We start from the raw sequence: 1,153,433 nt of genomic DNA, 5'->3' as shown, positions 1-1,153,433 counted from the left end.
CTTGTGAACATTTTCGTCTAATGATCTATGACCACTTTCAACATGTATTATCAACACAATAATGCATTGATCAACTTACCTTGACTTTTGATGAAGAAGTCACTGTGAAATATTAGTATAACGTATTTAATTATGAATACAAATCGCTCACGCAGAAAAGTCGTAAATTAGATTATTCAAATTATGCCAGTTCAGTTGGGATTAATCTATAAAATGAGCAAATCGTTCCCGCGTAACTATTGTCAATTACTGGAGTCATATCTTTTCGGAAGAAAATGTAGAGTCTCGCATGAGATGGGGTTCTCGTCATTTAAAACTATTTCGGCTGGAGTTTCACAAGATAGTGTCTTAGGACCTCTCCTGTATCTGCTCTACACTGCTGAGATACAACAAAAGAAACACTATTTGGAACGTTTGCTGACGATACAATTATGGCAAACGACATATCTGTGTCAATTTTGCATTGCGGCAAAATAGTAAAAACTTAATTATATCACTCAATAGATGCTGGATACCTCAAGCAGAATCAGCTAAATACCTCGGCATGCATGTTGACGGTAGATCAAACTGGAAACATCATGTTAGATAAAAAGCAAAACACATTAGAAGCAAAATAAAACAACCATTCTAGATAGTCGGAAGATCAACTTGATCTAAAATCAAAAACATCGATTTATCGGACAATCATAAAGCCAATTTGGACTTGCATGGGATGCAAATATGGAGTTGCACTAAACATTCAAATCAAGTAGTCATCCAACACTGTCAAAACAAAATTCTTCGATTAATTACCAATGCCTAGAGCTACGTAACCAACTAAGAACAGCTACTGGACCACGCGCAGGATCAGCATCAGAAGATTGAAGCGAACGAGACCATACGAACTTGTATAAAGTGTATACCTTTAGTATAAACTATAGCTTAAGTTATTACAATTTCATAACTGAAGAATACATATTGATGCATTTTATATCGCATTCGTCTTGCTTGTGAATTAATCCAAGTACAAATGAAATGTAGTTATAAATTAATTTATAATTCAGTATTGTAGATTGATAGATGTTATCAAAAAAATGCCAGAAAGATTGACATTGTGCGAGAAATGATACTGCAGATCACTATGCGACTTACCGTCAGATTAAGTCATTAGTATGACGAGCCTCAATAAATGTAATATACATAAAGATTTACTTGTAATATACCTTTGTTCACCCATAATTTGGAAAAAGCTTAAAATAATGCTCTTGTCTATTGGTAGAATGAAGCGGTCAAGAAATACAATCGTAGTGAATCAAAATTTTGGATCTAGGCATATGAGCTTCAAAGAAAAGATCAATCAAAGACAATTAACTTAACATCTCTTAACAACTCTTAAACATCGCCTGCAACAACTACCTCTTAGTGGCCTCTTTACCCGCCTGTTAAGACCTCCGACAGTCCTGATTTGGCACCAAATGACTTTTTTTTAATTACCGCATATCAGGGATAATGGAGAATCATCATAGATAATACTTCAAAAAACAATAAAGTCATTTTCTTTGATATATACGTTCCACACCTGTTAGTACATGTGTCCGAATGATGTTTTCTCATTGAGATATTTATAATATCAGTACTATTGAAGGATCTCTAATTTTCTATATAATTTTGTTCATTGTTGTTTCAAGTTGGAGTCATTTTATTTTCTCTATCGTCACCAGGTGTCGAGTACCTAGTACTATTTCGTATTTTTTCGTCACTTTTATACTGTTGTTTACGTACTAAGAAACATCACCTATAAAGAAATATCTCCTATAATTTATGATGACAACTAATTAATTTTGACCGACTTTTTTTTTCTAAATTCAAGGTTTCGTTGTGAAAAATTAGGTACATTATTATTTTTCAGAGCATTATGCTGTTAGTCAAGACTTTTTCTGGCAACCTTTCAATTCAACGACGGAAAAACGACACGTGTTTTGAAGTTATTCAATTGTTAAAACTATTTGATAAATTTCAATATATCAAAGCCTCCTAAGATACCACCACAATACCTTTATAGGGGTGTATAATGACGCTGCTTCTTCCTGTCCAAGTTATTGATTGTTGTTTCATTGCTATAAAAGGGGTAATGTTGATATCAGTAAAAAATCCACAGAAAAAGGCGTCAATAATTTGAGAATAAACTCCAAACTTATGAATCAATAGTCGGATAATGTTTGCATAATATTTTTGGACTGAAGAGCTGTACTAGTTAGTCGAAAAATACAATTTGATTCAAAAAGATTGCTTTAACCATAAAACCAATTTGGACTTATTGGTGCATATATGGGGTTGCACTAAGACATCAAACCAACTAGTAATCCAACGCACCCAAAACAATGTTCTACGATTAATTATCAATTCTTATCGCTACATAACTACATAATCCCTTAAAATATGACATAAGGTTGCTATATCACAGAAACATGGAAGCAATAGAGTTACTGAACAACAGGCAGGATATCAGAAGAATGAAGCGAATCAAACCACACAAACTGGTATAGGTTATAAGTTTATTACTAACTTTAGCATAACTAGTTTCTTCTGTTCGAGTCTTCAAATTCGAATAAAAAATCTAAACTACCATTATAAACAAATACGACGATCATCCAGAAGACTATCATCTACAGAATTAATTAAAGATGTCTTCTGAGTGAGCACGCATAATAGAATATTCTTTAAAAAGTTACTAACCTCATCTGGGCGTTTGCAGATGCATGAGGAATAAACAACTTCCTCAAAATTGATATAAATATCACACATTCTTTACGAAAATGAAACACCGAACTATTGTCATTTGTCTGGAGACATTAAATGATGAATTCATAGAATGAATATTACAGTAGCTTAATAAAATATCAAAAAATTGCTTTCATGCTTTTGAATAAAGCTAGTTTATTATAAGTTAAATTGCGTTATCCCATAAAGATACATGAATAATGAATAATATATTCATAAGCTTGACTATGCCATTCATCATGAAAATGCTATCTGAAGGATAAGATTGAAACAATAAATCTAGCCTAATAGCGAAAAAATACCACAATGGATATTTGTTATCAAAATATTTTATCTTGAAGGGATCGATCATATTACCTGCAATAATTACCAAAGCCAATTAGGCCGGTAATAGGTACAAACCCGCAAAGCACCAGGATATGACACCGTGCGGTGGACATCACATCTGAAACAATTTAACAATACATCGCAATTTACAATGGACGTTAACCTGACGTCAGTGTTGGCTCATCAGGAGAATCAATCTTAGAGGTGTGTTACATTGGGATATATATATAGGGTGCATTTTAGAGTTAGGAAAATTGGTTTATTGTAGCACTTTTTTAGTGTATGTGCTAATATGTCTAACTTAATTTGTTAAAATTGTTCCTAAAGTTCTTACTTACTTCTTATTCGTTAACTCTCGTATATTCTCTATTGCCATTATCTACACTTTTGTGATGAGATATATATAGGGTGCATTTTAGAGTTTGGATTAACTAGAATTGACTCTATAAACTGTGTAGATGTATTTCCAAAATTGGTTTATTTGTAGCACTTTTTTGGTGTATGTGCTAATATATCTAACTTAATTTGTTCATATTGTTCCTAAAGTTCTTACTTATCTACACTTTTCAGATTTTTACCGTTTGTTCTTTTTTCTGTTTTTCTTCCATCTCACCTTGTTGAATTTATTGTCTTTCCTCTTTTGTTTTCTCCTCTCTTCTACTCTATATTTTGTCAGTATCACTTTCCTATCCTCCCCCTATCTATGCCCATCCCATCTACTTCGATGTTCTATATTGATTCCATGTATTTTTTTCTCTGTTCCTTGTGATTTTTAAAAGACTTAAAGTTGGTTTTATCAACAATCCACTCAATGAAACAACAATTAAAACAACTATTTTTTATTGAACACAAAATGTATAAGACAACATATGTTATTATATTATTAATTTAATTTTCCTCTTTCAAGGAGCTTTTATAAATTGTATTACAATTAGTGATTTTTTAATGATCGATAATTTAACACTGTTTTTAAGATATATGAATAGTCCATCATTATTAATCTTATTCGAATCTACGAATATATGTTGAATATATGATTTTAATTATTATGTTATGTAAATTAACTAGCATCAGTTAAGCCATTATAGATAAGCCAAGGTAATTCATCAAGAATTAGTTGGAATCTAAGCATTTGATCTGGCCAATTCTCGCCAAAACGTAAAAACCTATAATTCTATATATTCATTATTATTAGCTACCATTTATTGCAACCAAGAACTATGGACCCCATCTTAAGTTATTAAAGTAATGACAAAATGTATGAGAATTTGACTGATGTAAAATTATCTTTTTGGTTATAGTAAATTATATTATAGTTAATTATTATTATTATTTAAATAAGATAAATAACATACTACCTATTGGCAGTACATGCTAATATATATCGAATTACTCGTCAGATAAACCATTATTACGTAAGACCAATATTTATTGTTGATAGACATTATATGTACCAATTATTGTATTTATTTCAATTCACATATGCTTTCTTTCATCTATATCTTAATGTACCATATTTTTAGTAATATTACGAGGTTATATCTCAATATACATGATTTATTTTTACAAACTGTGTCTGTCTAGTCATCAGTTAAAATATCAAACTAAATTTAACCCATTATATACAATAAATATGACATATGTGTGTCAGTTCTTCTGTGATTCATATAACGTATAGTTAGAGATGCAACAAACAACTCTATAAATTTAGAAATTATGAAAAATGAAAAGCTTTTCAAGATATTTCGGTATTAGATCTTTTATCATGATTTTGTTAATGATATATGGGACTAATTATTTCGAATTATTCTAATGTTTCCTGTAGAAGGCCAATATAATTGATGTTGGTGATTATTTCCTGCAATTGGAATAATGGTTTCCATTGAATTAGGGCCCATTGAGTTAAAAGCATACGATAAAAGATAACTTATGGTCATACGAACAGTTCTGGACATATGTTACTAGTGCATCCTAATGTGTATACACAGGTTAATTGTATTATTTAATGGAATATAATTGATGAATTGATTGATTTCTTATTTTATATTATATTACGGCTACAAACGACTTCTATGCTGCAACTTTTTTTAGATTGTTACTTAGTCTCTAATTGGTTCATTTGAGTCTGCGTTCTAGTTCAGTGTTATCCAAGAGTTGCACTTTGGCCTGAACAGTGGAGTCTTTCCTCATGTTTTGCTGCGAATCAGTTTTGTTGTTGTTGCAGTTTTATAATTGGTTCTTAGCTATTATTTTCAATAGTAAGTATAGCAGTGTTATCAGTAGTCATAGTAAGATTCGATATACTTGGTGAATTATTGATCAAATATTTTGAATTATAGAATCATTCCATACAGCAACAACGCTAAATATCTCGGAATGAATCTTGAGGTAAAATCTCACTAGGAGGAACATATAAAGAAGAAAATAAAAAGAAGTGGAATTGAAATATAAGAAAATGTACTGGCTAATTGGAAGAAAATCACAATTTTCAGTACATAATAAATTACTATTATATAAGCAAATATTAAAACATATATGCACATAGGGAGTTCAATTATGGGGATGTTCTGCAAAGAGTTAAATAAATAAAATACAAATTTTTCAGAACAAAGTCCTGAGAGGTATTGTGGGCGTACCCAAATACTATAGGACTGATCACCTACATCGAGACCTTCAGATACCTACAGTCAGTCAAGAAATCAGGAGAATTGCAAGGGGGTATGAGGAAAGTCTCCATTCTCAAGAGAATATTGAAGTATTGCAGCTTTTGGATACCACCAGATACAAACAGACACAGACTCAAGAGAGTCAAACCATCTGATCTTGTGTAGTGTTGTGTATTAAGGTGCATGTAATAAAAAATACAGCAGTGACATGTATAAACGTTATTTTATCAGAGACTAAGATAGGGCCGATGGGTACTTCTGCTTATATACCTAGATTTAAGTTATGAAGACAAATTGTACGTTAGTCGAAACGTCTAGTAACAATGTAATAATTAAGTAATAAAAAAAATACGTAAAATAGAAACTAGCAAAAAATAACGGTATATAGGTATTTTCTTTTGCTTATATTAAAAATATTGTACTGAAACACGTATCCTAGATCACTTTCGTATATCGAAAAGATATATTTGTATTTTCTCAACACTATTTCTATTATTCTTATACATGGCGTGTCGTAGATCCTTTCAGATTTCTTTACTTCCTTTTCCTTCATCATCCGAGGTTATCTGAAATTTTATTCGCATACACCGAATGATTGTTGTCTCGCTCTATCTCGGACCCCTTCCCCGATAAGAAATCCCGATCGAGGAGGGTTATTTCATTTCCCGAAACCCTGCAAGCTGCAAGATATTTACTTTCACTTTTAAGGAAGGTCCCTAAAGAAACATAGAAATTGTGTGTATATCCCAGGACCATTTTTTGTAAACGGTACTTTTTATACGTTAGAGAAATACAGTTTTGGCTTCTTTGGTACGTATACCTTCTGTTAGGTGCTTATACAGTAAAATGTACGTGAAGCCAACATGACTTTGTTTACCCAGAAATCATGTTTGCGAGTTTAATGGAATTTCTGTCGTCTGTTTCTAATATAAGAATGGCATTGTTGGTAATGTGGGTAAGTGGATAGAGCATTTTCCTAGTACGTTTAGTATGGGAAAATGAACATTTATAAGATTTAAAGTTATTGTATAATGTATACTTAACACTGACATATTCTCTGTGGAGAGTATCTATTGTTAATTCTTACTAATTACGAACACTTATGTTCACTCAATGGTGGTAATATTTAAGATATCCCTTTAAAATTAATTCATTTATTTTCTTTATAAAAAAATACCATTTCACTTTATTTAATTTTAAATTGAAACGAAAAATAACAACTTTATATAGCAACATGCTTCCAAAAAATGTGAAAAAAGTAACATCGAAATGGATGATATGAAAGCCAACAAATATGTTTTTAGTTTAGATTTGTTTTTGACGATACAAAAAAATCCGAAAGAACATACAAAGTTTTGTTGTTGTGTATAATTTGTTTTGCTTGTTCTGTATTTGAACAGTGGCTTTTTTGTGCAAGAATAAAACTCGAATATATTCGTTTATGTAATATGTAACAAAGAATGTAATAAATGTTTTACCAAACATTGAGATACATAAAAAACGGGCTCTGTACGAAGGACCCGATAAATATCCAGACAAGGAGAATGAGAAATGATGTTCGACACTAACCTTTCGGTGTTTTTTCTACTTTTTGACACTGCAAAGCAGAAAAATATTTCTTCACTTAATTGTAACAATTTTGGGTCAGAAAAAATGGCGAAATGTTGAAAAAATAATTGGTCAAAATATACTAAAAGAAAAATATGTGTAGATAAGTTTTATTTTTATTTCCTATTTTCGATCACCAAGACGCAGAAGCATTTCTTGAATATCTAGAAAAAGCTTTCAAACCAAACGAAACTAATATGGAATATAATTTGCCGGACATAGAAGTTGAAAATTCGATGATTGAATTAGTCACGCCGAAAGAGCTAACCAAGTTTATTAAAACTGACATTAATCCCAGGAAATCACCAGGCTATGATTTAATAACAGGAGAATTACTACAAAAACTAGCAAGAAAGGGAATTGTAAAACTCATCAACTTGGTCAATACCGCATTTAGATAAATTAAATGATGAAATTATAATGATCCCAAAACCTGGAAAGTTACCAAACGAAATAAAAGTCTATAGACCTATATCACTGCAGCCAGTAATATCTTAGGTTTTTGAAAAACTCCTGTTGAAAAGAATAAAAACAAACATAGAGCGAAAAAACCTAATACCAACACATCAGTTTGGGTTTATTAACAAGCAGTCAGCAATTGACCAGGTCCACAGAATAACAGATGTTATTGAAAAAGCCGACGAAAGTAAAAAAGTATGCTTAGCTATATTCTTAGATGTAGCACAAGCTTTTGATAAGGTTTGGCATGAAGGCCTTGTTCATAAACTACAGAAAATGTTATCAAAACAACACACCGAACTACTAAAATCGTACATTACAGCCAGAATCTCTAGAGTTAAACAAGAAGAAGTTTACTCTACAATAAAAAAAGCTAAAGCAGGTGTACCACAAGGAAGTGTACTGGGGCCAATGCTTTATCTACTCTACACTTGTGATATACCGCAAATGGAGAATATTACGATAGCTACATTTGCTGATGATATTGCGATTATAGCTGTCGGAGACAACAGTGAAGAGGCCACACGATAATTACAATAGGCAAGTGACAATATAAATAATTGGACACAAGCTTGAAAAATAAAAATTAACGAAAGTAAATTCATTTGTGTTTTTTTTTCATTAATGTTATTAAGTTACAAAGAAAGCTTTTTCAAGTATGTCGAAGTACGAATGCAGAAAACATATTTTTTCAATTTGTATTTTCGTTTTGACCTTTTCTGAACATCGGAACATATTTTAGATCTAAAAACGTTTCCTGCTAGTATAACTACTGATCCGGACGATCGATAAATATCCAGAACAGTGATGATAAACGATGTCGGACGCTGACCTTTGAGTAGTCTTTTTGCTTGTCTGTCACATTAATTTTTGTGCTGTGGTGTTTGGAACTCATAATAAGTTTTTTTATGGACGCTATGTTTAATATAGCTGGGGATATTGAGTTTTTACTGTAAGGGCCGATGTCGATCACGGCAATATCATAATCATTATATGAAAACTTATTTATTTATTACTTTACCCTGCTCCAAATGGTTTACATATAAAAGATCTTTTTTTGAAGTTTGAATTTATTGGGAATAAAACTCGGATATATTAATTTTACAACCTTTTTGTGAATTCGCTAGCTAGCATTATATATGTGATTTTCATAGCATTACAATATTTTCCAAGTATGTGGCATTTATTATTTCATCAATAACCAACAGATTACAACAGAGAACTGAAATTAAGAGTTGTTAAATCACAGCAACGTAGAAGTAAGACAGCTACTGGACAACACGCAGGAAATCAGAAGATAAAAGCGAACTAAACCATATTATATTGTATAGGGTACAAGTGTTTAATGCTTACTTTAGCTTATGTAGTCTAATTTTATTTTAATTTAAGAAAATATATAGTGATTCGACGGTTCGACTGTTATTTTTTACATTCGTGGTGTCAGACGAAGATCTATGAATTCTTGTCTATATAAAATGTGAGATAGGAAAGGACGGAATAAATGGTTGGAGCAGTTAATTTTAAATGTCTTTATATTCTCCAATGGTAGTATAAGCGAGACAGAGATGTATATATATTCATTCACGTGATAAATTTAAAAAAGAAAAGGAAAAAAATTACTAATTTCTATTATCTTGTAATAAATAATATAGTTTTAAAATAAGTAGGATTACTTTTATACTGAATGTTCTGTGGATGTGTAAAAACGAATGGAATAATAACACCACAAATGTTTTATCGTGTTTTAATATATTAATTGTTATTTTTAAATAACATAGCATAATAAATATAAATAGTACAATACAACTTAAATAAAACCTAAAACTAAATATTTTCAATAACCATAACTACTAAATAAAATGTAATCCATGATGAACCTAAAAATGATCGTACAATAACTACCAAACCCTTTTTAAATAAAAGTTTTATTTATTTTTGAACGGAAATATTTTTAAATTACTGTAAATATTATCATGTTCAACGTTTTTCTCGCGATTTCTTCGACCCTTAATTATTTGCCCAGATTTTGAAAAAACTCGTTCCCAGGGGATATACGTTGCGGGTATAGACGAATATTTTACGTGTAACTGATATAATTCAGGTAGTTTCATTTTATGGGTTTGCCAAAAATCCAATGGGTTTTCTAAACGACCAATAAATGAAATTTCGAAATACCGCTAAATCTGTAAATTTGCTGCAGTACTTGGAGTAATTAGTTCTTTCATTCTAGTCATTTTTTTATCAAAATAATTCCAGATGTCAATACATTCTTGGTCCGTAGTTTTGTCTTGAATTTCGAGTTGTGGAGCTATATTTATATTTTTTGAAGTTAGAATGAAAGATACCTCTTTTGTGATAACATTTTGTATCGCCTCAGCATTATTTGCAATACCATATCCTGCTTTTTTAAATTTAAGATCTAAAAATGTGGATTTGCTGCATATCGCATTCATTTCTAAAATTGCTAGTCCTTTATTGATGACATCTAATAGACAATATTGTCATTTTTTCTCCATTCACTTGTTAAAATCCTGGATTTGATGGAATGTTGCGGTCATCTTATTAACCGTATAATTAAAGACATCGTTGGGATATCTTTCATCAGATAACTCGGTGGTCATTATTTCAATGGGCTTTAAAAGTTGAACACACTCTGTTAAGATAGTCCCTTCGTTAACAAATAAAAACTGTGGTGCTTTTCTTAATAGCCAACAAAATAAATTATTGAATATTAAAGTAGAGTTTTCCTATCAGAAAATGTATTTATTAGAAATATTCAATATACTTTATTCACCTCTTTGCGGTTAATATTTAAATAAAAATTACAACTGCTTCTGTAAAAATTCTTCAAATCTTTTGGATTTATGGAATTTCTGAAATCTTTGGAACCTAATTTTAGTTTTCAAGATTTTAGGAAAAAAGGTTCGACAAACAAGACGCTTGGGCAAAAATCGCGAAAGTTTATCAAAAAAGTATTACCTATTATGCCAGTCAAAAGTATCTTACTATTTATCATTTACTGTTTAATTTTTTTGTCCTCGAAAACTAATGTTCCTAAATGCTGCTATATTAGTTTACAATATGTAGTTATGCACAAGCAAACTACAAAAAAAAACATAAAACCACATATATTACATATAAATCTATATAAGCATAAATTCGGCATATTACTTTCAAGATCACGCCTACGACGACACAGCCACATTGTTAAAAATCAGTCGAATGAACTAGTAGAACCGAAAATAGTAACTAAAAGTTATCGACTGAAACAGTTGATAGTAAATAGTAATAAAATCATTCGGACCGAAAATAGTTAATTACTGAAAAGTCGATAGTCGCTTTTCCCAATTGTTCCCAACACTAATATACATATGATCCCACATTTGTACTGCTTATATATTGATACAAATACAACAGAGCAAATTCGTTACAAATTAGTTAATTAAGCATAATATAATACGTAATTAATTGAACAAAATTGAGTATGATTGGAAATAACTTAATATGAATTCAAATACTTACAAAATTACCTAAAATAAGCAACATATTACCTAAATATAAAATTCATTGTCAAATAGAAATCATATTTTACGACCAGGTGAACAATATCCAATAAATTCTCCAATAAAACACGTAAAGATCTATTCCGAAGATAATTTACTTGTTACTCTAAAATGAAATGCCCTTTTTACGTTCACGTAAGTTATTTTCTTGTCGGCATCTACTGCAAGAAGTTTAAGATGCAATTTGTCACGTCCTTGGATACGTCTAGGACGTATAGAGTATCAAACTTACGTAACTCTTTACCTTTTTCGTTCTTTCGAAAAAACTAATTCGTTCTTTCTTTGTTTCGTATAACCATACTTGGCAAATTTATTTTCCCGTGGGAAGAAATAAATGTAAATCTATAATATTTAGAGATTTATGACTTATTACGACTTTATTGTCATGTAATATTCTCCATAAAATTGTTTATTTTAGAGTAAGAAATCCAGATTTATATGCCTTGAAAGTTAAGAGCATGAATAATTTATTAATAAGGGTTCTCTATGGATGCGATGACAAAAAAATGCGCCAAGGAAAACAATAAATCTGCTACGAAAATATGAGAGGAAAAACTAATAAATATTAAAACACACAAAGCTATTTTCTTCATCGCTTGACTGCGAATGCTTGTATATAGATAAATATCCCTAATAAGACAAATGATAAATGGGTTCATGCTAACCTTTCAGTTGACTTTACAATTTTTTGCAGCATTATAATGTTTGTAATTTAATAGCATAAAAATACATGTTTGGGTCGTTGAAATTGGCGAATTTATCTAGTTTTCAGTTTGTTGTAAATTATCTTAGGTTAGGCAAAACTTCTCATATCATCTTTAATGCAATTACATCAGTATTTATTCTCGAATCAATCTAAGTCAACACTAGCACTTGTTCACCGCTTTGTCTAGTAGTTATATATATATATATATATATATATATATATATATATATATATATATATATATATATATATATATATATATATATATATATATATATTATATTTTAAAGCCTTTTTTACCTACTATGGATTTATCTGAACTGGACCTAAAGTTTAACGTGAGCTCCGAACCACGGTTCTCAGCATTAACCCTACCTCCTGGCGAGTGACCAACTTTAGAAATCATCCTAGAAGACATCCGGTTCTACCCAGCCTGGTTACTGGCGTGACTGAGATCATTTTCCTTGTCGGACTTTACACTCTTGCCTAGAACAGTCACAAACATAAATTTACGACCATACCCCAGCAGGATTCGAACCCGCAGTTATCGCAGCAGTAGGAGGACCGTCTTATCGCCTTTAGCACTGCGCCACCAAGCCGGCTTGTCTAGTAGTTGTAATACTTCCACGTTGCTATGATGCTTTCATGTTTTATCTTGGACAACTTCCATTTTATTTCGAGGTTATTCCACAATTTTTCGCTGATTGCGTAACCATAAGCATTATTAATTAATCGAAAAGCTTTATTTTTGCAGCTTTAGATAACCATTTGCTTTGATGTTTTAGTGCAATCCCATTTTTGGGCCACATAAGTCCAAATAAGCTTTACTAATTATTGACTGATAGAATATCTTTGGTATTAAATATACTGGTCAGTTTTTTCTCTAACACGATTCCAGCCATCGAGATGAATGTTACTGTATTTAGGTCATTCTGCAATAATCAAAGATGGCAAGTGCTCAACAAACCTCACAAAAGACTATTATTGTTCCATCGTCTCTTTAGATTATTCTACAGTCAGGTCAGTTATTGTTCCACTCCATAATTGTAAATTTAAAAAAAAATCTCTTTCGACATCATGCAACACTAATTTAGCCATTTGATTAAGTGTAAGTATCTGTATAGATCTGTAACCTTTTTGTACTAACATATTTTTGCTTGAATCTTTTTAAACTTGGTGTTACTGCAAGGATGACAAAGAAAATTGCATTTGTATAAAACATATTTACCAGGAAATACAAAAAATAAATAATTCTACAACTTCGGTCAAGTGATATTACTGTTACTAATAGATATTTATAAGGGTAGAGGGATCCAAAGGTAGGAATATGAGAAAGGTTGAACTATAAATCTTGACTAACATATGGAAAACTCTAATAAATATTAAAATACACAGAGCTTTTTGTTTCACCGTTTTCCTGCGAATGGCTCAATAAATATCCCGCCGAAAGTAAAAATGATAAATACCTATCTTTATGTAATATTTTTCAATTTTACTACAATTTTTGAATATCTATTTATAATTTTTAGACATTTTAGATTTTCAATGTAGTTACAGGCTTTAAGCTTACATATATAAAACAGAAGTCTCAGTTGTCCAGTCTCAGTTGGCAGGATGGCGACCGAAATGACACGTATATCATTGATTAGTGTTTGAAATTTATATGAATTCATTTTCTTGAAACCGAAATAACTTTTTCCCCAACCTTTTATGTTTATGTATTACTGGGGATGCTGTAAATTCAATAAAAGCATCGGCGTTTCTTGAAAAAAGTGAGAGTGCACCCCTTTCCCAAGATCCCATATCTTTCGAAACCCATTAAATTGACAATATAAACCCCCCCCTTCCATAAATAGCCTTCTTTTGATGTTGTCGAACAGGTCATTTATCAATCTTCGGAAACTTTTCTTGTATGACGCCCTTGTAATTAAATAAGTTCCAAAGAATATTGATCTTTTTATGTTTAATTAATACGGTAAACTTAATTTTTTTCTTTTATTGGATAAATATGTTTTCCTGCTGGGATATGCATAATTTTATTGTAACACTTTACTAATGTAAAATGGTATGGTATTTTGTGGTTTGGCAATAGTCCATTATATTTGTTTTTGTTATTGGTATACAGAACTGGGCAGAATACATGATTAGCTTTAATTAAAATACAATTTACAAAATGCTATCTCGCATACTTTTAAATACATATAAAATACAATTTTTTTTATTATTTAATTAATACATTGTTACTAGTCGTTTCCGTCTAACCTACAGTTTGTCTTTGTGCTAACTTAAATCTAGGTAAATAACTAGGAGGACCCATCGGCCCTAACTCAGTCTCTGGTGAAATAATATTTATACATGTCACTGCTGAATTTTTTAATATATGCACCTCACTACACAACACTACACAAGACCAGATGGATTGATTCTTTTGAGTCTGTGTCCTGCTCTGGTGGTATCCAAAAGCTGCAATATTTCAATATTTTCATGAGAATGGAGTCTTTCCTCATACCCCTTGCAATTCTCTTGATTTCTTGACTGACTGTGGGTATCTGAAGGCCAAAATAGAAAATAAACAATATTTTTAATTAAAATATAAATTAAAAAATATGGTCAGGCGTTAGGTTATGTAAATAGAATAGATTTAATCAAGTAAATGAATGAAACTTGAAAAAGGATACAATATTTCTGAAGTCCTGACCAGCATATAATTGTATTATATTGTATGAACACATTTTTTATATTTGGATATTATAATTGTTTATGTATATAGTTAATCACTGTCCCTGTTTGAAGGAACATCATTATTAGTTTTTACTCCCAGGTATTACTTCGATTTTTTTGTAATTTGCCTCTAAGGTATACATTGCAAGATTTTGCTTCTCATCTGTTGCTCTACTTCCTGGCAAATAATACATTTTTTTACTAAGGCTAGGGCAATAGGGCTCCTTTTATTTTATGCGACAGTTTAGAAAAAATATCAAACTTTCATTCTAAGCTCTCTCTTAGTTGTGATGCAATAACAATAAAATGTCTGAAATTGCAAACTTGCAGTCGATCAAGTCTCGTTCTTATTAGAGACATTTACCATACTTAATGAATACACAGAACTTTCTTGAAAAGAATCGTTTGAAAATACCACTAATACCAAATACCACTGCGTCAGATAATTGAAATACCAATTAAAATGTATACTCTTAAGAATTAACTGAATTACTGAAAAATAATTTGAGTTTCAATTACATTATTGGACAGTATCTTAATTACAAGTACTTCAAATACTGTCCAACGTTGATGGTGTATGGCTTACAATTTTTTTCTTTTGGTTTGTTACATATTATAAATATTTTGTCCTGTTTTTCAGTGTCTACGCTAAATTTTATATCCTTTCACACAATTCTTTCATTGCACTTGAATGAATGAAATCGGGGAAATACGGCGTCTTTTTTGATTTTTAGGCTTTTCGTTTGCTTATCTATAATTATTTTCGATAACTGAGCATTCACGACATCTTTCAGCTATTTTTTCCAAAAAAATAAACTGTAGATAAGTAGTAGTAACTCAGTATAATGGGCATGAACCCACTTTTCGGAAGACAATACGAATACCTTGAAATTCTAAAAAATTCGCAAGTTTAATTGAGACAAAACAAAATGATTTTAAAGTAGGTTTTCACCATTTCTAAGTTATATTGTAGCCTCAATCCTTCTGGTACTCCATCACTGATATCTTGATGACGAAAATGTCAAATTTTTTGCGGAAATAACCGAGCCAAAAAAGAGACTGACGATATCATAGTCTATTCTCGATTGTTGCAGAAGCATATTTTCTAGAAAAAATTACGGTAATATTCTAATGTAAAAATAAGATATAGGATTCGATACAGCGTAAAGAAGTGTCACTTCGTTCGTTGAAAAACGGTCTCCAGAGGGAATCGGGACGCGGCAGGGATTTTTATCGAGTTGAGTTGCCGGCGGCATTATAATATCGGATGAAAGGAGCCTTCGTACATCCAGTTTAGCCCGACATAAAGCGTTTTGTCGCGATAAGAGCGGGATCATATGGGAAAATTCTGAATGCAGCGGAATCTCATTCGAGGTTTTAGTCCCGAATTTTTGTTTTAAATGGCTCTGTTTTATTTTAGTACCTTAATCTGGTAACGTATTTTGATTACCATCTAGCTCCGAATTCATCTTTCTTTAGCTATCGTTAAAATCGCAGGTTTTTTTTAAATAAAATTAAAAAACTTTGTACTTTTTATTTGTCTTTGCTTTTTCAAATTACGCTTGACCTTTGGCAATCCTTTTGTAGAAATTAGTTCTAATCTAGAGCATCTATAGGGATATAAAGAATTTGTATGTTTGGTGTATAACAAAAGTATTTATAACAAAAATAGAAATACAAAAATACTAAGATTTAACAGGAGTACCCCTCTTTCGAGAACGATCATTCTTCCTAGATGTTAATTAGAAAAAAAAGACAATAACGGTGCCGTATTTCCCCGATTTAGCATCATGCAACATTTTTTGTTTAAACTGAAATGAATACCCAATGAAGTTGAGGACCATATAACAACCAGCCTAAGAAATGAATGGAGTTTAACAGTTCACAAACCTTTTAATTAATATTTTTCTAGCTCACACACTTTCGGCTTCTTCTCTTCAACCTTTAAGAAGAAGAAAAGGTCTATGTTAATCCATTTGAGTGTAATCATAGAGTTGTGCGAATGATCTGAATGAAAGAGAATAATCTAGTGTAAACACTGATAAATATAACAGTATATTTTTAAATATTATGATTACAATGTGACCTATAAAAAGAGAAAAAATATTGTAAGCTATACACCAACAGCTATAGGCAGTATTTCAATTACTTGTAATTAATATAGGTAATTGAAATATATTTTTTAGTATTTGTAATTCAATTACTTATAAAATGTAGTTTGTAATTGGTATTTAAAATATCTGATGCCGATTTGTCATAATTTCAGAAATTATGATTCACGTTTTATACTTGATTTGCATCTCCCGTTAAAATAACGCTTTAAAAGTAACATAGCGGATTAGTTAGTCGTATATTCTTGCTGTACATAATCATTTTCACTGTGTTTTATCACGTTGTATTTATATTTCATAATGTTTGTGTTGAGATACACTTTTTATTTTCTTTAAACCAATCATTATTATAATTACAACTTGATAGTCATAATTTCAGAAATTATGATGGAGTTCATCTTTTTATATATAGTTCATTTAGGTGCGCATAAAAATAATATTTCAAAAGCAAGAATAGGAAGAAGCTTCCTGCAATTTTAATTGTTTAAAAAAAATAAAATTGTAATTACCTTTTTGTAAATGAAAACATTTCATTGAAAGCGAAATAGTTATTTAGGAAATTATACCAGAAATATTTAAATTAGTGTGTTGGCGCAATGTTATTCATTCTTAATTACCCCGAGCTGAAAACGGAATTCGGTTTAGAAGGGTTGGATGGATGATAATGGCGGAAAAAAGTTGCCTTTGTCCAGTCGTTAATTTTACCGTTTCAAAAATCCCTTTTTCCCACTGAGTAAATAGAAGTTTGTTATCTTTGGGAAACATTTTTAAAAAATATTTATAACGTAAAAATATTTGACTTTTCGGTTAATTTAATTATGTAGCTCAACAAAAAGGTTAATGTTTTTTTTTTATCTTAATTGTAATATATTGTTCTGTAATGCATTCTGTTATACAATCTACATCACTATATATATATATATGTATATATATATATATATATATATATATATATAAATATAAATATGTACGTCTGTATGTAGGTATACGATATATTTTAAGGACCTTACCGAATTAACCCCGAAAATGTCCGACTAATGTCTAATTCTCAAGATTAATCACCGAATGAACGAAAAAAATACCCCAGGGTATCACAGAACTGTTGTCTAACGTCCTTTTTTATTACCCATTCGACGTGAAAACATTGAACAAATTACCTCCCATACCCTGTAAAAGATTCTTAAATATCTACCAATTCGACAACATTCTCCGAACTGAATAGGAAAAAACCAAAAAAAAGAACGGCGGTCTTGCTAGGTCGGAGGCTTTTGTTTTATTTTATTTTATTTTTATTCGATTCTAATGCTCCAGATATTGCTAATGCCGTTCTATCAAAAGATCTTCATTCAACCATTGTGTAATTAGCGTTTGTATTGTTATATAATATCAGGTTTGGCATTGCCGATAACAAAAAAAACTACATAAATATTATATTTTTAGCAATGGGCCACAAGAAAATTAATAGCTCCAAAAGAAACTAAACAAAAGTTCGAATCGCAATTAAAACGACATTAAATGTACGAAAGTTAGCCGAAGTAACTACTCTAATTGGTCGAAGATTAATCTATCCTGCATAAAATACAAACAATGTATTTACTGCTTTAAAATACTGTTATTTTCAAGCTGGTTCCAAGATAAGTTCTATGAGTCATTAGTTCATTCCATTTTTATATTTATTTCCGTTATCAGAGAACTACCAGGATTTGATCAATAAAATATTGTTATTATTGATCCAAATTATCCAACAAACAATTGCTAGTTTTAAATGTATTTTCCGAAACAGATTTTTACTAATACTTTAACTGAATAGGTGAAAGAAAGAAGTCAACCTGAGCCATGTCAGGTAAATACGGCGGTTATTCGATGGTGTTTGTTGATTTCCTGTCCTAATTTTCTGCCTTGTGAACTACTAACTACAAATGAAGAAATTCTACAAATAAAATAACAGAGTCTTGGTCTTGAGGACTAAAGAAGTTTGATTCCAAGACTTATTGGACGATGATGAATCCAAATGGGGGAATTATTTAATTGTTTTCCATTGCGTATTGTGACTGGCGATTAAAACTATATTTCCTATAACAGTTTCAACTACAAACGTTACGGGATAGTCCAGGAGAGTCATCCAAATCGATATCGAAGCAACTAAAACCGATTAAACCTGCTACTGAAAACATTTACTGACATAAATTTAACACATTGAATCTCCTACTGGCGCAAGAAGATTTATAATAACAAAAAGAGGAAGAAGTTAGTACTACCCAAGTAACAGACACAAAATCATTCTATTTCAGATCTCGCAATGTATCGTCATATTGCCAGAATGATGGGATGAAGAAGATTTGTAAAAAATGATGAAAAACATTATGATTACTATATATTGTACCCATTCTTCCGAATACATGCAAATAGCTAATATATTTTTCTATTTTGTTTCAGGTAAGTTCAATGTTTAAGCTATTCTATCGGATAGTAAGTATGCTTATTAATAAGTAATAATTCCAACGTCTCAACAAACTTTATTAATCATTAAACATACTAGTTTCTTTATAAATAAGTTACATAACCCATATATATATATATATATATATATATATATATATATATATATGTATATATATATATATATATATATATATATATATATATATATATATATCACATAAACCTCTATAAATTATATTTTTTTAAATGTTATTAATAAATTTTGAATGAAATCTGGTTAATATTTTTACAATGGTTTATTTTTATTACTGAAAATAGCGATTTTGTCAAATATAAATTACATTTCATATCTTCCAAACAATATTATTCTTTAATATCAGCCAGAGGCTTTTCTCGAGTGTACTTAGCCGGAATTAAATTAGATGCATATATAAGAAGCGATATAATATTATTGGGAACGATCTTTTTTCCTGGTCGTTTATCGGAAATATTGACGTAATAAAGATAGCATATTGCACGAAGAATATCATGAAATAATATGAAGCCAGGGTTTAAATATTATTTAAAATTATGCTTGTTATTCAGATCAACAATTTGGTTCATTGTCAGATGGTTGTTTTTTGATCGTCTTAATTATCTTTATTTAATCTTAATAATATATTTTAAAATGGCATGCAATGAAATATTACAATGAAACTGTGGTCAAACAAGTTCATCTTCATCGCCAAAGTTTGTAAATGAATTAAAACAGGAAAATGTCATGAAAGAAGAGGCTGGTTTAATTTAGATTGTACTAATCAAAGAAATTATATTAGAATAAAAATTTATAATATCCCTTAACGATACGATGGTATTTTTCCAATATAATTGATCAGTATATTTTTCCATAGCTGCGAAACACCATCCTACAACCGATAAAACCCGATATTGTGCGGGATTAAGGGGAAATTTAAAAAGATTTATTACGAAAATGTATTAAAGATATCAACGATAATTTTTAATTAAAACCGTGAACCCCATCAGCAACAAATTACCATACTAACGACCCCCTTCTATCGGATAAATACCGTAGGAGATATTAAAACCCAAAATTTCCACGTTACTGTTATATTAGAGTTAATAATAATGCCCCCGATACCCGAATTCGAGCTTTGAATAACGCCCAAGTCCCGTTCCGATATATGCGGATTAATTAAACAATCTAATTAATTCCGGGATCTGTGCCAAACTTGCCATTAGTAGGGAATACCCGCTTAGATCGACTCGCGTCTTCCGCAGATACGTATTTGCTAACGGTAGAGCGACTAAGAAGAAAAAGTCGGCATATATATTGAAGTCAATTAGATGGCTTTACATATTCCAATGTAGAGTTGTCAGAAATCATCTTATAATCTCTCCAGTTAACCGACATAAAATTACTATTAGTGATCATCCAATGGTTGAAATTTGATCACAATTTCTCATGTTAATCATATCTCTCACATAATAGAGTAAAGCGAATAATTTTAAAATGATATATTATGGTACTAAAACTTGTTTTGACAATATTTTCCTCATAAGATCAGAAATATATTTAATATATAATTTTAATTGTAGTAATAACAGGTGGGGCAAAGGTATCGCTACCATTTTGATTGCGGGCCATGTTGGTTATGTGATGTTTAGCTCAGTTTCGCTTTAACCATTGTGTTGTGTCGATATCCAAATTTTATTATGGACCATATAATATACGCTCCAAGAACGAGCAGAAATAATGACAATATGTATTGAAAATAATCGTTCCACTATTGGCACTCAGCGGAAATTGCGTCAATGGTAGCGGGACTTTTAATTTCTTCTATGTGTCTTATGTATATGCAATTTATGTAAATTTTGTAGTCATTTTCATTTTAACTCCTGCATATATTCATCATTTATGTATTTACATAATCTTTCTTCACCTAAAATATATATTGAAACCCAATAAATACACAAGGCTAATTAAAATATTTCAATTAATAACTCTAAATAGCCGGTTTGGTAGCGCAGTGGTAAAGGCGATAGGACGGTTCTCCTACTGTTGCGATAGCCGCGGGTTCGAATCCTGCTGGGGCATGGTCGTAAATTTATGTTTGTCATTGACGCGTGATTGTCCTAGGCAAGAGTGTAAAATCCGACAAGGAAAATTATCCCAGTCACGCCAGTAACCATGCTGGGATGACCGGACGTCTTCTGGGATGATTTCTAAAGTCGGTCACTTGCCGGTCGGTAGGCTTAATGCTGAGGACCGTGCTTCCCACGTTAAAATGTAGGTCCAGTCCAGATAAACCCATAAAAAAAGGAAAAAGAGTTGGTAAAAGGAAATATATAGACAAAATAATTTTAAATACATCACTTTGATATAATTTCTGTAGTGTAAAAAGTAAAATGCCTAATTGTGTTCGTTATTGTCTTAATTAATATACAAATATATATTAGTTTATTTAATATTCTATGTTTATGATTATAACATAAAAGTAAATAAAAATCATATAGATGGTTATAATATTCAATGATGTAGTAATTTAAGCTTGTTACTACTTTGTTGAATATTAAGACTTAAAGAAAATTCGATTTAATTTTTTTACTATTAATCTCCTAGAACTTTAACAATCTGTCCGTGGGAATAAGTATTATATGATTTCAGTTATATAATATAACTATCCTGACATCACTTCAGTAAGTGATCTACTGTACAACTTATAATCTAAATTTTGTTCTAGATGCCATTCTAACTTATTGTAAAGTCTATTCTAACTTATTCTAAAAACTATTCTATATTATTCTTGAGATTATTAAATCTCACTCTATGTGTCTATTAATCAGTTCGTATCGCAGTTTGCGTTTTAGCCTACGCACTTCACAGTCATAACTGTTTGGCGAGTGGGATGCACTAATAATCTTTCAGAGTACTTCGCACTAACACTCCTAATGACACTCGGTATGGCTTCTATGGGGATATCACGCTGAATTAGTTTGTTGGACACGTAATATGGGGCATCCACGATAACTCACAACGCTTTATTTAATACCATCGGTCCAAAAGGGCTTAAGTATTGACTTATACAACAAAACCTTATTATCTCATGATAATTTAGATTTACGCTTTATCAGCCAATACATTTGGTTTAGTTTAAGCCCAAGCTCTTTGCATTTTGTAACTATATGTTTTTTCCATGTCAAACGGTGATCGAAATGCATTGTTAGATGCATTAACATTGTCTGCTTGCGGAAGTTCATGATTATTCAATTTTACTGAGGGACATGTTCTTCTACGAAGGGTGAATATCACATGGGTAGATTTTGTCTCATTTGCTTTGATACTCCACATGTTCAACCACAATTCGACTTTGTTAATTATACTTAATTAATTGCTAATTAAAAAAAGTTAGTGAGTGTTAGTTCTCTAGATAGTTTGCATGTTTTTTTTAATATAGAGGCATTTGTTACTGAAATTAATGTTATATGTCAAATATATTTCTAATCTTAAAGATATTGTCAAATAAAGTTGTAATAATATTGGCATATTGGTTTGAAGTTATTCTCTTTTCTCACTTATGAGAAAAATTATTAATTTAATAAATTGTGGTCGAATTTTGACCACAGGGCCATTAAGATTTCATATTATGTAGTCTATCCACTATAGTTTTTGAATGGATCAAATTTAAAATTTGACTAATTGGAATTAGAATTGGATTTTATTTATAGCGTAATAACGCAATTCACACGATTACATAAAACAGTCGTAGCACGGATTTAGTATTAGTAAAAACGTGCCTTTGTATATTTCACGGGTATAAACGTTAAAGTGTTTTATATTTTCTATTTGCTGATATTTCCAACGAGAGGGTTTTTATTGCTCGTAAAGTCTTAATTAGAGTTATAATCACTAGTATTCTTATATGTGCCTATAGTGAGAGAACGATTTTACATCTATATTATGTTTTAACGTTACGATGTTTTACCGAGTGTTTTTTTTTGCTCTACATTGTTACGGAACGATGATAATGGTATAATGCTGGTGTCATTTAACGCATTTACTGTTGTGTTATAACAATTTTAACGTTTACTTTAGTTTAATATATCATAGCCCTATCGTAAATTTATTTCTCCAAGTGTAATTTTCTCCTTTGTTTTATTGTCAAGTATGACAGATATTAGAGCCTTCATAATCTTCAGTTGAGTATGATATGTTTTATAATCTTATCTTATAATGAGTTGGGGAAGGGATATATCCTTTTTTATGTTCTTCTATACATTACAAGCATTCTATACATATCAATCAATGATGATAATCAATATGAGCCGTTTTGATCTATAATATTTTGTCATACATGAGTGCTACAACCACTTGAAAATCGTGGACTTATTTTAGAGGTTGAAGAGACAAAAACACTTATACAAACACAAATACTAATTAATTTTGATCTTAACTAAGATATTGATTATAAGTACTATATAAAGGAATAGTTAATAAAAAACAATATATTCAGAAGTCTCTCTCTATGAAAGCTTTACACAATTTGAAGCCACCACAGTATATCTTTAGTGTGATCCAATGTTCTTGTGATGAAAGAAAAAAAGAAAGAATAGGAAAGACAACGCCTTTCCAGATGAATTCTGAATGTTTTTTTTTCATTTCTTGTTTCAATCCCAGTAGTTGATTGTGGGGAATCGAATAAGTAATTACGATAGGCTTAATTAAGTCACAATGAACAATTCAGTCGCACCAAAAGCTTTGCAATGCCTTCTTGGGCATTAATATGGGCTTTACATCTGTCTGTGATGGTATTCCCGGTTTGGACCACGACCTTTTTGACCTATTACAGTCGTATGTGACCCATACTTCATCGTTGGTAATAACTTGTATCAAAAATGACTGATTGTTACTAGCCGCTTCTGACTAACTCACAATTTGTGTTTACAGTGAGTTAATAATTTCAATTCTTGATAGCTTAGTGGCACATATCTAGCTAGACCCATTGGCCTTGACTTGGTCTCTAATAAAATAAAGTTTAATAGCACTTTTCAGCGTTTTTAGCATATAGTACACTTTACTACAAGATTTCACAAGATTACATGGTTTGGCTCTCTTGATTGTGGAGTCTTTCCTTATATATTGTTGCGAATCTCTTTATTTTATTCTATGAAAGTTGGAATTCAAAGGTATCAGTATATGTAATTATTCCTATGGTACAACGTGGGGCAAAAGTCCCGTTACCATTTTGATTACCTATAAGTTTGCTAAAGGAAAGATAAGTAAGTTTGGTTTTCATAAAAGTTTACTTGGTTTTCTTTTGGAAACTAGACTTCGTGGAAAAGCGTCATTCAATAATTGATTTGTTGAACGAGCTGTGTGTGCTGTGGCTCCATCTTGCTGAAACCACATGTCCTTTAGTCCTTGTTCTTCCATTTTAGGTACAAAAAAATTTCGAATCATGTCTTGGTACCGTTCAGCAGTAACAGTAATTGCAACACCTTGGTTATTTTCAAAAAATAGGGACCGATGATGTTTGCAGAGTGAATACCACACCATACAGTTGATTTTAGTGGATGGAATGATGTTTCATGAATTAATTGAGGAGAGATTCTGTGTTCCCCTAAGCCGACTGTTCACACTATTGACGTAGCCACTGAAAATAAAATGGGCTTCATCGCTCATTATCAATTTAGACGAAAAGTCTTCAATTTCACCAAACAGCACTAGCATTACTGCAATATTTGGAGTAATTGAATTTTCAAATTAGTTTTTTCAACTGCGTGCGGAAATGTGTAACTGGGAACCATGTCTCCGAATTGATGTTTCTGAAGAACTCTGTAACCCTATCGCGCACCAGAGCCACATTTTCAGCATTATGATACATCCCTTGTCTTCCAGATCGAGGCTTATCTGCTATCGTACCGTACTGTTGAAAATTCGCATGTAAACGATAAATTGTGGTTTTGTGAGGCGTTGGACGTTTAGGATATTTTTGACGCAATTTCCACTGAGTTGCAATAATGGAACGATTATTTTCAATAAATATTGTCTTTATTTCTGCTCGTTCTTATGGCATATATTTATCAATAAAGAAATTTGGACATCTACACAACACAGTGGTTAAAGCAAGACTGAACTAAACGTCACATAGCTAAGATGGCGCGCAATCAAAATGGTAGCGGGACTTTTGCCCCATCTGTTATTTGGACGCATCCACAATACTTCTCAGGACGTATAGTGTTGATATTACTTCCCGAAAAATATCCCCATAATTGAATTCCATAGATCACTTTTTTCGTTTTCCTGTATTTGCTTGTACATCAGCAACTTATTATGTAGGGATAATTTAGATTTTCTTACAAATAACCAGAACGGTTTTTTTTGTATTCTAATTCTTGTTCTCTTCGTTTTGGTATGCTGCAAATTAAAATGATTTAAAAAACGGTATAAATTGCTTCTAACGATAAAATCAACAATTCAGAACGAGAAGCAACAAAATTATCGTATGACTCTATCTAGAATATACCTGATTTAAATTAAGACAAACTTAAATTAGATAAAATTTACGAAGATGTGCTTTTTAATGGTTAATTAAATTTTCACGCGGAGTTGTTGGGGGGCTATCGCAAATTATTCGAAGGGAAATGACAAAGTCATTTCGGTAGCTCTCCCCCGCCATTAGGGTTTTCATTTTCGGCAGAGTTACAGTTAGAAAATGAGAATTGGAAGTTGTCCGGAACGGGAAAGGTTTTTCCACGAAAATCTCCGACTCGTTGTTCATATTTCCGGCGAGGGTTTAGTTTTGGAGCCGAGACGCGTCATTAACTTTAATACATTTGCACAATAATAGGAGGGCTATTTTCGCCACCTTTTTTAAGCGTATTTTAGGTATGATATTATGTGTCGGTTGAAAAAAGAGCTCGTGGCTTCCCGTTATAAATAAGGAAGTATTATTTATTTGGATTTAAATTTTATTTTATGTTCAGTTGAGAATAGAGGTTATATTAAAGGCCGATAATTATTGCACTTTATGAAATGGGTACTGCTCATACTTGTTATCTTCAGTGCATATCAAAGATTGTTCTTCTACCCAAGCCAGTGGAAAATAGCCCAAGTAATAACAATAATGAAACCAGGCAAATTAATTCAAGATGTGGGATCATACAGACCCATAAATCTCCTTCCGGTAGTTTTCCAACTCAAAGGTCATACTAAATAGAACGTGACACCATCTAACAGATATAACAGCAACTCAGCAGTTTAGCTTTAGAAAGAGACAGGGTACCACCAAGCAAATGCGTCGCTTTGTTGACGTTGTTGGTAGAGTCGAATCATTAAAATTAGCACAACATTCAACAAGGTCGGGCATAACAGGCTACTCTATAAAATTAGAAAAACATTACCATAGTCCTTCTTCCCATTATTAATGCCTTATCTTGAAAAAAAGATGTAAAAAAGACACATCTCAAATGTACGAAATTAAGTCCGGTGTACCGCAAGGCAGTATTCGGCCATCGTATACTGAATTGCAGTGTGTGAGCAGTTTAAAATAGGTCAATTGAAAAGTCCCCGACCTGACACATAGATGGCGCTACTAGAATTAAATCCATATGTTTTTTAGTTGGCCCTAACCCTCAAAAGATGCGTGTATAGATTTGACAGCTCTCTGATCATTAATTTGTGAATTATAGCATTTTGAGTGAAGCAACTTTTGTTATTGTGAAAAAAATGGATAAAAAGGAATTTCGCGTGTTGATAAAATATTGCTTTTTGAAGGGTCAAATACAGTTGAAGCAAAAACTTGGCTTGATGCCGAATTTCCGGACACTGTCCCAAGAAAATCAACCTTCAAGGATTGGTATGCTAAGTTTAGACGTGGTGAAATAAGCACCGAAGACGGTGAATGCAGTGGATGCCCAAAAGACTTTGTTAACGACGAAAACATTTTAAAAAACCGCAAAATGATATTGAATGGCTGTAAATTGAAATTGAATGAGCTAACAAACTCTCTAAAGATATCAACTGAACGTGTACATCAAATCATTCACGAATATTTGAGTATGAGAAAGCTCTGTGTAAAGTGGGTGCCGCGCGAGCTCATTTTTGACAAAAAACAACGACGAGTTGATGATTCGGAGCAGTGTTTAAAGATGATCAAGCGTAACAAATCCGAGTTTTTGAGTCGATATGTGACAATAGATGAAACATGGCTCCATCATTTCACTCCAAAGTCAAGTTGACAGTCCGAGTGGACTGCACATGATGAACCCGCTCCAAAGTGTGGGAAAACGCAACAGTCGGCTGGCTATGTTCAGTTGGTTAGTTCAGTTTGGCTTTGACGTACAACAAAATTCTGATCTAAATAAAATAATTGAACAAAAATGTTATCAAATATAATTTATTTTAACACTATAGTATTTCTTAAAACTACAGTTAATTATACAGTCACAATAGTTTATAGGTTAGAGTTATAACCTCTTATCACTATTGCTTTTAAGAATTTTGCATACGTCTGACAACCGGACAACTTTGACAGGCTCATTCGTTTATATGTTCGAACTAATCAGACAGTATTGGGTCTCTTTTTAACTAGAGTAAAATGAGAGGTAAGTTATTGTCTGGTATTAAAACGAATTTACAAATTGCGGCAGGCAATACATTAAACATCTTGATGACGTATGTACAAAAAACCTTTGAATAGACCATATAATAAATTCACTAAGGAAAATCCTTCAAAAATTGATTATATTTTTGAGGAGAACGCAATTGATTGATTGCCTTCCGATTTGGTTATAGTTTATCTTGGCAAATCGAAACGGACAATTTCCCAGACCTCATTTCCTCAAAGACTTTGAATTTTATTTGTGCACTTTACGAGGATGCATTTAAAATTCATTCGCGTCTTTCTGAGACTCGATCGTAAAGCGCCAATTAAATTGCGCGGCGGATAGAAAATTAATTACTTTTGTCGTTAAACTGTGGGCGGTACAGATTTGTCAAGCCATTTCAATAGGAATTAAAATCGTTTTACACTATCTGTTAATAAATACCGACTAATGGAATTAAAGAGCAAAAACTTAACAACATGTGTGCAATCAGAATTAGGATCATTTTCAGAGTTTAAATTACTACATGACAAAATTGTATAACAAAAGGATCATGAGTAGGTCTATTTTCAGCACTGCAATAACTTCAGAGCACCTACATGATTTTTATTTACTTTTATGTTATAATTATAAACATGGAATATTAACTAATTTAACACATATTTATATATTAAATGAGACAATAACGAATACAATTAGGCACTTTGTTTTTCTATTTGATGAGGATATTCATTTCCTTATCTTCGTTTTCAGCATACTAACATTTTGTTACAAACTGTATTATTTTTCTTTTAATTAAAGATAATTATGGCTGTTGAAATATTTGTTCAGTTTTAATGAAACACAAAAAGGTTGTAGCTCTTATGAAGTTCTAACATCCCTTGGACAGATTATGGTATGTTTCATCTGGAAATAACTCTCGGTGAAAAAGTATCAACAATTTTGGCTCTGTTGCCAAATAACAAGAAGCCGCATTCCCGCTTACTTCACTTCATATTATCATTGAAATCTTTTTACTAAACCTAAGCGACCCAAACGCCAAAAAATACCTCGAAATGATTTTTCACTTCATTAAATGCTACATGTCTTTGTTGCGGTTTAAGAGAATTATCCGAGTTTAGAGCATGCGTACATACAGCTTTATTTACAGAAAATAGGTTCAGGAAATAAATAAAAATGGTAAAATTTTGGAAATAACACATTTTATTTAAAAAAAAATTGATTAAAACGAAATAATAACAATATAATTAATATATGTCCAACGATTCTATTTTTATAATGATGTCGTGTTATAAATTTGTAAGCTAACATTCGCAATATAAATAAAATAGATGCTATTTGAATTTTATAACTTTGATGAACTTAACCTTACATTCTGCACTTACCCTCGTTCTTCCATATTTTAGAACCAATGTATGTTAAACCACAAAAAATAACACAACAATTTAATTATTACTACTATAGAATTATTAATGTATTCTGTCTTCGTTGGTCGTCGTCAAACCGTTCAAATAGTATTAAAAATGTTTCAACAAACCCATTCGTTGTCTTTCGTTGGCTCGGTCTACGCAGGCTTAACTAAGGCTTAACTAAATGATAACATTATATCTACAAAAGTCTATTAATAGCATCAACAAAAACTAAATAGATATCCCACGTTATAGAGAAAAAACGGTTTATAAATTCCGCAACTGTTAATTGGAAGAAAAAAAACTGAAATCTGAATGTGAGACGGTCAAGAGAACGTATCAAAATAATAATGGCATCTCGTATATCAATAAATTAGTTAACCATAGAATGGGAGCTAACAGAAAAAAAACACAGATACTAAACAGCTATTTACGATATCCGACTGATGTCACTTCCTGTTTATCGATAATACATCAACAAATCTACTACTCGGACCACCGTTTAGCGATGGTTGTAATTAATTTGCAATCAGCCGCGCGGTATAATTGCCACTTTACCGCCGATTTTGATCGAAACGCAAGCGGATTCTAAATAGATCGACGTAAAATGATAAAATAAATCCCGAAAATGGACAAAACGCAATCAATCACGGCGGATCAGTTTGCTGTTGGAATTTGAAAGGAAAATATTCATCGAGAACGATGAAATCGAGATGTGGATTTCATTTTTAATAGAACAAAATTCACTGAGATAACTATCTTCCTTATAAGTACCAGGACATTTTGTTTTCATTAAAATACAGTAAAGAGAAGAAATATAATAAAAAAACAATAAGCATTAATGTCAATTATTGTTCTCTATTGCTGGAACACTACAAGAGATTGACACTACAAATAAAAAATTCCAGGAAACACAAAACAATTAAAATTTCGAAACACAATATAATATACAAAGTGTTTTGTAGAAAAAAATTAGCGATTGGTCGTCATCGAAATAAACACACTTTAATTATTTTGACCTTTACCAAGCATCTTATCGAAATAGTTAAAGTGTATTCGTGTTGGTGTATCCAGAAAATTTAGAATATTTAGAGATGAATGATGTACGTCCTAAATTTTTAATATTATACGTTTTGGTTCTAGGTAGGCGGTCGAGGACCCGTTATTCAATTATTTTTAATACGATATTTTGTTCTACAACACACTCGATCATTTTTATTTTCCTATCCTCCTAAAGAATATGCTTGTATCTCTAAAAAACTTGCGCCTTGCATACAGACAAACATCACCAAATAACTTCACTTACTTGAAAGAATCTCTTCAGTAAATTTGCGATTTTCTATCGATAAGTTCAAATCCGTTATATCTAAAATAGATATTCCGTTGTAAATAGTCACTGTGGAGTCAACTATATTTGCATTGGGTCTATACATTTCTTCTGAATCATAACAAGGAATAATAATGAGAAGAAATATAATCAAGAACGACATAACAAACAAACAACAGGAGTCGAACTCGCGACTATCGCAACAGTATAAAACATGACCTGAATAAATTCAAAATCCTAATATATTACCAACATATTATTTACAAACTTCCTTAAAGGAATCTATAGTAAAGACTGATGAGTCAGCAGGTGATTAAACTTTTTTTAATAGTTAGAGTGTACAATATAAAACGAAATAACAGACGGTTTAGTCTTATGATACCATGAAAAATATACCGATACGTTGTATGTTTTTTTTATATATATATAAGCAACCATAAGCTTTATATGCCTATTAAAATAATATAAAATATTTACTGGCCCGATATCAAGATATTTTTATGTTATCGTAAATTACTATGGAACGTTTTAGTCGCGAACATTCAAACGCAATTAAACAACCTCCGAGCAAATAAACAATTTGCCGAGAATCCCGTCCGAATAAAAACAAAAACCCGACAAAAATGGCACAACAAATGCATTTTGAAAAATAAATGGGAAGGACGGGAGCGAAGCAAGCCACCAAGGACGGTTTTATTTATAAGTCCCGAATGTTATATATTTTATTCATGACCCTTGCGGAGGCTTTTAACCATTTGGGGGAAATGTATTTGAACTGGTAGACAATGACACAATTTATATTTTATGTTTGGTACGGAACGGATCATATTATTTTTCTATGATGACAGTGTCCGTTCTCGCGTGACTATTATTAACACTATTTGGTTGGATTTTGTTTCGAATCTTTCGAAATTTGTATTTTGTTTAAGTTTTTTTAAATTTTGTTCAAATACAAATATTTCTTGCTTTTATGGTTTTCCTTATGGAAAGGTTGTCTTTTATATTTCGGGATTTGAATTCAAAATTCAAAAATAAAATTTATAATTCTAAAATATTTGTAATAGAAAAGCCTGCGTTTATTTTTCTCCTTATACAGGGGTTGTCTCTTATATTTCGGGATTTGCTGGAATAGAAAATGTAATTGCTTATTAAAATTTGTAATTTTACGGTCTTGTACTTTAAGAAGCTTCGTTTATGTTTTTACTTATTCAATGGTTGCCTTTTATATTTCGGGATTTGATAAAATCAGAGATGAAATTGCTTATCAAGATCTATAATTTTAAGAGCGTTGTAATTTAAAAATTTGCATTTATGTTTTTCCTTATTCAAGGATTGTCTTTTATATTTCGGGATTTGATTAGATCAAAAATTAAAGTGCTGATCAATATTTGTAATTTTAAAGTAACTGTAGTTTCAGAAACTGCGTTTATATTTTTCTTCATATAAGGGTTGTCTTTTATATTTTGGTATTTGATGAGATGAAAGATTAAAACGCTTATCAAAATTTGTAATTTTAAAATAGCTCTAGTTTAAGAAGCCGTTTTTATGGTTTTCTTCATATATAGAGTTGTCTTTTATATTTCGGGATTTGATAAAATCAACAAGGAAATTGCTTATCAAATTTTGGATTTTAAAATAGTTGGAATTTAAGAACCTGCGTTGGTTTTTTTTCTATACAAGGGTTGTCTTCTATATATCGGGATTTGAACTCAATAATGAAATTGCTTATTAAAATTAATTTTTTATCATATTTTGTATTCTTATATGCGTTCTTACTTAAAATAAACCATTTCAATTTTGAAAGCCACCAGTTCTGAGAATACTTCACTTTTAATTATTTATTTAACTTTGAATGTTCAACGGAAGATAGCAAAAACGATAAACCACAAGTAATGAAACAGAGCGAAAAAAAGACGTCCGTATCGCATCTCATCTAACGAATTAAAAGCCGACAATGAGCCTGCATTTTACAATGATAGAAAGCAGATTACAGTTTATATCTACAAAAAAAAGGCTATAGTGGAAGTTTCGAATGGTGACTTTTTATAAATCTTTTATTACTTTGTTTTTTTTCCTTCGATGCCTTTGTTGGAAATTTGATCCGTATGTAGTCCACATTATATTCTTAACAATAAATATTATATGGTACTTAACGAGAGCAACCTGATTTTAAAAATTATCACATTTCAAATTTTATCAAATAACAGGTTAATTGAAAAGTCCCCGGTCTGACACATAGGTGGCGCTACTAGAATTAAATCCATATGTTTTTTAGTTAGCCCTAACCCTCAAAAGATGCGTGTATAAATTTGACAGCCGTCGGATCATTAGTTTGTGAATTATAGCCATTTAAGTGAAGCAACTTTTGTTATTGTGAAAAAAAGGGATAAAAAGGAATTTCGCGTGTTGATAAAATATTACATTTTGAAGGGAAAAAATACAATTGAAGCAAAAGCTTGGCTTGATTCCGAGTTTCCGGACACTGCCCCAGGAAAATCCACCATCAAGTATTGGTATGCTAAGTTTAGACGTGGTGAAATGAGCAGCAAAGACGGTGAACACAGTAGACGCCCAACAGAGGTTGTTACCGACGAAAACATTTTAAAAAAATCCACAAAATGATTTTGAATGACCGTAAATTGAAACTATATGAAATATCAGGCACTCTAAAGATATTAACTGAACGTGTACATCATATCATTCACGAATATTTGGGTATGAGAATGCTCTATGGAAAGTAGGTTCACTTTTGACCAAAAGCAACGACGAGTTGATGATTTGGAGCAGTAGTTGAAGGTGATCAAGTCTAATAAACCCGAGTTTTTGCGTTGATATGTGACAATGGATGGAACATGGCTCCATCATTTCACTCCGAAGTCCAATCGACGGTCATTCGAGTGGACAGCAGCCGATGAACCCGCTCCAAAACGTGGGAAAACGCAGCAGTCTACTGGCAAGGTTATGACCTCTGTATTTTGGGATACGCACGGAATAATTTCCATTGACTACCTCGAAAAAGGAAGTACCATCAACAGCGACTATTGCATGGCGTCATAGGATCGTTTGAAGGACGAAATAGCCGAAAAACGGCCGCATTTCAAGAAAAAGAAGAAGCTGCTTCACTAAGACAATGCACCGTGTTAAAAATAAGAATTGCATTGGGCTTCGAGTTGCTTCCTCATCCACCGTATTCTCCAGATCTGACCCCCAGCGACTGTGTGGAATCGAACAAAAATGGTATTGAAAAGTTGACTCTTGAAGGGAATTATGTTGAATAAAAAAAACTAATTTTGTCAAAAGAATGTCTTTTACTATGGTAGGCCGGGGACTTTTCAATTGACCTATTATTAATATTAATTTCTAATGCAGAATTAATATCAATTTTTCGTATTTAAATTTTTTGAAGACTCGTTGGATTGGTAAATGTGCTTTTTATATACATATTTATTCTATTTAGAAAATAATATATTATAGTCTTTCAATAGCAATGTATTAAAATTATTATTTGCAATATTTTAAACATTATTAGTTTACTAGTATATCACAAGACTAATCCTACATTATTTAATATTTGTGTATTATCGTATAATGTTTTGCATGTTTTATGTTAGTTTATGAAAGTGTTGGATATCTTACTTCCTAATTAGTGATAATTTAAATATGGATATATATATATATATATATATATATATATATATATATATATATATATATATATATATGTATGGTATATCCGACACTTTCTACCTGTATTAATGTCAATTATTGTACTCTATTTCTAGCACACTACAAGAGATTGACACTACAACTAAAAAATTCCAGGAAACACAAAACAATTTAAATTTCTAGACACAATATAATATACAAAGTGTTTTGTAGAACAAAATTAGCGATTGGTCGTCATCGAAATAGTATACTTTAATTATTTTGACCTTTACCCAGCATATCATCGAAATAGTTAAAGTGTATTCGTGTTGGTGTATCCACAAAATTTAGAATATTTAGAGATGAATGATGTACGTTCTAAATTTTTAATACTATACGTTTTGGTTCTAGGTAGGCGGTCGAGGGACCCGTTATTCAATTGTTTTTAATACGATATTTTGTTCTACAACACACTCGATCAATTTTATTTCCTATCCTCCCCCCTAAAAAAATATGCTTATATCTCTAAAAAAACTTGCGCCTTGCATACAGACAAACATCACCAAAAAACATCACTTACTTGAAAAAACCTCTTCAGTAAATTTGCGATTTTATTTCGATAAATTCAATTTATTTCGATTACATCTAAAATAGACATTACGTTGTAAATAGTCACTGTGAAGTCATGATCAATTTAAAAAAATACCGCTTGATCGTTGAAAATCTCATTCGTTATTTGAAAGTGATGAAGGGTGTTTTTGTCTGTGTGTAGGTGCACGCAGAGACGTGGGATAGATGACGCGGTGTGCGGTGATACCGTTTATTGGAAGGCCCCGTTGGAGAAAAATGGGTGATTTAGCTGCATTTTTGGTAAGCTTCTTTTAATATATTGCACATGTATTTGTCAAAAATCCGCTAAAACAAATAAGTTTACTTCTACGTATAGTTGCTTGATAAAATTATAATTGATAGCGTAGGAGTAAAAATATTTTGTTTTTATTATCTAATTAAGATAAATAATAAATAGTGAGAATTTGAAATTCAAGAACCTGACGTTATGTTTTTCTTTATATAATGATTGTCTTTTATATTTCGGAATTTGATGAAATCAAAAAAGAATTTGCTTATCAAAATTTGTACTTTTAAAAGGTTTGTGATTTAAGAACCTGTCGTTATGTTTTTCCTTATACCAAGGTTGTTTTTTATATTTCGGGATTTGAAATCAAAAAATAATTTACTTATTAAAATTTGTAATTTTAAAAGGTTTGTGACTTAAGAACCTGTCGTTCTGTTTTTCCTTATACCAAGGTTGTTTTTTATATTTCGGGATTTGAGATCAAAAAATAATTTGCTTATCAAAATTTGTACTTTTAAAAGGTTTGTGATTTAAGAACCTGTCGTTATGTTTTTCCTTATACCAAGGTTGTTTTTTATATTTCGGGATTTGAGATCAAAAAATAATTTGCTTATCAAAATTTGTACTTTTAAAAGGTTTGTGATTTAAGAACCTGTCGTTATGTTTTTCCTTATACCAAGGTTGTTTTTTATATTTCGGGATTTGAAATCAAAAAATAATTTACTTATTAAAATTTGTAATTTTAAAAGGTTTGTGACTTAAGAACCTGTCGTTATGTTTTTCCTTATACCAAGGTTGTTTTTTATATTTCGGGATTTGAAATCAAAAATTATTTGCTTATAAAATTTTTAATTTTAAAAGGTTTGTGATTTAAGAACCTGTCGTTATGTTTTTCCATATACCAAGGTTGTTTTTTATATTTCGGGATTTGAAATCAAAAAATAATTTACTTATTAAAATTTGTAATTTTAAAAGGTTTGTGACTTAAGAACCTGTCGTTATGTTTTTCCTTATACCAAGGTTGTTTTTTATATTTCGGGATTTGAAATCAAAAATTATTTGCTTATCAAAATTTGTAATTTTAAAAGGTTTGTGATTTAAGAACCTGTCGTTATGTTTTTCGTTACACCAAGGTTGTTTTTTATATTTCGGGATTTGAATTCAAAAATAATTTGCTTATCAAAATTTGTAATTTTAAAAGGTTTGTGATTTAAAAACCTGTCGTTATGTTTTTCCTCATAGCAATTTTTTTTATATTTCGGGATTTGAAATAAAAAAATAATTTGCTTACCAAAATTTGTACTTTTAAAAGGTTTGTGATTTAATAACCTGTCGTTATGTTTTTCCTTATACCAAGGTTGTTTTTTATATTCCGGGATTTGAAATTAAAAAGTAATTTGCTTATCAAAATTTGTAATTTTAAAATATTTGTGATTTAAAAACCTGTCGTTATGTTTTTCTTTATATAAGGATATTTCGAGATTTTATTTAATCAAAAATTAAATTGCTTATCATTTTTTTTACTTAGTGAAGATTAGTAAACTTGTAGTTTTGAGTGTGAGGCTATTTTTAAAGTATTCTTTTAAATTCATTAATTTCTCTTTTAAAAGTCGAAAGATAGTCACCTTGTGTAGAGTCATTATTGTATGGCTAATGCCCTTTAAAGAGGGTGTTTTAAGTGATCATTTGTATGTCTTATCGTGCGAAGAGCACTGTATGTCTTTAATGACCAACTATTTGAACAGTGTCGAATTTATGCTGGTTTTATTGTTACCTAAGGATAGATGACATGATAATATAAATTGGTACATTTCTGTTGATATTTTATATTGATCTGTCAGTCATTTCAGTAATAAATTACGTTTGAATCCAGCTAAATATTTCGTATCTTATGGTAGTTTTTCATAATTTTTTCCTGTTATCATATATTCGTGTTTATTATTACATTTTGTTATTCTAAAGAAGTATTTTGTATATTTATCAAAGTGTTAATATGAAAATCGGCGCAATTTGCCACTAAAAATTATATAGAAACCGTAAACAAGCTCCTGACCTCATCACGTTCTCTCTTAATAAATATCTCAATTTGTTGAAAGTCTTTTAGCCAATGAAAAACAAACATTGCAACTTCAACGGCTTTTTTTATTTTGTACGATAACATAATCGAAAACTGTTTATTTTAGTAGGCGGGTCAGTATTTATTTCTAAATCCGATTTCTAATATAATAAAAGCGAGTTTAATATACACAATGATTTTTCAAAATCACCATGAAGTGTCAGATATATGAATTTTTATATACTACATCTGTGAATTAATTTTAAAGAATTCGAACGTACACTTTTATCATTTCGAAAGAAAATTTATAGTCTCACATGAATTCCCAACACTTATGTCTTGGGACCATTTCTGTATCTGTTCTATACTGCTGATATTTCAACACCAAAAGAAACAGTAGTTGGAACATTTGTTGATGACACAGTTATAATGGAAAAAGATGTGTATCTATCTAAGGCTGTAGAACAAGTACAAATAGCGGTCAACAAGATCTACAAATGGACTCGAGACTGGAAAATGCATCTTAATAGCTCCTAATCTGTCCATGTTAATTTTACGTTGCGGCGAATTGACGAAAACTTAATTATTTCACTTGACGGACGCTCGATTTCTCAAGCAGAATACCTCGGAATACGTCTCGATGGCAAGTTAAACTGGAAACATCATGTCAGACAAAAGCAGAGCAAATTAGACTCAAAGTCAAGCAACTGTACTGGTTGGTCGCTCTCAACTTGATGTAAACTGAAAGGGATTGGTTTATCAGTCAATCATAAAGCCTATTTGGACCTATAGACAACGCACACAAAAAAAAGAGCACCAAACACTTATCGCTGCGTAACCAACGCAGAGCTGCACCATGATGTAGGAACCAATGATTTGGAAGAATAGTGGAAGTGGAAGCAATAGAGCCACTTGACAAAACGATATAAATCAGAAGTTTGAAGCGAACCAAACCACACGAAGTAGTTTAGTGTATTTTTAACTTTCGCTTAAGTAGATTAGTTTTATTCTAATTTGGAAAATGCATACTGATGTACTAATCCCGTACACGTCTTGCTTGGATCTAATGCAAGTACAACAGAACAGTGGTAATAAATTAATTCGTTAATTAAGATTGTACTAAGCATATTCAAGCAATGTAAATAATAAAATGGATATAGAAAATGGTTATAGTTGGTTATATATAATTATATCTATGACAACTAATGTTTTCAATTTACCAGATAATCCAGAATGTCTATAAATGTATTAACATTAATGGGTAGAGTAAAATTGCTATTGAGTATATTTCTCACGCGTTAGTAATCTCAACGCAATATTAGCGGAAAATATATCTAACCATAATGTACAAACATGGTGTGTGATTTCAATTTCTATAACGGTCATTAGTAAAGGGAAAATTAGTTAATTTAAAGGCACATAATATACCCATATATGGTTTTATTATACTTTCATTACGATTTTGTAGTTTGAAAGTAGTTTGTAGTGTTTTGTAGTCACAAAATACAGTTTGTTGCAATTTTTCTTTTGCATTTAAGACCTTGAGTGAACATGCTAGAGGTAGAGTAGAGTAGTAGAACATTAGTTAATTATAAGTCTCGTTTGTATACATATCATTTAATCTTTCTATGGTTCGTTTTTATTATTTTGATCACCGTTGGTTGCGCTGCTCGTTACAGAATCTTTCCAACAATGGCTACAAAAATCAAGCACCAAAATAACTTTCTTGTCAACAAGTCAGTAATGCATTTATTAGACGAAGGTTATATATTTCATTATAAATAATATGGTTGTTCAGAAAATAAATGATTTTTATTTCAGAATGTCATTGTCAGGTGCCCTTCGAATCATTCTGCCGTTTTTCTGAATGAAGATTGAATATCATTTTTCTTCATGCGATTTCAATCAAGCATATCTAACATTTAACCGGTTAAACATAATTATCTAAATATAGTACCCCTTGCCATTGTCGATGATGTTTTTCGTTATACAAGGGTTGCCTTTTATATTTCGGGATTTGAATTTAAATATGAAATTGCCTATCAAAATTTATAATTTTAAGAGTTGTATTTTAAGAACCCACCTTATATTTTCTCCTTATACAAGGTTTGTTTTTTATATTTCGGGATTTGAAATCAAAAGCTAATTTGCTTATCGAAATTTGTGATTCGAAAAAAATTTGTAATTTAAGAACCTACACTTGTGGTTTTCTTTATGTAAGAGTTGTCTTTTTTATTTCGGGATTTGATGAAATCAAAAATGAAAATGCTTATCAAAATTTGTCATTTCAAAGTAGTTGTAATTTAAAAATCTACTTTTATGTTTTTCCTTATTCGAGTGTTGTCTTTTATATTTCGGGATTTGATGAAAACAGAAATGAAATTGCTTATGAAAATTCGTAATTATAAAATAATTGTAATTTAAAAACCGACTTTTACGTATTTCCTTATTCGAGGATTGTCTTTTATAATTCGGGATTTGAACGGTAGTGGACGGTGTACTAGTTACCTATTAGTCACCAGAATGTTTATTAAACGCTGCTAATTCTATTAACAGGAAATAATTCACTATTACATCTAATATTTACGATTAAAATTCTTAGATTTTTCTATTTTATCTTTAGTAGTAACCATTCACAATAGCGTAACTAAACAGTAGTAATGCCATCTATTCGAAATTCGTCATAATTAAGTACCGCACCGTATATTTACGATTTAGAGCAGCAGAGCCTACAACTTATTCGCTAATAACCCTCAGTGAAGGCTTAAAGTATTTTATCGACGTAATTATACCAACAGTGATAGATAGTTCAGAATCAGTCAATCTTTCCTAATAACGTTACATAATAGGGCGCTTTACCGAACGCTATTTGATTTATTAGTCTATTTGTTCAGTTAAAGATTCCCCCCTTCTGTACTGAAACTTCCCGTCTCCATATTCTATTTAAAGTGATCAAACAAAGGAACGGAATCGGAGTTTCCGAAGTTTTCTGTATGAACGCTACAAACAAATCGAGTTTACATAAACTATTTTAAGACTATGTCGAGATTTAAATCCCGTACGAATTGTCGTATAAAGATGTGTAAGGGTTCATTTTAGGAAGGTATTTAAGGAAAGTTCGTTACCTGTTCGAGTGATGGGGTCACGAAATTAACAAGAAATTTTATTCATTTAATTTCTTTTAAAGCAATGCTTAAGGTGTGAAGAAAATGTACTTAAAAATAATTAGTCTGTTCATGTAATCTAAGGACACTCTCTAAGGAGATACGATGAAGATGTACTGCTGGAAGATAACTAATGAAGACCGAAATGATCTGCTCTACTGGCCTGCATTGAAAATACTGAGATCCCATGAGAATGTACATGTTGAAAGATAATTAATAAATACTTCAAAACTTGTTCATAAAATCAACAGACGCTTTACTTGCGTCTTACAAAAAACATTAGGATACCACGACGATGTCCTGTAAATAATTAGGTAATGAAACTACATTATATATGTTTAGTACAATCTTAATTTACAATTTAATTTATTACTACTGTTCTGTTGTAGTTGCATTTATACACAAGCAAGACTAGTACGGGATTAATACATCAGTATATATTTCCAAAATTCGAATAAAACTAAACTACTTAAACTAAGTTAAGAATAAACTTATACAGTAAACAACTTCGTGTGGTCTGGTTCGCTTCAATCATCTGATTTCCTGCGTTTGTCCAGCAGCTGAATTGCTTCCACGTCGCTGGGATTTAGCAACCTTATTTCATGTTATAACGCGAAATCTTGGATCACTTCGTATATCCATTTGATTTCGAGGTCATTGTGCTGCTTTTTGTTGGTTACGTAGTTTTTGGTGCGTTGGATTATTAGTTGGTTTGATGTTTTAGTGCAACCCCATATTTGCACTCTATAGGTCCATATTGTCTTTATGACTGACTGATAAACCAATCTCTTTGATTTTAGGCCAAGTTGCGGGCATCATCCTGTTTGATGTCTATATACATTTACTGCCATGATAAAACTGTATCGTCAGAAAATATTCCAAGCACTGTTCTATACAGGACCGGTCTCAAGACAATATTCTTCATGTGAGATTCTAAGTTTTCTGTCGAAAAGATATGATTCCAGTAGTTGACAGTCCAGCGGTCAGTAGCTTGTGAGAGGTCGAGGAATATTGCAGGGCAAAACATAATTAATGAAGACTAAATTTCTTGAGGTACTATAAAGATATACTGTTCAAATCGGAAGCATTGAAACTGATAAGTTTAGATAGTGTTAAGGATGAAATTTCAGTTTCTTTTCGGATTAGTATTCACCACAATATTTCTAAATATTGGTGGAAAATTCCTGACATATATATGACCCATAAAACATACTGTATTGAATTCGTTTGAAATCCGAATTCGATTTCTAAAGTATTCGACGATTTCGAATACAATGACACTTTCTATAGAAAAGTACAATATTTGGCGTGGCTAAAATTTATTTGAAAACTTCTAAGAGAGTCTCTTCCTTAAAAGTTCCAATCCAAGCCTTTAGCTAATAAAAATTGTTTCCAGAATGATGCGAAATGTGATTTTTCCAACTCCGTTAAGAAATTATACAATATATATTCGACAGTTCGGTTTCTTACGTAATCTTTATCTTACGTATAAAGTTTGTAGCGAGTAAATAACTTTAAAAATTGTCTTCCTTATAGTTTCGTTAAGGCAGAGACAGGATGATACATGGCCTGGTTCGTGTCATATTGCTTCCAGACAGAAGAATAATGAAGTCGGTCGGGCGCTCAGCTTTCTCCGAATGTATATTGTTCTATTTCTTATAATTCCGGGCACAATTAATAATTTCCTCTGGGATGTACGTAGTTGTTTTGTTTCTAATAAGGTATTTGAAACGCTCTTTTTGCTTTAGAGAAACCATTATAAGTTTTAGATGATTAATAGTTGACAATAGCAAGTTGTACGACAATTCTGGATATAACGTGAAAAGCACGAACAAGTAAGAAGTCATTTTGTACGCTTAGTTTTCAGATAATTACGTCGCAATTCATGAAACTGGATATTCTCATACTGTAGACCGAAGGAAACGCAAATTCGGTTTTTCTTAATAGATAGTTTTAAGTCACATATCTCAGAGGTTCTACAATGGCGAAATTATGGATTTACCAGTAAACTGGTAAAAGGCTATAGGTTATATGATATTTTGATACAGCTCCTGAAATTCCTTATCATGTTCTTTTTTAAATAAAGTCCTTAAAACTATTTGAAACAGTATACACTCGCGTGTGCAAAACTGCGAATTATACCCATATTATTGCTAAACTACGAACAAGTTTTGTAGCATGATATTTTATTCACATGAAATCGCAACTGTTTCCCCTACAATTTACTGAAAATAAGTATATAATCAACTATTATTAGCTTTAATTGAAGAAATGTTACGTATAGTATATCAAAATCTCCTCTGCTGACTGATAATCAAATGTAAGAAACAGATTTTGCATTTTCCGGCTTAACTTCGTTATTTAAACTATGATTTTTGTTTATTTTTGTATTGCTTTCGATTATCCATTGTCAAGATAAACTTGCGTCCTCTGAAAATTCGGAGATACCGTGAAGATGTAGTGTTGAAATGTAACAGGTCAATTAAGTCCCTTGCCTACCGTAGTAAAACGCATTTTTTGGCAAAATTATTTTTTTTTATTCAACATGATTCCCATCAAGGGTGATATATTGACTATAGCGACCCTCCAACTTTTCAATACCATTTTTGTAGTACGATATGTCCTTTGCTTCAAAATAGGGCTCAGTTTCGGTGATCACCTCTTCATTCGATGAATATTTATTCCCAACGAGCATTCTTTTGAGATAATTTCGAAGTATTTTCTTTTTCTTCAAATGCGACCGTCTTTCGGCGATTTCGTGCTTCAAACGGTCCAATAACGCTATGTAATAGTCGCTGTTGTTGGTCCTTCCTTTTTCAAGGTAATCAATGAAAATCATTTCATGCGCATCCCAAAATACAGACGTTATAACCTTGCCAGCCTACTGTCGCGTTTTCCCATGCTTTGGAGCGGGTTCATCGTGTGCAGTCCAGTCGGATTGTCGATTGCACTTCGGAGTGAAATGATGGAGCCATGTTTCATCTATTGTCACATATCGACGCAAAAACACGGGTTTATTACGTTTGATCATCTTCAAACACTGCTCCGAAACATCGTCGTTGTTTTTGGTCAAAAGTGAGCCCGCACGGCACCCACTTTACACTGAGCTTTCTCATACCCTATATAGAGCTCTAATATTCGTGAATGATATGATGTACACGTTCAGTTTATATCTTCAGAGTGTCTGCTATTTCATTCAATTTCAATTTACGGTTATTCAAAATCATTTTGTGGATTTTTGAAAATATTTTCGACGGTAACAACCTCTCTTGGACGTCCACTGCGTTCACCGTCTTCGGTGCTCATTTCACCACGTCTAAACTTAGCGTACCAATCCTTGATGGTTGATTTTCCTGGATCAATGTCCGGAAACTCGACATCAAATCAAGTTTTTGCTTCAACTGTATTTTTCCCTTCAAAAAGCAATACTTTACCAACACGCGAAATTCTTTTTTATCCATTTTTTCACAATAACAAAAATTGCTTCACTCAAAATGCTATAATTCATAAACTAATGATCCGACAGCTGTAAAATTTATGCACGCATCTTTTGAGTGTTAGGGCTAACTAAAAAACATATGGAATTAATTCTAGTAGCGCCATCTATGTGTCAGGCCGGGGACTTTTCAATTGACTTGTTAATTAATGAAGCCTGCGACGATCTGTTCGTAAAACGTGAATATATAAATAGTTTTACAGAAAAAAAAATGGACCCGGAATTCTATTATAATTTGTTTATGTCAACAAATTTAAAACTGTTTCAAATTAAGGGAGAAAATAATAAATTGGTAATATTTATTCATAGAAGCTCTACAAGCTGGACTATATCGAAGCAAAATACTCCATATGAAATATCAATTTCATAAATCTTCTAAATTAACGTTTTACCACTGGTTTAGAGTTGCGGTCTGTCCCGATCGAAGTTATTAAATATTTTCAGCATGTACGGACTTCGAGGGAACAGATTTGGCCCTTCAAAACTCGAAGGCCGACAAGAGTCTCTTTCGTTGACGTGGAAAACAAATTTCGCCTGTTAATTTAGCGTGTCGGAATTTTTATCCTGTCGTCCACATATGCCCACGCGACCTGCCTGGGTCTGATTCGAAAGGACTTGGTCGAGACAATGGCGACCGTGTGTGAAAGACATCCCCTTTATTTAACAGAAAATTAGACATATATTTATGTGATATATAAGTTTTGATTTGTATAGGGATGAAAACACCTTTTCAGTTTACCGAAACAATCAAAAGTTGCACAAATACTTTAAATTTAAGTACTAATTTAGCACTAATTTTTATTCAAAGGTTTTCTAAATGGTTTAATAGATATATTTAATTTTTTTTTCGAGTTTACTGATATTTTAGAACGGCTATTAAAATTTGTCATTTATGAGATATTAATTAATCATTTGAGTTATGAATTCTCTGGATAAAAATCCTTTTTCTTGAAAACAACGAAAACTACTGGGGTTACATTACTGTTACATGTTACATTATTGTTTATTGGGCAAAATGGACACAAAATATCTATTAATAATCTATAATTAATCATTTTAATCAAATCCAAGTAAGGAAAAAATTGTGATACGAGATTAAAGTTAAAAAATTATTTTTTTATTCTGTATATTCATTATAAGTTTCCAACGACAACTGCTGATTATTCTTTTGAAAACAATTAAGAATAATGGTAAAACTTCCTACAGAGTTCATTTTGTTGGCTTATAATTTGATATAAGCTAAAGAAAAACACATAATATATTATATACGAGTATATTATAATATTGTATATTCGATATAAGTTTCTAAAAAAAGTTACTGACCTTTCTTTTAATATCAATTAAAAATAATAATAAAGCTTCCTACAGATGGCATTTTGTTCGCTTATAATTTGACATAAACCAAAGGAAAACATATAACATATTACATACGAGTATATTGTAACATAGTATATTCATTATAAGATTCCAACAGGAATTGCTGAGTCTTATTTTAAAAGTAATTAAATTAAAAATAAAAGTAAAACTTCCTACAGGTTAGAACTTCGTTGACTTATAATTTGATATAAGCTAAAGAAAAACACATAATATATTATATACGAGTATATTGTAATATTGTATATTCAATATAAGTTTCTAAAAAAAGTTACTGAGCTTTCATTTAATATGAATTAAAAGTAATAATAAAGCTTCCTACAGATGGCATTTTGTTGGCTTATAATTTGACATAAACCAAAGGAAAACATATAACATATTATATACGAGTATATTGTAACATAGTATATTCATTATAAGTTTCCAACAGCAGTTGCTGAGTTTCATTTTAAAAGCTATTAAATTAAAAATACAAGAAAAGCTTCCTACAGAGAGCATTTCGTTGGCTGATTTGATGTAAGCTAAAGAAAAACACATAACATATTATATAAAAGTATATTGTAACATAGTGTATTCATTATAAGTTTCCAGTAGCAATTGCTGACTTTTCTTTTAAAAGCAATTAAAAGTAAAAGTAAAACTTCCTACATGTATAATTTTGTTGACTTATAATTTGACACCAGCCAAAGAACAAAAGAACAATACATAACATATTATTATAAAGATTACTGTTCAGGAAACAATACAACTACGATCATTGCAGCTGAGATTTGGCTATAAATATTGAACCAAACGATGAATCGAACAAGTAACAATGAAAAGTACACAGAGTTTTTCCAACTTTCGTAGGAATAAAGTTGCTACAGCACCAAACAACGTATTTGTTTGTCTCTCACTAGACAAATCCGTCCCGAAGCCCCGAAATGCCCTTTTTTCTTTACTGAATAAACTCGGTAACAAGACAAAGAAACGAGGCAAAGTTATGTTAATCCGCCATTATCTTTCTGTTCTGTCGGTTCTTGTTTCCTCGAGATGAAAGGGTCGCTGAAATAGACTATAACATCATTTGAAAAAGTAACGGCTTCCGGATCGTCGATTATAAAACACAGCTTCATAGTTTTGTTTGGAATAATATCGACCCAAAATTAAAAGGCATTGTTATTACTTATAGTTGTGTTTTAGATGTTTCAGATGTTTTATTTTTGTTTGTTCTTTATAGTCGGGTGTTTCGGAATAAGAAATAATCATTTGGGGAAAAGTATTTTCGGATTTTACTAGTTATTTTACTAGTTAATAATTTTAGAGTCACATATATCTAATAATACATATTCAGTGAAGTAATTATAACAGGTCAATGAAAAATCCCCGGCCTACAATAGTAAAACACATTTTTTTGGCAAAACTTGTTCTTTTTATTCAACATAATTCCCTTCAAGGGTGATACACGGATTATAGCAACCCTCCAACTTTTAGGTACCATTTTGTAGTACGATTTGTCCTTTGCTTCAAAATAAGCTTCAGTTTCGGCGATCAACTCTTCATTCGACGAAAATTTCATCCCAGCGAGCATTCTTTTGAGATCTGAGAATAGAAAATAGTCGCTGGGGGCCAGATCTGGAGAACAAGATGGTTGAGGAAACAATTCGAACCCACAGTTGTCAAATTTATACATATATTTTGATGGTAGGGCTGACTAAAAAACATGGCTTTAGTTCTGGTAGCGCCATCTATATTAATTTGGAAAGTTGCTGAGATGTTTTGATGCTCCTTACTACTATTTTTGTCCACTCTGAGAAATAGGAATTTTGCAAAACTCTCCTATTGGTATAAGGCTGGCTTCAAAAGAAGCTTGTAAAAATATCTTGATTAATTTGGTGGCACAAAAATCTCAGAAACTCTACAGTCACAGATTCATGGTTTCCTTTAATGTTTTAACAAGAATGGCAAAGTGTTATCGATAAAACCGTTACTTATACCATACATTTCTGTAACTATTATTACTAATATTGTTATTAATTATCTTCTATTTTTGTATTAGAAATTGTGGTTTGGTACCAATCGTTGAGCTAGTACCGTTTGATTGCGTAGGACTTCAGTAAAAAAGATGTATGAACATTTTCGTCCGATTTCTATGTATTTTTGTATTCAGAAAACGATAATAATGTGGCAATTTTGTCAGGATTTTTTGCAGAATGTAAAATTATTACAGAAATAAGTGATTTTTATTTTTTTAATTACTATAGAAAATGGTGAATTTTATATCAAACTAACTTTAACTTTAACGAAATTATCTTGTTTTTACCTATGGAAGCAGCAGCAATAGTTGATGAAAATAACGTAAGAAAGTGTAGAAGGTTGATAAAGCAATTTGTAAAATCACTTCCCAAAGATGGGTATTGCTCTACATACAATTTTCCAGGCGTCTCTGGAGCAAGGATGAAGGAAGCCATTTTGGACAGATCAGCAGTTTTCAGAGGTCGGAAATATTTAGGCAAACATAAAGGCCCTTATTATAACCAATCGTCAAAAGAATGCTAAAAGCAATTCAAACTTTTGGTTACCTAATGATTTTCCTTATTAATTACTTATTTTCTTCATTTCCATCTCAGTTATTTTCCGGAAAATTTAGGGGATGTGAACAAAAAGACAAATAGACAATTTCACCAGGACATTAAATATATGGAGACAAAATGCCAAGGAAAATGGAGTGTCTCAATGATATCACAGTACTATTGGACGCTTCAGAGATACCTTCAAGGTTCTTCACACAAGCGAAAATGTATAAAGAGGAGACACTCATTAGGAGAAATACAAGGTTTATTGTATATTAGTGAACGTACATTAGATAAAATAATAAGCATCGCTAATGGCTTATAAATAAAATAATACTTTTCAAGAAACTTTTTAAATAATTATCAAGAAACGTGTCGTCTATGTCGAAAAGGAAGTCATTTCCAAATTCAACAAGCCCAAAAGCATAGAGATAATACCATAAAGCCTAAACAGCTCTTAGAATATTTGTTGCAGGCCTGTATTATGGTTTATCATTAGAACATTTTGAATTTTCATAGACATTTGTAGGGTAAATGATGTGGCTCGGTGAATGGAGGTAAAACGAAATGAAATATTTATTGGCAATATAAAATATGTAGAAAACACAAAGTAGATAAAACGGCTGGCAACAGTGTTACCTGGTGACGAGGCTTGGGCAGTCGATGGGTGCACGTCTAAACCAAACGAGGGTTGAGCACTGAATGAATCGCAATACCCTTCAATAACATCCCAGATAAACGTCTCGGGGTTGCCGCCAGCTATTCGTTAACGGGTTCTAGTTGGCGCTGCTGGCACCCCGCCCGTGTTCAACATCCGGGATTATATTTCTGGGTATTTTGTAGACCGTTATTCCACTATATAAAATTGGACATGCCTGAAGGTCGCATTCATACACACATTCATTATTTATTTGCAAACATAATAAAAATTACAAGAGCATCTGTCTGTTTTGATCAAAATAAATGTTATTGTTTTCGTTATAAAATTAATAAGCCCTTGTTTAAACAACATTTTCGTGCCAACTTATCGTTTGGTATAATTTTATGGCGACTTAGACGAAATCAGCTTCCCAAATGAATTATAATTCAAGTGAGAAAACAGAAACCGAAGCTGGTTAAAGCGCTGGGGATATTTGTTATCACTGTAAGCAAGCAGCAGCGTAAAATGTTCAATTTATCATGATTTTAAAACAGTTTTCCGACACGAAATTCGCCTAAATGTGCTTGAAAGTATCGCTGTTAGCGTATTTTAGGCGGCTCAAATTTTAACGGTATGTTGGTTTGGTTTGTATGCAAAATATGTCAGCCAGAATGTGTATTTAGTTCTGATATCTGTAGTTAGAACGAAATTTTCTTAGATTTTGTACATTTTACAAAATTATCGCCCACTTAATTCAGTGACTTCCGCTGGCCGTAATTTAAATGTTTCGAAATTTAAAGGTGATCTGTATTAAAAAATTTTGATATTATTTAAGCTCAAGTGGCATTTTATACGCCATTATTAATGTCACAAACGCTCATAAGATATTAACACGTCAATTGAAAAATTCCCGGCCTGACACATAGATGGCGCTACTAGAATTAAATCCATATGTTTTTAGTTAGCCCTAACCCTTAAAAGATGCGTGTGTAAATTTGGCAGCTATCGGATCATTAGCTTGTGAATTGTAGCATTTTGAGTGAAGCAACTTTTGTTATTTTTTAAAAGATGGATAAAAAGGAATTTCGCGTGTTGATAAAAGATTGCTTTTTGAAGGGAAAAAATACAGTTGAAGCAAAAACTTGGCTTGATGCCGAGTTTTCGGACACTGCCCCAAGAAAATCAATCATCAAGGATTTGTATGCTAAATTTAGACGTGGTGAAATGAACACCGAAGACGGTCAACGCGGTGGACGCCCAAAAAAAGGTTGTTACCGACGAAAACATTAAAAAAATCCACTAAATGATTTTGAATGGCCGTAAATTGAAATTGAATGAAATAGTAGACACTCTAAAGATATCAACGGAACGTGTATATCATATCATTCACGAATATTTGGGTAGGAGAAAGCTCTGTGCAAAGTGGGTTCTGCGCGAGCTCACTTTTGACCAAAAGCAATGACGAGTTGATGATTCGGAGCAGTAGTTGAAGATGATCAGCGTAATAAACCCGAGATTTTTCGCCGATATGTGATCATAGATGAAACATAGCTCCATCATTTCACTCCGAAGTCCAATCGACAGTCATCCGAGTCGACTGCACACGATGAACCTGCTCCAAAACGTAGGAAAACGCAACAGTCGGCTGGCAAGGTTGTGAAAAGGAAATACCATCAACAGCGACTATTACATAGTGTTATTAGACCGTCTGAAGGACGAAATTGCCTAAAACGACCGCATTTGAGGAAAAAGGAAGTGCTGCTTCACCAAGACAATGCACTGTGTTACAAGTCAGTGAAAACGATGGCAAAAATCCATACGTCCACTGTGTTCTCCAGATTTGGCCCCCAGCGACTATTTCTTTTTCTCAGATCTCAAAAGAATGAGAAGAAAAGAATGGGAAGAAATTTTCGTCAAATGAAGACTTGATCTCCTAAATTTAGTCCTGTTTTGAAAAAAAGGACAAATCGTACTACAAAAATGGTTTCGAAAAGTTGGAGGGTCGCTATAATCAGTGTATCACCCTTGAAGGGAATTCTGTTAAAAATAATTTTGCCAAAAAATGTGTTTTACTATAGTAGGTCGGGGATTTTTCAATTAACCTGTTAAAAGTCAAAAGAGGAGAAAATTAATTTGATACTATTTCATTGTAAGTTTAAGAGTTATGATGGGTCTATTTAATCAAACATTTATGTTACAATAATGCTCCATATTACAGAACAATAATGGTGAGCAAATTTTAAACCAGAATCACACCAGTTCTAATCGGAAAGTCATGATATTCACCAGATTTCGCTTTGTGTGACTATTTCCTCGTTGCGGGTCGATGGAATCTACAACAATTACTCTGACTCTGACTCTTTGATGTATGTCTATTGTATCAAATGGGACCTACTTGAAAGGCGACGAACACATATGTAATTTAATACCATTATTATTGAGTTATAATAACGTAATAAACTACGAAGTTGTCTAAGTATGTTGTTATAATAGATGAGTTAACTATGTGTCATTTTCATTCTAATTATGTATTATTTTCCAAGGCAAGTTTTGTCTATAGAACTTATAGTGTCTTTTACATGCGACTTTCCCAAATTCTACTGTTCAAAAAACATTGTTAGGTTTTTATTTTGATAACTTGTTAATTATGTAGCTTGTATCTAAAAAACCACTCTAAACTATTGTAGAAGTTTTCTCTAATTGGAATTCAACATATTTTTGCAATATTTTACCGTTTTATTTCGTCAAATAAATTATTAATCTGGCTGTATATATGACATTTAAAAAAAATATATATTGATTCTATTTCATTAGATACAATTATGATTATGTATATTAACCAATTCATGTCAGAAATAGTAAAATAAATTACCAAAAAAAGATTACTCTCGCATTTTTCAACGTATTTTTTAATGAAATAAAGACAATGAAACATGAAATAAATTACTAAACGATTGGACCAATTTTAATGTAAAATTGTGGCGAAGCAATAGGGTTCCAGGATTTTATTTATTTCTTCAACATTTTTTAAGTATATTAATATATCAGAGCAAAATCATTAACTAGATTTTATTCATTTCGTATTATTTGTTTTATTGTCGAAATAAACTACTCTATCCAAACAAAAACTATATAATAATATAATAATACGACTTTGAAATGGCTACAGCATCAGTTTTATTATTCTGTACCCGTAGTTCATATGTCAGTCCATCCGTAACATCATTAACTTAGCATTCTTTCTTTAGATGTCTTTAAATGGTAATACCCTGACGTACCAAAAAAAAAAGAAAAACCCTTTATCGCAAAAAGTTTTCACGTTTATTCTGTCGAATTCCTGAAGAGCATTTCAACCGGGAACTATTGATCGCGACTTTTAAGTAATGTAATACGTTACCGAACGGGAACCACTAAACTTTAACCCATAAAAATTCGAAACTGTTAAAGAACTGCGAAGGATCTTTCTGAAGAAGGAAATAACCCAGTTCGTCGTTTCGAAATACCCTATTTTGTTATATGCTCGATTTTTTTTTGCAGTTTAATATTATAATTATATTGGGAGTTATTTTCTTTTCCAGCGGTTGGTGTTATGTGTATTTTATTTAAATGTGAACGTTATTTTTAATATATTTTGTTTTTTTTGCAGGTGAGTACTCACAACGCATATATGGTGTGGAGAATTTGAGTAAGACTGTTTTAAATACTATTATGTCATTTCTCATTAGGATAAGAAATAGTTTGTGATATTGATTGTCCACAGACAGTAGCTTGTCATCAATGTCAAAACGTCGCAATGTAGCTCCGCATTAACTTTGATTTCTAGTTTATTCAGGCAAAGTTCTAATGTATATAAAATAATGAAACAAAAATGTTATGTATTGTATTTTATATTAACATTATGACACATCTAATGCATATGTTATCGAAGAACTTAAGATACAATTAATTATACAGCCACAATATTTTATGGAGTAGGGTTAGTTTATTATATTTACATTTAGCTCTTTTCCACATCACCTATGAAGTAGGTTTTAGGCGTATTTATATAGTGACCTGTTTGTAAAAAAAGATAATTTATGTATAATATAGATATTTAATTTATTTTTACGGGGTTTGAAAATGTTTTCGCTCAAAGAGCTGTATATTCCTGTATTGTCGAGAATACTTCTTGAAATGATTGTGTTAAATTATTGATCGATTGATTATTGAGAACATAATATAGAAAAAAATCTTAGTTTTTTTTCATACATTTCGTATATTTGATTCCTACTGGAATCGACGTTGCCCGCTTTCTCTTTAATGAGTCTAACATTTTATTGTTCGTGACTTTTTGAGATATTTTTATGACAGTGTATGTAGTGTATATCTGTAATTAAATACACCAATCACAAATATTAAGCAGGAGTTTTAAATTTATCAAGAAAAGCAATGTGCCGCAAAAATAACCTCTGTTGTCAGTAATAATTTGAAGAATTTTACAGACATTTGACAACCAGGCGAATTTTATAGGCTAATTCCGTTGTATTTTCGGATGCATTAGACAGTATTGTATTTCTTTTTAACTAGAGTAAAATGAGAAAGAAAGATACAGTCTTGTAAAGCAAATTTACAAATTACAATAAGCAATAAATTCGACGACGTTTTGATATGAGTTCAGTGCTATTTTGGGCGGACTATATATGAATATATATATATATATATATATATATATATATATATATATATATATATATATTTATATATACATATATATTTTAACTTATATGATTATAGGCAATAGTTCAAACAATTAACGTGTTATGGAAATATTTCTTTTTAGAATTTCAAATGACGTGTTTTGAAATTGGAAACATATTAGAACATTATAGTACATCTGATGTATATTTTATCGAAGAATTTAGAACTACAATTAATTATACAGCCACAATCATTTAAGTTAGATATGTTTTATATTATATATACATTGAACTTTTTCCACACTAGTATATTTAGGGTTCTGGACGAGTTTTTTATGTAGTTTTTATGTAGTTTTCCCCACCAGTGTACTATATATATGGTAGATATGGTGCATTATAAGTAACAATAACTGCTGGTTCCCCCAAGTTCTTTAACAGCCGATTTTCAAACTACTGCAAGAACAAGTTATGGTTCATTTCTTCATGGTAATCACCCTTGGACTTAGAGAAACACTAAGCCTGCATCAGGAATAAAACCATTCCTGTTTCCAGAATGAAGAACTATATGTCTGCAATGAATTATTAATAAATGTTATAAATAACAGAACCTAATCGATAGTTATTGTAACGTTTACCTTTTTTTGTTGTCTTTACACTGTATTTATTGTCATCTTGCCATGAGCGACCGAATGTACCATTGTGAAATATTTATGTCTCATTTAAATATATAAATTAATATAATACTTTTCTTGATTTTCTTATATGTTTTTAAAAATTGTATTATTTTAAGAGCATTCTCTGGAAGTTCCCCCTTCGTGGATTATCTTTACACGATTTAAATCCTACATTACCCAACAGTCTATGAAGGGATGTTCTACGTCATCCTCCAAGTAGCTGTATATGTTTTGGTTTTTTATGGATACTTTCCAGACTAACAATTTTCTCTGAAATAATTGTATTAAATTATGTTTCTATTGAAAAAACTGCTTACTGTTTTTTACATTTCGTATATTTGATGTCTGATACAGCTAACAAGCTGATCTTGATTCGTCACCTGTTTCGCATAAACACGGTTCCTTTTTGATGAATTTATTTGTAATATAATATTTTGAAGAATTTGGCAAACGTTTGACAAACGGGCAACTTTTGCAGGCTCTTTCATTTACATGATGGAACTTCTCTAACAGCATTCTATCTCTTTTTAAATAGAATAAAATGAGAGGGATAATGGTGTCTGACTGCTAGGGATAATGTTGTAAAACTAATTTGCAACTTTAGAAAGACACATATTGACACACGTGTCACTACTATTTTGAATTGACTATATACAGCAAAAAGTTATTTTTAAATTTAATATATTATATGCGTTAAAAATGTATTAAATTATTAATTAATTTTGTGAACGGTTAATTTTTGTTTATTCAATTATAAATCCGTGGAATATTTATTGTACGCCGAGTGGTGCTATAAGGGTCTTAAGGTGGTTAAGACCGTGTTATATCTCTAACTCTATTTGTTGTTTCTTGAGAGAATGCATTAAGTAAATTCTGCCCGGGTTTAATCTAAACGTAAATAAACTATGGCGGCAGGTAATTCGGCTTGGCAAATTTTCCTCCGTCACATGTAACGGGAAGTTTGCGAGATAATTATTTAATTTGAAAGTTGGAGAAACTCCTTATCCACTAGATAATCTTCTCTCCTTCATTCCTTCCTTCACGCCTCCTCTCTATGGTCACTTGTCCTAATCAAGGAATATAATTATATCAAAGTGTATGTATATAGAGCGAACCTATAACTATTATTTTTTAATTAATATATTATTACTAGTCATTACTGACTAACAGTTTGTTTTTACAATGGTTTAAAGTTAGGTCTTTCTCCCAGTTTAGTATTATCCAAAAAATTAACATGGGAATGGAGTTACGATCTTCTGTTTTTGTTGTCTTTATGAATATTCTTAAGACTTTATCCTGAAATATTTGTGCAACGTGGGGCAAAAGTTCCCATACCATTTTGATTGCCTATAACTTTGTTCAAAGAAAAGATAAGTAAGTTTCGTTTTCATAAAAAGTTTATATGGTCTCTACATTTCTTTTCCTTTTGATTGGCAAATTATATCGGCTAAATGGTGACCGTAATTCGCTATGCAACTTTCGGCTCTTTTTAAGGTATTTTTCACGACATCCTGCATCATTTGACGCTGAATTTCTTCAATTTCGTGACGAATATTGTCTTTAATATGTTGAATCGTTTGGGGCTTATTCACATAAACCTTTGATTTAAAAAAAAAACTCATAAGAAAAAGTCTGTTGCTGTTAAATCTGGAGATCTGACTGGCCATGCTACATCGCCACTTCGCGAAATTAGTCTTCGTGGAAAAACGTCATTCAATAATTGAATTGTTGACCGAGCTGTGTGTGCTGTGGCTCCATCTTGCTGAAACCACATGTCTTCTAGTGCTCGTCTTCCATTTCAGGCACAAGATAAAAAAAAGGAACCAATGATGTTTCCAGCATGAATGGTTTTATTGGATGAAATAATGTGTCATGAATTAATTGAGGATACAAGAATATAGCTGAGTAGACTTTTTCCTCTTCGTAGGTTTTCTACATAATGTCTGTCATTCTATGTACCTGGCTGATTGTTGAATGTTTGTTCATAAAACTGACGTTTAGGTATTACATTTGTTCTATCTATGATCATTTAAAAATCTTTTTAACAGGAGTTTTTCAAATACTACGTATATTACTAGTATTGATTGGTCAACAAGATTTCACTGCATTTGGTGGCTTTCCAAGTTTCAGAGTCATCATAACTGTTTTAATCAAAATGTTTATGCATTAATCAAGTTGGTAAATCTTATAATTTCATTGGTCTATAGTGATTTACTATTTTTATTATTAACATTGCTGCGCTTTATATAGTGGTAGAGAACCATTGTCTACTGAATGAGACCTATGTTAGACTTTTTCGATTTGAACTAACTTTGGTTTGACCTCTTGTCATAGGACTTCTGGAAATAATCCGTACTTCATGCATACAGCAGTTGTTATTATAATATATTAATGATCTATTAGCTCCATGGTTAATGTCTGTATAAAATGGTATGAGGGTGCTTGATGTTGAAGTGTTTCATGGGTTTAAAAAGGAACTGTGCATCTTGAACTCCTCAAACATAACCAAATCACTAGTTTCACTTTCTACTATTCTACTACTACTACTACTGTTGTTAAAAGAGACGGTGAGAAGTCGATCTAAAAAAGCACACATATCTCTAGTATCATGGAAAAATTTAAAAACATTGGCTGGGATGGTGATGAAAATGCTATACGGTAGCAGCAATATAGTATATATAACATAATGTCAGCTGTTTCAGTGGTAGAAGTTATACAGCGATTAAATAATAGTCTTACCATGAAAGTGGCTAAATGTCACTTGTCAAAAGGGCTCATTGATTGGTATTGGAATGTATATGACTAAATTGGCTTTGAAAAAAATACTTGAAAAAGCCGGAATCACATTTTCCCGACGAACCGTTACATTTAGGTCTAATATTTTTACACAGATACCATTTACAATAATTCTCCGGTAATATTAAGTATAAAAACCCACCAAAACGACGGTAATATATAAACTGGAATGAAATATCTTTTTCCGGTATCTAAACTGCTGGAGGTGTTAAGCCATAATATATGGTGCCATGTAATTACTGCAGTTTAGCGAGCGGCAGAAAGTTTACGGGTACAGGATGTCTATGTGTGTTTATTTGTAAAACGTTGTCGAGTGATTTTCGTTGGTAATAGAGTGCGGAAACTTTTCTGTCATAATGGGTTTAGAATGTCGTGGCTGTCGTGGCAAGGCATGTTAAAAATTAAATTGCGGTGACGCGTATTTTCCATAAAATAATTCGGCATGAAATAACCACGAGACAACTGCGGAAACAGAATTTTTTTTTTATTTACAAGAAAATATTATTTCAATCATCTTATTAGCCTTTGTTTTCTATATGGGGGTTGCTATTTATATTTTGAACCTCATAACGAAAGGACGCAGTAATTTGTTAGCAAAAATTGCTGATCAATGCACTTTTGCATGTATTTTAATCAATCTTGAATGTTTCACAGGATTCTAAAAACCTTTTCATGAAATTTGTTCTGGATATGTGGGAATAAACAATAGCATTTAATGCTAAATCAGGGCTATATGGGAGATGATTCATCAATTCAAACTTTTGATTAGTTAAATCGGTAGTGGTTTCAGCTGATGTGTGGGAGCTTCCATTATTATTGCTGCTTTTTTTCTCGTCTGACTTTTTTTAACAAAAGAAAAGGACTGGAATTGAAACATAGGAAAATGTATTGAAGGTATTGAAATATATATATATATATATATATATATATATTCCGCGAAAGGTAATTTTAAAACAATACAAGTTTTCTAGAACAACATCTTGAGGTGTATTGTAGATATCCTAGATACTACAGGACTCATTACTTACGTCAGGATATTCAGATACCGGCTGTCACTCAGGAAATCAAAAGAGTTGCTTGGAGACATGAGAACAGACTTTTGATAACACCTGAAACAGGATACAGACAGAGCGTCAGTGTTTTCTGACAAAACAGCGTATTTTGAACGACATGACAAAACATGCGGTAATGATTATAAATACGAAACTTAGTATTGTCGTACTTAGAAACTTAGTAAAACTTATTATATATATCGTATATATTCAATGAGTCATTGCAGAACTTAATAAGTGTCGGACTGAACCTAATATAGTAATCCAAACCTTCAAACTATGTTTTTAATTTTAAAACTTATGGTTATCTTCAATATTCTGGATTAAAAATAATTTTGCTTAAACTGAATGAAGTGAAATTTCAATTGCTTTGCTATCCATCGTCTCTCCAGATCTAGCTCCCTACTGGCTGACTACTGGCTAGTGACTACTGGCCATTTTGTTGGCAGTGCGCCAGAGAAAAGAAGTTGGATCAAAGGATGAAGTGGTTGATTGAAACTAAATTCAAATATGAATAGTTCTACTAAAAAGTATTCAAAAATCACAGAGTTTTAATCTTTCTGTATTAGTTTTTGAATTCCATTTTGGAGAAACTATACGCGTTATGAAAAGTAATTAAAGTAAAAGAATCAAAAGTAATTTTCGCATGTTTCCTTGTGTCGATCGAATCCAAGAAGGGATAAATGGTGGTGGATATGATTTGTAAAATGGGAAATAAATGTTCATCACTAAAATCATAAATTAATTTAATGACGGTTGCAGATTCGTAAATATACGTTTTAAATATGTTGTTCTTCTAAAAATACGTACAATGTCTAGTATAAATACAGCTTTTCTTAATTCGTTCTAGAATTGCCCGTATAATTCGCAGCTACCAAAAAAAAAAAGAACGCAATCAACATTTCATGGAAAATAATTTTTCGCAGCTTTGCTTACTTTTCAACCTAATTAAAGTGTCAAAACGCATTTCGTTCCCTGAATATTCAATTATATAATTTAATTCGCCATTTCTCTTAAATATTCTAATCAGAGCCGTCCACTTTTGCGTGCACGCTAACAGACGAATTTGTATACAAAATTAATTTTCGAAAAATTGAGAAATGTTTCGCCCGATTACGTTCCTCATTACCTATTCCATTATCTCGGTTCTTTTTCTGTTTGTGCCGTTCTGGCTTTCAACACATCACTTTTCATTCAAACAATTAAATGGTATTCGGTATACAAATATAATTTCGTGTTTTGTTTGTATACTTATGTATGAAATATATGCTTATATCTTTTACTTTTTATTTAGATTTTTTGTCGTGTCTTTGACAATTGATATATACTCTTTAAGAACATCCATTATTTTAGTCTCTCCAGATGTGTACATTATATCATATTTTATATTCTTCATCGTCTTTGTCGATTAACCAAGGCGTTATGTTTCAGTTATTCCATAATCACCAGCTCTAACATCTAAGGTCACCAATATTCACGCATCTTCATCAATTTTAATAGAAGACTTTCATATTACTATATTCATATCATCATATTGAAAAAAAATCGAAAAAAATTGATATACTAAAAGTAAATTAGTAAGTTTAGTGACTTGTAGTCACACCATACCTCCTTGAGCATCCATTTTTCATAACCTTTGAACTGTTTGATAGAAAATATTTCAGACTTCAAAAAATAAAACTCTCTAAAAACTAAAAAATGACCAAACTTAGATTTTTAACGCAAAAAAAACATTTTAAAATAAAATATTTACATAATAAGCGTTGTAATAACTAAGTAAAAATAATCAGAAACCTTATTTAACCTATCTACTACACGTATATTATATTCTACTATATACACTTTACAATTTAGCTTAACTATTATATTTAGCTACCAAGTAACCACTTTTAAGTAGGTGCCAAGTAGGACAGGGCAAGTAAAAGTGCAACCGGTATGAGGACAAATTGGAACAATGAAACAACAATTGAAAATAAGGAGCATTTCAGACCCCGGAGTCCTCTACCTAGTTTATATTTGACAAATGTTCTATTTAAACAAAAACAAAAAGTTATTGTCTCCGTCGGGAATCGAACACGCGACCTACGTTTGGGAGCTAAACGCTTTAACCATTGCACCATAGAAGCAGTTGTCTACAGTATTTCTACGAGGTCTTATATGCTATGGTTAGTGTTTAAAAAGCAAACTGAATGGCTTTTGCACTGAACGACTTCCAGTTTTTCGTCACATCAGTTCAGCAATAACATTACACCCAAATTATTTTACATAAAAAATACGTGAAAACTTTGTACGTGCCGAGTTTCCCTCGATTTCCCTCCGTCTCCCAACAGATAGTGATTTGATTCTAATGGGTTCACCTCGGAAGTGCTCATTCGAATAAAAAAATTATTTTGAAAATCGGCCCACAATTGACGGAGAAACCAGCGAACATACATTAAAAAAAAACAGAATATCGATATGAATAAGAAATTGTGTGTAGAAGTAATGTCTACAAATTTCCATCTAGGTTTTTACTTTTTTTAACCACTAAAATCACTTGATTACAGTTTGGTCTTATTTTTCCGAAAATTGTTACTTTCTAGTTTAGTTTATTTTAGAAATATTCCATACAGAAGAAAATTGAATCATTTTATTTAAAACTACAATTTTGCTTCTATTCCCTATGGTTTCCATGTTATCTGTTTAGCACGCTCTCTAAGGGTTCCTTCACGTATTCAGGAGACGCTTTCATTTGGCAGCTTTCCAGCGTTCAATTAACCAAGGTTTAATATGTATTTTCCTTATTTCGTACGCCTACCTGTTACTATTGTTGTTTATGCTATATTCTTTATTTAATAATATTCTATTATAATGTAACCTTTACAAACTTTAACGGTGACTGTTGGCTGATTGTTTACGCCAAAATAATGCTCCAGTTCGAAAGGTCTCCAAAAAGACTAATCTTGGAATCAAATAAAATTGTCTGATCTATCAACAGCACAACCTACAAAAAATAGTATTACTCGAGCAAAAAATAAAGTGTGCATCATACATTATTAAGTTATGAAGACGAATTAGTATAATAATATGATGCTAAATTTAAAAAGTATATGGAAACGACTTCATAAAAACGTATTTTATGAGCTGTTAAAGTCTAGTGAAACTAGTATAGCAAATCGATATTGCATTACAAATATGAACGATCGGCTACATGTACCAGCACTTTCAGTCTTTTGAAGAAGCCAAGCAATGGCCGATGTTTGTGTTTGTGAATTGTATTTAGAGATGTCGATGAAAGGTTCTAGAGGATTATAAAATCGACAGACTAAATTATACATCATAATATAAGGACTGTGAATAAGTTTTAAAGGTTTTTAAAAATTGGTTTCAATTGGTTATTGGTTCATTATGGAGAGATGTGTATCATGTGTCTTCCTGTCTTCATCAGTGAAGCATTTTCTCCGTATGTTTTCAGCAACATTAAATTCTAACTAAAGGCTCACAATTATTGTAGAACTTAAATAATACATTATTTACATTTATAGTGACGATGTAAAGAATTCGCAGTCATAAATATCTATAACTGATGTAACAGTAATATCCAGTCCAAATATTTGGTAAAATGGACACTAAAATATATATTATAGCAAAAAAGTAGTTAGGCATTAATTGTTATTAAATTAATTCGAATTTTAGTACTATGATAGTTTTCATTCCCATTCAACTATAACCTAATTTTATTAATATGTGAGAAACGAATACATTTTTCCTACTCTAACTTTAATAAATGGTATCGAAATATTCAAATAAGACGAATTCATCTTGCGTATAGTGTGACAACCGAAACAGAATACAAAATTAGCTTTTAATAACGCAAAAACGTGTTTCCAATTATATGAAATTTATTTATTCCATTATCCCGTTCCTTTTCCCGTCTTGTTCTATTTTTTCCCGGTTTCTTTTTACCGTCATTCGGACAGTTTCATCATCTCTTTTTTATATTTTATTTCGAATTCGGCGGAAAAAATGTAGATTTTAAGGAGTTCTGGCGTGTGGCTTTTTTTCTCTCGAATTTAAATGTTGGCATCGGAATTTTAAATAGTAAGGCATACGATCAGTAATACTATGTTACTAGTCATCGTCCCGTGATCGAAATTCAACCAAAATTCATTATGTTAATCATGTTTGTCTTAGAACAGTGCAAAGGCAATAATTTAAAAATAGTATATTGCTAAAAGTTCTTTTCATAATATCTTACAACACAACAATAAATTAATAAGTGCCTGTTTATTAAAACATATTAAAATATATGGAAACTATATCAAGAACTAACACTCATTAATATTTTTTAAATGGCATTTAATTAAATCTAATTTTCATTAAGTTCCAATAATCAACAAAGTATCATAAGTATGACTATTTTCAGAACTGTAACAATCTCAGACCATCAAGTACAAGTATACGTGATATTTCTGTAATTTTATGTTATAAACATAAATATGGAGTAATAAACGTAATAATACATGCTTGCATATTGAAAAAGAGAATATAAGGATCAAACAATTTAGAAATTGACATTTGACTTTAGCATGTATATTAAAACAATAATAAATACAATTAAGTAATTTATTTTTTACAATTTATGTTTCTCTTAAAATTTTCACAAAAGATATAAAACAATAAATACACCAGGCTGTTAAAAAGAATAATTTACCTACATTTTTAAATAAAATTGCGTCGTTCGTTGTTTATTTATTCCATTCTTCTATTGGTTTCGTTTGTAAAATTTCTTTTTACTAAAATTTACAAAATTTATTTAAAATTTCCTACAGTTGGTCCCTTCAATAAATCCATTGGGTCAATTAGTTTCCAAAATGAAAAAATTATGTTATACAACACATATTTATGAGAAAAAGTTTATGTATACTTTCAAGATATTACACGCATTTGAACATCTCCATAATTATATTCCATATGTCCATATAGGTTTCAGTATTTTCTTGTTTAAAAGCTATATATTGTGGACTGATAATTCTTATTTTCTTCGTATTAACCAATACATTTTCCTATATTTGATCCCCAGTTTTTTCCTTCTTTTACATGTTTACTTCCAGCGAAGTTTTCTACCAAGATTGATTCCAAAATTCTTAGCGTTGTTGCTATATGAAATCTTAGAATTAGTTATTGTTATCGGTACTTATGCGATCTGGTTATAGGTAAACTGCACATGCACAGGTTTACTTTCACTAATTTTCATTTTCCAGGTTTAATTCCCTATAATTGTCTGTATATTCTCCGTATATTGTCACTTGCCATGTTGCAATTTTCGTGTGTCTTCTTCGCTATTGTCTCCTACAGCAAGAATCGCTATATCAATAGAAAATGTAGCCATTACCTATTTTCAATTTATAGGACATCAGATGTGTCCAGTAGGCCAAGAATTGGCTCCAATACATATGCTTGTGGTACACCTGCTTTAGCTTCTTTTATTGTAGAGTAAGCTTCCTCTTGTTTGACTCTAAACGTTTTGGCTATATTGAAAAATTTTAATAGTTCAATATGTTGCTTCGGTAACATTTTCTGTAACTTATGAAGTATTGATGACAATAATAGTGACACTTTGTGTATTTGTGACAAAAATACAAAATTGTATTTCTACTATTTACCTTGCAAATATTCAATATTCTCTCACAATTATAAACCTTCTCTTGACAGCTACAAATATTTCGGAACCAAAATTATCTAAATCGGCCCATCCATTCATTATTTTATGTATATAGGGGAAGATTTAGTAGTATTTTATTGAAAATCGGAAAGGCAACGTGACTTATACACTTTAAAATGTATTAAACAATTACCAGCTACAAAATCGATGTTATTTCTTTACTAACAGTGTTTGTGAAGAAGTTATTATCATACCTTTAGCGTTAATCTCTAGGGGTTTCAACGCGTGGTCCCTGTCGTACATGCGGTTTCATTTGGCTGACGTCCAATGTTTGGTTAAGCAGCCGGTAACTCGATATTTTCCGTCTAGTATGTTTATGTTACAGCGCTGTCTAATTGTCCCCTCGATATATGTTTTCTAGATAAAACTACGACGTGGAATCGTTATTTGAATCCAGAGAAAATATAGATCCAGGTTTATTTTAATGTTAATCCTTTTTAAGCGACTTCAAAAGAGAAGGAGGTTCTATGTTCGGCTAGATATATATATTTTTAATGTATGTTCGCCGATTTCTCCGTCAATTATGGACCTATTTTCAAAATCTTTTTTTATTCGAAATAGTACCCTTCCGATGGTCCCATTGTAAGCGTGTTAGGATCAGATAGGAAAAGGAGGGGAAATCGTGGGAAAATCTCAAATTTCAAAGGCATGTGTTGCTGAACTGATCTAACGAAAAATTGGAAGTAGTTCAGTGTTTCTTGATATTTTTTCTTCATCTCTTTTATGTCCTGGTGAAATGTTTACCTTGCTCTTCTGGAAAATAGTCGAAGTGGTAATGAAGAAAATATACCTTCAGACCCATCATTCAACATAAAACTTGAAATGCTTTTAGTATTCTTTTAACGGTTTGTTTAGAGTTAGGGGTCTTTATAATTGCCTAGAAACATCTCTATTGCCTTCCAAGCAATCCACTCTTCTTTTGGAGGATCCCGATCATGATCATGACGAATTGTGAGTCTGTCATAAGCCGTATAATGTCTGGTGCAACTAAAACACCTTACTTCACCGTTTGGATTCTTGGAAGCTTTCAAACTATATATTTGAAGTAATCTCCATATTTAGGAAGTGATTTTACTCAATATATCAATATATGTCAAGTCAGCACTGCATTGGTACATAATTTTCTCTTAATTTTATTTCAGTTTCGATGTTTTTTCCTTCTCTGTAGACATAATTACGATTTCATCATTACCTTTGTTATTTGATCCGAACTAAAAAAACATTACCTTTTAAGCAAAGTGGTTTTCTAATTTAAAATTTCGTATCCCAGTTCGAAGTAATAAGGCAGTTGGTTTATGAAATATTCATCAAACTTTTAAAAGGAACAGCAAGAGTGCTTTTGGTGAGATTTCAAAATTGCCACGAAATTAATTTAATTTTTGTTTCTTTTGTTGAATAAATAACATCCTTGGCACAGTGGCATATATTTTTATATAATAATAACTTAATTTAATAAAAGTCTGAAATCACTGTGTTTTTTTATTAATATTGTGAATTTTAACGGACAGTTATAAGTATATCAATTTATTTATTAATAGGCATATCAATTGTATCTATTTCAGATAAAATTATATCAATTTTAGAACTAGAAATTAAAAAAATCAATATCCTATTTCGCTAATTCAAACCTTTGAACTAAAATTACTGAAATAAATGGAAAAATACCTCCCGGTGTATTTTATTAGCCTTTACCCTCATATGGGTTTCTTTTTCCCCTTTTATCTATGGCCCACATAAACGTCGCCATCAATAAACAGTCTAGCCCACTCAATATTCGATCTTGGTGCTCTTTACCTTATCAGTTGACTAACTGCCTTTCTATCGTCCTATTGGCCGTCAGCCCCTAAGCCTGGATCGAATGCTAAAGCGGTCTCTTTAAACGAAACAATAAAGATAGAAACCATCGCCGTGCTCCATAATAATAGTTTCGATAATATTTCTTCAAATTTAGTTGTAGATCTTGTGGTTAGATTTTGTTCAGAATTGAAAACGTTTCGATTTTTAAAATTTTATCCCTTACTTCAGCTGTTTTGAAGTTCTAGTGAAGTGATATTGATCAGTGGATCAAAATACAAAGCGGTATTGAATAGAGCAAAGTGTTTTACAAATTTTATAGCGGAAATACTTCATTATAAACAACACAACACAGTTTATATGCCTTAATTTTTTTTGCGGTGAAATGACAAAGCATATTGGACTCAATGTTAAACAACTGTATTGGTTAGTCGGAAGATACTCCCGACTTGACCTAAAATCAAAGAGATTGATTTATCAGTCAATTACACCAAGCCAATTTGGACCTATGTGGTGAAAATGTGGGATCGAACTAAATCATCAAATCAACTAGTAATCCAACGCACCCAAAACAAAGTTCTACGGCTATAGCGTATAGAGCAATTAAATGGATATAAGAAGTCATCCAGGATTTGCCGTTAAAACGCGAAATAAGTTGGTAAATCACAGCGACGGGGAAGCAATACAGGTACTACATAACACGCAAAAAATCAGAAGATTGATTCGAACCAAGCTACACGAGCTTGTTTAGTGTATAAGTGTATTCAATTCATCAAGGTATTGCATAACGCAGTGGACGTACCTAGGTATGTATGCAATGAAGATTTGCATCGTTACCTGGAAATTCCTACAATCAAGGAGGACATTAAAAAGTTCACGAGGATACACGAAGCCAGGCTGTACCTCTTTTTATGTAATCCTTTTTCCTTATTAGTTTACATCGTGGAATAACGGTCAACAAAGTACCCAGAAATATAATCCCACATGTTGAACACTGCCGGGGTGTCAGCAGAGACAACTAGAACACGATAACGAATAGCTGGCAACCCCGAGACGTTTATCTGGGATGTTATTGAAGGGTATTTCGATGATTCAGTAACCGACGTGCCACCATCGACTGTCCAAGCCTCGTCTCCAGGTAACACCGCTGCCAGCCTTTTTTTACCTATTAAATTTTTATATTACTTCAATAAATAACGGTAATATAATGTAAACACCACTGTTTCATTTCGTTTTAAAACATTAATAATATTATTAAATAGCATTTCAGAATCTTGCTATATTAATAAGCAATACATTGTTATTTACAAGCAAACTACTAAAAAATCATAAAACTATAAATATTACATACAAATCTATGTAAGCCTGAATTCGGCACATTGCTGTCAAGTTTGCGGCTAGGACGACAGAGCCAGAACTTTAAAAATCAGTCGAATGAAACTAGTAGAACCGAAAATAGTAACTAAAAGTAGACGACCGAAACAGTCGATAGTAAATAATAATAAAATCAGTCGAACCGAAAATAGCGACCGAAACAGTCGATACTAAAAAGTGGTCAATTACTAAATAGTCGATAGTCAATTTCAGTCGAAAGTTCCCAACGCTACCTAATATATAATAGTGGCAACGACTTGCAGAGTGTTGCTACAATGTCGGTATCTCTTAGATCCCGGAAGACAAAACAATTGGAGCTAATAGATTATTTAAAACAATCCGAAAAAATGTTCCTAAAAAAGTATCCCCCTGGCTGAATATGTTATTTCCCTAAAGGAATATATTTGCACATTTATTTTGAATATTTTTATCCAGAGATTGGTGCAAGGAAAATGTTGGAAGACAGATCCAAAAGAAATATTAATATTTCATGAGAGTCTTTTTGTTATTCATTTATACTTATTGAGAAAAAAAATGTGGTTACTTTTTCCTAAAGCGGTAAAAATGTATAATATTTAATAAGAAATTAATTCAAACTATAATAATTCTGGTGTACCCATCTACGAGGGTCACTATTTATATTTCGGGAATAAAAAAAAACAAATAGTTAAGCTGCGAATATATTTTTATTGTTTTACAATGTCGCCACGATGATCGATACACTTTTGCATATGCTTAAACCAATTTTCAAAGCATTTATTCCATTCCGAATGAGGTGTCTTCAAAACATGATTTTTGAACGCTTCAGTAGCTCCTTCGGGCGATGAAAATCGTTGACCACGCAATTTATTCTTCACGGATGGGAACAAAAAGAAGTCATTGGGTGCCAAATCAGGGCTGTACGGCGGATGACCCATCAATTCGATGTTTTGAGTGCTCAAATAGTCTCTTGTTTGAGCCGATGTGTGAGAGCTCTCTTTTTCATGATTAAGAACAATCCGGCATCTCTTGTTTGTTTTCCTTGTTTCACCGAAGACTTCTGGCAAACAAATGGTTGTGTACCGATCAGAATTTACTGGTCTATGATCCTCTAGAGGCACTGATGCAATACGACCAGTTTTCCCGCAGAAACAGGCCACCATTTTCTTTAAAGTGCTTTGTGGCCAACAATCTTTGTTGGATTTGGTTCATCTTGGAACACCCATACAGTCGACTGCTGCTTACTTTCGGGCTCATACTAATATATCCATGATTCGTCACCTATCACGATTGCATTTCTTTAACATTTCGTTGCACCAATCGACACGAATCTTTTTTTGAGTGATTGTCAAATTGTGTGGGATCCAACATAACATAACTTTCGCACAACTTTATATAAAATCGCATATATCTCATCTTAGGCATATCTCATCTTATCGCATCTTAGGGATGCCTCAACCGCACAATAGGTGACATGACGATCTTGCTTAATCATTTCGCATACAGCATCGATGTTTTCTGGCACAAAAGCCGATTTTGGATGAACTTCACGAAATTCGTCGGACAGCGAACTACGACCACGAAGTGTTCTGAGTACGTATATCGTCAAAAATGTCAAACTTTACGATGGAACCGTCAGATGGACTCACATGACAACAGTGTTGACCCTCGTATTTAGGAGACTTCCTGAAACTCCAGTATTTTGACCTGGATTAAAGGGCACAAACCAGGAGTTACCTCAATAATTAGACTTGAGACGGCAAATTATAGTCACGTCCCGCTAAAATGTAAATCAATTGGTTAAGTTGGAATAGAGGGTTGAATAAATACTAACAGGTAGTTAGAAGTTTTATTCAATTAAATATAGTATTTTTATATAATTTTAGAGTGTTTTTTTAATTTTCAATGGTATTCCCTTTAATGTGTATGAATGTTCGTACATTACAAAATAACTGTTGAGAATTAATATAAAAATAGCTTTATTATTAGAGCACATGTCTCGGTGATTCTTCAGACTTCGTAATAATCTCTAGGTGATGTACATGGAGAATATGGTGTATTTATAACGTTGGTAATGACGGAACTACACATATGGGCTATTCAAAGTTTTTTTAGTAATGCGTCATGTATATTTGTAACATCGAAAGATTGCAATGTTGCCAGATCAACTCTGCATCTAGAGCCATCTATTAAACGAAACCCAAAGAGAATTTTTCCTCCAACCTTATATTTATAAAAAACAACTTTCCAAAACTAGCCACATCATATCAGACACGGACCCAATACTTATAACACAGCCCCAGTAAAATACTCAAAGAAAATGTAATATCCTTTGTCGTATTTGTGCTACACTCGGGCGACGTATTTAATGTCACTTAAACGAGAAATTAAAGTAGACAAAGGTTGGAAGAAAGCCAGTTAAGTAACTTTGTACACCGTGATTGCTCCCTTGTAGGGTCCAAATTAAAGGCTTTTGTGTTCGTTCAGGAAAAAGCGACTCTAGCCTCGGTATCGCTTGTGTTCGATACGCTTGTCGTACAACACAAATATAAAATACAATCTGAGAAATAAATCGTCAGATGAAACGCCTCAATATATTGTTAACGTCAAAAATTAGGAATGGTATTGGCAGTTCTTTTTTGTTAGTGATAAAATGTTTCTCTTTCGCCATAGCACACTCGACCGATAAAATAAAATCAACATGATGTTGCTTGCATTTTGGCGATACCGTTTCCCTATAAATAAGGTCATACATAATATATCATATTCTAAAGGCTTCATTAAAATCATCGTGGTCCGGTAGATTGACAATACTGTGCTGGCGCGCGCGTCCCCGGTGTTAGAAATATTTGAATATTCTCAGTATTACTTGGGACGTCATGAGAAAGGCTGTGTCAAATCTATAACCAAACTTCTGTGACTTTTAAAAAAAAGTAAGAACATGACATTAATTTACGAAACATTTAGAGGAGGTAAAAAGAAAAATACAGCATAATACTAGATTTTTATAGTATATTCATTTATGTATTTTAAAATTTAATATTAATTTTAAATTATAAATTAGAGGATATAAAACAATGAACCTTAACTATGCCATAAACTATTTATTAAATTACCACATATTTGAATATACAATACTACGGATGTATTATATATAAATAAAATTTTATAACAACTTTCTTGTAGATAGAGTCCACTATATTTCTCACACTAATTACTAATTAATTACAATACAATAAAAGTTGCAATAGAAAATTTACAAATAAATATATATATATATATATATATATATATATATATATATATATATATATATATATATGTATATATACTTTTCATCTATTTTCTTTTATTTCTGCTTAGGTCTGCTTTTCTCTTCTTTGATATTTTGGCAGATTACTTTTCCTTATCAACAAATCATACCGCTGTAGCAAGTACAATCCTTTTCTAAATAGCTACCTTTTCAGAATTAATGGTATGCAATATTTTCCTGCACTCCTGCAAAGCCTATAAACTGGACGGTTAATTGAAATTATTTAAATATATAATTCCCTATTACCTTGTCAAAATTCAATTGTCGAATGCTATTCTGGAATTCATATTGGCTACTTGCATTTGCTTCAATATTGAGTCTTATAACATTCTTAACAAAAAAACTGATATAGACTGACTCAAATAATTTTTTTGCCTGTAACCCTTCTTGACTTATCGTACCCTACCTAAAATTTATTCGTAAGATAATAATCATATCAATAATTTTATGGAAAATACTACCTTCATGATAACTTCTTATACAGTGATATATAAGCTTCTTGACTTCTTGTTTTCTAAGAAATTCTTTAAGCAATATTTTTTTCTTTATCGTCCTGTGGCTTCCACCTTTCAAAACCTTACAAATTCTTAAAATATAGATTAGATTGTTTAACATCTATATTATGGATCCGACAAAGATGCTGCCGAAATTCATATGTCATATCAAATTCAAATTCATTCGTATGTATGGATATTAAAGTCAGTAAATTGGAGAGTCAGAGAAGGCAGATGATTATCGTTCTTGTTATCGGCTTTAGTTGGGCAGCAAGCTCATGGTGAAATCTTTCTTTCTCTAGCTACTAAGTATGTCATATTACAAACTTAAAATGTTAATTTACTTTCACTGCAAAATTTAAGTTATTTAATTAATTTATCCTATTTGTAACAACTGAAACTAAACCTACCTTTGACTCTCCATATTTCTCCATATTGGTAATCCTGTTAAAACGCTGAAATGTTATACTAAAAGGTCTTCTTTTTAAGTAAAAAGGAACATCACGATATAACTTTAAAATAAACGATATAACTCTATAAAGCAAATAGCCTTGCTGTACATTTGGCAACATTGACTTTTAGCCTTTCGGCTTGCGGCGAATAGATTGCGCCGACAAATGTACGAATAGTTCCGAAAGCAGCCGAATCTCCAGACCCCGATGATTTTTAATGTATACTATATTTCTAAGATGTTGCGCATAACAGTACATATTTGAGCGCTTCAGTACTTACGTTAATAGTTGGCCATGACATTCATAATTTAAAAATTAGTGGGAAACTAAACAATTGGTGGAAAATTAGTGGTAACTAAATAATTAGCGATTAAAATTGAATTTGTCTGTGTCCATGTATGCTTAAATGAAAATTAATGAATTTAACACTGCTTTGCTTTTATTGGGTTTCTGAAGGGAGTTTTTCCAGGAAACTCGTGAAAATATTTAAAAAAATCAAATGTGTAGACCAAAATGCCTACACTAACACTAAACTTGCATGTTGGGTCTTCCAAATATAAAGTAACGACTTCCTCAATGGACAATAACATTCATTTGTCAGTGATAACAGGAAATTTTTTAAGCCTTTTGTTATTTTTTATCATCAGCCATGTTTTAGTATGCATTAAGTTCGTTTGTAATGCAACGGGCTTCATGTATATTCAGAGCGGCCCTTTATCAAATATTAATTCTTATTTTGCTTTAAAAGTGGCTTTTTTTCTCTGCAATTTCGCTTGGGTCTATCATTTAAACAGGGAGAAAGGGGTCTTTTGGGAAATGCAAATCCTGTTTATATGGACTGCATTCATTTTTAACATATATTTTCCATTTTGCGTTTGCGGGTCATCGTTTTTTTTTGTTCTTCTTTTGTGACATTTGTTCCGTGTAATTTGTGCAAATTTATTTATTTTTTTTATTCTAACACTAAAAGGAAATAAATCTTCATCCTAAAAACGTATATAGGTTTGACTGAATTAAACTAAAAACTTCAGGGAATAGTTTTTAATTAGATTGCTGTAGATACAAGTATTAATTATGTATAATCCTTCCGAAATAACATTGACTTTTAGTTTTTAAGGTAAATTAGATGGCTCGGTGAATGGAGGTAAAACGAAATGAAACAGTGGTGTTTACACTATGTGACCGTTATTTATTGGCAAAATAAAAATGTAGAAAATACAAAATAGATAAAATGGATGGCTGGCAGCGGTGTTACCTGTGGACGAGGCTTGGGCGGTCGATGGTGGCACGTCTAAATCAAACGATGGTCGGTTACTGAATGATTGAAAATACCCTTCAATAACATCCCAGATAAACGTCTCGGGGTTACCAGCTATTCGTTATCGTGTTCTAGTTGACGCTGCTGGCACCCCACCCGTGCTCATCATCTCGGATTATATTTCTAGGCACTTTGTAGACCGTTATTACACTATGTAAAATTCGACATGCCGCAAGATCGCTACAGTTTATTTTGACTTTGATATATAACAAAATTATCATCATGTAAATAAAATAATGGAAACAAAAAATGTTATCAAATATAATTTATTTTAATATTATAGTACATCTAATGCATATATTAACGAAGGACTTAAAATGCAGGTAATTATACATTCAGAGGTTCGTAGGTTAGGGTTGTTTTATTATATTTACATTGAACTCTTTTCCACACCACCTATGAAGTAGAGTTCTAGTCGCGTTTTTTGTGTAGTGGTATTCCCTGGAGGCCTAATCCATTTAATGAACAATTTTATACTCAGATGTATTTTATTTTCATTCGAAATCATATTTGCCTCTACATTTAATTCTTGTTTCTATCTGACATTTCCTTGTCAAATCATTTTGACACCTGTACTAATAATATTTACAATAAAATCTTCAGCAACTTAATATTTCATACTACAATACTTATCTCTCTGAGGTATTATTCTGACAAGAGGCATATTAGGACGGATCAAACATCATTATATCGTTTATTAATTAGACTAAAATGAGAAGGATAATATTGTCGGAAAACGAATTTACAACTTTCGACAGGCACATATTGTTGATGTGAGTTCACTGCTATATTGAATAGACTATATATAACTTCCCTCCATAATGTGTACTATTTACTATTTGCCGTCGACTTCGATGGCATCAATGATATAATTATTAATGTGTAACTTTTCTCCATAATGTTTTTATTCAAAGTTTTAGCCACTAGTGAAGTGTTGGTGACGGTATATCCCGTCAACTTATTATGAGCAAAACCAACGTTAGGACCTATCGACTGGATACAGTCGAAATAGTCGATAGTTGTAAAACAGTCGAAATAGCCAATAGTCAAAAAACTAGCGACTAAAAATAGTAATTACTATTTTCAGTCAAATACACGGTTCAACTGTTTTGTTTAATTCATGATGTCAGATGAAGATGTACGAACCCATTCCTGTAAAAATTATGAGCGAGGAAAGGACGGAGATAATTGCTTGAAGCTGTTAAATTTATATATAGACGGAGATGTACATATTCCTTCAGGTACTAACTTTAACTGGAAAAGGAAAAAAATAATTACTGAATCCTATTAACATACAATAAATAATGACGTTTTAAACGAAGTAGGATTACTTTTATATTTGAATGTTTTGTGGATGTGTAAAATGGAATGGAATTTTTCTATGGATTGGATTCAAATAATATACTATAATAAATATAGACAATACAATAGAACTTAAAAAAAAACCTAAAAACTAAAGATGTACAATAACGATAGATACTAAATAAAAATTAAACATATACCTAATCATAGAAAAAAAACTAGTCCATAACATAATTAAAAATGATCTGAATGAAATAATATAAATGCTCTATTTATTATTGAACGGAAATATTTTTTAACAAAAATCGAGAGAGTAATCGAAATATTACCTATTATTGCCATAAAAGCAATCAAAATCTTTTACTATTTATCATTCCCAATTTTTATCTTTTTACCCTATTACATTAACTATCTTGAAAAATATCGTACCAAAATGCTATAATATTAATATACAATGTATTGTTAATTACAAGCAAACTACCAAAAAAATCATAAAACTACATATATTACATAAAAACCTATGTAACCATAAATTGGATACATTTTTGTCAAGGTCGCGACTAGGACGACAAAGCCAGAACGTTAAAAATCAGTCGAATGAAACAAGTAGAACCACAGATAGTAACTATGAGTACGACTGAAACAGTCGATAGAAAATAGTCACGAAATGAGTCTTACCAAGAAAAAGACTGAAAATAGTAGACTGAAAATAGTTGACTGAAACAGTCACTGGTAGAAAGTAGTCAAATCAGTAGAACCAAAAATAGTTACTGAAACAGTCGATATTAAAAATTAGTCAATTACTAAACAGTCGATAGTCAATTTCAGTCGATAGTTCCCAACACTAAGCAAAATAATAAACCACCACTATTAATTTCTTTTTAACCACAATCTGCTTCTTACTCTACTTATCGTTTTTACCATTTTCTATTAGAATTATCACAAGTATTAATCAGTTGTTTGATATGTATCAAAAGAAGCAACGTTTGTCGGTTTATAATCCCTAATTATTATCATTAATATTGACAACCAAGCGAATTTTATTGGCTGATTCAGTTACATATTAGGCTATAATAGAACGAAAAAGGAAAATACGGCCTTAGATTTAAAAAAGAATTTACTAACAGAATTTGGCAATAAATTGACGTCACTGTTAGATATCGTCGAACCAATTAAAATGATTATGATTTTAAGGATATTCTAATTAGTCTGAGAGCGCACTCCTGTTGAAGCCAAATGACAAAGTGCAATTTGTGGATTGCATGCGGTAAGAATGAGCGTGTAAAGAACAAAATTATAAAGTTATATGGCATGTATTTAACACGAAGCACTCGCGAGCCATCGATTCGGCAGGAAAAGGCGAACACGATCTAGATTGCAACTACATTATTCAGTTACCCGTCACGTATATTCATATACAGATCTCGGCTTGACATTCGAATATAAGCAGTGATGCTGATGATATTTCTTTTTAATACGAATGTAGAATTTAAATTGCACTTGTTTTAAAAGTTAGTGCAACTTATTATAATTTTTTATGTTCAAGTCTAATTTGTTACATCGTTGATTTAGTTTTTATAACTAATTTAAAATAATTTTACCGTTTTCAACAGTTTCCTAATGGTAATAATTCTTATTCTGTCTTGAATTGAGTATCCGGTACATTTGTAACCAACTTCATGTCGAAGCCTCACGATATAGCCAGTGAAAATATACTTGGAAACATTAAAATGGGGACCTCGGCAGCCGTATTCTCCAGACCTTGTTCCTTCTTATTACTACTTGTCTCAACATATGAGTTGTCTTGCCTGAGCACTGCACGATTCGCCTTAAGAGATACATAGTTCTTTCGAGACGGTATCCGTAAATTGCCCTAAATATTACAGAAAAAGTAGCGGCTTTCGATGAAAAATTCATTGACTAAAATGAATGGTACCGATAATTTAATATTATTTACAAGAAGTAACACTTAATGTTAAATTTAAAGCCAGTGTAGAGCTAATATTAAGCCCAGAGCATTATATATAATTATATAGTTGAATATTTAAAATAAATAAACAAATTAACAAATGAACAGTACTGTTACCAGTTCACTCACTTCTCCAGCGCCAGCTATGATTGACGTGCAATGCGACAAGGGAGAAAGCTAAAAACCACACGCTAGATACGCTGCCATCAAGAGCTAGTAGAAACCACTTTCAGTGGCATTTATGTATGCTTCAAATTATCCATACATCATAACTACACATCAGAAACTTTGGCATTAGCCTCTGGTTTATAAGATAGCTACAATTTATATTTACAGTTGCAACCATAAAACTATTATCTTTGATTTATAGTGATTATGAGTTATAATAATTAAATAAATAAATAGCGGAGAATATTCAGAATAAATTGATAACTGAATAGATAAATGAATAGATAACTGAACAGATACATGAATAGATAAATAAATAGTTAAATGAATAGAATTAAAGTAAAAAGAAAACTGGAATAATCTGTGAAAAACTCACCGTTCTGAAGAACTCGGGTTGTGCAGCATAAAACACTGTATGATTGAAAAACGTAGTTACTTTGACGGTCGCGGCTACATAAATGAGCTTTCATAGAGCTCGAAAGGCTCTTGGACATGTTAAGATATCACATTTGGCAACTGCAGTTCGAGGAGGGGGCTAAACATGTTACCAATTATGGCAATTGTTCTTGGTGCTAGGTGTCTGTAAGGGTGGCAGATCCCAATCGAGCAGAAGTGACAACCCCGCTCTTTTAGTTTCTTTATCGTTATCTCAATTTTCCCAGAAACATAAACGCGCCAATAAAATATCAAATTACCATTAAAATATTCTGGATTTCCAACTCCTCGAACCACAAGTGTTTCTTTTTTGTTCGCTTTTTAGAGATGAATTAAAAAAATTATATTAAAAAATAATTCGCTTTTACAGTATATATAAAAAAAGTTACAAACTAAGTACATAAAAACTAATTAGAAACTAATCAGAACAATTAAACAACAAATGATAATGTAAGTTTCGAAATACGTCGCGACCTTACAATTCGCACATAATAAGACAATATTGCGACCTTATAATTTCTGAAACGCTTTAGTCGAGTTACAACAGGTGTGCGAATGAAAGTCAGTCGAGGGGACATTGAAGTATTAGAACAAAAACAGCTGGCAGCGGTGGTTCGTTCGTTCAGCCGAACTGGGACAAATTCTCGACAATAACTAAATAATAAACCGGCTTGCCGCGTTTTTTGCTGCATTCGACGAATGTGGCAGGCGCCAACACAGTGGTTTAACGCACTACAATTGATAAACGTATTGTATAATATGCGGAAATTGACGCGCCATTCGAAATTGTCAACAAAGCGGAATAATTCCGTTAGTTTACGCCTGTGTATGTTATGTGTGTGTTTGTATATGTTCACGGACGACAATTTCAATATGTTTGTTTAATTAAACAAAATGGGCATGGACATTTTTTTCGCATGTCACGTCCACTAATGGAATTGCTCATTACTATCAACGAATTTCAGCTAGATGGAATTAAGCGAGAGTTATTAATGAAATACATGTTTTAGATATGACGTTTTGTGCAGAACTGATGCATCATTGTTTTATTTTTGTTTAATTAAATCATATTATTCTTCTAATCACTAATGCCGTTGTAGGATGTTGTGTTATATAATACGATGCCAGGAACTTTTAACCCTTTGCCGATTATTTTTAAATGAAGATCCTATGCACCCACCACATTGTTGGTTTAGTCATTTAGTAGTGATGGTTTATTATTTCGCCAATAATAAGTTGACGCCAAATACCGTCATCGGCACCTGACTAATGGTTAATCATTACATAAAAACATTGTGGAAGAATGTTATACATTAATAATTAACGTACCACAATACATGACCTATGAACAATGACCGATCGTCGTAGGAAACGCCAAATACCGTCATCGACACCTGACTAATGGTTCATAATTCATAAAAACATTGTGAAAGAATGTTATACATTAATAATTAACGTACCACAATACATGACCTATGAACAATGACCGATCGTCGTAGGAAACGATAAGACCATAGTTCCCGACATTTGTTTAATTAAAAAAAATACATATACATTTTTTCCCTTGCATCGTCCACTAGATGGAATTAGGCGAGAGTTATTAATGAAATACGTGTTTTATGATCCATCATTTTTTTATGATTCTTTTAGTTGCATAATTTAATCATTCCAATCAATAATTAAAATAATAATGAGAAAAAAATTAGCTTAAAAATATATCATTGGAAATAATTAGAGTATGCTGAAATATATGTTGTGTTCATTATTGTGAGCACCAGGTTTTTATTAAAAAAAAACAGATTTTTTATCTTTAAATTTCATAACATGCAGAGAATGACATAGAAGACAGTCAACAAAACGTTGACAGGTTGACGTTTTCTTAAAATTGGCTTAAATAAAAATAGCAACTAAAATTACAACTAATATACAAAAAAGGGAGATTTACAAGTTCAGTTAGGAATAAGCAATTAAAACAAGCTTTCTGAGAATATTAATAAAGTCGCACTGAAGAACTTAGAGAAGCTGCTACAAGATAAACCCTAAAGGGTCATCATGAAGTACATAGATAAACTCTTAGGAAATCCAAAGAAAATCATCATGAACTACATAGAAAAGTTATTGACTGTTCAGATGATAAAATTGTAAGTAATTGATTCGTCCTGTATTTGGTGTCATGAAACTTTAGAAATATGCTGTAGTGGAGGTCAAGCTCATATGCTGTCAGGATCTGCTCTCAGAATATTTTCTATGTAGGATTCTCTTCGAGTGACATCTCTCGAAACAAAAAAAGGAAGTACTTTAAATGCTAAGGAATCCTGGAGTACTGGACTTGTCTCTAATTTCTTTCTAAAAACTCTCTAAACACACTTACATCTTGATATAGCTTGATCTTGACAGTTTTGATTATGATGGTACTAGAATGTATACAGATACCCATTGGGTTTAATATATGTCCATAAACAGAATAGAGCTATTGCTATATTTTTTCATTTCCTCTATTAGCAATAAAAAACAAGTGTTTTGGCTAAATGTCAATAAATATTCTATGTCTATATACCAACGTTACTTTGCTTTGTACGAATTTTAGCAATTTCTGTTTTATGTAGTTTAAGTTTTATCTGCGTTTGTCTAAGACACCACACAACACACGAAAAAAATGCTCAGATATTCTGATAATCACACCGAGACCGTTAGGAGGGGAAGAATCCTCTAGAGAATCAGCAAAAAAAAAAAACAGAAACAGACCGAATCCTATTTCAACACTTAATAGCATCAATGTTTACTTTATTACCGGAATAACGTTGAGGTCAAATAAACAAAACAAGTTAATTCCGGTAATTTACAGCGGTGGTAAATTTAAAATGAGGAAATTCATTAAATTTTATTGGCTGTTATGGACTGCAAAGCTGTAGGCTGCAGGGTATCGTATTAGGGAAATGGAACGCAACAATAATTTATTGGCCTTTATACCACAGGAGGTAATACCTATAGATTTAAAAAAGAGATATATTTCGATATTAAATTCGGTCGAATAAATACCGAGGGAAATCTACGTGATTAATAAGTAATAAAGTACAGTATTTGTGTCAAGTATATAAGAACTCCAAATGATTTAAATGAAAAAACTGATCTCAAACAATGATCGACGAATTTTAACCATTTTTTGGAAATGTATATTTTCTGTTTCTTGTTTTCTGGTTATACTAGTGCTGGTGCTGGCTCCATTCTTTCTTCCCATATTCTTTTTACCTGTCTTGTATCCCCCATAGCCCCGCCAACTGACAATTCAGTTGTACAATGTGTAATTCAGACATCTCTATGTACTACATCTACTCTATGTATGTTGTGTAATTCAGACATCTCTATGTACTATTTTGATTGTGATTCAGTATTAGTCTTTTCTTGTTGATTTACTTCTCATCCTGTCCATCTTTGTTACACTTATTCTTCTGTGCTATTTCTGGTCTTACTTTTATCTCTCTTTCATAATAATAAAGTAAATTACTTTGTACAGATTTCATTCGACAAGTGGACACAGTGCCTTTTCAAGCGAACAATTTGATAAGCAACACTGAAAATATTAATGTTAAAGATTAAAAACTTCATTTAATACGAAAATAATTTACTGAAGTTGTTATGTGACAACAGAGATAGTAAATACGAGAATACTAAAATTAACCTACTGAAACATTCGATTGTGTACAGAACAACAACTAATTAAGCGGTATTAGCTCGGTTCTGATAAAAGAAAATCGTTTTGAATTTTTCGCAGTTGCTCGATAGGTAGTTGAGGGTGTATTTAATTATTTTTTGGCTGTAAGGAGTTTTCCCGAACAAAAGCACAAAAGGCGTGTTTGTTCGTTAGTCCTGATCTTTTTCAATGGCCACAAGGCTAAAGTATAATAATATTCAGCTAGAAAGATATTAAAAGTTTTATGAGAACAATGCCGTTGTAGGCTATTGTCTTATATAATACGACGCCAGGAACTTTTAACCGTTTGCCGATTACTTTTAAGAATGTTTGAGATAGGCTATTTTGGTTTTTTTTAATCTAGATGGGATTTCCGTATAAATTCTTGACAAGAACAAGTGAAGATCCTATGTTCTCAACATGTTGTTAGTTTAGTAATTTAGTAATTTAGTAGACTAATGTTTAAACATTGATTGCAAACATTATGGAGGAAAGTTACACATTAATAGTTATATAATTGACGGCATTGTAGTTGATGATAAATTCGGTTACCGGCACCTGACTGATGCTTAAAATGTTGGGTCAACACCTGGAAGAAAATTATATTATGACGGTTTTGTAATTGGCGGTAAATACCGTCACCGGCACCTGACTGATGCTTCAAACATTGAATGAGAACATTATGGAGGAGTATTATACATTAATAATTATATCATTAACGGCATTGAAGTTGTAACGGCAAATACCGCCACTGACACCTTACTTATGTCTAAGCATTGAATGAAACCATTGCCTCCACCAATTATATCATATAGATTGATAGTTAATGAAATTAAGCGGAATATTTAAAATGTTAATTGATGGAAATATTTCCTAATAGTTTAAAGATATTGCTTATTCCATATTTTCATATAAATTATATTTGATAAATAAATTATATTTGATGACATTTTCGTTCAATTATTTTTTTTAGATTAGCATTTTTAGTATGTCAAAGCCAAACTGAACTAAAACTCAGAGTTGATGCGGCAACATCGCGTTGTTTCGACGTCACAAATATCCATGACGCATTACTAAAAAAACTTTGGATAGAATATATGACTAAAAACGTGGATTATGTAATCTAAATATAAATTGCCCCTTTTATGTCAGACAATTACTGTGACAAAATCCGATTTTTTACCAATTTTCCAGTCTGGAGATGAAACAGAGCATAAAGACAAAAGGTTTCAAGTAAATTGACTTCTTTTTACCCCACTGTTACACGTTCCTACAACTTGGCTTTTAGTTTTTGCCAAAAGCAATGTCAGCCACCATAACTTTTGATACTATTAATGTTAAACGTCGCCATGAACATGGTGTATTTCAACCGAACTTAACGATTGGAGAACTTTGTTAAAGTCACTTACAACTTTTCGTAGTATAAGAACTAGCACGTAACTATATTTCCACACATTTTCGGTGAATGGAATTTTAATGATTAAAAATATTTGTGTACACTAAACTAGTAGCAACACAACATAAAATTTAATAATTAATTTGGAATTGTTTATGATTTTCTTACATATATAGGCATCGTTGAAATTACGAAACTAAACCAGTATGGCGAAAGGTAGACTGTAATTAGTATTGCTAGTAACAGGAAATATTTATATTAACTATTCGGTTTACTATCGGTGAATTGGAAACTTATCCCGAAGTTTCAAAACGGTAAAACGATTTAGTCGAATACCTGAGAATGCTAGAGAAAGTTTAATTAGTAAGGTCTAGAAGGGTTTTGCCAACCGGCATAGTAATACTGCTCAAGTAGGTTTTGTTGTAAAATGGAAATTGCTTCGACAACTCGAATGTTACTCGAAAGGATTTATAAAGACATTGAAAAGGGTACTAATATATTATTTTTGTTATAACTATGGTTGAAGTAACATATGGTTGTTCAAGATATCCCAAAAGATCTGAGAGGCAAGATGAATATATTAATCGAACTTTAGAAAATAATCTATTAAGGTCTTATATTACAATAAATTGATTTCAATATCCGTCTCTTTTTTCTTTCGAAATTAGAGAGAAAAAATACAAAAATCTCTTTATTGCCTTCATAATTTACATATAAATAAAAAAATTACAGGTAAATTAAAATCCCTTTCATCTAATGGCGTAACACCATCGAACTATCCAAGATAAGCTTGGCAAATCTCCTAATAATCATTATTATTAATAGTTGTTTCAGTTTATATAAAATCAACGTAACATAACATTTTACGCGTATTATCTAATTAGCAGTAAAATCCATTAAGACGTGTTTTATCTTCTTCTTATCCTGTAACTATGAACTGAAAAGAACGAGACTGTGCATATATAAAAGTTACTAAAAAGTTATCTATTAAATAATCCAGATAAAAAGGACCGCTTCCTTCCAGTTTCAGTCATCCCTCAAGATTAATATTAAAAAACTTTTCACTGCTGGTGATTAATGATATCCCTTTATTATTTTGTCTAGTGGATTTATGTATAGAGAGTTAATTCGTATTATATTACATTTGGAAAGCATCAAAAGAGATGACTTTGAACTCAGACAATTTAAAAATAAAAACGATTTTACTATTTAATTTCAATAATGGGGAAATCTAGACCCCTTTATTTCATTTCAAATTTCAAATAATATATTTTGTTTGCATACATTTTTTTATTTAGAAACGCATGACACAGATATTGTTTCTACACTCCAGATCTAAGACCTAAGTTTAGTTAACCTTTGATGGATCTACTCCCACTGGTATACTAGACATACTTTTAAAATACAGCATAGTTTTCACACCTAACTATACCAATTTAAAGGATTTTGGTCTCTTTAACCTACGGATAACTCCACAGTTATCGAGCAGTTTTACTACTTAACTTCTTCGCTAACCCTTAGGTGTTTGTGGATCTCTTCATTTAATATACTATGGGATGTTAATAATACTGCGATGATCTTTGTGTTGTTAAGTTCGAGATAGTTCATGTTTATATTAGATTTCTTTGGATTTTCCTAGGTCCATTCTGGACTCACGATTTGCTTGTATAACAATAGTTTATTGTTGTGTTAATTCGGATTGTTGTCCAAGCAATCACCACATATTGTTGATGCCTCATATAAATTCGGCTCGTTTTTTTTAACTTGTTCATAACTACATGCAATGAATGCAGTATTCAGAGAGGTCAGTTGTGTGTAAGTGATGAAATAAACAAACAAGATCAATACAAACTACAAATCGTACTATAAAAATGGTATCGATTATCGATAAAGTTGGAGAGTGGCTATAATCAGTGTATCACCTTTGAAGGCAATTATGTTGAATAAAAAAAAACTAATTTTGCTAAAAAAAATGTGTTTTACTATGGTATACCGGGGACTTCAATTGACCTGTTACATTAATTATATTGTTCACGCATTTATATCAAAAAAAAAAATAAAAATCTAAAAAATATATACCATATAAAAAGTAAGAAAATACGACTAATAGAGAAACCAAAACTTTGATTGAATATTTAATATGAACCTATTAGAATCACACAATGTGCTGACCTTTTACGTACGAAATACGAATTGAAAGTCAAAGTAAGAACGTTACCGAAACTCTTTATGTCGTTCATAAAATCATTGAATGCGTCCCCTCTTTCTTTCAGGCTTAACATTTAGCTCATGTTCGATTCCCCGGCTCTCTCCCGTTTTTAAATTTGAATTGAGATGCGCATTCGGTGGAATGAATCGAGAGAATTGCAAAATTGGATTTCAATAAAATGTGTTATACCCGAATGCGAATATATTATGGGTCGGGACCACTTGTAACCCAACTTACTTTTTTACGTAAAAATATTCCTATAGGAGACCTGTGGAAAATTTCATGTTAAAAGATATATTTTATGTTATATTTGTCTAAGAGTATTTCAGTTTTTCGGTCATCAATTTTTTTTTTCAATAAATTATCTCCATTATTTTTACAATACGCTGGTTGGCAACATTCTTGTCACCATCTACTTATTTAGAGAATTCATCTGTCTTAATAATTTACCTTCAAAATTTCATACTATGGTCTATTCAATGATTTTTTGTATATACGTCATCAATATGTTTAATGTATTTGTCGCAATTTGTAAATTAGTTTTACAGTCAGACAATATTTTCTTTCTCATTTTATTCTAATTAAAAAGCGATAGAATTCTGTTTAATACCTTCGAACGTGAATCCGATCTAGCCTGTCAAAGTCGACCGGTTATCAAACGTACGCGAAATTACTCAAAATGTTATAATTACGGATTATAAACCGGCAAACGTTGCTTAAGGCTTTATGTAAATATAACTTTAGATGCACCAAAAAGAAACCGTAGAAACCTATTCGAAACGGGTGATGAATCAAGATCAGCTTGATGTTAGCTGTATCAGAATTCAAATATACGAAATGTATAAAAACAGTAAGTAGTTTTGTTAATGAAAACATAATTTAATACAATTATTTCCGAGAAAATTGCTAGTCTTGAATGTTTCCATAAAAAGCTGAAAGATACGCAGCTATTTGAGGAATGTTGAACATCCCTTCATACACTGTTGGATAATATAGGATTCAAGTGGTGTAAAGATAAAACACAAATGGGTTTAATGGAACTTGCAGACGTTGCTTTTAAAAGAATACAATTTCCAAAAATATAACAAGATTCAATGAATAATTATTATATCAATTTGTATATTTAGATGAGACGTGGATATTTCAGAATGATACATTGGCAATATGATAATAACTATAGCGTAAATGCACAAAAGTTGATGGAAAAAAGTAACCGTGGCTATAACTATCGATTAGGTTTTGTAAAGTACATAAAAAAAGTTTTGAAGAACCCAGGTTAGAGAATGAACTATTTCAAAATATTTTATTTAAAGGTACACAACCAAAAACATAAAGAGTATGTCACAAAACATTATTTTACAGACATGTGTAAGCAATGCCACTTAAAAAGACCAATCTTTTCCAAAGATCTGCTTACGAGTTTTAAATTCACCAACGAATTTATTCATACCCTATTATATCATTTTTGGTAGATAACGCTCCTCTCAACGTTCTGCTAAAGTGCTATGGGTTTATTAAACTTTTAACTTCCGAATGGTAACAATATTTTATGGAGGCACATACTGAAAAGTTTCGTTATAATTGAGCAATAAAACTTCACAATTATTTATGGACCAAAACGTATTTCCTTGATATTATTATTTTGCCGGCTAAGTATCCGGGGTTCTTCTTCCAATAACACTTTATATTCCCTAAAACATTTTAAGTTTACAGCATTCAGTTAGTCTGGGATGCTTCACCGAATCAACCCTATTAAGAATGTTGTACAAAACCATAAAATTGGGTAATAAAAATGTGCGTATTTCGGTACTTACAAAAGGTAATTCATTTTACGCCCGTACAAAGGAAATAAATTATATATAACAGGTCAATTAAAAAGTCTCCGGGCTGACACATAGATGGCGCAACTAGAATTAAATTCATATGTTTTTTTAGTTAGCTCTAACCCTCAAAAGATGCGTGTATAAATTTGACAGCCGTCGGATCATTAGTTTGTGAATTATTGCATTTTGAGTAAAGCAACTTTTGTTATTGTGAAAAATAATGGATAAAAAGGAATTTCGCGTTTTGATAAAATATTGCTTTTTGAAGGGAAACAATTCAGTTGAAGCAAAAATTTGGCTTGACGCCGAGTTTCCGGACACTGCCCCAGGAAAATCAACCATCAAGGATTGGTATGCTAAGTTTAGACGTGCTGAAATGAGCACCGAAAACGGTGAACGCAGTGAACGCCCAAAAGAGGTTGTTACCGACGAAAACATTAAAACAATCCATAAAATGATTTTGAATGACCGTAAATTGAAATTGAATGAAATAGCAGGCACTCTAAAGATATCAACTGAACGTGTCCATCATATCATTCACGAATATTTAGTTTGAAGATAATGAAGCGTAATAAATCCGAGTTTTTGCGTCGATACGTGACAATGAATGAAACATGGCTCCATCATTTCACTCCGAAGTCCATTTGGCTGTCATCCGAGTGGATTGCACACGATGAACCCGCTCCAAAGCGTGGGAAAATGCAACAGTTGATTGGCAAGGTTATGGCATCTGTATTTTGGGATACGCGTGAAATAATTTTCATTGACTACCTTGAAAAAGGAAGGACGATCAATACCGACTATTACATAATGTTATTGGACCGTTTGAAGGACGAAATCGCTGAAAAATGGCCGCATTTGAAGAAAAAGAAAGTGCTGATTCACTCAAGACAATGCATCGTGTAGCAAGTCAGTGAAAACGATGGCAAAATTCCATCCATCCACCGCATTCTCCATATATGGCCCCCAGCGACTATTTACTGTTCTCAGATCTCAAAAGAATGCTCGCTGGGAAGAAGTTTTCGTCGAATGAAGAGGTCATCGCCGAAACTGATGCCTATTTTGAAGCAGAGAACAAATCGTACTACAAAAATGGTATCGAAAAGTTGGAGAGTCGCTATAATTAGTGTATCACCCTTAAAGGGAATTATGTTGAATTAAAAAAAATTGTTTTGCCAAAGAAATGTGTTTTGCTATGGTAGGCCGTGGACTTTTCAATTGACCTGTTATGTCAATAACACTGTTGTAACTTTAGAAAATCTATGAAAAAAAAATTAAATCTTCATTTAGAACCATAGGATTTGAGAGAGCACAATAAGAGCCTGAAGTTATACGCAAAAGAAAAAAGAAAAGCTTCAATAATGCTTTTAATAAAAAATTAAAATAAAACTGTGAAGCAAATTGTTATCTTGTAGCCACGCCTTATGTCATAAAATATATATAATAATTAATAACATGAGTATAATCTTGATTATTAAGTTAGTATTTAATTAATATTAACTCAATTAATTTAATAAGTTAACGTAATTAATATACCGTTTTTTATTTTCGTTGATGTCGTGTCTCCTTTATGGTTTTATAAAGTAATTACGATTCGAAAAAGGAGGTTTATCAAAGTTGAGCGACAAAATTTCGATCTAATTGAAGTGTAAAATGCTTTCAGCGCCGTGACGAATTTACAAAGCAATCCTACTTTTCTTTCGCGTTTTTTTTTCCTTAATTGGTTTTAAATTAGATTACCTTTTCACAATCTGTCTTGGGTCCCGGGGGATGTCGACAGTCACTTTTTTATAGATTCCGAAGGTATCGAATAAAGTTATACAGAAAAACAGCTGGAAAATAAATCGGTAATGCAGTATAAACCTTTTTATGTTAATTGTTCGTTTTTGTTAGTTATAATTGGTATGAACTGCTTGTGGTGATAATGTTGATAATGGGCGAAATTCATTTAATAAATTGTCAAACACCATTTCTGGAAACAGGAGAGTGGAGATTTGTAATTATAAAGCCTTAATTAATTTATACTGGTTTTTAGCTCATTAGTCTCACGTTCGAATAATTATATTAACAGCGCAAATAAAAATACCAGTTTTTTTTTCATAATATAGTTCTTTTTTTTCTGAGTCGCCGTTGGATTCTTGAGAATTAAGACCAGATTATTATTTTTCCGCCAATTTTGACTTATGAACTGCAGATTTTGTTCAAATTCACATAGTAAATGCTTTTCGGCATGCTGATTACGAAAATGTTCACCAAAGTAAATTATCTCTTTTAGTTTGTGAGTTATAGTTATAGACAAAATCGAAAATTGGTGTTATGATTTACGGATTTCGTTCTAATTGACACACTAAATACTCTTCTGCATGCTGATCACGAAAACGTTCACGAAATTGAATTATCTCTTTTAACTTCCGAGTTATAGACTATCAAACATTTGCACATTTCAACTGCCCGCTGCATTTTTCCTTATTCGTCAAAATCGAAAATTTTTCTCATGAACTACGGATTTTGTTCTAATTTATGAGATTTATCAGCTCTTAGAGCATTTATGAGATGAGCCCAGCATATGACGCCCCATATCAGGATGATATCTTTATTCCATGAACTTCTGACATTTCTGGGTTAGTAACTAAACCAAATATAAAACCAGCTTTATACAATTTGGACAGTTTTGTGATTAGACTGAAATAAATGGTATTCTGGTGGAGTAAGCCCTAGTACTGATATTCTCCCTTGTAAATGGTGGAATTATTAATACAAACAGTTTTCCAAGTTTAGAGATAAATAATTTAAAGCTTAGTAAATAATAGATGAGAGAAATGCTGTATTTTAAAAGCCTTGATAGCTCATATGTTTTCCAGGTTTTTGTTTTCAATTTCTAACAGAAAGTATTGCTTCTTTCTTAAAAATTTGTCCATATTTATGTGAAAATATATTTAACATATGTATAGTGCTCAAGTCCAAAATCGCCTTGGTTGGTTGGCATAATGGTCAAGGCAATAGGACGGTCCCCCTACTGTTGCGATACTCACTGGTTTGAATCCTGCTGGGACATGGTGGTAAATTTATGTTTGTGATCATCCAAAAGGCAAGAGTGTAAAATCCTATAAGGAAAATTGATCCGAATAATGCTAGTAACCAAGTTGGGGGGTAACACCGGATGTCTGGGATGATTTCTAAGTTGGTTATGGGCCAATCGTTAGGCTTAACGCCGAGGACCGTGATTCGAAGCCCACGTTAAACAGTAGGTCCAGTCCAGATGAACTATAGTTGGTAACAATTAAACTCTAAAATATAACAAACAAATATAAAAACATGTATAGATAATAAACAATAATTAATTTTTCTATACTGCATTTAAATTAGTGCTTCCTGTTTGAACCAAATCTTACCGATCCTTATATTTTAATTGTATATTTGTCCATTCAAAACCTTACAGTACCACAATCGTTAAAAATAGAATAATTTGATGAATTAAGCCTTATTTGTATTAAATGTTGTCTTCCCAATTTAGGACTTATTTCTGTGTATTTACTTATCACACAAAGCTAATAACAGTAACATTTTTCTAAACGCGTAAGGTAGAAAATGCTAGCTATTATTAGTATAGTTGGTCACCTTGTCATAATTAACTAGAATGGGTTGATGAGGCATTAATTTTAAGAATACCGTTCGGAAGGTTAGAAAAGGAAAAGCTTAATGATCAGTTTTTATTATTCTCCTACTTTCTAAATAAGGACTGTGAATTAACTTTGATGCACTTTTTTATGAAATCAATACTAAATTTTGAAATGAAATGAAGTGGAAATAAAAATGAAATTTGGTACTTAATTTCCATTAAAATGTTACTACTTTTTAAAGTATTTAGAAAAAATATATTTTTTAGGCTAGTAATTCACTCTTTTTATTTTTTCTTAAAAATATCTTAAAAGCGATATATCAAATTTTTTTTGCGGTTACAACATTGCTACTTTATACTATACCAAAGATATTATTTCTTACTATATGTAATACATTTTTTGTACTTTAATTCGTGTTTTTTTATTTTTTTTTTGATATGTCTTCTTTTCAAAAAAGCTTTGCAAGATTGCAAAAAGCTTCAAGATTCTTCCTAAGGTACTTGTTACTGTATGGGATAATAGAATTCTTCATATTTATTGTTATAATTTTGTTATAGGTGTTTTTTTAATCTTCACTGATTTACGTTTATTGACTTTTATTCTCCATATCTAGGACCACTTATTTATATTATTACTTGCGTACTGCACTATTCCAGTTGCTTTTTCGCTACTAGTTATCTCTAGTAGCATTTTTTTTTTTCAACTTTTTAGCTTTATCTTCCTATTCGGTATTTGGTATATCGATATTTTTTGCAATATATATTAATATATTTAATAACCTTCAATAATTGTATACCAAACCAAACCACTAACATTAAGTATCAAAATTTTATTTTTGATTTTTAAATGGTTTTGTTAAATATTGTTTTATAATGTTTATGAAATATATTTATAAACATCAAGGAAAAAAGTTTTTTCTTTTAATGTTCGAACTCAGAGTAACTGAATTTTAATTAATTCATTTTTCATATTTTATTTTTAATTGCTGTTGCTGTAAAAACAAGCAAATAATAAACGTCAGATATTTTATATAAATATTAACTCGTCAAGATACTTAAAGATTGACTGACAATTATAATTTAATCCTTTTGACGAATTTATAGCGAACAAAAAGCGGGCTGAATTTTCGGTTTGCGTTTCCACGTAAATCTATTTATTTTTAATTAAAAGTTTCGTCTAAGTTTAATTCGGTATATTACGTGGCAACTGAGTTTGAATCATTAAGGAGTTTTCTGCATAATTAATTACAAAAGTTGATACTTAGTCAAATACGTTGTATTATGCATGTTTAATACAATGTCTTTAGAAACTCCTCTAAAGTTTCCACTTTGGCGTGTTGTTAATTTAGTTAGTGATAATACAGTGCACAATAACGTCATCGTCTCTTCTTTGATCCAGTGAAATGACACATTCGATGCATCTCATGCGAAATAATTTCATAGAGGTTTTTGTTTTTCAAATTTAGCCTGTGCGGTTCTAGATAATGCTAAAAATATTAGTTTAGTTTAGCGGAAAACGAGACAAAACAGAAAGAATCACAAAAATGTTGATATCTAGTGACATAGGATAGGCAGAAACAAAAACAATATATTTATTTTCAAATTACAAGTGCGATTATCAAGATTTTAGTGTAATCATAAGAAACAAACAGCAATCAGAAGCTTTACGAAACAGTGACGTCATTTAACGTTTCCTAGCGATCATTTCCATATGTCAAGTTTAAGTAAGCAAAATTTATATCGATACATAACATTACGAAACCTCATAGAAATACGACTGCTCCAACGATAAAAGTGAATTCACGTTAAGCATCTCTTTGATATTACTTTTAGCTTTTAACCACATTATTAATATCAAAAATAAATAAATTCCCGTCTTATTTACTTAAAAAAAGAGATTACACTTTTTAAAGTCAACGTTTTTCTGTCTTAAATGGCAAATAAAAACGACAATTTAAAAGAATAACCACCCGAAAAAAGCATAACCGATTTATGAATAATGCAAAAGAAACCAAACGCTATATTATCCAGTATTTAATCCGTAACGCTGGAACAAGGTCGATTAAATTTGTTCCAGGATTTTAATAGAGGCCTGGAAACGTAAGAATAAACCGGAACTCGCAGGAGACCAATATTAAAATCTAATGGCGGTTATTTAAATTTTTGAACACACTTTAGTTGAGAGCCAATAAGGTCGTTAGAATTTCATATTTTTTTAATAAAGTTTTTTTCGGTAGTACTGAAGGATTTTATGAGAATTCTTGAAACCGTTTTAATTTTGTTTTTAATATCACATAGATTCGTTGGTGTTTGAACGTAATTTAATGATTTTTTATACAAATATTTTCAGTTGTGAAACTGCTGCTATTACTATAATTGTCGCGGGTTCAAATCCTGCCGGGGCATGGTCGTAAATTGATGTTTGTTATTGTTTATAATATTATAACTACCCATAAGGCAAGAGTGTAAAATCTGACAAAGAATATCATCCCAATCACGCCAGTAACCAAGTTAGGTAAGGCTGGATGTCTTCGGGAATGATCTCTAAGTTGGTTACTAGTAGATGGTTAGGCTTACGAGGGCACGTTAAACGGTAGATCCAGTCCCGATAAATCCTAGTTAGTAATAAGAAGACCTTAAAGTACAACAAACTCAGGTTGTAGCTACATGTAAATGATCATTGATGTATTACAAAAACATTTTTTGAGCGTCTCTTCTTGTTTAATAATCATTTTTTCTCAATGTTGAGCTCAAACACATCACTTGTAACTGAGGTTTATGCCTTATAATGATTTAATCAGATTTAGTCTTCTATTTGCACATATTCGAGACTGTTCTGTAGATGCTTAAATCATTTCATCAGTCATATCCCAGTGATACTAAATAAGTTTTTGTTATGCTTGTTTTATCAAATGTTGTTTTATTAACTTGTAATTAAGCATTTTTGATAAATGATATGATTTATAATCTGTTGAAAGTTTATTTGTATATACGTCATCGAAACTTGTGACGTCAAAACCTGGCAGTGTTGCCGCATCAACTCTGAGTTTTGGTTCAGTTTGGCTTTGGCATTCTAATCTAAATAAAATAATTGGACAAAAATGTTATCAAATATAATTTATTTTAACATTATAGTAAATATAAAAACTACAGTTAATTATACAGTCATAATAGTCAAATATGTTCAAGTTATAACCTCGTATCACTATTGCTTTCAAGGATTTTACATACGTCTGACAACTGGATGATTTTGATAGGCTCGTTCGTTTATGCGTTCGAACTAATCAGACAACATTGTGTCTCTTTTTAACTAGAATAAAATGAGAAGGAATATATTATCTGAATCTAAAACGAATTTACAAATTGTGACAAGCGATATATTAAACATCTTGATGACTCATATACAAATAAACTTTGAATCGACTATATGCTGTTTATTACAGCAATAAAAAGACATAGAAGTGTTAGATTTGATATAACACGTACTGTACAATTTCTTATTGGTATTGTTAGCTTACATTGTTATATGATTGGTGCTGGTTACATTTTTAACCTTCAGGACGTTACGTTTTGAGCTAGAGTACCGATTTCCTGGAAAATACTTGGGTGGTTCAAGGGTATTTTAAATGAATATAAGACCTGCTCAAATGATGAACAATTTCATATATAATTACTCTTGTATTAATTACAATTCTTTCGAGAAAACTTTTAAAAACTCTTTCGAAAAGTTTTTTAATCTTTCTTTTTCAAACTCTCTTAAAAATATTCATAAGTCATCAAACACTATAAATTATATGGCCCTTATTTTAAAGAAATACTGATATCTAATCGACGAGATTCAATTCATTTCAGGAAAGTTTCATTCTTTCCAAATCACCATCCAAATATTTGGCTGTTTACGGCGAATCAGGAACCTTCCGACTAATTTCGAAAGAATAAATATTTTCCCAGAAAATCATTTCTATACAATACGGTTTTGCAAAAAAGGGAAAAATCAAAAGCATTCCCAGAATCTTCCTAAGGCGAAACTCTTTGATTAATTGATACTAAAATATTTACAGGGCATGTTTGGTAACTTTTCCCCTCTGGAAGGGATTCCCAAAATTCAATTAAAAACATAACGCTTTGGTATATTTCATAATGTATAGCCAGATAACGGAACCTTTTTGATTAGATTGTTTGAGAATTCTGTAAAACAGAATTAGAAGCAATTAAAATCAAAATAAATTGGATTAAGGAATTGAAAGAATATATCTGAAGTAGTATATCATCTTGTTTTATTGCAAAGTGTGTGTCTGGGTCAGAGGAGTGAGAAGCTTCTTTAGTCCATTTTTTTTTGCCATAATATCTGATAAATATATTCTAACAAGATGAAATTCATATATTAAAATAATAGAAGGATTTACCATCGTTTATTTAAAATATATTGGCCGAACGAAAATCAGATTTATATCACCAATATAATTTCGTCAAATAATTTCCCTTTATAAAATGCAAAACAAGAAATTTTATCGATTATACGACGATTGAATGAATATTAATTTTTAATTGCGCTAATTAGACCTCCATTTAAAATTCACGGCAATTAAACAGGACAGCGGCCATTTATTATTTAGGATTTAAAAATTAAGTTTATTGTCGTGAACTTTCGCTAATTGATTTTACATTATCGATAGTTGATTTAGTAAATTAATTGATAATTTTCTTGATTATTAAAGTTTCTTTCTTTAGTACTGTTGATTTTATTCGCCAATGCTAATTCAAGATCTTTAAAATTGAAACACTATTCGTGTTTTCAAAATAAACTTGTTTGATTTTTATTGTTTAGTTTGTATTGTTTAGTAGTGATCGCTCAGCGGTCGAAATTCGATCACGATTAATTGGTTTAATTATGTTATGCTACTAGACTTGGTTTAACAATATTTTCAACGTAGGATCAGGAATATGTTTGGTATATAATCTTAATTAAAATATATGTCTATATATCAAAACATATAATAATATATGGAAACTATCTCAATAATTAACAGTCATTAACCTTTTTCAATTTGCATAGAATACAATCTAATTTCCATTATGTTTTAATAATCAACAAAATATCGATATGTTTAAATTATTAAAAATTAAAAATAATTAAACTACACCACTGAACATTATTAACAAAAGTATCATAAGATTATTTTCAGAACTCTAACAATTTCATAGTATCAAATGTACCTCACTACACAAAATCAGATGGTTTGATTCCTTTCATTCTGTGTCCTTACTTCAATACTCTCATGAGAATGGCGCCTTTTCTCATGCCCCCTTGCAATTCTCTTGATTTATTGACTGACTGTGGGTATCTGAAGGTCTCGATGTAGGTAATCAGGCCTATAGTATTTGGGTGCGCCCACAATACCTCTCAGGACATTGTTCTGAAAAATGTGTATTTTGTTTGTTACTCTTTGCAGAGCATCCCCATAATTGAACTCCGTATGTTCATATAGGTTTCAGTATTTGCTTATATAATAGCAATTTATTATGTACTTATAATTGTGATTTTCTAGCAATTATCCGATACATTTTCCTATATTTCAATTCCAGTTCTTTTCTTTTCTTCTTTATATGTTCCCTCCAGCGAAGTTTTCATCGAGATTCATTTCTAGATATTTAGCGTTGCTGCTATATGGAATGATAGTATTATTTAATGTTATTGGTGCTTGTACGGTCTGTATATGCACATGTGTAACTGCACATGTACAGATTTACTTTCGTTAATTCTTATTTTCCAAGCTTGTGTCCAATTATTTATATTGTCACTTGCCTGTTGTAATTTTCATGAGGTTTCTTCGCTATTGTCTCCGACAGCTATAATCGCAGTATCATCAGTAAATGTAGGCATCGTAATATTCTCCACTTATGGTATATCATAAGTGTAGAGTAGATAAAGCATTTGCCACAGCACACTTCCTTGTATTACACCTGCTTTGGCTTCTTTTATTGTAAAGTAAGCTTCTTTTTATTTGACTCTAAACATTCTGGTTGTAATGTATGATTTTAATAGTTCGGTGTGTTGTTTTGGTAGCATTTTCTGTAGTTTATGAACAAGGCGTTCATGCTAAACCTTATCATAACCGAAAGTAACACAAAATCTTAATCATACTGCTGCTAAAATTAAACGATCTCTTTTAATAATGTATTAACATAACCATTTTCCTGTAAGTATAAAATTTAGAGATTTGTCTACGGATTTAAAATTGCCTGCCGTGAATCTGCGATACAACGTTGCCAGATTTAGATTTAAAAAAAATTACGCATCCGTAATTGATATACGTATAATAGAAATTTTAGGCTGAAAAAATTTTCCTCGATATAAGCTTTAACCGCGTCAAATCTCACACCTCCAGTGTCCCCGTTTCCTTAAAAAAGGGAGTCAAAATTTTCGCTAAATCGATTAATATATTGATTTTTTAAAATGTTAAATATATTGCGGAGTAAAGTTAAAAGAGGAAACACGAAGATAAAACTACTTGATTACATGACTGGCTGCTCCAAAGTTGATGAGGTTTGCTTTTTATTAAGTAAATCAAATTAAATTTTAATGATTTTTTGGAAATAATAAATCTCCATTCACTGTCGTTAAATTATTTGCTTGCCAGGCGCCATTTCAGCATCAAGTATTGAACTCTAAACTTACCGTTATAAAACGAACATCATAAAAATGAATATTACTAAATTAGTCGGTCATTTCGGCGGCCGATGGTTTATTAAGAGGAATGGTTCGTGATTGTGCTTTTTTCTAACGGCGAGTTTATATGAAATTAATTCAGATATTGCAAACGTGGCGGCACAGATAAGAAAACTGAAAACGAAAATGACGTTATAACGTAAAAAGGATACTCATTGGAGCGCAAATTGGCTTAACTGAATAAATTGCCGGAGATATTGGAGTATAAAAAAGATTGCGTGAGCTTCGTCATTCGTTCGTTTCTCCTTAAACGGTTGTCTCGACGTTCGACTTAAAATAGCAAAAGTTCTCCTTTTTTCCTGTCATTTGCACCACCATAACAATTTACTTTTGATGGGGAAAAATATATAATTTACAGTATATCTACGACCATTAAAACCGGCTGCTTACGAAAGTATAAAAGTATGCTCAGCCATATTTTTAAATGTACCATAAGCCTTCGATAAGGTTTGGCATGAAGGCCTTGTTCATAAACTACAGAAAATATTACCGAAACAACACACCCAACTATTAAAATCGTACATTACAGCCAGAATGTTTAGAGTTAACCAAGAAGAAGCTTACTCTACAATAAAAGAAGCTAAAGCAGGTGTACCACAAGGAAGTGTAATGCTTTATCTACTCCACATTTGTGACATACCACAAATGGAGAATATTACGATGGCTACACTTGCTGATGATACTGCGATTATAGCTGTCGGAGACAATACTAAAGAAGCCACACGAAAATTACAACAGGCAAGTGACAATATAAATAATTGGACAGAAGCTTGGAAAATAAAAAATTAACTAAAGTAAATCTGTGCATGTGCAGTTCACCTACAATCAGACCGTCCAAGCACCAATAACATCAAATAATACTATCATTCTATATAGCAACAACGCTAAATATCTCAGAATGAATCTTGATGCAAAACTTCGTTGGAGGCGAACATATAAAGAAGAAAAGAAAAGAATCAGAATTGAAATGTAGGAAAATGTATTGGCTAATTGGAGGAAAATCATAATTATCAGTATATAATAAATAGCTATTATATAAGCAAATACTGAAACCTATATGGACATATGGAGTTAAATTATGGGGATATTCTGCAAAGAGTAACATAAACGAAATACAAAAATTTCAGAACAAAGTCCTGAGAAGTATTATGGGTGCACCCAAATATTACAGGACTGACTACCTACATCGAGACCTTGAGATACACAGAGTCAGCCAAGATATCAAGAGAATTGCAAGGGGGCATGAGTAAAGACTCCATTCTCATGAGGATGTTGAAGTATTGCAACTTTTGGATATCACCAGAGCAGGACTTAGGCTCAAAAGTATCAAACCATCTGATATTGGGTAGTATTGTGTAGTGAGGCGCATATAATAAAAAAATACAGCAGTGACATGTATAAATATTATTTCACCAAATACTGAGATAGGGCCGATGGGTCCTCCTAGTTATATACCTAGATTTAAGTTATCATGAAGACAAATTGTAGGTTAGTCGGAAGCGACTAGTAATAATTAAATATTGTTAGTATTAGTAGAATAAAATGTCATATATGTCAAATCATAACATTGCATACTTAAGGCTAGCCACATCTGATAGAAAAATCGGTAATGATTTTCCGGTACATCTGGTAAGTTCCTAAGTGGTAAGTTCTAAAATATTGTAATTGTAGTGGCATTGTGATGAATTTTTGTTCAAAGTAAAACAGTATCTTTAATTACACTGACTTCTCAAGGAAATTCGGGCATGTAAACAACAAAAACATCAAATATAACCAAATAAAACGAAATGTTATTCATTTTATTTAACTGCGCCTGCACTCAACTAGCCATCAATATACTACATATGGTTCACTTCCCTGTAGCATAATTTACTTATCCATGATTAGCCGTTCTTATCCGATTATTAAAATACATAATGCCGTTTAAAACGAGTCCCATAATAATCATTAAATAGATAAAGATACGAAATGTTTAATAGTATTACACCGATCTGTACGTCGCTTTCGAAATCATTATCATTACCCGATAAACATAGACGTTAGCCGCGACATCTTACAGACATTTATCCGCTAATGCGTGAACCGGCGAGGAAATTATGGAGCAAAGATGGTTTTACGACCCACATCAACTGACAGAATTCCTCGAAAAGCCAAAATATACGAACTTTATCGAGTAACGATCATCGCTCGGAGGCATTTAATCCTCGTACACATCGGCCCCCGATAGCTTCCGAGGTTTCGCCATAATCTGACGTCACGTTGCTCAGGGCGGCCGATGTCTAATCTTTATGGGTTGATAATTCTGCTACTTTGAGGCCTATGACAGCTCCGAGATGGGATGAAGGGGTCGTTTTTCGTTTGTTATTGCGATGATTAGTTTATTGATTTTGATTAATTTGGTTGGCGATGTTTTTCTGTGGATATTGTATTGTTCTATAGTCTATCACTGCTGAACTCACGTCATCTCAATGTATGCCATCAAAACTGTGCAATGTTACCGCATTTAACTTTGACATTTTACGACATTGAACGTTTTAGTTTATTTTACCTTCGATATATGACAAAATTCTAATATAAATATAATTTTTTTATTTAATTATTACATACAGACTAGTAACAGTCGTTTCCAACTAACCAACAATTTGTCTTTAGGATAACTTAGTTATCATATCTTATCACTTCTATAGTATTTGGGTGCGCCCACAATACTTCTCAGGACTTTGTTCTGAAAAATTTGTATTTTGTGTATATTACTCTTTGCCGAACATCTCCATAATTGAACACCGTATTTCTTGCAATAGCCAATACATTTTCTATATTTCAATTCCTGTTCTTTTCTTGTCTTCTTTATATGTTCCTTCCAGCGAAGTTTTGCATCGAAATTTATTCCGAGATATTTAGCGTTGTTGCTATATAGAATGATAGTATTATTTAATCTTATTGGTGCTTGTACGGTCTGATTGTAGGTGAACTGCGCATGCAAAGATTTACTTTCGTTAATTTTTATTTTCCAAGCTTGTGTCCAACTATTTATATTTTCACTTGCCTGTTGTAATTTTCGTATGGCTTCTTCACTATTTTCTCCGACAGCTATAATCACAATACCATCAGGAATTGTAGCCATGGTAATATTATCCATTTGTGGTATATCGCAGACGTAGAGTAGATAAAGCATTGGCCCCAGTACACTTCCTTGTGGTACACATGCTCTAGCTTCTTTTATTGTAGAGTAAGCTTCTTCTTGTTTAACTCTAAACATTCTGGCTGTAATGTACGATTTTAGTAGTTTGGTATGTTATTTTGGTAACATTTTCTGTATTTTATGAACAATGCCTTCATGCCAAACTTTATCGAAGGCTTGTGCTCTATCTACTAATATAGCTGAGCATACTTTTTTACTTTCGTAGGCTTTTTCAATAACTATATGGATTTGTTTTTAATTTCCAGTATTTACTTTTTCAGTCTTTGAGTATATAAATACAATAATGTTAAAATATATTTTATTTTAACATTATACTACATCAAATACATTTATTATCGATGGACTTAAACTACAATCAATTAAACAGTCATAATAGTTTATAGGTTAAAGTTATTTTATTATATTTATACTGAATTCTTTTTCAAACCACCTATGGTACCCCTGGATGCTTAATCCACTGAACTAATAGTTATACATCCAAGTAATGTATTTTATTTTCATCAGAGAACAGATTTGCATTTTTATGCTTGCATCTTTCACACTCTGCACTATTTTCTACAGTTATCATATATTAATTATATACTCATCTTTAGTTGTTTCCACTCTCATCACCCTGTCGTGGTATTGTCAGCATTGAATCATAATCCCACACCCAGAAAGTTTCATTTACTCACCGTAACATTCTGCCCAATATTCAAGTCAATAACTAAGCTATTCATTTCCAATTTAAGACGAGTACACATTTCCGCAGTTTGCCATTTTCTTCATGTGTGTTATTTATTATTCATTCTTTTAAAAGTGTCTGAAAGTTGCATTGGACCTTTTCGTGGATTATCTATTTAAATCCAATGTTTTAATTGAATTTTGCAGATATTGCAGATTTTGACGTTTTTGGGTATACTGAATCCGAAAATGACTTCCTTTATTGTCATAAGACGAGACGTTTTTGTACAATTTAGGTAAATGTTCTACGAATTATTACGTTACGATACAAGAGAGTAGACTTATAATTTATTGTAACAATATTTGCTTGTGAAACTTTTTTGTCAAAATATTTTCTCACTATCTACCAATAATTTAGTATGAAATTATATCTTATTTATACTTTTTATTTTGTTTTCGGGTAAGCGCATTTGGCAATATGTTATATATCAATATTGGTAACTAGGTTCGTAAGTATGTACCCAGAACTTAATTTAGTAATAAATAATTGCGTTGAGTAATTAGTATATTACGATTGTTAATAAAAATGTTATAAAAATAAATTGTAATTAGTATATTACGATTAAGTTGTTTTTATGCATTTAGAGTATTTAGAGCAACAGCACTGGATAAGCAACATCAAAATACTATTTATATGGAGAATAGAATATACTTATAAAAATATGATGAAGCCAAGAACATCTGCTTTTTGTTATATCTCTTATTGACTAACAACAATTAACATATCATTTTGGAACATTCATTTGAGGTCTGCAAACAATCAGTAGTCACCAATGCCTAGATCTGGACTACAAACCAAGTAGCAAAGCAATTTTAACATATTTTTTATTACATTTTTTTTCTTCACTCAACTGGAACAACTTCTGGCATCAGAACCATTTGTATCTGCGCGAATATGTTTAAAGTTAGCATACCACCTCTTAACTGTTGTTATTGATGGAACAAATAATAGCAAACCAAATAGCACTTATCAAGGCATTGTTTTGTTTGCATGGTAGTTTTTCTATTAAAAATAAATATTCACTGTCAATACAATTTATTTATACAATTTATTTTTTATTCAATGTTTTGACAGTAATAAAAGAGGTTTTATTAAAACTTTGTCTAAAATATAGATATAAGTATTGTCTAAGAAGTGGGATGAATAGATGTCACTTAAAGAAGGTATAGCTATGTTTTTGGGCACTATGAAAATCACTAAATATACACTACAGTAGCTAGTCTCATATACAAGTTTTGAAGTTCTTTGTAAATTAATTTTGTACCTCCGTTCGCCAGTTTTCCTTTGAAGATCTTCGAGATTCAAAGATTTCGAAAAAGAAAGAAATTCGAACGAATGCGAGAATTATAGATTAGGAAATGGTATAGAAGACAAAATTAACCTACTTTAAAAAATGTTTTATCCAAAAAAAGAAGAGGGGACTTGCTGAGCGGCCTTACAATGCGACACTGGGGGGTTTTTATCTATTAGAAAACAGATCTCATTCATTTACAATTCAGCCAATCCTCGAGAGAATTGTGTTTGTCGGATTTAGATAAATTATCTTTAAAAGGTTTTACAAATAAGTTTGGTTGGCCTGTATGTGTCCTTTATTATCTAGTAAATCTGAATTCAGTTCAATATCGGGGAAGATAAAGCCGATAGCGTTCGATTTGATATCACTAAAAGTCGCAGATAACACCTAGTATCAATTTTTTGACCATTTAATTCAATCACCGAACTAAATCCTCGAAAATGATCGTAAAAGCCGTCCTTCACACTTTATGGGGTATCTCCGAGTCGTTGTCTCGTAATCATCGTATTAGGCGGTAGTTACGTCGCGAAGGCACCGAGTACAATCAGTACTTGCAGCGTTTTATCTTTACGGCTTGTTCCGAGTTAACAAGGAGCGCATTAGAACGATATTTCGGTCATTTGTCGTTCGGCGCGGTCGGATTATATCACATATTAGGGGAGGGTCGCCTTCGCCTACGCGATAGAACCCAGATATAAGCGAAAAAGTTAATGCCGACTGAAGTTTGCTTTTATGTTCGTAGTTCGGGTCATTAAATGGAATGAAATTAAAATTAAGAAGTAAAATTGGAGGATAGGAGGAGGTGTCGCCGCCAGTAATAGGGTTTTTGTTCGTGACGCTACAATGAAATCTTTCCCAAAACGCACTATATATCAATTACTTTTTTTAATTACGATTTTAAGCTCTCCAGTGTGCTCATAGAGCCAGTGATGATTACCGCCGAGATCATATCTGGACTGTCTTGATATAGCCTACAATTCTGCAGTAAAAACACTCGTCAAAGAGGACGGTCTGTAATGTTCTTCCTTCAATATTGATGTATATGCAGCTCCTGTATATTCATTGCTCTTAGATCCGTCTGTGTAAATCTGATGGTGTTTACAGTATGTTTCATAAATCAATTGTTTGAAAAGGCAGCGTGCACTATAAGCGTTAAGAGCATCCTTAGGAAGATCTCATTGAAAGATCAATGGCATGTTCTGCCAGGAATCTACCAGCTAAAGATGACAAGAAAATTATTTTTCACACTACAAAAACGAACTGAATTTTCCCGTTAAAACATGAACGTTTAAACGAGCAAATCAAATATGGAAACCCATGGAAAATAGGGATAAACGCGACAAGACTGATATTTAATTTTTAAATTTCAAATTAACTAGATCGTATTTTTTCAAACGTGGAATATCGATGGGAATAAATATGAATTTTAACGATTTCACAAATTAAAAATACATACAAAGTGATTAGTTAGCCAATGAATAAAAGAAACAGACATAAAATAGACTTTATTTTATTTCGCTAACATGCATATATATAGCCGACAAATGCATAATATAATGTGGAAAAATTAATATACAAACTAATTTAAAAACGTATCCATTAAATATAAAATATTTAATACAATTTTATGGTTTTTTTCATGGTGTGAAAGGATACATTATTTTTATGAAGGTTTGTAATTCTGTTTAAACTATTTTTGGTATTACAAATCTCTATGTCTCAATGTTAACGTATAATACATTTATTAATAGTTTCATATAGTTTCACCACTCATAACAGGTAACATCAATTTGATCTTTAAGCACTCATTTTATATCCATTAACCGTTGGTTAAACTTTTTGGAAAATACTGTTGGACATATTATTAAAAAAAATTGGATATTAAGTAATCGGAGCTTAAATTTACAGCGTTGCGAAATTAACAAGAAGTTTTAACTGTACCCACCAGCTTTTCAACAGTATCCCATAATCTCATAGTCCCAATGATATCTGTTTTAATGTGTGCGGTGTTAATGCCGCGTAGGCCCATAAAGATAAAACAGTTGTTTTTAATGGAGTTCTTAAGTAATTTGGATATTTCTACAAGCCTGCTGGTGCCTAATTTTTAGTCTTTTAGTTGCATCAGTAATTCCAAAAGTTTTGAGTATTTACTTTAAGAATATTTAAAAAAGTTTTCATTTCTTAAATTCAGCAAAGATAATAGTGGCATTATATATTTTAATGTCGCAAATTGCTATGACAGTTTTTAAATATTAAGAGCGAGTAATATAGTTTGACACTAATGGTAAGAAATACGTTTACTGTTGAAACAATATGTCATCCTTTCTGTATATAGTATAAAAAGATAATAAGATCTAACACAGTGATCAAAATATAGTAAAACCTTTGATACGAATTGTATTTTTTTAAATATATTTGTTTATGTTGAGCTATAATATCTGAAAGGGTTTTTTAAAAAAAAAAAACCTTTAATATTATTTTATTTAACGGAAAGAAGAGGCGATACAAAGCGACACTGGGGGTCCTTATCTAGTAGAAAATAGACCCTTTTTAAGGCATTTGAATTGACTCTGTTTACCGAAATTTGCATGATATTCTATAGAATGGTTTTTCAGCTTTGGTGAATCCAGATTCCAATAGTCTAAGAAACTGAGCCTCTGCGGTACGTATTTGGTGGCCCTTCACTCTAGACTGTGAGCTTCTGTTGACATTCCAGTAAACTATGTTAATTCGCAGAACCTTGAACTGTGATGTATGGGCCGAGAATCCATGGACTAGGGAGGGTTTCCAAAGCTTGAATAGTTCATAGCTAGGAATCGTTCAATCCATCATTTGTGCCCTTACAGCTCCAGCTGCGATACTTTTGCCTGAAGTCCACTTGACTACGGACTACGCACTACCAAGGAACGCTTCGAATAATTGGAATAGTTTATCGCTAAGTGTCGTCGAACACACCTTACAGTTTACGATACTTTTGGCGATACTGAGGGGCACAAACTGCCGAACGATTGCCAATCCAACGTCAACCTGTCTTCCTTTCATGATATTTATTATCATGATATTTAATTCTGATTAATTCAAGGAATTCAAAAGAGAACGGCCTTATAATATGTCTACACTAGTAAAAAAATGTGAAGGGATAGTTAAACAAAAAATTTATTAATGTACTTGAATATATATATATATATATATATATATATATATATATATATATTCTTATTTAGCAAAGTATATTTGGAAAATAATAAAGAGGCATTGTCTCTGTTAATTGTTTAAATTAGATTGACTCTACCGATTTCCCGGAAAAGACCTCATGTCCGTAACACGTTTTCCATTTCGCGCTCCAACCCAAGCCTCCCGAATTCGTAGGATTGATAATTTAAGTTTACGCTTGGTTTGGATTTTCCCCCCTTTAACAGGGACCCTCTTGAATGGAATTATGTTGGTATTTAAAACAGCACATCTCCTATATAATTTTCCATTCAAATGATTATTTTTCAGTTGCAAATAATGAAGCAAATATATATATATATATATATATATATATATATATATATATATATATATATATATATATATATATATATATATATATATATATATATATATGCGTTGGGAACTATCGATTGAAATCAGTCAAAACAGTCGATATCATTATTTACAAGCAAAAAAATCATAAAACTATATAAATTTATATATGTATAAATGTATAAATAGCAAGAACGTTCAAAATCAGTCGAATGAAACTAGTAGAACCAAAAATAGTAACTAAAAGTACACGACTGAAACAGTCGATAGTAAAAAGTAATCAATTACTATTCAGTTCTTACTTATTATTATTGCTATTATTGCTATTCTATCAATTACTATATATATATATATATATATATATATATATATATATATATATATATATATATATATATTGAGTTTCATCTAAATTGTTTTCAAAATGCAGACTAAGCAGTTTATAGCGGCTTAAAGGATTTTCTGAAAAACGAAGAAAGGGGACACTGAAAGGAAAATGCTGTTTATTCGGCTCCAGCTGACATCTAACCGGAAAGCTTTCTTATTATCGGCTATAAATAATGAACAAAAAGAACTATCGACAATTTGGCAATCCTTCAAATTTATATTGTAAATGTAATTGGGTGTTATCCTAGGAGGAGTTTGATACATTTGTATTCAAAACTGCACAATTTTCGCAGTTTATGATTAATGGCGTTATAGAAGAAAATTGGTAATGAAAATATAATACAACATGTGTAGAGATGAAAACTTATCTAAAACAGATATCTATGAAATAGTCTCACATTCTTTATGTACAGGGGATAGACAAAATAATATGAACACTATGCAATATTTACATTTGGTTACATTTTAACAACACTGGTTCCGTATAAATAATACCACGCGTATATATTGCTCAGTTTACAGTAAGTCTTGTAGGTTAAAATAAGCAATCAATGGGTTGTGTAGACCCAATGTTAACTGACAGAAGCCGATGAGCATTAAACACGATTGTGTCTAGACAATATAAAACTCCCGCAGAAAAATTGACGGCAGTCTTGGTTGCAGTTATATTGGTTTCCTGGGTGACACTGTGTGTCTGAAGGTATCGGTGAAAATAATCCCCATAATTGAATTCCGTATGTTCTTGCTTGCTTGTATAACAGCTATTTATTATGTACTGATAATCGCGATTTTGTTTGTTTTTCACTGTTAACTCCGGTTCTTTCTTTTATACGTGTTCCTTCCAACGAATTTTTTCATTATGGAATGATATTTATTGTTATTGGTGCTTGTGCGGTCTGGTTACACGTGAACTGCACATGTACAGATTTACTTTCGGTAATTTGTGTTTTCCTGGTTTGGGTCCAATTATTTAAGTTGTCACTTGCCTGTTGGAATTTTCTTTGCTATTGCCTCCGACAGCAAGAATCGCAGCGTCATCAGCAAATGCGAGCCATTGTGATATGTTCCTTTTATGGGATATCACATGTGTAGAATAGGTAAATCCTTGGCCTCTATGGACTTCATGGTACACCTAATTTAGTTTCTTTTATTGTATAGTATTACAAGGCTTCCTCTTGTTTGACTCTAAACATTATGACTGTAATGTAAGATATTAATAATTCAGTTTGTTGTTTCGGTAACATTTTCTGTAGCTTATGAATAATGCTATCATGTCACACCGAAGGCTTGTGCCTGTATATAAGAATATCGCTGAACATACCTTTTTGCCTTCATAAGCTATTTTAATTTCATCTATTATTCTGTGAACCAGGTCAATTGTTGAAGGTTTTTAATAAACCCAACCAGGTATCATATTTATCAAAACACAGACTAAGCTAAATTTGGAGAATAAGCTGTATGTTGAAATACTTCGTACATTAATTTATTGACTTTATGTGAGCATCACTAAACTTATTTTGCAACCTAGTATGCCAGAAGAAAGCCAATATAAACTTCAGAACCGTTATGAAATTCCTAGGAAATATTTTTCGTTATCCGGCCGGTCATATATACGTCCGCAAATGAAAGAAGGACTTGAACTTTGCGGTCTTGCGCGAGTGGAATTTCGCCCGAGGCAAGAGCTGAATAAACACTAATTTCCTTTCAGAGGTCCGAATTCGCGGTTTTTCGGAAAATTCTCTTATCCAGAATAAACTGCTTTGTTTGCGTTTCAAAATCGATTTCGACTGCCGGTCTTGGAGACCACGCGGTGTCGCAATCCCCCCGAGAAATTTCCATTATTTGTTCAGGAAAGTGGAAAACATCTTTGCCGAGAGTGAAAAGGATGGGGAGGTCTATTAGAATACGCCTCCGACATAATCACCAATAAGAATAGTGGGATAGGCATTGTTATCTGTTTTGTTTTTTTCGACTAACTAAACTCATGTCAAGCTTCATTGAGGTGTTCTACAGTTTGCAGTAGACGTGATGATAGAGCTCTACGTCAAAGTGTTATAAAATAAAACCTACAGAAATGTGAAATATGATACTAAGAGTATATGGAATCATATTGAATAACAGCCAAAGAAGAAGAACCAAAGTAGTAACAAATATCCAAACTGAGAAAGCAAAAATAGAACAAATACATGTATTAAAATACCTGGACATAGAAATCGAAAGTGATGGAAGCAAGAAGATGGAAATTAATCTTAGAATTAGAAAACTCATGAGTTCGTACTTAAACATAACAAGCAAATGCCTCATAAGAGTCAGACATGTAACAAAAATGGAGACGATGAGAAGTAGAGAAATAAGAAAAGACCACGATAATGAAACAGTGTAAGGATACATAGAAAGGGAACTTGCAACACATGTCTTATACACAACAGGCAAAGAGAAGAAAGAGAATGAACGAAATCAATAAACGTATCAGACAAATTCTTCAGATCATCAGATAAAAAATGCAATGAATTTATATCTAGAGTAAAAGAGAATAAACACTAAACGTAACAAAACTACACTACTATGTGGTATAAAAGTTGGTAACTCAAAATCAAACACGAATTATTAAATTTTGGAAAACGATAACAATATATTAGCGAATATTATGAGATGTTTTTGATAACTTACCTTTCAACATGATCAATTAATTTCCATTAAACATTTTATGCATATTTCATATCATAGACTATTTTCACAGAACCTTTAGCTAAACACTAATAATCTATTAACATAGAAATTAACTAAAATACTAGTTTACCGTTCTGAACTAGTAGCATTTGCTTTATTTATTCAAACATTAAACCTATATTTAATTACGAAAGGATCCAAATGGTTTAGAGTATTTAAATATATCAAATGGTCCTAGGTTTCGCTGGATTTATTAATTGAGTTTAAAACTGAAATAATGGCAAAGTTTGTAGAATTCATAGCATGGTAAAGTTTCTTGTTTGTATCAAGTTTACTCACAAATTCGAACCTTTCAAACTTATATTTAAAGGTAATTATTTATAATGAAGCACAATTAGTTACATTTTGAGGATATTCATAGAGGCTAATGAGTGTTTCTTTGTGTTTTTTGACGGACTTTATGACATGTGATGAGGTGAAAGATCTACAAGTAAGGTTTAATATGCGATGATTCAGTCCGAAAGTTGCATTAATGATGATAGATTAATAAGGCACTTGTTTTTCAATAATCACTGAACTGTTGTAGTGTTATCCAAGGGCTCTGATACTTCAATATTGACGTAAGAGTAGAGTCTTCCCTCATGTCTCCTCGAGATTCTCTTAATTTCCTGAGTGACAGGCTATCTGAAGGTGTGGATCTGAATTCCATATGTCCATATAATATGAATAATTGTGATTTTGTTTCAAGTAATCAATACAGTTTTCTATATTGGAACTCCAGTTCTTTCTTTTTCTTTTTTACCTCTTCCTTCCAACGAAGTTTTGCATCAATATTCATTGCGAGATACTTAGTGTTGTTACTAGATGGAATGACATAGTATTATTTATTGTTATTGGTTCTTGTGCGGTCTGATTATACGTTAACTCCATATGCCCAAATTTATTTTTGTTAATCTGTATTTTCCAGGATTTGATACAATTATTTATATCGTCACTTGCTTGTTGTGTTGTAATTTTCGTGTGGCTTCTTCGCTATTGTATCCGACAGCAAGAATTGCAATATTATCAGTAAATGTAGCCATCGTTATATTTTCCATTTCTGGAGTATCATATATATAGAGTAGGGAAGGAATGGGCCCACTTCATTGTGTCTGTTTTAGCTTCTTTTATTGTAGAGTAGTCTTGTTTAACTCTAAACTCTCAAAAATTTTAATAGTTCAATGTGTTGTTTCGGTAACATTTTCTGTAGCTTATGAACAAAGTCATCATGCCATACATTATCGAAGGCTTTTGTTACATTTAAGAATATAGCTGAACATACCTTTTTACCTTTGTAAGTTTAACGTAACACCCCTTAAAAATAGTATGAAATAAACCCTACAAATTTCCAGAAAAATTGTTTCAAAACGCATTGTATCTTAAATAATAATGTTTAATAATGGTAATGGTCAAATTCCTTTTTTTCTAGTGGTAGAAAGAAAAACGAAAGAAATTAATGGATAATTGCGGATGAGCGAAAAAATAAACAGCTTACTTGGTCACGATACAAGTTTCAGGAGTCTGGTTTATTTTTCAAACCACTTCAATCAATTACGAACGAAAATCCTTTGCAAGGCTGCACGTCACTTTTGACACGATACTTCATCAGACTCTGTTTTGTTCGCTGATGTTTCGTTCAATATTAGCCGAAATAATGTGTATAATTAGTTACTTTAGATTTTAAGTATAAAACATTATTTACTTAAAACGAGTAAATATAATATATAGACTTTCAATGTGTTTAGCAATAGGAATAAATGAGTTATTAAACAAGAACTATGCAGATATATACAATAACATAACACTGGTCACTAGAATATGGTATTTAGTTTAAAAATTACAGCGATTATAGTGAAACAACTTTTGTTATTTTTAAATTAATGTATCATTTCGGAAATCGTTGAGAATGATGGTTAAGTTGAACGATTTCTGCTTAAAATTGCTTTGCCACCCACCGTATAACCCAGATCTAGCTCACATTTGTGACTATTGACTGTTTACAGTTTAGGGTAAATGAAGTGGCTCGGTGAATATAGGTAAAACGAAATGAAACAGTGGTGTTTACATTATGTGACCATTATTTATTGAAGTAATATATAAATGTAAAAATACAAATGAGAAAACGAATGGCAGCGGTGTTACCTGGTGACGAGGCTTGGGCAGTCGATGGTGGCACGTCTGAAACAAACGATAGTCGAGTACTGAATGAATGGAAATACCCTTCAATAACAACCTAGATAAACGTCTCTTATTTGAAAACATATCCAGATAATATTGAATAAGAATTTATGTAACGATAATTGTGGTACGGTAACAGTAACCAACATCTCCCATCTTGTTTTCTTTTATTTGAAATCATAAAGAGCAGATTTCAACATTTTAAATATATTATGTGGCGAACAGTCAGTAATTCTATTATTTTTTGATTGAGTAACACAAAGGGTCTGAAAAGAAAGTTTATTTTTGGTATCTTGTTTAAAAAAAGCAAACCTTCTTTTGCGAAGTGTTATTTATTAAAAACATCGTCCAAATATAAATTTATTTTCAAGAAATATGTTCCTTGATTTACTAAATTATGTTTTTTTTTGTTATCGACTGTGCTGTAGTTTTGTTCCGATGTTCGAGCAGTTACTCTATTGCTATATATATGGCTATTGCCAACAATAACTACATCTCTGTAATTTTTACATGGATTATAAAATCTAAAAGTTATACATTTATTTTTTATACAAGTTAAAATGAAAAATGTGTATTGTGCTAAAGTTTTGTCGGGCTATGTAAATATGTACAATCCGATAATGTAACAGGTCTATTAATTATCCAGCCTTCAAGATTGATTCGAGGTCAAGAACAATAGCATTTTTTTTTAAATCAAGGGCGGTGGTATTATAGTCAACATATTATCAAACAAATAATAAAAATAACGATATCTTGTATACCAATCGTTATAATTTTGCTACTATTAGGTCAAAGAAATAAGATAACGCGAAACAGATTGCTAGATACATTTAATCTCCACTCTAAACTCAACGTTGTCTCGTTATTCACATGAAACTCCGGCCGCCGTCTTTGCAATAAATAAATACACAGACCGCGAGAGGATGATGATAAGGTCTGACTCCCAAGATCATCCGAAATCGATTCCGGGATGCAAAGAGAGACGGAAAGGTTCCGTCCGGCTTAGGAAATCCTCGGAAAAACCGCGAATTCGGAACTGCTAAGAGAAAATACTATTTATCGAACTCGGTCTGACAGTTATACCGACTCCCATAAAACCGTAGATTTTCAACGTCCCTTTGTAGCCGAGTATGGGGCTTTTTTCTGGTGGAGATTATTCAGTGCAACAAAATAAGAAATGAGTATCAAAATACGTCGTCTAATCTCTGATTGATTATGTTCTATTGTTTTTATTATTCGATATTTCATTAATATAGTTGGTAAGAGTAGGATATTGTTATTGTTACATACTGTTTTCATCTAATTCCAGATTAAGAACAATTCGAAAAAAAAGAAAAAAAATAATTTCGCGTGTTGATAAAATATTGCTTTTTGAAGGGAAAAAATATAGTTGAAGCAACAACTTGGCTTGATGCCGAGTTTCCGGACACTGCCCTAGGAAAATCAACTATCAAGGGTTGAAATGCTAATTTTCGATGTGGCAAAATGAGCACCGAAAACGGTGAACGTAGTGGACGCCCAAAAAAGGTTATTACCGACGATAATATTTAAAAAATCCATAAAATGATTTTGAATGACCGTAAATTGAAATTGAATGAAATATCAGACACTCTAAGTATATCAACTGAATGTGTACATCATATCATTCATGAATATTTGGGTGTGAGAAAGCTCTGTGCAAAGTGAGTGCAGCGCTCACTTTTGACCAAAAACAACGACGAGTTGATGATTCGGAGCAGTGTTTGAAGATGATCAAGCGTAATAAACCCGAGTTTTTGCGCCGATATGTGACAACGAATGAAACATGGCTCCATTATTTCATTCCAAAGTCCAATTGACAGTTATCCGAGTAGACTGCACACGATGAACCCAAAGCGTGGGAAAACGCAATAGTCGGCTGGCAAGGTTATGGCCTCTCTATTTTGGGATGCGCATGGAATAATTTTTATTGACTACCTTGAAAAAAGACATAGCGTAGCGTTAGTGGACCGTTTGGAGGACGACATCGCCGAAAAACGGCCGCATTTGTAGAAAAAGAAAGTGAAAAGTGTGTCACCAAGACAATGTACCGTGTCAGAAGTCACTTAAAACAATGGCAAAAATCCATGAAATGGGCTTCAAATTGCTTCCTCATCCACCATATTCTCCAGATCTGGTCCCCAGCGACTATTTCCTGTTCTGAGATCTCAAAAGAATGCTCGCGTGGAAGAAATTTTTGTCGAATGAAGAGGTGATCGCCGAAACTGAGGCCTATTTTGAAGCAAAGGACAAATAATACTACAAAAATGGTTGTTGGAGTTGGAAGATCGCTATAATCAGTGTATCACCCTTGAAGGGAATTATGTTGAATAAAAAAAAACTAATTTTGTTAAGAAAATGTGTTTTACTCTAGTAAACCGGGGTCTTTTCAATTGACGTGTTAAAGAACTGGCCCAGAATAATCCATAATAAATTTTCTTGAATAAAATACCTTCAAATTCTCAGCAAAATGGTTGATTTTTTGACATGAGCTCAATTAACATCTCCAGTCAGGTGAATTGAGTCAGAACTTGAATTCAGTTGTATTTTTGATACCAAAATGACAACTGATGAATGCTCACATGATCTACTGAAAACAAACACTATTTTCTCACCACCATATACATTTAGCTCAGGATATGTTAAATTTAAACAAACAAAAAAGCATACTTTATATTCTGGAAACGTTGGCGGTTTTTTTTTATAGGGATGGTAACGTAAAACAATTGCCGCCAGAAGCGGGAGTCTCTTTTCTGCAACTCGCTGATAGCCCACTTGGAACACACAACATGTATATTCATAAAGCAATCGCTTTGTAATTCGGACCGCGCAAAATTAAGTCACGAAAAGCAGTCCACGAAATTTAGGGAAATTAAAGACCGTTTAGGGAACTGTCGGAAAGCTCGTAACTACTTTTTTTTTTAAATTGTAATAATAGAACAAAATGTACAACACCAATATTGCTTAATAGTTTTATATAATCGTTAGGAATTAAACCATAGGGCCTTACTTTTCATATGAAATTATATTGGTTTCTTAAAGTTCTACTAGGTTTAATAAATTATACGACAAAACTCTATATGCATCTAACAGAAATGATAATCTACCATACAAAAGTTACATCTGGCAACACTGAGTTTGGCAACACAACGCATTTATAGTCTATTCGAAGTTTATTTGTATATGCGTCATCAATATGTTGAATGTATTGCCTACCTCAATATGTAAATTCGTTTTAGAATCAGACAATATTTTCCTTCTCATTTTATTCTTGTAAAGGAAATACAATGCTGTCTGATTAGTTCGAACGCGTAAACGAATGGGCCTGTCAAAGTCGTCCAGTTGTCAGACGTATGCAAAATTCTTCAAAGCAATAGTAAATATTAAAACTCTAACCTATAAACTATTGTGGCTGTATAATTAACTGTAGTTTTTAGATGTATTATGATAGTACAATGAATTATATTTGATAAGATTTTTGTTCAATTATTTCATTTAGATTAGAATTTTGTTGTATATCAAAGGCCAACTGAACTAAAACTCAGAGTTTATACTACACACACTGCCACAAATTTAAATGACGTACGTACCAAATAACTTTGAACAGACTATAGTTGTAAATCGGGTTCGGAGGTATTGGTGGTTGCCTATCTATGGGTCCCTTTGTTTTATTTAATTTTACGTACTCGTAAGTCCAGGAAGAAGGTTATTCTTATTTCGTTTTCTCCGTTTTATCGAAACATTTTATAATTCGATCCGGAATCAAATGTGACATGATGGTGTTAGATCAGGCCGACGACGAACATCGAAATAAAAGAAAATTGTTCCAAACTGTTCGTCTCGCCCGGGACAGTTCCGAAGCGTCGCAATGATGATATGAGGAAATCCGATTATCCGACGTTGCCGCTTTTTCTAACGACGTTTCATTTTTTAGATTCCCGAGATATAACTTCTAGTTACCGAGTTCCTAGCTACTGAGCCGGATGGCACTAAATAAATAATTAGGTTCTGAAGTGGGCTAAGGGTGAGGCGAACTTACGAGGGAAAGAAAACTACCCTCATGAAATACTAATGATCTTTTCGTTATTAGGGAACAATGCCGGTTTATTTAATATCGGGAAGAAGGGGTTCGGAATGTTGTGTTTTCTTTCTTTACTCACACGTACATTTTTCATACACTTCTTGGCAGTGTTACTTACCCTTTATATAGGGCGTTATTTTACATTATTAACATAGAAAGGGAGAGTATTATTGAAAATATAGTCTATTTTAATAAACATATTTTTTAAAAGGCAATACAATTTGTTGTTGTCTAAATGTTTATTGATTTTACACTAAAAATTAGCGTTGGGAACTTTCGACTGAAGTTGACAATCGACTGTTTAGTAGTCGACTACTTTTTACTGTCGACTGTTTCAATCGTGTACTTTTACAGTAGTTACTATTTTTGGTTGTACTAGTTCTACTAGTTGAAGAAAAATGTTTATATCCACTGGGTAAAATATGAACATATGCTTAATCCAGATGATGAAAATGCTGAACGTACTCTTCTCTATATCATGCACGGAGAAAATGTCACTCAAAACTGGCAAATTTATCTACAACTCGTAAAACTTTGGGCGGTTCTTCAACAGGAGCCACTCATGGTAATTTTTTAGCTGTGTAATTAATATATTTAATTATATCTAACAGTTAATATTCAATTTTTCCTCTGTAATACCACCGATGCTGTACAAAGCCTTTAGAGGGGACAACATTTATAAATAAATATAATTGTCAGATATAGGCAAATAATATTGATCGCTTTTCAAAGAAAATATTTCATTGGCAAAAATATATTTTTAAACGACGGTATTATTTTAGAGGCGTCAGTACGTGAATATAGGTTAGTACTGATACACATATCAATCTTTCTGAAGTTTCTATGTCACGTTATTTTGACAAATGAAATGGAAATGTTTTCCCGTTCATTTGTATTAATTAGTGCGTTTCTTACAATTTTTATGTATAAAATAGACGTCGTATGTGAATATAGGCTTATTTAAAGTTAATAAGCTTTTAACGAGATCAATTTGGTTTAAAAATCGATAATCAATTACAATTTTAGAATGAGAGGTATTTAACTCCTAGTGTATTTTTGAGCCATTGGTTTTGTTTTATATATTAACTAATTTCATGTGATTCACATCCATATTCGTGATACATATATCAATCTTTTTGAAGTTTTTACGTCAAGCTATCTTGATTAATGGAATGAAAATATTTTCCCGTTCAGTTTTGTTAATTAGTGTGTTTAAAATAGGATTTTAAATATATAACATTGTTCTTCAATGATTTTGGAGATGGAAATCTACTTCTCACTATCTGCTCTAAAGGTCACCATAATGGTTATGTTCAGTTATGTTGATGTCTGTCGATTTTACTGACCAGGGATTATGTTTGATAATATTCTGATTCTTGGACTATGACAGTATTTGGAGGCAATATGCTAGTTATAGTAAGAGTTTCATCATTGAAAACGTCGAGATATTAATTCGCAGTAATCCGACCAGTGATGCCAATGACAGGACGAGCTAAATACCACGATATTGCTGCCCAAATTATAGCGGAACCTCCTTCTTCAGTGCAGGAAGTAGGTTCTTTTGGGGTTATTCACGTATAAATCCAGTCATTCGTAGGAAGTGCTGCTGCACTGCACCACATTCTTCCTATCGTCAACTATCCTGGTTTTATGATCATTGCACCAATTCTTTCGCAGCTTTGACTTCCTTTGCAATGTTGCCAACATAGTATAAAATGTACTAGATTGCATGGTGTTCATGTTATTTTAACTATATTTTGTATATAGATAATGTTTTATTTTAATCTGACCAAGGTCAAGGTTCAATTTTTGCTTTTTTTTCTATTTAGTGTTAGATATTTACTCAGTGAATTACGCAGTTATTTGATTTAATATTAAAATGGGTAGGTCAAGTAAAGGTGCCAAAGGCCCATATGAGGAAGAATAGGAATAAAGGAACAGTGATTAGAAGTAAGGACCGTTTCAGGCCTCATGGTCGTCTACCCAGCCTAGGTGATTTGACAAATGTTCTAACTAAACAACAAAAAGTTATTGCTCCCGTCGGGAATCAAACCCGCGACCTCCGATTGGGATATCAGCGGTTTAACCATTACACCATAGGAGCAGTTGTCTATAATAGGTCTACGACGTCTTATTTGCTATAATTAGTGCTTAAAAAGCAAACTGAATGGCTTTTGTATTGAAATTTTCCGTCACGTCAGCTCAGCAATAACATTATACCCAAATATCTGATTATTTTGGATAAAAATATGTGAAAACTTTGTACGTGTCTTTGAAATGTTGAGCATTTTCCTCGATTTCCCCCCTTTTCCCAACATAATCCTGGTTTGGTTCCAATGGGATCGCCTCGGAAGTGCACACTTTCAAATAAAATAATCTGAAAAGAATTTTGAAAATCGGCCCACAATTGTTGGAGAAATCGGCCAACATACATTAAAAGTATATGTACAGCCGAATATAAAACTTCCTCCTTTTGCGAAGTCGGTTACTAAAATAATTCAAATGTGTTTATCATGTCAGTGGTTACATGTAAAAACTCTTATTAGAGCAAAATATTTAATTAATAGCATTTTAACTCGTTAAAGAGCTCTATAAATTTTAGATTAGTCTCGACCACTTCACAATACCGCATTCCCAATAATCAAAACGCAATTAAAAGCCACTTTTCCAATTTGGTTCGGCCATCTTTCATCGGATAATTCCGAAAACCAATTTTGTTTGATATTACACTTTCAATTTGCATCCGCAAACTACAGTAGCCGTTATAGCGTCTAACTATAAAACCTTTTCCTTGTCCTCCCCATTTCTCCCGTCTTCGTTTAATTTAAATGCAGGATCGGCGCTTGCTTGTTGCAGGAATGGAGAAATATTCAAAAATTAGGATGAGAGGATTAAATGGAATTTATTTCTCGCGTAAATTCTTCGTTTTAAAGGATATTACTCAGTTATTTCGTTTAATGATGGTTTCAGGATAGCTTAATAATAATTAATTATTATATTGGGTTGAAAAAAGTATATTCCTTTGTTTTAGTATTTGGCAAAACCAATTTAATCATATAACACACTGTGCATTGTCACTGTAGGACTTCTGGGATTTCTGAGAATAGAAATATATTTCTTCTTAAGGTTGATAAATAGAAATTAAACAATTATGTTTTAAGAAAGATTTTTATTCAAGTTCTCGCAAGATTAATACGGTACTAGTAACTGATGTACTGTAAATAAAATATTTTCAACAAAAAAATTGAACCGATTTCCAAAAATAAATAAGAAACTCACAAATAATTAAAAAATAATGAAACTTAGATTTTTAAGACAAAAAAACATTTTAAAACAAAATATGTACATAATAATCGGTATAATAACTAAATAAAAATAAACAAAAACCTTATTTAACCTCTCTACTACACGTATTTTATATTCTACTATATACACACAATTTAGCTTAATACCTACCTAAACCTATTTATCTATTTACAATATTATTTTAATTGAACTTGTTGGAGATAAAGAATAAAAGAAAATGCTGGAGCCGGTTTAACACTTTTAATTAATTTAATGACCTGTTTGTAAATTATTTTAATATTATTGGATGGTAAAATGACGCACGGTAAAAATATAGATTATTAGTTAATTATATAATAATGCAATATAACTCTCAAAATAAATTTTACTTTAGTTTCACTTAGTAATTATAGTGAATGTTGACATTTCAGCATTTTTAGTTACAAAATAAACCTTTTATAATATTCTTTCTGATATTTTATCCAATTTAAATTTAAAACAATAATATTGAGATTAAAAATAATAGGTCTCGTTTCTTTCATAAAATCCAATTTTTCATACTTGTCTATCTACCATCGTCAATATCCTTATTAAATCAGTTTTCGATGCTTTCCAATAACAACAATCCACTCCAAACCGAAATTGACTTGCGTTCGTCTACAATTTGAATAACATACTTTTATAGAATGTCGTCTTTTATGAAGGAAATTGGTACAAACATTTATTAGTTTTTGCCTCGAAATACTCTAACCGGATTTATTTTCTGTTTCAGTAAAAGAAAACACAAATGGCAGACCACAGCCGTTGTTACAGGAACCACATTTCGGTTCCAGACCACAACCATATAGTAAGTAAATCAATTTTGTTAACTGTTTGTCTTTCGTAGAAAATAGTTTCAACTTATTTAACCTTTTCTGGCCTATGCATATGAAAAATCGATTTGTAAAGCTTAAACGTTTAAAATTTTTTTAAATTCATATTATCACGCGTTTTTCTCTATCAGAAAACTATCTGAAGTTCTATAAAACCGATTTAATTGAAATTTGTTGTGAGTCTTCTGTTCTTCTATCGTATCAAGGTAAAAAATGTAGGAGTAAGAAATAGAAGAGATAGATTTTTCAAATTCCTAGACTAGTATGCCCCCTTAAATAATGTTCAAATATATAACAGGTCAATTGAAAAGTCCCTGGCCTACCACTGTAAAACACATTTTTTTGGCAAATTTAGTTGTTTTATTCAACATAATTAAGGGTAATACTCTGATTATAGCGACCCTCCAACTTTTCGATACCACTTTTGTAGTACGATTTTCCTTTGCTTCAAAATAGGCCCCACTTTCGGCGATCACCTCTTCATTCGACGAAAATTTCTTCCCAGCGAGCATTCTTTTGAGATCTGAGAACAGGAAATAGTCGCCGAGGGCCAGATCTGGAGAATATGGTGGATGAGGAAGCAATTCGAAGCCCAATTCATAGATTTTTGCCATCGTTTTCACCGAGTTGTGACACGGTGCATTGTCTTGCTGAAGCATCACTTTCTTTTTCTTCAAATTCGGCCGTTTTTCGACGATTTCTTCGTGCTTCAAACGGTCTAATAACGATATGTAATAGTCGTTGTTGATGGTCCTTCCTTTTTCAAGTTAGTCAATGAAAATTATTCCATGCGCATCCCAAAATACAGACGCCATAACCTTGCCAGCGAACTGCTGTGTTTTTTCACGCTTTGGAGCGGGTTCACCATATGCAGTCCACTCGGATGACTGTCGATTGGACTTCGGAGTGAAATGATGGAGCCGTGTTTCATCCGTTGTCACATATCGACGCAAAAACTCGGGTTTATTAAGCTCGATTATCTTCAAACGCTGCTCCAAATCATCAACTCGTCGTTATTTTTGTGAAAGTGAAGTGAGCTCGCGCTGCACCCACTTTGCACGGAGCTTTCTCATACCCAAATATTCGTATGTTCCATTCAAAATCATTTTGTGGATTTTTTTAATGTTTTATAATAACCGTCGATAACCTCTTTTGGGCGTCCACTGCGTTCACCGTCTTCGGTGCTCATTTCACCACGTCTAAACTTGGCATACCAATACTTGATGGTTGAATTTCCTGGGCTAGTATCCGGAAACTCGTCATCAAGCCAAGTTTCTGCTTCAACTATATTTTTTCCCTTCAAAAAGCAATATTTTATCAACAGGCGAAATTCCTTTTTATCCATTTTTATTCATAATAGCAAAGGTTGCTCCACTGAACATGCTATAATTCACAAACTAACGATCCGACAACTGTCAAATTTATACACGCTTTTTTTGAGGGTTAGGGCTAACTAAACAACATATGGATTTAATTCTAGTAGCGCCACCTATGTGTCAGGCCGCAAACTTTTCAGTTAACCTGTTAAATAATGTTGTTCAAATATATAACATTGTTTTTTCACGATATCATAACTATCGATGTTTACATATTAATTACGACTTAGAATAATGAAACAGACTAATGAGTATGACGCGTTTGACCTACTATTATCGAATATGAAACAATAAAGTCGTATTAATAGCGTTGGCAGAATTACTCACCGGGGTGCAACAAAACTTAATATAGCGCCCGTAACGGTGCCAAATTAATTAAACTTAATATCATTCAGCGACGGCCGATGATAACACAAAAAAGTTGTAAAGTATTTAAATATAATAAATTTGTTCGTTTCACAACAACCGTCCCGAGGTCGTGTATATTTAATGACAATAAAAATAGTTAAATTCAGTCTGTACGCTGTGCGCTCCAGAAATTGCCAACGTGACATGGTTTCATGTATACGATGGTGTATACAGTGGTGGAGAATTATTTAGAAATGAAACGTAATGTTCAAATACCGGCTTTTGCAAAAAAAAATTAAAAATAATTATTGAGGAATTGAGTTTTGAGAAACTTCTTGCGATTGTTTCATTGGTTGGATTAATGAGGTTACGTTTGGTGACATTTATTTATTTATATATGATAAACCCATCATCCTCAGTTAAAGTCTACAGTGCTATTACAAGTATAGAATGCAAAGAGCCATATAAATACATGGTCGGAATATAAGGTCTAGAGTTAAAAGAGTAGGATAAAGAGTACATATTGCAAGATACAAGTAAAATATGTAAAAGCATACAGATGCATGAATATATTAATGAACACAAGTGAATATGAACAAGATACAAAAAATGTAAATGAACATGCATTATATTACACACATATGATGGATACTATGATATTTCTAGTAGCAGTCCTGTTACGGTTAAAAAATTAATTAGCTTGTCCAGATTCTCCAGGTTAAGACACTGGTCCATCGTCTCCCTCAGGTTGAACAACGGGTTGTATTTTCGGCATCCTATTAGTATGTGTTTGATAGACAGTGAGGAACCACATTCGACGCACACTGGTGGACTTTTTTCTTTAATGACAAACTCATGGGGCAGTTTACAGTGATCAATTCTGAGATACGAGAATAAGCTTCAGTTGCGTTTGCTGATGTTAGTGGTGGTAAGTCCTTGATAATACTCTTTTTTCACCTCCCAAGGCTTATAGTTTTCTGTTAGATCTCATCTGAATTGGTCTAGATGCCTAAAGATTCTATTAGAGTGTTGCTTCATATCTTTACTCCAGAAGATGAAATTGTGAGAGAGAAGGGAGCCACATAAAGGTGATAAAAAGGAGCTCCTTTCCAATTTAGAGGTTAGTTCAGGGATAAGCACACCAGCATGTGTAGAGGTAACATATATGTGGTTGGAAGCACTTGAAGGAGCTTAGGATCATTTGGCTTGCATATCATGCATTGAGACCAAGCCTCTATAATTGGCAAGCAACCATCAATACACTCGATGAAACGGGGAGCCTGAAGTGTGCTTCCGACATCACCGATGTAAATGCTGTCCACTCGTAATCATTGCTCTTGGAACCGTCCGAGAATATGAAAAGGTGTTCAGAGTTTAGTGATAAATAACATACATGACAAATATGGGCGAATTGTCACTCGGTAGTTGCTGTTTTGGAGGATGGTTAAGTATATTATCTAACCGTGACAAAGTCTTTAATGAATGGTTTTGTTCTAGTAAAAAATCGTGTACTTACATATTACATTCATATGAACAAACGGACGGACAAAGCGCTTGTGAAAAATTATAGGAAATTACTGCTTGCCTTCCAAGCGGTTTTTGAACAAACTTAATCGCTAGGTATATTACAATTTTTAAATGATCGTGGTTTTTTTGTTTTTTCTATTTTCATTGGATTTAAAGCTATCGACGAGTGTGAAATAACTTTTTAAATTGAGGACCTGAGATACTTGACATCGATTGATAATGCGATAAGATTCTCTAAGATGGTGCTTGTGGAAAAGAGGAAGTGTTACAATCAAGAGACTTTCGAAAAGTTATCTTGTCAACCCTTCCGTAATGAAAACTAATTTTACTTGATAATAGTGCAGGGCAAATTTAAACCCAGGGTGTAATATAAAAATCATATTTAAATAAAACATTATAAAACAATTTAATATCATAGACAAATAAAAGTAGAGAACAAAATAAATGGTATTAAAAAATTAATTTTAAAGATACCTAACAACAGTTTTCACTAACAATATAGATTAAATATAACAGGGATCGGTTAGGATTATCATAATATCATAAATAAGCAATTATCTCTTGCTATTGTGCACTCATTTCTCCTAACTCTGGTTATGATTAACGTGCAATGCGCACAAGGGAAAAAGCCAAGGACCACACGTTAGATACGCTGCCGTCAAGAGCCAGTAGAAATCACTTTCAGTGGTGTTTATGTACTCCTCAAATGATCAATAGATCATAGCTACATATCAGGTAGTTACTGTGGCTGCATTGGTGTTTTTTATTTATATTTTACGGTTATAATCATTATCTTTAACTATATTAATAATTATGGGAAAGTTATGAAGATATGACAATATAGCGACAAATATAACAATTAAAAAGAAGCGGAAATCCCGCCTAGTTCACTTTACATTATCGTTCAAACCTTTAAAAACAAAAGATGAAAAAAAAAGTATGATTCCCATGAATAGTACATGTTACAACGTACAAAATACAAAAAAAAATTTTACTAATCAATGATCACTTTTCAGACAAGCATCTATCATTTGCGGTCATGTGAACAGTTTTTCTCTTGCGGACAGACATTTAATCAGTCGAGCTTTCCAGTTAATTCTCTCTAACCATCACAGAATTGAAACGTATACATAAAGGAGAACACTGTGCAATGAATTGGGCCATTTTTAATTAATCAATTCTCTCCCATTCTCGCTGTCGGTTTCGGAAATTTAAAATTAAATTTGGTATAACTGATATTTCGGTAACAGGTTTCGTAGACGTCAGCAGAAGTTTTGTTTTATTACCGGTTATTTTATATGTGCCAACGTAGGTCGAAGTTTCAGTCTCGGAATTAGGGTGGGACGCGCTTCAAATTTAACGGAATAAAAATTCGGAATTAAACGATATTCTCCGTTTATTTCAGGTGGTATCAGAGAGTTATTTGTTTATTTTTAGTCGCCGAATTGCTGAAGTCGCCCGATAATATCGTTAATTTTGAATATCGTTAAAGAAGACTTTTGAAATTGGAGGAGAATAATAAATTATGTAGGTACCAGTTGTACTGGTTAAGCATGTGCTGACGATACAGCGGTTTTATCATCACACGAGGATCCAATATCAGCCACAAGAAGCCAAGAACTTCATCTTAACAAGGTCGAATTGTGGTTGAAAACATGGCGTAACAAAGCAAATAAGAAAAAAATCTATCCATGTGACATTCGCCCTTTGTAGAAGAACATGTCCTTCAGTATAATTGAATGAACTTATGCAAGCACACAAAGTTAAATATCTGGGAATGCACCTTAATCGACGTTTGACATGGAAAATACATATAGTGACAAAAGGCCAACAGCTTGAGCTTAAACTAAACCAAATGTATTGGCTAATAGGGTGTAAATCTAAATTATCATTAGACTAGCGACCCGCCCCGGCTTCGCACGGGCGCAATGCTGAGACTAAATTAAATACACTACAGAAAAAATATAAACGTTGTATATAAAAACATAGCGGCCCGCTCCGTCACTCAATGAAAACATGATTAAAATCGATCCAGTATTTTTGGTTCATTCATTACTGCCCTTGGCCTGCACGCATTAAATTTGGAGTAAAACAATTCCTCTTCCCCTATACTTACTATGAAGATTTCCTGCTATCTTTGGAATATCTAAATTCATACAATTTTTATTACATTACACATTTTTAAACGCAAATTTTAAATTTGTAATATCTCCGAAAATATTTGTTTAATTTACATGCTGTAAGGAAACATATTGATCTCTATTAATTGCACACTGTATTTAAGGTACTTAATTCGATAAGGATTAATGCCGTATTGTTTAAAATAGATTCGTAAATAAGCCATTTTCTCACGTAAAAAGTAAACAATAAAAATGGTTAATGTGGGTTATCCCTAAAAGATAAACATATACCATCTCGGACTTTTTTGTAGACCTTTTTATGGTGTACAATACTGTAGTACATTAATTTGATCTAACTCGTAGGGTTAGGCAGCGTTTTTGCTAATTGCTAAATAAGCCTAAAAAAATAGGTTAATTTACGACATCACGTTAGAAACCTCTAAAATTAGCAATGTTGCCTTAGTATATTATGCATGTATTATACATATAAACCTTCCTCTTGAATCACTCTATCTATTGAAAAAAACCGCATCAAAATCCGTTGCGTAGTTTTAAAGATTTAAGCGCACATAGGGATATAGGGACAGAAAAGGCGACTTTGTTTTATACTATGTAGTGATAACAAGGTTCTGCTGTATAAGTCAATACTTAACGTCCATTTGGACCTTGGTATTGAACTGTGGGGTACTACTAGCAAATCTAACATAGACTTTCCAGAAGTTCCAGAATAAAGTGTTGCGAGTCATCGCCGCTACCCCATATTAACATGTCCAACAAACTGATTCAACGCGATATCCCCTTAGAACCCATAACGAGTGTGATTCGGAGTGTTAATGCGAAATATTCTGAAAGACTATTAGTGCATCCCATTGAACTCACCAAACACTTAAATGTGCGCGATGACAATGTAGTGCATAGACTCAAACGCAAACTACCATACGAACTGATTATCAGACACATAGAGTGAGATTTAACAATATCTAGGATAAGATAAGATTTAGATTATAAATTGTACAGCAGATCATTTACTGAAGTGATGTCCTACATGGTTATATGGATGTAGGTTATAGGATGGTTATATTATATAACGGAAATCATATAATAATACTTATTGTCGGCGAGCAGATTGTTGAAGTTCTAATAGATTGTAAATGATAAAGTTAGATGGAGATCCAATACATAAGTTTCCATCAGATAGAAGCTGAAGTGACTGCACATGTACCTGTAAGTTGATTTCGTGTATTCGGAAATTATAACTGAACCATTCTGAAAAAATAGCTTCGTTTTTTTTTAACTGGAATGTCTTTAAAGTCACATATATATTTAAAGTCATATATAGTATTCATATATTAGACAAATATGTTATATCGCGCGACTAAGACGGCCCGTGGCGAGGAAGACTGTCTATTCGAGCAAACGACCGTGTGTTTATGTTTTACTTAATAGGATAGACTTTAAAATAAGTTGGAATAGTATCTAGAATAAGATTTAGATTATAAGTGGTACAGTGGATCTTTTACTGAAGTGATCTTCAACATATCAGGATAGTTATATCATATAACTGAAATCATATAATAATACTTATTGCCCACGGACAAATTGTTGGCGTTAATAAAAATTTACGATTAATAAAAAATAACTTAGCTAGGCTTAAGCATGAAATGTCATGATTTGACATATATGTCATTTTATTCAATTGGCATTAAGCTTTAAAGCTATACACGTTGTATTTTGCGAAAGTAACACTGTCGTAGATTTATACCTCTTGAAAAATGTTGTGGTGTATTATGAACTGTTAAAACTTGCTAAAACGGTTAATAGTAATCGCACGAACTTGCAAAGCAGTACTTTTTCCCCAATTTCGAAGAAGTTAAAAAATGTCTCTATGAATGGTTCTGTTCAAAAGACGAACAGTTTTTTTTAATAATAAAATGCACTTGATATGTATTTATTGATAACGTGTTGATAAGTGATCATTTGTTTTTAAAACAGTAACTATTATTCGCAGGATAGATATTCCCTGTAATTCTGTTCACCTGCAAAAATACATTACTTTTTACACTTCAAAATTACATTTTTCCCCGCCATTACCGCACTTTAATTGTTGTTATTATAAAAGATAACTGCAAGCAAAAAATGATCTATATATAATTTAGAGTAATAGCACCATTAATTTTTTATCCAATCTAATCTAATGAAACTTAACAGTAATGGTCTACGTGATAGAATGTAATCAATATGAAGCCAAATAGCTTATAAAATAGGACATCTAGGGAAGCTCTATTTTTATTCTCTACGTTATCTCTATTATTTGATATAATTTTTCAGTAGCTAATTTAGAACACTAAAGAAGTATGGAGCTGATAGTTATATCATGAATTTGTTATTATCATGAAATACGTTTTTAAATTATAAATTGAAATTGTTTTATTTTCTAAAGTACACGCACACATACAGACATAGCTTTGTTTTTACTATTATTGTTTTTGTTGTTTGTTTATTAAAAATTGCATATAACCAGAGAGCATCCACAAGCATCTACGTAACAGTATAGTTAATCGCTGAATTTCTATATTAAAGGATGTATCATGTTATTATAAATTATGTAAAAAATCTATTTCATTTTAAAGCTTTTATGGTAGTTGCTTCATTTTCCTTTTCGGAGTATTTTGGAGTATATTACGTTAATTTTTAATGGATTATCTCACATTCGATAAGGAATAGTTCCAAGTTTTGACCCAATTGTTTACTATTCTTTAATGTCATTCATTTTATAACCAGAGTTGCCAATGGAAATCTTATCTCCCAATAATCTTGAAAAATAGAGTTCCAAAATACTGCATGAAACCATATATATTACATATAAATCTATGTAAGCATATATTCCGCACGTTATTTTCAAGGTCTTAGCAAGGACCAGTCAGAGCATAAAAAACTCGTCGAATGGAACTAATCGGAGCGAACATAGCGACTGGAAGTAATACTAAAAGTAGTCAATTGCTATACAGTGGTTAGGTTCCATGGTTTTTTGAATTACCGCCTTTATGTATTAGAGGTGTCTCATATTATTATGAATTATGCTGATCAATTTCTTGTTAAATATCATCTAGTAGTAATAGTATCGTTTTTCTTTTTCAAATACGTTGAAATGATGCACAAATTCTTCTATAATTTTGAATTCCAAATAAGCTTGGAGGAGACTATATAATTAACAGAGGTTTTGAACCAAATTTTTGATTATCCTTAAATGTCATGTATTTTATAATGTTACTAAGAAATCCTTCATGACTCTTCACGTAGTCTAAAGACAAGTCCAGATAGTGAGTATATTTTGTCTTACTAACCTTGATACGCCATGTTTTTAGTTACAAAGGAATTTTGTTGAGATGAAATTAGATGTTTCTTGTAGCTGATATTGGATTTTCGTGAGATAATAAAATCGCCGTATCCTCAGCATATTTTGCCGCCGTAGTGATGTTTGAAGGTATTTTATATTTAAAGATTGAATATGTATAATATTATTTTTACAGATCTAATGTTATAATGGTTTTCTTTATGCGCTTGCATTTTTTCGAATCTAAACAAACTTTGCATTTAGCATTCGGTCCGAATTCGAACAAATCTTTAGAAATGAAAATAACTGTGGCGACCGTTGTGAGGGTGACTTTTTGAATGATATAGAAACTTTTCCCGGAAGACCCGGGAACTTTTTAATTTTGTACGAGTTGGGTTTTCGCAACTTTTTAATAAAGTTAAATATTCATTCCGGGTATAATGTCCGGCACAATTTCGCAGTCACATAAAGCTGCAGACGACTTTGCTCGTTGTGTAACCCTCGTTTTTTTTATAAATATAATTTTTATCATCAAAAAGAGATATTTGCGATTTGATTTTTTTAAGTGTCACGTTTTTTTTGTTACATTATATGTTACGAATTTTAGTTTATTTGATACTGTGCAATAGTTTTAATTATGTTTTATTACAACAGTTTATTGTAAAAAATTGATAACGGAAGTTTATAATTCCCTTTCTTGGTAGTTTTTGCAGTAATTATCCTGTAATTAAATCATAGCCTGGCGATTTCCTAGGATTAATGTCAGTTTTAATAACTTTGCTTAACTCTTTCGGCATGACTAATTCAATCATCGAATTTTCAGCTTCTATTTCCCGCAAATTATATTCAATATTACTTTCGTTTAGTTTGAAAGTTTTTTCTAAATATTCAGCAAATGCATCTGATTTTTGGTGATTGTCACATGCCCAATTCTCACATAGGTTTCTTATAGACGGGCTGTATAGACATGAGCGCTTTAGATATTTCGTGGCTTTCTAGAGAGAGTAATCAGTTTCGTTATCATCTGTTAATTTTCTCAGATAGCTATTTATTTTAATTTCCAGCGTTTTTTTTTAATTTCCAGTATTTCCCGTTTCAGTATTTGGGTTATATTGTTTAAAGTATTTTTATTTTCAGGTGTTCTGTTTTGTTGCCATTTTTTTCGTAATTTTCGTTTTCCAGCTACCAGTTCCTTCACTTCTTAGGATAATTAGTTCCTTTAATTGTACTCTAAATTTCTGGTTGTTATTCCGAGCAGCTTATTGATTATATACTACGAATTTTTCTGCTTCAAAATTTAATTGTTCAATTGTCTTGAGGGTTACACTTAGTTGAATTCGTTTGTTCCATTCTTCAGCAGAACCTTCGCAGTGTGCTCTCTTGTTTGTTAACGTAGGTTTTCTTATTATATTTTCGCTCGACGTCAGAATCACTGGCGTGTATCTGAACTTAACTCAAAATTTTCATCGTCTTTTGTATAGTTAGGTCTGGGTATTCTCTTGATCAGTCAAGTTTTGTTGACAATTTAGATACCTATGTTAAAACATATATTATAACACGTTAAAGTACAAGGTAACAGATTTGAAAATTCTTATTTTGTTTACACGCTAGTTTTTTTCCATTTTGTATTTTTTTCTATTTTATTTACCTTTGTATCTTTTCAATGTCATGGCAAAATAGTTGATCTTGCTCGTTACTCACGTCATTTAATATTTCCGGAATGTAGTCGAGATGGAAATGAAGAATGTGTACTTTTATACTCATTACTGATGATTTCTTTATAACTATGGTCTTTATGGAAACAAAAATAGAATACCACACTCAAAACTATTATAAACTATAAGTTAACACTGCGAGTGACATGAAGTCAGTCCTTTCTGAAAATCGTATAGGTCTGTCAATAGTGATGCCATCAATAATTTAGAAGAAAACCCTGTTATTACCTGTCCAAAATAGACGGCACTATATCACCTTCGCTTTCCCATCACGTAAAACCAATCCATAACACTAGTTCAATGCAGGAGCCCGTAATAAGTTCAGTTCGAAATCCATTGCTATTCAACCGCCAACTTCAATCATTCTAAATTTGGTCAGCTCCACGTATTTTTCACAGACTTTTCGCCGGTGCGTTAGCGGAATGTCAATAATTTTGCTCCTGTGTTTCAGCTGAATTCACTTAAACATTTTCCGCTGAGTCAACAAGAACGACCCCGGCCCATTTGCATTTCAAAGTTTGACTCTCTCCTCTAATGACTTCAGGAGGGTGTATGCATATGCAATGGCCTCGGCTCTTCCATTTCTTTTCCGAATGTTTTTTTGTCGTAAATGGATCGAAAGTGTTTTGATCGAGTTACGAGAATGTTAAAATATCGTTCTTTATTTTGTTTTACATTATATCTGTAATAACCGTACATCTTATTAATAATAAAGTGTAGTAAAATAAATATTTTTAAAAAATTTAACATCCGTAACAAACTTACTAAAAGTAAAAAATAATCAAACTTAGATTTTTAATACAAAAAAAAACCTTTTAAAATAAAATATGCATATTATAATCGTTGTAATTACTAAATAAAAATAAACAAAATCCTTATTTAGCGTAGACACATACACATTTTATTTTCTACTATATACACACAATTTAGCTTAATACCTACCTAAGCCGATTTATCTATTTACAATATTATTTTAGCTACCATCAAGAGATCACTTTGAAGTTTGTGTCATATACACAAAATTAAATTACCAACAAGACAAATCTAATTAGATATAACAGTTTGTATTCTACACCGACTCCAAAGTGATCACTTGGTAGTAGTTGGTAGTAGTTAAATTAATATTGTAAATAAGATAAGTTTTTATCAGTGTTGAGTACCTTGGGTACTGATCTTATATGCCAACTCAACAATTTTTCTGGCAGAGACCTATCTGTGGCGACCGCCACGACCCTTTAGGCCACCACCAATTCACCATCAACAACTACAAAGGTTGGCAACGCCGGTGGATTGGTACCATGCAGTTCCAGGGTATAAAAGACCATCAGGACGACGTCTCGCTCTCTTTTCTTATCACCGTCCCCCTGTAACAGTACCACTTCCACAGCGCTACCGTACTTCCTTCACCTTAACCTAATATCCTGTCCATTCTCCCATCGACCACATGTATCAATCGTAAGTTAGAATAAACAACTTTGATTATTCCTTCCAAAAATAGTAGTGAGTGTTCTGACAAATAATCGCAGCGGCAGCCACACATTTCGACCGACCGACCGACCCGACGAACCTTCCTACATATCTAATTCGATTTCCTTGTCTCGATAATATATGCATAAGTAGTCTGATATGCCCCTTTTCCAGGGGTCTCCAATGTCCACAAATTAGATGTCTCAACTAAAATTAGAAAACTAAGCTTTTGTACCTCTTAGTTTCCAGCCTGCCATGTATTTTTCATCTATTGAACAAATAGTTTTTACACGAATATGCATTTGTTTGTAGTATATTTGCTGTTCCAATTAATATAACACGCTTCTTTTTCAACAACTAGTCACTCATTCATGCATAAATAATACACCTAACATAAATAAACTTCAAATTAGGTGCCTAAGCTATTTTGTACCTTCAGGAAAAACCGAACTTACTTTTTCCCCGGCATTAATGATCTTTAAAAAATAAACTGGCAGTATTAAGCGATTTTATGTACCTACATTGACGCATAAAAAGAAATAAATGAAACGTATGGGATTCGTGATCTCAAGCCAATTAGACCAACCGCTATTTCGCAGCTATTTTTGCGTGTCGAAACATTCGTTAGTATCGGTAATTAGACTTTGGGCGTGCTGCAATTTAAACTGACTGCTATACATAATTCTGTCTTCAGGTCTAGCCTGTTTACAAACATAAATATAGCTGAGATTCCTTGCTTCATATTTTGTTTATGAAATAGTATCTATAGGAATGAGAATGACTGAATAAATGAAGCTGATGCTTTGCTGTCGCTTACCTTAGTCCTCCTTCTGCTATTCCGATCCTAATTCATCCTTATTTTTTATTTCTTTTATGCTAATCGTGTCAACTCCAATATAGTTACTCATATAATTCTTCCTGTTAATTTTAATGTGTCTTTATAATTTATAATAATATTTTTTTAATTATTTTATTCCGTGGGCAATAAGTATTATTGTTTGATTTCCGTTGTATAATATAACCATTCTGACATGTCGAAGATCACTTCAGTAAGTGATTTATAATTATAGCATGATAACAATGATTTATAACAATTTATATTCTAAATCTTATTCTAGATACTATTCTAACTTATTTTAAAGTCTATCCTAACTTATTCTAATGGCTATTCTAACTTATTCTAGACATTATTAAATTTCATTCTATGTATGTATTAACCAGTTCGTATGGTAGTTTGCGTTGGAGTCTACACAATTCACTGTCATCGCGCACATTTAACTGTTTGGCGAGTGCATTAGGATGCACTAATAGATTATCAGTTTGTTGGACACATAATGTGGGGCATCAACGATGACTCGCAACACTTTATTCTGGACCCTCTGAAGGATATCTATGTTAGATTTGCTATTAGTACCCCACAGTTCAATACCATAGCTCCAGATGGGCCTAAGTATTGACTTATACAACAAGACCTTGTTAGTTAATGATAATTTAGATTTACGCCGTATCAGCCAATACAATGTTTAGTTTAAGCCCAAGCTGTTTGCGTTTTGTCACTATATGTTTTTTCCAAGTCGGACGTCGATAAAAATGCATTCCCAGATATTTAACGCTGTGATATTTAATATTCTTCTACAAAGGATGAATGTCATATGGGTAGATTTAGAACCCAAATTATAGTTTGTAGGTTTCAGTTTATAGAACATTTTAGATATAAAAGTAGGGTCATGCATTTGTTCAGTTTGTCTGTTTAAGATTTTCTGTAGGTGTTTCGTTGCATTAACTGTTATTATTACATATACACTATATGTAGTCCTTTTTTGTCTATTTAACATTTCTCTTTACTATATCATCGATTATTGCCGCTTGTTGTAATAATGGCATTGACGTTTATTCTGTATATTTTGTAACTTATTCTTATAATTTTATTACTTACACCTGTTTATTCTATTATAACCCACAGTGTTTATCTTCTAAATCTATAAAATGCCTTTTTGAAATTAATAAATGCTAGATATATCTATCTTCTATCCCTTTGTATATCTATTACTAATTTTAGACTGTCTGTATAATTTTCTCTTGTACCTTTGCAATTTATAATCACTTTAAATAGCTAAAATATGAAATAAATAGAAATAAACCTCCATGAATGCAAACCAATCTTCAAAGCTTGTGTTAAATAATTCCCAATTCTTATTCCCGTCAATTCTTAAGCTGATCCTTAAAGAATTTAAGATGAAAGTACATAAAACCGGCAGAGAAAACGGAATACAGTATCTGCTTCCAGCGCCCGTATTCTTTAAAATAGGGTGAAAATAAAATACGACCAAAGCATCTCAACCATTTAAGATTTGGCACAAGATATCGTTCTCTTTCGCGGGTTAAAAGTCATCGATAACGAACCGGTTCATTTCAATTCAAGACAATATTTTTGGATCAAAGTTTCTTTATGTGGTCATCAATATTGTTATTATAGCAATAATGTTAGCACTTCGTATAGATATTAGCGGAAGTGCTATTAAAACTTCGTTATTATGGAAACTACAATATCCGTTCCGTAGTTAGTTCAAGCGAGACTCTAGAGAAATAAGCAAAGTGCACTTCTAGTTCAATATAGGAATTAATATATTATATAAGCACAAATACATATAATAAATAGCAGTAAGTTTGTTTATTTCGTATATTATGTAGACTAATCCTACATATTCTCCCATATTGCCAAGACAACTATTCGTTCCAGTATCTACAAAACACTCTTGCTGTCGCAAAGCTGACTAAAAACAGCATAGTAAATATCACGAGGTTTAAATTTTCGACCAGAAATCTTAATTATCCAGAGGTATAGTTATAATTTTCCAGAAAAAGAAAGGATCGTGACGCAATACCATATGTATTTATTAACTACAATTATCTAGTAATTTTTTCTTCATATTATTCTTAAAGTCCGGGTCTAAGATTTCAGATCTAAACCTATAGCCCTTCCAATAAAACAGCCAATGCGCGTTATCAATAATTATAATGCAACGTTGTCGCATCAAATTTAAATTTAAGTAGGTTTATTTTGATTTAAACAAAAAGAATGTTAGCAAATATAATTTATTTTAACATTGTGGTATCTCTAATGCACATATTTACGAAGGACTTAAACTACAGTTAATTAAGCCACGATAGTTTGTCGGTTTTTATATTTGGTTGATTATATTTACATTGAACTATTTTTCCACACCACCTGTGAAATAGCGTTTTAGGCACATTTTTTTATGTAGTAGTATCTTCTGGAGGCCTTAACAATTGTTTATCCAAGTAATGTATTTCAGTTTCATTAGAGGGTTTATATGTGTGATTCTAACATTTACCTTTTCCATCAAATTTCGATGACTTTACAGACATTTTTTGTTAAATATTTGTTCGCCGATTTCTCCGCCGGATATGGACGAATTTTCAAAATTCTTTTTTTATTCGAAAGAGTGCACATCCGAGGTGGTCCCATTGAAAGCAAGTCAGGATCTGAAGGGGGAAGGGAGGAAATCGAGGGAAACACTAATTTCAAAGGCACGTGCAAAGTTTTCACATATTTTTTATCTAAAATTATCAGATATTTGTGTAATATGTTATTGCTGAACTAATGTGACGAAAAATCGGATGTAGTAAGATATAAGCTATATATTATAATAAGATGTAAAGGCTGAACTCTATTTACAGTTCTCTCAGCAATGTTAATTGTAGCGAACAGTCAATAGTGTCATTATCAAATGTGGCTATTGTTGCTTCTTCACATTTAGGGATGTCACTAGTACAGAATTAATACAATTTTAATCCGAGGACACTACCTTGTGTTCTTCTTTCTTCCATCTTTCTAAACTTACAATTGTAAAAGTATTTAAACTATTTCTCAAGAAAGTTATATCAACTTTTTGGAAAGAATTATTTGTACACTTACAATATATTCTCTGTCGTCTGTTACCGTCTACTGGCCGAATATTACCAGCATACATTTCACAGTGTTCACAGTTAAACTTATAAACTTAACATTTATAACAGGCGAACCGGGTTTGTTATAAATTGTTTTCCTTAATTTCCATTCATTATTTTAATAGCAATTCTATCGTCGAACTTCCACCAGCAGCAGATGTAGTATTCGGAATCCAATTAACTCACGTGGCGTGACAAATAACCAGTTAATGTCTCCTCCTTCGATGCAGTTGCATCTTAGTTCGGGACGGACGCTGGAATCCGAATCAAATCTCCTAGACAGAAATAAATAGAGATTAAATTTAATTCTTCGCATGCCAAAAATTTAATTGCCGTCACTAACTGGGTTTTTTTCCAAATAAAAATAACCGCTGAAAGGTCACACTCTGGACGCTGTTGCGCAGCGTATTCAATAAAATAGTGAACCAAATATCCTGAATTATCATCGAATAAATCAATAAATAAGAGCTAACGAATATGAATAGTTATATTTTTAAAATTTATTAACATTTGCCATAATTGCTTGGTATATTTAGCGTGTGTCTAGAAGTTCTTACTATTTTTTATCGGATAAATTAGATATACAACAATCAAGAGTATTTCTTGGTTCTCCCAACAATATTTCAAAGGCTGTTTGAAGAAGTATTGTCACAAAAAGTTATTGTATTTTTGTAAAAGTTTATGGTAGACATGCTCTATCTACGTGAGTACCAAGAAACATTTGGGCACGCAATATAGATGTAAAGACGACTTAGAGGCGTTACTAGATGAACGATGTTGTGAATCGAAAACGAATTGTTAATATTTGGTACGCAATTAATTGAAGACCAGAATAAAAGAAGATATAAATATTAAGACCAGAAAATGAACAAGATTTTCTTCTACAATTCTAAGATTTCTTTCTTGGTTAATGCTCTTAATAGCTCTTTCGATCATTTAGAATTCGTCGCCATTCTTTTTAATATGCTCTTTTCTTTCTTACTTTGTTCCTTATTAGTTTGACATTTGGGTTTATATTAATGTATTTTACTTTAACATATGCAAGTAGCAAGTACATTTCATTAAAATCAAGAAGCGTGAATACGTTGTTAAGTCTCAACTCCTTCAATGTTCTGATTGACTCTCTCTCAAATAAAATCACCAAATTGAACAAAATCAAGCCATTCAAGAATACCTAGAAAACTTGACTATTCGTTGTGAAAAGCAACCAAAAAGCTTAGGAGATCCCAGCAGCATAACCCACCTATTAAAACAAACGAAAATAATTGGGCGAGAAGCAATAAAGAGAAGGCCGACATTTTCTCAAAATACTCAAAGAATGTTTTTAAACCTTTCCAGTCTCAGCTACATAAAGATGAGGAAAATAAAATTACTAGCTTTCTAGATTCGCCATTTCAAATGGATTTACCACACTAGAAATTAACGGTCAAAAAAGTTAAACATACAATAATGAGAGAGATTAATATTAAAAAAGCTCCTGGTTATGACTTAATTACTGGCAAAATTTAAAAAAAAAACTATCAGAAAAGGGTATAAAACTATTAACATTTATATTTAATGCTATACTACGAATTAATTACTTCCCTAGTATCTGGAAAATAGCTAAAATATTAATGATTCTTAAACCAGGAAAAATACCAGAAGATGTGACCTCTTCAATCAAATATACTTAGAACTCTTCTGTATACATAAACTCTTTCACGTATATTAGAGATAACCAGAATTTGTAAATCGTCTCGGAAAACGGATCTCTGATTTAATTTACCAATCTCGCTTCATAATAAATGAACCAATTGGATTTAAAGATTTATTTTTGAAAAACGTTAAAACATTCCCGGAGGAACATTCGATATCTGATTCGTGTTTCTAATCATCTATTGATTATATTAAGAGTAATTTGATCTCTGGGGTTATTCCATTTAAACAAAATCGAATCTCATTAACCTAGCAAACGTGACAAATCTCCAGTAAAACTCTTTGGTTTCCCATTGCATTTATGCAACGTTTTAGTTCTAAATCAATGTCCAATTCAGGTCTAATTAGTAGATATACGGTAATTTTCAACTCTAACACGTCAGTAGTATAATTCGCAGAGCAATTAGAGATATATCGTATATAAATGTAGTATTTAAATTGCAATGAGGCAACTAAAATGCTACAGACATGTTTTTTTTACATTATATTGAAAATAATGTTTCTTAACAAGCAATTAATGTGGATAATTCTACCTACTAGATTATATTTCAGCAAGATTTTTTTATATTATACTTTTTTATTTTATTTCGAAACTGGGGACATATTTATTGTGTCCTGCTATTTATTTGCTATTGTTTATACGTATCATTTTTTTTTTGTTGGGTTGGAAAAAAGCAATCATACAACCGAATAGAACGTGAAGTGTTTTTCAAAAGCTATATATTTGGAAAATATCGAAAATGGTCAGCTTGAATTTCAGTTCGATGTATTGCATCTGAACGGAACAAAAACACAGACCTCGTGATTTGGCATGTCCAGTTAGAGCGAATGTCAATAGTTGGAGAAAAGATTGTTAAAATAAAAATGTTTCTGATAGGGTGAAGTTGATAAATGAATTGTTTTAATTTATTTTTCGTCAATAACAATTTCCAATAGAACGTTTTTTATAAACAAAATGTTTTGCAATACACAAAAAGGCATATGTTTTATTCAGTTCTATTTGGAGTTATGGGTACAAATATAGGGTTGCACATAAAACATCAAACTAACTAGAAGTCCAATGGAGCCAAAATTAAAATATTTGATAAATTATCAATGTTTATCGCCATGTAACCAACGAAGAACTGCACGATGACCTATCAAAGATGGAAAATGGACTAAATCACATGAACTTGTATAGTGTATTAGTGTTTACTCTTAACTTAAGCTTAAGTAGTTCAATTTTATTTTAATTTGAAAGAAATATATATGATATGATTTTTAAAAACCTTTGAATAATTAAAATTTATATTTTGTCCAAACATCTTCGGACCCTTAATTTATTGAAAAGGATAATTTTTAGAATTGCTATACCTTTCTTGATATTTCTTATCTTGATTTTAGATTAACAAAATTGGTAGAGAAATGGCTATAAAAGATTTGATAAACGTTGAATAATAGGTACTGCTCTATACTATTTACTATTTTATAATTTAATAGGTAATAAGGTTTAATAGGTACGCTGTTAACTAGATGTAGCTAGTTTTCTATTAGTTACTATTTTTTAATATTTATTTGGTCATATTTTTGATATTTTGTCATATATTTTGGTCTCAATCCTTTTCCTCTCCTCCTCCTTTTCTCCTCCTTTTCTCATCCTTATATATATATATATATATATATATATATATATATATATATATATATAAATATATATATATATATATATATATACTTTGATGCAAGTCATTTTGTTGACGCACTCAGCATTCTTTGATGCATTCTAAAGATGTTATTCCTGTTAAACCTCATATTTCTGTAAAGAGATTATTTTAGATCTGGTTTTATTTTTTGCGTTCGTAATTAATGATATTTTTTGATGTTCCGTAACACCCACCAAAACCTATCCTGTACCAACACTATGACTCACATGATGAATATCGAGTGTTAAACCATAACAAATTTAATGCTTACCACTTGTAACTCATAATTTTTTACTCGATAGAGTTATTTTGAGTACAATCAATGTCGGTGATGCCAAAAATAATATAATTAGTCTTTGTAAAGGAATCCTTTCGTTGAAATGTATTTATATATTTTATAAATCATGTTTATTTTCAGTTATATTATATATACATCAAAGATTCTTCATATGTTATGACCTACTTTATATAGAATTCTAATTCATAATTGACATAAACATAGACATATTGTTCATTCATAAACAACACACCGAACTACTAAAATCATTACTGCAACCTATATGGACATATGGAGTTCAATTATGGGGATGTTCTGCCAAGAGTAACACAAACAAAATACAAATTTTTTATATTTTTCATTTTCAATTTTTCAAATACGTTTATAATTTCACATAGAAATACCATCCATTTCTGAGAAAATTAATAATCTGTACTATTATTTATAAATAATTATTCTAAGAACAGTTAGTTAAATATGGAACAAAAATTGCCGGTCACAATTATTTTTTTGCTTCTCTTGATACTGTGTAACTCATTTAAGACAATTTTTGAGAACATAGTATTCGAATTTTCTAAAAATTTATTTTTTAGTCAGTGAGTTAAAATGAAAAATCTGTAGTGCTAAAGTTTTGTCGCGTGGTGTACTTTTATTCTTTTAAAAATAATGGAGTGTCACAAGTCGATGAAGGAGAGTTAAATTCAACACAGCTTGAGTTTTGACACCCATTTTACAGACCAGATTTAAGTTCCAGTGCGTATTCCCAGTTTGCAGACTTCCTAAAAATGTTCCAATAGGTGTTAGGTGATAGGTGTTTTTAAATGGTTTTTCATCGCGTAAGAATATTAAATTGTTTTGGAACCTTTTTAATTAACTGGTGATTTTATTATTTTTATTGACATGAACATTATCATTTATATATCATTAAAGCTAAATTATACCGTTGGGATATGATGAAATAGTGTTTAAAACGAGCAAATTTAAAGCAAAATATTTAGGTAATAAATATTGGCAGAGCGATTTTGTCTAATCCCTCTTCTGTATATACAGACAATAAAAGTATAACAAAATATTGCTAGTGTAGTGTAAAATATTATTGAAGAGTTTTTAAATGTAAAACTTGAAATGTAGATTATATTTAAGGCCCCACTATAAGAAAATTGTATCAATTATGGAATATAAAACAATATAATGTTGAAGCCTCGAAATTGTTTTCTGTCATAGGTTATTAATATTTTATATATGAAACTAATGTGTTGATGACCACTAGCATCACCAGAGACAACTTAAGCTTATTCTCGCGTCTTAGAATTGGTCACTGCGAACTGACCCATAAGTTTCTCAGTAATGGAATAAGTCCGCCACTGTTCGTCGAATTTGGTTCCTCACTGTCTACCAAACATATACTAATCGAATGTTGAAGATATAACTCGCAGAGACGGTTGGTCGACCTGACCAACCAATGAGAGACAATGACCAGTGTCTTAGGGTGGAGAACCTGGACAAGCTGATTCATTTTATAACCGTAACAGGGCTACTACTAGAAATATAATATGTTAGTGTGCATCTACGTAATATTATGTACGAGCGACCCGCCCCGGCTTCGCACGGGTGCAATGCTGATACTAAATTAAATACACTACAGAAAAAATATGAACGTTGTATATAAAAACATAGCGGCCCGCTCCGACTTTGCACGGGCATAAAATATATATGCCTATGTCACTCAATGAAAACATGATTAAAATCGATCCAGTATTTTTGGTTCATTCATTACTGCCCTTGGCCTGCACGCATTAAATTTGGAGTAAAACAATTCCTCTTCCCCTATACTTACTATGAAGATTTCCTGCTATCTTTGGAATATCTAAATTCATACAATTTTTATTACATTACACATTTTTAAACGCAAATTTTAAATTTGTAATATCTCCGAAAATATTTGTTTAATTTACATGCTGTAAGGAACCATATTGATCTATATTAATTGCACACTGTATTTAAGGTACTTAATTCGATAAGGATTAATGCCGTATTGCTTAAAATAGCTTCGTAAATAAGCCATTTTCTCACGTAAAAAGTAAACAATAAAAATGGTTAATGTGGGTTATCCCTAAAAGATAAACATATACCATCGCGGACTTTTTTGTAGACCTTTTTATGGTGTACAATACTGTAGTACATTAATTTGATCTAACTCGTAGGTTAACGCGTAGCGTTTTTGCTAATTGCTAAATAAGCCTAAAAAAATAGGTTAATTTACGACATCACGTTAGAAACCTGTTGTTGTTGTTAGCAATGTTGCCTTAGTATATTATGCATGTGTTATACATATAAACCTTCCTCTTGAATCACTCTATCTATTGAAAAAAACCGCATCAAAATCCGTTGCGTAGTTTTAAAGATTTAAGCGCACATAGGGATATAGGGACAGAAAAGGCGACTTTGTTTTATACTATGTAGTGATGTTCGTTTAGATTTCTTGTATCTTGTCTCCTTATCATTGTCAAGGGTTGTGCGACCATTTTACTGTAGCATTCATATATTCGTGCATCTGTATGCTTTTACATATTTTACTTGTCATCTTACAATATGTACTCTTTATCATATATCTATTTATTATTATTTATATTCCAACAATGTATCTACATTGTTCTTTGCATTCTATACTTGTAACAACATTGTATACTCTAACTGATGTGTATGTGTTGCATATTATATATCTGTAAACAGACCCTAAATAGTCCAAGAGGCTGATGGGTCGATAATACATAAATAAATAAATAAATAATGTGTTGATGACAAAAAATAATTCCTTTTTTTTGATAATACATTTTTTTAAGTTAAATATAAATTTCAGTTTTGCATTAATAAATGAGTCGTAATAATTTTTATTTAAACACAAATATCTTCAATCGTCAAACGTTAAGGGATCGATTAATGGCAAACCATCAATACTAAATTGATAGGAAAGAAGCGTTGATACAAATTTCTGATAGCCACTTTCGTGTGACATTCTTTCTATATATTTTCACCCCCATTATTATTTCGAAATCGATAAATCCATTATCTTAATGGGTTATGCCGTGCCGAATAAACTGACGCGTTTGAATTTCGTCCTAGTTTCCAGTTCGGTTATATATAAAAGGATTGTTTTCGTTTTTTCGCTGTTGTTGTTTTGGAGTAGTCGGTCTCGACAATAAACCGAGTCCTTTTTAGCGAAACAGCCTCTTTACTAATGTATTTATTCTTTCGGTCCGTTAATTCGTCGTTTCCCGATATTTCGGAGCGAATAGTCTCGCTCTGTTGACCTTTTCAACATCGAGTTCCGCTAATTGTTCATTCAAAATGGCATAAGACGATTTACGAGCTTGCAAATGCAGAGTAATGGAAAAATGGAAGTTTTCACTTGATAAAGAATCGACTATTAATGGATTCGATGTATAATTAGCTGTTGATTATTAATTTATATTGATGGACAGTATTGTTTCCAGAGAATGTCAAGAAAGGGGGAGATGTTTGACAGAATTGGAATGAATTGGTAAAAATTAAGAGTGATTGACGTAGAAGTTTTGATGCATTCACCGTATGATCCAGACCTTACTACATCCGACTACCATTTACTCTGGTCTTGTGAAGGTTCAATTTTTCGCCCAGAAATATCAGTAACAAACCTACGGATTTTTTTTATTAGTGCAGTATTACTAGTCGTTTACAGTAATATAAATATCAGTATATCTAGGAGAACCCATTGGTACTTACATTTCCTCCTAGTTTCTGCAGTAAGAATGTTCATGTAGTATTTAATGCAGCTGGTTTTTTTCTGTTAAATCTAGTTCATTTAATTACAAGATTAAATGGATTAATTCTTTTGCCTTTGTCTTGCTTGAATGTTATCCAAAAGTTGCTCATGACTCTTTACAAGTCTTTTAATCCTTTGAGTGTATATATACATACATACATAACATACATATATACTTAACAGGTCAATTGAAAAGTCCCCGGACTACCATAGTAAAACACATATTTTTGGCACAATTAGTTTTTTTATTCAACATAATTTCCTTCAAGGGTGATACACTGATTATAGCGACTCTCCAACTTTTCGATGCCGTTTTTGTAGTACGATTTGTCCTTTGTTTCAAAATAGGCCTCAGTTTCGTCGATCACCTCTTCATTCGACGAAAATTTCTTCCCAGCGAGCATTCTTTTGTGATCTGAGAACAGGAGATAGTCACTGGGGGCCAGATCTGGAGAATACGGTGGATGAGGAAGCAATTCGAAGTCTAATTCATGGATTATTGAAGCAGTACTTTCTTTTTCTTCAAATGCGGCCGTTTTAGTCAAGGTAGTCAATGAAAATTATTCCGCCATAACCTTGCCAGCCGACTGTCGCGTTTTCCCACGCTTTAGAGCGGGTTCATCGTGTGCAGTCCACTCGGATGACTGTCGATTGGACTTCGGAGTGAAATGATGGAGCCATGTTTCATTTCATTCATTCATTGTTACATATCGACGCCAAAAATTCGAGTTTATTACGCTTGTTCATCTTCAAATACTGTTTCGAATCATCAACTTGTCGTTGTTTTTGGTCAAAAACGAGCTCGCACGGTACCCATTTTGCACAGAGCTTTTTCATACCGAAATATTCGTGAATGATATGATGTACACGTTCAGTTGATATCTTTAGCGTGTCTGCTATTTCATTCAATTTCAATTTATGGCCATTCAAAATCATTTTGTGGATTTTTTTAAATGTTTTCGTCGGTAACAACCTCTTTCGGGCGTCCACTGCATGTTTTATTATCCTGGGGCAGTATCCGGAAACTCAGAATCAAGCCAAGTTCTTCCTTCAACTGTGTTTTTTCCCTTTAAATAGCAATATTTTCTCAACACGCGAAATTCCTTTATCCATTTTTTTCACAATAACAAAAGTTGCTTCACTCAAAATGCTATAACTCACAAATTAATGATCCGATAGCTGTCAAACGTATACACGCATCGTTTGAGACTTAGTTCTAATAGCGCCATCTATGTCAGGCTGGGGACTTTTCAATTTACCTGTTATTAGGTACAGATAATTGGGATTTTTCTTCCAATTAACCAGTACATTTTTAATATTTTAGTTCCAGTTCTTTTATTTTCCTTTAAATCTGCTCTACCAAGAGTTTAAAAGTATATATAATAAACTAAAATGACTAACCTTAATTTAATGTACAGAAGATTGAAAATATAATTAAACAAAAATAGAAATATTGTTAGACCATAAAAAGAGACAGCAGCAATTTCTTGTAAGCATATACGAATGGATATTTTGAATATTAACTATTCAAATAATGCCAAAATACTTCATGAATCCAACAATAACTAACGATTGATTGTTCGAGAAAAACTGAATACTATTATATATGATGTAGTTTTGATAGTTTTAGTTTTTGTTTCATCTAAAATGGATATATAATAATCATAAGGTGTCTTTGTTTCTAATTACTTACTTTATAGCACCAATGTACCATTTATTCATTATTCTCAAAAAATATACGAAACTCATCTAATAAGTTTATATTATCAATCTATACAGATAAAAATTAATCTCCGAAATGTGTGATACTTACATGATTTCAAAACCACTGCACCAAATCGGATAATTCTTTTTTTTTTTTGGTTGCCTTCGTTATAGTCTAGACAAGGTTTATGCAAAAAAAATTAAAATAAACTAATTCAAAATATAATTAAAGTCACAGTAAAAAGACCTAGAGAAGGTACTAGATTATATACCCTTTAAAGTCATCGTGAAGTATATAGAGAAGGTCTTAGAAAGTACATTTACAGTCATCCTGAACTACATAAAACAAATTATCGACTATTCATGTGATAAAATTGTAGCTATAGAATATCGGTTGCATTTGGTATAGTGATTTAAAATTGAAAGACGAACAATTAGAAATATGAGTGGTACCCTGAGTGTACCTTTGAAATATCTCCTTATCGATCAGGATCTGCCGTCAGAATAGCTTCTTAGGATTACGATTTATATACGTACGATTCGTAAACGTATCTGGAAATATGTTTTACCTGAATATTTCCATTTTATTTCATTCGTTAGATATTATTTATTGTTGTTCCTTGATTCGATATTTTCCATTCTTTCAGTAACTCTTTTTTCGATAGTAATATCAATCATATTAATTATTATATTTTTCAAAAGCCAAACCATCAGAAATTAAAATATACATATTTAATTATTTTATGTATTATAATTCCTGGAACCTAAACCTACCGACTCGCCATTATCCATTGTGTTCAAGAACGTAAATTAAAATAATCAATGTCCATGGAAAGATTCAAGCTTCTAAAGGCTAGCAAGCCTGCTTAATTGTTTTTAAAATTATGTTAATGTTACATAATATTAAAAAATACTTGTCTTTGCTAAATTATTTGAATGTACATACAAAATTTTTCCTATAACTGTATTAATATATAACATAAAGATCATTGAGTAATTTTTTAAATAACAGTCAATATTCTCATGAGAATGGAGTCTTTCCTCATGCCCCCTTGCAGTTCTCTTGGTTTCTTAACTGACTCTGGGTATCTGAAGTCAGTCCTGTAATATGGGTGCGCCCATAATACTTTTCAGGGCTTTGTTCTGAAAAATTTGTATTTTGTTTATGTTATATTTAATTATTTTATGTATTATAATTCCTGGAAACTAAACCTACCTACTCGCCATTATCCATTCTGTTCAAGAACATAAATTAAAATAATCAATGGCCATGGAAAGATTCAAGCTTCCAAAGGCTAGCAAGCCTGCTTAATTGTTTTTAAAATTATGTTAATGTTACATAATATTAAAAAATACTTGTCTTTGCTAAATTATTTGAATGTACATACAAAATTTTTCCTATAACTGTATTAATATATAACATAAAGATCATTGAGTTTTTTTTTAAATAACAGTCAATATTCTCATGAGAATGGAGTCTTTCCTCATGCCCCCTTGCAGTTCTCTTGATTTCTTAACTGACTGTGGGTATCTGAAGTCAGTCCTGTAATATGGGTGCGCCCACAATAGTTTTCAGGGCTTTGTTCTGAAAAATTTGTATTTTGTTTATGTTATATTTAATTATTTTATGTATTATAATTCCTGGAAACTAAACCTACCTACTCGCCATTATCCATTCTGTTCAAGAACATAAATTAAAATAATCAATGTCCATGGAAAGATTCAAGCTTCCAAAGGCTAGCAAGCCTGCTTAATTGTTTTTAAAATTATGTTAATGTTACATAATATTAAAAAATACTTGTCTTTGCTAAATTATTTGAATGTACATACAAAATTTTTCCTATAACTGTATTAATATATAACATAAAGATCATTGAGTAATTTTTTAAATAACAGTCAATATTCTCATGAGAATGGAGTCTTTCCTCATGCCCCCTTGCAGTTCTCTTGGTTTCTTAACTGACTCTGGGTATCTGAAGTCAGTCCTGTAATATGGGTGCGCCCATAATACTTTTCAGGGCTTTGTTCTGAAAAATTTGTATTTTGTTTATGTTATATTTAATTATTTTATGTATTATAATTCCTGGAAACTAAACCTACCGACTCGCCATTATCCATTCTGTTCAAGAACATAAATTAAAATAATCAATGTCCATGGAAAGATTCAAGCTTCCAAAGGCTAGCAAGCCTGCTTAATTGTTTTTAAAATTATGTTAATGTTACATAATATAATACTTGTCTTTGTTAAATTATTTGAATATTCTTACAATTTTTTTCCAATAACTGTATTAATATATAACATAAAGATCATTGAGTAATTTTTTAAATAACAGTGCAATAGGTCTTTGTATTGCCATATTCTCATGTAATGAATATTGCGTTACAGAGAAAGTGTCTTATACTTTGTATACATCGCTGATGCAACGGTAATCCTAGCGACAACCTCAAGAGGATCTTCTGCTACATGAGTGGTGTAGTTGAATATGTATGATTTCCCTAAATATTTGACAAGGTCGGTTGGATTACATTTCGGAGACGTATAACTCTGTAGCGCTCTCGAAATGCTGACCTTTCTAATATATTGTAATATTTTAGTCCTTCGTGATATCTTTTATTGTTTAAAAGTTGTTAAAGTCCAATTCCTGTAGGAAGTATAAAACTAAAAATATATTCTCTTCTTTTTGTCAGCGCAATGTAAAAAAAGACTAATGATCATCGTCGTTTCCGACAAGTTAAGAAGTCGAAATTGATTGCCTCGCAAAGTTTCTTCTTGATATTTGAATTTAAAATATATATTCCTAAGTGTTATTAATCCCACTTGATTAATAATGCATAAAGTTTCCGTGCTTGCCGTTTTTTAGGGGCAGTTTTAAAGTTGCGTAATTAATAATGAACTTGGGCGTGTTAACACAGGATGTGTTCCGCACAGCTAGAGGATTTCTGCGGACGATGCTATCGATCGTTACTGCGTTTGCCACCCCCAGTGTTTTGGGAATCATTTTTTTCCTATAGTTTTATTGAATCTGGGGTTAATTATGTCACCAAATGTACCGTTAATTTTTTTTTATTGTTTAATTATTACGTTGTTACTAGTCGTTTCCGACTGACCTACAATTTGTCTTTACGATAACTTAAATCTAGGTATATAACTAGGAGGACCCATCGGCCTTATCTCAGTCTCTGATGATATAATGTTTATACATGTCACTGCTGTATTTTTATTACATGCACCTCACTACACAACACTACACAAGATCAGATGGTTTGATTCTTTTGAGTCTGTGGCCTGTTCTGGTGGTATCCAATAGTTGCAACACTTCAATATTCATGTGAGAATGGAGTCTTTCCTCATGCCCCCTTGCAGTTATCTTGATTTCTTAACTGACTGTGAGTATCTGAAGTCAGTCCTGTAATATGGGTGCGCCCACAATACTTTTCAAGGCTTTGTTCTGAAAAATTTGTATTTTGTTTATGTTATTCTTTACAGAACATCCCCATAGTTGAACTCCGTATGTCCATATAGGTTTCAGTATATCCTTATAAAATGGCAATTTATTATGACTCATAATACATTTTCCTATATTTCAATTCCAGTTCTTTTCTTTTCTTCTTTATATGCGAAGTTTCGCATCAACATTCATTCCGAGATATTTAACGTTGTTGCTTGCTGTTGAATATTATTTAATATTATTGGTGCTTGTATGGTCTGATTGTAGGTGAACTGCACATGCACAGATTTACTTTCGTTGCACCGTTAATGAAGCTGTATTTTATGGGATACACCTACTTTTTTGTTTTTTTTTTCCGAAGTCCAATCGACAGTCATTCGGGTCGACTGCACACGATGAACCCGCTCCAAAGCGTGGGAAAACGCAACAGTCGACTGGTAAGGTTATCGCGTATGTATTTTGGGATGCTCATGGAATAATTTTCACTGACTACCTTGAAAAAGGAAGGATATATTACACAGCATTATTGGACCGTTTCAAGGACGAAATCGCCGAAAATCGGATTTGAAGAAAAAGAAAGTGCTGCTTAACCAAGACAATGCCCCGTGTCACAAGTCAGTGAAAACAATGGCAAAAATCCATGTATTGGGCTTCGAATTGCTTCCTCATCCACCGTAATCTCCTGATCTGGCCCCCAGCGGCTTTTTCCTGTTCTCAGATCTCAAAAGAATGCTCGCTGGGAAGAAACTTTCGTCGAATGAAGAGGTGATCGCCGAAACTACAAAAATGATATCGAAAAGTCGGAGAGTCGCTATAATTAGTGCATCACCCTTAAAGGGAATTTTATTGAATAAAAAAACTAATTTTGCCATAAAAATGTGTTTTAATATGATAGGCCGGGAACTTTTCAATTCACCTGTTACACTACTTTAGTTGAAGTTAAAATTAAAAACTTGTACACTATACAAGTTCATGTGGTTTGGTTCACTTTAATCTTCTGATTTCCTGCGTGTTGTTCATTAACTGTATTGTTTCTACTTTTCTGTGGTTTAGTAACCGTATTTTATCTTTGAAAAATTTTGGATCACATGGTAAATTCATTCGATTTCAAGGTCATTATATACTCAGTTCTTTGTTGGTTACGTAAGTAATTATACGAAGAACTTTGTACAGATATCGTTGGGTTATTAATTCATTTGGTGTTTTAGTGTAACCCCATATTTGCACCCCATAGGTCCAAATAGGCTTTATAATTAATTGATAAACCAATATCTTTGATTTTATGTCAATTTGGGCTATCGAGATGGATGTCAAGGAATTTCGTTGATTCTGCTTGAGGAACCGGGCATTTTCAAATGGTATCGTTAGATTGATTGGTGTGGTTGATTTGGAGCGCTATTAAGCTATATTTTTCAGTCTCTAGTGTCTTTGTGGCCATGTTGACTGCCAATTGTACTTCTACTGTCCTAGGCAAAGATATGCCTTTTACCATAATGAGTATGTCGTTAACAAGTGATCCAAGGACTGTTTTTTTATTATTATTGAGATATCAGCATTGTAGAGCAGTTACAGAAATGGCTCAAAGAAGATACCCTGCGGTACTCCAAGCGAAATAGGCTTAAATGTTGAGAATAGATAAGAATTTCAACATTTAACAATAGTTGCGCGGTCAAAAGCTTGTGGAACGTCAATGAATATTGCAGTATTCTTTTTCATCAAGCACCTTTTCAGTAACAGCTGTTATTGGTATTTTTATGACTGATATACACCTTTTAATGGTAGTTTAATAGTTCGTCAGCTTTCTAGTTATCATAAGACATACTTCTTACTCACTGGATAGATTGTGATTAGTGATTTACTAAGGGTATTAAAAAATGGCTTATATCTAAGTTTTTCGTTAGATATTAGTCATCAATATAAAACATTTTATTAATTATAAAGCAACACCTCGTTTATAACATACAAATTGTTTCTAAATGACCGAATAAAATCAACTCTGCATGATGATATTCACTAAAATTCTATGTAATCTATTTTTACGAGACAGTTTCATCTCGTAATAATCTGTGCAACGATTTTAAATATTATTTTTACGAGCTCCTTTGAAGTGTTTATTTCGTTTCATATTTTATAGTCTATAAAAACATCCTCGCAAAGAACCCCACTTGTTGACGGCTAAATTTACACGGATTAAAATTTCGCCTTTATCCGCGGCACCAACTAACTCCAACTATACGGACGCATCGTCTTGAGCGAATGTGGAGCGAAAATTTTACCTTAACGACGATGAGGGAATGAGCAGAAACGAGACGTAAATTGATGCAACTCGAAAATTATGTTTATTCGTCGGCGAAACGTTTTCTGCACGAACGCAACCACTCCACTTGAGCCGGGAAAGCTTTCATCTGCAGATTTTCCTTATTTTCGCCGTGTCGGTCACCGCTTTTCCGAAACGTTTATGGCGAAAGTAAAAATAACATTTTAACCGTGGAGCAGTAGGTTAATTGAGTCGGATAGGTTTTCGTGAAAACTCGATTTACAAAGACTTTGTTGAATGTTGAATGTGAATTAATTTTGAGGGGTCGACCCGAATATATTAATAAATTAAAACATATTAAGGCAATTAGGACAAAGCTTTTATAATATAAAATTGTTTACCTTCAAAAAGGGCGCCTATCATCAGCAATCAATTCTTAGCTCTCTATCAAATGTTATGATAAGCTGGCTTGGTTGGCGCAGTGGTAAAGGCGGCAGAGCTGTTGTAATACTGTTTCGATAGTCTTGGGTTCGAATCCTACTGGAGCGTGGTCGTAAATTTATATTTGTTATTGTCAAAATGCGACAGGGAAAATGATCCCAGTCAGGCCAGTAACCAGGCTGGGTAAGGCCGGATGTCTTCTGGGATGATTTTCCGAGGACCGTCGTTCAGTTTTGTGAACATGCAATCAGATGTCTTATACTGCATGGTGTTCATATTATTTTGTCTATCCGCTATAAGTAACAGGATATATAAGAATATATCACAATAAATGAGTAAAATGAATAAATAACCGAAAGTATTACGAACTAGTGATCGCCCTGTAGTCAAAATTCTACTACAATTTACAAACTCATTATTTCATAACAGAGTAAAGGAAATAAGTAAATGATTAAAAGAAAGAAAAATTGTTTTCGCAGTATTTTCGATATAAAATCAGAAATATATTTGAAAGCTAATAAAGAAATAAACAACTAATATATATAATACATGTTTTAATTTTAAAACAGAGAATATGTTGAATAAAACAATTTTAAAATTGATATTTGACTTTTGCATGTATATTAAAACAATTACGAACACACAATGTCTTTGCAATCGTTAAATTAATTATTTATTTTTCAAAACTTTAACTTTTAGTCTATAAAGTAAATAATCAAAATACATGCCTTAAATTCTCCATCTATGCTTTAAAAATGTTTACAAATTTACCGTTAATAATTCATGATTTCGTCTATTTGCCGATTTGTTTGCTATCTATGCAAACTATGTAGTTAATTTTAACTTCTACATATTTTTATTACTTCGTACAAGTAAGTTTGGCTTTTCCTATTATATAACTTTACAGTGGCATATACTATTATATAGTCTATTCAAAATTTTTTTGTACATACGTCATCAAGATGTTTAATGTATTCCCTGCCAAAATTTGTAAATTCGTTTTAGAATCAGACAATATGTTCCTTCTTATTTTATTCTAGTTAAAATGAGACACAGTTCTGTCTGATTAGTTTTTTTTTGGCCTGGAACCGGGTCGGGGTATCCTGTTACGGATACCTGGTCGGGAAGACCCGCAGGAATAAGCGAGTTGGACTGGTTATGTGGAGACTGCCTCTGGGCTATCCACTAAACCCCACCCTATCAGCTGATCCAATGACCCTAACTGATACTTCTTACTGTTAGTAAGGAGGGTGCCGGCATCCGGTAACACCGTTAAGAGGCACAAGGGCCGGGCAAGGACGTGGCGTCGTTATCACACCACGCAGCTTGCGGTACATGAGTTAATCGCTCGCCGGAGAAGGTCGAGACAATTTGGAGTTAGAGCACGCCGGGGTAGTGTCGTCTGTGATCGAATAAGGCTACGAAGAGCCAAATGAGTTATTGGCCTAAAATATAGGCCAGCTCGGTAATACATCTATTGTCCGAGAGACGAAGTTTGGAGAAATATCTCGAGTAAACCTCGGATATAAAATCGTGAACTTGGCGGACGTCTGTTTCTCTATGAATTTGATTATTCCTGGCGAACTAGGAGGCATTGATTCCTGAGAATTTTGTTTTGAAAGACTTGGAAACGTTCCACCTAGCTAGGTCAGACGTATTCTAGATAGACACTGGAACCGTATAGAACGACTGATCAAACCAACATCTTGGACAGGAGAAATTTTATAGAGAGAGGAAGCCTGCTGGCCCGGTTGATAAGCGGGAACAGCAAATTAACAATACCTGGACCTTTATGCAGGGACTTGGAATGTGGGGATTCCACCTAAATTTGCGATCGAAGACAAGACCGATATAGGTGGCTTCTTCTGACCATATGATTTCGGCGTTCTCGATTTTAAGACGCGAAATGCTCCATGCAAAGCGCTTCTTGTGGAAGAAGATGGCCTGGGTTTTCTGTGGGTTGACCTGCAACCTCCAGAAATGTAACCACTGGACCGTCTCATCGAGTTGTTGTTGGAGTTTGCTTCGGATGTGCGGTGCTACTCTTGAGAAAGCAAAGTAAGCAGTGTCAACTCAACTTGTGATCTCCTAGGGATATCTGAGTACGCTGGGTACGCTGTCTGATTAGTTCGAACGCATAAACGAATGAGCCTGTCAAAGTCGTCCGGTTGTCAGACGTATGCAAAATTCTTGAAAGCAATAGTGATAAAAGGTTAGAACTCTAACCTATAAAGCATTGTGGCTGTATTATTAACTGTAGTTTTTAGATGTACTATAATGTTAAAATAAACTGTATTTGATAACATTTTCGTTCAATTATTTTATTTAGATCATAATTTTGTTGTATGTCAATGCCAAACTGAACTAAAACTCAGAGTTGATGCGGCAATATTGCAACATTTTGACGTCACAAATTTAGGTGACGTATGTATAAAATAACTTTGTATAGACTATATATACTATTCGACTATAATCATTTGACAGTGTATGTTATTTTATTATTATGGCGTTTAAGTTATGGTCCATTTAATGGAACATATATGCATGTTCCTGTCTTCAAAAGGTTTCTGTACGCCATTCGGCTTCATTCGTATGTTTTATCGTTTCAAAAAAAGTATTTTGCTTTACAAAAAAATAAATCAAAGCTTTACCCCATCAAAGACAAACTTATCCAAAGTGTCTTAGAAGAAGAATGAAAAAATTCATCAATGTAATTATAATTACATTAACACAAGAGAAAAGTGAAAAATATCTAAATATGTCACCAATTTGCCCTCTTCTATTAATCGTGAAGAAATTTATATTTACGACTACACATAAAATATATAACCCGGCCTTGCTAAAGCACTACTACAACCCAAGAAACACCTAACTTCGGGCCATTAAAAGTCTACTTTAATTTCCTTCAGCCTGTTAGGTTGTTGGCCACTATAACAGTAGAAAATTAATTTTGTGTTTCGTAATGAAAGCTGTGTAAATCTCTACGTGGCAGTCCCTTCTCCGTCCGCCCTTGTAAAACACAAAGTTGGAAGGATCCCTTTGTTCGCTGCAACCTATCCGGACTGAAATCCAATCAAATAACTGATTCGCCATTGCAATATCATTTTATTTATGTTAATAACAGGTCGATTGAAAATTCCCCGGCCTACCATAGTAAAACACATTTTTTGGCAAAATTAGTTTCTTTTATTCAACATAACTCCCTTCGAGGGTGATACACTGATTATAGCGACCCTCCAACTTTTCGATACCATTTTTGTAGTACGATTTGTCCTTTGCATCAAAATAGGCCTCAGTTTCGGCGATCACGTCTTCATTCGACGAAAATTTCTTCCCAGCGAGCATTCTTTTGAGATCTGAGAACAGGAAGTAGTCGCTGGGGGCTAGATCAGGAGAATACGGTGGATGAGGAAGGAACTCAAAGCACAATTCATGGATTTTTGCCATCGTTTTCGCTGACTTGTGACACGGAGCTTTGTATTCGCGAAGCACTTTCTTTTTCTTCAAATGCGGCCGTTTTTCCGCGATTTCGTCCTTCAAACAAATATAAACAGGTATAGCTGTTCAATTAATTAATTAATTCCTTTGATAATATATGAATAAGATGTACTGTAATGCTAAATTAGTTATAGTTGGTAACAGTATTTTCAGTTTTTTGTTTAATTAACAGGTCAATTGAAAAGTCTCCAACCTGACACATAGATGGCACTTCTAGAATTAAATCCATATGTTTTTTAGTTAGCCCTAACTCTCAAAAGATGCGTGTATAATGCGTATATTTCACAGCTGTCGGATGATCAGTTTGTGAAGTATATCATTTTGAGTGAAGCAACTTTTGTTATTATGAAAAAAATTGATAAAAAGACGCGTGTTGATAAAATATTGCTCTGTGAAGGAAAAAATAGAGTTGAAGCAAAACCTTGGCTTGATGGCGAGTTTCTGGATACTTCTGCAGGAAAATCAACCATTAAGGATTGGTATGCCAAGTTTAGACGTGGTAAAAATTGAGGAAATTGATGAGGAAACAGAAACAATTGCAAAAATCCATGAATTGGGCTTCGAATTGCTTCCTCATCCACCGTATTCTCCAGATCTGGCCGCAGCGACTACTTCCTGTTCTCAGATCTCAAAAGAATGCTCGCTAGGAAGAAATTTTCGTCGAATGAAGAGCTGATCGCCGAAACTGAGATCTATTTTGAAGTAAAGGACAAATCGTAGTACAAAATGGTATCGAAAAGTTGGAAGATCGCTATAAACAGTGTATCACCTTTGAAGGGAATTATGTTATTAATTATGTAAAAAAAACTAATTGTGCTAAAAAATGTGTTTTACTATGGTAGGCCGGGGACTTTATAATTCACCTGTTAAGTCTTCCTTGATTTTATTATATGGTTTTGAAAATTGTGTTATTTTAAAGGTAATGTCTGGAAGTTCCATTCGATCTCTTCGTAGGTGTATCTAACAGTCTATGAAAGGGTGCTCTGCATCTGTCAAAGAGCATATCTCTAAGCTTTCTATGGATACTTTTCAGATTAACAGTTGCTTACGAAATAATTACATTTATTAAATAGTTTTCTGTTATCATAGATTATCTTTTATTTTCTTTATCTTTTGTTGTAATAAAACTGTTAAACCCTAGTTAATAAAACACCACAAACAAACAAACTTTTAAATTAAATTTGATCTATATTAGTCATGAAATTTAAGCCCAATCAGTATCTGTTATATATTTAAGTACGTTACACGCTGCCTCTATAAATGGATCCCTTTAAATAGGCTGCTCTCACATTGAGAAGGTGATCGCAAGCGTTGCCGTTCAATTATCCCATTAGATTTTAAACGGGTGGCATTGATGAAAGGGATGCTTCTGGTTCTCGACTCCGTGTTCAACACGGATGGCAGTGGGAGGGGGGAAACGCTAGGGTGAAATTTACACCGCCTCCATTACATAGTACGAAATTAGTTTTCAAATGGACCGCAATCCAACTACACGTCAAGCGAAATTATACTTGCTCTCGGTTGCTATGTGTATATAAAGTATGATATTTAATTGCATAAATTCGATACTCTATTATGAAAATATTTACATATTATATTTTAAACCATTCTTCCTCTTTGGGCACTTCCTTGTTCGTCTTTGAATTAAATTGTGAAGATGCTGCTTTCACTGAGGTTTGTCAGTTTGTTTGTTTGTGTTGAAAAAAGCATATTCAAGCTTAGTTCAAAGCACTAACACCAAGTTGTAAACTATATATTAATCTTGAAATCTTATCATCAATCCATAACCGGCGTTCAGAGAACCAACTAATACCATACCATACCATATACTATAACCTTCTAGGGCATTCTTCTATCATAAAATAATAGTCAATGTCATCAAATGTTAATCCATATTGTTTAGAGGGCATTCTATGATCTTGATGGATGTCTTTTTTGAGGCTCCTCAAGCAGCATCTTCCATCTAAAAATATTTCACTACAGCATTCATTCATCTGTCATTCGACATACGTGGTCAGATTATTAACAGTTTTCGTTCTGGATTTGTTCTACTATTGGTAGCTATGGCCTGGGTAACCAATTAAAACTGACGATACAAATTAGATTATCTTAATTGTTATGATATAGTATAATAAAAAAGGGGACATATGTAACAAAGATATATAAAGAGGTAGGAGATTATTTTACTCTTCTTAATCTTCTTGCCAATCCATCATTATCTAGGAGCGGTTCTCCAACATTAATTTGCTGATGAATTAACCCTGATGGTCTTTATCGACAGTTTCTACCTTGAGATCCTTATGCAGATTATGGTTACGTATGTACCATGCAGCATCAACAATATCTTGGAGTACCTTTGTTTTGGAATACCTTTGTTTACCAAGTTCCGAGTGTAAAGCAGATAATGGACTACTCCCAGCACACTTCCCCGTGGTTCCTTGTTTCATTATAAAGTATCGATCAGTTATATATGAAATTTTTGAATATTGATCAAGGAGAATCATTTTATTCTTATGCTTTAAACTCACATGCGGCCGGCTTCGTTGGCGCAGTGGTCAAGGCGACAGGACGGTCCACCTACTGTTGCGATAGTCGCGGTTCGAAAATGTATGTTTGTGATTGTTTAATATCTGTGATTGTCCTAAGCAAGAGTGCAAAATTCGTCCAGAAAAATGATCCCAGTCACGCCAGTAACCAGGCTGGGTAAAACCGAATGTCTTCTGGTGTGATCGGCTTAATGCCGAGGGCCGTGGTTCGGACCCCGCGTTAAACTGTAGGTCCAGTCCAAATAAACATTCGATGGTAAAAACGAGGCTTTAAAATATATTTTAAAAAAGAATAGACCGAAAATGTTTCAGTTGTTGGGCAATTTAATGCAATCTGACATCATGAGCACCATCTTCATCAGCAGTTTCTAACGATGTTACATTTTTAATCCTTTTCTCTTAATCCTCCCTCTTTACATAAGATCTTTAGAGCCCCAAGGCAAAAAGTTGAGGGCAAATTATTGAGATCTTTATTATCCCCCTTTCCATCAAAACAATGCACAGCGTCTGTTATGATCACTTCAGGCACGAATGAAAAATAATTTAAAGTTTAAAAGAATTATTGACAAAATCTCGATACATATACGTTTTTGTTATACCGCAAAAATACTACAATAAATTCCAATTAGGATAAAGAAATGTGTAGCAGTCGGACAATAAATAACCGGTCAGAAAAACCACAATTCCTCGACAAAAGAAAATTTATATAGCCGTTGCCGACGAACTTCTGAAAAAGCGTGTTCGGCTGGAAGTAATGTCATCGTAAAGAAGGACTACGATTCGATGAAAATTATTACACAAGGAAGGAGCATCAGATAAAAATAAATGACACGGGCCAATAACAAAAAGGTTTGTATAAACTTTGAAGAAAATTACCTAAATCTTATGTATTTTTGGTGCTGAAATTGCATTTGATATTAGTTCTTATCACCTACAATTATTTGATAATAATGACATCGTTAAAGACATGGCGCGCTTAAACCTTTCAGATCTGCGTGTGACGTAGTTATTTTGGTCATACCGCACTATTTATGGATACAGGTCCCTTTTACACATTATTTTAATAATGTTGTGTTATATTTAGACATTATAGTGCGTATTGGTGGTGTAAGGGTCCCTAATATAATTATATATTGGTAAAAAAAGTTATGTATTTTCGATCCAATGCAGAAAAATGTTAGGAAAATGTGATTAATTCTTGTAATACGTGAACTAGCCGATATGTCTTGAATATTGGTAATTTATTAACAACAATAAAACGATTTTTATGTAAGTATTTACTATTTTAAGTTCATCCAATTATGTATAAAGTGTAATATCGACAAATAAGACGGTTGATAACATTTGAGGTTAGGCATCATTTGTTTTTTGTATTATATATGAGTCCCTAATAATTCTGTTCCATTTTCAGTTACCAAATAACATGGAAAATTATATTTAATATAATGTGATGAGTTTAGTCGTACAAGTGTACATAAAGTCACCATACGTGTCTACAAGATTGGAATGCCGACTAGACAGAAGAAAATGAGCGTCTAACTAACTGATAAGCTCAAAACACAAAGGAAAATATTAAATTCAAGCCTTCAGCAAGTGTCAATTAATCAATCCCATCATGATTAGATTGCAAAAAGCCAATATTGTTATCTGGTTTCTTGTACAGGAAATAGTTCGATGGGCTATATAAAGACGGTGGTTAAAATATTAACCACTATTTTATGATTGAGAATTCATAAGTGAACTTAATATATTAAAGCATATTTTAACACAAATTTTTGAAGTACTTAATGAAATACTGCGGTTGCGCGTTCTTACAAGTTCATAAAGCTATTATTAAAATTTCAAAATTACAATTTGTGCATTTTATTTACCCGAATACGAAGGTAGTTCAAATATGATCGAGACAGATACCCTCACACGTTTATTTACTATTGAAAAAAAAACCAAAATGTACAGATTTTCTAGGTATCTTCCTTCACTAGTTACGCATCTTGTCCGTCTTCCGGAAGTTTTTTGATGCCGGTATCGAAGAATTCCTTGGGCAACTCGGACAGCCATATACGCACGAACTCTTCTACCTCGTCGTTGGTGTTGAATCTTTGACCTCCGAGAACTCCTTTCAGTGGTCCAAACATGTGGTAGTGGCAGGGTGATAAATCCGGACGGTAGGGGAGGTGTTCCAGTACCTCCCACCCTAATTCCGATATTGCATCGAGCGTGAGATGCCCGGTACGCGCGTGCTGAAATACTCCTCCGTTTCCAACGATAAGCGGATTTCACGTGTGTTTTCAGAAGGTAGTACGTAGCATTAATGGTAGGTTTTGCTCGAAGTTTAACAGTTTAGGAACCCATCACGCCGTTATTTTGCGATATTGAAGGTGTTCGTGGATGATAGACTACACTACCAATTCTGATGCCGAGTTCAGCCGAAATATCTCTAACGTTCATCTTACGATTCTCCAAAATAAGTTGTTCTACGCGTCGAATATTGTCTGTTGTGATACTGGTTCGCGGTCGACGATCATGCCGCTCATTCTCGACGATTTCACGACCATCCTTGAATGCTTTGGTCCATTTAAACACGGCAGCCCTACTCAGACACTCACTATCGAACTGATTTCGCAAACACAGAAAAATGTCCGTCTTTTTAACGCCTTCCCGCACTAAAAAACGAATGACAATACGTTGCGTTGGGGCAGTCGGCACTTCACATTCACTCATGGTCGTAGCACGCGCGTGAAACATGCGCTCCCCCAAAAACTATGCCACACTATTCATAAAGGATCCAACTGTCATAAACTCAAGCCACGACCTTCAAAACATATATGCGCGCCATCTACAGCGTTTGTCTTCATCGTATTTGAACCACCCTCGTATTAAAGATTATTTGATATATTTCAACAATTCATTCTACACAGCTTAAGGTTAAAACATTTAAAAAAATCAAAGATCCATCATTACCAATGTATATAATTTAGACCTCTTTTTTTGCTACAGTTACTATTAACTATGTAAAATGAATATGGTAGCCCTGTCAAATAGATTTGCATCTGTATCTTGCATCGATACAATTTTTATATGCCTTAGCAAATATGGGGCATGGTTGGTGTGTCTGGAATACTCACTCACTTCTACAAAAATTATTATTTCAGTTATATGTTAAGCACACAGTACAGTCACTATTGACGAATCGCTATGTGCTAATTTAGTTTACTTACCTTAATGAATCCCAGGCTAATTGTTTCGTGTGTCTTTACTTCCTATTGGTAGCAAAAAGTCGCTTTTCTTATGTGTGAAATTATAAAATAAATAATCCAAATAAAATCGAATCGCTCTAAAATGTTCAGACGTTGATAATGCGGAAGTGATTATTATTGGGAAACCTTAAATGCCGTCAGTGTTTCGTAGCGTTTTTGATTTATGTCAGATGTTAATATTATTTAGACCATACCTTGTATCACTGATGAAATGCAGAAGTTATAGTCGACACATATTGAGCGAATAACAAAATTAGCGTTGGGAACTATCGACTGAAAACAATCGAAACAGTCGATAGTCAAAAAATTAGTGACTGAAAATAATCAAATGCACGGTTCGATTGTTTCTTTCATTTCGTGATGTCAGACGATAATGTACGAATCCTTTCCTGTATAAATTGTGAGAGAGGAAAGGACGGACATAATTGCTTGGGGCAGTTAATTTTATATGTGCTTATATTTTCCAACGGTAGTACAACCGTAACGGAGATGTATAAATTCCTTACAAACTATACAAAATACCCCACAAATGTTTTATCGTATGTTTAATGTGTTAATTGCTATTTTTAAATAATATACTATAATAAATATAGACAATACAATAAAACTTAAATAAAACCTAAAAACTAAAGATGTACAATAACCATAAATAATATATAAAAATTATACATATACCTAATCAGAAGAAAAAAGGTCAACCAAGACATAATTAAAAATGATCTGAATAAAATTAGGTAAATGCTTTATTTATTACTAGCGACCCGCCCCGGCTTCGCACGGGTGCAATGCTGATACTAAATTAAATACACTACAGAAAAAACATGAACGTTGTATATAAAAACATAGCGGCCCGCTCCGACTTTGCACGGGCATAAAATATATATGCCTATGTCACTCAATGAAAACATGATTAAAATCGATCCAGTATTTTTGGTTCATTCATTACTGCCCTTGGCCTGCACGCATTAAATTTGGAGTAAAACAATTCCTCTTCCCCTATACTTACTATGAAGATTTCCTGCTATCTTTGGAATATCTAAATTCATACAATTTTTATTACATTACACATTTTTAAACGCAAATTTTAAATTTGTAATATCTCCGAAAATATTTGTTTAATTTACATGCTGTAAGGAACCATATTGATCTATATTAATTGCACACTGTATTTAAGGTACTTAATTCGATAAGGATTAATGCCGTATTCCTTAAAATAGCTTCGTAAATAAGCCATTTTCTCACGTAAAAAGTAAACAATAAAAATGGTTAATGTGGGTTATCCCTAAAAGATAAACATATACCATCGCGGACTTTTTTGTAAACCTTTTTATGGTGTACAATACTGTAGTACATTAATTTGATCTAACTCGTAGGGTTAGGCAGCGTTTTTGCTAATTACTAAATAAGCCTAAAAAATAGGTTAATTTACGACATCACGTTAGAAACCTCTAAAATTAGCAATGTTGCCTTAGTATATTATGCATGTATTATACATATAAACCTTCCTCTTGAATCACTCTATCTATTGAAAAAAACCGCATCAAAATCCGTTGCGTAGTTTTAAAGATTTAAGCGCACATAGGGATATAGGGACAGAAAAGGCGACTTTGTTTTATACTATGTAGTAATTGAACGGAAATATTTTTTTAACAAAAATCGAGAGAATAATCGAAATATTACCTATTATTGCCATAAAAAGAGTCAAAATATTTTACTATTTATCATTCCCAATTTTAATCTTTTTACCCTGTTACATTAACTATATTGAAAAATATTGTAACAAAATGCTATAATATTAATATACAATGTATTGTTATTTACAAGCAAACTACCAAAAAAAAAACGTAAAACTATACATATTACATATAAATCTATGTAAGCATAAATTGGGTACATTTTTGTCAAGGTCGCGGCTAAGACGACAGAGTCAGACATTAAAAATCAGACAAATGAAACAAGTGGAACCAAAAATAGTAACTAAAAGTACACGACTGAAATAGTAACAAAATCAGTCGGACCGAAAATAGCGACTGAAAACAGTCGACTGAAACAGTCACTGGTAATAGTAAAAAAGTCGAACCAAAAATAGTTGTCAACTACTTAATAGTCGATAGCCAGTTTGAATCGATTGTTCCCAACACTAAACAAAATTATTTTTGTCCATATATATTGATGTTGTAGGTACCTCAATAAATAATATTATTTTTCTTATGGTAACGGAATTTAAAACATAAAAAATTAAAACGCTACATCGAGTTACTTTCCCTTTTCGACACAAGTAACTTTCGGCAACAACATCAATAATTTATCAAATTTCGTCTTGCCGCTTCTCTCTCTTTTTTTCTAATTCTCTTTGAAGTTCGGTATTTCTTTATAAGGAATTCATTTATGTTCTACACGACGATTTTCCTTGAAACTCCTCGACCGCCACCGCCGTCTAATATTATTTCTTTTTTTCGAACGTTCTCAGCTTTAAAAGCTTTTATTTACTAGAAAAATGTTCAAGATATTTCGGTCGAGTTTCTTTCTTCGACAAATAATAAAACGATTTCATGTTTCTATTTTCACTTAAATTGTACCTAGAAAATAATATATATAAAAACATTTTTTTCTGAAATATTTTTTGCGAACTAATTGATAACGAACATACTGTGACATATTTTTATATAGACACGGAATAGACAAGATAATATGAACACATTGCTATATTATACATCTTGTTCCATATTGTTCAAGCTTTCGATAATTTTTTTGACGACCTAGAGTTTAACGTGGGCTCCGAACCGCGGTCCTCGGCATTCAGCCTACCAACTGGCGATTGGCCAGCTTAGAACCCATCCCAGAAGACATCCGATTTTATCTAGCCTGGTTACTGGCGTGACTGGGATCATTTTCCTTGTCGGATTTTGCACTCTTGTCTAGTATAATCACAAATAGTAATCAATCGCAAACATAAATTTACGACCATAGCCCAGCAGGATTCAAGCGCGCCACTATCGCAACAGTAGGAGGACCGTCCTGTCGCCGTTACCACTGCGCCAACCAAGCCGGCTAAGACAACAACTTACAATAAAAAGTATTTACATAAATTCATAATGCGAATTGAACACGTTACCCTATCCATTATAAATCTCCTAAAATGTATTCAAAATCCACAATTTTGTATTTATTATGAGGCATTAACGCTTTTTTAGTCTATCTAATATTTAATCAAATAATTTCTTCATCAATCACATATCTGACAGATATTATCCGGGATTATGCGCCAGAAGTTTATTCACTTTGTTACTTCCACTCCAGAACTCTTGACTGAATCGAAATAAGGCTTAATAATGTATCAAAGGCTAACAAAAGTTCGTCTGTTTGACTTTAGGTAATTCCCTTTGACGCTACCACAATATCTTTAAGAAAAACAGATGAGATTAGCTTTTATAAACCCTCTAATATGAATTAATTTAATCAATGAAATATGCGTATTTTTAATAGGAAAACATACTTTTTTCTGGCACACACTGATTATAGCAACTCTCCAACTTTTCGATAACATTTTTTTACGTACAATTTACCCTTTGCTTTAAAATAGGCCTCAGTTTCAGCGATCACCTCTTCATTCCACGAAAGTTTCTTCCCAGCGAGCATTCTTTTGAAATCGGAGAACAGGATCTAGTCGTTGCGGACCAGATCTGGAGAATACGGTGAATGAGGAAGCAATTTGAATCCCAATTCATGGATTTTTGCCATCGTTTTCACTGAGTTGTGACACGGTGCATTGTCTTGGTAAAACAGCACTTTCTTTTTCTTTAAATGCGGCCGTTTTTTCGGTGATTTCGTCCTTCATACCCAAATATTCGTGAATGATATGATGTACACGTTCAATTGATATCTTTAGAGTGTCTGCTATTTCATTCAGTTTCAATTTAAACCAATCCTTGATGGTTGATTTTCCTGGGGCGGTGTCCGGAAACTCGGCATCAAGCCAAGTTTTTGCTTCAATTGTATATTTTCCCTTCAAAAAGCAATGTTTTATCAACACGCGAAATTCCTTTTTATCCATTTTTTTCACAAAATAATGATCCGACAGCTGTCAAATTTATACACGCATCTTTTGCTAGGTTAGAGCTAACTAAAAAACATATGGATTTAATTCTAGTAGCGCCATCTATGTGTCAGGTCAGGTACTTTTCAGTTGACCTGTTATATCGATCGGGTGAATAAATAGCCAGAACTAGACCACAATGCCTGGAATCGTAAGAGAATTTATATGGCTATTGCTGATGGATTTTAGAAAAATCGTGTTTCCAGGAGAATCGACCAGAAATAATGCTGTCATAATGCACCAGCGGGTTTCGAGTATAACTATGAACTTGAAAAATGGACTTGAATAATAGATGAAATGTGAATCTCGAGTTTTTTTCTTTCAATTATTAATCGACTAGTGTTCAGAATGTAATTTCCTTTTTCTGTTTTTTTGGAATGAACTCTATTTTTTTAAATAGTGTGGAATCTAATTTATTATTTCGTCCATCAGTATCTCAGCCCTATTTTCCCCTATATTTCATGTGGCATATTCAAGGTCAACACCAAGTTTTGTTCCAATATTAATATTTAGTTTTTTTTAATTACTCGCGATAAACTATGATAAAAACGTATATAGTCTATTCAAAGTTATTTTGTACACAGGTCATCTAAATTTGTGACGTAAAAACGTCGCAATGTTGCCGTATCAACTCAAATTTTTAGTTCAGTTTAGCTTTGATATACAACAATATTATAATCTAAATAAAATAATTGATCAAACTTGTTATCAATTATAATTTATTTTAACATTATAGTACATCTAAAGACTACACTTAATTATACAGCCGCAATAGTTTATAGATTAGAATTATATCATTTTATCACTATTGCTTTCACGAATTTTGCATACGTCTGACAACTGGACAACTTTGACAGGCCCATTCGTTTATGCGTTTGAACTAATCAGACAGAATTATGTCTCGTTTAAACTAAAATAAAATGAGAAGGAAAATATTGTCTGATTCTGAAACTAATTTACAAATTGCGGTAGGCAATACATTAAACATCTTGATGACGTATATACAAAAAAACTGTGAATAAACTATACTTATCAATGGTCTAACCAACAAAAAACTATTAAAACTTATGAAACAAACTTACCTAAATCCTACGTATTTTTATAGTTAAAGTTTAATATCGTTTTTAATATCCACAGTTCTTTCACAATATAACAATAATAGGAGAGAAAACTTTTGTTATTTAGAAATTAATATCAGTTTTCTAATTAAGCAATACTTTTTACTAGCAACAATTAACTTTTGATTAAGTATTACATTAATTGTATACCATTAAGATATTCCATCGATCTTGGTAACTAAATTTTCAAAAAATCAAGAAGATTGTGTAATATTATTATCAGAAAGAGAAAGATAATTGGTGAACTAATTAACTAAGAGGTTATGATTGCTTATCTACTATTTCAGTTAGAATAAGTTTATAGTTAGAGGTCTTTCATACCATCTTTAGCCTTTAAAAATTGTTTTATTAAGCCATTTATATACAATAATGATAAAACAATATGTTTGAAATATACTAAAATTTTTGCAAATATTCTTCTCGCTGGGTATTTATTATATTATCTATTCTGCTGTCCCACTTCTATAAAAGCATGACACCTACGAAAACAAATTTGCTCCTTTTTTTTTTCAAAATAATGAATCAAAAGCAATTTCTTGTTTTAATTTTACACTGCTTCTTGATGGGAAACATACCGTTCATGCGAAGCAATGGCTTGAAACGTATTATAGGGACTCCGCTCGATCAGAAACAATAATACAATGTTGGTTTGCTGACTTCAAACGTGGTTGTAGAGACACGGATAATGCAGAACGCAGTGGACGTCCAAATGAGGTGCTAACGCCAGAAAACAACAAAAAAATTCACAAAGTCGTTTGAATGATCGAAAAGTGAAATTGTGTGAATTAGCTGACATCGTTGAGATATCGAAATAACGTGTTGGATTTATATTGCATGAGCTCTGTTCAAAAAGGGTGCCGCGTTTGCTTACTTTTGGCCAAAAATAAAAACGTGTTGATGATTCTGACCAATGTCTGGCTATGATAAAACGTAACCAATCGAAATTTTTGCGTCGATATGTCACAGTGGGCGAAATCACTTCACTCCGGTATCAAAACGATTATCATCTGAGTGGACAGCAACTGGTGACAGGTCTATTTTGAAGGAAAAGATAAGTCATTCTACCAAGGTGCTTTGCAAATGTTACTGCTGCGCTGAAATGATTGTGTGGCTCTTGATGGAGATTACGTTGATGAATAAATCTAATTTTGAACAAAAAAAAACACGTTTTCTTTGTTACGCTCCGAACTTTTCAGCCGATGTGTCACAATGGGATAACATTAACATGAGCATTCCTTACAAGTATATGACCTTGATAGTAGTTTTGTCTAAGTCAGGAAAAGTAACTTTTTAAAGTTTAATAATTATATATAACTGCTTGATGGAATTAAACGAAAAATGCAGTTGGACCATCTCCATGTTGAACCTGTCTGTACAGCAGTAAATGAAAATCTAACGAACGAGACGCGTTTAAACTAACCGAACGTTAATCATAGTAGCGCTCATTTTAAACGTGAGCTTAAGTACGATGTAAAAGTCTACGATTACTGTTTTGTAGATAGAGTTATTCCGATGCCAAGTGGGCCGATAAATGAATGGGATTGTATTATGTTCGTTATTGTCAAAATAATAAACTACTGACCGTTTACTCGTTTTACGACCCGGGCTTGATATTTTGGTGGGCGACTATTCGCATTTTATATTTAGATCCGTTCAATATGACTCAAATAGTTTTTTTTATTATTTAATTAATATATTGTTACTAGTCGTTTCCGTCTAACCTACAATTTGTCTTTATGCTAACTTAAATCTAGGTATATAACTAGGGGGACCCATCGTCCCTAACTCAGTCTCTGGTGAAATAATGTTTATACATGTCACTGCTGAATATTTTATTATATGCACCTCACTACACAACACTACACAAGATCAGATGGTTTGATTCTTTTGAGTCTGTGTCCTATTCTGGTGGCAATGTTTCAATATTAGTATGAGAATGGAGTCTTTCCTCATGCCCCCTTGCAATTCTCTTGATTTCTTGACTGACTGTGGGTATCTGAAGGTCTCGATGTAGGTAATCAGTCCTATAGTATTTGTATCTAATAATAATAGTATCTGATAATGAATTCTTTACAATAGAAATACTTTGGTCTTTCAACTTTACAATTCAAAATACTGTTAACGTATAAACTGAGTGTGCATGATCTCCAACCGTCCTCTCAGTCCGGTTTGGTATTCCGGGTTCAACATACGAGCGCGAATGTCTGAGAATCAGTTGATAGGGACGAGTATGTATTTCTTTGGATTGGGATTGTCCTGTACTGCAGCTTGCCATATATGCTAGTCAACATCTAAACATTAATAACTCTCAATAACCCAAAGTCGTTTGATTGATGATTTTTAATGTTCCCACATGGTGGAGGGTGTTCTAAGTATTCCTCCAGTTCAGCCTTGCTAGGAGTGAAAAGGTTGCCGAATCGGTGGCTGGTATTTTCCTACTAGTTCCAGTAACTCCTTTCTCAGAAACACAGATTTTTACGTAAATAATCTTAAATATATTACTGCATACTCCTTAACACTATCAGGTCAATTGAAAAGTCTCCGGCCTGGTACATATATGGCGCTACTAGAATTAAATCCATATGTTTTTTAGTTGGCCCTAGCCCTCAAAAGAAACGTGTATAAATTTGACATCTGTCGGATCACTAGTTTGTGAATTATAGCATTTTGAGTGAAGCAACTTTTGTTATTGTGAAAAAAAATGGATAAAAAAAAATTCGCTTGTTGATAAAATATTGCTTTTTGAAGGGAAAAATACAGTTGAAGCAAAAACTTGGCTTAATGCCGAATACCCGGCCACTGCCCCAGGAAAATCAACCACCAAGGATTGGTATGCTAAGTTTAGACGTGGTGAAATGAGCACCGAAGACGGTGAAAACAGTGGACGTCCAAAAGAGGTTGTTACCCACGAAAACATCCAACGAAAAAAATCCACAAAATGATTTTAAATGACAGTACTTTCAAAATAGAATGAACAGATACTCTAAAAATATCAGCTGAACGTGTACATCATACCATTTACAAATATTTGGGTATAATAAAGTTCTGTGCAAACTGAGTGCAGTGTGAGCACACTTTGAACCAGAAACAACGACGAGTTGATGATTCGGAGCAGTATCTGAAGATGATCAAGCGTAATAAATCCGAGTTTTTGCGTCGATATGTGACAATGGATTAAACATGGCTCCATTTCACTCCGAAGTCCAATCGATAGTCATCCGAGTGGACTGCACACCATGAACCCGCTCCAAAGCGTGGGAAAACGCAACAGTCGGCTGGCAAGGTTATGGCGTCTGTATTCTGGGATGCGCATAGAATAATTTTCATTGACTTCCTTGAAAAAGGAAGGACCCTCAAAAGCGACTATTACATAGCGTTATTGGACTGTTTGAAGGACGAAATTGCCGAAAAAAGCCGCATTTGAAGAAAAAGAAGATGCTGCTTCACCAAGACAATGCACCGTGTCACCAGTCAGTGAAAACGATGGCAAAAATCCATGAATTGGGCTTCTAATTGCTTCCTCGTCCATCGTTTTCTCCAGATCTGGCCTCTAGCGACTATTTCCTGTTCTCAGATCTCAAATGAATGCTCGCTGGGGAGAAATGTTCGTCGAATGAAGAGGTGATCGCCGAAACTGAGACTTATTTTGAAGCAAAAGACAAATCGTACTACAAAAATTGTATCGAAAAGTTGGAAGGTCGCTATAATTAGTGTATCACCCTTGAAGGGAATTATGTTGAATAAAAAAAAATGTTTGCCAAAAAAATGTATTTTACTATGGTAGGCCGGGTACTTTTCAATTCACCCGTTATAAAATAGTTTCATCTATAAATTGTCTATTTCATACTGTCAATAGCGAATAATCTCAATTCCGAACTATCGCCAATGCGAATAATTTAAATTTTAATGAAAACCATAGTAAAGCTCTTCGAAATTGAAATCATGTCGTAATATTTTACGAGAATATTACATTCAAACATCAGTTGTGCAATATGAAAATATGAAAGCCCCTAGTTTTATACGAAATTGCCGTTATAGTTTTCCGCCGTCCTAATGGGTGTATTAAAATTTAAATTAATTTTTATTAAATATTTATGTTTATAGAGGATAAGGTCGTAAAGCTACAGATAAATTAATTTTTCAAATAATCTATTATATGGTAATGGTTTCCGTGTTAAAACAGCGACATAAAAAAATTCTTGACAAAAAATTTAACAATTTTTGAAAATCTATGAATTGATTTCATTACCTAATATAAATAACTTCATCGTTGCGATTCTTAACAACTCATAAACCTTGTTCAGTATAGCCATATATAACCGTTCTGCAATTATCTTTTCTGCAATTTAAAAGATAAATTCGAATTTTGACTTTTATTTGGTCATTTTAGTTTATAACTCCATTATTCTAACCAATCTTTTTTACTTAGTCTGGAACATCGGAAAAATTAAAGACATTTCTCAACCTCTCAATTTTTCAGATGAGAAATTTAATTTCGCTGACTTGACACTGAATTATTAAGCCCTAAACTTTATATTAGACCCATTAGTTACTATTTTAATGCTGAGGGTGTCGCAAGCGAAATTTTACAGTTCAAAATGTAACGAAAATGTTGACAAATGCTCGAGGAAGAGCGGATAGAGACAGAACGGAAAGTTTGGATACATCTGTTTCCCGGTTTCAAATTTAAAAATGTGTAAAATGTTAAATTAAAATTCATTAATTTTGAAATAGTTTTTCTGTGTTTAGCGTGTAAAGTCTATATGCTTTTATGGTGGAACAAAAATAAGTTTCCATCAGAGTAAATCGGATTAAAAATAACGTACAGAAATCGTATTTGTACTAACGATGCTAGCGAACATTTCATTTTCTAAATCCCAAAAAGCATTTTCCTCTAATACCGTAAAACTAAAGTAATTGAAGCGTTTTTTTTTTCGAACTGTCGAAAGTATTATGTGCTTACGTGAAAATTTGCGTTTTTATCTTTATTTTTTGGCACTATTACTCCATACGGTAACAACGTTTAGTTGGAATGAATCTTGATCCAAATCTTGGATAAGCATATCAAAAAGAAAAGATCGTTTTTTGAAAGTAAATCTAAATTTTCCTTATATAATAAGTTGTTGCTGTGCAAGAAAATACTACAACGTGGTCAATACCACAAGTCCCGCTACCATTTTGATTGCCTATAATTTTGCTTAAAGGAAAGATAAATAAGTTTGGTTTTCACAAGAAATTTATCTGTTCTTTATATTGTTTTCCATTATAATTGAAATATTATATCAACTAAATGGTAACCGCGATTCGCTTGAACATTTGAGGCAGAATTTCTTTAATTTCCTTATGAATATTATCTTTAAGATGTTGAATCGTTTGGAGTTTATTCACGTAAACTTTTTAAAATTTTAAAAAATCCCATAAGAAAAAGCCTGATGCTGTTAAATCCGGAGATCTGGCGGTCCATGCTAAATCGTCGAATTCGAAATTAGCCTTCGTGGAAAAAAGTTATTCAATAATTAAATTGGTAAACGAGCTGTATGTGCTGTGGCCCCATCTTGCTGAAACCACATGTTCTCTAATCCTTCCTCTTCCATTTCAGGCACAAGAAAATTTCGAATCATGTCTTGGTACGGTTCAGCAGTAACAGTAGCTGCAACACCTTGGTCATTTTCAAAACATACATTACCATACCATACAGTTATTATAAGTGGATGCAATGATGTTTCATGAATTAATTGAGGATTATGCGTTCCCCTGACTGTTCTGTTTATTGACGTGGCCACTGAGAAGAAAATGGACTTCATTATCAATTTAGACGAAAAGTCTTCACTTTCACCAGACGGTCTTAGAATTGCATTAGTGTGCTCAACTCTTTGATCAAGATCTCTCGATAGCAAATTTTGAAATCAGGAAAATGTTCAAATAAATTTTCAATATTCGCCTTAAACTGCGTGCAGACATGTGTAACTGGGAAGCACGTCTTCGAACTGATGTTTCTGGATACTCTCCAACACTATCGCGTACCAGAGCCATATTTTCAGCGTTACGAGTTGTCTGTTGTCTTCCAGAACGAGGCCTATCTGCTGTCGTAATTATGTGGTAATACCTTCAAAAGCTCGTTTCAAGAACACAATTGTATCACAGTTTGATTTCGAACTGATATTTTTTATGTTTAGCTGGTTAGTTTATTGCCAAAAAGTTGGAGTACCTTTTTAGTGGCCTTTTAAATATCAGAACAAATGAGTTTCCATTTTTGTTACTAACTAAAGCTTTTCATAAATTTGTCTTAATTAAATTACTTTATTCCGGCTTCGCACGGGTGCAATGCTGATACTAAATTAAATACACTACAGAAAAAATATGAACGTTGTATATAAAAACATAGCGGCCCGCTCCGACTTTGCGCGGCCATAAAATATATATGCCTATGTCACTCAATGAAAACATGATTAAAATCGATCCAGTATTTTTGGTTCATTCATTACTGCCCTTGGCCTGCATGCATTAAATTTGGAGTAAAACAATTCCTATTCCCCTATACTTACTATGAAGATTTCCTGCTATCATTGGAATATCTAAATTCATACAATTTTTATTACATTACACATTTTTAAACGCAAATTTTAAATTTGTAATATCTCCGAAAATATTTTTTTAATTTACATGCTGTAAGGAACCATATTGATCTATATTAATTGCACACTGTATTTAAGGTACTTAATTCGATAAGGATTAATGCCGTATTGCTTAAAATAGCTTCGTAAATAAGCCATTTTCTCACGTAAAAAGTAAACAATAAAAATGGTTAATGTGGGTTATCCCTAAAAGATAAACCTATACCATCGGGGACTTTTTTCTAGACCTTTTTATGGTGTACAATACTGTAGTACATTAATTTGATCTAACTCGTAGGGTTAGGCAGCGTTTTTGCTAATTGCTAAATAAGCCTAAAAAAATAGGTTAATTTACGACATCACGTTAGAAACCTCTAAAATTAGCAATGTTGCCTTAGTATATTATGCATGTATTATACATATAAACCTTCCTCTTGAATCGCTCTATCTATTGAACCGCATCAAAATCCGTTGCGTAGTTTTAAAGATTTAAGCGCACATAGGGATATAGGGACAGAAAAGGCGACTTTGTTTTATACTATGTAGTGATTTCTTCAAAATTACATTATCCTATACAGCCTGAACTAAAATCCTTCATAAAACGTTCCAATAATATACATATAACATACAATTTTTAAACTGATAGCTATATGCACACTGCTAGGATATAGAACGTTATTTATTTATTATCAAGTTTCTATTTTACTAATTCAGAGACTAGAAAATAACAAAAAGGATGTTATTCTTTCATTAACGAAGCGCTCGTATTATACAGATAATTATTTAATTCAGCTTCTAGAGTTTTATTAGGGCAAAAACATTATAATCTAACTAAACCACGAAAGGGTGTAACTAAAGGAACTTAATAGGGACCCGCGAATTAATTATTCGTTTGTTTTTCGGTAATTTAATGTAATCCTAATTCGAGAACAGACTTGGTTTGATTTATGTTTTTATTAGAATTATCTAACGTAATATTCAAACTTTGTTAAATATTATAAATTGTTATAATATACACATATAATTTAGTATTTGTAGGTTAAAAGTCCTGAAGGACGTTCATCATATATTATTTAATTATAATATATTTTTCCACAAAATAATCCTTTAATATCTTGCTAAATTTTTAAAACTGATAAAAAATTCTATGACGATGAAAATTGTTAGAATAGAATTTTTCTACTAAAAAATCAGAAAAGAGGATAGAAATAAACACTGAAAATTGTTTAATCTTTATTTTTATTGATATCTCAAAATAATTAGTTATACGTCAAAACTGATGATTCTATCATTTTTCTCACCCCGATATTGTTAAAATGTGAAGTTTTCAATCCAATTGACGACCTAAAGATTTTTTGCAATTTTTCCATATATATACTCAGGAAAAATCCTAATAGATCAAGATAGATTACCAAGATAAAGAAAGACCAAGATAGATTACTCAAAATATAGATATTTATGTAAAATTGGATGACAAACAAGGTGCTGTAGTTATTTTCGAGCTAGTTGACGAGGTTTAAAAGTTATCCACATTTAGTGTTTTTTGATGAAAATTGTTTAATCTTTATTTTTATTGATATCTCAAAAACAATTAGCTATACGTCAAAACTGATGATTCTATCATTTTTCTCACCCCGATATTGCTAAAATATGAAGTTTTCAGTCCATTTGACGACCTAAAGATTTTTTGTAATTTTTCCATATATATACTCAGGAAAAATCCCGATTTTTGGCCATATTCAGACTTTTCTCTATAACTTAGATTTAAACCATAATAGATTACTGAAAATATAGATATTTATGTAAAATTGGATGACAAACAAGGTGCTGTAGTTATTTTCGAGCTAGTTGACGAGCTTTAAAAGTTATCCACATTTAGTGTTTTTTTTATGAAAATTGTTTAATCTTTATTTTTATTGATATCTCAAAAACAATTAGTTATACGTCAAAACTCATGATTCTATCATTTTTCTCACCCCGATATTGTTAAAATGTGAAGTTTTCAGTCCAATTGACGACCTAAAGATTTTTTGCAATTTTTCCATATATATACTCAGGAAAAATCCCGATTTTTGGCCATATTTAGACTTTTCTCTATTACTTAGATTTAAACCAAGATAGATTACTCAAAATATAGATATTTATGTAAAATTGGATGACAAACAAGCTGCTGTAGTTATTTTTGAGCTAGTTGATGAGGTTTAAAACTATAGGCATTTAGTGTTTTTTGATGAAAATTGTTTAATCTTTATTTTTATTGATATCTCAAGATGTTATCTGAAGATGTATGATGTAGTATTTCAATATATTGCCTCCTCCTTTTACTACCAAAATAATAAAGACGAAATGAAACTTTACCTGAATTGATCTCGATTGTTTAACGTTTCCTGTTTTATCGACAGGATGACGGGTCCTAGGTCCTCGTCGTTAGTGAAGTAGTTCCAGTGTTCCCTACCGTAGAAATATTTGTCATAGGTCTCTTATTCCACACTGACACTGCATAGAAAAATGTATGGACTACATGATAGTTCCCTTACAAATTTGTCGTGCTACTCATTTTTTTAGATGTTCTAGCTGTCTGGAATTATCATAATGAGTTCGTTCTTCACTGCATATTATAATTTCATCAACAGAGAGTCAGTTAGATGACCAAAGAAAGCACAGTTATAAAACGTACTACTTCCTTTTTTTTATTGATGTAGTACTCATTTGCATGGAATACATCTTTTACTCTTTTTAGTCTTTCATTATCACTTTACGATCAAGTAATCCAAGATAGCTTTACTGACAGGCACACTTTTATTTTCGCCAAATACTTTTAAATTTTATTAATACTAAGATAGTACAATAAATTAAAGCCCTGTATAATATTGTGTATAATCCTGAATATATTCAGTGACGTTGCTATAAATAAGATTAAATAATACCAATTTATAGCAAGTCGATTCTAATTATTCCGAAGATCCCTCTTAATTAATTGTATATATTAAAGCATTCGCGATGGTGGAGATAATGAGCTGGTTATGTGAATACATTTCTAGTTAATTAATGAATGGATTTAGCCTGAGTCGCATTTAGGTTACGCCGATGACAGAGCCGGCTTCGATAATATTAAACGTTCCTCACCAGGTGAAGTTTATCGATAACAGTAACTTTATTTAATATAAGTGAAAGATAAAACTGTTTGTTATAGTAACAATACATCAATATAAAAATATTAATCAGAACAAGAAAAAAGTTAATCGCCCAACGTGGGGCTCGAACCCACGACCCTGAGATTAAGAGTCTCATGCTCTACCGACTGAGCTAGCCGGGCGTGTGGAAAGTTGTAGATTCACAGACTTTCATATTAGAGTTGTTTTATTATATATACATTGAACTTTTTTTCAGACTAGTATAGGTAGAATTCTAGGCAATATATATATATATATATATATATATATATATATATATATACCTCTTTTAACATCCCTTTCTAAGTATTTTCTTTCTGATTAAATGCTATATAAATGTTAAAAGGTACATTGATATATTTCGATAAGTTCTGATCGCCTTTGGGAAAAGACGAAAATGAGCCTAAAGGTCGACACCAAAAAAAAAAAAGATCGAGAGCATTCACGTACATCCGAAAAGATTCACCGGGGAATATTTCCATTGCGGGCCAAATTGTTGATTTTTCGGTTGAAATTGAAACGTCCCTCTTGCCGATAATTTAATTTCGTTCAGTAACAAGAAAAAGTGCTATTTATTTCTTTCATTTGTGATGACGAACGCACTCCTTATCAAATTCTTCGTCCCCCTAAAAACTAATTTTAAACGTTTCTTTCGTTCGCGATGACAGGCCGTGAAGCTCGCCGTGACATAATTATAAAGTAAAGCATAAGTGATGTTTTTAATATAACCTCAATAAAATACGAAGTTGCAAGAGGTCACAGAAGGGTAAAGAAATCATATTAGCTTTTTTTAATGTAATAAATTAATCGTTCTATTGATGTTTCTATACATATACAAGACACGTTCAAAAAGTAATGGTAATTTTGACATTCAAAGTTATTTGGTATATACTTCATCTAAATTAGTGACGTCAAAACGTCGCAATGTTGTCCCATCAACTCTGAGTTTTATTTCAGTTTGGCTTTGACATACAAAAACAAAATTCTAAACTAAATAAATTAATTGAACAAAAATGTTATCAAATATAATTTATTTTAACATTATAGTACATCTACAAAACTACTGTTAATTATACAGCCACAATAGAATATAGGTTAGAGGTGTAACCTCTTATCACTACTGCCTTCAAGGATTTTGCTTACGTCTGATAACCGGAGGACTTTGACAGGCCCATTCGTTTACGCATTCGAACTAATCAGAGAGCATTATGCCTCTTTTTAACTAGAATAAAATGAGAAGGAAAATATTGTCTGATTCTGAAAGGAATTTACAAATTGTGGCAAGCAATGTATTAAACATCTTGATGACGTATGTACAAAAAAACTTTGAATATACTATATGCATTTTCGTATCATTATGATATTAATAGTTTAGTTGTTTAGTTTTAGTTCTTGTCAGTTGTTGAAAGAATAGGATGTGTTTTGGTACTATTTTTTGTACAATGAATTATAAACATATCATAGCAATACAACAGTAAAAGTTTGTGGAATATTAAACTACTTAATAAAACTAGAAAGAATGACAGAGAATATTGAAAAGTTCACGATAATACATCTGCTTATATTGCTTTTTTTTTAACTACATACTTTAACATGCTGATTTTTGTATACTGGATTGTGTTTGAGTCTTTTGTTGGTGAAATAAATATGCATTGATTTATATCGATGAGCTATTGTATTTGGGCAATAGATGTTTGTAACTTTTCGGTTCATCCAGTGCTATGGATCACTGTTCAATGTCAATGGCTAGAATTGAGTGTCATCTGCAAGCGTAGCTACATATTTATTGTATAAATTTTTTATTGTAGCAGATAAAGAACTGGTCCCAGTACACTTCCCTCTGTCACGTCAAGTCAAAATAGACGTCTTCTTATTTGATCTTGAAGTATCGATCAGTTATATATGAGTCTTCAAACTCTATGCTTTAAACTTCCATGCCAAACTTTATCGAAAGCTTGAGTGACATTCAGTGACTGGTGGTTCTGTGCACCTGATTAATCGAGGAATGTTGTTTCCTGAAACTACATTCAAGGCTTTTGCTACCAATCTATCTTCTCCTGATAATTAATCAGCTAAAACTTGTTGATTCTTTAAAGTAAGTACAGTAAGTTAAAGTACTTCGAGGCTAGAATTGAAGGTTGATATTTATGTTTGAATCTTGATATGATGTACAACTTTTGTGAGTCCAGTTTATGATATGGGGCTGTTTCTAATCACACTATTTATACTCGCCAGTCGTTATAACTCGCCACGTTAAGCAGTAGGACCAGTCCAAATAAACTCTAATTGGTAAAAAGGAGACTGTAGTTAAAAGTCATTGGCGTAACAAATAAAACGTGTTTTTTTCTTCGAAATTAGCTTCATTCATGAACGTCGTCTCCAGCAAGAGCCACACAATCATTCCAGCACAGCTGTAACATTTCAGTACCACTTTTGTATGGGCGCTATCTACTGCTATCTACTCAGATGACGATTGTTTTGATTCTGGAGTGAAGTGATAGATCCATTGTTTCATCCATTGTCACATATTGACGCAAAAATTCCGGTCTGTAACTAAATATGGCCAAACACTACTCAGAGTCATTAACATTTTCTTGTTTTTGGTCAACTGTCAGCAAACGCTACACCCACTTTGAACAGAGCTTTCTCATAATCAAATGCTCATGCAATATAAAACCAACACGTTTTTTTGATGTCTTTACGATGTTAGCTAACTCACGCAACTTCACTTTTCCATCATTAAAAACAATTTTGTCGATTTTTTGTGGTGTGTTCTGGTGTTACCACCTCATTTGGACGTCCACTGCGTTCTGCAATATTGCTGTCTCTTCGACCACGTTTAAAGTCAGCAAACCAACATTTTATTGTTGTTTCTGATCGAACGGAGCCTTATAACACTTTTCAAGCCATTGCTTCGCTTGAACGGTATTTTTACCATCAAGAAGCAGTTTAAAATTAAAAACGAAATAGTTTTTGATCCGTTGCTTTGAATATAACAAAACTAGTATCACTCTTAGCACGATAACTCACAAACGTATGACTAGAATATCATAACATTTTAACAGCTTACTTCTGAAGGTTAGTACTAACTGAAAAAGCGGCGAATTCAATAAAACTGGCGCCATCTATATGTTAGACCCGGTGCTTTTCAGCCAATATGCTACATATAAATTGCTGATTCAAGTCGAATTCGATGGAAAGAGCAGTAACATTTCGCCACTACAAATTCCCTCATTACATTTAGTCAGATATCTCAAGGTGGTTGTGGAAACAAAAGCAAAACTAATTAACACTAGACCATCATTCTTCCACCTTCCTCCCTCTCTCCTTAATCTACATAAATTTATTCTAAAATTCCGCCGTCCTGACAACGTCGGAAATCCTGGCCAGATAATTTAGGAGCAACACATGAGACTAACGAAGCCTTTCGAATCCGCGACGCCTTGTATGGGAGAAACGACAAAGAAACTTAAAATATGTTACACTCTCTCATCAGCGGACCTAAAAGTGGCAAGTTGAAATTTTGGCCGGGCATTTTAAGGGAAATTTACGCGCGATAAGAATTTAATTTATAATTTATTTCCGCCCAAACACAACAGACTACTGAAATGGGTAAAACGTACCTTGTACGGATATTCGGGCGAATTTATTTTCGTTTTTAAAATAGGGAGACTGTGCCGTGTTCTAATGAGATTCAGTCTCGATGTAGTGAACGTTAATCTGTCGGGCGTTCATGACAAGCGGCGTAGAAAATTATTGGAAGAGTCAGATGACAGCACTGATAAAAACTAGAGGATGTACAAGGTTTGACGATTTTTTTGTAACTTTGAAAATTACTCAAAAGAAATTGTGACTGTACATCAGAATCGTTTACATTAGCGAACGTGATTTAAGTGATTTAGATTGTTTAACATTTTATTGAAAGGATTGATTAATATAGTCCATTCAAAGTTATTTTGTATATACGTCATCTAAATTTGTGACATCAAAACGTCGCAATGTTGCCGCATCAACTCTGAGTTTTAGTTTAGTTTGGCTTTGATTTACAACAAAAATTATAAACTAAATAAAATAATTAAACAAAAATACTGTTATCAAATATGATTTATTTTAACGTTATAGTACATCTCATACATATATTAACGAAGGACTTAAAACTACAATTCAGAACACAGGTATAATAGTTTGTAGGTTAGATTTGTTTTGTTTACATTGAACTCTTTTCCACACCACCTGGAGGCATAATTCACTTAATTAACAATTGTATATCTGAGAAACGTATTTTATTTTCATTCGAGAGCATTTAGATGTAGATCCAGAGCTTCGATGTAGTGTTTACTTGTGAAGTCATCTGGATATCACTGTATTTTTTATTTCTTCTGCTACTGTCTGTGTATACCATTCTTGATAAAATTAATCACTGAATTCTGCCTAATGCATTTATCATATCTACAAAACAGTTAGTATTCATTCTCTCGTCATACATTCTAACGTAATGCACATGTTTAATTCTAAACAATTACAATCACATTTGTGCACACAAATCTTTCACGCCCTACAATACCATTTTCTACAGTTATATCCAGTTAATTATGTGCATAGCTTTAGTTGTTTCTACTCTCATCACTCTGTCTCAGGAATTTTCAGCATGGCACACTATTATCACATATCCTAAAAGTTTCCTTTAGCCACTTTCACTATCCGAGTCACTGTCCAAATCAATTACTGAACTGTTAATTTCCAATCTGTCTAAAACATGTTCAAATTTTACGATTTATCAATTACTCCCTCTGTATGTCTTATTAAGTTCATCCACACCGAAGATATTATGGCCGACAATGCTTCCTTCCACATATCCAAACAGTTCTTGATGGAATATCCTTCTTGACCAACATGTCTATTATAATAGGTCTTTGCTGCCCTCCATATCAACTCGATTGGATTGAATATACAGTGATAGGGGGGAAGTCGTAATACTATGTGACCATATTGTTTAACCATCTGATCTACTGTATATCTTCTTTCGAGCTTTTTTCCAAAAAAAGGAAATTAGAAAAAATATAATGAAACATTTCTTTTATATTTACCTTACAACAATTTGAAATAGTTCATTCTTTAACACGGTTTCTTCAAAATTTATTTTATGTACTTTAAGCCATTCCTTATTGCAGCCTTTGTTAATTCACTTGTTGTGATCTTCCCCACCAGTGTACTATGATATGGTGAATTGTCCATAAAAATAACTTTTTACAAGTTTTTATTTAGTTATTACAACGATTATTATGTACATAATTTATTCTAAAACGTTCTTTTTGTGTTAAATATCGAAGTTTGATTATTTTTTAATTTTTAGTGAGTTTTTTTTTTGAAGTAGGTTCAATTCTTTATAACAATATTTTATATCTATCACCTGTATATGAAAATCAAAACATACTACAAGTGATATTTTCTTCTCCTCTCTTTTGACATCTTATATTTTAGTAACAAACCAAACCAAGGGACTTAAAATAAACCAGCGCTTAATAATCGCTAGCATACCTGTTCGTATTATTAATCGCTATCGGGAATTTGAAATGTACCCTCTAAGGCTCCGATAATAATCGAACAATTTAATAAAACGTTATGACCACTTGCACCGCGCTCAAGAACTTTCCTCATTTTCGAAAGTCAATCGCTATTAGAAGCGGAAAATAGGCCATTATCCGCGAAGATGTTCAATACTCCAAAATTGAAACATAAATCCTCGGAAAGTCCTTAGCTGTCGCCGGTGGTTTGGTGTTTGCACTAAGTTTTTGAAGAGGGATAATAGATTTCGGGACGGGAGACAGATGATAAAGATAAAAATCGGGCAAGGCTGGAAAATCTAACTTTAACAATCTGACATTCCGTATGGTTAAACCTGACTTTTTTATTTATTGGCTTCATTTTGCACTGCGGTTCATAATAGATGTTTCTTGGATTCTTCGAAGGTTTTAATGTTTATATAAAAAAACTGCTTACTTGTTGTCAAATAAACAACTTTTCGCTGTTTCAAAAGATAATGTTATGAGAACTTGGAAGATTCTCTTCGCCGTTTAAACGAGTTTACTTTCAGAAAGTGACCTGGAAAATATTAGTGTTATTTTCTCATGATCCAAAAGGAAATATATAGTCAATTCAAAACAGCAGTGAACTCTCAACTCACTCACTCAACAAAATTCTAATCTAAATAAAATACTGAAACAAAAATGTTATGTATTATAATTTATTTCAATATTAGGGTACATCTAATGCATATATTATCGAAGAAATTAAAACTACAATTAATTATACAGCCACAATAATTTACAGGTAAGAGTTGTTTTATTATATAAACATTGAACTTTTTTTCACACTAGTATAGGTAGGGTTCTAGGTGCGTTTTTTATGTAGTGGTTTCCTCCGAAGGCCTAATGCACCTTATTAAATATTTTATATGTATTTTACTTTCTTTAGAGAGCATATTTGCTTGAGCAACTTGCTTGCACTTGTTGGGATCTTCTCAACCAGGTTACTATGATATAGTGTATTGTCTGTAACAATAATTGATGGTTCCTCCAAGTTCTTTAAAAGCTGATTTTCATACCATTGCAAAACCAAGTTATGGTTAATTTCTCCAATGTAGTCATTGTTGGACTTAGAGGAAAACACTAATTCTGCACAAGGAATTAAACCATTCTTGTTTCCAACATGAAGAACTATATGTGTCTGCAATGAATTATTAATAAATGTTGTGAACAACAAAACCTAACCAATAATTATTCCCAAATTTACCTTTTTCCATCAACTGTTGTTACCTTTACGCTATATTTATAATCACGTGTTGTTCAAGTGACCCAATATACCTTTCCTAAATATCCACGTCTCATTTAAATATACAATTAGATATAATAATTCTTCCTTGATTTCCTTATATTTTTAGAAATTGTATTCTTTTAAAAATAATGTCTGCAAATTCCATTAAACCCCTTCGTGACTTATCTTTACACCGCTTAAATCTAATATTACCCAATAATGTATGAATGGATGATAAACATCCTCATCCAACATCAACAGATAATAAATATGATAGGAGAGGGTGTGGTATTTGAAAGCCTTCCAAGAAACTATACTTTGTGGCACATACTATTATATACATTGGGCCAATTAGTTTTGCAGATAGGTCTCATAGCTTCTATTTAACACACAGTCATCATTTCATTTGAAATCATCATTCATATCCATACCTACAATATTATATCAAGGCTATAAATCTTAAAGCATCTACGACAGATTGCAGGTCAGGGCTTCACGTTTCATTATTTGCCATTTAGTCGAACTGTGAACAAAAACTGTTTTCACTGAAAATCTGAAAGATGCGAAAAAGTAGCGATTATCGACTAAAAAATCCTTTAGAACTAATTTATAGGTCAATAGTTAAAATTTATTTTAATAAAAGTCTTTTTGCTGTATGCCTTTCTTGGTAATAATTGAATCGAATATTCCTTATTATCTTATTAATAATATTAAAAATACAAGTAACAAAATCTACAGATATATATTTTTATTAAGGGATGTATCTAAAGTAAAAGCTTCCTTGCTAAGTAGATTTGTACTGTATTTTTATATTAACCGAAAGTGGATGGACCATTTATTTACTCAGGATGTGACTGGAAACGTAAATTTGACCACCATATCCATTAAAGAGCAGGTGTCCTAAACAAACACCGTAAATTTGATTTTAAAGAATCCAGAAAATATGCGGAACAAAGACATTTAGGGCTCTCTTTTGTAAGTGTGTCATAGGACCGTTATATGTGTTCTTTTATGATGCGTTAAAAGCTTCCTGAAATTCTTTAAAAATGTCTCGGTATATCTTATGTATTATGACATAACTTTTCGTAGTTTTATTTAACTTCATTGAAGAACTACATGTCTCAGTGAACTTCTACATCTATCTTTTTCATCTAAATGTATTAATAATAGTTAACAATCAATGAACATGTCGATCATCTGTGATGGTGATGGTTTTTACTATTTTCATCATCATTATTCCATATTTTCTCGCTGGGCCTTTCCTGGGCTTCCACAAATATTTTGATACCAAAATTAGACAAATCTGTTCAGCCGTTGTTGTCAGAGTTTTAACGAGACTAACAGCAATTAATTTTCATACATTCAGATTAACGTTAAAACAAAATGATAAAATTAAAGCCTGATAAATTAAAGCATTTATTTTAATAATGTATTTACAATATCTTATTCTAATTTGAAATATTCATATTTAGAGAAAAATAGAATCAGAATAGATCGGGGAATAGATATACCAGCTTTGATTGTTTGAATCAAAGAAACTGCTTTTACCCAGCAGATTTGTAGGCCAGTTGGGGCTTTTAAAATTCAAAGCCTATTCAAATAGGACCGTTCTTATCGGGATCCATCTTCTTGTCGGAAATATTAAAGGCCTTTTTAGGGGGAATATTGCGTGTATTTATAGAACATCCGAAGGAGATATGACAAATGCTCGTATTTCTCCGATTTTAATATAGTTTCTGAATGAATTTTGTATTTAGAACTGTATATAGGTTGACCTTTTAAATTATATTAATTTATTGTTACGATAACCATATTATTGTTGTAGAAATACTAAATAATAAAAAAAGTTTAACAAGATAGTATACGAAGGTTGGTTTTTGACCAGTGAAATAATAGTTATTCGTTATTTATTTCTGCAAATAAACAAATATTATCAATATTATTTAAATACAATCAAAGTCAAAAGTTATCACACAATAAATGAACAATTTCATATATCTAAACATTTTCATGGGACAATATTTTTAACCGACTTCAAAAAAGGAGGAGGAAGGTTCGAACATTCGTTCATATTTAAAGTATATTCGTCGATTCCTCCGTCAAATATGGAACTATTTTCAAAATTCTTTTTTTATCCGAAAGAATGCACTTCCTAGGTGTCCCATTGAAACCAAATCAGGATCTGCTTGGGGGAAGGAGGTGAAATTGAGGGAAAACCACCAATTTCATAGACACGTACAATGTTTTCATCTTCTTTTAACTAAAATAATCAGATATTTGGGTATATTGTTATTGCAGAACTGATATGACGAAAAATCGGAAGTAGTTCGGTGTAAAAGCCATTCAGTTTGCTTTTTAAGTACTAACCATATCATATGAGAGGTCGTAGAAATATTGTTGGCAACTGTTTCTATGGTGTAATGATTAGAACGCTAAACTCACACGCGGAGGTTGCGGGTTCGATTCCCAACAGGACAGCAGCTTTTTTGTTCTAGTTTGATTGGAACATTTGTCAAACAACCTAAACTAAGTAACAGACCCCAGGGCCTGAAACGTTCCTTATTTTCAATCATTGTTTCTTTATTCCTATTTGTCTTCATATGGGCTGTACTTTTACTTGGGCTATCCACTGCAATACTTAATAAAATAACTACATAATTTATTGAGTAATTATCTAATAGTAAAAAAAATTTATTTATTAAGATTATTTTTTACTTTTTAGAAGTCGGTTCAATTTTTTTGTTAAAAATATTTTATATTCTTTATAGTAAAAATTTGTATAGAGCATATTACACTTCACAATATCTCACATGGTATCAAGTCACGAACAATATCAGCTTGCCATAACTAACACGTGTTACCTCCTAAATCCAGCTAGTTTTCACTAGCAATGAGTATTCAACGCAGTACAAATGATCGTTGATATCACAGGCAACAAATTTCATGCGATTCGCGTAAGCACATGCAATTTTTTCTCTTATAAATTGCGATTTTATTTCCATTTTTGTATTAAAGAGCCTTATAATGAATATTAATTAAAAGAACTTTGAATAGTAGTGAATATATTTTCAATTTAAACGTTTATATTATAATTTATTTCGAATTATCCTTATTACCATATTATGTAGATCAGATAAATATTTTTTTATATATTTATACCAACATTTATTCACCGTAAATATTTTATTGCTACTTTTTAGATATTTTTAAGATAGTAATGCTAAACAAAATCGATATTGTATTAATAAAATAGATTACTTTTGGAAAGGATCGATAATAGTATATTCCGTACTAGGTCGAGTTTTTTTTTCTTTTAGAGATTTTCTTTCCTAGAAAATATTTATTTCTGAGAAATTATTTTAATTGAATCGAGCTATATTCAAAAGGATTTTTCAGTGTTAGTAAAAATCATTTTTATGGCTTTTTATAATTTGTTTGAGATAAATATATAGAATATATAGTTTATAGTTAGAAATATAGTTTTTATGGACTGTGTTGAAGTCTATTTATAATTTAAGGGTATATTACATGTTTACTTAGCTTCTCTAACTATCCAGTCTTTTTTGGTATTTGTAAATAGCCAGTAGGTAATGGGGATCGGATCTGTAGTATATAATGGATGCCAATACTATTCAAGGCGCAATTCTTTCATTTTGATATTGTTGAATTAATAAAGTCGTGGTCAAGAACATACATTTTCTTGGTTATACTCTCGTGGTATTTATATATTTAATAATTTATATAATTGTTCAAATAAAATGTTGAGTTTTTTATTATATATATATATATATATATATATATATATATATATATATGTATACGGTCCTAGGCATTAAACCTACCGACTGGCGTGTGACCAACCTAGAAATCATCCCAGAAGACATCCGGTCTTATCGGGATTTTACACTCCTGCCTAGACAAACATAAATTTACGACCATGTCTCAGCAGGATTCGAACCCGCGACCATCGCAACAGTAGGTGGGCAGTCTTGTCGCCTTTACCACTGCGCCAACCAAGACGGCTGTTCTAGTTTAATTCACGCTTCTCATGTGTTCTTGCAAATGTAATTTAAAATAAACTTTTCCAGAAAAATGCTTAAAGTCGTATTATTCTGACGAAATGTTATTTCGCGATTCAAATGAAGCGTATATAAAAGGAAAAACAAAAAATATTCTATGGACAATTACTTAAAATGGCCGTCATATATAGCGCGTTACCCCAGCAATAATCGTTATGGCATCTGGCCACCAGTTCAAAGTCTAATTTGAATGACATTTATTTTAGCCCAACCGCCATTTTACTGGAACATTATATCGTAAAACTTTGGGTTTACGTATGCCATCACTCTGCAAAGCTTACACCGCATTGTATAGGTATTTTGCTCCTCTGACGTGTATTTATTTATTGCCAATTCGACATAAAATGTTCGAATGTCCATCTAGTGTGTCTTAAATATTCTTAGTTGGCCTTGGTTTAGGTTTAATAAGAAATGTAGCCTTATTTTGCTATTTATGAGTACTAGAGACCTTTTATCAAATATGTAATAATCATTCTGTAGATTTCATTTTATTTTATTATTTTACGTTAACATTTGTTTTGTTTCTAAATTTTATTTTAAAGCCATTAACTCGATATTATTCGATATTTTTTCAAAAAATTAAATATATTCCTTAAACTTTATAAAAAATAACAATTAATTATTTTTAATAAACCTTTTTTATATATTTTAAAGTCTCCTTTTGCCAACTGGGCTTATCTGGACTGGGCCTAAAGTTTAACGTGGGCTCCGAACCACGGTCCTCAGCATTAAGCCTACCGACTGGCGAGTGACCAACTTTAGAAATCATCCCAGAAGACATCCGGTCTTACCCAGCCTGGTTACTGGCGTGACTGGTATCATTTTCCTTGTCGGACTTTACACTATTGTCTAGAACATTCACAAAATTTAAACAATCACAAACATAAAATTACGACCATTCCTCAGCAGGATTCGAACCCGCGGCTATCGCAACAATGGGAGGACAGTCCCATCGCCTTTACCACTGCGCCACCAAGCCGGCAATAAACCTTTTAAATTGCTACTTAATTGTTACGGTTTATTAAAAATATCAATATATATTGCAAAAAAATGTCCATTTTTTTTCTCCGATATATCGATATTTTTTTAGAAATATCGAAATCGATATATCGATATTTTTTATTATACCGATATTTTTCTAGGTGGCCGACACCCCTAGCCTATAGTCTATCTACAATAATGTATTGCCTATTGCACAGCTATAGAGAGGCAATTAATAATTAGTCCTGCGCATGCACATTCCGCTAATAAACATCTGGTTATGTTTTTTTTTAATATTTTTGTTAAGTTTTAAAAATGTTTGGTTATTTCTTATTTATTTCTTGATGTCGGTTCAATTTTTTTATATTTTATTTTTCTCTTTTTAGTGTTAGATATTTACTCAATAAATTACACAGTTATTTTATTAAGTATTACAATGGGTAGGCCCAGTAAAGGTGCAGCCGGTATGAGGAAAAAAAGGATTAAAGAAACAATGATTGAAAATAAGGAACGCTTCAGAGAGGTAGGTTGGAGAAACGTTTTAACCAAACTAGAACAACAACAAAAAGTTGTTGTCCCCGCCGGGAATTGAACCCACGACCTTCGTGTGTGAACTGAACGATCTCATCATAACACCGTGGAAACAGTTGCCTACAGCATTTCTTGGACTTCTCATATGATATGGTTAGTGCTTAGAAAGCAAAAAATGGCTTTTGCACTGAACGATTTCCGATTTTCCATCACATCAGCTCAGCAATAACATTATACACAAATATCTGATTATTTTAGATCTAAACCTATGTGAAAACTTTATACGTGCCTTTGAAATCTGAAGGTTTCCCTCGATTCAACGAATATAAATAAAATTTTGAAAATCGGTCCATAATTAACGGCGAATTTGGTGATCATAGATCCTCCTGCTTTTTTGAAGTCGCTTAAAAAATAAGCAAAACAATTCTGATACTGGTATTGGATGAGTACTCATCATCATAAACACCGAACAATATTTGATGAGCCCCAATCTTATATCCTAACGCTGCCAAACTAATCTTAAACAAAACGGAATAAATAATTACGTGTTCCATACATTCCTGACTTGAGTCGTATTAAAAAAAGTTCGCGTCGTCAAGAACTATTAACCAAATAAATAATTTCTCGTATTTTTAACTTGTTTTAACGACTATAATTTAACTGCCTACCGTTTTCCGTCTATTTACGATATTAGATTCCGTCTTTAATGAATTTACTGCAGCTGTATTTAATTTAACTAACAAATTATTTTACGCGCATCAAAATGTGTCGTAGCCGGCAATATAATTGAATTTACCGTTCGGTTTGATGCCGCCGTATGCAACGTGAAAAATGGTAAAGCCTTGGCAAATGAATCATATTCTGGCACCAGTTCAGGTGGAATTCTGTTATTGTAAATAAACGTTGGGCTATAATTGTACTGCGCTAAAGTCCCTTTACGCCGCGTTCTGTTTTCGTTCGATTCGACCAAATATTTTCCGTTCCCGTTAAGAATAATTTATTTAATATTTTGCACGTCACAATTTTGCGTCATCGAGTCGCATGTTCTTTAAATATAATCCGATATTTGTAATCGTTGCCCTTTGGATCTCACGTGGTCTTTCTCAATAATGATTTCATAAAGTTTTTCATAAACGTAGGGGATGGATGGACATTCTAACATAACTTATATACATACCTGTTATTTACTTTCCCTTTTTCTTCTGGAATGTTGATATGGTTGTTGCAAAATCTTCTGCCAAAAATTATTTTATATATATATTTATATTTCTTCCAATAAAACAGCCAGTGCACGTCACCAAAATGTATAATACAACGTTGCGGCATCAAATTTAATAATTTAACAAATCAATAAAATATTATGTATGTTAACACTATCGTACTATAGTAGTATTTATTGAAGGACTGAAACTACCCTTAATTAAACAGTCACTATAGTGTAGGTTAGAGTTGTTTTATTATATGTATATTGTCATAACAGGTTTATTGAAAAGTACCCAGCCTACCATAGAAAAACACTTTTTTTGGTAATTTTTTTTTATTCAACATAATTCCATTCAAGGGTGATATACTGTGATTATAGAGACCCTCCAACTTTTCGATACCTTTTTTGTAGTACGATTTGTCCTTTGGTTCAAAATAGGCCTCAGTTTCGTCGATCACTTGTTCATTCGACGAAAATTTCTTCCCAGCGAGCATTCTTTTGAGATCTGAGAACAGGGAATGGGGGCTGGGGGCCAGATCTGGAGAATCGATGGATGAGAAAGCAATTCGAAGCACAATTCATGGATTTTTGACACGGTGCATTGTCTTGGTGAAGTAGCATTTTCTTTTTCTTCAAATGCAGCCGTTTTTCGGCTATTTCGTCCATTCAAACGGTTCAATAACACTATGTAATAGTCGCTGTTGATGGTCCTTCCTTTTTCAAGGTAGTCAATGAAAATTATTCCATGCGCATCCCAAAATACAGACGCCATAATCTTGTCAGCCGACTGAGCGGGTTCATCGTGTGCAGTCTACTCGGATGACTGTCGATTGGACTTCGGAGTGAAATGATGGAGCCATGTTTCATCCTTTGTCACATATCGACGCAAAAACTGGGATTTATTACGCCTGGTCATCTTCAAACACTGTTCCGAATCATCAAATCGTTGTTGTTTTTTGTCAAAAGTGAGCTCGCGCGGCACCCACCTTGCACATAGCTTTCTCATATCCAAATATTCGTGAATGATATGATGTACACGTTCAGTTGATATCTTTAGAGTGTCTGCTATTTCATTCAGTTTCAATTTACGGTCATTCAAAATCATTTTGTGGATTTTTTAAATGTTTTCGTCGGTAACAACCTCTTTTGGGTGTCCACTGCGTTCACCGTCTTCGATGCTCATTTCACCACGTCTAAACTTAGCATACCAATCCTTGATGGTTGATTTTCCTGGGACAGTGTCCGGAAACTCGGCATCAGGCCAAGTTTTTGCTTCAACTGTATTTTTCCCTTCAAAATGCAATATTTTATCAACACGCGAAATTCCTTTTTATCAATTTTTTTCACAATAACAAAAGTTGCTTCACTCAAAATGCTATAATTCAGAAACTAATGATCCGACAGCTGTCAAATTTATACACGCGTCTTTTTCGAACAACATATATTGAATAATAGAATTGAATCACAATCGAATAGTTCGGACGCATCATACTTAATCATCATTACTTAAACAGTCTCTTTTTAACTCGAGTAATGCTTAACAATTATGAAGCAAATTACACAAACTTAATCTTTCAACTAATTTTCACTGTTTAGTAGGTTTGAACTTTAATGATGATTATGATCGCAAAAAAACAAAGTCAACATCACTTTTACAGTTCTCACTTCTTTTTATAGAGGCTTTATTGTAAATTCAGTTATCAGGCAAAATATATCACTAACTTTGAGGTATGTACCTGTCAAGACTTTGTTGTGCTTCATCTTTTTCATGTTAACTTTTTTACTCAAACATAAACAACATATTTAGAACTTCAGTGATTATGATGTATTCAGACCTATCATGTAATAGCCTCAAACAATCATCGATATCTCAAACGAAATCGAATATTCTTCACAATCTCGCATTCTTTTGCTAGTTTCATTCGACCGATTTTTAACATTCTGACTCTGTCGTCCTAGCCGCGACCTCGACAAAAATGTACCCAATTTATACTTGCATAGATTATATTACATATAAATATATATAGTTTTATGATTTTTTTGGCAGTTTGCACGTAAATACCAATATATTGTATATTAATATAGCAGCATCTTGGAACGATATTTTTAAAGATTGTTAATGTAATAGGGTAAAAGGATTAAAATTGTGAATCATAAATAGTAAAATACTTTTGACTGTTTTTGTGACAATAATAGGTAATATTTGGATTAGTCTCTCGATTTTTGTTAAAAATATTTCCGTTCAATAATAAATAAAGCATTTACTTTATTTAAAAAAGCTCTAGTAGTTATTGTGCTATCATTTTTTGTCATGAATTAGTTTTTTTTTCTATGATCAAGTATATGTTTAATTTTTATTTAGTATTGATGGTTATTGTACATCTTTAGTTTTTAGGTTTGTTTAATTAAATTAACTGTCCCAAACAATTATCTCCGTCCTTTCTTCTCTCGCAATTTATACAGGAAAGAGTTCGTACATCTTCGTCTGACATCACGAACTGATAAAAACAGTCGAACTGTGCATTTGACTGCAAATTGTAATTACTATGTTCAGTCGCTAGTTTTTTGACTATCGACTGTTTGGACTGTTTTCAGTTGATAGTTTCCAACGCTGATAAAAATATATTTTATATTGCGCAGGTTATCGAACCTAACGTATTAGTTGGTATTTTTTTAAGTATCGGTTTTTAGTTAAAAAGAATAAAATGGTGAAAAAATATTGTAGTGACATAATCATAGCTTTTGTTTTGCCTAACTAATATAGTCTTTCGACAATAATTTCTCAATTATAATGCAAAAATTGAGATCAAATAAAAGAAAAAAACTGGTAGATTAATCATATATTGTAGGAAAAAAAATGACTAATATATGTGCTATTTCCAAACGGTCTTAACCCGGTTCCTTGGCGTTCTACCAACAATACTCTTAGACGTGTAAACAAACAGTGCACGACGTATTTACACGACACGCTCATTTTTCATTCCACCGTTCAGATTGCAGCCAGCCGCATTCCGCAAGGTCGACGATATATTTCTATTTTTTCCGATTAAACTAGTTTAGTGTTGCCGCTTTTTCAGCCTTCCCTATTCCGATAAAGATTTCCCGCGAGTATTTCGGCCACAACGAGGGTCAAAGAACGTGTCTCTGACCGATAAAAGACCATTTGTATTTCTTTGTGGGCCCGCTTTGTATTTCGTCGCCTTTTCATCGGAAGGGATAGTTGAGAAAATTGTTTTTTGATTAGTTTAGGATGAAGAAACTATACGATGGTTTTTGTAGTCGTAAAATTCTATATGCATGGTTGCCAAGCTGTAGTTTTTACACAAAATTTTGAGAATTTAGAAGGATATCTTAAATGGTCGCATGCGATACAGTGTTTTAGTTTGTTCATTTACGGCTAGGTGGCTGGAGGTATAAATTTGGTAGCAAAGCTGAAATTTGCCACTTGTGTGTGTTTATATTTGGTGGAAATAATCAAAAAGTTACTGGATATTTTACACTTTTTCGGTAATTCTATACTTCCTATAGAAACAATTTGATTTATATACAAAGAATTTCGGTTTTTTTTTCGACAAAGCTTTTGTTGAAAGCGTCTCTTTCGAATTTGAGCATTTTAACTGATAAAGCTATCTTAAAAAACTTATAAACTTACCTGTTAAATATTCTTATTTTGTTAACTGTGTTTTTATGGTTCTTTTTTAGTTAAAATGATTTGTTTAAATCTTAAGGCATCTCAGATGTTGCGTCCCTGGATGTAGTACTATTTCTAATAGAATACTCAGTTTTCCTAGGGATTCTGCTCTATGTCAGAATTGCAATAAATAATGAAAAACTGATGGGAATCTCTTGTAAGGTCTTAAATTAGAGCAAAAGGGTTTGTAATGTACATTTTACACGGGTTAACTACAAACCGAAATATAGAAGTGCATTGCTTAACAGGGATACGGTTTCCAGTTGTTATTTAAATTGTTGGTCTTTATAATATTAATTATATATAATGATCTGTAAAATATAACAAGCCCCCATTTTAGCTGTGGCATAGAAAAAAGTGAACATTGATCCAAATATGTTAGGAAATGCGAGTTGAACAGTGTTAAGAAAGTTATTAAAGCTCGGCAGTATGATAGATTGACCGAGTTATATTTAAGATAATATAAAATGAAATAATCAATTATAAAAATAAAGTTTAACGTGGGCTCCGAACCACGGTCCTCAGCATTAAACCTACCGACTGGCGAGTGACCAACTTTAGAAATCATCCCAGAAGACATCCGGTCTTACCCAGCCTGGTTACTGGCGTGACTGGGATCATTTTCCTTGTCGAATTTTATACTCTTACCTCGAAAAATCACAAATTTTTAAACAGTCACAAACATAAATTTACGACCATTTCCCATCAGGATTCGAAGCCGCGGCTATCGCAGCAGTAGGAGGACCGTCCTATCGCCTTTACCACTGCGCCACCACGTCGGCGAAATATTTGCGATGCCAAATTTACGTCCTAACGTAAAATTGTCTGTAGTCGATTTACATACAACACAAACGGCGAATAATCTACTGTACTGGAAATGGAGCTGACAGCGGGCAGCGGGTCGGCCGGGTCCAATGAAATTAGAGCCTAAATATGTCTTTATATCATTGTGTGTTAAGGATGTGATGGTTATTCTTGGTTGCTTGATTTAGGCGTATTTCGTTTTATTAGAATTTACTTATCTATAGGGAATATTGGACAAACATTTTAACAAACATTTGATGCCGATTTATATATAGATCTCCAGTATAAGTTACGGTCTATACTGTACACCATTTCTTTTTGAGCAAGCCCACAATTACTCTTATATTGAGCGACGAAATTCAAAACCGTATTAATGAAATATAGCCAGATTTATGTAAAATCGTCGTGGAATATTTCGATAAAAGAGCGAGTATGTGCCAGCAAAACTGTGAAGGATATTTACCCGATGTGCCATTCCATACATAACCCTATCCTATGAACTTTATAATTAGATTTTCCAATTAATTAAGATCTTGCGTAAATTCTACAGCCGCAGCAGTGAAATAAATAATATTTTGTTTTAATTTGTAATTATGTAACTTTTGATTATTCACTTCAACTTTGTGGTGTTGTTTACATTATAACTAGCGACCCGCCCCGGCTTCGCACGGGTGTAATGCTGATACTAAATTAAATACACTACAGAAAAAATATGAACGTTGTATATAAAAAACATAGCGGCCCGCTCCGACTTTGCACGGGCATAAAATATATATGCCTATGTCACTCAATGAAAACATGATTAAAATCGATCCAGTATTTTTGGTTCATTCATTACTGCCCTTGGCCTGCACGCATTAAATTTGGAGTAAAACAATTCCTCTTCCCCTATACTTACTATGAAGATTTCCTGCTATCTTTGGAATATCTAAATTCATACAATTTTTATTACATTACACATTTTTAAACGCAAATTTTAAATTTGTAATATCTCCGAAAATATTTGTTTAATTTACATGCTGTAAGGAACCATATTGATCTATATTAATTGCACACTGTATTTAAGGTACTTAATTCGATAAGGATTAATGCCGTATTGCTTAAAATAGCTTCGTAAATAAGCCATTTTCTCACGTAAAAAGTAAACAATAAAAATGGTTAATGTGGGTTATCCCTAAAAGATAAACATATACCATCGCGGACTTTTTTGTAGACCTTTTTATGGTGTACAATACTGTAGTACATTAATTTGATCTAACTCGTAGGGTTAGGCAGCGTTTTTGCTAATTGCTAAATAAGCCTACAAAAATAGGTTAATTTACGACATCACGTTAGAAACCTCTAAAATTAGCAATGTTGCCTTAGTATATTATGCATGTATTATACATATAAACCTTCCTCTTGAATCACTCTATCTATTGAAAAAAACCGCATCAAAATCCGTTGTGTAGTTTTAAAGATTTAAGCGCACATAGGGACATAGGGACAGAAAAGGCGACTTTGGTTTATACTATGTAGTGATTTGGGCTGCCTCTGTTTGACATTTAGTCCCAGTAAATCCATCGACAGTTACAGAATACCACAGAAAAGGTCCGCAATTTGGTGTAGTGCTAATTAAAATTAGGACTACATAAAATTCACCACTTTATCTGGTCACATATCTCTTCTTCGTGTTAATTATAAATGAAACATTTTATCTTCATCTTTATTGTCCGATTACAATTCGGCCGCCCTCATAAAACTAAGACAACGGAAATTCCTTTTTTAATTAGTTTTTTTTTCTCTCCAAGAAGTTTGGATTAAAAGGGTGGTAGAGCTTTGTGACGAAGACACGATCATCAGGGTCACCGTTTTTTTTTTAATATATTTAAATATAAAGGGATGTTTTTCATTCTTTTGTGGAACGATGTCCGTGTCAGAACTGGTTGTTAATTTATTCATTTGTTTTGGTTTTTTCATAATGGCGCGAATATTTTTTTTCGTCCAAGTTTTTTTTTAATTTTCCAGTTAATGAGCTCATAGCTTTTGGAAGTTTGGGGATTCTTGCGAGTTAAGGGCTTATTAATACAGGCGGGTATATTAAGTGAGGCGTAAAATTGAGAAAAGTTTGGTTTTGTTGTTTTGGATGTTGTTGAGAATGTTGAAAGTGTGGTACGTAATAACAAATGATTTCTAATAAATAAAAGTTGAATAATCCCGCAACTATACTCATCATTTTTCTCCAAAATTATTTATACTCTAACCAATCAAAACAGTTTGCAGAAAAAGTGAGACTTCAAGTTGGTTAAAAGTAAGTATACCCGATTGCGATTTCATAAACAATAACACCATCTGTTGTAAATCCCCCCAAATTAATTTATCTGTCCATATATCGAAATCATGAGAATCACTGAGATTGATTCGGAATAAAGGAAGACTCTCAGTTATATTTTCGCTATGTAAAGTTTCTTGGGAAGTTTAAAGATATTAGTAAGTACAAAAGTCTAATTCTGGAGAATCATAGTGTGCGTACAAGAATTTTAATTTGCGACATTGTCAATTTTTACAAATTATATATATATTTGAAGAATATAATATAAATAAAATAAATTATCTTGAATTTACAATTCATTATTTTTATTTCAGATCCATACCCATCGGATCCACACCGCTACGAAGATATTTGCAACACGGGAACCGGTCCAGGCGGGTACCCTCACGACGCACCACCCTTCGGCCCTGGTGCCGTGGCGGCGGCGGCGGCCGACGTGTTTCGAAAAAGTGGAACCGCGCCTCAGTCTACTGCTCCGGACTTTCGTACAGCGACAGAGGCTCGCGCTCTACCCTTTCAGCAACCTGGGGCCGTTCTGATGGTGTACGGCCTGGACCCTCTCAGGACCAACGCGGACAAGTTGTTCAACTTGATGTGTTTATATGGCAATGTTGCCAGGGTAAGTATATGTCAAAAAATATCTTTTGTTTGTAATAGTTGTTCGTTAGTCTCGCCAAAACCTGAAAACGATTGGACCGATTAGGATAATTTCGGTGTTGCAATAACGGGTCAATTGAAAAATCCCCGGCCTGACCCTCAAAAGATGCGTGTATAAATTTGACAGCTGTCGGATCGTTAGTTTGTGAATTATAGCATTTTGAGTGAAGCAACTTTTGTTATTGCGAAAAAAATGGATAAAAAGGAATTTCGCGTGTTGATAAAATATTGCTTTTTGAAGGGAAAAATACAAAAACTTGGCTTGATGCGGGGTTTCCGAACATTGCCCCAAGAAAATCATCATCAAATATCATCAAGCTAAGTTTAGACGTGGTGAAATGGGTAGTGGTGAACGCAGTAGACGTCCAAAAGAGGTTGTTACCGAGGAAAACATTAAAAAAACCACAAAATTATTTTGAATGACCGTAAATTGAAAATGAATGAAATAGCAGACCCTCTAAAGATATCAACTGAACGTGTACATCATATCATTCACGAATATTTGGGTATGAAAAGGCTCTGTGCAAAGTGGGCACAGAGCTTTCTCATACACGAGCTCACTTTTGACCAAAAACAACGTCGAGTTGATGATTCGGATCAGTGTTTCGCATAAACACGATTTCTTTTTAGTGAATTTAAGATTATATTTTTTTTAATTTTTTGATATATTTTAGTTCCTGTACTAATACCCGTAATTATAATATTTTGAAGAATTTTGCAGACGTTTGACAAACGGACAGCACTTGCAGGCTCTTTCGGTTACATGTTCGAACTTCTCTAACAGCATTCTATCTCTTTTTAAATAGAATAAAATGAGAGGGAAAATATTGTCTGCTATTAAAACGAATTTACAACTTTCGACAGACACATATTGATCACGCGTGTCACGACTGTATTGAATAGACTATATAATGAAATTGGTATAGAATTTAATCCAATTTGAAATATTGAATAAATGTAATTTCCTCATATGTCTCTTCACGTCAGAACAGCTACAAAATATTTTTGGCTATATTCACAAATCTATGATTCATCTATTACTGTTTACTATTTAAAGACAAAATTTGAACGGCACAACAACAAATAAATTAAAAACAAATAGAAACAATCAAAAGCTACTAGAGCATTTAATTCTACCTCCCAATAGCTTGTAAATGGCAACGTCGCACAATCAGGCGGAAACTGCCGAAGTTCCCACAACTCTATATCAGGTTCTAACACAAATAGACGTTCTTTCGAGGTTCCAGGCCTTTCTCCAAGTAAAATACAACATAAAAGATAAAATCCTAATAAGATATAGATTAATTGTCGCTCCCGCATCGTAAGGCGACAAAAATTGGACACCAAAGGCATTCTAAGCCTTTGCGTGTGGGAAATTGTCGTTTAGTTTATCGCCAAAAAAGAGAACCAAACGACGACAGTAAAATAAAACTTATTTATGAGGATTGTGTCATATATTTATGAGATAGTTTCGTGCAGACTAAAAAGTTTCCCGTTGCCTGAAATTCGGTATTATTATGGAAATTAAACTATATTTAATTATGTTTTTCCGTAACCGCCACCAAGAGCATTACAGTAGGTGCGTCAAAAAATAATCCGCGTGCTTTTTATTGTGTTGCTCAAGAGTGTAGAGCAAGCGTAGGAGTTCAAATACTCGAGACCAATAAAAAGGGAGAAGAAAGTGACATAAAATAACATGTATATCTTTCTTGTAATTATTCTAGGGTTATTTTTATTCCCAGGACGTAAAATGTTTTCATTTTATTGAATAAAAGAATATAACATAACGAAAACGATTATCCATGGTGAAAAATCCATGAATTGGGCTTCGAATTGCTTCCTCATCCACCGTATTATCCAGATCTGCCCCCAGCGACTATTTCCTTTTCTCAAATCTCAAAAGAGTGCCCGCTGGGAAGAATTTTTTCTCGAATGAAACGGAGGCCTATTTTGAAGCAAAGGACAAATCATACTGCAAAAATAGTATCGAAAAGTTGGAGGGTCGCTATAATCAGTGTATCACCCTTGAAAGGAATTATGTTGAATAAAAAAACGAATTTTGCCCAAAAAATGTGTTTTACTATGGTAGGCCGGGGACTTTTCAATTGACTTGCTACACGATATTTATGCGACAGAAGATATATTTTTTCCAAACCACTGATTCTCATCGGTGTCACATCATATCATAACATCATTATTATCAAATTTTTTCATTTTGTAATTTTCTTTTACATTTTATTGGTGATTCCAAATACTTAAAAAAATAAAGCACAGCCAATATATTTTGTTTTCTAACCGTTACCGACCGAATTATAAATCAGTATGATGCAATTCGTTCGAAATCAAAGTAGTCGCGGACTTTTTCATGTGTCCGATCTAATGAAAGTTATATTATCCGTTTCAGATAAAGTTTCTGAAATCAAAAGAAGGAACGGCCATGGTGCAGATGGGCGACAGCGTAGCCGTGGAGAGATGCGTACAGAATCTGAATAATGTCACAGTCGGTCTCACAGGTGCGGCGCCACTAGTCAATCGTCAGAATGGATCCAATCAGGACCAAATGGACACGGACGGCGATGGAAGGGTAATGTTTGGAATCAATTTATGTTTTCGCGTATTTATTTTCACTTATCATCTACGAGATTCTCGCAGTAGGCATCACAATGACACAAGCGAATGTTTCAAGTAAAATTAAAAGAACAAACAATATTTTTGCTATCCATTTTTTTTAATAAGATATTCGTAATTGTAGAATATATAAAAGAAAACAAATCCGAAAAGTTACAGGCTGGGGAAGTAACGGGCCTCAAAAAAATGGTGCGTCCTACTTGAGACGATTACAACATTCCTAGTAATCTGAAATGAAAAAAAATCTTAACCTAGAGAAGTGCTGCTCTTGTACAAACTGTACGAACACATTTTTTTGCCAAATTAATGCTGTTCGAAAAACGAGATTTATTTCTACCTATATTTTGAAATTTTTTATGATTTAAAAAATAATAAAAACAACTTTACACTTAACACATGGATAGTGCTAGTTTTATTACATTTGCCGATTTTTCAGTTAGTACTAACCTCCAAAAGAAAGCTATTAAAATTTCATGATATTCCACTCATATGTTTGTGAGCTGTTGTCCTAAGAGTGACACTACTTTTGTTATTTTCAAAACAATAGATCAAAAACAATTTCGTTTTTAATTTTACACTGCTTCTTGATGGGAAAAAATACCGTTCAGAAGCAACCATAAAACGTTGGTTTGCTGACTTCAGACGTGGTCGTAGAGGCACCGATGATGCAAAACGCAGTGGATTTCCAAAGAGGTGGTAGCACCAGAAAACATAAAAAATGCACAAAATCGTTTTGAATGATCAAAAATTGAAGTTGTGTGAGTTAGCTAACATGGTAAAGATATCAAAAGAACGTGTTGGTTGTATATTGCACGAGCATTTAACTATGAAAAAGCTCTGTTCAAAGTAGGTTTCGCGTTTGCTCAGGGTTGACGATTCTGAGCAGCGTTTCGTCATGTTTAAACGTTACAAACAGGAATTTTTGCGTCCAGAGGTGACAATGGATCCATCACTTCACTCCGGAATCAAAACAATCATCTGAGTGGACAGCAATTGGTGACAGGCCTATTTTGAGACAAAAGATAAATCGTTCTACAAAAGTGGTATGGGAATGTTAGAGCCGCGCTGGAATAATTGTATGGCTCTTGATGGAGATCACGTCGATGAATAAAGCTAATTTTTAACAAAAAAATACTTATTTTCTTTGTTTCGTCCGGGACTTTTCATGTAGAGAAGACTCATCCCAATTTTTAAATTTTCAAACTAGAATATCCCCTTAAAATGAACTGAAATAAATAGCAATAAGATTTTCTATGGGGAACCTTTAATTCAGTAAAACGATAAACTTATGTTAGAGAAAAGTAACTAAATATGGGCTACCATTTTGTTTTTGGGTCAAAAGTAAAATACACAAACATTTTATTAACGTAATATTCATCAGTCATATATTTCTAGATAACACAGTAACAATTTTATATTTTTCTTGATAAACTATATTATCAAAATTGACCATTAAACAAAATTCCGAAATAGATGCTAAATGTGGAACAGTTACTCAAATATGAGCTATAAATGTGAACTTAAGTATCTTCTAAGAAAATAACATTCATATAATAGTTATATAGTAAGATATCAAATAACTTTGGTAATTGTGGGAAATTCATTATTTTACTTGGAAAAATAGCATATCCAAGTGCTATATTCTGGCCCTGCACAGTCGTTATGTGCCCAAAGCCAATTTAACCCAGAGTCCTCCTCTTGTGTTTCCTGAAAAAAGTTGCGGGCAGAACAAACATTTTTGCATCTATAGAGTCAGGGGCCCCCTTTTCCTATTATGACATCTGGCTCAGTGTCTGAATCAAATTCCTCTTCACCTTCACTGCCTATCACTTCATTGTAGTTTTTTGTTTCCTTACTTCTAGACTTTTTTCTGTCCTTTCGTTTTAGTTTTCTCGTACATCTCGTTATTGCAAATGACGTTCCTATAAACTTTCTAAGTGACATGTTTACTTAGTCTTAAACATGTTTTACCACCTGTGCCAGATTCACGGAGTGAGTTTTGTAACGCTCTGCCAACATGTACACCATCCTGCGAAGATCAATCCTTGGCAATCCAAGGACTGGTTTCAACTGTGTGCCTAACACTGTTATTCTGCCTAATATTGTGGCAGTCGCTGTTGCTGGAATAAGCTCAGTTTTCAAACTTAAACATGGGAAAATCGAAGCATTGCCCATTTTCTTCTAGCGAACCATTTTCATTGCTTTAACCATTTGTTCTACATCCCAATTTTTTTCCTTGATTCTTTTGATTTTGTCGGTGCCTTTCTGAAAAAATAAAATAAAACAACAGTACTAACGGATGTCTAGCAACCTAAATACTAATGCCTGAATATGGACTAGCCCATATTTAGGACTATAGTTGGAAAACACGAAATTAACTTATATCCTATAAATAAAATATATTATTACACTGTTTATCACCAATTTTGCTTAAGAAAAAAATAATATTTTACGTACCTTGCGAATTTTTTTAACAGCGACTAGATGACGTCTTAGTCTGACGAGGTAGAACAATTGCGATGTTACGACGAATGAATGCAACAGAAGATAGCCCATACTAAGTTACTTTCGTTTATTGTTGTAACATTTTGTAAAAAATCTCAGATTTACCATACTTAGTTCGTCTGAGTTTTGGCTTTTTTTATCTGTTAATAAATCCTTCTATAAAGAACAATTTTAAATGGTAAAAGAGTCTTCAAAAAAAGGAACTTGTGTTGCAGATACTGTTATGAAACGACAAAACTTATTAAACGAGGTCAAATCAAACCAAAGTTGCATTATTAGCTTTTTTGCTGCACTAGATTTTCTCGATTGTTTCACTGCTAATGCTGCTTTGCTCATTAAAAATGTCTGTCTGCGTTTGTTTATAATTGTGGCCATTACACCAGATATTCTGGCATCGTGCCAGCGTGGATTTTATATATTACCGCACCGGTTTAACTGTCCCGAACAATTCTCGTCCCATACATAATTTTAGAACGTTTCTTGAGATTTTTATGTCGTAATAGACGCGGAAATGCCTGGATATTCGATCGACTTTCTAATATCCATAAGTAAAAACATTTATAACTCGTTGTGTTGCAGATGAAAGAGCACAAATTGCAGTTGGCATTCAGTAAGCAACCCTATTTGAGCGAAGTGACTAACCCTTATCCGTTACCCGACAAATCACCATCATACAAGGAGTACCTGAACAATAAGAATAACCGTTTCATGAATCCGGCAATGGCAAGCAAAAATAGGATTCAACCACCTAGCAAGGTATGTATCTACCCAGTCTGTATTATACAACTTTTTCAAAAATATAAAACATTGATTGTGAACTATTCCCATCTTCCGTGAATGTTGTGAAAGGCCTTGTACATTCTGTCAAAATGTAATCTTCCATGTAAAAAGTTGTGGCCAAGCCATTTGTATGAAACATTTTCAAAATACATACAAGAAACATCTAATAACTAGTTATTGATTTAAATATTATAAACCAAAAAAATAATAATAACAAAAAAATAATTTATCCAAAATATACTTACAAAATACAAGATTTAAATTTAGTAAACATAAGAATTACATATTGGAATTTTGTTTAAATCTTTCTGTAATAATTCTCGCTTGCAATATTGCCACATATATTCTTTGATCTTAGTATTTTTCATGTTATACTATCTGGTTCTTATCTGCATGAAGTTAAATTCATCTGTTTCAAAATGATCTTTCGAAAAACACATGATATAATTTTCAGTTTTCAAACTTCTCAATTTACTTCATACGAAAACATATTATATTTGTACTGTATTGATATATAACTTGTCATATTTTTCCTTTTCGTTAGGTTAAAGCAAATTGTCTATAAATATACACATATGTATTTCAATAAAATTATTACAGTTAGGAATTGCATCTTGGTTAGACAATGTTCTTCCACATTTGGGTCCACGATTATTTTGTCTGTAATGCAAAGAACAAACCTTCCTATCTGTAAGCTTGATGTAGTAATGCTCATAAGAAATTCCCTTAAATTTATCATTGTTTACCTTCAAAAACAAATTTCTGCACTAGAACAGAATTCTTTGGAAAATAATTTATTCCATTTGCCATAACAACATATTTCCTTAAAATTATACACATAACGTCCAGTGCACCTCATCAAAACGTATAATGCAACCTTGCCGCACTAAAGTTATCGTTTATTTTGACTCAAAATACTAAAGTTAATAAAATATTGAAACCAAAATAGCGTTATAAAATATAATTTGTTTTAACATTATTGTACATCGAACGCGTATTTATTGAAGGACTACAGGTAATTAAACAGCCACATTAACTTGTAGGTTAGAATTGTTTTATTATATTTACATTGACATATGACAACGGTGTCGACCAGTAACAACACAAATCGAATTTTATACATCGATTTGGTTATATATATTATTTGATTCGACATGCCAGACTTCATTATGTCTCTTTTTAACTAGAGTAATGCTAATTAGTAAAATGATAAAGAAAAATGCGCCAGGTTTAAAAGGGATTTTTTTTATAACTGACATTTTTATAAACTGAATTTGATCGACGTTCTGTCGTTCGGTGGTGTTGTTGACGGGCATTGGCTGGTTTATTGGAAGGACTATTTTGCCACGTTGCCGGTACTTATAAATTGTCTGTATGTTTGGCATTTTGAGCTAGTGATATGTATCTTTTTAATCCATTAGGAAAAATGGAAATTATGTTTCTCCAATCTATTAAAACCCGTAAATACGAGCTAATTTTAATAAAACCGTATCGAGTTTCTGCTCCAATGTTGCTGCATTTATTTAAAATAAAACGTACCGCGCTAGGTCTAGTTCGATGTAGCTATACATGTTTTTTTTTTCATTTCCGCATAACCGACTCGACAATATAATTACCTGATAAATGAAAACCGTTATGTAACAGCCGGCCATTCCCTGTTAGATTCAAATTGGTCACGGGTTTTCTCGGTAATACAATTCTAGTCTTTTTTCCCTCCCCTCCCGGGGTGTATTGTGACCCGTCGGGGGAGTTTCGACATTTGACGTTCTACTTTTACTGATGTCATGATTTATTTACGTCGGGCATCTAGACGCAAGCTGAATAAAATATGATCCCCGCTTGTGGAGCCGGATTTTTTTTTGCATAAAGGGAAATATGTTGAGAAGAAGATTGGATTACTTGTCATCGGGAATAGCCAGGAGACGCGGGAAAAATGTCGTAAAAGAAATATATGAACCTTTCCGAAGTATTTAAATACAAGAGTCTAATTCCGGAGAATCGTGGCGTTCATACAGGGATTTCAATTTGCACTGTTGCCAGTTATTTAAAATTATACGTACATTTGAAGAATATGGTATAAATAGATAAAATTATCTGGAATTCACAAATTATTAGATTAATTTCCGTTGGGATTGAATTTATTGGTACATGAGAAATGTAATATAAAGAACCTTTTGTGAAAAAAAAATAAAACGATATATAATGATTTGTCAGTATATAAATCTTACAATATTAAACCAAAGTTGTATTTCTTGCAAATTATTCGAACATTTGAAGAGTATAATATATACTTACTAAGAGTATTAAGAGTATAATATACGACTTAACTCCATTAAATTATTTACTGATCTGTAATGAAGTATAAATATGTTAACTATACTGACTATACTGACTTGAAAAATGTGCTTATTTTTAGATACTCCATTTTTTCAATACGCCACCTCAGGTGACAGAGGCAGAACTGATTCAAGTGTTCAAAGACTACGACGTAGTTCCTCCTAAAGCCGTCAAATTGTTCCCGATGAAATCGGAACGCAGCAGCTCGGGACTTCTGGAATTCGAAACGACCACGGAAGCTGTGGCAGCGGTTATGGCCTGCAATCATGCCGCCATAGAAAGTCCGGGTAAGGTTTTCGTTATTATTTTGGTGGTAAACATTATAAGTAGTCAAATTTCACGATTTGCAATCCAGAGGGTAAACATGACTTTGCTTAAGGAGTAGCTTTTCAAAAATTCAGATCTCCTGTAGTGCATATTCTCCTTCAGTTGTTTTAGTAATATTCCTTATTTGCTGTTTGGTTTGGTGGAAGTGATGGAAAATTTGATTTTGGTTCAATTTTATCAAGGGTTTTTCTTCTCGTGTCACTAGTAATGATGCTTTTGATAATACTTTAGTCATGGCCTCTCTATTTTAACTTGTTTCATGTCTTAAAGATCTTGCATGATAATCTTAACTGGATCAATGTCCAAGATTATATAAAAAACACTATTATAACAGGTCAATTGAAAAGTCCTCGGTCTGACACATAGTTGGCGCTACTAAGAAATTATCCTATTCAATCTTTACTGTTTTCCAACAGTCAATGTAATAAAAATTATTTTATTAGTCTGTTATTACTTTATTTATATATCAATGGAAAGGCGCATTGCCTATATAATTAATAATATCGTATCATAGCTGGCCATTTACTATCGTTAGCCTCTCAAGCAATGCACAAGCTGCGCAAGTAACAGTAATTTAGATTAATTTCCGGGTACATTTCATTCATAGCGTAGATATTTTAATTCCTTAGCCGTTAGTATTTTTATTTTTATTATTTAATATTTAGTTTTTATTATTATTTAACTTTTCTAATTATTGTAAACATTTTATATAGAAAGAAGGATAAGAGGAATAATGGGCCTAATTTTTAAGCGAAATTCATTTATTCATCAATATTCTTTCCTTCAAGGGTAATACATTCAATCCAACACTCACCTGAATTTTTGCACTACCTTTTTTACAGGAAATTATATTTCCTTTCAAAATAGTCTGCACTTCAGGAGTCACTTCACCATTTGAATCATACATTTTCTTCTAAATAGTCACCGGGGACTAGATCTGAGCCCTAGGGTGGGTGCTAAAACAATTCAAATTACAATTCATTAAAGAAAAATTATCAATTGTTTAGAGAATAACAGTCATTTCACTAAAATCACATTAACATTTAAACTAAACGTGAGATTGTGATTGTGATATTTTGACGTATGTCATTTAAAGGTTAGGATTATTATGTTTGGTTTGAGGAGTTATTAAGTAATTATTTTAACAGTTAAATAATTAATTTTGTCCTATTGTCTATGCAGATATAGAGATCTAGTTTGTGAATAGATCTAAACAGCATAATTCTAAACACCATTGCTAAACTGTGTTGATCTTTATTGCAAAATTATGTATTACAAATTAATGTAATCAATAATTAAAGAATATTTGAAAAGGCTGCTATCAAATTCGTTCATTTCGTTCTTTTGTTTTCAAGGAACGAAATTCCCCTTCATAATGAAGCTGTGTTTCTCCTCGTCCAGAAGTATGACCATAAAGAATGGAGACAACGCCAACGGATCAACGACTGCCAAAGACGACGGAAAAGGTCCAAACTGAACGATTCACAATTACCCCGAACGGGGGCCTGCGGACAATGTCCCCACCACCACATTTGGTATATGAGAATAAACTTATTTGTTATTAATTTTAATGTCACATATCCTTTCCAATATTTACTATTAATACTTTAATTGTGGTTATTTATTGACTTTTAACGAGAGTGTATCCGAAACGGTCGAAGAAGAATATGATAGAATCAATCCCGACGACATTTTCGGTACATTCTTCTTGTTGTGTTTGTTGTGCATGAAGAAAGAACGTCGGTAAAAAAATAGTCTTAGTAATTGTACTTACTAATGGTGTCAAAACTTCGTTTTTTTTTTATTTCAAACACAGATTTTTTTCGCCCCTCTAACATTTTTTATGTTGCAAAAAGATAACTAAATATACAGACCAAAAGGTAAGTTTTACACAGTGGACCAAAGAGATTTAAAAAAGTTGAATTTCTTTTCGTAGATTGGCAATTTGAGAATAACTTTTGTTTCGTTTAAAAAATTTTAGAGGGAGTCCCGATATTATACGTGCTAAAACTACAATAGCGTAAATGACTGCGACATTTTTTAAAAGGCTCGTTCCTCGTCGCCTAAAAAGGTATGCGTCGAGTAATGAGGCGAAAAACAGCGGTTTTAATATTAACTAATCATAAATATACAAAAAAAAACAAAACGAGAAACGCACCTTTTTAAGCGAGAGGACGCAGATTACAAAAAGAAAAAACGATTTTTTAGATAACTAGTTTTAAATTCTAGTAATTTTATATCAAAATAAAAGTTAAATTTAGCTACATATCGTAATTTTTAACTACCTATTAGCGCAAAAAATTAATTAACTGCAACGATGTAATTTTAGTGTTATTATCTAGCCTATTTAGACCTAACTATTTTAGATATGTTTGTCTGTCGGTATAGAAGAATGATTCTGATATTGGTGAAATGGTGTAACGTTGTTGTTTTCAATCTTAACGTTTAGCAACATTGCAATACACTTAAAACTTCCATTCCTGCATTAACAGTATTACAGATATATCGTGAGTAATCCTTATTTTATTTGTCAAGTGTTTTTTATTAAACACATTTTAATTAATTTACATACATATATATCCAGATTAAAAACAGCACAAAAATTAAAATAATGATATCAAAGATATATAAAACAATTTCATTGTTTCTCTAAAATACCTAATATGTCCTAAGAAAAAACACAATATCATTTTTTTTCATTGTTTTTCCATAAAGACTTCCAGCAACTGAAATTAATTAGTTTCTGTTTTCAATCAATAACGTTTGATTATTTTTTATTCTGAGCTTCTAAAATATTGTTTTTCTTAAAGGTAGACTTTTCAAGCCTGCTTGATTACTAAAAGCCAAAAGTTATAAGAAACCTTTACAATATTTTATAGTTTCATTTTGGTTCGGTACTCAGAAATAACTATATATCATACAACTTATCACTATATGTTCATCTTAAAAGTATTTAAAACAAATGAAGCAACAACAATTAACCAGCACTAATAAATAATGAACCATACAGCCTTTTCTGTTCATCGTCATTAATTCTTTAATAATCATCCATGAAATTAGACTTAGATTCTTCTCTGTGTTGATTGTGTTTAATAGTTTCGAACCTATTTGCTCTATTTGTTTTAAAGTTATCATCCCTATCATTAATCTATCATAGCAACTAATCCTTTCACTGATTACTAGACTTGTGGTTTGGCAGTATCGTTTATCACAATCTATTTCAAAATAACTATATTGCACAAATACAAGAAATACTGCGATTAATTAATTTCCATATTTTATTTAAACACAATTTTTGAAAATGCATCTTTCATTTGTTACTTGATTTATTTATTACCTAGATGACTAAGTATTTCAGGAAAAACATATTTAGAATTCAGAATTCCTGAATAAGATTATGAAAATATAATTCCGGTAGTTTTTTCTCCGACAGTTATTTGATATGTTATATCGGTTTATATTTATCTAATACCTAAGAATTTCTTTTCATGTTTCTTCCTCATTGATTTTCAAAAACAACCAGCAGCATTATCAAGAAGCTTGTGCTTGTGCTTTTGCTTTCCTCTGTGAATTATGTATCTTATCTGTCAAAATCTTATTTATTGTGATGTTTCAGCAGATATATAATTTTCGAGAGCAAAACTAATTATATATTAATAAGGGATTTTTTTAATAAATATTTGAAGAATAGTGAAAAATTAAATTATGTGAGTACTGAAAACATTGCATGCAAAAAATCATCTCCATTAAGTAATGTATTTATTTATTTTCACGTAATTTTTTATACTTGACATATCAAAGCTATGAAACCAATACATATCCAAAATAAATTTTTTTTTTCTTGTAACTAACAGATATATACAATTTAATCCACATTTTAATTCATTTTGACAAATTGGACATCTACTGACACAAAAACCAATTGTCATAATTGCAATGTTGCTAATATTCTTGCGGTTTATATTGCCTAATCAGACAGTTTTATTGTTTTAAGTTTTTAGTCGTTACTTATAGAATTTTTGTGATTAATTTCAACGAATTAAATGTAACAACATTCTCGTTTCGTTGGTCCGTTATCCGGAAGCTGGGTTTGTTCTCGACATAACTCTTATCTTAAGGTAAACAGAAGTCAATATTCATATCACCTACTAATTTTTACGTCGCGACGGAGAAGAGGAAACATTTTAAGCAAATAAAAATGGAACACTTACATATTTTAGGGACATATCAATCACCTATTTTTTATGCGATTTTAAGGGCGCGCGAGAGAGGGGAGGGGCTTCGTTGACGATTATTTATACATTTCAGAGTGAGTTCGATTGAGTCTCGATGCTTACGATTAAGTAACCAAAACGTTACGTCCTGTAGAATATAAACTTCTGCTACTTTAGTTGCATGTCTTCCTTATTCGAGGGGATTCTGACCAAAAAAGAAATACACCGATACACACACACAGGCCTAAATGTTCGTAGCTTTTTTTTTCATTTAAACCCGTCTTGTCTAGTCGAGATGTATTGAGCTCTCTCTTATCTGCATAGTCCTCAGTCTAATAAGAAGAGGCTACGTCTTGGAAAAGTTAGTTCGAGATGAAGTGCTGTTAATTTTATTAAGAAGTTTTTTACTAAGTTTATTTTTCTTGAAACAGGTAAGATCCTTGATCAGTTTGTAATATACGTCAGAGAAATCATAAATATCACTTTTATCATTCATTTTATTTATATAATTGTTATTCTGTTATGTTTCTGTTGTTGTTTATGAAATTTTAATAATGTTTTTACCTTAATCACAATGATGGTTAACAAAAAAGTACTTATGCAGTTATATAAAATACTAAAGTTTAGTCTCTTATCAAAGTCTTTCTTATCATAGCAGCCTTGGGAGCATACCAAGCTAATACTATTTCTAATAACATTTCTCTACTGTTTCTGTGTTTTTATAAAATCAGATAAGATAGTTTCAACTATTGGCAACTATATATTTCGAACTATTAATGAACCAAACTTATTTAAAACTTTAGATACGTAATATTTTTTGTATTTTCATTTATTTATACCATTATTTAGATGCATTTCATCCCAAATTCCCTTTACTAAGACCTGATTTGCCCTCGTAACAAAGAAATGTAAGTGGACGATATGGAACAGATATAAATCTAGTCAATAAAAGGGATATATTTTTGTATAAGTAATTTTTTCCAGATGTAGCCTAATTTTTATTGTGTTCTACTTAATGTTCGGACGCAATTTTTTGGACAGAAGCCCTCGACCTGTAAAAAAATACATGTCAATAATTATAGTGATTAATTAAACTGGCATATATAGGATGAAGTGCAATATTGGTTGTACTGTGGCAACTAATTTTTCCGAACCTTTGTACGGTGTTTTTTTTTGTTTCGAATTTCGGTCGCAAAGGTCCGGAAATTTTCCTGCATAAAAGACAAATAGTTAATGTAAACGTAGTATTAAAACAAAGGAAACTATTAAATTTAATAGAGTTTAGTTATTTTAAATTTGGCAGCGATTTTTAGACTTCGCAATTGTTAATTTTCTTTGTTAACGACAGTTCTCTTAGTTGGTACAAAAAAACAAACAAAATAATAACGAAATTGCTGCCAAGCCTCCTAGATGTAGTTACTGTTTTAGACACTGTATACCTATTAATGGTGATTATTAGATAATTTTCCGATATATGGCACCTTGGAAAGGATCATTTTCAATCAAATTGTACCCGAAACACAACATTCACATTATCGCGTAGCTTAATACCGATGATAGTGTACCTGATTCACTTAAATAAAAACAATTAGTCGAGGAACAATTCGATCTGCCAAATATCGGACAAAATTTTCTCGCAGATTCCTGTATGTTATTTATTTTGTAGTATCCTATCTCTCTTCATGGAATTTGCATCATGCAATATATGTGTCGTATATATATATATAAATATTTATATATATATAGTATATATAAAAATACATAAAAAAATTAGTTTGAGTCAATTACTTGTGCCTCTAGCATAATGTGGTAGTCTTACTCTGTCTATCACACTCTAAACTCCATTATAAACGTTATACCTGTCTCTCTCTGTTCGCTCTTTTCTTTTGGATTCACACACACGTACACCAACCAAACACGGCATTTCGCTCTTTGGTTTTCCCATGTCCTTGTTAAGCCTTTAAGCGAGTGAATAAATTGTATAAAATATTTAAAGAATAGTATTGAAGTAATTAATATAAATATCGCTCTCTGTCTCTCTAAACTAAATGTGTCGAGAGGATACATTTTATGCTGTGATAAAGGCTATTATAAAGTCCAAATAAGATTTCTAATGTCTCGTATGTAATTGTTTTTGTTTGATTCGTGTTTTTTTTTGACACTGTGATACTATCCTAACGATATTATTCACATATTGACGTTTGTGTCTTAAGTTCGACTATTATAGCCATTCTGTGCCAAAGTTCTTCCAATCTTCTCGATTATTTTTTTGTATTTTCTCAATAAACAGGATGGTATATGAATACATCGTTGTGTCGGAATACTTTGCTCCAGTGCTGTTTAATTATTTCTTACAGTTGCATTTCACTTATTAATTTTACTTCACTGTTACAAAATATTTTCAGAAAGTTAAATTAAAAATGTTTCATGGCATTCTTGAAATATTAAATCTGAATAATTAACCTGAAATTGATTCAATTGTTTTCAATATTGAAATGATTTTTGTGTAATATAGGGTAGATATTTCTCATGTTATAATAATAATGTTACTATGTCTAAAATAAGATTTCAAATATTTTTAAAATTTGTTAAAGGACACTAATTACCTTCAGATATATGTTACTTATTGTATTACTTATTCTATTAAATAATATACAACTATATTTACATAAACAGAATTCAGATATAAAGAAATTGTACTAGAAATATAGCTATAAATATTTTTCTTGTTATTTTTTTTTTAATATAAATTATTTATTTAATTTATATTTTATACATAAATAAGTTATTATGTTATTCGTATATCTATATCTATTCTATGATATTCTGCCATTTTACAGAAAACAGATTTACAGATATTTACTGTATTTCTTCTTTTTCATATCAATCATGACATGACATGTTTAAATATTATTAATGTGACTTGAGTTATATCTAATATTTAAAAAAAATCTCTCTATGTTGGTATTATAAAATTATAAAATGCTACTTATATGGTAGTTCAACATATCATTTAAAGTTGGAAATACAAAATTCTGTCTGCAAAATGTTAGACAGGTAAATGTATAAAAATGAAGTAACAAAATTATTTTATTTTATTGATGATATAATGAAGATCTTCATAAAAACCATCCTGTTTTATATTTGCAAAGTGTATGATTTATCTACAAATAAAAGATTGGTATTTTACGAGGTAACTCTTTATTTTAAGATGTAAAATGTAAAAAAATTTGTACATATATGTCTAAAGAGATAAATATTAAAAAGCGCAAGGTAACATGGAGAGAGACTAAGGTATTTACACATAAAAATCCACCCAAAATACAGAAAGCTTACACGTTCAAAAACATACACATACAAAAATAAATACATTCAAATACATCTTTCGAAAAATAAAATAAAATAAAAAGGCAAAATGAACATTCAGCGGAAATATGCTAGTCAGAGTGTTGAAATAATTCCTTAAATTTAGTACTGATATTTTTTCGTTTAGTAATTTAGTACTGATCCTACTTTGTGATTTTTGTACATATTTCATCGCTAATATTAAGATAGGATTGTATTGTTTAGTTTGTTTTTGTAGATGGTTCTCTCACAGTTCTTAATATTACCTTCCATCACCATTAGTTTCAGCTTCATTGAGATTACATGAATATATATCAAGATACAGGCTCTTTATTTACATCTAACCGATACTCATTTTAATGATATACACACCTCATACATCATCATGTACATATGTATATTTTATGGTACCAGTACTTTAATAATAATCAATCAATAATACTAAAATTGCCATTATGATCGTTTAATGTGTAACGAGACGTTCAAATATGAAATTTATTTCTGTTTTGAAAAGACTGACTTATTTCATATTTTGACTAGCACACCATGAAACACACAAAAAATATTAAGTTTAGGTAAATGTTATTGATGTATTTTCAGAGCTGTGTATAAAAATATATATATAACTAAGAGTATTATAATATTAATACGTTCTACAAAAGTATGCCAAATATCTTTGCTTTGGCAAATTTCTTCTCTGATTGTTGAAGTGTATATGTATGTTGTTGGTTTTAGTTGTCGACGCACGTTATTTGAAATTGATTTAAGTGTACCTGCCTACGTTATTCGATATATATCATTGAGACGAAATTGTTACTCATTGAAGAAATCGGTACCAAAGCAATGTATTCTTTTATTTATGAATATTTTTTTCAAAACATGTAAATATATATACGTGGCTAAAAAGTAAATTCTTAAAAATTCAAGTGTGTTTTTGAACTTGTAAGATGTCCTGTTCGTTCCTCACTTCCCTTGTCCTGGTTACAATATGGGCGGTTTTTTTAAACAGTTGTCTGACTCTTCGTTGGTGTGATTGAAGGTAAGTAAAGTTTAATTTACGTTATAATTTTTGAATAGTGGTTTTTGTTTGATTACCATTTTAGAAAAGTTTAATTTTACAAAAGTAATTTCATTTATTTTCTCTGTGTTAATACAGTGGTATCTTTATTCAGTTTTACCAGCTAGAAGTAACTTTTTCATCACTGATGAAGAACAATGAAGTTCCATGGTAATTCAGTCAGTTTGTGTAGTGGTCATTAGGGATGCCGAAAAAATTTAGTTATTTTTCGTTTATAATTTTTTACCTGATGTATCAATATTTTTTTTCAAAAAAGTATCGATAGTTGTACATGAGACAAAATCAAAATTTTAATTTCAAACTAAAATATCGATATTAAAAGCTTGAGGTTTTTCGAAGAAGAGTATCGAACTTGTGTTTTGGGATATCTCCTCTCCAGGCATCTAGTGAATTTTGTCCAGTTTGGTATCGACATTTTTTGTTCACCGATATATTGATAGTTTTTAAAGTGTGTATAGTCATAATTACAAAAATCTATATATTGAGCTATGACCTGCGCTTTAACTGTTTTACCTGTTCGAGGAGTTCTTTGTTGTTAACATCACACAGGCAAAGTAGTGAAGAGAATATTAAGACGCTAACAAGGATGGGTAAAATATTGCTGATCTTTATAGATCTTATACGTGCCAATTTTCCTAAAAAATCTAATTATTATACTTTTAATGATAACTTATATATCTATTTTATTAGAATGTGAATTTTTCAAGTTCTTAGAATTTCTAAGTGATGGACAATAGCTTTTTAGGTAAATAATTTCAAAAATGGTTGTGCATCCATAAAAAAATGAATGTTGTTCTTGATACGCATTGAAAATGACCACTTGACATATCATGTCAGAGTGGTTTCTTGTTGTCTTGATATATTGCATCGCTTCTTGATTATTCAATGGCATTATATCAACATTTTCAATAAAAAAGAAGTCTCATCCTAGTCATAATTATTGAGTATAATCCATAATACTTCAATGAAGCCATACTATGGATACAATCATCTCTCTTAAAATATGCCATGTTTTTAGGATTCTTGTAGTTCTTATGGTGTTATTGAGGTAAGTATGTAATTTGAGTACAATCTGTCACCTGCTGTTTTTGTAAAATATGTGCCAAATTAATAAAAATAAAAAGAGTTAGATTAAAACCTTTATTCAAAATAACCAAACTATATAATATATAGATAATTCCAATAATACATTCAATGCAGAAATGGCCAAACGTTATACCATCAAATTCCATTAATAAACAATAAGCATATAAACGAAATTTAAACCGTTGGTATATCCATCTCTGAACACATTGAAGATACCTTGCAATAAGTTTTTGTGAAGCACCAGATATTAAAATTGATTACTCGCATGTTGTATAAAACCTATAAAATATCTTAGTACGGATTAACAGGTAACATCTTAACGTTACGGGTTTTAGAATCTGACGCTTGATGTCTCTTATAAAAATAGAAAACGCAAATTCCATAAATTCAACTCTATAACGTGTGATTCTACTTAGAAATATAACAAATGTTTGTAACTAACAGCAACGAAAAACTGATTTTTATTAAACGTATATACATTTTTTTTATATTTAGTCAAAATACAAAAGATATAGATTTTGAATTTCATATACACGTATAATAATTATAGTTAAATTAAAGAATGGTTATTGATATGTCAATTTTGGCATGATAAGTTAAAGATAGTAAGTACTTCAATTAATTTAACATATAGATTATACAGGGACATCTACATATCACAATTGATAAACATCTATTCCAAAAACTGGCATGTCCAGTAAAAATAGTTTCTTATTAATGTTACTTTCAACACAATCATGACCATCGTCTTCTTTGAATCTCCTGCAACTTGTTATTTTAGCTTGTGTTATTGACCTCTGACTGATAACCTTACGAAGGTCTTTATTTTTTGGGTTTCGGTTTCAACATCTTCATCATCTGAGGGTATATTGTTTTTCCTTAATTTCTCATTTGTTAAAATCAGAAAGATCTCAAACAATCAGGAAATTCTAGTGATATATGGATCAAACTTTAATCACAGAAAATCGTTTCAATCACTAGCCCACCATGTTAAAAATATTCTAAAATTCCTTCTGATATAATATGGTCATCTTCAATAAACTTTTGTTCGTTAATAATAGTTTTTTAAACTATAAACATTTGAAACAAAACAATAAAATTAATTACTTTCAAATGCTTATTTTGTTAATAATTAGATAGAAAGATGTGATGCTTAAGTCAAATGGTGCTTCTGCTCCTTTTTTTGCATTATTCCAGTTATTTTGTCATTTTCACTGTAAGTTCATTACGTACATCTGTTTTTTATCTTTTAACTCATCTTACTGATATATAACAGGGTTATTTTTCAATATTGTTCCAATATGATTCTTCAAAATTGTTGTACCCTTTCTGAGACTGTTGCTTATTCTAACACCCCTCTAAATAATGATGGGTTTATAGAAGAAGTCTTGCACCAATTTTCAAGGAAATCCGTTCGGTAGATCTTGAGATATCTATCAACTGATATTAGCAAATTATTTAAATTTTGAAAAATATTCTTCAGGGCATATTCTCGAATGATTAAGCTTTAAAAATATGTTGTTATTTGTAGCTTTCCTCATTTCATTGTCTGATTTAATATTTTGTTTCTACGCCTTTTAAAACTGAAGTTGATCCAACCAAAATATGTCAAGCAGCTTCATTTTTTCCCGTGTTAAACTCCGTTCTAGTTCTACCTAGTTCTAGTTATTCTGATAGTATTTCGTTTAAAGTTTGTGTGTATATTTCGATCAAAAATAACCTTATTTCAACGTCACGAAAGCATTAAAGAAGATTGTTATGAATGTCGTTATGAAACATTGTTTTTTTTAAGTGATGATAATTATCTCTGGACATATATCTATATGAATAGACCTTTACCAATTGTTACTATATAAATAAAATATTAAATTATATATTAAAGTATGTTAAATCAAATTATTAAATAAAATAATACAAACAATTTTCTTGTAATTTCAATAAACGAAAAATTAGACCTCTGCCAATAGAGAGCCTAGTCTATACATTGATATGTTTAAATAGTTTTTCTTTTTTCTACATCTAAATAGGTACAAAAGTATGATTATAATTCGACCAGCGAATTTTTGTGCGAATATCATTCGACTATTTTATAGTTCACGTAGTAAAATATCTCACTTTATATCATTTTAAAATAAAATTTGTTGGGTTCTTTTTTTTGCCCATCGGAAACAAAAAGTATTTACATGTCTAATGGTCTTTATGTCTTTCCTCTTTCGATGTCTCTTCTTCGATCGCCGGGAAGTTGAGCGGGACGGGTCGTTTGTTCTTCAAAATGTTCCAGTTGTTTCAGTTTGCGATGTTTCTCTGCAGATAAAATCATTGTTTGAAGATTTGTTTTTATATAAAATTATTATAACTACAAAAAACGCCTTGTAATATTAACTATTAATGGTTTTGCCTTTCTCATGGTAGCCAACGAACGAAATATGGAATTTTTGTTCATATTTCGGTAATAGCAATATACAAGGATGCGGTAATTTTAGTAATTGTATTAATAGTACAATTACTTGATAAGTAATTCCGATCTAGTTTAGTGAATGCTTTAGTGTTTTTTGATTTATTAGGAGGTTGGGGAGGGGGTTGGGTTATTTAAACGGTGTGGTTAGAAACAACAGTAAAACGACTTGTCAATAAATGTTGATTGTTTGTTCTAATCTATCCCGGTAGACTTCACAGCTATAGTCTATTCAAAGTTTTTTTTAGTAATGCGTAAAGACAACAAAAATTGATGGAAAAAGGTAAAAGTTACAATAGCATTCGATTAGGTTTTGATGGTAATTATATTCATTAATAATTAATTGCATATATTGCTGGTCGAGAAGGACATTCCATCAAAAACTCTTCGGATATGTGGAAGAAAGCATTGTCAACCTAATACCTTCGGTTTGGATGAACTCGATAAGACATACAGAGGAAGTAATTGATAAATGGTGGAATCGTGAACATGTTTTAGACATATTAGAAATTAACAGTTTAGTGATTGAATTGGACAGTGAGCCGGAAAGTGAAAGTAACTGAAGGAAACTTTCAGGATATATGATAAAGCTGTGCAATTCTGGAAATTCTTGAAACAGAGTGAGGAAAGTGGAAACAACTAAAGGTGTGCGCATAATTAATTGAATATAACTGTAGAAAATTGTATTGTAGAGCGTGAAAGATTTGTGCGCAGAAATATGATTGTAATTGTTCAAAATTAAACATGAGCACTAGGTTAGAAGGTATGAGGAAAGAATGAATAACTGTTTTGTAGATATGGTACAAGTATTAGACAGAATTCAGTGTTATACAGATATTAGCAGAAGAAATAAAATATACAGTGATACCAAGATGTCTTGACAAGTAAACACACCATCGAAGGAACCAAGAACTAAACGTAAAGAGGTAAATATGCTCTCGAATGAAAGTAAAATACCTTTTTCAGATATTCAATTGTTAATTAGGTGGATTAGGCCTTCAGGGGGATAACACTACATAAAAAACGCGATTAGAAACTGTACCTCATGGGTGGTGTGGAAAAGAGTTCAATGTAAACAAAACAAATCTAACCTACAAATTATTATACCTGTGTTCTTAATTTCAGTTTTAAGTCCTTCGATAATATATGTATTAGATGTACAATAATGTTAAAATAAATTATATTTGATAATATTTTTGTTCAATTATTTTATTTACATCAGAATTTTTTTTGTATGTCAAAGCCAAACTGAACTAAAACTCAAAGTTGATGCGGCAACATTGTAACGTTTCGACGTCACAAAAATCCATGACGCATTACTAAAAAAACTTTGAATAGACTATATCCATCCTTTTCTGTACGCCTTGTTGTTTACGAAAGTTGTAATTAGAAGTCATTTTTGGTTAATTTTATATTTAAATTTTGTTGAGGTAATATAATTACTTATTATTTCATAGAAAAAATTTGCGGCAGATATTGCGAAAATAAGTGTATAAGGTAGGAATTATCAGTAAAATATTATCATTTCATAGCACTAATTTTGTAGATCGCTATGGAACAAAGAATATTTTTAATGTTAAATAATATGGAAACCAAACTTATTTGAAGATTATAATAAAGGAATGAAAAATGCTCATATTTGTATACGTTTTTTTTATTTGTTATTTTACTTATATCTTTATTATTTTACAGATATTTCAAAAGACGATTAAAGCCAAATGTTTTAATGAAGTGTTATGAATTTTCAGGATACTGTCGTGAATATAAGATATACCTAATAGTAAGTATGCTTGGTGATTTATTATTTCTTTAGGTTTAGATAACTCCTCGGAGCAGATAATTCATGCAGAAATATTCATATAACAAACTTCATTGCAATAATTGGTAAATAAAATAAATCATAAAATATTAAAACAAAGAATAGGTTTAGTTAGTATAGAATAAATTTTTTGTAAAAGGAAGAACTATACCTAAGGAGACAGCGGGTTGTTTGTTTATATACTTCCTTATTATATTTAGAATAAACTCTTCTCCACACCACCTATGTGGTAGAGTTCCAGGCGTATATATACGACAAGCACATCCTCATTCAAAATTGTGAAAAAACTCTTAATAGTGTAAAGCTGGTAGTCAAAGGAGTCTCGTGAAAATCACTTGCTTCAGTTTATCGTCAAGAAGTCACAGTTCCACAGCGACTGAATTATGGTTTTTGCAGAATAGTTACAAACTGATTAGAATAAATTGAGTTGAAAATAACAAAAAGAAATTATTTTATTAAGTTATTATATTTTGTTTTCCAATACTATTTATATCACAGAAAAACGGAGGTAAAGACAATTAAATTTCAAGTGTTAGTAAATAAAATTAGCCAAGATAGTAGCACCCTTTTATAGCATCTTGGATTTTGCAAGTGCAAATGAAGCAAGTATCTCATTAAACCTACACACCAAAAAATGTATTTTCACCACTTGGTCGAGTTATCAAAGCTTCTTTTTATATTTAATATCAAGAATCTAATAGTGATATTAATCATTCTACTTACTTGCAACTTTCACCATAATTACACCCCACCAAATCGACCAACCCCAACCCACCAAACAAAACAAGACTGTGAAGAACTGACTGAAACCGATGATGACGTCAATAATAAATGCTCCAATCCTAGGTTTTGGACCATCTTTTTGCGAAAATCTCGGTTTGCCAATGCATAAGCAAAACAGTCCGCTTAAGATCGTTCCTGAAAACAAAGACAAAATAGAAATTGCCAATAAGAAGTATCCGTAGACTTACCTGTACCAGGTCCAATACAATTCATTATACAACAGAACCAAGCCAAACACACAGGCAAAACAGGAATAGCCCCTTTCATGTGTGAGGTGTGTTCCACCAAGCTGTTGTCGATTTTTGGTTTGGTATCCTAACAATAAATTTAAATATTAATGAGTTATTACTGACCGAAGAAATAAATGATTACTTCTGGAGGTGGTAAAGTGGTAGGAGTTAAACTCTTCTTCTTGCCACTAACCAAGGACTCTTTTCTTGTATCAGGTGGTATGATTTCTTCCTTCTTTTTACAGCAACAACAGAATATTTTTCGGAAGAAATTTTTACATCCGTCTTTGGAACAGCATTTTGCTCTAAAAAAGTGAATCAAAGTATAAAGAAGTGCATGTATTATACTGGTGAATATGTGAAGTAACAATGTACACAACATAACCTCTCTGTTAAATTTTATGATGGTGGAACTTTCCTATATAAACGAACAGTTTTCTATTTAGTATTTAGTGAAGAAATTTTGCTGCTGGAGCCCATCGGCTATTTTTACAAACTTATGTTGAAGTTACACGGCTGCTGTTAGATACTTATATGAATAAATTCAGTTTGAAAACTATTAGTTAATTTTCTATGCAAACTAAAATAATATTTACTTGTTCTGTTCGTCTGATTCTATTATACTCTCTGTCCTTCTCTCTGCCCAACTCTCTTTCCTCTTCCCTATGGGGAAGCAACTCTGATTATCGCCAACCTTGTTCTTCTTACAACACTTAATCTTCTCCCAGCACGTCGGTTTCTTCTCCACGCCATTTTCATCTTCGATGTTGATTCGGATTTGCTCTCCCTGGGTTTTCTTGGACTTCTTAAGGCACTTAAAACAACCTATAATATGTTCGTCACGTTCAATCAATGATTTGTGAGGTAATAACTAAATGTTTACCGGATGATTGGGGTTCTTCCTGTACTTCCTCGACTTTAGGAGCTCTCTTACAGCAGCTGCATCGGTTACATGTCAGAACCTTGGTGCAGGATTTTAATATCCTCTTGCATTTATTGGGCGGAACATCCTGCTTCTCTGGTTCATGGGGTGGAGGAGTATTCGGTTGTGCCGGTGGTAACCTACAGGAAAATGATATAGCAATTAATATTCTGGTAGATGTAGCATATTTTTAGATAATGTGAAACTAAAACCTGACCATCGGTCATAAAAATGCGTTAGTGTGTGGTGTTAATAGGAAAAAAGACCCTAATGTCGATTAACTAAAACAACAAGGTTGTTTAAATCACCAGAAGGTGCAAGAATTATTTTACATTGTTAAAGAACACAAAAATGATCAAGCGCTAGACCAATCCTCGATATATTTTTTCAGTTAGTTCAATTAATTTATTATTATAAGAAGAAGCATCCATTTTATTCGCCTTATTTTGCTCCTTTGCACTATTCCTGTATCTCAAAAGATAAAACGTAGAGATGCATCGAAAAACACATGACAGTTATTCAGATTATTGAAACAAGTTTATCACATTTCAGGAAAATTATATTTAATGATATAATGCTTATTAGCTATGAGGTCATGAAGCATGAAGGGCAAGGTGATCTAAGGTAATCCCTTTATAACCTTTACGATATCTTTTTATACCTTTAACACAAGCTAGAGAGTAAAAGTTAGTTGGAATTGTTTGTTTACGAAGACCGTGTCGCTTAAAAAATCTCTTTTTCGATCTTGCAGTCAGATTTATAAATGACCTTTGATAAAACTACTTCAGCCAAGAACCGTTTTACTATATGACATCGTAGCTAAAGAAATATAAAAACTACAAATGGCGTGTTGCTGCTATTGATTTGGTCAGTTGCCATTTTCATATAATTCCCCTTTTTTGCAGCATAACAAATTTTCCAAGAACCCGTAGTTTATTAATAAGAAAATATCGAATCGTTCATACACCACAATGTCTAAAATTAAATATCCAGTGAATGATACGCAATAATAATTAAACGACATTCAAAAATGGAATGTAGAATAACCAATATTATAGAAAACATAAAATATGTTGCAATAAGTTTCAATAGGATTTTTAAAATTGCCAGAATGTATTTTATTTATTAGTAATATAAACTGATCTAAAGTAATTAGGAAATAATTATAGCTGGATATTATTGAATTAGTTTGATAATAATATTAATTATTCTCAGTGTTTGGTTGTTATATGTAAAGAAAACTTTTTGGGTTACTAGAATCGGAGACATAGGTGCATGAAAATATCTTTAAAAAAGTACGAAACTACTACTAGATACTATAAGAACAATTATACTTAACAATAGATGGTTTTAAAATATCCACAATAATGGAAACAAAATTTAGTAACTAAATTAATTAACTGATCATTAAAAATAAACCACTGGAACAATAAAATATGAGATTAAATTAGTTTTATACTAAAAATGGGAGTATTACCGAATAACTACCACTGACACTGAATAAACAAATAGAAGAATGAGATATTAGGCTAGTAGTGGTAGTAATTAAGCCACAAGATAATGAAACTTATACATTGAAAATATAAAAAGTTAGGCTAGAACTCTAGGCATTCTAAATTTGTATTAAAAATCGAAAGTTTTACCACCAGATATAGCTTGAAATAAACAAGTATAAGTGTAAAGTATTAGGCTATTAATTAGTAATTTAAATTTCTATAAAAAATCGAATATTTTGCTACTAGATCGAGACTAGGCTAATAGTAGTAATTAAGTTATATACATCTGTACAAAAAATACCATCAGGTAATAACGTAAAACTACAAGTGGAAATACAAAGAGCTAGGCTAGTATTCTAAGCAATCTAAGATTGTTGTAACAATTGAAAGTTTTACCACTAGATGGTTAAAAATAAACAAATGAGAGAGTAAAGTATTGAGCCAGTAATAGTTTCTAAAAAAAAATGAAAGTTATACTACAAAATGGTTTAAAATAAACAACTAGAAGAATAAAATAGGAGTTTGGTAGTTGTAATTAAGTTATATACATTTTATTATATACATATATCAAGCAATCTAAGTTTTCATTAAAAATTGGAAGCACTACCACTAGATGGTTGAAAATAAACAAATGAGAGAGTAAAGTATTGAGCCAGTAATAATTTCTAAAAAAAATGAAAGTTATACTACAAAATGGTTTAAAATAAACAACTAGAAGAATAAAATAGGAGTTTGGTAGTTGTAATTAAGTTATATACATTTTATTATATACATATATCAAGCAATCTAAGTTTTCCTTAAAAATTGGAAGCACTACCACTAGATGGTTGAAAATAAACAAATGAGAGAGTAAAGTATTGAGCCAGTAATAGTTTCTAAAAAAAATGAAAGTTATACTACAAAATGGTTTAAAATAAACAACTAGAAGAATAAAATAGGAGTTTGGTAGTTGTAATTAAGTTATATACATTTTATTATATACATATATCAAGCAATCTAAGTTTTTATTAAAAATTGGAAGCACTACCACTAGATGGTTGAAAATAAAAACATAGAAGGATAAAGTATTGGGATAGTAGTCAAAGCTATCTAGATTTGTACAAAAAAAATAAAAAATTTTACCCTGCGCGTCCATTTAGACCATTCTCAACATAACCGTAGCCGTTGTAATCTTCATGCAAGGGGGTAACAAAGATGAATGTCATTTCTTAACCGAATTTATGTCATCTGTGACGATTGCGTGTGCAAATCGGACTATTGGTTCATTTAAAAACCAGCAATCAACGAACTAACGTTCGGAGTCATGCGCACGACATCATGGTCATACTCTATTCAAAAATATTAAAAACAAAAGAGCTACATACACGTGCAACGTACAATAACTTCTAGACAAACCTAAATGCACAACATCACTTTTTCTAAGAAAGAAAAACCAACAGAAACAAAAATAATGAAATCACATAATGTACCATTTATATTTGTCGATTACATTTACTCGCAGTAAGGTCATTTTTTGTAAAATCGAAAGAAAATTGTCCATACAAAGTGATCGACGGATTAAGCAACAAACTAGTGTTGGCAGGAATGTTCACGACACTACTTTTTCTGCCTGGAAAGTATGATTTTCACTGGATATACTTTTATGGGATAACATAAAATAACTTTCTGGCGGAGGGGTTGGAAATTTATAATGTGGTCGATGAACGACTGGCTCAATGCGGTCTTGCCACAGTCTTGGGGTTAGCCAAGAGCTGGCCATTGGCCAAACACCTCCTTGAGTGGACAGTGGCGTTGCTTCGGGGGTGTGTTATTGGTCATTATTAATTGTTATGTAACTAATTTATTTTTTTTTTCTTACTTATTAAAATGAAAACGTCTTAATTTTAATTTTATTACATTTATTAAACTTATTATGCATTTATCAATACTAGTGATCTGCTAGAATGGGCGTTATGACAGTAAAAATGCTTTTTTCAAGTTTGTAAAGCGATGACCCTTTAAGAATATATTTATGTTATTTCTCAATTCTTTTTTCAAAATTAAAATTATTTTCGGAGATAGAGTAAAAAAATTAAACAACATTTAAAAAGTATTCCATCAAATTACGGCTGTTCTGGAAAAACGACATTTTTTACACCTTTTTGCCATTGCCCAATTTTTAAAAAATATTAAAAATCCAAATTCTCTTTTTTATTACATATATATATATATATATATATATATATATATATATATATATATATATATGTATTTTAAAGTCTCCTTTTACCAACCAAGGGTTTATCTGGACTAGACCTACTGTTTAACGTGGGCTCCGAACCACGGTCTTCGACATTAAGCCTACCGACTGGCGAGTGACCAACTTAGAGATCATCCCGTAAAACATCCAGTCTTACTCAGCCTGGTTACTGGCGTGACTGGGATCATTTTCCTTGCCGGATTTTGCACTTTTGCAAGTACAATCATAAATGTTAAACAATCACAAACATAAATTTACGACCATACCCCAGCAGGACTCGAACCCGCGACGATCGCAACAGCGGGAAGACCGTCCTGTTACCTTGACAACAGCACCAACCAAGCCATCAAGCTTTTGTGGAACAGAGTTTAATATAGGTTTACTAGTAATTAAAAAACACTGATGTTTAAAGTTTAACATCCGTAATATTAATTTTTAAAAGCATTTATTCTTAGATTCATTCCAGAAGTTCATTAGCTATGGCAGATGCCTATATTTTGATCTCTTTGATTAAGGCCTCCAGGTCATGTGAGGGGCATGATGCTGTTCACCTGAGACGTGATGTGAAAATTAGTCCAAATAGTGATGTTAATAGTGGACGACTACAATTAACAATGTAGTGTATAAAGCAGTGAAATAACTATAATGTCCATGATTTCGTTGTTTTGTAAGGAGACTACAAACCTGGGGAGGCAAACTACTCACAGCTAAAATATACTTCTTTAAAATAATTATTTAATGGTCATCGGGTATTTAACCACACTTTTTTTAGTAAACATTCATTGTTGTTATTACTATATTATTACAACACGCCTTTTCATGTGTGTAATAGAATACTTATGTTATTATAGATATTCTGCGGTGTTAAACTAAATAATCCTGCAGTTTACTAAAGCATAGGAAATACTAATAAAATAGCAATAACAATGAAAAAATTAACATAAAAAAAGCTTTGATACAAATAACAACGATCAATAATAACGTAAACAACGATCTTCATATAATTTTTGCTCATATATCCACCTATTTTATTTATGTTAGTATATATATTTTATGAGTAAATAAATTACTTTAAACATTTCTCTAATTCATTTTTTAACAAAATTATTTTTTCTCTATTAAATCACAGTGAATATTTAGCATTCTATGTGTCTATGTATATAGACTATAAAATTATATGAGCCGCTGTAATGTAATATTATAGAAAGTCGGAGTGATCATCTACCCGATATCTTCTTATCTTATTTTTTCAATTATCTAATTACTGTGAACGTCAATGAGTTAGAATCTTCCTATTATTAATGGTAATCTAATGGCTTAGTAATTATCGAAAGAAGCAATATCCTGTATGCTTGCAATTTCCTACATGACCGACAGTTTTGGATGGCATAAAGTATGAAGAATCGCCACTTTTTTTAGACTTTAATCATATTTGTATTACGTTGGTATTATGTCTTGATAACGGTTCCACTAGATAATATTTAAGTAAATTTTCATTTGCTTTATTTGATGGTAACAAAAATAATTAACTACGTCCAGTAGTCAAGCACTGTTAATTTTTACACCACTTTCTACTTTGGTTTATTGCCTTTTCGAAGATTTGCACGTTTCATTGTCCATTTAAATACGATATTTATATTATATTAATATACACTACCGTTCAAAAGTTTGGAAACAATAAGGCAATTTAAAAAACGACTATAAAACAGATAAGTTATGTTATTTATTATCTTCAAATATCAATCAAACCTCAGACTAACATTTAGTTAAAATAAATATTGTGTTCTTCAAATTCTAAATTGCTTGTTTGTTGTATTTTTTCTATGAGAGTGCTTCTATCTGTGGGTTCAGCTACTATTCATCTGCATGAATCTGTTGCTAAGATTGGGGATGTCACACCTGTTCAAATATGTCAATTTTGTTGCTTCTTGTTATGTCCCATAGTTGAATGCTGTTTGTCGAGACAGGCTTGGTGATAGCTTTGTATATACCATCATTTTGCTTTTATTGTGTAAGTATGAATGGCAAGTTGTTCATTACAGATCAATGTACATTACAGAGCTTGCTGGCGAGTTGTTTACGCTTGGTCCAGATGTTCTTCTGTTAAGTTTACATATGATCCAAGTAAAAGTCTAAGTATTTTGCATGCTCTTCTTGTGAAATGCTTTCGTTATATAATTTTACTAACGAATGGGATTCTCTTCTCATTATGTAAGTCACACGGGTGGACTTGGTTTGGTTTGTCTTTATTGGTTAAAATATTTCTTTCTGTTATTTAGAGCATGTTTTTATGGAGCAGTTTTTAGGTTAGAATGCACTGACAGCCCAGGTCATAGTCATTAGTCCCTCATTAGTTAGAAAATTCGCAGTTCAGAATAGTCATTACAGTTAATCATGCAGTTATGTCAGACCATGTCAGCTTCCAGACATCTACTGATGTACCGTGGTAGAAACAAGCATTGAACTCATTCATTGGACTAATAGTTATAGAAATTGTGAACTTATATTTAAAATATTAGATCATCAATATAAAAGCATGACTAACACCATCAATTGATGAAATCAATAATTGGAAAAAGAGACAGAATTCATAAGAAGTTATAAACACTCTCGTAAATATCATAAAATCCAAAACCAACATACTTATTTAAATATTTGATGCAGTATTACTTTATTCTATTTTAAGTAAAATCAGGGTGTGCCGGCTTGGTTGGCGCAGTCGTAAAGGCGACAGGACGGTCCACCTACTGTTGCGATAGTCACGGGTTCGAATCCTGCTGGGGCATGGTCGAATATTTATGTTTGTAGTTGCTTAATATTTGTGATTTTTCTACGTAAGAGTGTAAAATCCGACAAGGAAAATGATCCCAGTCACGCCAGTAACCAGGCTGAGTAAGACCGGATGTCTTCTGGAATGATTTCTAAGTTAATAACTCGCTAGTCGGTAGGCTTAATACCGAGGACCGTGGTTGGGTGCCCACGTTAAACTGTAGGTCCAGTTCAGATAAATATTTGAGCTGCATCAGGGCAGTAAACTTTTATGTTTTACTATAAGGGTGATAAATATAATGTATATAGAGTTTTATTAATGATGTATATACCGTCATGTTACTATTGATTTCAACGATTTAGAAGAAACAGTTTCGATTCTTTTGCTAAAATAATATTACGGTGGAAGAATCAAGTTGCAGGGACATTTTTATAGGAGATTGATCGTTGATTGATGGAAGTGATCCAACCATCTAACAATTCTTTAAGCCATATTCCATACTAGAAAGCCGAAATATTGTCTATTCAAAATAGTAGTGAACATTGTACTATAATATTAAAATAAATTATACTTTATAACATTTTTATTTTTTATATTCTTGCATTAGAATGTTGCATTGTAATATATAAGAGCTAAAATAAAATAAGTTCAATTCGGCAACATCGTGAGGTATTGATGTCTCAAAATGAGATGACTTGAATTCGCTACTATTTTAAATAGACTATATATAATAGGCCAATTGAAAAGTCCCCAGACTGACACATAGATGGCGCTACTAGAATTAAATCCATAAATTTTTAATATATAAATTAATATTTCAAAAAATCCACAAAATGATTTTGAATGACCGTAAATTAAAATTGAATCAAATAGAAGACCCTCTAAAGATGTCACGAATATTTGGGTATGACAAAGCTCTATGCAAAGTGGGTACCGCGCGAGATCACTTTCAACTAAAAGCAACGACGAGTTGATGATTCGGAACAGTGTTTGAAGATGATCAAGCCTAATAAATCCAAGCTTTTGTCTTTAGCGTCAATATGTGACAATGTATGAAACTTGGCTCCATCACTTCACTCCGAAGTCCAATCGACAGCCATCCCAGTGGACTGCATACGATGAACGCGCTCCAAAGCGTGGGAAGACGCAACGGTCGGCCGGCAAGGTTATGGCGTCTGTGCTTTGGGATGCGCCTGGAATAAATTTCATTGACTATCTTTAAAAAGGAAGGACCATCAACAGCGACTTTTACATAGCATTATTAGACCATTTGAAGGACGAAATCGCCGAAAAACGGCCGCATTTGAGGAAAAAGAAAGTGTTACTTTACCAAGATAATGGACCGTGTCGCATGTCAGTGAAAACTATGGCAAAAATCCATGAATTGGGCTTCGAATTGCTTCCTCATCCACCGTATTCTCCAGGTCTGGCTCGCAGCGACTGTTTCCTGTTCCCAGATCTCAAAAGAATGGTCGCTGGGAAGAAATTTTCGTTAAATGAAGAGGTGATCGCCGAAACTGAGGCCTATTTTGAAGCAAAGGACAAATCGTACTACAAAAATGGTATCGAAAAGTTGGAGGATCGCTATAATTAGTGTATCGCCGTTGAAGGGGATTATATTGAATAAAAAACTAATTTTGCCAAAAAAATGTGTTTTACGGTAGGGCGGTGATTTTTCAATTGACCTGTTATATATCTTGTCAACATAGTTTACAAAAACATGTTTATATTACTACGGCATATTTATTTTTATATCGAAAACAAAAGAAATGAGCAAGAAGTCATTGAATCGGAACGAACAAACCGCGTGGGAGCCCCCAGACATACTTGTTACGCCGCTGTGGGATCTGGTCATTCAAGCACACGCCATTTTCTACTTTTCAGTATTTCCAGCCACTTGAATCTGGAATCACGCAAAATGGTAATACTTAGAAAAAACGCCTGTTACCTGCCTTCGACCCCCTAGTCCCCCCCCCCACACCTATCGAGCGGTTAATCACTACTTGGACTAAACGGCGAAGTGCGGAATTTAGATGTGTGTCAAGGGCGGAAAATTGGTACAAAAGATTTTGGGAATTTTTTCGAAAGTAAGGTTACGGGACCGTTTGATTAGGGTCAACAACGGGCTGGAATAATTAAATTAAGAGCTGGGTGGTTATTGGTCGAGATAATCTGGGACAAGTTACAGTAGGTGGCTAAATTATTAGGGACGGTACTCGTATTTATCTAATTTATGGTATATTATATTTGTTTGAATAAATGAGATTGTTTTCAAAGGGTTATTATATCTTAAATAGGTACTGGTATCATTATTATTGTTTTTGTGAAGTGACAATACAGTATACTCGCATCATTTGTCAATTGTGTGACGTTTCTTTTCATTCAGCCATTGCCCTTTAAAACTCGCACTTTGTAGTATTGTTGTATTGTCTAGATATTCTAATTTCACTACTTTCTAATCCCCAGCCTGACACATACGTGGCGCTACTAGAATTAAATCCATATGTTTTTTAATTACCCCTAACCCTCAAAAGATGCATGTATAAATTTGACAGCTGTCGGATCATTACTTTGGTAATTATAGAATTTGTGTGAAGCAACTTTTGTTATTGTGAAAAAAAATGGATAAAAAATAATTTCGTATGTTGGAAAAATATTACTTTTTGAAGGGAAAAATACAGTTGAAGCAAAAACGTAGCTTGATGCCAAGTTTCCGGACACTGCCCCTGGAAAATCAACCATCAAGGATTGGTATGCTAAGTTTAGACGTAGTGAAATGAGCACCGAAAAAGGTGAACGCAGTGGACGAATAAAAGAGGTTGTTACCGATGAAAACATTAAAAAATTCACAAAATAATTTTGAATGAACCTAAATTGAAATTGAATAAAATAGCAGACACTCCAAAGATATCAACTGAACGTGTACATTATATCGTTCACCAATATTTGGGTATGAGAAAGCTCTGTGCAAAGTTGTTGTCGCGCGAGCTCACTTTTGACCAAAAACAACGAGTTGATGATTCGGAGCAGTGTTTGAAGATTATCAAGCGTAGTAAACCCGAGTTTTTGCATCGATATGTGACAACGGATGAAACATGGCTCCCTCATTTCACTCCGAAGTCCAATCGACAGTCATCTGAGTGGACTGCACACGATGAACCCGCTCCAAAGCGTGGGAAAACGCAACAGTCGGCTGGAAAGGTTATGGCGTCTGTATATTGGGATGCGCATGGAATAATATTCATTGATTACCTTGAAAAAGGAAGGGCCATCAACAGCGACTATTACATGGTGTTATTGGACCGTTTGAAGGACGAAATCGCCGAAAAAAGACCTCATTTAAAGAAAAAGAAAGTGCTGCTTCACCAAGACAATGCATCGTGTCACAAGTCAGTGAAAACGATGGCAAAAATCTATGAATTGGGCTTCGAATTGCTTCCTCATCCACCGTATTCTCCAGATCTGGCCCCCGATCTCCTGCTTTCAGATCTCAAAAGAATGCTCGCTGGAAAAAAAATTTCGTCGAAAGAAGAGGTGATCGACGAAGGTGAGGCCTATTTTGAAGCAAAGGACAAATCGTACTACAAAAATGGCATCGAAAAGTTGGAGGGTCGCTATTATCAGTGTATCCCCTTGAAGGGAATTATGTTGAATAAAATAAACTAATTTGGCCAAAATTTGTTTTAGTATGTTAGACCGGGGACTTTTCAATTGAATGTTATGTATATAATATCATTATCATAAATATTTAATAGGTTTTTTAATAATATACAGGGTGTTCTCAATATTGCATGAATGTTTAATTTTTCCTAACACGAAGGTATTGTACCGTAATACACTAATTTTGTTTCATCGGATTCTTCATGTCTTTATGTACCATTGTGTTAAGTTTCGACTCTATTCTAACTTATGCTGTCCTGTTTTTAGGACGTTAAACAAACCTAGTGCCATTTTGGAACTGTTTCGCCAAGGAATACGCCAATGTGTCGTTTGCATAACAACCAAAATAAAAGGAGCTAGTCTGGTGAGGCTGCCGGCAAGTCGGCCATCGTCGAACACTGGCAAAATCCACAGGAATTTGCATCAGTAGAAGACCTCCCTCGTTTTTGTCGATGAAGGAGTCCAAATCAATCAAAAAATGTACCATCGAGAAAGAGACCGACTGTCACCAGAAGACCTGTGACCCATTGCCGCAAATTTCAAGTCACGTTTAAACACGTATATCGCCGTGGGAGAAGGTCATTTTAAGACCGGTTGAGTACATTACTGCTAAAGGTCCATGTTATTGCTATTTATTGTTGTTTTTCTAAATTTAACTGATTTAGTAAAATTACCATTTGTGATTCAGGCGGTTTTTCTTGGAACATCCTGTATATATTTCTAATCTCATCTTCTTTCTTTCAACATTTCCGGTACATAAACCTTAAGACAAGTTAAACAATTAATAAACGTACACAACTTAAACAATGGTAAGTTAACAAGAATGGCTTTTGTTTGCATTTACCTTGTGACAATAATTCGAAATGTTATGGTATATGGATAGAAAATGAAATAAACGCCAACAATAAGACAGGAAGGAAATGCTATATTGTACGTCGTTAAGTATAATTAAATCAAAGATGTCCTATTTCCTTCCACGAAGTAGAAAACCTTATTGTGGATTTCGTTCGGTTGGGATAAAAATAAACCCAACAAGGCGGTCAGGAAATAATTGCTAGGAATCTGACCCTTTTATTCATGAAAGAGTTTGAAATATGCAAAGTGTACGATGTCGGAGGAACTTAAACCGATTGTGAAGAAACCAATGATAAGGTGGGTAAATATAGTTGGACCTATTCTTATGCTTGTTAGGATTACTAACACAGTTAGGGCGTAACATATAGTATATAGAGTAGTCACAGCGTTTAACTTTTGTTATTTTCAAAGATAATTCACTATGTCATAAATTGAAAGATACAATGAACAATATTTGGTGGAATTGTGTGTCGAATAGCTTTACTCAGTGATTGCTGACCTCAAGAGAATGTTCCAGAGAAAGATCTTTTAAAGTCTATTTTGAGAACAAAGTGAATGGGTATAAATATTAAAAGGACGCTAATCTATATATATGCATCACTCTAAATGGAAAGTATTTTCATATATTTTGAGAATAATGTTCTATATATATGTATATATATATATATATATATATATATATATATATATATATATATATATATATATATATATATATATATATATATATATATATATATATATATCATTCTTAATTGAAAGTATTTTCATGAATAAAATTGATTTTTTCCCAAAAATTGTTATTTTACTTGATAGACCTGGAACTTAATGACAATATTTTTATTTGTTTATTGATGTAGCTACAGATATAATTGAAAAGTCTCTAAGTAAAGAGTGTAGATTTCTATATAAAATAATATCCCTAAGTTTATCTAACTGCTTTCAAAATATTATTTGATTTATCGACACTTTTGTGTTAACTGATATCAAACTGATAAGTACTGGCGTGCTACAGGAAGTGTCTTGGGGCCAGTGGTCTATCTTCTTAACATCAGTGATGTCCCCACAACATTATATAGCTATCATTACTGTTGATAGATCAATATTAGCAGCTGCAGAGACTGTGAAGATTTCAACCCGAAAGTTGCAATGTGTGGTTCTCACCAAAGAAGATACCAAAAATACATTTAAATGTAAGTGTTCAGACTTCCAAAGTTTTATAATATAATTAGACGCCTCAAATGAAAAGAAAGCCATCTGATATCACTAATGCCTGAACACTGAAGTAAATCAGTGGAAAATATCTGAGTTGTAGTTATTTGTTATTATATTATCATAGAGAAAAATGAATCCTTGTGCACTAATTTAAATAAATTAATTAATATTTGAATAAAATATAATAAAGAAACCATATAACGTCACCCATATCATAAAAATAGAAAGATGGAGTGAAAGTATGGTATAATTACATACTGTACAATATGCCAAATGACTAAATATACAAAGAGAGTACAGCACAATACAAACAATATCGCCCAGTATCATTAAGATCTGCAGATAAAAAAATGGACCTTGAAAGCGTTCAGTCTGTGAAAGACTAGAATGCTTGGATTTCTTTTTATTAATGAACTATTATTTTTAGAATCTCGTTTCAATTTACATGCATTTATTATTAAAAAATCATTCATTAATAAGATACATACATATTTTTGTAAATATTTACTTTAAAACTTAATATAAAAAACGAATTATCAAAGATTAACAAAGATTAAACCAGTTTCCAACGAGAAACACCTGTTATCATCTTTCGATTCTTGTAATATTTTGAAATTGAAGATATGATCAGATCATATCCATGCATGTAATGATTTTCGTATTTGATAAATGATTTCGGTGATGTGGATATGTCTTTTATGTTTTTAAAGTTCAACAATAATACTTTGATCTACTTGTCACTGCCTTTTCCCGATTGTTTTGGTTCTCCTTTGGAATCATGGGTACATTACTTGTAATAAGTGTATAGTACCAGGTGTACCGAAAAGTCATTACAGGTTTTTCTAACAGGTGTCTCTAGGGTTTAGCAAGCAATGATATGATTCGATACATGCCATTTTATCCTAATGACATCAAGCTTCAAATTTATATATGTTATATTTTGGGAAAGTTACACTGTTATAGATTTACACCACCTTGAAAATGTCCAAATTCGTGACTGGAAAACGTGCGTTTGCGGCACGCATTACTTTTATTATATAAACTATGTGAAGCGTGGTACTGACACTCATGTGGCGAAGACATGAACCATGCATTGATCGAAAAACGCCCAGAATGGGCCCGACGATACAGAAAAGTGATTTTACAGCACGATGACGCGCCCTATCATAAAGCAAAACCGGTCAAGAAAACGTTATAAGCACTTGGATGGGTCTTATCATCGAACCCGCCGTACTCTCCAGACTTTGCCCCGCCCGATTATTAACTTTTCGCATCAATGGGACATGCGCTTGCAGAGTAGGACTTGAATAAATCGAAGAACTGAGATAGTGACTCGATAAATGGCTTTTCTCGAAGGACAAACAGTTTTTTTCGGATGGCGTCCATAAATTGCGTGAAAGATCGGCAAGATGTATAGAATCAAATGGCCAGTAATTCGAATAAATAGATTCTTCCATTTTCTTGAAGATTATGCATTTTTTCCGAAAACTGCGGTAATAACTTTCCGGTACACCTGCTAAATAGTAAAAATTCCATTTAATGCCTTTGTTAATAACTAATTATCTACAGTATATACAATATTTTCACGCTCTTTTAAAGCCTACTAATAAAACTACTCTAAATTATTTAAACAGTCTCTCCATATATTAATCGAAATTCTAGTTTTCTAACAGATCTAATTATTCTCTCACTACATCCTACCTGTTAAGAATTCCACGAAAAAAATGAACAACCGGTGTAACGATGGCGTTCAACAAACTGTTGGAAAAAAATCAACATTACCATAAATCCATAATAATTAACAAGAATATAATCTAAAACAATTAAACCGTCATCGATATATGTTTACAGTTGTTCGAGAAAAGTCACGGATTATTACCCAAATTAAAAAGCAAAAATAACTGACTTTCTGAGGTGAAAAATCCTGTTGCGCTAGCTAATCACAAATAACCTTGAATAAAGACGGTGGCTGTGGACGTAGTAATTTTTAATTATCACCGAATCGTTTGGGTTGTTTCGTTCGACATTATAATTTTAAAATATACCCAGTTTGGTGCCTTATTTGCAATGCAAATATCTATCGATTTAGAGATTTAAGTATATTATACTAACGTGGATTTTCTGTTTTTCGCCTGAGTACACCACACGTGGGTTATATTATAGAGAAATAGAGATTTAACTTTATAAGAACGTTATAGGAAATTTTGTCTGTTGTTGTTGAAATATTATACTGTCAGTACGCCTTTGAGCTATGTCTCTTATTTTATTTTGCCACGTCGATCATATAACAAAATGTTTTTGTCAAATGTTTAAAAAAAAAGTAAATTTAAAACCCTTCAATTGTACATTCCATAATGATCTTTCAGATAAAATATTAAAAGTACTAACAAGCTGCGCTATATACTTTTAAGTACAACAGGTGAACAGAATTTTAAGAGCGAAAGACTCAGTTTGCTTTCATTATAAGAAATTATAAGAATTATAAGAAAACAAAAAGACAGAAATGGCACTAACCAAATATGAAAAAGGAAAAAGACGGAAGAGACAATTTTGATTTGCAATGCACCAAAGTTTTTGTTGATAGTTGCATCTCTATTACTCTATGGGTTATATATGGCTAGAGTTTAATATTAAGTGAATGAAAAAGTCACATATAAAATTAGAATATTTCCAATAATACAGCCAATACACGTCATATATGACGTCGAATATACCGCTGAAAGCATTTTGTAAAAATGTAAAATTTAGAGCGAATTCCTTTCTTATTTTATCCTAGTTAAAAAGACAAAGAATTCTGTCTGATGTGTCAGAGCATGCAACTGAATCATTCTATAAAAGTCGATTTATGTTATTACTAGTCGATCCTGTTGTTAATTTCTTATAAAATTCACCAAAATGTTAGTGATTACAATTAAAAGTTATAAACCGACAACCAAAAGTCAAAATAAACGCGACATCATTATGACTTATTTTTTATGGTATATTTTAAATTATGCATAATGTATCCAAGAACGATACTCACATCTTCTCTGAAGTAAAAAATCGAGTTTTCTTAATCAATAGGTATCAAATGGTTTTACTGTATTTAACACTTAATTGTATCCTCACTTTTTACTTATCTAACACTAAATTGTATTAATTTTGACGCTACTAAGATCCTACAGAACCTTTAAATAATATAGTTGGTTATGGAATGATTATAGTTAAAACAATATATTCGTCTAAAAAATCTAGATATTGTTATTTTGTATGTATTTATGTATAAGCTAGTTCATCAACTCACTGAATTCTAAGTTATTCATCGAATAAGGTAAAACTCTTGTAGTTATATGATTTGTTGAACAGTGATACAGAACATCGCTGAGGATTTAAATCTAGTCGAATATAACCCAAACTCACATCACCACCATTCAATCTTCTCACTGTGTTAGTTAACAGCAACTTCAGTTCGTCTTTGGTGACTTTACACGCTGAATGGTGATGCATATGCCTGAAACCCAGGTATGTTGTTCAAGGTTTAAATATTCCTTAATTAAAATAGTTTATGGCTACGTGATTTGGGTACCTTCAATCCTTTGTACATGACTTTTTGTGGCTTTATAACTTAGATACCCCAAAATAAAATTTGATGAATACATTAATTATTTTGTCTGTTATTTATTAATTTCAGACATATATCTACGAAAAAAATTAGCAAGTGCTATTTAATTAACCCTATTTAATTAACCAGTGTTCTTTTCTATAATATTCAAATTTGTTAAACATCTCTAACGATTTTATCTAGTTACGGTCGTGCGTCTTGTTTTTTTGATGATTCCTAAAAACCGCGAGTAATAATTTTTGAACATAAAAAAACACTAATATAGATCAGGAACTATTTTTTGTTGTAATATGCGGGGCAAAAGTTCCGCCACCATTTTGATTGCCTATAACTTCGATCAAAGAAAAGATAAGTAAGTTTGGTTTTCATTAAAAAGTTTACTTGGCCTTTATATTTTTTGTTCGTTATGATTGAAAAATTATATCGGCTAAATGGTGACCGCGATTCGCTATGCAACTTTCGGCTCTTTCTAAGACATTTTTCATGACATCCTGCAACATTTGAAGCTGGACTTCTTCAATTTCGTAACGAATATCGTCTTTAAGATGTTAAATCGTTTAGGGCTTATTCATATTAACTTTTGATTTTAAAAAACCTGGCTGGCGATGCTAAATCGCCACTTCGCGAAATTAGTCTTCGTGGAAAAACATCACTCAATAATTTAATTGGTAAACAAGCTGTGTGTCCGGTGGCCCCATCTTGCTGAAACCATATATTCTCTAGTCCTTATTCTACTATTTCAGGTACAAGAAAATTTCGCATCATGTCTTGGTACTGTTCAGCAGTAACAGTAACTGCAACACCTTGGTCATTTTCAAAAAAATAGGTGAATAGTGGATGCAATGATGCTTCATGAATTTGTTGAGGATTCTGTGTTCATTATCAATTTAGACAAAAAATCTTCAATTTTACCAGATAGCCTTATGACTGCATTACTGTACTCAGCTCGTTAATATTCAACTCGTATTTTATCCATAATAAAATCTGGATGTCTACACAATACAATGGTTAAAGCGAAACTGAGCTAAACGTCACATATTGGGAAGTGAAGCCTCTTAGTGAAACCTTAACATTAAGTTGTTTACAAATATTAAAACAATATAATCAAAACCCTATGCAATTTAATCCCTTAAAATTAATTTCTAACTCTGGACATAACCGAATAAATAACAAATTATGAGTCTTGCAATTCACCACCCTTAATTCAAGTAAATTTCTTCGCGCAGAAACACACCCAAACTTTCCCGGTATGGCCAACAAAAACATCCAATTTTCGTACTTCACTCTACGTCGCACCTTTGTAGTCTGGTTTCTATCGACGTTGGGTTAATTTAACTTCTGATCGGTATTAATGGTCGTTCATTATCCGCACTGTGCCAAATAAGCCTTTTGTATGCAAGTTTTCAAAGTTTCTCGTCTATAGTAGTCCGTAGTTTCTTCGATGTTATAGGTTTCGTTGTCGTAAAAAGGTTTATAAATATTTTGAAATTTTTGTTTTAGATCATAAGAAAATGATACATAAGCACGGTAATGTTTATTTTGTGCGTTTTTATTAAGTTTTCGGATACCCTTAAGGTTTGGTTGCCTTTAACGTAGAATATTCTTTGTATGAAAGTTTTACAAAAAAAATGTTTACTGATAAATGATATCAGTTATACAATCAAAACATGCTTCCATCTCTTCCATCAAAAATCGAAGGCATTGTGAAAATGTATTTTGAGAATTGGAAACACACAAAGAAGCTTATGTCTATTGTTGAATATTCCTTATTAGCATAGGCTATATTGTTGTCAACGTCAAGATTATATGTCAGGTCAGATTACCCTTTACTAATATTGCAATCAGTTAAGAACTAAGCCGATCAGACTTAAAACTAAACAATTATAAATTATGATAGGATCAAACAGATTATGTATATTTGTTTTGAAAATGACAGGATTCCTTTATAAAAAAGGAAAATGACAGGTTTCCAATACTTTATAACAGACACAGAAACTTCAACAATAGATGAAGATCGCCTTTCAGCATGGGCCATATTGTCGTCAAGGTAAAGATTATCTGCCAAGTTTAAACTCTTATTCTAAGGATTAACCTTTTTGAAAACTGAAATCAGTTAGAGAAGAAACTGAGCAGATAAGACTCAAAAGTAAAGATGCTTCAAATTTGACCTAAGATGAAAAAGATTGTGTATATTTGTTTTGAAAATAACAGGATTAATATAGATAAAATACAAATTTTACAGAACAAAATCCTGAGAAGTATTGTAGGTGCACCGATACACTATAAGACTAGTTACTTACACCGAGACTTTGAGGACAGTCTCCATTCTCATGTCAATGTAGATGGAATACAACTTTTGGATAACACTAGAACAGGATACAGACTCAAAATAATCAAGAAATGTAGTGTAGTGAAGTGTATTTAATAGAAAAGCAGCAGCATTAATATATAAACATTATTACACTAAAGACTAAAATAGAGCCGATGGGTCATCCTAGATATATAAATAGATTTAAGATCGGCAACGACTACTAGCAATGTAATAAATAAATTCAAAAGAATAAGATTATACAAAGCATATTTAATAAAATACATTATATTTTTAAAAATATGCCCAGGTTGGTCAATAAGTATCCGACATTATTTAACTGCAATAAAACGACTTTTAGCCAACATAAATCCAACTACAACATTTAAGTATTTATTAATTTTAATAACTCTTGTTTCTCGCCATTTTCATCAATATTTCGGCATTAACATAAACTTTTATTACATAATAAAACAATGGGAACACATATTTTATTTATATTCCGTTCGGAAAGTCGGGTAACGTGATTTATATTAGCATTTAACTTACAACCCACTTCTTTGGGAGCTGGACAAGCCCAGCCTTTGATGGTAATAAATTCGGAACATTTTTTCCGTTAAGTACGGAAACGGATAACCGCTGGATAATAATAACTGGGCGGGGTGATATATTAGATTATTCACCCGGGCACATCTAACATTATTTTATTAAATAAAATGGTATTTCGTCATTGCTGGTTTGATGTCGTATTATTAAGTTAAGGTAATCTTCCACGATTATTTTGTTCGGTTTGAACTTTTAATTCGTCGTCTTTCTATTCTTCCGTTTATTCAGCGTTAAAATTTCCATTTTTAAGTGCTTTCAACAACTTTGGCTATTTATATCTACCTTAAAGTCATACTTGAAATAGGGTGATGAATACACTGAACTAGAATCTCAACAAAATCCTTTTCTGGTTGAAAATATGGCGAATCAAGCGTAAATCTACTCACGCGACGTTCATCTTGCGTGGAAGAACTTGTCCTTCAATAAATCTTAATAATCATGAACTGCCTTAAGCAGATAATGTTAAATATCTGGGTTTGGATCTGGATCGACGCTTAATTTGCATAATACTAATAAAGCTTAAACAACTTGGATTTAAATTGAACCGGATGTATTGGTGTAAATTTAAATTACCCTCAGATAATAAGGTATTGCCGTATAAGTCAATTCTTGGGCTCATATAGACTTAGTATTTCTTTCCAAATCCAAAATAAAGTACAAAATAAAGTGCCATCTTTGGCTGTGATGTCAGAGAAGGTTAAAACGTTTATTACCATCCAGCTACATTAATAGACAGATAGACTGTTACTTATAGTGGTCATACCTTTGTAATGTCATCAAGAAATGTGGTTATTATAGTAATACTTCTTTACATTTAGGGCTAACACCAGTATAGAGTACATAATATTTTGGTCCAAGGACACTAAATCTAAGTATTCTTGACTGTATCTTATTCTAAAATGATGAATAACTATTACTGCAATAACTACAATTTGGATGAGCCAGCGCTGTGTTATTTCTTTTCTGAAAGTGTTGAAATGAGCACCGAAGACGCTCAACGCAGTGGACGCCCAAAAGAGGTTGTTACCGACGAAAACATTAATAAAATCCACAAAATCATTTTGAATGACCGTAAATTCAAACTAAATGAAATAGCAGACACTCTAAAGATATCAACTGAACGTGTACATCATATCATTCACAAATATTGGGGTATGAGAAAGCTTTGTGCAAAGTGAGTGCCGCGCGAGCTCACTTTTGACCAAAAACAACGACGAGTTGATGATTCGGAGCGGTGCTTGAAGATGATCAAGCGTAATAAACCCGAGTTTTTGCGTCCAATCGACAGTCATCCGAGTGGATTGCACACGATGAACACGGTCCAAAGAGTGAGAAAACGCAACAGTCGGCTGGTAAGGTTATGGCGTCTATATTTTGGGATGCGCATGGAATAATTTTCTTTCACTACCTTGAAAAAGAAGGATGATCAACAGTGACTACTACATAGCGTTATCGGACCGTTTGAAAGACGAAATCGCCGAAAAAGGCCGCATTTGAAGAGAAAGAAAGTGCTGTTTCACCGAGACAATGTACCATGTCACTGGTCAGTGAAAACATTGGCAAAAATTATATTCTTGATTCAAATTATATTCGTATTCTCCCGATCTGGCCCCCAGCAAATATTTCCTGTCCTTAGATCACAAAAGAATGCTCGCTGGGAAGAAATGTTCGTTGAATGAAGAGGTGACCGACAAAACTGAGACCTATTTTGAAGCAAAGGACAAATCGTACTACAAAAATGGTATCGAAGTTGGAAGATCGTTATAATCATTGTATCACAAGGGAATTTTGTTAAATAAAAAAACTAATTTTGCCAAAAAAACGTGTTTTACTCTGGTAGGCCGGGGACTTAATAGGCCATTGACCTATTATATTTTCATAGTTAGTTTACATTCAGTTAGTTTACGTTATCTAAGGAGACAAAATAAAAAAAAATTCTGTTGTTTTAAAAATGTTTCATCAAAAACGGAATTTTATGTAACACTTGACGAGCTGTTAGGAAAAAATTGTTAAGAACAAACTGACCTTTTCGCGTTTATAGTTCATTCGAAACGGCGTGTTTATACAATAGCGAACACGCAAGTTAGGTTTAAGCAGATATATTATAAAAATAGTAGCCGATAAAATATCCGTACCACTAACCTTGATTTTCAGCTATAATAATTACCGAATCGTTTCTTTTTCGGTCAAGGTATTGCCGAAATCTTTATTCCTACTAAGGGAACAATCCTTTTGAACTGTTGAGAATTGTATTGTTGATGAATTGTACAATTAAGATTTCCTCGTTTCAACCAGAAGCTCTTCAGCTACTAGGTGGATAACTTATAATCTATCCAAAGTTATTTTATACATACGTCATCAAGATGCTTAATGTATTACCTGCCGCAATTTTAAATTCGTTTTAGAACCAGACAATATTTTCCTTTTTATTTTTATTTTCCAGTTAACAAGAGACAGAATGTTGTCTGATAAGTATAAACGTGTAACCGAACTAGCTTGTTAAAGTCGTTCAGTTGCCAAACCTATCAAAAATTCTACAAAACAATAGTAATAAGAGGTTATAAACCGGCAAACGTTATTTTAATGCTTTGCTTGTTCTGATAAATTTCAAATAGATGGTTATTATTACTCTGATTAAAAATTACGAAACCAAACAGAACATAATGCGTCTCTTATCAGTTACGGTGAACAGGAACGAGATGTGGAGGCCCTCTCTGGCCAGTAAAATTCGTTAGAGAGGTACGCACTTTTACTGTTAAATATTAATTTGCTGGTATCTTTTGCACTGAATATTAGTATGGACACGGTCACTGAAATATCTCAAAAAATGAAAAATATGATCTTGTATTCACCGAAAACAAAACCGTCCACATACGAAGCGGGTGACGAATCAAAATCAGCTTGATCTTAGCTCTATCAGAGATTAAATAGATGAAATGTATAAAAAACATTGAGTAGTTTTTCAATACAAACATAATTTAATACAATTATTTCAAAGGTTAGTCTGAAAAGTATAGAAGAGGACTAAGGGAACTTCCGAATATTGCTTTTAAAAGAATACAATTTTCAAAAGCATATAATAAAATAAATACAGGCATTAACCGAACAAATGAAGGAGAAATATAGTGATATCAAAATGTCTTTATAAGAAAGCATTGCACTGAAAGACCAAGAACTAAGCGTAAAAGGTAAATATGCTCTCTAGTGACAGGAAAATATATTACTTAAATATACACTTATTAAATAGTTTGACAAGGCCTCCAGGTGGTACAACTATAAACGCGCCTAGAACTCCAACTCATAGGTGGTATGGAAAAGAGTTCGATGTAAAAATAATCAAACACAACCCTAACCTATAAACTTATAACTGTGTACTTAAGTGTAGTTTTAAGTCATTCGATAACATATGTATTAGATTTGCGATAATGTTAAAATAAATTATATTTGGTGACAGTATATTTGCTTAATTATTTTATTTAGATTCGAATTTTATTGTATGTCAAAGCCAAACTGAACTAAAACTTGTGTTGATACGGCAACATTACGACGTTTTGACGACACAAATTTTGATGACGTATGTACAAAATAACTTTGTATAGACTATATAGTATACAGATCAAAGAAGACCAAAGTAAAGTGGAGAATGCATAATTACAGCTTATTGCTCGATGAATTATAATATATAGTCTGATGCGTTCGAATATGTAACCAAATCAATCGATAAAATTCGTCTGGTTGTCAAATGTCTGCAAAATTCTTCAAAACATCAGTCATAATAATAAGAGCTTATAAACCGGCAGTATTTTTCGATTTAAACGTAATTTACTACAATTATATCACAGAAAACTGTTAGTCTGGAAAGTATCCATAGAAAATTAAGAGATATGCAGCTCTTTGAGGGATGTAAATCATCCCTTCATACACTCTTAGTAGACATAGGATTTAATTTATATAAATATAACTGACGAAGAGGTGTAATGGAACGTACAGGCATTGCCTCTAAAAAAACAACAATTTTTAAAGGCTTATGATAAAATGTGTGTACCTAGACGAGACATGGATATTTCAAAATGGAATATAGAGCCACTCTCGCTTCAACACTAATAAACAGCGTAAAAGCAACAAACATTGATGGGAAATGGTAAGATAAGGGTTTTGATAGTTATAATATTTTTTTAACAATTTCATCATTTTGGAAACAGGCTGCTCATTGCTTGAACAGAACTCAGGTTTTCGTCCAAGTCCAAATCAAGAACTTGGAGGAACCGTCAATTATTGTTAAAGTCAACGCACCATATATAATGCATACTGGGAATGATCCCAACAAGAGGGACATGTGGACAAAGGCTGTAATTAAGGAATGGCTTGCAAAACAAAAATGAATTTCTGAAGATACCAAGTTGTTAGTCGGTAGATATAAATAAAATGTTTAGTTGCATTTTATGTAATTTACTATTAAGTTAATTACTGTAATTAACTTATATAAGTTAAGAAATTTAAAAAAAGTTCAAGTTAACCTTATATAAAAAAAAACAAAATTGGCTTGTTATCAGCATTCAATTTAATACTTTTTGGTGCCCTTATTCGGTTGTTCTTTTTTTACACGCCTTATTTCACAACTCTCGATGGAAATAATTCTACGGCGTCCTTGAACTACATCCGACTTTTTTCTGCTTATTAGAGCCTTTTATATTTTGTTTTTATATAACAGTAATGGTGTGTTTAAGGTTAGCTTTTGTCTATTACGATCAATTAGGCGCTAATATAAAAGAAAATTCTATTTCGGGAACAATATCCTTAATTACCCGTACCTAATAGGGCTCTTCTTTAACAATTCGCAATAAATAACTTAAAAATTATAATTAATATCTTAGTTATTGCCTTTATTTATGAACAATTCTTCTAGGAAGACCTCCTATTAAAGGCTGCGACATGAGCATCTTTCGCTGATACGAGATTCATTCACGATACCCCATTTTTTAATTGTCTTTAAACACGTTGTCTACGTGAATAAGAATTTTCCACAAATTATGATCTTCCAAATGTATCTGAGTTTGTGAAAATCCTTTTAATATTACGTATAATGCTAGTACAATGTGGGGCAAAAGTCCAGCTACCATTTTGATTGACTATAACTTTGCTCAAAGAAAAGATAAGTAAGTTTGGTTTTTATGAAAAGTTTATTTGGTCTTTACGATTGGCGATTCACTATGAACCTTTTGGCTCTTTTAAGGCATTTTCATGATCTCCTACAACATCTAAGACTAAGGCTTAAATTTTTGATTTTAAAAATCCCCATAAGAAGTTTGGTGCTGTTAAATCCGGAGATCTGGCTGACCATGCTAAATCGCCACTTCGCGAAATTAGTGTTCGTGGAAAACGTCATTCAATAATTGAAATCTTGAACGAGCTGTGTGTGCTGTGGCCCCATCTTGCTGAAACCACATGTCTTCTAGTCTTTGCTCTTCCATTTCAGTTACAATGAGTTTTCGAATCATGTCTTGGTACCGTTCAGCAGTAACGGTAACCTCAACACCTTGGTCATCTTCAAAAAAAAAGGGATCAATGATGTTTCCAACATGAATACCACACCAAGCAGTTGTTTTTAGTGGATGCAATGTTGTTTCATAAATGGATTGAGGATTCTTGGTTCCTCAGGCACTAGACGATTAAGATATTTTTGATTATATTATTGATATTTTTGAATAAATATTGTCACTACTTCTGCTCTTTCTTGTGGCGTATATTTATCCATAATAATATTTGGATGTCTACACAATGGTTAAAACGAAACTGAACGTCACATAACCAAGATGGCGCGCAATCAAAATGGTAGCCTTTATTAAATTGGTAGGACTTTTGTTCCACCTGTTATAATAATTATACGACAATCAACATATACAAAAATGAATTCGTATTCACTAGCCTCGCTAAAAATCGAGAACGGCTAGAACGATTTAGCTAATTTTAGTTTCGAGCAAAATTTTGGAAGTTCAAGGAAGGTTTATATGGTGAGAAAATATAGAATAATTGCTAAAAAGAATAGTAAAATCTACGATATTGTTTTCCCAATTTAAGACGTAGGTCATATAAAGTTCGCATAATTTTACAAGTTACTACTGTAATAAAAGTTACTTCAAGTTACAAAATATCGTTATATTTAAAAATAAAATAAGAAATATCACCATAAAACTACTTACCCAGGCCTGTCAGTGACACCATTGGATATTCCAAAATGAGGGGCGACATTTCCACTTTGTACGTCCACATCAGAGGCTTTCTCTCGGACCGTAATTCGAATCGGTTTCACATCACCGGCAATCACAGTTCGCGCTTCACGAATCCTATCGTTAGCGGACAGTTTGTCGATGGGAACGTCACCAAGACTGGAATCCATCGATCCTATCAGCTTGCTCATGTTGTTTTGAACCTCCATCTCCAATGCTTTTGCGTTACCCAGACCGATCGTGGCCACATGATTGTTGGAGTGATTTTTTGAGGAATTATAGGTCTGATGATTCGAATGATTTAAATTCGAGTTGTGATTAGTTGTTGTTCCGTGAATTTCGGGGTTTTTCTTATCTGGTAAAGTGGGTTGTGTGTTATTGTTTAGTGTAGGTTTAGTGGAGTCTGTTTGTGATGGTTGGGTGTGGTCCTGTTTGTCTTTGGATGGTATTTCGGTTAGGGTCGGTGTTTTTCCTGATTTGTCGTTGATTGGTTCATCCTTGTCATGTTTCGAATCAGTTTGGGTCTTGCTTTTAGTTACAGTATCGGTATTTTGACCTTCCGATGGTTTGTTATCAATATTCTTCGTTTTATTCTCGTTATTCTCTGATTTAGGAGCTTCTGGTGTTATGGAAGTCGCGGTATTGGGACTCGGGGTTATCCTAGTATGAAGCCCGCTGTCTTTGATCAAAGTTTTCGTGTTTAAAACTGTGTCGTTCATTTTATTGATCGCGTGGCTGACACTGGTCGCGCTCAACACCCTCCCGTCAATCATCGGCGACACCGCCTTGGATCTCTCGAAGGTAGGGGTGTCAATTTTCAGAGGTTTCGCGACGGTATTGGTCGTACTGGACACCACTGTGGTGGCAGAGGCGGGCAGATCACTGAAATCCGTGTCGGAGGTCGCGGGATCGATCTTGCTGCCTAAATTGGAAGACGTCTTGTCGTGTTCTTCTTCATGCTGGATTTCGCTGGAAGTAACTTCTGTGTTTATCGGTTTCACGTCGTCGAGATTAGTCTTAGGGACACTCGCGGTTTCCGTTTGCTGTTTGTTCTTCGGTACAGTTTTACCCGAACTCGTTTTACTACCCGATATCGTTTTGTTATGTACAGTGGAGTTGGACACGGACTTGGTACTCACGGTGGAACCGAACATTTTACCCGGTTTGGTTTTATTTACATCGACCGGTTCGTTGTTAACACTACTATCACTAGTATAATTTTGATTCTTGTTACCCATGTAGGTTTTCGGAAGCAAATTTGGCCTCGATGAAGTCCTATTGATCGAGTTCCTCCGCGGAGGTAGCATTTTCCTCGGCGAGTCGTTCTCGTCGGAACTGGATATCGGAGGTTTGGGCGGTACTTTCGGTTTGTTCGTGTTGATCTTCGATTGTATGTGGTGATACCTGTAGAAAATAGTTTAAACGTTTAATGCTTTTATGTGTTTTCTAAGAGTGTGTAAAACATTTCGTGTGAAACCAGGTGTATTTGGAATAGGACAAGACACTAGAGGACACTAACATTTCAATTCCTTGGAAGATCCCCGATGGTGTAAATAAGGAGATAAATAACTAATAATAAAGTCAATTAAAAAGTCCCCGGCCTGACACATTGATGGCGCTACTAGAATTAAATCCATATGTTTTTTAGTTACCCTTAAACCTCAAAAGATGCCTGTATAAATTTGACAGCTGTCGGATCATTAGTTTGCGAATTATAGCATTTTGAGTGAAGCAACTTTTGTTATTGTGAAAAAAAAATGGATAAAAAGGAATTTCGCGTGTTGATAATATATTGCTTTTTGAAGGGAAAAAATACAGTTGAAGCAAGAACTTGACTTGATTCCGAGTTTCCGGACACTGCCCCAGGAAATTCAACTATCAAGGATTGGTATGCTAAGTTTAGACGTGGTGAAATGAGAACCAAGGCGGTGAACGCAGCGGACGCTCAAAAGAGGTTGTTACCGAAGGAAACATTTAAAAAATCTACAAAGTGATTTTGAATGACCGTAAATTGCATTAGTTTTAATTGCAGACATTCTAAAGATATCAGCTGAACGTGTACATCATATCATTCACGAATATTTGGGTATGAGAAAGCTCTGTGCAAAATGGTTGCCGCGCGAACTTACTTTTGACCAAAAATAACAACGAGTTGATGATTTGAAGTAGTGTTTGAAAATGATCAAGCGCAATAAACCCGAGTTTTTGCGTCGATATGTGATAATGGATGAAACATGGCTCCATCATTTCACTCCCCAGTCCAATCGACAGTCATCCGAGTGGTCGTACTACAAAAATGGTATGGAAGGTATTTAGGGAGAAAAAAAACACGCAACAGTACCTGTTAATGGGTATTTTTGTAGAGGGTACGGAGTCCTTGCCCTGATGGAGGTTTGTTTTCGAGGAACTCCTCGACGGGGGCTTGCTTCCGACATTCACCCTGGTTGGTGACGGTAACCTACTGGGCGGCGTGCTTTTACTCTTAACGGGGATCCTCGATGGGGAAGACAGAGATTGACTGGGCTCTGGACTGGAACCCATTATGGGCGACAACTGCTTAAAAGCCGGTCCGCCCCGGGCCCTCCTCCGAGGACTCGGCGGTGGCCTTCGCTGCACCTTCCTCGGTTCCAGGTTGGTTAGGCTCTGGCTCAACTGTCGGTTGAGCGTTTTCTGTTTGATGTGGGACACCTTCTCGCCGAAGACGGCTCCCGCCGCGTCCTTCCTCGACCTGGGTCTGGCGCTCGGTTTGGGTATCTTCGAGGAGGTCCGATTCGGACTGGGACTTCGCGGGTCGTCGGGCGGTACCGGCGATCCGACAGGGCTCGCGTGGCGCGAACCCAGCGGATTGAAACCATGTCCCTTGAAGGGGCTAACGCGACCGGTAGGTGATATGTTCCTGGATTCCGTGCCGGTGAAAGCCACCTCTCCGATGATGGCGAAGGACTGATGTTTATTTCGACGTGTAGATGACGTCAACCTAGAAAAATAACGTCAGGTTAATATGAGTTGTGCACGCTGGAATTGGTCAGATCTAATCACGCGCTAGTATTTTAAATATTTTTCATTATTAACCAATTCATCAGTTAATATTAGCTTAACTACTAGTTAACAACTGATGACTTTGAATTTTCAAACAAATTCTATTTTCATGTTATCTAACATAAATATCCCTTTGTTACATAGCAATCTATAAAAAATGTTTTGTTCATCCTGTGTAGATTATCGACAGATGAACAACTAGAGAACACTACTTACTACTACAACTAAATTTGGATAAATAGTACCGTAGAACTTCAAAAAACCTCCTATAGATTCGCTCTCTTTTCAAGTACTCTTGGACAAGCAAATAATTTTACGTAAATTAATTTAATCACCACTAGAGTCCTTGCGTGTGGACGGTGGCTCTTATTGTTACAGTATAATATTAATTTTCAGCGTCTTGATGGACGCGATTTCCAACCACATTAAGTAGATTATAATGTTTTATAATACTCCAACCAACTCATACCCGTATTATTTATATAAACGCTGATATACTTTTATACATTCTTCATTTAATTATAACGTTCGCTATATTTCAGATTGTTGTAATTAAAATATATTTCTAGAGCAAAAAGTAGTGACATGTTTTAGAAATAATCTAAACATTAATTATTTATTTTTACAGATTGTTGAGTTAAGAAGGTAACTAAATAAGTAGAACAGGACAGTTGTTGGAAATTGGTAGTTGGACCCGTCTTTCTGTTCTTCCGTATTGTAGGTTACAGTTATTCTCTGCAGTCTATAGCACTAAAATGATTAATATATTGATATTCGTGCGTTATGCTGATTAACATTTATTATCACCTAGTTCCAAATAAAATTAAAGGTAACAACATGTTTTAAAAATAAAACCAGATGAGTAGAACTTCATGACTGTTTTGCCGACCTAATACGATGACAACGCAAAAGGAAATTTAATAGAAAACGTGAATAAATATGAGAATGACTTGCGGTATGGGAAAATATGTTAATGTCAAACAGTTCTCGATGCAACCTTTACCTCCTTTCATCCTCGCTGTTTGAAAAAGAAAGGAAATTGTTGTATATATCTTACCAAGTTTTCTAACTGAACACATTTTAGTTATTATACATACTTGTATGGAGGCGGGGCAGGTGGGGGATCTGGCAATCTGGATGCGTCCGTAGGCAGAACCGTGAAAGCACCTGGAGCTAGATAATGCATGTCTAAATCCTCCTGAAATAAGCGAAATAATATTATCAATGCCTAGTGTAACTGATTACTATTATTACATAATGTCAAGATATATTTATTAAAAACCAATTTGTATAACATATGATGTAGTTAGTAGTCATTTGGAATTTTGTAACGGCCAACAGCTTGGGCTTAAGCTAAACCAAATGTATTGGCTGATAGGGTGTAAATATACATTATCCTCAGATAACAATACTTAAGTGTTGCGAGTTCATCATCGTCGATGCCCCATATTACGTCTCCATCAAACTAATTCAGCGCGATATCCATTTAGAGCCCATAACGAGTGCTATTTAAAGTATTAGTGCAAAATATTCTGAAAGACTGACGGGGCGCGATGACAGTGAAGTGCGTAGGCTCAAACGCATACTACCATGCGAACTGATTAATAGACAGATAGAGTGAGATATAATAATCTCTAGAATAATATAGAAGAGTCTTTAGAGTAAGTTATATTAGTCTCTAGAATAAGATTTATATTATATTTTTATTTATTTATATTATATTTTTGATCACTACTGAAGTGATCTTCTACATGTCAGTATAGTCATAGTTATAATGAATAACGGAAATCATAAAAACTACTTATTGTCCATGGCCAGATTGTTGAAATTCTAAGAGATTAATTAAAAAAGCCTATAGTTTATTCAAAGTTTTGTTGTACACAAGTCATCAAGATGTTTAATGTATTGCCTGCCGTAATTTATAAATTCCTCTTAGAATCAGACAATATTTGTCTTCTCATTATATTTTAGTTAAAAAGGATATACAATGCGGTCTAACTCTTTCGAACACGTAAACGAATGAGCCTGTCACAGTCGTCCGGTTGTCAGACGTGTGTAAAATTCTTGAAAGCAATTGTGATAAAAGGTTATAACTCTAACCTATAAATTATTGTGACTGTATAATTAACTATAGTTTTTAAGTGTACTATAATGTTAAAATAAATTATATTTGATAACGTTTTTATACAATTATTTTATTCAGATTATAATTTTGTTGTATGTCAAAGCCAGGGTGGACGAAAATTCAGAGTTAATGCTGTAGCAATGCGACGTTTTCACGTCACATATTTAGATGTCGCATGTACAAAATAACTTTGAATAGGCTGTATACAATATCGAATAAAATATTTAACTATTACTTAAAACTAGAGCTATTGAATGTGATACTGCATATTAATCATCAAAGAAATTTGGATTTATAGAGAATACCTGAGGAATACATCTCTAAGTGAAGTTCATTGAGAGTAATTAGTTTAAAAATTGATCGAAGATCAACCTATTCAAATTTCGTTGTCTATATATTTATGAAATAAAAATGTGGCTGATTGATTTGGTTGAATTTAATTCAATAATGACAACGCATCTCTGCATCCACCGGAAATAAGCGAAGTAATATTTATAATGCAAAGTGTAAGATAAAGGTAATTTGCTTTGATTATTCATATTTTATTTTAAAACTTTTTTCTGCGATAAAAATCTAAGCTTGTTTATTTTTAGTGAGTTCCTTATTTATATTTTTGAAGTAGGTTCAATTTTTTTTAAATATTTTATTTTTCTTTTTTTAGTGTTAGATATTTAATAAATTACGCAGTTATTTTATTAAGTATTACGTTAAGTAGGCCAAGTAAAGGTGCATCCTCAGTATTAGGACCAATAGGAATAAAGAAACAATGATTGAAAATAAGGATGGCCTCGGATCCTGGGGTCCGCTATCTAGTCTAGGTGATTTGACGAAGATTCCTATCAAACTAAAACAAAGAAAGTTGCTGGCCTGTTGGGAATCGAACCCGCCACCTCCGCGTGTAAGCTTAACGTTCTTACCTTTACACCATAGAAACAGTTACCTACAATTTTTCTACGACTTTCATATAATATGGTTAGTGATTAAAAAGCAAACTGAATGACTTTTACACTGAACTACTTTAGATAAAAAATATGTCAAAATATTGTACGTGCCTTTGAAATTTAAGATTTTCCCTCGATTACCCCCCTTCACTCATCAGATCCTAACATGGTTCTAATGGAACCACCATGGAAGTGCACTCTTTCGAATAAAAAAATAATTTTGAAAATCAGTGCATAGTTGAGGTAGAAATCAGCGAACATACATTAAAAAGGATATATACAGCCGAACATAGAACCTCGTCCTTTTCTGAAGCCGGTTAATAAAAACAGCTTCATTCGTTCTCGTTATTTTGAACAACTAAAGCTGTTGAAGCAGCAATTTAGCTTCGTTTAGCAGTTAGTTGTAAAAGTATAAACTTAGCATTCAACACAACCTACTGCACAAAATGAAAAACAGATAATAAATAATCGACACACGAGTGTATTTTCTTCATCAAGCCAAAATGATTTACTTGGAATCAGCTTCGTGAGAATCTTAAGTAAAACAGCCGCAATGTCATGCTATGTAACTTTTATTGTCCTACAACGTATTATTTCAAACAAATTACACTTGGTGGAACATACATTTTCATGAAATTAGTATGAACTGTCGGAGCAATGGGCAATTAAATATAACAACTGAGTCATTTTGATGAGAGAAAAAATAAACAACATAAAAACATTAAGAAAAAATTGTCCTAAAATTATTAAAAGAACATGTTGACTATATTTTGTCTCCCATTAAAATCAAATATATTTTAGTGAGATGAGAATAAAGTTGAAATTAAAACGAAACTAACTTCAGTCACTAGAAAACTATTATTCTCAAACCTTTTCCTCTATTTGTACTGAGAGTACTTTTTTTCTGAAATAAGAATTTCTTTTATTTTTAAGATAATCAACTCACAGAACTACATCGAATATATACAGGGATTCCGGAAGTCGGTGAACTTTGCCCGATACTATATCTGCTATATACAGTCGATCTACCGACCACAACAGTCACCACTGTGGGAAGAATGAAAAAACCAGACATCCTCAAACACACATTGATAATAAATAACAGTGGCTAAAGACATGCCGTGCTAAAGCAAATGAAGAAAATTCTACCCAAGTATCATTCACTCTGCGTACAAGAATATGCCCATCTAAATATCTTGGTATGGAATCGGATTAATGCCTAACCTGGAAGAAGAACATAATTTTTAAACGAAAACAACTGGGACTTGAACTATATCAAATATATTGGCTTATCGAGCGCAAATCCAAGTTATCATTATATAACAAAGTATAACTACACGAATGTATATTTAAACCTATTTGGTCATATGGCATCCAACTATGGGGTACTGCTAGCAAGCCGAATATAGTAATCATACAACGGTTCCACAACAAAATGTTGCATGCCATTGTCCATGCTCCGTGCTATGCCTCTACTGAAGTGCACCGAGAGAGAATTGCTACCGAGACAAATTGCTACCGAGAGATCCTGATCAACGAGTAATGCAATCCTAAGGCTGTCTGGTGAAATTGAAGATTATTCGTCTAAATTGATAATGAGCGATGAAGCCCATTTTCTTCTCAGTAAAGTGAACAGTCGATTTTGGGGAACACAAAATTCTCAGTTAATTCATGACACATCATTGCATCCACTAAAAGCAACTGTATGGTGTGGTATTCACGTTGCAAACATCATTGGTCCCTACTTTTTTATCAGTTAATGTTACTGCTGAATGGTACCAAGGAATGATTCGAAATTTTCTTGTGCCTGAAATGGAAGAGCAAGGACTAGGGGACATGTGGTTTCAGCAAGATGAGGCCACATCACACATAGTTCATTCAACAATTCACTTATTGAATGACGTTTTCCACGAAAAATGATTTGCGGTTTAACATCGCCAGTCCAGATCTCCGGATTTAACAGCATCAGACTTTTTCTTATGGGGTTTTTTAAAATCAAAAGTTTATGTGAATAAGCACCAAACGATTCAACGTCTTAAAGACAATATTCGTCACGAAATTGAAGAAATTCAACCTCAGATGTTGCAGAATGTCATGAAAAATGGCTTAAAACGAAAACCCTTCTTTCAACAATACTTTCTTTGAGCAAAGTTATAGGCAATCAAAGTGATAGCAGGATTTTTGCATCACGTTAGAGTAACATTTTGAATAGGACTAACTATCTAAGATAATATTTTACACAGGAGTAATAACCACTAAGTGTAATATTTTTTTTAATCGATAAAATATATATTTAACAACTGATTTGTGCAAAATTACCTCGAAATTCTTTCCAGCTCTCTGCAGGGACTGATGTTCCGGAGATCTCATTTCGCCCGTCTAGCCGGTTCTCGTAAATTCTCTCATCATTCACAGCCGATGCCATTCGATAACCTAGACGTAACGTCCACACCTCTTTCCTCTCTTCATTCCTGAAAAAACCCAAGAAAAACAAAAATTATCGCTAAAAATACTCGAGCCTTAGATAAAGTAGCAGGAAACCGAACACGTAGTTCATTCGATTCGATACCGTGAGTGCCATTTCCCAATTTAAAAATAAATATTCGGACGGCAGGACGTAAAGGCACTTTAATGTGACAGAATGGCTGGTTGTTTCCTCTCCTAAAGGAGGAAAAAAACGTGGTGTTAGGCGTCGAAGAGACAAGTATGTATCGAGATATTTTTAACCAAACACATCGTTATTATGTGTGGATATAAGTATATCCTAATTAAAAGAAAAATATGCTGACGGAGAACGTTATTTTAATGTAAAATTATTGGAATTTCGAAAATGGTTTTGACTAAACATTTTTTATTATTATTAAGTACAAGGTGGGGCAAAAGTACCGCTACTATTGTCACTATTTCTGCTCCATAATATTGGACGCCTACATAATACAATGGTTTAGGCCATACTGAGCTAACCGTCACATAACCAAGAAGGTACGCAATCAAAATTGTAGCGGGATTTTTGCCCCACCTTATATTATCAATTTCACAAATATTAACGCAGATGTGCAAAAGAAATCTTTATGTTTTTGGGTGTGCTGGACTCGAAAATAACTTTCTCGAAAGAAAATTCTCAAATAGCTTTTTTGTTGCAGACCTGTTGATTTGGTGAATAGGGAATTTAATTCTTCTATGAAAACAAATGTTCTTTTTTTCAAAAGTTTTCTTAGTTACCTCTACAATACAATATACCTGATCAATTTTTGAATGTTGCTTTTCTTCAATAACTAGATTGATGCGTTATTTTTTCTTATCTGTTACTACTCTGAAATTATATGTACTTAATTTTTACCAATCAATATACAAAATGAGGTTACAAAACCCCATAAGAAAACGTCTGGTGCTGTTAAATCCGCAGATCTGGCTGGCCATGCCACTAAATTGCCACATCGTGAAATTAGTCTTCGTGGAAAAAGGTCATTCAATAAATTAATTGTTGGACGAGCTGTGTGTGCTGTGGCCCCATCTTGCTGAAACCACATGTCCTCTACTCCTTGTTCTTTTATTTCAGACACAAAAAAATTTCGCATTATGTCTTGGTACCGTTCAGCAGTAACAATATCCTGGGTCATTAAAAAAAGGGCATTTACTCTGCGTAGAAGAAGACACCTACCAGAGAATATTAATAATTGCCAAGTTTCCTAAGCTGAGGTTGCTTAAATGTCTTGGTATGTACCTGAACTGACGCATAATCGGAAGAATCAGATACTAAACGAAAACATCATGGACTTAAACTGTGTTGGAGATAATAAAATATTTTAAACAAAAAAAAATTTAACCGACTTCAAGTAATATAAAAGAACTTATTAAAAAGTAGCAAATGACGAATAAATTTAGAGATGACTTTTACACTGAACTACATTCGATTTTTCGTCACATCAGTTCAGCAGTAACATTATACACCAATATCTGATTATTTTAGATAAAAAATATGTGATAACACTGTACGTACCTTTGAACTTTAAGATTTTCACTCGATTAACCCCTCTCCCCTTCTCCCTAACAAGTGCACTCTTTCGAATAAAAAAAGAATTTTGAAAATCGGTCCATTTGAAAAAAGAAAGAAAAGTAATCGGAGAAATACTGCCGAACATGTCCTCCTCTTTTTTTGAAGTCTGTTGGATAACATTTACTAGTTCACACAGGAACATCGCTGGTCATAAGATAGGAATGTGAAAATCTGAAACCACATGTCCTCTACTCTTTGATCAGCAGTAACAATATCCTCGGTCATTTAAAAAAAAAGGACCAATGATGTTTCCAGCATGAATATCACACCATGCAGTTGATTTTAGTAGATACAATGGATTAATTGACGATTCTGTGTTCCCCAAAACCAACTGTTCTGTTTATTTGCATGGCCACTGAGAAGAAAATGGGCTTCATCGCTCATTATCAATTTGGACCAAAAATCTCCAATTTCACCAGACAGTCTTAGGATTGCAATACTGCACTCAACTCGTTGATCAGGATCTCTCGGTAGCAATTTTTGTACTAATTGAATTTTGTACGGGAACATTTTCAAATCAGTTTTCAAAATTCGCCTTAAATTACGTGCGGACATGTGTAACTGAGAACCACGTCTACGAATTGATGTTTCTGAAGACTCTGCAACACTATCGTGCACCAGAACCACATCTTCAGCGTTGCGAGATGTCCGGTGTCTTCCAGAACGAGGCCTGTCTGCTGTCGTACCGTACTGTCGAAAATTCGCATGTAAACGATAAATTGTGATTTTGTGAGGCACTGGACGATTATGATATTTTTGACGCAATTTCCGATGAGTGGCAATAATGGAATAATTATTTTTAATAAATATTGTCACTATTTCTGCTCGTTCTTGTGGCATATATTTATCCATAATAAAATTTGGGCGTCTACACAACACAACAGTTAAAGCGAAATTAAGCTAAACGTCACATAAACAAGATGACGCGCAATCAAAATGGTAGCGGGACTTTTGCCACACCTGTTAAACTTCGAAAATATGATTTCGAATTAAATTAACTTCCTTAACAAGAATATATTTACAGAAGTATCTAATATAAGAGATACAGTATGAGTAAATTTTATTACGAATCATTTAAAATTAATTCACAATCCTAGCCTGACGTTATCAACTTTTGGATGATTTTAATTATGCATAAAGACATAAAAAAACGGACGTAAAACTGAAAATTAAATTTAACGCAACCGCCTTCGACAACAAAATTAATTAACAGTAAAAGTACTCGAATAGTGTTGGTAACTTCCTCTTAAGTAATGTTATATTTGTAAACTACATCATATTACGTACACGTACTTATAGTATCCTATAAGCAAAGAGTAAATACAGAGTTTCTCTTAATTGTGCGTTTTCTTTTTAAAAAGAAAGTTAACAATTACCAACTATTAATCACTTATCTTTATATCAAATGTTCAGAGCCAACTGCATTGTTGCATATTTTCTCTTAAACTATATGGTTTTACATAATGTAATATAGGACATTTATGTAACAAATAATGAAATAATATGTATTAAACTTAATCGATACTTAATAATATATATATATATATATATATATATATATATATATATATATATATATATATATATATATATATATATATATATATAATATTATTTATTGAGGTTTATGATGGGTAACTTAACGGTCAGTTCCCCTCAAGGTTGATACCTTGATTATAGCGATCCTCCAATATTTCGATACCATTTTTGTAGTACGATTTGTCCTTTGCTTCAAAATAGGCCTCAGTTTCGGCGATCACTTCTTCATTCGACGAAAATTTCTTTCCATCGAACATTCTTTTAAGATCTCAGAGCAGGAAATAGTCGCTGAGAGCCAGATCTGGAGAATTGAGTGTTGCGTTTTCCCACGCTTTGGAGCTGCTCATCGTGTACAGTCGACTAGGATGACTGTCGACTGGACTTCGGAGTGTAATGATGGAGCCATGTTTCATCCATTGTCACATATCGATATAAAAACTAGGGTTTATTACGCTTCATCATCTTCAAATGCTGCTCCGAATCTCAACTCGTACTCGTCGGTTGTTTTTGGCCAAAAGTGAGCTCGCGCGGCATCCACTTTGCACAGAGCTTTCTCATACCCAAATATTCATGAATGATGTACACAGTCAGTTGATGTCTTTAGAGTGTCTGATATTTGATTCAATTTCAATTTACGGTCATTCAAAATTATTTTGTGGATTTTTTAATGTTTTCGTCGGTAACAACCTCTTTTGGGCGTCCACTGCGTTCACCGTCTTCGGTGCTCATTTCACCACGTTTAAACTTAGCATACCAATCCTAGATGGTTGATTTTCCTGGGGCAGTGTCCGGAAACATTTTGTCCATTTTTTTCACAATAACAAAAGCTGCTTCACTCAAAATGCTATTCCCAAACTAATAATCCGACGGCTGTCAAATTTATAGGCGCGTCTTTTGAGGGTTAGGGCCAACTAAAAACAGTGTTAAACTGTCTAAATATTTTTTAAGAGTTTGTCCTGCATTTTTACAAATACCTAACATGTTGAAGAATATCTTGCATATTTATTCTTAATTGACGCCAAATGACAATTAATTACAGTATAATTATGAATTGACAAATAGGTTTACTATTTAACAGTATAAATGTCTTCAAGCAGCTAAATTGCACATCTACTTTAATATGTACATATGCTTGTGTATATGTGTGTGCGTAAGGCATCCGTTGAGAAATTTCAAAACGTTAATGTAAAACAATGACCAATCATTATTTCAGTTGCATCACTTTTGAAGAGGGCGATTAATATTTTCATTGCGGCAGATTTATTAATTTGTATAAGGAGAATTCCTACTAGATAATTATATATTCAGTCATTCAGTCAGCCATAAATAATAAGTTGACTAATGCAGTAACAATTAAATATTTGCGTAAAATTAACAATATCGCAAGCATTTCAAGCACATACGCGTACGGTGTTTGGCAACCAAATATTTCACACAACCACAATAAAGATGATGGAAGAATAGGTTATTTATATTTAAATTTAAATATATACGTGTTAATAGCTTTATATTATAACCGCGCCATGAGGGTACGCTAAACAATGATAAATATTCTTCCAAGTCGTAAAAACTAGAGTTACAAATGATTAAACTTAACTCATTGTTTGTTATTACCGATCTATGTAAACTCATGCGAGAATTTTTTAGGAAAGTATACAGAAAGAGTCTTAATAACGTAACAGAAACCAGAAAGATTATTACAGAACATCAATTTGGGTTTCGTAATAAGCACAGAACTATAGAATAAGTACAGAGAGTTCTAAACAAAATAAATATCAACTAAAAGTCCAATTCAGTCAAACGAATTCCTGGACATATCTTAAATTTTAATAAAGTATGGCAGATGGGGCTGCAGGTTAAATTAAAGACAGTTCTCCTTTATCCGCATTTTCAGTTGCTAAGGTCTTATCACACAGATAGACATTTCACTATAAAACAAGAGATGAACTCACTGAATTACATCAAATATATTCAGGAGCTGCCGAAAGGCAGTGTGCGAGGCCAGATACTGTGTCTCCTGTAAACAGCCGATCTACCGAACACAAATCACTAGTGTGGCAACGTATACATCCAAACATACCTTGATAACATACAACTGTAGCTGAAATGGAAACATGCATTCATCGCAGTTATCCCCAAAAAAGGAGCTAAGTCATCACCTTCTGACTACACACCTATCAGCCTACTAAGTTCCATTTCCAAGCTTGCTGAAAGAGCAATTCTTTATGCTCTTAATGATTTTACGAAGACAAACAATATCATTCCAGATCAGCAATTCGGGTTCCGTGCCAAACACTCAGCTGTTCATCAGGCCCATCAGCTGGCCGCAAAAACCAACTGTGCTTTTAACCGACGTGAAAGACTTGGAGCGGTCGCCTTGGACCTAATCAAAGCCTTTGATAAGGTTTGGCACCTGATACCTGATGATCTAACAGTTCTTATCAAATCATTTCTGTCAGGACGATCGTTCCAGGTGAAGATTAAGACGCATGAGTTCCACAAGGCTCCCCCTGGCACCCGCTTTATTTAACATTTTTCTTTTAGATATTCCTAGGAAATCACACGTTGAGGCAGCTTTTTGCTTCTTCAAGTGTAACACCACACGTCCAAAGCAGATTCCAAAAACAACTCAATGAGACGGTCTAGTGGTTACATTTCTGGAGGTTGCAGGTCAACCCACAGAAAACCCCGGCCGTCTTCTTGCACAAGAAGGGTTTTGCACCGAGCATCTCGCGTTTTAAAATCGAGAACGCCGAAATCCCATCAGAAGAAGCCACCTGTCTCGGTCTTGTCTTCGATCGCAAGTTTAGGTGGAACTCCCAGATTCAAAGGTCCTTCTAGAAAGGTCAACCGGGCCAGCAGGCATTCTCTCTCGATAAAATCTCTCCTGTACCATATGCTGGTTTGATCAGTCGTTCTATACAGCTCCAGTGTCTATCTAAAATATGTCTCACCTAGCCAGGTGAAACGTCTTCAGGTCTTTCAAAACAAAATTCTCAGGAGAATAATCAATGCCCCCCGGTTCGTCAGGAATAATGCAATTAATAGAGAAACGAACGTCCCCCAAGTTCACGATTTTATATCCGAGATATAATCAAGATATTTCTCCACTCTTTCGATCTGGCCGATAATTTAGGCCAAAAGCTCATTCGGCTCTTCGTGGTCTTATTCTATCACAGTCGACACTAACCCATCGTGCTCTAACTCAAAATTGTCGCAACCTTCTCCGGCGAGCAATTAATTTATCCACCGCAAGCTGCGTGGTGTGATAACGACGCCATGTCCTTGCCTGGCCCTTGTGCCTCTTAACGGTGTTACCGGTTACAGGCACCCTCCTTACTAACAGTAAGAAGTATCAGTTAGGGTCATTGGATCAGCTGATAGGGTGGGGTTTAGTGGGTAGCCCAGAGGCAGTCTCCACCTAACCAGTCCCACTCGCTTATTCCTGCAGGTCTCTCCGACCAGGTATCCATAATGTGGACCCGGACAATTGATACCCCTTTCTTCCGTTCAATAAGAATATGGTAAATGTTATAGAGACGGCCGATAATAGGGTGTCCAAAAAATGCATCTTCAATTGTCAAAATAGAGCTCAAGGAGTCAGTGCAAAATATTTATGAAACTTATATATTTTTGTATTATAGAGGCCCATCACAGTGGCGCCTACTCCCTCGGACGACTTTGAGGCATTTTAGGAAAAACTTCTCGAATAATTTGGATATGATTAACTGCTATCTCATTAAAACAACCATCCTGTTCTAGAAATTGGGTGAACCAATTAACAATTTTCTTTCGAAAAAAGGAAGTGCCAAATACGCATCCACCATTTTAATTAAATTGATTGTATATTTATCAAACGACGTAATTGAAACATTAACCAGTACCGGTGTTTAATTAAGCTTAGAACGTCTATGTTATCGTGTGCGGTAAATTGCCGGTCTTATTTCAGTGCGTACAAAAAAGATTGTATAATTGCCGCTAAAAAGAATAATTATTCCAGAACATCAGTTCAGATGTGCACAGACTTGTAAATAAAGTAAACACTGACCTAAATGCCAAAAGATATTGTTCGGCTGCTTTTCTAGATATATCTGAGGCTTTCGACAAAGTATGGCATACGGGCTTGCAGGTTAAACTAAAGAAACTTCTTATCCGGATTATCAGTTACTAAAATCGTTTCTCACTGATAGACATTTTATTGTAAATCAAGGCGATGAACATACCGAATTAAATCTCATATATTCAGGAGTTCCGCAAGGTAATGTACTGGGTCCAGTACTGTATCTTCTGTAAACGGTCGATCTTCCCACCACAAAAACAACTACTGTGGCAACATACGCAGACGCCACAGCAATATTGGCATCCCATGAATTAAAGTCAATGAAATAAAATCCACCCATGTAACGTTTACCCTGCATAGAAGAACATGTCCACCAGTGAATATCAATCATCGTCAACTCCCCCAAGCAGAGCAAGTTAAATATCTTAGTTTGTACGTGGATCGACGCCTAACCTGGAAGAAGCACATACTCTATAAACGAAAACAACTTCGTCTGAAATTATATCAAATGTATTGGCTCATCGGGCGCAAATCCAAGTTATCATTAGATAACAAGGTGTTGCTGTATGAGTCTATACTCAAGCCTATTTGGTCATATGGAATCCTACTATGGGGTACCGCTAGCAAATCTAATATATCCAGCATTCAACGGTTCCAAAATAAAGTGTTGTGTGCTATTGTTAATGCTCCGTACTATATTTCAAATAAAATGATACAACGCGATATTCCTCTAGAACCTATAACGAGTGTAATTCAACGTGTTAGTGTGAAGTACTTCGAAATAGTGTCGGTGCATCCCAATGTACTCGATAATCAGCTAAATATGCGACGTGATAGTAAAGTGCGTAGACTAAAACGTTTAACACCACCTGATCTGATTACTGGACATATATAAACTTTAGAATAAGCTTTAGAATAAGACTAATTAATTAAGATAATATTTTGTACAGAAGATCGCTTAATGAAGTGATTTTCTGCATGCCATGTAAATATAATATAGACATAAGAAATACTTATTAGCAGATTGTGGAATCACAAAGATTAAAAAAATAAAATAAAATAATAGCCACTCCTGTGAAATCACTACTCGTTATTATTATTTGAAGTATACTAATGAATTAAAAATTATTAGAAGTAGGCTGAAACGATCAAGTAAGCCTGTGGGTCATTGAGAAACATGCAATATTAAAACGTCTATTTACTTTTTGTACATAACAAACCAACGGTTTTACCCAAATAAAAAATTCTAGATAAAAACTACGATAAGTACGGGAAGCAATATTAGAAACATATTACAAAGTTTTTTAAAAAAATACAGTTAAATATCCATAATAGTGTTCCAATTGTTCTTGGTCGATTTTTTCAACGTACCGCTCTAATACTAGATGAAAATACATCGTTCAAATGTAATTTATTAAATAACAAATTAATTCTGACACATTTCTTCTAAAGATAGCACGATAAGGAATTAAGAGTTCACACCGCTCTACGGCCTGTTCCACTTGAAAAAGGCATTTCTCTATTTAAACTAGGCAAGGTGTATGGAAATAATTTGCCGTATTCAGATTATTGCATGAATAATAAATACTTTTCATTTAACCGGTCTAACAGAGCCAAGCGTCATTCTATGTTGAGGTTCTTTTTAAAGTTCATAGTAATTATTTTAAAGATATATGCATACAAATACAAATAATTACACTACAAATAAGTTTATACGTCTGTGCTTCGCGAACTTCAATACGTCACTTGTACGTTAAGGTGGTCGTTGCGGCGCTTTTATGATTGTTTATTTGATAAGGGTTGAAATATGTTTATGTACTGTTTATATGCTTTATGCAAACTTGTGTCCTATAATGTATTTATTCAAACAGTTTCATATATAAGTAGTATCAAGTAGTAGCCATCTTTAGTCGACTTCGAAAGAAGAGGAGGTTCTATGTTCGACTGTATATATATATATATATTGGATCCAAGTCAGGATCTGATTGAAGAATCAAGGGGAATCCTCAAATTTCAAAGGCACGTATAAAGTTTTCACGTAGTTTTTTCTAAAATAATCTGATATTTGGGTATAAACAGTTTACTTTTTAAGCACTAACCATAAGACCTCGTAGAAATATTGTTGACCAGTGCTTTCTGAAGCGTTCGTTATTTTCAATCATTGTTTCTTTATTCTGATTTTTCCTCATACTGGCTGCATATATACTTGGCCGACCCATTGCAATTCATAATAAAATAACTGCATAATTTATTGAGTATATATCTAACACTAAAAAGATAAATATAAAATATTTTAACAAAAAAAATGAACCGACTTAGTAAAAACTAATCAAACCTAGATTTTTAACACAAAAAAATGTTTTAAAATAAAATATGTACATAATAGTCGTTTTAATAGCCCAATAAAAATAAACAAAAACCTTATTTAAACTATCGACTACACTTATTTTATATTCTACTATATACACAATTTAGCTTAATACCTACCTACAGCAATTTATCTATTTACAGTATTATTTTAACTACTATCAACTGATCAGTTTGAAGTCGATGCCGAGTCCAAAAAATACAAAAATAATAATATAATTTGGTGACATATACACTAAATTAAATTACGAACAAAGCAAGTCCTATGTTGCTAGGCACCTAGATAGCTAGATATGGTGATAAAACTGATTAAAAGAATTTCAGTTTATAATAATACATATATAATTTGTCAATAATGTACATGTTACCAAGCACAGATTGCTGATATAGTCATATCCATAACATTTTCGACTGTTAGTTCATAAGGAACTCAAGTATCGAGCTTATTTTGGTATCGAGTCTTAGTGAAACGACTTAAAACGGATTTACGTTCGCTAAGCCCTCATCACCATAAACACCACTCAGTTTTAAATGAGACTGAGCTCCATTTTTCACTTTTCAAACAAATTAAAGAAAAGTATGACAACAATGTCATTCTCAAATGATTCAGCATTATTTTTAAAGCGCAATAACTTTTGATTGAGTATGCAAATGTTGCTAGCTTCATACTTAACTGTTATCCAACGAACTCGCTATAGTAGAACTTCATTACATATGTATTACTCGAGATATGAAATTTTAATATTATCTATTGGGAACAACGGAAATTACTTTGTCCCCAGCCTTACATGTATAGACGTCAAACGAATATATTTACGAGTCAACCGTAAATAAATCAAAAAGACAAAATTATAAATTTCATTTTACTATATTCAAGTATTTTTAAATTTTATCACCACTCAATCTGCTATATGTGGGTTATTTCTAACATTTAAGGGGTGAAAAACCACTGCGATAAAAATCTGAATATAATTTATGATTATAACATTTTACGAAACATTATAAGGAAAACTAATACTATACAACCTAAAAATCAATAATTGAGAATTAGTTCTAAAGGATATTTAAACCTTTCGCGTTTTACCATTTTTTCAATTAAAAGTAAATAGTTATAAAAATCAATGGGGATAAAATGACAAGAGAGTTAAAATATTTTATACAGATGAATAATAATGTAAAAGTAGTTATAGAAATGTCATATTCGATATATCGCAAATAATGTAATTAAGAAAACTGTTCAAAGTTCTAATACAGATATACAAACAGACAGTACTCAATGTTTTTGTCGAATATTTCGATGATATATGTCTCTGACAGAAACTAGGGTTAGTTCCACAAATCCTTGTTCTCCATAACATAGTTCTTCGCGAACAAATAAAACACTTCATCGCTTTTATGACAGTCGTGAAGTGCACTAAGTTTCCGCGTCAAAATCGCAATTTTTAAAGCACCATAACCAATATTCAAAAATAATTTAATATACAATAATATAATTGTTCAGTATACATTTACAGAACTTTTCCGACATATTCTGTAACAATTTTCCTTGAAGGCTTGTAAAAAAATTATATAAAGTTGCACTTATTCTTTTAATATTTCGTTCCTTTTCGTTTATTTATACTAGAGGTAGATTTTCTTTACGTTACGAAATCTCCATAAAAGATTTTATCACTCTGTGTATACAAAAACAACACTGTACTTAGCACCGAAAGCCTTTATCGATTTTCTTACAATGTTTATTGGATGACAAGCAACTTTACATCAGGTGAACCTACATCTTGTCGTCAGATTCACAGCATACACAAAAAACTGATACAAAGGTAAGAAGTTATATCGATCTCTGCACCTATGGCCACCCCAATTTTGAATCTGATTAACCGTTTAGAATAAAAATGACTCATTCCATTCAAGAAAAAAATATTTATTCGCCGCAACTTAATCTATGAATTATTTATATAGATTTATGCGGTATCTACTATACTAGAAGACTATGCAAGACTGTATGCTGGAATCTGATAAAACAACAATTAAATGAGAAACATATGAGTAATGGGTGATATAAATATTGTTTTATCAAGCATGTCCTGCAAGACTTTTGTATTTTCTAAAGTAGATTAACTAACAGCTGTTTTTTTAATAAAATAGCGTAATATACTACTAAATATAGCATATTAAAGAATAGAATAAGTAATTAATATGCAATAGCTTTTCCATATTAACTAACATAGCACCTCAAAATTCACAAGGTGATTTCTACAAGAATAATTGTGTTGTAGTAAAATAATAATTCTTGATTTTGCATATTTTTGTATTCTAGTGATATTATTCATAATGCTTGTGGATCAAGTTATATGAATAATTGGAAAAATAAATGAAATTCAGACATGTTTTCAATTTTATTTTAAATAATATTAGAATATTATTTAACATTGCAATATATTTTGTTTTTTGTCAAAGTGTCAATAAAAACCTACGTTACACTACAAATTTTATGCTTTTACAAAAAAAAATATATTTAATATTCAAAGATAACACTGCAATCTATTTATGAATGAAAAATAAATTTGTTGTGCTGATTTGTGAGTGATTAGAAATCTGTGAATGAAAAAAATAAAATATTCATCGACTTGTTTTAAACGAAATTTGAAGCAAAACTACCCAAAACAATTAATAGATACTAATTTTATATCAATAATTCCAAAATTATATACATATTACCTATAACATTTGATATGTTATAATTGGTTCTATGTATTGTAGGAGTTTACAACTTCTTATATTAGTATCGAAAGATATTAGTCAACCAAAATCATTAACCAAAAGATTAATTTTATGTTAACATATCCGTAATTAAACTGTTAGAATATAATTAATTGTACCTTCAAAATATAATGAAATATCTTCACATTTCATAATGTCCATTATATAGAAGCATCCTCAAGTGTTAAATAACTATAAAATAAATAAACTGAAACCGAGATACAAGAGTTTGTTTATATTTAAGCTCAAATATGAATGAGTTAAAATCGAAAAAGCTCTTCAAAGAATAAAAATGCAAAAAAACAAAGATGTCTTAAAAGTATTTATAAAATATCGTAAGTCTATCTGCTAAATTTAGGATTTGATATAATTTTAGAAACTGTAGGATTATTTTAGTTATGTTTAAAATAACGAAGAAATAAAAAAACGCTCTTGGTGTTAAACATGTTTTATAATCTTAGCTAAAACTGCATACAACTAGAAATATATTTACATTAAAATGAAAACTAATTAGCACACTTAATTTATATAATTAGATACACATATCTTAGGTTTTATAATATATGCAAATTTGTTCTTTACCACAACATGAATCCGATTCAATTGCACCAAAAACATTTAACGAAGGTTTTTCTCGATATCGACAAAAGAACAAACATAACGTCTCTATAATTGATAAATTATGCTTAATTAAAGAGCATACTAAGCAAAACTAGCAAAAACAATTAATAAATACTAATTATATATGAATAATTTCAAATATATATATATATATATATATACATATATATATATATATATATATATATATATATATATATATATATATATATATATATATATATATATATATATATATATATATATATATATATATATATATGAAACAATACAATGAAACTATTTAAAGGCAATTAATTGTATTTTCGAAAAATAATTAAATCTTTTCATTAATATTTATGTCTAAATGTGAATCGTGAAAATCGAAAAAGCTCTTCAAACAATAAGCAATGTAAAAAAGAAAAGGATATATTAAAGGTGTAATTAAAGGTATTTATAAAATATCGCAAGCCTATCTTCTAGAAACTCTACACATTTTTTAGTTATATTCAAAATAACGAAGAAATAAATAACACTCTAGGGGTTAAGCATGTTTTATAATCTTAGCTAAAACTGAATACAACTAGAAAGATAATTACATAAAAATTAAATCTAATTAGAATACTTAATCTATAGAATTAGATAAAAATATTTTACCGGTTTTATTATATTCAGAAATTCGTTGCTTATCACAACAGAAATCGGGTTAAACTGCACCAAAAAAATTGAGCGAAGGTTTTTTTGATATCGACAGAAGAAAACACGTTAGAGAAAACAGCGATATAATTGATAAATTATGCTTTATTACTAACCAAACCAAATACAGTTAATAGATACTAATAATATATCAATAATCCCAAAAATGTATACATATTACCTAAAAACATGTAATCTGTTATAATTAGTTTTATGCATTGTAGGAGTTTACAACTTCTTAAATTAGTATCAACGGATATTAGTCAATCAAACCAATTCCAACTCATTATAACTACGTAAACAAACGATTTATTATCTGTAAACAAATCCACAATGAAACTGTTTAACGGCAATTAATTATATCCTCAAAAAGTAATCAGATCTTTTCATATTTCATAATGGAAAGTTCTTCAAGAGTTACGTACTATACAAATAATAACCTGAACCAAGACGTAAAAGATTGTTTATATTAAAATGCAAAAACGAAAAGGATGTCTTAAGAGTATTTATAAAATTTCGTAAGGCTATCTGCTAAATTTAGGAACTGAAATAATTTTAGAAACTCTACAAATTTTTTAGTTATGTTTAAAATAACGAAGAAATAAATAACACTCTTGAGATCTAACATGTTTTAACTACAAATATATTTACATTAAAATATCTTACCGGTTTTATTATATCCACAAATTCGTTCTTCATCACAACAGGAATCGGATTAAACTGCACCAGAAAAATTGAGGTTTTTCTAATATCGACGAAAGAAAAAAACGAAAAACAAACAATAAATGTAACGTTAAAAAATCACCAATCTACGAAACATATTCGAACTAAAATACCGTCTCTGCAAACGATTGGAAAAAACAAACGGAGTTCCCAATTAACGTTCTTCGCTCACATTGCGCCATAACACTGTAACAAAGCACTAAAATCCGTGTTCATTTGAAAGTTAATAAGTCGTGATTTTAGCGCCGCCGACCATGCGTGGAAGAAGAACGAAACAAGTGGAAAGCTTCGAGTTTCCTTTTGGGTTTATTTAAAGAAACGGTCGCGAACGTGAAGGATGTGGGACGAACGTACCGGGGACTATACCGGGATATTTTAAATATAACTCATTAATTTAGAGAAGAGACCGATATTGGATAATCTATTCTTAAGAAAAACGACCAAAACTTTAAGGTCAGTTGAAAAGTCCCCGGCCCATCATAGTAAAACACTTTTTTTGGCAATTTTTTTTATTCAAAATAATTCCCTTCAAGGGTGATACACCGATTATTGCGACCCTCCAACTTTTCGATACCATTTTGTAGTACGATTTGTCATTTGCTTCGAAATAGGCCTCAGTTTCGACGATCACCTCTTCATTCAACGAAAATTTCTTACCAGCGAGCATTCTTTTGAGATCTGAGAACAGGAAATAGTCGCTGAGGGCCAGATCTGGAGAATACAGTGGATGAGGAAGCAATTCGAAGCCCAATTCATGGATATTTGCTATCGTTTTTACTGACTTGTGACACGGTGCATTGTCTTGGTGTAGCAGTATTTTCTTTCTTTTCAAATGCGGCCGTTTTTCGGAGATTTCGTCCTTCAAACTGCCGAATAACGTTATGTAATATTCGCTGTTAATGGTCGTTCCATTTTCAAGGTAGTCAATGAAAATTATTCCATGCGCATCGCAAAACACAGATACCATAACCTTGCTAGCCGACTGTTGCGTTTTCCCACGCTTTGGAGCGGGTTCATCGTATTCGGATGACTGTCGATTGTGTGTTCGGAGTGAAATGATGGAGCCATGTTTCATCCATTGTCACATATCGACGCAAAAACTCTACGCTTGATCATTTTCAAACACTGCTCCGAATCATCAACTCATCTTTGTTTTTGGTCAAAAGTGAGCTCACGCAGCACCCACTTTGCACAGAGCTTTCTCATACCCAAATATTCGTGAATGATATGATGTACACGTTCAGTTGATATCTTTAGAGTGTCTACTATTTCATTCAATTTCAATTTACGGTCATTCAAAATTATTTTGTGGATTTTTTTAATGTTTTCGTCGCTAACAACTGCTTTTGGGCCTCCATTGCATTCACCGTCTTCGGTGCTCATTTCACCACGTCTAAACTTAGCATACCAATCCTTGATAGTTGATTTTCCAGGGGCAGTGTCCGGAAACTCGGCATCGAGCCAAGTTTTCGCTTCAACTTTCCTTTTTTTTCTTCAAAAAGCAATATTTTATCAACACGCGAAATTTCTTTTTATCAATTTTTTTCACAACAACAAAAGTTGCCTCACCCAAAATGCTATAATTTACAAACTAATGATCCGACAGCTGTCAAATTTGTACACGCATCTATTGAGGGTTAGGGCGACTTTTTAATTGACCTGTTATCAAAATTTTACTATTTAAAAAAAATAAGAAAAGGTGAAATATATATGTTTTTTTCAAACAACCGTGAATTTAGTAAAACAAATTGTTTGACTTTTTCCTTGAATTGCATACGATATAAGAATGTATAGAGAAGGTTCATACTAAATATCAAGAACTTGTTGATTCGCCATTTTGAGAAAAATGCGTTCAAAGTTTCGTTTTTATATACCGCGTCACTAAAATAGCTATATATATCCGAAAATAATTTAAATTTTGGGAAACCCTCTTAAGAACATATTGTTAAAGCTTTGAAATTACGAAACAAAAATTGATTATATCAAATTTCTAGACTAGAATAAAATCTCTTTGTGTTATATTTTAGCTGCTTATAAATATTGTCGTTATTTTTTCTCTCTAAAAATGTATTCATTGGAAAAAGTTACTACAACACATCTTAATCAAAAAACTTTACATCATCCTCTAAAACTTTTTCCCATTTTTCTGCTAACATTGCCATATTGTGTCGGAAGACAATGTTGATTTCTTCAACATTTCCAGTTAATTCGTTTGGTAGCCATTTTCCATCATTTTAGGTCTTTCCCATCAGTCTAGAAATAGCTGAATCGTTAACTCTTAAGCTGTCTGAAAGTTTTTTAAGAATGTGAGCGTGATTTTCGAGAAACAACACTTTCATTTCATTATTTTTCAATCTTATAGTCATCTTAAGTCATTAGCATCAATATCGCCACTTTAAAATTGTTGAAAACAAAACCGACAGACTATAGTGATGGATGTGGTGAAACAAGGATGTCGGAAATGCAATGTTATGAAAATAACTCAAAAATACTAAATAGAAAACTTGCTTTATGTAAAGAAATGTCAAAGCCATTGAATTTCATAATTGTTTACTTTTATACTTCACATTTTCACCAATAAATATCGCTGATCAAAATACATGCAATCGTGTATTTTTTTATTTTCTTGGTCTTCAAGTTAAGTTCACGAATGGCAACCAACATCTGCAGTCCTCATAAATAATGAATTCTATGTATTATTCTCTAACAATAAGAACAAGTATCATTTCAAAATCACAAAAGACACCAAAAATATTTCTATTTCCAATATAATTTGAAACTCGAGACAGAAATCTATAAAAAATTCTGCATCTAATAATCTCGTATAATATATTGTTATTTATCTTTTAATCCAACAAAATGCACTGAAATTCGAAAATTATATTCAAAAGATCTTTATTAAAGTTGTAAAAAGATGTATGATGATACGCCAAAGATGCTGTAAGTACGTTCTGTGTCTGGTAAATGTGTTGCTAATAATACTCACTAAATCATTCGCATTCCTACCTTTATTAAAAAAATAATATACCGAAATTAGGTTCAAATAAAATTATTTTCAACAACTTCTAGCTCACCAAATGTTATCAAAAGATACCAGATGACATATTATTAAATTTCTACCAGAAAGATAAAGAAAGATGGTAGGTAACAATGGATAATGCTTTGAACAATAAAAATATATTTAATCTTTCACCAAAAATTATTGAATTTCACTAAAGTGTCCCTTTAAAATTAATTCACGGTCCAAATAAAGTAATAAAACTTTGGTGCCCACTATAGATATGTGCGTGACCTTTAGAATAAATATAAAAATCACTAGTGTCAACACCAATATTATGTTGATACATTTAAGCAATAAAATCCGCGAACATCAATCATATATGGCTGGTTTCGGGTTCAATTTTTTTCGTATTTTTCATGATTATTATAAAAGTTTTTATGGCGCTTTCCGCGTTCCGAAAGAAAGTTGGAAAGTTACGCGGTTATGTCCGATACAGTTGTTTAAGCACGAATCATCATTATTTTTGCAATAATACATTTGTGCTTTTTTTCTTTATAATGTATATGTCGTTATTGTTTAAATCATGTACAGGGGATGAAGAAAATAATAAAAATACCTGACATACAGAGAATATTCATTTATTAATAGTGTCTACTGTTTGGTTGAATAATAAATTGATGTTGGAGATAGAAATCTACCCCACATACTGCACTCCACATATATAATACATAATAAAATGTGGACATCTACACAACACAATGGTTAAAGCGAAACTGAGCTCATAACCAATCAAACTGTCCTCGTAGTTAATGCATATATAATTATATTTTGGCACAGTGAAAGAGGTCTTCAGTAATACAGAAATCACTCTGTGCCAACATCTGTTTGGTAAAGTATTTGTGGCTGAAAAACGGTGCTATAAAGTTGTAAATGTCACTGTCTTTTAACTTCTGTAATTTTATCGAAAACTTCTGTTCAACATTTCGCGTTTACAAGCCGCTATGTGTATTGTGCGAATTTGTTGTGTGTCTTCATTCGTTGAATCTACGAGGATAAGGTGAAAAGTTCTCCCTCTGATACTGAAATGGCGCTCTAATGTAATCTAAGTTATGTTATGTTGGTTTGTTTACATGCATTTTTGCAGAAGAAATCTTGCATTTTTTCATTAACATTGATAAACCTGATTAATCCACGAGGAAATTCATCTAACGTTGACAGAAGTTTACGAAGATGCCAATGCTTCTGTTTTGATTATTTTTTGAAGTTATTTCAGAAAAATGTTTGCATATAAAACGCATATACAAAAACAACAATATTAAATAAATTAAAATTGATATAAAATTAAACTACTTTCGTGTTTTCTCTCGCCACAATCTTCTAATTTCCTACGTGTTGTCCAGTAGGTGTACTGTTTCCATGTTGCTGTAACTTAGCAACCTTATTTCATGTTTTAAGGCGAAATCTTGGATCACTTTGTATATCCATTTCATTTTGAGGTTATCGTGCAACTATTCGTTGTTTACGTAGCGATATTCACCTCATAGGTCTAAATTGGCTTTATGATTGACCTTTATGAACTACTGTTTCTTTTATTGTTGGAATATCAACAGTATAGAGACTATAACTGATAAACAAATGTCCTTGATTTTAAGTTAATTTGGGAGTATCGTCCGACTAACCAGAACAGTTCTTTAGTATTGAATCTGAATTGGTCTACTCTTAATAAAATTTAAATCAATTATTAAATTAAACCATATTGTTGCTTCATATTCACAATAAATATTCACAATACCAAAATAATGTAACTAATTTAAAGTTTAGAACAACAAAAGCAGTTCACAATAAAAAACACAATGATTTATATCTTACTACTTATTCTACCCATTGATTATGCAGTCCTTAATTCTAATACGGACAATTAAAATTAATCTATTGTTAATTCATCACGAATAACAGCAGTTAATTAACTCTTTTTGTCATTAGTTAATTATAAACATCATTACAGTAGCATTATATTCTAAAGTAATAGATCGATTTTTTATTGAAAAGAATTATAAGAACATCTATTAATCATCAATTGAAATGAAGGATTTGCAATCAAGCCGGCACAATGGAATGCAATATACATCACTGATAGCTTTTCCAGGCACCGTTTTCGCATATCCAAGAATAATTTTTTTATAAGCACGGTCAAGTTTATTGTAGACGTGACTCACCGATATCAGGAAAATGTTTTTCAAACGTGGATTTTTGTTATACCAAGAATGTTTAAATTGGCGATATGAAAAATAGGCCGTAACGAAATTCTATTTGTTAAGAAATTCAACGTTTTTTCCGTTTGAATGGAGACTTTTAATGTAAAAATGAAATAAACCGTTTTATTTGTTAAAACAATATTTATCTACTGGTATCTTTAATATAAATAAATACTTGTAGATATTTGCATATATGCTGATCATTTTCCCACTTCAATTGCAGACAATTTGGTAGAATATATATTAATAAACATATTTTCCATAATATTTGTCCAATTTTCGTTCATCATTTTAGCAAGGCAGCAATACTGTGTCGATAGAACCATGTTGGTTTGACAGGAAGCCAATCATCGGTCATTTTTTATAATTCCTCATTATTTCGAGACCGTGTGCCAGCCAAACCATACTGTATCAATCTAAAAAAGTGATAATCAAAAGGTACTATGTCTGGTGACTACATTGGGTGCGACAGAAGATCGAATTCGAGCTCCAACATTGTATTCTTCACAACTTTTACGGCAAAACGTATGGCAGAGCATTGTTATGCTCTTTTCATCTGTTAATCGAAATTGTCTATGTGTTTTTGGAACAATACGTCATCCAGTTCGTTCAATTGACGTCGATAGATATCTGTAATAACTTTTTATTCGGTTTATAGTCCTGAATATACTGCTTTAGTGTCGATTTGGATGGGTCTATGGGATAGATGGGACTAACTCATTATTTTTTCAGATTATGCCAATTAAGAATCCGTATCGCGTTTCGAATTATGTCTTTTATTTACCAACGTTAGGTCTGTCCCCGTCCCCTTTATATCACCACCGTACTGTTGTATAGTCGTGAAAAAGCGACAAAAAAACAAAACAAAAATAACTAAGTAATAGGTTACCAGTAAAAATCAATAGAGAGATAAATATTGTTACTAGTAAATAGTAAGTTACTGAAGCTTTTATTGCTTAGTATTTTCATTGTGTTGCAGCTACACTGAATATTAGTAATATAATATCTCAAAAAAGAAAAGGAATACATAGTCTATCCAAAGTTGGTGCGAACATACGTCATCTCAATATGACGTTAAAACGGTGCAATGTTGTCACATCGACTCTGAGTTTTAGTTTATTTTGTCTTTGACTTATTACAAAATTCTAATCTATATAAATAATGAAACAAAAATGTTATCAAATATAATTTATTTTAACATTATAGTACATCTAAAAATTACAGTTAATTATACAGCCACAATAGTTTATTAAGAGACTATATATAATGTCACTTGCATCCCTAAAACTAGAGCTAAATCTTTTCTCTTATGAACTATTTTTTAAATTCAACCCAAAAATACATGATTTGTATCCATTGTAGCGTCAATAAATCATATGAGGCTGTCAACAATGGTGACGTCGATGTGTCAGATCGGAGATATATTGAATGACATGACATGACAGGCCCTTTTCTGTCAATATTCCATTTGTAGCGTCAACAAATCATATGAGCCTGTCAACAATGATGACGTCGATGTGTCAGATCGGAGATATATTGAATGACATGATATGACAGGCCCTTTTCTGTCAATATTGCATTTGTAGCGTCAATAAATCATATGAGCCTGCCAACAATGGTGACGTCTATGTGGCAGATCGGAGATATATTGAATGACATGACATGACAGGCCCTTTTCTGTCAATATTGCATTTGTAGCGTCAATAAATCATATGAGCCTGCCAACAATGGTGACGTCTATGTGGCAGATCGGAGATATATTGAATGACATGACATGACAGGCCCTTTTCTGTCAATATTCCATTTATAGCGTCAATAAATCATATGAGCCTGTCAACAATGGTGACGTCTATGTGGCAGATCGGAGATATATTGAATGACGTGATATGACAGGCTCTTTTCTGTCAATATTCCATTTGTAGCGTCAATAAATCATATGAGCCTGTCAACAATGGCGACGTCTATGTGTCAGATCGGAGATATATTGAATGACATGACATGACAGGCCCTTTTCTGTCAATATTCCATTTGTAGCGTCAATAAATCATATGAGCCTGTCAACAATGGTGACGTCTATGTGTCAGATCGGAGATATATTGAATGACATGATATGACAGGCCCTTTTCTGTCAATATTCCATTTGTAGCGTCAATAAATCATATGAGCCTGTCAACAATGGTGACGTCTATGTGTCAGATCGGAGATATATTGAATGACATGATATGACAGGCCCTTTTCTGTCAATATTCCATTTGAAGCGTCAATAAATCATATGAGCCTGTCAACAATGGTGACGTCTATGTGTCAGATCGGAGATATATTGAATGACATGATATGACAGGCCCTTTTCTGTCAATATTCCATTTGAAGCGTCAATAAATCATATGAGCCTGTCAACAATGGTGACGTCGATGTGTCAGATCGGAGATATATTGAATGACATGATATGACAGGCCCTTTTCTGTCAATATTCCATTTGTAGCGTCAATAAATCATATGAGCCTGTCAACAATGGTGACGTCTATGTGTCATATCAGAGATATATTGAATGACATGATATGACAGGCCCTTTTCTGTCAATATTCCATTTGTAGCGTCAATAAATCATATGAGCCTGTCAACAATGGTGACGTCTATGTGTCAGATCGGAGATATATTGAATGACATGATATGACAGGCCCTTTTCTGTCAATATTCCATTTGTAGCGTCAATAAATCATATGAGCCTGTCAACAATGGTGACGTCTATGTGTCATATCAGAGATATATTGAATGACATGATATGACAGGCCCTTTTCTGTCAATATTCCATTTGTAGCGTCAATAAATCATATGAGCCTGTCAACAATGGTGACGTCTATGTGTCAGATCGGAGATATATTGAATGACATGATATGACAGGCCCTTTTCTGTCAATATTCCATTTGTAGCGTCAATAAATCATATGAGCCTGTCAACAATGGTGACGTCTATGTGTCAGATCGGAGATATATTGAATGACATGATATGACAGGCCCTTTTCTGTCAATATTCCATTTGTAGCGTCAATAAATCATATGAGCCTGTCAACAATGGTGACGTCTATGTGTCATATCAGAGATATATTGAATGACATGATATGACAGGCCCTTTTCTGTCAATATTGCATTTGTAGCGTCAATAAATCATATGAGCCTGTCAACAATGGTGACGTCTATGTGTCAGATCGGAGATATATTGAATGACATGATATGACAGGCCCTTTTCTGTCAATATTCCATTTGTAGCGTCAATAAATCATATGAGCCTGTCAACAATGGTGACGTCTATGTGTCAGATCGGAGATATATTGAATGACGTGATATGACAGGCTCTTTTCTGTCAATATTCCATTTGAAATATCAATAAATCATATGAGCCTGTCAACAATGGTGACGTCTATGTGTCAGATCGGAGATATGTTGAATGACATAATATGACAGGCCCTTTTCTGTCAATATTCTATTTGTAGCGTCAATTAATCACACGAGCCTGTCAACAATGGTTACGTCTATGTGTCAGATCGGAGATATATTGAATGACGTGATATGACAGGCTCTTTTCTGTCAATATTCCATTTGAAATATCAATAAATCATATAAGCCTGTCAAAAATGGTGACGTCTATGTGTCAGACAGAAGATTTATTAAGTGACATGATATTTCCGAAAATTTAAGATCATCTGGTAACAAAACCCTCAGTCTCTTTTATATCAAACCGTATGTCGGGTATTTATGTTAAATCTAAATGATGATAGATGTAGCGTGTTATATCGATCAGTTGGTGTCGACATCGAATGTCTAATGTCGAAAATTGCACACACGCCATTCGCCGGTCATTCCTCCATGAACCCAGCCCTTGACTGGTCCGACTAAGTTCATCCTTCCACCCATGGCCGGACTTTGAAGTCAAGAATAAGGACTTATGGTCCCATATCTAACCGTTCTTCCGGTGCAATGCCCTGCCAGATCGGCTTTACCATACGGTGCGGTTTGCATAAATGCTAATCCGGGCTGGCAAATGGTCGAATGTTGCAACGAAAAAGGATTTAACGCGATTTGTTGCGATTAGCTGAAGAGATAATGTTTGCATTCATTTTTAAGCATTTTTACAACATATTAAATGTATTTTAAAGTGTAAACGGAAGGTCAAAGTTGAAAAAGTAAAAAGATAATCAGTTTAAAGGATCTACAAAAGCTAAAAATGAATAAAACAACATCATAATATATGTTTTGTAATATTATTAGTTTTTAGGATAGCAATTAACATTATAAAAACAAGACAGATCCACCTCTAGCCATTATTTTTTCAATTCCTCAATTAAAACATTTGTTGCCACGATTTGCAACTGTGTTTTGGCAACCATTATATCAAAACCATAAAAAACATAATAATAATCAGATTAGGACACTGTAATGTCAAAAAACCAGCATGAATGTCAAGGCGATTTGACAGTGACAGCTTAAACAGACTGTACTATATTCTTGCTTAATTTCAATTATACTCAAATAGAAATAATTTATTGTTTCATCTTATATAACAAGACATCATAAAATAGTAATTACTTTGACGATATTTATTACAAAAACAATTATGGTAAATATAATTATGCATTGTAAACTTCTTCGTTAAGAAATCTCCGTCGAAATACTATAAATCAACTTGTTTTGTCATTGACATTAATATTAAAAAGGCAATAGGTAATTTTGTTAATTTATATGCAAATCAACTTATCTGGTTAAAATGCTCAAAACAATGACACCGAAACCAAAGAAGTAATTTGTAAGAAAGGATGTTACGATTGACAAATACCAATGAAATTGTCAGTACATGTACTTATCAAACATTATTTAATTAAAAATACCCGAAAAATTATTAACCTTTTTTAAAAACATAAATCCAAGAATGGAGTAATGAGATTTAAGAATAGATTTAAGTTTAAAGTATGTTCTACCTCTTATCGGAGGTCACTTGATTTTTTTGTACACGCAAAACAATTTTACAATTTTTAAGTTTTTGATGAATAGTAGTCAAATAGTATTACAGAACTTTAGAAGCATTTTATATTTTTAATTCTATTCAAAATAAAATACTGTTAAATAAGCCAACAAAAAAACAAAAATTTTATTAAAACTTGATGATAAATTAAGTAAATTGATAATAAAAATAAGCCTCAGTGGCACATGGCCCAAACCTCGTAAAATAAAAGTAACAAAAGGCTTTTCTCGGGTAATTTGACTAATGTATGATGGGAGAAATAATCTAGAAAATGATGTAGGACGCACCATATTATAGCCAAAAATGTATACAGTGGTGTAGTTTGTGTGTAATTTCAGTTACCCGCATATTGCGTGTACTTCTACCTTTCAATGAGTAATTTATTCAAGTGATGTTTTAAAACAGTGTATTCCAAAAGAAATATGGGCTAACCCAGAATTCATTGCTAAAGGCAAATATGATGTTAATTATTATAAAGATTAATGTTTATTGCGTGTGTAAATAATATCGACACGTTACGGTCTAGTTTTCTTGAAAAAAACTATTATTATGATAGAAAGTGTTTCTAACCAATTAAAATAAATAAGTAGATATGATTAAAATAAAAGTAGCACTAATTTTGTATATTCAATTCATGCAAAAATGTTTATACGTGATCAATCTGTCAATCAGTAACCAGGGTAACTGTCAAACAAACTATGGAAACGTTCCAAAATTGTTCAGTTTGAGTATTAAGAAGTCAAAAATGTATTTTTATTCACTTATTTAAATTAAATATATAAACTGATATTCCCTCAATGATATGCCACTGTATTGGTTAACATAATTATAATAGACTGCCTGTGGCCTAATATTACATGAAGTTATTGGTTTTCCAGCAAAATTACTAACGGACCAAGCCCTTTATAATGCCTTATCAAGTAAGATGGTGTTTATATTTATAAATTTGCCAAATGCGTTTTAAAATTTTGGGGCGCTGGTTGCTTTTCACGCTTTCACAAACGTGTCAAGGGCAGCTTTATACTCATACCTACAACACGAACCTATCGAATAGATAATAAAGAAAAATTGATGTTTTTAAATACCATGACTAAGTAATTTTCACTAACGCCCGGTTATAATTAATTGTAATTTGTAAAAGGTATCTAAATATACATAGGAATAATCCAAACAAACGAAGAAACATTATATAAGAAAATTTATTAATATAAAAATAAAAATTACAGAGCAAATAAATAATGAGTAACTGGTGGACTACCACCAAAATTTAATTTACCCGCCTGTGGACTATGTACCCTCCGCATAACCTCTTTTATTTCATTAACACTAATAGGTGGTTGATTTGCTACCTAAATAAGTTTCCTTAACAAATATTACTCGAAGGAAATATAATTATAAACATACCTTGCTTGTTTCAGGTTCATTGGCTCCAAATCTGTTAGAAGCACTAAGTATTGTATTGGTGTAATAAGAACCATGCAAATTTTTAAAAGGATCAGTACCTAAAATAAAAATTACCATGAATCACTTGGTAATAATTTATGACGACTTGGCTTAAATTACCCGCTTTTGCATCTTCTCTAACTAACAATGCGTATCCAACGATTTCAGCCACAGTCTGATAAGCAAAATATGACAGAACATCAAGTGCATCTTGATTAAAACTAACCGATCTCTTTGGATCAATCCACAACCTTAGCCGTTCCAAACTAGTTCTAAAACGGCCAAATGATGTGCACCTGAAACCATTTAACTAAGTTTTTCTATTGAATGGAAAAAATGCATTGTTACCTTGCTTTGTGAAATTCGGCATATTTTTTTTCGTCTAATTCATTTGCCATCATATTTGCACGAATCTGTCTTTCAATTTTTACTTCATCAATATCACTGAGACTTGTAAATTCACCAGTCTCATCAATTTTTTCAATGAACTCTATCATTTTATTTTTTGGCAGTTCATCGGAGTCCAAATCAATTATATTGGATGTCAAATTTTTGAATTTGTTTGTTAAGATTTTATTTTGTAAATATCTTTGAAATAAAAAAAGTTAATATACATATTATTCAAATTAGATTAAATATTACCTTATAAATCGTTGCATTTTAATCTTGTTGTGTCTTAATAGAAAGATCAAGTCTTCTCCTTTCAATATATGACCATCCCAATATTTTAGAGCTTCATTTACAATGGTTCTAAGTTGTTTCAATACAATACTTTCAACCAACGTAACTGTATCAGGATTATGAACATTACTATCTCCAAAGGCGAACATCATTCGAGAAATTTCATTATAAAATGATATTTTTGGCAATTCCATATCTGTTTACTAAAACGTTACTTTCTGAGAATAAGGTTGTCTTTTTGTTTATACCTATTAACCGGTAAATAAACTTAATAATTTTACCCTGATCGAGATAAATACCTTATTAAATGCTACTATTTGGACTTTATATTGAATTTGAATCTCTGTAAAACCTTGAATATTACCTATGTATAGTAAACTAATTATTATTTATTTGGTATATTTTTAAAGTTCAATAACATTCAAGATAACAATAGAGATGACATTCAAACCGTATTCTACGTTGCATAATGATATCAGGACACATAACCTATCAATAAATAGGTTATGAATTGTCAGGCTTATTTTTAAGGATAAAATATGATTTTTTGCAGATTTATAACTCCCTTAAGTAGATATGCAAAGAGTAACAATATAAGAAACATAACAAATTCACTCTCATCGATATATTTTGGCATAGGCGAGTCAAATCACAAGAATTATTACAGTAATTTAGGTGTTACTAAAAAGCCGTTTTTTGAAAATAGTCATACTTTGGCAAATAGCGTAAGATATTATGCCAAGGGAAAAAATAAAAAGAAAGAAAAAGGTTTGTTAATATATGTGTATAATGAATCGTGTATATATGTAAAATTTAGGCAAAACTAAGGTAGAAATTAATGAAAATCAAATTGGGGAATATGTGAATGTTGAAAGTTTAAAAAAGCAAATGGTAGCTACAATTAGTCAATTGGAGGAGGATTTTGTGAAGCATTTATCACTTCGCTCATCTGCAGGTGTGATAATCACAACATGCAATAGCATGTTCTTAAAAAGATGGTTTAAATAAACAAAATACTTATATTTTTGTAGGTGCTATTGAATCCATACAAGTTAATCTAGATGGTAATGATCATACACTACAAGAATTGGCACAAATAGTGAGAAAAAATCCGAAGACCATCGTAATAAATTTTGCAAACTTCCCACAGGCAATACCTGCAGCATTGAAAGCCATTGCAAAATCAGGAATGAATCTGAATCCTCAACAAGATGGCACTACGTTATTTATTCCTGTACCAAAGTAATTCTAGAATTAAAAACTGTACAACTATTGTGTAAAATTAACTTAAATTATTTTAGGGTTACTAAAGAGCATCGGGAGCAACTGTCAAAAAATGCCAAACAGCTGTTTATAAAATGCAGAGATAGTGTGAAAGATACTCAACAGAAGTACATAAAACAACTGAAACAGAAAGATAAAGTTTCAGAAGATATAGTCCGTAATGTGGAGCAACAAATTATTGCTATAGCTGATACATTTGTTGCTGAAGCTGAAAGTTTACTTAACAGAAAGCAGAGTGAATTACTCGGTGAAAAATGAATCAAATATATTAGTGCTTAACATAATAAAATAAACAGATTTTAATTACTAAAGTAACTTGTTTATATTTCATTCCTTCTTTTATATCAACTAAAGTTTGTACAAGGTTCAGAAATAAAACATTAGATAATATGCAATGAATAATTATATTTAAGAAAAAGCTTTAGAAAAACATGTAATTCATATTAATATTAGTTTTTGTGCCGTGGCTACCCTATAAAGCAAAATAGAGTAGCCACGGCACAATCTCAATGTAGCTTTTCAAAGGAAAATTAAAAATGGATATCTTAATTATCCACTTTTTAATTGCATAGCATCCTGTATAGCAGGTTAATCGGTATCCATAGCATGCTCTGCTGCCTCGGTTGCTACTGCTGGTACAGGATCTCTGGGTTCTTCCCCCTGATCATCTCTATAATAATCCAAACATTGTTAACGAGATCATGCTATAAATGTAATATTAGAATAGATACCTGAGAGGTGCTAAAGGCCTATCTGCTGGAGCTCCTCTGCGTTCCTCACCTTCAATAAGTCTTAAGTAAGGTGCAGTTTCTTCTTCATCCAAAATTTTAAACTGTTGTTCTTTGCCAACATACCCAATTGATACATTTTTGGTTGACAAATCTACCTCTGGGGGTAAAGTGTCTCTTAAAGCCCTAAGGTGAAAATAATTAGGAAACAAATTCAACAGAGTTTTTAAGCGAAACTTTACCTAAGCCCATGTTTGATCAACTCCTCTAATCCAGAGCTTGAAAATTCATCTAAATGCTTTTCTAAATATGTCCTTGCACTTTGTGATCTAGATCCAATGGACATTGCTTTGCAATCATAATAATTTGCAGATGGACATGTTTGGTAAATATGAGTACCCTTATCATCATAACCAGCCACTAATAACCCCACACCATATGGGCGACGATCATATCTTTGAGTACAAACTTGCATTTTATTTCCTACAATAAATATATCACATATATCATATCATTTTATATGTTTATATCCTATAATATTTTAAGCATATATACTGCTTACCTAAAGTTGAAATAAGTCTATATAAGGATAAAAACGTATCATGAGAATATTTATGATTCAAGCATTCTCTTCTCATATAGCGACTTAATATTCTAGCATCAGCTGTTAAACCAGAAATAGTAACACCAATATGATCATCTATACAGATGATTTTCTTTTGATACGCTGACAGTTCAGATGATGCTCTTTTAAGAGCTATGAGGACGGCGTAATTTTTACTTTTTAAACCAACCGTAGCTGAACCTAAATTTACAGCCTCCATGGCATATTCTACCTGATGCAGGCGTCCCTGAGGACTCCACACAGTTACATCACTATCATACTGGTTTCTAAACATGTTGATAGAAAATTGGTATTTGAAAAACGACCACTCTAACACCGGCTACAAAAGCAATGATATAGCGACTCTTGTTATGCTGTATCATTTGTCAAAACGACTAGGTTATTGTGCGTTTCTTTTGTACACTGTTTTACCGATGAATATGTATCATATAAATATATTATAAGAGATATAACAGACATTTATTAATTAATATATATTATTGTCCTGATGTTAATTTGCTTGTTTAATTGATTTGTTAATAATGCATGTTTTTATTTTTACTTAATATAAAATACAGGTGTCTATATCATGTGAGGTTTGGAGTACGATAATAGATGTCGCTAGCTTGGGGTTTCAAATTGGAAACAACAAAAAATTATAATTGTTGATAGTTTCGGAAAATGTGTTTTGTGTTCTTGGTTTTGTGTACATTAGTTTGCTGAACTCTACAAAGTGTATTCACTTCGTTTACATGTTTATAATTTTTTTACCTAATAAGATTTTACCAGTTATTAATATTCATGTTACCATTTAATTTTCAATCATCGTTTTGATGCAATACCGTCCATTTATACAGAAAGTATATCGTAAATATTAATTAAAATGTACCACGCTTTAAAACAAATTGCCTCCGGTTCGGTTTTATATTTCAATTTTACAAAATTAAAATTTTATATCGGATGCAAATATTTGGCAATATATAAAATATTAAGATTTATATGTAACAAAAAATCCGGATAGGTTAAACATATAATCTTGTTTGTTGAAAAAACAACGAGAGCTTTATAGGAATTTGTTTTGTTTTAAAATATTTTTTAATATTGCTAAATGCCAGATGGTATTTTTGACATTATTATTTTACCATTTAGATAAAATTAAGGGATTTGTTAATACTTATTTTTGCTGTACGTATCATAAAAAGCACAAAATATATTCAGATATCATTTCGGAAAGTCATAATATTAATTTCAATTTTACCCCATTAAATCGGCAGATGAAAAAGCAAAGTTACAGGCAATATCCTTTCTGTCTGGTCCCAAACTCGATGGTTTTTATGTTCGGTCCGTTGTATCAGCCTCAGGTGGGCTTCGTTTGGCCCGGAGCAGGAAAGACGGCCTCGCTCCGAACGCTCGAGGCCATAAATAAGCCCCCGAGTCTTACGCGGTTGTGTATTGAGTTCGTTAGGGAGCTTCAGCATATTCCGGTTTTTTCCGTCCGATATTTTCGCCCGGGAAAGTTTTTACGAATCGTACACAGTACGTAACAGGGACAATCTGAAACGTCATTTAGATGTCATTAGCGTTTTTGTTGTTACTCTTCATCTCTTATTTAGTGTCAACATGAGTTATTCGTTGCTTTGACATGAAATATGTCTATGGGTACTTGATTTTACGAATTAATTGTCTTTTACGTTATGTGATTTCTGTGATGTTAGTGTCGTAATTGATTATCGTTAATACATTGATTTTATTGACCTGTAATTCGGATAATTATTTTTTTAATTCAATAATTTTGATGTATTGGAATGTGGAATAAAATACGGGGTTTTTATAGTAACCATTTATTGTTTTTATCATACAACTTACATAACAATTTATATATTTATCTACTATTAGTATACACAGGGGGGTTTCGCTACGAATTTGGAGTAGTTCCAACTAGTCTTGATCCGCTCTGGTTTCCTTACGTCATACGGATCACAGCCGTCTTAGGGGGAAAATGTTGAGATCAACTTCGGTTTTCCTCTGTTCTTATTTGAGTTCGTTTCGTTACTAATATGATTCCGCCTTTTTTAATCTATACCGCTGCTTGTGTTCTTTAAGTGTGAAAATAATATTCTAGCTTAATGTAAAATTCGATTGAATATTCTCAAATTTGTTCTCTCTCAAGTAAAATATGATTTATAACACGTGTTATTTTATTGTTTTCTAAAAAAATACTTCAAATTTGATTGTACAACGGGTTTCATCAAATAGAAGGTGCCATTTTATTATTTTAATAGCAATTTGTAGCAAATAGCCTCGAGCAGTTTTGGCTCTAATGTGTTGGTAAATTAATATATATGTAGTTATTGGAATATTGTCTTCTTCTTGTAAACGAAATGCGACTGTGAACGGAGTCATAGTGTGCTTGACAACATTTAGAGAAGATGGATATTATTAAATATGAACATATCATTAGATATTATTGAAATTGAGTGAGCTAATTTTATAAAAATTAGTGGAGAAGTCTTTCTAAAAAGGGGAAACAAACAAAAATAGTTTTTGTCTAGAATGGCTACTGGTGAAGAATAATATTGAATAAAGTCAGATCAGTGTATAGTTTTTATTTGATTAAAAAAAGACTGGAATCATATTTTCACATTTTATGGCTCCGTAGAGTTCCAGAAACATCACTAATAGTAATAAAGACGTGATATAGATTAAAAACAGACGTTGTAACATAATAGGTTAGTTGAAGTTCTTCCCCACTAATATAACAAACCAATTCAAAAACAAACTATCGGGTATGGAAGCAAATTCAGTCGAAATTTTAATAACAAACTCTTAACTATTGGTTCAACTATATACAGAACGATTTTAACAAAACTGTCGTAGTACGTTTTAATTAATCCTAGATAATTCGGATTTTCGCGTCAAAACATCATAGAATCTTCCAACACTAACAAAAAACCACCGCACACTTTTTAACTGAGTTTTAAAAGCTTCCGTTTGATTGTCATTGGGTGAGGTTCGGCGTGGATGATCAGCCCGGAAGCACCTTCCTGACGAAGAGGTATTCGGAGAACTGTTGGCCTTCCACACCTCCGCCATTGCTGGCCGCTATCTTGAAGCCGGCGTTCAGGAGTCTTCTTATGACCTGCATCGAATTCAGTTTGCAGTAACCTGAAAAAACAAATATTTTGTTAAACGTGTGTTTTTAAGGGGGTATCCTTAAAGTCCTTGAGAGGATATTTACTAATTAAAATTATTTTCGGAAATAACAGGTCAGTTTATTTTTAGTTTTATTCAACATAATTCCCTTCAAGGGATTACCATTTTTGTAGTATGATTTGTCCTTTGCCTCAAAATAAGCCTCAGTTTCGTCGATCACCTCTTCATTCGACGAAAATTTCTTCCCAGCGAGTATTCTTTTGAGATTTAAAAACAGGAAATAGTCGCTGGGGACCAGATTTGGAGAATACCGTGGATGATGAAGCAATTCGAAGCACAATTCATGGATTTTCGCCGTTGTTTCCACTGACTTGTGACGTGGTGCATTTTCTTGGTGAAACAGCACTTTCTTTTTCTTCAAATGCAGTCGGTGCTCATTTCACCACGTCTAAACTTAGAATACCAATCTTTGATGGTTGATTTTCCTGGGACAGTATCCGAAAACTTGGCATCAAGCCAAATTCTTGCTTCAACTGTATCTTTTCACAATAACAAAAGTTGCTTCACTCAAAATGCTATAATTCACAAACTAATGATCCGACAGATGTCCAATTTATATACGCATCTTTTCAAGGTTAGAGCTAACTACAAAACATATGGATTTAATTCTAGTAGCGCCATCTACGTGTCAGGCCGGGGACTTTTCAATTGACCTGTTACGTTATGCGCTTATGGTTTATGATATGGTAAGTTAAAAGCTGACAACAGTAAAGCTTAGCCACTGGGTTAACACTGTGGATCCTATCGTTTCAAAATAAAGGCAATTTTAAAACAAACAGTTACTATTTGTTTAAAATTGTTTTTTCATGCAATGTATTGTAGGTTTTAAAGACGGTATAATTACCATTTAATGGAAATCTGATGACATGGTGGGCGTCTTGCTGGTTCCAAGCGGCTCCCGTTCTGACGTCCAGGACCCTTTGATTTGTTTCAGGAAAAATCTGAAAACACCATAAATTTATTAGTATTTATCGCTCAACATATTTGATTACTATTCTTACATCGTCTAACAGATTTCTGTTGCCACTCAGCATTATTCTTTCCCCTAGATCTGGACTCACGTGCAACGCCACACACTCATACACGTCGTCCCCTGATGATGATCGGACGTTTCTATCGGTCGAAATCGGTTTTGACGTGGTTCGTGACATAGTTGATAAGTCAGTTGATAGTGTGATGTTTCCATTTTTTATTCGGTCTCTTTTCATCTGCTCTAGCTGCCGTACCATGGCTTCAAAGGAAAACGACAGTTAACACGGAGAGTTAAAATGATGGAGAATGATGTTTCTTACGGGGTATATCGAAATATCGCGCTTCCTCCAGTAACAGGTCCAGGTCTTGAAAATTCTCAGGGATGAGGAGTTTAGAGTTTCGCATGAAGTTCAATATGTGCCGGAACATCCCACCGTCTCTGTCTATGAAATAGTGTTGTTTCAGCGAATCCAGAACAATTGGTATGCTGCCGTTGAATAGTTTGGCCAGCCTTGATTCCGGATATCTGGAACAAAATATTACAGTGGAATTACGTTTGTCAAGTATATATTGTAACAGGTCAGCTGAAAAGTCCCCGGCCTGACGCATAGATGGCGCTACTAGAGTTAATCTGTTTTTAGTTAGCCATAAACCACAAAAGATATAAGATAAGATGCGTGTATAAATTTGACAGCTATCGGATAATTAGTGACCAACTTTTGACCAAAAACAACGACGAGTTGATGATTCGGAGCAGTGTTTGAAGATGATCAAACGTAGTAAACCCGATTTTTTCGTCGATTTGTGACAGTGGATGAAACATAGCCCTATCATTTCACTCCGCAGTTCAATAGACAGTCATCCGAGTGGAGCGCACACGATGAACCCGCTCCAAAGCGTGAGAAAACGCAACAGTCGACTGGCAAGGTTATGGCGTCTGTATTGGGCTTCGATTTGCTTCCTCGTCCACCGTATTCTCCAGATCTGGTCATCAGCAACTATTTCCTGTTCTCAGATCTCAAAAGAATGTTCGCTGGGAAGAAATTTTCGTCGAATGAAGAGGTGATCGCCAAAACGGAGGCCTATTTTGAAACAAAGGACAAATCGTGCTACAAAAATAGTATCGAAAAGTTGGAGGGTCCCTATAATCAGTGTGTCATCCGTGAAGGGGTTATGTGGGATAAAAAAACTAATTTTACCAAAAAAATTTGTTTTACTATGGTAGGCCGGGCACTTTTCAATTGTTTGTGAAATGATTTGTCCGCCAGTCTGATCAGAAATCAGAATAATACAAGAGTAAGAATCATTATTTTTAAATAATATATATTTCTCGTATATTAATAAAATCACACGTTTTGTTTGCTATCAGTTTTCAACACATCCCCAATAGAACCACCGTTGTCCTTGATAAGTTTCTCTCCTCTTTCCAACACGGCGTTATCCTCCTTGTCGTTTTGGATCTCCTGAAGTAACACGTGCAGATCTCCTCGGATTTTCCGATTATCCTCCTCCAGTTCCTTAACTCGTTGCTCCAACTGTTCTTCATCGTTTACTGCACTTTGTATCACGGGCATTTCTATACAGACTGACGACATTTCTCCCATGATTTCGTGTTTTTCCTTTGGCAGATTCACGCAGCGGTTATTGGGAACCGAGTAAATTTCCAGCTGCTGTATCAAAACTGATTTTTCGTCTTCCAAACGGGCGATTTCAGTTTTCAACCGGTCACGTTCGCTGGATATTTCACTGACCGTTTCTTCTTCTTCGGACACGGTGGGTAATTCGTGATAATCTTGGTCCAGTGTAGATAACTGGTCTACTGATATATTCTCCAAACTATAATCGGATAACTTACTGTCTCGAATATCGATAATTTTTTGGATTATCTCCGAGCTGTTACTGGGAAAGGATGATATGGACATGGGCTTATCACCGGAGATGTTCATATCGAAATTGAAGCGTTCTATTGATGTCGACAGTTGCGATAAGTCTATTTGTTTTGCCGTCAAGTATTTCTCGCTGTTTTCGCTGATGGGGGGCAGCACGCATTTCTCAGCTTTGAAACAGGAAAGGCTGCAGTGATCGATGGTATCGATATTCTCTTCCGCACTACCTTTATCGCTGGACATCTTCAAATCCTTGAGGTTACCCAGGTTCAACATCAAAATGGTTTTATGAACCTCCAATTCGTTCAGGACGCTTTTTATCTGATCATCTGAGGTGTTACAATGAAGCTTGCTGATCTCATTCGCTGATAAGAGAAGACTCGTACGAAGGTCGTTTAGTATTTTTTCCTTTTGCTTCTCCAGAGAGGACAGTTTCAGTTCGAGAATCGTGTTTTCGGTCGGGATATTTAGGGGATTTTTGGAGACATTTTTGGACTCGGTGAGGTCGTTCTCAATATCTAGCATCAACTGTTCCACTGTGGTTAATTTATTGACTAAATCCTGTCCGCTAAGAGACATTACCTTTGTTTCGTTGGTGTCGTCCTTCTGTAAGGAGGCTAGTTCCTGTCGCAGTTTCAAATTTTCCTCGGCCAAGCGATTATTTTCCTCATTGGCGTGTTTTATCAACTCAATATTCTTTAACAGGTGTTCTTTTTCTTGGTTTAAATTAAAAATTATCTCCTTCAAGTTTTTGTCGTCGATCTTCAGTCCCTCTACTTCCTGGGACTCTCGCTCGACATCTTTCAGCACGGTGTTCAATATATCTTTGATGTCCAGGTCCTCGTTGTTCAGGTTTCGAATTTTCGGACCGGCAAACTCGGGATTATCGTTCAGATACATGTTCAGTTCCTCCTCCAGCTGCTTCTTCTGACCCTCCAGTTCGAAGACCGCCCGTTTCAAATAACTAGACTCCTTCCGCAAATTCAGACATTTCGCCGTTTCCTCGCTGGTGATCTGCAACGTGGTCTCCAGCAGCCTCTTGAATTTCGAATTTTGATTTTCCAGTTTTCGAATTTTCCTGGCTATGTTATCGGACATGATGATTGAAATGAATTTTGAAGTTTCGAATGGCGACGGCGATGACAGTGACAGTTCGTCGTCGCTTTCGTCAAAATTCTGGTCGCGGTATTATGGAGCGATGGAAATTCAAAATGAAATAATCAAAACCAGAGCCCGAATCGATCATTTGCATCGGCAGAACGAGACGTTCAGGGATCTGTTGGAGAAGGCGCGAAGCCTTGGCGGTAAAGCCGAGGAAAGCGATGCGATCGAGAACGAGTTTACGCAAGAGAGCTTGAGCGTAATCGAGAAAATCAAGGAAAATTTAAAGTGCGAGTTGAAGTCTCTCTCATCACAGTCCAATATTAGTATAGAAATCCTACTGGAAAAGCTTCAAAACCTAGAAAACATTAGTAACGCTCAAGACAAAGAAATTGAATGTTTGAAATGCGAACAGGCTGAGATTAAATTCCTTCTGTCGCATCCTGAAGCGAATCGCAAGCAGTGGCTTCAAGATATAATAAACTTTCAAAGCAGAAGTGGTAAGGAACACGAAATCACTCTGGAAAGACATCGTCTCCAACAAAAAATCATTAATCTAGAACGAAAAAAGGCTGAACTCATAATTGCTATCAAAAACGCATCGATACCTGAAAACTGCAACAACATCAAAACAGAAATAAAACAGGTAACTTTTGAAGGCACCGATCACAACTCTGTGATGGAAAGATACGAAGATTTACGGTTCCAAATGTTGAATCTCGAAGATGAACGGTTTAAACTACTTCAGGAACTGCAATATATCCTTGAGGATTCCAGAAAACAGATCGCCGAAGAATATAACAACTTACAGAAAAAAATTGCCGCTGTGGAAGGTGGTTCGGTTTCCCTTCATCAGTTATCCAACGTCAGTAGCAACCAGGATATCAATGAAGACGAATTGCAGAACATTTTAGACTCTTTTAGGAACGTACCAGCGGTGGAGGTCACGAAAACGTCCAAACCGGAAGAAATATGCCCGAAGGAGATGAATTTTTACCCAACTGGTTTTTTACCCGTATATTGTACTCTTTTATAAAAAAATGTTGTTGTTTCAAATAGGTTTTCAACAATTATGTCTTGTGATACTGTCAAATGATGTTGCCTTCTAGTAAGCGAATTGTGATATCAAATAAATAGTCTGTTAATCAAAAGAATTATTACTTTCAAAGTGTTTTTAAGGAATGTTAAATAATTTCAGTGATTTTTCGAAAATTTTAAAATTACGCGATCAACACTAAAGTTGCAAATAAAACTATAAAAGCAAAATTATGAAAATAAATGAATAATTAAAATGTTATATTAATATAAATGAGTTTTAAAGGACTTTTTTAACATTTGAAGCTTTAATTTTTTTGGAAAAAAAAATGGTTTAAAGTGTTTTTCTTCGATAGTCCCTACTTTTTCCCATCTTTCAGGCAATTTACGAAGTATCTTTTGAGTCTTCATGATAAAGTGGAGACAAGTAATGCGATCGAGAACGAGTTTACGCAAGAAAGTTTGAGCGTAATCGAGAAAATCAAAGAATATTTAAAATGCGAGTTGAAGTTTCTCTCATCACAGTCCAATATTAGTATAGAAATCCTACTGGAAAAGCTTCAAAACCTCGAAAATATTCGTAACGTTCAAGACAAGGAAACTGAATGTTTGAAATGCGAACAGGCTGAGATAAAGTTCTTCCTGTCGCATCCTGAAGCGCATCGCAAGCAGTGGCTTCAAGATATAATAAACTTTCAAAGTAAAAGTGGTAAGGAGCACGAGATAACTCTAGAAAGACATCGTCTCCAACAAAAAATCATTAATCTAAAACATAATCGCTATCAAAAACGCATCGATACCTGAAAACTGCAACAACATAAAAACAGAAATAAAACAGGTAACTTTTGAAGCCAACGATCACAACTCTATCATGGAACCATACGAAGATTTACGGTTCCAGTTGTTGAATCTCGAAGATGAACGCTTTAAACTACTTCAAGGACTGCAATATATCCTTGAGGATTCCAGAAAACAGATCGCCGAAGAATATAACAACTTACAGAAAAAAATTGCCGCTGTGGAAGGTGGTTCGGTTTCCCTTCATCAGTTATCCAACGTCAGTAGCAACCAGGATATCAATGAAGACGAATTGCAGAACATTTTAGACTCTTTTAGGAACGTACCAGCGGTGGAGGTCACGAAAACGTCCAAACCGGAAGAAATATGTCCGAAGGAGATGAATTTTTACCCAAATGGTTTTTTACCCGTATATTGTACTCTTTTATAAGAAAATGTTGTTGTTTCAAATAGGTTTTCAACAATTATGTCTTGCGATACTGTAAAATGATGTTGCCTTCTAGTAAGCGAATTGTGATATTAAATAAATAGTTTGTTAATCAAAAGAACTATTACTTTCAAAGTGTTTTTAACGAATGTTAAATAATTTTAGTAATTTTTTTGAAATTTGAAAATTACGCGATGAACACTAAAGTTGCAAATAAAAGTATAAAAGCAAAATTAAGAAAATAAATGAATAATTAAAATGTTATATTAATATAAATGAGTTTTAAAGGACTTTTTTAACATTTGAAGCTTTAATTTTTTTGGAAAAAAAAATGGTTTAAAGTGTTTTTCTTCGATAGTCCCTACTTTTTCCCATCTTTCAGGCAATTTACGAAGTATCTTTTGAGTCTTCATGATAAAGTGGAGACAAGTAATGCGATCGAGAACGAGTTTACGCAAGAAAGTTTGAGCGTAATCGAGAAAATCAAAGAATATTTAAAATGCGAGTTGAAGTTTCTCTCATCACAGTCCAATATTAGTATAGAAATCCTACTGGAAAAGCTTCAAAACCTCGAAAATATTCGTAACGTTCAAGACAAGGAAACTGAATGTTTGAAATGCGAACAGGCTGAGATAAAGTTCTTCCTGTCGCATCCTGAAGCGCATCGCAAGCAGTGGCTTCAAGATATAATAAACTTTCAAAGTAAAAGTGGTAAGGAGCACGAGATAACTCTAGAAAGACATTGTCTCTAACAAAAAATCATTAATCTAAAACAAAAACTGCAACAACATAAAAACAGAAATAAAACAGGTAACTTTTGAAGCCAACGATCACAACTCTATCATGGAACCATACGAAGATTTACGGTTCCAGTTGTTGAATCTCGAAGATGAACGCTTTAAACTACTTCAAGGACTGCAATATATCCTTGAGGATTCCAGAAAAGAGATCGCCGAAGAATATAACAACTTACAGAAAAAAATTGCCGCTGTGGAAGGTGGTTCCGTTTCCCTTCATCAGTTATCCAACGTCAGTAGCAACCAGGATATCAATGAAGACGAATTGCAGAACATTTTAGACTCTTTCAGGAACGTACCAGCGGTGGAGGCCACGAAAACGTCCAAACCGGAAGAAATATGCCCGAAGGAGATGAATTTTTACCCAACTGGTTTTTTACCCGTATATTGTACTCTTTTATAAGAAAATGTTGTTGTTTCAAATAGGTCTTCAACAGCGATGTCTTACGATTCTGTCAAATGATGTTGCCTTTTAGTAAGCGAATTGTGATATTAAATAAATAGTTTGTTAATCAAAAGAATTTTTGTTTTGGGCGCGCATTTAATGAATGTTAATTAATTTTAGTGATTTTTTGTAAATTTGAAAATATCGTGATGAAAAGTGAAGTTACAAATAGAAATAGAAAAGAAAAATCAAGAAAATAAATGAATAATTAAAATGTTATAAGTCTATAAATTAGTTTTAAAGGGTTTATTTAAAATTTATAGCTTTATTGTAAAAAAAATTGATTAAAAGTAGTGTCCATCGATAGCCGCTACTTTTTCCAAGCTCTTAGACAATTTATGGATTCCATCTCAAAAGAACGGTGTATCTTTTAAGTCATGATGGCAAAGTGGAGGCAAGTAATGCGATCGAAAATAAGCTCACGCAAGAAAGTTAGAGCGTAATCGAGAAAATCAAGAAAAAATTAAAGTCCTTTAAATTCAAAATTCAGTATATTCTACCAAGCCACGAACTATTCGATTAATTGCAATTGATAATCAAAGCTTATTTACGAAAGTATTCTTATAAACGTTACAGTAATTTTACTAGTTCCTTTCCAGTGCTACCGAATACTTAGCATCATCTTCGTTGGCGTCAATGTGGGTAGAAATCATTTGTAAAGACTCTGTGGGTTTTGAACATAACCTTTTCGCTACATAATTATTATACGTTATCCATTTATCATCGTATGTAACCACTTGTTTCAAGAACGGTTCCATTTACTTCGTTTTAGCAACGATTCACAAAAGGAAACTCGATCCAGTTATGGTCTTCACTTTAACAGTTTTGTGATCTATGTTTATTACCGCAGCCGAAGATTTCAACAAGTGCATCAACAAAGGCTGTAATAACAATGAACTATTTCAAATTGTTACTAGGTAAATATAAATGAAATGTTTCATTGCTTTTTTTGCAATTTATTTTTTAGAAATAAGCCCGTGAAAACATATACAGTAGATCAGATGGCTGAACAATATAGTCCCATAGTATTACGACTTCCTTCCTATCACTGTATATTCAATCCAATCGACTTGATATGGGGGGCTAGCAAAGACTTATTACAATAAACTGTTTAGATATAAGAACTGTTTGGACATCTGGAAGGAAGCATTGTGACCGTATCACCTTCGGTTTGGATGAACTGATAAGTCATACAGAGGAAGTAATTGATAAATGGTGGAATCGTGAACATGTTTTAGACAGATTGGAAACTAACAGTTCAGTAATTGACTTGGACGGTGTCTCGAAAAGTGACAGTGACTAAAGGAAACTTTCAGGATATGTGTAATGTCCGTAATAATATGATTCGAACCTGCGACAATGGCAACAGTAGGTGGACCGTCCTGTCGCCTTTACCCAAGTCGCCTTATTATTTTTTTCACTTGGGCAGTTACTCTTGTTAATTAAAATCGATTTCCTATCATTGTAGCAGTACGAAATCGGTATATCAAGCCAGTATATTCTACTAAGCCACGAACTATTTGATTAATTCCCCGTAGTTATAATCAAAGCCGATCCACGAAAGTATGTTTAATAGAGTGGCGGTAATTTAATACTTAAACGTTTAACGCTTTAATGGGCTTACGTATTGTGAGTAAATTACGTTCTCAATGTACAATGGATGGATAGCGAATTGGCCTTATTCAATCGACGATGAATTATGGCCGTGCGTCCGAGTTAGTTATGAGTGTGCGGTGTCTATTTTTGAAGAATGGTTTCGGAGATATTTACAATAGATAATTAATTGTGCTGGATTTATCGAGATCCCGAGAGATTAGATTTACAGTTTCATCGCTGCCGCTGCGATGTTTTAACTTCCAACTGTCCTGTAATAACTGAGCGCGGTCAGTTTCTCGATAGGGATCACATTTATCACGATCTGGCAATTACTTAGTCACCAGCGAAGATTCAGGTTTTTCTGCGATTTAGCTAAGGATGTCAAAAGAATATTCTATAGGCAAAACCAATTTTTATTACTTGACGTGATTTCTGGTAGCTCAATTTGGTATTGCTTCATCTTAATTTATAACTGCTACAGTCAAATGCGACTATTTATTGCTTCGGCCAACGGTATCCATTTAATTCCTCCACTGTTGAGATAATAAACCAATGGCTCTTTCACCCCTTGGTGGAAGGATCTTCAAACTCCTCAAACATCAGGTCATGAATGGCATGGCTTTATCTTTTACTATTACACCCATCGTATAGCTTGGATATTGCGCCATGCGATTGGCATTTGTTCAAATCTCTGCGAAACCTTTTTAATGGGGTAAGGCTACTTTTTAAAGAGGCTTATACGAGGGTGGTTCAAACATGATGGAGACAAAAGCTGTAGGTGTATGTTTAAAGGTCGTGGCTTAAGTATGTGATAGCTGGGTCCCTTATGAATAGTTTGGCATAGTTTTCGTCGGGAGCGCATGTTTCCCGCGCGTGCTACGACTATGAGTGAACGTCAAGTGCTGACCGCCGTAGCGCAACGTATTGTCAATTGTTTTTTAGTGTGGGAAGGCATTAAAAATGCGAAATTTATTCTGCGTTTGCGGAATCAGTTCGGTAGTGAGCACCTGACAAAATGCGTAACTAGTGAGGGGAAATACCTAGAAATACTGTATATTTTTGTAAATTTTTTCAAGTAAATAAACGTGTCAGGGTGTTTGACTCGATCATATTTAAACCAGCCTCGTAAAAATCATTTGTTTCAGATTTTGTCCAGAAATCTCGGTGGTTCTATACTGATTGAATTGTCGTTTTTATATATCGAAATTCATTTTGATCGAACTTACTTAGTTAAGGTTTCTAAGGATGACGTGTAAATGGTACCACCCACATCTATGTGAACCGGCGCCGTGTATCTTGAGGCCGCCGCAACGCAGGGTATCCCCGTCATTTTACCGTAGCTAGTGGTCGCAGCTGACAGCGAAGCATTGGTATTCGCCGGTGGCGGGGTTGGCGACGATGACGTTGACATCGTGGGCGAGGTGGCTGGTGAGGTATTGGGAGACATTAGCCTGAAACAAAAATATCAATTTCACATCTGCATTTTGTCGATTTTTCATTTAGTTTACTTGAGTTATGGAAAGAGAAGAAAGGGGCTGTAGCTAAATGTGTTGGCGTGTCAACAAATCGCATTACATAAATGTAGCATTTTTCCTTGATATAGGCTTATAAATTAGTTTTAAAGGATTATTTAATTTAAAACTTTATTATGAAAAGTGTACAATATAACAGGTGAATTAAAAAGTCCCCGGCCTGCCATAGTAAAACACAATTTTTTGGCAAAACTAGTTTTTTTTTATTCAACATAATTCCCTTCAAGATACACTGATTATAGCGACCCTCCAACTTTTCGATACCATTTTTGTAGTACGATTTGTCCTCTGCTTCAAAATAGGCCTCAGTTTTGGCGATCACCTTTTCATTCGATAAACATTTCTGCCCAGCGAGCATTCTTTTGAGATCTGAGAACAGGAAATAGTCGCTGGGGTCAGATCTGGAGAATACGGTGGATGAGGAAGCAATTCGAAGCCCGATTAATGGATTTTTGCCATCGTTTTCACTGATTTGTGACACGGTGCATTGTCTTGGTGAAGCAGCACTTTCTTTTTCTTCAAATGCGGCCGTTTTTCGCCGATATCGTCCTTCAAACGGTCCAATAACGCTATGTAATAGTCGCTGTTGATGGGCCTTCTGTTTTCAAGGTAGTCAATGAAAATTATTCCATGCGCATCCCAAAATACAGACGCCATAACCTTGCCAGTCGACTGTTGCGTTTTCCCACGCTTTGGAGCAGGTTCATCGTGTGCAGTTCACTCGGATGACTATCGATTGGACTTCGGAGTAAAATGATGGAGCCATGTTTCATCCACTGTCACATATTGACGCAAAAATTCGGGTTTATTACTCTTGACCACCTTCAACCACTGCTCCCAATCATCAACTCGTCGTTGTTTTTGGTCAAAAGTGAGCTCGCGCGGCACCCCCTTTGTAGAGAGCTTTGTCATACCCAAATATTCGTGAATGATATGATGTACACGTTCATTTGATATTTTTAGAGTGTCTGCTATTTCATTCAAGTTCAATTTACGGTCATTCAAAATCATTTTGTGCATTTTTTAAATGTTTTCGTCGGTAACAACCTCTTTTCGGTGTCCATTGCGTTCGCCATCTTCGGTGCTCATTTCTTAACTTAACTTACCAAAGGTTGATGTTACTTATGTTACCTTGATGGTTGATTTTCCTGGACAGTGTCCGGAAACTCGGCATCATGCCAAGTTTTTGCTTCAACTGTTTTTTTTTTCTTCAAAATGCAATATTTTATCAACACGCGAAATTGCTATAATTCACAAACTAGTGATCTGACAGCTGTCAAATTTATACACGCATCTTTTGACGCTTAGATTTAACTAAAAAACATATGGATAATTCTAGTAGCGCCATCTATGTGTCAGGCCGAGTACTTTTCAATTGACCTGTTACGGTACAATATATTTTTTTCAAAGTATTGTCCATCGATAGCCTCTATTTTTTCCATCTTTCAGGCGATCTACTGATACCATCTTGAAAGAACAATGTATATTTTGGGACTGTCTACAAATCGACCCATTTTTTTAGTATCTTTATAAAAACTGAAGCGCTGATTGAGACATTTTTGGAGAATACGTAGGGTGGTGAGCACTTCCCATTTTAATGGTTCCAAGAATGTTTTCACCGGTTTTGCAACATGTGGTCGAGCGTTGTCATGCTGAAGAATAACATTGCTATATCTTTGCTCATATTTAATTGTTAAACGCATCAATTGTCGTGGATAGTGATCCCCATTGATGGTCTTGAAAGGTTTTATCAGCTCATAGTATACCGAACCAAGCTAATCCCACTAATTATAGAGCATTAGCTTGGAGCCGTGGATATTCGGTTTGACCGTTGATGTTGATCCATTACTAGATGATCCCCATGATATTTTTGCTTTTGGTTATCGTAAGCGATCCACTTTTCACTACTAGTAACAATACGATACAAAGAAACTTTCGGATTTTGTTACTGAAGTAGTACTTCCACACATAATCAAACTCAATTTATACGGCATAAAATATAGCAGCTTTTGGATCATTCTTCAAGACACAGGACATTATTACTCCTTACAATTCTGCATATTCTTCTTGGGTTTTACATGGATTATCATAGAGTAGTGCCTTCAAATATTCGTAATCATTTTTTTTTGACCGTCCAGAACACTCTTTGTCTTATATTATTAAAATTATATCAACAATTGGTAGCCTGATAAATCGTCCAATACAATTTTTTGAAGCAAAGAAACATGATTTTAATTCACTAATTAAATATTTTAAAAGTGTTTATCCAAGGATTATATTTTATATCAATAACATCATTATAACGTTGACGGTCTAAGCTAAGAACAAAAGAAACAGTACTTGGAACATTTGCTGACGACACAGTTATAATGACAAAAGATGTATCTCTGTCTAAGGCTACAGAACTATACAAGTAGCGGTCAAGAAGATCTACAGATGGACTGAAGTCTAGAAAATATAGCTTAACAGCTCCAAATCACCAAAAATATTATTCAGCAGCGTTCCTAGACATATCTCAGGCCTTAATGTCATATACTGAAATGAGTTTACCATCAGCCACATATAAAAGCAATTTAAAGCAACGACAAAGTCAACGACAACATACGTTACAGCAAACACAATATAAATGATCGTTAGCCTGGCGCTAAAAGAGACCATCGCGTCACATATCCGCCTTCTTTACACAAAACCGCTATGATACTTAATTTTTAAACAATTTCGCTCCGTGTGTGTTCGAAGGAAAGCGGTCTGGCGCCGTTCTTTCACCATCGGCGCCACAGTTTTACGCGTGCTATGCTAATGATGACATTTTTAGTCGCGCAGGATGAATATGCGAATTGCTTTGTCCGGTTATGGCGGACCAGCTTGAAACTAGTCCCGCGACGTCTCCGATGATAAACAGTTTGTACAATAAATTAGTACCTCTGTTCTTGTTATGTTTAGAAATTCCTAGGGAATTTATCATTTTCGAATATACGCTGGTTTGATAATTGTTTTAATGTTTATATAGAATTTGGTACCTGTTAAGAAGGTTAAAACAAATTATAGATAGAAAGTATTATTTTATGAGTAAACATTCAACAATCAACCAGCAGATATATAGAACTGACACACAGGCACACAGACGTTATTGAGAAATCCTACGAAGGGTAAGACTTTGCCCAACTATATTTTTGGACGTAGCGTAGCAAGAGACACATATGTAAACTACTTACTTAAACTTAAACACCCACCTCCCATCCAAAATGTTTAGAGATAAACAAGAAGAAGCTTACTGAATAATGAAAGAACAAAAGCAGATGACCACCAGGCACTGCTGTGGTTTTCTGCTAATGGGTCCTCTTACTAAGGGCTAATGGGTCCTCTTACATAAGTATCCAGTTTTAAGTCACCTTAGAGAAATTAGTTGGTAACGACCAGTAAAAATGTATCAATAAGTTTAAAACAATTATTACGGGTACAAACTGAAAATCGCCGTTTTGTAAGAGGAATACAGAAAGTTGTAACATGAAAGCCAAATATTTGCACGCACATTTTTAGAAACACCTGTGTGATCAGTGTTTCGTCATCTATGGCTCTTATACATTCACTGTTTTTCTTTATTAGTATTTTCACCATGAAAAAACAATGTTCGTTTTTAAAGTAATAAAATTTTTTGTCCCAAAATACTGTGATTTGTAAACAGAGTCAAAAAAAGGTTAAAGTTTCTTCAGCTTTGTTTTCATCCAATAAGTTTTTCTATTGATTTTCTTAGACTTTCTTGAAGGTTTCTTCTGAACGTGATCGATATTCATATCTTTAATTGTTATAATAATTTTTTTATTAATCTACTAGAACGTTAACAGTTTGCCCGTGGGCAATAAGTATTGTTATATGATTTCAGTTATATAATTTAACTATCTTGTCATGTAGAAGATCAGTTCAGTAAGTGATCTACTGTACAACTTGTAATCTAAATCTTATTCTAGATACTATTCCAACTTATTTTAAAGTATATTCTAAGATATTCTAAAGACTATTCAAACTTATTCTAGAGATTATTAAATCTCACTCTATGTGTCTATTAATCAGTTCGTAGGGTAGTTTGCGTTTGAGCCTACGGACTTCACTGTCATCGCGCACATTTAACTGTCTGGCGAATGCATTGGGATGCATTAATAGTCTTTCAGAGTACTTCGCACTAACACTCCGAGTCACATTCGTTAAGGGCTCTATGGGGATATCGCGCTGAATCAGTTTGTTAGACACGTAATACGGGGCATCGACGATAACACTTTATTCTGGAACCTCTGGAGGATATCTATGTTAAATTTGTTAGTAGTACCCCACAGTTCAATGCTATACGCAGAAATGGGCCTAAATATTGACTTTTACAGCAAAACCTTGTTATCTAATGATAATTTAGATTTGCGCCCTATCAGCCAGTACATTTGGTTTAGTCTAACACCAAGCTGTTTGCGTTTTGTCACTATTTTTAACTAAATAAGAAGAACTAATTTTCTATTTTTTTTATATAAATATTTTGTTGACTTTTCAGTAAATTGACATACAAGAAAAGGTAAAGCCTAATAGTAGCATGGTTTTTGTTAAAAGATTTTGTTTCTCTCTCTGTTTCTTTCCTCCTTGCAGGAGTTATTTCCTGATATTAGTAAGAAGCCCAAACACAGTTCAACAAACATAAAATAGATCAAGATGAGATGTTTTTTTAGAGAATGCCTCATATATAAACTTTAAAGACAATGCATGCTAAAAGAATATAAAGTGGGACAACGAGCTCAACAACTCAATAAATAACCGTCGTATTTTAAAAAATATTCGCACAGGAATGGGATGACACTTCCTCAAATGCCATAAAACTTCATTTTCACTTCAAACATCCCAATAGATCAGATATATAAATAATAATATATGAGGCCTCAACTAATCATTTGTTGACAGTGTAGGAATGTTCGTCTGGTCGGTCGGTCAGTCGGTATGAATGTGTGGTTGTCGATGCGATTGTCCGAACATTCACTAATATTTTTGGAAGGAATTTGCACGAGAACTAAAAACACTGGTTGAAGAAATACTTGTTTATTTCGATTTAAATTGATACATGTGGTGGACGGGAGAATGGACAGGATATTAGGTTAGGTAGAGGAAGTACAGTAGCGCTGTGGAAATGGTACTGTTACAAGGGGGTAGAGAAAAGAAAAGAGGGCGAGCCGTCGTCGTGGTGGTATTTTATAGCCGGGACCCGCATGGTACCAATCCACCGGCGTTACCAACCTTTGAATTTGCTGTAGGTGATCACTCCCCTCCTAGTGGAACGTACCTCTATGTGGTGCAGGTTCCGTAGTACACCCGCAATTACACAATTAATTGCCTAAGGACTGCTTATGAGCTGGGGATCCCAACCTGAGCGAATAGTTTTGCGGGATCAGCTGCCGTCGAAGTTGTAGCAGGACGTCGTTCGTCTTGGGGCGTTCCGATTTGTTTGAAGTTACCTATAAGTGTAGTGCCTTACGTGTCCCGTTTCGTGATGCAAGAGTGTTCATGTGTTCTGTTGTTTCCGTCCATCAAGCTAGTCTCGTGGGATAACGCCATGTGATGTTGATGGGTTCCCTTCCTCGTACTATCCTTTGCTTTGCTACCCTCGTGCTGGTTTACGTGTTAGGCACTTTTATTACGTTGGGGTCACCAATTTTTGGGTCATTTACCCATGGCTCGGTGAATGGAGGTAAGACGAAATGAAACCGTGGTATTTACATTATGTGACCGTTATTTAATGACGATATAAAATAAATTGTGGAAAATATAAGTTATAAAAGGTATTGACGTTGGGTTTACCTGTCGACAAGGCTTGGGCAGTCGATGGTGGCACGTCTGAACTCAACGATGGTCAGATACTGAATGATCACAGTACCCTTCTTCTGGGTATTTTGTAGACCGTTATTCCACTATAACATAAATATCAAGTTATCTTAGATGTAGCACGCATTTGACTTGGTAGGGGACAAACAAGTTAAATGATTATCAGCAGTACGATATAGCGCAACGCACTGTATTAGCTGTAATAATTAAAGTTCAAACTAGTTACATGTAACACGATATTAGCGAGGCCGTAGGCCAAATGCATAGATCAATATTCGGTGTATATGAACGAGTTGATCTAATGGTGAAAAATAATTAATTTTCAGGTTTCAGGAAATGTTTACATACAGATGCATATGTTTCTATGGATGAATTCGTTCATTGTCGCAGTAATGTAATTGGAAATCAAAATTTTATACCTAAAAACAGCAATTATTATTAATACACGTCTGTCAGTTCTATAACGCCAATATACAATAAACTTTTGTTATATATTCAGAATTGTGTCATATTTATTTAGTCATTTATTTTTTCAAATTTAGTACGTTCGTATTTGTCTTGTCCGAACTTAATAACAGGTGGGGCAAAAGTCCCGCTACCATTTTGATTTCACGTCATATTGGTAATATGATGTCGAAATTTTATTATGGATACGCCACAAGAACGGACAGAAATAGTGATGATATTTATTGAAAATAATCGTTCCATTATTGCCACACAGCAGAAAATGCGTCAAAAATATCCTAATTATCCAGTGCCTCACAAAACCACAATTTATCGTTTACATGCGAACTTTCGAGAGTACGGCACGACAGCAGATAGGCCTCGTTCTTGAAGACAACGAACATCTTGTACTGCTGAAAATGTTGCTATGGTGCGCGATAGTGTTGCAGGGTCTTCAATAGAAACATCAATTGAGAGACGTGGCTTCCAGTTACATACTTCTGAACGCAGTTTAAGACCAATTTTGAAAATGTTCCCGTACTAAATTCAATTAGTCCAAAAATTGCTACCGAGAGATCTTGATCAGCGAGTTACAGTAATGCTATCTTAAGGCTATCTGGTGAAATTGAAAATTTTTCGTCTAAATTGATAATGAGCGATGAAACCCATTTTCTTCTTAGTGGTCACGTCACTAAACAGAACAGTCGGTTTTGGAGAACACAGAATCCTCAATTAATTCATGAAACAACATTGCATCCACTAAAAACAACTCTATGGTGTAGTATTCATGTTGGAAACATGATTGGTCCCTATTTTTTTGAGAAAATGACCAAGGTGTTGGAGTTACTGTTATTGCTGAACGGTACCAAGACATGATTGGAAATTTTTTTGGTCCTGAAATGGAAGTGTAAGGACTAGAGGACATGTGTCACTACACACAGCTCGTTCAACAATACAATTATTGCATTTATCATGGCCTGATCTCCGGATTTAACAGCAACAGACTTTTTCTTATAGGTTCATTTAAAATCAAAAGTTTATAAATGAATAAGCCCTAAACGATTCAACATCGTAAAGATAATATTCGTCACTCTATTGAAGAAATTTAGTCTCGGATGTCATGAAAATGCCTTAAAAGAGCCGAAAGTTGCATAGCGAGTCGCGGTCACCATTTAGCCGACATATTTTCTCAATCATAACCAAATAAACTTTTTATAAAAACCAAGCTTAATTATCTTTTCGTTGAGCAAAGTTATAGGCAATCAAAATGGTAGCGGAACTTTTGCCTCACGTTGTACTATTGCTGTGAATTTCGCTGTTGTGGTTTTGTATTGTAATTAGTGCAGAACATCTTGTTCTTGAGTGTTTCAACAATACTATTTTTTACATTCAAGAGCTTTAGGACATTTGTGGCAAAATAACATTTTCTGTAATTATTATTTACAATAGTTTTTTTTTACAGTAATTTCAATTTTACAGTATTAAATTTATTGTAATTATTTCAGTATGAAGATAGGGAAAATACATTGGTTCTAAATATAAGTTAAGAGTAGGTAATAAAATAAAGAGGATTAATGAGAAAACTTATAAACTGTGATTCTTCTGAGTACAATTCCTGAATTTATCGTATTTTGATCATACCACACATTTCATGGTTACTTTGTTTATTTTCTTTATTTATTTTGAAAATAAATGGACTAAAATTAAGTAGAGAAGTGGAAAAAAAATTAAGGATTAACTACACAAAAAAAATAAGAGATGCCTCAAAAGTATTAATACCATAACGGTAATAGAGAAAAATAACATGGAAAGCTAACAATAAGGAAGGCAGGAATAGGAAGACACAAGAGCGTAGAAAGTGATGATAAAGCGAAAAAAAATAAAAAAATAAAATGCAAAAACAAAATGTGGTCATATTATCATAAGAGCACAATATTATTCCGAAAACTGTAAAGATTTTAGCAGAAAAATTAAGAAAAAAGACAAAGCTCAAATAAAAAATAAATACAAGAGATTAAGACATTGATGAATAATTCGTACAAACGCAAAACAAAAGATAATAGATCAGCAGGGCGGAATAGATCGGAAAAGGGAAGAGTTTTGAAAGTTTTTTTGATGGTAATTCAAAGACTACTCAAATAACATAATTATTGTTGAATATACTTGAATCCCAATTTTGAATTGAAACTATTCAAATTAATCCGTAAAACTTAACTCACTGACCTTATTTTATGACATATTGCATGATATGAAGTAAAAATTCGTATTACAACCAATGTTATGGTATATTATATTGTTAAAGAGCATCATTGTTAGTGAGGTTTGTTTTCTGATTGACTGTTGACATCTCTGATATTTTTTCGTTAGTATTCTTTTACAAATTATATATTCTATGTTGGTTTTTGAGAATTTAGATTTTACAAACATATATCAAGCATTAATAACGTATATATATCGATATATGTTACTTACCTCATTTTAATTTGTGTGCTAGGAAACATGTTTCGGTTTGTTAAGTCTTTGGGCTCTGTTTTTTCTACATCGTTACGTAGATCGGATTTTTTCCTGGAACAACAAAAAGAACGAGTATTAAATAAACAAAAAAACCAAATGATGTTTGTTCATAGAAGGAATTCCAATTGAAACGATAAATTTACATTTGACAAGATTGAGATAAATTAGCGGCGCCGTTGCTTCTGTTTTCTAATTTCACGGAGCCGGACTAAAAGCAGATGGAGACCCGTTAGTTTACTGTGATCACTTTTTCTGTAATACATCTAATTGCATGGTACTGGCATGCTTTACGTGTTTTTGCTGTCGTGTCGTCGACCTTGCCTACCGAATTACACCTTTGCGTAAAATCTACCTCGTTTATGCGTCATTGTTTTGTCAGTTAAAAAGTTATGATAAAAATACCAACAAAAGGTTAAATATTGTCTTTATATACTGTGTTATATACATGTATAATATTGTATTTAAATACTGGCTGACTCAACCGACGTGGTCTGAGTTAGGAACTTATACTGAAATAATTTTTTTAATATATTTATTGGAGCTAGTATATATATATATATATATATATATATATATATATATATATATATATATATATATATATATGTATAATAGAAACTTATTTGTAACAGAATATTAGATACAAATGCCTCAAACGGTACATCGTTCCTAAGTGGCTCACATGCCTCTAAACATATGCTAATGACTCACGCTATATACGCGAAATAATCCTCTTGATCTTCTGAGGTCAGCTGAGAATTTCCAAATTTGACGATATTGCCGGTTGCTGACGTTCAAAGGGATATTACGTCCGATGTAGGTTATTAAGTTTAAGATGGGACCCAAAGGACCTTTGTGCAATATCGCGTCCAGTCCGCCTCTATATATTAAACATATGAGACATATAGAACGATAAAATGCTTTTTAAATATATAGTATAATATATTGAAGTATACCGAAGATAATTATATAGTTAAGAAATACAGTTAAAGCAACAAATAATGTCACAAGTCGCGCCTTTGGTGGTTGTGATTTAACGCTATGCTTGTATTATTGTAAGACAGACAGAAAGTAAGATTATTTCCCTATTTTATGTTGGAGTTATTTAAAATACGAAATACAAAATATTTTTATGTTCTGGATTATAAATATAAAATATAAAATTCAGTATTTTAATTATTTTAATTTAAAATACAACCTATAAATTATAAAAAACAACGAGTGATAGGTTTCCGGCTAGTAGGCTAAAATAGACAGTAAAAAAGAATTTTCTTTCATGTGTATTAGATTTTTAAACACACTATCAGACATCAGACTCTTTTTGGTAAATGCATAAAGCCTACTAAAGAAGACAATATTTTTATAGGTCCTGATGAGCACAAACTTGTGTTCTGACTAACTTAATGTTTGATGTCTGTGGTTGATCACTCATCCTGTCCACAAAAAACGATAATATTATCATCTTCTTTACTAGTACTGCTACTCCTGTTACTCCCAGGCATTATTTAATGTTTTTTGTAATTTTGTCTTTTTAAGACACGAATAGCGAGATTCCGAATTATTTTCCTGTCATCTGTTGTGATGCTTTGTGGTAACCAATACATTTTGTAACTGAGACTAGAGCAATATAGCTCAATTAAAAAAAATCTTCTTTCTGTTTTAGTCGTACTGCAATAACAGAAAAATTCCCTCAAATTGCAATCCTGCTAGCGATCTGCTAGTAACAATTTTTGACCTAGGTAACTAGTAATAACTTTCTTACTAATAAACTTAATTAACACATAGAAGTTTCGTCACAATAACCTTTTAAGTATGAAAATGAAAATTCATAGGATACTTGATAATTTAACATACAGTACAGATCCAATGTTACCAACTTTGTTGCTAAGTCTATTTATATTCATGTGTTTTGAAGTCATAAGTATTTGAAATGCTAACTACAAAATGCCTCGGCGTCAAGTATTTGAAACACCAATTATAAATTACATTAATTAGTTCAATTAATTTAAATACTTCCAAGCCCTTGATGTAACCTTCTTTAGCAGTTTACAACCAAGAACATACATCCAATGCATTAAAAGAATTTGAATCCATTATATATAATAGAAATTCCACGAAAAATAGTGGGAAACTCGCATATTCACAGCTAGAAGGATATAGAAATACATAGGAAATAAACAAAAGGAAATGTATTATTATTAAATGATTCTTTACCCAATTTCTTGGCAATTTTACTGAATTTCTTTGTTGACAAGGTTTTTGTCGATATTTCAGAAAGCAGTCATGAATATACTTATAACCCAGATTAATAGATATAAATAATAATTAATTCGTCAATTTGTACTGAACTCTAATTAAGAAAAAATCCTTCTAGTCTATTAATCAGGATCCAATCATAATAAATTAATTTTTATCGGTTTACATTTTACCATATTTCCCACCGATCTCCATTAACAGTTGGCAATCGAGGCGCATATTTTCATTGTAAATTATGCAACGGACGAGGTGAATAATAAAGAAATCTGCCTTTCGGCAGCCGACCGTACAGGGTGATCGGCTTTCAGGTAGCCGACGTCTCCAATGCGCGTACGGAAAAATGAGATCAAGTTGTGTTGTGCATTCGCCATATGATAGGTGCATTGTTAGCAGAACAAGTAAAACAAGATTGAAGCGTATTAAAGCAGAATGCGAAGAAATGTGAAAGTTTCATGTAACATTAGGAAATGTGAACTAAGACTAGTTTGTAATATGTATCGTTTGTTTTTTTTTGTTTCGAACACATTTCTAATAGATACTTTAACAGGGCAATTGAAAAGTCCCCGACCCGACACATGTTTTTTAGTTAGCACTAACTCTCAAAAGATGCGTGTAAAAATTTGACAGCTGTCGGATCATTAGTTTGTGAACTATAGCATTTTGAGTGAAGCAACTTTTGTTATTGTGAAAAAAATGAATAAAAAGGAATTTCGCGTGTTGATAAAAGGGAAAAAATACAGTTGAAGCAAAAACTTGGCTTCATGCCGAGTTTTCGGATACTGCCCCAGGAGAATTAACTATCAAGGATTGGTATGCTAAGTTTAGACGTGGTGAAATGAGCACCGAAAATGGTGAACGCAGTGGACGCCCAAAGGAGGTTGTTACCGACGAAAACATTAAAAAATCCACAAAATGATTTTGTATGATCGTAAATTGAAACTGAATAAAATAGCAGACACTCTAAAGATATCAACTGAACGTGTACATCATATCATTCACGAATATTTGGGTATGAGAAAGCTCTGTGCAAAGTGGGTGCCGCGCGAGCTCACTTTTGACCTAAAACAACGACGAGTTGATGATTCGGAGTAGTGTTTGAAGATGATCAAGCATAATAAACCCGAGTTTTTGCATCGATATGTGTCAATGGATGAAACATGGCTCCATCATTTCACTCAGAAGTTCTATAATGATTTTGTGGCACACCTGGTACATCGAGGAATATTACCTAGTATATTTTTTAAATCTCGTAGGCTAATTAATCTTCGTAGGCTTTTCTGTAATTCTATGCACTTGGTCAGTTATAAGTTTTAAAATTCTCTTTTCTGGTAGATTTTGCGTCACTTATTCGGTTATTAAATCATAACCAGGGTTCTTCTAGGAGTTGTTGTCAGCTTTTATAACTCTGTTGACCTCTTTTGGCATGATTGTATAAATCATCGTATTTTCGCATTTATTGGACGGTACTATTCCCTCAAATTCACTTCCTTTTGGTTGGAATTTTACATGCATCAGCAATAATTCCATCTATGGATGGAATTGGATACCCAATTGATGATTAACAAAAAATAATTATTTATACACTATTTTAACTAAATATCAAGGACCGTTGGTGTTGGCGTAACAAGATTATTATTCTCATAACCTATAAAACGTAAAATAACTTTAATTTCTACACAATAACAATGACACTTTGTGCTCGCATGTTTAAAGTGCACTCCCACCACCTATCAGCCTAAAGAAAATACAAGTCTTTAACACCCAAGTGGATGTTGCATACGTGGCCCATAAAAGTCCTGTTTAAGCCAAAGTAAATACGGCACTTAATTGGTATGGAGGTTAAATTACCGGACCATCCGACCGGTTATAAATAAATATCGCAGACAGACAAAGGAACACCCTAATTACTTTCACAACCACCGGTCTTTCGGTCGAGGCAACAGCGTCGGACAAGCCATTCTGAAAAAATAAAGCATTAATTTAAATTTATTGGAATGAGAGTGTCCGCACGGGAATTTGAAATAAAGGATATATGGCCGCTAAATTATACGCTATAGTGTGCTGCACAAATATGAAAACGTCCAAACTGATTCATGTGCGCTCAATAAAAAAAATAATGCGTTGGAGAAAAATTATTGTTACGAAACGAATTTATTTATATAATTAGTATTAGCCTTATCGTCCAGAAGGAGCAAGGTCTGGATAATAGGACGGGTGGTGTAGCCCTTCCCATTTTTATGCTTCCAATTGTATTTTTACTGGTTTTGGGACATGTAATCGGCCGTTGTCATGCTGAAGAACAACAATGTTGTATCCTTATTCGTATTCCGGTCGCTTTTCACGCAGTGCTCGACTCAAACGCATCAATTGTAGTCGATAGCGATTCCCATTGATGTTTTCATTGAGTAATGCCTTTAAATCCACGTCTTCAAATTTTCTTGGCTATCCAGAACGCTCGTTGTCTTCGATGTCTAAATAACCACTTTTACAACGTCAAAACCAGTATTCGCATGTTGAAATCGCTGGGGCGTGGCTGTCATAAGCTTTTTTGTTAATTTTTCAACAAAATGACACATACTGAAAATTGAAGCCTATTAGTGAAGCTAAAAAATATACAGGATGCGGTATTATATAATTGTAGATCATTTAAAATTAATTTATGGCCTTGATACTACTCTGAATATATGAACATTAGTGGTAAAATCATAATTACATCACTGTAGAATTTCTGAGAATAATTGATAGTCTAGCGGGGCTAAGTCTGAGTTGTTTGGTGAATACATATTGAATTAGTGTTGGAAAATATCGACTGTTTAATAATGACTACTTATTACTATTGACTATTTCAGTCGCCATTCAACAGCGACTATTACAGAACGTTATTGGATCGTTTGAAGGATGAAATCGCCGAAAAACCGCCGCATTTGAAGAAAAAGAACGTGCTGCTTCACCAAGACAATGTACGAATTCGAATAGCTTCCTCATCCACCGTATTCTCCAGACCTGGTAGGCTCCCAGCGACTATTTCCTGTTCTCAGATCTCAAAAGAATGATCGCTAGGAAGAAATTTTCGTCCAATGAAGAGGGGATCGACGAAACTGAGGCCTATTTTGAAGCCAAGGACAAATCATACTACCAAAATGGTATCGAAAAGTTGCAGGGTCGCTATAATCGGTGTATCACCCTTGAAGGGAATTATGTTGAATAAAAAAAAACTAATTTTGCCAAAAAAATGTGTTTTACTATGGTAGGCCGGAGACTTTTCAATTGATATGGTACAGCTAGTTTTTTAGAATAAGCTTAATTCTCATTATAAACCTATATTTCTTTAAACAGGCCTATTAGACATAATAATAATGCCGAGATAGTTTAATCTGACGAATGGCGATATTAGTAATAGTTAAATTGAATTATTTAAATGAATTCAATATATCAGAAGTTTAGATCTTAATTTATGTGTAATTAGAAAGCAATATTTCTAGTGAATAATCGCGGAATCTTGAAAAATTCTCGCGTTTTATCCAATCTCGGCTTCGAAGTAACAAGATTAAAAACCATTTATAAATTATGTAAATCATCTGCAACATAATAACAAAATTAACGCGTATAATTAATTTAATATTTAAAATATATATGACGCAGATGGTAAATTAGGATCTAACTATCTTAGTAATTAATTCCATTTTTATTGTGTTTGGAAAGTACAGTTTTATATGAAAAATTTGGTGGAGAGTTTTTTTGTTAATTACGATATCTCTCCATCTTCTAGACATAAACACTAATTATTAATATATGTGCTATTTTGATCGATGACCTTTTGCTATTTTTTTGATAAAACCTATTTAAACTAGTTGTAACATATTTGGTATATATACCGGAGAAGAAATAAATGAATGAATGCGTAACAAGTATTACATGCATGTTCATTAGTGGTCAGTAAACAGTGATAGATAAAATTAGAAATTTAAAAGGTCACGAGGCAGAAAAATACTACATATTCTTCAAAACATTTCAAACTACCGAATATGAAAAATTGAAGAAATGCAGTTGGGAAGGTATAGTGAATAAGCTCTATATTATACAATTAACTGACAACGTTTAAAAATAGGGCTTGTTAGTGACACATTGAGTGAAAAAACTATAAAAGTAATAAATAATGAAGGAAAATAAATAAAACAATAAACAATTCAAGATAGTAAAATATAAAAGTAAAAATAAAAGGTAATATAAAGAAAAATTAAAATATTCCACAATAAACTTACTTTTAAATATTATCATGATGATATAATATAGAAAAAAACTTTTAGTGGTTGAGCAATCTGCCCAGTGGGTAATGGCCTCTCTTATGATTATAATTTATACATAACATGTAGAAAATCACTTCGTTAAGTGATCTCCTCTAAAAATATTATCTTAACTAGTTAGTCATATTTTAAATGTTATTCAAAGTCTATATATGTTATAATGATAACTTAAATTTGTGTCCAGTAATCCTGTACATTTAATATATTTTCGGTCCAAGTTGTTTTTGTTTAGCAACTATGTACTTCTTCCAGGTTAGGCGTATAGGGAAGAATAAGCATCAACGTTTTTTTGGCAAAATTAGATCTGAAGAATACGGTGGATGAGGAAGCAATTCATGGATTTTTGACACGGTGTATTGTTTTGGTGAAGCAGCACTTTCTTTTTCTTCAAATGCGGCCGTTTTTCGGCGATTTCATTCTTCAAACGGTCCAATAACGCTATGCAATAGTCGCTGTTGATGGTTCTTCCATTTTTAAGGTAGTCAGTGAAAATTATTCCATGTACATCCCAAAATACAGGCGCCATAACCTTGCCAGCTCGTCTGTTGCGTTTTCCCACGGTTTGGATCGGGTTCACCGTCTGCAGTCCACTCGAATCACTGTCGATTGAACTTCGGAGTAAAATGATGGAGCTATTCATTGTCACACATCGACGCAAAAACTCGGATTTATTACGCTTGATCTTCTTCAAACACTGCTCCGAATCATCAACTCGTCGTTGTTTCTTGTCAAAAGTCAGCTCGTGCGGCACCCACTTTGCACAGAGCTTTCTCATACTCAAATATTCATGAATGATATGATGTACACGTTCAGTTGATACCTTTAGAGTGTCTGCTATTTCATTCAATTTCAATTTATGGTCATTCAAAACCATTTTGTGGATTTTTTTAATGTTTTTGTCTGCAAGAACAACTTTTGGGCGTCCACTGCGTTCATCTTCTTCGGTGCTGCTTTCACAACGTCTAAACTTAGCATACCAATCCTTGATGATTGATTTTCCTGTGGGACAGTGTCTGGAAACTCGGCATAAAGCCAAGTTTTTGCTTCAAATATATTTTTATCCCTTCAAAAAGCAATATTTATCAATACGCGAAATTCCCTGTTATCCATTTTTTTCACAATAACAAAAGTTTCTTCACTCAAAATGCTATAATTCACCAACTAATAATCCGACAGCTGTCAAATTGATACACGCATCTTTTGAAGGTTAGGGCTAACCAAAAAACATATGGATTTAATTCTAGTAGCGCCATCTATGTGTCAGGGCGGGTACTTTTCAATTGACCTGTTATAAATAATTATATAATATATAATTATATAATAGATTAAAATAATACTTGTCGGAACAAAATCGGTATAAATATTACCCTCAAAGTTACACCACATTTCCTGTAAGCAATCTTCGAATCTTTGATGAACATTTTTAATAAAAACAAGCACCACCAAACTTTCATATGCTTTTAGGTATTTTAAAACGAAACACGTTGCATAAACAATGCGTTGTTTATTGAAAGTCAATTTATTTTCAAAGCCTATTGCAATATATTTCGTTTTTTAACGTTATCACTTCCCATTATATTTAACGTGCCCCGTGGCCAAAATATTCTTGTTAATTATATCGCCGTCGGCTCTTTTTCGTATCTCCGAAGGCAAGAAAAAAAAGCGGTAATTGCGTTTTCGAGTAATTGAGAAATATATGCCTTAAGTAAAGTATTTTTAAAAGGCTTCCTTGTCAAATAAAACATGATGGATCGCTTTCGAAACTGCAATAAGCCGACGGAATTACTTTTTAAAATATTAAGGAAATGATTTACAATTATCGGCGTGGTCTGAAAAGATTTTCGGAGTTGGTAACAGCCGGCTTGGTGGCGCAGTGGTAAAGACGATAGGACGGTCGTCCTACTGTTGCGATAGCCGCGGGTTCGAATGCTGCTGGGGCATGGTCGTAAATTTATCTTTGTGATTATTTTAGGCAAGAGTGTAAAATCCGACAAGGAAAATTATCCCAGTCACGCCATTAACCAGGCTGGGTAAGACCGGATGTCTTCTGGGATGATTTCTAAAGCTGCTCACTCGCCAGTCGCTAGACTTAATGCTGAGGACCGTGTCCTGTAGGTCCAGTCCAGATAAACCCATAGTTGGTAAAAGGAGACTTTAAAATATTATATACTAGCGACCCGCTCCGGCTTCGCACGGGTGCAATGCTGATACTAAATTAAATACACTACAGAAAAAATATGAACGTTGTATATAAAAACATAGCGGCCCGCTCCGACTTTGCACGGGCATAAAATATATATGCCTATGTCACTCAATGAAAACATGATTAAAATCGATCCAGTATTTTTGGTTCATTCATTACTGCCCTTGGCCTGCACACATTAAATTTGGAGTAAAACAATTCCTCTTCTCCTATACTTACTATGACGATTTCCTGCTATCTTTGGAATATCTAAATTCATACAATTTTTATTACATTACACATTTTTAAACGCAAATTTTAAATTTGTAATATCTCCGAAAATATTTGTTTAATTTACATGCTGTAAGGAACCATATTGATCTATATTAATTGCACACTGTATTTAAGGTATTTAAGGTATTAAAATAGCTTCGTAAATAAGCCATTTTCTCACGTAAAAAGTAAACAATAAAAATGGTTAATGTGGGTTATCCCTAAAAGATAAACATATACCATCGCGGACTTTTTTGTAGACCTTTTTATGGTGTACAATACTGTAGTACATTAATTTGATCTAACTCGTAGGGTTAGGCAGCGTTTTTGCTAATTGCTAAATAAGCCTAAAAAATAGGTTAATTTACGACATCACGTTAGAAACCTCTAAAATTAGCAATGTTGCCTTAGTATATTATGCATGTATTATACATATAAACCTTCCTCTTGAATCACTCTATCTATTGAAAAAAACCGCATCAAAATCCGTTGCGTAATTTTAAAGATTTAAGAGCACATAGGGACAGAAAAGGCGACTTTGTTTTATACTATGTAGTGATAGATATATATATATATATATATATATATATATATATATATATATATATAAATATCGAATAGGCAACAAATTATGTATGAAGTTCCACATTAAACAAATTTATTTTTCAGTGATTTATCAAATGAATTCCTAATTATAGGTTTTGGGAATGCGTAAATTGTGGGTTTTTTTTTCTAAAAAGTCATAAATTATCTTAAAAATAAGTTATCAATCAAATGATCAATTATCAGTTCACATTTGAGCTGCAACAGTGTCTTCCTACAGTATAACCGAGCGTTGTCATGCACGATAACGTCTTTGAAGCCTTGAGGCCTTTTTTGAAACAATACGTATTTTAATTTGTTCAGATTTATTATTTTAAAAATTGTCTATATCTGTAATGAATTTAAAAAATATACGACAAGGAATACCTCACAACTGTAGAAGAGGATGAGTGCCAAACGACTTATAAAAATATTTTAAAAGTATGTTTTTTATAGTTCTACAAAACGACAAAGTAAACATTTTTCATTAGTTCTTTTAAAAATTTATATATCTTGTTATGTGCAGTATTAAATCAGTTTAAATACATACATTTGAGCTGCAAAAGTATATTCTTGAAAGTACTGTCATGCAAGAGAAAGACTGCTTCTGTTACTCGCTAGAGCTGACCTTTTTTGAATGGTGGCTGTATAATTAACTGTAGTTTTTAGATGTACTATAATGTTAATTATATTTGATAACATTTATGTTCAATTAATTTATTTAGATTAAAATGTTGTATGTCAAAGTCAAACTGAACAAAAACTTTTGATGCGGAAACATTGCGACCTTTTGATGTCACAAATTTAGGTGAATTATGTACAAAATAATTTTGAGAAGGCTATAGTTATAATATATAATAATTATCCTTTCTTTCACGTAAAACTTTCGCATTGTTTCTTTCAAATGTTTATGCAACTTGTTATGTGCAGTACTTAATCATCTTAAATACAAGTAAAAATATTACAATCAAGTGATCATTTTCTCATTCGAGCTACAACAGTGTATCCTTTACAACTGTTACAGGGTGACTGAGTGTCCTCATGCAATTGTCTTCTTTGAAACAATATGCCATTTAATCTGTTGAATGGATGTAGTTAGACATCTGCAGTAACACTTTCTTTGGCTGTTACTAGCTCTTAACATGCCATCTTGCTGATCTCACCATATACATAGCAAAACTTTATGACAGTGAATATGATGTGGATGGTTCTCTTAAATTAACTCATAATTTTTTGCACTGTTGTAGTAGATCAGCTTTTCATCATCAGGTACAATACCCCACAGAAAACTTTTTTTGATGGTTCGATTTTTGAGACTCAAACATGCAACTTATTACAGTTACAAAGATGTTGTTCTAGGAATATTGAAGATATTAAAAGTGACTAAGAAAATAGGTTCAGAAATTATATAGATTCGTTTTCTTTATCGCGTGAGAATCCAATCCCATAATCGACAGGAATCAAATTGAGCCAATAACTTATTTATAGACTATAAAAACTATCAATTACCAGACATTTGAAGATTTCGTAGTTTACCATAATGATAGCCTTAAGCAACATTAAAACATATTCTAATTAGAATAATTACAACCAAAGAGATTTCTGAATATGTAATTTTCTATTCATCCGACACAAATATGGCTTCAAATAAATTCGATTTAATTATCGGTTAGAAAAAATAATTGGTTACTTAAGTCTCAAAAACCTTAGATAAAGAAAAGTGTTTATATATAATTATTTTACTGTCTTGCGGGAATATTAGTTGAAAGTTATTTTTAGTAGTTCTTGAATTATAGTTTTTAATAACGGTATTGAATTTACATGCATATAATTACTGTGGTCAGTTTAGCTGATGTTATTTTGATTTTTATAGATAATTATTGATTGACAAGTATACGAGGGTCGCTATTTATATTTCGGGAATAGGAAGAAAACAATTAATTAAGCTGCGAATATATTTTAATTGTTTTTAAAAGTACTCGCCACGATAATCTATACACTTTTGGGTGTCCTCAAAACATGGTTTTTGAACGCTTCAATAGCTTCTTCGGGCGATGAAAATCGTTGACCACGCAGTTTATTCTTCACGGATGCGAACAAAAAAAAGTCATTGAGTGCCAAATCAGAGCTGTACGGCGGATGACCCATCAATTCGATGTTTTGAGTACTCAAATAGTATCTTGTTGAGCCGATGTGTGAGAGCTCGCATTGTCATGATGAAGAACAATCCGGCGTCTCTTGTTTGTTTTCCTTATTTCACCGAAGACTTCTGGCAAACAAATGGTTGTGTACCAATCAGAATTTACTGTTCTACTAGAGACACTGTTGCAACCAGCTTTTCCGAAGAAACAGGCCACTATTTTCTTTGAAGTGCCTAGTGCGCGAACGACTTTTGTTAGATTTGGTTCATATCGGAACACCAATACAGTCGACTGCTGCTTACTTTCGGGCTCATACAAATATATCCCTGATTTGTCACCTGTCACGATTTTATAAACGTCTTTCGAAGCACCACGATTGAATTTCTTAAGCATTTCTTTGCACCAATCGACAAGGGCCTTATTTGAGCGATTGTCAAATTGTGTGGGATCCCACGCCATCATAACTTTCGCACAGCTAAGTGTTCATGTAAAATCACATATATGCTGGTGGAATTAATGCTTAGGGATGCCCCAATCTCACACTAGATGACATGACAATCTTGCTTAATCATTTCGCCGATTTTGGACGACCTTCGCGAAACTCGTCGGACAGCGAACTACGACCACGATTGAATTCACTAAACCAGCGATACACGGTGGTATTTGATGGAGCTCCATCGCCAAAAGTCAAATTAAGTTGATTGATGCACTCTTGTTGTGGTAATCCACGTCGAAAATCGTAAAAAATCATCGCACGAAAATGTTCACGATTCAATTCCATTTTTTGCCGAGACGAAACTTTCAATTAAATATGAAATAAACAAATAGCGTCCGTGCGACAAAATGTTCTGAATACGTATATCGTCAAAAATGTCAAACTTTACGATGGAACCGTCAGATGGACTCACATGATAACAGTGTTGCCAATTCCCGAAATATAAATAGTGACCCTCGTATATATTTTCTTCGCAAAGATTTATGTTCTTCGTTTACATACATTCTCTGTTGAAGATAGTGATTTTTTTAAAACAATATTATACAAATCAGGTTATATCGGCTGAAGGATCGCAGTTTGAGGTATTTTGACTATTATGTTTATGTTTACAACTAAATGAGAGCTTGAGAAGAATATTTGACGAGATATCACCCAGTTGAAAAATACGTTGGCTGGTAACTAAAGCGTCACAACAGACGAGAGGCAAACAACACAATGAAATTCTTGTCTTAAGTTTGTGGCCATCAGGATCAGTAGAAAGATTGTTTTCTTTAACTTTTATGTTTTATTCCTGTCCCAACAAGAGAGTGAAAATATAGTGTTCATGAAAGGAAATTCTTCTATTACTGATTAACAGGGTGGCCTGAATCAGTTCTATTCTATTTACTATTAAAGTATTCTATGAAAGCGAAGAAGTGGCTTCAAAATATGTCGAAAATATGTTGTTTAGCAAAACGACAGAATAAAACTAAAGACTCATAACAACTGTAATATGAATATAGTTTAAAAAAGTTTTTGCAGTACTTGATTGTAAAGTATTGACAAGAAAAAACGAAAAAAACAATTCTAAATTCTATTTTATGTTTACTAATATGTTTTTGATTTTTTTAAAATATTTTAAAGTATCCTTCTTACCAACGAGGGTTTATCTGGACTGGACCTACAGTTTTACAGTATTAAGCCTACCAACTGGCCAGTGACCAATTTGTAGATCATCCCAGAAGATATCCGGTCTTACACAGCCTGGTTACCGGCGTGACTGGGATGGTTATTCCTTATCAGATTTTCCACTGTTGCCTATAAAGACATTGACAATTACAATGACAAACAAAGTACATCCATGCCCCAACAGGATTAGAACATGCCGCTATCGCAACATTAGGAAGACAGTCCAGTCGCCTTGACCACTGCACCGACGAAGCCTGCTTTTGATTCGTTTCAGCTATTCGAAGGACAAATTGGTATCAATTCACTATTATTCTTAACTAATAAGTTCTCTCTCAAAAGTGTTTTTACCATTATTTTTTTTGAATGTTTTGAAATAAATATATTTACGATAATGTTTTTCCAACGAAAATAGCTTGTTAACAGAATTTTTATTGAAGTTATAAAGCTGAGGCAACGCACTTTCCGTTTATTCCCATAGATGATTTTAAAGAGGTCTAAGCATCATTTCTTCACTCAGTGAAATGTTTTCCTCATATTTGGCTTTTTATTCTTCGACAGAGAGAAACTTATCGTAGGATCATTGAAAATTGTGTGGTAATTATGGCGATGCTTAAATGAAGGTCAATGTGAGAATTAGTTTGCTCATTCTCGCTCTAAAACACAGATTCGCCAGTTAATTTTTGAAAAAATTGAATAAATTCTTTAAAACATCAAAGTATGTATATATTTTATGAAATATTAAAAAAAATTGTTCTGAAGACCAAAAGAAGCTTGATACATTTAATGTACCAAGTTTCCACTTGTAAATTGTTGTTAAAAGGAAATAAAATCGAGGCATTTTTGAAACGAATGATTACGAACGATGAAAAGCGGACCAAGTACAGCTATAATGTGCGAAAGACCGTGTTTCAAGCACGGAGGAGCTTTACAAACGGTTGTAAAGTCGATTTACCAACAAACCATTTTCAGAAAAATAACATAATGACCGCACTTTTTATCGAGCGACGAAATTTATCGACCTGACCTCATGTACACATCCAGCTCACCGGTAAATACCATATAATGAAACAATATGACGCAGTAGGCTTTAAGGAAGGTGACGGCATAATGTGTGATAGCCATTGTTAAAGTAAACCACTCAGACTTTATAAGGAAAACAATAATACCATTAAAGATAATTATCTTCGGTTTATTTCCATATTGGTAACGCGAATCACTATAACATATTAGTTGTCTGATGTAGTAACTTTATTGAATTAATTTGATTATTCTAAAATATCGTTTTGTTATAATTTTTAGTATAGGGTGGATAAAATACGTAGAATAGAAATTCCGTAATGAAAAATAATTTTTTTTCATGTGGTTCAGAAACTAATACAATTTCTGGCTTCCCAGTGGAGTTTATGATCATAGATTTTGTATTCGATGTTTGATTTAAACGTCAATTTTAATTTATAGCGATTTCCCACGAATATATAGCTCGGTTTAAACCTTTAACAGTGAAACAATCGAATAATGGTAAAATATCTGACGAAGTTTAATAATTTTTAGAATAGGTGCAGCTTTCAAAACTGCCCCAAGTGCGGGCCAGTGTATACAGTGGAAAGCAGAACGAGAATTCAAAAACTAATATGTCTCCATAAACTAGCGGAGTGCTAATATATTACTTACATAACCGCGACTCGGTCAAAAACCTACCAGTTCTTCTTGGCTTGTTCCTGCGCGAGTTCTTTGAAGAACAAAGGTCAAAGTTAACGCAAGAAAAACAAAAAAAATTAGATATTTTCTATATGTTAGTGTTAAAAGTGGAGTAAAATCATTATATCATGAAATCATTATATTAACAGATAACACATGGGTTGAAAAGTCCCCATTCGTAACTGTGTTTTTTTTTTTGTTTAAAATTGGCTTTATTCATCAACGTAATCTCCATCAAGAGTCACACAATGATTCCATCGTCGCTCTAACATTTCAATACCACTTTTGTAGAGCTATTTATCTTTTGCCTCAAAATAGGCCTGTCACCAGTAGCTGTCCACTCAGATGACGATCGTCTTGAAATTATGGATCCATGTTTCATCTGTTGTCACATATCGATGCAAAAATTCCAATTTGTTACGTTTAAACATTGCCAAACACTACTCAGAGTCGTCAATACGTTCTTGTTATTGGTCAACAGTGAACAAACACAGCATCCACTTTGAACAGAGCTTTCCTTATAGTCAAATACTCATGAAATTTGCTTTTGATCCATTATTTTGAAAGTAGTGTTATTCTTAGCACAATAACGCACAAACTTAGTAGTAGAATATCATGAATGCGGTGAATGCAATAAAACTATCATCATCTATGTATTATGGCCCGGGACTTTTCGGGCCATGTGTTACTTTATTAATATTGTATTGTGATTTATAGTATTTCGTTTTATTAATTTAAAAAAGGTAAACCATAAGCATTGGACGTTTAAACACAATTTCATAAAATATGATTAACGGCGCAGCTGCTACCAAAGCAAAAGTAATACAATCGTATTATATGAGGAAGTTCATTATTGGCATAGGATGGTAGTTAGAGCTGATCGTTTCCATTTCCTATATTTAATAGGATCTATAAAACCGTCTATTTTATAAACGCCACACCTACCGGTCTTTGCCTTTAAATATCCTGATTTTCTTTATTGATATTTATACATTATTTATGGATATTAGAAGGAACAATAAAAATATTTAATTGATATCGCAGTTGTTGGTAAGAGTGTAAATAATATTGATAAAAAATAATTAAATCTCGCTAGTAGTTTTAACAATTTGTGAAGAATGTTTGCTAAAGCTTAAAGAAAGAAATTTAATAGCAAAGAATAACAACCTAATCGTAAGCCAAAATAGGACTGTATGGAAAGAGAACTAAATCATCGTGTCATTACAGAAATAATAAAATATCTTTAACAAAAAAATTGAACCGACTTCAAAAAATAAATAAGGAATTCATTAAAAATTTAAATTCATTAATATTCAAATTTAGATTTTTAACACGAAAACAAAACATTTTAAAATAAAATATGTAAAATAAAAAATAAAAATAAAAAATGTATAATATAAATGTATTTTATATTCTACTATATACACACAATTTAGCTTAATACCCCCCTAAACCTACTTATCTATTTACAATATTATTTTAACTACTACCAAATGACTACTTTGAAGTCGGTTCAGAACCCAAACATTTATATTAATTTAGATTTGTTTTGTTGGTAATTTAATTTATTGTATATGTCACCAAAGTATATTATTATTTTTGTATTTTATCGGCGGTATATAGTTATCATAACCATACTGCATAAATTAAAGATTGAATTTGTCACTTTATTGACCATATTTTGCATCAAGTGATTTTTGCTCCCATAAAAATATAGAAAAAATAAAGCACGTGAAATGATAAATAAACATACCAAAATGTATTTCGTTCTTGTTAAAATCATTTGCTGCTCATCAAACAATACTTGCATGACGCCGATTTAGTCATTTTAAATGTCATTAAAAATATTACTATAGTCCTTCCAGTAAAACAGCCAAAGTACGCCATAGATGACGTTGAATATGTTGCCAAATGCAGTCTGTAAAAATGTAAAATTCATTTTAAACTCGGAGTGGATTTTTTCTTCTCATTTTGCACTAGTTAAAAAGAGACAGAATGCAGTCTGATGCATTGGACATATAACCGAATCAGTCTACAAATTAGATTTATGTTGGTTATTGGTTGATACTGTTGTCAAATGTCTATAAAATTCTTGAAAGTATTAGTGATAATAATTAGAAGTTGTGAACGCTTTAAACCAATATTCTAAGTTGATGCGGCAACATTGCGACGTGCTGACGTCATAAATTTTGATAACGAACATTGGCTGTTTATTGGAGAGAATGTATGGTACTTAGTTTCGATAAAAAATAAATATTAAATGATGCTGTCTAATTTATGATACTTTAATAAAATGGATATAAGAACTGACGCTGCATGAAAAAAGAGAATTACTAAGGTTTAACTTTTATAATTGCCGCACGTATGGAGTTCAACTTGTCTCATTAAACATTTATATACTGGTCATATGCAATTAAATATAAAACACGCGCTCTATGTAATTATCCTATTTTCTGTAAAACCTTATTATCCCTAGAGATTCGGTTAGCATCTTACCCAGGAAATCATGATGCTTCATAGTATCTTACTTATTAACCGGTGAGCATAGTATGAGTATCTTCGTTAGCAGGCTCTCCTTTAACGCCACAGGAAGATAGTTATATTTCGCGTTATTTCTTCGATTTATATGAGATTTGATTTTAGTTTATTTTTATGGATATTTTACCCATGTGGAATTGATCACTATTAACGATTGTATTGGTTATGATTATGTCCTATCTACGTATAACATGTTTAATTCTGGAGACTTTCCTGCTGTGTTCAGCATTAATGATATTGTAATGCACCGGAATAAACTACTGTACACAAGAAAATATTATCTAACGTTGTCTTCGCTTAATGTCTTTGGATCCATCACATTGATTTATATGAGATTAGTTTATTTTTATGGATGTTTTATATATGTGAGATAGAATTGGTTATGCTTAAGTCTTATCTACATTTAATCGGAGAATTTAACTACGAAATCGTTCAAATGAATCAGAATAAAATACTGCACATCAAGAAAATAGTCCAAAGGAACCCAAATACCCAAAAATGTTAGACAGTTTTTATAGAATGTGTCATTATTCAAAGTTAAGTTTCCACTTATTTATTCTTAACAAACGTAATGAAGCAATAAAATATCATTGTATTAAGAGATAGTTTACCACGCCAAAAAAAATATTTTAAAATGTTTTCTTGGTGTCTCTGTATCCACCGTAGTGGAGGATTTTGAGTTCAGTGTTTTTTTTATTTTTCGATATTTTGTCGATTTGTACTCAGGATTTCAGTTCATTTATTTTTTTTTTTGAAATATATTTTAGAGTTTCTTTTTTACCAATTAGGATTTATCTATTTTACTATTTAACGTGGACTCCGAACCACGGTCCTCAGTATTACGACCACTTGGAGATCATCCCAGAAGACATCCGATCTGATCCCAGCCTAGTTACTGGCGTGACAGGGATCATTTTCCTTATCGGAGTTCCGGGCTTACTTTCATTCAATTTTACTGTATTAAAATAAAATGTGTTCTTCACTTCCTCAAGTCAATTTTTACCAATTTTGGGTTAATAATCGTAAGACTGTTGTCTTCTGGCTTTTGTATTGTAGGCGACCTTTGGATCTTGGATCGTCCATATACTTAAAACAACAATAATCCACAGACGTTGCTTAATTTAAGCGCTCGTGCTCCTTTTACCGCTTTAGGACAATGTTGTATCTGAATAGATGGTATTCTTGAAGAAGTTCTATGATCAACTGAGTGTAACTACCATCTAGTCTTTTTATCCATGAAACTCAACGTATAAAACGCTTGAATGCTTCCTAAGCTTCTTTTTTTCACTCTCTCTCAAAACTGAGACAGAGCTTTACAATAAAAACCGTTATACGCCTTTCTAAAGAAATAATGTCAATAAGCAGTCCTGACAAGAAGCGCCAAATAGAATTTCTATTAGGAAATAGTTACTTTAAATACAACAAGAATTACTGGTTGAATTTATACATTACAATAACAGGTTGAATAACACATTCTACTGTTAAAATAACTTCAAATCTATATATGCTGGACCAATAATGGCCGAATCATAGATAGAATCATGATATTTCATAGTGTTTTGAATTTTTTAGAAATAGATCTGAAAAAAAAAACATTAAATTAATTTCCCACCAATATATTATATAGTACTCATAATAAAAATACGTAAGATTCTCATAAACCTATCGCTAATTAATGACGCTAATTTAGATAATAATAATAAAGATATCTCCTCGTGATCACAAGAAACGCAATGGTATGCTCTTCGGTATGTCAGATTTCAATTAGAATATCTAATTTAGCAATCACCAAAAGTGCTTAGTAAGTCCAAGTTAATAAACTTGATTTATAAATCACGTAAATCCCATTAGACGAGTTTGATTCGATTCCTTATTAATTTAAATATTATATTATACATTTTTGATATAATATCATTATATAAAAGGTAGGAAATTGATATGTTCACCACAAGATTGACCACACTTTTCTCTATAATACACTATGGTTTTGGTTGATTTTCTTTAAAAATGGATACTTTTGTACACAATAAACTATTTTAACCATATTCCGTCGAATATTAAATTTAAAATATAAATGTTAATGTCTGAAATTAGTGGAATTCTTTCAGGTATTTCACTGTTGGTTCGTCAAAGAACGGTTCATTGTTCTTGATTGTGTTGATGTTGATTACGTAATAGGAATATATCTCACCATCTCACCATCTTAAGCTCGAAAACAAAATACTAATTTTAATATCGCACATAATGCCATTCATTTATTATGTATTCAGCTTATCTATGGTGTGGCCTCAGTTGATATCTTTTTGATTATACTGTTGGTTATTGATTAACCCGTTAATAATATAAAATAATATGACAAAATATGAATATTATGAAATAATATGAAAATATCTATGTACAATGTATCTTAAAATCTATGGAGTAATGAAAAAAAATTATGTAGCTATCGAACAACAGTAGCCCAATTTTGGTCTATTATTCATTGTTTTTTTTTAAGTTGCCACACTGTTGGTATTTGTTTCTTAAACTCTCGACATAACGACTATTTCAGTCGCTGTTTTCGGTCCGACTACATTTTACTACCAACTGTTTCAGTCCACTATGAGTAGTGTATAAGGTATGAGTTATTAGTAAAATGTTATAATTTATAACATAGGGATATTTGTATAAAGGTAAAGGTAATAATTAAAAATGGTCATATTAGTATACTCTTTATACCTATAACTATACAAAAGTAGATATTTAAATGAAATGTCAGGTATTTTTAGGATAGTGTAAATATAAGATGTAGTTAATAGAAGGTAAGGAAAATTGACAACATAAGATTTGAAACTTTGCGATTTATTATTTCTTTCGGCTTATATAACTCCTAAAATATAACAAACTAAAAAATCTAAATAGTATATCGTATAATAGACTTTATCGCAATAAATAGAATAAAACATAATCTAATAAAGAGAGATGAAGAAGAGATTTCCAACACCTTTTATCTATCTTTGACTACAATTTTACTAAAACATGACATTTTATTAATACCTAATATGTTTATTTTCGCATTGTTTGCTGTTAATTTTCTCTGTTAAATAATACATAATTATATTACCTTAATAAACCTTTGTAAGAATAAGATTAACCTAAAACTCGTAAACAACAACGCCTAGTTGTGAAATATGTTACGCTAGTTTGCAAATGAGTGTGCACAATTCTGGCCAATGTTTGTCGTCTTGTTATCACGAACAGAAAAACAGTCGAAACATGCATTTGACTGTTGATTGTTTTTAGTTGATATTGTTCAACGCCTTAGCTTAATCTCTTGAACTACACCACAACTGCTAGTGAGCGGTAAATTCGGATGGACTATTGGTAGAAAGACGTGGGGACAGCATTTACATCGGTGATGTCGGGAGGATAATTCAGACTCCCCGTTTCATCGGGTATTTTGACGTCTGAACTGTTTGTCATGTATAGTGCCCTGATCTCAGTGCAAGATATGCAAAACAAACGATTAGCTACCGCCTGCGATTCTTGATGCTCTTGATGAGGTGAATCCAACCATATTTACCTCTGAAGGAGTGCTTATCCGTGAACTGACCTCTAAATTGGAAAGGAGCGGCAAAACTATCACCTTTATGTGGATCCCTTCTCACTCTGGGATCATTGAAAATGAAAGAGCGGATTACTTAGCCAAGAAAAGGAAGGGGTTAATGAAAATTTCCTCTTCTTGGAGTAAAGATATGAAGCACCACTCTACTAGAATATTTAGACATCTAGAACAACTCAGATAGGATCTAACAGAAAACAACAAGCTTTAGGAGGCGAATAAAGAGTATTATCACAGCCTTAACACCACTAACATCAACAGGCGCTTATTCTCGCGTGTCAGAATTGGTAACTGCAAAACTGCAAAATCCATGAATTTTCTCATTAAGGGAAGAAGTCCATCATTGTACGTCGAATATGGTTCCTCACTGTCTGTTAAACACATACTAATCGAATGCCTGGGAGAGACGATCGACCAGTGTCTTAAGTTGGAGTGGACCTGATTAATTTTCTAACCGTAACAGGACTATTACTAGAAGTATAATAGTGTGCATCTCTGTAATATCACGCATGTTCGTTTGAATATTTTGCATCTTGTATCCTTATGCCTGTCATGGATTGTGCGACCATTATACTCATGCATCTGTATGTTTTTACAAATTTTACTTATCATTTCGAAACATGTACCCTTTAACCTACACATTTAACTCTAGATCTTATATTCCGACCACGTATTTATATTGTTTTTTGCATTCTATATTTGTAATAACATTGTATACTTTAATTGATAACTGATACTGTAAATGTGTTGTATATTCTATATCTGTAAATAGACCCTAAATAGTCCCAGAGGCTGATGGGTCCATACTATATAAATAAATAAATAAAATATTGGTAGAAAAAAAAATTACCGTCAGTTTTTTTATTCAATCTATATTCATGCCATTTACTTAACGAACAAGTTAATAACATATTACCAGGTTTAGTACCCAAATTAAACCATAGAACGTTGCAAACTCTTAAATTCTCAATCAATTACGAATCCAATTTGAGTGATTTGAATAGCAGGTATCTCAAATAAACGCCTATAACTAACGAGTTTGCTTAAAGTATTCGCACGAATGCTATTTAATTAAGCGCACGCAAGGGTTAGTCGTCAGGCTTTTTTCGTATTTGGCGTATTGTGCACTCGCATTGGAACCCATGGAACTAGTCATTTAATATTTGACATCATGATCCATCAGGTTAATGACCTAGTTAGTGTACGGGTATCATTAAATCGGTCGAAGTATCCTAAAAACTTTCATGGGTAAATGATTCTTTGGGGTTTTTTGTCGAAAATAACCGTTATTTCTTTGACACTGAATTGCTTGTAGAACCTTGTAAGAGAGTTAAAAAATTGTAGTGGTTTTTTGGACGACAACTCAAATTAAGAGTCCAGAATAAATTGTCGTTCAACAAATCTTGAAGCCAGTATCACCTAGTAGTAATGGCATTGCGTCAATAAATCTAACATTAACATAATCCAAACTTACCAAAACAAAGTTCTTCTGTGTATTAGAAATGGCGATCCATAAGACCTAAGGTGCCAACATCAATCTCTTGTAATCTCTCTATATAGCACAATAATTAGTGATTCAGAGATTGGCAAACTTGGGTTCTTTAGATCATGTTCTACTATGACACAAAATAAATAATTCCCTGAGGAAGTCACTATTCGATTCTTCGTTCATCTTTCGATTAGTGTCTAAATAACTACTTAAAAAAAATTAAGGGTGACAGTATTTGAAATGTGTTGATAATAATAGAGGTGATGATAAAAATAAATTTAAGATAAAGTAAAATGAATGTAATATTAATAATTAGATGTGGGAAAAACAGGCTAGTAGAAGAAGAACTTCGAGGAGAAAGCAGGAAGCAAATTTTACCAAAATTAATGGAATGTTTTTATTTTATTTTAATTTACTTATACAGTATTACTAGCCGTTGCTTGCTAAGTTATAATTTGTCTCTACTGCGATTTAAAATTAGATACTTATCTAGAAAAACCCATTAGCCCTTACTTATTTTTTTATAAAATAAAGTCTGTAGCGTTTTTCAATGTACATGAGATCACGTTTGTTTCACTTAAGTCTGCGTCCTAGCTCAGTGTTGTCCAACACTTACAGCACTCCGGAGTTGACATGAGAGTGGATGCCCTCATGCCTTGTTGCGAATCTCTTAATTTCCTCTATGACAGTTGGTATATAACACTATAATTAGTGTTTCAAATATTGCCAAACCTGGATCCTTTAGATCATATTCTAGTATCACTCAAAATAAATCATCCAGTGTGGAAGTCACTATTGGATTCTTCGTTCATCTTTCGATTAAACTGTCTAAATAATTTCTTTAAAAAAATTAAGTGTGACAGTATTTAAAATGGCTTGATAATAACAGAGGTGATGAATTACCTTCCTCCATTTGTTTTAGAGTCCAATTATTACTAATTAATTAACTGAATGATACTAACTATATATCCAAAAATATTCTATGGAGAATTACCTTTATAATACATTACAATGTGGCTATTATTATGATTAGGATGAACCGGAATTACATTTTCCCCAATCTATTATATTGTAAGAATTTCTCTAAAAAAACCATAAAATAAGTTTATTCACAGTTCAGTTCATGTACAATATACTATAAAATAAAACAACATCCTACCTACTACATCTATTTAAATGTTAGACTTCTTATCGATGATATCCTGTAATTACTCTATCTTAAGCTACATAATGGCTTGAAAATTATAGTAATAAACACCTCTTATTTCCTGTTACACCCATTGTATATGTCATGCAGTATCGAATCGATTAATTTTATAAAATACCCTTTTGTATGCTAAATGGTACGAGAAGAAAAGGGCAAAGGTGTAGAAGAATGGCCGTAGGCGTCAGTATATTAAAACTTATTCAGAATAGCATTAATATTCATTTGTGCTGACGCATTGTTCTCGATTTGGGGTCACCAGACGTTCTTAAGGAGTTGATTGTTCCTGCATATTGAGGAGGACTGATGGGAGGAATGACGGTTGATGCATTTGTATTGTTCGCCTATCTAGAACTTTTGGTCATTGATTATCCGTGTTATATTTTACTTACTTTTACAAATTATTTTAAAATTAGGCAGTATTTTTTCTTCTTCTTCATTTTATTCTAATTAAAAAGATATATAAAGATCTGTGATGTGTCCAGGACATATAATAAGCAGAGGTTGGGTTTATAACAAATGTTGTCTCGTCTACTATTTTAATTTGTGTATCTAGATGAAACATAGTTATTTCAAAATGGAACATTTGGCCACTATTGGCAAGACGCTAATAAAAAAAAGCGTAAACACAACAAAAGTTGATAGAAACAGGTAAAATTAAGAATAAAATTTGATTAGGTTTTGCTAGTAACAATATATTTTGAATAATACCTTGCTGAATATTGTTCTTCATACTGGAAACAGGAATGAATTTATGGCTGTAGCAAAGTTACGGTTTTCTACCATTTCCAAGTGTGGCTACCGACCGGTCACTGCCAACTTATCCATTATTTCCTTGAAGGGAGGAAATCATTGACTGAGAAACATCTGTATCCCATTTTCTTGCCTCAATATCTGCCCAAATCACATAATTTCCTTAAGGATAGCCATTATTTTAATATAATAATCAAATGCAGCTTAGTTTTACAATTATTTATGTCTATACATGATCTTATTTATTTAATTTTAAATTCCTAACATTATAATGTCTTGTTGCCTTATTGCATCTAAGCTTTTCTAGGTTCCTCCTGAAATACAAAAAAAACACCTGAATTTATAAATATACTGTTTTATATTACAACATTATATTGCATCAATATTTCTTGAAGACAACATTATATATTGTTACTCTGAATGTGCAGAAATTAGTCTTTTTACTTTTGATTCGCTTTTTAAAAGGAATCCTGAGTATTAATTCAAATTTGATATTATAGTTATATTTACTAATGACATTTAAATGTTGCAAATGCCAGGCCAACCTTTAAAACATTCGTGATTTTTTCCTGGCCTTTTATAACAATTGTAAAGCGTTAGATTCAACAAGTGTTTTAAATTGCCGTCACATATAACCAACCAATTAGGTTAAGACTCTATTATATTTCTTTTAAAAGATACAATCAATTTCTAAGAGAGTCATAAGATGTCTAAGATGTCATTGAATATATTTCTTTTTTTCTATTAGTATTAGCAGCATGCACACCAGTCTATCGTACCCATTTTGATAAAAATAATTTAATTACGTTAAAGAAAACTTGACAGTTTCCTGTCGCTGGGTATATTCACATAAAAAAAAATTAAAACATAATTATAAAACTAATTTCCTCCGACTAATGAGTAGGTTGGCTGTATTTATAAATTGACTGGAAATTCGCCGGATATAATACCTATCTGTTTATAAACCAATCTAGTGAATTTAATTTACAACATTATTCTCCATTGTTAGTGTGTAAATTGCATATAACCAATCAGTAATATGTAAAATGAAAACGGAATGGTCCGGATATCAGGCAAAAAGAATTAATCATCGAAAAATATGTAAAATTAATATCAATAAGTATCAAGTATCAGTAAAGTTTCTGTACGTATTCAGCTCAAGTACAAAAATATCCGCAAAACAGTAAGTTGTCCAGTTAGAACAATGACCACGTAGAGCTTTCTTGGTCATCTTTGGTCATTTCTTCAGTAGTGAGATGTTACATACATTTCATAACTTTTATTTATTCACCTACTGTCTTATATTCACTACCTCATAAACTCATAAATTATCCAACTAATGGAAAAATTGGATATATGTAAATAAGAGAATATGCAGATTATCTAATAGTTTATTATAATAATAATCTATAATAATTATAATATATATTAACAAGAATCTATCAAATATCATTAAGGGTCAAGAAGATTAATTAGCTCTTTATAAGCTAATAAACAAATTACCAGTCTGCCGGCTTGGTGGCACAGTGGTAAAGGCGATAGGACTGTCTACCTAATGTTCTAATAATCACGGGTTTGAATCATGCTGGGGCATGGTCGTAAAAGTATGTTTATGACTGTTTAATATTTGTGGTTGTCCTAGGCAAAAGTGTAAAATCCGACAAGGAAAATGATCTCAGTCACGCCAGTAACAAGGCTGGGTAGGACCGGATATCTCCTAGGATGATTTCTAAGTTATTCACTCACCAGTCGGTAGGCTTAATGCCGAGGACCGTGGTTCGGAGCCCACGTTAAAATGTAGGTCCAGTCCCGATAAATTCCTAGTTGGTAAAAGGACATTTTAAAATATATATATTCAAAAAACTAGTATGAAATATTTTTTAGTGAAAAGTTTTTAGAATAAGCTGTCTTAAATACGTCATGCATATTAATTGTCAATAATATCAGCCCAATAATTTACAAGGTTATAAAAGGGCTACCTGCTGATATTTTTTTGTCTTAAAAAATTACTGATAGTTACTATAAAGGGTTCAAAGTTATTGGTTTCGAAAAATATTAACGCATTATTATCCACAACAAAATACGAGAATATAGGATAAAGTTTATGTAACACAAAATGGACAAGCTCTTATTACTGACTTCACATACTAGTACATTTGATCATACTAGTACTTTATTCTGACTACCAAGTAATTATTCTTAACAATTATAATTTATCTTTCAACAGATTCCTAAAGTATTTATAAATTTTTTTTAACGTGAAAAACCTATGATCAAAGAAACGATTCAACGTTGATACGAATTAGTTTCAACTGGGATTACATATTCATTTGCTTGAACAGGTCATTTTTAAAATGTTCATTAAAAACACAGATTACTTCCAGATTATTTATTATTATTAAAAATTATAGTTTTGTTTTGTTGAAATTGAGAAAAAATAAGTTAAATATCATATGCAAGAAAATCTATTATATACATTAATAAAATTAATAAGATATATATAATAACAAGGTAGTGTCCTTGCACCAATATTTTATTTATTGTATACTATATGTACTCTATACCTCTAAACATCAATGAGTAATAATATTGAAAAAACAGTAAATAAAGTACAAACATTTGTCAATAACATTACGGAGTATACTACGAAATGGCGAATACAATTGAATGCTACAAAATCTACGCATGGGGATTTCATATGCAACAAAATAGACGAGTAGGATTCAGTGGTAATTGGATCTAAAGTAATTCCATGTCCAAATACAGCAAAATACTTGAGCATGAAACTCAAGAAGAAAGAGAATGATGATGGGAAACGAGTAGGATTCAGGCTTAAAAAATATGATATTTATATATATATGTAAATTAGAAATGTAATAATATGTAAATTAGAAATAAGGACATCCACCGAGATTTCAGGATACAAACTTGCGAAAAAAACTGCAAAAGAGATTGCGTGAACATAATAGTGCTACAGCTTCTCGACAGCAATGGACTTGCTCGGACAAAACTCATTCAAACTAATTCCTGAAATCTTAGACCTGAATTTTGAGAACAATATAAAGAAAATATTAGATAGTGGGTAATGACTAATTGTAAATACATTTTAAAAGACATATTTGACACTGTAGTCTCACAACTTGTAACTTAACTGAAGTGTTGATTTATAAATAGATTCTTAGGCCGGCTTGAAAGCATGACATTCATTTCGCTGGTATAAATAATTCACAGCCCTCAAAACAAAGTACTAAAGAATATCTTTGATGCTCCTTGTTGATTGTTGAATATCCAAACTAGTAAAAAAGTCTTAAAGTACGAGTGCTGATAAAAATACTCAGGAGAGTGAATCCCTTTAAGTTAGTTAAGTGACTGGAAGCATAAGATGTACAATTATGGAGTTGCACGTAGAAATCTAACATCAATATAAATCCATTCAACACAAAGTTCTTCGCAGCTTTGTTAACACCATATGGTAAATTAGAAATAAGGACATCCACCGAGATCTCAGGATACAAACTTGCGAAAAAAACTACAAAAGAGATTGCGTGAACATAAAAGTGCTACAAGTTCTAGACAGCAATGGACTTGCTCGGACAAAATTCATTTAAACTAATTCCTGAAATCTTAGACCTGAATTTTGAGAACAATATAAAGAAAATATTAGATAGTGGGTAATAACTAATTGTAAATACATTTTAAAAGACATATTTGACACTGTAGTCTCACAACTTGTAACTTAACTGAAGTGTTGATTTATAAATAGATTCTTAGGCCGGCTTGAAAGCATGACATTCATTTCGCTGGTACAAATAATTCACAGCCCTCAAAACAAAGTACTAAAGAATATCTTTGATGGTCCTTGTTGATTGTTGAATATCCAAACTATTAAAAAAGCCTTAAAGTACGAGTGCTGATAAAAATACTCAGGAGAGTGAATCCCTTTAAGTTAGTTAAGTGACTGTGTTGGTGTAAAACGTTTATTTGCTCCTAAGACAGTGTCTACTGTAGAAGCATAAGATGTACAATTATGGGGTTGCACGTAGAAATCTAACATCAATATGAATCCAATCAACACAAAGTTCTTCGCAGCATTGTTAACACCATATGGTAAATTAGAAATAAGGTCATCCACCGAGATCTCAGGATACAAACTTGCGAAAAAAACTACAAAAGAGATTGCGTGAACATAAAAGTGCTACAGCTTCTCGACAGCAATGGACTTGCTCGGACAAAACTCATTTAAACTAATTCCTGAAATCTTAGACCTGAATTTTGAGAACAATATAAAGAAAATATCAGATAGTAGGTAATAACTAGTTGTAAAACATTTTAAAAGACATATTTAACGCTGACAGCCTCTCAACTTATAACTTAACTGAAGTTTTGATATATAAATAGATTTTTAAACCGGCTTGAAGGTATGACGTTGACTTCGGGGGTACAAACAATTCACAGCTTCCAAAACAAAATAGTAAAGAATATGTTTGATGCTCCTTGTTGATTATTGCATATTCAAACTAGTAAAAAAATCTTAAAGCACGAGTGCTGATAAAAATACTCAGGAGAGTGAATCCCTTTAAGTTAATTAAGTGACTGTGCTGGTGTAAAACGTTTATTTGCTCCTGAGACAGTGTCTACTGTAGAAGCATAAGATGTACAATTATGGGGTTGCACGTAGAAATCTAACATCAATATGAATCCAATCAACACAAAATTTTTCGCAGCATTGTTAACACCATATGGTAAATTAGAAATAAGGACATCCACCGAGATCTCAGGATACAAACTTGCGAAAAAAACTCCAAAAGAGATTGCGTGAACATAAAAGTGCTACAGCTTCTCGACAGCAATGGACTTGCTCGGACAAAACTCATTTAAACTAATTCCTGAAATCTTAGACCTGAATTTTGAGAACAATATAAAGAAAATATCAGATAGTAGGTAATAACTAGTTGTAAAACATTTTAAAAGACACATTTGACACTGCAGCCTCTCAACTTATAACTTAACTGAAGTTTTCATATATAAATAGATTTTTAAACCGGCTTGAAGGTATGACGTTGACTTCGGGGGTATAAATAATTCACAGCTTCCAAAACAAAATAGTAAAGAATGTGTTTGATGCTCCTTGTTGATTATTGCATATTTAAACTAGTAGAAAACTCTTAAAGCACGAGTGCTGATAAAAATACTCAGGAGAGTGAATCCCTTTAAGTTAGTTAAGTGACTGTGTACAATTATGGGGTTGCACGTAGAAATCTAACATCAATGTGAATCCAATCAACACAAAATTCTTCGCAGCATTGTTAACACCATATGGTAAATTAGAAATAAGGACATCCACCGAGATCTCAGGATACAAACTTGCGAAAAAAACTGCAAAAGAGATTGCGTGAACATAAAAGTGCTACAAGTTCTCGACAGCAATGGACTTGCTCGGACAAAACTCATTTAAACTAATTCCTTAAATCTTAGACCCGAATTTTGAGAACAATATAAAGAAAATATCAGATAGTAGGTACTAACTAACTAGTTGTAAAACATTTTAAAAGACATATTTAACACTGCAGTCTCTCAACTTATAACTTAACTGAAGTTTTGATATATAAATAGATTTTTAAACCGGCTTGAAGGTATGACGTTGACTTCGGGGGTACAAATAATTCACAGCTTCCAAAACAAAATACTAAAGAATATGTTTGATGCTTCTTGTTGATTATTGCATATTTAAACTAGTAGAAAAATCTTAAAGCACGAGTGCTGATAAAAATACTCAGGAGAATGAATCCCTTTAAGTTAATTAAGTGACTGTGCTGGTGTAGAACGTTTATTTACTCCTGAGACAGTGTCTACTGTAGAAGCATAAGATGTACAATTATGGGGTTGCACGTAGAAATCTAACATCAATATGAATTACCAAAACAAAGTTCTTCGCAGCATTGTTAACGGCATATGGTAAATTAGAAATAAGGACATCCACCGAGATCTCAGGATACAAACTTGCGAAAAAAAGTGCAAAAGAGATTGCGTGAACATAAAAGTGCTACAGCTTCTCGACAGCAATGGACTTGCTCGGACAAAACTCATTTAAACTAATTCCTGAAATCTTAGACCTGAATTTTGAGAACAATATAAAGAAAATATCAGATAGTAGGTAATAACTAGTTGTAAAACATTTCAAAAGACATATTTGACACTGCAGCCTCTCAACTTATAACTTAACTGAATTTTTGATATATAAATAGATTTTTAAACCGGCTTGAAGGTATGACGTTGACTTCGGGGGTACAAACAATTCACAGCTTCCAAAACAAAATAGTAAAGAATATGTTTGATGCTCCTTGTTGATTATTGCATATCCAAACTAGTAGAAAACTCTTAAAGCACGAGTGCTGATAAAAATACTCAGGAGAGTGAATCCCTTAAGTTAATTAAGTGACTGTGCTGGCGTAAAACGTGTATTTGCTCCTGAGACAGTGTCTACTGTAGAAGCATAAGATGTACAATTAGGGGGTTGCACGTAGAAATCTAACATCAATGTGAATCCAATCAACACAAAGTTCTTCGCAGCATTGTTAACGGTATATGGTAAATTAGAAATAAGGACATCCACCGAGATCTCAGGATACAAACTTGCGAAAAAAACTGCAAAAGAGAGTGTGTGAACATAAAAGTGCTACAGCTTCTCGACAGCAATGGACTGGCTCGGACAAAACTCATTTAAACTAATTCCTGAAATCTTAGACCTGAATTTTGAGAACAATATAAAGAAAATATCAGATAGTAGGTAATAACTAGTTGTAAAACATTTTAAAAGACATATTTGACACTGCAGCCCCTCAACTTATAACTTAACTGAAGTTTTGATATATAAATAGATTTTTAAACCGGCTTGAAGGCATGACGTTGACTTCGAGGGTACAGATAATTCACAGCTTCCAAAACAAAATACTAAAGAATATGTTTGATGCTTCTTGTTGATTATTGCATATTCAAACTAGTAAAAAAATCTTAAAGCACGAGTGCTGATAAAAATACTGAGGAGAATGACTCTGTTTAAGTGACTATGCTGAGGTATAAGGTTTATTTGCTTCTGAGGAGCTGTGGTGAGTAGAAACTTAGTTAAAACGGTATAGAATAACTCACCTATATAGCATTTGGTCCTCGATATCACTAGGACTTCGTTTTAACGAAACGGCAAAATTTGCCATTCTCAGCCACCCAATACTAACTCAACTGTCCCACATAGAATCCACTAAATATCACACCGAAACCTCCACCAAAATACTCCTTCAGTTTCGGTACGCGAAATATGAATCGTTCGATTCTCGCACCCGCAGCGAACCGACTCCGTGAACGATTCGAACAGACTGAACGATTCCGTGTCGTACGACTGAAATTCAGAAATTGTTTGCGCGTCGAGCGTCCGTAGGGGCAGGATTTGGTTGGGGAGGGGGGTTACGACGGAGCGGATGGCTTCGTTCGGCCTTTTAAAGTTTTTTTTCTCTAGTTGGGGCTGCGGGACGCGGTCGCGATTCCGATTACGATATCATGGGGTGTTAATTTTCGTGATCTGTTTTGATCTTGATCTCTTACTGTTACGGATCGGTAATTCGGTAATTGATCGACGCCGTAATTAACCGCGGGTTTGCGAGATGACGTTGTTCGGTTGATATCTGCTTCGATGATTTACTAGTAGAGAAATACCGGTGTACCGGGAAGTCGTTACCGGTTTTTCTAACAGATATCGCTAGGGTTAAGTATACAGTGTTATGATTTGACGCGTATGTAACAGGTCAATTTTTAAAAGTCCCCGGCCTACCATAGTAAAGCACATTTTTAGGCAAAATTAGTTTTTTTTATTCAACATAATTCCCTTCGAGTGTGATACACTGATTATAGCGACCTTCCAACTTGTTCCGATACCATTTTTGTAGTACGATTTGTCCTTTGCTTCAAAATAGGCCTCAGTTTCCGCGATCATCTCTTCATTCGACGAAAAATTCTTCCCAGCGAGCATTCTTTTGAGATCTGAGAACAGGAAATAGATGCCGGAGGGCAGATCTGGAGAATACGGTGGATGAGGAAGCAATTTGAAGCCCAATTCATGGATTTTTGTAGTCGTTTTCACTGGCTTGTGAGACGGTGTATTGTCTTGGTGAAGCCGCACTTTGTTTTTCTTCAAATGCGGTCGGTTTTTGGGCGATTTCGTTCTTCAAACGGCCCAATAACGTCATGTAATAGTCGCTGTTGATGGTCCTTCCTTTTTCAAGGTAGTCAATGAAAATTATTTCATGCGCATCCCAAAATACAGAGTCCATAACCTTGCCAGCCGACTGTTGAGTTTTCCCATGCTTTGGAGCGAGTTCATCGTATTCAGTCTACTCGGATGATGTCGATTAGACTTCGGAGTGAAATGATGGAGTCATGTTTCATCCATTGTTACATATCGACGAAAAAACTCGGGTTTATTACGCTTGGTCATCTTCAAATAATGCGAATAATCAACTCATCGTTGTTTTTGGTCAAAAGTGAGCTCGCGCGCCGCCCACTTTGCACAGAGCTTTCTTATACCCAAATATTCGTGAATGATATGATGTACAGGTTCAGCTAATATTTTTATAGTGTCTACTTTTCATTCAATTTCAATTTTCGGCCATTTAAAATAATTTTGTGGATTTTTTAATGTTTTAGTCTGTAACAACCTCTTTTGGGCATTCATTGCGTTTACCGTCTCGCTCATTCGGAGCTCATTTCACCACCTCTGAACCACCATCAAGCAGACACACGCTTGCAGATCAACACTTCGCCAATTTTGAAGAAGTTGGAAAATGACTCGATGAATGTTTCTTCTTAAAAGTCAAACAGATTTTTTAATGACATTCATTTTTTTTGAAAATTATGTAGGTTCTTTCCGAAAAAAGATGTAATGGCTTTCCGGTACATTTGGTAATTTACTACCCTGGAACTGAAACACAGTTTTGACTTTCATTATTTATTTATCAAAATATCGGAGATGTCTAAAAATGGTAAAAAAAATTCTTGGGTTTTCGATTCTTTTTTTTTTGATATCATAGAAGAATATTTAGAGAAGGCTCACGCAAAATATCAAGTAACTCAGTTCAGTAGAATTTGAGATATCATATCCACCGTCTCAAAAATGTCCTCTCGAACAGAAACATTAAGAAAAACTATTAAGAAATTACTTCTTCCTCAATTTGCATCAGTGCACCAAACGAAATGATTGTGCCAAATGAATACATTCCCAAAATAAAATAAGCTAAATAATAAAAGCTAAAGGATATCCTACGCATTATCCAGTACCTGTACCAGTATTGCGTCCACGTCACTGCGATTTAGCAACTTTTTCACATATTTTGGGATCGGCAGAGATTAGAACATTCGAACAGAAGAACCATGTTTTGGCAGCGTCGGATTACTAATCGATTTGTTATTTTAGTACAACCCCATACCCTGTAAATCCAAATAGGGTTTATCTTCCGACAAACCAGTACATTTATTTGATTTTGAGTCTGATTTGATCGGTTTTTTGTCTACCTTAATATATCTATATATGTTATATTATTATTGACATTCAACACATTATGACAACACTCAACATAAGATTGCTTTCAAATGATCGCCAACTTGGTAATATAGAATTCTTTTAGTGGTTTTAAGTTCCGATTTCCAAGATGTGCTGTGAAAGAGCTCCAAATAGACAAAACAATTCGTCTACCGATCGGGTGTTCTTATTTAAAACCATACTAACACGCCAGATAAGTGGTTTAAACAATACTTATAGAGAACAAGCGATCCAGTCGCATAAATTACGCCATTATTATTTTGTTATGTCTTTTGTTCGGAGGTGAACGCCTTCGGGGACCACCGTCGCTACACTTTCGACTCTCCACTTGTCTGGTACGTGAGAATATGAGACATTTCGCGGTACAAATAATTCAGGTATTAAGTACTTTTTTTGCTTTCCCACGTATGCTTAGCCAATGCGGCCGTTTTTAATTGGCAGCCGTGAAGAACGTCATGAGCCGTTTCTAATTTTATGCTTCGAGTGCTGATTCTCGCCTTTATTGTTCCGACGACCGTCCACTCCATTCAGGAATCGATTCGGCTAATTGTATTGTGAAATACTTATTTATGTCTGTGTATGATTTTTATAACCCACTAGCTGATACCTGACCACCAGCCCACTTAGCTGAGCACAAGGTAAAAGTTGGTTATGGGATCTACAGTCTGTCCAAAGTTATTTTGTACATACGTCATCTAAATTTGTGACGTCAAAACGTCGGAATGTTGCCGTATCAACTCTGAGTTTTAGTTCAGTCTGGCTTTGAAACATATACAACAAAATTCTAATCTAAATAAGATAATTAAACAAACAATAATAAACAACAAATAATTAAACTACTGTTATAAAATATAATTTATTTTAACATTATAGTAAATCTAATACATATATTATCAAAGGACTTAAAACTACAAATAAGTACACAGTTATAATAGTTTGTAGGTTAGGGTTGCGTTTGATTATAATCAGACTCTGCGAAAAAATTGTCGTTATTTGTCCTAAAGTTTATTTTATGATTTTCCACTTACTTATGAACAAAAACGAAAAGAAAATACACTCTTTTGGTATAATAAAGTTTGCCTTTGTAATAGTTTCAATTATTTTTAACACATTCTAAAATACCGCGCGGTCAGGGTGTGTTTTAGACATTCACACAGCGCTGATAGATGGTACCAGAGTGATAAACGACGCTCAGGTGTTTTGTGCAAATCTAGAATACCTTAAAATGTCGTCGTGAAAGAGTAAATATGAATTAAGTACATCTCACGTTCTCTGTGAAGCCTACAAAGCATATTTTAACTGTCCCGTTCGGAATCAAAAAAAGACATTATCTCCACATGTTGCTTGTAATAATTGTAAAGGATGTTTGTTACTATTCTTTCTCTCCTAACACATTTTAACCAAATGCTCATGTATATTTTCAACAATTACACATATATGTGCACATAAATCTTTTACACTCTACAATAACATTTCCTACAGTTATCATATATTAATGATATGCCCACCTTTACTTGTTTCATATCATATTCAGAATGTTTCATTCAGTGAATAAGTAAGCTCTTAAATTCCAATCTATCTAACATTTGTTCACATTTCCATCATTTGTTAGTTTCTCCTTCAATGTGTCGTATCGAATTCATAGAAACCGAAAGTGTTATTAACCATTCCTGTTTCCAGCATCAAAAACAATATAGCTACAATAAATTATTAATAAATGTTATGACTAATGAAACCTAATCAATTGTTAATCCCATATTTACCTTTTTCCATCAACTTTTTTTGTCATAACACTACTTTTATTATCATCTTGCGATGAGTGACCATTGAATACATTGTTTGGGGATATTGGAAGCATCACGTTAGACAAAAAGCAAAACACATTAGAACCAAAATAAAACAACTATACTGGTTAGTCGGAAGATACTCTCAACTTGATCTAAAATCAAAGAGGTTGATCTATAATGCAATTATAAAGCCAATTTGGACCTATGGGGTGCAAATAAGGGGTAGCACTAAAAATTCAAATCAGTTAGTCATACAGCGCTGTCAAAACAAGGTTCTTCGATTGATTACCAATGCCTATCGCTATGTAACTAATGAAGAACTGCACAATGACCTGGAAATCAAATGGATTTGCGAAGTTGTGCAGGATTTCGCCTTGAAACACGAAAGAAGATTACTAAATCATACTAACGTGGAAGCAATACAACTGCTGGACAGCGCGCAGGATGTCAGGAGATTGAAACGAACAAAACCATACGAACTTGTGTGAACATTTAGTGTGTATTATTAGTGTAAACTATAGCTATAAGTTAATAATTAATAAATAATTATAATCTTATAATTGAGGAATACATACTGATGTATTTTCTCGCACTCGTCTTGCTTGTTAATTAATCCAAGCACATAGGAAAAGTAGTAATACATTAATTGTAATAATAATAATAATAATTAAGATTGTACTAAGCGTATCTAATAAAGATGTTATAAAAAAAAATTGGTTAGGTATAATTATATTAAATTATGTTTGTATTGAAAAACTTCTCACCATTTTTATACATTTCATATATATATTCTGATAGAGCTAACATCAAGCCGATCTTGATTTTTCACCCACTTCGTATGAGGACGGTTTTTTATTCGGTGATTTGTGAAAATATTATGTATTTCAATTTAGTTATAGATGTAAACTTTAATGAAAGACCTATTAATTAAATTACAATTAGGAATTGTATCTTGGCTAAGCAAGGCATTTTGTTTGCTTCCAAATTTGTATTTATAATCTTCTGGGCTAAAATACAAAAAACAAATCGTCCTGCCACGGGACCTGATGTAGGAGCTCAAAAGGGAAATCTCTTTTGAGTAAGCCTTCATCGTTGTTTATTTTCAAGCACTGTGGAAAATAATTCACTCTATTTGAACCTTCACATTCTGGAAAACAACAATTTTGTTCTGTGGTGCGTTTTTTTTCCTTATATGCTCTTGTTTCTCTTTTTTTTGCTACGTATTATGGCTCATTTGTCTTTTGGACTCGTTCTTTTAATTTTGTTTGCTTTGCTTTAGAATTAATATTACTAGTATTCTCTTGATCGTTGAAAATAGTACTCACTGGATGCATAATTGAAAAACTCATCTCAAAAGATCACACTATTTAAAGAAGAATACTCTAGTAGTTTATCCATAGAGAAACCAGCAACTTCTTCTGAATATTTTAGTTACAAAATCGATATATTAGATATTAAAGGTACATTGTTGCAGCGTATCTTCAGTAATATAACAAATTATTAAAAAACCTAAGAAGTAACACCTTATAGGTTTAGTTGAGTATCGCAGAAAGATGATGATGATGGTGCACTTTTTTTAATCATAAATATATTAACATTTATGTAATTTAACATAAGTAACTGAAAATAAATTTCTGTCATTAGCTATATTTAATTAACTACCATAACTACGTCCGATGCATGAACATTAAACGCATTAAAGAATGTGATATTTTACTTCATGTTAAGAACGAGACTACCATTTTAATGGAGACTGAAATTATGACGGTCATTAAAAGATGTAATCCTGACAAATGACAAAGCTTTCAACATTCTTCGCTAACGATTGGGAAGCTACTTATTCGTTGACATCTATATTTTTCATTCGATTTTTTTTTGTATTTTAATAAATAATATAAATAACTATGTGCTGTTTCAACATGTTTTGTGGATAGTTTTTAAACTTTGATTAATAAATACGAGTGTATTTTCCCACTTCTTTGGTTCTAAATCGACCTGCGATGTCATAGTTACTTTTAAAACATTTATTATAAACTTGAAATAAATTAAGAATACCGAATGATTGAGTTGCAGATAAAAAATAAACCGGCTTGGTGGCGCAGTAGTAAAGGCCACAGGACGGTCCTCCTATTGTTGGGAGAGCCGCGGGTTCGAATCCTGCTGGGGCATGGTCGTAAACTTATGTTTGTGATTGTCCTAGGCAAGAGTGTAAAATCCGACAAGGAAAATAATCCCAGTCACGCCAGTAACCAGGATGGGTAAGATCGGATGTCTTCTGGGATGTTTTGTAAAGTTGATCACTCACCAGTTAGTAGGCTTAACGCCGAGGACCGTGATTCGGAGCCCATGTTAAACTGTAGGTCCAGTATAAATAAACCAAAAAAAAATATATTAAAAAAGGATATAAAATAATATAAGATAGAATTGGGGAAATTATATGGTTTTAAAATGATACGTTAAAATTAGACATTCTTGATAATGGTAAAATTTCCGACCAGCAAACCAGCTGGAATGGACCTTTAGATGGATGATGGAAAGTTCTATACATCACCACTGTGGTCTGTTATGATTGTCTGTCATTGTTATTAACTAGTATTGACTAATTGATTGCTATTGTATTGACCAAAAGATATATATCTGCTTAAGGCTGTAGAGAAAATACAAGTAGCAGTTAACAAGATCTACAAATAGACCAGAGACTGGACAATACAGTTTAATAGCTCCGAATCTTTCCATGTGAATTTTACGTTGCGGCGAAATGATAAAAATCATGCATCTCGATGGTAGAGACATCAAGCTGAGTAAATTAGACTCGAAGTGATTCAAGATTTCGCCTTAAAACATGAAATAAGGTTGCTAAATCTCAGCAAAGTGGAAGCAATACAGCTACTGGACAACATGCGGGAAATCATGAGATTGAAGCGGACCAAACCACACAAATTTATTGAGTGTATAAGTGTATTCTTAACTTTAGCTTAAGTAGGCGAGGGAAACCCTCAAGCTTCAAAGAAACGTTCAAAATTTTCACATATTTTTTTATCTAAAATAATCGGATATTTGTGTATAATGTTTGAATGATGTGACGAAAGACCGGTCAGTCGTTATTGGAAGACCGATCAGACCGGGCTCAGTATCGAGCACAAACAATACAAAAATAATAATATAATTTTGTGACATATACAAAAAATTGAATTAGGAACAAAACAAAACAAATCTAATTTGTTCCTCGTACCAACTTCAAACTGATCAGTTGGTAGTAGTTAAAATAATATTATAAATAGACAAATAGGTTTAAGTAGGTATTAAGCTAAATTGTGTGTATATAGTGGAATATAAAATACGTATAGTAGAGGTTAAATAAGATTTCTGTTTCTTTATATTTAGTTATTTTTATATAACGTTTATTATATAACTTTTTTATTTTAAAACATTTTTTTGTGTGTTAAAATCTAAGTTTGATTGTTTTTTAGTTTTTAGTGAGTCCCTTATTTATTTTTGGAAGTCGGTTCAATTTTGTTGTTAAAAATATTTTATTTCGAATAGGAGCACTGAAATATCAATCGAGATTCTATTTATAGCGTGTACCACAACGAACACATTATCCCTTTCGAATTTCCACACCATACCGCACTGCATCAGAGCTTATTTCGCGGCTGAATAATAAACACTTCTTACCTTCGGCCTTCGCCACCCGACAGCCATACGGTGGAAAGCGTCATCGTCGCCAACGAGCCGGCCCCCAGGCCCCAGTCAGCCTTTATTCGCCCTGGGTCGGCAGGGCGTCGCCGCCACTAGCCCCGGGTCACGCCGGCGGCGCTGCACGTGTTCTTCGCGTCCTCCGATCGCGCCGTCTCGCTCTTCGGACGCCTCGTTCTCTTTCCCGCTCGGGTGTGATAAGGCTGCACGAGTCGGCGGGTCCGCAGGCGGTTGAAAATGCAGCGTATTGTAAAATAAGCAGCGGCGTAGTGTGACAAAAAAATCGCGATGAGGTTTTGGCTTGGTTTAATGCGATTATTTATACTTCGACCTATAGAGGACATATAGATAGTACATTAAAAATCATCGTGGTCCAGTTTATTGAATATACCGCGTGCGTCCCCGCTATTAGAAATTTTTGAATATTCTCAGTGTTGCTTGGGACATCGTGACTGACTCTGTGTCTTAACAGATTAAGTGAAAAGTCCCCGGCTTACCATAGTAAAACACATTTTACTTTTAGCTTTTTTATTCAACATAATTCCCTTCAAGGGTGACACACTGATTATAGCGACCGTCCAACTTTTCGATACCATTTTTGCAGTACGATTTGTCATTTGCTTCAAAATAGGCCTCAGTTTCGGCGATCACCCCGATCGCTTTCATTCGACAAAAATTTCTTCCCAGCGAGTATTCTTCTGAGATATGAGAACAGAAAATAGTCACTGGGGGGCAGATCTGGAGAGTACGGTGAATGAGGAAGCAATTCGAAGCCCAATTCATGGATTTTTGCCATCGTTTTTACTGACTTGTTACACGTTGTCTTGGTGAAGCAGCACTTACTTTTTCTTCAAATGCGGCCGTTTTTAGGCGATTTCTTTCGTCCTTCAAACGGCCCAATAACGCTATGTAATAGTCGCTGTTGATAGTACCTCCTTTATAAAGGTAATCAATGAAAATTATTCCATGCGCATCCCAAAATACAGACGCCATAACCTTACAAGCCGACTGTTGCGTTTTCCCACGCTTTGGAGCGGGTTCATCGTGTGCAGTCCACTCAGATGACTGTCGATTGGACTTCGGAGTGAAATGATGGAGCCATGTTTCATTCATTGTCACATATCAACGCAAAAGCTCGGGTTTATTACGTTTGATCATCCTCAAACACTGCTCCGAATTATCAACTCGTCGTTGTTTTTGGTTAAAAGTGAGCGCGCGCGGCACCCACTTTGCACAGAGCTTTCTCATACCCAAATATTCGTGGATATTATGATGTACACGTCCAGTTGATATCTTTAGAGTGTCTGCTATTTCATTCAATTTTAATTTGCGGTGATTCAAAATCATTTTGTGAACTTTTTAAATATTTTCATCGGTAACAACCTCTTTTGGGCGTGTACTGCGTTCGTCGTCTACGGTGCTCATTTCACCACGTCTAAAGTTAGCATACCAATCCTTGATGACTGATTTTCCTGCGGCAGTGTCCGGAAATTCGGCATCTAACCAAATTTTCAATTGAAACTTGCTTCAACTGTATATTTCCCTTCAAAAAGCAATATTTTATCAACACGCGAAATTTCTTTTTATCCATTTTTTTCGCAATAACAAAAGATGCTTCATAAAAATGCCATAATTCACAAACTAATGATCCGACAGCTGTCAAATTTATACAAGCATCTTTTCAAGGTTAGAGCTAACTATAAAATATATGGATTTAATTCTAGTAGCGCCATATATGTGTTAGGCCGGGGACTTTTCAATTGACCTGTTATAGTTTAATTTTTTTAAGAAACAATAATGGAAAATAAGAAACGCTTCAGGCCCCAGGGTCTGCTACATAACCTAGAGGAACTTGAAAAATGTTCTAACCAAACTAGAACAACAAAAATTTGTTTTTCCCGCCGGCAATCAAACCCGCAACCTTCGCGCCTCACTGTAGAAGCAGTTCCCTACAATATTTCTACGACTTCTCATGTGATATGGTTAGTGCTTAAAAAGCAAACAGTGGCTTTTGCATTGAACGAATTTCGATTTTCTGTCACATCAGCTCAGTAATAACGTTATAGACAAATATCTGATTATTAAAAATAAAAAATATGTGGAAAATTTGAACGAGCCTTTGAAATTCGAGGATTTCCCTCGATAACGCTCCCCTGCTCCCCATCATATCCTGACTTGGTTTCAATGGGACCACCACGGAATTGCACTATTTCGAATAATAAAATAATATTGAAAATCGGTCCATAATAGACGGAGAAATAGGCGAACGTACATAAAAGTGGACGACAACGAATGCAATTTAAACAAAATATATTGTTTCTTGACGCACCTACTATATTTGTTGAAACGCCACAATAACTATTTTTCTACCAACCAAGCGTAACGTACATCTTTTCCCACGTGGATGCCGTTTCTCAGTCATTGTCTCTTCCTAAATTGGTAGTCGACAGTTCGTCGTCATGCATGTAAAAAGTCATCGATTCCGATTTCGAGCCGTAAAAATAGTTTTCATGCGTGGCAATCGATATATGGCACATCGCATTTAATGGCACTTAATTGACTGCATAAGGGGAAGGCTTACGTGAGATCAGGCCAGTTAAGAACATTTCAGAGATCGCTTCGTTAATTACGAAGAATTAAATAAGATATTTTATTATTGCGCGGTGTACGTCGATATAATGAAATATCACGTCCGATACATTGATTAAATATAATTAGATATTATATCTAATAATTGATAAATAATATCTCGGTATGGCCGGGTAGATTATTACAAGTAATATGTAATCAAACACTATTTATAGCCAGGTCTAATGATGGTTGTGTGAGATTAAAAAGGCTATGCAACACGTGATATTTAAACGTTTTATTTTATTTAATAACCACGGAGAAATTTATTGGTTTTTGTCTTTCTTTCATTAAGCCGTTCAATAATTTTTGTCATCTTGTATTAAAATAATACAATTTTTAAAATCATTCTTCGGGAAGATTCTGTATTTAAATTTGTGTATCTACACGAGACATCACATAATGGTAGATAAAAAGTAAAATACATTAGAACCAAAGTAAAACAACTATAACCAGCCTTGTAGTATCTCAGTGCACCTACAATACTTCTCAGGACTTTGTTCTAGAAAACATTATTATTATGTACCAATAATTGTGATTATATTCCAATTAACCAATACATTTTCCTATATTTGCACTCCAGTTCCTTCCTTTCCTTCCTCACATGTTACTTCCAGCGAAGTTTTGCATCAAGATTCATTCCAAGATACTTCAGTGATAGGTGGTGCTTGTGCGGTTCAAAATTGATGCCGTTTGGACTTTTAAAAATGTAACCTTACATTCTGCACTTACTTTTGTTCATCCATATTTTAAAACCAATGCATGTTAAAACACCAGGAATAACATAACATTATAATTATTATTCGGTTAGAAAAGGAAGATAATAACAAGTGAATTGAAAAGTCCCCGGCCTATCACAGTAAAACACAATTTTCTGAAAAAATTGGTCGCTGTTGATGGTCCTTTCTTTTTCAAGGTAGTCCATGAAAATTATTCCATGCGCATCCCAAAATACAGACGCCATAACCTTGCCAGCCGACTGTTGCACTTTCCCACGCATTGGAGTGGGTTCATCGTGTGCAGTCCACTCGAATAACTATCGATTGGACGTTTACACGTTCAGTTGATATCTTTAGAGTGTCTGCTATTTCATTCAATTTTAATTTACGATCATTCAAAATCATTTTGTGAATATTTTAAATAATTTCGTCGATAACCTCTTTTGGGCGTCCACTGCGTTGACCGTCTTCGGTGCTCCTTTCACCACGTCTAAACTTAGCATACCAATCCTTGACATTTGATTTTCCTGGGGCAGTATCCGGAAACTCGGCATCGAGCGAAGTTTTTGCTTCAACTGTATTTTTTCCCTCAAGAAGCAATATTTTATCAACACGCGACATTTCTTTTTATCCATTTTTTTCACAATAACAAAAGTTTCTTCACTCAAAATGCTATAATGCACAAACTAATGATCCGACAGCTGTCAAATTTATACACGCATCTTTTGAAGGTTGGAGCTAACTATAAAATATATGAATTCAATTCTAGTGGCGCCATCTATATGTCAGGCTGGAGACTATTCAATTGACCTGTTATAGTTGATTATAGTTTATTCTAGGCAATATAGGGCATGCGCGTGAGGGCGTGAACCACAATTATTTTTTTGTATACTGCATCCTCTATTAAATGAAAATTCCTCACTCCTTTTTACTGTTTTGAACGCTCTCTATCCATAACACTTATCCTTGTTGATATTCTTTCAATGTTGAGCTGTAATTAAAGACCGAAGCAATTATCGATCTTAAACGGAACCCGAAGATACAAACATGATACGGATTGCGACGCGATCGATGTAACCAGAAGAGAGGGAAAAAAGGAGAATGATAATTTTTATCTCGCGCATTGAATTTCCGAACCACTTATTAAGTCCGACCGCTAATTTCAACAAATTTTAAGTCTTCGAAATGAAACTGGTTTAAGATTTATCGCTTTCTGGTGTCACTGTTTATCTTACCATTTTAAATGCATGCCATCTTAATGCCGAAGAGATATTTTTAAGGTTGGTATGCATCTTATCTGGTCGTGCAGCACTACTTTTGTCCCGTGGTAATTATATATTTAGAGAGACCGTCGTGTGGGTATATTATTGATTTTTAACGGTTATGTCTTCGGGAATAGTTTCGGTTTTGGCCATCGTCTGTTATTTGGAGTCAGTTGTCACAGCATCAGAAGACAGAGCATCAGAAAGATTACGTGATGTTGTTTATAATTAGGAGGTTCTCGAGAACATTGCTATTTTTACTTATTCAATATTCAAAATTGTAGTTGTTATCATGAATATAAACATAACAGGTCAATTGAAAAGTCCCCGGCTTACCATATTAAAAGACTTTTTTTGGCAAAATTATTTTTTTTATTCAACATAATTCCCTTCAAGGGCGATACACTGTTTATAGCGACCCTCCAACTTTTCGATACCATTTTTGTGGTACGATTTGTTCTTTGCTTCAAAATAGGGCCCAGTTTCGGCCAATCACCTCTTGATTCGACGAACATTTCTTCCCAGCGAGCATTCTTTTGAGATCTGAGAACAGGAAATAGTCACTGGGGGGCAGATCCTGAGAGTACGGTGGATGTGGAAGCAACCTCGAAGCTCAATTCATGGATTTTTGCCATCATTTTCACCGACTTGTGACACGGTGCATTGTCTTGGTGAAGCAGAACTTTCTTTTTCTTCAAATGCGGCCGTTTTTTTCGGCGATTTCGTCCTTCAAACGGTCCAGTAACGCTATGTAACAGCCTCTGTTAATGTTCCTTCCTTTTTCAAGGTAGTCCATGAAAATTATTCCATGCGCATCCCAAAATACAGACGCCATAACCTTGCCAGCCGACTGTTGCGTTTTCCCACGCTTTGGAGCGGCTTCATCGTGTGCAGTCCACTCGGATTACTGTCGATTGGACTTTGGAGTAAAATGATGGAGCCATGTTTCATCCATTGTCACATATCGATGTAAAAACTCGGGTTTATTACGCTCGATCACCTTCAAACGCTGCTCCGAATCATCGTTGTTTTTAGTCAAAAGTAAGCTCGTGCGGCACCCACTTTACACAGAGCTTTCTCATACCCAAATATTCGTGAATCATATGATATACACGTTCAGTTCATATCTCGAGTTCATATTTAGTTCATATTTAGAGTGTCTGCTAATTCATTCAGTTTCAATTTTCGTTCATTCAAAATCATTTTGGAGTTTTTTAATGTTTTCGTCGGTAACAATCTCTTTTGGGCATCCACTGCGTTCACCGTCTTCAGTGCTCATTTCACCACGTCTAAACTTAGCATACCTATCCTTGATGATTTTCCCGGGACAGTGCCCGGAAGCTCATCATCAAGCCAAGTTTTTGCTTCAACTGTATTTTTTAACACGCAAAATTACTTTTTATCCATTTTTTCACAATAACAAAAGTTACTCAAAATACTATCATTCACAAACTAATGATCCGACAGCTGTCAAATTTATACACGCATCTTTTGAGGATTATCACTAATTAAAAACATATGGACTTAAATCTAGTAGCGCCATCTATGTGTCAGGCCGGGGACTTTTCAATTAACTTGGCAAATTAATATGGCAAGTTTATATTGGTTAGTTTGCCTTCATATTATTTTTTCTAGGTATCATGATATTGTTTAATATAATATACCTAACGTTAGACAAAATCAAAAACTATATTTTAGACGTATGCACCTCTTTTCCTAGAGCAGTTTTTTTGATATCTGCAGACAGTATCTAACAATATATCCATGACTTCCCCTTTATGGCCGTGATGAAATGTCACTCATAGACTTTCTAATGCCTGGTCCGACGAAAATACCTGCCTCTGCTTTTCAGAAGCCTAGAAACTTTGAAACTGTATATTTGAATCAATCAAAGTGCTTCATCTATCCCAGTTTTATACGCAGCGTTGATAAAATAACTGTTTGTGGAGGTACCGATGTTTTTTGGAGGACGTTCTTTTCACCAACTCTAAGCTCCCTCAGCGACCGCTCCTTTTTTTTAGGGTATTTTTTTAGGATTTTTAGGGTAAATGAAGTGGCTCGGTGAATGGAGGTAAAACGAAATGAAACAGTGGTGTTTATATTATGTGACTTATTATTATTTATTATTTATTAGCTATATAAAAAATGTGAAAAATACAATTAGATAAAACGGATGGTAGCGTTGTTACCTGAAGAGGAGGCTTGGGCAGATGGTGACACATTTAAACCAAACGATGGTTGAGCACTGAATGAATCGAAATACCCTTCAATAAGAGCCCAGATAAACGTCTCGGGGTTGCCAGCTATTCGTTATCGGGTTCTAGTTGACGCTGCTGGCACCTTGCCCGTGTTCAACATCTGGGATTATATTTCTGGGTATTTTGTAGACCGTTATTCCACGATGTAAAATTCGAAATGCCTCAAGGTCGATACAGATTCTTTAAAATTTTTTCTTTTTAATATATTTTAACATCTCCTTTTTACCAACGATGGTTTATTTGGACTGGACCTACTGTTTAAATTAGGCTCCGAACCACGGTCCTTAGCATTCAGCCTATCGACTGGCGAGTGATCAACTTATAAATCATCCCCGAAGACATCGTGTCTTACACAGCTTGCTTACTGACATGACTGCAATCATTTTCCTTGTTGGATTTGGCACTCTTGCCTAAAACAATCACAAATATTAAACAATCACGTGCGACTATCGTAGTAACACGCAGGAGGAAAATAATTGAACTAGTTGGATATAGACTTGTTGAAAGATCATCGTCAGCCTAATGTAGTTACACAACATAACAGTATATAATAAATAATATTATTTACATTAATCTTTACGGGCAAACGTACAACAAGAACTTGTTTTTAACGATGTGAAAATTATAAATACAACTAGTTCAAGCAGTTTAATTTAAAATTTCTTGTGAGTGTTTACGTTTTTATCTTCATAACGCTTTCCGATATTACTACCGATAAGACAGACAGTTTATAAACAGGATATGCTGTTAAAAATGTAACATAATTACTGCCTTAGGATGCCCATCTCCAACGTTTTTAATCAAAAGATTAGCGCTGTTGACAAGGAAGTAATACATCAGATTTAATTAATATAAGAAATTGTCAAAAAGTGCTACATTGTTGTTAGTTATTGAGTTTAGTGTTTGTAATGTTTAGATAATAACAGATGACTTTAAAGTCACATAAACCTATTATGCTATGTAATATAAGATATAGTCTATCCAAAATAGTTCTGTACATACGTCATCAAAATGTTTAATTGCCTGTCGCAATATGTAAATTCGTTTTAGAATCTGATAATAATTTCCTTCTAATTTTATTCTAGTTAAAAAGAGACACAATGCTGTCTAAAAAATTCGAACGTGTAACCGAACCAGCCTGCCAAAGCAATAGCAAAACACTAGTGATAAGAAGTAGTGAATCAAAAAACGTCATTTTAATACTCTGATAGATTTCAGGTGGTATATTTAATTGTAGTTTTAAGTCCCCCGATAATATATGTATTAGATTTCCTATAATGTTAAAATACATTATATTTCATAACAGTATTTTTGTTCAATTGTTTTATTTAGAATAGAATTTTGTTGTGTGTCAAAGCCCAACTGAACTAAAACTCAGATTTGATGTGGCAACATTGCAACGTCTTGACGTCACAAATTTAGATGACGTCTGTATAAAACTTCTTTGGATAGACTATATAATGTATTATGTTGTTAGTGATTTATTTGGATTATTTTCATTGTGGTGACTTATAACGCTGTACCAAGAACTTCTTTCCCTAGCCTAATTTGTTGTAACTTCTGAAGAGGGTTTAGGGTATATGATAGGGCTCAGTGAACGGAGGTAAAACGAAATAAAACAGTGGTGTTTACATTATGTGACCGTTATTTATTGGCTATATAAAAAAATGTGAAAAATAAAAATGATAAAACGGATGGCTGCTGAACGATCCAAAGTACCCTTCAAAAATCTTCCAGATAAACGTCTCGGGGTTGCCAGCTATTCGTTATCGTGTTCAACACCTAGGATTATATTTCTGGGTATTTTGTAGACCGTTATTCCACTATGTAAAATTCGGCATTCCTCAAGGTCGCTACAAGGGAAATCCCATGATAGCTTTTTTGTCTCGATAGAAAACATAATCCTGTAAAATCCCAGGGATTAATGCTTAGCTAGATTTTCAAGGTTAGTATAGTTCTCAATGTTTGTCTAGTTAAAATATTTCAATATATTAACATTGTGTGTTATTATGTTATGTTATTTGTAATTAATATTTTGCGTAAAAAAGGTCTGATTATTATCAATCAGGTTGGTTCATCAGGTTCATCAATTAATTTCTATTGTGATAATACAATATTATCCAGATGCAATAAATACTATGCATTAGCTAGAAAATTAGATATAAATTTAATCGAGTAATTAAAACTGTCAGACAACACCCAATATATTAATACCATAGTTTGATATAGGAGCAGTCCAAACATATGTGCAATTGACAAGTAATTAATATAAATCCATTGTAAGCAATGTAAATAAATTGTTATTCACGGTCCATGTCTTGTTTTGTTTAGTGAGTTTATTTATTGTAGGTGTAGTGGTACGAGAATATAAATACAACTGATCTAATATATAACCTCAAGCAGACAAAGAATGATTTATGGAGCACAAATCAGCATAAAGAAAAATACGAGAAATTTTATTGTTCAATGATTTTGTGACAATTCTGAGAAAATGTGTGTAAATCATTATGAGTTTGTATAAAAATGTTCATTAAAAATTTCCATCGGATATAAACATCGAGAAACAGTCAGGAAGTGCCAAGTTCTCTGAAAGTTCTTTGAGAGTTTGAGTTGGATTTTCTCATCGAATATATTGAACTTTGACCTTTTTTAAACTATGACGTTTTTTATATAAGTGCAAATAATTACAAAATCGTCGTTTTTAAAAATATTTGATAAGTTTCGGCAGCAAATGCCTTCGAATCAATCAACAAAATATTGATACTAAACATTTTGAACCATTGGATATTCGCGACCCAGTAATATTTAAAAGTAAAATAGTTTATTGTAGGTGTAGCTGCGGGCAAAACAAATAAAACTGACCTAATATACAGCCTTGAAGCTGTCACAAAATAATTTATGTGGTATTGAGTTGCTTTTGTTATTTTTATGTATTTACATAAAGCCAGTAATGTGGGTTGGTCCTATTATTACTATTTCGCTACAATAAATAAGTAATGTATCCTTTTACGGAATGCAAAAACGCTAAAAAACAATAAATCTTTTGGATTAACAGACAAATATAATTAGTATAACATACGGTTCAAAAATGAATGGAAAGAATTACCAATTAAGAGATATTGACTGCTCTAGGAAAAGAGGTTTGTTTCAAATGAAGATCTCAAACAATAATTGCCGAAGTTTGATCCTATATTGAAACTATGACAATTATAGGAAAAAACATCTTGAGTTATGTATTATACTGTTTGAACAGATATAGCACTTGCAATAAAATAGCTAATATTCGTCATAGGTTATTTCTTCTCATTTTACTAGTTAAAGTATCTTGGTTAAAAAGAGACAGTCAGGACATGTAACCGAATATGTCTATAAAATTCGATCTGTGTTGATACTGGTCAATATTGTGGTCAAATGTATACAAAATTCTTCAAACCATTGCTCCCAATAATCAGAAGATTCAAACCAGCAAAATTTTGTGTTGATGCGGCAACATTGCGTTGTGCTGACGTCATCAATTTGGATAGCGTGCATTGGCTGTTACTAGAGTTTTTATTGGAAATATTTTAATTGTGTTGCAGCTGCCCTGAATATTAGTACTAACATCTCTCAAAAAAAGAACACAATAGGTTAGTAAGTGAGTGAAATATTTCAAATTATTATTTGGTAAATATAAGTGAATATGGCCACAAAGTGTAGCATCTTCCCCTCTATCACCGCATATTCAATTAGATCGAATTTTTATGGGGTGTCGTAAAGAATTAGTACAATAGACATGCAGGTTGAGAAAGACATACAAGCAGGAACTGTATAAAGGACAGGATAAAACTATCTAGATGTGGGATTATGATTCAATGCTGACAATTACCAAGACAGGGTGACGAGAATGGAAACAACTAAAGGTGGGTATACAATTAATGTAAGATAATTGTAGAAAATCATATTGTAGAGTATGAAAGATGTATGTGCATAGATATGTGCATAATTGTTCAGAATATACATGAATATTTGGTTAAAATGATTGAGGAGTTAATTAATACTTACTGTTTTACATATAAGGCAAATTCATTAAGGAGGACGCAGCTATTAGATACTTAATTTTACATGAAATGTATAATTTTATCAATGAACATATACATAGTAACAAAAGAAATACAGTGATATTAAAGTTACTTGACAAGGAACACAGCAACAAAGGAATCAAGAGCATAAAAGGTAAATATGCTACCTAATGAAAGTAAAATACATTACATGGATATACAATAGGTGATTTGGAATAGAGTTTAATGTAAATATAATCAAGAAGCCTAATCTATTAAACTATTGTGACTGTATAATTTATTGTAATTAATTGTTTAAATCCTTCAATAATGTGTGCATTAGATACTATTGACGCAATTTCCGCTGAGTGGCAATAATAGAAAGATTATTTTCAATAAATATCATTACTATTTCTGCTCGTTCTTGTGGCGTATATTTATCCATAATAAAATTTGGACGTCTACACAACACAATGGTTAAAGCAAAACTGAGCTAAACGTCACGTAACCAAAATGGTAGCGAGACTTTTATCCCACTCTATATAATGTTAAAATAATAATAATTAAATAATTCGTTATTTTATAATATTTTTGTTTCATTATTTTATTTACATTAGAATGATGTTCACACGCGAAAATTCTAATGCTATTATAAAGATATATGTTAATAACTTTCATATTCCAATATGAAATAAAAATTAATGTTATATAATGTGTATAATGGTTACCGTATGATAAATAATTATACCCTTGCACTAATTATTAGTCAAATATGTATTTATAATAATTATAGATTCATGCAGTATTTTGTTAGAAATTGTTCATTATTCTTGCATACCGCATTTAAATACCTTAATAATATTAGGTATAAAATAAAAGCGTAACATGAGCTTATGCATTAATTAAATTAAAAGTTATAATTTGAAATAATTTCTGTTAGTCGCACTATCTCTGCTCGTTGGTTTATTAATAGGTAAATTCAATTAAAATTGATTAAACTTTGGTAAGCACAAAATAATAGTAATTTGGAAACTGTTTTTTTCCCTTTTTTTAAAATCATAGTTTTATTAATTAATTGTAATTGTTTATGAAATATGTAATTAATTCTTAAAAATGTTATACATTGTGGGGGTTTTAGACTCACCATTTTTGCAGAGTGTCACCAGTGCCGAGCAATTATCTCCAATGTTTAAAATATTTTATATTCTAATGGCGGTTGGATAGTCAGTCAGTTTAATTTGCTAGTCAACATTTCTTAACGAACCCACAGATCTATGGCAACCAAAACAGTGTCGATCTTTTGTGTCAGTGTCAGTAACAGTTCGTATGGAAACAAAATTGTTGTTTTTACTATTTTCCTCACAATTATTCCATATTTTTTCACCATATAAATCTTCTTTAGGCATTAACAAATATTTCAAAACCAAAAATTAACAAAATCGATCCAACAGACATCAATTAATTTTTATCGCTATAACATACCTTTGGTAAATACGAAAACCACTAGGGGTGGATGAAGAGTATAGCCCCCTATAACTTTTCAGTCTTGGTCAAAGTTATTTAAAGATGTTTTCCAATAATGGGAACTAACAGGTCAATTGAAAAGGCCGCGGCCTACCACAGTGAAATATTTTTTTTTTTGGCAAAATGAGTTTTTTTTGTTCAACATAATTCCCTTCAAGAGTGATACAGTAATTATAGCGAGCCTCCAACTTTTCGATACCATTTTTGTAGTACGATTTGTCCTTTGCTTCAAAATAGGCCTCAGTTTCGGCGATCACCTCTTCATTCGAAGAAAATTTCTTCCCAGTCAGCATTCTTTTGAGATTTGAGAACAGGAAATAGTCGCTGGGGGCCAGATCTGGAGAATACGGTGGATGAGGAAGCGATTTGAAGCCCAATTCATGGATTTTTGCCATCGTTTTCACTCACTTGTGACACGGTGCATTGTCTTGGTGCGACAATTACATAACGCTATGTAATAGTCACTGTTGATAGTGCTTCCTTTTCAAGGTAGTCAATGAAAATTATTCCAGGCGCATCCGAAAATACAGACGCCATAACCTTGCCAGCCGACTGTTTTTTCCTACGCTTTGGAGCGGATTCATTGTGTGCAGTCCACTCGGATAACCGTCGATTGGACTTTGGAGTGAAATGATGGAGCCATGTTTCATCTATTGTCACATATCGACGCAAAAACTCGAATATATTAAGCTTGATCATCTTCAAACACTGTTCCGAATGATCAACCCCTCGTTGATTTTGGTCAAAAGTGAGCTCGCGCGGCACCCACTTTGCCCAGAGCTTTCTCATACCCAAATATTCGTTAATAATATGACGTACACGTTCAATTGATGTCTTTAGAGTGTCTGCTATTTCATTCAAATTCAATTTATGGACATTCAAAATCATTTTTCGGATTTTTTAATTGTATTCGTCAGTAACAACCTCTTCTGGGCATCCACTGCGTTCACTGTCTTCGATGCTTATTTCACCAGGTCTAAACTTAGCACACCAATCGTTGATGGCTGATTTTGCTGGAAAACTCGGCATCAAGCCAAGTTTCTGCTTCAACTGTAATTTTTCCCTTCAAAAAGCAATATTTTATCAAGAGCGGAATTCATTTTTATCCATTTTTTTCACAATAACAAAAGTTGCTTCACTCAAAATGCTATAATTCACAAGCTAATGATCCGACAGTTGTCAAATGTATAGACGCATCTTTTGAGGATTAGGTCTAACTAAACACATATGGATTTAACTCTAGTAGCGCCATCTGTGTATCAGGCCGAGGACTTTTCAATGAACCTGTTATATTATAGTTTGTTTCTTACAGAATTTCGGCTGGAAGTTGTCAAACCGGGTTCGCTGTGTGGACTTTTGTCCATCAAATGCGCCCATTTGGTTCCGTCGCCAATATCGAATGCAGTTCGACGGAGAAAAATCGCCGACACATTGACTGGTACCATTCAACTTTCTTGTTAGTCACATCGGTACCACAATAACGTGGCCCACGCGGAGGAGCGCCGGCGTGGTTCGTGGGCGACCGCCGCCGGTCTGGTGCCCGATCCCATGGTGCGGGTGGGTACGGCCTCGGGACCATCGTTCGCAAATTAAACCTAAGAGTCGTGTGAAGAGCTCGGGGTTCGATCCTCGCTTATCGAATTATCGAGGAATTTATATTATTTATTAATTAATGGCGTGTGGTACTCGCTAATTGTTCCACGACAAAAAAAAACGAAATTACTTTTTCCAAACCCGTTATATTTTCTTCGTTTCTTTAGAGAATCTAGCCACCATTGCTTAAGTCTTCGGCCGGCATTTGTTTTGGGTGCGAATATTAAGCCTTTGTTGCAAATTTGGTTACAAAAGTAAAAATATTGCTTCACTGAATTTTTATTTGGTTGATATTATTCGGTTAGAGTCTCCGCAACGCAACTATCGACAGAGACCAAAAATTATTACATCGGAAACCGAGGCGTTCTAAGAAATTACAAAACAATAAGCCAATCAAGAGTTACAATACTTATAATTAAAAAAAACAATTAAATAGATCAACAACTAGACCTAGACAAAGAGAGATCCAGCCATAACAAGTAAATAGTAAAATTTTGTATAGATAAAAGTCACTCTGAAAGAAAGCTATGTAGAGGTTAAAATTTGAGAGAAATCAAACCACTTGGGTAAGTTTTGAGAGAAGAACACATCCTTCAGTGAATCAGGTAAGTGATGAACCCTTTTGACAGTTAATACATTTCTGCATTTCACCAAAACATGGGGTACGGACATTGGTTCCTCACAATTGGGAAGTGATCTATTGTCTAAAGAGGTAGCAGAGGAAAAAAGTTTTTTTTAAAAGGCCAAAACTTTTCTTTCTTGGGTTTCATGATCCAGATCATATAAGCCAGGTTTTAGCATGGCTATTAAACGATTGGTATTATAAGATTTAGGGTCCCTTTTATTGCAAACATTTCAGTGGAACAGTTCAGTGGAAATAGAAGAGTTTATTTTGGGAATTATAATGTACTGCTGCGCCTAAAGAACTTCCATATAAATGGCATCACTATTCGGAATATTAATTGAAAGTAGTTTATTTTCGAAGCTTTAGGTATTAACATTGATGGCTGTATGATATTTTTCGCTCCTAATTTTACACATAACTGAGCAGAATTTTTCTCTTCGCATGGGAATATAATGAAACTATTGAAGGTACCAACATTTTTTTTAGAGCAAGTACAAACTTAATAGCCTAATTTAGAATAACAACAAGGTAAGTTAGACGGAAACGGGTAATTGAATTTTAACCACTGATATTTATTGTACATCTTTTAAATAATTTCATAACTAGTTCTTTCAATACATTATTTATTTTCACACGACTATTAACAGACGTATACATTTAATAACATACCTACTCAAGAATAATTATATCCATAAACGTTGGGGTAAGACGCTTCTCTTTTATGCGTCAATACATAAAATTACCATATATTTAGATTATATTAAGACAACGAGGTTCATAACAATCTCGGCTAATTAAGCAACGAATGTATTACTATGTACGAATAATGCAGAAGGTACCACGCTATTATGGATATTTTATGTTTAATATATGTAAAGTCAGTCTGAATTAACCTATTTGGCCATTAATAATTTACCTAACCTATTAAAGATTCTTTGTTTGAATAATGTTTATTTTAATCAAATCATTTTTTATTCAAATTCAAATGATTTACCAATTTAAGCAATTTAAGCGATATTTTGAAAAAAATATCGATATTTTTTTTAAACGTTACTTTTGCCCCACGTTATAGTACATCTAATGCATATATTATTAAAGGATTTAAACAATTAATTATACAGTCAAAATAGTTTAATAGATTAGGGCTGTTTATTATTTTTGCATTAAACTATTCCAAATCAACTATGGTATCCCCTGGAGGCCCAACCCACCTAATTTATAATTGTATATCCAAGTAATGTATTTGACTTTATTAGAGAGCATATTTACCGTTTTATGCTCTTGATTCCTTCATTGCAGTATTTCCTTGTCAAGTCAGTCTAATATTATTGTATTTCTTCTGTTGTTACTTGTATATTTTCCTCCGAATTCTTGAAAAAGTTCAACAAGATATGCATTCCAACAGTGTCGATATTTATATATATGTTATTTGTGCTGATACTAAATGATAAAACCTAATTGTAATATTCTAAGTAAGATGTAAAAATAATGGTATTTATTATATATTCCTTCTCTTAGGCCAAACCACCAACTAAGAATATTATTTGAATGTTTCATGTGAAACTATTTAGTATCTAAAGTTATAGGTTGATAAATATATAGGTTCTTCATAATATTTTCATCAATAATTCAACTTATATCGTACCTCAATTGTCCTAAATTAGTTAAAAGTTAAAGTTCTGTCTAACTCAAAAACTATGATGGCACTATTTCTGTTCAATTAATGATATTAAACGACTTACGATATATATATTTTTTGTAATATATGTTCACCAGAGGACACTAAAACCTTTTCTTTTTCCTAGTGAGGCTCCTGTTTGTACAGTTTCGATGATGTGAAGATGGTCTCTTTGAACCGACCAACAATAGTTTGATATCAGTTAGATGCTCTATTTTCATTCATATATTTTTCCATCTCTTCATTATTCTGGAGAAATCGTTCACCTTACTCTTCACTCATATCGCCCAAATTTTCTGGAAAGTAGTCAATTTAGGAATGAAGAAAAGGTATTTAACTTAACTCATTAGACAACTTAAAATTTGAAAATATTTAGTATTATTTTGACGATTTTTTCTGAAAATGTCTCTATGGTCTCCTTAAAAGCAATCCACTCTTCTTTTTGAAGATTCGTCTTGGTCAAACAACTCTTTTATCTCAGACATGTGTCATCTGTGATATTAGAGAGTTTCTTAAAGTCCCTCAGAATCAATGATGAAACTTTAAGGGTAAGTTATATGGATCGATGAATGGTGGTAAAACGAAATGAAACAGTGATTTTTACATTATGTGACCGTTATTTATTAAAGTAATATAAAAATGTGGAAAATACAAAATAGATAAAACGGATGGCAGCGGTGTTGCCTGGTGACGAGGGTTGGGCAGTCGATGGTGGCAGGTCTAAACCAAACGATGGTCGGTTACCGAATGATCGAAAAACCCTTCAATAACATCCCAGATAAACATCTCGGGGTTGCCAGCTATTCGTTATCGTGTGCTAGTTGTCTCTGTTGGCACCCCGCCCATGTTGAACATCTGGGATTATATTTCTGGGTACTTTGTTGACCGTTATTCCACGATGTAAAATTCGACATGCCTCAAGGCCGCTACAATACTCCCCTGTCAGAATTTTGCATACTAATATTATAAACAACAAGAAAATATGATGCATGAAAAGAGTTTGGAGAGCATGAAAAAACATTTGGATATGCTAAATCAAAATGGTTGTGGTTGGTACGGTTACCATATCTTTCGGTCCTATAGATACCGATTATCACTTTGGCATTGGAATGTGGTCTATCGACGACGTTGAAAACAAGCTATTTTTCGGACAGGGCTCCCGTAATCGACGCTGAGAGAGCTGCGCTTGTTCGACAACGTGGTAGCTTCTTCGATGACGAGACGTTGGCAATTCTGGTAGATCAGCGAAGACATGACGCGTCTAGGGTGACTGCAATCGGTATACTAAATTATCTGAGTGGGTGCTTAATATATAAGCTTTAAAAACACACCACATATACATATGCAAAATCAAACCCACACCTTTATCATGTTTGTTCATTTTAACATGTGTTTTATTCGTATTTTACTGCAAAGCGTTGCTTTTATTTTCGGATGGGTGTCAGGCTTATTGGCGAAAATATTGTTATGGTTACAATTCAGTGTGTCAGTTTAATACCTACGGCCCACGAGGCGTCTCACAGAACCACATCGATTCACTATGTTGTTCCAGCGTTGGCGTGAACATTTGCGTTAATGAGACTTAAGTTTTTTTCAATTGTTTTCGATTTTAAATATCAATTGGTTGTTGCTTTTTATGTTTTTGTCAACGCGGTGATTTGTTTTTGAGAATTTTTTGTTTAATGTCTTAATTTATTGTTATATTTTTTTCTACTTCTTTGATTGAATTAATTATATATTGTGATAAGTGAAACTGATTGATTATCTCATAAAGAAATCAATTCTAAAAAAGCTCTAATACTAAAATAACTAGAAGAATCCTAAAAGAGCTGTCAGGAAAGTGCATCAAATTAATGACATTCATATTTAATGCTATTTTAAGACTTAATTACCTCCCTAGCACTTGGAAAGTGGCTCAAGTCATTATGATTCTTAAACCTGGGAAAAAATCAGAAGACATCTCCTCTTATTGTCCTATAAGCCCGTTACCTGTGATCTCTAAACTATTTGAAAAATTATACATTAAGAGACTCAAGATAATCGCAGAGGAGAGGATTATTATTCCAGACCATCAATTTGGCTTCCGCAATAAACACGGAACAATGGAACAAATATATAGATTAGTCAAACAAATTTACAAAAACTTAAACGATAAAAAATATTGCTCTGTTGCATTTCTCGCTATTTCTCAGACCTCCTACAAGGTATGGCACACTAGACTGCATGTTAAATTGAAAAAGCTTTTGCCCCATATGCACTTTCAATTGCTAAAATCGTACCTCACAGACAGACATTTCATTGTTAAACAGGGTGAGGAATACACTGATCTATACCCAATGTACATATATACCCAATACAGCTGACCTACCGACCACAAGAAATCCTACTGTTGCTGACTACTAAAACCGCTAAAAATGCTGACGATACAGCGGTTTTATCATCACACGAGGATCCAATATCAGCCACAAGAAACCTGCACCTTCATCATAACAAAGTCGAATTGTGATTGAAAACGTGGCGTATCAAAGGAAATGAGACAAAATCTACCCATGTGACATTCACCCTTTGTAGAAGAATATATGTCTCAGTAAACTTGAATAATCATGAGCTTCCGCAAGCAGACAACGTTAAATATCTGGGAATGCATTTCGATCGACCTTTGACATGGAAAAAAATATAATTACAAAACGCAAACAACTTGGGCTTAAGCTAAATTATCATTAGATAATAAGATTTTGCTGTATAAGTCAATATTTAAACCCATTTGGGCCTATGGTATTGAATTATGGGGTATTTATTATTAGCAAATCTAACATAGATATCCTCCAGAGTTTCCAGATTAAAGTGTTGCGAGTCATCGTCGATGCTACATATTATGTGTCCAACAAACTAATTCAACGTGATATCCCCATAGAACCCATAACAAGTGTGATTCCGAGTGATAGTGCGAAGTACTCTGAAAGACTATTAGTACATCCCAATGCACTCCCAAAAATTTAGGATATACTTTAAAATAAGTTAGAATAGTGTCTAGAATAAGATTTAGATTATAATCTGTACAGTAGATCACTTATTGGAGTGATCTACTACATGTCAGGATAGTTATATTATATAACCGAAATCATATAATAATATTTATTGCCCACGGACTGACTGTTGACGTTCTAGGAGATTAATAAAAAATATTTGCTTATAAATAGTGGATTGTATTTTTGACATGGTTGGATGTCTAATACGCTTGTAGTTGTGCCTCGCACTTCCATTATTCGATGTTAAAGTAAAATAGTACTCCGTATATCTGCATACTAATATTTCAGTCCCTGTTAGGTAAAATTGATTTACCTAATAACCGTTCAAGTTCAATACGCCACTTGCATACAAATACGGCGACTTTTCTCTGAGCCGTCTATTAATTCCGCAAGAATGTGCAACGCTGATGTTGTCAGAAGCATCTGCGGTAATCCAATAGCTGCTATCTCTAGCAGGAACCTGTCAATGCTTCAATAAGTGCACTGAATGTGGAGATTACTAATAACAGTTTAAGCTGGTGAGGAGTTCTAAGGCTCAGTGACGGTCTGACGGGTGAATAATTTATAGTTCGACCGGCAGTAATGGTGTTATGATATTTCAAATATATTTTAACAATTATATTTTCATCATTCTATTGTTTATTTTTTGTTAAATATATAAAAATCTGTATATATCGAAGAGAGAATAGGTAAATTTACTACTCGGATAATAAAGAAAAGATCCTGGGTCTGGAAAATATAGTTTAGACATCGTTGAGTAAGTTGTGAGCGGATATTTAATCACAAAATATAAACAACAGCTAGAGTGTTTTTCCTTTCTTCCGTTTTAACAAAAAGTTCTAACCTAAGCAAGCTTAAAACGGAATATTATAGACCCAAAATACATTATTCCTACTTATAATGTAAATAGTAATACTTCTAATTAAAGGAAATGAAATTAAAATACTTACACACAAATCATTTACCTTCACTGATCGAAAAAGAAAGTGCGTCCCCAATTTCAATGTTGGAATTAGAAAATACTTTTGTGACTGTTGAGTTTGTGCTTTCAACTTCTGAAAAAGGCAAGGGAACCAGGCTTTTTAACATCAAAATGACCAAAAAGTAAGCTTGTTATGTCAGCACATACCTGTATGTTTCGAAATAAGTTAATAATTAATAGGAAATAATTGTTGTGTATATTGTCCTATGAAATGTAACGTACAAATGATGTTAATGATGATAACGTCATGATGTTAGTTCAGGTATCTTATTTACAAACTTTTATATTTATCATCATAAATCTGTATATGTTTTAAAAATTATTAGTGTAATAATGAAAAGTATTTCATTTTTATTAAGTTACGAAATTGTAGAATAATTTTAGTATTTTAAATGAATTTAATCAATATTCTATTAAAATTATTGGGTGAACGCTCAAAGTACGCTCTAGCGATAATCAGAAACACATTTTGCAAAGTTAGTTATCATCCTAATGTTGTTACTACTTCGATCTGTCATCTGAAAACCATAAAATATTATGGTTTACTGAAGCATACACTCAAAACTATATTTTAATTCTCTCTCGTCTTCGGTAAGGTGGAATTTTTCGCATCATATATGTTTTACATACGAGACATACATTTATACAATGTTATGTAGAATGTAATAAATTAAAATTGAACACTGCACGATCACCATCTGCTGTGGAAGCAACTATTCATTCCCCTATCGTTAGGATTTAATCGAGAACAGCGGTTGCCGCCATAAAGAAACAGACGAGAAATGCTTTAATGTTAACTTATTAGCGATGGAGTCAGATTATATTATGCTAATATTATTTGATATAGAACTATGTACAATGCATTGACTGAAAAATCTCCGATCTAACTAATATAAGAACGTTTTTGGCTGAAAATCACATGACTAATAAAATAAGACATCTTATTTTAGCAATTAGAAAAAATCGTTTTTTTAACCGACTGTTATTCGCCGATTTCTCTGTCAATTGTGGACCGATATACAAAATTCTTTTTTTATTCGAAAGAATGCACCTTCGGCGTGGTCCCATAGGAACCAAGTCAGGATCTGAGGGGGAAGGGGAGAAATCGAGTGAAACGTTGAAACTTCAAAGGCATATACAAAGTTTTCACATATTTTTTATCAAATATAATCATATATTTGAGCATAATGTTATTGTTGAGCTGATGTGATGGACAATTGGAAGTCGTTCGGTGCAAAAACCATTCAGATTGTTTATTAAACACTGACTATAGCATATAACACCTCGTAGAAATATTTTAGACAACTGTTTCTATGGTGTAATGGTTGAAGCGTTTAGATCCCAAACGGAGGTCGCGGGTTCGGTTCCCGGCGGGGACAATAACGTTTTGTTGTTGTTTAGTTAGAACATTTATCAAATCACCTAGGCTAGGTAGTGGACCCCGGGGCCTGAAGCTTTCATTATTTTCAATCATTGTTTCTTTATTCCTATTTTTCCTCATACGGACAGCACCTTTACTTGGCTTACCCATTCTAATACTTAATAAAGTAACTGCATAATTTATTGAGTAAATATCTAATACTAAAAAGAGAACAATAAAACATTTCGAACAAAAAAATTCAACCGGCTTCAAAAAAATAAATAAGGAACTCACTAAACATTACATTTGACACAATAAAAAACATTTTAAAATAAAATATGTACAAAATAATCGTCGCAATAACTAGATAAAAATAATCAAAAACATTTTCTAACCTATCTACTACTCGTATTTCATATTCTACTATATACATACAATTTAGCTTAATACCTACCTAAACCTAGGTCAACTAAAGTCATCGTGTAGTTCTTCGTTGGCTAATTAGCGATACGTAGTGATAATTAGTTGAAAAACTTTGTTTTGACATGACATGTTTTGGTGCAATCCAATATTTCAACCCGATAAGTCCAAATAGGTTTTGTAATCAATCTCTTTGATTTTAGGTCAAGTTGGGAGTATCTTCACACTAACCAATACAGCTCTCGAAAAATGGAAACAGAAGATGTTTTAACTCTCGTAGAACAACGTCACTTTTAAAACATTCACACTATCCAGATCTTAATACATTGTCACAGAGTTTTAACTCTTCATAATTCCTCAGCTATATTTCACTTTACAAAATGAACCTAAATATAATGTTACTTGATCTTAGCCAATATTCTTGGCAATTTAAATGCTATTTTCTAAAGTTAAATCATAATAATTACAGTTTACCATTACGTCGGAGGAACATACGTACATACACACGGCCACAGCTATATCAAACGACCTTGCTGCGAGATATACGGCAAGTGAAAACGATCATGTGGCGTATTATCCGAGCGTTTGTTGCCTCAGAAGTAATCTCGCTCCGAAATAGGGAAAATAGGACTGAAACGGCAATTTGTTGGCGGACGGTACCGACGATTTTTATCTCTTATCGTTTACGAGATAAGTTTTATACGCATTGACCCGCTTTGAATGTTGGCCGAGATAGATGAGCGCACCGCCAATTGGTTGGATCTTTAAAGGAACATTTGAAATGAGTGCTGATATCCTCGTTTTTGTGCCATCTATTTACTCGTGGTATTGGGATGACGATATTTTGGTTTTAAAGCTCCTAAAATAATGTAAATCAAATGGCAATATGTTAAAAGAATTTGGGAAGGACCAGAACACAGTTTATATGATAGGTGGACCAAAAGTTCTCGGAGAGAAGACATTAACTTCGACCGGAGCCTGAAGCGTTTCTTATTTTCGAACATTGTTTCATCTTTACTTGGCCTACCCATTCTAATACTTAATGAAGTAACTGCATAATTTATTGAGTAAATATCTAACACTAAAAAGAGAAAAATTAAATATTTGGAACGAAAAAATTCAACCGATTTCAAAAAACAAATAAGGAACTCATTAAAAATTCAAAAATAATCAAACTAAGATTTTTAACACACAAAAAAAAACATTCTAAAATAAAATATGTACATAGTAATCGTTGTAATCACTACATAGTATAAAACAAAGTCGCCTTTTCTGTCCCTATATCCCTATGTGCGCTTAAATCTTTAAAACTACGCAACGGATTTTGATGCGGTTCAATAGATAGAGTGATTCAAGAGGAAGGTTTATATGTATAATACATGCATAATATACTAAGGCAACATTGCTAATTTTAGAGGTTTCTAACGTGATGTCGTAAATTAACCTATTTTTTTAGGCTTATTTAGCAATTAGCAAAAACGCTGCCTAACCCTACGAGTTAGATCAAATTAATGTACTACAGTATTGTACACCATAAAAAGGTCTACAAAAAAGTCCGCGATGGTATATGTTTATCTTTTAGGGATAACCCACATTAACCATTTTTATTGTTTACTTTTTACGTGAGAAAATGGCTTATTTACGAAACTATTTTAAGCAATACGGCATTAATCCTTATCGAATTAAGTACCTTAAATACAGTGTGCAATTAATATAGATCAATATGGTTCCTTACAGCATGTAAATTAAACAAATATTTTCGGAGATATTACAAATTTAAAATTTGCGTTTAAAAATGTGTAATGTAATAAAAATTGTATGAATTTAGATATTCCAAAGATAGCAGGAAATCTTCATAGTAAGTATAGGGGAAGAGGAATTGTTTTACTCCAAATTTAATGCGTGCAGGCCAAGGGCAGTAATGAATGAACCAAAAATACTGGATCGATTTTAATCATGTTTTCATTGAGTGACATAGGCATATATATTTTATGCCCGTGCAAAGTCGGAGCGGGCCGCTATGTTTTTATATACAACGTTCATATTTTTTCTGTAGTGTATTTAATTTAGTATCAGCATTACACCCGTGCGAAGCCGGGGCGGGTCGCTAGTAACTAAATAAAAATAACCAAAGACCTGGCGTGACTGGGATCATTTTCCTTGTCGGATTTTACACCCTTACCTAGGACAATCACAAATTTTACTTTGCGATGATTATTTTTTTCAAGATGAGATCTGTATTCGTTCTCCTATTTGGACTTCAGTTCTGTAAAAAGGTTGAAATCAGACTGGAAAGGTTTTATTAAAGTCCCACTTTCGGTATAGAAAAACCACGATTGGTACATATACCTTGGTTAGCTTAAAAACGACCTTTGTCTTCGGATATTCGGCCGTGACGCACGTAAAAGGCACCGAAAACTAGTTTTTTTTAATTATCCCGAAAGGGCACCTAATCAATTTCGCGAGGAAACAAAGCAGACAAAAAAGAGCTCCAGGCAACGGCGAGGAGTCTTGTTTGTGTTGGGCCGCGCGGGCAAAATAGAATTCCCAAATTTATTTAAAATGATGTAGGCCAACAGCCTCGGGAGCCTCTCGCAAAATGAAGAATCGGAATTAGAGTTCGATCGCCCCGAGACAGGAATAACATTCCGCCATTTGCATATTTTAAAAGATTTAGTGGAAAATGTCGTCGTAATACCTCCCGGTCGGAATCATTTTTAAAATGTCAACGTGTGATATTTGCCGATAACTTTCGATTTTTACGGTTGTTAAATGATTGCCGGTATCTCGACCACAGTGGCGTTCAATATTTTCTTACGTATAGACGAGTTATTGTAATATTAGTTATTTAATCGACGTTATAAATGTTAAGTCTTTAGAAGCGATGGAAACTTTGGACTGAAATTGACTATCGACTGTCTCAGTAGCTAATTTCGGTCCGGCTGATTTAGTTACTTTTTACTATCGACTGTTTCAGTCGTTGGTGTAGTTTTAATTACTATTTTCGGTCCGGTAAAATATATAATTTTATGTTTTTTTTGGTACACTGATTGACAATAACAATATATTGTATATTAATATAGCAGCATTTTGGAACGATATTTTTCGAGTCGTTCTAAATCTTTGAATTTTAGTTCAAGTCTTTTGATTGTCAAAGCTTCTTTCCATATAGATCTTATATATCTATATTCGAAAGGTTCCAGAAATTGAATCTATTCGAAAAGATTTGAAGAAGTTTTAACAGTAACAGTTAAATATCGTAAAAAATATTAACCGTAAAGAGATGATAAACTATATTCAATATTTATACTAAATATTTCTAATAAATAATTTTATAATAGGAAAACTCTTCTTTAATATTCAGCAATTTATTTTCTATAATAAAATGCAAGAAAATAATGATGGTTGCGACAATTTTTAGTTAAGATTTATGTCATCTCAGGTAAGGCAGAGAAATCTTTTCACAATCTATTTTTATTATTTTATAACTTTTCAGTAGAATGATGCATACGGCCAAACGTTCTATGATTTGAGAATGTTTTGAAAGATAATCCTCAACTTCTGCTATCTGCATTCCTCGAATAAAGAATCAGTATTTGGTATTACAAATTATGCAGAGGCGATACAAGAAATTATCACTAATGAAATATGTTTCATTCTAATTAAAAAAAAAACAAATACAGTAATACAAGTCGAAATTCAAAGCACAAATACTGACGAAAAATGTATTTCATCTGAAGACATTTGGATAAAAAACTAGCTAGAATGAAAGAAATAATTACCCCAAGTGCTACAATAATTTTAGAATATATATATATATATATATATATATATATATATATATATATATATATATATATATAGTAGTAATAGTAATTAGTATATTCAATGGCTAGTTTTTTGACTATCGACTGTTTTGACTATTTTGCGACTATCGACTATTTTCATTCGATAATTCCCAATGCTATTCTTTAGATATAAATGATAATGATGTCGAAAAATATCGATATCAATATATGGATATGTTTTTCAAAAGATAAATAAGAGTTGTTTTTTTTGCATGACTCTGAAGTATCGATCAGTTACATATGACTCTAAATTTTTTGGATATTGCTCAAGGAGAAATTTTTTAATCTTATGCTTTAAAGACTCATGCCAAGCTTCATCGAAAGGAAAGCTTGAGCAACATCTAAAAATATTGCTAAACAAATTTTATTTCCTTCTGGTGATTTTTCTATATCATTGGTGATTCTCCTATATATAAAGCGAATATATCAATAATTTTTAAAATATCCGCAGCCTATATTTTTAATGAATGACTAACTGTTATTATCGTTAAGGTAATTACAGATTCCTAAAATGTTTTGGCATTTCTGTGTAGTTAAAGCTTTCAATAATAACGTAAAGAGACAGTGAGGGAGACATTTGCACGTAACACTTTATTTTGAAACCGTTGAATGATGGCCATTAGTTTTGCAAACAGTACTCCATTATGAACAAATTATAAATTGAATTTTCTGGGATATATATATATATATATATATATATATATATATATATATATATATATTATACTATTTTTTACTAAAAACATACATTTTATATTTTTTAATATTCCTATATCTCGATACAAATAAATTACCAAGAATGTAAACTTGACATAATTATCTTAGAAGGATTCTCAAAATATAAACGACCCAATGTCTGAATTACAAGGCTATAACCTGTATTAAATAAGATATAATTAAATAATAAACAATTATACGTGTATAGCATTTTAATGAATTTAAATTTATGAGATATTAAGCAATATTGTAATAAAACGTAAAAGTAATGGGTGAAAATGTGAGAAAACAAAATGCAAATTTAATCACTGTACATTTCCTTTAGTGAAATAATATTCCCAAGGTTTATTTAACAATATTCGTGGATTTTTTTTGTATAAACACAAGAGAATATGATAATTTACTAAAATAGACATAAGACTTAGAATTATTAACATTTCTCATAACTAATTGTAATTGCCGTTACACAGTATAATGAAACAATCAAATTATTTCAAGCTATTCTATGTTAAATTAGTAATTTCTCTCTATAATAATAACTTGTTATTTTTCTTATTATAGAATCTAATCAATTTCGAACGGAATTACCCTTAGGCTGTCTTGTTTATTGGATATTTTCGTCGAAAAATGTATATAATACGCTGATACCTGTAGTGAAAGCTAATTAAATAGATAATTTTAAACGATTTGGTTTGACGTAAAATCGTAAAGTCTGATAATAGAAAACTGATATTCTGACTGCTAATTAAGAAGTGATACTATTCATTGGTACAAAGAAAAAACAAGTTATTTTTTTATAAAGAGAAAGGTAATATTTATGTGTATAATAATATGTTCATTAAGTTTTGTCATTCAATGAGAATGGCTGCTTTGCTTATAAGTATCAAATTTCATGACTTTTAAAAATTCGTAGGAGCATTTAATACCTTAAAGAATGTCTAAACAGAGATAATGTGAAGTATTTGATGAATTATATTAATATAATGTCTACATAACATGTGGGGCAAAAGTCTCGCTACATTGACGTCCAAATTTTATTGTGGATAAATATACTATTTATTATAATAATTATTGAAAATAATCGTTCCATTATTGTCAAACAATTTATCGTTTACATGCGAAATTTCGATAGTACGGTACGACAGCAAACAGGCCTCGTTCTGAAAGACAACGGACGTCTCGTAACGCTGAAAATGTGGCTCTGGTGCGCGATGGTGTTGCCAAAAACATTAATTCGGTTCCCAGTTACACATTTTTGCACGCAGTTTAAGGAACATTTTGAAAACTGATGGAAATACTCTCGTACAAAATTCAATTAGTCCAAAAATTGCTACCGAGAGATCCTGATCAACGAGTTGAGTACAGTAATGACAAATACAATCCTAAGGCTGTCTAGTGAAATTGAAGATTATTCGTCTAAATTGATAATGAGCGATGAAGCCCATTTTCTTCTCAGTGGTCACGTCAATCAACAGAACAGTCGGTTTTGGGGACACAGAATCCTCAATTAATTCATGAAAGATCATTGCATCCACTAAAAACAACTGAATGGTGGTGATATTCATGCTGGAAACATCATTGATCCCTATTCTGTTCCTGTTACTGCTGAAGGGTACCAAGACATGATTCGAAATTTTCTTGTGCCTGAAATGGAAGAGGAAGGACTAAAGGACACGTGGTTTCAGCAAGATGGGGCCACAGCACACATATCTCGTTCAACAGTTAATTTATTGAATGGTAACACGAAGACTAATATCGCGAAGTGGTGATTTAGCATGACCGGCCAGATCTTCGGATTTAACAGCACCAGACATTTTCTTATGCGGTTTTCTTATGAAAAGTTTATGTGAATAAGCCCCAAACGATTCAACATGTTAAAGACAATATTCGTCACGAAAGTGATGAAGTTCAGCCTCAGATGTTGCAGGATGTCATGAAAAATGCCTTAAAAAGAGCCGAAAGTTGCATAACGAATCGCGGTCACCATTTAGCCCATATAATAATAATCATAACGAAAAAAAATGTAAAGACCAAATAAACTTTTTATGAAAACCAAACTTACTTATCTATTCTTTGAGCAAAGTTATAGGCAATCAAAATGGTGGCGGGACTTTTGCCCTACGTTGTATCCCAAGTCTTTGATAACACCAAAATAAGAGACATACTCAAAATAATCAAACTATTGGTCTTGTGTTGTGTAATGAGCTGCATTTAATAGAAAAACAGAAGTATTCATAGATAAACATTATTACGCCAGAGACTGAGATAGGGCCGATGTGTCCTAGACCTAGATTTAAGTAATTGTAAAGACAAATTGTAGATTAAATGGCAACGTTTAGAAGCTAATGAAGACACCAATGACGCTGAATTCTTTCCGAACACAGTCAATAAAGCACGAGAAGAAGGCGGTTAGCAACAAAAATACCTTTACTATTCGGTCATCAGGCCGTTTTCCTGTTTTATCCCGCATGCACTCCCGAGGCAGTTTGTCGTGGCCTTCGGCCCAATTAATAAACGCTAAACTGGGATTGCACGCCCCAAGCCACTCTCGATCACACGCTCGTTGCCTCGGGTTAACCGACAGATGGCTGTCGATCGTGAACAACAACAAAAAATCCGATTTTAACGTTTGCCATTAATCGCGGCGTATACGTATTGTAATAAGGCCAACGTGTGACTAATCCCAACTTACGAAATAACAATGATACCAAGCTGGTCTTTGTATTTCCATTTTCAGTATTACATATAGTATATTCAAAGTTTTTTAGTAATGCGTCATAGATATTTGTGACGTCGAAACATCGCAATGTTGCCACATCAACTCTTCGTTTTAGTTCAGTTTGGCTTTGTAAAAAAATGTTATGAAACATAATTTATTTTAAGAGTATAGTATATTTGAAAACTACAGTTAATTATAAAGCCATAATAATGTATAGGTAAGAGTTAAAACCTCTTAGCACTATTGCCTTAAAGAATTTTGCATAGGTCTGACAAACGGACGGCGGCCGGTTGTCAGACGTACGCGAAATTATTCAAAATATTAGTTATTATTACTACAGATTAAAAACCTGCAATTTTAACGAAATTTGTTTTTGCATTTCAGAGCGAATGTTTATAGAAGAGTATTGCTTAACCAAAGTGTTCTTCCGAATCAAAATTTAAATAGTAAGTCTTTCATTATACTCAATGGTACTTAGTTTAAATAGATAAAATGCTTTTATTCATAGATCATTTACTTATCTAATTGGAAAATATGGCTACATAAGTTCAATATTGGAATCAGCAGAACTTGTTCAGTCCACACTAGAACCTCCAAAAAGAATTAGTAGTAAATAGAAATGTTTTGTTCAAAGTAGTAAGTTAACAGGTTTAAAAACTGAAAATTATAACCTATATTTCTCTACAGTTTCTTTTGAAATAAACGAATCTGTGCCTTCAACTTCATGCGTATAGGACAGTCTAACACCGAGAGAACCTAAGAATAAAGTGCATATGAGGTTTTATAGCAACCAAGAATTGTTAGATATGTTGTTATTCTGCTATTGTTATTTTGATATGTTATCTAAACGTTATTTATCAGTTCCAGGAATCTAATTTAATTTATTGGTGAATAATGCTATATCTGAATTATTTTTATTTATTATCAAAATTCCCTTGTACATAATGTGTTGTGGGCACTAATTTAAGCAAAACTCTCAATTATACTTTATGTCAGAAAATGCAATTAATTGTTTGGAGTATCTTGAGAAAAACATTGTAGTAAAAAAAGCAATTTTACATTTTTTTTATTATTTAATTATTACATTATTACTAGTCGTTTCCGTCTAACCTACACTTTGTCTTTATGATAACTTAAACTAGGAGGACCCATCGGCCTTATCTCAGTCTCTGGTGAAATAATGTTTATTACAATTATATATATTATATATTATTATATTATATGCTTATAAAACTGTTTCTGTGAACATACGTCATCAAAATGTTTAATGTATTACTCGCCGAAATTTGTAAATTCGTTTTAGATCAAACAATATCTAACTTCTCATTTCTAGTTAAAAAGAGACACAATGCTGTCTGATAAGTTCGAATATGTAACCGAACCAGCCTATCAGAGTCGTCTGGTTGTCAAACGTACGCAAAATTCTTGAAAACAATAGTGGTAAGAGGTTATAATAGATTACTCTAACCTGTAAACTATTGTGGCTGTATAATTAACTGTAATTTTTAGATGTTCTATAATGTTAAAATAAATTATATTTGATAATATTTTTATTTCATTATTTTATTGAGAATTATATATGTTTATATTTGTTAATCATAATAACTGTTATATTAGATAGTTTCTATTGAATAAAACATTGAATTGTGAAATAGTATTTAAATAATTTTTTTTTAATGGAAATTGCTTATTGCTTATTGCACCCTCTATAATTCCAAAGGGCAAAAGTGTGTTACAATATTATATATAGAAAATCGCAATTTAAGCGTCCTTCTTTTGTAGCCAGGAAAATTATAATATGGAATAAACACTTCAAAATATCCATGTAAAACTTATATTGTTGCCACTAATCTATATGATTGTTGTGCTATATATGTTGTACTACTTATCAACAACCAACAAAATCGTGTTGTAAAAAAATTGTTACTTATAAATCCCTCAAAATTAATTTACAATAGTTGCAGTAACACTTAATAAGACCCAAAATGTGAAAGGACATACGACCTAACATACTTTACATGTTGGGAACAACGACATTACTTAACACATTACTTCAATAATTCAACTAATAATCCACGATCAACAAATCTGTTATGGCAGCGAATTCTTATGATTAATAGCTGGCTATTTAGATAGCAATGTTTTATTGTGAACGGTGGTTATGTTATTTCCCATTCCTATGAAGCCGCATTAGTATTTCGAACTGGTTTTCACATGTTGAATTAATGGAATACGATCAACATGCTGGCATATGTAGAAGCAATTATATCGTTTTTACCATCGAACAGTGGCATATTAATTCTTTATTCTAAGATTAGGTTTATGATTTATGTGAACGGTACATACGATCGAATAATATCGAAACGGCGGTAAGATATCAGCTGAGCTCTTATCAAAATAACGCTACAGAAATTTACAGCGTCAGATTCTGACACTCAGGAAACTGGTAGTAATTACCATTTAAAACTAACGAATCATTTTTTTTACCGACTTCAAAAAAAGTGGAGGTTCTACATTCGGCTGTATATTCTTTTTAACGTATGTTCACCGATTTCTCCGTCAAATGTGGACCGATTTTCAAATTTCTTTTTTTTTATTCGAAATAGTGCACTTCCGAGGTGGTTATGTTGGATCCAAATCAGGATCTGTTGGGGGTAAGGGGGAAAATCGAGGGAAACGCTCAAATTTCTAAGACACCTACAAAGTTTTGACATATTTTTTATCTAAAATAATCACATATTTGTATATAATATTATTTCAGAGATGATGTGATGGAAAATTGAAAGTTATTCAGTGCAAAATCCATTCAGTTCGCTCTTTAAGCACTAACTAGAATAACAGGCCAATTGAGTCCCCGGTCTGACATATAGATGGAGCTACTAAAATTAAATCCATATGTTTTTTTAGTTAGCCCTAACCCTCAAAAGAGGCGTATATAAATTTGACAGCTGTCGGATCATTAGTTTGTGAATTGTAGCATTTCGAGTGAAGCAACTTGATGGATAAAAAGGAATTTCGCATGTTTATAAAATATTGCTTTTTGAAAGGACAAAATACAGTTGAAGCAAAAATTTGGCTTATTGTCGAGTTTCCGGACACTGCCCCAGGAAAATCAACCATCAATGATTGGTATGCTAAGTTTAGACGTGGTGAAATGAGCACCGAAGACGGTGAACGCAATGGATTCCCAAAAGAGGTTGTTACCGACCAAGACATTGTAACGAAACATACGTAAATTGAAATTGAATGAAATAACAGACACTCTAAAGATATGAACTGAACGTGTACATCATGTCATTCACGAATATTTGGGTATTAGAAAGCTCTGTGCAAAGTTCGTGCCGCACGAGCTCACTTTTGACCAAAAACAACGAACAATTGATGATTCGGAGCAGTGTTTTTGCGTCGATATGTGACATTGGAGGAAACATGGCCCCATCATTTCACTCCGAAGTCCAATCGACAGTCACCCGAGTAGACTGCATACGATGAACCCGCTCCAAAGCGTGGGAAAATGCAACAGTTGGCTGGCAAGGTTATGGCGTCTGTATTTAGGGATGCGCATGGAATAATTTTCATTGACTACCTTGAAAATCCATGAACAGCGACTATTACATAACGTTATTGGACCATTTGAAGGAGGAAATCGCCGAAAAACGGCCGCCTTTGAAGAAAAAGAAAGCGCTGCTTTACCAAGACAATGCACCGTGTCACAAGTCAGTGAAATAGATGACAAAAATCTATGAATTGGGCTTCGAATTGCTTCCTCATCCACCGTATTCTCTAGATCTGGCCCCCAGCGACTATTTCCTGTTCTCAGATCTCAAAAGAATGCTCGCTGGGAAAAAAATTTCATCGAATGAAGTGGTGATCGCCGAAACAGAGGCCTATTTTGAAGCAAAGGACAAATCGTACTACAAAAATGGTATCGAAAAGCTGGAAGGTCGCTATAATCAGTGTATCACCCTTGAAGGAAATTATGTTGAATAAAAAAACTAATTTTGACTTTTCAATTGACCTGTTATAAGTCCACGCAGAAATATTGTAGACAACTGTTTCTATGATGTAATATTTAAAGAGTTTAACGTCCAGACCGAGGTCGCGGGTTCGATTCCCGGCGGGTACAATAACTTGTTCTTGTTTAATTAGAACATTTGTCAAATCACCTAGGCTAGGTAACGAACCCCGGCACTGGAAGCGCTCCTTATTTTCAATCATTGTTTCTTTATTCCTATTTTTCCTCATACGGGCTGCACCTCTACTTGGCCTACCCATTCTCATATAACACATTGTGATATTGAATAAAATAACGGCGTAATTTATTGAGTAAATATCTAACACCGAGCCCAAAAAGAACCAAAAATAATAATATAATTTTTCGACATATACGAAATATTAAATTACCAATAAAACAAATCTAAATTAATTTAACTGTTTGCATTGGGCACCGACTTCAAAGTGTAGGTAGGTATTAAGCTAAATTATGTGTATATAGTAGAATATAAAATACATAGAATATAGAATAAAAAAATAAATGTAATAGATAATTTTCTAGGGAATCCCTTATTTATTTTTTGAAGTCGGTTAAATTTTTTTGTTAAAAATTTATTTTATAGGATAATACACTCCATAATTATCCACATAGAATGTTTTATTTCAGTTTCAGTTAATTAACTTTCAGTGTCAGATAATGTGGATAAATTGGATTGTACATGTATTTTATTATTCGGTTCAATATTCTGAAATAATTTCCTGAAGCTTTATTTTTATTCCTTCCAAATAAAAATAGTTAACTGATTTCAGTCTATTGTTTTATTTTCTTTTTTATCGGTTTATTTTCGGAGTCAGGATTATATTTTTCATTTATTGAGATATTTGATTTACCGTGTCCATACTAATAATCCATGCAGCTGTAACATGCAAAAAATATTTTCAATAAAAATCGCAGAAAATTAATATTTAACAGTAAATATGCTTACCTCTCTAACGAATTTTACCGGCAAGAGGGGCCCTCCATTATCTCGTTCTTGTTCAAGGTAACTGATTAGAGATAGAATAATAGCCGAATAATAATAAGTAGCGGTTTAAAATTTATCAAAACAAGCAAGGCATTAAAATAACGATTGCCGGTTTATAACCTCTTATCACTACTGTTTTGAAGAATTTTTAATATATTTGACAACAGGACGACTTTGGCAGGCTAGTTTGGTTACACGTTCGTACTTATCAGACAGCATTGTGTCCATTTTTAACTAGAATAAAATAAAAATGAAAATATTGGCTGATTCCAAAACGAATTTAGAAATTGCGGCAGGCAATACATTAAACATCTTGATGACGTGTGTACAAAATAACTTTGGATTGACTATATATTGGTTTAGTACTGAACAATTGAAATAGTATGCTAAAATCACTCACTTTTGACTTAGAAAGATGAAAACATTCGAATTCCCTTTGGCAAATTTCTAGAAACCGCAAAAAAACGTTGTCTTTTATTCGCAGGTCGATTAATTAAGGTATCCTTGGAACTACGTGGATATAATTCAATATCGAGTGAGCCGCGTCGCATTTTTTCCATCCCGTTATTGTTTTAAAACGATTCATTCCAAGAATTCGAGTGGATCACGTAACATCACCCCAAGCGATAATCTGTTGGTCACGTTTTTCAGACAAGCTAGAATGTATCGATTTGGTCGTAAACGTATCATGTTTCTTCGTTTTTCTTTTATACGCCGTATAATGTTTTTAAAAGTGTATCGAGAAATCTGATGACCGCAAGAAGTAATTTAAATCTCACTTTATCCATATATAAATAAAAAGTGAATCGTCGAAATGTATGTGTGCGCATACCTCTAGCAATTCTGAGCACAGAGGCGATAGATATAGAGTCTATCCGAAGAAGTTTTGAACATATTTTTTTTATAACATCTTTATTAGATATGCTTAGTATTCTTAATTTACAATTAATTTATTACTGCTTTTCCCATGTACTTGAATTAAGTAACAAGCCAGACGAGTGCGAGAAAATACATCAGTATGTATTCCTCAATTATTAAATTATAATTATTTATTAATTGTTAACTTATAACTATAGTTTACACTAAATGTATTCACTTTATATAAGTTCGTATGGTTTTGTTCGTTTCAGTCTCCTGACATCCTGTGCGCTGCCCAGCAGTTGTATTGCTTCCACTTTAGAATGATTTAGTAATCTTCTTTCGTGCTTCAAGGCGAAATCTTGGACAACTTCGCAAATCCATTTGATTTCCAGGTCATCGTGCAGTTCTTCATTAGTTACATAGCGATAGGCATTGGTAATCAATCGAAGAACCTTGTTTTGACAGCGTTGTATGACTAGTTGATTTGAATTTTTGCGACCAATTGGTCCATATTGGCTTTATAATTGTATTATAGATCAACGTCTTTGATTTTAGATCAAGTTGAGAATATCTTCCAACTAACCAGTATAGTTGTTTTATTTTGGTTCTAATGTGTTTTGCTTTTTGTCTAACGTGATGCTTCCAAATTAATCTACCGTCAAGATGGATTCCAAGGTATTTAGCTGATTCTGCTTGAGGAATCGGGCATCCATTGAGTGATATAATTAAGTTTTTATTATTTCGCCTCAACGCAAAATTAACGTGGACAGATTAAGAGCTATTAAGTTGAATTTTCCAATCTATCGTCCATTTGTAGATTTTGTTGACTGCCACTTGCACTTTCTCTATTTCCCCAAGCAGAGATATATCTTTTGCCATAATAATTGTGTCGTCAGCAAAGGTTCCAAGGAGTGTCTCTTTTGTTGGTGGATTATCAGCAGTGTAAAGCAGATACAGGAGAGGTCCTAAGACGCTATCTCGTAGAACTCCAGCCGAGATATTTTTAAATGTCGAGAACGCCATTTCGTGCGATACTCTAAATTTTCTTCCGAATAAATATGACTCCAGCAATTGACAATAGTTACGCGGTAACAACTTGCTCATCTTACATATTAATCCCAAATGCCAAACCCGATCAAAAGCTTGTGAGACATCCAGGAATATTGCAGGGCAGTATTTCTTTTCCTCAAACGCTCTTTCAGTAGCCGCAGTTACTCTGTGCACTTGATCGATTGTTGAATGGTGATTTCGAAAACCAAACTGGAAATCTGCTATTGCTACCAAATGCTTAACACGTTTAAATATCAGTTTCTCAAATAGCTTTGATATTGCAGGTCGTAGCGAAATAGGTCTGTAAGATTCGACTTGTTCTGCAGGTTTGTCAGGTTTTTTGAGCACAATTATTTGTGCCACCGTAAAGCATTCTGGAACATGCTTCAGCCTTAAACAGGCATTAAATATATATGTCAACATGATGATTGCTTTCATCTGAAATGTCATCCATACCAGGTGACTTTTTAGGATTGAGGTTATCAATTTCAGTGGCAACATCCAAAATTAGATTTAGATCTACATTGGGTTGATAAACAGGAGATGTATCCATGGTAGATTCTATATCAGTGTGCGAACAATTCAGCTTTTTCATTGCCGCGTCGAACCCATTAATTTCGATCATTTGTAATTGGCGGTACTCGAGTAATTGTTCTTTTAAATCTTTGAGTTGCTTTCCATAGCGAATAATCTTTGTCTGCTTGTGGGCTTAATTCACTTACATACTTTTGAAAGCAATTCTGTTTATATTCTTTGATCTTTTGATTCGTCTGATTACTAATTCTATTAAAAGTAGTTTTGTCTGCAGCATTTCTGGTTCTGTGCCATACTCATCTAGTTTTTCGATTTTCTTTTATCATTTCTCTAATTTCGAGGGGGTAAAGTACTTCATATTCTGATTTCTCTCTTGCTATTGGGGTAGCATCTTTTGCAGCTGACCGAATTTGTTCAGTTATATGTTTGGTTTGTTGCTCAAGATCATCTATAGTTTTAAGTCTTACTTTTAAACTGATTTGTTCCTGCAGTATTAATCTGAATTTGTCCCAGTCAGTATATTTGTTGGTAAGATTAGGCTTTTTTGCTTTTCTTAGGATTGTCGCGCCCAGTGTTAACAATACTGGAGTGTGATCAGATGTTAGATCGCACAAGCTTTCTGTACTAATTTGATTTAATGATATGCCTTTTGTAATGTAGAAATCCAGCAGGTCTGGGACTTTATTACTGTCTGTGGGCCAGTAAGTGGGTTCGCGCCCTGAATGATAATTACAATTTGTAAGGTTAATGGCTTTGAGTAATCCGTTTCCTTTTCCAGGTGTTATTATTCGTGAACCCCAAGCTGTATGTTTAACATTAAAGTCTCCACCCATAATAAACCTTGGGCCTAATTTTGAAAATATATCTTTATATTGTTGTTGTGTCATTTTATGTCTTGGCGCTATATATGGTGGACCATATATAGCGCCAATATTTATTTCAGCCCCGTTTTTTTCGATACTAATTATCGTAGCTTGTATTTCTTCATTTTTAATCTCTTCTTGTTCGAAATGTATATTTTGTTTAATTATTAAAGCTGTTCCGCCTCAAGCCCCTGTTTTTTTTAGAAAAATGTGTTTCTGATATGAGAGCTATATCTATGTTATTTGTTTTTAACTCATTTTTGTTTTTCTTTAGCTTGTTTTGGGTAGTTTTCCCCAATTCGGATTTCTCCAATTTTTCAACCCTGTCTGCTAATTGAGTTTTGAACATATGCCATCTAAATTTGTGACGTCAATTTCTCAAACACAATCTACATTAGCTCCGGAAGAACCCATACAGGCGAGAGTTGATAAAATAGAAACATTGTATTAATCTTAGTTTTATATAACTAAATAAATGTTTATATCTAATAATTTTATCAAATTCAAGTTAATACCATAATTATACCTCATGGGACTTTTATAACGGGCCATTATATCATATTAGTATTAATCTCTAATTAGTTTATTTTAAATCTATATACCGGATATCGGTTATCAGTTTGAACAAGATTGAATACTTCTTTTATTTCGTTAAAATAGAGTCGCGTATTCGTTTCTTTCGTTTCCTTTCACTTGTTATTTTGATAATATCCGCATAGAGGGAATTATATAATTGATAATTACGTAAAATTATGGTAAGTCCAAGCTTTTTTAAAATATACATCTTACAATAAAAATTATAAGCCGACGTGCTGATGATATCCCTTGACTAGTTGTCAGGAACGGAGTTTTGATACGAATAATGTAAAATTTGATGTTGGAACAGAAATTATTTGCATTACGTTTCTATTTTAAGAGATATTGATAGATCAAGATTAAGTTCACTAAAAATACAGCACAACAGCCGATTTTAGACGAGCCTCACGAAACTTGTCGGACAGCGAACTACGACCACGATTGAATTCACTTAATCAGCGATACACGGTGGTTTTTGATGGAGTTTCATCGCCAAAAGTCAAATTAAGTTGATTGATGCATTCTTGTTGCAACAATCCACGTCGAAAATTGTAAAAATCATCGCACGAAAATGTTCACGATTCAGTTCCATTTTTTGCCGGGACGAAACTTTCAACTAAATATAAAATAAACAAATAGCATCCGTGCGACAAAAAGTTCTGAGTATGTATATCGTTTAAAATGTCGAACTTTACGATGGAACCCTCAGACATGACAACAGTGTTGCCAATTCCCGAAATATAAATAGAGACCCACGTAAAGATGCTTCAAATTTTAAAAAAATCCTTGACAACTTATTTATGAGCCCAATTAATAAAGTTATTTCTATTAAATTATATGGTTCTCGGACTCCTTCGTCTAAACCAATGTCAATTTCTACCAGGACTAAACTTTTATATGCTGAGTACTAGAACAGAGAAAAAATCACGCGGCTTTTTTTCTGAAACAACTAAATAGATCCGTTCTCCTGCATGCCAATCTTCATACAAATCATGTTTTATGATAATGCAACTGTCAATAGAATGCCGTAACGTGGGCCCCACTTTCATTTCAGTTATTAAATTTTATAACTTTATACCTTCTAAATCATTTTTAGTGGATTGTCGACTAGTCACGCCTATTTTATGCAGCTCAAGCCGCAATATATCTTAGGCTATATTTAAAAATGATCAATGTTTCAACTGCCGTCTGTCCACATTAAAATACGAGTGGAGTCGTAACAGAGCCGATCGGCTTTTCATCATTTTTAATTACCGCGTTTTCGTAAAGGAAACGTTTCAAAACTGAGATAGCATCGGTTAAATCCAGTTCTGCCACTGGACAAGATAAAAAATGAAATTTTAATTTTAAAAAATGTCAGAACTTTAGTACCGTTCGTCATCATTATCGACTTTTAACCGACGTTAAAAATATCTACTTTTCTTTCATCAAATTTCAACAACAGTCATCTACTCAAAGAAACAAAAGCTTCTGCAATTGTAATTGGTTCTAAAAATATTTTTAAATTTTGAAATAGGATAATATAACGTCCACTATATTTACCACATATTGCTCCATTGAGTTACTGTTTGATGTAGTACAGTGAATTTCATCTGGCAAAAATAAGAGATCACTTATTTACTCCAGTGCAGATTATATGCTACTAAATTTAGTAACTATTTAAGATGTAGCTGTAATTAACTTTTCTCTACCAATTTTATAACAGAACTCATCAGTCTTTCTAACAATATGTGCGTTCTTCCATAGTTGCAATGCTTATACAATACTATAATTTATTTCATATTTAATGAAAAAAATCATTGCTATTTTTTCTCCACAACAAAAACTTGTTCGATAGCATTTTAATTTATCATCTGAATTTAACAATCAGTTTTTGATACATTTATTTAATTTCACAGAGTCCCAATAAACTAGCTGGGATAAAGTTTAAGAAAAGTTTAATAAAGTTGTAGGTCTGTTATCGTAGAGAAATTCAGATGCAACAATACAAATATACAACCTGGTTGTATATTTGACCTCTATATCACCAAAGCAACAGTGTAACTAACAGTGCAACAAACAAATGCGACTATAGCTACCTGTAGAATCTAAAACAACAATAAGAACGATATTGATACTGAAGCAGCAATATTACAAATATCTTAAACAATTGTTGAATGTACTAGCACACTAAATCTACCAGCTTGATGTAAGAATTTTTAAGATAATATAACTGAAAATATCGGAACAAAATTGGGATATTAGGTAAAAAACAAAAGGCAAAGATAAAGACTCAGTCAGTAACGACGAAGGAGATGGAAATATTTAGCCCAAAGGTGCAAAAAGACCCTTCGTACGAAGATAGTTTTGACGAAACTTTAAATATGTACAAACAAAATTAACAGTTACATTCTGACATCTTTTATAAGCTTAAATTATTCCAAATGTGATGTTCAAGGCAAATTCTGCCTGTTTATCTCCGATATCATATTAAAAATGAAGTTACGTTGGTTAAGGTGATACATTATATAGTTGGAGAACAAATCGAAGGAAAGATGAACTAATTCTTCACAAATAGAGAAATTAATAACATATGGCCTACTATATATGTTTATTTTTTTAATTTATTCACTTCAGGTAAATATAATTATATTTTTTGTAATATTAATTATGTCGAGTACAGAATAAACATTACTCTTACATTATTTATTTTTTGTTTTAGATGCTCTAATAATCATCGAAGCCATAGCGTGTTCTTGTTTACTTCTCGCAAAAGCTTATGCCTTGCAGATGTTGCAATATTAATTTAGATTTATAGAACTGCAGACCGTTTCCATATATATTCATATGTTTTCGTTATAAAAACAGTCATAAAAGAATTTGAAATAATTCCTGTGAAATACTCATTAAAGTTATATAAATGTGGTGTATATTTTTTCGATTCCTTTAATTTTTTCCTAATTCACATTGTCATTACACGATTTTTAAAATGAAACAATCAATTTTGAACAGTTTCGGATGTATCATCATCATCATAATGAAATATTATATACTGAAAAATCTGTCATGTTTAGAGTTAAATAAAAAAAAGAAGAAGCTTACTCAACAATGAAAGAAACAAAAGCAAGTGTACAAAAATGTAGGATTTTGGGCCTTGTTATTTGCCTATCCTATATATGTAGCAAACCATAAATAGAAATTGTTATTATCCCTCAGCTTCGAAATATTAGAATCCAATATTATTTCAAAAATTATTGGTTCCACAATCTACCCAATAGGCATTAATTATTTGTTATGTTTATATTATACATACATGTAGAAAATCACTTCATTAAGTGATCTCCTGTATAAAATATTATCTTAATTAACTAGTCTTATTTTAAACCTTATTCTAAAATGTGTATATGTCCAATAATCTGATCAAATGGTGTTTTTCACTATCACGTCGTATATTTAGCTGATTAGCGAGTACATTGGGATGCACTGACACTCTTTCGAAGTACTTCACACAAACACGTTGGATTACTTCAATATCGCGTTGTATCACTTTATTTGAAATATAGTACGGATCATCAACAATGGCACGCCATGCTTTATTTTGGAACTGTTGAATGATAAATATATTAGATTTGCTAGCAGTACCCCATAGTTGGATTCCATATGACCAAATAGGCTTGAGTATAGACTCCTACAGCAGTACCTTGTTATCTAATGATAACTTGGATTTGCGCCCGATGAGCCAATACATTTGATATAATTGAAGTTGTTTTCGTTTAGAGAGCATGTGCTTCTTCCAGGTTAGGCGTCGATCTAAATGCATACCAAGATATTTAACATCCTCTGTTTGGGGAGTTGACCATGATTGATATTCACTGGTGGACATGTTCTTCTACGTAGGGTGAAAGTTATATGGGTGGAATTTGTTTCATTGGCTTTAATGCGCTATGTCTTCAACCACAGTTGTATTTGCTCTAGGTGGGTTTGTAGAGAAGAGATATTAAAAGGTTAACCAAACAGGTTTACATTTTACAAACTATAATTTTTGGCCTTCAAACTAGGTTTACCACAAACAAAGGTTAACAAAGGTTTAGCCACATTAGAGAAGTAAGAGCTTCGGCCGTCTGATAGGAGACTGTGTGACTTTTCATTTTCTTTAAGTTAAAATACAACAAAGAGTAGAAAATCATATCATTCAATCATCTCAATACATTTTTATTTATGTGCTTGAACAGTCATAACCATAAACACCACAGAATGTTCCATTTTCAGAAGCCAAAATAGACTGAGTAAACCTTACTATGGACTATTCAAAATATAGAATTTAAATATTCAATGAATCACTTCTTCTTCAATGAGTCATCTTTTAGAAAATTCGGAAAAATCAATAAAATCCGAAAAGAATTATTCACAACAGAATCTTGAATTTACAAATAACCTCAAAAATATATAAGTAATACGCACATTTTGACGATTCTCAACAGATCACTTAAGTCAACATGGCATATTGCCATTTCTCCTTTCAGTACCATATGGGCAATGGGAAATATTTTCTTCGGGGCGAACAAGCTCCTCTGTCAGCTAGCAAATGGTTCCACTTCATTTAGCGATCGCTTCCTATTTATTTAAGTGGTTTTGCGCTTGTTCCCAATACGGACCTTCTAAGAAGAACTCGCAAAGCGTAACGACTACAATTTGCATTCATCCAAGAAAAAATGCCAGTTCATGCCATTGATTCAATGATCATTACTGAAATAATTACTGGCAGAAATATGTTGGACGATTTTAATGCAGTTCTAATTATATCGTATATGCCTTAGTATAAAAGATATACAACTTTATTTCTATTGTTTTCCTACCGATGACTGTTGAATATATCTTTGAAAAACACTTTCTTGATGAATTTATGAACTCTTTTGAATTTATTGAACAAATTGGTAACTAATATAAATTACTAAAAAAAGTAAAAAAGCAATTGAACAGAACACATTGTAAAACACTACTATTTAAGCAAATTAGCTATATTCAGACAAATATCAAAACTGATTTTTCGAATCTTTTAGAAAGACTTTACGAACTGTAGTCTGTAATTATTATGTTAACAAAGACATAAAATTGATAAATGAACTTAATATTGCATTGTAAATATTGTATTACAAATAATGTGTTTCAAATAAGGATCAAGTTTGTTGTTTTTTTTTTTAGATTAAGAACGTTTTTCCATCTTAGTTTAAGAAATATATTTGAATAGCACTAATTTTTAACTGAAGAAATTTGTTTTGTTCGTAGTTTATTAAGTGTGATTATTTTTTAATTTCTAGTGTGTTCCTTATTTATTTTTTGAAGTCGGTTCAATTTTTTTGTTAAAAATATTTTATAAATTGCTCTATAACAAGGGGATATTTAGGTTAAATATTGCGAAAACAGGATTTGGTTGAGGATTATATTTTGTATTTTTGTATTTAACAAAAAGTATGATATAAATTGATAACACAAGACTTGAAGCTTTATGATCTATTATTTCTTTCAGTTTATATAACGCAGAATAATAGAAATAAATAAATAAATTATACACAAAAACTATATAAGTAAAATATTAATATATTAATAACAATAATAAGATAGTAATCTTGCTACATCATCTACTAAAAAATTAGTGCCCATTCTCTACAATTGTTCTCACAATTTTTATTCACATTTATAGTGTATGTTTTATTTTGATATTTTACTTCAAATTTGCCTTAATGCTATAACATATTTTTATTTTCGTATTGACTGCTGCTAATTTTCTCTATCAAATAATAAATAATTGTATTACCTCAACAAACTACAGCTACTAGACAACATAGTTCATTAAAATAATTAACAAATATTATTGTTTATTTATTTAAAAACAGAACTTAGAAAATAATTTTAAATTCATAACCAACAAAGCTTGTAAATATTACTAATACTTCATATTTCAATGGGAAATAGTAATACACAAGACGTTCATTGCCATGAAACCCATTAATTTGATATTTGTCAGAACACCAAACAGATTAAAAGTTTCAAAAGCGTCAGCTTAATATTAATTGCACTAGAAATTTTCGTGATTTGAATAGCTGACCTTTCGGAAATGCTAGACCAGATCTGTACAATATCTACCCAGATTACAATCAGAGAGTGAGAAATGACAGAAATTGAAATAACAGAAACATCGTGCGCGTATTTCAAACGCTCCATACAAATAAGTACTGTTGTATAAATCTATTTTGAGAAAGGTCACACCTTAGATCTTACGAAAAAAAATCGATGGAGACAATGTAAATATAATAGTAAATGGTAATGCCCCCAAAATAATATAATTTTGAGATATTTGATGTAATAATTAATTATTATATTGATATGAGGAAGGTAAGTAATTTCATTAATACAGGACGTCTCTGACTATATGAACACATGTCAAATACACTATATTTATTTATTAAAAGGTGTTTGGTATAAGGTAATTTGTAAGGAATGTTGTCGCATTCTTGTACTAAAACATTCGCCAAATGCTTCACTAAAGTTGGAGATGGAAATCTATCTTCTATCTTAAACAGTAGTCAAACGTGTGCTAATATGTGTCTTTCTAAAGTTGTAAATTCGTTTTACGGTCAGACAATATTATCCTTCTAATTTTATTCTATTTAAAAAGAGATAGAATGCTGTTAGAGAAGTTCGATCATGTAGCCGAAAGAGACTGGAAAAGTTGTCCATTTGTCATACGACAGCAAAATTCTTCAAAATATTATAATTACAAAAATATGTGAAAATATTGTACATGCATTCCCCCTCCTTCCTCCCAACAGATCATGATTTGGTTCCAATGGGACCACCTCGGAAGTGCACTTTTTCAAATAAAAGAATTTTGAAAATTTTGTATTTCGAAGTCGGTAAAACAGAAAAAGTTTTTTAAAACTAGTCATCATTTCAATTACAAGAATTGCTTAATTCCAACACACTTTTTCACGTTTATCTACGACCAATCACCCATCCCAAAAAAGAACACTCACGAAAGGAAAAAAGCGTTAAAAATCATTCTGAACAAAATTGGTTCCAGATTAAACGAAATTCATCCGTAAGACGGCGTGAGTAAAATCTCAAAGAAAATAGGTGTTGAAAACGATTTTATACAATGGATAATGGAGTATCTAATACTTACGTTCAATAGTACCACGAAAGCGGTATTTACTGTATATTATCAATGATTAACAACTCGATACTAAGAGATGGGGCATTTTCTCACCACATAATTATGGTTCGAGCTATGATGGGAGAACGTACAAAGGATGTGCGGTAATTGTTCACGATTTTTCATAACCCAATTCGTATCAACTGATCTTCTTTATCTGCAGTGTGTGTTTTATTATATATATATATATATATATATATATATATATATATATATATATAACATATACAACATTAGTGGGGCAAAAGACCCGCTACCATCATTTTGATGACTGTGATTTTGTTAGGCACTGGACCATTAGAATATTTTTGACGCAATTTTCGCTGAGTGGCAATAATCGAACGATTATTTTCAATAAATATTGTCATTATTTCTGCTCGTTCTTGTGGCATTTACAATTCTATTTGGACGTCTACACAACACAATAATTAAAGCAAAACTGAGCGTATGTCTATATAGGTTTCAGTATTTGCTTATATAACAGCAATTTATTATGTACTGATAATTGTGATTTTCTTCCAATTAGCCAGTACATTTTCCTATATTTCAATTCCAGTTCTTTTCTTTTCTTCTTTATAGGTTCCTTCCAGCGAAGTTTTGCATCTAGATTCATTGCGAGATATTTAGCGTTCTTATTATATTGAATGGAATGTGAAATATGGAATGATAGTATTAGTTAATGTTTAGGTGCTTGTACACGGTTTGAGTGTAGGTAAACTGCACATGCACAGATTTACTTTCGTTATTTTTTATTTTCCAAGCTTGTGTCTAATGATTTATATTGTCACCTGCCTGTTGTAATTTTCGTGAGGCTTCTTCACTATTTTTTCCGACAGCTATAATCGCAGCATCATCAGCAAATGTGGCCATCATAATATTCTCCATTTGGGGTATATCACAAGTGTAGAGTAGATAAAGCACTAGCCCCTCTTTAAGATGCGATAATCGGTGTAAAGTCAATGACCAAATTCGTTGACATAGATTATAATAGTTTAAAAAATGAAGGAATTATTCACTGACTCACCTGTGGCAAAACTGATCATTTGGATGAGTATAATGTCATCTGCAAATGGCAATAAGCAACTGTCAAATGGAACCATCAATCACTTCAATCATGTTTATTATAAACTTCCGTAATTCTTGCACGCTATTTTCTCATAATTATCTTATTCCAAGTTCAAAAAGGAAAGGGAAATAATGCGAATATTAATTTAATATGAAATATGTGACAGATTATAGTGTATTTAAAAAGAGGAAAATTTACGACTCCCGATAGCCATCTAACTAATTTCGAAAATACATCGCTAGAAAGGCAATTTCGAATGACTTTTATTGAAATAACATTGTACAGGGGCGATGTACGGTACCTAATTAATGTCAATTTTATGTATATTTTGTGTAACGATTCGGTTCTGAGAAGTACGTAAAATTAGTAGCGACATGAGCTCTATAATCACTATAATTTCCTACTAATTTACCATGCTGAACATGATGAATTATCTCACCTCTACGGAAGTTAACTGACTTAACTATACGTTAGGAAAAATGGCCGACAGTGGCGTTACACATGTGATGCTTGATAGATGTATCATCGCTTGAAGGTTTCTTTATATAACTGTTTTGATGTAGACATTCCTCAATTAAGCGCAACACAACAAGAAGTTTCTATGTTCGACTGTATATTTTTTATGTATGTTCACCGATTTCTCCGTCATTCATGGACCTATTAAAAAAAAATTATTCCAAAGAGTGCACCTCCGAGGTGGACCCATTGGAACCAAGTCATCATCAGATAGTGGATGGTGCATCTGGGGAAATCGAGGGAAAACCTCAACTTTCGAAAGCAAAATAATCAGATATTTAACAGGTCATTTGACAAGTCCGATATGTTATTTAGTTAGCCCTAACCCTCAAAAGATGCGTGTATGAATTTGACAGCTGTCAGATCATTAGTTTGTGAATTATAACATTTTGAGTGAAGCAACTTTTTTATTGTAAAAAACGGATATAAAGGAACTTTGCATGTTGATTAAATATAGCTTTTTGGAGGCATTGAACAATTGAACCAAAAACTTGACTTGATGCCGAGTTTCCCGACACTACCCAAGGAAAATCAACCATCAATGATTGGTGTGCTAAGTTTAGATGTGGTGAAATGAGCACCGAAGACGGTGAACGCAGTGGACGTCCAAAAGAGGTTGTTACCGACCAAAAAAAATCCACAAAAAGATTTTGAATGACCGTAAATTGAAACTGAATCAAATAGTATACACTCTATAGATATCAACTGAACGTGTATATTATATCATGCACGAATATTTGGGTATGAGAAAGGTCTGTGCAATGTGGGCGCCGCGTGAGTTGCCGGAGTAGTTTTTGAAGATGATAAAGCGTAATAAACCCGAGTTTTTGCATCGATATGTTACAATGAATGAAACATGGCTCCATCATTTCTGTGCTTGGAATAATTTTCATTGACTACCTTGAAAAAGGTAGGACGATCAACATCGACTATTACATAGCGTTATTGAATCGTTTGAAGGACGAAATCGCTGAAAAACGGCCGCATTTGAAGAAAAAGAAAGTGCTGCTTCACCAAAACAATGCACCGTGTCACAAGTCAGTAAAAACGATGGCACAAGTCAGTAAAAACGATGGCAAAAATCCATGGATTGGGTTTCGAATTGCTTGCTCATCCATCGTATTCTCCAGATCTGGCCCCTAGCGACTATTTCCAGTTCTCAGATCTCGAAAGAACGCTCGCGGGGAAGAAATTTTCGTCGAAAGAAGAGGTGATCGCCGAAACTGAGGCCAATTTTGAAGCAAAGGGCAAATCGTGGAGGGTCGCTATCACCCTTGAAAGGAATTATGTTGAATAAAAAAATCTAATTTTGGCAAAAAAATGTGTTTTTTGTGGGCCGGGGAGTTTTCTATTGAGCTGTTAGGCAAGAGTGTAAAATCCGACAAGGAAATTGATCCCAATCACGCCCGTAACCGGGCTGTGTATCTTTGGTGTGTGTGCCTTCTAGGGTGATTTCTAAACTTGGTCATTCGCCAAGGTCAAGGTGTAGGTCCAGTCACTAAAAAATCCAACAGGTTGCCGTGACTTAAATCAATAGAACCTTACTATTAATTCAAATAAATAAAAATGCGCATGTGCTAAATTGAAATTACACTCTGCTTTTTGTATGCTCGTCTTTCGCCTTTTAACATCATCTTTTCCCAAGGCCGTTATAGGAAACGAGACGTTTTAAACCAATATGTAAATGACTAATAGAAATTCGTAACACCCTATAGATGCTATTTATAAGACAAATTACTACTGGCCCACGCTGAAAAAAAGCGTTTAGACCAGTTTCCGACCAGTCGACTACCGTATTACCCGTTTCTTCGGCTCAACAGTAGCGCGGACTAAAACCAGTTAATATTTTCGAATTATCTCTCATGGCGGACGGATGGCTGGACTTGAGCCATAATTAGCCGTTTGCATCGGGTCTTAGACGTCGCTTATTTGCATATTGTTATGATATTATCGGGCGTGGAGGAGTATACGGGCGGGCCTTTGTAAAATACGGTCTATATGGTCGAGATCCTCTCGCATAATAACATATAAGGATATCGCCCATGTTCAGCTGTTAATTTATCGACGTATAGGCTTCATCAAGGGATTGCAATTATCATTTTTGTTTTCAAATCAACACTCCCTGATAGCCGATGGCTAATATTTTAACTAACGTTGGGAACTATCGACTGAAAACAGTCGAAACAGTCGAACTAGTGGATAGTCATAAAAGTTCAATTGACAGAACTAATATGATAATATGATATAATCTAATATGATATAATCAATTATATTGATTTTATAGTTCTGTACTTTTAGTTACTATTTTTGGTTCTACTATTTTCATTCGACTGATTATAAACGTTTTGGCTCTGTCGTCCTATCCGCAACCTTGACAAAAATGTACCCAATTTACGCATACATAGATTTATACGTAACGTATATAGTTTTATGATTTTTTTGATAGTTTGCTTGTAAATAACAATATATTGTATATTAATATAGCACCATTTTGGAACTTTTATTTATCAAGACTGTTAATGTAATAGGTTAAAATTGTATAAAATGTTAAACAGTAAAATACTGTTGACTATTTTTATGGCAATAATAGATAATATTTCGATTACTCTCTCGATTTTTGTTAAAAAATATTTCTATATAAAAAAGCTCTAGTAGTTATTGGACGATCATTTTTAATTATGTCACGGATTATTTTTGTTTTATATGATTGGGTATATGTTTTATGTGTAGTATTTATGGTTATTGTACATCTTTAGTTTTTAGGTTTTTTGTAAGTTCTATTGTACTGCCTATATTTATTATAGTATATTATTTAAAAATAGCAATTAATATATTAAAATACGATAAAAAATTTGTGGGGTATTATTCCATTCCATAGAAAAATTCCATTGCGTTTTACAGATCCACAGAACATTCAAATATAAAAGTAATTCTACTTCATTTAAAATGAAATTATAAATTGCATGTTAATAGTATTCTGTAATTATTTTTTTCCGTTTCTTTTTTAAACTACGTGAAGGAATATATGTACATCTCCGTCTCACTTATACTACATCTTCGTCTGATATCAAAAATTGAAAAAAAAAACTGTTGAACCGTGCATTTGAAAATAATTATTACTATTTTCAGTCGCAGTTTTTTGACTATCGACTGTTGCGACTGTTTTCAGTCTAGTCTCTGTCTAGCGTTGAGAACTATCGTTTATATGAGAAAACTACAAAAACTTTAAGTATTATTAATTAATACAAAGAATATTTATTCATAGTGTTGACCATTTAATTCTATACATCTTGCCCATCTTTCAGGAAAATTATGGATGTTATTCCAAAAAAAAATGTTTGTCCTTTGAACAAAACTATTAATTAGGCCATTCTTCGAAATTGCCGAAGTGCTGCTGGACGGATCAAGATCTGGAGAGTACGGCAGGTGCGATAATATGTCTTATTCAAGTGCTTTCAATGCTTCCTTCTGAGACGGCGCGTTATCGTGTTGGAAAATTACTTTACCGTGTCTTCGGGTCCGTTTTGGAAGTTTTTCGATCAATACGAAATTCAAATTGATAGTTTGTTGATGATGATCGCTATTAACTGTTTTGTCAAGTTTCAATAGTTCGTACACAAATATCTGATTATTTTAGATATAAACCCTCTTCCCATATCAGTTTCTGACTAGTGAAAGTGCGCTCTTTCGAATAAAAAAATAATTTTGAAAATCGGTGCATTAAAGAAATATATACGGACGAACATAGAACCTCTTGCTTTTTTGAAGTCGGTTGAAAAAAGATATCTATAGCACTCTATCGGATTTAAACATTAAGGAAAGTATCAGTTTTATTAAATTGTCCGCGACTAAAGCAGAACTATTAAAACTTTTTAATTTCAGAAGCTTTTCTCCATTATTTTAACCAGTTGAACCATATGTACATTTTTAAACAGTTTCTGTATAGAAAATCGAATCCACTTTAATAAGAAACACTATCTATGAGTGTATACGTAAGTTCAAAATATTATTGATATCATCATTAGTGAGGCCTCGACTGCTAAACTTAAGAGACCTATTTGTACACCTAATACATGTTTATATAGGAAAAAAAATGCTACAATCATTAATCCAATCCCATTAATCCTTATCTTTTAAATGTAGAGAAATTAATTTTCGACAAAAACGTCAGAACAACATTATTTTCCTCATTATGTATGCGCGCGATTGGCAATCGCTAACAACTTAATGCGCCAGATAATAAATTATCGAAATTGATGGCCGCGATATTGTTTAAGGCCATTGCGATCTAAAAAAGCGATAAAAGCCGAAACGCCATGAGAAGACGGTCCGCAACATCCCACCCGCACACATGACCGGGCGACCGGTGGTTGGATCTCAGCTCGAGACCGTTTTCCTCTGGGAACATTTTGAGAATTTAGCCCGGGGTCGCCTTTAAAGTCACGAGCACCGGTCTATCACGAGAACGACGCTGATTGAACCACAATAAATAATCTGACTGAGGCAATTTTAAACAAAACCGAAAATATTCACATGTACGCAAGAGGCATCCTGGTTTTCGTAAATATTTTTACATAAAAACGTTGATTTCTTATTCTAGTTATTACACTGGTCGACAAAAGAGAACTTACTTCGTTTCATGAGTTAATTTTTGATAATTTGGTGTTAAGAAAACCAAATATGACAAAGAAAACTCGACGACCGCTTAACGTGGGCTTCGAAACACGGTTTTAAGCATCAAGCTTACCGACCGGCGAGTGACCAATTTGAGAAGTCATAAGAAAATATGGGGTCTTACCCAGCCTGGTTACTGGCGTAACAGAATTTTGCCCCATTGCCTTACGAAAATCTACAAACTTAAGTTTACAAACCTAGCCCGCAACTATCCCAACAATAGGAAGACTGTTCTGTCGCCTTGACTACTGAGCGATTAAGCCAGCAACATTTTATTTATTTTTTATATTTATTAGTGTTGGGAACTATCGACTGAAATTGACTATCGACTATTTCACAGGTCAATTGAAAAGTCCCCGGACTACCATAGTAAAACACATTTTTTTGGCAAAATTAGTTTTTTTATTCAACATAATTCCCTTCAAGGGTGATACACTGATTATAGCGACCCTCCAACTTTTCGATACCATTTTTGTAGTACGATTTGTCCTTTGCTTCAAAATAGGCCTCAGTTTCGGTGATCACCTCTTCATTCGACGAAAATTTCTTCCCAGTCTTCTTCCCAGAGCATTCTTTTCAGATCTGAGAATAGGAAATAATCGCTGGGGGCAAAATCTGGAGAGTACAGTGGATTACTAAGCGATTCGAAGCCCAATTCATGGATTATAGCCATCGTTTTCACTGACTTATGACACGGTGCATTTTCTTGATGAAGCAGCACTTTCTTTTTCTTCAAATGCGGCCGTTTTTCGGCAATTTCATCCTTCAAACGGTCCAATAGTCGCTGTTGATGGTTCTTCCTTTTTCAAGGTAGTCAATGAAAATTATTCCAGGCGCATCCCAAAATGCAGACGCTATAACATTACCTGTTGCTGTTTCTGTTGTGGCTGTGCAGTCCACTCGGATGACTGTCGATTGGACTTCGGAGTGAAATGATGGAGCCATTTTTCATCCATTGTCACATATCGACGCAAAAACTAGGGTTTATTACGCTTTATCATCACTGCTCCGAATCATCAACTCATCGTTATTTTTGGTCAAAAGTAAGCTCACGCGGCACCCACTTTGCACAGAGCTTTCTCATACCCAAATATTCGTGAATTTTATGATGTACACGTTCAGTTGATACCTTTAGGGTGTTTACTATTTCATTCAATTTCAATTCACGGTCATTGAAAATCATTTTGTGGATTTTTTAAAGAAGTTTTCGTCGGTAACAACTTCTTTTGGGCGTCCACTGCGTTCACCATCGTCGGTGCCCATTCCACCACGTCTTATCTTAACTTACCAATCCTTGATGGTTGATTTTCCTGGGGCAGTGTCCGGAAACTCGGCATCAAGTCACGTGTTTGCTTCAACTGTATTTTTTCTCTTCAAAAAGCAATATTTTATCAACACGCGAAATTCCTTTTTATCCATTTCTTTCACAATAACAAAGGTTGCTTCGCTTAAAGTGCTATAATTCACAAACTAATGATCCGACAGCTGTCAAATGTATACACGCATCTTTTGAGGGTTAGGGCTAACTAAAAAACATATGGATTTCATTCTGGTAGCGCCATCTATGTGTCAGGCCGGGGAAATTTCAATTGACCTATTACTACTAAGCGATTTGATTTTAAGGATCTTTTATTTTCTTATAAATCCATCACAAGATCAATAACTACAAATTAAATTCTGGAACCGGTGCTTTATAAACCTGTGAGAGCGCAAATACTGGATTATACTGGATTTTGATCAACATGGGCTGGAACTTCATATTAGAAGAACTGATAGTTAATGCTACTCAGGTAATGTGTTTAGCCTTAAAGACGATGGGGAAGAACACTTGTCCCTAAACATAAAAATTGTGATGTTCTTACTGGTTATACCCACGTTTTTGAACGCATCGGTCCAGCGAAAATTTAGTGTCCTTAAAAATGTTAAAATAGAGAATACCATTTGACTAACTCCAGACACTATAGTGTCTTTAATGATAAAAAGGGAATGGATTGAGAAATTGGGAAGCAGTGTCAAGTTTAACTTGAGACTTCTCAAAATAGTTCGGTCAAAGTCGGTTCAATTTTTTTAAATATTTTATTTTTCTGTTTTTAGTGTTCGATATTTACTCAATAGATATACTTAATAAAGTAACTGCGTAATCTATTATTTATTTATTATTTATTTACGTTATTAAGTATTACAATGGATAGCGCAAGTAAAAGTACAGCCCGTATGACGAAAAATAGGAATAAAGATTAAGAATAATGATTAAAAATAAGAAACGTTTGTGGCCCCGGGATCCGCTACTTAGTCTAGGTAATTTGACAAAAGTTCCAATCAAACTAGAACAAAAAAGTTTCTGTTCTGTTGGGAATCGAATTCGGGACCTCCGCGTGCGTGCTCAACGTTCTAACCGCTGCACCATAGAAAAAGTTGGCTAAAATTTTTCTACGACGTCTCATATGATATAGTTAGTGCTTAAAACGCAAACTGACTGACTTTTACACTAAACCACTTCCTATTTTATGTAAAATTAGTTTAGCAATAACATTATACATCAATATCTGATTATTTTAGAAATATATATGTGAAAACCTTGAGTTGACTTTGAAATTTGAGGTTTTGCCACGATTTACAGTAACCTTTGTTCATCACATTTTCTATAATCTTTCATCAATTTTCCAAAAAATAAACTCAAAATCATATGATATAATTTGAAAATAGTAGGAATTTCAATAACAATAAATGACATTCTATCTTAGTTCATCAATCGTAGCTGGTTGATGTTAAGAGCACCTGTTTTCAGTCAGATGGGTAACGAGACCTTCGAAAAAATCATACCGTTCGATTTGCCTAGTTCATAAAACAGAAATGGTGTGTTATTTATTCGAATGCGATGTCGAATGCTTCAGTTGGAGGTTTTTTCGAATAGAAATTAGCGCATTACGGTATTATTGCAGGAAATTGGTGAATATTTATTGCCCTCTCGTAACTGTTTACTCGTTGCTGATATATATTTAAATAAGACAAAGGTAGACGATCTATAATTTTATCTATATATAGAAAGATATTTAGAAAAATGGTTTTGAACCTCACTAACGCTTACACAAGAATAATTTCGAGCGTATTGCAAAACATTAAAACATTTTTTTAACACGTTAAATTAATATCACGACCTTGTATTATTTACTATATATTTGTCTCCCGGCTGACAAATGACTAAAACATAAATTTTAAATAGATAACAAGACACATAATTAAATAATAAACAGTTTTTTTTAGTAAGGTCGATCCCTTTTCAAAAAATTTTTCTGGAAATTCCATTCCTTTTAATAGCAATGCAGTTTCTTAGGTTTGAGTATATTAGGATTATGAATTCATTCAGAAGAAAGAGTCATTTTTCTAATACGTTTTTTTTTAAATTTAGAAAATATCAAATTAGAAATTAACAAAATACCACTTGCGAAAAATTTGAAATAAAAAACTTTTTTAGGTAGTCTCTCACTGATTAAATATTATATTTTCTTAATTTTTACCTCTTATCCTGTCCATCTTTGTTGCGCCACTTACCCTGCTGATATTTTTCAGTTCTGCTGCTTGTGTCTTCCTTTTATTTCTCTGTACAAAGCTGCTATATCAACTTTGTAGACCTCATTTTTAGTTCTGCCCGATATTTTCTTTTTATTGATACATTTTCTATTTATAACATTTTAATCATTATTCATTTTAATCTCCTGGCCACCATTACTTTCGATTTCTATAGCCAGGACTAAAGACATTTGCTTGTTGTATTTTAACATCCTCAATTTAGATATATAGTCTATTCAAAGTTATTTTGAACATGCATCATCTATATGTGTGACGTAAAAACGTCGCAATGTTGCCGCATCAACTCTGAGTTTTAGTTCAGTTCGACTCCTCAGTCTGACTGACATACATAAAATTTTTATCAATATTATAATTAAAATTTATTTTAACATAATAGTACATCTAAAAACTACAGTTAATTATACAGCCACAATAGTTTATAGGTTAGGGTTATAACCTCTTATTACTATTGCTTTCAAGAATTTTGTCTGACAACCGGGCGACTTTAACAGGCTCATTCGTTTTCATATTCGAACTAATCAAACAGTATTGTGTCTCTTTCTAACTAGAATAAAATGAGAAGGAAGACGTCTGATTCTAAAACGAATTTACAAATTGCGGCAGCCAGGCATTAAACATCTTGATGACGTATGTACAAAAAACTTTGAATAGACTATACATTATAACTCGCTGTCTGTCATTCTGTAATATATTTATTTTTGAAATAGCACACCATTGGAAAAGGACGTAAACTTTCTTGTAAATTGAGAGATATTGCATCGTATTATGGAAATCAATTGACCATAACACCTTGGCCTACAAAGTGTTTTTATTATTGTCTATATTTATAGACAAATGATCAAAATGTTTAAATTATCCACAACAAATGTACAACGATTTATACTTAAGGTTAATGTTTAAAACCAAGATTACCAAGAAATATCGTTTACCTAGATAGAAATTTTAAACCAAGGCTAATAGAAATGCGGTTATTCTCTCCATTTTGATCTTTTTTAGTCGGTGTAAAAGTACCATGTTTGTTGTTGTTTTACATAATTTCTAGCTCTGAAATAATATTAATGATGCTTCTCTATTTTGCTGGATGTAATACCATTAATTATTGCTCTTGGATTAGACATAAAATAGCCCTTAAAGAAAACAAGTTATTTGAAATTTCAATAATTGATATATTAGGAAAAATGTAATGTTAAGTCTCCTTTTACCAACTAGGGGTTTACCTGGACTAGACCTAGAGTTTAACGTGGGCTCCGAGCAACGGTCCTCGGCATTAAGCCTACCGAGTGGCGAGTAACCAACTTAGAAATCATCTAAGAAAACATCCGGTCTTACCCAGCCTGGTTACTGGCATAACTGGGATTTTGTTTCCTTGTCGGATTTTGCACTCTTGCCTAGGACAATCACAAATATTAAACAATCACAATCATAAATTTACAACCATGCTCCAGCAGGATTCGATCCCGTGACTATCGCAACAGCAGATGGACCGTTCTGTCGCCTTTACCACTACGCCACCAAGCTGGCTAATAATGTTCTGTTTCCTTTAGAATTTCGAAATAAAAATAATTAAACACTTTTCTATTAAATGCAATTTTGTATCTAAGTCTCAATTTTCTATAGGTTCCATTTTGATGGCTGTAAATAATAAGTTTTTCCTAATAAGACAGTGCTTAATTCTGCAAGTTCAAACAATTCTTCATTGCATATCTCTCTCAATCAGTATACCCATCATAATAATTCCTTACCACCGTCTATAATTCGATAGGATACTCCGTAATATTAATAGCGTAATACTCTGTAGCCCTATAGTTCTGCCATCTGAACTATAGTGTATCTTTTTTCAGTACTGTTTACAAAGAGTAAGTTATATAAAACACAACATTTAACTTATATCTACCGAGTGACAAATTGAAGTAGTTCTCCCTCAAAGAGCTACATATTCCTGAGTTTTCTGAGAATATTTCCCAGATTGGCAGTTTCCTCTGAAATAATTGTATTAAAATATGATTGTATTGAGAACACAATATCGAAAAAAACTACTAACTTTTTCCACATAAATTTAATTCCGAATAGAGCCAACATCAGAATGATATTGATCAATCACCCACTCCCCATGTGGACGGTTTCCAGTTCTTCATTTCTTTTGTCAGATTTTAGAATATAGGTCACAGTGCCCACACTAATATTCAGTCGGGTTATAACATGCTAAAAAATATTTTCATTAAAAACCCAGCAACTTTTGATATTAGTATTGAGTACTGATACTATAAAACAATTGTTTTATAGTATCAATACTTACCTCTAACACATTTTACTGGCAATAGAGACACCCCATTATATACTTCTTGTTCGTAGTAACTGATTAGAGACACAATCTGTTTCTGACTCTATTTATATCTCTTAAGGGAACATTAACAGAAAAAGTACAGTCCATTTTTTAAATTGATGTTCGCTGATTTTTCACACACAAAATTAAAAAGGAACCAAACAAATTTAATTTAATAGAACTGTTTGGGCGCGGTACCGACTTCAAACTAATTTTTGTTTAGTTATTACAACGATTATTACGTACTATTTTATATTAAAACGTTTTTCTTGTGTGTGTTAAAAGTCTAAGTTTGATTATTTTTACATTTTAGTGAGTTCCTTATTTATTTTTTGAAGCCGGTTCAATTTCTTTGTTAAAAATATTTTATGCTCAATAGTATTGGTGAAGACAGAGCCAAAGCCTATTTTTTCACTGTCCTCTAAATTATAACAGATATATTACATTGTCTATACTGTTATAGTATGCAAATTATACTTAAAAATTAATATATTAAAAGAAAATATTGATAAATATATAATGTATATCTTTATATCGGATAAAATCCAAATAATATGGCTTCATATGAAAAAACAAGACAACTTGGAGCAGAAAAACCTGGCTCGAAATCATAACATCAATTAATATGCTAAATATTACATCAAGAGATGTTGGTAACTACCATAGACTATACCCACGGAAGCAATTCATCATCGATTTTATTCAGATAGCGCAAATATAATTAATGAACCGCTTGGATCTGGAACCTTTCTCGTCTTTTGATGTGGGGCATTTGAATTCGTACAACGTCATTTCGGATTGTTGTTATCGTTAATTCGTGTTTTTTTTTGCGGTGGAGCTTGTATTATAAAATAATTACGGGTTCGAAACCAGCTAAATAGCTTTCATTAATCAAGAATATCGAAATTTGATTGATGCTTACTGTAGAATACTATAAGAGATTACCACGTGAATGGTTTTTGCAGTTTTTACAATTCAATAAATTACTTTTCATTGTTATATCTACTTCGTACGGACAAATTGTATAGAAATAACATAAGGCTGAAGCAAAATGCCATAAAATCACACTACCGAAATTACAAAGCTTTTCACAGCTTATCTATATAGTAAAGAATATATCTTAATAAAAATGATGCTTGTTTTAAATATGATGACATAGTCCGCGAATAAGTGATGAAAATAATAAAGAAAAAGATGAAAATTGACCAAGAAATATTGATCACCATAATTGTAAGTCGCAACATTATTCATTTGTTATATGAATAGACATTTTGATATAGATTGAGATAGATGAAACTACTTTATAACAGGTCAATTGAAAAGTCCCGGCCTACCATAGTAAAACACTTTTTTAGCAAACTAGTTTCTTTTATTCAACATAATTCCCTTCAAGGGTGATACACCGATTATAGCAACCCTCCAACTTTTTGATACCATTTTTGTAGTACGATTTATTCTTTGCTTCAAAATAGGCCTCAGTTTCCGCGATCACATCTTCATTCGACGAAAATTTCTTCCCAGCGAACGTTCTTTTGAGATCTGAGAACAAGAAATAATACAGTGGATGAGGAAGCATTTCGAAGACCAATTCATAGATTTTTGCCATCGTTTTAGCTGACTTGTGACATGGTGCATTGTCTTGGTGAAGCAGCGCTTTCTTTTTCTTCAAATGCGGCCATTTTTCGGCGGTTTCATCCTTCAAATGGTCCAATAACGCTATGTGAGTCGCTGTTGATGGTCCTTCCTCTTTCAAGCAAGTCAATGAAAATTATTCCATGCGCATCCCAAAATACAGACGCCATAACCTTGACAGGCGACTGTTGCTTTTTCCCACGCTTTGGAGCGAATTCATCGTATGCAGTCCACTCAGATTACTGTCGATTGAACTTCATCCATTGTCACATATCGACGCAAAAACTTGGATTTATTACGGTTAATCATCTTCAAACACTGCTCCGAATCAACTCGTCGTTTTTTTGGTCAAAAGTGAACTCGCGCGGCACGCACTTTGCACAGGGCTTTCTCATACCCAAATATTCGTGAATGATATGATGTACACGTTCAATTGATATCTTTAGAATATCTGCTATTTCATTATATTTCAATTTACGGCCATTCAAAATCATTTTATGGATTTTTAAAATGTTTTCGTCGTTAACAACCTCTTTTTTGCGTCCACTGCGTCTTCGGTACTCATTTCAGCACATCTAAACTTAGCATACCAATCCTTGATGGTTGATTTTCCTGGGACAATGTCCGAAAACTCGGCATCAAGCCAAGTGTTTGCTTCAACTGTATTGTTTTCCTTCAAAAAGCAATATTTTATCAACACGCGAAATTCCTTTTATCCATTTTTTTCCCAATAACAAAAGTTGCTTCACTCAAAATGCTATAATGCACAAACTAATGATCCGATAGCTGTCAAGTTTATACACGCATCTTTTGAGGGTTAGGGCTAATTAAAAAACGTATGGATTTAATTCTAGTAGCACCATCTATGTACCAGACCGGGGATTTTTCACTCAACTTGTTATATGAAATAAAAACAGCAAAATATCAAGGCAATACTTATTGATTAAAGCATTACCCTTACCCTTTTATAAATATTTTGAAAGAGCTCATTGTATGCTCGAAATTCATCATTCATATTGTAATATTTCACTTTTTTCTAACGTGGTATATAAGCAAGCTATTTCTGATTTTTTTCGTTTGTTTTATCAATATTTTTCAACAATACGCATATTAAACTTCGAAAATTCTTGCTAATAATACAACGTACGGCAAAAGTCCCACTACTATTTTGATTGCCTATAGCTTAGCTCAAAAAAAAAAGATAATGCTGGAAACAGGAATGGTTAATAACACCTTCGGTTTGGATGAACTCAATCAAACACATTGAAGAAGAATTGACCAGTGGTGGAATCGTGAACGAATGTTAGATAACTAGGAAATTAATAACTCCGTGATTAACTTGAATTAAACTTTCTGAATGTGGTATTATGATTCTATGCTAAAATTTTCCTAGACTAGGTGATGAGAGTGGAAACAACTAAGGATGAGGGTATAATTAATATATGATAACTGTAGGAAATCGTATAGTTGAGAGTGAAAGATTTATGTGCATAGATATGTGTGTAATTGTTCAGAATATACATGAGCATTTGGTTAAAATGTATGGGGAGAAAAAACTAACTATTTTGCAGATATGGCAAATGCGTTAAGGAGTATGCAGTGATTAAATCTAGTTTTATCAAGAAAGATGCATATAGGCAGTAACAGAACAAACTAAGAAGAAATACAGTGGTATCAAAATAACTTTATAACAAACTGTAAAAGGTAAATTATTCTCTATAATGAGAGTAAAATAATATACTTACGTAAAATAAAACTTGGATATCCAATAGTAAATCAGATGTATTAGGACTCCAGGAAAAACCACTACATAAAAAATGCGCGCCAAACTCTAGCCAAACCCTGACTTACTGAGTCGATGGGGCAACTTTGCAACGTTTTGACGTCATCAATTTATATGACGTGAGTGCGCTGTTTTATTGACCCGACTGACAGAAAACGGCTCCGGTAATTGGTTGTCAGTGCTGCTCGATAAGTCTCCATACGAATCGTTGGCGCATTTACCGGATAACTGTTTTGCGGTTGTTTATTGCGTTCGAACGCACGAACGGAAGGTACAGTCGGCAATCACATCGCTCGTCATAAAAACGTTTAACGTCTTTCTGGGCAAGCGCCCAGAAAAAAAGGCGATTATTATGGAGACAGAAAGGCGACCGCCGGCCAGAACTCTCTGTTAACGCGCAACAGTTGTCAAATTAGAACTGGAAACCAGTAGCGGTACTGTGGTTTCCACCCCGAGGTCGTTATTAAGAAAATTGCGGAAACATAAATATGGACGAAACATAAATACGGCTTATTGGGCCAGAGTGCTACGGTACTTTTTCGAAAACGATGCGAAATTATGCCTGCCAGTCCTGAAGGAATCGTTCATAATTTTGATACCACTGCGGTTGCGAAATAGTTTTTACTTACCGCGTGAATTACGACAACCTGTTTGATTATGAATTATTGTCGGTCGTAGTTGAACATGTGGATTGTTATTTAACGACACGTAGCATAATATGAACGACTTCTAGGTGTACTACATATTGTCATAGAAATAATTTTTAAATAATTTATTAAAAAAAAATTAACCGACTTCAAAAAATAAATAAGGAATTCAAACTTAGATTTTTAACACAATAAAACATTTTAAAATAAAATGTGCACATAATAATTGTTGTAATAACTAAACAAAAATAATCAAAAACCTTATTCAACCTATCTACTACACGTCTTTTATAATCTACTACATACGCACAATTTAGCTTAATACCTACCTAAACCTATTCGTCTATTTACAATATTGTTTTAACTTCCACCAACTGACTACTTTGAAGTCGATGCCGTACTGTACTTAACTCATTGATCAGGATCTCTCGATAACAATTTTTGAACTAATTGAATTTTGTATGGGAACATTTTCAAATTAGTTTTCAGAATTTACCTTAAACTGCGTGCAGAAGTGTGTAACTGCGAACCACGTCTCCGAATTGACCACACCAGAGCCACATTTTCAGCGTTACGAGACGTCCGTTGTCTTTCAGGACGAATCCTGTCTGGTGTCGTACCGTACCGTCGAAAATTCGCATGTAAACGATAAGCTATGGTTTTGTGAGGCACTGGACGATTAAGATATTTTTGACGCAATTTCCGCTGAATGGCAATGACGGAACGATTATTTCCAATAAATATGGTCACTACTTCTGCTCGTTCTTGTGGCGTATATTTATCCATAATAAAATTTGGACGTCTACACAACACAATTGTTAAAGCGAAACTGAGCTAAACGTCACATAACCAATATGGCGCGCAATCAAAATGGTAGAGGGACGTTTGCCTCATCTGTTAAGCGAGCAAGTTAATATTAAAAGTCCTGCTGATATGACAAATGCGTTAGAGAGAATGAAGTAATTAAATCTCCTTTTATCAAGAAAAATGTACACAGATAGTAACAGAATAAGCTAATGAGAAATATAGTGATATCATAATGATTTAACAAAAAAACACAGCAAGGAAGAATGAAAATAAAATACATTACTTAGATGTACAATTATTAATTAAGTACATTAAACCTCCAGGGAATACCATAGGTGGTTTAGAAGTCTAAATATAATAAAATAGCTCTAATCTACAAACAACTGTGACTGTGTACTTAAATATAGTTTTATGTCCTTCGATAATATATGCATTAGATGCACTATAATTCTAAAATAAATTATATTTTATAACATTTTTGTTTCATTATTTTATTGGAACATTGTTATATATCAAGACCAAAATAAAGTAAATGTAAAAAATATAGCAACATTGTGACGTTTTGACGTCATAAGTTGAGATGACCTGAGTTCATTGCTACTTTCGATAGGCTATAATTCTTAACCCCACAAACAGCATTAAATTGATATTTGTTCCAGGGACTACTGAAAAAATAGACCTTTTTGATAAAATACATAATCAGTAGCTATAGAAAAAGGCATGAAATGAAATCACGGAAAGTTTTCTGAAAATATAATATTGTTTGAGGTGAAAGAGGTTGCAGCCGATCAAAATAAACAACAGTGGCAACATTAACTGGTCAATTTAAAAGTCCCCGGCCTGATACATACATGGCTCTACTAGAATTAAATCCATATGTTTTTTAGTTAGTCCTAACCCTCAAAAAATGCGTGTATAAATTTGACAGCTGTCGGATCATTAGCTTGTGAATTATAGCATTTTGAGTGAAGCTACTTTTGTTATTGTGAAAAAATTGATAAAAGGAACTTCGCGTATTAATAAAATATTGCTTTTGAAGGGAAAAAATACAGTTGAAGCAGAAACTTGGCTTGATATCGAGTTTTCGGACACTGCCCCAAAAATCAACTATCAAGAAACTTAGCATTTTAGATATGGTGAAATGAACATCGAAAACGGTGAACGCAGTGGACGCCCAAAAGAGGTTATTAGCGTATTTTGTTGTTTTATTAGCGTAAATTGAAATGGAATAAAATAGCAGACACTCTAAAGATACCAACTGAACGTGTACATGTCATGAATATTTGAGTATGAGAAAGCTCTGTGCAAAGTGGGTGCCGTGCGAGCTTATTCTTGAACAGAAACAACGAGTTGATGATTCGGAGCAGTGTTTGAAGATGTTCAAGTTTAATAAACCTGAGATTTTGCGTTGATGTGTAACAATGGATGAAACATGGCTCTATCATTTCACTCTGAAGTTCAATCGACAGTCATCCGAGTGCACGCCACACGATGAACCCGCTCCAAAGCGTGGGAAAACGCAACAGTCGGCTGGCAAGATTATGGAGGATTATTAGGGATGCGCATGGAATAATTTTCATTGAAAAAGGAAGGACCATCAACAGCGACTACTACATAGAGTTATTGGACCATTTGAAGGACGAAATCGCCGAAAAACGTGTGTGAAGAAAAATAAAGTACTACTTCACCAATACCATGCACCGTGTCACAAGTCAGTGAAAACGATGACAAAAATCCATCCATCCACCGCATTCTCCAGATCTGCCCCCCAGCGACTATTTCCTGTTCTCAGATCTCAAAAGAATGCTCGCTGGGAGGAAATTTTCGTCGAATGATGAGGTGATCACCTTTGAAGAGAATTTTGTTGAATATTTTTGCCAAAAAACTGTATTTTACTATGGTAGGCCGGGGACTTTTGAATTGACCTATTAGGTGAAGAATATTTGAAGTCTTGTAACACCAACAGCTGTTGTGTGAGGAATAGACTGTTGGAGCGCCGTACCACCGCGTCATCTTTACATAAAACACTGAAAAGCGAATTCTAACAGAAATATAATTTGGTTACTTACGGCATGAAGCAATTTGTACGAACCCACGGTACGTTTATTTGTTTCGTAATATTCAAACAGTCCCTTCGTTAGGTTTTCGACTATAATACGCGAGTTAAAATATCCAGGGTAAAATTTTACTTTAATAAACCCGGGGCGCCCGGGGGGGCTTTGTCAGCGCCGCGGGCCAATCCGGTTGGCCTCGGTTCTCTACATAATTTTAAAGGGCCCGCGGGCCATGGCCAGGATAGGGTTCGGCCGCTTTTTTCGACAAATATATTTATATATTAAAAAAAAAGTTCGTTAGCGCGTTATCCGAGCGTAGCCCGTTTAAAGGGGAAACTTTAAATTTATTTTCCATGTTATATCTCGGAAAAGTTGTTCGTCCAAACAAATGTTTATAATTTACTCACTTTGGATGGAAAAAGGACGCTTTTCGATGGATTCAATTAATAATAATTTTGTTAAAATAGGTTAATCTTATTTGTCTTCATTCGTACATATATATGTATAATAAAAAAAACGGTATGCGTAGGTTTAGTGTTTATTTCCCTTCATGTATAAATTCCTTCCATTTTTTCTGTCTATTTGCTTAGATCAGTGTTTTTCTCTCCTTTGATTTTTTTTGTTATATTTTAAAGTCTCCTTTTTCCAATGAGGCTTTATCTAAATTGGGGCTACAGTTTAACGTGGGCTCCGAACCACGGTATCAATTAATGATACCGTCTAACTAACTCAGAGATCATCCCAGAAGACATTCGGTCTTATCCAGCCTGGTTAGTAGTGTAATTCGAATCACTTTTTCTGTCGGATTTCACACTCTTGTCTTTTGGACCGTCACAGTTGTAAACATATATATATATTATAAACAAACATAAATATTCAACCATGTCCTAGAAGAATTCGAAACCGCTATTATCACAACACTAGGTTTGACAAAACTAGACTAGGTTGACAAATTTGATAAATAATTAATATAATATTGAAACCATATATAAAGAGGGAATAACACTTTTTTTTTAATTATGGAATAAAATGAAATAATAAAAATAATTTCCATATGCCTTTCCATTTTTATAAAAACACCATATCTAAATTCATTTGCATGTTTGAACAATTTGATATCCAAGATCAAATTGTTTGAACAACAAGATCTCAAAGAACCATATAAATAAGCATTACCATAAAGAAGACCATAATCGTTTAGATCAAACTCAACCAATATAGTTAAAATCAAAAGAAAAAACCACCACTATATATGAAACCAATGAAATTCTCCTCAGATATGATCTACTCAAATTCCCAAATATGATCGTTATTATTCTTGATCCAAAAACCCCATTAATCAATCGAGCTTTCGATTAACGTATTGTACATTTGCTAGCCTAAAATGAATGAATTATTGTACCTTTAAACTGAAAGAAATCTCAGTCAATACATCGTTATTTTTACAAAACAATAATTTATTTACCTATAGTCTTATATAATAATGCATTGTGTTTTCCTTCTCGTTAGATCATTATGGTGTAGTTGATAGTTTTATAATTTGTTTATTTTATCCAGGTCTACTTTTGTTAGCAAAATTAATTATTTCATAGTATCACTGTACAATGTTCTTATATCTAGAAAATGCTGACTAATTTCTTCTCTGATTCTCTGAATTTCACATGCTTCGACTTTCATTCTCAACAAATTCTAGCTACATCTTGCCTATAAAATAAAATTTAAATCATTACTAAAATATATATTATTTTTAAAATAAATGTCTAATTATTACCAGTGACTACAATTTTTACTACTATTCTTGATGGACAAACCTCATTAATGACTTGAAAGCTTCCAACACATCAAGAATCATTTGTTATAAATTAGGCTGCGAACCTTTCCACTATAAATAAAATTGGTGCTGTTTATTGAACCATCTGCAGTTACTCTCGTTCTTCTATATTTTAAAACCAATGCATGTTAAACCACCAAAAATAATACAATAATTTAATTATTATTACTATAGAATTTAGTAATGTTACAGAAAATCTAAATATCGTAGATGTTTTTGTTGTTTTGACTTGATCGACTGTACCGATCGTCCCAAAAAGAATGTACCTCCACTAGAAAAAGAGGACAATATGGTTTATTCTTTTCTATAATTTATGCAGGATAGTGCGCATGTGCCAAAACCAGAGAAGACTGAGGAGTAACGTATCCTAGGTTTAAAAAAGATAGAAACACTTTGTAGAAAATGATTAAAATTGATAAAAGTCTTGTTAATTGGCAGAACATAATATTATCACAAAAAATCCATTGTTAAACTTCGTTCTTATCTAGAACATCGTCTTTTATACGATAAATCGGCCCCGGTCTAACGTTGATTTTCCAAAATAGGGAATTTTCCGCCTCCTTCTTCCCCCTATATATATTTAAAAACCAAACATGGCCGGAGGTTACTCGAATACGTCATCCTATAGACATCGCCGCCGGTAAGAGAGCCGAGTAAACTAGATCCTGCAAACGAATATCAGGTTTTGCAGGGCCTTTTGTTTACAGAGCTCCGCAGGCCAGACCGCTCTCTGTCCAAACATGGTTTAATCATCGTTAGAATATACCTGGACGTCTTCCTCGGGGCGATACGCCTGCGGCTGAACTTCTTTTCGGAACTATCGGTATGCGCTTTCGACATGGGCGTGTATTGTTGTTCAATATATCGTCAACTGAATGATATATCTAACAAAACATCCAAAGCACGTCATCAAGACGAAAGAGAGAGAGAAAAATGTAAAATCCCTTTTAAACTCAAAGTCTTTTTTTATGTCATTTTACTAATTAGCATTACTCTAGTTAAAAAGGGACAGAATGAAGCCTGATGCGTACAAACATATAATCAAACCGGTCATGAAATTCGATTTTTGTTGGTACTGATCGACACCGTTGTCAGATGTCAATGTAAATATGATAAAACAACTCTAACCTATAAAATAATGTGGCGGTTTAATTAACTGTAGCTTAAATCCTTCAATAAATATGCATTAGATGTTCTATAATATTAAAATAAATTCAATTTTATAACTTTATTTCTCTTTCATTATTTTAGTTATCTTAGTAGTTTGCTATCAGAGTCAAAATAAACGAAAATTTAAATTTGGTGCGGCAACGTTGCATTATACATTTTAATGACGTACAATGACTGTTTTATTGGAAAGACTATAATAGTCTATAGTCTATTCAAAGTTTATTTGTATATGTGTCATCGAAATTTGTGACATCGCAATGTTGCCCCATCAACTCTATGTTTTAGTTCAGTTTTCTTTTGACATACAGCAAAATTCTAATCCAAATAAAATAATTGAGCAAAAATGTTACCAAATATAATTTATTTTAACATTATTGTACATCTAAAAACTACAGTTAATGATACAGCCACAGTAGTTTATAGGTTAGAGTTATAACACCATATCACTATTACACACCTACTGTCACTTCAAGAATTTTGCATATAAAAACTTGCATGCTTTGATAATTTTCAAATTGTTGCTTATTATTACGCAGAGTGAAAATGTCGAAGCCTCTGTCTCTTCGAACAGACACGTTCTCTTGCCAGTAAAATGTGTTAGAGAAGTAAGCATTTTTACTGTTAAATTTGCTGCTGTTATTACTTAAAACATTTTTAGAGCGTTAGAACTGCCCTGAATATTAGTATAGATACTGTCACTAAAGTATCTCAAAAAATGAAAAATATAATCTTGGATTCACCGACAAGCAACAATCTTCATACGAAACGGATGACATGAAAATACCAGTATAAAAAATTATATATATGTATATGAAATGTGAAAATGTATCAAAAACATTGAGTAGTTTTTTCAATATAAACATAATTTAATGCAATTATTTCAGAGAAAAGTCGGAATAGTAATATAGTAATCGGAAAAGTATCCATAGAAAGCTTAGAGATATGCAGGTCCCTGGGGGATGCAGATCATTCCTTAATAGATCGATGGGTAATACAGGATTTAAATGATGCAAAGAAAACCCACGAAGAGATTTAATAAAACTTCCAGACATTGCATTTAAACGAAGACGGATATCTCAGAAAGGAACATTGGGTCTGTCGTGGCAAGATGACAGCAATAAAAATAGTGTTAGGATTACAAAAGTTGATGGAAAAAGGTACACGTTAATATAACAATTGAATAGGTGTTATTAGTCATAACATTTATTAATAATCCATTACACATATATTGTTCTTCATGCTGGAAACAGGAATGATTAATAACATCTTCGGTTTGGATGAACTCGGTCAGATACAGTAAAGAAAAAATTGACAAATGATCGTGAACCGTAGATAGATTGGAAATTAACATTTTGAATGTGGGATTATAATTAAATGCTGTCAATTTCTAAGACCGGGTGATGAGAGTAGAAACATCTAAAGGTGAGTATATAATTAATGTATGTTTATTGTAGGAAATCTTATTGTAGAATATGAAATATTTGTGTGCGTAGGTTAGTCTCCAATAAAAGTTAAATAAATTACTTGGATATACATTCAATTTAGCATACCAATCCTTGATGGTTGATTCTCCTGGGGCAGTGTCCGGATACTCGGCATCAAGCCAAGTTTTTGCTTCAACTGTATTTTTCCCTTCAAAAAGTAATATTTTATCAACACGCGAAATTACTTTCTATCCATTTTTTTCACAATAACAAAAGTTGCTTCACTCAAAATGCTATAATTCATAAACCAATGATCCGAAAGCTGTTAAATTTACACACGCATCTTTTGAGGGTTAAAAACATATGGATTTAATCCTAGTAGACAACATTGCGACGATTTGACGTCATAACTTCATGAGTCTTGTCGTGGACCTTCTGAACATCAGTCATACAAAATATCATTTAAAGCATAATAGTTAACGTCATACTATTTTCAACTAGTGTTTCTGAAGCAAAAATCAATAATTACCGGACGTATAACTTACAGAAAAAGTTAGTCGATGCCCAACTTGTCCTTTAAAAATGATCTCCGCCCCTGTCTAACTCACTCCGGCATATCAGAACGTTTGAGGCTGCAGGCGACAAAACCGGCATTTCAGTCTTCACCATATTGGCCCGCGGCCCATGCCCGAGGCACTCACCATTAAATTTAATCAAATAAAAAGGAAAACTTCCAACGGGAGCGCCTGAATACGCGCCTGTCTCGCTCTACGGTTTTATATTTTACGGCTCTTTTCATGTAAATATTTATAGAAACAAACACGGGATGCATTTTACAATATATATTCGAATATATTTCATATTGTTGTTGCAATTTTAATTGTTTCACCATTCAGTGGTCCTTCGTCCGATTTTTGTAGGTCTGTAGGTGTTTCCAATATGGTTTCCTCATTTAAATCAAGCTTGTTTCATCAGAACAATCCAAGTCTCGCAAGTACAGTGGGTGACCTAATTACTAAGGGCAATATTGAGATTATCTATTTTTTTCATTTAATTGGATTTCTGTAACAAATGGTTAGTTGGGTATATATATATATATATATATATATATATATATATATATATATATATATATATATATATAGACCTGCCCCGGCTTCGCACGGGTGCAATGCTGATACTAAATTAAATACACTACAGAAAAAATATGAACGTTGTATATAAAAACATAGCGGCCCGCTCCGACTTTGCACGGGCATAAAATATATATGCCTATGTCACTCAATGAAAACATGATTAAAATCGATCTAATATTTTTGGTTCATTCATTACTGCCCTTGGCCTGCACGCATTAAATTTGGAGTAAAACAATTCCTCTTCCCCTATACTTACTATGAAGATTTCCTGCTATCTTTGGAATATCTAAATTCATACAATTTTTATTACATTACACATTTTTAAACGCAAATTTTAAATTTGTAATATCTCCGAAAATATTTGTTTAATTTACATGCTGTAAGGAACCATATTGATCTATATTAATTGCACACTGTATTTAAGGTACTTAATTCGATAAGGATTAATGCCGTATTGCTTAAAATAGCTTCGTAAATAAGCCATTTTCTCACGTAAAAAGTAAACAATAAAAATGGTTAATGTGGGTTATCCATTAAAAGATAAACATATACCATCACGGACTTTTTTGTAGACCCTTTTATGGTGTACAATACTGTAGTACATTAATTTGATCTAACTCGTAGGGTTAGGCAGCGTTTTTGCTAATTGCTAAATAAGCCTAAAAAAATAGGTTAATTTACGACATCACGTTAGAAACCTCTAAAATTAGCAATGTTGCGTTAGTATATTATGCATGTATTATACATATAAACCTCTTGAATCACTCTATCTATTGAAAAAAACCGCATCAAAATCCGTTGCGTAGTTTTAAAGATTTAAGCGCACATAGGGATATAGGGACAGAAAAGGCGACTTTGTTTTATAATATGTAGTGATAGTGATATTTATTTGTATCTGTAATAGGGATGCCGAAAAAATATCGATATATCGATATTTTTATAAGTCGATGTTTTTCGAAATTTTTTCATAAAATTAAACATGTTTTTTAAACATTATAAAAGTCATTTAATTAGTTTAAAATTTTTTTTTAAATAGTACTTAATTGAAAGGGTTTGCTAAAAATATTAATATATTTCGCAAAAAGTTATGGATATTTTTTTTCTCCTATATATCGATATATTGAGATATCTTTAAAAATATCTAATACGATATATCGATATTTTCTAATATGACAAATATGCAGTAATAATTCTGGCTTTGTGACACGGTTCTCAATCATGTTTAAAAATGTAGTTGTCATCGTCAGGGAACTATTCATTGATCTGCTATAGCAAATGGATTTCTAGTACTCGCTTGTATTAGTCTTGTTTCATTTAATTGTAAAATTTTGTCACATATACATAAAATTATATTACGAACAAAACAAATTTAATGTGTTGCTCAGCATCGACTTCAAAGTCATCACTTGGTAGTAATTAAAATAGTATTGTAAATAGATAAAAAGGCTTAGCTAGGTATTAAGCTAAATAGTGTGTATAACAAGTCAATTGAAAAGTCCTCGACCTACCATAGTAAAACACATTTTTTTAGCAAAATTAGATTCTTTTGTTCAACATTTTTTCCCAGCGAGCATTCTTTTGAGATTTGAGAACAGGAAATAGTCGCTGGGGGCCAGACCTGGAGAATACGGTGGATGAGGAAGCAATTCGAAGCCGAATTCATGCATTTTTGACACGGTGCATGGTCTTGGTGAAGCAGCACATTCTTTTCCTTTAAATGCGGTCGTTTTTCGACGATTTCATCCTTCAAACGGTCCAATAACGCTATGTAATAGTCTCTGTTGATAGTCCTTCCTTTTTCAAGGTAGTCAATGAAAATTATTCCATGCGCATCCCAAAATACAGACGCCAAAACCTTGTCAGCCGATTGTTGCGTTTTCCCACGCTTTGGAGCGGGTTCATCGACTGCAGTCCACTCGAATGACCATCGATTGGACTTCGGAGTGAAATGATGGAGCCATGTTTCATCCATTGTCACATATCGACGCAAAAACTCTGGTTTATTACGCTTGATCATCTTCAAACACTGCTCCGAATCATCAACTCGTCGTTGTTTTTGGTCAAAAGTAAGCTCCGCGACACCCACTTTGCACAGAGCTTTCTCATACCCAAATAGTCGTGAATGATATGATTTACACGTTCAGTTAATATCTTTAGAGTGTCTACTATACATTCAGTTTGAAATTACGGTCATTCAAAATCATTTTGTCGATTTTTTAATGTTTTCGTCGGTAACAACCTTTTTGGGAGTCCACTGCGTTCACCATCTTCGGTGCTCATTTCAGTGTCCGGAAAGTCGGCATCAAGCTAAGTTTTTACTTCAACTGTATTTTTCCCTTCAAGAAGCAATATTTTATCAAAATGCGAAATTCTTTTCTATCCATTTTTTTGCGAAATTCTTTTCTATCCATTTTTTTCACAATAACAAAAGTTGCTTCACTCAAAATGCTATAAGTCACAAGCTAATGATCCGACAGCTGTCAAATTTATACACGAACCTTTAGAGGGTTAGGGCTAACTAAAAAACATGTGGATTTAATCCTAGTAGTGCCATCTATGTGTCAGGCTGGGGACTTTTCAATTGACCTGTTATAGTAGAATGTAAAATACGTGTAGTAGATAGGTTAAATAAGGTTTAGTTTATTTTTATTTAGTTATTACAACGATTATTATGTACATATTCTATTTTAAAACGTTTTTCTTGTATTAAAAATCTGTGTTTTTCTGTGTCAATTTTTTTTTAAGAATATTTTAATTTAACTCGATTTCTATGTCAGTTTAATTTTTTAAACACGTTTTCTTTTATTTGCATTTTCTACCCTATTAATAAATTAAAACGAGATAAATAAACGTAGAGTGTTATCTTTATCAACACTTCCTACAATACTAACATGTGCCGTTCTGTTGTTCGCAGACAAATGCTGGAAAAACTCTTTTGTTTTTTAGCCCGGAGCCAGTCATTTGCCTTCGTCATCGCTGTTCTTTCGTCCGAAAAATAAGTCTCATGAGGTGCTCATTTAATTTTAGGATTAAATGGCAATTGCTCGCAGCTAGATAGAAGGTATGAAGGAGAGTTCTAAAACTTTCGGAATAGCAATGCTAAGTATAGATATTTTATGTAAAACATATTTCTGTTTTCTCTGGTTCATTTCGAAAATTAAATTACTGTTGTTTGTTTGTTTCTTTCACCAAATTTATAGAGTATTTTCAATAGAAGTGGTTTATTGATGACAAACCGCGCAGCATCATCAAGAACTCACCCGAGCACATGATTCTTTTCGCTGAAATTGTTTGATATGAACGTGTATGACTCTGGATCTGATAGGTTGACAGTAAACGTCACAAAATAGACGGCATCGACTGTAATTTTCAAAAATATATTAAGATTGTCATATTTTAATTGGTAAAGGCTCCTGACTTCAGTTTATTCAATAATAGGAAGATGTCCAAGGTAAATATGTCGTCATATTACGACAGTAATATTATAAATTTTATTTTCAACATTATATATCTAACATCAAGTTAGACAAAAAGCAAAACACTTTAGAACCAAAATAAAACAACTATACTAATTGGAAGATACTCTCATCTTGATCTAAAATCAAAGAGGTTGATCTATAAGACAATTATAAAACTAATTTGGACCTATGGGGTGCAAATATGGGGTTACACCAAAAATTCAAATCAACTAGTCAAACAACGCTGTCAAAACAAGGTTCTTCAATTGATTACCAATGCCTATCGCTACGTAACCAACGAAGAACTGCACCACGACCTGGAAATCAAATGGATTTGCGAAGTTATCCAGCATTTCGCTTTGAAACACGAAAGAAGATTACTAAATCATACTAACGTGGAAGCAATACAACTGCTGGCCAGCGCGCAGAATGTCAGGAGATTGAAGCGAACCAAACCATATGAACTTAAGTGTATACCTTTAGTGTAAACTAGAGTTATACGTTATTATTATTTTATTATTGAGGAATACATATTGATGTATATTCTCGCACTCGTCTTGCTTGTGAAATTTAGCTGACATTAGACAGACTTGCTTTTTTTAATTTGAGAAAAAATGGAGGAACCTCCACTAGAAGACAATATAAAAATTTTAAATCATATTTATTTAAACATACTACTGACTTTATTAAAATATTGCAATATGTATTTGCAATGAATTAATATAGCTCAGGTTTAAGTGGTCAATAGAAAAAAATGAGCCGTATATTCTTAAAGAGAATGACGAATTATTAACTTTTACTCTTCTGAACAGTAGAATCCTCTTTTATTACAAACCAGCAGTAAACTGCTAACATTTTAACACTCCGTCTTCCTTATCAACGTTACTTCGTTACGTTATCAACGTTCTTCTATCTGTTTTATATCCTGGCGAAAGCGTTCACCTTGTTCGTCACTCACCATTCCAAGATTAGGAGGGAAAAATCGAAATGAGAACACAAGATATGTATTTTTTACAGATATTCTGCACCCATCGTTTTACACTTATGTAAAAAGTCATTCACTATAGACTCGGCGTTTTCAGCTGTAAGATTTGACCAAATTTGGCCATTTTTGACCAAAAACAACGACGAGTTGATGATTAGGAGTAGTGTTTGAAGATGATCAAGCGTAATAAACCCGAGTTTTTGCATCGATATGTGACAACGGATGAAACATGGCTCCATCATTTCACTCTGAAGTCCAATCGACAGTCTTCCGAGTGAACTACACACGATGAACACTCGCTCCAAAGCATGCGAAAACGCAACAGTCGGCTGGCGAGGTTATGACGTCTGTATTTTGGGATGCGCATGGAATAATTTTAATTGACTACCTTTAAAAGGGAAAGGCCATCAAAAGCGACTATTACATAGCGTTATTGGACCTTTTGAAGGATGAAAACTCTATGAAAATCGGCAGCATTTTAAGAAAAAGAAAGTGCTGCTTCACCAAGACAATGCACCATGTCACAAGTCAGTGAAAATGATGGCAAAAATCCATGAATTGGGCTTCCAATTGCTTTCTCATCCACCCTACCCCAGATCTGTCCCCAGCGACTATTTCCTGTTCTCAGCTCTCAAAAGAATGCTCGCCGGGAAAAAATTTTCGTCGAATGAAGATGTTATCCCCGAAACTGAAGTCTATTTTGAAGAGAAGGACAAATCGTTCTACAAAAATAGTATCGAAAAGTTGGAGGGTTGCTATAATCAGTGTATCAGCCAAAAAACTAATTTTGCCAAAAAAATGTGTTTTACTATGGTAAGCCGGGGACTTTCCGATTGACCTGTCACTAAGGAAAATATCAATAGACAATATTTTTATTAATGGAACAAGCAATTCAAAACACGTAATCTTATTTATGTTAGATAAATCGTAGAATGTGATTACAGTGTAATCGGCGACATTAAGCCGTAGAAAAAAGTCAACGACAATAATTTCATACGTTTCAAGCGTCGTACGTAATTACCACGCGATCGGTCCTCTCGGGGGTCTCGCCGTTTCGCCCAATAAAATATCGCTTTTAATGCGTCACAAATAACAATTAAAGTTCACCGTGAAACGGCCTTAAAGAACGAGACGAGCCGGCCACCACGAGCCGTTCCCGACGCCAACGTGCAATTTAAAATGCGCGATAAATACACAAACTCGACGAGGATAAGAGGTACCCGAGGAGGCTTTATAATCCGCGGGCCGCGGGTACCGTACCGGCTTTATACGGGGAGTTGCCGTATGGGTCCCATTTGAATTGCTAAATAAATTATCCGCCAATTGGTGCGTCGTTACGAATTCGGATAATACCATACGTACATACATATGCTGAATGATCTTTCTTTACTGCTTTATAATAAACTAGCGACCCGCCCCGGCTTCGCACGGGTGCAATGCTGATACTAAATTAAATACACTACAGAAAAAATATGAACGTTGTATATAAAAACATAGCGGCCCGCTCCGACTTTGCACGGGCATAAAATATATATGCCTATGTCACTCAATGAAAACATGATTAAAATCGATCCAGTATTTTTGGTTCATTCATTACTGCCCTTGGCCTGCACGCATTAAATTTGGAATAAAACAATTCCTCTTCCCCTATACTTACTATGAAGATTTCCTGCTATCTTTGGAATATCTAAATTCATACAATTTTTATTACATTACACATTTTTAAACGCAAATTTTAAATTTGTAATATCTCCGAAAATATTTGTTTAATTTACATGCTGTAAGGAACCATATTGATCTATATTAATTGCACACTGTATTTAAGGTACTTAATTCGATAAGGATTAACGCCGTATTGCTTAAAATAGCTTCGTAAATAAACCATTTTCTCACGTAAAAAGTAAACAATAAAAATGGTTAATGTGGGTTATCCCTAAAAGATAAACGTATACCATCGCGGACTTTTTTGTAGACCTTTTTATGCTGTACAATACTGTAGTACATTAATTTGATCTAACTCGTAGGGTTAGGCAGCGTTTTTGCTAATTGCTAAATAAGCCTAAAAAAATAGGTTAATTTACGACATCACGTTAGAAACCTCTAAAATTAGCAATGTTGCCTTAGTATATTATGCATGTATTATACATATAAACCTTCCTCTTGAATCACTCTATCTATTGAAAAAAACCGCATCAAAATCCGTTGCGTAGTTTTAAAGATTTAAGCGCACATAGGGATATAGGGACAGAAAAGGCGACTTTGTTTTATACTATGTAGTGATTGTATATTTGAAAGTATAAGTTTTATATTAAAACCATGACTTGATTGAAAAACGTCCAGAATGGGCTCGAAGACACGGTAAATAGATTTTAGAGCAAGATAACGTCTCATAAAACAAAATCGGTCAACGAAGCGTTGAAAGCACTTGGATGGGACCTTGCTCCGCTCGTCTATCATCTCTTCACATCAATGGAATATGCACTTGCACTGTGTTGTTCATCTACAATAAATTGCGCAGGTCTCTGATACTTTATGCTATCATTTATTATTTCCCGCTTCACTGTCCGCACATCCAGATACATACACTTGTTACTCATGCTTTAAGGAATGTTAAACAGATACATACACTTGTTACTCATGCTTTAAGGAATGTTAAACATCTTCCTCAATGCCTTGCTCTAAAACCTTTCCAATATTTCTATATTGCTGTTGCTTGCTCTGCCCCATAATTGAAGAACTGAAGTATATCCAGATTGGCTTGTTGATAGATTTATATACCATCATTTTGCTACTGTTGCTTAAATAACCAGTCGACACTGGTTAACCAATACAGACTACGAAGCCTGCTGTCAAGTTGTTCAAAACATTTTTCGTCCAATATTTCTTTTGGGTCAATATTTTTCATTATAAAGATATCTACGTTATACTCGTAATATATGATGGCCAATATGTTAAGATATAAGATATAAGTAATTGAAATGCAAAGCTATCTTAGAAATCAGTTAATATTTCCTTGACGCATAGAGATAGAATTCTCTTTACCACTCTATAATGCAGTTTATGACAAGTAAACCAAAATTAAATGATTTATTTGATTGTTTTGACGTATTTGAAGTTGTGTAAGACTAACGCTTTCTCGAGAGTAGAACTAGAATATTACAATTCATTAAAGTGTTGAAACCAATTGCTACAGCTTCAGATTATATTCTGGGCAACAATAGTTACTATGACAAAATTCGCCTACTCTAATGTCTGTAAGAACGAGATAATATCGACTGCAGGATTACAGTTTGAAGCATTTTACTGTTGTTGCATCACAACTAGAGGAATAGGGAAAAACAAATTTGTTTTTCAATCTCTTCCTCGCAATTATTCAATTTTTACTCAGCATATAAAGTTCCTCTGGACTTCCAGAAATATTTTAAAACCAAAATTACCAACATTACTTCATCTTTATATTTATAGAATATTTCTTGTCCAGTTCCGTTACCAGTAGATAATTAGCATCGCTAAAAACAATATCGTCACAATCTCGTTACAACGATCGAATATAATGGCTGGTTCCGACCCAGGAGAGACGAAAATAAAAGGCAGGACCGGCAGGAATTTTCCAAATGATACCGTACGACGTATCTGTCCTTTCGGATTTTTTTAAACCCCCTACAGGTATCGGGAACGGAACGACGTATCTGATCCCACAAGTCTCCGCGCGGCGGACCTTCCCTTCGGCCGCCTATAATGGCACTACCGCCCCGGGGGCGGCATATTTTACGTCGCGCCCAACGCCGCCCCGGGCGGCACTCCTCCGCCCCGGGCGGACACGCTGTTTGTATAATACGAATCGGTCGGCCTACCTCGTGCACGTTGCCGCGCTTTTTTTTTCTTCTCCTCTTTCGGAGATCCGACGAATTGTAACCGAGAAAACGTTACCGGGTCACCGCGAGACGTAGCTAAGTGAAGGATACGTTAAAAATCATCGTGGCCCGGAGATTCGGCTACTTTCGACACTATTCGTACAATCTATACAAAGAAGTTTTGAACATATGTCATCAAGATGTGTAATGTATTGCCTGACTATAAAAAAGAAACACAATACTGTCTGATAAGTTCGAACAGTTCGTTGTTAGCTTTACCACAGCTTAAATATATGAAATGTATAAAAACAGTGTGTAGTTTTTCAATACAAACATAATTTAAAACAATTATTTCAAATGGAACTCTTAGTCTGAAATGTATCGACGAGAAGGAAGACTTATTATCACTATATGTATTTAGATGAGTTATGGATTTTTCAGAAAAGGACCAATATACGCAATGGTCACTCATGGCAAGATGATAATAAAAGTAGTATTATGACATCGAAATTTGATGGAAAAATGTAAACGTTGGAATAACAAATGATTAGGTTTAATTAGTCATAACATTTATTAATAATTCATTGCAGACTATATTCCAGGACTTTATGCTTGAAACAGGAATGGTTAATAAGACCTTCGGTTTGGATGAAATTGATCGGACACATTGAAGAAGAAATTGACAATTGATGGAATTGTTAATAAATGTTAGATACATTGGAAACTAACATCTTAGTTATTGAGTTGAATGAAAGATTCTGTAGGAAATGTTATTGTAGAGTGTAAAAGATTTATGTGCACAGATATGTATGTAATTGTTCAGAATACACATGAGGTTAAAATGTCTCAGTAGAAAAAGAATAGTAACTGTTTAAGGAGAAATACAGTAATATCAAAATGTACCGAAGGACACAATAACTATGCGTAAAAGATAAATATGCTCTCTAATGAAAGTAAAATATATTACTTGGATATACAATGGTTAATTAGGTGGATTGGGCCTCCAGGGAATACAACTACAAACGTGCCTAGAATTCTAACTCATAGGTGGTATGGAAAAGAGTTCAATGTAACTACAATCAAATACAACCATAACCTAAAAACTATTATAACTGTGTACTTACTTATAGTTTTAAGTCGTTCGATAAAATATTCATTAGATCTACTATAATGTTAAATTAACTTGTATTTGATAACATTATTTTTGTATAATTATTTTATTTAGATTAGAATTTTGTTGTATGTCAAAACCAAACTTTAGTTCAACTCTGAGTTGATACGGCAACATTGCGACGTTTTGACGTCAAACATTTAGATGACGTATGTTCTTTGGATAGACTATATATTATGGATGTAATTCATTTTAGAAAACTGATTTATTTAACAAGACTTTTATATAAGAAATTAACATATATTTTGTTTAGAAACAAAAAAGAATAATAAAGTAGATGTAGTAGTTTTTTTATACATTGTACATAATATATAGTTCTTGCGTTTAAATTTGCCAACACTGAAGGGTACTGCAAGCTTTGCATTCCTTAAAAGAAATGGCGATAAATGGCATTGCTTTGATTTAATATTAGGTGCTTATTTGTTTAATTATTAAAGCATTTGCTACGGCCCTTTAAAAAGTTATTTTTTGACTTTCGCATTTCGTATTAAAGAGGTCGCCTTTCAACTTAACATTTAGGGTCAACGATAAGTTTAGTTTCAGTTGTTACAAATAGAATAAATTAAGTAAATTACTTAAATTTTGCAATGAACGTAAACTAATATGTCAAGTTTGTAATAAGATACTCAGCAGCAAGAGAAAGAAGCCGGTATATGCGAAAATTTCATCTTGAGCTTTCTGCACAACCAAAGCCGATGAAAAAAAGGATCATCTGCCCTCTGTGTCCAGAACTCAATAATTTTAGTAGCCATACTGAATTTCGGCAGTATTTTTGTCAGATCCATAATATAGGTGTTAAACAATCTACGACTGAATGTTGGAACTCGCAGGACGATAAAGAAAACATTTTTTTTTGTTAAGAATTCTATAAGACTCAATATTGAGGCAAGTACAAGTAGTCAACAAGAATCCCAGAATAATGTCCTACAATTGAACTTTTGCGAAGGTAACAGGGAATGGTATATTTAATTAATATCAGTTAATCGTTCAATATATATGCATTGCAGAACTGCAGGAAAACATTACATACCATTAATCCTGAAAAAGCAGCAATTTGGGAAAATATAGTACCTGTTACAGATGTACGATTGTTGATAAGGAACTGAAAAACAGACCTACTTTCGTAAGAAGAAACAAGATAAAATACTCAAGAGCTATTTTTGATATTTCAGTATTTCCGTTTTGTGAGCCACTGATGAGTTTAGTATTTTTATTTTCCTTCACCTGTAAATTGTTTTTTATATGATTACCTCAGTAATTGTTTTAATTAATAGTTGTATAATTAATATTGTCTAATAGGCTTATTTAATTGTTAACCACTGTCTAGTTAGCGGCCTAATGTTGTTGCCTAATGATTCTGAATGCCCCGTGATTCCAACATAGCTTCCTGCATTATTAATAGTTTAGTTTGATCAATTTCTGCTCTGATACCCATAATGCGATATTGTACAATTTGCTGAAACAAAACGATTCTAAATAATGTGCGAAAGAGATCATGGTCAAAGCCTGGAGAAACTGATATATGTGTAGTCCAACGAAACTGCTACATTGGAATGGAGTGAAATTCATAATTCGTTCCAATCATATTTAACAATAAAAAAGTTTTTTTTCAAAACGCACTTTTTCCAACTAACCCTCGTAAAATCGAAGCTTCAAGCTATAGAAAAATTCCTTAAGGAGAGAGCGAATGGGTTTATCAATTTATGTTATGGTTTATGATTTATAATATATTATATTTATATTCTTACCCTACAGTTCTAAATATTACTGCCTACTTTGCTCTTAAAATTATTAATCCCTCGAAGCGTTGCTTCGCATTTTTTCCTCTTATTCTTCGTCTTTGGCAAAACAAAATTATTAATGTTCGATGTTTTAGACACACTTTCATAAACATACAATATGAGCATTTGTAACAGATGATAACCTCTGGCTAGATTTCAGAAATCTTTTGTTGAGCTTAGAAGAGTAGAGAGAGGTGACAGGACAACATTAATTATTATTGTGTTATATTATTAATTATAAATGTATTACTTAACTATTTATTATTTAACTTTTTGTAAGTTGAAACATATACTGACGATATAACGGTTTTATCATCACGCAAGGATCTAATATCAGCCACAAGACTTCCAACTTCATCTTAACAGTCGAATTGTGGTTGAAAACGTGGCGTATCAGAGCAAAAGAGACAAAATCTACCCATGTGATACTCACCCTTTGTAGAAGAACATGTCCCTCAGTATAACTGAATAATCATGAACTTCCGCAAGCAGACAACGTTAAATATCTAGAAGTGGATTTTAATCTACGTTTAACATGGAAAAAACATGACAAAACTCAAGCAGATTGGCTTAAACTAAATCAAATATATTGGCTGATAGGGCGTAAATCTAAATTATCATTAGAACCGACCTTATCCTAGAATATTTCGACGAAAATTTTTTTCCAGCGAGCATTCTTTTGAGATCTGAGAACAGGAAATAGTCCCTGGAGAATACGGTGGATGAGGAAGCAATTCGAAACCCAATTCACCGATTTTTGCCATAATTTTCACTGACTTGTGACACGGTGTATTGTCTTGGTGAAGCCGCACTTTCTTTTTCTTAAAATGCAGCCGTTTTTCGGCGATTTCGTCTTTTCAACGCTCCTATAATGCTATGTAATTGTCGCTGTTGATGCTCCTTCCTTTTTCAAGGTAGTCAATGAACATTATTCCATGCGCATCCCAAAATACAGACGCCATAAACTTGCCAGCCGACTGTTGCGTTTTTCCACGCTTAAGAACGGGTTCATCATGCGCAGTCCACTCGGATGACTGTCGATTGGACTTCTGAGTGAAATGAGTGATCTTCAAACACTTCTCCGAATCATCAACTCGTCGTTGTTTTTGGTCAAAAGTGAGTTCGCGCGGCACCCACTTTGCAGAGAGCTTTCTCATACCCAAATATTCGTAAATCATAGGATGTACACGTTCAGTTGATACCTTTAGAGTGTTTGCTATTTCATTGAACCTCTTTCGGGCGTCCACTGCGTTCACCGTCTTCGGTGCTCATTTCACCACGTCTAAACTTAACATACAAATCCTTGATGGTTGATTTTCCTGGGGCAGTATCCGGAAACTCGGCATCAATCCAAGTTTTTGCTTCAACTGTATTTTTTTCCTTCAAAAAGCAATATTTTATCAACACGCGAAATTCCTTTTTATCCATTTTTTTCATAATAACAAAAGTTGCTTCACACAAAGTGCTATAATTCACAAACTAATGATCCGACAGCTGTCAAATCTATACACGCATCTTTTGAGGGTTAGGGTTCACTAAAAAACATATGGATTTAATACTAGTAGCGCCATCTATGTGTCAGGTCGGGGACTTTTTAATTGACGTGTTACAAGAATTGAAACTATATAAAACGACATTGCTGCAAAACTAGATAACATAGATAATACGTAATTTTAAAATATTTTCGAGGAGTCCTGACAGAAAATCCATCACGTCACCATCAACCAACAACAACCAATTAATTTTCGACGGGCTTAATGACAAAATGAGTAAAATTAAGACGGACCGAAAAGTCCCCGCCGATCTAATTATATTTTAACTTTTCAATAAAACTTTTTAGCATCCCGTCAGTGGTTCGTTGATGGGCCTGGGGCGCGTTTTACCTAATGAGTTGAAACACATTTTTGTTTCGTGGTGACGTGGACGTTATCCAACTTGATAGAACTGGGTAAAGTGTCTGTTCTTGCTATGTACTTGGAAGCCCTTCGGGCGCTGAACAAACGCAAAAAGAGCAGGATTTTCGGTTAGCAAGCGGATACAGATGGAAAGTATTTCGATGAAACGTTGCTTTTCTGTCGGTAGTTTCGTAAAAATAACGTACAAGAATATTATACGTTTCAAATAGATATATTTCGACATTTTAATGAATTTTAATCAGTTTTTGATCATTTAAAAAGGCCATTTTCAAGAAATAAACAGTTTATGTCCTGCTCCGGTGGTATCCAAAAGCTAGAATATTTCAATATTCGCATGAGAATGGAGTCTTTCCTCAAGCCATCTTACAATTCTCTTGATGTAAGAGGGCATGAGGTTGTAAATATATATATTACTATATTTTTATAAAATTAATAATATAAATAAAAAAATATGATTTAATGATAAAACAAACTCTCCTTGTGCCTGGTTTTGTTAGAGGTGAAGTATTTTTATTGGTGATTATCTTAAAAAAGATAAAAGATACGAGGTAACAATTTGCTCATCTTACAGATTAATCCCAAATACCAAACCCGATCAAAAGCTTGTGAGACATCCGGGAATATTGCTGGACAACTGCTATTTTCTTTTCTTCAAATGAACAAACATATAACAAGATAAAAATAACATACAAAAGATCTCTTGTATCTTGTTTGCTAATCGTAAGATACCCAGCGCAATAAAAAAGAGTCTCTGGGGGTTCTTTGAATATCCCGAATATGAATAAGGAAATCATATGCCCGCAGGTACGCGTCCGTATCCATCCCATTCAAAAATACCTTTAAACAAAACGAGAGAGACCCCTCTTCGTATTTTCGCAAAGGATCGGTTCGAATGTTCAAGAAATAAACAGTTTTAACTAATTTTCTTATTATTATTTAATTATTACATTGTTACTAGTCGCTTCCGACTAATTTACAATTTATCTTTATGACAACTTAAATCTAGGTATATAACTAGGAGGACCCATCGGCCCTATCTCAGTCTCTGGTGAAATAATGTTTATACATGCCACTGCTGTGTTTTTTATTATATACACCTCACTACACAACACTACACTAGATCAGATGGTTCGATTCGTTTGAGTCTGTGTCCTGCTCCGGTGGTATCCAAAAGCTAGAATATTTCAATATTCGCATGAGAATGGAGTCTTTCCTCAAGCCATCTTACAATTCTCTTGATGTAAGAGGGCATGAGGTTGTAAATATATATATTACTATATTTTTATAAAATTAATAATATAAATAAAAAAATATGATGTAAACAAACTCTCCTTGTGCCTCGTTTTGTTGGAGGTGAAGTGTTTTTATTGGTGATTATCTTAAAAAAGATAAAAGATACGAGGTAACAATTTGCTCATCTTACAGATCGATCCCAAATACCAAACCCGATCAAAAGCTTGTGAGACATCCGGGAATATTGCTGGACAACTGCTATTTTCTTTTCTTCAAATGAACAGATATATAACAAGATAAAAATAACATACAAAAGATCTCTTGTATCTTGTTTGCTAATCGTAAGATACCCAGCGCAATAAAAAAGAGTCTCTGGGGGTTCTTTGAATATCCCGAATATGAATAAGGAAATCATATACCCGCAGGTACGCGTCCGTATCCATCCCATTCAAAAATACCTTTAAACAAAACGAGAGAGACCCCTCTTCGTATTTTCGCAAAGGATCGGTTCGAATGTTCAAGAAATAAACAGTTTTAACTAATTTTCTTATTATTATTTAATTATTACATTGTTACTAGTCGCTTCCGACTAATTTACAATTTATCTTTATGACAACTTAAATCTAGGTATATAACTAGGAGGACCCATCGGCCCTATCTCAGTCTCTGGTGAAATAATGTTTATACATGCCACTGCTGTGTTTTTTATTATATACACCTCACTACAGAACACTACACAACATCAGATGGTTCGATTCGTTTGAGTCTGTGTCCTGCTCCGGTGGTATCCAAAAGCTAGAATATTTCAATATTCGCATGAGAATGGAGTCTTTGCTCAAGCCCTCTTACAATTCTCTTGATGTCAGGGGGCAACTTGATGATTTAATGATAAAACAAACTCTCCTTGTGCCTCGTTTTGTTAGAGGTGTTTTTATTGGTGATTATCTTAAAAAAGATAAAATATACGAGGTAACAATTTGCTCATCTTACAGATTAATCCCAAATACCAAACCCGATCAAAAGCTTGTGAGACATTCGGAAATATTGCTGGACAACTGCTATTTTCTTTTCTTCAAATGAACAGATATATAACAAGATAAAAATAACATACAAAAGATCTCTTGTATCTTGTTTGTTAATCGTAAGATACCCAGCGCAATAAAAAAGAGTCTCTGGGGGTTCTTTGAATATCCCGAATATGAATAAGGAAATCATATGCCCGCAGGTACGCGTCCGTATCCATCCCATTCAAAAATACCTTTAAACAAAACGAGAGAGACCCCTCTTCGTATTTTCGCAGAGGATCGATCCGAATGTTGCCGGCGGTCCTCTTTTTACGTAACAAAAACAATAAATATCCAAAACAGTGCCGCGGGCCACTCTCGTAAAATATATATAGGCCATCAGCTCGTTCTGGCCGTGCAAAACCTCTACCCTTCGGTTCCAACGTCTAATCCATCGAGCTAAGCTTCGCGGCCCGCGATCACCGCACCACGTAATCAACAATTTCTATCATTTCGTTTTTACTAACGTTTGCAGTTTACATAATCATTGTATACAACATTAGTGGCGTTGAGAATATCGATTGAAAACAATCAATGTAGTCGACAATCGAAAAAGACAACAAAAATATGTATTTGCGACGTTGCCAGTTCTTGCAAATTATACGTATTTGAAGATTGTATGTAATATAAACAGAATAAGTTATCTCGAATTAGTAAATTGAACTATTATTCCCGTCAAGACTCAATTTGAAATATTTTGGTATATTTTCCTTTTCATATCGTATAATATAAACAATAAATGAATAACCTTTTATACACATATTTCATTTTAAAATAATTTTGAAAGGAAAAAAAATAACATTAAACAATATGTAATTATTTACCAATATATAAACATTACAATAACAAATGAAATTTATAGTTCTTGTAAATTATTCGTATAGTTCAAATTGAATTAAGTTTTTTGGTACAATGTCCATCTTGTACAATACAATAATTATTACAATTATTATGAAGAACCTTTTAACTATTGTTGAGAACTATCGACTGAAATCGACTGTTTAATATATATAGTTTTATGAATTTTTTTGGTAGTTTGCTTGTAAATAACAATATATTGTATATTAATATAGCAGCATTTTAGAGCGATATTTTTCAAGATTGTTAATGTAATAGGGAAAATAGATTAAAATTGTGAATAATAAATAGTAAAATACTTTTGACTGTTATAATAGGAAATATTTCGATTACTCTCTCGATTTTTGTTAATAAATATTTCCGTTCAATAATAAATAAAGCATTTACTTTATTTAAAAAGCTGTAATAATTATTATACAATTATTTTTAATTATCTCATGAATTATTTTTTTTCTATGATTAAGATTTGATTAAGATTGAGACTTTTTACAGTTCCACAGAACACTCAAATATAAAAGTAACTCTACTTCGTTTAAAATGAAATTATAAATTGCATGTTAATAGTATTCAGAAATTATTTTTTTCCTTTTCTTTTTTAAAGTTAGTACCTGTAGGAATACGTATACTATAATATAATATTGCATCATTTTATATCAATTTTACAGCCACACAATAAGAATTTATAACACTTTCCAGGAGTTTTGAATGCCTCTCAACCCTTGATAGGCTATTATTGATTTCTGATCGATTATACTCAAATTTAGAAGTGGTAAAATTGAGGATTTTGCTGTTCATTCAATATCATATTTCCAGACCTCAAAATCTTCAAAAAGTGACTCTATATGATCCGACCAACGATTAGTGATTTTAATGAGATATATTCACATAGTGGACATAAAGTAAAATCTTATCTGTTATTTTACTTTTGCAGGGTCGACTATATCTAAATTAAAATGAGTTTGGTACAAAACTGAATCGAATTTGCGAAATTAATATCTCTTCAGATTAGAAGTGTTATAAAATTAGCTTTGACAATATTCACGAATGGATGATTACTGCCTACTATTTATAATAATAATATACACAGCACAAGAATAAATACACTCTAATAAATACAAAACTGAGCTCTTATCGGTACCGAAGTTTATCGAATGTCGGCTATAATTCAAAATTAATATAATTTACAAAGGTCTACACATATTTGCCAAGTTATCTTTTTTAGAAACTAATGAACGTCCTTAACCCATTTTAGCTTCTTTACCACAGTAACAACTGCAACTAGCAACTTGCACATTGCACAACCTAACAACAATTGTCATAAAATAGCAACAATTCTGGCAGAGAAAGATTGAAAAACAACAAAAACTGCGAAATGTGCAACATTAAACTATTAGGATTTACCGTAAACACAATCACAATTAACTACTGCACTAAATATCACTCAAACTATATGGCAGTACATTAATATATACCTGAATTGAATGAAGATAATGTTAAACGTCGAAAACTCACTTGCAAAATACTGTCGGTGATGTTAAGGTCACCTGAACAAGCTAAAATGTTGAGTTGATTGACTTGCTATGAGTTACACAAGTTGTTCAAATAATTATCAATGAAGTTATAAGAAGTATTCGAAGTGTGTTATAAAGATCAGAATAGCTCAATAGATCTCACCAGTTTTCCATCAAGACCAAAACTCAGTTCAAACATTCAACTTGTCAACAAACACTTCTAGGTAAGAAGTGAGAAGTGGACTTTGAACTTTGTTGTTGTTGTTTATTCCAATATTTTTTTAAATTAATTACATCTTACATTAGATATGCTTAGTACAATCTTAATTTACATATTAATTTATTAGTACTGTTCTGTTGTACAAAATTAAAATAAAACTACTAAGCTAAAGTTAAAAATACACTTATACACTATACAAGTTCGTGTGGTTTGGTTCGCTTCAATCTTCTGATTTCCTGCATGTTATCCAGTAGCTGTATTGCTTAGACGTCGCTGTGATTTAGCAACTTTATTTCATGTTTTAGTACGAAATCATAAATTACTTAATATATCCTTGTGATTTTCATGTCAACGTGCAGCTCTTCGTTGGTTACGTAACGATAAACATTGGTAATTAATCCTGGGACACTGTTTTGGGTGCGTTGGATTACTAGTTGGTTTGATGTTTTAGTGCAACCCCATATTTGCACCCCATAAGTCCAAATTGGCTTTATGATTGACTGATAAACCAATGTCTTTGATTTTAGATCAAGTTATAGATATAGATAAGTTTAGAGATATATTCCGAGGTATTTAGCTGATTCTGCTTGAGGAATCGGACATCCGTCAAGTGACATAATTAAGTTTTAGTCATTTAGCAGCCACGAAAAATTAACTTCAACAGATTTTGAGCTATTCAGCTGCATTTTTTAGTGTCTAGTCTGTTTCTAGATCTTGTTGACCGCTACTTGTACTTTCTCTACAGCCTTAGACAGAGATACATCTTTTACCAGGATAACTCTATCATTAGCAAATGTTCCAAGTAATATTTTTTATTGTTGGGATATCAGCAATATAGAGCAGATACAGGAGTGGTCCCAAGACACTACCTTGTGGATTCCAATACAATTTCCTCATTTCTCATACATATAAAAAAAAACAGAAAATGATAAGATTCATTCATGATTCCAGAACTTTGATTAAACAATAATAAGTCTTGTAAATATATCTTGTTCGTTCCTTCGCAGTCCTTATTGGTAGCTCGATTGTTCCAACCGACTCTGTCGATACCGCAACTGCCTGAGGTTCAATTCATTTCGACTATGGCCCTGGAGGTTTTTTAAAATGGCAAGGTTAATGCCGACCATAATACCTTTCGTTGAGTTTTTGTTTCAATATTGAAAAGCATCTTTATATTACCTAAAAATTAAATAGAGGACCAATTTATTTTAAATTACAGCCCGTCATTTTACGTTAGAATATATTATTTTGTTGATTTCTAATTTAAGAGCAAAACTGCATAGTTTGAACGAAAAAATAAAAGCATATAGTCTTCAAAGTCTTTTTGTACATAGAATAATTCCGTTAGAGAGGCAAATATTGCTGATATTAAATAATATAAGTTCCTACACTTTTTTTGAAAATGTTTTTAGCGGGTTGCTGCCGTGCTATATATTAGTATGGGTACTGTGAATAACATCGCTTACAAAATCACTATCACTACATAGTATAAAACAAAGTCGCCTTTTCTGTCCCTATATCCCTATGTGCGCTTAAATCTTTAAAACTACTTAAAACGGATTTTGATGCGGTTTTTTTCAATAGATAGAGTGATTCAAGAGGAAGGTTTATATGTATAATACATGCATAATATACTAAGGCAACATTGCTAATTTTAGAGGTTTCTAACGTGATGTCGTAAATTAACCTATTTTTTTAGGCTTATTTAGCAATTAGCAAAAACGCTGCCTAACCCTACGAGTTAGATCAAATTAATGTACTACAGTATTGTACACCATAAAAAGGTCTACAAAAAAGTCCGCGATGGTATATGTTTATCTTTTAGGGATAACCCACATTAACCATTTTTATTGTTTACTTTTTACGTGAGAAAATGGCTTATTTACGAAGATATTTTAAGCAATACAACATTAATCCTTATCGAATTAAGTACCTTAAATACAGTGTGCAATTAATATAGATCAATATGGTTCCTTACAGCATGTAAATTAAACAAATATTTTCGGAGATATTACAAATTTAAAATTTGCGTTTAAAAATGTGTAATGTAATAAAAATTGTATGAATTTAGATATTCCAAAGATAGCAGGAAATCTTCATAGTAAGTATAGGGGAAGAGGAATTGTTTTACTCCAAATTTAATGCGTGCAGGCCAAGGGCAGTAATGAATGAACCAAAAATACTGGATCGATTTTAATCATGTTTTCATTGAGTGACATAGGCATATATATTTTATGCCCGTGCAAAGTCGGAGCGGGCCGCTATGTTTTTATATACAACGTTCATATTTTTTCTGTAGTGTATTTAATTTAGTATCAGCATTGCACCCGTGCGAAGCCGGGGCGGGTCGCTAGTGAAGAATAAGACATTAGATTCACACTAGAAAACCCGTCTACATACAAAGTGGGTGACGAATCTTGACCATCTTGTTATTGGTTCTATTCGAGACCAAATATACAAAATGTACAAGAACAGTAAGTACACAAACTATTTTATCGATATAAACATAATTTAATAAAATTATTTTAGAGAAAATTGTCTCTCAGGAAAGTATACATAAAATAATTAGGGACATGCATCTTTTTGAAAGATGTAAGACATCCTTTCATACACTTTTACAGGGCAGAGGGTTTAAATGGTGTAAAGATAACCTAAAGGAGAAGTTTAATAGATCTTCCAGACATTACCTTAAAAATAATTCAATTTTTAAAGGCATAACATAGGACCAAGGAGGATAAACTATTTGAATTTGTTCATCTTGATGAAACTTGAATATTTCAAAATGATTCATTGTGGCACTCTTGGCAAGACAGTAACCAAAAAGTGTAAAAACAATAAAAATTGATGGAAAAAGGTAAAATGTACAATAGCATTCGATTAGGTTTTGTTGGTCATTATATTTATTAATAATTAATAGCAGATATATTGCTGGTGAAAAAAGATATTCCATAAAAACTGGATATGTGAAAGGAGGCATTGATCTTCGGTTTGGAAGAACTCGATAAGACATACAAAGGAAGTATTTGATAAATGGTGGTATATATATATATATATATATATATATATATATATATATATATAAAGCATTAAGGCAAAAAAAAGAACAAAAGATGGAGGAGGAGGAGAAAAAAGTGTAGCGTATCACATTAGCCTCTAGGAAAGAAATATATCACCTACCTTTGCGCTATTCTTGAGCGAATTTTTATCTTTCGACCAACTTTTCCCCGAGTGGCCTTAAGGGCCCGTTTCAATATCGGTCGTTCGCTAAAAATATCGGCATTACGTTGGCAAATGATCGCCATCGCGGTATAATTAACGGCCGTACCCGTTGGCACGCACACGAATTTTTCACTTGTTCCCACGTCACGGCTGGTCGACTTGCTCGGAAATATCGGAATCGCGGCCGGCGGCCCGCGGGTCCCATCCAGACCCGGTACGACCCCCTACCTCCCCCCCGCCGGGGGTGGCTCTAACGGACCCTGATAAAGGTTTTGCTTCGAGACGTACGAATGACATATTCATATATGGTTTCCGGACTCTTTGTAAATACGAGGGTCACTATTTATATTTCGGAAATTGGCAACACTGTTGTCATCTGACGGTCCCATCGTAAAGTTTGACATTTTTGACGATATACGTATTCAGAACATTTTGTCGCACGGACGCTATTTGTTTATTTTATGTTTAGTCGAAAGTTTCGTCTCGGCAAAAATGGAACTGAATCGTGAACATTTCGACAATCGTGCGATGATTTTTTCTATTTTCGACGTGGATTATCGCAACAAGAGTGCATCAATCAACTTAATTTGACTTTTGGCGATGAAGCTCCATCAAAAACCACCGTGTATCGCTGGTTTAGTGAATTCAATCGTGGTCGTAGTTCGCTGTCCGAGGAGTTTCGTGAAGGTCGTCCAAAATCGGCTGTTGTGCCAGAAAACATCGATGCTGTATGCGAAATGATTAAGCAAGATCGTAGTGTCACTAATTGTGAGATTGAGGCATCCCTAAGCATTAGTTCCACCAGCAGAAATGCCATTTTACATGAACACTTAGCTGTGCGAAAGTTATGTTCGAGTTGGATCCCACAAAATTTGATAATCGCTCAGAAAAGCTCGTGTCGATTGATGCATAGAAATGCTCAAGAAATTCAATCGCGGTACTTCGAAAGACGTTTATAAAATCGTGATAGGTGACGATTAATGTATATATTCGTATGAGCCCGAAAGTAAGCACCAGTCGACTATATGGGTGTTCCAAGATGAACCAAAACCAACAAAAGTTGTTCGTGCACGATGCACTTCAAAAAAAATGGTGGCCTGTTTCTTTGGGAAAACTGGTCATATTGTAACAGTGTCTCTAGAGGAACGTAGAACAGTAAATTCTGATTGGTACACAACCATTTGTTTGCCAGACGTCTTCGGTGAAATAAGGAAAACAAACAAGAGAGGCCGGATTGTTCTTCATCATGACAATACGAGCTCTCACACATCCGCTCAAACAAGAAACTATTTGAGCAGTCATAACATCGAATTGATGAGTCATCCGCCGTACAGCCCTGAATTGGCACGCTATGACTTCTTTTTGTTCCCATCCGTGAAGAATAAACTGTAATAATAAAATATATAAATATAATATAATATAAATATAATTAACTATATATAACAATATAAATAAGATACATTTAACTATATATAATAATATAAATCAAATATAATTAAAAATTAAATGTTGCATTTGTTCATATATATTTGGATTTTGACCTGCAATATTTAATTTAAAATATTTCATAAAAAATTAATGATAACTGATCACATTACTATATTTGCTAATCGTTAAACGACCACTTAAGGCAGTACTTATACTTCCTTTATTATCGCAACATATGTTTGCTAATATATACAAAGGAAGATTAAAATTTTCAACGCCACTTACAAAACAAAGTGTGTAAGCTTGCCAGAAGAGCGCTTGTTCCCTCAGACTTTACTGGTTCAAATAAATGAAAATGCCCATTAAAGTCTCCTTTTTACCAACAAGGGTTTATCTGGACTGGACCTACACCGACTGGCGACTGGCGACCAACTTACAAATTATCCCAGAACACATCCGGTCTTACCCAGCCTAGTTACTGGCGTGACTGGGATCATTTTCATTGTCGGGTTTTGCACCCTTGCATAGAACAATCACAAACATAAATTTACGACCACACCCTAGCAGGATTCGAACCCGCGACTATCCCAACAGTATGTGGACCATCCTGTCGCCTTTTCCACTGCACGAACCAAGCTACCGGCTACCGTATGCTTTTGTTGTTTACGAGACTTGTGGTTAGGTAGTCATTTTTAGGTTAATTTTACGTTCACAAACTTCGTTGAGATAATATAATTACTTAGCAGAGAAAATTAGCAACAAACAATACAAAAATACGTATTTAAGGTATGAATGATTAGTAAAATGTTGTAATTTTGTAACACTAAATACACCGTTAACATTTTGTAGATGGGGTACATATGTTTCAGGAGAGAATGGGAATTAAATATTTCGTCTATCTGATTATAGAATAACATAATAGCTTTAGAATAACATTAATAAAGAAAAACAAACAAGAATAAACTAACTAACTAATCAATGATCTGATGTACATAATATAATCATAAAAAAATATTATCGCCCACTAGGCAGACTGTTAAACCACTAAGAATAAAAAACAAACAATATATTTCAAACAATATATTTTCCTCAAATATTTCCATTATTAACGCCTGGATAGTTAGTCATTATTTATTTCATTACTACTCCATCAACGTTCCATTACGTTAGTTGAAGAAGTTTGGGTAAATAATGAGTAAAACATCGATAAAAGGGCCTGTTTCCTTCGTATACACTAAATGGCCAAATTATTAGGAGAGTACCCGTATTCATGTAATTTTTAGTTTATTATATTTCTTTGAATAAACAATATTGTTTTCGAAGGGTTATTTTATCTTAAATAGATACTGACATCATTATGATTGTTTTTGTGAAGGGCAACACAGTATACGCGCGTACTTTGTCAAACGTATGACACTTCTCATTCAGTCATTGTCCGTTATAATGCGCGCTTACAGTATTGTTGTTGTATTGTCCAAATATTATAATTACATAACTTAAACAATAGCAAAAAAAACCTGTTTTATCGACCTCCAATTTCCAGTGTTTGACATTGACAGAATGCACATTTTTTAATAAATGTCGAAAGCGCGATAGCGAAGAACATAGACCCGGAAAAGATCGGAAAATAAAAACGCATTAAAGCCCACACACAAATCTCAAACAAAAGCGCCACAAAATAGCGCAATATACAGAAAACTTTCCGGTGTTTAATTTTGCTTCGAACGTACATAGAATTCGAACAAAGCCGAAATTTCGTTTTGTTTAAACTAAACGAACCCATTTTCCAGTTAAATTGTTCATTGTAATTTTAGCCGCCGCAAGGGAAGCTCTGTGGGTGCGCTGTGCATACCTCGAGGGAACTGCACAGGACCGTACCCGCCCGAAAAATAATACAAGAGGCTAATTTTGAAATCGTGCAGGTCTTAATGTTGTTAATCATTCAAAAACAACACAATTACAGTCCGCAGTAAAGGTAAACAGTCGTAACTCCATTTTATCTTGAAACTGAAACAATATTGTTTACGGAAAATACGTTTTTCAATTACTTGTCAGAAAAAAATCGACACAGTAAGTTGCCTATACTCAAAAAAAATATATTTCATTTGACTATCAAAATCTGACAAAAGCAGAAGGCCATCCACTAACAGAACTTAATATTGAATTTAATACACTATCCAATCATATTTACAACATGTATGTTACATATTCAGCTTAAAAATAAAGGTATATTAAAGATGAGGTCGATAAGGGTTTTTTAATGAATAATTGCAATAAAAGTAGACTTGTACAAAAACTCACTCACGATTTATGACGACATCTATATTGCTAGTTGCCTATGTCCAAAGAGATAACACTATTAAATTTGTATTTATCTATTATCTATATCATAAATATTTGTGATATTTACCTTGAAAATGCAATTTAAAATACAATACAAGAGGTCTATATTAAAGAGATGCGGGTAGATTTCATGTGGTGTAGGACTTATGTATGTTGCATCAACCAATATTACTAGCTGCCTATGATAGAGCAAAATATTTCAAATTCTTATATTTTTATAGATGTTTGAAATGTATTTAAAGTGACTGAATTTAAGTATAGAATATAGAATCTGATAAAATAAATCTTATTTGATTTGATTTATGGATTGAAAATGCCAATCATGAAATTTCAATGCTTATCCAAGTGTCAAAATATGATGCCTTTTGCTCTTTGTAAAATGATAGTGAAAACTAAACTTGGTTGAAGTCCATACAAGGCGTAAAAATATCCTATATTATTTCCGAGATTACCTCTATTTTTATGAATTCTTTATAAACAAATTTAAGTCTTCCGACTGAATGAAAACGGGAATATTGCCATTAATTAAAGAAGCTACTAACTAGCCTAGAGTAACTGTCACTAACTATAACTCTGTGTAACTAGTTTTCCTATTCCATGGAGATACGTCCTGAATTATCTACAATAAAATGAAATAGAAAACTTACCCGTGCAGAAAAGAACTACAGTCACTATATTGGCATTATATATCTTGCCAAAAGTTGTAGCAATTATCTAAAGTCAAGAAACGCTTGAATAATGTCGTTTGGGGTGGATTTAGATTAAAAATGAATCCGAGTTGTGCTTTGTTTTTCGAATATTACGAAGTAGTTTTTATTACAAGCCCTCGTTTAGATTAAATGTTTACTCCACCTATTCTTAATACTTAACATTAAGAACTAATTTGAAACTATCAAGGTAGGCCGACTAAAAATATGAAATAATTAGTCCATAATAATCTTAGGTGATAAAAGTGATCCAAGAATATTAAAATTAGGAAATATAATCATATTCGTACGATTTATATATGTTGCAGTATGAATGGATTTTATGGGATAAAGCAGTATTCCTGAGAACGGTGGAATATGTATTTTAAGAGTAAATAAGAAGACCAGTGTTTTTAAAAACAATTTAATAAAAATAGATATGGAACGTTCATCATTACAAAATAAATATAAAAACCAGGTGGACAAAATTTTATGTACAAGCTAAACAAAAAACTAGCACGGTTTTAAGGTATTTTATTATATTAAATATTAATCTATAACAAAAATTATATATCTATGTTCAATAGTTACATTAAAAACAAAATTATACACTACTTACAATTGTATTTAACATATTTTTGCATTAAAATATTTTCTTATAAAGAAAACCACATTTCATATAGAAAACTCTACAATATATACACATCATCCTCATGGTAAATTAGAAAAAGAAATCCATATATCATCATCATATTATGTACATATATTTATAACAGAATGGAAAAAAATATTATTGCTTATCACAAAAATGAATTAGTTCTATAGAGATCGCCCTTATCAGTTGCTCCGTGTGGATTATCTGCTCGCTGATTCGAAATCAAAATCGCTTCGCGTCTTACCCCTTCCTACATAATCTAAATAAATCTAACGCATTTGGATAAAATTATGGCAATATCAGAAATCGTGCAACATGCATTACTGGTTATAACGAGAGTGAGGAATAAAAAGTTCTAAAAATCGTAAAAAGCATCGAAATTGATTTTGGTCACCGATCAAGAACTACACAGATGTGAGATAAAAAATCATAATTCCTTTTAATCCAACAAAATAACATGACAATAAACAATTTGGGACGCTAAAACTGTTCAGGTACGGTTCAAAATAATTGTATGAAGATATACCCCAATAACAAAAATCAGCTAGCATATAATCGAAATCGACTAACATGAATAAAGTTCAAATGAAAGAGAAAAAGAAACCCAAAGCAAATTAACGTTGACACTGATGCCTTATTATTACACTAGCACAGCTCAAAGATCCACGAAAAAAAAATTAATCTTTTTAACCATTCTGCGAATTACCGTCGTTTTTTTGTTTTTAAATAATAATTAGGAATATTTCGCGAACTTAATTTATATATATACGTATAAAAAAAATAAAACAAGTCAACAAAATTAAAACCAAAAAAAAACAAGTCCCTAATATTTCTTTTACAGGCTTTTTTGGTATAATCGCTCATGAAAATTATAAATTTAAATTCGTGCTGTTTTGATACAAAACACTATTAATTTATTATTTAGAATTTTTCACCGTGTTTCTGAAAAAAAAAACACACGTGTAAGCTATTTGTTGGTATATTGTTGATTTGGTGACTACTTTTTCCCGTGAAGAACGTTTTTTTTTTAAATATACAAATAAATACAAAACATCTAATTGTTCACTCACCCAAACGTAGAAGAACTTCCAAAATCAACTATATACTTGAAATTTGTCCGATTTTCCTTCACAGCATTTTATCCAGCAAGAGATCAAAATATAATCAACTTTAAATCCGAAGACGTAACGCAATTAGATATAATTCTTATCAAACTAGGCTGATTGCGTTATGACGTTAATAAATGTAACTGAGATTCAAAAAAAGCTGATTAAAAAAAAAGAAACAATTGAACGGGACGCAAACGATATCGCAGCCTGTTTGATAAAATCGATCCCCCGACAGGAATTGAATTCAATTTAAACTAAAATCTGAAAAGAAACATTACTCGAATCGGACCAAACTTACACCCTGTGTATCTTTGTTTAATATTTACATGGAATATATTTAGATGTATGTTTTAATTATAAAAATATTTTTTTTATTAGTGTCCAACTAAAGGATATCCATATTTAACAGTGGAAACCATCGTGACAATAGTCACCAATACGTGGTGATTATATTATATTGGCCTGTTTCAAAATAAATAAATTAATTAGTTGGACCTCAAACTTGAATTTCTAACCTATCGTCTTTATACGTTTCACTGCACACGCGCGCACAGTTACAAAACAAACTTTACAAATTATCTATTATCTTTTAGGATGGAGCACCACTGAAAAAAGTCGTGTCAAATCTAATTGAATCGTTTTAATATCACCTGAAGTATGTAATTTGAGATCTAGCATCGGTCCAAGTCCGGTTTCCGAATAAAAAACGCCTACTCCGCGTATCCCTAACTTAAACCTAATACCGAGTACAAAAAATTTCTTTACACTATTAAAAATCTATATATAAAAATGTACGAATAAAGGTAAGCCGACTGCCTACCGGCTCGAAATGTATCCATAAAATAACGTTAACCTAAAATAATAATAATTAGTTCAAGCGGCAATAGCCCCTCTCTTTTTAATTTAATTCTTTTCCATAGAAAAAACGTAAGAAGTATGCAAAATCGAAACTGAACTTGGACCCGTCATCAATCCGATAGACTTTCTTAAATTTGACACAAAAAAACAATTACCCCTTACAGATTTCGCAGCCTTAAAAGGGCATCATCCATTTTTTGATCGGACCGCATTGTCCTGAAATAAATATCACAACACTGTGTACAAGCCAGCATCACTTGAGATATGACTTGAATAAAAGTTTGCTCTTGCACAAGTCCTTCTCAGATTCAAACAAGAACTGTAGATCCCTCATGGTTGCCTTCTTGATGCGTTGTCTCAAAGGCATTTGTCCCCTGAGGGTATTGTTAGGGCCAGACGTACTATTCTGTAAAAATACACACACAAAAATATAGTCCGGATCGATTAAACTAATTTACGACTGTTATCTGGGTTGGCTAGACAACAATGTTTGAATTAATGTCAAAAAAATATTGTCCAAGGCTAACTAGTTCTATAACTAACCACTGATTATAAACAACGTTTATTCCTTGCAAAGTTTTTTAGAAGCCGCACAGTGTGATGAAATTCTTACTTTTAAATTCTAGTATTTTTATTGAGTTGTTGGGCGGACTATTTGTCAATAAATAACATAAAAACGTAACTTTATCTTGGTGGGTAGCACTTTTGTTTTGCAACGCTTCTAAACTTTGACATATCGTACTCTTTAATTCTGTGAACTTTTCATAAACTAATTTAGTATTTCTGAAAAAAAAATTTGAATTGCTGTGGATTGCGATTAAGTTTTTTTAGTGGAGAATGGTACAATAAAAAAATTAAGATATAGTAGACATTTGGTTAGAAACTTCAAAACATCATCGAAAATAGTCAGTTTATGAAAAAATATTGTCACTTATAATGAATTGTACCATCTTTGGATATAGACCAACCTAATTGCATTTTAAATTGGTGAGGAAGACTCCCGGTTCTTTTTGAAGAAGCCTCAATTAAAACAGAAAGAAGACGCACAGCTGAGTTAGCGGAAAGAACACAAGAAAATCTTTTGTTATTGGTTGCGAACCTCCAGCTTCTGCGCCCTCTAGCAAACATTAGACAAGCTGCAAATAATTTCCAGGTTTTTCTTTTAGTCCATCGAGGTATTAAATTTTTTCTGGGTAATTAAAACTAATAAACCCTTTGAGATATGGCGGCTTCTTATCATTACTCGGACACCCTGTATATTAAATAAAAAAAAACCGTTTACAGAATTAAAATTGGTGCCTTTATTTTTAAATTATCGAATTTTGTTCTTATACCGTATACCACATCACACTGTGCGCCGTTTAGTACTGAGAAAACAAACTCCCAATATTTTTCCGTGAACTACTCATAAAATATACAATTGTGTATAAAGTTATTGTTGTGCTCTTAATATAAATTATGAATAAACCCCTATAGTTCATAGAAGAAACAAATGTACCAGATTTTAATGAAAGTCTTATTGTTTAGCAAGCCCCTCAACTACAAGAAGTATAACTGATAAAACTTCAGAACTGAGACTGAGAGAATTTGTAAGCCTTTTTACAAAATCTCAAATATTCTCTCTTTTGAAATTATTCAACGAATTAGACTGCAGAGGGGTATTTTCAATTCAACCTGTTGAGCAGCCAGCAGAAATCTGAATTAAGATTTCGTTCAGAGAAAAATGGTGATTCCCAAATACAATATAACGAAAAAAAAAACATCAATGAAAATCACAAGCAAGTTAATGTAACTATGGGGTAAATATATGAACCAATAACAATGTTTGCTATATAATGACATATAGTCCAAAACATTTTTCCACTCCACTTTTAAACATATTAAAGGTGGAACTCAACTTCACTCTGTAGTGGGACATTCTAGACCAGCAGTCCGTTGAAAGTCTGATTTAAATATGTCTAGCATGTTCGAAATTATATTTTAAGAACCAGAAACACAATAACCAAAACATGATACAATTAATGAAATACCTGCAAGCCCGAGGTTGTGTCTCCGTCCAATCTTGGTTTTTTCCTAGGACCGATAGCTTGTAGGGCTGTTGCGTTGGCTTCCCGCTGCCTAAGTTCTTCCATCTCCACCCTTTGCATCTCTTTTGCTTTGGCTGTAAATATTATGAGTTTATACCACAGTGTTCCTCAACGCGGCAGAACCACAAACCTTTCAATTTCGCTTGTTCGGGATCTTCCGTTTTCGAACGACTTTTAGCCGCCCTGAGCAGCATCTCCCGTTCGAACTCATCGTGTTTTTTCCTCTCGGCTTTATCTAAATCTTCAAGGAATTTGAGTTGACCTGTAAAAAAAACATCTACAATGTATTTAAAATTTCAATCAAACGGTCGCATGTTTGATCTTAGTTTCTGTATCACTTTTAATGAAGCTTCAATCGGTTTTTATACTCCCTATTTTATCGATGGTTGATTTTTTTGTAGGTCCTATTAAATTAAGCCAAGTTTTGATACTGAAACATGAGTTTTGAAATGAATAAGCCCCATTTACAGAAAGCTCAGGTTTACTCAATAATATCAACGAAAGAGATGCGTTTCAAAAGAATAAATGTGATACCAAAACAAAGAGAAAGGTTGAAAGTATATGAAGATGTCAAATTGTAAGCATTCGGCCACTGAATTTCTGAGAAACGTTTTGATGCCGTCTAGTGTTCTTCATTCATTTCTTGAATAAATAACTGACAGTTCAGTTTTAATTGTTCTTTACTAAGTGTGGGATGGAAATTTACAGCAATAGTCTCCAAAGCCTTCCGAAAAGAAAAGTGATGTAACTACCAGATGCTCTTTAAAATGAAATCGATCTTAGTCTTTAGTATTGATCTTTTATTTCATGCATACACTCAATGAGATGGTTTCTATTTTCGTACACAACTGGTTGAAACGCAGTGGAGGATCCTTCTGTTCACAATTTTGTTCCGCACTTTTACTAGTAGTTACAGGAATGTCTTGTATATTGTAAAACAAATATACGTATTTGCTTATTTGTGGAAGCAGCTTTAGACATAATCAAATTTAATTGACGCGCATAGCGGGGATACTTTTTTTTTAATTAATGCTTGAACGTCTGCATGTTAACCGCTCGTCATCGCTGCTCCATCATAGCTTTGTGCTAAATTAGAGTTGGATCTAGTTCAGCCGAAAAATGTATGTCTCTCATCATGTCCCCGAAGAGCTAATTTAAACGGTCCACAAAATTTAATGCAATTTATAATTCTTAATAAAACATATACTTGACACATTTTCATTGTCTCTGTACATTTATCCTATATGTATTACGAGTCTAATTGAGCCATAATATTAGTTGATCCTAGTAATGCAAATTCCTTACAATTATGAAGGTGGATTTTACAGTTTTCATGCCTGTTTATTGTCAAACTTAAGTGCTCTAAATCGGTGACCACTATTTCCGTTCAAGCTTTATCATCACCAAAGAGTAAGCAGGGAAAACAGCATAATGTGTAAACTTTACCCTCTACTTGCACCAGATCCTTCAACAAAATCTGGTAATGGTCTACCTTTTCCCTTAAATTCCAATTTTTCTTCGTAAGAATTTCTTCACATTAATTAAATTAAAGACCACTTCCATAGTCACAGTTATTAATATTTCTATCATTAACTGCCAAAAGTCGCGTACAATTTCGATACAGATAACCGAAATCTTATAGCCATACGGTGCTGGACTAAATGCAGCGAAATCTCCACTTAAATATAAGCCGCAGAGTCGCGCGGGTGTTTGAAGGAGCTCGCAGAGCACGATCGTGTGGCCCAGACAAATAATAGCGATAGCGTAAGTCGGTAGCTTATCGACAGTAAGTTATTCCACTTCCATTACAGTATTTTTTTTAACATTTATTACAATAAGAATTCGCGAATGCTAAGTGAGATTTGCTTTTTGGCAAGTAATAGAAAATATTTTAGTATTTTAGTGCGATTACATAATTATTTTTCTTGGGATCTTCTTTAACTTATTTTGGGAGCACTGCAGCGCTGATGATTTTAATTCTTTGTAATATTTGCATGTATGCAGAACCTTTTTTTAGTAATTTGTTTTTGAGAAATTACATTCGGTTGTTAATTGGTCAGTAGATGTTACGTCAAGGGGAGTCACGTGATTCGTATATCTTCAACCCATGAAACGCCTTCCTGATAAAATATTTTCTTTGCAGGTGTCTGTGATGGTAATTTAAACTAACCAGTGAAATTCAACGAAATGCTAAGACAACGCAAAACAATTCTGACATAACATATATTAACACTCTAATATATTATTCTATGGTCAGAACGACAACAATTCTAACACTGATATATCAGATCACCTCATCGTCCTCATCACAATAAACACCACACAATTTGATGAGATGAGAAAAAAAGCTAAAAAAGCTGTCCAAAATGTCCTATGAACTGCTACCTTTCATTCATCACGGCTTCTCTGAATAAGTATTACTAGAGATATGCATTTTAACACAAAAAAAAGGTTAGAGTATATCTCTGCGAGAATACAGACTAAATAAAGCAGTACAGAAACACAAGAAAAATCTTACCTTTCACATCACTAGTAACTTCGTATCGTGAATCATTCTTCACTATTTCTAATCTGTGTTCGGATATTACAGCTAGTTTCTCTAATAAATCACGTAGCCTTTCTTGAGCGGCATGGGATATACACGCCGCCACATCAGTACTTGGATCGTCCAGCCCGTGCCTTTGCATTATTTGCCTAATCTATACAACAATTTTGTTCGTTAAATTGGTACCACGGTCTCGGGTTCATATCAACCTACCTTATATTGTAATGGTGCTGATGAACACATGATATCCTCTTTACAAGACCTAATTTGGGTACCCACGTATTCCGTGGGTCCCAGGATTTTCTGAGTTTCTTCGGCCAAATTGACGCCGCCCATAGCGGCTACATCGTTGATATCATCTTCTCCGGAGTATACGGCCGAATAACCCTTCTTTTCTGTAAATTATCAAAGAATACTTAAATTACATACGGGGATCGACAAATCGACAATATTTGATGGTACCAACACGTGTCGTACGACGACGAATTAAATAAGATAGCAGGCAAATAGAAATATACCATAACTAAGGCAAAACTTATTTTGAATGTACTGATATATCTAGAGATCTATCTAAGTCTAGAACCAACAACTTAATAACAGGATTAGAATTAGGTGAAGAAAAACCAAGTTCCTGAGACATACGGTTATGGTAAATGAAGAAATATCTATAATGAGCCTAAAAAATGCTCTAATAGATATATTAATAGCAGACAGAGTAGTTGAAAATAATCTGTGCATTAGATTCCCTCAACAAATACCAAAGCTTAAACATGTCAGAAATGGTTATAGCCAATAAAAATTGTGCTATCCAAAAAGCAAATTTGGTCATTTTAATTTTTTGCTTTGGAAAAAAACGAGAATCAGAGGACTTAAAAAATTGAAGACAACACCATTTAATTGAAAATAAACTAGCTAAACCAGAAATAAAAATAGTAAATGCACGAATTTAAAAACCAATAATGAAATCCAACCCAAAAACTATAGTTTGAAACCAGATTAGAAGCAGAACAAAATGGAACTGTTGAAAAAAATCAAAAAGAGTTAAAAGACAGTAAAGCATCAGATAAAAAGAAGATAGACGCATCCTTTTAACAACAAACTAGAACAAATCTAGTTACTCACTCTTAGCAAAGAACAATTATTTTCAAATAACTCATCCAATATTAAATTACTCTTATTGTTATAACCAAGAGCCTGAAAGGGGAACATGAAAATTGAACGGTACGAACATACCAATCGTAATATACATAAAAGTTGTTTCGGTTTTGTTTTTCTTCTAGATATTCTGAATCAATCGCTGTGCTATTTCGATATTTAAGCGAATCTATTTGTCATTGTCGCAGTGCACGCCCAAAAGAGATTGTTACCGACGAAAACATTTAAAAAATCTACAAAATGATTTTAAATGACCGTAACTTGAAACTGAATGAAATAGCAGAAACTTTAAAGATATCAACTCAACGTGTACATCATATCATTCACGAATATTTGGATATGAGAAAGCTCTGTGCAAAGTGGGTGCCGCACGAGCTCACTTGACCAAAAACAACGAGTTGATGATTCGGAGCAGTGTTTGAAGATGATCAAGCGTAATAATGCCGAGTTTTTGCGTCGATATGTTGCTTCCTCATCCATCGTGTTCTCTAAATCTGGCCACAGCGACTATTTTCTGTTCTCAGATCTCAAAAGAATGCTCGCTGGGAAGAAATTTTCGTCAAATGAAGAAGTGATCGCCGAAACTGAGGCCTATTTTGAAGCAAAGGGTAAACCGTACTACAAAAATGGTATCGAAAAGTTGGAGGGTCGCTATAATCAGTGTGTCACTCTTGAAGGGAATTATGTTGAATAAAAAAAAATAATTTTGCCAAAAAAATGTGTTTTACTATGGTAGGCCGGGGACTTTTCAATTGACCTGTTATGGTCATAGAAAGTAACGTCTTCCTCTCTATCACTGCATAATCAATAAAAATGTGGTGTTATGGAATTATTAAAATAGACATGCCGGTCCAGAAAGATATAGTTAAAGGCAAGTTTACTGTAATTCTCGTCATTTAAGTCATTCGATAATATTTGCATGTGATAGGTGGTGTACTATGATAAGATAAACTATATTTTATAACATTTTCGTTTCATTACTTTATTTATATTAGAACGTTGTTATATATCAAAACTAAAATAAACTAAAAATTAGCGTTGGGTACTATCGACTGAAAGCAACTACCGATTGTTTAGTAACGGATTACTTTTATATCGACTGATTCAGTCGTATACTTTCAATTGTTTACTGACGTTCTAGGGACGACCTTGAAAATGATGTGCCGAATTTACATTTATATAAATGTATATGTAATATATTTTTTTTATGTTTTGTTTCTAATATGATTGTAAATAACAATATATTATACGTTAATATAGCAGCATATTGGAACTCTATTTTTCAAGCATATTCATTAATGTAAGAAGATAAAAAGAACAACATTTTGATTAATAGAAAAATAATTGAATGTATTTATGTTATCGTGGCAACTATTGCGTCTTTTTTCGATTGACTTTCTCGACTCTCTAAGTGTCTCGATGTTTGTTGAAGCCTTTTAAATTCAGTGTTACTTTCCGAATAATAAAATACGATTAAAGAGATTTGCGATCACAATTTCATTCCTTTTTTCACACTGCCATTTTGAAGTTATTTAAAATAAACGGATCTGTACAGGCCAGAGAATCAATCATCTCCGTCCTTTCTTCTGCCACAATTAGTACGGGAAGGAATTCGTACATCTGTTTCCGTTTATTATCACGAATAGAAAAACAGACGAGGCCTGCATTTGACTGAAATAGTAATCACCATCTTCAGTCGCTAGTTTTTTTTTACTATCGACAGCTTCGATTATTTTCAGTTGATAGTTCCCAAAGCTACTAAAAAACAAAGTTTCAAAGAGTCAAAGGTAACATTGCGAGGTCCGGAGATTCGGTTACTTTCGTAACTATTCGTATATTCGTCGACGCAATCTACTCGCCGCAAGCCGAAATGCTAAAAGTCGATGTTGCCAAATTTATAGTCAGGTTATTTGCTTTATGGATGTATTTTATTTTAGAAAAATAATATATTTAACAAGACTTTCTGGCATTAATTTGCCCTTAGAATTGGCAACACTGCATGGTATTGCAAGTCAAGCGTTTCTCAAAGGAAATGGTGATGTGCCGTATTGCTTTTATTAGACGTTGGGCATTTATTTGTTTAACTATTAAAGCGCTTGATATGGCATTTTAAAAGTTATGTTATGATGTTCCTTTTTACTTTAAAATAAGGCCTTTTAGTTTAACCTTTCAGCGTTTTAACAGGATTACAAATATGGAGAGTCAAAGGTAGGTTTAGTTTCAGTTACAAACAAGATAAATTAATTAAATGACTTAAATTTTGCAGTGAAAGTACATTAATATGTCAAGTTTGTAATATGACATACTTAGTAACAAGAGAAAGAATGAGCTTCACCATGAGCTTGCTGCACAACTAAAGCCGATAACAAGAAGGATCATCTGCCTTCTCTGAATCACCAATTTAATGATTTTAGTATCCTTTAGTATACATACTGAAATTTGACAGCATCTTTGTCGGATCCATAATATAGATGTTAAACAATCTAATCTATATTTTAAGAATTTGTAAGGTTTTGAAAGTTGGAAGCCATAGGACGATAAAGAAAAAAAATATTACTTAAAGAATTTCTTAGAAAACAAGAAGTCAAGAAGCTTATATACCACTGTATAAGGAGTTATCATCAAGGTAGTATTTTCTATAAAACTATTAATATGCTTATTATCTTAGGAATGAATTTTAGGTAGGGTACAATAAGTCAAGAAGGCTTACAGGCAAAAAAATTATTTGAGTCAGTCTATATACGTTTTTTGGTGTTAAGAAAGTTATAAGACTCATGAAGCAAATACAAGTAGCCAATATAAATCCCAGAATAATATTCGACAATTGAATTTTGACAAGGTAATAGGGAATTATATATTTAAATAATTTCAATTAATCGTCCAGTTCATAGGCTTTGCAGAAGTGCAGGAAAATATTGCTACCATTAATCCTGAAAGGTAGCAATTTAGAAAATGATTGTACTTGCTGCAGCTGTATGATTTGTTGATAAGGAAAAGTAATCTGCCAGAATATCAAAGAGAAAAGCAGACTAAGCAGAAATAAAAGAAAATAGTTGAAAGGTATATATATACTAAAATAAAACACAAAATATTAACATGATTGAGTTTTTAGGTACTTGAGTCCTTGATTTCGTTAATTATGGTGGTGTTTTTAGACGGTAAGCTCTTTTTCCATGAAATATATTAACCTTGCCTTTATTTGGAAATTTTCTATTGCAACTTTTATTGTATCAATTGTTTTATTGTCAATCCACCCGGACCACGATGATGTATCCTTTCACTGATACTTTGGATAGACTATACATAATAAGTGTTTGGTTTTAAAAAAGTTTGGTTTACAAAAAGACAATGATACTCTACCTTTTTCTTTTGAAGTTGGACGATTCAAACCCTGAGCTCCTAAGCTTTTACCCCCCGCGACGGCAATTTTACCGCCGGAGGGGGTCTGTAGTCTTTGAGGAGGGGGCCTGCCTTGGCCCGCGGGTCTGACCTGCACTGGCCTTGGAACAGTCGGCCTTTGCTGATTCGCCTGCTGAGGACCTATATGCGTTTGTTGTGTTGATGAAAAGACCGGGTGCAATGCTGGGGGCTGAGAGGAACTTATGGTTTGCGCGACGCCTTGTACTGCGCCCGGTTGCCTGATCGTAGTGACCTACAGCGAAAAAATTCATTGATAATCTGGGCCCACGAGACACTCTTCTCCTCATCTAACGAGGAAAACAGGATAGGTTTACCATTCTGGTTGGTTGTTGTAGGGGTCCTCTGATAGGAGGTATCAGTCGTTGCTGCAGCACCGCGCCGGGAGCTCCTGGTCTAACCACCGCCGTGCCGGGGGTAACTAGTCGCACTTGGCCTGGCGTTACCTGACCGCCCGGCCGAATAGTCTGAACGGTAGGTGTCGCACCGGCTATTGAAAAGGCCACGTTGGCCGGTGGAGGCCTGATGCCCTCTATCGTCATCTCGTTCGTAGCCAGGGAGTTACGTAATAGCGGTAGACTTTTCTACAATAAAAATTAATTATTTAGTTCGAAAGACAACCGAATATCGTGTTTGACGAAAATTGTCATCGGATACATGACGTTGACAATTACCTTTCAGGTATTTAAAAACTACCAAAAAATAATGGTTTTGTCGCTCAAAACGAGATGGCATTTTTTTTGTTTCTTCGCAGCTTTTCACGTAGGTTTCAACGGCAATAAAAGAATCGAAATGAGTTCACGAAAGACGGTTAAAATCATCACCAATCTTCTGCCATCAACTAGAACATTAGAGACACGGGTTAGAATTTAAAACTAGTCGCAGTAATCTTGAAGGAGGTTCAAAGATGATTTTGGAAGATCGTGGATCCACTGGATTTAGTAGAAGATCCAAGCATCTCATAAAGCAACTGACATGTTCAGTTACAGAAAGTCGGTAAGCAAAATACATTCTAATGTTATTTTCTCAGCAAAATTGTGTCACCACTTTAGTTCATCATCTTTATTCTGCATCAGAATAAAACGTTAAGGAATGATGCATAACCATAAGACGAATCAAAAGTCTAGAAATCATATTAGCGTCGGTCTTCTAGGATACAACAAAAGATTTTTAACATAACTTTGTAGATCAAATAAAGCTAAAAATTCGCGAGTCATATGTTCGAGCACTGCCGGGAAATGGATGTATTTTATGGTTAGGAATGTGTGTCTATAGAAATCAATATAAAATCACACAAGGAATAACCACCTCACTCAGTTTAAATCAATAAAAGAAAAGATATCCAAGGTTGGACACTTCCAAAGCAAAGGTCAAGATACTAACCTGATAGATAGAATCAAATAGTAAATTAGACCACTGGGAACAAGTTTACTGAAGATCATGACATCAATAGCCCCAATTATAACATTTTAATAATAACAGTAAATGAGTGGATAACCTTATTTCTTTGCGATAAATGCAATAGGAAAATATGTTTTGATATACAAGACATTTTTAGTAATAGTTTAAAATTTTTAAAAAATTCAAAAACACTTATTTCTAGTCCATGACTAATTACAATTTTTTTCCTATTTTTGGACAAGACAAATCGGATTGGACGAATCCCCAGTCGGAATCCATCCTTTGAGGGTTAACACACATCTTCAAGCTCCGTCTTTCAAAATAAAATCATCACTTTTAAAACAAATAAAGCAATATATGAACACTTTATTCGACACAAAATCTCACCCATTTGATAAAATGTATTGAAATAGTTTGGAATTAACAGGAAGTTCAGTTACAACTTTCTTAGGGTGAAGACTGCAGACGTAGGCCATGTGACCCATGTTCTGTCCTCCACCCATGTTCTTCGGAGTAGATTCGCCGGGTGAAGTCCACAGTTTTGACTGTTCCTTGATCTCTGGTGTGTACCAGTGGATCCACGTTCCGTCGACGGTAGAAACGCCTTCAGATTGCGCTTAAACGGTCAAACACCGCTCTAAAGTAATCTCTCACGGTTGCGCTTGTTGTCCGATGTGAGCAAACGCAACACTCATCGCTCAGACAGCTTCCTCACGCCTAAAATTTCATGCAGGATATAACCCAGGCGGTCTTTTGTCGAGAGACAGAGATCGAGATGTCTACTGTCTCAGCGCATTTTCAATCGGCGGTCTGCCAATACGAGATTGGATTTTTGTCATGTTTTCGGGGACCCTGGGAGTGGTTCATCAAAAACCGAGATGCGACTACGTTGAAACTCGTTAAGAAGAGTTACCCTACACAACATTCAAGCGATAGTGGCGCCACCGAGTGGTGAGACTATCAGACCGCTCTCGTATATATTTTTACGTAAAAATTGATTTTTGAACCACTAAGCGTAATAAGTAAAAAAAAAATAACATGAAACAAACCAAACCAAAAACTATGAGAAAATTGAAGCATACAAACCTTTAGAAACCCTATCAAACAAGGTTGTGGGCTAGCGTTCAACAATCGCTCCAGCTTATCACAAAAATCTTCAGGCTCCACCTTGTTGTCTATTAATTCCTGGATTAACGTTCGAACATTTCGCTCTACAGACTTTGGTTCCCTACTCGATAATTCTAGGAGGTTTGCAAGAAACTTGCGACATTTTTCTTTGGTATTGTCATTTGCCGGCCTCTAAAAGATCAAGGTAAACATCGTGATTAACAGTGTCGTTCCACTATGGACGATGTATCGATTGTCCACTAATATACTTTAGGTCGACTGATATCTTACCTGCACAGGCTGCGTCTGTTGTACTAGAGGCTGAGAAGTCGTTAAAGTAGTTGTACTTCCCGCTTGGGCAGGATTCGTTGATGTACTAGAGACAGCTTGCTGGAAAAGTAACGTTTTGCATAACAAAAAGAATCAAATAGAAAATCTTCTAAAAAAAAATAGAAGATTCTTCTACCCCAACAAGACCCAGAAGTAAGTATATAATAAGAAACTTATGCTTGTTATTAGAGAATGGAGGTTCTAACTTGAAATTTATATGTTCATTTACAGACAACTCAGCCTGTTCCATCAGTTTCGTTTCAGGTTGGATGAAAAACTAATGGCTTTATCCTTATTGAAATGCAGTGGCAGAGGATATAAACTGTTATCGAAGACCTTCGCTTGTAGATCGCTTGCCTTCTAGAAGAACATTAATCCAGATACTGAATAAGGTTCCTTTTTGCTGCTGGAGTAGTAACCTCTAATTTTGGTCGTTATTTCAGAAACTTGACTGTGTAGACCGAACTGCAGTTGTCATATTTGATAAAATGTATCTCAAATGAACAATTCCACGCCGATATCCTTACAGAAAGAGTTTAATACTCAGTTAGTGTCATGGTGGGTCTGTGACTTCAGTCGAAGGCATGGGACATCTATACATTGTAGAAGGGACAATGAAACAAGACAAATACTTAGAAACCTGCTTACTACTGCAGATCAATGAATGTTTCCTTGATGATGACAATTACATTTTTATGCATGATTCGGCACCGTGTTACAAAGACAGAAGTATTACTGCATATTTGGCGGGAAAAAATCACTGTTTTACCTTAGCCACAGAATTTACTAGACATGAATCCCATAGAAAACATGTGGGAAGTCACCAAACGGGCACGGGCAACGATTATAAAAGAACTTATTACTACCAAGCAGCGGTTAATTGAAACTATCATCAGAGAATGGCATCACAACTCTAAACTCCAAGAAGATGCGAAAACATGTATTAAGAGCATGCCCCGACGCATTGAAGCTCTTAATGCAGCAAAGGGTGGCATCAGTAAATACTAAATTATTTCTATTATTTCTCGATAATATTAAAATTACTAAAAAGAAGATTTCGTATAAATCCTTCTATCAAATATAAACCTTCATTTGAGACCTGATAGAATTAGAATATAGATTAGGAATTAATTTTGGTGCATTCTTTTGTAGATTTAAGGCTTTACCATTAATCATTAAATACATTTTTATTTTTCAAATATTACTCCCTACCACCCTTCCCATGTTTTTTTTTTTGGTTGTATTTACGTATCTTCCCCATATATTATATTAATTTTAACAACTTCCGATATAAAGACTGATATTTCTATATCACGAACGAAAATATTCAAACAATTAGGTATCAATACACCACTGACATTTTTCTCATCGCTCAGATGGTCCCTGAAATTTTTACAAGAGCTCAATATTTCAAGTTCGGTTTGTACGGGTCGCGTCAAGCACAGTCATCGTTTTGACCATTTTCACGACCATATTTAAACCCCTTGTGCGACATAAAAAAATTTTTTTTTTCGAAAATTTATGTCAAAAACATATATGGCAAAAAAATGTATTCTATTATATAAAAAGAAAAAAAAAACAAATATATACTTATAATGCGAAAACTTTCTCCATATTTCGCAAACATAGGAAACTGTTAGTGAGAAAGAAATCGAGTGGTGTCTTCAAAATGGTGAATGCGACAAAGTTTTTTGGTTCAACTTAATATTTTTAAATTCCTAACATTTTTACTTTGCCAGAGTGATTTTTGATAGCTGTGTCGAAAATATAACTTCCAAAAAATCAAAACCAAAACATTTTACTGCTGAAGTGCCTTGACTAAATATTTCCAACACTCAGCGGCGATTTGATTGAAAAACTAGTTACAGAATACAGCACACGTTACGCCATCTGTCGTAAACCCCACAAAATTAATACAAATGGAATAAATACTTACTGCTGGAACAGTCTGCATGCGAAATGTTACAGGTTGAGACCCTGGTTGTGAAGAAGCGAGATTGGCGGCTTGCGGTGCTGGTCCCACACGCAGAAGTTGATATTGTCCATTTTCGGTCTTTAATAGTAACGCTCCCTGTTGACCAGGTTGTAAACCGTGAAATGACTGTAATGTTAGTTGCTAAAACACCCAGAGAGACAAGGACACCGTTAGACATACAGACGGCGAAGGCGATAGCAATGTAGCAATGAAAATATAGAGTTAATGCAAGACATTTAGGCAACGTTAATATGTACGATTTCCATTCGATATTATACATGATTGTATTGATTCTAAATGTCTTGCATAAAAAAAGCAATGTATTTCGCATCAAGCTACAACAAAAAGCTGTCTAAATACGCTATAAATTTCTATCAGGTAATGTAAACACTTACCTAGCTGCAAAGTGGATATTATCTTCTTACCTTTAACTGAAGCACCTCGAGAATTTTAGAGAAATTATGGCTTATGTTAGTCAATCACCAGTTAGTAATGAGGACATTTAGTGGGAAATTAGTTGAAGCATATGACAATATTTTACAATCATAACAAACACAGGCCATGTGATTAAGATTCCATTATCACAATCTTGAGATTCAGAGTTGGAATTGGGGTATAATATACCACCTCATTTTTAAGAACAATGGGATGTTATTCTTCCAAACCCAGATAGGAACATGTACACAAACAAGATAATCAGAAAAAGCCAATAAAATAGATTATGGTGAATTATGGCTTCTTAAATATAGTAAATTTTCTTCAGCAAGCCAACCAGTCCAAGAAATCAAAGAAAATTTTGGCATTATTACACCAAGCAAATAGGAATAAAATTTAAAATAAAATGGAACAGTTGAAAAAACTAAACCCTTATGGCTGCAGTAAGATTAATTGCTTAATAATGAATTTTAGGTACAACGAAAATATTATCCTTCCCTCAGCCCAAACAATCAGCGAAAATAGCTAAAAAGAATAATCTTACAAACAGATATTACCAAATGTTAAATTAATTTATACAAATACAAAATACTAACGAAAGAAAGCTCTAACTATTTTGACGGCACAATTTTCTAATCACATTTAAAATAGGAAGGTCCACTATCATACTTCAACATCAGCATTTATAATAATTTTACTAAAAACACAAACAATACATAATGCGCAAAAATTATACAGAAAATAAATATATATACTTGTATATGTATATATACATGAAGTGCAACAACTGACGTTACTTTCACGCATACTTTTAACAGTAACAAAGTTACACACAACATATTGAAACATTACATTATAAAATACTCAATGATATAAGATCAAGTATATATCAAGTTGGCGAACTTTAAACACAATCGATAATATGTTGATACCATTATTACAAACTACTAAAACTCTTACTTCTAATATGTTGTTACCGAAAATAATCACATTCATCTAGCACTATATTATACACGTAACACCTTCCCATTTTAAAATGCCTATTTTTTTTAACTACAACTTACGGGTGTCCCAGGCCGTGCCCCCACAAGACTTGGGGCGGCGCTTAAAACAACCCTAGCAGGCCCTTTCGTTTGACCCCCTTGGGGACGTACATTCACCACTTGCAGGTTCGAAAGGATTGGTTGGGATGACACACCTATTGTTGTTTGATTGCCTTGTGTACCCTGCATTTAGATTAGTGAATAAATGAATAATAGAAATGGGATGTTTAATATGTTGGTTGGTAGGATTAATATGTCACAGATTAGTTATGAAAAAGTGCCATATTAGGGCCCGGTTATATTTTTAAAAATAACAGACTTTTCACCTCTTCAGATTTCCTTACATTAGAATTCCATTTATTCAAAAAGGCTATTAGACAGATTCCAACAATAAACAGTTGTTAATTTATAATAAAATCCTGCTACTAGTTTTTCTATAAGATTGTTTTCTATTAGATCAGGTAATTTTCAAATAAAATTTAGTAAAATCAGACATGAATTGGTCTTTGTGTTGAAAAAAATCTTAAAACAATAATACTAATTGAACTTCTTTTGTTCAAATATAATTATAAGAAGAAATGAAAGGTCTGTTAGTAGCATTACTATTGTCAAGCATTATTAATATTATCCACTACCAGTTAATTTATTGTGTTTTAAGAATATCCTCATTAATGTTCATAATTCTTATTTTAACTGCAACCAACAAATTCTATATAAGATGTGTACCATTAATATGCAATGATAAAAAAAATGTTAATTCATCAAGGTTGCCATGAATACCAAAGCCAATCAACTTCTTCAATAAGCTAACCTTAACGATATTACCCTAACATTTATAATTTTTATATAAGGATAATGAACATTAACAAGGTATTATATATTAATAGCCTGTTTGATAAGTAATTACTGTCATTATTAACCAAACCAATAGTTTTGTAAAGCATAACTTACCTGGTTTGACATATATATATACAAAATTAAACTTAAAATTACAAAGCAACCGACCTTAATACCTACATTATTAGGTTGAGGCACTGCATTTACAGGTACAGTTACAAGACCTGGAGCTCCACTAGGTGTTGCTGCTGTCTTTAAAACAATCGTTGGCGCTTTTTGCTGTACCTGTTGAACCTGCTGTACAGTGGATTGGGCTGTTCCTAGTACCTACAATATTAACAAAGTAGTTTAAAAAATTACAGATATCTTGAAATGTTTAAAATCTACATTAATTATTAGGAGAATTAATTGTAATGGTATTTTATGAATCAAATTTGAATTTCAAGAGATTGAAAGTTTAAACAATTCAAAAATTAATGTTAGTTTTGACAGGAATATTTTGTATTTTCACCTACTAATCAATTAACTTCTATAATTACAGTTAAAAATATTCATTTTAAAATGATACAATATTTTATAGGATAATTCATGTAAATAATAATAGTTTACCTTAATAATTATCAAATAACAGAAGAAACATTTTGAGGTTATGTATCTTTAATAGTTGTTTTCAAAATGAATTTGAATTATGCTGTCACACAATAGCCAAGTAGATTTTTAATATTCGTAGGTATCAAATGACAAAACTAATTATTATCCATTATCCAAATACTATTTATATTAAAATCTAGGTTGTGGCACTTAATTAACCTTAAGACATTGTTGATATATTTTATAACAGAATATATAGAGAAATATGTAGATCTTGAGACCACAATGATATAATTTATCTGGATTTCACCATAATAACTGTTACCAAAATGTACATGGCCATAATATATAATATTTCCAAATTCCAAGTAAATCAAAATATCAATTTTCACACGATTTCACAGCTTAATAAGAAGTTGTGGTAAAGTTTAAAAATAACTCTACATTATTGATGTATCAATATACTAGAAATTATTATTGGAACAATACACACATAACAGCAACACAAATGCAACAAATTGAAAACAAACCGTTTGGGGCGCCATTCCTATAGTTCCGTTCGGCATTTGACCCTGTGGTGTTGTAACTCGCCCCTGTACGATAGTCCCTTGTCCTCCCATAACCTGTCCTCCTTGTGTATACACAATTTTAACGCCTTCAGGGGGCTTTTGGTCAGTCTGCTGCAAAGTATACGTAGAAGTTATTGTAGGCTGCGCGTTAATAAACGCATTATTCATTTGTTTGTCCACATTAGAAACACTCGCACTAATCGAGTCACCATTGGCTATGGTCCCATGTTTCAGCGGGGCCGCCGTCCCGCCGTTAGATATCGGGCTGTTTACATGATTTTGTTGTAACCCAGTACTGTGTTGTTGCGAATGAGGTGTCGAGGAACCAAGCTGATTCTCTAACGAGCCCACAATAGCACTCACGGCCGATTCATCAACATCCGTATTTAGAGCCTCCTCGAGAAATTTTGCCGACGCCATTTTCCGAGACCAACTGAACAAATGAACAGCGCATGAACCATACGCTTGCAATGTTAAGCCCTGTTGCCAGATGTATCGCCTTGACACGGAAATCTAGGGATTTTTAGCTCAAAGCTTAATTAAAACAGTTTACTACATCTTGTGTATGATTAATAATTATAACTAGTACAATTATTTAAATTATCGTAAAGACCTTTTAACAATTAAAACCAAACAAGCAATGATAAAATACCTATGTTCTCATAGATTTCCGAGAATTTCACATCGTATTAATTCAATATTGTTGTTCTGGTGAAACCATATTATTTTCAATTTGTAGTTATTACAATTTCATCGACATTTAAGGTTATTAACTAATTTTACTAAAACATATTTGACGAAGTTTGGCAACAGCGTGAACGACTGCGCGTTGGGTGTGTACAGGTCAAATGCAGAAAAGCGTATGAAACAGAATTCCAAATCTATCAAACTATAAACTCTGCCGTCTTCCATAGGAATTAATTTAATTTGTAGCCAGCAACCAAAAATGTTTAGTTGCTGTTTTGTCTACTGGAGAGTCAGTTGGAGTTAACTCCGTCCTATTTTATTCTGCTAATCATGTTGGTGACGTCAATAGATATTTGGCGGGAAATTCAAGCTCCATATTCGTAGAAAATGTACGACTGTTAATGCCCACAAAATTATTCTTTAATGCCATTATTATCTGTCGGGATTTAGGGGGGAAAAGTCACTGCTAAATAATAAATAACAAATTTATTTTTTTAAGTAACATGGTAAACAAAAAGTTTGTTACATTTTGGTATATTTTAAAACATTAGTATACACATACTAACTTAAATTAAAATCGATTACATATCAAAAGAGCTATGGAAAAACTACATCAATGCTTTTAAGTTTATGGTACAAAAATATCTTCAGTTAGATTAACGCAACATATCCTTTAACTTAGTAATTTTTAAAATGTTTTAGCCTAAATAACGATACAACAGATTTTCGGTTTCCTAGAGCTAAGAAACCACTACCCGGTGAAAAACTAACACAATTAATATGACCTAATTTACTCTCAAAAGGCGGAAAATTACTAAATACACTGTTTGATCTTATATGATACATTTTAACTGAATTCTTAATTTCAGACGAAAACAATGACAGCATTTCACTGCTGGAATTAAATGTTACATCAGAAATTGAGGTTGTTAAATTATATATAGTTTTATGAGGTTTAGGATTATTAGTTTTCAACACATCTTCCATGTTATATAGATTTACAATGCCTTGCGCACTACCGGTAGCCAAAAACTGATTTGATGATGATGCAGCAAGTGCTGTTCCTTGAAGACATCCTTCATCTGCAAACTTATGTCGAACTCTTCTCATGTTCATATCCCATACCGTTACTACACCAGTATCAGAATGTCCAAACAATATATTACCTTTAGCATTAAATTCTAGTGCTGTGACATCGCTATTTTGTTGTAGAGTTACTAATTTGTCCTTGGTTATCGATGAAAAAATATGAATTTCACCCCATTTACCTACTACAGCAAAATATTGTGTATCAGGTGAGACAACAAACTTTTTACACTGTGTTACACCTGTAGGAAGTTTATACCTTAAAGCTTTTGAAGCTATCAAATCATAAGAAAATATATGTTGGTGCCTAGAGCCTAATATAATTTCGTCTCCTCCTTTCACAAACTTTGAACAAAATATGGGGTATTTTTCAAAAGCAACACTGTGTAACTTATTGTTTCTTTTCCCATCGACTGCAAACAACGTAGCAATTCCTTTATTACCTGCTACTAATCCTACACTAGATGTTGGGTGAAATTCAACTGAATTGATGTATGGTCCTTCGGTATATGTTTCACAATTTAAATCTTTAATTTTTTTAAATTCCAACAATTTTGAAGGCAATGTTGTTGCTGTAGACTTTTGAATAAACCCTGCTGAATGCAATATATCATCATCTGGTTCACTTTTAGGCTTATGTAGACTGGCCCAACTTGGAGTACCCACTATAGTTTCATACTTATGTTTCAACAAATCAGAATACTTATTATCCAGACTATTTATACCACCCAAAGGTAATTTACGGCTCTGTGATTTCAATGCAGCTCTCACATCAATGCCTGCATCATCTTCATCAGTCCATGCTGGTTTCCTTTCAGGAATATCCTCTTCGGATGTGCCGCTTTCAATACCAGAATCAACTGTAACACCTGCTTGTACCGGCTCTTTTGCAGCTTCTTCTAGGCTCTTTAAAAATGATTTCGAATCGCCAAATAAAATATGTGATTCTTCATCTTCAACATCGCGAATGTGAACTTTTTCTTTCGGTGGAATTAAATCGTCCGATCCAGATTCTGCCGCGTTGGTATCGATAACAGCGTGTTTCCTTTTCCGCTTTTGTTTGAACATTTTTTATTTGAATCACGAAAGCCACAAGAATCAATAAAAGAAACTATGTAAAAGCACAATTAAATAGTAAGAATAATATGGGGACAACCAAATTCGACAAATGTCAAAAATTTTCTGACAGTGTGCGTTCCGAAACCAACAATATAATTACTTCTCCATGTATTTTTAAAAGAATGGTTAAATAAATTTGATATTACTTATGCAATTTTATCTATTCGGTATATTAGATATATTTTATTTTAGTATACTTATAGATTTATACCATAAATCGTTATTATCTTAACAAAAAAAGTAAATTTCTATATAAATGTGCAGGATTATACGCTGAAAATGCCAATAGATGGTGCTGATGTTAGTTATTTGTTTGCAATTGAATTTTTATAGTTGGGGTTTGTGGGGATGATAATAAAAATGCTTTCGGAAAATATATGTCGTTAGCGGATGTTTTTTAGTTATTACTGTTCGATCGATTACATTATTTTATATTGTCTAACTTTTCTTTCTGTTTCTGGTTTAATTCGTAAACTTAATTTTTAATTTAAATTATCCTTCATAATACTTCTTTGTTGTAGTACTTGATGTTGCCGTGTATATATATATATATATATATATATATATATATATATTTGCTTTTCCTGGTGCATTGAATAAAAACACATGGTTTAATATGGTGGTGTGTTTTATTAATATCTAATTTTAATAATAAATAAACATATCTTGATGTATATACAGAAAACACATAGAAATGTCATGAATATGTCATATATCATGGGAATTCGAAAATTAACATAATGATATGTATTACAATTAAACCTCTACATTTATAAAAATGTTTACATGAAAAGTTAAGAATATGTAATTACATGATGGGCGACAAGAGTAAAAAGTACAAAGAAATTCCTTACATTTACCAACTATATTAAATTAAGCCAACAACCGTAAGAGTATAATACACCCATTGTATACGAACTGACATTCTGTATTGACAGGTTGTTTGCTCAATATTGGGGAAATTTTTTAAAATTAAATGTAATGAATATTAAAAAAAATGTATTTTACATTAGGCTTATAGTTATTGTGTAACACTAAATTATAAAGTTTCCTATTAATAATGCTTTAGCAAGCGCTGGTTACGTGACACGTATCTCTTTTGTTTTGTCTGTCAAACGGTGACAGACCGTACAACCGTTGCTAAATTTTTCGAAGCTCAAAAATCATCCTTTGACTGCAAAGAAGCGTCTTATCGTATTACAGTGCAAAACATTGAGGAAGTTTTCGAAAACTACTGTCGATTTTAATTTTGGGGAATCGGGGATCTCTATGTGATGCTAATTTATGCCTTTTTTCTAAAAGCATAAGTTACGCACTTGATTGTCTTGATGCTACAACAAAAACATCGGAAATTATTTCGACTCCATATATTCCTCGACCACTAAACAGAAAATATTCAATATTCCAACATATTATGAATAGACACCTGTCAGTGATATGTCAATGTATAATAATGTCAAGAAAAATGATATATCGCACGATAACTTCATCCGTCTACATACGTCACACCAGGTTAGTTTATTACTACATGTCATTACATAAAAACATATATTTTTTATTCAAATATATAGAGTCAAAATAATTTATAATTTTTGTTTCTTAAAAGATTGATTTGTAGTATTAAAAATGTAATTATTACTGACAATATTTGCTTTCAATTTAGGAAACGAATTGTTTTATACTACGATAATAATTATACTTAAAATTAAAAACGAATATTTCCCTTATATCCCATAAAACGAAAATATATATACTTACATTAGAGAAATATTAAATATATACACAGGGTGTACCTTATATACAACGCTAATATGTACGGCACCGAGGATAGATTTATACAGTATACAAAGAAAATTGATTTTAATGGATGTTCTGTTTAGTTTTGAAACTAATTTTTTTGACATTTAGATTCTTATTACCTTAAACTGTAATATTTTGTAGTAATGTTAATAATGATTGGTTAGATGGATATAAGCTGTAAGTAGAAATATCAGAAGGGTGATATTGTAAATACTAAGATATATTAAAAAGTTATAAATGTATTAATTTGATTTGAATTTTAAGGGTAGGCAACCCAAAATAGTTTGAATGACAGTGACAAATATGTTTTAGCTGAATTGTTATTATTTCGTTAACAATTTAAGTAGCTATATCCATCATAGCGAGTAAAAATTAAAATAATCAAATTTTAAAAGCGCTACAGAGGTTTTAGTTAATATTGCAAGTGATGAAGTGTTACACTAATATATTTGTTATTTTCAAAAATCACAAATTTGACGTGTACTTTTGTTATAAATATAATACCCGCGGTTTTCGTTGCTAGATAGCGGGTCGCCGAACTGATTAAATTAAAAAAATGTACTCCTTAAGTCTAACGCGAATTATTTTACATTGAAGTCTTATATGGGGAATAGCTTAACCTACACATTGTCCTTGACTAGAAAATGTACATCTAAATACTGTCACTATGGTTAGAAGTAAGGTAATTCCAAATTGTTCATTGTCCTTGAAACGTTGACAGTAGGGTTCACTATGGTCCTACTTTATAAAAATGTATATTACAAACATACGTAGAATTAATGGATTATAAAAATAAAATTACACAGTTTAGTTCGGACAGTAAACAAATACTTGAAAAACATTCTTCTTTAAGTCAACAACAACACAATCCAGCGGGGAAACAACATTTACAGTCTACATTGGGGGAAAGTAAATTGACAGATATCAATACAGGTAGACACGTTTTTTTTTTGTACAATTTTGAGCATTGCTTTCAGGATCTACAAAATGTTACATCATTTATGATTCTCTTTTTACATAATAATGTTGCGAAAACATATCATGCAATAACACAGTATTTATAAACTATAGGATCGACTTTTTTCGAAGTTAGTCGATAATTAACGCAATGTTTGATAATACATCTATATTCTAATTAACTGTACCAAAATATTATATTTTTAAAATATTTTTTATTATTTTGTTCATTTATAATGGTTTATTTTTATTTGGTCACACAGAATATTTTTCAAGTATATTACATACATGGAGATTAGTATTTACCATTTGTTTATCTATCTCATTTTTAGCACGATATGAATTAAAGTAGCACAACGGCATGCGCTATATCACATAGGGGTTTCGTACATTTATTCATAACTATATTGTTGTCGTATAACCTCACTTTTAAATGCCAGCATTTAGTAAATAATAAGGTAATCCGGTAACGATATGTGCCGAGCTATATCACTCGGGTATAATCGGACTTCAGTAGGTGGAGTCTATAATACATTTAGAACTTTTAATTTTACTAACTGCTTATTGGTCGGAGATACTTGAAAAACCTAACCTAACAATAAATTATTAGATGTCCTGCAAATTCGAACATCCGTAGATATATATTAACTTGGTGAAATGAAAGATCCACTGAAAGCCGATTATTGTCGAATGTCGTAGATCGGTTCAGATCGGCACTAGTTCCTGTTTCCCATTATTGTATCTTTAAAATGATTAAACCAATACAATAACCCGTCGAAAAAAACGCGTCATGATACCAGATAGTTATACGACAACCTTGTTTAACAAGTAACATCATGGATATTTACTTACATTTAATAAAAGAAAAACGTCATATTAAAAGTCTTTTCATCTTATACGCCTATCCCTAGATCGTTATGTAAAACTATAAGTATAATACAGGGAGTCAAAAAAAATATCGATTTTACGTAAAGGCCTTGGGATTTTTGTCGGAAATTAACGCGGCAAAATCGAAAAACAAGCTTGAACGATGTCTGTCGGATCGATATTTTGATTTGCCCTGTATGTTTGTTCGTTTTCCTCTTTTGTTATCTTAAATCTTTATCTGCTCTAAGTTGAGTCCCGATACAACCAAACTGGAATAGAATTTGTAATTCGTACATGACAATAAAACAAATTACATTTGTCGAGGTTTATAATAATAATGGTTAGACAACCCTCAACGTCGCAACTCTGATCGATTCTAATGATCAGTAAATGCGGAGAATGGTGCGAGATCAGTTCAGAAATAAAAGGTTCTTATGCTATCTGCTGATTGTTGTTGGGCATGAACCCCAGATTCTTGCGCTGAAGGAAGAGGTGGATTTCTGAGAAACGAGGTCTATCAGCGGCATTTCTTTTCCAACATTCTCCCATAAGATCGTATATTTCTCTGGGACACAATGCAGGTCTTGGCAAGTATCTAAAAGAAGGAGATAATTTATTGATAATTAAAATTATATTTCTAAAATTACTTGTTATTTGTATGCAACTAAGTATACACTGCGACAACAAAAATATTTAAGCATAATTAAGCTTAAAAATTATTTCTAAAGTAACTCTAGAGTTTATTTATCAATATTTAAGAATAATATTAATATTGAGACACATTTTTAAAGTGTTGATGTAATTGAGTTCAATTATATTTATAGGCAACTAATTATACAGCTTGGAGAAGTGTCAAAAATGAAAATATTTTGTTCTGAAAAATTCTGAAACAGTTTTATAACAAAACCATTATTGAAGACTTTCAATACATTAGATGACTTTTCGTTTATTTTTTTAATATGTGAGATGACTAACTATGTATAACAACATCATATTTCCTACCTTTGACAGCCGTCGTTTTGGTACCAATGATTTGCATTTTCAACTACTTGTTCACTTGTTAGTTCAGCATATGGTTGTTGGGTGCACAGCATGAGAATTTCCCATAGAGTTATGGCAAACGCCCAGACGTCACTTTTTGTTGTTTGTCGTCCCTGCATAAACAAATTTTAACAATATGACAGCGATTTTTCGGTAATAATTAAATCCATACACTTTTATATTAAGATTTGAACTAAATATTAATATCAGCTGGAGGCGAAAGAGGATCAGAGTTGTAGTGTTCGATTCGAGGGTGTTGTATTATAATATTCCCCTGGTAGATCGAAGGGATGGGTCCCCGTAGATCTTTAAATTCGCGGCAACTCATAAATTCCTATCGAAACTGTCTAGCAACTAGTAAGACTAGCTTATTGCCGGATTAAGGTTTCATTTTGCTCAAATTTTGATTGATTTATCGTTGTTATTGCGTCAATTTCGTTAAGCAACCTCACATAAGATACGAAATGGTTAACTAGGCAAGAAATGAATTGGTTCAATATATTAAATTATTATAAATAAGTTTAGATATATTATAATTTATAAAATTTACTTCGCCATAATGTCATAATTATTTTAATCAATCAAAGCCCACTCTGTTTTCGATCGCCATTAGATTTCATATTCAAACTTACCAATAAAAGTGCTTCCCAAGACATCCATCGTATGGGTAAACGAGCTTTTGTGTCGCTTATATAGTATTCATTTTCATATCCGTCACAATACATCGCATGATCTGACACTTTAACAGTGAAATTCTTATCGATTACGCAATTCCTAAAACAATGGAACAGAAGATAAATAAAACAAGTGTATGATTTGTTCCAGATAACTAGATTTTGACATTAAATTTATTTGATTTTCTTGTATAGTTCTATTTTCGTTTAAATTAAATTAAAATAAAAATTAAGTGTTGTTAAGCGAATTTATTATCATTAACTGGCAATATTCAAACAAGGCATGGATTAATAAGCCGATTCATTCGTATTTCGGAATTATGGAAATAAAATGAAAATCGTTCCGATAATTTAAAAGCGAGAAGAGGGTGGAAAAAAACGGTACGACCGGAAATCCTCTATTGATCGACTTGGACGTGATTTATTTGTGTTGTGTTAGAATTATGACAAAAGTTTAAATGCGAAAGCGAATGATTAATAAACCTGTCAAAATATATACACCCGAATTTATTTCTGTAATCTTTTATTGGATTCAGCGTTTATACAAAAAGCTGATGGTTTTTGTCGAGTACATAATCACGACAAAATATTGTTGATATTTGTCTCAATTATATGAAAAGTGTATATAGCATGTAAAGTTATTGATGTGTTAGAATATGTCACCCTACATGGTTATTGTTTTCAGTTATTTTAGTGTATACAGTTTTTAAGTTTATTACTTTTAAATGAAGCCTTCGCCATTTCGTACTGATAATTTTTTATTCCATTGTTATCATGACAAGAGATTAATTATTTTTAGTCGAAAAGACATTTATTGATAAATATTGATATAATAATAATAAATAATTATAGTATCATTCGTGGGGGCTAATATAACAAACATTTAATGGAATCATTTCTTTATCAAGTTTAAAAATGAAAGATACCACTGCATTCGCCATTTTATCATTATACATTTTAATTTTAAATTTAAAATTGAATATACAAGAAATTCTATGTTTATATTAATAATTTATAGCTGGTTATACATACCTGGCAGCTAAGTCCCTATGAATTAAATCTAAAGATTCTAAATATTTCATTCCAGAAGCTATTTGTGTGGCTACGTAGATTAAGGATCCGTAACTGAAACAAAACAAGAACATAATTAGATCTAGTGGGCACAAAAGTTCAGGCTTACCACTGAATAATGTTATGTCGGATACTATTATATAACAATATACATATATTGAGTTTAATCACATTACCTCTTAATACAAATCTAATATTGCATTGCATGCAGCTATATGGTGATGTATGACATAAGCTAAAGCAATAATTAGTTCATTTGTTAAATTGTCTGTTAACCTGTTGATAGGTAAGATTAATAAAGAACACGATATAACTGTTTATTATAAATAATACTAATATAATTAAATGTTAATGATTATACTGATCTTAAGTTCTGTCGGTTTTTGAGAAGATGTTTGTTAAAACACCACTTAATACACACTGACAGATTTATTTAGTTCTGTTCAAAACTGTTTTATGCCCGATGTTTGGTTCGGTTAATAAACCAGTGTAGTTTATTTTTTCAAAAAAGTAAACTATTGAGCAAATAAATGATTTAGGCTACCATTGTATCAAAAATGGAGTGTGACCTTTAAAACGTCCTATAAATAGTTGCCATAGAAAATAGATAGAGGCTACTTTAAGTGACGCATTGTATGTACTCGCTTAACTTCGACAGTTTTCACGTTATTGTGCGATGTCGCCATTTCAGTTCTGCAGTAAATTCATTATATTTTAAACAAAAATAAGCGGGTGAAGTTAAAAGTTCTGAGAAATACTATTCGATGCGAAATTTGGTGAAAATTGAACAAGAAATACTGATTTTGACTCTATAGAAGATTTGGTGGTGTGGTGCAATTAATATTGAACGAACAACAATGTTACGGATGCCTCTGTTGGTAAGAATTGTGGTAGATCCAGATGCGTTGGTTTAAAGTAACTTTAACTTGTTATTGTAATCTTTATATTTTGATAAATAAATTATATTTGTTATCTTACATGTTTTTTTCTCTATAGCAAAAACTATATTAAAATTAGATATTTTTATAAATACTCCTTGATATGACTTTTATTATATTTTAGATGATATTTCTACAAATAAACTTGAATTTAACGCGATATTCTAGGTTAATTTTTGAACCCAAGAAAATATATTCTATAGTCTGTTCAAAGTATATTTGTATATGCGTAATCGAAATTTGTGACGTCAAAACGTCGCAATGTTGCCGCATCAACTCTGAGTTTTAGTTTAGTTTGGCATTGACATACAACAAAATTCTAATCTAAATAAAATTATTAACAAAAATGTCATCATAAATGTCTTAAGAGGTTAGAGTTATAACCTCTTATAATTATTGATTTCAAGTATTTTGCATTGACAGGCTCATTCGTTTACGCGTTCAAATTAATTAGCCAGCATTGTGTATATTTTTAGCTAGATTAAAATGAGAAGGAAAATATTGTCTGATTCTAAAACGATTTTACAAATTGCGGCAGGCAATACATTAAACATCTTGATGACAACTGGCAACGTGGCAAAATAAAATTGTAGTGCGTTTTTCATGTGCTTCTGTTGAATTGAATTACTGAATAAGTACTACCACAGATATGCGACTTTAAAGCCCTCTATCAGGAAAGACTGATATTGATATTCCCTTGATCTTATAGTAGCTATATTAGTTAACTAACCAAAATGATGGTGTTTGACGTATAAAAAATGTAGATAATTCCTTATAGAAAAACCCCCAAAAAGTTCTTCCCATTATATATCTAACCGGGGGTTATATTATTTCTGATTTCGGTTAAGGAGACGCCGGGGAATAGCGGGCAAAGTCGTTAACAAAAATCGAGTGAAACCAAATCAAATTCTAGCCGAAGGGAGACTAGCGAACGGATAAAGATTTCTCCACAAGAGAATTTATAGGGTATGCGAGAGAGAAAACGTTCGAAAAAGGACCATCCTGTATAGGGAATTGTCATTATCCTATAACAGAAATAGTTTTTCACGCTCTAGCTGCAACCGAGTCAAAAATATTCCGCTAGAATTACTATTATCTAGTGTTGAGAATTACTTCGTAGTATATTACTTTATTTAAAAAAGCTGTAGTAGTTATTGTGTGATCATTTTTAATTATGTTATGAATTAATTTTTTACTATGATTAGATATATGTTTAATTTTTATTTACTATTGATGGTTATTGTGCATCTTTAGTTTTCAAGTTCTATTGTATTGTCTATATTTATTATAGTATATTATTTGAAAATAGCAATTAACATATTAAAATGCGATAAACATTTGTGGGGTATTATTCTTTTCCATAGAGTAATTCCATTCCTTTTCAAAGATCCACTAAACATTCAAATATAAAAGTAATTCTACTTCGTTTAAAACGAAATTATTAATTGCATGATAATAGTATTCAGTAATTTATTTAAGTTGCAAAATATAAAATTAACTGCCCCAAGCAATTGTCTCTGTCCTTTCCTCTCTCACAATTTATACAGGAAAGGGTTAGGACTAGGACCGTGCATTTGATTGAAAATAGTACCTACTGTAGTTTATAATTACTAGTTTTTTGACTATCGACTGTTTCGACTGTTTTCAGTCGATAGTTCCCAACGCTACCATTATCCAACAGATGTCGGATAATTTCGGATTCTCTTCGTCGTTCCTTGACTCCTTTCCGTCTTTATACTTGTCGAATACTTTAGATTGAAACTTTTAGATAGAGCTACTGGAAAGTTGGATTGTTTTCAAGTAGTTATTGATTTAAGTCAACGAATGCACTTGCTGGCTTCTACGGTTATGTTGTATGTTGGCTGTGTTACAATGTATGTTTAATAGAACTTTTAAGAAAATTGAATAGACTTCAAAAAATAAAAAAGGAACTCATTAAAAAGTAAAAAACAATCAAACTTTGATTGTTAACACATAAAAAGACATTTTAAAATAAAATATGTGTTTAATAATCGTTGTAGTAATTAAATAAACATAAATAAAAACTTATTTGACCTATCTACTACACGTATTTTATATTCTACTATATACACAAAATTTAGCTTAATACCTACCTAAACCTATTTATCTATTTACAATATTATTATAACTATTACCAGCTGATCAGTTTGAAGTTGGTACGAGCAACAAATTAGATTTGTTTTGTTTGTAATTTAATTTTGTGTATATGATACAAAATCATATTATTATTTTTGTATTGTTTGGGCTTGGCACCGATGGTTCCGATGTCCCAAAGGTTCCAAATATAATGCAGGCGATATTGAATTTCATTTCTTCATTATTATGTTAGGTTTTATTATATTTAGTTCAATATGAATTGACTGTTAAGTCATATTTTAATCGTTAACTGTGTCTTATATTAACTTGAATTTCCATTGCTTATTTTATGGCTGTTTAAAAAAATCGAAGGTAAAAAGAATACTTTAACACTCTTTCGATATGTTTTTTCTGTCGCAAATCGCTGTCTAGGGTCTCAAGGAAACCATTTTAAATAAAATAAGCGAGTTTTGCTTGCAAAAGGTCATGTTTTCTTTGAACTACCGATATAACGACGATCAATTTGCTATTATAGGCAAAAAACTATCCTTTATTGCAGTCGAAACTTAATTTTTTTACTGTTATGTAAATCAAAATATATTCCCTATCTGTATTATTTTATTAAAAAGAAATTTTCATTGTTTTTCGTATCGAGTAGTTGTTCTTGTCTCAATCATACCGGGATATTTGGTAGATATAACAAATGACGTTCAGAAAACTTGAAAGTGATTTGAAGAGACATGACATACTTCATTATCGAAGTAATTCATCTTTTTGATAGCACCAGAACAGGACGCACACTTAAAATAATCAAAGCATTTAATATTGTTTAGTGTAGTGCAACAGGTCAATTGAAATGTCTCCGGCCTGACACATAGATGGCGCTACTAGAATTAAATCAATATGTTCTTAGATAGCCCTAACCCTTAAAAGATGCGCGTATAAATTTGGCAGTTGTCGGATCATTAGTTTGTGAATTATAGCATTTTGAGTGAAGCAATTTTTGTTACTGTGAAAAGGAATTTCGCGTGTTGATAAAATATTGCTTTTTGAAGGGAAAAATACAGTTGAAGCAAAAACTTGGCTTGATGCCGACTTTCCGGACACTGCCCCAAGAAAATTAACCAACAAGGATTGATATGCTTAGTTTGGTGAAATGAGCACCGAAGACGCTGAAGGCAGTGGATGCCTAAAAGAGATTGTTACCGACGAAAACATTTAAAACATCCACAAAATGATTTTGAATGACCGTAAATTGAAATGGAATGAAATACCAGACACTCTAAAGTTATCAACTGAACGGTCATTATAATCATTGTATGAGAAAGCTCTGTGAAAAATGGACAAAGCGCGAGCTCACTTTTGACCAAAAACAACGACGAGTTGATGATTCGGAGCATTGTTTGAAGAAGATCAAGCGTAATATACCCGAGTTTTTGCGTCGATATGTGACAATGGATGTGACAACGCAAAGGACAACTCGTACTACAAAAATGGTATTGAAAAGTTGGACGGTCACTATAATCGTTGTATCACCCTTGAAGAGAATTATGTTGAATAAAAAAAAATAATTTTGGCAAAAAAATGTGTTTTACTATCGATTTTTCTTTCAATAAAGTATTCAATATTCAATACTTCAAATTATGTATATATATTATTTCAATATTCAATAAATGGCCGTTAATAGTCGAAAATAGTAAGATAATGAATCTATTGAATATTTCGAAAACGATATAGTCTTTTCAAAGTTATTTTGTACATACGTCATTTAAATTGGTGTCATCAAAACGTCGCAATGTTGTCGCATCAACTCTGAGTTTTATTTCAGTTTGGCTTTAACTTACAACAAAATTCTAATCTAAATAAGATAATTGAACAAAAATGTTATCGAATATAATTTATTTTACATTATAGTACACCTAAAAACTGCAGTTAGTTATAGAGCCGCAATAATTTATAGGTTAGAGTTATAATCTTGTCACTATTGTTTTCAAGAATTTTGCATACGTCTGACAACCGTCGACTTTCACAGGCTCATCCGTTTACGTGTTCGAACTCAACACGAATCAGCATTGTGTCTCTTTTTAACTAAAATAAAATGAGAAGGAAATATTGTCTTATTCTAAAACGAATTTACAAAAATCCCTTTACCTTTACAGTTTACCTTATAAACGGCTTTTGGTTGCTCAGGTCCAAAACAACGTGTAATTTTCCTAAAGAATTTTAATACTTCCACTGGTTATTAATAATTAGAACTGTAATTAAATAATTATAATCTATGGATTCTGGACGGCTATGATGGATAGGGCTTTCCATCGGTCGACAGTCTCGTCGCAAAAACAACCGGTGTCAAAGAAAATTAATTAATAGTTGAATAAGACCGAACCCCACGAATTATTTTAAACCTCGGACGTGGAAACGCGAAATCCTAAACTATAATTAATTATCCCATCGCTAATGGAATCAATATGGCGAACACTCAATTGACTCTGCAATAAACTAATAGAACGATTGCTATCTGCATCAGTGCACATCAATCACAGAAAAGCGGCATCGGATTCAATATACATTCAGGATATTCACCTGTCGATTTTCAACTGTTTAAAAGCTTTCGTTCCGAATATTCGACCGCGCCGTAATAGGATAGGGTTTTGTCTACTCGAAATAAAAACGGTTCGGATTGCATATGGGTCTAGGGATGGTTTAAAAATAACGATTTTACATATTGTTCGACTTTAATGTCAGTTTTCAGTATTATTATTCCTCGATTTATTACAAAACAAATTCACCTGTCTATTTTGTGTACCTAAATGTTATACACAGAAAAAATAGAAATTTCACGGTATAGGCGACCTTGGGGAAATGTTTTGTTTAGTTCAATCAACTGTAGCGCAGTTTAAATTCCAGGTGCCGCCACTAACATGAAATGTGATTGGTCGATCAAATTGTGTGAAATCAGCATTTTCTATGGACGTCCATTTTTATGTTTGTTGTTTGTAGGTTATGGTTTTTGTTTAGATCACGAAATTTTCGTTTTACGTTGTGCATATTTTCTGTTTTACATTAATTATTATGGGGTAATAATATAAAAATTGATGATAATACGTCAGTGTAGTAAAAGATGTAGTGTACCGGGGTAAAATTCTACTACGGAAATTAGACATCGTTTCCCAAAGAATGATCTCGATCCTTTCCAAAAATGGGTTGATCAAGTAAATAATAGTAAGTTACCTGGATAAACCACAATGCAAATATATCAACGTCATGGCGTTTGTTATGGACATATTAGTGAAAAATTTAGAATTATCCTTCCTTCACGAACAGGTATTTGGGTAAATGCATATCCATCATTGGTTTTATCAGGTACATATAAAATTATCTATCTACTACATGTCTATTTATATATTGTTTGTTTACAGAAACTCAAAAACTTATGAAGATGTTAGTAGTAATAAAATTCAATTAATCTACCAAGTTGTGCGTATGTTGTCAATGTGATGTCTCTACATAAAGAAATCTTACAAGAAGGTAATAATTAATATAACTGGATAATTAGTAGTAATAAATATTAATTTTAATTGTAAAATATCTCTAAAATATTTGCAATACTTTAACTTTTTAGAACAATCAGTGTTCAATCATTTTATAGTAGAGGAATTATATATTTAAATTTGATTGCCTTGTTAAGAAAATATTTGTTATGGTGCCATCAATTAAAAATTTAATTGCTACTTTTAGGGGATTTATTAACATAAAGAAATCTATTTTGTCTAAATTTACAAATAACTACATTTGTTTAACAAATCTTAACCAAGATTGCTTAAAGAATTTTGTTGGATCTATTAGAGGTCATAGAGGTAGAAACAGCATCTTTCCCCTAGTATGTTCGAGAAATTTTTAAAAGGGCTCATCATTTCAATTTTTTCACATCATTCTCCCGGAGAAAATTGTGAAGAAGATGAACATGTTAGATAACTTATATTCTTTTTTAACGGGAGATCTAGTACCACTTGAGGTTGTTAAATCACCAGTTGTGTCTATATTTTCAGTTCCAGAGAATTTTGCTCTGAGGAAAACAAAAGTCTAATATTGTATTTTAGTCTTATTTCAGACTATTTAACAAAACTTCTGAAAAAGAGACAACATACAATATTTGTCTATATTCTAAATTAAGTAGTTCCACAGATTAAATACTCTAAAATCTAAATATTTTTAAAAAACACATAAATTTTTAGTGTTTCGACTGTCCAATCCATAATGATTTTCAAGACAAAATTTTAAGTTATTCTGAGGTTTGATTGTATTTTTGGTTTAATGAAGTTAATGTAATATCAACAGGAAAGGATTTAAAGTTTACATTCAATATATCAAGATAAGTTAGAACTCTAATAGATCCCATAAAATTGATGGCACTAAACATATATGGGAAGGCTTTATAGAAGAATTATAGATATTTTAATATTGCCTAGAATAGAGTTCATAATTGTTTCTTTTGCTTTTTGTTTATATATATTTATATTATTTACACTTATGTATATTTGTATAGGATTTTATTTTAATAAATTAATTTTAAAATTTAAATTTGATTTTTATTTAAATACTATTGGCCAATAAATGTGACGTCACAAAATAATCAGGGGAAATGGCAGACCAATCAAAGCAAAGTATTTTCCTTACAGGTTTCTACATAACTATTTTAAAGTAACCAATCAAATTCGCGTTGTCAGCGCCGCCAATGATTGGACTAAGCGAAACTTTGCCCCACTACTTACCATTGCAGTTGCACACCCCTGATGTTATAAAATGATATCCGTCGGTGTTATAATATTACGGTGAGTACAGAGTTGAACGAAGCGAACGTTCGTGGAAATTCGGAAAAAAAGATTCATCGAAAATGTCTCCGTTCGCGGTGATCGAAATCAATTCGTGGGGCGTTCGGTTCTTCTCGGAAAGTTTCGGTCTCCAAAAATAATTTAATAGTTTTCATCGTTTGGTTCGGAACCCTGTATTATTTTGTTTATAACCACACTTTTCACAATGGCATGCCAAGATACAGGTCAGTTGTATTTTCCTAAAAAGCAATGTTTATGCTAAAATAATAATAAACAAAGTTATGATAAGGAAGAAAATACGAATAATATTGAAATTCAACTCTTTTGAAGTTTATGGTGAGAATATAACATAAAACGGCTTGTTTATACGGCTTTATTATTCTATTTATAGATTCGTAAAGAGATTTCAAACATTTACAATTCTGTAACTATTACAAAATAATACAAAATCACCAGAAGGTATATTCAGCCCTAAGAGAAAAGAATGTATTTTTGTAAATCTCATTATGAAGTAGACATGATAAAACCTTAAATTAAGAATATTATCTTTATTTGGTGGCACAAAATGTATAAATGGAGTCATCAGGCTAATCATCCGTCAATGATAAAGACAGAAATTATATATATAGGTATGAATTTGTATTTACTACATGAGTTTATTACTATTTTTAAGATGAAATTTTTGTTAACTGGGTTTAAATTATTTCAGACACATCTGTGACAAGTGCAATATAATTTGGATGGAAAATCCATAGTCCTTATAAGAGGATATTATATATAAGCATATTTGAGACATATCTTGGAAAAAACGAAGGAGTAACACGTTGAAACTCTTGAAAGTACTCTAAAACTACTGTGTTTAATGAGTTCTACTTTATATCTTAGGTCGAACATATAGTAATTTTTTTGGAAAGAATCCAAGAAGCGATTGTTGAGTATAGTGCGTTTAATGGGTAGTTATTTTTACATGTTGATGTGTTCGTCACATTTTAAAATGTCTGCATTGTTCTATGAATTAAATATAATTAGTTGGCAAACTTTATATGGGATTATTATTAAACATCTTTTATCTCACCAGTTGTGAAATACTTTTTCCATATTATTCCCCAAAATTTTGTACTATGGAAAGTATCAATAATTATAATTTCCTTCAATGAAACATTAGAAAAACAACTAATAATTTTGACACGTTCTTTTTGTTGTTATCATTTCCAAAATAGAAATCACAATTTAATATTATTTTAGATTCCTGCATAGTAAAATATAAACATTTTTTTGTGTTTTTAGTGAGGTTCTTATATAATTAGATGTATTATTATTAATCATTAATAGATATAAAACACATATTTATCATTCAAAGACATCTTTATAGTAATAATTAAATTATAAGGATAAGCAGGGTTATTTTCTCAAAACCAAAATATATGTCATTCATACTCCCGCGAATTTTTCTCACGTTTGCTCAAATTTATTGGCCAGATCCCCGGCTCCTGGAACTGCGTTCTGTTTGTCGCCAAGCGCTGAAAGTCATTGTGGCGAACACTGGAACTAAGCAAAGTGCATGCGCACTACAACTTTGAACCAATTTTGAAACCTGTTCATCACGAATGTTTGCCGAATTCAGTTCTGCTCATGAGTATTTTCAATTTTCCCACGCTGTACCCACCATTACAGATCCACAGAACTTTCAAAAATAATAGTAAATGTACGTTGTTTAAAATGAAATTTTAATGGTATTCAGTATTTTTTTTCTTTTCTTTCTAAAGTTAGTACGTGAAGGAATATGTACATCTCTCTCTCGCTTATACAACTTTGGCAAATATAAGCACATATAAAATGAACTGCTTCAAGCAATTATCTCCGTCCTTTCCTCTCTCACAATTTATACAGGAAAGGGTTCGGACATCTTTGTCTGACATCACGAATTGAACAAAACAGTCGAACCATGCATTTGACTGTTTCGACTGTTATGTGAATAGTTTGTGATAGTTGAGAATTAGGAATATATAAATGTAAAATATTTATTCATATAATATAAAATATATTTTATAAATTGGAAATTGCGGGTTTATTATACCAAAAATAACTCAATCTATAAGTACATATAAAATGAACTGCTTCAAGCAATTATCTCTGTCCTTTCCTCTCTCACAATTTATACAGGAAAGGGTTCGGACATCTTTGTCTGACATCACGAATTGAACAAAACAGTCGAACCGTGCATTTGACTGTTTCGACCGTTATGTGATTAGTTTTTGATAGTTGAGAATTAGAAATATATAAATGTGAAATATCTATTCATATAATATAAAATATATTTTATAAATTGGGAATTGCGGGTTTATTATACCAAAAATAATTTAATCTAAACATAATAATGTAGTGTTATAGAATTTTTTTATATCCGAGTTTCACGGAAGAAAAAAGGGACTGGCTTCTATTTTTCTGCATTTATTTCATTTGAAATGCCGCAGTAAAGTTATTTCTTGTCGCAGCCCCGTCCTGCAGGAAAAAAATCGCTTTCCTACTATATCTTCCCATTAATAAGCTTAATATCTGTTGACCCAAATGTTTAGAGAACGATATCGAGAGTCCGATGAATAGAATACCGGGAAGCTTCCTCTTCGAAAGGAAAATCGGAGGGAACCGTGCCGGAAATTAACTGCGGCCTGGATCTTTTGATTCAGTTGCGCAAGAACCGATCCGTATATTACTGATTTATCGTTCCATTTGAGGAGGTCGCGCCCAAAAGTCTCATATGTCAAACTGTATACACGCGTCCTGTTTTTACCGTAATTATAATGTATTGGGAATGTAATTAGAATTTTTTTTAAAATTAACAAACCTGTAAGAAACAGATAATCCAAAAATTACTTCGTTTAAAATCAAGAGTTGTACTCAATACCTAATAGAAAAAGACTTTTTTTCAAATTGATACTTCATATTGTTATAATAGGTTAATTGAAATTTTTTTTAGTTAGCCCTAACCCCTTAAAAACATGCTTGTACAAATTTGACAGCTGTCGGATCATTAGTTTTTGAAATATAGCATTTTGAGATAAGAAACTTTTGTTATTAAAAAATGAAAAAATATAGTTGAAGCAAATACTTGGCTTGATGCCGAGTTTCTGGACGCTGACCCAGGAAAATCAACCATCAATGATTGATATGCCAAGTATAGACGTGGTGAAATGAGCATCGAAGACGGTGAACGCAGTGGACGCCCAAAAGAGGTTGTTACCGACGAAAACATTAAAAAAATCCACAAAATGGTTTTCAATGAACATAAATTGAAATTGAAGAAAAAGAAAGTGCTGCTTCACCAAGAGAATGCATCGTGTTACAAGTTTATGAAAACGATGACAAAAAAAAATTGGGCAAATTGCTTCTTCATCCACAGTATTCTTCAGATCTCGTCCCAGCAACTATTTCCTGTTCTCAGATCTCAAAAGTATGCTCACTGCGAAGAAATTTTCGTCAAATGAAGAGGTAATCCCCGAAACTGAGGCCTATTTTGAAGCAAAGGACAAATCGTACTACAAAAATGGTATCGAAAAGTTGGAGGGAATTATGTTGAATAAAAAAAAATGAATTTTGCCGAAAAAATGAAAGCAATTATTTCCGTTCTTTCCTCTCTCACAATTTATACAGGAAAGGGTTCGAATATCTTCCTCTGACATTACGAATTGAAAAAACAGCCGAACCGTGCATTTGACTGAAAGTAGTTATTACTATTTTCAGTTTTTTGACTATCGACTGTTTCGACTGTTTTCAGATGATAGCTCCCAACGCTAATATATACGTTGATTATTTTATTAGGAACGGACCGGATCTGACACGATATATCTTAAATTATTACCGTCGAATGTGGCATCGCAACATACACCCGGCCCATTTCGTATTCCGCTCCCATGGCCGACGAAGAAAAACGTTATCTCATGGCCGATACATAAAATATGAAGTTTTACGGGACTTTGCAACCGAAACAGGACGCCGTTCCAGAAATGCGGGGTACATTTTTCATTCGAGAAAAGTTGGGCGGCGATACGATTGTTAGCCGGGACCGCTCCTGTTGACGTCGAGCGTAAAAATTACTGGGTGGCGCTGGGAATCGGTCGGCCCGATGCCGAAACCGTTGTAAATTCTCCGGAGTGACATGAGGAGAAGACGGATACCGGAGCTGGGAGAAACAACGGGAACAGCGAGAGAATGGAAAGTACCGGTTGATTACGACGACACGATTTCTTTCGACGATTTCGAATTGGAGAGGTTCTAATGGGTTTTCTTTCTGAGACAGGTGCATGGATGTTAGTACACTTAAATCAACTAGTGATTATCTGGTGTTGGACATTTTTAAACGACTTCGAAAAAGGAGGAGGATCTATGTTCCACTGTATATATTTTTAATGTATGTTCGCCGATTTCTCCGTCAATTATTACTTTTTTTAATCACTTAGAACATTAACAATCTGCCCGTGGGCAATAAATTTTATAATATGATATTTTCGTTATATAATATAACTCTATTGACATGCATAAAATCACTTGAGTACGTGATATGCTGTACAGACTTATAATCTAAATCTTATTCTAGATAATATTCTAACTTATTCTAGAGGTTGTTATATCTCAGTCTACGTGTCTGTTAATCAGCTCGTATGGCAGTTTGCGTTTGAGCCTACGCATTTAACTGTCATCGCGCACATTTAACTGTTTGACGAGTGCATTGGGATGCACTAACTGTCTTTCAGAAATTAATTAGTTTGTTGGAGACGTAATATGAGGCATCGGCGATGATTAGCAACACTTTATTCTGAAATCTCTGGAGGATAGCTATGTTAGATACCCCACAGTTTAATACCATAGGTTCAAATCAGTAAAACCTTGTTATCTAAGGGTAATTTAGATTTACGCCCTATCAGTCAATACATTTGATTTAGTTTAAGTCCAAGCTGCTTGCGTTTTGTCACTATATGTTTTTCCATGTTAAACGTCGATCAAAATGCATTCCCAGAAATTTAACGTTGTCTGATTGCGGAAGTTTATAATTATTTATTTTTTTGAGGAACAAGCTCTTTTACAAAGGTTGTATGTCACGTATTTTCAACCACAATTCGACGAAGAAGAAGAGCTTTGTTAAGAAGTTGGAGGTTTCTTGTAGCTAATATTAGATCCTTATGTGATGATAAAACCGCTGTATTGTCAGCATATGTTGCAAAAGTAGTGTTTTTTGAAGTCGGTAGGTCAGCTGTCTATAATAGATATAACAGTGAACCAATGCTACTCTCTTGCAGAACATCTGAACATCTGTTTCATAATATCTGTTTGCGAGGTATGATTTGAGTAGCAAAAAATGCTTATAGGGCAATGAACTTAAAAATGAATTAGTTAATTAATTGCCCACAGAATTTCTCTATAATATAAAAAAACTATTTATCAATTACTGTCTACCATTTATAATCAAAATATAAATAGTTCAAGAACAAATAAACTATGAACAACAAAATATTTAACCGTACAAAACAGATGTTTTACCAATTCCAAGGTCAAACCAAAAATGACTTTTGTAGTTCGTTGGTTCGTTTTTCTACCTCTCGATTACTTGTAAACGGTAACGTCGCAAAGACCAAGAAGAGGAAAACTACCGATACTTATTTTTCGAAATTAGGCACTAGTTATTGGGTAGGTTATATATGCTACCATATATGGAATTAAACAGGTTTATAAAAACAGGTTGTTCCAAAGAAACATAATTAATTTATTTGATAGAATCTGTTGTTAAAAATATTTTTAAAAGATTTGAACTGACTTTAAGAAATAAATAAGGAACTGACTAAAAAGTAAAAAATAATCAAAATTTTTTTGTTTCAAAATAAAATATGTACATAATAATCGTTAATAAGTAAACTCTTACTAAAAACTTCTCAAAAACCCCTGGAGGGTATAGCGGTCCGGTACCTACCTTCATCATCATTGGGCTTTAACTAAATCAAATGTATTGGCTGATAAGGCGTAAATCTCAATTATCCTTAGATAACAAGGTTGTGCTGTATAAGTCACTACCATAGAAACAAATGGGGGGTACTACTAGCAAATTTAACGTAGATGTCTTTCAGAGGTTCCAGAATAAAGTGTTGCGAGTCATCGTCGATGCCCCTTATTACGTCTTCAACAAACTAACTCAGCCCTATATCCCCTTAGAACCAATTACGTGTGTGATTTGAGGTGTTAGTGTAAAGTACTCTGAAAGACTGTTAGTGCATCCCAACGCACTCGTTAAACAGTTAAATGTGCGCGATGACAGTGTAGTGTATAGGCTCAAACGTAAACTACCATACGAACTGATTAACAGACATATGGAGTTAGAATAGTATCTAGAATAAGATTTAGATTATAAGTTTGTACAGCAGATCACTCATTCAAGCGATCTTCTACATGCCTGTAAAGTTATATTGTATAACGGAAAGCATATTATAATACTAATTGTCCACGGGCAGATTGTTGAAGTTCTAGGAGATAAAAAAACATTTTGAGTCCCTATAGATTTTGACCCACTGTTTTATTAAATATACTGTTTTTTTGTATTCTTGTTCATAATTGTAAGGTATTTTGTAGTATATAATTAACAAAGAGCAATTCATTTTTATCTTCCTACATATTTTGACCAAGCACTACCTAGGTAAGGTATGTCCACGTATCTTCATATAACTGCTGAGTGTGCAACAAAATGATTTCTGTCCAAAAGAAGTATTCATAATGTAGGGGAACGAAACCATCACATCTGTATAAAACTAACATCAATCTCTGTGGTGACTTGAAACGATATTTATGTTATCACAAGTACGATTTTTCCCATATATTCTTTAATAAATAGCCGCTTTCGGCTTTCATAAATTTTAATATAAAAAAATAAACTTTATCCAAAACAAAAACATTAACCTGATTCGTCTTTTTCCAATCCAATTCGTCGCTTCGCCCGGACAAAATCCGGCGAGAGAGGGAGAGGGAGGCAGAGAGAGGGAAAAAGTTCGGAAAGAAAAAAAAAATAAATGGAAAACATTTTTCTTAAGTCTTTCTCAAAGATTCGAGCATCTTTTGATGTCGGCCTTTATAAAAGGGTTTCCAATTTAATATCTATCAAAGTTCGAGCGTTTATACCCGGGGCAAGGAACTGATTTCTGTCTTCGGTTTTTAGTTTTGCTTTTTGCCGAGAAAAAAAATATATATAGGGGCGGGTTTTTTTCCTTCTCTCGTATGGAAAATACTAATAGCCAATTTTCTTCACGTGAAAGCCCACCGGAAGTTTCTCTGTTTATTAGACGACAAACGAAGGAAACAAACAAGAAAAAAGCAACTCTCCAAGAATGCCTTACAATTTATATTGTAATTATCCACAAACGGCTTTTTGCTCTTCTTTCTTTGGTTATGGATACAGGAAAACTGTTTCAAAATAGTCCAATTTTTTTCCCAGAACTCCCAGACCTCTGTAATTTCCCAAATTTAATCTATAGTCTATCCAAAGTTGCTGTGAACATACGTCATCAAAATGTTTAATGTATTGCCTGCCGCAATTTGTAAATTCGTTTTGGAATCAGTCAATATTTTCATTCTAATTTTATTCTAGTTATAAAGAGACATAATACTCCATGATAAGTTCGAATATATAACTGAACTAGCCTGTCAAAGTCGTCCGGTTGTCAAACGTATGCAAAATTCTTGAAAACAATAGAGTAATACGAGGTTAGAACTCTAACCTATAAACTATTGTGACTGTATAATTAACTGTAGACCGTGGACTGATTAACTGTTTTAGATGTATTATAATGTCAACATAAATTATATTTGATAACATTTTTGTTTCATAATTTTATTTAGATTAGAATTTTGTTATAGAGCAAAGATAAAATAAACTAATACTCAAAATTGCTTGAGTTGATAAGGCAAAATTGCACCATTTTACTGTCATAGATTTAGATGACGTATGTTCACACCTACTTTGAATAGATTATATGGACTATCCAAAGAAGTTTTGCACATAGGTCATCAAGATGTTCAATATATTACTTGCCGCTCTTTGTAAATTCCTTTGGAATGGACGAAAGATTGGAAAATTCAACTTAATAGCTCCAAATCTGTCCACGTTAATTCTGCATTATGGTGAAATAATAAAAACTTAATTATATCACTCAATGGATACCTGATTCCTTAAGCAAAATCAGCTCAATACCTCGGAATTTATCTTAGCTGTAGATTAAATTGGAACCATCAAGTTAGATAAAAAGCAAAACACATTAGAACCAAAATAAAACAACTATAATGGTTATTCGGAAGATACTCTTAACTTGATCTTGATTCAACTATCTTGAATCAAGAGTTTGATTTATAAGACAATTATAAAGCCAATATGGACCTATGGGGTGCAAATATGGGGTTGTACTAAAAATTCAAATCAACTAGTCATCCAACGCTGCCAAAACAAGGTTCCTCGATTGATTACCAATGCTTATCGTTACGTAACCAACGAAGAACTGCACGATGACCTGGAAATCCAATAGATTTGCGAAGTTATCCAAGATTTCATCTTGAAACACGAAAAAAGATTACTTAATCATACTAACATGGAAGCAGTACTGCTAGACATCACGCAGGATGTCAGGAGATTCAAGCGAACCAAACCATACACATTTATATAAAGAGTATATCTTTACTGTAAACTATAGCTATCAGTTATTATAATTTTATAATTGAGGAATACATATTGATGTATTTTCTCGCACTCGTCTTGCTTGTGAATCAATCCAAGTACAAATGAAAAGTAGTAATAAATCAATTTATAATTAAGATTGTATTAAGCGTATCTAATAAAGATGTTATATTTTTTTTATAAATACGGAAAAATCGTTTGGTATATAATTACATCCAATGATGGATTAAATAAAAATTTACTTTCCATCCACAGAAATAATTTCGAAATTTCGGAAACTAAGTTCTTTTTTGCCATCCCACAAGGGATGCTTTTAATTATACACGTGATCATAAAGAAGCACATTCATCATGCGTCGTGACTGTACGTGTGTGTGTATTCGGCCACAAAAATGATAAAATGTTCGAATTAAAAGTTGGATAAATATAATGCCATCAGGAGTTATCTCTCTCTCTCTTACCTTTTTGCGGGCTGGAAATCTGTCAGACCGTCCATGGGGATCATTAATTATAAAACTTATACGAGATTTTTTTGTTGGTGTTGAACTCCGGTCCTGGGGCGGTGACGCCTGTAAAGCAGCGAGGATACGTACTTTTTCCGTGATTTTTTCCAATAATATTTCGCTATATTAATCATATTGTTTTCCATAATAACGCTAATTTAACAGGTCAATTGAAATGTCCCGGCGTGCCATAGTAAAACACATTTTTTTGCAAAAATAGTTTTTTTATTCAACATAATTCCCTACTAATTAGAATTAACGTGAACATTTTCATTACTAATAATAACAGGTCAATTGAAAAGTCCCCGGCCTGCCGTAGTAAAACACATTTTTTTGACAATGACACTGTCAACATGGAAAGTTATTGTAAAATAGGGAAAGGTAAAATAATTGTTGTACTAACATCTTATTCCTCGGTTATTTGTTGATTTCTCTTTTATATCGATGCGATTTTTATATAAGAGAAAAACAGATCAGTGTCCTAAATTAATAGGATCTTGTTAAGTACCTAGTAATTAGAATTAACGTAAAAATTTTCATTCCGAATAATAATAGGTCAATTGAAAAGTTCCCGGCCTGACGCATAGAAGGCGCTACTAGAATTAAATCCATATGTTTTTTAGTTAGTCTTAACCCTCAACAATGCGTGTATAAATTTGACAGTTGTCGGATCATGAGTTTGTGAATTATAGCATTTTGAGTGAAGCAACTTTTGTTATTGTGAAAAAATGGATAAAAAGGAATTTCGGGTGTTGATAAAATATTGCTTTTTGAAGGGGAAACATACAGTTGAAGCAAAAACTTGGCTTGATGCCAAGCCCCACGAAAATCAACTATCAAGGATTGGTATGCTAAGTTTAGACGTGGTGAAATCAGCACCGAAGACTGTGAATGCAGTGGACGCCCAAAAGAGTTTGTTACCGACGGAAATATTTAAAAAATCCTGAAAATGATTTTGAATGACCGTAAACTGAAATTGAATGAAGTAGCAGATACTTTAAAGGTATCAACCGAACGTGTACGTCATATCATTCACAAATATTTGGGTATGAGAAAAGTTCTGTGCAAAGTGGGTGCCGCACGAGCTCATTTTTGACCAAAAACAACGACGAGTTGATGATTCGGAGAAGTGTTTGAAGATGATCAAGCGTAATAAACCTGAATTTTTGCGTCGATATGTGAGAATGATGATGATATGGCTCCGAATGGACTGCACACAATAAACCCCACCCAAAGCGTAGGAAAACGCAACAGTCGGTTGGTAAGGATATGGCGTCTGTATTTTGGGATGCGCATGGAATAATTTTCATTGACTACCTTGAAAAAGGAAGGACCATCAACAGCGACTATTACACAGCATTATTGGGCCGTTTGAAGGACGAGAAACAGCCGCAGTTGAAGAAATAGAAAGTGCTACTTCACCGAGACAATGCCAAAAATTCATGAACTGGGCTTCGAATTGCTTCCTGATCCACCGTATTCTCCAGATCTGACCCCCAGCGAGTATTTTCTGTTGTCAGATCTCAAAAGAATGCTCGCTGGAAAGAAATTTTCATTGAATGAAGAGGTGATCGTCGAAACCGAGGCCTATTTTGAAGCAAAGGACAAATCGTACTACAAAAATGGTATCGAGAAGTTGGAGGGTCGCTATAATCAGTGTATCACCCTTGAAGGGAATTATGTTGAATAAAAGAAACTAATTTTTCCAAATAAATGTTTTTACTCTGGTACGCCAGGGCCTTTTCAATTGACCTGTTAATTGTTATAACATTTGAAATGAATTTTTCTCGATGCCTGGATGTTATTTTGAGAAAGAAATATTTCCTATACAAATACCGTAAGGAATTTCAATTATCAAAATGTTATATGGTACACCCAAATGAAAATAATGTAGAAGCGACGTTTCCTTCGAGACATTCATATAAAATATTTGATGTATATATAGCAAACTATATACGGAGAAACCAGTATACATATTAGCGGAAACTGAAAACGTAGTATATCTTCTGTTCCGACGATGGAAAAAAATCCAAAAAGTAATATAACAAAAACCGGCAATATTTTACAACGGAAAAAGCATTACATCAACTTCGTCTCCAATGGGAACATAAAACGATCGCTATATATCAGAATGTAACTTAAAAATTAATCACGGAATTGTATTTCTGTGGAGCACGCGAAAGAAACACCCCAAAAAACATATGAAAGTCGTATGAGATCTGGTATAATACGCAAAGCACAACACCATTTCTAAAATATTCAGTGTGTTACAAGACGGGATATATATAGGCTTGTAAATAATGTAGTAAAATAAATATTCTGCTTCTAGATATATAAAAATTAATTATTGTTCGTTCGTTCGTAGTTTAGTTGAAATATGTGTGAAAGTCCAGGAAAGGGTTTATATGATGAAAAAAGATCGTCTACAATAATACTCCTCGGTTTGGATGAACTCCATCAGACACACAGAAGAAAAAATTGACAAATGGTTAAATTGTGAATTATTGTTAGATTGGACGTTGACATTATTGGCTCTGCCAATGTCTAAGACAGGGTGATGAAAGTGGAAACAAGTAAAGATAATATAGTATATAATTAATATGTGATAACTATAGGAAATGTTATCGTAGAGTGTCCAAGATTTATGTGCCAGATATGTATGTAATTGTGTAGAATATACGTGAGCATTTCGTTAAAATGTGTCAGAAAAGAATGCAGTGATTAAATCTAGTTTTATCAAGAACGATGTATACAGGGATTAACACAACAAACGAAGGATAAATAGAGTGATCAAAATGTCTTTACACTGCACTGCAAATGTAGGGGACGCTGCACCGAAGGACACAAGAACTAAGCGTAAAAGGTAAATATGTAATGAACGTAAAATATATTGCTTGGATATACAATTGTTAATTAGGTGGATTAGGCCTCCAAGAAATACAACTACTAGCGCACCTAGAACTCTAACTCATAGGTGGTATGGAAAAGAGTTCAATGGAAATATAATAATACAAACACAACCCTAACCTACAAACTATTATAACTGTGTACTTAATTGTAGTTTTAGGCTCTTCGATAATATATGCATTAGCTGTACTCTAATATTAAAATAAAGTATATTTGATAACAGCATTTTTGTTTAATTATTTTATTTAGATCAGAATTTTGTTGCATATCAAAGCTAAACTGAACTAAAACTCAGAGTTTTGTTTTTGTCATTTTGACGGGTGTCGTCATTTCGCGACTATACAGTAGTATGGTGTTGATCTAAGGGGGCGGGAACAGACATAAAGTGTATATATAACATAATAAATTCATAAATAAATAAAATTAATAACACAAACTTCAAAAATTAATGTTAAAAGAAGAAATAGGTTAGTAGGTATATAATATATAATTTAAAAATTAACACAAATATAGGACTATAAATACAACCATAACGAAGTAGAAGTTCTATCCAGACATCACATATCATCTCTAAACTTAGGTTAGATTCAATGGAGAAAATCGATCTCTCGTAGAAATTCGGGGAGTTTGTCTGTATTTTCTTCTGTGATATAAAAATGACTTGAAAAGGAAACACACGGACGAAGGAAACAAGTACTAAACGTGAAAATATATTCTCTATTGAAAAATTATTCTCGTATTCTCTAATGAAAATTAAATACATTACTTGTATGTACAATTATTAATTAGGTTAACGAAGTAGAGGTTCTATCCAGATAGCACACATCATCTCTAAATTTAGGCTAGATTCAATGGAGAAAATCGATATCTCGTAGAAATCCGAAGAGTCTGTCTGTATTTTCTTCTGTGATATTAAAATGACTTGAAAAGGAAACACAGGCACGAAGAAAACAAGTACTAAACGTAAAAATATATTCTCTATTGAAAAACTATTCTCATATTCTCTTTTGAAAAACTATTCTCATATTCTCTAGAAATCCGAGGAGTCTGTCTGGAATTTCTTCTGTGATATTAAAATGACTTGAAAAACACAGGAACGAAGGAAACAAGTACTAAACGTAAAAATATATTCTCATATTCTCTAATGAAAATAAAATACATTGTTTGGATGTACAGTTATTAATTAGGTTAACGAAGTAGAGGTTCTATCCAGACAGCACACATCATCTCTAAACTTAGGCTAGATTCAATGGAGAAATTCGATATCTCGTAGAAATTCGGGGAGTTTGTCTGTATTTTCTTCTGTGATATAAAAATGACTTGAAAAGGAAACACAGGAACGAAGGAAAAAAGTACTAAACGTAAAAATATATTCTCTATTGAAAAATTATTCTCGTATCCTCTAATGAAAATTAAATACATTACTTGGATGTACAATTATTAATTAGGTTAACGAAGTAGAGCTATCCAGACAGCACACATCATATCTAAACTTAGGCTAGATTCAATGGAGAAAATCGATATCTCGTAGAAATCCGAGGAGTATCTCTATATTTTCTTCTGTGATATAAAAATGACTTGAAAAGGAAACACAGGAAGGAAGGAAACAAGTACTAAACGTAAAAATATATTCTCTATTGAAAAATTATTCTCGTATCCTCTAATGAAAATTAAATACATTACTTGGATGTACAATTATTAATTAGGTTAAAGAAGTAGAGCTATCCAGACAGCACACATCATCTCTAAACTTAGGCTAGATTCTATGGAGAAAATCGATATCTCGTAGAAATCCGAGGAGTATCTCTATATTTTCTTCTGTGATATAAAAATGACTTGAAAAGGAAACACAGGAAGGAAGGAAACAAGTACTAAACGTAAAAATATATTCTCTATTGAAAAATTATTCTCGTATCCTCTAATGAAAATTAAATACATCACTTGGATGTACAATTATTAATTAGGTTAACGAAGTAGAGCTATCCAGATAGCACACATCATCTCTAAATTTAGGTTAGATTCAATGAAGAAAATCGATCTCTCGTAGAAATCCGAAGAGTCTGTCTGTATTTTCTTCTGTGATATTAAAATGACTTGAAAAGGAAACACAGGCACGAAGAAAACAAGTACTAAACGTAAAAATATATTCTCTATTGAAAAAACTATTCTCATATTCTCTAATTAAAATAAAATACATTGTTTGGATGTACAGTTATTAATTAGGTTAACGAAGTAGAGCTATCCAGACAGCACACATCATCTCTAAACTTAGGCTTGACTCTATGGAGAAAATCGATCTGTCGTAAAAATCCGAGGAGTCTGTCTGTATTTTCTTCTTTGATTTTAAAATTTTGCAGCGTATACTTAGTTCTAATCTGGGTGAGCTGTGGACAGTCATTCAATATGTGGTACACTGAAATAGGGTCACGGTGATAAAATTCACGCTGAAGAGGCGGGCTCGAAGTCATCAAGTGACTGTGCGAGAAACAACAGTGGCCCAATCTCAGTCGATTCAAAGATATGGTGACGAAGGGAAGGAACGAGAAGAGAGAAGAAAAAGTCAATTTTAATCTCAAACAGCCTGTTGTGGTTGGACTCCTGGGCCAAACGACATTGTACCTCGCTATTCGTAAAACAAGATACGAATGGTATAAGGTCGGTATGGACACAAACATCCGTGATGGAGAGTGGAGATGAGGCAGCCGATTTGGCCGCACTATCCGCACGCTCATTTCCCGGTATACCAACGTGAGAAGAAATCCACAGTAAACTTATCCTGATCCCATTCAGATAGAGGGTCCGGATAATTAACAGTGAGTGGGTGACCAGGAGATGGTTGAACTTCTGTTCCAGGAAACAATCGAGGGCATTTCGGGAGCCGATCAGAATTAGCCACTCTTAAGCTCTCATAAAGCTTTGAATATAGCGAAGAGTTCAGCGGTCAATACTGAACCCTGTTCAGGGAGCATGAAACGGAATGCCCGGTTGTCCATCACAAATGCACTGCCAGGACTGCTGCAAGATTTGGAGCCATCGGTATATAGGTGCTTGCGGCCAGGGTAAGAGTGGAGAAGTTCACAGAACTTGGACCGAATAAGGTATGGACAATGTTCTTTTTTTATAAAATTGACATAATGATATGTTTATGAAGGGGGTAGTGAAGGTCTAAGGGGCAAAATTGTAGTAGTGGACAAGGAGGCGATGAAATAAGCCATTTCCAGCGCTGGACAGAAGACCTGCAATTATGTGAGAGGGACGAGTGGAGTAGTTAGGGATAAGACGGTCCAGGACGGGCGGATGACTCCAAGTGGAGAAAACTCAAAGTTGATACGACAACATTGCGACGTTTTGACGTCACACATTTAGATGGCATATATACAAAACTTCTTGGGATAGACTGTATACATACAACATAATATACAATATAATGTGTTTTAACACAGAACAAAATATCATCGAAAAAATGTTGTTTGTCTAACTGTAATCGGTCACAGTCACTCTACTAGGAGCAAACAACATTCCAGCAGCTCGATCAATATAAAAGAAAAAATCACTTCGACCTCATAATGTAATTGATCCGCGGATTTCTTGTTCTCCTCCATCCATTATCAGCGTTTTCACGAATTCACTTTTCCAGTTCGAACACAAATATTCTTTCGCTTCGGCTTTCTTTTTTTTTTCGGGGACATTTTCATTTCCAAAAGCCCGACATACTAAGCAGGGGAAAAAAACCTCCGGTTGATCTGTTAATGGCTTTGAAAGTCTGTTATTTTATACGCTTTAATTTCCTCCCCACTTTTTAGGTAATTAATTTTAATGGAAATTTGTTTGCTTTCTTCGGCAACAGCCGATGAAAGAACTAACTAATGAGAGACATTAATACTGATATAACCGTGTTGTTTACATTGCCGAATACAATTTAGTCGGTTTTATGTAAACCACGTTAAAAAAAGTATGAAAAAATTCTTATGAGTAGCAAATATTATCAATATATTGTTGTATTAAGCTTGTTCTGAATTTTAGCTACCATTGGACTCTTAATTTTTCAAAACATATTGGTTGATATTCGACCGCTTTGCTGAGCACAGGACAAAAGGTGATTGTGGAATATAACATGTCAATTGAAAAGTCCCCGGCCTGTCACATAGATGGCGCTACTAGAATTAAATCCATGTATTTTTTAGTTAGTCTTAACCCTCAAAAGATGCGTGTATAAATTTGATAACTGTCGGATCATTAGTTTGTGAATTATAGCATTTTGAGTGTAGCAACGTTTGTTATTGTGAAAAATATGGATAAAAAGGAATTTCGCGTTGATAAAATATTGCTTTTTGAAAGGGAAAAATACAGTTGAAGCACAAAATTAGCTAGATGCCGAGTTTACGGACACTGTCCCGGGAAAATCAACCATCAATGATTGGTATGCTAAATTTAGACGTGGTGAAATGAGCGCCGAAGACGGTGAACGCAGTGGACGCCCAAAAGAGGTTGTTACCGAAGAAAACATTAAACAAGTACTAAACGTAAAAATATATTCTCTATTAAAAAACTATTCTCGTATTCTCTAATTAAAATAAAATACATTAGTTGTATGTACAATTATTAATTAGGTTAACGAAGTAGGGCTATCCAGATAGCACACATCATCTCTAAACTTAGGTTAGATTCAATGGAGAAAATCGATCTCTCGTAGAAATCCGAGGAGTCTGTCTGGAATTTCTTCTGTGATATTAAAATGACTTGAAAAGGAAACACAGGAACGAAGGAAACAAGTACTAAATGTAAAAATATATTCTCTATTAAAAAACTATTCTCGTATTCTCTAATTAAAATAAAATACATTACTTGTATGTACAATTATTAATTAGATTAACGAAGTAGAGCTATCCAGATAGCACACATCATCTCTAAACTTAGGTTAGATTCAATGGAGAAAATCGATCTCTCGTAGAAATCCGAGGAGTCTGTCTGGAATTTCTTCTGTGATATTAAAATGACTTGAAAAGGAAACACAGGAACGAAGGAAACAAGTACTAAACGTAAAAATATATTCTCTATTAAAAAACTGTTCTTGTATTCTCTAATTAAAATAAAATACATTACTTGTATGTACAATTATTAATTAGGTTAACGAAGTAGGGCTATCCAGATAGCACACATCATCTCTAAACTTAGGTTAGATTCAATGGAGAAAATCGATCTCTCGTAGAAATCCGAGGAGTCTGTCTGGAATTTCTTCTGTGATATTAAAATGACTTGAAAAGGAAACACAGGAACGAAGGAAACAAGTACTAAATGTAAAAATATATTCTCTATTAAAAAACTATTCTCGTATTCTCTAATTAAAATAAAATACATTACTTGTATGTACAATTATTAATTAGGTTAACGAAGTAGAGCTATCCAGATAGCACACATCATCTCTAAACTTAGGTTAGATTCAATGGAGAAAATCGATCTTTCGTAGAAATCCGAGGAGTCTATCTGTATTTTCTTCTGTGATATTAAAATGACTTGAAAAGGAAGCACAGGAACGAAGGAAACAAGTACTAAACGTAAAAATATATTCTCTATTAAAAAACTATTCTCGTATTCTCTAATGAAAATAAAATACATTACTTGGATGTACAATTATTAATTAGATTAACGAAGTAGAGCTATCCAGATAGCACACATCATCTCTAAACTTAGATTAGATTCAATGGAGAAAATCGATCTCTCGTAGAAATCCGAGGAGTCTATCTGTATTTTCTTCTGTGATATTAAAATGACTTGAAAAGGAAACACAGGAACGAAGGAAACAAGTACTAAACGTAAAAATATACTCTCTATTAAAAAACTATTCTCGTATTCTCTAATTAAAATAAAACACATTACTTGTATGGACAATTATTAATTAGGTTAACGAAGTAGAGCAATCCAGATAGCACACATCATCTCTAAACTTAGGTTAGATTCAATGGAGAAAATCGATCTCTCGTAGAAATCCGAGGAGTCTGTCTGGAATTTCTTCTGTGATATTAAAATGACTTGAAAAGGAAACACAGGAACGAAGGAAACAAGTACTAAATGTAAAAATATATTCTCTATTAAAAAACTATTCTCGTATTCTCTAATTAAAATAAAATACATTACTTGTATGTACAATTATTAATTAGGTTAACGAAGTAGGGCTATCCAGATAGCACACATCATCTCTAAACTTAGATTAGATTCAATGGAGAAAATCGATCTCTCGTAGAAATCCGAGGAGTCTGTCTGGAATTTCTTCTGTGATATTAAAATGACTTGAAAAGGAAACGCAGGAACGAAGGAAACAAGTACTAAACGTAAAAATATATTCTCTATTAAAAAACTATTCTCGTATTCTCTAATTAAAATAAAATACATTACTTGTATGTACAATTATTAATTAGGTTAACGAAGTAGGGCTATCCAGATAGCACACATCATCTCTAAACTTAGGTTAGATTCAATGGAGAAAATCGATCTCTCGTAGAAATCCGAGGAGTCTGTCTGGAATTTCTTCTGTGATATTAAAATGACTTGAAAAGGAAACACAGGAACGAAGGAAACAATTACTAAATGTAAAAATATATTCTCTATTAAAAAACTATTCTCGTATTCTCTAATGAAAATAAAATACATTACTAGGATGTACAATTATTAATTATTTTAACGAACTAGAGTTTCTATCCAGACATCACACATCATCTCTAAACTTAGGCTTGACTCTATGGAGAAAATCGATCTGTCGTAGAAATCCGAGGAGTCTGTCTGTATTTTCTTCTTTTAAGGCAATTTTAAAATTTTGCAGCGTATACTTAGTTTTAATCTGGGTGAGCCGTGGACAGTCATTCAATATGTGGTACACTGAAATAGGGTCACGGTGATAAAATTCACGCTGAAGAGGCGGGCTCGAAGTCATCAAGTGACTGTGCGAGAAACAACAGTGGCCCAATCTCAGTCGATTCAAAGATATGGTGACGAAGGGAAGGAACGAGAAGAGAGAAGAAAAAGTCAATTTTAATCTCAAACAGCCTGTTGTGGTTGGACTCCTGGGCCAAACGACATTGTACCTCGCTATTCGTAAAACAAGATACGAATGGTATAAGGTCGGTATGGACACAAACATCCGTGATGGAGAGTGGAGATGAGGCAGCCGATTTGGCCGCACTATCCGCACGCTCATTTCCCGGTATACCAACGTGAGAAGAAATCCACAGTAAACTTATCGTGATCCCATTCAGATAGAGGGTCCGGATAATTAACAGTGAGTGGGTGACCAGGAGATGGTTGAACTTCTGTTCCAGGAAACAATCGAGGGCATTTCGGGAGCCGATCAGAATTAGCCACTCTTTGAAGGATTGTGTTGTGATGTAGGATAAAGCTTTGAATATAGCGAAGAGTTCATCGGTCAATACTGAACCCTGTTCAGGGAGCATGAAACGGAATGCCCGGTTGTCCATCACAAATGCACTGCCAGGACTGCTGCAAGATTTGGAGCCATCGGTATATAGGTGCTTGCGGCCAGGGTAAGAGTGGAGAAGTTCACAGAACTTGGACCGAATAAGGTATGGACAATGTTCTTTTTTTATAAAATTGACATAATGATATGTTTATGAAGGGGGTAGTGAAGGTCTAAGGGGCAAAATTGTAGTAGTGGACAAGGAGGCGATGAAATAAGCCATTTCCAGCGCTGGACAGAAGACCTGCAATTATGTGAGAGGGACGAGTGGAGTAGTTAGGGATAAGACGGTCCAGGACGGGCGGATGACTCCAAGTGGAGAAAACTCAAAGTTGATACGACAACATTGCGACGTTTTGACGTCACACATTTAGATGGCATATATACAAAACTTCTTGGGATAGACTGTATACATACAACATAATATACAATATAATGTGTTTTAACACAGAACAAAATATCATCGAAAAAATGTTGTTTGTCTAACTGTAATCGGTCACAGTCACTCTACTAGGAGCAAACAACATTCCAGCAGCTCGATCAATATAAAAGAAAAAATCACTTCGACCTCATAATGTAATTGATCCGCGGATTTCTTGTTCTCCTCCATCCATTATCAGCGTTTTCACGAATTCACTTTTCCAGTTCGAACACAAATATTCTTTCGCTTCGGCTTTCTTTTTTTTTTCGGGGACATTTTCATTTCCAAAAGCCCGACATACTAAGCAGGGGAAAAAAACCTCCGGTTGATCTGTTAATGGCTTTGAAAGTCTGTTATTTTATACGCTTTAATTTCCTCCCCACTTTTTAGGTAATTAATTTTAATGGAAATTTGTTTGCTTTCTTCGGCAACAGCCGATGAAAGAACTAACTAATGAGAGACATTAATACTGATATAACCGTGTTGTTTACATTGCCGAATACAATTTAGTCGGTTTTATGTAAACCACGTTAAAAAAAGTATGAAAAAATTCTTATGAGTAGCAAATATTATCAATATATTGTTGTATTAAGCTTGTTCTGAATTTTAGCTACCATTGGACTCTTAATTTTTCAAAACATATTGGTTGATATTCGACCGCTTTGCTGAGCACAGGACAAAAGGTGATTGTGGAATATAACATGTCAATTGAAAAGTCCCCGGCCTGTCACATAGATGGCGCTACTAGAATTAAATCCATGTATTTTTTAGTTAGTCTTAACCCTCAAAAGATGCGTGTATAAATTTGATAACTGTCGGATCATTAGTTTGTGAATTATAGCATTTTGAGTGTAGCAACGTTTGTTATTGTGAAAAATATGGATAAAAAGGAATTTCGCGTTGATAAAATATTGCTTTTTGAAAGGGAAAAATACAGTTGAAGCACAAAATTAGCTAGATGCCGAGTTTACGGACACTGTCCCGGGAAAATCAACCATCAATGATTGGTATGCTAAATTTAGACGTGGTGAAATGAGCGCCGAAGACGGTGAACGCAGTGGACGCCCAAAAGAGGTTGTTAACGAAGAAAACATTAAAAAAATCCACAAAATGATTTTCAATGATCGTAAATTGAAATTGAATGAAATAGCAGACACTCTAAAGATATCAACTAAACGTGTACATCATATCATTCACGAATATTTGGGTATGAGAAAGCTCGGTATAAAGTGGGTTCGAGCTTACTTTTGACCAAAACAACGACGAGTTGATGATTCGGAGCAGTGTTTAAAGATGATTAAATGTTTGATCATTTTGCGCCGATATGTGACTGAATATTATAACTGTGTGAATATTATTTCACTCTGAAATCCAATCGTGGGTCAATCGAGTGGACTGCACACGATGAACCCATTTCAAAGCATGGGAAAACGCAACAGTCGGCTGTCAAGTTTTTGGCGTCTGTATTTTGGAATGCACATAAAATAATTTTCATTGATTACCTTGGAAAAGGAAGGACCATCAACAGCAACCATTACATAGTGTTATTGGACCCTTTGCGGGACGAAATTCCCGAAAACGACCGCATTTGAATAAAGAGAAAGTCCTGCTTCACCAAGACAAAGCATCGTGTCACAAGTCAGTGAAAACGATGGCAAAAATCCACGAATTGGGCTTTGAATTGCTTCCTCATCTACAGTTTTTTCCAAATCTGCCCCCAGCGATTATTTTCTGTTCTCAGATCTTAAAATAATGTTCACTGGGAAGAAATTTTCTTCGAATGAAGAGGTAATCGCCGAAACTGAGGCCTATTTTGAAGCGAAGGACAAATCGTACTAGAAAAATGGTGTCGAAAACTTGGAGGGTCGCTATAACCAGTGTATCACCCTTGAAGGGAATTATGGTGGTAGGCCGAGGATTTTGACCTGTTAAATAAGGCTGGGGCCAGCGGGGAACCTTGAGGTACGCCAGCATCGATTTGGTTTCGGCCGGAAACTGTTTTCCTAATCTGACCTAGATTAAATATGTCCTATAGGTAGGACTTAATAAAGCAGTTAGGCTGTATTGGCTGTTTTATTAAAAATATTATAGGGTAAAAGGTATTTTTTTGATATGGTAATTTATACTGCTTAAAATTAATAACAAGTTGTTCGCGGAAAGAGCTGATACTGACTTTAAGAGGGTGAAAAACAAAACGCGGAACCGAACAGGGCGATTATTTATGCAAAAGTTCAGAAGCGAAAAGATTTCGTCACATATTTCAGCGATATCTGCCGCATATTTCATGCGGGCGTCCGATAAAATCGCGGTCACGTAAAACGATGCTCCTTTGCAACTGGTAACTCTCCCGGTTCTCCGCGCCTAATTCGTCGTCGTACGTCGGATTTATGGGCTTTATCGAGTTTAACGCCTTCCCGACGCGTTCGGTATAATTAAACCTTATGAAATTCGGGACGAAAGTGAATAATAGATGGCGCGCGAGAGTCACTCGAGACGCCTTCGAGTATCAAAGTGTCACGAGGGTTACTTGAGCAGGCGATAAAACGGTTTCGCCGAGGCGTATAAACAAATACGAGACGTATGATGTCTTGGGATGTCCTTACCGACTGAGGAGGGTAAGTAATAGGATAAATTATGCTTCCCTCCCACTGTGTATTGAAACGTAGTAAATAATGGAAAGAAATTTTGGGTCCGCCGGTGTACTAAACCGTAAATTATCGATTCCTTAATAAATATACTTATTGACGAATGATAAAAGATATTTTTAGAGTGACATAACATTAGATCAAATTAAAATTGATCTACATTAAGTTTAAAGTATTCTAATTTGAAGATATTTGAATTTATTGTGAGAAAATTGTACAATATATTTAGTTTAGTTTAGTTTAGTAAAATTTAGGAAAACCTTAATGTCAAAAGACACCAGGCTATGAGCACACGCAATTATTTTATTTGATATTACAATGGGTATGCCAAGTAAAGATGCAGCCCGTATGAGGAAATATAGAAATAAAGAAACAATGATTGAAAATAAAGAGTGCTTCAGGCCATGGGGTCCGCTACATAGTATAGATGATTTGACAAATTATCTAACTAAATAATAACAAAAAGTTATTGTCCCCGGTGGGAATCGAACCCGCAATCACTGTTTGGAAGCTAAGCGCTTTAACGATTATACCATAGAACCATACAAGTAGTGGTGTACAATATTTTTATGACGTCATATATGCTATAGTTTGCGCTTTAAAAGCAAACTGAATGGCTTTTCCACTGAACGACTTTCGATTTTTCGTCGTCAGCTCAGCAATAACATTATACCCAAATATCTGATTATTATAGATAAAAAATATGTGAAAACATTGTACGTGCCTTTGAAATGTGAGCATTTCCTTGGATTTTCAATGGGACCACCTCCGAAGTGCACTTTTAAAAAAAATAATTTTGAGAAATCGGTGAACATACATTAAAAAAATATACAGTCGAATATAGAACCTCCTCCTTTTTCGTTTTTTGTTAAAAACTAGGACTCCTATTACTATTCCTATACCAATACGAGGCTACATTGCGACTATAATATAAGCAATATATACCTATATATTGGAAGACTCATATCATTAAATATATCTAACTCTTGTATATCTAATTTTTGTTAAAATTCGAGAGGTTGCTGTCAATGACTGTCAGTTAATCACCAGCTGAATAACGCAGCTTGCTCAAAATTTCACAGCACTTTGTTCATAATTTGCAGTTGAGGACAGCAGTGATGTATTTAAAGTTATTGCGCAGGAATTTCAAAAAGTCAATGTTTTATCAAACTAACCTCGTAGTAGAAACACCTCACAATATATGTGTTAAATACAATATGTTTAAATAAAAATGGCAACATTAAACAACAAACAATTGTTTTAACAGATCAATAGTCAAGCAGAACGTCGATCATTAAATCAAAAACTCATGATTTGATCATTAGATCAAAAAGATTTTTGCTGAGAATCAAAAATTAGGGCCGGTAAAATATCTGTGTCGCCGACTTTTAAGACAATTGACAAGGGGCTGCTGCGGCGGGTGGTTTCAGCAGTTCCTATTTAATTATTCCTGTAATATTGTTTGATTGCAATGTTTTGTCGTTCAATAAGAAATTGAATATGTTTCTTCTAAAGTAGGAATTCTATTGTTGAGCTTAAAACATAGTTCTGGTATATAGGAACAGAGAACGATCGAAAGGGACTAATTCTAGTTAATATAGTGACTGTAGTAACTATTTTAGCTATGTAGGGGAGGTTAGTCAAGTGTTTTTTATGAATTATAACATTTATTTAGTTGAATATGTGACAATAATAAGTGCACTGCTATTTTGTTTCCTTATTGTGATATTATTGCAATGAAAATGTCAATTTTGTTGCAAAAAATTAGTTAATTTTATAAATAAATAAAAAAACTTTGAATAGACTATATATTGTCAGACGACCTAATTAACACACAAATCAATATATTTACGGCTTGATATATAGATGGCATCATTGTTACCAGATTGGGATTTTGATTTAAGTTTTATCCAATTTTTAATTACCAATGGATTACTTACTTAATTATATTAAAAAAATACGAAATTAATAAAAGAAAAAATCAAATAAAACTTGATCGGAAAATATTAACGTCTTAATACGCGGGATAGACGGCGATCCTTCTTTCTTTTGATTTTCTTACAATCAGATAGACTTGATTTTAACGACATTCAGGACGAGAGATTTACTTTTATTGTCGGGCGAAATTCTTGAAGCTATGGATTTTTGCTGAGAATCAAAAATTAGGGCCGGTAAAATTTCTGTGTCGCCGAATTTTAAGACAATTGACAAGGGGCTTATGGGTTGGGTGGTTTCAGCGGTTCCTATTTAATTATTTCTGTAATATTGTTTGATTGAAATGTTGACGTCTTGGTTCTGTCGTTCAATCAGAAATTGAATATATTTCGCCTAACGTAGGAATTCTATTGTTGAGCTTAAAACATCGTTCTGGTATATAGGAACGGAGAAATATCGAAAGGGGATAATTATGGTTAATAGAGTGACTGTAGTAACCATTTTAGCTATGTAGGTGAGGTTAGTCAAGTGTTTTTATATGAATTATAACATTTATGTGGTTGAATATGTGACAATAATATTCGCACTGCCAATTTGCCTTTTTATTGTGATATTACTGCAACAAAAATGCCAATTTTCTTGCAACAAAATGGTTCATTTTATAAATAAAGAAATCACATATTGATTTAAACATTAATTTTCTACTATATATGTGGTAAAACATTTTTGATAAAAACTAGTGAAGATTTATTGAATATCAAAACTGTCAAAGACAAAATAAATGATAAAGAACAGTCTACATGGTTATAATTTGATCTCTTTTGAAGTTAATAGAGACAAGAGGGGTGGGAACCAGGATCATGTTATTTAACAACATATTCAATTATTCCCTTACCAAAATATCGACGCTTAATTACTTTTAAGAATGTAATATTAGGATGAGCTCGAAAATATTAATATTTTGCTGATAATAAATGTGTAATAGCTTGCTTAATTACTTATTAAATACATTTTAATTTTTCAGTTATCATTTTTTCAGTTTTCACTATCATTATACATAGGTTTACTGAGAAAAAAAAACAATATGAAATAAATTAATTGAATATAGTATTGTGTGTGAACTTAATTATTTCTCTCAAAGACAGATGATGTAATCACTTTACAAATGGGGCTTCTGAATATTTGCCATATTTGAAAACAAATGAGTAACTGAGGGTAATACGTAAAAATAGTTAGAGCAGTAATTATAACAGCTGAATTTATACGTATATAAAAATATTTTACTAAATTTTGATCATGGTCACTCATGGCAAGATGATAACCAAAATAGTGTTAAGACAACAAAAGTTGATGGAAAGAGGTAAACCTTGGAATAACAATTAATTAACTTTTATTGGTCATAACATTTATTTATAATGCACTGCAGATATATTGTACTTCATGCTGGAAACAGGAATGGTTAATAACACTTTTGCTTTGGATGAACTTTTTTTTTGCCTGCTTTATTCACTTGAATTAAACTTTTTGAATATAAAATGATTCAATGCTGCCAGTTTCACAGGGTAATTGGAGTGGAAACAAGTAGAGGTGACTATATAAATAATACAGATAATTCTAGGAAATGTTATTGTAGAATGTAAAAATTTATGTGCATAGATATGTGTGTGAATGTTCAGAATATACATGAGCATTTGTTTAAACTTTTTCAAAAGAGAAAGAATAGTAACTGTTTTGCACACAGCGTACAGATGTTAACCTAATAAACTAAGGAGAAATATAGTGATTTCATAATAAATTTACAAGGAAACACTTTATCGAAAGAACACAATAGCTAAACGTAAAAAGGTAAATATGCTCTCTAATGGATGTAAAATATACTACTTGAATATATAATCGAATGTAGTATCCGCTGGAATTTTGATAGCTTGTTTGTATGAGTTAGATTGTTAGTATTAGATTTTAATAGAAATATCTTACCAAAGTTATTTTCGTGACCTACATATGTTTTAATGTATTCTATTTTACATCCTCTTCGTTTTTCTGTCAATTTTATACCATCCGAAGAGAATTTATTTTAACATACCTTTGTAGTTTTGAATGCCTGTCACTTTTTGACCTGATCGGTTACTGATCAACAGTTGTGATGTTGTATGCTCACATAATAGGATATCGAGTCATATTTATCTGTAAATTACTTTCGCAGGATCAACTATGCCTTACTTACTTATTCGTATCTAAACGTAAGATGGTAAATATGCTCTCTAATGAATGCAAAATATATTACTTGGATATATAATTGTTAATTAGGCGGATTAGACCTACAGGGGATACAAGTACATAAAAAACGTACCTAGAACTATGATTAATAGGTGGTATGGAAATTAGTTCAATGTAAATATAATCAAGGACAACTCAAACCTACAAACTCTTATAGCTATGTTTTTATTTGTAGTTTTAAATCATTCGATAATATATGCATTAGTTTTACTATAATATAAAAATAAAATAGTAAAATTTGTGAATGTGCTAGGCAAAAGTATAAAATCCGATAAGGAAAATGATCCCAGTTACGCCAGTAACCAGGCTGGGTAAGACCCGATGTCTTCTGGGATGATTTCTGAATTTGGTTACTCGTCAGTCGGTAGGCTTAATGCTGAGGACCGTGGTTCGGAGCCCACGTTAATCTTTAGGCCCAGTAAAAGGAGACTTTAATATATATATATATATATATATATATATATATATATATAATAACAGCATTTTTGTTGTATTATTTTATTTATATTAGAATTTTTTGTATGTCAAAGATAAACTGAACTAAAACTTACAGTTGATACCATAACATTACGACATTTTTAGATGGACTATATAAATTTATTCGACTATGTAATTGCCTGTTTCGTTTCGAAGAAATTAAAATCCCATAACGAGGTGGCCAATTAATCTACAGGGTAATGTTTTTAAAACGTTCCATTAAAAACAGATTTGAAATTCCCACGTCTGTTCCCATTATATATTTGCTAATATAATAACCCAGAACGTTTCTCTTGTTAGAGGAAACCTTCCCATATATCAAACGTGTGCCACTAATATTAAATTCGCGTGTAAGAGAGAACTTGGAGCCGTCAAACGTAATTTAGTGGCCTAATTACGTTTATTACCTGAGATCAAAGGGTTAGTTCTAATTAGAGACCATCTACGTATCACTTAAGGAGATTACACAAAAATAAACCGTTTTGAGAAAGAGAATTTTCAATTAATGCCGTCGACGTGTGACTGAAGGTGACCTCTCCTGCTCTAAGCTCCAACAGAACTGTTTGCGGTTTTGTGCGCCTCGACCTGCAGACTTTGCGTCAGACGGACCAAACTAATATAGAGAATTTACGACAAAACCTTTCAAGATAGAGGATTTCGATTCCCAAATATATTAAACTCTTTTCTTAATATCTTATGAACTTCATTAATCAATTTAACGAATATACACTCTTATGTATAGTCTATTCAAAGTTGTTTTGTACATACGTCATCAAGATGTTTTATTTTTTTGGAATCAGACAATGTTCTTCTTTTCTTTCGTATACAAAATTCTTGGAACCAATAGTGATTATAACCTATAAACTATGGAGGCTGTATAGTAGGCTGTGTAGCTTTTAGATCTGCTATAATGTTAAAATAAATTATATTTGATAACACTTTTGTTCAATTATTTTATTCAGATTAGAATTTTGTTGTATGTCAAAGTCAAACTGAACTAAAGCTCGGCAACATTGCGACGTTTTGACGTCACAAATTTAGATGACCTATGTACAAAATAACTTTGAATAGACTATACATGTTATTTCATTCTAATAGAACTTACTCTTAACTTAACCTAATTTCTTCACACACATTTTTATAAACATTATATCTAAACACGCCAAGGACTTACTTTTTGAACCAAGAAACGTCGACGGTGCCAGTTTTTGTAAATTATACGTATATATGAGGAATATAATATAAATAGAATAAATTATCTTGAATTAACAAATTAACCTAAGTTTTCCGTTGAAAGTCACAATTTTTGCTGCGCTTTCAAAATTACTGTGTCACTGTTTTCAATGTGTAGAGCGTTTTATTTTAATAATCAAATCAAATAGTTTTACTTTAATCTTCTGACTAAGCCTTCGTTATCTAGGAGCTGGAGAACTTCAACACTGATGTTCTGATGCTGTCTCTGCTCATGCCTTTGGAAATAGTCCTTGATAACGTTATCGATAGTTTCTACCTTCAGGTTCTTATGCAGATTATCAGTACAGATGTACCATGGAGCATCAACAATACTTAGTACCGTGTCTTGGCATCTTCGTATGATATTTCTATTGCTTCGACTGTTACAACCCCAGAGTTGAACATCATAACTTGGTTTCAAGACTTATTGGCGAAGGAAAGTCGTCTAATGTGGCAGGGTAATTCATTAACGTCATCTGCTGTATGGCGCTGTATATCCTCATTTATTATCGGAGGTATTTACATGATAGGTCCTTTTCTGATAGCTTTCTACAGCTCTCTACATCACTAGCATTATTAGCACCAAGCCCATGCAGAAATACTAATAGTGTCATTTTTTATTTGATTAATTTCATATCTCAGTTGAGATTTAAGATTATTTAGCTTAGTTTTTCATTTTGTGGGGCCCTGGAATAATACGATTTCTTCCTCGCAGCTCTTCCATCAATTTGTCCAATACAAGCAAATGATGCAATTCAAATATATATGCCGTCCGTATATAGAATCTGCATGTATATAATCAGGGCTACATTCTTTTAATATTTCATATTGCCCTTCATTCATGTGATTGAAACAAAATCTTCTTCGTTTAAAGTGAGGTAGGTATCCAGAATTTAAGATTGGGGCTAATATAATAACACACATCCAGTATTTTTGATCTTAACATATCAATTGAAAAGTCCCCGGCCTGACACATAGATGGCACTGTTGGTATGAAATCCATATGTTTTTAGTTAGCCCTAACCCTCTTCAGATTGGATATTTTATTAATTTAAAATATTTAAAAGCTTTTTGGGCAATACTCACAAATCGATGATTTATCCGTTAATGCCTACTGTTTACAAACAAATAAACTATAAACCTTATAGGACAGTCTTCTTGTTAGTACTAGGGTCAAATTCAAAATGACCTCTGTATTTCGTTGGATTCTCATATGCTTGTAAATGGCAACGTCACAAAATCTGACGGAATCTATCGAAGTTTACCGAATTCCGGCTATTATTCTCCAAAAACATGACGTCATCACTCCACTGTTAGAGTAAAAAAAAATGTTTCTGTAGTTTATTGGACTCTACTTGTCGATCATTTGTAAAGTCGTGCTAAAAATGTAACATTTAAATGTATAGATTGTTTTTTGGCGTACTTATAAACTATAGATAGTTATTTTCGATTATTGCCTACTTTGTTTAAGTGGTTAATTGAAAACCGAAAGTCACAGCTTAACCTTTTTAGTCCGTTTCCTATTATTGTAAATTTTAGGTGCGTTTCATTCTGGATATAGTATATATATTAACAATGGCCGGTTATAACAACAACGACAAAAAACCCTTTGTTTTTCCGGCCATGTCATTAAAAATATTTTAGTCGACCGGTATTCGGTATGGCTATTAAAAGTTTATTTTAAATTTGCAGGTTTTGATGCTCGATTTTCCGAGGCATTTGGGAAAAATGGCGACGGAATTAAATTGAGTGCTTCGGCTCAGTTGAATTTTATGCGCCACGAGATACCCGACCGAATAAAACCGATCGGAATATCTGTCATGCACATTGTCCGATAGCGAAGTGTCCATCGACATGTCAGGATTTTTTAATCGAGTTCGGTATTTCGCTAAAAATGTTTCTGTTAACGTATGATTAATGTAAAATAGTATATATATATATATATATATTCAAAACAGTAGTGACACGAGAGACCTGTTAAACCGTCGCAATGTTGCCGCAACAACTCTGAATTTGAGTACATTTTGGCTCTGACATATAACAACATTTTAATATAAATAAAAAATGAAACAAAAATGTTATGTATTATAATTTATTTTAACATTATAGTACATCTAATGCATATATTATCGAAGAAATTCAAACTACAATTAATTATACAGCCACAATAATTTATAGGTTAGAGTTGTTGTATTATATGTACATTGAACTTTTTTTTACACTAGTATAGGTAAGGTTCTATGCGCGTTTTTTATGTATTGGTATCCCCCGAAGGCCTAATACATCCAATTAACTAATATAATATATATATAGTATATCTGAGTAATGTATTTTACAATATATCCTTGTAAAGTCATTATGATATTACTATATTTCTCTTTAGTTTGTCCTGTTACTCCCTGTATACATTTGTCTTGATAAAACAACATTTGTTCTCTCTTCATACATGTTAACCAAATGTATATTCTGAACAATAACAGATATGCTCATAATTCACACTCTATAATACAATTTCCTACAACTAAAGTTTATTAATTGTATACTGACCTTTAGTTGTTTCCTCTTTTATCACCCTGTCTTGCTAATTGTCAGCATTGAATCATGAACCAATATTCATAAAGTTTTTTCAATCACTGTCACATTCAGAAACACTATTTAGGTTAATAACTAATTCTATTAAAAACTTGCTATTCTACCATTTGTCGATTTATTCTTCAATGTGTCTGATCGAGCTCAAGCAAACCGAAGAATGGCTGTATATGTTTTGACTTTTTATGGATACTTTCCAGACTAACAATTTTCTGTGAGATAGTTGTATTAAATTATGTTTCCATTGAAAAGGCAACTTACTGTTTTTTACATTTATATATTTGATCGCTGATACAGCCAACAACAGGCTGATCTTGATTCGTCACCTGTTTCGCATAAATACGGTTTCTTTTTGGCGAATTTAAGGTTGTATTGTTTTTTGTTTTTTTAGATATTTCATTGAGATATTTTAGCCCGTACTAATATTCAGTGCAGCTGCACCGCGCAAAGAAATTTTCAATAACCCCGGCGATTTGCTATTTATTAAAACAAAACTTTTGCAGGCTCTTTCGTTTACATGATCGAACTTTTCACCAGAACAGTTTTTCAGAATACCATTCTATCTCTTTTTAAATACACTAAAAAGAGAAGGATAATATTGTCTGACTGTAAAATGAATTTACAACTTTGGACAGAGATATATTGACTCACGTGTCGCATAATACCTCAATAGTTTTATTCATAAATATCCCATGCTCACACGTATAAGTATTAGTCACACCTATATAAGTAAGTATTGATGGGTCCAATTACATTGTCTGTCACAATTTTTCTAACATAAATACGATTACGAGTTTTGAATTCCTGATTCCATTGTTAAAAACATTGTCTATTAATATGGTCTTCTAACATGTCACTCTCCTTAGTAATAGTATGAATATTAGTTACACTTAAAAGTTGTATCACTCCACAATGTCAGCCGATATTCTTCCACACCAACTCCATAATCAGTGACGAACAAATTGAACGTTTTCACCAGGATATAAAACAGGTAGAAGAACCTTATTCAGGAAGATCAAATGCTAAAATGTTAGCAGATTTATGCTGGTTTGCAATTAAAGAAAATTCTATTTTCTATTTTCTTTCAGAATATATGGCTCGTTTTTTCTATTGACCGCTTAAACCTCAGTTATTTTGATTCCTTGACTATTTCTAAATATATATTACTATTTTTTAATAAAATTAATAATATAAATAAATATATTTGATTTAAAATTTTCATACTGTCTTTATTTATTTATGATACTTTAATTTATCATAACTTGTTATGATACGTGTTACAAAAAGTCCGTTTAAGTATTTGTGTTCAGCACCTACAATTCGACAAAAATGCCGTTTTATTTGATGTTATAGAACAAAAAAAATGTTAACAGCGCAATATTGCTACAACTACTAGGTTACGAACTTACCTAACTGATGGAGCTACAGGATTTCCATCATCACACACTACCCTAGTCGATAAAAACTTCGGCAGTTCACCACCGTCCGAGTGTTCCAACAATGCACACATTGGCTCGTCCTGACTACACAGTCCAACAACCCTGGCTAAATTTGGATCCCTCAGTCCTGCCAACCAAGACGTCTCTCGCAGGAACTCGTGCCTGTGAAAGAGAATATCATTCGCTAATTACGCAAGTTTACAAATTCGGATCAATTTTTGCACCCGAGCAGATGAGAACAATATTTACAGTAGTTTTGATTTTGAAATTGTTTTGTAACGCGTGCAGAACAAAGCCGTAAAATTGACCAACAGTGATATATTGTCAATTTGTCTAGGTATAATACATTGGCTCAAAAGTTGCAGTCCTAACACATAAATAGCGCTACTTTTATTACAGTCACCATTTTTTCAGTTAGTATTAACATTCAAAAGAAAGCTGTTAAAATTTCATCATATTCTACTCATACGTTTGTGAGTTATTGTGCTAAAAGTAACAATACTTGTTATTTTCAAACCAATGGATCAAAAACAATTTCGTGTTTTAATTTTACACTACTTCTTGATGGGAAAAATACCGTTCAAGCGAAGCAATGGCTTGAAGAGTATTATAAGGAGTCGAATCAGAAAAACAATAAATCATTGGTTTTCTTGGACTTCAGACGTGCTCGAAAAGACATCGATGGTGCAGAACGCAGTGGATGTCATATATGAGGTGTTAACACCAAAAAACCACGGTCTTCGGCATTAAGTCTACCGACTGGCCAGTGACCAATTTAGAAAATACTCCAGAAGACATCCGATCTTACCCAGCCTGGTTACTGACGTGACTGCGATTATTTTCCTTGTCAGATTTTGCACTCTCGCCTAGGACAAGCACAAATATTAAACAATCACAAACATAAATTTACGATCATGCCCCAGCAGGATTTGAACCCGCGACTATTACAACAGTAGGTGGACCGGCCTGTCGCATTTACCACTGCGCCAGCCAAGCTGGCTTTATTAGCTTTTGGTTGCTCAGGTCCAAAACCGTGTATACTGTTATATACGTGTAATATTAAGAATTAACAATATATTAAGTATTCAGTTATATAATTATTAAGCGAATTATTGGTTATATATTTTGTTAGCGTATCTTAAGTAGAGAGTATCTAGAATTTTTAAATATTCTCCTTCAAAATAAATTTTACGAAATCTAATAAAATTGTGTCAAAGTTTAGATTAATCTTTACCAGATGTTGAAAAGCTATTTAAGATATCGCCACTTATTTGTTCAATGAAGATTTTTCTTAACGTCTTCATCGTTTGTATCTATTAAAGGACTGCCAGAACAAACCAGTTTGACTACTGCTTCTTAGATTGAGTCTTCCACGACATCTTCAGTGACTGAATAAACGAAATTTCATTTGGAAATTACAAAGGATTTAATACAAATCGCACTATATTTTATCCCGTCGTATTTAATATTGAGTTTATTTTATAAATTGAGTTTCTTTTAAAGTATCTGGTCCCCATTTTTATTGGATATTCGAGTTAGAATAGAAAAAGGTGTGGGAAATAAGGCCGGTAATTCGATTTGGTCTCTGGTAATATTTTGACTGAGTAGATTATCGGACCATACGGAATGGCAAGCCAAAGGTTGTTTGGACAAGAAACGATGGTAACCTTCCTTTAGTTGATTCAAGAAATGGCCGCGTCATCATGTTTGGCATAAAGTCGGAATTTGAAATATCTCTTGTAGTTTTGTATTTTATTTTTGTATATATTGTGTTTCTGTTGCAACTGCATTCACATAAAAAATATGTTTTAAATTTTATTTTAATGTACTTTCAGATTTGCAGATACATAAATATATATCTCTTTAGAATAGTTTGTTTTTTTTTGGTTAGTTTAATTGACACACCATTCATTTAATTTCTGGTCTAAGAAAAACACATTTTTGTTAAAAACTTTATTGTATTTGTAGCTCTTTCTTTCATTATTTTAAAGCTTTTTGATGAGAGTACGTTATATAACACTGAAGCCATCTTGTATCTATTGTTACCACTTTTATTTCGCTTAGACAGCAAACTATATATATAGATATAAGCAAAAATCGTGCCTACTTCGAACACAACTTACATATACACATTCATAACATCATATATAGTCTATTCAAAGTAATTTTGTACGTATGTCATCTAATTTTGTGACTTCACATTCGTCGCAATGTTGCCGCATCAACTCTGAATTTTAGTTCAGTTTGGTTTTCACATATAATACAATTCTAATCTAAAGAAAATAATAAACAACCACAATAGTTTATAGGTTAGAATTATAACCTCTTATACGTCTCTGCATACGTCCCACAACCGCACGACTTTGACAGGCTCATTCATTTACGTGTTGATGACGTATGTACAAAAAAAATTTGAATAGACTATACAAAATCATATATATAAGACATCATGTTTATTGAGCAATATATTATGTTTACGGCTACAAAACGTTAATGGAAGTTTTTCTTTACCTTTTGGCATCTCCACAGCCTCTCCATAAGCTTTTTACAATAACCAATTGTTTCTTGTGGAAAGACGAACCGCCGTTGAAATCTGGAAGACCTTCTGCTTCACATAAATGGACCTGGAAATATATTACTATGAGTACTTTATTAATAAATTTCGTAATTAAAAAATTAACTACAGTGATTAGATGAATCTCTGAAATGGTTGTGAAATAGTAATTAGGTAATAAAAATATATTAATTATTACAATATATATCAAAATTGTCTCAACAAAAGAAAAATTCACATTTACTTATTGCTGAACTGATATATTTGTCATTTTCTTTTAGTGTTATGAAATTTACAAGAAATTTGCGTAATACCCCATCAGATAGTTTCACTTTCATACCTATCTTTTCTTTGAGATATCTTTGTTCACTCTTGACTGAATCTTGAGATTTTAATATTTTCTTAGAAAATTAAGAAAATAAAATAATTTTATTGCTTGCGTATCTTAAATATTTCTGAAATAACAGCGAAATTCGACTTTAAAAAAATTTAGCAAAAATAACTTTTAAACAATATTTCTTAAAATGTTCATGTTTGTGCTAAAATGATGCTACCGCCTTACTTGGCTTCTAATTTTGCAGAAATGGTGATATTTTCAACTATGTATCCTTCTTTAACCCGGAGTAATGGGGAAATATTTGAAAATGGGCAAAAACTTTTCGTGAAATTGTCAGAAAATGTTTGGCTCCGAAATTAGGTGAACATTTCATAATTTATGAATATTGCGATGAAAAAATCGAAAATAATATTATTTTATATATATATAAGGCTAATAGTTTTAAAGAAATAAGTAACATTTTGTTTAATAATTAACTAGGGAAAAAGATATTTTATTTGTAATTTTTTAAAAATATCAAATATGCAGTAATATTATCTTCTAAAAACTATTAATCATTTATTTTTATATGTGTATTGGCAATTTAGAGGCAAAACTATTTATAGATGAGCATATATTTTTATTAATAGTTTGTAGAAGTCTGAAACATACATATAATATAATAATAACACCTAGTTGAGCGTTAAATTCTACACGAATCTCGATATTTTCATTAACATATCGTAGAGTTCTCTAGATATATTAAAATCAATAAAAGAAAAAATAGCCAGTACTATTTCTTACTGAAGAGATGTTATTATTACTACTTTCTCTTGAACTTATACATAATACAGTTACACTATCTTAATGAGCCTTGAATTATACATATATGCTGATATTTTCGTTAATATATGGTAGAACTTAAGCAGACGTAGAAAGTGGACTTTTTCAGGGATATAGAAATGAATAAATGAAAAATTAGCAAAACTATTTGTAACTCTAAAAATATTTTTATATTTATTTTATAAAACTTAAATATACACAGAATATAAGTATACCGTCTTGTTGATATTCCATCTAAATTCTACGTAAATGTTTTTTTATATATATTTTAAAGTCTCTTTTTACCAATTAAGGGTTTATCTGGACTGGATCAGCCTGGTTAGTGGTGTGACTGGGATCATTTTCCTTGTCGGATTTTGCACTCTTGACTAAGGTTAATCGCAAATATAAATTTACGACCATGTCCCAGCAGGATTCGAACCCGCGACTATCGCAACAGTAGGAGGACCGTCCTGTCGCCTTTACCACTGCGTCAATCAAGCCGGAATTTACTAGATTTGAAACTATTAATCATTCATGTTTATATGTGTATTGGAGATTTAGAGGCAAAACTATTTATAGATGAGCATATATTTTTATTAATAGTTTTTGGAAGTCTGAAACATACATGTAATATAATAATAACACCTAGTTGAGCGTTAAATTCTACACGAATCTTGATATTTTCATTAATATATCGTAGAGTTCTCCAGATATATCAAAATCAATAAAAGAAAAAATAGCCAGCACTATTTCTTACTGAAGAGATGTTATTATTATTGCTTTCTCTTGAACTTATACATAATATAGTTACACCATCTTAATGAGCTTTAAATTCTACATAGATGCTGATATTTTCGTTAGTATATTGTAGAACTTAAGTGGACATAGAAAGTGGACTTTGCCAGGGATATAAAAATGAATAAATGAAAAATTAGCAAAACTATTTGTAACTCTACAAATATTTTTATATTTATTTTCTAAAACTTAAATATACACAGAATATAAGTATACCGTCTTGTTGATATACCATCTAAATTCTACGTAAATGTTTTTTTTATATATATTTTAAAGTCTCCTTTTACTAATTAAGGGTTTATCTGGACTGGATCAGCCTGGTTACTGGCGTGACTGGGATCATTTTCCTTGTCCGATTTTGCACTCTTGACTAAGGACAATCGCAAATATAAATTTACGACCATGTCCCAGCAGCAGGATTCGAACCCGCGACTATCGCAACAGTAGGAGGACCGTCCTGTCGCCTTTACCACTGCGTCAATCAAGCCGGAATTTACTAGATTTGAAACTATTAATCATTCATGTTTATATGTGTATTGGAGATTTAGAGGCAAAACTATTTATAGATGAGCATATATTTTTATTAATAGTTTTTGCAAGTCTGAAACATACATATAATATAATAATAACACCTAGTTGAGCGTTAAATTCTACACGAATCTTGATATTGATATTTTCATTAATATATTGTAGAGTTCCCCAGATATATCAAAATGAATAAAAGAAAAAATAGCCAGCACTATTTCTTACTGAAGAGATATTATTATTACTACTTTCTCTTGAACTTATACATAATATAGTTACACTATCTTAATGAGCCTTGAATTCTACATAGATGCTGATATTTTCGTTAATATATGGTAGAACTTAAGTGGACGTAGAAAGTGGACTTTTCCAGGGATATAAAAATGAATAAATGAAAAATTAGCAAGACTATTTGTAACTGGACTGGATCAGCCTGGTTACTGGCGTGACTGGGATCATTTTTCTTGTCGGATTTTGCACTCTTAACTAAGGTCAATCGCAAATATAAATTTACGACCATATCCCAGCAGGATTCGAACCCGCGACTATCGCAACAGTAGGAGGACCGTCCTGCCGCTTTTACCACTGCGGCAATCAAGCCGGAATTTACTTGATTTGAAACTACTTTACTCATATATTAATGGTGTAATCTCCCTAAGAGCAATTTAGGTAAAGCGACCCTTGTTGCACTCTTAAATATAGCAGTATAAATGATATGGCGGCCGTCGTAAATTTACGAAGGTCCACGGAGTCGCCTTCGTCGAGTCGATCCGGACCGCAATACTGGAAAACTTTCCGAATATAAAAGTTTTAATATGCCCGCGGACGAACCGAAAGCAAACCTTCAGATAAAGCGGCCCCTTCCCGTTACCCGCTTAAAATTCCGGAAATGCACAACAATATTTCTTATGCAGCTCGTAAAGGGGGTCGATACGAATAAATTTGTGTTTGTAATGCAATCATAAACATGACGGAGTTTATGGTGAGGATTACGGCGTTCGTCTCAATTATTCGATTGGTTGTTTATTCGAAGGATACTGGTCCTTCGGGGTGTCGAATTGATTCACTTTCAAGGCAGAGAAAAAACACGGTGATGGGTTTATTAGATACGGAGGGGAAATGCGAATAATATTTTAAAATAACTTGTTGTATTCTCCACAACTGGCTCTCTCTTATTCTGCTAAGTACACAGATGGGCCGACGATGATGGAATGTATTCTCTATTTTTTCAGTCAGTCTCTATTTTTTACCGACTTTAAAAAAGAGGAGGAAGTTCTCTGTATGACTGTATATTTCGACTGTATATTTTTCGTCAATTATGGACTGATTTTGATAATTCTTTTTTTAATCAACAGAGTACACTTCCAAGATGATCCCGTTGCAATCAAGTCAGTCAGGATCTGTTGGGGGAAGGGGAGAAATCGAGAGAAACCCCCAAATTTCAATGTTACGTACAAAGTTTTCACATATTTTTTTATTTAAAATAATAGGTGCCGAGCTCAAACAATACAAAAATAATAATATAATTTTGTGACATATACAAAAAACTAAAATACGAACAAAACAAATCTAATTTGTTGCTTGTATCGAATCCAAACTGATCAGTTGGTTAAAATAATGTTGTAAATAGATGAATAGGTTTAGGTAGGTATTAAGCTAAATTGTGTGTATATAGTAGAATAAAAATACGTGTAGTAGATAGACTAAATAAAGTTTTTGTTTTTATTTAGTTATTACATCGATATATTTTATTTTAAAACGTTTTTTGTTGCTGTTGAAAATAAGTTTGATTATTTTTTACTTTTTAGTGAGTACCTTATTTATTTTTTGTAGTCGGTTCAATTTTTTTGTCAAAATAGTTTATTTCTTTTCATTATATTGTAACTGAAATTAGATATATTACTGTCTGATGTGTCCAAACACGTAACCACTATCAACCTATAAAATTCGCAGGGTTGTCAAATGTCTACAAAATTCTTCAATACATTAGTGACAAAAATAAGAGATTATAAATTGGAAAACGTTGTTATGAGTAAATTCAAATCGCTGCCTAGTATTTGTGATTACTCTGTTTGAGAATGTTGAATCTAATAAATAGTGTCAGAAATAGACTCTAATCAATTACTTTGAATACGAATAAGATAAGTTAGCCTCTCTTGCCAGTAAAATGCGTTAGAACGCTATATATAGAGAGAAGTATTGATACTATCAAATATTTACTCGGTATGGGCACTATGACTAAAATGTCTTAAAAAGCGAAGAACAATATAGTGTTAAATTCAACAAAATATGCTTTTTAGTGATAATAAACGCGCCTACTATTGTATTTCATAAGTGATGTGGAAAGGAGTTAATTGTAAACATAATGAAACAACCCTGACCTACAATTAATTACGACTGTATAATAAACTGTAGATGTCGTTTTATCGTGCATAATATTTGCATTATATATATTATAATGCGTACGTATTACCTGATGTGTACAGGTTATAAACAGAACAATCTAAGGGGAAATACAGTAATATCAAAATTACTTTACAAGAAAACACTGTACCAAAAGGACACAAGAACTGAACGTAAAAAGGTAAATATGCTCTCTAATGAAAGTCAAATATATTATTTATATAATATAACTCTTATAAATGTGTACATAAATGTAGTTTTAATTCATTCGATAATATATGCATCAGATTTACTATAATGCTAAAATAAATTATATTTGATAACATTATTTTTGCTTTATTATTTTATATGCATTTTACAACATTGCGACGCTGCGACGCCTAGAAAGATCTAGAAATCTAGATGACATGGTCACTGTTATTTAGGAAGTTTAGTTATCTGGTATGGTCCTAAAGGTGAACTGAAGTTAACTAAAGTAAGAGAGAAATGCTGAAATTGAGACAACTAATATATTGTCTTTAAGGCAATACAAAATAAAAAAAATTAAGATTTTACGAGAAATTATATATGAATTATATACGAAATTAAGAGTTTTTTTAATACTTTCACATAAACTATACATAAACTTTCACATAAACTATAACTAAAATAATAAATTAAAAAATTTCATTCTTGTTAGGGAGCTATCTAAAGAACTATCTAAAGCATCTGATTTAATAGAGTAAAAATGTGAAAATCAGTATATCTATCTATTTGGTTTTAATAACTGACAAATTGCAAATCTTAGTATGCCCACCGTATTTTTCAGATATTGGAGAATGTAGAAGAAAACAATTAGATCGATACCTGGAGACTTTCAAAATACTATATAGTCAGTTTTTTTACAATCAACAGAATTGTTTGTAGACAATATATGTTTTATGGTGAGGCCGCTATTACTGACAGAATATTCGTCGAATATAAATAATGTAGCACAGAAATCTTAGTACATCCACTGTATTTTTCAGATATTAGAGAATGGAGAAGAAAACAATTGGATCGATACCTGGAGACTTTCAAAATACTATACAGTCAGTTTTTTTACAATAAACAGTAGAATTGTTTTATAGACAATATATGTTTTTATGGTGAGGCCACTATTACTGACAGAATATTCGTCGAATATATATAATGTAGCACAGAAATCTTAGTACACCCACCGTATTTTTCAGATATTAGAGAATGGAGAAAAAAACAATTGGATCGATACCTGGAGACTTTCAAAATACTATACAGTCAGTTTTTTTACAATAAACAGTAGAATTGTTTTATAGACAATATATGTTTTATGGGGAGGCCGCTATTACTGACAGAATTTTCGTCGAATATAAATAATGTAGCACAGAAATCTTAGTACACCCACCGTATTTTTCAGATATTAGAGAATGGAGAAAAAAACAATTGGATCGATACCTGGAGACTTTCAAAATACTATACAGTCAGTTTTTTTACAATAAACAGTAGAATTGTTTTACAGACAATATATGTTTTATGGGGAGGCCGCTATTACTGACAGAATATTCGTCGAATATAAATAATGTAGCACAGAAATCTTAGTACACCCACCGTATTTTTCAGATATTAGAGAATGGAGAAAAAAACAATTGGATCGATACCTGGAGACTTTCAAAATACTATACAGTCAGTTTTTTTACAATAAACAGTAGAATTGTTTTATAGACAATATATGTTTTATGGGGAGGCCGCTATTACTGACAGAATATTCGTCGAATACAAATAATGTAGCACAGAAATCTTAGTACACCCACTGTATTTTTCAGATATTAGAGAATGGAGAAGAAAACAATTGGATCGATACCTGGAGACTTTCAAAATACTATACAGTCAGTTTTTTTACAATAAACAGTAGAATTGTTTTATAGACAATATATGTTTTATGGGGAGGCCGCTATTACTGACAGAATATTCGTCGAATACAAATAATGTAGCACAGAAATCTTAGTACACCCACTGTATTTTTCGGATATTAGAGAATGGAGAAGAAAACAATTGGATCGATACCTGGAGACTTTCAAAATACTATACAGTCAGTTTTTTTTACAATAAACAGTAGAATTGTTTTATAGACAATATATGTTTTATGGGGAGGCCGCTATTACTGACAGAATATTCGTCGAATACAAATAATGTAGCACAGAAATCTTAGTACACCCACTGTATTTTTCAGATATTAGGGAATGGAGAAGAAAACAATTGGATCGATACCTGGAGACTTTCAAAATACTATACAGTCAGTTTTTTTTACAATAAACAGTAGAATTGTTTTATAGACAATATATGTTTTATGGGGAGGCCGCTATTACTGACAGAATATTCGTCGAATATAAATAATGTAGCACAGAAATCTTAGTACACCCACCGTATTTTTCAGATATTAGAGAATGGAGAAAAAAACAATTGGATCGATACCTGGAGACTTTCAAAATACTATACAGTCAGTTTTTTTACAATAAACAGTAGAATTGTTTTATAGACAATATATGTTTTATGGGGAGGCCGCTATTACTGACAGAATATTCGTCGAATACAAATAATGTAGCACAGAAATCTTAGTACACCCACTGTATTTTTCAGATATTAGAGAATGGAGAAGAAAACAATTGGATCGATACCTGGAGACTTTCAAAATACTATACAGTCAGTTTTTTTTACAATAAACAGTAGAATTTTTTTATAGACAATATATGTTTTATGGGGAGGCCGCTATTACTGACAGAATATTCGTCGAATACAAATAATGTAGCACAGAAATCTTAGTACATCCACTGTATTTTTCAGATATTAGAGAATGGAGAAGAAAACAATTGGATCGATACCTGGAGACTTTCAAAATACTATACAGTCAGTTTTTTTTACAATAAACAGTAGAATTGTTTTATAGACAATATATGTTTTATGGGGAGGCCGCTATTACTGACAGAATATTCGTCGAATATAAATAATGTAGCACAGAAATCTTAGTACACCCACCGTATTTTTCAGATATTAGAGAATGGAGAAAAAAACAATTGGATCGATACCTGGAGACTTTCAAAATACTATACAGTCAGTTTTTTTACAATAAACAGTAGAATTGTTTTATAGACAATATATGTTTTATGGGGAGGCCGCTATTACTGACAGAATATTCGTCGAATACAAATAATGTAGTACAGAAATCTTAGTACACCCACTGTATTTTTCAGATATTAGAGAATGGAGAAGAAAACAATTGGATCGATACCTGGAGACTTTCAAAATACTATACAGTCAGTTTTTTTACAATAAACAGTAGAATTGTTTTATAGACAATATATGTTTTATGGGGAGGCCGCTATTACTGACAGAATATTCGTCGAATATAAATAATGTAGCACAGAAATCTTAGTACACCCACCGTATTTTACAGATATTAGAGAATGGAGAAAAAAACAATTGGATCGATACCTGGAGACTTTCAAAATACTATACAGTCAGTTTTTTTACAATAAACAGTAGAATTGTTTTATAGACAATATATGTTTTATGGGGAGGCCGCTATTACTGACAGAATATTCGTCGAATACAAATAATGTAGCACAGAAATCTTAGTACACCCACTGTATTTTTCAGATATTAGAGAATGGAGAAGAAAACAATTGGATCGATACCTGGAGACTTTCAAAATACTATACAGTCAGTTTTTTTTACAATAAACAGTAGAATTGTTTTATAGACAATATATGTTTTATGGGGAGGCCGCTATTACTGACAGAATATTCGTCGAATATAAATAATGTAGCACAGAAATCTTAGTACACCCACCGTATTTTTCAGATATTAGAGAATGGAGAAAAAAACAATTGGATCGATACCTGGAGACTTTCAAAATACTATACAGTCAGTTTTTTTACAATAAACAGTAGAATTGTTTTATAGACAATATATGTTTTATGGGGAGGCCGCTATTACTGACAGAATATTCGTCGAATATAAATAATGTAGCACAGAAATCTTAGTACACCCACCGTATTTTTCAGATATTAGAGAATGGAGAAGAAAACAATTGGATCGATACCTGGAGACTTTCAAAATACTATACAGTCAGTTTTTTTACAATAAACAGTAGAATTGTTTTATAGACAATATATGTTTTATGGGGAGGCCGCTATTACTGACAGAATATTCGTCGAATACAAATAATGTAGCACAGAAATCTTAGTACACCCACTGTATTTTTCAGATATTAGAGAATGGAGAAGAAAACAATTGGATCGATACATGAAGACTTTCAAAATACTATACAGTCAGTTTTTTTACAATCAACCGTAGAATTGTTTTGTAGACAATATATGTTTTATGGTGAGGCCACTATTACTGACAGAATATTCGTCGAATATATATAATGTAGCACAGAAATCTTAGCATACCTACCGTATTTTTCAGATATTAGAGAAAGGAGAAGAAAACAATGGGATCGATACTTGGACATCTTCGGAATACTATACAGTCAGTTTTTTACAATAAACCGTAGAATTGTTTTATATATAATATATGTTTGATGGTGAGGCTGCTATTACTGATAGAATATTTGTCGAATATAAATAATGTTGCACAGAAATCTTAGTACACCCACCGTAATTTTCAGATATTAGAGAATGGAGAAGAAAACAATCGGATCGATACCTGGACATCTTCGGAATACTATACAGTCAGTTTTTTACAACAAACCGTCGAATTGTTTTGATTAAATATAAAAGCTGTTTTAATTTAAAAGCTTTTATGTGAAAGCAAAGACGTGAAAAAAATAAGAACGTATTTTATTCCCATTTTGATTCGAAATTGAAAAGTGTCTTCTATTTATTTAAATCATTGCGGTTATCAGGACGTATCAAATGTGTTCATACATTTTATTTAAGGCAGCTGGCTGAGCGAGGGAGAGAAAGAGGGACGAAAAAACCGATCCAAATAAAAAAAACAATTTTGCGATTGATTCCTGTCGTGCTCGAACACTTTTCAATGGAATTTATATTTGATTCTGCGCCCAAATTGATATTTTCGAAAAGCGAATCCCCTTATGTTATTTTTAATTCTTTTTTATATAAAGGAGACCGATTCCGAGAGTCTTTCCAATTTCCTTTAAAACAGGCAATCACGGTTATGGACTTATTTTGATTATTTCGCACGTTTCGCGCAAATAACGTCGCCAATCACACTATCTTCCAACCGAGTTAGTAGTAAACCAGTTTTCTTAATAGTAGAAGTAATTCTATAAGAACGTATTTCCCGTCGCTTTCCACGTTTCTCTCCTACTGATAAGTATCTTTGTTTTTCTTATGATATAATATGTTTGTATGTAACTTGATGAGTACAAATGTATCGATGTAAGCAACTGTTAAGTTTGATAGTTTCGGCATTTCTCTACATAAAACAACGGTTCTTCCTTTATTGTTATTTCGATACCAAGTGTATTTAGACTTTTATTATATGTTTTAAAGAAAATTGTTGCCAAATCCTATTAAACACTTTTTTTATAAACTTGGACATATGGCATTCAAGAATGGTATAGAGCAAATAACAGCAATATTGATAAATTACAACTATTCCAGAGCAAAACATTAAGGAAGATGTTAAATATTTTCCAAAACATCAGCAATAGATACATATATCTAGATATCGATATGAGAACACTGCAGAAGGAAATAAGTCAGCATACTCAAGAAATTAATTAAATAAAACTAAAACTAAAAAAGTTCCTAGGCTGTACAGACTGGTTTGTCATCTGATAATTGAAAAAGATAGCAAATTTTATATTACTAATATGATACAACAAACACAAACAAACACAAACTTGCAAACCTCGATTTTTTTTTTCGATTTTTAAATTACGTTTTTAAAAATAAAAATCGAAAATTGAATTAAAAAAATTCCAAAATCCAATAATATATATTAATATAACATATGTTCTCTTTCAAACATAAGAAGGAAAAAATGGATGGAAATAAAAACAATTTAATTTTGAGATAACACGTTAATAAATATACTTCAATATCCATTTTTTTTCATTCTAATTATTCATATATTCACTATAAAATGAATATTAGTTTAGTCGACTACACAATTTTTGATATTTTAAACTTAGAAAATTTTGACAAAATAATTTTGTTAAAATTGGAGATAGCAGAGAAACAGAGGTGGAGGTTTCCAAGAAACTCCAACATTTTAGTTCATGGGTACTATTTAAGAAATAATTATTGCAATTACACAATATTTAATTATAATTCTTTTAGAGTTTGTGCATCAAATTATCTCGATTCAAAAGAAAAATTAAGGGTGTTTACTGCAGCAAATCAGGTACATTTCCAAGTGCTAAAAATGGAGAAAGATGGCCAAAGATGAAGAAGACCGAGTATAGCAGAACAAAAACGATACAATTTATTGAGTAGAAATTATTAATAATACAATAATTAGCATATATTTGCATAATATTCTCTCTTGGGTACTACTAAATGAACATGTGAAACACCACAAACAGAAAATATTACTATGGTTACATTTCCTGATAGCACTGCGATATTTGCTATTGCAGGCTATAACGAAGAAGCAACCAGAAAACAGCAACAAAACAGAGTATAAAAGTTAAAGAGCGTAAATTTGAGCATATTCAATTCATCTATAACCAAATTGTTCATATATCAATAAATATGAATAATACTATTATCCCATACAGTAACAACGCTAAGAACCTTGAGATAAATGTTGACATGGGGAAAGTTCTGCAACTTTTGGACAACACTGAACTAGGATGAAAACTCAAGAGAACCAAACCTTGCCATCTTGTGTAGTTAAAAACACACGATGATAAAAATACTAAGTAAGGACCAGTGAGTCTTCCTAGATAATTACGTAGTTCTAAGTTGCTCTAGAGACAAATTGTAGGTAGTTTAATATATTAACAAATAAAACAAAGCAAAAGGCAATAAAATTCTAATAGAAAAATATAACTTAGTTTTTCAACACAAAAAAAATATGTATACCAATTTGAAAGTGATGGTAGTAGTTCAAATAATATTGTAAATAGATAAGTAGGTTTAGGTAGGTATTAAGCTAAATTGTGTGTATATGATATAATATAAAATACATGTAATAGATAGCTTAAATAAGGTTTTTGTTTGTTTTTATTTAGTCATTACAACGATTATTATGTACATTTTTTTTAATGTTTAAAAGGTTTGAGTATTTTTAAATTTTTAGGGAGTTCTCTATTTATTTTTTAAACTCGGTTGAATTTTTCTGTTAAAAATATTTTATTTTTCTCTTTTTAATAATAGATATTTACTGAATAAATTACGCAGTTATTTTATTTAAAATCACAATGGGTATGCCAAGTAAAGATGCAGCCCGTACGAAGAAAAATAGGGATACAAAACAATGATTGAAAATAAGATGCGCTTCATGAACGGTGTTCCCCTACCTAAACTAGATGACTTGAGAAATTTTCTAAGTAAACCAGAAAAACAAAAGTTATTATCCTGCATCGGGAAAGACTAGGAGCTAAACGCTTTAAAAATTACACCGTAGAAATAATTGTTAAAAAAATTTCTATGGTATCTTATATACTATAAGTATTGCTTAAGAAGCAAATTGAATGGATTTTGCACTGAATGACTTCCAATTTTCCGTCATATCAGCTTAGTAATAGCATTTTACACCAATATCTTATTATTTTAGATAAAAAATATGTGAAAACTGTCTATGTGGGTTGGAAATTTGAAAGTTTTTCTCGATATTCCCCCCCTCCTTAGGATGATATGGGGTATATCATCCTAACTTGGTTCGAATGGGACCACCTCGAATAGGTCCGCAATGGAGAAATCCGCGAACATTCACTAAAAAAAATATACAGTCAAATATAGAACCTCCTCCTCTTTTGAGGTCGGTCGAAAAAAAAAAGAGGAAAATGGGGATGTTGATACAATATTGATAATACTTTGGAAGGTTATGTTGTTACTGCTGGTTGTTACTGGCTATTACTCAATTTTCTCCGAACCAAAGAGATTTCCTCGCACTATATCATAATACGATTTTAATGAAAAGGCCTAGTCGAAACATATATATTTTCTGTCTGTTCCGTTACCGATTTTTGACAGGAGCAGAAGTTTCACCCACTCACCATTCCGAAATCGCCCTCGCCTAATTTTTCCAGTAATCTCAATCGGTGTCTCGGAAAATCCAATAAGTGAGCGACCCCCTCCAATGGGGGACCCTCGGGCAGTTTTATTGGAGTGAATCGGCCTGGGGTAAAGTGCTGTTCCCTGCGATCACCCTAAAACAATAGAAAATATATTGCATTAAGGTGGCGTGTATTGGAACCTATTGTTGGGGAGAGAAAAAAATTAAACTAATAAATATACTTGATTAATAATGATAATAAGTTCTAGATATGCTATTTGAGCATATACAGACACTAAGCATAGCACGGTCATAATTCATTACTTTTGTTGTTTGATTCGAAGAAATCTGCATCAAACATTTTTAAAAACTTATCGTGATTTTATAGCAGTCTCAAATGATTTAGAAATGATGATTCTGGTGCCATTGACAAAAACATTCTGGTGGACCAAGAAAATTCAAGGACAATTGGATGAAAACTCAGAATTTGTATATAGTTCTCTGGATTTATATATGATAGGAAAGAACCAGATAAAATGATTACCTTGAATTAATTGAAAATGCTAGTGCAATACTCTAGAGACAAATTGTAGGTAGTTATAATATATTAAAAAATAAATCAAAGCAAATGCAATAAAATTCTAATAGAAAAATATAACTTAGCTTTTCAACACAAAAAAATTAAAAAAAAATATGTACACCGATTTGAAAGAGATGGTAGTAGTTAAAATAATATTGTAAATAGATAAATAGGTTTAGGTAGGTATTAAGCTAAATTGTGTGTATATGATATAATATAAAATACATGTAATAGATAGGTTAAATAAGGTTTTTGTTTGTTTTTATTTAGTCATTGCAATGATTATTATGTACATATTTATAATAATAATAAGCTCTATATATGTTATTTGATCATATATAGACACCAAGCATAGCAGAATCATAATTCATTACTTTTGTTGTTTGATTCGAAGAAATCTGCCGCTGAATCCCATTAAACATTTTTAAAAACTTATCGTGATTTTATAGCAGTCTCAAATGATTTAGAAATGATGATTCTGGTGCCATTGACAAAAACATTCTGGTGGACCAAGAAAATTCAAGGACAATTGGATGAAAACTCAGAATTTGTTTATAGTTCTCTGGCTTTTACATATGTTAGGAAGGAACCAGAGAAAATGACTACCATACGAATTAATTGAAAATGCCAGTACAATATCCCTGTGCTTTATATTTAGATTTTCGCAAGCAGGTTTTTCAGATTCATAACATAAACATCATCAATCAATTCATTTTAAGAATTTCAAATAATTTAATAGTTATTCTTAATTAAGAACAGCATTAAGCATAGCATATTGACATAGCATATCATTGTATTAGAGGTAACTGCACAATTTATAAAAAAAATCTAAAAATTTTATTGGTATTAATTTCATAACAAAGTCGTAACCAAATACTGCATGTAATAAATACATGAATGTTTGTTCCAAGAGTTAAAATGAATGTTTTAATTTCTCATTTGTTCATGTAAAATACAAAGCAAAATAGAAAGCAGTAGATTAACGAAAGCTATAGGAGACAAATTAAACATGAGCTATCTGTAATGGTGGGATCCAGTAAGCTTTAGTGTATCACGACATGTTAAAATGAAATAAAACTGTTACTGTGGATATATACCGACATCAGTTGGACAAAACTAAATAATGGATTGTTGCAATAGTCTTTTTGCAATAGCGAGTAGCATATGCAAGTGGTTTTTTTCTTATTCTAAAATGACCAGCTAAAACCAAATGGTCTTTTGCTGATGTCGTTTCGGATTCGGGATAAAAAAGTGTTTGGCGGGCGACAGAGACCCTGGGTTACGATTGGGATTGTCGTAGTTGGTCATCTACCGAGGTTTGTCGACTTTTTTGTGTTGGAACATTTGAAGTAGTGCAAATTGTCTCTCAGAGACGTACCTGTACTACACCTGTGCTCCGTAAAGGCAGACTGGACTTTCTGGGGGATTGGGGAAGTGGGAAGAATAGACTGTACACGCTATTGTCTTTGCAGATAGCGTGCTGGATTTGGGCTGACTAGTGGGATCTGCGGTCGAAATGGAGACCGAGGTATGATATCTTCTGAAGTCAGGGGATAGGGACTTCATCGGTTTCTTTTTTTTTCTTGCGGTGGAACAGAATAGCCTGAGTTTTGCTCGGGTTTATCTGCAACCACCAAAATATATACCACGTAATCGCCTGGTTCAGTTGGTCTTGAAGGTAAAAAAAGCTGTATCACCTGCATAAAATGCTGTGTGGAAATGTTTGTAGAGTGGGAAATCAGCTATGTAAAGGTTGAACGGGCCAGGGGTTAGTGAAGTACCTTACGGGTCTCCTGCGGAGATTTGTTTTCGATCTGTGTTCTCATTTGAAAATATCTACCGTCCAAGTACGAATCTATCAGGGACTTTAGGTCACTCTTTACAGCAAGCGGTTTCGCTTTGAATATCAGTCCATTGTGCCATACTTAATTGAAAGTTTAGGAGACATTTAAAAAGATGGCTCCAGTTTTTCGACCGTTTCTTAACGCCTGGTGGATTGTTGTTGCCGCGCGAGCAGCTTGATGAAGGCTTGAGTGTTTGGCACTGTCCGTTAAATTGTTTAAACCGTGTAATATCGCTTTTTCGGTAAGTTTGGAGACGAACATCATAGAGTAATATATAGAGTGTTAACTTAATTCAAATAATTTCAGAATGGTTTTGCGTGGTCTCAGCAGAAAGGCGCTGAGAACGTCATTTCGCTGAATTTCATTGGTTAGTTTGAATTACCATTACAGGCACCTGTAATGAAAGTATTTTATAACGGGAGCATTTCGTTGGTCGACGATTTCATACCTATCACGTGACTAACCTCTGACGTCACATTCTACTGACCAATTAAATTTTAAATAAAACCAAAATGTAATTTTTCAAAACCATTTATTAATATAAAATTCTGTACGAATAGAAATATTATATAATATCAAAAAGCTAAAACATAAGAATATATATATATATATATATATATATATATATATATATATATATATATATATATATATATATATATAAATATAAAATAATTAAATGTGGATATAAAAATTGCCAACATATCTCATAGCAAATATAATCAAAATTGTCTATAGGTCTTTCCCTTTTTTGTATATTTTTAGTGCTATCGATTCAAATAAGATGTATTAAAATTTCTATCTTATTGTTCGTTCATACTGAAAGCAAAGCAGCACAGCTGAAAGTCTGTTAATATTTTACCTACTTGTTCAACACAAAAATGTATTGAGGCAAGTTATTAATATTTTTACAATGTTATTGTGAAAACTGTGGAATGGATAATTAAAACAGTTAAATCGTATGATATACGTTAGAATGGAGAAAACATACCAAAAATAATACTTTAAAGAACAACAAGAAAAAGTTAAAACATGATATATTTCAAAATTACTTCTGTGCTCTTATTATGGTAAAATCGAAAAGTTAAAAAGACAGCTTAGGCATCCATTAACAATATAATAAAACAAGCATGATAATCTCTTGTTTATAAAATCAAGCTCACCTTGTTGAAAAAGTTATCTCGGTTAAGGAGCCTTACATTTGTTTTAAGTAAATGAACCCCTTCAAAATAATTAAGTTTTAAATTGATGGCACTTTACAAACAACTTTTTAAAGGGTAACAAAAACTTTTCATGTAGTATAATTATATTTATCTTGAATGTAATTTTACCATTGCCTCATTTGCACACATTTTAGATTTATAGTGTGGGTAATATATTCATAATTTCTTCTGTTATATTGCTGTAAATAATAACATATATGAACACAAATGCTTTATATAAATAATTGTATATGTACCAGGTAAAAGCAATGCTAAGTCACGCAAATCCTTAATCTTGTTAACTTGGGGTGTTTCTTCCAAGGAAAACTACGTCCGGTTTTTATTTCCGCACAAACACTGGATACACAACACTTTTGAGAATGAAGATACGTTAAAATCGAATAATAGTGATTATATTTAAGACACAAGTATGCTAATATTATTTTACATTAAACACATAAAAATGTCGTCGTAGACAAACTGAAACAGACAATGGCGTTATAGAAATGAACCAATTGATGACCAATCAAAAAAGTGGTCTCAGAGCCGCCATTGAATGGACCACACAAAACAAAAAAAGACTGGGACCGTAAATAATTTATTTCAGGTAGCGTTATCTGTTCTCAAACATAACAACGATATATTTGGTGAATCTAATTTCATTAAGTTAAAACCAGTTATGATTTATGGAACTTCATACAGCCTGACAATGTTTTACATGAACAAATGGTGACTGTTTCCTCGCGAAACATATATCAAGCGACTTTATATCTTGTTGGTGGAGGAACGAAATGAAAAATTTAAGAGGCTCATTTCAATTCCACCAAAATAACAGCGTTCCATACTGGAATGACGATATACTTTTTTTTGACTCATCTCGCTAAACAAACGTATAATATATTCATGCATTTTTTTCTGATGCTCACCAATAAACATATAGTCTTTATGGTGAAAGACTCATGCATTACAAATGGGCTAAAACTTACAAAAATGTGCACTTCCTTAAATAGGCCAATGAATCTTCTTATAAATATTTTATGCCTTGTCGCGACACATACATACTGTTTCGCGGTATGAAATATATTCGTGCGAGCGCTGGTTTTAAATTTCAAAAATAATCAGAGGGGCGGGATACATTTCCAGTCGAATGTGGGTTATTTAAATTTTATTTAAAAAGGAACGTTTCGGATTGAATGGGTTTCATTAGAATGAAGGATCGCTAGGCTACATATTGCATTCTTCTATAACCAAATGGTTTTTTAAGCTGATGTTTTTTTGCCATTGTTTAAGCAGATAATTTGTGCTAAGGGACATGAAGTATTTAATCAACAGTAGACTGTAACGTAATTGAAGTATCAAGAGTACCGGAAAGTCAGCACTGGTTATTCGATACCATTTTTTTAGTACGATTTTTCCTTTGCTTCAAAATAGGCCTCAGTTTCGATCACCCCTTCATTCGACGAAAATTTCTTCCCAGCGAGAATTCTTTTGAGATCTGAGAACAAGAAATAGTTGCTGGGGGCCAGATTCATGGATTTTTGCCATTGTTTTCACTGAATTGTGACAGGGTGCATTGTGTTGGTGAAGCAGCACTTTCTTTTTCTTCAAATGCTGCTGTTTTCCGGCGATTTCGTCCTTCAAACGGCCTAACAACGCTATGTAATAGTCGCTGTCGATGGTCCTTCCTTTTTCAAGGTAGTGAATGAAAATTACTCCATGCGCATCCCAAAATACAGACGCCGTAACCTTGCCAGCCGACTGTTGCGTTTTCCCATGCTTTGGAGCGGGTTTATTGTGTGCAGTCCACTCGGATGACTGTCGATTAGACTTCGGAGGGAAATGGTGGAGCTATGTTTCATCCATTGTCACATATCGAGGCAAAAATCGGGTTTATTAGGCTTGATCATCTTCAAACACTGCTCCGAATAATCAACTCGTCGTTGTTTTTGGTCAAAAGTGAGCTCGCGCGGCACCCCCTTTGCACAGAGCTTTCTCATATTCAAATATTTGTGAATAATATGATGTACACATTCAGGTGATATCTTTAGAGTGTCTGTTATTTCATTCAATTTCAATTTATGGTCACTCAAAATAATTTTGTGGATTTTTTAAATGTTTTCATCGGTAACAACTTCTTTAGGGCGTCCACTGCGTTCACCGTCTTCGGTACTTATTTCACAACGTCCAAACTTAGCATACCAATCCTTAAATGGTAAATTTTTCTAGGGAAGTGTTCAGAAACTTGACATCAAGCCAAGTTTTTGCTTTAAGTGCATTTTTCCATTAAAAAGCAATAATTCAACAACACGCGATATTCCTTTTTATCAATTTTTTTCACAATAACAAAAGTTGCTTTACTCAAATTGCTATAACCCACAAACTAAAGTTCCGGAAGCTGTCAAATTTAACCACGCATCTTTTGAGGGTTAGGGCTGACTAAAAAACATATGGATTTAATTCTATTAGCGCCATCTATGTATCAGGCCAGGGACTTTTCCATTGACCTGTTATTTGTCGCGACCGCGACAACCATTTAGGCCACCACTATTACATCTACATTAAGTTCAAATGTTGGCAACGCTGATGGATTGGTAGAAAATGACTCAATGAATGTTTTTTATCAATGGACAAACAGTTTTTTTGGGATACCATAATAAATTGCCTTGAATATGGACAAGATGTATAGAATCAATTGACCAATGCTTTGAATAAATACATTTTTCCATTTTCTCGTCAATAACTCAGATTTTTTCCAAAAAGGAAAACCGGTAATGACTTTCCGGTACACCTGGTATATCTTAGATGAACCTATGGTTATGACACATTAACACGTTATTTTATTTTTTATTAGCATCCGTCTAAATTAAACCTATTCATAAATATGATGACGGCACAATATTCAAAATTATACCGCGGCCGATAATATCCCTTAATACAATCTACCATTGCTGTAAAACATTTAGTGATGCGAACGTAAAAATATTACCGTAACACTTTTACGGCCAGACGCGGCCTTATGTTCTGTTATATAAGATCTGTCGTGCCGAAATATACGGAATCATAAAAGTATGGCCGCGACATAAAAAGGAAAATGTCATTTATAATGGGACGCATAACCCGACATTATATCGCTACGGACACAAACATAAAAGTGTTCTTAGATGGTGAAATAATTGCGTTATGAAGTTGTTCCTGACATTGTTTTCGGGGTTGAGGGGGTCGATGTGACGTCTGATGATATATTATGACGAATTATATACGGGCCTCCCGACTGATAGATCATTTGATGTGGGACTATTACAGGTGCAATCGGCTGAGGCGAATATAATATTCCAACTAATTTATTATTGTTTTTATCAATATGTATAAATAGAGAGAACAAGCGTTATACCTACGCATCAGTTTGGGTTTGTTAAGAAACATTCAACTATTGACCTGGTGCATAGAATAATAGATGTAATTGAAAAAGCCTATGAAGGTAAAAAGTATAGTTAGCTATGTTATATTCTTAGATGTGGCACAAGCCTTCGATAAGGTATGCCTTTGTTCATAAGCTACAGAAACTGAGGATACATACTTTATGCATGCATAGGATGCATACACTGCATATACAGCTTCATTAACTTCCTCCTTTTTAGCATATAAATTATTTTTTATAAATGAATATACACAAATTTGATAAATAATTGATTTCATGTTCAAACTATATATAAGGAGGGAAATTGATTTTTTTTTGAAAGAACATATTTTATTTAAAAAATTATTGAATAAAATGAAATAACCAAAATAATTTCTATATGCCTTTCTATTTTTATAAAAACACCCTATTTAAATTAGTTTACATATTTGAACAATTAACATGAGCTTCAAGAACCATATAAATAAACGTTACCATAAAAAATAGCAAAATCGTTTAGATCAAACCCAACCACTATAGTTAAAATCAAACGAAAAACCCACGACTATATATGAAAGCAATGAAAGTCTCGTAAAAATCTTCAAATATGATCAACTATGATCGCGACTGCAATTTCTACTACTATTTTTGATCCACAAACTCCATTAATGAATTGACTACCTCGAGCTTTCGATTAACATATTGTCCATTTACTAGTCTAAAACGAATAGATGATCGTACTTTTCAGCTGAAAGAAATCTCAGTCACTACATCATCATTTCTACAAAACAATAATTTATTTACTTATACTGTAATATAATAATGCATTGTATTTTCCTGGTCATTAGATCATTAGCGTATCGTTCATACTTCAATATTTTGTTTATTTGATCCAGGTATACTTTTGTCAAGAAATGTAATTATTTCATAGTATCAATGTACACTGTTCTTACATCTTAGTAAAATTCTATCTAATTTCGACTTCTCTGATTCCCTGAATTTCACATTCTTCGACTTTTACTCTCAACAAATTCTGGTTACATCTTAACTATAAAATAAAATTTAAATCATTACTAAAATATATCATGTTTAAAATAAATGTGTAATTATTACCAGTTACTGCTACTATTTTTTGCTACTTTTCTTGATGGACAAACCTTATTAATGACTTGACTACTTCTAACATAACAAGAATCATTTCTATCTCTGTTCTTGTTATCATTAAATTTTGGAAAATTTATTCAATGTTGTTCAAATGATGTTTTATACGTTTGCCGGATAACATTCCCACTATAGTTAAAATTTATGCTGTTCGTATCTTATATCTTTTAAAGTTTTTTTGCTGTTTTGACTTGACACGAAAAGAATATACCGCCATTAAAAAAGAAAGGCAATATAGTTTATTCTTTTCTATGGTTTATGGTTTTCCATGCGGGATAGTGCCAAATCCGGAGATATTTGTTAAGCAACGTATCCTTAGAACATTTTATCGATCCAATACACTGAGCTATTGCAGTCTTATATTACAGCCAGAATGTTTAATACCATTATTACTTATATGCAGACGTTGCAAGGAGATATGAATACTTGGATAACTCTAGAACAGGTCACAGACTCAAAAGAATCAAACTATTTGATCTTGTGTAGTGTAATGAGGTGCATTTAATAGAAAAACAGTAGTGTCAATACATAAGACTTGGCTAATTTTGATTTTCTAATATTTAGAAGTTCAGAGAAGGTTTATAAGGCGAGAAAATATGAAATATTTTCGAGGAAATTATTCAAAATAGTGTGAAAAAAGTTGTGGCGACTGCCACGACCTTTTAAGCCACCAGGAATTCATCAACAACAATTACAAACGTTGGCAACGCCGGTGGATTGGTACCATGCAGATCCAGGCTAGAAGAGACCATCACGATGACGTCTCGTTCTCTTTTCTTTTCTCCATCGCCTTGTAATAGTACCACTTCCACAGCGCTAGCGTACTTCCTCTACCTAACCTAATATCCTTTCAATTCTCCCGTCGACCACATGTATCATTTAACATTGAAATAAACAGTATTTCTTCAACCAATGTTTTCAGTTCTCGTGCATATTCCTTCCAAAAATAGTAGTGAGTGTTCTGGCGATAAAAAACCATCACGACGACGTCTCGTTCTCTTTTCTTTTCTCCATCGCCTTGTAATAGTACCACTTCCACATATTTCGACCGACTGACCGACCCGACGAACATTCGTTGAAATAAACAATTTGTGACCCCGTGTTTTCACGTGATATTCCTTCCAAAAATAGTAGTGACCAACCAGGCGATAAAAGACCATCACGACGACGTCTCGTTCTCTTTTCTTTTCTCCATCCCCTTGTAATAGTACAACTTCCACAGCGCTACCGTACTTCTTCTACCTAACCTAATATCCTTTCAATTCTTCCGTCGACCACATGTATTATTTAACATTGAAATAAACAGTATTTCTTCAACCAGTGTTTTCAGTTCTCATGCATATTCCTTCCAAAAATAGTAGTGAGTGTTCTGACAAATAATCGCAGCGGTTCTCTTTTCTTTTCTCCAGCCACACATTTCGACCGCTAGCGTACTTACCGACCCGACGAACATTCGTACAATTGGTGACCCCGTATCATTTAACGTGAAATAAACAGTATTTCTTCAAAGTGACCAACCAAAAATAGTAGTGAGTGTTCTGGCGATAAAAAACCATCACGACGACGTCTCGTTCTCTTTTCTTTTCTCCATCGCCTTGTAATAGTACCACTTCCACAGCGCTAGCGTACTTCCTCTACCTAACCTAATATCCTTTCAATTCTCCCGTCGACCACATGTATCATTTAACATTGAAATAAACAGTATTTCTTCAACCAGTGTTTTCAGTTCTCGTGCAAATTCCTTCCAAAAATAGTAGTGAGTGTTCTGAAAAATAATCGCAGCGGCAGCCACACATTTCGACCGACTGACCGACCCGACGAACATTCCTACAAAGTGTTTCTGCCACTGCCATCTATAGTCTGCTGACACAAAGAATTGACATTTTTGTTGGTTTTGTAAAATTTTTTAATACTTAATGAATACTGGCTGTTAATATTGCATCATCTTCAAGAGCTCCTATTGAGATTTCTGTTTTTTGCCATTTTTGTTGGCATATACACAAAATGACCAGAAATATCTATTTTCAAGGCGCAATAATTTTTTATTAGGTAAGTGAAAGGCGCTATATTTATGTCTAAAATGTCAAATGCGTTATAGTATGGAATCACTGCAAGCACATTATTAGAATTATACGACTTCGAAGCCAGCTGTCAGAATAAATTGAAATTTATTTTTCTCGTAAGAGGTAAAAAGTGATTTGTTAACCGTTTCGTATAATTCATTAATGGCGAAACCTAACCTTTAAAGTTTCCCTCAGGTACGAGGTAAACTTCCAGATCTCAAATCAATAAAAAGCCAGAGATATGGATGAAAAAGAAGACGCGTTCTTTTTGCCCGACTTGAATTAGCAAACAGGTTGATTTCCGAAAAGTTCAAAAATGACAAGTTAAATAAATCTAGATTGAAGCTGAAAAAGAGGCGCGCCAAAAAAGTTTCGAATTTGTTTCTAGGTCTCTGTTCGTCTGAAAGACTTTTTCGATTTTTATTTGTCGAGTATGATATCGTATTTTTTCGTTATTTGGACTTTTCAGATCTGTTAATTCGTTAATTTATTTTATCTAACGTTAAGATGTTAAAACTAATTAAAGTTTTAAACCAGAGAATATTTTGTCTGATATTTATTTTTCTTATATCGTTTCTTTTATTACATCTTACAATAGATATATTTAGGACAATCTTAATTTACAAATTAAGTTATTAATACTGTTTTATTGTACTTGTGTGAGTTAATAACATCAGTATGAATTTCCCAAATTAAAATTAAATAAAAATAACTTAAACTATAGTTAACAGTAACGCATACATTTCATACAAATTCGGGTGGTTTGATTTGCTTCAATTTTTGCACAGGAAATTCTTTTTCCTTTGCGTTGTCTAGTAGCTGCATTGCTTTCACGTTGCTATGATTTATTATTTTTATTACGTTTCATTCAAGTTCTAATGCGAAGTCTTCTTTCTTTAGTTTGTTAACTCATATTTGTACCTCATAAGTATTTTCTAGATTTTATTTTTGATTAATAAATCAATATATTTTTATTGATCTTAGGTTGATTTGGGAGTTTCTTTCGACTAATGAGTCTGCTCTACTTAGTTTTCTGTCTAAAATGATGTTAGTTTTATAAATGGTGATTTATTTTTAATATAATAGGCTATACTAATTTTGGTTGTGATAACTCCTTATTCAGTAATGTTTAAAATGCCGTACTTTGTATACGTTTGAATGTTTTCCAAATATTCTTTGCATTTTTACTTTATTTTATTTGGTATTTAATTTTATGGCAAAACAACATAACACAATTTGTCAGAAACTATATTTTATTGGAATAAAATTTGAAATTTAATCAATTTTGTTGTAACCCAATAATATTAATAATCTACACCTTATTTTCTTATTTTGATTATCTGAACAGTAAAGGTCTCTTTGTAATGCCATTTGAACAATAATCTAACAATTTTATATTTGCTTTAACATACTATTTTATTTTATGAAAAGAAGGTGTGACTTATTGAACAGTATTATAAAACGACACTGACGTTTTTTGTAATATTTTACCAAGTATTTACTTTAAATTGATGGTCTACGGATGGGAAAACTGAACTAATATAATCTGCCTTGGGTGACCGTTCATCTTTAGGCTACTTCAGTCCGCCTTTGGTGTTCTTTGGTGAACGGTGATGTTTGTGTAGGGAACCCAGGGGCTAGAGATGTTTTTCAATGTTCGATTATTTATTAATTTGAATAGTTTATAGTTAGGAGTCTTTAAGTAGCTTCAATCTCTGATATTTTTCCCTGAACTCTACTTAACTACACCAAAAAATTCTTCTAGCAACTACGCAACGATTGCGTTAGTGATAAGGAATCGAATATACTCAATATATCGATTTTAGTACTATTTAAAACAAAAACAATTTACACAAGTGTTACTTGATTTGTGATCAGTTGCTTCAAAGGCCAAAAAATACATTGTAGATTAATTTGAATGCATTATAATTATTATGATGTTTAAGGAATTATAAACGATTGTGAAAATGATGTTCAAAGCAATCAAATACTATTTATTTGATAAATAATATTCTGCGAAGAAAAACGAAACCATTTCAATTAACCAGTCATCTATAAATCGCTCGGAACGATCCGGTCCCATCAACAGAGAAAAAGAAACAATCATGAAAATCAATGATAAACGATTTAAGATTGTCCCGAAAAGAATTACAATCAGAAAAATGATCTATAGAGCAAAAAATAATATACGATACAAGTTCCCTAATAATAACAGGCATTTTTCACGATAAGTACTCACGAAAAGCCCTTACCTAAAATTACTTTTCCGAATGGCTAAAAAAGAAAAACGAGCAAACAAATAATAGGAATTTATAGCTTATGTTATAATTCCGGTAGGAACGTCCGACATACAGGAATAAAGGTCCTCCTCTCGGCCTCACAAGATAATAGAAATTTTATTACGTCCTTATGTCATTTATCTTTTATCAAAATAACAGAGGGATTTCGCACGAATTTCGAACGACTGTTGCGCGCTGCCCTGCTCTCTTTCTCTCTCTCTCTCTCTCTCTCTCTCTGTCTGTCTCTCTCTCTGCTCAGTTTGTGTGCAAACGATTTCGATTTGGATCTCTGTCTGAGTCGGTATTGTTAATGGAGATGATAACAATAACAATTTTTTTATAACATTTTTATTAGATACGCTTAGTACAATCTTAATTATAAATTGATTTATAACTACATTTCATTTGCACTTGGATTAATTCATAAGCTCGAGAAAATACAACAATTTGTATTCCTCAATAATAAAATTATAATAACTTTTAGCTATAGTTTACACTAAAGGTATACACTTTATATAAGTTCGTATGGTTTGGTTCGCTTCAATGTCCTGACATCCTGCGCGCTGTCCAACAGTTGTATTGCTTCCACGTTAGTATGATTTAGTAATCTTCTTTCGTGTTTCAAGGTGAAATCTTGGATAACTTCGCAAATCCATTTGACTTCCAGCTCATTGTGTAGTTCTTCGTTGGTTAGGTAGCGATAAGCATTGGTAATTAATCGAAGAGCCTTGTTTTGATAGCGTTGAACAACTAGTTGATTTGAATTTTTAGTGTAACCGCATATGATTTTAGATCAAGTTGAGAGTATCTTCCGACTAACCAGTATAGATGTTTTATTTAGGTTCCAATGTGTTTTACTTTTTGTCTAATATGATATTTCCCAGTTAATCTACAGTTAAGATGGAGGATCTACCGTCCGAGGAATTCAGCTGATGCTGCTTGAGGAATCTGGCATCCATTGAGTGATAAAATTAAGTTTTAATTATTTCGACATAATGCAAAATTAATGTCGACAGATGTGGAATTATTAAGTTGAATTTTCCAATCTTTCGTCCATTTGTAGATTTTGTTGACTGCCACCTGTACTTTTTCTACTGCCCTAGGCAGAGATATGTGGTTTGCCATAATAATTGTGTCGTCAGTAAAGGTTTCAAGTAGTGTTTCTTTTGTTGTTGGAATGTCAGCAATGTAGAGCAGATATAGGAGAGGTCCTAAGACACTATCTTGTGGAACTCCAGCCGAAATAGTTTTAAATGTCGAGAATGCCATTTCGTGCGATACTCTAAATTTTCTTCTGATAAGATATGACTTCAGCAATTAACAATAGTTACGCGGCAACAATTTGCTCATCTTACAGATTACTCCCCAATGCCACACCCGATTAAAAGCTTGTGAGACATCCAGGAATATTTCGGGGTAGTATTTCTTTTCCTCAAACGTTTTTTCAATAACCCCAGTTAGTGCACTTGATCGATTGTTGAATGGTGATTTCGAAAACAATACAGGAAATCTGGTATTATTATAAAATTTTTAACACGTTTAAATATTAGTTTCTCAAATAGTTTTGATATTGCAGGTAGCAGCGAAATAGGCCTGTAAGATTCAACTTGTTCTGCAGGTTTGTCAGGTTTTTTGATCATAATTATTTGTACCACCTTAAAGCATTCCGGAATATGCTTCAGTATTAAACAGGCATTAAACATATATGTCAACATGATGAATACTTTTCGTGGCAGTTCTTTCAATAATCTAGGTGAAATGTCATCTATACCAGGTGCTTTTTTAAGATTGAAGTTATCAATTTCAGTGGCAACTTCCAATGGAGAAATTATATTTATATCTACATCAGGTTGATAAACAGGAGATGTATCCATGGTAGATTCTATATCATTATGTTGAAATATGTTAGCTAAGTATTGTGTGAACAACTCAGCTTTTTCATCGTTGCGCCGAACCCATTCATTTCGTTCATTTTTAATTGGCGGTACTCGAATAATTGTTCTTTTAAACCTTCGAGTTGTTTTCCATAGCGAAAACAGTAATAATGTTAAATGTTATACGATAATGTTAAACTTATTCTAATAATTAAGAATGGAGATATTCCAAAACAAATTGCTTTCGTATTATAAGTGTAATTACTAATTTTCGTAGAAATAACTAAATACTAATTAGTAGCCAATGACGTAATGGTTTCGTAAATATCATTTGGTACGTTAATCCATCGGATAAAGATAAAATTCTGCAAATATATGTGTTTTAGGATGAAATAAAGGAAAGTACTTGTTGAATTTGATTTAGAACTTATAATTTTTAAGATATGTAACATAAATCGAAACCTACATATTTTTTGAAAATACATGTTGCATTGTACAACTGAAGAACCATAAAAAAACTATTATACTACCATTTGATTCTGCGTAAAATTCTTTACAATATCTATTATTTTCAATAAAGTGCAATTATTTCAACGAAATTGGCATCAAGAAACCTGGTAAAAAATCGCGGGTTTTCACTGCTATATATTTTTAAAAAGTACCAAAACGTTTACCTCCCATTTCAAGATAGGGTCCTGAAAATATATGTATTTTAAGGCAAAAGAAACAAATATCCATGTCAAATTAATTTAATATTTATAATTTTTAAGATGTATGACATATACACAAATCCACTCTATTTGAAAATTGACTTTTCATATGTATAGTTTAAAAATTTAAGGTTATTCATGAAATTCAAGGTAATTTTTTTATAATATATATAATTTTCATTATTACTTGCGATTATTTCGATGGGAAGTACAGTAAACATGTTGAGAATGGTTAAAAATCGCAGATTTTCACGATATGGAAGATCTGTCAAATATTTATTAGGCAGTACAAAAACCAGCATACTATTATACGAATGTACCTATATATCTATATAATCTCTGTAGTTTTCATTAATTTGTGACAATTTAATTGAATACTACAGCAAAAAACTTGAAAATTGTTAAAAAATACCAGACTATGACTCTCCAATAATGATAAGACCAAAAATATATATATTTTGAATGGTGAGGAACTAAAATCAACGTTAAACTGTTTCAATGTTTATCATTTTCAAAATATGTGACTAACAGATATCCACTAATTTTTTGAAAATACTTTTCAAAGCATAACTTTAAAAAGTAAAGGCTGTATGAAAATCAGTATACTACCATTGCATTCTACATACATTTGTTTATATCCATTATAATGTTCATTAACCTGCAATTATTTGAACGAAAATGGCAGTAAAAAACTTGAAAATTGCAGAAAAATGTAAATTTTCAAGACTATATATATAAGAAAAAAGTGTCAAAATGTGTTACCCCAAAAAAAAAAAAGTTGAAAAAAGCCCCATTACCATATTGGAGATAGAGTATTATTGACTGTTAAATAAAAATATCTGGACAAATGCTGATTCCTAAAACAGTGTTGATAAATAACAAGAAAAATATCCTGCCAGGCTCACCAAAAATTGAGTTTTAACGCCGTAGGAGTACCCACGAAGTAAGTCATATTTTAATTTAAAAATAAATTGAATCAACTTTCTTAAGGAGAAAGCCCCAAAAAATATAATCACGTGGTTACCGACGCCACGGGCGTGTTTTCTTATATAAGATTCCTCCTGCGCGGTGCAGGATTTAAATCAGGGACGCGGAAGGTTGAAGGAACTTCTAATGCATCCGCCTAAAAGCGTTAGTTAAAAGCTGGCGCGACGTTTGTGCATTAAAAGTTTGTTATTCGGAAGTTTTTGTTAGGTTTCTTCATATATATCGTCATCACATATATTTTATATGCGTTTTCTATATATATATATATATATATATATATATATATATATATATATATATATATATATATATATATATATATATATATATATATACGAGATGTTTTAAGCGTGGTTAAGATCAATTCACAGTTGAAAAACAATTGAAGAAATGCAAAATGCAATACGTTGAACTTCCGGGCAGATTTTTGCAGCAGCTCCAAAAAGATATGGATACAAATAAAATATAATGGTCTGAAAAGAGTGTCGTAGCTAAGTGAAGAGTATTCAAGGTTCTATATCATCAACAGTACTATATTGGTTGGAAAATAGAAACTTTCACCAGGTACCAGTTAATCTAGAGCGTTTTATGAATAGGTTTTGTTGGTAATATTCATACATCGTATTTTCATCAACAGATATTGCTGATCAAAATACTTGAAATCAGCTAATAACCGGTGCGGCAAAAGTACCGCTACCAGTTTGATTGCGCGTCATCTTGGTTATGTAACCTTTAGCTCAGTTTCGCTTTAACTATTGTGTTGTGTAGACGTCCAAATTTTATTATGGAAAATATACGCCACAAGAATGAGCAGAAATAACGACAATATTTATTGAAAATAATCGTTCCATTATTGCCACTCAACGGAAATTGTGTCAAAAATATCCTAATTGGCAAGTGCCTAACAAAACCACAATTTATCGTTTACATGCGAATTTTCGACAGTACGGTACGACAGCACACATGCCTCGTTCTGGTAGGTAATGGACCAGAGACATTAATTTGTATACGTGGTTCCCAGTAATTTCGCGAACTGGTGATTTAGCATAGCCAGCCAGATCTCTGGATTTAACAGCACCAGGCTTTTTTTATGGGTTTTTTTTTTGAATAAAAAGTTTATGCGAATTCAGTATCAGATGTTGGACCATGTTATAGTTGTAAATTGTAATTGCCTAAGTAGTGATGATCAGTATTCTATTAAACAATAATGTACACAATAAATTCATGAATTTGATAGTTTTACCAATTCACAGTTAGAAAACAAATGAGAAAATGTAACAAAAAAGTAACACCAAAAGTACATGGATGAAAATAATACAGAATGATCTAAAAAATAAGTGAAAAGGTTTAGTGAGGAATATTCGAAGTCCTACGCCATCAACAGTATTGTATAGGTTGAGATATTTGGTGCCACTTTGATAATAAAACACCTCATCAAAGGTTCAATATAAACTACTTCAAGTTCTGCCAGATTTATTTACCTATCTATTTTGAAAAGCCATGCTTTTTTGTGATGTATCAAGACTACAACAAATACTATTTTGCAAAATCTAAGAGTATTGAGACGTCTACTGTATGTCTTTAATAGCAGCTTATATATAAGATAACATATAATAAGTTAACAGTTACATAAATTGTTATCCTTTGGCTAGTTTCGACCTACATAACTACTCCACAGTCCATAATTTTTAGTTTTGTGGTTGATGTTTAGTTTAGTTTAGATTAAATATAGTGAATCTTGACTTTCGCTCTAAGTTTTTTGTTTTCTATTTAATTCATGTATTTCTGTTCAGGATTTTTGATATTTGAGTAGAATACTTTTAAATAAAAATTGTAGATGAACGAAAATCAGAAATCAACGATCATAAAATTATTGCTGTTTTCTTGTGAATAGTGAAGCTTTATACCGTTAGTGTATCTGTTATAGGTTATTAATGTGCAAATATCAGTTTATAAAAGTGCCTGATGGTTTTGACGTCTGACTTATTCAAATCAACAAAAGTAATTAATGTCAATAATTCAATTTTGAGGGTTCAGTGATATATAATATTCATCATTTGTCAGTTAATTTATTATAAAAATCTAGTAAATTAACACTAATAAGCTATTTGTTTGTATCCTAATTTGCTATGGTTTTAATATCATAATGTACTTATTTTACAACAAATATTTTGCTTAGTCTATCTTATTTATGTCACTGTTTTTAATATGCACTGAATTTTACTAACCACACTGAACTGAAACAAATGGTTTTATTCTCTTAATATTTTGATTAAGTTAGTATTATTTAGGAGCTAGAGCTACAATATTGATATGTTTATGGAGCCCGTGTTAATGTTTTTTAGGGCATGGTCTTTGATAATGTTATTGACAGTTGTTATTTTTAGGCTCTCAAGCAGATTGTCATTATAAATGTACTATTTAGCATCGACAATACCTCGCAGTACCTTGTATTGAAATCTTTGTATACTATTTCTACAACATATAGGATGGTGCAAGCCCAGAGTTGAACACCATAAGAACAAAAAGTCTTCAAGACCTGTTGGTATAGTATGGCTTCCATTTGAGTTTAACATCTGCAGTCACGCCAATATATTTGTGTACATTTCCTTAAGGAACTATTTGCTGATTTATATATACAGACTTGTGCTTGATTCTTTTTTATATACCATTTTTCTGTCCAGCATTGTATTTCGGCAATAGCTGTTTGTAACTCTTCGGTTGATTCAGTATTGCTATCTGCAATAGCTCCAAATATAGTAGCAATATTTTCATTGATTATAGGTAAGTCCCCAGCGTACATCATATAAACCACTGTTCCCAATACTTCTTGTGGCAAATTCTCTTGCATTTTTTTCAACATAGAATAGGCGTCTTTTTGTTTGACTCTAATTAAGTAATATAAGTTATATCTCAGTCAATCAGTCAATCATAAGATATTTTTCCTCAACTTGGTTTTACCGTTTTCAAATAACTTGACGTTATGACGCAGTTTCACCTAATATAATCTAGTGATATTATATTTTTTCGGTATATAATTGGAGTAGTAGTTACTCATGATCAATGTATTCTTAAATAATAATATATACAATAAAATTATCAATTTAGAAAAAATCTATCAACATTAATTTCAGAGCTCTCACAGAAAGAAGAAGAACCGCGAAAATAGAACTTGTTGAAAAATATCCTGCTAGAAGAACCCAAACATCATTCTGCCTCATAAGTAAAACCCGCTCGGTATCATTGAATTTGTCGAAAAACAACATAATCCAATAACTTGGCGTAATAACTGTCTAGACTTATAAACGGATACATGTATCTAATGTAGCGTACGTCGCAGTGCCCTGTATATTAAGCCGGGGGAACCACGAGGGGCGTCCATTAGACCGAACAGACGCCACCTGAGCACCGCAAGTCGTTGCTTTATCCAGAAAAGCCCCGGGGAATGCTTAGTTGCACCGAGGCATATTTTTGCCGAGGCCTATTATACAAAGCCCAGGCCGGAAAATCATTAAAATATATCCGGATGGGATAAACTTTGAAAATAAATTTATACTTTATATAGTTTTGTTTCGTTTTATACCTCCGGTCTTGGGGATTCTCGGTTTCGGATAATCCCACCTAACACAATCCGCAGATTCTCAAGGCACTTTAATTATGAACAGCTAGATTATTTTCAACATATTCCCACTACTTATTTATTATTTACACGTTTTTATCTAATATTAAGTAGGTTTTTGCCATTTAATTTAAAATTCTAATTAGGGTTTACCATGAGAATGAAATATAATTTGAATCAGAATAATGCTCTTATAATAGACAATTGTTTGCTTGCCATACATTGAATGTGTGCTATAGTTTTGTCGCGTGCAATGTTTATACGAATAGCTTGACTCTCTAAATACCTGATTATCGTGTATCGTACAATTTAGAAGATCTATTTCTACTAAAATTTGCAATCAAAAAAGTTTAATATGCTAACGTTTTGTTGTCGAGTACCCGAGTTCAAACCCGGTGTTGTTGGAATGTAACAGTTTTTTCTTGTGCCTGATTTATATTATTTACACTTGTCTATTTAATTACTAAAAAAGGAAGCACTTATTTTGCTACCTTGTTAGTAGACAATTATGAATAGAAATTGGCAGTGAGAGATTAATATATCTTTAAACATTTTGGTGTATCTTAGGGTAAATGAATATGGGAATGATGATGAACAGATGATTGATGCAGTAACGAGAGTAGAAAAGAAGATGTTTTAGAGGCTTATCATGTGGAATAAAGAGCAGCATAATTTAATGATAAATGAGAAAATAATTCGATGCCAAAACCTAGTACTGGACTTAACAATAGAATTGTTGAGTAGAAAAATTGAAGAACGCTGCAATCTATCTGTATTTACATTTTGTGCATTGTTTCACCACCATCAAAATATGAATGTTCTCCCTCTCTGTTATTTTTTCTTACCAATCAGAACAAGATGATATTTATCACAATCTTTTAAATTCGCAGTCTTATAAATTAATATGATCATACTATAATAGACTAAAATCAACGATCAAAGGTTTACTTTTTTTACTAAAAAATATTTTAAGTTGTTTTATTAAAATACTAAATTTTTATTTATTTTTTCCGTCTCTTTCTTGCTTCTATCTACATGATAAAGTTCGTACTACAACGCTGTATAGCTTGAGAATTAGTGAAAAAAATATTAAAGTGTTGACAACTGAGGGATCGCTGGTTTTTGTAAATCTGAAAAGGATTCAGCTAGAGCCAGTGCAGGAATTCAAGTACTTGACTAAATAAAGACACGAAACAAGACTAAGAACCACCTCTTTCGAACATTCGTTTTGCCAGGGTCTTCTGTGTGGTTCCAAGGCTCGGAATACTGTTACAGTCTGACACCTGTAAGTTTGAGATCTTTCAAATGCGATGTTTAACGAAAACTCGCTGTGTTTATTACCGATATCATATGAAGTTATTTGTTTAGTATGCGGAAATCAATGTACAGTTGAGGAACAAATTCAGAGATGCAGATTATAGCGTTTAGGACTGGTCTGTCGAATGAAAGGTAAACAATTTCTTCTCTAAGTTAGTGGAGAATAAATAAAATCCTGTGGCACCAACAGCAGCATATTGCGTTGATTAATGATGAGTGTTAATTATATCTTGCCACGTTATAGACTATAAGAAGCACCTTACTTCTTCACGAAAATATTACTAACACCATCTTCTTGAAATCATTTTTAATCAAGAATATCCTCTAATTAAAAAAGCGTTATAACTATTTCTGCTGGCAATTATATTTTTCTGTTCAAAATGTTATGTCACGTTACAGACTATAAGCATTTTATTTCTTCACGAAAACATTACTGACGCCATCTACTCGAAATTATTTTTAATCAATAATGTTCTCTAATTAAAAAAAACTATTTCTGTTGACAGTTATATTTTTCTATCCAAAATGTTTTGCCATGCTATTGACTCTAAGGAGCACTTCACGGAAACATTACTAATGCCGTCTACTTGAAATCATTTTTAATCAAGAATGTTCTCTAATTAAAAAAAAAAACTGTTTCTGTTAACAGTTATATTTTTCTATCCAAAATGTTTTGCCACGCTATTGACTCTAAGAAGCACTTTATCTCTTCACGGAAACATTACTAACGCCATCTACTCGAAATCATTTTTAATCAAGAAAGTTCTCTAATTAAAAAAAATTAGCTATTTCTGTTAACAGTTATATTTTTCTATCCAAAATGTTTTGCCACGCTATTGACTCTAAAAAGCACTTTATCTCTTCTCGGAAACATTACTAACGCCATCTACTCGAAATCATTTTTAATCAAGAATTTTCTCTAATTAAAAAAAATAACTATTTCTGTTGGCAGTTATATTTTTCTATCTAAAATGTTTTGCCACGTTATAGACTATAATAAGTACTCTGCTTCTTCACGGAAACATTACTAGCGCCATCTACTCGAAATCAGTTTTAATCAAGAATATCCTCTAATTAAAAAACACTTTAATTATTTCTGTTGGCAGTTATTTAGCGTTTTTTGTCGCCATATGTCAGTTTTAAGTGACATTAAGCGCCAGCCGTATCAAAATGATTAATACCGCAAGTTTTTGCGACTACACTAATACTAAAAATAAGACCCATTAAAGTCTCGTAATATAGAAATGACGCGATCAATCTCACATAACAGTTGATCGTTAAGTACTCTAAACTGCGTTCATTTATTTACTCATTAATTCGCAGCCAGTTTGACAAATTGCTTGCCTTAAAGGAAATTGAGTTGTTTTTATTTGCCAGCCGCCAAAGTAATCGTTCCGCCAAGAAATTTCTTAGAGGATAATTCGCATCATTATTCATATTTACGCGAAATAATGTCTCTATTAGCTGAAAAACTTTTATGACGTAGGCGCACATCCTATAAAAGGTACTAGAATATTTGTTTTGTGAACTCAGTTTAAATGTTATAGTTGTTATAAAGACTTTAAGTTGATTACAAGAGTATTTTCCATAATCATTTTGTCCTTATTTTGTTTTTTTACTTTAGATAATCAGATTGCTGATAAATCGTTGAAAAAATCGATGAAATTCTTAAACATATCGGGGCAGAACTTGCTGGTTCCCTGGTTGTCAGATGTCTTAAAAATTCTTTAAAATATTAGTGAAAATAATTGGAGGTTATAAGCTGTCAAAGGTTGTTTTGACGTTTCGCTTCTTTTGATAAATTTCACTCTGAAAATGCTAGAGTTAACAAACGGTCAGAAAATAATTTCAGAAGAAACTCTTAATCTGGAAGGTATTCTCAGAAAACTCAGAAACATGCAGTTCTTTGAGTGATAACTATTTCAAGATGTCATTCAGTAATTATAAATGAAATGATTGTGTTATTAAGTGATTATGGATCATGACAAAAAAATATTATCACAGACTACTACACCTTCCTCTCTATCATTGCATATTTGATCCTACTGAATTGATATAGAGCTGACAAAGAATTAATATAATGGGTATGTTGGTTGATTAGTATACACAATGAAACACTGCCTTCTGATCTTGTGGAGAGAAGCATTATCTACAATTACACCTTTGGTTTGGATGAGCTTTCTCAGATACAGAAGACGAAATTGACAAATGGTGGTATCGTGAGCAAGTCTTCGATAGATTAGAAACTAACAATTTAGTAATTGACTTGAATAGTGATTTTGATAGTGAAAGTGACAGTGACTCAATGAAACTTCCTTGATGTGAGCTTATGGCTCAATACTTAAGTTATTATTAAGAGAAAGTGACAAGAGTGGAAATAACTAAAGATGTGTTTATAGTTAATTGTAGAAACGATAAACGAAAACCAACTATAAAAACATTGTTGCAAAAACAACCATATTGCGTGCAGAATTTGTATGAAATTCTTCAGACTACACATGAGCATTTAATTCGAATGTGTGAAGGTAAGGTGAATACTAATTATTATACAGATAATATGGCAAATCTGTAAGGTGTATGCAGTGATTAAATCGTTTATTCAGGAATCATTAATTATCATTAATAACAGAAGAAAATAAGAGAGACTTCATAATAAAAAGTGGGATAGAAACATTAGAAGCGAAGGTAAATATGCTCTCCATTGAAAATACAATACATTACTTCGACATAAAATTGTTAACTTGAAGGATTCTTGGTATAGTTGAAATTAAAATTTTAATATTTTCAGGGGAAAACCTATACAATTGTATTTATTTTTTTGAAATCAAATAATGAAAGTCGAATGTAATTATAAGTTTTTCACGAATGGATGAAATCTGGCCTAGTATCTGCCACAGAGGTTCTGCAATATTGGCCAAAAAGTATGGCAGGGCCCGCACTTTACCAAAACATCTGCGACTAGACGTTTACAGCCCAGTTAAAGTTCGGACTGCTGGAACAAGCCACTTACCTCCCCCATATATGATGTTTGCGTTCCCTTTACCAAGGGCAAAAAAGCCTATTTGAAAACAAATCATTTAGAAGCGATTGATTTATCTGAATAAAATGGGCCTGTGTACATAGGACACATCTGACTGGCATGTGACGTCCTCCGAGGGAGTCAAATTGACGAAGTTAGATTATACACAAACTGAACAGTTTATATTGTTTACAATTAGTTGGAGGTATGAGTACACAGAAAACACATGTATCACTATATAGCAAGCGTGTAGTATATGTAAATATGTGTTAAGTTCTTTTGGTTTACTAAAGACAGCACATTTTATATTTTTATATATTATTTTGAAGTGTACCATGTTATAATATTGTATTAACATCTGATAGATGATTCACAATAAACATGGTTATGTTTTTACATTTCTTAAGTTTATAACGGTGGTTGGAGTTACTTAAAATGTGATGTCGTTTAGATGATAAATCATTAATTTTATTTTTTTATCATTAACGAAAGAGTAAATGAAGAAATGGTAACAATACTGACAGAATAAATTTGAGATAGAGTGAATCATAATATAATAAAATAACCTTAACCTACAAAGTATTGCGTATACTATGTATTAACATGTGATAGATGATTCACAATAAACATGGTTATGTTGTTGAATTAACTAATATTTAAATTACATTTTTAAAAAACATTAAAATCGAAAGGTATGAAAGATTGTCTTAACATCTAAACTTTGGCAAATTACATATTAATATTATTGGTTATTGAACTAATGAAAATATTCAATTGGTTAAAGAAGTGCGATTCTTCTTTATAGCTATAAATTATTTACAAGGTTCATTGACAAGAATATTTAGAATTATGGAAATATTTCTCTATACATAATGAACATATTGAAATGTGCAGGATGCAAAGAAGCCATTTATATACCACATCTAGTTTCTATAGTTGTAGGGCTTGTAGGTCTATGTTATTGAGGTATAATTGGTTAATAATATATAAAGAACTTAGAACAAAAAGAATAATAGCCGGCTTAGTGGTGCTGTGGTAAAGGCGACAGGACCGTCCACCTACTGTTGCGATAGTCGCTGGTTCGAATCCTATCTAGGCATGGTCGTAAAATAATGTTCGTGATTGTGTGATATTTGTGATTGTCCTAGGTAAGAGTGCAAAATCCGAAAATGATCCCAGTCACGCCAGTAACTCGGCTGGGTAAGACCGGATGTCTTCTGGGATGATTTTTAAGTTGGTCACTTGCCAGTTAGTAGGCTTAATGCCGAGGAACGTTGTTCGGAGCCCACGTTAAACTGTAGGTCCAGTCCAGATAAACCACTAGTTGGTAAAAGGAGACTTATAAAAATATAAAAACGGAATAATACCCCAGCTCACATACCTCACAGTACATTCTTCTATCGTAAGTAAGTAATCGAGAAAGCCATAATATTTTTTACAATTTTCTTATTATTTTCGAATTTTTCAAAAAGAGGTAACATTTTAAATGTTGTTCTAGTTTTACACTGATTCGAAAGAATGGAAAGAGGAATGTATAGAGAAGGCTCGCGCCAAATTATAAGTAAATCGGTTCAGTATAATTTGAGATATCATGTTAAATGTCGGAAAAAACATGTTTAATATTTAGTTTTTAGATGCCGCGTCACTATAACAGGTATATCTCCAAAAATAACTTAAAATTTCAAAAATCCTCTTAAATGCATATTCTTAAAGACTTAAGCTCTGAAAATCTAAGGAAAAAATCTATTGTTTAAGATTATCTATACTCGAATACCCTCTTAGTATAAAATATATCATATACATCCATCAGCACTTATTAATAGACTGTTTATGAAAACATATATTCCAGAAATAAAAATAAATAAACTGTTTTTCAATTACATGAAAAAGTAACCCATATAAAAATATATAAATATACCGTCCTGGGAATTTATTTTATTTGCTCATAATGTTTCCAATTTTATAATTGTCGCTGCAGCGGCACCATAAATATCTGAACTATTTTATTCCGTTCTATTTTATATAAATATTAGAAATTAAACGCGTACATTCTGGTCGAGCGCACGACAAATTTAATATAAACATTTTTGGAGGATCCCGACAGTTTTTTTTTGCGGTGGAAAAATTTAAATTGCCGCATTACCCTGTCCGTCCCGCCGCCCTTATTTTATAAATTTAATTTCAGTTGTATTATTATTTTAATTGGACACGATAATGAAAATGTCTCCTGCATGCCCAGGAGCATCGCCATTATTTACGTGATCGGAGAGACAATGGCAAAAAAGTACCGAATTAAAAGTCGGAAGAACTCTCCCGCGTTCCCGTGTCACTTGCCAGATCCCGACGATTTTCCGGGTCGGATCGTTTTCTTGTCAAAATTTTTGTTTCCTAGAATTAGAACTTGTGGTGCGTTGGTCTCGCTAGAACTCCAGAACTGCTAGGCGGATTTGGCTAATTTTTGTATTGTTATATTTGTAGAAGTCCAGGGAAGGGGGGCGTTTTTTTTTTATTCAAAATTGGCTTTATTGATGAATAAAGCAGGCCATATAACAGGTTATTTGAAAAGTCACCCGCCTGACACATAGATGGCGCTAGTAGAATTAAATCCTTATGTTTTTTAGTTAGCCCTAACCTTCAAAATATGCATGTATAAATTCCACTGCTGTCGGATCATTAGTTTGTGAATTATATTCATTTTGAGTGAAGCAACTTTTGTTATTGTGAACAAAAATGGATAAAAAGGAATTTCGCGTGTTAATAAAATATTGTTTTTTGAAGGAAGAAAATACAGTTGAAGCAAAAATTTGGTTTGATGCCAAGTTTCTGGATACTGCTCCAGGAAAATCAACCATCAAGGATTGGTAGGTTAAATTTAGACGCGGTGAAATGAGTACCGAAGACGGTGAACGCAGTGGACGCCCAAAAGAGGTTGTTACCGACGAAAACATTTAAAAAATCCACAAAATGATTTTGAATGACCGTAAATTTAAATTGAATGAAATAGCAGACACTCTAAATATATCAACTGAACCTGTATATCATATCATTCACGAATATTTGGGTATGAGAAAGCTCTGTGCAAAGTGGGTGCGCTCATTTTTGACCAAAAACAATGACGAGTTGATGATATGGAGCAGTGTTTGAAGTTGATCAAGTGTAATAAACCCGAGTTTTTGCATCGATATGTGACAATTGATGAAACATGGGTCCATCATATCACTTCTGAAGTGCAATCGACAGTCATCCGAGTGGATTGCATACGATGAACCCGCTCCAAAGCCTGGGAAAACGTCTGGCAAGGTTATGACGTCTGTATTTTGGGATTGGCATGGAATAATTTTAATTGACTACCTTGACAAAGAAAGGACCATCAACAGCGACTATTACATCGCGTTATTGGACCGTTTGAAGAACGAAATCGACGAAAAACGACCGCATTTGAAGAAAAAGAAAGTGCTGCTTCACCAAAATAATGCACCGTGTCACAAGTCAGCGAAAACGATGGCAAAAATCCATGAATTGTGCTTAGAATTGCTTCCTCAACCACCGTATTCACCAGATCTGGCCACCAATAACTATTTCCTATCCTTAGATCTCAAAAGAATGCTCGCTGGGAAGCAATTTTCGTCGAATGAAGAGATGATCGCCAAAACTAAGGCCTACTTTGAAGCAAAGGACAAATCGTAATACAAAAATGGTATCGAAAAGTTGGAGGGTCCCTATAATCACAGTATATCACCCTTGAAGGGAATTATGTTGAATAAAAAAACTATTTTTGCCAAAAAAATGTGTTTTACTATGGCAGGCCGGGAAATTTTCAATTGACTTGTTATATTCTAACGGATATTAGGAATACGCTATGGATAACTTACCTTAATTATATCGGTAGCAGCATAATAATTCTCAGATGGTAGGACGCCATTAGGAGTATTATTTGGAGCTTGATAATTCTGCACATCGTACGTAGGTGGTCTTGATGTCGGGGGCGGAGGCGGGGTCAAGTTATAGAACGAAGGAGAAGTGAATTTCATTTCTTCCTGGAAACTGTTTACGCTAGTGAAATCTGCAAAAAAATCGTAAAAATTTTGTTTGTTATAGTAGCGAAAACAGTTAATCGTTAATGATAATATCTGACTAAACGTTGCCACGTCATCATATTATTCAGGGAGATTAGTTGCAATTATCTAAAAGTGTTTTCTATTTTCCATCTAAAATATCTAATCCTTACGGCATATATATTTCAAAATAACCATGATAAACAATATTGCTATGTCTTTTTGTTGTATAATTTGTTATTCATTATGTTATATATATAGATTGATTTCTTGCATTATAAAAATATATATTAATTTTTTACTGCTCTTTTGCCCCTAACCGCAAGTGGTAGGTAGATCGTCATAACATAATATATATAAATAAAAATTATAGTCTATTCAAGGTTTTTTGTATATACGTCATCAAGATGTTTAATGTATTACCTGTCAGAATTTGTAAATTCGTTTCAGAATCAGACAATATATTCCTTCCCATTTTATTCTATTTAAAAGATACATAATGCTGTCTGATTAGTTCGAATACGTGAAATAATGAACCTGTCAAAGTCGTCCTGTTGTCAGACGGCTGCAATTCTTGAAAGCAATAGTGAGAAGAGGTTATACTCTTACCTATAAACTATTGTGGCTGTATAATTACGTGTAGTTGATTGTACTATAATGTTAAAATAAATTATATTTGATAACAGTGTTTTTGTTTAATTACTTTATTTAGATTATAATTATGTTGTATATCAAAGCTCAACTTAACTAAAACTCAGAGTTGAAGCGGCAACATTGCAACATTGTGACGTTAGAAATTTAGATGACGTATGCACAAAATAACTTTGAATAGTTGTTATGGAAATTGACAAACCAAAATTTATATGACGAAATGTGTTCTAACAAAATCATTTTTCGAAGAAGATTTTTCTTTAATGTTTAGTTTTTTAATTTCATAACTTGTATATATATATATATATATATATATATATATATATATATATATATATATATATATATATATATATATATATATATATATATATATATATATATATATATATATATATATATCCTGGGAATAATTTCTAGTTAATTAATATTTTCGCATTCATAATGTTATAATTAAAAAGCTGAATTTTAAGCAACGTTCGTTATACCCAACACGGTTATCTTACGGATTTATTTGGGATCATTAACTTTTTTAAGTGGCATATGTCACGTTTCGTCGTTGTCAGACAGGCAGGAAAAATATTGTTTAACCCAGTAAAACTGTATATATAGGTATACATAGTCGCGGGTTACGCAGAAAGGTAAAAATCATTATTTACGGGCAAGGGTCATGATTTTATGGAAGTAGATGTTGACTGATGGTGCATTTATTTAAATATATGAAAAGTAACTTAAATTTAAATTAGGTTGCTTGGTCGAAACTAGCCTAACGTGTTTTCGTAATAATAAATAGTTTTAATACGTTCTTCGTTTAGCAACTAAATTAAGAAGTTTCATTCATTTTATTTAATTACAAGCTGCTACTTGCCCATTTTGCTGAGCACTGGATAAAAGTTGGATGGATCTAGGAACAATTTTCATAATTTTAAAATAATGATATAAATTACATAGATGATATATAAGATAATGTAATACAGCTGATGAAAGTATTACGCTTGGACTCGAAACTAGAAATTTAAAGGATTTACTTCTTTTGTTTCGAGAGACGTCAGTTGACAGCTTGTTTGGGAGCAAAACCTTAGAGATAAGGAGATAATTCAAGGGTTAAGGGTATGGTTATACTTACAATTATATCACTTGAATAGTCAATCACTATTTTGACTAGATTTTTAAAAGCTTCCCTGGGTATTTCATGATGAACCTAAGGTATATTTTCTAGGAACTTAACAAGGTTTTTCAGTGTGACTTTGATGATATTTTAATTCGGTTTTTTTTCGGTTTGATTTAATTGTTTGTTCCTAACTGAATGTGTTAAATTAGTTGCACATTTTAGTTGCTATTTTGATTTATACCAATTAAAAAACGTCATCTCTCAATCTTTTGTCAACATTGTATCTAAGTTATAGACGTAATGATAAGGACTTGTGGACAAATGTTTTGCCTTGACATATCGAATGATTATTTTCTACTAAGCACATATTTTGTAAAACAACATTGAAAAAAGAGTCTTGCTAGATTAGATTACTAAGAAACAGATACAGAAGAAAAATCAGTATTTGTTTCGTTGTAGTGGTAGTGATTTCCCTATAGTCAACAGATAATGAAGTTCAACGAAAAGATCATTGAGTAAATCGTCTTATATATTTAAATATTTATATATGGTACCCTTTTTGAGATATGGTTTAACGAAAATTGAACTAGAGAGCTGATATTATGTGAGACTTTTATTAAACAAGAACCATAAAATATTTATAATTTGTTCCCTGTGGAAATATCTTTGAAACAGAAACGGATAAGTACAAGATTAACAGTTATAATTTCAAGTTTTTTTCAATATCATTCTTTGATGATACTTATTATTCTATCAAGATTTAATTGTGTTATTGCAACACTTTAAAATAATCTATTTCTAATTAGTAGGGATGTTGTATAACTGTTTAGACATATGGAAAACGTATATAATATGATTTCGAAGCATTTCTGTTCAATATCATAACATTTACATATGACAGGACGCCTTTTATTTATTGACCATATAACAAAAGAGTGTTAAAAACGGAAATTGTGTAGCACACGTGTCCCGAATGATTTGCTCGTAAGGTTGCTCGATGTTACTTTCCGAACCGTTTTCAGCTAAACAAAATAAAATATCCCATTTCTTGCTTTTCGCATTTCGCAAATTTTTTATGGGATACATTTTGTTCGGTATCAAATACCCCCTGAATCTTAACGCGAAAAAATCGTTATCTGTTATTTTAGAAAGCTTTTGTGCGTTACTTATTCATTTCTAACGTCGAATGGGATCTCGGGAGCCCTTATTAGATTTTCCGATTTTCTACTTTTCTTAGGTCAACGAATCGAATTTCAATAAAATTTATTTGTACTCAAACACAAAAACGTATACATGTAAGCTAATATAAGGCTGTAGAAAAAATACAAGTTGTAAATGTACGGAAATAACTGGAAAATTCAGCTACAAATCTATAAATCTTAATTTTGCGTTGTGTCGAAATGATTAAAACGTAACTATATCATTTGACGGATGCCCGGTTCCTCAAACAGAATCAGCTAAATACCTCGGAATACATCTGGATGATAGGATAAACTGGAAACATAATTTTAGATAAAAAGCAGAGCAGATTAGATTCATAGTCAAACAATTGTACTGATTAATCGGAAGATACTCTTAACTTGACTTAAAATCAAAGACATTAGTTTATCAGCCAAAGGTATAAAGCCAATTTGACCTAGGGTGTAGTTGTACTAAATTATCAAACCAATTACTAATCCAATGCACTCAGAACAAAGTTCTACGACTAAGTACCAATGCTTGTCGTTACGTAAACTATTAAGAGCTGCACGATGACCTCGAAATAAAATGGATATACGAAGTGATCCAAGATTTCGCTTTAAAAAATGAAATGAGATTGCTAAATCACAATAACGTGAAAGCAATACAGCTACTGGACAACACGGAAGAAATTAAAATATTGAAGTGAACCAAACCATACGAACTTGTGTAAATTACAACATCATCCATATTGCATATCCTCTAAAATGAACTCACAATTTTACTAACAGTTTTAAACGCAGTGTCATTGATTATTCTTAAATAAATTGTGTTGGGCTGTTGATAATTATGAATATTAAATGTACCATATTCACTTGCCGGTCATCTGAGTGGGACAAGTTCTGTACACTCTGTTAGCCTCGAGAACCTTTAACTCTACTACAAACCAATTAATTCAAACATTTAAATGCAAATTCGGGCAGATTACAACTCTCATCCCTTGTGGAAATATGAAGTGTGCTTTATGGGACCCTTAAACTTGAATTAGGCTAAAAGGCAACGGAATACATGTAAGTATTTACCTACTCTAATAAATTAATTCTAGCTTATAAATTTAGATTAATTAGTTTTTGATGGAAGAGAAAACCGAGAACGGGTATCATTCGAGTTAATTAAATTTGCCGCGGGTTTTCTGGGTAAAGGGATATTATTTTGTTTGGGGTGGTACTCGTTTTCATAGTTCGTTTTTCTCTTGAAGTAATTCGCGCGCTGGAATAGGCGATAAAATAATGAACTCAGGTCGTTACTGAACCTAATATAAATACTTACATTGCCTAGTACCCCCTAATATTATTATCATTCTGTTGCTACTCTATTGAAGTGTCTTTTAACTACATATATAAGGTGGGACAAAAGTCCCGCTACCAGTTTGATTGTGCGCCATTTTGGTTACGTAACGATTACTTCAGTTTCGCTTTAACTATTGTGTCGTGTAGACTTTCAGATCTAATTATGGGTAAATATGCGCCATAAGAATGAGGAGAAATAGTGACAATATTTATTTAAAATAATTTTTCCCCCAAGACATTATTCGAAATTTTCTTGTGCCAGAAATGGAAGAGCAAGGACTAGAGGACATGTGGTTTCAGCAAGATGGGACTACAAGGACTACTACTTCCCACGAAGACTAATTTCGTGAAGTGGATGGCCCGCCAGATATCCGGATTTAACAGCACTAGATTTTAAAGAAAATATTCGTCACGAAATCGAAGAAATTCGGCTTCGGATGTTGCAGGATGCCATGAAAAATTCCTTAAAAATTGTAGCGTATGGCGGTCAGTATTTAGCCGATATTATTTTTCAATCATAACGAAAAAATAATATAAAGACCAAGTACACATTTTATGTAAACCAAAGTTACTTATTTTTTCTTTGAGCAATATTATAGGTAATCAAAAGTATAGCGGGACCTTTACCCCACGCTGCATATATAAAAAATATATGCAACTTTTTATTTTTTGTACCTATTCTTTTTATGTGCTTTTTTGTATTTCTTTTTCCATTTATTTCTATATTCCAACTAATTTCCTATGTTTCCCTATTCTCCATACTGTATTTTATAGTGCAATTGTTTCAATAACAAAGAAAAGGGACATCATATATTTAATAGTAATGAAAAATAGGTACATCTCTGTTAAATGAAACTAATTAAATGAAGTGAAGGGAAATGTAAATACACCATATTCTTTCTGATCCTCACTTGTTCTGATCCATCGAACATCCACTGTCTGGCTTAACAACGTTTGTAGTCTTGCGGAGGCTATAGCAAAATAATCATCAACGCCAATGCCAACAAGATATTCTTTCTTTCTTGGAAAGGAAAAATTGTCTTGTTTTTTTTGTGGTTTGTAAAGTTAATACTTTGATGAAAAAAAGCGGGGGTAAGAAATTGTTTTCCTTATTATATTCAGTTATCTAAACCCAAAGTTAATATGAATTGATTTACAAAATGTTACAGTAACAAAGAAAAGGGTTATCATATATTTAATAGTAATGAATAATAGATACATTAAGATCCAACTCTGTTAAATAGAATCAATTAAATTAAATGTTCTTAAAAATTAAATTACTTGTTCTGATCCACGGAGCACTCATTACCTGGCTTAGCAAAACTTCCATTCTTGTGGGATAACAAAAAAAATTTTTGTTATCCCACCATGTTTTGGTTTACAGTATATTTATTTCTGGACGAACGGCTATTGAGAAAACGTCAGTGAGAATAAAAAACAACACACTTTGTCGAAGATAAAAGGAACTTTATATCGAAGAAATTCCCGGGATGTATTTTTAATAAACGATGTTCGGCCTTTGAGCATAATCGTTTCCGAACATAAATATCCAGCAGGAGAGACGGTTTCTTTATTTCTCTCCCCCCATATCATATGCAAAAACTTATTTTCCACTTTAGGAGCTTTGACGGACAACATGACATTTTTCCTGTTTGGGGATTTAAATGGGCTGTTCTGCAAGAAAACTTTTCTATTATTTTGTCTGGAAGACGCTTTATTATTTATGTGTGACAGGTAAAAGGTAAAGGCGGGGGTATACGGCGAAGAAATACTTTTTTTTCGTTCGGGTTTTAATATCGAGAGAGGAAGGGGAAGAAAAAACGGGACCTGGACAAAATCCCTTTGTACGTTGTATTTCTTTTTCTGTCAAATTTGACGGTGGACGATTTAAAGCTGTGTATTTGTTGTTTCTTTCTTATCGAGCGACCTTTAATCGAATAGATGCTTGGTACAAGAAAGTCCTGATCCTTTTCAATCCTATTTTTGTTTTCCTTATCCGGACTCAAAATAATTAATTATAAATTTAAGTAGAATAATAATAAAGTGAAGTCAAATGGAGGAAATAGTAGTAAGGGGTCATTCATTTATTACGTGGTATGATTAGAGAAGAGATCTAGCTCGTCCATATCTAATTTTTCCTTGCTAAGAGGTGGGAGGGACTCTTAAAACACTTAATTAAATGACCCTCAACATGACAATTTTTGCAAGGAAGGGTTCTAACAAATTTTAGTGAATTTTAATTAAAGAAAATGGATTATTTTAAATATCTTGCCACCTCAAGCAAAATAATCTTTATATAAAAGAATAATTTGTTATACATGGTGTCTTTTGAACTTTTGGAATCACGCGTATAGAAACTATCAAAAGAAGTTGTACTTATTTCAATAGAATAATAAAATTATTCAATGTAGGTAATTAGTAATAAGCACAGAGAAAACGAAAATAATTTTTACCAACTCATTATAGGAAAAGGAAAAATAAGAAACTTTGCTGACAATAAATAACTGAAACTCTCTGTATAGCAAAAAAATATAACCAAAGAAGCTTCGAAATGAAATTTTCATGTTAGATAAAGAATTTGTTTTGTGTTACCTCTATATATCTGTGAATCCCCGAAATTCTTTCTACAATATCTAAACATTTCTCTGCAATTGATTTATAAAAATCTAATATAATTTAGACTTACCAGACCACATAGATTTTCAAGAAAATCGTATACTTTTATTAAACCGACAGAAAGGAATAAAATACGATCTCGTGCCTGTCTAGACAACAAAATAAAAATATTTTTATATAAAAAAAGCAGAAGATATTTTTGTTATCTAAAGCCAAAATTAATATGAATTGATTTACAAAATGTTGCAGTAATAAAGAAAAGGGTTATGATATATTTAATAGTAATGAATAATAGGTACATTAAGATCCAACTCTGTTAAATAGGAAGGAATAAAATACGATCTCGTGCCTGTCTAGACAATAAAATAAAAATATTTTTATATAAAAGAAAAACAGAAGTTATTTTTGTTATCTAAATCCAAAATTAATATGAATTGATTTACAAAATGTTGCAGTAATAAAGAAAAGGGTTATGATATATTTAATAGTAATGAATAATAGGTACATTAAGATCCAACTCTGTTAAATAGAAAGGAATAAAATACAATCTCGTGCCTGTCTAGACAACAAAATAAAAATATTTTTATATAAAAGAAAAACAGAAGTTATTTTTGTTATCTAAATCCAAAATTAATATGAATTGATTTAAAAATGTTGCAGTAACAAAGAAAAGGGTTATCATATATTTAATAGTAATGAATAATAGGTACATTAAGATCCAACTATGTCAAATAGAAAGGAATTCAATACGATCTCGTGCCTGTCTAGACAACAAAATAAAAATATTTTTATATAAAAAAAGCAGAAGATATTTTTGTTATCTAAAGCCAAAATTAATATGAATTGATTTACAAAATGTTGCAGTAATAAAGAAAAGGGTTATGATATATTTAATAGTAATGAATAATAGGTACATTAAGATCCAACTCTGTTAAATAGAAAGGAATAAAATACAATCTCGTGCCTGTCTAGACAACAAAATAAAAATATTTTTATATAAAAAAAACAGAAGATATTTTTGTTATCTTTATATGGAAATTCAAAAGTCAATTTCCTGTCTTGTTTTTTTCTATATTAATTTTATATTGATATTAGTTTAATTTAACTGATTTTTGTGCTGATATTTTTACATTATATCAATGTCAGATAGAAAAAATAACATGTTTGTTAGTTAATCCAATAATCCGCGTTTACTAATAATAATCAAGAGAACAATGTTTGTTGAATAGGATGGGTATGAAAGTAATAATTTTTAACATTTCATGTAGAACGGCAGTTTTAGAGCTCATACCTGGGAAGTTCTATAGTTTTAGCAGAAAATTAACGTATTGCCATCGATCAACACTGTGCATATACTTTTGATTAGTGTTTCGCTTTCAAAAATATGTAAAAAACATGTACTTTTTCCCAATATATTATTATTTTCTCAAAAACAACGAGAACTTATTCATGATCACAATAATTTGGAAAGGTTGTTAATCCGAATAATTTAAATGATAGTCGTGCTAATAACATCTTTTAATTAAAAAATAGTACAAAAATATAAACAAAAATACATCAATTTAACAAAATAACCACTAAATTATTTACAAAATTAAATACAAACTTAAATATAAAACCACTAAAAAATTAATTATCTAACATATAAACAAACGAATATTATATTCATATAAAAAGCATGTATTTACCAGTATATTCACCACTTTTACTGGAAGTTATTTGATCTTTCTTTAACAAGCAACCATATTCCTGCTTCCCATTGGGTAATAGTTTGTATGGCTCATGGTACACGGATGAATTTTCACTGTCTGATTCCTCTCCATTAACATGGCCTGAAATTATCATAATATAATTAATGGTTAATATATTTTTAGGTCAATTTCAGTCTTACTATTGAGTTTATTTCATTTATTGAGTGTTTAACAAATATTATGTATATGTAATAATTTCAATCATTAACAGTTAAGTTATAAACTGATCTACGTACCATACAAATTACATTTCTTCTGTTTTTTCGCGGTACCATCAGGTCCGATAGTTCCATTTTTGCTTTTCACCGAAATTCTGGACCTTGAGAGACCATTATTGATAATGGGGGTTGACATGTGCTTCAAGTCTTCCATGTTAATCGTAGTCGGCTTGGTACTACTTGATACCAATGCGGTGTGTTTATGGAGTAGAGCAACCTGTGAAGCGATACGAGAAAATATTATTGTGAAAAATGAGTTTCAGTAAATTTAGGTTTTCAGTGATCATGGGTGTGTAAGTGTGTATGTTTTTCATGTGAATTTGTTTAGCTATAACACTAAAAATAGAAATTTATTATATTTATTAATTTTCTTTTCTGGTCGTAAAAACGTTCCAACAAAGAATCAATATAGTTACTTCAGCTGAACTGCAAGAAAAAGTGAGTGAAAAGGAGCATCCGAAAATATTTAGCCAAGTAAATGGAAAAATTACCATTTCCCAAAGTATGAATAAGATACAAGAGTAGAAGCTTCAACCAACGAATTATTATTCATATTAGCAAGAATAGACAAATAACAAGAAATTATCATTCTCGGAAAGACTGCAGAAATGATAAATTAACAGTAGGATAGTAGCCCCAACTAGTAATTGGTATTTGAAATGTTAATGGGGTCCAAGCAGTAAATTAATCTACAGGCATTTTTGGAATTACAAAAAATAGATGTTTGTCTAAAATCTGAAACCCACCCATATGACAACTTATTCGTCGTTAAATTTAGAGTATCTAAATAATTACTATAATAGCTACAATTTACTGTCTTTCCAGGTACAACCAAAAAAGGCAAAATACCTGAATATACTATACAACTTTTTAGTAATTTGAAGCTTTATTGTGAAATATTGGTACAATATATTTCACTCAAAGAATTATCCATCGGTAGTCGCTACTTTTATCATCTTTCAGTAAATTTATCCATTCCATCCAAAAAGACCGATGCCTTTTTTGAGATTATTCAGAAATCGATTCATTTTTTATATCTTCATCGGAAGTGAAGGGCTGCTTTGAGATATCATGACTCATAGGACATTTCGTAACGACTAGTAATCGGAAGGAACAAGATGTGTAGAATACTGCGTGTGAGGTAGCACTTCGCATTTTAACGTTTCCAAGTATATTTTCACCCATTTTGTAAAATGTGATCAAGTGTTTTCAAGCTGAAGAAAAACATTGTTGTGTCTTTGCCCGAATTCCGATCATTCCTGTAGCAGTACTTGGCTCAAACGCATCAATTGTAGTCGATAGCGATCACCATTGATGGTTTCACTAGGTTTTAGTAACTCATAGTATACCACGCCAAGCCTATCCTACCAAATACAGAGCGTTAGCTTGGAGCCATGGATATACGGCTTTGTCGTTGATGTTCATGCATGATCAGGTGGTCTTTTCGCTTTGACTTATCGGAATTGGTCCATTTTTTATTACAAGAAAATAATACGAAGCAGGAAACCCTTCTGATTTTGCTGTTGATGCAGCATTTCACTTCGCTTTCAAACGCTTTTCAATATATCTTGGAGTCAATTCATACGGTACAAAATATATAGTTTTTGGATGATTCCCATATATTTTAAGCGACCCAAATTATTTCTTGCGTTGTTCTCAACAATCCTGCATATCATCATCTAATAATGCCCACAAATGCACGTTTTCAATTTTTTTTGGCTGTCTTAAGCGCCCTTTGTCTTCGATGCCAAAGTCACCACTTGTAAAAGGTCAAAATCAGTATTCATATTTTGAAATCGGTGGAGCATGGTTGTCACAAGCTTCATACAGTATCCGGTTTGAGAGAAAAATTGAGATAAAGTTAAAATAAAACATTTTCTAAGCATTGAAAAAATTGAGTTGATGTTTTAACATGAAAATAGAACCTTTAAATTCAATTTATAGGCCCAATAACTGTATACTAACTATGTCAACTTATTGGCGAATTGATCCAAATGAAACTCCATACTAGTTTTGGGAACTATCGACTGAAATTGACTATCAACTGTTTAGTAATTGACTACCTCTTACTATCGACTGTTTCAGTCGATATTTTCGGTTCGACTGATTTTATTACTTTTTACCAGTGACTGTTTCAGTCGACTGTTTTCAGTCGCTATTTTCGGTCTTGATTTTGTTACGAATTACTGTTTCAGTCGTGTATTTTTAGTTACTATTTTTAGTTTCATTCGATTGACTTTTAATGTTCTGGCTCTGTTGTCCTAGCCGCGCCCTTGATACAAATGTACCCAATTTATGCTTACATAGATTTTTATGTAATATATATAGTTTTATGATTTTTTTGGTAGTTTGCTTGTAAATAACAATATACTGTATATTAATATAGCAGCAGTTTAGAACAATATTTTTCAAGATTGTTAACGTAATAGGGTAAAAATATTAAAATTGTGAATGATAAATAGTAAAATAATTTTGACCTGTTTTATCGCAATAATAGGTCATATTTCAGTTACTCTCTCGATTTTTTAACAATAATATTTCCGTTCAATAATAAATAAAGAATATTTAAATAAGCTCTAGCAGTTATTGTGCGATAATTTTTAATTATGTCATGAATTTTTTTTCTATGATTAGGTATATTTTTAATTTTTATTTGGTAGTAGTGGTTATTGTTCATCTTTAGTTTTTAGGGTTTGTTTAAGTTCTATTGTATTATTAAAGCATATTATTTGAAAATAGCAATTAACATATTAAAATACGATAAAACATTTGTGGGGTGTTATTCCGTTCCATAGAAAAATTCAATTCTTTTTTACAGATCCACAGAACATTCAAATATAAATGTAATATTCTACTTACTTTAAAATGAAATTATTAATAGCGTGTTAATAATATTCAGTAATTATTTTTTTCCTTTTCTTCTGTAAAGTTAGTAGGTGAAGGAAAATCTTCGTCTCTCTTATATTATCGTTAGAAAATTTAAGAACATATAAAAATAACTGTTTATCTCCGTCCTTTCCTCTCTCACAATTTGTACCATAAAGGTTTCGGCGATCTTCGTCTGACATCACGAATTGAACAAGACAGTCATACCGTGCGAATAGTAATTACTCTTTTCAGTCCCTAGTTTTTTGACTATTGACTGTTTCGACTGTTCTCAGTCGATTATTCCCAACGCTACTCTATACCTGGAGAAAATTTTAACCAATACTTGTTAAAATATAAAATAAGAATAAAACCCAACACTGATAAATAAGTGAACGGACTGGGAAGGATTTACAGAAGTAATTCTTTGAATTATTTCAATATTGACGATATTCAGATCAAGTTACTCCACTAATATGAAAAATAGCACATATGTTAAGTGAAAGTATTTAGAGCAATCTCGGAATAAATATTATATGAAATATATTTGCATCGCATTACTTGACAATGGAAATTGATACGTTATAACCCGAATAATTCAATAATTCCCCTACCTTCTTCTTTCCCCGCCGTATCATTAGAAACACCGTACAAACGACCAATAATATAACCATGGCCATGACGCCAGTAATAAGGCCAATATATGCCTGGCCGATGTTGGTTGGGCTTGTTGCTGGAGTCACCTCCTTCCTAGCGTGTGTGGTCTCGCCGCTTGTGTTCGGCGAACTTGTTGATATGGGAGACTCCGGTAATAAGTAGTACTTTTCTAAATCGTCTACCGTCAGGTTGTTGGATAATAGCACTGGAACAAAATAAATATAATTAAAATAAGTAATATTTTTTTGTTTAACATTTGATTGATATTAAGTATAGATATTTTACGTTTTCATTTTTATATTATTCGGAAATTGTACAGATTTATTAGTATCTGAGAATTTTTACTAGTGCGATAAAAAAAAAGAGTGAATATTTCGAAATACCAGGAGTACCGGAAAGTCATTACCTATTTTACTAACAGATGTCGCTGGGTTTAAGTACGAAATCTTATGATTTGACATATATGTTATTTTATTCTATTGACATCAAGTTTGAAAGCTATACTTATTATATTTTACGAAAGTAACACCATCATAGGTTTATACCTCTTTGAAAATGTAAACACCTGGTGAAATCTGATGAGCAATTTATGTCTCATTCTTTATTAACTTTTACTGTTTCTAAATTTAAGTTATTGGCTGTGAAGGATTTCTTCGTATCCAGGAACTAAACTTGGTGAATAGCGATTATGTGAATGGAGGAATGGAAATGACAAAATGAAAATAATAAAGAAATTTGAAAGTAACAAAAATCTCCTATTAAGCTCTCGGATAAAGCTGAAGTTCTCAAAATACCTGTACTTTAGTGCAAGGGAATCGAAAATTCATGTTAAATTGTTTCCTAATACTTTTTAAGGTTTATGACTTAAGTGAAAATTCACTCATTCTTCAAAAATAGGCATTCTATTGTATAACTTAACGTAATAATGGTTGTATAAAAATTATCATCAATAGAATCAGCGTAAAATTATTTATATTCTATGAAATTTCATCAACTTAAACAACGAAAAAGTATTAAAATATTTAAACTATAGGATAAAGATACAATTCTCAAAATATATGTAATGTAATATGATAAAAAACAACAGATACTCTTATAATTGTTTTAGAGCTTGTAATTTTTAAGATATATGATTTAATAAATCTTATTTTTAATATATAACTTAGATAATTATCAGTTACTTAAACAATATTGAATCATCACTAGATGCAACGTGAAATTATATACAACATAGATATTTTCATGAACTTGAAAGCAATTGAAGACAAATGGCAGCAAGATATATGAAATTGGCAAAAAATCTCAAATTTTCATTTCTGAAAGTACTATATCCAAAAGTCCGCTTATTTTCTGAAAAGATACCCTTATAGTATATATAAAAAACGAAAAATATTATTGTTTTTCTATTAGATTCATAGTGATATTGCTCATTCTATACGGGCTCTATCTCTCTATGCTCTATCTATATATCTCTCTATGCTCATTCTATATTCTTCACTCACTATTAATTTTTACTATTAAATTTTGGTTACGTTGTTTGTATATTTTATTTAAAAACTGATTTTTAATTCATTTAAAAAAAAGTTTTCATATGAAGCATTTAATTAATTCTTAGTTCTTCGTTTACCTAGAAACATCTGTATAGAACTAAATATCGATCACTAAACAGGTTTGAATCATCTACATAACAGTTGATATCAAAATAAATTCAAAATTTGGGTTCCAAGTTGGGATCGAGTTCCCATTTGTGAATCTATGTGGAAAGAAGACCAAATCCAACTTTTTTTTAGCGAACGAATACATATGATGAAAAGTGGATCACATATGACAAAAGTTTGCCCAAAAGATTGTGTTCAAAGCTAGAAGGAGTCTTTGGTGGGATTAAAAAGGATTTTTTTTCAATATGAACTGCTAGAATCTATTCAAACGATAATTGGGCTCTCTAGTGTTAACATCGATTAAAAAATTCCAGAACTGAATTGAAAATACGTTGTTTTGGATCATGGAAATGCTAGATCACACACATCTTTACTAGCTCCGTAAATATTGAGACAAATTAGCAAGAAAGTTTTGATTCCTCCATCGTGTAGCCCGGACTTTGCTCTCTCCGACTAAAATGTGTTCCCGTCTCTGTAAAACTCTTTTAATAGTGGAAGGTTAAACGAAAAACGAATTTTTGAACGAATAATTTCGTTTGAAGGAAGATGAGAGAAAAACCGAAATTATTTTTCCACCAAACAATATCTCACCAAAGCAAAATATTGCGTGTTATTGAAATATATATATATAAGCATAAATTTGTCGAAAGAAAAAACACCATTAAACTCTCGAAAAATATATGTACACATTAAAAAACAAACGATCATCATAATCCGAAAAATTATGAGAGCATTAATTTCCCGAGTGCCTCTCTAAGGGAAACCCATTAAATAAAATGTTAAATATTTATTTCGGGCCGCATGAATCTTAAATCAGCGTCTCAGGTGTGAGTAAAGGTAACGCGAGTGCTTAAATTAATGAGGATGTCATTGCATCTCATTTTTGCTGAAATTTATTTAAAGTGTTCCTTCGTACGTATAAAAAAGTCAAAGATCCATTATGTTATTAGCACGAACAATGATTAATTTAAGATAATTTTATAATACTTTTTTGTATATTCATAGTTAATTTTGGTTTGGTGAGTTATAATCTGATGATTATTTGGATGTGTTGAGAAAGGATGGTGTAATTTTTGAGTAATAATATGACGATTATTATAACTAGATACATATAATTACAGATATTATTGGAAAGGCTTACGGAGAGGAAAAGTTTACCCAGCTATATTGTTGGACGTAGTACAAGCCCTCGATAAAATCTGGTATAAGGGGCTCATGTATAAACTGTATAAAATATTGGCGAGACAATACATTGAACTCTTAAATTCTTACATATCAGCCAGAATGCTTACAGTTAAACAAGAAGAAACTTTGTCAACAATGAAAGAAAGAAAAGCAGGTGAACCGCAAAGCAGTTTTTTGAATCCTCTTCTTTATCTATTCTCTAAAGTTGACATTGCTATTGGAGACAATACCGAGAAGCAATCGGAAAATTGCAACATGCAAGTAATGGAGAATAAAAGTCAATGAGAGTAAATCCGTGCATATCGTTCCATTAAACTGTTCATATTCCAATAAATATGAATAACCATTAATACCCTGGAATGTCTCTTGGTATAAAACTTCGTTGGAAGAAGCATATAAAAATAACTCGAAATAAATTAAAAAAAAATATTGTTTACTTGGCGAAATATTAAAATTATTCGTTCATAATGAGGTGTTGTTGTAAAAACAAATGTAAAATATGTTGCTCTTTGTCAAGATGTAACGTCAACAGAAAAAAGTCTTTAAAAATATAAAAATAATAATATATATTTGTAACACATGCCTAACAAGTCCAATTTGTTGCTCGGCACTGACTTCAAGCTGATCAGATGGTAGTAGTTAAAATAATATTATAAATAGATAAATATGTTCAGGTAGGTATTAAGCTAAAATGTGGGTATATAGTAGAATATAAAATACTTGTGTTACCTGTAATAGATAAATAAGTTTCTTGTTTACTTTTATTTAGTGATTACGACGATTATTATGTACATACTTTGTTTTAAATGGTTTTTTATGTTAAAAATCTAAGTCTGATTATTTTTTACTTTTTGTGAGTTCCTTATTTATTTTTTGAAGTTTGAAGTTTTTGTTAAAAATATTATATATATATAATAATATTATAAATAGATAAATATGTTCAGGTAGGTATTAAGCTAAAATGTGTGTATATAGTAGAATATTAAATACTTGTATTACCTGTATTAGATAAATAAGTTTCTTGTTTATTTTTATTTAGTGATTACGACAATTATTATGTACATATTTTGTTTTAAATGGTTTTTTTATGTTAAAAATCTAAGTCTGATTATTTTTTACTTTTTGTGAGTTCCTTATTTATTTTTTGAAGTTTGAAGTTTTTGTTAAAAATATTATATATATAATAATATTATAAATAGATAAATATGTTCAGGTAGGTATTAAGCTAAAATGTGTGTATATAGTAGAATATAAAATACTTGTGTTAAATGTATTAGATAAATAAGTTTCTTGTTTATTTTTATCTAGTGATTGCGACGATTATTATATACATACTTTGATTTAAATGGTTTTTTATGTTAAAGATCTAATTCTGATTATTATTTGCTTTTTGTGAGTTCCTTATTTATTTTTGGAAGTTTGAAGTTTTTGTTAAAAATATTATATATATAATAATATTATAAATAGATAAATATGTTCAGGTAGGTATTAAGCTAAAATGTGTGTATATAGTAGAATATAAAATACTTGTATTACCTGTATTAGATAAATAAGTTTCTTGTTTACTTTTATTTAGTGATTGCGACGATTATTATGTACATACTTTGTTTTAAATGGTTTTTTATGTTAAAAATCTAATTCTGATTATTTTTTACTTTTTGTGAGTTTCTTATTTATTTTTTGAAGTTTGAAGTTTTTGTTAAAAATATTATATATATAATAATATTATAAATAGATAAATATGTTCAGGTAGGTATTAAGCTAAAATGTGTGTATATAGTAGAATATAAAATACTTGTATTACCTGTATTAGATAAATAAGTTTCTTGTTTACTTTAATTTAGTGATTACGACGATTATTATGTACATACTTTGTTTTAAATGGTTTTTTATGTTAAAAATCTAATTCTGATTATTTTTTACTTTTTGTGAGTTCCTTATTTATTTTTTGAAGTTTGAAGTTTCTGTTAAAAATGTTATATATATATAATAATATTATAAACAGATAAATATGTTCAGGTCGGTATTAAGCTAAAATGTGTGTATATAGTAGAATATAAAATACTTGTATTACCTGTATTAGATAAATAAGTTTCTTGTTTATTTTTATTTAGTGATTGCGACGATTATTATGTACATATGATATGATAACGATGGTGTAGCTCGTTAAGCCGTACTAGCATTCATATCCCGTAATTTTTTCACGTTTTTCAAGACTTCACAATACTGCAAGACATTTATAAGACGGAACAAGTTAATTCCTTATATAACATTTCACCGGAAACCGAATTCATTTGATTGATCGTCTCCAGCGGTATCAAACTAATCTATAACAGATTGAATCAGGGGCGGGAGCCATTAAATTTGTAATTTTTCCGTTTTCCAGGTCAATAAAACTCGAAAACACATTTCCACTAAACGAAAAATCAAAGAGAAAAAAAACGAAAAAGGAATGCGAACTTCGGGTTCTTTCGCGACGTGGATTAAAGGTGAGATTGTTACTTAATGATCGGGAAAGAAAAGTTCGTTAAGTGAATAGTCGCCGATATTTGATTAAAGTCGCTGATGAAAAGCGAGTTTTTCCATTGCCGCCGCTTTTTCCATTAGTTTGCGATTTTTTCGGACGCATTCTTCGCGAATTTTTTTTATCGCCATCCCGTAATTAATGGGATTTTTGGATGAATGAAGACGCGATTAGACTTTTCGACGCGGATAATTCGTGCCGCGTAATTTCTGATTCATAAAAATCAGAGCACATCAAAAAATCAATTAGTAATAACTAAACAGACCGGGTTTATTATATCAGATACTTTCCGCGACAAAACTTTAGCACACTACAAATTTTTCACTACAACTCTTAGTAAAAATACATTTTTACCTTTTATATTCTATTGTTAAAGGCGGTTAGTCATAATAAAACATATATATTTGGCAAAATTAGTTTGTTTCATTCAACATAATTCCCTTCAAGGGTGATACACCAATTATAGCGACCCTCCAACTTTTCGATACCATTTTTGTAGTACGATTTCTCCTTTGCTTCAAAATAGGCCTTAGTTTCAGCGATCATTCTCTTGAGATCTACGGATAGGAAATAGTCGCTGGGGGCCAGATCTGGAGAATACGGTGGATGAGGAAGCAATTCGAAGCCCAATTCATGGATTTTTCACACGATGCACGATGTCTTGATGAAGCAGCACTTTCTTTTTCTTCAAATGCGGGCGTTATTCGGCGATTTTGTCCTTCGAACGGTCCAATAACGGCTATGTAATAGTCGCTGTCGATTGGTCCTTCTTTTCTCAAGGTAGTCAATGGAAATTATTCCATGCGCATTCCAAAATACAGACGCCATAAAATTGCCAGCCGACTGTTGCGCTTTCCCACGCCTTGAAGTGGGTTCATCGTGTGCAGTCCACTCGGATGACTGTCGATTGGACTTCGATGGAAATGATGGAGCAAAAACTCTAGAACTAATCGTGTTCTTCTTGTGGCGGTTTCTGATTTCAGCGATTGGAAATATATGGTGGTTATTTTTGCTCCCTATCATTTTCATTGCTGGATAGTATAATTGTAAGAATAAATATTTAAATGGTTGTTTCTTTAAGTCCTCAGGGATATAATCAGATGAAGAGTTAGTACAATGCGATACTAATATAATATTTGAATTTACGATTGGTCGGTTATTATTATCAATTTAATCATCAGTCTCTATCTAGTGCTATTTGAATTGCTTCCTAAGTCATTTTCGCTAGATGTTTGTCCCTTTCCATTTCCATTCTTTAGTGATTCACTCCATTAATTTGATTTTTTTCTGGATTTTATTTTATTCGTGATATAAATTTCAAATGAAGTCTTTATGATGAAACATCCGATTCTTCTCTGCCACATCTTTAACTGGTTTTAACGCTTTTTGAGTAAACATATTTTCATTTATTTTCCCTTTTGTTATAGCTGTAGGTGGAAATATAGACTCTGTCTGTGGTCTTTTAAGGTAGTGAAGCATAGTTATGAATGTTGTTATTATTTTACTTACAAACTGATGGTCTGAGCGAAAAAACGAACAATCATGTTCAATTTAATTATAATCTAAAGTTACTCCAATCATTTTTTGAAAGTAGATTTTACTACTTTTTATTATACGATTCAGTATAAAATTATGTATAGTAACTAGGAATAACTTGAAAGGCCACTTGAATCACAGCAAAAATTTCACGGCCATACATATGGAGAATGTGGTTAAACCTTTAATCTCTCGTATCAAGATGAATCTTTTAAGAGATACGTATTTTGGGACGAAAGAAACAAAATGTCATGTTAGATTGCTAAAGAATTTATAGTTTTTAAGATATATGACATAAACAGAGAACCACCATTGCATTCAGCATAAGTTTACTTATAATATCTGTAATTTTCATGAATTTGAAAACACCCAAACAAACATGAGTGCAAGATATATGACAACGGTAAAACACCGCACATTTTCACATCTATATTATACATGGAAAAAGTGCCAAAATGTTTAATATCTCGGTTCAAGATAAAATTTACAAAGTATATGTATTTTGGTTTAAGAAAAAATGTAGAAATTTGCTGAGATCTGGATGAGGTTACAGTACCAAGAATTAAATTGTTTTAAAGCAACGTAAACCATCAAGTAATTTAAGTAAAATTACCTTCCAGTACAAATTACGGTGCCTCCAGGTCATAACCTAATTGAGATTAACGAAGTAAACAAAAAAATGAAAAATTGAAATAATTAATAAAAAACCAAAATTATATTAAAAATCAAGAAACAGTACTTGAAAGAATATACATGTGCAATATTTATGAATGTTTGTATATGATTTACTACCTTTGTTGATAAACAAATCAAATCAAAGTTCCATAGCGCTTAGCGTAGTGTTTTGGAGGTAGAATTACGTCGACTCGGCGAAAACGTTCCATATCCCGAAGTCTGGATGGCGAGCGGTGCATAACCGTTTCGACGTTAATGGCGTGATCAAAAAGCTGATATTTTCCGCGAATTTTTATACCCGAAAGCGGCAGGTAGCTCCGTATTCGGAACGCTTTCCGCCAAATACCGGAATTCTTTTCGTGAAAAGCGACCGTTTCCGAAATAGGTGTTTCAGGCTAATGCGCTTTTGCTCTAATTATTTTTCAGCTTAATCCATATACACGATGATCATTCAAAGGTTTATTTCGTTTCTGATTTTTTTCTAGCTATATAATGGGGTAGGGAAAAGGAGTTACGTTACGTTTTTAATATGTTTCAAAATTAACTATGTATATATAGTCTGTTTAAAAATCCCTGTCGAAAGTTGTAAATTCGTTTCACGTTGAGACAATATTATCCTTCTCATTTTATTTTATTTAAAAAGAGAATGCTGTTAGAGAAGTTCGAACATATAACAGAACAATTGCAAAATTATTTAAAATATTATAATTATGTGTTATAAACCGGCAAACGTTGTTTTAACGCTTTGTTTCAATAAATTGCAAATCGCCGCAATTTTTATTGAACATATATTTTGCGCGTTGCAGCTGCACTGAATATTATTACGAAAAAAAAAACGATATTCCTGGTGCAGAATTAGTCCAAGGGTGACTACCATGGAAAAATTAACCGTAACTTGTTTTTGCAGTAGTTTGAAATTCAGATTTTAAAGAACGTGGAGGAACCATCAGTTATTGATACATACAATGCACCACATCATAGTACATTGGTGGAGAAAATCAGAACAAGTGCATCAACAAAGGCTGCTATTAAGGAATGGCTTAAAGTATATAAAATAAGTTTCTAGGAAACCATGTTAAAGAATGAACTGTTTCAAATTGTTATCGGTAAATACACATGAAATATTTAATTGCATTTTATGTAATTTATACTTTTAGAAATAATCCTGAGAAAAGGTACATGGTAGATCATATTACTGAACGTTATGTCCACAGAGTCTTCCTCCCTATCACTGCATTTTTATTCCATTTGATTTGATATGGGTTATTGCAAAGAACTATTGCAATAGACATTCAGGTCGAGAAGGATATTTAAACCAGGACTGTCTGGATTTATGGAAAGAGGCATTATTGAAAATAACACCTTCGGTTTTTGTGAGCTCGATCAGACACATTGAAGAAGAAATTGACAAATGGTAGAATCTTGAGCAAGTTTTTGATTGATTGGAAATAAACAGATTAGTTATTAATTTTACTGGTGTTTCTGAAAGTGATACTGACTTTACAAGGAAACATTGCATCGAAAGAAACAAGTACTAAGCATAAAGCATAAATATTCGCTCTAGTGGAAGTAAAATACGTTACTCAGATATACAATCATTAATTAGGTGGAATAGGCCTTCGGGGGATACCACTACTTAGAAAAACGCATCTAACACCTAAAAATTTCAATGTATATATAATAAAACAACCCTAATTTTTTATGCATTGTATGAACTACCATATCTATTAACGGTCACGTTTGTTTATTTTCCTATGAATGAAATATTATTTCTGCAGTATTTAGTAGTTTTACTACTTCTTTTATACAAATGTTGACATGATTTTATACCATAAGTCATAACAGGTGGTACAGTTATCCTTTTTTAATTAATTTTCTCCGATTCTTTGGGCCAGTTATTTATACTTATTCTTATTCTTGACTCTGATCAACTCCGTTTCTCTAGCAAGATCTTCTTCACCTATCCCGAACTGTTCCAAAATGAACGAACATTATTTTTAAAATACTTGTGATGTTTCTTTTCCACGATAATCACCCATTATTTGCACGTTTGGGGTGCCTTTTAGTTCCACACACGCGAAACATGACTTGGTCGACCATAAAACAACAGTCACTAACTCGCATCGAGCCCTTGTATTTGTTCTGTTGCAAATTGCGTAAAAACAACCCTAGTTCTGTTTACCAAACGCATTTTTCGACCAAACAGTATAAATAGCATCTAAAATAGAAATATACAAGTATAGCTTACCATAAAACAATTTTCTTTCAGTCCATTTGTATATTAAAACTACCTGTTGCTTACAATTAGGAAATATATTTTCTGTGTTAGTTAATGTTTCTTTCTTTCTTTGTTAATGTTAATTTCTTTTGTTTTCTTGTTGTCTTCTTTTAATAGATTTTGTATAATTTTTCTTGCTTTTCTGTTATCGTTTTTCTAACATTTATTAGGTTTACTATAAATTGTGTTTCTTTTTGGTGTTAATGCACTTTGCAATTGTTTGTTTTCTCTGTGTTTATTTATTTTGGTTTCGTTCTGCCTCTTGTTTTCTCTTCGTTCTTACTTTTCTTTTCTCTTTCATTTTTCAATTTTAAATTTTAATTTTTTTCGTTCTAGTTTCTCCATTTTTTTTCTTATTTCTTTTAATGATTAAATTCGTATGCACAGTAATAGATTTTTTGTACTCCTGCATCTATTATATATGGTTTTAGTATTTTCTGTTGACTTGGTCGACCATAAAACAACCAGTCACTAACTCGCATCAAGCCCTTGTATTTGTTCTGTTGGAAATTGCGTAAAAACAACCCTAGTTCTGTTTACGAAACGCATTTTTCGACCAAACAGTATAAATGGCAACTAAAATAGAAATATACAAGTATAGCTTACCATAAAACAATTTTCTTTCAGTCCATTTTTATATTAAAACTACCTGTTGCTTACAATTACGAAATATATTTTCTGTGTTAGTTAATGTTTCTTTCTTTCTTTGTTAATGTTAATTTCTTTTGTTTTCTTGTTGTCTTCTTTTAATAGAATTTGTATAATTTTTCTTGCTTTTCTTTTATCGTTTTTCTAATATTTATTAGGTTTACTATAAATTGTGTTTCTTTTTGGTATTAATGCACTTTGCAATTGTTTGTTTTCTCTGTGTTTATTTATTTTGGTTTACTTGTGTCTCTTGTTTTCTCTTCGTTCTTACTTTTCTTTTCTCTTTCATTTTTCAATTTTAAATTTTAATTTTTTTCGTTCTAGTTTCTCCATTTTTTTTCTTATTTCTTTTAATGATTAAATTCGTATGCACAGTAATAGATTTTTTGTACTCCTGCATCTATTATATATGGTTTTAGTATTTTCTGTTGACTTGGTCGACCATAAAACAACAGTCACTAACTCGCATCGAGCCCTTGTATTTGTTCTGTTGGAAATTGCGTAAAAACAACCCTAGTTCTGTTTACCAAACGCATTTTTCGACCAAACAGTTCAAAAATAACACGGCAGAAACAATCGCGCCCTAACCTGCCGATAAAGGCAACGCATTTTACTAGTTACCGCATTTTCGTAATTGTTTTGTTTCGTCGTTTCGGTAGCCACTCTCTCCACATCCCTTTCCCCCTGCCCCCTTTCGCGCCCCCGCCGTCGTCATTGGCGCGGTAACGAAACAATTGAATTTCTGATAGCAAATAGCCGGAGGGAATTCGGCATGCGGCGGCATAAAGGCACACATAGACTGCCGTGTTTATCTTTGAAATTGAAGTTTAACAGTTGCGTGCCGGGTGCGCAAATTCTCCAGTTATATGAGCCCAACAATTGCTTAAAATTAGACTTGTTTCGACGAATATTTCCGTCTCCAGAGGCGGCCGCTCGGTAATTAGCTCTCAGCGTATGGAGAAAAGATCGCTATGATAGGCCCTAGTCTATGGGAAAATCGAGATTTTATTGTACGATCATTAATGAGTATGTGCGTGGTGGATGCAGAATTTCTTTCTTCACGAAAGCCTCAATTTGGTGGCGAATAAATAATATCTTATGGTAGAGGAAAGTAACTAAATGTGAGCTAGAAGCACTTCTCAATATCAATCAATGGGAAGACGCAACAAATTATTATCTTCTGTTGCATTTATTCACCTTAATATTATAATCACTCTACATCGTCAGTTCAATATGTAGGATAAGACGTTGTGGTTTCGGCGATGTTTAAAAATTTCGCAAGGTACGTAAAATACTTTTTTTGATAACCGAAGTACTTATACGTTTACTTATAGCATAAAAGTTTAATTTCATGTTTCCCAATTGATTAATTGTTTGTAATGTATGACTTGTAAAGTACAAGGCCGAATTAATTTCGATAAAGAATTTAGAATATGGGCTACCACTATAGGTTAGTCCATATTCAGCTACTACTACCTATTTTCATAGAAGATATTTAAAAAATGTTAAATGTTATATTGTTTTTAGTCACGTCAACCTCTCAAATTTTTAGTGACTGGACTGATTATAGCTTAATGTCGGTTCCGAGTGATCAACTTTGAAATCATCTCAGTAGACATCCGGTCTTACCCAGCCAGGTTAGTGGCGTGATTCGGATCATTTTCCTTGTCGGATTTTACACTCTTGCCTAGAATAATTACAAATATTAAACAATCACAAACATAAATTTACGACCATGCCCCAGCAGGATACGAACCCGCGACTATTGACAGTAGGAGCACCGTCCTGTCGCCTTTACCACTGCGCCACCAAGCCGGCTAGAAGATACTTAAGTTTATATTTATAGCCCATGTTTAAGTAACTATTACATATTTAGCATCTATTTTCCAATTTTGTTGAAAGTTCATTTTTGATAATATAGTTTATCAAAAAAAAATATTGAGTTTTCTAAAAATATATGACTGATTAACATTAAGTTAATAAAATGCTGATTTTTAAATAGTTTTTTATTTTTGATCCAAAAACAAAATGGTAGTCCATATTTAGTTACTTTCATCTAATTATAAATTCTAGTGATTCCCCATGGTCGATATTCAACCACAATTTATAAAGTTAATCACGTTTCTTTCATGATAGATTAACACGAATAATTTATAAATGATATGTTAATATTACTCAAACTTGTTTTAACAATGTTTTCAATATAATATCTGAAATAAAATTGATATATAACATTAATTACAGTAAAAAATGCCTGTATATTATTAGATGCAAATTTAAAACGATCTATAGGAAAAATTATTACGTCTAATGTATTTTATTTTTTTACTGGCTATATTTTTCTGGCAGTTGGTACCCAATTTTAAATACTATTAAGTTTCTGTTCCTTGTTTTATCTCTTGCATTCTCTTTTATCGTATCTGTGCTACTGGTTTCATTTTTTATTCCGTGCTTCTATATCATTGATCTGTTCTCTAAGTTAATGTAGTACCAGTACGTTGGATAAATATTATTAGATATTTGCAACTTTCAAAATGCCAAATCGAATAAATTCTATATGCCCTTACATGTTATTTTGATGATAATTGAAAAACAATAATAAATATATAGTTTAAATTCAGAAACAACCGAAATGGGCTTCCACATAACTTGAAGCCTTTCCTAATACACATATTAACAATATTGAAGAACGAAAAAAGTGTAACAAAAAGGTTTAATTTTACTATTAGTAAATATTGAAACATTGATGAAGCTTGTTTAGGTTGGTGATAAGATGACATCAAAATCCTTGAATCCCTGATTCGATGTGGCTATTATTTGTTTTCTTTGCAAACAACTAACATTGATAATACACAAGAAATATATATTAAAAATTAAACAGTTCAAAAATATATTTAAATAACAAAATTCTAATCCAAACACTATACATCCGAATAGATGGGTAATCATAGCGTTTACTCTTTTTATATCATAATAAATAACGTGTTATTTATTTCAGGATATAAAGCAGATATACGTACATACATATTATGGCTTTTAATTAACTGATTGCTTATCAGGTCAATATATTTCTATTCGCCTATGGAACGAGCTAAATTAAAGCGCGAAAAATTCACACCTATAACTTTGATTTTCCACTAAGTTGATTCATTGATGATGGAACATCTATTCTCGCTCTCTTAATAGCCACTGGAGCGAGATATATTGGTTAAATTATCTTTTAAAATCTATAAATAGCAACTAACATAGAAATATACAAGTATAGCTTACCATAAAATAATTTTCTTTCAGTCCATTTATATATTAAAACTATCTGTTGCTTACAATTAGGAAATATATTTTCTGTGTTAGTTAATGTTTCTTTCTTTCTTTGTTAATGTTAATTTCTTTTGTTTTCTTGTTCTCATCTTTTAATAGATTTTTTATAATTTTTCTTGCTTTTCCGTTATCGTTTTTCTAATATTTATTCGGTTTACTATAAATTGTGTTTCTTTTTGGTGTTAATGCACTTTGCAATTGTTTGTTTTCTCTGTGTTTATTTATTTTGGTTTCGTTCTGCCTCTTGTTTTCTCTTCGTTCTTACTTTTCTTCTTTCTTTCATTTTTCAATTTTAAATTTTAATTTTTTTCGTTCTAGATTCTCAATTTTTTTCTTATTTCTTTTAATGATTAAATTCGTATGCACAGTAATAGATTTTTTGTACTCCTGCATCTATTATATGTGGTTTTAGTATTTTCTGTTGACTTATTTAAGTTTCTTTTAAAATGTTTCTGATTTTTAGTATTTATTTCCTTTTTACTCCTCAACGTAATGTTAGAATTACTGGCCTATGAATTTCTCTCATGGCCTCTGTTATATCTGTCTCAATCTCTGTTTTCAATCTTTTATCAGGGTTTATTATTCTTATTTTCCCTTTAATATCCTTTAATATTTTCCCTCTACGTCTGGTTTAATTTTGTTTTTATTTCATCTATTTAATTCTGAACTTTTTTAATTATTTTTATTATGATATTAATTGATATATCGGAACTGCTTTGTTGGAAGGCTGGTTTGTTAAGCTTTCTTTAGTAGATTAGGATTTTTTAATATAATAATTGCTGTTTTCCTCATTTAACTGTCTTCCCTTGCCTGTGCTTCATTATTAGGTGTTTTAAATATCTAAACTATATCAATTAATTAACAACGATTTAGGAAATTACTATTCGTAACGAGCAGTGACCATCCGGAGTTAACATAAGAACAATATTTGGGTCAGAGCCGGCGCTTAAGTTTCAGTGTGCCCGAAGTTATCTTTATTATGGCATTACTTCAATAACCGAAAGCCATGAACCTTCCCAAATTATTCCCGTTCCGCGGGCTATTCCAGACACAGGCTCTCGGACGAGAGTTTCTTGTTCTGCCTTTACCATATTATTAGTTTAATAATATTTAGGTGTGGGCTTGGGGGGCCGTAGGATGGTCCGTTTTTATCCACGTTCGGTTGTCATAGGAAGTTATATTTACTAATAGGACAATTATTAATATAGGAGGAACTAACTATTAATCCATTTTTGATGATTATATTGAAATTGGATATTATTGCGAGGACGTACCTCCGCGACAAAACTTTAGAACACTACACAATTTTCATCACAGATTTCTTAATAACAATACATTTTTAACTTATAGATTCTACGACTAGAGAACATTAATCATGTAATTTATGTAAGATAGCTATTGTTGACTTATAGATTCCGCGTAAAAACTTCGCAAAACCCCCGAATTGTGTGACAAAACTATAAAAAAGAATTGATTAATGTTTTTGAAATTCTTGTTTGTTCTTCATGCTGGAAAAAGGAACGAAAAAAAGGAAGAACACCTTGAAGAAGAAATTGAGATATAATTGAATTATGAACAAATGTTAGATATATTGGATAGGATTATGATTTAATGCTGACAACTGCCAAGACTGGGTAATGAGAGTAGAAACAACTAAAGGTATGTACATAATTAATATATCATAGCTGTAGGAAATCGTATTGCAGAGTATGAAAGATGTATGTGCATAGATATGTGCGTAATTATTCAGAATATAGATGGTACTTGGTTAAAATGTATGAGGAGGGAAATAATATTAACTGTTTTACCGATATGACAAATGAAAGAGAATGAGATAAAATCTAGTTCTACTATAAGATGTAGAAAGGTATATACAGAACAAACTAAGGAGAAATATAGTGATATCAAAATGGCGTTACAAGGAAACATTGCACCGAAGGAAACATGAACTAAATGTAAAGGGTAAATATACTTGGATATATGATTTTTAATTAGATGGACTAGGCTTCCAGGGAATACCACTACATAAAAAGGTGCCTAAAACTCTACCTCATAGTTGGTGTGGAAAAGAGTTCAATGTAAATATAATAAGACACAACGCTAACCTACAAACTATTATGACTGTATAATTTATTATAGTTTAATTTCTTAGACAATATATACATTACTGGCACTAGAATGTTAAAGTAAATTATATTTGATAACATTTTTGTTTTATTATTTTATTTGGATTAGAATTTTGTTATATCAAAGCTAAATGATTTTTTTGACAAACAAAGATGAGTTAATGCGGCAATATTGCAATGTTTTGACGTCATACTTTTACATGACGTTAGTTCACTGTTTTATTGAATGGATAATAGTATCCCAACACATGATACTTCCTCTATCGAACTGTCCGCGACTTAAAATTGTTTGATTATTATATCAGGATCATCCCAAATGATTTTTTTTGACCGAAAATATTATATGACACCATCTTTTTCCATGTGTTATGTTCTTCAAGAAAGTGTAACCGATTTTTCTTCAGTTTTTCTCTTAAAGGTGTTTTTTTTTAAACTTTCTTTTTTTTCTTTAATGCCTAGCATAATGTAGGATACGTTGAACATTTCTTACGTTTATTTTATATTACCAGCAGAAGCGATTTGGTTTAGTGTTAGCATATACTCTGAAGCAACTCGCAAAATTATTCCTCTATCTCTATCATTTAAGATCCTTGGATTTTTGTTACTATAATTTTGTTAATACTTTCATCCATTTACTGATATTGATTTTGATATAAAAGAACTTGAAATCTTTCCTAACACAAATGTGGTGTATAAAAAAAGTTCTAGGTAGATGGCATGGACGATACTATTGGCCAGATTTTAAAACTAGTTAATATCTATGAAGAAATTCGAAGAAAATGTTGAAAAATTATACAATAAAGGATTAAAATATTTTTCAGGTCCAAAATTAGGGAAATGTACTTCAATTTGGAATAATTATTATTTCGAAATGAACAAAAGGTCACAGGAATCGTACAACTGGCCGATAAATATGTTTTATTCATGGAGGCACAAGCGCTAGCTGATTCAATGGCCATTTTGCCAATTCGGGGAAAAATGATAAATGGTTTCTATATATAAAAATCTGTCCTTTGTATTAGTTGTAGTATTCAGCGAATAAGTTAATAAAAAAGTTACAGAAGGGAAGGCCGATTTTTAAGCGTTATATTGACTAGTTTTCGTTAATATATTTTATTATTGTATCAAGCAGATAACTTAATTGTAACTAAATGCTGATATAGTAATTTATAAAGGACACAATCCACCGATAAAAGTGGTTGAGTTGTTACAGATGTGAGAGATGCTGTTGTTAGATACATGGAAATATGAGGTAGTTTAAGTGATCATATTTTGAAAAAAAAAACTTCACCTTGAATTTTGAAAAAATCATTTGAAAATAAATTCACAGTCCATACAATCTTAGTAATTTTAACTAAAACAGTGACTAAGTTCAAATCCCACCATAATCTAATTGAGTATTTAGTATGAAAAAGAATAATCATTCCGATGACATCAGCAATTAGACTATAAGATTGGATATACCCTGGGATGATTTTGTGATGTTTATTGCGATTACTGCTTAATTTAACTCAAGTATCAGAATTGGATGCCAAAGATGAAGTCTGAAGGTAAATGATGAAACTTTTTAAAATATCCTTATAGAGGGAAAATAATAGGTGAACAGTGTATAAATTAAAAAAATAATACTACCGAGAAAACCATGTAATAATATTACTTTTATTAAGTATCGACCCATCGGCCTCACGGACTTTTTAAGGTTGTCATCACATTCTTTCTTAATATGCAAGTATAATGTACTTTCTACAATAATGGCCAAAGGTATGGCAAATATATGTAGATAAAAGATTAATATTTAATGTAAAATTTTAAACAACGGGATAAGAACAAACAGTGTAAAGAGTAGTGCCAGGCGAAAATTGAAAAGCACTTAGAGTTCAAAGTTTTTATGTACATACGTCATTTAAATTTGTGACATCAAAACGTCGCAATGTTGCCGTATCAACTATGAGTTTTGGTTCAGTTTGGCTTTAACATACAACAAAATTCTAATCCAAAAAAAATAATTGAACCAAAATGTTATCGATTATAATTTATTATAACATTGTAGTACATCTAAAAACTACAGTTAATTGTACAGCCACAATAGTTTATAGGGTGGAGTTATAATCTCTTATCACTATTGCTTTCAAGAATTTTGCATACATCTGATAACTGGACTAGTTTGACAGGCTCATACGTTTACGTGTTCGAACTAATTAGATATTATGTCTCTTTTTAACGAGAATAAAATGAGAAGGAATTTACTCTGATTCTAAAACGAATTTACAAATTTTGACAGGCATTACATTAAACATCTCGATGATGTATGTACAAAAAACTTTGAATATACTGTATGTGAATCATTGTTTTTAATCACCACGTTTCTTATGCATAGCGCTGATCCAGGGTCTGTTTCTCGTCTTGTAAAAGTGGACGCTATTAGACCTTTCTACTGTCCATTTTCCTCAGCCCAATATAGCAGTTCGTTTACATAGAATTCCAGTATTTTTTTCACTGGACTTGTACTCTCGAGCCGTGTGACGTATATATTACAAAAATAATACCGGAAAAAAAAACAGGTAGATAATAATATGAAAAGAAATTCCTTATATTATTCTAGAATCGTCGACTTTGTCTTCTGTAAACTGCCAGTCATTTTTTATTGCATTTTAATTTTTATTTACTGCTCCGTAGACTTTTGTATATATCGACTAATTAAGCTGACTGCTTCGCTGACTAGAATAAACGGTAAAAATGGCTGTAATAAAGCGAAGAAGAGAGACTTTTTTTCATCTTAAAAATTCCAGTCTTATTAATGACAATCATTTAGTTTTCATCTTTATTATGATATATTAACTTGCTAAATACACTGTTGAGAATTCTTAATGTTTTCACGTTTATATGTAAGTGTTATGGTGAAAAACGTTAAAATATCTAACTACTAAACCATAATATTTTACTGCCTTTTTTCTATTATAGTATGGAATAATTTTCAAGTTTATTTCGTCTAGACGTTATATTCATTCTTAAACTAAGGTTTCCTTGTAATACAATATATTACTTTTGAAATAAGAAGCTCTTATATTTTTATTTATAATTAAAAAAAATCCATTTGTGTTACAATTTTTTCTTCAGAACATTCAAAAGGCAATTCGTGATGGGAACTGGACAACAGTTTAGTGGGCGATTGCGGAACTATGTGACTGCCGTGTCTAAGTTTTGATGATAATAACTATAAATTATTGATACTAAAAAATATTATAGCCGTATTATATTGCGAATGTCGCTTACAGAGATATTGATTATATATATATATATATATATATATATATATATATATATATATATGAATCACATACCACATAGGCTTAGTGAATTAATTTATTAATTTATATAACATATCTATTTTGTTAACAACATACGAAGACGATTTCTTATTATTTTGCTTTCTGTACACGCAGTTATATTTCCTAGAACTAATTTTGATTATAATTTAATCGTGAAAATGTATAAAAATACTAAAATATAGTTCTGCACTTAGAAATGGGCCAATCTAATGTTTTCACGGTTCTCAGCATAGCTATTTAAACACGTAACAAGTTCAGAGTAGTGACATTTAGATATTGAACATCGGAAAACTCTATTTTCTCTGTGGCCTACCATTAGTTTTTTTGTAGCTTTGTAGAAACCCATCGAGTTAGTCGATTTACAATTTTGCATAACACTTGCTCCTATAAAGCGTCGAAAATAGTTGTCGAACTATTTAATTCGTTAAAAACCAACAGAGTTGGGCATAATTAAATTTGTTCCGTTATTAACGTTAGTAACGTTGGTCGGACCTACGGATATGACTCTGTTCGCTCGGATTTGCTAGCGTATCGCGCCACGGCCGATGGATATTGTTACCGCGCGAGATTTTCTCCTTTGAACCGAGTTTAAAATTCGGAATAGAACGATAAAACCGGGCAACCGATATAACTTACGAAGTTCACGTGAAACTTCGACTTGTTATGCTTTTAAAAACTTGCGGGCGCGCTGAAGGTTTATCTGCGCAAAGTTGATCCCCTTCCATAACTTCAAAAGGAGGGCGAAAAGATAATTTTAACAAGAAAGGAAAGCCTTTTTTCCGCGCCGGCCGTCTGGTGGGCGGGAGGGCTGCGAGAGGTGGCGGAGAAGGGGTGGGAAGACGTCTTTTGTATCCGAAAGTATGCGGGAAATTCGGAAATCCCATAAAGATGATTTTCTTCGCGCGCGTACAGACGTAATATCGGAAAAAGTATTATTAAATTTAGGACCAATAATGAGGTCTCAATAAGGGGGGTTGGCTTTGTGGTCTCGAATGTTTTCGCTACTCTAAGATACGGGAGAGAGGCTCGGGTTTCTGGTTTGATATTTTTTCGGTGTTCTCGTAAGGTTCCTGTTTTATTAGGGGATATGGTAGGGACGCGAGAGAAATTTCAAATAGTTATCAGGGCAAGATAAGTTCGTACAATAAAATTTTCAGGTATTTGTAGGGGGTATCTACTAGTTATTTCGGTATTTGCAGCGTTGTCACTGGACAGCTTCCGGTTACCTCACACTATTGACAGGTCAATGGAAAAGTCCCCGGTTTAACATAGTAAAACACATTTTTTGAGAATTTTTTTTCCTTTATTTTCCATAATTCCTTTTGTCCTACTGTCCTTTGCTTCAAAATAGGCCTCAGTTTCGGTGACCTCATCATTCTCTCACCTCTTCATTCGACAATTCGAAAATTTCTTCCGAGCGAGCATTCTTTTGAGATCTGAGAACAGAAAATAGTCACTGGGGGCCAGATCTGGAGAATACGGTGGATGAGGAAACAATTCGAAGCCTAACTCATGGATTTTTGCCATCCTTTTTGGCTGACTTGTGACACGCTGCATTGTCTTGGTGAAGCAGCACTTTCTTTTTGGTCAAATGTGGCCGTTTCTCGGCGATTTCGTCCTTCAAACGGTCTAGTAACGTTATGTAATAGTCGCTGTTTGAAGATCCTTCCTTTTTCAAGGTAGTCAATGAAAATTATTCCATGCACATCCCAAAATATAGACGCCATAAACTTGCCAGCCGATTGTTGCGTTTACGCAGTCCACTCGGATGACTGTCGATTGGACTTCGGAGTGAAATAATGGAGCCATGTTTCATCCATTGTCGCATATCGATGCAAAGACTTAATTATTTTTTTGTGAGTTTCTTATTTATTTTTTCAGTTTTTTTATTAAAAATATTTTATTCAATATATAAATTATTTTCGCAGTATACTTCCACTATTCATAATACAGTTCGCATTGCCTAACTATATAGCATGAGAACTAGCAAAGCAGAAGAAGAATTTTAAATCAAATTCTACGTATGAAAGAAGTTTGGTAACTTAAAACATATTCAAATATGAAAAAAAATAAATATAAAATAACGAAAGTACAAAATTGGATTTTGGCTAAATTAAATAGCTTATGGAACATTGCGTTAATAGTACATTACCATATGGCATCCGTTATTTAATATCAATTATTCCCGAATCTCCGGGATATTCTAAAAATCGCAATTTTAATCCCAATCAAGCAGTCGTCTCCGGGGAAATTACCAAATCCCTTCAAAGTCGGGCGATTTCCTCGAGCTCGAACACTCAAACACATATAATAACTCGGAATGCATTATTAAATTGCGAAAACAATCATACGGCAGACGTACGAAGGCGGAAAGTCCGTTTTCGTACGGAACTCCAAATAATGATGTCAATATTGCAGAAGCAATTTGCATACGGAACGAGTGGCGTCAGCACAATAAGCCACCACGTCGTGAATAATCCTGTTCGAGCTGACCCTGTTCTTTGGTTTCTATGCGTGAAATAACTATATCTATACTGGAGAATTGAATTGATCACTGTTATATCATTAGAGAGGGTGAAGTTCAATATCCTATTTTGGTAAGACATGACAGTAAATACCAAGTGTCTCGGTAATTACTTTCAGGTTATTTTTAGGTTTATAAATAATGTTAGTGGATTTATAAGAGATGGTGTTACTGTGTGTTAAATTGCTTGGTGAATATTTGTAACCAATTTCATGTTGAAGTCTCACTAGCTTCTCTCTTTAGTAGGTGTCATTTCGTCGAAATGTGCACAATTTTTTTTCGGTGTGTTGAAAATGTCATAATTTGAACTGAGTGAAAATTTGAAGAAAAAGGTTTCGAAGGTCATCGAATACTGTGTAACGGATTATGGAAATAATGTTTCATCGGTTTCAATATGTGAATACTCTTTTCGGCGTTTCAAAAGTGGCGATTTTGACACCGAAGACAAAGAGCGTTCTGGATAATCAAGAAGACGACGGATTTAAAGCAATTCCTTGATGATTATCCATGCAACACGTAAGAAGAAAATTTACAATTGTCGGGATTAATACGACAAAATAATTTCCAATTACTCGAAGAACGTGGAAATGATCCAAAAGCTTGAATGTTTTGTACCATATGAATTGACTGATGTTTTTTTGCACCTTGTTACTGCTGATGAAAAGTAAGTACATTACGGTAATCCTAAAAGAAATATGGGGCCCATTTGGTCATGTATAAACACCAACGGCAAAGCCGAGTATCCATGGCTCCAAGCTAATGCTCTGTATTTGGTCGAATTAGCTGGGTTTGGTATACTATGAGATGTTAGAACCTAATGAAACCACCAATCGGCAGCTATTGACGACAATTGATGTATTTACGAACAATGAGCGAAAAATGAGCGGAATACTAGCAAAAACACAATAATGTTGTTCTTTAGCATGACAACGCTCGACCAGTGCTGCAAAATTGGTGGTACCATACTTGGACACTTTTTAATGGAACGTGCTACCCTACCTGCCATATTTTTCACACCTTGCTCCTTTTAATTACTACTTGTTTCAACATATTATTGATGACCTATCTGGGCAGCGCTTCACTTCCTATAAAGATACCAAACAATGGGTGGATTCATGGATATCCTCAAGCGATACATCGACCTTTCGAGATGGAATCCGCAAATTGCGTGAAATGTGAGGAAAAGTAGCTTTTAATAAACTACATTGTACCGACTATTGACAATAAAGGCATCAAATTTAAAAAAATCCTTTAGTATTAATTTATGGGATTGGACTAGCCATAATTATGCAATATTAGAATTAGATAAATATGTCATTTTACAGTTTTGTTACAGATTTGTACATTTTTGTAAATGAGTTTTATTGCCGAAAACGTGCATTTTATTTTCGTGTTTCATCAAAAGAAACTCACCACAAAAATATGCGAAATGTGGTTTCGGCATTTCAAATGCCACGATTTCAACATCCAATACAAATAATGTTCGGGTACTGAATGAAGACCCGTTAGAAATTCAAAAACAACTGGCGGGAAAGATTCAGAAGATGTGAAGATGGGTGACACATGAATTAAATGACAGGATATTAATAACAGAAATTCTTATATTTTCAGATATTGCTCAACAATGTCATCGTAGAAGAAAAAGAGAAACGAAAGGAATGAATAAACGACTTCATCGCATAACTCAATAAGTTCCTGCTGTTCAGTTTTAGGTCCAAGAATTCAGTAAGCAGGTTGTGGAATAGGTTATGGTAACTTTTATCGACGAAAATTATATTGAAATCATAAAAAAAACAAAAGCAAAATTGAACCATTTGCGGCGGCTTGGTGGCACAGTGGTTAAGGCAGGCAGGACGGTCGCCCTATTCTCGCAATAGTCGCAAGTTCGCAATCTGCTGATGCAAAGACGTACTTTATGTTTTTGATTGTAATTATAAATGTCTTAGTAGGCAACAGTGAAACATCCGACAAGGAGTAGTCATTCTAATCACGCCAGTAACCAGGTAGTTCGGAGCCCAAGTTAAACAGTATGTCCAGTTCAGGTAAACAAAAAAATTAATATATATATATAAAGCACTATTCTTCATCCAACAGGTAAATGAAGCTCCGTAAACTTATTGAATAACCTGACATCTAAAGGTTAAAAATACGTTACACAAAACTATACGATACAAATAATATTTGATATTTTTTTTCTGAAAAATGTCAAATTCGAGATGGAAGTAATTCTTATGATATGGATTTTTTCCGGGGCAAATCTGGATTATTCATTTAAAATCGTTATCTGGAGCGGGCAGAATTTTAGCTAGATAAAGGATTAAATTTATTGAAAGTTGACTTAAATTAAAACTTTCACAGAGTAAACTGGTTTAGCAGAAGTGCCGATAATTGAAGAATTGTTTTTACGGCGTTTCATAATGCAAGACGGTATGCTTCTCCACTTATTGGTTCTCGAAAGTTCTAATAAGTTTCGCACTAGCTTCCTAATAGTCCGGTTCGGATTTCGGGAAGAACGAAATTGAAAAAATCAAAATTTAATCAGCGAGTAACTTTCTTTTAATCTGGTTTATATATAGTCGAAAAAACGACGTTATTTTCAATGGGATACTTTTCCCCTATTGTAAAAAATGAAATTAGAAGTGTTTATAAAAGCTGACGTGGTTAAAAAACCGCAGGATTCTCAGAGTTCCATCTGTTTATTAAATTTGTTTGACCAAAAGGGGATAATGATGTTGAAGAAACGATGTTCGGATACACCGAAAATGTATTGAAGTTCAAGGATTATACTTTGCGATAAAACGTTAGCAAAACTACTCATTTTAATTATCAAGTTAATACTATTATGGTATTTGTGTCAACATTACCAAGAGTCGTAAAATCATATAGTTCAAAAGAACCGACGAAACTATAGCATACTCGTGTTGTCATATAGTGCTAAAGATTTTTCGGTGAGATATATAAAAATAAAGTAATTTCTTAACTGAAAGCCTTGGAATGTTTTTATTATCAGTCCAAATTCCCGCAAAAAGAAACAATATCACCACAAAAATACACACATTATATACCATAAATATTTTATAAAGTTAAATAAACTGAAATATGAATAGGTGAAATAAGAGACTGTGAGTTTAAAGAGTGCTTTACTAAAGTCTGACGGTTAATATATAACATCATGAAATATTTAAAATGTTGCTCAATAATACAGTAACGGTACAGTAAAGACAAATAGATTTCCCTCAAGTAAAGAGCTTTCTATTGAGAAACTGTTACACTATAAGCCGCTTTCCTATTCTATAAGTATAAAGGAGGCTTACTTGCCAATAAGTTATTAAAGGATTCCCTTTGAAATAGGTCAGCTAGACTTTATACGATTTATAACAAATATTATAACTAGACTTTGTAAAATCAAATCAACCTATAGGGTGTATATTATTTTGGTAATGTTATTAAAATAAAAGCTCTATATATTTTAAATTAATTGGGACTTTATTTAAGAGAAAATAAATTCCGATTATTTACGGAAAGTGATTATTTGAAACTGTTGAAAAACTATTACACCACAACCTTTTTTCTACTGTTGTTGTTAGGGGTTATCATTTTGGTTTATATATCACACACCCTGTATTTTTGACTTGATTTGTAGCATCATTTTAATATTTTGGACCTGTGGAATTTAATTGGTTTCCTTGCTGAATATTACATAGATATTTGTGAGTCAATAAATCTTGTCACTAAATAAATTTTGATAGGTTTACAATGATGAATATCTTTTTACATCAAATATATCGACACAGAGCAGACGTGTTTTAGTTGGTAACGATTCGACGACGCCCGAAAAAAGAAATTATTTGCACAATACGTTCTCGTAATTAAGGATAAGAAGTAACGCCTGGATACAGGCCCTGAATTCCAAAACATCCCCCCACCACTCCCGACATAAAAAAGTATATTAATGCCCGAAAAAGGAGAAACGTTAATTTTATTCCGCACGTTCGGGCGATTTAAATAAAAACGTGCCAGCTATTTACCTTGGAAACAACTTAAAACGCGATTTATTCTCTTCAGTCGTTGACAAGGCGTTACGCGACCGAAGAGAGGGCTTTGAACGGCTTTTTGACGTCGGATGTTGTCTGCGACATTCGCAATAAAATATTAATATGGATGTATTCGAGATTATTTAAATGTCGTTTTGTCGAGTTCGATGCAAATAATTGGTCCATAAATTATGGAGATATCAGTGAAAACACAATACCTTCCATAATAGGTTATTCTTTCTTTTATAAGATAATGAATATTCATGAAATAATTGGATTAATACTTTCATTACTTGTAAAATAAGAATCTCTATGCTATATTATAAAAAATTGTTGTTTTTCCATACAAAATATCACTGTCACTGCTATTGTCATCAATAGTTTCACTGTCACAAATGATCAACATTCATAGAGTATTAGATTCATAAATAGATATTTAACTTTATAATAAATTTTGGAGAAATATTTCGCGACGTCCAATATGTAGATGTCGCTACTTTTAACTTATTACTTGCTTTAATCTCTACGGTATATACTGTGACGAGATCTGATTGGCCCACATCGTTTCTATAGTACATTTGTTGTTTGTTTGTTTTGAGCGCTATTTTCAGTATGGCTGACATAAAGAATAGTGCGTTTAGATATCACATTAATAGTTCATAGGTCGGTAGTACAAAAAGTAAAGTGAATTATCGATCTATGAAGTGTTGTCATACGGATGTAGAGATAGTAAGGAAATGCAGAATCGTTTTCGTTCGAAGAAGTATTTGGCTGTCATTAAAGAATGGTCGATAATGTTAAAACTTCCAAAGTGATTGGATTAAATATCAAAAAGTTTGAGAAATTAATCCCCTTAAGAAAGAAGTTATGCAAACGGCTATATATTTTTCTTCTTGGATCAAGAGTTGCAGCTCCAATAAAATAATTATTATAATAAAACTAGCGACCTGCCCCGGCTTCGCACGGGTGCAATGCTGATACTAAATTAAATACACTACAGAAAAAATATGAACGTTGTTTATAAAAACATAGCGGCCCGCTCCGAGTTTGCACGGGCATAAAATATATATGCCTATGTCACTCAATGAAAACATGATTAAAATCGATCCAGTATTTTTGGTTCATTCATTACTGCCCTTGGCCTGCACGCATTAAATTTGGAGTAAAACAATTCCTCTTCCCCTATACTTACTATGAAGATTTCCTGCTATCTTTGGAATATCTAAATTCATACAATTTTTATTACATTACACATTTTTAAACGCAAATTTTAAATTTGTAATATCTCCGAAAATATTTGTTTAATTTACATGCTGTAAGGAACCATATTGATCTATATTAATTGCACACTGTATTTAAGGTACTTAATTCGATAAGGATTAATGCCGTATTGCTTAAAATAGCTTCGTAAATAAGCCATTTTCTCACGTAAAAAGTAAACAATAAAAATGGTTAATGTGGGTTATCCCTAAAAGATAAACATATACCATCGCGGACTTTTTTGTAGACCTTTTATGGTGTACAATACTGTAGTACATTAATTTGATCTAACTCGTAGGGTTAGGCAGCGTTTTTGCTAATTGCTAAATAAGCCTAAAAAATAGGTTAATTTACGACATCACGTTAGAAACCTCTAAAATTAGCAATGTTGCCTTAGTATATTATGCATGTATTATACATATAAACCTTCCTCTTGAATCACTCTATCTATTGAAAAAAACCGCATCAAAATCCGTTGCGTAGTTTTAAAGATTTAAGCGCACATAGGGATATAGGGACAGAAAAGGCGACTTTGTTTTATACTATGTAGTGATAATAATTATAAATTAACCGATATTCAATACTCGAGGAATTTTGGTGTAAAATGTATTGCCCAAGTAAGAACAAATTTGTTAAAGTATCACCAATTTAATAAATACCTTGAGGGGTTTAATTTATTAAAGAGAAAAAATGTAATTATCTAAATAAATATATTGGCTCAAGGCTACGTAACCAAGATAGTGTTTTTTGATTTAGCTCGTAGATTCTGGAATATCCATCCTCGGCTAGTATGTTTTAGACATCATTTGAAGCGCTCAACATAAGTTATATTTTTCATATCATTGGCCTTTACGAAACTGTGAAGAGGATGCACATGAGGGCTCTTTAAATAATTTACATTCTATACTCATGGGGGGATGACTATAACTTTAATTCCAGATGTTCCTATGTGAATAAACGAGTCAAGGCAATATCTTGTGGCCCAGAAAATTGTTTAATAATACTGTCAGTAGGTCTCTTTATCTTAAAATATTTTATTTTATCTCCAGATATTGCCATGTCGATAATATAACACATTTTTGTCAAATACCTTTAAAAAATGTAAATTTAAAACCTTTTAATTGTGCACTATATAACGATTTTCTAGATAAAATTCTACACAGGATGAGATATATACTTTTTGGTAAGCCCATAATAGATCTCTAATAGATTAAATTGATAACAGTAAACAAATATAGAAAAGTGAAAAGGTTGAAGAAGTGATTTTGATTTATTCCAAAGTTCTTTCTTTATGATTTTTTATGTAATATCTATATTTTAAATATATATTTATTTTGCAGATCATATTTATTTCATTCGTTGAATTAATAAATTTATTTCAGAAATTATATTGTTTTTATTTAAATTTTATTGGCCAATTAAACGTGACGTCAGGGCGGTCACGTGCTGAAAATTTGTAGTGCAAGGGCATTCAATATATATAGAGCCAATTTTTGTTGCCCTTTAAAATGTTGTCTTTAAATTACCATCAATTAAAAACTTAAATTATTTTAAAGAGTTAAGATTCTTTTAGTTAAAATATCGGCTTAAGGCTAGTTAAACGATATTATAGGTGCGATTTTTCTAGGGTCTAGGCATGTAGTCAGAAAAATTCATTCTTCAACAAGTATGTTAAAAAATACACTAATACAAAATAAAGTAATACAATTCATAGACCAACAAGATGAGGCTGATCTTATAGTTAAGATACTATCTCACGTATGTTTATTATATCGTTAATAGATCTTTAAGCTGATACATATCATCCATTTAAATTTTTTTTGGTGTTCTTTAAAATATTTCTTTTTGGTATATTTTCTTCATTCTTACGTATATGATACAATTTAACCTTTTTAATTATCCTTTCCACAATTTTGACAATAACACTATGAAATAATTATAACTAGGCTCTATACATCATTGTATTGAACAAGTAAATAAAATATTAACAGTCACAGAATTTATCTACCTTCAGTATGAAGAAACAAAATGATAACTGATAGCACCAAAGAAAAACGAAAAAGAGAAAAGGTGCTCAATAAGGTTGCAGATTTTTAATATTAAGATTTTGGTACATCATTTTAAAAATTTTATACAGAGATTCTTTTGTCGTCCTTTTTAATCAAATCTATATTTATATCATCTAAATATGCATGAAGCCTAAACTCATTCCTTTTCCGTTGACCTATATTTGCCACTGCCACTGTCTTAAATTTAAGCTAAAATAAACATCCAGTTATCTATTAGAGAATGAACTTCAGACGTCTCTTTGGCATCGAACGCAACCGATGCCATCTGTACCTAATTAATATGGATTTATTCCAGATTATTTAAATGCGATATTCCCGCTATTATTCCAAAGAAATTGCCCATAAATTAAAATATTACTTGATAACGAGGCGACTTCATTCTGGATGGTTTATACGAAATATGGTAAATACAAATAAAACTTTGTGGAATATTATTTCCTTTCCATGAGACTGTTTTACAATAAGTGAAACCAAGAAGCGCAAGATATTTTGTCGTCTTTACACATCTGATCTAAATAGTTAAAGACTGTGAATTAGTTGTGTTTGATTTCACATCGGAGTGTCATTGATTAATAAGATATATTTAAAATTTGAATGCACTGTATTATTATGTAATATAGTTGGTGTTAAGGCGTAACATAGTTAAAGTACTGCGGGCTACTGTTGAGATAGTAGCGGGTTCAAATCCTACTGGGGAATGGATATACTTTATGTTTGTGATTGTAATTGTAAATGTCTTTAAATGCAACAGTCAAAAATCTGCCAACGAATAACCACCCCAGTCACGCCAGTAACCAGGCTGAGTAAGACCAGATGCCATCTGGGATGGTCTCTAAGTTGGTCACTGGCCAGTCAGTAGGCTTAATGCCGATGACGGTGGTTCACAGTCCACGTTAAACTGTAGGTCCAGTCCGGATAAACTCCCGCTGGTGAAAAGGGATCTGGTGAGTACGTGAGGAGGTTTGAGTCGCCGACAATCGAAGAAGTGCCGATTGTTATAGTTGAAGAAAATTTTCGAGATATATAGGTGAATGATATTTACCAGTAATATATATATATATATATATATATTTATATATAATAATTCGTGTTTCTTAAAATATCAATATCAAAATATCAATCTAAACATCACTATGTTTGTGATGCACCATGTTTGGTCTTCAATTTAAATGTATTATCCAGAATATTATGTTAGATTATTTACTATAATAATTCATGAGAATAAAACTACAGTGAACATAACCTGAAAATATTTCATTATAAGATTTTCAAAGTGATATAACCGAAATATGAGTGCCTTAAACTAATCCCTAATTATTAGATCGAATTTTTTATTTGTGTTGTCTTGTTATCGTCGTTACTTGTTACAACATGAATGAATAGTGGACAATTGCATAGACGTAGATGCCATTGGTGGTCATCACAAGTTATCATTAAACTTTAAGTGATTTAAATTCACAGTAATTCAAAATAGACTAAATAGGGAATATACGGGCGAGTGTATATTGCAAAAAATGTAGTTGAGATTATATGCGATTGCCTTCTTGTTATTACCAAAGTTTGGAAGAGGATATTTGGAAATAGAAACTCAATATAGCCGGCTTGGTGGCAATAGGACGGTCCTCCTACTGCTGCAATAGCCGCGGGTTCGAATCCTGCCGGAGCATGATGGAATTTTATGTTTGTGATTGTTTAAAATTTGTGATTGTCCTAGGCAATAGTATAAAATCCGACAAGGAAAATGATCCCAGTCATGCCAGTAACCAGGCTGGGTAAGATCGGATGTTTTTTGGGATGATTTATAAATCGGTCGCTCGCCAGTCAGTAGGCTAATGCCGAGGACCGTGATTTGGAGCTCACGTTAAACTGTAGGTCTAGTCCAGATAAACCCATAGTTGGTAAAAGGAGACTTTAAAAATATGTAAAAAAAAAGAAACTCAAAATAATTTAAAATCATTTTAATTTAATAATTCTTTTAAAATTTTGTTGTAAAAAATTAAAGGATAGATCTGAAAAAAATTTAGCGCTTTAGTTATATTTCAGTTACGATTAGAACCATTAATTTTTCCTTTTCTTGATTCAAAATCCAACTTTTAAAACTACGAAGATAACAAAAAAAAAAGAAAACAAAAACTATTAATGTCAACAGAAGTTCTCGATCCACCGAACGCCATTTAATATTCCACTATCGTTTCTTGCATTTTTATAGACCATTCCGTTGTTAAAATCCCGTTATCACAACTGTCTAAACTGTAAAATTAATAACTCAGACATTTCAATGTGATTTTATGATTTCCATGATTCTCCCCGGGAGATGATTAATATCCATTGTGATGGAGAATCGTTAAAAAATTACGAGACCATTATTACATCCCGAGAAATCTCTATAATTCCTTAGAATTTAGTTAATGGAAGTGGAAATTGTAAAAAATCTTTCATAAATTTATCGTAATTAAGTTTGCCCGGTTTTGGCGCAGATTTATGTACAGTGGCGTAACTTACCTACATTTTATTTTCTTCCGTTAATAAGCCCGTGAAAAAATGTTTAAAGCTAGTCTTACATCTCAAGCTAGCCGTAATATTTATTTTGCTTTAATTAATATACAAATTACAAAATATTATCTTGTACCTAATGTAATTAGATTCGTATATTTGAAATATAAAATACAAAACACAATGAGGCATTTGGTTACGTAAGAAGAATAGAACTAATAATAGGCCAATTACAATGTCCCCGGTCTACCTTAGTAAAACAAATTTTTTGGCAAAATTAGTTTTTTTTAATCAACATAATTCCCTTCAAGGGTGATACACTGTTTAGAGCGACCTAGAGGGACTTTTCGATACCATTTTTGTAGTACGTTTTGTCCTTTGCTTCAAAATAGGCCTCAGTTTCGTCATTCGACAAAAATTTCTTCCCAGTGAGCATTGTTTTGAGATACGAGAACATTAAGTAGTCGCTAGAGGGCAGATTTGGAAAATACGGTGGACGAAGAAAGAATCCGAAGCCCAATGCATGGATTTTTGACACGGTACATTGTCTTGGTGAAGCAGCACTTCCTTTTACTTCAAATGCGGCTGTTTTTCGGTGATTTCGTCCTTCAAACGCTCTAATAACAGGATGTAATAGTCGCTGTTGATGGTCCTTCCTTTTTAAAGGTAGACAATGAAAATTATTCCATGCGCATCCCAAAATACAGATGCCATAATCTAGCCAGCCGACTGTTACGTTTTTCCATGCTTTGGAGTGGGTTCATCGTGTGCAGTTCACTCGGATGACTCTCGAATGAACTTCGGAGTGAAATGATGAAGCCACATTTCACCCGTTATCACACATCGACGCAAAAACTCGAGTTTATTTTGCTTGATCATCTTTAAACACTGCTCCGAATCATCAACTCGTAGTTGTTTTGGTCAAAAGTGAGCTCGTGCGGCACCCACTTTGCACAGAGCTTTCTCACACCCAAATATTCATGAATAATATGATGTACACGTTCAGTTGAGATCTTTACAGTGTCTGCTATTTCATTCAATTTCAATTTACGGTTATTCAAAATTATTTTGTAGATTTTTTTAATGTTTTCGTCGGTAAGAACTTTTTGTGGGCGTCCACTGCGTTCACCGTCTTCGATGCTCATTTCACCATGTCTAAACTTAGGATACCAATCCTTGATGGTTGATTTTCCTGGGGAAGTGTCCGGAAACTCGGCATCGAGCCAAGTTTTTGCTTCAACTGTATTTTCTCCCTTCAAAAAGCAATATTTTATCAATAAGTAAAATTTCTTTTTATCAAATTTTTCACTATAAAAACGTTGATTAACCCAAAATGATTTAATTATAGTAGGGCCATCTATATGTGAAGTCGGGGACCTGTTACAGCCCGGCCTATTAATCTGCAAACGTTGAATTGTCTTTCATGAACACTAGGTTTTTAAATGTACTATCTGATACACAGCTTCTTTTTATGAGAATAAATAAAACTTGTCAAAGAAAACAATTTTTCTACAGGTATTGTTCAGCACAGTGTTTAATTTCTGCTTTTTTAGCTTACTAACTATAACTCCATTTTTGATGTCTCTAGTTGAGTACTGTCCTTGTTAATAAAAACAATAAAATCACCATCTTCTTTACTAGTATTGCTATTTCAGTTCCTGTCAGGCATTATTTCATGTTTCTTGTAATTTGCCATTGCCAATCTAAATGAATTTTGTAAATAATTCTCCTAGCATGACGCCAATATGGCTCTATTTATTTCAAGTTAAAGTTTTAAAAAATTACCAAATCTTTTCTTTAGCTTCCCTGTAGTTGTGAACTTATTGCATCTTTGCAGTAAAATGTCCTGAATTGCATTCGAGCAGTCAATCTAATCTGGTTCCTGTAGATACTAAAGTAGACAGAAATACGTCATAGTAACAATTATTGCCCAATCTAATGACAAATTCGTACTAATAAACTTAATTAATAAACAGAAGTTTCGTTAACATAAGCGTTTAAAAATAAAAATAAAATTAATAATTCGATGTACAGCAGAGATGGAGTATTGTAAACTTAAAATTTACATATTTAGCGCTCATTATTTTGGTTACAAAAGCTATCGTGCGTTATTTTTCTCTAAAGCGCAGTTAAAAATAATATCCCTAAATGTATGTATATTCGAATTTATTTTGAAGACACAATTATTTCAAATACTAACTAAAAATAATTCACATACTACCTGATTAATAGTAAATTATCCATAAATCAAAATCATCTGTTAAAGAGTATGATTGTAATTTATATATTCGTATATTGAACTTCTTATTTAAACTTATTATTAAAAATGTACTCCTGAGTTTTATGTAGGATATAGAGAATTAAATATTTTTTTGATATAACATTTGCAAGATGGTTTGTGAAGACTTACCTGACTCAAAGGAGATTTCACTCAGAAGGATCCATTTGTCAGCAAAATACAATCTTAGTTTGATAAACCTGCAAAAGAATAACATGTGTTCAAAGAGTAAATAATTGGTACGACTTTTTTATTGTCTTGTTTGCAAGTGTTTCTAGAAATTATTTATAAATTTTTAGTTATATTTTTGGTGGAAAATAAAAATTATTCATAAATAATTTTCGTGGGGTTTTGTGAACATACGTTGTACATATAGGCCCTTAAATTAAATAATGTTTTCAATTCTTGAATAATTTTTGTTCACTGCCTTTTCCAAGAATTTTTCCTGAAAATATACGATGTTTTGTTTGATTTAATATATTATGTTGGAATATTTAACAACGTTTATGAGTTGTGCAGGACTTCACTTGCTTTTAATATAAAATATAATCTTTTTCTTAAGTGGAAGTAACCCTTAACACTACTCTGTTTTCATGAGGGCATTCTAGAAATAAATATGGATTTGTTGATAATGATGTAATAAATATGTATGAATAAACAATAAAACAGGCTTGTTTCTAAAGTAATAAAATAAAACAATTATCTCTTTCTTTCCCTCTCCCAAAGAAAGTTCGAAAATATATTTGTACATCTCCGTCTCAGTTATGACACTGCCTAAAAAATAGTAAGAGCAATTTGAATGAAACAGAAATACACTCATTACTTTTATTATATTGTGTCATTGTTACTTTCCGGATATTAAAATACGATTAAATATATTTGGGACCATTATTCCATTCCTTTTTTTCATACTGCGACTAAAAAGGATTTGAAATTAACTAATTTTGAATTAACTTTATCATTTAAATAACATTTATGATTAATAATATTAACTATATCATTTAAATTCAAACAATTATCTTAGTCCTTTTTTTCCAAATATAGTATTGGAAGGAATTCGTACATCTCCATCTATTGTCTCTAAATAGAACAATAGTGGAAGTGTGTATTTGATATAGCATAATAATTACTATTTTCAGCAGACATTTTTTTTTACTATCGACTAGTTCAACTATTTTGTGACTATCGACTCTATCGACTATTTTCAGTCGCTAATTTTTTTATTATCGACTAGTTCAACTATTTTGTGACTATCGACTCTATCGACTATTTTCAGTCGCTGATTTTTTTACTATCGACTAGTTCAACTATTTTGAGGCTATCGACTGTATCGAGTATTTTCAGTGGCTAGTTTTTTTACTATCGATTAGTTCAACTATTTTGTGACTATCGACTGCATCGCCTATTTTCAGTCGATAGTATTTTTACTATCGACTAGTTCAACTATTTTGTGACTATCGGGTGTATCGACTATTTTCAGTCGATAGTTTTTCACTATCGACTAGTTCAACTATTATCTGACTATCGACTGTATCGACTATTTTCAGTCGATAGTTTTTTTACTATCGACTAGTTCAACTATTTTGTGACTATCGACTCTATCGACTATTTTCAGTCGCTGATTTTTTTACTATCGACTAGTTCAACTATTTGGTGACTATCGACTGTATCGACTATTTTCAGTCGATATTTTTTTACTATCGACTAGTTCAACTATTTTGTGACTATCGACTCTATCGACTATTTTCAGTCGATATTTTTTTTACTATAGACTAGTTCAACTATTTTGTGACTATCGACTCTATCGACTATTTTCAATCGCTAGTTTTTTACTATCGACTAGTTCAACTATTTGGTGACTATCGACTGTATCGAGTATTTTCAGTCGATATTTTTTTACTATCGATTAGTTCAACTATTTTGTGACTATCGACTCTATCGACTATTTTAAATCGCTAGTTTTTTTAATATCGACTAGTTCAAGTATTTTGTGACTATCGACTGTATCGGCTATTTTCAGTCGATAGTTTTTTAAATATCGACTATTTCAACTATTTTGTGACTATTGAGTGAATCGACTATTTTCAGCCGCTAGTTTTTTTACTATCGACTATTTCAACTATTTTGTGACTATTGAGTGTATCGACTATTTTCAGTCGCTAGTTTTTTATTATTGACTAGTTCAACTATTTTCTGATTATCGACTGCATCGGCTATTTTCAGTCGATAGTTTTTTTACTATCGACTAATTCAAGTATTTTGTGACTATCGATTCTGTCGACTATTTTCAATCGCTAGTTTTTTACTATCGACTAGTTCACCTATTTGGTGACTATCGACTGTATCGAGTATTTTCAGTCGATAGTTTTTTTACTATCGATTAGTTCAACTATTTTGTGACTATCGACTCTATCGACTATTTTAAATCGCTAGTTTTTTTAATATCGACTATTTCAAGTATTTTGTGACTATCGACTGTATCGGCTATTTTCAGTCGATAGTTTTTTTACTATCGATTAGTTCAACTATTTTGTGACTATCGACTCTATCGACTATTTTAAATCGCTAGTTTTTTTAATATCGACTATTTCAACTATTTTGTGACTATTGAGTGTATCGACTATTTTCAGTCGCTAGTTTTTTACTATCGACTAGTTCAACTATTTTCTGATTATCGACACTATCTACTGTATCGACTATTTTCAGTCGATAGTTCTCAAAGCTACTTATTAGTGTTAATTTTCTAGATTACTATAATGGATAATTAAAAACATTAAGAGAATCGACAGAGAAAGGTGTTACCAAGCGTTTTTTATATACGACGCTTACATTATGACCGCAAACTTGGCGTAAATCAACGCTTACCTAGCTGGCCGTCCTTTCAGTATTATACTGACATTACGTGCAGATTCTCGACTGTGGTCCGGTGCAATCGTCGCCTTGATTGGGTCCGGCTGATATCTGTTTCCATCCAAACTAAACCAAACTTCGGCTTGACCAAATACCTGAAACAAAGTGAAGATCATATTACCAGGAAACTTTACTTTGTAACATCCCGAAGCTTTGAACTCAAAGTATCACATCAAAGATGGGCTTATGTTACGCCGGAAGCTAGTTATACGTTCGAAAATGATTTAATTTGTTTAAAAGACATATTGAAATATATCGATTAGTAGCTGACCCGACAGATATTGTCCTACCTGAGGTAAAACATAGCGTGCTTTTTGATACAGGACATTGTTAGTTTTGTTTTCTGGTGCGTACATCAATAATGTTTGTTTTCTAAACTCTTGTACATTTTATAACTTATAGCCCATATGAGATCATATTTAATGAGATCATTGTGAAAAAAATCATATTTATAATTTTTTTATATATATTTTAGTCTCCTTTTTACCAACGAGGGTTTGTCTGGCCAGTCAGTAGGCATTAAGCCCAGGAGACATCCGGTCTTACCCAGCCTGGTTACTGGTGTGGGATCAATTTTCTTGTCGGATTTTGCACTCTTGCCTAAGGAAAATCACAAATGTTAAACAATAACGAACATACATTTACTACCATGCCCCAGGAGGTTTCGAACCCGCGACTATCGCATCAGTAGGAGGACCGTCCCTGTGTACCACTGTGCCAACCAAGCGGGCATTGTCTGTAATTACTAAGAAAGGAATAATCTCAACTTTCTAGTAAATCCAATAATAAGGTCTTGAATATTAATTACATGTTTGGCTTTGTATTGGTTATCGGTCATGTTAGTAACAATGCTTCGACCTTCGGCCTTGACTGGCATTAACAATCAATCCTTTGAATTTATTCTTTAGATTAGTTGCTCATCAAAGCCATTCCTCCATAAAATAGTTACTATTATCGGGATTAAATCCTGACAGCCTGACTGATTTTATTTCCACGTCATACTCATTGTTTACACTGATTCAGTTAGGTCTAGTTGCTGTCCTGACAGATAAACAGCTAAGTCGACTCGGATCTTACCATTTTTCAAGCGGGTGGTCCATCCACTCTTCTTGCTCTGCCACAACTTATGTGAATACAGTGATTCTTATCTAATTCATTGTTATTCTTCATTTTTACAATGTCAGCAAAATTGTTTTTGTTTTCCAAAAGCTCGCTTTATTCTCACTACAAACACTTGGTTAAAATAAAACGGCAAAAGAATGACAAAAATAATGGTTTATTGGTCTAATTGGGGTAGTTTATCTAATTAATTAATTAAAATTAATTTTAGCTGCTGTCCTGGTAAGATGACAAGATAAGTTTTAACACAGACAGATTTGGCACTGTTACAACTTATGTCATCACTTTATTCCAACCACACAGACTTGGTTGGGTAATAATACCACTTTTGATATTGGAAATGAAAATAAAAAGATCATATTTGTTTAAATATATTTTTTTTTCTAGAAAAAAACACTGGTTTATTGGCTCGACAGACAAGACAAGACTATGTGTTAGTTCATTACTTCGATTGATGCCCTGCCCTTCCTAATTTTCAATAATGAAAAAACTTTCCGATTCTTATCCGGAATATCAGGAATAGTTTCGCAGTTTCAATATAATTAACGATTAATATTTTAAGGACAACCCCGGAATTAATTAGTTCGCTATTTGACTAATTAATTAATAATATTTTGGGCTGGTTCGAAATACGGGGAAGTGACTTAGATGTGTTATCTTGAGGAATAGTTCGGGAACAAGCGGAACTGTAACTATAAGGGATCTGATTCATATAAATTAAATACCTGTCTTGTGCTTACGGTATAATATCTAGAAAACCAATGTTAGAAAGTTCGTTTGCCGGAATATACTGAAAGGAATTTGATGTGGTATTTCCGCGCTGGATGTATATTTGATAATATCTCGTGATTATTGTTCAAGCTAATAATTAACTATTTGACTGGATATTTCGTAATATCTGACAACACTGTGTGATACAATTTTTCTAAAATAAATAAGATTACGTTTCTTGAATTCCATATTTCATTTATAAAGTCATTGTCTAATATGTCACGCTCCTTAGTAAATACTGTGAATGCTATTTACGCCTAAAACCTTTATTACTCCACATTGGCAGCCGATATCCTTCCATACTTATTGCATTATCAGTAATTTGAAAATCATGAAACTAATTTTAGACCTAATCAAATACGAATAATACAACTGGAAAGTTTGTCCGACTTAAAAGTTGTTGCTGTATTGCTTTACAAAATATTGTTGTTTGCTCTGTTTGTGGAACAGTAGAGACACCAAAAAGTACCATGAAATTAAAGATTTTCCAAAAAATACTGATTTAGTTTGTGGTAAATCAAATGTTAAATATGAACCTCTTATAGTTACATATAAAATTTGGTTTAATGAAAAATTTTTTCAAGGCCATGTATAAAAATGGTAAGGCATTATGTGTTTTCAAATACGGATAAGAAAACTTGTAAAAACAATGAATTCGATGAAAAGCTTACCCCGAAAGAGTTAGGCAATCTTAAAGCCGAAAATGCCGAGTTTTTAATGAATGACTTGTTACGAATATTATATGTAATAAAATAATAATATATAATAAAACGAGGAAGACAGAATATATCTAAAAATTGATTTACATTTTTTTTCAATGAAGTATCCATAGTTGTAAAGGAGAGTATCGAATTTTTGGTTGTAAAATAAAATATCGATATTAAAAAACTAGGGCTCTTAAAGCAGCTTGGTACTAAAAATCCTAATAAAGAATTTGCTAAAAGTAAAGGCAGAAAAGAAATTAATAAATTGATGATATTAAATTAAATAAAATTCGTTTAAAATGCCTAATTATTTGAACTACTAATTTCTATAAATATTCTGGGCTATTCATCATTCCATTTCATTTTCACATTCATCTATTTTTGCAATAATTAAGGCTATTTGGAGTTATTGATAAACAAAATAGTTTAGAGTTGAATTAGCTTCAGAAGAAAATATTTGGAATTAGTTTGAACTGTTGCCAAGAACATATACCTCAACATTTTCAGTTTTTCAGTTCAATAAAGGAAACAATTATAAAAACAATTAATAGTTTATAACAAATATATATTATTGTTATTTCAAATGTAATGGAGGGAGATGTCACTAAATAGTTTATTATTTGTTAAAGTACTTGATTGAAAAATGTAGCCATATTTAACATTAATATCATGATATTTAGGAGATTCATGGTAGTGTTAGACTGTTTTAAAGTTGTGATAATTACTTAATTTTGCTCAGTTAATATTAAGAATAAAATCAATTGAATAATAAAATTGATGAATAAAGTTAATATTAAGAAATCAATCAAAGGGGTGATAGTTATTTACTGTTATTGTTATACACCTAGTCTAGTACTGGTACAATATGTACTGCTACAACTTGTTACAAGCAATTGCAGTATGCTATTGCAAATGATTGTATTTAAATTGTATTTAAAGAAAAAAATATAATAACTATACAGATATATATACTTGTTTATAAACTTTTATCTTTTAGATCACTTCCTGTGATCTTAATTCACGTTTTTTCCACCAAAGTCTGGTATGATCACAAACGTATGTGAGGTTAAAAAGTATTTATCGTTCATTAAATAGTCTGGGTGTATTTTGTCCTCAACTGTAAACTGATTGCCGTATCGTAAATAAATGGCTTCATTTGTAAAACAATATTGAAGAGAAACATGTAGAATTTGTCTTGATTGCTTGCTTACAGATGTTAGACTGTAACAGTGTTCATGTCTGGAAGTCATCCAAAAGAACCATCCACATGAACTCTCTTGAGGGAGAAACAAAAGATGCTGCAGCTTGGCCGATTATTTCTTCTTCTGTGTTTACTGATTCTCATATACTGGCTCGAACCACTGTATTGATCTTTTACTGTATAATGACTTAATTAAGAAAACATTTCTACAAGATTTTTTTATTAAAAAGTTAATTCAGACTAAAATATAATGTTCGAAACATTACCAATCAACGTCGTCTCGAAATCCTTATTTCTATTTCTCCATTTCCCACCTTCCCTTAATGGACACCATAATTTTCATGTAACTCATTAAGCATCCCCACCGACTGCCATTAACCGACGTTCTTTGATCACTTCTACTCGTTCTCCTATAGTAACAATAGCGAACCCCTCGACTGGTCCAACGTTACTTGTCGTGTAATGTGAATAGCGCGCGTCAGCACGCCGAATATTTCTTTCGGCCTAAATCTAAGCAAGCGAATTTGTATTCCCTTAATTTTCATCGGAATGTTGTTAAAGTCGTTCTGAAATTATTTCCATAAGACGTAACTTTATTTAGCTTTTTTTGGGAAATATATTATTCAGAAATCAGGTGAAAATTTTTGATATGGTTACTAAACAAGGGCTCTGAAAAATATGGTTTAAGCTAGAATAATTCTACGGAAAATTCAAATATAGAGACTTTGTTTATTAATAAACTCTAGAGACTCTATCTGATACTAGAACAACCGTAATTCCTCGTACAATGATAGAGTGTCTGAATGGAAAGTTGTCCCACTATAGTACCGAAACTTCGGCCAATTGCTTGAATGGTGATGGAGGTGGTAATATACTCTTCACTATCTGCTCTGAAATCATAAGTGCTCAATTATGTTGAAGTTGAAGTGGCGACAATTCTTGCCACTGAAGATATTTAATGAAATTATGATGCTCCTCAAGTCAAGACTGAACATTTCTGGCTGTAGGAGACATTTGAATATGTGACATAATCATTTTGGTACATGGCAATTTTTGGCAGCAATGCATTAACCATTATAATAATAATTTCATCACTGAGGATGTCTAAATATTAATTAGCAGTAATTCGGCCGGTGATATATATCGCAGGACCAGCTCTATAGCAGGATATTACCGCCCATACTACATTCTTACAATCATCATGTGTTCTGGTTTTATTCTGGTTGCATCATCTTTTTTGCAGCTTAGAGCTGGCTATGGTTATTTAAGTTAGTTCTTCGGTTCACTAGAAGGTTCTCTTGTTACTCTGTAAGCGGTAGTTGTATGTTGCCTGGTCACAATCCTTTTCAATGTTCGTTGATCTCCTTTAATTTACCTTGGTTTTTGAAAATTATCTATTTTCGCTGATGATGTTACACTATATATTTTGTGTATGTTAACGTTACTGTGGATATTGTCGCTCATGAATCGTTAAACAATCCAGTTATTTTAATCACAGACGCATCCGATAACTGAGAATAAACGATATGACCTATCTCTCTGAATCTGAGAGATGACATATTTCAGCGACAATATACTGAAATATGGTCTACAAGAACACGCTGTATTATTGACAAGGAATTAGTGTTGCAACATGTAAAAATATATACAGGTCAACTGAAAAGTCCCCGACCTACCATGGCAAAATTATTTTATTGTATTCAACATAATTCCTTTCAAGGGTGTTCACTGACTATAGCGACCCTCCAACTTTTCGGTACCATTTTTGCAGTACGATTGGTACTTTGCTTCAAAAAGGTCTCAGTTTCCGCGATCACCTTTTCATTCGGCGAAAATTTCTTCCCAGTGAGCATTCTTTTGAGATCTGAGAACAGGAAATAGTCGCTGGCGGCGAGATCTGGAGAATACGGTAGATGAGAAAGCAATTCGAAGCCGAATTCATAGATTTGTCATCGTTTTCACTGACTTGTGACACGGTGCACTGTATCGCTTGAATTTCTCTTGAATTGAATTGAATTTTGTTACTAACCTGTTTACAGGGGACAGATAAAATATTATGAATCCTAAGCAATTTATTACATCTTGTTGCAATATTATTGTAAATAAGGCAATGTGTATGTGGGATGTTTGGAGATATAGCGGATATGATTTAAAACATGCCGGCGGCAGGCGGTAGTTCGGAGATTGTCAATCATAGCTGATGTTCCGGATCTAGAAAGAGGTAAACTCCATAGTTGAAACTCTAAGAAGATGAAAAATGGTGAAAGGAGGAGAAGGATAATGATCTGACAGCAAATTTGAGCGTAAGATTACTGAAGAGACTATACAGGCTGATGGATGGAGAAAAATTGAAAACGCTTCTAAAAACTTAGATTGATTTAAGATTAGTGAAGGCAGCATTAGAAAAAAGCGAACAGCCATAGTCGAACTTGGGTAGTATGTCGGTTGGTAGATTTTAAGGATTGTATCTTGGTCAATATCATCATCAATATGCCGCTTTTACTAGGATTCTTCAAGTCGTTGAGACATAGTCTACAAGAAGTGGGCAGATGTAGATTTGGAAACCGGTACAGTTAGATAATCGAGAGAGGACACTCTGTAAAAGTATCTACGCGTATTTGAGAGAGTAAGTAAAAGTTTTTCGATATTTCGTACCTTATCGGTCCTTCATTCGTTCACGTAACTCCCCATCTACGATTGTCGGTAGCTACGAGCTCGATTTTTCCCATTCTTCGCCCAATAATTAAAAAAGGCAATGATTACCCGAAACACCATCCAATTTTAATCAGCCATTATGAAAAACCCACTCGGCAGAAAGCAAATATCGTCCGCACTCATCAAATATTTAATTAAACTCCTCGGCTCCAGTGCTCGGCAGTCGGACAAAAATAAATACTACTTTATTATCTGTACAAATTATTTAGTTTTGTGCTGCCGCCCGTTCTGTTTGGTTTTTGAGGAGCCGTGGGGAAGGAGGGGGCGGGGGTAGAGGGTGCCGGAGAAATTTTCAGGACGCTTAATTTCCAAAAGAAATTGGATTATGACTCATTATAATTTGGAGGCGGGGGTTTCTGTCGGCGGGCGTCGTTCGAATGCGAATGTCGGCGCGTTGTAAATGGATGCGCGCAGATATTTTGCCATAATCTGCTTTAACGCTTGAATCTGGTTGAGAAGCAAACGAGCAAAAATTGTATAAAATCATACTTCCTAATATTTTAAATAAAAACCTGAAATATATATAGTTATTTATAAGTTTTTTATAACTATTTCAAGATTAGAATATTTCGTGGCCTATAAGTTAGTTTTAATTTATAGGCCACGAATTATCTATTATAAGATGGCGTTTAGTCTTCAATATCAGAAGACAACTTCCATTCTATAGATCATTTTGAAGCTTTGAACGATGCCTTGGTCTAGTGGCATTTGCGGGCAAATACATTATTTTTGTGTTTATTAGATTAGGAATATGTGCTAACAGGTCAATTTAAAAGTCCCTGACCTACCATAGTAAAACACATTTTTTGGCAAAATTGAGGGTGATACACTGATTATAGCGACCGTCCAACTTTTCGATACCATTTTTGTAGTACGGTTTGTCATTTGCTTCAAAATAGGCCCCAATTTCGTCTATCACCTCTTCATTCGACGAACATTTCTTCCCAGCTAGCATTCTTTTGAGATCTGCGAACAGGAAATAGTTGCTGGGGGCCAGATCTGGAAAAGACTGTGGATGAGGAAGCAATTTGAAGCCCAATTCATGAATTTTGACAGGGTGCATTGTCTTGGTGAAGGAGCACTTTCTTTTTCTTCAAATGCGGCTGTTTCTCTGCGATTTCGTCCTTCAAGCGGTCCAATAACGCTATTTAGTAGTCGCTGGTGATGGTCCTTTCTTTGTCAAGGTAGTCAATTACAATTATTCCATGCAAATCCCAAAATACAGAAGTTATAAACTTGCCAGCCGACTGTTACGTTTTCCGACGATTTGGAGGGGCTTTATTGTGTGCAGTCCACTCGGATGACTGTCGATTAGGCTTTGGACTGAAATGATGGAGCTATGTTTCATCCATTGTCACATATCGACGCAAAAAACAGAGTTTATTATGCTTAATCATCTTCAAACGCTGCAAATAATCATGAATGATATGATGTACACATTCAGTTGATATCTTTAGAGTGTCTGCTATTTCATTCAATTTCAATGTACGGTCATTCAAAACAATTTTGTGAATTTTTTAATATTTTCGTCGGTAAGAACTACTTTTGGGTGTCCACTGTGTTCACCGTCTTCGGTGCTCATTTCACCACGTCTAAACTTAGCATACCAATCCTTGATGGTTGATTTTCTTGTGGAAGTGTCCGGAAATTCGGCATCAAACCAAGTTTTTGCTTCAACTGTATTTTTCCCTTCAAAAACCAACATTTTTTCAACACGCGAAATTCCTTTTTATCCATTTTCTTGACAATAACGAAAGTTGCTTCAATCAAAATGCTATAATTCACAAAATAATGATCCGATACTTGTCAAATTTATACGTGCATCTTTTGAGGGTTAGGGATAAATAAAAAACACGTGGATTTAACTCTAGTAGCGCCTGTCTATGTGTCAGGCCGGGGACTTTTCAATTGACTTGTTATGTGCAGTACAATTGTCAAAAAAAAATAAACAGATTAAGCTTAAAGCTTTGTTAAACATTTATGGGTAGGCTTGGAAATTTATTTTGTGAATAAACTTATATTACAACAACTGACTAACCTATATTTCAGGTAATTGAGAAAATATTCATTTCACAAAACCAAGATAGTTTTAACTCACCATCTATACTTAAATAAATAATAGTTATTGATAATATTTGAAAGCATAGAGAGGTACGGGGATTGCGGAGGCATAAACGCCGAATATCTGGGACCATTATCGATATATGATGGCGTCGTATTTTATCCGGGGTTAGCGTTTGATGCCGTTTTTAGCCGCAATACCCGATTTATTCTAATTTAGTAAACCGTTTTGGTTACGTTCACAATTGTCACGCTACAATAAACGGGCCATTTTTGAGCCAAATCTAATATATCAACATTCTGGTATCTCAAAAACAATATTGTTGAACGGGATAAAGAGAAATGGCAGCGGATGTGCGGGTGTATGTGTGAGTGTGTGGCCCGAACGGTCAAATGCACCGTATCGAATGTCAATTAAAATTGTAAAAACTTTCGGATTGTCTATTAGCGACAAATAGAGGCGATCGGGGAAATGTAAACTATCGACGGGATGAAAAGGCCGCTGCGGTGATACATTGAAAACCCCGAATTCGGCTGCCAGAGATATATTGGATTCGTTCGTTGATTGAAATGTTTTTATGGCCAAATATGGTCTCCCCTTTTTCGCTATAAAGCAGCAAACATGTATAAAATAAAATTGTAGTTGTTTATCAAGTCATTGTTTGCAAAAACCGAAGAAAGGTTTTAAAATATCGAAGCAATCAGATGTTCTTGAAAGCAATGTTTACGACTGATGAAAAGTGATTGACGATACGACAGCAGAGTGTGAAAAAAATTCAGATCAAGGCCCGAGGAAGCTTCACATACCGTCGCAAAGCTCGAAATAACATTAACGAATGTCACTGGTCCTAAGTAAAATAATTCTATATAAATAACAATTAAATTATTGCGTTATTCTTGGTGGTTATAAAATTCAAACCGCATGGATTTTATTTATAGTAGAAATGTTAGCTGCCAAATTTATAATAAATCATTTTCAACGATATCAAACAGTAATCAATATATGGCAAAATGTCACCCACAAATATATTTCGAAACTATAACAAGAAGCATATAATAAAATTATTATCCATTTGTTAGAGGTAGTCAATTCATTAATGAGATGTATCCATCAAGAATATTAGCAAAAGCTATAGTAATTGGTAATAATTAGACATTTGTTTTAGTCGTGATATATTTTAGTAATTATTTAATAATTATTTTATTGGTGAGGTGTAGCTAGATTTTAGTGACACTGAAAGTCGAAGACAGTGACATTAAAATAAGAGAAGAAGAAATTCGATGGGATTTTGCCAGGATGCAAACATAGTGGAGGATGTTACTTTGAAAAGATTTAACTTTATAACAAGTTTTGACATGGGTCCAATAAACAAGATATAAAGCGATCAACGACACCCTAATAATGGAGCTGGAATGCTCAAGATAGTCAATTAACTAATGGAGCTTTTCGATCAAGAATTGTAACAAAAAGTACAGTAGGGTAACGTACTCTACTTTTTACAAAATTACATCATAATTACGCTTGCACTTTCTCCAAAATTATTTGCCAAATAATACATGCTAGTGAGGTCCATACTACATATTGTTCACCTCCCTGCAGTCTGATGCTCAGAGTTTGGTGGTATTAGTGGTATTTGGTAATCATCGGCAAATAGGGCGTTTAAATTAAGCGTGTCTATGTACGAGTGTCGCAGATATTGTAATTTACAGTCAAATATTGTCGTCTGGCAAAAATTACTTGATCATATATCTGCCGAGAAGAATGGTCGTTTCTTTAAACGCTACGTTTAAAAGCAGAATATGTTAATTTCACTGGAACTAAAACACTTTCATGGCTATGTTGCCGACATATATATTTAATAAACAATAAAAACTATATATTTAAATGTTTATCTTATTTATTCATTTGGATTTAAAAACATATTTTCAGCAATTTAACTGGTGGTAATTTAATGATCTAAGGTATTTGGCACGTAAATATTGATACACATACACCTTTATACAATTTCCAATATTTGCCACGTGCACTTTAATGATCGTTCGCAAAACATATGCGCTAGCGCCTTTACTCCAAAGAGCTAATTGGCTCAGAGCTGTTAATTGGGTAAACATAACAAACGCAAACAAGCCTATTCCATGAAGATATTTCGAAAATATCACCTAAACCCATAAAACAGGTTAAAATACTTCGGTGCCGTAAACAACAAATACGGCGTGAAATTAAATAGTGGTTTGGTAATGATGCATTTTAGATTTTCCTGCGTAATTTCATATATTAAAACGATCAGAAAATAGTTGGACTTCTGAAATAAAACCCAGACAGAGCTACTGATTTTATATATTTACAATTTTATCTTTTGAATAGTCAATAACTTTGCAATGTTGTTCAGGATGACTTGATTATATTTTCCAAGAGCTTCTCTATGCAGTTCAAGATGTGTCTATAGGGTATATCTTCTAGTAGCTTCAATGATTTCTTCAGTATGACCTTGATGATATTTCGAATTTTCTTGATTTAATTCTTTATTCCTAACAACAGCCGTATATTCCTTCCTTCTATTTTTAATTGTCACTGAATGTATTAAATTTGTTGTACATAATCATTAGTTTTATTTAAATTAATTAAAAAAACTTCAATCTATGAATGTTTTATCAACTGTATTCAGTATCACTCCCTACAAATTATGTATAGAGCAATAGAAAGGACACTCAATAGGGAGCTCTGGCTATTGGGTCGCCCACTTTAATTTCATTGGCTAGTTTAATATTCATTATAGGCACCTGCAAGAAAAACATTTTGTTGTGAACTGTCCTGACGTCAACTTCAATTAATCAATGAAATTAAAATAAAAAACTATTCCATTTGCGTAAAAAAATATTAGATTGGATTCTTAGAGACATACGAAATGTTTATGGTCTATCCAAAGAAGATTTGATCATACGTCATCGAGATATCTAAAATTTCTGCTGCAATTTGTAAATTCGTTTTAGAATCAGACAATATTTTCCTTTTCATTTAATTTTATCTAAAAAGAGAGACAATGCTGTCTGATTAGTTCGAACGCGTAAACGAATGAGACACAATGATATGTGATAAGTTTGAACATGTGACATAACCATCCTGTCAAAGTCGGTTGTCAAACGTATGCAAAATTCTGGAAAATAGTAGTGGAAAGAATCTATTAGCCGGCAAGCGTTGTTTTAACGCTTTACTTGTTTTGATACATTTCAAATAGTTGCTTATTATTATTCTGATTAAAAATTCCGATGCCAGACAGAATAGATTGCGTCTCTAATAAGTTACTTTAAACAGGATAATGTATAATGGAGTTTCCTTCCTGCCAGTTAAATTCGTTAAAGAGGCAATAATTTTTAAGATTAATTTGCCGCGATTTTTATTGAAAATATATTTTTTAGCGTGCTGCAGCTACACTGAATAGCTGTATATGTTTTGGATTTCTATGGATACTTTTCAGACTAACAATTTTCTCTGAAATAATTGTATTAAATTATGTTTCGATTAAAAAAACTACTTACTGTATTTATATTTCGTATATTTGATCTGTAATACAGCTAACAACAAGCTGATCTTGATTTGTCACCTGTTTCGCATAAACACGGTTTCTTTTTGATGAATTTAAGATTATATTCTTTTGACATATTTTAGTTACTGTGTCCGTACTAATATTCAGTGCAGTACTCGGCTATTTGCAATTTATTAAAACAAAGCGTTAAAACAGCATTTGCCGCTTTATAACCTGTAATTATAATATTTTAAAGAATTTTGCTGTCGTATGACAAATGGACAACTTTTCCAGTTTCTTTCGGCTACATAATTGAACTTATCTAACAAAATTCTATCTCTTTTTAAGTAGAATAAAATGAGAAGGATAATAGGGTCTGACTGTAAAATGAATTTACAACTTTAGACAGACACATATTGACACACGTAATATATATATATATATATATATATATATATATATATATATATATATATATATATATATATACTAGCGACCCGCCCCGGCTTCGCACGGGTGCAATGCTGATACTGAATTAAATACACTACAGAAAAAATATGAACGTTGTATATAAAAACATAACGGCCCGCTCCGACTTTGCACGGGCATAAAATATATATGCCTATGTCACTCAATGAAAACATGATTAAAATCGATCCAGTATTTTTGGTTCATTCATTACTGCCCTTGGCCTGCACGCATTAAATTTGGAATAAAACAATTCCTCTTCCCCTATACTTACTATGAAGATTTCCTGCTATCTTTGGAATATCTAAATTCATGCAATTTTTATTACATTACACATTTTTAAACGCAAATTTTAAATTTGTAATATCTCCGTCCAATGTTGCCTTAGTATATTATGCATGTATTATACATATAAACCTTCCTCTTGAATCACTCTATCTATTGAAAAAAACCGCATCAAAATCCGTTGCGTAGTTTTGTTGTAAAGGCGACTTTGTTTTATACTATGTAGTATAAAACATGTATATATATATATATATATATATATATATATATATATATATATATATATATATATATATATATATATATCAACAGCGTAAAGATGTTTGAAGATGATAACGTCTCAAAAGTATTTCCAGAAACATATTTTCCAGAACAGTTGATCTGCTTGTCCTAATCTACATTACTTCATGGGTTTTACCGAAACTTTTCGTTTGATACATTAAGCCCTCTAAACTTGGAGGTACAGAATACTTTAATCGGCTTTCGAGGGGCATTTGGTATGTGTATAAATAACGACCTTAATATTTTGAGTTAGTAAATTCCGAAATGCGATTTTGAAATATAACATGTATTTGACGTAGTCAGATTTAACTTTGTTTCCGGGGCCCGGCTTGTTTAGATTCGGTTCGCAAAAAAATAATAATAATACGTCGCGATTTTCTGCGTGCTTATTATTAACTTGTCAGTTTCATTCTCTTCAGTTTAGGGAAATTGGTTTCGGTCATTGTTAACGTTTCATTTAATTTTTTGATAGTTCAAATATAATCATTATCTTTTTGCCAATATTGTTACAGTTCTTCAGATTTTGGGCATTGAATCGGTTTATTAATTTAATTGGTTATTTTACCTTCAAATTGCAGTCTTTCATTAGTTCTAGGTTTTTAGGATATTTTTACTAACTGCATCGAAATTATCACTTTAAAATATCTATCTATACTGTTCAGTTTTTTCCCTTGATTCCGCCCGTTCCCCCATTAGATCTTGATTTGATTCCAATGGGGCCACCTGGGAAGTGCACCCTTTCGAATAAAAAATAAAATAACTTTGAAAATCGGCTCCTAAATGATGGAGAAATCGGCGAAGATATATACATATATACAATCTAACATAGAACCTCCTCCTTCTTTGAAGTCAGTTAAGAATACTTTTACATCTTAGAGATATTGCAAATAAAAAAAAAACTTTCACATGAATGTAGTATACAGAAGTTGGTTAATTTTGTGGAATGAATTAAGAATGAATTAAGAATGAATAAGATTTAAAGGAACCAATTCTTGGCCTTGGTCCTTTGATGCCATCATGGCAAGATGCTAATAAAAAGAGTCTAAAAAAGTTAATGCAAAAAATAAAAAAGTTAGAATAACATTTGATTAGGTTTTGTTGTCCATAATATTTTTTGGAGAAAGACATAACTAGCTCAATAAGTTGTGGTCGACTACTCATTCTCAGTTGCTTCATTCTCATATATTTTCCATAGAAAATCAGAACTATGTATAAAATAATTTGCCCAATTGAAAATATATATAGAAGCTGGGACTGCCGCAGCATCACAGCCTAGATGTAGTTCATTTTCCATCCAAATACTGCCCTATTATAAACAAATCCAAATATTGCAAAATTAAATCTCGTTCAATGGAGTCGGTAATGCAGACAAGCTCTGGAAATAAAATCGCGCAAAACGAAAACAAATTTAAAAAATATTATTTAGAATTTTATCCTGCCTTTTGTGTCCATTACCATAAACGTATTTTTCCCGTCCCACTTCTCCATTTTCCATTATTATTATTATTTTCATGCTATGGAGTTCTTTGTGACTGCCTTAAAAAAGGATGTTATTGATATTTTATTCCTTTTGATACGTCCGCTTGAGCGAAGAATATAAGGGGAACCGCTCTCTCTCTTACTCTCTCTCTCTCTCTCTCTCCCTTTTTCTCTTTCTCTCTTTTTTAGAAACGTTTTGAAATATTAATTTTATATTCGCCGAAAAGATGTATCGCATTTTTCTGTTGCAAATAGTAGATTTTCATGGGACGTTTTTTAAAAATGTCCATTAAGTATTTTAATATTGTATTAAGATGAAAATATGAAGCCAGACGTTAAACATTTCAAACATTAGCTTTTTGTGTTTTTCCACATTTCAAAAAAGTTTAAATAATTTCTAAAAATAATTGAAATAAAATATGTATTTTAGTAATACTCTAGAATCTCTATCTATACATTTTCCTGTCCCTTATTTTTCTATATGAATCTGAACTCAAAATTCAAAAAGTATTATTTTTTATCAGAATCCTTATCAGAAAACCTTTTAATATTCTTCTTTCTTCATTTTATTTCTACCTACTTTATTTTCATATTTTGCTCCTTATTTTTTTATACTGATTTTTTGCTACATTAGTATTTTATTGATTCAAATCTGTACAATAGTTATTAATATTATTAATATACTAGATGATGCTAATTCATGACGTTCACTTGTAAAATCGTTTTATTCATTTAATAACTTAACCATTCCGATTCAGTATTGCTTACTTTGTCTCCTGCATCTTCTTTTGTCCATTGCAGTAGCAAGCAGTTTTCAGAATGACATACGGATAATTATTTCACCTCAAGACAATCAATTGTATCTTTTGTTTTATAGAAATTTTGCAACAATCTTGTTAAATGAAAAAAAAAGAGTCAATGGCATGACCTTTTTGTTCATTTCAAATATTTCTGATGTGGAAATGTATTAGATTATGCCACTAAATAACATATACATCTTTAGTAAAAATAATTTGGTTCTCTCTGATTAGTAACCTCAGGAATGTGGAAACCAAAGTAGCCTTGATGGTTTCTTGATTTATTGTTGAAGTAAATTTTTCAAAATAATCAAAGAAGATCTAATGAATTTAATTATTTCCATGTATACTACGCTGCCTAAGTACTAAAATCAAATGAAATATAAGTAAAACAGTGTTAAAATAATATAATATAAACAAAATGTAGATGTGTTGTAGATATATTAAACGTGATTCATTGATAAAAACTATTGTACTGAAAATATGTAGATGTGGTCTGCAAATAGTAGTCTTTTTTCTATTTTGTATAGATTTGTTTTAGTATTTTGGCGAAATATATCGAAAATATATAATTGGACTAAAAAAGGGTTGTCATCCCCTATCTCCAAAGTCAGCGGTTACATGAAATTTCGCTGTCATTGATCAAAAAAAAAGTCCTGAGACCCAGATGGAATGCCTCTCTACCGCAGAAAACATCAAACCGAAAGACAACGACAATGTCATCAATGAATATAACTCCATCAAAAGACCAGGCTGCAATATTACCCGGCGTCTTAGAAGCATGCACATATAGCGGTTATTCCCAAGAAAAGGGTAAAATATGACATCTCCATCTGACTATAGACCGATCAGCCCCATCAAGTCTTATCTATCGGACACATCTTTCCATGTCAAAATTAGGAAAACATTGTCCAGTCGAAAACGAATCGACTCTGGCGTATCTCAAGGTTCCCCGCTGGCTCCAGACTTATTTAGACTCTTTATTTCAGATCTGCCGAGAAAAGAGCACATTGACGTCGCGTTTTGCACTGACGACACTGCTTTCTTTACGATTTTCAGGCTCGAGAGTACCATAGAAGAACGTTCACAGAAACAGCCCGATCAGGCGGTCAAGTGGTTGAAATACTGGAAGTTGCAAATCAACTCGCTGAAAATCCAGGCCATCATTTTCCATAAGAAAGGTTACGCACTGCGCGTCTCCCAACTTAAGATCGATACTTCAAGAATTTCATGGCTGGATAACGTCACTTCGACCGACTGTTCGTTTGGCATTCCCAAATCCAGAAAGCAATCCGGAAAGGTTTGGGGATAGCAAACTTGCCATCTTCTCTGTTCTGCTTTTCTAGCAGACTAACCATCTTCATCAAATGCTTATTCTACAAGATGTTAATTCGGTCCGTACTCCTCTGCGGATTAAATGTCTACTTCAAGTTTGCTACACCTAACCAGAATAAACGGCTTCAAGTTTTCCAAAATAAGCTCCTCAGGAAAATCCTGATTTTAGGCCAGAACAAAAAAAATTTAAAAGAGATTCTAGCTCGTGTAATCGCTGCACTTATAAAGTAGAAACTGAACTGAGGTATGTTACTTGATCCCAGGAATCATCTGAACACAATGTTTCACCGGCACCCGTTTTAATTAGTTGTAAAATGAGAACTTGCCGCGCCGGCTAACAACTTTTGACAGTGTGGTATTTTAATATCGACTATTACGGCTTTAAATTTAATATTAGCATCGGTGGAAAATGGATTTTCTTGCCGGCAGCGGAACATGAACAACGGACAAAGCGAAACAATTTTCTGTTCCGCCTGTTTTAACTTTTAAAGGGCTAGAAGTTCGAAACAAAAGAACGTAAGGTAGAACGTTACCCGCTAACTGACTATCGTATTTCGAAATGCGAAATTGTTAGTTGAAAAAGGCTCTTTTTTCTCGCGTCTTGCTCTGCGAGATAAAGTACGGTTAATGTTTTCGAGGTGCCGACGTCCTCTAATTAACTTAGACAGCTACAGCAATAAGTTATATTATGGAAAAAACATTTATATTTTTCATAACCCATAATTTTTTTTTCGAGTCATTCTCACCAGTTTCAGTAGTACGTCAATACTGTAAAGTATTTTTGTAGAATATTTGATGACGCAGATTGCAATATTATTTTAACTACTACTAATTGATCAATTTGAAGTCGGTGTCGAACCCAAAACAGTTACATTAATTTAAATGTTTTGGTCGGTAATTTGATTTTTTGTATATGTTACAAAATTATATTATCATTTTTGTATTGTTTGGGTTCAATACCGACAAAGTAATCAATTGGCAATAATTAAAATAATATTGTAAATAGATAAATAGGTTTAGGTAGGTATTAAGCTAAATTGTGTGTATATAGTAAAATAGAAAATAGGTGTACCAAATAGGTTAAATAAGGTTTTGTGTATTTTTATTTAGTTATTACAACGATTACTAGGTACATATTTTATTTTAAAACGTTTTTTTGTCTTAAAAATTTAAGTTTGTTCGATTTTTTTAAATATTTAATGTTGTTTGTTTTTACTTTACACTGTGACTGTTAACTTTAACTGTTATCTTTACACCACTTAAATCCTATATTACCCAACACATCCATCAAATAGCTATATGCCTTTTGGCTTTTTATGGATACTTTCAAGGCAAACAATTTGCTTTGAAATTTATTCTATGTGTAAATGTATTAAATTATATTTCGATTGAAGAAACTACTTACTGTTTATCTATATTTCGTATATTTGTAACGCGCAAAAATATATTTTTAATAAAAATAAAAACAGTATAATAAAAATGTGTGTTTATATAAATCTGTACTGTAAAGTACATAAAATATAAAACATATATTTAACTTAGCTATAAAACTAATTGGTGATTTAATTTAATCTATTAGAATAAACAGTAAATAGACGACGGTACGTAAACAACAATATATTTCGCAAAAATATGTGAAACATCCAGATTATCAGTAAACTCATTAATCGAAGCACCATTTATATTAATATCAACGAATCGAACAAATTACAGAATCAGATTTGATGTGGAATTGGAGCAAATGTCTGTAATCTAATTCAACAAAAGCTTTCCGATTGTTATTTGATTGGCAATTTTAATAGAGCAATTTACAAAAACGACGGTTGTTTTACTGTTGCAAATATCGCTCTATGCAAATTTAAATTAGTAAAAACTCTCATTGTTGTTATATTTATCGTATTTTACTTTCAAATAATTGTCGTGCTATGCTACACTGAGATATTGGGAAATGGTTTGATGAGTAGAGTAAAACAGATATATTACTATATAAATATTTCCAAAATTAGTAAGAAACATGCCATTCCGGATTAGTTTAGTTGAATATTGCCTGACAATATTTGTGAGAGTTTGTTGGCATCCAGAATACAGTTCTTTGCTTACAAAAATTATAATTGCGGGATTAGTGTTACAAAAACGGAACTTTATATTTAATTCAAGATATTGTTCATGACTGTTCGCTACTAATTTATAATTTTGGCTTGAAAGAAAGAAGGATGCTTGATTTTTTAAAGTAAGTCAGAAATCCTTGCACATTTATTACCTTCATCTAATTTGAAATGCTTTCACAGTACTCAGTTCATCGTTCATTCTTCCTTTACGGTCACTTACGAGTACTTGTTTCCCTTATGACAGAATTATCATATACTTCTAAATTTAAATTAAAAATAATTTTAACAAAAAATTGAACCGACTTGAAAAAATAAATAAAAATTAAAAAATAATCAAACATAGATTTTTAACACAAAAAAACCGTTTTAATATTAAATATGTACATAATAATCGTTGTAATAATTAAATAAAATAAACAAAAAATTATTTAATCTATCTAATACATGTATTTTATATTCTACTATATACATGCAATTTAGCTTAATACCTACCTAAACCTATTTATCTATTTACAATATTATTTTAACTACTACCAACTGATCACTTTGAAGCCGGTACCAATAAATTAATCAGTTATTTTATTTAACATTACAATGGGTACTCCAATTAAATGTGCAGCCTGTATGAGAAAAAAAAATTTATTACTCTTCGTGTGTCCACAATCTGCCCTATTGGCAATAAGTATTTCTTATGTCTATATTATATATCCATGGCATGTAGAAAGTCACTTCATTAAGCAATCTTCCGTATAAAATATTATCTTAATTAATTAGTCTTATTCTAAAGCTTATTCTAAAGTCTACATATGTCTAGTAATCAGATCAGGTGGTGTTAAACGTTTTAGTCTACGCACTTCACTATCACGTCGTATATTTAGCTGATTAGCGACTATATTGGGATGCACTGACACTCTTTCGAAGTACTTCACACAAACACGTTGAATTACACTCATTATAGGTTCTAGAGGAATATCGCGTTGTATCACTTTATTTGAAATATAGTACGGAGCATCAACAATGACACGCAACACCTTATTTTGGAACTGTTGAATGATGGATATATTAGATTTGCAAGCGGTACCCCATAGTTGGATTCCATATGCCCAAATGGGTTTGAGTATAGACTCATACAGAAATACCTTGTTATCTAATGATAACTTGGATTTCCGCCCGATGAGCCAATACATTTGATATAATTTCCCAATTGTTTCCGTTAAGAGATTATGTGCTTCTTCCAGGTTAGGCGTCGATCCAAGTGCATACCAAGATATCTAACATGCTCTGCTTGTGGGAGTTGACGATGATTGATATTTAGTGGTGGACATGTTCTTCTACGCAGGGTAAACGTTATATGCGTGGATTTTGTTTCATTGGCTTTAAACGCGCCATATCTTCAACCATAATTGTATTTGCTCCAGGTGGGTTTGTAGGTTTATTGATGCTGTGACTGGATCTTAATGGGATACTAATATTGCTGTATCGTCTGCATATGTTGCCACAGTAGTTATTCTTGTAGTGGGTAGATCAGCCGCATACAGAAGATACAGTACTGGACCCAGTACACTACCTTGCGGAACTCTTGAATATATGGGATTTAATTCGGTATGTTCATCGCCTTGATTTACAATAATTAGACATTTAGACAAAGGACAAAAATTAAAGCAATGATAAAATAATACTGTAATTATAAATAAACGATGCATCGGCATAAAATACTGAATTTTATATTGCCAAATTAAAGCGTCCGCCATAAAAATGACGGAATTAGAAACCGACCCGACGCAAATGAAAACGAACGGAAAGACAGACAAAAATTAGAATAACAATAAAAAAGGGGGGACCGAGAACGAGGCGCAAACTAAATTTCGTTTTCTAGCAACAGTATTGTCTTTTAATTTATATTTCCATCTTTTTTATTTTAATTCAAAACAGGGAATCGGAATAATAATTGGATGTAATTTTTTCGTCGCCGTCTTCAACATCTTCCGTTGAAATATTAAAAAATAACACGACAAGACATCGTTACTGAATCGATTGCTGTATAATAAATGATAAAATATGGCGTCGATATGGTTCTGGTAAACGCTTGTTTTAATATGATAATGTATAAAAGATTATTCCATATATTTTCATATTGTTTTATGAAAATAGGGAATACTAGACTAAGGATTTTTTCCACTTTCTTTCGACAAAATTCGACCACAATTTATTAAACACACACACACACACACATATATATATATATATATATATATATATATATATATATTATATATTTAGTTTTATATACATACATATGTAAATATATATATATATATATATATATATATATATATATATATATATATATATATATAGACTGTATATCGATATTGACTAGTTTTGAGGGACTATATTGTTTCAATCATTTCTCGCCCTTTTATTTAATTAAAAAGAAAAATGCTGTCTGAAATTTATAAAATAGTCATTCATAAAAACATATAAGTGTTTGTCTGAATGAGATACATCTACTAACTTTTAATAAAGTTTGACTTTTTGCATAAATTTACTTATAAATACTATTTAATGTCGTTAGATAAATTTTCATCTTGTTTTTCCATTGTCATAAGTTATAAGAAAAATCATAATTTTAAGGAATAAAAAATTGAAATATACGTCATAATTCAACACTAATCACATTGAATTTTCACTAGAAGCTCTAAAGTTCAGTTATCTTCTATCCTTTTTTCGCTTATTGAAAGATTCGACACATACATAGGCCAAATTTAGTAAAATAGGATATTTAGAAAATTATTAAAACATATTTTACTGCATTTACTAGAGATTCTCTCTCTCAATTATATATATATATATATATATATATATATATATATATATATATACATATATCCTTAATGAATTTCCTTCTATGATTAGTTGCCAAATACTGTTATATTCCAAGATGATAATGTGCCAATACACATAGCCAAAAAATTTTGTCCTCTTTTAAGGAGCATTCGAATAATAATCAGCATAACATCAAATATCTTTACTGGATCACCGAAGAGACAATTGTAGATTTCTATCTCCAACATCATTGAAGCAATTGGCGAATGGTTTGGTACAAAAATGAAAGAAAATTCCGTTGTAAACTATTCAAATAATCGAGGAATCTATTTCAGCAATAATGTCAGGTGCTTTAAAAATAAATAGTGGTTCTTAAAACCTTATTAATAAATAAAAAATGTAAATAGATTAGATGTTTAAAGATTTTAAATAAATGATTATAAACTTAAACAATATTTTTCTACATATAATTCAAAATCGTCATAATTACTCCTACATATTTACTGATGTAATTATAGGATAGACATACCTGTACTCCTCTGGTAAACATATTGTTAGTATGAAGATGAACAGCGTTAAATTCTCTGATGCCGTCGAATTCTAAGACGATTTCTAATGGTTCTCCGCTCCTAAATTCGTTAGACCAGCCCACCCATCTGCTACCTGAAAATAAAACAAATTTGAATCGTAACATCGTATCTAATAATAATCGTAAATCATTCGAAATTGCTATACATTTCTGTTCGGTAAATGGAAGAGTCATCATTTCTTAGTGACGTATTGTAGAGTCTTAACGACTATTACGATATTTCTGATTATTTGCCATTAAGAAAATTCAACATAATTGTTAGGAATATGGAAGAATTTAACTTAATTAAGTTATTAAAATACTTTTTTTTTTCAGACATAGACTTATGGAAAGCTTGTTTCGATCGTCTTGTATTGAGTTCAGTACCAGTATACTTGACAAACATACACTATTAATAATTAATTAAATATAGATGAGGGCTTCTAACAGGTAAATTGAAAAGTCCCCGGCCTGGCACATAGATGGCGCTACTAGAAATAAATCCATATGTTTTTTAGTTAGCCCTAGCTCTCAAAAGATGCGTGTGGAAATTTGACAGCGGTCGGATCATTGGTTTGTGAATGATAGCATTTTGGGTGAAGCAACTTTTCTTATTGTGAAAAAAATACAGTTGAAGCAAAAACTTGGCTTGATGTCGACTTTCCGGACACAGACCCAGGACAACCAACCATCAAGGATTGGTATGTTAAGTTTAGACGTGGTGAAATGAACACCGAAGACGGTGAACTCAGTGGACGCCCAAAAGAGGTTGTTACCGACGAAAATAATAAAAAATCCAAAAAATGATTTTGAATGACCGTAAATTTAAATAGAATGAAATAGCGGAGACTCCGAAAGATATCAACTGAACGTGTACATTATATCATTCACGAATATTTGGATATGAGAAAGCTCTGTGAAAAATGGGTGCCGCGCGAGCTCACTTTTGACCAGTTTTTGTGTTGATATATATGATGATGGATGAAAAATGGCTCCATAATTTCAGTCCGAAGTCTAATTGACAGTCATCGTAGTGAACTGCATACAATGAACTTGCTCCGAAGCTTGGGAAAACGCAACAGTCAGCTGGCAAGTTTATGCAGTCTGTATTTGGCATGCGCATAGAGTACTTTTTTTTGCCTACCTTGAAAAAGGAAGGACAATTAACAGCCACTATTACATAGCATTATTGGACGGTTTGAAGAACGAAATCGCCGAAAAATGGCCACATGTGAAGAAAAGGAAAGTGCTGCTTCACCAAGGCAATGCACCGTGTTACAAGCCAGTAAAAAAGATGGCAAAAATCTATGAATTGGGCTTCTAATTGCTTTCTCATCCACCGCATTCTTCAGTTCTAGTGCCCAGCGACTATTTCCTGTTCTCAGATCTCAAAAGAATGCTCGCTGGGAAAACATTTTCGTCGAATGAAGAGGCGATCGCCGAAAGTGGGGCCTATTTTGAAGCAAAGGACAAATCGTACCACAAAAATAGTATCGAAAAGTTCGAGGGTCTCTATAATCAGTGTATTACCCTTGAAGCGAATTATGTTGAATAAAAGAAACTAATTTTGGCATATAAATTTCGGTGAGAGATAAAAGCACACAGTGGGGCAATAACAGACCAAATTAGCTGTTATTGTTGAGAAATTTTTATTGTGGTTTTAACAAAAGAAGACCAAAAACAAATAGATTGGTTGTTTGAAGAAATAATAATAGGAATTAAGGAGTAGAAGAAAACTTCTACTGATATGAGAAATTGACTGATTGGAAAAGAACTATGAAAAACTCTACTAATATTTCCAGGAACCGCTTTGTATGCAACAGTCGACATACGAAATCATTTTATCGACAATTAAGAAAGGAAAGTGAGGTTCAGTGTAGATGTGAGTTATTACTCAAAATCATATTCATATAGTCATTCAATCCTTTTTTAATTCTTGTTACTTTTCTATAGTATTTAATAATTTTTTTCCTCAAAAACCTTTCCATCAAGGAGATAATATAACAATTTTCAAGCTGCTATATGACACATGTCTCTAAGTTATGTGACATGATTTTTATGTTCTTGTGTCTGCTGAATCCTTTTCCTTTTTCCATAATACTTTGGGTTTTTCTCATTGGATGACCCGTTTCTCGACAAATTGGATAAACGTGTTGAACGAGTTATTATATTAAAATAAGAGATGGTTAATTACAAAAAGACATGGTCGTGATATATTGTCCCACTCTCTATCTTTGTACCATTAGTCCCAGCTTTAGGTGCAGTAGTGGTAAAATAACTTTATGTAGAGGTAACAATGTTTCTTGGAAGACGTTTTTTCACCAACTTTAAGCTCCCTCAGTGGCCAACTATTTTTAGTCCAGTTATTTACTCTGTCTTTGCTGTACCATGGTCACAAAAAGCAAGGGAATTTGATAAAACCAGCTTGTTATGTGGGTAATATGTATAAAATTTGAAAACATCCGCACACCTGCTAACCATGGTCTTCACTACATAGTATAAAACAAAGTCGCCTTTTCTGTCCCTATATCCCTAAGTGCGCTTAAATCTTTAAAACTACGCAACGGATTTTGATGCGGTTTTTTTCAATGGATAGAGTGATTCAAGAGGAAGGTTTATATGTATAATACATGCATAATATACTAAGGCAACATTGCTAATTTTAGAGGTTTCTAACGTGATGTCGTAAATTAACCTATTTTTTTAGGCTTATTTAGCAATTGGCAAAAACGCTGCCTAACCCTACGAGTTAGATCAAATTAATGTACTACAGTATTGTACACCATAAAAAGGTCTACAAAAAAGTCCGCGATGGTATATGTTTATCTTTTAGGGATAACCCACATTAACCATTTTTATTGTTTACTTTTTACGTGAGAAAATGGCTTATTTACGAAGCTATTTTAAGCAATACGGCATTAATCCTTATCGAATTAAGTACCTTAAATACAGTGTGCAATTAATATAGATCAATATGGTTCCTTACAGCATGTAAATTAAACAAATATTTTCGGAGATATTACAAATTTAAAATTTGCGTTTAAAAATGTGTAATGTAATAAAAATTGTATGAATTTAGATATTCCAAAGATAGCAGGAAATCTTCATAGTAAGTATAGGGGAAGAGGAATTGTTTTACTCCAAATTTAATGCGTGCAGGCCAAGGGCAGTAATGAATGAACCAAAAATACTGGATCATATATATTTTATGCCCGTGCAAAGTCGGAGCGGGCCGCTATGTTTTTATATACAACGTTCATATTTTTTCTGTAGTGTATTTAATCTAGTATCAGCATTGCACCCGTGCGAAGCCGGGGCGGGTCGCTTGTTATACAATAATTTATGAAGAAGTTGTAGGTCTTTTTGAGGAGTATGGAATGATCTGCAAGAATTGAAGTATAAAAGCTGTCATTGAAAAGCAGAATTGCTCTACGAATTATTCTTGATGAATCTATAAAACGACAGCACTGTGTTGTATCGTATTGGAGTACAGCAAAAAATTCTGACATCCTAGAGTATTTTCCATATAATTTTCGTTTTCAGCCCGTACAGATTTTTGTTAAAGATCTGTGTAATCCAATCTGCTAAATGAATGAAGATTTTTTAAAAGCCTATTTATTGGTATGCAGCAAATTTAGTAGATAACTTCATTAACAATTGGAAATATAGTATTATTCAACTGAACGGTATTATACTATTTTTATATAGACGCAACAATAAACAGCTATAATATTATTTACATACATGCAGGATTATAAAATCCACTCCAGCTAAATTAATCCAGAGTTTAATCAGTCGAATATTTATCATCGAATAAATCGGACGTGTATATGCTTTTAGTTGGAAATTTTGAGTTCACCGGAGACAATTAATAGCTTTTTGTTTAATTAATAAATAATAAATTAACCCACAGTCGAGATATTTCCGGTTTCGATAAATGAGTTTTTGTATCCGGGCAAAAATAGTCGGTTGTTTTTTTTGTTGTTGTTGTTTTAGCGAGAAACGAAAACTGTTCAAAAATACAGTTTTGCCAGTTAAAAGCGTGTTGGCGCTAGATAAATATTTTATTGTCTAAACGGTGACTTAAATTAAGACCGCGTCAAACAAAAAATTGTTTGAGCATTTTCGAATGGTTTCTACATATTTTAGATTGCTGAAAATAATTTTTTTTGTTATTATTTAGTTACTACATTGTTACTAGTCGTTCCCGACTAATCTACAATTTGTCTTTATGATAACTTAAATCTAGGTATATAACTAGGAGGACCCGTTGGCTCTATCTCACTCTCTGGTGAAATAATGTTTATACATGTCACTGCTGTATTTTTTATTATATACACCTCACTATACAACACTACACAAAATCAGATGGTTTGATTCTTTTGAGGCTGTGTCCTGTTCTGGAGGTATCCAAAAGTTGCAATACTTCAATATACTCATGAAAATGGAGTTTTTACTCAAGCCCCTTTGCAACTCTCTTGATTTCTTGACTGACTGTGGGTATCTGAAGGTCTCGATGTTGGTAATCAGTCCTAGAGTATTTGGGTACGCCCACGATACTTTTCAGGACTTTGTTTTGAAATATTTGTATTTTGTTTATGTTACTCTTTGCAGGACGTCCCTATAATTGAACTCTGTATATCCATATAGGTTTCAGTATTTGCTAATATAACAGCAATTTATTATGTACTGATAATTGTGATTTTCTTCCAATTAGCCAGTACATTTTCCTATATTTCAATTCCAGTCCTGGTTTTTTCTTTTTTATATGTTTCTTCCAGCAGAGTTTTGCGTCAAGATTCATTCCGAGATATTTAGCGTTGTTGCTATATGGAATGAGAGTATTATTTAATGTTATTGGTGCTTGTATGGTCTGATTGTAGGTGAACTGCACATGCACAGATTTACTTTCGTTAATTATTATTTTCCAAGTTTGTGTCCATTTATTTATATTATCAATTTCCTGTTGTAATTTTCGAGAGGCTTCTTCACTTCGTACACTTCTTTGTAGTTCACCTGTTTTAGCTTCTTTTATTATAGAGTAAGCTTCTTCTTGTTTATGTGTAAACATTCTGGTTGTAATGTACCATTCTAGTAGTTCAGTGTGTGGTTTTGGCAACATTTTCTGTAGTTTATGAACAAGGCCTTCGTGCCATACCTTATCGAAGGCTTGTGCTACATAGAATTGATAGGCTTTTTCAATAATATCTGTTATTCTGTGGACCTGGTCAATTGGTGAATGCTTGCTAATAAATCCAAACTGGTGTGTTGGTATTGGTCTTTTTTTCTCCCGATGAGATAACGAAAATAATGTAGCAACGATTCTATGGCACCAAGAAAAGGACGTCCTCTGAGATACATTGTTACCTCAATATAAATTCTTTTAACCATGGCAGCACATAACTGCAGTTGGAAAAGATGGATATTGCTTTAAATATATAGGTTCCAAGATTTTAGGCCTCTCAGAAGAAAAAGTTGTTGTTTCTAAGGTAAGGTTATAGAAAAATTCTAGACAAATACCAACACCCTAACTAAAAGCAAATTCTTAAAAGAATGCTAACACATTTAAATGTTTAGGTTGCCTTATGACTCTAAAAGTGCATTTTCTTTATTTCTACTTCAATTACCGTCAGGAAAATTTGGAAAATGTAATTGAAGAATAGGGCGAACGATTTCATTAGGACGTTAAATAGTTGGATGCTTTAAAGACATTTTTTGCTATAACGACATGCTTTTCTACATTCTTGCCACAAGAGAAGCTTTAGCATTTCTTCTAAGGTTTTTGAAGCTTTCCCACAGAAAATACATTGAATAATATCAATTAAAGGTCTATTATCTTCTTTTATTTCAATGTAATGATATACATATACTGATATTGTCAATAAACGTGTAATAATATGGCAAAAAGAAAATCATTTCTACATTTAAAACACATAAATTATGCCACAAAACCTAAAAACAGCTTAGAATTTGCCTTTGTAGACCCATGTTAATACTTTATTAAACGCCACGAATTTATTCCAACGTTTGATATAGTTTTCGGGATATCCCAATCATCTAAAAGACATGGACTACATGTATCAAATTATGCATTTCTTTTGTGATGGAAAACTACGCGAATTAGCATAGTGGTGGATGATTTAATGTCTCAACTGTCCGCACTCATACATTTATGGATCTGTCATCGATTCGGGACACTTTTAATAAAAGAAAGAAATCAAATTCGCCGGCAGTCATAAAGGCCGTCATGCGGAAAATTGTATACAGCAGAAGAACTTAATAAACTCCCATTGTGCCCCCAGAGATGAAGACATTACGTCCGATACAACGATTTTATCGAATATAAAAGCGCTCTAGGATTGTGATGGCCTACTAAAAGCGAATACAGTCTAATTTAAGGACGTATTAAGTGGGTTTAATCTATTACCGCACATCCGTTATTATTTATTACTGGTTTTTGAAGGACTAGAATACTCAATAATATTTCTAGGCAATTGTTTTAGATACAGGGTGGCATATCTGTGACGTTTTATGGTAATATTTATATACCATATATTTACTATCTACTGCAGGTCAATATATTTTTACGATGTTCGAATGCCCACCAGACAGAAGGAGGCGTGCTTCTGACTAATCTTACAGAGCTCACTACTTCTGCTCACTACTGAACGACAATATACTCACAAAATACAAAGAGAAATAGGAATTAAATTCAGGTCTTCAACAAGTGTCAATTAAATCCCATCATGCCATCTACATTGGTGCAGTGGTCAAGGCGACAGAACGGTGCTCCTGCTGTTGCGATAGTTCCGGATTCGAATTCTGCTGGTGCATGGATATGAATTTTGTTTGTGATTGTAATTGTTACTGTATATGTCTTTAGAGGAAACACTGCAAAATCCAACAAATAATAGCCATCCCAGTCACGCCAGTAACCAGGCTGGGTAAGACTGGACGTCTTCTGGGATGGTCTTTAAGTTGGTTACTGGCCCGTCGGTGGGCTTAATGCCGAGGTCAGTGGTTCAGAGCCCACATTAAACTGTAGCTCCAGTCCAAATATATTCTCATTGGTAAAATGAAGGCTTTTAAAATATTTTTAAAAAACGCCATCACTATTTGATTACAAAATAGCAATAATAAATATGGTTTTTTATACATCTTTTCAAAATTTTTTCAAACGAAACAATTATATATTGTATATATAAACAGTTATATAATTTTTGTTTCATAAAAATGAAACATATTATCATTCAAATTGAAGGAATATCTTAAAGAGAGCTTCTTTTTATATCGACGTAATATTTTCGTACGAAAGTTGCAAAAATATATGTACGGAAACAATATGAATCATAAGATGTAAGGATGGTAGTTGCGAAGTTTACCACGTCATAAAATTTTATACGTTGTACGCCGTAAAGAATCTAGGCAATTGTTACAAACTAATAAACATTAGAAAATCTCAGCTTTGTATTTTAGCTTATAACCGCAATATGTGTTGTGAAATAGGCTATGGGCGGGTAAGGCGTTGTTTATTTTGGCGTTTTTACGACAGATAGTCGTCAATTTTTTTATGACGGAAATGTTTTAGCACACCTTAGACACAACATATAATATACTGATGGGGTATTGTTTCAAACTGTGACATAACGTGCGAGGTGTAAAGCTCAGACAGTCGTGAGCTTGATTTTTATTCTATCGTAATTTCAATATACATAGTGTTTAAAATGTAAATGAATTCCCACTCGTTGCTAATTTTTGTTAGGATTATTTTATAACCATTATCTCTTCATATCAAAAGATCCTTTCTTAGTTGGGGGCATCAACTTTATCAATCATTTTCTCTGGCCAGAACAACCGCCAGACTTCAATATAATGAAGCGGTTATGGGAAGTTTTGACAAGTGAGGAATAGGTTTCCATCTCCAACATCATTAAACAATTGGTTTCATCCGTTGGAACATTCTGCTGGAAACCTTTTAGGCGTTCTATGAATCTATTTTGTAATAGTTGCAGCTATGATTTTTTGTTGTCCATCTTTGTTGTCCATTTTTGTTTAAAGTAACCTAAAAGTGTCTGTAATAACCGCTTGTTAAAAAAACTATTTATTTTGAAGATAATAATTTAAAGATATAATTAAAAAATAACTGAAGATCATAATTAACTGTTTTATGATACTCCAGTTATATAATTAAATTAGTAGAAAAGTGTAGCGGTTAAGTTCTTAATATTACTAGCATTTTCCAAGATGATAATGCGACCATACACGTAGCTAAAATTATTCAGTCTTAGTTTGAGGACCATATCTTTAAATATCTTGAATAATCTTGTATATATTGCCCGACCTCAACATGTCGAATCGTTTTAGGAAATTTTAAAGCAGATAGTGAAGAATAAATATCCAACCCCAATATTATTGAACAAATTGACGGAGACTGTTTCATCCGTTGGAACATACCGTTGGAAATTTTTTGGACATTCTACGAATCTATTTCACGAAGAATTGCAACTATTTTAAAGGTAGTTGGTGCCTGAAAAATTTATTCAAAATTTAATATTGTGTATACGTCAGATGTTCGTATTCTTTTGTCCGTCCCATGGATCCATAAGTCATCCGTTGGAACATTCCGTCAAAAACTATTTGGACATTCTACAAATCTATTTGGAGAAAAATTACAGCTAATTTAAAAATAAACGGTGATTAAACATTTTATTAATAAACTAGCGACCCGCCCCGGCTTCGCACGGGTGCAATGCTGATACTAAATTAAATACATTACAGAAGAAATATGAACGTTGTATATAAAAACATAGAGGCCCGCTCCGACTTTGCACGGGCATAAAATATATATGCCTATGTCACTCAATGAAAACATGATTAAAATCGATCCAGTATTTTTGGTTCATTCATTACTGCCCTTGGCCTGCACGCATTAAATTTGGAGTAAAACAATTCCTCTTCCCCTATACTTACTATGAAGATTTCCTGCTATCTTTGGAATATCTAAATTCATACAATTTTTATTACATTACACATTTTTAAACTCAAATTTTAAATTTGTAATATCTCCGAAAATATTTGTTTAATTTACATGCTGTAAGGAACCATATTGATCTATATTAATTGCACACTGTATTTAAGGTACTTAATTCGATAAGGATTAATGCCGTATTGCTTAAAATAGTTTCGTAAATAAGCCATTTTCTCACGTAATAAGTAAACAATAAAAATGGTTAATGTGGGTTATCCCTAAAAGATAAACATATACCATCGCGGACTTTTTTGTAGACCTTTTTATGGTGTACAATACTGTAGTACATTAATTTGATCTAACTGGTAGGGTTAGGCAGCGTTTTTGCTAATTACTAAATAAGCCTAAAAAAAAAGGTTAATTTACGACATTACGTTAGAAACCTCTAAAATTAGCAATGTTGCCTTGGTATATTATGCATGTATTATACATATAAACCTTCCTCTTGAATCACTCTATCTATTGAAAAAAACCGCATCAAAATCCGTTGCGTAGTTTTAAAGATTTAAGCGCACATAGGGATATAGGGAGAGAAAAGGCGACTTTGTTTTATACTATGTAGTGATTAATATAGTGTACATGTCAGTTGTTCCATATATCCATACGTTATCCGTTGGAACATTCTGGTGGAAACTACACCATTTTAAAAGCCATAAATAAATCATATAAATAAATATTGTGTATGTGTCAAGTATTCATATTATTTTATCCATTCTCCGTATTTATAAAAAAAAATTGTTTATAGCATGCCAAAATTACGGGTAATAACTGCTTAATAAAAAAATATTTATATTAAAGATAATGTTCATAATTAACAGTTTTATGATTCGCCACTTCTTTAAATCGACGACACAGCAAGTACGGCGGTTAACCGAGGTTCGTGATCAACCATACGGTTAAAAATTTTCATTAACCACTCGACAGGCGCCGCACAAAGGTATTTAAAATTCATATATTCGACATTATCTTCAGATAAGGTCCGTAGAGCCTGCACGACGAGTGATAACGGCGAGGCGAATTCGGCACAGTTCAAAAGGTTCCTCTTATCGGTACAATCGGAATGTGTAGGCACGTACTAACAACAAAAGTATAGCGAAGGCGAGAGATGAGAATGTCTGAGCGCCCTCCCGCGTTGCTCTCTTTACCTATAGGCGACTTTTAAGGTAATTGAAAGGCCGATAATATTTACCGTCGTGTTTATCCGAGATGTTTTTGAGGAGAAAATGGCTACGATATGAATTTTTCGTCTCGGATGGGAAATGAGTTCCTCCACCCTTTTATGTGTGCTGTGGAGCGTTTTTGTAAAACCCTTCATTATTGTTATAAAATCTATTTACATAAATTATACTAATATTATGTGCTAAAAATAAATTAATATAATTCTTAAGTAAAATTTGTTTTTTTATATAATACTAGCGAGCCGCCCCGGCTGCGCACGGGTGCAATGCTGATACTAAATTAAATACACTACAGAAAAAATATGAACGTTGTATATAAAAACATAGCGGCCCGCTCCGAAAATATATATGCCTATGTCACTCAATGAAATCATGATTAAAATCGATCCAGTATTTTTGTTTCATTCATTACTGCCCTTGGCCTGCACGTATTAAATTTGGAGTAAAACAATTCCTCTTCCCCTATACTTACTATGAAGATTTCCTGCTATCTTTGGAATATCTAAATTCATACAATTTTTATTACATTACACATTTTTAAACGCAAATTTTAAATTTGTAATATCTCCGAAAATATTTGTTTAATTTACATGCTGTAAGGAACCATATTGATCTATATTAATTGCACACTGTATTTAAGGTACTTAATTCGATAAGGATTAATGCCGTATTGCTTAAAATAGTTTCGTAAATAAGCCATTTTCTCACGTAATAAGTAAACAATAAAAATGGTTAATGTGGGTTATCCCTAAAAGATAAACATATACCATCGCGGACTTTTTTGTAGACCTTTTTATGGTGTACAATACTGTAGTACATTAATTTGATCTAACTGGTAGGGTTAGGCAGCGTTTTTGCTAATTACTAAATAAGCCTAAAAAAAAAGGTTAATTTACGACATTACGTTAGAAACCTCTAAAATTAGCAATGTTGCCTTGGTATATTATGCATGTATTATACATATAAACCTTCCTCTTGAATCACTCTATCTATTGAAAAAAACCGCATCAAAATCCGTTGCGTAGTTTTAAAGATTTAAGCGCACTTAGGGATATAGGGACAGAAAAGGCGACTTTGTTTTATACTATGTAGTGAGTAGTTAAGCTAAATTGTTAAAAAAAAACTAGTTCAAATCATCCGAAAATTCCTTCACTTGCCCTTAAAGTTCTCAGACCATCTTCGTAAATCCAATAAATGGAGTTATATTGTTATCAATAATATTTATTTATAGAAGATAAAAGGAACAACATATTCCTCATTCCGATTCTAGTTTGATCCATAAATCGATGTGGAAAAATATATCGTATTGGGCGTATATCTCATAACAAATAATAAATGCCCAACAACAAAGCAAACACTAAAAGAAAACAAAATAAACATTTTTTCTTCGAAAGAAAAGTATTTCTCTGTCGAAAATGTCCGAATCCGAAAATCCTATGTCTGAAACTCTTCTAAATAATTTATACGAATTTTTTTCAACACTGGGGGGGCTTTAGGTTTGATATTTCAAGTATAATTGAAGCATAAGGTTGGAGGAAAAATTTATTTTGGTTTTCTTCTAATGGATGGTTTTAAATTCACTTATATCTAGTAGGACTTGTTCAAAGAAGCTTCAAAAGAGTTTTTAGGCATAATTGTGGCTTTTAAGAACGCTCTGAAACTTATTTCAGCTACAAACAGGCAATTTTACCATGAAAATGACAATAAGTTATCAATAGAACTGTCTCTATCGAAAACATTCTGTAGTTTATGGTATGTAATATGCCTCTGTGTGTAAGTGGTAATATACTTAAAAATATATGGAAATAACGAAATCAGTATGTTTTTCAAGCATAATCGACCCTTGTATCTACAAAAACAAGATTAATTATGTTGGAAAATCTAGTTCATCCAAGGAGGTCATGCTGGATATGTACAGGAATTAATGTTTGTTTTAAATTGTCTTGTAAAACTTTGAGTTATTAATAAAGATTACTTGGCTTGAGGCTTAATTTGAATGAGTATTATTTCAATTAAAAGTGTTTTCATTCTGGACCATGATATAGAAACTTGTATTCATTTTTCTCGGCTATTTGTTAGTCGATCCTAAAACGAATATGGAGGTGCACCAAAATGTCAAACCAACGCTGTCAAAACAAAGTTCTTTAATTAGTTACCAATTCTTATCGCTACGTAACCAACGAAGAACTGCACGATGATCTCAAAATCGAATGCACGAAAAAAAGTTACTATATGACGGCAATATATGTAAAGAATACAAATACTGGACAACTCGCAGGAGACCAGAAGATTTAAATAAAGGAAACCAAACGATCTTGTACAGTGTAAAGATATGACTCTTAACTTTTAATCAATTAGTTTAATTTTATTTGTTTGTGCATTGATATGAACACAAATTAGTTTGTAAATTAAGATTGTCTAAGCATATCAGTTATGTGGATATTCGTCAAGAAATAACGAAACCAGTATGTATTTCAAGCGTAATCGACCCTTGTATCTGCAAAAACGAGATTAATTATGTTGGCAAAATCTAGTTCATCCAAGCAGGTCATGCTGGATATGTACAGGAAATAATGTTTTTAAATTGCCTTGTAAAACTTTGAGTTATAAAGACTTTATTATACTATAATAAAGATTACTTGGCTTGAGGCTTAATTTGAATGAGTATTATTTCAATTAAAAGTTTTTTCATTCTGGATCAATATATAGAAACCTGCATTCATTTTTCTCGGCTATTTGTTAATCGATCCTAAAACGAATATGGAGGTGCACTAAAATATCAAACCAACGCTGTCAAAACAAAGTTCTTTAATTAATTACCAATTCTTATCGCTACGCAACCAACGAAGAACTGCACGATGATCTCAAAATCGAATGCACGAAAAAATATTACTAAATGATGGCAACATATGTAAATAATACAGATGCTGTATAACTCGCAGGAGACCAGAGGATTGAAATAAAGGAAACCAAACGATCTTGTGAAGTGTAAATATATTACTCTTAAGTTTTGCTCAAGTAGTTTAATTTTATTTGTTTCATTGCGTTGATATTGACAAAAATTAGTTTATAAATTAAGATTGTCTAAGCATACCAAACCTAAAAGCTTCGTTTATGCTGTGATAATAAATCTAATAATTTATTATAATTAACCAACTTGTATTATTTATCGTTTTGTTCTAAAACACTACTTACCAGATTGTTCTCCGCTGAGTTGCTTTTGATAATCATCATCGCCGTAAAGACCGTCGACCAGTTGACCTAATCCACCCTTCATTTGTCGTCCCTCTAATGTACCGTCATAACTTATGTCCTCCAGATCGATATCGGGTTCACGGACTTCACCGCGTGGAGCATCATATCGAATAATACTTTCTGCAAAAAGAAAGAAAAATATTGGAAAAAAACTGTGTAATTCTTATGTTTTCCATAAGAAAAAATATACAAAAAGCATCAAGTATAACACTTTATTTTAAATTATTGTGTTTCTTCTTAGTTTAGTTTCTGTATCTAGTAGATTTTGTTACAATAATTTTATCGGCCTGGAGTATTGAGAAATGGTTTATTTGATCAAATAATTGTTGTTTGTATTGTTAATAATGTAGACTTTGATCCGCATAACCATTACTGTGGTATTGAACTGTGGGGTACTAGTAGCAAATCCACTATAGCTATGCTGCAGAGGTTCCAGAAGTGCGATAAGCGCGATATCTTCTTGAAACCCATTACGAGTGTGATTCAAAGTGTTCATGCAAAGTGTTCTGAAAGACTGCTAGTGCAACCCAATGCAGTCGCCAAACAGTTAAATGTGCGCGATGACAATGAAGTGTGTAGATTCAAACGCATACTACCATACAAAGTGATCAATAGACAGATAGAGTGTATATATACTCCCTCCTTTGTCAACTTGGCATCCAGTGTCATGACTATGTATATGGTTGCTCTAGAGCCAATTAGGCACTATCATATAATCTGTTTTTGTGTAATTTTAACTGACATGGACATTATCGCTATTTCTTAGCCCTACCGGTAATGTCGTTTACAACTACTTGTAATTTATTTGTAACATTAAATTTGGTTACTGTTACTACTTGGCAGTAAGTGACATCGTTGGTACACAGTATTCTATAAGTTGACTTGGGTAGTTTATGCAGTCTATTTAAAGTTTTTTGTACATACGTTATCAGGATATTTATTATACTGCTTGCCGCAATTTGCAAATTCGTAAATACTTTCCTTCTCTTGATATTCTAGTTAAAAAGAGACACAGTGCCGTCTGATTAGTTAGAACACGTAAACGAATGAGCATGTCAAAGTCGTCCGGTTGTCAGACGTATACAAAATTCTTGAAAGCAATAGTGATAAGAGGTTATAACCTTAACCTATAAACTATTGTGGGTGTATGAGTAACTATAAGTTTTTAGATGTACTATAATGTTAAAATAAATTATATTTGATAACATTTTTGCTAAATTATTTTATTTAGAATAAAATTTTGTTGTATGTCAAAGCCAGACTGAACTAAAACTCAGAGTTGATGCGGCAACATTGCGACGTTTTGATGTCACAAATTTAAATGACGTATGTACAAAATAACTTTGGACATACTATATTTGCTGTTCTCTTTTTGATATAGTAGCATTATTTGAAGTTGTCTTGTTTTTGTAAATTAACCACAAATAATTATTCATCGAAACAGTTCTGCTTCTGTGTCCCGTTGTTGAGTTTCATCAGTTCATAATTTCTTGTGCATCTATTCTAAATCCATTCGAATCCCTTGGTTTCGTTTTCTAGTGATGGTATACGGAATGTATTGATAATTGTTTCGTTTATCGTAAAGATATTGGAATGGAGAAAAGGCAGTTATAAAATGTTTTCATTACAATCTTATGTAGTTTAATGATCATATACTTACATAATTATAACAAATGACAAAATTTTCATCACATTTATTATATAATTGTTTGCCCACAAATAAGAATACTTATAATAAAAAATATGTTCGGTGAAAATCTCAGGGCAAAATAGTTAGCGGCTTGGTTATCTCCAAAATGTAATCCATGGATTGTTATGCAGTATTAAATCTTAAGATGTCGAATAACTAGTGAATGATTTGCTACGAAAATTTAAAATGATAGGGTGCAGAATGTCTTTAAAAATACATTTCTTGTTTCTTCTTTCCTTCTTCCTTAATATTGGAATGTTGAGTGATGGACAGGATGAAAACTGAGTGTAGAGGAAGATGGAATATGAAAATGTTAACAGATTACTGCTGGTTTGTAATGAAATATTATTCTACTTTTCACAAAAGGAAAAGTGAATATTTTGTCATCATCTTTCAGAATATATTGCTCATTTTTTCTATTGACCACTTAAACCTCAGCTATTTTTATTCACTGTCTATTTATATATGTATATATGTATATATGTATATATGTATATATGTATATATGTATATATGTATATATGTATATATGTATATACGTATATATGTATATATGTATATATGTATATATGTATATATGTATATATGTATATATGTATATATGTATATATGTATATATGTATATATGTATATATATATATATGTATATATGTATATATATATATATATATATATATATATATATATATATTACTATTTCTTTGTAAAATTGATAATATATATAAATAAATATGATTTAAAAATTTCATACTGTCTTTATTTAATTATTGTACTTTAATTTGTCATAACTTTAAAATGGTTTGTGTTAAAAAAATCGTTTAGGTTTTTTTGTCCAGCAGGTACATTTTGATAAAAAGATGCAGTTCTATTTAATATTGCAGAACAAAAGAAATTGTAACACAGTATTATTTAGCAATCGGTTCTGCATTGGTATCATGTTAATATCCTTTCTCTTAGTCCTTTGTTGACAAGTTTCAGCCATGAAACGGTTGCATATGTTTTTTCCGTTCGTGTTTTTTTTTCTCTTTACGAATCCGGAGCGATTTTTTTTCTCGCCCGCAGGGAGAAAAGGAGGAAGGTATGATAGAGGTCGTCCCGTGTCTACCCCGAGGCCAATTTGGTTTCGGGGGTAAAGCAATTACGGACCTTTTGCGGTCATGCCGCTTTTTAAGAGCCTTTTTGATCGATAGATTTGGGGTTATTTAATAGAAAAGGGTATCTAATAGGCGTTAGGAAATCTGTTTTGTGTTCGATACTACAGATTCTCGATAATTCTCGTTCTTCGTCATGACGAGTTTACTGTCAAGACTCTTCGTCAAATATCATCGATGTTTCGTGGTGATGTCGAAAGTTCTGTAGGTTTTCTGAGATTTGAGATTTTTTTTTATTAATTAGCTAAAAGCTCATTGTTTTGACCTAATTGCTGGAAGAATCTTAAAAGAGTTTTCAGAAAAGCGCATCAAATTTATAACATTCATATTTAATGCCATGCTAAGACCTAATTACTTTCTTAGCACTTGGAAAGTGGTTCAAATCATTATGATTCTTAAACCTGGGAAAAAATTAGAAGACGTCTTTTCTTATAGTCCTGTAAGGAAAACTATACATTAAGAGACTCAAAATAATAGCAGAAAAGAGAAATATTATAGCAGAAGTAATAAACTTGGAACAACATAACAAATACATAGATTAGTCAACCAAATTAAAAAAACTTAAACGCTAAAAAATATTTCTCCGTTGCATTTCTCTATATATCTCATATATAGGTGCATTCGATAAGGTGTGGCACACTGGACTGCATGTTAAATTGAAAAAGCTTTATTTTGCCCGATACGCACTTTCATCTGCTGAAAGCATACCTCACAGACAGAAATTTTATATTCAAACAGGGTGACGAATACACTGATCTACACCCAATATGTTCGGGTTGTCCACAGGTCAGTGTTCTTGGCCCATTGTTATATCTATTGTATACAGCTGACATATCGACCTCAAGAAACACTTTTGTTGCAACATATGCTGACGATTCAGCGATTTTGTCGTCACACGAGGATCCAATATCAGCCACAAAAAGCTCCAATTTAATCTTAACAAAGTCCAATTGTCGTTGAAAACGTGGCGTATTAAAGCAAATGAGAGAAAATCTACCATGTGACATTCGCCCTTTGTAGAATTACATGTCCATCAGTAAAATTGAATAATCATGAACTTACGCAAGCAGACGACGTTAAATATCTGGGAATGCATTTTGATCGACATCGTTTGACATGGAAAAATAATCATTGTGATAAAACTCAAACAGCTTGTGCTTAAACTAAATCAAATGTATTGGCTGATAGGGCGTAAATCCAAATTATCATTAGATAACAAGGTTTTGCTCTATAAGTCAATACTTAGGCCTATTTGGATTAATGGTATTGAACTGCGGGGTACTACTAGCAAATGTAACATAGATATCCTCCAGAGATTCCAGAATAAAGTGTTGCGAGTCATCGTCGATGTCCCATATTACGTCTCCAACAAACTGATTCAGAGCGATATCCCCTTAGAACCCATAACGAGTGTGTTCGAAGTGATAATGTCGAGATGTCACTTTGAGGTAATCCATTATTATTCGATGTGCTCTTTTTATCAAAATAGCATTGCATTTTTGTTGTAACATGAAGTTAATGTAACTGCTTTATTGAAAGAAATGTTGAAAGAAAGAATATTAAAGACTGTGAAAAAGAACCTGTCTTCTTTACACACAACAGGAAAATTAATCATCGATTGAATTGAACCGGTGAATTTTCGATCTGCGCTTATCTGATCTGCCAACCATACTATTCTGAAACAATATCGTTATTCATTCTTTTTTTCCTTAATCATCTAAAACTTACGAAATATATGAAGATGACAGAAGCAAGTGTTCACGCCATTTTATTGATTCATTAGTTATTTCGGGCATGCTTATCGGCCTTCGTTTGTCATGAGATTGTGAGTATTTTAATGTGGTACCAGATCTTTCATGATCCTTTGAGATCCTTACACCAATAATTTAAATTAAAACATTTAATATTACTAACATTAACTGGAACATTTGCTGTTCTTCAGTTCGAATAATGTTTACAATCCTTGGCGTTGTTAACAAAGTATTGTAAAATTTAATTGTTTTTGAAAATATTTCATTAACGTTATTTAATAATAAATAACGACCCATATAACTTTTGCCCATAATTTTTTTATCACCGCCTCTAAACTGTTTAGTTAAATTTAACGTCCCTAAATAATATATAGCCGTTATATTTTAATAGAGGTATTTCAGTTGACGTTTTGATATAATATTAAATATTATGTCATTTTTGTTATGTTTATAGGTATCCAGATGTTAGTCAAGCTATTTTTAACAGGAAATTATTTTTTTATTACTGCTATTATATATATATATATATATATATATATATATATATATATATTCACACGGGTGCAATGCTGATACTAAATTAAATACACTACAGAAAAAATTTGAACGTTGTATATAAAAACATAGCGGCCCGCTCCGACTTTGCACGGGCATAAAATATATATGCCTATGTCACTCAATGAAAACATGATTAAAATCGATCCAGTATTTTTGGTTCATTCATTACTGCCCTTGGCCTGCATGCATTAAATTTGGAGTAAAACAATTCCTATTCCCCTATACTTACTATGAAGATTTTCTGCTATCTTTGGAATATCTAAATTCATACAATTTTTATTACATTACACATTTTTAAACGCAAATTTTAAATTTGTAATATCTCCGAAAATATTTGTTTAATTTACATGCTGTAAGGAACCATATTGACCTATATTAATTGCACACTGTATTTAAGGTACTTAATTCGATAAGGATTAATGCCGTATTGCTTAAAATAGCTTCGTAAATAAGCCATTTTCTCACGTAAAAAGTAAACAATAAAAATGGTTAATGTAGGTTATCCCTAAAAGATAAACATATACCATCGCGGACTTTTTTGTAGACCTTTTTATGGTGTACAATACTGTAGGACATTAATTTGATCTAACTCGTAGGGTTAGGCAGCGTTTCTGCTAATTGCTAAATAAGCCTAAAAAAATAGGTTAATTTACGACATCACGTTAGAAACCTCTAAAATTAGCAATGTTGCCTTAGTATATTATGCATGTATTATACATATAAACCTTCCTCTTGAATCATTCTATCTACTGAAAAAAACCGCATCAAACTCCATTGCGTAGTTTTAAAGATTTAAGCGCACATAGGGATATAGGGACAGAAAAGGCGACTTTGTTTTATACTATGTAGTGATATATATATATATATATATATATATATATATATATATATATATATATATATATATATATATATGTAGGAGCTATCAGTGTCTCATGATAATATTTGAAGTAAAACGTGCAGATATTTGCTGACTTAGCCTATTCATAGGATACAGTGTGTTTTACTTTATACACTGTATGTCAATTTACAGTAATAAATTGAATACTAAAATTAACCCTGTTACAATTTGGTAACATTTTGAAACGTTTAATATGAAGAGACTTTTATTCCCAATGTGTTCCCAATTCCACATTTTCAAGGTGGAATAGAATTTCAAAATATATTTAATATAATGTGACTGGTTTAGTCGTACAGGTGTGCATGAAGCCAGTATATTTTTCGACCAGATTCGAATGATTTTATCAAGTTTTTACAGCCCGCTATGATAAACAGAAATTTCCAGTAACGTACAGACAATGTATGAACCAATATTGTCACTGATGTCAAGCAAGGTAAAAGAATCTAAACATATAGCTAGTTGAAGAATTCAAAGGAAAACTTGATATGTTAAAGCATGTCTAAACACCGATTTTGTAAAGTACTTGATGACGTATTGTAGTTACACATGCTTATAAGACTATTAGGCTATTATTAGAATGAAATCCAAGATTACAATATGTGCATTTTATTTACTCAAATATGACAAGGTAATTTGATACAATATGGAGCTGCATCATTAAATATATATATATATATATATATATACTTTTTTGTTCATCATTTGTTTTGTTTATTGTAGCCTAATAGTAATCTATAAGCAACTTTTCTGTGGTGAAGTATAACATAATTAATTCAAATAAAATCGAAGCGCGCTAGGAAGTTCACATCATTCAGAGAATGCGAAAATGGTGGTTAGAAAACGGTAGCTGAAGTCAATGGTTCGTAGCACTTCTGATATTTATTATAGGTGTTTCATTTAAAATTTAAAATACATGTATTTTTAATAATCTATCTGTAGTATATTATTATTATATATCAATGATTTTGTAGTTCTTTATGGCAATCATCTAGCCTATAGACAACGTCTGATGGGTACGCTAGTTAACGAATATAATATAGAATATTAGTTCATGATATTAGGAAGGAAATGTTTCTTAGCAAGGTTATTGGTTTTCAGTTAGACAGACAAATCGACAAATCAAAGACTGTTAGTCGGTTTCTAACAAGAATGTCCTTACATGCCCGTCCATAGTTTAATACATCTTATTCCCCGGGTAACGAATTTCCTGCGCTCTCCTGTATATTTAATAAAATCCCGGGAGGGGGACAGGCGAGGCATAAAAACTTTTTATATAACCCTCTTAGTCTGAACAGCTTCGGCTTTTTAGAAGTGCCAAGTTCCGCGAGTAAACTTTTCGCCGGCTTTGAATTATAAATACGCTGTTTGGAAATTTTAAATTAGGAGTATTTTTATTCCGTCTTTATGTGTTTTTCCTTCTCCCCCTGCCCCGTCCGTTACCGGCTCTCGCTCGGAAATCAAAACGATTTTTAATTAACGGATTGAATGGTTCCGTTTAATGCCGGAACAGGTAGGTTGAAGTGCGCGAGAATAGGGAAACGAAATAGTTTTAATTGTCCAAATAATCGAAATATTTATTACGGCACTGGATGTAACATGTCAAAACACATTTTTCAAGGTGATATACTGATTATAGCGAGCTAACTTTTCGATACCATTTGTGTAGTACGATTTGTCCTTTGCTTCAAAATAGGCCTCAGTTTCAGCGATCATCTCTTCATTCGACGAAACTTTCTCCCCAGCGAGCATTCTTTTGAGACCTGAGAACAGGAAATGGTCGCTGGGGTCTAGATCTGGAGAATGCGGTGGATGAGGAAGCAGTTCGAAGCCCAATTCATGGATTTCTGCCATCGTTTTCACTTATTTGTGACACGGTGCATTGTATTGGTAAAGCAGCACTTTCTTTTCCTTTAAATGCAGCCATTTTCGGCGATTTTGTCCTTCAAACGATGCAATAATGCTATATAATAATCGCTGTAGATGGTCCTTCCAGGTAGTCAATGAAAGTAATTCCATGTGTATTCCAAAATACAGACACCATAACCTCGCCAGCCGACTATTGCGTTTTCCCACGCTTTGGAGCGGGTTCATCGAGTGCAGTCCACTGGGATGACTGTCGGTTAGACTTCGGAGTGAAATGTGGAGTCACGTTTTATCCATTGTCACATATCGACGCAAAAACTTGGGTTTATTAGGCTTAGTCATCTTCAAACGCTACTCCGAATCATCAACTAGTCTTTGTTTTTGGTCAAAAGTGAGCTCGCGTGGCACCGACTATGCACAGAGCTTTCTCATACCCAAATATTCGCGAATGATATGTACACGTTCAGTTGATATTTTTAGAGTGTCTTCTATTTCATTCAATTTCAATTTACGGTCATTCAAAACCATTTTGTGAATTTTTTAAATGTTTTCTTCGGTAACAACCTCTCTTGGGTGTCCACCGCGTTCACCGTCTTCGGTGCTCATTTCACCACGACTAAATTTAGCATACCAATCCTTGGTGGTTGATTTTCCTGGGACAGTGTCCGAAAACTCGCCATCAAGCCAGGTTTTGTTTGTAACTGTATTGTTTCTCTTCAAGAAGCAATATTTTATCAACACGCGAAATTCCTTTTATTAATTTCTTTCACAATAATAAAAGCTGCTCTACTCAGGATGCTATAATTCACAAACAAATGATCCGGCAGCTGTCAAATTTATACACGCCTCTTTGAGGGTTAGGGCTAAGTAAAAAACATGTGGATTTAATTCCAGTAGCACTATCTAGAGGCCGGGGACTTTTCAATTGATCTCTTAATGCAAGGTAAATCGTAAAAGGAGTAGTGGCTCTTTCTGGAAAATCCTAACCGATATTCGATAAACTTCGGTAGTTTACGCCTGATTATACAACTTTGTCTTTTACAAGCAATTGAGAGGTAGAATCCAACGAATTACAACATCCGTTTTGGATTAGACCCTGATGGTGGTAGGAGCTCTGTTTTGCAAGGTTAAGCATTTTGTTGTTTATAGTTTATTTGTTCTTGTACTGTTCATCTTTTTAATAACTAATAGTAGATAGTAACCTTCCTAAAGTTAAAGTTCTCATAAAAATGACTCGATGTCTTTGATGTGAGTATATCTTATCGAAGTCATAACTCGTTGATTATATAGAGTCATTCCACAAAATTAAAATGGAACAAGAGACATTCAAGTTTGGCTTGGTCGAAGATTTTTAAGATTCGGTCTTCCTAACAGAGATAAATAGAGTTTTAACTATATAGGAAATATCGGGGAAAGGTTTCGCGACGTCCAGCATGTAGATGTCGCTGCATTTAGCTTAATGCTTGTTTTAAACGCTATGTTTTGAGGCACGACGGGATCCGATTGGTTCACTTCGTTTCTATAGTGCCTTCAGATTTTTATAACCTTTAGAGAATATGCACAGATAGTCAGGGGATGTATTATCAGGAGTGGAGAAATTACAACTCGACTTGACATCTTCAATGTTCCTATATGAATAAACGTGGCAAGGTAATATCTCATGCCATATAAAATTGTTTTATTATACTGTCAGTAGTTCTTTGAGCTATCTTTTTAATTTATCCCGCGATATTGCCAAATATCTTTAAAAAAATGTAAATTTAAAACAAATATGAAAAAGGGAAAAGACAAGAGGGATAATTTTTATTTGTTTCCAAGTTCTTTGTTTATGATGATATTTATATTTTATAGGTATATTTATTTTTATACTATACTTATGTTTTTTAGATAATTTACGTTTTTACATCTTATATTTATTTCATTCATTCAATTTTATTTAATACATTTATTTCAGAAATTAAATTGTTTTATATTTAAATTTTATTGGTGAATTTAACGTGATGTTAAGGGGCAATCAAATATCTTCATAGCAAAATGTTTTTCTTATAGGTGCCTATAATGGATATTTAAATTGACCAACCAAATTACTTGAATGGCCGATAAAACCCCATCATGATGTTGTGCAAAACAAAACTTTTCTCCAGAGACCCCTCTATAGTTTTCTCCCTATTGCTATAATGGTAAAAATATTACTACTTTTAAATTTGAGCGTAATTAATCAGGAATCCATAACAGAGTATTTCAATACATTATCATTATTATTATCATACTATAATGTAAAAATAAGCTCTTATTTAAAAAAACACGGAATCCTATTTGCGCATCGAATATTTATATTGAACTACGAACCACCAATTGTTATCCTGAATATTAAATTTTCTGCAAAATATGACACAAACCGGGCGCAATAAAGATAAACCTCCGAATATTTAAAAAATACCCTGTCTCTCGCCAAAGGTAATTTGGGAGGGAAAAAAAACAGACTTAACGAATTCTTTTATAAATAAAAATCCAGGAGGGTTATTAGTACAGCAATTTAACATTTAGCCGGGAAAGTAATCCTGCAAAGTTAATGTTTAAGCCGTCCCTGTAAACATTTTTTTTATGTTTTCCAGTCTCCGGGGCCCTAATTTAATTTAAATAATCCCGGATTAAACAAAAATAAAAAGTGTAGCCGAGTCCTTTCTGTACTTTGCGTCATAATAATGACGCGGAACAGAAGTAAAAGGAAAATACCGGGCGAACAGTCGACGCGGGATGAAAATTCTCCCATTTCGGCCACGACGATTGGCGTTCGATTAGAAAAATAACTTTTCGAGATCGGAATTATTTCGGAAAACATATAGACGGTGACTAAGAGGCTCGAACTGACAGCATACATTACTCCACAAATATCCCCGGATTTGGAGCATGTACATTCTCCTGCATAGAATTAACCATATAAGAGAATAAACTATATATTGTCTTCCTTTTCTAATGGCGGTACATTCTTTTCGGGTCGATCGGTACAGGCGATCAAGTCAAAACCACAACAAAATCTAGAATATTTAGATTTTGTATTACATTAATAATTCTATAGTAATTATAATTAAATTGTTGTGTTATTCTTGGTAGTTTAACATACATTGATTTTAAAATATGGAAGAACGAAGGTAAGTGTAGAATGTAAGGTTAAATTTTTAAAAGTTATAAAATCCAAACAGCATCAATTTTATTTATAGTGGGATTATTAGCTGCCAAATTTATAAAACATCATTTTCAACGACCTGTAATAGGTATCAATAGGTATGCCAAAAATTAATGATAATAAGAACAGAGAAGAAATTGTGATGTGAAATTCAGAGAATCAGAGAAGGAGAAATTAGACAGTATTTTGCTAAGATATAAAAACAGTGTGCAGTGATACTATGAAATAATAAAATTTGCTAACAAAAGTAGATCTGAATCGAATAAACAATATATAGAACTATCAACAACAACCAAATGATATAATCACAAGGAAAGTACAATGCATTATTATATAAGAGTATTTGTAAATAAATGATTGTTTTATAAAAATAATGATATATTGTGAGATTTCTTTCAGCTTAAGAATACAATCACTTTAGGCTAGTAAATGTACAATATGTTAATCGAAAGCTTGAGGTAATCAATTTATTAATGGGGTTTGTTGATTAATAATAGTAGCTACCATAGTTTATAATATTTGGAGATATTTACGAGAATTTTGTTCTGCTTTCATATATAGTGGTGGCTTTCTCGTTGGGTTTAAACTATATTAGTTGGGTTTGATCTAAACGATTTTGGTCTTTTTTATGGTAATGTTTATTTATATGGTTCTTGGAGTTCTTGTTAATTGTTCAAATATGCAAATTAGTTTAAATATGGTGTTTTTATAAAAACAGAAAGGCATATAGAACTTATTTTTATTATTTCGTTTCAATCAATAATTTTTGAAATAAAATGTGTTATTTCAAAAAAAAATTCAATGTTTATTTCCCTGCTTATATAGTTTTAACACTAAATCAAATATTTATCAAATTTGTGTATATTTATATATAACAAATAATGATGTTTTTATAAAAATAGAATGGCTAAACATATATTAATTATATTTCAATTTTAGTTCAAAACTTTTATAAATAACATGTGTTATTTTAGAAATTTTAACATATTTATTTACCTCCTGAACGGACTTACGTGTTTATATATATTTTCCACATTAAGTCTAATAATCACGATAAAATAAATGCAAGTAAAGTTTAAGCAAGTCGGGTTTATTCGAAAACTTATAATTCGAGAATGGCTGCACCGACTTTGATCGTCTTTGATTTATTGGATTTATCTCCGTTCCGAATAGCAGAATAACACTAGGAAAATTGACGAAAAAAAAAAAAGATAAAAGAAGAATATTATTCAAACCGCAAGTGTGACTGAATAAACGAATGATAATAAGTTTATATCTAGAACATAAGAAATATATATTCTATAAATATATAATGAATTAAATAAATATGGTAATAATAAATTACTTATACATAAATAACTTGACTTAAAATATAAAATTATCTGTAATAAATGTGTTACTTTTTTATTGAAATAAAACTACATCCCCATATTTACATCCCTTCAGAAATACCAACAGCTCTGTATTTAAATGTACGATTATCCCCACAGCAACAAAACTGCACGTTATATATTGAATTAGTAATGAAATTCGTAATTATTTAAACAGTTGAATAAATGTGCCATTGAATGGGCAAATAAATAAATGTTCGATTCTGTCAAAATATAACTGCCGGCTGCATCTCTGGCCATTTATTAAACATCATTACTAATTCTCCAAAGCTGAATCGCGATTAAAATTGAATAATACATATATTATTTTGAAATAGTCGGTATAACATATTTTAAATTAATTCTAATATTGATTTTTTTTGTTAAAGAAAATCACCATAAAATGTATCAAATATATTCGATCTAAAACAGCAGTGAAATCACGTCATCAGGACGTCGAATTCATTGCCCATTGCATATTGTCAATTCCTATATTTCCTTCTCATTTTATTCTAGTTAAAAATATATATAGTGCTGCCTAGGGTGTCTAAACATCACATGTCAAATATTCAAAACGTTAGTGATAAAGAGGTAAACATTGTTTTAATACTTTGCTTGTTTTGATAAATTTCAAATGGCTGCTTAATATTTGTAATTACCTAATTTAAATTGTCAATACCAATAAATATCAAGACTCAGAGACAGATTGTGTTGCTCTAATAAGTTACTTCGAACATGAATAAGATAATGGTCCAAGTTGATGCGACAATATTCTTACGTTTTGAGGTTATAAATTTTGATGACGTGACTTCACAATTATTTTTGATTTACTATAGTTCTACTTCAGAGCTACAAGTGACATTTTCACAGACAATATCGACGGTTACATTCCTTTTCCTACGTTATCATTTTGTAACTGTTGGCAATGCTGCGACGTTATATATGTTGATGGCGTGAATAATCTAATTTAGAAACTATAGAGAAGCAAAAAGTATTTGGGTATTTATTATTTGCTAATTATATGGTTATGTCTTCACTTTCTTATTATTTTTCTATATATGGTTTGTGAGAAATTAATGAAATTCGGAATATAATAACAAAACATTTACAATATTATTATTGGTTTAATGAAAAATGTTTCGTATTTGTTAAATATAACGTTGAGAATTATCGATTGAAAACGCCTATCGATTATTTAGTAATAATTGACTACTTTTTGCTAGAGATTGTTTAAGTCTAATACTATCAGTCGCTATTTTCCATCTTGCTAGTTTCAGCCATGGCTAGATTTCTAGATTATAAGTATATTTCTTTTTTATATGTAAATGTGTGGTTGTATGTTTTGTTTATAATATGATTGTAAACAACAATTGTTTCACTATAAACAAGTTAGTGAAAACGATGAAAAAAATTCATGAATTGGGCTTCGAATTGCTTCCTTATGCACCATATTCTCCAGATCTGGCCACCAGCGACTAGTTTCTGCTCTCAGATCTCAAAAGAGTGCTCGCCGGGAAGACATTTTCGTCGAATGAAGAGATAACCGCCGAAACTAAAGCCTATTTTGAAGCAAAGGAAAACTCTACTACAAAAATGATATCGAAAAGTGGGAGGGTCGCTATAATCAGTTTATTTTTATTAATTTTGCCAAAAAATATGTTTTACTATGGTAGGCCGGAGATTTTTTAATTGAAGTGTTATCTTATGCCAACGATATAGAACGAATCAGGTATGAAGTCTTCTAAAATAATTGGTATATAGCAAATCAAATTTTTCATAGTCAACAAGCAGTGAACGAATTTAGAAGTAAAATCCATCGGTGCGGATGGCTGAAGGATGTCCCAGTCGATTCTACCGCCCACCCCCACTCGATTTACAATCCCGGCTCTTCTTCCAGCTCCGAAACTAAAAATCTGCAACTACACCGATGGCATCCCACAATTTAAAATTACGAGCGCTTATTAGACGCCTAACAAGCGTGGTAAAAAGCTCTGGGCTATAAAACGGGGGCCTAAAACCACTTTTGTGAATATTGCTGGAAAATAGTCAATTGTGGAGGGCCTTCTTGGAGGTCTTTCCGGGTTATGGTTACTTACTTGCTTTTTGAAGGGTCCTATCTTTACGATAGAGGCATATCTGCTCTTTTTTCTTTACACGAAATAGGCTACACACGTAAAATAAGTCAACTGAGCCGACGTAAAACTACTTTTTCAAATTTAAGGTCGTAAAAACAACTACGCTATGAATTTTATAGTTATTGTCTTCCTCATCGAACGGATTATACATTATTTATTTTAGGCAATGCGGCGTGGTTCGGATATCCATAAAATACACGGAAATAAAGCAAAATCTTTCGGGAGAACTCCAATAAATACGGTAGTGGATAACTCGAATATCATTAGAATATCTGAACTAAAATGTAAGATAAAATGTTGCCAGATGCTATGTCGCGATGTTACCATATTTAGTCCCATTGATATGTTATTAAATTTTCTTTTTTTAAGGTTTAATCTATATATACATTTAAGAATAAATTGCTGTTCGTTAACCTCGCTAAAAATCGAGAACAAGCTAATTAATTTGGCTAATATTTGTTTCAAAATATTTGTGAAAGTCTGGGGCAGGTCTACATGGTGAGAAAATATTGAATAATTACAAGGATAATGTTAAAAACAAACATTTACCAACGAGGGTTTATCTGAACTGGACCTACAGTTTAACGAGGGCTTCGAACCAACATAAGGCATATCCATACCCTAGCAGGATTCAATATACTGTCATAAAAGATCAATATTTGTGTTGATTGCCTAACATTTATTTCTACGTTTAGAAACTTATTTTGTGGTCAAAAATATTGAATACTATTGACCACTACTATCAAACTGCTGGCAAAAAATAATGCATTAAATACTGAAATTAATTTCTATAATAGTTATTGAATAATTTTATTTTAAAGGAAGTAGACTTACTTTTATATTTGAATGCTCTGTGGATCCGTAACAAAGAATGGAGTAATAATCTCACAAATGTTTTATCCTATTTTAATATGTTAAACAAAACCTAAAAACTGAAGATGAACAATTACGATAAAAATTTAAATTTTATAAAAATTAAATAAAAAATATACATCTGCCTAATCATAGAAAAAAACTAATTTATGACATAATCAAAAATGATCGCACAATAACTATTAGAGCTTTATTAAACAAAACAAATGCTTTATTTATTCTTGATCGGAAATATTTGTTAACCACTATTCTAAAATATAATATACATGTTCAGCTTTTCTCGCGTGATGATATTTCTTCGGTTGTGAATAATTTGGCCAGATTTTGAAGAAAACGTATTCCGATGAGATAGATGTTGCAGGTATAGTAGAGTATTTTAAATGTAACTGATATAAATCAAGTAATATCATTTTATGAGCGTTCCAAAAATCTAATGGGTTTTCTAAACACCCAATAAGTGGCATTTCCAAATACTGCTTGATTTGTAAAGTTGTTGTAGCACCTCGGGTAATTATTTCTTTCATTCTAGCTAGTTTTCTTTATCCAAATGTCTTCAGATTAAATATATTCTTCGTCAGTTTTTGTGTCTTGAATTTCGACTTGTAGTACTATATTTTTAAGTTACAATGAAATATATTTGTTTGGTGATAATTTCTTGTATAGCGTCAGCATAATTTGTAATACCAAATACTGATTCTTTAAATCGAGGAACGCAGATAGCAGAAGTTGAGGACTATAACACAGTCATAGGCTCTACATTTTTTGATAACGGAAATGTTTAATCGCTCTCCAATTTGCAACCCCTCACCAACAATCAAAAACAATTTCCTTCAATCGTTCACCGTTATTTTTTCCCGTGACCCGACTGTCAAATTCCTCATAAATTTCCTTTTATTCCCCACATACGAACATTTCGAAACTTTTATCAACGCATTTATCAAATATCCACTAATTTCTGTTGATAAATACCCCATCTAGAACGGAAAAACAACCCCCATAAATTAAGGTTAGCGGCATTCGGTTTAAGGGGGTTGGATTTGACGCCCCTAAATTAGGATGCTGTCGCGTGCAGGCCTACAAAACTTTCAGCAAAAAGGAGCGGCGAAAGGGTTGGATTCGTTTCACGTGTTGCTGCTTTAACCATTTTAGTTACTTTCGGAGGAGAAAAAATAACTTTTTATAGAACATCTTACATAAGAAGTTACGTAATTAAACTAGAACTAACGCGGTGTAATTTTTGTAAATAAAATGAAATAATTACTAACCTACTAAAGTAATTTGGGAACATACTTTTCCCATATGTTACAAGGGATGGATAAAATAATAAGAACATCTGACATATACACAACCTTTATGTATTAACTGGCTGATACGGCAAACTTTGTTTTTCTATTTAAATAATTTCTAGAGAATTTCTAGTGTAGAGAAAATATAACTAACTTATTGGATGTGTATAAGGATCTGGTATATGAGTGAAAAGTCATGGAGTGCTGTGAACGATGAGGGAATATAAAAATAACAAAACACCAAACATTAATTTTTTAAATTTATTATAACTTATTTTATATAATAATTATTTTTATCATTAATTCATTACATAATATTAATCTCTTAATGCTACGGCATGGACTATATTTTTTGTTAGCCCGTCTTTAGCTAATATAAACAAACTTTATGGTTTACCCACTAGAGAGCATACAACGTATAATTGTCCGCGTGAAAAACATGGTTTGCTCAAATATAAGCCACAAACAGGCATTGTTTGGCTTTGGGATTTATTAATAGTCATTGCAAACAACAAATGGACCATTATTATTTGTTAATTTGAAACTATTTGGCAGCAATACGCCAGTCATAGTAAGAACTCATCACTGGAAATCTCGAGATACTCATTTGCAGTAATCCAGCCAGTGATTTTGATGATAAAGCAAGCTGAATACCACGATATTGCCACCCAACTCATAATGGAACCTTCTCTATGGTTTTCTGTAGGAAGAAGGCAGTCCACATCGTAGGCTTCTTTTGGGGATCACCATAAATAAACCAAGCCACATTTTTCAACCCATCAAATGTCGAGGCTTCATGATTGTTGCACCAACTCTTTCTCAAGTTAACGTAGTTATAACAGGTTTCGGTATAATGGGACCTAAAAACCCTCAACAGGCTTTTGATGAGTCAAAATTTCCATAATTGGTAATCACTTGGTACCAAGTCTTATGTAGATAGTTCAAAACAGTTTTTTAGTTACTAGTTTACTAAAACAGTTACTAGTCGTTTCCGTCTAACCTACAACTGGTCTATATTGATAACTTAAATCTAGGTATATAACTAGGATGACCCATCGGCCATGTCTCAGTCTCTGGTGAAATAATGTTTATACATGTCACCGCTGTATTTTTTACTATATGCACCTCACTACACAACACTACAGATGGTTTGATACTTTTGAGCCTGTATTCTGTTCTGGTGGTATCCAAAAGCTGCAATACTTTAATATTCTCATGAAAATGGAGCCTTTCCTCATACCCCCTTGCAATTCTCTTGATTTCTTGAATTACTGTGGGTATCGGAAGGTCTCGATGTAGGTAATCAGTCCTATAGTATTTTGGTGGGCCCACAATACCTCTTAGGACCTTGTTCTGAAAAATTTGTATTTTATTTATGTTACTCTGTGCAGAACATCCCCATAATTTAACTCCGTATGTCCATATAGGTTTCAGTATTTGCTTATATAATAGCAATTTATTATCTACTGATAATTATGATTTTCTTCCAATTAGCCAGTACATTTTTCTATATTTCAATTCCAGTTCTTTTCTTTTCTTCTTTATATATTCCTTCCACCGAAGTTTTTCATCAAGATTCATTCTGAGATATTTAGCGTTGTTGGACTATATGGAATGATAGTATTATTTAATTTTATATGTGCTTGTATGGTCCGATTCTAGGTAAACTGTACATGCACAGATTTACTTTCGTTAATTTTTATTTTCCAAGCTTGTGTCCAGTTATATATATTGTCACTTGCCTGTAATTTTCGTGAGGCTTCTTCACTATTGTCTCGCACAGATATAATCGCAGTATCATCAGCAAATGTAGCCATCGTAATATTCTCTATTTGTGATATATCACAACTGTAGAATAGATAAAGCATTGGGCCCCAGTACACTTCTTCGTGGTGCACCTGCTTTAGCTTCTTTTATTGTAGAATAAGTTTCTTCATGTTTGATTCTTAATATTCTGGTTGTAATATACGATTTTAATAGTTGGGTGTGTTGCTTTGGTAACATTTTCTGTAGTTTATTAACAAGACAAACTTTATCGAAGGCTTGTGCTACATCTAAGAATAAAGCTGAGCTTACTTTTTTACTTTCGTAGGGTTTTTCAATAACATATGTTATTCTGTGAACGTGGTCAATTGTTGAATGCTTGTTAATAAACCCAAACTGGTGTGTTGGTATCAGGTTTTTTCTCTCTATGATTAAACTTTTTTATGATCGATGTTTAGTTACGTGTGCTTGAAGCAAATGGATTATTAAAAATTATTTGTTCAATTAATTACTAATACAGGAAATCATGATACACCATAATAATAATTCATTTCTTACATATATAGTTGAAAACAAAATCATAATTTTAAACCATCTTCCTTATGGATAAGATCTGACAGTATGCGATTATTGGATTCCTAATTGAGCTCCAAATACACTGGACGAATACTAAATACCCTTAAAATGATGAAAAGAAAGCATTGTTAAGTCAAGCTATTTTTACAGATAGCAGTTATTTTCAACATATTTATACAAACAACCTCTAGTGGTATATCTGCTCCAAAATGAGGAACAATTGTGAATAATTTAGTTAACTTTTTCCGACTCATTATTTAAACGTAAAACATTTTTGCTAGAGCAAGCATAGTTATGAACCGGGGGATCCGGGAGTCGTTCGCAACTTGTTTCAACTAATACACCAATTAATATCCGGCCGTTTCACATGCAAATTTTAACCGTTTTAATTAATTTTCTCTGACTATCTGCGAATCGCTCCCATGTATGCTACCGAACATACTTACGATGTTGCAAAGGGTTAACGTTTGCTTGGAGATATAATTGTATTCTGTAAGCCATATCTTTATATGAATATATATATATAATTTCACTGGACTCTTAAAAGATTAGCTTTATAAAATGTTGTTGAATTTCGACCATCACAAGTATTCTTCAAGAGGGATGAAAAACAGTTATTATTTCAACAATCATATGTCATATGATATGGGAAAAAGGTGATTAATACTGATATTTTTTCCTGTATTTTCAAAATTCAACTCTCTAAGAATATACACTTGAGAGGATTTTTTAAATTTTCAATTATTTTTGGAGATAGTAGATTTTAGGACGTGGCATCTAAACTCGTTAATATAAAGGAATGCCTAGTAACAAGGATTGTTTGTGTTTTTATTTCTGTCGTATTTGGATCACAAGTCGATCACTAGTATTCTTGAAGAGGAACGAAAATGAGTTATTGCTTCATCCAACAATTATATTTCATACTATATGGAGAATAGGTGATTAAAATCAAACTGAATTAATATCCGATTGTTATGTAAATACTGCGAACTGAAACATGATCTATTTACTAAAACTTGCCATTATCATAATTAGTTTATTTAAAATTTGTATGAGAATAACCCGTACCCTCCGTATTAGTTCGGCAAAGTGATTCCGACCGTTGACCAGCTGTTCCTTTTTCCCACACACAAGTGATTCCGGTATCCCTACCATCATCCCCCTCCTCTATTCAATTATTTTCTTCCTGTAAGTCACGCGACTCCTTGATTACCGGCGGGCGAGCCTCCGCGGCCCGTTCTGCATATGTTTCAATCAGCCGAATGGTCCTCCAGGGAACCGCTCGGGTAGCGTTCACCCTTTCTCGGTTTCTCACCCCGTTGAGACGACGTCCGCGAAGGGCAAAGATTCCCGTTTCATCACCTACCGACTATATTATACATATAAATGCTAATGTACATTGTTAATGCGCGTGACCTTTGGAGGCGGTACGCGTCGTTAATATTTCCTCGCGAGGGAAGAAGACGAGAGTGCGAAAAGACGCCCTAAAATATTTTATTACCTTTACGGCGTGCCATAAAAAGGAATATAATTAAATAAGTTCCTATGAGATAATTCTGGGGAGGTAGTAACTCTTGAGAATTAATATATTTTATTAGAAAACAGGTTACGGCAGTATTTATCTCTATTTAGAGGTTTGAAGATAAAAATAAAAGCAAATTTAAAAGTTTGGAGAAACGTTTCAGCTGTAGTTAGCTAGAGAGCCGTTTAGACAGTTTTACAGTGTATCGTCGATTTTTTGTCTCTGTATCAATTTTAAAGGATTTACAGCAGATGGTATTGCGGTGAATTGACATGCTTCTCTTTTCAGTGTCAAAGTGTGAACAAATGTTTTTTCAGTACAATGCCTGAAATTGTACAGAGTAAATCGCATTTTCAGCTAATTTTATTTTTATACGTCAATTTGATGAAAAATGCAGCTCAATGTCACCGAATGGTCTGTGAAGCTTATGGCAAACGTGCTTCATCGATTTCAACATGTAAACACTGGTTTCGACTGTACAAGATCAGATGGTTTGATTCTTTTGAGTCTGTGTCCTGCTCTGGTGGTTTCCAAAAGATTCAATACTTTTTCAATATTCTCATGAGAATGAAGTCTTGCCTCATGCCCCCTTGCAATTCTCCTGATTTTTTGACTGACTGTGGGTGTCTGAAGGTCTCGATGTAGGTAGTTAATGCTGAGGTATTTGGGTGCGCCCACAATATTTCTCAGGACTTTGTTTTGAAAAATTTGTATTTTGTTTATGTTACTTTCTGCAGAACATCCCCATTATTGAACTCCGTATGTCCATATAGGTTTCAGTAATTATATAATAGTAATATAATTGTGATTTTCTTCCAATTAGTCAATATATTTTGTTATATTTCAATTCCAGTTCTTTTCTTTTCATATTTATATGTTCCTTCCATCGAAATTTTGCATCAAGATTCATTTGGCGATATTTAGCGTTGTTGCTCTATGGAATGATTGTATTATTTAATTTTATTGGTGTTTGTATGATCTGATTGCAGGTGAACTGCACATGCACAGATTTACTTTCGTTCATTTTTATTTTCCAAGCTTGTGCCCAGTTATTTATATTGTCACTTGTCTGTTGTAATTTTCGTGTAGCTTATTCATTATTGTCTGTGACAGCTATAATCGCAGTATCATCAGCAAATGTAGCCATCTTAATATTCTCCATTTGTGGTATATCACAAGTGTAGAGCAGACAAAGCATTGGCCCGGTACACTTCCTTGTGGTACACCTGCTTTAGTTTCTTTTATTGTGGAGTAAGCTTCTTCTTGTTTAACTATAAACATTATGGTTGTATTGTACGATTTTAGTAGTTCGGTGTGTTGGTGTGGTAACATTTTCTCTAGTCTATGAACAAGTCCTTCATGCCAAACTTTATCGAAGACTTGTGCTACATATAAGAATATAGCTGATCATATTTTTTTACTTTCGTAGGCTTTTTCAATAATATCTGTTATTCTGTGGACCTGGTCAATTGTTGAGTGCTTATTAATAAACCCAAACAGGTGTGTGGTATTAGGTTTTTTCTCTCTATGATAAGTTTTATTATTTTTAACAGGAGTTCTTCAAAAACCTTAGATATTATTGGTAATAGTGATATAGGTTTATAGGCTTCTATTGCATTTGGTGACTTTCCCGGTTTTGGAATCATCCAAATGTCCGGGACATGTTTTAATCTAAATGCGGTATTGATCAAGTTGGTGAGTTTTATAATTCCTTTTCTTGACAGTTTTTGCAGTAATTCTCCTGTTACTAATAACAGTAAATGAAAATATTTTATAGATATATTTGTTGCTCTGAAGTTGTTGCAGTTTCGAATTAATTTTAATCTCACTCATGATACTTTTGCTATAATGTTCAGTAATGTAGTAATTTGAATGTATTAGTACTTAGTTAGTTATTAAAAAAATGTCATTTAAAAAGGGTTAGTGAGTGTTAGTTCTTGAGATAGTTTACATATATATTTTTATTCAGATATTTGTTACTTATATATATATCAATTTTTATTTATATATATCATTTCGTTAATAATATATATCAAACTAGCGATCCGCCCCGGCTTCGCACGGGTGCAATGCTGATACTAAATTAAATACACTACAGAAAAAATATCAACGTTGTATATAAAAACATAGCGGCCCGCTCCGACTTTGCACGGGCATAAAATATATATGCCTATGTCACTCAATGAAAACATGATTAAAATCGATCCAGTATTTTTGGTTCATTCATTACTGCCCTTGGCCTGCACGCATTAAATTTGGAGTAAAACAATTCCTCTTCTCCTATACTTACTATGAAGATTTCCTGCTATCTTTGGAATATCTAAATTCATACAATTTTTATTACATTACACATTTAAACGCAAATTTTAAATTTGTAATATCTCCGAAAATATTTGTTTAATTTACATGCTGTAAGAAACCATATTGATCTATATTAATTGCACACTGTATTTAAGGTACTTAATTCGATAAGGATTAATGCCGTATTGCTTAAAATAGCTTCGTAAATAAGCCATTTTTTCACGTAAAAAGTAAACAATAAAAATGGTTAATGTGGGTTATCCCTAAAAGATAAACATATACCATTGCGGACTTTTTGGTAGACCTTTTTATGGTGTACAATACTGTAGTACATTAATTTGATCTAACTCGTAGGGTTAGGCAGCGTTTTTGCTAATTGCTAAATAACCCTAAAAAAATAGGTTAATTTACGACATCACGTTAGAAACCTCTAAAATTAGCAATGTTGCCTCTATCTATCTATCACTCTATCTATTGAAAAAAAACGCATCAAAATCCGTTGCGTAGTTTTAAAGATTTAAGCGCACATAGGGATATAGGGACAGGAAAGGCGACTTTGTTTTATACTATGTATTGATATGTTTCTGATATTATATCGAAAATATTGTCAAAATCAGTTTTAGGGATATTAACGCAGTATTTTTAAGTTATTCTGTTTAGTCTATTATGAGAGAAACATTATTAACTTTATAAATTGTGTTCAAATCATGCGACCATCATGCGACCAATTGTACTCGCTATTCTATGATGAATAGTGACCAATAATAACGACGACGAATCCGTTAATAGACAGTCCCCTACACACGTTAAATACCCCAAAGTTAGCCGCATCAAAAAGTGATCATTTCGGCGTAAAATGAATGTTTAACTTGTCATAACAGATAGGAAAACGTAATATCGCTCCCCGAGATCTGTCCTACAATAGAGCGCCCCCATTGTGTGTTTATATTTAATTAGGCCTGTTTGCTCTTGCTGGCGTAGCGGCGATGCCAGCTCTACCCGGGTCCCGGGACCGCGCGCACTACAAAAGACGCCAACATCCAGATAAAAAAGTCCGCAAGAGCGGATGAATAACCGGCTCTTTTATTTTCGGGCCCGTATACCCGTTTCAAAAGCAGAAAGTCCATCAGATTGGGATCGTCATTAATTCTAAATCCCTTTAATTTAGAGCAATCTCAATTTTACGGGCGAACTAGCAATTGAACCCCCCGTTTCTTTTCTACGGAATTTTGTTAAGTTGCCGCCCACCATCGCTCGGTCGTTTTTCGTTTGTCGACTGTTTTCTTAATGTATCGTCGGGCGCGGAAGAATCTCCGTGTAACTGTGAAACGCCGATGTTCTTTTCGGCAGATTACGTTTACTCAGGAATTAAAAATAATCGTTTTGGGACATTCAAATTAATCCATTTTTAATGACACCAAAGAATTTTCGGTATATAGATCGACCGTTTCTTGTATTGCCCCAGTTGTTTCATTGAAAACAGTAGACTAAAATATATCTTAGGCTTGAGCTTTACGTAGTCATAGCAAAACATATTTTTTTGAAAGAATTAGTTTTTTTATTAAAAATAATTCCTTTCACGGGTGATACACTGATTATAGCGACCCTCCAACTTTTCGATACCATTTTTGCAGTACGATTTGTCCTTTGCTTCATAATAGGCCTCAGTTTCGGCGATCACTTCTTCATTCGACGAACATTTTTCCCCAGCGACAATTCCTTTGAGATCCGAGAACAGAAAATAGACGCTGGGGGCGAGATATGGAGAATACGGTAGAAGAAGAAACAGTTCGAAGCTGACTTCATGGATTTTTGCCATCGTTTTCACTGACTTGTGACACGGTGCATTGTATTGGTGAAGCAGTACTTTCTTTTTCTTAAAATGCGGCCGTTTTTCGGCGATTTCGTCCTTCAAACGACCCGAAAACTGCGTTCGGAATAAAATAAATTATTTATTTCAACAACTAAATTAGCTAATACACTGAAACTGATTTTTATCTTCGACGTACCAATAGTTTTACTATCTCAGGTTGTTTTATGTTTAAATACCTAAAAGGCGAATTGCTTTTCAACACACCCGATATCTAAACGCAAATTGTCGACTGTTTTCTTAATGTATTGTCGGGCGCGGACGAATCTCCGTGTAACTATGAAACGCCGCTGTTCTTGTCGACAGATTACGTTTACTCAGGAATTAAAAATAATCGTTTTGGGATATTTAAATTAATGCTTTACGTAGTCATTCAGAGATAACTAATAACAGGTCAATTGAAAAGTCCCCGGCCTACCATAGCAAAACACATTTTTTTGAAAGAATTAGATTTTTTATTCAACATAATTCCTTTCACGGGTGATACCCTGATTATAGCGACCCTCCAACTTTTCGATACCATTTTTGTAGTACGATTTGCCATTTCCTTCAAAATAGGCCTCAGTTTCGACGATCACTTCTTCATTCGACGAACATTTTTCCCCAGCGACAATACCTTTGAGATCATAGAACAGGAAATAGACGCTGGGGGCGAGATATGGGGAATACGGTAGATGAAGAAACAGTTTGAAGCTCACTTCATGGATTTTTGCCATCGTTTTCACTGACTTGTGACACGGTGCATTGTCTTGGTGAAGCAGTACTTTCTTTTTCTTCGAATACCGCCGTTTTTCGGCGATTTCGTCCTTCAAACGGCCCGAAAACTGCGTTCGGAATAAAATAAATTAATTATTTCAACAACTGAATTAGCTAATACACTGAAACTGATTTTTATCTTCGACGTACCAATATTTTTACTATCTCAGGTTGTTTTATGTTTAAATACCTAAAAGGCGAATTGCTTTTCAACACACCCTAAATATCGGGTAACGCAAATTAATCTTGTTTGAACTCAAACAACGAAATTAGCACAATAGACTTTTATATTTACTCGCTAAATACCCAAGCACTTACCACATCAAAAGCAACCGCTTTGGCGTAAAATAGATATTTAATTTGTCATAACACACTTCTAAGATATAATACGTGATCCATCGTACAATAGAACAGGCGCCCCCATTATATATTTATATTTAATTAAGGCTATTTGCTTTCGCCACCGAAGCGACGCCACCGGTCTTATTGTTTAAGACGTTGATGTAAAGGATGTTGGCATAGAGATTATTTTAATTACGTAAAAGATCCCTTTAGATTGGTTGCCTCGATATAAAATAAGAAAATATTAGTTGTGGGGGGTGTTAAAAACGTTATATTAGATTTGATTTTGGTGTCATTTTTACGGTTCAATCAAAACAGTTTACAGTTATAGTCCTTCCAATATGCAACAACCAATGCACGCCATCAAAATTTAGAATGCAACGTTGCCGCACCAAATTTAAGTTTTTGTTTATTTTGACTTTGACACAACAATAATGAAACAAAAATAACGTAACAATATTTTTGAAGATTATTGACTTAAACTACAGTTAATAAAACAGCCACAATAATTTGTGGGTTAGAGATGTAACAGGTCAATTGAAAAGTCCCGCCTACAATAGTAAAACACATTTTTTTTTGGCAAAATTAGTTTTTTAATCAATATAATTCCCAATGGTGATACACTGACTATAGCGACCCTATAGCTTTTTGACCCAACATCGATACTATTTTTGGAGTACGATTTGTCCTTTGCTTCAAAATAGGCCTCAGTTTCGGCGATTACCTATTCATAAGAAATAGTCGCTGGAGGCCAGATCTGGAGAATACGGTGGATAAGGAAGCAATTCGAAGCCCAATTCATGGATTTTTGACACGGTGTATTGTTTTGGTGAAGCGGAACTTCCTTTTCCTTCAAATGCGGCCGTTTTTCGGCGCTTTCGTTCTCCAAACCTCCAATGTAATAGTCGCTGTTGATGGTCGTTCCTTTTTTGCCAGCCGCCTGTTGCGTTTTCAAACGCTTTGTAGCGGGTTCATAGTGTGCAGTGCACTCGGATGACTGTCGATTGGACTTCGGAATGAAATGATGGAGTCATGTTTCATGCATTGTCACATATCGATGCAAAAACTCGGGTTTATTACGCCTCATAATCTTCAAACACTGCTCCGAATCATCAACTCGTCGTTGTTTTTGCTCAAAAGTGAGCTCGAGCGGCACCCACTTTGTACAGAGCTTTCTCATACCCAAATATTTGTGAATTATATGATGTACACATTCAGTTGATATCTGAGTGTCTGCTATTTCATTCAATGTCTGCTCATGTCGACGGGGAGATTTATTACGTTCAGGTTATATTATTTAAAATATCTTTTTATATATATATTTTAAAGTCTCCTTTTACCAACTAGGGGTTTATCTGGACTGGAACTACAGTTTAACATGGTCTCCGAACCATGACCCTCGGCATTCAGCCTAACGACTAGTGAGTGACCAACTTAAAACTCATCCTAGAAGACATCCGGTCTTACCCAGCCTGGTTACTGGCGTGACTGTCATCATTCTCCTTGTCGGATTTTACACTTTTTCCCTAGGACAAGACTATCGCAACAGTAGGTAGACCGTCCTGTCGCCTTTACTACTGCGCTATCAAGCCGGCTGTATTTTTTTCGTAACTTCCGTTTTTCAGGTAACTTTATTTAATTGTTCCAGTCTGTTCTTCAGAAAATTTTATCCAGTCCGTTTTTTTTGTTTGTTGAGCCATATATTAAGAAAAACTCGAATTATTCTTCCACTAACTTAATTAAAGAAAGCTGTTGCTCCTTGAATGAATTAATGAGTAACAATTATCGTATTCTGGTTGCAACAAAGAACAACAACCATCACAGTATCCCCTCCTCCTGCAAGTCGTTCAACAATCGCCAATTCTTGCGGCTGATTCTTGCAATTGTACGACAAACAAATGCCACTAATTACAAAAGGCCTCGCTGCTTCAAACTTCCTACGTGCCGCTGCAGCAGCAGCAGCTTAAACTCGAACCGAAATCCGCAGAACTATATCGTTGCTGCAAAAGCGATCCGGACGCCACGCCCTAGTTAGCTTTGCACCGTATTCGGCGGCATTTACACATTCTTAAACCCTTTTGACATGCAGGAAAAGTCAAGAGCATAAGCCGTTAAACAATTTGAACGCTTTGTTATCCTTTTGAGCGCGCGCATAGCTAAGAACCCTTTCTAAATATCTAATGAGGAACGGACGGGTTGTAGGTTGTGCGGCGAGGCTCCCGTAGCAGGATTTACGCCCAACCGACGAGTTCGAGATTTAGTTGAGTGACAGAACCGGATTTTGTCGAAATTTATAATGGCCCTTCATATTTGTCGTGGATTATTCATCAAAGGATTTAATTTATTTTCTTATGGGTATCTAGTTTATATAATACTCTAATTTTGAGTGTGTGCCAAAAATAGAGCTATTTCAAGATAAAAATGGTGTATTTAAAATTTTGTGATGATTGACATTATTTTAGTTCTTCTGGGTTGTAATAATTGCCTTCTGGCGTACACTAATGATGTGCGGTTCCTTAATGTGAAAAAACATCGGTAAAAAGTCCAATTAAGTCACTTGTTAACGCACAAATAAAGAGAACATACCTTTTTACATTCATAGGCTTTTTCAAATACCTCCGTTATTATATGCATTTGGATAATAGAGAAATGTTTGTTAATAGATTCATAGTGATGTATAAGTACTATATTTTTCTCTATATAAGCGGTTTTAGTCTTTTATAAAACAGGAGTTTTTCAAATATCTTAGATTTTTTTCCAGATTTTGAGAACATACTAATTCTAACATACTAATAAGTAGTGGCTAACAATGGACAATACTTTTAATAAAATATTAATTTAATTTACAGGTCAGTATAACGCAATTATATCAAAAGTGACCAACGATAACCAAGATAGATTAGTTTGAAAGTTTTGACCACCCTACAGTCCAGATCTTGTCCCATCGGACTACTCGATCTACTTGTTTTCTAAAAATTCTCTTATTGGTGTAAACTGACTTCAAAAGTGGTAACATATTTTAGTTCTTTTGGGTTGTAATAGTTGCCTTCTGACGTACACTAATGATGTGCGGTTTCTTAATGTGATAAAACATCGGTAAAAAGTCCTACTAAGTCATAACGCACAAATAAAGAGAACATACCTTTTTACCTTCATAGGCTTTTTCAAATACTTCCGTTATTATATGCATTTGGATAATAGTGAAATGTTTGTTAATAGACTCATAGTGAGTTATTTTTCTCTATATAAGCGGTTTTAGTCTTTTTAAAAACAGGAGTTTTTCAAATATCTTAGATTTTTTTCCAGATTTTGGGAACATACTAATTCTAGCCGTTTTCCAAACGCCTGGGACATGTTTTAATCGCAATACCATATTGGTAAAGTTGTCTGATGGAGAAAGGGAAAGATGGGAAGAAGTAGTGGCTAACAATGGACAATACTTTGAATACAATATTAATTTAATTTACAGGTCAGCATAACGTAATTATTTCAAAAGTGGCCAACGTCCAGATCTTGTCCCATCGGACTACTCGGTCTACTTCTTTTCTAAAAATTCTCTTATTGGTGTAAACTGATATCAAAAGTGGTAAAAGCTTTCATGAGTTTTTTGTAATCTTATTTTGATGTTTTCTTAAATTTGTTATTTCTTATGTTCAAACATTTATGTATTTCTTTCCAGTCCTACCTCGTATCTGATCCAAAACCGAACTTATGGAAAGCGGGGAACGAAATTGACGAAGCAGCGATGCCGCGGCAATTAAAGCTCCATTTGATTTAATTGCCTTTTTCCGTCGATAAAAGAAAATATAGAAAATATACGACACCGAAGCGCATAATGCCAAATTAAATAGGTTTGATCGAATTTTAAACGGACCTATTCAAAGTTGTGTACGGCAGCGCGTTCGCCATATCGCCAACATGCAAATTTGTTTATAAATAGGGCTATGGAAAGTAGCGACAAAAAATTACTTGACTACCTAATCGGCCGTGGTTTCGCATTTAGTTTTTTTTAGTGAGTCCAGGCCCGTTTCATCTACTCGAAAAACTGTTCGTTTGATCAATAACTACCTCTTTAAAATTTAATGGATAATTATCACTGTTCCTTTATAGTGTAGTTTTATGTTGAATGGAAAGCGAGTTTTGCATAACAATTGATTTTATAGGTGAATAAAAGGACGTTTTATTATCTGTTTTGGAGTAAAATTAATTTACTTGATTTAATTCAAAAACAGTAAATCAATATTTCGAAAATTACAGTTACCTTACACACAAAATGTTAATGAAAAACGAATCTAACGATTTATAAAAAATTTGTCAAAATACCATTTTAATCATTAACTCATTATTCTTGGATATAAATGATACTTTTTATTTATTAGAACATATTGGTTATATTTAATTTTACTCATTATTGGTGAAGAGGGTAAGCGGTTGCACAACTCAATTTAGCTATTTATCTATTTCTTTAAACAATAGTGTAATTTAACAGGAACTAATCTTCATAGTTACTCAAGTAACCACGTGATCACTTCCAGTAGATATGCTTCACGAACTGCGAAATAACATTTCAAAGTGTGAATATCAAAGTCCAAGGAAATCCATCTACGTATCTATTTAGTCTGAATGTTAATTAAATATATCTAATCTACGTTGCCATCTTATGATTAAAGTTTGATTAACATAAGTTTTGAGTATCACAATAAGTTAGCACATCTAGAATCATTTATTCAAGATCAACATGCCCTAGAGATCAATTTGTGAATGACCTGATATATAATATACCAACATTATTCAGATTAAAATATTATATGAAGAAGTTGAATAAAATTTCGCTTTTTATAAATATTATTAAGACATCTAAGAAATAAATCCACTTATTGGGAATATGTTGAAGGTTCTTTCTCTATTTTTGAAGTTCGCTTGTTTTATATATTATTAATATGAGAGTATTGATGTAATTTAAGGTACTAATACCTACTGCCAGTTCATTAAAAATTAATAAATTGATAAACATGTGAAGTTCTTATTTGATCTACACCACAATAAGATGTTTTTTAGTATCTAAAATCTAATAAATAAATCCACTTATCGGGAATATGTTGAGGGTTCTTTACTATATGTTATGTATTTTACGACTTTTAATTATATGTTAATTAAGTACCATTTCTTGACATATGAATATCATTAGCCTTCGAAAATTTCACCAATAAAATATTTTTGAATATTTAGAAATATATTGGATATATTTAAATTGGCTTAAATTTGTTGGAAAAGGGTTATTTAAAATAATGTTGTACTTACGTTCCCAAGGACATCCGTACAGCTCCACTCTCATACACACTGTCCTGGGATGTTCACTGTATGGAATGAATCGGACTCTAGATGCAATAAAGGGCAGTTCCAATCTTTGACGCACTACAAGATATGTGTTACTGTTTCCAGTTAAAACCTGCAAAGAAATACATAATTAATGAAAATGTTTAATATTTTTAAATTAACTTAGAATCATAATGCTATTTAAATTCTTTATAAGTAATAAAATATTAAGTTTTCCCTTTTTAATTTGGAAACAAATAGGGAAGTTAAAAATCAAAACTTAATAAGACAACATTGTTGTTATTAAAATTTCAACGAAAGAAGTTTTAGCATTCAAAAGGGTTTAATAGACATAAAAAGAGTTAAGAAATCGATAAAGTCGATCTAAAAGAGTATTACTTAGTTATAGCCAAGATAACATAATAGCAGTCAAAAATATATCATTAACGGTGAACATAATATTTTTACAATCATATTGCGACAAAAAGCTATATATTTACTTATAAGTGTATAGTAAGCATAATTTAGATATATATTTTCAAGGTCATGGCTAGCACGGCAAATCCAAAATCCCAAAAGCTAGTCAGTAAAAAAATTAGTAAGAAACTAAGTCAGTAAAAAAGTAATAAACTAGTTAATAAAAAAATAGTCAGTAATTAAACTAGGCAGTAAAAACCTAGTCAGTAAATAAACTAGCCAGAAAAAAAGCAGTCAGTAAAGAAGCTAGTTAATAAAAAAAACTAGTCAGTGAAAGGCTAGTCAGTAAGAAACTAGCTAAAAAAACCACCCATTAAAAAAAACCGGTGAAAAAAGAAGTCAGTAAAAGAACTAGCCACTAAAGAAGCTAGTCAATAAAAACTAGTCAGTAAAGAAACTAGTCAATAAAACAAACTAGTGAGTAAAAAACTAGCCCGTAAAAAAATAGTCTGTAAAACAAATTAGTCAGTATAGAAATTAGCGAATGAAAAAATTAATTAATAAAAAACTAGCCAAAAAAAATAGTCAGTAAAAAGACTAGTCTGTAAATAATCTAACCAGAAACAAACCAGTTAGTAAAAAAAGTTGGTGAAAACAGAAGTCAGTAAAAGAACTAGTCAGTAAAGAAGCTAGTTAATAAGAAACTAGTCAGTAAAAAACTAGTAATTAAAGAACTACTCAGTAAAAGAGCTAGCCAGTAAAAATAAGTCAGTAAAAACTAGTCAGTGAAAGATTAATTAGTAAAAGACTAATCAGCAAAAGACTAGTCAATAAAAAACTAGCCAGCATAATCGAATTTGTAAAATGTAGTCAGTATAAAACTTGTAACGAATGTTTCCTTCGAATGATGTAGTCACAACTGAAAATAGTAGAGAATGATAGTCATTTTAATTCATAGTTTCCAACGTTAATTATCACTTATCTGGATAGATGTTACAGGCTACAGCCGAGCCAGAATTTCATTTTTATAAAGTCTAGTCGTACCCTGATTAGCTTCAATCGACAGATCGTTTTTACAGTACGGTATTCAGTACAAATGTTTCTATCTCAAGTTCAATATTATCTGTTACTTCTGCAGAAATCTAATATATGCCACGCAAGTTATAAACATTCAATACCACAAGTTTCAATTAAATTTAACCGTATATATCACACTGAGAAAAAAAAAATCACTTTGCCACGGTCGGTATAAATGAAATTTCGTAAGATTTCTCCTTTTTTTTATTATAAAAGTTTTTAATTTTAACTTCATAAATTTTCGAGGTGACTAAGTTATTAAATTTGCGCACAACTTTTTTTTTGGGCTTCTGGGTAATAACTCATTTATTTCACTGTTAAACATTTAGAAAGTGTTTAAAAAGTTTCTTGTAATTAATCGAGTTTGAAAAAGATTTCTTATTAAAGGGATTTTTCTGTGTTTGCCCGTCGTTAATTTAATGCCTCCAGGTATTTTTATGGGTTAACAAAAATTTTATATAATGGTTTCCTTTCGCGATCAAGAATGTTTTATGGGTGAACGGTTTTCATAATTTCGGAGGTAACGGGCTCAGATGTGGGAAAGATAATTTAGAATTTTAATTGTAAAATTGTCGTGTAATAAAATTATCTCTATATCCATCCACAGTGCATTTTTTTGTTAGTGAAATCAATTTAAAATTAATACACATTGAACTAACCAATTCTATATATGCACTATTATTGTATAACATAGCTGAAAGGGCAATAAGAATATATAGGAAAAAAATAACCACAGAAAATACAGGTAGTCGTACAGGCATCAAAAAAAACTTATATACATTGAGTTTTGTAGATGTATAAATATATGTTGTTCTCTTTACAATATTGTTTTACATTTCACTTAGTTACCAAAACTATTGACAAGAGTATTAATCTAAAATGTGTTCAAATGGAACAATGCCAAAATTATAAAGGTCATATTGGCTGCACTACAAGACGATATTTGACACAAGTCAATCAACATTTTAATAGTGCCAAATTGCCGCATTATTAAACTAGCATCAGTTTTTATAAGAGGCTAAGTTAGTTGAATATATCTCTTTTGTCTCCATATCCCAATTAATTAACATCTTCTGGATTATGATTACTTAATCAAGATATATTCTGACAAGATTGGCGCAGTAGCCAAGTTGGAATCCTGCTGGGGCATGGATATACTTTATGTTTGTGATTGTAATTGTAAATGTCTTTATAGGCAAGAGTGGAAAATCCGAAGGATTAACCATCGCAGTCACGCTAGTAACCATGCTGGGTAAGAACGGATGTCTTCTGGGATGGTTTCTAAGTTGGTCACATAATGCTGAGGACCGTGGTTCGAAGCCCACGTTAAATAGTAGGTCCAGTCCAGACAAATCCTAGTTGGTAAAAAGGAAACTCTAAAATATAACAAGAAAACTTTATTATAGAGGCCGGGTGGTATTTCATCACTCTCGTAGTAGCTCCTTGAAGATTATTTTATTATATTGTATGTAGGTCTTTAAGCTATTTCCCTTATTTTATTCCTAGATTTTTCTACAGAGCTATTTAGATCTTTTTAAAAAATATATTTTTTAAAACTTTTCATTGTACAATATACAATAGTTTTCAGGTTAAAATTCTGCAAACAATGATGTAGAATACTCTTTTGGATTAAATACGTTGATAGAATACAAATAGGGAAAAATGAGGAATTTATTTTCAATAAAATATAAGTATAATAAAATATACAACGCTGATAGATTATATTAGATTGACGACACAGAAATGTGAAATGCTGTAAAATATAAATTGTTTGTTTAATTTGTTATGTTATTTGTCATATTATTGTCAGTATGTCATTCTAAATTTTCTTTCAACAATGTTTTCAATATCTCTTGGTTTCAGGTCATACGGCACAAATTATGTAAGCTTTTAAATCATTACCACGCTTTTTAAGTGACTGGAAATTGTTTCTTTTTTGTTATTCCCAACAATTCTGCATATACTGCGTATCATACGGATCAACATCGAGTAATGCCTTCAAATCTTCCTCCAATTTTTTTAGCTGTCTAGAAGGCTCGGTCTTCGGTGTCAAAATCAACTGTTTAACAACGCTTAAATCAGCATTCGCTTGTCAAAGTCGATGGGGCATGGTTGCTGTAAGTGTCACACAAAGAATTCGATGATCCTCAGCTGTCTTTTTCTTGAAATTTTAAATGTTTGTTTACACTTCAACGAGATGGTACAGAGTGATTTAGCCTACGCTAATTTATACATAGTGACACCATCTGTTTTAAATCCTTTGTATGTCTGATTAAAGCAATATATTTAATTTTAGAGTAAGTAAGTAAAAATAAAATAAGAAGTGAAAGAAAACCTACAGAATTTAATGTTCATTAAGATATCATTGATTAATTAAACTTTAACAGGTTAATTGAAAAGTCCCCGGTGTAAGATAGTAAAACACAAAATTGGTTTTTTTATTCAACATAATCCCTTCAAGGGTAATACACTGATCATAGCGACCCTGCAACATTTCGACATCATTTTTATAGTACGATTTGCCCTTTGCTTCAAAATAGGCCTCAGTTTCGGCGATTACCTGTTCATTCGACGGAAATTTATTCCCGGCGAGCATTCTTTTGATATCTGAGAACAGGAAATAGTCGCTGGTGGCCAGATCTGAAGAATACGGTGGATGAGGAAGCAATTCGAAGCTCAATTCATGGATTTTTACCATCGTTTTCATTGATTTACGGTGTCAATACGGTGCTTTGAAATGGTGGAGCCATGTTTCATCCGATTGTCACCTCTTTTCACCCAAACCTAGATCTCCAATTTAAATTTTAAAAATCTAATGTCTAAACTTAGATTACCAATCCTTCATGGTCGATTTTCCTGGGGCAGTGTCCGGAAACTCGGCATCAAGCCAAGTCTTTGCTTCAACTATATTTTTTCCTTTCAAAACCAATATTTTATCAACACGCGAAATTCGTTTTTATACATATTTTTCAAATAACGAAAGTTGCTTCACTCAAAATGCTATAATTCACAAACAAATAATCCGAGAGCTGTCAACTTTATACATGCGTCTTTTGAGGGTTAGGGCCTACTAAAAACATATGGATTTAGAAATATCTAGTAGCGCCATCTATGTGCCAGGCCGGGGACTTTTCAATTGACCTGTTATCTGTTTACCAAAAATACATAATTAATTATTTCGTAATGAGGTAGATAAAGTCAGGGCAGGTGTTTAAAAAGTTTAACAGCTCGAAACTCCGGACATAAATTGATTTTTAACTACAAGTTATTAGACGGTATCAATGGTGCGGTGTGACAAATTAGTTTCAAACTTTTAATCAACTTTTCTGCCGGGCCAACGAGCCCGGCTTGCAAAACGCAACTAACACAATTACAAACTTAACGAGACTTAACGAGGTTAAATGGATATTCAGCCTTTAACTCCGCGGCGAAGAAGAAAGAGCCATTATTTATTGCAGAGAGAGGCGCTGTTTAGCGTACTGATGAATTTCGTATTCATTTTCCATACACAGTCAGCCACTCTCCGTTCCGTTTGTTTACAGTTCCAAGTCTCCAGTCGCTCTTGTGGAATTTAACAAGCTCGTTGGCGAGAGAAGATTCATTGTAGCAGAGGATAAATATAAATTTCCTGTTTATATATATTACAGAGATAGGCATCGTTCACTTAACTTCAGTAGTACACGGTTTGTCTTAAAATAGTCGACGCAATAACCTATGTTACATGCTTTTTACGGTCCCAGTTTTAATTGAATTAATGCTGAATTTCAGTATATGGGTCATTTCAAGTTAAGAACCACTTTCAACGTCCACGATTGAAAATCATATTGTTACGGTATAAGATTATACTTCTCAATACTGACCAACTTCTTCACGACCAACTAAATGTATCGCTTAAACGTACAATTCAGTCACAGCACCTTAAACATGACCAACGTATCTCCCCTGGCGTGTCCCCTAACAAATTCTGTTCGCCTTTCAGCAATATTAAATACATATAAATCTAATAAACTATCACGATTATTCATTTTAAAGAACTACGATAATTAACTCATTGTAATCTAACAAACAGACTAATTTTAATTAAATTGATGCTGATATTATTCGGATAACATTACTACCTCTCAATTCTCACTATCTTCTTTATGGTCACATACATTTATTGGTTAAATTTACATAATTCAGTCACAGTACCTTAAAGACAGAAACCGTATCTCCTTTGGCCTGTTTTTTAACAGATTCTGTTGGCATATCAGATATATTAAATACATAGAAATCTAATAAACTATCAAGATCTCTCAATACTCATCATCTTCTTTATAGCCAATTGAATTCATTAATTAAATCTACTAATTACAATCACAGTACATTAAACATGAAAAATGTATCTCCCCTGGTCGGCTCCCCAACAAATTCTGTTTGCTTATCAGTAACATAAAGTACATTGAAATCTAATAAACAATCACAATCGTTCGTTTTAAGACCCCAGGATAAATAACTCAATGTAATCTAACAAAATTATTAATTTTAATTATACATAATTAATTATATATAACATTACAATTATCTATCTTTTTTATGGCCAAATAAATTTATTGATTAAATTTACTTAATTTAGTCACATTACCTTAAAGACGGAAACCGTATCTCCTTTGGCCTGTTTTCTAACAGATTCTGTTGGCATATCAGTTATATTAAATACATAGAAATCTAATAAACTATCAAGATCTCTCAATACTCATCATCTTCTTTATAGCCAATTAAATTCATTGATTAAGTCTACTAATTACAATCACGGTACATTAAACATGAAAAATGTATCTCCCCTGGTCGGCTCCCTAACAAATTCTGTTTATTATCAGTAACATAAAGCACATTGAAATCTAATAAACAATCACAATCGTTCGTTTTAAGACCCCAGGATAAATAACTCAATGTAATCTAACAAAATTATTTATTTTAATTATATATAATTAATTATATATAACATTACAATTATCTATCTTCTTTATGGCCAAATAAATTTATTGGTTAAATTTACTTAATTTAGTCACAGTACCTTAAAGATGGAAACCGTATCTCCTCTGGCCTGTTTTCTAACATATTCTGTTGGCATATCAGATATATTAAATCCATAGAAATCTGATAAATTATCAAGATCTCTCAATACTCATCATCTTCTTTATAGCCAGTTAAATTCATTGCTTAAATCTACTAATTACAATCACAGTACATTAAACATGAAAAATGTATCTCCCCTGGTCGGCTCCCTAACAAATTCTGTTTATTATCAGTAACATAAAGCACATTGAAATCTAATAAACAATCACAATCGTTCGTTTTAAGACCCCAGGATAAATAACTCAATGTAATCTAACACAATTATTGATTTTAATTATATATAATTAATTATATATAACATTACAATTATCTATCTTCTTTATGGCCAAGTAAGTTTATTGGTTAAATTTACTTAATTTAATCACAGTACCTTAAAGACGGGAACCGTATCTCCTTTGGCCTGTTTTCTAACATATTCTGTTGGCATATCAGATACATTAAATCCATAGAAATCTGATAAACTATCAAGATCTCTCAATACTCATCATCTTCTTTATAGCCATTTAAATTCATTGATTAAATCTACTAATTACAATCACAGTACATTAAATATGAAAAATGTATCTCCCCTGGGCGGCTTCCTAACAAATTCTGTTTGCTTATCAGTAACATAAAGTACATTGAAATGTAATAAACAATCACAATCGTTCATTTTAAGACTCCAGGATAAATAACTCAATGTAATTTAACAAAATTATTAATTTTAATTATATATAATTAATTATATATAACATTACAATTATCTATCTTCTTTATGGCCAAATAAATTTATTGGTTAAATTTACTTAATTCAGTCTCAGTACCTTAAAGACGGAAATCGTATTTCCATTGGCCTGTTTTCTAATAGATTCTGTTGGCATATCAGACATATTAAATACATAGAAATCTAATAAACTATCAAGATCAATAAGATTAAAAAAAATGAATAAATATCTCAATACTCATCATCTTCTTTTTAGCCAATTAAATTCATTGCTTAAATCTACTAATTATAATCAGACTACATTAAACATGAAAAATGTATCTCCCCTGGTCGGCTCCCTAACAAATTCTGTTTGCTTATCAGTAACATAAAGCACATTGAAATCTAATAAACAGTCACAATCGTTCGTTTTAAGACCCCAGGATAAATAACTCAATGTAATTTAACAAAATTATTAATTTTAATTATATATAATTAATTATATATAACATTACAATTATCTATCTTCTTTATAGCCAAAGAAGTTTATTGGTTAAATTTAGTTAATTCAGTCACAGTACCTTGAAGACGGAAACCGTATCTCCATTGGCCTGTTTTCTAACAGATTCTGTTGGCATATCAGAAATATTAAATACATAGAAATCTAATAAACTATCATGATCCATAAAATTTAAAAAAATTGAATAAATAGCTCCAGGATAACAATTGCATTTTTCCGATTTTTTTTTGGTATAACATTATTATCTCTCAATACTCATCATCTTCTTTTTAGCCATTTAAATTCATTGTTTAAATCTACTACTTATAATCACAGTACATTAAACATGAAAAATGTATCTTCCCTGGTCTGTCCCCTAACAGATTTTGATTCGCCTATCAGTAATATTTCATGTTCATATAAAATATTTACATCTACATTTGTGCCACATATTTTGCGTCTAGTCTCCTGGCTATTTATATTTCTTTAATACCATAAAACACCATTTGTTTCCGTTGTCGCGGGAGTCATAAGCATGAACAGATTTTTTTGGCGTTAAGTTAGCAGCAAGAGCATTGTCAGTCATTTCAGCAATGCCATTCTGCGTATACCGTTGTGAATCAGTGAAACTGTCTTCTTTGTTTTATTTGTACATTTACTATTATTATCGTATAGATTCTGATATTTCTTTATTAATTACCTACTGTAAATACATTTGTGATCATTTCTGTTTTTAACCGAAAAGTATGTCTCCTATGATATCTCATCTGCTTGGAAACAAAAGAAGTTAAGACTGTAAACTAAATGACTCCCCAAGAACAGCGAAAATCTAGAAAATTGTGGACAGAAAAGACCAAAAAAAGAGACATTTTTTTTGTAAAATCATAGTTAAAGATACAAGTAATACCTCTGTAATTGGGATAATGAAGGCCTAAAACTGCTCTCATCTCCTCATAACGAAAATAAAACAGATGAGCGTGACCATCACTTCAGAAGTCCATTAGTGCGAGAAATAGAAACTTAAAGATACAAAAACAGGCCGTGGAAGAAGATAGACGACTTCCAATGAAATAGACTTAGTTCCATCGGACACACTAAACACCAAAGTGAATGCATTATTAGATTTGCCAGGAGATATTAAGAAAAATCTGTAAATCTGAAGCACCATCCCTACAACTTGAAAATAATTTTGTTAAGTTTTGAAGTTTAACAGTATTATTATTACCTTATGAAAGTCTGTTTTATAATGAAATGACTGATAATTAATAATTATTATAATATTAACAATATATGATTATATAATAATAAATGTCTCTTTGAATAATACGTACATTTAAAAGCGAATACTTAGTATACTAATGTAGGACGTAGTTGTTTGAGAAATTTGTTCAGTATATAGTGTTAAAAACATATGAATATTTTCTCAAAATTAAAATAGTTTAGAAATCCGTGAGTATCTTTATAAAGATTTCTGCGCCAATTCCATCTATGCTGACGAAATACATATTATATGTCGAAAATTTATTGCTTACGTCATAATTATCAATAATTTATTAGTATATTACCGTTAATTGACACGCAATGAAATATTGATATGGACAGTTTCCTGTTAAGGATCCAATTTATTTGGATAAAAATGTCTAGGCAACTTTCATCAATCTATTTACCATATTAAGAAAATTGTGTTAATAAAATTGACCATAAATCAACCAACATGTCCACTTAATGTTATACAATCATAATAATTTAGTTTAAATTTATAAAATTGCAATTACATAATATTGAGAGTAATTCTCAAAGCTTCCCTAACGACAGGGAATGTAAAATATAATTAGTTATCAAACACTGTTTAGTAGGGTAACTTAAATTTCTGTATATCAATATTAATAATGTAATTGTTTATAGTGAGTATTAAAAATTATGTAATGTTTAATCGTGTATAGTCAATTCAAATTTTTTTTTATACATACGTCATCAAGATGTTTAAAGTTTTGCCTGCCCCAATTTGTAAATTCGCTTGAGAATCAGACAATATTTTCCTTCTCATTTTATTCTAGTTAGAAACAGACACAATGATATCCGATAAGTTCGAACACGTAACCGAACCAGCCTGTTATTATAGCCCGGTTGTCAAACGTATGCAAAATTCTTGAAAACAATAGTAATAAGAGGTTATAACTCTAACCTATAAATTATTGTGGCTGTATAATTAACTGTAGTTTTTAGTTGTACTATGTTGTTAAAATAAATTATATTTGATAACATATTTGTTTCATTGTTTTATTTAGATTAGAATTTTGTTATAGGCCAAAGGCTATAATAAACTAAAATAAATAAACTAAAACATGATGTGCAGTTATTTCGAATATTGCTTTGTTTTTTTTCGTGTTTATATTTTTAATACCTCAGCTAGAAAGATTCTATTTAGATTATTTAAAGTTATTTTGTGAAAAAAAAGGTATACCAGTAGATTCGAGCAACACGAATGTAATTAAAATAATGAAAACGTTAAAAGTGACAAACAAACTAAATTGAAATAATTACAATATTCGTCAATCAATTTTAGCTTGTTTCAGTTCTGTATCGGTGTTACAATAAAATGTACGCCAGTCTAACTTAATATTTTAAAGAGTGTCATTGATATTTATCATCAATATTTTCGGAATCAAAACGAGTTTGGTTGGTTCTAACTCCTTCGCTCACTCGAGTACTTGTAACTTGTACCATAAACACTATGTATTTTGCGTTGAACCAATGTTGCATTTTCCATTTCTTGGAAGTAAAACAAGCAAAAATGATAAAAATTACACCTGTAATACCTCAATATATAACAACATTTGACTGAGTGAATGAATAGTACAGTACAGTAAGAAAATTGAAATTACTTTCCTCCTAATCCGAAACTGATTTATAGTTCTTTGTTAGTTACTGGCTAGCGTATCATTTTGAAATACAAAAAAATACACAAGCCACTCTAGTATGGAGTTAACTTTTATATTTCGGAATTTTCTGAGACTGATTTTATTAGAAAATATGACATTTTCGGCGATAACAAGTCAATTGAAAAGTCCCCGGCCTGACACGTAGATGGCGCTACTAGAATTAAATCCATATATTTTTTAGTTAGCCCTAACCTTCAAACGATATATAGCGTGTATAAATTTGACAGCTGTCGGATCATTTGTTTGTGAATTATAGCATTTTGAGTGAAGCAACTGTTGTTATTGTGAAAAAAAAATGGATAGAAAGGAATTTCGCGGGAAGCTGGAGCAAAAACTTGGCTTGATGCAATGTTACCGGACACGGCCCCAGAAAAATTAACCATCAATTACTCGTATGCTAAGTTTAGACGTGCTGAAATGAGCACCGAAGACGGAGAACGCAGTGGAGGCCCAAAAGAGGTTGTTACCGACGAAAACATTTTAAAAATCCACAAAATGATTTTGAATAACCGTAAAGTGAAATTGAATGAAATAGCAGACACTCTAAAGATATCAACTGAACGTGTATATCATATCATTCACGTATATATGGATATGAGAAAGCTCTGTGCAAAGTGGGTGCCGCGCGAATGATCACTTTTGACCAAAAACAATGACGAATTGATGATTCGTAGCAGTTTATGAAGATGATCAAGCGTAACAAACCCGAGTTTTTGCGTCGATATGTGACAATGAATGAAACATGGCTCCATCATTTCACTCCGAAGTTCAATCGACTGTCATCCAAGTGGACTGCACAGGATTAACCCGCTCCAAAGCGTGGGAAAACGCAACAGTTGGCTGGTAGGGTTATGGGGTTTGTATTTAGGGATGCGCATGGAATAATTTTCATTGACTAACTTGAAAAAGGAAGGACCATCCACAGCGAATATTACACAGCGTTATTGGACCATTTGTAGGAAGAAAACGCCGAAAATCGGCCGCATTTGCAGAAAAAGAAAGTGCTGCTTCACCAAGATAATGCACCGTGTCACAAGTAAGTGAAAACGATGGCAAAAATCCATGAATTGGGCTTGGAATTGTTTTCTCATCCACCGTATTCTCCAAATCTGGCCCCCAAGCGACTATTTTGTTATCAGATCTCAAAAGAATGCTCGCTGGGAAGTCATTTTCGTCAAATGAACATGTGATAGCCGAAACTGAAGCTTAAGGGAATTATGTTGAATAAAAAAAAATAATTTGGCCAAAAAATATGTTTTACTTTGGTAGGCCGGGGACTTTTCAATTGACCTGTTAGTCTCACTCCAGCTATTCTCAATTTTTTGAATCCAATCACTGAAGCTAAATCTGGTGAATAAGCTGACTTCGAAACATAAAAGTAGATCTTCGTAATCAATTTTCGCACTAGTAATGATGCTGATTTATTGTAGAAGCAGATTAACCAGTTTCTATATTTCGACGTTATGAAATGAAGTGAAAGAACATGCGAAGAGAAAAAACGCCCGGCAGGGAAACAAATGCACCGTCTAACCACCTGTGGGAGCAGTTAAAGTGTAGTATCGTGTTCCTTATTTCTCTGGAGGAACGGCAACCGAATTTCGTTGCCCTAATGTGCACTTTCGCCTTTAATATACACGGACCATCAGTAACTGTATACGTGCGAACGAATTTCTCCGACGCTATTTTGCATTCTGTAATATTACACTAATGATACCGGGTCATATTATGCCTTATGCAGTTGTACACGTACGGTAATAGACGGTCCGAACACGGAAATATAAATTTAAATTGAAATTCTGCCTCGCAGGTACAATAACGATGCCACTGAGAACGAAGCAAGTCGAATTGTAATAATAATAAGCGTCGATTTATTTGAAACCTTCATAAACAGCAATTTACACTTATTTCTTTTCTCCTTTACGATTATTTATACATGATAGTCATCGCCCTGTGGTTAAATTGTATTTTTTGAGATATTTTCAACAAAAGATCAGGAATGAATTTGATATACGAGAGTCGCTATTTATATTTCGGGAATTGGAGACAATGTTGTCATGTGAGTCCATCTGAGGGTTCCATCATAAAGTTTGACATTTTTGACGATATACGTACTCAGAACATTTTGTCACACGGACGCTATTTGTTTATTTTATATTTAGTTGAAAGTTTCGTCTCGGCAATAAATGAAACTGAATCGTGAAGCAGCAATCGAAGTGCTTCGAAAGACGTTTATAAAATCGTGACGGGTGACGAATCATGGATATATTTGTATGAGTCCGAAAGTAAGCAGCAGTCGACTGTATGGGTGTTCCAAGATGAACCAAATTCAACAAAAGTCGTTCGCGCACGAAACATTTCAAAGAAAATGGTGGCTTATTTCTTCGGAAAAACTGGTCATATTGCAACAGTTCTTCTAGGGGATCGTAGAATAGTAAATTCCTATTGGTCAATAACCATTTGTTTGCCAGAGGTCTTCGGTGAAATAAGGACTAGAGAAGGAAACAAAAAATAAGGAAACAAGAGACTCCGGATTGTTCTTCATCATTACAATGCAAGCTCTTATACATCGGCTCAAACAGGAGACTATTTGAGCACTCAAAACATCGAATTGATGGGTCATCCGCCCTACAGCCCTGATTAGCACCCAATGACTTCTTTTTGTTCCCATCCGTGAAGAATAAATTGAATATAATCATATAATTATTCGGAATAGAATAAGTGCTTTGAAAATTGATTTAAGCGTATGCAAAAGCGTCTCGATCATCGTGGCGAATACTTTGAAAAACAATAAAAATGTATTTGCAGCTTAACTATTTGTTTTTTTCCTATTCTCGAAATATATATAGTGACCCTTGTATAATATTTATTAAAATAATACAAGTCTGTATATTAAAATATATTCAAACTACCTCAAGAACTAACACTCACATTTTCTCTCACACTGAATATTACAAAAATGTATCATAAGTAAGATTTTTAGAACTGTAACAACTTCAGGGCATCATATATTTTTTTTACTTTTATGTTATAAATTAATGAAAAACAAAATAAGTGAAGTAATACATGTGTGTATTTTAAAAAAAGAATATATGAATAAAACAATTTTGAAATTGATATTTAACATTAGCATGTACATTAAGAAAATAACGAACACAATTAGGTAATGAAGGACGAAATCGCCGCATTTGAAGAAAAAGGAAGTGCTGCTTCACCAAGTCAATGCACCCTGTTACAAGTCAGTGAAAACGATGGCAAAAATCCATGAATTGGGCTTCGAACTGCTCCCTCATCCACCGTATTCTCCAGATCTGGCTCACAGCGACTATTTCCTGTTCTCAGATCTCAAATGAATACTCGCTGGGAACAAGTTTTCGTCGAATGAATACGCCGAAACTGAGGCCTATTTTGAAGCAAAGGACAAATCGTACTACAAAAATGGTATCAAATGTTGGAGGGTCGCTATAATCAGTGTATCACCCTTGAAGAGAATTATGTTGGCCGGGGACTTTTCAATTGATCTGAGCTTGATATAACTGATGTGAATTTATTTGGTGCTTCTTATCATCTGTAACTGATAATGAAATGTTTATAAAGAGTAAAGGGAAACATGTTTTCATTCAAAAGAAATGTATACAATATCTTGACTTACCAAAACTTATACTAAGTCCATAAAGGATTTGAAGTAATTGAATATTCAAATTTATTATCCTATGATCGATTTACTGGTAAAAAATGGCGCATGGTTAAGAAAAATACTTGTATATCTCAATTATTTTGCTTTTATACGATAAAGCTCAACGACCATTATATCAGAACCTTGCTAAATATTCCTTCCACATAAGGCAAGTATTTCGTTCACCTTAAAACATGTATAATGCTGAAATTTTTATTTTATTAGATCTGTAGAATCCCCGTACAACGGTATGTCGTAATAAATTCGAAATTTCCTTATTTTAGACCCAGATGTGTTTTGTCATATAAAAAAACCGCATTGCGGCTTTATATAGAGCATAGGGTTCCTGTTTAGGGTGCATTTTTGCATATATAGGGTCTTGTGACACCTGTGACTTGCCCTTTCGCTAGAGTCCGCGGTCGTTCTACCTTTTCTTTGTTGATATTGACTACGGTCTCGATTTCCATCGCAAAATATTTCTTTCAATATATCGTATTTTGGTATACAGACACTATATATTAATTAAATAATTCTTAGGTATTTTCTAGGAAGACATCTATTCTCTAGATTTGATTATATTTTAAGAGTGAGTCAGATCAAAGTTATTGAGTTCATTTGATTGATGGGTTATTCCATAGATAACTTTATGTAAATCTTAGAAGACATATTTTAAGACATTTTAAATGAGGTTTTAAGCTTAATATAGAAATTTAAAAAATAAAATGAATTTAAAAGAAATATGATGAGTTGTCTAGTTGTAATACTTAGATATAGTTGAATGAAATGATTTTAAAAATTATTATATAAGTTATATTATCTATCGGAAATTGACGTTGTTATATTATCTATTTAAAAATATGATTTCGTTTCAGTAAGAAAATGAAACAAAAAATAACCGGTATGTTCCTCCAAGCATAGTTAAGTCTATTTAGGTGAAGTTATTCTGTAGCGATCGAAACTACTGGAAGTCAAGTGGAGTTAGGTAAAGGCTATATGGTGAGCGATTACTTAAGATGCAAGAACGACTTTTTCTGACACTCAAGCAATAATTCTTACAAATTCTTTCAACGGTTCCCGCTCTTATTAATGTGATTCAGCAGTATTTGTTAATGGCTGTCATAGAATAAAAAATGTATAGAATAAAAGATGTACCGAATTCAAAAAATGAATAAGAAGCTCACCAACAATTAAAAAATAATCAAACTGTTTTTGGGTTTGGGCTCGGCACCCACTCTTTTTTTTTCGACCGAAAGTAGTCAGTCAGTAGTTGAAATAATATCGTAAATAAATAAATACAATTAGGTATGTATTAAGCTAAATTGTGTATATAGTAGAACATAAAATACGTGTAGTATATAGGTTAAATAAGGTTTTTGTTTATTTTTATATAGTTATTACAACGAATATTATGTAAATATGTTATAATAAAATATTTTTTTTGTGTTAAAAATCTAAGTTAGATTAATTTTTAATTTTTCGTGAACTCCCTATTTATTTTTTGAAGTCGGTTAAATTTTTTTGTTCTTCTTTAAAAATTTATTTTTCCCTTTCGATACGTAGAAAATAGTCTTGTAATTGAAAATAATTATAACAGCTGAAATATGTGTTTAGTTTACTGTGAATAAATGTACGTAAAATATTTATTATTTAAGTAAAATTTAAGTAAAGGCTAGTGGATATTTTTCGATAAATATCTAGTTTTAGTCACTGTAGAGATACATTTTAAGTTAGTTGGTAACGACTAGTAACAATATATATAAACTATAAGCTGTAAACAATGTATTAAAAGAAAATAAATCTCTTATAGAGCTTGGAGACATTTCTTGTTAAGCAAATTATTAGAATAACTTTGTAAAATGGGAAATTTTAAAATACTTCTGGTACGGGGATAATTTGAAATGCTAAAAAAACACGTAATGAATACACTATTAACTGGGGCCGAATGAGAGAGGCGTATTATTTCAAAGTTGAATATAATAAATGAGTTTTATATTAAAAAAGCCGACTTAATAAAGCCATCACTCATATTTAGTTGTTGAAAAAAAGTAGGTCGCCGATGAATAAAAAGCCAGCGTTTTTTCCAGTAGTAAATGACGGTAAAAATAACGTAACACCTAGCGGCCAAGTTAAATTACATCTGACGCCGACATTTGCCCTAATTAGATTTAAAAGTTGCGTCCCCATTCATATCCATTTCGGTCGAGGCCGCAAACCAAAGGGGCGATTAGCGCGACGGTTTTTTGAAAGGGCGACATATCCTAATATATGGCCGGTCATACATCTCCCTGACACGTTCCTAACACCAAACAACCCCCGGCAGTCTCCCCCGTCGCCGTCCTAGACAAACGTACCTTATATCCCACTTCCCAAAAACGTCTAAATAGGCCCGAAACATTTAATCATACGCGCCGATCATTTGTCAGCCTTATCACTGTCTCTTGTCTTGTAACCGGCGACATTTTCTTCAAGTTGGCGCAGTCATTTGTTAATATTACGCGCCACGTGACGCCCCACGTCTTTTCTATGGTAATGAGTTGCGGTACGGCTGGGTTTCTCCCTTAGAAAACTCTATGAATGATCGAGTTCATATTTCAATATGATTTGGTACAGAGTCGAAAATAATGTTAATTTATTATCCTGGCACTAACGTAGACAGAGCCTAACTATGATTTTACTAAATACAATGGTTAATAAATATATTATCTTGCTAGTTCGTTAAGTTTTAGCTATAATAGATCAATTGAAAAGTCCCCGGTCTACCGTAGTAAAACACATTATTTTGGCACAATTAAATTTTTTAATTCAACAAAATTCCCTTCAAGGGTGATACACTGATTATAGCCACCCTCCAACTTTTCGATACCAGTTTTGTAGTACGATTTGTTCTTTGCTTCAAAATAGGCTTCCGTTTCTGCGATCACTTCTCCATTCGACAAAAATTTCATCCCAGCGAGCATTATGTTAAGGTTTGAGAACTGAGAGTCGCTGGGGGCCAGATCTGGAGAATACAGTGGATGAGGAACCAACTCGAAGACCAATTGATGGTTTTGACTTGTGAAACGGTGTATTGTCTTGGTGAAACAGCACTTTCTCTTTCTTCAAATGCGACAGTTTTTCGGCGATTTCTTGTAATAGTCGCTGCTGATAGTCATTCCTTTTTCATGGTAGTGAATGAAAATTATTCCATGCGAATCCCAAAATGCAGATGCCATAAGCTTGCCAGTCGACTGTTGCGTTTTCCCATGTTTTTTAGCGGGTCCATCGTTTGCAGTCCACTCGGATGACTGTCTATTGGACTTCGGAGTGAAATGATGAAGCCATGTTTCATCTATTGTCACATATCGACGGAAAAACTTGGGTTTAATACGCTTAATCATCTTCAAACACTGGTCCGAATCATCAGCTCGTCGTTGTTTTTGGCCAAAAGTGAGCTCGCGCCGTACCCACTTTGCACAGAGCTCATACCCAAATATTCGTGAATGATATAATGTACACGTTCAGTTAATATCTTTGGAGTGTTTGCTATTTCACTCAGTTTCAATTTACGGTCATTCAAAATCATTTTGTGGATTTTTTAAATGCTTTCGTCGGTAATAACCTTTTTTGGGCGTCCACTGCGTTCACCGTTTTCGGTGCACATTTCACCAGGCCTAAACTTAGCATACCAATCCTTGATGGTTGATTTTGCTTCAACTATATTTTTTCTCTTCAAAAATAGTATTTTATCAACACATGAACTTCCTTTTTATCCATTTTTTCACAATAACAAAGGTTGCTTCACTCAAAATGCTATAATTCACAAACTAATGACCCGACAGCTGTCAAATTTATACACGCATCTTTAGAGAGTTACAGTTAACTAAAAAACATATGGGTATATTAATTCTAGTAGTGCCATCTATGTGTCAGGTCGGGGACTTCCCAATTAACCTGAAATCTCGTTTCAAGAATTTTATATGGATACATTTGTTTGAAAAAAAAGAAAAATGAAACCAAATTATCTTTTTCCTCAATCCAATATATATAATGTGCAAATTAATAATGTAAAAGGTTTTCGGAAATGTTTATTTCTGCTTTTAATACATTCTCTAATCCCCGATAAGCCGGAAATATGTTTCGGCCCTTTTTCCCTGCAGATAATCCTGCTTACACAATGCCGAACATTGTTCGATTGGACAAGTTCGAGATAAATTGGAGGGCTTATCGTTCCGAACGCAAATTATAACAAATGCCCTTTTAAGAACTCGTTCTTCAAGGTTAATGGTATGTCTAAAAATCAACTTGAAATATGGCGTTTTGCCCGGAAAGGTACGGGTCAGATCCATTTTTTTCGGTTTTAATTTATGTGAACGACAAATGGCGTCATTATAGTTTTAGTGTGGCCTTAATTTATCGCCATTGTAGGTTAGGTTTGCAAAAAATTAATTTCTTCTCTCAAATGTTCTGCGTCGGTTGTAATTTGCTCCATTTAACAATTGTTTTGCCTAATTTTGTTTAGGTTAGTGTTAGGATCACAAGGCATTATATTAAACTAGTGATCGACTCGACTCTTGGTCGTCATTTGACGAAAATGTCTTCCCAGCGAGCATTCTTTTGTGATCTAAGAACAGGAAATAGTCGCTGAAATAGTAAAAAAGCAATTCGAATTCTAATTCATGGATTTTTCTAATCGTTTTCATTGACTGGTGCATTGTCTTGGTGAAACAGCACTTTCTGTTTCTTCAAATGCGGCGATTTCGTCCTTCAGACGGTCCAATAACGCCATGGAATAGTTACTGTTGATGGTAATTCCTTTTTCCAAGGTCGTCAACAAAAATTATTCCATGTGCATCCCAAAATACAGACACCATAACCTTGCCAGTCGACTGTTCGGTTTCCCACGTATAGGAGCGGGTTCATCGTGTACAGTCCACTCGGATAACTGTCCATTGGACTTCGGAGTGAAGTAATGGAGACATATTTCATCCATTGTCACATATCGATGCAAAAACTCGAGTTTATTATGCTTGATCATCTTCAAACACTGCTCTGAATCATCAACACGTTGTTGTTTTTGGTTAAAAGTGAGCTCGCGCGGCACCCACCTTGCACAGAACTTTCTCAGACCCAAATATTCGTAAATGATATGATGTACACGTTCAGTTGATATTTTTAGAGTGTGTGCTATTTCATTCAATTTGAATTTACTGGTACTGTATACTGTTTCTACTTACTATTAAAATATATCCATTCAAAATCATTTTGTATCCATTTTTACATAACAAAAGTTGCTTTACTCAAAATGCTATAATTCACAAACTAATGATCCGACAGCTGTCAAATTTATGCAGGCATCTTTTGAGAGTTAGGGCTAATAGGACTAATTTAAAAATGATGCATTACTAAAACTTGTTTTAAAAGTATTTTTAATATAATATCAGAGATGTATTTGATACATAATATTAATTATAATAATAAATATAGGTATATTAAAACATACTAAAATATATGCAAACTATCTCAAGAACAAAAACTCCCTAATATTTTTGTAAGTGTATTTAACTAAATCTGATTTCCGTTAACTAAATTAATAAGTTTAAATTAGTACGCCATTTAAATTTATAACAAAGTACCACAAGTAAGATCATTTTCAGAATTGTGAATTGTGAAATGAAGTAATATATGTAATAAAACAATTCTGAAATTGATATTTAACATTAGCATGTGTATTAAAGGAATACAATTACAATCACTAAGTTAACTATTGATTTTCCAAAATTTAGGTCTATGAAATAAATAATCAAAATAATTCATACAAGGTTTAAAGAATAATTTTTCTATCTATGCACGATCTAAGAATCTATTTTTCCTATGTCTTCCATCTATGCAAATTATGTTTCCAACAAAAAAAAAATAAAATAAAATAAACACACCAGGCTATTAAAATTATTTTAAAAATCCTTCTTTCTCCCGATTTCTTTACTTAAAATTTAGAATTAAATTGCATTGTTCTCTGCTTATTCATGTAATATAATCTCTCATCTCTAATGAAATCAAAATAGATTACTTGTATATAAAATTATTAATTAAGTGACACTAAGCCTCTAGGGGTTACAACTACACAAAAAATGCCCCTAAAACACTACCCCACAGCTGGTGTCATATAGAGTTCAATGTAAATGTGATAACCCTAACCTACAAACTGTTCTGGCTGTTTGTCCTTCAATAACACATGCATAGATTTACTATGATGTTAAAACAAATGCTATTTGATAATATTATTTTCGTTTTATTATTTTTTTACATTATAATTTTGTTATATGTTAGATCCAATATAAACTAAAAATGAAAGTTGATGCGGCAACATTGTGGGGTTGTGACGTGATATTGACGTGATTTGATCACGTAACTCCACCGTTAATTTAAAAGCACTATACTAAATCATTCAGTCGCCGTTCATTCATTCTAGCAATTAACTAATTTTATTTCTCTTGTCCCTAAGTAACATTTCGACGATTGCATTTCGAAGTTTTCTTATATCTCCGGGCGTTCAAAATATCTACTTAATAGTTGCTGGAAGCTGCGATATTTAGGACGAACTTAAAATTTTCAACGATACAAACAACTGTTAGCAGACCGTCCGACCTTATTCGTGACGCTCTTAGAGCCCTAATTTCTTTGAAGCGTTTTCGGCACTAATTCTTATTAAATGCATTAGCTCAAATAATATATCTTGGTTACGTCTTAAAGTTCCTGAATATTTGAGGTCGTTAGAAGGATTTCGGGCTATTGTTTTATTTAAAAGGCGAATAGGGTTGATTTGTGGCTTCGTTTTAAATATATTTAGAAGCAAAATTTGGATTTACTCAATAAGTTTTGTTTAAATAATGATCAAAACGATATATTTGACGTTAAGGATTTGTTTCCTTTCAAAAACATTTAAGATAATACAGTGTTTGCAACTGATCTTTGTATTTTGGTATACAGCAAATTCTAGAGTGTCAAGATTTTTTCCTATGATCCAATACGATACAGCACAAAGGCGTTTTTTTCAAGACAATTTCAAGTAAGTTACAGGAATCAGGAATTGGTTTCTAGCAATCCTAGTGTTCTTGACCCATTGTCATATCTTATGTATATAGCTGACCTAGCGACCTCAAGAAACACTACTGCAACTTATGCGGACGACACAGCAGTTTTATCATCACAGGAGGATTCAATGTAAGCCACAAGAAACCTCCAACTTCATCTTAACAAAGTCGAATTGTGGTTGAAAACGTGAAAAAGCAAATCAGAGAAAATCTACTCATGTGACATTCACCCTTTCTAGAAGAACATGTCCTTCAGTAAAATTGAATAATGATGAACTTCCGCAAGCAGACAATGTTAAGTATCTGGGAATGCATTTCAATTGACGTTTGACGTGGAAAACATATAGTTACAAAAAGAAAACAGCTTGTGCTTAAACTAAACCAAATGTATTGGCTCATAGGGCGTAAATCTAAATTATCATTAGATTAGGTTTTGCTGTATAGTAATACCACCAAACCTGACATAGATATTCTCTAAAGGTTCCAGAATAAAGTGTTCATCAATATGTATAGGATAAGAGGGAGTCTAAATTTAAATTTAATGAAAAGAAAGATTCTTTCGTATAAAAATTTTTTACCACTGTGAATGAGACACATTTTGGAAATGCTAGAAAGAATGTTAAAGCATTTCAAGCTTTGAAACATGGATAACCGTTGTGATACATTTGTCTCATGTGTTTGTTAAAAAAATATAATTGAAATTTTATGGATTGAGAAGAACATTATACTAATAGAGTTGTCACGTTATTGAGATAATATCAGTAGACCTTCAAGAATATTCAAATATATATCGTCTATTTTGAAACTCTTTACTAGTTTACAAGATTTAAACCAAAAGTAACTAAAATATTGTAGAATATATTTATCGAATCTTAAAATAAAACTATTTTAAACAGAAATAATGTAACAAGAAGCATTGTCTGTGTCTTATTAGTCATGAGAAACATATCAAGTCTAGTTGAGAAAATCCCTCTAGCATTAGATAAACATTTTATAATTAACTAAGGATAAAACACTTACTTTCTCTCCTCTGGAGTCCTTATACGTGATCCATTGTCCTAGAGAGTGTCTCCAATATTCCACCAAGAAGGCTTCCGCGTATTCCTGTCCCTGTCCGTTGCCAAATCGACCCTGTGTCTCCGTCCAAGTCATCAGATGGTTCTTTTGAAGATCAACCTCCAGATATTCCTTCACATCGCTGCTGATCTGAGCTTTGGGACACCATGCACCACCATTCTTTTCTTGCCGTATTCTGAAATAAATAAAAACACAAATAAATAAATATGTGCTGGTGGTGTTTAAAATTATTTTCTGGTTTGGGTGATTTCAGGAATGTTTAATATAGAAATATCATGAAAATATTCATAATTTTCTAATTACCGTTGATTAGTTGTGTTACACTTGCGGTTATATTTGTTGTTATATAAGTAAAATCTTATGCTTCTTGAAACTAGAATATTAGACAAATATGTCTATAACTTGGAAATTGCATAAACAACTGTTATATGGTCTATTCAAAGTGTATTTGTACATGCGTCATCAAGATGTTTAATGTTTTGCCTGCCGCAATTTGTAAGTTCGTTTCGAATCAGACAATATATTCCTTCTCATTTTATTCTGGTTAAAAAGAGACACACTGCTGTCTGATTAGTTAGAACACGTAAACGAATGAGCCTGTCAATGTCGTCCGGTTGTCAGACTTATGCAAAATTCTTGAAAGCAGTAGTGATAAGAGGTTATAACTCTAACCTATAAACTATTGTGGCTTTATAATTAACTGTAGATTTTAGATGTACTATAGTGTTAAAATAAATTATATTTGTTAACATTTTTGTTCAATTAATTTATTTAGTCAAAACCAAACTGAAATAAAAACTCAGAGTTCATGCGGCAACATTGCGACGTTTCGACGTCACAAATATCGATGACGCATATACAAATAAACCTTGAATATACTATATCTATGTAACCTCTCTCATAAACACCATATGTCTTTGAATAAAAAGTGAGCCATGCAACTTACAGATGTTCTTTTTACAGTTTGGTTAATTCACATACATTTAGAATTACATTCTGAGGGGAAATGTTGAGAAATATGCTTAATAACTCAATAGAAATTCTCTAATCTTATCAACTATGACAACATGTTGAAATGGTGTGTAAAAAAGTATTCAAAAGGTATCTTTCTCATGAGGCTATTATATGAATTATTTGGAATAGTTTTGGCTGTTTTTTGTGGCTTAAAATTATTAATTGAACTCATTTTAATTTTTCGAAGAATACAGTATATTTAAAAACAGAAAACTCGTAAAGATATAGCATAAATAATCATTTGTCAAGGTACATCTTGAGGTACATCCCGCTCATGTTTATGCATCGACTAATTTACGAGTTTCAAACATGTTGAATATATGAATTAAAAAAGAGGGCGACAGGTCTAACAGGTCCTCCTACTGCTGCGATAGTCGCGGGTTTAAATACTGCTCATGGATCTACTTTATGTATATAAATGTAATTATGAATGTCTCTATAGGCGACGGCGAAAAATCCGACAAGGAATAACCATCCCAGTTACGCCGATAACCAAGTTGGTTAGGACCGGATGTCGCCTGGGATGATACTTTAGTTGGTCATTGGTTAGTTTGTAGGCTTAACGCCAAGGACCGTGGTTAGAAACAGTAAAACGCTTAGAATTTTATGGTTTTGGTGGAACTTTGATATAAAAAACTATACAATAAGGCTTTCGTATAAAAAATATAATATTTCGAAGAAATTTGAAGTCAATTAATTAATAAGTTCACGAAATATGAATTTTACTTTTCTTTTCTTTTTTCTTCTAATTTAAACTATTATTATTAGAGCAAACATAAATTTTTAGTATTATTTGACTCCTCAAGTAAAGGAAACAATAACATTTAAAAGCAACGATATATAGTGCAACGATAAAAAGTTAGTGATAGCGAAATTCGGTTACATCCGGCAACTCCTTAGTTCTCATTAATTCTCTTTAATCTTAGACCGCTTGCCGTTTTGCCGAGTCGCGGAAGTTTCGAGTAAAAATTTTAATTTTAACTTATTCCGCCCGGACGTAAAAGGATTTAGTTTTTCGGCGCGTCTCGCTCTACGGGGAACAAAACTGAAAGCCGCGATTAAAATTAAAAATTTTTAGGGTTTGGCGAGGACGCCCGCTTGTCCGTAGCATAAATTGCATATTTACTTGTACGTGGAAATTTTGATAGTCTGAGTTTCGGAGAAAACAAATTTAACTTTATTAATATCCACCGTTAAAAAAGCATATTCTCTTTTGATGGTTTTTAGCTGGTTTTTCTTTAGAAACTACAGCGGTATAAAGGAGAGGTATCTCCTAGAGACATAGAATGAATTTAATATACAGCCTATTCAAAGTTATTTTGTATATACATAATCTAAATTTGTGACGTCAAAACGTCGCAATGTTGCCGTATCAACCCTGAGTTTTAGTTCAGTTGGGCTTAGTTGAATATCGTCAAAATTCTAATCTCAATAAAATAATTGAAGAATAATGTTATCACTACATAGTATAAAACAAAGTCGCCTTTTCTGTCCCTATATCCCTATGTGCGCTTAAATCTTTAAAACTACGCAACGGATTTTGATACGGTTTTTTTCAATAGATAGAGTGATTCAAGAGGAAGGTTTATATGTATAATACATGCATAATATACTAAGGCAACATTGCTAATTTTAGAGGTTTCTAACGTGATGTCGTAAATTAACCTATTTTTTAGGCTTATTTAGCAATTAGCAAAAACGCTGCCTAACCCTACGAGTTAGATCAAATTAATGTACTACAGTATTGTACACCATAAAAAGGTCTACAAAAAAGTCCGCGATGGTATATGTTTATCTTTTAGGGATAACCCACATTAACCATTTTTATTGTTTACTTTTTACGTGAGAAAATGGCTTATTTACGAAGCTATTTTAAGCAATACGGCATTAATCCTTATCGAATTAAGTACCTTAAATACAGTGTGCAATTAATATAGATCAATATGGTTCCTTACAGCATATAAATTAAACAAATATTTTCGGAGATATTACACATTTAAAATTTGCGTTTAAAAATGTGTAATGTAATAAAAATTGTATGAATTTAGATATTCCAAAGATAGCAGGAAATCTTCATAGTAATTATAGGGGAAGAGGAATTGTTTTACTCCAAATTTAATGCGTGCAGGCCAAGGGCAGTAATGAATGAACCAAAAATACTGGATCGATTTTAATCATGTTTTCATTGAGTGACATAGGCATATATATTTTATGCCCGTGCAAAGTCGGAGCGGGCCGCTATGTTTTTATATACAACGTTCATATTTTTTCTGTAGTGTATTTAATTTAGTATCAGCATTGCACCCGTGCGAAGCCGAGGCGGGTCGCTAGTTAAATATAATTTATTTTAACATTATCGTATATCTAAAAGCTACAGTTAATTATACAGCCACAATAGTTTATAGGTTAGTAATATAACCTCTTATCACTATTGTTTTCAAGAATTTTGTATACGTCTGACAACCGGACGACTTGACAGGCTCATTCGTTTACGTATTCGAACTAATCAGACAGCATTGTGTCTTTTTTTAACTGGAATAAAATGAGAAGGAAATATTGTGTGATTCCGAAAGGAACTTACAAATTGCGGCAGGAAATACCTTAAACATCTTGATGACGTATGTACAAAAAACTTTGAATAGACTATATGCATAATAGTGTTACCTCCGTTAAATATTTGCTGGTTTACTGATAGACATATAAGTATATTTTCATATCATTAATATATTATTACTAGTTGTGGTCGAAAAACTTACAATTTATTTATATTGTAACTTAAAACTAGGTACTTATCTAAGAACACCCATTGGGCATTACTTAGTCTTTAGTGCACTTTTCAGTGTTACTAATTAGTAAATTTCAGAACACAATTGCACAAGAATGGCTCATTTATTTTATTACCAGTGTATTGCAGTTCTTTGGTCGCCTTTTCCATGTCGTTTCCAACAGCAATATCCCAGCAAGTATCACAGTGTACAAATATATACTAAACATCCCGCGTGAGGTGTAGAAGTTTAGTAGTTCAATGCAATGTTTCGGTAATATTGAAAATCTCACTATTTATTTCTTAGAAAAAAAGAAAAATACTTATTAACTTCCTAATTTTTTTGGACCGAAGGCCAGCATCTTTATTAAATTGGCTTATTGATAAAATTTTCGTCGTGGCTTTTAGTTTTGTCTCTAAAACGATGGAAAGAGAAAGAGTGCCGACGGGAAACGGGGCGTGGGAGGCGGTGACTTAAGCTAAAAAAAACTAAATCCTTCTAGGTCCCGGCACAGAAAGTTAAAATTAAAATTTTTACTGGAAACTTCCTTAACTTACAAAATAGTTTAAGTCGCTCGTTAAAACATTTTAATGGGTAGTAGGAAGTCGCAATATGTAGCCAAATTGGTGCGAAAGTTCCACTGAGGTTTTATGTATAAAGTTCTAAATTATGTGTGCAGTATTTTTGTTCCAACGGATAGAAAAATTACCTTAATAAAATAGAAGTGAGCCGGGGCGGCCATTTCCGAGGAAATAATTTAGTTTTATAGAAAAAAGTTTAAAATTGTTATTGGCTACTCGATCACCGCCAGGAAATTATTCAAGAAAAAGAAATTAGAAATATTTATACATTGTGGATGTTTTGTTGCTTTAACAAGTGTCGTCAATTCGCTACTATACAATAGTATGGTGTTGATATAAAGGCAACGAGGATATATATAAAGTATATATATATAAGATATTAAATTAATAAATAAATGAAATTTATAACACAAACAGGGGGGTTAAAAGTATAAAAAGTATATATATAATTTAAAAATGAACCCAAATACAGGGCTACAAACACAACCATAACGAAGTAGAGAAGTTGTAATGGTGATTTGGATACTAACACTTAACTTAACATGGACTAAATTCTATGGACAAAATTGATTTTTCGTAGAAATCCTCCGCCTACAGCCTGTCTGTATGTGGTAGAGTATGTGGCATGTGGTTCTTCAGTATGTGGTAGATTGAAATAGGGGCACGGTGATAAAACTCACGCTGAGCAGGCGGGCTCGAAGTCATCAAGTGACCGTGCGAGAAACAACAGTGGCCCAATCTCAGTCGGTTCAAAGATATGCCATCGTGACCAAGGGAAGAAACGCGATGAGAGGAGAAAAAATCAGCTTTAACCTCAAAAAGCCTGTTGTGGTTGGCCTTTTGGGCCCAACGACGTTGTACCTCGTTCTTTGTGAAACAAGAAACGAACATTGTGGATTTTCTTACAATATTTAATTTTTAGTATATATATATATATATATATATATATATATATATATATATATATATATATATATTTTAAAGTCTCCTTTTACCAACTATGGGTTTATCCGGACTGGATCTACAGTTTAACGTGGGCCACGAACCACGGTCCTCTGAATTAAGCCTACCGACTGGCGAGTAACCAATTTTAGAAATCATCCCAGAAGACATCCGGTCCTAACCAGCCTGATTACTGGCGTGACTGGGATCAATTAAATTGCAAAGGATAAAACTAATCATTGAGGAAAGGCACCTTATTCATTGGTTCACCAATGAAGAGATATCACTAGAAGAAAATAAAATTTGTTCAGCAATATTTTTAGATCTTGCCCAGGCTTTAGATAAAGATTGAAATAAGGGTTTAAAACACAATATTGAAAGGCTTTTTCCTGGTCAATATTTTAAAAAAAAATGAGTCATATATAACTGACCGGTACTTCAGAGTCAAACAAAAAGATGCCAATTCTAACTTGCCCTATATAAGTCTTGTTCCTATTGGCACTAGTGCTTTGCTTTACAAACCGTTGTAATCTGTATCTCCAGATATCTTCCTCGACTTTGTTCTGATTGTTGCATCTTAATCGATTAATATCTTTTTATAGCTTGGGCATAGTTATAATGTTTTCAATCAAGACTTTGATGTAATTATTTCCGTCAAATATCCCGTCCTTTTAAGAACAGTTTAAAAACTAAAGAAAACTTAAAAATCTAGAAAAGCGAGTTAAAGAAGTTTTGAAATGCTTGGTGCGGATATTTATAGAAACCGTGTTATTCTTCAGATCTGGCGCGCTGGCGGGGAAGCACTTCGCTGATTTCCGAAAGGAGAAACTGTTTTTTCGAACATTCTCATTCATAAATTGACCGAGAGATGGGCAAATTCACAAAATAAAATTCCAACTACCAATGTTTTCTTTAGTGAAAAAAATCGGAAAGGAATTACCGACCCATGTTGTATATACCCTCTGGTATAAATAATTCGTTATCCAATTGACATTTGTGGGTCTGAACTGATCCTATCCGAAATTACACCCGAACGGTGCTGATAGTTTTATTTGACATCTGCTTCCGGCCCTAAAAACAGTCCGATATTTCGCTAATGATCCGGCAAAACGACAAATGCACATTAATCAGATCCGTGCGCATTAATTATGACGGGCGCCGACCCCGGAATGACGATATGAAATTGCAACGTTGCCTAATCAAATGGGTATTTATTAGGTTATTAGCTCAATAGCGACGGTGGCCTGGCTTTGTGTGCGCATTTGCGGCCTCCGGCTAACCTTCACCATTCCGCCGGCGGCTCTTCCGACTCGTCTCATTTTTCGATCCACAGCCAATTTGATTTGGTCCTCGTCCCGAATCAAGTGGCAAACATCTTAAAGCAAATAAAATACATGTACTAAAAGTGTACCACATTCTTTTTTTTAAATATGACAGACATATAAATTTATAGTCAATTCAAAACAATAGTGACAACCGTGACCTATTAAAACGTCGCGATGTTGCCGCTACAACTCTGAGTTTTAGTACATATTGGCTCTGACATAATATGTATATATTTTAACATTATAATACATCCAATGTATATAAGAAGTTAAAACTATAATTAATTATATAGCCACAATGATTTATAGGTTAGAGTTGCATTATTATATATACATTCAACTTTTTTCCACACTAGTATAGGTAGCGCTTTTTTATGTAGTGGTATCCCCCTAGGCCTTCAGGGGATACCACTACTCGAGTAATGTATACATATTTATGTTTTATGCTTAGTTATTGTTTCCTTTGATGAAATGTTTCCTTGTAAAGTCATTATGATATTACTATATTTCTCCTTAGTTTGTCCTGTTATTTGTATACATCTTTCTTGATAAAACTACATTAATCACTGCATTCTCCTTAATGCATTTGCCATAACTGCAAAACAGTTATTTCTTTCTTATCTTTTTCAATGTGTCTGATCGAGCTCACAGAAACCAAAGGTTTTATGTTCGACAATGCCTCTTTCCATAAATCCAGACAGTTCTGGTTTGAATATCCTTCTCAACCTGAATGTATATTGTAATAATTCTTTGCAATATCCCATATCAATCCAAGTGGATTAAAGCAGTAATAGGGAGGAGGACGTAATACTTCGTGGCCATAACATTCAGTAATATAATCTACCATGTATCTTTTCTCAGGCTTATTTCTAAAAAAGTAAATTACATAAAATGCAATTAAATATTTCATATATATTTATCAAGTAACGATTTGAAATAGTTTATTCTTTAACATGGTTTCCTCGAAACTTATTAAAGTACTTTAAGCCATTCCTTAATTCAGCCGTTGTTGATGCACTTGTTGGAGGAAACTATTGTCTGACGGTAAAACGAATTTACAATTTTTGACAGACACATATTGGTCAGGTGTGTCATTACTGTTTTGAATTGACTATAAATTACATATACAAGCGATAGAGAAAATAATATACCTGGCATATTCTCTATCCTCCAATGCTCCACTCCAGAATTTTGAATTCAATGTTGTCAGATCTCATTTAAGTTTTGTTTATGTTGATATTGACATAATGAAATACTAATATAAATAAAATAATGAAGCAAGAAAAACCTCATATAATATAATTTATTTTAACACTATACAGTTAATTTTTCGGCCATAGTAGTTTGTAGGTTAGTGTTCTTTACACTGAACTCCTTTTCACACCTACGAGAACACTGTAAGCTAATGTTCTAGATGCTTTTTATGTAGAGGTATCCCTTGGCTGCCTTATCATATTTACCATTTTACGTTTAGATCTTGTTCCCTTTGTTACTCTGTTTCCTTGTCAAGTAATTTTGATGCCACTATATTTCTCCTTACTTTTATCTGTTACCGCCTATATACATTTTATTTATAATATTAAATTTACTAAATGCAGTCTCTGAAATATGTTTGCCCTATCTGCAAAGCAGTATCTATTCTCTCCTCATAAATCTAACCAAATGCTCATGTATATTCTGAACAATTAGACGCATGCCTGTGCGCATACATCTTTTACACTCTACAATAGCATCTCCTACAGTTATCCTATATTAATTATATATTCGTCTTTGATTATTTTCACTGTTTATCACTCTGTGTTGGTAATTGTCAGTATTGGGCTATTAGCCTACAACAAAGAAGTGTTATTCAGTCTTTTTCACTATCAGATTCACAGTTCAACTTAATTATCAAACTGTTAAGTTTTAATCTATCGCCATATCAGCACAATTCCGCCATTTGTTAATTTCTTCTTCTGACTATCTGATGGAGTTTATCAAAATCCAAGGTTTTATTGCAGAAAATACTTCTTTCTTCATTTCACCATTTTCATTTAACCAGCTGCTATTCTTCGCGGAATAGATTCTTAGAATGAGCCTTTCCTATTAGTTTCACGTCTTTGGGACAAAAAGAAATTTGCATCATTACAAAAGTACCCTACATGGTTGATTTAGCTGTTTTCGACTTCTGTTCAGCTCTCAAACTCAGAATAAATCAAAGTCATAAGGAGACACAATTCGAGGTCAAACAACGTTAACGCAAATTCAATTTCCTCAAAGGTTCATTTATATATTATTGTTTATTTTATTTTTTTAAAGAGAATAAAATACATTTGTTTGAATTTTGCTACAGAAGTATTATTATTCTTTAATCACCACAGTTTTCATCACCAAGAAAAGAGTAATTACATATTCGTCAATACATCGCTTTTGATGCCGCAAGAATTCGAAAATTTTTCACTAAGTCTTGGCGCTAGTGGTTTGCAAACCGTTGTAATCTGCATCTCCCGATATCTTCCTCGACTTTGTTATGATTGTTGCATCTTAATCGATTAGATTCTTTCTATGGCTTCAACATAGTTATAATATTTTCAACGAAGAATTTGATCAAATTATTTCTTTCAAACATCCCGTCTTATTATCTCCTTTTAAGAACAGTTTAAAAACTAAAGAAAACCTAAAAAGGTATTACAGCCTGCAAAGAAATTATATCGTCATGAAATTAAAATACCCTTTGAATTTCGAAAGATTCTAATTAGCAACACAATATTCTTTGTTAAACCGGTCTTCAAAGGAGGCATTGTTTACCTAAAGCATTTTTGCCTTAAAAATTAATTTTACTCCTCTGAATTGACTGATATTTATAAGATAATTCTATCTTTATGAAATCCCTGTTACAAAAACGGAACACAGAATTATAGGTGGGCGTCGAGAATATATTTTTTGATACTTGGAATGTAATTAGGTGCGTAATTTTATTTTGTTATTTTAAGTGTTCCAAATAAATGCGAATGTGACTGTCTCAGTAATTTTAGAATTATACTTCGATAGTTTTCTTCCAGTCGAACATTCTTTCGGTGCTTGCAAATAGCCCACACAGTAGATAGCACAATAATTCGACATGGTTTCTTAAAACTACTGTAGCTTTTAAACTAATTTATCATGATTCAGTTTTGGTCAGAGTCATGTTTTTTATGATATATAATATTATCTTTTTAGAGTTCATAATTTATACGTTTATGACGAGCATATTGTAATTTCAAGGTTATTACATATAATTTTAATAAATTGTTATAAAATGAATAATGTGTTATTTACAAGAAATGTATCAGTACTAAAAATCTATACAGGAATCCTATTCGTGTGCAACACAAGAATAAAATATATTCTAGGCAGCGTCGCTCTAGGAATGCCGGAAAATCTAATTGGGAGCTATTGAATTTCACTTACACTACAGTCAAGGAAATCTTTACGAGTATAGTGCATTTGTTAACGGCAATGTATTCAAATTTCTCTCGAATATTCCCGGCACATGCGATATAATACGTACAGTTCGTAAGTATAACGTTTGATATAATAGCTATATAACTATATCAACAAATCTTGAAAGAAATTTTAAAGCTTTTTTGTTAAAAATCGGTAGAATGTGTTTTACTAAAAGTATTGCCCATCGATAGTCCCCTCTTTCAGGTTATTTACCATTACCATTTGTTGGTCTCACACAGGTCACTACTCATATATCGAAGCAAGTACTAATCAAAAGGAGCAAACCCTGGAGAATACGACGAGTGGGTAGTACTTTCCAATTTATATTTCCAAGTACAACAACAGTTTTATGTGGTCAAATGTTGTCATGCCTACGAATAATATCGAGCTTTTGCTTACAACCAGGCATTTTTTCGCGTAGTGCTCGGTTCAAACTCACATATTTTAGTTTATAGCGATTCTCAGTGATAGTTTCATCGAGCTAAACATTCAAATCCTGGTCTTCCTTTTTTCTGACAGCCCAGAACTCTCTTCGTCAAAGATCACCACATTTAAAACATTTAAACCCGTAATCACATATTAAAATCGATGGAGCAAGTCACTATAAGCATCACACAGCATTTGAAGAGCTTCAGCTGTTTTTTTCCATCAAATTGAAGTAAAATTTTCTGCAAATGTGTTCTGAAAAAATTTGATTGATTTGAAAAAAAAAAAAATGACGCTAACGTTTTCGAATTTTAGAGGAGTGGTAAAATGTTGCAGATTTCTCAATAATTATGAAAATATCAATAAATTCAAAGTACAATACCAAGGAAAACTGTGAAAATTATTAAGTTTATATCCCTTATCTGTGTAAATTAAATAAGTAATAACTTTAGAACAGATTTTTTTAAGTATAAAAAAATTGTCGCGTTATTTATACCACTGGTCATGAGTCCCGTTAATTAAAATTACTCGATTGATTTTTTAAATTTTTTGCTACTTCAATTTATTACTGATTGCTTATTTTATTATTTATTTATTTTGAGTACTTACTAAAAGAATCCGTATGTCAGCTTTTTATTCATAACGACTAAATTCACTTATTTATCTTTAATCTAAACTGAAAATTGATATTTCTTATCCTCTTAATAATTCTCTTATTTATAATAATCTTCTAAGTTCAAGGTGTGAGTTAGGATTCAGGGTAAGATAGTTGTCATAATGTCACGATAGTCATCTGTGTTACTTATTTGTATAAAGTATCTGAAACCTTCACTTGTAGCTATTAAATATTTTATATTATTAGCAGTCTTTGTGGCATTCTCACTCTTGATGTACAACGCTATATCAATATATTGACTACCCGAAAATATCGCTTGCTGTTTTGAGAAAATAATTAAAAATGCATTTGAAATAAATCTCAACAAAATATATACAAATCAGTTTTAATATCATTTACGATTACTTCTAATACAATGACACACCGTGCTTCTAGAACAATTTCGATCGTTTCTTAAGCTTCAGCTTCTGTATCAATTTAAATTAGACTCCTTAATATTTATATTATGAATCTGAAATATATTTGTAGAAATTTGATTGATTCGTTTTATTCGAATTTTATTATAACCCTTTATAGTAGAAACTAATTTTAAATCGCAAAAGAAGTAGTGGAACAATTTCAACCACTGGATATTTGATCATTGGAAGAATGTAGTATGATCCGATGAATCGTCGTTTTTATTGTTTCCTGCAAACGGTGGGATATATGTATAGAGAGCCCCAGAAGAAGCCTGCAAGGAAGACAAGTTTCCGTTGCGATCTGGTCGACAATATCGCGGTATTCAGCAAGTTCTTTCAAATTACTAACTGGATTAGTGCGAACTAATATCTCGACATCCTCAGTGATGAAGCTCTTACAATGCCATATTGCTGAGGAACACTGGCATATTCCAAGATGATAATGCTTCCATGTACGCAGCCAAAATGTTGAGTCTTGGCTGGAAGAGTATCATAATATCATACTCATCAAATATTTTCCTTGTCCAACACAATTTCTTTCTTTAGAGTCGAGAGCAAGGAGTAGATTTTGACCTCCGACATCATTGAATTAGGTAGTAGCTGTTTACAAAGCAAATCCTATAATTACACACACACACATAAGTACTTACTTTTAAATCACTGAAGTGAAAAATTGTAAGTTTGTTTGGAAGGATTAGTTAGTAATAATATATTAATAAATTATAAAAATTGTTATGCTTTTTTAATATGTTTATTACAATATTATTGCAAAATACAAATAAAAAGTATAATCTTGGAAATAGAATGAATTTACGGATATACACGGAATGAAGTAGTACTGAAAATGATTGTATTGTTTTTTGCAAAACTGGCGGACATGACGTTATAAAACGGCTGTCGTAGTGACCGCAACTAAACAAACGGCTATTTGAAACAGTCGGTTGTCTACTTGCATCTCGTATAATAAAAGTTTTTCTATTACTGTAGAAAGCGTTTGTTAATTGACCTATCAGAAGCAGAAACGGCGGCTTCGACCGACATATTCCATACATACAAAACAAAATTGAGTAAAACGTTATAAGTTGTTCGTGATAGCTACCTCTGATTTATGATTTTGCGGAACGAACTTCATTGTTTCCTATCGACCGTTACTATTGAAACAAAACTAAATAACAATACACCTTTTTAATGGATGTTGTATTCTTGACATTCTTTCATACTTCATTTTAATCTGCTTATATTTATATCTAGAGAATAGTCATCAATTAACAGCTGTTCCTTTTTGATTGTGTATATTAATACCCTAAGAATATTGGTTGTACGAATGAAAAGGAAATAAACTAGGAGTAGTTTGTTTTTATTTAGAGAAGAAGTACACAAACTAGAGAAAAAGATTTATAAAATTGTATGAAATACAAATGTAGATGATAGGCAAAATATTTTGAATACCTGACATATACTCAATATCCATTTGCTGTTTAAACAGCTACAACTTAATTAATTCAACGATGTTGGAGGTGGAAATTTACTCCTTGCTCTCTGCTCTAAAGGAAGAAATTGTGTTGGACATGCAAAATATTTGATGGGTATAATATTATGATACTCCTCTAGCCAAGACTCAACTTTTTGGCTGTGTACATGGGAGCATTGTCATCTTGGAATATGCCAGTGTTGCTCAGCGATATATATATATATATATATATATATATATATATATATATATATATATATATATATTTATATATATATATATATATATATATATATTTATATATATATATATATATATATATATATATATTTATATATATATATATATATATATATATATATATATATATATATATATATATATATTATCTATAGGACGCTTTTTGACACCACTATTTGTCAATGTTTTTTTCTATCTCTCTGATGAAATTTGTCTAAAGTGAAGGTGTTAGTGCAGATAATGCCTATTTCTACAGTCTGTTTCCTCTTCAGGCGTATTTCCAATAAAACAGAAACATTTAATTAATATTCGACGAGAGACAAAACAGTAGCTCAACTCCATGTATAAAGTCATACCTGTTTCCACCATAAACAATTATATATCTGTAGTGAATCATTAAAAAAACATTTTAAGTAATAAAACCTACGTTATTTGAACTCTTTCCGTCAATTTTCGGTCCTCTATTAGCGTTTTATGAGAGTGGTCGGTTGTTCCATTTTGAAATTTCCATGAATCGCATATCTCTTAAAGCTTATGTTTCCTAACTGTGTATGAAGGGATGACTTACATGCCTCAGAGAGCTGCATATCCCTAAGTTTTCTCTGGATATTTCCCAGACTAACAGTTTTCTCTGAAATAATTGTGTTAAATAATACTTATATGGAAAAAAATGCTCATTGTTTAATATATTTGATAATTCTAATCTTGAGTAGAGCTAACATCAAGGAAATTGTTATTCGACACCTTATTTATTTTGTTTGCTTTTTGCATTCACCCGACCTGAGTACTTCTACTGGTATTAAATAAAGCTGCAACACGCTAAAAATATTTCCAATAAAACTGCTTCAACCTAATATAAATACTTACACTTCTGTAACGCATATTACTCGAAAGAGGGGGCATCAATTATCTCGATCGTGCTTGAAGTAATTGACTAGAGACGTAATCAGGTTCTGACACTTAAAAATTTTAAACAACACTTGTAAATATAATAAAACAAACGCCAAAAGAACGTGTGAACTGAATTTGGCAATACATTGGCCGGCATTGACGACGTTAATTGACTGTTCAATTGAAAGGTCTAGTGAAGAAAATCTAAATCACATTTCCCATAAAAATAGTCTAACCAAAATTGGATTGGAATACAATGTTAAATAAATCACAAATAGTAGGTCAACCGACAAAGGACAATTGAAAATTCACCGGTCTGACACATAGATGGCGCTACTAGAATTAAATAAATATGTTTTCTAGTTAGCCTTGACCCCTCAAAAGTTGCGTGTATAAATTTTAAAGCTGTCGGATCATTAGTATGTCAATTATAGCATTTTCAGTGATGCAACTTATGTTAAGGAATTTTGCGTGTTGATAAAATATTGCTTTTTGAAGGGAAAAAATATAGTTGAAGCAAAAACTTGACTTTATGCCGAGTTTGCGGACACTGTCCCAGGAAAATCAAACATAAAGGATTGGTATGTCAAGTTTAGATGTGGTGAAATTAGCACGGAAGACGGTGAACGCAGTGGACGTCCAAAAGAGGTTGTTACCGACGAAAACATTTAAAAAATCCACAAAATCATTTTGAATGATCGTAAATTGAAATTGGATGAAATAGCAGACACTTTAAAGATATCAACTAAACGTGTACATCATATTATTTACAAATATTTAGGTATGCTGCAAAATGGGTGCCGCGCGAGCTCACTTTTGACCAAAAACAACGACGAGTTGATGATTCGGGCCAGTGTTTGAAGATGATCAAGCGTAATAAACCCGAGTTTTTGCAGTGATATGTGACAATGGGTGAAACATGGTTCCATCATTTCACTCTGAAGTCCAATCGATAGTCATCCGACTACACACGTGCATGGAATAATTTTCATTGACTACATTAAAAAAGGAAGGACCACAAACAGCGACTATAACATAGCGCCATTGGACAGTTTGAAAGATAAAATCGCCGAAAATGGCTGCATTTGAATAAAAAGAAAGTGCTGCTTCACCAAGACTATGTACCATATCACAAGTCAGTGAAAACGATGGCAAAATTTCATGAATTGGGCTTCGAATTGCTTCCTCATTAACCGTATTCTCCAGATCTGGCCTCCAGCGACTATTTCCTGTTCTCAGATCTCAAAAAATGCTCGCTGGGAAGAAATTTTCGTCGAATGAGTAGGTGATCACCGAAATTGAGGCCTATTTTGAAACAATGGGCAAATCGTACCACAAAAATTGTATCGAAAGGTTGAAGGGTTACTATAATCAGTGTGTCACCCTTGAAGGGAATTATGTTGAATAAAAAAAACTAATTTTGCCAAAAAAATGTGCTTTACTATGGTAGGCCGGGGACTTTTCAATTAACCTGTTATTCCTCTCACCCTCTACGCCACGTAACTAATTCAAACTTATTCGCATGATTAATTCAAGAAGTCCCTCGGTAATTTCTCACACGCATTTACTCAACGATGAACTAAATTTGATTGAGTTTTTAATGGAGACGTATTGTCCTCCGGAGATTCGCGCGGGGGCGTGGGGGACGGATGAAGAACGCACGAACAAAATCCATCGCTGATATCCAACAGGGAGAAAAACGGTAATTTTGGTGATTGCTGTTATGCCATCGGCGGAACCTCCGGATTGTGTCGTTGCAATTATCCGAAAAGCATTATTTAATGGTACGTAACACGTCATGGAAATTTGTCACCATCGAGCAATCAGCGATATTGGAAAGTCTGAGTGAAACGTGACGGTGCGCGTACGCAAATTCGAACGGGTCATTATCATAAAATAAAGTCGCTTCTATTTATTATAATGGCGTATAAAACAAGGATGGTCGCGCCGTTAATGCGTATTAAAATAGTACTAATAATGAACCAATCAGCTAGACCGGAATTTATAACCGAAAAAATGCGTTAGTCGCGCAATATTCCGATATAAAAGCTAATTCTTGTTTTATTAACCCCTGCTTGCTCCTATCTCTGTATTGTTAATTGGTAAATGTACATTAAATTAACTAACACATATTTTTTAGAAATTTTGCATATTTCGTGACGATATGTTGTTACGAAAAACACCATGAAATACTACAGTTTCTTACTTTATTATTTTTTTACATATTTTAAAATCCCCTTTTACGAACTATGGGTTTATCTGGACTGGACCTACATTTAACATGGGCTTACACTATTGTCTAGGATAGTCATAAATATTAAACAATCCCAAACATAAATTTACGACCATGCCACAGCAGGATTCGAACCCGCGGCTATCGCTATAGTAGGAGGACCATTCTATTGCCTTTACCACTGCGCCACCAAGCCGGCTACTTATTTAGTGCTAAAGAAATTACAGGGTTCATAAAGAATTTGAAGTCCAATCAAATGGTACTATAATAATTTGTATACAATTTTTAATAAATAAATTATACAACAAAAATTGTATTTTCAAAAAAATAAGCGATTGCTCTAAATGTCACCTATCTTAAAAACTATATATTCTAGAAGGATTTATTATGAATTTTCGTTCCTTTCGCCTCAGAATACATATATTTTGAGAGTTTTGACTTTATCTGAGAGTTGTGAAAATTATGAAAATTTTTGATGTAAATAATCACAAGTTTATGAAAATATCAGAGTTTAAAAGTAATATTTCACGCTGAGTTGAATGGTATTATAATAATTTAAAAAAATTAGTGTATTTCTGTATTTATCTTGAAAAATATACATACTAGAATATTTTAACATATATTTTCGTTTTTTTTTACTCAAAAAATACATATGTTTTGAGAATTTTATCTTTATTTGAGGGGTAAAAGAAATTGGCACTACTGAAAATTTGTGTATCATCTTAAACAACCACCACATTCTATCTCCTTTTATCACCATCCTCATTTCTATTTAGTCTCTTATTATCCTTTATTATCGTGTCCAGCTTTTGCCTGTTGTATCTGTTCCAGCCTTATTTGTCTCGTATTATAATTCAACTTATTTTCTCATCATGCAACACTCAAGCTCCTTTTAGTCTTAGCATTCCTCTAATTCTACAAAGCTGTTGTTTAAATTATTAGGTCAAAAAAGTAAAAACAGATCAAACTTCAACTATAGCGAATAGTTTTCCTATTGTCAGCATTTCAAAACAACAATACAATACAATCGCTAAAACTTTAAGTTTTTTGTCTCATTGACACTTCCAAAACTTGGTTTTGCAGTAAGCGAATGTACTTTTAAATCATCCGCAATTTTATGTAATGAAATTGAGTACATTATCATAAATACTTTTTATTTAGTGATAAGTATAATGTCAAGGAAAATAAATAATGTTAATAGCATCTCGATAAAAGTAAAAGTCCATCGGACTATTTAAGCAAAAATAATAAACACGCGTGATCACACTTCTAAAACTTGGTAATAAAATAAGCGAATGTACTTTTAAATCATCCGAAATTTTATGTATCGAAGTTGTGTACATTATCATAACTACTTTTTTGTACCAACTAAATGTGTTATACAGATTGGAGCTTATATGCTATTTATTTAGTGCTAAGTATAATGTCAAGGAAACTAAATAATGTTAATAGCATCTCGATAAAAGTAAAAGTCCATCCGACTATTTAAGCAAAAATAAAAAACACGCGTGATCCTTAATGGAAAATACATGTTAAAAACAATTATTATATTTTATGTACTGTAAAGGAGACTTGTAAAAGATACTGCTACATTTATAAACTCGCTGTGAATGCACTTAAACACCTATAGGCGTGAGTTGAATATTTAATATTACATAATTTTCCTCACATGCGTTTTCAATTATTTTAAGCCAATATCTGTCGTCGTAATGAAGACAGGCTGTGATATGTGATAGCAATACTTATATATTACTTATATTTATTTTCTTAATATCAATTATTTTTACCATTAAATTCACTTCACTTTTAAATAAAATAAATACAGATAACGTAAAATTTGCCATATTACTTATACAGGCTGTAAAAATGATGCGAAACTCTTTACTACGACTAGTGGTAGAAATGCTAGGTTTTCAAGTAGTTTGAAATAGTAACTGTGAATAAATCTAAAAGGATTAATTCATTTTGAACTTAACAGATAATAAAACACATATTTTGAAAAATATATAAAAAAATAACTCAACAAAATGTAAATATTTTTTGTTATATGTTGACTACATTTTATGAACTATGGTTTATCTACTACTTAATGTGGCCTTCAAGCTTAGAAATCATCGTAGAAGACATCCGATCTTACCCATCTTGGATATTGGAATGGCAATCACAAACTAAAATTTACGACCATGCCCCAGCAGGATTCGAACCCGCGACTATCGCAACAGTAGGAGGGCCGTCCTGTCGTCTTGACCATCGCGCCAACGCCATATATATATATATATATATATATATATATATATATATATATATATGTCGTTTTGATTCAGAACATTTTTTCAATTTCCTGGTAAAAGCATAAACTTTTGGACAATATAGTGAACCGAATGTTTTTCACAAGTCTCTATTGGAGTCAGCTTTAAGCCATTAAAATGATTTTGCAGGGAAGGTAACAAATAGTAGTCGATTGAGAGAGACCAAGAACAAATACCTTAACTTTTTAAACCAAGCTAGTGCATCAGAACCGCAGTTATTGTTAAACTTGTATTTTTGTTGATAAAATTTTAATAGTTGTCATTACATTTCTTAATTCAGATTCATATATTTTTTTAATGTATTTATTATAATTTTACTAGTCGTTGTCAATCAATAACTTAAACCTAAGTATATATCCAGGAAGACTTATGGCCGCATGTTAGTCTCTCTAGAATAGTAATATTTATGTATTAACATTGCTGTTTTTCTGTTAAGTGCACCTCACTACATCACATTAGACTACACACACAAAATCTAATGGTTTGATTCTTTTTAGTCTGATATTGACATGTGAATCGACTACTTATATCTCTTGGTTTCTTGGGTGACAGTGGGTACAGTATTTGAAGGTCTCAATGTAAGTAGTCAGTTCTATAGTATCTGGAAGTACCAATAATATTCCTCAGGACAATCTCGATAAAAATTGTTGCGTTTAAGTCGAGAACTGCGCTAAAAACTGTCGGAATACGATCAAAGACATAACAAAAAACAACACATACTACTCTCTGAATACTACTTATCCGTCCAACGAGTCGTGACCGTTCTGAACAGAATTTCTTATAAAGATTCCGAAAACTCGTTAATTCGTAGATAGCAACCAGGCCGACAACAAAGCTTTATTAACAATTAATACTATCTTAATTTAAAATATATATATATATATATATATATATATATATATATATATATATATGTCGTTTTGATTCAGAACATTTTTTCAATTTCCTGGTAAAAGCATAAACTTTTGGACAATATAGTGAACCGAATGTTTTTCACAAGTCTCTATTGGAGTCAGCTTTAAGCCAATAAAAGGATTTTGCAGGAAAGGTAACAAATAGTAGTCGATTGAGAGAGACCAAGAACAAATACTTTAACTTTTAAGCTAGTATAATATGATATTATTGCAAAACCAAGCTAATGTATCAGAACCGCAGTTATTGTTAAACTTGTATTTTTATTGATAAAATTTTAATAGTTGTCATTACATTTCTTAACTCAGATTCATATATTTTTTTAATGTATTTATTATAATTTTACTAGTCGTTGTCAATCAATAACTTAAACCTAAGTATATATCCAGGAAGACTTATGGCCGCATGTTAGTCTCTCTAGAATAGTAATATTTATGTATTAACATTGCTGTTTTTCTGTTAACTGCACCTCACTACACCACATTAGACTACACACACAAAATCTAATGGTTTGATTCTTTTTAGTCTGATATTGACATGTGAATCGACTATTTATATCTCTTGGTTTCTTGGGTGACAGTGGGTACAGTATTTGAAGGTCTCAATGTAATTAGTCAGTTCTATAGTATCTGGAAGTACCTATAATATTCCTCAGGATAATCTCGATAAAAATTGTTGCGTTTAAGTCGAGAACTGCGCTAAAAACGGCCGGAATACGATCAAAGACATAACAATTTTATACTTCAGCATAATATGGTTCGACCACATGTTGCAAAAGTGGCGAAAAACAACACATACTACTCTCTGAATACTACTTATCCGTCCAACGAGTCGTGACCGTTCTGAACAGAATTTCTTATAAAGATTCCGAAAACTCGTTAATTCGTAGATAGCAACCAGGCCGACAACAAAGCTTTATTAACAATTAATACTATCTTAATTTAATATATATATATATATATATATATATATATATATATATATATATATATATATATATATATATGTCGTTTTGATTCAGAATATTTTTTCAATTTCCTGGTAAAAACATAAACTTTAGGACAATATAGTGAACCGAATGTTTTTCACAAGTCTCTATTGGAGTCAGCTTTAAGCCAATAAAAGGATTTTGCAGGAAAGGCAACAAATAGTAGTCGATTGAGAGAGACCAAGAACAAACACCTTAACTTTTGAGCTAGTATAATATGGTGTTATTGCCAAACCAAGCTGGTGCATCAGAACCGCTGTTATTGTTAAACTTGTATTTTTATTGATAAAAATTTAATAGTTGTCATTTCAACATGCTGTTTGTCTGTTAACTGCACCTCACTACACTACAATATACTACACACACAAAATCTAATGGTTTGATTCTTTTGAGTCCGATATTGACATGAGAATCGACTCCTTATGTCTCTTGGTTATGGCTCTCTATGTAAGTAGTCAGTTCTATAGTATCTGGAAGTACCTATTACATTTCTCAGGACACTATCGATAAAAATTGTTGCGTTCAAGCCGAGCACTGCGCTAAAAACGGCCGGAATATGATTAAAGACATAACAATGTCCACATGTTGCAAAACCGGCAAAAAACAATACCTACCCCATCCGCCCCACCTTTCAGACTTTGCTCCTTCTGAATACTACTTATACGTCCAACGAGTCGCGACCTTTCTGAATAGAACTACTTATATAGATACCAAAAAAACGGGTTAATTCGTGGATTTTATATATATATAAATATATATATATATATATATATATATAGATATATATATTTATATATATATATATATATATATATATATATTATATATATATATTTATATATATATATATATATATATATATATATATATATATATATATATATAGATATATATAGCACTAGAATCATTCCTTGTTACATGGCTAATGCACTTGCAGTAATCTCATATACAGGCTTAGTCCAGCTACAGTTTTTTTCAGTTAAAATCCAAATGCAAATGGCACTTGTTGAGTTCTAAAAACTAAATCATATCACGTCATGTTTACTCACTTATTTGTATACAAAAGCAGATTGTTTTTTCAGTGACTGTAACTTAAATGTGCCACTGCAACCCTTAGCTGTATTCTATTAATGGACTACAATGTAAGGCAGACAGTTATGGACAACAGAGAACCTCCCAAGCATTTTCTCCCGCAGTAAAAATCACAGTATCATCAGCAAATGTAGCCAGCGTGATATTTTACATTGGTGGTATATCATATATGTAGAGCAGATAAAGAATTGGCCCCAATACAATTCCTTATAGTATAGGTATACATATCTATAATAAAAAAAGTTAAAACAAGTTTTTAGCATCATTTACTATAGGGTGTATTTATTATTATAGGTTTTATTATTCCCTCTTATTTCATTCTAAACATTATGGATCTGTACTAAGAGATTTCTAGCTTGATGCAAAGTTTCCAGACACTGTCCCAGGAAAATCAACCAACAAGGATTGGTATGGTAATTTTAAACGTGGTGAAATGAGGACCGAGACGGTGAACGCAGTGGATGGCCAAAATAGGTTGTTACCGACATATATATATATCTAGACAATCGTTATATATATCGACAAAGACATATCGTTGCTTATATTGATTGAGAGATGGTTATCAACGAACAAAATAGTTTAAAACTAATTTAGAAGCTTAATAAATCAAAAATTTGATAAGTAAACAACGAATGAATTAAAATGTCATTAAACATAGTATTATTTTTCCAACAATTTATCGGAAGCGTGTTTTTTGCCCCCACCACCACCGCCTTGTTCGAAAATAAATTAAATGCGAAAGCTAAATCATTTAGGTAATCAAAAAATAATGTATTGGCATGGCAAACAAAGTGGACGCAACAACGGAATAAATCGAAATAAATAATTTCGATAAATACCGATGTCGGCGACGATATTTAGTTTTGGAAATTTCGATGGGTAAATGTGCATCTGCTGTCTGGGAACGGAAATGGTCCGTACGGAAAAATCGGAATAATTTATACTAATCAATTTGGCGCAGTTCATGTCAATACCACGATTTTATTTAATTTGCGCCATCATCGTTGCGGCCGTTTGCATAAATTAATCGCAACATAACAATATTTTATTACATGATCCTAATTAATTTCGTTTTTGTTCGAATATGTTGTTGCCGCGTCTGTTGCGGCCCATACAATGGCCTTTTTGGGTAATAGACAGCTCTTGGTTTTATTGTGGATTTTTCATAACGATATTAATTGTATTTTTGACATAAACAGTCAAAATATAATTATGTATTTTGTATATCATTTTTACCCTTATAATGGGAGACAACCAAATACCTACGTATAAGTTTGGGTTTATTAACAAAGATTCGACAATTGACCACGTACGTAACAGGTCAATTGAAAAGTCCCCGGCCTACCATAGTAAAATACATTTTTATGGCAAAATTTGTTTTTTTTTATTCAACATAATTCCCTTCAAGGGTGATAAACTGAATATAGCGCTCCTCCAACTTTTCGATACCATTTTTGTAGTACGATTTGTCCTTTGCTTCAAAATAGGCCTCAGTTTCAGCGATCACCTCTTCATTCGACGAGCATTTCTTCCCGGCGAGCATATTTTTAAGATATGAGAACAGGAAATAGTCGCTGGAGGCCATATCTAGAAAATACGGTAGATGAGCAGGCAATTCGAAAACCAATTCATGGATTTTTGCCACAGTTTTCACTGACTAGTGATATGATGCATTACTAGTTATTAGTGAAGCAACACTTTCTTTTTCTTCAAATGCGGCCGTTTTTCGGCGATTTCCAGCTTCAATCGGTCGAATAACGCTATGTTATAGTTACTGTTGATGGTCCTTCCCTTTTCTAGGTAGTTAATGAAAATCGTTCTATGCCCAAAATGCAGACGCCATAACCTTGCCAGCCGACTGTTACGTTTTCCCACGCTTTGGAGCGGGTTCATCGTGTGCAATCCACTCGGATGACTGTCCATTGGAGTTCGAAGTGAAATAATGGAGCCATGTTTCATACGTGGTCACATACCGATGCAAAAACTTCAGTTTATTATGCTTGATCATCTTCAAACACTGCTCAGAATCATCAACTCGACGTTGTTTATAGTCGAAAGTGAGCTCGCGCGGCACCTACTTTACATAGAGCTTTCTATTACCCAAATATTCGCAAATGCTATGATGTACACGTTCAGTTGATATCTTTAGAGAGTCTGCTAGTTCATTCAGTTTCAATTTACGGTCATTTAAAATCATTTTGCGGATTTTTTAATATTTTCGTCGGTAACAACCTCTTTTGGGCGTCTATTGCGTTCACCGTCTTCGGTGCTCATTTCACCACGTTTAACCTTAGCATACCAATCCTTGATAGCTGATTTCCTAGGGCAGTGACCGGAAACTCTACATCAAGCTAGAAATCTCTTATTACAAATCCATAATGTTTAGAATGAAATAAGAGGGACCTTACCCTATATTAAAAGAAGCTAAAAACCTGTTTTAACTTCTTTTATTATAGATATGTATACCTATACCATAAGGAATTGTATTAAGACCAATTCTTTATCTGCTCTACGCATATGATATACCACCAATGTAAAATATCACGCTGGCTATATTTTCTGATGATGCTGTGATTTTTACTGCCGGAGAAAATGCTTGCTGCTGTCCATAACTGTCTGCCTTACATAGTAGTCCATTAATAGAATACAGCTGAGGGTTGGAATGGCACATTTAAGTTACAGTCACGGAAAAAACAATCTGCTTTTGTATACAAATAAGTGAGTAAACATGATGTGATATGATTTAGTTTTTAGAACTCAACATGTGCCTTTTGCGTTTGGATTTTAATTGAAAAACTGTAGCTGAACCAAGCCCGTATATGAGATTACGATAAGTGCATTAGCGATGTAAGAAGGAATGATTCCAGTGGTTTCAATCAGGGGATTTCTGTGTGGAGGACAGGAAATACGCTGAAGCAGTAAGGCAGTTTGAAAACGCGTAATGTGATGAGCAACTTGACAAAGATTCAAACTCAGTAAGAACTTGACAACTCAACAATAAAAACTTGTTACTCAACAAGCTACTTTTCATTGGCTAAAAACCTTAGAAATAGTCTAAAAAGGGGGACATTGGTTGCCATATAAATCAAAGCATATAGACGTCGAACTGCTCTATGCTTCACATATCAACAAGTGACCCTATGGTAAAAAGCGGTATTTGCCTTGCACGCTTACTAAAAACAAAACGTGAATTCACATTGAGTGCTCCCAGTTCATTACTTTCAAGATAAAATACCATAAATGTGTTTTGGTGACTCTCAAATTTGTATAAGAAAGAAATTGGCAAAATTACTAGTAATTTAAAGAATAGGGACAAATTTATCACCTACTAGGAGCGCTGTTACTACTACCAGATACATATCAACAATTCTTTCAACTTTAACTCACAGGAAATCTGGATGCGGAATTGACAAGCATTACTCTTACAGTATAAATGGGAATATATTATTGTATGTGGAGAAATGTCATGTGGAGGTAGTTAAGTTGTTGAACAGTTCCTTATATTAATATTTGACTTTTTGCCGTTTTTTTAGTAATTCAATAATTCTATAACTGAACTTGAAACGCTGAGCTTTCTGATCGAAAAACTGAAACAAGTGGTAGTTTGTGTGTGGTCTGGCATTATATTGGTGAAAAGTAGCAGCAAAACCTTTTTCTGTTGATCAATTCTAGCAACTTAGGCGCGTTAATCTGTATGAATTGCGTACATTATTGGTTGAAAACAGTATGGGGACTTAGCAGCAGATGGAAGCAAGATTAAATGTTCTTCACGATATGCTTTTTTTTCTTGGTATGAAATAAAATCAAAAGCATAAAATGTGCATAAAAGAAAACAATTTTACATCGTAACTTGAGTGAAGCTTGTCTTACATAAAATTCATGAAGTTCTTAGATCGACTTCATTTTCATATATCAACAAGTGATCGAACGGCCGAACGGATTTTCTAGCAAATCACTGAATTTATAACTATACTCGAAATTCTGAGCTTTCCGATAGAAAAAATTAAACAAGCGTAACAAATTTTTGCCATATTCCCTTTTGGAATCATTTCCATTGAACGACTCTATCCACTTTAGCGCGTAAATTGCGTATATTATTAGATGAAGATGGTATTGAGACTTAGTAACAGATGAAAGCAAGATTAAATGTCCGTCACGATAAGTTTTTTTTTATTTCCATGGTATGAAATGAAATCAAAGGCAGGGAATCACTGGATTTTCTGGACAGAAAAGAAAACAATTTTACATCGTAGTTTGAGTAAAACTTGTCTTACATAATGTTCATGAAGTTCATAGATCAACTTCATTTTCACATATCAACAAGTGATCCAACGGCACAACGGGCTCTCTGGCAAATCACTAATTTCGCAACTGTACTCGAAATTCTGAGCTTTCTGATCGCAAAACTGAAACAAGTGGTAGTTTGTGTGTGTTCTGGCATTATATTGGTGAAAAGTAGCAGCAAAACCTTTTTCTGTTGATCAATTCTAACAACTTAGGCGCGTTAATCTGTATGAATTGCGTAAATTATTGGCTGAAAACAGTATGGTGACTTAGCAACAGATGGAAGCAAGATTAAATGTTCTTCACGATATGCTTTTTTTTTGGAATGAAATAAAATCAAAAGCATAAAATGTGCATAAAAGAAAACAATTTTACATCGTAACTTTATGATCGAAAAACTGAAAAAAGCGAAACAAATTTCTCCTTCTTTTTCAATCACTTTTATTGAACAATGCTAGCCACTAACTAAAGATAGTATGGAGACTTAGCAACAGATGAAAACAAGAGCAAAACTTAATTTTTCACTTATCAACAAAGCGATTTTTTCCTCACACTGGAAACACTTTGCAAATCAAAGCAGCAAAGCAGCAAAAAAATTGCAAAGCAGTTTTCATTATCTACTTCTATATTATTAATTAAAGTATATGATATTTATTAAATCACAGTGTTTTATATTACAAACAAAAAAAACCCGTTAACGGATCATTTTTACCATTACTAAAATCAAAATTGACTGAAACTAAATGATGAAAAGTTCGTCGGAATCAAATAAAACTAACTCGCTCCGCTTCCCGAACGGCAAACGCTCGAAGAGAAAATCACCGGCTTTCCCAGGCAATCCAATCTTAGACGATAATTCGCCTTAACTAACGAAGAATACACGAGGTGCAGTTAACTAGGTCAGATCTATCCGTAACCCGGTGGATTTTTACCGAAAACATTAATCTTTTTAAACGAAATAGATTTAAATCACCAGGGGTGTTCGGAGGTGGATCGTAACTCCCACGATTCGAAATAAATCCAAATAAACCGTCTTAATGGCGGATAGATTTCTGCTAATGCGGTTTCGACCGTTCGACCTTCGCTAACAAGATTTCGTTTTATTTATGGTGTTATGGGGAACAAATTTCACGTGTGTTCCCTTAAAGAACGCATGTTAGATGGAATCTTTGGATTGGGAATGTTTTTCAAAGAGATTTTACTCATTCCCTTGTCGGATTTTACACTCTTGCCTAGAACATTCACAAATATTAAACGATCACAAACATATTTTTAGCACCATGCCCATGCGGAAAATGATCCCAGTCACTGGGTAATACCGGATGTCTTCTGGGAAGATTTCTAAGTTGGTTACTCGCCAGCTGGTAAGCTTAATGCCGAGGACCGTGGTTCAGAGCTCACGTCCTACTGTAGGTCCAGTCCAGATAAAGTCCTAGTTTGTTTTTTTTTGTTCTGGCCTAAAAACCATGCGGTGGAATGCATGACGCATACGTGGTCGCGGAGACTTGCCCTGGAGTGACAAGTTGGATCGGGTTATGTGGGACTGCCTCTGGGCTTACCAATACACTAAACGGAAACCGCCTCACAGTTGACCCCTGTGGATCGCTACTGCTACTGCATTAAATTTGGGGATATGGCACCCGCTGATCGGGCAGCCGTTATTGGGCACGAGGGCCCGGCGATTCTATTGATTCGCGAACCTGAGTTAACACACAACTGGATACTGTTGTATGGGGGCAAAAGTTATGACTGTAGCGACGGATTAGGTCGTTTCAGCCTGGAAAGGGGGGGAGCTTGGCGGTGACGCTGTGTTAAGCTCCAGCATGTCGACCAGCTCGCGAACAAGCGCGTTTTCAGAAGAACTTGAGCTGAGTTGTTTGTGGAATGATTGAGATATGAAGTGCTTGATTTCTGGAGTTTCAATTTCCTTATGAATTTGATTATTTCTGACAAACCATGAAGCGTTTAATATTCTCCTGAGGAGCTTATTTTGGAGAATTTGAAGCCGTTTGACGTGGTTGAGTGTAACAAACTTGAAGTAGACATTAGATCCGTAGAGGAGTACAGACCTAATTAATATCTTGTAAAATAAGCATTGGATGGAGATGGGAAGTCTACTAGAAGGGCAGATCATAGAAGATAGCAGGTTTGCTATCACCAAACCTTTGTTCTTTCTGGATTTGAGAATGCCAACCGAATCGCCGGTCGAAGTGAAGACCTAGGTACGTGACGTTATCCAGCCATGGAATTATTGGGGTGTCGATCTTAAGTTGCGAGACGCGCAGTGCGTAACGCTTCCCATGGAAAATGATGGCCTGGGTTTTCAGGGGGTTGATTTGCAACCTCCAGAATTTGAACCACTTGACCGCATGATCGAGCTGCTTCTGTAAACGTTCATGAATTGTAAACCTAGTTTGTTAAAGGAGACTTTAAAATATATTTTAAAAAATGTATATTTTTTAAAACTTTATTAATATACTAAGTAAAAAAAACTACTCATTTATAATTGAGTTATAATAATCCGATATTCTTTATAGGTTCTTTGGCGTAGGATTCGACACTTCCTTTCGAACGATTTTCGGTATTTGTCTCTGAAAAAAAAAACATCATCGAAAATAAATTCGTAGGGACTTGTGCCGCACAACTTTTTTCGAACGACTTAATGCATTTTTCTCCGGGCTTCACTACCAGTTATTATCATTAATGACGAATAAAAATTCTAAAAGACCGGGGCTAATGAAATTTTAGTGCTAGTTTTTTTTGCTTTTCGTCGGTTGCTGCCGGAGATTTTCGTCGCTCCGCTTTGGCATTGTGCCGACAGCAATGTTTTCGGCAAGTTCTTGAGCCTTATTGGTTTTGTTATGTTAAAAGATGTTAAAAGGAATCCTAATTACGAGCAGACAAAATTCCTTACTCGAAAACTTTGCCGTGGAAGATAATTAAGCACTACCGAAATAGTAGTTTGATTTACAGTTTTGAATAGTAGTTTAAGGGGATATTCTAGTTCAGGAAATTGAAAAAAAAAAAACATTTTCTCAAAGATTATACTATTAAGAGAATGAATTTAAGGGGATTTTCCAAAATTTAACTTCGGAGATATAGATGTTTTAGTGACGTGGCATCTAAAAGCATATCAGAGTAAAAACGTTGCATTTTTTCTCCAAATAATAGTTGTTCGAAGAAAAAACGAAGTTTTTCTCCATTATTCTTGACATTTCCGATTTTTCAAAAATAGTAAAAATCCTAATTTTGGACATAAATGTTCGAAGGTGAGAAAATAACTATGTGCAAGAAGAGCAAATATATTTACCATTAAATAGTATGATATTTAATATTAGTGTAATGTATTTAATAAAACATATTGACTTTTCTTTATTTTTAAAAATAGTGTAACATCTAAATTTTGTTATAGTTTTGCTTTGATAGAGTCGACTTGGTTGACACAGTGGTTAACATGACAGGATGGTTCTTTTGCTGAGGTATGGTCGTAAATTTATGTTTGTGATTGTTTATAATGTGAGTGTCCAAAGAAACCGGAGATAACTAGATTGGGCAAGAATAGATGTCTCCTGAGATAATTTATAAGTTGGTCACTCGCCAGTCCGTGGTTCAGAGCCCACATTAAGTGGTAGGTCCAACCTAGATAAACTCTAGTAGGTAAAAAGGATACCTTAAAGTATCAGAAAAAATCTTTGATACGACAGAACAATGAATAGAGAAGGCTCACGCCAAATATCGAGCAAATTCGAGTTTCGAAAAAGATTGGTTTCGACAAAAATGCATTCAAAATTCTTGAAGGCATATTATGAAAAGATTAATCTTTAAAATTATGAAGAAAAAATTAATTTCTCCACATTTCTAAACTTGAATACACCTGTCATAGTGATTCTAGCTCTATGGCCGTGAATTGACAAATAATTAACGAATTAATCGAGTTTAGGTTCGTGAACAAAGAGTGTCAAAGTTCAACTATGTTAGTAGCATATTAAATTGATAATTCAAAATATAACCGTCAGATATCCCTGTTAATATTAATATTTTTCAAATACATTGGTGATGCTCTAAATATAGTTTTAAAAATGTTGGGGAGTGTTTACGTTGTTTTTTTTATTATGTAGGAAATTGGAGACACTTTTGGATATATTGTGGGTTTGTATGCATTTAAGTTAGTAAATTCATTGGAGATAATGTAAGGTAATGTTAAACTGTTAAATTCGATACTTTTGACAATTCTTTACGTAAAATAATAAGTTTCCTTTTAGTATTACAGAGTTATTAAGAGCATATGTCATGCAATCCTCAAAAGTGCATTTTCCACGTTCAGTACATTTCCTACTAGGTTCTTACAAATGCATATTGTTGTGTCATACATCAAATGCCGATTTTTGCTTCGAAAATGAGTTTCTATTCTTGCTCTTACTGTAAAATATCTTCTTACCATAAATTCACGGCTGTGCAAAACAATATGCAAGTCACAATATTCAATTCGTTTGTGCAGATTTGTTTTAGTTTTGTGTGCGTATAACGGCAGCAGTGCGCTCTTAAAATAGCCATCAGCTGACGACTTTTCTCTAAGTATCATTTGGAACTTGCTAATGCGCTGTAATTGTGCTTGAGCACGTATGTTTTTGTAATGTTTGTGGGCCTTATATGCTTGGTAAACCTGGAAAATCTTAACAAATGCACTCAGAGATTATTGTTATACAAAGGTTTGGATTTGTAGTACTTTGGTTGTTTCGGTTTTATGCAGATCAAGTCACTTGGTGAAAATGAATGCTTTGGATTGAAGGCATGATGAGCGATTATTGTTAGAACCTAAAGCGTGGAACACTATAAAAGACTTAGTCTTAGACTTAGTTAAGACAATAAATGACCGTTAATGATTAAAAATAGTAAAATAATGAAGTTATTGGATATCTCGAAAACTAGAAACAAATTTGAAAAACGAGCTGCTGATTTGGATTCAGCACCTCAATTTGCAACAGCTTTTAATTACACAGGTCCAAAACCGTGTACACTTATGTTATTCGGTCGATATATAATCATTATATCAAGAAAGTTTATATTTTTATCTGTTATGTAGATTACCGAAATCAATTTCAAACTACTAGCGTGGTTTCAGTATACACAGGATCATTATCAAGCCAAATATAACCTTACATCGTTAGAAGGTTTCGCCGAGTCACCGCGCAGTTTTTCGCGACCCCTTTTTCACATTCCACCCCTGCGAACGCCCTGGAAAAAATGAAAAGGGAAAAACAGCGAGCAAGGGTAAACATCGAACAATAAAAACGAACAAAAGCCGGAACAGAAACAAGAAGACGTTATCTGAAGACGTCAGTGGGCCGAAATAAATGACTTCAATTAGTTGACCATTCGTTCACCTTAATTCCTGCCGGGGTATCCGCCCTAGGGGGACGGAGGGGGGGGGGATCCGAGCGATATTTATCGAACGGACACGGACGGAGATGGGAAGTGGGGTTGTTATGACAACTAGTAGATTGGGTACGGGATGGCCGTGTCAGGAATTTGTGTAATAAATGCGATTTTAAATTATCGCTGTCAATTCGTCCCCGTTTCATTGCCGGATCCGCATTTCTGTTTAATATTTCACAATCGTCGTTTATTAGTTTCGTCGATGGATTGTCGTGACATCCGTAGATCATTCCTGCGGTGTTCCCCTTCATGTTGCTATGGGGGCCCTTTTTTATTAAATACTGAACTCAACAATTTATATATTTTTTGTGATATTTTGGACTTAGCTACCAGTAACTTGTCTACGGTTATAGTACAGTGCAGCATAAATGACATGATAATAATAAATAAAATTTACTTTATACTTCGTTCACCATACTGGCAACAAGAATGATTTTATTCCTGACGCAGAATTAGTATTCACCTCTAAGTCTTAGAGTGACTGCCATAGAGAAATGAACCATAATTTGTTATTGGTTTAAAAATCAGCTTTTAAAGAACTTGGAGGAACCATCAGTTATTGTTATAATTGGACAATTCACCATATCATAGTACATTGGTGGAGAAAATCCCAACAAGTGCATCAACAAACGCTGCAATTAAGGAATGACTTAAAATATAAGTTTTGAGGAAACCATGTTAAAGAATAAATTATTTCAAATTGTTACTCGGTAAATATAAATGAAAGGTTTAATTGCTTTTTATGTAATTTATGTGTTATATAATAAATATATAAGTAAACTTGAGAAAACATACATGGTAGATCAGATTGCTGAACATTATGGCCTTATCTTCCTCCCCATCGCTATCCTCCCAATTTACTTTCAGGTCGAGAAGCATATTCAAATCAGAACTATCTGGATATATGGAAAGAATCATTGATAATAACACATTCGGTTAGGATGAGCTCGATCAGACACATTGAAGAAGAAATTGACAAATGGTGGAATCGTGAGCAAGTTTTTGATACATTGGAAGTAAACAGCTTAGATTTTCACTGGAGTAGTTATTCTGAAAGTGACAATGATTAAATAAAAGTTTATGAATAATGGTTTATAATTCAATGCTGACCATTACCAAGACAGGGTGATGAAAGAGGAAACAACCAAAAGTCAGTATATAATCTATATACTTTAACTGAAGGAAATTGTATTATTTGTATCTTTTGCAGATATTGTAAGTGAATTAAGGACAATGCAGTGATTAAATCTAGTTTTATCAAGAGAGACGTATACAGGTAGTAACAGAAAAAACTAAGGAGAAACACAGTAATATCAAAATGACTTTACAAGGAAATATTGCATCGAAGGAAACAAAAACTAAGCATAGAAGGTAAATGCTCTCTAATGTAAAATATAATATAATTGAATGTAAAATAAATTACTCCAGATATACAATTGTTTATTAGGTGATTTAGGCCTTCGGGGGATACCACAATATAAAAAAAGCGCCTGGAACTCTACCTATACTAGTGTGGAAAAAAGTTCAATGTAAATATGATAAAACAACTTTAAGCTTTAAATTATTGTGACTGTATAATTAGTTGTAGTTTTTCGAGAATATTCGATAAGTTCTTCGATAATATATGAATTAAATGTACTATAATGTTGAAGTAAATTATAATACTTAACATTTTTTGTTTCATGATTTTATTTAGATTAATTTTGTTAAATGTCAAAGTCAAAATGTACCAAAACTCAGAGTTGATATGGCAACATTGTGACATCATGGGGGATCACTGCTGTTGTGAATAGACTATATATTAAGATTTTCTATTTGTTGTATGTTATATGTATAGATTAGGAATACACAGGATAGTTTCTTTCATTGTTGAGTAATTTTCTACTTGTTTCCCTCTAAATATCCAGGCTGAGATGTAGGAGTTTTACATGTAGAAGTTGTATAATTGAGTTCTTTATGCCAGACTTTATCGAAGGCTTTTGCTATGTCCAAGAATATAGTCGAGTAAATTGTTCTCTTCGTAGGCAAAATGCCTGTATACTTGGTGTAATTGTTGTATACTTACTTATGAAACTAAACTGATATGCAGCAATTAGATTTTTTATCCATTTTTTTTCATAACATCTTTATTAGATACGCTTAGTACAATCTTAAATTACAATTAATTTATTACTACTTTTCCCTTTACTTGGATTAACTAACAAGTAAGACGAGTGCGAGAAAATACTTCAGTATGTATTCTTCAATTATAAAATAATAATTATTTATTAATTATTAACTTATAGCTATAGTTTACATTAAATGTATACACTTTATATAAGTTCGTATGGTTTTGTTCGTTTCAATCTCCTGGCTTCCTGCGCGCTGTCCAGCAGTTGTATTGCTTCCACGTTAGTATGATTTAGTAATCTTCTTTCGTGTTTCAAGGCGAAATCTTAGATAACTTCGCAAATCCATTTGATTTCCAGGTCATCGTGCAGTTCATTATTAGTTACATAGAGATAGGCATTGGTAATCAATCGAAGACCTTTGTTTTAACAGCGTTGTATGACTAATTAATTTGAATTTTTTGTGCAACTCCATATTTGCACCCCATAGGTCCAAATTGGCTTTATAATTGTATTATAGATCAAGCTCATTGATTTTAGATCAAGTTGAGAGTATCTTCCGACTAACCAGTATAGTTGTTTTATTTTGGTTCTAATGTGTTTTGCTTTTTGTCTAACGTGATGCTTTCTTTATCTATGATAAACAGTCAAATTGTCTTATACATATCTTCAGAAGGGCCAGACGCTACTCCATATAGCACCACTAATACGGTATTGGATGTTCTGAGAAATCAGTGTAGTGTACGTATGCTAACAAGTAACTAAACGTTTAGCGAGAGAGAGAGAGTGCTGGGTAGAATAGTTATAAGTAATAAAATATGCATAAAACAATTAAATATGCATCGAATAACCGGTACATATACAATAACAATAACCGGCAACCGAACAACCCTCACATTTTAATATTAAAGTAAAGCTTCAGCATCCTTTATTCGTCGGGACGTATATTAATAGCACTTCCTTTTGTCAGGCCCGTATTTCGGCCATTATTTACCTACCGCGGATAAAAGCAAGGATTAATTATTAATTTTTCAAAATGCTTGTTAGTCCTGTTTAAACAACTCCGTTACAGTTTTGATATGGCTTTTGAAACATGGGAGGGTCCTTTTTGCGGTCCGGGGGGCGGCCCGTTCTTAATTGCGAACGATATTCGTAAATATGGAATGAGAAATTGTATTAGGTATTATGTTTACGGACACTGTTTACGTTGGATGGGCAATTTCTCCAAACAAATACGAAAATATGTTTGGAAAATACATTTCTCGCAAATGGGATTTGCCTCTGTTTACGTTTTGTATCGTCGAATATATGGTTTATCGAAAATAAATAATGTAAACTGTCTAGATAATGTTTTGCTTAGAAAATTGAATGTTCGACATCTGAATATATCCTTTCAATATTTAATAACTTATATAATCCTCTATAAATATCTCTCGATATATATATATATATATATATATATATATATATATGATATTTTATAAGACATTGTTGTACCAACATTTTTCAACTTTAGAGCCTCTATGTCCTGAATTGTAGTCGGTTCAATTTCTTTGTTAAACATATTTTCTTTTTGCAGTGTTAAGTATTTACTCAATAAATTACGCAGTTATCTTATTATGTATTACAATGAAAATATTGCTGCCTTTTTGGGAATCAAATCCACAACCCCAGCGTGTGAGCTCTAGGTTCTAACCATTACACCACAGAAACAGTTGCCTATAAAGTTTTTACAACGTCTCATATGATATGGTTAGGGTGTATAAAAAGTAAACCGGTTTTTCATCACATCAGTTCAGCCTGAACATTATACACCAATATCTGATTATTTTAGATAAAACATATGTGAAAACATTGTACGTGCCTTTGAAATTTGAGGTTTTCCCTCGATTTCCCTACCTTCCTCCCATCAGATCTTAACTCGGTTCCAATGGAACCACCTCGAATATATTTTATATTACATTGTGGTATCAATATTTCGATTATATAGTCTGCGTGATTTCCCAAGTCTTGACGTCTCCAAGAAATTCTTCAATAACCTACAACTGAGCAACGGAGCTATCTTTAGAGGCTCTATGTCCTGAATTGTAGTCGGTTCAATTTCTTTGTTAAAAATATTTTATTTTTCTTTTTGCAGTGTTAAGTATTTACTGAATAAATTACGCAGTTATCTTATTATGTACTACAATGGATAGCCCAGAAAAAAGTACAGCCCGTATGAGGCGAAATCTAAATAAAGAAACAATTATTGAAAATATGAACGTTTTAGGCCCTGGGGTCCTCTAGCTAGTCTAAGTAATTTTACAAATGTTCCAATCAAACTAGAACAAAAAATATTACTGCCTTTTTGGGAATCAAATCCACAACCCCAGCGTGTGAGCTCTAGGTTCTAATCATTACACCACAGAAACAGTTGCCTATAAAGTTTCTACGACGTCTCATATGATATGGTTAGGGTGTATAAAAAGTAAACCGATTGACTTTTAAAGTGAACTACTTCCGATTTTTCATCACATCAGTTCAGCCTGAACATTATACACCAATATCTGATTATTTTAGATAAAACATATGTAAATATATATATATATATATATATATATATATATTTCGGAAGTGCAGCCTCTCAAATATATATATATATATATATATATATATATATATATATACAGCCGAACATAGAGCTTCCTCCTTTTTTGAGGTCGGTTAAAAATTGATAGTGATTCTGTGAACCCGCTCAATCATGAAATATCGTTGCCTGCGGATAAATTAGTTATCCCCAACAAGATAATATTCTTCCATGACTAGATTTATCGTTTTCAATAGAAGTTTTTTAAATAATTTGAACATTGTCGACAATAGAATAAAGATTACAGTCATAAGGATTGATTAGATTGATAATCTTAATTAGTTAGTTTCTTGGAAGTCACATAAACAATCTAGTTCTTTACAAATAACTGTTAGTAATTATTTACGAAGTTGTTTTTTTGGGTATATTTAAATAAATAATGTAGATTGCAAAACGTAACGCTGTTCATTTTCTTTCCGATACAAACCGTGTAAAGTCGAAGAAAAATGAGAAACTTTTAAACAGATATTATTATTATTGATGTCAGGCCTCATAATATCGTACCTTCTTTATTAAAAGCACATTTTTATCTGCAAAGTGAATAATGAAAACGTCGAGCGAGATTAGCGATATTCGGCGTATCGTGAGCTGCGATGAAAAATAATTATTTTTAATAAAACTTCCCGACTGCGGGCGCCGTCATCAATCAAGCGCCGCGACGTCTCGCTGCTGCAACACCAACAACAACGCGGATCCCTTTTCGGTATATGGTTGCATCGCAAAATCAAACTTGCAAGAGTATTAGTTATTGTTAACGGCCACGAAACTATTCGCCAAGTAATCCTCCATCGAATGTTTTGTCCGAGTGTGATATTGAAAGTTAACTTGCTCCTAACTCGTCTGTTATTATGACTATGAGATTGCGGTTATGTACAGTTTACGCGCGCTTTCGCTGCATTGTTCTCCTGTTATTCGGCATTAAACACATTATGCGAAGAATGGGAAGTGATTAATCTTGTTTCGGCAACCGCCTGTGTGCAAGATGGCGGCGGATTCAGATCTACCCGGAAACCAATCATTAAAATATATCGATTTTTGTTATTATTCTACTTTCAAAGAAGAGATAAATAAGTTTAGTTTTCATAAACAGTTTAATTGGTCTTTACATTTTTTGTTCGTTATGATTGAAAAATTATTTCGGCTAAATGGTGATCGCGATTCGCTATGAGACTGTCGGCTCTTTTTAAGGAATTTTTCATGATATCCTGCAACATCCGAGGCTGAATTTCTTCAATTTCGTGAAAAATATTGTCTTTAAGATGTTGAATTGTTTGGGTCTTATTCACATAATAACGTAAAGAACCAAAATAAAACAACTATATTGGTTAGTCGGAAGATACTCTCAACTTGATCTAAAATCAAAGAGGTTGATCTGTAATACAATTACAAAGCCAATTAGGACCTACGGGGTGCAAATATGGGGTTGCACTAAAAATTCAAATCAGTTCAATACACATACAGTCATACAGCGCTCTCAAAACAGGATTCTTCGATTGATTACCAATGCCTATCGCTATGTAACTAATGAAGAACTGCACGATGACCTGGAAATCAAATGGATTTGCGAAGTTGTGCGGGATTTCGCCTTGAAACACGAAAGAAGATTACTAAATCATTCTAACGTGGAAGCAATACAACTACTGGACAGCGCACAGGATGTCAGGAGATTGAAACGAACAAAACCATACGAACTTGTGGGAACATTTAGTGTGTATTATTAGTGTAAACTATAGCTATAAGTTAATAATTAATAAATAATTATAATTTTATAATTGAGGAATACATACTGATGTATTTTCTCGCACTGGTCTTGCTTGTTAATTAATCCAGGCACATAGGAAAAGTAGTAATAAATTAATTGTAATAATAATAATAATTAAGATTGTACTAAGCGTATCTAATAAAAATGTTATGTATAAAAAAAATTCACATAACCGTTTGATATTAAAACCCCCATAAGAAAATGTCTGGTGTTTTCTTGAGGCTTATTCACATAATTTTTTGATACTAAAAATCCCATAAGAAGAAGAAGAAGAAGGAGATCTGGCTGGCCATGCCAAATTGCCACTTCGAGAAATTAACCTTCGTGGAGAAACGTCATTCAAAAATTGAATTGAATTGAAACCACAGGTCCTCTAATCCTTGTACCGTAATATCTTGGTACTGTTCAGCACTAATAGTAGCTGCAAAACCTTGGTCATTTTCAAAAAAAAAGGGACCAATGAGGTTTCCAACATAAATACCACACTATACAGTTGTTTTTGGTGGATGCAATGATGTTTCTTGAATTAATTGAGACTTCTGTGTTCCCCAAAACCGACTGTCCTGTTTGTTCATCACTCATTATCAATTTAGACGAAACATCTTCAATATCATCAGAAAGCCTTTAGACACTATTTCTGCTCGTTCTTGTGGTGTATATTTATCCGTAATAAAATTCAGACGTTTACACAACAAAATGGTTAAAGCAAAACATATTAAAATATGTGCAAATTATCTCAAGAGCTAACACTAACAGCATTTTTTATATTACATTTAATTAAATATAATTTCCATTACCTTTCAATAATCAACAAGGTATCAATAAGTATAAAATACTACGCAACTGAGCGTTATAACAAAGTATCATAAGTCAGATTTTCAGTAATGTAACAACTTCAAAAGCATCATGTATAACATATATGATCTTTCTTTACTTCTATGTAACATAAATATGGAATAATAGATATAGTAACATATGTTTGTATTGTGCGGTCACTAGTTTTCTTAAATACTTGTAACTATTGCACTGGCATATTGTAACTGTCATGATATCAATAAAATATTTTAGTTCGGTTTACATTTGTTTAGCTGGAAATCTAACAAAAATATTACATAATAGATCCTAAAAATTGAGGAAACAAATCAATGAGAGTAAATATTGTACAACACCAATGAATTTCTTCAAGTGATACGGAACTAAAAATCTTGTAATAAGAGATTTTTCATGCAGATTTGTATGAGAACAAGTGTAACTTCTAAAAGCATATTCTCACTCAGACAGTTTAAAGAAATTATACGATTTTGTCTTGGGACCGAGCCTCTTAAAACCGAGCAGAGCTCTCGGCGGTGCATCCCTAACGAGTTCAATATTCCTGACACGTCCTGGACGGAATTCCTGGAGGTTTTATGGACCGGAGCTCTCACTTTTAGTTTAAATCTTTCCGGGCGGACAAATAGTTTTAAGTAACGTAGTCTGCTTAGAAAAATGGCCCTTAATACCACCGGTGGCGTTCTCGTTTCATTCGAGCATCAGCTAGATTTATGTACAGCTTCAATTCAGTTGTTAGAGAAGATCCTGCAAGAGCTTACGGTAATGCTTGGTGGTTTTTACTAAACATTCAGTCTTATCTATAAAAAGTGTTCAATCGGTTATCCATTACGTATGTAAAAATGAATTTCTGGTCTTTAGTCTCGCTAAAACCCGAGAAAGGCCGGACCGATTTGACTAATTTTGATTTTGATATAACACATTGGCTGGAAATATCTCGGGCGCAACAAAGGAAACGTGTTTTTTTTTTGTTCAAATTGGTTATATTCATCAACGTATTCTCCATCAAGAGCCACATAATCATTCCGGTGTTGCTCTAATATTTCAATAACGCTTTTGTAAAACGATTTATCTCTTACCTTAAAATAGGTCTCTCACTAGTTTATGTCCACTCAGATGACGATCGTTTTGATTCCGGAGCGAACTGATAGAACTATGTTTTATCCAGCATATATTGACACAAGACAGGGCCAACACTACTCAAAAGCATCGACACGTTCTTGTTTTTGGTCAACAGTGAGCACACCCAGCATCCACTTTGAACAGAGCTTTTTCATAGTCATATGTTCATGCAATATAAAACCAACACGTTCTTTTGACATCTTTACGATGTTAGCTAACTCACGCAACATCACTTTTCGATTATTTAAAACGATTGTGTCGATTTCTTTGATGTTTTCTGGTGTTACCACTTCATTTGCACGGCCACTTTGGCGTTCTGCATAATCCGTGTCCCTAGAACCACGTTTGAAGTCAGCAAACCAACATGTTATTATTGTTCCCGCAGTAAGTTCCTGAGTAATAGAGATGCAACTTAATAGGGAACTCTGGCGCAAAGTTTTGCTTTGCCCAACATCCAGAGGGAGCCATAATGGACCATTTATGTAATTTGATTGGTTAATAAATATTTTGAAGAGAATTATAAAGAAATTTGATTGGGTCATTACTAATGTTTGGCACGTGACACCCTTGACCGTTTAATTGACCAATGAAATTTAATATATATATATATATATGTTTGGTGCAAGTCAAAATTATCCCTTCCATCTTCCCGTTAATACTTTTAATATTTTATCTGAAACATCATTATAGAATGCAGAATAAAAAGGTTTTAAATTTACTTTTTTAACATTTGACAAAAATTTCGTTATATTATCGACGTGGCAAAATCGCTGAATAAATTAAGACATATCTCAAAGACCTACGAGTATGCATTTCAACTACCGACTTGTTATAATAATAAAATAAAATAATAATTTAATATATAAACGTTATAAAAAGCTAACCACACTGTTCTCAATATAGGGCACATTGAAAATGGCATTTTTTTGGCAAAATTAATGTTTTTTTATTCAAGATAATTCTCTTCGTCAGTGGTTATACACTGATTATAGCGACCCTCCAACTTTTTAATACCATTTTTATAGTACGATTATGTCCTTTGCTTCAAAAGAGGCCTGTCATCGATCACCTCGTCGTTCGATGAAAATTTCTGCCCCGCGAGCATTCTTTTGAGATCTGAGAATAGAATATAGTCGCTAGGGGCTAGATCTAGAGAATACGGTGGATGAGGAAGCAAATTGAAGCTCAATTCATGGATTGTTGACAGGGTGCATTGTCTTGGTGAAGCAGCACTTTCTTTTCTTCAAATACGGCCGTTTTTCGGCGATTTCCTCCTTCAAGCGGTCCAATAACGCTATGTAATAGTCGCTGTTGATGGTCCTTTCTTTTTCAAAGTAGTGAATGAAAATTATTCCACGCGTATCACAAAATGCAAATGCAATCACCTTGCCAGCTGATTGTTACGTTTTTTAACGCTTTGGAGCGGGTTCATCGTGTGCAGTCCACTCGGATAACTGTCGATTGGACTTCAGAGTAAAATGATGGAGCCATGTTGCATTCATTGTCACATAACGACGCAAAACTCGGATTTATTATGGTTGATCATCTTCAAACACTGCTCCGAATTATCAACTCGTCGTTGTTTTTGGTCAAAAGTGAGCTTGCACGGCACCGACTTTGCACAGAGCTTTCTCATACCCAAATATTCGAGAATGATATGATGTACACGTTCAGTTAATATCTTTAGAGAGCCTGCTATTTCATTCAGTTTCAATTTACGGCCATTCAAAATCATTTTGTGGATTTTAATGTTTTCGTCTTCCGTTTTCTGTGCTCATTTCACTACGTCTAAACTTAGCATACCAATCCTTGATGGTTGTTTTTCCTGGGGCAGTGTTCGGAAACTCGGCATCAAGCCAAGTTTTTGCTTGAACTGTATTTTTCCCTTCAAAAAGCAATATTTTTTCAACACGTAGAGTTCCTTTTTATCCATTAATTTCACAATAACAAAAGTTGCTTCAGTCAAAATGCTATAATTCACAGACTAACGATCCGACAGCTGTCAAATTTATACACGCATCTTCTGAGGATTAGGGCTAACTAAAAACATATGGATTTAATTCTAGTAGCGTCATCTATGTGTCAGGTCGGGAATTTTTCAATTGACCTGTTATTTTAGTTAGATGCAATACAACATTACGCACAATTTAATTAAGCAAATGGTATTTGGGTATATTATCAGCTACAATTACCGACAATAGTTCGCGACGAAAAACCTCGTAAAACCCGCTTAATTCGCCTAACTTTTCCCTAACATGTTTACCTAGGAAAATGCATTTTCCTTGTATAATAAACATACCTGGACATTTCGCGTCGCCATTCTAGGTTAAAAGCTTTTTAAGTAACATACATTTTCTCTAAAAACATTAGCATAACTAAGATATTACTTTATTAATTTATACTTTGGCGCGGAACTAATGCGTCGCCCGAACTTCGGCCTCGTTTGGCTTCGAGTTTTGAACTGTATTTTGAATGAGCAGAATATAGTATAAAAGTTTTTACAATTTACTTTGTTAAAATGACATTCACGACACATTTATTTATAGTTCTCAGACAAAATAAACTCAAATAATTAACTATTCTTTCTGTATTTTGGAATCAGTTACAAATGACATGATATAAAAAAAATAAACTGTGGTTTAATATTAGACAGTGTTGCCAAATCAACTGTAAAATTGGTAGATATACTCCCTGTTTCTGAATCTGTCTTGATTGTTGTTTTGAAGTCTTGATTTACAACATATTCTTTAAAATATCTTGGTATCGTGTTTCTCTAGTATTAGCGTTACTAACGAACGGTAATTCATTTATATACACATAGATTATTATAGTTTTAAAATTGCATTTATAATCTAAAATTTTATAAGCTTAATTAGGGTCTAAAGTAGATACGATGAACTTTTTATGTTAGAATAATTTATTCTGCATTTAGTAACCATAAGGGATATACTTATGGCCGAAGAACTATTGACATTTCTGTGATTTTCAAATTAATTACATATATTTTTTTTAATTTTCAATCATTTAGTAAAAAAATGTTGAATTTCTACTATGATCTATGTGGCTTGAAGTCTCACAGTCCTTCGCAGTTATGGTGCAGCCGCAACTAATGGATATTGTGACTATTAATAATGACATGAGGATGATTAGATTTTTCCAGTCATTCAGTCACAATTTGAAGGTGATAAAAATAGCAATGGACCTATAGGACTGATAAATATCAGTATTTGGCAAGACAATCAATACATACTGCTACATATTATGACCTATTGGTCAATTGAAAAGTCTCCGGCCTGGCACATTGATGGCGCTACAGGAACTAAAGCCATTTTTTTTGTTAGCCCTAACCCTCAAAAGATGCGTGTATAAATTTGACAGCTGTGAGATCATTAGTTTGTGAATTATAGCATTTTGAGTGAAGCAACTTTTATTGTGAAAAAAATGGATAAAAAGGAATTTCGCCTGTTGATAAAATATTGTTTTTTGAAGGAAAAAAATACAGTTGAAGTAACAAATTGGCTTGATGCCGAGTTTTCCGATACTGCTCCAGGAAAATCGACCATCAAGGATTGGCATGCTAAGTTTAGACGTGGTGAAATGAGCACCGAAAACGGTGAACGCAGTGGACGCCTAAAATAGGTTGTTACCGATGAAAACATTTAGAAAATCCACAAAATGATTTTGAACAATCATAAATTGAAATTGAATGAATTAGGAGACACTCTAATATCAACTGAACGTGTACATTATATCGTTCACGAATATTTGGGCACGAGCGGCTTTGTGCAAAGTAGGTGCCGCGCGAGCTCATTTTTGACAAAAACCACGATAAGTTGTTTGCACCGAATGTTTGGAAATGATCAAGCGTAAAAAAACAGAGTTTTTGCATCGATATATGACAGTGGATGGAACATGGCTCCATCATTTCACTCCGAAGTCCAATCGAGAATCATCCAAGTGGACTGCATACGATGAAACAGCTCCAAAGCGTGGGAAAGGCTGGAAGGTTTTGGCATCTGTATTTAAGGATGCGCATTGAATAATTTTGATTCACTACCTTGAAAACAGAAGGACCATCAACAGCGACTATTACACAGCGTTAATAGACCGTTTGAAGGACGAAATCGCCGAAAAACGGCCGCATTTAATAGAAAAGTAAGTGCTATTTCACCAAGACAATGCACCCTGTCAAAACCACATGAATTGGGCTTCAAATTGCTTCCTCATCCATCGTATTCTCCAGATCTGGAACCCAGCAACTAATTCTTATTCTCACATCTCAAAAGAATGCTCGCTGGGAAGAATTGTTCGTCAAATGACTGCGGCCTATTTTGTAAGCAAGTGATTTTCAATAATAACACAGCCACCAGCTGACGAAAAATGAGTATAATTTCATTAAGATCAACAGTTCCACAATTACTGATGCATATAAAAATTTTGTTATCAATGCAAACCCACTACAACATTTCATACACAGATACAGGTGCAAATACATTTGACAGAGCTACACAGTATTTGCTTTTAACTTATGTTTGATTTATACATTATTTTCCTATATAGATATGTGGAAGGAAATATTTTTCTATTTTTATACCAAAATATATCGTAACATTTTTGTAAATATAGTGCACAAATTATAATTTTTTTGGTAGTAATAATTATTTTCATAAATACAACATTTGTTTCTAGACATACTAAATTATCTTAAATTTGTAAGTCTTTCTTTGTAACGGTTTTAAATAAATCTACTTGGTTTCTTTAATTACATTAATAGCATCAATCTTACACCAACCATAAACTTGATAAAGTTTTTTTCGGTGCCTTCTGAAGGTTTTTGTATTTAAATTAATTTTTATTTGTATTTTTGAAAACTAACAGTTTCTTCTATTTGATTGGCATTATAAAACTGAAACCATAATATAATATTAAATATACTTTTCTATATTTTCTAGTAACTGAAATAAGAATAAACTCATTGTGTACTTATTTGCGGGCAGTCCTGTGATTATAATAAAGAAATAAAACGAAACTAACATTAAATTAGATCGACATTGTTAATATCGACACTGTATTTACAAACTATTTTTATCATTGGAACGTTAATTATAGGATTTTGGTTCAAATTTAAAAATAAATACATTTGGTTTAATACTTAAAAACATTGTGAAGTAATATTTCAAAATATGTAGTAATTACGCCAATTATTGTTAATCAGACACAACAGTAAACCTGTAAGTCGATTTACTTAACAGTTAATAGAACTCCGGTTAGGAAATAATTCCTTTCCTATTTCGAATACAACAAAAGAACATAAAGTTCACCAACATTCCGCATTAAACAGCAGTCTCTAACAAGACAGAATGAAAAATAAAGGCATCAGAGAGTACACTGTACATCACTGGGTGAAGGACTGCAACGCAATTTCTTTAACTAAATAAAATTTCACGTCTGCCGTTGTTCTAAAGAGGAGGGAATGCAGTAGTCGAGATAATGAAGGAGAATTTTGTGTTTGACGCCATTTTATACATCGTTTCCGCTGTCACTCGGCTTGTTAACTGGATATAAAGATATAGTTAGAGGATTATCACGAAAACTGATCCAGCACTTTGAGTAATTTACGATAAAAATTTTATTCGAAGCAACAAACATATTATTGTAATATCTAGTATATTAATTACACAGTATTATGGCTGTAATTCTGACTGTTCAAAAGTTGAAACAGCTGCATATGTACTGTCGAAGATAGCCAAAGAACCAAAAAAATTACTTTTGAAAAACTAAAATAATATAGGTCCGAATTTGATGGTACTGTCATTAAATGTCAAATTCAATTTTCTTGCAATTTAAGAATTTGGGTTTGAAGTTACGATCGATTTCAGTCCTTGAAATGATTATTTTACAATTAATAAATCAATTGTTATAGTTACTATATAGTTGGGTTTTGAAATACAGTGATAATGACGAGGGAATCTGCTGTGATAAAAGGGACAAAGAAATCTAGCTATAACCAGAAATAAGAAGATCTAAAGATACAAAAAGAGATACAATTGTGGAAGGGGACGTAAAAAGTGTAGAGGAACAAATAAAATATAAGAGAAAGGAAGAAAAGAAGCTCAAAGCCAATACAATTTCAAGAATGAACTGGAAAAAGTATAGAATAAGGAAATAAAGAGTTGGTGAATTATATGGGTAGATGTAGAATAATAACGAGTCAATAATGAGGGAAGGTAAATATATAAAATATAAATTAAGAACTGGAGAGTTACTGCTTTCTGAACTGACGAGAAAAAATGTAGAACACTTTTTAGAATCATCCACGGTACGGTAATATTTGAATCGATTGTAACTTAAATATATAATTGAAATAGAAATAATATAGTATGCAAGTAAAATAGCGATTGTTTGTTAAATGTCAATTATTTCTGTATCGTTTATTCATTTATATATATCCAAAATCAAAGCAGTTTAGGTTTAAATGTATAATCTATTACCTTACATAAAATTGATTACGACCTATATTATAAATCACAGAAAGGGACTTAACTTGGAAAAACAGACACTAGTTGATCTCGAACTCAATATTTTTATTCAATTACTAGCTCACGTGATCTAAGAAAAAAAGCCATATTGAGTTATTTTTCATTCTCTAGAAATATTAACGAAGCTGGTAATAGAAAAGGGTAACAGATCTAACTCTCTGAATCATCAGACCCAGTGTAAGTACCCATATAACTAGAATACTGGAAGAGTTCGTTGAAGTATTCAAACTAAGTGATGCAGCTTTAGATTATATTTACGTCAACAATTGTTACTTCAGAAAAACAGATTAAAGACATTACAGATTTTAGACTGTTTACGGTTATTGCATCACAAACAAAAGAAAGATTTAATAACTTTTTTTTAACTGTCCACTGAAATAAATAGAACTGTATTGCTGTCATTTTACCACACTACCTACAAAATGCGTTGATTGCCAGAAAGTATCACAACAGATGACAACTAAAACATTCAAAATCTTACAATTCATGTCTTGAAGGCAAATTATATAGAGATGGAATAATGCCTAGGAGTAATAGCAGCAGCAGTATCAGTAAGGAAGATTATTATTTTGTTGTTTTTGCAAACAGGGACAGTGGTCAACCAAATGAATCCAAAATGGAGTTAGCGTTAGTCAGCTTCCTAAATGATGATAGCAAAATACCTGACTATATTTTGTATTTTAAGAACATTACTTGAAAGTGTTTCGTATTTTAAATACATGCGAGGTAGTATTTTGTTATTAGTATTTTGATATATTATCACTGTCAGTTTTATCCCCAATATGTTTATTTAAATTAGTGATATTTTGTATACATTGCTATAAATTTTAACTTAGAAAGTTACATAATTTATTTGTTATGTATGTATTAAAACTGAATATCACATCTTCGAGAAATAGTCCGAAGCTATCGTTTAAATAGAACTAAAGAAGAAGACTTGACGGATAATGTAAATTTAAGAAACCACTTTGCAATCACGTGTAAGTGAAAGCCGATAATACAAAACATTGAACGCTTTCGAGCTAGTAGATGAAGACTAGAGGCATTTTATGAAATATACTGTTCGTCACATGTACAAGTCGTTATTCGTACAAAGGTGAGTCGGTTAGTCTTTGATGGGCAACAGGGAAAATTTCACTTCTTTGTTAAATATATTTTTACAGCCAGGGACACTGGTCAACCACAGTCGTTAAAAATTAGTTGTATTGTATACTATTTTATTGTATTGTATTATATACTATAATGTCAAAATAAATTATAATTGATAGCATATTTATTCAATTATTTTGTTTAGATTAGAATCTTGTTATATGTCAAAGCCAAACTGAACTAAAACTCAGAGTTGATGCGGCAATATTGAGACGTTATATATATATATATATATATATATATATATATATATATATATATATATATATATATATATATATATATATATATATATGTATGTATATATATCAAACGGCCCAAGCTCAGTCCGATTTAATTTGGCTCCACGACGTCGTTTCGAATAACCTCGCCCAATTAGCGTAGAAACAACATTCTCCATTCCAAAACGGGAGGAAAGAATTAAGCGAAAACTTTAATGCAATTCCGTTTGGTTCCCGGTAGCGGGGGACGGGACGTGAACTTTCCGGCTACGACGGCGACGTGTTTACAGCATACAAATATATCCGTCGAGATTCCCGCTGTAGAAACAGATTTTCAACGTCTAATTTCGGGGTGAATGGCAATTCTACTCATTGATTACAAATCGAGAACGGCAAACGATTCGGCGGAAAGGGTTCCGTCCTTATTTAGAATTTAAAGTTTGCGGCACGACCGGGACGAGGGAAGGACCGCGTCGTTTTCGGCGAGAGGGTGCGATTTCGTAATCGTTGTATCGAAATGGGATTAGTGTTGGGGTTCGGAATCAATACGATATTAAACACAGTTCGGAATATCGTACAATGTTTGGTGGATTAACGATAACGTTTGCTGATTAGCTGTACGAGAGTAAAATCGAAAGTCAAATCAGTTTTAAAGGTTGATTAGGTGAATGACTAGGTAAGGACCAAGGTGATGAGGTGAATAACTAGAACTTGTAACTAACTATATAATATAATATGATTAATAACACTGTGTGATACAAATTTTCTAACATAAATAAGATTACATGTTTCAAATTCCTTATTCTATTGTTGAAAACACTGTCAACCGATATGGTTGTCTAGCACGTCACGTTCTTTAGTAATAGTGTGAATACTATTTATACTTAAGAGCTGTATTGATATCCTTCCGTATCTTTTGTATATTCAGTGATTCTAAAAGAAACTTATGAAAAGATGAAACTAACTTTACTTTGCTTGACTTTACACTTAATCAAATACAAGGAATATAACTGGAAAGTTTGCGCTGAACTAGTGATAACAGGTCAATTGAAAAGTCCCCGGTTTGACACATAGATGGAGCTACTAGAATTAAATCCATATGTTTTTTAGTTAGCCCTAACTCTCAAAGGATGCGTGTATAAATTTGACAGCTGTCGGATCATTAGTTTGTGAATTATAGCATTTTGAGTGAAGCAACTTTTGTTATTGTGAAAACAATGGATGAAAAAAATTTTCGCGTGTTGATAAAATATTGCTTTTTGAGGGGAACAAATGCAGTTGAAGCAATAACTGCTCCAGGAAAATCAATCAAGGATAGGAATGCTAAGTTTAGACGTGGTGAAATGAGCACCGAAGACGGTGAACATAGGGGAAGCCCAAAAGAGGTTGTTACCGACAAAAACATAAAGAAAAATCAACAAAATGATTTTGAATGACCGTAAATTGAAACTGAATGAAATAGTAGACACTCTAGAGATATTAACTGAACGTGTACATCATATCATTTACGAATATTTGGGTATGAGAAAGCTCTGTGCAAAGCGGGTGCCGCGCGAGCTCACTTTTGGCCGACGAGTTGATTATTTTCGACGAGTTTTTGCTCCATCATTTCCATCGAAGTCCAATCGACAGTCATCCGAGTGGACTCTACACGATGAACCTAGTCCAAAGCGTGGGAAAGCGCAACAGTCGGCTGGCAATTTTATAGCGTCTTTATTTTGGGATGCGTATGAAATAATTTTCATTGACTACCTTGAAGAAGGACCTAAAAGAAGGACCAATCGACAGCTACTATTACATAGCGTTATTCGACCTTTTGAGGGATGAAATAGCCAAAAAAATGGCCGCATTTGAATAAATAGAAAGTGCTGCTTCACCAAGACAATGCACCGTGTCACAAGTCTGGGAAAAATAATTTCAAAAATATATGAATTGGGCTTCGAATTTCTTACTCATCCAATACGGTCTGGCCCCCAGCGACTATTTCGTGTTCGCAGATCTCAAAAGAATGCTCGCTGGGAAGAAATTTTCGTCGAATGAAGAGACGGTCGCCGAAACTCAGGCCTATTTTGAAGCAAAGGACAAATCGTACTACAAAAACGGTATCGAGAAGTTGAAGGGTCGCTATAATGAGTGTATCACCCTTGAAGAGAATTATGTTGAATAAGAAAAACTAATTTTGCCAAAAAAAGTATTTTACTATGGTAGATCGGGGACTTTTCAATTGTTGAATTCAATTTCAACTTTTAAAATTTTGCCTTAATATAAATTGTAGTTAAGTTCTTGTATTATTCACGTATCACTTCAAGTAGACAACGAAAAACTTATTGTAATTTTATATTATCTTTGCTCTTGTTATTTGAAATAAATTTTTTCTCAAATCTCATTGTAAAATATGTACTCAACATTGAAAACATACCCAATTATATTTAAAAAAAAACGATAGTCTCGTTTTATCCAATACAATACACGTAAAGAGCAAGATATTGTATTTCGCACTGACCTTGCGACATCCCATTAAGCCCAAGCAGCGAGGCAGCAGCAATTGTTCAAAGCAATTTGTCTTCAAGGAGAAAAATCCTCCTAATTTATATCAAGCCCGTTCAAAAGGACAATTTTCAACTATATAGTCGCTCCAAAAAGATAATAATAAATAGAGAGGGAATAAAATGAAAGATCGCAGAGGAGAACTGCGATATTTTTATATAAGGTGATGTAAGTTAACTTTAAGTAGTTCTTGAAGTAAAACGTACATTATTTATCCAGATATCAAAGGGAACTAACTAATATGAATCAAAAATGGATTTTTAAAAATTATTTTGTACTAAAATAACCCTTTTATAAAAATTCTTAGGGTGCGTTTTTCAATATCAGATTATTATTTTGTGAATTATGGCATTTTGAGTGAAGCAACTTTTGCTTTCTGTATCAAAATATTCCCTTTTAAAGGGAAAATAAAGAGTTGAAACAAAAACTTGGCTTGATGCCGAGTTTCCGGATACTGTCCCAGGAAAATCAACCCTCAAGGATTGGTATGCTTAGTTTAGACGTGGTGAAATGACCACAGAAGGATATCAACTGAAAATGTACATAATATAATTCACGAATATTTGGGTATGAGAAAGCTTTGTACAAAGTGCGTGCCGCGCGAGCTCACTTTTGACCAAAAACAACGACGAGTTTATGGTTCGGAGCATTGTTTAAAGATGATCAAGCATAATAAACCCGAGTTTTTGCATCGATATGTGACAATAGATGAAACATGGCTCCATCATTTCACTCTCAAGTCCAATCGACAATCATCCGATTGGACTGCACACGATGAACCCACTCCAAAGCATGGGAAAATGCAACAATCGGTTGGCAAGGTTATGGCGTCTGTATTTTGGAATGCGCATGGAATAATTTTCATTGATTACCTTGAAAAAGGAAGGACCGTCAACAGCGACTGTTACATAGCGTTATTGGACCGTCTGAAAGATGAAATCGCTGAAAAATGGCCGCATTTGAAGAAAAAGGAAGTGCTGCTTCACCAAGACAATGCACCGTAGTAAAAAGGCATGAATTGGTCTTTGAATTGCTTGCTCATTCAACGTATTCTCCAGATCTGGCCTCCAGCGACTATTTCCTGTTGTCAGATCTCAAAAGTATGCTCTATGGGAAGACATTTTCATCGAATGAAGAGGTGATCGACGAAACTGAGGCCAATTTTGAAGCAAAGGACAAATCCTACTACAAAAATGGTATCGAAAAGTCGGAGGGTCGCTATAATGAGTGTATCATCCTTGAAGGGAATTATGTTGAATAAAAAAAACTAATTTCTCAACTGACTTGTTATATCTCCAAAAATAATTCAGATTTTTAAAAATACTCTTAAGAGCATGTTCTTGAGAGGTAAAGGTTTGAAAATATGGAAAAAATCGTTTTCTTGAAATTTCTGGGCTAGAATACCTCTTTGGTAAAATATCTTAGATAGCAGTGGACATTTTTCAAAATTGATCGATATTTCTCGATTTACGATTTTCCTCGATATTTTTTAAGGTAGTATTGATAGTTAAAATAAAATATCCAATATTAAAAACCTAGGGTTCTGACAGAGGGTATCAATTTTTTGAGGGTTATCCCCCTCGACCATCAAGTGAATTTTGCGCGAAAAATTATACACATCGACACTTTTTTGCTGTCTGATATATCGATAATTTTCTACCACGCTGACATCCTTAATTTGTATTATTTTGAATGTTATCAACTTTTAATTTCACTCTCTTATACGAGGAATTATACAGGTCATAAAATAATCCAATATTCGATGAGACTAAAACATCTGTAACTGGACTAGTAAATTAATATAGTATAAATGTACATCACGTTATATTGTATCTACAAATCGTCGAAGCACAGCCTTTAACAATATATATTTTAATTAAAACCAAATCGGTCCAGTTTGACTCATATATTCAATTTCATCGTTCATTTGACCTTTCGTGAAATATATTCTATCTGCATACGAAGTTTTATTATTCAGTTTCCTTTTTATTACATTTTAAATGAATATATTCTAACAGAATATTGAAAAACAATATATTTAATTAAAAAATAATGTTCGTTCGATTCCATTAATGGTGTTACTTACAATTCGTTGGCTTATTTGTAGTTTAGCAAGTTACGCATTCGAACTCACCTGAAACAAAAGATACATTTTGTTACTATATTATTGTTTATATCCAAGAGTTCTTTGATTAGTTTTTTGGCTGGTATGTCTTGCAGATAGAAATGGTTTAGTTCAAATATAGATGGAATGAACAGTTCTTTCTTTTAATTTTTTAAGTTTTGCATCAATATTCATTCTGGGATTGCTTAGCTTTGTTTATATATGTTGTTATATTGAATGATAATATTATTTTTTGTTGTTGGTGCTTGTCCAATCTGAAACGTGAAATGCACATACACAGATTTACTTTCGTTAATTTTTTGAATTCCAGGTTTAGATCCGATTATTTATTTTGTCACCTGAGTGTAATAATTTTCGGGTTGATATTTCGCTATTGTCTTCGACAACAACAGTTGCAATATCATCAGCAAATGTAGCCATTGTGATAATTTCTTTTAGTTGTACAATACATGTGTAGGTTAGGTAAATAATTGGCGACAATATACTTCCTTGTGGTACACCTGCTTTAGCTTCTTTTATTGTAGAGTGGGCTGCATTTTGTTTCATTGGTTTGGCTCTGAACATTCAATTGGTCAATTGAAAAGTCCCCGGACTACCACAGTAAATCACATTTTTTTGAAAAAATTAGCTTCTTTTATTCAACATAATTCCTTTCAAGGGTGATACACTGATTATAGCGACCCTCCTAATTTTCGATACCATTTTTGTAGTATGATTTGTCCTTAGCTCCAAAATAGACCTTAGTTTCGGCGATCATCTCTTCATTCGACGAAAGTTTCTTCCCAGCGAGAAGTCAATGAAAATTATTCCACGCGCATTCCAAAATACAGACGCCATAACCTTGCCAGCCGACTGTTGCGTTTTCCCACGCTTTGGAGCGGATTCATCGTATACAGTCCACTCAGATGACCGTCGATTGGACTTCGGAGTGAAATGATGGAGCCATTTTTCATCCATTGTCACATATCGATGCAAAAACTCGGGTTTATTACACTTGATTATCTTCAAACACTGCTCAACTCGTCGTTGTTTTTGGTCAAATAAGAGCTCGCGCGGCACTCATTTTGCACAGAGCTTTCTTAAACCCAAATATTCGTGACTGATATGATGTACACGTTCAGTTGATATCTTTAGAGTGTCTGCTATTTCATTCAATTTCAATTCATGGTCATTCAAAATTATTTTGTGGATTTTTTTTTTATGTTTTCGTCGTTAACAACCACTTTTGGCCGTCCACTGCGTTCACCGTCTTCGATGCTGATTTCACCATGTCTAAACTTAGCATACCAATCCTTGATGGTTGATTTTCCTGGGGCGGTGTCCGGAAACTCGGCATCAAGCCAAGTTTTTGCTCCAACTGTATTTCTTCCCTTCAAAAAGCAATATTTTATCAACACGCGAAATTCCTTTTTTTACAATAACAAAAGTTGCTTCACTCAAAATGCTATAATTCACAAACTAATGATCTGATAGCTGTCAAATTTATACACGCATCTTTTGATGCTTAGGGCTAACTAAAACACATATGACTTTAATTCTAGTAGAGGCCGGGAACTTTTCTATTGACCTGTTAAATTTAACATTTGTGTGTTATTTCTGCAACATTTTCTGTAGTTTTTAAAATAGGCCGTCATGCCATATCTTATCGAAGGCTCTTGCTATATCTATGAATGTAGTTGAACATGCCTTTTTACCTTCATAGGAGCTTTATTTAGTACTATCGTTAGGAGAATGATCACATTTAATACAAAAGAGTTTATGGTTTCCAGTTTTATACGCTCTACCATACGAAAGTTGCCACACCTCAACGGAAACCGAATTATTACTCAGCGAGCATATCCTCCAAAGGGCCCCGTAAATAAATCAGGATTTTCTTCTGGCCCGAAACCCGAAACTTGGAAATATTCCGCTTAGGAACTAATCTTTCGCCGATACAACACGTGAAAACATCCGCCACGACGGAGGAAAACTCGAGGGAGATATTTTCATTGCCCTAAGAAGTTTATTTTCATCGAATAATATTACACAACAATGGCGTAATGGCTTATTCAGACATATTTTATGGCAGGAATTTTGTTATATTATGGCCGAGACGCGATCCTCAGGTCGGTCGTCATGGCGACGGATTTACCTGCGTTGCCGATACGGGAAGAGAAACAAAGAATCCGGCTTAGCTTTCTCCTGGAGGAGCACGGGAGAGCTAAACTTCGAAATATAATTAAAGTTGTACGGTTTAGGTCTTCAGATTCGGAACGGGAAAAAAATTTGGTGGGGCGGGTGGTTATAAAAAATTAATAAATATAATGTAGACATATTTTATTAATTTCGTGCTAGCAAGGTTGATATTTTTAAAAATTTGTATTACAATAAATTTTATCGTATATAATATACTAGAGTTATTTATTACAAAATTATTTCGCTACTAAAATAGTAATTATTCTCTTATAAGTTTAGCTGGGTATACGTATAACCTACATCTTCAGTAGGTGGCCAAATTATTAGGGACAGCACTCGTATTTATTTAATATATAGTCTATTATATTTAGTTGAGTAAATGATGTTGTTTTTAAAAAGTAATTTTAAAGGTTGTCTTAAATAGGAACTGGTACCATTATTTTTGTTTTTGTGAAGTGGGAACACAATATTCGAGTATTCTCAATCACTCATTGCCTGTGAAAACTGGCTCATTTAAAGTGTTGTATCTAAAACAATCAAAAGGAAAGCTAGCTCGGTTTGAGATGTGGGCATTGTCAAAGAGAGATAAAAGTAAGACAAAAGCAGCAGAAATGAATTACATCACAATACCCAGGAGGGTAACAAATATGGGTAGGATAATAGGTAAAGAAATAACACAAAACTTAAATATAGAATCAATCGAAAAATATTCAGAAAGAAGCCTTAATTGGTGGGGACATTCACCACGCATGGGGGACAAGAAACCGGCGAAGAGAAGTTGAGAAATAAGAACAATGAGGATAAAAAACAGAGGACGACCTAAGAAAATATGACATGAATATATCAGAGAAATATTCATATTAGAGAAAAGAAAAAAATCTAGATTGAAGCAAGAGCACTGAGCAGAGAGAAAAAAAAATGGCAAGAATTACTTAGAACATGAAGCAAGCCTTCAATAAAATGTGGCACATTGGACTGCTTGTTAAATTGAAAAAGCTTTTGCCCCATACGCACATTCGACTACTCAAATCATACCTCGCAGGCAGATATTTTACTGTGAAACAGGGAACACTGACACAACTAAGATACACTGACCTCCATTCAATATATTCAGGTGTTCCGGAGGGCAGTATTCTTCGTCCACTGTTAAATCTATTGTATACAGCTGACCTACGGATATCAAAAAATACTACTATTGCAACATATGCTGACGATACAGCGGCTTTATCTTCATACCAGGAATCCAATATCAGCCACAAGAAACATCCAACTTCATCTTAACAAAGTCGAAATGTGGTCAAAAACGTTGCGTGACATTCATCCTTTGTAAAAGAACATGTCCCCCAACAAAGTTGAATTATCATGCACTTTCGCAAGCAGACAACGTTAAATATCTGGAAATGGATTTTGATCGACGTTTGACATGAAAAAAACATGTAGTGACAAAACGTAAACAGCTTGGGTTTAAACTAAACCAAATGTATTGGCTAATAGGGCGTAAATTTAAATTAATATAACAAGGTCATTAGATAACAAGGTTTTGCTGTATAAGTCAATACTTATTTGGATCTATTGTATTGAACTGTGGGGTATTGCTTGAAAATCTAACATAGATATATTCCAGAGATTCCAGAATAAAGTGTTAAAACAGTTAAATATGCGCGATAACAGTGGAGTACATAGGCTCAATCGTAAACTACAATATGAACTGATCAACAGACACATATAGTAAGATATATTAATCTCTAGAATAAGTTAATAGTCTTTAGAAGAAGTTAGAATAGGCTTTATAATAAGTATAGTATCTAGAATAAGATTTAGATCATAAGTTTGTACAGCAGATCACTTACTGGAGCGATCTTCTTCATGTCACTAGAGTTATATTGTATGACGGAAATCATATTATAATACTTAGTGCCCACGGACAGATTATTGAAGTTCTAAGAGATTAATAGAAAAAAGTATATGAAGAAAGATAAAAGAGAATAGAAAGGGATACATATATTACGATGAAAAATATGTAAAAATTGAAAACATATTAATAAAATTACAGGCATAAATATAACATGAAGTATTTAAAATACGTGAGTATCAAATATGGTGTATTTTATAACTTAGTGACCGAAAATTGATCCTTTGTAACAGCGTCATTATGCCCAGGGAATTTTTGTACTTATACATAAACTAGTGTACAAGTTACCCTCACTTAACCATCATATCATCAAAATTAAATACACCAAATGAAAATGGCCTTACAAAACATTCAATAAAATCTGTAAATTTATTAATAATAATCACAACGTTGTCAAATCCCATCGCTTATAAAATATCGGTATTAAAATATTTCAGTAATATATTTCCGCACTATTTATTAAATTTTAAAAAACCATCACCTTTATAACCGACCCGCAACGCTACTAAATCTTGATGGATATAAACCTCCGAGGGGTTATAAACCTGTGAATACCGCGAAGATGAAACACCCACGAAATCACATATCTCATTTATATTATAAAAATAATTCTCCGTTCTCGTTACAGAAGAAAAGTTCTTTCGTGACCGAACGTTGCTACCGATGTATGTTTCAATTAGTTTTTGATGGCAGGCCAATTAGTCTTGCCTCCTGATCTTTCTCACGTTTATTACCGCTCGTATATTTCTGATAACGAACAATTTATTTATCTTCGATTTTCTTTCGCGTAACGCAATGATTTCTTTTGTTTATTTGATACAGTTTTATACACGACAAATGGTATGTGTAGAACATTAATTAACTGCAAACAATTAAATGGAATTATTAATTTTTCATTTATGGAGAGAGAATATCGAATACATAAGCGTAAGTTTGGGTTTATTAACAAACATTCAACAATTTATCAGCTGTATAGAATAACAATTGTAACTAACGGTAGGTTCAGCTATATTTTTAGCACAAAAGCAAAAAACATTCAGCACAAAAAAATAAAGTAGCACAAACCTTCGATAAGGAGTGGCATAACGGCCTTGTTGATAAGCTACAGAAAATAACATGGGGCAAAAGTCCCCCTACCATTTTAATTGTGAGCCATCTTGGTTATGTGACGTTTAACTCAGTTTTGCTTTAACCATTCTGTTGTGTAGACGTCCAAATTTTAATATGAATAAATATACGCCACAAGAACGAGCAGAAATAGTGCCAATATTTATTGATATTAATTTAACAGCGGAAATTGCGTCAAAAACATCCTAATCGTCCAGTGCCTCACAAAATCACAATTTATCGTTTGCACACATGCACATTTTTGACAGTACGGTACGACAGCAGACAGGTCTTGTCCAGGAAGAGAACAGACGTCTCGTAACACTGAAAATGTGGCTCTGGCGCGCGATGGTGTTGCAAAATCTCAGTTACACATTTCTGCACGTAGTTTAGGACGAATTTTGAAATCTGATTTGAATTGTTCCCCTACAAAATTCTGATCAACGAATTGAGTACAGCAACGCAATCCTAAGGCTGTCTGGTGAAGTTGAAGATTTTTCGTCTAAATTGATAATGAGCGATGAAGCCCATTTTCTTTCAGGACAGTCAGTTTTGGGGAACGCATAATCCCCAATTAATTAATGAAACATCATTGCATCTACTAAAAAAAACTGTATGGTGTGGTATTCATGCTGGAAACATCATTGGTCCTTATTTTGTTGAAAATGACCAAGGTGTTGATGTTACTGTTACTGCTGAACTGTACCAAGACATGATTCGAAATTTTCTTGGGCCTGAAATGGAAGAGCAAGGACTAGAGGACGTATGGTTTCAGCAAGATGGGGCTATAACACATACAGCTCGTTTAACAATTCAATTATTGAATAACGTTTTCCCACGAAGACTAATATCGCGAAGTGGCGATTTAGCATGGCCAGCCAGATCTCCGTATTTAACAGCACCAGACTTTTCTTTATGTTATAGGCAATCAAAATGTTAGCGGGACTTTTGCGCCACATTATATCACCGTCAAAAAAGAGAAAGTGCATTGGGGGCACATTTTACTTAATCTACACGTATAACATACCACAAATGGAAAATCTCATGATGGCTACATTTGCCAATGACACATTGTGATTCTTTCTGTCGAAGACAATAGCGAAGATGTCACACGAATATTACAACAGACAAAAAAACAATATAAATAATTAGATACAAACCTGCAATATAAAAATTAACAAAAATAAACTGTGCATGTGCAGTTCACGTATAATCAGACCGCAGAAGCACCAATAACAATAAACAATACCATTAATCCAAGTAGCAACAATGCAAAGAATCCCGGAATGAATTTTGATGAAAACTTCGCTGGAGGGAACATGTAGAAAAAGGAAGGAACTGGAATTAAGGCGTAGAAAAATGTACTAGTTAATTGGAAAAAAAAACAATTATCAGTATATACAAGTGTTCCTAAACACAGTCCTGTGAATTATTATGGATGTACCCAGATCCTACATTACTGATTACTTACACCGAGACCTTCAGATACTGATTGTCACTTAGGAAAACAAGAGAATTGCAAGCATACATCAGCAGAAGCTCCATATTGATGCCATTTTCAAACCATTACAACTCTTGCATAATACCAGAAGAGGATATAGATTCAAATGAATAAAACGAATTCATTTTGTGTAGTTTACTGTAGTGAGATGCATTTAATAGAAAACACATAAATATTATTACATCGGAGACAAATATAGATTTTTGTTTCTTTCAGTGATGTTCTCATCATTCGATCCAAATCTCTTCTTATCCAACCATATCTTCAAGTTTGGAAACAGGAAATAATTCCAGAAGGCTATATCTGGAGACTATGCTAGGTAAGGTTGTAGTTCGTAGCCCATTTTATCTATTTTTGCTAGAATGAGTATTTGCATTTTGTGAGTAGGAGTAGTCGCGGCACAGTCGAATGGATAGTCTTATCGTATCCAAGTAATCATGTAGAATATTCAGTTGAAATGGTTACAGTTTTAACCACTTCAAGTACCGTCACTTCATGGATCTTACCAACGATTTCTGGTGACCGGAACATTCAGCATCACTTGTCCTGGTCATGACTTACAACAGAACTCAGTAAACCACTTCTCAACTATTAAAATTGACAATGCAGTTACTTATATAGCCTTTATCAAGCATTTCCTTGGTTATTGAACTTAAACATATTTTATATTTCAGTTATGTTATAGTTCAAAGGGTTCTAATTAAAAAAAAAGGGTTCTAAGGGTTCAGGGGTTGCTAATGGTTGTCACAGACACTATATGACGCACTTTGCTTAAAATCTAACAGTAGTTTAGTAGGCAGTTGAGAGTAACATACGCTCAAGAAAATCCGTGACAAAACAAACTGCACTCGGCTGGCTTGGTCGGCCTACTCTTCCGATAGTCGTGGATTCATATCCTGCTGGGGCATGGTCGTAAATTTATGTTTGCGATTATTCTAGGCAAGAGTGCAAAATCCGACAAGGAAAATGATCCCAGTCACGCCAGTAACCAGGCTGGGTAAGACCGGATGTCTTCTGGGATGATTTCTAAATTGGTCACTCGGTAAGCTTAATGCCGATGACCGTAGTTCATCGGATCGGAGCCTACGATAAACTCTGTGTTAATTTTGTCATTACTGTCGCTTAATATATGAGATCTGAGATATACTAAATGCTTGTGTTGTTAGTTTGCAACATATTAAGCCAAATTAGAACCGGGAAAGTGTAAAGATCGTATGAAAAGTTGTATTTGACGAACTAAAACGTTACTATCAACTAAGTTTCGTTTACCCGGGGTAAATATTTGTATCAGGGGCGTGTTTAATGTTGCCGATATTTGCAGTGGCGCAAACGTGCGAAAGGTAGCAAAAATTATGGCTGTTTACGTTGCCAAATCAAGATTGGGGCGCTCGGGTTATTTGATACTATTGTTTGTTTACTTGTACACGTCAGCTTTACTTTTACTGGCTGAACGTATGAACGAATCATTAACTTCGCTTTGTTAGATCCCGAGCCAGAGCGAACCTGGGACTAATAAAGCTGAAATTGGAAAAGTAATGTTTTGTTATTTGTTATTATACACTTATTATGAAACTTACTATATTGTCATATAATCTGTGCGTACATTATTAGTTTTTATGCCTGTTTTTTTTAATAATTTTTGTATCCCTTTCTTCTGAACTTCTGGAATTCCGTATAGGAGAATGATTTAGTCCAGGTATGATAATAGTTTCATTAAGGCCTTATTTCATTTTAAAATATTAAATATTATTTCAAATGATAAAAAAAACAACAAAATTTTCCCGGATATTGATTAATGTTTAAAGAATACGCTAAAGAACAGAAATTTTACAAATTAATAAATTAGGTCTCTCCAGATTCCAATAGTCTACGTCTGAGAAACCGAGCTACTGCAATCTGAGCTACTTTGGCGGTTGTTCACTTTAAACAGCTAGCTTCTGTATAAATTCCAGCAGATTACGTTAATTCACAACAACTCCGATCCGCTTTTGGTTGCCCTACACATTGAGCTGTGATGCGTGTACCGTGAATCTACGAACTAAGAGTGTTTTTCAAAGCTCGAGTGTTTCTTACTTGAGCACCGTTTGTGACCTTACAAGCTTAACTGCGATGCTTTTGCCCGAAAAATTCATTTAAATTAAAAACTGATTTATTCAAGGTAAAAATGAGTCGAACTTTTGAACGGCAATACCAAGCTACACTGATGGTTTTTATCTATTCGAAAACGGAGCAAACGTCATTCATTCAACATTCAGCCAGTCTTAATCAGTTTTTTGTAAATTTGTGGTCTTGGAATAGCCCCTTAAATTTCTATCCTGTTTTTATCAATTTTTAGCCATCTGGTTTTTAAAGTATTTGACTTTTTGATAATCGTTTCATTTCTACTTTGGTTTAGTTTAATTTCCATTAATTTTTATTTAATAGCCTTGTCGAATGGCTAGTACTCCACGAATTTTCTGTTTCTGAACAACCTTTTACTGCACCAAAAGTTAAAATGAACAGACTGAATAATCAATACCTTTTTGTTAAATCATTCAACATTACAACAGATTAAGCCTAACATTATAAGAAAATCTTTAAATTTATTAAAATATTTATTGACACAAACTCTTAATAATATATAATACATTCACTTTTTGTAATACTTTCGACAGTAATTAGTTATATAGTCTCATTATAAAAGGCAAAAACTTTCAGCTAAAGGATTCCTTAGACATCCGAAAATATTTAGAGATAATGAAAATCAGATTCTTCAGCAAAGTTCCCTATCTCGGCGAAATCCACTGAGAAGTAAATTATTGTACTTGTTAGGCATTGTCTGTCACTTCTTTGCGATCCTACATTTATAATATTAATCTTCATAGACAAAAAATTATCTGCTCTGAAATGAATATAATTTTGTTTGCAAATTCGTTAACAATTTTACTGGGATGTTCATTGTTATTTCGAATTTCAAACACTTACCTAATGTTTTTTGTTTGAAGCGATTTATAAAGCAATTTAGTAAAAAGAAATTGTGAAATACTAAAATTTAAAATAAAAACATTTTACATAAAAGTAATTTTAGGGAGGCTGCTGAAAATGTAGCCTACCCTGCTATATTATAAGTGATATTTGCACGTACTATACATACATAACATTGACTATCTTCAATTAATCCAGTAGATACCAGAGATAACAGATTGCCTCTGTAATGAGTGACTTCAGGCTATTGCCATTAAATTCGTTAGAGATGTAAGCATTATTACAGATATGTTTGCAATTGTTCAGAATATACATGATCATTTGGTTAAAATGAGTCAGATATGGTAAATGCTTTAAGGAGAATGCCGTCATTAAATGTAGTTTTATCAAGAAAGATGTACAAAGATATTAATAGAATAAACTAAAGAGAAATACGGTCATATCAAAATGCCTTTACAAGAAAACACTGTACCGTAGGAAACAAGAACTAGGCGTAAAAAGTAAATATGCTCTCTAATGAAAGTGAAATATATTACTCGGATATATACAATTGTTAAATAGTTTTTTAGGCCTCCAGGTGATACAACTACATAAAAAACGCACCTAGAACTCTAACTCATAGGTGGTATGTAAAAGAGTTCAGTGTAAATATAATTAAACACAGCCCTAACCTACAAACTATCATAGATGTGTACTTAATTGTAGTTTTAAGTCCTTCCATAATATATGAATTATATCTACCATAATGTTAAAATAAATTATATTTCATAACAATATTTATGTTTATTTATTTTATTTAGATGGGAATTTTGTTGTATATCAAAGCCAAACTTTGATTGGTACGGGTAATTGATACGGTAACATTGCGACGTCTTGACGTCATAAATTTAGATGACGTATGTTCAAAACTTCTTTGGATAGACATATATTGGGGCTCGTGTCTATTCTCTATCGGGTCTATTTCTGATTATTCTGCTATAATTTTCGGGTCAACGGGTAGCTTGATGAACAGTATGGAGAAACTATACTGGAAAAATCAAAAACAAAGAGTAGAATAATAAAAATTCGGAACATTAATTTCAATCCTGCCCGAAATATAAAACAATCCGTACTCCGTCCGGCAAGAGAAAAAAAAATTAAAACAACTCTCACGATTATCTCTCAGTTTCCACATTACGCCCCAATGACGGTGTTAATGGTTTTCTGGATAACAGTTCAAGGGTGCGAAATATCACTTTCCCGTCCCTCCCATTAGGGACCCATTTGAATTCAAGACGTCACCCGGAGATCGAGGGATCCACCTTCGGAATTAGGAAGTGCATCGCGGATCGATGATCCCCCGTCGCCGACAGAGGGCGCGCGCCCCCTGCGAGTCGTGCGAGTGCAACAACGTATACCATTCCGGTGAGTTATTGTGGGAAATCGCTCAGTTTATCGTTTTCTGGTCGAAGGGGGAGGGGTTGGATTCGGTAATAGCAGTTGGCTTTCGGAAAATATTGTTTCTGCGATACAAATCTTGGTTATGTTCGCTATATATTATAGAATAAGGAGTGTGTTAATAAAAAACTAGTTCTCTCTTCGTCGTTGGAGAACTTCTCCGAAAGCTCTCGTAGTGAAATGGCGTTGGAGCCAATTTGTTGTTAATATAATTTATTAGAATGTAAAGTGACATTCTGGTTGCACGCAATTGATGATTTCAGCTAGACTTTCTTGCGAATTAATGAAACACACAAACAAACACACTACTCATTTGTCTCTATTTTCCCTATCTTCTGCTCTTCATTTGTTGTAAGTGTCCCCTCTTACTGCGCTTTCTCGTCTCCATGTGCTCTTCCAATGATTCAATATTGAGGTTTTTCTTATTTATTCACTTGTTCTTATATCCTGGTTGAACACAGTTGATGATTTCAGCTAGACTTTCTTGCGAATTATTGAAACACTTTTACTTAGCACAATCTAAGTGAACCAAGGCAATCTTTTATCTATCTATTCTTTCTATCTAGATTTTCAGTCTCTTCTCAGGAATTATCGTGAATTGTAAGTTTAGATGAACTTAGTGAAATGAAGCGAATGAATTGGAACCACTCGGTTCGCCCTATTTAAGGTGGCATGGTAGCATGCATTTAAGGTGGTATCAGCGTCTCTTTCAACCAATGGCCAATTATAGTAGTTCTTAAATGTTTCAAATAAGCTAGAAGCTATGTAGTTTTAATAAACTGTGATCAAGCACTGACCGGCAATATGCCAGAGAGATAAAAAATATTGTCATAAAGATATAGAAATGCATATATTATATAAGCGGTATTTTAGGAAATAATTATTAGAATTTTATAAACATAATTAACAAACGTACTCAATTAGCTCTCTGATATCCTTAATAAAGTAAATTAAAAGGCGCAAAAGAAGTTTTTCTATAACGACCTTTTTCGGGTTCAGAAGAAAAAAAGAAGAAATTTCCTAGTGATAATTCAATAAGATATATTCAGATAGATGATAATTCAGTAAGGATAACTTGACAGAATTATTGCTATCATCTATTAGGTTCCAGATCAGTTGAGTCATGTTGTTTATTTGGGATTAAATATAAAGGAAAATATATAGTACTTTATTCTTTCTAATTACTATATATCGCTATTACTTTTAGCATTCTAATTAGTATTTATCCTGTATATTTCTTCAATTATTCTTACAATTTTATTGTGTATATCTTGTTGCTCTAATATCTCCTAGCTTTTTACTAGTTACTCGTTTTAACTCTTTTATTTCTTTTAGTGTAGGTAGCTAAATAATTATTAATTATAATTGCGCATATTCTGGAATGTACAGGGCTTAAAGCAAAACTTCAAATTAAATTTAGTGATTATCAATATTTTGTCATCCTTAAGTGGCCTAATAATTTCTTCCCTATATTGTTCTGTTGACTGCAGCGTATTGGGTTGGTTGGTTGTCCCAAAAATTGCCGCATCTTTGAAAATAAATTGAGTTTTGAAAGATCTGCAGTAGGATATGAGGGACATGTGCTTTTAGACAAAACAATATAACGAGCGAGATGGGTTATGTATGTTTCTATAGAGATTAAAAACCCTCAGTATCGTTTTGTATCTAAGTATTGCATTATTCGTATTGTTAAGTCTTGAACATATTTTATAAGATGAAATTTGTTCTAATTTCCATACAAAAATAATGAAAATAATAAATAATTCCATATAACATATATAGACAATAGAAAATAACTTTAAAACATAAAATAAATTCTAATTCTCTCTTGAAACCTTTAAAAAATATGGTGTTAAGAATACTAAAACATTTCCTCACATCAACAAAAGACTGCCGGGTTTCACTGCAACTTAAGTGAATAATAAATAAACTTAAATGTTATCCAACGCGAATTAATTGAGGTTACGATTCCTTTCGGTAAACTATCGAGACACAGTTAAGTTCCCATTGTGTCGCTGTCCGTTAATATTTCGATAAGTACGTGTATAGTGTATTCCCCAAGGAGAAGCCGTTATTCCTAACCGTCAACTATTATTGAAACGGCATCCGAGCGGAATCATCGGGGGAATCTGCTTCAATTAGCTCGGACAAACTCTAACTAAATACTAAGCCCGTTCTCTGTTTGTATATATGTATGTGTGGATGTGAGGTTTGTCAATATTTATGCCCGAACGAAACCGATGTTTGTAATATGCTTAACAACTGTTTTATATGTGTGTGTGTGTCCGTGTGCGTCGAGTTTTTGCCCGAAAGCAGTTCTTCACGAGATGGACGTAATCTTATTTAAAGAGCAATGGGGCTGTGATTATTTAGAATAAGGTTTCGATATAATGCTGCTAATATTAGTTACATTAATTGAACTATAAATTTAAAAAAACATATAATTTGAAACTTTATAATGAAATCAGTATAATGTAATTTATTCATAGTATTGTCCATCTATATTCCCTACTTTTCTCCATCTTTCACGCAATTTACTGATGTCATCTAATGCTGAAAACCTAATGTTCTTTGGACGTGAATCCGTATTTTTCAGCGGCGACGGCGATTATAATATACCAAATAGTATTGGGAACTATCGACTGAAATTGACTATCGACTGTTTAGTAATTGACTACTTTTTACAATCGACTGTTTCAGTAGCTATTTTGGTTCGACTGATTATACTACTTTTTACCAGTGACTGTTTCAGTCGCTATTTTCGGTCCGACTGATTTTGTAACTATTTACTATCGATTATTTCAGTCATACTTTTAGTTACTATTTTTGATTCTACTAGTCCCATTCGACTGATTTTCAACGTTCTGTCTCTGTCATCCTAGCCGCGACCTTGACAAAAATGTACCCAATTTATGCTTACATAGAATTATATGTAATATATGTAGTTTTATGATTTTTTTCTAATTTGCTTGTAAATAATAATTTCAATATTGTTAATGTAATAGGCTAAAAAGGTTTAAGTTGGGAATGATAAATAGTAAAGTATTTTGACTGTTTTTTTTTATGGCAATAATAGGTAATATTTTCATTACTTTCTCGATTTTTATTAAAAAATATTTCCGTTCAATAATAAATGAAGCATTTATATCATTTCATTCAGATCATTTTTAATTATGTCATGGAATAATTTTTTTTATGATTAGGTATGTGTTTAATTTTTATATAGTTATTTATGGTTATTGTACATCTTTAGTTTTCAGGTTTTGTTTAAGTTCTCTTGTATTATCTATTTTTATTATAGTATAGTATTTAAAAATATCAATTAACACATTAAAATACAATAAAACATTTGTGGGGTATTACTCCATTCCATAGAAAAATTCCATTTCTTTTTACAGATCCACAGAACATTCAAATATAGAAGTTATTCTGCTTCATTTAAAATTAGATTATAAATTGCATGTTATGTATTATTATTATAATAGTATGCTGTAATTATTTCTTTCCATTTCTTTTTTAAAGTTACTTGGTGAAGGAATTTATACATCTCCGTTTCGCTTATACGACCGTTGGAAAATATAACCACATATAACATTAACTGCCCCAAGCAATTATCTCCGTCCTTTCCTCTCTCACAATTTTTACAGAAAAGAATTCGTACATCTTCCTCTGATATCACGAATTGAATAAAACAGTCGAACCGCGCATTTGACTGAAAATAGCTTATTTTTTGACTATCGACTGTTTCGACTATTTTGCGACTATCGAATGTTTCGACTGATTTCAGTCGATAGTTCCCAATACTAATCTCAACCGTCTACACCGCATTCGACGATTTCATTCATTGCTTTTCATGTTACCGACACTCTACTGAATGCAAGCGAATACATGTAATTACTATTTTCAGTTGCTTATTTTTTGACTATCGACCGTTTCGACTATTTTGCGACTGTCGAATGTTTCGACTGATTTCAGTCGATAGTTCCCAATGCTAATCTCAACCGTCTACACCGCATTCGTCGATTTCATTCATTGCTCTTCATGTTACCGACACTCTACGGAATGCAAGTGAATGCCAAAGAGAACTAAAAATATCCCAACAAACCTATTCGTTGGCTTTCGCTGGTCCGGTCTGTACGCAGCAATTAAAAACGATGTACCTTTTGAGACTATCTAAGAATCTATCCATTTTATTATCTTCATAAGAAGTGAAGCGCTGCCCAGACATGTCAGGACTGATGTATCGGAATAATTAATAATCAGAAGGAACAAGGTTTGTATAATACGACGGGTAATGTAGCACTTCTCATTTTAATATTTCCAAGTATGCTTTCATTAGTTTTGCAACGTGTGGGCCAGCGTTGACACTGCTGTTGTCGGGAGTTGTTACACTGAAGAATAATATTGTTGTGCCTTTGCTAGAATTCCGGCTATTTTTGGCGCAGTGTTTCCCAATGATCTCTATTGATGGTTTCATTAAATTTTAGCAGCTTATAATATTAAATTAAAAAATGCGATTTATACCATAGAAATTCAGATATTTTCAACGAACTGGAAACATTAATGAGTAAAGGAATAATCGACGTTCTTTACCTTTAATTATAAAAATCACATACTGTTAAATTAAATCAACAACATAATCAGAATCAATTGTAAAAATTAATAAAAATTGATAATTTGATTTATATATAGTCGTGAGTTCTTACAAATGGTTTAACATTTTTGCCAAATATTTGATTATCTGTAACATGTTTATAAATTAATTTAAAGACAACTTGGTAAAAATTATATTTTAAATGTACCTCTCGAAATGTTTTCCAAGTTTAAACTATTCTCAAGACCTGGAGTCATCAAAATCAATAATATAAAAATAATTAGTTGCTGTAACGAATTCTTCACTAATTTTTTATTTCTCATTAGTTATCGAGAATTATTTTCATCAAGAATATATTCAACATCATCAAAACAAACAAGGGCATGATTAATTTTAACTCAAATCTATTTAGCATTCGTCAAATATATTTTTAATGTTACATGCATTAACTTCCTTTTTAAATGTTGAAGGCTTTGTAAAATAAGGTTAATCTAATGATCATACATGTTCTTTTTTATGGAAAAAACAAACAAAAAGTAACGACCTAAAACTCATAGTTAAAGAGCGATCTAATAGCTCACGAACAATTTAATAAAATTATAAAATGCTTGACTATATTGCTGGTCTATAGTACTCGAAAAGATAGATGAAAACAAAAGTATAATCAGAATGACAACAAACTTTTCTAATTATCAAATCATGGAATACGAAGAAACTCGTCCTGAATAACAAAAATGTTTCTTTGGAATATATATTTGGCATTTAAGTAATTCATAATAAAATAAAAAATACTGTATTTTGTAGAGAAAATTAACTATTATTTTATATTACTTTTTAAATTAAATGGTATGATTTTTTTAGTTAAACTATCTTTTTGTATCGAAATAACTTTTAATTATTTCAACTTTATATTTTCTTAGAAAATAAATATGTAAAATAACGCGAATACACAAATGACATCGTCTACTTATTTTATTATATTATTTTTTGGGGCGATGGAATTCAAAAAAAGAAAATTGCTATTTCTTCTAGGTAATTATATCTATTTTAATTCTAGTAATCTAGTCTAGAAATTTAAAAAATCATAGGTTCAAAGGTTAACCCTTTAAAAACGCGCTCAAAGAAGTATTTTCGGAGATATAACTGTTTTTTACACCCGTAATGTTTTAAAAATAGTAAAAATAAATAGGAAATTTTATTACCGTTCCACATTCAATGGAGAAATACTTAATCACATCAAATTACAAGTAAATAGGTTCAGCAGAATTTCAGATATCATCTCAATCGTATTGGAAAAAATAGTTTCATGAAAAACGTGTTGAAAGTTTCGTTTTAGTTACAGCGGCTCTAAAACAGATATATCTACGAAAATAATATAGATTTTCAAAAATCCACTTACGGGCTTATTACTAAAGGATCGATCTTTGAAAATATGAAAAATATGGATATTTTCCAATATCTGGACTGACATAATCACTTAATTTAATACCGGCCATTAGTGACTCAGTTTAAATAACTCTACTGGGTTTAAAATGAATTTGAAACATCAAAAACTTCTACGAATTGTTACGTAGTTCGCTAATTTAATTGTCCGATGTCATACTGCAATTTTTATGATACAAAATCGATTCTAAACGTCAAAACTAACTGAAAAACATCGTCTGAACGACAAAATATCGCTAAAAGACGTCCTGCTCATTCGAGAAACCAATTTAAATTAACTCCCGACAAAACAAATAGTCAGTTTTGAATTGGGTGTTAGCAGGAGGACGGAGAGAGACGGAGAAAGAAAAAAAAACAGCCGTCAACTCCCCATAAAGTTTTCGATTTTGTTTGAACCGGAACGTGTTGATATAATTCATGTACCGGACAGCTCGAAACCGCCTTAATTTAATTTTCGTTTGGCAACAGCGCCCAACGTATCGATCGTCGGCGGGGTGAGGGGAGAGGGCAGTCATCTCCAAGCATTCCGGGAGTGTTGCATTGAATCAACAATCCCGCGTCGGGGAATGCATCGAGTCATGGAGTTACTTTAATCTTGAAAAGTACCGGCTTTATGATATACGAGTAGTAGCGGCACTAAGCAGCGGCTTGGGGTATTTCACAAAGAAATTGTCGGCGTTCGTGTGTTTCACGGGAACTGAATAGCCGTAGTTCAACCGTCCCCTTTTTTCGCGCCGAGTGGTTATATTTATTTTTTATCTCGTCAATATAAGCGATTTAAAAACGATAGTTTCTCGAAATAATCCATAAATATAAAAACAAGAAGCAATAACAATTTCTTTTTTTAAAAATCTCATACCATTAGGATTCCGGTGAACATTAGATAAAAGAATAAATCAAAAACAAGTTAATAACGCTAGAACTTAATTCCAACATCGAATACAACTTGGTAAACATTATATATTAAGAGTACCTTTCTGGTTGTTTGCGAAGTTAAAACAAACCTCAAGGCCAGGGGTCATCAAAATTAATAATATTAAAATAATTAGTTGATGTAATGAATTCTTTACTAATTTTTATTTCTCATTAGTTATCGAGAATTATTTAGGTTAATCTAATAATGATACACATCTCAATATTTTTTTGTATGGAAAAAAAAACAAATAAAAAGTAACGACCTAGAACTCAGAGTTAAAGAGCGATCTAAAAGCTCGCCGACAATTTAGTAAAATTTAAAATGCTTGTATATAACTGAATAGCTGGACTAATGGAACAGAATAGCCGTAGTTCAACCTTCCCCTTTTTTTCACGCGGACTGGTTATATTTATTTTTTATCTCGTCAATATAAGCGATTTAAAAACAATAGTTTCTTGAAATAATCCATAAATATAAAAACAAGAAGCAATAACAATTTCTTTTTTTTTAATCTAATACCATTAGGATTCTTGTGAACATTAGATAAAAGAATAAATCAAAAACAAGTTAATAACGCTAGAACTTAATTCCAACATCGAATACAATTTGGTAAACATTATATATTAAGAGTACCTTTCTGGTTGTTTGCGAAATTAAAACAAACCTCAAGGCCAGGGGTCATCAAAACCAATAATATTAAAATAATTAGTTGATGTAATGAATTCTTTACTTATTTTTATTTCTCATTAGTTATCGAGAATTATTTAGGTTAATCTAATAATGATACACATCTCAATATTTTTTTGTATGGAAAAAAAACAAATAAAAAGTAACGACCTAGAACTCAGAGTTAAAGAGCGATCTAAAAGCTCGCCGACAATTTAGTAAAATTATAAAATGCTTGTATATAACTGAATAGCTGGACTAATGGAACAGAATAGCCGTAGTTCAACCTTCCCCTTTTTTTCACGCGGACTGGTTCTATTTATTTTTTATCTCGTCAATATAAGCGATTTAAAAACAATAGTTTCTCGAAATAATCCATAAATATAAAAACAAGAAGCAATAACAATTTCTTTTTTTTTAAATCTAATACCATTAGGATTCTTGTGAACATTAGATAAAAGAATAAATCAAAAACAAGTTAATAATGCTAGAACTTAATTCCAACATCGAATACAACTTGGTAAACATTATATATTAAGAGTACCTTTCTGGTTGTTTGCGAAGTTAAAACAAACCTCAAGGCCTCGAGTCATCAAAACCAATAATATTAAAATAATTAGTTGATGTAATGAATTCTTTACTAATTTTTATTTCTCATTAGTTATCGAGAATTATTTAGGTTAATCAAATGACGATATACATCTTTTTATGAAAAAAAAACAAATAAAAAGTAACGACCTAGAACTCAGAGTTAAAGAGCGATCTAAAAGCTCGCCGACAATTTAGTAAAATTATAAAATGCTTGTATATAACTGAGTAGCTGGACTAATGGAACAGAATAGCCGTAGTTCAACCGTCTCCTTTTTTTCACGCGGACTGGTTATATTTATTTTTTATCTCGTCAATATAAGCGATTTAAAAACAATAGTTTCTTGAAATAATCCATAAATATAAAAACAAGAAGCAATAACAATTTCTTTTTTTTTAAATCTAATACCATTAGGATTCTTGTGAACATTAGATAAAAGAATAAATCAAAACAAGTTAATAACGCTAGAACTTAATTCCAACATCGAATACAACTTGGTAAACATTATATATTAAGAGTACCTTTCTGGTTGTTTGCGAAGTTAAAACAAACCTCAAGGCCTGGAGTCATCAAAACTAATAATATTAAAATAATTAGTTGATGTAATGAATTCTTTACTAATTTTTAGTTCTCATTAGTTATCGAGAATTATTTAGATTAATCTAATGACGATACACATCTTTTTATGGAAAAAAAACAAACAAAAAGTAACGACCTCAGAGTTAAAGAGCGATCTAAAAGCTCGCCGACAATTTAGTAAAATTATAAAATGCTTGTATATAACTGAACAGCTGGACTAATGGAACAGAATAGTCGTAGTTCAACCGTCCCCTTTTTTCGCGCCGAGTGGTTATATTTATTTTTTTATCTCGTCAATATAAGCGATTTAAAAACAATCGTTTCTTGAAATAATCCATAAATATAAAAAGAAGAAACAATAAATATTTCTTTAAAAAAAAAATCTAGAACCATGAGGATTCTTGTGAATATTGGATAAAAGTATACATTAAAACCAAATTAATAACGCTAGAACTTAATTCCAACATCGAATACAACTTCTGGATTTTTCTGGATGTTTGCGAAGGTTAAACAATCCTCAAGACCTGGAGTCATCAAAACTAATAATATTAAAATAATTAGTTGATGTGATGAATTCTTTACTAATTTTTTATTTCTCATTAGTTATCGAGAATTATTTAGGTTAATCTAATGACGATACACATCTTTTTATGGAAAAAAAACAAACAAAAAGTAACGACCTCAGAGTTAAAGAGCGATCTAAAAGCTCGCCGACAATTTTGTAAAATTATAAAATGCTTGTATATAACTGAATAGCTGGACTAATGGAACAGAATAGTCGTAGTTCAACCGTCCCCTTTTTTCGGGCCGAGTGGTTATATTTATTTTTTATCTCGTCAATATAAGCGATTTAAAAACAATAGTTTATCGAAATAATCCATAAATATAAAAAGAAGAAACAATAAATATATCTTTTTTAAAAAAAAATCTAGAACCATGAGGATTCTTGTGAACATTAGATAAAAGTATACATCAAAAACAAATTAATAACGCTAGAACTTAATTCCAACATCGAATACAACTTCTGGATTTTTCTGGATGTTTGCGAAGCTTAAACAATCCTCAAGACCTGGAGTCATCAAAACTAATAATATTAAAATAATTAGTTGATGTAATGAATTCTTTACTAATTTTTAATTTCTCATCAGTTATCGAGAATTATTTAGGTTAATCTAATGACGATACACATCATTTTATGAAAAAAAAACAAACAAAAAGTAACGACCTAGAGCCCAGAGCTAAAGAGCGATCTAAAAGCTCACTAACAATTTAATAAAATTATAAAATGCTTGTATATCATTGGATAGCTGAACTAATGGAACTGAATAGCCGTAGTTCAACTCTCCCATTTTTTTCACGCGGAGTAATATTATTTTTTATCTCGTCAATATAAGCGATTTAGAAACAATAGTTTCTTGAAATAATCCATAAATATAAAAAAAGTAACAATAGTAATTTCTTTTGCAAAAAAATTAAGAACATTAGGATTCTTGTGAACATTAGATAAAAGTATAAATAAAGAAAAAAGTTAATAACGCTAGAAGTTAATTCAAACATCAAATACTTTATCTATTAATTGTTGTAATATAGCCTAAAACATCCCCTATTCTCCAATATTTCATAATTTCATATTTATAATTAACAAATAAATATATTTTAATATCTGGGTATAAAAATCAGACGAATGGATGTAACAGAGCCAGAACAGACTAAATAACTCATTTTTAAACTACTTTGTGGCAGTTTTGCGTATGTATGTACCGAAATAAAAGTAATTTCCGCAAAAACAATGGACTGGGAAGAAAAATAGACCTTTCAAATAGTTTAATTTAAAATTCTCGCTAAAGCACAATGTTAGTGTGTTATAGCTATGATAGATTTATACTTAACATTCTTCACTACCTTAACAATTCTGACAAAAACGATTTTGTCACTGCGAAATATAATTTACAGGTAAGGAATGCTCTAGAAATGCCGAAAATATTGTTAGGCAACGTTGAGTGATCAAAGTGATGTCAAAGTTCCGTAACGCTTTTGACTGGTGTTTGACTTACTACGCGATTTTTAAATTTTCTGCTTTTATTTCTATTAAAATGTTAATAATAAAATCTTAAAAACCTAACGCGTAGCCATGCATGATAAGAGTTTAGCTCTCCGAAAATAACGTACTAGGATCGACTCTCGCTGTGGCTAAATGTCGCCTAAAAAAGTTTACGAAATAAAGGGTAGTGTTCGTAAGTCAGTACGTTAATAACACAACAGTGAGCCGGCATGGTTGCGCAGTGGTAAATGCGTCCTGTCGCACCTACAGTTGTGATAGTGTCGGGTTCGAATCCTGCTAGGGCATGGTCGTAAATTTATGTTTGTGATTGTTTAATCTAACGAGAGGTAAATAACGAGGAAGCAAGACCTGAAGATGGCAGATGAGATTCTGTCCAAACGCTTTCAAGACATTAAAGATTATTTTAATAGCTAAACATGTAACACACGCGGAAACATCAGAAAAGTATGTGCTATTCAAGGCTATGAGTGCTTCAGCGAATACTAGGCAACATGCATCATCTCGCGATATTCCTTTGGTATTAAACATTGATCACAAAACAGTTTTGAAAATTTTCTACAAGACCGGATACTAAAAGAAGCTCAATACTTGGGTTCTACATGTTCAGTTAGTGAAACTATATGAAATCGAGCTATTTTTTGAGAAGAATGGTTACGATTGTTGAGAAATGTCATGGCCGAAGCTCGTAGAAGCTTCATAAACGGTTTCAAAGCTCATGCTGAAGCGCAAGAAAGGAGTGGTCAGGTGTTTGGTTGTATTTGAAAGAAATTAATCGTCATGAGCTACTTAAACTTATCCAAAACATTAACTGTAGTCTTTATCGTCAACAAGTAATGGGAATGATGCAGCGGGTTACGAACCATAGCAACAACTGACTAATTTTTATGTGATCTTCAGTGTTTACACAAAAATTGACGGAAAATTCCTTTGTTCTGTTTTAATACATTGTATTATTTTATCATAATTTTTTCGTTATGTACCAAATATTCCCATACACATAAACATATATTTCAAAAGCAAAAACACTAGTGACGATTTTAACATTTGTCGATCTGTTTATGACAGGGATATATAAACAACACAAAAAAAAACAATACCGGACATCCTGCAAGTATAACGTAATTTGACAACGCTGTTACCGAAATACGCGCCACATGTGTACAGCTATCTGGAACCGGATTAGCTCTAAATCAGGGAAATTGTTGCGCCCTAAACAAAATTCAAATTGCCTCTCTTTTATCTTGCGGGATTATTTATTTTTGGGCCCGTACAAATGTGTGCATATACAAACAGAAGGAAACCCATTTATCACGACCAAATTCAGTTTTTAACTTTCGAATATATCGAAACAAAGTTTAACGAATGATCATTATATAACATTAATAGCAGGCGTTATCCCGTTCAAAAATTTTAAATCCAAAAATTTAAGTATTCTTTTAAAATAGATTGTAATTGTTTTTGATTGCATTTTGATGAAAATATCTGTAAAGAAAATATTAAAATAACTGATACCATAACACGTACGGTTATCCAATTAACAAACCTGTGTAAGTACGTCTATATAGTATGAGTTTAAAAGTGTTAGTTAAATATTTAAAACTGTTTTTGTTTGCACACTCTAGAATACGATTTCCTACAATTATCCTATGTTAATTATAGACACATATTTAGTTATTTCCGCTCTAATCACCTTGTTTTGGAAATACTCAGCATTGAATCATAATCCCATATTTAGAAGGTTTCACTCAAGTAAATAACAATGTTAAGATGATCAATTCCAATACATCGAAGGTTTGCTCACGATTGCTTCATTTCTCAATTTCTTCTTCACTGTGTCTGATCGAGCTCATGGAAACCGAAATTGCTATTACAGGAAAGGTTCCTGTTTCCAACATGAAGCACAATATTTGCTATGAATTATTAATAAATGTTATGACCAATAAAATCTAAATAATTGTTATTCCAGCGTTTACCAATTACCATCAACACTATTCTTATTCTCATCTTCCCATGAGTGACCGTTGGGTATATTGGTCCCATTCTGAAAAATCCATGTCTCATCCTAACACAGAAATTGAAATAATAAGCTTTTTTGATTTTATTATATGCTTTTAAAAATTGTACTCTTTTAAATAAAGAATTCTTCAAAAGCAATCTCTGGTAGTTCCACTAGACCACTTCGATACTTTGCAGACTAACAGTTTTCTCCGAAATAATTGTTTCAAATTAGGTTTATATTGAAAAAACTATTACCTGTTTTTATACATTTCATATATTTGATCTCTGATAGAGCTAATATAAAACTGATCTTGATTCGTTACCCCCTTTGTATGAGGAGGGTTTCTTTTCGGTGAATCCAAGATTATGTTTTTCATTTTTTGTGATATTACAGTGACCGCGTCCATACTAATATTCAGTGCAGCTGCAACACGCTAATGTTATGCTTTCTAATGAATTTTATGGATTATTTTCAAATTAACTAAGTAGAGAGACAATCTGTTCTCTCTGGCATTGGCATTTTCAATCGAAATAATAATAAAGACTTATTTAAAATTTATCAAAACAAGCAAATCATTAATTCAACTTTTGACGGTTTATAACCTCTTATCACTATTCTTTTGAAGAATTTTGCAAACGTTTGACACTCGGACGACTTTGACAGGCTAGTTTGTTTACGTGTTCGAACATATCAGATAGCATTGTATCTCTTTTTTCGTAACTAGAATAAAATGAGAAGGATGATATTGTCTGGTTTTAATACGAATTTTCAAATTGCGTCAGGCAATACATTAAACATATTGATGACGTATGTTCAGGGCAACTTTGAATAGACTATAAGAACATATTTAAAAGGTCATCTGTTGTATAGCGATGTATCAAATGATTTATAAACGATTGAACAATGCCGGTAATGCCCCTATTAATTTATCGCAAATTCTAAACACCCCAGAAACAATAGATAATAGTGTGTAATTCGAGATATAGCAAAATCTCACAAAGCCGTTTCATAGAGAAGCGGGCATAAAGAGCGCCATTATAGCAATTACAATATTACTTTACGCGAGCGTTCGCTGCCCCATATGGAACAGAATAGAAGATAATCGAATGTGGAGTAATGAGGTGGTTGAACGAACGAATCGTATTTCTCATTGTGTTTTGGAACGGTATTGTGTGTCAACATGTAAAAACAGTCATTTGTTTGCAAATAAAAAACAAGAATTGCTGTATAGAGAGGATACAGAAAGTTATTTACAAAGTCGCTACTTTTTATGAAGAATTTTGACATAATAATTTGTAAAATCGAATATACTTTACTTCCAATCCACTATAATAATAAATCCGAAAATTGTTAATTTATTGTTAATGTTTCTTTTTTAGCATTGGGGACTCTCTACTGAAAACAGTCGAAACAGTCGATAGTCCCAAAACAGCCGAGACAGTCAAAAAAGTCAATAGTAATTACTATTTTCAGTCAAATGTACGGTTTGACTGTTTTTTTTCAATTTGTGATATCGAACGAAGATGTACCAACCTTCTCCTATAGAAATTGTGAGAAAGGAAAAGACAAATGTGCTTGAGATGAACATATTCCTTCACGTACTAACTTTAAAAATAGAACATGCAATTTATAATATCGTTTTAAGCGTAGTAGAATTATTTTTATGTTTGAATGTTCTGTGGACCTGTAAAAAGAAATGGAATTTTTCTGTGAAATGGAATAATACCTCACAAATGTTTTATAGTATTTTAATATGTTAATTGCTATTTTAAAATAACATACTATAATAAAAATAGACAAAACAATAGAACTCAAACAAAACCTAAAAACAAAAGATGTACAATAACCATAAATATTAAATTAAAATTAAACATATACCTAACCATCGAAAAAAGCTAATCCATGACAAAATTAAAAATGATCGCACAATAACTACTAGATCTTTTTGAAATAAACTAAAAGCTTTATTTATTATGGAACGGAAATATTTTTTTAACGAAAATCGACACAGTAATCGTAATATTACCTATTAAGTTATTGTTCCCTCGGTAACGGCAGGCGGTTGTCTACAATATTTCTACGGCTTCCCGTGATACGGATCGCGCTTAAAAATCAAACTGACAAGTGACTTCCGATTTTCCATCACATCAGCTCAGCAACAACATTAAAAATAAATATCTGATTATTTTAGGCAAAAAAATATGTGAAAACTATACGTGCCTTTGAAATTTGAGGGTTTCCCTCGATTTCATCCCTATCGCCCATCAGGTCCTGACTTAGTTCCAATGAGACCACCTCGGAAGTGCACTGTTTCGAATAAATAAAGAATTTTGAAAATAGGTCCATAATAGATGGAGAAATCGGCGAACATACATTAAAAAAATATACAACCGAACATAGAACCTCCTTCTTTTTGTTAACGTTTGCTTCTTTTTTGTCTTCTTAATTCTAAACGTTAATTGCCTATAGAAAAAGAGAATTGTTCAAAAATGTATATGTCTTAACTACATAAACTTGATAAACATGATATTTTCGTAAATTGTTTGTTTCGATTCAGACCGAATCGAGGATGGACTTCGAGTTATTGCTAAACATTGCGACAATGCCACCTTTCGATGATTTATCGCAGCACGAGGGGAAAATTAACGCTTGTTCAGGGTAAGCTAATATCCCTACTAAGCGTATCGAGACCCCTACGTGTCTGAAATAGCAATACATATAATTAAATGGACCTCTGATCGGGTTTTGCCTTGTTGTATTACTCTCTTTGTTCCGGTTTGGTTGATGTTAAGACTGTACCCGGTCCGGATTGCGTATCGTTAGCCATGCAAATTTATAGATTTACCTTAGATGATTCATATAGATGGTATTGGGATTTATTCGTGGCGTTTTATAGAATATACCCTATGTAATATGGCATGTTGTCTTAGGTTCGTTCCTCGCAAAATAATTACTATAATTTTAGTTTTTTTTGTTTGGTACAAGTCGGGTTCTAGTTTCAGAATCTATTTTTGTAGCACCGGATTCGAAATATACTAAATTAAATTTTAATTTTAAGCCAAAAGTTTCAAGGTAAAAATAATCAACTTTTACTAAAGTTGAAGTCGAATTTCTAAGAAAAAAGGCCATAAATTCCATGATTTCTGATCGGTTGACTTCTTCCTCATTCCAAGACTGATACTATAACTTTCAGGCGCCAAAATTCACATAAACACAATATTTTAACACATAGATTTTTTTGATATTTGAGAACTTTTAACTGATTTTAAATGGATTTAGCATGAAATCTATATTTTGAGAGTAACATTTTTAAATTACAATCAAAGTAATTTTAGTCATAGTCTAGCGATTTCGTTTCATAGGCAATTTTGAGGATATGTTTTGTCAACGTCCAATACAATAAGATGACATTACAATCGAGTTTTCGATCCATTTTTACTACATCAAAAATATATATTCTCCAACAAGTACATTAAAAAATAAATATATTGTTAAATATAGTCTTAGGTTCGTTCTTCGCAAAATAATTACTATAATTTTAGTTTTTTTTTGTTTGGTACAAGTCGGGTTCTAGTTTCAGAATCTATTTTTGTAGCACCGGATTCGAAATATACTAAATTAAATTTTAATTTTAAGCTAAAAGTTTCAAGGTAAAAATAATCAACTTTTACTAAAGTTGAAGTCGAATTTCTAAGAAAAAAGGCCATAAATTCCATGATTTCTGATCGGTTGACTTCTTCCTCTTTCCAAGACTGATACTATAACTTTCAGGCACCAAAATTCACTTAAACACAATATTTTAACACATAGATTTTTTTGATATTTGAGAACTTTTAACTGATTTTAAATGGATTTGGCATGAAATCTATATTTTGAGAGTAACATCTTTAAGTTACCATCAATGTAATTTTAGTCATAGTCTAGCGATTTCGTTTCATAGGCAATTTTGATGATATGTTTTGTCAACGTCCAATACAATAAGATGACATTACAATCGAGTTTTCGATCCATTTTTACTACATCAAAAATATATATTCTCCAACAAGTACATTAAAAAATAAATATATTGTTAAATATAGTCTTAGGTTCGTTCTTCGCAAAATAATTACTATAATTTTAGTTTTTTTTTGTTTGGTACTAGTCGGGTTGTAGTTTCAGAATCTATTTTTGTGGCACCGGATTCGAAATATACTAAATTAAATTTTAATTTTAAGCTAAAAGTTTCAAGGTAAAAATAATTAACTTTTACTAAAGTTGAAGTCGAATATCTAAGAAAAAATGCCATAAATTCCATGATTTCTGATCGGTTGACTTCTTCCTCCTTCCAAGACTGATACTATAACTTTCAGGCACCAACATTCACTTAAACACAATTTTTTAACACATAGATTTTTTTGATATTTGAGAACTTTTAACTGATTTTAAATGGATTTGGCATGAAATCTATATTTTGAGAGTAACATCTTTAAGTTACCATCAATGTAATTTTAGTCATAGTCTAGCGATTTCGTTTCATAGGCAATTTGATGATATGTTTTGTCAACGTCCAATACAATAAGATGACATTACAATCGAGTTTTCGATCCATTTTTACTACATCAAAAATATATATTCTCCAACAAGTACATTAAAAAATAAATATATTGTTAAATATAGTCTTAGGTTCGTTCTTCGCAAAATAATTACTATAATTTTAGTTTTTTTTTGTTTGGTACAAGTCGGGTTCTAGTTTCAGAATCTATTTTTGTAGCACCGGATTCGAAATATACTAAATTAAATTTTAATTTTAAGCTAAAAGTTTCAAGGTAAAAATAATCAACTTTTACTAAAGTTGAAGTCGAATTTCTAAGAAAAAAGGCCATAAATTATATGATTTCTGATCGGTTGACTTCTTCCTCATTCCAAGACTGATACTATAACTTTCAGGCGCCAAAATTCACATAAACACAATATTTTAACACATAGATTTTTTTGATATTTGAGAACTTTTAACTGATTTTAAATGGATTTGGCATGAAATCTATATCTTGAGAGTAACATTTTTAAGTTACAATCAATGTAATTTTAGTCATAGTCTAGCGATTTCGTTTCATAGGCAATTTTGAGGATATGTTTTGTCAACGTCCAATACAATAAGATGACATTACAATCGAGTTTTCGATCCATTTTTACTACATCAAAAATATATATTCTCCAACAAGTACATTAAAAAATAAATATATTGTTAAATATAGTCTTAGGTTCGTTCTTCGCAAAATAATTACTATAATTTTAGTTTTTTTTGTTTGGTACAAGTCGGGTTCTAGTTTCAGAATCTATTTTTGTAGCACCGGATTCGAAATTTACTAAATAAAATTTTAATTTTAAGCCAAAAGTTTCAAGGTAAAAATAATCAACTTTTACTAAAGTTGAAGTCGAATTTCTAAGAAAAAAGGCCATAAATTCCATGATTTCTGATCGGTTGACTTCTTCCTCATTCCAAGACTGATACTATAACTTTCAGGCACCAAAATTCACTTAAATACAATATTTTAACACATAGATTTTTTTGATATTTGAGAACTTTTAACTGATTTTAAATGGATTTGGCGTGAAATATATATTTTGAGAGTAACATTTTTAAGTTACAATCAATGTAATTTTAGTCAGTCTAGAGCGATTTCGTTTCATAGGCAATTTTGAGGATATGTTTTGTCAACGTCCAATACAATAAGATGACATTACAATCGAGTTTTCGATCCATTTTTACTACATCAAAAATATATATTCTCCAACAAGTACATTAAAAAATAAATATATTGTTAAATATAGTCTTAGGTTCGTTCTTCGCAAAATAATTACTATAATTTTAGTTTTTTTTGTTTGGTACAAGTCGGGTTCTAGTTTCAGAATCTATTTTTGTAGCACCGGATTTGAAATATACTAAATTAAATTTTAATTTTAAGCCAAAAGTTTCAAGGCAAAAATAATCAACTTTTACTAAAGTTGAAGTCGAATTTCTAAGAAAAAAGGCCATAAATTCCATGATTTCTGATCGGTTGACTTCTTCCTCTTTCCAAGACTGATACTATAACTTTCAGGCACCAAAATTCACTTAAACACAATATTTTAACACATAGATTATTTTGATATTTGAGAACTTTTAACTGATTTTAAATGGATTTGGCATTAAATCTATATCTTGAGAGTAACATTTTTAAGTTACAATCAATGTAATTTTAGTCATAGTCTAGCGATTTCGTTTCATAGGCAATTTTGAGGATATGTTTTGTCAACGTCCAATACAATAAGATGACATTACAATCGAGTTTTCGATCCATTTTTACTACATCAAAAATATATATTCTCCAACAAGTACATTAAAAAATAAATATATTGTTAAATATAGTCTTAGGTTCGTTCTTCGCAAAATAATTACTATAATTTTAGTTTTTTTTGTTTGGTACAAGTCGGGTTCTAGTTTCAGAATCTATTTTTGTAGCACCGGATTCGAAATTTACTAAATTAAATTTTAATTTTAAGCTAAAAGTTTCAAGGTAAAAATAATCAACTTTTACTAAAGTTGAAGTCGAATTTCTAAGAAAAAAGGCCATAAATTATATGATTTCTGATCGGTTGACTTCTTCCTCATTCCAAGACTGATACTATAACTTTCAGGCACCAAAATTCACTTAAACACAATATTTTAACACATAGATTTTTTTGATATTTGAGAACTTTTAACTGATTTTAAATGGATTGGCATGAAATCTATATCTTGAGAGTAACATTTTTAAGTTACAATCAATGTAATTTTAGTCATAGTCTAGCGATTTCGTTTCATAGGCAATTTTGAGGATATGTTTTGTCAACGTCCAATACAATAAGATGACATTACAATCGAGTTTTCGATCCATTTTTACTACATCAAAAATATATATTCTCCAACAAGTACATTAAAAAATAAATATATTGTTAAATATAGTCTTAGGTTCGTTCTTCGCAAAATAATTACTATAATTTTAGTTTTTTTTGTTTGGTACAAGTCGGGTTCTAGTTTCAGAATCTATTTTTGTAGCACCGGATTTGAAATATACTAAATTAAATTTTAATTTTAAGCCAAAACTTTCAAGGCAAAAATAATCAACTTTTCCTAAAGTTGAAGTCGAATTTCTAAGAAAAAAGGCCATAAATTCCATGATTTCTGATCAGTTGACTTCTTCCTCTTCCCAAGACTGATACTATAACTTTCAGGCACCAAAATTCACTTAAATACAATATTTTAACACATAGATTATTTTGATATTTGAGAACTTTTAACTGATTTTAAATGGATTTGGCATGAAATCTATATCTTGAGAGTAACATTTTTAAGTTACAATCAATGTAATTTTAGTCATAGTCTAGCGATTTCGTTTCATAGGCAATTTTGAGGATATGTTTTGTCAACGTCCAATACAATAAGATGACATTACAATCGAGTTTTCGATCCATTTTTACTACATCAAAAATATATATTCTCCAACAAGTACATTAAAAAATAAATATATTGTTAAATATAGTCTTAGGTTCGTTCTTCGCAAAATAATTACTATAATTTTAGTTCTTTTTGTTTGGTACAAGTCGGGTTCTAGTTTCAGAATCTATTTTTGTAGCACCGGATTCGAAATTTACTAAATTAAATTTTAATTTTAAGCTAAAAGTTTCAAGGTAAAAATAATCAACTTTTACTAAAGTTGAGGCCGAATTTCTAAGAAAAAAGGCCATAAATTATATGATTTCTGATCGGTTGACTTCTTCCTCTTTCCAAGACTGATACTATAACTTTCAGGCACCAAAATTCACTTAAATACAATATTTTAACACATAGATTTTTTTGATATTTGAGAACTTTTAACTGATTTTAAATGGATTTGGCATGAAATCTATATTTTGAGAGTAACATTTTTAAGTTACAATCAATGTAATTTTAGTCATAGTCTAGCGATTTCGTTTCATAGGCAATTTTGAGGATATGTTTTGTCAACGTCCAATACAATAAGATGACATTACAATCGAGTTTTCGATCCATTTTTACTACATCAAAAATATATATTCTCCAACAAGTACATTAAAAAATAAATATATTGTTAAATATAGTCTTAGGTTCGTTCCTCGTAAAATAATTACTATAATTTTAGTTTTTTTTGTTTGGTACAAGTCGGGTTCTAGTTTCAGAATCTATTTTTGTAGCACCGGATTCGAAATATACTAAATTAAATTTTAATTTTAAGCCAAAAGTTTCAAGGCAAAAATAATCAACTTTTACTAAAGTTGAAGTCGAATTTCTAAGGAAAAAGGCCATAAATTCCATGATTTCTGATCGATTGACTTCTTCCTCTTTCCAAGGCTGATACTATAACTTTCAGGCACCAAAATTCACTTAAACACAATATTTTAACACATAGATTTTTTTGATATTTGAGAACTTTTAACTGATTTTAAATGGATTTGGCATGAAATCTATATCTTGAGAGTAACATTTTTAAGTTACAATCAATGTAATTTTAGTCATAGTCTAGCGATTTCGTTTCATAGGCAATTTTGAGGATATGTTTTGTCAACGTCCAATACAATAAGATGACATTACAATCGAGTTTTCGATCCATTTTTACTACATCAAAAATATATATTCTCCAACAAGTACATTAAAAAATAAATATATTGTTAAATATAGTCTTAGGTTCGTTCTTCGCAAAATAATTACTATAATTTTAGTTTTTTTTGTTTGGTACAAGTCGGGTTCTAGTTTCAGAATCTATTTTTGTAGCACCGGATTCGAAATTTACTAAATTAAATTTTAATTTTAAGCTAAAAGTTTCAAAGTAAAAATAATCAACTTTTACTAAAGTTGAGGTCGAATTTCTAAGAAAAAAGGCCATAAATTATCTGATTTCTGATCGGTTGACTTCTTCCTCTTTCCAAGACTGATACTATAACTTTCAGGCACCAAAATTCACTTAAATACAATATTTTAACACATAGATTTTTTTGATATTTGAGAACTTTTAACTGATTTTAAATGGATTTGGCATGAAATCTATATTTTGAGAGTAACATTTTTAAGTTACAATCAATGTAATTTTAGTCATAGTCTAGAGCGATTTCGTTTCATAGGTAATTTTGAGGATATGTTTTGTCAACGTCCAATACAATAAGATGACATTACAATCGAGTTTTCGATCCATTTTTACTACATCAAAAATATATATTCTCCAACAATTACATTAAATAATAAATAAATTGTTAGAAATTATTCGTAATATATATATTCAATAGGTACCAATAAATATTCAATATAAAAAACATTTAACAAGCTTCAACAATAATATATAGACAAATAAATACAAACTCGATGGAATTAAAAAAAATATATTGAACAATTTCAATTAAACATTTGGCGAACTGATTAAAATGAGTTGGGGCAACACAATATAAAACAGTTCATCGCAAATTGAGTTTTATTTAATTAAATATAGTAAAACTGTTTGAACTGGAATATTATTAGATTGTATCAAATTAAAATTTATTATATTATATAATACGAATTTGTGTATGGCATAAAAACAGTATGTGGGTTTAGAAAAAAGGAATATTATGGAATGTTTCTATGGAGTATACGAAATATGGTAATATAATTATTTTATATTAATTTATGAGTAAACTTTGAGTGGAATTAATATTATAATAACAGTTTTATTGCATTGAGTTGTTCAAAATATTTGTGGCAAAGTATTTTTATATATATTTTAAAGTCTCTTTTTACCAACTAGGGGTTTATCTGGACTGGACCTACAGTTTAACAAGGGCCCCGAACCACGGTCCTCGGCATTAAGCCTACTGACTGGCGAGTGACCAACTTAGAAATCATTCTAGAATATATCCGGTCTTACCCAGTCTGGTTACTGGCGTGACTGGGATCATCGGATGACTGTCGATTAGACTTCGGAGTGAAATGATGGAGTCATGTTTCATCGATTGTCACATATCGATGCAAAAACTCGGGTTTATTACGATTGATCATCTTCAAACACTGCTCCGAATCATCAACTCGCTGTTGTTTTTGGTCAAAAGTGAGTTCGCATGGCACCGATTTTGCGCAGAGCTTTCTCATACCCAAATATTCGTCAATAATATGATGTACACGTTCAGCTGATATCTTAAAGTGTCTGCTATTTGACTCAATTTCAATTTACGGTAATTCAAAATCAGTTTGTTAATTTTTTAAATGTTTTCGTCGATAACAAACTCTTTTGGGCGTCCACTGCGTTCGATGCTCATTGATGCATCCTTGATGGTTGATTTTCCAGGAACAGTATCTGGAAAATTGACATCAAGCCAAGTTTTTGATTCAACTGTATTGTTTGCCTTTTTTCCATTTTTTTTCAGAATAATAAAAGGTTCTTCACTCAAATTGCTATAATTCACAAACTAATAATCCGACAGCGTCTTTTGAGGGCTAACTACAAAACATAATATGCATATTTCATACCACATATTTAATGATAGTAGCGCCATCTATGTGTTAGGCCGAGGACTTTTCAATTGACCTGTTAATTTTTACCTTCATAGGCTTTTTCAGTTACATCTCTTATTCTATGCACCTGGGTCAATTGTCGAACATTTGTTAATAAACCACAACTGGTGTGTCGGTATTAAGTTTTTCTCTCTATAATATAAAGGTATTTGATGGATATCATTGAAAATTTGAAGTAAATCATCATTCTTACTGATAAAAAACATTCTCCATACATTTACTGATCAACCCATATTATTGTATTTTAATTCCTCGATATTTAGAAATACAATAAAAGCAATCAGCAAAATGGGACCGTCTTAAATTTGCATATTTTCTGGCAACGAAAGATGCACCAACAGATTACATCGATGCGAGTCACAATGACTATTCATTAATTTCGTCAACCGAACGTCGTCGGAGCTGTCCGCAGACAAGAAGGGGTTGAACGGATTCATCGAAACAAACAGACCGTCTCACTTCCACTTTCCGCGGTCTGTTAAAGTGAACATTATGTAAATAACGGCTTATATAAAACGGGCCTCATCTATCGTATCAAAACTCGCAACTGTCGACAATATAATCCTTGGGAATATAAACATTTCCTGCCTTCGGTTTGCATAATCCTCGGGGATTAACGGGCGACCGTTCCTGCCGAAACAGCCTTGGGAGGACCGGCTCCAAGTGTGAACGGTTCTTTAAGATAAGATGAGAATTTTCAGATGTGGAGGGATTATATTTTTTTCCCATGGCGTAAACAATCGGCCCTCCGTCTGATATCCGGCTTTTATTTTAATTTGCTTTTTAGAATTTGAATTTTTCTTCATAATTTTATATAATATGATTTTCATATTCTTGGGTAATAGTTGGACAGAATAATCTGAACACTTGACATATATATAATAAGTATTTATTAATAAGATTTTGATACACTATTTACTTTTCAAACAGCTGCAATTATTGTGGCATGTCTGAACTGGACGATGGTCTGCGTATGAATGATCTAACCCTTCAATTATATCGGGCATCAAAGTCTCAGGGTTGCCAGATCCAAGTAATCTTTAACTGGATGTCGCTGCTAGCATCCCGTACGTATTCAACATCAACAAACAGCAATATTTTTTTGGTGTTTTGTATTTGCCGCTATTCTAAGATGTAAAATTCGACATGCCTTCGACTGTCGGAAATAGTAATACTGGCCGATATGACGCTGTTTTATGAAGTGGCCGGATTAGGAATCACAATTACTTTGGACACCTTGCACAGTTATGGCACGCATTGTAGTCTGAATGAGGCATTTATTGCGTTAAATATCTTAATAAGTGCTTTTTTTTGGAAGTTCATTTAATATTTTCCCAACAATAAGGTCAAAACCATGAAGCTTTTTTGCACTAATATTATTTTTGTTATTTTTAACTTCGTGTTAGCGTTGCAAATGGAATTTTCATCCCGCTTGACGCAGAGTAATAATCTAACGTCATCCACTGTTCCCACCATTCATCAAATATCTAGATTTTATGATCGTTGCAAGACATCTTTCGCAAATCAGCAATGGGCAACGGGTATTTTTGCTGAAAATAATTTTATTCTCAACTCGATTTATCAATAAAAAGGTATTATTTGTAAAATTATAATCATTTATTCTTCGAAATAACGAATTATTCGACGATATTCGGCAAAAATAATGAATTTCTGCAAAATTTAACAATACGTTTCCACAATCCGAGGAGCTTATTCGGTAAACTTGATTGGACCAAACACACACGCAGCGGATGGCTCATGCATTTTTTAGATTGCAATTACTGTGTGCCTGCGCAGAGAAAAAAAAGAACAACGCTACGGCGCCGTTATTGGTCCGGGTGGTATGATAAACACATTGAATTTTATTTAAATATTTTATATGTCTACATATATGTATTAAATCAATATAAATGTATTAAAATGACGAAATATTATATAGTAATATAGTATATTTAGTAATCTGCCCCAAAAAAAAGCCACTGTGTTGTCTAATTTATAAACTGTTTGTTAATTTTTTTATAACAGAGCTTTCATCTGTGAGCACTCCTATCCCTAAACTGAATTTGCTGTTAAGACCGTGAGTGTCACATCTCTTCACTCAGCTTACTACACTTAGCTTCGTTCCTGTTCGGTTGGCGTTCCCAGATCCATAAAGTTTCGGGGATAGCAAACCTGCTATCTTCTCTGATCTGCCTTTCTAGCAGACTTCCCATCTCCATCAAATACTTATTTTGCAAGATGTTCGCTATATACTCCTCTAGGGATCTAATGTCTACTACAAGTTTGTTACACCCAAACAGGTGAAACGGCTTCAAGTTTTACAAAATAAGTTCTTCAGGAGAATCACAGGGAAATCACAATCATTGTGTTCTCATTAATTAAGTATATTATTTACTAGTAAATAGATAAAAACATAAATCTATTAATGCCGCAGAACATTGAGTTTTTTAATTATTATTTACCCAACATTGAAACATGAATAATAATTTAATATAAGAAATTTGCTCTAAATAGAGTAATTCATGCTATGTATTGTAACATGTGGTATGAAATTATTAATAACAAAATCACTAAAAAACGTTCAAAATCACTTTTAAAAGACTCCACATTAAAAATTGATAGTGCTAAACAAAAATTTTATTTTTTCCGTAATATCATTACTAATTAAAACCCATTTTATTAGCTTTAAATACGAATTAATTTCCAATTTTTAAATTTAAAGGAATTCCCCAAGGAGATCATCAAGTTACCCGTTACGTAACGTTCAGTTTTACTCCGAAATTCGTTTTTAAAGTTTCGTGTTTAAAAAAGAGTTAAGAGGAACTTTTACGGTAGTTACACAGTCAGAAGTCGAAACTTGTTCGAGTCGCTGCTGATGCTTTAAAACTATATAAATGTTTAAATATTTTGTCAAGCGAAAATAGTTAACTTATACAATATAATGAAAATTTAAGTAATGAAAAATAAAATTCTATCAATTTGGCAAGAAATCATTTAAAATTTAGAAAACTATGTATATTAGTGAAAATAGTTAATAAAAAAACTGATGAAAATTCAAGTTTTGATAATTTATAAACATTTTAACACTTTCATAAATTACGCTTGTTAGTTTTGATAAATATACAACAATGTAACAGGTCAATTGAAAAGTCCCCGGCCTGACACATAGATGGCGTTACTAGAATTAAATCCATATATTTTTTATTTGGCACTACTCCTCAAAAGATGCCTGTATACATTTGACAGCTGCCGGATCATTAGTGTGTGAAATAAATCATTTTGATTGAAGCAACTTTTGTAATTGTGAAAAAAAATGGATAGAAAGGAATTTTGCGTGTTAATAAAATATTGCTTTTTGAGAGACAATACAGTTAAAGCAAAAACTTGGCTTGATGCCGAGTTTCTTGACCCTGCCCCAGGAAAATCAACCATCAAGCATTGGTATGTTAAGTTTAGACGTGGTGAAATGAGCACCGAAAACGGTGAACTCAGTGGACGTCCAAAAGAGGTTTTTACCGAAGAAAATATTTAAAAAATCTAGAAAATGATTTTGTGTATCATATCACTCACGAATATTTGGGTATGAGAAAGCTCTGTGCAAGGTGGGTACTGCGCGAGTTCCCTTTTGACCAAAAATAACGACAAGTTGATGATTTGGAGTAGTGTTTGAAGATGATCAAGAGTAACCAACCTAAGCTTTTGCATCGATATGTGACAATGGATGAAACATGACTCCATCCTTTTATTCCGAATTCAATCGACAGTCATCCGAGTAGACTGCACACGATGAACCCGCTCCAAAGCGTGGGAAAACGCAATAGTCGGCTGGCCAGATTATGGCGTCTGTATTTTGGGATGCGCATAGAATAATTTTGATTGGCTACCTTGAAAAAGGAAGAACCATCAACAACGACTATAACATAGCGTTATTGGACCGTTTGAAGGACGAAATAGCTGAAAAACGGCCGCATTTGTAGAAAAAGGAAGTACTGCTTCACCAAGACAATACACTGTGTCACAAGTCAGTGAAAACGATGGCCAGAATCCATGAATTGGGCTTCGAATTGCTTCCTCATCTACCGTATTCTCCAGATCTGCCCCCCAGCGATTACTTCCTATTCTCAGATCTCAATAGAATGCTCGCTGGGAAGAAATTTTCGTCGTATGAAGAGGTGAACGCCGAAACTGAGGCCTATTTTGAAACAAAGGAAAAGTCGTACTACAAAAATTATATCGAAAAGTTGGAAGGTCGCTATGATAAGTGTATCACCTTTGAAGAGAATCATGTTGAATAAAAAAAACTAATTTTGCCAAAAAAAACGTGTTTTATTCTGGTAGGCCGTGGACTTTTCAATTGACCTGTTACAACTCTTTCATACAAACGTAATAACACCCGAGATATACTTTATCTATACATATATTAGGACCCAAAATATAATTTATATTTAATTATGAAATTTTTACGTATAAAACTAAGTCGAGTAATAATGTATATAGCGAAGACCTTTCCGAAATGATTTTTTTCTGTCAACTAAACTCCAGAATGTTCGGATACTCCCCCGTGAGCCAGTGTTACCGGAATTCCAACGCATTCCCTTTTTGCAAAGGTTATTGCATTCCATCAGAAAAAGTATGTTTGTTATTTTTCGTTTATAGTTATCCCATATAGATTCCGGGGATGCCGGAGTTTGAGGACTCTTTCTTCTTCGAAGTATCATATCGCAATAAAATAACAATTAACTGACGTTGATTAAAACGTTGTTTTATTGCGCGAGAATTGGTGAAAATAACATACAAATAATATCTGATGGGAAATGCTATGTACAAATAATTGTATCCATATCGTGTAAACACAATGCGCGTCACACTTCACACATGCTTTATCCAGATGGTTTTGGGATATTTAACTTGATTTATCCATTTTTTTTAAATAGCACTGAACATCTTGAACAGAAAGTTACGTTCCATTTTTTCGGGTTGTACACATCCGGTTATACATCAATTTTTTTATCGAAAATGCATTCTAAGAAACTAATATAAACTATTATTAGAATGTGGTTTTCTGCATGATCTCTCTACTAATTTTAAGAAATCTATAATTAAGGGTATAGTAACGTAATCATAAATCAGGTCCGCTGCTCTTTTTCAAAATAAAGGACAATTGATACGACTGCAGTATCATCTGCAAATATAGCAACAACATTCCTACTGAATTTAATCAAGTCCCCATGGTATATCAGATAGAAGACTGACCCCAGTACACTGCCCCGTGGCACACCTGTTGATATTTTCCTCAAACTAAAATAGGTATCTGCTTGTTTGACTCTGAAAGTATCAGTCAGGGAGCAGCATTTTTATCCTATGCTATAAAACCTCATAGGAAACTTTATTGAAATCTTGAGCAACATCTAAAAATATTTCAGAACAAATTTTATTTTCTTCTAGTGGTTTTTCTATGAAAAAAAATATTTCAAAATCCTCCATGTTGGATAACTTGTATGTTTAGGTTTAAAAAAATTCCCTGTAGCACACCTGCTGGTATTTTCCTCAATTGAGAATAGGTATCCGCTTGTTTGACTCTGAAGTATCAGTAAGGCAGCAGCATGTTAATCTTACCCTATAAAACCTCCTGCGAAACTTTATTGAAGTCTTGAGCAACACCTAAAAATACTTCAGAACAAACTTTAGTTTCTTCTAATGGTTTTTCCATGACATTGGGAACTCTGTGAACCTCATCAACCGTGGAATGTTGTTTCCAGAAACCGAATTTTTTTTATAACATCTTTATTAAATACGCTTTGTAAAATCCTAATTTACAATTAATTTATTGCTACTATGTACTTGGATTAATTAACAAGCAAGACCAGTGCGAGAAAATACATCAATATGTATTCCTCAATTATAAAATTATAATTATTTATTAATTATTAACTTATAGCTATAGTTTACACTAAATGTATACACTTTATATAAGTTCGTATGGTTTTGTTCGTTTCAATCCCCTGACTTCTCTTGCGCTGTCCAGCAGTTGTATTGCTTCCACGTTAGTATGATTTAATAATCTTCTTTCGTGTTTCAAGGCGAAATCTTGGATAACTTCGCAGAAACCAAAATCGATGATCCGAAATAAAATGCCTTTCCTCAATGATTAGTTTTATACTTTTCTATGAAAGTTCTTATTTAACATAAGAAATAGTTATTACCCATTGAATATATTGTTGTACCTCTAAGGGTAATAATTAAAAAAAGTTAATTGTTTCAAAATACTCCATGTTGGATAACTTGAATGTTTAAGTATAAAAAACTTCCATATGGCGCACCTGCTGGTATTTTCCTCAAATTAGAATAGGTACCTGGTTGTTTGAGTCTGAAGTATCAATGAGGGAGCAGTATTTTAATTTTATGCTATAAAACCTTATGCAAAACTTTATTGAAATCTTGAGCAACACCTAAAAATATTTCAGAACAAATTTAATTTCTTCTAATGGTTTCTATATGACATTGGGAACTCTGTAAACCTCATCAACCGTGGAATGTTGTTTCCAGAAACCAAAATGGATAATCCGAAATAGGATGCCTTTCCTCAATGATTAGTTTTATATGTTTCTATGAAAGTTTTTATTTAGCATAAGAAAAACTTATTACCCATTGGGTAGATTGTTGTACCTAAAGGTAATAATTTAAAAAAAGTTTATTGTTGCAAAATCCTCCATGTTTGATAACTTGTATGTATAAATTTATATGAAGATAAACATCTATATGAAGATAAAAACAAAACGAAAAGGACAACTTCTCACCACCCGAAGTTGTCACCCGACGAAACTGCAAACCTACATCAAAATCCGCATTAAACGTGGCCCTATTAAAACATCGTTGTGTGACCAGAAAACAAACGTCCACCGGCCGATCTTTACCTATTCACGTACGAAAGGGGCCTCGAAAATTTACATTTCCATTAATCATCGATAACCAATGGGCTGTCAAACGTAACGGAAATGAGGACCGTTAAGCTGGGCACACACTAAATCTTATTAATAATTGTGACCGGGCTGTCTGGCCACCGTCTGAATCGTTCTTTATTCATTAAGGGTGGGGGACAGGGGGAGGGCGGTGATTGGCCCACAGCCAGCGGCCGCGTCAAAAATACGACCCCGGAAATTAAAATCCGGATTTCGTGCCAGGGGCGTGACAACAATATGGGATCTACATATGGATATTTGATTCGTCCTGTTGAATTTATTATTGACTCTAGTGCCGTTTTGGGTGGATAGTCGGAGTCAATATTTGTGTTTGAGCATTTTTTTATATACAGTGTCGGCATTGCTTTCATCTACGATTAATATCTTGTACCTAATATCAAAATTATATAAAGATGTAATGAAAATATCATTAATATTTTTGATTAATTATAAGCAAAGCATTTCAACATGTTTTAAATAAAAAATTCACATAATACACCTTACAATTAGTTATTACCTACAAATATCTAGTAAATTTTTCAACCAGTGTTTTTATAGATTTGAAGATCGAGAAGATATTCGGGCTTACCCAACCTTTACTGGCGTGATTGGGATCATTTTGACAATTGATATTACTGATATGTTACCCAACTTTTATATTTTTCCAGCCGTATTGTTTTTGTTTTAGAGGAAGAATTAGAAATTGAGACAATCAGTCTCATCGAAAATGTTTTCTTTTGCTTTAGCATTTGATAAATAAGTATATTTTCTATACATTTAAAACTATTAGCAACTTTAGGCAAAGCTTTTGTAAATTGTTTCATTGAGACGAATATTATGTTTAATAATGTAGGAAGAATCTTCTTGGGGTCTACTAAAATATCATGCAACTATTTTTAACATAAAGAACAAATGGCAAGTTTTTAAATCCTTCTTGTTGGCTAGAAAGCACGGAGACAATTCCTAAATCTCCATGCAGTATCCAGTCACGAGCTCTATAGCTTTTTCGTCAAAATTCGTAATTTTTTTCAACAAACAATGACGAATAATTAGTTTTCCATGATCGACCTGTTACGGCGATTAAAAAGTCCCAGGCATGACATATAGATGGCGCTACTAGAATTAAATCTATACGTTTTCAGTTAGCCCTAACCCTCAAAAGATGCGTGTACAAATCCTACAGCTGTCGGATCCATAGTTTGTGAATTATAACATCTTGAGTGAGGCAACTTTTATTATTGTGAAAAAAATGGATAAAAATGAATTTCGCATGTTGATAAAATATTGCTTTTTAATGAGAAAAAATAAGCAAAAACTTGGCTTGAAGCGAATTTTGCGGACACTGTCCCAGGAAAATTAACCATCAAGGACTGGCATGCTAAGTTTAGACGTGGTGAAATAACCACCGAAGACGGTGAACGCAGTGGACGCCCAAAAGAGGTTGTTATCGGCGAAAACATAAAAAAATCCACAAAATGATTTTGAATAACCGTAAATTGAAATTGAATGAAATAGCAGATACTCTAGAGATATCAACTGAATGTGTATATCATATCATTCACGAATATTTGGGTATGAGAAAGCTCTGTCCAAAGTTGGTGCCGCGCTAGCTCACTTTTGACCAAAAACAACGACGAGTCAATGCTTGGGAGAAGTGCTTGAATATGATCAAGCGTAATAAAGTTTGAATTTTTGCGTCGATATGTGACAACAGATGAAACATGGTTCCATCATTTCACTCCGAAGTCCAATCATCGACAGACATCCCAGTGGACTGCATACGATGAATCCGCTCCTAAGCGTTGGAAAAGCAACAGTCGGTTGGCAAGGTTATTGCGTCTGCATTGTGGGATGCGCATGGAATAATTTTCATTGATTACCTTGAAAAAGGAAGCACAATCAACAGCGACTATTACTTAGCGTTATTGGATCGTTTAAAGGATGAAATCGGCGAAAAACGGCCGCAGTTAAAGAAAAACAAAACTAATTAATTAAACTAATTATTAAAATGTGAGATGTTTGTAGATAGTATGAATGTTTTAATATAAATGTGCATTATTGAACCTACTTTCAATGATCGACCTGGTCAAAATATGGCAAATTATACTATAATTTCATTTAATTTAAAAATAACTATATTATCGTCTAGAAAGAAATTGCTTTTCTTTCTCGCAAAAAATGGAAGGATTGACAGCATAACAAACTACTTCTGTTCAACCCTTTCGACTTTTTCGACCTCCCTCTGTCTGGCCGTAAGAAAAATCGCTTCATTCGACGCAAAACGATTCGAAACACTCAAATATTTCGCCGTTAATAAACAAGCCGAGGAAATTAATATACGGGTGAAAAATTGAATAGATTATTACTTGCCTTAAGAAACGAACCCCGTTCCCGGTAAAAAGATTATTTATCTCGGCATTTAATGTTCCTTGACAATGCTCGAAGGCTAAAGGACAAGCCTAACGGTTCCTAATTTATTTCGGATGATCCGGGAAAGTCGTTGTCTGTCCGTTAAACTGCGAAATTATTTTGATTTATTATGCAAAGTTTCGTTAATTCGTGACGTAATACTAGTTATTTGTTCTTGCGAAAGTCGGGGTTTGCAAATTTACCAATTTATTTTAGCTCGACTCGTTTATCCAGTCTCTAACTAGAATAGATGAATAGAAACTCCGGAGAAAAATTTCGCAGCATTCAGCAATACAATCGTCAAGAGGAATTTCATTAGTGACACTATTAAAACATTAAAAGCTATATGGTATAGTCATTCCAAAACGAGCGGTCAAGAAAAATAGTACTAAAGAGAATCTAGCAAGAGTGTAAAAATGAAGAAAAAGCAATGAAAGAAAAATATGATTATTTACACCATTGAATATTTTAAAGAAGAAGTACAGCAAAATATGAACGAAATAAGAAAATAATAAAGATAATATAGGAAAGAGCTGAACAAGATAAGGGAAGAAAACAAAAAATTGGGTTGTTAAATTAATAGAAAGTGTAATTCATAACATGAATAAAGAAAAGGAAAATGATATTTAGTAGTATAGGAATTCGTCCTAACAAATATTGACAATGAATCAAAAAAAAGTGATAGAGACTTTCATGAAACATACAATGGATATAGGGGTATCACTAAAAAATGTGAAGGAATTGGTAGCCAAGATATGCTTAAGAGAATTAGAAACTAAAAACAAGGGGATGAGGGGCAACATGAAAAAGAAGAGATAGAAGATAAGGAAAAGGGCAGTACAATAAAAATACGATTATAAATTAAGAATAAATAGGCAGATGTTGACATTTAACATATAAGTGGAAGAAGTGAAAAGAGACAAAAGGAAAACATAAAAGGGGTGTTCGAAAAACAAACGATGTGGAGGAAGTTTGAAGCGGATATTGATATGGCGAGTGAAAAAGATAGAACACAATAAAGAGATAATAAAAAGAAGCTCAATAGATAGAAGAGAGGCAAGGAGGAAGAAAAGCTAAACTGGTAGGGTATAAAACAATTTTCAGACAAATCCATGTAAGATACCAACAGCATAAATAAAACACAAGAGAACAATCAGGGATGTAACAAAGATGTGCAGGATGAGAAGTGATAAATAATAAAAAGAAATAGAATATAGAATAGGAAAATGGAAACAATTCAGTTTTACAAATTTTACAGCAACCGAATTATCGTTTTTGCATCCTATAATATCTAGAATTGAATTTTGAATTGGAAGACCTGATTTTTTCCCACAATACCTAGCTAATATATTTCAACCTAATGGTATAGAATCCACAATGGATACATCTCCTGTCTATCAACCCAATGTAGATCTAAATCTAATTTCTCCATTGTAACTTGCCACTGAAAATGATAACCTCCAGGTGCCTAAAAAGAAACCTGGAATAGATGACATTTCATCTGGATTATTGAAAGAACTGCCACGAAATGCGTGTTGACATATATATTTAATACTATTTCGCTGCTATCTACGATATCAAAACTATTTGAAAAACTAATATTTAAAACTGTTAAACATTTTGTAATAATACCAGATTTTCAGTTTAGTTTTCGAAATTACAGAGTAACTGCGGCTATTGAAAAAGCGTTTGAGGAAAAAAATACTGCCCTGCAATATTCCTGGATACCTCACAAGCTTTTGATCGGGTTTGGCATTTGGAATTAACCTGTAAGATGAGCAAATTTTCACCGCGTAACTATTGTTAGTTGCTGGAGTTTTATCTTTTCGGAAACATAATTAGGGTTAAAACTGTTTCGGCTGGAGTTGCACAAGTTAACGTTTTAGGACCTCTCCTGTATCTGCTCTACCCTGCTGACATTCCAACAACAAAAGAATCATGGCAAACGATATATCTCTGTTTAGGGTAGTAGAAAAAGTGGCAGCTAACAAAATTTACAAATGGACGAAAAATTGGAGAATTCAACTTAATAGCTCCAAATCTGTTCATGTTAATTTTGAATTGCGGCGTAATATCTAGATCATCACTCTTGATGGTAGATTAAATTAGAAACATTATGTTAGACAAACACATTAGAACACAAAATAAAACTACTATACTGGTTAGTAGAAAGGTACTCTCAACTTGATCTAAAATCAAAGAGATTGATTTATAAGACAATAATAAAGAAGAAAGAAGAAACACGAAAGAAGACTACTAAATCATACTAATCTGGAAGCAACACAACTACTGAATAAAGCGCAGGATATGAGAAGATTGAAACAAACCAAACCATATGAGCTTATATAAAGCGTACACCTTTAGTGTAAACTATAGCTTACGTTATTATATTTCATAATTGAGGAATACATATTGATGTATTTATCCCGCACTCGTCTTGTTTGTGAACTAATCCAAGTACAACTGAAATGTAGTAATAAATTAATTTATAATTAAGATTGTACTAAGCATATCTAATAAAAAATTGAATTTTCAAGAACCGGGCTGCCGATTGACGTCTAGCTCTCACGCTGTAACCTAAATCAATGCAAAATTATTTTTCGAGATGCCTTGTTCTTATTCAGGAATCTAATACTACAGAATACACACATTGGCACATACTGTAAGGAGCAAATTCTTTTAGTACCCATAAAAGAAGAAAAGATAACAATGCTATCGTGAAAATACTATTAATTTAAGTTGATTTATGCATAGTGTGCCATAAACCGTATGGACAACAGCACAGATCTACATTAATATATAATAAACTGCGATATTATTCAGTATATTAAAGGGGCATACGATCAGATACCGAAACAAAGTACTATCTAACGGTCTTATTCAGTTTATTACGATGGAAATAGTTTTATAAAATCATGAATATGTATCGAATAATGAAGTATAAAGCGACGAAGGGTGCAATGGTTCGGAAATCCTGGTCCTTAATTTGTAAATGGAGTATGCTGGCTGTTAAAGCGGTTTCGGGACTAAAGAACCGGGTGGATGATCAAAGGCTTCTGAGAAGGGCTTTACACAATTTTCGACGCTGACCGGACTTTGGCGTCTGGTCGAGCCGTTGCAAAATTTCAAATCTCGGCTTTGGAGAATGTAGGAGAATGTTTCGTGATGCGTTGGCTTTTTGCGGTCTTGCTCAGTCGTATTGTTACGATACATGGGCAGTTATTTTACAGATAAAAATATTTTAAGAGGATGAAATGGCGTTTAACCTACTTTGGAAACCTCATTCACTTAATATTACTCTTCAGTAAACATTGACGACCTATTACTGTTGAAATAATATTTAAAAATCGTGAACATTTGGTTCTCAGCAATATGTTATGAATTAATTATGAAGATAAGAAGGTATTATATACTAACAATGATAAAATGACTTGGAAGTCTTCTTTCAATTGAGAAATAATTAAGAAGGTTGCTATTATTTTCTTACAAACCTGCATTGTTAATATCAACTTTATTTTAAGTAGTGTGAAAGTATTATTTTTTTGTGTATTGAAGCATAGACAGAACTTAAAATAAAACGCAGCAAATTACTTAAGATAATATGTAATATCAAAAGCTAACAAAAGCTGAAAAAAATAAAATATCAGTTTACCACTATAGTCCTGCTCACTGTAATTGTTAAAAAAAAGGTGTCTTTTTTTACAGTGATAGACTTTTTAACAAGATTAAATGATATTTACATACGTTTGAAAGCTAACTGTTTTGATATCTCTCTTCAGTAAATACTAACAGCCTATTTGGACAAGATTACAGTTATAGTAAGATTTGAAAGCTATGAATATTGGTTTCTAAGCATTGTGGATTTTTAGGAAAAAACAATGGAAACAATGATTAATTGAGTTTGAGATGGAGATTAAAATAAATCCCAGTACCTTATTAAAGTAATATACAAGGCATACGCAAAAAATCTAAATATTTATATGAAATTTGATAATAAATATATGAAAAATATAACGCTGAAATATTTTATTGAAAATCACTGACATCCTGATAATTTTATAGCTATAAAATTTGTATTATATATGTAAAATGCGATAGGCTGAATGATGAATGAATTTGCAGGATGTTGATGATTATGAATAAGACTAATATGTACCAATTTAGATACAATAAATACTTAGCATTGACAGAAGAGTCACATCATTTTCGGCTTATACCTCGTCCATGCTGGAAATAATGTTTTTTTGCACTGCTTATATAAAGAAGGGACTAACTAATAAAATTGGTTCTTAGAGAATGACTAGTAAATTTCTAAAGAAATAAATGTATTTATAAGGGGTTTTCTTTACCAAAACAGTATTAAATGTTGAAGTTTGTTATAAAAGAAGACAAAGACCAAAATAACTTTTTTTTGCTGTATTTTGTATTTTATCCTTTCTCAATATATAAAAATTAATTTTGCCTTCTTGCTATTTAAAAACTAGAGTAATGATATTTTGGTTGAGTTCTCAACCCTTAACTTGTCGTCATTTTTGTTACTCATTTTTCATCTATTGTTAAAGTAAAATGTTACCACACAATGTCAGGAATGATTAATTTAAAATTGTCATATGATTCATGAGGTTTACTATAATGTAGTTGTTAAAGAACTTGAGAAAAGATGAAGAAAGAACGTATGACAAGGCTTGTTCGAGCACATGGCCTATGAAGCTAGAAAAAAATAGATGTGTTGTTACCAGAAGTGTTGTGTTTTTGGAAGGGTAGATAATTTTAAAAAAGTACCTGTTGTGCTTACAGTAATTTACTGTGATACTTTACCTTTTCCAGAAAACATTTTTAGTAAAACAAATGCTTATTCTGATTAAAAAACAGTAATTTATAATCAATTTTGTTATTATCAGTATCTTTATTACTAGAAATTATTAGCTTTATTAATACTTTCTAATATAAATCATCCCTTATCACCCTCACAACATCCATTAATTTCCCGTAATGAATGGTTCCTCGAAACATATTAGTAGGTGTTATAAAATCTTTGAAATTGATACACCTTATTAGGGAATGGCGCCCTTAAAGGAAATTAATTAATTACGAATTTATTAGAATCTAATTAACTTAATATCGGGCCCTAATGAAGCATTTATGATTAATTAATAAAATCATCAGTACACCCTTATTGCTGTCGACAAGGAGCTCAGCTTTTATCTTTAATTGGCGTAGCAGTTTCCGGATTTCTCGGGCTGTGTACCTGTAACTGCAGATTTCAATTTAGTTCGGTTAATTAACAATCTTAGATGCAGCAACGCTGATATCGATCTATCGATCTTTGACCGCTAATTTTGGCAAAGACAACAAACTGGGATTGAGGTAGCCTCTTAGTAAACGTAATATGTTGCGAAATGAATGTCCTAATGGTTAATATATTATATTACACAATAGAGAGTGTCCGTTGTAAAAGCTTGATTTTAAATAATCCACTGCTCTTAATGTACGAATTTAGTACTTAAACTTCTAGTATTTGCTACAGTATTTTTTTGTTCACAATATGTCATCATTGCTAATCTACTGGGTTTTGCAATCTCATTTACTGTTTTGGAAGAAGATACTAAGAAGAAATTGGGCTTCGAGCTTGTCATTCAATTATTCTAGACCCACAACATGATATGTGTGGAGCATTTATGCATTTTAGGTATTTCCATGTCTACGTTTGACATAATTATATGAAAAAAGTTACATTTTCATCCTTATATTATTCAACTAGCGTAAGCATTAAAACAAAATTAAAGAGGGCTAGATTGACACTCTGGTCAAGACGACAGAACGGTCCTCCTACAATAGTGATAGTCGCAGGTTCGAATCCTGTTAGGGCATGGTCGTAAATTTATGTTTGTAATTTTTCAAAAAACAGACTGTAAAATCTCATAAAAAATCTATCCGAGTCACTCCGGTAACCAAGCCGGGTAAGACCGGATATAATCTGGGATGATCTCCAAGTTGGTTACTTGCTAGTCGGTAGGCTAAATACAGAGGACCGCGGTTTGAAGCCCATGTTAAGTTCTGCTGAGAAAATATAATAAACACTAGAGATAATAATCAAGAAAGAAATTAGGGAAATGTTCATTTTGCAGAGAAACACCATAACACTGGGTTTTACAATTAAATGATTCTAAGGAATATAGCCCTTCTCTCTTTGTTTTAAAATTTTGTTAAGATATTCAAACTGGTTAAAAATTTTACATAATCTTTTAAAAAATTGAAGAATGTATTGTGGATTTGTAGCTCACTAGATATGTACACAGAATTTAAGGTATATATAATTCAAGATATATATCACAGTTTCCTCTTAATTAATGGTGTAAAATGTGGGATTTTGCAATTGATATATTCCACATCAAATATAGGAATTGACGAAAATAATTGAATCAACCTAGCATGTGAATATTAAAACTATTAAAATAGTGTTACAGCACGATAGCATGGAGCAAAAATTATTTCAATTTTTCCTAATAGATGGCTTTAAAGACACACATCCCTTATTATACTTATTTATAAAAAATTCTAGATATAGCAGTCATTCGTTTACTGAGCTTAACTTTGAAAATAAAATAAAAAGTTAATAGCTTTGAAAATGCAGATTTCAATTTTCAAGAAGAAGACAGTAACAAGTAAAATATAAAGTACATCCTTTTTTATATAGGAATGTTTGATGTCCAGAGATGGACCGACATATTTTATCTTGTGATGTCGCTATGGAATTTAACAATGACCGCAAAATAGTTTCTAGCCATCTACATAAATCTAGTTAACAGAATATGCAGGATATTCGGGTTAAATATGGATTAACAGAGAAAACTGAGTGTCAATTTGTGAATTTCTGAATGATGAAAAAAGGTGTCTCATATACCATAATATTGTGATAAAAAAGTGTTGTTAGCTAGATCTGTGTCAGTTGGCTCAGTATTTGTGTTTCTGCTAATTTGCTACGATTTTTAATAAAAATCCACTTTATAACTTAACGCTTTATATTAATAATAAAATATCAATAAAACTGGGAGAGGTGGACTGAAACTTGTAAATAGATGGGTTAGAGTGAGATGTGAACATAATAGGAGAGTGATATTCAAAAACAGTTGGTGACAAGACATGTAGAAGCCAGAACACAGTGAATGAAAATAGAAAAAACATTACCAATAAAAAAAGGATGCACAGAAACTATTACAAACAGGAAATATTAAAAAAATATGGAAAATGGCCATTTGGAATATGTAATAACTGACGAATGAGAATAAATAATTGTTTTTTTTTTACTGTCATTGCCATTTAATAACTAGTGACTAGTAACTAGTCGGTAAGTTTGTCAAAATATCATAAGGCTGTTCTCTTTTCAATTCCTTCCATAAATCTAAATCATTCATTCATTATCAAGAATCAAGAATAGGGAACAGGCTGACATTGGATTGGCAATCGTTCTATAGTTATACGAATCATTCTTTGATGTAGTTAAGTACAGTTCGGACAAAAGTATCGCAGCAGAAGCTGTAAAGTTACAAAAGGTGGATTGAAAGTGTTCAAAGACCCCAATTCATCCACTATTTCAAGTGTGCAACTCTGTGTCAAGCTTTGAAAACCATGCGTCCATTCCTACAGTCGTTGAATTCCAATTACAAGAATCATAGTTCAAGATGGACTGACGTTGTTGCAAATTAACCTCGTCTACTGGACTATGGATAGAAGCTTATTGGTTCCGTGCGAATGGTCACCAAATGCGGATTTTATTAGTTCAGTCTCTTAATCGTAGGCTATAGGAATCTGGAGTCTTCAAAACATGGAAAACCATTCTATAGATGAATACCTTGGAAATATGTATAGAAATACTCGAAGATCTTTAAAAATATAAACGAAAATAGAATTACAACCACTTTAAGCTATCCAGCCAGGACAACGGCCACATACCTCCATATGGCCGTTTCGTTAGGAAGAATGTTGTTATATAATACAGCGTTACAACCCTACCTATCACGGTCATATGTAATGTAAAAATGGGTTTGATCTGTTTTCTAATAGTTAAAAACCATCCGCGAAAGACGATTTTTTTTAAAGTAAACTAATAATTTTAGTGTCCCCGTTTCAAATTTGTGACTTATGTAAATCATACTAAATAGCGAATGAACAAAATGCATCCTTTTTCAATTTTCTCTCGTTGAGGGTGCTCTCACCCCATTCTCTGTCCTCCCCAAATTCAGGAACGTGCCACCCGGAACACATCTCGATATTCAATCGGAAAATAAAAATGGTCTCGACGATTTGACGTCTGAATGGTCCATCCAGACCAGATATCGAGAGTTAAACCGGCTTTAGAATTGGCATTGACAGAGGCTGGGAAGCTTATTGTAGCCAACATCCGGGAAATAAACCTGAAACGATTCTTTAAATACAGCCATTGTGATGGCCGAACGAGAAGCAGTTTTCCGTTTAGTATAGTTTGTGGCCACAATTGATCAGGTTGTAATGAAATACCAAACAGGATTTAGTTTGTTGTTCCGTTAATTGTTTGATTTTTTAAGTACTATATGGTTTTCATTGGTTTTTGGTGTTAACTGATACAAGATATCGGCAACATCATTACCTTCATAGCTTTGTTTTTGGTCTTTACATAACTTTTAATAGTTTTTTCAATTTAGAAACGCATTGAAAGAGAAAATTTGATACAATATATATTAATGTAAATAATTTCCATAATTTTTTCCAATACTTTCATAGTATCATATTGTTTCAAAAAGGCGATGTGAACGTAATAGTACCATACAATATCTTCTGTGCATAGCTAATCTATCTACAACAAAAATAACCACCGTTGCTACATACGCATGACACGGAGTCTAAGCCAATGGACCTACAAACACACCTAAATCATATACAAATCTGTCTGAAAAGATAGCGTATAAAAGCCATGGAAAGAAAAACCAGTGACATAACTTTTTCGCTACATAGAAGTACATGTCCACCAGCCTATATTAATAATTGTCAACTCCCACAAGCAGAGGATGCTAAATGTCTTGGTATGCACCTAGATCGACCCTTAACTTGGAAGAAGCATATACTCGCCAAACCAAAATAATTTAGGCTTAATCTCTAGCAGTTCTATTAGCTTATCGGGCGCAAATCCAAGTCCTATTTGGTCAAATAGGATCCAACTATGGGGAACCGCTAGCAAGTCTAATATATCCATCACACAACTGTTCCAAAATAAAGTGTTACGTGCCATTGTTGATGCTCAGTACTGTGTTTCAAATGAAGTAAAATCAACGTACTCGCTAATCAGCTAAATATGCGAAGTTACAGTGAAGTGCGTACCTAAAAGATCTAACAGCAGAAAGAAACAACAACGGAATATGTCAATTTAATGATATTAGTAAGAAAAACACCAAAATTATTTATTTTTTATTACTTCTATGAATTCGAATTTGAACTGAGTAAGTGTTTTATGTTGTTTCTTCGAATGAACACTATCAAGCTGTACATTAAAAAATAATAACCTGGATTTTGCAAAATACCTAATCCGCATACTAAATCCACTGTAGTAAGCTTAAAAAGCTCTACTTTACTAGCTATATTTACTAGACATCGATCGTTCAGACGATTACTCTTTTCGATGACTGAGTATTGGGTATATTAATGCACCCATTCCTTAATGGGATATCTTTGTCTAGAAATTTCACAAAAATATTTCTTTATTTCGTTTTTCCATATTTTTAAAACTCTAGGGGTTTTCAAATTTCAAATTATTTTTGGATATTTTATTTTAGTGAAGAGGCATCTAAGCTGTGTCCTTTTACCAACTAGTGGTTTATCTGGACTGGACCTACATTTTAACGTGGTCTCCGAACCACGGTCGTCGGTATTAAGACTACCGACTAACGAGTGACAAACTTAGAAATCATCCCAGAAGACATCCGGTCTTACACAGCCTGGTTACTGGCGTGACTATTATTATTTTCCTTATCGAATTTTGCACTCTTGCCTAGAACAATGACAAATATTAAGCAATCACAAATATTAATTTAAGACCATGTCCCAGTAGGGTTCGAACCCGCGATTACAACGCGACACAACAGTCGGTGGAATATCCTCTTGCATTTACCGCTGCGCCACCAAGCCGGCAATTGGAATGTTTAACTATCCTCTTGAAAGCATATCCCCTCAAATTTATAATTTATAATAAAAGAATATAGACATACCATCAAAAAAGGGAATTAAAAAAAATATCAATGCGTATTTCATCGTGGCTATGACGTATTTTTATTAGATAAATAATGATTTATTTAAAGAAAAATCATTTAACTCAAGAATGTCTTCGCCGATAAAAATAAAAACGTAACAATTCGAAATAATTTCACGTGTAACTGCAGCGAGACTAAACCGCAAAACTTTCTGAAAATCCAACGGGGAATCGTCGGTGGCTCCCAGATAAGGATAGATCGATTGTGGCCCGTTTAACTTTCGCAGCGGTTTTTACAGCGCTCCCGGATTTACAGATTTACACTCGACTTGCTGCAGATTGACCAATTTTTGCGGTCCGAAGAGACGAAACCCGAACAACTTTTCGGCCTTAACGGTGTTTCCGAAGGTTTTCTTTAAATTAGAATCAAGTCGGGCGGAAGGATCGATATAAATATGTGCAATTTGGTGAATGGGAACGCTCCGGAGGGCGCTCAAGTTCAACAAATGACATCGATCGTTGGAATGGATACCCTTTTAACTGACTTGGGCGTTTCCGAATCACGTATCACAATAATATATACTTTATTTAATTGCTTCCTCTATTATATACTATGCTATCATCAACAGCGACTATTATGTAACGTTATTGGACCGTTTGAAGGAGGAAATCGCCGAAAAACGGCCGCATTTGAAGAAAAAGTGCTGCTTCACCAAGACAATGTACCGTGTCACAAGTCAGTGAAAACGATGGAAAAAATAATCCTAATCCACCGTATTCACCAGGTATGGCCCCCAACGACTATTTCCTGTTCTCAGATCTCAAAAAAATGCTCGCTGGGAAGAAATTTTCGTCGAATGAAGACGTGATTGCCGAATATTTTGCCAAAAACATGTGTTTTACTATGGATTAAGTTCACTGCTACTTCGGATAGACTATATATGATAACTAGTTAATAAAATCGGCGCCGAAAACATTTTTCACTATATTTATATTCATAACGCATTTCAACGAGTATGGTCCTCAAGTGGAACACTCTGCGCTTTTCTATACATTTGTCTGCTATCAACCCCACCGTCAATATCCCTCAAATAACATCTCCCGGAGAGCGGTCGTTTACATAGACGGTAGACCGACGCACACCACCCTCTTTCGCATTACGGGCGTCGCGACGCCTTGCTGCGCCCTCGGCGAACGAAATAAGGGGCCTGCAACATGTTCCACTCGATGTTACGGGCAGGAACGAGATTGAGGCCCTTAAGAGGCCGCTTCGACAAAAGAAGACTAATGACCGCAATCGAAATGAAAAATTGGGGGCCATTTTATTTTATTTTGCTTTTTCTAAAAGACGACCCGGGTCATTCGGCCATGTTGTGGTTTTTTTCCTTCGTGCAGGCTTAAGTGAGTTTTATTGGGTTTTATTGTGTTGAAAAACTGTGACGGATAGGAAGATTTTATTTGTTTTTTTTTTGTTCTCGCTCTTATTCGAGGCGTGTTGCCTACAACGTATCGCCGATTCGAAAATATTGATGACAGAATGGTCTCATTCAGAATCTTATTCGCTTTATATAAACACGTATTGATTTAGATTGAGCGCAGACTAAAGCTTATGCCTTGTACAATATTTTATTTCAGCTTGAAGAACTTAAAAATATTAATACAAATAAGAACACCATTATCAGCAACGAAGGCTTTTAAATATTAACAATTCAGAAGTATCTGTTTGAAAATAGATGACCAGTTAAATATTGTAAAAATATTTTGTTCCCAGCTGCTGTCTAAATTTATCTGTGATGGTAATGGTGAAGGTAGAAACAAAAGCAGTTAACAAATTTAGTTGCATATCAAATAAAAATTCCAATTCTACATTTTTGTTAAAGATGCCGTGTTTCAGTACCAGTATTATTTCAGTAAACAAATCGTAACATTTTATCGTACCATGTTAGGTTTGAATTAGTTATAATTCCTTATTTAAGCTTATTATACAACTTTTGTTGTAGCCCACAGAATATTTTAGATATAAAGACAGCGTTATTTGTCTACCTAATTTAATCTTTTATTATTATCACCAATGTTTTGAAGAATTTTTGTGAACATTTAACAACACTGTCGACCAATACCAACACAAACCGAATTTTACAGAATGATTCGGTTATATATTCAGACGCATCAGACAGCAATCTGTCTCTTCTTAACTAGAGTTAAATGAGAAAAAAAAATCTGCTCCGAGTTTAAAACGAATTTTACATTTTGACAAACTGCATTTAGCAACATATTCGACGTCATATACGATAGGCATTGTCTGTTTTATTCAAAAGACTATATAATTCATATGTGCACTGTTAATGTTGTATTCCAGAATTACTTGTTATATTATGAAAATTAGTTAAATACCAATATGATTTTATCATGTGCGTCAATCAATACGATTTTGAATTTCCATCTGTTGGAATATGTATTGTAACAAATACTAGTAAAGCTATATTACATGATAATAGAATAAATCATAATTCATTAAGATATGAATATCAGTTTATATTTATGTGTGTTAATTTAATATTATTTATGTAATTTTATAAAATAGAAACAAAATGTTTCGTATTCAAAAGCAATCCCTATACGATGTTTGATTATAAACTATATTATAGTTATACAAGGATATGAATATCGCTATTGTAGTGTGATGAGGAAAAAATAATTTCTGTTTTTTATCAAAGCTAATTTATTTGGAATTTATATATTTTCCATTTAGAAATATTTAACAGTTAAATACATTTTCAGACATATATCATATGAATCAAATGGCATTAGAAAACGAAATTATAATTTTAAAAACTGGCATCATATTACAATCCAGAAAGTTTGACGAAGGTTTTCAATGTACACCTAATTATGAATTCTTGGTAAAGACATGCAACTCAGTATTTGCTAAAGAGAATACGAAACATTAAAATGTTAAGGCAACAAGGTAGTTGTTAAATTTGGCTTTATGTATAGCCACTTTGAATTAGTAAATATTTTTAATAATTATCCATGTTTATTCAGTGTTTCTGTTAGTTAAGTTGTGTTTCAGTATAAGGTGTACTCTGTATAAGCTATTGATAGATTAGTATAAAGTAAGTAACTAGAAACATTTTCCTGCTCCAAAAATTATTATACTACTATAACACATTATTCGCTTTTAAGAATTAGTAGTACAACTTAAGCATTGTAGTAAATAAAAAAAAGTAAATTGCATTTAAAGTTAGTAAAAATATATCTTGAAAAACTGTCGAAAAATCGTATTGGTTGGTGAAAATAGGGAGTCGGATTAATATTTTAGTAAGTTTCGAGCAACTTAAGATTAGTAGTTTCTTTCCAATTCTACCAACTTCTTTAGCATCATCTCTATTGATATCAATGTTAGGTTTGCAATCCGATAATACTGCCATCATGATTCACGTTTTATTATCCATATTTTTTTGAATATAATTCGATATTACTTCGTTTCAAACACTCTGTAGTTCTAATTTTTCCCCTAACCTAATATTATCATGAATAAAATGCATATTAGGGAAACAGAACCGTCTTAGTACTTCCGTGCGTAATTACGAGCGTTGTCAGTAGCCTCGGTCGAAGTTTTTGCCATTTCTCGCCACCCGAAATTCCCGCAACACAGCAAAATAGTTTAATTTCCTCCGGAACATGGTCCATTACGTGTGGAAAACACGCGTATTCCATCAGCTGGCGGCGGGCGCCCGAAGAAAAACGGCCTGCGAACTACAAGTTCGCGTTTAATGTAATTTATGGGAGTTCTAATTGCGGCACAGACACATTGTGACTGTCGGGACCAGAAATGCCGCCGGCCGATGGGTCTGCCCGCCTCGCGATTCGTATTTCTCCTTTCGGGAATGGGGATTAAGAGCTAGTTGGGGAATTTTCTCCATTTTCCTACAACAATCGATTAATAACCATCTGTTACGTTCCAACTTTTCTAGTTTTATCGAAACGAAAACTACATTTTTGGTTTAGAATCATTCTCAATAAAGTCGCTCAGGAAATATAATTTCGGTTTTTTTAATATCTGGAGTAAAATTCTGATATCACAAGCAATACTCGTCCAATAAACAGTTAGATCTGGGAAAAATACATGTGTTTCTCTAATTAAAATACAAATTACAAAATATTCTGGCAACCTTTTTCATTTCTTTTTTGCAAGTCCTTAAAATACAATAATTCTCAACTCTCCACCAAACTGTCGATATATGGGTGTAAGCCTAAATTCAAACTCTTAAAAAGGCGACCCAGCAACGTCTTTCACTCCACAAGTACAGAATAGAGACTAAAAATAAATAGATAAAACCATAGTTATAAAACGTGACATTTGATTTTTTAATTTTATAACTTTTTTTAAATGTATTCTTGAAAAATTAATAAATATCTACTACAAATATTGATTTTTCTTATTTCACTTATTCATGGTCATAGAATTCAATATTCGCTTAAAAACTATTTACGCAAAGCGATTTTTTATTTTAGAGAACATTTCAACAAACTTTTAATGCTACTATGTAAAAATTAGTCAAAAGAAACATTTTCGAAAAAACAACAAAGTTTAACATAAATAAAAGGGTTTAACCAGAAAATCAACTTATCAAGTAACGCCAGTATGAAAAATCTAAAGTGATTTTACGTGCAAAGAGGGAAATCCTTTGACACGAGACAGTGGTGACATCCAAGCACACGGCCTCTCGAACATTTCATGGAATAATTCGAAGGAGAATAGAGAAAATATAATATTTATTTGCTTATGCCCTTCAAAAGCTGACGGGCACCGAGCTGTTTAAACTTTTATTTTTAATTCTAAATGTTATATACTATGCATATATATTAGCAGCAATGCGCTGAGGTCTCACTCAAATGTCCCAGCTAGTGTTGGGAGTCTTATTATCAGTCTGCACCAAACTATCGATATATAGGTGTAAACCTAAACTCAAACACTTAAAAACTCGACCCATCAACATATACCATAACCCAGCAACGTCTTCCACTCATCAACAAGTACAGAACAGAGATTAAAAACAAACAGATAAGACCATTGTTACAAAACCTGACGTTTGATTTTTTAATTTTATAACTTTTTTTAAATGTATTCTTCAAAAATTAATAAACATCTATTACAAATATTGACTGTTTTTTTTATTTCACTTATTTATGCCCTTAGAATTGAATATCCGCTTAAAAAATATTTACGCAAAGCGATTTTTTATTTTTAGAGAACATTTTAACAAAGAACAAGCAAACTTTCAATAGTACTATGTAAAAATTAGTCAAGAGAAACATTTTCAAAACAAACAACAATATTTAACATAAATAAAAGAGGTTAACCAGAATATAAACTTAACAAGTAACGCCAGTATGAAAAATCTAAAGTGATTTTACGTGCAAAGAGGGAAATCCTTTGACACGAGAGAGTGGTGACATCCAAGCACACGGCCTCTCGAAAATTTCATGGAATAATTCGAAGGAGAATACAGAAAATATAATATTTATTGGCTTATGCCGTTCAAAAGCTGACGGGCACCGAGCTGTTTAAACTTTTATTTTTAATTCTAAATGTTATACACTATGCATATAAATTCGCAGCAATGCGCTGAGGTCTCACTCAAATGTCCCAGCTAGTGTTGCGAGTCTTATTCATTATTTGTCGGGTCTGAAATTCGTATATATATATATATATATATATATATATATATATATATATATATATATATATATATATATATATATATATATATATATTATATACGTATTAACATAATTTAATCAACTATTTCATACTGTGGATTTGACTGAATTAATTTCTAATATTTTAAAGGTAAAGCTTCAATAATTCTAAAATTATATGCCGACTAAATATCGAAATAATTTAAAATTAAATGTTCTATAATGATTTTCGTTTTATAAGGAAAAATATTTCATTTTGTAGTATGTTCACCTTGTTCGTCACTCACCGTTCCAAGATAAGGGGGGAAGATGTACGTCCCATCGTTTTAAACTTGTATAGCAAGTCATTCACTAGAAACTCGGCATTTTCAGCTTTGAGTTGCCTAAAAGTTCATGAATTAGTTTCATACTTGTGCGCCAACAAGAATGCTTTCTTTTAAATTAGTATTAAGTAACTTAGAGCAAGAAGTTTTCAAACACAAAAATCCTTTACCATTATTCTCCATGAACTTGACAAAATTTTTCACTAAACCTTATTTTGTATGTAAGGGTGGAAGAATCACATTTTCTTGCAGAATAAGAGGTTCATATTTAACATTTCTTTTACCACACAGTTGGTTGTTTTTGGCCAATCTTTAACTTCATAGCCGTATTTGGTGTCCCTACCATCTCACAATCAGAGAAAACAACAATATTTCATGTAACCTCTCTATAGTTCAAGTAATACAGCAAGAACTTTTAAATCAGTACAAGCTTTCCAGTTGTATTATTTGTATTTCATTAAGTCTAAAATTAGTTTCATGTTTAAAATTACATACCTACATAATAAATTGCTATTATATAAGCAAATACTGAAACCTATATGGACATCAATTATGGGGATGTTCTGCAAAGAGTAACATAAACAAAATACAAATCGTTCAGAACAAGGTCCTTAGAGGTATTGTGGGCGCACCCAAATACTATAGCACTGATTACCTACATCGAGACTTTCAGATACCCACAGTCAGTCAAGAAATAAGGAGAATTGCTAGGCAGCATGAGGAAGGACTCCATTCTCATGAGAATATCGAAGTATTGCAGCTTTTGGATACCACCAGAGTAGGACACAGGCTCAAAAGAATCAAACCAACTGATCTTGTGTAGTCTTGTGTAGTGAGGTGCATGTAATCAAAAATACAGCAGTGACATGTATAAACATTATTTCACCAGAGACTGCGATAGGGACTATGGGTCCTCCTAGCTATATACCTAATTTAAGTTATCATAAAGACAAATTGTAGGTTAGACGGAAACGACTAGTAAAAATGTAATAATTAAATAATAAAAAAAGAAACAAAAATAAAATAATGTTTAAAATTATGATTCTCTTAGAGCAATTGTATATGCAATAGGTATCGTTGCCATTGTGGAGTAATATAGCTTTTAAGTAAATAAATTGGTATTCACATAATTACATTATTGGACAATGTTTTTAAGAATGGAATGACAAATCAGAACACTTACTCTTATTTATGTTAGAAAAATTGTGTCACAGTGTTATATGTAGTTTGAGTTCTGTGATAATGATATAAAAATAGCGTTATAAAATGCAATTAATTTTAACATTGGTACATCTAAAGCATATATTATTTTATTTTCATTATAATCAGGTTAAGTCCAAATCAAAATAAATCAAAACTTGAACTTGATACTGTAACATTGCGACGATATGGTGTCATAAATTTTGACGATAGGCATTGGTGAATTTAATGGAAGAAATACAGTTGTTTAAATTAAGCATTCTAGTACATTCTAAAACATCGCATCGATTTTATTGTTCATTTTTCACGCCTGACAGAAAATTAACTGTTGTCGTTCTATCCAATTTCGAAATATGAATATGCTTTCCCAGCGCAATGACAAAAATGACTTCTCAAGAGCTTTTCGTTTCGGTTCGCACTTCCTGCGAGCCAAAACTAATAAGATGCACGTCGATTTCGTACCTCCAGCGCGGCAGTTAACGGTAAAAACGAGCAAGAAAACCCGAATCGAAGTCTGGATATCTGAATATTCATGTCGAACGAGGCGACATTTTCCAGACGAATGCACGTGCATACTTTTGGAGAGGTAAGCAAACCGACCCCTGTCGGTCGCAGCGATTTTAAATGTTTGCCTTTGCCGGAGATCTAAAAACGTCAAAAGAGCATTCGACATCATACATCTGGGAAAATAAACAGTCTGGACTGGCTGATGCCGAGCGCGTTTCATATTTTCCTTTTATATTCGCTGAACGACTACGATTATCAGAGACATAAAGAGCATCAGACCGTTTTATGTTTTTTTCCTGTGAGACAAAAAGATACGCGCTTGTTTGAACGTGAGTCAATTAATATATATTAGTTGCTTGAATGTATTCTGATCATTATTTCACTTTATTGAGGCATTTATTGGCAAATATTGGTAGAAAACGATTTTGATTGGCTAGCGATCCAGTATTGATCCCTTTTCTCAATTCTTCAGCATTTAGAGGCTATGTGGATATAAGAAAAGGGCTATCAGAAGGCTGATGAGTTAACTTGACGAACCAAAAAGCTGTAGAGATCTACAGTTCGTTATAATTCAGCAGCATATGATTACCCATTTGGTATAATTACATTTTATTTATTCCTAAGGTTTGAATAAGTTGCTGTTTCATATTCATTTAGGAATAGCTTTAAATTTTTTTAATAAGCTTTTATAAAGCAGATTATTATAGGAACCTTTGGAGTTGAGCAAAATGTGAACTTTTATGGTTAGCATAATTCATGGGCGTGTATTATGTATACAAACCATTTGATATAGCTACATATTACTTATTACATCTAAGTAGATGTTTTTCTATTCTTACTGAGCTGTTATAAATACACAACTAGAGATTCCTGCAAGAGGAAAAGTTTATTGTAAAGCTATTGCGTTGAAATAAAATTGATAACATGCGTTAGCAGAAACAATTACGAATAAGAATATAGTTGATTAAATATTGAGAGCAAATATTATAAATCTACAATTATTTATATTTAAGCCGATACTTGATAGTCCTAATTATTTTGTATTCCTAATACTTAAATAGATTAATGTTTCACATCCATCTAAGAATAATTATTAATGACTGTTCCAAATTGTACTAAATAGACAAGAAAAGAGATACCTATAGAAGGAAAATACTTATTGGGAATCTATATAGCATTAAATCAATATTTATATTCCGACAAACTAATTAGATTGAGACAAGATTAGACATTGAAATTTATGAAGTGTACAAAGTCCAGAATATACGTGGACAAGTGGAGCAAATGTGGACATATAGATTTACAATCAGTCATAATAAATAGGTATATGCTAGCCCGTTTTTGTTTTGTTTGATTTTCACTAAGCTGTCGTAAATATACACAAGCACATAAGCTTCCAAAAGAAAAACTTTATTTTGAAGTTATTACATTAAAACAGAATTCATGTTTCAGCGAACCAACAAGCAATAATCATTAAATTGATGGCGTCCCTTGGCAGATAGAACTACAAACCAAAAAAATTGTTAATTAAAGATCGAAAGTAAACTTTTACGTGAACTAGATTTACAATGAGTTATAATTCACAGTTACATGGTGCTCCATTTGATAGAAATTTATTACTTATTCATAAAAATGTAACAGATTCAACTTTTACATCCATGTAAGAGGAGTTCTTCATTAATTTTAGTAAACTGCTATAAATCCACTCAAATCCTTAGGCTTGTTAAAGAAGAACGTTATGGTAACACTATGGTATTGAAATATAACTTAAACATAAAGATCTAACAAACCATAAAACATCAATTAAACATTGAGATGAATTGTTCAATTACATATTTTAAGTTATCAAGTCATAACTTAAAATTATAATTTAGCATTCAAGTCATAATTTAGCAGCATATGATAATACATTTGATAGAACTCTATAGTATTCGTTACATCTAAGCATATTTTTTCGTGGACAAAAGATGCAGATGATATCAAGGGGCTATAGCGTTAACATAAACAAATTATTTCAACAAATATAAAGTTGATAACATGCTTTAAGAGAAATAATTACGTACCGGAAAAAAAAAGTATTGAGAACAAAATGGATTTATAGATTAAAAATTAGACATAATTCAAGGACATATGATACCCCTTTTAATAAATAAACTTAATATATGTTCTTAACAATAAAATACGTTCGTGTTTCCTATGTACGTCTGCTGTTATAGATAACAACAAACACAGATGTTTGTAATAATAGTAAATAGAAAATAAGTAATTAAAAATTTGATAATTAATTATTGAGAGAATATGTGGATACTTATAGATCTACAAATAGCTCTAATTCAATAGCGTATGATATGCCATTTAATAGATTTTTCGTTATTTTACTAAGTTTGTATAAAAACCAAGTGTGTCGGGACATTAACCTAAAAACTACACAAGTTTGAACATTGTGGTAGGACAAAAAGTTTTGCAGATATGGAATTGCGGGGGTTATTGAATGAAGAGCCACCCTAAACTCAAATACATTTGACAGAGAAATTGAACGTAAGCCGAGTCACTTTTTGTGAATGATTAAAAATGATGGAAATTTGGATGCCACATGAATTGAATGACATGTAAATAGAAGATCGAAAAATGATCAATGAAATGATGATTGAAAGGTATAATAGGAAGTAATTTCTGCATAGAATAGTAACGCGTGATGAAAAATAAGGTAAGAATTTGAACTGTGTATGAGTTAAAGAACTCCCGCAGTACGCTCAAGGATGTCGTATCACACAGCAAAACTAGCCAAAGGAGTACTCGAGTCACTTGTATGGGAAGTTTTATCGCACCCGTCGTACTTTCCAGACCCGGCACCATCCGATTGCTACCTTTTCGAATCAATAGCGTGTTTTTTATAGCGAAAACAACTAAAATTAATTACCGAGATACACTGTAAGCACGAATACTATACTTAAAAGACAAACCATTATGCGAAGTGATAGCGTGAAATAAAATTCGGGTTTTCAATGGACTAACAAACGACAAACTTCAGGTTGATAACGTCGCCCGCGTCGGTCGGGAGAATTTCGAAACTCAAAAAACTGTTAATTAAAAAACCTTCGGTCGTCGCCGGTTCGGAACTTTTATTTGTGTTCGCGCCGTACCTTTGCGATTAATTTTTCTAAACTAAACTGGTAATTTGCAGTCCTTTGTCGGGACGCGGTGCAATAATTTAAAACGTTCGGGGACTGGGAAAAACTGCACAATTAAACATTTATTTCCTTTGTATTTCCGTGTAAGCCTAATAAACAGGAATTTTCGCGTGCAGCTTTTTCCCCCGCATTACAGTAAAAATCCTTTTAAACGCTGCGACGGGATTTTTGCAGGCTTGGCGCATCGATAGAAAAAAGTTAATAATTTGAATATTTTTTACATTATTTTCGCACAACAACATAAAGAGAAAACACCTAATACCAACACACCAGTTGGGTTTATTAACTAGCTTTCAAACAATTGACCAGGTTTACAGAAAAACAGATGTTATTGAAAAGGCCTACGAAAGTAAAAAAGTATGTTCAGCTATATTCTTAGATGTAGCATAAGCTTTCAATAAGGTTTGGCATGAAGGCCTTGTCCATAAACTACAGAAACTGTTACCAAAACAACATACCGAACTATTAAAATCGTACATTACAACTATAATGTTTAGAATCAAACAGGAAGAAGCTTACTCTACAATAAAAGAAGCTAAAGCAGGTGTACTACAAGGAAGGGTACTGGGACCAATGCCTTATTTACTCTACAATTGTGATATATCACAATTGGAGAATATTGCGATGGCTACATTTGCTGATGATACTGCGATTATAGCTGTCGGAGACAATAGTGAAGAAGCCTCACGAAAATTATAACAGGCAAGTGACAATATAAATAATCGGACACAAGCTTGGAAAATAAGAATTAATGAAAGTACATCTGCACATGTGCAGTTTACCTATAAATAGACCGTACAAGCATCAATAACATTAAATAATACTATCATTCCATATAGCAACAACGCTAAATATCTCGGAATGAATCTTGATGTAAAATTTCAATGGAACATATAAAGAAGAGAAGAAAAGAACTGGAATTGAAATATAGGAAAATGTCTTGGCTAATTGGTAGAATATCACAATTATCAGTATATAATAAATTGCTATTATATAAGCAAATATTGAAACCTATATGGACATACGGAGTTCAATTATGAGGATGTTCTGTACAGAGTAACATAAAATACAAATGTTTCAGAACAAAGTCCTGAGATGTATTGTGGGCGCACCCAAATACTATAGGACTGATTACCTACATCGAGACTTTCAGATGCCCACAGTCAGTTAAGAAATCAAGAGGCAAGAGAAATCGAAGGACATGAGGAAAGACTCCATTCTCATGATAATATTGAAGTATTGTAGCTTTTGTATAGCGAAATAATTGATTCAAATATGACACCAAATCGCTGAACTACATTAAAATTAATCCCGAAAATGCAATAAAGACAGGACAACCTCTCCTAAAATATTATTCGTGTATAGACAGAAATCTTGAACCAGATTATGAGAAACAGTTCTCATACTAATCACCCATTCGATTGAGAAACTATTAATTAACACATTGTTAAAAGTTCAATCCTAAAACTTCGTAGTTGATAGGTTTAAATACTTAACAAAGATAGAAACCATATTTTATATTTCTACAAGGATGTGTCGTTATTGGTGTCAAATTTCTGAAAGTGTGCATAGGCTGCATTATACACATTGTACTACATTGTATTACATACACAAATATTCGTATTATTCTAGATATTATAGTTTATATATACATTTTTATAGATCTATTTTAAAACTTCATGTAGAAGGCTAATGAATATCTCAGTTCTGAACAATGAACCTACAAAATTCTACAATACAAAGAACGAAAACTCTGTTATAATATAGAAACTCATAACAATAAACCAGCAGAAAGATTCTGAAATGCTTTTACTGCTCATAGAAATCGGTTTAGAAATTTGAAAATATTATATGGCCATTAATCCTCGTTAGATGTTTAAACATACGCCTGTACAGAAAATTGTAATTTATGTTGATATATGATGATATGTGGAATGTAAATACTGATTTTTAAATTGTATTTTGCTATAGTACATTTCTATAATCAAGTCACTTTTCGTGTTTAGTATTTATATATAATAAAAAAAGTTAAACTTATATTATCTTTATAAAAAAATTATAATCTATCTAGAAATATATGATACATCACTAACAGGCTTCACTTTTCAGTATCTGAATTTTATCGAACATTTTTTCAATTTTTTAAAACATTTTTAGTGCCTTGAAAATGCTTGAATATTGAGAGGGTAAATCGCATTTCCGGGAAGTATTATTTTTTTAGTTTAATTCGAAAAAACAGTACTGGTCTTGACGTTTTAAAATTGATGGTTGTAACAAAAAGTATTTGAAGGCGTGGGTCTGAAGGCATTATTAGATGATCATTTCAATCGGATCACTATCGATTACAATTGATGCGTTTAAGCTAAGCGCTGAGCGAAGATCGGCCGGAATACGAACAAAGACTTAACAGTGTTATACTTCAGCATGACAACGCTCGACCACATATCGCAGAACCGGTGAAAATATTCTTGATATATTAAAATCGGAAGTGTAATGGGAAAAGGTACATCGTTCTTTTGAGATAGAATCCATGAATTCTGGGAAAAATTGAAAAAAATGGTGACTATCGATGGACAATACTTTAAATCAGATACATTGTACCGATTTTTCACAATAAAGTTTAAAATTAAACAAATCTTGTAACTCTATCGAACGTTCTTCTATAAATAATATGTTTTAAAAATTACAATTTCAATACAAAAGTCTTCAGTGTCAGTCAAGCTGTATCATGGTCAGATTTGATGTATAATTTAAAAGGACAGCTAATTTACAGTGGCTATTAATATAGGTTAAGTTGAGAGGGGTAATTGATAAGAATTTGGTATATGTTTGATGGTCGAAGTCGCAAACATTTCCAAGAACACCCCCAATAATTCCCATGAAGTCAAGAGTAATAAAACAAAGCAAGGAATTAGTTTAAGAATTACTGTTAAAGGCATAACTATATTTACATTTAACAGTATTTAATATCATATCTGAACACAAATTTGGTCGAAAAACTTGTCCTCCTAGAAATTTCAAACTTTATTTTATTAAACTTAAACAGAACTTTCTTATTTGTATTGACATTGCTATTAACTATTATTAATGTAGAGGAAACATTTTAGTAACACTCTCAATTGCAGTGTATTAATATTTTAATTTTTAGTATCTTTTTTGAAATTGAAAAAGGCAATTTTTGTTGAAAACAATTCTAACAGCGAATAGTCAATGGTAAATTTCTATGTAAATGGAAAATAGTTTAGAATACAAGAACTATTAATTTACATTTAAAGCTTATTTATTCAAAGAAAGAAATAGTGGAAAAACAAGTCGAACGGAGATACAAGTGACACTGAGTATATTTATCTATTCAAAAACAGACCAAATTCGAAAAATATAGAATATAATATACAACAATTATTTACATAAATACGTAAAGATACAATATATATTTGTATATATATATATATATATATATATATATATATATATATATATATAATATAGGAGAACCTTTTTTGGATTGTAAATAAAGTTTAGCAAAAATTCGTACATAATATACTGGAGCCGGAATGCTTTTACCTAAATAAGAACTCACCCCTCTGTAAAAATAAACCAAAGGAGAAACTTTAAACGAAATTTAAAATACACGTATCTTTCGCCGCTAGACCCCGTCGGCGGTGGTGGTGGCTGCGGCGGTAACGGCCCCCCACGCAAATTTCGACAAAACAAAGTTTCTCCCGACGCTCCCACAGGCCTATAATAAGTTTCAATACCGATATATCATGGCCCCGCACTCTCTATTTTCGGGGGAAAGAAGGGAAACTCGATAAGTTTTGCATGGTTTGGTCCAAGATTAATGAGCGGCGTCTTTCACTAACACGTCTTTCTTTGCTTTTTGGGTTTTACAGCTACAATGGGACCTTTTTAGATAAGAAAATGGGGTATTTTGCGGTGAGAATCGATAAATAAGGTGTTTTCGAAATAGAGGTTTGCGTCGTCTTATCGTTCGGGTAGAAAAGTAATCGATTTCGTAATTATTTTATTAGTTTATTATACCAAAAATCGAGTAAAACGGAGTGTTTCCTCAATTTAGGAATCAATTTTTAACGAATTTTAAAGAAATAAGTTTAAAAAGAATATGCCGGATTGGTTGGCGCAGTGGTAAAGTAGACAGGACGGTCCACCTACATATCCGGGGAGACTGTTATGGGATCATTTCGTAGTGTTGATACAACTCATTTATGCTGACTTAGTATCTGACTATTGCACAGAGATTAGATATTGAATTTATATGCTAATATACATATATACATATATACAATATACATATATACATATATACAATATACATATATACAATGCTATATACTATGCTATATATATATACATATATATATATATATATATATATATATATATACTATGCTATATATATATATATATATATATATATATATATATATATATATACTATGCTATATATATATATATATATATATATATATATATATATATATATATATATAGCATAGTATATATATAATAAAAATTATAATTAGCTCTAATTTTTGTTATTTTATTCGAAAAAAGGAAACCTTTTACTGACTTAGCTTATACTTTGAAAGCTTCGAAGCGCGGAAAGAGATTAGAAATTCGAAAAGAGTGGTGTGACAAATCAAAAACAAAGCATGAGATCATATGGGCTGTGTCTATGTAGGTTGTTCTAAAAAATCATAGTCATACCATGTACTGAGCTTGGTATGGACCATTTAAATGTCTCATTACCAGTCAAATCAGTCAAAAGCAGATAGAAAATTGGAATCCTCGGTTTGGGTTTCACTGTATTCGATTTTGTGTCTGTTTGTTTTGTTGCTTTGGCTCTGTTACTATAATTAGAGTGAAGCAAAAATAACAGTCATTAAATAGATATCGTCAAATCAAAATCACAAACGTCAATGATATTTTTTTATATTTCAACCATTCTGATAACACAAAAAACATGAGCTATTTTACAATACATTATGAAATTGGAGTTATTTTACAGTGATTGTATAAGGTCTTAAAACTTTCAAATAACCAGATTGTTTCAACTTTAACATTTAGTCAATATCTAAAAACCAATTTGCATTTTTAGAATGTATAAAATGTTACTTGTAACTCTAAAATTAGAGTTAGTGGCCTTTGTGGTGACTTTTGATTCAGCTGATGATAAAGAGGAAAAATTTAAAGGCTTGTTCGAGCCGGCAAACGCTGTAAACGTGCCTTGGCTGTTTTATCGTATAGACTCTATTTATAATAATATTGCCGGAATAATTATAAGGCATATAAAACAGCACAAATATTATCATTCTAAGTTTATAGTTAAAAATATCTACCACTTAAAAAAGATTAGAGTATTTTTACTCCAAGTTTCTTGGAGGTCCTAAAATATTGTAGAAAAATCAGATACGGAGATTAAAAATATTCAATACCAGCGTATTGGTTGAGACATAGACACTGTCTTCAATTATTAGCTCTAGATTGATGGTGATGATGTAATAATATTTAATTAAATAGGACACTAGTAGTGATGAATAGATTATAAATCATTTTAAATATAGTATTAGAAAGACTAAGAAGACCCAAGCGTAATATTTCGTTTCATAATAGAAAAACCTAACGAACCAAATTCATAGACCTAAAAGATGAAGCAGATCCACAAAGAAATAATGTGTAAACTATTAGAAAATAATTACAAATAATTTTATTGAACATAGCGGTCAGAATATTTATTTTATGCCCTTTATTTCCTGCGAATGATTTTATACGGGTGCTCAGGACATTAAACTCGGACATAAGTACGTTCTAAAATCACGGCGTCGGATTTTATTCAATATACATAAGCAGGATATTAGCGGAACTAACGTCGATCGAGACGAACCGCATCAAAAACACATCTTTAAATCAAATAAAGGAAATTATACCGAAATAGACGCCCGCGACACTCCGAATAGTTCATAAACCGTCGGCCCATAAAAGCGTCCTAAGTCGTCGCTCGGAAGATGCTCGAGTGAATTTCGAATATCATGAATAAAATTACCATCAACGGGCCGCTCCGCGCGCCATCTACCGAAATATCCTTCATGTCAAGTTAAGTGTCATAGTGGCGTCCCTTGTCCACATGAATGTAGGTCGGAAAGTTTTTCGATGGCTGCCTTTTATGCGTTATTATAAAAGGCCGTACGTAATTTTATTATGGAGGCGCGGTGCGGGGGTGAAGGGGCATATGGGGGTGGCGTGTCTTTTTTTCCGGAAACTTTCGGACGATGAATACGACCTTTTATCCGACTTTACGACGGGTCACTTATTCATAATTTACGAAAATGTGTTGCCTGATATAGGCATTTATAAAATAAACATAAATCTGCTAACATTGCCGATCGTAAAGGGGGGCCTATATGCCGAATATACTCCATAAATGTTAATAGGTACTTAGAATTTAATAAATATATAATTTTTCGTTTCATATTTTTGCATAAATAGTTATTAGTATAATCTTAGGTATGTGAGAAGGTATCCACAATGCTAAGGATTTTGATCGACGTTTGACATGGAAAAAACATATAGTGACCAAATGTAAACACCTTGGGCGCAAATCTAAATTATTCTCAGATAACACGGTCTTGTTGTATAAGTCAATACTAATAAGTCTAAATGGACATATGATATTGCATTGTGGGGTACTACTAGCAAACCTAACATAGATATCCTCTGAAGGCTCCAGTATAAAGTGTTGCGAGTCGATGATGCCCTATATTAAGTCTCCAAAAGACTGATTCAGCGCGATATCCCCTTAGAACCCATAACGAGTGTGAAGTGTTAATAAAAATACTCTGAAAAACTATTAGTGCATCCCAATGCACTCGCCAAACAGTTAAACGTGCGCGATGACAGTGTAGTGCATAGCCTCAAACATAAAATACCATACGAACTGATCAGTAGACACACATAGTTAGATTTAATAATATCTAGAATATAAGATTTAGTTTATAAGTTGTACAGCAGATCACTTACAGAAGTGATATTCTATATGTCAGGATAGTTATAACGGATATAGTAACGGATATCATATAACGGAAATCATATAATAATACTTATTACCCACGTGCAGATTGTTGAAGATCTAAGAGATTAATAAAAAAATGTAAACGTTTCAATTTGGAGATTATAAAGCACAAGAGGGAGTAGTTTGTGATGCATCAAGCATAATATTCAACAAGCAAGTCTTACTTTACATATAAATTATATTAAAACTGTTAATTAAAAATCTATCTGGACTACCTCTTCGCTAGCTCTCTTAGTGGACTGTCGTTGGAGCCCATTTTTTTGTTTATTGTTGTTAATTGACTCTGCGCCCTGGTTGCTCACAACTGATGATTTCAGCTAGATTTTCTTGCAAATTAAATAAACACTTTACATTACTTAATGTATTTACACCAATTACAATTTAAGTGAACCAAGGCCACCTTCATATGGGTTTTTCTATCTAGACTTTTCGATAAACATAAAAAATACAGACAAAGTCATGATCAAGCAAAACATTATTCGTCTACCTTTCAATATCTGTGAAAAATATATTATTGCAACTGAAATGCGTAATTCTGCAACATCCAGCATATTCATCAGCTATAGCGCTCTTTTGACACGGTATACCCATGCCATCTAAAAAAAGGAAATAGTTGTAGAAAATATTGTCAGTTTTATACCAATAAATGTGTATATTTACAAAGTGAAAAAAAATGGCCAGGATACATGCACCTAATAGATTCTTGTCTCAAACTCTCTTGTTGTATATGAGAGATATTATGGGCCCATACATGAAAGTTGAGAAAACCTTGCAAAAGCATATCTAAAGAAGTTAAATCTTACGAGCTTTCTATAAATACAATTCATACAATGATTGTGAAAAATAAGTTGTTGGTTGAAGCATGTAGAAGATTGAAGGGTGTTATAAATTCCATTAAAAATACTGGTGTATCACATCTTTCTGACCCTTAATTATATTAATGAAACAACTTAAATTAAAATAAATATAATATAATTTAATATAGATATAATATTTGATTGTGTCTAGAATGGTTAGAATACAGCCAATAATGCTTATAGCTAATATTTCATAGCCACCTGATCCAATTTGTATTGTTGACATATTATTGTGATTTAGACATATTATTAATAGGCACAACAAAAAATTAAACAATGAAATATGACAAACAACAAATAAAATATTGTTGGATGGTAATATAACCCCACCATCAAACCGTTCATACAAAATACACATCGTAATTTTTATTTCAGGCTGCAAAGGAGGATAAAGGAGCATGTACTGCATATCGTCAATATCAAAATCAATCGGATATAATAGTTCTGTGACTTGGTTGTATCTGCTCAATCGCCATAGTGATGAGCATCAGCAAGTAAGTAACAATGTGGTAGAACAGACAGCACCAAAAAAAGAATATGCATTTGAATTTTATTTAATTGTTTAGTACGCGGATTAATTATTTGGGGCTTTATTATATACAGCATTGTCGAATATACATCGTATTATCTTCTCTATCCATTGGTTTCTCAAACCATTCAAATTTTACTTACATAACCTCATAAATAATGTACAAAGTTTATCTAGTATGTCCAGAGCAATCATAATTGCGTTATAACAACCACATACATATGTATATACTCTAACATATGTATATAACTCTAATCACAAAATTTCCAATAAACCGGTTCAGTAGAACTTGAGTTATCACATCAACCGTTTATTATAATCTTAAAGGATTAGAGTTTTTAAAAAAATATGAAAAAAAAAGTTTTCAAATATCTGGACTAGAACATCCCCTTTACTAAGGTACTAGTATAAGAATACTTAGTTTATTACTGTAGATAATTGAAGCATTGCTGATATCAAGCACGCTGGAGCATTGAAAAAAACAAAAAGTAAAATATACCAGTTTAAATCAAAGGTCAAATGTTAAAACGACAAACCTAAAGTAACAAGTAAGCTACTAGATCCAAAAAAAAAGACAAATAAATTACTTTTCTTTTGTTAAATTTACTCCTCTTATTGATCCCGATACCCTGATAGCATTCAAATTTTCTGGAAAAGAAACAGGGACCCTTATATTTAAATCTCCTCAGAAATTGGAGCTCGACTACATGCCCGTAGATTAGAAAACAAAAAGTTACGCCATCGTTAGGGAAATAATGAGACTGCCGTATATAATATTTGAAGAAATAATACCGACAAATCACGAAAATAATATATTTGGGAACATCCGGTGCCTAGTTTTATTATCATCATTAAATATAATACGTTGGGAAAAGTAATTTTGCTTTTTTTCATATTTTTTAAAGCATATATATTCCTATAAAATTCAAACAATAATCAGAGACACTTGCAGTTTGGTTTCAACACTTTTCTGGCCAAAACTATAAATCATAACAATACCCAATTAATGACTTTATTGTGTTATATTCTTTCAACCAATCGCAGCGCCATCTGGTTGTGAATCAATACCATTCTTAAATCCACATAAACAGACAAGAGAAATGTTATAAACGTCGGCCCAATTGTTCTATAATATACACACGGACAGAATAATTATATTTAGTCCGTCCAAAATAACGGTGAACTCACGTCACAAAAACTTCTTGTTGCATCAACTGTGACTTTTAGTTTATATTCCCTCTGAGTCGCAATTTTCCTCCCACTCTGACTATTTATCGACTTTAACATTTTCATTAGGAGTCATCACATATTGTAAGCAGCGATTGGAATTTCATCAACAGTAGCAAAGCACCAAAACTAAGTTTGTTGTTTTATGTCCTCTAATTATTATCATTAATATTTTCAAAATTAAATAAAAGTCTAGAGTATAGTCTGTCTACAACCAGTAATACCTAATGTATTGGAAAAGTGCTGTTGAAAAGCATAAAAGCGATTATAGGGAGAAAAATCGTAATACATACACACTAGTTTGAAATTATTAATAAATATTCAACAATTGACCAGGTTCATAGAATATCATACGTGATTGAAAAGCCTATGAAGATAAATACGTACGTTCAGCTATATTCTTAGGTGTAGCATAAAACTTGGATAAGGTATGGCATGACGGCCTTGTTCATAAACTACCGAAAATATTACCGAAATATCACAATGAACTATTAAAATCCTACATTACAGTCAGAATATCTAGAGAGAAAAAATAAAAACAACCTACCCTACAATAAATTAAAGCTAAAGTAGATGTATCACAAGGAAGTTTAATGGAACCGATTCTTTACCTAATCTACACATGTTATATACCACAATTAGAAAAATTTCGATGGCTAATTCTTTTGACGTTACTGTGATATTTGCTATCAGGGATAATAGCTAAGAAGCCACACGAAAAACAATTAAATAATAATATAAATATTTGAATGGACGCCAAACCAGGAAACTAAAAATTAACAAAAGTAAATATCTGCATGTTCAATTCACGTATAGTCAGACCACATTCAGTCAGAAAAATTTTACAAAATGCAACATGTAAAAGAGGAAAGGGAAGAACTGGAGTTAAAATATAGGAAAATGTGTTGGTCCCTTCAGATACCAACTGTCACAGGAAATCAAGAGAATCGCTAGGAAACATCAGAAGAGACACCATTTTCATATCAATATCAAAGTATTACAACTCTTGGATAATCAGTGGATAACTCAGACCAGGATATAGACTCAAAAATCAAACCGTTTTATCTTGTGTGTGTAGTATGGTGTACTGTAGTGAGATGCATTTGATAGAAAAGCAGCATTGCTGACACATAAATATCATTACACAGGGGTCCTTCTCATATATCTGCGTAGATGTAAGTTACTGTAAAGATAAATTAGGCAACGCAACGATTAGTAACAATGTAATAAATACATTTTTAAAACATCAATATTTTGAAGAATTTTGCAGACATTTGACAACCAGGCTAATTTTATAAGCTGATTGAGTTAAATGTTCGGACGCATCTGGAAGCATTGCATTTATTTTTAACTAGAAGAAAATGAGAAGGAAAAACACGGTCTAATTAACATATTTAATGTCAATAAACCCTTTAACCAAACATCCCTTAAAATATTCTATTATTTAACCATTTACAAAACCTCAAAATCTAATTAAGCAAATTTTAATTTCGAAAACTGATATTAACCCTCTTTGCTGAGAGCCATACATACGTTAAATGGCGTTACCTTTTATATGTTAGGACCACCAGTTATAACGATATTTGCATTTGATATTAAATGCGAGTTCTTTTATGTTTAATCTGGTTTGTTCAGGCCCAACTGTAAAAGCATGATTGCCAGGTTTTTTCACAATTTTCGAATAAAATGAGCCAGACAGAAAAATTATATTTGAATATCTAGTATATTTTTTTACCAAATATTATGTAATTTTATTTTTATTAATAATATAATTTTATACTGTTGGTTGGATAATCCACTTCGTTTTGGTTTTAAAACATTATAAAAGAAACCATCAATTAATTTAAATATATTACGTAAAAATATAGTAATATTTTGATCCAATAATAGCAAGATGCACATATTGTTTATTTAAAAGAGGCTTATGAAGTTTCCTTTGGAACATACGTTTATACAAAGTAACTTTCAAAGGAAATTTTAAAATCAACCATCCAAACTTGTCTACATTGAGTTGATCAGGATCAATTTAATATGGCTAATGGATGGTGGTACTGGAACATACGGAGTGATGTTATATCTCCAAGAATTTCGCTAATAATTAGAAGAGAATAATGAATGATAAAAGTTGAATTTCTGCTTTGTGAATTTGTTCATTATAATTATAAGAAAACCAAAAGTTACCAGCCCATAATTCTGACTTAGAAGGCGAATAGAGAGATTCAGAATCTATTCTTAATGAATAACACCATTTTTGGACCTGTAGCATATTTTTAAATAATCCATTACATGTAATTTAAGAACAATTTTAAACGCTTACCTTTGTTGTTCACATTATTATATATATTTAAACATAAAATACACCATTACGGACACTTTTAAAATGATGTTTAATTATTATTTTTTAATATTTGTAAGCGGAAGTCCGTTATTGTAGCAATAAAAATCGTTACTGCAAACGCATCACCATACAACTATATGAACCAGATCGTCGAAAAATCAACATTGACAGAAAACATTACGTAGACAACAAATTTATACGGTCTATTTTATCGCTCAAAAGCATAAAGCTAAACCAACAATTCCAAACAGGCTTGCAGTTTAGTGTAGTGTTTTTTTAAAATCTCATTTTAAATAATTCCAGAAAATTACATTGGGAGTTTGAATGTATTTCTGTGTTCCCTCTAATATGTCCATTTCTCGTTACACAATAAATATTAAAAAGATAAAATTTGGGAAGAAGTAATTTCGTTTTTACAACGACAAAATGTTTGTTTGAGTATTTTTAACTGACTTCGATGTAAATTGGTATACTAAAAATGAAAATAATATGGAAAAGATCCAGAAAATCTGGATATATTTGCAAATTATTTTGTCGGTGTTCATATAAATATTCTATCCTTAATATATTTGGAGTTTTATAAGTGTAAGCACTATTACCTTTAGACTGAAGATGAACCTATATTAGATAGGACAACAAATTTGAACAGGTAGTGCATAAACTCATTAAATGTTCTAAACTGATATGTTAATATATCAGTATTAGATTATTTCATTATTATAATTGTCAGTAGCATATTTATTTACTAACTAAAGACCCATCCGTCTCATGGGTTATTAAAGGTCTATTTACAAAAGGCCTACTGTAGAACAGAATAACATTTAAATAAAATACAAGCAAATGCAATCTACAATGGCCAATTCGAATACGTGATAGTTCCTTAGTTGTCATCAGATCCCACCCAGGCTGATCCAGTTGCTCAAAAAAGCTGTTCTGCAAAGGAGTTCAAATCTCCGCTCAAGAGAAGGAAGTTCCCCCTCCTTCGCTCACCCGATATCTGCTCATTCTCTGTCTCTCTATCTCTCTTTCTCTATGATCGTCCTTAATTCAGATATGAGAAGGAAGCCACATAAACATTACTTTTTAACGCAGCGTATTAAATTTGCAATAAATTTGAGGATTAGTGGACCAAATGGGGGATTAGGTTGGACTGCCTTAATATTTTAAACTTTAGAGCTTTCTAAATTGCTACCAGTTTGACTGTTAATGTTATATTCCAAACTAGTTAACATCACTACTCAACATCGCGTCGGTGGCCTCCCGGATTGAAGTTAGTCAGTGAACGTAGCATCCCAACATCCTTCAGACATATATCCTTCACGGATTTAGTATGAGGAGCGCAGGGTCTGAACTGGATCAAGTTCACCTATACACATTAATCTGTAGCGGCCATGTTCTCAGTGGATGGCTGACATCTAATTTATCCAATGCCTCCAAGTTTTCAAACTATTCTCAACAAAGTTGTTCATCTTCAGGCGTTATTTGTCTATTACAACAAAATCATAGGTTTTAAACTGTCAAAATCCTAAATATTTGTATACAATGAGGCCGATGAGAGTATTATCAGCAGCCTTGTCAGCTAATTATTTTGAAAACTGCGGAAATACAATTTTGAGGTCTACATTTTGTAGCGCGCAGAATGTACAATACAACATACTCCAAATCATCTGGACAAAACCAAAATAAATAACATTTTCGATTTGGAGGTTGTTAAACGTAACCAGTTTAATAGAAAACATCAAACAAATAACGAAACATCAGGATACCAACACAAGCAGCGATCGAAAAATATGGAGCGTTTTAGAGCTAGAGATGCGGAAACAGATTATCATATTTTTGTTCAGATAAACATATATTCCATCGAGTTATGTGAGTCACTTTTATAAATGATACAAATAAAGTTTTCTGCAGTAAGTATCGAGCTAATCAAGGCTGAGAGGCAAGATATTGTAAAAGAACTCACCACCCAGCATAAACCACAGTAGTTCGAGCCGTTTCTAGCCATTTTTAAGTGATTTTTTTTTAAATATTGACGGCGGGCGTTGAAAGTTCAAGGTAGGGAATTTGGGAAGCTGGATGGGGAGAAGGTGAAAATATCGAAGTCCGATAAACACCAACAAATTGGATGCACAGTAGAAAATACGGGATTAGCTAGTAGCAGGAGGGACACTCTGAATAGGTGTACAAATGTACAAGAGGATTAGATTAGACGAAAAATGTGCGCCGATATGCAAGGGATAAAGTGAAAGTAAGGGTTTTATGTTATTTGCAACAAAATTACCAGTTTTACATTGTCAAAACCTCAAAAACTAGGATACGATAAGGTTTATGAAAATATAATCATTAGCGTGGCTACCTAGATGTTGTTAATACAACTCTATACTGTTGAATTTGTAGCCAGTTATATATTTACAATATAACATCCTCCGAAACTTCAAAGAAAACAAAACAAACAACATATTCGATCTGGACGTTGTTAAACGTAGCTAGTGTAATAGCAAACAGCAAACAATAACCGAAACAAAGCAAACGGTGTGCAGTTTTCCCATCGAAAATCGCTTAAGTTGGCAGAACGTCGACACCACACCGACCTAAGCCCCGATGATATCCAGGCAGCGGTGATTGATGTATGGCGGAGTGCCACGAACCAGGCCGAGCCGATGCTCGCGATCTTATCGGCATTTGATTGATTGGAACACGGCTAATGCGCATCTTATTAATGGCGGAACGGGCCGGGCCATTTCAACTTTAATGGAAAAAGTTGCGGTAGGCGGTAGATTTTCAATTTTTTTCTCTCGTTCGTCGTCCCCCCCGGTTCCCTCGACTCCGGGAGCAGTCATATTAAATTGCGGAAGCCGGAATTACGTCTTGGTGGAGACTGGATATAAAACAGGAAAATTTTGATTAAATTCATCTTTGTCTCGTAAAAGAAAAATGTTCGCGGTAGTGTATGGGAAATAATTCGCGAAATTTCTAATGTTACTTTGGCGTATATATGGTCAGTAAGTTAATTTCGAGGATTTTTTTGTAAATTTCGTACATTATTGTAGAACATTTATATGTTTTCATTGTTATTTGCTTTTTGGTACTACCAACCATTATAGATGCTTAATTATATTAAAAATATTAATGCTTACGATACCCTCAAATTTTCATGTGGAAACTAGAGAAATAGCACTACTGAAAACTTCATATAACTTATTAATGATGATTATAATATAAATATCTAGGATTTAAATAATAGAAAAGGAATAATATGAATGGAAAATGGTAAAGTTAAAAAACTGTTGTAATAAAGATGAAGCCAGTTCAAACCAAAGTTAGTTTAATAATACAAAAATAATAAATAGAGAAATTCGAAGGAATCAAATAAGAATGTGTATTCTGAAATATTTGGATAAAATAAGAAGACAAGTAAATGGACAACAAAATCAAAACGTGAACAAACGTAATAGAATGTAAATGAGAGTAAAACTAAATATACAGTTTTAAAGCAAAAACAATGAGGCATAGTGATATAAAAATTATAATTACAATTAGACAAAATACAAACAATCACAATGAAAAAAAAATCAAGAATACAAGAAAAACAATTATATCAATAAAAATGCAGAAAAGGCGTATCGTATAAAGATAATATATGAATTTCAACAAAGGGCTAGAGGAATTAAAATCAAATGAACAGAACCCGAGACTCATAGATGAAAAAACCAATACAGTTTCCAAGACAAATTTAAACATTTGGGAGCTATAGTATCATAGAAATTAAAATAACCACAATGAGAAGTATTAAGCATTGAATAAGCGAACATATTAAAAAACAAATCTAGTAGAAAACGTGCATCCTATAAGATCAAATTATGAATCTGAAAAAAAAAATTCATGAATAAATATCAGAAGGAGAAAAACTGGGACTGAGAGTTAAAAAAGCAAATAAATTTTTTAACAAAAATTTAAATATATAATATCTATTTTATCAAGTAACTGAGACAAAGAGATACAAATGAAAGAAAAAATATAATTATAAAATAATTAATAGATAATAGTAATATAGTTACAATATATAAAAATAGAAATTGAGTCCTATATGAATACAATTTATGAATATGCAGTAAGTTTAGAGTAATTGTGGTTAGAAGGATAATAACCGAGATTCGGACGAAAAAAAGCAAACAAAGATTGAAAGACATGTTAAGTATAGAAGAACTTTTGTATCAAGTAACTGAGAGAGAGAGAGAGAGAGTTAGCAATAAAAAATAAATTTATAGAAACAGAAAGAGATATTTTCATTAACAAAAGATTGATGAAAACTAAACACAAATCAAAAACAGAATATGCTAAAATATTGTAAGAACAATAATACAGTATGATAAAGAAACAATTATAATGAGAAAACAGATCAACCACATATTAAGAATTCTAGAAAATATCATAGCAAAACCAATAGTAGAAAAAATATATCATATAACGACAAATTATTACCTTGAAAAAGGGCTGGAGGAATTAATATTAGATAGACAAAACTGAGCCTGAGAGGTTAAATAAATAAAAAAACAGTTTATTAGGTAATCGAAACAGAGAGGTGGGTATAGAACAAATCGATGACAAAGTGAAAGAAAAAGCCGAAGAAAATGAGTATCGTATAACCAGAAATTATGAATGGGCAAAACTAATAGCAGCAGGTGTAGTGGGGAAGATCAAGTAATAGGCTACTGGCCAAAAATATATATGAAATATAATCACAGTATAGATGACAAACAAACCAAACCAAAGGAAAAGGAAGAAAATGGAGATAGTTAGACGGAATTAGATAAGATTTTTTGGAATTAATGGCGGTAGAGTATTAGATAAGAAAAAATGTAATAATACAGACACATGTAGTGTTAAGCCAATATGAATAAACTAACCAAGGATTTTCCCTTTTATATTAACGATCTTTTGGAGACTTAAATGTAATTCCATCCCGCGTGTTTCCTGGTGGCCGAAAAATTGTAAATATCACTAGGAAGGATTTACGCCTTTAATATATAATCCACATATGAGTTTTCTCGAAAATCCGGAAATGTTTATTCATTGTGCGTCACTTGTTGGCGGTCGTAAGTAAATTTCAGCGGCTGTCCCGGTCCCTAGCTGGGAATGGCATCTACATGTTGAACACTCACCATCGTCTGGCATATATTTAACGAATTTATCACTCAGTTAATTTATTTATTCCTTTACAGTAAAAATAAATAAAAATCGTTCATTTTTACGTATATGTGAATATATTGGTTCCATGGAAGAAGTATTGGACCCAAAAACGTGTTGATGTTTCTTCTATCTTTAATCAAAACAAGTTAGAGTCAAAATAGGCAAAATCTGAGTTGTATAGAAGATAGGAATAAAGTTATTGTCTAGTAGCTCTACTGGAGATATATTGTCATTTTTTTATCAATGTTTATTTCAATTTAAGAAATTATCTTTAGTTTTCCCTGTCAATTCAGTTTATTATACAAAGTACCAGTTTGATTTTATTAGATCCACTAGTGCCAGTATTCTTCAAGTTCTAAAATACAGCTTTCTCCAACTGTTGATCCAAACAAATTGGAGTCAAAGTATACAAAAATGAGAAAGTTCAAACAAAATGACTTAGAAGTTCAACAGGAATTAAATTGTGATGAATCTATGAAGGAATTATTAAATTAGTAACCCCAAGCCACTGGTAAAAATATTAGTATGAAATTTAAATTTCATTATTTTTTTGAAAAACTTTTAAAAAACGAAAAATGAAATTAACCTCAGACGAATAATCCAATAATAAACTCGGTAACAACAAAGCATAATGATTAAAAAATATGCGAATATAACTTTAGAATTTGCGTTTTTGTTTTTCAACCAATATTTACTTATCTGGATTTTGCCTAATTATCCAGATACTGCCTTCGGTGCTATTTGTATTAAATAAAGTTTAATTTTCTTTCGTTTCCTTTTTGCCTTTTCCAGATTTTGATTGATTGCCTTCAGTGATAAGCAGGAATTTTGTTATAGTCTCGGGCAAAATCAAATTTCGTTGATCATTTAAAGCCTGACGCAGGATAATTATTTTATTTTAGTGTTTATTTATAATTAGGTATGAATTGATTTTCGGGAGATATATTGTGGAAACGTTGCCAGACAATAAAAATCAATAAGTTTTAAACTTAAAAAAAGTTTTATAAATTTTGAATCGTAAAATTACGAGATATCTTTAAACAAGTCTATATTTATTTAAGTTTTACGGAAGTCAATTTTGTCTTTTCAAACGACATAATATAAACCAATAGATTCATGCTCATACATGAATGCTAATGCCTTACAATATTGACAGAGGACTGTCATTCTCATGTCTCAGAACTTTCTCACCATATAAACCTTTCCTGGACTTCCACAAATATTTAAAAACTGAAATTAGCTAAATCGGTTCATCTGTTCTCGAGTTTTAGCAAAACTAACGCATAACTATTCATAGTAAATAATAAATAATGAGTAGTTTGTTTTCAAGCGTATTACTATATATTATCTTTTCAGCTAAAATGTTCGGATACTTAGATACCAATACATAAAATCTGACTTCAATTAATTAAAATCGCATTAGTTCACTTTCATTTAAATTTAGCTTAATTAAAATCGTAATATAATCTTAATCAGTATCATATTTATTGAAAACATACACAAGTCTATTAGGGTACTCTTAAAGTCTGTAATTAGTTGAAGTAAATAAGCAGATATTTTTACTGTTAACTCCCTTGGAGTATCCCAAATCCAATTAGTCAAAATTCAAGTACCAAGTAAGATAATATCCCGAGGTAACGGTATACTCGGCATCTTACCTAAACGAGGGAAACACAATAACTCGATGGAAGTAACTACAACCTAGTGATTTTCTACATCTAACAAAGCAAAGACTAATTTACAGATCCTTCATCGAGTTCTCTAAACTTTCAAAAGTGCCAATTACCCGTCCCATTCTGACTTTGAACCTCATATAGACAGAAACTATAAGAGATTTAATCGAACGGGCGGGACGCTCCGCTGCCAATGATGAAACTAATTAGCAGCTAATTGCGTAATTAGCGTCTTAAATATCAATTACTAGAGAGGATCGCCTAAGGAAAGGGTTGATTTTAAACATATTTCGGATACGTGTGGAAAAGTTAATTATTATGCCACCATAGGTCACTTATTTTTTATAATCGTCAATGTAAAAGGTAATTGAAAAGTTCCTGACCTGACACATAGATGGCACTACTGGAATTAAACCCATATTTTTTTTTAGTTAGCCCTGACTCTCAAAAGGTCATCAGGTAGTCAGGTCATTACTTTGTGAATTATAGTATTTTGAGTGAGGCAACTTTTGTTATTGGGTCAGCTACCTAGCTTAGGTTTTGGCAAATATTCTAACGAACTTTCTCACTACAACATAGAGTCAGTTGCCTGCAACATTTCTACGGCTATCCATATCATATAGTTTGTGTTTAAATAGCAAACTGAACGGCTTTTGCACTGAACGACTTCCGGTCTTCCATCACATCGGTTCAGCAATAACATTATACACAAATATCTTATTATTTTAGAAAAACAATAAACATTGTACGTGTCTTTGAAATTTGAGGATTTTCCTCAATTTCCTCGGATTCCATCAACAGATCGTGACTTTGTTCCAATAGGGCAACCTCGGAAGTGCACTCTTTCGAATAAAAAAAAATTGAAAATAAGTCCTTCATTGACGGAGAAATCGGTGAACAGACATGAAAAAATATACACTCGAACGTAAAACCTCCTCCTTTTTTGAAGTTGGTTAAAAAATATGCTGGTTATTGGAAAGAAAATATAAATTATCCGTACATCATTGCTGCTGTATAAGCAGATACTAAAACCTATATGGATCTAACGAACGCAGTTTTGGCGATATTCTGGGAAGTCCTCATAGGTATTGTGGAAGCAACCAGACACTATGGAACAATTGCTTACAATGAAATCTTCGGATTCCAACTATCATAGAGGATTTTGAATTGATTTAGTAATTACTAAATACCTCTCTTCACTTTTTTATTTTTACTATTTCGTCAATTGTACTAAATTCATGACTTATAAGTATAGCAATTAATAGGAGTATCATTAAATTTTTGCATTTAAGCAGTTTACAAAATAATATTTAATAAAAAGTGAAGCTTGTTGATAAAGTTTCCATATAAATATAATTACAAAGCCAGTTACTTAAAATTAATGTGCACTACTACCAAATAAATCACTTCGCAATTTGGAAATGTTATTTAGAAATTTATTTCATGTCATTTCCGAACAACTGCAAGAAAATCACAGTCAATTAACTCTTTAAACTGAAAATCTTACAAGTTTCTAGTCATCCGAATATCAACTTCTCTTATAATTCGGGATAGGACGTCAGACGGTTACACTGCCGAAACTATCGAGCATTTAAGAGTCATTTATCCTCATTTCGAATGTGTGCTGAATCATTTTGCATAATTTTCTCCTGGGTGCTCCTCGTCCGTATATATTCAGGAACTTTCGGAGCAGTGTTTCAAATGAATGGAAAAATGCATCCAGTTTACTGAAGGATTACTAAATAAATTCGTTTTAAAATACGAGAGGGCTGGATGGTTTTATTGTGACGACTAGAAAAAATCGGGCTTCCACTAAGATTTTACTTTTTCGAAATTGTGCACATCGCATTGCAAGTTCATAGAAAAGTAAAATATTGTTATTAATTGAAAATCATATTTTCGAGTATTAATTATAAATTATTAATTGTATATGGTAAGGTATAACTATTAATTATAAATGGAGTAAAACAGAACCTTATTATACTGCCGTTAAAAGTAGCCTCCCAAATAGCAATGATTCAATATAATTCCAATAATTAATTAAGATTAGACACATTTCTTACAGCAGGGGTTTAAAATTAAGATATTTGTTAACGCATCCTATATTCGAAAAAGGGACGGTTGTATTTTTCAGTTAATAATCCTTGTCTATATTTCTGACCAAGGAAATTCAAAGTAAACATATATTTCCAGATATTTACGGGAAAAGAAATTTACCGATATCATATTCAACCTCTACGTTTTCTCATAGCTCTCTATTAAAGGGTTCTTTTTTCCAACAATTTTTTTCTTGCTTAAAAAATAATTGTCGCTATCCAATGTCTAGCACTCCCACGTTGCTTTTCGAATAATCGAAAATAAAGGATTTTTCTTCCTACGTTGATATTTCGTCATATAAAAAAATACTGTTGTTATTGAGCTCTCTTTATAATAGAACGAAAGTTTTTAACAAACACCTTTGAGTTGACGAAAAAAATATTTCGTCGCATATCATTGGTAATTTGTATTCAATGAAGCCAGACTATTCCAGACAATATGTTCCGAAAGGTAATAGTCCATAGAAAGTTCTAAATTAAATGGTATTCCATGATGATTAAGTTGAACCGTGGTGTTAAACTTGGTATAGTCATCTATGCGTCGGAAACTTTGACCTCAGATATGAATCACTCTGACTGACCAATCGCTAAAAAGTTTATGAAATTAACAAAAAATTAAACGATTATTAGGAGACAGGACAATTTAGTGAAAAGGATGCCATTTGGTGGGACTGAAGAGAAAATGTCAGCCAAACTATTAATTGGATTATCCAGTGTGCAGAACTAATGTATTGATGGAGTGAATCAAATACCATATATGAATATATGATGTCAAAATTGATCTAAAGCTGAACAGTGTCAGATTATACATTTTGATCCGGCGTATAGCCGGGATCTTGTTTCGTCCGACGATTATTTATTCTGGTCTGTCAAGACCTTATTCAAGGCCTTGACACGATTTTAAAATAAACGAACAAAACCAATAATATTAAACAGGTTTTCAGTCACCCTATGAAAAAAGCATGAAATTAAGTTATGGGCCACCTGCGGTCCTCCCCTCCTCGGTGACACCACCGTCCATTACTTCCCCCCCCCACCTCATGACATATCAAGCCGCGCTATTCCCGATAGCGATAACATTTTGCTCCTTTAAAAATGCGCTCGTCGCGGGGGATTGGATGCTCAAAGGTGCCCACACGTCGCAAGGGGTACGGGGGTGGAGGGGGCCGCTAGAGTTCGAGAGGGAACTCTGTTTTACGACGGGGGGATCCGAGACACGTCAAAAGTATAACGTTAAAACTACGCTTAAGCTCATACGTGAGCTACTTATTTAATAAGTTTTCGAGGATGGAGCAGATGTATTGCCTGCGGTTTCGAGGCCCCATAACATTTTTTAAGAGCGTGAAATAAAAAATGGCATACAATTTTCATATATTAGGTTGGCGTTTTAATATTTAAACCGTTTTTATTGCGATATTTTTCAGAATTATTAAAATCATCGATATACAATCGCCTCAAATGTTAATAGTGTGGGTTAGCAGGAAATTGGAGTGGTATTATGGACTAAAAATTTTTAAGAAATATATTCCTTGTATATTTTCAAAGCCTATACCTTTAAGAATATGTCGTCAAGATTTTTTGTCGGAATTCGAGTTTTGTGACAATTTTGTCTTTCTGATAACTTAAATCTAGGTATATAACTAGGAGGACCCATTGGCCCTAACTCAGTCTCTGGTGAAATAATGTTTATACATGTCACTGCTGACTTTTTTAATATATGCACCTCACTACACAACACTACACAAGATCAGATGGTTTGATTCTTTTGAGTCTGTGTCCTGTTGGTGGTATCTAAAAGCTGCAATACTTCAATATTTTCTTGAAAATGGAGTCTTTCCTCATGCCCCCTTGCGATTCTCTTAATTTCTTGACTTACTGTGGATTCTAAAGGTCTCGATGTAGGTAATCAGTCCTATTGTATTTGGATGCCACAATACCTCTCAGGTCTTTGTTTTGAAAAAATTGTATTTTGTTTATATTACTCTTTGCAGAACATATCCATTATTGAACTCCGTATGTCCATATTGTATATATAGCATTAACTAATATAATAGCAATTTACTATGTACTGATAATTGTGATTTTCTTCCAATTAGCCAGTACATCTTCCTATATTTCAATTCCAGTTCTTTTCTTTTCTTGTTTATATGTTCCTTCCAGCGAAGTTTTGCATCGATATTCTTTCTGAGATATTTAGCGTTGTTGCTATGGAATGATAGCATTTTTAATGTCATAGGTGCTTGTACGGTTTGATTGTAGGTAACCTGCAGATGTACAGATTTACTTTCGTTAAATCCGAATATCTATTTAAAAACTACCTGAATGGTGAACGAGTAGGACGGGTTTGTCTGTTTTCGTTGCCTCTTCTTACCGTAAAAATAACAGTTTTTTAATGCTTTAAATCCCCTCCAAAAAAGTTTTGCAATAGGTACGATACTCTATTCAATTCATTCAATTAACCGCAATCAAATTAATTATGAAGAAAACAAGACAGGTTGACGTTGGATTGGCAATCTTTCTACATGTACTCGAAGTAGTAGTTACAGTTTAAAGCTATAGACTAGTTTCTTAGCTATAGACGATTGGAATATCGAGTGGTCAAAGTTTGAAAAACTATTCCTTATATGGGTACCATGGAAATTTCTATAGAAACAGTGCCATTTCGAAAATCTTCCAAGGCAAACTGACAAACGAAGGTACAACCGATACTCAAAAAATTACACAGTTTTCATGAATTGTAAAATATATTTTAATGCCCCCTTCACCAAACTATGGTAATGACACTATACTCGATATTAAACAGATAGAGCCGTATATGGCTTGCGTATAAATTGTTTACGTCCTATTAACATTATTCCTGTCTTATGTTAGATAACCCCAAAATAGAGTCAAGCACCATCCGTAGCCGTGGCAACTGCGAGTTTCATCGCAAATATATACGTGCATGGACAACTTTACACGGCGCTTTCGATGGGCCAGGACAGTACACTCTGTTCCGCTCTATTTTGTTTCAGCCACTCGACGGCGCTTCAGAATTTTGCATCGTGGCATAAATTATGCCTATTTCTGACGGCTAATGATGTCTTCAACGCGACGCCCCTAGCGATGCGCACTTGCGCTAAATACGGATATGTTTATTCATGATTGTCATATTTCCAATATAATCTGCCAGTCACTTCTCATTAGTTTCGAATATATTTGCAAATACATAACTAGTACTGTAACTGTTGATGTGATATCATTTAAACAATCATTCAAGTTACATAACACGTACAACAAGAACTCATTAAATATCAAATTATAGTTTTAATTTATAATTAGTTTTAGAATAAAAACCCTAAGGAAAAATGAATTAAATTACAAATTGTTTTAAATTTGTAACAGTTAATATTAAGAGATCCTAATTTAAAATATATATTATTGTAATTGATATTAGTCTATTATAATTAAGTTTCCTAGTATCCAGTAATAATTATCCTTTATTTTTGTAAAAATTGCTATACATTAGTTCTATTCAGATTAGCATTCTTTATATTTTTTGGTTTCTTTATAATACAAAATAGTAAATTTTACAGAAAATATGCACAAAATTTAAACATATAGAAAAATCTACTAATTTTTTAAAAGTACGTTTTTATCGCAAAATTCAAAAACTAAACATTGTATAACAACTGTTTTACAATCACTGTATTCAGGGCAAAATTATTTATAATTATGTCTGTTTTCATTAACTTGGAATACCAGCAAAACACCTGAAAATGACACGAAATGAAAACGAAATGGAAAGTACATAAAATAAATTCCACTAATTTCTTGAAAACATATTCTCCATTGCATAAGTCAAAAACTAAAGGTCTAAAACGTTAAGACGTAAAAAAAACGTTTTACCACAATTCAGTTCAGGGAAAATTCTTTATAATTTCTGTAATTTTTATAAACTTGCTATCACTTAAACAAAAATAAGAGAAAAAAAACTTGGAACAAAATGGTAAATTTTCTGGACTATATATATACGGAATATATGCAAATAATTTTTACCACTAAAATAAAGAAAAAAGCTTCCAATATATGTATTTTAGGGAGAAATAAACAAATATTCATATTAAATTTCTTTAGAACGTATAATTTTATATATCTTAAAGTCAATATTCATTAACTTGCTGTTACATGAATGGAAATAACGGAAAAAAAACTTGAAAATGTCGCAGATCTACTAATTGATTTAAAATACATTCACCATTGTATAAGTCAAAAACTCTAGGTCTAAAAAGTATTTTGCAATTCAGTTCAGATGCAGACCGTTTTCACCACTAAAATAAAGACAATATCTTCAAAATACATGTATTTTAGGGCGAAATAAAGAAATATTCATGTTAAATTGCTTTAAAATGTATAATTTTGTAAGATACTTGTCATAAACAAAAAAACACCATTTTTATTAAAAATACTGTATAACTCAATATCTAAATATATAAAAATTATTATACCACCATTCGATTCAGATCAAAATTCGTTATAATTACTGTGATATTCATTAACATGCTATTATTAGAATGGAAATAACAAAATAAAACAGAATGTATAATTTTTAAGAAATGAAACATGAACAGAAATCCACTACCCGGGAATAAGAAAAAAAAATTATAAGTTTTTACGACTATTCATAGTTTGTTCAAAGTTATTTTGTACATACATCATTTAAATTTGTAACTTTCAGTTTGGTTTGGTATTGACATACAACAAAATTCTAATCTAAATAAAATAAATGAACAAAAATGTGATCAAATATAATTTATTTTAACATTATAGTATATCTAAAAACTACAGTTAATTATGTAGTCACAATAGTTTATAGGTTATAGTTTTAACCTCTTATCACTATTCGAACTAATCATACATCATTGTATCTCTTTTTAACTACAATAAAATGAGAAGGAAAATATTGTCTGATTCTAAAACGAACTTACAAATTGCGGCAGGCAAAACATTAAATATCTTGATGACGTATGCACAAAAAACTTTGAATACACTATAGGTACAGTACAATATATAATGATATTTACAATATATATATGGCTGAACGCTTTACTATAATAATCTTCATTTAAGGTCATGCCTTTACATCTTAGCCTTTTCTATATAAGGCTCTACTCAGATATAATACACCGATAACCCACACAATCATTTTTCATTATCCGCAGCGTACGAATCGGTCAGAGGGGATAGGCTCTTTAAAAATGGCGTTATCGCGGGAAAATCCGCAGAAAATAAAGCAATTTTCTACTCGCACGAAACACGATTTCAGCTGTTTGGATGTTAACCAACCTAATATCATCAATTTCACGTATCATTTGGCGGCAGTTGTTCTTGAAATTAATGGCCGCTAACCTACCTTTCGTGATTTTCTCCATTAAATTGGCGAAACTAATTCCGGGGTTATTGCGTGTTGCATCGATATGACTGGAAGACGGTTTCATTAGTTGTGTAGAGCCTTGCTTGAGAAATATCATAGTTGATAGAGAATTGCCGTCTGTTTGAATAAAATCGGTAAAAATGTTCAGAAAATATTTTTGTTTCCCTATAACTCATTAAATTTCGTTAATACTAAAAATTACAGTTGTTCTGGCACACAGCTCGCTTGAACAGAACTTCTACTTGTTAGCTATTATAATATATAGTGAATTCCAATAAAATTAATTTTAATAATTTAATAAATGACTTGAACAGCGATTCTAATAGTGAGAGACTGCTATGAATATTTTATCTTTTGAGCTTATGGCCCAAAGCTGATAATTACCGACACAAAATTTTCAATATATTTCTCTTAAGATAATTTTAATTTAAAAACTACTGAGGCATAAAGTAGTTTTATGTCCATATTAATTTTATAACTAATATACTGCACGCATAAAACAATAAAACATGTATATTTGTCGTCGGTTAATGTGTGTATAAATCATTATTGTCTATCTTCTGCGTGTTATGCCTATTTGCTAATTAACGTTTGTGCTTGGCTGCATCAGGCTCAAGAATGTGAAAGATAAACTTATTATCAGATTATGAAACATGATTTATGGTAACATACTCTATAATTATTGCTAATTACAGCGTCATATCTATGTACATGAATGTAATAACAGTTTATTTATTGTTTCCTTATATTTGTCGTGGATAATATATATCTTTATTGGCTTTTGCGATTTTAATTTAACTTCTTTCGAAAGTTAAAGTGTTAGCTATACTAAAAAATGTATTCAGATAATTTTATGGTGCTATTTTACTGGATTTTGAGGTGTAGAAATCGATCAAGGATATTCAGCATTCAGCGCGGCAAAATAACGGAGTAAAAAGCTAGAATGAGAGTTGCAGACCACCTCGAGCGAACGTTTCAACTCCATACAATGAATGACGTTAAATCATTACCCACTCTGACTGCTTAAAATACAAATAAAGATAATATTAACGCAAAAAAGGACCTGTGTTTTGAGTAATTACAATTGAACCAGGAAAGCCACCTAATGAAACAGCATCATGCCGGGCAATATCACTATTACCGATCTGTTCAAATTATTTGAAGAACTACTATTTAAAAGTACAAAACCAACAATTGGGGAAAGCATCTTAATTTGGATCATTAATATGATATCAGGATACAACATTTCACAATTGATCAGGAAATGACCTGGAAAAAGTCACTGGAAGAAAATAAAGTTTGTTCTGCAACATTTTTAGGTATTACTCAAACTTTCTATAGATAAGCTTGGCATGAAGGTTTAAAGCAAAGGATTAAGATGTTCCTCCCTCATCAATGTTTAAATATTTTGGAGTAATATACCACTGACCGATACTTCAGAGAAATAGCCCAAATAGAAAAATGGAGAGAAAAATTCCGTATCAAAACGAATAAAAATAAATCAGTGCATATTGGTTGGACCAACAAAAAAATGAAGTACAAAACAACAGCAAGTAGTTCCGTATTGAAATACAGCCAAATCTATTGCCATGACCCTTGAAGTTAAACTCACGTGGAAGCCATATGTTAAGAAAAAATGTGAGATATTAAAACCTGTCAGTATCTAATAAGCTTTTTCCTACAAGTCTTGAAATTAGTGTATGCTTATGGTGCTCATGTCTGGGGCTGTACGAACCAAAGCAATGGAATCACATAAAGATTCCAGATTCCATAACGTAAGATATTTTTGAGGCTCCATGGTACATTCTGCCTAAGGACAAGAAAATAAAAACTGTCAATACCGTTATCAAGGACTACGCTCAAATACATGAACAGAGGTTTCATTAGCCTATCAATGTTGATGTTCTTCAGTTCTTAGATAAGAGGGTTTAGTACGACTACATTAGTGAAATAAAAGAATCGTAGGAGGATTGAGAAATGTTGAGAGAATGTGAGGGGTGTTAAATGATGTCTAAACACAAGTTTGACCAAAGATTTTGTGCTCTTATGATTTTGTAAAATTTCGCTATTAGAATTGAACTATAAAATTACAATTTGAACGTTCTGATAACAAAAAAATCCAAGTATATCAACCCTTAATGTAACATATTATGTATGTAGTATATGTGTATTGAAGTTACTATCAATATGCATAAGTAACTGTTTGTAGGGCTGTTAATTATATTTTAATTCGCATCTGTGTATAAAATTTTCAGTTAAAAAAGTCACTCTTGCAAATTCAAAGCATCTTAATAACAGAAACAAACATTTGCCTTGTTGAATCTTAGTAATATATGTTTTTGTTTTATTTGTTTTTTACATGAGTGATAGCACAAAACTAATTATACAAATACAAAACTCAGTGCAACACAGCAAACACAGTAGACATTAAAAACAGTGATATATATATTAAGCCCTAAGTGTCCATCTCTGTAAATTATAATCCTGACAAATTAGGACTGGAAAATCAATATCTTATTACTGTTCATTTACTAGATTATCTTTTGCAAACAGTGGACCTACCGACCTCAAGAAACACTACTGTTTCAACATATGCTGACGATACACCGGTTTTATCATCACACGAGGATTCAATATCAGCCAGAAGAAACCTCCAACTTCATCTAAACAAAGTCGAATTGTGGTTGGAAATATGTCGTATCAAAGCAAATGAGACAAAATCTACCCATGTGACATTCACCGTTTGTAGAACATGTCCCTCAGTAAAATTGAATAATCATGAACTTCCGCAAGCACACAACGTTAGATATCTGGAAATGCATTTCGATCGACGTCTGAGATGGAAAAACATATAGTGACAAAACGCAAACAACTTGTGGTTAAACTATACCAAATGTACATCGAAATTATCATTAGATAACAAGGTCTTGCTGTATAAGACAGTACTTAGACCCATTTGGACTTATGGTATTGAACTCTAGGGTACTACTAGTAAATCCATAAAGTGAACATAAATATCCTCCAGAGGTTCCAGACTAAAGTGTTGTGAGGCATCGGTGCCCCATATTACGTGTCCAACAAACTGATTCAGCGCGATATTCCCATAGAACCCATAACGAGTATGATTCGGAGTGTTAGTGCGAAGTACTCTGAAAGACTATTAGTGCATCCCAATGCACTCGCCAAACAGTTAAATGTGCGCTATGACAGTGAACTGATTTTAGAATAAGTTAGAATATACTTTAAAATAAGTTAGAATAGTATCTAGAATAAGATTTAGATTTTATGTTGTACAGTAGATCACTTACTGAAGTGATATTCTATATGTCAGGATAATTATATTATATAACTGGAATCACATAATAATACTTATTGCCGACGAGCAGATTATTGACGTTCTAGAATATTAATTTAAAAAAATTACTGGATTATTATAATTATTTTTTTTTGAAAAATCGTTTAATACTACTCATGTTGTAACCGGTGTCCTGTTTGAACAGACTAACACTGAAGTATAGTTAGTTGTTGTTTTATTACTTAAGAGCTGGACTCATTGAGTAATACAGCAGTAAGTAGTCTTTATATCTATTTAAATGTGTTTTTTTTTAACTCTAAATGCTCTTGTTGGTCCAAATCTTATATTGTTGCAAAATTCAATATCCAGCATTATTCGACCATCACGACCTAAAACAGCCTACAACATACTCTGTTAGAATGACACGTTTTTTATGGTGGCGCGTATGCATACGCAGAACATTCCTCCCTCTAAAAAGTTGTTTATTACTTCTGTCCCTCCTATATTTTCACCAGCCGACCATTTGCTTACGTGATCCGAAAACAAACGATTTTTTAAATAAGCCGATAGTAAAAACAAGAGCGGAGCCTTCCATCAAAGGCTTTTTTCGGGACCCAACCCCGCACAAGCAGGTTTTTGTTTCGCTTTTCCCAGTTTTTATGGAAAATAATTTTTTAGGGCTTCGTTGCTTTTTTCCTTACTGTTACGATCCGGGTAAATAATATAGGTATAAGTTATATATATCGAAAGAAATCGTTCAGCATTGACGACAGTTTGATGTATTTTTACAGCAAATATAATATTGTGGTTTATTTATAGGGATAATTGGAAAAATTTATTAAAGTATACAAAAGAAAAAGGAAGAAGTCTTGTCCATAGGTAGCCGCTACTTGTTTCCGTTTTTCACGTAATTGGCGAAAGAACGATGCATATTTTACGCTGTTCAGACAGGTTACTCAATTGTTGGAACAAGTAGTAAGATGAAAGAATAAGAATAAAGATTCCAGAACAAGATAGCGTAAGATATTTTTGACGCTCAATGGAACATTCTGCATAAGGACTGCCAATAAGGTTGTCAAGGACTATGCCCAAAGACATTAAGCAATTTTAATGTTTCCATACTTTCATCGGTTCTGAAACAGGTTGTCGGGTGTTGCCATGGTGAAAAAAGACATTATTGTATCTTTGTTCGTATTTCAGACGTTTCTTTGCGCTGTGTTTAGTTCAAACGCATCTGTGTAGGCGATAGCGATCACCATTGATGGTTTCAACAATAAATATCTTCAAATCCTCGTCATCAAATTGTTTTAGATGCCCAGAGCGCTCTTTCTTTTCAGTGTAAAATTACGACTTTTAAAAAGTAGAAATCAGTCTTCCGATGTTGAAATCGGTGAAGCATGGTTGCCATACAACATTCGGTTGCCTTTAACCGACTTGTTCTTCAAACTGATATAATAAAACAAAACTTCCCGCAAATTTGATTTATTCAGTATCAATTTAAACATATTCAAAGCGCTGAAAAAATTCTTTGGTCACACTTCGACGAAAGGACGCATATTGATATGAAGCTTATACATGAGGTTGGTTACAAATGTACCCGATATGATTTAATACACAGTAACATCATCTGTTGTGAGTCTCTTAGAATTAGTGTATGTGCCTGATATTATAAAAAAGTATTTATTTGTGTTTATTTATATTATTTGTAGTTTAAATATTGTAATAATGGTTTTTTAAATATTTCCGTTATTGACCCTTGCCATTATTTGGAAATGTATATATATATATATATTTAGGTAGAATGTGATTTATTATATATTATATAGTTAAAACAATTATGAAATAAAAGGAAACATATATTATTCTATGCATGTCACAGATGATACAATAATATTTTAACATTTTTAATAACTTACGATTGTTTATAAAAGATCCTTCACCAATGTCTCAAAATTACGTTTATAATTTTTGTACGAATTACTAGTAATTATTAGGAATATTATATCATACATTGCTAATCCTACCATATGCACGGAAAGACTTTATAATCATGAATCTTCTAGGCGTTGGTGTCGATGTTGATGTCTTTCCTGGATTATCCCATGACTATTTCCATTTGAGATTATCGTAACAGATCAACAATTTTAGTCATAGGAGACTATCCGTTTCTGGTTTGGTTCATTTGGTATTTTCGATTACATGAAAACGCTTAGAAACAGTTGATTTGAGCTGGATTTTCGTCCAATAAGTCTGGAAACTCATTATCTTCTTGCATTATCAGTTCTTGCTAATTCTCTTAGCAGTCGCAACCAAAAGTGATAAATCGGATATGACGAAGCAGCATCACATTAAGTTTCTAAAAGTATTTGATGGGTTTTGATAGGTCATTTCTTCAAGCCAAACAACCAAAACACTGAAGGAAGAAAATCCAATATTGATATTACAAGATTCCCATATGTTTACCCTCAATTGGCCAAATAACTCAATGATACTAAAGAGAGAATAGTTGTTTTATAAACAGACTTGTTACAGCTCATCGACTTTAACGGCTAGGTTAGGTTTGTTTAACATTTATATACAGTGATTCTTCATATATATGTATACGTTATCAATATAACTAAAATGTTGATTAACTGTATTAAATTTGAATAAAAATTTAAATTTCTAGTGATTTTCCTAATAAGTAGTAAGTTAAGAAGATATGTTAATTGTTCCTCCATCATTCTGTTGTTATTACATTTTCTCAGTATCAGTGAGTGATTAGAGGAAATTGCAACAACACCTACAAATACGACGACATATATTATAAAAAGTAAGTATACTACTGAAACAATCATCGCCGTAATGATACCTGTTGAATCAACAAATTAATATTACCACTATTAGCGTTGGACACTATCGACGGAAAACAGTCGAAGCAGTCGATAGTTACTATTACTATTTTCAGTCAAATACACATTCCGAATCTTTTTTTTTTCAATTCGTGTTGTCAGACGAAGATGTGCGAATTCTTTCCTGTATAAATTGTGAGAAAGGACTGAGATAATTACTTGGAGCAGTTAATTTTATATGTGCTAATATTTTCCAACGGTATTATAAGCGAGACGTACATATTTCTTTACGTACTAACATTAAACAAGAAAAGGAAAACAATAATTACTGAATACTATTAACATATAATTTATAATTTCACTTTAAACCAAGTAGGTTTACTCTTAGTTATATTTGAATGTTCTGTGGATCTGTAAAAAGGAATGTAATTTTTCTACTTAATGGAAGAATACCCCACAAATTTTTTATCGTATCTTAATATGTTAATTGCTGTTTTTAAATAATATAATATAATAAATATAGACAATTCAATAGAACATAAACTAAACCTAAAAAAAATATTAAAATTAGACATATACCTAATCATAAAAAAAAACATAATCATAAATGATCGCACAATAATTACCAATGCTTTTTTAAATAAAGTAAATGCTTTAGTTATTATTGAACGGAAATAGTTTTTAACAAAACTCGAGAGAGTAATCGAAATATTATCTATTAATGCCATAAAAACAGTCGTCGAAAGTAATTTACTATTTATCGTTCACAATTTTAATCTTTTTACCCTGTTACATTAACAATCTTGAAAAGTATCTTTCCAAAATGCTTCTATATTAATATACAATATATTGTTATTTACAAGCTAACTACGAAAAAGATCATAAAACAATATATATTACATATAAATCTATGTAAGCATAAATTGGGTACATTTTTGTCAAGGTCGGGGATAGAACGACACAGCCAGAACGTTAAAAATCAGTCGAATGAAACTAGTAAAACCAAAAATAGCATCTAAATGTACACGACTGAAGTAGTCGATAGTAAATAGTAACAAAATCAGTCGGTCTGAAAATAGCGACTGAAAACAGTCGATGGTCGTTTTCAATCGATAGTTCCCAACGCTAACCACTACATAAAGCGATCTTTCTTTTATTTATAAAACATTACTTTTAATTTAGCACGTCCGACAAGGCCATAAAAGCGCCATCAAAACGCTGATGCGCTAACAACTCCTTCTTCGAACAGATCCATCAGTTTAAATAAAGTTATTTAAAATCAACCACTTAATTCAATGCAAAAAAACGTTCTAATTGAATCAATTAGCGGTCCATACACAATTGGTCGTCGCTGGCCGAGTCAGGGTTACCACGAATTAATCAGCCAATTACGAATCTGTGTTTGTCTGATTAAAGTTGTTCGAGAACGTTATTAAAATACCATTTATTTTGTGGCCAATTTGGTGATGCCACTTCGGATGTCATCAAAAGAACACCGCTTACATAACGACATCTCATAACTATGTCATTAAGCTCTTGTTTTCTTGTTTCTTTTGTTGTTGCAGATGGTTTGAATACTGTTGATAAGAGTATTGCCAACAGGAGGAACACTATCAAAAGCAAATAAAGGAAAATTAAAAAACCCGTGTTTGTCAAGCTCATAGCTAATACTATTAAATATCTGGTGTGCGTACATCAAATGGTTTGATGAATTATACTTATCAGGTTATGGAGTAATTGAAATATCATATGTCACAAAACATTAATGAAAGTAAATCTGTACATGTGCAGTTCCATATAGCAACAGCGCTAAATATCTTGGAATGAATCTCGATGCAAAACTTCGCTGGAAAGAACATATAAAGAAGAAAAGAAAAGAACTGGAATTGAAATATAGGAAAATGTACTGGCTAATTGGAAGAAAATCACAATTATCAGTACATAATAAATTGCTATTATATAAGCAAATATTGAAACCTATATGGACATACGGAGTTCAATTATGGGGATGTTCTGCAAAGAGTAAGATTAATAAAATACAAATTTTTCAGAACAAAGTCCTGAGAGGTATTGTTGGTGCACCCAAATACTATAGGACTGATTACCTACATCGAGATCTTCACATACCCACAGTCAGTCAAGAAATCAAGAGAATTGCAAGGGGGCATGAGGAAAGACTCCATTCTCATAGTAATATATTGAAATACTTTTGGATAACACCAGAACAGGACACAGACTCTAAAGAATCAAACCATTTGATCTTGTCTAGTGTTGTGTAGTGAGGTGCATATATTAAAAAAATCAGCAGTGACATGTATAAACATTATTTCACCAGAGACTGAGTTAGGGCCAATGGGCCCTTCTAGTTATATACCTAGATTTAAGTTAGCATAAAGACAAATTGTAGATTAGACGGAAACGACTAGTAACAATATATTAATTAAATAATAAAATAATATGTCACAAAACGCTGTCAAAACAAGGGTCTTCGATTGATTACCAATGCTTATCGCTATGTAACCAACGAAGAACTGCACGATGACCTGGAAATCAAATGGATATGCGAAGTTACTCAATATTTCGCCTTGAAACACGAAAGAAGATTACTAAATCGTACTAAACGTGGAACCAATACAACCACTGGCGGGATGTCAGGAAAGTGAAGCGAACCCAACCATACGAACTTATATTATAAGTATATAAGTGTATACCTGAATTATAAATAAAATGTAGTAATAATCTAATTTATAATTAGGATTGTACTAAGCGTATCTAATAAAGATGTTATAAAAGAATATATTACAATATCTACATAAGGATAATGTACAATTCCCCAATTATTGTCCTTGAAATTATAAGTAAAACAAAAGAATCCAAGCAAAATTAATATTGAGTAATTAGAATTACTAATTAGATTAGATTGACATTTAATGGTATCTTAAATATGTTAAATCATGTCTAAAAACAAATTTGGTCAAAAAGCTTCTCTTATAACAATTTTATAAGATTCTGTGATTAAAATTAAACTATAAAATTACAATTTGTACATTCTGATTACAATAAATAAAGTTCAAGTATGCCAAGCCTTAGTGTGTCATCACATGTATGTAGTTTCAAACTTCTTATCTCTATTGAAGTTATTATCAATTATGCAAAAGTAACTCTTTTGAAACGCTGTCAGTTCTATTTGAAATGGCATCTGTTCATAAAATGTTCATTTAAAAAAGTCACTGCTACAAATGCAAGGCATCCAAACAACAGCATCCAGTCTCCATCCAGAATTTCTCTTGTTGAATCCTAGTTTCATATATTTTTGTCTTATTTCTTTTTTATATGATTAATAGCACAAACTAATTTTATAACTATGAAATATGAATTAAATGGTACAATAAAATCAAAACAAGGCAACAATTTAGCGGGAAAAAATAAGGATTTATTTTTGATTTTGATATGCTGTGTTGTTACAGTTTAAATTTGGAAGAAAAACGTCGCAGATAAAAGGGAACGAGTTGACCACAGTTAAAGACGTACAGAATTGAATTTATTTTTGCTTAAATTGGACGAAATTGGAAAATAACCGCAATTTTCTTGGTGATTCTCTTGGCCAACTGAGTATATCAGCGTTTTAAGGAAGCGACGGATATGATCGTAAGCCTCTATTGGCTTCTTAGAGTCTTAGCCGCATTTACGTATTCGGTTATCCGGTATCAGCAGGAAACTCTGACGTGTGTACGGCAGTTTATACAGAATATCTTTTCTCTGGCCTCCTCCTCTATAGAGTTACGCTTAGTGTCCTCAGGAAGCAGGCATGTATAGTTAGATCAGAGTATTTTATCTTGAACATAAATAAATAAATATCTGTTTTCATGTTTTTAACATTGGAAGAATGTCAATATAATTAAAATATATACAAATTTCATTTCATTCCATCTATTATTTACAGTAGCTTTAGTGAAATAACTCTTGTATTTTGTTCTTGTAAGACGTTGTTGGATTGATGAAGCTTATCATCCGAGTAAGCAGTAGTCAACTAAAGCTGCCCAAGTAACGTTTGATGAAAAATGGATTTATGTCGAAAATCAAATGCGATCCAAGCAAAATCATGGTTATATTCTGGCGAACCAGGCTATTAATAAAGCTGCTGACAACGAAAGAGTAGTTTGAATAGGGCATTGAACGAAGAACGTCCACATGACGCCCAAATTAATGAATAGTCGATTTTGCAGCATGGTATACAGGAAAATCAGTCAGAGAACTATTGAAATCACTTGGATGGAAAGTTTTATAGCACCCGCCTTATTTCCCAGACCTGGCTCCATTCGACTACCACCTTTTCAATCAATGGGGCATGCGCTTGCAGAACAGTACTTGGTCGATTTCTAAGCAGTTAAAGAAGGATACGCTGGATGAATAGTTTAGGACAATGGAGAAACTATTCTTGTGGAATGGTAACCACAAACTGCCTGAGAGGTCGGCAAAAAATATAGAATCAACACCTGGTAAAGGCCAAAAATTGACCCACAGATCTGGAGAGAGATATTTTTATATTATATCTACTGCTTCGAATACACGGAATGATTACTTGCTACTTGTTATGACTAGTAATTATAAAAATAATTGATAATCAAGTCCAGCTTGTGTATTTCTTCAAACTTGCTACGAAATGGAGGATTGCTACCGATTAGAGTTCATACAGTTAAATCAAATGGTATCAAAACTAACTCATATTAATTCAAACATCTAGAAAATTGTTCCCATAACTCCATATTAATTTTATAATTAATTTAAAATTATTATCAACAGAAATGAGGACCATCGAATCTATGTATTGCTACAAATTATTTTATTCCGTTTCGAGCAGATATATCTGCGAACAATCCCCATCCGACGAAAAATCGAAAAATCCAGGAAGAGCCCCTGAGATAAGCCTTTATTGGCCGAGCACTCGATGTTCAATTATTTTTGAGTAGGTGTTTATATGGCGGAAAGATGAAGTTCGATTGTTATTCCGAGACTGATCCAATCATCGGAAATGCTTCTTTTAATGACACTGGTCTGTTGGGGGAAGAATCACTCGATTTTTCAGAGGCGTAGTTGTGTGTTCCCTTTTTTTTTTCGGCAACATCTAAGTTATTAGTAGAAATGTAAATAGTAAATTGTGTAAGAAGTAACTGTACATGTATTTAAGAGTAATTATGAATACACTTAATCGCCTAATGATATAAATTATATTATACTGATACACAAACTTTGTTTGTCAACAAAGATTGATATTACCCCGAAATTTGCTTTTATTTAAGAACAATTATAATGAAAAATTTGACGCCTTCATTTTGAAAATCAAAGGTCTCCAACCAAAATGGCATCTATTGAACAAAAATACAATCACTGTCACTAATTACTGAACAATTCATTAAAGCTTTATTTTAGTTAATATTTGTTATAGCAATCTAACAAATTAACACTAATAAGCTGTTTGTTTTACCCTAGTTTGCTACGGTCTAAAATTACAAATACTAGTTCTATGATAGACACTTTGAGCTTAATGTCCATGTCACTGCTTGTAATATGTACTGAATTTGACTTACAACTGCACTGCATTTTCCTCTATTTAATCTTCTGACTTGTCATCTTTATCTATGAGCTGGAGAGCCTCACTATTGATGTACTGATGGAGCAGTTATTCATGTCTCGATAACTTATCGACAGTTTCTACTCTGAGTTACTTATGAAACACGTCAATACAGTACCGGAGTACCTGGCTTTGGAATCTTTGTATGATGTTTCTATTGCTTTCCTTGGTACAACTTCAGAGTGCAATACCATAGTTCCACACTGGTTTCAAGAGTTGTTGGTAAAGCAACAGCTTATTATAACCGGACAATTTCTATCCGATAACCAGTAGGTTTTTTTTTCAGCTCGAGTTCTTGATCATAGAGAGAAAAAACCTAATACCAACATACCATTTTATGTTTATTAACAAGCATTCATGAACTGACCAGGTCCACAGAATATTAGATGTTATTGGAAAAGCCTACGAAAGTAAAAATGTATGCTCAGCTATATTCTTAGATGTAGCACAAGCCTTCGAGAGGGTTTGACATGAAGGCCTTGTTCATAAGCGATAGAAAATGTTACCAAAAAACCATACCGAACTACTAAAATCGTACATTACAGCCAGAATATTTAGAGTTAAACAAAAAGAAGCTTACTCTACAATAAAAGAATGTAAAGTAGGTGTACCACAAGGAACTGTCCTGGGGCCAATGCTTTATCTACTTTACACTTGTGATATAACACATATGGAGAATATTATGATGATTTCTTTTGCTGATGATACTACGATTATAGCTGTCGGAGACAATAGTGAAGAGGCCACTCGAAAATTACAACAGGCAAGTGACAATATAAATAATTAGACACAATCTTTGGAAATAAAAATTAACGAAAATAAATCTGTGGATGTCCACTTCATACTATCTATCTATCTAAGCAAAATACAAATGTTTCAGAATAAAGTCCTGAGAAGTATTTTGGGCGCACCCGAATACTACAGACTACCTACATCGAGACCATCAGATACCCACAGTCAGTCAAGAAATCAAGAGAATTGCAAGAGAACATGAGGAAAGACTCCATTCTCATGAGAATATTAAAATATTGCAACTTTTGGATACCACCAGGGTAGGACACAGAATCAGAGTTGAAACACACATTGTGTCGTGAGGTACAAACATTACATATATATATATATATATATATATATATATATATATATATATATTTATTTATAATATATATATATATATATATATATATATATATTTATTTATAATATATATATATATATATATATATATATATATATATATATATATATTTAGGCCCACATAAATATTTTACTAATTTAGAAGTTTACTTCGAAATAGTTAAATATCTAAACATCGAATAATAAAGATGGTGAAGTTTATTTATTTTTTTAATTACAAATAAACAACATTACCAAATACTTAATTAATTATTCATAATGAAACAATAACATATGGAATAGACTAATATTAGGCCAATTAATTAGCTGATGTTTGTTTTATTAATTACAATATCAATTATTCGCTACTGTAAATCAATGTTTTCGATTAATTAAAACTCTACCAGTCTGATAATGTTTAATTACTGTATATCGATATTGTGTAATCGAAATATTCATATACTGTACGACTGTTCACTGAGTATCAAAATGTATCTATGATTTATATATATGTATATATATATATATATATATATATATATATATGTGTGATAAACAGTATTATATATTTTAAATAACTAAACAACCATAGATAAATTCAAGTGAAAATTCCACAGGACTGAATCGACAGATTCATTTCTGCTTTTAAATAGTTTATATGAATAACTTTCAAATATAACATACTATATTGGTTTTATAACTAATATATAAGGTGAGGCAAAATTCCCGCTACTATTTTGATTGCTCCAAAAAAAAAAGCTAAGGAAATTTGGTTTTCATAAAAAGTTTACCATGTCTTTAAATTTTTTTCTCGTTATGATTGAAAAATCATATCGGCGAAATGGTGACCGCGATTCGCTATGCAAATTTTTGCTTTTTTAAGGCATTTTTCCTTTTTTAAACCCCATAATAGAAAGTTTGGTGCACTTAAATCCGAATATATGGCTGTCCATGCTAAGGCGCCACTTCGCGAAATTAGTCATCGTGGAAGAATGTCATTCGAATTGAACGATCTGTGTGTGCTGTGGCCCTATCTTGCTGCAACCGCATGTCCTCTAGTCCTTGCTCTTCTATTTCAGGCACAAGAATATTTCGAATCATGTCTTGGTACCGTTCAGCAGTAACAGTAACAGCAACACCTTCGTCATTTTCAAAAAATAACAACCAATGAAGTTTCCAGCATGAATACTATACCATACAGTTATTTTTAGTGGATGCAATGATGTTTCATGAATTAATTGAGGATTTTGTATTCCCCAAAACTGACTGTTCTATTTACGACCTTAGGATTGCATTACTGTACTCAATTCGTTCATCAGGATCTCTCGGTAGCACGTTTTGGACTGATTGAATTTTGTATGGGAACATTTTCAAATCAGTTTCAAAATTCGCCTTAAACTAGGCGCATAAATGTGTAACTGGGAACCAAATATCCTAATTGATGTTTCTGGAGACTGCATTACGTGACCTGCGTTGTCTTTCAGAACGAGACCTGTGCGTTCTCGTACCCTACTGTAGAAAATTCGCATATAAACGATAAATTGTAGTTTTGTGAGGCACTGGACGATTAGGATATTTTTAACGCCATTTGCGCTGAATGGCAATAATAGAACAATTATTTTCAATAAATATTACCACTATTTCTTCTCGTTTTTGTGGCGTTTATTTACTCATCATAAAATTGGGACGTCTACACAATGCAACGGTAAGGGCCAAACTGAGCCGAATGTCACGTAACCAAGATGGCGCAACAATCAAAAGTTACAAATACCTTGTCTTGGAATGTCTACATATTATTTTTATTGCTTTGGCTGGGAAAACACCATACGTCCACGCTAGTTTCGAGATTTGGTAAAGCAAAAACTTGTCATATACCGACAGGGTTTAGCATTAAGTATCATGCCAAGATATTTAATTGCGCACGAATCAATATGACTAGAATATCACCTAAAGTTTCGAGATAGTTATGAATTAATTTAGATGACGCATAACTTAAACAGCTATATTTCTGAAATTAATTTATATTTTGAAAAATCCTCTTAAGGGTGTATTCTTAAGGATTAATTTTTGAAAGCACGACAAAAAAGCGATTTTTCGTCACATTTCCACGCCCTTAGGAAACCCGAGAACTTTACCCCTATATCCTCGAAACAAGGGATATCAACGGTCGGAGGAGAAGTATTGTAAATATTCGGTCTCGTTCCGAAACACATCACAAAAGCACTTTACATGATTCAAAATACGTTGTTCGAGAATAAATTATTACCATTGTTCGCGAGTCATCTCAGACCGAAAGGAAAACAGAGGCCCGCAGACCCAGTTTATTTTATAGTCGAAATAAAAGCGACAAAGTGATTAATAGAAACAGAAGTCGGCTGACACTTGTCTTGGAGGGTTTGAGAAATTACCGATCCCCATGTTTGAACGTTGAGCGGCGGCAAACGACTTCTAGGGATGGGGATGGGGCCGAGAGAGCGAGGGGATGGTTTCGATATGTTTTTTTTTTCTCGGGGATCGACACTTTTTAGACGCGTTTAACTGACACGGTTCAGTGGTCGGTGACGGTCTTTAGGCCGCATGAAATAAATTGATTGGCAGTGTGTTCGAGTGGCGATCTGTTGGATCTGCGGAACCAACATATGCTCGATCCGGGAGGGTTGAGGGGGCCGAGTAATTCCGGCAACGGCACTCAATAAATTATGAGCGCGGCTTGCCGTACGGAATAACTGATGCGAAAATAAAAGGACACTTTTGTAAGGAGCAAGCCTCAGTTTAGTACGTCGTAAAGTTCGGGGTTTGCGGTTTGATCAGGACGACAAATTGAAAGTCAGTGGCGTGCGTAAATCGGGAGCGATACGAACTAAAATGTTGCTTTGCTCTAATTTCTAATTTGTTTCAGAATTTTGGCTCAATATTTAGTCCTCCCGATAAAAAAGTCAATAAATATCATCGACATTGGCAAATTTAGTTTGCCAAAGCATATAAAGCGTTTCAAACTCGCTGATTTTCCCTCTCGTTTTACTAATAAGCAATACTCTAGTTAAAAACAGAGGGAATAAAGTTTGATGCGTTCGAATATGTAACCTAATCGACGATAAATTTCGATTTGTGTTAATACTGGTAACACTGATATCATATATCTTCAAATAACATTATGTCAACAAAATTATTCATACAATAGTACATATTTATATTAACGATAATAAGCAAAGGATACAAACGTTGTTTTGGCCCATGTTTCGATATACTTCAATCTTCAAATCCATTAAATAATCAGTGTCAAGAATTGATTACTTCTCTAATCAGTTACTCTGAACAGGGACGGGATAACGGGGACCCCCACTTACCACTAAAATGCTTTAGAGAGACTAGTATTTATACTATTATATATCTACTTGATGCAGTTTTATTGGAAATATTTTTATCGTATTACAGCTGCACTTACACAAGTTACACCACCAGTATAAGTTAATACTGGAAAGGTATAAAAACAGTGAGAATAACAGTTTCTTCGATATAAACATAACTGAAAACAATTATTTCAGCGAAAAAAGTTAGTCTGATAATTATCCATAAAAATGTACACATAGGTAGCTCTTTGAGGGATATTAAAATAGTTATCCCTTCATACACTGCTAGAAGATATCGGATTTAAATGGTGTCTAAGATATCCCACGAAGAAGGCCGATGGAACTTCCAGGCGTTGCTTTGAAAATAATCCAATTTTTAAAAGTATACAATCAACGTAAGGAAGATTCCTTATATAATTTCATATTCCTAGATGAAATATGTATATTTCAAAATGAAACACTCGGCTATTTTGACAAGAAAATAACAATAACAGCGTAATAACAACAAAAGTTAATGGAAATAGGAAAGAGTTGTAATATGATTATATTAGGCTTTATTAGTCATAATAGTTTTTTTTTTAATTACTTACAGAACCGGTTCTGGTTTGGTCCAGGAATGGTTTTATTCCTGGAGCATAGTTAGTGTGTTCCTCCACGCTCAAGGGCGACTGCCATGAAGAATGTTCCGATTACTTAATTATATGCTATCTAAACTGTTTGTAATTCTCAACCATATTTCCATACCCGAGTAGTACCTGATGCACCTAATGTGACTCATGATTGGTTGGTCAGATTGGTCAAACTCCCTACCACATGAATTATAAAAACCTGCTTTTGGAACTTCTCTACCACATCTCTTCTGTCCTGCTCACATCTTGTAATATAACATTTCTCTTAGTATTTACGTATGTAATGTATGTGTGGCGACCGCCACGACCCTTTAGGCCACCACCAATTCACCATCAACAACTACAAAGGTTGGCAGCGCCGGTGGATTGGTACCATGCAGTTCTGGAGTATAAAAGGCCATCAGGACGACGTGTCGCTCTTTTTTCTTATCACCGTCCCCCTGTAACAGTACCACTTCCACAGCGCTACCGTACTTCCTTCACCTTAACCTAATATCCTGTCAATCCTCCCATCGACCACATGTATCAATCGTAAGTTAAAATAAACAACTTTGATTCAACCAGTGTTTTTAGTTCCCGTGCAAATTCCTTCCAAAAATAGTAGTGAGTGTTCTGATAAATAATCGCAGCGCCAGCCACACATTTCGACCGACCGACCGACCCGACGAACATTCCTACAATTGGTGACCCCGACGTGATCAAAGTGCCTAACAGGTAAATCAACTCAACATAAGCCACTCGACAGGTGCTTGACACGTGCGTGGAAGGATAGCACGAGGAACAGAACTCATCAACATCACGTGGTCGACGACATCCCACAAGACTAGCCTGATGGACGAAAACCACAGAAGCCCATCATGTATACCAGCAACACATGAGCACCCTCGCATCACGAAACGGGACACGTAACACATTTACAGGTACCCTCAAACAAAGCTAAACGCCTCAAGACGAACGACGTCCTGCTACAGCTCCGATAGCAGCTGATCCCGTAAAACTCCTCGCTCAGGTTGGGATCCCCATCTCATCAGCAGTCCCCGGGCGTTTGTTTGCGTAATTGCGGGTGCATTCCGGAACTTGCACCACATATAGGTACGTTCCACGGTTGTTCCACTAGGAGGGGAGTTATGTGGCGACCGCCACGACCCTTTAGGCCACCACCAATTCACCATCAACAACTACAAAGGTTGGCAGCGCCGGTGGATTGGTACCATGCAGTTCTCGAGTAAGGCCATCAGGACGACGTCTCGCTCTTTTTTCTTATCACCGTCCCCCTGTAACAGTACCACTTCCACAGCGCTACCGTATTTCCTTCACCTTAACCTAATATCCTGTCAATCCTCCCATCGACCACATGTATCAATCGTAAGTTAAAATAAACAACTTTGATTAAACCAGTGTTTTTAGTTCCCGTGCAAATTCCTTCCAAAAATAGTAGTGAGTGTTCTGATAAATAATCGCAGCGGCAGCCACACATTTCAACCGACCGACCGACCCGACGAACATTCCTACATATGTATATATATATATATATATATATATATATATATATATATATATATATATATATATATATAATAGTAATAATTCCTTCCCAGTAGAATGACAGGATATTATTCACGTCTTTGTTGACACAGTCGTCCAACAAAAGCAGCACTTCAGAATTTTTAGCCTGAGGTTTCGAAACGAGAGGCCTTTGTCTTCCCTTATCGCGCGCCTCACTAGCCAAACAACATTTGCCGTCTGACTGTTTACCTTTTCTCTATTCGTTCGCTACCATACTTTTAATAAATACCGAGACGAAAAAAATACACCCGTTTTGCATCTAGATTAAAATGTAAACGTAATTAACAACCCACTTACCTTGCGTTTTGTGGGCCGACGCTTTTCGCTTCGTACGAGGAACTGGCCGATATGGCGTGGTCTGGAATTCTTCCTTCTTCCATCCCCAGAGCTGATCTACATTCACCTGAAAGGAGACAGACAGTAATAAAGTTTTTATCGAATTTGGTAAAAAAAAATATTCGATCATCAAAGCGGTTAGATTTCATCAAACCTCACATATAGTTCAGATCTGAACCTATGTGATTGCTGTTAGTAAAAAGATTAGTAAAAGCAAAATCGAAACAAACAAATAAATTAATTATTTTTGCGTTGGTATGGTTGTAAATTTGTGTTTGAGCTTGCTCAGAGAAAATAGAGCCGGGTGAGACCGCCAGAACCATGATTCGGAGCCCATGTTAGGGATGTGGTGCCCAATAGGGTGTCCAGTTAATATAAACCCTTGTTAATAAAAAGGAGACTACAATATAAGAAAAATACAAAGTAAAATATAGTTTCAAAATTTAATAAAAAATAATTCGATAAATAATTAAAACTAAACCAAACCAAATATGCTTCGACGGTTTTTTAAAAATATATAGTTTAAAAAAAATATTTTTTTTATAAATTATAAAATAAGTGACATATATAGCACATACAAAGCACTAAGAATTGCGGATTAAGGGATGAGTTTCGTTACGGTGGATTATTTTTTGAATTCTAATGTTAATTAAACTTAAAAGTTAAAGAAAAATATTGAAGTATTCAGTCTTATTTGATATATATTTTTTATATATACTTTTACGCTTTATTTAAATCTATATAACAATTATTTTATATTATCTAACCTACAAACAATTGTGGCTGTTTAGTTAACTGTAGTTTAAGTCCTTCAACAATAATTTTATTTTATAAAGTTATTTTTCCTTCATTATTTTGTTAACATTAATATTTTGTTTTGTTCGACTCGACATAAACCAAAACTTAAATTTGATGTGGCAACAGTGCATTACATATTAATGACGTGCATTAGTTGTATTATTGGAAGGACTATTTTAGATTATATCAGATTTTTAAATAAATTTTCTCATAAAAAGGGCTCTCAAAAATATTTTGAACCATAGTTATTACTTAGCACAACCAATATTCGTTAAATTTCAATACAATTCGAACAAATTTTAGATTACTAGGCATTCTGTGTTATAGAAAATACATCGTTCTCTAGGTAAAATTACAGGCCGTAGAGGAAAACAGTGTTGTTCCACGAATTTGCTATCATTTAGAGGTTTCTACAATACATTTTCTTAATTCCATTATCAGGACCTAATTAATTTATTACCCTCGTTTAACAGAAGGCGTATTATTAAACATCCTTAGTTGTATAACCCCCAACCCAGAGTAATAAAATTACCAACTTCAGTGGCGTAGATATTTTTTGGTTTTTTATATAATTATATTTTAGCGTTTCAATAAATTTACCAAACTCATAAAAACAACAAATGACGCAATTAATAAAACAAAATCATATATAGATAATAACGGTCCCGTGTTTTACGGATATTACGAAAAAGTTGAAATAACATTTCATCAAGAATTCTAATCAAAATGGCAATTTACAAAATATACAAAAGGGCAATATTTCCAATTTTCGCGTTTCGCTATTAAATTGAATTTGGCCGTTTGCTATAATCGTATTTCGCAAATAAAATTATTAATAATTTATAATTAATACATCAAATGTTTCCACTATGTGCGTTAATTAATGTTAAAACGGAGAACTATACGAAATTGTATTAGTTCGTTTGTGATGAAAAAGTGTCCATTATTTCGAAGTGGATAGAAAAAAAATTGAGAAAAATTCATTATCTGGTACGGGAAAGTATCGGTTTTAATTAATTTATTTGTTAAAACGTTAATTAAAGGAGAACTGTACCTAATTCTCAATTTAAAAGTATATCGGCACAAGCTTATATAACGAAATAAATTTTATTTTCTTAAAATAATAATTAATATATTATTAGCTATGAATTGAATATTTGTACAAGAGTGACCACCATGGAGAAATGAACCATAACTTGTTTTTATAGTGGGTTGACAATCAGCTTTTAAAAGATTTTGGAGGATCCATCGGTTATTGTTATGGACAATGCACGATATTATAGTACACTGGTGGAGATGATCCTAACGAGTGCATCAACAAAGGCTGCAATTAAGGAATAGCTTAAAGTGCACAAAGTCTTCCTCCTTATCACTGCATATTTAATCCAAATGAGTTGATATGGGGTATTGCAAAAAGTTATTTCAAGAGACATGCAGGCCGAAAAGGATGTTTAAACCAGAACTGTCTGGATTTATAGAAAGAATCATTGTCGACAATAACACCTTCGGTTTGGATGAGCTGGAACAGACTCATTGAAGAGGAAATTGACAAATGGTGGAATCGTCAGCAAGTTTTAGAAAGATTGGAAATAATCAGCTTATTCACTTGAGTAGTTATTCTGAAAGTGACAGTGATTGAATAAAACTTTATAAATATTGGTTTATAATTCAATGCTGACAATTACCACGACAGGGTGATGACAGACTAAGACCACTATATAATTAATATATTTTAACCGCAGGAAAATGTATTATACAGTGCGAAAGCTTTATATTCATGTGCGTAATTGTTCAAGATATAACATATATGAGCATTTAATTAAAATGTGTGAAGCGAGACAGAATGGTAACTGTTTTGCAGATATAGCAAATTTATTAAGGAGAATGCAGTGATTAAATCTAATTTTATCAAGAAAGAATATATGCAGGTAGAAACAGAATAAACTGGAGAAATAGAGTAATATCATTGAGTTGTTAATTATATGGATTAAGCCTTTATACCACTAAATAAAAAAACGAGACCAGAACTTTACCTATACTATTGTGGAAAAAAGTTTAATGTAAATATAATAGAACAACTCTAACCTATAAATTATTGTAGCTGTATAATTATTATAGTTTTAAATTCTTCGATAATATATGCGTTGGATGTACTATAATGTTAAAATAACTTATATTAGATAACATTTTTATTTCATTATTTTATTTAGATTAAGATTTTGATAGTTGATACAGCAACATTGTGACGCCTTGACATCATCAACTCAGATCACGTGGGTTCACTGCTGTTTTGAATAGACTTCAGATATTACGCCAAAAGTGTTATTTAAACACTTATTTGTTATTAACTACAAAGACACATATAAAATACAAAAATAAAATAGATAAATATAAAAATGAGCCCTTGGCACGTGGAATTTTATTATGCAAAATTTAAAGGATAAAATAAATTTATCCTGTAATTCAAAATCCGATAGAACGATTTAAAATAATACACCTATTATTTAATTTAAATTAAAAAATATGCGAACAAAAAATTAGTTTCTTGTTAATGTATTAGAAGTTTCATTTTTCATGACCTTTCTCTTTCAATTATTATTATCCATAGATAAAACCCATTATATCTAGAAACATAAAAAGAGGATGAAGCGATCCGTGGGCATGTTAAAGATATCTAGAATTCCAACGGCCATTCTATATTAGATGTCTGTCCAGAAAGGTCTTTAGGTCAAAATTTAGCACAAGATAATAAGGGTTGTCGTTTAGAAAGCTCTCCGAATAATTAGCCTCATCGTTTCAGGGCAAAAGGTATTTTGGATAACGACCAGATAGATTGGTCAGATAAAACATCATATAACCTAATGGCTTTCTGAAAACGACGTTTTTCTTTAAAGAAACGTTGGCGATGAAAGTGACGTGGATTTAGATCGCTATTTATCATTAATTAATGATGGAAATTGCTAATAAGTTACTTCGGGGCCGGTTTAATATTCTTTAATAATGGTATTGCTGGCTATAGAGTTTTGGAAAGGGTTTGAATACTGCGCACTATTCTAGATATTTTTATTTTTTTACAAGGTTTCTATCATTAAAGTGATATGTACGAGTTTCATCATCTATTAGCAAAGCTGATATTATATAGAAATTGGAGTTTTTGTTGATTCGTCATCATCATCAATTCACAGTTGATGATTGGCGCCAACTATTTTGGCATCGGAAAATGTTGGTTTGCTATTTTTCAGATCGGTACTTCCCTCAAAAAGTCGATTTCTTTATGGAAGTCTGTGATAAATTTAGGCACCTTTCACACTACAGACATTGTCCCAACCATGTCCATTGTAAACTGCGACTCTGAATTTATTCCTCTACTGTGAACTGATTATCCCATTTTAAATGAAGAACTTGACATCTAGTCCAATGTCAAAGAATAAGCTCACTGTGCAAGTCTTTTAATCATACAGAAAGTTTGCCAATATAAACGTGGATTTTAATATTGATTATAATATACGCAAGAATTGTGAAAACTAATGGGTAGAATATAATATTCCATTAACATCATGAAGACATATAGCGCTCAGTGCTAATTACCAACCACAATATAACATCAGTTCAAAGGGAAGACTTGCGAGCCATTGGAATAGTTGAAAGTGTCATTGAGATCAAGTTCGATGGACAAGAAATCGTTTTCAGATAACCAGATTAATCTGATTAAATCTGCAGTTTATCTGTAAGCCACCCTTCACAATCAATATAAACACAAGTAATATAAATTGCTACTAGTTATTATATTTTATTAACAAGTCTGTATACTTGTTCAATGGAATGATCTTTTTTTTACTATTATACAATTGAGCCTAGTAATATACAGTTTCTCAAGAACTTTTAAAATTATCGGCAATAGATTTATAGACCGATAGGACATCTTCTGGAGCTTTAACTGGTTTGAGAATCATTATTATTGGAACTAATTTCCAAATGCTAGGACCATAATGAGTTCGCTATATAGCATTAAAAATGAATCCTGGGAATGGTTTGAAGAAAATTTTTAAATACTCTGACAAGATGTCGGCATTTTCTTTATTCTTTCTAGCCCAGTTCTTTCCATCATATTGAAAACGCTGTGAAAAAAATATTTCGTAATCATACCATTTTTAAATTAGTCCATTTATTCTACTATGAGTGTAATATGATTAATTTAACATATTGTATTATTCCCGTTGTTTTGTTGCAACATTATTGTGAAAACATTGGATAAAAAGGAATTTTGTATGTTGATAAAATATTGCTTTTTGAAGGACAAAATACAGTTGAAGTAAAAGTCTAGACACTGCTTCAGGAAAATGAACCATCAAAGATTGGTACGCTAAATTTAGACGTGGTGAAATGAGCACCGAAGATGGTGAACTCCGTGGATACCCAAAAAAGATTGTTACCGACAAAACCATCTAAAAAATCCACAAAATGATTTTCAATGACCGTAAATTGAAATTGAATGAAATAGCAGACACTCTAAATATATCAACTGAACGTGTACAATATATCATTCATGAATATTTAGCTATGAGAAAGTTTTATGCAAAGTGGGTGCCGTGCAAGCTCTCTTTTAACCAAAAACAACGATGAGTTGATGATTCGGAGCAGTGTTTGAAGATGATCAAGCGTAATTAACTCGAGTTTACTTGTCGATATCTGACAACGGATGAAACGTGGCTCCATAATTTTATTCCGAAGTCCATTCGACATTTATCCGAGTGCACTGCACACGATTAACCCGCTCCAAAAAACTTTCTGCGTGGGAAAACACAATAGTCCGCTGGCAAGTTTATGGCGTCTGTATTTTGGGATGCGCACGGAATAATTTTTATTGACTACCTTGAAAAAAGAATAGGGATTGAAGGAAAAAGGATTGATCAACAGCGACTATTGCATAGTATTATTGGACCGCTTGAAGGACGAAATCGCCGAATAACGGCCATATTTGAAGAAAAAGAAGGTGCTGCTTCACCAAGACAATGCACCGTGTCACAGGTCAGTGAAAATGGTAGCAAAAATCCACGAATTAGGCTTCGAATTGCTTCCTCATGCACACTATTCTCCAGATCTCAAAAGAATTCTCGCAAAGAAAAATCATTAAATCAAAACCATTTTTTCAAAATACAGTTTTCATTGTGTAACATAGAAAGTAAAGGTCATACGAAAATCGCTATACTACCGTTCGATTTAGCGTAAAATTCTCTACAATACTTGTAATTTTCATTAAACTGCGATTATTTCAACGAAAGTGGCAACAGAAAAATTGAAAATGACAAAAAATCGTGAATTTTCACGACTAAATGTATGGAAAAAGTGTTTAAAATATTTACCTCACGGATAAAGTTAAAACGGTCAAAACATATGTATTTTGGGATGAAAGAAACGAAAATCCAGGTCAAATTGCTCTAGAACTTACAGTCTTTAAGATATGCGACATTAAATGAAAACCACTCATTTTTTCAAAATACAGTTTTTATTGTGTAACATAGAAAGTAAAGGTCATACGAAAATCGCTATACTACCGTTCGATTCAGCGTAAAATTCTCTACAATACCTGTAATTTTCATTAAACTGCGATTATTTAAACGAAAGTGGCAACAGAAAAATTGAAAATGGCAAAAAATCGTGAATTTTAACGACTAAATGTATGGAAAAAGTGTTTAAAATGTTTACCTCACGGATAAAGTTAAAACGGTCAAAACATATGTATTTTGGGATGAAAGAAACGAAAATCTAGGTCAAATTGCTCTAGAACTTACAGTCTTTAAGATATGCGACGTTAAATGAAAACCACTCATTTTTTCAAAATACAGTTTCCATTGTGTAACATAGAAAGTAAAGGTCATACGAAAATCGCTATACTACCGTTCGATTCAGCGTAAAATTCTCTACAACACCTGTAATTTTCATTAAACTGCGATTATTTCAACGAAAGTGGCAACAGAAAAATTGAAAATGGCAAAAAAATCGTGAATTTTCACGACTAAATATATGGAAAAAGTGTTTAAAATATTTACCTCACGCATAAAGTTAAAACGGTCAAAACATATGTATTTTGGGATGAAAGAAACGAAAATCCAGGTCAAATTGCTCTAGAACTTACAGTATTTAAGATATGCGACGTTAAATGAAAACCACTCATTTTTTCAAAATACAGTTTCCATTGTGTAACATAGAAAGTAAAGGTCATACGAAAATCGCTATACCACCGTTCGATTCAGCGTAAAATTCTCTACAATACCTGTAATTTTCATTAAACTGCGATTATTTCAACGAAAGTGGCAACAGAAAAATTGAAAATGGCAAAAAATCGTGAATTTTAACGACTAAATGTATGGAAAAAGTGTTTAAAATGTTTACCTCACGGATAAAGTTAAAACAGTCAAAACATATGTATTTTGGGATGAAAGAAACGAAAATCCAGGTCAAATTGCTCTAGAACTTACAGTCTTTAAGATATGCGACGTTAAATGAAAACCACTCATTTTTTCAAAATACAGTTTCCATTGTGTAACATAGAAAGTAAAGGTCATACGAAAATCGCTATACTACCGTTCGATTCAGCGTAAAATTCTCTACAATACCTGTAATTTTCATTAAACTGCGATTATTTCAACGAAAGTGGCAACAGAAAAATTGAAAATGGCAAAAAATCGTAAATTTTAACGACTAAATGTATGGAAAAAGTGTTTAAAATGTTTACCTCACGGATAAAGTTAAAACGGTCAAAACATATGTATTTTGGGATGAAAGAAACGAAAATCCAGGTCAAATTGCTCTAGAACTTACAGTCTTTAAGATATGCGACGTTAAATGAAAACCACTCATTTTTTCAAAATACAGTTTCCATTGTGTAACATAGAAAGTAAAGGTCATACGAAAATCGCTATACTACCGTTCGATTCAGCGTAAAATTCTCTACAATACCTGTAATTTTCATTAAACTGCGATAATTTCAACGAAAATGGCAAAAGAAAAATTGAAAATGGCAAAAAATCGTGAATTTTCACGACTAAATGTATGGAAAAAGTGTTAAAAATGTTTACCTCACGGATAAAGTTAAAACGGTCAAAACATATGTATTTTGGGATGAAAGAAACGAAAATCCAGATTAAATTGCTCTAGAACCTACAGTTTTTAAGATATGCGACGTTAAATGAAAACCACTCATTTTTTCAAAATACAGTTTCCATTGTGTAACATAGAAAGTAAAGGTCATACGAAAATCGCTATACTACCGTTCGATTCAGCGTAAAATTCTCTACAATACCTGTAATTTTCATTAAACTGCGATAATTTCAACGAAAATGGCAAAAGAAAAATTGAAAATGGCAAAAAATCGTGAATTTTCACGACTAAATGTATGGAAAAAGTGTTAAAAATGTTTACCTCACGGATAAAGTTAAAACGGTCAAAACATATGTATTTTGGGATGAAAGAAACGAAAATCCAGGTCAAATTGCTCTAGAACTTACAGTCTTTAAGATATGCGACGTTAAATGAAAACCACTCATTTTTTCAAAATACAGTTTCCATTGTGTAACATAGAAAGTAAAGGTCATACGAAAATCGCTATACTACCGTTCGATTCAGCGTAAAATTCTCTACAATACCTGTAATTTTCATTAAACTGCGATAATTTCAACGAAAATGGCAAAAGAAAAATTGAAAATGGCAAAAAATCGTGAATTTTCACGACTAAATGTATGGAAAAAGTGTTTAAAATGTTTACCTCACGGATAAAGTTAAAACGGTCAAAACATATGTATTTTGGGATGAAAGAAACGAAAATCCAGGTCAAATTGCTCTAGAACTTACAGTCTTTAAGATATGCGACGTTAAATGAAAACCACTCATTTTTTCAAAATACAGTTTTCATTGTGTAACATAGAAAGTAAAGGTCATACGAAAATCGCTATACTACCGTTCGATTCAGCGTAAAATTCTCTACAATACCTGTAATTTTCATTAAACTGCGATAATTTCAACGAAAATGGCAAAAGAAAAATTGAAAATGGCAAAAAATCGTGAATTTTCACGACTAAATGTATGGAAAAAGTGTTAAAAATGTTTACCTCACGGATAAAGTTAAAACGGTCAAAACATATGTATTTTGGGATGAAAGAAACGAAAATCCAGATTAAATTGCTCTAGAACTTACAGCCTTTAAGATATGCGACATTAAATGAAAACCACTAATTTTTTCAAAATACACTTTTCATTGTGTAACATAAAAAGCGAGACAAAGAAATTTTCGTCGAATGAAGAGGTGATCGCCGAAACTGAGGCCTATTAGGCAAAGCAAAGGACAAATCGTACTATAAAAATGGTATCGAAAAGTAGGAGGGTCGCTGTAATCATCGTGTCACCCGTGAAGTGAATTATTTTGAATGAAATAACTAATTTTTCAAAAAAATTGGTTTTAATATGGTAGGCTGGGGACTTTTCAATTAACTTATTACGTTCCACAAAAGCCAAAAAAAACAAATTTTAATTAAAAACCAACTAATTACGTTAGCACAAACATACAACAAAAACATTTCCCCCATTATAGGTACGTATATATTATCTGAAATATCTCCCTCTCCTGCACCCTTTGTCGAATAAACAGGCCGTATTTTAAAATTTAAATAAATCATTGTTCCATTAACCTGATTCTTACTGAGCGGGGCTAAAAACCGAACAAAAATTCACGGAGAGAACGCGATCTCTTCAGAATACAAATTATTCAAAATATAGCGCCGCATACAACCAGCAGATTATTGCCAAGATTTCCCTTACCCATTTTAAAGGAAATTGAAATGGAAATTTTAACGAAGTCTTTAGCTGATTGTTGTTACAATATCCTGTTTTTATCGAGAAAAATACGGTTTGAGTTATTAATTTTTTTCTCCTTTTGGACGTCAACGAAGGTAATGATGTTGTCAAGCCTAATTCATTTCAAGAATCTACATTGAGCTTGACGAATATTTTTGTTTGATAAGAACACCATTTTCATTTGATTCCAGTTCTATCGAAAACTCATTACCAGTTGTTTTTTTGAGAAAAAAAACTACATAATTTTCAAGAAAATGGAAATATTTAATTGTTCAAGGTATTGGCCAGTTGACTCCATATATCTTGCCCATATTTCAGACAATTTATGGATGCCGTCTCACAAAAACTGTTTGTCCGTTAAGCAAAACCATTCGTCGAGCCATTTATCCACATTTTGGCAGTTGCTGAAGTACTACTCTGCAAACGCGTATCCCATTAATGCTAAAAATTGATAGTAGGGTGGGGTAAGGTCTGGTGAGTTTGGCGAGTGCGATAATATGGCCCATCTAAGTGCTTCCACGCTTCCTGACCGCCTTTACCTTATCATTCGGTGCGTTACAGTGGTATGAAATCAGTTAGCCCTGTCTGCGGGCCCATTCTAGACGTTTTTAGTTCAATGGATGGTTCAGACTAACGATATTTGTAGTCGGTTGCGATCACTATTAACTGTTTTAAGATATCCTGTTTTTATCGAGAAAAAACTCGTTTGAGTTATTAATTTTTTCTTCTTTTGGGTGTCAACAAAGGTAATGATGTTGTCAAGCCTATTTCATTTCAAGTTCCTGCATTCAGCTTGACGAGTATTATAGGGCATCGACGATGACTCGCAACACTTTACCCTGGAATCCTGGAAGGATAACTGTGTTTGATTTGCTAGTAGTACCCCACAGTTCAATACCATAGGTCCAACTGCGCCTAAGTATTGCCTTATGCGGCAAAACCTTGTTATCTAAGGATAATTTAGATTTACGCCCTATCAGCCAATACATTTAGTTTAGTCCAAGCCCAGGCTGTTTGCGTTTTTTCACTGTATGGTTTTTCCAGGTTAAAACTCAATAAAAATACATTCCCAGATATTTAACTATCTATATTTATTATATAGACTTATTTAACTAGACATTTATTTCATAATTAGTCAATACAAACAAAAGTTAAAATGGAAATAATTGTTACTTTAAAAGGTAAAGGTATTTAATGAACACTGTGACAGAAATTAGTTGCCCATTTAATTAATAATGTGAATTAATTATTTACGTCATATGGTGTAAAATAAATTCGGTACTATATAAAGTAAAATTGTATTAATAACAGATATTGGGATTAAAACAGTTTTCTTCATTTTTAGATGGGTCATAGCAACGGTTTATGACACAATAAGTTTACTATATAAATCTAAAAGATATCTTCGCGTATTATATAAAAGGGATAATTATCAAAAAGGTAGTTTCAGCTCTTTTATTATTGCCCATCTTTCAGACAATTTATGGATGCCATCTCAAAAGAACAGTTTGTCCTCTGAGCAAACTCATTCATCCAACTATTTATCAATTGGTGAAGTACTACGCGTACTTTGCGCTGAATTCCCGTGTACTGAAGTACATCGCGTGTCCCATTAATGCTAAGAATTGAGAGTAGGATGGGGTAAGGTCTGGAGAGTTCAGCGGGTACGATAATATGTCCCACCTAAGTGCTTCAACGTTTTTACGCCGCCTTTATTTTATGAGACGGTTTTTTCCTTCCGGACCATTCCGGACTTTTTCGATCAATTCAGATTAACGACTTGTTGTCGGTTACGGTGACTATTAACTGTTTCGCAAGGTTTCAACGGTTCGTAATACACCACGTCACTTTGGTCCCACCAAATATAGAGCAGTGTCATGCGACCAAAACGATTTGGCCTTGAAGTCGGTGGGTCGGCTTCGCCAGGTGATAATCATGATTTTTGCGCTCAGGGTTTTCGAAATAAATCTACTTTTCATCGCCCTATGCGATACGGGAAGGAGTTCCGATCATATATTTGAAGCAGAACTTTTGCCTGTCATTCTATTTACTTAGCACTAAAATTCCTGTCTTTAGGATATTTCCCATACCTCTTAATCGATCGATAATCATTCCTTGGGTCACATTTAACGCTCTAGCCAATTGTATTTTGAGTTTGGGTTTGGCCTTCATCTTGTAACTGCCGCACATTCGCATCTTCAAACTTCTTCGGCCTACCACAACGTTATTTGCCTTGAACATGGAAATCACGATTTTTGAATTTTCGAAACCACGCTCATATGATTTCAAAGTTAGGGCATGCTCACCAAGCAATTCTCTACTAGCAAACGATGGCTTTCAGCGGCCTTTCCTTTTGTTTATATAACAAAAGTAACAAAGTAAAAGTATTCGAAGGCCTTGGAGCTTGATAACAGTGGAATAAAAGGACCTATGTGTCAAAACAAAACATTACATACTTAGCCTGGCGACATTTGTTAGAAAAGCCTGTAGCTCTACCGTACGTCTGTTACATTACCATTAACGTATCATGTCTTATATCTCACTATTAAAATGTATAATGCTTTCTCCCTCATTCTTCGGATATATGGAAATGGCTGAATGAATTAGTGTTGAGGTATGTTACTTATGTTATGCCATGGTCATAGTATTATTAATAGCTGTTACTTGGCCCGGAGTTTAGCTTCTTGTGTTTATTCACCATCATTTTAGTAGTCCTGGGTTTTATTTATGATGATCTTGCTATGAGTAACCAAACTCGCCATTCTAAATATCCATATCTCACTTAAATACACAAATTGAAATAATAAGGCTTCCTTCATTTTAGGATATGCGTGATATATATATATATATATATATATATATATATATATATTTATATATATATATATATATATATATATATATATATATATATTTATATATATATATATATATATATATATATATATATATTTATATATATATATATATATACATATATATATATATATATATATATATATATATATATATTATTCAAAAATCCAATTATTGAACGAGTTGTGTTTGAAAATTTCGAATCACGTGTTGGTACCGTTCAGCAGTAACAGTAACGGCATCATCTTGGTCATTTTCAAAAAAAAAGGGACCAGAGATGTTTTCAGCATGAATACCACACCATACAGCTGTTTTGGGTGGATGCAATGATGTTTCATGAATTAATTGAGGATTCTGTGTTCCCCAAAAGCGACTGTTCTGTTCATTGACGTCGCCACTGAGAAGAAAATGGGCTTCTTCGCTCATTATCAATTTTAACGAAAAGTGGTGTGCATTTATCCATAATAATAATATTTGGACGTCTAGACAACACAAGGGTTAACGCGAAACTGATCAAAATGGTTGCAGTACTTTTGCCCCACCCTATATTCTATTAAAATCAATGTGTTTTTTAACTAGAATAAAATGAGATGCAAAATATTGTCTGATCTTTGAACAAGTTGCAATAGGCAATACATTAAACATATTGATGACGTCAGTTCACGATCATTGTAAATAACATAGACTATATACTTAAACATAAAAAAAACAAAGAACTACGATAAACGGGACACATTCTTTGGTAAAAGGACTTCCGCATCATATTTTTAACATATAAAAAATAGTTATATAATCATTAAGATAAATAACATTTAGCAACATAACAAAGCATCAATTTATTCTATTAGCCCTATGTCTACCTTCCAGAATACTCATTTTAAATTTGATTGAAATTAGTTAATTAATTAAATTTATATATAACTTAATAATTCTGGAAGATCGAGGCGCCCAATTCAGACGGAAACAAAATAAGAAAATCGATCGACGGATATTCAATAGTCGTCGGTAGGCAAGACATCCATCAAGCGCCACGCGAAACCGAAATACCAATTTAAACCTCCCCAAATACCGCCAGATTTTCGCGTCACATCGCCTTCCCCGTCTCGCCATTGTTGCCTCCATAAGACACCTCTTTTGACGACGAAAGGATGGCTGGGATGTGATTGTGTCCTTGATAAATCCCTTAAGACCCCGGGATATACCGGGAGATCATACAGAAAGGGCCTTTCTGTTTACGGAGTCGTATATAGGTGAATTCTGCCGTTAACTTATTCTATTGTCTTCGGGTTTATACCTTTATGGGGAAAATTAGTTGGAGATGGGTATTAAAAGCCCGGGCTGTCGCTGAACCTGGCTAATCTATATGCAATGATCGAACGGTCCGATAACAAAGGGTTGGGTTAATGCTGATCATAAACAGACAACCAGATGTAATCAGGAACAGGTTTTAATTGAATATGTGTATTTATGTTGGTGCTATAGGGTCGGTCATGTATTGGTTCAGTTTTTTAGTGGGTGTTATTGGGTCTTTGCTAACGTTACCGTACACTGGGTTGGGCAGGCTTCAGTTCCCGCGAGAATATTATATGCAGAACGTAATTTTCGGATTAGCACATTATTCTTCCATATTTTAAAACCATCATATGTTATAACACTAAGAATAACACACGCAACAATTTAATTATTATTGTTACAAACTAGTTAATGCATCACAAAATCTAAATATTCTAGATTAATTGTTGTTTTTACAGTAAATTTTAAAATGGCCCATTATATATATAGTAGGTAGAAAAAGAGTAATATCTTCATTCGACGAAAATTTCTTCCTAGCGAGCATTCTTTTGAGATCTGAGAACAGGAAATAGTCGGTGGGGACCAGATCCGGAGAATGCGGTGGATAAGGAAGCATTTCCAAGCCCATTTCATGGATTTTTGGCATCATATTCACTGACTTGTGACACGGTGCATTGTCTTGGTGAAGCAACAATTTCTTTTTCTTCAAATACGGCCGTTTTTAGGCGATTTTGTCCTTCAAACGGCCCAATAATGCTATGTAATAGTCGCTGTTAATGTCCCTTCCTTTTTCTAGGTAGTCAATGAAAGTTATTCCATACGCATCCCAAACTATAGACGCCATAAACTTGCCAGCTGACTGTTGCGTTTTCCCACGCTTTGGAGCGGCTTCATCGTGTGCAGTCCACTCGGATGACTGTTGATTGGACTTCGGAGTGAAATAATGGAGCCATGTTTCATCCACTGTCACATATCGATGCAAAAACTCGGGTTAATTACGCTTGATCATCTTCAAACACTGCTCAAATTCATCAAATCGTCGTTGTTTTCGGTCAAAAGTTAGCTCGCGCGGCCCTCACTTTGCACAAAGCTTTCTCATATCCAAATATTCGTCCATGATATGATGTACACATTCAGTTGATATCTCTAGAGTGTCTGCTATTTTATTCAGTTTCAATTTACGATCTTACAAAATCATTTTGTGAATTTTTTTATTGTTTTCGTCGGTAACAACGTCTTTAGGGCGTCCAATGCGTTCACCGTTGTCGGTGCTCATTTCACCACATCTAGACTTAGCATACCAATCCTTGATGGTTGATTTTCTGGAGCAGTGTCCGGAAACTCGGCATCAAGCCAAGTTTTTGCTTCAACCATACATTTTCCTTTAAAAAGCAATATTTTACCAACACGCGAAATTCCATTTTATTCATTCTTTTTTACAATAACAAAAGTTACTTCACCCACAATGCTATAATGCACAAACTAGTGACCCGACAGCTGTCAAATTTATACACGCATCTTTTGAGAGTTAGAGCTAACTAAAAAATATATGGATTTAATTCTAGTAGCGCCATCTATACGTCAGGCCGGGAACTTTTCATTTAACTTCTTATAAATAATCGGAAAAAATTAATGTTTGTTGTTTTTATTTAGCTCTGTGTCAGTGCCACTACCGAAAAATAATCCCTAAACGCGCCATGCTGCTGTTCCTGACTGTTAAAATGAAATTTTCAGATTCTACCCAAACTCCGATACCGAATTCGCTATCAATGTTGGCATCTCAATATGGAGAGACGTATTTCACAGCGTACACTTCATCTAGACAGGAATCAAACGTCCACCATTATTAATTAGATACTGTTTTCGTGAAACAATAGAACATCGAGGATGCCATAATCAGGTGTGCTTTGTTTCGTGACGGACGCATCGTACACACCACGGCGCTGTAGCCCGGTGCATGTTGAAGCGTATTATTCCGGAAATTTTCAACGAATCCGGTTAATTTCGCAGGTTAATGCCGACAGGATATTGGGAGTCTTTCTTTTCCGCGCGCCGCGTTAATGGGAAACGTCTACTTTCGGGGATGAAGCCGCCGCAGCTTTTAACGTGAAAATAAATAAATGAGCAGACGTCGGAGCTTTAGTTTTAAAATTTTTAATAAAATCGAACGTGGGGCTTTCTAACGCCCTGTTTATTAATTTCCCTTCGAATTTCCCTCTACAGGTTATATTTTTGGTTGATATTTTTCGATATTATCTCAAAAAATTAAATATAGTTCTTAAATATTATAAAAAATTATAATTATTTTTAATAAAACTTTTAAATTGGTACAGTAAAAGTTTAGTATATTTTTGTACTTATTTGTAAGGTTTTATTAGGATATCAATATATATTACAAAAAAAAACATCGATATATTCTCCGATATATCGTTCTAAAGGTATAACAAGTGACACTAGAACACTCGAACTAAACAGCACACACTAGCGCCTACACCGAAATGGTAATAGTTATCTGGTCAGTGACACTTACTTCAGCATGGTTTAGACTTTACGAAAATAATATATTTCTTGTCAAAATCCCAGTAGTCTGTGTCTGTGTCTGTCCCAGTGTTTGTATTTTCTGCTGTTAAGGAATTCCTAAGTTAAGTTAAGTTTTGCAGCTCATATGTAGCTCTAATCCCGGTAAGTCGTAGAAAGTCGAACAGTCTGTGGTAGACTAAAGTAAGGACAAGGTAACAAAACCCACAGTGAACAGTCGCGCTCGAGGTTATCAAGTGACCGTGCGAGAAACGACAGTGACAATACAAATACGTGTTAAACAACTTAACATATCTGTTAAATTTGATTGTTTTGATATTCCTCTATATAAACTAACAGTTTTGAAACATTTGAAAATATATTGAAGTTTATATTTGTAAATATATTTGCAAAATGTTATGCTACTGTTCGTTCATCTTGATTCTCGAGAACTGCTATTTATCTATTTTTTAATTTCGATTATTTTAATTTCATAGCTCATTTTCTAAGATCTGAGAACAAAGTTGCCTTCTGATTGGGTTCTTTTCGACCTTCTTTATTATTACTATTAATAACTTAATTTTTCATAGAGTTTTTCTTTGTTTATTTCTATAAATTACGTGTAGATATTCTATTTCTTGATTAATTTTTCACTAAAACCAATTGGTGAAAATGTTATTTCGTATAGTTTCAACATCGCAGATTCATTGCTCGCCAGGCTAACGAACATTTTCCTGTGGCATGTTGTCCTTGGTGATAATAGTACACGACAGGACACTGCAAGACAGGGCTCCGGTTGTGCATATGTCGGATCAGCAATGTATTACAACTTGCTTAAACCGAATATAGCTATTACTGCAGATATTTATCAACATCAATTTGACAAATTGAACAGCGTATTCTTGTAACCACTACCAATTGTTCAGATCGATGCAGCATGGCTTGGTTGACACACGGTTTCAAAATGCTGAAAAAGTGTAAAAATTGATCGATGGTCAGACCATTAGCAAACCTACATCATTACCTCGAGATGTTATCACAATGTGATCAGAAAGGTGGAAAAAAAATCAGGAAATGATGGAAAATACTACTAAATGTATCTCCTCAAATGAAATGAACGATATGATCAAAATCCATACACGTAAAACTAATCAATAACGTAATTTTGTCTCTGTGTTGTAGGCAAAAAACAAAAATAAAAAAAGCTCTTATATAACATGCATTGTCAAGTAAGTAAACAACAATACAATCTTCTGTAAATTAAAAATCTTTAATACCTATTCTTATGAAATATTATCCAACGTTTGACTAACCGTATACGGGTTATATATTTAAAATTTTGAAATTATTTAGACATAAGTAGGTAACACTAGATAGGGCACGAATTCCTAAGCACCTGAATATGTTAATTTAGCTTCAGATACCATCTCTAAGCAAGAGTAAGCATACTTAACTCTGTGCTGGCACAGTAGTGGAATTTAATATTAATTTAGGCATATTGAGGATCTCAACCCTAATAGTTTCAAGCAATTGTTAACAGGTTATATATGATTATATTGATGTTATACCCTTGCATTGTGTATCATATACGAAGATAATCATGTGGATTATTTATAAAGTTGGAAAAATATTTAATTAAAACGTCCAGTTTTGTTTGTAACTGTTAATAACCTTAACAAAAATATAAATTTCGATGATTTTGATATTTCACTACATATTTTTATTTTGTAAAAAAATAAAAATAAAAATAGGAATACAATTAATTGTACAACTTATTTGGATAATTCCTTTTTTGCCTTTGACGCCCAATCCACCATTTTAAGCTTTTTAATCCAGTCTCATTTAACTGAGCATTACAAATTCATTTTTAAAAACAATATGGATATGTCTTATATAGTTTTTTTTAATTCAAATAGAAGTAGAAACCTATGATGCTGATACAAACATATTGAACGTAAAATATTAATGTATGCACTCAACAAAAACAAAACATCACATATAGATGTAATTATTCAATTTAATAATGCATTTTTCTTGTTACCGTTATAACACCATTTTCCTTTAACAACAGCAACATTTTTTATTAGAATAATTACTTCGTACTTTACTATGACAATAAGCCAAAATGCTCTGATACTGTTTGATCCCAAAATCTACTAAATTCGCCAGATAAAGTTGTTTAGGGCAATACACGTTATAGCCATGCGTTCAACAAACATGTTTAACAAACTAGATATCTGAAAAACCGAAACTCCAACTGGACTCACTGTAATTACTATGACTATATTTACACAACTTGATTAAAATTGACTTTATAGAGTTTATCCGGCTATGTGGACAATGTCTAGTAATTTGTTCAGATTGATAATGATTTAATTCAGTTTAATTTCAAGAAAGATGTTTGTTCGAAATGAAAATTATGACTAAAATAGGATAACCGACATTTTTTCTCAATTACCAAATGCCTTCTCTAATGTTTCGTCGAATCGAACGTCGTATCTTCATGCTTTTAATGAGTCTTATTCAATATTTAGTCCACAGAAATTATAAAAGTTAGATTAAATCTTTCTCACTTACCATGGTCTAGCTTCTATTTAGTTTAGTCTAGTTTTCGCGACTTGAGAGCTTCGGAAAGCAGAAACTAAAATAAAATCATTACCAAATGTTTTCTCTCATGCTTCAGTTTACTGGTTCTCAGGAAATCATATTTTCAATACTTTAGACGTCGTACCCTTGTGCTTTTATTTGTCTTTGTTCAATATTTGGTTCACAGAAATTATAAATATTAGATAAAACCTTTCTCCCCTACCATAGTTCAGCTTCTGCCTAGTTTAGTCTATGTATTCGCGACTTGACAGCTTCAGAATGTAGAAACTAAGACCAAACCATTACCAAATGTTTTCTCTGATGCTTCAGTTTATTAGATCTTAGGAAATCAGATTTTCAGTACATCAGACGTCGTACCCTTGTGCTTATAATTGGTTTTGTTCAATATTTGGTTCACATAAATTATAAATATTAGATTAAATATTTCCTCCTTACCATGGTCTATCTTCTATCTAGTTTAGTCTATGTTTTTGAGAGTCTTGACAGCTTCAGAATATTAAAAATCATCACCCAATGCTTTCTCTAATACTTTAGTTTATGAGATACATTTGAGGCTTTGGTAGATGTCTTAGTTACTATAAGAATTTTGGATTTTAGCCCAATCATTATAGATTTCTAACACTTTCTAACACACTCTCTAACACTAATTCATTTTTATAAATTTTCAGGGCAAATCCAAATACTTTTTAGTTATGCATACACATAAATATTGCATCAGTGTCTCGGCTCTTTTGTCATCCATATGGGGTAACCGGAATCCATTTTCTAAGACCGTCCATCATTCAGCTGTTCGCCTACTAGGATTCCTATTTTGAATCGTTCTGACACAATAAATATTTCAACAGCCTATTTCCTCCCACCTCCCCGCCCTCCCATCTTCGCTCTATCCAACCCTTCAAAATCGAATCTCACTCGCCCCCCCGTCAAGCGTTAAGCGTATATCCGAAATCTGACAATTAGGGAAAAGTAGGCATTTCCCGCTTTATTTGACGACTTCCGTCGGCCTAAGGCGATTTTCAAACGCTCACGCGACGTTGCCGTATCGGCCGGAGATTATTGGGATTTATGGCGGCCTCCCAGGTAAATGTTGGGGGGCTTAAGTGAAAACTAACCAATATTGTTTCAGAAACTTCCCCCTTTTTCCGTCCGTATAGTGTGTTGCGTGTGCGTGGGTCGGTTTGTTTACCGGTTAACCCCGTGGGATTTTCTACGGGTCTCGACTTTATTAACACACGGTAGCAAACATACATTGGCTTTAAAATATACAAGAACAAATTTAAGTACAGATTGTAAGGTTGGCATCCTTTTTTCTATATTTTGAAGTCTCCTTTTTACCAACCACGGTTTATCTAGGACTGAACCTACTGTTTAACGTGGGCTCCGAAACATGGTCCTCGGCCTTAAGCCCACCGACTGGTGAGTGACCAACTTAGAGACTATCCCAGAAGATCTTAACCAGTCTGGTTACCGGCTTGACTGGGATCATTTTCCTTGTCGGATTTCGCACTCTTGCCTAATAACAATTACAAATGTTATACAATCACAAACATAATTTGCGACCATGTCTTATTAGGATTCGAACCCGCGACTATAGCATCATCAATACAGGTTCAACGACGTCAAATAGGAATCAACATATGGTGAAATATCACCCTTAAACAGCTGCATATTTCGAAACGATAACAAGAAGCAGAGAAGACAATTATTCTTAAAATAATATAAAATTATATTAGAGTAAAATTAAAGATAAATAATTACTGCTTGTATACACATTTTGTTACAGTTAACCAGCCGTTTGTTTTAAGCTAGTAACTGGTACAATATATCTAACAAAAGCTCAATTGTATTCAACTCATTAATGAATAGTAATAATAGTAATAATTTTTTTAATTAATTATTGCAGGTGTTGAAATAATTTGGTAAGAGCAAAAACTGATAAAGGCGAAATTAGAATAAGAGAAGGAGAAAAAGACTTCTATGATATAATAGAGTATAAATACAATATCTTTATATAAATAAAATAACTTTGTTGTAATAAAATTTTTTAATAAAATATCAATATTTCTAAATACATTTCTTGTATGAAATCAAATAAATAAATCGGTTTAATTTTTCCAATGATTATAAAATATGGTGATTGAGTTTGTAATTATGATTTTAAAAATATGGTTTATATAAATATGGTGCTTGGACAGCTACGAAAATTAAGATATTCCTCAATCTAAATCATAATGGGACACTTTAAATCAAAATACAAAATTAAACATACTTAAACTAGGTTAAGATATTGCCTTCTAGTTAATCCTAGTTTGATATTATATAGCGTTAATTTATTTTTGCTTAATTATATCAATACTCTTTGCTAATAAATTATTTTTTCAACACAATTAGTTTACAACTGATATAAAGAAAAGGTTTTTCAATACAACTTTCTTCAATATAATTTTCTTATATAAATACCAATTTTTTTGTTAAAAATTAAAGAACCAAATGACAAATTCAAAAAAAAATCCTTCGTTCGTTCTTCAGATATAACTAATATTAAAACACTTATCTAATACCAACTGCCAAAAAAGCGAAGCCTATATTCGCCAAGCAAACTGCTTTCTATATGATTTTATAGAGATATTTATGTAAGTCTAGTTTGCTCCTCTATATCTAGAAATTTTAATATTTTCCCAAACGTTTTATAACTGGAGTGTTGCTATTTGGAGTGTCTGAGTTCAAAAAGTATTTTTCTCTTTCATTCTTATCAACCACAATACTATCTGGTCTATTCTGCCTATTTATTCGGGTTGATCTGTAAGTAATAAACGTTCCCAGTACATTTTATATCCTTGGGTTTCTCAAGACAGGCTCTAGTAAATATTGATAAAGAACGATATTAATTTTTTTTATATGATTTTAAATCGTGAATAATTTCTATTATAAAATAATAGGTAAAATAAATCTAATATGCATTTTCTGGTCTATCTCATAGATTCTTAACATAATAAATGCCCTTTCCGTTTTCATAATTGGAATTCATTGTTGGATGCTATTACTAAGACCCCATTGTGTTATCCTTGTTATAGCCTACTTACATCCTCCTGAAAAATACGCCTTCACCCCAGAAAAGTTCGAAGTATCCCCTTTGTAGCCATACGCATATCCGCCCTTAATCATATTAACCCTTTGCACCCCCTAAAACTAACCTTAGAAGGGTTAATTCCCACTCCAATCATAATTTTTTACCCAAACAACATGGGCAGGTCAGGTCTAATTACTTACTCTTTATTTTTGGTCATGGAGGGTTGGATCTATGAGATATACAGAAAAAATATACTACTGGGGTAGCTATCGGACCAATCCATTTATACGGAGTATCGAAAATTTAATCAATAGAGACGAGCAGTATGATACCACTGGGAGTTTTTTTAGAAGGCTTTCTCTGATACATGTTTTATTTATTATTTTATATAATTTTTTTGAATATATACTATTTGCATAAGGAATAATTTGAATAATTTTTTGTTGTATGTTCTATAATCAGATTATCGATACATCAGACGTCGTACCCTTGTGCTTTTAATTGGTTTTGTTTAATATTTGGTTCACAGAAATGATAAATATTATATTAAGTCTTTCCTCCTTACCATGGTCTAGCTTCCATCTAGTTTAGTCTATGTTTCCGCGACTTGACAGCTTCGGAAAGCAGAAACTAAGACAAAATCATTACGAAATGTTTTCTCTGATGCTTTGGTTTATTAGATCTCAGGAAATCAGATGTCGTACCGTCGTACTTTTAATTGGTTTTGTTAAATATTTGGTTCACAGAAATTATAAGTATTAGATGGAAGCTTTCTCCGTTACCATGTTTTCGAGTTTTTTGTTGTATGTTCCATAATTTGACCGAAAAATTAGGCATATTTCCTTTTGAACGGTTTTGAATATCAGACTCTTTTAGTGATTCCTTCATTATCGACATTACTTCTAGAAAAATACATAAGAATACAATTATGTATTCTAAAATTATAATATCCAAATTTGAGAATTGCAACACAAATCGAACTGAGAAATTTGAAAAAGAAAAAGAAAAAGAAATGAAAAAGAAAAAGGGAACTGCTAAAAATATTACTACATGTCTATTTGATATATTTGTATTATCATATATTCCCATTAATTTTTGAAACAACATCGGTCAAACCAAATACCTAAAATAGAATGAAATATCCAAATTATTTCTGTTACAGAAGCAAAGAAGCAGAAAACACAAAAAAAATTAATCAATGGATATATTTACAATTTAAAATCAGCTAGTAATATAACATATGTAATAAATTAACAGAAAGAACGAATAGAAAAATTTGTAATACTGGAATAATGCTTTTAAATAACTAATATATCAACCGATCAATATTTGAGTTACATCGTGCTTATTACTGCTTTAGCAATAGTTTCTGCAACATTTAAAATAACCACATCAATTGCAAATAGTATATATATATATATATCTTTAAAACTACGCAACGGATTTTGATGCGGTTTTGATGGTATATGTTTATCTTTTAGGGATAACCAACATTAACCATTTTTATTGTTTACTTTTTACGTGAGAAAATGGCTTATTTACGAAGCTATTTTAAGCAATACGGCATTAATCCTTATCGAATTAAGTACCTTAAATACAGTGTGCAATTAATATAGATCAACATGGTTCCTTACAGCATGTAAATTAAACAAATATTTTCGGAGATATTACAAATATAAAATTTGCGTTTAAAAATGTGTAATGTAATAAAAATTGTATGAATTTAGATATTCCAAAGATAGCAGGAAATCTTCATAGTAAGTATAGGGGAAGAGGAATTGTTTTACTCCAAATTTAATGCGTGCAGGCCAAGGGCAGTAATGAATGAATCAAAAATACTGGATCGATTTTAATCATGTTTCCATTGAGTGATATAGGCATATATATTTTATGCCCGTGCAAAGTCGGAGCGGGCCGCTATGTTTTTATATACAACGTTCATATTTTTTCTGTAGTGTATTTAATTTAGTATCAGCATTGCACCCGTGCGAAGCCGGGGCGGGTCGCTAGTATATATATATATATATATATATATATATATATATATATATATATATATATGATGATTGCTGAAGAATTAAGAAACAACAAACAAGGAATAGAATACATTGGTAAATGTCAATTGTCCATGGCTAGCTACTGTTTTTTTTTAATCTCCTAACTGCACTTGTATTCCAGACTGGAGAATACTAAATCATATTATTACTAACTGATATTATATGTAAGAAAACAGTGAGAATACCTTCAAACTGCCACGGTATTCTTCATAAAGCAGTTCTATATTTTCTGAAGCAAAATTGTTCACACAGTTATTTAATTAAACCGTCAAATTTATTCTTTTGTCGAGAATACGATTCAGAAATGTATTGATTTAACATCGGTTTGTCATGCTACCCAGAAAATAATTTTCTCTCTCTGTTTTTACTTCTTCTATATTGAATTTAGAAGATGCGAAAACGTCGAATATTTTAACAGGTCCATAATTCTTTAAAACTCCATGGGAAAGAAAACATTTCCAAACTTCATTCTTACCGGGAACATATTTATTTGAAACTCTGGTTTCCCGAAGACATTTTGAGGCCTTTTGATTTATTATCCTCGGGGCTCAACATTTCCCTTTTTTGCCCTATTCACCCCCGAAAACGAACAGAGAGCTTCTGTGTGGAGAATCTGATAAATTCGGACGGTTTAGTTAAAACGCTGTTAAACTTATATTTCAAACGTAATTATAATTGGTATTATCGTTAATTAAAGGACGAATCTCGTTACGTTTTATTAATGTTATCTTATGGATCTAATTTTTTGTGTGTCTGATGTCATTTAATCTTTTATTAATTGAATTTTTACATTAATTATTTAGTTGGTAATTTAATTTTGTTATATGTCACAAAATTTTATTATTTTTGTACTGTTTGGACTCGGAAACCAACTTCAAACTGATCAGTGGGTAGGGTTAGGTAGGTATTAAGGTAAATTGTGTGTATATAGTGGAATATGAAATACGTGTAGTAGATAAGTTAAATAAGGTTTTTTTAGTTGTTATAACGATTATCATGTATAGTTTGATAATTTTTTCATTTTTAGCGAGACTCTTATTTATTTTTTGGAGTCGGTTCAATATTTTTGTTAAAATATTCTATTTTTCTCTTTTTATTTTAAGTTAGATATTTACTCAATAAATTAATAAATTACGCAGTGGTTAGGCCAAGTAAAGGTGTAGCCCGTATGAAGAATAGTATGAATAAAGAAACAATGATTGAAAATAAGAAGCCACTCAGGCCCGGGGGTCCGTTACCTAGCCTAGGTGATTTGACAAATGTTCTAACTAGACAACAACAAAAAGTTATTGTCATCCCCGGGAACCAAACCCGCGATCTCTGTTTGGGAGCTAAACGTTTTAGCCATTACACCGTCATGAAGCAATTTTAAAAACTGCTCAGTCATATCCTATTTGTCGATTTGACTTTCAACGATTTTATAGTGGTAGTTCTGATGTTGATGACAAAAAAAGACCTGTAGGATCAAGAAAAGTTCGAAAACGATAAATTACGAGACTTATTGGACGAGAGCCCTTCTCAAAATCTCAAAGAACCATCTCCAGACCTTTACATGTCATATGTATTTCAAAAAAGATACTGGCTATGTCGAGTAAGTATCTAAATAAGCTAAAACAATTCCAAACGCAAAGAATCATAAGTTAGCTCTATCAGATCGAATCTAAATCGTACTATACAAAGACTTGACGTGCATGTGCTGGAGTTAGCACGGTGTAGTATGTTATGAGATGTTAAAATCGAAGGGAACTACACCAAAATGACTAGTAATAACAAGTAACAGACTCAAATATTCTTCCGAGGCAACGTCTCTATTACATGTAGCAAGAAAGATACAGAACATTATGTAAAATAGATTGATTAATAAATATATTAAAAAAATTTCTTGATAAATTATAAACCTAAATAAAAATTCATTATGATACCAATTGTTTTACATTTAATTACATGTAGTCTATTCTAATATTATTCGTATATGCGTTATCGAAATTGTGACGTCAAAGCATCAACTCCGTTCAGTTTTGACATACAACAAAATTATAATCTAAATAAAATAATTGTACAAAATATTATCAAATATAATTTATTTTAACACTATAGTATTTCTTAAAACTACAGTTAATTGTACAGCCACAATGGTTTATAGGTTAGAGTTATAACCTCTTATCACTATTGCTCTCAAGAATTTTGCAAACGCCTGACAACTGGACGACTTTGATAAGCTCATTCTTTTATGTGTTCGTACTAATCAGACAGCATTGTGTCTCCTTCTAACAAGAATAAAATGAGAAGGAAAATATTGTCGGATTCCAAAACCAATTTACAAGTTGTAGCAGGCAATACATTAAACATCTGGATGGCGCATACATAAATAAACATTGAATAGACTATAGACAACTCTATTTAAGACAGTAATATACACAAATTTATTTGGTGAAAACTTAATAAATAATTAATATCTTATTACAAAAGTACGTCTAAAATATAACAAAGAACAAACTTATTATATTTCCTTTTTATGCAAAATACCTTAGTACGTAAATATTATAAGGGAAACAAAAATAAATAAAAATGTAATAACTTCAAACTTTTGATGGGGATATGCAACCTGAGGCCAAAGTAATGTCTGAGACTTACGGCATACATTAAAAGTTGTGCGGATGACAGCGGAATAAAGGAAATAGAATTCCGGTAATAAGAAGGAGAGGGTACATCGTAAGATATTTAAATATATTTTAATATGATTTCAAACCAGAGACTTTTAATATACATTTTACAGGTTCTTAATGACTATTAATAATTTTGTTAATCTAACGAAAATATAATGGAATAGATAAGATAAAATGGATAACCTGCAATAGGATAAGTTACTCGACAGTGATCTCCGGATTTGGCGCATCAGCATATTGAGCTCCATTTAACTTTAAAACACAGAATAATCCGAGTTTGGCGTGATTATTAGATTCAATGTCGAAAATACATAATATAAGCAGGTAAATAAATATGGTAAAATTTTGGAAATAACACATTTTATTTAAAAACGTATTGAATAAAATGAATTTTATAAAAATATCACATTACACATCATTATTTTTTATAAATAAATATATACAGATTTGATAAGTAATTGATTAAATAGATAGAAAAAATGGCAATAGAGTTTATTATTTTCTATGCTTTAATCTATGCAGAAGATGCGCATGCGCCAAATCCGGAGATGAATGTGAATTAATGTATCCCCGTTTATATTGATTAGTTATAGATTACATTTGGAGTTTATACTTACATCCATATATCGACGGTTTGGTGCGAACTTGAGCAATATAACGTGTGTTTTCTAATTTGTTTTTTTTTATTTAAATATATCCCGACAATATATTTACATATTTTCGCGTTACTAGAATTAAAAAAAAACTTTCTCAGATCACGAACTGACGCCTATACTTTTAGATACCACATAATTTATTATGTTTCATCAACACTTAACCTATGCTGATCTGATAAATAAGAAAAATGAATTTCTATGTTTAATATAAAAAACGAGCACTGGACAAAATTGATTAACAAACCTTTGCGATACGAAAGTGTCTTCAATGGAGTCCTAATTATGTAAAATATTCACTCTGTTGGACTAGGATGAAGAAGGATTACTACTTGAGACACCTTTACCGTGAACCCTTAAAAATTAACAAGGCCTTTCATTAATTTATTCAAAGCCACGTAGCACCAGACATATCAGCTACTTGAAATTTAATACTACCTGAATTCAGCGGGATTTCGTCAAAAAGGGGAGATTGAAAACTTGAGGGTTTTTAACACTCTTTGCTTGTCAGTCGGCTTAGTAGTGCGTGGGCTTTGTAACCAGCGTGAAAGCAGCTGAGAAAATAACTATTTTATACATAGTGAAATGCCATCATTACACTTTCTTTTGGAATTGTATGCACAAAAACCAAGATGAGTCATGTATAACGAGGTAATTTAGGATTGTTTTTTAAATTTCTATCACAACAATTTTATAATTCAACAAAATCAAATTCCAGCAAAATTGAGTTTTAATTTATTATTATTTGACCAGAATTTGTTTTTCACCTAAATCTTTTTATTATTCTCTAATTCTTATTATATGTTATACTATTTTCACTTACTTATTTCTTACATATTATTATCTTATACTTATATACTTATTTCTTATATATATACTTCTGAAAAATCGATGGAATTGAAAAACATTTCTTTGATATTCGAAGAAACGAACAATCTATAACAAAGATGAGTCGACAAATTGAGTTTTATATAAAAGTATCTGTCAGTACCAAACATTACTGGTGCAAGAGGCAATTCAAATAATTAAAATATAAATAAAAAGTTATGTATTTTAGATGTTTTAACATCGTCAAAATTATATAGTATATGGTACATAATTATGATAGGGTATAGATTGTTTTTTCACCTTAGAAATTTTATTATTTGACCAATTAAATTAGATATATAATAGAGATAAAATATATGGTTATTAATAGGCAATAATAAACCCTAAATGATAAAGAAAACTTGGTTAGAAAATCAACAAAGTAATTAACAAAAAAGACAATTTTGATGATATTTGAAATATCGTAATAGTAGTGTTGTAATGTATCGTAATGTAGTATCGTAATAGTTCAGGAAGATTGAAAATATCTTATAACTCCTATAGATTAGAATTTTAATCAAGATGTTTTTAACACTTGGGATAAAATAGAGACACAGAAGGCGGAAATGGTTTTATAACTATCATAATTAAAAAATACATTATACTTTATCAGCTAATTAGTAATAATTGTCTTAATATATAAAATAAATATCTCTTTTCAAATATTTTCAAAAAGATTCAAATTGTTTTCGAAATTTACATGAAAATCTCCTACGAACCTACCCTACCTTTGCTCGCTGATATATACTAACCTGAAACAAACGACTAAATTAATGAATAAAATAATTAATTCTTAAATTAATCAAAATAAATAAAAAAATAATTTAGGTATTCTACGATATATAATTCTAAATGGATTTTTTCAAATTTTATAGACTTTGTAAACCATATTTTTTTATAATTGTACAAATACCGTCATAACAGTGGGAAATATGGCATGTAAATTAATCTAGAGATATATATAACAACAACAATTCATTTTTATATATGTTTTTGTTTTCTCTTTCGTAAATTCCATATTCGTTATGAAGTATATTTAAGTTAGTAGTTGTAGTAATATGTAAATTTTTTGATAAATCGAACTTATTTTCATATATATATATATATATATATATATATATATATATATATATATATATATATATATATATATATATATATAATAACCACGGTCCTCGGCATTAAGATTACCGACTGGCGAGTGACCAACTTAGAAATCATCCCAGAAGATATCCGGTTTTACCCAGCCTGATTACTGGCGTGACTGGGATCAATTTCCTTGTCAGATTTTGCACTCTTACCTAGGACAATCACAAACATAAACTTACGACCATGTCCCAGCAGGATTCGAACCCGCGACTATCGCAACAGTAGGAGGACAATCTCAACAAAATAATCTCAGCATTATATTGTTTGATATTATGTAAATGGCTTTTTTGTGACTTTATAAAATATTTTCAATACATTTTTTATAATTTTAAGGTTGCTTCTTCCTCCGTAATAAAAATAATTTTAATAAACCGCATAAGAATGCTTATATTTCGGAGATGCCTATACCGATGATAAAGATATCGATGTAAAAACCAGCCGTGTACCGAGCAAAAACATCTTCTAGCTATAAAAACCCATAAAAATGGTTTACTAAGACACTCGAAGTACGGAATGTTAGGAATTGAAATTCTCCGGCAGATATCACGACGGTATTTTCCTTGGAATAGCGCGACAGAGCATTATGTATGAAATTCTTAGTGTTATGGAAAATATTTACGGGATTTTCCGAAGATTTTCCCCGGGAAAAGGTGGGCGGAACTGGATGCAGCGGCATGAATTTCTGATTTTTGCGCTATATTGATTTCGTATGTGGATCGCTCTTATGTGAATGGCTTATTTTTGCAGCCTGATTTATGTGGGGTCATCCGATAGCTATTCGAGTATCTAAAAGGCTGCTAAACCCACAGAATACCCTAGACGAGTTTCATTTACTGAAGTCGTTTTTTAAAATAAAAATATATTTTGCATAAGTAAGGAAAAACGAGGAAAAAAGTAACTTAATTGTTAAAATGACTTTTATTTATTGTTGGAATAAAGAAGAAGGATTAATCTCTTGAAATTATCATTAATATATCACTATCATTAATATAATAGACATTTTTCTCCTTTATCCACATTTTCAGTTACTAACTATGCTACAGATACTATAAATCAAGATGATGAACGCACTATATTACAATTATCCAATACAACCTTCAGATTGAATATCAATAATTGTCAAATTCCCCAAGCTGAGGGTGCTAAATCTATTGACATGCATCTAGATCAATGGTTAACCTGAAGGGAGTTCACACTTGTTAAACAAAAATAACTTGTACTTAAACTATATAATATATGGGCTTATCAGGCGCAAAGCCAAGTTATCCTTAGATAACAAGGTATTGCATTGTAAGTCAATACATAGGCCTATTTGGTCATATGGAATCCAACTATGGTGTCAACTTGCTAGCATAGTTTAATATACCCATCATACAACGGTTCTAAAACAAACTGTGCCAAAAAAAAGATTTCTCTAGACTCGAAAATTAGTGTAATTCAAAATATTTGTGTTAAGAACTTTACAAGAAGGTTAGTCAGTCCCAATGTAAATATGCGATCTGGTTATAGGACAAAATAGAATTTAGAAGAAGATTTAGAACAGGACTGACTAATTGAGATAATATTTTACATGGAAGGTACTTAATAAAATGATTTTCTACATGTCAGGTATGTAATATAATCATAAGAAATGTTTATTGATCACTAAGCGGATTGTTAAACCAATAAGAGTAATAAATGTTATATTAAATAATAGTAGGGCAATGAATTTATTATGACCGATTTACGACAGATCAAGTAACAATATATCTGTATACGTATCGCAGCTCTATCATTAGGCTCTCCTCAATACAAAGTTTGCATTAATTATTTGTCGTTCGTTTTAACTTCTAATATCAAAAGTTATGTAACATAACTTCCCAAAATGATGCGACTTCACGGACGTTTTCGATTTACAACTAAAGTAAGAATAAATAATGTTCATCTGAGGTGTTAAAGACTTCAAACATTGTTCATATTCTTTTCTTATATTTTTTTATGGAATGATTATTACCTTTTGTAACCAAAGGGTGATTGTTAACCAAGAACACTCTTCACTTGCCATACGTATTCAATATATTCGTGTCAAAGTTAAAAAACACTTAACTGGTTTATAAGGATTTATAAAATTTATAAGCTGCTTAAATATTTGATAATCATATTAGCATCCATTCCGGCATATTGTTAAAAAATCGCATGCAGTCTATAGATCTCCACTGGGAATAATTCTTTAAAATGAACGTTAAGGATACTATTTTATGCAGACCACATATTCTGTTAGATCCTCTATATCGGTCGTATAAGAGTTAACTCAAGTTATAACATATAAGATTGTTTCACTAGCTCCTAAAGAGGTTTGTCTGAAATCCAAAAAATAACTTGACATCTTCTTAAGTGACTGATGTTTGAAAAGTTCAGTGGATTATGGTTGAGTTGTTATAAAGCCTAATGTATGGACAATCTGAAGAATTTAAAAGAAATCAGATACTGGTATGGTTATCTTGCTTTAAATATTCAATACTAGGTGATCAGCGGTATGGTTTTTTGTGGGCTTTTTTATAATAAACGTATAGTTTTGGTGTTTTCAACAATCCTTGAGAAAAATTATGTTGCTATTAATGTTTTCATGTTTTCAAACTTTTTTGTTATAATTATTTAAGAATAATATATGATTAACCAATTTAAACTAAAAAAGATGATAGAGAAGAGACTTCAAAGTAAATAATTTATATAGACTTGAAAAAAAATTAATTGATGTTCGTTAGTCTTAATAAAACTCGAGAAATACTGGACGATTAGCCAAATTTTGGTTTCGGAATATTTGTGAAAGTCCAGGAGAGCTTTACATGGTGAGAAAATAGGGAATAATTGTCACGAAAATATAAACAACAATTTTGTTTTCCCATACGGTGTCACCGTTACTGTCATGGGTTTATAAGTTCATTTTGTTACTAAAAATGTTGAATACTCATTAAATCTTCTCACGCTATGAAACATTAATATAAATATAACAACATACAATGTGACCAATATCTAAGACAGACGCAAAATAAACACGGACACTTACAAATGGTTGATTTATCGCGAGCCCTAATTGGCAATAAAGGTGTGCCCATAAAATATATGACATAGTCTAAACGATTTCCTTGGAAACGATACCGCGTTCCGAAAAACCTTAATTCTCCTTTTCATGGGAAAAACATGTTTCTTTTTAGAATTGATCGCAGCTGTTGCAGTTTCCCCAGGCATTCGGACGTATTCTTTTTCTTATTTTTTCTTCTTTCTCCTTTCTCGTATTCTCCGGACACGCAAAACGTTCTGCTTTGTTTAATTTTGCTATTGTCGACGTTATTGTTGTTTAGATGTATCAATAGTATCTTCTCTCGGAGGGGCTCACGCGAATTTCCGACGCCCAGCATATCCTATTGTGTTAAGGAAAACTACTGCTAGTATATTTTTTTAAATTGTTATGTTGGTAGGAAAATCGTTGATCAATAGGAGATTTTTTAATTATCGTTATCAGACATAAAAACATGTTAAGATTAATCTTAATGCACAGTTTAGACATATATTTTGAAACAGGAATTATTATTATGTATTTAGGAGGTTTAACTGAACTTGCAGACATTTTGGAATGATATTTTTCAAAATTATTAACGTAATAAAGTAAAAAGTTTAAAATTGTGAATGATAAATTGTAAAATACTTTTGACTGTTATAATTAGATAATATTTCGATAATAGATTTATTATTATAGATAATATTTCGATTACTCTCTCGAGTTTTTTTAAATAATATTTTCGTTCAATAATAAATAAAAAAGCATTTATCTTATTTGAAAAAGCTCTAGTAGTTATTGTGGGATCATTTTTATTTATGTCATGAATTGCTTCTTTTCTATGATTAGTTTTAATTATTATTTAGTATTTAATTTAATATGTTTAATTATTATTTAGTATTTATGGTTGTTATAATCTTTAGTTTTTAGGTTTTGTTTTCTTCTCTCGCTTATAGTACCGTTGGAAAAGATAAGAACCAAGCAGTTATCTCCGTCCTTTCCTCTCTCACAATTTATACAGGAAAGGAATTGTACATCTTCATCTGACATCACGAATTGAAAATGCAGTCGAACCGTGCATTTGATTGAAAATAGTAATTACTATTTTCAGTCACTAGTTTTATGACTATTGACTGTTTCGACTGTTCTCAGTCGATTATTCAAAACGCTAGTTCTATATTTCAAAATGGGTGCCGCGTTTGCTCGTTGTTGGCCAAAAACGTACGTGTTGATGATTCTGAGCACTTTTTTGCCTTGTATAAATATAACAAACCAGACTCTTTGCATCGATAGGTGGCAATGGATGAAACGTGGATAACTTCACTCCGCTGGCGCTGGAATGACTGTGTGGCTCTTGATGGAGAATACGTTGATGAATGTTTAGGGCAAATGATGTGGCTCGGTGAATGGCGGTAATACGAAATGAAACAGTGGTTTTTATATTATGTGACCGTTATTTATTGGCTATATAAAAAAAATTGAAAAATACAAATAATAAAACGGATGGCAGCGGTGTTACCTGGTGACGAGGCTTGGGCAGTCGATGGTGGCACGTCTAAACCAAACGAGGGTTGAGCACTGAATGAATCGAAATACCCTTCAATAACATCCCAGATGAACGTCTCGGGAATGCCGCCAGCTATTCGTTATCGGGTTCTAGTTGGCGCTACTGGCACCCCGCGTGTGTTCAACATCTGGGATTATATTTCTGGGTATTTTGTAGACCGTTATTCCACGATGTAAAATTCGACATGACTCAAGGTCGCTACAAATGAAATCAATTTTGAACAAAAAAGCGCGTTTCCTTTGTTGCGCCATAGACTTATCAGCCCACGTGTCAACTCTCTCTCCAAATAACTCAACTTTTAATTAGAGCTAGCTACGTAGAAACGGCAAAAAGTACCGGAACTATCGGAATTGTCCGCCGTCCTTATTCTAAAGCGCGGACTCGGACGAGCGGAAAAAATCCTTAATTGAACCCAATCTAAAATTCAAGACGGTTCGAAAAACAATCGCTCCCGGCCCTTAGAGGGAGTATTTAATTTGGTCTTAATTATTTTCGAGTTAATCCTCTTCATTTGGATTCAAAAAGGCCGTTAAAAACGTTTGATTCAGCGTTTAGCTCGAGATTTCGATGAATATTCAGTCGAAGGAGGATATTGCGTTGCATCGAATTAGGCTATTTTTAACGTTACTGCTTTTGGACGGTTTTTTTCTGTTTGTTCTTCTTCTCGATATAACGATGCATTTAATTTCAATACAGATATATAAAAAATTGCATTAAATCTATTGCATTCCAATTTTTTTGTGAATCACAAATGACATATATCAGAGCATGGACAAAGTAATATGAATACCTGCAGTAAAGTTTTGAGCCCCTTGAAAACCAAAGCCATCGTTTTCCATAAGAAGCGTTACGCACTACGAGTCTCGCAACTTAAGATCGATATCGCAATATTTCTATGGCTGGATAACATCACATACTTAGATCCCCACTTCCACCGATGGTTTGGTTGGTATGCCCAAATCCAGAAAGGAATCCAGAAAGGTTCAGGCACAGCAAACCTGCTCTCTTCTCTGATCTGCATTTCTAGTAGATACTTCTGCCAACTACAAGATGTTAATTAGGTCTATACATTTCTACGGATATAATGTCTACTAAGGTTTTCAAAATAAGCTTCTCAAGAGAATCTTAAACGCTCCATGGTTTGTCAGAAATAATCAAATTGATGGGGAAACTGATACTCCAGAAATCAAGCACTTCATATTCCAATTATTCCACAAACAAGAGCACAGCTCAAGTTCTTCTGAAAACGCGCTTGTTCGCGAGCTGGTCGACATGCTGGGAGCTTAGCACCGCGTCACCGCTAACGTCCCCCCTTTTCAGTCATAATTGTTGCTCCCATGTGACAGTATCCAGTAGTGTGTTAACTCAAATTAGCGGATCAATAGTTATTTTTACTATCTGTTATTTCGCCGGGTCCTCGTGCCCAATAACGGCGGCCCGATTAGCGAATGCCATATCCCCAAATTTAATGCAGTAGCAATAGCGACCTACACTGTGAGGCGGTTTCGGTTTAGTGTATTGGTAAGCCCAGAGGCAGTCCACATAACCCGGCCCAACGTGTCACTCCAGGGCAAGTCTCCGCGATCAGGTATGCGTCATGCATTCCACCGTCTGGTTTTAAGCCAGAGCAAAAAAAAACATATGTACATCAGTAAGGTTTTGAGACCTAATTTGCTTTTAAAACAACTGTAATTCTTTGCAGAATAGATGCGTAAAGTGTCTGAATAGTTTCCGAAGGAATATTGTCCCTGTATTGTATCTAAATATCCATTAATTGTTTCAATAATGTTCGATATGGAAATCTACTCCCCACTTTCTACTCTAAGATTCCCCATAACAGTTTTTGATAACATGTTGATGCTCCTTAAACCAAGGCTGAACCTTATTGAATCTATATGGACTAGTGTTGATTAATACATACATTATCACCGTAGAGACTAAGTAAGTACCAACGAATTTATTGGATATGTACCTAATTTTTAGTTTTTGGTGACATTACTAAATATCTGCACTAAATTCATGACATATGATGAAGTGGCATTATCATAAGCGTCTAAAAGTGTTTGATGAACTTCTACAGCATATTTCTTCAAAACAAACAACAAAAGTAGTGAATGTCGAAAATATAATTTTGAGAATTCCGTAGTTAGCGTCTGTATACACTGAATAACTCAATAATATCCAATAGTAAACTGCTATTTTACATAGGGAAAGATCGAAACCATCGAAATGAACAGATAGTCTATGGCGTCTAACAATTGTTGCATTTATACCTCACAATTTCACCAATAGTTATCGCTGATCAAAATACAAGCAAATTATATAGCTTGTATGGACCTACGGAGTCGAGTAATATGGAGGTGGAAAGGTTTTCAGAGCAAGGTAAAACATGCTTACAACAGAACAAACGAAGGAAAAATACAGTGATATCAAAATATCTTTACAAGGAAACACTGTACCCTAGGACACTAAAAGGAACTAAGCGTAAAAGGTAAATATGCTCTCTAATGAAATGATAATGATGAAAGTACAATGCGTCTAGAACTCTAACTCATAGGCGGTTCGATGTAAATATAATCAAACACAACCCTAACCTACAAACTATTATAACCGTGTACTTAATTGTAATTTTAAGTCCCCTGATAATATATATTTACTATTATGTTAAAATAATTTATATTTGATAATTTTGCTTAATTATTTTATTTAGATTAGAATTTTGTTGTATGTCAAAGGCAAACTGAACTAAAACTCAGAGTTGATACGGCAACATTGCGACGTTTTGATGTCACAAATTTGGATCAACTTTTAACTAAAACTCATGTTGAAATTCATTCTATAAATATACCTATAAGACATCAATTGGCTCCTTTTATCACATTGCCCTTATTTCTCGAAAATATCACATATATTTCTTTATATATCATACAACTTAAATCCGAACGGGGAGACACATAACCTTAACAAATAGCTATCGAAACAACGGAAAGCAATTTTAAACCAACCCGCAATTTACAACTAGGACGACTTTCTAAGCTGCACATTTGCAGTATATTTCTATTTACTATTCTTTCTCAAAACTAATTTCAGCCAAGCTTTATATTTCCTTGTGTATATCCTCCTCTGTGTTATTAATTTTTCGAGCTTGCGGAAAATATATTTTTTATTAATCCCTTTGAACTTCGACAATCAGCCCGTGGGCAATAATTATTATAATATTATTTCCGTTATACAAATAATTCTACTGGCACGTAAAATATCGCTTGAGTAAGTCATCTGCTCTAGATATTTATAATCTAAATCTTATTCTAGATACTATTCTAAGCTATTCTAGAGAGTATTATATATCACTCTATGTGTCTATTAATCAGTTCGTATAGTAGTTTGCGTTTTAGCCTACGTACGTGACTCTCATCATGCACATTTAACTGTTTGGCGAGTGCATTGGGATGCACTAACAGTTTTTCAGAGTACTTGCACTAACGCTTCGAACCACACTCGTCATGGGTTCTAAGGGTAATCGCGCTGAATTAACATGGTTTCCTGGAGACGTAATATGGGGCATCGGCGATGACTCGCAACACTTTATTCTGGAACCTCTGGAGGATATCTATGCTAGATATCCTCCAGATGTTCCAACATGTTCCAATTAGATTAATAATCAGATTAGATTAATTAGATTAGGAAAATTAGGTTCTATGTTAGATACGCCATGTTTTCAAACGCGTTTCAAACGAAGTTGGAGGTTTCTTGTGGCTGATATTGGATCGGATGATATAATGGTAAATCTAGTGATATTAGATTGTCTAGTTTCTCTCTAAATGTTAGATTTGTCGATAGTACCTCACAGTTCAATACCATAGGTCCAAATGGGCCTAAGTATTGACTTATACAACAAGACCTTGTTACCTAAGGATAATTTAGATTTACCTCCTATCAGCCAACTTGATTTAGTTTAAGCCCAAGCTATTTGCGTTTTGTCACTATAAGTTTTTTCCATGTTAAACGTCGATCAAAATGCATTCTCAGATATTTAACGTTGCCGGCTTGTGGGAGTTTATAATTATTTATTTTTACTGAGGGTTCTCTCACAAAGGGTGTCATATGGGTAGATTTTTTCTCATTTGCTCTGATACGATATGTTTTCAAACATGTTTCAACCGAAGTTGGAGGTTTCTTGTCGCTGATATTGGATTGGATGAAATAATGGTAAATTTAGGGATATTAGATTGTCTAGTTTCTCTCTAAATAATGACCAGTTGGTTTTAGAGTTATGCAAAAAGGTGGTTTTGTTTTATAGATAATGTAAGAGTTGACTATTATAAGAACTGGTGAGTGATCAGATGATAGATGAAAGCTTGATCCAGCTTTGTACTTTTTGACGTACTATTTGACGACTAATATGTTGCCCATTGGTGGGTTATTGGAATTTTAGGGTATCAGAATGTCTGAAAACTATTCTATACTTTATTATGTATCAGCTATACCATGACATTTGGATAAATACAGTCAAGTAACCGAAGAAAAACTTATGGAAAGTACATTTGATACTGATAAATAACTTCACTACGATATAGTACTATGGCTCTGGATTGCAATATATTTACTGGAGACTGACATCACATGATCATTTTAGCGGATATATTTTTTGAAAAACCTTTATTTCCAAAGAAAATAACGTATATTTAGGAAACAATAATCATATTTGAAAAGATATAGAACTATTCCCCGATACTAGTCATCAGACGTATTGTTTTCAATCCAAAATCACGGAATATAAAAGGGAACCTCCGTAAAAATACATCCGGCAATTGTCCATTTCAAAGCCTCCCGACAAAAACTGAAATTACCAGGAGCATGTCTCGGTGCATCCGTTTCAATTAGTTTCTCTTTTACGGGAAGACACGGAGCTCGAACAACTTTTGTTGTTAACTCGTTTTCTCAGTTCCCGGGGCTGGCGCATTTGTTGATTTTCAAGTTTATTTAACTTTGAAATTACTGGGACCGAACAAAAAGTACCGGTCTTAATAATTTAGATCGTCCTTTCGGAACTTTTGACGTTACTTTATTTGCCTGCGACGTTCCCAGTTAAGCTTTTAGTGTCCGCGCCACATGAGCAGAAAAACTGTTTGTTCATTTCGGGAAGAGTTTTTTTTTTCGACTTCTTCCTATTACTTTGATCGCGGACATGCACAAGCGCGATTCGTCGACTTGTTTACTGAAGAGTCCCGACGACGCTAGTTGGGGAACTTTCGTCCGATATATAGACTGAAACTTTGAAATCAAACTTTTGCGGTAAGAGGTTCTGAAACAGTTTGATTGGTCGTCGGGCTCATTTATTAATGTATAAATGTCAGAAACTTGTTCGCTTGTCCTTGTGTTAGGGGGAAGTACTAAATGCAAAATTATAAGTTCGGTTTGATAACAAAATTTTTTTAACCAGTTGTTGCCGACTTACTACTATCTCTAACTAAGTACATATCTGCGAAAAAATCCCTAATCTCTAATAAAATAAAAGTGTTCAGCAATTTTCTGAGTTTTTCCACTTAAGTGCCCTTCACTACATAACTACACTAGATTACACGACTTAGTTCTCTTTAATCTGCGTCCTAATTCAATGTTGTACAGGATTACGGCCTAGTTAACCTAATTGATATTTAGTTAACATTCAAATCTTAAAAAATCTTAATATATATAGAATAAGTCCAATAATAAATCGAAACAATCTAATTCTGGATTGTCAGTTTGGATTCCTACAAAAACATTCAACAATCAACCTGGTCTATAGATTAATGGATATCATTGAGCGTTCTTTGAAAGAAACACAAATAGGCAACAAACAGTTTTCTTAGATGTAGCACAATCCCTCGATAAAGTTCATCATATATATAGTGCCTTGGTGCTGAATTTAAAAACCACAATAAATAAATAAATATATATATATATATATATATATATATATATATATAAATAGCCAAAATATCAAGGCAGCGTACTGTAACCGATCTTCTATCTCCTATATCACTACATAGTATAAAACAAAGTCGCCTTTTCTGTCCCTATATCCCTATGTGCGCTTAAGTCTTTAAAACTACGCAACGGAGATAGAGTGATTCAAGAGGAAGGTTTATATGTATAATACATGCATAATATACTAAGGCAACATTGCTAATTTTAGAGGTTTCTAACGTGATGTCGTAAATGAACCTATTTTTTTAGGCTTATTTAGCAATTAGCAAAAACGCTGCCTAACCCTACGAGTTAGATCAAATTAATGTACTACAGTATTGTACACCATAAAAAGGTCTACAAAAAAGTCCGCGATGGTATTTCTTTTAGGGATAACCCACATTAACCATTTTTGTTGTTTACTTTTTACGTGAGAAAATAGCTTATTTACGAAGCTATTTTAAGCAATACGGCATTAATCCTTATCGAATTAAGTACCTTAAATACAGTGTGCAATTAATATAGATCAATATGGTTCCTTACAGCATGTAAATTAAACAAATATTTTCGGAGATATTACAAATTTAAAATTTGCGTTTAAAAATGTGTAATGTAATAAAAATTGTATGAATTTAGATATTCTAAAGATAGCAGAAAATCTTCATAGTAAGTATAGGGGAAGAGGAATTGTTTTACTCCAAATTTAATGCGTGCAGGCCAAGGGCAGTAATGAATGAACCAAAAATACTGGATCGATTTTAATCATGTTTTCATTGAGTGACATAGGCATATATATTTTATGCCCGTGCAAAGTCGGAGCGGGCCGCTATGTTTTTATATACAACGTTCATATTTTTTCTGTAGTGTATTTAATTTAGTATCAGCATTGCACCCGTGCGAAGCCGGGGCGGGTCCGGCATGATGATACATTTTCCGATGATACTGCAGTGTTAGCAGTAAGCAAAAACCAAGAAGCTTCCATCAAGGAACTAGCCATAAATTAATAGACTGGACAATACAATGGAGAATATATTTAAATGAGCTAAAATATGTTAAATATTATGGTATTTTTTCAACAAAAATTAATTATGTTTTTCAAACATTATAAAAAAATTATATAAATTATATAAATGCACATACTTTCTTAGATAAAGTGTTAATAAACAATTTGGTCACAATTTGGCCAACTCCAATGTATTTATTACAATGACTAAACTTACAAGAAATTTCGATGTATATTTGGATCTCTAAATAAGTTATTTGCTCAATGTTCAGCTCCTAATTGCTTGACGATTTCTTTCTGCAACAATCATATTTAAAAGTATTTCCAATACTCAGATAATTAGGCAGTATATGTTAAAATTCCTATATATGAGAATCAAAGTGATATGAAAAGAGAAAAAAAAAAGGATTTAATAAAAACCGGGCCAGACCATTCTTGATTCGCGAAAAACGACAGTATTCACAGTGATTTAATTAAATATCGGTCAATAACAAAGATACAGCGCCCCCCAAAAATCTAAAAAATTACAACGATCTGGGAATTATTACTTAGTATCTCCATAGCAACGGGTGATATTGTTCGAATTTTTGGAGATTATATTTTACGGCAGTTGGAGATGGTTCTATTTGTAGTCGGAAAATAAGTGGGTGAAAACACCCTAAATAAAAACACCATTAAAACTTTCTTCCAGCTCCCAATGAATATTTATGAAGCAAGATTGTATCATGAATAAAATTTCTTTGTTTCGTTTTATTTAATTTCGAGAATACAACAAGGAAGTTACGATATTTGGGTTTTGCAACCTGTGGAGAATATAATATCCGGATAAATTTCGGTTATTATTTGAGTTGATGATACCGCCACTAGACCGGTAAATTAATTTTGCGGGATATTTTTATAAATTCATTAAAAATATCAAGATTTACTCAAAAGAATCACAAGTAAAAATGGAGCACAACTAACACTAAATGAAGATATAATACGATGACCGCTCTTCTTCAAATATTTACTAATTTCTCTGAATATTATTGGCAATCAAATAGAATAGAATTGAATATTGTCTAAATCTGACCATCCTACGTTACTGTAACATCATTAGCAATCATTTTTTCCTTTTCGTTTCTTCTTTTTTCTGGATTCGTTTTGATTACGTAGTCTCGATCTAGATATTTGCATAAATCTACAGCGTTGTCTGATTTATATGTAAGACTGTTAATATATACAATAAAACTTTATGTAGGGTTTAATAAAATGTGTTGGAGAGGAAATGTCTTTTTTTGAAACATTAAAACTTTTAAATTATCATTTCCTCTCAAATAATCGTAGGTAAGTAATTTAAGATGGACTTCATTAACTTCAAAATATCTTTAGTCAGATAATTTAGTTTTTATACAAGCCTAAAAAATATTGGTACATTTTCCATATGTATGGTCATGAATTTTTTTTTCTTTTTTGCCATTTTAAAATCCGTTTCTCCATTTTTCTTAAAATAATTACTGCTTATTGAAAATTGCAGATATTATAAAGAATTCTATGCAGAATCTGATGTACTATGTTTTTGGTACAACTTCTGGGTTTTAAGATATATAATGAGAAATTTATTCCCAGTAGATATCTTTTATCTCAGATATTTAAAAAAAAAACATAACTTCTAAAGCAATTTAACATGCAGTTTCGTTTCTTTCACCTGAAAATAGATATAGTCTGACAATGAATGAAAATTACAAGGATTATAAATAATTTTATGCTGAATCTGATGGCAATATAGTAGTTTTCGTACAACATCCAATTTTTAAGTTATATAATGAAAATTTCTAAAGCTATATAACATACATTTTCGTTTCTTTCAGCTCAAAATATGTAGAGACTGATAATGATATCATTCGAGAGGTAAAAACATTTGAAATGATATTGACGATTTATGATAATTTGATTACATATCTGGAAAAAGTACTTTTCCATATATATAATCACAAATCGAAATCACTCATAACGAAAACAATTATCTTTACATCAAATCATTTTCGGAAGATTTTTTCGAACAGATATTGTCAAGAAAACAAAATATGTCAACCTTTCTATAACGCGAAAACAGACCATAATTATAAAAAAGTAGAAAGTTTGATAGCAAAATTATATTAGGTACTGAAACAAAATTAGAAATTTTATATCAGTTCTTTTATGCCCTAATATACGAGAGGAAGGTCAAAATTAATTTAATTAACAAGGAATATAAAATAATTAATATTTACCTTTTTACTAGCAAAACTCATTAAAATTCATTAAAAAATATCAAGTTTTACTCAAAAGAATGGAACGAAAGTAAAAATGGAACAAAACTAACACTAGATGAAGATATAATGCGATGACCGCTCTTCTTCAACTATTTACTAATTTCTCTGAATGCTTCTGGCAATCAAATAGTATCGCATCGAATAATGTCTAAAACTGACCATCCTACGTTACTATAACACAATTAGCAATCATTTGCTTTGATGTTTATGACTCCAGGTCCAGTCCAGATAAAGCTATAGTTGGCAAAAGGAGACCTCACTCGATGTCTCTCTTACTTAACACTTAACGTATTTTTAAAATTTTCTTAGATGTCGCCATAAAATAAATTATATAAATCAATCTAAATCAGCACTTTGGAAGTAAAAATATATTTTACACCTATTTATTTTTAAATTAAACTACAGAAACACCATGCTGTATTTGTGTGTGTGTGTTACGGAAACAATAAATTTTATTCGTATTTGACAAATTCTCAAGTATTCCGGATCCGAATCTAAAAAGATTTTCCATCAGAATTATTTTCTTCCCGTGAAAAATAGCGGGAAAAAGGATCATTCTGGATAATGCCGTTTCCCTTTGTGAAAGCACGCACGAAGACCTCTCCTTATTTACAGCGGTAAAATTGAAAAAAAAAACGGGAAATAAAAGAAAAATAATCCAACAACCACTCGCTTATTACAGTCCTATGTATTTTATGGCTACTTAGTTCATTTTCTCCAGTGGGAGAACGGACAACTTGTCGCAACTGTAGCCGGCGGGTTTTTAGAACAAATTATTTTGTGGAAAAAATCGGAACACATTCGAGTACAATGTCGTTTTTATGAAACGTCCATTTGACGGTTTATCATAAACTTTAGTTAGATATTCAATATCGAGGAGATGTTGCTATATTTTTGATATTATTAGATAATGTAATTAAGTAAATAATAATTTTAAAAATTAATAAAAAATAATATCATTTCAATCAAAATATTTTTCATAGTTATACAGCTTTTCTGTTCAAATTGGCAACGTCGAAATGCAGTAATCACTACATAGTATAAAACAAAGTCGCCTTTTCTGTCCCTATATCCCTATGTGCGCTTAAATCTTTAAAACTACGCAACGGATTTTGATGCGGTTTTTTTCAGTAGATAGAGTGATTCAAGAGGAAGGTTTATGTGTATAATACATGCATAATATACTAAGGCAACATTGCTAATTTTAGAGGTTTCTAACGTGATGTCGTAAATTAACCTATTTTTTTAGGCTTATTTAGCAATTAGCAAAAACACTGCCTAACCCTACGAGTTAGATCAAATTAATGTACTACAGTATTGTACACCATAAAAAGGTCTACAAAAAAGTCCGCGATGGTATATGTTTATCTTTTAGGGATAACCAACATTAACCATTTTTATTGTTTACCTTTTACGTGAGAAAATGGCTTATTTACGAAGCTATTTTAAGCAATACGGCATTAATCCTTATCGAATTAAGTACCTTAAATACAGTGTGCAATTAATATAGATCAATATGGTTCCTTACAGCATGTAAACTAGACAAATATTTTCGGAGATATTACAAATTTAAAATTTGCGTTTAAAAATGTGTAATGTAATAAAAATTGTATGAATTTAGATATTCCAAAGATAGCAGGAAATCTTCATAGTAAGTATAGGGGAAGAGGAATTGTTTTACTCCAAATTTAATGCGTGCAGGCCAAGGGCAGTAATGAATGAACCAAAAATACTGGATCGATTTTAATCATGTTTTCATTGAGTGACATAGGTATATATATTTTATGCCCGTGCAAAGTCGGATCGGGCCGCTATGTTTTTATATACAACGTTCATATTTTTTCTGTAGTGTATTTAATTTAGTATCAGCATTGCACCCGTGCGAAGCCGGGGCGGGTCGCTAGTGTGTCTATAAAATAATCATTCAACATTATACCTTGCAAGTTATCTTAACATCCAAGCTTTTATTTTTAATAGAAAACGATATACACAATGGTACTATGATTCTAATGTTTTTTAGAAAATATAAATGAACAGTTGCAACTTAAGACCGAATTAACTTAACTAAATTATTAGCATTGTAGAAAATACGATTGTTACTGCAAAAAGTAATACTAATTTTTTTTAAAATATTTAAATCACAAAAATCACAGCAATGTTCACTATTTTTATTCTTAGTAGCTCACAGTAATTACAATGTCAATGATAATCCATATGCCACAAATTACATGATTTTTTCATTTTATACTTTAATAAAAGACCTACTTTTCATTGACAGCTAGCATGGAATAACTGACTGTCAATAGACTCTCTAGCAAATGCAGCAACATTTTCATTCAACTAATGTAGCAGTCATTTGAATGTATTTGTTAACTAATCAACTCCTAATTTGTCTCTCATCACTTTTTTTGGCTGCCCTTATTATATTAGGCATATTATTATTTATAGTTTAGAAATGTATATTAAAATAATGTATTTACAATCATAAAATAAACTATTGACTTTCAAAAAAAAGGCGACAGGACGGTCGACCTACTATTGCGATAGTCGCGGGTTCGAATCCTGCTGGGGTATGGTCGTAAATTTATGTTTGTGATTGTTTAATATTTGTCATTGTCCTGGGAAATAATGAAAAAATCCGACAAGGAAAATTATTAAATTATAGAAACAAATGTTCGAAGCCAAAGTACGAGATTTTTGTGCCTATACAAAAATAATCGTTGCTTCTAAATTGATATATCCATCAAATAAAAAAAGAAACCAAAAAATCACAATAAAACAAACGGTACTCAACGACGAAATCTTTGTTATTACTTTTATCTCCGGCGTTGCGTTTGCCTGAACGGCGGGCAAATTTTCCGGGCTCTGGAAAACTGGGAAAACTTCCGTTCGAACGGTGGCCGCCTGAATAATTATTCAGCCAGCTGAGTAGTAATTAAAATCTGTTTTTATTCACGAACAACTTTACTTACTTATCATTAATTCCTTCTAGCCGATTTCGCTTCGCGTCCTGAATAAACCGGTACCCAAAAAGGGAGTTTCGCAGACGTTTCTTCCTTTTTCTGCAATCGTTTTTTATTACGTGGTCTCGATCTAGACATTTGTATAAATCTACAGCGTTGTCTGATTTATATGTAAGACTGTTCATTTATACAATAAAACTTTATGTATGGTTTAATAAAATGTGTTGGAGAAGAAATGTCTTTTTTTGAAACACTAAAACTTTTATATTGTCATTTCCTCTCAAGTAATCGTAGGTAAGTAATTTAAGATGGACTTCATTAACTTCAAAATATCTTTAGACAGATAATTTATTCTTTATACAAGGTCTAAAAAATATTGGTATATTTTCCGTATATATAGTCATGAATTTTATTTTACTTTTTATGCCATTTTAAAATCTATTTCTCTATTTTTTTTTAAATAATTACTGCTTATTGAAAATTGCAGATATTATAAAGAATTTTATACCGAATCTGATGTACTATGTTTTTGGTACAACTTCTGGGTTTTAAGATATATAAAGAGAAATTTACTCCCATTAGATATCTTTTATCTAAGATATTTAAAAAAAACATAGCTTCTAAAGCAATTTAACATGCTGTTTCGTTTCTTTCACCTGAAAATATATATAGTCTGACAATCAATGAAAATCCTTGTAGGATTATAAATAATTTTATGCTGAATCTGATGGTAATATAGTAGTTTTCGTTCAACATCCATTTTTTAAGTCATGTAATGAAAATTTCTAAAGCTATTTAACATACATTTTCGTTTCTTTCAGCTTAAAATATGTATAGACTGACAATTATATCATTCGAGAGGTAAAAATATTTGAAATGATATTGACGATTTATTAAAATTTGATTACATATTAGAATAGGACAAAATAATATGAACACCTGACGTATACACAATAATTATTCATTAATAAAGTATTAAGCCACCATTCGCTTTTAAAATACTGGCAATTTTTTGCGAGATAGATTCGTAAAATATCGTTTCCAACAGAATGTTCCAACGGATAACGTATTGATACATGAGACGGACAAAATATGAACACCTGACGTATACACAATAATTATTTTATAAAGTATTAAGCCACCACTACTTTTAAAACATTTGCAATTTTTCGCAAAATAGATTTTTAAAATATCAAGTTTCCAACAAAATGTTCCAACGGATAACGTATTGATACATGAGACGGACAAAATAATTTGAACACCTGACGTATACACAATATATATTTATAAAAAAGATGCTGAGCAACCATTTGATTTTAAAACAGCTTCAATTCTTCACATAATAGATTCGTAAATACTCCAAATAGTTTCCGATTTTCGTTTTCTTACTTGTATTGTTGACAAAATATTGACATATCGATATTTTAAACCGATAAATCGTATTTTGAAATGTCGATATAAAATTGTGACATTTTTGGAAAAACCAGATAAATTTTTCAAAGGACTTTCCTTTTAGTCTAATATAATAACATTTCCTAAAATTGTCAATATCGATTGGTCGATATGTTTTCCAATATCCAGCAAGTGATTGTCACTTTACTGATATTAGAATTTAAAAGCTCATTTCAATATGTAAGTTGCGGTATGAAGTTTTTAACTTAAAGAAACGTAATTACAACAGAAACATCTAATAAATAATGTAGAACACTAAAAAATACGTCCAATAAATATGCGACAGGCCATTATAATTTATATCTCTTATCTGCGTAAGATCGACATTCTGACCAAATAAAAAATGTTAAGATTAATAAACAAAGTTCTCGAACTTTTATAGCAGGTATAAGTTCGCGTCCGCCCGATATTTTCCGAAATGGAAAGAAAAATCTTTTTGTATTAATTCTCCTTTAAGAAGTTTGCTAAACAAGGGTGGATTACCGGAGGAGCAGGACTTTTTTCCCTTACTTTTCCAGTTATTAATCTCTCCCAAAAATAACGAAAACAATTATCTTTACATCAAATCTTTTTCGGTAGATTTTTTCGTTCAGATATTGTCAAGAAAACGAAATATGTCAACTTTTCTATAACGCTAAAACGGGCTAGTGTCATAAAAAAGTAGAAAGTTTGATAGCAAAATTATATTAGGTACTGGAACGAAATTAGAAATTTTATATCAGTTTTATTTTGTGGCGTAATATACGAGACGAAGGTCAAAATTAATTTACTTAACAAGGAATATAAAATAATTAATATTTACCTTTTTACTAGCAGAACTTAACTGAAGTTTTAATGAATCTTAATACTTTGATTTGCAACAATACTGTTTGGATTTTATTTTCGACGTTATCAATTCAAAGGCAACACTAAAAAACAAACATTATTATAAATTTAAAGGAAATTTTATTTATACACAGGGAATGCACAATATAACATGAACATCTGATATATACACAATATTTACTTATTAATAATCTGCTGACCCACCACTTGATATTAAAATATCTACAATTCTTCAAAATAGATTCGTAAAATGTCGTTTCCAACAGAATGTTCCAGCGGATGACATATTGATACACGAGATGAACCAAATAATATGAACACCTGACGTATACACAATAATTATCCATTAATAAAGTATTAAGCCACCATCGGTTTTTGAAATATTTGCAATTTTTCGCGAAATAGATTCGTAAAATGTCCAGTTCCAACAGAATGTTCCAACGGATAACGTATTGATACATGAGACTGACAAAATAATATGGACAACAAAATATTTATTTATAAATAAGGTGCTGAGCAAACATTTAATTTTAAAACAGCTTCAATTCTTCACAGAATAGATTCGTAAAGTCTTCAAATAGTTTCCGATGGAACGTTGTTCCATTCTTGTAACCAAACATTCACCGATTACTTCATTTCTGTTGATACTCACCTTCTGTTCCTCAAACTAACACCTAACCTTATTGGCTGTGTGTATGGACGCAGTATCAACTTGGAATAGAGCAATGTCTGGTAGCAATATGCTAGCAGCATATTCATTCGCAGTATTGAGGCCAGTGATGTTGATGAGAGGACCAGTTGAATCATGAGTATTTATTTTAAACTAACTTGACACATTACATAGCTACGCTTTGTTCTTTGCAAGAGTTGTGGTTAGGAAGTAATTTTTAGGTAAATTTTATTTCTACAAAAGTTCGTTAAGATAATGCCATCATTTATTGTTTAATACAGAAAATTAATAGCAAACAACGCGAAAATAAGTAAATAAGGTATGGGTTATTAGTAAAATGTTATAATTTTGTAATACTAATTTTGTTATTTGAATATTTATATTAAATAATATTAAAACAGAGTTTGTTTGAAGATTTCATCGCTCTTTCGGGTAGTACTAATCTTTGAAAGAAAGATCATGAAATTGCATGATATTCTACGCATACGTTTGTGAGTAATCGTGCTAAGAGTGACGCCACCTTTGTTATTTTCAAAACAATGGATCAAAAACAATTTCATGTCTTAATTTGACACTGCTTCTTGATGGGAAAAATATCGTTCGAGCGAAGCAATGGCTTGAAGAGTGTTATAAGGACCCCGCTCCATCAGCAACAACAATAAAACGTTGGTTTGCAAACATAGTCGAAGAAACACCGATGATGCAGAACGCAATAGACGTCAAAACTAGGTGGTAACACCAGAAAACATTAAAAAAATTGTTTTGAATGATCTAAAAGTTAACTAACGCACGCAGTTAGCTAACACCGTAAAGATATCAAAAGAACGCGTTGGTTTTATCTTGCATGAATATTTAACGATGAGAAAGCTCTGTTCAGAGTGGGTGCCGCGTTTGTTCACTGTTGACCAAAAACAAGAAGGCGTTGATGATTCTGAGCAGTGTTTGGCTATGTTTAAACGTAATAAACCCAAGTTTGTGCGTCGATATGTGACAATAGATGAATCATGGATCCATCCCTTCGATCGTCATCTGACTGGACAGCAACTGGTGAATGGCCTATTTTGAGACAAGAGATAAATCGTTCTAGAAAAGTGGTATAGGAATATTAGGCGGCGCTGGAATAATTGTGTAGTTGTTGACGAATAAAGATAATTTTGAACAAAAAAAAACGCGTTTTCTTTGTTACATACTGGACTTTTCAGCCCATGTGTTATAACTTTTTGATTTTGTAGATATTTTAAGATTAATAAAATTGGATGTCTAAATGAAAAGTCATGTATTTTCGAGATAAAATAAATATAAGATGTAGTTTTTGTGCAATAAAGTTTTAAAAGTTGAAAAATGACAGTTTAATCATTTGTTCTGACATATATTTAAATTTTTTTGCAACGTTGTAAATCTAAAAGACCGTATCTCGTTGATTACATTAACCTCCAAGGGGGCCGACAGAAAAAATCATTATAGAATGCTCTCCGTCCCGATTCGGTCTACCCTCAGTAATAAAACTTTTAATGGCGCTCTTTGCATTCATTGAATATTATTTGGTCATGTGTAAAATCAAAATTTGACGTTTAAAGGGTAGGCAGTAAAATATTACAGGTCATATTAAAATAACGTAATAGATAAACGAACGTGCCGAGCTGACCCTGTTTGGGTAGTTTCCAACCAGGTGGTTGGATTGCTGTTGTTAAATTATCGTGCAGAAATATTTGTATTTGGTCTTCAAGTACGATGAATTAGGCAAATATAATAGATGATGTACGATTTATTTTAACATCCCCATTTCATTTTCATTCATCGATTATCTTTTTCTTCAAAATGTTATGCTGATGAATTATTAAGGATTAGTTCCTAATCTTTTACAAAAGATGGGTAAATTGCAAATGAAAAAAATTCTTTCTATCTAAAAACCCTACTATATACATTTCATATATTCAAACATATTGCAATTTTACATTACATCTATTATTATATATATAGTATATTCAAAGTATTTTTTACATACAAGTCATCAAGATGTTTAATGTATTACCTGCCACAATTTGTAAATTCGTTTTACAATATAATATTTTCCTTCTCATTTTATTCTAGTTAAATAGAGTCACGATGCTATCTAATTAGTTCGATCACGTAAACGAATGAACCTGTCATGAACCTGTGATTAGAGTTTATAAATCTAACCTATAAACTATTGTGGCTGTATAATGAACAGGGGTGTGCAACTCCAATGGTAAGTAGTGGGGCAAAGTTTTACTTGGTTCAATCATTGGCGGCGCTGACAACGTGAATTTGATCGGTTAGTTTAAAATAGTTATGTAGAAACCTGTAAGGAAAATACTTTGCTTTGATTAGTCTGCCATTTCTCCTGATTATTTTGTAACGTTACATTTATTGGCCAATAGTATTTAAATGAAAATCAAATTTATTTTTAAAATTAATTTATTAAAATAAAATCCTACACAAATATACATAAGTGTAAATAATATAAATATATATAAACAAAAAGCAAAAAAAAACAATTATGAACTCTATTCTAGGCAAAATTAAAATATCTATAATTCTTCTATAACGCCTTCCCATATTTGTTTAGTGCCATCAAATTTATGGGGTCTATTAAAATTCTAACTTATCTTGATACATTGAAGGTAAACTTTAAATCCTTCCCTATTGATTAACTTCATTAACTTCATTAAACTAAAAATACTATCACACCTCATAATAACTTGTAGGAATGTTCGTCGAGGGTCGGTCGATCGGTCGAAATGTGTGGCTACCGCGGCGATTATCTATCAGAACACTCACTACTATTTTTGGAAGGAATTTGCACGGAAACTAAAAACACTGGTTGAATCAAAGTTGTTTATTTTAACTTGCGATTGATACATGTGGTCGATGGGAGGATTGACAGGATATTAGGTTAAGGTGAAGGAAGTACGGTAGCGCTGTGGAAGTGGTACAGGGGGACGGTGATAAGAAAAAAGAGCGAGACGTCGTCCGGATGGCCTTTTATACCCTGGAATTGCATGGTACCAATCCACCGGCGTTGCCAACCTTTGTAGTTGTTGATGGTGAATTGGTGGTGGCCTAAAGGGTCGTGGCGGTCGCACAAACTTAAAATTTGGCCTTGAAAATCATTCTGGATTGGACAGTTGAAACACTAATAATGTATGTGTTTTCAAAGATATTCAGATTTTAGACTGTTTAATCTGTGGAACTACTTAATATGAAATGTAGACAAATATTGCATGTTTTCTCTCTTTTAGAAGTTTTGTTAGATAGACTGAAATAAGATAAAAATACAATATTAGACTCTTGTTTTTCTCAGAGCAAAGTTCTCTGGAACTGAAAATATAGACCCAACTGGAGATTTCTCGAACATACCAGATGAAGGATGCTGTTTCTACCACTATGACCTCTAATAGATCCAACAAAATTCTTTAAGCAATATTGGTTAAGATTTGTTAAACAAATGTAGTTATTTGTAAATTTAGACAAAATAGATTTCTTTAAGATAGTAAATCCCCTAAATGTAGCAATTACATTTTTAATTGATGGCACTGTAACAAATATTTTCTTAACAAGGCAATCAAATTTAAATATACAATATCTCTACTATAAAATTATTGAACATTGATTGTTCTAAAAAGTTGAAGTATTACAAATATTTTACAATTAAAAGTAGTATTTATTACTACTAATTATCCAGTTATATTAATTATTACCTTCTTGTAACGAACAATTTGGTAGATTAATTGAATTTTATTACTACTAACACCTTCATAAGTAGGTTTTGCTTTTCTATAAACAAACAATATATAAACAGACATGTAGTAGATAGATAATTTTATATGTACCTGATAAAAACAATGTTGGATATGCATTTAACCTAATATCTGTTCGTGAAGGAAGGGTAATTCTAAATTTTTCACTAAAATATCCGTGACTGACACCATGACGTTGATATATTTGCATTGTGGTTAATCCAGGTAACTTACTACTATTTACTTCATCAACCCATTTTTGGAAAGGGGCGAGATCATTCTTTGGGAAACGATGTCTAATTTCCGTGGTAGATTTTTACCCCGGTACACTACATCTTTTACTAAACTGACGCATTGTCATCAATTTTTATATTATTACTCCATAATAATTAATGTAAAACAGAAAATATGCACAACATAAAACGAAAATTTCTTGATCTAAACAAAAATCAAAACCTACAAACAACAAACTTAAAAATGGACGCCCATAGAAAATGCTGACTTCACACAATTTGATCATTCACGTTTCATGTTAGTGGCGGCACCAGGAATTTAAACTAGCCAATCACAATTTGCGATCGCAGCGCTACCGTTGATTGAACTAAACAAAACCTTTCCCCAAGGTCGCCTATAGCGTGAAACTTCTATTTTTTCTATGATGATGAACTGTAGCTTTTAGACTTTTTAGGACTATGATGTTAAAATAAATTATATTTGACATTTCTGCTCAATTATTTGATTTAGATTAGAATTTTGATGTGTCGGAGTTAAAGTGAACTAGAGCAAAGAGTTAATGCGGCAATATTGCGACGTTTTGACGTCACAAATTTAGATGAAAAACTGAAAAACCAATGAAAAATTAAAATTTGAAAACGTATACAACACGTCGACATCGCAGACAATAAGCAACAAGGGTAATACCCCCAAATAAAAAAAAGTAATTAATAAACAAGGATATAATTAATTTTATTAACTTTCACAAAGTATTAATGATTAAAACCGTTTTATTATTATCTCAAATTCGAGCGAGTACACATTAATTGACTTTAGAAATATTTATAAAGTTGTTTCTAAAGTTGAAGAATCGTCTTTGATTAAATTTGCTGCTGTAAACATAAACGGATACCAGGGCCCAACAGTTGGATACATTTATTTAATTAAGCTCTCCCGAAAAATGAAATATGGCCGGGATTTTAAATCCGCCTTTATACTGAGTACTCGTGAATATTTAAAAGGGTTGTTCTTGAATACGATTTGGTTTCCGTCATGTTGTTTGTTTATTATATAAATGATGTAGTTTATTAATAAAGAATGGATGTTATTATATGAACAGCTCATGTAACATGACGTAAAGCACAAGGAAGCAAGACCTGAAGATAGTAGATAAGATTCTTCCATACTGCCACGTATCTTTCTGTGGGTCATTTTGTCTTAGACACTGCTATAATGATATCACAAAAGAAATAGAAGATGTGAAAGAAACTATATGTAGCTATATTCTTGTAACATTTCATATTGCACTTCAAGTATTATGATTAACATAATACACACAGGTTGGGTACACAGTGGCTTATGTAGTAACACACATCCTGTATTTACCTCATTTACCCAGGCTTGAACACTTGTAGCGTCAGTTTTATATTTTGTACATGTACAATTCGGTTCGTTGGCTTGCTGAATCACTACATAGTATAAAACAAAGTCACCTTTTCTGTCCCTATATCCCTATGTGCGCTTAAATCTTTAAAACTAAGCAACGGATTTTGATGCGGTTTTTTTCAATAGATAGAATGATTCAAGAGGAAGGTTTATGTGTATAATACATGCATAATATACTAAGGCAACATTGCTAAGTTTAGAGGTTTCTAAAGTGATGTCGTAAATTAACCTATTTTTTAGGCTTATTTAGCAATTAGCAAAAACGCTGCCTAACCCTACGAGTTAGATCAAATTAATGTACTACAGTATTGTACACCATAAAAAGGTCTACAAAAAAGTCCGCGATGGTATATGTTTATCTTTTAGGGATAACCCACATTAACCATTTTTATTGTTTACTTTTTACGTGAGAAAATGACTTATTTACGAAGCTATTTTAAGCAATACGGCATTAATCCTTATCGAATTACGTACCTTAAATACAGTGTGCAATTAATATAGATCAATATGGTTCCTTACAGCATGTAAATTAAACAAATATTTTCGGAGATATTACAAATTTAAAATTTGCGTTTAAAAATGTGTAATGTAATAAAAATTGTATGAATTTAGATATTCCAAAGATAGCAGGAAATCTTCATAGTAAGTATAGGGGAAGAGGAATTGTTTTACTCCAAATTTAATGCGTGCAGGCCAAGGGCAGTAATGAATGAACCAAAAATACTGGATCGATTTTAATCATGTTTTCATTGAGTGACATAGGCATATATATTTTATGCCCATGCAAAGTCGGAGCGGGCCGCTATGTTTTTATATACAACGTTCATATTTTTTCTGTAGTGTATTTAATTTAGTGTCAGCATTGCACCCGTGCGAAGCCGGGGCGGGTCGCTAGTATTATATAAATACTTATGACTCAATAAATTTAGTCTTTAACAATTTAATTTTCAAAATAAAAAATATACGTAATACGTTAAAATACCCTAAAATACTTGGAGTATTTGAATGCTGCAAGCATCATAATTACTACCGTCTCTATATAATGAAGTCACCATTACCATTTCGAGATTTTCCACGGAACATTTCGAGAATGCAAGAGCACATTCGTGAAAGCCACGCTATAAGGCCAATTATTTTTTTTTTGTACCCTAGACTACTCGTCATGTCAACGACACCAGCGCGCGGAGGGTGCGGCCATTTTATTAAGTAACGTTTCGATAATGGACCGATTTGAGAGTTTCACTCTATCTCTAGCTAGAGCTGGCCATTAGGGGAACGAGTCGTCGAAGGCTCGACAAATAAAAGGCACCAAAGATCCGGTGCCGCTTTCAATCAAAATGTCCGGCTATTTGTGTTACGTCTTGTGATCTGGTGGGGAAACTGTTCCATTATCTTCACTCTTTTTCTAGCTGAGGGCTGATTTATTTATTTGCTTAATTGGCTCATCGCTATAATTGAATTGTTACGTATACATGTCGAATATATATATAAGTTTATGGTTTTTGGTTAAATGTTATAAATTTGCCAAAAACAACAGTTAAAAGATTCAAGTTACGTATATTTCGTCATATAATATTTTGCTCATTGGTGTTCACATAGACCTTTGAGATATTATATCATCCTTAGAATTCAGAGAGTCAGAAGGCGTTTCAAGATGTGAATAGCTGCTATTTCAGAAAATTTATAAGCGGTATTCGGTAAACTTCGGTAGTGTCAGACTGATTTTATGACGTTGCCATTTACAAGTAATTCAGTGGTGGAATCCAGCAAACTACAACAGCTACTTTGGATTTAACTTTGTACTGGTAAGAGCTCTGATTCGTAACGTTAAGAATGTTGTTGTTGATACTTTATTTGTTCTTGTACTGTTTATATTTTGGTATTAATATAAAAATTGAGTATTTTTACCTGTACAGAGACGATGCGCACTGTTAAACTGTTACTGACTGAGAGAGTGAAAGAGATGATATGTCAAAAGATCACCTTACCTGAAGTTCTTTCTCAAAACCGTTCTTTATTACCGTTATCAAAATCGCATTTAAATCATTGAAAGTTTACCAGAAAACTGGAATATGACGGAAGAGCGACACAGTGTTCTAAAAGTGATTCTTGAACTTCGACAGCAGATTTCTTTATATGAACAACAAACAACTGCAAACAAAGTAAAATAATATATATGGAAATTGTGTTTTATTATTAGCTCCTTAATAAGACTATATAGAAAACTATTATTTTTGTAGAGCAATGGAATCAATAGAATTTAACAGTTAGCCACTTTCACAACTGTTTGCATTGATACTTGTTAGCTGATCAAAATACATGCAAGCACCTAATACATAAATATATACTGATAATGTAAATTCGTTAATTTTTTTTATTCCAAAAAAAAAGAAGCCGCGGTTTCGAATTCTGCTAGGACATGGTCGTAAATTTATATTTGTGATTGATTAATATTTGTGACTGTCCTAGGCAAGAGTGTTACATCCGACAAGGAAAATGATCCCAGTCACGCCAGTAACCGATCAGTCGGTAGGTTTAATGTCGAGAACCGTGGTTCGGAACCTACGTTAAACTGTAGGCCCAGTCCAGAAAAACCCCTAGTTAGCAAAAGGAGTATATATATATATATATATATATATATATATATATATATGTATATATATATACATATACATCATATACATATACATCTCATGATATTTGGAAGCAGTGTAGATTGAAATTCAATATCTATCATGAAATATAAGTTAAAAGTCATAGTAAACTCTTAATTAGATAAGAATTGAAATTAATGTAGGCTCTAACATGTACCTGTTCAAGTGATTATGATACCAAACCTAGTGAACAACTAAATAATATTTTCCTCTAATGACAATTATCCCCTTACAGCAAAAGCACGAAAGCTTGATGAATAAAATAAACAAAATGCCTTCACTGCCAAATATTATGATATTGGCAACTTATATATCCAACAAACTTGACAGAATTAGACAGCAAAGTGCAGTGGACAAAAATCAAGAAGTAACTGAGGATAAAAATAGATTGGACTGAATAAATGATAGAAATGGTACCAAAGGATAGAAGATAGGCAGATTTATTGTCTTCTTCGAAAAATGTAACACTCAACAAGATTTTAATAACAGTCTAATGAACTATATCTGACTAACCTTTTAACGTAATAAATAAGATGTTACAACTGTAAAAGCCATATAATGGATGAGCAATGATCACTCCAAAGACCTCAAAATCACTAGAGACAAGGTTCGTTAGTAAATGTATCGTTAAGCTACACTTTTATGAAAATCTTTAGGCTTTTCAACTACCAACTGATCAATATATAGTTTGCAGACTAAAGAAAACCAAATATATTAACGTTGAATCATGTGAGAGTATTATAAACATTCGAAATTTAACCAGGTTAATAGAATAACATCTATAATTGAACAAGCCTACGAGAATAAAAAAGTATGTTCAGCTATATTATTAGCCTTCGATGAGATATGACATAACGGTGTTGTTAATCTACAAAAAATTATACTATGATGACTAATTCTTTATCTACTAGATATATATTTAGATTTGAGCTATGATAAAGATAAGTTGTGGGTTAGTCGACAACGACTACTAACAATGTAATAAATAAATTTTAAAAAAATGCAAGACAAACAAAGCTGATACAGAATTATTAATATACAGAATTCAATTAATCTAATTTTCGAACTACGTAATTGAAATTGTTTGTTGTTATCTGAAATTCAAGTACTAGAAAGCAAGTGTATATTAACCGATTGTTGATATATGTACGAGGTTATATTTAGAGTAGAATTATATCTAATTAAATCTGCTTGTACAATACAAATATAAACGAATGATGTTGGGGTACATTTATTTAATTAAGCTTTTCCAAAATTGAAATATAGCCGGGATTTTAATTCTTTATGCGTCCTGAATAAATATTTAGATATATTATTTTTGGATATTGTTTGATGCCTGTTACTCTACATTATTAAACTGATTTTGTTGAACGTTTGTTAATCTAAATTAGTAATAACGATAACAACATACCTACTCTTTATTGCGTTATTGCTTATTTATGGTAAAACAACGGGAAACATTAGCTTTGGAGAAACGTTAGTTGGTGTAGGTTCTTGAGATACTTTACATGTATTTTTCAAAAAATAGACAGAAATACAATCAGAATATAAAATACGTGTAGTAGAGAGGTTAAATAATGTTTTAGTTTATTTTTATTTAATTATTACAACGATTATTATGTGCATATTTTATTTTACAAGATTTTTTTGTGTTAAAAATCTAAGTTTGATTATTTTTTAATTTTTAGTGAGTTCCTTATTTATTTTTAGAAGTTTTTAGAATTTTTCAACTTTTAAAGAAATAAAGAAACAATTATTGAAATTAAGAAACGCTTCAGGCCCCGGTGTCTGCTATCTAAACTAGGTGATTTGACAAATATTTTAACTAAACTAGATTATATTTATGTTATGTTACCAATTTATGTCGAAATTCGACGACAAAGTAATCACTATCACTATCTATTAAACCGTAACTGAGCTATTTAGGAAGAAACGTGTCTCGTACACGATACTTAAAAAAAAGAGCGCTATAAACAAAAGAAAATGGAACACCACCACGCTTAATTTGAGCTATTACACACTCGTATGTGATTTACGTGACTTTCAAATTTGCCGTCGCTTGACGTTGTACACTTCGTCCCCTAATGAACCTGTCTCAGATGGGACTTAACCCTTCCGCTGCGATCGTATTACGTGCTTTACTTTTTGTATTATCTCCTGGGGTGGCAATTGCATAAAAGGGGTTGATACGTCGGGCGCGAGAGGGTGAAATTCCCGGCTTTTTGTACCTATTTATAATGCACGGGTGGCTATCCCCTCCCTACTCGAATAAAAAATCCACGACGTGCTCGTAATACTACCTCGATGGATGTCGACGTAATGTGAGAATGTGGGTAAATATTTGGAATTGTGATCTCGCGAAGGGAATCCTCTTTACATCCTGAAAATTTTGATTGACTGACGTTGCAATATAATGATGCCGAAATTCAAGCAGCATAGTGATAAAACGACATGAAAAAATACAAAAATATTTTCGTATAAATAATTTAGCGAATAGCTGAAGTTGTCGTTTATAGTTCTTGCAATAGGCCATGCAGTCGAATTGATTGCGTGCCATCTTGGTTATGTGACGTTTAGCTCACTTTCACTTTAACCATTCTGATGTGTAGACGTCCAAATTTTATTATGGATAAATATATACCACAAGAACGAGCAGAAATAGTGACAATTATTGAAAATAATTGTTCCATTATTGCCACTTAGCGGAAATTGCGTCAAAAATATCCTAATCGCCCAGTGCCTCACAAAATCACAATTTATCGTATGCACACATGCAAATTTTCGACAGTACAGTACGGAAAATATAGCTCTGGTGCTCGATAGTGTTGCAGAGTCTCCAGAAACATCAATTCGTAGACATGGTTCCCAGTTACACATTTCTGATCACAGTTTATCTTCAAGCAGCATCGTGATAAAAAGTTTGAAGTCGGTGCGGTATACGTACGTATTTCTTGCATATGTCATAAAATTATATTATTATTTTTGTATTGTTTGGGCTCGGCACCGACTTCAAAGTTAACGAACATTCGTTGTAAACTGGGAGCGAACTTTTCCTACTCATTTTGCTAATTATCATTAGTCTAGTTAAAAAGAGACAGAATGAAGTCCGATGTATCCGAACATGTAAAAAAATCGGTCTATAAAATTATATTTGTGTTGATACAGTTGTCATGTGTCTGTAAAATTATTTAAAACATTAATGATAATAATCAGAGGTTATAAACCGGCGAAACATTTTTTACGGTTATTTTGATAAATTTCTAACTCTTATTTAGAATTGGTGATAACTCTGATTAAAAATGTGAAAACCATTCAGTAGTCAGAGATAGGAATTGGTTGCGTCTCTACCTTAAGCAGATGCGTGATAATGGCGGTCCCTTCTTGCCAGTAAAAAGAGTTACAGAGGCAAGTATTTATTATATTAAATATTTAACTTTTTTTGTTTTACTTGTATTTAGAAACAAGCCTGAAAAAAGATACACTATAGCAAGAGGCATCAGAGAGAGTGAGAGGAAGCTCATAGAGAGAGATTTCGACAGATAATAAATTAACAATTTGTTAACTGACTTGGTTACAATGGTGATTCTGATAGTGAAAATGACAGTGACTGAATGAAACATTTTGTGGTGGGCTGATGGCCAAATGCTGGCAATTAACAAAACGAGGAAAAACAACTAAAGATGAGTATATAATTAATATAATATTACTATCGAGAAACGTATTGTGAAAAATTTTATGTGCGTATACATATGCGTGATATGTATAGAATTCTCCAGAAGATACATGAGTATTAGGTTAGAATTTACGAGCGGTTTTACGAGAAGAGTTAGTTAATACTATCTGTTTTGCAGGTATTGCAAATGCATTAGCGATAATGCACCTATTTGATACAATTTTAGGAAGAAAATGTATACAAACAGTAACAAATGTAACTAAGGAAAAACACAGTGATATCAAAATGAATTGACAAGAGAATACTGGAATAAATCAAACAAGGACTGAACGTAAGAAGATAAATATGCTCTCTAAGGAAGGTAAAATACATTACTTTGATATACAACTGTTAATTAGCCAAATTATAGCTCATAGGTGATGTGGAAATGAGCTCAATATAAATATAAAAACATAATAATAAGAACTGTAATCTACAAGCAATTGTGGCCATATAATTAATTGTAATTTAAATCCTTCAACAATATTTACAACAGATATACTACAATGTTATTATAAATCATATTTGATGACGTTTGTTTTGTTGTTTTATTTAGATCAGTATTTTGTTAACGAAAACGAAACGAAAACTTAAATTTGATGCGGCAACGTTGTATTATAAATTTTGACGACGTACATTAACAGTTTTATTAAAAGGACTTTTAATAAATTAAACGAAAAGGCCAAAATTGAGGAGCTTTTGTTTCGTTTCCTTAAGATGGTACGTATAAAAGAGAGAAAATATTAAAATCTCGACTAAAATCGCCGCCTCTTTCCAATGATTATTTCACCAATTCTTCTATATGGTTCTAAGACTTGAACTATCTATGGACACAGTCACAGACTGCTAAGACAAATTCTACATATTTCGATCCTATATCGTGGCAGAAGTGAATGAATTTTTTTCAGATGCATCATTAGTGCAAGGCTAATGAACAAAGTCAGCAGGGCAACTCGGTCCAAAGGTGAATTCCATTCCATCACTGAAAGCATTTTATAATAAATGGTCCTAAATAATTAGGATAAAAAACTAAAAATTTGAAATAAATATTGATAGATGAGAATAAACAGATGATCGTCATATATCATCGCCCGTGCATATTGGATACGTTCGAAAATATATATTTGTATATCAGCAAAATATAAACCCGACAGCATTAGACGTTTTATCTCGTTGTGGAAAAGAGATTCCATTTTCATGCATCAAAAGAAAGTCGGTTCGGGACGCGGTTCGCCCGTATGTCACTCGGAACTCGGAAAACTTTCCTATATTTGGCATTCGTCTCCTTTATTGCCATTTTCTACTATTTTCCTTCTCCCCACGTGTATTTTTCTTTGTGATGCGGATAAGCGGCACTCGAGAATAAAATAATATTTGGCTTTCAAAAGAGCCACTTCAGGTCAAATTAGATTAAGGAGTTTTTCGAATTACAAGTGAAAGATATAAATGTGTGTTGGGGCTTTTAAAGGAAATGAGAGGAACAGTGGTGGGCTTTTGTTGCCGCCGCTGCTGCCGTTGCTGTCGCTGCTGTTTTGTCGTTTTATTAAGACGTTTCTCGGATCAATTTGCCCTGTTCTGCGTGTTGTTAGTCCAAGTTTCATGTCATACCGAACGGACAAAAAAAATTGACACAAGCCGAATATTTTTTTAACGCAATAAGATATAATTATGTTTCGTTAAGAAAAAATGTAAACCAACATTATTATATACCAGCTGTCATTTAATTTTTTTTTTGTTAAGAATGCTCAGTATGGAGGCAAACATAAGTAGTCAACATTAATACCAGAATAATATCCTAAAATTGAACTTTTTGCCAATGTAATAATGCGGGAAAAGATTGCATACCATTAATCCTGAAAAGGTAGCTATTTGGGAAATTATAGTACTTGTTACAGCTGTACAATTGTTGATAAGGACGAGAAAAGCGGACTTTACTTTCGCAAGAAGAAACAAAAGAATATACTCGAAAGCTATTTTTGATATACATGTATATCACTACATAGTATAAAACAAAGTCGCCTTTTCTGTCCCTATATCATGTGCGCTTAAATCTTTAAAACTACGCAACGGATTTTGATGCGGTTTTTTTTTCAATAGATAGAGTGATTCAAGAGGAAGGTTTATATGTATAATACATGCATAATATACTAAGGCAACATTGCTAATTTTAGAGGTTTCTAACGTGATGTCGTAAATTAACCTATTTTTTTAGGCTTATTTAGCAATTAGCAAAAACGCTGCCTAACCCTACGAGTTAGATCAAATTAATGTACTACAGTATTGTACACCATAAAAAGGTCTACAAAAAAGTCCGCGATGGTATATGTTTATCTTTTAGGGATAACCCACATTAACCATTTTTATTGTTTACTTTTTACGTGAGAAAATGGCTTATTTACGAAGCTATTTTAAGCAATACGGCATTAATCCTTATCGAATTAAGTACCTTAAATACAGTGTGCAATTAATATAGATCAATATGGTTCCTTACAGCATGTAAATTAAACAAATATTTTCGGAGATATTACAAATTTAAAATTTGCGTTTAAAAATGTGTAATGTAATAAAAATTGTATGAATTTAGATATTCCAAAGATAGCAGGAAATCTTCATAGTAAGTATAGGGGAAGAGAAATTGTTTTATATTATCGTTATATATATATATATATATATATATATATATATATATATATATATAACGATTATTAATATATGAGATGAATGTTGCAGGATATCATAGAAATTGAAGTGCAGTGCTATTTAAAAGACTTCTTTAATATTTTATAACTTATTTACATCAAATATTTAACGTGGTCACAAAACAAACGCAGAGAACAAAGCGATAGTCGATATTTTACTGTCTGCGCCAAAGAACGTGCCTTAAATATAAATTGAAAAAACTGGTCTCCACTTTGTCACCGATAAATAAACTGCAACGGGCAAAAAAATGCCGAAATCATATCGGTTCCATTCAAGCGGTATAAAGCCGACGAAAAAAGTTTACATAGTAAGTAGAAACTATAGGAACTTTGATTTGGAATCATCGGCCATCCGTCTAAATCGTATTAGCATTCAGCGAACGTTTGGAGTCGATCTGTTCCAAGTCGCGTGTATATTCCTGCAAAAAGGGTCCCGTAAAGTCGATAAATACGGGATAGGGGAATAGGAGGGCCGGTAAGCTGTTGGTTTGAAACCACCTGGTTATTTTAGTGGTATCAGTTCGCTTTTAATGATTTTATTTGCATTACAATCGAAAATTTAAAAGAGACAACCAAGAACAAAATTTTCATTGTAATACTACAAATTCTGTATTAAATCTGTATTACGGGGGTATTTTAGACTAGAAATTTAAAAAAATCGATTTTACTTATTTTTAAAGGGTAACCCTTAACGAATCGGAAGAATACATTCGAAGGTACAGTTGTTCTAGTATAAACGAAACTTTAAATGTGTTTTTCTGGACACCACTCTTTTCTTACTTTAAAATTTCAAAAACGAAACATATTAAAATGAATTATTTGACTACTTTAATATCATAGAGGAATGTATAGAAAATACTCGCACCAAACTTCATCTAAATTGGTCCAGTAGAACTTCAGATATCATGCGAACCGTCTCGAAAATAGTAATTTAAATTTTAATTTTTAGAAGCCTCCATTTAAATGCACCCTCACTGAAATCATTTTAATTCGACAAGATTCCCTTAAGGGCATGTTTTTAACGAGTTAAGTTTTAAAAACATGATATATTAATTTTTAAAATTTTCTAGATTAGAATACCCTCGTAGTTGAAATAAATATATTCAATATTTTTTTCGCTAAAAAAAGACAGGAGAGATGTTACTTTAGAGGTATCCCAGATTAAAGTATTTAAAGAATGTATCTGTATAAGGATTACAACATATATTTCAAATTGGCAGCTTCAAAATAAAAAAAATCCCTCGCAAATTTATGTTAGTGATTGTTTAATATTTGTGGACAATCACAAGGCAAGAGTGTAGAATCCAATAAGGAAAATGATCCCAGTCACGCCAGTAACCAGGCTGGGTAAGACCGGATGTCTTCTGGGATGATTTTCAAGTTGGTCACTCGCCAGTCTGTAGGCTTAGTGCCGAGGATCGTGGTTCGGAGCCCATGTTAAACTGTAACTCCAGTCCAGATAAACCCCTAGTTGGCAAAAGGAGACACTAATATATATATATATATATATATATATATATATATATATATATATATATACTCATTTAAATTAATAATTAATAAATAAATATTTAACTGATTTTTGTGTATATTACTTACATATATGAGTACTTTTTTTGTACTAGGTAGGTACTAGGAGGTAGGTGACGTCGGATTGCAACCGAGTTTTGTGATACAATTATTAAAACACAATTAATATAATAATTGATGTAGAAAATTTTAAATAGTTATTGTGTCATTGAAAATGATTATTTCGACCATAATGAACAATGAAACATAACAATTACACGCAACAGTGTTTGAGTAGAGTCTTTATATAGAGAGTAGTCATATAAAAAAACACCAACAAAATAACATCCATTTCCAAATTAAGCTTTCTGGTTTATTCTAATATTATTCCACCTCAAAAGGGCCAGTAGTAAAAGTGTATCAAGGCATGATGTCGACCATATTCACGAATAATGGGTATGTCGAGCGGTATTAGAACCTCAACCACATAGCGATATATTAGTAGTGATATTACTCTGCTAAAGGTAGATATAAGATCGACAGCAGAACACGAAATTAACATAAAAAAAATGTCGGTGACAATAATCCTGCTTTACACAGGCTACTGCATATATTCACCCAACAAAACTAGCTATATTGACACTTAAGTATCTTAAGTTTATCTCATTCCTTTGATGGGCCTTCAATCCCATAAAAAACACTGATTTTCATTGATTTAAAAGAATCGGACAATGCTAAAACATGTTTTTTATTATCACATGAAGTTCAGGACATTTTTTTTTTAATTTTCTTTTATTTGAGATGAACTCTGGCAACCAATCTTCATGAGGATGCTGGTGAAGGTTGACGGTTGCTAATTAAACATTAATTTTTTGGTGTAATTTCCTATATAAATAATCAGTGAAATAATATATATATATATATATATATATATATATATTCATTTAAATTAATAATTAATAAATATTTATAAACTTAATAACTTAATATATGAAATTTAATAACTATAAACTTTATAACTTAATATTGTATAGACCAATTAATACTGACAAAGTGAAAAACCTGTCGCTTCTAACCGGCACCTTTTTTTCAATATGTCACTCACGTCATCGTCGCATCATTCATCGGATTCATCCATTCAACGGACCCGACAATCCCCACCCGAGGGAAAAAAACAAGGCGATACATTCGTAGGTTTAAAATGGACCGACGACGTCACAGCGGCAGGTGACTGAAAAGAAGAATACGATCGAGTCCGTTCGCTTGTCTCATATTTATCGGCTTTATGGGGTCTTTTTTAGATGACTTACACGCGACTCTCGAACGGATCGGCTTCAGACGCTCGTTGAATTTTAAAACGATTCGGATGGATGGTCCGTCCTGAATCAAACCTAAGGATAGTTTCGACTTATGCGAACTTTTTTGCCTCTTTATACGGGTAACTTTATTCGTCCGAATGGCATTGATATGATTTCGGTTTTTCAGTTAGGGGTTATTTGTCAATGACAAGATGGAGACGGAATTTCGCGTTTTTTATCGTTTCAGATTACTTTTGTTGTCTTTAGTTGTTTTTATATCAGACCTATAATAACTACACTAATTTTAAGAGATTTACAACAGATGGTGTTACTGTATATTAAATCGCATCGGGTATACTTAAGACCAACTTCATGTTGAAGCCTCACTGACAGATTTCACTTTTCAGTATATGTCATTTCGTTGTACTACGAACTAAACATTTTTGTAATATAAGATGTCTGAATTTTTACCGAGTAAATCGCATTTGATGGATGTTTTACTTTTTCTACTTCAATTTTAGAAAAGGACAGCTGAAGATCATAGAATGTTGTGTTAAGCTTATTTTGAATTAAATATATTGTATCGATTTTTGGCAATAAAAATTCAAATTAAAAAAAACCTTTAAAACTCTTTATAAGCCTAATTAATCTTATATATAAAATTCTCATGTCACAATGTTCGTTCCCATACTCCTCCGAAACGGCTTGACCGATTCTTATGAAATTATTACTTATTATTAAACGCTTATTACCATGAACATCAAGTGGACCAGTGTGCGAGAATGGTGCAGTTGCGTCAAGAACAAAAGAAAGACGGGCTAACAAAAAATATTGTTCACGTTGTAGGATTTCGAGATTAATATTATGTAATGAATTAATGATATAAATAATTATTACTTGAAATAAATTATAATATATTTAAAAAATTAATATTTGGTGTTTTATTATTTCTATATTCCCTCATCGTTCACAGCGCTCCATGCCTTTTTCATTCATATACCACATCCTTACACACTTCCAATAAGTTTTTTTTTGTTCTACTAGAAATTCTCTAGAAATTATTTACATGGAAAAACAACGTTTGCCGGGTCAGCTAGTGTTAGTATAAAATCATATATATTATAATAAATTAGTTAAAAACATTTAGGAGTATAGAGAAAACATTTATTGTCACTACATTGTCAAACATGACTGTAAAGAATAAAAATACAGCTTGCAGTCTTAAACGCTTATTACCATGAACATCAAGTGGACCAGTGTACAAGCTAAATATGACGGCCAGTAACTTGTTACTATTTAGCGTAATATCTAGAATGTTCTATGGACATTTACCTTTCAAACTCGTTATATATAATAAGATATAAGACGTTAAAGCTATGAACTACGAAATTATTACTCCCAAACCAATTTACTGCCATTATATATTGTTTTAATATCATTATAACTATTACCTTTTATTAAAACAAAACAAAGTCATTCTACAAATAATAAAGTGACAAATTCTGTTGGGTGTAACAAAACATTAAACTAACAGCATTGTTGCCAGCTGCGCCAGTTGTCAAACGCTTAAAAATACTAAAAAAATTATCTTTTGGATAACCTCAAAAAACTATGTCAAAAACATTAGAAAAACCAGTAATTTCTCATAAACTATTTTTTTACAATAAAACCACCAATACATAAAAAAATCCCTCAATATCAATTCTAACACATTAAAAATGAAGACGTTAACATAAAAAGATACTATCTTTTCATTAGAGCATTATCCGGACTTAACAAGAAACCGCAGGTCAGATAAAAGATCCTCCAGATGTTGGCGAACTTCTCAACGAATTAAACCTTGTTAATTTCCATTATTTCACCGAACCCGATCCCGCCCTCTATCAACACGTAGCATCTTTCCGTTTTCAAGGTACGCCGACACATAAATCCGAAATAACTCCACCAATCTTTTAATTAAAAACTTGCCGTCTCTCCCGCCGGTCTCCCCCGCCCGAAATTCGCCAATCATTTATCATGTTCGATTTTCAATTAGACCCTCTTTGCAAATTTACTTTTCGACGCAAACTTTTCTCTTTATCTGGAAAACTAATTACTTCCTATCAGCTTTTCGGGACTCCCCCCACCATCTGACAGAGGAGAAAAAACTTTATAAAAAATCGCCTTTCGCTGCGACGCCCGCGAGGGGAAAAAACCCGGCGGCTCGCCATTCTTGTATTATTCGGGCAGACAAAAGTATGAAGTGATTCATCAATGTGGATTGACGCCATTAATGTACGAGTTTAGTTAGACGTTTCTTTTGTGTTGTCAATATAATTTGGTAAATTTGGCAACACGGGATACGATGTACTGGAATTAAAATGAATATATTAAACCATTAGCATTAGAGCTAAGTACATTTATATAAAGTCCCCGGCCTACCATAGTAAAACACATTTCTTTGGCAAAATTAGTTTTTTTATTCAACATAATTCCCTTCAAGGCTGATACACTGATTATAGCGACCCTCCAACTATTCGATGCTATTTTTGTAGTACGATTTGTCCTTTGCTTCAAAATAGGCCTCAGTTTTGGCGATCACCTCTTCATTCGACGAACATTTCTTCCCAGCGAGCATTCTTTTGAGATCTGAGAATAGGAAATAGTCGCTGGGGGCACTGAAGAAGCAATTCAAAGCCCAAATTATGGATTTTTCCATCATTTTCACTGACTTGTGACACGGTGCATTGTCTTATTGCAGCACTTTCTTTTTCTTCAAATACGGCCGTATTTCGGCGATTTCGTTCTTCAAACGGTCCAATAACGCTATATAACAGTCGCTTTTGATGGACCTTCCTTTTTCGAGGTACTCAATGAAAATGATTCCTTGCGTATCCCAAAACGCAGACGCCATAACCTCGTCAGCAGACTGTTGCGTTTTCCCATACTTTGGAGCGGGTTCATCGTGTGCAGTCCACTCGAATTACTGTCGATTGGACTTCGGAGTGAAATGATGGAGCCATCATCATGAATGATCATTCATTGTCATATATCGCCGCAAAAACTCTGGTTTATTACGCTCGATCATCTTCAAACACTGCTCCGAATCATCAAATCGTCGTTGTTTTTGGTCATAAGTGAACTCGCGAGCCACCCACTCTGCACATAACTTTCTCACACCCAAATATTCGTGAATGATATGATGTACACGTTCAGTTGATATCTTTAGAGTGTCTGCTATTTCAATCAATTTCAATTTACGGTCATTCAAAATAATTTTGTGGATTTTTTAAATGTTTTCGTCGGTAACAACCTCTTATGGGCGTCCACTGCGTTCATCGTCTTCGGTGCTCATTTCACCACGTCTAAACTTAGCATACCAATCCTCGGCATCAAGCCAAACTTTTGCTTCAACTGTATTTTCCCTCAAAAAGCAATATTTTATCAACACGCGAAATTCCTTTTTATCCATTTTTGTCACAATAACAAGTTGCTTCACTCAAAATGCTCTAATTCACAAACTAGTGATCCGACAGCTGTCAAATTTATACACGCAACTTTTGAGGATTAGGGCTAACTAAAAAATATGGATTTAATTCTAGTAGCGCCATCTATATATCAGGCCAGGGACTTTTCAATAAACCTGTTAGATATTAAGCCCAAAGTATGTATCGTAGAAAAAGTACATTGTAATTTTGAAACTGTAGCAAATTAGGATAAAAACAAATAGCGTATTAGGGTTAATTTACTATATTGCTATATTAAATAATTGTAAAAAGTTAAAAATTTACCAATTTTACTGTAAGTTCGAACTAATTTCGAAAAAAAAGGAAATTTTCCGGACTTACCATTGTCTACGTTGTATCCTACTGTTTCTCGGATTCCCATAAATCCACACACCATCACCAAAACGACAACACCACTTACTCCCGCCATGTCTTTCAACGAATCTCGAATATCGCCACTACTTTACTACCGATACGCACAAGACATATTCCGAGCTACGACAGTCACAAGACCATACCGAACATTCAAATCGTGTCAGTCATGTCGACCGGGTGTCGGACAACGAAGAACAATCACCGTCGGTCTAGCAGCAAAGCCGATTTTTTCCTGGCGCTCTCGACAGGACGTACCGCCTCGATCTTCTAAATCTCGAGAGCTATCTCGGCACGCTTCCTTCGGATCAGCTAATGCCCGTAGTTGCGCGGAATTCGGCTGGAGGTTTTAAAATTCCTATCTCTCGGCGAATCTTTCGGTTCTTCGAGCAGTTTTGATCGCAGATATCGTAAATTTTTATGATACTCCCCTATTCGGCCTGACGGTCTAGACGATTTTTCTTTTCAGGGCGATCTGTAACAACAAAAAAACGTAAAATTAGCATCGTAAATATCTCGTGAATGATGGTTGAGTGCAGTCTGTATGCGGCTGTCATCATAAATTTGATTTAAAATGAACAGGAATTGATATTATGAGGAAAAGAAACAAGATAAACCGATACAAACTTTATATAGAAAGATCAGTGGACAAGTAGACCGTAATTCATAGTTCATGTCTCTTTTTTGTAAAAACTTACCACTCAATATATTTAAAAAAACACTTTTTCTAGTAAATTATAAAAAGACCTTTAGAGACAAAATCGTAAGTTAAATGAGACTAAAATTTTGTGGTTTGTTTTTATAGCGCTTATTTAAGATGTAGAGTCTCAAATAGAATGAACTATCCTCCAAAGGATTCTGTTCCAGCCTAGAAACGGTTTTCGAATGGCAAACCTAAGATAATCTCTTATGAGCTCCTACATCAAGCTTCTGGTCAGAAAGGTTTGTTCTTCACATTTGGGACCAAATTATTATAGACGGAAATGTTGAATATTATTGCTTAACCAAGATGCAGTTCCTAATTGTTATTTAGATAGTACGTTTTTCAATAAAGTCAACATCGATAACTAAATTCGAATACGAAGAATTTTGTTTAATATATTTTAGGGCCTCCTTTTTACCAACTTGGGTTTATCTGGACTGTACCTACTGCTTATCGTGGACTGAGCCACGGTCCTCGGTATTAAGCCTACCGACTGGCGAGTGACCAACTTCGAGATAATTCCAGAAGATATCCGGTCTTACCCAGCCTGGTTACTGGCGTGACTGCGATCATTTTCCTTGTCGGATTTTACAATTTTGCCTAAGGACAAGGTGATTTATGTTTATGGTGTTGGTCTATGTTGTTGGTTTATGTTGTCTATAAAGTATATATAGAGGTTTCACTCAAATAGGCGAAACCGAGGAAATGTTTTGCATGGTCAAACTAATGCTGACTCTGAGATCACTTTTCCACATTCTATGGTTTGTTCATGACGCCATTTTTGTGTGTCTGATATTGAGTAGGATTAGCATTTTTGTGCCTTAATTATAATCACTATTATTTGATTATAATTATATCTTCATTCCCAAAAGTGTTATGTATCCAGTGTATGTACGGAAATAAAAAACTAGACGTCGTTTTGGAAGAAACAACCCACGTTATCTAGATTAAGGATGCGTGTGTAACTTAGCAATGCTTTTACCTGGTGTGTAAAAAATTATTCATATAGAGCATTTGTATTCATATATATTGTTTTTTACAGGAATAAAGAAATCATGAATATATTACCCACACTTTATAACCAAAACGTGTCCAAATTAAGCGATAGCAAAATTACATTAAAGGTAAATGTGATTATACTGCATGAAAAGTTTTTGTTACCCTTTAAAAAGTTGATAGTGAAGTGGCATCAATTAAAAACTTCATTATTTTGAAGAGGTTCATTTACTAGAAACAAATGTATATTGGTTAAGCTCGTTATAGTTAATATTTTGGCTTAAGGCTCCTTAACTGAGATAACATTTTCAACAAGGATGTTAAAAGAACACATTAATATAAAATAAAATAATACAATTTGTAGACCAATAAGATAAGCTTTATGTTATAGAAAATAGATTATCTCACGATTGTTTTATTAAATTATTGTTTTTATTATGATTGTTTCTTTAACTCCTCGATTTTATCATACTAAGAGCACAGCAGTAATTATGATATATGTCATTCATTTTAATCGTATGTTGCTGTCCTTTATGACAGTGCACTTGTAGCTTGTGCAAGTAATAGTCTGTGTCGAAATGGGAATTTTTATAAAATGAAATTCATAAAAAAATTTAATTTTTTTCCGCCGCTGATTTGTACCCTTTCTTCTCTTTAGAACCTGATGGATTCCGATTACCAGACAATATCGTTTGTTTTTTCGATAACATCTTTATTAGATACGCTTAGTACAATCTCAGTTATACATTTATTACTACTTTTCATTTGTACTTGGATTAATTCACAAGCAAGACGAGTGCGAGAAAATACATCATTATGTATTCCTCAATAATACAATTATAATAACTTAAGATATAGTTTACACTAAAGGTATACACTTTATATAAGTTCGCATGGTTTGATTCGCTTCAATCTTCTGACATCCTGCGCGCTGTCCAGCATTTGTATTGCCTCCACGTTAGTATGATTTACTGATCATCTTTCGTGTTTCATGGCGAAATCGTGGCTAACTTCGCAAATCCATTTGATTTCCAGGTCATCGTGCAGTTCTTCGTTGGTTACGTGGCGATAGGAATTGGTAATCAATCGAAGAACCTTGTTTTGACAGCGTTGAATAGCTAGTTGATTTTAATTTTTAGTGCAACCCCATATTTGCACCCCAAAGGTCCCAATTGGCTTTATAATTGCCTTAAAAATCAACTTCTTCGAGATTACCATACAATGAGTAAATATAATATATCATGGTGATAAATTTTTACGGGAATTTTATAATATTATATTCGATATAAATGGCAGGCAAGTTACAGCAAACCGCGTAGCGAGTCACATTATTGGGCGCGAACGACAACAATAAATCTATCGCTAAAAAATTGCCTTCCCCTATCGCGCGCGGTATGTTTTCTCCTTCACCTCCTTTCGCGTCATAACTCATACCGATATACACGAAATACCTTTTTCTGTAAATCACCAGATGTGGCTTTGTGGCAAAAATCCATTAAGGCCGATTCCCATACGTGCATCCAGGCTCCCGGCCCGGCCCGTGTTCCTCCGCGCTCTCCCGTAATTTGCCGCAGGCTTAACCCCCGGAATTAATGAAATTTAATACGTAAAAGCCGTTCAGATTAAAAATATGACGAATATTAAACGTAACACGGAATCTAACACGTTCGGGGTTAATGTGTTCGATTTTTTTATTGCCCATTAAAAATTATATATCGATACAAGACCATCGGATGGATATTGGACGGCGTGACGGTCGGTATCAATTTGTTTTTACTGCCAGTCGATATGAATTTATTTATTGCGAAACGTTGTTCCATTATATGTGGCTATATATCAATGGGTTTTCTACAAACCATAGTTTTTGTCAATTTTAAACCGTTGGGGATATTTCGTAAAGACCGAATGATTTATTATGTTTATGTTTCCATGTTTTAGTTCATTGCCATCGTTATTATCTGAAGTTTATGCGATGAAAATGTGTGGGTAAGTAATTGTAATAAGAGGAATAATATATATATATATATATATATATATATATATATATATATATATATATATATATATATATATATATATATATATATATATATATATATATATATATATATGTATATATATATATAGTATATACTATATATGTAGCAGGCATATCGAATTTTACATAGTGGAATAACGGTCTACAAAATACCCAAAAATATAGTCCCAGATGTTGAACACGGGCGGGGTGCCAGCAGCGCCAAGTAGAACCCGATATCGAATAGCTTGCAACCCCGAGACGTTTATCTGGGATGTTATTGAAGGGTATTTCCAAATATTTAGTACCCGACCATCGTTTGGTTTGCACATCATCGACTGCGCAAGCCTCATCTCCAGGTAATACCGCTGCCATCCTTTTTATCTATTTTGTATTTTCTACATTCTTATATTACTTTAATAAATAACGGTCACATAATGTAAACACCACTGTTTCATTTCGTTTTACCACCATTCACTGAGCCATATCAGTTACCCTATATATATATATATATATATATATATATATATATATATATATATATATATATTAGTAATTTAATAATTTTTAACCTTGATCGATACTGAAGGTAAATATGCGCGATCAAATGCATCAAGATAAATCCAAAGATGAATCTGGATGCATAAAATTACCGACCGATTTCAGCACAATCCTTAATTCGCAAGATGATTTCTCATTAACTGAATATTTCCAAATGTACACACACAAAACATTAATCATACCATTTTGATTGCGCGCTATCTTGATAATGTTGCAGTTAGCTCAGTTTCGCTTTAACCATTGTGTTGAGTAGATGTCCAAATTTGATAATGGATAAATATACGCCACAAGAGCAAGCAGAAATAATTACAGTACTTATAGAAAATAATAGTTCCTTTATTGTCACTCAGCGGAAATTGCGTCAAAAATGTCCTAATTGTCCAGTTCCTCACGAAACCACAATAATTTGTCTTTTCTTTGAGCAAAGTTGGAGGCAATCAAAATTATAGCGGGACTTTTGCCGCAAATAGCATTAGCGATATTAATAATTTAATAATGTTAAACCCTTGTCAATACTAAAAGTAAACATGCTCGTTAAAATAGATCAAGATCAATCCGCTGGAACATTCCGTTAGATATTCGAGATGGAAATGTTATCATGAAACTTAAACTTAAAGACAATATTCCTTAAGAAGTGGAAGAAATTCAGCTGAGATATTGCAGGATGTCACGAAAAATGCCTCAAAAAAGTCGAAAGTTGCGTAGCAAATCGCTGTCACCATCTATCCGATATAATTTTTCAATCATAACGAAAAGAAATGTAATGACCAAATAAATTTTTTACGAAAACCAAACTAATTAGTCTCTTCTTTGACCAAAGTTGGAGGCAATCAAAATGTTATGCCCTTGTCAATACTAAAAGTAAATATGCGCGTTCAAATGCATCAAGATCAATCCGCTAGAACATTCTGTTCGAGATGAAAATGTTATCATTGATGAAACTGGATGCATCAACTTACTGATCGATTTCTGCAAAATTATTAATTCTCAAGATGCATTAATCGTGATCGGCTGGCAGAAAGAGCATTATGAGCATTTGATATATAGTCAATTCAAAATAGCAATGACACGGGAGAACTATCAAAACGTGGCAATGCTGCCGCATCAACACTGAGTTTTAGTACATTTTGGCTTTGACATATAACAACATTTTAATATAAATGAAATAACTGAACAAATATTTTATTAAATATAATTTATTTTATCATAGTACATTAAATACATTTATTATCGAAAAACTTAAAAACTACAATTAATTTTACAGCCGCAATAATTTATAGGTTAGAGCTGTTTTATTATATATACATTGAGCTTTTTTGGCACTACTATCAGTAGTGTTCTAGGCGCGTTTTTGTATGTAGTGGTATCCACCGAAGGCCTAATTCACATAATTAACAACTGTACCAAAGCTGTGAATTATCCAATTATTCCCACAGATATACGAATTCAATTTAAACGTCTTCAAATTCAGATTAAATTGGCACTTTCAATGACTATCAATAAGTCTCAAGTCTAAACCATGCCTACTTGTGGCTTAGATTTCAGCACACCAAGTTTTTCACAAGGACAATAATGCGTGGCATGTTCTGAAGTCGAAAAACCATCCCAAAACACTGTTAGCTAAAGATGAGATAGCTAAAGATTTGTTTATGCAGACTTACAGCTTATTATCTCTAATTGTAAAAATTAAATTATTTGCATTCGATAAAATAAAAAATCTCGATCTATACAAGAAAAAAATGATTCTATCATCACTAATTAAATTAAAAGCATTCCTGTCTTACACGGTCATTAATAATTCATTAAAAACACCTCATTTACAAATATCATATAAACACCTTGTGATAATAAAACCATTAACCCAAGACATGCTGAAATTTTTAAACAGTTTTGATAAATATTTTGGATCCGAAAACGATACTATTTTTAGAGATACCTGCAAACTTATTTCGTATGAAAATTAACAGATGTTGAAAATAAATGAGAACAAAATGCTTATAAAGTCGTAGCTTAAGTTCAGAAAATTGTACCATAATAAATTCCACGATTATTTGATACATTGAACAGACTAATTCTTGGTATTTATCTATTCTACGCCTTTTCTCAGTTTTTTTCTGTTATCGTGATGAAGCATATCCCTTAGTGTAATAATAAATATATCAAAGTGCATGTAAATGTGAGACGTATACAGTAAATATGCTTGTCGAGTATATATCAGGTGTTATAAATAACAACAAAAACCAACAACAAGCGTATACCGCCCTATGGCTAACAAAATCAATATTTGTGAGTGACAAGATACTAAGTAATGTGTGTGCATTTTAAAAGCATCCACTATGAATAATACATTTTTCCAGAACATAAATAACAATAAAACAGATAAGAAGAGTTTATTGTTACCTGAGCAGATATCGAGCACAAATATGACGATGAATTATTGACATTTGCCTTTGTGTCATATAGAAATGCAACAATTTAAATTCTGTTAGATAAAAAGGCATATAAGGCATATAAGGATAGGATAGGATCGAAATATAGCTTTAACAAGAATAATTCTAATATATTTTTCAGTTAAACCAGAAAGATACTATTTAAAACTATGAATGTACTCTCTATCTTATTACTGTATCTATTATTAGCAATAATTAACACAAATAAAACCCTAGAAAATTAAAATAACATAACATGGGCTGAAGATCCCCGGGCGTAACGCATAGAAGGAGCTAGTGTTATTGCATTCACCGCTTTTTCAGTTACTACTAACCTTCAAAAGAAAGCTGTTAAAATTTCATGATATTCTACTTATAAGTTTGTGAGTTATTGTGCTCAAAATTACACTACTTTTATTATTTTCAAAACAATGGATCAAAACAATTTCGGGTTTCAAATTTACACTGCCTCTTGATAGGGAAAATTCCGTTCAAGCTAAGCGATTTCTTGAAAAGTGTTATAAGCATTTCGCTCCATCAATAAAACGTCGGTTCGCTGAGTTCAAACGAACGTAGAGACACCGATGATGCCGAACGCACTGTACGTCCAAATGAGGTGGCACCACCAGCAAACATCAAATATTTTTTTAGAATGATCGAAAAATAAAGTTGGTTTTATATTACACTAGCGACACGCCCCGGCTTCGCACGGGTGCAATGCTGATACTAAAATAAATACACTACAGAAAAAATATGAACGTTGTATATAAAAACATAGCGGCCCGCTCCGACTTTGCACGGGCATAAAATATATATGCCTATGTCACTCAATGAAAACATGATTAAAATCGATCCAGTATTTTTGGTTCATTCATTACTGCCCTTGGCCTGCACGCATTAAATTTGGAGTAAAACAATTCCTCTTCCCCTATACTTACTATGAAGATTTCCTGCTATCTTTGGAATATCGAAATTCATATAATTTTTATTACATTACACATTTTTAAACGCAAATTTTAAATTTGTAATATCTCCGAAAATATTTGTTTAATTTACATGCTGTAAGGAACCATATTGATCTATATTAATTGCACACTGTATTTAAGGTACTTAATTCGATAAGGATTAATGCCGTATTGCTTAAAATAGCTTCGTAAATAAGCCATTTTCTCACGTAAAAAGTAAACAATAAAAATGGTTAATGTGGGTTATCCCTAAAAGATAAACATATACCATCGCGGACTTTTTTGTAGACCTTTTTATGGTGTACAATACTGTAGTACATTAATTTGATCTAACTCGTAGGGTTAGGCAGCGTTTTTGCTAATTGCTAAATAAGCCTAAAAAATAGGTTAATTTACGACATCGCGTTAGAAACCTCTAAAATTAGCAATGTTGCCTTAGTATATTATGCATGTATTATACATACAAACCTTCCTCTTGAATCACTCTATCTATTGAAAAAAACCGCATCAAAATCCGTTGCGTAGTTTTAAAGATTTAAGCGCACATAGGGATATAGGGACAGGAAAGGCGACTTTGTTTTATACTATGTAGTGATGAGCAATTGAGTATGAGAAAGCTCTGTTCGAGGTGGGTTTTCTCAGTGTTGACCAAAAACCTAAAAAACGTGTTGGATTATCTTGAGTGGTGTTTAGCCATGTTTCAACGTAAAAACCTGAATTTTTTTCGCCGATATGTCACAACGGATGGAACATGGATCCATCACTTCATTCCGGTACTAAAACGATCTTCATCTCAGTGGACAGCAACTGACATTATCCATCGACAATCTTGAGAAAGGAATTACCATCAACAGTGAATATTTTATAGCGTTGTTGGAGCGTTTGAGGGCCGAAATTGCACAGAAACGACTGCAAATGGCAAAGAAAAAATGTTTTCATCAAGCCGATGTTGAACCAAAAAAACACGTTTTCTTTGTTACGCTCGGGACTTTTCAGTCCACATGTTATTCCAATCGATTTATTTCTGCATACTTCAACGCCTACTAGTCACTGGATGTCACTAAAATTCACAGTCGAACTACTAAGTCTAATTTGTTAACTTAGGATAAAGTAGTGGTGATTTCAAAGTTGACCACTTGCCAGTCGGTAGGCTTAATGCTGAGGACCGTTGTTCAGAGCCCACGTTAAACTTTAGGTCCAGTCTAGAAAAACCCTCGTTGGTAAAAAGGAGACTTTAAAATGTATCCAAAAAACATCCTAGATAAGCATTGGTAATCAATCGAAGAACTTTAATTTGGCAGCATTGAATTACTAGTTAGCTTAATACTGTAATGCAATAAAGTTTGAGGATAACTGCCACCTGCCAAACCTTCGAAGTTACATCGAAAGCTTGAGTTACATCAAGTAACATAATTGAGGAAATAACGAGATAAGAAAAAAAGGTATCATTAGCAATTGCGGTACTATAGAACGAAATAGAATATATTCCCCCTATAAATATGCTACTTGTTATAATACATAAATGTTACCAACTAATAATATATACGGTAACTAAAAAATTTAAAAATGCACTCTGCACTTTATATCCGGCTTACATCAACTAAACCATCCCTCAAAAAAAAATAACCCCAACCTGTATGTCGGAGAACGTACACTGTATATGTACCCTTTTTTAATGCGAAAATACAGCGGCAAAAAGTAACAAAATATGCCATTATTTCCAGGAAAATGATGATTTATATGTCTATGGGCTCAACATGGTTCCTATATCGTATGGCGATATCACGCGGATATGAAATCATTTTCTCTTTTCGATTTTTCGATATGATTGTTTCGTAAATGGCGACTTTTTCCAACAGTAGTGGAACTACATTCACTTCGATCTTGTTTCAGATAAAAATCAGAATTAATAATAATGTTCTTGCCTTTTGTCGTATTTTTTTATTAATCTCGTAGAACGTCGATAATCTGCGCGAGGAGATAAGTATTATCATATGACTTCCATTATATAAAATAACCATCCTGACATGTAGAAGATTACTTGTGAATAAAGTGATCAGCTCTACAACTTATTTTAAACTTACTAACTTATTTTAAAGATTATTAAATCTCAATATGTGTCTATTAATCAGTTCGCATGGCAGTTTGCGTTTGAGCCTGCGCACTTCACTATCATCGCGCACATTTAACTGAATGCATTTTTATCAGCTGATCCAATGATCCTAACTGATACTTCTTACTGTTAGTAAGGAGGGTGCCCGTAACCGGTAACACCGTTAAGAGACACAAGGACCAGGCAAGAACGTGGCGTAGTTATTACACCACGCAGCTTGCGGTACATGAGTTAATCGCTCGCCGGAGAAGGTTGTGATAGAATAAGGCTACGAAGAGCCGAATGAGTGATTGGCCTAAAATATCGGCCAGCTCGGTATACACCTATTGTCCGAGAGACGAAGGGTGGAGAAATATCTCGAGTAAACCTCGGATATAAAATCGTGAACTTGGGGGACGTCTGTTCCTCTATGAATTTGATTGTTCCTGACGAACCAGGGGGCATTGATTATTCTTCTTAGAATTTTGTTTTGAAATACTTGAAGACGTTCCGCCTGGCTAGGTGAGACGTATTTTAAATAGACACTGGAGCCGTATGGAACGACTGATCGAACCAGCATCTTGTACAGGAAAGACTTTATAGATAGAGGAAGCCTGCTGGCCCGCTTAGTAAGCGGGAACAGCAAATTAGCAATACCTTGACCTTGATTGGGATGCACTAATAGTCTTTCAGAGTACTTCGCACTAACACTTCAAATCACACTAGTTATGGGTTCTAGGGGGATATGGCGCTGAATCAGTTTGTTAGTTAAGTATGAGGTATGTTTTTTTCTGGAAGTCTATGTTAGAATTGCTAGTAGTACCCCACAGCTCAATATCATAGGTCCAAATGGGTCTAAGTGTTGACTTATACAGTAAAACCTTGTTATCTAATGATAATTTAGATTTACGCCCTATCAGCAAATACAGTTGTTTTAGTTTAAGCCCAAGTTGTTGCGTTTTGTTACTATATGTTTTTTACATGTCAGACGTCAATCAAAATGTATTCCCAGATATTTAACGTTGTATGCTTGCGGAAGTTCATGATTATTCAATTGTACTGAGGGACATGTTCTTCTACAAAAGGTCAGTATAACATGGCTAGATTTGATCTCATTTGCTATGATACGCCACGTTTTCAATCACATTTCAATTTTGTTAAATGAAGCTGCCTCTCAACAGTTAAGGACTTGTTTCTAATCACCAGCGAAGTTCATTCACCCTTTCGAATAAAAAAGAAATTTTGAGGATTGGTCCATAATTGACGGAGAAATCGGCGAACATACGTAAAAATATATACAGCCGATCATAGCACCTACTCTTTTTTTGCAGTCGGTTAAAAATAAAAATAAATCGCTGAAATATATGCACGAGCATACCTTCTGAACCAATGCAGAATATTGGATAATTCTGTCTTATTTTGTTCGTTATTTTCAAGAAAAGGTTTGTACAAAAAAAGTATAAAATAAGTCATTAGGGGGAATGCTGTGATTATCAGAAGATATAGAGGAAGTCAGAATTTTGCAAGAAAAATGTGAAGAAATATAATCATGTCATTATGACTGGACAAGGAACACAGCAACGATGGGAATAAAAACTAAACGTAAAAATATAAATATGCTCTCCAATAATAATATAACAATAAAATATAATACTTAATTAAAATAGTTATTATATAATTGTGATCAGATAGTTTTAGACCAGATAAAAAGAACTACATAAAATGACATGTCTAAGTCCTTCAATATATTAGCGCAGCAGTAAATATACTATAATTTTAAAATAAATTATATTTGACAACATTATTTTTGTTTCACTATAACCAAAAGTCAACAAAGAAAAATGGTAAAATTAACCAAGAGTTAAAGTTGATGCGACAACTTCGTGTTACCTTGGAAGAATTATAAATACATTGTTGTTTAGATTAAAATATAACTTGAAACAGTAAAAAAAATATTGTTATAAATCACTACATAGTATAAAACAAAGTCGCCTTTTCTGTCCCTATATCCCTATGTGCGCTTAAATCTTTAAAACTACGCAACGGATTTTGATGCGGTTTTTTTCAATAGATAGAGTGATTCAAGAGGAAGGTTTATATGTATAATACATGCATAATATACTAAGGCAACATTGCTAATTTTAGAGGTTTCTAACGTGATGTCTTGTTGATGGCTTATTGAGCAATTAGCAAAAACGCTGCCTAACCCTACGAGTTAGATCAAATTAATGTACTACAGTATTGTACACCATAAAAAGGTCTACAAAAAAGTCCGCGATGGTATATGTTTATCTTTTAGGGATAACCCACATTAACCATTTTTATTGTTTACTTTTTACGTGATAAAATGGCTTACTTACGAAGCTATTTTAAGCAATACTGCATTAATCCTTATCGAATTAAGTACCTTAAATATAGTGTGCAATTAATATAAATCAATATGGTTCCTTACAGCATGTAAATTAAACAAATATTTTCGGAGATATTACAAATTTAAAATTTGCGTTTAAAAATGTGTAATGTAATAAAAATTGTATGAATTTAGATATTCCAAAGATAGCAGGAAATCTTCATAGTAAGTATAGGGGAAGAGGAATTGTTTTACTCCAAATTTAATGCGTGCAGGCCAAGGGCAGTAATGAATGAACCAAAAATACTGGATCGATTTTAATCATGTTTTCATTGAGTGACATAGGCATATATATTTTATGCCCGTGCAAAGTCGGAGCGGCCCGCTATGTTTTTATATACAACGTTCATATTTTTTCTGTAGTGTATTTAATTTAGTATCAGCATTGCACCCGTGCGAAGCCGGGGCGGGTCGCTAGTTCATTATAAAACCGATAAGGAAAATGAGAGCTAGAATCTAAATTAAACGCGCTGATACAACTACTAAAAACCCATTTTATGCCATGCTGTATCTAATAAAACACATAACATTTCGCCTTCGCCAAAAATGGTCATATCTCGCATAACTTTCGAAAACAAATTCTGATTTTAATAACCGTCATATTTAACCTAAACAACTATATTAACCTTTTTCTAAGGCGGCCGCGGCTCTACATATATTCCGTATCGTAGAATACTGCATAATAAGCTCCAGTTTATTACAGCGCCGTGTTTTTGCTCATAAACCGCCGACCGAATGGCTCCTCTCTATTTATCTTTCGAAATATGGTTTTCGAGGAACATAAATCCTCGCTAAAAACTTATAAACGGACGGGTTTTTTTCTTGGGGAGGCGGGTTGGACGCTTCATTAAGACATTGTTTTGTTCGTGTGTCATTCTCCGGGTATTGGATCAGCCACATGTACAAGAAATGATTGACATAGTATTAGGATATTTATATACCGAGTAGAGGACAACATAATTTCGTTTTTTTAGGTGGAAGCCCTTTTGTTAATCTCTTTTTGATCGGTAACTTTTACCATTTTAATTGAGTATAATTGAGAAATTTTTGCACAAATCAAAATAAGTGGTGGTCGAACGGAGCAAAGTCTGGAGTGTAATAATATGGATAGGTTTTAGTAGCTCATGATGAATAATTCCTTTCCAATTCTACCAAAAACTTAACATGACCTTCGTTGGGCATTAAAGCAGGCTTTGCAAACGTTTCGGAAGCTTTTCAAGGCTTATATAAAATATAACTCGATTTGATTTATATTCAACAGCGATCCACAAGTGGAAACACGACCTATTCATCTGTTGTTCCCTATGTAATAATTTTATGCGGAACTCAAATATCCAGTTTTTTTGTGGTTTCCGATCTAATTTAAAGGACTCAAAATGATTTTCTGACCAGAGCCTTCATCTACAGTAAAATTAACATCGAAAAGAAACAAAATCAAAAACAAGAACAAGCAAACCATTTCAGATACTGGTGCTCATTTAAGCACTCATCGCCGTTATAACCGCTCAATTTTCTTATTCTATAGAAGCAAAACAAGCGAAAATTATGAATATTAAATAAAACCAAAATTATTTCCACTCAAACTTAATTTTTTTGATATACAGCACATTTATTGTTTTTTGGTATATGTTTTATAAATATATACATTTTTCTTATAGAGATTGACACAGGGAACGAGAGACAAAAAAAAGAGAGAAAAATTAATAATCATAATATATAGAGCTAACACTAAACAACACAAATATATATATATATATATATATATATATATATATATATATATATATATATATATATATATATATATATATTTAAAAAGTGTAGAGCGATAATTATTACGAGCATAGCAAAATGTTATCTTATTGCAACACGTAACTTATAGATAGAACAAATGGCATTTAGATAATATTATGATAATAATAAACATTTATAATACATTAATCTGTGGTAGCTCTTTAATTAGCTCTGAATTATTGAGAAATGCATGTTATATTTATACAAGCTTTATTCATAGATGATTAGTTTATCCATATTACTGCAAACGCATAAACAAATCTGTTTTTTTATTATTTGTATCTCCATTCAAAAACATTATATAATTGGAACATTTGAAGCTTTATAAGTGTTAGTTATCTTTAGTGTGTATTAGAAGAATACCGATAATGAATATATATTGAAAAAGTATATACAAATTTATAATCAAATTAGAAACATTATTGCAACATTAGAAGTTAACACTTAACTAAATCCGAAACATTTCGGCAAAAGAAGCACAAGAAGTTACTTCAATATCATATATTCTGCATATTGGATAATTTTATTTTTAATCTTCCCTTATGTTTTTTAAAATATTTTGAGATCAAATGATGGCAAGTAAGAACTGAAGTGAATACCTTGTAAAATAGTACGTAAGAAAAATGGGGTTTCTTCATTGCTTCATATATATATATATATATATATATATATATATATATATATATATATATATATATATATATATATACATATATATAAAGGAAAATTGAAAAGTCACCGACACATAGACAGCTGTCGGATCATTAGTTTGTGAATTATAGCATTTTGAGTGAAGCAAATTTTGTTATTGTTAAAAAAATTGATAAAAAGGAATTTCGCGTGTTGATAAAACATTGCTTTTTGAAGTGAAAAAGTTTCCGAACATTGCCCCAAGAAAATCAACCATCAAGAATTGGTACGCTAAGTTTAGACGAAGACGGTGAAGGCAGTGGACGCCCAAAAGAGGTTGTTACCGACGACAACATTAAAAAAATCTACAAAATAATTTTGAAAGACCGTAAGTTGAAACTGAATAAAATAGCAGACACTCTAAAGATATCAACTGAACGTGTACATCACATCATTTACGAAAATTTGGGTATGAGAAAGCTCTATGCAAAGCGAGTGCCGCGCGAGCTCAATTTTGACCAAAACAACGACGAATTGATGATTCGAAGCAGTGTTTGAAGATGGTCAAGCGTAATAAACCCGAGTTTTGGCATCGATATGTGACAATGGATGAAACATGGCTCTATCATTTCATTCCGAAGTCATCCGAGTGGACTGCACACGATAAACCCCATCCAAAGCGTGGGAAAACGTCAGCTGGCAAGGTTATGGCGTCGATATTTTGGAATGCGCATAGAATAATTGTCATGGAGTACCTTGAAAAAGGAAGAACCATCAACAGCGACTATTACATAGCGTTATTAGACCATTTGAAGGATAAAATCGCCGAAAAATGGCCGCATTTGAAGAAAAAAAAAAGTGCTGCTCCACCAAGAAAATTCACCGTGTCACAAGTCAGTGAAAACGATGGCAAAAATCCATGAATTGGCTTCGAATTGCTTCCTCATCCAGCGTATTCTCCAGATCTGGCCCCCAGCGACTATTTCCTGTTCTCAGATCTCAAAGAATGCTCGCTGGGAAGAAACTTTCGTCGAATGAAGAGATGGTCGCCGAAACTGAGGTTTGTTTTGAAGCAAGGGACAAATCGCACTACAAAAGTGGTATTGAAAACTTGGAGGGTCGCTATAATCAGTGAATCACCCTTGAAGGGAATTTTGTTGATTAAAAAAATTATGCCAAAAAAATATGTTTTACAATGGTAGGTCGGGGACTTTTCAGTCGAACTGTTTTATATAGGAATATTACTAATTTAATAATTTTAACCCTGGTCGATACTAAAAGCAAGTAAGTATGCGCGTTGAAAGGCATCGAGATCCATCCGCTGGAACATTCTGTTAGATATCCGAGGTGGAAAAGTTATCGTGAATGCGAACTCAGCATTATTTAATAAAAATGCAACATAATAAACAGCAATTTAAACAATGAGTCTTTCATTATGGCACACATTGAATTGCAATACACAATCTGTGTTTATTGATAGATCCTTGATCAATTGAAAAAGAAAACATGACGATAAGATCTATATAATATAGTGCCTCGCGTTTTAGTTTATGCTTCTAAAGTGAGTCTGATTGAACTGCATTATCCTTTAAAAAATTAGAGCAACCTAAATATAACCATAATAATATGGCGTTTGAGTTACTTAATGACTCTTGATTAATATGTTTTTACTACCAACTAATAAGATAGTTACCACTACTATTACAAAGAATATAGAGATATAAATCTGTCATAAATCATATTTCCATTCCTATATATTTGCCCATAATATATGAAACGTCACTAGTGAATACGTTAAACCAAATATTCATCACGCGACGTCTGCTTCGTCCGAAACTGCTCTATTACCTGTCATTCAAAGTGATAAGCAAATTTTACACTTTAATTATGTCCCCGCGCTTAATGGAGGCCCAGTTTCCATTTTACGGCCATAGAGGGTCTCATTTCGATGTTATTGCGTTATGGAAATGAATGTTTAATCGTTTTAGGTTCGGAACGATATTTTGCACGAACTAGTTTCGGACTTTTCGGTTCGAGACTGTACCGTCGTTTTAGATTTTTTAACATCTTTTCTAACGGTTGAAATAAAATGCACATATATATAGAAAATTGCGGTAATAACATGTAACAGGTTAATCGAAAAGTTCCCGGCCTGACACATAGATGGCGCTACTAGAATTAAATCTGTGGCGATCGCCACGACTCTTTAGGCCACCACGTTTCCATCAACAAGTACAAAGGTTGGCAACGCCGGTGGATTGGTACCATGTAGTTCCGGGGTATAAAAGACCATCACGACGACGTCTCGCTCTCTTCTCTTTTCTCCACCCCCCTGTAATAGTACCACTTCCACAGCGCTACCGTACTTCCTCCACCTAACCTAATATCCTGTCAATTCTCCCGTCGACCACATGTATCACTCAATATTGAAATAAGCAAGTGATTATTAAACCAGTGTTTTTCAGTTCTCGTGCAAATTCCTTCCAAAAATTGTAGTGAGTGTTCTGACAAATAATCGGAGCGGCAGCCACACATTTCGACCGACTGACCGACCCGACGAACATTCCTACAAATCCATATATGTTTAATTATCCCTAACCCTCAAAAGATGCGTGTATAAATTTGACAGCTGTTGGATTATTAGTTTGTGAATTATAGCATTTTGAGTGAAGCAACATTCGTTATTGTGAAAAAAAAATGAATAAAAAGGAATTTCAAATTTTAAAATAAATTATTTCTTTATGAAGGGAAAAAATACAGTTCAAGCAGAAACTTGGCTTGATGCCGAGTTTCCGGACACTGCTCCAGGAAAATCAACCATCATGGATTGGTATGCTAAGTCTAGATGTGGTGAAATGAGCACCGAAAACGGCGAATGCAGTGGACGCCCTAAAGAGGTCGTTACCGAAGAAAACATTTTAAAAAATTACAAAATGATTTTGTAAGATCGTAAATTGAGACTGAATAAAATACCAGATACTCTAAAGATATCAACTGAACGTGTACATCATATCATTCAGGAATATTTGGATATGAGAAAGCTCTGTGCAAAGTGAGTGCCGCGCAAGCCAACTTTTGACCGAAAACAACGACGAGTTGATGAATCGGAGCAATGTTTGAAGATGGTCAAGTGTAATAAACCACAGTGGATGAAACATGGCTTCATCATTTCACACCAAAGTCCAATCGACAGTCATCCGAGTGGACTACACCCGATGAACCCGCTCCAAAGCGTGGGAAACCTCAACAGTCGGCTGGCAAGTTTATGGCGTCGGTATTTTGGGATGCGCATGGAACAATTTTATTGACTACATTGAAAATGGAAGGACCATCAATAGCGACTATAACATTGCATTATTGGGCCGTTTAAAGGACGAAATCGCCGGAAAACGGACGCATTTTAAGAAAAAGAAAGTGCTGCTTTACCAACACAATGCACCGTGTCACAAGTCAGTGAAAACAACAGCAAAAATCCATGAATTGGGCTTCAAATTGCTTCCTCATCCACCGTATTCTCCAGGTTTGGCCCCCTGCCACTATTTCCTGTTCTCAGATCTCAAAAGAATGCTCGAAGAAATAAGAAAGAAATCGTACTACAAAAATGGTATTGGAAAGCTGGAGGATCGCTATAAGCAGTGATGTTGAATTAAAAAACTAATTATGACAAAAAAATGTGTTTTACTATGGTAGGCTGGAGACTCTTCAATTGACCCGTTAAATATACACAAATGCAATTTTCTTATTAGGTATATGATATTAAAATTTCCTATTAATAAATTGAACGAACTCATGGATGTTTTTCATGACTATTAAGTAGTAAACGATCCAATGATAACGATTAATAATTGTAATTTGAAAATGCTTTTTACGCTCATTTAACTCAATACTAAAGCTTCGTTCTTCCATTACGCTCGCCATAATCTTTGTCCGGACTTGTAGCAGAAACAAAAGTTAATCTCAGTAGAAACCGAATAACCAAATCGCATCCCTTTTCATTTGGAGATTAATGGTTAAAGTCAGCTGTCAGCGCAATATTATGTATGCAAACAAAAACGCCTTTGGCTCCGTGTTTCCCTTTTGCGTTTAACAGAACAACCGAGAAGTTCTTGTAAATCCTTCGGGTATTATAAATTCGTACGAATTTTCCGAAAAAAAAGAATAAAACGCGAAAAAATATAAATTCATATTCATGGACTGTAAATGTTTCGCCGGGCAAATTATAATTAATGTTAACTAAGGATTTCCCCGAAAAAAAAACTAAGGAAATTTGTATAAACGAATCTGGAAATGTTTTAACGAATTTATTACTCGTACATTTGATGAATTCACAGAATTACAATTAATTTTTTGTTACTGTGAGGGGTAGGACTTAATATTTCAAATACGTTTAGCTATGAACATGAATGATGAGTAAGCATTATTGTAGGAAGAAGGTTTTAAGGAACTTGGAACATCTTGTTTTATCACGCCATATATTTCAGCGCGTACGATTAAATATATAAAAGTGTATAGTGTTAAATATTTACTCAATAAATTACGCCGATATTTTATTAAGTATTATAATGGGTAGGCCAACTAAAGGGGGCTGCACCTTTATATGATGAAAAATAGTAATAAAGAAGCAATGATTGAAAATAAGGAACGCTTCTTCACCTAACCTGGGTGATTTTACAAATGTTCTATCGAAACTAGATCAACAACGGAAAGTTTATGCAACCGCCAGGAATCGAACCCGGGACCTCCGCGTGTGAGCTGAACGCTCTAACAACAACAGCATAGAAGCAGTTGCCTGCAATATTTCTACGGTTTCTCATACGATATGGTGCGTGTTTAATAGGCAAACTGCTCCGCTCTTGCACTGAACGGTCTTCCGTTACATAAGTTCAACAATAACTTGCACAAATATCTGATTATTTTAGATATAAAATATATATAATATACATGATATGTGAAAACTTTGTACGTGCCTTTGAAATTTGGAGATTTCCCTCCCTTCCCCCCAAAGTGTATTCTTTCGAATAAAAAAACAATTTTGAAAATCGGCCTACAATTGACGAATAAATCGACGAACATACATTAAAAAATGTATAGTCGAACATAGAACCTCCTTCTATTTTCAAGTCGGTTAAAAAACCAAGCAAAGATGTTCCATTTAAGTGTGTAAAGGTTCCGATAGTCTCTCTAGCCCTAAGTCAGAAATGACAAGCTGAAGGGAGTCCCTTGTATGGGAATAAACCAGATATGGAATAGCATTGATTGATAAAAGTGGCTTTTCTTATGGTCTCTATACATTTAATTCATAGTCTGATACACAGTCATTTTCTTGATATCCTGTTAGTATTGGAACGAAAGGTATCCAGAATTCTCAGTACTACAAATCTTGATGTATCGATTGATATTAACATACCCACAAATAAATAAAAAGTAAGAAATACTATATGTGCTGTAGTCCAACTCTTTTATAGAACTTAAACAAAGTTTGTGTAATAAATCCAAACGATAAGATGGCTAATAAGACTTTCTCATAATTTGTTCTATTACATTACATTCTTTCTTGGGTTTATGTGACGCTACGAACATATAACTGTTATAACTTTAATACATATTACCCACACCAAATATGCTTAGCAATAAGAAGATTTTTCGTTTCTGCCCTGAATGGGAAATATACGTTTATCAAGCGAATAACTTTGCTAAGCTAATGCCAGAACATAAAATGTTTAATAAAGCTGTCTTACTACTTAATCATACTGTTATATTGCGTAATTCCTTTCCCTTTAGTTTATATGATATGCCACTTATGCTATTAACTTTTTATTCATTTTAACTGCTGGTAAATCATAAAAAGATATTTACGATGCATTAGTTCTTTTTGATCACTTTATAACTAATTTATGCCTGATGAATACATTGATAGGTAGCAGTATATAAAAGTTGGGTTAATATATGGTATAGTGTCATACTAGCAATTACCTCAGCGATTTTATTGTGATAACAAATTGTATAATTAATAGTTGATCTACCAGAAATTGAAGTAAAAGTAATAAATCAGCGTGAAGGTTTAATAAAACTAAACTTAATAATTATTGAGTGCCAAAAACCCCAATATAAAACAATCCATAGTTGGTAAAAAGAAAACTAAAGCATTTAAAGTGGACTGGTTTTATATAAAACTGAGTTTGTGAATGTAAATTATTCTTTGATTAGTGTGTAATCTGATCCATGCTGTGTTAACAGAATTATTTGTTTATTATTAATTTAGCCGGCTTTGTTGGAGCAGTGGTAAAGGCGACAGGACGGTCCTCCTACTGTTGCGATAGTCGCGGATTCGAATCCTGTTGGGGCATGGTCGTTAATTTATGTTTATGATTGTTTAATATTTGTGATTATCCTAGGCAAGGGTGTAAATTCCGACAAAGACAATGATCTCAGTCACGCCCGTAACCAGGCTGGGTAAGACCGGATATCTTCTAGGATAATTTCTAAGTTGGTCACTCGCCGGTCGGTAGGTCTAATGCTGAGGACCGTGATTCGGAGCCCATGTTAAACTGTAGGTCCAGACTAGATAAATCCCTAGTTGGTTAAAGGAGACTTATCCTATAAAATGATAACAAATGAATAAATTTAAATGTATGTAAGAGGTGAGAACAATATACATTTATAATCTAATTAATTATTACATTGTATGTATGTTTTTAGTAGGACATTATCTCAAAATTAAGAAGAATTTTCACATCCTAAATTAAGTTAATATCCTCAGAAATAACTAATGTTGACAATGTAGCACTTCAGTCAAGCACAAAAAACATTTTAAAAATTATGAATTAGTTTTATTCAAGGCACATAGGAAAATTTTTAGGAAGAAAAATTATCTTTAGAAATCTACAAAAAAATTTATAGTTGAACATAATATTGCATCGGTTAATGTAATGCCTTGTTGATTTTAAAAACTAATGTTGATTACTGTCATAAAAAGTCCTAACGTAACTACTAATTAATGAAGTGTAATTGAGAATTTGTTCCAAATTACAATTAAATTAAGTTTCTTCGTTAAGCAATTTCCTCTCAGTTCAAAATTAGCGCTATATACCTAATAAAATTAAGGAAGTACTGAAAAAATAGCAATAAATCAGTTATTAGTGACTTGAAAGTCTATCTTAGGTACAATTAATCAAAATAGTACCAGTGCCTTGAGATTTAGAGTGTTATTATGTATTATTACAGTCAGAATTTTTAAAAAGGTTGTAAAACTAGCGATCTTAAATTATTTAAAATCCACAATCTGTTATTATAAAATAATTTATGTTTTGTTGAAATTTAGGTTACGCCTAACCGTTTCGGATGTAATTATTTACACTTTTATTTCAACAGAACACTTTCATCAACAGAAACCTATAATCAACGCTCTATAAATAATGTGCTCTTTAACATCTTTCGTAAATTATAGTTAGTAGCAACTGTAATAGATAACTACCAAATAGGTCTGGTCTCAAAATTATCATCAAATATTACATCAATTTTTATGTTTACTATTATAGCTTAAAATAATTCAGATTGTCACCTTCTTGATTGTTATTTTAAGCCATTTAGGATATTATTATTATTTTATATACAGCGTGAAGTAATTTTAATGTATTTTTTGCATTTTATGGGAAAATTTGTGCCCCTATTGCTAACTAAGGTACAGTGGTATACTATAGATCATTTATCAAGCCATATAGTCTGCCATATGCACAGCAATACTTTCTCGCAAGAGTTTTGAAGAAACCATGGTAAGTAGTGAACTATTTCATATAATCAGTATAAATATAAATTTAAAATAAATATTTAATTCTGTTTTATGTAACTTACTTTTTTAGAAATAGTTAGACTAGAATTCGTTTTTCTAGAGTTCAATGCAACCTACCTAATACATACCTAGTACAAACAACCCTAATATACAAACTATCCTGACTGTATATAATTAATGGTAGTATAAGTCTTTCGATACCGTATGCATTAGATGTACTATAATGTTAAAATAAATTATATTTTATAACACTTTTGTCTCATTATTTTATTTAGATTAGAACTTTATTCACTGTTTTATTGAACGATGTAATTGCCTATGTGTAAGGTTGTTTCACTAATAGAACACTGCCGGCTTGGTGGCGCAGTGGTAAAGGCGATGGGACGGTCCTCCTACTGTTGCGATAGTCACGGGTTCGAATCCCGCTCGGACATGGTCGTAAATTTATGTTTGTGATTGTTTAAATTTTGTGAATGTTCTAGGCAAGAGTGTAAAATCCGACAAGGAAAATGATCCCAGTCACGCCAGTAACCAGGCTGGGTAAGACCGGATGTTTTCTGGGAGGATTTCTAAAGTTGGTCGCTCGCCAGTCGGTAGGCTTAACGCTGAGGACCGTGGCTCGGAGCCCACGTTAGTTAAACTTTATTAGGCCCAGTACAGGTAAATCCATAGTTGGTAAAAAGAGACTTTAAAATATATATTTAAAAAAATAGATCACTGATCAAAACATTTGTTTTATGAACAAAAACAGTCTTTTATTTTAATAAGCAAATAAAAGTGAATTTAATTAATTTATGGAAATATGATGGTATTTAAATATACGCCGGACAGCCATTCCTTATTGGGTTAAGAGGATCGTCTGACGTTGTCTTTATCACTTTGAACAGATGCTTGAACTAATTAAAGTTGTAAATGTAAACTGCCCACTTCTGGGTGGCCTAATACAATCGAACATCACGTAAATCATCCACGTAAATACATCTCGTCGGTGCTTTCTTTGGCTTTGAACAGTAAAAACTGATCTCGATTCCGGGACATTTAAATGTATCCTTAATGAATCTTCGCCATAAAGGAGGTGGAACTATTAATCAGACGGTAATTAAACGCACCGATCAATTAGATCCGAACGGGATGAATTGACGGGTGCCAGCTTGCGTTTTGATTTTCATTAATAATCGAAAAGCGTCTAGTAGTAGCGTAAGACGATGTGAACGTGAAAAACGGTGCATCAGGTCGGATGCAATTAATTCTGTTGCTTGTTTGAAATCTATGGCGTGTAATAAACATATATTAGGTTTTTCTTAAAATACCAACATGTACTAATTGTACCGAAAAGTCGTTACCTGTTTTTCTAAGAGATATCATTGACACATATGTCGTTTTATTCCACTGACATCAAGATTTAAGGATATATATATATATATATATATATATATATATATATATATATACAGTTATTTTGTACATACGTTATCAAGTTGTTTAATGTATTGCCTGCCGAAGTTTGTAAATTCGTTTTAGAATGAGACAATATTTTCTTTCTCATTTTATTCTAGTTAAAAAGAGACACAAAACTGTCTAATAAGTTCGAATGTGACACCGAACTAGCCTGTCAAAGTTAACTATTGTTCTTCAAAACAATCAACAAGTCATGATTCCCGAGGCGAAGCCGAAGGATACATGACGAGCAGGACCGAGATTTTCATGTTATTAACAACATTCAAACCAACATTGATGATTACTTTTAAGGTTAGAGGTAGCAACGTTAATGGCAGCGGCAAACAATTTGTTGTCGCGACAGAATAAATACGCATAAGAAATTATTTCCTCCCGCTGTAATAGGGGGCGCGAGTGGACTTCTCGCAGGGAGTAAACGTTTAACTTTCTTCCCTGTTAATAGGGACGAAATATATATTTATATATTTACATGAGTCAGGGATATTTGAGAATGGGACCAATATACCCAATGGCAAGATGATAATAAAAGTAGTGTTATGACAACAAAAGTTGATGGGAAAAGGTAAACGTTGGAATAATAATTGATTAGGTTTTATTGGTCATAATATTTATTAATAATTCATTACAGATATGTTGTAATGCATGCTGGAAACAGGAATGGTTAATAATACCTTCAGGTTGGATGAACTAGATCAGACACATTGAAGAAGAAACTGACAAATGATGTAATTATGAACAAAGGTTAGATTTATTGAAAATTTAACAGCTTAGTTATTCACTTGAATGAAGCTTACTAACTGTGATATGATTCAATGCTGCCAATATCTAAGACAGAGTGATGAAAATGGAAACAAGTAAAGGTGATTTTATATACATTTAATATTTGATAATTGTAGTAAATGTTATTGTGGAGTGTAAAAGATTTATGTGCATTGATATTTTATAATTGTTGAGAAAATACATGAGGATTTGTTCAAAATGTGTGAGGAGAGAAAGAATAGTAATAGTAAAACTACAAGCGCGCCTAGAGCTCTAACCCATAGGTGCTTCGGAAAAGAGTTCTATGTAAATATAATCAAACTCAAGTGTAACCTACAAACTATTATAACTGTGTACTTAAATATAGTTTTATGTCCTTCAATAATATATGCATTAGATTTACTATAATGTTAAAATAAATTATATTTGGTGATTGGAAAGTTGCTGTATGTTAGAACCAAACTGAACTCTGAACATTTTTTAAAATATCGATAATTTTTTCACCGGCCAACACACTTAACTTGTAGTATTCCCTACGGGAAAAATAGAACCGACATTTTAGGACATATATATAATTTTTCCATTTATAACAAAATGTAGAAAAAAATGTTACGTTAAGTAGATTTATCTATATATTTTGTCTGTAAATAAGCCAAAGCCATCTTGGCCGGACTACTATAAATAGAATCGAAGCAGGCTTCGCGAAAAACAACAACGCAATTCAGTTTTCGCTGATATTGTTAATATGACACCATTATTAAGATCTTCTAGGTGAGAGATCGAACACATCCATTAACCTAATTGTTATTAGGTCAGAGCTGATTAAATAGCGCCATTTCGAGGGAGATAATCAATGACGATGGTCTATATTTACCCAGTTAAATGGAACAGACCGGGAAAAAAGAAGACTAAATATGATGATAATTTATCACCGTATATAACAAGAAAACATTTCCACCAAGCTCTGGGATTAATCATTCCTATTCATTCGCTACAAGGCCGAATATACGTTAGACTGTAGTCGGTTTAGCAAAAGATATATGTAGATATTTATTTAGACAAAAATAAATAAGAATACATTATATTAGAAGAGGAAGAAGAAGAAGAAGTTAGAAGTCTTCTTCCTTAAATGAACAATAATAAGAATAACGTTTTTAGTATGTATATTAACACTTTCTACTGGCCAATAAATCAGTCTTCATAGGATAAAACCTTTTACTTTATGTGCTTGCATGTACTTTGATAATATTTCGTCCATTTTCGCATTTTCCAGTGTTCCTGAACAAGTGGTAATCAGAAAACACTATGACTGGTGGGAAGAACTTCTCATGATACACAATATATCATGGTCGAGAGTTATGATATAAGATGATAATTTTGCTTCTGTTAATCGCTATTGCTGGTATTTTTTGCGGCAATATATCGTTAAAAGCATAAACATTCAATTGACGTCGACAGTAACTGTTTGTCTTCGTTTTAGTAGTTTGTAACAATTTTGTAGTCCCTGGCATACCATAGTAAAACGCATTTTTTTGGCAAAGTTAGTTTTTTTTATTCAACATAATTCTCTTCAAGGGTGAAACACTGATTACAGCGACCGAACTTTTCGATACCACTTTTGTAGTACGATTTGTCCTTTGCTTCAAAATACGTCTCGCTTTCGGCGACCACCTCTTCATTCGACGAAATTTTCCCAGCGAACATTCTTTTGAGATCTGAGAACAGAAAATATTCTGGAGAATACGGTGGATGAGGAAGCAATTTGATTATTTTTCTTCAAATGCAGCCGTTTTTCGGCGATTTCGTCCTTCAAACGGTCCAATAACGCTATGTAATTATCGCTGTTGATAATCCTTCCTTTTTCAAGGTAGTCAATGAGAATTGTTCCATGCGCATCCCAAAATACAGACGCCATAACCTTGCCAGCCGACTATTAGGTTTTCCCACGCTTTGGAGCGGGCTCATCGTATGAAGTCCACTCGGATGACTGTCGATTGGACTTCGGAGTGAAATGATGGAGCCATGTATCATCCATTGTCACATATAGACTCAAAAACTCGGGTTTACTACGCTTGATCACTTTCAAGCAATTCCGAATTATCAACTCGTTTTTTTTTTGGTCAAATGTGAGCTCGTGCGGCACCCACTTTGTACAGAGCCTTCTCATACCCAAATATTCGTGAATGATATGATGTACATGTTCAGTTGATATCTTTAGAGTGTCTGCTATTTCATTTAATTTTAATTTAGGGTTATTCAAAATCATTTTGTGGATTTTTTAAAGGTTTTCGTCGGTAACAGCCTCTTTTGGGCATCCACTGGGTTTACCTTCTTCGGTGCACACCAATCCTTGATGGTTGATTTTCCTGGAGCAGTGTCCGGAAACTTTGCATCAAGCCAAGTTTTTGCTTCAACTGTAATTTTGCCTTTCGAAAACAACATAGAATTGTTCTTATCAATTTTTTTCACAATCACAAAAGTTGCTTCACTCAAAATGCTATAATTCACAAACTAATGAACCGACTGTTAAATGTATACACGCATCTTTTGAGGATTGGGACTAACTGAAAAACTAATGGATTAAATTCCAGTGACGCCATCTATCTGTCGGGCCGGGATATTTTCAATTTACTTGTTATGCTCATCAGGACTTTATAGCCATGAAAATCCCACTCTGGCGTAGCTGTACGCGGGACGGACACTTTCGCGAACACTTTTTCAAGTTTTTTTATTTCGCGTTGTTATAATAGCGGTATTTTTTGAAAAATTTCGGCATCCCTATTCCAAACTGTAACCGTCATATAAAATGAGAACCCAGAAAGGAAAAAGTTTTCCCAATAGAAGAACAGGAAAAAAAAACAGAACGCACTCAACCCCGAAAGAAATGTCTTAAGGAAACCAATAGCGGGGAAATTTATTTCCCTATTGTCGCGACGCTCTCCTCCTGCCGGCTCAAAGGTCTCTCTCAGGGCGCGGGAATATTTGCTAAATCTAGTTCGAAGCGTCAAGATATGCCGATCGAAATAAATTCGCCGATTTTAACCTTTTGCCGGGGATCGAGCCCATATTTCATCAAGACGTATTGGAGGCTGCAGTTTAAATCGAAAGGCGCTCATTTGCAGCATTGATAGCGATCGCATTCGAGGAGGAAATCTGTCTGAAGGGAACTAATTATAAATCAGGGTTTGACTCGTTAATGCGGCAGATGTGCGAACGAGATAAAAATGCTGAATTTATTACTCGGCGATGATTAAATTATTGAAGCAGATGAAAACATAGCCCGATTTTTAATCTTTTTTAAATAAACATCATTGATGTAATGGATTTTTAATGTCACATCTTTGATTTCATTTACCGAGTACAGTTTCCATACACAAAATTCGGATCGACCGGTTTAAAAGTTTATTCTAGGTATTTACGTGATTTATCGGCGACATCTGTTGGTCAAAATGTCCAGTATCAATGTAAAGAACTGCTAAGTTCGTTATTTTTGGTATTTCTTTATATAAATTAAAGAATTCGAAAGAAATCTGCGGTTAAAGCTCCAAAGACTTTTAGAAACCTGGTGGTGATGCTACTTGTCAACTCTACATTGTCTCCAACCATTTGAAAGTCGTAATTTTCATGTCAAACATAAAGAACCGCCTCGATTTTTTTATAACATCTTTATTAGATACGCTTAGTACAATCTTAATCTACAATTAATTAATTACTACTTTTCCTATGTACTTGGATTAATTAACAAGCAAGACTAGTGCGAGAAAATACATCAGTATGTATTCCTCAATTATAAAATTATAATTATTTATTAATTATTAACTTATAGCTATAGTTCACACTAACAATACACACTAAATGTTTACATAAGTTCGTATGGTTTTGTTCGTTTCAATCTCCTGACATCCTGCGCGCTGTGTAGCAGTTGTATTGCTTCCACGTTAATATGATTTAGTAATCTTCTTTCGTGTTTCAAGGCGAAATCCTGCACAACTTCGCAAATCCATTTGATTTCCAGGTCACCGTGCAGTTCTTCATTGGTTACATAGCGATAGGCATTGGTAATCAATCGAAGAACCTTGTTTTGACAGCGCTGTATGACTAACTGATTTGAATTTTTAATGCAACCCCATATTTGCACCCCATAGGTCCAAATTGGCTTTATAATTATATTGTAGATCAACCTCCTTGATTTTAGATCAAGTTGAGAGTATCTTTCGACTAACCACTATAGTTGTTTTATTTTGGTTTTAATGTGTTTTGCTTTTTGTCTAACGTGATGCTACCGTCTGAATCATCGACAAATTTCGAAGGCCATGAATTGAAGAGAGTAAATTAGGTAATGCATGACTTATTGATGGAAAACCAATCATAAACTACCGAAGAATCACCTGTTTCTGCACAAACATCAACAAATAATAGTATCATTCCATATAGCAACAGTTAAGTATCTCGGAATGAATCTTGATGCAAAACTTCACTGGAAAGAACATGTTAAAAAAGGAACCAACTGGACTTAAAATATAGGAAAATGTATTGTTTAATTATAAGAAAATTACAATTATTGGTACATAATAAATTCGTATTATACAGGCAAGTATTGAGACCTATACGGAACGACATAGTACAGACAGTAGATAGATAGATACTATAGATAGTACAGGAATGATTATTTCAACCTTGAGACCTTCAGACACCGACTGACATTCAGAAAATCAGAGAATCACAAGGAGACAGAAGGAGAAACATTTATTTATATATATATAGATTTAAGTTATTGTAAAGATAAATTGTAGGTTAGTCGGCAACGACTAGTAACAATGTAATAAATAAATAATTAAAAAATATATGTATTTTATAATTTGTGTTTCGTATTCTAATTAAACATAACTAAAATATTCACGACTCAGCGGAAATTGCGTCAAAAATATCCTAATGGTCCAGTGCCTCACAAACCACATTTGATCTTTTACATCGGAATTTTCGACAGTACGGTACGACAGCAGACAGGCCTCGGTCTGCAAAACAACTAAAGTCTCGTAACGCTGAAAATGTGGCTCTGATGAGCGATAATGTTGCAGAGTCTCCAGAAACATCAATACGGAGGCGTAGTTCCTAGTTATACATTTCCGCACGCAGTTGAAGGCGAATTTTGAAAACTGATTTGAAAATGTTCCCGTACAAAATTCAGCTAGTCGAAAAATTGCTACCGAAAGGTCCTAATCAGCGAGTTTAGTACAGTAATCTAAACCTAAGGCTGTCTGGTGAAATTGAAGATTTTTCATTTAAATTGATAATGAACGATGAAGCCCATTTTCTTCTCAGTGGCCACGTCGATAAAGAAAACAGTCGGTTTTGGGGAACACAGAACCCTCAATTGATTTATGAAACATCATAGCATCAACTAAAAACAACTGTATGGTGTGGTATATATGCTGGAAACATCATTGGTCCCTGTATTGTTGAAAATGATCAAGATATTGCAGTTACTGTTACTGCTGAATGGTGCCAAGGCGTAATTCGAGATATTCTTGTGCCTGAAATATATGGTTTCTGCAAGATGGGGCTCGTTCAGCAATTCAATTATTGAATGACAGTTTTCCCCGAAGACTAATTTCTCGAAGTGGCCGTTTTGCATGGCCAACCAAATCTCTGGAATTAGCAGCAGACTTTTCTTATGAGGTTTTTTAAAATCAAAAGTTTATGTGAATAAGCCCAAGCGATTCAACATCTGAAAGACAATATTCGTGACGAAATTGAAGAAATTCAGCCTCAGATGTCCGAAAATTGCATAGCGAATGGCGGTCACCATTTCGCCGATATAATATTTCAGTGATAACGAAAAAAAATATATAAAATACCATGTAAGCTTTTCATGAAAACCGAACTTACTTATCTTTTCTTTGAGCAAAGTTATAAGCAATCAAAATGATAGCGGGACTTTTGCCGCACCTTATCTATGGGAGGTTAGTTATCCTCATTTCTAGACACCCATCATGAATTTTTGTTCTTTGTTTTTTGTTTGTAAGTTTCCTTCTTCTGGAATATAAAAATAAACTGAAGGAAATGATATGCCATCAGGATAGATGGTGTAAAAGCAAATATTGCTTTCAACCTTAATTTATATCAATGTTGAAAACGCACTACGGGCCTTATTTTTTATCTGTCCGAGAAACAAATTGTTATTTATCGAGCAACGGAGAATCCAATATTGTAAATATAAACATACAACCAATCTGGCGGAACGGCAAGAAACGTAATTTATTTTTTGGCGCCGCTGACCTCACGAAAAATTTCTTGTCGACAACATAGGGGGCTCGAAACTCAATAAATTAACGTTTAAAACAAGCTCAATAAGCCGACGCGTTAACTTTAACGAGATAATTTCATTTCTATATAATTACGACAGGTCCGAACGGTTATAATAATGTGTCAGATCTTATCCATTCGGAACAAATTGGTCGGATTTAATAAGTGACGCCATTATTCCGGTATCGCTTATTAAGTATACCGGAATCTGATTTGCAGCTGGAATGCCTGCGTAGATGGATACGGGCAGATAAAGCCAATTGATTGCTGTACCTAGAACGGGGTAAGACGTGAATTTATTACATTTTATAATATTGCGCTGGCTTTGGTGAATCCATTCTGATTTATGAAAATGGTCAGACACTTTGACCACTTCTTTGTACATACCTCAAAAATAATCCATTACACTAACAAATTACAAAATAAAATATTTTCAACAAAGAAATTAAACCGTCTCCGAAAAATAAATAAGAAACTAATTAAAAAGTAAAAAATTATTAAACTTAGAATTTTGACACCAAAAAAACTGTTCAAGTCTCCTTTTACCAACAATGGGTTTATCTGGACTGGGCCTAAAGTTTAACGTGGGTTCCGAACCACGGTCCTCAGCATTGTAGGTTTAATTCGACTCGACTGGCGAGTGACTGACCAACTTTACAAATCAACCCAGAAGACATCCGGTCTTATCCAGACTGGTTACTGGCGTGACTGGGAACATATTCCTTGTCGGATTTTACACTCATGCCTAGAATATTCACAAATTCAAAAACATTCATGTTATTTTTGTATTGTTTAGCCTTGGCACCGACTTCAAACTGATTAGTTGGTAGTAGTTAAAATAATATTGTAAGTATTTACAATTTTTATTCAATTTTTATCTATATAAATAGGTTTAGGTAGGTACTAAGCAAGATTGTTTATGTATAGTAGAATATAAAATACGTGTAGTAGATAGGTTAAATAAGTTTTTATTCATTTTTATGTAGTTATTCCAACGACTATTATGTACATATTTTAATTTAAAACGTTTTTTTTTGTGTTAAAAATCTAATTTGATTATATTTTACTCTTTATTGAGTTCCTTATTTATTTGAAGTCGGTTCATTTTTTTTTGTTAGAGATTTTATTTTCCTCTTTTGTGTTAAATATTTTGTGTTAAAAATTTATTAGATTTTTTAATTTTATTTATTTAATATTTTAAAGGCCGATCAGCCTTCTTGGGCTATTTAGGGCCGAGTTACAATGTAGTGTTTAAATAAAATATACAAAATAATGACATTTACTTATAATGAGAATTACAGGAGCTGTATCAATCCCGCGGCCGTTAAAAAGTTGATAAGCATGTCCAAATGCTTGGGTTGGACTAGTTGTTCTAATGACCTAGGCATCCCGAATTGCTGTCTCAGTACTTCAAGCTTTCCGCAGTCCAGAAGGATGTGCTTGACGCTCTCTTGTATTTGACATTCATCACATTGTGGAGGGTCTCTTCCTGTTAACAAATGCCCATGACTTAGCCTGCTATGTTCTATTCGCAGCCGAGCAAGGATGCTCATTTGGAACCTGCTAAAGTTATTAATATTAGGAGATTGAAGAAACAGTCAAAAGTGACATCCTTGCTCAGGGGCTATGCTAATCTTCTCTGTATCCACAGACTGCAAAATATCATGAAATTTATTGGTGAATATTGCGCATCAAATATTATTTCTACATTGTAACCATCATGTTTAATCAGAAGTAATTAAAAAATTACTATTTTTATATTTATTAAACGAAATTCAAGATTAACAAACGAGGTTAAACGATATTACACAGAGGTTTTTTAAACTATTTATCTATTAGCTCTTACTTCGCCTGCAGTAAAATAAAAATTAGCAGCACTTTTCAGTGTTTTCACCATTTAGTATACTTCACTACACAACTACATAAGATCCCACGGTACAAGAGTGTTAACTTTTGTGCTAATATGCGAATGGAATCTTTCCCCATTTCTTAATTTCCTCTAGGACAATGAGAATTCGAAAGTCTCGGTTTAATGATATTGTTAATAATAATTATTCCGACAGTATCTGGGTGTATCCACAATACTTCTCAGGACTTATTCTGAAATAATTGTTTTATGTTGATATTATTTCTCACAAAACATCTCCATCATTGAATTTCATAGGTCTATATAGGTTTTAGTACATGCTTATAAAGCAGATATTTACTATTTTTGGATATTTAAGATTTTCTTCCAAATAACCACCATTGAATTTGTATTTATATGATTCATATCATTGTTACATTTATTTAAGAAATGTAATTTGAATCATTATTTTAAAACTTCATCTGTATCTATATACAAATGCTAATTATATTTTAATATGATGCACGCTTGATATAGTTGCAAAGAACCTATAAAAAAAGTGAACGACGACGAGCATCCGACATCAAAGGAGGCCCAATTAAGTAAACGCATAATTAAATGTAAATGTTCTTTCAAGATTTTTCTTTAATAAAAATTAATTTCTCTTCGCAATAAAAGGAAAAGTTCTGATATATTATTTAATAAATTAGGAAATTAAAATTCGTTTCTCTTTCTGGGACGTTTTTAACGAAATAATAAAAGAAACAAAAGAAATTGTCTCGTTGGAAACGTGGAAAGAAATATTTGATAAACAAGGCCTAACGAGGCCGAATTAAAAGAAATCAGAAGTAATTACAAATGTTGTATTTTTGAGAGTTGGAGATTGATATTCGACTTCAAACTGATCAGTTGGTGGTAGTTAAAAAAATATTGTAAATAGATGAGCTGGTTTAGGTAGGTATTAAACAAAATTGTGTGTATATAGTAGAATATAAAATATAGTCAATTGAAAACAGTGTCAATATGTATCTGTTTAAAGTTGTAAATTCGTTTTACAGTCAGATAATATTATCATTCTCTTTTTATTCTATTTAACAAGTGATAGAATGCTGTTAGAGAAATTCGACCAGGTAACCGAAAGAGAGACAAACGGAGGTCTGTAAAATTCTTCAAAATATTATAATTACGGTTTATAAACCGGCAAACGTTGTTTTAACGGTTTGTTTTAATAAACTGCAAATCCCCGGGGCTTTATATATATATATATATATAACAAAATCAGGAAAGAATTTTTACATCAATTTATATATATATATATATATATATATATATATATATATATAAATGAGACATAAATATTTCAGAATGGTACACTGGGTCACTCATGGCAAGATGATAATAAATATAGTGTAAAGAAAACAAAAGTTGATGGAAAAAGGTAAACTTTGGAATAACTATCGATTAGGTTTTGTTAGTGATAACATTAATTAATAATTCATTGCAGACATATAGCTCTTCATGCTGGATACAGGAATGATTCTATCACTGGTGCATAATTAGTGTTTTCTTCTAAGTCCAAGGGAGACTACGATGGAGAAATGAGCCATAGCTTGTTTTCGCAGTAGTTTGAAAATCGGCTTTAAAAGAACTTGGAGGAACCATCAATTATTGTTATGTACAATGCACTATATCTACCATATATATAGTACACTCTCCTTTCATCAGGTCATGACTTGGCTCAAATGGGACCACCTTAGATGTGCACTCCTTCAAATACAAAAAAATTTAAAAATCGATCCATAAGATCGGAGAAATCGACGAATATATTAGTACATTAAAAAATATATACAGCTGAACATAGAACCTCGTCCTTTTTCAACGTTTGTTCAGATCCATCGAATGGTTGGGATTGAATTATTTCATAACTTATTAAAACTAACGATTTGTAATTACCGCATTATTTAGAGAAAACTAAATGACGGTCGAATATCAGATTAAACTTAATTAACACAATTTAGGCGAATAAATTTCTGGGTATTGTCCTGAATGCTTACAACATCTCGCAGTCATCGCAATTAATACGATTCATTCATGATTTACGACTTCGCCATACATATATGTGCAGTAGACAAGATGTCAAATCGTGTATATCGCTGTTTCGGAGGTGAAGAGGCTCGATCCGACGCCCATAAATCTATAATTCGACTTGATTGGGCCCGAGCGGGTCAATTAAGTGAACAAAATGTAGCTCGACTAATTAGCAGCGCCTGTCTAATGAATTGCTTATGATTTCTTAATCATCTGTAAATGCGATTATTTATTAATCGAGTCTGATGCGGCAGTGTTATCATTAATTATCACTAAATTGGGATTACATGGGATTGTACGGTGGTAAGCCACACAACAAGATTATTGCTCTAATAAACTTGTTAATGGGGACTATTCATTATCAGCGTCAAATACATGTAACTCTTATTTGTTACTAATAAGTCTGTAAATGAATTTGATTTGTTTTCATCAAGAATTCACTGTATATTTTGTTTATTTTAAATATAAAGAGAGTAAATCAGTGCATATCACATGAATTTACCTAAAACTAAACTGTTCATATCCCAATAAAAATTAATATCACTATTATCTCATACAATAACAACACCAACTACCTTGCAAAATCCTTGAATCGATCTAATTTTTAATGTTATTGAAGTTAATGCTCAAAAAAAGTTATACACAGAAGGAGCAATGTTCAATAACTTGTACTGGTTTAACTAAATCAAATTACTTTATTCAAGGTTGTGAAAAATGTATCCTTAAATGAGTAATACTTATCCAATGAAACCACACCGTAGAGCATTTGTAAAGCTGCAGGCTCTAAAACATTCTAAGCATAATGCATCGTCATTGATTTACTTAACCAAAAGTTATTGAGCTTTGAAATTAAAATTCTCATGGGGACACCAATAGTTCTGCATGAATTAGCAGTTAACAATTTAGTCTCCATCTTTGAATATACCGAAGGTCCAGTCTTACTACTCACCACTTCCGCACTTATGTTGACATAAGTGCAGTAATTCACAATAAATAACTTAGAATGTATTTATACCTAATTTTGCGATGTTGTCGATTCTTGCGAGATGCATGTATATTTCAAGAATGTTACATATTTAGAATATAATGAAATGGGTCATGGAGAAAGTATAATTACACAATTTAAAATCTGTTTTATTGGCCTGCATAAGGAAAACCCAAATTGAAACCAGGATTATATAATTTATAACCTTTAGTTATTCGAGATTGAATGTAAAAAGTAGTTTTACCCTAAAATGATTTTTGTAATAATTAATTTTATATAGGCAATTTTTTTTGTGTGATACATAAATAAATTTTATCTGCGAGAGAATAATAATACTTCAGTTTATTTTCAGCTATTTATAATAAAATTTTGAGATAATCTGGACACAACTATTCAAAGAACCATCACAAATATCCTGCATACCAATCAAATTCTCAATATTTTGCATCTTCTGACTTACAGATATTCTCACACCTCTTAAAATTATTCTATTAAAAGAATGCTTATTTAACAAGGAGATAGAAGAACAAGACTTATTAAACAACATGGTTGTATTGAATATTTATCACCTTTGCTGCTAAATAACGGTTTAGCATTAAAAAAAATTTAGAAAACAATTATTACTATCAATGTAACTTAAAAAAAATTAAATTTCTAGCAGTAAAACTCCAATTTGATACCTTTCTATACGAAAACATATGCTGCAGAGCAGAACTGCAATTATCCATAAAGCATGTCGTCAAGATTAGTAATCTTCTCCGAAAATTTCATAGCATATTCGCCTTATATCCACTAACAAGAAAAAAGTCTCCCATTATGCAAAGCAAAGGAGCCAGACTCCCCTCAAAACAGTAAGATGATGACTAATTATCAGAAACAACTAGTCGTTAGCCGAATTTCTTCCTAAATGCACTGCCTTATTTACGAAACAAAAGCTCTCCTCCACCTGTAATCTCCTTGGTTGAGCTCGTCATAATTACAATCCAATTTTGATATATACGAGGGTAGTTATAAAATTAACAATCTTATTTCACTGGTTATATTAGTATCAGCACGTATACTAACGACATACTAGGTTGTGTAATAAATATTGTCATTCGTTAAAATTTAAAAAAAAATTTCAATAAACCAATCTGAAATAATGTCCAATGTTGTTTCTTCTTTCCATGAAATTTGTTTTCGAACTTATTTATATTTACATTAACTAATTGGCGATGGGTTTTTGAACAGTATCTTGATTTGTTGAAAAATTAAACCAAATATCTTTCTGGTACACAATTACATACAACATAAACAAACAACTAAATTTAAAAGGATATTGTAAATAGCGATAACTTCACAGACTATGAAATGTATTTTAGACTGTTATTTACGTGTATTTATATTATAGATATTTAGAACACTTCTTTATTTATCTTTAAAATTTATTAAAGATTAAAATGCTGTAGTAGAAGATAGTGATTTTATTATTTTTGTGAACAGAAAAAGTAAACATCCACAGACCTCACAAATGCAGTTAGAGTTAAACAATAAAAGCAAAAAACTTATCATACTTGAACGCTATCCAAATATCGAAAATATGTTCATACATTATGTTTATAATACATGTTTAAGTTCGCCAGAACCTGCAAAGAGATTATTTTCTTTAGCAGGTTTTATTCATTCCCCAACTAGAGACGTTTTGTCTGATAGTACATTTAAAAATATAGTGTTCATAAAAACAAATTATTCTTACAGTGATCAATGAACTATCTGGATAAATATCATCAAGTGCTATTAAAACTTTTCAGTTAGGAGTATCGATAAATTGTGTGGGTAATGATTTGAATATTATGTCAGTGCTCATTTTCCACAGTATTGAAATACTCTTGCACTGTTCACTTAATTAAAAAAAAACATTATTGAAGACCCAGACCGATCAAAACTGTTATAATAAAATCGGTTCAATATGATGTTCTGTTACAATATCTATAAAAATATGCACTATATTCAGTGTGTGTATGTGTGGTCACAAATATACTCAGTACGTGGCTGCGATAAGGTTTCAGGAACTTATGTCATTTGAACGTCAATATATAGGTAAGTTATAAATTGTGAAAGTGTTTCGAACAAAAAGAAACTATTAACAGGTCAATTGAAAAGTCCCCAGCGTTCAAGGGTGATACGACCTATAGCGACCCTCCAACTGTTCGATACCAATTTTTCTTTTTGCTTCAAAATAGACCCCAGTTTCGACGATCACCTCTTCATTCAACGAATGTCTTCCCAGCGAGATCTGAGAACAGAAAATAGTTGCTGGTGGCCAGATCTGGAGAATACGGTGAATGAGGAAGCAATTCGAAGCCCAATTCATGGATTTTTTCCATCGTTTTCACTGACTTGTGCCACGGTGCAATATCTTGGTGAAGCAGCACTTTCTCTTTTTTTAATGCGACCGTTTTCGGCGATTTTGTGCTTCAAAGGGTCCTATAACACTATGTAACAGTCGCTGCTGGTGGTCCTTCCTTTATCAAGGTAGTCAATGAAAATTATTCTATGCGCATCCCAAAATACATACATCAAATATAAATACACAAAAATTCAATTTCAATTTACATTTTGTCATTTAAAATCATTTTGTAGATTTTTTTAATGTTCTCGTCGGTAACAACCTCTTTTGGACGTCCCCTGTCCCACAGACATACTAATCCTTGATGGTTGATTTTACTAGGGCAGTGTCCGGAAATTCGGCATCAAGACAAGTTTTTGCTTCAACTATATTTTTTCCCTTCAAAAAGCAATATTTTATCAACACGCGAAATTCCTTTTTATCCATTTTTTTCACAATAACAAAAGTTGCTTCACTTAAAATGCTATACTTCACAAACTAACGATCCGACAGCTGTCAAATTTATAAGCGCATCTTTTGAGGTTTAGGGCTAACTAAGAATTTTATGGATTTAATTCTAGTAGGATAATATATGTGTCAGGCCTCGGACTTTTCAATTGACCTGTAATATTACTTATAAAACTGATTTATTTTATGGATATACGAGACGTCTTGTTGAACGGCTATATAAACGACACTGAGGGTTCTCATCTATTAGAAAACAGACCGGGCCGTCTTGGTCGTTCACCAATCAACTAGTTTTAGAAACAGATGGTCGAATAGTCAGCACAGGGCCCTATTACATAACACGTATCGAAAATGAAAAATTTTCATTAAAACAGTTCGAAAAATTACAATCTGTTTGTCAAAAAAAATCAAATTTTAAGGTTTGAAAAGCATCAAAATTAATCTGGGATTGTTAAAACAAATAAACAAAAATAAAGTATTACCGTTCATCCAGCTTTCATTATACATTTCATTTACGCTAATTCAGTATAATATCACCCGGTATCTGTTGATCGAGCCTCGTAACTGTCCCATTTTAATTCCAAATTTATTAATCTTTCCGCTTTTCCGTTCTCTTTTGTGCCAAAACATTTAATTAAATAATTCGTGTGCCTATCTTAGCCCTCCAGGTATCCCCCCCCCCACGAATTAAAGCTAAATAAAATGGAGACTTTAGGGCCTTATTTATATTTCAGACCGTCAAATATATTCGAAACTTTTTAATTAGGATATTTGAACTCGAACCGTATTGAAAACGTTACTAATGAAGGGTCTGGAAAAAATTACTAGAGGCACAAATGGAATTTAATTATCGTGACGGTCTTGCTGAAACGTACGATATCATTATGCTAAGCACGGTGTTCTTGCGCCGTCTCGTTTGTTTAACCCCTTATTCTATCATGGAAACGTGTCTTTTTTCGACCGAACATTAGCTGTTTCAAAACGAACTTGAAAACGTCTGTTATTAAAAACGTTATCCATTATACAAGAAGCAAATCACAGATCAGGAAAAATTCTGGGCATTAAAAGACGAGTGTAATTGTTTTGTTGCTGATTTTTAAAACAAGAGTCTAGATCTGAAGAGAGCGCCCAAGCATTTAAATTTGCAACGTTGTCAGTTGTTGAAAACTATACGTATGTTTGAAGAATACCAAATAAACAGAATAATTTATCTTGAATTCACAAGTTAACACAATATTTAAGGTTGAGGGCCCCAGTTAAAATATTATGGGATATTTTAGTCCTCTGTAGTATAAAATATGTAATATGAGGAACATTGTTAAATTTTAAAAAGAAAATAAGACAATAAATTAACATGTAAGGTATCAAACATAATTTATTTATCAATATATAAAAAACAACCATCCGTTTACCTTTAAAATAATCAATAATATGTCTTACTCAACACTAAAAAAGCCCTTCATTTTATCCTCATCGAATATTTTCGATATGCAAAAATAGCAGGAAACCCCTGTCCCAATTCATTCAATAAAAGGAAGCAACGCAATTCATTGCTATATTGCTTCAACATTTCATATTGTCCGTCATTTCTTATTATTAACATAAAATCTTCTTCATTTAATGTAGGGTAGATACTCAAAAACACACATCCTGTCTTTTTGACCTCATTTACCCAAGCTTCAACACTTGTACTATTCTACTATTCCCCTTTATATTTCGTAGCTGTTGAATTCAGTTGCTTTGCTTGCTGAATATCGTATCCAGTGCAATTTTAACAGCTAGGTAGACTGCAATCATATTTTTATCTGGTTTTAGTCTCTCACCCCTCACCTTTTGATGCACTGCTATGAATTCCTAATTATGCTCAACTTTACAAGAAATAATATTTTAATAAGATACAAAAAAAATTTTTAAACGAGACCAAACTTCAATATTTGCTGTTCAATTTTCAGTCGTATGGGTTAACTATATGTTCAATTTATCTGTACTTTTACTTTTGCAGGGTCAACTATGCCAAAAATATAATGAATTTGATATGGAATTGATTACAATTTACAAATTAAAATAAAAATTGAATGGATAGGCATCTGGATGGAATAATCTTATATGTCTGTTCAGATTAAAAGTTTTATAATAATAGCTAATTTGAAAATATTGGTCTTTTTACCATTTTAAGTTAATGAATGGTCGTGGTAATTCCTAAATGTTGAACAAATTTTCGCCAAACTCAGACCACTAAGTCGGTTAATGAATATATATATCAATCCCAGTAAATATTTCAAAGTATAATATGTTTCATTGGTACAAATTCATTTGAAAAAGTAATTAAAATTAAATATAAATAGGAATTATAGTATATTTTAAAGATGTCAATATCAATAAAATTACCAATATAGGGTAATTTTCAAAGCTCAGATAATGACAGATAAGGTAAAATGTAACCAGCTGCTTAACATTGCAGACACAAATATTGTTTATCTAACACAATTATTCCACATTGTCTCAAAATTTAAACCTTTCCTGGACTTCTACACGTATTTCAAAATCAAAGTTAGCCAAATCAAACTAGCAAAACATCTTGTTTTGTTGAGACTAACGACTTCATTTCAAAATTCAGTAGCGAAACTAACAATTCATTTTTATATATATAGGAATAAAAGATTTTAATGAAATAACAATAAAATATATCATTGGCTAGTCGACAATGTTGGAATAGAGAATAATAAACAATCGAGTCATATGTTGACAGAAAGAATTGTCCATTATCAAACAAAGAATCTTAAAATCAATACGTTATAACAAAATATGGAATTTAATCTTGTCTAATTCAATTTTTCGCCAGCTAAATCGCAAGATACGCGTATCCGCGTTGCAGGATTTCCAGCCTGTCGCTTCCCCGCTACTGTCGTATTGCTTCTTTCAAAGGATCGCTTTTCTTCATTAGAAATACCCTGCGGTTGTTGATGTTTCACCTTTTCCCTTTTTCGTTCCCTTTTATTATCGTGTGTTTTCTTTTCATATATTACCTTTCGTAGCTACCGAAAAATAATTTCCCTTTATGTTCAGACGTTATTAGGCGGCATAATTATCATTTCTCGTCTGGATCTCTGCGTACGGTTAGAAATGATAAATAAAAAGTGGGAAATACGGGAGAAATAGAGCGGATATTTTTCTCTCACTAAAAGGCACTGCTTGCGTAGCCGCCATATTTTTGTACCGACGTACATGCAGTGCTAAACGGAAATCTCTTTGATAAAAACCATTTTATTTCCAACCAGGTTAATTGGCTTTTTTTGGCTCGGGAACACTGCAGCGGCTGACAAAACAACAGGATATTTAAACACCTCGCATAGTAATTGAGTTATATTTTTGTATATGTATAAACGGTTATTTTATTGTGTTTAGTTCTTCATCCATCAGTCAATAACGCATGCCTATTTTAATTAATTTAGTTATCAGGCAACACGCTAAAGTTGCCTCTAACTTATCCAATATTCTTTTAAAAATTCAAAAATTGTTTTGCAATTATATATTTTCAGACCATCAATTTGGTTTAGGCAATAAATACGGAACAGTAGAACAAATACATAGATTAGTCGACCAAATTACCATACACTTAAACGATAAAAAATATTGATCCGTTGTATTTCTCGATATTTCTCAAGCCTTCAAGTTTTACACCTGGTTCACCTGTGGACAGCGGTTTTATCATCACATCAGGATCCAGTAGCAGCCACAAGAAACCTCCAACTTCATCTTAACAAAGTCGCATTGTACTTGAAAACATGGCGTGTCAAAGCAAATGAGACAAAATTTACCCATGTGACATTCACCCTTCGTAGTAACCAGACAACGTTAAATACCTGGGAATACATCGATCGACGTTTGATATGGAAAAAACATATAGTTGCAAAACGCAAACAGCTTGGGCTTAAACTAAACCAAATGTTTTGGCTGATAGGGCGTAAATCTAAATTATTATTAGATAATAAGGTTTTGCTGTGTAAGTCAATACTTAAGCCCATTTGGACCTATGGTATTGAACTGTGGGGTACTACTAGCAAATCTAACATAGATATCCTCCAAAGGTTCCAGAATAAAGTGTTGCGAGTCATCGTCAATGCCCCATATTACGTGTCCAACAAACTAATTCAGCGCGATACCCCCATCGAACCCATAATGAGTGTAATTCGGAGTGTTTGTACGAAGTACTCTGAAAGACTGTTAGTGCATCCCAATGCACTCGCCAAATAGTTAAATGTGCGCGATGATAGGGAAGTCCGTAGGCTCAAACGCAAACTACCCTACGAACTGATTAATAGACACATAGAGTGAGATTTAGTAATCTCTAGAATAAGCTAGAATAGTTTTTAGAATAAGTTAGAATAGTATCTAGAATAAGATTTAGATTATAAATTGTACAGTAGATCACTTACTGAAGTGATCAGGATAGTTATATTATATCACTGAAATCATATAATAATACCTACTGCCCACGAGTAGATTGTTGACGTTCTAGGAGATTAAAAACAAAAAATTGCAACCGTGTTTTCTCTCCCACACCTTAACAGTTATGTTAAATTGATTGAATAACAGGCATATCAACAATATTTATATGTGTCTACAAGAAAAGTGACAGAAACATAACGAACTGCAAACGAAAAATACAAATATTCAAAAAAACATTTTCCCTTACAGCCTTATCACACTTAACGTTACTAATTAAATATTCTTTTTGAAAAGCCCCAACTGTTAAAATATACAAAATTCCGGTCTTAAGATACGAGCCGGTGCGCGTGAGGGAGACCCAGACCCGCGAGAGGGACGGCGAGCGGGAGAAGAGCAGTGGGAGAGCGCCGAAATGAAAACGTTAATAATACAAGAATGTCGGAATAAACTCCATTAAAAGTTAATAAATAATTTTGGATAACGAGGCTCCCAGGTAACGGAACAAAAGGTTTGACAAAGAACGGCAGCCAGTTCTCTCTCCACCTATATGAATATTGGAGGAAGTTCGGATTTCCTCGGAGAAATATTAAAATTGATCGGACGCGGAGTTTTACGATTCCATTCCACGGCGATGTGATGTGATTGGCGTCTTGTTTGCGGGTCATCTATTATTTAAAACGTCAGAAATTACGTCCTATGACTTCTCGATGACGTCGGATCTGGGGCGGCGAGGCATTTTTGCGGTTGGCTCCGTTTCATTTCATATCGAAGCGATTTTATGAGGTCGAAAATCGGAAATGATTGAACAATAAATAATAGAACAGTGGTTGTTTAGTGGAGACCTTTTCCGGTTTGGTCCTGTATACAGGCTAAAAGTTTATATTAACAGGTCAATTGAAAAGTTTCCGGCCTACCATAGTAAAACACATTTTTTGGCAAAATTAGTTTTTTTTATTCAGCATTATTCCCTTCAAGGGTGATACACTGATTATAGCGACCCTACAACTTTGCGATACCATTTTTGTAGTACGATTTGTCCTTTGCTTCAAAATAGGCTTCAGTTTCGGCGATCACTTCTTCATTCGAAGAAAATTTCTTCCCAGCGAGCATTCTTTTGAGATCTGAAACAGAAAATAATAGTTGGGGCCAGATCTGGAGAATACGGTGGACGATGAAGCACCTCGTAGCTCAATTCATGAATTTTTGACACGGTGCATTGTCTTGGTGAAGCAGAACTTTATTTTACTCCAAATGCGGCCGTTTTTCGGCGATTTCGTGTTTAAAACGGTCCAATAACGCTATGTAATAGTCGCTGTTGATGATCCTTCCTTTTACAAGGTAGTCATGAAAATTATTCCATGCGCATACCAAAATACAGACGGCAAAACCTTGCCAGCCGACTGTTGTCTTTTCCCAAGCTTTGGATCGGGTTCATCGTGTGAAATCCTCTCGGATGACTGTCGATTGGACTTCAGAGTGCAATAATAGAACCATGTTTCATCCATTGTCACATATCGATGCCAAACCTCGGATTTATTAGGCTTGATCATCTTCAAACACTGCTCAGAATCATCAACTCGTCGTTGTTTTTGGTCAAATGTGAGCTCGCGCGGCACCCAGTTTGCACAGAGCTTTCTCATACCCAAATATTCGTGAATGATATGATGTACACGTTCAGTTGATATCATTAGAGTATCTGTTATTTCATTCAATGTCAATTTACAGTCATTCAAAATTATTTTGTGGATTTTTTAAACGTTTTCGTCAACTGTTAAAATATACAAAATGCTGCTGTATTAATATACAATATATTGTTATTTGCAAGAAAACTACCAAGAAAATCATGAAACTATATATATTACATATAAATCTATGCAAGCCTTAGTTCAGCATATTTTTGTGAATGGCGCGGTTGTGGTCAACCAGACTGTTAAAAATCAGTCGAATGAAACTAGTAGAACCAAAAATAGTAACTAATAATACGCGACTGAAACAGTTGATAGTAAATAGTGACAAAATCAGTCGGACTGAAAATAGAGACTGAAAACAGTCAACTGAAACAGTCACCGGTAAAAAAATAGTAAAATCAGTCGAACCAAAAATAGCGACTGAAATAGTCGATAGTAAAAGGTAGTCAATTACTAAACAGTTGAAAGTCCCAACGCTAGTTACGATTGAATAATTCGAAAGTATTCTTGGTGTAGAGTATTTCGATAAGCTTTCCACCACTATATTCCAGGAACAAAATTAAGTATCACCATTAATATCGCTAAAAAATCGATACTGATATCGAAATGATTGAACGACACCATGTAATCGGTTATTTATGCTTTCATACATATGCACTCTACTAATATTGACGTACCGCTCTCGTGCGTCAGCGATTTTAATCATACAAACCATAAAACGATTGCACCGATCAAATATCAAGCGATATTTAACTAAACCGTCGTGTATACGAGCAACAAGGAATTCTGCAACAGCTGCTCCACAACGGCCGCTTAATCACGGACGGATCCCGCACAGTCGACGCCTCTGACGCGACTTTTAACTCTAACAAATAGCTGGGGATGAACAGGGAAACATATGAAACGGATCTCTGTGACAGTTTGTCGCTAATTTCCCGATGGTTATATTTGTCATGTGACTCGGGCGCGTTCGCGATGGCGTCTCGCTAATTTTATGACACCTGCCTCGCAGCAGATAAATGGGGTAATCTGTCAGATCGGCGAGCTGCCGGGAAACCGTGGCAAGATACCGTTAAGTGGAGAAAGTTTCCGCTCTAATTTGGAGTAAATTTGGTTGAGGAGGCGTGAGCCGAATGCCTTTAAGACCGTAAGGTTTATGACCAGGCGGGCAAACGAAGGGAACAAACGCGGAATGCTCATAATTTTTGGGTCATTAAGTTGGAGTTTATTAAAAACCTTATATTTTTCATTGCCTTTACGAAAATAATTGTTTAGTTTTAGAATAAGCGGTAATTTAGTGAAAACAAATAAAATTTAAGTACTGAAATTATAGGAAAATCAAAAAATGATTTCTTTCTTTGAAATAACCGGTTTTAAAAGTAAATTAACAGGTTAATTGAAAAGTCCCCTGTCTGGCACATAGAGGGCGCTACTAGAATTAAATTTATATGTTTTTTCTTTCTCTAACTCTCAAAAGATGCGTGTATAAATTTGAGAGCTGTCGGATCATTAGTTTGTGAATTATAGCATTTTGAGTGAAGCAACTCTTGTTATTTTGAAAAAAATGGATAAAAAGGAATTTCGCGTTTTGATCAAATATTGCTTTTTGAACGGCAAAAATACAGTTGAAGAAAAAACTTAGCTTGATGCCGAGTTTCCGGACACTGCCCCTTGTAAGAGTCGGTCGAGGTCTTTTCAATTGACCTGTTGATAGCTTTTGTGCTAAAAACCTGTTTGCTTCTTGGTGTAGTTTAGTAGAATTCTGGCAAAAGTATCGTAGCTGAAACTGTGTGGTCGTAGAAGGTGGACTTAAGATACTGAACGACCCCTAACCATAAATTATTCTAAGTAAGATATATTCAGCTTTACTCTTGAAAGCTGGAATCACTAAATATTTGAAAACCATTCCATTGAGGGACACCATAGAAATTTTAGTTAAACTAGTGCTGTTTCGTAGATTTTCAAAGGCAAAGGCGGACGAAGATATAGTCGATACTCAAAAATACTTTTTATCACAACTATAAGCTATCCAGATGGAATAACGACCATGTACATCAATGGTCATTTTCTTCGGCTATATTACGGACTCCAAATATTCGAAATTCCGCATAAAAATTAGCATAGGCACCCTGTAACACAATTTTTCTAACATAAATAAAACTACGTGTTTTCAATTATTTATTCCATTGTTAAAAACATTGTTTATTAATATGATTCCTAACTTGTCACATTTCTTAGCAATAGTGCGAATACTATTTATGCTCAAAAGCTGTTTTACTACGCAATGACAGCCGATATCCTTGCATATTTTTTGTAGAAAAAAGAAAGATACGTATGAAAACATGACACTCATTTAAAGACTTGGCCGCCTAGGTGGCGCAGTGGTAAAGGCGATAGGACGGTCCTTCTACTATTGCGATAGCCGCGTGTTCGAATCCTGCTGGGAAATGGTCGTAAAATTATGTTTGTGACTGTTCTAGACAATAGTGTAAAATCCCACAAGGAAAATGATCCCAGTCACGTCAGTAACCAGGCTGGGTAAGACCGGATGTATTCTGGGATGATTTCTAAGTCGGTCACTCGCCAGGCGGTAGGCTTAATGCTGAGGATGGTCGTTCGGAGGCCACGTTAAACTTTAGGCCCAGTCCAGATAAACCCCCAGATAAAATAGTTGGTAAAAGGAGACTTTATATATATATATATATATATATATATATATATATATATATATATATATATATATATATATATATATACATATATATATATATATATATATATATATATATATATATAATATTAAGACTTAATTAAGAATGCAACTGGACAGTTTGTACTGATCTAAGAGTTGTTGCTATATTGCTTAGGCTACGGGGAAACAAAACGTTAAATATGAACCTTTCATTCCACAAGAAAACGTGATTCTTCCACACTTACACATGACTGACACACATTCCGTGTAATGAAAAATTTTGACAAGGCCATAGAGAGCTGAGACATCTTGCCAAGGTGAATACCGAAGAAGGTGAACACTATCACCAGTGCATAAAACAGGAAGTGGTTATCAAGGAAGACAGAGGGCAGCAATATTAGCAGATTTTTGCTGATTTGTAATGAAATATACTGTTCACAAGACGAAAAGCTAATATTTCGTCATTTATTTTCAGAATATATGGAATATATTTTATATGGTTTTTCTGTGCATTCGTAATTCGTTTTAGAATAGGACAATATTTTCCTTCTCATTTTATTCCAGTTAAAAATAGACACAATGCTATCTGACTAGTTCGAACACGTAAACGATTGAACTAACTTACAAAACAATTGTGGTTGTATAATTAACTGTAGATTTTTGATGTACTATAATGTTAAAATAAATTATACTTGATGACATTTTTGTTCAATTGTTCTATTTAGATTATAATTTTCTTGTATGTCAAAGACTAAACAAAACTAAAACTCAGGGTTAATGCAGCAACGTTTTGACGTCACAATTTTAAATAACGTATGTACAAAATAACTTTAGGAATTAATAATATAAATAAATAAACATAATTTAAAATGTTCATACTGTCCTTATTCATTTATAGTACTTTAGTTTATCATAATATTAAAATTCCACCTATTACAAAAAATCCATGTAATATTTTGTCTTCAGCAGGTACATTTTGACAAAAAAAAACCGGTTTATTTAACGTTATAGAACAATAATATTGTTTGTAAAATTAGTGGGAAACATGGAAGTTAATAAATAATAATATATTTAACCAACAAAGAAAAAGAAAAATACATAAAATAAAGCCAGTTAATACAGCTAGGGCTCTGTTGTTTGTGTATCAGGACAATAATGGGGGAAATGTCAGTGGGCATTCAAGTTATCTACCGAGAACATCTACCCGAAAATTGAAAAATATTGTTCTATACGTTTAATACACATTAGGGTCGCACACATTCTCCCCAAACAAACACCTTATCGTCCACGAATCTCGCCTTTTTAAATACATCCTTTCCGTATATACAACCGTAATCTTCTTTCCTTTCTTGCCGAAAGCGTAGCGCCACAATACGACTAAACAAAGCCCCCGACCGCCCCCCGTCCCTCACACTCTCTCGCGCCGCCATCTTCTCTCGCTCACCGACGACTTCCATGTCGATTGTCGATAAACGAAAAATAGAAAATAAAACTTCGGCACGACGCAAAAAGTGATTTGTTTCGTGCGGACCGCAGAATAATCTCGGGAAGACGGGAGAACTTTTGACGAAAGAAAACGGTAACACAAAGAAAATCGGGCAGTCTGTCACCGGAATCATTGACTTTTAAATGGGATTGGCCGCAGATGGGACCTTCCGAAAGGGATGGGAATCGGAGTTCGGGTGACGGGAGTGCAGATAATTAAATGGGACCGAGGCGGATTGATTTCCGGAATGCCTACCTCCGGAGGAATTCGTGATTTTGTTTCGGATGATTTGTTACGGTTCCGGGATATTAAAGCTCGCCGGATATCGCTTATCATAATTAATCACTTCATTATGAGGCCGTTGACGAGAAATTTTCCGAATAGGGGAAAGGAGGTTGGCGTTTTTCGAGATTGAGCTTGATAATTAAAGTGTATATGGTTCTTACTTGATGCTCTATACGGAAGATTTCGGTTCCGTGTTATATAGACAAATATTTACTGACGATGGACAAAATGATATGAACACATGATATATGGAGGATATTTATTTTTAATAAGGTTTTCAGTTACCATTTGCTTTTATTCTTGACTATAATATAATATTATCTAAACAGTTTCCAAAGAGATACTGAGACATTCTTGTATCCATTGATCAAAACATTCGCAAATTGCAATCAACTCCTCACTGTCTCAATTATGTTGAGCTCTGGTAAATTTAATGATTCTCAAACCAATCCTGAATCTTTTTGGCCATATATATGGACGCACTATCATCTTGGAAAATAGCATATTTGATTGCTATATGCTAGTAATAGTGATAACTGTCTCGAAGCAATATTACCTATGATTCATTGAACTATACCACATTCTTCCAAACATTAACTATTCAAGTTTTATAATCGTTGCACCAGTACTTACACGCAGCTTAGATCTGGCTTCCATCATCAGTTTCGCAATCCCAGCCCTTCTGTACATGTTAGCTTTGTAGAGATCTGGCTCCATTGTTTTTGTCGAAGCAATATTACTCCAGTGAGTTGTTGTCTGTCCATACTCCTTTTTAATGTTTATAAATCTTCGTTAACATTGAGTTTTGCCTACTATTCAGTTATTTCGTCAGAGTCGGAGAAAAAGGCGTATAATACACTGAAATATAGCCTACAAAACTTGCCATATCAACTGATCAATACATACGCTTCGCATTATTTATCAGTAGGAAATGCGAGTGCAAAAAGTCGTGCTATTGCGTGTAATCAATTGATATCATCCTTCTTTCTTCTTTATAAGAAATTTTATTGTAAGGATAACAAATTTACTCCAATAAAACTTCAATCTTATAAATGATAATTTCCATTCTTTAAATAGAGACGATAAATAACACTGAAACCTACTGCAATTGAGTACATTATTATTAAGTCACTTATACATATATTTAAAGAATCTAGAAAGGATAAAAAATAATCAAATTAGAAAATGTGTTGCTTTTTTTGAAATATTTTAAAGTCTTCTTTTACTAATGAGAGTTTATCTTGACTGGAGCTACTGTTAAACGCAGGCTCCGAACCACGACCCTCGGCATTAAACCTGACGACTAGCCTAGAAATTATCCCAGAAGACATCCGGTCTTACCCAGCCTTGTTGTTGGCGTGAATTATCACTTTTACCTAGGACAACCACAAATAATAAATAATCGCCAACATAAATTTACGACCATGGCCCAGAAGGATTCGAACCCGCGACTATCGCAATAGTAGGTGGACCGTCCTGTCGCCTTTACCACTGCGCCAACAAAGCCGGCGAGTTACTTTTTATTTTTAGTTATATAGTAATAGTTAATGTTCTCGTGCTACTTGTTCAGCTTTCAACATTACTCTTACATTCCATACATCAGTTCTTTTACATTAGATATTATCAGATTTTTTCTTCTGGTTTCAGACTCTCTCATTCTTATACTCTCTCTTGTTGTCTTTGTATTGTTTATGTCACCTCTTCCATTTCATTGTTCCGCTTTCTCAATCAAGAGTTAATATTATCAATTTTCTATCTATACAAGTTAGTTCTATACTCTACGATACTATTTATTTTGATTACATATTTGTATATTATTAGAGCATGCATTCATGATACATTCATCATTATTGTTTTTTAGTAAAGTAATCTAAAATTTTCTCCAGAGTTTAAAGTAAATGAAAATGAAAGTTCCTCGAGATGGGGTATATATATATATATATATATATCACTACATAGTATAAAACAAAGTCGCCTTTTCTGTCCCTATATCCCTATGTGCGCTTAAATCTTTAAAACTACGCAACGGATTTTGATGCGGTTTTTTTCAGTAGATAGAGTGATTCAAGAGGAAGGCTTATATGTATAATACATGCATAATATACTAAGGCAACATTGCTAATTTTAGAGGTTTCTAACGTGATGTCGTAAATTAACCTATTTTTTTAGGCTTATTTAGCAATTAGCAAAAACGCTGCCTAACCCTACGAGTTAGATCAAATTAATGTACTACAGTATTGTACACCATAAAAAGGTCTACAAAAAAGTCCGCGATGGTATATGTTTATCTTTTAGGGATAACCCATATTAACCATTTTTATTGTTTACTTTTTACGTGAGAAAATGGCTTATTTACGAACCTATTTTAAGCAATACGGCATTAATCCTTATCGAATTAAGTACCTTAAATACAGTGTGCAATTAATATAGATCAATATGGTTCCTTACAGCATGTAAATTAAACAAATATTTTCGGAGATATTACAAATTTAAAATTTGCGTTTAAAAATGTGTAATGTAATAAAAATTGTATGAATTTAGATATTCCAAAGATAGCAGGAAATCTTCATAGTAAGTATAGGGGAAGAGGAATTGTTTTACTCCAAATTTAATGCGTGCAGGCCAAGGGCAGTAATGAATGAACCAAAAATACTGGATCGATTTTAATCATGTTTTCATTGAGTGACATAGGCATATATATTTTATGCCCATGCAAAGTCGGAGCGGGCCGCTATGTTTTTATATACAACGTTCATATATATATATATATATATATATATATATATATATATATATATATATATATATATATATATATATATATGTATATATTTAATGCAATAATGCATAAGGTGGTAAATAAATATATTGAATTTTTAGATATTTAAATTAACAAAATAACATTAACATCATATTTACATGAAATCCAATCATCATATATAAGTTTTTCTCTAAATAACATAGTCTTATTATTTTTTACAGTTCATTTGGAAGAGAGCCGGTAGAAAGATTTGTAATTCTAACACGATGGGACCAATTCGTTACAATATTAATTAATTTTTTAGTAAAATACAATGTATCTGAGCCGTGTAAATACAATCAGGACTAGAAACTGTTAAAAATTGCTTTTATCAATGACAAAAAGTAAATTATGCCCTAAAACCCCGTTATGTTCCGTTCAAAACAATAAAACTTATCCATAATACATTTAAGACGTGAACTTAAGCCGTCAAACCCTTACGAACAATACCCGCCGCCCCACAGACGCAATTTTCAGTATTCATCGAGACAGACTGCCATGAAAATCCAGCGTGAGCAATATATATTGCAGAAGTTACAGCGTTGTCATATAGTGACAGTGATACATGCCCGCTCTATTTGTAATTGTAACCGTTTCGGGGACTATTCGGAGCCGAAATTCACGTACAGACCAGACATATTTGGATCGGGGCGTTAAAAGGACATGTTGCTGCCGGTTTAAGTTTGCATTGATGGCGGTCGGACGCGTATACATCATACGGTGTCGATTTAATTAATAACCGCAACGAGACATCGAATCGGACAATAAATTAACATTGATATTCATATCTATAGGCGGACGTATTAGACTCAGAATCAATCAGCATATTTGCCAAATCTTTTGATGGCGGACGCATGCTAAACTTTCTGGTTTACTGCCGTATTTTCAAATACATTATGTTCCAACAACTACTCAAACATCAAATTTAAAATATATAGAATATTTACTCTAGTAGATTGGTAAAATTACGAATTTATGATATAAAAAATATTACAATACATTACATAATAATAAAAAGTTATTAAAAGTTATTATATAAAACATATTTGTTATTGTAAATGCGGAAAATTATGAAGAATTCTAGATAAATGTCTTTTTTAACAGACTTAAAAAAGAGAAGGTTCTATGTTCGACTGTATAATATATAATATATCGTTCGAATATATTCGAGTTCACTTCTGAGGTGGTCTCAATGGAAGCATATCAGGATCTGATGGTAAAATCCGGAGAATTCGAGGGAAAACCACAAATTTCACCCCTGTACTATGTTGTCACATATTTTTTAACTAAAACCATCGGATATTTGTGTATGCTGAGCTCTTGTGACGTCAGACACAAGTCCTCAATGGTTAGGAATTAGAGGATATTTATTTAAATATTATGGGGAATCACAAACTACTAATTGTATTATTTAACCTATCTACTTGATGTTTTTATATTCTACTACATTCAAACAATTTAGCTTAATACCTACCTAAATAAATTTATCTATTTACAATATTATTTTAACTATCACCAACTGATCAGCTTTAAGTCCGTTCCGAGCCCAAACAATACAAAAATATTAATATAACTCTGACATATATATATATACATTCGTTCGAATATATTATATATTTTTTAAATATATATTCACTGATTTCTCCGCCAATTGTGGACCGATTTTCAAAAACATTTTTATTCGAAAGAGTTCACTTCGGAGGTGGTCTCATTGGAAGCATATCAGGATCTGATGGTGAAATCTTGAGAATTCGAGGGAAAACCACAAATTTCACCCCCGTACTATGTTGTCACATATTTTTTAACTAAAACCATCGGATATTTGTGTATGCTGAGCTCTTGTGACGTCAGACACAAGTTCTCAATGGTTAGGAATTAGAGCATATTTATTTAAATATTATGGGGAATCACAGACTACTAATTGTATTATTTAACCTATCTACTTGATGTTTATGTATTCTACTACATACAAACAATTTAGCTTGATACCTACCTAAATAAATTTATCTATTTACAATATTATTTTAACTATCACCAACTGATCAGCTTTAAGTCCGTTCCGAGCCCAAAAAATACAAAAATATTAATATAACTCTGACATATATATATACATTCGTTCGAATATATTATATATTTTTTAAATATATATTCACTGATTTCTCCGCCAATTGTGGACCGATTTTCAAAAACATTTTTATTCGAAAGAGTTCACTTCGGAGGTGGTCTCATTGGAAGCATATCAGGATCTGATGGTGAAATCTTGAGAATTCGAGGGAAAACCACAAATTTCACCCCCGTACTATGTTGTCACATATTTTTTAACTAAAACCATCGGATATTTGTGTATGCTGAGCTCTTGTGACGTCAGACACAAGTCCTCAATGGTTAGGAATTAGAGCATATTTATTTAAATATTATGGGGAATCACAGACTACTAATTGTATTATTTAACCTATCTACTTGATGTTTATGTATTCTACTACATACAAACAATTTAGCTTGATACCTACCTAAATAAATTTATCTATTTACAATATTATTTTAACTATCACCAACTGAGCAGTTTAAAGTCCGTTCCGAGCCCAAACAATACAAAAATATTAATATAATCCTCTGACATATACAAAAAATTAATTTACGAACAAAACAAATCTAAATTGTTGCTCCAATTATGGAATGAAATCATTACAGGTATATTTAACAAAACATGTTTCAATAAACAATAAAAATAAATGTAAAACACGACAAATAAAATAATAGTTACCCGAAAATATGAACGAACTTTCTTTTATTTCAGTTTGATTATAATTTGGGCGGATGGTTATATAAGATGTGCTTCAGCGCTTCGATGGCTCCCTAGAGAAATAAACAAGTGGTTCAAGATAATTGGAAAAAAAGTTTAGAAAAAATCTAAAAGAAATATATAAGCTGTTTTATAACATTTTATTCTTCTATATATAATAGTTTGGGGAACAGGTATTTTATATTTTGAAATAAATTCGGCAATTATATTCATCTATATATAGTCTATTCAAAGTTTTTTTTGTATATACGTCATCAAGATGTTTAATGTATCGCCTGCCGCAATTTGTAAATTCGTTTTAGAATCAGACAATATTTTCCTTCTTATTTTATTCCAGTTAAAAAGAGACACAATGCTGTCTGATTAGTTCGAACACGAAAACGAGTGAGCCTGTCAAAGTCGTCCGGTTGTCAGACGTATGTAAAATTCTCGAAAGTAATAGTGATAAGAGGTTAGAACTCTAACCTAAAAACTATTGTGGCTGTATAATTAACTGGAGTTTTTAGATGTACTATAATATTAAAATAAATGAAATTTGTTTTATGTCAAAACCAAACTGAACTAAAATTCAGAGTTTATTATAAATAACTTTGAATATACTATAAATACATCTTACTTACATTAGACATGCTCAGTACAATCTTAAGGAAGTATTCTAAATATTTTCAAAGCATGATCCTTTATAAATATGCTGTTACGAGGATTTTTTTTAATGTAAATTAATGTTAGAGAAACTACTTTCGCCACGTGGCATATAAATACCAAAAAATACAGTAGTACAGTATGCATCAGTTAACACAGTGATATCAAAATGATTTGACAAGAAAACCAAGCAACGAAGCGAACAAAATCTAAACAAAAAAAGGTAAATATGTTCTCCAATAAAAATAAAATACATGCCTTAGATATACTATTATTAATTTGGTTGATTAAGCTTCCAGAGAACACCACAGGTAGTTTAGAAAAGAGTTCAATGTAAACATAATAAAATAACTTTAACCTACTAATTATTGTGGCTCTATAGTTAATTGTAGTTTAAGTCTTTCGATAATATATTCATTAGATGTACTATAATGTTAAAAAGAATTATATTTGGAAACATTTTTCTTTCATTATATTCTTTAGATCAGAATATTGTTTTATATCGAAGCTAAACTAAATTAAAATGCGTAAAATGTTAAAGTTAAATGCAGCAACATTGCGACGTTTTGACGTCATTAATTGAGATAACGTGACGTCATTGTTACTTTAGATAGACTATATTTTAATTTGCCCAATACGAATTCAGTCTATGGTGAAATTACTCACAGTCGGAATAAACTAACCGAATCCTAAACCATCCAAGAAGCTTGATATTGCAATATTAATAACAATTACGACGGTATTATTTTTAAATGTTTCCGTTTGCAACGAAACGAGACGGGGATGATAAGAGGGTCATGGCGGCGATTTAATCTTTTCGGAAGGTGAGAATCAGCGGGTGTGCCCCCGACTAAACTAATGATGAAAGATGAAACATTGGGTGTCCTATTACAAGTAATAAAAACGATATCCCATAGGGCGCAATATTGTACTGGAGAGATGCCTATCTTAATGCCATCGCTATGAGGCTCCCGAAACATAAAAGGGCGAAAACACTTTTTAACAATGATAAACTGATACGTCGATGAACCGGATCCTTTCTATAAGGCGTCGGACACCTCCTAATACTATTCATGAATGCGCTTTTTTATAAAATATGAAAGCACAATATATATACGAGAGTTGCTATTTAAAGTTTAAATCTAATAATGAAAAGGGAGTAATTTATTAACTGTTAAGGAAGTAAAATAAACAATAGTTAAAGAAAACAATAATAAAAACCCCTGGTTTTGACGTAATTACCATTAATTTACATTAATTGAGGAATCTTAAATGAGCTCTCAGAAAAGTGCATGAAATTAATAAAGTTTATATTTAATGCCATGGTAAGGTTTAATTACTTTCCTAGCACACGAAAAGTGGCTCAAACCATCATGATTCTTAAACCAGTGTGATATCTAAAATTTTTGAATAACTATACCTTAAAAGATTCAAAATAATCATAGAAGAAAATTATAAATATTATTCCAGACCATCAATTTGGCTAACGTAATAAACACGGAACAACAGAAGAAATACATAGATTAGATAGATACATAGATACATTTCCCGATATATCTCAAGCCTTCGAAAAGGAAAATCTTTTACCCCATATGCACTTTCAACTACTCAAATTATAACTCAGACAGACATTTTATTTTGAATTCATATTCAGGTGTTCCGCAGGGCAGTGTTTTTGGTCCACTGTTATATTTATTGTACACAGATGACCTACCAACCTCAAAAACACTAGTTTTGCAGCATATTTTGACGATACAGAGGTTTTATCATCAGACAAGGATCCAATATCAGCCACAAGAAACCTCCAACTTCATCTTAACAAAGTCGAATTATGGTTGAAAAGCTGGCGTATCGGAGCAAATGAGACAAAATCTACCATGTCACATGCACCCTTTGTAGAAGAACTTTTCCCTCAGTAGAATTGAATAATTATGAACTTCCGCAAGCAGACAACTAAATCAACTGTATTGGCTGTAAATCTAAATTATCCTTAGATAACATGGTCTTATTGTATAAGTCAATAGTTAGGCCTATGAACTGTGGGCTATTGCTAGCAAATCTAACAAGATACCCTCCAGATGATCCAGAATAAAGTGTTTCACATAATTCAGCATTCCCTGTTAATTTAGCACGATATCCCTTGAGAACCCATAACGTGCCAAACAGTTAAATGTATACGATGATAATGAACTGCGTAGGCTCAAACGTAAACTACTATACGAACTGATTAACAGGCACATAGAGTGAGATATAATAATCTCCATAATAAGTTAGAATAGTCTTTAGAATAAGTTAGAATAGTATCTAGAATAAAATTTAGATTAAATGTTTGTACAGCAGATCACTTACTGAAGCGATCACTGATCACTTCTACATGTCAGTAGAGTTATATTGTATAACGTTATATTGAAATCATATTATAATACTTATTGCCCAGGGGCAGATTGTTGAAGTTCTATGAGATTAATAAAAATATATTATCGAAATATTCCCCGTGATGCTGAACATGCTTTCGCATAAACTTGAACCAATCTTAGTGAGACTTTTTCCGCGTTGATTGAGGTTAAATTTGGAAGGATTCAACATGAACACCATGCATGTCATATTAATGCACAAATACATGACTCAAACTGTCATCTTTTACATACAATTTTTTTTAATTTATAGACTAGAATACTCCTTAATTTATACTTTTCTAATATTGTCTTTTCATTATTTTAAGGTGGATAAATTAATCAAGGGTATTCTGCACTCAGTGTGGCACAATTCCCCATAAATCAGAAGGAAACTAAACGTTAACAACTACCCTAAAGAAAGTTTAGAATTAACATCGGAAAAAAAAGAGCGAGGAAGAAATGGTATTCTTCCAGTGCTCAACAAGATAAAATTTAGTTGAATAATATTATATCTGAGACAAGAATGATATCATGGGTGAACTATTTGCATGGACTTGCTAATAATGCTAGTTCTGAGTATTCGCTGTGGAAAGCTACCAGGGACTTAAACGGAACTTATCATGTAAATCCTATAAAAATAAGGCTCAGAGCTGGTCCAGATATCAACTTTCAGAGCTTAATTATAATAATATTTATCAATGCTTTATAATGTTTGCAAACGTACTGTTAATAATTCATGATATATTTTATTTGTCCTATGTGTTCCATCTATACAAATTTTGTAGTTAGTTTCATTTTACTTATTACATTTTTTGATTACTTCATTGCTTCGTTCTTTGCTTATTTATTCCATTTTTCAATCTCACTCTTGCGACTCACCTTTAACTCGCCTTCTAGGCTTTCTTTTATCTACTGCTTTTTACTTTGTCTTGTGTCCCACATGAGAACTATTAGTTCACCAATAAATAATGGATTAAAATTCTATGAAGGTATTTTATATATTATTGCAACATTCGTTTTAACTTTTGACGCACAAATTAACGTACTGATTACTTGAAATATTCAGTAAGTGCTTTGTTAATAAATTAATTTAGAAGTTAATACCACTAGAATTTATAGAAAAATCTTAATAACCTATAAAAGTAATTCTAGTACAATGATATACGATGTCTCCAGGACCATTCCAATTACTATCGGTCCTTAAGCAAAAACTATTTTTCTTAGTTGTTCTCTGTTCACCAGACATCAAAATAAATCAAAGGATGATTTCGAAAGTCTATATATCTTGCAAACAAGAAGGACAGACAAATTTTGTTATTCTCGAATTTTATTACGTCGAATATGTCAGGTTTTTTCTTCATAGCTGTATATACCTTCCGATAAAACGGGCACATTTATTTGTTCCCTCAGCAAAAAATGTTAAATATAATTATACATGATCATACGATTCCTAAGCGTTTTTTGTCTAATCTTGCAATAACTCTTTAATAGATTCCTTAATAAACTTCTTTTAATAGTGTTTTAACATACTCCCTTTTCTTTTTTAATATCGTTTCAAACCGGCTTGGTTGCCGCAGTGGTAAAGGCGACAGGATGGCACACCTACTGTTGCGATAGATACCAACGCTCAAAGGTAGGTTTAGTTTCAGTTGTTACAAATAGGACAAATGAATTAAATGACTTAAATTTTGCAGTAGAAGTAAATTTATATGTCAAGTTTATAATATGACATACTTAGTGGCAAGAGAAAGAGAGATTTCACGATGAGTTTGCTGCATAACTAAAGCCGATAACAAGAAGGATCTGTCTTCTCTGTGCCTCCCATTTAATCATTTTAGTATACATACATACTGAGTTCCGGCAGCATCTTTGTCGGAGCCATAATATAGATGTTAAACAATCTAATCTATATTTTAATAATGTGTAAGGTCTTGAAAGTTGGAAGCCACAGGACGATGCAAGAAAAAAAGATTGCTTAAAGAATTTCTTAGAAAACAAGAAGTCAAGAAGCTTATATACCACTGTATAAGGAGTTATCATCAAGGTAGTATTTTCCATAAAACTATCGATATGATTATTATCTTACGAATAAATTTTAGGTAAGGCACGATAAGTCAAGAAGGGTTACAGGCAAAAAATTAATTTGAGTCCGTCTATATAAGTTTTTTTTTATTAAGAATGTTATAAGACTCAATATTATATTAGACAAATACAAGTAGCCAATATGAATCCCAGAATAATATTCGACAATTGAATTTTGACAAGGTAATTATAATATTAGGCATATAGGTAGGGAATATATATAGACAGGGAGTTATATATTTAAGAAATTTTAATTAATAGTCCAGTTTATAGGCTTTCCAGAAGTGGAGGAAAATATTGCATACCATTAATCCTGAAAAAGTAGCCATTTAGAAAAGGATTGTACTTGCTACAGCCGTATGATTTGTTGATAAGGGAAAGTAAACTGCCAATATATCAAAGAAGAGAAATGCAGACTTTAACAGAAATAAAAGAAAATAATTCAAAGTATATGTATATATATATATATATATATATATATATATATATATATATATATATATTAGTAATTAGTGCGAGAAGTATAAAGGACTGTATCTACAAAAAAGTTATATATACAACACATTTCTAGTATTGTATATTCAAATATGTGGTAATTTAGAAAATAGTTTATGGCATAGTTAAGGTTCATTTTTTTATATCCTCTAATTTATAATTTAAAATTAATATTAAATTTTAAAATATATAAATGAATATAACATAAAAATTTGGTATTATCCTGTATTTTTCTTTTTACCTCCTCTAAAGTGTATCGTAAATTAATGTCATGTTCTTACTGGTTTTAAGTCATTTTTACTATATATACATATGTATGGTATATATAGCTTAATATAAAACTTATGAGAACATTACCCTTTATTTTAATAATTAATACAGAGTATATTTTACGCCTTGAAGACTAACACTATGCGGATATCAGAAGATTGGTTATAGATAAGACACAGCTCTACTCATGACGTCCGAAGCAATAATAAATACTGAGAATATTCAAATATTTCCAACACTGGGAAATCGCCGAACCACGATGATTTTTAATATATCCCGTTAGAGCTGGCAGCGCGTACGCCAGACTATAATATTTGACGTCTATGCCTAGTGGCTTGATTAGGGCGTATTTCATTTTATTGGAATTTACTTGTTTGTAACATAGATTACACAAAAATTTTAGGCCTAAAAGTACTTCCTCCATATAGTATTAAACCGTGCTAAATGTCACGTCCCCAGGTACCCTGCTTTTCCTTGAAAGGGGAGGCAAAATTTTCGCTAAGCCTATTAATGTTTATAAGAAGATAATGTATAGATATCTAAGAAAATAAATAATAATAATAATAACTGGCTTGATTGGTGCAGTGATAAAGGCGACAGGACGGTCCGCCTACTGTTGCGATAGTCGCTGGTTCGAATCCTGCTGGGGTATGGTCGTAAATTTATGTTTGTGGTTGTACTTAGGCAAGAGGGGAAATGAACCCACTCACGCCAGTAACCAGGCTGGGTAAGACCGGATGTCTTCTGGGATGATTTCTAAGTTGGTCACTCGCCAGTCGATAGGGATAATAACAAGTACCGTGGTTCTGAGGCCACGTTAAACAATAGGTTCAGTCCAGATAAACCCTCGTTGGTGATAGGAGACTTTAAAATATATTCAGAAAAGTAATAATAATAGTAACAACAATGACAGCAATAGAGTATATTAGTTCGACGTTGCTCAATCGACCAGGATCATTATTGTCAAAAGCGTCCGGATGACCACACCCGCCACTGACAGCTCCGAACCTAAAACCCCCACACGATCGCATCAAATTTTGCACATTTATTAACATTGGCTGCACAAAGTGCTCGGCTAATATTGATTTCTAACTGCATCCGACTGATTTTTAAACCTTTGATAGTGTCGTTTTTCGATTGCGAATTATTTTTCAATTTCGCTAATGAAAACTTGATGTTTGCTCCGTTTGTTTTCATTTTCTCTACGTAAAATTAACGTTGGAAAATCTGAAATGCATTTAATTTCATTTCAGGCTTTTTTTTCAGTTTGTCGATTGGCGCAAAAAAGCGCATTATAACGAAATTAGTTGCTTGCTTAATGGAATTAAAATAAATATAACTTTTTTTCCAGTTCGTAATCAAAGTAAGTATTGGGAATACGAATCCGTTTCGTCGTTTTAATCAAGAACAGATCTTTTTATCGAGAAAGAGCGATACCTTATGTTTTATTCAAAATATTGTTTCCTTTATTATTTTCCCATCTTTCGAAGCTCAATTCTTCGGAAGATTGCTTTATCTCTGTTGAGGAAATACGAATAGGCCTAATTTTCTATATCTTCATATAATGACGTGAGATATAATACAGGCAGGTATTGTGACTTTATTCAGATGGAGCAATGTCTGGCTAATATGACCAGACTACGATGGTACGAAAGCTTTGATCGTGTTACTGTTAAGAATTAAGAAGAAAAAATTGTTATTTTATTCAGTAGTTTAGTATATAGATACTCTCACATAGTAAAACACATTTTTTGGCAAAATTAGTTTTTTTTATTCAACATAATTCCCTTCAAGAGTGATACACTGATTATAGCAACCCTCCGACTTTTCGATACCATTTTTGTAGTACGATTTGTACTTTGCTTCAAAATTCAATTCATGGATTTTTGTCATCGTTTTCACTGATTTGTGACACGGTTCATTGTCTTGGTGAAGCAGCACTTTCTTCTTCTCCAAATGCGACACTTTTTGGCGATTTTGTCCTTCAATCGGTCCAATAACGCTATGTAATAGTCGCTGTTGATGGTCCTTCCTTTTTCCAGGTAGTCGATGAAAATTAATCCATGCGCATCCAAAAGTACAGACGCCATAAACTTGCCAGCCGACCATTGCGTTTTCCTACGCTTTGGAGTGGGTTCATCATGTGCAGTCTACCCGGATGACTGCCGATTGGATTTCGGAGTGAAATGATCGAGCCATGTTTCATCCATTGTCACATATCGACACAAAAACTTGGGTTTATTACGCTTAATTATCTTCAAACACTGCTACGAATCATCACCTCGTCGTTGCTTTTGGTCAAAAGTGATCTCCCGTGGCACCCACTTTGCATAGAACTTTCTCATACCCAAATATTCGTGCATGATATGATGTACACGTTTAGTTAATATCTTTAGAGTGTATTTTTCATTCTATTTCATTCAGTTTCAATTTACGGTTATTCAAAATCATTTTGTGGTGTGTGATATCTAAACTTAGCATACCAATCCTTGATGGTTGATTTTCCTGCGACAGTATCCGAAAACTCAGCATCAAGCCAAGTTTTTTCTTCAACTGTATTTTTCTCTTCAAAAAGCAATATTTTAACAACACGCGAAATTCCTTTTTATCAATTTTTTTCACAATAACAAAAGTTACTTTACTCAAAATGCTATAATTCACAAACTAAGGACCCGGCAGCTGTCAAATTTATACACGCATCTTTTGAGGGATAGGGCTAACTAAAAAACATATGGATTTAATTCTAGTAGCGCCATCTATGTGTCAGGGAATTTCATTTCATTTTCATTTCAATTCAATTGACCTGTTACACGCAAACGCCAAAACTTACGAAAATTCAAATTTTTCAATTTTTAGGTCAGAATAGATCTCGAAAAGATATTACCTCGATAATACGGGAAAATATGTGGTGGAAAACATTCAGCGGAAACGATCTACCGGCTGAAATTCCCAAAACTATAGGGAAAACTATAAATAAATGACGCAGTAACCGTATTCTCAATTAACGAAAATATCCGGCAGAATAACTAACAACACTTTGAGGCTGAAAAATTAACTAAAATGCAGCTAGGCCATCAACCGATGCGGTTCTTCCTCCCCCTCCCCCTTTTCCCTCGCCGGGAAGCGCGCGAACGCACCGGGCTAGAAGTAATTGTTTCCCATCTCATTCTCGCACGTAAATCTTTTTTATTTATTTTATCGTGATTATTTTTCCGTGATTCTTCTCCTCCGCTTTTCCTATTTTCCTTTTCCGTTAGAGATAATTGAAACTCGCCCGTAATAAATTCGTTTTCTCCAGGTAAAAGTAATTTATTTTTGTTTAATGGTCGGCGAGACCCTCTGTTTTTGTTTATTCCGTCTTGTCGTTTTGTTTTCGCACTCCCGATGATCCCGATGTAAATTCTAGCAGAATGAACTTTCGGCGACGCGAACCAAAAGGCTTTTGTGTTCGGGTACGTTCGTCGTTTCGTTTTTAACGAATTTAATTGCTTCGCTTCCCTACGCAGAAGAGAGAGAAAAAACAGTGACGTTATTAGGCATATCATAGCATTCTCGATTAAATTGGATTGCTTTTATTTTATGCGGTTGCCCCCTCCCTCGTGCATAATTGATTTTATTTTTTTTAAATATATTTTAAAGTCTCCTTTTACCAACTAGTGGTTTACGCACTGGACCTACAGTATAACGTGGGCACCGAACCACGGTCCTCGGAATTAAGCCTACCGACTGACGAGTTGCCAATTTAGAAATCATTCCAGAAGACAACCGGTCTTACCCAGCCTGGTTACTGGCGAGACTGCGATCATTTTTCTTGTCGGATTTGGCACTCTTGCCTAAGGACCATTACAAATATTAAACAATCACAAACACAAATTCACGACCATGCCCCAGCAGGATTGGGACCCGCGACTATCGCAACAGTAGGTGGACCACCGTCAGCTTTATCACTGCAACCAACCTTGATTCGATTTGGTGACAAGATTGATTGACGATGAAATATTTATTTTAAGAGTGTATGTATTATGTCCAGAAGCCTTCATTTTCATCCCTAAGATAAAACACTTTTACTGCCCACTTTCTACAAGATTCTTCTTGATCGTTCAAGAATGCAAACAAATTTCTTTATCTGGCAGTAACGCCTCTAATTTTCACCAATAGATATTGCCGAACAAAGACAAAGTACCTAATAGATGAAGCCTGAAATAATATAGGCTCTGGCATCTTCGGATTATTAGGTTTATTGACTTTATATATTTATATGGTATTTAGCAAGCAAATAAATTATTACCTTGTCTCGTATACGAATCATAAAATAATGAAAACAGAAATAGTGCATTATGTCGTCTTACTCATATTATAAATTCAAGTTTTCGACATATATTTATCGAAATGTATGTTATTACATACCTATATTGTTACTGATTTATTATTTTATTCCAATTTAGTTATGACAAGGAAAATAATTAATAATAATTGAATTTTAGTATAATAATAAGTAGTATGAATCCAAGAAATGTATTAGGCGGCATTCAATTCTTGAAATAAAATACAGTTCAGAGGAATTGACAACGTGAAAGAATAGCGCCTAGCTTAATTATAATCGAGTAGATTTTTGTTTTCTCTAACCAAATAAATATGATGTAGTCGAAGAATGTCTACCGTCTGCTACAAAAATGTCTGTAGCTTCCAAAATTTGTCTTCTGGGCTTTCTGCTCTCCGCCGTTGCTTTCCCTACTCCTCGTTACCAATCTTGCATCCTCCATTAATTGTAGGTATCCCCATCAAATGAATTATCGCCTATGTAGTTCTTCCACTGATTATATATTGAGATCTTTATAATATTGCATTTTCGGATAAATTGGATGGTTTTTATTTTATATATCAATCCCCTTCTGATATGGTTTAATAACAAGATGAACGAAGATTTACAATAACAAATATTTTAAAAGCGTATTATGGTTAAATTTTTTTAATGAAGAGAAATACTACTCATATTCTTAGTATTATAGTATTCTTATTAAAATTAGTATATTAGTATTAGTAGAGTATTAATAGTATTGGTATATAAATTTAAAAAAGAAACATAAATAAACCAAAATCACTGATATTATTCTAAGTAATCTAAACATTAGAGTATCCTCAATTTAATTGGTTTCCTCCTTTTTATATGTTCATCGTCTTAGTATAAATTGTCCTTTTTTAAAGAAGACGGAATGAAGAAAAGCTTACAAGACTACAAGATTTATTATTTATCTAAAAGATGTCAGTTGCTGCCAAATAAAACGCATGCATTTTATCAACTAGGGTTTATCTGACTTAGAGACTCTTCTCTAAAAATTCTGGTCTTTTTTTACTACGAAAACACCCAAAGTTATACCACTTCATATATCTAACGTTTTATTGAAAAAATTGTATACAGGATTATTTTTTAAATAAATCAGAATAGGTAATGCTTGGTGAATACAAATATATTATCGCATCTATGAAGTATAATCAGGAATGAAACGAATTTATGAATAACATATTTTAATCTTCTATTTTTTTATAAATCACTTTTGACCTACTTGTATGAAATCTATACTAGGAATTAGAATTTGTGTAGCAATATCTAACACTTATCATTTTAAAATGTACTATATAATATATAGTTACAATTTTCCCATAACAACAACACTCTCTATTACATTCTCTATAGCATACTCTATCGATATAACAGAAGAATTATTTGTGGTGAATGGTTATATCAATAACACAAAAGTTGCAAGGAATAATGATTTATTAATATAGTAATTGGATAATTGATACGACTCTTTTTCATCGAAAACATCAATATCCACAAGCTGGTACTTCTAAAACATTACACGAATCTTTAAAAAATATCTGAAATGGTGTATCTTAAAACTATATTCATAAAATGATCACTTATTAGTCACACAGCCAGTACCGAAACATCTCATTTTGTATACAAAAATAGTAGGTAACACTAAAACAAGACAGCCCCACATGAATAGATAGAGCTACATTAATACGTATTATAGACAGTGTAAAAAAGTACTCAAATATAAGCTATGTTGGAACAACAATATATTAATGATTATAAAAAACACATTGTTATTCAACTTGAATTTCTTCAACATCTTTCCTAACTCTAAAGATGTTTGTACCCATTTCAAGTCTATATAGGTAAAGTTGAACTTTACTTAAACTTCACCAAAACGGTTTTCGCATTTACGTAGCCGCATATCTAGCCTACAGCGAAAAAAAAATGGAGCCGTCGAATTCGGACGGGGTAAAGGAATCAGAAGGTGAGATCGCGTCAAACTTGAAACTTCGCAGACGGATATTAATGTGTTTAAGCCGGTTTTGCATTTTTTCGGCCTTTTTACAACGGCGAGCCCTTCGTTGCTCAAAATCGCCCCCTTTTTACCTTTTTGCTAGTAAAATTGGAGTTGGAAAACGGTTAAAACCCGCAATGTTTTTATTAATTTTTAATTTTCATTTTAAATTTGCTTTCGTATTGTAGTGAGTGATTTCAAAAGTTTAAGAATAGTGAACTTGATCTTAAGGGTAAAAATGTCTAATTCTGAGCTATAAATTGCAACTGATGCCATATATTTGAGAATTAAAGGAACCAAAGTAGTTGGCCATAAGACTCATCGTATTCTTCAAACATAGGTTCCTGTAACTAGCACTTGTTTCATTTACCACAAAATAAATTTGAGAGTTTGCATGGCGTACCGTATTGGTCGGGTAATTTCTACTTATTCAAGAAAATATTTATCGAACAAAAATAACCCTAACTTTTATTTTCAACACAGTGAATAGTTTGCCAAGTTGATGAAAATTATGATGAAATAGAATAAATTTGTTTACCACATCTGGCCCTTAGTGACTAGTTATCAAACTCTATAAACGACCAATTATTTTACGACAACATAGAATCTTAGAAAGGATATGGATCTGGTAGGATGGTTAAAATTTATATTTCTCCAATTATCTGAAGTTTTAAGAAAAGATGCATTGTTAAATCCATATAACAGCAGAAACTCTTTAATATTATCTTAAATATAAAGTGACAGTTAACAAATATCCTTTTTACTGATCAGAGTTGAAAGTTTTGGTCGACTACACAGTCATTAATACAAAAAATAATCTCTGTTTAGAGCATACAAAAATATAAGTGGTACTCAACAATATCCGCAAATGTGTAAAAGGGTAATCAAAGAAATACCTTAGCGTCTATTTTGATGGGAGATTATATTGGACAAATCATGTCAGACAAGAATCAAAACACATCATACTCAAAATCAATGATATGTAATGGTTAGTCGGAACATTCTCCCAACTTGACCCAAGATGGAAGAGATTGGTTTATCAGACCATTATAAAGCTTCTTTGGACTTCTGGGGTTAGAATATGGGGTTACACTATCACATCAAACAAACTAGTAATAGTAACGGACTAAAACAAAAATGTTAAGATTAATATACCAAATCTCGCAGTTCTGATCTTCAAATGACACGTGTTTCAAGTGATTAGTTATATGATTATGGTGAAGAACGAAACATATTTCGAAAGAATAGGTAAAGAGTTCTATAAAAAAGGTAGAATGTTGAGGAATATAGGAAAAGAGTAATTGGTAGTACCGCAATGTTTACTGTTACATGATTTGTTAGAATTTGTTCTTTATTACATTCACCTATTTATTAAGAAATATTAATAGTCTTGTCTAACCGATACAACGTCAGCGGCTCACTCTTCAGTATGAATTAAAGTAATAAATTCAAAATTACAGTTGCAGAAACTTTCTGGCAAGTTTTCGAATAAAAAAACATTATGAAGGAATACTTTCAACCGAGAGAAGATACTAATAATTATTATTATACTGCAATTACAATTAAAATTGAAGCAATTACTTATTGAAACTCATATTATACCAAAAAAGCTTTATTTTGAATAAAGTTTTTATTTGAAATGAATACAAGAACACAAATAATTATAGAACCGCAGTAACAAAATATTATATTTATTAGTCAGAGTTGAACGCTTCTTACAACCTTTTACTAAGGTTCTTTATTTTCAACAATGTTTTTGGGTTCAATAAAGATTAAACAACAAGTAATTACAAAATCGCAGTTACGAAATATACATATTGCTCATCAGATTTACAAGATTTTAAGTTAAGTCAAAATACAGATACCTCTCCTAGTTCTATTTTGCTAGTATTGTCAATATATTTGACTGAACAGCAACAAATTTGCACTAAAAATATGGAAAACTGTCATCAATCTCTTATTCTGAACCTTCTTATTTCAAACAAAACAGAAAAACAAAGAATGAAATTAATAGAGAGCGGTTAAAGTTTGCGTTATGAATAGCGCTATCGAAACTTCCGACAATTTATCTGGCCCGGCCGTATATCTCGCATAGGTGTGATAGGAAATTAGGAGGGCTTGGTTTAGTGTATTAACCGTAGTGTACGCCGCAGTGCAAGAATACCGGATTATCATAAATCACTCGGCAAGTTGCTTGCAGTGTTTCACTTTATCTTTCATCCGGTAGTAAATAATTAGCGCCGAAAGTTTCATATCAGGTGTGTAGGCGGGGGCACAAGGGTGGCTGGAAAGTTATACGACATATATAGGTCAATAGGTTTTAACGTGTCTCCGTTGTTTCCGTGAAATGCTAAAACATAAATTCTACGTCATTAGTTGCTTGCATGTATTCATCATTTGTTCACGTTAAAAAGGTATATATTGAAAAACGCAGGTACGATTATTCTTTCTTAAGGACTCATAGTAATGTATCTGGTTCTGGAGACAGTATATCATTGTACTAGAGATAATTCTAGAGAACTCTGTCCACCCCAAATTCATTTTAGGATCTTAGGTATATGAATTTCTTAACCAAACACTAACCGAATATAGCAGATAATAAATACGTTGAATTGTACAAAAAGTGTTAAAATAAAATATAAAGAAAATGTAATGAGATTATTCATTTAATCAGCCTGGTGTATTCATTTTTGCAATATATAATTTAGGTGAGAAATATGGATAAAAGACAAAAAATATATAATAAATGAGGTAACAAAAATATGCAGCAGTTAAAATGAAATAACTAAATAATTTGAATAAACGGAATAAATAGGACCTATAAAAAAGTTCTTTTGTTTGAAAAATTTTTGTTTGTTTAAGTATTATGAAGTACCTTTAGAACTCACATGCTGTCATGGGAATTATTACCACAATATCCACTAATTATCTAGAAGAGATAGAGTGCTATTGAATGCCTCGAAATGATTTTTCTCGAACATATAACAAGGAAATGAGTATGATTTCAGTAAATTAACACCAATACTCCAAAATTATCAAAAAATAGACCACGTTGTTGGTGAACTAATCTTTTATTTCACCCATATGCTCAACAAGCGAGTTATTATACCCGTACATAACTTTAATGGTCGGTATACACACATTCAAATGAGTTACAACACTGTGGAAGATTCTTTCTTCCCAAAATATTGCTTAACACCTCTTAATAATTTAAGAATTTCCTGTAATTATTCAGAAATGAACCTACGGGTTTATGCTTATTTGTGGAAGGAGATCTGGACATAACCAAAATTAACTGCTTAATACTTGAGTCCTTGCATATTGTCTAATGAATTGCAATAGATTTGGGTGAGATTTGAATTAAAAAACCTATAAACAGTTAACATTGTTTAATTAAGTAGTTCTGCACCACATCTTTAAGCCACTAAGTAGTTCAATTAGCTCATCATCAAGAACATATATATATATATATATATATATATATATATATATATATATAAATAATTGGTCAACTAATTTTGCGCCAAATTGGCTGACTGACAAAAATTAAGAATTCATAATATCCTCACTTACTTCACGATAACTGTAACGATTCTTTATGTTTCTTTTTTCATCTAGATCTATAATACTAGATCCATATATGCTATCATTATGAAGGAAGCTGATTCAAAAGAAGTTTATAATTTTTGATGAAATATATCTACTCTTTGCCACATTTTCATTATGTCTCTATAAAGTTTAAAAATGTTCAAAAAGGTATGTAAATACAATAAAATAAGTAATATAAGTATTAAATTATACAACAATATTAGTAAAATTCGCATAATTTAACATAAACCAAAATTATAATGCAGATTTTTGGATTATATAAACCAATTAGGCCAGCCGGACTGGAATAAATCAAAATTAATGTTTTATAACATTTTAAAGCAATTAAACAGAATGCGGCTTTTCGCTCTTTATTCAATTTACTCTCAGTTACATCAATATTTACAGAAAATTTGTTACATTATTATTTATTGATTCTTCCTACATTTTCTACACTGATAAGCGCAGTAAATGGATTACATACATTATTAATTGTAATTTATAATGAAATTAATAAAGGCACAATACAAGCAAATTCGACCACATCTGACATGAAAAAGTTAATTTCATCGAAATGGATGAGGCCTGATCGATCGACAAACAAGGCGATAAGAGGAGAAGTAGTTGAGGTAGTAGTATATAAGTGTATTAAATTTAAATGAAATTCAGTTGAAGACTGAATGCAATTCAAATGATGGAAAACTACTTTTTGAAGATGAAGATATGAAGATATGCAACAGGTCAATTGAAAAGTCCACGGCCTACCATAGTAAAACACATCTTTTGGCAAAATTAGTTTTTTTTATTCAACATATTTCCCTTCAAGTGTGATACACTGATTAGCGACCCTCTAACTTTTCGATACCATTTTTATATGACAATTTGTCTGTTGCTTTAAAATAGGCCTTAGTTGATCGGTGATCATCTCTTCATTCGACGAAAATTTCTTCCCAGCGAGCATTCTTTTGAGATCTGAGAACAGAAAATAGTCAATGAGAAAGCAATTCGAAGCCCAATTCATGAATTTTTGACACGGTGCATTGTCTTGGTGAAGCAGTACTTTCTTTGTCTTCAAATGCGGCGATTTCGTCCTTCAAATGGTCCAATAACACTACGTAATAGTCGCTGTTGGTGGTCCTTCCTTAGACGTGTTCTTTGGAGCGGGTTCATCGTGTGTAGCCCACTCCGATGACTGTCGATTGGACTTCGGAGTGAAATGATGGAGCCATGTTTCATCCATTGTCACATGTCGACGCAAAAATTCGGGTTTATTACGCTTAATCATCTTCAAACATCGTCGTTCTTCTTGGCCAAAAGTGAGCTCGCGAGGCACTTTTTGCACAGAGCATTCTCATACCCAAATATTCGTGAATGATATGATGTACACGTTTACTTGATATCTTTAGAGTATCTGCTATTTCATTCAATTTCATTTACGGTTATTCAAGATCCACAAAATGGATTTTTTTAATGTTTTCGTCGGTAACAACCACTTTTGGGCGTTCACTGCGTTCACCATCTTCGGTGCTCATTTCACCAAATTTAAACTTATCATACCAATTCTTGATATAAGTATATATATATATATATATATATATATATATTAATGAAATGTGTTTAAAATAATACAAAGCCGATAACATACATGGCGATATTATCTAAAAAATTTTACCAATTAACAGCGTGGAAACAGGTGTTTAAAATGCAATTTACGCCGTCTTCTTCTTAACCAGATATGGCATGATAAGGTGCAAAATACACTGCAGGTGTTGGCTAAAGTGTTGGCCCGTCACTCAAAACCGACACAAATTTTAGGTTTACATACCCCCAATTTACATTTCACTCCACGAATCCATCCTGTTATCGGCTATTAAATCAAAACGAGGCGATTATTTAATTGCGCGTGGTCCCTTAAAACAGATCCTTTAAATGAAAGACCACTTATCCTTGTATCGTATATTTTGGGGAGTTTTCACACCTTCAGAGAAGAGTTATTGGATATTGGTTTTTGGTTGACATTGTTTATGAATGGCAATATCTACAATGTAAAAGACAAATATATAGAACTAACAGTAATAAATAAGGAAGAAAACAAAATATATAAATTATTATATAAAATATATAAAATATTCAATTACTAATCTAATACCCACTAGTAAACATGGAACATCCAATAACGAATACAGAAAAAAATTATGAAACAGCAGACAACTTTTATTATCAGAAGTCTAACATCAACGACCTATTTCTCTTGGATGCCGCATCGTAAATACCGACCACATGGCAAAAAAATTGATAGGCCATGAGCACACGATTATACCCGAAGTGCAATTATGATTATACCCGAACGCACAGCGTCTGCAGACTAACGACTGCTAATATTTTGTGACTTATATCAAATTTTATAGGCTGATTCAGTTCTAGGTCCCGACGCATCACACATCATTCTATCTTTCTTTTGAACTAGGATAAAATGATAAGGAAAAATCCGCTCCAAATTTAGAACTAATTACAAACTGCAATTGGTATTTATGATATCAGTTGGTTGTTTTATTTTTTTCTACTATATCTTCTGCACAATCTATTGGACGAAAAATATCCCCACGCTTTATACTTGTCTCACTAATTACAGCCCATCAAAATAAAATGACATAAATAATATCCACGAATGATTTTAATCAATCCTGACGAATTTTTATTGATAAATCAATCCCAATCATTCGAGCATCTCAATACCTGATTAGGATAGAAATTAACGTAAAGCCCACCTTCAAGTAACGTTTAGCGGTACCAAAACTGTCACACGTCAAACAGCGTAAAGTATAGAATGGACGCCGAAACGCCTTATCTAAGATCTTCGTGTTTACAAGGTCTTATCTTCACCGCGCGGCGACTTCCATGAAATTCACGTCTGATAGATTCGAATTTACCCGTAAAGACGGGTCGGATTTTTCGTTTTTTTCCTTCTTCTCTTTTAATGTGGCCTAAACTGATGTTTCTCCTTTTATTTACGGCACCGATTATTTATTAATGGAATTAATTCTAATGTTAAGCAATTTGTTTATTGATCATTAAAAAAAAGCATTTAAATATTCTCTTTTTAACATTTATACTGTACAACATAGTAAATCTTGAAAGCAGACTTCATTATGGCCTGAAATTAAATGGATTTATTGTACAAGTTTCGTTAATATATTATAATGAGGTAGAGAAAACGTAGTTTCGCTTTTTTAAAACGCATTTATTCATAAAAATTAAGTAAAACATCAGGTTAGACAAAAGTCAAATTAGATCAGACTCAAAATCAAAGAACTGTACAGGTTAGTCGTATGATATTTCCCAATTTGATCTAAAATCATAAAAATTGGTTTACCAGTCGATTATAGAGCCGATTTCGAGTTATAGTGTGCAAATATGGGTATACATTTTTCACCTGAAACATGAAAGAAGATTAGTAAATCATAGTAAGTCAGAAGCAATACAGCTACTCAACAACACGCAGGAAATCAGAAGATTGAAGCGAATCAAACCGAACGGAATTGTGTGAGTATAGTGTATACGCCTTGCTCTTTTTACCTAACTTATCTAATTGTATTTTATTTTAATTAGTTTTATAATAATATATCAAAACAATGATATATGTACTGAAGACATTTTTTCACTTTTTTGATGAAACTATTTGTCACTTTGCATCATTAAGAGAGTTTCACAGTAGGCCGGAACCAATTTCTCTCAATTCTTGCAAAGTTACTAAAGATGTGTATGATTTAGCGTCACCGTGATGAAATATAACACATTTCCTATTGATGAAAAATAAGTTTCATTGCCATTAGCGAAGGTTTGAGACCCTTCGTAGAGCTTTCCTGGGATTCTACCACGATATTTTCCTGTATTATACCATATTTAAAGAATTCCTCGATTTGGAAACTTGGTTCACCACTGTTCACCAAATACTGTTCACCTGTTTTACTCAAAAGTATATAGCACACCTTGTTAGCACTTTTAATATTTTATTCCAAAAATCATTATGGAATGTACAATTGAAGGGTTTTAGATTTATCTTTTTTTTAAATATAGCTCAATGACCTACTGACAGTATAATAAAACAATTTTGTTGGAGTCTGGGGCACGAGATATTGTCTTACCTTTATAGAATCAGTCTCAATTTGTGGGTCTACTGATTTATTCATAATTGTATCTCACACTTATTTTCTTTTTTCAAAAGTTTTACTAAATAACCTGAGAGGTACACTATGGTAGAACGTAAAACTTTGTTTGCTATTATAGTAACATCTAGACTGAATTTATAGTCAAGTGATTAACGGTAAGAATGAGTAGAAAGGGGGATACCGGCTGAATGAATACAAACTTTACCATTACCTTCTGGAGATTGTTAGTTTGTTCAAATGTCGATAATAATTGCTTCGTACGCCCTGGTTGTAGGCCTGGAATGATGGAAATAGGCACTATAAATAAAGTAAGACTCTTTAGAAATTAATGGTAAGTATGGACTCCTTCAATTTACCTTCTGTATCATTTTGATTTTGAACCACTTCCATTTGTACATATTCTGGGCTCGTGGTATTATTTTCACCATCACTAAATTGTTCATAAGTACTTAAAGGAAAGTTTAAATGTATCACAAAAATGTCTCACATGGTAACGATCATAAATCTGTTTCATGTTTAACTCAACCGGTTTAGGATTTTTAATGTTTTCTACTCATTTCTTAAAGATCGCCGGGTACTTTTTTAACCGAAAACGATGATGCAATTGCTCAGTATCTGTGCATCCGGGCACACAACATTTCCTAGAACGTGAATGCATTTCAACTACCGACTTGTATATACTAATAAAATAAAATAAAAATTATTTTATATAATAATTATTTAATAATATATACGTTATAAAAATCTAACCACACTGTTCTCTATATAGGGCATACATTGAATATGGCGTACAAAATAAACAAAGCGTAGAAGGAAATGAACCAATCAGATCCCATCGCTGATATTAACATAGCAAATGAAACAAGTAATATGTTAAAAGTAGCGACATCTACATGTTGGACGTCGCGAAACATTACGCCAAAATTTCCTATGGAGTTAAATCTAGAGTGCCTAGATAGGTAACTAGATTTAAGTTATTGTAAAGATAAATTCTAGGTTAGTCGGAAACGACTAGTAACTATGTAATAAATTAATATTAAAAAATCAGCTAATATTAGATTGGTCAGGGTTAGATTGGTTTGTAGTATTAAATATCCATCAATGTGTTCAACAATAATGGGAAGACTATCACACGGTGCCACAAGAAGTATAATAATTTTTAGAATAGCGTTTTCAGCTACCAAAAATATCCAGAATTAGTGTCAGTTTATATAGTAAAAATCAGAGCGAAAGACAATAAAAAGAATAATTGCACCCTTTCCAGATCTAATATATCAATCAAAGACAATTGGAGAAATTAAAAAAAATATATCAATCGAAAAATAATGCCTTTAAGCCATTAATTCAGATAAATAGATAAAAATGGAGCATTGCAGTTAAAAAAACGCTATTAACTCATTAATCTTAACTAGTAAACTTGTTAGGAAACAAACATAATACATGTTTAGAATAAGAACATCATCATATAAATAATTCGTTAGTCAAAATGGTGTTTATTCAATCCAATCCGGATAATAATGCGAGCGTCCCACTGTCCGCTCCATTTTAAACTATTCGCTTTCGGGGGGGAAAACGACGCCTGGCGCATACATGGACGATTTCCAAGTTATCTCGAGCTGCATTCAGTAATTTCAGTTTCTGTTTTAATGTGTATTTTCCTGTTTGCTCGCGCCCGAACGCGGAAAACTCGAGATTTCCGTGCCGTACACAGATTAACTTAATTTAAGTCCAGTGACAAGGAATTAATCTAGTCCAAAAATAATTGACTTTATCAGAATCCTGCAAAATTAATGTATCTGAACGCAACGAAAATATAACGCGAAGATACCGAAATATATTAAAATTTTGTTTATATTTGATAATTCATTGTAATGTAAAGTATAAATTGGTTTCTTTTATTATATTTTAGAGTCTGTTTTTTATTAACCAGGATTTATCTAGACTGGACCTACAGTTAACGTAGGATACGGACCACGGTCTTCGGTATTAAGTCTACCGACTGATGAGTGACCAACTTGGAGATCATCTTGGAAGACATCTGATACTACTCAGCCTGATTACTGAAGTGACTGGAATTATTACTAGAATAGACATAGACTGACACATAGATGGGGCTACTAAAATTAAATCCAAACGTTTTTTAGTTGGCATTAACCCCCAAAAGATGCGTGTATAAATTTAACAGCTGTCTGATAATTAGTTTGTGAATTATAGCATTTCGAGGAAAGGAATTTTGCGTGTTGATAAAATATTGCTTTTTGATGAGAAAAAAATTCAGTTGAGGTAAAAACTTCGCTTAATGCCGAGTTTCGAGGATTGGTATGCTAAGTTTAGACGTGGCGAAATGAGCACTGCAGACGGTGAATGCAGTGGGCGCCCAAAAGAGGTTGTTACCGACAAAAACTACAGTTCTACGTTAAGAAAATCTACAAAATTATTCTGGATGACCGTAAATTGCAATTGAATGAAATAGCAAACACTCTAAAGATATCAACTGAATGTGTACATCATATCATTCACGAATATTTGGGTATGAGAAAGCACTGTGCAAAGTGGGTGCCGCGCGAGCTCACTTTTGGCCAAAAACAACGACGCGTGATGATCAAGCGTAGTAAATCCGAGTTTTTTCGTCGATTTGTGACAATGAATGAAATATGACTTCATCATTTCACTCCGAAGTCCAATCGACAGTCATCCGAGCGAACTGTACCCGGTGAACCCGCTCCAAAGCGTGGGAAAACATAACAATCGGCTAACCAACTGAGGAATATTTTGAAAATCGTACTACAAAAATGTTATCGAAAACGTTTGAGGGTCGCTATAATCGGTGTATAACCCTTGAAGGGAATTTTGTTGAATAAAAAAAACTAATTTTGCCAAAAAAATGTGTTTTACTATGGTAGGTCCGGGAATTTTCAATTAACCTGTTACTACCAACTGATAAGAAGATAGATAAGAATAGATAAGAAATTAAATTACCAACAATAAATAATTTTAAATTAATATAACTGTTTGGGTTAGGGACGACTTCAAAGTAATCACTTGGTAGCAGTTGGTAGTAGTTAAAATAATATTGTAAATAGATAAATAGGTTTAGTAGTATATAGCAGAATATAAAATACATGTACTAGATGGGTTAAATAAGTTTTTTGTTTATTTTTGTACTTATATTATATTAAAATGTTTTTTTTTGTGTTAAAAATCTAAGTTTGATTATTTTTTAAATTTTAATGAGTTCCTTATTCATTTTTAGAAGTCGGTTCAATTTTTTTATTAAAAATATTTCATTAACAAATAAATATCGTGTATATATCATCCCCCGTATGTTAATATCATACTGTTGCAGCTCGGTTGTTTTTATTGTCGACATAATTAGCTTATCCACGTAGTCGGATTATTCATTGTATCTTTTCGAAACTTTACTTGCATTTCCACGACGAAACTCAAGACTCAGCATCGCAAACAACGGCAGTTCATTAACGTTTTCCAGTTCTGACGTTCATTTCAACTCAACGATGAGCGACTAACACAATAAAGCCTAGGTATTCATTAGCTAACGAGTCAATTTCGGATTTAAGCCCTTTATCCAAAGAAATGCGTCGTCTATTATTACATTCGTCGGTTGCTATGCCGCGTCCCGTTTCCTACGTCGACGGTCCTGCCCGCGAGAGACCGCATCGCTAATCCATCGGCATTAATTCTCGCTCCTCCGGTCGCGATGCCGCTCGCTAGCAGAATTAATCACCACAAAAAACGAAATCTGGCATTTACAAGGGCTCGATTCGCGGGCCTCACATTTTTGAAGGACGTGAAGGACGGTATCTCGAACCGCGTACGGTTTTCCCGATCGGGAAGCCGGATACTTGTCGTATTGAACTAGATGTTGATGATGGTCCGATGCATTAAAAGCTCGACGAGGGCCAATAACGAAATATGCACAATTTCGATCTCAATCGGAGGGGATTGGAATGATATTTATTCCAAAATAATTTTGGCAACAGTAACGCACGTTGATGGCATAATGGTCAATATTTTTAATTTACACTGGATAACCTGCAATTTTTCTTGTAATTTTTTTTCTGATAATTACTATAGCCACTTGTTATGTAGCCACCCGGTGCTTTATCAGGTCTGGTAATGATATAAGGTGGGGCAAAAGTCCCGCTACCATTTTGTTAAACTACCCAAAAATATGTTTAAAGCTGATTCTCTTAAAAAAACATTTCTCACACCGAAAACTTATTGATTGTATATCTATTTGTAAATTAAACATATTTAAATGGCATTCTTACAATGTAATATATCTAATTAGTTTTCGCACAATTACTTTTTAATATCACTAACAACAACACCTGGTGGTAAACTACTTTGTAATGTATTAACATTTATTAGTTACACGTCCTGTCTCGAAGATGCTTATCTATCGGATTGTTGCTTCATTTATCTCCCTGTAATTATATGTCACTGACAAACATCTTCTTAATTAGGATTTACTTACCATTGTAGGCAATGAATTTCCAATCCGAGCTAATCAGCTAACACCGCACTGTTTGGTAGCCTTACCTGAAAAAGAGAAAAACAAATATTTCACATTCTCTTTATCTAAGATCTTAATACCCGAGTAAAATGGTCGTACGAAAGGTAAATATGATGTTGATTTGCATATTAATTGGATATTAATTAGCAATAGCATATGTATCCTTAGTCTATATTTAAATTTGATATTTTTAAAATTATTTATCTACACGGCAGCTTTAATTCTTTTTTAAATTTGATGTTGGTTGGTTTGTTGTTGACTGAATCCTGTTTGGTTTTTCAAGAATTTTGATTTCATGTTGTCTGTACTGACGGTGCTGGTATTTATCACTAATGACACTAACGAATTTAACACTAATGATGTATTATCATGCATTATTGTTGTAAGATTATTCAAGATTATTCATACAAGCAATTACTGGAATATATCCAGATCATCTTTCATGATACTAAGAATATGTAATGTTTTAAAATCAAAGAAATGATTAAGTTTAGTTAAACCTCTTTTGAACAGCTTTTGAATGCAGAGATAAAGACCAAAAATAACTAATCGATAAGTGTGAGTTTTAAAATTTTTTTAAAGAAATGATCCTTTAAAGAAGATCTTCCCGAAAATTTATGAATTTTGAAAAAAGTTTGTTCACCTATTCACAAAATACTTTTTAATTAAATTTGTGTCACTTTGACCGAGGTTAAAAAAGACAAAAAACGGTATTAGCGCAAAGAGGCTCCTGATTTTGACCTTGTCATCGGGAAAGTATTAAAGGAGCTTCCCAGAAAGCACTATTGTAATGAGACTACAGTATATACCACAACAGTGGATGGTGGATAAGTAATTATTATTTCTAAACCACTACCTCACGAAACAGTCAACATATGATTAAAATTCAAAATCCAATATTCAATTCAATTCCAATTCCAATGTCCAATTCAATTCTCCCTGACCAATATTCAAAAATTTTAAAGTCATATACAACTGACCAATACTTCACAGTCAAACAAGAAGATGCCTGTTCTGACTTGAGGAAAATACAAGCAGATGTTCCAAAAGGAAGGGTATTGGGACCTGTGATTCATCTAGTGTACACTCCGGACACACCTACATTCAATGAGAGTGTTGTTGCTACATTTAAAGATGACGCCACAATCCTAATCGCTGGAGATAACAGCAGTGAATCCGAAAAGTTACGAAGAACGATTGCCGAAATACAATGATGGACATAAGACAAGCACTATGCAATACATATCAATATTATAATAAGCTTTTGCTTCACCAACAAGTTTAGAAACTAGTGTGTTCAACTTTGGAGTTGTACCAGCCAAGAAAAGAGAAATATCATAAGAAGATTTCAAAACAAGGTACTAACAACTATTTATAATAATACATGGTACATTCGTAACGACAATCTGCAACGGACCCGAAGGAACTGTCGATAATGTCATCAAAGACTATGCCCAAAGATATGAACACAGGCTCCAAAGTAAAACCCTTTGATCTAATCAAGTTATAAGTAAAGCTCAATGAACATTAAAAAAGTGATATAGTTGTTAAGCCTAAAGTGTCTATCGTAGAGTAAGAATTTTTAATTTTAAAACCGTAACAGAGTAGGATAAAAACAAAATATCACAAAATACTTTTTAGTTGGTTACAACCGAAATAAAAAAACAACCCATGCATAACAGGTTAATTGAAAAGTCCCCAGCCTGACACGTAGATGGTACTACTAGAACTAAATCCATATGTTTTATAGTTAGTCCCTCAAACAGTAGACCTTCAAAAGATGCGTGTATAAATGACATCTGTCGGATCATTAGTTTATGAATTATAGAATTTTAAGTGAAGCAACTTTTGTTATTGTAAAAAAAATGGGTAAAAAGAATTTCGCGTGTTAAAACAAATTATTGCTTTTTGAAGGGAAAAAATACAGTTGAAGCAAAAACTTGGCTTAACATTGCCCCAGGAAAATCAACTACCAAGGATTGGTATGCTAAGTTTAGACGTGGTGAAATGAGCACTGAAGACGGTGAACGCAGTGGACGCCCAAAAGAAGTTGTTACCGAGAAAAACATTAAAAAAATCAACAAAATGATTTTGAATGACCGTAAATTCAAACCGAATGAAATCGCAGACACTTTAAAGATATCAACTGAATGTGTACATCATGTCATTCACGAATATTTGGGTATTAGAAAGTTCTGTGCAAAGTGGGTGCCGCGCGAGCTCACTTTTATCCAAAAACAACAACGAGTTGATGATTCGGAGCATTGTTTGAAGATGATCAAGCGTAATAAATCCGAGGTTTTGCGTCGATATGTGATAATAGATGAGACATGGCTCCATCATTTCACTCCGAAATCCAATCAACTGTCATCCGAGTGGACTACATACGATAAACCCGCTCCCAGCGTGGGAAAATGCAACCGTCGGCTGGCAAGGTTATGGCGTCTGTATTTTGTGATAATGGAATAATATTCATTGACTACCTTGAAAAAGGAAGGACTATCAAGAGCGACTATTACATAGCGTTTTTGGACCGTTTGAAGGACGAAATCGCAGAAAAACGACCAAGCAAGCAAGACGAAGCAATTGAAGAAAAAGAAATGCACCGTGTCACAAGTCAGTGAAAACGAAAATCCATGAATTGGGCTTCGAATTGCTTCGTCATCCACTATATTCTCCAGACCTGTCCCCCAGCTACTATTTCCTGTCTTAGATCTCAAAAGAATGCTCGCTGGGAAGAAATTTTCGTCAGAGCATCACCCTTGAAGGGAATCATCTTGAATAAAAAAGCTAATTTTGCTAAAAAATGTGTTTTACTATGGTAGGCCGGGGACTTTTCAATTGACCTATTACATATTTTTTAATACATTTCAAACAGAATCCACACCCGGAATGATATAATATATGAAATAAACTATTAAGACGTGACATATAAAGTGAAAATAGAACGTCTCCGAGGCTTATGTTTCTATGTAGCGAGCAAGTGCAGACGAAATTCGTCTCGAGTATCCGAGTGGATTAAGATAAAACTTTTGCCGCCTTTATAAGTTTCACTTAACAAAGCTAACTCTTTAAATTACATTTTAATAAAACTTTGAATTGTATGTTTCCCTCTTCCTGTACTTGACGCGGCCCTTAATGTTTTTAACAGCAGATTTCACTTAGTTTCGTCATATAATTACTTTACTGAATTATTTCCCTCGCAAAGAATTAAGGGCTCCGAAGTTTCGGCAAGGGAGCGTACACAAGAACGCCGGTGAAAAAAATCGCACCTACAGGGGGAGGAGGTTAAAGTGGTAAATTAAACTAGCGGCTTTTATGCATCAAGGTGATTAACGAATTATGTCAATTCACGAAACAAAAACCATTAGAAAATCAATTTACCGAAGGTGCCCAAATGTGCAGTGTATCCGTTGCTGATATCTGAAACTTTATAAATTACATTTTATATTAAATGACTAGTAACAGTGTTTAGTTGACAGATTTACACGTCTTAAAAATTGGTTTAGATCAAAATACTGATTAAAATGCGCAACTAAAGTAATAAATCCATTCAAGAGCAAAAAAGAAGGACATCCACAAGTGCAGTTAAAAATAAACAATTCAAATAAATTAATACAAATGTTACCAAAGTCACAGCTAACACGTTCGCTGCCAATAACGCGCTAGCTCGTAATCAGAAGCTTTCATTGGATGCCAATTACGTTCTAGCGCGTTATATGTGCGGTAGTCTCAATCCAGTCCCAATCCTCCAGAAATCTACTCTGTATAAAATGCTAGTCCGTCAAGTCTGTCTCTACGGAGCACAGGTGTGGCACAGGTATGTCTCTGAGAGACAACTTCTCCAAGTTCTCCAACTACTCCAAGTGTTACAATCCAAAAAAGTCCGCGCATTGCTCAATACCCCATGGTTTATGAGTAGCGCTGGGAACTATCGACTGAAAACAGTCGAAACAGTCGATAGTCGCAAAACAGTCGAAACTGTCGATAGTCAAAAAATAGCGACTGAAAATAGTGGTATTTATATTTATATATTTATTACTTTATTTATATTTTATTATTTCCCATTCGTGATGTCAGACGAAGATGTAGGAATGATTGCCTGTATAAATTGTAAGATAGGAAGGGACGGAGATAATTTCTTGGAGCAGTTAATTTTAAATGTGTTTATATTTTCGAGGGTAGTGTAAGCGGGACAGAGATGTATATAAATCCATTCCCGTGTTAACTTTAAAAAAGAAAACTGTATACTGAATGTTCTGTGGATTTGTAAAACCAAATGGAATAATAACACCACAAATGTTTTATCGTGTTTTAATATATTAATTGTTATTTTTAAATAACATAGTATAATAAATATAAATAGTACAATACAACTTAAACAACAGCATTTTAAAAAACCACTTTTTAAATAAAAGTTTAATTTATTTTTAAACGGAAATATATTTAAATTACTGTTCAGGAATATTATCATGTTCAACTTTTCTCCCGTGGTGCGATTTCTTCGATCGTTAATTATTTGCTCAGATTTTGAAAAAATTCGTTCCGAGGGGACTGATGTTGCGGGTATAGAGGAATATTTTACATGTAACTGATATATTTCAGGTAGGGTCATTTTATGGGCTTGTCAGAAATCCAATGGGTTCAATGGGGGAAAAAAGTTTTGACAAACAAAAGGCTCGGACAAAAATCATGAAAGTTTATCAAAAAAGTAGTACCTATTACACCAGCCCAAAGTATTACCTATTATGGCTGTATCTTACTATTTATCATTTACAATTTAATTTTTTTGCCCTCGAAATCTGTCGTTCCAAAATGCTGCTATATTAATTTACAATATATAGTTACTCACAAGCAAACTACAAAAAAACACATATAAATCTATATATATATATATATATATATATATATACATTTCTTTTATATAAGTTTTGAGTAAGCATTTTGGAACGACAAATTTCGAGGACGACAAATGCATTTAAATAGAAATTCAAATATATTCCGCAAATATATATGTGTATATGTATGCAACTATATGTAGCTGAACTAAATGCAGAAATAAATATAAATCGTGTTACGCAATATGCATATATAGTAAATTATTCAAAGTTTTTTATACATGCGTCATCAAGATGTTTAATATATTGCCATTTTTGTTCAATTATTTTATTAAGATTAGAATTTTGTTGTATGTCAAAAGCAAACTGAACTAAAAGTCAGAATTTAGTCCAAATTTAGATGGCGTATGTACAAAATAACTTTGAATTGACTGTGATATATATATATATATATATATATATATATATATATATATATATATATATATATATATATATATATATATATATATATATATATATATATATATATATTCGGGAAATACTTTTTTTAACATTTCTTATCTTAACAGTAGCTGAGATAACTTTAGGATAGGTATTGATAGGTATGAATAGCTAGTAACATTAACATTATAAATACAAAGTATTTTAAAGTAATTTTGTTTTGGTATCATGGTTAACATAATTTTTATTAGCATTAAAAAAAATTGCAAGCCTCATCCCTGGAATAAACAATAAATCAATCAGAAGTAAATTTTAATCGAAGATACGATCCTCCTACTGTTTCGATAGTCGCGGGTTCGAATCCTGCTGGAGCACCATTATAAATCTATGTTTGCAAGACTGCATAGTCCGATAAGGACAATTACCAGACTGGGTAAGACCGGATCTCTGCTGGGATGATCTCGAAGTTGGTCACTCGCCAGTCGGTTGGCTGAAGACCGTGGTTCGGAGCCCACGTTAATAAATACTTCCAGTCCAGATAAACCCTAGTTGGTGAGAACGGGAATCCAAAAATAATAAAAGAAAAATTAAAAAAAAACATGAAGGTCCATCTATAACATTGTACAAAAATAGAATAATTCATGAACAATCTATAACCGTCAGTATCAACAGTATATAATGTATCCTTCAAGATACAGTAATGACTGATATAACATAAGGTCTATTTTTAGTTAGAATACCCAAGTTCCCTAACTTTAGATTTTTAAAAGAACTCATATAAATATATATTACCGCAAGTTATTTTAAGTTCGAAAGATACATTACAAGATTAAACCGAAACATCCGCAAGATCTTCAAATATAATCGCATCATAAATCTAAGAACGATCAGCACGAATAAAACAAAGGACTCCAACAGTTGTAGACATTAAGTGTTTTTGTTTTAAAACGCATCAATCATAAAACAACGTGGCACAAGCGCTTAAGGTTCTGTTTATGGTCTTTTTAAGTGGCGTTTTACGAGACAAGTTTTCGATAGAGCCAACTTTAGAGGGACGATATTAAAATGTAACGATTAGAAATTTAAAGCCGGCTAAAGGTAGGGGCTGGAACACTCGCTTAATCATTAAGTACTTTATAAAGTTTGCTAAATAAAAAAGTTTCGAAAAGAAAACGAAACAGCTTCTTCTTAAGGAACAATGTAGTTACTAAGCACTAACAATGGTGCATTATTTATGTTGCTCCTTATGTTTTCTTTTTCTATTTCGAAGTCTTGCGATGGTTCCATTAACTCTATCTATTATTAATCACATTAGAGTGCCAAAGAGTCGTCAAAGAGATTTTAATTCTGATTAGCAATGATACAGGTCAAACAAAAATGGCGTATAAAGTTAAAAAGTTCCTGACTGAGGATACAGATGTAGAGGCTTCCAGCATTCTTCGTGATATAATTGGAGAAATAACGAAGAAGAGAACAATGTCGTGAAGAACGGCTCTGAAAAGGACATGGACCAATATCGTGGAAATTAGTCCAAAAAACAAAAGACTAACGTTGTCGAGCGACACCTACAGCAGTGTCTTGGTTGAGAAATAGACACTTTCACTGGCTATAGATTCATGATGATAATGGTCAAGGTCTACTACAAGTTAAACACCCAGTCATTTTTTTAGGTTAAGTATAATTATTTCAGGGAAAGGTTACTCTAATATCGCTACTGTAGCTAATCTATTGCATAATATAGCAATAGATAACTCAATTTTAGTTTGCATTTATTATTAGTCCACATTTTTATTCAACTGAATCCAATATCGTGAAAAAAGTCAAAGAAGAAGATCTTCCACCAAAATAATGCACTTTTACACAAGGATGCGCTAGCGGTAGGAAATCTGACAAATTTCGGGTCCTATTTGCTCAGTCATCTAATAAAAATAGCAAAAAATAAAATAAAATAAATTATTTCTAAATAATTAACCATGTATTTTAATGACTATAAGTTAATTACGTTTTTAATCAATATATACCATTGTGCTAACAATATCTGATTTTCCTTCCACAGCACACTATATCTAAACAAAAGCGTATAGTGATAATGATATTTAACTAAAGAAATTAATTGCAATTAGGAAACATTGTATCACATTCTTACGATGTTATTTCAGTACTACTTTCAGTACCACTTTCCAAGCTATCGCCTAAAGTCTAAATATTTGATTAGTTTCGTTTGTATATGGTATTAGTTTAGTAATTTCTATAAAACAAATGATTAATGACATGTTTTTAAGGCTCAAATATTAACAAAAACTACACACTAAAGATTTTCCTTTCTAAAAGACAGCACAAGTTAACTATAATGAGCAGTAATTAACATAGCAGCATAAACATCGTCGTTTAAAACCATAATTACCTAAATTATCATTGTTTATTGCTACTTTTGTTCGTTTTTAACCTAATACTTGATATTGATATCTTGAAAATATCGCGCATTAATTATTGTAAATGTATGCATTAGACTTTACCTATATTGGATATACTATCGATATAAACAGCAACCGACCATTATCGAATAATTTTAATCAACTTGCTAACAACTCTTCGCTGCATCTGTAAATGCTAATACGAGGCTCTTTATCTGAAATTTACTAGTTTCGCACTGCGGGTGGCCTATTAATTTTTCTTATCTCCTTTTTTATATTTAAATAACGTACTTAAGATTATGGAGTGAAATTCGTTTGATATTTCCCTAAAAGGAGAAAATCTTTTAACAGTGCGATTTAAAATGGTTGAATATCAGTTAAATATTGTAATATATGTGGGTGTTGGATTGTTTTTTGAAGGTAAGATGTAGTTATATCCGATATAAAGGCGTAAAGCTATTTAATACCGGGTTTATTCGCATAAATTAATGTTTTAAATATTGTTAAGTCATATGTTGGTCTGAGAAAATGTACCAGGAAATAATAGACAATTGGGATTTATTTCGTCGCTCTAGTTATTATATTAAAGAAAAAATTGTGGTCCAGTGGTTACATTTCTGCAGGTTGCAGGTCAACCCACAGTAACCCAGGCCATCTTCTTCCACAAGAAGCGTTTTGCACCCAGCACTTCGCGTCTTAAAATCGAGAACGCCAAAATCCCATGAGCAGAAGAAGCCACCTATCTCAGTCTTGTCTTCGATCGCAAGTTTAGGTTGAATTCCCATATTTAAAGGTCCCTCCATGAAGGTCAAGGTATTGTTAATTTGCTGTTCCCGCTTATCAACCGGGCCAGCAGGCTTCCTCTCTCTATAAAATCTCTCCTGTACAAGATGCTGGTTCGATCAGTCGTTCTATACGGCTCCAGTGTCTATCTAAAATACATCTCACCGAGCCAGGTGGAACGTCTTCAAATCTTTCAAAACAAAATTCTCAGGAGAATAATCAATGCCTCCTGGTTTGTCAAGAATAATCAAATTCATAGAGAAACAGACGTCCACCAAGTTCACGATTTTATATTCGAGCTCTACTCGAGATATTTCTATAATAGATGTATTGCCGAGCTGGCTGATATTTTAGGCCAATAACTCATTCGGCTCTTCGTAACCTTATTCTACCATAGCCAGACACTTCTAGACACTTCGCCGTGGTGCTCTAACTCTAAATTATCTCGGCCTTCTCCGGCGAGCGATTAACTCATATACCGCAAACTGCGTGCTGTGATAACCACGCCACGACCTTTCCTGGCCCTTGTACCTCTTAACGGTGTTACCTGTTACCAAGAAGTATCAGTTAGGGTCATTGGATCATTGGATAGGATGAGGTTTAGTGGGTAGCCCAGAGGCAGTCTCCACATCCAGTCCAACTCGTTTATTCCTGCCGGTCTTCCCGACCAGGCATACCTAACAGGATTCTCCTTCCAAAAAAAGCGAAGTAAGGTGCATTTCACAAAACAACTGCAGTGCCAATACTCAAACATTATTACACCAGAGACTATGATAGAGCCAATAGGTCTTCATAGATATATACCTATATTTAAGTTATTGTAAAGAAAATTGTATGTTAATCGGCAACGGCTAGTAACAATGTAATAAATAAATTTAAAAAATATTTATCTTTAGTTAAGTTTAATCAATATTATAATGGAATTGTTTTAGATTGGTGCCCTGAGTGGCATTAATATTTATCGAATTGGATTATGTAACAACAGTGATTCGCGTATAATCCAAGAGGGCCTCTGAGAAATCCCTTCTCTGCTCTGTTAAGTTTCCAATCTATATTAAAATACTACATAAACAGTAGAAATTTAAATTATTGTAGAATAACTGTTATTTTTTATCTATATATATATATATATATATATATATATATATATATATATATATAGATATATATTTATAATAGAGGTCAACATTATTAACTCTTGAAACTCGACTTTAAAACTTTCGAAATACATGAATTTGATGGCGAAGGGAGTTAACATTGATGTTAAATGACAGTTTAACTCACAATTTTTAATAGAACGCTACGAATTAATTCCATTACTATTCCAAGAAATCGACATACAACGTGGAACAAAAGTCCTGCTACCATTTTGATTACCTTCAAATTTGCTCAACGAAAAGATAAGTAAGTTTGGTTTTAACAAAAAAGTTTATTTTGTCTTTACATTTTTGGTTTTCATTATGATTGAAAAACTATATTGGCTAAATGGCGACCGCGATTCGCTATGCAACTTTCGGCTTTTTCAAGGCATTTTTCATGACATCCTGTAACATCTGAGACTGAATTTCCTCTTTTTCATGACGAATATTGTCTCTAAGATGTTGAATCGTTTCGTGCTTATTCATATAAACTATTGATTTTAAAAAAAAACCCATTAGAAAAGTCTGGTGCTCTTAAATCCGGAGATCTGGTTGGCCATGCTAAATCGCCACTTCGCGAAATTCGTCTTCGTGGAAAAACGTCATTCAATAATGGAACTGGTGAACGAGCTGTGTATGCTGTGGCCCCACCTTGCTGAAACCACATGTTATCTGGTCCTTGCTCTTGCATTTTGGTCATAAGAAAATTTCGGATCATGTCTTGGTACCGTTCAGCAATAACAGTAACTACAACACCTTACAATTGTTTTTAGTGGCGGAAATGATGTCTCATGAATTAATTGAAGATTCTGAGTTCCCCAAACGTCACTGCTCTGTTTATTGACGTGGTCACTGAGAAGAAAATGGGCTCCATTGCTAATTTTCAATTAATTTCAATTAACAAAAAATCTTCAAGTTCACTAGACAGCTTTAGGATTGCATTACTGTACTCAAGTCATTGATCAGTATTTCTCGGTAGCAATTTTTGGACTAAAACTAAAAACTAAACTGGGAATCACATCTCCAAATTGATGTTTCTGGAGACTCTGCAATACTATCACGCTCCACAGCCACATTTTCAGCGTTACGAGACGTACGTTCTTCCAGACGTTAGATATATATCTTCCAGCCTGTTAGTTGTCGTACCGTACTGTCGAAACTTCGTATGTAAACGATAAATTGTGGTTTTGTGAGGCACTGGACGATTAGGATACTTTTGACGCAATTTTCACTGAGTGGCAACAATGGAACGATTATTTCCAATAAATATTGTAACTATTTCTCCTCGTTCTTGTGGCGTATATTTATCCATAATATATATATAAATATATATATAAATCCGACAAAAATTATTGCAGAAAATATTTAATGATAGTGAAAACCTCGCAGAATAATATACACGGATAATAATAATCAACTATAAATTCATGAATTTATCTTAAAGATAACTCGATTGTCCTAAGCAGCTGTTTATACAATTTGAGCCACTGCTGATAAGCATGTATGTTGTGCAAGTAAATTACAGTTGACGCCATCGGCCCTAACATTTATGGGGCGAACTAAAATTGGGTTCTAATGACGATGGCAAGGAGAAGGGAAAAAAACGTCATTTGCAGTTCCCTAAGAAAAGGCAATTTATGGCCTGGATGGGATACTTGTTGTAAACAGTTTCATTGCCTCTAACCTCGTATAAAGAAAGGCGTACGCCCTCACGAAGCCTAATGTTCTTAGTGGGGGTTAATTACTATCTAATTTTGGCTACGTGCTTTTGTTTATTCTAATATTATACGATTATAAAAATATTCTGTTGAAATTCTTAAGTATTTAATTATATACAATTAAAAAGACTATAATGAAATTATAACGGAAAGTTCTTAATCGTTTTTACTATAATATGACGTCATATAAAAATAATAGTTCGGTGAATATTTCGTTTTATTAACTATTTTATTAATTGTGTTATTACTAAGTTAAATTCGGTTTTCACAATGCGTGGGCTCGTTTTCGTTTTGAAAATTTCTATGTCAAAGACGAATCTCTTCATGGTCAACCAATCGTTGAAATAAACCACGAAATTCTTTCAAATATCGATGTAAGCGGTCATCTTTCATACAGATAATGAGAAGTATATCATGTATGGCAATAGTATGCTAATAATATCATAACAGAAGCCAAGCAAAGCCTGACAAAGAGTTGCGATGGCAAGAAAAATTATGTAAAATATTTGGTGGAACTGGATAGGAATTATTTGCGTTGGGAACTATCGACAAATGCACGGTTCAGCTGCTTTGTTAAATTCGTGAAGATGTTCGAACCAGTTCCTATATAAATTGTGAGAGAGGAAAGGACGGAGATAATGGCTTGGAGCAGTTTATATGTGCTTCTATTTTACAACAGTAGTATAAAGGAGACGGAGATGTACATATTCCTTCACGTACTAATACCCCACCAATCTCTTATTGTACTTTAATATGTTAATTGCTATTTTCAAACAATATACTATAATAAATATAGACAATACAATAGAACTTAAACAAAACCTAAAAAATTAAGATATACAATAACCATAAATACTAAATAATAACTAACCACAAACCTAGTGTTAGAAAAAAACTAATTAATGACATAATTAAAATGATCGCCCTAGTAGAACTTTTTTTTAAATAAAGTAAATGCTTTATTTATAATTGAACAGAATTTTTTTAAACAAATATTGGGGGTCTATGTAAGCCCAAATTAGGTACATTCTTGTCAAGGTCGCGGCTAAGACGACAGAGCCAGAACGTTAAAAATCACTCAACTGAAACTAGTAGAACCAAAAAAAAAGTAACTAAAAGTAAACGACTGAAACAGTCAATAGTAAATAGTAACAAAATCAGTCGGACCGAAAATAGCGACTGAAAACAGTGACTGGCAAAAAATAGTAAAATCACTCGAACCAAAAATAACCACTGAAACAGTCGATAGTAAAAGGTAGTCAATTACTAAACAGTCGATAGTCGATTTCAGTCGATAGTTCCCAACACTAGGAATTATTCATCGCGACCTGCTCAAACCTGGTAACTTGGTTCAGATTTTGCCTCAGAAGACTCAGACAAAGGTCACTTAGCAAAACAACAAATATATTACTGACTGCTTGACTTTTGTTTGCATAAATTCCTTTTAGAAAACATGTAAAGAAAATTACCTTTTCCCAACTCATACGAAATTGTTAAAGCTGTATTTCAAATGGGCTTCTTAAAAAATTAAAAACGAAATATTTTAAACAGTAACCGAGATCTAAGCTTGGCAAGTATCCAAAACAAATTTAACATGATTTAAGAAGGATTGGAAACATTACTGTGTTAATATTTAATATATTATCAGTCTTACGACACTATCAGAATTTCATGGCACAGTAGATGGCAGTATGAGAACGCTAGACCACTTATTATTTAACTAATTAAAAATAGGGATATTCCATCTTCAGATGTGCCTGTATATTAATCAGTATTGTCAGATTTCATATTTGTTTTTAGAGAAATAATCTCCGCACTTCAAAAAAATGTGATTTGATTGAAACCATTGGGAAGAAGAGTTACACAAGTATACACGGTTTTGGACTTGAGCAACTAAAAGCTGTTTAATAATAATAATATATGTATAATTTATAAGATAAATTGGGGGACTGAATCCAAATCAACAGCCTGTTTTACATTAGTTCTAGTTTTCGAAATATTGAATAAATTCATAATTTTACTATTTTTAATAAACGGTCGTTTAATATTAATTAGAAATAAAAAGTATAAATCAGAAATGAAGCCACATTCTTTGCTCGTCACTGGTGTCGACCAAGTTTGGTGGGAAGGACCAAGATGTGAATGCCGAAAATATATTTTGAGAGACATTTGAGCTCCAATATTGTCATTACGTGCTTGTAACCCGGTGATATGAGATTACCGAGAAATTTGTGAACAAAATTTTGAAAATATGCCCATGTACCTGGACAAATTGGCAGAGTATCACTGTCTACATCACACCTGTAACTAGTTTAGATAGTGATGATACGTCAGGATATTTATACTGTGTTAGTTTTGTATTTATACCAACAATATTCATCGAGCAAAAGTTCTCTCTATAATGTTAGAACAGATAATGAAAAGTATACATTTTCGTCAAGTGATCACTTGTACACCTTTGTTCCGTGTATACTATAAAGCAATTGAGTCAGTGTTTACTGCAGTAAAACCATAGTACTACAAATTTACTACATTTTTCATGTATTTTACACGTTTGCCGAGCATATAACATCAGTAAACGTAACAAAAATATTTTGATCAACTTTCCAGCTTTGTCTCGGGACTTTCACACATTCCGAATTACAAACACAGCACAAGAGTAAGTTCCTAAAGATATTTAATACAAGGGTCGTCAGCTGATAGCCGTTATAACAGTCTGAGTTTAGGGCATCCAATAATGTTAAGAAACTTGTGTTATTAGAAGATAATTAATATTTAGGGCTGTAAATCATCTAAAAATTAATATTTATTTTCGTATTGTAAATCTGAAGCACTAGTGTATATATTAAACAAATTTATACTAAAATATAACAGTAAAAGGACCTGACGACTGTGTATATATTCGCAATTTTAAATGTAGAAATCAGTACTGCTAAAACAAACGATTCGTATCGACGTTTTAATCGTGATTTATATGTAAAAATGGCCTTTATTGAAAAATGTTTATCTCCACCCGTTTATTTTATTTTAGAGAACTATACGAGAGACCCATAGTTTTGATTTATTCGTGTCCAGATTTTTAATCTGTCCCAACTAAATCTGCCTTTGGATTTTGCTGGTTGTTTTCGACTGGATATTCGATAGTAATCGCAATATAAATCGATCGTTTCTACATTTCACAATATTATCGTTATTCGGGAAAATTATTTATTGGTATCCGCGAAATTAATGATAAATATATTTTGAAAATTGCTTAAAATCATCGGACCATAAATCTGAATAAAATTATGGTTCATATTGAACGAGATATTATTTAGCAATATACTGATATTTATTTTATTTAATCACATACAACTAACTAAATTAATTAGCGCGTTTTTGCCGTCTTCTTGTTGTGCATGTATTAGGTCCTACATAACCATTCTTTTCTTAGATAAACAGAGTAAGTTGTTTTATTGGCGGTCCATAAATCGCATGAGCCCATCAAAAGTGTGTTAACATCTAGGTGTCAGCCCTGACATTTATTGAGTGAAGTGTGCTTTATTTTTTGTTATGGAACGAATATTTTCCTTAATTTCTGTTAAGCATTGAAGTTAATATATTTAACAGCATTTGAATAAAAAGTTTCCTTTATTCTATGTTATTATTTGATAAATGTTACTGAAACACGCAATTAAAAACAGTATTATTATCTACCTATACATTACCTTAACAAAAACAACTTCATAAGGAATATATTGTTGAAGATATAGGAGATATAGGAGGGGAAAAGAGTGGCAGTAAGAATGATAGATACAGAGAGAGTTTAGAGAGGGGAGAAAATGAGACAAATATACATATATATATATATATATATATATATATATATATATATATATATATATATATATATATATATAAACTACGGAAATAAAAAATAGAATGTGATGAAAGAATGAGTAAAAGTAATAACGATGGAAATAATGATAAAGAGAGTATGATAATGTAAGAGGTGAGTGTGAGAGAAATGTAGAGGATGTGTGTATGTCAAAGGATAAGAGAGAAATATAGAGATAATTAAAAAGAGAGGAAGGGTAGGAAGGGAGAGAGAGAGAATATGTACGTGTGGGAGGGAGAAAGATATTGAGAGAAAGAAGAGAATGAAAGAGAGAATGAGAGAGGAAAGTCATAGATAGAGGAAACCGAGAAAAAGAGGGAGAAGAAAGAAAAGAGACAAGTGGAAAAGTGGGACGAAGAGAGAGTGAGCGATAGAAAGATAGGGGATAGAGTGAGAGAATCTGAGAGGGACAATATGTATTTGACAAAATTAGAAAGAAATATAAAGAGAGTGAAAAGGAGAAGAGACCAGAAAAGAGACAAGAACATGTATAAGAGATAGAGAAAGGCAAAAGTAAGTATAATGTAGAATAATGAGCAAAAGTAATATAGAGAATAAGAGGGAGTATTGTGAGAGATGAAAGGACAATTAGGGTATAAGGAAAGTATAAAAGAAATTGAGAGGGAAAGTGTGTATGTGATAATATGAGGAAGAAATAGGAGATAAAAAATAAAAAGAGGAATCATGTGTGAGATAGACAGAGACATTTTCAGAGGGAGAAAAAAGAAAGGAGAGGGGAATTGACGTTTTTCCTTCATTTATAGGTATATATGTTCCTTATAAAGCTAGCTAAAATAATCTGTCATATACAAAATATATTTAATAACCTATCAACCTCCCCGTCTTCATTAATTTAATTGATATTTGAGGACGAATTCCTTTCGCTTCCTCTTAGCGACGATATTTCTGAAATAAAAAGCCGGTCCCTTTATAGGAGCACTTCCGTTTCGGAGGAAAAATTAAAACACCCGAATACCCATTAATTCTGATTTTATATCGTGAAAGATTGCCGGTATGCCTCCGTCGAATCGCTGGGCTTTCTACGAGAATTCCATCCTGATATTTGTACTATCAACAATGGGTTTTAAAAGCATGTGGTGTGCTTTCGACGACTTCGGCGCTTTCTCGTCGAAAAACACCCACATCTCAGATTGGCCGATTCTGTTCGTCGTAAAAACGCAAATTTGATGAAGGCTTTAATCTATTTGATGGTGTTTCGTATGAGTTTAAGTTATTTGTTTTGTTTTTCATTTGATGATATACTAGAGCAATGTTTCGTGTTATGAAACCATTTTAATATCAAATTACTAAATACACTTAGAAAGAAAATATGAACTAAGTACTCATCACCAAAAACACCATACTATCTTCAGTAAGCCTGGGCTACATTTTCTTATTTTAGGAAGTAACAAAATAAAATACGACCACCGATTATTCAATCTCCATTTTCAACGCATCATTACTTTTGACTGAGTGAACAAATTACGTCACGTTTACATCGAGAATGTAATCTTCTTACCGAACAACGAAGCGCACAGAACAACCTAAATGAGTAAATCACCTCAAGGCCAAAATAATGATTATATAAAAGCTTAAAATTAATTTATAGCCAATGCAATCACAGCTTATTCAGCATCCAATGGAGCTGCTGCGGAATGTTAACTCTGCGAAAGCCTGATATGGGTGTATGTCTATCATACCGTCCTTATCACAGACTTATAATAACAGAGTAAGTATATATATATATATATATATATATATATATATATATGGTGAGTGCTAAATATACGTAGATACCTTTCTTTTTATTACAAAGCAAATAATGTTTGTGTATTATTCGTAAATGATTAGTAAACTGTATTCATTACTTAACTTTTTTAATGTATTAACATTTTTCAAACAGTCCACCCCACATATGATTGAAATATAATGATATTACTTCTATCTATTCGCTACCCTAAGAAACGGAACAACAAAATAAACATATTGCTGAAGAAATCAACAAAAATCAAACATTTCCTTTAGGAGGGATAGAGCAACATTACGAGTGAGAATCGGAAAAAGAGAAGATGTAAGAGAAAGGCTAAAAATAAAGTGATAGAGATAAATAGAAAGAGAAGTACGCAAAAAGTTGAAAGGACAGGAAGATTGAGTGAGAGGCAAGTGTGTGAGAGGGGGGAGGAATCTTAAGTAAAAAAAATATGAAATCTAAATGAGAACCAATTATAACATTAATATAATTTTTATATATAGTATTTTGTTGACAAAAACACTAACAATAAAACAAAAAGTTTAATGCTGAAAGGAAAAAAGAATAAACGTTGACTGATATTTGTTGTTGACATGGAGAAAAAAAATTTAATTCAAAATCAATTTAAAAAAAATCTAAATTATAATAACGCTTATATAAAAACGTCAATTAAACTTACCCATATTGCCCAAACAGCCTGCGACACATATAATTAAAATAGAGAAAAAAAGAAGGGAAAAGAGTGAGGGAAAAATAAGATAAAGATAGACGAGGAAGTAAGAGTGAGAATGAGAGAGAGAGAATAAAAGGGAGTAAGAGAAAGAGAGAGATTGAAAAAAATTAAGAGAGAAATTGAAAGAGAGAAAGGGAAAGAGTGTAGTGTGTCAAAAACGTGTGTGCAAGAGGGACAGAGAGAGAAATTAAGAGAGAATTTCTAGATGAATTGGAAAAAGAGACTAAAAGTTTGAATCAAAGTAAGACAGAGAGAGAGAGGAGAGAAAATAGAGAGTGAAAACGAGAGGAAGAATGAGGCAGGGTTTCTGTCTGAGGGAGACTGAAATTGAGAGAGAGGATAAAATGACAGAAAGGTGATTTTAAATGAAAATAAGATGATTTACACGACAACCTGAATTGTGAAATCGCCTTAAAATCGCAATAACGCTTATAAAATACCTTCGAATTAATTTATTGTCGGTGCAGTCGCAATGCTAATTGAATAACACATTAACTTGTTCCATTCCATGCGACTGCTTTATATCTGGACGTAAAAAAAAGGTCCGCATCGGCAAAAATTAAATTTTTATTATTCCGCCTACGAGCGAAAGGACCACCTTGATCCCTCGCAAAACGAAAACAATCGAACGGTTCCGGATGATGATGGAAGGGGCGGGGGGAGGCCAGGGGGAAGTGAGAGCGGCAGGACCGATTCGGCAGCGAAAAATATAGAGCCCCTAATAAACAAACGGTTTTAGAGCCGAGTGCAGATGTTGCGCAAAAGTTCGGGACGGCCAACAAAACCCCGCATGATTTAGAATATAGACAAAAAGAGCTCCATGACCGGTTATGATTTATTCGCAGCCGCCGGTTTTGCTGAACTAGGTTAATCTAAACTTTTATACAGTGGCGAAGTTAAATTTAAATTGAGTGGGAATTGCCAGGATCAACGTGCAATGTTGTCGTTCGTATCTTATATGCGTATATATGTATTATTCGCGTTATTGGATCCATAATACACTATAGATGTATTAAAAACTTTATTATTATTCAAAATCTGACATTATCATAACAATTGCCTCAAAAGAAATAAGCAAGAACCCAATGAAACTACTGGTATTTCCCTAGAACCGTTATCTATACATAAAAATGGATTGGTATTCGTTAGTATCGTTAAAACACGAGAACAACTGAATCGATTTGAAAATTTTCTGCATGTTTAGAGAACGTTTACATGGTAAGAATTTGTGAAAAATTGCAAGGAGAATAGTAAAAATGACAATTTTGTTTACCTATATAAAGTGTCTCTATCACTGTCATCAATAATTTCACTACCACGAAGGATCGACATTTTCGTTGGTTGTCAAATATTTGTAGGTGTATTCGGAATTTTATTTTGTAACTGATTTTGTCGAATACTGATTAAAACTATCGGTCATTATCAAATAGCGATTAGGAAGAGGACAATTTCGTTTAGATCGCCGGACTACATCAAATATACGACGAGCTACGACTGATGACCACCGAGATACAGAAAATGATAATAGTCGTATTGGTATGTCAGAATTTATCAGAATGAATTGACCCAACCACTCGACAATCAGCAAGTTACTGTGCAAGAAATATAAATATATAATGCAGTTTTCCCAGAAATAGTACAATCCTTCGAGAAAGTTTGACCTGAAAGCTTGATTTATAAACTAAACAAAATGTTTCCAAAGCAACATGTAGACATGTTAAAATCCTATTTCTTCAACAGAATATCCTGTGTTAAACAAGATTTTTTTATCGTATTTTGATCAAGGATATTTTTTGGTTAAAAAAAGTAAAAAAACGTTAAAAAATCCTAACCTATTAAATTGAATGATTTCCACATGTTTCTATATAAAATACCAAAATTGTTTTAACATTTCTGCTTCTTTTCAGTCAAAAAAGAAGACTTTGCTAAGTATTGTATGAATAATGTGCAGGAGGCAGGAAAAGTCCCGCGTTGATTCAGGAAAGCCATAAATATTGACTATAACGAGTAACATATATAATAATAAAGTATTACTGTGAATATGGTAAAACAGCAAGGTGTAGTGAATTACGAGCTAGTAAAATTGAATGAAACTGTTACCGCAGATATCTACTGATATCAATTGGACAAATTGAACGACATATTGTTGCAAACAAACAACAATAAAGAATAGCAGAAGTAAAATGATTCACTTTATATGACAACGTTCTGCGACACATTGCTGTTGTGAAGAATAAACTGTTGCACTGGAAATGGGAATGTATGCCTTACGTCAGCGTACATCTCATCTCAATCTGATTACCTCCTGATTCTTGTCCATTTGTAGTGAAAAAATAATCAGATTTCAGTCAAGCACCGAACATATTAAGTCGTTGTAGAAAATATAAGGGGCCAACATAGTAACAAACTTTAGTACAAACAGAATATATTCTATTCAAAGTTTTCTTATATATAAGACATCAAGATATTTAATGTATTGCATGCCACAATTTGTAAATTAGTTTTAGGATTAGACAATGATTTCCTTCTCATTTTATTGCAAAATTCTGGAAAGCAATTATGATAAGAGGTTATAACTCTAAGTCAAATATATCAATATTTTCCTTCTCATATTATTCTAGTCAAAAAGAGACATAATACTGACTGATAATGATCAGAACGATTACAAGTATTAACGAATCAGAAAATATTCAACAGATATCCGACATTGCTGTTGTCTTTTTCATCATATAAAACTTATTGGAAGGACGCCCTCTCCTCTCATATCTAACCTAAACTGAGATGATGATTTGAATTCAAGCATCTCTGGAAACCACCATCAAACCACCAACTCGTCTATTCCTTTTTGGTTAACAAAATTTATTGAACTAACTCACTGGTACGCGAATTTTACGTTTTCCTTCGGTTATTACTCAAATATATAACCGTCGCAAAATGAAATAAAACAATTTATAGCATCATTATTCCCGTTTAGGGTAAATCATAGATCCCGGCCGATTTCGTCTGGATACATATAGTCGGAGATTCGAGCCATTATGCAGATTAACGTTGACGTTCGTCCATAATATCCAGTAAAATGTTGTCTGAAAGCAATTACGTCAACCGAGCACAAAGGCGCGAATCAGTCCGAAGACGAATACCGAATAAGGCTAATATTCATTCGCCAACCATTTGACGTGCCGAGTTAATGCAGCATTACAGGTTTAGCGGTTTACCCAGGTAATACGCTTTCCGTAATTAGCTTACATGTATATGCATGAATCTTGGAACAAAAGCCGTTCGGTGGGCCTGCTGCTCCTGCTATCGGATGCAATCCGAAAGATGCGAAGCTATCTCAGATAATATTAAGATCCAGTTTCCGTTTGATTTTATAATGAGTTTTAAATTGCGTCTATTAATTTTAAATCACAGATAATGGCAGCAAAATAATATGTTAAAAAACTAATTTTCAGTTTTTTCATGATTTTCAAGCCGAATATAATGAATGAAGTTTTAATTGATTTAATCGATGGCCTTTAGTTATTTTTCTAATAAAAACCATGTCTTCATCAGTAAATGCTACTCTGAGTGACGATCACTCGTTAACCACTAGCGACGTTGCTATTTACAACAAGCTATCGAGAGGTAGAATCCAATCAGCAAAAAGCCGAAGTTCTTGTGTTGGGATGTATGGTATCGTTTCCACAAATTACTACTACTGCATAATTCTAAAATAAAGTCCTACGTGCCATCGTTGACGCCCCATGTTATGCTAGTAACAACCAAATTCTACGCGATATCCCTCTGGAAACAATAACTAGTCTGATCCGAAGTGCCAGTGTAAAGTACTTTGAAAGAGTGTTAGTGTACCCGAATGACTCACCAAACAATTAAATGTGAACGATGTCAGTGAAGTACTTAGGTTAAAAGGTTTACTGCCATCCGATCTAATTATATAATGAATCATAATTAAATTAAGTATAATACTATGGTCATACTAGTCATTGTATAACATAAATCTTATAAAATAGTTATAGCTTTGGGCAGATTAGGGAACGCTAAGAGAATAATAATTTTTTCTTGTTTTAACGATGAAGCTAATGAGATTTCCAGTATCACTAGGTTGCTTATATGAGATATAAAGCTATTGTTTATATTCTTTAGATTCTCTATTGTGCATTATTCACAGTTCACTATTAAGTTATATACACTATTTATTTTTTATTTTAAAGGTAGGGTTAAAAATTATTGATTCGGCTACACTATTTGTATTACTTTTAATCATTTATTTTATATATAGAGTTATGGTATTATTTTATTAATTGTTCCTTCACCATTCTAGATTTTACTTATATAGTAGGCAATAAGAGATAAGGTATTTAGTGGTGAATATTTTGATACCACCGAAGAGGTTTTTGGGTAATTTTCGTCCATGTGACTACTCTATTATATACTTTAATTTTATTATAATTATATATATATATATATATATATATATATATATATATATATATAGATACTCGATGAAATTTTACTGGATTGATTATAAAGAATACGAAGTATGAAAAGATAATATTGGAGGAACAAAATAAGAGTACCAATGCATTACACACCTAAATACAAATATAAGTTAATAATAAAATTATCTCTATATATTACGTTCATGAAATATACATAACATTTATAACAACTGACAATGCAGCAAAATCAAATGTTAATAATAGGCATCACTATGGATCCAGTGATTGTTCACAAGCATCTTTTCAAGTGCGTTCTACAACACTAGTGTTTTGGAATGACGGGAACAATTACTAATTGCAAAGCGCAAAGCCCGAGGTCTACCTCAATATGGATGCATCAATTCAAACCAATTTTTTCACCAGTATTCCATATCCACCAAATGCTTCCCTATTTCTTTTTCTGAACCTTCACCGGGCTTCAGTGCATAAATGACATCTCGATTCATTAAATTTTCCATTGTCAATACATGAAGAACTCAAATATCGAGCTACTTTTGGTATCCAGTCATATGTAAATAGTTCAGAGTTTTTCTATAATAGATGTTTACTTCAAAAATTATTTCGCCATGTGATATATGTTTTGCTAAACAGCCATTACCACAAACATCACACAAATTCAATCAAGAACCAAGTGTTCTTTCAAAAACCTTATGTACTATATACAGAAATACTGAAGCCGTATAGCTGTGAATATGCCTGATATAGTGTCTTCACACGGTGATTCAGAAAGAAATCCGTTCTTAAAGATTCAACAAAAAGTAAACCACAATAGTTCAAAGGCGTTTAATTCTTTACAGAATTAAAGAATAAATAATCATATAAAATATTCTAAAAAGTCTCCTTTTTACCAACGGAATATCTGGATTGGACTTACAGTGACCAACGTAGAGACAATCTCAGAAGACATCCGGTCTTACCCAGCTTGACTACTGGCGTGACTGGGGTGGTTATTCCTTGTCGGATGTTCCACTGTAAATGTCTTTATAGTTACAATTACAATCACAAACACAAAGTACATCGATCTGAGACCGCGACCATCGCAACAATAGACCGTACGTACTGTCGCCTTAACCTCTGCGCCACCAAGCCGGCCTATTTAATTATTGAATTATACTTTGCCTCTGAGGCATCCACATTCAAGAAGTCCGGTAAACTTGAATGGTACAAACTTATATACATAGTTATTGCCGCGATACTATTGCCATCAATCTGTATAACTCTAAAATATTTTCATACATAAGTATTAATTAACATAAAAACCACACAACCCTAATACATAATACCAACATGCTCATATAAAATAACCTTGATTTTGGCCGAGCACAAAATGATTTAAGTATGCTCACCATGTAACATATCAAAATGGCGACGTGGAACGCAACCACCCTCAAACAATTATGGCTAAGTATATCACGCTAGCCGAAAAGGCAGAATCATGTAAGACCAATTATGTGTGACACATACTTATTTTGTAAACATTAAAAAGAAATATGGCGTTTCATAATTATAGGACGATACACACCCTGTTTCTATTTTTATTCCGTCAAAATATTCTTCCGACAAGAAATGAATATTTATTGATTTCCTGCTATCGTCGTATAAAGTAATTTTTATGAATGATATAACATAAATATTGGATATTAAAAAATGATGATTTTGAAAAGGTGATTTATAAATGATGGATGAACTAATGCTATATCTCTTTCGACATATTCCTGATAAACATCTGTAATTAGCCTTCATAATTTATTAGTAGGGCTAGCCTTCAAGCAATACTTTTTTTTTATCAATTGTTGAATGAAAATTCACTGTGTAGCAAGTAAACTAAACGATGATCAAATTAAACAAATTGCACTACGAATTATTTTGTCAGCCACCATATAGCCCATATCTGGCGCCTAGTGGCTACGGGTTATTTACATTTTTCAAAAGGAGAGAAGAATCTGGATATCTATAAGCTTGAGACCTTTCAGGATGCAATTATATAAGAAACGAAGCCACTTGAGAAAAAGAGACGCAGTTTACAATGTTTTGGACATGTTGGATAAATGAAACGTCAACAACCTTTTGGATCATGGATCAAGATCATAGAGATCGATATGAAAATAGGACACGTTGTAAGATTGTTCAAGCCCAGACCAGCTTGCAACCAATTGCCAACTGTGGTGAATTTGATTTAAAAGACATTCCTATCGCTAGCTTGCTATGGATTGATGATGATGCTGATGACAATAATGACTCGCCTCTGTATTTACGAATACCAATCTTATACCTTATAATAATATTTCAACCAACTTCAACGTATTGAAATTTCTGTTAAATATTGACAGATATCCTTTGAATATTGATACTATTAATTCATAAGACCACTAAATAATATAATGAATACAACAATAATTACTAGCCATAGTCAGAGTAGTACTCAATTATATTCTAAAATAATTACTTAACCACTAATTTTTCTGAAATTATTAATGGAATTGGTATTACTACTCAATAAGAGATTACCAATTATGTTCAACATGATACTTATCTTCAACGTATTGAAATTTCTATCAAATATTGACAGATATCCTTTGAATATTGATACCATTAATTCATAAGACCACTAAATAATATAATGAATACAACAATAATTACTAGCCATAGTCAGAGTAGTACTCAATTATATTCTAAAATAATTATTTAACCACTAATTTTTCCGAAATTATTAATGGAATTGGTATTACTACTCAACAAGAGATTACCAATTATGTTCAACATGATACTTATCTTCAACGTATTGAAATTTTTGTTTTTTTAATATTGCCAGATGGCCACTAATAATTGTTTGAGTTAGTTTATTAAGACTCACTGGATAATAGGAGAAAAACTATAATAATAGTTAGTTATATTGCAGTATTATTCAATTAATTCCTGCCACCAATCCATTTAAAATACAATGTAACGACGAGATAAACGTTCCGTAGCATTAAAAGTTTCGAGTGTACGTAAAGCGAGATTAACGACAAATATCAATAAAATCGTTTGGAAGAAGGCAATAAAAGTTTTGAGTGGGCGCTTCCTGAATTTCGACTACAAATTAAACGTAATTAAAAAGGCACGGTCTCGAAAAAAAAAAGTTAATTAAAAACGTAACCAAATTTCAAGGATGGACGCGTCCAAGATTGGCGTGAAGCGTTCGTTCGGATTTTTTCGATGTTTGATTTTGTTTAAGGTTATTGCGCAGGTTGTACGGATAGCGGAGTTTTTGTGCTTTCAGAGAAACAAATGATTTTCGAGGAATGTTTCAAATATTTGTTGAAAATGATTTCCTTCCGCAACTTTGAATCAATGTTATTTTAAAACTAGAAAATCCAACAGAAGTTGCCCTTTTCAAACATCATTTTTTCACCTAGTGATGTCTTATCAACGATTTTAGTTTTTCTAAATACTTTAGTCTATTTACCAATGAGAGTTTATCTCGACTACACCTACAGTGTAACGTAGGCTCCGAGCTACGGTTCTCTGCATTAACCCTACCGACTGGCGAGTAATCAACTTAGAAATCATCACAGAAGACATCCGGCCTTACCCAGCTTGGTTACTGGCGCGCATTTCTTCTCGGATTTTCCACTCTTGTCTATAAGATATTAACATTTATAACAACAAATATAAAGCATATCCATGATCCAGCAGGATGGGCCGTCTGTCGCTTTGACCACTGCGTCAATGATGAGGATAATTTTTATTATATATGCAAGCGTAAAAGTGATGGTGTCTTGAATCTTATCTACCTTCTCTCAGAACGTTTTCTCAGAACTTGTTTTAAAATGACATCTCTCGGAACAATCTAACTTCCAAATAACGCAAATAACTGTAGAGGTAGGTACTTTAAATGCCAACTTTCGAACTCAGCAGTGGTTAAACAGACATCGGCTATATTACATACAATCACTACACTCAAATCTAAAATTTATCTTTATTGTCTTTTTGAAATTAAGGATATTGTTCATATTTTACACCTATGATCTATTCAAAGAATTTTGTACATACGTCATCAAGATGTTTAACGTATTGCCTGTTTAACGTCAGAATGCTTGCAAGCAATAGTGATAAGAGGTTATAGATCTAACTTATAAACTATTGTGGATGTATATAAAGAAAAGTTTTGAGTGGGCGCTTCCTGAATTTCGACTAATAAATAAACGTAATTAAAAACGAAAATAAAAAAAATTAAAAAAAACGTAAATTTTCAACGAAAAGTAAGCCACAATAATTCAAAAGCGTTTAATTCTTTACAGAACTAAATAATAAATAATCATAAATTAATAGTTCAAAAAGTCTCCTTATTACCAACGAGGGTATATCTGGATTGGACTTACACTGACCAACATAGAGACAATCTCAGAAGACATCCGGTCTTACCCAGCTTGACTACTGGCATGACTGGGATGGTTATTCCTTGTCGGATTTTCCATTGTAAATGTCTTTATAGTTACAATTACTATTATAAACACAAAGTACATCGATCTGAGACCGCGACCATCGCAGCAGTAGAAGGTTTCTGTAATAGATATTTGTTCCAAAATGATTTCGCGATGTTAAATATGTTTTGCTAAACAGCCATTACCACACACAAATTCAAACAAAGTTATATTTAAAGCTGTAGTCTTTAGATATACTATTGTGTTAAAACAAATTATATTTGATAACAATTTTGTTCAATTATTTTATTAAGATTAGGATTTGATTGTCATGTCGAAGCGAAATCGAACTAAAACAAAATTACGACTGTTTGAAGTCACAAATTTAGATGACGTGTGTACAAAATAACTTTGATAGACTATAGATTTCACAATAACCTTTTATTCTTGGTTCAGTGACGTGGTGATCTGATAGGGTATCTTTATAACAATTAATACTCACCATATAATCTAAAATAACTGTAAACACTCTTAATATCCTCGAGAAGTATACGTTGAATAACATGTTATTAAATTATTCAAGTTTAACTTTAAAATTTTTTAAAAGGAAAAGAGGTCAATAATTTAGATACTTAGATGTTTTACGTTTGAAGATAATTGTTTCCTACACATCGACATAACAGTTAGAAGACATTGTTAGTCAATGCTGTTGACAAATAGCAATTACGTTTATACCTCGAGAAATAACTGAAGTAGTGCCGGTTAACGTTGTGGTTGATTGTTTGGCTTTTCTTTTAGTTATTTATGAATCGTTTGTACGATTAGGTCTAGCGGAAGGCGCAAGGCTCAAGCGAGATATTTCAAAATAATTTTCTATTTGCAGGACTGTTAAATCGACAAGCATTAAATCATCCGCGCAAAGTTGTCGTTTATTGCACGTGAATCACGGTATAATAGAATTAACATTATATTAAGAATGTTGGCTAATGCAATTCCCCGCGGTGATATACAGGGTTGTTCAATAACTTTTGTCATTTCGCTTTATATGTTGAAATATAACTATTAAATTGAGAAATTTTTTGACGGTCTTCAAAAAAGGAGCAGGATCTATGTTCGACTGGTACATATTTTTTAATGTATGTTCGCCGATTTCTTCGACAATCATGGACCGATTTTCAAAATTATTTTTTTCTTCGAAAGAGCGCACTTCCGAAGTGATGTCATTAGTACCAAGTCAGAATCCAGGGAAATCGAGGGAAAACCGAAATTTAAGGTAATTTAAGGTTCGTTAGTTAAATAGATGAAATATAAATATTAGTTAAAATAATATTTTAAATAGCTAGACATGTTTAGGCAAGTATTTAAATAAATAATATGTATATAGTAGAACATAAAATGCTTGTAGTAGATAGGTTAAGTAAGGTTTTTATTTAGTTATTACAACGATTATTATGTACATATATTATTCTAATATGTTTATTTTGTGCTAAAAATCTAAGTTTCATTATTTTCTACATTTTAGTGAGTTCCTTATTTATTTTTTGAAGTCGATTCAATTTTTTTGTTAAAAATATTTTATATAATCTGTAGTTAAACCTGCTAGAGGACAGATATTGCAACCAATCTCCCTTTGATTTCTTGGATTTCCCGAAAATATGGTGAAAATTGTCCTAAAATAGGTTTGATATTTGCGTATATGTCAATATAAGCAGTAGTGTTGATTTCTATTTAAATACTTATGCATAAAAAACGCTACACTATTTTAATCTATAATAGTTCATTTTTGTTTAATGCATAAAAGCAAAGGTTTCCTTCAAACATATTTTGTGGACATATATTTAAATTCACTATTCAACGAGGTTTTTTTGTATTCTTTAATAATATAAAGATGTTTATTATAGTAATAGGCGTTGTTTTTCTAATGATGAGAGATACTTATCAGAAGCGAAAGCCTTGGGTTCTAGAATTGGTAAGATTATTCATATACATTACAAACCAAATTGTTTTCTAAAAAGTATAGTATAGTAAAGTAAGTTTCTAAATAGTATATATATATATATATATATATATATATATATATATATATATATATATTATTTTTCATTAATTTATTTATTCTTTGTTTGATTTCTTGTATTATAAATAAGAATATTATAAATTTTTATATTATATATTGAATTGATGATTCTTCATCCCGGAACCTGGAAACAGGAATACACAATAGAAGCTATTTATATAATAGAGTAATTATTCATAAAATAGCATACCGAGTTAGGATATACGCCAAATTATAAAATCAGAATGAAAAGCCGGGTGGATAATTTGTACTATATTTGATATTCTGTTATGTATAGTAGGACCTGCATGTAGATTATTGGAAAGCACATGCTGGCCATAAAGATAAATTAATGTGCTAACATCTATTATTCTTATTATAAAACTCTGGAATAGCAAAAGATAATTTTACCAGATGCAAGAAAAATAAATGCTGCAAAGACAAAATGGATAAATCTCATTCACAATTTTTTAAATTAATTACATCTTACATTCGATATGCTTAGTACAATCTTTATTCACATATTAAGTTATAACTACTGTTCTCTTGTACTTGCATTTATATACAAGCAAGGCGTATACGTGATTAGTACATCAATATGTAGTTCCCAAATCAGAATAAAACGAATAAAACGAAACGAAACGAAAGCTACTTAAGCTAAAGTTAAAAATACACTTATATAATAAACTAGTTCGTATATATCAGAGTATTTAGTAGATGTATTGCTTGCACGTTGCTATTATTTAACAAACTTGCTTTATGTTTTCAGGCGAAATCTTGGATCACTCTTCGTTGGTTACATAGCGTTAAGGATGGATAACTAATCGTAGAACTTTGTTAAGGCAACCCCATGTTTGCACCACATAGGTCCAAATAGGCTTTAAGATTGACTGATAAACCAATCTCTTTGGTTTTAGATCAAGTTGAGAGTATCTTCCGACTAACCGGACCAGTTGCTTGACTTTGAGTTTAATTTTCTGTGCTTTTTGTTTGTCATGAATTGTCCAGTTTAACCATCGAGATATATTCAGAGCTATTTAGCTGATTCTACTTGAGGAATCGAGTACCCGTCAAGTGATATAATTAAGCTTTTTTGTCTATTCGCCGCAACGCAAAATTAACATATTAAGTTGTATTTTCCAGTCTCTAGTCCATTTGTAGATCTTGTTGACCGTTACTTGTACTTGTATTCACAGAATGTATCTTTTTTATTTAATTGGAAAACACAACATCAATAGGATTTAAGTGCTGTTGATTTAAAAATTCAATAATGGAATGTAATAATGATAAAAATGTTGCCTTTTTATAAATGAGAAGGTAATATTGATATATATGTATATATGTCAACAAAAATACTCATTATTATTATTGTTTAACTATCTTATTTGTATTAAATTAAGTGCTAGTTTGAAAATGTCTGAAAAGTTTAGTATCCCTAACATATATATAGTTGTGCATTATCTCTTTTTCTTTTCCTGAACTAGTCAACTTCAATTTTAAAAAGAAACTTTTGGGTAGAAAATTACTAACCTCAAGTATAAGTATAGGTAACTAAGCGATTTATTTTTATGTATTACATTACCGCTTAACTCTATTCCTTTACGTTTAATTAGTTCTTTGACGTTTATTCATTATATACGATATTAATTGTATATCAACCATTTAAACAGTAACAAATTACATCGATTCTTACGAACATACGTATGGAAAACGATCACCTATCTCCATAAATTCAACCAAAAAACCTTTAAGTGCACTTTTAAAGCAATTCTTGGCCTTTGCCGAAAACGTTTCAACTTTTTTTTGCGACCTCTTAAGCAGATCCCCCGGTCCTTTTTTGCGTCGATATCTCGTCAAATCCCATCGTAAATTTGACGTTTTCTCAAATTGCCCGTCTTCAGATGTAATGTGTCGTAAATGTACTTTAAATGTGTTAGTGGAATAGTAAGTGTCAGTTTCTGCACCGGGTATGGTGGGGAGCTTAAGCGGACTTTAAACGTTTTCGCATTGTTTTTTTTATTGTAGTAATGTTATTAAGTTTGACAAGCCATTAACTGCATTCATGCCAAATCTTTTGCATTAGGCTGATTTTTATTACTGAATTTTATATTAAGTGTAGTCGAAATATGTCTTTCCAGTAATTTTCAGTGAAAATCTAAAACTATACGTGGTATGGTTACAACTTACAACAATACATATCGAATGAAGAAAGAACACTATATTATTAACAATATAATAATCAGTCCGCCAATAAATAATAAACATTCAAAGGTTCAATAATGGAACCTTTGAATGATTTGACCATCAATACAGAACATTTATAGTTGTTCGACTTTCCATTTTAAATCACGACACTAAATACAGGACGACGTATTTCCTATACATACAATTTTATCATTTGAATAATCAATAAGTTTTCTATGTAGTTTAGGATTTATAACACAATATTTTCTAAAGGTTTTTCTATATACTTCATGATGACTTTATAGAGTACCTCTTCAGCCGCTTATCTAGGTTTTTTAGTGTGACTAATAATATTTTGAATCTATTACATTAGAGGCAAATGCTCGTCACTCTTTTGATTTAAGCTATTACAAAAAACGCTAATCTGTCAATGTTTAAAGAAAGAATTATCCAAAATGGCCAGACAGATCTCCGGATTTAACAACACCAGACTTTTTCTTATCACGCAATCAATAGTCACAAAATTCCAGAAATTCAGCGTCAGATGTTGCAGAATGTCATAAAGAATGCCTTAAAAAGAGCCAAAAATTGCATAGCGCGTCGAGGTCATAATTTAGTCGTTAAAAAAATGTAAAGACCGAATAAACTTTTCATGAAAACTAAACATAGTTATCTTTTCTTTGAGCAAAGTTATAGACAATCCTAATGGTTGCGGGACTTTTTCCCCACGTTGTATGACTCGCTGTTGATTCAAAATAGTGATAATTTCCTTATATAATTTATCATAAAATGTGTAACATTGATAAAAACAAGAGAGCATCGACATCGACAATAAACTGCATAATAGGTAAAAAATAAAGAGAAAGGAAATTAACACACAACAAAAGAGAACTAAAAATTAAACGAAAAGCACGACACTTAGTGAAAACCATACATTTTTATGTGGCATTAGTGCATACCATTAGTTTCTAAGATACAGTTACTAGAATAATCAGACATACACATAAATAAGAATCGTCCGATAAACATTTTGTACCAGTTACTCACACTCAAGCCTTATTAGTGTCGCCTGTGACTCCGACAACTGCCAGGTTGTTGATTTAACTATACACTTAATAGTTATAACTTCAGGGTTATTGCGCATTAACCTGGCGTTAATAGCAACCTGGAAAAAAGAGAAATTCCGCATCGGCCGCCATTTCCTGCATAATGCAGACTAATTTCATCCGAGTTAAAATTAAAAATGAATTAGTAATGTCTTCCGATTCCCGAACGACAATGTCGGCCGCTAGATAGCGCCCCCGGTGGTCTTTAATTAGTTAGCAATAGAGCGACGAACATTGGCAGACTGTTTTTTTTTTATTAACGAACGTAAAATACAAGAGAACGCGTAAAAGTTTTATTTTATAGCGTAGTGCCGTAACTATACTGCTAACTACAATGACTGTTATAATGGGCTAGTGTGTACGGTCAGTTTATTTTAAATGTTTTTGTATACAAGACGGAGTATAGAGCGTATGTTTTAAATTTAATCTTAAACAGTACATAAAAAAATACATTAACAAAGCAGTTCAATTTTATGTGCTTATGGGGCTCCATAAATGAAGAATTTGTTTTGTTTGTTATTTAAAGAAACATTTGTTCTATAACTGTCTAAATTAATATACATATAGGCAATATCACTATTACAATATGCATTTATTTAACATATAGGTGGGGGCAAAAGTCCCGCTACCATTTTGATTGCGCGTCATCTTGGTTATGTGACGTTTAGCTCAGTTTCGATTTAACCACTGTGTTGTGCAGACGTCCAGATTTCATTATGGATAAAAATTAGAACCTTTTCGGAAAGGAAAACGAAAAATATGACAAAAATAAACTCCTTACGTCTTGATTGATTTCAAAACTTCATTCACTGTTTTTGCTTTATTAGATTTTTTGCTATACTATAAAATCACCTTGGCACGTCTTTCAAAGTATTGTGGACGTTTTTCAATCAAAACAAACTTGATTATTTCTTAATATTAACCATTTCTCTGGATTTCAGTAGTTCATAATAAAGGACACCAACCTAAACCCACCTTTTCATCACATGTTACAGTTGAATACAAAAATGGCTCCCTTCAAAGGAATCTACTGGGAAATACTAAAATAACTTCATCTCCAACTGTGTATATTTAAAAATACTTTTAAAATTCACTTCAATGTTTCCAAATAGTATTCATATAGCTAGACTGATATTATTTATGCTGAACATTAATATTTTAAGGTAATTCCAGGTAATAAAATATATTTCCGAGCATGTATTGCATTATTTATTATACTACGGAAAACGTTTACCTTCGATGCTATAGTTATTAACAGGTTCCAATATTAACACCCATATTCGTATAGTTGTTCTTAATCGCTAGACCTATTTGATCTAACCGGTCTATGCATGAGTCTAATCTTTCTCCTACCGAGAATAAATAATGCTTTTAATTTATATCAGTAGCAATATAGTCCGTGATGTTATTACTCTTGATATTTACCAGAATTATTTTTGTAAAAATATTGTGAAGTTTATAAAGTGAATATAAAGTATTAATGCTGAATATTGATGAGACGTATAGTTACAGTTTAAACTTAACGTTATGTATTGTATATGATAATGAAGCCTACAGATAGAACGTAATATATGTTAAATTAAATGTTTTACGGCAAAAACTAAAAAAAAGGGTTCTTTCGTAGTCTTTATTTGTGTAAAATGTAAATCAAATAGTGATTATTCTTCAGATGTTTACATAAATGACGCTAATGATGAAATAACGATTAATGAGATGATTGCATTGAATGCGATTGCTGATGAATTTTAGTAGTGTCCTCGTACAAGGATTGTGAATTAATATTGATGTTTATATGCCGGCTTGTGATTGTTTAAAATTTGTGATTGTCCAAGGCAAGCTTTAACCAGGCCGGGTAAGACCGGATGTCTTCTGGGATGATTTCTTATGGCCAGTCGGTAGGCTTAATACCTAGGACCGTGGTTTGGAGCCCACGTTAATGAGTAGGTCCAGCCCAGATAAAGTCTCGTTAGTAAAAAGAAACAAAATAAAAAAGTATTATATTCAATTCCTGTCGTTACTAAAGTAGAATAAGTTGAAATCAATATGTTTGATTTTGACGGAAACTCACTCCTCCCAAATGACCTTTTCCCTCCCGATAGGTTGATTCGTAATTCGGAATATATTGGGATAAAGCATATTTACTAGTAGATTTTACTTCAGCAAAGTGTTAAATAAGTGTTAGGCTTTAAATCCCAATGATATAACAGTGTAATAATGATCTATTCTCAGCTACCATCGTTTTTTACTATCGAATGAGTTCTCGAATCAATGGTTTAGATTCACAACCGGACCCGGCAAGTGGCGCTGCGATGGATGTTTTAATCTTTTATATCATAACAAAATTACTCGATGGATGGTATCATGATTATCTTTCCTATTTGTTTTATTGTCGAAAATATTTTAGTGAATTGCTGTATCAAAAATCGTATTCAAAATCTTACTATAAAGTATATATATGTCCATTAAGTAGATCTGATGACGTTAAAGGATTTAGTCTACGCACTTCAATATCACATTACATATTTAATGATCAACAAGCTCATGTACTAACACTCTTTCGAAGTACTTGACACAACCACTCTAAATTACACTCCCTATGGGTTCTAAAGGGAGATCGCGCATTATCACTTCATTAGAGGTATAGTACGAAACATTAACAATAGCACACACTTGCTAGCAGTACCCCATAGTTGGATTCCATATGACCAAATAGGTTTGAGTATAGACTCATGCAGCAATACCTTGTTATCTAATGATAACTTGGATTTGCGCACGATGGACGACTACATTTGATATAGTTAACGTTCATGTTGCTTTCATTTGCAAGTATGTGTTCCTCTAAAGTTAGGGTGGGTCTAGCATAGTATGCATGCCAAAATAGCATCTTCTGCCTGGTGGGCATGTTCTCCAACACAGAGTAAAAGTTGCATGATTAGTAGATATTGTTTCGTTTGCATTTTATTAGCCATGTTTTTAGACACTGTTATATTATATTGATGCAGGAGATTAATTTTGGAGGTTTCTTGATGGAGTTGTTGGCCCTTCATTAGATGCTAAGACTGTGGAGTGATCTACATGTTACCACAGTACCAGTTTGTGGTCGGTGTACTTTAACTGAATAAATACTGTAAGAAATTGCAAATGTATTATATACCAGGCCTACAAGTTAATTTCAAAGGTTTTATAACAGATGGTGTTACTGAGTAATGGTATCGTTTATATTTATAATCAACTTCATGTCGAAACCTTACTGGTAGACCTCACTTTTCAATGTGAAGGAAAAGGCGACAGAAGATCATCGAATACTCGATTTCAATATGTGAATACTGATTTCGATGTTTTAAAAATAGTTATTTTGGCACCAAAGATAAAGAGCGTTCTGGACAGCCAAAAACATTTGAAGACAAGAATTTGAAGGCATTACTCGATAGGGATTCTTCAGCATAACAATGCTCAAGTATATGTTACAAAACCGATGAAAACATACTATATCAAATGGGATGTGCTATACCACCTGTCGTATTCTCCAAACCTTCTGAATAGTACTTATTCTGACATATGAGTCACGACCTGTCTGAGCAGCGCTTCACTTTTTATGAAGAGACCAAAAAATGGGCCAATTCGTGAATAGCTTCCAAAAATAAATCATTCCTCCGATATGGAATCCGCAAATGGCCAGAAAGATTGGAAAAGGTAGCGGCTATCGATGGACAAAACTTTCAATAAAATCCGTCGTACCGATTTTTCACAATAACTAATTTATAGACGCTTTAAAATTCAGTCAATTGGACCACATTCCCCAAAACAACCGTTAAAGTTTATATCGTTAGGACACAAATTTGAGATAATGTAAACCCGAGCCGAATCCTACATGTGCCAATTATGGAGAGACACACGCGGTTCAAAAGAATTAAATATTCAACAGCGACCCCGAATAAATTAATCCGAAGATAATAATAAAACCTCTGTCCCGGGACGGCCAACGTCCGGGGCTAAAATATCAAATCTTATTTTTCCTGCTTCATAAATATCAAAGTTTTCTAATTCGGCTACGCCCATTCACGACACTTCGACGACATATTATCGAAAAGTTTGTTTTTTTGCGCGCGGTTGTTTTTCCATCGACGTTCTCCCACGCTTTACGGAACCATCGTAACCGGCGAGCGACAGTTTTATTCTATGTTTAATGCCGGACATAATATAACTTTTTTAGAAACGGGAAAATGTCTCGAGAAAAAAGAATATTTCAGAAAGGTTATTGTCAATGTTTATGAACTTTCGATTCTGACATGCTAAAAAATGTATTATGTTATTTATTATGTATAGAATAGGTCGTTTAATAACTTTTGTCTTGGAGAAAAGGTGACATTATTAAGTTTTTCCGTTTATTTTCTGAATTACTGTCATATACCAATTATTAAAAAAATATATATATATATATGTATACGAGGGTGGTTCAAATATGATGGAGACAAACGGTGTAGCTGGTGCGCATGTATAATTTGAAGGTCGTGGCTTGAGTATGTTATAGCTGGGTCCCTTACGAACAGTGTGTCAGAGTTTTCGTCGGGAGCCCATGTTTCACGCGAGTGCTACGACCATGAGTGAACGTCAAGTGCCGACCGCCGTAGGGCAACGTTTTTTCGTTCATTTTTTTAGTGTGGGAAGGCGTTAAAAAGACGGACATTTATTTGCGTTTGCGAAATCAGTTCGGTTGTGAATGCTTGAGTAGGGCTGCGGTGTTTAAATGGGCCAAAGCATTCAAGGATGGCCGCGAAATCGTTGAGAATGAGTCGCATGATCGTCGACCGCGCACCAGCATCACACCAGACAATTCGCCGCGCAGAACAACTCATTTTGGAGGATCATAGGATGAATGTTCGTGACATTTCGGCTGAACTCAGCATCAATATTTGTAGTGTAGAATCTATCATCCACGAACACATTCTATATCGCAAAATAACGGCGCGATGGGTTCACAAACTGTTGAAATTGGAACAAAAATTTGGTTGGAACTTTGTCGCCGCTTGCTGACGCGATATGAGGCGGAGGGGGGCGGTTTTTTAACGCGAATCTTCACTACAGACGAGATATGTGTACACCATTACACTCCCAAAAGAAAGATGGTGTTTAAAGAGTGGACGAAGGTGCGTCAGTCAAACCGAAGATAACCAGGTCCGCGAGTAAGGTTCTGTGTACGGTGTTCTGGGACCGGCAGGGTGTGCTGTACGTCGATTTCCTGCGCACCCAACCTACTATTAATGCTGCATACTTTTCTAACCTTCTAAAAACACACGTGAAACCCGCTTATCGCTCTAAATGGAGAAACAATACAGCACGAAGTGCGATTTTTCTCCAGGATAGCGCGCGCCCGCATAACGCGCGTGTCGAGCTCGATACAATATCTGAATTAGCGTGGACGGTACTGGACTCCCCCCTACAGTCTGCGAGTCACCCTGTGACTACCATATATTTAGACCACTGAAAGAAGCCCCCGGAGGTCAAAGATTCAATACCGACGATGAGGTCCAAGAAATTCTTCGATACCGGCATCAAAAAAGTTCCAGAAAGATGGACAAAATGCACAACCAATGAGGTGAAATACTTAGAAAAACTGTAGATTTTTGTAAATTTTTTCCGTAGTAAATAAACGTGTCAGAGTATTGATAGTAATAAATGTATTAAAAAGAGTGTAGTATTTCTTTTAGAATCATATAATCCTTAATTTGGATACATAGTGACAATAATAGTGATATAATATTTGGCAGATATTTCCTTGGTTAAGGCTTCGAATGATCGCATAACGTAATCCACATCTTTTGATAAACATCGACATTAATGAACGTCCATATATCGATAATTATCAAATAAATCCAAATAATATCACATTGTAAAATGACGTACACGTCTCACAATATAAGAATAGATATTAAGGACGATTTTTCGCTCTTTTTCCACGTCATTTTTATATGTTTTTACACCGATGTCGACACCGCCATTTTCAGAAATATCTGTGTCACTTCCTCCGCGTATATGGCAAGGCGAAAGAGAATCAATTTAGACGGTCGCTAAATGTTCAGGTTCCGTCGTCTCGAATGACACATTTTGATCCCTAAAAATGAAAATAAGATATTATCTCGCCGATGTGCCAACTCCGGGAATTCGTCGTTCTAGGGTTTTTTGCCTGTCAAAACAGTACGTTAAATATAACTTAATGTCATGTAAATGATTACTATTTTATTTTCTTCAATATACAGATCGTTTTTTAAATAATACTTTTCTGTTATTGATAATGTGTTACAGATAATAGAAAAACTGTAAATTTTTGTAAATGTTTTCAGTATTTATCTCGATCATATTTTTGATCCAACCTCGTATACGAAGGATTTGTCATGTATATAGATGTTATGCATATCCTTTGATGTAACTTTGAATGTACTTACTTAGGTCACTTTTGTAATGTCTTTACATTTTGTTATCATGACGCTTATTAGACTAATGTCCAAAGATGCTTCAAGCTCACAGTATGTTTAAGATCACTTACACTGTGATTATTCCTGGCTGTGTAAAGAACTAGTTCATGACTATACAGTTGCATTAATAGACGTGCCTTAAATTGTAAAAAATAATCGCAAATAGTTAGTTTCATTGTTTGTCCCAAATTATTTTTTCAAATAATTGTAAACAAAACAATGCGAATTATTCTGAAGAGGATAATGTTCAGCGTTGACAGGTTAAACCAGGTTTCCATTAAAAACGTCACATGACTAGTCCTGCCAAAGCCAGAAATAAAAAAGAAAGCATCATATGGTTTTCTTCATTTATTTGTATTCTGTCGACTAGCAAGTGACCAAGTTGAGATCATCCGATCTTACCTAACCTAATTACTGACGTGACTGGGATCATTCTTCTTGTCGAACTTTGCAGTCCTATCTTTTGGATAACTAGAATAACAATTATACCCCTGTAAAAAATAAACCCGCAACTACCATAACAGTAGGAAGACCAAACTGTCGCCTTTATCACTACTCCAACCAAGCCGGCTTGTTTATACTTAAAGTATATTCTAAGTAATTTCTCGGCATCTTAGAAAGACACACATATAGCGGTTATTCCCAAGAAAAGAGCAAAATCATCTGCATCTGAATACAGGCCCATTAGCCTTCTCAGTGTTATTTCAAAGTTTGCCGAGAGGACAATAGTCTACGCTCTCAACTCTTTCACAAACGAAAACAACATCATTCCTGATGAACAATTCGGCTTTCGCGCTCACCACTCATCTGTCCATCAGGCTACCCGTCTGGCCGCACACATCCATCACACTCTTGACCAAGTAAAAAGCTTCGAGCAGTCCTACTGAACCTAACCAAGTCCTTCGACAAGGTATGGCACGACGGTTTGATCGCAGAGTACGTGCGGTTAGGCCTCCCAGAAGATCTAACCGCTGTCATCAAGTCGGACAGATCTTTCCAAATCAAGATCAGGGAAACACTTTCCAGCCGAAAGCAAATCGATGTTGGCGTACGTCAAGGTTCCTCGCTGGCTCCAGCCTTATTTAACCTCTTTATTTTAGATCTGCCGAGAAAAGGGCACATTGATGTCGCGTTTTACGCTGACGACACTGCTTCCTTCACCGTCTCCAGATTCGAGGTTGCAATTCAAGAACGTTTACAGAATCAGCTCGATCATGCGGCCAAGTAGTTCAAATTCTGGAGGTCGCAAATAAACCCTCTGAAAACCCAGGCATCATTTTCCATAAGAAGCGTTACGCACTGCGCATCTCGCAACTTAAGATCGACACCGCAACAATTTCATGGCTGGATAACGCCACGTACTTAGGTATCCATTTTGACCGACGCTTCGGCATTCCGCAATCTAGAAAGGTTCGGAGATAGCAAACAAGCTATTTTCTCTGATCTGCCATTCTAGCAGACTTCTCATCTCCATCAAATGCTTATTTTACAAGATATCCAACCAAGTTTTCCAAAATAAGCTCCTCAGTAGACTCTTAAACGCTGCATAGTTTGTCAGAAATAATCAAATTGAAAGGAAAACTGACACTCCAGATATCAAGCACTTCATATATCAATCATTTCACTAATAAAAACTCAAGCTCAAGTTCCTCTGAAAACGCGCTTGTTCGCGAGCTGGTCGACATGCTGGGAGCTTAGTACCGCGTCACCGCTAACCCTTTTCCAGACTGAAACCACCTCATCCGTCGCGGCAGTCATAACTTTTGCCCCCATACGACAGTATCCAGTCGTCTGTTAACTCAAGCTCGCGAATCAATAGAACCGCCAGGTCCTCGTGACTAATAACGGCTGCCCAATCAGCGGGTATCGTGTTCCCCCACTGTGAGGCGTTTTCGACTTAGTGTATTGGTAAGCCCAGAGGTACTCCCACATAACCTAGTCCAGTATTCCACCTCCTGGTTTTATGCCAGAACAAAAAAAAGTTAATTTTAAATTTATGTTTCTTCTTGTGTTAAGCCCGCACATTATTCGATCAATTTAAAGGGACCAAAAGTGCCTGTACATTTTTCTGCGACTACATAAAACCGTTCGTAAAACCAATGTAAAAAAGCGATGTTCAGACTTCAAACTCTGTCGGAGTTTCCGATTGCATATCCCAGTTTGGCAGTGCAATATACAGTTAACGTTCTCCAGGGAAGAAACAATGCATTTTTAATAACAGCGACACGGCATAACACAAATCTAATTAACGGGACCGTAAGTGCGGAGGTCTCTAAAATGGGGCGGGTAGTAAAAAGCTCGTTTTTAATAGGATTGATGTTAAAATATTTAATGGAAACAAGCCCTGAAGCGTTGCACAATGGGTCCATTTTCCTTTTTACCGTCAAACTTTTTATTATTTTTATGACTATTTGAATGAATTCCTGATACAAAACATATTGTTACTTTGTACGATATTTTCCACGATATTATCATTTATTGTGCAAAAAGTGTGTATTTTATTATTTTTATAAGTTTTTCATGTCAAATGCACGATCAGTGCTTCTGAGCTAAATCATGTCACATAGATCAGAACATACACAGAAAATCGCATGAGTTAATATTGATAAATATAAGGAGCGGGATTGGACTTTCGGTGATCAACCTCGACAATTAGGCAAGAATTTCAAAATATTACGTGTCGAAAATACCATTTTACTTGTTTCGCGAAAACAATTTCACATCTTCTGCAAGATTGTAGGCCTTTAAGTAGTTTTACAAAGAAAGAAAGTTTTATTTTTTAAGAGAGTTTTACAGAAACAACCTTTAAGTTATTATAATGAACGCTTACAATTTATTGAAGAACATGTTTGTTTTCAATATTTTCAACGTTAGACTATCCGGCCATCTCGTTTAAAACTACCTAAATGGCAAACGAATGAGAAGGATTGGTCTAGCATAATCTCTCCCAGAGACCTTCGGCTCTCGATAAGACATGGAAAAAGCTCCAGGCCCAGATGATATAACTGTAAACCATCTAAAAAACCTCATTAGCAACCAAGTATCGGAGCTTGCCAACACCATCAACTCCAAATGATATCGATAACCAACTCCTGAGGTTAAAACATTTCCCAAAGAAATGAAAATATGCGCTCGTCACTGTTATTTCAAGAAAGAAAGCCAAGTCCAATCTATCTGACTATATGCCCATCAGCCTGATTAGTTCATTTTCCAAACTTGCCGAAAAAGCGATACTACACGCTTTGAACAGTTTCAACGATGCACACAACATAATCCCGAACGAAAAATTCGGTTTCCGTGTCAAACAGTCAAGCCCTCATCAAACTGCTCGCGTCGCAGCAACAATCCACCAGGCCTTAAGAAAAGGGCAAAAAACTGGAGCCATCATTTGGACTGGTCTGTTTTCTAATAGATAAGAACCCTCAGTAATATTTTGTTTCGTCGTTCAGCAACTCACTTTCTTACCGTAAAATAAAATAGTTCATAAGTAAATTAATGGATTTCTATGTTTATTCATATATATATATATATATATATATATATATATATATATATATATATATATATATATATATATATATATATATATATATATTCTAGTTCGATGTTGCTGTCGGTCCTTAATCCAGACATCGCTCGAACCAACTAATACGTCTTCTCGCATCAATATCCCGTCACAAAAGCTGCGGAATTGAATTTAATAATCAATGAGCAAACATGCTTTCTGAACCAATAAAACTGTCATCCGTCCGTTGAAAAGCCCCCCAAGCTCGTTAAAAAATTGCCAATAAAATGGCTAGTTTTTCGCCATTCCGAACAAAATCGACACCGAAATAGTTTCGACGGAAGTAATTGGATCAACTCAAAATAAAAAATTGATTTTCAAATTTAATGAAACGATAACCAGTTTTATGAGGTTGTATTATCAGTGGGAAAATATTTATTAATATCTTGTTTAATGTTACTGAGTAAAGAAAATTGCATTGATAGCAACACAAGGTAACACGAAAAGTTTTTTCAATATTGTTAATGAAATGTGCTTTATATTAGTGCCTAATTTGAGTATCATCTGTTCTTTAGTTCCCTTAAAGGTTTGTTCAAAATGCAGAGAAAACTCTTAGATGTTGTATCACAATTATAGCTTCTATGTTATTTTTTATTTTTATATTTCAGAGTTCTTAAATTAAAGACAATAGCAGGTATATGACTGCTGTCATGTTTCGTGTCTTCTAAGGTTGTTATTAATCATTCTGTTTATTCAGTCAATCATTGACGATCATTATCTCGTATGTTATTGATATTATGAATACCATCATTATTACCTGGCATTAGAACTATGTGTTGTGAAACTTACCGATCCTTGTTCTAATTCATATATCATTTCAACCTTTTCAGTGAACATTACAAGTACGTAATTATCTGTAGTATCATATATTTTTAGGTCTCTTTTTATTCATTTAATATTTTACATTATATTGTTTGGATTAATCATAATCTTTAATTTATGTGCATACCCATATCACTTATTCGTTACGTAATATTCATTAAATATTTAACATTATTAAATCATATAGTATAGCTGTATGAAGGTGGACTAAAAATAGTAGTAAAAGGATAAAATACTGGTGCTATAAATTATAAAATGACATTTTTCCCCTCTACAATGCAGGGAAGCGTAAAGAAATCGTGAAAATTTAAGCAATACGAAAGTTTCCTTGACACTATTACTCAATATAAGTTTTTGTCTAGAGAAGAGCGAACATAGTTTCGAAAACTTAAACCAACTGCTTATTTTCGCAATTTATCAAAGGCGAACGGCAGGCATACCACAAATATCCATCCCACATTTGCACGCAAAGTCTTTTTTGTTGTTTCCTTCGAGTTTATAACTTTCAAGTTATCCGTTTTGCCAGCAAGAGTATAAGGTCCCAAATCAAATAGACACACGTAACGTATAAACTAACGTTCAAGAAGAAAAATAAACATTTAGATAAAGAGTTCTTATAGAAAATCTAACAATATTTAATAATAAAATCACACATGTTACGTCATTAGCTACGAACTACTAGCTTGTGTTAGGGTTGAATGGTCCAACGAGGAAAATGTCTTACAATAGATATCGCCGAGATAGGGGTTTGGTTTGCTTTATAATAGATAAAAAACAATCAGTGTAGTTCTTTACAGGCTTCTATTTCTCAATAATAAAATAGCATGTTACAGAAACTTAATAGTATTTATGTTTTAAAGCCCTTTGCATTTCATGGCTTGTAAGATGCCAAGAGCTTCAAGGGCGAACATAGTTTCAAAAACTTAAACCAACTGCTTATTTTCGCAATTTATCAAAGGCGAACGGCAGGCATACCACAAATATCCATCCCACATTTGCACGCAAAGTCTTTTTTGTTGTTTCCTTCGAGTTTATAACTTTCAAGTTATCCGTTTTGCCAGCAAGATTATAAGATCCCAAATCAAATCGACACACGTAACGTATAAACTAGCGTTCAAGAAGAAAAATAAACATTTAGATAAAGAGTTCTTATATAAAATCAAACAATATTTAATCATACAATCACACATGTTACGTCACTAGCTACGAACTACCAGCTTGTGTTAGGGTCGAATGGTCCAACGAGGAAAATGTTTCAGAATAGATGTCGTCGAGATAGGGGTTTGGTTTGCTTTATAATAGATAAAAAACGATCAGTGTGGTTCTTTGCAGGCTCCTATTTCTCTATAATAAAATAGCATGTTAAGGAAACTTAATAGTATTTATGTTTTAAAGCCCTTTGCATTTCATGGCTTGTAAGATGCCAAGACCTTCAAGGGCGAACATAGTTTCAAAAACTTAAACCAACTGCTTATTTTCGCAATTTATTAAAGGCGAACGGCAGGCATACCACAAATATCCATCCCTCATTTGCACGCAAAGTCTTTTTTTTGTTGTTTCCTTCGAGTTTATAACTGTCAAGTTATCCGTTTCGCTAGCAAGAGTATAAGGTCCCAAATCAATTCGACACACGTAACGTATAAACTGACGTTCAAGAAGAAAAATAAATATTTAGATAAAGAGTTCTTATAGAAAATCTAACAATATTTAATCATACAATCAACATGTTACGTCACTAGCTACTACTAGCTTGTGTTAGGGTTGAATGGTCCAACGAGAAAAATGTTTCAGAATAGATGTCGTCGAGATAGGGATTTGGTTTGCTTTATAATAGATAAAAAGCCATCAGTGTGGTTCTTCACAGGCTCCTATTTCTCTATAATAAAATAGCATGTTACAGAAACTTAATAGTATTTATGTTTTAAAGCCCTTTGCATTTCATGGCTTGTAAGATGCCAAGAGCTTCAAGGGCGAACATAGTTTCAAAAACTTAAACCAACTGCTTATTTTCGCAATTTATCAAAGGCTAACGGCGCATACCACAAATATCCATCCCACATTTGCACGCAAAGTCTTTTTTTTTGTTGTTTCCTTCGAGTTTATAACTTTCAAGTTATCCGTTTCGCTAGCAAGAGTATAAGGTCCCAAATCAAATAGACACACGTAACGTATAAACTAACGTTCAAGAAGAAAAATAAACATTTAGATAAAGAGTTCTTATAGAAAATCTAACAATATTTAATCATACAATCACACATGTTACGTCACTAGCTACGAACTACCAGCTTGTGTTAGGGTCGAATGGTCCAACGAGGAAAATGTTTCAGAATAGATGTCGTCGAGATAAGGATTTGGTTTGCTTTATAATAGATAAAAAATCATCAGTGTGGTTCTTTACAGGCTTCTATTTCTCAATAATAAAATAGCATGTTACAGAAACTTAATAGTATTTATGTTTTAAAGCCCTTTGCATTTCATGGCTTGTAAGATGCCAAGAGCTTCAAGGGCGAACATAGTTTCAAAAACTTAAACCAACTGCTTATTTTCGCAATTTATCAAAGGCGAACGGCAGGCATACCATAAATATCCATCCCACATTTGCACGCAAAGTCTTTTTTGGTTGTTTCCTTCGAGTTTATAACTTTCAAGTTATCCGTTTTGCCAGCAAGAGTATAAGGTCCCAAATCAAATCGACACACGTAACGTATAAACTGACGTTCAGGAAGAAAAATAAACATTTAGATAAAGAATTCTTATAGAAAATCTAACAATATTTAATCATACAATCACACATGTTACGTCACTAGCTACGAACTACCAGCTTGTGTTAGGGTTAAATGGTCCAACGAGAAAAATGTTTCAGAATAGATGTCGTCGAGATAAGGATTTGGTTTGCTTTATAATAGATAAAAAACCATCAGTGTGGTTCTTTACAGGCTTCTATTTCTCAATAATAAAATAGCATGTTACAGAAACTTAATAGTATTTATGTTTTAAAGCCCTTTGCATTTCATGGCTTGTAAGATGCCAAGAGCTTCAAGGGCGAACATAGTTTCAAAAACTTAAACCAACTGCTTATTTTCGCAATTTATTAAAGGCGAACGGCGCATACCACAAATATCCATCCCACATTTGCACGCAAAGTCTTTTTTTGTTGTTTCCTTCGAGTTTATAACTTTCAAGTTATCCGTTTTGCCAGCAAGAGTATAAGGTCCCAAATCAATTCGACACACGTAAGATATAAACTAACGTTCAAGAAGAAAAGTAAACATTTAGATAAAGAGGTCTTATAGAAAATCTAACAATATTTAATCATACAATCACACATGTTACGTCACTAGCTACTACTAGCTTGTGTTAGGGTTGAATGGTCCAACGAGGAAAATGTCTCACAATAGATGTCGTGGAGATAGGGGTTTGGTTTGCTTTATAATAGATAAAAAACCATCAGTGTGGTTCTTTGCAGGCTCCTATTTCTCTATAATAAAATAGCATGTTACAGAAACTTAATAGTATTTATGTTTTAAAGCCCTTTGCATTTCATGGCTTGTAAGATAATTTCAGAACACATTTTCTGAACAGATAATATTTATCCAATCTACACTAATAACAGAACTGGACTATTCACGATGGTAATATTTTTATTGAATAGTAGGCATGTTCAGAGTTTATAGCAGATAAAGGACTGGCCCCAACAAAGTTCCCTGTAGCACATTTGCTTGTATTTTCCTCATCTATGAATCGCCTATGAATAGGCATCAGTCAGTAACATATGATTTTTGAATATTGGTCAGGGCTAGTTATTTGAAAATAAGTACTACACTTGACATAGAAATGCCACTTGACAAGGTTGAATATAATATGTTGTTGAGATATAATGTACCGATATATGGATTATAACAAAAGTTTTATGAATAAAATAAATGTAACCGCATATAAGTATTTTTAACCAAAAATGTTCGTATTGTATTCTTTTTGCATATATTCTTAGTCCATATACGAAAGCACATAAAGCGCAAAAACGTAAAGCATACCAAAAAGTAACCCTTAAAGTATGTAACAATCCTTCATGGATTCCTTTTTGGGTTAGTTTTGGTCTAATTGCTACAATTTTTTTTTGAAAAGTTTCAATGTTCTTTCAGAGAAAATGTTTCTAAATATAACAACATTTGATCAAGATTTCTTCTCACTAATCCACATTTCAATCCAATGCAAATTTACGATATAAACTTTCTGTATCGACACCCTATGTTCGGAAATAAATTATTATAATCTTCGTTCTTTGTGAAGAACTGTTCCATTAGAAGAACAACGATACACAAATGACACAAGAATATAAATTATTTACGTTATAAGCACTAAAAATTTGAGTTTGAACAGATATTAGCTGATTTTATATCATTACTTGTTAAAATATTTATGTTTAATATTTTATAATGGCTTGATAGGATTAGTATTACAGTCATTGCCTGTACTGAGATTGTCTTCTAATTTATAATTGCGAAGTAGCTAAATATAACAACGCGGAAACAAAAGATCTGCTATAAAAAAGGGACTCCTTTGGTGTTATTTTTTACCGTCTTCTAAAATCTGTTAAGAATATGGAATGTGGCAAAAGTCCCGCTACCATATTGATTGCGCGCCATCTTGGTTATGTGACGTTTAGCTCAGTTTGGCTTTAACCATTGTGTTAGACGTCCAAATTTTATTATGAATACACATACGACACAGGAACGAGCAGAAATAGTGACTATATATATTGAAAATAATCATTCCATTATTACCACTCAGCCGAAATTGCATAAATGATAGCGGGACTTTTGCCCCACTTGTATAAATGAAGGAACAAATGTATTCCTTTATCATTCCAGAACCTCTAAAACAATTCGTTTACATCAGTGGGTTATCATTGATTAATTTTTTATATACATTAAGCTACATACTCTACTGCTAACAACTAATCGAAAGTAAATATTTCGGAAATAATTAAAGGAAAACAACCGAAAAATCGACATAAAACACTCTCGTAATGCTAACGTCCTTCTAAACAAACATTGAAAATAAATATTTTTTTTAATTAAATCAATTTCTAACCGAAAAAAAAAAGATTAAATTTGGGCTGTCGACTGAAATCCGCCAAAAAAGGCAATAAAACAAAGGTAATAAATTGAATTCGAAATGAATTTTTCGCGGACTGTCGCGTAACCTCCGAAAATGAAACTTTACCGAAAAATGTCATTTTTCATTAGGCTTACATTTTTCGAGGGGTTGAGCTGTTTTACATCTCTCATATTCGTAGAATGATGAAGTATTCGCTACTAATATCAATGTATCTTGGTGGATAGTCATGTGTTTTCACGGTGAGAATACGGTATTAGCTGGATGTCTCCTACTGTAAAGTATATATCCTTCAAATTTACTGCTGCTGAATACCACTAGTATTCCAAATTGCAATTATAATATATTTATTTGTCATTTACGTAGTTGATGCCATTGCTCTATTATTATTTTATAATGGAGCCTTTCAGATATTTTGAGATAAGTATTCTTGGTTGCTTCTTTCCAGTCACATTTTCGTGTGATTTGTCCTGAGTACTTATGTTTCTTCTTTCTTGGAACTTTTTCGCAATTACACATCCTCTGTAACTTGCTGAGTATTGTTCGGTGCACTTGGGACAATTTATGCAACAATACAAGGCTCTATTCCTATGCTCCGTTCCTATGCACCGTTTATTGAAAACAATTAAATAGTTTTTATAATGTGTAAGAAATATATTTATTTTTTTTTATAAGATATTAAAAAACGGCTTAAAGAAATATCGATATATCGGCCAAAAATATATCGATATTTTTTGAAAAATATCTATATATTGATATGTTTTCGGCATCCCTACTACCAACTTATATTTAATTAGAGACTAAGTAAGGACAAATAGATAATTTGTAAGTTGTTGGGCAACGACTACTACTAATATATTAATAAATTTAAATAAAAACATTTTCAGCCACTTAACTAGATTTCACTTTCATTGAAAAAAAATTTTTAATATAGCATCCACCTCAAAATATTTTCTTAATTAGACTTCTTACTTTCAAACGAAGCAATAAATTAAGTCGATTATAAAATTTTACACTATAAATAACAAAAATAGACAAAAATAGAATGTCAAAATCTAGCTAATATGTTTCTACAACCTTTTTTTTAATATAATCAATGATTTCATAACAAAACCGACATATTATGAATGAAAATAAGCCTCTTATCTGCCTATGTACTGATATAAACAATTATTTGCGTTATGTCGGCTTGTTTTGATTCTCATTATATAAATAATACACGACCAATATTTAAACGATAATTTTTTAATTAAAATAAAGGAAAATATTAACTTATAACAAAAAATTCAAATAATTATCTAGTCTCGAGTTTAAGGTCCATCATTTGTTTACTTGTCCATCTAAAATATAAAATTCATTATTATTAATAGATGAGATGATAACACGTATTGACTTATATATTGTAATGTTTAAATCATTACATAAAAATGATAAACCAATAAAAATTCGGTTTAAAAAAATTAGTTTTATATTATCCAATAGTACTATTGAACGAATTGTTAACAATATTTGGAAAATTATAAAAAATTGGATTAGAAAGAAATTAATAACGAATATAATGATTGAAGACCTGAAAATATTTACAACAGTTTCAATAAAGATAACGATTACTTATTTATCACCGGAGTGTTTAATTTGGGATCAAATTTGTAATAATAACCAGAGTTAACAACATAATTCAGAGTTGATTGAAAGATCTAAATTATTCAGGATATTTGTAATATAGACTTACCATAATAAATAGTGTTCAACGCATGGAACTCTCCGATATTTTGCTAGAAACTGTTACTTACAACAACTAAAAATACTTCTAACTTAAAAAAGCTCATTTAACATAATACAGATAAAGAGAATAACAAAAGCAAGGAGAGAAAGCAGAAAAATCAGATTGCAACCTAAGTGAAACTGGAATGAATGTATCAGGCAAGCAAGTAAGCGAAAAGACTGGAAGAAGGTTTCCATTTCCTTATTCATACAGCCTAATTTGTCATAGCCTACCCTGCCAACTACAGAAGGGAAATATATAATATATATATATATATATATATATATATATATATATATATATATATATATATATATATATATATATATATATATATATATATATATAGAAATAGAGTCTAGTAAATTAATCCATAGTAAAGCTAGTTGAGACAACAAATCTTTCATATTTCAATATTCTTATATCCTTATACTTTTCATCATAATATCAAAATCTATAGAATATCGGAATTAAAGAATACAACAGAATTAAAATAAATACACTCAATTTGAAAGACTCTTCGGGATAAAAACGTCGACATCAGATCGTAAATATTCCAAAGGCACACTTTCAACGAATTCCTTTCAGTAGTTTAACATATTTGCATAGTGTCACCGGATATGGGAATATGGAGACTTCTGTATTGTCCGAGGAATTCTTGCAGTGCGTTGAAACGTCCGCTATTTCAACATTGAAATGAAAAAAGAGGCCTGGACGAATTTCTTCACGTCCCATTCCGTTTCCAACGCAATAAATTTAGCGCCGAATTTATGTTCGGGGAACAGCTACGGAAAAAAGGGAAATGTTGCCCTTATACGATGTGACATTTTCTTATAGGACATATGTTGCATAAACAGTATTACACGATTTCTTCACAGATGTTTTATATATCCGTACGTATTCTTTTATATTGACCTGCTACGTGGATAACAAATTATCTGTAACTAACTACAATAGATAATATGTAATATAATGTAAAGGACAAAATTTAATTTAAATATGTTAAGCTACAATTCATTCAACTTTCTCTTTACTTGTATATACTTAGTGAAAGTTGAAGCTATAATATCTTTGTTATTTAAAAGATATGCTAAAAAAATTTTTAGTTTTGAACTAAAAAATATAAAATTTTAGAAATTCTATTATAATATTGATAACTACATATTTATTAATAAAAATGGTTTGTAGAAATGTATGTGCCCGCAGTTATTATACTAATATTCGAATGATAAAATTGTAAATATAGGAAATTGATTGCCGTGTATATTTGTGTCGTATTTTAAGATGGAAGCTCCTATTAATTATAAGCTAACTAATTATCCTTTTATACCTCAGGATCTGCTCTGAGAACATTATATTTATACGACTCGCAAATATAATGCATGCTATCAAATCAAGTCTCTAGGAAAAATCACATTTTGAACACTAATCAATAGTATATATGCTGATATTCTTGAAAACCTCTTGCTACTTTTCTAGTAGAAATACAATTTAATTGATGTAGAGTTACCTCTAAGCTTCGTTCTACAAAACACAACCTGCAGAAGTTAAAAACTATTTAGAAGATGAAACTGTCAGTCTACAAGTGTATGTTTGAAGTGTTTAAAACGGTTTAAGAAGTTTTTCATCAATTGGTCGACCAAAGCGAGTCCCATCACTTAAACAGTCATCACCATATACATCACATAAATCACGATAGCCCTACATTTTTCTGCCCTTTCATTTTTCCCTTTTCAGACGTAAAACAGTAAAATAATCGAAGATGAGCTTACGAAATTTCTATTTTCGAATCAAAATAACTTTTCACTGAATAAATAACGCTACTTTTATATCTAGTCTTTAAATTCTATTGACTATTACCAATCATACGCGCTAGAGTATGGCTTCATTGGATATATCTCGCTAGATATATGCGACATTAAAATCTCCTGTTAGGAAAAACCGAAATTACTTTCTTTCCCAACCTAACCTAATAGGAATAGTATCCGAAAGAGGGCAAAAAGGTAACTAAATTCTATTCAAATTCAAAACAAATCAAATTCAATTATTTTTTCGTACATACGTTATCGAGATGTTTAATGTATTGCCTGTTGCAATTTGTAAATTCGTTTTAGAATCAGACAAGATTTCGATTGTCAGACGTATGCAAATGTTTTGAAATCAATAGTGACAAGAAGTTATAAACTATTGTGGCTATATAATTAACTGTAGTTTTTAGATGTGCATAATGTTAAAATAAATTGCATTTGATAAGGTTTTTATTCAATTATTTTATATAGATTAGAATTTTGTTGTATGTCGAAGGCAAACTGAACTAAAACTGAGAATTGATGCGGCAACATTGCAACGTTTTGATGTCACAAATTTAAATGACGTATAATCAAAATAATTTTAAAAGTTAAGGTTAACTTACCAGTCATAGAACTCATATAAACTTAATTGATCATAAGTTTGTTTTACCTGAAATAAATTAAAAAAATTAATAAACTATTAATACTGAATGCTATAATATATACTAAAATACACAACCTTATAAACCTTTCATTCTATATTGCAACAAAATTAAAGCATATAAAACAAATAATGTTGCTCTATGAATGTTTGGACAAATTAAAAAATAAACAATCCCATTAAATTTTTATCACCAAATGATATTTGATTACCCCTGATTCACATTTACTATCATAAGTAATTATACACTACATTATTACGTTTATTGAAGTGTATGAAGATTATAATAGATTAGGATGATTGATAAACTCGATATTTTAATTCGATAGTGTGATAGATAAAATCGACCCTAGTAGTTATTATTATGTACCAAGGGATTAAATATCAAAGAGGCTTAGTATAAACTTAATTTGTCAGTAAAATATGATGCAGTGTTAAAAATAACTCTATAAATAAATAAATGTCTGTTAAAATGATAAAATTAGTTATTATGTAATTATAATTGTTAAATGTAATTAACAGCACTGGGTTTTCTATACTTATAGCTTATTGGATAAAATTTGTCCAGAAAAGTTGACCACTAATCAGAAGAAATTACGTCAGAATCGTCAGAAAGCATTGATATATTCGTATATTTTTAATTTTAAGAAATACATATATTATAAATTTACCACCCCAATGACCCAAAAAAAAATCTTTGAAAAGGTTCTGTTCTATATTCGGTAAAATAAGTAGATATATTTTAATGGATTTTATAGATATATTGATATTGTTTCAACATTCTGTCATGCAAATATCATTTTGTTGTATTTACATTACGACAATTTCTGGTCTTTTTTAAATATAATTGAAACTTAGTTCCATTTGTATACTATACTATTTGTATTGTTTCATTGTATGTTGACTTTATATGACATATGAATTTATATTGATTCTTACTTGCATCTTTTAGTAAAGGTTCTTCAAAAACTAGATTAACTTTTTTAGTTTTCTGCAGTCGCTTAGTTCTAGAACAAAATTTTTCCTTAGTAAGCATAATATGTTAAAAATCAATGATAATACAGTGCAATAATTATATTGTAATTATATTGTGTATAATTGTATTGTATATTAATACATATGGACGGAAATATAAATTCGGAGTTGCTATTGCGCAAATATCATAAATTTTCAGTTTTTCTCTAATAGATCGCTTAAAAGTACTTCTTCAGTGAAGACATACCATGGAGCTTTTAAGAGGTAATAGTCTGTGGCACTTTCTAGATGTAAAGGTAACGTTATTCGTTTAGTCAGTCAAACATTATTTCGCTTTGGGAACGAATTATTTTTTTCTTTTCTTCTTTTTTCGAAAGATAATTTTGTCATATTCGGCTTTTGTTTCGGAAACATTTAATAGACCGAGATCAGCCGTGAATCACTACTGAGACGAATAAATATCGAACTAATTTTGAAAACCGAATAGCATACAATAATAATGTGTGAGAAAGAACTGAACTAAAACCCAGAGAAGCTTCACAAACACTTACAAAGCCTCTATTAGCATCAAGAAAGGTTATGGTAAAGGTTTAATAAAATTGGAATTGTAGAATATTCATCATACGTTGCTCCAACCTGGCTTATTAATACTTATGTTGTGAGACTACACAACACTAAAGCACACATACCTTTAGTCATTCGCCAAAAACTCTGGTGGCTTAACAAGTCCAAGTATTAAAAGTTTATAATGTTTGAACCGTGTAAATTCGCCTTGAAATTCCCGAAATTAATTTTTCCCCAACATAATTCGTTAATCGAGATATTAAAAATATTAATAACTCCCTTATTTACGCTTCTGTGTATCCATTTATTAAAAGTTAATATACTTATTTCAAAAACCCTGCATCAGACGAAAAAAAAAAACGAACGGAGTCGCGATGGACTTTTATGAAATACACAAATCCTGTCGAAAATTCGCAGAATGACGGCTGACATCCAGCTCCGGATAGATCCGTCGAGAACGATGCTTCCGCGCTATTCCCAGGAGTCCATCAACTGATGAACACACCAGTCCCGGGGGATGGAACGCATCCACCTGCTAATTTATCAAGGGTAATGATGTGTGGAGAAATGAATTGCAATCGAGAAAAGTTGCGCATATTCACCATTTTGCCTGATGCCGTTGAGATGTTTATGTTTTTTGTTTCAATTAGTTTGATATATATGATTCTAATCTCAATTTTTAACATTTATTATCAAATTCTATTATCCTCAGAGTAATAATATGTTGAAAAATTTTATTTTCGTATTCTTCGAGGTTTAATCGATGATATCTGCCTCTGTACAACTTCTAAGATTTGTGATGAAAGTCAGATTCATGATATGTTCAGGCTCTGGCAACTGATGATGAACAATTTCTTTCCAAACCTAATGAATACAACTATCATCATCAGTCAATCATTTGTAGACCCTATTTTGATATTTAGAATAATGTAAAAGGTTCAGAACAAATACTAATGGGATGTGAGTTCTTCAGTTTTTTGTCATCACTCGCGACAGCTTATGTTACTTAAGTCAGCATTATCATGGGCTGAAAAATCCCGGACCTAACACATAGATGGCTCTATTTTTATTCCATTCACTGCTTTGTTATTTAGAACTAACGAAAAACTTTATAACGAAAGCTGTTCAAATTTCATGATATTCTACTTAAAAGTTTATGAGTTATTGTGTTAAGAGTGTCACTACTTCTGTTGTTTTCAGAACAGTGGATCCAAATCCATTTCGTATTTTAATTTTACACTGCTTCTTGATGGGAAAGAATACCGTTCAAGCGACGCAATGGCTTGAAAAGACTCCGCTCCATCATAAACAACAATAAAACATTGCTTTGATGACTTCAAAATCTGCAAAATCGTTTTGAATGATCGAAAAATGAAGTTGCGTGAGTTAGCTAACATCGTAAAAATATCAAAAGGACGTGTTAGTTTTATATTGCATGAACATATGACTATGAGAAAGCTCTGTTCTAAGTGGGTGCCCTATTGACTAAAAACAAGAATGTGTTGATGATTCTGACCCATTTTTAACCATGTTAAAACGTAACAAAATGGAATTTTTGCATCGATATGTTATAATGAATGAAAGATAGATCCATCACTTCAGTCCGGAATCAAAACGATCGTCTGAGTGAACAGCAACTGGTGGCAGACCTATTTTGAGGAAAAAGATAAATCGTTCTACAAAATTAAAATGTTAGAGCAGTGCTGGAATGATTGTATGACTCTTGATGGAGATTTCTTTTCTTGATGGAGAGTTAATGAATAAAGCAAATTTTGAACAAAAAGAGACCGCATTTTCTTTGTTACGTCCGGGGCTCTTATGCTTATATAATCTTCAAATTTCTTGAAATAGATTAGAAGGCAAAATGAAATCTCAAATCTTAGGAAATTCCTTTTTAGATAAAATAGTATTTTAATAAACATAAGTGCCTTATTCGTACACACATTAAACAATTAATATACATCTAATATCGAAATAGAGATGGCGAAGACGCCATATTGTCTAATACGAGATAAGTTTAATGAAACCAACGTGTCGTAACTTTGACTTGCGAACTGCCGGTCATTGACCAAAGATAAATTCCGGTTAACATCCCTCTTGGAATTTCAACCCTTATACAAGAGATTTGTTTCAGCGAGAATATCATTTGTTTGTTCTAACTGTAGAGCTGAACGGTATTTAATCTTATTTAAATCTTCAGATAGTCGTGTTGTTTTGGCTAACTTTTAAATATATATTTCCTGTCAAGTGTTAAATTTATTAATTATATACGTTCTTGATAAAAGCTTAAATATAATTGTTTCAATAAGCAGAAGTAATAAAAACGAAAAATATATTTTATACATAAAATATTTCTTTTATAAACTCTAACAGGTCAATTGAAAAGTCCCCGGCCTACCATAACAAAACACATTTTTTGGCAAAATTTTTTTTTTATTCAACATAATTCCCTTCAAGGGTGATACACTGATTATAGCGACCCTCCAACTTTTTGATCCCATTTTTGTATTACTATTTGTCCTTTTCTTCAAAATAGGCCTCAGTTTCGGCGATTACATCTTCATTCGACGAAAATTTCTTACCAGCGAGTATTCTTTGAGATCTGAGAACAGAAAATAGTTGCTAGGGGCCTGATCTGGAGAGTAGGGTAGATAAGGAAGCCATTCGAAACCCAAATCATGGATTTTCGCCATCGTTTTCACTGACTTGTGACACAGTGCATTGTCTTGGTGAAGCAGCACCTTATTTTCTTCAAATGCCGCCGTTTTTCGGCGATTTCGTCCTTCAAACGGTCGAGAAACGCTATGTAATAGTCGCTGTTGATGGTCCTTCCATTTTCAAGGTAGTCAATGAAAATTATTCCATGCGCATCCCAAAATACAGACGTTATAACTTTGGAAGCCGACTAGTGCGTTTTCCCACACTTTGGAGTGGGTTCATCGTATGCAGTCCACTCGCAGGATGACTGTCGATTGGACTTCGGAGTGAATTTATAGAGCCATGTTTTACTCATTGTCGCCTTCAGTTGATCACCTTCAAACACTGCTCCGAATCATTAATTCATTGTTGCTTTTGGTCAGAAATGAGCTCGCGCGGTATCCACTTTCCATAGAGCTTTCTCTTACCCAAATATTCGTGAATGGTATGATGTACACGTTCAGTGATACATTCAGAGTGCCTGCTAATTCTTTCAGTTTCAATTTACGGTTATTCAAAATCATTTTGTGGATTTTTTTTAATGTTCTCGTCGGTAACAACCTCTTTTGGGCGTCCCCTGCGTTCACCGTCTTCGGTGCTCATTTCACCACGTCTAAACTTAGCATACCAATCCTTCATGGTTGATTTTCCTGGAGAAGTGTCCAGAAACTCTGCATCGAGCCAAGTTTTTGCTTCAACTGTATTTTCCCTTCAAAAAGCAATATTTTATCAACACGCGAGATTCCTTTTTATCCATTTTTTTCACAATAACAAAAGTTGCTTCACTCAAAAGGCTATAATTCACAAATCAATGATCCCACAGCTGTCAAAATTATACAAGCTTCTTTTAAGGGTTGGGGCTAACTCAAAAACATATGGATTTAATTTTAGAAACGCCATCTATGTGTCAGGCCGGGGACTCTTCAATTGACCTGTTATATTATTGACGTAAATAGAAATAATAAGTTGATTTAACCCTCCATTACTTTTTCGCATTCTTAAATAATTCTTTCAATGAAATTATCCTATAACTATTCAAATTTCGTTCGCGATAATACATAATCATTCACGCACACCTTCCCCGAATTATATGGGCCATAAGTACAAGGGCATATATCACCGAGGTTATAAAATCCGCTCAGACACTAGGCCCTATTTAAAACTCAATTTTATCCATAAAACTTCTCAAATTTAACCAGAACGCAGCCTTGGAATAAAAAAGGAGATAAAAACCGATAAAAACTTAAAACAGGCCGAAAGTTCTGAAACCCATCGAAAGTTTCCCGAAGCGCAACAAGACTTTTATCTGGCATTCGCCACATTATGCTGATTCTTCCGTTTCACGTGAGGCAGTGACGGGTTGTGCTCCCGGGCGGCGTTGCCAGGCTTCGTTGGAATTATTCGAAGTTTTGTATGGATTGTATGGATTATATTATTCGCTAGTTAGTAGTAAAATGTTAATGTTGAAAAGTATATATGAAGTATTTTAAGTTACGACGACATGGTACAAAAAGATTTTCTGGAACATAATATACAATAATTAACTAATAACTAATATAAATGAATCAATTATTGATTTAGAATCAGTCAATATTTTCCTTCCCATGCTGTCAAAGACACAACTATCCTGTCAAAGTCGTCCTGTTGTCAAACATATGCAAAGTTCTTCAAAACAATAGTGATAATAGTAAAAAAGTGAAGGTCAGTATATAATAACTATATTATAACTGTAGGAAATACTGTAGGTAAAAGATTTATGTGCCCATATACGTATGTAATTGTTCAAAATATGGTAAATGCATTAAGGAGAACGCAGCGATTAAATTTGGTTTTGTCAAGAAATATATATATATATATATATATATATATATATATATAGGTATTAACAGAACGAACGAGGAGAAATAACTGTCACTTTGGATAGACTATATATGATTGTTACATTTCATGAAACTTTTAATTCTACTTTTTCAATCTTTTTCGTTATTACCACTTCTAAAATACCCAATAACTTTATTTCTATAGTACTTTATACTTTCCGCGGTACCTTTTATAGTATTAATCCGATAAACCATTATTTTCCGCCAATGTTCTGTTAACTCTTAGCAGATATCTTCGACATATCGCTTATAAAATGAAATATGAATTAATTAAAAGGAAAAAGACTTGGAAAAGCTATTTACAGATTAAAAATTGTACGAATAATTGAAGAAATATGGCAATGCCCTCATTGCGGACAACATCAAATCAAAAAATGTCAAAGTTTAAGCCCGACCCTGTTTATAATATTAAGGGATAAAGTGATAAAGAAATGTCAAATAGATAGAACAGGACTTTCATCAGGCCTTTGTTTTGTCGCATTTGTCTTATATACTAGTTTTTATTGTCTGTAGCCATACGTTCAGAAGTTATTTACCAATTGAATCAAAGTAAAGACGACAGAAAAAGGAATCCACAGAAAGTGTATGTCGGCCAGAACTGCACATGCGCATTTGTTCTAATCTAGCCTGACAGATTTCACAGTCACGCATCCTTTTTCATACATGACTTGTTGTGGCTAAAAGTCAATCTTTAGGTTAATTTTATAATTACATTATATAATTAAGCGAAAATAAGTGTGTAAGGTATGAAATATTATCATTTTGTAACACTAATTTTGTAGATTGCTGTGAAACAAACGGTATATTTTTATGCAACAAAAACTTATTAGAATATTTGTACACGTTTTTATTTATTTGTTGTTATACTTATAACTTTCTGATTTTACAGATAATTCAAAACATGGAAAAAGCTAAATGCTTAAACGAAATATTATGAATTTTCAGAATAATGTGGATATAAGATGTACTTAATAGAAAGTGGTTGGAATAAATTGATAACATATGATTTAAAGATTTCTGATCTATTATTTCTTTCGATTTATATAACTTCTCGAAGCAGATAAATAATGCAGAAATATTATATCATTTAATAAATTTTATTCCATTAAATGTAATAATATAAATAAAGCGATTTACTAGGCACAAATTTAGACATTTTTAAAGTACTGACAAATATTTTTGTTCACACTTCGACCAAGCGACACGTACTGAAGAGTAAATTCTGTCAGTGAGATTTTAACAGGAAATTGGTTACAAACGTACCCGTAACACCATCAACTTTAAATCCCTTAATATTAATGTATAGTCCTGATAGAATATTATACATACAAAACAAGGCAATATACCAAACACAATATATAGCAAAAAGAAATGAGCCGAACCCACGACCAGACAGAGAAAATAAAATTGCCGTATGTTTATTTGACATAACATGAACGTATTATTATGTGAAATGTTTTCGGCGAATACAAAAAACACACATACACACACACGTGGTCATTACGTCGCTCAAAAACATATTGTTTTCTTTATAAATACATCGGGGTCGTGCATTCGCCAGCATCGCTTATAAACAATAGCAAACCGGTTGTTTTCAAAATAAAATTTGTCGTTTATATAGTTTCAGGACAATGGATGTTTGATCGACGCATAAACCACCACCATAAGGAGAAAATGAACATCGCGTTTCTATAGTCCGAAGTGTTTTAACTTTATTTTTCGCGTTATTATTAAATAATACACGTATTTTAATACCAACAAAACAAAGACAATTCAAAACAGCAGTGACACGAGTGTCAATATGTGTCTGTCTAAAGTTGTAAATTCGTTTTACAGTCAGACAATATCCCTGTCATTTTATTCTATTTAAAAGAGATAGAATGCTGATAGAGAAGTTTGAACATGTAACGGAATGAGCCTGCAAAAGTTGTAAGATTGTCAAAGGTGTGAAAATTCTTCAAATAAAATGAAAATTGCGGGTTATAAACTGGCAAACTTTGTTTTAACGCTTTGTTTTAATAAATTGCAAATCGCCGCGGTTTTTATTGGAAATATTTTTATGCGCGTTACACATGCACTGAATATTATGTGTTTATGAAAGACAGATGACGAATCAAGATGAGATTGATGTTTCAGGGATCAAATATACAAAATCTACAAAAGCAGTAAGTAGTTTTTTCAATCAAAACATAATTTAATACAATTATTTCCGAGAAAATTGTTAGCCTGGAAAGTATTCAAAAAAAGCCAAAAGATATACAGCTATTTGAGAGGGTAGAATATCCGTTTATACATTGATCGGTAATATAGGATTTAAGTGGTGTAAAGATAACCCACGAAGGGGTTTAATAGAACTTCCAGTGATTGCTTTTAAATTAATACAATTTTTAAAAACAATAAAATCAAGGAAGAACTATTATATCAATTTATATATTTAAATGAGACATAAATATTTTAGAATGGTGCATTGGGTCGCTCATGGCAAGATGATAATAAATATAGTGTAAAAACAACAAAAGTTTATGGGAAAAGGTAAACTTTGGAATAACTGTCGATTAAGTTTCGTTAGACATAACATTTATTAATAACTAGCGACCCGCCCCGGCTTCGCAAGGGTGCAATGCTGATACTAAATTAAATACACTACAGAAAAAATATGAACGTTGTGTATAAAAACATAGCGGCCCGCTCCGACTTTGCACGGGCATAAAATATATATGCCTATGTCACTCAATGAAAACATGATTAAAATCGATCCAGTATTTTTGGTTCATTCATTACTGCCCTTGGCCTGCACGCATTAAATTTGGAGTAAAACAATTCCTCTTCCCCTATACTTACTATGAAGATTTCCTGCTATCTTTGGAATATCTAAATTCATACAATTTTTATTACATTACACATTTTTAAACGCAAATTTTAAATTTGTAATATCTCCGAAAATATTTGTTTAATTTACATGCTGTAAGGAACCATATTGATCTATATTAATTGCACACTGTATTTAAGGTACTTAATTCGATAAGGATTAATGCCGTATTGCTTAAAATAGCTTCGTAAATAAGCCATTTTCTCACGTAAAAAGTAAACAATAAAAATGGTTAATGTGGGTTATCCCTAAAAGATAAACATATACCATCGCGGACTTTTTTGTAGACCTTTTTATGGTGTACAATACTGTAGTACATTAATTTGATCTAACTCGTAGGGTTAGGCAGCGTTTTTGCTAATTGCTAAATAAGCCTAAAAAATAGGTTAATTTACGACATCACGTTAGAAACCTCTAAAATTAGCAATGTTGCTTTAGTATATTATGCATGTATTATACATATAAACCTTCCTCTTGAATCACTCTATCTATTGAAAAAAACCGCATCAAAATCCGTTGCGTAGTTTTAAAGATTTAAGCGCACATAGGGATATAGGGACAGAAAAGGCGACTTTGTTTTATACTATGTAGTGATTCATTGCAGACATATAGTTCTTCATGCTGGAAACAGGAATGCTTTTATTCGCGGTTCGCTATTAGTGTTTTCCTCTAAGTCCAAGGGTGACTACCATGGAGAAATGAGCCATAACTTGTTTTTGCGGTATTTTGAAAATCAGCTTTTAAAGAACCTGAAGGAACCTTTAGTTATTGTTATGTGCAATGCACTATATCTACCACATATATAGTACACTGGTGGGGAAGATCCCAACAAATGCATCAAAAAAGGCTGCAATTAAGGAATGGCTTAAAGTACATAAAATAAGTTTCAAGGAAATCATGTTAAAGAATGAATTATTTCAAATTATTTCTCGGTAAATATACATGAAATATTTAGTTGCATTTTATATAATTTACTTTTTTAGAATTAAACCTGAGATAAAATACATGGTAGATCAGTTTACTGAACCTTATGACCACAGAATATTATGTCTTCCTCCCTATCACTGCATATTTAATCCAATTGAATTGATATGGAGTATTGCAAAAGACATTCAGGTCAAGACGAATATTCGAACCAGAACCGTCTGGATTTATGGAAAGAGGCATTGTCGAAAATAACACCTTTGATTCGTGTGAGCTCGATCAGACCCAATCAAGAAGAAATTGACAAATAGTAGAATCCTGAGCAAGTTTTTGATAGATTGTTTACAGCTTAGGTATTAACTTGATTAGTGTTTTTGAAAGTGGCAGTGATTGGATAAAACTTAATGAATGTTGATTTATGATTCAATGCTGACGATTACCAAGACCGGGTGAAAATTGCATCAAGATTCATTCCGAGGTACTTACTGTTTGTTGTTATATGTCGCAGTGCCACTAGCAAATCATGATAGAATCTTCACAATAATCCATTGAAAATATCTTATAATAAACTTATATATCAAGCTGATGTTAACAAAATATTAATTTCTCTTTTACTTTTGCCACCCCCGATGAAATTCCAGCAAAAGCGCGAAAAAACAGACCTCGGGAATAAAGTTATCTCATTCCACGATAATAAGTTTCAAGCCAAGTTGTAAAGGAAGTTCTCAATAAGAAAAACGACACAAAATAAACTTGCGAGAACTTGTTGATGCCAGAAAGGAAAAAAAACGTTCCAGAGAAAGTTTATATGCGATGATAAAGTATATTTAAATTGACTACCCATATGACAAAATTTCCTCCATTGCCGTGACAGTTTCTAACAGATTATGCAAACAAAATTTACATAAAAATATTACACAAATTCTGAAAAAAATATATTTTTTTATTTATCATAAATTACCAATCGATGGGAAGAATGTTAGGCTCGTCAGCAAACCAGAACAACAAATTTGATGGACACCTTCCGCAAACCATTATATATTATACGTTTACCATAAATTAGTAACTAATTAAAGAATGAAATATTGGCTAAAATCAACGTCAACGACGAATTTGAAGATGATCCTCAAAAAAAGACATCAAATGCCACGGGTTGTTTTATTTTTATTTATGTTTATATAAAACTTACAGTTCCCATAAAAACCAATTAAAAATAATTTAAAACATATTATTCAGGTTTTATTAGCATCCGATTGCTTAATTGATATCTTAATTATGATTATACGAATAGTATGTTAATTTCGTAACATTAACAGAAATATTGAACTATTAGTTTTAGATAAAAATATTAATTTTTAATATTTTTTAATAATATAAACATTAACAAAAAATAGCAAGTTTAATTCCATTAATTGTTTGTAGATTTTGAATGCAAAAGTTATATATTTAAATCCTAAGACTTTTATATCCAATTTAAGAAAATATATAATAAAAAAGGGGATAAAATAATTACCCAAGTTTACAAATTCAGTTCAAGTTTTTTACCCGAGAACATGACAATGTTTCTTAACGTTACCTGTTGCCCTCAATACAATTACAAATTCAGATCAATCCGGGTGTCAAGATTGGTTCTATTTTTAAAGTTTACGTATGGTGGCAGCACTGTGCTCTTATAAGCTGTCAGTTGACGACGTTGCATTATATATCATTTTAAAATTGATTGTGCATCATAACATTTTTGTTAAATTTGTGGATGTGGTATGCTTGATAAACGTGGAAAAATCATGACAAATTCACTCAAAGACTAGTATTAGCAGTGTTTTGGTCTTGTTGCAGTAAACACTGAGACGCTATGGATACCAAAAATATCTTGTAACACGTGGGGAATAAAGTTGTAACAGTGGTTAGTTGGTAAATATATACCTTTCATTTTCTGCGCCAATGTTATAAAAAAAATAGAAAAATCATACAGATTATTGCTGCTTTTTCTTGATAAAGGTCGTCGATAAAAATGCAAAAAATAACACAGTATAAATATCCTAATTTATCATCAGTTCCGAAACCTTTTTCAAATATTCAGACCCATGACCCATGAACCTATTTCTACAGGTACAAGTTTCAAAAAAATTTTGAAGTACGTTTTCTGCATTCATATATTGATTTTCACACTCAAAAGTTGGGCGACATGAAGATATGACGAGAATCGATTTTTAATACAATAAAAGGCCGTTAATTGTCAAAAATAGTAAATACTTCAAAATCTAAATCCAATTTTAAAAAACGCACTGCTGATTTCAATTCTGCCACCCAGTTTTTCTTACAAACAAAATTTGTTATGTTATTTGTTATTTTAATTATGTTAAAAATACTTCAAAAATTAGCAAATTTTATTTTGAAACTAGGCGGTTAATAAGCAAATAATCACTTTCCACTGGCATCACTTTTCATATGATATTACAGGACTAGATTTATAAAATTACAAGAGGAAACTCGATATACATCTAATAGAAACAGTTAAAAGGTTAGCGTTCTGCCAGCTCTGGCAACATCGCCCAGTCGTACAAAAATACGAAACGTTTAATATATAGTCTATTCAAAGTTTATTTGTATATGCGTCATCGATATTTGTTACGTCAAAACGTCGCAATGTTGCCGCATCAACTCTGAGTTTTAGTTCAGTTGGCTTTGACATACAACAAAATTCTAATCCATATAAAATAATTAAACAAAAATGTTAGCAAATATAATTTATTTTAATATTATAGTACATCTAAAAACTACAGTTAATTATACAGTCACAATATTTTATAGGTTAGAGTATAACCTCTTATCACTATTGCTTTCAAAAATTTTGCATACGTCTGACAACCGGACGACTTTGACAGGCTCATTCGTTTACCTGTTCGAACTAATCAGGCAGCATTGTGTCTCTTTTTAACTGGTATAAAATGAGAAGGAAACTGCGGCAGGCAATACATTAAACATCTTGATGACGCATATAAAAATAAACTTTGAATAGACTAGGTTTGTAATGCAATACATAAATATTTTATATTTGCACAATTCATCTACATATAAACGTTAACTTAAGCCACACCACACTTTTTCAATCGTAAAATATATCTGAAAAAGGGGGTAATATTTAGGTAAAGTAAGGATTTTGAAAACTTGATGTTCCAAGAGCCAGTATTTCCTAAAATTATGAATAAATACTAAAAAAATAATCGCTAATTCATGATAAATTCAGGCACAACATAAAAACACGGCATCTTATCCGAGACAATCTACTAAATAAAAGCAGAGGTCTGTAAAAATGGCCGTAATATCCAAATGCGAAAGAACATAAAATTTTCATGTTAAAACTATAAATTTCCTCAATTCATAACGCCGCCCGGGTACAAGAAAATCATAAATCTATTGAGGAAAATATTAGCCTTGCCCCAATTCCGAACGGCAGCTTTTAGGGCCGAGTTATAGAGAAATAAAAATTCCTTATTCCTTACGGTAGAGCAGTTTAATTTAATTACATTATCAAGTATGCCCTGTCTCTCTTTTTTTTAATTCTTCCTTCCCGAAATTATTTACCTTTTGTTCGGATTCATTTTTATTGGATTCCTTAATAGATGTTAAAACGTATCTCAAATTATTTGGTTTTGTTATCACAGTTTGGTTTGATGCCGATTCACAAAATTTTTAGTTCAACTTATGTTATATATATACATTCAACTTCTTTTTAACCAACTTATATATATATATATATATATATATATATATATATATATACTATACTACTATATAGACTATATATATATATATATATATATATATATACAGCCGAACATAGAACCTCCTTTTTTTTTCGAAGTCGGTTAAAAAGAAGTTGAATGTATACATATAACATAAGTTGAACTAAAAAGTTTGTGAATCGGCATCAAACCAAACTGTGATAACAAAACCAAATAATTTGAGATATGTTTTAACATCTATATATATATATATATATATATATATATATATATATATATATATATAAAGAGTGCATTTCCGAGGTAGTCTCATTGGAACCAAGTCAGGATCTGATGGGGGAAGGGGAAGGAGGGAAATCGAGGGGAACGCTTAAATTTCAAAGTCACGTACGAAGTTTTCAGATATTTTTATCTAAAATAATCAGATATTTGGGTATAATGTTATTGCCAAGCTGATGTGACGGAAAATCGGAAGACGTTAAGTATAAAAGTCATTCAGTTTGATATTTAAGCACTAACTAAAACATATAAGACCTCATAGAAATAAGCGTTTAACTTTAATCGTTGTTTCTTTATGCCTATTTTTCCTCATACGGGCTGCATCTTTACTTGGCTTATACTATCCATTGTAATATTAATTAAAATAACTGCGTAATATATAATATCTAACACTAAAGAGGGAAAAATAAAATATTTTTTAACAAAAAAATTGAACCGACTTCAAAAAATAAATAAGGAACTCACCAAAAATTTAAAAATAATCAAACTTAGATTTTTAACACAAAAAAACATTTTAAAATAAAATATGTACATAATAATCCTTTTAATAACTAAATAAAAATAAACAAAAACCTTATTTAACCAATCTACTACACGTATTATATATTCTACTATATACCCACAATTCAGCTTTATACCTACCTAAAGCTATTTATCTATTTACAATATTATTTTAACTACTACCAACTGATCATTTTGAAGTCACGTTTATACAAGAATAATAATATAATTTTGTGACGTACACAAAAAATTCAATTACCAACAAAACAAATCTAAATTAATATAACTGTTTGGGTTTTTAAAATTAAAATACGAATAAAACAAATCCAATTTATTCCTCGGCACCAACTTGAAAGTGAACAGTTGGTACTAGTTAAAATAATATTGTTATTAGATAAATAGGTTTAGATAGGTATTGAGCTAAATTGTGGGTATATAGTAGATTGTAAAATACGTGTAGTAGATAGGCTAAATAAGGTTTTTGTTTATTTTTATTTAGTTATTACAACAATCATTATGTACATATTTTGTTTTAAAATGTTTTTTTGTGTTATAAAATTCAATTATTTTTTATTTTTTAGTAAGTTCCTTAATAATATTGTTATTAGATAAATATGTCTAGATGGGTATTGAGCTAAATTGTGGGTATATAGGAGATTATAAAATACGTGTAGTAGATAGGTTAAATAAGGTTTTTGTCTATTTTTGTTTAGTTATTACGACTATTATTATGTGTTAAAAATTTTAATTATTTTTTATTATTACTGGCTAATTGGAAGAAAATCACAATTATCAGTACATAATAAATTGCTATTATATAAGCATATATTGAAACCTATATGGACATACGGAGTTCAATTATCGGGATGTTCTGTAAAGAGTAACATAAATAAAATACAAATTTTTCAGAACAAAGTCCTGAGAGGTATTGAGGGTGCATCTAAATACGATAAGACTGATTACCTACATCGAGACCTTCAGATACCCGCAGTCAGTCAAGAAATCAAGATAATTGCAAGGGGGTATAAGGAAAGACTCGATTCTCATACGAATATTGAAATATTGCAACTTTTGGATACCACCAGAACAGGACACAGACTCAAAAGACTCAAACCATCTGATCTTATGTAATGTTGTGTAGTGAGGTACATATATTAAAAAATTCAGCAGTGACATGTATAAACATTACTTCAGAGACTGGGACTTAGGGCCGATGGGTCCTCCTAGTTATATACCTAGATTTAAGTTATCATAAAGACAAATTGTAGGTTAGATGGAAACGACTAGTAAAAATGTATTAATTAAATAATTAAAAAAAATGTTGGTGTCAATTTGTTTGTGATAAGTCAATAGTACATTTAATGATTATGAATACATTAATATAATTTCTATATTGTAAAAAATAAAATGCTTAGTTTTCTTTGTTATTGTTTTAATTAATATACGAATATGTGTTTATGATTAGTAACATACAAGTATGTAACAATCATATATACTTACATTTCGAGCTCTGAAGTTCTTACAGTTCTGAAAATGATCTTACTTATGATACTTTTTTATAATGTTCAGTGCGGTAGTAATTTACACTTATTATATATATATATATATATATATATATATATATATATATATATATATATATATATATATATATTCTCGATGATCCTAATAAATATTAATAAAAGGGAATTTTCTAATATTTTCTCGTAGAATATCTGCTAATATTATTCATCGGTACTTTAATATAAGAAGCTTTTCTCTTTTTCACATCCTAGTTTCGTTCCCTTTTAAAGGGAAGCTGTGTTCTTTTCTTTGAAATGAGGGGGCGCCATCATCAACGGTAAATTCAGCCTTCCGCCTGCATAAGAGCCTCTCTCTCTCTCTGTCTCTCTCTGTCTCTCCATATTTCTCGGTTTTTATTCAATTTTTTTAAGTGTAACGATATTAGCCGTTGGGGTCTCTCGCATTTTTTCTGTCTTTGTACGGCTCACAATTTGAATGTATAATTCGGCAAATTGCGATGGAACGACGTGATTTCTTTAGGTGTATGCTCAAATTTGTTTGCATAACTTTAGGCTCGTTCCTGTCGAATGGGCAACGTCGATTTTATCGCGCGATTTTGCGTTTAAAGACGCGATTTTATATCTGGCCCAGTTCGTGACTTCGTATAATTATGAACGTTGGTTTGAGTAGATTCTGGAGAAAATGGTTCAATAGGTATATTAAAATATTAATCATACACATTTTACCTATATATTATACAATTCATAAAAACTGACAACCTGGCAAAATACAATTTTATACGATTCACTTCTAATAGACTGTTTACATTTATTACTTAATAGAGAAAATTAGCAATATACAATATGAACATACGCCTGTAAGGTATACATTTGCTGGAATTTGTTTGAATATTCTAGTTAACAAGATAAAAAAAGTCATGTTTGTATTTATTTAGATTTTCTTGATCTTCAAAAAATCAATATTTAGTAGAAGATACCTGAATGAAATATCATGAATTTTTAAAAGAGTATAAATATAAGATCCTTATCAGGTGATAGTGACAATATTTATTGAAAATAATCGTTCCATTATTGCCACTCAGTGGAAATTGCGTCAAAAATATCCTAATCGTGAAGTGCCTCACAAAAACCACAATTTATCGTTTACATAACTACTAATTTTCGACAGTACGGTACAACAGACAGGCGTCGTTCTGGAAGACAATGGACGTCTCGTAACGCTGAAAATGTGGCTCTGGTGCTCGATAGTGTTGCCAAGTCGTGGCGTGGTTTCCAGTTACACATTTGTGCATGCAGTTAAGGCGAATATTGAAAACTGATTTGTCAATAAACAGAACAGTTGATTTTGGGGAACACAGAATCCTCAATTAATTCATGAAACATCATTGCATTAGCTAAAAACAACTGTATGGTGTGGTATTTATGCTGGAAACATCATTGATCCCTATTTTATTTTGAAATGACTAAGGTGTTGTGGTTACTGTTACTGCTGAATAGTACCAAGGCATTATTCGAAATTATCTTTTGCCTGAAGGGTAAGAGCAAGGACTAGAGGACATGGGATTTCAGCAATATGGGGCCACAACACACACAGCTCGTTCAATAATTCAATTAATGAATGACGTTTTTCCACGAAAATTAATTTCGTGAAGTGGCATTTTAGCATGGCCAGCTAAATCTCCGGATTTAACATCACCAGACGTTTCCTTAAGGGGTTTCTTAAAATCAAAAGTTTATGTGAAGAAGCCCTAAACGATTCAACATCTTAAAGTTCATGAAAAATTCCTCAAAAGAGCCGAAAGTTTTTATGAAAACCAAATTTACTTGTCTTTCCTTTGAGCAAAGTTATAGGCAATCAAAATGGTAGCGGTACTTTTGCCCCACGTTGTACTTAGTCACTGTAGCTAGTAATAAATTATCAAATTTAATGTGAATCTATCGGACTTTTATAGAGCCAGATAAAATTTACTATAAACATAATGGATTTTCTATCTACTAGACTTGATATATTCAAATATACACCGTAAACAACAATAAAAAGATTAAAAAGTTGTGTTTCCGTTGAATTTTTTAAAAATAAATATCCAGTTATCTACCCTTTTCGAAACGAGACCTCTCCCCTATCCCCGGGGATAATGTAAAGTTGCACTAGTCCATCGCGAAGTATCCCGGTCGGTATACCCGATGCGTTTCCAAAAATATGATAATAAAATTAATTCCTTTTCAAGGGTCGTATCCCTTTCCGATATCATTCCGGCTTCCTCGCGGTTAGAAAAAATTGAAAAGCGATTGAAATTATCTCTCGCTGGGGTGGTTTAAAATACTTTCCGGCCAATTTTCGCTTTCCCGCCGACCCGGCTGCAAAAACCTTCGATCTTCATTGATTTATGTACCTTGGCCGACAATGGATGGTTATGTCGATTACACCGTTTCGGATTTACTCGATTTTTAATAGGTTTCATGCGTTCTTACCGATTTTTTATGCGTTATTTCTATGGAAATGCGCTTGTGATGATAAGGTTTCGATAACAATCGTAAATTACCGAAAGGGATTTACGCGCCTAGTTAAAATTCTAATGAAATCGAATAAAATACAAGTGTTTATTTGATTTCTTTAGAAAACACTAAAGTTTTGATAAAAAATCTACCGATAAAGGTTCCGAACATTTAATGGGAGTTTAATTATTTTAGGGGCTCATGTTTTTTTCTACAGATGCTCTTAAATTGTGAGTACGAACTCTAAATTAGTTTAGGTTTATTGGTTATTCTATTAGCTTCTTGAACTCTTTAAATTTGGGGTTTACCAACTATGTATATATGTTTTAAACATGTTTAACATAAATGAGTTAATTGACATTATCATAGCTTCGGTAGTTTCCGCTTGATTTTTTAACGGTGCCTTTTACAAGCAATCAAGAGTTAGAGTTCGATCCTGGGACTGGTAAATGCTCTTTTCTTGTACTGTTCACATTTTGGTTATAATTAGTAGACAGTAAAAGAAAGTAGACAATAAATTATCGATTTATGAATATTGTTAAAGACGCTTTTATAATAATTTTAAACTGAATATACATATGAGAACATTCCTTCCAAATGCTTATCTGTCGATTATTATTTTTATTTTGCAAGTTGGATTCAATTTTATATTATATTCATTATATTTTAGGCATAGTTGACCCTGTAAAAGTAAAACTAGAGATAAATATGGCTCGATGTCCTTTATGTAAGCATACATCATCAAAATCACACTTTATTGATTATATAGCATCATTCCACAACATTGAAGTTTGGCTGGATTGAAGATTAGGAGGCCTGAAAAAGTTAAACAGCAATTTGGGAACATTAGATTTATTAACTATTAATAATCCATAATCTTAGTTTATGGATATTTATGCTATTCTAAAGGAAGAAGATTTTACGTTAATTATAATGAAATAAATGAAGGACAATATGAAATGTTAAAAGAATAGAGCTATGATTGTATATGTGTAGATTCTACATACGGACTTTGCTTGTATCGAATAAATTGATAGTAGAGATTCCATGTTGCTTTTATGATGATTGCTGACTTTGATTTTAAGTCTGATCTGTCCTGGTTTTTGTCTAGCGTAATGTTCTTCCATCCTTATGAAAACTATTGATGGCATAGCGGTAGAAATTCCACAGTAACCCAATAAATAAATAATATTTCTTTTGTAAAAGAAACATTGCATATATTTTTTTAAGTTTCATCTATTGCTTTAGTTGAAAGCATAGATATATACCGTGTATATATATATATATATATATATATATATATATATATATATATATATATATATATATACATATATATATATATATATATATATATATATATATATATATATATACATATATATATATATATATATATATATATATATATATACATATATGTATATATATATATATATATATATATATATATATATATTATAATACTATTTACTCTGAATATGTACCAATTTGTCTTTAGATTCTGTTGTTTATCTCAATGTCCTGTAATAAACCAAATTAAAAATCTAAGGAAACAGTAGAGAAACACAAATAGCTGTTTATATTTGCATTTTTACCATAATTCTTTGTCAATATTATTTTTTAACGTTAATATTGGATATATTTACTACCTGCAATATTTGGTACTGCGGAACCTGTGGTGAATTATTTTAAAATTAATCCTAAAAATCAGAAAAATCCTAAATAATAACGATTGACTCTAATACTATGTGACGTCATTGTATCATCTTGTGTTTTTTTTTTAAGAAATCTTGATAAAAATGGATAAATCTATCAGTTAAGTATGAGCAATACTTTTAAATACAATAATTTGTATAACGTTTTTAATTAAAGCGTTCATTTGACAAAAAGGATCAAAATTAATTACATTTATATGCTAAATTATAAATACCACTTGGGTGAGAGGCCTTTCGCAATTAAATTAACTTTTTTTAGAGTTTAATAACTTTCAGAACTTTCTTTGACTGCTTGAGTATTTAAATGGCGCTTATCAGAATATATATTTCCATATTTTGTTCTCATAAGAGTACGTTAAATAATGTGATAATGTGTCCATATAGGAATTTAATTAAAAAGGTATTAATTTAAATATTTATATATCATATAATATTTTTATTGCATTATGTTATATTGCTTGGAACCATACTTTTAATAAGGAACATATATATGTAAAAAACCTATATAAACATATATAGGTTAGGTTATTATATATATATATATATATATATATATATATATATATATATATATATATATATATATAGGTTTTTGCGAGAATTAAACACGGATGGAAACCCAAAATACTATATATAACACCCGCGCGAAAGCATAATAAATAAACTGTATATAAAAAATACTGCATCAAAAACATAATATGCAGTGTTTTTTTCATCTAATTCCGTTAAAAGATTAACTACAACAATAATCAATTAATTACGAAACAGTCCAATAATAAAAAATCCATTTTATTTCTTTTCCATCAAATACAATATCCTTTATTAGGGGTCCGTAAAATCGACGAATTCCAGTTACGAAGGAAGAAGCTGTGGGTCGAACACAAAGCAAAGCGAAAGAATTTTATAGATTTGAAGCAAACAATTTCTGTATTGTTTGTTTTCGTTTCTGGAGCACAAAAACGATATCGAAAAATAACAACATGGAAAAAGATCTGGAAAAACAACGGGACGATAGCAATTAAAATTAATTAAATCGTATTACCGAGTATAAAAACAATTGGAATTATCCCCGTTATGTTAGATGTTCGGCGTTCATTGCTGGATTATGCCGATGAACAGATAGTATGATTGAACAAACAATATTATTTATCAGAAACAAAGATTGACGCTGATATATAAATTAAACTAAGCTGTATTTCTGGGGACAACTAAAGTTTGGTAAACTATATATGCAACTATTAGGTCTTACAAACATTACACAAAAACTCATCGGCATATATCACACATCAACAATATCATCGATAAAACCAATAAAATTTTATTTAATTTAGTATCGTCCCTAACACTAACTGAACTGTCAATATAATCGTTTAATACTGGTTTTCTAACCTATAACTTAGGTACCACGTATTTTTTTACGAAAAATTCAAAACTAGACGTGATATATTTTACATCTGCAATACAAGTAATGATTTATTGTAGTTCTTTCATAAATTCAAACTGCCAAACAAACAAAAATATATGGAATACAAATGTATGAAATTATATACAATTTTATAAGAGATAAGACATATCCTTGATAAGAGATGGAAATATGAATATAACACTAAAGGTTTATGTGAATTGTCACTACTGATGAGATTTTAATCTACTATGTTTGTAGAGGTAGTTTGTTTTTCAAGCATTTCTTCGTATTTATAATAACATAATTGCTTTAATATATAACTAATTGCATAAAAAGATGGTCCAGAATATAATATATCTTTTAAAACTGAAGAAGGCATTCTGTCTCCCTCTGCCCTCTAGATATTCTTAAAAAAACGATTTTCATTAAAAAAAAGACATAACAGCATATATATAGCAGCCGTGAAGAAATACTCGAAGGATAACTGCTACACTATAATAGATAAAAGACCTTTATGTGATCTTACGGTTATTTTTAATTAATTTAAGATATCTTATAGTTACTTGCGTTAATCAGGCTGAAGAATGTGATCATTATATAAAAGGAGAAAATTAATAAATATTCTACCTATGGTGATATAATTTTATGGTACCATTAGGACGATAATGCTAATTGATGCTATATTTTATTTGATATTTCAATATTTTTAACAAGTTTGAGATAATACAGTAAGTTTAATGCAAGAATCAAGTTAATGTTGCTATAAAATATTATTCTTTCGATTTTTTAACTGATGAAATATATTTATGAAATATTAGCAATAATATTTACAAAAAAAATAGTTAAATTACTAAATATTTTTAGGGTTTATTAAAATTTTATATTATATTATTTTAAGTATTAAAACATATATTTTACAGTAAAAAAATATAATGTTACTAATTTAAAACAGTCCCGAAATATAAAACGCAACCTTCGTCATAGAATAATTTTGAAATTTTGGGATTCGCTGTACGAAATAAAGTTTTATGAATTTTTATGAAGGTTTTTTCAGATGAGAGTTAATAGCACTAATTATGAGCAATCCCGGAATATAAAAGGCAACCTTCTTCACAGAATAATTTTGAAATTAGAGGATTTGCTGTACGTAAAAAGTTTTTATGAATATTTTTCTCCAATGAGAGTCAATGGCACTAATTGTGAGCAATCCCGGAATATAAAAGGCAACCTTCCTCATAGGATCATTTTGAAATTTTAGGATTCGCTGTACGAAATAAAGTTTTATGAATTTTTTTCTCAGATGAGAGTTAATAGCACCAATTATGAGGAATCCCGGAATATAAAAGGCAACCTTCTTCACAGAATAATTTTGAAATTAGAGGATTTGCTGTACGAAATAATGTTTTTATGATATTTTTACTCAAATGAGAATGAATAACACTAATTATAAGCAATCCCGAAATATAAAAGGCAACCTTCTTCATAGAATAATTTTAAAATTAGAGGATTTGCTGTACGAAATAAAGTTTTTATGAATTTTTTTCTCAGATGAGAGTTAATAGCACTAATTACCCCCGTTTACTGAAAGAAATAATGTTTTTTTCTGTCTTTTACTCAGATGAGAATGAATAGCATTAAATATGAGCAATACCAAAATATAAAAGACAACCGTTCTCATTGAATAATTATGAAATTAAGATTTGCTGTCTGAAATAATGTATTTTTTACTCGGAAGAGAAATTGAGACTACTAAATTAACATTAAATATGAGCAATACCGAAATATAAAAGGCAACCGTTCTCATAGAATCATTTTGAAATTAGGTTTGCTGTGTGAAATAATGTTGTTATGTATTTTTTTACTCGGAGGAGAATTAACACCACTAAATATGAGCTATCCCGAAATATAAAAGGCATCCTTCCCCTCATAGAATAATTTTGAAATTAGATTTACTGTATTGAATAATGTTTTTATGAATTTTTTAGTTGATTTTGAGATAATAACACTAATTAAGAGCAAACCTGAAATATAAAAGACAAGACCCTTCACGTATAATACCGCAACATAAAACGTTATTTTTATATTTCCTTCAGTTCAGTTCCAACCTTCGTAGGGTGAAGACGTATTTTCAATACGGTCCAAGCTATAAAAAGATACCTTTCTTTAAAAAAAAACCCAGTATTTTATTACGGTTATTTAATTGAGTGTTAAAAACGCATAACAGATGCGGATATCCGTCTCTCAGTGGACCTAAAGTGTAGTGAATACGTGTTTACGTGACCAGACAAAAGGACTGCATCTCATTTTTATTAGTGTTTAAAATTATTTCATCTTATTTTACAACAGTCCTTTTGAAATTCATTTATAGTATTTATAGTAAAAAACTAGTGCTAAAATAACGTAAGGGAAAAATGAAGTGCGTGAAATAAACAATGTATTTATTTTATTTTTTTTATCCTCTGGAAGTAAATTAAATAAAATATTAAAAATTAAAAAATGGCAAACCATAGCGATTCAACCAAATCACCTGCACACTTTGATATAAGATTAGAACAAACAGCAATAACGCAAACTCCACCATCAGAATGGACTACAGTCATTAACAAAAAACGATTGAGAAGTCCAGAAGAAGAAATCGCGAGGAAACAAACAAGAATCAGTGACTATTGGTTGCAGAAACCGATAGAGACAAAAAACAGTTTTAGCAACCTGTCGGAAGAAATTGAAGAGAACATACAACCAAGCCCTGAAAAAGTTGTTCCCAAACCACCACCAATAACAGTCTATAAGGTAGGAATAATAAAAAACATCCATGACTTATTGAAAACCATTACTACGAACTACACAATTAAAACAGTGAGCTATGAAACAATTAAAATCCAATTGTTCGAAGCGGATCACTTTAAAGTTCTTATAAAAGAATTAGATGAAAGAAACACCCAATACCATACATTCAGGCCAAAATCCGAGAGAACGTTTAAATTCGTATTAAAAGGGTTACATCACGGGACGGACTTTAACACCATCAAGGTAGCACTAGCTGAAAAAGGCCACGAGGTCGTAAATATTCACAATATACGACATCACACGACAAAAAAACCTCTGCCTATGTTTTATATAGACATAAAACCTAATGGAAATAACAAGGCGGTGTATGAAATCACCAAATTGGAAAATAATATTATTAAATGCGAGCCACCACATATAAAAAGAGTTATACCACAATGCACAAGGTGTCAAGCGCACGGGCACACAAAGACTTACTGTCGCAAATCATATAGATGCGTAAAATGTGCAGGAGAACATAAGACAGGAGATTGTACTCGTAAAGTTCGCGATGAAAAAGTGAAATGTGTTAACTGTAACGGAAATCATCCAGCGAACTACAAGGGTTGCGCAGTTCACAAGCAACTACAGCAGAAACTCTATCCTGCCTTAAGGGAAAAAAGGCATCAACAAAAACAATCCACTACTACCAATCTACCACTACCCACCAGAACAAGTCAACCAGACATAACTTATGCCCAAATAGTTGAAAATGGTTCAGCACAAAAACGAGAGACAATATCTCAACCTACTGAAACTAGCAACATCTCAAGATTAGAAAATATGATGGCCAAACTAATGGATCAAATGAGTACGATGCTTGGTCTACTCACAACCGTCGTAAGCAAACTTGCCTAATGCCTGAAAGCAATAGCTACAAAATCGCCGTCTGGAATGCCAATGGGCTCCAACAACACGCCAGGGAACTAAAAATGTTCGTAAATGAACAAAATATTGACGTTATGATGGTTTCCGAAACACATTTTACGGACAAGAATTATCTGAAAGTTCCTAAATATAAGCTTTATCATACAAATCACCCTGATGATAAAGCACATGGAGGTACAGCCATAATAATTCGAGATGATATAAAGCATTTCGAAAAAGAAAAATTCCGCAAAGACTACCTGCAAGCCACCAGTATAACCATAGAGGAAGCCCATGGACCATTAACAATTTCTGCGATTTATTGCCCACCCAAACATAACAACAAGGCAGAACAATTTCAAGAATTCTTCAGTACGCTAGGTAATAGATTTATAGCAGGAGGAGATTATAATGCAAAACATTTAATGTGGGGTTCAAGAATAATAACCTCAAAAGGTAGAGAACTGCTCAAAGCCATAAGGAAAGATAACTTACAACATATCTCTACTGGTGAACCAACATATTGGCCTTCAGACAGAAATAAAAAACCAGATACAATAGATTTCTGTATTACAAAAAATATTGATCCAAAAAAGTGTCAGGCAGAATCATGTTTCGACCTGTCTTCTGATCATTCACCAATAATAGTAACAATTTCTTCAAAAATTACCATCAAAGATAAACCCCCTTCTCTGTGCAATAATAGAACTAACTGGCCCTCATTTAGAGAAAACTTAGACCAAAATATCTCTCTAAACTTACCGTTACAAACTGAAATGGATATAGAAACAGCAGCAATAAATCTTACAAAAAATATACAGGAGGCAGCATATTCCGCGACTCCCAACAGTGAAACATTTCCAAGAAAAAATACACATATATCATGTACAATACAGAAAAAGATAGCAGAAAAAAGAAACTTACGACGAAATTGGCAACAGCAACGGACTGAAGAGAATAAAAGAAAATTTAATAGGGCCATAAAAGAGCTGAGAGATCTAATCCAAATTGAACAAAACCAAGGCATTCAAGAATACCTAGAAAACTTGACATCAACTGAGGCTACAGACTATTCGTTGTGGAAAGCAACAAAAAAGCTTAGGAGATCCCAGCAGCATAACCCACCTATTAAAACAAGCGAAAATAATTGGGCGAGAAGCAATAAAGAGAAGGCCGACATTTTCTCAAAACACTTAAAAAATGTTTTTAAACCTTTCCAGTCTCAGCTACATAAAGATGACGAAAATAAAATTACTAGCTTTCTAGATTCGCCATTTCAAATGGATTTACCGCACGAGAAATTAACGGTCAAAAAAGTTAAACATACAATAATGAGAGAGATTAATATTAAAAAAGCTCCTGGTTATGACTTAATTACTGGCAAAATTTTAAAAGAACTATCAGAAAAGGCTATAAAACTATTAACATATATATTTAATGCTATGCTACGAATTAATTACTTCCCTAGTATCTGGAAAGTAGCTAAAATATTAATGATACTTAAACCAGGAAAAATACCAGAAGATGTGACCTCCTACCGACCTATAAGTTTATTACCAATAATATCGAAAGTTTTCGAGAAACTATACATAAAAAAACTAAACTATATAATAGAAAAAAGAAAAATTATTCCGGGACATCAGTTTGGCTTTCGCAATAAGCATGGGACTATAGAACAAGTGCATAGACTTGTAAACCAAATAAACGCTGACCTAAATGCCAAAAGATATTGTTCGGCTGCTTTCCTAGACATATCTCAGGCTTTTGACAAAGTATGGCATAAGGGCTTGCAGGTTAAACTAAAGAAACTTCTCCCTCATCCGGACTATCAGCTACTAAAATCGTATCTCACTGACAGACATTTTATTGTAAATCAAGGCGATGAACATACCGAATTAAATCCCATATATTCAGGAGTTCCGCAAGGTAGTGTACTGGGTCCAGTACTGTATCTTCTGTATACGGCTGATCTGCCCACCACAAAAATAACTACCGTGGCAACATATGCAGACGATACAGCAATCTTAGCATCCCATGAAGATCCAGTCACAGCATCAATAAACCTACAAACCCACCTAGAGCAAATACAATTATGGTTGAAGACATGGCGCATTAAAGCCAATGAATCAAAATCTACGCATATAACGTTTACCCTGCGTAGAAGAACATGTCTACCAGTAAATATCAATCATCGTCAACTCCCCCAAGCAGAGCATGTTAAATATCTTGGTATGCATTTAGATCGACGCCTAACCTGGAAGAAGCACATACTCTCTAAACGGAAACAACTAGGACTAAAATTATATCAAATGTATTGGCTCATTGGGCGCAAATCCAAGTTATCATTAGATAACAAGGTATTGCTGTATGAGTCTATACTCAAGCCCATTTGGACATATGGAATTCAACTATGGGGTACCGCTAGCAAATCTAATATATCCATCATTCAACGGTTCCAAAATAAGGTGTTGCGTGCCATTGTTGATGCTCCGTACTATATTTCAAATAAAGTGATACAACGCGATATTCCTCTAGAACCTATAACGAGTGTAATCCAACGTGTTTGTGTGAAGTACTTCGAAAGAGTGTCAGTGCATCCCAATGTACTCGCTAATCAGCTAAATATGCGACGTGATAGTGAAGTGCGTAGACTAAAACGTTTAACACCACCTGATCTGATTACTGGACATATGTAGAGTTTAGAATAAGCATTAGAATAAGACTAATTAATTAAGATAATATTTTATACAGAAGATTGCTTAATGAAGTGATTTTCTACATGCCATGTATATATAATATAAACAGAAGAAATACTTATTGCCAATAGGGCAGATTGTGGACTCACGAAGAGTAATAAAAAAAAAATAAATAAATAAAAAAATATTTCCTTGTATTCCCAAAATTCCAACTGCACTGTAATAACCATAATGAAATGATGAGAATCTTAATTAAGATAGGAAATTTCAGAATCCATTTGCCGATAAAATTCAGTTTAAAAACAGCTTATTATTCAGAATACCCGTGTAAAGGGTGAGATAAAAGAAAAGCACCGTAAAAAGCTTACACAAAGCGTCATATTATAACGCATCAGTTCGCATCAATGCAATTGCAAAGGAGTCCTTTATTGAATGTGGCTTCCAAGAAATTAATCATCACCCCATAAGCTTTTGCAAAAACTGTATCGAATTTAAAGGGTATGCCGGAATAAAATAAACCTGGCCGGTTTATTTTAAGGCCTGTAGCAGAATTACATTTCGAATATACTTGTTATTGGGTCGCGCTTTTAATTTATTTCTTTGTCGGTATCATCGAATTTCGGGGTGTTATTGGAGGTCTTGTGATTATTGAAAATATTTGGACAAGAATTTCTTTTACTATTAATATTTTTCTTTAATAACTCTTTAGAATTATTAAGGAATATAATTTAAAGAAAATAAAAGTTAATATCAAATAATAATAATCAAATATCTATACTAATAATCATATATCTATATAATCAATTTTTATACAAGAAAATCGGAATTTCATATCAAAAATGATGTGATTAAAAATGTATATTATATTATTTTATTGTATTATAACCAAGTTAGTTATTATAACCAAAAATAATACTATTTGTGCCTTTAGTACAATTTTTAAAATCAGTGGATGGGAAATTCTTTTAGTATTACATTATAAAGATTTATTATAATATATGTAATCAAATGGTATAAAAAGTAAAAATAACTTTCCTACAAAATTTTAGTCTATGTTATATTTGTACAATACGCATTAACTATTTTTAAGACAAGCAACATATTATATTCAGTATAAATTACTGCAGAATCAATCCAAACATTTTTTTCTTATCTGCTTCTCATTATCTCATATAATTCCAATTATATACGTTTCATCATTTTATCGACTATCAAATACTGATCAGCAACAATATTATAAGAGAAATATTCAATGTATCGATAAATTTACATATGTTCATTACTACTTTTAATTCGCCTTCCCTTTATTCTATAAAATCACTATTTAAACAAGAATATTTGAATTTTGTACCATGAAATCTAACTTTTAAAAAGAACATTATGTATGGAATAAGTATAACTTTAAGATTTATTGCAAGAAATGTGTATCAATAAAAAAATAATATATATTTCATTATAAAAAATAATACAAAGAGTAAGAAATAAATTTAATAAAATAATTTAATCGGGCAAAAAAAGGAAAACCTCGTAATGTTGTAAGAATAAGGTTTCATTAAATTTCAGTATATGTATCTGTTACTGCTTCTAATAATTCAGTAATAATGTAAGAACAAAAACGTTTATTACTTTTAGTACTCCTCTATAGTTACTGTTTAGTTGTATCTTTACAATTCTATTGCTTTAATAAACTATATATCATCATATTCATGTCAATATGAAATTTACCTTTAATGAATTTACAATTTTGAATTTAATTATAAACATTTTTACTGCAAATATTATACAACATAATTATTCATATAATTAACAGCTTCAATTATTCGACTTTCAAAAAAATTTTTCTAGTCATAAAATGACAATAAGACGATAATAAGAATCATTATGATTATAGTTTTTATGAAAGTTCAACTGATTAGAAAATGTAAACCAACAACCTGTTTTCTTGTTGAACTTATTTTCTTCTCCTATTAACATTTTAGGCACATTATGCGTTCACTGTTAGTAACACAGTTATTATCTTGTATAATACCAAATATACTCTTCATCCGAAAATTTTCTTTATTCTACATAATCGGTTTTTATAACAGAGAATCTGAATTTTGTATTAAAAATATAAAATATGTAATAAATTTCATATAATTATAACTTCCAAGAACAATATTCGTCGTATCAGTACAATGTTTAAGTTCAGATGCAAGGAAATTGTTTCAGTAATAAAAAATACCTTCCCGAATAACCTTTAGAATACTAAAAAATGTTATCGAGAAAAATATTAATAATAATGTAACAAGAAAAACGTTATAATAATTGCATATATATTGTAAATGTGAAAGAAAAATGTATTTTAAATTGTTCCATTATTTGTAAAAAAAGGCATTTACTGTAGAATAAACTAAAATATTATATTTTTTTAGATCTAAGTTATTGTCTTCTATAATTCCAATTATATGCGTTTCATTGTTTTAACTAAAACCAAATAAATTAATATCAGTAATAATGTTGATGTTTCAATTCATATATATGTCTATTATTAATTTTAATGCCCTTTTTTTCATAACTATATAACTTTATGTCTATATAAAGATTACCTTTCAGAAAAGTTCAAAAGTTATTTAGAATATGTAAACCCACAACCTGTTAGAACTGTCGTTAACACTTTACGCACATTAAAAGCTCACTGCAAGTAACACTGACCATGTTTTATCAATAATATCACTCTACAAATTTGGTTCATTTCAGTCAAGCCAGCTCTGTATAGTACCTATAGTACAAGAAAACTATTAAAAATAATGTTATAAGAAAAGGGTTTCATAAAAATTTAGTATATGGACATATGTCCATATACTTACTGCTTCCAGTAAGTTCCAGGAAATTGTTTCAGTAATAAAATTATGCTTTATTATAACATATGTAATAGATTGGTACAAAGAGTAAAATACCTTTTTGAGTAATCTTTAGAATACGAAAACATATATTCGATAAGATAATTTAATAAGAATCAATAAGATTAATAAGAAAAATATTAATAACACTGTAACAAGAAAAGAGTTATAATAATTGTCTATATATTGTAATTGTTCCTAATAATTATTTTTAGTCCACATAATAAGTATTTGTATTAAAATAAAGGTGAAAGAAAAATGTATATTAAGTTGTTCCATTATTTGTAAAAAAAGCATTTACTGTAGAATGAACTAAAATATTATATTTTTTTAGATCTAAGTTATTGTCTTCTATAATTCCAATTATATGTGTTTCATTGTTTTAACTATAATCAACTAAATCAATATCAGTAATAATGTTGATGTTACAATTAATATATATGTCTATTATTTATTTTAATACCTATTTTTATATAACTATATCTATATAAAACCCTATATCTATATAAAAATTACCTTTCGGAAAAGTTCAACAGTTATTTAGAATATGTAAACCCACAACCTGTTAGAACTGTCGTTAACACTTTACGCACATTAAAAGCTCACTGCAAGTAACAGTGACCATGTTTTATCAATAATATCACTCTACAAATTTGGTTCATTTCAGTCAAGCCACCTCTGTATAGTACCTATAGTACAAGAAAACTATTAAAAATAATGTTATAAGAAAAGGGTTTTATTAAAATTTAGTATATGGACATATGTCCATATACTTACTGCTTCCAGTAAGTTCCAGGAAATTGTTTCAGTAATAAAATTATGCTTTATTATAATATAGGTAATAAATTGGTACAAAAAGTAAAATACCTTTTTGAATAACCTTTAGAATACGAAAACATATATTCGATAAGATAATTTAATAAGAATCAATAAGATTAATAAGAAAAATATTAATAATACTGTAACAACAAAAGAGTTATAATAATTATCTATATATTGTAATTGTTCCTAATAATTATTTTTAGTCCACATAATAAGTATTTGTATTAAAATAAAGGTGAAAGAAAAATGTATATTAAGTTGTTCCATTATTTGTAAAAAAAGCATTTACTGTAGAATGAACTAAAATATTATATTTTTTTAGATCTAAGTTATTGTCTTCTATAATTCCAATTATATGTGTTTCATTGTTTTAACTATAATTAAATAAATCAATATCAGTAATAATGTTGATGTTAAATTAATATATATGTCTATTATTTATTTTAATACCTATTTTTATATAACTATATCTATATAAAACCCGATATCTATATAAAAATTACCTTTCAGAAAAGTTCAACAGTTATTTAGAATATGTAAACCCACAACCTGTTAGAACTGTCGTTAACACTTTACGCACATTAAAAGCTCACTGCAAGTAACACTGACCATGTTTTATCAATAATATCACTCTACAAATTGGTTCATATCAGTCAAGCCACCTCTCTAAGTACGCGAAACGATCTAGCGTAAAATCCCATTCATAAAAACCGTCCGTGGTACTAATACAGTACTCGCGACACCGTATATTCAGCGCCCATTCACGGAACAAAAGTGTCCGTCGTGGCTAGCGCCTTTCCGGACTCAGTTCTGATCGCTGCTGCTGCTGCTATACGCTCACGTCTACCTGTCCGACTCTCAGATACGATGGGTTGCGGGTAGCGTGTGCGCCTCGATGGCCGAGACGGATTCTCAATCGCGACTGAGAAGCCAGCTTCCAGCAGCCCTCGACGCTCTCGCGAATCTCTCAACCCCTCTCTGTCTGGCGCGCTGGCCGCGTCTCCGTCTAGCGCGACGGTCGGATTCGGGCGGGGGTTGCGCGCGACCAATTTTACGCAATCATAATAAATATGTTTGGGTGGGCGGTTTGAGACGTTTTCAGGGGTGGGTGGAGGTTAGGTGTAACAAGTAGCTCTGCCATGATACAAAGGAGGCTGCATCCGCGCCCGGACGGAATCAATTACGTAAAAAAGCGGTTAATTGATATCGTGTGTTAGATTACCGATCACGTTTAGAGTTCATCATGATACAGTTAAAGCAAGATTTAGAGATTTATATATATAAAATACACGGATGGTTAGACATAGAAAGAGATATCCCACATAAATTTAGAAAATAGAGAGGGTAAAAGAGAACCTTTGTGTCAAAATAGGCCTCAGTTTCGGCGATCGCCTCTTCATTCGACGAAAATGTCTTCTCAGCGAGCATTCTTATGAGAAAAGGAAATAAATCTCGGGGGCAAATCTGGAGAATACGGTGGATGAGGAATCAGTTCGAAGCCCAATTCATGGATTTTTGCCATCGTTTTCACTGACTTGTGACACGGTGCATTATCTTGGTGAAGCAACACCTTCTTTCTCTTCAAATGCGGCCGTTTTTCGGCGATTTCGTCCTTCAAATAGTCAAATAATAGCCTCTGACGATCCTTCCTTTTTCAAGGTAGTTAATGAAAACTATTTGATGCGCATCCCAAAGACAGGCACCATAACCTTGTCAGCCGACTGTTGCGTTTTCCCGCGCTTTGGAGCGGGTTCATCAAGTGCAGTCCACTCCAATGACTGTCGATTGGACTTCGGAGTGAAATGATGGAGCCATGTTTCATCCATTATCATCGATATCTTCAAACTCTTGAATATCTTCAAACACTCCTCTGAATCATCAACTTGTCGTTGTTTTTGGTCAAAAGTTATCTCGTGCGGCACCCACTTTACACAAAGCTTTCTCATACCCAAATATTCGTGAATGATATAATGTACACGTTCAGTTGATATCTTTAGATTGTCTGCTATTTCATTTAGTTCAATTTACGTTCATTCAAAATCATTTTGTGGATTTTTTCAATGTTTTTGTCAGTAACAACCTCTTTTGGGCGTCCACTGTGTTCACCGTCTTCGGTGCTCATTTCATCACGTCTAAACTTAGCATACCAATCCTTGATAGTTCATTTTCCTGGTGCAGTATCCGGAAACTCGGCATCAAGCCAAGTTTTTGCTTCAATTGTATTTTTTCTCATCAAAAGGAATATTTTCTCAACACGCGAAATTCATTTTTATCAATTTTTTTCACAATAATAAAAGTTGCTTCACTCAAAAAGCTATAATTCACAAACTAATACCTGACAGCTGTCAAATTTATACACGCACTTTTTGAGGGTTAGGGCTAATAGATATAATTTTTATTGAAAGTTGTGCATTCTGTTATTTCCTATTCGTTTTTGCACTTAAACATATCATTATTGCCGTAGCTGCTACAAAATTTTAGCCTTTTTATCATACATAATCATTTCTTTCAAAAATAAGTCAATTTCGATTCATTTTAACAATTGTTTATAAATAGACTAGTTATTATTAGACTAATATTTAATGCATCCCTTATTAGATATTATCTCTTTCCAAACCAACAGCAGTGCGATAAAGTTATTTTATAATAAAGCATTAAATATGATACTAGGATATAAAGTTGGCCACCATGTTGCCCATATCAATATGAACATTTTCTCTTATGCCAGAAAATTTATAAATAATTTAACTACACATTTCGAGTCTTCATCACGTTGAAAGTTCCATACAAAAGACTAGTTAGTTTCATCTTCAAATGCTATTATTTATTTTTAAAGTATTATGATATTTCCTTATTTACAAACCAAACCATAATATTGCCACCTACACCTTTTCCATCTGATTCACACAAGTTAAACTTGTTTTTATTCGAGTATAACGTTTCTTTCATTATATATATATATATATATATATATATATACATTTTTCTTATTTGAATCGAAATAAGAATCGATATTGTAGTTGTATGGTATTATCTATTAAATTACTCTAACATAGCGTAGTGTGATATTACCACAGATAAGAGAATATCAACAGGAATCTGTTCATCGAGTTTCTCTCTGGTAACATATGTTCCGTAAGTCTTCGTCTAACGACGCGACCCAAAAAAAATACGGTTTTAACCCGAGATCCTATTTTTACTCTTCGTGCGCACTTGTTAAAATGCTAAATAATTCAATTTATTTTCCTCTCTTATCTATAATACCAAAGGTGTTAAAATATACTAAACCATAAGAAAGGCAACAGAGATTAATTATCGAGCCTTATTTTTTCTCCATTCCGATCTTTAACTTTACGCCTACATTTTTTATGATATAATTCGGTCTCAGGTCGTCATTGTATTGTTTGATTCGAAAGAAATTTAGTCGGAAATTTAACATTATAATTCCAGTAATATATAATATGTATATATATATATATATATATATATATATATATATATATATATATAAGAATATTTTAACAGTGATGAAAAATAGAAGCAAAAATTGTGAATGATGACAATCACAAATATTAAACACTTACAAACATAAATTTAGGACCATGCAGCTGCAGGATTCGTATACGCGACTATCGCAACAGTATGAGGACCGTCTTGTCGCTTTTACCACTGCGCCAACCAAACCGACTATTTCTAGTTAAGTTTAGACGGTTTGACGATATTTCGCGAATTCAAGTAGAATCTGTTAACTTGCAAATTTAATATCCGTATAATGAATATCTCGATAATATCTTAACTAAGCGCTCACCACTTGGTCATATTTTAACCATTCTGTCCCATTTTGTGATGGTGAGAAGTCACGGGATTCATAAGTTTTATGATAACACAACAAGTCGTAAAAGCAGAGCACAAAGACTGCAGACTACTGTCTGTCTAAGAGCATGATTTTAGAAGATTAGATAAATTTAAAGAGCGATAATGATGCTACAATAAACTTGTTAATTTGTATTCTACTTTTATTTAATGTGTAAAATAATTTGAAATTTCATTCTCGCTATGTTATAAACCGTAATTATTAATGACTAATGATCTTTATACAGAGGATTTCAAGTTTTATTTGGATATGTTTATCAATATTTTTCAGTGACTAAATGCCCCTTTTTTTTAATTGCTCATCATTTAATTAAAAAAAATCCACCATAATATAAAAACATAACATCTACTGCCGATTCTTGAGGAAAACTACTATAGTGTTACTCAAAAGCGTAGTCGTGTAATTTACTTTTTTTTAATTTCTTTTATATTTTAAAGTCTCCTTTTACCAACGAGTGTTTATCTGGACAGGACCTACAGTTTTACGTGGGCTCCGAACCACGGCCTTCGGCATTAAACCTGGTTGGTAAGTGACCAACTTAGAAATCATCCCAGAAGACATCCTGTCTTATCCAACCTGGTTATTGGCGTGACTGGGATCATTTTCCTTGTCGGATTTTGCACTCTTGCCTAAGGACAATCACAAATGTTAAAAATTAACGAACAAAAATTTACGACATGTCCCACCAGGATTCGAACCCGTGACTATCGCAACAGTAGGAAGACCGTAATATTACCTTTACTAATGCGCCGAATAAGCCAGCTTGTATGGTTATTATTTAATACTATTTCAAGTATTCTTTTCTAATGTTATTTTATCTAGCCCCTATATATTTTAGGATTACCCTCAAGGATTATGTTATTTAACTAAAATAGTGAACTTAGTTTTTAATGTACGTCAGTAGACCTTTGAATCGTTTGATTATTCACATCAATTTGAAGTTTGAACGGTCCCACTGGATATTCATTCGGTTAGTCTCGCAACACTCAATTATATTCACGATCTAATTCATCAGATTTTACGAATTTCAGTTGAATAATAACCAGAAATAAATCCACGCCTAACGATTAGTAAATATTAGGTAATTAAAAGCCGTTAATATTACTTCAGAATGTTTAAGCATAATGGAGGACTGTAAATCTTCCGATCTCCTGCCGTCTTGAGAGATCAGTCAGAAACAGTATGTTTCCCGACAAAAACGTCAACGAACCCTCCGCCCCTCCTGACATTATCAGGACCCTCATTTCGGGCCTCGTAACTCGTTTATATTCCGCGAGGATATTAAAGTTGAACGCGGGAATTTGGCAAATATTAAAAGTGGACGATAACAATGACAATGAGATAAAAGTCTCGTGCACAATGCCGAAATAATAAACGTTCGTCGATCTGCGAGCCCTCTGCCAACCCCCCCTCCCCCTTCCTCGCAGATGCGGACGTCAGACGCACGTCTGAGACAAAGCGACGGCGACTGTCCACAATAAGACCCGTGACAGGTCTAATAAAACCCCCCCGCCATCAAAATTCCTAATTAAATTAGAACTGACTATTGACTCCGCTTATGATACGGTGCGGTTAGAACTTATAACAGGAGGACTTGTTACGGGGAAAGTATAAAAGGTTAAGGGATGGGGGCGAGACGCGAAGGGGGATCTCAACTTCGACCGTGGAAATTCTCGATTAGGTAGTTTGGGCTATTGTGCCGAATAGGAAAAGTTGCGGAACTGTTGCGAACTTTAAACGATGTTGACTTTTTCTCGGCTGTCTTTAAGGACTTACGTTTCATGGAACATTTTGTAGCGGCGAGATGCAGGTGGAACTTAATTTGATGAAATACAAATTCGACTGCGGCGTTTCTTTTTTTCGACGATGGGTAAATGCGAATTAAAGTTTCCGATGGGAACTGACAAAATTAAAGGTACGTTTAACGAAGAAATTAAAAAATTACAGCTCACTAATGTTAATTATTTCAGATCGAGTTTAGTTCACTGTTCACATTAATGAACGTGATTTTATTGACTTTTCTACGTTATATTAACCAACAATAATAATTATTTTTAGGTAGAAGAAAAATATCCGCAATTTTAATCTGTTTTATTGGCCATAATGTAAGAAAAACTAAAATATCTGTGTGTTTTTCATTCCAATATAAAGCTCTATTAAAAGCTTACATATCTTGCGCATCTGTCACTACATTTATAGCTTGGAAATGTCGTTATCATCCTCAGTATACACACCTACCTCCTTACAATCGTTCGTCCGTAGAAAATTCAATATTTTCAATAAGTTAATAACATCCAAGGAGGCACTGATAGGGATATCATCATTATTCGACTGCACTTCATCTCTAATAATACTTAAGGAAACACGCTAATCTTCATTATAAGTAACTTTTCGTAGTGTCATCTGTTACAATGTCTCGGATATGTTTTCAAGGTATTTTGATAGGACGGATTAAAGTTGAAATATTCGGTAAAAAAATTAATAAGACTTATTATGATCTATTCCATTGATTGGCCTTGTGCAGTTACGTTTGATAGCAAATACAACGTGGGGCAAAATTTCCGCTAAATAAGTTTGGTTTTCATAGAAATTTTATTTGGTATCTACATTATTTTTCGTTATGATTGAAAAATTATATCGGCTAAATGGTGACCGCGATTCGTTATGCAACTTTCGGCTCTTTTAAAACATTTTTTATGGCATCCTGCAACATCTGAGGCTAAATTTCCTCAATTTCGTGACGAATATTGTCTTTAAGATGTTGAATCGTTTGGGCTTATTCGCATAAACTTTTGATTTTTGAAAACCCCATAAGAAAAGTCTGCTGTTAAATCCGGAGATCTGGCTGGGCATACTAAATCGCCACTTCGTGACATTAGTCTTCGTGGAAAGACGTGATTCAATAACTAAATTGTTGAACGAGCTGTGTGCGCTGTGGCCCCATCTTGCTGAGACCAGATTAGTCCTCTAGTACTTGCTCTTCCATTTTCTACCTGTTACAAACACAAGTAAAAAGTATATAAAATGTGAAACAGATAACAGACTATTTGTTCTGGTAAGCTACCAAAACTTAAAATATTCATACTTCCACAGGTCACTAACAAAACGCTACAGCAGTAGCTGAGCTTTTAGAACAGAAAATGGCATTTCAACTAGTCTCGGTTAAATAAGTTATTAACGTTATAAAATTAACGTCAACCCATAGAAAGCACCAGAAAATGATGTAAAAGTAGTACAAATGCCGCAAGACCTACTTGGTTAATGCAGAATTTCGAATAAAACGTATCTTGGACCCTTGAAAGATATGAAAATTATTATGATTTTAATACCTGGAAATCAATCAGATTACGTAAAATCCTATAAACCCTTTTCAGTGCTACCGATAAAACCTAAGGTGTTTGAAATAATCTTGTTGAAAAGGCTATGAAAAATCAAATATAAATAGAAAATACCTACCTATTAGTCTACATGAATAATTAAATATTCAGCAATTAACGTCATTGAAGAAACAAATCGACTCATCTAAATTCTTAGATGTAGTATAAGCCTTCGACAGGTTTTGGCATAAGGAAAATATCAATAAACGAATCTTAACTTAACCTCATACTCATATATTTTAGCCATATTACTTAGACACAGATAAGTCGAGACCTAATCCACAACAAAAGAAGCTAAGAAATATACCTACATATAAGAATAGCAGTTAGCAGTGGCACAAATTGTTATATATATAGTCTGTTCAAAGTTATTTTGTACATACATCATTTGGACATCCAGACGTCGCAATGTTGCCGCATCAACTCCGATATCTTATCATCCTGTTTTAGTTCAATTTAACATACAACAAAATTCTAATCTAAATAAAATAATTCAACGAAAACGTTATCAGATTTAATTTATCATAATATATCTAAAAACTACAGTTAATTATACAGCCACAATAGTTTATAGGTTGGAATTGTAGCCTCTTATCACTATTGCTTTCAAGAATTTCGCATACGTCTGACAACCGAACGACTTTGACAGGCTCATTCGTTTACGTGTTGGAACTAATCAGACAGCATTGTATCTCTTTTTAACTAGAATGAAACGAGAAGGAGAATATCGCCTGATTCTGAAACGAATTTAATTAAACATCTTGATCACATATGTACAGAAAACTTTGAATAGACTATTATTTAATAATTGTATCTACTGTTTTGCCAAAAACAATTATTTTACATAATTCCTCATAATATCCCATACCTTAAAAAATGTTTACTATATAATCTTTTGAGAATATTTTTGAATGTTAAGTGAAAGTAAGCGACTCATCAACTACGTCTACAAATATTTATAAGACCATGTCTAATATTTACAGAACATAGCTCACAATGTTAAAATATAAATTAAAACATGATTTTAAATTACAGGTAACTTTTTATACGATTATGTTTGAAGAATCAATTAATAATATATTTAAGAGGATTAAGATTATTACTATCATTAGTTATTTGTAAAGTATATTTTCTTTGGAGATATATTCAAGTTTAAGGATTACTATTAGATGTTTTGTGTATTTAATCGATCATCCAAATATCATATCATATTGCATTATTTTAACGAAAATTATATTTTTTTATTGTTTAATATATTATTCCGAAAATCATATACTTAGTAATTAGACTCTAAGACGTCTAACTGTTATGAAGAAACAAAGATTGAAATAAGTTATACTCGCAGGGGACAATACCCAGTAAATATGACAAGTGTGTTAAGGCTATGAAAATAAAATCATTTTACCACTTTAATCTTTTTGCTGCCCCTTCTTCTTTAATAATCGAATATTTATAAAAATTACAAATATTATAAAGAATTTTACGCTGAATCGAACAGTGGTATAATTATTTTCGTACAATATCTGGTTTTTAAGTTATATAATGAAAAGTGTGTGTATTCTCAGAAAATGAGTTAATATCTGTTTATTTTAAATATCGTAACAAAATATACGTTCTAAACCAATTTAATATGGACTTTCGATTCTTAAGCATCAAAATATATATAGTGTGATAGTTTCATCTTTGTTCAAGAGATAGAAAATTTTGGCTCTTTTTCCATATAGTCGTTAAAAATTACATTTTTTACCATTTTCAATTATTTTGCTCTCATTTATTTTCTAATAACTACAGATTGATGAAAATGACAGGGATTATGAAGAATTTTATGCTCAATCGAAGGCTAGTATAACGATTTTTGTACAACATTTACTTTTAAAGTTATATAATGAAAAGTGTATTCTCAGAAAATGACCGAATATCTGCTTATGTTAAAGATCGTAAAAAATATTAATTCTATAGCAATTTAGAGTGGATTTTCGTTTCTTTCACATCAAAATACATATAGTGTGATATTTTCATCTTTGTTCGAGAGATAAAAAATTTTGGCTCTTTTTCCATATATATACTCATTAAATATTGCAATTTTTACCATTTTCAATTGTTTTGCTCCCATTTCCTTTCTAATAACTACAAATTGATGAAATTGACAGGGATTATGAAAAATTTTATGCTCAGTTGTATGCTAGTATAACGATTTTTGTACAACATCTACTTTTAAAGTTATATAATGAAAAGTGTATTCTCAGAAAATGACCGAATATCTGCTTATGTTAAAGATCGTAAAAAATATTAATTCTATAGCAATTTAGAGTGGATTTTCGTTTCTTTCATATCAAAATACATATAGTATAGAAAGTTTAAAAATTAGATTCATTTTCCATATACATAGTCGTTAAAAATTGCAATTCTTACCATTTTCCATTGTTTTGCTCCCATTTATTTTCTAATAACTGCAGATTGATGAAATTGACAGGGATTATGAAAAATTTTACGCACAATTGTATGCTAGTATATAGATTTTTGTACAACATCTACTTTTAAAGTTATATAATGAAAAGTGTATTCTCAGAAAATGACCGAATATCTACTTATGTTAAAGATCGTAAAAAATATTAATTCTATAGCAATCTAAAATGGACTTTCGATTCTTAAGCATCAAAATATATATAGTGTGATAGTTTCATCTTTGTTCAAGAGATAGAAAATTTTGGCTCTTTTTCCATATAGTCGTTAAAAATTACATTTTTTACCATTTTCAATTATTTTGCTCTCATTTATTTTCTAATAACTACAGATTGATGAAAATGACAGGGATTATGAAGAATTTTATGCTCAATCGAAGGCTAGTATAACGATTTTTGTACAACATTTACTTTTAAAGTTATATAATGAAAAGTGTATTCTCAGAAAATGACCGAATATCTGCTTATGTTAAAGATCGTAAAAAATATTAATTCTATAGCAATTTAGAGTGGATTTTCGTTTCTTTCACATCAAAATACATATAGTGTGATATTTTCATCTTTGTTCGAGAGATAAAAAATTTTGGCTCTTTTTCCATATATATACTCATTAAATATTGCAATTTTTACCATTTTCAATTGTTTTGCTCCCATTTCCTTTCTAATAACTACAAATTAATGAAATTGACAGGGATTATGAAAAATTTTATGCTCAGTTGTATGCTAGTATAACGATTTTTGTACAACATCTACTTTTAAAGTTATATAATGAAAAGTGTATTCTCAGAAAATGACCGAATATCTGCTTATGTTAAAGATCGTAAAAAATATTAATTCTATAGCAATTTAGAGTGGATTTTCGTTTCTTTCATATCAAAATACATATAGTATAGAAAGTTTAAAAATTAGATTCATTTTCCATATACATAGTCGTTAAAAATTGCAATTCTTACCATTTTCCATTGTTTTGCTCCCATTTATTTTCTAATAACTGCAGATTGATGAAATTGACAGGGATTATGAAAAATTTTACGCACAATTGTATGCTAGTATATAGATTTTTGTACAACATCTACTTTTAAAGTTATATAATGAAAAGTGTATTCTCAGAAAATGACCGAATATCTACTTATGTTAAAGATCGTAAAAAATATTAATTCTATAGCAATCTAAAATGGATTTTCGATTCTTTAGCATCAAAATACATATAGTGTGATAATTTCATCTTTATTCGAGAGATAGAAAATTTTAGCTCTTTTTCCATATACATAGTCGTTAAAAATTGCAATTTTTACCATTTTCAATTATTTTGCTCCCATTTATTTTCTAATAACTACAGAATGATGAAAATGACGGGGATTATGAATAATTTTATGCTCAATCGATCGCTAGTATAGCGATTTTTGTACAACATTTACTTTTAAAGTTATATAATGAAAAGTGTATTCTCAGAAAATGACCGAATATCTGCTTATGTTAAATATCGTAAAAAATATACGTTCTAAAACAATTTAATATGGATTTTCGATTCTTTAGCATCAAAATACATATAGTGTGATAGTTTTATCTTTGTTCGAGAGATAGAAAATTTTGGCTCTTTTTCCATATATATAGTCATTAAAAATTGCAATTTTTACCATTTTCAATTATTTTGCTCCCATTTATTTTCTAATAACTACAGATTGATGAAAATGACGGGGATTATGAATAATTTTATGATCAATCGATCGCTAGTATAGCGATTTTTGTACAACATTTACTTTTAAAGTTATATAATGAAAAGTGTATTCTCAGAAAATGACCGAATATCTGCTTATGTAAAAGGTCGTAAAAAATATAAATTCTATAGCAATTTAAAGTGGATTTTCGTTTCTTTCATATCAAAATACATATAGTATGATAGTTTCATCTTTATCTTAAAGTAAAAAAAAGTAAATATTTATATATATATATATATATATATATATATATATATATATACATATATGTATATATATATATATATATATATATACATTTATATATATATACATTGTAAGAAATTTTACGCTAAATCGAATAGTATAATACTTATTTATAAAAGGCTGTTGGTTTTTCAGTTATGTAATAAGAAAATGTCTATTCTACTCAACTGTTTAAGTCAGTTGTCTTAAAAGTTATAAATTTTGAAGCAATTGAAAATGAATTTTCACTTTTTTTAACCATAAAACACATATATAGTCCGAGAGTTTCATCATTATATTAGAAAAAAAAATTGCAGTTTTCCATATATTTGTCATGAAGTGATTGAAGTAAACTTGGTAGCTTAATAGTTTTAGATATAGAAATGTCACCAAGTTTTGAGTCCGATATCAGATTTGTGTTAAAAAATAAATAAAATCACATACAACGAAAATGGAATCATGGAGTTTTGAATAACACACTTTTACAACCTACATACCTGGAACTATAGAAAACGAAATAGTTTTACGAAAACGGTATATCTAAAACAATTAACTCCTTAACCTTACTTAAAACCAGTTAAATAACAATAAACAATTAAAAGCTTGACATAACTTCTACCTTTTTAACTAATTTCCAGACTAAAACTCTGAATTTCTTTAAGATGGCAACGTTGTATAGAGACGCGAAATCTACCGAAATTAACCGAGTACCGAAAACAATAATCTGAAAGCAGCAAGCCGATCAGACCCGAGGTTTAGAACCGATCAAACCCGATTGTTTGATATTTTGACTTTAACTGTTTACTGATTCACAAACCCCTTCAATCATTCAACTTTAGATCATAATAAGAAAATATACATTATGTTCTAACAAAAACTCATTATACGGCGCGGCATGTATAACATTATACATATTCCCCATTCTCCATATCGAAATTAGTTTCGAAGTCGGTCCGTAATTGGCCGGCTCACTTCTTTTATTCATAATAATCCATCAATTTATCTTGTCAGGGTTTTTTTCGAATTTGTTCGCAATATCTTACATTTATAAAATATTCTTAAATTGACGTATTTTTGGGGGGCGGATAAAACTGACATCATACGCGGGAGACGTCTCTCGTCTCCTTCTGCCCGTTCAATTTTAGCTTATCATCCGCTAAAAGATTTTTACTTAAAATGTGTTTCAGGCACTGCATCGGAAAATGATTAAGTAAATTTCGTTTTCCGACAAACAGAAGAAACCGTTTAGGTGTCGGGCAAATCTCATAAATTATGGATAAGATTGTAGTTGAAATATTATCGAATTCGCGATCTTTTTAAATATTTTTCTGCAGTTCTTACGTCACCACATTTACTCTGGTTTTTGGTTACGTTTTATATCATTTTTTCTAAGTTTTATTTAAATGAACCCACAGACGTGAAAATAATAAGTTCTTTATTTAGTTTTGGGTTACTAAATGGCACTATTAGTTCCACCATGAGGGACTCACGTGGAAATTAGACACGCAGCAGTCAGGGGACGCAACGGGAAAACATTTGCTGGCCATCTAGAAAATGACCTTCAAACCGAACGAAAGTGATGTTGAGTATAATTCGCCGGAAATTATGACAAAATAACAGGAAAATTGTTACAAATATTACCAAGGAAGGGAATTATAAAACTCACAGACGGTTATAACACTCAGATATGTTACAGATGTTTGGAAGATGGTGAAATTATCATGATCTCAAAACCTATATCCTAGCACTTGGAAAGTGGTTTAACTCTTTATAATTGTTAAACCACGACAAAATTCAGAAGACCACTCGTCTTGTCGTCCTATAATCCTGTTACTTCTGATCCCTAAAGTCTTTGAAAAACTCTACATTAAGAAAGTCAAAATAATTACAGATGAGAGAAATATTATTCCAGATCATCAATTTGGCTTCCGTAGTAAACACGAATCAATAAAAGAAATACACACATTAGTCAACCCAATTAAAAAAAACAGGGTGTGGCACACTGGACTGAAGGTTAAATTGAAAAAGATTTTGTCTCATACGTACTCTCAACTGCTGAAATCGTACCTTACAGACAGACATTTTTTGTGACACAGTGTGACGAATACACTGATCTACATACAATATATTCAGGTGTTCCGCAGGGCAGTGTTCTTGGTCTATTGTTATATCTATTGTATACAGCCGAAGAAACACCAAAACTGCCACGAATACTACACTGCTGTTGGAACATATGCTAATGATACAGTGGTTTCACCGTCACACGAGGATCCATTAACAGCCACAATAAATCGAATTGTGGTTGAAAACGTGGCGTATCAAAGCAAATGAGACAAAATTTACCCATGTGACATTTCACCCCATTCATCCTTTGTCGAAGAACATGTCGCTCAGTAAAATTCAATAATCCTAAACTTGCAATCAGACAATGTTAAATATATGTGAATGCATTTTGATCGACGTTTGATAGTGAAAAAACATATAGTGACAAAACGCAAACGGCAAATGTATTGACTGATAGGGTGTAAATCTAAATTACCCTTAGATAACAAGGTTTTTGCTGTATAAGTCAATACTGAAGCCCATTTGGACCTCTGGTATTGAACTGTGGGTTACTGCTAGTAAATCTAACATAGCTATCCTTCAAAGGTTCCAGAATAAAGTTTTGCGAGTCATTGTCGATGCCCCATATTACGTCTTCAACAAACTAATTCAGCATAATATCCCCTTAGAACCCATAAGGAGTGTAATTCGAAGTGTTAGTGCCAAACACTTTGAAGGACGGTTAGTCCATCTCAATACACATGCCAAATAGTTAAATGTATGCTATGACTGTGTAGGCTCAAATGCATGCTGCCATTCAAAATGGTTAATATACATATAGAGTGAAATATAATAATCTCTACATTATGTTGAAAATAGTTTTTAGAATCAGTTAGGAGAGACTTTAGCATATGTTAGAATAGTATCTAGAATAAGATTTAGATTATACGTTTGTACAGCAGATCACTTATTGAATTGATCTTCTACAAGTCAGTATAGTTATATTGTATAATGGAAATCATATATAATACTTATTGCCCATGGGCAGATTATTGAAATTCTAAGAGAAAATAAAAGAAAGATATGACACTAACCTTTGATAAAGTATGGCATAACGGCCTTGTTCATAAGCTACAGAAAATATTACCGAATCAACATACTAAACTATTGAAATCCTATATCTTACAGCCAGAATGTTTAGAGTCAAACAAGGAAAAGCCTACTCTACATTAAATAGAAGCTAAAGCAGGTGTACCACAAGGAAGTGTATTGAAGCCAATTGTTGATGATATTGCGATACGTACTGCCTGTGACAAAAAGGAAGAAGCCACACGAATACTACAACAGGCAAGTGACAATTGAGTGATTGGATCATAATCCCATATCCTGAAAATTTCTTTCAGTCACTGGCACTCTCTATTCAAGCCAATAACTAAACTGTTTTCTAATCTATCTAACAACTGTCGCTTCCTCTCTATCTGATGGTGTTCACACACTCTAAAAGTGTTTATATATGTGTTATGACAAATTGAAATAGTTCACTCTTCAAGGCATCGTCAGAACTTATTTTGTGTTTTGCAGGCCTTTCTTTTATTACAGCCTTTGTCGATATTTATTAGAATTTATACCACCAGTGGGATATGTTATAGTGTATTCACCATAACGATAATTCATGGTTTCTCCAAGTTCTTTAACAGCTAACTTTCAAACCAAAACAAAAACATGTAATGATTCATTTCTCCAAGAAAGTCGCCTTTGAAATTGAAGGAAAGTACTAACTCTACTACAGAAATAAAACCATTCCTGTTTCCAGCATGAAGAACAACATATCTGCAACGATTTATTAAAAAATGTTATGACTAACAATATCTAATCAATTCTAGCTTTTACCTTTTTCCATAACTTTTTGTAATATCACTAAGGTATTATTTAATAACAAAAACATATATTTCCTATTTAGAAGCTATAAGAATTTGTGAAAATAAAATATGAAACTGTGAGATTTGATGGCAAATCCATTTTAGATTATTACTTCGTTAATAGAAGAAAATAAAAATCGGTTTAATAGTCGATTTTATTATCGCCTTTTACTACTGATTCCTTTCTTGGTATTTAGTTTACAGATAATCATTTATTTTATGAAGACCAATTCAAAACGATTTTTAGAAATATCATTAATATTAATTCCTTAGTTATTTCCTTAACTGGTTCCGAATCTACTAATAAAAAGTCTTATCGATCATAAATGACTCATATTTTAATATTCCAGCATCTAAAATAAGTTTAAAATGTGTGTTACATATAATGGAGATAATTTGCCTCTATTTCTTGTTATTCATTCAGCCCATATGTAAGAAACTTACAAAAATATTAATAAAATTTTACATAAAATTACGAATGTATGATTGGATGCTTTGTGAAGATCTAAAGGTTTTCTGCATGTTCTCTGCAAGTATATGCTAACTTATTACAAAAACAATTCTAACTTATTCTAGAGATTATCAAATCTGCCTCTATGTATCTATTAATCAGCTCGTATGGTAGTTTGAGTTTGAGTATATGCACTACACTGTCATCGCGCATATTTAACTGTTTGGCGAGTGCATTGCTATGCAGTCTTTAAGTGAACTTCGCACTAACACTTCGAACACACTCGCTAAAGGTTATGTGGGGATATCGCGCTGAATCACTTTGTTGGGGACGTAATATTTGCGGAGAATGGCTATGTAATATTTGCTAGTTGTACCCTACAGTTCAATACCATAGGTCCAATTCCGTTTGCGTTTTGTCACTATGTTATATTTTTTCCATGTCAAACGTCGATCAAAATACTACATTCACATATATTTAACAATGTCTGCTTGCGAAAGTTCATGATTATTCAATTTTGCTGAGGGACAAGTTCTTCTACAAAGGGTGAATGTCTTATGGGTAAGTTTTGTCTCATTTGCTTTGATACGCCACGTTTTCAACCACAATTCGACTTTGTTAAGATGAAGTTGGAGGTTTGTTGTGGCTCATATTGGCTCCTCGTGTGACGATAAAATCTCTCTAACGTCAGCATATGTTGAACAGTAGTGTTTCCTGAGGAATAGATATAAGAATGGGCCAAGAAAACTGCCCTGCGGAACACCCGATTATATTGGGTATAGATCAGTGTATTTGTCAAAGAGTCAGTAGGAACCATCTTTAGTGACGTTTGTGTATACTTCAAATAGTCAATAAACCACAAATAATGAATCTGTTTAGCCAACAAACGACATTCAATTTCTTAGATCTTCGAAGCAACGATGATTACAAAGCAAATTGAGGTTTGGATATAATTTAAAGAAGTTGGAAATTAGTTTTCCGGCAATCTGATCCTAACTATGAACTTATCGTATATAGTATGTTGACAAGAGGAAAACTCTTGGTTGTCTGGGTGATGAGATTTCTGAAATCCATTTCTTCTACAACGATCTTTAACTTTTATCCCAAAAATTTAGTGAATTAGTAAATTAATTTAGTAAATTATGTGAATCAAGAGCAAGGGTAATGGTTTCATGCAAACATAAAACAGATGCGGAAATAATATTGATATTAAATGCGATTTCTGTATCCACTAAATCCATTTGAAATTCCATCAAATTGTTTGGCCAAACAATTTTCAATTCCGTCACAATTCAAAAAGGAAATACGGAACCTAAATTAGACAAAGTTACAAGAATGCGATTGAACATAATACAAACTAAAAGCGCAGTAGTTTGATTTTACCGCCATAACCATATATTGAATAATATTGTCCTGACTGAATGTTCTGTACCCGATGAAGGTTTAATATAGAGTTTGCCTGTTTATGACCATCAATAATAAACTTTCCCAGCTGGACTAACAATGCATCATCCGATATATTGGTAATTACGATTGGATATCGATCTCAAAACTAAAAAGGAGAAGAATGAAACAAATTATACAAGTTTTTCAAAAAAATATTTTGTGCAATGTATTTTAAAAAGGTTAACGTCAATAAAGAAGTCTCAGGGGGTAAATAAACTGTTAATATAAGTTCTGTAACTGATGAATATTGACGAAACGAATAATAACATTACCCAGATATATGAGGGGGCAAAAGTCCCGCTACCATTTCAGTTTTACTTTAACCATTGTGTTGTGTAGACCTCCAAATTTTTATTATAGATATATATGCGCCACAAGAACTAGCAGAAATACTGACAATATTTATTTTATTTTCTTCGTCTAAATCGATAATGAGCGATGAAGCCCATTTTCTTCTCAATGGCCACGTCAATAAACAGAACTGTTTTTGGGAAACATAGAATCCCCAATTAATTCATCAAACATCATTGCATCTACTAAAAACAACTGCATGGTGTGGTATTCATGTTGGAAACATCATTGGTCCCTATTTTTTTGAAAATGACCAAGATGTGGTGACATAATTCGAAATTTTTTTATGCCTGAAATGGAAGAGCCAGGAATAGAGCAGCAAGGTGAAGTCATAGCACACAGAGCTCATTCAACAATTCAATTATTGAATGATTTTTTTCCACGAAGACTAATTTCGCAAAGTGGCGATTTAGCATGGCAAGCCAGAACTCCGGATTTAACAGTATCATACATTTCCTTATTGGTTTTTATAAAATCAAAAGTTTATGTGAATAAGCCCCATACGAGTAAACATCTTAAAGACAATAATCCTTATGAAATTGAAGAAATTCAGCCTCAGATGTTACAGGATATCATGAAAAATGCCTTCAAAAGAGCCGAAAGTTCCATAGCTAATCGCTGTCATTATTTAGCCGTTTTTTCAACGTAGATTTTCAACCTTGACTTTTTATTACTAAAATAAGTTTCTAAAATACGTTCTGCTTCCAATATTATTAAGATAGGATCTGAAGTTTTTGTTTTAAGAATTAATGTTACTCTAATTTAACAAACGTCTGAAATGAAATACATTTTTTATATTTCAAAAATTATATTGTTATTTAATATTGCCACTACCTCATAGAAATTGGGATTTTATATAAGGGAAGATTATGCTTCCAAAATGTTTTAGTGGTGTCTACTTAATATTACAGTCATATTGATCACAATTATCAGCTTATTTATCAATATAGCTTACACATTATAATAATATATTAAAATAATATAGCTTATACCTACACACATTATAATAAAACAATATTGACGGAGTTGCTAGGCGTGGCATGAAATATTGGCTTTCCTCTATCTCACCTTGCTCTACATTCATGGCATATTATAAACAAAAATATTCCTTTACTTATTTTCTTAAAATAATTGTTGAGGCAGGTATATTCTGGGCCCCATGGTTCCTAATAAATCCAAAACAAAATATCAAATTATCTTGTTTAAGTAACCTTAAGCGGCAACATATTGATTTCGGTACTTATCCATGTCTGTCATGCTTAATAGTAGGAAACTAGTTCAAAGGAAAACTAATTGAAATGTCTCATTACATAGCTTCCTGCACACCTGATTACATTTCTTAAAATTAACATGCATAATAATGAACTAATCATGATTATAATTTAAATACAAAAACGTAGAAAAACGCTAAAAGCACTATTCTGTACTTTTATTGTCAGAAAATTATCTTATCTTGGTCATATCATAACGATTAAAACAAGTTTTTCTATTTTATTAATTATTTAATTGTTACATTGTTACTAGTAGTTTCCAACTAACCTACAATTTCTTTATGATAATTCAAATCTAGTTATACAACTCAGTCAATAATATTTATACATGTCACTGTATTTTTATTATATGCACCTCACTACACCACATTACACAAGATCAGATGGTTTTATTCCTTTGAGTCTGTGATCTGCTCTGCTGGTATCCAAAAGTTGCAATACTTCAATATTCTCATGAGAATAGAGTTTCCTTGTACCCCCTTGTAATTCGCTGAATTTATTAACTGACTGTATACTGAAGTGGGTATCTGAAGGTCTCGATGTAGGTAGTCAGTCCTGTAGTATTTGGGTGCGCCCACAATACTAGTCAGAACTTTGTTCTGGACATTTTGTATTTTGGTTACGTCACTCTTTACAGAGCATTCTCATAATCAAACTCCGTATGTCCATATAGGTTTCAGTATTTGCTTATATAATAGCCATTTATTATGTACTGATAATTGTGATTTTCTTCCAATTAGCCATTACATTTTCCTATATTTGAATTCTAGTTTTTTTTCTTCTCTTCTTTATATGTTCGTTCCAGCGAAGTTTGTATCAAGATTTATTCCGATATATTTAGTGTTGTTGCTATATGGAATGATAGTATTATTTAATGTTATTGGTCGTTATACGGTCTGATTGTAGGTGAACTGCACATACACTAATTTACATTCGTTAATTTTTATTTTCCAAGCTTGAGTCCGATTATTTTTATTGTAACTTGCCTGTTGTAATTTTCGTCTGGCTCCTTCACTATTGTCTCCGACAGCTATAATCGCAGTATCATCAGCAAATGTAGCCATAGTAATATTCTCCATTTGTGGTATATCACAAGTGCAGAGTAGATAAAGCTTTTGCCACAGCACACTTCCTTGTATTACACCTGCTTTGGCTTCTTTTATTGTAAAGTAAGCTTCTTTTTGTTTGACTCTAAACATTCTGGTTGTAATGTATGATTTTAATAGTTCGGTGTGTTGTTTTGGTAGCATTTAGTAGCATTCTGTAGTTTATGAACAAGGCCTTCATGCCAAACCTTATCGAAAGCTTGTGATACATCTAAAAATATAGCTGAGCATACTTTTTGACTTTCGTAGGCTTCTTCAATAACATCTGTTATTCTGTGGACCTGGTCAATTGTTGAATGCTTGTAAATAAACCGAAACTGATATGTATTAGGTTTTCTGTCTCTAAATTAAAGCAAAAAATAATTTGAAAATAGTGACATCTAGATATCGGACGTCGCGAAACCTTTCTCCAGAATTGCCTATCAAGTTAAATCTCTATTTCTTCTGGGGTTATTATTATTAAAACCACTAAGTAGAAAAGAGATAGGGTTTTGCAGACGCGAATACTTTTATTTAAGTAACTTGTAGATTCGAAAAGTTCCGGACATAAACGTAGGTAGTTTATCTGGCGCATGAAATAAGTTTATAGTTACTCTCGCCACATCCCCGCCGTGGTTATTGTGGCTTGTAATGACCGTAAAGTCTGAGAACTGCCGGACCGAAACCGTATATTGTGGGCCGGGCCTCATGCAATATTATTAAAGGGACGGAATAGGGGTAGTTGTAAATGGGCCGAGTTTTCTTTGCGTCGAAGCGAAATTGTTAATAAGACGTAACCCAAGAATTAATAAAATAGAGGAATGTCGAGGGCCCTGAGGGATTAATAATTAATGATTTATTTTACTCTTGTAAATTAGAGCGGTAGCGACTTGGGTTTTATTTATGCGCATTAATAATTTCGGGATAAATTTGCTAAATGGTCCGATGGTTAGAGGCCGAAATAATTGCGTTTAATTGAAATGGTAATAACCTGTTTATTTTTTGATAACGAAATTCGCGCGTAATTACCGATATTTGATGATGCATTGTTAATGCAGATACGAAAGTTTCGTATTAACGGACGTAAACAGTCGAATGGTGTATTAAATATCCATCGAGTGTATTCAAACAGGACAATGCGTCAACTATTTTTCGCATTTTTTATTATTTTTAGTTTACATTTATCGGAAGTAAATAAAGTTATGTAATAAACTATAAAATTCAAAAGACAATTGAAATCCAATAACCTTTTAAAGTGCAAAAGTCTTTTATAAAATGTTTCTGATTTTATTGGCATCGGTGTCTCAGCAATCCACAATGTCAAGAGTTTAAAAAATGTCATCAAAGTAATTTTAACCGTTTAGGGAATAGACAGACATCCAGTGGAACTAAGTCAGGGGTGATTGGATCAATCGCCAAGTCCGATGCTGTGCTAATTTCCGCTATCACGATGAAAAAAAACCACTAGTTTTAGTTTATTTTATTGTAATTTTACATATAAGGTAAAGTTTATTAAATAACAAACCTGATTTTCGGATGAAATGTTACATTACTATATTTAGAACATGAATGATAAGTGTATGACATTTTTTTTCAATATAATTAAACAAAAAGACATAATTCTAATAAATGTTTTTAAATCAAAAACACTAACGTAATATGAAATGCAAACTATATACATAAACGGCCATAAACAGTCGAAATGTGTATTAAATATCCATCGAGTGTATTCAAACAGAACAATGCGTCAACTATTTTTCACATTTTTCATTTTTTTTAGTTCACATTTATCGGAAGTAAATAAAGTTATGTAATAAAATACAAAATGCACAAGACAATTGAAATCCAATAACATGTTGAAGTGCAAAAGTCTTTTATAAAATGTTTCTAATTTTATTGGCATCGGTGTTTCAGTAATCCACAATGTCAAGAGTTAAAAAAAATTTCATCAAAGTAATGTTAACAGTTTAGGGAATAGACAGATATCCAGTGGAACTAAGTCAGGGGTGATTGGATCAATCGCCAAGTCCGATGCTGTGCTAATTTCCGCTATCACGATGAAAAAACCACTAGTTTTAGTTTATTTTATCGTAATTTTGCATATAAGGTGAAGTTTATTAAATAACAAACCTGATTTTCGAATGAAATGTTACATTACTATATTTAGAATATGAATGATAAGTGTATGACATTTTTTTTCAATATAATGAAACAAAAAGACAGAATTCTAATAGATTCCTTTAAACTAAAAACACTAACGTAATATGAAATACATATATATATATATATATATATATATATATATATATATATATACAAAATGAAAAAGTTCAATAACCTTTAATGAATAATTAATTTTATTGACATTGGTGTTTCAGAAATCCACAATGTCAAGAATAAAAAAAATATGTGATCAAAGTAATTTTTATAGTTTAGGGAATAGACAGATATCCAGTGGAACTAAGTCAGGTGATTGAATCAATAGCGAAGTACTAATACTGTACTAATTTCCGCTATCGTGATGAAAGAGAAAACACTAGTTTTAGCTTGTTTTATTGTAATTTTACATCTAAGGTAGGGCTAAACTCCCGTTATCATTTTGATTGCGCGCCATCTTGGTTATATGACGTTTAGCCCAGTTTCCCTTTAACCATTGTGTTGTCTAGACGTCCAAATTTTATTATGGATCATTCTACGTCACAAGAACGAGAAGATATAGTGACAATATTTAATGAAAATAATTGGTCTATTGTTGTCACTCAATGGAAATCGCGTCAATGGTAGCGGGAGTTTTGCCCCGTGTTGTAGTTGTGTGATTGCTAGTAGAATCTAATATGGTAAATGTACCTACAAAAGAATAGTCTAATTGTTTTAATACTGAGTATGAAAGAAAATACACAAAAATCAAGGAAAGCTAAAAATAATCCAAATGAAACTTCAGGAATGAGAGACAATTCAGAAATAAGGATACCTGGAATGAAGAAATGATGTTGAAAGATGGAAAATTGAAGGAAATAGCAACGTATCCTGATCGAAATATCATTTAGTATTGATCAATATGCTAATAATTTCGGAGCTATCATGACTTTCTTCACTACATAGTATAAAACAAAGTCGCCTTTTCTGTCCCTATATCCCTATGTGCGCTTAAATCTTTAAAACTACGCAACGGATTTTGATGCGGTTTTTTTCAATAGATAGAGTGATTCAAGAGGAAAGTTTATATGTATAATACATGCATAATATACTAAGGCAACATTGCTAATTTTAGAGGTTTCTAACGTGATATCGTAAATTAACCTATTTTTTTAGGCTTATTTAACAATTAGCAAAAACGCTGCCTAACCCTACGAGTTAGATCAAATTAATGTACTACAGTATTGTACACCATAAAAAGGTCTACAAAAAAGTCCGCGATGATATATGTTTATCTTTTAGGGATAACCCACATTAACCATTTTTATTGTTTACTTTTTACGTGAGAAAATGGCTTATTAACGAAGCTATTTTAAGCAATACGGCATTAATCCTTATCGAATTAAGTACCTTAAATACAGTGTGCAATTAATATAGATCAATATGGTTCCTTACAGCATGTAAATTAAACAAATATTTTCGGAGATATTACAAATTTAAAATTTGCGTTTAAAAATGTGTAATGTAATAAAAATTGTATGAATTTAGATATTCCAAAGATAGCAGGAAATCTTCATAGTAATTATAGGGGAAGAGGAATTGTTTTACTCCAAATTTAATGCGTGCAGGCCAAGGGCAGTAATGAATGAACCAAAAATACTGGATCGATTTTAATCATGTTTTCATTGAGTGACATAGGCATATATATTTTATGCCCGTGCAAAGTCGGAGCGGGCCGCTATGTTTTTATATACAACGTTCCTAATTTTTCTGTAGTGTATTTAATTTAGTATCAGCATTGCACCCGTGCGAAGCCGGGGCGGGTCGCTAGTTTACTATAAAAGCAACATACAAGAAAATACTTGATTTTCAGTCAAATTCCGTCTAATAATATCAGTGTCACTGACCCGTTCCTTATTCTCACTTTACTCAACCAAGATTTCTGCACCCAATTAACAAGAGACGCAAAAAACGAGATGTAGCAACAGGCGAGAACAAAAATCGAGCGAATTATCATGTTGTTTATGAGTTTTCAATAGTTGGAATTAATATTTTTTTGCATCCGCTTGGTTGAAATATAACGTGCGCAACTATATTTAGATCAGGGCATATACTGAAGTAAATTTACGAAAAATAATCGATTTTCTCTAGTTTTTTTCTCTCTAGTGACTAGACCAGGCGCTATCTCCAAACAGAAACAATCCCGATGCATGGGAATGTTTGAACACACAAGTAATAGTTGGGGGTTTTGTTTCAGTTGATGCCATTTGTATTGGATCTGTTTCCTTTTTTATTTATGGAAAGCTAAATTTCGTGTCATTTGGTTCACTTCAATCTTCTGACTTTCTGCGCGTTGTCCAGTAGTTGTACTGCTTCGAAGTTGCAGTAGATTGAAGAAGATTTAGTAACTTTATTTCATGTTTTACGTAGTAATAAGCAATGATATTTAATCGAAGAATAAGTACCAATTACTCTGTATATGGTTCCAAATTTACAAAAAATTATCATTTTGATATAATGTATGATGTACCTAAATGTACCTGTACCTAATATATATATATATATATATATATATATATATATATATAATACTAAACATATAACTAATGTGTTTATTTCTAAATCAACGATCAAAGATTTTAGGTTAGGGGGGGGGCCTGCCGGCATAACTTTTCGCGTAAGTTGGCTCCACCTAAATAGGGCAAAGTTTCGCCTTTAGGTCGTTCGAATTATAAGTTTTCTCAACGTTAATTTGATGTGGTGTGTGCGTTTCAATGGCGGCTTTGTGCCCGTAGTTTGCCGTGCAGACTGAAATCTGGCTTCGGGCTTCATTTATTTATAATAATAACCATTTACAATAATCGCCGGGGTATAATTAATTCGTTGGAATATTGTGAGGATTCAATTCATTCATTCATCTTTGGATTCGTTGAATAAATATGAGAAACAATTAACAAAACGCTTTAGCGAATCTTTATACGGAAGTTTCAGAGATTATAATGCATATTTAAGAGCCAAACGAAACTATGTTTACCTTTCGAAGGACTGTTACTTTTTAAATACGCTATAGTATAGCTTCATTGAACAAGTATTACCAGAAATATTCATCTCAAGTGGCCTCAATATGGCCAAGTCTTTTAATAGATTTGACATTCCTTATTTAGTGAGCTCTAATGAGGGAGCCAGTTCTTCGTGCGAATGATAATGTTTTTTATCTATTAACCCTTCTAATACCGCGTCTTAACTTTCCTACTGTTCCTGTATTTTTAAGTATCGACTTTATCTTCACCCACCCGAAGACACACGATTTGAAACTTGTCTTTTACTGCTAGACTCGTCACAATAACAGGTCAATTGAAAAGTCCCCGGCATACCATAGTAAAACACATTTTTTTGCCAAAATTAGTTTTATTTATTCAACACAATTCCCTTCAAGAGTGATTAACTGATTATAGCGACCGTCCAACTTTTCGATACCATTTTTGTAGTATAGTTTGTCCTTTGCTTCAAAATAGGCCTCAGTTTCGGCGATCACCTCTTCATTCAACGAAAATTTCTTCACAGCGAGCATTCTTTTCAGATCTGAGAGCAGGAAATAGTCGGTGGGAGCAAGGTCTGGAGAATACGGTGGTTGAGGAAGCAAGTCGAAGCCCAATTTATGTATTTTTCCATCGTTTTCATTGACTTGTGACACGGCGCATTGTCTTGGTGAAGCAGCACTTTCTTTTTCTTCAAATGCGGCCTTTTTTCAGCGATTTCATTCTCCAAACGGTCCAATAACGGCATGTATATAACGCATCCCAAAATACAGACACCATAACCTTACCTGCCGACTGTTGCGTTTTTCCACGCTTTGGAGAGGATTCATCATGTACAATCCACTCGGATGACTGTCGATTGGACTCCGGAGTGAAAAGATGGAGCCATGTTTCATCCATTGTTACATATCGACGCAAAATTCGGGTTTATTACGCTTGATCATCTTCAAACACTACTCCGAACAAATATCCGTGAATGATATGATGTACACGTTCAGTTGATATCTTTAGAGTGTCTGCTACTTCATTCAATTTCAATTTATGGTCATTTAAAATTATTTTGTCGATTTTTTTTTGATGTTTTCTCGGTAACAACCTCTCTGCGTTCACCGTCTTTGGTGCTCATTTCACCATGTCTCAACTTAGCATACCAATCCTTAATGGTTGATTTTCCTGGGACAGTGTCCGGAAACTAGGCATCAAGCCAAGTTTTGGCTTCAACTGTATTTTTTCCCTTCAAAAAGCAATATTCTATCAACACGCGAAATTCCTTTTTAACCATTTTTTTCACATTAACAAAAGTTGCTTCACTCAGAATGCTATACTTCACAAACTAATGATCCGACAGCTGCCAAAGTTTTACACGCATCTTTTGAGGGTTGGGGCTAACTAAAAAACAGATGGATTCTTTTTAATTGACCTATTATATTTCTATAATCATTCTACGAGCCGTAGCTGTACTTTGTAATAAAAAAAGCAACACTTTTTAAAATTAGCACAAGTTGGGTTCAAACTAGTCTTCAACTAGTCAATAAACATCTCGCTGTGCCTCTTGTTGTAAATGTGAAGATTTAGAACAAGAGGCTTAGAGAGTTAATTTAATTAATCGTTATACAAGTTAATTTTACCGTATTGTTCTTAGAGTAACTTAAAATGTTATAACTTCAATACGCCGTCTAACACATAAAACTATAATACCTGCTTTATTTATTCTCGGATTACATCTTTCATTTTAGTTAATATTTAGTCGAGTTAAAAGCAAAGTTCTAAAACTGCTTGCAGCTTCGACGTTAAATCCGCCAACGTTTAATGAAATTAAATCGATTTAAATGCAAAAGCTGCATTAGGTATCAGGCGCATGACTTATATTTTACAAGTTTTTTCTTGAAGCTTAATTTTGTATCCCTTTATCCCTACAGAAATTTGCATAAAATTCTATAAAAATAGAGATATACCCCTTATATATTATCTAATATGTGGAACAATTAGATAATTTTTTGTCCAATCTATAACTCTGAACTGGAACGAATTAATGGAGGTTTTTTCTTGCCAGTAAACTGGGTTAACTATATAGGTATTGATATATTTTTAAATTAACCTGCTGGGGTGTCCATTGGAAATATTTTTATTGTGGACATTATATACCATTCTGGTGGAAAAAATCTCAACAAAATCTGTAATTATGGAATGGCTTGCATAACATAGATTAAACTTTCAAAATATCACGATAAATAGTGAATTATTTTAAATCGTTACTTGGTCAATGTAAATAACATTTTTAATAGTGCTTGCTTGTCTACTAATATATTGTGAACTAGTGTTAGATTGAAGATTAACATTGTAGTTATTAACTTGAAGTAGTAGCTGAGAAAGTGACAGTGACTGAATAAAACAAGACAGAACGATGAGAGTGGAAACAACTAATGGTAAATATATAATTAATATAGCATAACTGTAGAAAATTGTAGAACTGTAGAATGTCATGAATTTGTGTATCGATATGTGTGTAGTTGGTTAGAACGCACACAAGTATTTGGTTAAAATGTGTCAGTAGAGAAAGACTTTTGCGGATATTTTTTTTATAAAATCTTTATTAGATACGCTTAGTACAATCTTAATTTACTTGTACTTGTATTAATTAACAAGCAAAACGAGTGCGAGAAAATACATCAGTATGTATTCCTCAGTTATTAAATTATAATTATGTATTAATTATTAACTTATAGCTATAGTTTACACTAAATGTATACACTTTATATAAGTACGTATGGTTTTGTTCGTTTCAATCTCCTGACATCCTGCGCGCTGTCCAGCAGTTGTATTAATTCCACGTTAGTATGATTTAATAAACTTCTTTCGTGTTTCAAGGCGAAATCTTGGATAATTTCGCAAATCCATTTGATTTCCAGGTCATCGTGCAGTTCTTCATTAGTTACATAGCGATAGGCATTGGTAATAAATCCAAGAACCTTGTTGTATGACTAGTTGATTTGAATTTTTTTTGCAATCCCATAGTTTTGCGGATATGGCAAAAGCATTATGAAAAACGTTGTGTTTAGATCTAATTTTATCACAGAAAATATATTTTTATTTCATCATTTTATTTATATTAGAATGTTGTTATATATCAAAGCCAAATTAAACTAAAGGTTAAAGTTAAATGCGAGAACATTGAACATTGAAAGGATTCTTTTAGCACATATTTATAACATAAATGACATATACGTGATTATTTTTATGCTATCGAATCGATGTACCTACAGTTTTCATTATTTTTAGATAGAAAATGCAATATTGTAGAGATTTTGTAACTTTGGAACAAAACCGCTATTTTTGCTATTTTTTATTCGCAACTACTCTATATTTTTTCTATATATGAACCTTCTCTGGATTTCCACAAATATTTTAAAACCAAAATTAGTCAATAGAAGGAAATTGTCAGCGTGAGTATCAGGATTTTTCAGAAAATGGCCGTTCAAATTAATAAAAAAAACAGTTAAAAGGAACAATCGGAATTACCGATACCGTGTCTTAAACTTAAAAAGTTCGTGGAATGTTTGCGCAGTTAAAAAGGCACTTCCTATTTGAAGTCGTGAGGTGCCCGAGGGGTTGGTCGATCGCTGATCCTTGAATCTTTCGGAAGAATCAGGTTGTTTTGTTATTTTTTAATTTAGTTGCCGTCAATAACAAATGCCGCGTTTTGAATAAGAATATTTCGGTGGCACTGGAGACATTAATCTTAACGTTGAGTCTTCGGATTTTTTATTGCTTTAAATTTATTAGTTTATAATTATAGTGACACAGAATCATATCACTGGTCAGCAAATAAAATTACCCCCATTATTTTCATGCATTATATCACTATATTTACTACCTTCAACTCGTTATTTCATATGAAAATATATATAACATATATGTTATAACAAAAGTCCACGGCCTGACACATAGATGGCGCTATTAGAATTAAATCCATATGTTTTTTAGTTAGCCATAACCCTCAAAAAACTCGCCTATAAATTTTACAGCTGTCGAATCATTAGTTTGTGAATTATAGCATTTTGAGTGAAGCAACTTTTGTTGTTGTGAAAAAAATGGATAAAACGGAATTTCGCCTGTTGATAAAATATTGCTTTTTGAAAGGAAAAATACAGTTGAAGCAAAAATTTGGCTTGATGCCGAGTTTCTGGACATTGCCCCAGGAAAATCAACCATCAAGTATTGGTATGCTAAGTTTAGACATGGTGAAATGAGCACCTAAGACGGTGAATGCAGTGGACGCCCAAAAGTGGAAAGTTGAAAAAGAAAAATGGATAAAATGGAAATTCGCCTGTTGATAAAATATTGCTTTTTGAAAAGAAAAACTACAGTTGAAGCAAAAATTTGGCTTGATGCCGAGTTTCTGGACATTGCCCCAGGAAAGTCAACCACCAAGTATTGGTATAAGTATTGGTATGCTAAGTTTAAACATGGTGAAATGAACATCTAAAACGGTGAATGCAGTGGACGCCCAAAAGAGGTTGTTCCTGTTTTCAGATCTCAAAAAAATTCTAGCTGGGAAGGCATTTTCGTCGAATGAAGAGGTGATCGCTGAATCTTAGGCCTATTTTAAAGCAAAGGACCAATCGTACTACAAAAGTTGTACTATCGAAAAGTTGGAGGGTCGCTATAATCAATGTATCACCAAAATCAATGAATCAGTCAATTTCAAGAGAATTTTGTTGAATAAAGAAAACTAATTTTACCAAAAAATTATTTTTACTATGGTAGGCCGTGGACTTTTCAAGTGACCTGTTATATATGGGCTTACAAATTACTCCTAAAGGGTTTATTTTTGTAAATTGAAGCTTTGTTTGTTGCAATCGGTAGATTATAGTTCAAAGTATGGTCCATCGACACCTCTACCTATTTTTGGTACACTCATAAGAAGTGAGTCACTGTAAAATACCACTCATGTCGGAATAAGATAATACGATATCGAGGTACTTTGAAAAAATCAAATTTACTTACAAAAATAAGAGTTGATCTGTATCTAATTAATAGAACATATAACATTAACCGTCATTAATCACCCTAACGATCTAATCAGTATTATTCTGAAGATTGAGGAGTTAAACAAACAAGGAAAAATAAGAATATCACTACATAGTATAAAACAAAGTCGCCTTTTCTGTCCCTATATCCCTATGTGCGCTTAAATCTTTAAAACTACGCAACGGATTTTGATGCGGTTTTTTTCAATAGATAGAGTGATTCAAGAGGAAGGTTTATATGTATAATACATGCATAATATACTAAGGCCACATTGCTAATTTTAGAGGTTTCTAACGTGATGTCGTAAATTAACCTATTTTTTTAGGCTTATTTAGCAATTAGCAAAAACGCTGCCTAACCCTACGAGTTAGATCAAATTAATGTACTACAGTATTGTACACCATAAAAAGGTCTACAAAAAAGTCCGCGATGGTATATGTTTATCTTTTAGGGATAACCCACATTAACCATTTTTATTGTTTACTTTTTACGTGAGAAAATGGCTTATTTACGAAGGTATTTTAAGCAATACGGCATTAATCCTTATCGAATTAAGTACCTTAAATACAGTGTGCAATTAATATATATCAATATGGTTCCTTACAGCATGTAAATTAAACAAATATTTTCGGAGATATTACAAATTTAAAATTTGCGTTTCAAATGTGTAATGTAATAAAAATTGTATGAATGCAGATATTCCAAAGATAGCAGGAAATCTTCATGGTAAGTATAGGGGAAGAGGAATTGTTTTACTCCAAATTTAATGCGTGCAGGCCAAAGGCAGTAATGAATGAACCAAAAATACTGTATCGATTTTAATCATGTTTTCATTGAGTGACATAGGCATATATATTTTATGCCCGTGCAAAGTCGGAGCGGGCCGCTATGTTTTTATATACAACGTTATAACGTACTAGTATGTTTATTAAACAGCTTTATTAAATAAGTTATTGCTGTTGTAGTGAGTTGAAGTTATAGTCGCGGTATGACCCCACTTTTAACCACTTTTAAGATGTCTAAACAAGTATTCACATGTTGTAATCGATGGAGTATGTTTGCCATAAACTTCACCCAACATTCGCTGACCTTCATGGCCCTTCAAATTGACGTAAAAAAGTAAAACTTTCCCCAAATGCCATTTACTCGTTATAAATTCAAACATATTTTGTTCAAACTTCAACAAAATGATGCATAATGAAAAGTGATGCCTGTCAGAGAGGCTTAAGTAGAGTAAATATCAGTCCTCTCGTATTATTTTATAAAATTTAATTTATTTTGAATACAGATAACATCATACAAGAACATTTAGATCGAGAGAACCTTCTTCTATTTTCTTCGAAAGGATTTTCCGCGAGGTACATTGGTTTCTTATTTATTGCCCCAGCCAAGTTTCCTCGCCCGCCCAATTCTCGACATGGAGAAAATCTGTTGTAACCTAGCGAAATTAAAAAAAGAGAGAGAACGAAAAGAGTGCATCCAATTATAAATTTCTATTATCGCGAGCATATCAACAGTAGCTTAGAATCCCATTCTATTTACACAGATTTAATGAAGGGTTTTAATTAAACGTCTTTCTATTTATAATGGACAAAGGGTGGTACTACGTAGCTATTTTCCATTTACATATTTATAGGAATATTTTTTAATTTTTTTTCGATACCACTAAACTATATTGAAACCTTGCCCTTCTCAGTATGCTTGAACTGATCGTATGTTTTATTATTATTAACTATTGATTTGGTTTATACTTCTATATTAATATATGTATAATCTGTTCAAACATATTTTGTACGTACGTCATTTAAATTTGCGTTATCAAAACGTCGCAATGTTGCCGCATCAACTGTTTTTTAATTCAGTTTGGCTATGACATACACCAAAATTCGAATGTAAATAAAATAATTGATCAAAAACGTTATCAAATATAATTTATTTAACATTATAGTACATCTGAAAACTACCGATAATATTACATCCACAATAGTTTATAGGTTATAGTTATAAACTTTTATCACTACTGCTTGCAAGAAGTTTGCATACATCTGACAACCGGACGACTTTGACAGACTCATTCGTTTACGCGATCGAACCAATCAGACAGCATTATGTCTCTTTTTAACTAGAATAAAATAAAAAGGAAAATATTGTCTGATTCTAAAATGAACTTACCAATTGTGGCAGACAATATATTAAACATCCTGATGATGTATGTACAAAAAAACTTTGAATTGAATTATATTTAGACAGTTTTGTTCATGTTCGAATAGATTTATATCCTCGCTTTCATTTTGTATCGCCTTCTACAAATCGCTTCTTGTTTCCATAAATTGAAACAGTGTTTTAAGTAAAATAATAGTTTTTGTATTTTAAAACTTTCATATTTCATAACTGACGTAATCAATAGAGTTCCGGTGAGAACATAATGCTGTTATTGTTTTAATTAATTCAATTAAACAGATTCAAATGAATTATAATGAAAAGAAGCTAGGTTTACGTTGGATTGGCAATCATTTCGCAGTTACTTGAAGCATTCCTTGGTGTAATTAAGTGAAGTCTAGGGAGAAGCGTCGTAGCTGAACCTGTAAGACCACGTAATGTTGATTGAGTGTCCTCAAAGGTTCTTAGCCATAAACTATTACAATTAGAAAGCATGAGCTTTAAAAAAAACTCTAGCCCATGTATCCCGGCACACTTATCAAAGTTCAAGGTGTAGGGCCACCACAGATAGACCGAAGTTGTTATGAACACGATATACTAGGATTTAGACAGAAGCTTGCAGATGAAAGCGAACGGTCACCAAAGATGGATTGCACTAGTTCAGTTTATCATCCGTAGACTGTTCGAATTTGGAATAATTATAGCTTGGAAAACCTTCCATATATGGACCATGAACATTTGTGTAGAAACGGTGCCATTTCGAAGTTCATTAAAGACGGACGAAAGTATAAGCGATACCCAAAAATAATTTTACAACAACTAAAGCTAGCCCAGAAGGGACAACGGCTATATAATCACTATTGTCATTTCTTTAAGAGGTATGTATTTTATCCAGCGATGGTTATCGACCTATGACCATGAAAATGTCTTTGCATAAAGTAAAACAATAGTTTTTATATATTAAACTCCTTATATTTTAGGCTACAATAACTTGAATTCACTCAAAAACCTGGCCCACTGAGTTTCTTTCTCTTTCGAGATCTTAATTTAGCCCCTCCAGTTTCAGTGAACTTTTTTCGGATATGGACCATTCACACATGTTTTCTTAAGCTACAAGAAAAAGCACATTTTAAGCATCAACTTAGATATCGTTTTTACGCACAACACTTACAATATTAGTTACAAATTAATAAAACAAGATATCTAGTCAAATAAACGAAATTGCTTCCTAGTATTGAGATTCCTTTAATATATTTTTACAAGTTACCAATACACAAGCTAGACCAGTGAAGGATAAATAATATCAGTATAGGTATCAGACAAATTGTGGTTTGGCCCGCTTCGATCTTCTGATTTCCTGTGCTTTATCAAGTGCTGTGATTTAGAAACCTCATTTCAAGCTTTAATGCGTTATCTTGGATAATTTTGTAAATCGATTTGGTTTCGAGGTCATCGTACAGTTCTTTGTTGGTTATTTCGCGATAAGCACTGGTAACTAAACTAAGAACTTTATTTTTAGAGGAAAATGGTTAATTTTAACTTGAATATAGTTACAAGATGTTCCACTGGAACAACTTATTCATCATCTACAAAGACAACACGTAGGAACAAAGACGGCACTAACAGAGATCGATTTTATCAACAAGATCGTGCCTGATTTTCCTCGGCTTCAAACGCGGCGCGTCATTAAAAGATTAGCGTACGGCATCAACTTTCCCATTGCAATTTTATTCGAACAGCAATGCAGTGAATAACCACGTTTGCACGGAATTACATGATTGCAACCTTTGAAGTGCGGAACGTCCAATCAGGTCCAAAATTAGCCAATAATTTACTTTGCAACTAGATCTTTTCGGGCTATCATTAGTACGTATGTTATTATATTTCCGCAACCATCAGTTTATCAACCAGTATTTATGTAAAATTGTTGTTTATTCGGTTGTACTCTATTTAGAATAATTCTGTAATGAAGTATTACTATGGAAAATTAGTTCAACATAGTTAAATTGTTATGTTATAGAAAAATAATGTTATAAAAAACTAATGAAGCTTATATTGTCTGTTTTTAATTATGTATTTACATACTAGAACGTTCAATAAATTTGATTTATTTTCTTGCCAACATAACAACTTAAATTTCGATATATATAGTTTCATTCCTTTAAGTCTGTCTCTTGACCTCTTGAGTCTTATACAAGAGTTGCAATTATTCTGTATCAATATGATAATGGAATCTTCTTGCACATCTCTTTGTCACCAGCTTGACTTATTGAGTGACGGTGGGTACCTGAAGATCTCGTTCTAAACAATTAATCATGTGGTATCTAGATGTATCTAACAGCAGGAAGCTGCAAAAATAAAGGAAATCGACAAAAGGAACAGTCTTCTGACGAGAAAACATCTGAAGACTGCTCACTTTTGGTCTCGGTTGGTGAAGGAGATAGCAAAAATGATGATCATGTTCTCTGAAGGTCCAGTTTTTTCTCATCCATTATCTTTTCCAAATCCAAATTCTGCCAGGTCTTTCTGAATCGGCTAGTACTGGAACACTTCAGAGTTACGCACTTATACATTCTGAAGGGAGACCTACCCCACAGTAGTCTTGCTGTGGAGCTGTATATATAGTGAATATTCTCATATAATGTCAATTTTTGGCTGTATTGTGATCCGAACACGATTTCCCCCATAAGCTCCTTAACCCTGATAAATTGGTACGAACTCTTTTGTTTCCTTGACAGTATTGATGTAATAAACAATACATGACTCCAATAATTACATTATTTGTTTGGAATTAAATACCTAATTATTTTATCTGTATACATTTATGTTCTGATTTATTGACTTGTTATTATATACAAACTGTCTCTTTGTATTTTAACATATTCTTGTACATTGGAATGATTAATCCACAAAATCTTTATATTCGCCAAATAAGACATATATGTGAGCATCCATCCTGTATCAGAACAATTAGCGATAACAACAATCTGAATTGGTCTTTGTAAATAGTATGGTATTCCCCAGGAGACAAAAGAATTTTACAGAATTATGGAATTCCCAACAGAACAAAAGAGAAAACATGCAAGTCCCGCCCTCAGTCGACAATCCAACGATGGAACTGAACCTATAAAAACCCCGACACATATTTAGACGGTCTAGCTGATAGATTCATAGTTGGACGGTAGATCCTTTCAAGTGAGGATCGGTGCAGTCTCCTCTCATAAACAGACTTCCGCAGAGTCCCGCAAGGTGCTCCACTAGCACCAGCCCTATTCAACCTTTATATGGCTGATTTCCCACTCTACAAACTTTCCCACATAGCATTTTATGCAAATGACACCGCTTTTTTTACAAACGGTGCTTTCCCGACGCTATCTGTAACAGACACCAAGTACAGCTGAATTAAGCAATATCGTGATACAAATTCTGGCGGCTACAGATGTCGTCCCAGTCGTAACCCAGGGTCTCTGTCACCCGCAAAACAACCATACCCCGAACCCGAAGTGACATCAGCCAAAGGCCATTTGGTTCTGACTGATGAATCTGGTAAAAAAATTAGACGGTCTCTCCTTCTCCGGGCCCCCTCGAGTAGCTATATCGTCAACTGTAAATTGTTAATCACTCGAAAAAACCATAAATGATCATTTTCGTTTCTGTATAAAGCGACTTTAAATAAATAAGAAAAGAGAGCCCCGTTTGTCGCAAAAGCTTTCCAAGACAAAAAGGAAGAAAAATGGAAAAGATCATCAAATGTTTCCAATAATGGTAGCGAAAGAAAGACAGGACCAAATGTATCTGTACTGCTTGCCTGGAGACAAAAGCCTGATTAGATTATTATAATATGATTATTAGGTATTAATTTTAAATAATCATTATAAGTGCGATTAAATTTCAGATACTGAATATTGTAGTCTCAAAAATTTAGTTGTTAAAACTGTCTTTACAGAATTTGAAACTAAGTTAAAACGGTGATAATTCTTTTTAAGAATTAAAGGTAATGCACCTATTGTTTAACGGTTTATTTATTACTTTACCTGTAATAACTCTTTATATATATTTTTTTTATAAAAAGGAATCTATTTGGGGCTGATTATTGATTAATGTTTGAATTTTATATGATTAATTTAGATTGATAAATTCGAACGAAACAGCTGAATTATTTTCTCCCCAACAGCCAATATACCTATACGAATTTAAATTGTATTCAGGGTCAGCTAAACTAAAAGTAAAATTGTATTGACGCTAAAGAGAAAAAAAATTAAATCAAGTTTGCAACTTTTACCTTTACCTGATTAAATATTGGATGAGGATCGGGAAATCCGTTAGTTTCTGTGTAAAGCGACTTTAAATAAATAAGAAAAGAAAGCCCAGTTTACCGCAAAAGCTTTCTCAAGACAAAAAGAAAGAAAAATGGAAAAGATCATCAAATTTCCAATAATGGTAGCGAAAGAAAGACAGAACCAAATGTATCTGTACTGCTTGCCTGGAGACAAAAGCCTGATTAGATTATTATAATATGATTATTAGGTATTAATTTTAAATAATCATTATAAGTGCGATTAAATTTCAGATACTGAATATTGTAATCTCAAAAATTTAGTTGTTAAAACTGTCTTTACAGAATTAGAAACTAAGTTAAAACGGTGATAATTCTTTTTAAGAATTAAAGGTAATGCACCTATTGTTTAACGGTTTATTTATTACTTTACCTGTAATAACTCTTTATATATTTTTTTTTATAAAAAGGAATCTATTTGGGGCTGATTATTGATTAATGTTTGAATTTTATATGATTAATTTAGATTGACAAATTCGAACGAAACAGCTGAATTATTTTCTCCCCAACAGCCAATATACCTATACGAATTTAAATTGTATTCAGGGTCTGCTAAACTGAAAGTAAAATTGTATTGACGCTAAAGAGAAAAAAAATTAAATCAAGTTTGCAACTTTTACCTTTACCTGATTAAATATTGGTACAGGATCGGGAAAATACGACCCACTACAAGCTTGGATACACACACATTCGGAACCGGGTCCGAAACGGACGGAATTAAAAATTAAAAACCAATTTTCAAGAGTGTACCTACACGCGAAAAAAATCCTATTCAGCTGCTCAAACTTGACTGATTCCTATCAGTTCGGGTGAATTAAAACAATACATGTTAAATTAATTTTTAATAATAAATTTGTTTGAGGCTCACGTTATCGGTAACTTATATTCAGATTTTCATTTAGTTACGATATTTCGCCATATAACTCTTTTAATAAAAGATGGGTCTCAGAAGAGACTAGGTGTTCCAAGTTTAGAAATAGAGTACCACGACCTATATTTCATCGTTAAAACCAAAAAAAAATTAAACAACGAAAACTATAAGGAGATTAACGTGCCTACTGAAGGAAAAACAAATGAAGGAGACTACATACCTTGTCCAAGTTTGCCATATCTCTTCTTCTTAAAACTACTTAAAATTAATTAACTGACAGCTATACCTGGTGGCTTGATTTGGACGTATTTTATTTTATTGAAATATATTTATTTGTAGCGCATATTACACAAACATTTTCTCTTCCATATAAGCTTTAATCGTGCCAAATTTTACGCCTCCAGGTGCCCCTGTGTTCCTCAAAAAGTGAGGCAAAAACTTCGCAAAGCTGATTAATATATATTAGGGTTGGGAACTGTCGACTGAAAAGAGTCGAAACAGTCGATAGTAAAAAACTAGGGATTGAAAATAGTAATTACTATTTTCAGTCAAAAGCACGGCTTTTTTTTTCAATTCGTGACGTTAGACGAAGATGTACGAATCCTTTCCTGTATAAATTGTGAGAGAGAAAAGGGCGGAGATAATTGCTTGTAGCAGTTAATATTATATTATTATATTATTAATTATATTATTTTTACCAGTGGTAGTATAAGCAGGTATAATTACTAAATACTATTTACATGCAATTAATAATTTAATTTTAAAGGAAGTAGAATTACTTTGATATTTGAATGTTCTGTGGATCTGTAAAAAGGAACGGAATTTTTCTGTGGAATGGAATAATACAGTACAAATATTTTATCATATTTTAATATGTTAATTGATATTTTTAAATAATATACTATAACAAATATAGACAATACAATAGAATTTAAACAAAACCTAAAAACTAAATATGTACAATAGCCATAAATACTAAATAACAATTAAACATATACCTAACCATAAAAAAAAACTAATTCATGACATAGTTAAAAATAATCGCACAATAACTTCTAGAGCTTTTTTTAAATAAATAAATGCTTTATTTATTATTGAACGGAAATATTTTTTAACAAAAGTCGAGAGAGTAACAAAAAAAGTATTTTACTATATATCGTCCCAATTTTAATCTTTTTACCCTATTACATTAACAATGTTGAATATAATATATATATATATATATATATATATATATATATATATATATATATATATATATAACTTGTAGTGGGTCGTATTTTCCCGATCCTGTACCGATATTTAATCAGGGAAAGGTAAAAGTTGCAAACTTGATTTAATTTTTTTTCTCTTTAGCGTCAATACAATTTTACTTTCAGTTTAGCAGACCTTGAATATAATTTAAATTCGTATATTAATATTAGTTGTTGGGGAGATAATAATTCAGCTGTTTCTTTCGAATTTATCAATCTAAATTAATCATATAAAATTCAAACATTAATCAATAATCAGTCCCCAAATAGATTCCTTTTTATAAAAAAAAATATATAAAGAGATATTACAGGTAAAGTAATAAATAAACCGTTAAACAATAGGTGCATTACTTTTAATTCTTAAAAAGAATTATCACCGTTTTAACTTAGTTTCAAATTCTGTAAAGACAGTTTTAACAACTAAATTTTTGAGATTACAATATTCAGTATCTCAAATTTCATCGCACTTATAATAATTATTTAAAATTAATACCTAATAATCATATTGTAATAATCTAATCAGGCTTTTGTCTCCAGGCAAGCAGTACAGATACATTTGGGTCTGTCTTTCTTTCGCTACCATTATTAAAACATTTGATGATCTTTTCCATTTTTCTTCCTTTTTGTCTTGGAAAAGCTTTTGCGACAAACGGGGCTTTCTTTTCTTATTTATTTAAAGTCGCTTTACACAGAAACTAACGGGATCATTTATGGTTTTTTCGAGTGATTAACAATTTACAGTTGACGATATAGCTACTCGAGGGGGCCCGGAGAAGAAGAGATCGTCTAATTTTTTTGTCCTACTGTTGATAGCCGCGGGTTCGAATCCTGCTGGGACATGGTCGTAAATTTATGTTTGTGTTTGTTTAAAATTTGTGAATGTTCTAGGCACGAGTGTAAAATCCGACAGGAAAATGATATATATATATATATATATATATATATATATATATATATATAGATTCATTATTTATAAAGCTTATTCTCTGGACTTCCTTGCTTTCTATTAAGACATCCCGAGTTTATATTTACGCAAGTCGCTTTATCTATCCGTCTAATTGAAAATTTAGTTTCCCAGGCATCTCTGGAGCGTAGCAGTCTTTTGAAATATTCAGTTTCGCCGAGCTTCGGATTTCGATTTGGGATTTGGCACGAACGTCAACCTGCGAAAACCGCCTTTCACTAAACGTCAATTAGATCGAACATAATTGGATGGCAAGCGATGTGCGGACTGTTGCGGCCGTCCTGTTGTTGCAAATTTTATTTTTATTTTATTGGTTATTTATGTTGAAAATAAGTTCTATATCAAATTATAATCAAGTTAATATAAAACGAGATTTTGTCTAAATTATTCATTATTAAATATAAACAGTTGATTTTATTCAAGTGTATGGAAGACAAATCACTATGAGGCCAACATAATAAAACAACAAATTAAGAAAATTACTTTCATTTCGCTGCATAAAATGTATAAATGAAGTCATCAGGCAAATCATCCGTCAACTGGTAGAAATTTGTATGTACCACTGGTATACGGTTACATTGTAGAAGTTTAATTGGTGTTTGGAAGGTAAAATTATAAGATAATTATCAGAAGATATTATCCTACTCTCTTTTCAATGCTGTGTGAAGAATAACAAAGGTAAGTAACCCTTTTCTAAAATGACTGTATTTGGCTTTATAACTAAAAAGAATGGAAAAAAGGCTAAAGTACCAACTGTTGAGTATAGCGCAGTTAATTTTACATATCGATGTATTTTATACATTTTAAAACATGCATTTATTATTCCTTATTATTGCATCTTTTCCCTCGCCTGTTTTTAAATAGTTTAATAGTTAAAAGTTTTGTGATACGAAAGGTATCACAAGAAAAATATAACATATTTTTGAAATATTGCCACTTGCAAAATAGAAATCCCAGTTAAATACTAATTCAGATTTCCTAACAAAATTCTTGCAAGGAAAATATGAATATATAAATTTTTCATGTTCTTATAACGTTTTTATACAATTATATATATTATTATTATTAATAATCATTATTAGATATTAACCAAATATTTATTATTCAAAAATATCTTTGTAGTAATCATTAAATTACAAGGAAGACATAATCATTATTTTGATAAAGAACGTAAAGGACTAAAACAGTTGATAGTAAAAAATAGATATAGTCGATTTAGGTCTATAATTTCCAAAGCTTCCCAACACTTTATTAATAAATAAATATTTCATATTTGTCAGATGCTGAGATGCATTTTTCCTGAGTTACTCCAATTATCAGTTCAATATTTATTATCGTACAAGACTGACATTGTTTCACTCATATACGTTAACTTTATCCATGCATCGATCAATTTATAGGCATTATTTCTAGTTTCCGTGACTGTTTGGCAGGCCAGATCAGGTGATCGATCGGTACACATTTAAACGCTACAGAAATAAATGAATAGATGGGAAAAAGTTAGCTACAATCCTTCGGAGAATTAAGAGTATTCGATACAGTTCCTGTCGCACGACGAGGATTAACTAATCGTTTCGGTCTTTTCCCAAGAAAGGGATTCATTAAATGCATAATATTATTCCGTTTATGTATTGTATTAATGACGTGTTCGTTATTGTTTTAATATGCATGTCGAAGTCAATTATCAACGATATCAAAATTCTCTGTTTTCATATACAGACGTATATTAGTTCATTTATTATTCCACATACATGTTTATAAACATAAAAAAGAGTAACAAAAAAGTAATCAAAAATCATGTATATGTACCTTTGATGCTCGGAAATTGTTATAGTTCTGAGAATAATCTTACTTAGGATTCTTTGCTATAATGTTCAGTGGTGTAGTAACTTTACTCTTTGGTTGACTATTGAAACTTAATCGAAAGTAGATTTAATTACACGATAATTATTTTAGTATAGAGACACTTATTATGTTAGCTAATGTTATATATCAAATTACTGTGAAAACAAGTTTTGTAACATTCATTTTTCAATCATTTCACATCATTTTAAAATTATTTACGTGGTTCTCTTATAAGATAAACATGATTAATTTAATAAATTGAGGTCGAATTTCGACCACAGTACGTCATTATTGTATTTTTTACTTATATTATAGCAATAAATAGAAGGAACAAGGTCTGGAAATTACGGCGGGTGAAGTGATACTATTTTAATGTCTCAAATTCCAGGTAACATGAAATTGATTACTAATGCGCCCTATTATACTTAATAAACGTAATACCATTTGTTGTAAATGCTTTAAAATTAATTTATGAGCTGATACAATAATCCAGAGCAGACAAAATAGTGACGAACCATTTAATATCAGTATTAAAACTAAATATTCTCGTTGTTAAATTTATGCTACTTATTTGATGGAGCCAAAAATGTGTGAATTACAATGAAGTGATAAAACAGAATGAAAATATAACTTAAGATCCATTTTTATTATTTTGACTAATTCATGGATAATCTCCAGTATGCTCTTTTTTTATGTAAATCTGAAATGCCTTCAGAACAATGAGAAATAGTGCCTAACCATACAAAATATTCGAAAACTATGTGATGCTATTTATATTATATTTTATTCGACCGCAATTTAATATGAAATAATTATATTCTATATATAAACCAATTTACTGAACCAAACCGAATCAATTATTATTGAAATGTATTATATGTACATTGATATTAATTAAAATATTTGGCATCAATCTTTGAAATATATATTAATAAATTTACGTTGGAAAAAACGCAAAAAGACAAATTGCCTTTTCTCCAATGGTATGTAATAATTCGCTAACATGTATTGTAATTATAACTTGATAGTTATTGAAACAGATTAATATGGATATCTCCAAAAAAAAACGAAAAATAAAACATTTTGTATATATCTGATATGCGAATGGAGATTCATCGATCCAGAAACAATTAAATTAATACGGCTCACAACTTGTACACCGTCCTATTCCATAAAATAAAGTTATTTATTATGAAATCCTCCAAAACAAATAGCTAAACAATTTCAATGGTATTAATAAATGAAACACAAATCGTTCGTTCAGTTTGCGTTGAAAATATTTTATAAAAATATTTTTAACAAAAAATTAAACCGACTTCAAAAATAAATAAGGAATTCACTAAAAATTAAAAAATAATCAAACTTTAAACACAAAAAAATGTTTTAAATTAAAATATGTACATAACAATCGTTGTAATCTTATATATAAAAATGAATCGCAAAATATGTTCCTAAGCGCATAACTCAACAACGCCTGGACCAATTTGGCCAAATCTTTTTTTAAAATGTTCGTTGAAGTTCAGGGATGGTTTTTACGGCGAGAAAAATTAGAATTATTGCTGGAAAAACCCTAAAAATAGCCCTTTTTGTTTGAATTTGTTTCGTGTATCAGTTGACAATTCATCTGTCATCTGTCAAAAGTCATCTGTAACAGACAACTTTTTTTTTTTAAATTTGATATGACTTGAACTCAAATCCTTTTAATCCGTACGAATTGTTTTATTTATTTAAAATTTTTTATTTGTTTAAAATTTAATTCAAATTTTAAATAAATAAAACAATTTGTACGGCTTAAAAGGATTTGAGTTCAAGTCATATCAAATTTAAAAAAAAAAGTTGTCTGTTACAGATGACTTTTGACAGATGACAGATGAATTGTCAAGTGATACACGAAACAAATTCGTATATCGTGTTTTGTGCAGAGTGTTTAGTTAGTTAGTGTTTGTTTAGTTCGTGATTAGTGAAAAAATAATTTATATTTGATTCGCGTGAAGCGCGAGCGCGACATTCAACTAATAATCGCGCAAGTTTGAATCCAGCTGCTTTCAGTTACGATGTGTCAATTGACTACAGTAACTACCAATGTGTTGTTATTGGTTCTATGAACTTGGTTTGCTCACACTGTAAGGCATTAAAATACAAAAACGAAGCCAATGGATTGTGTTGCGCAAATGGTAAAGTGAAATTGATACAATTGGATCCACCACCAGAACCATTGTACTCATTGGTTTCAGGAATAGGAACAGATTCTATACACTTTTTGACACATATTCAACAATATAACAATTGCTTTCAAATGACTTCATTTGGGGCAACAAATGCAGTTCGGGAAAATTTTATGCCAACTTTCAAGGTATGTATTATAGCAGTTACTCATAATTATTTTAGCGAACAAAAATTTCTGTCACCAAAGTTAAGATGTGTTACTAATCTTCAATTTCTTAATCATTACGAAATATATCACTTAGTCATCATATTATATGGTGATTCAGTTTCAGTGACACTTTTATTATATTTTATATTTGATAGATATTAGTTAAAACTAAATATATACTTTTTAAGATCAAATATTATTTAAGTTTGATCATTGACAATCCATTAATTTATACCACACCATAATATTTTTTTTATTTACAGATACAAGGGCAAATATATCACAGAGCAGGTTCACTGTTACCAGTGTCAGATAGCGACAACAAATTCCTGCAAATTTATTTTATGGGCAATTCACCACAAGAAATTGATCTGCGTTGTGCACATAACAATTTAGTAAAAAGGTCTATTGTAGAACAATTACAAACTTTATTTCATCAACACAATCAATTGATTATATTGTTTAAAACTGCCCTGGATCTGATGCCATCCGATAATCACAAAATTGTAATCAGAGCTGATAAAACACCTGCAGGTCAACATACAAGACGTTTTAATGCACCAACTATTGATGAAGTTGCTATCGTTGTAGTTGGAGAAAACTTGGAATCCCGTGATATTGTTTTACATCGTCGGAATTTTCAATTACAACCTATAAAGGAAACACACCGCTCATATGATGCACTGCAATATCCCATTATATTTTGGCAAGGTGAAGATGGCTACGATTTATCAATAAAAATGATAAATCCCATTACAGGTAACTAAAATATTAGTTTAGCTATGGCGATAATATCTCAGTCACTATATTATGTATTTTAATTTTATATTTGAATGTTATTAAAACAAAATCTGTTTACAGGTTCTGAAACCAACAAAAAAGTCAGTTCAATGAACTATTATTCATACCGCCTAATGATTCGGGAAAATGCAGATAATCGCATATTGAAATGTCGGCGATTATATCACAAATATGTTGATGACATGTATGTTAAAATTGAAACGGAGAGATTAACATTCATCAGGTTGAATCAAACCAAACTCCGATCTGAAGAGTATATTCACCTTCGAGATGCGATTAATACTGATGGAAATGCACAGAATGTCGGTCGGATGACTATTCTTCCAGCAACATACATCGGAAGCCCTCGGCATATGCACGAATATGCTCAAGATGCCATGTCGTATGTTCGTCATTATGGTACAGCAGATTTGTTCATCACATTTACATGCAATCCGCAATGGATAGAAATTAAGCAGGAGTTATTACCTGGGAAATCATCCATTGATCGTCATGATATTACAGCCAGAGTCTTTAGACAAAAGTTGAAATCTTTAATGAATTTCATCGTAAAACATAATGTGTTTGGTGAGACACGCTGCTGGATGTATTCTGTGGAGTGGCAGAAACGAGGATTGCCACATGCACACATTTTGATTTGGTTGGTTGAAAAGATAAGGCCAAATGAAGTTGATGCAGTGATATCAGCTGAAATCCCTAATGTACAAGTAGATCCTGGATTGCATGAGGTAGTTATCAAAAACATGATACATGGTCCCTGTGGAACTCTTAATCAAAATTCACCGTGTATGATGGATGGTAAATGTTCAAAACGATATCCACGGACATTAATATCGGAAACAATTACTGGTAATGACGGTTATCCATTGTATCGTCGCAGATCGACAGCAGACAATGGAAAATCAACAATTGTCAAATTAAATCAACAAGATATTGAAATAGATAATCGTTGGATTGTTCCATATTCACCCATTTTATCAAAGACATTCAAAGCACACATCAACGTTGAATCTTGCCATTCAGTGAAATCGATTAAATACATTTGCAAATATGTAAGCAAAGGGAGTGATATGGCTGTGATTGAAATTGGTGCAGAGAATTCTAATGATGAAGTTACCCAATACCAAATGGGCCGCTATGTCAGTAGTAATGAAGCAGTTTGGCGAATATTTTCTTTTCCTATTCATGAGAGACACCCTTCTGTTGTTCACTTAGCTGTGCATTTAGAAAATGGACAAAGAGTGTATTTTACAGCACAGAACGCAGTACAAAGAGCTGCTCAGCCACCATCTACTACATTAACCAGTTTTTTTGAGACATGCCAAAACGATGATTTCGCACAAACATTGCTATATTCTGAAATGCCAAAATATTATACCTGGAATCAATCCCCAAGGAGATTTATACGACGGAAACAAGGAAAACCAGTTCCAGGATATACAGATGTATATTCCACCGATGCGATTGGCCGGATTTATTCAGTACATCCAAGCAATGATGAATGTTTTTATTTACGACTGCTATTAGTCAATGTACGTGGCCCAACATCATTCCAACAGTTACGAACTGTTGATGGTGAATTGTGTGGATCCTACAGAGAAGCCTGTCAACGTTTGCAATTGCTTGAAAATGACGCTCATTGGGATCAAACTCTCAATGATGCTGTAATATCATCACACACTCATCAAATACGAACATTGTTTTCTATAATCATATCTACATGCTTCCCATCAAACCCAATTGATTTGTGGATGAAGTACAAAGATTATATGTGTGATGATATTTTGTATCAAATACGGAATAGAATGGGAAATCCAAATATACAAATCAGTGAAGAAATTTACAATGAAGCATTGATTTCAATTGAGGACATGTGCTTGATAATGTCAAACAAACTATTAATTCAATTAGGCCTGACCGCGCCCAATCGTCCAATGCATGACGCTTTTAACCAAGAGTTGCATCGAGAAAGACTGTATGATCTCAACGCTTTGAAAGAATAAATTCAAACAAATCTTCCACTGTTAAATGTACAACAGAAGTATGTATTTGAAACTCTTATGAAAGTAACAAATGATGAAACTGGAGGGATTTATTTCTTAGATGCACCTGGTGGTACAGGAAAAACTTTTTTTATTTCATTAATATTAGCAACAATTCGCTCACAAAATAAAATTGCACTTGCACTCGCTTCGTCGGGAATCGCAGCAACTTTGCTTGAAGGTGGTCGAACAGCCCATTCAGCACTAAAATTGCCATTAAATATGCAAAGCAATGAAACTCCAACCTGCAACGTTTCGAAGAACTCTGCAATGGCAAAGGTTTTGCAGCAATGTAAATTGATTGTTTGGGATGAATGCACGATGGCACATAAAAAATCTTTGGAGGCTTTAGACAGAACCTTAAAAGATCTACGTAGCAATAATAACCGATTTGGTGGTGCAATGATTTTATTAGCAGGAGATTTTCGTCAAACATTGCCAGTGATTCCACGATCAACGCCAGCTGATGAACTCAATGCATGTCTAAAGTCCTCCAATTTGTGGAAACATGTTAAAGTACTTCATTTAAGCAAGAATATGCGTGTCGAGTTGCAAAATGACCAATCTGGAAACATATTCTCTAAACAACTCATTGACATTGGTAATGGCAAATTTCCTATAGACATGTTGACGGCTTGCTTTTGCTATGACTATAAACAAGTCCCAGGGGCAATCATTAAGTGTTTGTGGTATTAATCTAGAAAACCCATGTTTCTCACATGGTCAATTGTATGTTGCCTGTTCCCGTGTTGGAAAACCATCAGATTTGTTTATCTATGCGCCAGGTAATCAAACAAAAAACATCGTATACCACAAAGCAATATAATGATAATAATAATAATAATTATGATTCACATGATTAACAATAAAGCGATTACTTACTTTTCAATCCTTATATATGTTTTATTTAATTATTTTTTATTCACAACGCCCTATCACCAGGGTGATGGTTCTGTTCAGGAGAATTTTTTAAAATACGTAGGCACAAAAACTGCCACATTACAAATCTTTTTGACAGGACGAAGTCTGTCGGGTCAGCTAGTAATTAAATAAAAATAAACAAAAAACTTATTTAACCTATCTACTATATACACACAATTTAGCTTAATACCTGCCTAAACATATTTATCTGTTTACAATATTATTTTTTATTAATTAATTACTGATTAGTTCTAAGACGGAGAAAAACAGTATAATGTTAGATTCACCAAAGAAAAACCGTTCACATGCGAAGCTATTGAGGAATATATTCAGCTCTATTAGGAATAAAATATACGAAGACTGTGTAAAAAATTATTAGTTTTTTCGATAATGTATTCTTGATATAACCATAAATAATTAGTTAATAGGAAATTGTTAATTTGAGAAGAATTCTCATAAAACACAGGACTATCTATGTAGCTCCTTGTAAATAATCTCTTCATATAGTATTACGAGACAAAGGTTTAAAATGGTCTAAAGATAGCACAGGAGGGCTGATGGATACAGATATTAATTTTTAAAAAATTTAAAAGAAATATATTTCTAAACGCACATAACCTTACTGGGACTTAGTTGGATATTCCGAAATGAAAGATGGCCCACTCATTGCAAGGCGACAATAAAAAATAGTGTAGAGACAACAAAAGTTGTTAAAAAAAATAAAAGTTACAATAACATTTGATAAATTTGACATTTTAAAAAATTCATCGCAGATATATGTGGTTCATACTGGAGACAAGCATGGCTTTATTCTTGGAACTGAGTTAATGTTTTTGTTCGGTGATTATAAATTCAATGTTTATATTTTATGTAAATAATTTCCTTTTTTTTAGAAATTAGAAAATAAGTACACAGAGTATTATGCATCCCTTTCAATCATTACATGTTTGATCCTATCGAATTGATATGTGAATGTCAAAGAATTATTACAATCTACATGCTGATCGAGTCGGATATAAAATGAAGAACTGTTTGGTCTTGCAGAAAGAAGTATTTACTACAATAACACCTATCGATAGGAAGAGAAGTGGAAGAAATTTACCAGGGGATATTACTATATAGCAAAAATGCGCCTAAAACTTTTCATGACAGTTGGTACGGAAAAGAGCTCACAATATATATTCACAATATAAATATAATAAAACAACCCTATACTACAAATTATTGTGGCTATATAATTAATTAATTGTAGTTTAAGTGATTTGATGGTCCCAAAACCTGGGAAGTAGCCAAACGAAATCAAAGCCTATATACCTATAATTGCTGCCAGTAATATCAAAGGTTTTTGAAAAACTCCTGCTGAAAAGAATAAAATCGATCATAGAGAGAAAAAACCTAATACCAATACACCTTTGTGGATTTATTAACAAGCACTCAACAATTGACCAGGTCCACAGAATAATAGATGTTATTGAATAGGCCTACGAAAGTTTAAAAGTATGCTCAGCTATATTCTTAGATGTAGCACAAGCCTTCGATAAGGTTTGTCATGAAAGTCTTGTTCATAAACTACAGAAAATGTTACCAAAACGTCACCGAACTATTAAAATCGTACATTACAACCAGAATGTTTAGAGTTAAACAAGAAGAAGCTTATTCTACAATAAAAAAACTAAAGCAGGTGTACCACAAGGAAGTGTACTGGAACCAATACTTTATCTACTCTAAACTTGTGATATACCACAAGTGGAAAATATTACAATGGCTACATTTGCTGATGATAATGCGATTATAGCTGTCGGAGACAATAGTGAAGAAGCCTCACGAAAATTATAACAGGCAAGTGACAATATAACTAATTGACACAAGCTTGGAAAATAAGAATTAATGAAAGTAAATCTGTGCATGTGCAGTTCACCTATAAACAGACCATATAAGCACCAATAACATTAAATAACACTAGCATTCCATAATAGCAACAACGCTAAATATCTCGGAATGAATCTCGATGCAAAACTGCGCTGGAAGGAACATATAAAGAAGAAAAGAAAAGAACTAAAATTCAAATATAGGAAAATGTACTGGCTAATTGGAAGAAAATCACAATTATCAGTACAAAATAAATTGCTATTATATAAACAAATACTGAAACCTATATGGGTATACGGAGTTCAATTATGGGGATGTTCTGCGGAGAGTAACATAAATAAAATACAAATTTTTCAGAACAAAGTCCTGAGAGGTATTGTGGGTGCACCCAAATACTATAGGACTGATTACCTACATCGATATACCTTCAGATACCCACAGTCAGTCAAGAAATCAAGAGAATTACAAGGAGGCATGAGGAAAGACTCCATTCTCATACGAATATTGAAATATTGCAACTTTTGGATACCACCAGAACAGGACACTTGAATTTGATTGGAACACATATTTAATGTAATTTCTAGCTGTACGTTTTCTTTGTTTCCACTCTCACATCCATATTATTAAAATATGCATAGAAATCAAATAAAACTGTTGTACATACTTCAAATTTTAGATTGAATTAGAATTTCGAAAACACAAAACAAGGGAGAATAAAAAAGGAACTTTAAGGCAGGCCTAAATATTGAATTGTGGATAAATTATTCAGTATGCCATATAGCAATACGGTACGGTAAGCAAAAAATTACCTTGAGAGAAGCTTGTACTTTTATGGACATTTTTAGAGACAGAGTTACGACCAATTGATGTTCTACGGCATGAAATTTGTCGGAAAAGTTTTTTATTTCCCCCAGTTTATGGTCTTGTGTAGTTATTTTGACATATTTTGTATCCTCTAAATACAAACCCTAGGGCTTAATAAGAAAATCGTCAGAGGAGCCGGACGGAAGTTTTATGTCGTGTGTCAAACGTAAACGAATAAAATCCAGTTTGAATTATAGAAAACGATATTTTTCTTCGTGTCTTTGCTAATTTAAATTCTAACTTTCTATTCTTGTAACTGTTTTTTTTTCTGTGATATACCAGATGTACCAAAAAGTCATTACTTTTTTTTATCGGAAAAAACTACTTTTTTATACTTTTATATTATACATGCATGGCATGTAGAAAATAACTTCATTAAGTGATCTGTACAAAATAGTATTTTAATTAATTAGTGTTATTTTAACGCTTATTAAAAAGCCTATATATGCCCAATAATCAGATCGGATGGTGTTAAATGATCTAGCCTACCCACTTCACTGTTATTTCGCATATTTAGCTGATCAGTGAGTCCATTGGGATGTACTGACGACACGCTTTTGTTGTACTTCACACAAAAACGTTAAAATACACTTGTTACTGATTCTAGAGGAATATCGCGTTGTATCACATCGTTTGAAACATAGTACGGAGCATCGACAATGGCATGCAACACTTTATTTCGGAACCGTTGTATGATGGATATATTAAACTTGCCAGCGGTTCCTCATAGTTGGATTCCATATGACCAAATAGGCTTGCGTATCGATTTATTCAGTATTATCTTGTTACCTAATGATAACATGATTTTGCGCCCGATAAGCCAATACATTTGGTAGAGTTCAAGTCCAAGTTGGCGAGTATTTGCTTCTTGCAAGCTAGACGTCGGATCTAGGTGCATACCAAGATATTTAGCCTCCTCTGCTTCCGGGGTTGACAATCATTGAAATAGACCGATTAACATGTTCTTTTACACAGTGTAAAAGCTATATCACTGGATTTTGTTTCGTTGACTCTTATATAATTATTTTCAGTCACATTTGAATTTGATTTAGGTGCGTTTGTAGATTCATTGATATTATGGCTGCATGTTCATTAGAAGCTAAGGCCGATTCTATATTTATTGATGTCATCCCAAAAAAACTGTTTATCATTAGAGCAAAACTATTCATTGAGCGGCTTCCTAACTTTATCAAAATTGTCGAATTTCTGCCTTACAGGCGCGTATCTCTTTGATTATCAGATGAGATAATAGTCTGACAAGGCAAGATCTGGAGAGTATGGCGGGTACGATAATACGTTCCATTCAAGTGCTTTCAACGCTTCCTTGATATATGTTACTTTATGAAACGGCACATTATTGTACTGTAACATGACATTACCATGTCTTGGTGCCTATTTTCGACGTTTTTCGATCAATATGTGGTTTATGCTAATCATTTGTCATTTCCTGTATTGTCATAAGAACTGAACCACTCGTAACAACTAGTAATCAGAAGGAGTGAGGTGTGGAGAATACGGCGGATGGTGTAACATTTCCTATTTTAGTATTAACGAAGTGAAAGAATGAACTTTAAAGTCAGTTAAGCTTCAATATGAAGTTGGTCGCAAATGTACCCGATGCGATTTAATACACAGTAATATCATATGTGCTTTTTGACTTTTTAACGTTGATTAACCTCTTGTTGTCGGTTAAAACTCATTTTAATTTGTTAATAAACACCTAAATAGCAACGTAATAATAAATTAGAAATACGAGCATCAGAAACTTCTGCATCTTCTTATTCTTTAATTTTTTAAAGATGATATTAATGATTGATAAAATTCATCGCTCTAACAAGATTAATGTTTATTATTAAAACTTCTGCCTTTAAAATTGATAAAATTTTAGAGTTTCGTTAAATCGATTTGTATTAAGTAGAAAAACTTCTTCGGCCTTTCATTAAGAGACAAAAAAATACTTTTACTGAAAAACAAGGGACTACATTTCTTTAAGGCATAATTATTTCGTTAACTTTGTATCGATTCTGAAATAATAAAGCATAGCAATTAAAACTTTGCGTTGTAATTAAATATAACCTGCTTTGATAAAACAAAATCTACTTGTATATAAAAAATATTGGTGTGGTAATTAATGCTGTATAATGAGTACAAATAAGAGATCACTTTATTAGAGTATAAAAAGACGGATATAATACAAATTTCAGACAGTTCTTCAGATAGTGTGGGCTCGACCTATTAAAACACGATGTCAACATTAATTCGAATGGACAAAGCCTGATGTTAATCAGGTATTTTGGTGTTATTATTATCAGTTAGTAACATGTTTCGATAGTTTCAGGAATACGTAACACTTTTGCAACCAAAAATAGTTAAAATTGCATATTCCCTTTACTTATTCATACTAATTTGGATCTAATAGAGACAAATATGACAAAGAAACATTTGCATGATGATAAAAACAGATCCAATTTTTGTTATAAAGATAATGGTAAATATAATTTGCTAACATTTGAAATCTGAGTGTTGATTTTTAATGACTTTTACATTTTACATAATAAACAACTAGTATTTTGAGAGAAGTGTATTTTTGGTTTTCTGCTATTCCTTGACCCTGAATGCTGCCTGAAGCCTCCCGTGACAACGAACGTCTCCAATGATATCACCATCACTGTCCCAAATAAGTATCATGTGATTTTGAAGGCCTTTTGGTTTGTCTTCTTCCACATTGTTTTCATTTTCTACTTCCAACTCGTGCATTTACAATGGGTTGGCACTATATACTGATACTAATAATCAGTAAAACAAATAGTAAATGGATTTTATGTCGTATACCTAGAATTATTCTTACTTTCATTGCTGAATCCAAGCAAACAATTTGCTTTCATTTACTTCTTTTATCATGTAAACACAAAATTGCACAAATATAATAAATTCAGACAGTAGTAAGGACCAACAGTTACTTATACCAATTAACTGTTGGGGAGAATGAGAACAATCAAGCTGATAACTTTCAGTTTATCATAGTATAATCCTTGCTGTTTATTTCGCTTTATTTAGTTCTGCCAAACTTCTGAATATTATTGAAACTAAAAAAAATATTTCAATTAAAATGTTAATACCAGTTGCAATTACTAATTTAATTTATTGAAACAGGTATTTTAGTGTTTATAGGACAAACTACTAGATATTAGCGATTTGTAATTCTCCTCTATACTCGGGAAGATAAACAGCTTTCGTGTCTCAAAACAATTTGCAGTAACGCATTGTCTAGTTAATGACGGGTTATATTATTCCCAATAGGTATGGGTAGTATACTTTCTTCTTCTAATGACATCTTGGGGTAGTTTAAGTAAACAAATTTGTGTTTAATTCATTTTGATATTGTGGTGTTGTTGGGGATACTGCGTTATAACGTTATATAGCAATAATTGGTTTTTATTATATAGGGTGGACCAGTAATTGTTTCCTTTTTTTTGCTACTGAAATAATACCTGTAAATATTTGAGATGAGTTGTTTTATTCGAACAAGAAAAAGGAGACTTAATTTTGCGTTGACTTACTATCTGCATCTGCAAGATGTTAGAGCTAATGGTGAGTTTATCGTATGTATTTTATTCTTAAGTATTCTGAAATAATTATATTTTTTTTGTCATATCACCAATAAGGCATTGATGATGTGTTTATGAAGTTATATAATATGAAATATATAATTCAAGGTAACAATTGGAGTTTTTTTTACGACTACTGTTTTCAAACTATGAACTTTAATGGTTTTCAATCGACGACTTATTTTCTTTACTCTATATACGTTTTCTTTGGAGACATTTGATATATCGTTATTAAGAGTTGGTTCAAATTCAAAGTTCAATAGTTAGTTTTCGTAAATCTTCATTAAGAAACTAATGACTAATTAGAGATGAAACTTGGTAAGAGTCAAGAGTTTCTAATTTATTTGTAGTTTTACGAAATTGTTAAAACTTACTAAGTGAAATTTTAAGTAACATAATATGCAGCTTAAAAAATATATAGTAAAAAATTTATAATAAAGTTTCATTACATTAAATTTTTCTTACTTAAACTTACCTATCTATTATATATTAGAAATTAATGAAAAACTGTAAAGCGGGTTCCAATAAATTGAACATTTTATGTACCTGACCTTGATAAGGATACTCTGAACCAGAATATTCTAATACTGTCTAATAATTGTGGAAGAAAAAAATTCTTACTAATACCAAATTGACAGATATGGGTGATTGACTGTATATATATTTTTTATAACATCTTTATTAGATACGCTTAGTTTACTTTCTTAATCTTAATTTACAATTAATTTATTACTACTTTTCCTGTGTACTTGGATTAATTAACAAGCAAGGCGACTGCGAGAAAATACATCAGTATGTATTCCCCAATTATAAAATTATAATTATTTATTAATTATTAACTTATAGCTATAGTTTACACTAAATGTATACACTTTATATAAGTTCATATGGTTTTGTTCGTTTCAATCTCCTGACATCCTGCGCGCTGTCCAGCAGTTATATTGCTTCCACGTTAGTATGATTTACTAATCTTCTTTCGTGTTTCAAAGCGAAATCTTGGATAACTTCGCAAATCCATTTGATTTCCGAGTCACCGTGCAGTTCTTCATTAGTTACATAGCGATAGGCATTGCCAATCAATCGAAGAACCTTGTTTTGACAGCGTTGTATGACTAGTTGATTTGAATTTTTAGTGCAACCCCATAGTTGCACCCCATAGGTCCAAATTGGCTTTATAATTGTATTATAGATCAACCTCTTTGATTTTAAATCAAGTTGGGAATATCTTCCGACTAACCAGTATAGTTGTTTTATTTTGGTTCTAATGTGTTTTGCTTTTTGTCTAACGTGATGCTTCCAATCTACCGTCAAGATGGATTCCAAGGTATTTAACTGATTCTGCTTGAGGAATCGGACATCCATTGAGTGATATAATTAAGTTTTTATTATTTCGCCTCAATGTAAAATTAACGTGGATAGATTTAAAGCTATTAAGTTGAATTTTCCAATCTTTCGTCCATTTGTAGATTTTGTTGACTGCCACTTGCACTTTTTCTATTGCCCTAGGCAGAGCTATATATTTTGCCATAATAATTGTGTCCTCAGCAAAGGTTCCAAGAAGTGTTTCTCTTGTTTTTGGAATCAGTTTCTCAAATAGCTTTGATATTGCAGGTAGTAACGAAATATGTCTGTAAGATTCGACTTGTTCTGAAGGTTTGTCAGGTTTTTTGAACATAATTATTTGTGCCACTTTCTTCCGGGACATGCTTCAGCCTTAAAGAGGCATTAAATATATATGTCAACATGATGTTTGCTTTTCGTGGCAGTTCTTTCAATAATCCAGGTGAAATGTCATCTATACCAGGTGCCTTTTTAGGATTGAGGTTATCAATTTCAGGGGCAACTTTCAGTGGAGAAATTAGATTTAGATCTACATCGGGTTGATAAACAGGAGATATATCCATGGTAGATTCTATATCATTAGGTCCAAATATGTTAGCTAAGTATCGTGCCAACAATTCAGCTTTTTCATTGTTGCGTCGAACCCATTCATTTCGATCATTTTTAATTGGCGGTACTCGAATAATTGGTCTTTTATATCTCCGAGTTGCTTTCCATCGAGTAATCTTTGTCTGCTTGCGGGTTTAATTCACTTACATACTTTTGAACGCAATTCTGTTTATATTCTTTGATCTTTTGATTCGTCTGATTACTAACTCTATTAAAAGTAGTTTTGATTGACTGTACATGAGAACATTTTTAATTTAATTGGATATATTTTAGTGCCCTATAAATAGAAATGATTTATTATATATTAAATATATTGCATATTGTATATTTTATATATTAAATATGTTAAATCTCATATTTTATGTTCAGTTTAAATTTCAGGAATAAAAGTTTTCACTTAACTTATTAATTTATAGGTACAGTATTCATTTGAATAACAAATATTAACCGAATAACATTTATGAAGAATCCTTTAAACCAGTTACGTCGACAAAAAGTCAAAATTCTCGAAAATATCCCCTTAAGTCCCTTAATGAGTACACAAAAAGAAAGTTTTCCGCGGTCCAAATTCTGCATCGCGATTTCCCTGAAAGCTTGTTGTTTATAAAACATAAAAGGCCACTCTGCGAACATGCAAACGGGAAATGTTAAAGCCAAGAAATAGACACTTTTTATTTACTCCGAGTCAAAGTAGGTCCCAAGAATTATCACAAGCTTAAGTAAAAATATGTTTTAATTAAGTATCCCTTTGTCCTTTCCGCATTTCGCCTGTGGATTTTTTCCTTTGGAACGTTTAACGTAATTTAATTTTCCTTAAAGCATTTTAATGTTTCGTGTTCTACAGACAGAAGGAAATTTCGATACAATATTAAAAAATATTTAAAAGGTACGTTTAAATAGATCATTTAAAAAATTTAGTTAACATTCGATAATATCAAAGTTATACAACACACAATACAAAACATTATATTATTACATGTTAATATGTTATAATGATACATAATTGTTTTGTGGTTTTTTAAAAGTAAACAAAGAAATGGTGACTTCGAACATTCTGGCAGCATTTTATTAACCTCTTTCAATATAATGGTTGTTACTATAATAAATACAGTCATATCAGATTTCTAGTAACTATAAGTTAATGTTATCAAGAACCAAGTTCCTCCTTGGAGCTCTTTTCATGGTTTAGTATTTAACCGAAAATGTCTTTGTATGGGATAAGAAAGGAAAATGGCATCTTGGAGTCTCATCTCATGGAGACTATCAATCTCCAGTGATGATAAAGATGTTTCGTAGACTTGTTTGTCTTCTTATTTCTCTAAAAAAAACATATAAAAAAGGTTACTTATAAATTAATAATATAAGACATATTTTTTCAAAATAAATCAGCCTTTCTTTGATTTTATAGTGCACATACCTTGGTTTTATGTTAATTTTTAACTATTCACAATTTTAGGAATTTAAAGTATTTGTATTTTAAACTATTTGTTTGTTTATTCATTTATTGTTTTATTATTTATTATGATGGCATATGTTGCTTTTGCCCTTTTATATCATACAATTTAACCTGCTAATAAATCGTTGATGTATTGTTCTAGAAGCTCTAGCCGGTTAATACTTATTTATCATTCTTGGTTTACACAGATAGTGCCCAAAAATGCACATTATTATCCACGCACAGATAAATAGTTTTCACCAATCTGTATCAAATATCACGGGAAAAAATGTATTTGCAACAGATTCTATGAATCTCTTAAATATTTGATATCGAGTTCGATTTTCCATTCTTATACAGTAGATGTTTTGCTATAAGATATAAGAAAAGGTAGCACGGCTATGAAACAATAGAATGTAAAAATTGCTATAGGTGCAACTTATAAAACAAGGAAGGAATATTTAGTGTTTGGATTGATGAGAAAATGATACAAAACATCTATATGGAAAGAAGCTGAAATATAATTAATTTACTGACCAATAAAATCAGATCAGAAGCTGAATATTCTTGAATGGGGTTATTTAAACACTAACTTTATATACAGATTGAATTCGTTTTATTTTTTTGTTGGAAGCCATTTTGATAAACAAGATTACCATAACTAAATCTGCTGGCTTGGTGGCGTAGTGGTAAAGGCGAGAGGAATGTCCTCCTGGGTATAGTCGTTCTGTTTGTGGTTGTCCTTAGACAAGAGTGTAAAATTCGACAAGAAAAATGATCCCAGTCACGCCAGTAACCAGGCTGGGTTGGACCGAATATCTTTTGGGATGATCTACAAAGTTAATCACTTGCCACGTTAAACAAAAGCTCTACTCCAGATAAACGCTAGTAGGTTAAAAGAAGACTCTAAAATACATGATAAAAACATCAACACACAAATCTTGTAAGTAGATGTTACTTTTATATAGTCTCCTTTGGGAAGACCTGCTCTGACGAGAAAAATAAACGGTCACGTTACGTATGGACCTCCACAAAAAAGAACAAACAACTTAAAAGCAACAAGTAATACACATCGAAAATATTGTTCCCAAGCAATGAAACACATCCTAAAGGTTGCATTTTTTGCTGTATTGTTGTATACGAAAAAAAGAGAGACGGGACCGTAAAAGAAAACCGTGGAAAATCTCTAGACAAATTCCAAAAAAGGACAATTTCGGCAATTCTCCGGGCAGAGTCGGCTCCCCGGAGACGACGGGACCCGAAGCCGTAAACAAGTTACTTTCGGTTTACTATTCCGAGGCGAAAACTCTTTATTTTCATTTGGAACTGGTGGGGGAGACTGCGTACGGTGATAAGCAAGGACACGGCAGTAAAAATGTTTAATTAAACTTACCAGGGGTGAGTGACACTATGCAACCGTTTGTAATTAAGAATTCTGTCCAAATCGGGGGAGGGTACAATATATCGGGGAATGCTTTCATCTCCATCATATATACCTTAGCAGCTACTACATTTTATCAATGTAGTTTGTTGGTATACTATTAAACGAAGAATTCAAACATATAAATATAATATCAAAATTGTCAATTTTAAGTAGTAACTATTTCTAGATAGTCCTAGCCGATCGATATTCGACGAACTTCGGCCATTTTACCCTGGCACTGTCTTACCAGTGTCTAGCACTGTTTTAGCAATGTTTTATTATTATTTAAGAGCTTTTATTAAGAGCTCTAAAAGCTATTCAAAATGTATGTCTGTTTCAGTTCATATGTTATTTTACCGTTCATATTTTTATTATAAATAGTAAGCAGTAATGGATAATTTTTTTAATGTACTAGCACAAAAAGGGTCCTTGCTTTGACTTTATTACCGGGAAAGTAAAGGAAATATAGACAGACGAACATAGAATCTTCTCCTTTTTCGAAGTCGGTTAATAAACAGGAGCTTTTAACTGAGTCATTGAAAATATTAATGAAAATGTAGGAAACAAAATGTACTCTAAATTTACTACCTCTATGCCTGCATTCTTCTTTCGTAACTTTGTAGCGTCTATATACTTTTATACTCCAAATATGTACAATATTATTGAATCAGTGTCAGTATCAATTCTTCAGAAATTGTTATCAAACATACATACTTATATATCATATTTTTATAACATATGAACAATGACGCTATGTTAATATTAATTTGTTAATATTATCACATTTAGAATGCATTATAATATTTATTCATATTGTAATTTTAGTTAATTTTTCTAATAAATTTTATACCAGTACGATAACTCATTTACTTATTAGTCATACACTCAATTTATAGTCTCGGCTTCGTTATAATTTCTTTGTGAATTCCATTGAGTTTTCAATACCGTATGTAACAAATTAACAAGTATTTGACCAAAACCATCAGGAAAGTAAAAATAATTTTGTGGTGTCTTCCACGGAACATTTTGATTTATACAGCTGTGGCTTGTAAGGGTTATATACAGATTAGTCACCCTTTATTTGAAGTCACAAAGTGTTAAATCTATAAAAACTGATTAAAAATTCCATTTCAGCCTGATATCAAGAATGCCCAATGCTAATCCAGTTATTAATTAGTAATAATGTCATATGACTGTTGAAATTGCTTAGTTATGTCGAGTTTCAGTTGTGTGTATTCAATTAAATATTTGTCGAAAACACAATTAGTGCATTTTTTAATTTAATTTAGGTACTATCTAGCAGTTTTTCGTCAATATTATTTTTGAAATCAAGGTGTACTTCCACTGGTGCACTCATACATAGCTTAACCACAATAGTCAAATAATTTTTAACAATAAATTGATTAATTTGGATTGTCGTCCAAGCAAACGCCACATTTTTTGGTTTGGTTCTAAAACTATTAAATATACATTACAAAAGGATTATTATTATTAAAATATATTAATATACAAGGAAAACGATATTTGTATTAATATTAACAAATTTTGAATTATATTGTTCGAATAAACAGGGTACTAACATATTTTTAGGGAGCACTATACACTAGGGCAGCGACTGTTATCATTGAAAAAAGCCAAGAACTAAAATTCGTGAGAAATTGCACGGTCGAATTTTATCTGGACAGTCCGAAATACAGATAAATTCCCTCAAAGTAGCCCAGTAGGCTTTCCACCATAGTAAAAGCAATTTAAGCCCTATTTATTTATTTATTTACCGTGAAAGACCCCCCTTTACATAGGAAAGGGACCACACGAAATATGGCTCTACAGGATGGGAACTTTTATTATTAAGAGTACAGTCCATTGAATAATGCAATGGTTGCTTTATGTGTTTTAGATTGCACCAAAAGTGGCAACCGAACACACAGTGGCGTACGTGTGATTTTAATAAATTATACTAAACATATTTTATATGTAGCTTTAATAGTTGCTTATAGAAAATATACCTTTTTAAACTACCTGTATGAAAATTTTAATTTTGTTTACATAAAAAAAGATTTTCGAAATGCAATTCTATAGATCTAGTTATTTATTGATCCCTTTGATGACTATCCTTGACTTACTATTCAACGTGGGCTCCAAACCACAGTTTTTAGGTATTAAGCATAAGAATGGTAAGCGGCCTACTTAAAAACCGTCCCAGAAAACGTCCGGTCTTACCCAGCTTGGCTACTGGCATGGCTGGAATCACTTTCCTTGTCGGATTTAAGGCAAAAGTTTAGCCTTAAAGACACCAACAATTCCCCAGCGGGATCCAAACCAGCGACTATCGCAACAGTAGAATTTCAATTATTTAACAATAATTTCCAATGCGTGGAACATCTGAAATAGGGATTATTGGCCATATTTATTATATTGTAACCATTACATTTACGTGACTAGTCATGGTAAAAGTTTTTAATTTATGGCGTCTAGACCGCCAACAGTGTGTTCCTTCAATTCAGGAGTTTGTTCAAGAATACTAATATAATTAAAGTTATCTTTGAAGGACCAAGTCCTTTATGGTCGTTAAGACACTTCGAAATAGAACATTTTAATAATTAAACTTCTCGTTCATTGTACATAAATTATGTTTGGTAGAGGATTTCTGAACAATATTGTTTATTATTAAAATATATTTTAAAAAGTATTTTGCAGTTATTGCTCTGAATATTTATGTTACGTCCTTTATTAATATAAATTTAAAATAGCCTAACAGGGTTTATGCATGGCAATTTTTAAGAGAATATTTCTTTAGCTGGTAGAAAATTAATGCGAATTATTTATTTACTAGCAAATACCATGTTATGTACCTATAATTTGTTATAATATTAAAGTATCTGTCTAAATAGTTCGAATGTTCATAATATTAAAGAGAAATAGGAGTTCCAAGGTATAGTTTTCCCAGTACATTCCTGTTTTGATCATTTCACAAGTAAGATTAGCAAGAGCTAATATGTATGTGTTTCAAAATTAAAACTGAATTTTTCTATCTTGCGTTTTCCTGCCAAATCAGTTTTGTGTGAGTATGTTTCCTCTTATGCTTTTCTGTTACTGCGTGTGTACATCTTGTCGCAAAACTCTATCAATTTCCTCTATAGCTTCTGATTTATTCGCTGTATTCCGCTCTAATACATTTGCTATATTCTATGACAGTATTTATTCTCTCTTCATACATTACAACCAAATGCTTACGTATATACTGAACATATATACATATATTTTGTTATAATGTTAAAGTATTTCTCCAGATATTTCCAATGCTCATAATATTGAAGAAAACTAAGAATTAATAAGGTATAGTTAGTTAAGAAGTCAATTGAAAAGTCCCTGGCCTGAAACATCGATGGCGCTACTAGAATTAAATCCATATGTTTTTTAGTTAGCCCTAACCCTCAAAAAATGCGTGTATAAATTTGACAGCTGTCATATCATTAGTTTGTGAATTACAGCATTTAGTGAAGCAACTTTTGTTATTGTGAAAAAAATGGAAAAAAGGAATTTCACGTGTTGATAAGATATTGCTTTTTGAAGGGAAAAAATACAGTTGAAGCAAAAAATTAGCTTGATGCCGAGTTTCCGGACACTGCAAATGGAATGGCCGTAAATTGAAACTGAATGAAATAGCAGACACTCTAAAGATATCAACTTATGTGTACATCAAATCATTTTTTTGGCCGAAAACAACGACGAGTTGATGATTCAGAGCAGTGTTTGAACATGATTAAGCATAATAAACTAAAGTTTTTGCGTCGATATGTGACAACGGATGAAACATGGCTCCACCATTTCACTCCGAAGTCCAATCGACAGTCATCGGAGTGGACTGCACACGATAAACCCGCTCCAAAGCGTGGGAAAACGCAATAGTCGACTGGCAAGGTTATGGCGTCTGTATTTTAGGGTGCGCATGAAATAATTGTCATTGACTACCTTGAAAAAGGAAAGACCATCAACAGCGACTATTGCATAGCGTTATTGGATCGTTTGAAGGACGATATCGCCGAAAAACGGCCGCATTTGAAAAAAAATAAAGTTCTGCTTCACCAAGACAATGGACCGTGTCACAAGTCGGTGAAAACGATGGCAAAAATCTATGAATTGGGCTTCGAATTGATTCCTCATCCACCGTATTCTCCAGACCTGGCCCCCAGCGACTATTTACTGTTCTCAGATCTCAAAAGAATGCTCACTGAGCGACGAAACTGAGGCCTATTTTGAAGCAAAAGACAAATCTTACTACAAAAATGGTATCGAAAAGTGGGAGGGTTGCTGTAATCAGTGAATCACCCTTAAAGGGTATTATGTTGAATAAAAAAAAAACTAATTTGGCAAAAAAATGTGTTTTACCATGGTAGGCTGGGGACTTTTCAATTGACTTGTTATACAAGTATACAAGTAAGATTAGTGAGAGTTAATGACTATGTGTTTCAAAATTAAAACTGAATTTTTTAAACAAATTTTTTGTTCATACTTTCAAAGCTTAAGCATATGATTTTACGAGCGTTTTTATCGAAACTATTTAGTCCGAGACGATTGATATGTCAAGTTCTAATGAACCTATTTAATTGAAATTTGGTGCAAACCTTCTACACTAAATATACAATATGGCTACAACAAAATTTCAATTATTATTTTTAAAATATTCGGAGATCAAGTCAAAAAATTTTTTTTTAAATTTACACAGCCATAATTTAGAGAAAGGAATATTGTGTAATGTTGTTTTCTTAATTTAATATTTCAATAGAAGAGTGTATAGAGAAGACAAGGTATAACAAAAAAAGTTTAAATTAAAAAATCGATAGTTTTTTTGAATAAAATATTTTGAAAAATACCTTCTAAATTAAACAAATTCTTTCCCGCAAAATTCAGTCATTATAACCGTAAAAATACCCATGTAAAACATTTACCTTGCTGATGCTAAACAGCGCCCTCGACATTTTTCGCTTAATCCCTTAATCGAACACAAACCAAAATAGGCTTAACTTAACCCCCACAGAACTTGAATATTCAATAGGCTAATGCATCTCAGTGTTAACACATTAGGCCGCTATTAATTAGAGATGAAATTGAGTTTACACAGCTGAATTCTAATTCTTCCGTTCTAAGCAAGGCGTTATTTTTAAGCCAAGTGCTGTTTTTCTTTTAAAGTTTCATTTTAAATTTGTTTTCATTTGAAACAGTTTTGAATCGAAATATTTTTCTTTTTGGTTTACTGTCATTTTTATTTGACAATTACCTGTAATATCAAATATTACTCCACTGTTTCGATATGTTGATCTATCGTTAATAATAAAATTGAGTTTACTTTGGCAACTGAGTCAACTGATACAAAAATTAAATACATAATAAAAAATGTTTTGTTTGATCCGAATTATTTAAAAGATTCACTTTAAATATGTTATAATTTTTTCAAACTGTATTTTTTCTTATGGATATATATATATATATATATATATATATATATATATATATATATATATAATTAATATATATATATATAGCATTTTGAGTGAATAATGAATAAATGAATAAAAAGGAACTTCGGGTATTGATATAACATTGCCTTTTGAAAAACTACAGTTGAAGCAAGAACTTACCTTGATGCCGAGTTTCCGGACCCTGCCCGAGGAAAATCAACCATCAAGCATTGATATGCTATCTTTAAACGTGGTGAATAGCTGACACTCTAAAAATATCAATTGAATGTGTACATCATATCATACATGAATATTTGGGTATGAGAAAGCTCTGTGCAAAGTGGGTGCCACGCGATCTCATTTTTGAACAAAAACAACGACGAGTTGACGATTCGGAGCAGTGTTTGAAGATGATCAAGAGTAATGAAGCCGAGTTTTTGCATCGATATGTGACAATTGATGAAACA

The 1,153,433-nt window shown here is 32.5% G+C and overlaps 11 protein-coding genes, 4 long non-coding RNA genes and 1 other non-coding gene across 29 annotated transcripts in view; 5 read left to right on the top strand and 11 right to left on the bottom strand.

Moving 5' to 3' along the window:
• Positions 1–627, bottom strand: part of LOC143197984 (uncharacterized) — a 1,903-nt gene extending 1,276 nt beyond the window's left edge. Inside the window, exons 1-2 of the long non-coding RNA XR_013006125.1 lie at positions 423–627; positions 1–360 (exon numbers count right to left, since the gene is read on the bottom strand). The exon at positions 1–360 is cut by the window's left edge and continues 1,276 nt beyond it. This is a non-coding gene — a long non-coding RNA (uncharacterized LOC143197984). The remainder of the gene's footprint in view (positions 361–422) is intronic.
• The window catches only part of sm (heterogeneous nuclear ribonucleoprotein L), a 500,688-nt gene extending 291,988 nt beyond the window's left edge, over positions 1–208,700 (top strand). For both annotated transcript variants that reach the window (XM_076406872.1, XM_076406873.1), the window contains 6 exons: positions 117,633–117,707; positions 193,929–194,233; positions 196,676–196,855; positions 199,984–200,160; positions 202,601–202,808; positions 204,204–208,700. In XM_076406872.1, the coding sequence (XP_076262987.1) occupies positions 117,633–117,707; positions 193,929–194,233; positions 196,676–196,855; positions 199,984–200,160; positions 202,601–202,808; positions 204,204–204,325 (1,067 nt within the window). In that variant the 3' untranslated portion in view covers positions 204,326–208,700. The remainder of the gene's footprint in view (positions 1–117,632; positions 117,708–193,928; positions 194,234–196,675; positions 196,856–199,983; positions 200,161–202,600; positions 202,809–204,203) is intronic.
• TRNAK-CUU (transfer RNA lysine (anticodon CUU)) lies at positions 173,271–173,343 on the bottom strand. The gene has a single exon. It is a non-coding gene; the product is annotated as a tRNA-Lys (tRNA).
• Positions 198,934–201,222, bottom strand: LOC143197983 (uncharacterized). 3 transcript variants are annotated; one of them, XR_013006123.1, is made up of 3 exons: positions 200,931–201,222; positions 200,430–200,872; positions 199,035–199,164 (listed from the first exon to the last, which is right to left on the bottom strand). It is a non-coding gene; the product is annotated as an uncharacterized LOC143197983 (long non-coding RNA). The 3 variants fall into 3 exon arrangements; XR_013006122.1 differs by lacking the exons at positions 200,430–200,872; positions 200,931–201,222 and adding an exon at positions 199,357–199,585 and having other exon boundaries at positions 198,934–199,164; XR_013006124.1 differs by lacking the exon at positions 199,035–199,164 and having other exon boundaries at positions 200,775–200,879; positions 200,931–201,065.
• A 5,872-nt stretch (positions 208,701–214,572) lies between the features above and the next one.
• stum (mechanosensory transduction mediator stumble) lies at positions 214,573–266,854 on the bottom strand. The gene is made up of 11 exons (XM_076406868.1): positions 266,608–266,854; positions 252,182–252,333; positions 247,894–247,994; positions 246,099–246,734; positions 243,731–245,161; positions 218,742–218,920; positions 218,455–218,683; positions 218,001–218,163; positions 217,817–217,943; positions 217,569–217,763; positions 214,573–214,875 (listed from the first exon to the last, which is right to left on the bottom strand). Exons 2-11 carry the CDS (start codon positions 252,230–252,232, stop codon positions 214,769–214,771), a joined length of 3,219 nt encoding a protein of 1,072 aa, XP_076262983.1. The 5' UTR covers positions 252,233–252,333; positions 266,608–266,854; the 3' UTR covers positions 214,573–214,768.
• Positions 266,855–277,719: 10,865 nt separating this feature from the next.
• On the top strand, positions 277,720–278,413 carry LOC143197979 (uncharacterized). Its single transcript, XR_013006121.1, has 2 exons — positions 277,720–277,856; positions 278,355–278,413. It is a non-coding gene; the product is annotated as an uncharacterized LOC143197979 (long non-coding RNA).
• On the bottom strand, positions 278,120–279,520 carry Spt3 (Transcription initiation protein Spt3). Of its 4 annotated transcripts, none has more exons than XM_076406862.1 (6): positions 279,425–279,520; positions 279,022–279,263; positions 278,728–278,967; positions 278,500–278,675; positions 278,341–278,438; positions 278,120–278,285 (listed from the first exon to the last, which is right to left on the bottom strand). In XM_076406862.1, exons 2-6 carry the CDS (start codon positions 279,252–279,254, stop codon positions 278,157–278,159), a joined length of 876 nt encoding a protein of 291 aa, XP_076262977.1. In that variant the 5' UTR covers positions 279,255–279,263; positions 279,425–279,520; the 3' UTR covers positions 278,120–278,156. The 4 variants fall into 4 exon arrangements, with proteins under 4 accessions (XP_076262977.1, XP_076262976.1, XP_076262979.1 ...); XM_076406861.1 differs by having other exon boundaries at positions 279,360–279,498; XM_076406864.1 differs by having other exon boundaries at positions 279,342–279,462.
• A 15-nt stretch (positions 279,521–279,535) lies between these two features.
• On the top strand, positions 279,536–280,655 carry mRRF1 (mitochondrial ribosome recycling factor 1). Its single transcript, XM_076406867.1, has 4 exons — positions 279,536–279,828; positions 279,878–280,015; positions 280,092–280,302; positions 280,362–280,655. Exons 1-4 carry the CDS (start codon positions 279,600–279,602, stop codon positions 280,600–280,602), a joined length of 819 nt encoding a protein of 272 aa, XP_076262982.1. The 5' UTR covers positions 279,536–279,599; the 3' UTR covers positions 280,603–280,655.
• Positions 280,656–280,729: 74 nt separating this feature from the next.
• On the bottom strand, positions 280,730–282,070 carry LOC143197976 (proteasome subunit alpha type-1). Of its 2 annotated transcripts, none has more exons than XM_076406866.1 (4): positions 281,635–282,070; positions 281,315–281,555; positions 281,076–281,258; positions 280,730–281,014 (listed from the first exon to the last, which is right to left on the bottom strand). In XM_076406866.1, the coding sequence occupies exons 1-4, from the start codon at positions 281,969–281,971 to the stop codon at positions 280,933–280,935; spliced, it is 843 nt and encodes a 280-aa protein (XP_076262981.1). In that variant the 5' UTR covers positions 281,972–282,070; the 3' UTR covers positions 280,730–280,932. The 2 variants fall into 2 exon arrangements, with proteins under 2 accessions (XP_076262981.1, XP_076262980.1); XM_076406865.1 differs by having other exon boundaries at positions 281,076–281,263; positions 281,320–281,555; positions 281,635–282,069.
• A 1,431-nt stretch (positions 282,071–283,501) lies between these two features.
• On the bottom strand, positions 283,502–373,254 carry LOC143197974 (BTB/POZ domain-containing protein Tiwaz). Of its 3 annotated transcripts, none has more exons than XM_076406860.1 (7): positions 373,148–373,254; positions 304,248–304,340; positions 295,173–295,397; positions 286,182–286,387; positions 285,891–286,120; positions 285,734–285,830; positions 283,502–284,841 (listed from the first exon to the last, which is right to left on the bottom strand). In XM_076406860.1, exons 2-7 carry the CDS (start codon positions 304,274–304,276, stop codon positions 284,702–284,704), a joined length of 927 nt encoding a protein of 308 aa, XP_076262975.1. In that variant the 5' UTR covers positions 304,277–304,340; positions 373,148–373,254; the 3' UTR covers positions 283,502–284,701. The 3 variants fall into 3 exon arrangements, with proteins under 3 accessions (XP_076262975.1, XP_076262974.1, XP_076262973.1); XM_076406859.1 differs by lacking the exon at positions 373,148–373,254 and adding an exon at positions 344,022–344,143; XM_076406858.1 differs by lacking the exon at positions 373,148–373,254 and adding an exon at positions 336,120–336,386.
• Positions 287,077–288,973, bottom strand: LOC143197973 (uncharacterized). Its single transcript, XM_076406856.1, has 2 exons — positions 288,330–288,973; positions 287,077–288,275 (listed from the first exon to the last, which is right to left on the bottom strand). Exons 1-2 carry the CDS (start codon positions 288,843–288,845, stop codon positions 287,208–287,210), a joined length of 1,584 nt encoding a protein of 527 aa, XP_076262971.1. The 5' UTR covers positions 288,846–288,973; the 3' UTR covers positions 287,077–287,207.
• A 67,181-nt stretch (positions 373,255–440,435) lies between the features above and the next one.
• On the bottom strand, positions 440,436–460,486 carry Taf4 (TBP-associated factor 4). Of its 4 annotated transcripts, none has more exons than XM_076406852.1 (13): positions 459,992–460,486; positions 459,051–459,197; positions 458,055–458,216; positions 456,517–456,696; positions 454,542–454,640; positions 454,230–454,442; positions 452,060–452,326; positions 451,686–451,977; positions 447,384–447,565; positions 447,144–447,324; positions 444,756–444,887; positions 444,569–444,699; positions 440,436–442,944 (listed from the first exon to the last, which is right to left on the bottom strand). In XM_076406852.1, exons 1-13 carry the CDS (start codon positions 460,448–460,450, stop codon positions 442,792–442,794), a joined length of 2,598 nt encoding a protein of 865 aa, XP_076262967.1. In that variant the 5' UTR covers positions 460,451–460,486; the 3' UTR covers positions 440,436–442,791. The 4 variants fall into 4 exon arrangements, with proteins under 4 accessions (XP_076262967.1, XP_076262968.1, XP_076262969.1 ...); XM_076406853.1 differs by having other exon boundaries at positions 456,517–456,651; XM_076406854.1 differs by lacking the exon at positions 458,055–458,216 and having other exon boundaries at positions 459,992–460,485.
• A 698-nt stretch (positions 460,487–461,184) lies between these two features.
• Positions 461,185–462,984, bottom strand: wcd (U3 small nucleolar RNA-associated protein 18 homolog wicked). Its single transcript, XM_076406851.1, has one exon. The coding sequence runs from the start codon at positions 462,869–462,871 to the stop codon at positions 461,396–461,398; it is 1,476 nt and encodes a 491-aa protein (XP_076262966.1). The 5' UTR covers positions 462,872–462,984; the 3' UTR covers positions 461,185–461,395.
• Positions 462,985–465,874: 2,890 nt separating this feature from the next.
• Positions 465,875–1,089,288, bottom strand: LOC143197969 (discoidin domain-containing receptor 2). Its single transcript, XM_076406850.1, has 20 exons — positions 1,088,868–1,089,288; positions 925,143–925,647; positions 854,842–854,947; positions 692,168–692,399; positions 669,655–669,802; positions 638,398–638,577; positions 624,958–625,091; positions 602,709–602,848; positions 599,976–600,043; positions 565,866–566,113; positions 562,405–562,603; positions 562,106–562,249; positions 553,329–553,519; positions 525,406–525,558; positions 512,308–512,420; positions 509,767–509,958; positions 469,294–469,386; positions 468,220–468,361; positions 467,549–467,700; positions 465,875–467,141 (listed from the first exon to the last, which is right to left on the bottom strand). Exons 2-20 carry the CDS (start codon positions 925,228–925,230, stop codon positions 466,979–466,981), a joined length of 2,886 nt encoding a protein of 961 aa, XP_076262965.1. The 5' UTR covers positions 925,231–925,647; positions 1,088,868–1,089,288; the 3' UTR covers positions 465,875–466,978.
• Positions 985,015–985,206, top strand: LOC143199192 (uncharacterized). The gene is made up of 2 exons (XR_013006376.1): positions 985,015–985,121; positions 985,177–985,206. It is a non-coding gene; the product is annotated as an uncharacterized LOC143199192 (long non-coding RNA).
• Positions 1,089,289–1,132,081: 42,793 nt separating the features above from the next.
• Positions 1,132,082–1,135,466, top strand: LOC143198209 (uncharacterized). 2 transcript variants are annotated; one of them, XM_076407320.1, is made up of 4 exons: positions 1,132,088–1,132,394; positions 1,132,455–1,132,573; positions 1,132,858–1,133,353; positions 1,133,456–1,135,466. In XM_076407320.1, the coding sequence occupies exons 1-4, from the start codon at positions 1,132,322–1,132,324 to the stop codon at positions 1,135,396–1,135,398; spliced, it is 2,631 nt and encodes an 876-aa protein (XP_076263435.1). In that variant the 5' UTR covers positions 1,132,088–1,132,321; the 3' UTR covers positions 1,135,399–1,135,466. The 2 variants fall into 2 exon arrangements, with proteins under 2 accessions (XP_076263434.1, XP_076263435.1); XM_076407319.1 differs by having other exon boundaries at positions 1,132,082–1,132,573.
• The last annotated feature ends 17,967 nt before the right edge of the window (positions 1,135,467–1,153,433 follow it).

The sequence above is a fragment of the Rhynchophorus ferrugineus genome, unplaced genomic scaffold, assembly GCF_030347505.1.
Source record: "Rhynchophorus ferrugineus isolate W39M unplaced genomic scaffold, kcgeb_rfMv2 rfM6, whole genome shotgun sequence".
Classification (NCBI taxonomy): Eukaryota; Metazoa; Arthropoda; class Insecta; order Coleoptera; family Curculionidae; genus Rhynchophorus; species Rhynchophorus ferrugineus.
The sequence above is the reverse complement of the archived record's forward strand: the minus strand, read 5'-3'. Positions and strand labels throughout refer to the sequence as shown.

What these genes read in the sequence shown, in the direction of transcription:
- stum (XM_076406868.1), bottom strand. Translation starts at nt 252,232, where the DNA reads ATGAGATCTCCGGAACATCAGTCCCTGCAGAGAGCTGGAAAGAATTTC. An exon ending in CCTGCCCCGCCTCCATACAA is followed by an intron (nt 246,735 to 247,893) that starts GTATGTATAATA and finishes TTATTTTTCTAG; the next exon opens with GTTGACGTCATCTACACGTC. An exon ending in GAATCAGACGAACAGAACAA is followed by an intron (nt 218,164 to 218,454) that starts GTAAATATTATT and finishes TCACTTTTTTAG; the next exon opens with AGCAAAATGCTGTTCCAAAG.
- Spt3 (XM_076406862.1), bottom strand. Translation starts at nt 279,254, where the DNA reads ATGGAATTGCCAAAAATATCATTTTATAATGAAATTTCTCGAATGATG. An exon ending in TAGAGAAGATGCAAAAGCGG is followed by an intron (nt 278,439 to 278,499) that starts GTAATTTAAGCC and finishes TTTTTATTTTAG; the next exon opens with GTACTGATCCTTTTAAAAAT. An exon ending in ATGAACCTGAAACAAGCAAG is followed by an intron (nt 278,286 to 278,340) that starts GTATGTTTATAA and finishes AAACTTATTTAG; the next exon opens with GTAGCAAATCAACCACCTAT.
- mRRF1 (XM_076406867.1), top strand. Translation starts at nt 279,600, where the DNA reads ATGATTTTTTGCAGATTTATAACTCCCTTAAGTAGATATGCAAAGAGT. An exon ending in AAATAAAAAGAAAGAAAAAG is followed by an intron (nt 279,829 to 279,877) that starts GTTTGTTAATAT and finishes TGTAAAATTTAG; the next exon opens with GCAAAACTAAGGTAGAAATT. An exon ending in TTATTTATTCCTGTACCAAA is followed by an intron (nt 280,303 to 280,361) that starts GTAATTCTAGAA and finishes AAATTATTTTAG; the next exon opens with GGTTACTAAAGAGCATCGGG.
- LOC143197976 (XM_076406866.1), bottom strand. Translation starts at nt 281,971, where the DNA reads ATGTTTAGAAACCAGTATGATAGTGATGTAACTGTGTGGAGTCCTCAG. An exon ending in TTGATCAAACATGGGCTTAG is followed by an intron (nt 281,259 to 281,314) that starts GTAAAGTTTCGC and finishes TTTTCACCTTAG; the next exon opens with GGCTTTAAGAGACACTTTAC. An exon ending in AGGCCTTTAGCACCTCTCAG is followed by an intron (nt 281,015 to 281,075) that starts GTATCTATTCTA and finishes GGATTATTATAG; the next exon opens with AGATGATCAGGGGGAAGAAC.
- LOC143197973 (XM_076406856.1), bottom strand. Translation starts at nt 288,845, where the DNA reads ATGTCCGATAACATAGCCAGGAAAATTCGAAAACTGGAAAATCAAAAT. An exon ending in ACGACACCAACGAAACAAAG is followed by an intron (nt 288,276 to 288,329) that starts GTAATGTCTCTT and finishes ACAGTGGAACAG; the next exon opens with TTGATGCTAGATATTGAGAA.
- LOC143197974 (XM_076406858.1), bottom strand. Translation starts at nt 336,184, where the DNA reads ATGGCAAATTTTGCCGTTTCGTTAAAACGAAGTCCTAGTGATATCGAG. An exon ending in TCCTTAGAAACCTTAACTAA is followed by an intron (nt 286,388 to 295,172) that starts GTAAGTTCGATC and finishes ATTTTGTTCCAG; the next exon opens with ATATCCGGAATCAAGGCTGG. An exon ending in ACAGAAATCTGTTAGACGAT is followed by an intron (nt 285,831 to 285,890) that starts GTAAGAATAGTA and finishes TGGTGTTTTCAG; the next exon opens with ATTTTTCCTGAAACAAATCA.
- Taf4 (XM_076406852.1), bottom strand. Translation starts at nt 460,450, where the DNA reads ATGGCGTCGGCAAAATTTCTCGAGGAGGCTCTAAATACGGATGTTGAT. An exon ending in AACAGACGCAGCCTGTGCAG is followed by an intron (nt 454,443 to 454,541) that starts GTAAGATATCAG and finishes TTGATCTTTTAG; the next exon opens with AGGCCGGCAAATGACAATAC. An exon ending in GTTTGATAGGGTTTCTAAAG is followed by an intron (nt 452,327 to 454,229) that starts GTTTGTATGCTT and finishes TTTTTATTGTAG; the next exon opens with AAAAGTCTACCGCTATTACG.
- wcd (XM_076406851.1), bottom strand. Translation starts at nt 462,871, where the DNA reads ATGTTCAAACAAAAGCGGAAAAGGAAACACGCTGTTATCGATACCAAC.
- LOC143197969 (XM_076406850.1), bottom strand. Translation starts at nt 925,230, where the DNA reads ATGGCGGGAGTAAGTGGTGTTGTCGTTTTGGTGATGGTGTGTGGATTT. An exon ending in TGTTTACCAGAGGAGTACAG is followed by an intron (nt 602,849 to 624,957) that starts GTATGTCTATCC and finishes ACTTTGTTTCAG; the next exon opens with GTATTTGGTCAAGCCGAAGT. An exon ending in TAAAAGTGGTGAATATACTG is followed by an intron (nt 553,520 to 562,105) that starts GTAAATACATGC and finishes ATTTTTTTGCAG; the next exon opens with ATTTCACTAGCGTAAACAGT.
- LOC143198209 (XM_076407319.1), top strand. Translation starts at nt 1,132,322, where the DNA reads ATGAACTTGGTTTGCTCACACTGTAAGGCATTAAAATACAAAAACGAA. An exon ending in ATTTTATGCCAACTTTCAAG is followed by an intron (nt 1,132,574 to 1,132,857) that starts GTATGTATTATA and finishes TTTTATTTACAG; the next exon opens with ATACAAGGGCAAATATATCA. An exon ending in AATGATAAATCCCATTACAG is followed by an intron (nt 1,133,354 to 1,133,455) that starts GTAACTAAAATA and finishes ATCTGTTTACAG; the next exon opens with GTTCTGAAACCAACAAAAAA.